Raw genomic sequence first — 1,135,323 nt, forward strand, 5'->3', positions numbered from 1 at the left:
TGTGAATTAAAACCATCTTTCTGAGCATTATGTCTTCTGTGTGAGTTTTCTTCTTTATTTTTTATGAGGCTATGCAGTTTGCATCTCAGTGTGGTCCCACAGCTAAATCCAACTTGTTAATGTTTTGATTTAAAACAGTTTGACTGAGGCAGGCAAACAGGCGAGAACTGCAGTTCTTAGGGTGGAGTGCCAAGCTTCTCTTCATCACAGGATGAGGCACTTACGCTGTGGTTCCTGAAGCATTTGAAGAAAAATGGGTCAACATTGTCAGAAACCCAGAAGTTTGTACTTTTTACACTTAGAAATATCACAGGACTCCTGTATTTTTAGCTCTTTACTAAGCAGTTTGCTTCCTATTGTAAAAGTTCACATGATGATCTTGTGTCTTCTTGGAAAGAAACTATTGTAAGAATGATTTATTTTCCTCTTTTTTTTTTATAGTTCCTCTTTTAGGAATTGGGGTATGAGTAGTCTCATGTAATAAAACTAATATATATTGCAGATACACACATAGTGCATGTTTATTTTTCTTGCTGTGAATAGTTACGTAAATAGCACTTCTATAGGCAAAATAAAATTATATCTACTTCCCAGCAGCACTGTAATATTTTCATAAGAGAAAACATCCTCAATGTTATTTTACAGACCAGCTAAATTGCACTTACAAAGAAAATGAGAATGTAGTTTCTGCTCATGTATGTTCTACTTATGAGAACATAAGAACTGATTTGTATGTAATAGATCAGATCTCATTAAGGAAACTTAATACTCTCTAGATCTCAGATCGTTATGAAGGAATTGAATCTACTTATTTTAGAGACATGTTTCCTTCAGAAGGATTTGGATCAGATCTTTGATGAACAAGATGTTAATGTTCCTGAACAAGACAAAGCAACAGAAGAAACTGTATTAAAATTTAAACTGACAAAGTCAGTTTTTATCGATTTCTGTTGTTATGGGAAGGATGGAATCTAAGTGCCCAGGATCAGACTGGGCATAAGGTGCACAACAACAGTTTTCCCTGTTTTGTTGGCTTAGACCCAAAGTCCAGCTAGCTAAGAATTGTCTCTCCGCTACGACTGGTAATGGATGCCTGGGAAAAGGGGATTGGGAACAAGACACTTATAGAGTAGTTGTTTCCATGGCACAGCCGTACAGTTTTTAGAAATGAGTGGTTTACAGCATCCTTATCTGGAAGTCTGTAACTGAGCCAGTATATTTAATAGCTCTCAATGGACCTATGAACTTGGCTAATCCCTTCTTTGAACCCAGTTATACTGTAGAACATTAGCTCTTAAGGATTTATTTGAGTAGAGCCTTGCAGCATAAAAGAAACATGCTTTGTTTTGCTTGTTTTTAGCCCACTGGTTAATAATGTCACATAACATGTAGTAGTTGTGCCAGTTCACCTTCTTAGCAGCATTTGAGTTTTAATGTGTCTTATAGTTGTCCTCAGCTGCCCTTGAAATGCCTTCATTGCCTTCCCCTGTTCCCAATGCAATTCCTGAGATGCTGAAACAAAACATCAAAATTTGCATATGAGTTAGACTGTGATAGTTATAATTTCCATTTTGTTCTTATTCCTTTTTTGTGTGTTTACTAACATTTTGTATTTTTTGACCCTTGCTGAGCCGTTACGTGGCTGGTTTTTTTAACTTTTACCTTATGACAAGGCTCTAAGAAATTTTAGTTCCTAAAACTGTATTATTTTGAAAAAAAAAAATTGCTGATTACTATGAAAACTACCAGTACTTATAGGAAAACTGTTACGCCGCAAATGTATTAGAAGCAAAAACCACAAATATTTTTGCAATGTAGCTTTTAATCAACCATTACTTTTAATAGCCACAGAAAATGAGCTAGAATAGAGAGCTTTTTCTGCTTCCCACTGAACGTTACTTGCAACTATTAGCAGGTAATAAGATTACAGACTAGTAAAACAACTCGTTTGGGGACCATGTCATCACTTGTTTCAGTCTCTTTACTTTGCTGATTTATAATAGTAAAGAGGAATCTGTATTGACAGCGGGATTTCCAAGACTTAAAATTACTAAATTGCTATCAGTCATTTATTTTCAGTAGATGAACTGTGATCATAATTTGTTAAAAAAAGGCAATTTAAAAAAAAAAAAAAAATTTGGAAGCCTATCCAAGCAAAACAAAAAGTAAATGGAAAGTAAACCTTCAGAAGTGTTCTGCATTACAGAATTACCATGCCATTGAGAAAAATATGCAGGAGGGGACTGCAGGTCTAACCTTCACGCATGTTGACAAGTAGAGAGTCATTTAAATACCACAGCTAGTAGAAATGCGTGTGTGAGCATGGGTACTGCAGATACAATAAAACAAACAAAAAACCCCCAGCAACAACCAACCAAACAAAAATCCCCGAGGCCTTAACAGAGAGTCAAATTTGATTTTTTGATTTTTACTTATAATGAATATTCCCATAAAAAGAGACTTTCTAAAGGTCAAATAAGGCTGTTTCCCCAGCACAGGGCTAAACAGTTGGAATTGCATGTAATCTGACCCTGTATGTTCAGGAGAACGCAGAACAGATTTTGATATTTGTGCTTTTGCGCATTCCTGTATGAATAATTGCAATGATTCATTGAGGCTCATTGCAACATAAGGTACTATTCAAAGGGAATTGCAGTATTGCCCAATATGGTAATAGTTAACTGATCCCTTGCTGGGCATGCATAAGATTAAAGATAAGTCAGGTATTCTCCTAAGAAGAGCCTAAAGCAAAGGAACAATTGTCCTATATTGATTCTTAAAGTATTAGCATGCGAGATGTACTGTGTACATATAGGTTTTATATATAGAGCATGCAAATGGATTGCACTGGAAGATATTCTGCAGGAAAATACAGGAGGGAAGGTTTCTGGCTTTCACATGTTGGAATGTTAACAAGTACCTATGGGCCTTTCAATGCAGACTCTTCAACTGCACCAGAAATGAAAGTTTGTCAGATGAGAAATTGCAGTGACAGAGCTACTTATTTGGGGCTTTGCCAGTGCATTGTTTCAGGTCGTAAGGTTGCAAAATATGTTGTCCTTAAAGGTCAAGTTGGTTGGCTTGTTAGGATGGCACATGGATTTAAAAAAGCATGTACTGCTCCATATAGGTATTATAGTGCCCCTGTTCTTGCAGTAAGGACTAACACAATGCCTGTCATGTTTGTCTATAAGATTTTGCCCAAATTACATATTCGTTAGCATCATTTGCCACCGTGTTTGCTTTTAGTACAGTTTTTGAAAGCAGTAGAGTGAGTGAAACGCTTTGATATATTTCTGATACTAGACGTGAAGACCATATTCTTACAAACTGACTGTTCTTCTTCAAAGATGATAATATAATCCTTACAGTGACTGACAGAGCACTGTAAAGTTGCAAATCAGCTTTTATACTTTTTGATGATCCACTAAGGTATTATTTCAAGAGAATCTCCTGTTGTCTTTCAGCAGGACAAGCAAGAACCCCCAACTTTACAGCAATGAGTTAACAGTTTCCTTCTCTATAAGTTACCAAACAGTCTGAATAAATCTAGTGTGGCTGTACCCAGCATTCATAAATAGTGCTTTGAAATTTCTGCCACTTTTTATGCATGCAGCATTGTCACTAAAATAGGTTTACTTATTTGTTTATTAAGGAACACAGTAATTTTAAGCATTTCCACCGTTGACTAATTTGACTATTATTGATAATTTTTTCTAAATAAATACGCACCTTAACAAGAAACTTGGGCCCCACATATTTTGTGATCTTTGAAAAAGATACTGCACGAGCTGTTCATTGCTATCCCCCAACATTACTGGAGAGAGTGTTCCTTGTTCTGCTAGAGAGAACATTTCCTTATTCTGCTGAAAAGAAAGCAGCCAAATTATTTAACCCATCAAAGAGGATATTTTTAGTTATGTCTCATTTTATCTGGAGGCAATTAGGGAGTGCTTATTCATGCTTCTGCCAATTCAACTGTGGATGCTATAATATCCAGCTGACTGGAAAGACTGGTACCATTTTCAAGCAGCACTCTGCTGCATCCAGAGGACATTTGTCTATTCAAGTTCCAAATTCTCCTCCTAGTTCTCCTCTCATCCTTGCATTATCTTGAAACAAGTACAATAAGTAACATGGCACAATGACCCGAGTTATGAGATAGTGGTCTTTAATATCTGATGTCTTCTAACAGCTAATCTGAGGAGTCAACTGAAAAGAATATATGTTTTTCCAAAGTTGCAAAACAAGAAAAAAAAAACTAATAGGTATGAGTATTTCTAAACAATCTTCTTATGAAAAGCCATTCAGAATGGGAGGTCAAATATTAGCAGCAAAACCCTCTCAAAAGCTGGTAGACATCTGTTGAAGTCTGAACAAGTGTCTCAGAACAGAAACCAATTCACCTGTAGTACATTCAATTGCTTGCAGTTTCAAATCTTTGATTAGCTCAAAAATCCATGGTGTCATTGCACACCCTAGGACTCTTCATGCTACTATTTTGTGAAACGAACCATTTGGATGATCTTGATCCTCTGTTCTAAGCATCAGTGATCTGGCACTTTTCTTGCTCTTACCGTTGCTGCTTTTTTATGGCCTGGCTTTACCCCGGTGAGATTCTGTGCTCTGCTGGGGGCCTCATTGTTTCTGGATGCCTGCAATGACTTCTAAACTGCAAACCTATAAATGACTGACGTACTGATTTGAATCAGCACATGGATTACATCTTTAAATAAAAATTAAAAGATCACTAAATTTAAAAGGTGGTTTTACATGGGTTTGTAAGTTATCATGGGTTTTTCTCAAATTAATGGTTCATGACATGGTGAACATGAAAGTTGATGCCTAAAGTACAACCGCTAAAGCAAGTCAGATACTTACAGCTGTGACTGATTTAGGTTTTCAGTTCTGTTGAAGTGTATAATAAGTCAGATGACAAAGGTAGCAATACACATTTGTTCCAGCGAGGAAGTAAATAGGTACAACTGAGAACACGTAGTAATGCTTCTATTACACAAGACAGAAGAGATTTTCTGATCATGGCTGAGCTTTGTATTACTGTAACATTGGCTCCCAGGTGTGACTGTGAGGAGCCTGTGCAGTGCAGATGCGACACAAAGGCAGAGAATCGTCTCCTGTTTTGCTGTTGCAAGAACCCTGCTGCCATCATTCTGCTAATTCACTTACAGAGGCTTTATAAAGGAACAAGATGCATTTGTTATGAGAAAATACAGAATAGCAGCATGAAGACAAGCAATTTTGAATGGCAAAGCAAGCTGTAAATAGGAATGCAGTGTTTCTCTGGACAGTATGACTTTTGCAGATTTTGCCTCTGTCCATAACATTAAGTTCCTGTTTAAGTCTTGACATTTTCAGTCAAATGCTTCCTTTATATTTTCTGGGTTTATCTCCTGACACACCTTTTTGTTATTTTATTTTATTTTATTTTATTTTATTTTATTTTATTTTATTTTATTTTATTCATAGCAAATAGAAAAATAGAATGGGCAATAGTGGTGTTATCATCACAATAGTCCAAGGATAAATATCTTAGATAAATACCTTACATACCTTGTTTCAGTGTATAACCATAGTTAGGTTTTTCCCCATTTGTTATTAAAAAAAAATATGTTTGGATTAATTATATTTTGAAAGTTAATGGTTTTTGTTGATCTAAGTCAGAACTCTTGGAGAGTAGCCACATCAAATGAGATCTTGGTAATTTGCCATGATTGCACCATGTGTAGCTCCATGAAATTACATGCCTCTCATATGGCTGTTGCTATAGCTGTGCCAAAATCAACCAATAACACTATAATTTTGCTTGTGGCCCTTCCTGGAAGAAACCCACATACATCTTATATCAAGGCAGATAAAATGTTCTCTTGTTTAGCTATCTGTAGTATTCCACCAATTATTGGTAAAAAATATATTAAAATACTTCAAACTTGATGCATAAATTATTAAGCCATGTACTTTATATTACTTACAATACAGTGAATATTGTCTAATGGATAATCAAGACCTGATTTTCCATGGCTGTTTCTATAGCTTTTATTGTCAGCTGTACTTGGGCTTAAGGGAATGTTCAGTGTGATGTACTGGATATTAAGCTGCCTCTTAAATTCAGTTTATAGTAATGTAAATGTCAACATGCTGACACAGGCAAGACCAGATTCTTAGTATTCCCAAGTATTTCCAAAATCCCTTCACCCCTGCAACTTTCCTTTCTTCCTTTATTGTTTTCCCTTGTTCCTTACACTTTACTGTGCTTCCCAGGCCTCGATCTATATATGGATTCTCAGAGCTGTTCTTTCTGCACATTCAAGGGCAAACCATTAACTGCATGAAAACAATCCAGAACAAGCAGGATGCTGAAAAGCTTCCTGCATAGCTTGGCAAGAGATTTGTAGTACTTTTGTCTAGGTATGTACTTTTTCAGGTTGAAGGACTTGTGAAATTTTAATATGTAGTATTGCTGGAGCTAGTAAATCATACCTGCGTCATGGAAAAGTTTGGGACCCCAAGACTTTTATAAGAATTGCAGAAAGCTGTCTAAATATTCCCTCCATCAACTGTTAGGCTTCTCCTGTGTTTACTTGTCAACTAATAGAAATCCTTTCCTTCTGAGCTTTTATTTTCTCATTCCTTGTGCATTTGTATTCATCTGAATTCTTTTGTTTTATATTTACATTGTAAACTGCCTGGAGGCAGAGAGCAACAGAAGGAGGATGCTCTGCAATGGTAATTACTTGTGTTATCATGGATATTCAGGAAAAGATCACCTGAAACCCAGCTGTGCTTATGAAAGATGAGCTGGGGTGCTTCATAGAATGATGATATTTCTGGGTTATGTCTGCTGTATTGGATGGCACCAGGTGAAGGCAAATTATGGTTTTATTCACCCTCATTCCATAGGTGAGACTGATAACATACTAAGATATTGACTCTACATATAAACAAAATGGATTTCTGGTACACTGTGAAACAGTGAAAAGCTTTGCATAAGTTTGGAACTGACTTCTGGCCAAATGGGAATGAAAAGACTGAGAAAACAGAAACCATGAAAACAGACAGTAGGCCTTTCCTACTGCTCCTGTACTGAAGAAATAAGGGTTGGAAAACATTTCAAAGCAAGGAGGTTTCAAAACATATCAGTCGGCGCTGCAGTCCTGCCAGATCTAGCTGAATTTTAGCTTTATAAGCTCAATTTTGTAATTTGAGCACAAGACTTTTACGTTAAAAACATCCACCAAGATAATCTAGGTGCCAATGTATGAAAGTACAAAGGGTCTATAAAGGAAACAGTATAGAAATTTAGATGGATCAATTTGAATCTTGATGAGTAATATGCCAAACCTGTGCCTATGGTACAACAATGTGAGATAATATTGTTTAAAGAGAAGTCTTGCACCTTTATTTTATTGGACTGGTGCCTGGGTCCACAGCCACCTGAAGAAATGCATCTGGCGAGACTAATAAAGTGAAACATGAGATTCCATGGCCAGGGAGTTCAGCCTTTCAACTCCTTCCCTTACAAAACTATGATTGCATTGGCATCTTGATATTGAGAGAAATTCTATGCTTTTTGGTTCTTACATGTAAATTCCACTGTAACCTAGCAAAACAAAATGCACCGGTACCACTCTTTTTAAATGTCACTCTTAACGCAGACTCAGGAGGAACACGAACTCATAGCGAGAGATCACAATGGAGTTACTTAATAATTTGTTTCATTTTCCATATGAACCTCAGTATATTTTTTCCTGCTCAGTGCCATACAATTTTACCGAGAACATTTGTATGCACGTGGAGGCAAAAAATAAATCTAGCTATGAGATATATTCTGTAGAGTGCATTACAGTAAGTGCTTGTAGGTGTGATTTAATGTTTTACAGTGAAATTATGCTTCTGTTAGCAGAAAGTCATCAGCATACTTTTACAGCAGTTCTACTATCTGTCTTTTGATTTTGCTATTAAATCTTAGATGGACTAACTGGGAGCATTATTTGGAAATATTAGGTAATAAAGGACAGTCAGTTATGGTATACTAACAATTGCACTGTTCCAAACTCACAGCTGGGCATATGAACCGGTGGCGCAGGTCCCCTCTGTGCTGGCTACATGAGCTGTATAGCCAGGACAAGACCTGCCAGCTCCACGCTTTTTGTATGCCCCAGGTTTTTTGGCCCTTGTCTCATGCTTCTTTGGGTGTCACTTGAACACCCGCAACTGGTGCACTAAGCTGCTCTCTTGTTCCAGGTCTCCATCTGTCAGACACAGCAGTTGAACCTGCTGCGTGTATAACCCTGAATACCAGGTAATAATACCAAGAGGAAAGTGAAAAGTCCACCTGGTACTTTATATACTAACTGTATTTATTTTAGATAAATATGTACCTGTGCACACACAGAGGCATGTGCATTAAAAAATGGGCTATTTGCACTTCCTCTGAAAAGCTTTCAGAGATATTAATCTTTCGTATTCTAGCACAGCATAGTTCACAGGCTGTATAATACCCTGCAAAAATCCCTTTCATTATCTGTAAACTGCCTCATGATGTTCTATTCATAATTTGCTTTGACATTAAAAATGTTAATATTCTCAATATCTCCTTTCCTTGCTTATGTTCCTCAGGAAGATCTGGCATCCCACAGAAGCCAGATGGTGGCTTGAACTTCACAACTGAGCTGTCTAGCTGCTGCTACAAAAAGGGATGGTTTTCCTCCCTCCTATCTCAACCTGAAGGGCACTTACCTAGCCCTTCCTTTGCACTGACTCTTGTCTAACCCTGCAGTTAACTCTAGGAATGAGCCTATTAATTAGAGACAGCTTAAACTAAGTGACAACCAATGTTTGAACAAGGAAGCAAGACCACTGTGAGAATACCTCCTGGGCTACCTGAGGAACACCTGCAGCAACGCAGCCAGCAGGGCTGGGGACTCATCAGCCTGGGCTTGTCCCACAGCACATGGCTGTGGCAAGAATCCAGAAACCAGATCATGGTGGTGAAAGAGCTCCAAGATGAAGCCAGCATGTCAGTCTGGAGCCCAGGACCAGTTATGGTAACTAGGGCAGCCCACAGGGACAAGGCAAGTCTCAAATCAAGCCAGAAAGCAATGCCAGGACAACACAGACCTACAGCATAGCTCAGGTAAGAACTAAGGGCCCAAGGCTGAGCTTGAATGGGCTTCCTGTGGCCTTGGGCAGGGAGTGTGGGGTGGAGGCCTCAGGTGAGGCTGATTAGGCCATTAAGGCCCATTAGTGTATGCTGAGCCCTGACAATTACTCCTTTTGATGGGCTACCAAATTGTCTTCAGCCTGACATCAGATTACACCTCCGAGCGCACATCCTCACATTGCCAAGGCGGTAGCAGCCAGAAAACAACTGAAAATACTTGAAAGCCCCAACACCTGAACTAGAAAATAGCCTGTGGCTACAGGACACCACAGGGCAAGAAATGGGTCAGAGCTGGAGGACACAGCAGTCTGTGAAAGGTGGAAAGAGAGAGAAAGAGCGAGCCCTTGAAGAGATTTTTTTACTCTCCCCACCAGAACACCAGGGCCCAAACAGTGCGTGCCCTCACCCCCTTTGAGACCAAAAATCCTTCAAAAGGAAGATGGGGGCCTATGACTAAACCCAAAGAGCGATGGACGCTGCCGATGCTGCCAGCGGATGCGCTGGGGTGGCCGAGCAGGACCCCAGCTCCATGGGGGGCGATGGCAGCGAGCTGGTGTGTGGCAGAGCGAGCCGGCAGGGACGGCAGGAGCTGGCACGGCTGGAGGCTGGAACAGCCGCCTGCTTGGCTGCCTGGCAGTGCCGTGCCACCCTGCCACAGGCTGGGGTTTGGTGCTCCTGTGGGTCTGCGGGTGAGGAGCTTTGAGGATTTGCTATGATAGATGGCTCAGGGGAATTGGGTTTTCAGTGAAGCTGGGCTGCTCGGGGCTGGTGCTGTGGGATAGTTGGTACCTTCCCAGCAGGTGTTTCATTCACCAGCCCAGCCGGCTTGGCAAAGCCAAGGAGCACCAGGAGGAGTTTTGCCACCTGCACTTTCCCATCAGTGACACTTTTTCTGTGGGGAGCTTTTCGTAGAAACATAGAATGTCAGGGATTGGAAGGGATCTCAAAAGCTCATCCAGTCCAATCCCCCAATGGAGCAGCAACACCCAGATGAGGTTACACAGGAATGTGTCCAAGTGGGTTTTGAATGTCTCCAGAGTAGGAGACTCCACAACCTTCCTGGGCAGTCTGTTCCAGGCTCTGTCACCCTCACTGAGAAGAAGTTTCCTCTCATGTTTAAGTGGAACCTCCTGTGTTCCAGTTTGTACCCATTGCCCTTTATCTTACTATTAGTTGTCACCGAGAAAAGCCTGGCTCCATCCTCCTGACAATCACTCTTTTTACATATCTACAAACATTAATGAGGTCACCCCTCAGTCTCCTCCAAGCTGAAGAGACCCAGCTCCCTCAGCCTCCCTTTGGCCCCTCGGCGGCAGGAGGTCTCATCCCTCCGTCGTTTTCAGCACGCTCCTCACACCACACATCTCACCCCATCTTCGCTCAGGTTTTGGCATTAAAACAGTAGCTCAGCCGGCCTCGTTCCCTCGCCGCCCCTGAGGATGCTGGCGGCGGTTGGGCACGAACCCGCCCGCCCGCTCCGCTTCGCACCGGCTCGCAGGGGCGAGGCCGCGAGATCGGACGTCATTGCGGGCTGGGGTTGTCGCGCCCGCCCTCGCCGCCGCGCGCAGGGCGGGGCGGATCAGCCATCTTGGGCTCGCTGGGCCGTGCCTGCGAGCGGGCGGGGGAGGAGGGAGCGCCCGCCTTGCGGAAGTGCCCTCAGTCCGCGCCGCCGAGCCCCGCCGGAGCGCGCCCAGGGCTGCCGCCGTCCCCAGCACCGCCGCTACCCAGGAGCATGGCAGGGCGGCTTCCGGCCTGTGTGGTGGACTGCGGCACGGGGTGAGCGACGGCCGGGGCGGCCGCTGACAGCTCGGTGCCGCCCGGGGCGGGGCCGGGCGGGTTCCGCTGCCGCAGATGGCGGCGGGGGTCGCGCTGCCCGCGGCGGGGCTGGGGCCGGGTTGGGCAGCCGCGCTAGAGCCAGTAGTGAGAGGGCTTGGCCGGGTGGGGGGTGATCAGCCCGCTGCCTTCCTTTCCTCTCCGGTCTCCTCCGCCGGGCCTGCCGCGGCCGCCCGCTGGGGAGGGTGTCCCGGCGCGGCCCCGCTCCCCGCCCTCAGCAGCCGGATGGCACCGAGGCCGCGCCGGCCGGGCCCCCTGCCCGGCTCCTCACCCCCTGGAGCCCTCGGGCCGCTCGGAGCAGCCGCCTCCGGCTCGTCGGCCGGTGCGTGTCGGGCTGCGGGGGCACCCTGTGCGGCCAGGGGAGGCGAGCGGGGAGAACGACCGGGCGGCTGCTGGGTGCGGGCTCCTGAAATGCCCTCCCTCAGAGGAGTCATGGTGCTGCCCTGGAAGCTCTTATGTATTTATTATTATTATTATTTTAATACGTGGATAATGCCATTTATTCTGTGTTACTTCTCCCTGTGGAAGGAAAAAAACCCCTCCCCCTCCAGCGAGCAAGCGCAGAGGAACTTCCTTAGTTTTGTCAAAGCCTCTTCCTGCTTTCGGGCTTTTATACCTTATAAGGCAGTTTTCAGTGTCAAACCTGAACCAAATCCGCTCTAGAAACTCTTCTTTTTATTTAGTAGCTACCAGATGATGAAGACAATGCGTTGCCAGTGATATGTAGCATAAAAAGTGATTGGGAGGAGGCCCGTGGGATCCAGACTCCCTTTTCTGCCGTGTCTCGGCTCTTGGAGGCTCGGGGTTGGGGAACAAGCCCTTAGAGGTGTCTGTAGGAAGCCGACCTGGAAGGGCTGCGTGGTACACTTGTAGGAATGTGCTCAGGAAGTGAAAACCGCTCTGTGACTTGCCGTCTGCGGTGTGATTTTTGAAGATGAAGTATTTAATTTTTGGCTTTATGCATCAGGCTTTTACTGGGAAGTAAAGTATTGGTATATTCTCAAGGCTTTTACTCTTTAGCTAGTAGTGATGACATGCTGATTCTTTACCTCGTCTTTTTGTTTCATTTCTCATCCAACTTGCTAAAAATAATCAAAGAAATTTCAGTGACTGTAGTACAGGTACAAACATTTACAATATTCTGAAAGGGCATGTTCTTTTGAAATCCAGGTGCTTGTTTTTTGAAAGCACATGCTCATATTCTATTGAAATCTATTTGATGTGTAACATTAATAAATCGGTCTTTAAGAAGAGCAGGCATGTGTGTATCTAATGTCTATATGTTTAACAGTTGTATGAAGAAATCATACCTGTAGTTAGAACAAGAACTAAAATCTTGAGTTTTGTGGGATTGAGGAAGGTTAGCCTAGCAGGAGTGAGAGTGTAACTGAATGTAATGGAAGTACACATGGGTTTAACATGATGTATATATGCACTGTTTATCTTTCAAAAGAGAATATCTGTAATATACCCTGCCACATGCCACCAGAGGCTTTTTCCTATCTCACATGTTTCTACATTGCAGGTAGTCCCATTAAAGTCAGTAATTATGTCTTTATAGGTTTGCAAAATATAGGTTGTGATCACTGCAGTAGAGAGATTTGCTTAGAGCTTTCAGTGATACCAAGCAGGAACAACATGCTAGCATATAGCCACAGAAATTACTTAGTCTTTTTAAAGTGGGAGGTGTACCAAGGGGTCTGGGTGTTAAAATAATTGCTCCTGGGGAAGACCTGCGCGTAAGTGCTCCATTAAACAACCTCAACGCACAGGGCGTGCTCTGTAACCTTCTTGTATATGATGTTCACCAAGTCTCGCTCCTATTTTATTTGTATATATCCATTCAGTCTTCAAAGATCTTTCTAAGGTACTGCTTTACTGTGCACTTGTAGTTTTTGTTTTGTTTTGTTTTTTTTTAACATGGTACCGCTTATTCTCCTGTTCAAGATTTTTCTTTCTGATGCACTTCATAGTCTGAGGTTGTTCTTCCATTAAGTTCTGCTTCAGGAAACTGGGGGCAGATTTTTAGCATTGAAAACATTACAAAGCATTGGAGTTGTTGGAATTCATTGATTTCAGTAGTCAAAAGATATGAAGTGGTGAATTTACAAAGGAAAAATGTAATACTTGGGATAAATAAGGAGCAGGTGGGTAGCAGTGTAGTGGGATGTGATAGCATAATCATGCTCATACTTTTTTTTTTTAATCAGTGCAGCCCTCCCACCCCATCTCTGTTAGTGTGTATAAGCCAAAGCATGACACATAAATTGTCTGCCTTGTGCGTTCTGTGGATCAGTTGAGGTCTCACCAAGCATACTGTCTTGTCTAACAAATAAAGCAAAAAAGGTGAAGATAGCCCCTGAAAACAGGAAAAGAGGTCTCAAAAATACAACCAAAGCAGAAAGGTTGAAACAAATGGCCTTATTTAGAACAGGCAAGGCTTTAAAAGTGCACAGTTTTTCCAGTAAGTAGGTTTGGTATTTTTTTAGATGGAGAGGATGATAATTAATTTACAGTCCAAGGAGAATTTACCTTAGCAGCAAAAGAATAGATTTAGGAGAGGTTTTAAGGGTGTCTTCCTATGTGGCTTGTGCATGTAGCTGCAGGTTCAGTTTGTTCATCTGAGTGTGTGTGTGTGTGTGTGTTCATTTTTGCCAGCTAATATTGATGGGAAGGAGGTGGATGAGAAAGGTGACAGAGTTGTGCTTTTCACCATCAGCCTGCACAGATTAGACAGATTTCAAGAACCCCTTTCGAAGCATAAAGAGACCAAAGCACAGAAGAGGTTGGGGAGATTATGTGAACCTTGTTTAAGACTGTAACAAGTTAGTCAAACTTTTTAGGGCTCATCCAAGTACCTGTCATAAACCTAGAGCTGCCATGTGGGTGAAGTCAGTGACACGGCAGTCAGATTATGGGTGAAGCAGAAGTTGTTCCAGTGTTACATTTGTTAGTGTCAACTTTGCATTCTTTGCTTAAGTAAACCTGATATCTAGAACATAAGGTAATGGATACCTACTAAGAGCGGGTAGAGACTGTGAATGGGACTTATGTCGAACTAGTGTATCTAAGGGTTGCATACAAAAATAGTAATAAAAAAGATTACATTTAAAAATTTAAAAAGAAAAATAATGTAGTGCTATTTCCAGAAAGTATACGGACAACACACCAAAGAAAGAAAAAAGCTCTTTCTAATATTGTAATCTCAGTAGGCTGCAGTCTTTTGCTCTGTACCTTTTGGGTGATTGAATAGTTCTTGCTGCCTGTTCTATAGGCAAACAGCACGACCTGCAAGTCGTGATAAAAAGCTCTTCCTACGCCACTTCAGAATTTAGCTTGATTAGATTGACAAGTAGATTTTAGCTGTGTCTTTCTGTGTGAATGCATTTTTTTTTCCCTTAATATAAACTTCTATAACACTGAATTAGCTCACTTGGGATGGCAGATAATTGCAAGTGTTCAAATTAATGACTCTTCAGCTGAGCTGAAGTAAGTGGCTGTGTAACCTGCTGCAGTTCCAAAACGAGAGCTTAATTTTAGCACTGGAAGTGATTTAAAGAAAAGTATTTTCTGTACCTAGACTCACTTTTCTATAGGCTGGTGTGCAGTTTTTCCTGTGGCTGTCAGGCGGATCCATTACCAATCAATACTTGAGTGTCGTAGGTGACCAGCTTCTCTGATCTACTCCAGATTCTTTTTGGTGGTAGGGTCAGTATGTTGGTTTGCCTTGAATAAATTGGTTGTGTGATTGCGTGAAAAGAATTTCTGTTGTCTCATATGTTGCTTTGTTTTATCTCCTCTCATATGCCAAGCTGGGCCCCTTTTTCACTTCTATTACACAGGTTACAAAAATGGGTGTTGTTTAGGTTTTTATCTTCTTTTTTCCTGAATTCTAGGGGAGAAGGAAAGGTTTTGGAGCTGGCTGGAGAAAGCCCCGCTCTTTGTGGTAGAAGCATGAGAGTCCCTTGAAACCTCACAGCCGTCTGGGTTCCCTCTGAGCCGAGAGCCTGGAACACTGAGGCTGCTCAGGATTTCCAGCCTTGCTTGACGTGAACTTGCAAACTGTTCTTTGAAATGAATTGTGTCTCTGAGAGTTTCTTGGCTGTTCAGTTGCTATAACCAGTTTTGGTGTAAATGAGGGAAGGATAAACTTGGGCATGTGAAATCTCAGAGAAACTGAATTCCTGGCTGGTGTTTGAGTGGTGTGGGCTGTGGAGTGAGATTTGCATTGGGGGGTTCTCTACAAATCCTGCTTCTTTTGTTAATTTTAATGCAACAGCTGTATGGCTTCATACTCTTAAGCGGAGCGAAGTATTTATGGGTTGAGTGTCCTCTGGTGTGAGAAGTTATGACAGGATTGTGTCATTCTGTTTCTCTTCTGGGTTTTGACCTGGTAGTGCAAATGAGTACAAGATCCATGAAAACTAGTAATCTTCGATAGACAGTGAAGATAAGTGAGGTGAGAAATCCAGTGCTATAAAAACAAGGTAGGGGAAGTATTGTAGCAGCCTGTATTTTGTTTACTCTGCAGCTTTTTTAGTATCTTATACTGGACCTTGAAATGATTCTTTCCCAGTGTTCCAGACATGCCTTATTTCTGCAGATTCTCAGATCATAACTTCTCTTTAGTATAAATATTTCAGCACTGTGATGTTCTTGCAGTTAATATTTCAATTGGATATCTTGTCATGACCTTTCACGGGTTCCAGTCTTCAAGAAAATGTGCTCTTTTGGGATGAGTTTTCTCTATGTTGTGTCATCCCAGAAGTAATTTTTCAGTGTGGAAAGCATGAACAAAATAATTCCTTAATGGAATATGGAAAAAAATACTCTTCCAGGATTTTAAGAGTATCTTTTGCTTGCCAGTAGCTGAAGTGGTTAGGGAGGGTTAGGGAAATGCTGTGTCCTTAACGTGGAAAAACGAGTTGTGCTAGATTGAGAGATGTGGTTTAATATATATATATATATTTAATAATTGCAAATAGGTTCTGAAGACCTATGATGACCTGTGTGTCTCTTAAATGATTCTAATACATCACAGTCCATGTTGCAACACTAAATGAGCCACTTTCCATGTCCTGCTGGTGCGTGCAGGGAAGTTTGTGCAGCCCCTGAGCCCAGAGTATGGCCCTGGCTGGGGGAGGTTGGAGGGAGGTGGGACAGGGCAGGTTCCCTGCTTGTTTCACACTCCTTATTTATTCCCCACCATGAATGTTCTGCCCAGAAAATATGTTGATTGCATGAGTGTGACGTGTAGTTGTTCATCTAAATTAGTTGAAAATACAGCTTCTAGGAGTTCAAAAGAACTGTACTGGTTCCTGAGTAGTAATCTGTCCTCTGTGTTATTTTGTAGTATAAGATACTTTGCAGTTGGTCTTCTAGGTCATGCAATTTAAAAGTTTCAACATTGTGTTTTGACATTTAGTTTCATCATTGCTTGCTTGCTTTGGGAAATACAAAAAGACTTTGACAATTTCAAACAAACTTTTTTTTTTTTTCACTTGTAATTTTGGTAAAAGAGTCCTCATTTAAAGCCTTTAAGGAAAAAATGTTAAATTTGAAGGTAAAATAACTGAAATAATATTTTAGTTTGTCCCAAATAAAATTCTTGAGTTCTTTCCTCCTCTGCTTAAGAAAAATAATCTATATTGCTTTAGTTTTTAATTTTTGTTCTGTTTTAGTCACTGAACTAAAATATATTTAGGTGTACCAGTCAGAAATTGTCCTTGTGTAGAGGCTTAAAAGTACCAACTTGATTGCAAACTTTTTAGTGTCCATAGCAGGATTATTTTAACCATCAAAATGAAGCATATGTCCTTTCCAAGTGCTAGTGCTGAAGTGTTGCTTGCTTGCTTTTTTTTTTGAATCAGCTGTCAAGGAGGATTATATCCAAAATCGGAAAAGTAATTCTTTTGTCCACTGACTTAATGTAGGATATAACGTAACTAATTTTTTTTTTCTGTTTGTTCTGATCATGAGTTTGCATTTTTTAGACTAGACATGGAAAAGCTCTAGATAAATTTAGAATTTTTTTGCTGGGGTTTCCTTTTTCTATTATTCTCTTGTGGTCACTGCGAGTGTTTGCAGATGTGCACAGGATGTGTTTTGGCGTGCTCGGTCTGCAGAGAGTAAGATGCAGACAGGAGGTTATCTGTTGACGATACTTTATTTTGATTGTACCCTGCTATCAATGAATGAATCCAAATTTTAATTCTTTAGTTGTTGCAGCATCTCCTACTTATCTATTTTTTCAGTATTAGCATTTTATTTGTCATGACTTGCTTTAGATTTATCATGCTGTTTGTCATTTGCAAGAGCTTTCACAGTGTGACTGCTTGTGTATTTGCAGTCAGACTTGAGAACCTCTGTGATATGATTAAACGAGACCTGCTTTGTATATCAAACAAAATTCAGTGGGATGTTTTTTCCACAGCCTAGTGGGGCGTTTTTTTCTGCAATACAACTGTTTCTAATTGGAAGCCGTCTTTTATTAGAAGCATGGTGTAAGGCAATAAATACTTCATCTGGTGTTTCAATGCAAGCCTGTTCTTGATGGAAAACATTTGGTTACCTGCTGAAGCGGTGACCAGAGTACTGGGCAGGCTGGAGAGTGCTGGGACAGTCCCCTGAGGTGCTGCTGTGGCTGCTCCTCTCCTGGTCCCGCTCTGCTTATTTGGTTTCATCTCACCCGCTGCTCACATTTCTGTGATGGACCGATAGTGGAGGAGTGATCGGCTCAAAGCTGGAGCTCTCAGGTGCTGAAATTGTACAGATAGCAAGCACAAGTTCTCAACTTATTTTTTTTTTTTTTTTTAATGTGGAATAACATTACAGTTTTAGCCACTGTATTGCATTTGTTTGGAAGAACTTCCAAATCGAGGCAGGTTTATATCAGCCGTAGCTCTTTCTGCATCCTGTGACTTGCATTTTGCCTCTTTGATTTCTTCCAGTGCAGGCTTTTTGCTTGGAAATGATGTAGATTGAGTTGATCTCTGCTTGTCTTATCCGTTGAAAAGTATGTATAGTTAATCTATTCTCCTGGGCTTTTTTCTTTGTGATAGATATCTGTGCAGTGTTCAGCTTATTTTGGGCACGTGATGTAAAAAGTTGCCAAATTAATCCTTCCCTCGTAATAAGTAGTTTATACTATTAAGTAATTAGTCATGCAGACGTCCAAACTTCTGGGACATTCTTTCCTCGTTATTTGGAAACATTACATGGAGTAGTCAGGCTGTGGAAAATGCTCAGAAAACTTGCATAAAAATTAAATATAAACTTATTTAAAGATCTGGCAGTATAGGTTAGTATTGTGGGGGTGTGGTGTAACACAGCGGCACAGTGAAGACACTTGCTAAAAATGAATTAGTCTAGAAGTCTCAAAGGAAGCAGTGAGTGAAAAGAGAGCATTCTGCTTTCGCCAACACAAACTACTTTCATTCTACAAAGATAATATCCAAAGCTGCTTACTCTTCTTACTTTGAGGAAAACGTAGTCAAAGAAAGCTAACTTTATTTATATTTGTAAAATCCATTTTAAATATTGAATGCTGATATGTACGCAGAAAATAAAGTTGACTAGGATGACAAATATAGATGGCAATATTGTCAAAATGGCTGAATTGGATTTTGTGAGTCTTAAACGCTTAAGTATGGACTGGTTCTCAAGCACGCTTTTCATGGCTCAATCATAAGCTAGAGTCTTTTGGTAATTAATGCTTCCTGTTTATTTTCAGGAGAACAGCACTTTTCCAGAGTTTAGCTGTCAATGCTGTTGTTTATTTTTATTTTGGTGCAAGTAAACATGGAGCAAATTTGAAAGTAGATTCCTTCTACTCCGTACAAAATGTTAGTGAAATCAAAAGCTGCACAATGTGGTAGATTCCTCTCCAGGCTGGTGTAAAAACTCATTACATTGTAAGTGAGTTTACTCTGCATGCTGTGTAGCACACGCTACTGTTGCCTCTGTGTTCCTCTTAGTAACTTACCTGAATGGGTCTGGTCTGCTCTTTGTGGCCATGACTTTGCGGTTTTTCACTACATATTTTTGCTACGTTTTACAAGCATTATGGTCCTGTTTGTATTTTGAGTTGTAGCTGCTGATAAAAAGCAGCACTGGATAAATATTCTAGATAAAAATAAAGATACTTTGAAAGGTAAGTTAACCTTTCTAGAAGTGTGTGTGTGTGTTTTCCTCTTTAGAAAATAAATGTTTGTTAGATGCATTTCTCTTTGAAACTGTTTTTGAGCTCACTTTTTAAATTGCATCTCACTTCAGTCTGCTTATAGTTTGTTTTACTGTGACAGTTGCCATATGTAGCAAAGAAGTATTTGTTGTAAAGCTGAAAATAGTTTCAGATAAACAGTAATGTAGTTAATTCCAAGGCCAGGGTTGCAGCTTCTTACATTTGTAACACCTCTGGTGTCTAGGGGTCCTATATGTCTTTGAAATATGACATTTTACTATCCCCTATGTCTCATCTACAGCTTAACAAGATTCTTCATCTGAGAGCACCTCTAATCTTGTGTGGTTTTGCCATTTATAGAGCTAATTCTTTGGCTTTCACTATTGATTACTTAAAACGTTTTCAATCATCAAGTGTTTTAAAACTTGACAGAAGCAATTTCAATTTAAAATGCAAACTAGTGACGTGTAAAAGGTAATATATATTTTAGCTAAAGATAGAAAAATATGAAAGCCATGACTCATTTCAAATATTTTGCTATCTTGTGTATTATCAAGGACATTTGAAAAGAGATAGTAAACTAATTTATTAATACAAGTCCCATTTTCCTAATATAATCAGTTCCTTCAGGGACTTTTCATCTGCTGCTGCTTAACCAGTTTGCACCTGATGCCAGAGCTGGAAACTTTTTTAAAGGGGCAGAATGGCTTTCCTCTTTTATCATCATTTTCTTATTACTTCTCTTTATGGAGACTTGAAAAGTAAATACTCCCAAGGCTTTTCAGTCTCATCTGGTGTACAAGGATAGATGAAAAGCAACAAAAGCAACAAAAAACCCCATAAAATCTTGTTCAGGCTTTTCAGTCACATAAGGCCCTATGTGTGAAGACTAGGGGCCCATCCATGAGAAGTTTTCAGCTTTTTTTTAAAAGCAGTTATAGTACCAAAAGGCATCAGACAGGAAGAGCACTGTACAAATCTTCAATTCTGTCTAGGTAGAATTGATGCACTTAAAACAGGAAAGCATATTAAGTCCTTTTTGGTGAAATCTTTGATGGACAGACCATCTCTAAGGAGCTGGTGACTGAAGAGCAGGATAGAATCTCTTTTTCCATCTGGTTGAAAAACTAGGAATTTTTGCCATTTGATTTATTTCATGCGCTTTTGAATATATTATATTACTGTGTGTGTGTCTCTTCCTTAGAATCTCCACACTTCCTGGGCTTTTCTGGAGTGCCTTCTACAACTTGCTCAATTAAAATTTTCCTAGAATTAAGATAACTCTGCCAGCAATGAATTTTACTGTTGTGTGCACACCTACAACAAAGAATTTACACCTTAAGTTTCATCTGCACTGTCTTGTGTGCCTTTAGACAGTGGCCTGCTGGGAAACTGAAATTGTAAAATGACCTTTCTTGGTTTTGTGTTTTTTTTATCTTGAGCCATTTATAATAATGTTATTTACCTAATTGTAATTTAAAGATACAGTGCTTGAAACTTCATAAATTGAAATATTAAAGAAAAATATTGTGCGATCATTTAAACTGTTTCTCTGTAAAATTTGCTATGCAGCACAGTGTCAAGCAATGATAGAGGAGATCTTTGTAAACAAAGGTTATTTTAGCAAGCAGATTAATATATAAATGTTATAGTGGTCCTTACTGGTGTTCAAGTAGTACATGTGGAAGGTTTATTGCTGTGGTGTCTTGGGAGAAGTGACATTGTGAGATTGGATTTAAATGATGAGATGGTTTGCAGACCATGTTAACGAAGGCAATTCCTGTGCAAAGGCAACAGACTTGGTAAGATTCTTCACTATTCTTTGGTTTACATGATTGAGGCTTTTGTCTGTTTTTGGAGTTTCTCTTCGCTCTTGGTTGATCCAAATAAAAGGCCTCATGCAGCCATTTATTCTGTTAAATTATTTGGATTAAACCCACGAAGGAGCTTCAGAAAGCTGTGCATTTGGCTGCTCAGCGTGGGGTTTGGAGACATGAGCATCTAAGTGGGGATTCTCTGAGCAGGACAACAGAAAAGCCAGGGTGCATTTAAATTTCCAGGTAGTAGGCATATGATTTCAAACTCTAGGTTAATAGTTTAATCAAATAATGATTTCCAGGCCTGGAACTCCGGGGTTGTGGTATCACTATGGCATTCATGAATTAGCAGGGACTGCTTTTTTTTAAACCAGTCATCTCTTACTGTTTCTTTTAAGCAGCCAGTGTTCCCTTGTGTGCAGCTGTTAACGTGTGGTGATTATTTTTGACTCTCATTGGCATAATATCACTTCAAAAGCTCAAGATTTCTTCCAGGAAGCAATACATAGCATATCTGTACGGTGTCTGTATCCGTGCCTCTATGGTCATGGAATAAAAATCATTAAACAGTCTTTGGAGTTGGGATCAAGACTCTAATTGTACCTTGTCTAAGATATGTGTTGTGGTTACTGGGCAATCATCTTGCTTTCTGTTGTTGACTCTCATTTCTTCAAATCTTTTCCACATGTTACAGGAAAGAAATGCAAAGCACTGCTGCCTCAGGAGGGTTTATAAGCAAGTGGCAAGAGGCTCTTGTGGGAAATGGGAAGTTGGCTCTAAACCCATTTGGGTGGAGGAAGATATGGACTGCAGATTTCCTGCTGCTTGAGCAAGTGTGGTACCTTGGAGAAAGGCAGTATCAGCTTACTTGTAAGAATAAACACAGTTTAGCATGTAAAGCCAAATCCTATAACACTTGCTTGGAGCGTGACCCCTTGGATGGGTTCTGCATAGGGCTTTGCAGAGGTGTGTTGAGTTAGAGAAACCTTGCTGGGCTTGTTGCACGGGCTGTGGTATACACCCAAGCAGAATTTTAGGACTTAAACACCCAAGCTAACATGTATGCTGTACAGGTTACTGTACTTGAGAAGCCCGTTGCATCTGCAAGGTAGGATACAAGGCAATTAATGTGTTGTGTTTTGAGTGGGAGCTTGCACAGAAGGATTGCTGTGGCTCAGGTGGTGGACAGTAATTCAGAACCATCATGAAAAGACAGCAATTTGATGAACAAAAACAAGGAAAAAAAAGCCCTCTGAAAAATAATCCTTATATATATATATGTATGTATATATTTTTTTTCCCAAACTTTATAGGCCTTGAAGTTGAACCAGAAAGAGACCGTTGTGGTTTCAGCCTAGTCCTGACTTTCCAGAGAGTTTCAGGTTTTACTCCCACCTCCCTGCAGAGAAGTAGTGGTTTCTGTTTGGTTTTGAAGTTGCATTGCATCTTTCTAGCGGGGCCAGTGTTGGAGGTGCATCTTATCCCTGTTTGTGTGTGCATTTAGAAAAAGTGTTCTATGCATGAAATTGCTTTTAGGAATTAGGAATAGGTCATTAGGAATAGCTGAGGGGCAGGCGTTAGCCCAAGTTTGCTCTACAGAAGATGAAGATGTGGTGACATTTGTTTTCTAGTGCTCTTCTCTGCTTGTGCTTGGCTAACTTGTCTTTGCATGGAGCTGTCAGCAAAATGACGAGGATACAACTTGTGTTGGGCCACCCCATTTCTGTTGTACTTTTTAGAGCAGCTAAACAACTGTATTGCCCACAAAACAGTTGTCCCACTATTCCTCATCCTTTTGTTAAAATTGCAGTTGTGCTAGAACTAGGGCATGCAGCTTTGGCAGGATACATACAGAATGACGTTGTGGACAGGAAAGAAGTGGAGCAAAAGCACATGGTCATGGTTTGTGGTTTGCAGACGGATGTTCTGTTAATGACATTCTCATTAGAAATTCTTACCCCAAGTGCTGTTTCCTTTTGGCTTTAAAATTGTCTGCATGACTAATACGTAAGTAACTTTCAAGTGACATTGCTTTCATGTTGTAGCCTCAGAAACATATAGTCTAGGTGAGAGAGCACACACAAGAAATCCCATTAGTGCATCTGAGAACATTGTGGGAGGCCTGTATCTGTCCTTCCAGAGATCTCCCGGCCAGATCAGCACAGAGCTACTTTGCAGTTTCAGGGTGTGAGTTTGAGGTAGATGTGACTCTTGAGATACTTCTCCACTGATAGTTGAGATGTGGATTAGCAGAGTTAACTCAGCGGGAACCTTCATTAGTGGCTCCTTCCACCCCATTTGTGGTATGCATGTCCCCTACAAAAAAATCATATTTTGTTTGTCACATCATTACATCTGCATAGGTGCCAGAGGATGGTTTGTGAGACCCCATTCATTGCCTTTTGGAGAAGATGTTGCAGGGCAGTCACTGGGGAATATCAGCACTATACATATATATATATATATATTGAGATAGTAAGCGGGGTGTGTGTGTATGTTTCTCTAGATACTGACACACGTGTATGGAGACTGTGGACTGCTTTTGCATACTTTGTAGCTTATCCTCTAAAGTAAATCTGAAGGTCATGATTATCCAACAGCATTTTTTGCCATGTTTGCCCCTTCCCCCCTCACTCCCCTTCTCCTTTTCTACTTCATTGAGCCAACAGGTCCACAGAAACACTTCAGGAATCTGAACATGGAGAAATGAACGAAAAACATCTGAATGATCAAAGTTGAATTCAGGTTTTCACCTTTGGGATTTTGTAAATCATTTCTGTGTTACAGATTTTAATAGAAGCTTATACCTTTATACTCATGTGTACAGTGCCTTGCTCTCTTACTGCTGAGTGCCCCAAATTCTGTGTGGGGAAAACTGGGTTCATGGCTCATGAAATGACCTGTGCGCTCTTATTTCCATGGAAGTCCCTCCTGCCTCTCCTCAGACTGATGTTGCAAGCAAGACAAGCAGTGATTTACTGGAAAACTGTGGTCCAGTATTGGTATTGCCTTACGATATCTTGAATATCAGGATTTTTTTCCATCGTGGCAGGGATTGCTGCTCTGAAGAAGACAGGGTGTGCCTCGTTCCCCTGTGAATCAGGTGTTAGTCAGACACACTTTGTCCTTCATGTGGAAATCTGGCTTGCCCGTGGTATCTTTTTTTCATGTGACTTGGATACTTACTTCAAGTGACAGTGGTAGAATAGATCTGATCAGTCTGAATAAAGCCTTATGTTTGCAAAGTTAATTTTTAAAAAAGCTCACTGTTATTAGATTGTGCATTTGGAGAACTGAAGGTTTTTGTCAACTTCTGTTCATTTTTGAACTTACCTTTGTTGTGTCACCTATCACATTTTTAAGCTCAGTTTTAACTCGGGAGTATCTACATGTTTAGCTATGGAAGTCAGGCTCCCTGTCAGTGCAGCCGTGCCGCAGAAGGTGAGCCTGGGGCTGGGCAGGCAGGTGTGAGGCGCAGGAGGTGCCAGTGGGTCCCTGCCCTGACTCGTGGGCAGGCAGTGGTGACATTCCTGATGCCCAGAGTGTGGCCAGGACATCTTGGTACAGTAGGGATGTGAAACCTTGCGTTGGAGACTTGTGGCTGTAGTGCTTTAATATTCAGACACCAGAAGCCACACACAGTTTTTTTCCTTCTTTCAGAAGCTTAAAAGCGTTACTTTTTTCATAAGTCAGGAGACTTCTTGCTGAGCAGGCCATAGTATTTTTAGATACGCTGATTTAATGTCTGAATACAGTCTTTTTATGTAAAATGCATCTTTCATTTGGCTGTTTTTCTTGCAGTCTGTGGCTGTGTGTGTGCTGGGCAGCCTCCCACACCACAAGCAGCTACGCAGCCTGTTACCTGCCACAGTTCAGCTTTGCTTTTCTTTGAAATGCTGAGTTTAATAATCAAATGGTTTTAACTTTTTTGGCTTGTTAAGGCACTTCTGATCTAGTTGTGAGTTTATGCAGCCTTCAGGCCCCGAAGTTCCTCTGTAGATTCAGCTTTAAAAATCCACACGTCGCGGTTCTGGATTTGCAGGGGAAGGTAGAGGGTGTGAGTCAGTACTCACTGGTTTTCTTACTAATTTTCTTGTGGAACTAGAAGCCTCTTAAAACAATGTTGGTACAGTGAACGGTTTTATTCTGCATGACAGTTTATTGAAACATCATATTGTGGAAGTCTGGATGTGTCTTTTAGGAACTACATATTTAGGAAGAAAAGTTTAAAACATTTGTAACTCGAGTCTGCAAAATCTGAGTTGCATGTCCTGATTTCAGACATGTACAGTGCATCATGCTGATCTCATGAGGGGTGAATTTCTTTATTTCTTTCTGGTATGTAGTTTCTTTTTTTTTTTTTCTTTCCATTATTTATCTTATTTTGCCTGTGAAGTTTTTCAGTAAACTTTCCAGTTGATCAATATGAACTCGAGGGGGTTTTTGCGTGATTCCTCCCAACTGTTGCAGTGTGTTACAGATGAGATCAGGTTTACAGCTTTAAAAATAATAACTCATGCAAAGCCTTTTTTCTGTTAGATGATGTCCTATGCCGTGTGATTTAGAGAGAAATATACCTTCCTTTTGAGAATGCTGTTTTTCCTGGCCCAGCACTAATGGGCAGAATTGTGTAGGCATTAGCGGGCACGTGAGCAGATTGTGAACCGCTGCATCAGTGGCATGGTGGCAATAGCGCTCCTCTTCCAGCCGGCAAAATCCAGCCTCTTACTGTGTTTGCTGCAAGGTGTTTTGCTGTGTTATCGACATAAATTTACAGATTGTTAAAGTCAGTACTGCCTTATACCACCTGAGATCTCCCAGGTTTATATCCAAGTGCTGAAAGCTGTGCAGGTGCTATTACAGTGTTTGGTGCTTTTGCTGATGGTGCTAATTTAGGCAGTACAGCTGCCTGACTTTGCAAAGAAAATAAGAACGTTGTCCCATCTGTGTTGGTTAAAAACTTGTAGGTAGGCTGTAGCTCTTGAATGTCGTGTGCATTTTGGTCTGCACACTTTAGAATTTGCCTGTGCTGTTGTTAACTCTTTTGCAACAACACTTCTAGCAGCTGGATGTTTTTCTAGTTGCTTCTCATGAATACATTTGTAATTTCTTCAGTTTTCTCACATCATAACAATGAAAATGATGTATATGTCCATAGCAAATTCTGGAAATTGGGGAGGGTGGAGGTGTGTAGCTCTTTTCCTCTTGCTTTCGTTACTCTTATTAAACACATTTGCAAGACTGTTTTCAGTGTGTTAACTGGAATTTCTTTTGCTACCACAGTAATTATCAGCTGTCAGTACTTGCCGCCTACGACATTATGTCTTGGGAAATGCTTGTGAAGAAATGATGGCCAGCCCAGCGGGCAGGCCATGGGAAAGGGAATCTTTTCCCCTATAGTTAGCAGTTACAAAAGCACTTATACCACTCATATTATGTGAAAATATTTCTATAGAAATGCTAAGGGAAGAACCACTCTGGCTCAAAGTTATACTTCTAAGCTTTGATAAAGTGAATTACATACTTTGTGTTCTGTAGTAACTTTTTACTAGAGTAGAAGTTAGCAATGATGCTTGATTTGTGTTAGAAAGCATTGTTTTTCCTTTTAAAAAAGATAAGTTTGAGGTTTTTTTAAGGAAATTAAGCAGGTCTTTACGGGAGGAGACTTCATTAAAAAAAGGTGAGATATCTTTGGTATTTGTGGTATTAAGTATTATAACCCAACCTTTTTTGCCTCATTAGGTATACAAAGCTCGGATATGCCGGTAATACTGAACCCCAGTTCATTATTCCTTCCTGTAAGTACTTACTACTTGTGTGTGAATGCTCAAGGTACACTTGGAGTTTCTATAACATGCTATGTAAAAAACCCAAACGTCAAAAATGAGCGATTTGTAAAGACCTCGGGATGGTGACACAAAGTGACAGCATGGCTCTGTTCTGTTTAGAAAGATACATTTGTTATAATATTATACTAATATTTGAAATTAATATCATGGAAGTTGAAACCATATTGAAATATAGTAGTGTGGCTATATTTGCTTTTTAGAAGGTTTTCCCCCTATTAGGGACTTACCATGTTCATGTTAACTAGAAAAAAAATTAAAATCAAATTGTTAATATCCCTAGGGTTAAAAATGTTGTAATTCCCAGATATTTTTAGTGTTATGGTCATGTTCCCTAATTCACTATGTTTTGTAAATAGGACAAGAAATAATTTAGCTTTTTTTTTTTTTTTTAACATGTAAAATTACTTATTTGCTCCCTTTCTTCTGAAGTTTCTCCCACCTGAAGTGATGCAGCTCTGCTCCAGAGAGTGGAACTCAATGGGCTTCCTTTGGAAATGCTTCACCTTTTGATCCCTACACCACTTGGCATTTTGTCATTGTTCATCTGTGCCAAAATAATCACGTATTACATCCTGGTAGAAAGGAATAATTAGTACACCCGGTTTTGCTTGTAAATACAACGGGAAAAGAGCTAGAACTAATAATACTTAAGCAATAGTAGCTGTAAAATAGAACTTGATAGTTTGAACTCTATGCTAATTTTTCTAGAAAACTTGCTTCAAAAAGGAATTTTCACGGAAAGCGGAGGTTAATTAATGCGTTCTCCTGTTTTCATGCAAATGAGAAAATCCTTTCAATCTCCTTTGTATGTAGTTCTTCATTTGTTTTTTTTCATTTGAATTTAATTTGATTTACATCAGTGGTATATAAATTATACAGTTTTGTTTTTCACACAAAAACTAGTTTTAACATCAGATATTTTTTAAGTTACCGACCATTGAAAAAACCCTTACATTGCTCTTTAAACTTCATAGCTGTCTTTACACTAAAAATAGACAAATGGTTATTTTGTGGAATTTCAGATGGAGTTTACATACTTTTTCTGCCTCTTTGGATTTGGTTTATTTAATTCAAAAATCGCTTTCTTGTCATTTCCTCATTTTTACTGTAATCCAAGTTAGATTATTTTACTAAATGCACCAGTTTGCATTAATCCTCTACCTCAAATGAAATAGCACTGGTGTAATCCACATTAGAGAAACAAAAATAGAATATATCAGTACCTAGTTCCAAAATAAAATATTACAAAAACCTGTGGATCTTTTTTGAAGAAATTCGGTGTCTTCAGTTTCCTTAATATTATCCATAGAGGAACAATGGTTTGGTTTCTCCTTTGACTTCCAGCAGTGGTGGCTGCATATTATCAGTTTGATTCTCTATAAAAATGTTTGCTGTTAAACAGGTTGGAGCAGCATTCCTTCTGCCTTGTTCTCCTCTTGCATATCTCTTTCACCCCTGCTCTTAACAAATCTTTATCTCTTACATTGTGTTCTTGATTTAATTCTGAATATGCTTCTGTAGAGATGACAAATGCTTGCTTGAAAAGTAAAGTAGATTAAAATACATTGAGCCAATTTTTTGAAGACACCTGGGTTCACTGCTTTCTTCTCTGGCTGCTTTTTAGATCTTAATTTTCCTTGGTTTTTATTCAGTTAACCCTTTTTTCCCGCCGGATGCTAAAATTGAATCAATTTATTTCCATTACCCAGTAGTTCTGATTTGTCATCTATTTCAGTTTAACTATGATAGTTTACATGTTAAATGGCCTTTCCGTTACCTTTAAAAGAAAAAAAGGCTTCAGTAGTGGGCGAGCACAGAAGTCGATTTGATGCAAGTATGTCCTCTCTTTTTCTGAAAACTCTTAATTCTGGTGCCCAGCAAACCAAGGGCAAACGCTCTGAGCTGCCGCTGGAGTGCTGCCCATCTTCAGACACCGCTGTTTCAGCAAGACTTATTTTCCTGATTGTATTTTCAGGATATGATCCTTGATTCAGGTTGTTTCCTTCTCATTTCTGACTTTCAGAATGAGGACTGAGGAGGCTGGCTTCCAAGAAATCAAAATATCGAGAGCTCCCATCTAGTTTTAGGCTTGTAACAGGGTGAAACCACTTTGATTTAAAAGTTCCTACAACCATGTGGCAAGAGATGGCATCTTGAAACTTCTCGAGGATAACACACATCTGGATGGAAAAATTTCCTAAAATGTGTGAGCTCTGTAATGAGGACCTGAAAAATATTTGGCAAGATCCTTCTTTTCCCTTGCAGCAAACAGCAAACCAGCCTTGCGACATCTCCTTCCCCACCATTTTAGCTTCTACTTCCTATCTCCCCCCAGCCCTTCATGTTTTTGGCTTCCTCCAGCCTTTTGCTTCCTCTCTGCTCTCCCGTAAGCTGCTACACAAGTTACAGGATGATTCAGTTTTCTTCCTGAAGAGCTCAAAATAATGTTTTCTGGTTTATCCTGCTGAGTCTTTCACAACTTTCCAGTTTCTCTGTCTGCACAGCTCTGTATTTGTTGCTCTTTATGGGGAGGGAGCATCAATGAACTTATGGTGCTGATTTCCAGATCCTGTGGCTGGTGGGCTTGGGGCTGCAGCAGATGTTCTCATGTTGTGAGCAAACAGAACTTCTTACCAAAGATAAAAATTAGTGAAATAATTCTGTCTTTGGAAGAGGTTTTGGATCGCATCCTTTGAATTATTGAGGCTGATAGGAATGTTTCTTGTGTACATTAATTTCCTCGTTTGTGTAGAGGATTGTGTTTAAAGGCAATTAGTAGGAGTTGAAAAAGTACAGCAGGTATTGCCGACTCTGCAACCCTGGTAACCGGGGGGCTGATGCAAAAGATGAGGGAAGGGGACATCTGTGTTCCTGTGATAACTAATCACTGACCCATCTTTCCAGGATCCTGTATTTAGCCTTAGCCCATATTATTGTGATAAGAACTTTATGATGAGTACTTCTTGTGGAAGGAATAAATTGCTAAGATACAAGCTCTTAACTTTTGCCAGTTATTCCGTAAGTGAAGGAGAGATGTACAGTCTTGCTTAAAGGAAATTCCCCATCCTGTTCCTAACTATAAGGTAGGAGTAGGATTCAGAAGAAGAAATTAAACATGAACTTTGTGAAAATCTGGTTTGTGTAACATATTTCACTTTTATAATATGTCCAGAAATCTGATTGGTGCAAGTGAAGTAAAACATCCACTTATATAGTGGCAATATGTGTTTTTTGTTTTGTTTTGTTTTTAATTGCTCTTTATGCAACTTCTAGAACTGCATTTTTTTTTTCTCTTTTAATTAGTAGAGTATGCAGAAAATTAGCACACTTGTTGAATACAATGAGATCTGTAGGGATACCCTACCTTAGCGATTAATTTTTACTTTATCTCCCTGATTGCATTTGTCTATCATTTAGATCTGTATGGTGTTACTTCATAAATCCCTATTATGTTTACCTATGATTGGAATTCAAATTATCTGTTTTTATTATGCCTGAAACAAAGGATGAATACAATTACAGTGTGTTCCTATTCTTGAATGTTGGGTTTTCTTTTTTAGTGCAGGATATCTAATCTGTGGTATTGTTTGTGTTCTCTGTTAAAGGTATTGCTATCAAAGAATCAGCAAAAGTGGTCGATCAAGCACAAAGGAGGGTTTTGAAAGGTGTTGATGATTTAGACTTCTTTATTGGGGATGAAGCAATAGAAAAACCAACTTATGCAACCAAGGTATTAAGAGAAGTGTTTAAAATAACTTTCTGGTACTCTTTAGAAAACATCAGCTCTACAGTAAACTGCTTTTTATGAATGCTTTTTGGTTAACTTTAATCTTCTTTTCTTATTAACTCTGTTTAAGTGGAAAACAAGATTTGGTTTTATTTTTGTTGATCTTCACCACCCTGTGAGAATTTGCAAAAAAGTGTGTGAATATGGGAGAGCGTTAAGCGGAAATACGATGTTCTTTGGTGTTCTTTGGCATCTCGTGTCAGCAACGTCAGAGTCGGGATACTGGGCTGGGGGAACATTTGGTTTATCCTCGTGCCACCATTCCATGTGCTGAGACAAATGCGATGTGTTGTCTCTGCTGGTCAGGGCTGGAATCTGTATTTGAAATGGGTGTCAGAGCAGAATATGGAAAACCTAATGCAGGGTTTCTTGCATATGTAGATCTTAGGCTTTTATTGCAGTTCAAAAAACTGATTACTTTTTCCTTTTATCCTTGTGTTTCCAACTCTATTTTGATTTTCTTCTGCAACAGTGGCCCATCCGCCATGGTATAGTTGAAGACTGGGACTTGATGGAGAGGTTTATGGAGCAAGTAATCTTTAAGTATCTAAGGGCAGAACCCGAGGATCATTATTTTCTTCTGGTAGGTAAAATTATGTGCTACTTATGAAATTGCAGATGACTAGTAAGAATGTTTGTGCTGATTTATGTAATAATTCTTAAATATTATTATGTTTATCTTGAAAACTAAAGTAAATATAAATTACCTGAAACTTTCTTGACCTGGCTTATCCCATCCAGGTTCTTTAATTTTCTGAAGACATCAGAATGTCTGAACTACAAACTCCTTTCTGTTCTTGTTTTCTTCCAAATTGCATCTGCTACGTCCTTCCCCCCCCCCCCCCCATTACTTAGCCACTGAATTCAATGATCAGGTTTATGTTTTTGAGGCAAAAAAGGACTTTTGTGTTTTGACTTGGTGTAATTTCAGTTATTTTGGTTTTACAATGCTGCCACCTGGATGATTTGTCTAGAGAGTGAATTTTTGTCTTTTGTGAAATCAGGATTGATTGTCATATTTGGGCAGATTTGATCTGAATTAAGGTCAATGTTATTCTGAAGCATCTGTTGTACCTTAGTATTTTATTTAAGGCCATTGAAATAGACACTTTGCTTTATTGTGATGTTTATAGAGCAAGTTTGGAGTTAGAGGTGTTGTCCCTACTCGTTAAAGAACTTCTAAGGCAACAGTCTTCTCAAAGCAGGTCTGATTAGGTCCGGTTGCTCAAGGCTGTGTCCAGCCAAACTTGGAATATCTCCAAGGATCAAGATGCTATAACAGCTCTGGGCCCCTTTCCCAATATTAGACCACCTTTACATTACCTTTTTGCCTCCTAATGCCTCCTTGTGATTTCCCATGGTGTAATTCGTCTCCATGGCCTCTCGTCCTGTCAGTTTTGTGACCAGTCTGGCTCCCTCCTCTCTTTACCCTCCTATTACATAGTTGATGCAACAAAAGAGTGATTTTGTTGTTTCTTTTTTTGTCTCCTCAGTTCTTAGATATTCTGTAGCGCTATCCAAAATGCTCTTTCAGAGAAGGGACTTAATATTGAGTATGTTTGGTATTTTAATGCAAATTACAGCATACTATCATAGTGTATTGTATGTTGTTGCGAGCTTCTCTCAGTAAAGTACATTTCTACAGCTGATGATATCAACTTGTTTTATAGTGATTGCCTTCTGAAGCAAAACAGCTTTTTTCTTTAATGAATCACCGAGAAATTGTAATAATTGTCATTCTTTAAATGTGCTAAGCTACGTCCTTTGACATTTTTAGGTTCATAGTTCTTGATTCTTTCAAGTGAAATCAACAGTTGTAATGAGCTAACGAACCCACAAAGGGGGCCATCATTTAAAGTCTTAAGCAGTAATTACTGTCGTGTTTTTACTACACTTCTGGTTTTGTTTCCACTGAAATCATCACGGTTTTACAGTGCAGTTTGCATAAATCCTGTTATTGTCAGAGGAGTTTATAGATTTTCTTAATTGCACCATTTATCTTTAAAAAACACCCTTTGCAAATGACTATTTTTACATGCCATTGTTGTTGAATGTTTCATCTAACAAAACTTAGGATTTGTTGACTTCATTTAAAAAGTGATTTGAATGTAACTAAAACTTTTGTTTTGTCTCACAGACTGAGCCTCCATTAAATACTCCAGAAAATAGAGAATATACTGCTGAAATCATGTTTGAGTCTTTCAATGTTCCAGGGCTATATATTGCTGTTCAGGTAAGGGCAGGGTTGTTGAAAGTTAGAGTTACAGTAATTCTCTGTGAGTTGAAACTAGTTTCACTATGAAACTGTATGAGTGGTGTTTGAAATGCTTTACTTTTGGGTAGCAGTTTCACCAGTGGATGTTTGATATGTGGATAGTGGATGCTGATTCTGTGCTCAGTTCTTCTGTTACCTGCGTAGAAAGCAGCTTCTAAGCAGAAAAATGTACCTGTTGCATCTTAAATTTTTAAACAAACAGACAAAACAACACCATGCCACTTCATAATAATAAATAGTATTACTGGTATTAGGCCAAGAATTGAATCCCTCTCAATATGAAGTAACAGAAAATTTGTTTGTTTGAACGTGGCTTAAAAGCATCAGGAGTCAAAAACCCCGTTTATGCAGCTTCTTTTTTGTGAGCTGTTGTGTACACAAACATAATGTTACTAAATCAGTTTCCAGGGTGTAAGTTACCAGGAGGGTGTTGGTCTGGGTGTGATGGGAGGGCTGCTGGAAGGTGGGATCTGCAGTGTGGTGCTTGTATTAAGATTTGGTCTTTTGTACGTATTCTTTTCCAAGGCTGTCCTTGCCTTAGCTGCCTCTTGGACGTCAAGACAAGTAGGAGAACGAACACTGACTGGTACAGTTATAGACAGTGGCGATGGTGTCACTCATGTTATTCCTGTGGTAAGTATACATCAAAACAATTAAACTGGAGAACAGTTTGTTCTATAACTCCTCTGAAATTTACACTTACACAGACTGAATTATAGCTAGAAATGTTCAAAAATGTCACCTAATTTCCAGGGTTGTGGGTTTTTTGTTTATTTTGTAGCACAGAAATTCTCAACTCTTCAGCACCCAGAGTTTGTCAGGGTATATTGTCTTGCAGTGATTTATCTTGGCACAGCCTTGGCAAATCACCTTCTAAGTGATCACTGAAATTGTATTCCTTCATCATATTTCCAGTTTGTTTTGCTGGTAAGAGTGAATACGCTTTTTACAATAGTCAGCCAAAAAAGTTTGGAAACTTTTTTTGTTTAATTCAGTCAATTAGTATATAAAACATAAATAATACAAAATATTTGAGGGCAGATGTAGTATCATTTATAATTTTTCTCCATCTGTTGACCAATATTTAGTAGTATATCATCACACATCAGGGATACAAGTAAAAAGAAGAAAGTTCCTACTTGACTGAAAAAAAACCCACCAAACCAAACCAAACCAACAAACCCCCAACAACAGACTTCTAATGCTAATTATTGTCTGTTCTAATATATCAAGTTGCTAAAAGCAAAAACTACTATAACCATGTGATGTTTTAATAAATAATTAACATGTACAGCTGCAGTTTCTTAACTGTCAAATTATTGTTTTTGCTGTAGGTATGTGTTTCCTTTTACAAAGCTACATATTTGAAATTTTGTAATTGGGAAGCACTTGGTAGTGTTATTTCGAGTGGCTGGTTGTATGTCTCTCTGCTCATCTTTCCTTGGGAAGTGAAATGTGTGTCTAGACACCAGATGCATTTTTCTTTTCAAAACAAAGTTAGATTGAAATTTTTAAGATTGAAATCTATACAAAGCTTTATTGTGCCACAGTAACCTCAATTTTTTAAAATGTTTTTTCAGACCAAATAGTAGCATCAGTGGTGGTTTAAATATATGATGCGGTGTGGCAATTTCTTATTAATCTTGGTGGAATAGAGTGGCTAAATCTTTGTTCAGACAGTTTATCTGAGATGGCATATTTTTAATAAGTAGGAAACAATTGACATTCAAAACCTTGTATAGGTAAACTTTTGCAAAATTGTATTTAATAGTTCAAATTGCTGTTTTAAGCAGTTGAACTTTGCCTGATCTGTGGGTTTGTGTTGTTTAATTGAAATGAGAGTGGATATTCTTTGTCACTCATTAAGCTCCTTTGTAGAGTGATACTTGCTTGATTTCTAGAATTTTTAAACATGTTGAACAAATTGACAGCAATAGTATACCATTTTTATAGTAAAATGAGTGAAGAGGATTTAACACAGTTATCACTATAGTGAAGCTAACAACAGTGGTATTTTTTATAACTACGTTATTTTCTGTGGTAGAACATTTTATATGAACGTAAGGTGTATATAGGAAGTTTTAAGCATTTAATATCGCTGCGATGTCTGGATTTGTCTGTTTGGATGTAGCAGGTCTGGTGAGGCTGAAAGCTGGTCTTGAATGCTTTTGGTTTCTGTGTTTAGACCAGATACTTGTAATGCAATGATACTGGCCCCCAGGACAAGTGTGACTTCCAAGGGGAGACTGATGGATGAGCATGGGCCGGTCTGATGTTCTAAGCGTCTCAATTAATGTGCTGAAATGATGCATTTTCTCCCTGCTTTCAGAAAATTAATTTTGGTTCATGTGGATTGTAACGTCTTACATCAGTGGCTGTGACTGCAGAGCCACATCATTTATTCTAAAATAATATTTCACGATACAAGGTTCCTTGACCTTTTTGGTAAGAGTAACCTCATTTTGAAGAGAAAATAAAGGCCGAGGAATAGTGAGTATAGCTATTTGTCTGCCTTACGTACTAGTGACCTTTCTGTTCCTCCTGACTTTGTAAGAATTATGAACCAATGCAAAATGAAACACTAAAGTAAAATAAGGCTTCTGAAGAATTGGATTTTTGGTAGTTAAAACGAGCCAGTGTTAAAGGGCTTCAGTCTCACAGTCACAGGTAGTGAACAGGAATTTAGACTCCATGTCTTTATCTCTCCCTCCTAAGCTTTGTTGAAAGGAGCTCTTGTCAATATCTTTCTCCCAATTAATTTATCTACAGGCTGAAGGATACGTGATTGGCAGCTGTATCAAACACATTCCAATTGCTGGGCGAGATATAACATACTTCATTCAGCAGTTGCTGAGGGAGCGAGAAGTAGGAATTCCTCCAGAACAATCCTTGGAAACAGCTAAAGCAGTGAAGGTAAAGTGAATATCGCAGTTGTTAAAGTTATTTTAGATTGGAGCTTGATATCTGTTTTTAAAATACAATTATTTCTTAAAACCATTGTCTTCCAAATAAGGATGCTTTGTCTCTAAATAATATAAAAATGTCTAAATAATGTAATAATATCAGCTTACATTTAAGGTATATTGTTGGGTTATACTCAGGCCTAGAATTTCACTCTTCACTTGTCGTCTCACCTTTCTCTTCCCTTCATTATTATTATTGTAATATTCAGTAGCAAATGTTCTTGGTGGGATGTGCAATGTAAAGAGCTGTAATTACTCTTTTATGTTGATATGTTCTTTCTCGTAGTACAAAGCTATTCTGAAAGACATTCAGCTTAAAAGTACACTTAAACCTTGTTTCTATGGCAATTCTTCAATATGCTTTAGAACTCATTTCTCACCATCATATACGTTCAGAGGAAAAATAGAAGAACAGTAATTGAGCTCAGCAAGATGTGCTGCTTTCAGTGCTGCACGGAAATGATTTGTAGTAGCAGAGCCATTATCTAACCGTATACAGTAAATGTCAGTTCAGCCGTTTTGGGGGCCTTTTCTATATCTGCCAATTTAAAACTCCTATTTTTGAAAATAGTGTAGTAATTTAACCTTTTAAGTTCATACCATCTTCTCTGCTATACTTAAGAAGATACTTGTAACTGTCCATATTCAATTTTCAGGAACGCTTTAGTTATGTTTGCCCGGACTTAGTAAAAGAATTTAACAAGTATGACACAGATGGTACAAAGTGGATTAAACAGTATACTGGAATTAATGCTATCTCAAAGAAAGAATTTACCATTGATGTTGGCTATGAGAGATTCCTGGGGCCAGAGATTTTCTTCCATCCTGAGGTAAGTTGATTTAAATTGTCTACACTTTGGTTTAGTTGCATTTTAGATGAGAGCATTTGTAAACTTCTAAATAAGTGATTATTCTGACTTGTGTTTCTCCTTATTTGTAGATAGATAACCGGCTATTGGAAGTCAGCGAAGTTTTGGTTCTTGATTATTAGTAATTTTTATACAAATTCAGGCTGATACCTAAACAAAGCACTATATTTGAAATTTTTAAAGTAAATGGATTGCTAAACTTATATTTTCTTCTTGAAATATTTAATAGAATTTTCAGGTCTCACCACATTGTAGCCTGTTTTCTTACTTGTCTGTTGAAAAGTCAATTTTCCAAATATTCTGTCGTCTTGCCTTTATACCCTCAGTGTCTCTTCTACTGTTGGGAAAAACTAAAAGGGAATAAAGCCTTTTTTCTCCCTCTCTGTCCTCTCTCTGTGTTCTCCTGTTGCAGATTTTTCCTGTTACTCTGTGTTGCTCTGGTGCTCAGCATTTGAGAAGGGCGTGTGTTCTTTGACCTGTTATGGGTAACAAAAGCTATCTAAGAGAATAGCTGACAAAATAGATTCTTTAGGTTTATTCCTTCAAACCGTTTATAAACGGCAACAAGAATAGCTAACATAACTATTTCCATTATTAGTTGTCATGACATCTCTGATATACAATTTGTGGTCCTACTTGTTGACTTCTGTTTTTATTTTTGATTGCAGTTTGCTAATCCTGACTTTACGCAACCAATCTCAGAAGTAGTAGATGAAGTTATTCAGAATTGTCCCATTGATGTTAGACGTCCTCTGTATAAGGTCAGTAGCTAATAATGATTTTTTTAATACTTGTTTCAGAATTATTATGCTTTATGCTGAAATAAGTATTTGAAACTATTAAAAAACAAACCCACAAACAAATGACAAAATTAACCATTTTTCTAGAAAGAAGCCCAATATGGAGAAGGCTTTATGTTGTTCACTTACACTTTTTTAAGAATATGTTTCATTACTCAAACTCTCTTTTAAATGAAAGAGAAGTAATAGAAACACAAATCTGAGAGAGATGTACTAAGATATAAATGGATTTTAAAGCACAGCTGATTCTACTGTGGCAACCTCTTTGCAAATTCATGTTCTGCCAGGCTTGTGTTAGATAATTTAAAGCTTACAGTAAAAGCATACCTGTTAACTGTAATTAAAATAATATATTTAGAATTTAAGAATTGAATAAAGTTGGAGATGTACATTTTCAGAAGCAGCTAATAATTTTTATTACTTAAAACAGAATATTGTCCTCTCTGGAGGCTCAACCATGTTCAGGGACTTTGGTCGCCGTTTACAGCGAGACTTGAAAAGGACCGTTGATGCCAGACTGAAACTTAGTGAAGAACTTAGTGGTGGCAGACTGAAGGTTAGTTCTTGCTGCTAACGTGTTTAACAAGCATCTTTCTCTTGTTACCTGGAAAATGTGAAAATTCCGTATTGCAATGATGTTCTTCTTTGTTGAAATGTCTTCATTTTCGTTTCAAGTTCTCATAGAAGCTTTTCAGAGATTCATATGTTGTAGAGAATTGTAGACCGGTACTGGAAAATATTTATATAATCCTTTCATTGTAGGAAGCCATAATAGTGCTGTTTCTCCTGACAGGCACTTGTGCTGCTTGTCCATTAGTTTGAACTGAATCATTCTGGCCTAATGCAAGGATGGGACTTAAAAGCAGTTGGCCACTCCCCAGCTTTTTTTGTGTGTGTGTGTGCTTAGTGCTTATTGATTAGTTGTAAATCATCATCCTCGGTCTTTTCAACTTAAAGATATTAGGAGAGGGAGCAGCAAGCTCATTGTGGAGCCACCAGGATGGTCAGAGGACTGGAGCACATGTCCAATGAAGGAAGGCTGAGGGGACCGGCTTGTTTGGAGAAGAGGCTTTGGGAGCCTTGTAGCAGCCCTTTGGTGTGTGTGGCAGTGTGGAGTGGTTGGCACACAAGAGAATAGATAAAAATTGAAACAAAATAAGTTCAGCTTGGATAAAAGGAAAAACTTTTTCATTGTGGGGATAATCGAGTATTAAACAGGCTGCCCAGAGAGGTTTTTACAGTCTCCATCCTTGGAGGTTTTTGAGATTCAGCTGGATAAAACCCTGAATAAGTTCCTCCCACCTCAAAGCTGATTCTGCATTAAGCAGGAGGCTGAACTAAAAACATTCTGGGTGATCCTTCCCACCAAAATTATCCTGTGATCCTATGAAATGACTTCATGTTTTCATTAAACTGCATGATGCTTAATTTTTGTTCTTTCCACTTTTGACCTCTGATCTAACTCTTGCATTTTTCTGTTGACTCTGCATACATAAAAGATATCAGCAGAGAGAAAAACTATTTTGTGTTTTTTCCTTTCAAGGCAAGATTAAAGTGATTTTCCTCATTTATTTTTTAGTAGTAATCTAGCTAGATGAGCTCAAACAATCCTTAAAACCCGCAGTATAGCTTCATATATGCCATGTAGACAACTCTGAATTTTCAGCTATATACAGTACTCTGGCTCAGGCAACCTCATTTATTCTTAGTTCTCCTTACCGGACTTCTACAGCTTAGTAAGGAAACAGGATATAATAAGGACGTCTGATGGGATTTTTCCTTCTTCAGAGTACGGACATTGCAGGTGGTCACTGACTTGAACTCTGCAAATGTATTACAAATTATTTTTAGATACTGTTTCAAACTGTTCAGATTTCAGCAGGTTGTACTGGAACAAACTACTTCTGAAACTGGTACGTGCGCTGCAGTTTTTGATAAGTACAAGTGAGGAATGAAGGTTTGTGTGGATATGAGGGAGAGGGGCTGACTGGGATGAGTGGTGTCATTTTGAAAAGCACGACTGGCTGTATTGGTCCTATAAAATTTCAGTCTGCAACTGGTGCTTTGTTAAAATAATGATATGAAACTTAAAAATTAGCTTTCTGAAGTGCTTTTTTGAAAGGGGTAAGTAGCGTGGACCCATTCTTACATAAATAAACAGTCCCTGAAGAAATTCAGCAGAAAATAGAACAATGGTTGGAGAACACTCTTGGGAGAAAATTGGTGTGAATGCAAATAAATATCTCTTGAAGTTCAGTAAAGGAGGTAACTGGTGACTTATAAACAAGAGCTGTTTCTTAGTCTGGGTTGTACGTGAAAAAATCTGATGCTATAACTGTAAGTTTACCTACTCAGCATTTAAGAAAATACTTGTTTGTGAAAAGTAGGCTTGGAATATGCACTCCTTTTAAAAGAGATCTAGTTTTACCAGCAAAAGTGACCTTTCATGTATATTTTTTTCCTTTTATAGCCTAAGCCTATTGATGTACAAGTCATTACACACCATATGCAAAGATACGCTGTTTGGTTTGGCGGATCAATGCTGGCTTCCACAGTAAGTTGACTATAAAGCTGAGCATGTTTTAGTTACTCTGGCTGCACTTCTGGAGTTCTTATTTCTTGTTCACTTGATATCGAATGCAGTTGGGGGGTTTCTAGTAGGCCTCACGTAGCAAATATACCCTCCCTGCCCCATTAGAAGTTTTTGCATTAGACTTTAAAGATTCAAAAGAGCAAATGAAAGCCAAATTACAGCTTTGTGAGAGTTGTTAAATAGCGCATTTTAGTTTTGTGGCAAAATACATTGTTTGCATTAGTGTTCAGTGATGTGTGATGTAATACTAATATCAGAACTTCCCAGTTATCTGTAGTTTCTTCCATTTGCTACTTAAGTGTTAAGGTGTACATACCACCGACTAATTTGTTGTTTTCTCTCCTTCCCTTTACAGCCTGAATTCTACCAAGTGTGCCATACCAAAAAAGACTATGAAGAGATTGGTCCTAGCATCTGTCGTCACAACCCTGTGTTTGGGGTCATGTCTTAAAGCTGTGACCTCGCAGGGTCAGGGCTGGGGAGGTGGGGAGGAGGAGGAGTCTTTCTGATTACTTGTTTGTCTGATGGCTGGTATTAAGGTAACAAACATGACTTGACAATAAGAAAAAGACCAAACACAATTAAGCAGGATTATTTTAATAAGTGTCTCAACATGCAGATGTAGTGGAAAGCCAAAATGATCACGTTTTTTCTTTAGATTGATTATTCGAACCTGTGCGTAACAGAACAAAAAAGTGGATTTTAGTTCTTTCTGTGCCCTGATATTTTGTATATTAATGAATTATCCAAGATTTGATGGGATTTGACGGTGTGTAGATAGTCAGCTCTCTAATGCTTCCATTGTACCCTTTCATGGGTGCAATGCAGGAGCTTGTTTATATTTCATACTTTTTTATACTTTGAGGAAAAAATATGATTAAAGAAACTGTAATATTTGAGGAAAAGAAATTACCAGTGACCAACTTGAAAGTAAATTAAAAAAAAAAAAGAAGTCATGACTCATGCAACTCGTTCTTGCAAATCATGACCAGTCTAAATCCTGGGTTCCATACACTGCGAGTGCTTTTGGAACTAAGAAGCTAGTATCTTGGATTAACCGATGCCTGCTAGTGCTTTCTGATTACTTGGTGCATTTTCATACTATCTCTTGCTTTAAAAAAAAAAAAGACAAAAAAAAAAGACAAGACTGTTGGACCAGTATTTGCAGTTCTGTAGTGTCATTTCTAATTAAAAACCAAATAATCAGGTTATCAAAATTGGTGTATTTAAAGCCTAACACCATTCCAATAAAGGCACAAAATTTCTTTTTATGTTTGTGTCAGACTTGTTAATCTCATTACATGGGAAGCTGTGAGCACGGGTTCCTACATATCCGCTGTGGTTTTTGAGGAGTAAGATTGGTCTGTAAGGTAGAGATCATTATGTGCATTGTGTAAACTGAAGTGTGAGCATTTTAGAAGTTTATATGTTCATCTAGATAGCACTTATCTATATAAACCTAACATCTCCTCCATCGTTAGGTTTGTTCATCTACTTTGTTCTGTAACTTCCCCCCCCTCCACTTTCTTTCAAGTGGTGGTTTACAGGAGACAGTGCTGCGTTTTACATCTCTGTGGTTTTTCTGCAAGAAAATACCATGTAGATAAAAATAAAGTGAAAACAATCTCTTTCTCATTCTTTCTAGGAAGAACGCTTCATATATTAAATGGAATTGCTTAATTTTTGTTAATATTTGATGAAAAAAAATCTCTTTAGACACTTCTGAACTCACAAATGTAGTTAAGGCTGTTTGTGTAGAAGACCACAAGAGGGAGATCTCTTGGTTTCTTCTGAATTGTAAAGATTCCTCAGATTTTTTTCAGAGAAGCTGAACTTCCGGAGCTTCTAGTTGCTTTGAAGCATGATAAACGAGACTCCAAAATGAGGATAAATATGGGAAAGTCTTTTTACAGCAAGCATTATAAAACTTCACATGCTAGAATCGAATAGAACCTTGGTGCAAACAAGAAAACGTTAAATAATTGTATTACAAAACTATATTATTAACGACTCCTTATGAATGATACAATTTCTGAGAGTTTTTCAAATAATGACTTTTCAAGTCGTAAGTGCTGACTGATTCGTGTGGTAAGAAAGACCAACAGGCAAATGTGTGTAAAATAAAGAAGTTAATTTAAGCTGTGCTTTTCCAACAGTCCTCTGGTTCTGCTGCTGTGTCACGCTCTAGTGACTGAGTTTCCTGATGTACCTCAATGGCCTGAAGAAAAGGCAAGGTTGTGGTTTATTTCTCCACTAGAAAATACTCTTAAAAATTCACTTGGAAAAAAAAACAAGGCAAAAAATTCCTGATACATAAATACATTTGGCACTTTGGAGGAGCTGGGGCAATTGGTGAGAAGACACCAGCAGAGTTAAGTTGGTGTGGAAGGAGCCCGAGGGGTGGGAGCTGGGGTGCAGGAGCTGAGTGAGTGGTCACGGATTTGGGGAGACTCCAAGAGGCAACTAGAGTTGAGGCTCTTCAGAAAATCTGATTTTATATGGATCATTGTCAGGCTGTGAGTTATTGAGGTGGGCTTGGGTGCTGCAAAGAGCTGTCTGGATTAGAGTGGTGGCATCCGAATATTCACAGTTTGGCTGTTCTTGGCTGTGGTGGGTAACAAGGAGAAGACGGGCGGTTCTCCTGTGCTGTGGCTCAGCTGCTGGGCTCTGGCAGGAGAGGGGAGGCAGAATAGGAAGAAACAGGCTGCACCAGAAGGGCAGGTCTGGCAGGTTGGTATCTTGTAGAAATCAGTGCTTGCCAGTGGTGGGGATGATTGTAGGGCTGGTCACTGTATCTGGTGCAATTGTAACCAGATTAGCAAATCACTTGTCAAAGAAATGAGCCAGCTTGTAAACGAATTCTTTTTGGGAAGAGTTGATGTCTGAGCATGAAAGCTGTCAGGCTGAGAGCAGGAGTTGCTGCCGAGTGTAAAATAAGTTGGGTTTTGCATTCCAGCTGTATTTAATGCAGGAAGTGCAGGTGCTGCTGGGGATTTAAGCATGAATTGGGTATGTTCAGGAGTAAGGCTAGGCGTTTTTATTTTGCCTAGATTGTGAGTGAGCCCTGCTGTCAAAACAGAATAAAAATAGCCAAAGCAGCCCAGGATGGTGTGGGTTTAGGCACCTACCACACCGAGCTTGTGGTCCTTAGTACAGAACTAGAAATCTCATGCTCCAGAGGCAAGCTGTGTTGTCTCGCCGGTGGAACTCAGCTCTCAGAAGAGGAGGGAGCACGTGTGCCCCAAGTGTTCCTGTGCAGTTCGTTTAGTGCCTGGTGTGCTCAGGTGAGATGTGTACAATTGTATCTGGCTCCCTGCACATTAATTACAAAATCATGGATGTAGCACCTTAGTTTTGCATTATTGTAATTGTTTATTGATGACTCCAAGAAATTTCTTGTGTTAGTCATTTGTGTGGAATAGAAAGGAGGGGAAGGTACCCGTAGTGTTACATAACACTCATTTTCTTGTAGCTGTCGCTTAAAATGATGTTAAGCTTCCCACAGAATGAAATAGCTAGGGGTGTTTTTACAATGTTGTGGGGTTTATTTTATGCTGTAGAGATAATTTTGGAGAAGGTACACAGCCGTGACTCCTCTCCAGTGCATGAGGGAACTAAAAATACGGGCAGCTCCCATTAACAACTTGGACTGAACACAAAGAGTCATCAACACATAAACACACAAGACATAATACTCTATAATAGTCTTGAATGCTGGGAATAACTCTGGGAGTGGTTCACATTGGGGTGTTCTGCACCTGTAACACCAGATGAAAACATGTGACAGTACAACGTGAATAAAAGGCCACTTCAGAAAATCCTCTGCTCTCCTTAAATTTGTACCTCCCATAGTTGTTCTGTGCTGGGTTGGCTTTAAAGCATCCAGAAGGTTAATTGTAAAGGCAAGTGTTGGTGTTTTGTTTGGTGGTTGTTTTTTAAGGTTAGAATTAAGTGGTATTTTTTCGTCTTCTAAGGCTTGTTATTGGGAAGATTACATAAAGGCAATTACAATTTGCACCTGTGTGCAATTATTTTTTTCTCTCGTTTTCAAAATCCTGTTGTGTTGTTAATTAGCATCCCAAGGATACACTAAATCCTTTGCCTAACCTCTCCACATTTCTTTGATAAAGTGCACAGGGCTAATCTGGCCGGGGATGGATGCAGCACCCACCAGTAACCACCTGCCCTCCCAGTGCCGAGCTGGGGCAGGCGGGCGGCAGAGCTGGAAGTGTCCGAGACACACACGTAGAAATGTGAAGCGTCAAAAACCCCATGCTGTTGTTTCTTCTTAATCATCAAATGTACCACGCAGTCACCGTGCTTATTGTGTAACGGAGGTTTTAATGGGATTGGTGTTATGGAGCAACATAAAGGAGACTTGTATTTTATTGTCCTGGTGACTGCTAGGTGACCTGGACCAGTGCTACTTCTGCACAGAAAATTGCAAGGAGCACTGAAAAAACCCTTGCAGACTGGCCTGCCTGAACTTGACTTGCTTTTCCCATCTCCAGGAGTTTGATTTTATTCAGCTAGAAAAGGTAGGACTCCAGGTTTAATTGACTCTGTGTGCTTAAAAGCTCGTGTTTTCCCGCAGCTGATCAATGCCAAGTCAGTTTAGGCACATCTCTTCATTTTGTGAAAACACGAGTGACTGAATGTTATTGTTGGGATGAACGAGTTATTTATGACTTGAACAGCTGAGCGCAGGCAGCTGAGGGTGCAGTTTGCGTTTTCTGCCTGCTGGCCCCGCTGTGAGTTGGGCAGGACAGCAACATGTTTACAGATTTTTTTGTGGCAGTTTATTTAATATAAACTTCATGTTTTAAAGAGGAGCTGTGCAGGTCTGTGCTGTGTGGGTACAGCCGATGGCTCTTTCAGCTCTTCAAAGACTTACCATAAACCTGATTACCAAAGGGAAGGCCCAGCCTGAGCTGTGCCAGCTGTAGATGTGCCTCCCTTGCACAAGGAACGGTGCCTGGTGTGTTTGGGTGTACTGCTTAGTTATGAATCCCCATCCCAGCAGACAGATGGTGATTTCTGGTACTTTACTCTTGCCACTCAAGCTGCTTTTCCCTGTATTGTATAAATTGCGTAAGTTTTCTAGTAATCATGGAGAGACACCCAGAGAACACGACAGCGCTGAGTTCATAGGAACCAAAGTTGTAGTACTTGATATAGAGCATGTAACACTGATATCTTTGAGAAAAGAAAAAAAAAATAAAAAATCAAGTTTTCTTTTTATTCTTTTCATTAATTAAAATAAGTATCAGGAAAGGTGTATTGTTTGAAAGTAAGATCAGCATAGAAGAAGCAATTTGTACTTCCTTAAAGCCCAGAAGACTCTGCTTTATGGACATGCAGGGCAAATTTTTTTTAACATCTCAAAGTTGTTCCAGTTTTGGTAAATAAACAGTAACTGTAGCAAGGGCTTAAATGCATCTCACCTTCCCAGCTAAATGCCCTGGCTACTAAGCTATATGGTAGCTTGGCTTGTTTGGGTGCCTGAACTGAACTGGGTGACCAGCTGCTCCTCTTGCCCTTCTCCGCTGGCTGGGGTCCAGCTTTGTGTGTCCCCATCCCTCCCTTGCGGCAGAGCCCCGGGGCTGAGCCTGCTGTGCGGCAGCTTTGGTCTGAGGTGAATACCCCAGAAACCCTCCGTCCTGCAGGGTGGTGATCAGTTTTGGTTTGTTTTTATTGTTTTCTTCAACTTTTCAACTCTGGGATTTAGCCAGACCTTGTTAACAGTGAAAAATAACAGTAGTTGTCCCCTAAAGAATAATAAATAACAGCTAACAAATATAAAGTATCTGGTAAAACTCCAAGGAAGCCAGAAGCTAAGGAAGATGCAAGAGTCTGTTATAATGCAGATTTGTTGCAGACTGTGGTGATGGGAGGAGGGTAATTTGCCTTATTGCAGCATGGCTGCACTTCTATGTGTATTTACTGATAAAGTTGTCTGAGGGGCTTTGGCTGGCAGCAGTTTGCAGGCACGGTGCAGTCCAGATGTCGCACACAGCCACACGATGGCACTTTCTCACAAGAAATCTGGCCTTGCCACAGCCCGGAAAACCATTTGGCACAACCTGCCTGGAAAAAAGCATCTAACAGAGGGAGCCCCGTGGCAAACCTTCATGGAAAGGCCAATGCTTTCCAGTCACACCACGGCAAGGAGGATTTGAGCATTGTCTTCCTAAATCGGTGTCTCCCTGCAGGTGTGGGTGCTTAAACACCTGCAAGATGCTCCAGCCAACAGAAATGGTGTGAAGTTGCCTACGGATGCAGAGCTGGACGGAGTTCGTCAGCACAGGGACTGAAAGATGTGGTGGAGGCATAGTAATGTATAGGAAGTTGTCACACAAAATACATGAAGCCACCTCAGGAGATAACTATGAGGAGGTTGTCATACTCCCATTGTAATTAATTTCTGGATTAATTTGACTTTTCTGTGCACCTGGCTGTATGGAGTACACAGGAGACAGGCTGGGGATGCTATCATAGAATGGTTTGGATTGGAAAGGGCCTTAAAAATCACCTAGTTCCAATACCCTGGCATGGGCAGGGACACCTTCCACTAGATCAGGTTGCTCAAAGCACCATCCAGCCCCGCCTTGAACACTTCCAGTGATGGGGCTTGGGCGATGCTGATGTCTTGTAGGACCCGATGCCCTCACAAGCACAGATAAAGCCAGGCAGAGCTCTGCTCCGTCAGAGCCTTGAGAGAGTTTTGTTGTAAGTAGGTGCCATTAGCTTGTTGTACTTGTCATTTACAAAGTGTAGATAATGATAATATTACCCTAATGTGATACTTATTGCATGGATGTCACAGCAATGTCATCGGTATAGCTCATCAGGTGTTTCTAAGCAAAATGTGCTTTTACCTAAGAGCTGGTTTGCAAGAGTAGAATGTTTTTGCAGAAGTTTTCCACCATTGTGATGTTTCCATCAGGAAGGTTTCTCTAGTCAATGATCAAATTTCCTGCCAGTGTCCATCCCCAGAGCAGCCGCTGGCCTGGGGTTAGGGCGCTCCTGGGCTCCGACCTTGATCCCACGCTCCTTAATTCAGGATGACGATCAGCAGTGAGGAATATGGCATTTCTACTTTTGTTCTGTTTCTGACTAAATATTTTAATGCCTGAGAAGTGTTGTGGGGCAGCTGTAAGGCTTCCCAGGTTTGCATAGGCTGCAGAGAGCCCCTTGTGGGCTGGGACCCCCAGCCTGACTGCCTGCACTTTATCCAAACTCTGTCTGCCTAAACCAGCTTAGTTATTTTTGTTGGAAAGGACGTTGTGAGCGTGATGGGCAGAAATCTCCCTGCCCATCGCTTTCAAACCTTTTTACTTGTTTTGCTGCCATAGCCATGGCAAAGCCACAGCTAAACCTCACACTCCTGCTGGGTGCAGGGACTGGCTGGCACTGGCAGCCCCCTTGCCTGGCTGCGGTCACACAAGCCTGGGAGCAAAGGTGGTCACACAGGAGGGTCAGAGAGGTCTAAAAAAATACATCAGGATTTGTTCAACGGGAAACGTGGCATTAAGGAATCACACACCAAGACAATTGTCCCCCTGCAGCCCGCTTCTGGGGAGCTGAGATATGACCAGGCTGTTTTGATGCAGTCACAGTGCTCAGCCCGAGCAGGGACCTGGTCCTGAGATGGGACTGGGTGGCAGCTGGGGGTGCCTCTCGCCTTTAATGGGTCACTGAGTGTTTTTAGAATTCCTCCTCTAATTATTGCCTAATATGCTTTGATTTTATCGGAGTCGTGACCTGACAACCTCCAGCTCCTCTCTCCCCTCCATTAACTCATCTGACTTATAAAATGTCAAATGTGGTTAATTTGCCAAACAGTGCAAGCCGACAGTGAGGTCCAAACCTGCAGAATACACCTTCCCTTTGCTATGATGCTCTTGGAGAATGGGGGATGATTTTGCTACGCCTGTTCTATCACATCCAGCTGATGGTCCTTCCACTGCTCCGTTCCCTGCTCACCCTGCAGGTTCTCTGGCAGGACATGGCTTGCAGCAGTACCCTGGAAGCTGCTGAAATCTGTCAGTCAGGTGAATGGGGGCCTGTCTCTGAGCTGAAGGCAAGAGAGTGTCTGGTGTCTCAGGAGCCGAGAGCTGGAGGGGCTGAGGGCAGGTTAGGGAGCAGGTGAGTGGATGCTCTGGGCACATGTTCCTGACAAATCCACAGCCCGTGCGTTTCCCAGGGTAATGCTGGGCAGCTGCACCAGCAAAAGCAACCGAGCTCGTGCGTTGGGAAACTGCAGTAACAGCAGCTCTCTGCTGGCACAAATGCTGCCTGTTAAATACTTACAGGCCCTTGCTCTCTCTTCGGTTGTACCTAGGGAAAGGGTTTCTCATTTATCATCTTTGCCCTACAGAGTTAAATAGGTCAAAACTAATGATCAAAGGGATGACAGGAGACGATACTCCACAACCTGTAGGGTCAATGTCTCATTTTGTAGCACTCTGCAAGTGCTTTCTTCTGTGTTTTTTTCCTTTTTATTTCTTTTTTTTTTTTTTTTCTTCTATGTGTGCATCAGTCCTTAATGAGCAGGATGGGTTTGCTGCAGCAATGGCACCAGAGCTGAGCACAAGGCTGAGGAGCTGGAGGAGGTGCTGAGGACCAGGGGCTCTGTGTGATTTGTGGTGAGGCCCAGGCCAGCGGTGCTGGCTGTACACAGTGCTCCCTTCACCTCCCATCCTGGCTGAAAATCCTGCCTGGATAGCAGGACTATGTAAATTCTTTCTCCAGGTGATGGCTGCCAGAGACCACACTCAATCCAATCCCGAGGAGAAACGCAGCTGAGGCTTTTTTATCCGCTAAAAGACAGAGAAATCAAATGACATGCTATTTTCAAACACCCTGAAAGTTTAAAGAAGTTGTAAATGGGTGCATTAGAAGGACAGGTAAAATACATCTAGATCTTGTGTAGATAGAAAGGTCGGAGTGCCATAGAGTGGGGTTTGAATTAACAGCCCTGCAGCTGCATGGCTCCAGCAATCTCTGTTTTGGTGTGGCAGCTGGGGTTTCCAGCTTTTTCCCGGCCACAACCTCTATATGCAGCCTGGACACCTGGATTCTGCCTGAAAGGTTAATTATCCTTTAAATGAGAAATCTACTTGGCCCCAGCAGTGTTTGCCTGTCTTGGAGCAAGGTTAAGAAGTTATAAGGAATGATTGCAACAGGGAAGAAGGGGCAGCTTTATCGCCTCGCTCCTCAGCCCATCCGAGCATCTTGCTTGCCAGCTTTTGTGACCAAACAAATGCTTTCTGCTATGAATGCAGGCTCTTGGTCTTTCAGAGTGGCATTTAATTTTGCTATATAAATAGCTGAGTAACAGTTTATTAAGTTTAATGCAATTCTCGTTTGTTAGGACACGTTGGTGCTAGGAACTTGCTTAACTGAGTTGGAATGGCTTAAATAAAAAATTGAGGGGAATATTCACAGGGAAAAAAGAATGCTTTTAAAAGTTGCATTTAAAACATACTGGAGACCTGAAGTGTGGGAAGAAAATACATGCACCTATCTGATTATATCTGAAGCATTTTTCTTTCTTTGTTGGGCAGCGCTGGCTGCTCCTGGTAGACTCAGCCCTGATTTAGGCGATTCCCTGAGTCTCCTAGTAAGTGTGACTCCTGCCTACTGGCTTATGTGGCTAAAGTGAGTAAGTAATTTGCTTCTTGGTTTGCTTTTTCATCCCCAAGGAAAAAAATATTTGCTTGTCTCTGTAGCTGGAAAACTTGAGGGGAGTTAATCAAAAGGCAGGATTTATTTTCTTCCATTTTGAATACTTTCTTGTAGTGATGGAAAATGTCTGAAATCAGAGAATTTCCTTCTCCAGGAGCAAGGCTTGTACACGTGGATATATCTGTAGCACGTCTTTCAAAAGGTGGTGTCTATGTAAACTGCAAGCCAAAGAAAGGGGCATTTAAAAGGATTTTAAAGATGCTCAGTAATCAGTTTGGGTTGGGTTGGAAGGGCAACAGCAAACACAAGGAGTTGGAGACTCTCCATAGGTGACTTACCCCTGATCTAGGGCAGAGACACCCCCTCTCTTTTGGCAGAGTGGATGGAAGCCCCTGAGATTGTGTATTTTTGCCTTTAAACCTTGATTCACATCGAGTATTTGCTCCCCCCTTTTTTTTTTTCTGTTTTTCTTGTTCAGCTCAGGGATAACTTTGCATATTTTGTTTGGGGTGTGGAGGAGAGAAGATGGGGACTGGGAATCCCCAAAGACCATCCTGAGAAGGGAAACAAATGCCTAGACGTGAAAAGGAAGGTAGTGACGGTGTGGTGGCTCCTGCTCCCCTGATTGGGATGGTAGATCAGGAAAGGCACTTTCCCAATACCTGAGGAATGATCAATACCTGCTGAGGAAGCAGAAGGCAGCAGCTGCTCAGCTGGGACACTCTGCGCTCCAAACCACACATTGAGTTTTTGAGCACCACCGACCCGGCCCTGTATCTTCCATCACCTTCCACCCCCTTGGCCACAGCTTCACTGTCGAGATTTAGAGCCGTCTTCTTGGGGTTCTTGCCATTACTGCTGCAGTGAGGTTAAAACTAAAGGTGTCAGTATTTCAGGAGAGGAATGATGCTTGACGCTTCACATGGGAATAAAAAAGGAGCAGGAGAGCGTAAAGAGGCAACTGCAGAGATATAAAAACTGAATTAACTTATTCTATAGTACTTGTATTCACCTTAGTAACAGCTTTGGCTTACCTCTGAAACAGCATGCTGGCTCAAGTGGGCATGTAAAATGTGCGCATTGACGAGTAAACAAAGCTGACTTTTTGATACTGTCTTTATATTGATGTGAAAACAAAACTGTGTATAGGCTGCATTGAAGCAAAAGGGTGTTTTACATGTTCATGGCTGGATCACACACCGTGGAGTTAATAATGTATATTAGACTTCATACAGCAGTGACTCTAATAACTCTGTGTCTGCCCTTTTAAATTAAAAAGTCAAGATGTGATGGAAAAGACCATTTAACAGCCAGGTCTTTCTATGATAAGTACAAGTCTCCTGTGAATTGCTGCATGCTTATTTATATGGTGCATCAACCTTGTTTTTTTAGGTGATAATGAAAATCCAGTGTAGTGTATATATGTGTGTCTGGGGTCTCTCCCCGCAGAGGCTGCTACACATCTCCATCCTCCTCCCCTCACCCACCCACAGCTCCAGCAGGATCTGGCCCAGGACCTGCTGCTTCGATGCCCCTGCACCTCAGAGGTGGAAATGCCCAGGGAGTCAGCAGGAGCTTCATCCCGTGTGAGTAACAGCAAAGACCCGCTCCCTGCTTTGCTGTGTGCCCTGGTATTGAACAGCACCTTGAGGTCTTTTGGGAGGGAATGCTGAGAAAAGCCAGCGTTTTGGCAAAAGCCCAAACCAGGTTATCAGTTCTTTCTGAAGTTTTTCAATAGGATATTCGGTTGACTATGTTTGTTTCTTCTACTTCTTGGTTGTTCAGTGTAGAAGTTGGGTAGTGGTGCTGCATATCTTCAGGGGTCCCAAGAAATTAATATTTCTCCAATAACAGCAGCATGTTTTGCTGTGTCCCAGCAGCACTGGTGGAAATTTCTGTAATATCTCTGATGCTGGCATCACTACCAGGTTTTAGATTTTTACAAAGCAGTTCTGTCCAAGGAGAATGCGTTGCTGGCACCAGCACTACATTTGTTTTCATATTATTGCTTTTGATGAAATTTTTAACTAAAAAACCTAGAGAATATTACCAGTGATGTGCTAGCGATAAAGGAGAGCTCCCCTGAATCCCCTGTGCTGGCTGTAGCACAGCTTCCCCACACCAAGGAGAGGACCAACTCACCCCAGGTGCCAAAACAGCCCGGGGGCTCCAGGGTCAGCTGAGTTTGAGATGGAATTTCAGATGAGCAGCTTCACAGTAAAATAATGAGGGCAATCAGGAGCAAAGGGTGGGAGGGAATTGGCTGTTGTTGTTTCTTAGTGGCAATAAAATAGTAACAGTAAATAGAAATTTAAATTAAATTGCTCCCCAAGATTACAACACAATAACTGGTCAGGGAGCCACACAACTTTTACATTTTAGGTCTATAAAATGTCTTATGCATCTTCTCTCTATTCTTATCTTGCAGGAGCATAGACCAGTTTATCTATCTATTAAGTCCTACATCAGATACAAAGGTTAATATCACTTGGGTCGTTCGCCTGTATCATTTGTTGTGCAGCACTATTTTGGGGAAGACCACGAAGTGTTCAGGATACAATGCACTACAACTGCAGAACTTCCTCATCCCTTCTTTGGCTCACCTGGCTTTAAAGCACAATCTTCTCATAAAACAACCCTGTAGACAGCTGGGTGTAATTCAGCCCATGGCTTGTGCTGCCCTAATTCAAAAAGATCAATTTTCAGAGTGGAATCCTCCAGCTGACCTATTTCAGGTGTTGCCTTCCTGAGGGGAGGTGGGTGACAAATACAGGTGGCCTGAAACAAATCAAAGGATAAGGCTGTGCTGCCGAACAATGTCGCGTGCCTTCTGTCTGCAGGTATGTAATACAGTTAATAAGCAGCTAACATAGCTGCCTGATTTGGCAGGAAGTATTACCTGCTGAATAACTTAATAGACTTCTAGTCCCTATGTGTATAATTTTGACTAATCCCCCAAGGAAAGCTGGATAATGTTTGCCATAGCTGTTTGTAGCATTGTGATGCACCACAGTGTGAGAGTCGGCTTAATTGAATCATAACCCCTTAGCATTTTGGTCACCTTAATTTTGTGCTCTGAGATCAAGGTAAAAGAACCATCATGAGTCCATCATCGAATGGACTGTGGCACACAGGTGTGCTTTGAACTTCATAAACTGCACGTGATTATGTCCCGTTTTGTCTCTTGTGGGGCTGTAATTTCTGGGAGCTCTTCTGGGGCAGCGGCTGCTGCTTGTGATGTGATTTTCCAAAGCCGGATCTTAACCTGCCTGGCCTCTCTCTGTCACTGCGGTAGTTGTGCTGATTAGCTGTAATGCATGGACGTTGTTAAATCAGCCCAAAAAACTCCTGGACAGCTTTGAAATATGTTTAGTGTTTTTATAAGGGCTATGCTTTTAAATAAAGCAGGAGCTTGAAAAATGGCCTTGAAGAGATGTGGACCTTTTTCAATAGCTTTTAAAAATAATATATTTAAATAAACAACATGGTCACAGATTTAATCATTTCGGTAGCCTACCTTATAGGAAAATAATTCACTATTTCAGATGCTAATTCAAGAGGAAGAAATAAATTCTAGCTGTTCATAGAAATCGTAAATTAGATTCTGATACATCTCTTTCTGTGTTAAAGGGGGAATGGTGTGATGTGGGTGTGAAATGAAGAAAAGGACCCACTCATTGAGCTAGGAGGGGTCTAACTCACATTTGTTAATCAAGGTGGTTGCAGCAGCCAAATATTTGATTAAAAGGATGTATAAAAATAGCCATTGAAGAAAATAAGCCTGCATGGGTCTTTGGCTGTGGTGTCTGGGAATGACATAACCCTGGGACTGCAGTGAGCAAAGTAAGAGAAAACTCTCTCAAGTGCCCACCTAAGGGACCCATGAAAATTAATGACACAGTAGAAAGGCTCTTCAAAGGTCAGCCAGAATGACACTAGGGGGTTTGCATCTGGAAGCAGTCTTTTAGCACAGGACTGACTACTGCAATTGTTTTTCAGAAAAGGGGTTTTAATTACAGTAACACTTTGCACATCTGACAGTGCTTTTTGTCAGAGGAGCTCATGGAGCTGCCCACTTGAGGTCTGTTTACTGGTGGTTAAATGAAGTTGTACTGGGACTGACTGACCTGTGTAGCCTCTCGCAATCTGAAGGAGGGTGCAGTTGCATCGAAAGTGGTGCAATGGGGGGGGATTTGTTTTTTCCAGTGTGACCCTCTGCAACAGAGCTGGGACATGCTGGTATGAAAATGGGTACTGCCCATGACCTGGGGATGGGTGCTTGTGAATTGTTTCCTTAAAAACGTACCAGAAGTAGTCCTGAAAAATACTGCCTTGAAAAAAACAAGCAAGCAAAAACTTTGATGCTCTAAGGGCACAAATGAGGAAAATCAAAGCGCTGTAAAGAATCTTTAAAGCTCCATTTTTGTTACTACTGCCACTATCATTGCTAGAGCTAGCTTAAAGAACCCTCCCATGTCCAATGGCTTTTGCAAGCAGGAAACAGAATGAAAATCCAAAGAAACACTTAATGGTGAAGACAATCACTGTTTCTTGTGAAGAAAAGCATGTTTTCTTGCCATGGACAAAAAGCAGAAATTGTCTTAAAAGGTGCTATTTCTGTGAGGGTTTTTCATGGGGAAGCTCTACCTAAACTACAGAAAAGGGCAAAGAGGAATGTTTTCACGTTATCGTGAGATAGGCAGGAAACTGCAGGAGAAGGGTTCCCTTGGCGGGGCAGGAGGTTAAATCTGTGGCAGCGGCTGTGCCAGGGATGTGTCTGTGCCAGCACCTCTGGGGAGGCAGCTCGCACGGGTCCAAAATGGGGGCATGATGCTCCCATCCTGCCTCTAGGAACCTTCTGGACTTCACACACTGAACTGTGATCTGGCTGCCATGGAGGTTTTTCTGCTCTTCCAGCTGGGTATTTTACATTTAGTCCACATGCAGCTATATTGAAACTCACTTGCATTTCTTTGGATACTTCCATTTTGCAAAACCTCCAAGTATGTAGCTGTCATGTCTCCTGTGTAGCCCCTCCAAGGCTGTTCTTGCTGCTCAACAGTCCTTACCGTTCTCCTCCCTGACCCTGCCAGTGTATCTGTCCAGTGTCAGTACCACCTTCCTGTATTCCCAGCAGGGCAGCAGAGCCTGTGGCTAATCCATGGAACAGCCACAAGGTATGGTCAAGTTTTGGTGGCATCTACCAGTTTCTGCTTACGCTTACTTTATTTATTGTCCATTTCTGTTCTTGCACTGCTGCTGCATTATTGCTTTCCAAGCTTCACTTTCTTTTTGAATAAAAATCTCACATTTTGAATTATATTTGCTATATATACTATGTGGCCTTTTCCCTGTCTCATTTAGCTGTTTTCTATCTAATTCCATTATCCTCTCTGGACTTCTCAGCCTCTGAATTAGTCTCTTCTACAAATGTCATGAATCCGCAACTGACTCCCCTACCTGCATGGTGAGTGAACGTATTAAATAATGCTGGTTCGAAGCGGTCCCTTTGGTGCCCCACTAATGCTTTAGCCAGTATTATTGCATTAAATAAGAGGCAAGGAAACAACCTGGGGATGTCTTGCCCTCCGCTGGAACTCAGCAAACACTGGATGAGAGCAGCAAGTCTTTCTTTTTGAAGCCAGGGCGAGGAGGCAACATAGAGATGTAGCTCATCCTGCGAGTTCTTTAACTTTTCTTAAAAAAGTAAGTGAGGTCTAAAACGTATGCTCTGCTCAGAGACCTGGAGCACGGTGCTGGGGAGCTGCTGCCCTGGACTCCATACACAGCCTTGCTTCCAAAAGCCACATGTGCTACCTTGTGGCCCTGACCCCATCAGTGGGTGACGATCCCTCTGAGCATCACCACCAGGAGGGAACGCCAGTGTTCATTTGCATCTTTGACCTCTAGGTCATTGTTTCTTGCTTTTCTCTGACCATTTCCAAAGATGCTTTCTTTTAGCCCAGGTGAAAACAATGGGAGCTTCTGGAGCCTCATTAATTCCCTTGGGGAAAAATGCCAAATCTGTCCTTCCAGAGATAAGGGATAGGAAGGAGAAATTACAGTGTTAGAATGAGTTTGAGAGATGGGATATCCAAGACTCATGGGGGATGGGCTGCTCTTCTCTACATCTATTAATTGACTGCATTTTACATGTGGTTGAGATAGAGGAGAAACCTTGAGTCTAAACAATAATAATAATAATAATAATTCAACATGGAATACAAATCATGGGAGCATGAGTAAAATGTAAAGCCTTTTTGCTCCGTGTACTGCAGAGCCTCAGTGTATCCTGGAGAATTTCATAAATCTAATGAAGCTTTCACACCTTTGGGGACAGGGCTTAAGCTGCTGGGCTTCCTATTCATCTTGGGATCAATAGTGCAGTTAAGTAAAAATCACCTGCAAATAAAGAACACAGAGCTAGAAGTGCAGCTCATCTCTCACAGAGGAAACAGAATAATAATCAAAGAGCCCAAGCCAGTGGTTTTCAAACTTGCAACTTCATCTGCTATGGTGCTTTTTTTGGGATGACCCAACAGTAAATCAGGAAAATGATCACAGGGGTCCAGGTAATTTTGCGTGTGGTAGGACCCTCTATTGACACATGAAAAAAATGAGTGTGAAGATGTATATGAAACACAATGGCAGTTTGCAAACTCCGCCTTTCTCCCCTCTCCCCAGCCGCTCACTGCAGCATGCCAGTCCTGCAGTTCTCTCCGCATAACTGCTTGTGGGGCTGCCTTGGAAACTGACTCCTGAAATTGCTTAAATGAAGAGCAATTCTTGCTTTCTCATTTTGGCAAAATGGGGAGTTGGAGCCCCTTGCGCCCTGGCTGCTTGCTCTGGGAAGCCCAGGGCTTAGCTTAGGTTTAGGGATGGGATTTGGCTCATAAGTCGTGTTTACCCAGTCCCAGGTGTGCTTGCAAAAAAGTGTTTAGCTTGCTAAGCTGTTTACATGGTGGATCTGCCTAACCTCTGGATTTGAGACTCAGCTGCTTTTCCTTGGGGCCATGAGCCCCTTCCAGCCCCCTGCCTGTGCAGAGCTGCTGGCTGCAGCCCCATCCCTGAGGTGGGGCAGAGGGAGAGGCTGTGGAAGTTGGACTATGGAAACCCTCTGAGATGGAGCATGGCACTGGAGGGATTGCTGATGGTGCTTAGGGGCAAGTTTTCTTCCACTTGACTTTTTTCTTTGGTGGCACCTCGACTTTGGGGGCTATGGCTTCAAGGCACTTGGTAAAGAGCAAGATCTCAACTGAGTCACCAAGCCTGGCAGAGCCAGTGGGGAAGCAAGAGACACAGGCTTGTGTTTGTTGTTACCTGTGTAGGTGCTGGGTGTGACCCTTAAGGGGGAACTGTGCACAGGCACAGTCAACAAATCTGGGGTACACTAAGATTTGGCTCTCGTTGAGGTAGGACTCATCCTTCCATTCCAACCCAAACACAAATAGAACTCAGAATAATTACCTGATGACTGAGGTACCTCACAGCACAAATTATTTCCTGCAACCATGGAACTGTTCTTTCTTCCCTTCCCTCCCCTTTCCCTGCCTTCCTTTCCTCACTATTCAGTGTGGGCCTGACTGTGGGTAAGTGGGAAGAATTCTGCCTTAGGAAAGTAAATTACATTTTTGCTTTTGCCTTTGTAGGGGTGGGTGAGCTATAAATTTACTCACCTCATTGCATGGCAATGTTCTCCCTTCTTCTGAAAAGAGAAAAATAAAATAAAATTTATGTTCTAGAGGGTGAAAAGTAAGGGGGCTGACTGTAGTGGTTAAGTACATCACACATCTCTGGGTTATGTAGTTGACATGAAGCTGTGTGATGCCCAGAAGTGAAATCAGAAAATCCTGGTAAGGGAGTAATCAGCAGGAAAAGAGACAACAAAGCAGAGGACAGGTCCTGGGAGTGGACACTTTCAGGGGGCAGGTAACCAAGGGGAGGACATCAGTGAGGATGCAGGGATCTCCCTCCAGGCTGCTTGGTTTTCTCCTCCAGGCTGGCAGTCCTGAGGAAAAGAGGTATTAATCTTCAACATTGCTGTTGTTGGGGAAGAGGGAGGGTAGACCTCTTGTCAGCCCACTCACACACACACAGGCTCTTGGGGAAGCAGATATGCTGCAGGCATGATGGTTGCAGAATCACAGAATGTCAGGGATTAGAAGGGACCTCGAAAGCTCATCCAGTCCAGTCCCCCACTGGAGCAGGAACACCCAGATGAGGTTACACAGGAAGGTGTCCAGGCGGGTTTGAATGTCTGCAGAGAAGGAGACTCCACAACCTCCCTGGGCAGCCTGGTCCAGTGTTCTGTTACCCTTACTGAAAATAAGTTTCCCCTCAAATTTAAGTGGTCTCGTGTGTCCCAGCCAGAGGAAGGAGCTCACCAGGCTGGGGAGGGCACAGACAGATTGAAAAAGAGAGACCGAGATGTGAGAAAGCACCCTGCTTAGAGGCCTGGAGGTCTCGATCTTTCCTCTGCTTGCTTTATACCTCAGAGAGAATTAATATCTTCGTGCTTTCTGACCAAGTAATAAACTTGTGTTGCTTTAATAACCTCTGAGGTCCTGGATCTCCGTAGGAAAAGAGTAGATGCTTTAAAAACTAGCCTTTTAGTGTTAGCACTGGTTTTGCTTCTGTTTGCTAAGTGCAAAAGCTAAAGCTGTCCTTTATGAATTATATCTATCTGAAACTGGAGTGAAGGATGGGAAATTAAATGTATCATTGATACAGGCTCAAATTTCATGGACCATCAGCATCCCTTGGTGCACAGGGCTGCGTGTCTGAGGTTGCCAGTGAAGTGCCGGTTCACAGAAGGAAATGGGGCTTAGCCATCACTCCTGCCAGCTGGCTGTCTGCAGGCAGGATTTTATCTTAAGACACACAGATTTAAAGATAACTTTCCCCCCTCTCTTCTTCTTTTTCTTTTATTTTCTTTTGCTTTGGTTTTCAGTCTGGCACCAAAGCTAGAACATCTACAGCTTGTCACAACATACAGGGAGAGCTTGTAGAAGACTAATGACCAAAAAGCACAAGATCTGCCGGTAACTGCTTAATAACATAGTGTTTTAAAATGCTTCTCTGACACTTCCATTTTTTATTTATAGAATGCAGAGTACATGCAAATAGACTGTCTTTGCGACTGCATGCTGAGCCCTGGGGCATTCACAGATCCCAGCTATAAATCTGGAATAAGGCAATACATACCGACTGTGATATCGTTACTGTTGTAATAAACATGGTACGTTTGCTCTTTTCATTCTTTTCTTCATTCAAGATACTGCAGGTTTGTACTGCCCAGTCCAGTAAGGCACCCTTTGAAGACATCAGTGTTCCCAAACTGGCAGGTCAGCCTTGAGCTGCTTGTTTCCCCTTAAAACTGGTGGAAACTGGGGCTCAAGTTCTGAATGATAACTAGTCACCTAACTTGTGGTGGTGACAGCAAGAATTATTTGGTGAATTGACACTAAAACCTTGCCAGCAACAGAAAGTGTCGAAAAACATAAGAACTGGGTAAAGCAGAAGGTGAAATGTAGTCAGTAGGATGATCATATAGTCAAGTCAGGAGGATAATATTAAACAAGGGGACTAACAGAAACGACAAGTGCCTGGAAATACAAAATAAATTATGTGAAACAAAATGAGAAGATGGTATGAGAAAGATATGTAGGACCATGTAAGGCATGATGAAGTCCTACCTAGCAAATTTAAAGAGACAATGACATGTAGGCTGGTGTGGACATGACAGGAAAGAGTGATGGGGGAAGATTTAAAGTGAGGATTTCTTAAGCTGCAGTAATAATGAAGAGAGATTCTGTAGCTGACAGAATGAGGCAGAAAAATTGTATTATGCAGAATTATATGGAAAGCGGTATGTTATTCTGCCGTCTTCCAACTACGAAACAGACTCAAATTTCACACTTTATCACCTCCAGAATTTGGAAAAGTTGTCTCTGAACTCCCCTCTCTAGAGCCAGCTGAAATAACAGCCAGAAAATCCCAAGAAGTGACTGTAGCATTTGGTACCACTGCCTGTGGTATGGGCTGACTCAGGTGCAGGTGCAAGCAATGGGCAGGACGTGGCATTTTTAGTAATTACAGAATCACAGAATCGCCTGGGTTGGAAAAGACCTCAGAGATCATCGAGTCCAACCCTTGGTCCAACTCTAGTCCGTTTACTAGATCATGGCACTAAGTGCCATGTCCAATCTCAGTTTAAAAACCTCCAGGGACGGTGAGTCCACCACCTCCCTGGGCAGCCATTCCAATGCCTGACCACTCTCTCTGTAAATAATTTCTTTCTAATATCCAGCCTAAATTTCCCCATGCCCCCTTGCCCTATTGCTAACTGCCTGGGAGAAGAGACAAATCCCCACCTGGCTATAACTTCCCTTCAGGTAGTTCTAGAGAGTGCTGAGCTCACCTCTAAGCCTCCTCTTCTCCAGACTAAACAACCCCAGCTCCCTCAGCCTCTCCCCATAGGTCTTATGTTCAATTCTTACTCTGCCTCCAGGTTTTTCTCTATGCAGTTTCATTGGTATTTCCCACTTATTGGAAAAGGCCATCTGGAATGCAAAGCATGAAGAGAAATTTTTGCTCAAGGAAGGTTTCAAACTGGGACCATGTATTTTGCTTAAGTCCCCTTTATTATCTGCCTCTGACCAAGTGCAGTGCTGGTGATTAGAGACAGCCAGTGAAAGCTTTTGGCTTTTACTCAGGCGTATCTTCTTACCGATATCGCCTCACCCTTACGGAACAAGTGATTTGGTCTATGTCACACAGAAGCTGCATGTATTTTATAGCAGCAGGGAAGAGCTGACAGGACATCTGTGCCATTTATCAATACTAAGCAAATGGATATCAGGAAAGTTAACAGTTAAATTCATTTAGATTTTAAACAACTAGGAAACAAACTACAATTCAACATGCAGATCTTTCTTAAATAATGAAAATAATTCCAGCTAACAAAAAACTTCGGAAAGCAGAATACGTTCAGGAATTTGTATAAATAATATGTCCAAAATTTAATAGTAATAAAATATGTATCACATTGTACTTCTTGCTGCCTTCCTTCAGAAATGAACAAGCTGACAACATTTCAAAGAAAAGGAGGGTTATGTCTTTAAACAGATTACTGCTCATGTCTTCAGAGTGTGGCTTAGACCATCAGAGAATTCTTCAGCTTAGAAAGAAGTGCTCAGAAATGTCACTTGGAAGCCAGGCCCATTGCTGAAATCCTAAAAGCAACAACTTGCAGGCAGCTACTAGACTGGGCCTTAACTGTCCCAGCTGAAAGGTCTTGCCTGGGAATAGTGACAGGTGAACTCATCACTTGGATCTCTGATTTGTATCCCAACATGACTCTTGAATAATATTAAGGTACAAAATTCTGTTTTGGGGACTGTGCTCCCATGTTGCGGTCCAGTGGGGCAGACATCTGCAAGGCGGCCGCTCAGGTCACCTGCTTCAACGTGGGTATCTGGTGCCATTCCAAATGCCCACAGGGCACGCTGGTACACCTCCAGCTGGGTGGGTATCCCTGCGACCTGTGCTGCATCTGCCTTGAGGATGTCTCAGGTGCCCTTGAATCACCCCTCAGATGGCACTAGCTCTTCAGGCAGTTGAAGGGAACCCTTGATATCATCGCTGCGTGGGGCAGCCTCCTGAGATGTGAGCACACCGGTGCATCATGTGCTGAATTCATTCAGACTGAAGTGAGACCAGTGAATTACTGGCAGAACTGAATAAAGCAGGTTCAAGCACCTCTGTGCCAGCTCCCCAAGGACGTTCTCTGTTTCACATTGCTCCGGCTGCCCCCAGCACTGGGCTCTGAGCCTTTGTGGGCAGGCCCTCTCCATCACTGAACTGTCCTGATATCAGCCAGGAAAGCATTAAACCTGCCTCTGCCCCTCACCTGGAGAGAGAAAACAGAGGAGAAGCACTGTTTGAAATGGAAATGGCACACATGTTGGCTATCTTACCTGCTATAAGCTGTACATTATTAAAGGCCCAAGTCATGTTTATCCCAGGGCTCTTCACTGGAGCTACAATATGGATAGAGACAGGAACGAGGGCACAAGAAACCCTTCCCCGAGGCAGCCCCAGGGCTGTGCGCCATCTCCTCAGCCTGACTATGTCCTGTCACTGACAGAATGTTGAGTTTCTCTACTGCTTTCAATGCAAGCCTTTCAAAACCTTTATTTGAGACTCACAAACATCTCCTGCAGGGGTGAGCAAACCCCCTTCATTTTCCAACACTGTGTGACAGACGTGTCCAAGGACCAGGGAAGGCAACTGGGGGGAAACACAGGAGCAAAGTGTCACTGCTGCTACCTGCTCACTGGGTCACCTTCAGCAGCTTTCAGTGGCCAAAACCATTTATTCTTGCAATTTCTGAATGCTTAGCGAAAAATCCTTAAGTAGGAAGAAGCTGATGTCTGTGTAACTGCTACTCTGGGGCCTCTTCTTTGCTGTGCTCTGGCCCTTGTGAATGGGCCTGGGAAGTGCAACTGAGGAGAGGAGGGGGGGATATTTATCCTTTTCAAGCACTGATACCTGCCTATGGCTCTATGTTGGGCAGAGTGTCCTGGGGCTCTGGGGTTTGCAGTTGGAGGCACATTTTGGAGCTGGGACCCTCTAGGTGATCATTCAGAGCCCCTCATCTGGTTTCAGCTCAGAAGTGCATACCTGCCTGGAAACCCTCAGGAAGCTCAAACAGAAACATGTATTCAATGACAAAAGGCCATTAAGACAATATGCCCTATAGCCCGTCCAAAATCTTCCATTTGAGTCAATAACAATGTCTGGGGAACAAGGGCAACAAAATGGGACCATAAATGGAGAAATTGCCATGCCCAGGCTGAGCTGTGCCGATGATTTTTGTGCATGATCTGGGCCCACGTAGTTGAACTTTGCTCATCCCTTTGTCTTGCAGACAAAACTAAATCAGTATCCTCCTGTTTGACTCATGCTACAAGCATGGACATACGCAGTTCCTGCAGCCCAGCTGCTTCTTGTAAACTTTTCAAGCAAGGATAAATTGTTTTTGTGTCTGAACACCTATTTAAAGTCCAATGTTTTGTGTGTACTTCTATTTCTCTAAATCTCAGTGTGCTCTGTGAAAGGAATCAGTTGACTAATCTATAACTGAGGTCTACTGAGTGAATTAAATATGCTGTGTACTGGTTGGTGATCTTGCTGAAAGAAAAAGCAGAAAAACATAGAGAGGATAAAGAATGATCAGCCTTGGTATTTTAAACAATTAACATTTTGGGGGCCTTTAAAATGGAAGAGAACATCTGTTAATAAAAGAAGAAAATGAGAAAACCAAAGCCTCTAAAAACAATTATGTGAATCAGCAGTAAAGGCTCAGATCTGTCATATGTTACTTTGAATTTTCTAGTAACTTTTGAAATCCTGAGTGTGGAGCCACAAATGGATTTATTTGCATCTAAAGCAATTTCCAAAATGTGAAAGGTGACCAGCATGCACAGAGGCAGAAGAATAAATGGGAGCTAGACAGGAGAAACATGCAGTGTTTGGAGAGACAGCACTGTCGCCACATTCAAAAACAAAAAAGGGAGAAACTCCATCAATTTAGCAGAACTGATGGAAAATGGAAATTTCCATCCCCAATAGAAATCAGATTTTCATAGAAAATCTGAACTGACTGGGTCAAAACCACAAAAATAAAAATGAAGTGGAACTACCTGCCCCAGCACATCGAAGTGTTGCTCTGATCACTGCATTCAAAAGGAATTCACAGCAAATCAGTGTCTCTGCAATGTGGCTGCACCTTTATAGACCTGTTTTCCCCTCACTACAGCCATCTTCCCCCATTCCAGGCAGCTCCCTGAGTTTTGGAACAATTAGCTACAAACAAACGAGCTGCCCCAAAACAGCAGCGGGGCACCGGTGCACTCCCCAGGCTGCCTGCCAGGGCTTCGCTTACTGTCACTTTTGCTTTTCTGCTGCTCAAGATGTGCATTTCTTGTAACTGCTGCTCTTCTGGGAGCAAAGAGAGCTAATTTCTACAGCTGCAAAATGAAAAATATGTTCCAAACTTGAGAAGGCAGAAATGGAAGGGCTGCACCTCTCAAGCTGACAGGATGACCTAGAGGTGAAGTAATTTGAATTAAAAATCAATTCCAGTAAGTACCAGACAGAAGAAAAATCCTTGTCCGGGAAAAAGAATAAAACCAGAAAGAAGTTTCCAAACTGTTAACAAAGTATGTTTCATTTGTATTTGAAAGGCTAAAACTGTCCAGGCTTTTAGTGCAAAGTGATAGGGAAAAGGGAAATATATTATCTGTCAGCCCACACGTTTCTAGCCAAGGACATCAAGTTTGCTGTGCAGGTACCTTACAGAAAGACTGACCTGACTCCCAGCACTCCGCCGTGCTGTTTCACATGCTCAGTGCTCCGGGGCAGGTGCATTTCACTGAGCATTGAAGCGGCTGCTCTTGGTTGCTTTGACTCCATTAGCAAATCAAACAAGAAATTATTACAGAAGTGTGGTTGGAGGGGGAGGGAAGGAAAGAAAGACAGTTAAAATGCATTAATACTGTACTTCAGACCATCTGCTTTAAGATTGCTTGCTGCACTGAGGGCTGAGCTGGCTGTCCTGTCTGTCCTCAGGCGCTGTACCATCGTGTTCCCCGCACGGCTGGAGCGACGGACGCCCTGCCCGCCGTGCTGTGCTGCACAGAAATCACACCAGCCAGCACAGAGGCAATGAAGAAAACTTGGCATTCGGTGTGAGTTTCTCTGGTACTAAGTTTGCCTCCAAAAAAATAACTTTTAAACTATTTACTCCCTCCCTCCCTCCTAGAAGGTAAGATGCGGCTCTTCTATAATCTTTAATTGTAAAACCTAAATATTAACTCGTGCTTTGCTTAGTGTTGACCCTTGTGTGCCACAAATGAGGATGTACGTGGCTAGAAACTGGCCACTGCTACCGATTTTCACACTTGCTGGCATCTGCTTCTCTGCCAGGCACTCAGCTCTGCAAACACACAATCCTTTATTTGCCAAATTATAAGCTACAGTGGGTCCCTGAGGAACGCCTGCCCTAACTTAAGACAGTACGAGAAACAAGGAGCTGTAGAGAGCTTCCTACAGAGGCTGTTTCCCAAATTATTTCAGTGATGGAAAGATGCTGTCCTGTTATTTCTCTGAGGAAGCCCAGCAGGCGGTGCCTGGCACTCCCATTAACAGGAGCTACCTTCTGCTGAGAATGGTAATAGTGTTTTTCTGGCATTTGTTTTATTTTTGTTATTTATTTTGGCTTTGGTTTCTAATTTTGCAGCTGCAGATCCCATAAAATGTAGAAGCTAAACCAGATTACTCATTCCTGACTCAAGGAATGCATGAAGGTGAATCCTGAGGGGCATTTCTCAAGGCACACTCTGAAAATACAAACAAATCTTCCATTTTCCCATTTTCCTTAATTCCCCCAGAGATTATCAAAACCTCATTGAATTATAAATACAAAGCACATCAGAATTATGTCTGCAGCCCTGGAGACATCAGGTAGTGGAATTCACATTTCCTCTTTTACATAATTGAAGTCCAGAAGGTCGGGCTTGTAGCCATGGCCATCACAGGGTCTGCAAAAACCACAGCTCCAGGTGCAGGATTGCACAAGGTGGTGGGCGAGAAAGGTGGCAGAGGGTGAGGCTTTCACTGTCGCCTCTCTGCCATGCCCCAGCCTTTATTTTCTTGGTGTCACTCTTGTGCTGTAAATAGCAATTGTAGCTAGGCTATTAAAATCAACCAAGGAACTGGTTTTGAGCCTTTTATCTTGAGTGAGCTGGATGGAACAACACAACCGAAAGGAAAGAAGGATAGGGCACCTGCAGAAGTACTGTAATGAAAAATTATGATACCTAAAAAAAAGAGGTCTATAAAATGTTGAACAGTAGTTTTACAATTGCTCCTTTCACATCCCCTCATGGATGAAGTGGCATTGGTATACAGCACTGGGAGATCTGGCTGCACCTGACATATCAGCACTTGCTTGTTCTAGTTATTATGCTGCCTGCATAGAAAATACCTCAAAAATGTAAAGGAGTGTAAATACCACTGTACTACATACACCTAACAGCTCTTGTGAGACAGGAGGAGTGACTGGAGCTGATCTAGAGGGATGCAGGAGCTGCAGCTCACCCAGCCCAGCTGGCTGCACTCCATAGGGTCAGGTACAAAGCCAGGTAGTCCCTCAGCTCGCTGTCACAGGAGGGATAGATCACAGCTTTGCAAAATCAGGCTGGGAAAAGGGCAGATGTCACATGAGATCTTGTTAAGCTGCACACAGACCTGCCAACTGCCCAGGGTGGCTCTGGGGTCAGCAGAGAGGAGCATCCCTGACACCACTGTGCTTCATCAAGGAAATAAACCAACACGGATACAGAGCAAGAACTAGCATGAGGAAGGAGAAATCTATTAAAGTCATGCAGATCACTTGGGAGGCAGGGCTTATTTGGGCAAAATGCATTTTAATCTGATTTTAATGAGACTGATGTTTTAAAAAGGATGTTGAAGAACACTGTTGGGGATATAGAAAAAAAAGCTGTACACAGAATTTCAGGCTGAAGAATTGTTTATGCTCCATCTGAAAGTGGCAGCCTTAAAGAGCTTAAATGTTTTAGATTATTGAAAAGGAGTTGGAGAGGTAACTTGATTATGGTGGAAATCCACAGGGAAAAAGTAATGGTTACTATAGAGTTAAGTGGCTCAGGGATAAAAAAAGTTATAAAAAGAATGAATAGCTGAAAGCTGAAGTAAAAAAAAAATCAAATGAGAAATCCAGCACAGTTTTTAGTAGTGAGGATGATTAATCACTGGAACAAATTACCAAGTGAAGCAGCTGATGTACAGTCTCTCAATGCTTTCAAATCACAACCGGTTGTCTTAAGCCCAGAGTGGTCATCCTCAGTTAAACAAAAAGTATTTGGCTTAATAGAGAGGTAACAGAGTGCTATTGAATTACAGCACGAGGGGCCAAGCTGGACCTGCAGATTTTCATAATCAGATGTGAGACCACTTTCCCCTTCCTCCTTCCTCCCAGCACCCAAACCTCCACGTGCCCAGGTCACAGCTCTGACCTGGGATGGCAGGACCAAGCTGCCCTCCCCATTCCTGTGAGGGGTCAAGGGATGGGGACTGGCACTGGGACCAGCAGTGCTGGAAGCAGTTGCAGAGGCTGCCAGAACTCCCCTTAAACCTCACCTCTTGAAGTCTCTGGCCCTGCCAGGGCCCCTCGCACCTCCCACAGCCACCCCACGGCTCCCCATGACACCCTATCCTGCCAGACACATCCTCGGGCACAGCTCTTGAGAGCTGCCTGGCTCATCTAGCACAGGGCTTGTTTGGAAACAAGTCTGGGGTTTACCTCACTGTTGCATTGCTTGCCACTTTTTGCTGGGTTTGTTGAACACAATTATGTTTTAGATATTACACAGAAAATTGGACCGGAGCTCTCTCTGGCAGGAAACTCACCCAAATAGACTGAAAAAGAGAGATTCCCACATGCAAGGCAATAGCTGACAACTTCCATCTTTTCTCAGCTGCAGTGCTACATTTATAACGTCAGGTGAAGCTATGTGAGCAAGCAAATGCCAGAGCCATCCTCCCACAGCCCGGCACAGAGTCCATTAAGAAATCCCGTTGGTTCTCTGGAGAACACTCAAAGCACAGGCACTAAGATGCTGCTTTTAGAAATATAATGGATAAAGATGAAATCAGTTTTTCAGATGAGTCTTCCCTTTCCGTAGAGGCTGTCTTTATGGTTTCAGTGATGTAGGATAAAAAAAAAAGGGTATTCACTTCCTAATGAAATGAAAAATTTCATTAATTTGGGGATATTCATTCCTTTAAGAGCTTCACTCCTTGAGTTCATTAACTCTGAGGATGCAGCTTGTGCTGATGCTGCCCCGCAGTCCTTGCCAGGATTTGCTCTCTGTTCTCTGGTCTAGGCCAAGACACAGACACTTTGCCAGCCCCCAATGTAATCCCTGCGGTTACCGAGCAGATACGCAGAAATATTTCATATTGATAGGAGGAATATCATCTGATATTCTCAGCTGTTGGGTCTGGCTGACCTCTGTAGCAATTACAGAGCTCATCCTGGTCCTGAAAACCATCCAGAACTTGGTAATTTGTGAAACTTCCAAGGAAAGTCGTGTAAGCTCGTTTGCCGTGAACCATGTGAGACGTGGCAGCGGTCCCAGCCGTGTGGCTGGAGAGGCAGAGCTGGGGAGCAGCTCCGTGGGGCTGCTGGGGAGTCTTGGTCAAGTAGAGCCCCATTAGCAACGCTGAGCAGTGGCTTTTGGGTTGTTTGATGTAAGTAGCCTTCAGTGTGTGTAAAGGTTTCAGCAGCAGCATGAGATTTGGAGAGTTTTTCTGTTTACAGCACCAGAGGTAGGCCAAAGGGTGAACATGTATACTTAATTTACAAAAACATAATTTGTGTAACTGTTTTCTATGTAGTTGAAATTATGAATAAATAAAATGGTGAAGAAGAGGGTGTTACAGAGGCTTAAAAGTGAACTTCTGATCGTCACCTTCCTCTCTCTTTTCTGTCCCATTTCTCTTAAAACGCGTAACATTCTTGGGGCTGCATGGTCCTTTCTTCATGTCAGTTAAACAGTTTATTTCTTATTCACCTTCAAGGGATAATAAATATTCTGTGGTAGAGATATCCACCTGTAAGTTGATTAACATGCTTGCATATCTTTGCATTGTGGAAATCATCTTGGCTGTAAAATTCTGCAGAAAACAATCTCTAAAAATGAAAACAAATAAAATCATGGACTGAAACGTGCTGTTCTTCCTTAGGCAAAAATCTAACTTCATTGAGTGGGCATTCCACTGCTGCAAGATCAGCAGCATTTTGTCTTTTGTATTCAAAGTAAGTAATTTGGATATGAAGTTTTGCAGTATTTTTGGATTTTGTTTTCTAAAACTAATAAATTATGAAAACGATCTAAAGAAAAGCCCTCTATAATAAAGCCAAGGAAAATGCACTAAAGGGAATAGATTCTGATGACGAACAAATATATTGCTGTGGTGACAAAGTAGTGACTTGAAATTTCAAAAGGAATTGTTATAGAAAGTGGAAAGCAGGTGATAAACTATGCTTATAAAAATAATCTTTGATCCACACTGAGTTTTCTTCCAGGAGTTCCACTATATCCAGGAAATAATGAACATCATGCTCTTGCACCCCTCCTCCCCCCCACAAAAAAAAATAGCAAATACTGAAATATTGAAGGAGGAGTGTGGCATTTAAAATGTTTGAAGAGGTGTGTACATGGCGGTCTGGGAAGGTCTCACTGGTGCACTTGGTGCCATCCCTAGTAAAATGAATAGGACCTGCCCAAGGGAGTTCAGAGCTACAGAAGGTGAGATGTATGAGCAAAGACTGACGTGCTGTATCTGCATCCTGTAGAGGAAAGAGGATCGATGGAAGATCTCAGCCCTGAAATATAGCTGAGAAAAATGTTGCAAAGAGAAAGAAACTTGTTTCCAGGGATATGACAGGTAAAGGAAGAAGTGCTGGGCTTAAATTGCAGCAAGGGAGACCAGGGCATTAGGAAGACGTTTGTACTTCTGGGCTAGCTAAGCACAAGGCCACTCTGATTCTATGAAGACGCACAAAATACATCATGGTGTGCTAAAATATAGCCCGAATCAGCACCTTTCAGACTGGCAACTGGCTAGTCTGTCACGCTCCCTTGGGAAGCAATCGTGGGCAAGGATTTTCTTCTTCCTCCATCTCTCTTTTTCCTTTGAACCTCAATGCAAAAGGCCATAGGATTTCCACTGCTGAGGTTTAAAGGACAAATTAGGCAGATTTGCCAGTTTATTTTTCTGCCTGTATTGGTTTGATATGTGGTTTCAATCCCAAGTGAAAAAACCTGCAAACTTTCAAGATTTCCTACCAACCAGAAATTCTAGGAAAACAAACAAACAAAGGAGGCTCCTTTCTAGCCTCAGTCCTATCTCTGCAGCAAGAATTTGGAAGCTGTCAGAGCCCAGCTTCATTTGGCACCCATAGGGCTTTCTAACTTGCAGAGCTGGAAGGCCAGTTTCCTGAGTGTATGGCAGAAATGGAACAGTCTTGGAAAGGCTGACAGGACTTGGAGTTGACATCCTTTTTCAGAGGAAACCTGCCTTGTGGCAGATCTGCCTTAGATCTAAGGATCCTGGCCAGGTCTGCCTGGAAATCAATCCCACTCCGGGATCCAGGCTGAAGAATCTGCAAAAGTCCACTGAGCTAAAGATGTTTAGAGAGAAATATTTCAGCTTCCATGACTGTAGGTATCTTCTGATGAGTGCTCCTGATTAAATTGGACCAGTTTATGGTGTGAGCTGTGTCTCGCCTCTGATCTCAGAAATGCATTATTTAACAGCATTGAATTGCCTAGAAATCTGTTGGGGTTTTTTGATACGAGGAAAGCCTCCTTGAAGGGCTGCAAGGCATCTGCTCCTCAGAGGCTGGACATGCAAGAATGCTCTGAGCTGGCTCCTCTCCATTTTGAACTGCCCCACAACCACAGCCTTTGGTGCAGTGAATAAAGGCCTGCCATAAGGACAGGAGGGCAAATAATCACAAATGGTGTGTCTCTAACTGTGTGTGTGTGGGGTGGGTATGAAATGAACCATGCTGTAAATAATTCAGCTAACAAATTGAAGTAAGATACCCACCATTTTGGTACATTGAAGATGCACTTTGCACACATGGAGGGTTGCAATCAGTCCAGGGCAGCTTCTCTCTGCAGGACTTTCCTCCTCACATGTTTCCCCTGCTCCAGCCTGGGCTCTCTGTGGCCAGACCCCCTTCAGGGACTGTTCTTTTGCTCTGGCATGGGTCCTGCATGGGCTCTGTGTGCGTGGCTGATCCCCATCATCCCTCCCTGCAGGGCAATATCTGTCCCAGCGCCGGGAGCACCTGTTCCCTGTCCTCTTCCCCAGACCTGGGCACTCATTGGGTGGTTTCTCACACTTTTTTCGTCACTGCTTCTGTGGCCCTTTCTTAAGGGCCAGAAGCATTGCTGATAGGCTCAGCTGCGCCCTGCGGCAGGACGATGGTGCAGCCTGTTGGAACCATCTGGCACTGGTTGTGTCTTGCAGGGTGCTGCTATGGACTCTCCTCACAACAGAGCCCCCACAGCCAGCACACAAACATGCACACCCAATACAAGGCTAGACTAAAAACAAACTTTTAATCACAAAGGAAAAAAGAGAAGGTCATAGTTGAGTGTGAGAGAGACAACAGCCTGGGTGTTTCCAGGAGCAGGTCCATGGCAGGTCACCACCTCCCCATCCTCTGCTGTAAGTCAACTTTGTTGTTGTTTTTAGTTTTCCTTCTATCTATCTATATCTATCTATCTATCTATCTTTAGTTCTTCAATGATTCTCAGAGCTCCCTTTTCTTCAGGAACAGGGTTTAGGAAAGCAACACTTCTTTTGCAGCCATGTCTGCAGCTGTTCCTGCCTTGGGGATCTTCCTCAGTTATCCCCAAAGGGACTGAACACCCTGATAAGGTTCTGGCCACCCACCAGGGCTGACCCCAGCTGGGTTGTTACCTGTCTCTAGGAGGACAAGGGCTTGCCTGGACCACACAGGTGGGGAAAGTGTGGGCTGAGGGTTTATCAGCACCTCTCAGGCAGCTTTGTCCACTTTGGCCTTGGGAGGTTACAGGGGCTAAGCTCAGTGTGGAAAGGCAGCACTGCCTCAAAATAGAGAGATGAAGGTAAGTGTAAGTGTGTGTGCTTTGAGTCCCTCTCTTCCCCCCTCAAAGCCTCTGAACAGATTCTGAACCATACTGTTCCTGAGTTTTCTATTGTCAGTGGCCTTTTGGTATCAGTAAGGTTCTGGAAGAGAGATATGTCTGCAGCCACCTGCATGGTGGGCAACCCAATTCCTGCTCACAGATGCCAGCATGGGATGGCTGTATAGGCACTGGAGAGAGCCGTGTACCTGTGGGACCACCTGTTATGGTGGCTGGAGAGCTGTGGGTTGCCAATAACCAGTTCTTTCATCTCTACCCTTTCCTTCCAGTGGATCTCTGCATTATAGCAAAGGGAAAGAGCTTGTGAGTCATGGGAAAGGTGACTACTTCAGGCTTGCTCAACTTGTTTTACACTTGTATGCATTGCCATGTTTCTTGCTGATGCTAATGCCATTATTCCCAACAAAACAAGGCTACAAAAAATTATTAGATAATATCTTTGTGAATCAAATATGCTTGTCCATAATCACAAACGATACAAAGATAAAATCACTGTGGAGCGAATATGGCTGAAAGGTAGCAATTAAACTTGAACTTTAAATTTGCATTAAAAATTCTCTCTGGAAAACTTTGAAACTTAATTTATTTCATCACCTGTATGGAATAAAAACTTTCAGATATTTCATGTTTTATCATGAGGGGGATGGTACCGTTGAGAGCAAGGAGCCAGCGTGATATCACAGCTAGTCTAATTAAACTTGTCATTTCTTCTAATGTTAGATGCGGTCTAGCATCCAGACAGAGTAGTATAACAATTTATCATCAGTGTGGGTATTTCCAGTAAAATAGCAAATCTAATAAACCATAATTACTTCTTGGCATTGGACCTGCTATACTGAAACTCATTATAGTAGTCATTGATTTCTGTCTTTAAAAAAACTTGTATTTGTTTAAAAAATAAGAACATGGGCAAAACCAAAACAATTTATCTGAAAAATGTTAGGTTTTTTTTTTTTCTATGACAGGATAGTAATTGTGGCACAAGAAGTTGTGGGTCTGAGTGTCTGCAGTGCTGCCCCAGTTCTGGATAGGCTGGGGCAGCAATTCATTTCATAAAGCTGAAAAATAAAATAGCAAGGTGCCATTCAAATGGAAAATACTAGAACTGGTAACAACTTTCTAGCTCATACTTTTGTGTTTTCTTTAATTGGATGACTTTATTCTTTCTTAAATGCTTTAATTCTCTAAGTGTTCTTGTCATTGTCTGTAAAACAACTTCAGCTGTGATCTCAGGCAGTGAGGTGGTAAATAAGCAGTTTTAAACAAACGTCAGTGTGAAGATGCATAATAATAAAATAAAATTTCAGAATGCATGCATCTAAATACATGAGCTATAAATTACAATTTCACCGGTTGAAGGGAAACAGGGATTTTGTGTTTAAAGTATCAGATATTGTTTTATATGTTTTCCTAAAATGAACAGGTGTGTTTAAGGTCTGCTGCTATTTGAATACTGTTATATTGAGGACCTCAGTTCAGCAAACACCTCTACCTGCCGCTGCAGGATTTAAGCACATACTGATATTTGCAGGTTTCTGGCACCTGCTCTGAGCCTTAACAGCCTGGGATTGCCTTTCGATCAGTAATACTGCGATTAAGTTACCCACACCGAAATTCCCTTTCGAACATATCTTAACAGATAAATGTGTATTGTGTGCTAGCCAGGTGCGATAGCAAAAGTACTTTTTCCTATAAGACTCTCAAAAAGGGTGTATTCATCCAAAAGCAGTTATGGAGAGAAAAGCTTCTGACATTTTCTTTGTGCTTTCAGAGACTGCTGATAAATGTGTCTGTAAATGCTTTTATTTTCTGATTTAATGAAAGTGATGGCCTAGTAGTCTATACTCTCTGACAAGCTCCGTAGCTCCTTCTGGCCGGTGAAGCAGTCAGTGTTTCCTTGGTGGTGCCGCCGTCCTGGGAAGGCAGGACGCTAATAGGATTGCAATGGGAAAAGGGGGTTGCCAGATTGCTGCAGCAAAACGCTTTTCCTTCTGAAATTATTCACCAAGTGCCACAGCAGAGATTGAGAGGACCCTTCTTATCCAGCGGGGCCGTGAACAGCAGCTGCTATACGTTCCAGTTGTGTGTGGATATGTGTGCATGTACAGCTCGGCTTCTCAGCGTGGCTGGATGCAGCAGCGAGGAGCGCTGAGTCATCTGAGGAGACTTTCGTTAAAAATAGAAAGGGAGGGGGAGAAAAATGTTGTTCCTACGTGGTTGTTTGGAATTACTTCTGGTAGGGACCAGATTGCAATTACAGATGTGCTGAGCGCAGTGCCAGCTCTCTTGACAAATTTGGTATTTGTGCTGCTGTCCACAGTATCTATTTCAGACAGCGTGAGCCATAAAGTGTTCTGCCTGGAAGACTGAGAGTGTGAGTAGAGCTTGCAGATGCTGACAGAGCCTTGGGTTTGTGTTCCTTGTGTACATTCAGGCTGATTGCCATAATGAGGGGACCAAGTGATTTTTAATATCAGGTGTCCATCAATTTTTACCTTTTTTTTTTTTCTTCTTATGCAGGCTTTATGCCTTTCTATAGACTAAAAACTCAAGTTTAAAACTTCAGCTTTCTTTGCAGCTAGGCTCTCAAGTCTTTATATTCTGAAAGAGTAATATTGATCTGAGGACCTTATTCTAATTTCAGTATTTTCTATCACGTTTTCTAGTCATCCAATTGTTTGATTAGATTTTTTTTGCCATTGCTCTGCCTGGAGCAGAGAATTTTATTGAGCTACTCAGGAAGATGCTTTGTGAATTTAGAGTTGTGCAACATGTACAGGTAGCTCTTGTAGAATGTATCACTTGCATTAGCTAGTGCCGATACTTATCTGCCCTATGTGAACAGAGAGGGTAGCTAAAACATAGCTTCCTAACGGTGAGTGCTCTTAGGTGTATGATTCTAATGTATGTTAGAGATAAGGAATGCTGATGCTTCATAAAAGCTGCTTAGAGAATTTTAACTAATCTTAACCCTGCAGATACCACTTTTTTTGATGTCCCCACTGTTTATTGCTTTATGAGAACCTTGTCTTGCAATCACAGTTGATGCATCCATGGCAAAGCAACAGCAACAAAAAACCACAACATCTGACTTTGCATATGATATTTTTTTTTTTCTGAAAGAAAATCTTAAATACTAATATACTTGGAGCAGGAATTATTTCTGAAAGATTCCTCAACACTGAGCAGGTGCTTCAGGCCTCCAGAAAAGAATCCGCTAAGACCAATTCTCCTACTTATGGACTGGTTTCTTGTGAGGAGCTCTGCATTCAGGCTTCATTTGATCATTATTTCATTTCCAAACATGAAATAAATGAGAGTCAAAATGCTCTGCCATGCAATAGCACCTCTTCTGTACTGCTTTCTGTGTTACTCTGGCCATGGTTTATGCAGGCTGCACGACTACCAGAAGAGCATGAGACTGCATTTGGTGTCAGTCAATAGTCAATAATTCACCTGTTGTCAAATGAGTTGTTGAATGATAAATAACAAAGCAAATGCAGCCTCAGCTGAATTGCAATTGGAAAAAGGGAATGATTGGAAGGGAAATATCCATCAGAGGTCAAATAGGCCTTTAATCAAAACATTTGTTTTTGAGAAGAAAAGTGAAGGGAAAGATGTGGAATACAGAGGAGTACTTTATTTTCTGGGATGTAGAAAAGGATGAAAAAACAATTGCTGCTCTGGGTTTTATAGTTGCATATTTTAATTACATCTGAACATCTCAAATAACAATGCTCTGACTTTAACTAAAGTGTTTCTGTTCTACATGTTTATATAAATTATACCTAATGAGATGTACCTTTTAAAGTAAGACACTTTAGGAAGAAGGACTTAGAAATTTCAGATCCAGTATACCACAAATTTCAACTCAATCCAGGATGTAAGCTATGACAAACCTGAGGATAACAGCTCAGTAAAACCTGCAAATGGTCCTTAATGAAAAAGGTGAGGGGAAAAACAGTGGTTTGGTAGTTTTAAGTTTCACAGATGCTAATTTTTAAATCAGAATTGCTTTTTACTTCTTTTTACAGCTATGGGTGGCTAAGAACATCAACACAGTAACACTGGATCTCCAAAACCTGTCACAGGTCACCAGGATACTCTGGGGTTGGGTGGGCAGGAGGGCTTGGTTGTCCTGCAGCAGGACCATCTTCCTTGGTTGTCCTGCAGCAGGACCATCTTCCTGGTCCTTGTATGCCCTTGGTTCTCCTCTTGCAGCTGAGAAATAGAGACCAGATTTCCCAGAAGAGTTGTTATATGTGTGTTTACACACTCATTTGTTTTAAATTATTCATCTGAATTATGGATACCTTTTAAAGGTGAAATGCAGTTCTTTGGCATCTTTGTCACAAAAACATTGAAATAAGATCATAGGGCTGCAGAAACGCACAATGAACACACTAAAGCTTGGTGTGAAGTGGCTGCTTGTAAGAGATGAGTCACGCCATTGGAAGTATAAAACTGCTTGTTATTTCCTTGAAGAAACCTGGTATGAATAGTTGTCTTTTTGATATTCTAAAGGACTTGTATGGTACAAATATTCTCATTAAATCAGAACAAGCATGATGACTTCATTAACAGATACATTTTTGTTCTATTTAAATTCATCTATCAAAAGTGCTCAGTGAAATACTAGCAGGGAACTCACTAGTTGCAAAATAGATTAATTTCAAATTCTAATGGACAGAAATTGATCTAATCATCACTCCAAGTTTCTTGGAGAATTAAGCAAGAAAACACAAACCCCTCACAAATAAAATGTTTCACTTCTTGGACATCAATAGAGGTCAGTAGCTACAAAATATGGAGAACAATGTTCTTTCCTGGTCTGACCTTAAGATATATGTCTACGTGTGAATTGTGTACATGTGAATTGTTTACATGAGAAAAAACCAAACCTCCTTCCTTGTAATAAAGCTGTGCTATCCTCCAACCCTTAGACTATTTTTTTCTAATTACATAGGAAAAACAAGCATAATAGAAACTATGTAATTCAAGCTGAAGCTAGTTCAAACTTCAGACTGTGGTTTGTCTGGGATGGAAGCAGAATTTCAGAGTGTGAAGGCTGGTTTGTACTCTGAACCAGGGTGTCACTGGGGAGCCCCTAGGACCTGGGTTTCAGCCCTGGACCTGTGACTTGCTGAAGTACTCTGTGAGTGGAAAGTGACTGGGAAATGTCTGGGAAGGCAATGCCAGAAGTGTCTGGCTGTGGAGAAACACATAAAAATGTGCAGCTGAGGTGGTGGGCATGGCTTCTTTGCTGGTGGCAAGCTTGAGGGGCAATGTTCATCTTAGGCTTCTTCTGTGTGTTACTCCTGGGGAATCCTCTCAAACCAGGTTTGGCTTTGGTTGTGTGATCTTAATACATATTGTCAAATTTTAATGGTCTTCTATGGTCTTTAGCCTTTTTTTCAAGAGAGTGGTCTGCTACTATATGCAGTGAGCAGGATTTTTGGAAACCTCTCCTCCCCTTCTTGTTCTCTGCCCTGTCTCAGCCTCAAGCTGTCTCACCCTGTTCCCCCACTTAAAAATATTTTGCATTCCTGTGAAGTTGGTCTTGACCCTATGTATTAAATCTTATCCTCCCACAAACCATTTTCCCCTAGGGAAACTCTTGCACATTTTTCAGTCCTTCTTTGTTGCCTATTACCAACCCAAAGCAGGGAGCCCATAAGCTCATGTACCAGTAGGTCCTTCCCACAGCTAGTAAAGTGCTCCTAACCTGCCCAGGCAGAGAACTGCTGGTGGACCTGTCTCATTCTGCAGACAGGTTACAGAGTGTCCTCCAGGTGAGCCAGCTCCTCTACTTGGAGACATTCAAATTTGTCATCAACAAGCCAAGCTGGAGTGAAGGGGGAGATACCCAGCATATGTGTACATGAAAGGCAGTGGAAAGGAAAACAGGCAGTCAGTGGTTGAGTCAAATTTATCTGAAGGTGCTTGCTGTTCCCTTCTCACACCTGAGAATGTCTCAAAATATCAGTGAACTGCATTCACAGGAACATTACACAGAATTTAACAAACTGTTTGCATTTTTCAAGCTGCTCTTATAATTGTTGTGGAGAACAGACAACTACTGGATGGTCGGCATCATCCATTCTGGTGCATTCTGGTAACCCTGCTTAGCCACAGCATGGTTACATGTCCAGTAGGATCTAATAAAACTTCCCACTTCTACCTCACAAATAAATGCATGAAGTTTACCTGTGTAGTTGCAGGCTTTTACCCTTATTACTCTTATCTCCCAGCCCTAATTCAATGCCTGTTACGCTCATTTGCAATTACATTGCACAGAACTAATGTAATTACTTTGCATGACTGATTAGTATCTAACACCTGCTGTACTTCCACTTTAAATAATCACCTTAAAATTATTCATGAGGACAGTATTTTGTTGAAGCTTCTTCCTTTTGGCAGTGTAGGTAACAGTGCCTGGTTGCATGGTCCTGAGGCAGCTTGCAGCTTTCTCCAGCTACCAGTGTGTCACAAGATGTATTTTTCTTAGGAATGTTTCAAATGAAATTGTTGAATCAGAACAAAGTTAAAGCTTTCCCTAGAGCAGATGGCACAGGAGTGTGTCCAGGTGGGTTTGAATGTCTCCAGAGAAGGAGACTCCACAGCCTCTCTGAGCAGCCTGTTACAGGGTCTGGCACCTCAAAGTAAAGACGTTTCTCCTGATATTCGGATAGAACCTCCTGTGCTTCGGTCTGTGCCCATTGCCCCTCATCCTGTCATTGGGCACCACTGAAAAGAGTCTGGTCCATCCTCTTGACACCCACCCTTGAGAGGGGATCTTATCAACACTTATAAATGTCTCAGGCCTTCTCCAGGCTGAACAGATTGAGCTCTCTCAGTCTGTCCTCATAAGAAAGATGCTCCAGAACCCCATCTGTGTAGCCCTCCACTGGAGTCCCTCCAGTAACTCCTTTAAATACTTCAACATCTAAAATATTTTCTGGAGGAAAATAGACCATGGGCAAAGATGTCAGGGGGGGCTCCTAGAAAGCTTCTACAAGTCTTCAACAAGTATAAAAATAATCTACAAATTTGATTCTGATTGTAGTGGGGAATCCCTAGGTGATGATCTCTACTCAACAGGTCAGCTCAAAAGTATTCATAATGTGTAAGGCTTTGTTTTTTCCCTATATGTCCCAACCACATATTTCTTACAAAGATCAAATGTTTTGATGTATTAAAATATTGAAATTCTGCAGCTAATCAAATATATTTTTTAAATACACTTTGCTTTATTAATGTGTTTTACAAGTTGTCAACTAATCTCCAATAAAACAAGTGTTACTTCAGTCAATTTTGTACAGTAAGCCAATATTGAGATTAAAAAGAACTGGATAACCCCATTGGATGCAATAAGATCTATAAGAAAGGTGATTTCTCGGAGGAGACCAAGCTGTTACTTGAAAATCTTCCCATCTCTGTGACAGTTGTATTGCTAACGGGAAAAAATGATGCAACTTACTGTATCTGAAAGGGTGCCTGAACTTTGAGAATAACACAGTACATTTTCCCCATGCCAATCTGCTTTTTCATATTGTAAGCAAGTTTCCTACCACAGATGTTAATGTGTCAGACACCCTTTGCCCTGTCCCTTCTAAGTGAACATGGCCTTTGTTTTGCTGAAGGCTGCATCTTAAACCAGTCCTTTTCCTCTTAAACCAGTCCTTTCCCAAAGTCCACTTGATATTGGTTCTGATATATGAAATGTACATGCTTTACAGATCTAGCCTTACTGAAAAAGGAGAGTTAAGTCAAGAACAAACCAGATTAGAGCCCTTCCTTAAGCAGACAAAGATTCTAGCACTGATGTACTTGAAGAATATATATTTGTCCTAATTAAGCTGTGGGAAAATAGTCATAATGAGAGTTTTCATCTTTCTTCACACCAGATATGATTTTGCAACATGCATCAACAATTTCTGCATGTGTTTTTGGTTATGGCTGTATAAGGTACCATTTTTCATCTACATGTAGCCATTTGGAGTATAACAAAGGGCTGCCACTTCAAATTTTTCAGTGCCTTTTTTACTGAGCTTAGGCCATTTCAAATGACATTTCACAGGTAGCATGGGGACAAATAATCAGCAAGGCAGTCATGTTTAGCTGCTCATTAATGAAATCAGTGTCATGAAGCATGGATTGGCAGAATGAACAAAGCTAAAGCAATTACTGAACTCTCTGCAGAAATGTGTGGAAAATTGAGGGTCTCATTTAAATTGTTAACATCTTACTAGGATTAGATTTGAACTCAGAAACAATTAATTTGATTATCTGCCATACATATTAATTATAATGGTGCTGAAACAATTGAGAAGAGACTTATCTTCTCATCTGGTGGGAAAACAGGGTAGAAAAACAATGTAATATATAGCTGCTAGGGCTGCTCTTAAACTGGGAGAACTGTTGAATCATCTTCTCTCTTGGGCACCACTTTCCCTTCTTGGTGGGAGGGAGAGCACATGGTGGAGGAGCAAAGGGAGGACACGGAGCAGATGCCACCATGCTGCACTTTGCTGCCTGTACCTCAGTTACTGTCACCAGTGGTGATCTTGGAGCAGCAGGGTTTGCTCATCAGAGCTGCGTAATCACCAGCGAGGAGCCTTTCTCGGCTGTGGGAGTTGCATCCTCACCAGTTATTAATCTGAAGCCCCTTGCAGGAGACCAGGGTAGGCATTTCTAATGTCTCACATCACACCAGCCAAGTTGTTAGTTTTCTGATTAACAGCAGTTCTTACAAAAAGAGACTAAACTGTGCATTACTTTAAACATAAATCTATTGTGGTGGCACTAAATTGGGTAGGAGTGAGTGAAACAGCCCAAATGAAGCTCATACCTTGCTAACAGGCCAGTTAAATAGACAGGCCATAACTTTTGAACAGCCTGGAACAAATTTGTGGCGTATGTAGTTTCCAAAATGCCTACATTATCTATTGCTTAATCAGTAGTTGTGTAAGAAATCACTGTGGTTATCGGAGCATAGGAAACAGCTTTACTGCTTCCATTAAGAACTACCATTATGCTATAGCAACGCATTATCTTCATAAATCATTTGTACTGGGAATATATTTGTCAGGTTTCAAACAGATTGTGTAATTATCACATAATTTTATTTCGAGGGTTTATAACAGGGAATTAGATATGACATTTGGTAATATAAACAGTGCACTTGACTTGCATAGCAGTTAGCCATAAATGTTTAAAGAACTTGGCGCCAAAGGATTTTTATAATGCCATTTGACAGCAGGTTCTCAGAATTCATATTGTACATATAACATATATAACAGCAGTTTGTGAGTGACTGGATCAACAATGATACGTTCTGAGCGTTGTGAGCACAAGTGCTTTGTGGTGTTGCAGCATTGTGAAAATGGTGTCCACGATGCCCCTGGCTTAACAAGTTCAAGTGAAAAAAAGAAACCTAGGAAAGGTCAAACTCTAAATCTTCCTTCATTTGTTAAAGAGAACCTCTTAAATGTGGAAGATTTACAAATATGGGAGGTAAGGACCAGTAGTACAGCAGAAGTATCAAAGGTGCCTATCAATGTGTTAATATACTTTGTACATTAGACCTGTTTTGCAGAAATACATAAACTCATGCAGCAGAAGAGCCAGTGATTTGTCATGTCTAGCTGTATGCCACATGCTGCTGAAACTGAACAGTGTCCAAAATATTTTTTCCTGTGAGTATTAGGGATTTTCATTTACTCTACCCTCAGTATCTTAAGGAGCCCTAATATGGCATACGTGGCCCTGTAATTTCACTTATTTGCTGAAGTGTCACAAAGTATCCTTTAGCAAGTTGCTTGATTTCATTATTACTCAGTTTGTTCTTCTGTAGAATGAACGTGAAATCTTTTGCCTCCTGAGGGTGCCTTAGAGAAGATAAACTGAGTGAAGTCTTCAGATAACCACAGTATAAATGCAGTCTTGTTTTCACAATGCAGCAAGGCTATATGACAAGTTGACAAAGGCAAAAGTTATGTCTGGAAACAGCAAACACTTTCCCCAGCTCCCAGGCCAACTATAAGGCTGGATATTCACACTCATTACTGAGCACATCCTGCTTTCTGATTATTGCTTTACATTGCTAAGTCTGAATGTATGATCTTTCCAAAGCAACAGTTTCCCCATCTGATTCTCCTGGTAGCCCTTTAAATCTGTGATCCACAACCAGGGAGCGGGTAGCTCAGAAATGAATGTGTGTTTCTGAAATGTTATGATGAATTGGTTATTTTTTTAATAATCCTAAAGTAGGGATTGATGTCGAAACGGACATCTGTTGTTGGACTGTGCCCACTGGCGTGACAGCAGGATGCAAATAAAAATGACCATTATTAAGCTTTTTTCTAGATAAGTTTTGCTTGTAAATCCTTTGCTGCTTTTGAATCATTTGTTTCTGCATTACATGGTGAGGGCTAGATGTTTCATACTTCTCAGCATTTACAAATTAAATAGCACTGACTTCAATTATTGCTATAGCTTTGAGTAACACAACTTACAGAAAAGGCTTTTCCTCATTTACATTTAGGTAGATGTTTTAATATTTTAAGTTATGGTAAAAGGGTTGTGAGTTGCGCAGCTGAATATTCCAAATCCAGACCTTTGAGGAGAGGATAGTCTGGTGGTGGTTGTCTGGATAACTTGCTTTTCACCCTGGTCCTACCTGATCTTGCCTGGTCTTAAGTTGTGGGACAGGAGTGCTCTCCTTCTATATATTGAATCTGGCAGAACGCATCTCATGACACTGAAGCATAACAGTACCGTTGCAATACAAACAATAAAACATCTTACTACTTTTCAAACAGGTGCACAGGTTTCCAGGTCATGTTCTTCACTGTTTATGTTGTAAGTAGACTATAAGGTGATGGCAGCTCTTAAAGAGGTACTCATGGATGGTTTCTTCAGACTAGCCATGTGGGAGATACAGCTTATCATATCCTATGTTTGGATACACACCAGAGCCATGCAGTGGCACTTAGGGTCAAGTGCAATTTGATATTTTAGCCTTTACCCACCCAAATGTGGCTGTGTTGCTTTGGGCAGTGCAGGTAAGCCTGGCTTGGTCCTGGTTACATCCAGGCTGCACCCACTCTGATGTCTTCAGCTGTGCTGTCCTCCCGGTAGCACTGAGGAGAGCTGCCCCATCCCTCTGCGGCTTGGATTAACTTTGGGTTCACTGGGTCCTTGTGACCACAAGCTGGCAGTGGTGTGGCTGCAGGGAGTGTATTTGCTGTGGTCACACTGTGCCCAGCTCTGTTTTGAAGTTGGTGAATTCTTGAGTGTGTGGACCAAGTGCAGAGTTTTGGCCAACTCTGGGATGATTTGGGTGAGTTTACTCTGTTTCTCACCCACTTATATTCTGAGGCTTTCAGTTTCCTGAGATATCTCAGTCCTTAAGATACTGGGAAATGTGCACATCTCGCTACCTCTTACTTTCAGCATTAATTGTGCAGCTTTTGTTATTTCAGAAATACAGATCATAGCTGGCTGCTGTTGAGGATTTTGCTAGTTCATTTGTTTACCCAAGGCAATTTGTTTTTACTTCTGTCACTGTCAATTACAACAAAATCCATTAGCCTCATGATTAACAAGAGGGCTTTTTTTTTCTGTTTCAGGAAGACTAAAGGCTGTGGCAAGGAACTTGGGAGCTTAGTTAATTGGGTTGATTACAGGACTGACACAAGGGTCTTTGACACTAACATACAGATGTCAATACCTCCAAGCTCTTTATATCTGATTAATTGAGAGAAGGCCTTTTGAGAAACAGTGTATCCTGAAGGCACTATGCCTTGCTTTTTTAAGATATTGTTCCAATCACCTCTCTGGAAAGATTGTTAGTATTTTATTTTTAAAAGGCAAGTAGTAGACAACTTGATGGCAGAAGTTTTAAGTGAAATTGCTGCAGGCTAATGAGAAACAAGCTATGGCTGCCTAACTGTTTTCTCTATTTTTTTCAAACTTATATTGTATTTAATTTTACACAAAACCACATAATAGTTGGTTATCCTCTGTCTTCTAGCAATAACCAGGGGCCAAAACCAGCTCAGGAAACTTAGCCTTTAAAAGAAGTGAATTCAGAAAAAAATTGAGAATCCTAATTAAAGAATACAATGAATGAAACTACTGTAATAAAAATGTGTAGTAAGATACTTACAAACAAGATCACAAGCAGTATCTGTCCTGGGAATCTAAAATGTGAAGAAACACCAATGGTTGGCCAGCCTGATAGATGTAAACCTTACCCAATCTCATTGAAAGTCTTTATTCATTGCGCTCCAGGTGAACAGGAGTTTGGGGTCAGGGAAAAGGTTTGCAAAGCTGAACCCTTCCTTCTTTATTTAATCAGTGAGGCAGCACATTGGTTACAAAACCAGGGACATGTAAGGTGGATCCACTTAATCCTATCCCTGCTTCCAGATGTGTCAGGTCTTGTTTCAAATTGCACTTGCTACCCCCCAAATGCCCAAACTGTGCCAATCCCACCCCTCAGATAAAACCACCTTTGTCAGGTGTGAGACATTCAGTGTGTCTGAAGTTGCATGACAGTGAAAGGGGCTTTTTCTCAGCATCTTCCTGTTCTTCAACTAAAGGCTTTAATCTACATTGACTCGTGTTCTTAAAAACCATGGTAAGGCCTTCTGAATGGCATATAGATGTTTGTTTGCATCACTGCATCCCCACTGGTCTTTCCATATGTTTTCTGCTTGCCTGGGATATTTTGACTCTATTTGCACAGCATCCAGCACAAGGAGCCAAGACTCAGGGTCAGCGACTGTAGAAAAATTCACAGGTCCTCTGTTCAGTGTTAGCGTGAGCAGCCCTTTGCTTGTGAGGATGAGAAAAGAAAACCAGTTTTCATGTCAGGTCACTAATAGGGATCTTATATTCTCTGAGATATGCACAGAATTATACCACTCCACATTCTGCAGCACTTCTTATCTTGTGTTACTTCCAGGTACTTAGCAAACCATGGGTAGGATTTGGTGGTATGTACGAGGCAAAGTGCAAGAAGGTGCAGCTCAGGGAGAGAGGGATTAATGTGGCTCTGACCGCTCAGCCACCCTTTGATTATTCACTGCTGTGGGGCTGTGCGACTTGGGCCACCCTGCCTGCTGATAGCAGAGCAGTGTGAAGCTGCTCCCTCCCAGCGTGGCCTTCCCAGCAGTTGTATTCCTGGCACATACCTGGGTGATGGTTTGCAAGAGAGTGGCCTGTGAAGAGTGTCTACAGGGCTTGTGTTAGGGCACCTCTGTGCAACCCAGTGCTTTTATGTGTTGTTCAGAGACTTGAGCACGCAAAGGTCTTGCCTTTTGTAAGTATGCACAGTGCATAAATAATGTATGTCCCTGTGTAGTAGCAGCTGGCAAAATGTTTGCACGACATCGGGAGCTAAAGGATATTGGTGTGAAAGACACAGAAACACATTTAATTGCAGTGTTTTGCTTTGGTTTTTGCTTATTTTGATGTGCATTGATGGTAGAGAACCTTAACTTTGGTGTTATTTTGGCCTTGTAAGACAAGATCAACTTTTTATACACTTATTTAGATTATTTTCTTAAAGATCCGACACCATGCATGTCATGGAAAAATTCTGGAATCACATATAGAGCAGATATTTATGAATTCTTCCTGAGCCCTGCCCTGATTCAAATAACCCACTACAAACATACACAATGAAATAATTCTCAGAATTGCTGTTCAGTTTCCCACCACTGTAGTCTTTTTGTTTGTTTGTTTCCAGGGAAGTGGTATAAAGCTACATTTAGCAAGAGTACCTTGAAGGTTTGTTGGTCTCTGGTTCATAGGGGACTGCGTAGATATGAATTTCAAAGGCCAAGAACTCTAAAGGAGAATATTTGGCTTTTTTCATAGCTACAATGCTCAGCTGACGAGTTTGACTACAGCCCCAGCAGTTGTGTTGCTAGGAAATAGGCAGGTGCAAGAGTAATTTAGGGCTTTGTCTGATAAAACAAACACCTCTGAGTGATATGGAAACCTGCAGGAAGCAGACTTGTACTGCTTACCAAATGGGTTACCAAGTTCTTCAGGGTCCCTCCTGAAGCATTTAATATAGTTTAAGATGCTAAAGGCCTCGGTGTCTGTTACTTGGTCTTCCTTTGTAAGAAGAGGTGCCAAGCCTTCAGGTGACCTTATCTGGGAATAGGTTGCCTTGTCTGTGGTATCTTCTTGGTCTTTGAGCAGAAACTGAGAGCATATCAGAAGCCCAGGAGGTATATCTTTAATTAGGCCCTTAGTAACAGGCAATGTCTGTTTTTTTTTCCCTTATTACCAGGACAAGGTCACCTAGCAGCCTGTCTGTGCTATAGTAAAGCTCTTATATGAACTGGGAAAGCAAGGGTGAGAGAAGCACTAGACCTCACTAAAACCTGTACAATATTTTTAGTCAAAAGCAGAGTATACTCAGTCTAATCTTAACTCATATTCACTTTGGTGCTTTCATTTAGAGGGATGATGAAAGAGATGTGCAGAAATATTTAGTTTGCAAAGAGGAGTGATTGGTGTTGTGACAGCAATGACAGTATGGGAGAACAGCAGAGGAATAAGAAAGGCACACCCAATGGTAGAATATGCTCTAGAGGAACAGGTTTCCTGGTCTCTGACCAGGGTGAATGCTTCAGCCTGAATTTGCCGAGCGTTCAAACTGTTTTCAGCAACTTCTGAAAGAAAGAAAACTTGAGGTTGCACTTGCAAATTTGCAGTTTGCAGAAGGCACCTCCAGTGTCTTGGTGGGTGTGATGTGTGGTTAACACTGGGCAGACAAGGTGGCCTGGACTCTTTCTCCTCTCCCAATGTGTGCAACAAGCCGCAAATGACCACAGGATGTACAAGTTCCTGCTTTACTCACATGTAAAGTAATGGGGAGGGATAGAGAGTGAGCTTTGCTGTCACTGCTCCCTGCCCTCCAGTCTCCCAACAACAGAGATGTAAAATCACATCTTCTCTCTTAGCCTGCCTCTCAAAATAAGTGAAGTTGCTGCAGGCAAGCCCCTGTGAAGGCTCTATCAACAAACACATGGGGAGTTAAAGCAAAATTCAGATCAAAATGAATGGCCCAAAATAATTCCTGCCAGAGATGGTTTCTCCATGGTAAATCATGATGCTAACATTGAAGAACAAGTTTCTGTCAGATTGTACAGGGTTATACTCTCTCACTATTTTTTTGGCAGTATATTTTGTACATAATTACAAACAAATAATCTACCCCATTATTCTCATTTGTGTTTGAAGACACAAATTGGACACAGGGCTTACTCATGTCCTTGGGACATGGGCTTTCTTTCAAAACAAACTTTTTAAAAATCAAATTTTACTCTAATTTCTATGTGGTCCTGCTGATGGAGTAGGTTCTTCAGAGTGATAAACTTGAGGAATATGTTCTCTCATTTCTTGCTATACCTTCACCTAAGCATATGAAGCTCTGTCAGAAACCAAGGAGGGTTTTACAGAAGCACCTTTTAACTCAATAAAGGTGCTTTGGGCTTGATACCTCCCACATGACTCCCAGCATTGAATTTAAATGTTGAAGAATCTGAAATGTCTACAGGTAATGGCTTTCCCGCTGCAGACTAGAGGGAGGAGAAGTTGGGATGACTACATTGGCACCACTGGGGTCTTAACTGGCTCTTGGATGTTACTTGAGTCTCTTCCACAATGACCAGCAATCTTCTCAGGTACAGAGTTGTAAAGGCAGTAATTGGTAACAAAGCTGTATGCATTATTTTTGTTAGTTTGGAAGGCAATATTGCTTTGCCACTACATCTTAGAAACCTACATGAGTTTATTCTAGTTGCTAATTCTGAACATTGATGGATTTTTTTCAACAATTTAGAGAGAAAAATGTTTCACAAGCTTCCAGACTCTTTCTTTGAACTAGAGATTAATTTTTTAATGTGAATTTAAATTAAGACAATGAATGATGTATGACTTGGTAATTCTAATTTTTGTTCTAAGGGATCTTTTGAGTTAGCTGCAGTCATTTTAGCTTAAAACCAGACTGAAACACTTGCTGTCACTGTAAAGGCATTATTTTATGGATTTCCATTGACAACAAGTGGAGGGAGAAGCATATGCTTCATTATATGCTAAACATATTTCAGCTCTTGTATTACATGTTAAAGCAGGAAAAAAATTAATGTGTCCTAATTTGCTGCTGGATCAGTCAGTGCTAGACATGTTAGAAAGATGTTCTCAGTTTTAAAATTAGACCTTAAGTTCCTCTAGGTTGCATACCCACAATCATGTGTCTCAGTCACACTTTAATATACTGACCTGCTGTGCATGCAACAGCTATTTCCGAATCCCAAGTAAAAGAAAAAGCTCTGTGTGGTGTCTCTGTGCCATTCTTTCACTGAATTTGAAAAACAGATCCAATGTGGGCTAAAATCTGGACGGAGTGAGAAGAGAGTGCTGGGGAAACATGTTCAGAGGAGGAATGGGCACTAATGGGAGATGTGGGGCTCCTGTCCCCCCCTTTTCCAGTGCTCCCTCACCCTGCCCTTGCTGGGGCTTTGCCCTGATGCTGTGGGCACGGGTGCCAGGCTTGCACCCGGCCTCCCAGGCACATGGGGGCTGCTGGTCCGTGGTGATGCTGAGGGACCCTGGAACAACCGGGAGGAGAACCTCGGTTTCGTGGGACCTGACAGGGCTTCTAAAGGGCAGTTTTTGCAGGGACAATCTTATGCCATAAATCCAAACAATACAACGGGAGCTGTCAGTTGGTAGAGCTTGCTTTCTTTTAAATAGTAATATGCATTTGGAAGCAATCGTTTAAGTGAAGATAGGAGAATATGGTTCAAATCTATTTATGGAAATAAACCATATAGATAAAAATACCTTGAGTATTGCCTATAACTACATTTGCCCCCTAAATATGCTTTTAAATATATTTGTTTCTAAGTAGTTAGCATTAAACAGACTAAAAGCCTATATTTAGCTCAGTCTATACAAAGAATTGCTAGCCCCCAAAATTGACTGAACAGATTACTCAAGAACATATAATAGAAAATGTCTTGAAGAGGAACAGGAATGAAGAAATAAAATAATGTGTGAAGATGAAACTTTAAATGACAGCAACCTTTTACAAGCAGCAGCTTATGCTGAATTTCCATTCTTCTAATGGAGTCCTGGTGGATGGCAATAAACACTGTCAAGATCTATTTGTGTAGCAAAATCACACCGAGTGAAGCTATTCAGAAATGGTTTGAAGATATGTTTCTTTGTCAGCATATGCCATTTTTTCATAAGTGAACCATTTCATGGAAACATGTTGAGCTAGATTAATCTTTCTGTGCAACGCAAGCTTTGGAAACCCACCTGGTGTCCCACCAGCAGATGCACCAGGGTGCTGCTCTGCACCAGGACCTGATGAGTGCCCAGAGCTGGACCTGGGTGCACAGGACACTCTTGGGAATGTATTCTAGGTGGAAAGAGTCTTGCTTGGGAAGATACCTTCTTTCCTTGAGAAATGTACTTTTATTTCTGCAAATGCTAAAATATCACAGAACTGAGTTTTTTGGTGGTTTTATCTCAATTTTATTTTCTAGACAGTCCTAACATAAAGCTCCTCAGAGAAAGCAGATTTGGGGATTACTCCAAATTTTTTGCCCTGGCCTGTGCAGCAGGTGGCCAAAGAGGCAGCCTTTGGATGTAGATATTCTCACATTGGATTCTGTTTTTCACTGCCTTTACTGTGGAAGAATATTCACTACTACTGGAAATCAAGCTGTTCTGCAACCATTGTGGGGGGAAGAAACATAATTACGAGATTCACATGAATTATGCCAAAGAACTTAGAGAAATACTAATTTGATTTGGCAATGAATCAGGTTTGTCAATGGTTGCATAACTTTGGAATTTATTTTCTAAAATAATCCATAACATTGAGTTTATTGACAAGACGGTAGTGGAATGCAGTTGCAGGTTTCAAAGTTGTGTGCTTAACTCTGGCAAAGTGGCACCAGTGATACACGTTTGCAACTGAAAAGAAAACATTAGTGTATTTATCCAGTCAAATGTTTCATGTGATTAGTGCTAATCGAGCCAGCAAGGGTCCATTAGTAACACGTGGTTAAAAGGTTATAAAGCTTCATTTAGAATAAAATGTAACTAGCAAATACATTAAAGAAATACTGAGATGTAATTTGTCAAATAGCTTGCAGCAAATAATTAATCCCTTATTGCTACATTTATTTTTCTCTTTCTATAATAGTATCTCTTCAAACATCATTGTACAATCCTTGTCTCCATCAGCTTACTGAATGAAACTGTGTTTTGGCAAATTAGCACCGTGTTATCACCGCTTTCTGTTTGGTAGCGCTCACAGACGTGCTGGGAAGAGGCTTGGCTCGCACCAGCCCATTGCTGTCATCTGTTCATCACTGGATGTGTTGATGACACTGTGTGTCTGGTGCCACCTCACCCCAGTCAGCTCCGTAACATAAGAATATCCAACAATACAAAAATCCACTCATAGAATGACACTTTGGCCCAATATAAAGCTGGTAGCTTGGCTTACCCATTTAGTCATGTGTTTTCCATGCTGCAAAGAACAAGGGGGAGGCAGCTGTATAGGAGCACTCATGGGGCACCTGCCACTGTTACTGCAGGAGGCTGTTGCCTGCCCTATCCCTATGGCACATCTCAGCCTGTAAACCAGCTAAATGCAGTCTTGCTTCCTCTTCCCTTTGAAACGGATGAAACTGAAAGGTCAGCAAAATTTAGAGAGAAATGAGGAATTCAGCCCAGGCTTTTTAAATGCATGGAGACATTGAGAAACCGCTTCCTACCTCTAAAGACTTTATGACTAGATCCTTGATGACTGAGGCTATGCAAAACTTTCAGAAACTCACGGTGGGCACAGCATTGCCTTCAGGAACCTTAGAAACCCCATGTGTCTGCATTTTCAGTTATGCCCCTCAGCTGCCCAGGTGCAATGTGTGAACTATAAGATGGTGCCAACCCTGTGTTCAGCTGGGATGTGTTGATGTGATGTGTGATCAGTGTGTGCACAGCTGCCGTGGCATTGCTCCAGGAGTGAAACTTGGGGTGGGGAAAATAGTCTCCAAACTGATTTATTTTTGTATTTGGCCAACGGTCGTGTCCTGCAGAAAACATGGATTGTGTTCCCGTGCCTCCAGGTAGTTGTCCAAAAGTTTTCTAGGAGTATTCAGCTGAGGGCTGTACGTGAGAGCAAATGCTTTCAGGGAACTGCTTTATCATGAGGGCTTTTCTTCTGGCTTTTCTTCTTTGTAAAAGCTGGAGGATCTCCTCCTGCGCTCCTGGATGGATTAACTCTCCTGTGAGCAGCTGCATTGCTGAGTGCCTCAATCTCTGAGAACTGTGGGATTTTTGGTAAACATTTCTTAAATTACCTAGCAAAAAATGTAGACTAGTAAGAGGTGAGAGAGGCATATACTCTTTACTCCTGCAGTGAAACCAGCTGCTTATAGATTTAAGAAAATGGGTTGTTGTGTTCTGTGTCTTAATCCTTGTTATTACTGTGTAAATGACTCCATCCAATTAAACTGTAATGTGTTGACTTTATTATGTGATGGCAGATTGTGCATATGCTCTAACAATCACTGTAGTTCACTAGAAAATAGGTGTGCTCAAAGAATGATAATGCTTTTTTCAAACCAACAGTGCATGTAAAATTGCTTTCTCACTGTGTTTGTTGTGGGGAAGATCTCAAAAGCCTCTGTTGGCTTGCCTGTGCTCATACTGCTGTCAGGAGGAGCTTTGCCATTGACTTTAGAGGCAGCAGGTGGAGGACAACACTAAGTACTTCTCAAAAGTGGCGCTTAGTGTGACACCAAGGGGCACTTTGAGTAAGGACAGTTTTGCTACCAAAGCCTTGGACAAGGCTTGAAATGGAGCTGGCTTGGGTCCCTGCTCTGGGGGAGGCTTCTGTTCTGCACCTTCCTTGGACATTAAATTCCCTGTCAAGTGGGGTCAAGGCTTTTTCCTCTGTTTGTCTCTATTTAGACCATCCTCTGAAGTGGTCTTATTGTGTCTATGTGACTTGCTTGATCTTTATTTCCTAGGTGTGACAGAGGCTTGGTTGCAACGTATGTTGCTCTTAAATCCAACTAATCAAAGCATTTTCAGAAGTTTCTAGAGCAAAAGTTATCCAGATATTAGCCCGTGTCCCTGTGGCATACATTAAAGTTTGAAGAGTCATGAAAGCTATTCATAAGTATATGCTCAGTTAATGTATGAATGTATCGCTTCCTGAATTTGACAACATGCACTGTGCTTAGTCAGATAATGTTGTAACTGCAATTTATTAAAGTGTGCACTTGAAAGAAACTAATTTCTGCACATGTTTAAATACAAATTAATTTTGATCTGCTAATCTGCTTTAAAAGCAGCTCTTGGAGATGGCATGTGAGTCCAAGTGGATACTTCCTCATTCAAATCTCTGCAACACTCACCCAGTTACTTGAATTATATTGTGAATGTTTCCCACATTAATTAAATATTTGCATGAAGTTAGAAGATAATATCTTCAAAAGAACAGTTTCAAAGCTGGATTTTTTTCCCCTCTCTATCACTAATCAATACACAAGCTTGTTCTCAAATCAGAACTAAAACCCCAGCAGAAGTTCAAAAGGAACTGTCATGATCTGCAGCAGGGCTCGTCCCTGTGAGAGGCTTTGATGGGGACTGTGGGAACACTCTGTTGCAAAACATTACGTTTTCTTGTGTTTGTTTTAAACTGCTCATGCTTGTTCACAAAGAATCTGATCCCCTGTCAGGGTGCAGGCATCTGAACCCTTTGAACAAGCAGTTCAGTGGAATCTGGATATTGGGCAAAACTGGGTGATTTGAAGCCTTTCTGGTAAGATGCGGGTTGGGAGCTTTGGCTGTCACTTATATGTGCCCAAGCATCATCTCCAGTGCTCGCAGCTCTCTGCTGCAGGAAAGCCTTGTCTGAGCAAATTGTTTTTACGGACTGTGTGGGCCAGTAAAGACTGTGTGAATAAGCCAGCAGCAGAGCGAGGTGCTGGTTTAGCTCAGAGGCTGAAGCCCTGTTTGCTGCGGGCTGTGCTGGCGCGAGTTACCCTGGGACAGGATGGGGCTGCAGGTGATGGTGATGCCAACGTCACCACCCAGGACCAGGCGTGATTGATCTCTTTGCACCCCTGGGTAGCTGTTTTACACAAAGCTCTCTGGAAATCTAGGCCACTATCTTCAAGAGGGGCTCATGAAGACAAATGTTTATCTTTCATTTGATTTTTAGACTTGCTACAGACTGATTTACATGTGTTTTTTGGTGTAGGGAAGCAAAGTTTTTAGAAACTATCTTCTCAGTGATGTAACTGATATTCACCAAGCTGGACAAATCCAACAATCTAGTTTTTAATGAAAGTTCATGCCGCTATTTTCTGTAAACTTGTGTGCTATTTTATTTTATTTTATTTATTTATTTTTTTAAATCAAGTGTTGTATTTGAAAAAGAGCTGTAAGATGCAAATTATCATAACTCTAATTCAAAAACAAAGTCCAAAACTCATTTATTATATACTATGGTACTAGGTGGTTTAGTTATGTACACTTCCATTATTTTACCTGTTGTAATATTTTAATGGGAGTTGTAAGGCATTACTTATGCATGACTTTGTTTTAAATATATGACCAGCAAACTTATTAATATTTCTGAGTTCAAATGTACGTAATCACTTGTGTTGCATTATGAATCACCCTGTTCTTTCCTGTAAGTTTCCATGGCAGAGAAGGATGCTCAGGGACTACTAATGGAACTAAGATATGCAGAAAAGCAGAGTAGGGAGCAGTTCTTCAAATTTTGCACAGATTCAGATGAAATATTCCCTTTTTCTTCCAGGTCATTAGTTTAAAAGGTCCTTAAGTTAGGATAACTGTGTTAGTCAAGAGAAGGCTGTATTAAGCAACTTGAAAATGGAATTTATTATCAGTTTCATGAAGATTGCTTCAAGGGTGTGGAATTTTTAATGACTTTCTTTTAAGTTGAACTGCCTGCTGGAGCCTTCTTGGGGAAACAGAAGGAGCTGAAGATGAAACGAATGCTAACGTGTCTGCTTCCTGGCTTTACCTTAGCAATTTTATAACTGACAAGAAACACAAAATCCCTCTTCTGCTGTAAATCAGTGTATTTGAAAAAAGCCCTGGGACGGTACAATGGGTTACAGTTATTTTGTACTGTACGAATGGAAAACAGGACACTAAGTTAATTGAAAGAGCAATCACACTGTATTTCTGAAAAGTCAAGATAAAATCCTTTTTCATAATGAAAGAGGAAATAAGGAACATTTCTGGAATTTGACCCAGTCAAGCTTTTATCTAGTTTTCTGCTGACATTAATCTTTGCACACAGGCTGCTAAGGTTGAAATGTCTATCACAGCTTACCCGCAGCCCTGCATTTCCCACGGAGGGTGGTTTCTGAGCTCAAAAGGGGCTTTTTTGGGGAGGGTTGTGGGGCCAGCAGCGAAGGAGAGCAGCCGTTTTCCACAGCAGCCCGGGCTGGTACAGCTGCAGTCGCAGGAATCGCTGGCACAGGGAAGCATCTGCTGCCCCAGAGATGCTCCAGAGCCAGCTTGAAACGTACATGCTGTGTGCTTGGAGGTGACTGATACCTGTTAAAGCAGCATTTCATCCATCCGGTGTTATTTGTCTCATTTCCAAAAGATGTTGTTGGGTTTCTGTTATTGTGGGTTTTCTGTTTAATTCTTCCCCGTGCTTTTTACTTTTTGTGCATGTTGGTTTCCTTCTATATGACCTTAGCTTATATGCAATCTTAGAAACCAGCACTCAAGGAGCTACTGTTCCCCGCTATGCTGGCTTCATAGGGTTAGTTTGAGAACTGGCACTACAGAATTTGCAGGGGTAATATAGCACAATATTTAATGGTTGTAGATGTATTGCTGGTGCATTTTGAAGTATTCTTGCTTTCAACCCACCATATTAAGGGCTTTGAATAACAAAGTGGAGCATGATTCACATACAATTTGGGAAGTAGTGATGCTGAATATTTGCTTGGAATAGGAACAAAGTAAGCTCTCTTCCTTTCATGGTTTGCTCTCACTGATTCTTCACTCTTGACATAACATCAGATTCACTCTGAGAATGCTAAATACAACTCAAACAAACGCTGTTTCTCAATTCTGACAGCTTTTATATGAAGCACTTCTGTATTATATACAGGTTTATGATGCCTGGCACACCTGAAAAGTGTTCAGAGTTTGTCTAATTAAATGTGATCGCATGAATGTTGTGTTGAGAGAGAATCCAGGCAGAAATAAAACTAATGATGCCCTAAAAACAGAGAGAGAGAGAAAAGAGAGATGTAGTATAAGAGTAACCAAAGAACTGAAAATCTTTGCATAGTAGCTATAACTGTTAAAAGTTTCAAGGCCATTTGTGCTATTTGAGTGTTTTAAGTGTGGTGCAAGCAGTTGCAACTGCAAATCTAAATTCTCTGTCTGGCTTTGAGAATCTCAGTTCTTTGATTGTCACTGAGGTGCAGTGCATTGAGGACATCTGACTAAATTTTTTTCCTGATATTTAAATAATGAAATAGTTGGCTTTACTACTGACATCTGATAAATATCTCCTGTTGGGTTTCTTAATGAAAATACAGTGTAGGGGAAGAAAATCTTCATCCATCTGTGGGAGAACTGCTCCCAATGCCAGGGAGTAATGTACTCGGACTCCTTTCTCTGTCTGGAGAACAGACTTCTTTGCTCTGCTTGAGGCGCCACAGTTGTCTGTCAATGTGGGCCCTTGTGCCTGCCAGCTGCACCTGCTGCCATTTGCTTTTCCTTTTCCAAGGCTGTTAGGGAAGCATCAAGAGCTAATTCATGTTAACATTTGAGGAAAGCCACAATGAAGCCCTTGACGGCATGTATAGCCTAAAATGTAAGGGCTGACTGTACTGGAATAGCTGTAGCGGATTGAACAGCCATCCAACAAATTCCAAACAACACTTTGAAAATGGTTGTTAAGGTAGTTGTTTCCTGATGGCTTTTGGATGAGTTTTCAGTTGAGCTCATAAAAACTACTGCTTTCTGGGTACCTCTAACCATGGATTTAATCTCTGATTTCAAAGACTTTCTTTCCTCCATGAGAAGGAATTGCAAGAGCAGGAACACTAAGTGTTTTCCTCAGAGAAAACAAATTCAATCAAGAAAATAAAAACTCCACACATATTTAAAAGGGATTCTCTGCCTTGGTTTTACAGATGAGTGTCCATTGCATATTTTTGTATCTAGAATGCACATATTTATACTTGCATACCACTGTATGTGTACAACACTAAATTGGGGCTTTGGAAATACAAATCTTGAAACATATAGTTACAGAAAGATAGTCTTAATATGTGGCTATTCTATCTGTTTCTAGCAGGGCAATCCCTCTGAAGTGCCAGAATAGCGGGCAGGTTTATACTGGCCCACTTTGAAGTAATGTATAATATATATGAATGTGTATGTAAGTACATAGTCATGGTGCTATATGTGCAGTGTGTACTCACACCCGCAGGTTAGTAGGTAACAGTCCTTCCTTGGGCTGGCTTCCCACACCTGTCTCTGGGTGCAGCTGCTCAAAGTCAGAATTTTCTTGGAAAAGAACAATATGTAACACTGGTGATTGAAGATGAAAAATCATTTCATAGTTCTAGAATTTTCTCAGATTTTATACCGTGTTTGTTAGTGTGATCTTCGGCAGTTTATGACAGGAATGCTTGATGTCTGTTTATTTCATTTTCCACAGTACTTATTAAATGCTCTTAACTCTAAGATTCAAGCTGAAGAAAATAAGCCAGTAAAGAAATCCGATAAGAGACCATGATCCATGAAGTCCATGATGCCCAAGGGCAGCATTTGATCACAGGTTTCTCCTTTTTGGTGGTTATTGGTTTACACTGAATAAATACTCTGCATGTGCAGTTTGCAGCTCAATGGTAGATTAATGTGCAGAGCAGCGAAAATTTAAGTAGGAAAGAGAATTTGATGTCTCATTCTACAAGAGAGATACCACTGTTAGAGCTAAATGCAGCCTGAATCACTATTGTTTTAGATTTGAAAACCATTACTCCTTTCCAGGAATCTCATTTAGTTTTATCCCCTCTCCGTTCCAATTTAACCAGGTTTTTCTACTCTAAGGTTGGCAAACAGAAAAAGACAAGTTAGAAGTCAGCTGTCTGGTTGCTACTAGCAGAGAAAGAAGACAGAAGTACTGAAGTTCTTGAGAGAAACCTTGTCTTGGAAGGTTTTCACTTATTGTTTAAGCCTCAAAGGATTTGGATAACGACAAAAGAAATGTAATTCTTAGTGAATCAAGACTTGAAACTTTAATGTCTGTTCCTACTGTTGCTTTAGGAACACAAATGGCATTTGAGTGTTTATTGCTCAATACACAAGCTTAGGATACTAGCCGGGAAGAAAAGAGGTGGAAAATTTTGGATTAACTGAAGACAGAAGCAATATTAACAAATCATTGAAAGCTATTATACAGCTTTTCTATCCTCTCCTTGGAGAGGTCCTGCTACTTTTCTAGTTTAAACAGCATTGAAGATGTGGATTTATAGTTTCTTCCTATCCAAAACTAGCTTATATTTTTAAGCCACTTGACATCAAATCAAAGAGTTTTGAGACTATTAAAAGAACTTTGTTGCGTACTTTGTAGCTTAGACTTTGATACATTTTGGTAAGGCTGCTGGATTTTTCTTTTTCTTCTTGGACTTCTCAGTCAAAGAAACAGAAAGCACTTAGAATGTGAAACAGCCTGGAAATATTTTCTCTTCCATCAAGGAGCACAACATGTCCTTTCAAAGCTTAATTGAGCAGCACAAAGCTAATTAGCTGTCCGAAGACATGCCATTTAATTCACAATCCGGCATTAATTTGTTCTACAGACTGAGCTTATCTCATATATAAATGCCTTTGCCCTGTGGCTTTCCAAACAGCTGCAATATACAAAAAAGACTGATAACTCTGTCATTTAAATGTTGCTTGCCTTCTTCACTTGTGCATAAAATACTGAACTGCTTGTAAATAGTAACTGGAAAGTTTTCACTGCCACAATGAAAAAAATAATTTGTATTTTTATTCCCTTCTAGCTGGGAACAATGTTATCACTCTCGGATGCAAAAGCCATCATTTGAGGTTTGTGCTAGATTATAATTTACAACCTGGTAATCTAATGTGTAATTTTGATGGTATGTTGAATAAATAGTTTCAAAGCTTTTTGTGAGTAGTAAGTAATTGCCTTATCACTTTCTTTTTATGGTAAAAATCCTAAGTATATTTGTTAAGCTATTACAGCACAGAAGAATTGCTACAGTTAATATGAAAGAAGTTTTATGTTGCTAATCTTTGAAGCATATAGCATCATTTTCAGAGACTATTTAACATTCTCTCCCTTCTTCATCTTCAGTAAGAAAGTAGTGATTTTCTTAGCATATGCAATGAGAGAGTCCATGAAGTACGACTTCTCATGCCCACATACTAAAGCCTATAATGTTATACTGGCTGTCTTGCTGAACTCATTGTTCTAGCAAATGTTTGCAATTAATTTCCCCTCCTCTTAGTACGAGTTGATGCTTTTGTAAATTATACTATTTGCGTAAAGTCCCATTAGGAAAGAATTTAGGAGCATTTTTCTCTTTGCAGAGGCCAAAAGATATGTTTGGTCCTTAAAATATGTTTGCAGTCAGAATTTGTTTCTCCCTACAAAGTTTTCTTTGAACATCCATGTCAAAGAATTTGGAGGTGCTCATCTGGGACCCCGGGTTTTCCCCAGGCTCTGACACATGCTCAGGAACCAGCCTGCAACAGAACTTCCCATTTAGGAGGAGCTCTGAAGACCAAAGAGACAGAACTGCTGCCTGCCTGGGCTGCCAGAGACTGGGAGCAGGGAAGGAGAACATGAAAGAGGGGAACAATGACAGAAAACAATGGTTACTTTTGCCAGTGTAAGACAACTTTTGCCAGTGAAATGAGATGCAAATGCCCCAAAATTTAACCCTAATCCATATCAAGTGACTAGGGATAGGAAATAAAGATTTGTCTCTTCTATTTAGCATTTCTTCATGCAACTCTTTCTCACAAATGGCTTGTCTGGTTCAGCTGGCAGGAAAGTTGAATATAATTCCCTGTCAGCAGTCAAGTGGGTGGTTGCATGGTCTGTATGTGCTTTGGGGGTTGAATTTGAGATTGACACATTTGAGCCCTAATTGGATATGGCAATCCAAGCCTGAGGAACTCAACATTTCCCTCCTGTGGGCTGCAGGTTTTTGGCAGCTTTGCAAAGCTGGAATTTGGTACCTTTTTTTCTCACTTCAAGCCACTACTTTCCCAAGGCCCCACCCCAGCTAAGCCAGCTTCCCTCTGGCAGGTCTGACCTTCACTGGTGTGACAGCTGCTACTCGTTTGTCATAGGAAATGACACTATTCGCCCCAAACCACTGCAGGTCTGGGGTCTCTCCTTCTGAGATGACTCTAGTGGAGTCCTGTCTGAAATGTCTCTTATTAATAGATCAGCACTGGCACAAAATACTTAGTGCACCTGGTGTCCTGGGATCCACTTGTTTGTATGTGCCCACTGAAGGGTTATTTCTTATTCACTGAACTCAAACTTCTGGTCCAGATGTGCAAGACTGCTACACAAGGTGGGAGGCTGATCTGCAAGGGGAAAAAGGTAGAAAGACAAGATCCAAAACCTGAAAGTAGGCTCGCATAAAAGCATTAGCAAAGGCAGACCTCCAGTCACATGCAGGCTGCATACTGTGCTTTATCCTCTCTGCTGCATATGCAGGCTGAGCTTTTTATTCATAGTTATCACTTGATTTTTTTTTTTTTTTCCAAATACAGATAAGCTGACAAGTTACTGAGGTTATTATAGGTGTAGATGAATGAAAGACAGAGCTGTGATACCTAAGAAGGTCAGGCTATTTGTTCTAATGGACCATTCTAGTTGGTGACTGAGGAGTGAATATTAATCTGTTACCTGTGAGCATGCTATGCTGCATTTGAATGTCCCATGTATTCTTATTGGCATCTTCTCTGGCCCACATGCCTTTATCTTTTACTCTGTTGAGTCCCTTACCTGCATCTTCCTTGGCTCTGCATTGGTCAACTCTGTGAGGAAATAAAGAGTAGTGAAATTGCATTATTATTTGCTCATATATATAAGTTGGTTTCCAAGTGTAGACTAATGAAGTGCAATTGATTTGTACCACTTGTGTGTCAAGAAAAGAGATAACAAAAATAATTTTTCCATTTTTATACCTTAAGCAAAACCGAACAGGCATCCCTATGAGTTTTATTGCTGGCTTATAATTCATCTTTTGTGTAGTTAACTCATTTCTATATTTAGAGAAACAGAATATTGAATTTCAGGATTTATAGGAAGCTGTGGGCACTGTCCTCCCAACCTCAGCTTGCAGCTGCATGCCTGGATAAGGTTTCTGGTGCTGGCAATGCTCATCCAGAAACTGCTCCTTGGCATTGTCTGGTCCTGCTTCCTTCATCCCCTCACCAACCTAAGGTGAAGGAGCTTCCATTGGGGTTGTGCTCACCTTTTTGCCCTTCTGCAAGCACAGACAAGGCTCTTCCTCTCCTAAAGGACAGAAGTGATGATCCACTTGCCAGCTGGCCAGGGTGCAAATGGAAAAGAGTATTTTCACCTAGCTGAAAGATAATCAATTATCATCTTCCCAGGATAATGGGGGGAAAGGTAATCGGTCCATCCACAAATCATTTTTTCCTGGGAACATGATCTTCTGCTCATGTCCATTGATACTGTTGGTTTATTGAGCTGCTGATCTGTCTTTCCAGCTGTGGGGACTGCGGCAGCTCTGAGTGGGAGGCACAGGGTGAGTAGCTGGGAACTGGCTTTTCTGCTGGTGGTGTAAGAAGCGGTTTGGGGCAATTGTACATACTGTGCACTTTGTCTTGTTTCACAAAAAATAAATTGATGAGAAAATGTGAAGTCTTTATAGAATTGTGATATATTACAAGAAAATTCGGCACTTGTCACTTTGAGATATTGAAGTTTGAAAGTGGTTAAATAATGTGCAAAATTCCTTTGCTGTGGAGAAACTTGGGAATGGTCTATGCCAGGACAGAGCCCTGAAAGGGGTAACCTGACTGGACTGAGAGGCAAAACAGCAATTTTGATCAAGACATTTAATATTGGTCATCCTGGCTGTTCCTAGAGACTGTGCATGTTTATCTGTGTAAGTGCATGGTCACTCCATCTTAATACAAACTATGTCTTTCAGAGAGACCCATATCCAGTAGTTCTCACTGACTGTATTTCAGAATTCCCTTTTTTTTTGTGGCTGCAGCCACAAAATCTGCAGACTTGTGAAACAGTAATCTTCATGTTGGTTGTTTAAAGTTAACATTTAGCTCAGAAATAGATTGAAAAAATATAGAAAATAAAAGAATTCTGGCAATGGCCTGGTGGTCTGAGTGAAGCTGAATAGGATTCAAACAGGAAAACTACTTTGGAGGTCCTCCAGGTTTCCTGGGTGAACAGTTTATAGTTACTTTGCAGGTGAAATATTAGAAACATTCAACCTTGATATTTTATTTTATTTATTTTATTTTACTTATTTTATTTTATTATTTTGTGATGTGCACTTTTTTTTCATCTAGTTTCTGTTTCTGACCAATTTCTTTTTGTCTTTGAAATACTTGGAGACAAAGTTAGGATTATTAATATTTATAACTATTTATACTCCAGAAAAGTTTGGGTTATGTATTTTATTTCAACTGAATTAGTTCCTTTTTGTTGCCAAATTGTTTTATTTACATAAATAACTTCACTGCACATCCTCAGTTGCAGCAATCCTTCATTTTGGTATCAACTTTAATATAATTGTTTATTCTTATCTATTATGTTCCATGTGAGATTAAGGTTTATTTTTTTATTAAATGGCAACAGTTATTGCTGATGGATGATAATTTACAGCTCTTCTACCAGTAAGAAAGAAATAAACCTTTTGTTTTTATTATACTCTTGGAACTGAGTGCTAGTATAAAAGAAATAAAGCAACTCAAACATCCAGGAAAGCTTATTGCATTATCAGGCAATACACCTGCCTAACTGATGAATAGGACTCAGTCTTGCAGTTAATAAAAAGCTGGAGTTATTTCAGGCTGAAATATAGCAGAATAAAACAATGCAAATATTGTTCATGACAATTTCACCATCATAAAGGAATCAGAGGTGTTAGCTGTGAGCTGAAGGAAGTTAGTGTTCTGCTCAAAGACTGGACTCCTGCTTTTCAGATTAATATTTTGTACTGTTTTCTAAATGTAAAAATGACCACTTTATCATTAAAATGTTTTCATTTTGAAGCTGAAAATGACTCTATATTAATGTTAGTATTGCAAATATAGAAAATACTATACATCTTTTTCCTTAAAAAAAAGTCTGGATAATGGACTCCAGTCATCCTAACAATAGCTAATTAACAACTACAAAATTTTGCTCAGCAGTATCTTACAGTCACCATTAGGCTGCCATCTGGTGAAAATAAGAATCCCAGCAGAAGCAAATGGAATAATTCCCCTTCCAGGCCTCCACCTTTGCCCACAGCAGCAACACTATGAAACAGGCTACACAAATTCTGCAGATGAGAAGAAAGGATGGGGGAGCAGGATGAAGAGAGTTCATAAAGAAGAAAACAACCCAAAACAACTGCCTCCCCAAGCTCCAGCTACCCCTTCTTTCTGAGGTAAATAACAGGCTCACTCCTTATGATCCCTGTTGACTTTACTGACCTTTGGGCAGGACATCTTTGCCTTGGTTAGGACCTGAGTTTCGCAGCTTGTCAGAGCTCCAGGACAAGCTTTGCAGACCCTCCTTGTCTTCCTCCTTGCTGACTTTGCTTTGCTCTTCAGTAACTGAAGGTAGGACTGGGCTCACGCAGCTTGAAACATTGCAAGTGTCTTGTCTCATTCAAATTTTGAGGGAAGACCAGGCACGTGGCAGTGTGTGCCATACTGTTAATGGCAAACACAAGGCCTTTTGTTATGCTGGTCTACATGTATGTAATAAGTGTCGATTCTCAGCTCATGGTTTCCATAACTGTTGGAGATACTGACATTACAATCTTTGAAGAGGAGAAATTTATAAAGCCTTTTTGTCCTTGTGTGCCTCGGGCAAGCTTTCTTGGATAATGTTGCAAAGAAGAGTTGGAGTTGGCAGCTTACAAGTTCAGTAAAAGTGTCTCTTTTTTTGCCTCAGATACATATGCTCTCAAAATAAATTTTAAGTAAGCTTTCTGTCCCAATTATTCTTGTCTTCTCCTGCATACAGAAAGCCTTAAAAATATAAATTAACTGTTCCTTCTTCACCTACAACTTGTTTAATCAGATTTTATGCTAACTTTAAATGGTTCCCATTGGATGCTACATCCTGATTCCTGTCCCCTTTGAGAGGGTGAAAACACATTTACATTTACTTTGTAAATAGGTGCTTTTCTCAGTTTAATGTAATTTGGGTCTTTAATGTCAGTGCAAGTCAGCTCAGTGAAAGAACTGCAGGTTACTTCTGAACCTTTTAAAAGCAAACTGAAGAGATTTTTGGTAATAGCTGTCATATTCAAAGGTATTTGGCTCCACTTGGTATGTTTGCAGGATTCCCAGAAGATAAAATAAAAAGCAAACTAGGTCTCAACTCCCCTTTTTTTTACATCATTCCGAAACACTAGCACACAATAATTGTGGAAACCAACCAGACTGACTATTCAATGAAACAGAAGAAGAATCATCCTCCTGAGAGGTCAAGATCATAAAAATTGCAGATCTTTTAATAATTTCTTTCCAAGATCCAGTCCCATTACTCCACCTGACACATTCTGGCTTCTCTTTCAGTCTCTCTTAATAACTAAAACATTTAAGAATGGCAAATACTAATGTGTACAGGGTGTTCGTTGTGTATTTGGGGAGCATGGTACCCTCACAAATTGAACATCTGAATTACCTGAAGTAGTACTGTGGTGGATTGATCTTGTCTGGCTCTCAGACTCTCACCCAGCTCCCCCTCCTCAGCCAGCTGGGGGGAGAAAGTAGGATGAAAAAGCTTGTGTGCTGAGATAAAGATGGGGAGGATCAGTCACCAATTACTGACATGGGCAAACAGACTTGCATAAAATGAACCTAATTTGGAGCTGGGCTGTAGTTCAAGTTAGAAGGACCTGCTCCAGCATGGGTTCTCGACAGCTGCAGTCCCTTCAGGGGATATCCACCTGCTCTGGCCTGGGAAGCAGTGTGGATATCTGCTCCGGTGTGGTCCTCTGCACAGGCAGCAAGGAAATGGCTCCACTGCCTGGAGCTCCTCCTCCCTCCCCTTCTTCTCTGACATTGGTGTTCAAGCAGGTGGGTTGTACTAGGTGATCTCCAGAGGTTCTTCCCAACCCCAAGCATTCTGTGATTCTGTGAATCATTGGCCTTGATGCTCCTCACCGCTCTGCGGAGTGTCCAGCACAGGGAGGCCCTTTGTAAGAAGAGGCTACCCCAGTAGCCTTTCTCTGCAAAACCTTGCTATCTCTACCCTATGCAACTACAAAAATAACCTTGTATGTGCAAAGCAGTTCTCTGTTCACAGGACTTTGTTGTATGAAGTCTATTACCATAGTGTTTCAGGGCTTGTAGAGATCTGTGGAGCTCCTTCATGAGTCAATTGAGTAGAAATTGAGAACTGGATGTACTCACAGCTGAAACCACAGGCAAGTTTTAATGCTTTTGATGCCAAAATATGTTTATTGAAGGTAGCATTGACTGTCTTAAAAGGCTTTGTAGAAAACTGCCCATTGAATAAGCGGTTAGTTTGCATCCCTGTCTTCTGGATGGCATCTAAATTGTACTTGTGTTGAACTCCCATCACCACCAATGTGGCACATCAAAGGCGAGCACAAAGAGAAACTGAGTTTGTTTTATACATTTGATGGTCTAGAGTTCAGACTCAAGGCTCTGTATAATTTCAACATGCAGTTCTCAATTCACATTAAATACAGTTCACTGGAGAGTATTCTGTCTTTTGTCATTCTTTTAATGGACACTGAGTTTTCTAAAAGAAGTCTTGACCTAATTCTCTTGGCACTTTTGATGGTATTTTGAAGGCAGTCAAAAGAGTATAAATGAATATATCCCCTCTGATCATAAAAATCAAAGCAAGCACCGCTCCTTAACAGCAGACTATGACCCTAAAGTTTCAGTAATCTAAGAACAGTGTCCATCAGCCAGGCTTTTAATGTTCAGAGTCTTTAGTTAAACCACAAAGTCTTGAGTAGGGTCTTATGTTCTTTGTGGAGAGCTGACATTTAGGTACGACAGAGTAGGAAACTGAAAATTAGGAAAGTCCAGCTTTCCCTGGCTCAATACCAGAATGAGCAGCATCAAGAAAATGCTTATCAAACCCCCAACTGCTTTGGTGTAAGGCCTTCTCTTGTTTCCTTTTAGCTCCTCGTGGTACTCTGTGTTGACATACTTATTCTTGAGAGACTGTGATGAAGTTTCCTCCATAGAGAGATATTTTCAGCATCTGGAGGTGGTTCCAAAGAAAATAAAACAGTTTCTGCTAAGGCTTGGGCTGCCAAACAGAACAGAGTAGAATGTACTTCCTCATAACAGCTTTCTTCTGAGAAGATCAAAACAGATGAGTGGTTTTTTTAATCATTAAACTCATAAGGAGGTTCCTCTTTCCCTGTTTTGGAATTGCAAATTTTCTTTGATCAGAGGGAAAGAGATTTTCTGAAAGACACCTGTTTTGTACAATGATTAACGTGTTATGACCTCATTTGTTCCTAGCATGACATTTCTTAAAATTATAGTAGCAGCTTTAATACTCACTAGTTTGATCTTTCTTTATTGCTTTATAGAATATATTTCTAAAAGAACATACAAGAAATGATTTTGTTTCAAACACTGCTTAGATAAGTGCAAGTACAAGTTTTAAAATTGGCAGTATATTGAAAATTCTGGAACGGCAATCAAGTTATTTCATAAAATTGAGGAGAACCCTCAGCATCAACCTGTACGTAAGAGCAATCCTACAGTAATAAAACATTCACATACATATAATAAAATTCAAGAAATACAATAAGCTGGGGAAGCAACTGACTTCCAGAGGGGTTTAGAAATAAGCCTGGGAGAAAATGTTTTTAAAAGTGAGGAAATGCACAGCACCTTGACAGTACTATTTAAACCCTAATAGAAGAAAAGAAGCTGACTGTATGTGTTATCAGTGAGTACTCCCCAAACAATTTGGTAAATTTACTGTTTTCTCATTTCAGTAGTCAGTCTCTAGCAAAGTAAAGTGCTACAGCTTTTTTTTCGTATGTGATATTGTTTGGGTCCTAATGCTCAGTCATGAGATCATTTTACTGTATGTAAGAGGGAATATTTTGAGAATCAAAAATTCAAGTAATTAAATCAGAAATCAAATTCAACTGCTGAATGTCCTTTGCCAAGTAGAGAAAATGGCATGTAGTAGCTTTTCATGAGATCTATTTATTTATGAGATTCTTCTATAGAATCACGTTAACCCATTCTTGTGGTCTTGCGTTGGCAATGAACTCTTTCTGAACTAGGTAACATAGTGCATCTGTCTCCAGATAAAATTATGCAATTAGTTAAGGACTTCTTTTTCTCACAACACATTGTTACTCTTTATATAATGTTTTTGAGATTTCCTTAAAATTTTGCAACTGCAAAATGAGAAAATTCCTGAGTAAATGTTTACTAGCCCTCTGGACTAGTTTGTCTTTGCCCGCTAAGATTTCACTGTAAGCCAAAGTATTGCCTGCAAAAGGTCTGTACTTTTATTTTTTTAGCTTGGTACATTTCTGTGATGTTGTAATTCAGTGATGTACTTCTCAGCACGGGAGCACTCCTGCTGGAGCCCCAAGGGGCCTATGCACATGGCTAAATATTTTGTAGAACAAAATGAGGAGTGCATTTGTATTATACATGTGCTTTTCCGTTCTGAAAATTGCTCTAAGTATTAACACCTACTCATGTTCTGGACTTATCGAACTAGAGTAAGCTTTACCCAGAGGCATTAAACCCACCAGCTGTGAAGGGGTTACACTTGGTTGTGATGGCTTTTTCAATGCAGTAATACACAGCTCAGCAGCAAACTCAGCTCTTTGCTTAACACCCCTACTAAAAGGCAAAAAATCCTCCATATGTGCTAAAAGTGTGTTTGGTTTAACCATTTTTGACTGATTTGTTTGATTCTTCCTGCCTTTTATACAATGATACTGTTGTTAGCTCCTCAAGTTTTATATTGTACATTTAAAAATGTGTTAGAAGTTATGATTGTGCAAAGGATATTAATTTAATGTTTTGAAAGTGGGCCTGGCCTGAAAGTCAGCTTTTCTTGACTTTCCATGCGATCCTAGCTATATAATAATTTTTGTCCCATTTCAAGCACAAGGTGAAGCATATAGTTGTAAAATCATGCACAAAGACACCCGGTCTGTGAAAGGGAGAGCTCAGATTGCAGCTTTGCATAGCAAGACCAAAGCCAGGACTAAGCATCAGGCAGCCAGGCAGGGCCCAGAAACCCACCCAAGATTTAGGGCAAGTTTTCCCAGATGGTACCTGTGCTGTGGCAGGAGTATCAGTATCTTGCACAGTTATCTAGCACAGAGATGCCTGTCTGAATTACAATGATATCTTTCACTGAACTGAAGACAAATTCCGAGCATTGAAGTCACTTTTGAAAATGAGATTTAGCTGAGTTCGAAAATTGGATTTCCCCAGTCTATTGACAGGCTTCTAAAGGGCCAGCCAAGTGGGACAGAAAGCAGGTTTATAAATGAAATATAGTATTTACTGGTGGAACATTAGGGATGCCTCTGGTGAAGTGTTTTGAGTGAGTTTTCTACTGAATTTATTAGTGAGATGAATTCATTAAGTCATGGTTTCATTAGTTGCTATGATACAAAATAAAGCAAAAATTCTCACAGTTATTACTGCTGGTGTTATGAAATGAAATACTTTGCATCTCATCGATAGTACATGTTTAACCCATATTTGCAAAACTTCCCAGAATATATGAACAATTCTGTTTTTCCACGTAAGGTGCTTGAAAAGCTTATTACAGCCTGTTTCTGGGGCTCGGCAGCTTCTCTATAGTACAGTGGCTGGTGTTTGATATGTGAATAAACCAGATGACACACTGCATAATACAAAAAGATCAAAAAGGGTATGCTCCTCATTACCCCTGGTGTGTGCTCTCAGAGCTGCGACAGAGGCTTGGCTAGCACTGGAAATATATGCAAAATTTCGTGCATCGATAGGTTTCTGTGACTTCCACCAGCAAAGTATTTAAACTAAAGCAATTCTTTTACACAGCATATAGATCCAAGAAGGTGTGTTTTTATTAAACTCAAATTAGAAATCGTCACATGATTGGGGAAAGGCCCAGTGTCCTAAAAAAATGACACATTTTCATAAGGAAAATGAATATATTTTTGCATGACAAAGCACTCAAGGCTTCATCTGAGATCAGAGATCTCATTGTGCTGTTTACAGCCAAAATTGTAGACATTTTCTTCTCCCATTAATATGTCTTTTCTGAATTTCTGGACAAGATGCAAGAGTCATTTGGTGAAGTACTGCTTTGGGTATTGGACCCACCTTACCTTTCAGATGATCTGGAGGAGAAAAACAGTAGAAGTAGTTGTTAGTGGAGAAATCTTAGAAAAATACTGTGTTCCTCCTTCAGAGGAAAAATAGTATTTACTGCTTTCCTATTTTAAATAGTCATTGTTATCTCTCCTATCCCATTTGCCTAAGATTGAGACATCCTTACATAAAAGAAAATAACGTTGTAATATGTGTGTTAATCTGTGGAAGGACCTAATGGAATTTCCTTGTATTTTAGTTGCGCTTAGGAAACAAAAGGCAATTTTTCGATGGATCAATGGAGAGGGCTTCAGGAAACAGCATAGGAAAAGAAAAATCTTTAGCCATATACTAAACTACGAATCATTCTCTACTGAATTTCAGAATGGTAACCTGTGCTGGACTGTTTCTAAGAAGACTGGAAATAAGTATTTAGCTCATCTGAAAGGCAGAGGGGAAGGTAAACTCTCCTTAATATAGAGTGGTCAGACGTATCCTCTTATCACAGTGTACCATTATATAAAGTCATCATTACTGTGATACCAGGTATTGTAACAAGGATCAACGTATTACATTGAGTACAACAAAATCATTCTGTACCTGAAAGTAAGTAAAACTGTTAGTGTGTTCAGTGCTTGAAAAACATCATATCCAAGGTGAGTTTCTCTTGGACACTTGAAATCCTTGAAGATGTGGATGGTGATGAGAAAACAGTGGGTGAGGCCCAGATCATACCTGCTTTATAAACCCAGCTTTATTCTTTGGAAAATGTAATAACACAGAATGACTGTAGTACATGAAAAATTTTCTCCGCTCCTCCCTCTACCCCATGTATTTCAGATAGTGGATCTATATAAAAATTGGTGAAAAAGTCCTCAGTTTCCAGATGAATTTCCTGGTCTACAGGTTATTAACCTACGGATTCTGATGTGTACTGGAGATGTAACACTTTTAAATGGTCTTGTGGACTCATGTTCCCAATGTTGTCCTGTATCTGGGCACTCACTATCATTGCCAGGTTACTAGGTGTGATTATTTGCTGGACTGTGTTTGTCTCCTCTCTTTTAATTGATCACTTGAAAAACAGTGAACAGGATCATATGGAGTCCTTAGATGGATTGCTTCCCTCTGAAATGGGTGAAATAGTCACTTTTGATGTCCCACGCCAGTTCACTGAAGGTGATTTCTAGTCTGTTGGTCAGTAAGCGATTCAATCTTCAATTTTCCCAGGACTTTCTGCAGCCAGAGAGTAATTTCTGAAAACTGGTGGCATCTTGTACCAGGGGCTGCCTCATCTCTTCCTCCCCAGGTTGGCTCTCATGGTATCGGGGAGCAGGTTGGCTCATGCAGGGTAGGACAGGCTTTCTGGAAAGTCTGTGGCTGGTAGCAACAAATCCTCCTGTCCCTGGTGGGTTCTTCCAAGAGCTCTGGGAATGGAAAACAGCACAAAACTGATACAAATCCTTTCTACTGAAGGAGGGAAACCATCCACTTAATTGTGTGGGTGCTGATGATGATCTGCACATTATTTCGCTGAGATGTCTCTTTGTATCTTGAAACGTGGATTCATCTTTCTCTTACGAGTTTTCTCAGAAATTACTCTTCAAGAAGTGTCAAGCCATGTAATAGATTTGTGTGGCTATGACAAATTACAGGAAGGAACAAAAACATTTTTTTCTTCTTACTGAAAAATAGGGCAATTTGAGACACTTTTCGAGAGGAGTAGTTCTAATTTAATGACATCTTAGTAGTCAGGTATTTTCAAAGTGTATTCCATGACACAACCATTTGCAGTGGCCCTGGTGCCATTAAAGAAATTGAACATATTTGGTCTTCCTGATGAATGCTTCTAAGATAATTTTTCACTGTTCCTAAGACTGCAACAATTTTTAAAGCAGTTACCTAGGATTTCATTTCAGAGAGCACTGAAATTCTTCACTGTTACTTCAATGTGCTCAAAGATTTCAGCAGTTTATGGCATTATTCACAAATCTCTGCTCACTGAGAGATGTCCATAGAAGTGAAAACATTTCACCTAGGTGCGAAGAGGTGTTCAAACACTTCGGATGGTACCACCCGGTAGAAAATTACCCTAAACCAAATGGACTGATATCCCAGAGGACATTGGGAGAGCAGCCTGTGTGGTTGCTGGACTGGAGTGATCGTATTGAGTTTTGTGCTGTTATTTGTGGGTGGTGTTGGGAGGATAGTCCATGACTTCTCCAGACTCTGAACACCTTTGGAATGAAGGTTCCTCTGATGGTGAGAGTTGCCATGACTGTTCCAGCTGCTTCTGGGCTGATCTTGCTGAAGATTTCATCTTACAAATACCTCCTTCCTACCTACCAAAGGGAAGAATTGATCACATAATTACAAAAATTTCCCTCTTAGCCCCCAACAAATCTGTACATTTGTTAAAAAGTCAATATGGTTGCTATCACTCTAGTTTTAAGAACTTTTTATGAAGGCTGCAGCTAAAACATTCTAAACTTAAACAAAGAAATATGAGATCGTACCTTCCAGCCTTTTATTCCTGAGAAAATGGCAATTCTTTGATATTGTTTTCTGGTTTGGGAAAGATGAGAATAAAGGACCAGCATGTTCTGCTCTCTCTGTACTGTTTGTACTGTACTGTGTATGTCAGTGTCAAAGGATTTTGAAGATATTTTTCCTCTTGATTTTCAAGATATTTTTGAAAAAAACAAAACAAACCCCCCCCCCCCCAAATGCCACCAAAACCCACAAAGCTAAAAGATCACTGAGGCAAGCTTTGGCATATATATTCTTACTAAAATGTCTGTGTCTGAATACTAATTTGTTAACACAGGTTTGCTTATAGTCCTGTACTTGTCACTGAAAGGTTTTGCGTATCAAGAATATGACAGAAAAAATGAGTCTTCTTTAAAAGAAAACACAAAAAATAAATTGGTAAATGTTTGAATGTTTGCATCGTTAATCCTAAGAGCTTTTTTTTTTTTTTTCAGAATCACTAAACTCAAGTGAGAACTCTTAAATTCACATAATTAGCTTCTGAAATCTCTTTGGTAAGCCTGGCTAGTTGTTAGTCTTGCCACTTATCCAGCCTGATTTACGAAGGTTGTCAATGCTTTCATCTCCCTGTGACTTAAGTGGGACTTCCAGACACTCAGCAGTTTTAAATATCATGCCAATAATTTTTTCAGCAATTTATTTTACCCTTCAACTTTTCTAGTCTTTCGTGAAATAGTATTTTGTCTGAATATCTTCATTGTTGGCTTGGATTCCCTTTTCTTCCCACGGGAAAGAACCATCTTTGTAGCCAACTTCAGTTATCTCAGCCAAAAGGTATATTTTAGTGCTAAGAATAAATTAACTTAATCATCATGATAAGTAAGAAATCTATCAGCAACACTCAGTTCATTATTTCATATCCCATGAGTGTAATTCTCTTCTTCTTTATAGTTTTTCCTATTTTTTTTTTTCTTAATCCCAGTTATTTTAGTTTTTTTTTTTCATTTTGGACTGGTTTTGCTGCTACACAAAAGTGTGATTGGAAGATGTACAGAAACCATACAATGTCATACTTTATGCTGTAACTAGTGACACTAGTTCATTTAATATCAGGGCTGTAGATTTTGACATGCCTAAAAAGGCAGATGGGTCTCTAGTGGCTATTTGAACTGTAGTTATCTGCACCCCTACACTCCTAAATAGTTATAAAATTATGACTCTAGAGTTGTAACTATTTACAGAAAATGACTGAAGTCGCTGGAGTCCTGTTGATGTTAGAGCAGGACAGGAGCTGCCTTGCAGTACAGGGGTGAGCCCTCTGTTAACAGCTCGCTCAGATTTTGTTTCTCGATAGAAACTTTTCCATCTCAGCCTGAGCAGCAGGAGGAGCAGACCGGCTGTTCGCTGGGGTTTCTTCTGACTAGTCCTGGGTGCCCTAAACTGTCCTTTGCTCCCATTGCCTACACCATTTTGTCCTTTCCCATGAGTGCTGCAGGTGTGCTCATCGTTGGAGAAGTAAAAGCATCGTTGCCTTTTGCTTTCTTCTTGATATACCCCAGTTGTAAAGCATGTTTGGGTTTTCAAGACTTTATCTCTCTATACCCTTCTACAGACCAGGGTGTCCATGACAGAATTGTTTGTGTCATGAGAAGTTTCTTGTATCAGGTCAATATTAGTGGGGCAAGCTCAGATCTGCATCCAACCACCAACTCACCCTCAGTCAGTTTGCTGTTTTTCGGATTTCATCTTGACTTAGTTTTTTAGTTTGTGTGCAGATTCTTAAATTCTTTCTTCTTGCCCCAAATTATTCAACCTCACAAGTGTATTATTGTGTTTTGCAAAGTGCTTGGGGGTGCAGTTTTAATGAAAGATATATTAAAAATCTTTGTGGGATTGTAGAAATAATGATCTCCCTGAAGTGACATTCAATTAACTCTGTGTCTATTTGCTAATAATGGTCTGAGATACTGGTAATTAGATCTGTGTCTGTTTAGTTTTTCAGAGGAAGAGGAAAGCAGGAGAAGCTGACCTAAGAGAAAGAAATGGATGCATGATGGCCTTAGATTTGAGGTTTTTCAAAGTATATGTAGACAAAGGTCCCTGTCTTGCTGGTCTGTAACTCAGACACAGGAGTAACAGGAAATCTTTAGAAAAACATTTAGTGGGATGTAAAAAAGCCTCAATCAGAGCTCAGCAGCCGCAAGCTATTAATAAACACCCAATTTTCATTGCATATGCATTCAAGTCAATAACAGATACTTTTATGCATGTATGTGGCAGAAGGTGAGTGTGAAACGGATGCTGAAGGGTCTCAGTTCAGAGGTGACAATGAAATGAAAAGCTGGAGATGAGAGAAGCAGCAAGGAGAAGTGAGAAGTCAGGAAAGAAATATCCACTCAGATATGGGTGTAAAGAGACAGAACTGGGAACAGGATGCTCAAAGTACAAGAAAGGTAAACAAGGAAAATAACACTAGAGGAAATGGGTAAAAGAAAAATTGCAAAGAAAGTGGAAACAAAATAATGGGAAAGAAGAAAGATAGGAGAAAATAGGGCATATCTGTGTTGCTGCCAAAAAGCTGTGCGCTGGCACACTAGAAAGATTAAAAAAAAATAGCTTTCTTCTTCTGCAGGGAACAGCTTTGTGAGGCTGAAGCTGGAAAACGCTGTACCAAGCAGTGATTTTGGGCACAGTGAAAATGACTATTTGTCCTTAAAAATTTAGATGTGAGCAGCAGTGACACTGTGGAAGAGGCTGGTGGGAAGGCCTGGGCCTAGTAATGCAGTTGTTGCTAAGTTGCCTGTAAATTAATTTAATTTATGAACAGATAAAACCAAACCCTTATTTAGTGCTGCACATAGGATTAAATGATCAAAACTGCTGACACTTTTATTTATCTTTTCAGGACCTTTTTTTTTCTGAGCCATCCGCTCCCAAACCCTCTCTAGCACCTTTGGCCATCCCAGCTGTGCTGTAGGGGGGTGCAGGCTTTTGGCAGGAGGCTGGTGCATAAAGCAGGTTCCAGCTTCAGAGCCAAAGTACAGAAGATGCTGCTGGAGCCCATCTCTGTGGGAAAGTAACAATAACCAGACACATTAGACTGCAAGTGAGGTTTCTTGTTTAGGGCTTCCAGGAACTGCATTTTGGGACACATCAAGAAGCTGCATTGTTTTATATGGCAAGTGTTCATTGAGAGCAATCAGGATATGGATGTGCACCTATCTTTGGTGGCTGCTTTGATATTTGGATCTTGTAAACTATTACTTGGTTTTCCAGCTGTAGGACCAGTCTTTCTGAGGTTCACATAGTACCATATGCTCAAATGGAAGGCCAGCTCCCTGAAGGTGTCAAGTATTTTCTAATTTTTATCGTAACTGTTTTTGTCCTGGGTTTGTCTGAAACTCATGGTATTTTTTTTCCTCCCTAATGTGTGCTAGAAATGGCAAGAACTGTCTCTTTTAGCTTTATTAAGATACTGAAATCTACCTGCGACGCTTGGCAGGTAGACTGTCTGCCCAGAAAGGCATGTAGGAAAAGAGCAGGTGAGGAGTTAACACACTTAACAATCTCTGTGGTTGTCAGAATAATTAATGCTTCCAATAAACATGCTAATTAGTTGACATGGAGAAAAATCTTCCTGCGTACATGTTGGACTTTTTCATATTATCCTGAATGCAAACATCACCTTATCATATCCGTACTTTTGAAGACTACCTCTACATCATTTCCTAGGTTTAGACACTTGTTATTGACTACACAAAAAGCAGCAGAAAGACTTAATAAAATCTGACAGCAGGCAGCTTTTCCTGCCTGGAAAGATTAAGTGCTTAGCACTTTGCATTTCAATTACCTAAAACTAATGGAAAAAATATTTTGCATTTTAGCGCGTTATTTGGCAAATTGCTTGGAGGAAAAAAATATTTCTGATGTAGAATTATGTTATTCTTTTAAAAGTGGTTGAAAAGTAGATTAATCTATTGGCTGCAATATATAACATTGTTTTTTTGATTAAGCAGATATTATGCAAATTTTAATCAATACTATTGTGTGTCTTCTCTTTGCTAATGCATCCACTGCCAGAATTTTAGCTCTTTCTTGGTCTAAAAGTACATTTTAGAACTGCTTATATAAATCGTTTCCTATAAGTCATGACTATTCTAATCTTCATAAATTAGCTAAAATAGTTTCTTATCTTTACCAATGCCTATAAATGAATGTAATCAGTAGAGATTTTTCTATTTGAATGGTCTTTGTATGGAATAAAACACCAACTTCAGTTCTTCATTTGTTCTGTTTGAATTCAGGGTTTTTCATGTAGAAGGATGGTTATTTAAAGCAGCACATACAAATGACTTGAACCAAACTGTTTACTGAATACTTTCTCCATAAATTATAATTATATCCTTCTTTTTCAGTATTGCATATTTCAGTTTTAACAAGTGAAATGAATCTCTTGGCTTATGGATAAAGGACTTAGCAATTTCAATATTTGAAGTGTTCTCTTGCAGAGCAATCATGTATTTCCCTGCAGGTACATCACAGTTTAAATATTGGTAGTAAGAGTAAAAATATCATTTTTGATCATGAAATGAATGATGCAGAACGTGGCTTCAAATTATGTACGAAGTATAATGTAATTTTAAAGGCAGAGGCCTTGATGCTTCTGAGTTACTTTGTCAGTCAAATGTTCTCACTGTAGCTGACAATGGTACCTCTGGAGTGATATTGCCCTTTTAGCCTGGGAAGTTGCCAGTGTTGCTTTCATTTATTCTCATCTGTTGGGAGAAGAATTGGTAATGCAGGTCAAGTATTCCTTTGGAGCAACTGTGTTTATTAACACAGATTACACAAAATTCTATATCTCTGGATGCAGTAGAAATGAACTGGTTTTATGGTTGCCTCTGCAGCAAGAAGTGCTGCAGGAGAAGGGACAAAATTTGCTCTGCCCCACACTTGCTGCTGCTTTTCTTATAATACTTTCCTTTTGGCATGTCTTTCCTGCAGAGCTGAGCAAAGGCTATGATTTTGGAAACCCACCAGACAATTATCTAAACAACAGCCAGACAGGGATGCTTGAGTTTAAACTGATTTTCTCACTGTAGTAAGAGAAAACTGCTTTTCAAGAAACAGCAATTTGAGAGGATTTTATTATTTTGGGAACATTTCTATGTAGGGATGAAACTCTCCTTTACATGAAAAATGACTGAGAAAAACATCCAGTCCAATATTGCTACTATCTCTGTGGTTATGGAGCTTGCTGAGGGTGTGAGAAAAGACTCTAAGTCTCCTTGGTTCCCTATGTGAGAGTGGCACCTTCAGCTTGTCCTCGTGCAGCTCTAGTGAGTCTGTGGCTGTAAGGAATGTCTTGAAGGTCTCCCCACATCTCTTCTTGTGGCCATTCTGCATTACACAGATACTTAGTTCACCAAGAAGGCCCTGAGCCCAGATTTCTCCTTCAAAGATGAGTTGCTGTCCCCGTGTCCAAATGAATGGTTGTGTGCAGAGTCCTCCTCTCCAAGAGGAGAGACCAGCTCTGGTGCAACAGTGATAGGGGAGAACTGGGAGCAACTCCTTGTCCCTAAGTGCAGGGACACAAAACCGTTTCTTCTGCCCCCCTGTTTCCAAGCGCAGGGCATATCTGGCTGCCAACAGTTCATGCATTATAACAAAACAAGAGGTTGCCTTTAAAAAAAACTGGTTAGTTTGCGTTTAATTTTTTTTTGTAGAAAAACTGCAGATGTATTTTTGTAGCTAAGAATAATAAAATGGTGACAGAAAGTAAAACAAGACAGTTTTGGTATATTATTGTTCTGTACAAATGAGAATCAAGACCTCCCCTCCATGGAGCCATCTTTTTATTAAACCTTCTTGAATCAAAGTTTTCAAGTTAATAACATGCAGTTTAAATGATGTCTGATATCTCCACATTATTTCATGAAATAGAAAAGTGACTTAATATGTAAACAGTAATAAATGCAGATTTTATAAATTGCCTCACAGGGATCCAAGCAGCAGCCTGTCAGACAGCAGGGCACAGTGGCTCCTGAATAGCTCTGCATCTGGGAGATGGTTGATGGATCAGCCAGTCAACGGCTCCCTGAACTATTGGGTTATCTGCCGCTATATATATTAGAGTAATTTTCAGTTAGGGAGCTTGTAATCTGATGAACATGATTGTTCTGGAAAAAAGAAAAAATAGCACAGCATCACCTGAGAGATCCATCCTGGAGAGATGCATTTTCTTGTGTCACCGTTGAATACAGGTTTTGAACAATAAATGACTAAGTGAACTTTCACTGGAGTGTGGAGTCAGTTAAAATGTTGTAGCACTGGTTGAAGAGAATGGTGAGAAAATTATAAGAACGGATTTTGTGAGAGGGATGCTTCTCTCTCCCCTGTGGTCCTCCCCTTTTCTTTTCCTTTTTAAACTGGATAATGTTATAATTCAGTGTACTGTACTTCATGCAAGCATTTTATAACAGTCAAACCTTTCTCTATCTCTTCTATCTCACTGAATAGTCTAAGACAAAATATTTATTTTCAACCCTAAGATTTTAATCAGAAAGGCAAAGTCATTTAATTAATACTTCACTAGATATGTTACTCTTCAAAGGAAAGGGCTGCATGCAAATGTGTTAGACAGTGTTTGCTACGGATTTCCCACTTGCTTCAATGTATTTACTACAAAGCCTGCATAATAATAGATAGTCAGCAATCTGTGGGATGGAAAAGATAACGGGGTGATTTGGGATTGCTGTTTTTGACAGGATTCCATTCTCTTATCATTTTTAAAATCTCTACTGAGACAGGGACAGTAATAGAGGAAAAGAGGTGTTCCTTAGGCAGAAGAGTTGTGGGCAGAAGCTGACTGATAATCTCCAGTATCTCATAAAACGCTCTCATTATTGACAAACAAAATGGGCAAAGAGTATTGTGGAAGTGAATTATGGCTGCTGTCACCTACTTGTCATGGCAACACACAAGTGTCACCTCTGAGACCACAGCCTTGAAGCAAATAGATAGCTTCAATTATCTAATTTTGCAATGAATGAGACCTGTTTATTGGAAATCTATAGGTGGCTGGCAATGGCAAATGATAACTGTGAATATATCCAGTTCAGTGCTGGTTAATTTACAACTTCTTCTGAACTGCAGATTAGCAACATTGTTTCTTGAAATGAATAGAGGCAGTATAAGTACCCGGGGCAGAATAAACAAACTTTATCTTTCTCCTTAATAGCTTTAAGTTGTTTGAGTTTGTATTTATTTATTTGTGAGCAGTGGCTAGAGATTCTTATCTGGGGATCGGGACCCTTTGTGCCACAATGAATAGCTGAAGATAATCACTGTTTTTCTGGAAGTTTTGTCAAAGTTTATAACAAGATGCCACATGTGAAAAACAAGCAAATGAGGGTGACATTTGCCACAGTAACAGCTTAATAGTATCAAACAAATAAACTGGCAGCAGCTCGTGACAACTTTACGATGAGTCGTTCTCTAATATGCAGTGATGTTTTGCTGTTAAAAGGCTCATTGTTAGGTTTTGGGCTATAATTCTTAAGTATCTCCCAGTTTGTTTTAGAATTACGTGCACTAAAATGGCCAAAATCTTATTCTTGGCCTCAGAGGCTTTTCTGCAGCAAAACATCTTGCTCAAGTCAGTGAGGATGTGATGCCCCTTGCCCGGGCAGCCCTTGCGACAGGAGGTGTTTGCTCACCCGCAAAACAGATTTTGACCATAACCTTAATCCTAAAGCTATGGAAAACCTCTGAGTTATGCAAAGCCATTGATCACTTGAGGGTTAGGACTGGGACACTTCCTGGGAGGCCACTGGAGAACAGAGGACATCCAGAATGGCTCATAAAAGCCTACGTGGTTGTGTCTTGTGCTTCACTCCTGCATATTGATGGCTCCATGTCCAGATAAATTGCTGCCCTGCTGTACAGACAGGACCGTATCCAACAAAGCCATGTGGACTGGTGACAAGGCACTGTCTGATAAGCTGAAATCTACAAGAGTTTATAGATGCTGTTAGTCACTGGTGCTGCTGTCTGAGAGGAATGGGGGACCATAGATTGTCTGTGCTGATCTGGGTGATCACGTTTGGCAGCAACCACAGAAGGGACCGAGCTATGTCTGCCAACATTTCACATTTCTTTCTGCTGCTGAGTGGTATAACTCCCTCCTGCTGTGGATTCAGCTTTAACTGTTTGATTCTTACTGGTGGATTCATCTTCTGCATCTCCTCGCAGGACTGGAGGCTGTATCACCCATTTCTCATTGGTAGGGGCATTCAAGTATTGCCAAATTTACTTTCTGTGCAGATATTGAATAAGATTTCATAAACCAAGCAAGTGTGGCATAAGCATGGTTTCCCTTCACTACTACTAGGAAGGCACCTGTAAGGTTAGGAATCAGTCAAGTAAATTAGCCTAGTCCCTTGAAATTGAGCTCAGGGAGACCTGCATCATCTCCTGACCAGCAGCATGGACTGGTCAAAGATAAGCCTTAATGCACTGGGGTCTGACAGATGCTGGGGATCTGACTTGCTGTCTGCAGAAACAAAAACCCCTTATTTAGCAAGAGGGTAAAATGTGTGGGACTGTCTTGTTGTGAGACTTAACATGGGCATAGCTTTATATATTGTCTGTCCCCGTAGACTTAAAAAATCTTAGACGAGGCATTTTCTGATTTCAGAGTAGTTCTTTCCTTTCATGTGAGACGTTGCCAATATGAATGCTGAAATCTCCCAGGATGAGTGGGGGTATTTCACCAGCATGGCTGACAGTGCATCCCTGAATGTCTTTTGTAGATTTGTTTACTTTTTGGTCTATAAATGAATATGGTACTCTTGTAGGAGACTCTCAACTTCACATCCCTTGACTAGCTATTATTAAAGCCTGTCAGGGAACTTCTTTGAGCTTTGGTAAAAAATACAAAGATGGTCAAATCCTTTGAGAAAAATATTGGAAAGGCAGATGAATAAAATTCTGCCTGAGCAAGGTAGAAAACCTGGTGTGGGGGCTACAAGGGTGATGAAAAGCTTTGCAGAGCCTATGTGGGTCCCTGCATCTTTGAGAGCAACACATTCCCACAGTGAGCACAAACCAGCTACACACAAATTGTCTCCTGCATGTGGCAAATGACCACCAGCATTTCTGGTTGCCTTTGCACAGTGGCCAGAAGACAGCGTCTTCTGCTCTTCCTGGGGCCTTTTCTTCATGTCATCTGCACAACTTAGAGATGATGAACACACAGCTAAAGCAAGTATGCTGGTTTTACTATTTCTGATTATTTTAAACCTTAATGTGTACAATTCTTGGGACATTAAAAGGAACTTCATAAAAAACAAAAGGCAGAAATTAGATATGGGCACTTCTGGTACACTGATGGCAGAGGGCAATTAGAAAAACTAGGGTTGTTTATTTTGTTGAACAATTTAAAAGAAGACCCTGGAAGCTGCATTTAGTCTCCTGGTCTCCAGTTTCTGCTATGGCAGTTATGGCACTCCATGTTTTTGATTTCAGATGTATTGATCTAAAACTGATCATCTTTTTTTTGTGGGAGAGAATGACTGTTAAGGGACAGTGAGGAAAATAATGTCTCTACTAATGGCCAACACTCTACGCCTAATATAGGAGCTGCCTGCATTTGTGCTAAGCATAAGAAGTTTCTTATTGATATCTTCTGCTGGCTTAGATACAAAGATACTCAGTCTTTCTTTCAATAAAATGGCAGTCTAATGTCCAGATCAATAACTGTGTCCCTCTCCATTTCGAAGACAGAAGAGATTCAATCTTTTGCTGATATTTTGTTTACAGATATAGAGAATGCCATCCAAAAAGATCGCATCTGCCTGACTTCTGCTGAATACTGATCAAAGATGATCTAGTGTTTGTTAACCAGGGAAATGGACTTGAAAAGAAAGACAGATGTAAATGTTGTGTTCAAGGCAGCAGACGGCTCAGAAGCTAATCAGTCAGCGGCAAGTGAGTAACTGTCCTTTGCTGGGGGCACTGGTGGCACAGGTCAGCCCTGCTGCATTTCCCTGGGTCCTGCTGCCTGGCCACATGGGACATGGATCTCCTTTGCACAAACAGCAGACATCCCTTATATAGCACTTCGCATCTCCTATGGGCATTGAGATCACAGAAAATTGTGTTCTCCCCTTGTGTGCGCAGTACAGAAAATAAGAGATGCTGGGAATTATCTTTTCAAATGTAAAATATGGTGGAATCCTTCTGTTGAGCAGCGGCTTGTCCATGATAACGACCTCAGAAGGATACAGTGACTAATGCATTTTCACTAAGGATTAGCCCAAGCTTTAATGGAGTAGTTGAGTTGCAAACTTTGCAGTGCTTGGGCCTGGTATTTCTAGCTTTACCTTTTTTGTGCCTTATAGAGGCCACGAAATTTATTAAAATTTGATGTATCTATACCTTTGACCCATGAAAATCTGCATGGAGGATTTTAAAGTCAAGGATGGAGCAGCTCTGAGATAAATCTTTAAAACTGGTGGTGAATTGTATCCACGGTTATAAATCTTCATGGGATTGATATATGATGGAAGAGTATAGTCTGTCATAGCACAGTGTGAGGTTTGCCACACTTACACAAATTCAGTAAGTAGCATTGCATTCATGGTCTGCTCACTAAAATCAGAGATAGATGGCAAAACATGGTCCTTTCTGAAGAGCATTCCAGAAAGGTGCATAAACTGAAACACACTAGAGGATAGATGGGTGTAGGTAATGCTTACATGTTTATGTCATGTCCTGCCAAAACACTGGATACTTCAAGATAACATGAGGGAAGAGCGGTCTGTGCTATTATGCATTTAATTTCATTTTTATGGCACATTTTTTTCATGCTGTACATGATAACTGAATGCAGCAGCTGGACTAAAAACCTTTGTGTCTTGTTTCCTATGGAAGGAAATCAATCCTTTCTTTCCTTGATGTATTTCCTACAGAAAAACCCCCAAATTTAATGTAGTTTCTTTCATGTGAGTTGGTTAGTGATTTAAGAGGGGGAATATGTGATGTTTTATGGAGTGTAATGAAGGCAAATTCTTATGGCTGGCAATTAAAATAATTAAATTTAGAATGCAAACAAATATCTTTTCAAGAAGGTTCCAGGAATACAGTTTCTATGAGATATGAAATGAACTTTGTAGTCAGCCGGGACTGTCACTTGTCAGTCACTAGAATGAGTTCAAGACTGCAAGAAATGAGGTTTAGTCAAAGCCAAATTTGACAGGGGCCCAAATGCCAGTTCAGCCTCATGAGGATGTTCCTCTGAATGGGTAAGGGCTGAGAATGAAACCCAGTCTTGCTGACAAGTATCCAGAAGATCTTTATAAAAGAAGATCCTGTCGTCCCTGCGGTGTGATTGCCTTGCTTTCTTTTCCCCAAAGAATGGATGGTTGAAAACAGGGAGAATAACTCATTGTGGTCCAGTTCAAGGCAAGAAGAGGGGATCATGCAGTTATGAAAAAATGTAATACAAAATTAAAAATAGCTTGATCAAAGCTATCTCGATCTCTAAGGAAAACAGAAACTCTGCTGAAGAAAATGAAGTGTGGAAATTCAAACAGCCGAACAGCAGCCACCGTGTGACCCTGCACAGGCGAGTGTCCAGCTCTGGGTGTGCATGTAGAAATCAAGAAACTGCAGCAAGGTGCCTTCCTATGGGGGACACTTAGCACAGGACTTCTGTGAGCAGCTATTTCTTTCATTAGAAACTGTTATGAAATGGAAACTTTCTGTCGAGAAACTGTTTCTTCAGGAGAAGTTTCCATGGACAAATTTCAGTGCTCTTGAACAACCAAAATGAAAAAATAAAGAAAGAGTTTTACTAGTGTATTCCTCTAAGGCAAAAACAGAGAGATACACTCTCTTTATCTGTGATGTTGACATCAGTGATTTTTCAGGCACTCACGGTCACTTTGCTGCTTTTTCCACTGGTAATTATTCAGTTTTAAACAGCAAAGCATTATTTATGGAGTGCGGTAGTGTTCTTTAAAGTAGTTCCCATAAGACGGCATAAAAATTTTCTAGCCTTTAGTATCTTGTAATTTCTTTGTAGAAAATCTGCTGAGTTTATAAGTAAACATTTTAAATGGTTTTCTTTGCAAATCCACAAATCAAGATGCATTCTGCCTCGCAGCACCTCAGTTGTAAAGATGTTGTCAGTCAGACCTTGTCTCCAGCAACATCTCTCTTATAAAGTTGTCATTTTGGGGAGTGTTCAGTCGAGAGGGGAATAGACACTAGAAATTCAAGGCTCTGAGTGCCCGGGTGCACCACTTGCTCTCTCTGCGTTGATGATACATTGCCCTTGTCAGCTTAAATCTCAAATTCCAGCATGGTAGAGGTCAGGAAGACTCAATAGGCTTCAGCTCAAAGTTCACAGGAGAAAATAGCACTTAACGGCGCTTTATATGCCCCCAGGCAGCATTTAGCCAGGAAACCTCTGTCTTCTGGGTCCCTCCATTCTCTCAGCTGGAAAAAAACGGCTGATGTTCACATCTTGAAGTGCTATAAAAGCGACTCAGTGTTTAGACAACAAGCTTTGAACAAGCTTCAGAGCTGAGGTCAGGCAGCTCATGAGGGATTTAGCGGGTGCAATGTCCCAGGCAGCCCTTTGGTGCTGCTTCGGGCAGCATCTGTGGTGTCCCCAAAACTGTGAGACCCGGGTACATCCCTGGGGACGAGTCCCCATCCCAACCTGGTGACTGCAGTGATCTCTTCCCTCCCTGCTGAGTGAGTGTATGGACAATAGGGAAAGCTTATCAATGACTTGAAAAAAAGTTATGAAAGGAGTATAGAAAAGAGGAGATTGTGTGCTTTCCTTTATATTGCTTTCCTTGTGAGCTGATGCTTTTGCCTTCTGCAAAAACAACCTGCAGGGTACAAAGTTTCTCAGACTTCTAAGGAGAGGAGCATGAGATAAAGAAAATACTGCAGTAGCCATTAATTTAGGGGGAAAATATTAATGTTCTCCTTCTCTCTCAGACCATAGGATTTTTTTTTCAGTACTCAGACACTTTAAGTCAGGGGTGTCAAACTAATTTTCACCGGGGGCCACATCAGCCTTGTGGTTGTTTTTAAAGAGTTGAATGTAATTTTAGGACAATATCAATGTAGAAGAGGTTACATTGACATGGTCCTAAAATTACATTAGATTCTTTAAAGACAATTATGAGGCTCATATGGCCCCCAGTGAAAACTAGCTTGACACCCATTAAGTAATTACACTAGAGAATCATAGAATCGTTTCAGTTGGAAGAGACCCTCAGGATCATTGAGTCCAACCATAACCTAACTCTAGCACTAACCCATGTCCATAAGAACATCATCTAAATGCCTTTTAAACCCCTCCAGGGATGGTGACTCCACCACTGCCCTGGGCAGCCTGTTCCAATGCCTGACAACTGTTTCCGGGAAGAATTTTTTCCTAATATCCACTCTGAACCTCTCCTGGCACAACTTGAGGCCATTTCCTCCTGTCCTATCACTTGCTACTTGGCAGAAGAGACCAACCCCCTCCATGCTACAACCTCCTTTCAGGTAGTTGTAGACAGCAATAAGGTCTCCCCTCAACCTTCTTTTCTACAGGCTAAACAGCCCCAACTCCTTAAAATAGTCATAACAGTCAAGCAAAGGTAGACTGTGAAGATTTGGTCCTCAGTGTTTCCACTAGAAAGCTTTATTTTTTTTCTGGAACTAGTGTTTTGTATGGTGTATGAAAAATAATGTTGACTTTTTTTCTATCTAAAAAAAAAGAAATTAAATAACTATGTCAGGTCACATAGAAATTTGGGGTTGTGTCAAGGTTATTGTTTCTCTACAGCCATAATAGAAATTAAACAACCTGCAGAATTAATATTTTGTAAAAAATAAACTAACACCTAGTTTATTATTAATTATGTAGTTTAGATCATTGATTTTACATACCATATGGTTAACTAACGATTATAGAAAGGCCTTCAAAGAATGTATATTAATTACATCAATTATCCCAAATGATAGACTTTCTGGACTGTTTGGAATATCAAGTATACTTTGGATACAAACAACAATAGCGTGTGACATGTTAAGTTACTTGAAGCAATTAAGGTCAGAAAAACTTAGCTTTGTACCTCTTTTTTAAAAAAGGTTATGCAGCTATAGTAATGGTCAAGTCCCAGCAGACAGAAAAAATCCTTCACCTGGTTTTCCCCTGGGCATTTAGTAATGAAGCTCCCACCTGCTGTTTAACATTTTATCATGTAATTACCAGTGAAAACAATTTGCACTGGCAGCACTAATTGAGTAGAAGCTTTTGGACATTATTTGTATAGGAATAGGTGCCCGGAGTTTTTGCATGCAATCACATTCTTTGCTATCAAGTTCTTCATTCATAATAGGACTTTTTAAAAGTTTGATTTTACTCGTTTTTTAAAAGAAAGGACTAAAAAGCAGGAAACAGCTGATAAGAGAGTATGTGATGCTGCACCATGGACCTATTGTGTCAGGCTGTGTGTTCTCCCTGTGTTTGGCCCCAACACATCGCTGTGGTGGTGGCCTGGCTTTGCTCACGGGAGCTGACCTGTCACAGCCTGTGTGTGACATCGTTGTACAGGAACCATCACTCTGCATTTTGCAGCGGAGGTGGATAGAGAATTAGCAATAATAAGCATTCATGGTGAGCCCATAATCAGTCAAATTTCCCAGCTCCCTGTCACCTACCCAGAAAGCTGCCTCATGGCGACCCAGCAGTGGTGGCAGGACTTGATGTGCCTGCTGCAGTGCTCGGGGTTGACTAACTTGCTGCCCTCCTTATTGGGCAGTGGTGAGGTTTGGGTCTCCGGGGCAGCTGTGGGGGCCATTTTGCTGGGCAAGGGGCTGGGGAGAGCCACCCACTGCAGGGGTTGCTGCTCCTTTGGGTGTTGCTGCTCCTTTGGGTGTTGCTGCTCCTTTGGCTGCTGCTACAGGCTTCCTTGAAGCAGGACAGGTCACTTCCACCAGTGGCAGAACTGTGCAGGCACAATCCACCTGCCTGCTCCTGGGTGAGCAAATAGTTTCTATGTACCCCTGAAATGCGGCATAAGAGAAATAAGGCGATGCGGTGTGTGAACTGGGTTGGATTGTCCTTGGTGCTGAACTCTGCACATAGGAGTAACCAAGACACCCGAGTTATCTTCATTGTGGGGTTTGGGTAGCTCACAGATACTCTGTTATTTCAGCGTAAAAAAAGGAGAAGTTAAAACAGAGTCTGTCTTTTTTTAGTTAAGAAGATGAACCAGAAGAGTTTTGCTCTTAGGAGGCTTTTAAATGCTTATGAGCCCCATGGATCTGTTTGATGCTCCATTCCACTGCAGTTTCCCTTTGAAGTAAGAGACTTTTGATGAAAATGATGTGCTTTATGCTTGGAGCAGGATTTATTTTGTGGTTAGATGTGAAATGTCTTAGCCAAGGGTATGGAGCTTGTTGTGCAGGTTCCTGTGGACAGATACAGGCCCTGTCCTGAGGAACACTCAGGCTATGCCAGTTGTTATAAACCTTCTGCTCAACCGAAAAAAAACCCCCTAACAAACTGTAGTTAAGGGCTATTACACTTCCAAAAAGCTCTTGAAAAGTGGAGTTCTTTTATTCCAATGCCTTTTCTCTGTGACATTATAAGAATCTCATCAAACACATCAAACAGGAGGTAAGGTGGACTTCTGTGGCAAAAGTGAGATTTGTTCCAGCTGGGAGAGATGGACTGAAACCAAATCGGTTTGAGGAGCAAGGGATTCATGCCCCCTCATGTGTATGATGTTAAAATCATGTGCAGAGGTGAAGAACTGCATTTGCCTTTCTTGGTATTATATTATTACTAACATTTGCCTGCAGTTTCTGCCTTGGATCGATCCGTTGGCTCTGTGTATACCACAGGGATGTTAGCCCAGAGAACATTTTGCCTGAGCTAAGTGTCTACAGAACTGCACTGGGCAAGTTCCCATGGACGGCTCTGCTGTTAAGGTGTCTGTTCACTTCTACAGACTTTAAGAAGAGTAATTTAAAGTGTTTGCTGACTTCATGCTTGGTGACACTCATCATGAGGGCACTGCCACTGCTCAGTTTATAAAAGCGTAGAAGGTAAATCACATTTTGGGCTCTGGGATCATTTCCCTGTGGTTTCAGGAAAGCTGCTTTTCTGCTGTCTGTTGCCTTATTTGAGAAATGGAAGGCAGTGATGTTTGCCAGCTTCACATGGAGTTTGTGATAATTAATGCTTGAAGATGAAAAGCTACTTGATTTTTGTAACAGGATTTTGGCTTACATGTCTGCTGATGGGAGACAAGAAGAGCAATAGATGAAATTGTGCAAAGACAAAATCCAAATAACTTCAAATTCCACTGAGGTTTAAATACTTCCACTGCAGCACCTTCATTTTTCTTAAGGATATGTAATAACTTAGAAAAAGTATTATAATGGACAAATATAGATTTTAAGTCTCACTCAGCACTGCACTGCCTCCTTTCCTGTGCAACGATGCTATGAATTTTCACTTCAGGCTGCCAACTACTGATTCATCTTCACATCATCTCTCACCATTAAACTCTGGGTGAGTTCAGTTTTAAAGCAAGTGTCTGAAGCAGGGGTTATAAAGGAGATGGACCTCTTTAATTTTGTGTTTGAACTCTGGTTGTGCCACTTATCTTTTTAATGTTTATTTCAGCTGCAAACTCTTTTTTGTGTCCTGTGGTCCAGTGTATCACCTTGGATCTAAATTAACAAAAGTACCCAAGCTGTCTCTAGCTCCCTGGCTTTGACTTTTTGGCACTGCCTCATTTTTCATCTGAACTTAGTCTGTGGCTAAAAATTGTAGTGTCACCCACAACAGTGTATTTGATGCAAACAGATTTCAGTCCCTTCAAGGATCAAAAGCATAATAGATGAAAACACAGCAAGTTAGAGGGTTTGTGTGTTGATTTGAGACATGTCAGATGCAAATTATCTGCTTCTTTCTTAGGGTTAAAATGAAACACAAAAGATCAGCCATGCAGAATCCAAAGCAAAATAAAGGGTCTTCCAACCATGCTGGTAGAAATCTTGCGTTCTCTGATCCCTTCCCCTGAGTTTGTGCTGATAGTTATTTAACACTTCTAGAAATGCTTTCTTTTGTGTGCATGCAGCTAATGTGAAGTAGCCTGTAAGAGAAATATGAGCATTCAAAGGTGTACGCCTTGACACAGCATGATGGTGCTTGTGCAGAAAGACATCAAGCAATCTAATGTTATTAATTGCTAGCTGGCTGATTAGAATTAAATGAAAAAGTCAAACCTTAAAATCTCAAATAATTTCTCACAAAAAATAAATTTATTATGCCATTAACTTTGCTCCTTGCATGTTTTCCAAAGTGAAATCACTAACTACTATAAAACTTTTATTGCATGTTTTAATCTATTTCTTCCTCCAGTTAGGAAATTTCTTAAAGACTTATTTTGGTGTTGTCTACTGTCATTGTTTCTCATACGTAAAGAAAAAATTTATAGCTACTTATTCGATCCATTGTGATTTTGAAAGCTGTGTCACTCTCATGTCCTTTGTACTCCTGGAAGGTCATTGATGATAGAAATGAATAAAGCATTTAGTTTTTAGGGAACTGAATGGGAAGGACCAGATGCTTTCTGCACATTTGTGGCAATTCAAAGGAAGAGGACGAACATGAAGGTAAGACAGTAGCATTTCAGGGCATTTTAGTGCTAAGACTACATTGAAGGGTTATGGATTTACCTCACCTGAGGCATCCAGGTTAGGAAAGTAATTGCACTGGGATCTCTGCATAGTCAGGAGAGAGACAGAGGTGTTTCCAGGGAGAATCATAATTTTCTGTGGATTACATGAGGTCATCAGCAACTACATTTCTGCCTAAGTACTCTAAGTGTCCAAAAAAAGGTAAATTCTTGGTGCTGGCTAGTGTTACTATGAGTGGTACATGATCTGCTTAACTGAAGCAGCTGAGTACTCAGGTGCCTGTGCCTGAGCACCCTCTTCGAGGAACTGCACAATATAAATTTTAACAGGGGTAAGAATCTTCTATGAGTAAAAACCATTCTGTGAGAAACATATGATGAGAAAATAAAGTACTGGGCTTGCTTCTTTAGTGTTACGTGGATGACTATGCAAGGGAGCCAGGGAAAGGGATTAAACCCTTTAGAGCAGGGGTGTGAAACTCATTTTCACCGGGGGCCACATCAGCCTGGCAGTTGTCTTCAAAGGGCCGAATATAATTTTGGGATCGTACAAATGTAGGGGTAGTTATATTTTATGGGAATGTCAAACTAGTCCTACATTTATACAGTCCTTTGAAGGCAATCACAAGGCTGATGTGGACACCCATTAAAATGAGTTTCACACCCCTGCTTTAGAGTGAGACCAACTGCTTTTTGTCTCAGCATTGGTTTAATACTATGTAAGATATCCAACAGTGGTAGATCAACTCCAGTACAGGGGGATGCAAGCTATTGGAAGCCTAAATTTTCAGTAAAGATGTGAAATTTCAGCATCAAAGAAACAGTCTCTGATTGTTATAAGCGAAATGGAAAAGCTTTTGACAGAGAAGTATATAAACAGAGACCTGAGAGTGGTTTTTGATTGTATAAATAATGAACATTTCCCAAGTGCTTAGTGAAGGGTTTTTATTTCTTCCAGTATAAGGAGCATTTCTGTGGATAAAGTATCTCAGATTTTGTCAAACCATTTATCATTTGCAATATTCCTGGAAGATTTCCATCCAGTTGCAAGTAGTAGCTGATGTCAGACAATGCAAAAAAGGTCAATATTAAAACCATCTTCATAGCTCAGAAAATCTAGTCTTGGAGTCAAATTAATCTGAGCTTGAGAAATATACAAACAGGGAAATGCTGGTTGCCTCTCAGTGGAATTGGCAAATGGACATTTACACTCTACGTTGACCAGGCTGCCAAACCCTTGAAGGTTTTCCCTTGTGAATGTGCGTTTGCCAGCCCCTGGGCAACCATTGCAGGTCACTCCAGTTGGGTGTTCCGGGGTGTCTGTCTATGGGCAGCGTGGTGGACACGCATGGGACTCTGGTGGTCACAGCAGCGGGGGACCCAGTTACACAGGGTTTTCTATTTCTGCCTGCAGGTTTCTGGTTTTCACTTCAGGCTCACTCATAATCCTCAAACAGATGATGTACGGTTAGTCATGTGCTTGTCAGAGCTGTTATGAACTCTTGTGTTTTTCTGCTGAAGATATGATTTAGTAGGTAGAGGAACGGCTGCTGGAGCTGGGAACTTCTGTAAAGGGGTGAGCATCTCTGACAGCTGGTATTGTTAGACTCCAGTCTTGCTGAGGAGAGTTTATGGGATGGCCTTTAACTTACTGCACGGGTCAAATTCAGCTTGCTTTCTCTTTCATTCCTGTCAAATACCGACTGACTGTGCTTTCCCTGCAGCTGATTGTCAGTATGAGATACTACAATAAGAAGAGTACACTTTCATTATTTACGTGTCAGACAGAGGGATGTGTAGCAAAAGGAGATGATGGGAGTATTAAATCCTTCGAGCAAGATGCTTAGGAAAGCATTAAGGCGCTCCGAACAGCAGCTCTGCTAACACCCCCTGCACCCACACTGCAGGCAGAAAGTGTCACTTTTTAACATGTCCTTCAAACTGTCATGTGCTTCATCCCATTATGGATTATATGTATAAAATATCGCTGCACTACCAGTGTGCCCAGCCTGGGCCCACACTGCTCTGCTGCTTCTGTCCAGCAACACCACAGCCCCGGGTTCCTCTCGCTGGTGGGCTGGGACGACTGAGTGGGACATGGGTGGAGGTGGAGGGAATGCAGAAATTGCAGTTATCAATCTTTTAATGCACCTCTGCCTTGCATTTCAGTGTCCCTCAGAGGTGACAAACCCAAGTGAAGCACAAACTGCCCAGCAGGAGAAAACTGCAAATGGGTTGAAGCCATCAAACTGCTCTGCTTGCAGGTTTGATTCTGTCTGGATAGACTTTCATTCTCCTGACCAGTAGAAACATGTTATGTGGATGGATGGTGTTACTTTATGCTGGAGAAGAACTGAGATACTGGCACGTATTCAGTCCTTCCCTATAACCATTTTTTTAAATTGCTTTGTTGCTACCTAGAGCTGCATTTTTTTGAGGGGACAGGCTCGGAGCACCCTACGATGCCTGCGCACTGCAGCGTGACAGGTACAGCTGTGTCCCCTCCTCTGACGTGTTCAGATTGCTTTTATAAGCAGATTAATTCTGAATGGGTTTCAGTTGTCAAAAAAAGCTCAAGGAAAACATGGCTTTGAACATCATTCCACTTGTGACATCCAGAAGTTATTCAAAAATTAATGGAAGATTATTTCCCATGCAGCCCACACAGACATCCGAATCTGGGTACTGGCAGCTACTGCAATGTTTTACATGAGAGCATGTGCCGAATGTTTTTAAAAGAAGATAAATCTTTCTGACTTTTTTTTTTTTTTAAATCTTTGTACAGCTGTACGAGTAGCAGTTTCAGCATTGAATCTGCAGTTCACGAGTACAAGGTTTTAATGTGCAAACCTGCAAATACTATGAATTCACTGAAAGCTAATATAATAACATAAAAGGAGCAATACATATATTCTTTAGCAAGAATGAACACGTTTAATTTCATCATGAGAACTCTTTTTAGTGTTGTTAATCCTTTGAAATGTTGACAACACTGTTGTATTACTTGCTCTAAGAATAAATGAATATTGATTAATGTAGGTGACTGAAATGGAATTGTCACGTCATGCCATTCAGATTTCTTTGGAATGATTCTAAAAGCAAGTGAAACCTCAGTGATACACAAATACATAGCTATTTATGTTTGGTTTCAATTATTTTATTTTTTAAATAGCTGTCTTCTTCAAGTCTTTCTTCATCTGTATGCATGAAACTTTGAGCCTTAGTAAAATTCTCACATAATAGCTTTAAATGCAACTCAACCTGTCCTTAGTGTAACACCATAGAACATGTAATTATAAGTATTATTCCTCTTTCTATATGTGTCCATATTTCAATCACTGTATTAACCTTGGCTGGACAGTACAGGGCTTTCTTGGGTAAGGGTGGAAAATGTTCTGTTAAATTTTAAAACATTTATGGCTTTGATGTATCCAAAGAATTTGAAAATTTGCATTTGTAATCCATGTGTTAAACTTATGATAATGTGATTCTCTCAATTGCTTCTTCATATGGGCTTATGTAAGTGAAAAAGTTCTTTATATATTTCCTTAACATTTTCCTGTGTCTTCACACACATGTGAAAGAAAATAACATACTATGTTATTTTTAAAAGGAGTCTTCTAAGGTATATAGATTGCAAATGTTGTGTGAGCCATTGGTTTGTTTGGGTTGTTTTGAATTAGCCCTTTGTGGTGTCACATAATATTTGAAGGAGAGCACAAAAAGTGGCACAGTGTTTATTAGGATATTTAGGAAATTGTTATAAATATTATGATGGGTGAGAAGATTCTGAATATCTCCAGGGTTTGATAGAAGAAAGATTAGAAGAGATGTTGTAGCAAATGTTGTATAATTTCTCTGTTTTCAGGGCAAAACTGGCAAGAATGAGAGTATTAATCGAATAAGAAATCTTAGTGTTGCTGTGTGATGGGCGCAGACAGTGCTGTGATGTTTTGTAAATCTGTCGAGACAATGACTTTCTACTTTTTTGGTTACATTTCCCAGATCCCAAATCAGCTAAGGAGTGTAATCACATGCGAAGTCTGTATTCAAGATGCTCGTGAGGATGTTTATCCTCAGAGACTTCAGCAAGACTGAGCATGTATTTGAATATGAGCCACATGTAAGTGCTTTACAAAGGGTGTTGCTTTCCTGAATCAGAGTGATTCAGTGAAACTGCTTTGGAGAAGGACACAACTCCCTGCTATCTACTTCTGTTTGGTCACATCCTGCAGCTGTCTGTACTTTCTAATGGGCTGCTTTCCCAATTCACCAGTACAATGTCACTTGTCACTGCTGAGGAGCGGTACGGTTTGGCATTGCAGGGAGAGCAATAGTTTGGGAAACAGGAGGTGTGGGTGCCCCTGCGTGGCTGTGCCTGGGAGGAATCGCGTGGCTCAGTGTAACCCAGTTCCCCACACTTTTGTTTCCTTTCCAAGCAGCATAATGCAAATAACTAATAATAACAGAGCTTTTGCTGGGGGAAAGAATCATCCTTGTATGGGTAAGTTCACATCAGATTGAGTGGGATGCCTGAAAACTTGAAAATTAGACTGGGGAGAACAAAGCAGAAACTGTAAGCTTATTAGATTCGCAGAGGCAGTTTTGTATGAGTTTTCCAGCTTCCTGTGAGAAGAAATACTTTCAAAATGGGTTTGATTGCTAATCTGATTATGGCAGCTCGGAAGTTAAATTGAAACATGAAATAAATGAAGGCTTTTGGAGTTATGAATTAATTAGAAAACTAATTAGGACAGATAAAAGAAATGCAAGTCTGTCAATTGTTTTTCTTATCTTGGAATGAGAACATTTAAATTGAAAAGATGATATTAAACAAAGCCTACAAACAACTGGAAATCATGTTAGCTGAAAGATAAGTTCTAATAGGGGATTTTTTTTCTTTTCACATCTGATATAGCTTTTAAAAAATCATTTCTGAAGATGGAACAGCAGCTTAGAGAAGCAGCTGTCTATAGGCTCTGGGACAGCTGGAAGAGAAATGCTGAAAGGGCACTGAGTAGATGGGGAGAGAGACTGGAGTCTTTTTCACTTGGAGCAAGTCATACAGGAAGGTACATGAACAGCAATGAATGATGAAATACCAGTGCACTGACTGTAGGAATCAGACATAGCTTTCAAAAATCAAATGACAAGGAACCGGTTGCTTTCAAGCCCTGAAAAGCATCTAGAGGGGAACAGCCAGGATGCAACACACTGAAACCCTGATGAGACCCATGGCCACTGAATCTCCTATGCTGCTTTTGGCACTATTAGTATTGGTAATAAATTACCAGAGAGGGCTGCTGGTGGTATTTGTGAGCACCACAGGATGGGTCAGTGGTACCACGGCCCCAACAGGGACAGGCAGGGTCTGGAGAGCACCCTGTTCTGTGTCAGCCCTCCCAGTGGTCTCCTTTGGGTGCCCACCAGCTTGGAAAGCCCATGAGTGCCTCACAGACCCTGAGCACACCAAATTTATGCTGCTTTAGACAGGCTACTAAATTCATTACTACTACTCCCTTAAAATACAAGGACTGTCACTGTAATATGTTTTAAAACCAGGATGAGCTTTAAGGCCAAATGGTCTAACCAGTAAGAAAGAGTCCCTGCTCTGAAAAGCTGGAAACAGAATAAGTATTAAGGAAGTATAAAGTGATCATTAACATTAATATATTTTATTGCCTACATGAACATGAGAAAAAGAACCATAGAGGTGATGTATAATATTCATATTGCTTAATACGTTACAGGAAAGTGTTCAGACACTGCAATGAAAAGACAGATAAAAGGACCTGTACAGGAGAGTAAATGAATGTGCCCCTGAAATGTGTTGCAGTATTGGGTGATCACTCAGCCTGGAAGACAGAGACCGCATGGCAGCTACCTGGCTCTGATTTATTGAATTACTTGGGTAGTAGCTTGCAATTCCTTGTTGAATTATATGCTGGTAAGCAACTTTAAAAAAAATGTTAAAAAGAAGAAAAATAATTTCCTGAAGTAGTTTCTCTCTAAGATTACAGTGAACAGCTTACAAACTACGTATTCAGGGAATTATGAATAGCCCATAGATTATAGCATCTAACAGGTGAAATTGTTGCAATGGTTTCTCCAAACAGATAACTTGTTCATATGATCTCTCAAGGGTTTAGCAATGATTTAAGCCCAGGAAAGAAATTGTGATAAGGGTGGGAATTAGATGTTTAAGTAGCTTTGAGGACTTCAACCTTTCAGCCAAGCCCATGCACTCAGCTAACCCAGATGATATGAGCCTTTGTGGGTTTTGTCCCTGTGTTCCCCGGTTTGGTGATCTAGGTTTACACTTACAAAAATACACATTTCTGCTGCAGGTTCCCTATGCAGAAACACAAATGCCATTTTCATAACGTGGATGTTGCAGGAGAAGTGACAGAAACAGTCTATGCTAATTCTTGTAAGAAAGTTTCCATTTGTCAATTACTTATCTCAGTGTTTGCCTGTACCTGCTGCCCCTTTACCCTCATGTGCAGAGGATGATGCTGATTGTCTTCATTACCTCCTCTCAGCAGTGTCTGCTCTCCTGATTTCCACCAGTGACTGCTCTCTTGCACGCCAGAACTGGTGACTGTTGCTTCTTGTCAAGGCAAGAGTCACCCTCCCCTCTACATAGTGCTGACAGATAACTTATTTCAATCAAGAAGAAAACTTTGATATTTAGATAGCACATAGTCACTTTGTGGAACTTACTGCCTCAGGATGGTGCAGCATGACAACATTTTATTAAATATATTTAAGGACAATAGGTCCACTGTGGCTGTTAAACACAGTGGTCTTTACGCAGACATGGGCTTGAGAAGGTTTTCCCCCGAAGGTGTAAAATAGTCTACATATGTCCCAATCACTTGCTGCCAGCATTTGACAGATGGTGTGTTCACTAGTGGTAACTGTTCTCACCCACATCTCAGGAAAGCAATGTTCAGTGATAGTTCAGGGTATGCACATGTACACGCATGTGTCTACACATCCATTTGCTGCCTGCACTCCTCTCACCCTGGCTCCTCTACCTTCATCCACAAGGCCATCACCTGCTGGCCTTCCTTATCACGTCTGGCAGCGCCTCAGAATCACAGTGCAACAAACGCAGGAGAGTTTCACAGGCTTTTAAGGGCATTGGTAGAACAAATCAAGGATATAAATCAAGTAGGTTTTTTTTGAGTGCTGCTTGGATTTAGATAGGATCAGGGCAGTAGGTGGAAGTCTGAACTGTGCAAATGATAAATGTTGCAAAGATGAGTGCTGTGATACAGAGACTGAGCTTCCCAAGTTCTCTGCGGAACTTCAAAATGGATGTGTCCTTATACCTTTTGTTTTTTCATAAAAACACTACATGTGTATAAAGTGAGTAATTCTATACCAGTACAGTACTTTGTCTTCATTATTAACTCATTATTAATTTTTCATCAGTAGATTAATATGTCTTGTGTTATTCCAAACGTCTTGTGCAAATTTGAATTTAAAACTCTTTTGGATTTGGGAAACAAAAAACATTTGAAGTTCTATAAATTTCTTCTCACGGGGGTTGCAGGTGCATGGGCCAGTAACAGGGGTATGGTCCTGATCTCTGGGTAAATTACATAACGTATTTTTTGTTTCGTTTTCTATGTGTGAATGAGGGACAGAGCTGAGAAGCCACCAGTAGCTATTCAGACAGACAAGCCAAGCCACCGGCATCTGGTTGCTGAACTTTTTGCTTTGCATTTGCTGGGTAAGCAGTTGCACAATCAAGAGCTACATCTGCTTCAGTTTCATCATGCACTGAAGTGCCTCTCTTCGGCATTTCAAGTGCTGTAAATGAATTATAGACAATACTAAGAGGATCCTGATAATTCTCTCTGAGTTAATAGTCGACTTATTTTTGAGTGTGCTCAAAATCTTATGTTATCATAGGGGAGTAATTGCTGACATACAGCCCAAAGGGAGTCTCATTCCCCAGAGCCTTCAATCTGTGCTTCCCAGTGGAGCACTTTGGGAGACTGATCCCGGTCTGAATGACCTGGGAAGGAGACAGCCATGCTATCCTGGGAAAGTCTTTGCCTTGCTACAAGTGAAAAATGGGATGAGGCAGCATGCCTGAGCGGACCTGTAACATCCCTCTGGGGACTTGCTTTTGGAGGGGGCCGTGCTCTGCTCCCTGTGTGGTTTTCTCATTCTTTGTGATTGCATAATAGGTCCTCTGGCAGCAACTGCCTCAACTGGAAATCTCCGTGGCCCCAATGAATATCTGTAAGGGAGGAATGTACCGGGGAGTCACAAGGGAAATCAAAAGGTACTCTGGAATAACAATCGTATATGTGTTTTTCTTTTTTTTTTTCTTATTTTGCAAATGATAGGGAAAGTTAACCTTCCCCTGAACAGCATAATTAATAAATATTCTTAAACATGTCCACAAAAAATGTCTTGCCCAGCATCTTGAAGTTAATCCTCTTCTTTTGTTGCTGTCTTTGTGAGCTGGTACCTAGCACCCACCATAGTTCACCTAGCACCAACATGATGCCGAGTTAGTGGCATTTTGCAGGAGAGTTGGAGTTTCTTTTCATTGAAAACAGGGGCAAGTTTTGTAGTCAACTCTTTAAAGGACAGTGCAGCCAGCACTGTCTTGTGAAGGCATCTCAGGTAACTTCAGAAGAGCCCTTCTGGGTACTGGAGCATGGCTGTGCTATTCAGAGATAATTTAACCCACAGTCTTGCAGGGGAACTGATTTTAACCTTAGCTTAGATATCTCTTAGTTATGCTGTTGCTGTGTGGTAGGCACATGAAATGTTAGGGGCTATATGAAACAAGGCAGTGGCTCTGAGACAGTAGCTTTCCATCCCCAAATAGACAAAACACCATCCAATTAAGAGTTGTGGCACAACTGAGAGAACTGGCAGTGCTGGGTCAGTACTGAAAAGAGGGTTTAACAAGGGGATCATGCCAACACTGCAGTTTTAAAAAATAACTCCAAGAAAAGATTTTCTGAAGAAGTTTCTGACTGGTTAGAGAGGAGAACTATGTAGGGACTGGGTGCCATGAGAATATCCTTCCCTTTTCCTTTGTCACTGGCACAGCTCTCAGGCACTAGCTAGTGTCTGAGTCAGAAGGTGACATGGATAAATTAATAAAATAAGCCCCCTCATCACCCATCAGCCCCAGATTTGTTATATGTGGCTGCAAGGAGAAATTGTTCCACCTTGGTCGTAATTTGGATCCTAATTTGGATCCTGTGTCCTTGTCCTCACAGCCACTCAGGCTGCCCCACCACTGCTGCCCACCACAGAGGAGCTGGGTAACTCCAGTTCTGCCATATGCCTCATGGATAAAGATGTGTAACTAATAATACAGCTACAATGCCCTTGCTTTCCTCCAGCAGATACTGAGGAGAGACCTGAACGCTGCAGAGCCTGGGCTGCTGGTGTGGAAGGACATGGCACCAAATAGCATCGATCAGTGGGAAGGGACTCCTGCAATGAGAGTAGGCAGTTAATGCTGTTTTCTTGGCTATCTGTGAGAAAAATCATGGATGGACTTGTTTGGGAAAAGGAAAGGGAAAAAGATCTGTCTGAGGAAGATCCCATACATCCCCAAAGTGGAAAGTCATGGAGAACACTCCTTCTTGCAGAGTTTTTATAAAAAGGTGTTATTACATTACAGAGCCTTTTGAAACAGTCTGTCCCTATGATCTAGGAGATTTTTTAAAAATAGACAAACCTGAAGGAATAATGCAAAAAGGAGAACTACCATAATAAAACGAACAGTAGCAGACCTGAGAAACTGAAGCTTCGCTTAATTGACAAGAAGTGTCAGTGAGTAAAGAATGTGGTTCAATAATTGATCCTCTCACATTTTAATATTTTAGTCCTAGTCAGATATTGCAGAAAATAGAGACAGTGAAAGAATTTTTAAACTCTCATTTTCTTTGAAGTTTGTGATAGGTTGATAGTTGCTGTTCAAAACATATTTTTTCATCATTATAAACCACAGAAAGTAACACAGCTTGGATTGGTTATAGGACTTTAATAGACATAAGACGAATTCGGGTAACTATCAGAGCAGTAAGTGATGCATCGTGTTTAAATGAAGTAAATCCTGCAAATCTACAAAGATATTGGAGGTAAATGTGATCAGAAACTATCTAGATCAGTAAGAACAGTAATCGCACTTGATGTCAACTTTTCAACAATAGTTCTGTTCAAGTTAAGCTCACTTATGCTTTGTGGGAGCATTCAAACACTACCCATATCGATTGGATCAAACAAAATGGGAAAAAAGGAGGATTTCACTTCTGAGTTTATATTTTTAGTTCATGCAAACCAGTCCTTTCTGATCATAATCTGCACAATAAATTCACCACTGCTGGAACTTCCAGCTCAAAAGCATGTAGAAGTGCAGTATGGGGATTAGTCAGGGTTTTGAAAGTCCCTACAGCTCCTGAAACTTTCTCAAATGCTAATCTCCAAAAGGACTTTCTAAGTTGCATTCACTTAGTTTTGTTTTTTTTTTGTTTTTTTTTTTTTAAAGTTAATGTATTGAAATTGTAAAAGAAAGAGCATTTTTATTAAATATAGAGCTATTGCATCTGAAATAGGTTTTGGATTTACATTGGCTATGGGCTAACCTATTTTATGTTTCTTTTAGAGTGCTTATACCCTCTGGGTGACTAAGACATGTGACTGGAGCAGCTATATGTGGTATTTTTAACAAGTATTGTCAAAAATATTTAGAAGGCCTTTTTCTTTTTTGGCCAAATTTATGGCCGGCTAGGTTCATTGTCTGATAGGGGTAAAATGAGAAAGGCTCTGCCCAGAACCTCTGATTTATCCTCCTGCCTGACACTGTCATATTTATTTCAAAGATAGTTAGAATACTGTGAAAGAAGCCTTAGAATGCAGTGCAGAGTAGGGCAATAATGCTACAGCCACAAATACAGTTTGGAAATAGTCTCAAGTGCAACTGAAGATAATATAAATTACCCCTGTATCCTGAGAGAGTTTACTAGAGTAGCTGGAAGAGCAGTATTGCTGTATTAGGAGAACAGAGGCATTGCACATCACTGACAAGGCTGCTGGGCAGCTTGAGCCTGCTCTTGGACTTAAAGAAGTGCCTTTGCTTTATCTGAGCAGGCAAAAAGAAACCAGGACATGGATGTGCTACGTAGAAGCCTGGTAGAAGCACCAAGTCAGAGTCACAGCTGAGGGTCCAGGAACCTGATCTGGGGCTCCCTGAGCGCTAAAGAAATAATGAAACAGCGCATGAGCTCCAAGCCTTGCTGAGTTTTTACCAGCACGCTGGGCAAATCCTTGCTGTAGGCAGGGGTTAAGCTGGGCTGCAGTGGGGCCTATTCCATGCTGGGTCTGACACTGGGGACACTGCCTGCAGGACAGCACACCTGCACATGGCGCAATGCATGCACCATAACGATGCTGCAGCTCTATTCTGTTTAAAAGGACATTATTTTAATTTTTTATTAATTTTTATTTTTTTATCTATAACTATTTTCTCATATTTTTTTAGGATCAACAGGAAGACTTGTCCCCATTTTACTGTGGAGAAAGAAAAGGAGAAGGGAGCTGGGTTTGAAGCACTGGAGGCCTCCCATTCGCACAGGCTTACCACGTGGTAAGATGCAACCTCTGGGTACAGTTTTGTTAAGGGTGTGCTGCATAGATACAGGCATGCAATTTCAAAGGGATTTTTTGAGGCTGTAGAATTATAATACAGGAGATAGCCTGTATTATAATCCTCACTTCATAGATCATTGTGGCTTATGTGAGTATATATGTGTATATATAAGTATGTATAAATATAAACTGTGTTTGAATAAACGAACAATGCCAAATCTGCATAGCATCAAAATAGCCAAAGTGATATTAAACCATCAGCAATTTTCATTCATTAACCTGATTTAATGCAGTACCAAAGGACAGAAACAAGCACTAATTGGATAGCAAAAATATTTGAAGTATCTGGGCTGAATTGCCGCAAGCAGAAAACAATGTTGAGGCGTTATGTTCATTTATAAGTGATCCTGCTTCACGCCCTGGTCTTTTAACTCCAAATCACTCTTGGTTTTTCAGAAGTTTTTCAGAAATATGTTCCTAATTATAATGCAAGGATAAAATACGACAGAGGTTCCTAATTATAATGCAAGGATAAAATACGACAGATAGGCACTGTTCTGAAATGACTTGTTTGATAAGCCAGATAATCTACCTCTCATAAAACTTTGAGTATTCATAGATATTTCTTTGTGAAGTGTAATATAGCTAATCAGCACGTGCCATCCTGGTAAGCAATGAATTGAATCACTTGTATTAGAGATGACACTAGCAAAACTTGTACTAGTTAATAAAACAGAATGGTTTGCTTACTCAGCTTGAAAAAGCAGAATGACTGCTAGTTACCAACTGCTTTACTGAAAGTGTTGTATAATGTTTATGAATAAAATAGGACTCAATTTAGGAGACCGTTGCCAGTAGAGAAACAAATGAGCTTCCATGGGTTTTGTGTATCTAAAGTGAAGAGCATTTTGTACAGTCACATTTACTTTTCCTTCTAATAGTTCTACGCAGCAGATTAGTGTCATTGCTAATGATACGGGGTCTTTTCTATATTAATGTTTTATGTGTGTTACATCCATTAAGTAATTTTGAGAAAAGATGTCATACAATTAAGGTTAAAAAAACCCCAGCTAGCATTATTTAGCCTGATACGTGATTCATGCCCTTTGCAGTTTACATTAAGTGAGTGAATAAAGGATCAGGACTATTTCTAGGATCAGCTGCAAAATAATAAGTCTATCGAAGTGTGCTGTGCATGGTCCTAAGACCAGAGCCGTGCTCATGAAAATTCTTGCTCAACTGTTGCCTTGCAGTGGTGGCATCTAAACTGCATATAACCTTTCCTCTTATTAGCTACACTGAATTCACCAAGAAATGTCATAAACAATACACCATATTTAAACATTTAGGAAGTGTCTTAAAGAGGAACAACTTCATAAAATCTGTGTTTATTTTCCAAGCACTTCAAAAGCTACTCAGAGATGTGAAAAGACCTGGGGTCTGAAATGGGCCAGGGGGAGTGCTCTGGGGTAAAATGTGCTGTGTGATTTTCACCAGAAATCCCACTGGGAAGCAAAAAATTGCCTCTGGTAAATCAAACACGATATATTGCAAGATGAGAATTAATTTCTACAGACTGGTGTTTTTTTATGGATAGCTGTTTTGTTTGAAACTTTATGACCGGCTGCAACAGCAATGCTTTAGCATGTTTGGATGAGGTGCAAGGGCACTACCCTGCATGGGCATTCTGAGGGAAATACATCATCAAAAGCATTTGCCATCCCTGTAAACGGGGTGTAAGCATCTTTACAGCATCCTTCTAAGAGGAGGTAATCCACGCCGCTGAGATGTTTGGAAATCCTTCTAATTACAGATGTTTCTGACAACAACTGTGTTTGTAGCTGGATTCTTCATCAGAAATAAAACTGCAGCATTAAGCAGCAGATCACTTTGCAAATCACCATATTTTTGTCATCTGGTTTGGGTATGTTGTTTGATAATGGAGTAAGCGGGATTGTAATCAAGTACCTCATTTCTGAACATCTCACAGACTCAGCGCAGTTCTAGCATTAGTGAGCTCTTCTTTAAGGATGCAACCACCTAAAGGAAAATGCAACAATGAAGGACTTATTTCTGCAGCCTCATTTTATATATATCCTTTTTTTTGGCATTTGCAATGTAGTACTATGCCAGAACTTAATTGCAGTGCTGTTAATTGCATGCAGAGCCGTAAACACTTAGTTAATACATTGCATATGATTGTGTGTGTGTAAATGTCAATTGCATGTTACTTAGCTACCTTTTTAGACGTCAAATTTGTGGATGATTCTTAGGAAAGAAACCTTTGACAATATGAAGTCTGTCAAGCTACAGTGAGATTTAAGCCATGTGGAGAGCTTACTGCCCACACTGCAAAGAAATTAACACTGACAGGGAAAAGTTTAACACATCAATCAATGATAGTTCATCTCTGGGTAAGATTCAAATATATATACCTGTCAAAATTAATGAGGAATGTTTCTTATGGGTTAGGAGTGATATTTTAAGAATGCTGACAGAAATATTTTCACAGAAAAGGTCTGCTGAGGTACTCCAAATCGAGGCCAGATCTAAATACAGCATTCATAGCTGTTTGCTTCTCCTGCCTTCCTTATTTCTGTCATCTTTGTAATGTGTTAGTGTCATTCATTCAACGTGCTCGTCTGATCATTGCATTTTGAAATGTAACAGCAGTGCTGTACCTCGCACTGGCCAAACCCAGCGAAGTTTCTGGAGAGCTGGTGTTCGCATGCTGGGTACCAAATTGAATGTCCTGTCCATAGGGCAAAGGGAAATTTGCTTCACCCTGTAGGTGTTGTAGGATTTTTAAAATCCATTTGCATTATGCATGAAGCAGGTTGGGGTAGGCCAACTTTTTATGTAATAATTGTCTTTTACTGGGAAATTAGTTTATTTATTTTTTTTTAATCTAGAATTGTAATATAAAACATTGAAAATGAAAACTTTTAATCCAAAAATTGGGTATATTGTTTAGAAATGCTTCCTTTTGAAAGAGCAGTACCATCAGATTAGGACTGTCTGTTGCTACCTCCTGTTATTTTAGCACAGGCTTGTATTCAGTGGCTGTTGCTGCTTTTGTCAGCAGCCCCCTACCCTGTGCTGGCCTCTGCCCAGCTGCCAGGCCACGTTCCTGGGTTCCCCAAAAACTGACTGCCCTCCTGCAACAGCGGTTCGCGAGGGGTTCCCCTCCTTTCTGGACCAGAAATGGCCCAGGTGTGGACAGGATTCTCTGCTCAATTATCAGAGAATCATAGACTCATAGAATCATTTCCGTCAGAAGAGACCCTCAGGATCATCAAGTCCAACCGTAACCTAACTCTAGCACTAAACCATGTCCCTAAAACCCTTGTCTAGACACCTTTTAAACACCTCCAGGGATGGTGACTCCACCACTGCCCTAGGCGGCCTGTTCCAATGCCTGACAACCCTTTCTGTGAAGAATTTTTTCCTAATATCCAATCTGAACCTCCCCTGGTGCAACTTGAGGCCATTTTTCCTTGTCCTATCCCTTGCTACTTGGGAGAAGAGACCACCCCCCTCCATGCTACAACCTCCTTTCAGGTAGTTGTAGACAGTGATAAGGTCTCTCCTCAGCCTCCTTTTCGCCAGACTTCTCATCTTTCAGCAATGCCTTTTTTAGGGAAGTGTCTTCTAAATTATACACTATACACAGGTTTAAGTACTTGTGTGCATAGAGCTCACAAGTGTTTATGCATCTGGCTTTTCTCAAAACAAATGTTTTCCCTTGGGATGGAATCGAATACATTCCGCTTCAAGTAATTTATCAGAGAATTTCTATTTTTCATGCAAAGGAGGGATGCATTTTAATAGTCTTTTTAATGCATTCAGATAATTTCCATGGAAAGATGGAGCCTAATCAATACAGCAAAACCCTGCCCTCAAATCTCTCAAACATTCTTAAATATTTGTTCACAATTCACTTTGATCATTTCCCTGGCTCATTTAGATCATTCAGATTTTGTCTAGGAAGTGGATTTTGAAGTTAAAACTAAGAAACAAGATCTGATATTTGTCCATGCACATATTCTTGCAAGAAACCCAATGGGAACAGAAATGCAGAAAGGGGGCCAAAATGCAGCCACTTAAAAATTTCTTGTTATTCAGGAGAATTCATACTACAAAAGCTGCTCTAGAACATGTAGCGAATTTGGTAAAGTACATAAGTAAAGTGGACATGAATAGGAGAGAGTTGCTTTTCTCAAGTTCATCATCACAACCTTTATTATTTACAAACCTATATCATTTGCCAGTCAAAATCTGGGCTAATGAAGCATCTTTAAGGCAACCGCTTGCTAAGTATTGGCATCTTCTGTATGGTCAGATGTAGCCGGGGCTTTGGAGAAAAGCAAACTCAGTCTTGCAGTCGTAGGAAGCTCACCAGATGTCCAAAGGTAAAGATCGACTGAAATATCTGAAAAATGAAGTGATGCATGTTCCAAGATGTGTATTTGTGGTGCAGGTTAGGAGAACGTCAGAGGCATGGGCAGCTGTCCCAGTGCTCTGTCTGCAGCCAGACTGACAGCCACCTGCAGCTGTGAACCGCACAGGGAAGGGATGGTACAAAATGCACCCATTGGGTTATGCCCAGGAGACACGATAAAGCTCCGAACACACCAGGCCTGGCATCCCTGTGTGGTGCCTTGCAGAATGTCCCACAGCAAAACCCCGCCATGCTGGGGCAGCGCCAGAGCGACAGCACCGCAGTGGTGCAGCTCTAAATGTGGGAATAATTTAGCATATAGATGAGATAATTTTGCAGAAACAGAATGCGGGTGCCAAGAAAGCTGCTGCTTCTTAGAGGGAGCTGAGAGCTTTCTTCTCTTCTGACAAGAGCCCCACAGTATTTAGGTGCAGGAAGTTATTATGGTGCTCGGAGAAAGGGGATTTGACAATCACATCAATTATGCTTTGTTTTGTGAGCAATTTCAGAAGCATAATAGGGGTCAGAGAAGAGGACAAGTCTTGTTCCATGGTGTGTTTAGTGTGGTGTCGCAGAAATATTTTACTCTTTCCCTGCCCTCCCCTCAGTTAAAACAAAAATGCCTCATTAAAACCTAGTAACAGATACTGATTTTTTTATGTACCCATAGATTTGCCATTGCTTTCTGTCTTCCTTGTGAAAGCTCAGACACACTGTAATGATTTAAATCTGTCCTTTATGTAACTCTATTTTCTTAAGCTAAATTAAACCAGGGGGGAATTAGCCTCTTTGATACTTCTCTTCCAAAGGTGGTTGGAAGTGTTTTACATGTGGAAAACAAAGTTTTAAATGGAAGGCGAATGACTCATTAATTTAAAACCTAAACTAAAAACATAATTGCATATACTATAAATTCTGTTATAATGAGGAGTTAGTCATAAGGGATTACATAAATTTTAGAGTTCAAATGACTTTTTAAAACCATGTTTAGGATGCAATCCTGTCCTGTCTGGAACAGAAAATGCAGAGGCATTCTGCCTCTTTGACACAGAGGCTGCTGCTGGCCAGACTAAAATTTATTGGGGTAGGCTCAGAGATTTGCTGAGGAAACATTTTCTTGTTCACCCCAGTCTGCTTACTTCTCCATCCATTCTCACTGCTTTTTGGCCAACATGTTAATTATTCCTCATTCCTTAGAGTTTCTTGGGCTTTGGATCCAGATTTGTCTTCTGAAAGCCAAAGAGCTTTCCCTACTATTTCCCCCTCTCCTTTTCTTTTTGTATAAAGGTTATATCTTATTAAAAAAAAAAAAAAAAAGAAGAAACCCCAATACAGACTAGCAATATTCGCTGTAAATACCATCCTCATATGAACTGCAGAAGAGAGGCCCAGTTCTGTGAGGACCCAGCTCCTTATTCAATTAGATTTACTGGATTGATTGGAGTTGCACTGATGGGCTTAATTAGCAATAGCTGAGGAAAAAGAAGTTATACTTTGTATCAGCAAACCTGTATTCCAAATGCCTTGGCAAAACCAGATGGGTGGCTAAACTATCATATGGGGACAAATCATGCAAATGTTTGGCAAAACCATAGCAATGTATTTATACTAGTATTTATTCTGAAATGTTATATACATTGGAGTCTCATTTAATCATAACACAAATAATTTAGTCTTGCCACTACTGATGAACAAAGCCTTTTTTCTAATTTAGTTGTATTTTTGAATGCTATCTACAGAATTCCAAGTTCTTAAAACAAAAGAACAAAGAAATATCTCTCCTCAGCCCAAAGCCTGATGTTTTGTATGTACCAGAGTTGCTTTGTTTTAAAAGCAGAACTTAAATTTGAAATGTCTCAATAGAGAGGCAGTTTCTTTTATGGTCTTTATAAAGCTTATTGTTACAGTAGATCTGATATTTTCTTAGGTCTTACTCATATTATTAGAAGCATTTCAGTGCTCTTTACTAAGTTATTCTGTCTTCAGTCTTGGCTCTTCTTGATTGCGGCAGATACCTCAGGGAACAAAACAACTGAAAATGTTTTGGTAACTTAGAAGGCCGTGTTCCCATCATTTGGCATTCAGACCTTTTGCTGACATAAAAACAAATTTTGCTTTTAGAGAGATGTCAGTGTGACAGCTCTTACAAAATGAAACTGATAGACTGCTGCTGCATGATTTTTTTTTTTCTGTAATAGAAAGATTTAGTTCAAATAACTGTGTCCTGCACAAAATCACATTGCTCAGCTGGGTGTTAGGATGAAGACTCACTAGTGTTTCTAGTCAGGGACATTACAGTGCCTCATGTGTCCTGTCTCCATCTGAACAGGTTCTCCTTCCTCCTGTGACACCACAACTGGTGCCTTCAGCCCCAGGTCCATTGCGATGCTGAGATGAACATCACTCGCTGTCACCTGCACTCGGGAGGGTGCCCGGGACTTTAGGAGGTCATTTCTCTTTTTCTCAGCCTAATGACAAGGCTCCTCCATTCTTGTGTTTCTGGATTTTGTTTTGAGGAGGTGGAATGGAAATGGTAACATCCTGGGATGTGGTGGAAATACCAGTTCATTTGACTGGGTGGGGAAGTTCCTTGGAACTATTGAATTGTGTCATCATTACCAAAAATGTGCAACACCCTGAGCTCTTATACGGTCAAACAGTAAATAGACACATATGTTAATCCCAGACATTTCTGTTTTCTGTTGCAATTTGTTGTACACTAAATCGATTTTTCTTGCTTCTTTTTCTTGCAAATTCTCTCATTAAATTAAATAGTCTGAGAGGAATAGCCATTAAACGTTCATTCCTTATTAATTAAGTGGTTTAAAATCTAGGTCTTTGAACACTTCCCTAATTAATTGTGTAAAGCTGGATACAAAGTTAACAGGGAATTAAAGAGTATTACTTTAGGGAAGTGCTTTACGATAAACTAGCCAGCTATCTACCAAGTGGTGCAGAAGCTGTAAGACATTTGTGAAGAAGTCTCCTTCCAATAGCAGCTGTGATGGGAGTAAAACCTCTCACAGTTATGTCCTCACTGTAAACCAATGTGACACCAGGTGAACTCCGAGTTATTCAATGCTGATAATATTTCTGTGTCCAACACAAAACTTGTGTGTCCAACGCACAACTCATACGTTCTGCTCTACCTTCAGCCTCCTCTTCCTCTCTTCTCTTCTCCTCCTCCAACACTTTCAAGAGCTCCTTTTAAGAAATTTTAATACTTGACATTTTGCAGTTTTTAAATATATGTTACTCTGGCATTTGATTTACATAATCAAGCAGTTCCCAATATTATTGACTACCTCACTAGTTTTTAATGTTACTATGAATTTCATTAATGATCACTTACATCTGCTTCTAAATGCAATATACAGCAGCACTGAACCAAGGCAGATACTTAAATTTAAATTTATGCTTTAAGATCTATCAGTTCTATAATTTTAATCCATTTAGCACTAACTTTGTTGTGTAGTGTCATACTGCTCTTTTCAGTTAGAGGATCTTCTGGAAGCAAATCAAATGAGATACAGAATTTTATTCCATCAGCACAGCTACTTTTACAGCCAAGTTTGCACTTTGATGGTAAGACAGCTTGAATTTTGTTTGAGAAGCCTGTTTTCCATACAGCTATGTCCACTGGAAATAAGTACATTCCTAAGTCCTAATTCTTTATTGATTGTGTCTCATGGGATATTTTCAATGCTGAGACATTTGCTCTGTCCCAGAGCTGTGGCATTCCATGTGTCCCTTCCCTTCCCTTCCCTTCCCTTCCCTTCCCTTCCCTTCCCTTCCCTTCCCTTCCCTTCCCTTCCCTTCCCTTCCCTTCCCTTCCCTTCCCTTCCCTTCCCTTCCCTTCCCTTCCCTTCCCTTCCCTTCCCTTCCCTTCCCTTCCCTTCCCTTCCCTTCCCTTCCCTTCCCTTCCCTTCCCTTCCCTTCCCTTCCCTTCCCTTCCCTTCCCTTCCCTTCTTTCTTCCACTTGCATGAAGACTATGGCTGGCACTAACAGAAAGTTTCTGTAGCTAGACATAAAGCTACAGGACATGAAAAGTCTTCTGACCAAACAAAGCAATCCATCAGTTTATAAAATGGATTTTATTATTTGGTCACCCGCAATAGTATGGGACTGGACTGAATTGAATACCCCAGAATATCTTTCCAGTCCAGTACAGTATGATTAGAAACACAGGAAGCAACAACTATGTACTCCCTGTTATCAGGTTTTTACAGTGATACTTTATTGAAGTCTACAGTCAGTGCAAGAACTATTGTGCTGATAATCAAAATCCTTGCTATTTCCAGACCAACATCTCACAATGGCTGCGCTCCATGAGAGCAGTGAAACCACAGATGAAGATTCGTGGGACCACTGGGGTCATCTGAATACACTCCCTCACAGTTACAAGATCCAACTTATAAATAATTTTCATAAATGTATGAACAGAGAAAATAAAACTTAACTATGAAATTAAATCCTGTCTGCAGGAAAGGCAACGACTGAGCCTGTTGCATCCAGAATTTACTACAGAATATCACTTCTTCAGTCTAATATTTTTTTTCACCCTTGCCTCCACTCACTTTCACAAATACAGTTTTGAAGTCTGTTCTGGCTTAGATGCTCCAGAGAGAATGGGAGAGAAAGAGACAGCATTACTGGTGACACTCGGGTAATACATTTCCAGATCCAGGCTAGTGCCTTGGCAGTTATATGTCAAGAAATGGGGATGAATGCAACAGATTAGCATGGGGTGAGATTCCCAGGTGGTATAAATTGGCATAGCTTCTTTGGGCAGCTTTTCTACAAAATGAAATTGTTTTTCACCCCTTGAAGATGTGAACCACAAATTGAAACAGTATGAAGGCTGAAAAATAAATAAACTCCACATTTGCTGGTTTAGTTTCAGAATTTAGCCCCAACCAGTCTCATTATGAGGTCTGTTATTTATTCACATTTTTTTTCTTTGGTATCTGTCTCAACAGACAACACTGAACACTTGCAGTTTTTAAGGACTCTCTTATTAAAGAAAGATGTTAATTTTGTTGCCTCTTTGCCCTCTAAAAGAGTAATAAGGAAAAGAAATCCAGTGTGAGGCAATGCAATCAAACATCGCCAGCATCCCATTATGAAAACTGCTTGAATAATTCACTTGTCTCTAGTGTCATTAATGGATCAGTTGTCAGCAGCCCAGGGATCCTGAGGAAGGGCAAAAGATTTCCCACCCGATCACTTCTCTTTTTGTACTTTCATAGCAAACTCTGAGAGATGCTGCAGCTGCCACCCAGGAGTGAAACCAGAATGTGGTGCTATGCGGGTAGCAAAAATGGTAAGGTTCCTATTTTATTTACATCAAAACAAACACCTCTGCCACAAAACTTAGTTAGCTTTTCCTCCTTCCTAAGGCAATAACCCTCCTGATGATGAGCAGTCAGGCCAATCCTTTTCACTGATCAGATTGACTGCAGACACATTAGCCATGCGGATCAGATGCTGCAGTCCTGTTGCATATGCTGTTCTCATTCAATCCATTAAAAATCCTGTATTTCCCTGACAGGCCTATGTACATGTTTTGGTAGAGAAATACATTACAGAAGTCTGAGCAAGGAAAAAGAGTAAGTTTACTGCCCTTGAGACCAAAGTGTCCTGTGGCATTAAGATGATTTGATTTAATTTCCCAACTTCAAGATGTAGTAGTAATATATAGCTGTCCCTTAAAATGCTGGGGTTTGCAGTGATCTCTTTGGATGTGGACACTGCCAGGGAGCTTTGCTATTGCTGATGTCTATAACTCATGTTGCAAAAGAGATTTTGTTTTCCTCAAATTTGCCTTTTGGGGATCCTACAAAGTGAACAGCTAATGCTTTCAAAGTTTGAGTGCCCACACTTTGTGGACTGAGGGAAGCAAGTACAAAAATCCATGTTTTATAACATAGAAAGAGCCAGTAGCGCTTTTTCATGTGAAAATTGCCTTTAAAATGTCATGGATTACCAGTTAATTTTTAGAAATACATATCTGTTCCATTCCTCAAATTACCTTCCACCCAGAACCCCAGGGGTGTGATTGAAGGATTAGGGAACCAGTGGCTATTTCACAACTATGTTTAAAGACCAATTTGTACCTCCATAGCCTGGTGCTACTGACAGTGTTGGGACTCCAGCAAACACCTGTAGACTGTCTGCTTTAATTTGCTGAGCAGCTGGTAGGTAAATGATTATATTTCAGAGCTAGGACAGAAGTGAGGGCTCTGCCTGTAGGCTGGTATTTACCCAGAGCCTGGATGGATCAGAAATAAATTTGATAAATGAAAAGGGAAGTAAGCATAGAAATCGAGACCTTTTTTCTCTCCAGAAGAATGTGTTAATCCTGGTAGTGCTTTGGATGAGCATCTCCTGCAGCTGGGTATGATGTCTGATGGGCAGTGTTGTATCAAGTCCTTTCTCAGAATCATTGGCTGAAATTAAAGCAAGGTTCAGAACATGCCTGTCAATGCCTAGACTATTCCTAAATTTGGGACAGAAGGTGGTAATAGACTTGGTTCAAACTGTTAGCAACATAACAGGCATATGTAAAGTTTTGAACTGCAAAGATCTGCATGGTTTAGAGAATCCCTCAATTCCCAAGTAGCTCCTTGGCATTATTGTTTTCATATCAGCCACATCTATATTCTATATAAATTGTTTGGGATCCTTGGGGTGAAAGGCTTTAGATAAGTGTAAATTACTGTGTTGCCTGTAATTATTTTGAAGTGGCGATTGCTGGGCCATGCTTTTTATTTGTAGTGCAGGGGGTTATGATTCTAGTATAGAGATATGGCAGCTTCAGAATTGCAGAAGAAATATGTTTTGAGACTTTGATTTATGTTTTTCTATTCTACTCTTTGAACATAAGTAGGAGGGCAAGAAGGAGAGCGTGAACATCTAGTGACTGTGCTCCTGCAGTGTAATTCATCTCCGAAACTGAAACAGCAGGTTTATAAAGCTGGTTAAGCAAACTTCAACTTCTCTGCTCTTTTTCTTACACCTGCTGGAAGTGCTTTTGACAAATCATGCACTTTAATAAAAACATATTTTCAAAATGATTTGGAAAATATACTGCAATCAAAATAATGGTTAGATTATGTATTTGGAGCAGTGTTCTTTCATTGTGTGTGCAGGATGGTTGTTACAGAAGTTCTAAGTGAATGTAAAGAATAATGCTTGCCTACAGGTACTGTAGCTGCCAGTGAAGCCTATATTTTGAGGCCTCCAGCATCACAATGAGCATAAATGGTAGTATTATACTTAAGCTGAGAGCAGGATGATATAATTTCTGGATTTAGTTATTAGAAGATTGCACAATTGCTGGAGAATATGTAACTACGCATGAGACTTCTGTTGTTCTTGACAAATTCCTCCCAACACCTTGAGTCCTACAAGCCTTCAGCACATCTCTGAGATTTACTAAAAGCCTCAGGGCCCAACAGAAAGCAGAAACCATTCTAATCTCAGATTTTCTTCCTTGGTTAGTATAACACTGTAACATTGAATGTAATTTCCATCGAAATAGTCCTTGGTTCATTGCAAAGCAGAGGAGTGGATGATCCATGCTGTTTTTCCACACATAGTGTTCTACTTTTTATAACTGGAATATAAAAAGGATGCTAAAGTATAAGAAAATTATTTCTATGCATGTTTAAGTGGTATTGGAATGAGCAGCTAGCAGTAATGTTGCGTCTCATTAGCAAGGTAGTATTTCCTAACTAGTTGGATGCAAAGTCACTAAGACTTGCTGATGTATATGTGCAAAGGTACATTGTTACATGGCAATGAGATGTGAACACTACATAATTCTAAGAAAAGGAAATAAAAATGTTTTCATTGATTTGGGGCAGCCAAAAGTTTCACAGCCTGTCAGCTGACGTGCAGCAGCAATCATGGTGGCTGAGTAGTGTGGGCTTGTGACTGACACACTTGTGATTGGAAAGCAAAAGAGAGATAAGGAAGATTTCAGATGTTTTCTTATTGAAAAGGCATCACAAAGCTGTAGAGACTGAGAAATATTACACATGGAAGAGAGGACTGTCTTCCAGGAACATGCTAAACAGCAGCATTTATGGCTGCAAGCAACAACAACTGAGGGCAAAGCATGGCCAAGTCTGGTTCTGAACTGCAGCCCCACTGGTGCTTTGGTCAAGTTCTTCCTTCAAATTCCTGTGGTCTGCCTTCTCCCAGCTTCATTAAAGCAATTGTTTAAACCTTTTCCCCACCAGTGCTTTCCTTGTACTATCTTGCATTTTCCTTTACTGAAGCAATGATTAGAGACTGTGCAGAATCTTTCATTGGCCAGGTAGGTTCACTCTCAGATATCAGCCCTGCCAAAATTACTGCTGGCATGAGGCTGCTGCTATTTCCAAGTTGCTCTCTCTTGCACCAGACGTGAGGAGACAAAGCAATATCTTCATAACAGCCACCTTGGAAATCTGAGCTGCAGTCCTTCTCACCGGGTTGTTTGCTGTCCCATCTTTCATCCCGTTTAATTAAAATGATGGCTTTTGCCATGACAAAGGAACCTGTATACAAACTATGCCCCACCAATAAATAAATACTGTGAGGAAAGAATAAGCCAGAAGATTAATCACTCATCTGCTGTTTTATATATGTGTCAATGAGTGAGAACCTTCTTCAGCATCCTCAGGTCTTGTAGAAACCTCTTTAAAGGGAAAAGACAGGAATACATTTATTGTAGGGAAGAGAGACTTCGGGTTGGCTCGAGGGACATAAAAGGCATATTTTCATTTTTGATGGCAACTGCTCCTTGTTGCTCCTTAAGCAAACTGTTCTGCAATGTTTTAGGAAAAGTATTAATTTGATCATTATTTTTCATCTATAAAAACCCCATCACGTTCTATGCTATTATATCTACAATGAATGAAGGAAGGGAGAGTTTTGGTCTCTTATTTAGTTACATTGAAGCATAATGTTGGGAATAATAATGGTTTCGGTATTATTCTAAAGTTTATCTTTTTTTCTTATGCCTACAGGTGATAGCATGCCTCTAAAATTTTGCTTAGGTTTGTATTAACTCAGATAGATGAAGGAAAAGCCTCTGCAGTAGCCAATTTTCTTATTCTTTTTTTGTTGTTGTCATTGAACTTTTTTGTTTAATCTGGAAAGCATCTTTCTTTCCTGCAGCCTCTGAGATCTAACCCAAAAAACCCTACTGTCCCACTTCAGTCTCCATAACTACAAACTATTAATTAAAACTTCAAACCTTTTAAATATATGAACTTTCTTTTTTTTCTTTTCATTCCAGCTTTACTGCCATCTGATTTTAGGGTGATTTTAGGGTGCTACCTTACATACAAACAGCTTAGGGTAAAATTTCTCAGCCCAACACAGTGGCTCACAATGAATTTTTCTTGCATGTGGTATCTGGTGCAGATACCCCAGATGCAGAAGGAATCATGGGGTAACATCTTCATGCTGAGGGGACAAAGAATTTGATCAGATAGTAAGCTTCCAAAGCCTTGACAAGTTTGCAAGGCTACCCATTAGCTGCATAAATACTCAGAAAGCTGGACTGACTCTCAGTGTGGGAACTCTTACAATGTTCAGAAGTTTAGCTACCAGCTGGGGTCTGATCTTTTAAAAAAGGGGCTTGCTTCTGGCTGACTTGTTATTCATACTGAAAATAAGTGAGAGGATCCTGCTTAGACAAAGTACCCTCTGTCTTACTTGACATTTCATTCAAGTTTGTGTCCTAATCTTGAACCTTCAAGAAAGCCTCTCTGGAATGTGGGTTTTGGATATGGTCTCAACCCAGAAATACGATGCTCAGTCCCATCTTCAGTGGGCAGGAACATCCCTGGGGGACTGGCACTGGACAGGGCTCTGATGTTCTCACAAACTAAGCATTCTGCATGGGGTTCAGCGTTTTCCATGGCAAGCAAATTTTAAAGGCTTAAAAAAGCATAAACTTGTACAGAAAGACACTTCACACTACTTTTGGCATGTCTCCCGTATTTTGTGGCAGTTCCCGAGTGCTGTGTGATGAGACTGAGAACACTACTGCGCTCATGGGTAGGGAGATGGTCACCTGGGTTCCTGTAAGTCTTCATGAGTGCAAAACATTACTCATCCTGTAGCTCTCACATGGTAAAAATATGGAATCCTGATAGCAGTGTGAGTAATAGTTATGCATGAAATTAAATCTACTTTTCAAATCACTCAGGTTCACATTTTTCTTTTTATAATGTGATAGCTCCCATAGACAGAAGGGTAAAGAGATGCAGTAAAATGGAGCATGGTGCTCCTGGGGTCTACTAGGGATTTAATGAGAGATTAAAGAAAAAATATTTGTTCTTCTTTCCTGAAGTTCCTCATGTATAAAGTGTGTGTATCTGTCTATATATATGTAAATACATTTTTAAAATTTCCTACACTTTTGTGCATTTTCTGGCTGGTGTGTAAATGCTGTGTGACTGGTACATTCTCACTGAGCAGAGTACAGCTTTGGTCTCTGGTGCTGGAGGAATGACCACAACCTAAATAGGCAATCAAAATGAAACACTTGCGGCTTTTGGGAACTAGCGTGCTAAAGCATATTATTATAATTTGGTGGACGTATATGTGTTGTTTTTTTTTTTTTCTGCATTTTGTTTTGTTTTCTTTAATAGTATTGGCTATTACTCTGAAGCCTCACTTGAAAATGAAAAGGACAAAGATTGTTCTTTTCTCATTCAGTGTTTGAGTTTGGTAATAACCACACACATAATAGACTGAAGGGATGTTGAAGATACTCTTTGTTTCATTCCGCGGCCCAGAGAGACTTGCTAGAGGTGCACTGTGAAGAGCTGCTCGTAAAGTCACCTCCTGTCTGCAGGTTTTTGCAGGCGACACATTCAGCTCATTCAGGCACAGAGAGTTTTCTCTTGCCTCCACTTACAGCTTTCTATCCCCAAAGCCACTTGTTTCTCTTCCCTGGTAACAAGGTAGTCGTATGCAGTCTTTTTTTCACTTCCATCATTTCTCACACATACTCCCTGTACTGAGTCAGTGATATATAGATATTACTGATCCCATTTTCATGACATCTCATGTTTGCAGGGAAAATCTAGTCAGAAAAATTCATTATTATTGTAATAGGGAGGATTTTTTTCACCTTCTGGCTGTAATTTAATGCTATTTACCTTCACTTTTACAGAAAACTAATTGAAAGAATCATTGTGCATGTACCAGGGTATTTTAGTGTATCTTTTGTTCCTAAAAAGAGGTACAAATATTTCATCCAAACATTTTTCTGCTAAAATATAGTGAATAAGAACAGAAATTAATCATAACAAATGTACATATATATTTCTGTAGATGTTGGCTTGTATAAATGAGGAACATCTATATTTGTTTCTTCATCAGTTCCACATATTGGACTGGATATTATATGTTTTAAGCATGACTTTCAACAATGGCATGAACTCTCATTGGTTTTCTTCAAGATATCAGTTACCAAACCACACTGGGCTGTTCAGAAAAGACCCCTCAAAACTGAAGATGGTAAGCTGTGATGGAATTTTGGGGTGGTCAAAGGATTGGAAAGACATAGAGTGAGTAAGACTGCACCTTGCAGGGATAACACGATGCTTTCCCTGTTGGAGAACTGTCCCCTCTGCAGAATCCCTCCTGCCAGTAACCAAACGTTGACATTGCTGGTTAACAACAGCAGCAGTTCCTGGCACTGTGGCCAGACTGCAGCCTGGCGTCCCGCTGATTTATTGAGTCTGTCTGAAGCTACGCTTTACTTGAGGGAGTTCTCCTTCACGTTCCCTCTGTCAGCTGCAGCCAGACTGATGGCTGCAGGGCACGCAAGGGTATGTGTGCGTGTACAGGCATGTGCGTACAGTCGCATTTCCACCCCCCAGGAACAGCTTCTCCTGGGCTACCTTGGTCCGTGAGTGAACTTGCTGGCCACGACCAGCACCATATGACAGCTGTTGGCCTTGCCATTGACAGCAGTTTGGGGTAAGAGGATTTTTGCACTGCTGTCTGGAGGAAAGCTGTGCCCTGCCTTTGCTTCACGCAAGCCCAGTGTCAACACACAGTGCGGCTCCTTGTGTTTAATAATTCGGATGAAGCTGGCAGCCTAGCAGAGATCCCAAGTCAGCCTCCTTGTGGTATTAAACCTTCTTCGTCCATAAACACAGAAGTCTGTAATTTGATTATGAACTGGTGTAAATTAAAAATTGAGTTCACTCATGTCAATAGCTGTCAGTGTATGCAAGCACAGAATTAGGCCCTGAGTATGTGAAACAGCAAGCAGTAAATTTTATGTACATGCATAAAATAGAAAAGAAAGCAAACAGCTATAGGAAAGCATGTTCTCATGAAATATATATAATTACCAATTTGCACCTTAATTTTTTATTTCTCAAAACAGTGATTATACAATGCAATTCCTGAAACGTGACAAAAAAATGAAGAAGGCGTTGGGTGCCTTATTTATTTATTTATTAAGAACGTAAGGCTTAGAAGGCAAGACAGCAAGCAAGAGGCAGGAAAATGTGTGGCTGGGGAACTATATCGGGAGTTACTAACAGCAGGTTACTGCAGGACTTGAATAGTGATCAGGAACCTCTGGGAAATGTTGCCTGCAGCAGCAGATCTGGCTGCCCACGGCCACTCGCTGCATTTTGGCACCAGAGCAGGCAGGCTTTTCTATCAGAAACAGGGGTTTTCTTTTTACTTTGACTTTCTGGATAGTTTAATCAATTTTCTTGGCTGATCTTGTTGATTTCTTCCCAATTTTAAATATTTCGGGAAGGAGGTTTGTTCAGTGTGCTGAGAGGCTGCTCCGACACCAGCAGGTACCACCTGCTCTATTGCAATATGTAACAGAAGCATCTGCTCACAGCTTTAATATTCTCTAGCATATTTTGGTAATCACTCAGTTATTTAATTGCACCCTGAAGGCACTGAAATTTTTGAAAACCTCCTTGCAGAGCTAACACGCATACTCGCATTAGCAGTCAACAACCAGGGTGAACTGCATTTTGCTCAGCAGCCAGTTCCCAAAGAAGATTACACACTACAGAGGATTAACGGCTGCATTGAGGAACCGGAGGGATGGCAGTGAATGACATTACTGGAAAAGCAAGCAGCGAAGCGGTGCTCTGGAGGATTTCAGTCGGCGTGTTGTGGAATCCCACTCTATTGATCCAACTTGTTTCTGAGATATTTTTTATTGACAAACAATGCACTTATAGAGTCATTATAACTCCTGATCACCCTTGTTAGGTTCATACTCTAATAAGGTTCCACCTTGTGAGAGCGGGAGGTTAATCAGCAAAATTTATACTTTCTAGGAATAGATACATTAACATTTTTAGAAGTTGATTTAAAACAATGCCAGCAAATTATTGATCTTGCCTCTGTCTTTGTCAGCTTTTTACCCAACAGGCTTTTTCTTCGTTATTATAAGGAAGAGATTTCAGTATTAGCTTAAAGCTGGTTTTGGTGCTTGCATAGAAGGTCAGCCACTGTGAAACATAAAATCAAGCATAAAAATTACGCAAAGTTCTCATAGGAGCTTATAAAAATCCACAGATACTTAGTTCAACTAAAAATATTGTGAGTTCATTCTTTTGGCTTAAAGTAGTTCCCTTCTGAGACTGTTAAGTACAAATATATTGCAAGATGAAGAAGAATGTCTTTGGATCCTCCAGGTTGCCCCTACTTGCTTGAGCTCCTGGTGCCGATAACTCATAGCCATCCTTTTCAGAATGAGCATGTGGACACAAGACAGAGTGCTGTGGAAGTTAGAATGTTAGCCTTTTTCCCAAACAGCCTTTACTCATTCCCTCCTCCTCAGTATCAACTGAAAAGCCTTCAAGTCAAATTGTAAGTTCAATTTTTCTGTGAGTTTTTTCCCCATCTGTATCCATTAAGTTTCACTCCTGCCTGTGTACAAGGGAGGGAGGTGAAAGAGCACTGTTGAGCCCCTGATATGCTTGCTAAATGTGTTTTTTATTGCTCAAAATCCAATAAATCCAATAAGGTGGAGGAGGTTAATGCGAGCAAGTCCTGTAGGCTTGAGGCCAGCCCGGATGCTGCACTTGTGTGCGCGGCGCCCAGAGGTGACCGTGTCTTGGCTGTGAGGGACCCTCTTGCTCTGCCTTTACTCTGCATTTGGCTTTCACTGGAAATGACATTTTTCTGGATAGCACTGGAGCAAACACTGTTTGAGTGCTTTCCCCTCTCTGGGGGGAAGTTTGTACCCAGGGCTGGTTCCCTTAAAGGGCTTCCTTGGCAGCTTTCTGCAGACCAAGCAGAGGACCAGTCTTTTCCTCACCAGCTCAATCTCTTTTGCCGTCCATTATCAGCAGTACCTGCCTTTGAGTCTGAGTTAAGATACGCAAAACAAATTTTGACTTTGGAAATATCAGATTTGAGATTATTTAAAGCTGATTTCCTTCCAGGAAATTAAGGTCTTCTGAAAATGAATCTTATTTAGAAGAGCTCAGTTGGACATCTGAAGTCACAATGAGATTTACAAGCACAGCTCAAGGTCTCTGAGGTCCTCCTGGAGCACGTGTTGAGCTGTGAGCACAGCGAGCTCCCAGCCTTCTCCCTTTGTCCTTCGGTTGTAGTGTGAGGTGGACACTCAACTCCTGCCTGCAGGACTGAACGCTGGTGTCTCTGGGCAGGTGCTTGGAGGAGATGAGTGTCCGCCTGGTGTTTCTTCATGCCGCTCAAAGCACAGCATGAAGTCTTTAACAAAACTTTGTTTTGTTTCCTCACATCTCTACATTTTGAACATGTGCTTTGTACAGTTTCTTCTAATTAATTAAAACAAACAACCAAACAAAAAAACCAACCAAACAAAAAAAGGAGTAGGACGGAAAACCAAAAGAACCAGAGAACAAGCTCAACCTGGGGTCTGAATTTTTAGAAGCCAGTTTATTTTTGAGCAATAATTTCCTGTGCTGGGAGTGTAGCTTTTGATACGGTATCAAATAGTGCTCAACCACCTCCCTCTTGAAAGAACAGATGCTTCAGAGATGCCTGAAGCTGGGTTTCACGCAGTGAGAGATTCCCAGTCAGCAGTTTTTTCGGGAGGTTTGTGCCATGGCTTCTGGTTCTAGTCTATCGTTTTTCTTCTTTGCTTCCCCCTGAAACAACTTTACCTGCTGCAGTTTCACGCACCCCTCAAAAACACTCCAGGAACGCCCCGCTGTGTGGCACATTATGTCTTGTTTTCCTGGGAGGTTTATCCAAAGTAAGACATCATTGAAGAATGTTATGTATATATAAAATATTGCTTGCTCATTATCAGCCTGAGGTGTCACAATCTGCTCACAGAGTTTACCAGCTCCCACCCCCACCCCCAAATTCTCTGGCTTTGATACCAGCTCTGAGCTGGACCCATGGAAAAAGTATTTCATATGATTCTTGTAAATCTTGCTCGTGAGTCTGGAGGGGATAGTGTTTTAGACTGTACCAAAAGTAAACCCACAAAAAGTGATTCGTGTAAAAGTCTAAAAAGAGCTGCACCTCTTCTATGGGGTAGTGTGGAGCTGTTGCAATACTGGGCAAAGTCCAGAGACTTCAGAAATCCCTTGTGCATTGGCAGTGGATGTGAGGCTGATGCTTGCGTCTTGTACCTGTTTTACACAGTACTGCCTGTATCCCCACACCGCAGCGGGCTGGAGATGGATTAGCACCGCAGGAAAAGGCGGTAGAAGGGAACGGAGAAAGGAGAAATAGAAAAGATGACGGGGAACAAGAGGAAAAAGCAGCCAGCATAAACTTTCTGTTGCTGTCTTAGTAAAGAGCACTGTGGGGCTTGGCTTTCACAGCGGGAGCTGCTCTCGCTCAGCCTCTGCTGCCCGGCCGCGGGGCGAGGGCGGCGCGACCCTGTCCCAGCTCAGCCCCCGTCCCGGCTCCGGCTCATCCCCGGTCCCGGTCCCGGTCCCGCGGGGCGGTGCCGGGCGGGGCGGTGCCGGGCGGAGCGGGCGGAGCTGTCGCGGAGCCCCGGGGCGCGGAGCCGCCGCAGCCGGAGCTCCTCCGGCCGCTCGCAGGCGCCGGGAGCCGCGGGCGCCCCGTGCCCGCCCGGCGCCGCAGCCCGTCACGCCGCCGGCACCATGAACCAGACGGCGACGGTGTCCCACCACGTCCAGTGCCAGTCCTCCCGGGCCGTCAAGGTAGGGCCGGCGTCCGGGCAACGACGGGCTCGGGCGGGGTGGGCGGCAGCGGGGCTCACCCGTCCCGTGGGCGAGGGAGCGCGGAGCTGCCGCTTCTGCGCCCTCGTACCTGTCTGCGTAGCGGGGAGGAACGTGCCGGGCACGGGGAAAGTTTGCTCCGGTCAGGGCGAGAGCTGCGGCAGAGTGCGCGGACGGCTGTCGGCGGGTGCGGTGCCGGCAGCTCTGCCCGCCGGGTTCACCGGGAGCTGCGCCTCGCCCGGGCAGCGGCTCCGCGGCTGCGGGGAACAGGGGCTGCGACACCGCCAGACCCTGCGCGGGTCTCCTCCGAAAGTTTGCCCTGGAGCAGGCGGCTGCTGGGCACGGAACTGTGGCTGCCTCCATAATCAGTGCTCTGGTGCAACGGTCTGGTTGAAGGCTGTGGTTGAAGAACAACGGTGTAAAATCGACTTGTTAGGCATGTTTTTATTTTATTTTTTATGCATGATTTTGCCGTTGCCCGGTCAGAACGATCCAGGAAGATATGAGGCTGTGTGTTTGCTGGTTTTGTTGTCCTCACATGTGAGATATGTGTGGGTGCTGGGGTTGGGCAGTGAGGGTGATGGTGAGGAAGACCCTAGGGGAATAGCGGGCTCTCCCCATCACTGCTCTATTCCCCAGCCTGCCTTTGCATTGATCGAAAACTACTTTCTAGCCGAGTTACTGCTCTCTGCAGTGATAAAATGAAATCCCTAAACAGATTTGTATTCACTAGGAAGTATCACTGCAGAAATAAGTGGGTTTTTTCCTGAAATAAAATAATAATGCAATCAGTGACAGCATTTGATTACAACATCAAGAAATTTTACACCAGCTAATTTGTTTCATAAAATGATGTGAAAGCCTGAAAAGTTCACTTTGGTGCTTTGCTGTTGGTGACTCAGGATCGCCCCGTGCGATGCTGCACGCAGGTTCGTGCAGGGCAAGGAAAGGTGCTGGGGCTTCGCTCTGTCCACGAGCAAAGCTGGAGGGTTTGGGGTTTTCTTCTCAGAAGGAGCAGCGGAACTGTACATCACGTTAGCAAATTGTCATTTGGGCTTTATCCAGTTAGTGCTGGGAATAAAAATCATGACTTAGAGATGAGGCAGGAGGGGATTAAAGGTATAAATCTTCTATTAGCACTGTCATTTTTATATAGGCTGCATTACACTTTGCAGTGTATAATCAGTAATGCAGAATGTCTGTAGGCTCAGGGACGAGGTGGGGATTGACCTGTGGCTCTAATGACCAGTTGTGTAGTGCATAACTGTATCCATCACACCATAAACGGCTGGTTAGTTTATGTTCAAATGGGCAAGGTCATGGGAAGCAATGAATTACAGTTGCCCTGGTCCATTTCAAAGAGTCAGCATATATAATATTAAGTTACTTAAAACCATTTCATCTTCTCTATGTCTATCTCTGAAAGTACCAGAGAACAGAGAGCAGTGTGGTACTTGCTCTGGGAAGTAGTTTCCTCTTACATTTGGGACAACCAATGCCTATTTTTCACTGACAGCAACATTTTTTGAGTTCATTTGGCCAGCCTTCTAAGCTACAACAACAACCAATACCAATATGCCATTAAAAAAAAAAAAAAGACCCAGACAAGTCAATAATCTTCAAAAAGAGAGAACATGAATCAGAGACTTCTACACAAGTCCATTTTATGACCAACACAGTAATACTGATGCCATTAGAAAACTGTCTCATTTTTCTGCTCTTAATTCAATGTGTCAGGTGTAAAATGTGTTTTATAACTAGTTTCAAGTGTTTCCATGCTCGACAAATGGATACTGTGTGAGAAAGTACTTATGACTGCAGACGAGCAGTAACTCCGCTATGGTAATGAGGACCTTGTATTGGAAATTACTTTGAAAATATATTACTAGTGACCAGACAAATATAAATTTCATATTAATTATAACTTGCCAAGAAACAGTGTTTGTTCCAGCAATTATGAAGATTAAAAAAAAAAAGAAGTTTACAAGAAAACTTCACACCTACTGGCACGAGATCTATAAAAACCCTTATTTTTTCTCCTTTTGTTTTACTTTAGGTTTCTCTACAACAAACAAACCCATGATATCTTGGCTCCTGTGTGTTATGATCAATGTAACATTATGTCTCAATGTTTTTTGGATCAGCTTCTCGCCACTCGGTAACGCAGCATAAACTTCTGAATCCACATAACAAAATATAGGACGATCCACTTGTCCAGTAAAAGGACTTGTGCAGACTTTATCCATGAGAGGTGCTGCTCTGAATCCCCATGGGATGGCGGGAGGACTGGTGCCCACACGCAGGGACATCCCAACCCTTCTCACACCCTTCTCTCTTGAGGGAAGGGCGCAACTTATTTCATCCATGAGCACAGAGAACTGGGTGTGCTGCATCTAAAGCAGTTTTGGTGATGGAGAAACAAGCTGACAGAGGAAGATACCAAAGATACCAAAACCCATGGATAAAATGGAAAGGTCTCCTAATAAAGCCTTCTTTTGCCTCTAAGCCTTTTTGCAGCTTTTCTGAAATGCTTGCAAATCTTACCACCTTGCTGACACTACTATGAATAATGATCTTTCACTCTCAGATCTGTTATAAAAACTTGTAGGGTCTAGCTGGTGGTGCTAAATACATGTCTTCTGTATCATTACAGCCTTGACTTCAGGAGCACCCCAGGGCAATGAACCTGGTTTTATTCTTCACACTCTTAGCTCATCTTGTCAACACGACAAGTAAATTAGCTCTTCCTGGGAATCACTCTGTTGTTGTGCACATTCATGGTGCACTGATAGCCAAAGTATTTATTGTTTTTCCCTCTGACAGAGAAAAATTGTGTTAAAATGTTGTTTCCCTTGTTTGCAGGGAAAAAAAAGCCCACAACCCAGAAATAGGAAAGAATTATGGGGACTACAGAACAGAAATACTTATGTCTTGCTCTTAACACAGTTCAGACTAAAATTTATGCTTAAAAAAAAAAAAAAGAGAAGTTAAGCTAATATTTTTGTGGCTTTCTACATTATTTAATAATAAAACATTCTTTACCAGATCATGACCCTCTGCTGTTATCAAACTAATATTGATCTGACTGCGAACTGGATCATGGGCAGAGTTACTAATTGGCATTTCAGAAGCATATAATTACTGTGTAATATAATATGTATGTTATAGCCTTTTACTCTTTTTCCTGGCCTTCCTTTCACTTTTATTTATTCATTAGCTTTTAGATTGTAAACTACAAAAGCCAAGTGCAGAGATGTCCATAGCGAAAATTCTGCAGCAAGTTTTATCAGCATTCAAGGGTACTGAAATTTTTACGTTTTACATTTTTACATTTTATGTTTATTGTCGTTGTGGTTTAAAACTCACTGATTGATGAATAGTGGTTTACTAACAGTTTTCTTATTTACAATTAGGTCGGGGAGCACATATTTAAAAGGAGTTTGTTGTTTTCCCTGTGGACTTATATGTATGTTTGCAGCAACTAAGATTTTTTTACACCAAATATTCACTTCAGCAGGAAACATCTGCCTGTTCCTGAAAACTGATGTACACACACCTCCTAATGTGTAACTGTTCCTGGTCATACAGGCTGCTTGGTAGGCAGGTTGAAACTTCAGGTAGTCAGATGTTTAAATGTTACAAAACAGGGTTTGTGCAGGTACGGGAATCATTCAAATCTACCAGCTATTTAGGAAATTAATCTCTTAAAATGAGAACAGCATTTCTGAAATCCATTACATCAAAAGCAAGTTGCTAACAGATAATCTCTGTGAGTGTTCAATTATGAATTATCTAGGATAATACAAGTAGTACAGGGCTCTGTCATTGTTAGGAATGCACTCTACGGCACCATGATAATGCAAAAAACCCCCTGAAGAAGTGCTACATTTAAAGCTAATAGATTTGCATGGTATTTTGTTGAAGGGATTTGCTGATTAGAGCATTGCCATGCCACGTGGGGACATGTTTCTGTCGCCACGTGAGGAATCATAGCCCAGGGATGTGCAGGGTGGAGGTGGCAGTGGCGGATGCTCACACCTCTGGATGTGACCGTCTCAAAATGCATGTTTAGAATGAATTAAATATACAGCCACAATGACACGTATGTATGTACGGGGAGAATAAGCTGGAAGTCTCTACATGGAAACTTGAAGAACTAATCACAACTTGTAAATCTCATTTCCACATACTACCTCTCCGTATTGGTTTAGTCTCCCTGTCAACATCTGTACTACCAGAGAATAACCACTGCAATTTCCTTTTAAAAACAACCATTCCTTCATCGTGAGAAGATGCATGGTTACAAACAAAAAGCTGCAGGAATGAGGAAAAAAGCCTTTTGAAATACTTGTATTTTACCCTTGCAGTCTATGAAGAAACAGTGGCTGTATGTCAAAGGTAACATCAAGATTAGTTTTATTAGGTGACTTTCAATTGGTACCAATTGGAACAAAATCAGTGCTAGTAAAAAAACCATCACAGTGCTATGGAAAAATAAGAAAAGAGAAAGGGAAAGAGATGTTATGAGATTGCAAGTTCCTGCACTCCACTTGCTGGTGGGTTACGTTGGCTTTCCCTTGCCTGTACAGTTGTTAATACACTTTCAAAACATCCTATTCTTAATTCCCTGTTTTATAAAACTTAAAAACAATCAGGAAAAAGTGTAAATATTGCATATGTCTGTATGCCTAAGTATATATACTGATTATGTGGTAGAGATTTGACATATATAATATGTACAGCCATACACACCAGTGTATTCTAATACATATACAATTTATAACTTTCAATTTAGCGATAATGCTAGGAATATAGAAGGCAGTCACTTTAAAACAAATATACCAAAATAGGCATGAACATTATGACAAATTACATTTAATAATAGGTTAGTACTTTCCTGGTTGTAATAATATAAAAATTTTCCTACTGCAAATCATTACTTTAGGAAATATGGCATTAAGTTTGATACTCTTTAAAGCCACTTAAGATATTGGTCTATGAGTGTTAGATAACACTTTCCTGAAAGGATACCACATCATGAGGAATTTAATCTTTCTCTTTCCTTAATCCAAAACTGTTTTACTAAACATGTGTAAAGATAATTTTGTGCTTATTTTGTTCAGGATTTAATTTTTGAACGTAGCGTACTAAGATTTGCGTGCTGTCTGCCAACTGAACATTGTTTTGGAATCTATTTAGGACTTTTCATGTTTAAAGATTTTTATCTGAGGTCCTCAAATTGAATTATAAATGTTAAATTACGCAACATCCAAGTTAGTGATTGTGCTGTGTTAATCACGTGACAGGTTTTTGGATCAGTGACTCTGACTTCTCATGTGTTGACTACACCCAGTGTTACTCAGAGTAAGTGCCAGAAGCAAACAATCATCTTAGGCACCTATGATTCTGAAAAATGAGCCACCTGGTACTGGCAGAATGCCCCAGGGGCTTCTTTTTTTTCAAAGAGAGTTAGACATGCAGGTTTGTTACACTGTGAATGGAGTTAAGAGTGATTCACAGCAATATACGCCAATCCAAGGTACCTAAGGGAAGGCAACACTTAGAGTCATCAGCTTAATTAAAGACTCTCCACAGTCCTGAGCTGTGAAGTTAATGCAACTGCTGCGGATGAAGGAGTGATTTATTTCATATTAAATTTATCCAGTAAAATAGTTTGCGTGGATTGTGCTTTAAAATGCTGATTTCTCATTGTTGTTGGTAAAGGGGGCACCAGCAGCCAGGCTGAATAGTGGGTGGGTGCTGTGGGCACCTGATGGGTCTCAGCCCACATCAGGAGTGCCAGCAAGAAGGAGGATGCTGGTGCCATGCTGGGCCCTCAAGGGTCCAAGGATGCTTAAAGCTTAGTGTTAATGATGCTGGTCTTGAGCTGCTGACCCATTCCGTAAGGATATATCTGAAAAATAATCTGAAATTTTAGTTTGGAAAGAGAGACACTGGGACTGAACCAGTTTGTGACTCCATAACACAGAGGTGGCTGTTCTGTTTGAGTTCGTGTGACCTTACTGAGGGGAAAGGATGTGGAGGGTGAGCACTGTGGAAGTTTGGTGGAAAACTAAGAAGGAAACAAAGATGATATCTGAAGGACACCTCAAAATGGTGATGACAGCTTGGCAAGAGAAGGCAAAGACACAGGAGGCACAAGAGACAAGATCTCAGAGTGTGACTGACTGTTAAAAGGCAGCTGGCGACTCAGAAAGATTAGGATGGAGTATTGTATTTTAGTTTCAGCTAAAAAGATATTACTAAGGGTATTGGCTGTTAGATTAGATTACGTTGCTGGATCTGACCAGTCACACTAGAATTGTTACAGAAAGTCACAGCCTTAGAGAGAAACCACAAGACAGAGATACCGTACTTGTATTGACAAGCATCAGAGGTGAGGTTTGCAGTGTTATCTCAGCGTGGCTCCCTAGAAGCAAGGTAGCACAGTGTCCCCAAACTTCATGCTGGGGGAAAAAAAACATGCTTTGCTCACATTAAATGGGCTTTCTACACCTAGTTTTATTTACTTTCTCTCTATACATATGTTTGGAAGGGTGAAGAAGTAGGGGGAAGAAGCCTAGAAAAATATAAACACAGGGTTAGTTACAGTTAGGTCCCTTGATTTTTGTAGTAACATAGAAACAGTGACCAAAAAAAGCCAAAACCATGAGTTCTTGTTATGACAATAAAAATGATGCAATTTTTCCCCTTTAAAAAAATTGTTTTGGAAGCATACAGAGATAATATTTTGGTAATCTTTGTCCAAATTTAGCTACCTGTGCAATAATGGTTTAACATTATAAGAAGCAGTGATAGTACGCAGTTGTTAAATTTTTAGTGCTTTCAAAATTATAAGTAGTTTTAAACTTATTTTGTATTGTTTTAATTGATGTAGCTTATAAAAATGAATATTCCAATAATAATAATAAGTCTGTTATTTCTTCTAAAACCTGAGCTAACTTTGTAAGAGATGTCAAGTACAGTCATTGAGCGACATTTCTGCTCACAGGTTTCTAAGAATATTTACATTAACACAGTTGTGGAGAAATCAAAATTAAAGCTACTTGCGTAACAAAAATGTGCAAGCTCCTGTGACTTACAGTATCAAACATCAGAGGTGCTTAGCGGGTTGCTAAGCATCAAAAAAATAAATGCTATTAAATTAGGTCGTTTTATATCTCTATAGCTTGAGAAAGTTACAAATGCTGGCACTTAATATCAGATTTGCTTTACAGTTTACATAATTAAAAGGTGAAATTTGTCTTCAAAAACTTTGTCTGGGTTGAACTTTGTCTTCCTCCTCCTTCCTTCCTCCAAGGGGGGTCCCCAGCTGGCGATGGATGTGTCCTGTGGTTGTTCATCAGAGAGCCCTGGATTTCATCTGTACATGTGGTAGGCAGAGACTTGTTTCATCCTGTGGATAAGTGACATGCAAACATTTTCTGTGCTGACAAAACCGAGACCTGCTGAAGGTTTTTTTGTTAGGGAAGGAGAAAATGGGGGCAGACACCCATGCCCGGCAGTCACAGCGCTGGTGGTAAATGCTCCGTTCCTGCTCCTGCCAAAGGTGTGAGAATTTCCCAAGCAGGTAAAGGTACTGGAGCTTTGCTCTGAGATCCCAACGCTGTGCAATTCAAGACACCAAAGTCCATTAAGCTTAAGGGAAGCTGGTCTCCAAAACTGCTGGTGTCAGTGGTGAGGGCTGAGTGCCCCTCCAGGGACCCCTTTTACTTGTCCCCTGACGCTGGGGAAAGTGATCAGTCAGTGATCCAGCAACTCGGTGTGTCCAGTGCTGGATTTACTCTTCAGTACAACAATCAAGTCATGAAGAAACTTTATTTCCAAAATACTAGTTTATTAGCTTCATTTATGTTTTTAAAGTTGCAGTTTCAACATTGTAAAGGCAAGTGCCTATCCTTTGGCTTACTTTCCTTAGGATATTATAAGGCAATAGCAGGTTTACATTCTGAAATATACTTTTTTTCTTTTGTAAAATCAATTGCTTATGCAGGAGAATTCCTGACTTCCCAATTAAGCAATTTATCTGAAATATTTTTTTCTTTCCCTTTAGAGCATTAAACACTTACTCAGCTTGAAAGCCGCGTCAGTCTGCCAGTGTGGGATTAATGCCACGAACATTTCTCTTCATATTTGCTGCAGAGAGGACCTGCAGACATGAGCGTCATGTTAAAAAATAGCGTTTAAAATTCCTTGTGTGTGATAACTGAGAGCCAAAACCTGTCTCCATTTTCCTTTATTTCTTCTTACAGGCTAGAGGAGGGGAGCAGACACAAGGCCCATCCCCCCTTCCTGATGTCCCGTCTGTCCCCTCGCCCAGCTCTACTGCCTCCTTGGGTTTGGGCAGTTGCTGCCTTTGCCCTCTGGCTGCGGTGGATCTGGCGTTGCCGTGTCCCCATCTCTGCACCACAGGACCATCGGCACCCACCGTTCCCTCCGCCTTCAACACTATGGGCTGTTTATGAGCACACACATCCTGCCACCTGAAAACCTGGTTCCACTGAACACCAGTGGAGACTTTGGGCTTGCTTTAGCATTTTGGATAAATCTAGGGAAGAGAGGAGACTTCTCAATTCTTTTTCTTTAAACCTGTTTGCCCCTTGTCAGTATAAATAAGTTTGGACACCTTCTGAGATTACCATCTGAGCTCTTGAATGCTGAAGGAATCAAACCCCCAAAGCTCGCTCACATTTTACCCCTACAAGAAAATCCAGTGTGTCTGGCACTGAGCAGCACAATCGTCTGTTTATTCAGTCTCTGTCCTAACCTTGCTCCTTTGTGAGGTTGGAAGGAAATTACTGTGCTTCTGCTTTTGTCCCTTGGGGGACGTATTAGTTTCTGCTGCTTGTAAGGATCCTTTTCCCCCCTCTCCTGCTAATCCAAGCTTGTAAAAGCATCTTAGCAGTGCTGGAATGATTGACTAAAGGTTTTCTTCCTGTAATTTATACACACATCAATAATTACTTAGTTGACCTTTTTGTTTTTGTACAGGACACAATGTCTAATGGCTGCAGCTAAAACCTGGAAAATTGGAGTTTGAGGTAGGCTCACAAGCTGTGGTACCTCTGGTGTTAACAGGGAGAGATCCTGCTTATTTACATTGAACTTTTCTGTGGAATTAAGGCAAAGTCTTTCCATTAACTGTTTCTTTTTTGGAGGTGGGAGGAAACTTTTTGCACACTTACCATGCTGACCCAGCTCGACCGAAGGTCAGAGTAACCTCAGCACTGCGGCGAGGGGAGTGAGGCCCTCTCACTTTCCTTCCCTTATCCTGTAGCACAAGTGGTTTGTGGCTTTGCATTTCCTTCTAGGTGTATTTGTAGGTTGTTTGTATGGGAGAGTCATGAGCAAGTGAATGAGCATGGCAAAAATGAGATGATGCTCAGCCGCTGGACACACTGAAGAGAATCAACTCAGGCTTAATCCCTGCATTGCTCTGTTGAGCCAAGCCTGGGGCAGCAGAATTTTTTTGGGGGACGGAGGGGAAAGAGAAAGGATGACAAGTGGCATAAAAAGACTGAGTAACAAGAAGAGTAAGAAAACTGAATCCCTCAGAGCTGTGCTGGTGACCTCAAGGAGGCATGTCTGTTGATGGCACATCATAGGTGTCTTGCTTGTGTGTGTACCTGTTAGACTTGGTTTGATTTTTGCTTTCAATTCTAAGGTGATAGGACTGCGCTCATACAAGAACTATTTTCAACTGATTTTTCACACAAAAGTATCTGACTTCTGGAAGCCAATACAACCAAGGATTTGTCTGTTTAAAGACCAAACATGTGCTACCCATGACTCTCTTTCCCTGTGATAATTCTTGAGCTGTGAATTCCTCATAGTTGCTTGCAGTAAAATATCAGTTTACATCCATAAGTACTTTTTTTTTTTTAAATAGATTTAGTCTGGAGTTTGAAAAATCTCAGTTTTATAATTCAACAGCTGTAATGTGTTTGCTGGGAACATTAATGTCTCTGCGACTTGATTATGCAAATATTTGCAGGGGGAAAACAAAAGCTCAGCGAAAACAAATCCATAAAATAATTAAGGAAATATTAGTGGTTTTCTTTTTTTACAGAATTTGTTCCTCTCTGAATGTTTCCCAAACTCTCTGGATGCATCTTTCTTCTCAATGACTTACAGAAGTCTCTGGTGAGACTGATTGCATCCCAAGTGAGGTTTAGTGAAGAAACCTATCAAGGAGCCAGTGCCATTTTGACATACTCTTTGGCAATATTTTATAGTTTCAAATAACCTTACCAGCATCATCAGAGTTATGACAGTAAACACTTGTTCATATTTGAGGACTCTTAGGCAACAAGAAAAATAATTTTAGATGTCTGTTGAATTTGGGGCCCTTGGTTGTTGGTGGGTAGCTGTGGTTTTCAACATCCGGTACTAAATACCAAGTCATTGACTTGGTGGTTATTCTGTTAAAGATATGTATTTAATGAATGACAACTAAACTGCTCTTTTTTATTGTTTTTTTTTTTTTCTTTCTGAAATAATGTTGGATTTTTCAGTTGTTTCTTGTCATACACGTTGGCTCGAAATTCTGTAGGGTCACTGTAGCAATCCTGAGGCAGTCAAGTTAAATTTGGATTGAGCTTCAGAGACATCGATTTGAGCTGTTTGGGTACCCGAAGCACCATCTGAAGGCCCAGGTAGGGATGTGGTTGTGTTGGTCTGAGTCAAGGATTCAGCCAAGCCCAGCCTGCTTGTGAAAGTCATTTGATAGGGAGCAGTGTCAGGTTGTAAGAGAGAACATGGCAGCCCTTCTCTGTTTTATGTGACAGCTTTGGAAGTGAGAGACTTGTTCTCTACCTGGCCTTGTGTTCCTAGCACAGCTCTGTAATTTTTGTACTGGGCTGGAGCTGCGCAAAATAAATGTATTTATGGTTTCAGGCAGTGTTTCGAATGAGTGCTATGCCTAAAATTGCTTACTGAAGTAACTCTCTTGATGCTGCAAGACAGCTGGGCAAATGGTGAATTTGGGTCACCATACCTAAGAAGATTTCTCTAATTAAAACAGCTTTTATAGAGCATATTTGCATTTTTACATGGAATAGTTGAAAAAGCTTTTAAGTTTCAACCAATCATCCCCTTTCCTCCTGAAATGTATTTTTATAGCTCCAGATCTAAATAATTTAGCACCAAATTCTGATAAAGAAAAAAATCAGCATTGCAGGATTTTCAAAACCCTATTTCACAGGGTGAGAGGGATTCATGAACATATTTTTTTCTGCATGTGTCACTCTCTGAGTGTTCTAGGTACAGAGCCCTACAAAATCAAGCTGGCATAGGTTACATGCCACGGAAATAAAAAAAAAATGAATGGAAAACAACATTTGAGACGCATGATTTTTATTAACATGTTTCAATTTTAAACTGTAATGAAAAAAGTACTGTGTCACGGTTGAGACGGACAAATGACATAGACCAAGTTCTTCCAGGATGAAAGCAATAGATGCCATTTATTGCCACAAGTGCATTTTTATACAGTTTTACTAATTCATGTGTCTCTTCACTATTGGTTACAAGTTACAGCAGTAACATCTCATTGGCTATTTTTGCTATCATCAATGTTACTCTTTCACTCCCTTCTCTCTCACAGGTACATCCTTAACATCTCCGGATACTCCTTTACTCCCATCTTTCTCATGGGTAGGCCTTAACATTTTCAAGGATAATTTCTGTTCCCATGCCCTCCATCAGGGAATCCACGGATCCACCATAGTCCCACAGTACTGTGTAGTCTGATTTGATGAATGCTGTATACACTGTAGAAAAAGTGCATTGTAAGATTTTGTAAAAGTGCCTTCAACTGATACAGTGGTTTTTTAGACAGAATTTTATTTTTTGTGGTACAAGGTTTTTAAAAACACTAACAATTCTTAAACCTTCTTGCTCAGCTCAGTTAATTCTTGAAGAGCAATGCAATGTGCTCATTGTTTTCCAGTGTTTCTTCTGTGTTGTTACTGTGGAGAAAGCAGATAGTGTGTATCTGAAACCTAGCAGATCCATCTTCAGTGGTTTCTAGATTTAGAGCAAAGGAATGAAATGACTAACATTACAGTTTAGCACAAATTTGGGCTTCTATTTAATAATTGCTTCTAATGGTGACCTGTGCATGATTAGCATTTATATTTTCACTTTTTAAAATGTTTTATACCCACTGGTATAAAACATTTGGAATAGTATGTGATAATGTAAGAGTTCTCCAGAATAGTAGCATGAATGTTTGACAAAGTCTCATAATGTCAAAGTTTAAATTATTGAACAACTACAATTCTGCTGTGGAAAGTGCAATGTAGATTAATAGACATAAAAGAAAACATGTTCCAGACGAAGTAAATACATCATCTAAGTGGTTGATAAAGTATCTAAATGAAGGTAAACAAACAATAAAATGTCTTGGAGGAAATATATCAGAGAAGTTGCATATTGGAATAGTAAAAAGATAAATGCAAATTGTAAACACATAAAGGGAAAAGGCTGGATGGCAGTTTTTTGGTGTAAAGTGTAGGTTCCCTTGGCTGTCTGTCTAATAAACTGAAGTTCTTGAACAGTAATGACTACTCCCTCCGATACAGAGGAGTGCATAGCAGATGACAGTCAATGTAAGATGGACACACTCTATTTCTGCCATTAAAGACTTATAATGGAGATATTTTTGGACATTGTAATATGAAAATGTTCAGTAAAAGTAAAATGTTGAGACTGAATACATCATTTGTCAATTATAAACCATCTTAATGCATAAAGGAGTGAGAAATCAGGTTCTCTAGATATTTGTTTTATTAGCGAGCCCAGTCCTGCAGAATATCAATTCACTCTGTAACATGCAAATAGCCTTTTTTTTTTTTTTTAAATAATTATCTTTGATAGTTTTTGCTTCCAACAAAATGTCCATGGTGGAACCGACCACCCTGTACCTCTAAGGCTGAAGATGTCAAATATATGGTTTTATGCCAAAGGTATTTGTAGAAGCATCAAAGTTCTTGTCTGCCAACCAGTGGCTAAATGCCATCAGCAGCAGAGACAGCTGGGAGCTTTTCAGATGTAGCTAAGGTAGAGCTGTGTTGTAAAATAATCCGTTTTTACAGAGTAGAAAAAGGTGAAAATTTAAAGTACTTGCAATGGCAGCAGGGTTGTCAATAATATCCCCTTCCAGCTAACTACAGGCAGCCTGGAAGGGGTGGAAGAATTTGCCTCTTGTGGCATTGTATCATACTTTGTGCTAACTTTTTCTCTTTTTAGTGTATTTTTCATCCTACTTCCAGTGGAGAACCCTCATGTAGATCAAAAGGTAGTGGTAATGAGCTGAGCTCGTGAAGCTTTCTGGAGAAAAAGGGAGGAAAAGAAAGAAAATACAGTATCTGTTTTTAGTAAAAGGTCTCACTTGAAAAGATTGAATTTCTGATGCTCAGTGTTTTCTCAAAATGATGCTTTAAAAATATGGTAAAATATTCCAAGAAAATGAAGATAGTAAGAAGTTATACTAAAATTACACTGATAACTCTTCTAAATTCAGTATTATCTTATGTAACTGATTTATTCATTATGACTTATGGAGAACATTGATGGCTACAAAAGCTAGGTAATAGACTGGTTTTATCTTTTTAATAACAGACCTAATCCCATGATCATTATTTAATAAAAAATTATTTTCAGAGGTTTTCTTGCATGTTTTTTCCTGAGTCAGGTCTGTGATATTTCAAATGTTCTGTAGGTGACAATTTACATCTTCCAAAACACAGTAAGGAGTGGTCAAGTTCTTGCCACATGACAACATGCTGAGCAATTAAGCAATATTAATTCCATTTTACAATGTGCACTGAGGCGAAGGAAACTGGAATGTCTTGTGCAAGACTGATGAGAAATTAGGTTTAAAGATGATGAGACTGTGAGGATTCTTGTCTCTTTTCAATACCCAGCTGAAATACAACAATATTCAAGAGGAAAAGTACTGACATAACAGTTTGTAAAAACCCTAAGGAAAAAGAGAATCAGAAGGCAAAACTCAGGAAAATGAAGGATCGCCCTATTTTGACCCATCGTTTGCACCAAATGACAACTCCCTGGTCAGCAGAGGCTCATCAGGGGTCTCAATGAGGTGGAGAGTGTTTTAATCCTTGGCATAATTGCTTGTTCCTTCTGGTTATCTGTTGTGCGTGTTATCCAATAAATAATGATTTTCGTCCTCTTACACAGTATGTCTGACTTACAGTCTCTCTGCTCGCAGTAAAAGTTGCCTGAACAATGCGACCTAGACAAGGAGCACTGCACATCTTTATATCATCAGTCTCCGAAATCCCAGTCTTGTTCCTTTTTTAAGACAAAGTGGCAAAAATCCCATTGATTTTTAAGAGGACAGAGTCACTGGATAGGTGAGTTTTGAATTCTTATATTAAAATACAATTATGTTATTTGAGTAAGGCAACTGCCTCTAAGATAAATCATATGTGAACATGGAAGGACTATTAGTGGGCAAAGTATATTAAAAAAAGCCCTCCGAAGTCTGAACTTGAATGGCCTATAAAGCTTCATCTAAAATTTAATATTTGCTGCCAAATTTTCAGGTATCCTATGAGCCTTAGGCTTTCAGACGAGGTGTGGAGTGATGGCCTTAATGTGTTTCTCCCGGTTGCTGTTACCTGAAATGTCACCAGCGATGTCCCTTTGCCGGTGGCGCAGCAGCCAGGAGGGACGATCCGCTCCTGCCCCATTTCCTCCTGTTTCCATTAGCAAGAGCAGGGAGCTCTGCTGGGGCAGCAGTGGAAGTGCCGTATTTGTGCGTGGGAGACAGTAGGACAAATGCCCTCTGGGATCACATGCTTTTCATTTACTACTGTGTTGAGAATTGCTTATAGACCTGCTACTTTCAAATTACCACTTCCTTCTAATTTCCCAGTTTAATTTATTTTTGGTCTTCATCAATAGTGGTTTTGGCAGTCCTGATCATTTCCCTTTATTTCCCTGGATACTTTTTATGGCTTAAATTTTTTAAAAACAGCATCCCATTGAATAATGGTTAGCATTCATGATGAGTTTTCTTGTAGATTAACAAAATAATTACTGAATTACTGTGGCAGTTCTATATTCAAAGTACTGTGTGGGTTCTTTTGTCTTTCCTCTAGGATTTATATTATTTGTATTCACCTTTCCTAAAGAGAGAGAATGATCTAAAATTTGGAGGAAATATATTCTGTATATAAAGAATATGAGTATAGATATTTTTAAACTATATTTATGTTGCTGGAGTAATGAACTGATGTAGTTATGATCTTCATTGCTGTGTGAAGAGTAGGGATTCAAATAATAAGCAAGACATCTAATGGAAGTCTTCCCTGTCCAACCACATATGATTGATTTGCTTGTCTTTCAGTGAGAAATGCCACGGAGCTGGAAAGTCTGTCTGGGTCTCTGCTGAAGGAGTTTGAGTTATGTTTCTTAATAATGTAGCTTTATATTTAGTGGCAACTTAGAAAGATTTTCCCCTTCTTTCCCTGAAGCCAAGATACAATCCAAGGTGCCTGATTGAATGAAAGCTGGTGTTGTTGAGTGTAATCAACATGTATCAAACAATCTTATTAGGCAACTTGATAGCACAACTTTCTTGAGGCTGACTCTAGGGCTTCTTGATACACCATTTCCCTGTGGAATACCTAACATGCTGGAGGAATGTACAGAATGTATAATGCATGTTGTAGTAGCACGCCGATGAAATGTGCATGGAATCAAACAGTAAAACTGGAGTAATTGTTGAAATCTGCCACAGTTGCTGAGTGTAATTGATAAATAACTACTAATAACCAGAGTAGTAACAGTTTTGCTATGTATATGCTTGGAAGAAGTTTGTTTCAAAGGCAGGTTTGGGTATGTCTGGGTTTTTCTCAGGTTTCAATAGCCAGGCTGCACCGCAGCTGCTTTGTGTCACCATTTTGCTGCACAGCATCCCAATGGTGCCGTGCTGGGAAGGACAACGTGCTGTGTGGCACCTTTTTTGTGTTCTGGTGGGCTCAGTCTGGGTGTTCAGGGTTGAACTGGGACTCAGACTAGCGTTCTGTGTAGGAGCACACAGAAGGTTACACGGCTTCAGCTGGTGTGTGGTGACTCCGTCAGCTGCCAGAATGGGATCACATCTGACCATGGGTTTGTACCCTTTATTGCTTGAATTCAAAACTGTTTTTGAAAACTTGTGATCTCACTGTAAATGACTACACTGAGCACAAACCTAGACGGTCTCTCCACTACAGCGAAAAGACTTGAACGTTTGGGCACATTAAATTCACCTCAGTTCCAGAAGGACAGGGAACTGCTGGAGAGGGTCCAGAGTAGGGCAACAAAGGTGATCATCATCTTTGTTGCCCTACTCTGGACCCTCTCCGGCAGGGAGTGGGGCATCTCCCTTATGAGAAAAGGCTGAGGGAGCTGGGGCTCTTTAGCTTGGAGAAGAGGAGACTGAGGGGTCACCTCATTAATGTTTACAGATATATAAGGGGTGAGTGTCACGAGGATGGAGCCAGGCTCTTCTCGGTGACAACCAGTGATAGGACAAGGGGTAATGGGTACAAACTAGAACACAAAAGGTTCCACTTAATTTTGAGACGAAACTTCTTCTCAGTGAGGGTGACAGAACACTGGAACAGGCTGCCCAGGGGGGTTGTGGAGTCTCCTACTCTGGAGGCATTCAAGACCTGCCTGGACACCTTCCTGTGTAACCTCATCTGGGTGTTCCTGCTCTGGCAGGGGGATTGGACTGGATGATCTTTTGAGGTCCCTTCCAATCCCTAACGTTATGTGATTCTGTGAAAATAAAGGGTAGCTTTATAATTTAGTGCAATGATAGACAACTCCCACTGATCTTCTCATCCTTAATACCATTTGAATAAGTGATTCTTGGGCAGTTCGGACTAGTAGCCTGCCAATGACTATGTCAGTTTTAATGCCAGCTTCTAAATTTTTTCCCTTTAGGTTTCTGATCCAATAACATTTTAGTAATTAGTGACCTAACAGACATACAATACTGCAGCAGTCATTTTGACGAGGATTTTGTTGGTTAAAAGAAGATCAGACGTTTTCTCTATAATTGCAACTGTGAAAATGGAGGACCAGACCAGGCAGGGGAAGAGAGAAGACCTTGCTTCTGTAGATGTATGCTGGTGGGGCAACCAGGTCTGTCAGCCAGAAGGACAGGCAGCTAGCGTGGTGTCTAAGGACAAGGAGTAATCCCCATGAGCGATAAAGACCTTCAGCCCCTTAAAGAGCAGCTGATGAGATTTACCTGTCCTCTGGCTGAGGTCTCCTAGGGCTGGAAAGGACTCAAATAGGTCTTTTGAGAGAGCTGGAAAGGACGTTTACAGCTGCAGCTAAAACCCTAATGCCAAAAGCAGAGTTTGTGTGGGCAGGGAGCAATAGAGCTGGAACCCCAGCCCCCATGGAGGTGTCTTACACAGCTGGAAAAGGCCACCTTGAAGCCTGGGATAGCAATGGGACAGAGCTGAAGGTGTAGCCACAATCTCAGGAAAGGAACCACTGGACCCAAATGTCATGTGTTGCTAAACTGGAAATTTGCAGAAGCCTTTCTAAAACAGATGTTTCTATTAAATCACCCCATATCTGTAAGAATTAAGAAGTTGCTCATTTCAGTGAGTAGTTTTGTTTCAAATAATTTTTTTATGGATTAAAATGAAGGGGATTTTCTTATTTTTGTATTACTACTTCAGTTAAATATTTATAAATAGATGCTTCTGTGTTGTATTTTGAAACCAGACTGTTTCTTAGAAATGTGTTAGTGTCCAAATCTGTCACTATAACATCTTAAACCCTTTAATTAGGTTTGCCAGTTCATAGGCAAAATAAAGTTTCTACATCATATGTTTCTTTGAGACACGGAAGACATTTCCTTGATGTTCGGGTTATTTAAATTTTCTGCAATGCAAATCCTAGACATAGTCTTATGGAAAGCTAAATTAGCTTGGAAAACAGAGGTTCTACCAATGCTGGTGTAGCGCTATGGCTTGCTGGTTTTGGCTTTTTGTTGTTTCTGAATAAAACATCTTCAGAAATGAAAACTTCTCTTTCAGCTCAAGAGTTTATACAGTAGAAATTGCTCTTATGTGGCAATAGACTCTTTCTCTCCCTTTCCCTCTCCCTTTCCCTCTCCCTTTCCCTCTCCCTTTCCCTCTCCCTTTCCCTCTCCCTTTCCCTCTCCCTTTCCCTCTCCCTTTCCCTCTCCCTTTCCCTCTCCCTTTCCCCTTCACCTTCCCTTTTCCCTCGCCTCTCCTCCGCTTCTCCTTCCCCTCTCCTTCCTTTACATTTTTTTTACCCAGATCTTACAACATAAAATTCCCTGCAAAGTAACAGTGTAAAAATATGTTTAATTGATACACCTCCCTACATTTTCCAGAAGCTGCTGTAGTATTTTATAGCCAGACCATCCTCTCGGTAGATGGAAAAGATCTTCAGATTCAGTGTTGTTGTCTGTGGTATGAAACAGCATAGCTAACGTGATGAACCAGTCAGAGTCAGCATGTGGCATGGCTTCCTTCTCCTGACAGGGCATATGCCAAAAAATATAAAGAGCTTAATAAATGATGCAAGCTTTTATACTGTGTGTGAGCAAGTACTATCCCCTGGGGTTCTACCATGCATGTTCCAAGGAAAAACATTTGAAAGAAAAAACGCTGTTTTGGCTCATCTGAGGGTCCTGAAGGTCCAAAGAATGAGCAGTATTTCTCAACGTGTTTCGATTGAAAGATATTTCAGGGGTGTGGGAAGTTTAAGACAGATAGATATGAAAAATATTTTCAGAGCACTCGTATATTTTGCATTTAATTTTACTTTTAGAACTGCAAGTTTTCTGTTTGTTTGTTTGTTTTTCTAAAATAGAAATGGAACTTTAAATAAAAGCACTCAAGCTTTCCACAATCATATACTGTCATACTTTGCAAGCTCTTTGTGTTGAACTGAGGTCAAATTTCACACGCTAATAATGATACGAAGATTCAGATTGTGGAGTAAAGTTGGTGATCAGTAACAGTTGATTTTGGTACCCAACTGAAAACTTTACAAAATGGTATTATTTCAGAATAGTTCCAGCTCACATTTAATGTGTTGTTAATATATAGTCCTATTCATAGGAACTAAATACAACAGAATTTGTCTTGAGTTTAAAACACTATACATGATCCAACTGAAAGGTTCTATATGGCCTTCTCTTTTAGTCTTTAAGCTGATATAACCTCAGGAAAGACTGACTTGCATTTGCTTCATTAGTGATCCCCCATGTGCAGCTTCTGCTTACGTTTCAAAATAGTGGGAGTCAAAAAACTTGTGCTTATCTGTTGACCTGGAAGAAAGATAAATAGGAGCAAATGTAGGTATGCAGGGAAGATCACAAGGGAGAAAAACAGCATTTGTTTTGGGCATGGATTATTCTAATAAGACTTAAAGGTAAGAATAGTGTGTAAATTTCAAATTTTTGAAGACTCAGAGACTAAAATGTTGTAAAAATGAAACTTTTTGCTCCATAAGGAATAAGAAATCTCAAAGGTGGTTTTGCAATATAAGCCTGCCCCCGTAAATTAAAGCAATGGGGGATGTTGAGACATTTTAAGAGTAAATAAATATTCATGCTCTTTCCATCCCCCTAATTTGTTACAGTTTGTAGGATTAAACAGGTGAGCAGCAAAAGGCTTAGGGCCTCTCCAGAAGGAGAGTGGAAGGGTTACAGGCAACCCCTTTGGAGCTTTGAAAATGCCAAGTACCTTTTAAAGCAAAGACAGTCTTATTGAAGCTTATTCTACTGAAAATGGTGATAAAACACCTAATGTGCAGTGTGTGAAGCAGCTATTTTTGATATTAAAGATTCAAAACTAATTCAAAATACCATAAAATTGTAGCACTTCGCGAAGTGTTAAGAGACTGACATTTTCCTTCCTGTCTGGGACTGTCAGAAGTTTCTGAATTTTGCTTCTAAAACTCTTATTACTGCCTTACAGAAGTGTTTACAAATATGGTCACCTCATGGGAGCCTCTCCGAGGATTTTTCCTGGAGGTAAAAGTGATGTTTTCTTTAGATTCAATCCCATGGCAGCCCTGAAGATATTTTTTTGGTTAGTTTCTCATCAGAAACCAGAGACTTAAAAAGCTAGAAGCAAAATTTAGAATTCCTTTTCTAGAAATGATGTAATTTCCAGCTTCCAATGGGGAATTAACATCAACAGTGGATGAATTTGATCTAATTTTTTCCCTTCAGCTGGCTACTAAGGATGGCCCAAGTAAGTTTATGACAGGAGTGGTTGCTGGTGCTCCAGCTCCAGCTGTATCAACTTCAGCCAACCCACCACATCGTGCTGCAATCCTGTGCAGCCACATGTTGTCTCTATTGGGTGTCAATTGAAGAGCTTTGATCTAATTCTTGGTGTACAGTGAATTAATTAGTATCATTGAGAAATAATTAAAGAAAAATCATAAAAATGGGCACCCGTGCATTGGATCCAGATTTTGCACTTGTGTGACAAGAAAATTAATGTAAATTAGTTTTGGAAAAGGAGGAATCCCCTACAGTGCCTATATCAATATATTCAGTGAAATGCAGATGGTTGAAATATTCCCTCAGAAGTAGCAAAAAGTTTCAACAGCAACAGGATTTGTATAGAAGCAGCTAATACAGGTGTGGCTGTAATGGACATATTTTTGGGCAGTCCTGTGTTACAAGTGACTGGCTATCCAGGGAGGCAAAATTTAAGGCACATTCTTAAGCTGATTAATAATGACATATGCATAATCTTTAATAAACTCTTAATTAGAAACATGATCGCATTTACGGCTTCAGCAGATACTGCAAAACTGTGCTCTGGAGTATCTTGTTGTGCATGAGTAGCATAGACAGGCTGAGCAGAAGGCAGACAGAAACCGCAGGCACACAAATCCTCCCAGTGTTTGCATACGTGCAAATAATGCATTAGCTTTCCACAAGGAATTCATGGTGGAATTAGCATGCAGGTCACCCAACTTCATTCTTTTTGTCCAAGACTGATCTGATTGCAGAGAAGAGAGGTGGTTTGTGCTATTGCCACCCCCACACTGCTCTGTGGAAATCCGTCATTAGTGATTACAACTTTCATGTCTTTAATTACTGAGATACTTTAATTCAATCTGATACAAAATGGACTTAAGGCTCTGTGGATTCTTTTAATGCTTTTTTTTATAACAGTGTTTCATAACGGAGCCTGAAATTTAGTTCACTGTGAACTTTCTACAAGTTGTCAGCTGTCAGTGAGTTTGGGTCTGGTTTTTATCGAGACAGTTTATGACTTTCTGGGAAACCACATGAAAATTTGAGGTTTTGGAGGAGTTTCTTCATACTCATTATTTCATATCAGAAGGGAAAGCCGAGAATATTATTTTTTCAGGTTACTGTTATCTTTTAGTCCAAGTCAATAGTTGCTTCTGACCACAGGAGCCTTTCAGAATAGTCTGTATCTTCATGCTAAACAGAAAAAATGGCAAAAAAGTTAGACATATGGACAGGAAAGTGATTTATGAAGATTGTAAGTAGATCGATGGTGAGGCCAAAAATGCTACTGAGCTACATACACTACTTTTTCTCCTCCTTTGTCTCCTCCAGTGCAAAACCTTCACTGAGCTGGGCTGTCTCTTGACTCTCATGGGTTTAAGCAGTACTGATGTTTATTACATATGAATACATATGTAACATAACAGCATTATATTGGCAGCTAATTTAAATAGGACTCACTGGTTAGTGTGCCTTGTTGTAGAAACACATGCTATTCAAGGTAGAAATAGGATTCCAGGTAATAGGCACTGCATATGAAAAAAAGAGACAGTTTCTGCTCCTGAAGAACTTGCCATCAAAGACAAGATGGGTAGGATTGAGTTGCCTAGACATAGGTATTCAGTGTCATTTAAGATAGCCTTGGGTAGCTGAAATATCCCTTTGGTCGGCACGTATGATGTGGTACCTACAGGAGACCCATTTCCTACTGGGCTGTCAGCTGGAGGCCAACTATGAAACCCTGAAGCATATAAAATTACCCTACAGACATGTTTAAACACCAGGTTTACCCCAGGGATGTCCTATGTATACACTCAGAGAGAGACATTTGCAAGAAAACATACATACTCTAAGTACAGAAGTGGCTTAACTATTGTGAAAGTTCTAGTAGGTGTTACTACAGGGAAAAGTTTCAAAGAACAGTATGTCCTTCAAACATAGCTTTGTAGAAGTTTATAGGGAGCTGTCTGGCAAGGGAGATGGTACTAATTTATTAATATGTGCAGAGTCGTAATGTGTATAAGCAAAAAGATTTTCCTAAATGCAGTTGAATGGCATTATCATGTAGGCCAACTAATGCAAAATTACAATCTGATTATCTTCCTTTTGTCTTGCGGCATTCGGTATTGATTTAACACGAAAGTAGGAGCCAGATAAAGAAAAGCACTGAGTTAAGTAACTAGTATAACTCATCCTCTTAGTTAAGCATTTCAAGAAAGAAAAATGTGCTTATCTGGAGTCAAAGCTGCAACTGTCTATAAATTGCTTATAGAAATGCCCTTGGTGCCACCCTTAGAAGCATGCACTTAATTTTACTTAAAATAGGGGTGGTTAGCTTTGAAATGCAAAGAATATATCAGGGCATAAAAGTAATTTTAGAACAACATAACTAAAGGTACCCTGATACTGAAGAAACAGTGATGGATGGGCTTGCTGGAAAATGTCAAGAAATGGATGTATAAATCACCAAGGGTATTTTCAGTGCTTTCCTTCAAAGGTCTCGCTTCAGGGGGGGGAAGCTGTGCTTGCTAAGGTACTTGAGAAGAGTGAGAAATCAAAATTATGCATGGAGCAAAGGAATACCTACAGTAAGCTAATGGAGTATATTGGGAAAAAAGGGTTTTCCTTGAACTTTTGCCATCCTTTTAGAGTTTGTGGGAAGAAGCGTTTGGTTGCCACCCAGAGACTTGAATCTTCCGAGGAACAGCCAGACCAGTGCTTTTTCAGTTTGTTTGTTTGTTTGTTTGTTTGTTTTTGTTTGTTTTTGTTTTCCTCAGCAAATTAGTTTTGAAGAGGAAAAACCTGCACCTTCATTTTGCATGGGCTGAAATCCCATTTTGTGAATGATGGTCCATACTGGGTGTGCTTTGTGACGTGAGGACCATTCCCTGTGATGTGTGGCTACATCCCTACTGAGCCCCATGTTGCTTCTCAAACTGGTCTGTCTCATTGGGTTCTCAGTTTGTCCCAGTTAAGCCAAAGTTGAAGCCCAGAGACAATAACAGACTCATAACACATGTGGAGAATCCTTTAATGACTGTGTATCACCAGACTACTGTTTCATGATGACTATCCAGAATTACCAATATACAAGATTTTCATTGTCTGCACTTATATTTCAGTACCATGTGGGAATTAGTACAACATTTCCTGAAACTAGAACCTATGAAAACTGGCTGATGCTGCATCTTTTTGTTTCTGTCAGCAGCAACAGCAGAAAAAGCAGAAGAGCATGAAAAATGTGGAATGCGAACCTTTTGAGGAGAGATGAAGTGGGAGAAGAGGTGTCCAACCTCAGGTGTAGATAAGGTATTTCTACAAGGGTCAGCTGACAGTCTGTCACTACAACATATTATAAATCATTCCTGCCTATAAGTTAGCTACTGTTTTCAGTTCCTTCTGGTGAAAGCAAAAAGAGCAAGTTACCTTACAATTTGCAAATATGTAACAAGTTTTTCTACAGAAATTGACATTTTCATTGCATTCATCCTGCGATGAATGAACAATATGGTTCAATGTAGTTTTCTATTTTTTAATCTTTTACTTTGCTCTGATATTATGCCAGAATCTGCTGGGAAGGGGAAATATTAATCTCTATGCTCTAACATGTAGTAAATAGGATTTTTGAATATGTAAATTGTAAATCTAGGTGGATTGGAAGTTCATTAGCTTGTTTAAAGGTTGTTTTCAAGAAGCATTTAATAGATTCTAGCCACTAATCTTATCACTGGATTACACTTGCTACAAATATCAGTGAAATTCAGGAAGGATGAATAGGCGGAATGTGTCTTGGGTTGACAGGAGCAACGCTACTCTGAGAAAGATGCAGCTTATAAACAACTGCTGCTGACAAGGCAGAGGAGAAGATAACCCCAGTATAGTCAACTAAAATCACCTGAAATCTTTTGAGGAGAGATATCAGGTTTCCCTGGCAGGCTGTCCAGTCTCCCTGTGTTACAAGGGCTTTTCCATACAGACATTCATGTTCCTTGCTCAGAGAAGTCGGCACTGATGGTGCTGGGAGGCTGATTTGCAGCCTCTCTGATCTGTGGCAACAATTTTTATGTTCTAAGAAGGTACAAGTAAAACTACCCCGCTTAAATTTTATGCAGTCTTCATGATTTTATTTGTCTTCACCTTTTCCAAACCAAATATTCACATTATTCTGATTTTTTCTTTATGTAGTATAATAAATTTTATGCTTGGAGACTCATCCAGTTAAATTTACTGTAGATATCAGGCTTCAAAATGTGTTGGATTACTTACGTTTGGTAATTTAGGTCAGGCTGCAGCACAGAGGTTCTTGGGAGTGTAAATGCTTGATTTGTTCTGCACCAACAGGGATGCAGAGACACCCCCATGCCCCTGCCTCTCTGGCCTCTTGTCAACCAACTGAAATGTTGGTCTACTTTGGCTTATGTGCTTCACCCATCCAATGCCTGTCCACCACTGGTGTGTTGGCTAAGAGTGGATGTGTATGGTGAAAAACGCAGGCAAAGGAGTGTGCATACCATAGCAGGCTGTTAACTGAGAGATAAAAATAATATCTCTACCTTTTATCATCCAAAATTACACTGCTGAACATCTCTGGACCGAGATGTTTAATTTTATCTCAGTTGTACAGTAATCTGTGCCCTCCAAGATGTGTTCATGCACCATGAAAGCTTTAATTTTTATGCTACCAGACAGATTTCTGTACTAAGGGCTGGGTTCCTAGACTGTGCTGCAAAGAAAAAGGGAGAAAGAAAGAAAGAAAGAGAGATTTAAAATACTTTTCTTAAGACTGCTATCCTGTGGAACTTTGAAGGGATTATAGACCATATCAGAAGATACTGAAGTCTTCAGTCATGAGTACTTTTTTACAGAAAATGTCAGAAAAACATCAGAGAATGTGCTAACTGTGGCTTTCTCTTACCGTGTGATCCTGAGTGTACGTGCAAGTGTTAAAAAGTGAGTATTTTAAAAGAAAAATTGGCAGCAGAACATCTAGCATTTTCAGCAGAAAATGTATATTTCCTTTGATGTGGATCATGTGTTAGCAAAAAGGGATAATCAGAAAAGATCATATTCTCTCAATATCATATATAATATATAATTCTTTTATAGATAATTTTCATCAGATAGACTAATGTACCACACTTTGGTGTTATGTGTTGCTGTTTTGAGATATCCTTGCAGCTGTAATTTTAAGTAATTAGTGTTTATTATGTAACCCTCTGGTTTTGTTTTATCAAACCTTGCCTGATTGTTTCAAAAATCTCCAAAATTTTTTATTCCCATATTCATACTATTGCTGGTTTTACACAGCTTATTCAAAGCTCATATAATATTACATGTTAAATCGTAAAGCATGTGTGGTTTTGCTAAAAATCGTGCCAGTAATTGTGTCCAGTACTTTGAACAGAGATCTCTTGTCTAGCAGGAATGTGACTGTACTAGGGATATAAAATCCCACTATCTTTGTGTTAGAAAAAGAGCTTTCAAAAGTCATTTGGGCAAAACACTTAGTGGAGAGTACAACCCATTGTACAGGTGAGCGCTCCATAAAAGCACTCTCTATCTGTAAGCTGAGACACTAAAGAAACACTCAAGAAAAATCTGAATTATTTATTTCCACATGTTATCCTTTAAAAGCACTTTCAGATCACTCCAAAACACTCCTGTCAGCACATAGTAATCTCAGAAACAGGAGGAGATGAAAGACATACTACTTGGGAGAGGCTTTGGAGAATAGAAGTGCAGGTAACTGTCGCTTAAATGGGCCAGCATGGTCTTTCTGTAGTTCTTTAGACACTGTGATAAGACTGAGACATTTATTTTAATTTTTCAAACAGTTTTGCCTTCAAAATCCCCATGCCTTAGTCATCACCACATGACACTGCTCAGCTTTGATCTGCACGTAGAACTCGGCTGTCCTCAAAATGAGGCTCAGAGGTGCAGTCAGCCCCAAACCTTTATTCCTGGTTGGATGAGCTAAGGGAGAGAGGGTGTCTGTACCCCAAATATATGTGAAAGTGCATGGATCATCCCCTAGGTTCTTCCAAGAGAGACAGGATGGGCAGCATCACAGACCCTGAGATGACATTTAAATCACTTCCTAGCACAGAGCTGTGGTGCAGGCAGCCCCTTGTTCCCTCGTTCCCTTTTTCAGTTCAGCCTCCTTGCTGAGTGACTTAAAACAATTATCTGAAAAATGTGCGAACAAACCTGCAGTTTGACTCCGCTCTAGGCATCTGCTGGTGCTGTGCAATGTTCCCTCTGGATCTGGCAATCAGACTTGCAAGGTAACGAAGCACAATGTCAAAGGCGATCCCAAAGGGTCATTCTTGCAGTTTGTTGTGTTGGTGGCAACATTTATCGGCATAAGTACAGAGTCCCTTACTTTAGTTTGGTGCTACCAGTGTGTGACAGTGTGCTCAGGTCTCTGTCACCCAGCTGTCTTTGTGGCTTCTTCATTCCTTTTCATCTGCTCCGTGCTAACATTTATTTTTTTCCTTAAAAAGATAAAAGGAATAGAACAATTTCTTCCTACCATATTTTTATATTTCTTCTTTCTGTCATATTCAATAAGCAGTAAATGAAGAGGATGAAATGATGAGAGAGTAAGCTTGGTGTAAATGTTTATTGCCAAGAAGTGTGAAATTATACAATTCTGGTTTACAGTGATGCATTACCCCTAAGATGATGGGGTTTTTTAAATTGGCTTTTTCATAGTGCAGAAAGACTGCTGTTAGAGCAATTATTTGTGTGGAGTTTCAGAAATCATAGCTGTGGTTTACACTCTATTGACAATCAGTGGGATATGTTTAAAGTACTGTTCTGCTTCTTAAAAATCCCACTAAGGATGTGGGCTTCCAAGGATGCTAAAGTACTAATTCGGCTACTTTGAACTGTAATATTGTTTTGAGGTGAATATCTCCCTTGCTCTATTGGAAAGGAAACACATCAGTCTGGTTTTGACAATTCCACTGCAGATCTGAGGGCAGGACTGAGACTGTTCAGATGGAGCTGCTGACTGTTTGGCCTTTTCTGTCAGTGCAGTTTTATGTTGGGTTTCACGGCCAAGGTCACAGGAGAGAATACCATAAAACTTGGATGGTTTTGCATGTGAAGCCAACTTTTTTTCTTACATGCCAAAGCCACTCCAGGCGTATAAATTAACAGCTGATAACCTAATTTGACCTGATTTTAACTGCCCAAATTTCTCATTAAATCTGTGGAATTCAATGCTATTGAAAATCAGAGAAAATATCTGTAACAAGACTTCATCGTGGGAAAATACTGATTTGTCAAAATGGGAAAGGTTGCAAATGCTGTGGAGATTTCAATTAACAAAATAACAAAAATCACATTTTTATTAAAATTCCACCATTTTCTACAAAAAAGCAAGTTTGCTTGCTGTATGTCAGGCATGTAGCGTCAGGTCTCCTTGTTGGCAGCTGTGGAGCCCTGTGGGAAACATGTGGCGTCTCCCTGGCCCTGCAGCTGCTCCTCTCTGGCCAGCAGCTTTGGAGGAGGTGCCAACAATGAAATTAATATGCTCAATATGTTTTGAGAAGAGCAACAGGCTTTGCTTGAGTCAGCAATTGCTGAAGTGGGCTTCTCTGCCGGCAACTCTTGCCCTTGTATGAGAGCCCCTAAATCTTTAATGGCAGCTGTGCTCCTTTGCTGCCCAATTATTTTTCATATGTTTGGGTGCTGAGTGTGCCTTTGATTCTGTGACATAATTTACATATGTTAGTTTAGGAAATAACACTTGGAAAAATAAGGTTTTGCTCTGCTAGCTGGAGAATTTCTTTCTTCCCATACAGGACACCATGTGCTGTTTTATAGATGTGTCTGTAGTTCAATCCCCGGGAAAAATAGGAGCAGGGAAGATCATTTAATAGTCTTACCACTTGCTCACCCATCTTTGAACACACATCAAAGCAGCAGTTCAAGGGGGAAAAAACAACTATTTTATTTTTGTAGAATAAGTTTTTGAGGGCAACTTAGTAGTCTGGTAACTGTGGCAACAAGGGAATATGTTTGCTATTTGCTTTTATGTAGATTGAAAAAAGGAAGTAATTTCTTCTAATAAAAATGTGGTGTCTTTTTTCTTTTGACAAAATTATGGAAATTGTGCAAACAGATTTCGAGATGCTAAAAATGTTTTAATGTACTGTACCACATTGTAACTTGTACCTTCATGCAGTGTTTTCTTAAGAAATAGTAGTTCTGGAATTTTATTGAAAAACTTAGTGTAAATATAAATTTAAATGATTTTTATTTGTACTGTGTAATTGAATATTTATTTTCAATGAATTACCCTTTGAGGTCCAAAGTAATTTCTACCTGGAAATTTAGAGGGATGCCCTGATTAACTTGCACTAGAATGCTCTAAAAGGTGAAAAAATAACACTGCCCTTTTATGCTATACTGTGAATGAATATGACAGATTAAGGTCAAAACAATTAACCTAAGACTGCTAAAACAAGCATGCTAAATTTGGTCAGTTTAGTCAGGTTAATTTTCATTGCAGAGAACAAGCTTTGATTTAAGCAGTTAAAAAGAGTCTGATGGCCATAAATAATAGTTCAAATCCATGCATGGCCAAATGATAAAAATAATAACGGTGTCTGAAAATTCAGTGATTTGGATGTAAGTTTTGTCTCAGTAAGTCTTTAGTTAAACCTTTTTCCATGATTATTGGCAGAAAAATGACTTAAGGTTCAGGAGACTAGTCTATGTTTTGAAAAATACATAAATTTGTCAAATGGCTGAGACTAAAAAGTGACTGAAAGACTACTTTTGTTCCACAGAGAATACCTATGTATTCCCTTCATGTCAATAAATGTCCATCTTCCACCCTGTTTAGCTATAAATAAAAATAGTAGTTAACTTTTGACTATGTACCACCTGCAGTACTCAGGTGTTACCACCATGTTTTAGTAGTCAGCGTCTCCTTCTCATGTCATCAGGGAGTGCCCATCAGAAAATTGCTCGCTGCCTTGTTTCACATTACCAGTTTAATTAGCTAATGAGAAACACCTTGCAAACCATACAATATAAGCTTCTTCTAATGTTGTACTCCCCTTTACTATTCCTCTCCAGACCTGTTCACTGAGGGCTACCTTTCTCGTGGTCAGCAGATTTGCTAATTCTAAGGCAGTGTTTACTGCTTACAGCTATTGGGATGGTAAAAAGGAGACAATTTGATGCAAAAAAACAGGTTGTGTTGTCCCTGTTCCTGAGCCAGAAACTCCCTGGGAGTCTTTCTACTGGTTGCGCTTGACCTGCTCGCAAGTGAGCACTTGTGATCTTCAAAGGTAGGGAACAGAAATATATGGGATGCAATTTGGTTTTCATATTGTGTTCTCTGCTGTAGTTTAGCTGGTACCAGTGAAAGTATCTGATTCACAGCCTTGCATGGAGGACCAGATTTGGGTTATTTTTGGCTTGTGGGCTCCAGTTCTCTGAAACTATTCTACATATATTTTTCACTTGTGTTCAAGCAAAGTAGCTACAAAACACAGCCTTAGCAATCTAGGGTTTCTTTTAAGATTTTGGGGTTTTATTTCCAGCTTATTGGCTGAATTTTTTTAGTGTGGACCTACTTGATGTAAGTGCTACTGTAGTGCAGAGCAGGCAGGAGATTGCAGCGATGATATTCAGGGCTTGTTTGGTTGCTATTCCTCATCTTTTGACACTGTCCTAGAAAAGAGATAAAAGTTACTGATTTAAATGCAACTATGCAAATGATTTTTAGTGTTTATGTGGTTAAAATTCTGTGAATGCACCTTGTGGAGGCTGGGTGTTTAGAAATGCTGTGATAGAGGAATATAGCTTCTGGTAGCTAAGCCAAACTTCTGTCTCTAATATTGATGTATTTAAGATGCAATGGGAAAAATCCAGTTATTCATGGTATCTATGGAGGTCTATGTTAAGGAGGATTATAAGGGCAACTATGAACTTGATGCTTTCAGCTCATAAAAATGCTAACCAAATAAAACTATCTGGCTGCTGAAGAGAGAGGGTGCCTGGCTTTTGGTATCAGCTTTGAACATTAGTACTACTGAAAACTCTATCTTTTGGTTTAGTTTTGAAGGCAAAAATTCTGTTTCAGTATTCTGAACAGAATATATGCCTTAACTTCACAACAACTGCCTGCAGCGCTACAGGCTGGGCGCAGAGTGGCTGGAGAGCAGTCAGACAGAAAGGGACCTGGGGGTACTAATTGACAGGAAGCTCAATATGAGCCAACAGTGTGCCCAGGTGGCCAAGAAGGCCAACGGTATCCTGTCCTATATCAAAAATAGCGTGGTCAGCAGGACAAGGGAAGTGATCCTTCCCCTGTACTCTGCATTGGTGAGGCCACACCTGGAGTATTGTGTTCAGTTCTGGGCCCCTCAGTTTAGGAAAGACACTGAAGTGCTGGAGCGGGTCCAGAGAAGAGCAACACGACTGGTGAAGGGACTTGAACATAAGACCTGTGGGGAGAGGCTGAGGGAGCTGGGGTTGTTTAGTCTAGAGAAGAGGAGGCTTAGAGGTGAGCTCATCACTCTCTAGAACTACCTGAAGGGAAGTTATAGCCAGGTGGGGATTGGTCTCTTCTCCCAGGCAGTCAGCAATAGGACAAGGGGGCATGGGCTTAAACTCTGCCAGGGGAAATTTAGGCTGGATATTAGAAAGAAATTCTTTACAGAGAGAGTGGTCAGGCGTTGGAATGGCTGCTCAGGGAGGTAGTGGACTCACTGTCCCTGGAGGTTTTTAAACTGAGATTGGACATGGCACTTAGTACCATGTCCATGATCTAGTAAACGGACTAGTGTTGGACCAAGGGTTGGACTCGATGACCTCTGAGGTCTTTTCCAACCCAGTCGATTTTGTGATTCTAATATCATGTTAATTTTACTCTAAACTATGAGGCAATTCAGAATAAAATGTAATAAGTCTTAAATAGGAAGATATTATTTAAGTATTTATGGTGTTTAAGTGATGTAGCTGCCTGTGAGTTTATGTCCACTTTGAAAATGAGAAGTAGCCTTAGAATTAGGATTTTTAATATTCTTTTTGTGGTCTGGGTTGTGTTCTAAAAAATCAAATATTTTTCCTTGGTTCAGAGCGCTAAAGGCAAATCAAGATGGCTTATCTGTCAAAGGCTTGCACTTTTATTTTACTACTTTAGTTAAATATGCTGTATCTGCAAGTTTCAAGACATGTACCCAATCCATCTTCACCTTTAACCAAAAAGACAGGAAAACAGCCCCACTGCTGAGGAAAGCAGGGAAGGCTCTTTAGCAGCCACAGGTGTTTGCTGTTTGAGCTCCTGACTGCAAATCCACATACCACTAAATCTGTGCTGATAATACCATGTGTGTATTTATCTTATTCAGAATTGAGATGATTGTAAAGAATGAACTCAGTGAAAGTGTAAAAACAATGGCTGATATTTTTTTTTCTCTGCATCCCTAAAGTATTCCTTACTTTAAGTTGAATCTAACAAATGCCAGAGAAAAAAAATGGAGAAAAGGTTTAACAAAGATTAGGAAAGTTTAAGGAATGGAATTCAGTATTTTTAAGAGGAGACCATTTTTTATTTATTTATTCATGGAAAATAAGTTTTATATTAGGTTAATACCAATATGAACTGAGTTCACAATTGCTGGAATACCAAGCCAAAGTCACAGTGTAAATAATATTGTAGCCAGCACTGATAACCTTATAGGTTCATAGTAAACCAGATTGCTGAGCTAAGCCATTGGAAACTAAAGTGGCTGAAAAACCCAAATGCTGATGCAGTACAGGAGACCTTGAAAACCATTAGCTCCTGGTGGTGCTGGGGCAGCAACAACTAGTAATAGCAGTTTTTTGATGGAGCTTCTTGTAGATTGGTCTTGGGATCAATCATGTTTAATACTTTTATTAATGACCTCGGCACAGATATGAGTATGCTTATATGATTTGCTGAAGATGCAAAGTGAAGAGGACTTGTCAATGTGGCCTGAGATGCCCTGCAGGAAGAAGTGTGTGACCTTGATTATAGTAATAGAAATGAAATGAAATTCAGTACTACAAAGTGAAAGGTCTTTCCCTGGGGGTTAACAGTAAGAACACAAGCTATCGGCTGGGAGCTGACTCTGCAGTGGGATACAGGATTTTAATGTACAGTAGGTGGAGTCAAGCCTTTTTATGCTCACAGTTGTTGTCTTTTAAACTTACAAAGCAGGTTTTGTGATTATGAAAGAGTTAATGCATGTTGTGTTTTTAATAGTTTTTCCTATGACAGCTCTTAGTTGTTTCACTTATCTGATTCATGAGCTGTTGTTATGTGTATGTAAATCCGATGGGGTGAATGACACAAAGAACCCGTCTCCTTGTACTTACCTGTGAGATAGGGAGGGCAAAGAAAGGGAGAAGAATCAAAGAAAGAACACTCAGCATTCTTATAATCTTGATCAGCAGCTTGCTTACTTATTAGCTGAATGGCTCCCCCTCCCCCCATAATTAGAGGGTTCTTGTAAGAGCTTAAGGAAAGCTTTGAAGCTGCACTTTAATGCTCTTGTCTCCAGACACTTCATGTGTATGAACACAGGGGCAGCACTGAAAATTTGGTGCAGCCCGTGGGTGTGCAGTTCAATCCACTAGTGTGGGCCCTCACAATACCCACCCAAGCACCTGGAGCTGCTCTCCCTGCCAGACCTCAGTGCCACGGGGCTGTTTTTCACACTTTTTTCCCTCACTGCTGGGCAATTTGCCCTTTTAGAAGTACCTTTTCCCTGAGGCCCTAGCTGTGCCTCATGCGGGGTCACGTCAGAACCAGCTGTGTCTGGGGGGGCAGCCCCACAGACCCCCAACACATGTGCAGCAGAAAAGTGGTGCCAAATGTCAGGAATCTGGGAAGTCCTTGGTACTGAGGTGTGTACCTTGCACCATTCTTGGCAAACCAGAAGAGGAAGAAGTGGTCAGTGAGTCAGGGGGTGCTGAGCTCCCCTCAGCTTTGAGGTAGAAAATGGCGGACGTGTGGGTCCCCCTGTCAGGGGACAGCTGGTCCCCTCTCCTGATACTGCTGGGCGGGAAAAGGTGTAAGCAAGCCCTGCTCACATTCAGTGGAAAAACTAATGGAATAGGTATGTAAATACAGTTGCAGTGATATGGGTAGTGTTAACTGGTATAGCATGTATTCAAGAAGCACTCACCCTCCTCCTCCTCCACCAGCAGTGCTCCTCTGGCTGCATGGTGAGCTGGTTTGGTGGACCCGTCCAGCTGACAGAGTAGAGAATCGGGACAGGACAAGGAGTAAAGGCTTTAAACTGTAAGCATGTAGGCTTAAATTGTGTACAAGGAAGAAAATGTTTTACAATTAAGGTGATGAGACACCAGAACAGGTTGGCCAGAGAAGCTGTGCATGTCCCATTCCTGGAAGTGTTCAAGTGTTCAAGGTCAGGTTGGATGGGGCTCTGAGCAACCTGGGCTAGTTGAAGATGTCCTTGCCTGTGGCAGGAGGGTAGGACTAGATGATGTTTAAAAGGTCCCATCCAACCCAAACCATTCTATGATAATAAATGTTTCGGGAAAAAATTGGAGTGGTTACGCTTCAGACTTGTTTAATATATTGTTTGGTGGCCTTGACATAAATATTATGAGTGTACTCATAAAATTTGCTGAAAATACAAAACTGAGAAGCTCTAGAGGAATAAACGTGCTGGCCCAGGAGGCTTTGTTCAGTTTGGGATGACCTGAAATTATTTTTTCATATTTTTTCAGTCATTGAACCAAAACTCTATTTTTAACACCGTTCTAGTAATAATAGCATTTATTTGTGATGTGCTTTCCTGCCTTTCATATAATGCTGCTAGCAGGAGCAGAGAGGAAAGATGAGCACAAATGTTTGTCTATTTCTGGAAGAAAGCATAAGACCAAAAGAAACCAAATGGGGTGAAAGCATGTTCAAGCTAGTAAAGCACAAACAACATTGTGGGGGGGAAAGCATTATGTATTTTGCTAAAGCACCCCCAGGTTGATGTATCATAGTGGAGAACTTTCTTCAGGAGGAAAAGTCAGGTTTCTTATGTTTCTATCAAGGTCTTAAAAGACACAGAAGACAAAATATCTAGACATAACATATGGTTGTTACTGTAATAATTTCAGATATCCAGTGGAAATTTTGAAGTTATTCAAGTGTGAAGCTGTGTGTTGTGGGTGCAGTTCCTTGCCAACAGTGACCTGTGACTGTTGTGCTTTACCTTGGGTGTTCTAGCTGGTAAGGGCGGATTAAAGCCAAAGCTCTGTCCTCACTATTTGCTGAAGGAAGTCAGTGAACACACAGAGTATTTTGTACTAAAATGGATACAGGGATTAGTAGTCTCTAGATGATGGGGGCTTCTGAGGCTGACTACTTCAGCAGTCCAGGATCCAAATGACCAGTTAGACATGCTAGATGGACAATAAAGCACTGATTTATTGTGACAATCTTGGCATGAATGGCAGTGGAGAGATGAAGAGTTTGCTTCTGGCAGGTATCTGGATGCTTGTTGAGGTATTTTATCTTTTTGCAGTGTTTTGACCACTGCAGGCATGGCAACAGGTAGGAACCAGCCCAGGAAATATAAACCCCAAAGAGGTGGGAAGAGAAATGGGAAAGCAATGAGGAAAGGGGCAGGGAGATTCAGAAGTAACATTCATAGCAGCTTTGTATTTGTGCTGGAGTGTGCTGACCTGTTTTCTTGGTAAGCGTCCTTCCTGGTGTGATTGTGGCTGTGGTGTGGAAGGTCTGGTTGGGGTTGTAGCATACTTGATGGCTCTGGGTTTGATTTTCTGCATGCTTCTGGCTCTGCAGTCACCTGAGCTAGCAAGTAGAATGCATCTTGCTGGACTCTTTGAGGATCAGCAGAGGTGACCTATGTTGGCTGCCATGATAAGCACTACTTAGGGAGCACCCTAAAATAGTATTATAGCCTTTATGAAACTTGCACTTAAAAAAGAAAAAGAAATCTTACCAAGGGGAGGCTTCAGTACTGTGTAACCAGTGTGCTTTGATAAGTGTGGGAGTGTATCTGATGGCTTTCAAGGTCATTTTTCTTTATTGTACATTTATAGCAGCTGTGTAACATTTATTGAATAATGGATATCTGCTTTCTCTAGAGTATGCAGAATTGATTTTTTTGGTGAATTACTGATTGGATTGATTTTGTGCTTAAGACAGTATTGGACAATTAAGTGTGTAAGTTACTTTGATCTCTCAGATGCTTTGCTTCATCTACTGTGGCAAGCTAAAGCTTTAGGCTTATTTATGATGACAATTACAGTATCTAGAAATGGAAAAGGCCTCTTAACTCCTCTAGTCCTTCTCCTGAGTGGACAGAAATTTTGGTACTGTATGTTGATTACTAGTTTCTTCCTTCCCGCCCCCCCTCCCCCACTGTCCTAGACTTGTCAAGGGATGTAAGTCTCTTTTTTTCCTCCTCTCAGTAGATTTTTTTTCTTTGAAGGTACTGTTAAGTGGACTATATTAAGCACATAGGTGAAAATTTCAATGCAGTTGTGTCTGTTTCCTTTGGGATTAAACTTCATCTTTAGTCAGGAAGATTTTCCTGATATTCAGATTAAAGTCTCTGTTATAGTGTGTTTTTTTTTTTTCTTCTTGCCTTTTAGGTAATCCAAAAGGAAGGTGGGAGGGGGTGGGTTGGCCCTGACAGTTATTATTGTTAGTAGGATGGAGAGCTTGTTATTAGATTGGAAGAGAATTATACAGATGCTGAAGCAAATGACAAGCTTGAATCTGCAGAAGAGATGAGGAGGGATTCACAATAGATTTGTCACAGTGTGATGGGTACTGAAGTATCTGTATTTTCTTTGTTTTTGTGGAAAAGGACAGTAGGTGACCTCCTAGGTGCATTATATTACTTTTTCAGGGTGGATTTTTCACTTACTGGTTTCATATGAATAAATAGACAGCCCTCTGTTCTGAATAAGTTGCTAAATACTTCTGCATTTACCCTCTGGACTCTTCTTTCTCTTTTCCTGTTACTTGTACAGTCATGGTGTTGTATTGTGTTATTGATAACACACTAACATCCACTCACTTTTTTGCCCTCAGCCTATCCTTCCTCCACAGTATTTATATACCATTACTGCAGTATACAAACACCTCAGTCTTTATTGCTTTTTCCAGTTCCCCTATGGATTAGGCAAATGGAATTATTCTCATTTTGCAAGTACAGGACTGGGGCATTTGAAAACTAAAGGCCATAAACTGAAAGATATTTAGGCACTTAAATGTGTAAAGTGCCTAATGTGATTTTTCTAAAGCATTTAAATATATTAAGCATCTAAATCCTGCTGGCTGCTATTGAAGTTAAGTACCTAACTCATCCAAATGTTGTTAAAAAGTGTGGATCGCTGCTTATCTGTCTCTCTTTGTATTTTAGTTAGATAAATATTTGAAAACATGAGTTTAGATGACACAGGGAGACCCCCAACTGGTAACCTATTACATTAACTTATTTTCTTCGGCTGTTCAGTTTTATATCAATTGGTTATTCTACTTGTAAGATCATTTGTAATATTTCATCCTGAAATATTATAAACATGGTACTTTAGCTATCAAGTTTCTTAGCAATTCAGCAACAGTACCACACTTAGATTGAATCATGTTTAGATTATACTGCTCCTAAACCAGCTGTTTTCTTAATGGCATTTATCAAAGCATTTTTGGAGCTCTTATGTCTAAATGCTGAATGTACTTTCTCAGTTAGTAGCTCAGGAGGTAGGAAGGAGATTGTGTACTGCCGTTTAGGTTTCTGGATGAAAGATATGTTTCATATTTCTGTTTTTTAAATGTTAATGGCATTTGATAAAGTGGTAAAGTATAGCAGCTGCATTTTACACTCCTGAATTAAATCATTTAAAGGGCCTTTCTTTCCTTTCATCATCATACTCTTGCCTGAAGGCAAAGTAGGAATGAGAAGAGGACCCAGACCCTGGGCACACCTTTTTTTGGGTCTGTACTTGCATTTTGGAGGTGGACATGTGACCCCACTGGAGCAACTTACCCCAATGTGTGCAATTCAACCTCCGAACCCCTTGGCTGCAACAAATCAAAGCCTGGCAATGGCCTCCTGCCATGATCTCTGGAGTGTGCAGTCTCTGTTTTAGACAGAGATCAGTCTTGAGCCTTAAAATCTTCACCTCCATGTGTGCCCCCAGAACAGTTGAGAAGCACTTGGTAAAGATGAGCCTGACTCCTGTGTGATCTACTCCAGATGAACCTGCTTTATCAGGTGGGTTGGACTAGGTGATCTCCAGAGGTTCCTTCCAACCTCAACCATTCTGTGATTCTGTGACTTCTGGCCATGGCTGGGATATCCTGAAATGAGGCATTTAGATGTGCCTGAGCTGTGGGTGGGTGATCTGAGCCTGGGGTGAGGGCTGTGAGCAGAAAGGTGACCTGGCACTGGCACTTGCTCTCTCCAAATTACCCCCAAGAAACTACTGGATTGGGTTTCTGTGGTGCTACGTATAAAACATTGACTGTATCAGGTATCAGATGTGTTCAGCTGCAAGGGCCTCACCTTCAGGTGGTTAAAGGGCTAAAAAGCAGTTACAGGTGTTACATCAGTGCCACTGCTGGCCCCTTTGCTGCAGACACTTATCTCTGCACACCTGGTGGGGCTTGTTTGGTGGTGGCTTTCTGATAATGCAGTTAAAAATTACCTGCATGTATTTAATATTGTAGCTCCCTTTTGCAAAAAACAGTTATCTCAAAATGAGAGCTTCCTGACAATGCTCTGATTTTTGTTATTCCATATTCAAACACTTTAATTTTTTCTTCCTGTTTCATACTGTAGAAAGGACTTGCATTAGAAGATTAATACTTGCTCAAAGAGGCACCAGGTCACTTTATCAAGCAATAATTTGGTTTCCAAGTGGCTAAAACATTACTGAAGTCAAAATAATATAAGCAACAACACTTCTGACATTGAATTCAGATCTATTTATAGGCTACAGCTGCAAAATTGCAATTAAAAGCCCCACACTTTCTTTTAGTGAAATAATTATTAATCTTCCACTCTCCACTTAATAGGATATAATTGTATTTTTTAGTAAGAAAATTTCTTTCTACTCTGCTGGAGGTAGTTAACACTGTATTTCATTTTAGATATCTATAGGACATGATTAAGAACAAACAAACAAAAACCCAGCAACAAACAAAAAACCCCAAACAAAAATCAAACAAGCAACAACAACAAAAACCCCCACAAACAAGAAACAGAACCGAAAAAAAAGCTTCTTAAAAATAATTTTGTGGGTGGCCCCAGTGAATAGCAGCAATCTACTCTGGCAGTGGATTGCTTTCGTAGTTTTATGTGGATAGAATTTAGGGGTGTTTTATTATTCAATAACTTTTCATGTTTTCTGCTGCTGGAACAAAACAGAATATATCTCCTGGTGAAATCCTTTAGACAGGGTATTGCTGAAATAAAGAAAATCTAAACTGCACAAATGGACTGTGCCTCCCGATGGCAGTACGGTGCAGTTCAGCTTTCCTGAAGGCACACAACTACAGCTTAAGTGAGTAACAGATTATGGAGAGTACATTTTACTGCATGGCACTCGAATTTTTCTCAACTCAGCTATGTTCATATGTGGTGCAAAAATTCCTGTCACTTCCATTGCACTTTTGTCTCTTTTTGAACATTAGAGGATGAAGTGTAACATTTCCAGGGCACAGCAGAGTAACTTGAAGGTCATAGAAATCTCAGATGAGTTTGGGAAACGTTCTTAGCGCTCCTAGAAGGTGAGAATGAGGGGCATGCTCCCAAACTTTCACGCTTCCCTCTCATGGGTGTGGTTGGATTGAGAGGCACCTGAACACTTGCAGCTCCATCTAATTGTGAGAGCAACAGACAATCAGAGCAGGAAAATTGACATGGATGCCAACAAGGGGCTCTGTCATTGCAAAAATGTGAATGTGGGTATTGCCTTTGACATTTGATGCAAGGGCTCTTGCTGTCCTGAGGGGTCTTTTCTTTCCACTTGTATTACTGGATTTTGGGTCAGAGAGCCAGGGCCTTCTCTACTTAAAAGTGTACCTTTATCTGTGAATGATCAGAAGTAATCCCAGCCTTCCAGGTGGTATCTAGTACTATGGCAATCATGTTATGTAGCATGTTGGGTCTTTCTATTTAACATCTAGAGTTAGATTTGTACTTCAGTGGCAATAAATCAGGCTCTGTATCTGTAACCTAAGCTTATGAAGCATACGTCAAAGTTTCTTTTTTGTTTTGCAAAGTGTTTTTGCGTTTTCAGTCTCTTCTCACTATATGTTGTCTGCTCCTGCCAGTTATATCTTGCCAGCTCTCAATCAGCTGTTCTCATACACACTTTTCATCAATCTCATCATCACATCCTTTGTCATCTTGTCTTCACTTGAAGCATTTTATCTGGTGCTTAAATTCTTCAGAGGTTTGAATGACTATATGGCCCTCATTGCATTACTAATGGCATCTCTTTGGCCAACATTTCAGGTGTGTTTTGTCTGTCTTAGATGGGATGGAGGGCTACCCATTCCCCACAGTACACACTGCTATGTGTGGTGCATGTTGTTTTTTTGTTTTGTATTTTACTTCCAAAATCAGTTACTAATCTCCTTCCTGTAGTTGTCACAGGTAACCTCCAGGTGAAACTTTAAGTATAGAAATTATAGCTTTAACTGCAGCTAAAATATCTTAGAGTTAGCAGCACACTGTGTTCACAGGGAAGATGCAGTAGAGGAAAATGACAGATTTCTAGTGACTGGAATAATAAGATAGCACTCCTAATGGCAAATATTTCTGTTAGTCTTTGGGCTGTAGTCTTTTGCAGTCTGCCAGGCAATGCAGCAGAATTTGTGGAGAATGGTGGAAATGTATTGCTATGATAAACACTGACAAAGAAAATTAGTTCTGTGTGTTTTTTTCTTGATTTTTTTTTTTTTTAATGATATCTTGAGGGAGCTTAGTCAAAATCCTTAAATACTGAGGTAACTGTACTTTGATTTTGTGCTGTTATGGCCCTCTGTAATTCTTTCAGGACAGGTGCTGCTCTTTGTTCTTTTGGCAATCTTTGTCCCACAGAGATCCTCACTTGTACTCTTCCTTTTCTTCCACCTCTGTCTATATTTACTCATTTCATCTTTATGTTCCCCATTTCTCTTCTCCCCATTATTCTCTCAGTCCTTCTCCAACACTCTCCTGTCACTTCTAGCAAGTGGCATCCCATGGGATGATGTCTTTGTGCGTGTTTTTCCTACATGGCTCAGAGTTGCCCTTTTCCCTACCTGCCCTATGGTGCTATCAGGAAGATGCAGGAGGCTCTCTGGAAACCTGTTTCAGACATCAATAATCTCTGAAAAACTTCGTATTAACAAGAAAGCAGAAGGCAAAACAAGGGCATGATCTTTTAAATGGAAATGCTGAACAAGTAGCAAGTTGGAGAAAATGAGCTTTAAAGTGGTGCAATTAATTTGAAGTCTGCTTTACCCTGATGTACAAAAATGTATTTAGAAGGAATTGTTTGAAGATGCATGTATATTTACTGATATGCATCTGGTCCTTGTGAAAGTCAATTAGCAGCCATTACAGCCGAGAACAACATGTATTTCCTCTGGAGTGCCTTTCTGAACTTATCTAAACATTTTTATTGTAAGAAAGTTATGCTGGAAACTCTGTCTAGCGTGTGATGTCTCTAAGAGAATTGCAGTCTAATCTTCTCTTTCTTCAAAGGTATCCACTGCTGTTGGGTGTGCATTATTAGGGTTTATAACCTTCATCTGTACTGGGGCCTTTTTCAATTTGGTAATTGGGTAAAGTGACTTAGTGATTATCCTTGTTAGCATGTGAAGACACTCAAATTATTTTTGGTGTCAGACCTTTAGGTACTGTAGCTTTTGTTGATACTTCCTTGATGTGCAATGTGCTATTTCAAATAAAAATGAAAAAGTTTGTTTTCAAGGAAAACAGTCTAATGGTTACACTGGTCCATGCTGTCACTTATGGATGCCTAGAAGCAGGTGCACCCTAGTCCCGAGCATCAGAAAGAGCTTCCTAGGCAGAGAAGTGTGATGGGGAGTTTGTAGGAGTAAATTGTTGTATTGCTAACAAAAAAAAAAAAAAAAAAAAAAAAAAAGAAAAAAAAAAAAAAAAGAAAAAGAAGAAAAAAATTCACCCCAAAGTGAGAAGTATCAGCTTTCAGTGACGCCAGTGAATATATGCTAGGTATTTATATCTCTGTTATAGCTTTTGCAGGGCGGAGCGTGCAATTAAATAAATAGTGATAGCTGTTCTGTGGAGTTGTAATCATATATGAAGATTTGGCAGGTCTACAAGTTTCTGTTGAACTCCTTAGGTAACATAGTTTTTCCTAGTAAACTTTTCATTATTTGTGTAGAGCCTCATTGGTTTTGTTTCATCCACATTCCAATCTAAAAGATTCGTCCCACAAAGGTGGCCCTCTGGAATAATTATGAAGGGGAAAAAAGGCTCACAAGTTTGAGATTACTGAACTATCAAAATAGTTTTGGAGGAAATAAATATCTAGTCTTTAAAGTGACTGAACTACAAATTTACTACTGAAGAGCAGTTTTCTTTAGGAATTCATTCATTTAGAAACTCTCAGATTTAAAATATAATATACAGTCTTTTAATGGTGGCTGTTTTTACCTTCTGAATGAGAATATGTTTGTAAATGAAATTGGGTTGTGGTGCACTCCTGTTGAAATGTCTGCTGGAAAGTTGTGTGTTTTCAGCAGTCTCCACAGTTACTTGCACCAGTCCAGTGCAATGAGATGTTCTGAATTTAATTTGATCAAATATTTGTTTTGAATATGATGTTTAGAATCAGGAAGGAAATGAAGCTTCCATAGACACACACTCTTGAAGGATGTTATTTATCCAGTTTATAAATCAGCCACATTTTGTGCTGCTGAACGTAATCCAAACACTGGCAAAGGAAAAATAATGATAACGTACATCATTGCTGCATGTTTTTAAGGCATTTTGTAGCCTGGAAAATGTGGTGGATTCCATAAAAGTGACAAATGACACAACACTGTAATAAATAGTCATAGTTTATGCATTGTGAATTGGAGTTGAGAATCAAATGGAATTTTTTTGCAGCACATTGGTTATGAATTCAATCTCAAAGCCTCTCTACAGAAATTATTTTGGTTTCCATATGTTTTTCTGTATTCTAATCAATTATGGCATGTAGATTCTATTAGATATAAATACAGTAAAACTTATTTGTATTTAAAAGGTATATGTAATCAGTTAATATAATACATTAAAACGTATCTTGTGTGTATATCTCCAACAATGGGACGAGCTGTTGTGACTTAATTCATAATGACTTTGATTCATTGTCTGTTGAGAATGTTTGGCTCATTGAGTTTGTAAATGAATGATTCAGGTACGTGCTGCATCTTTATAATGGTAATTAAATCCATTTTACTGGAAAAAAAATTCTATTTCAGCTTTTACTTAACTTTATTCGTGTAGATATTTATATGTTGTTTGAAACTCTTAAATGGTGTTCCAGTGGTAGTCTTATTAACATTGGACAGGTGGATTATACTTGGAGTATTTGTGGTTCTGTGGGTTTTTCTGATTAAATGAAAATGCATTGTTAAATATTTTTTGGCTACGAAGAATTGTTATGGGGTAGAAAACTGAATCAGTGTTAGACTTGATACCTCATGGCTAATTAAGCAATGTAATAAGTAATCATAAGGCTTAAATAAAATCTGTGGGCTCTGCTAAATAATTCCATGAGTAGCTTGACTTACACAATATAACCTAATTAGAGTTCGTATGGAAAATTTTAATGACTGCATAGTTCTTCCCAAATGAAAAGTAAACTTTGGCCGCAATTAGATTTCTGTTTACCAGACTAGAACAGATTCTACTCGGCCTTAAACAAAATTGACTTCTAATGGTCTGTAGCATTCAGGTTCAAAACTTTATCACTGTGGCTGAATCAGCTTGAGTTGGTGTTAGTGGCACAAAAGTCTTCTGGGTGGGATCCATTTAAGGGGAATATGGCAAATCCACATAATGCCAGTAGGCTCCGTGGCAGATAGGAAAGATATGCCATACTAAATGAAAAATGTTTCTGAACATGTAAATAGACCAGTATGGTCAGATCACAACACCAAGTTTGCAGGACTCTGCAATGTTACACATCTGAAAACAAAGTTCTCTCTTTGGAGAATGTTTTGCATAGCAGTTGTCATATCAGCCTGGGCTATATCAGATCTAATCAGGTGTTCTGCTGGTGCCTGTTGTGAGCAACTTTTCGGTCAAGAAAAAAGAACAAATAATCCTGTTATAAGAACTGTAGACTTGCCTTAGGAACACTGGTCCCATCTCCCAGTGGTTACCTTAAACTATTAATTGTTAGTGTTTGCAAACTTCAGTTTTTTTATTAAATCCTCAGTTGTAATTCTGGATGTTTCTGTAAGCTTACTACTACTCTTAAAAAAAAATCAACCCCACATAGGCTGCTCAAAATCACATTTACACATTGAGGAATGAAGTTGAAGAAAAACCCACTATCGACAAAATAATTAATCATAAGGACTGGAGAGGTAATATTTTGGATGAAATAGTAAATTAACAAAGAAATTACTGAGACAGTCTGTCAGTCTGCCTTTTAAGTGTTTGTAAATTAAGCACCTATTCAACTACAGTTAATGTGTGTTTTTAAGAATTTTTTTGTTTTACTTTAGTGCACACCAATGTGGGGAAACTGCCAAAGGGTTAAGTTAAAATTATGTGTAAATCAGGTTACTGAAGGATTTAGGGAATAAGCCAACAAAACAAAACACAGTCTCTAAAGAATGGTACAAAACATACTGACAAGCTCAAAATTAATATGAAATTCTCTTGTACTAGCGCTCTGTACTGTAGAAAGTTTGAAGCAGCACAATGTTCTGCTAGGAAGGTTGCCACAGGCTTTCAGTACAGTAGTATTTAGAAGCCAGTAAGTGTCCTGTAATGATGTAAAAGTTCCTGTGATTTGAATGCATAAATCCCTGAGGACATGTTATTCCAAGTTTTGTGACCGTTTAAGCTCCAGGTCAGTAAATCATGAACTTGTGCTTCATTCACTTATTTGAATATAAGTAGAGCACTTTGACTCAAGGCAAAGTATGTGCTCAAATGTTCCTTGAAATCTATGTCGTTTGCTTGACTGCAAATTGCCATAATTTAACCAATTTCTCATTTAAAGGCAGTGCAGCTCTGCACTTTGAGTGCTCGGAGCATCGATTTCTAAGCAAAAGTATCCAACCCATGTACCTAGTGCCCAATGCTTCCCTGATATGGGAAAGTGAAAACACTACCGAAGACAGAGTCCTTTGGACTTGAAACTACAGAAGCTGTTAAAATGTATTTTTCACTCAAGCATATTTTTGACCTATCACGCTTATTCTAGAATGCCAAAGCACTAATATTTAACTGTTTAGGGCAGCCATGAATAGAAGGTAAAAATGTGAAATACATTCACTTATAAATGACCAGTTAAAAAGTGCTGTAGAAATGGTACACTTCTTCTGGTAGATTATCGATCCAATAATCTGCAGTCTTGGCCTCGTGTGCTGTTCCCTGCAGTCCTGGAGCTGGGGTTCAGAGCTGACTCAGGACCGTGGGGTCCTGCCGGGTCTGCAGGAGGGCTCGGGCTCTGCTGCCACCTGCTAATGCTGCTTCATGGTGTGAGACAAAACTGCAAAACAGCCTGGGGAACAGAGCAACAGTGAGATAGATAGATTATATATATATATATATATTTTTTTTTTATGGTATATATATATCTTTAGATGTTCTTTTTGCATACCGTTTTTCTCTCTAGAAGAGTAATATGTTTCTAGATAGATGCTAATAGTTTTGCTTCCTTTACCCAAACTTGGAAAGATAACCTCAATCCAGAGGCAGTTGGGAAATTTGCATTTTTAGCTTACCTTGTGTTGTATTTCTAAAGCTCAGAAGCAAAAAGGAGCTATGTATCATGTGTTCATCCTCACGTTACTGGCAGAAAGGAATGTAAAGCGACGCGTCCTGAAAGCCCAACTGATTTCTGTCGGAAACTGCAATACTGAGGTGCCCGTATCTTTTATGTTTTTGAAGATTTATTGCAAAATAAGTTCATGTGGGTTGAGAGTCTAAGGTACCTTTTAATTATTTTAGCGGTAAGTACTCAGTGAAATGAAAGTTCATTCATAGGGAACTTTTTTGAAGACTTTGTTTTTTTTTCCTTCTAGGAGGCTTGCTTAGAGTAAAGCAAACTATTTTTAGATGGTAAGTGTATAGTTGTTCATTAAGTATGAAAAAAAAATCTTCAAATGTTGACATTACAGGATTCTTTTGAAGTAAAGGAAGAGTCACCCTGCTGTTCTCTTATACACTCATAATTTGTCTTGAATAAATGATCAAATATATTTAAATAGATGTAATTAATTATTTTGCTTTAAGAAAAGTAATTACGGACTTATTAGCTGCTTTTATTTTTGCTGTTATTTTAAATTTTTGTATTTTATCCGCTGACAAAGATGTCGCTGTGCCCAGATCTTGCAACTGTAACTCCCTTGATGGCAATTCTCATTTCAGTTTTTCGAAGCAATCTTGACAAGTGAAAATGTATGCTAGTACTTTACTTTTTCATAAGAAGCTGTTACCTAAAATGTCCATTAGTGGAAAGCTTTTCAGTTACTTAACAAACCCCCTAGGTAAGAATCACTAGAGATCTGATGGGGGAAGTAAGGGGAAGATGGCATTTGGATTCCAGGGGGCTGAGATCCACTGTCAGACCAAACACAGTCACAGGGTAAGAAGTGGGAGAGACCTCACCTGACACTTCAGGTTTAACTGATCCTCCAGTCAGAATCTAGCCAGGATTGTGCTAGAGCAATTAATCTGTCCCACCTTCACATGTATTGCAAACCAATCTCTTTCATGAGAACATTAGTTTCATCAGCCTTTAATACAGAAATGAAATTTCAACACTGACTTAAGATGTTGAAGCTGCAGTGGTGTTTGTGTGGGTTATTTTTGGGTTTGTTTTTGAAAGGACACAGAGAGTTGGTATAATTAAGAACTGAAATTGCTGTCACCTTGTCTAACCTTGTAAATCTTGATGCTGTTAAGGGCATCGCTGCCACAGTGAGGTGGCACATGGTAAGCCAACACATGCACTACTGAGTATCAAAAATATCCATGTAAGTGACAATAAATGTTCTGCCTTGTGCCTGAGGGACTTTGGTGAAGTCCAGTGGGAGTGGAAATTACTTAATGCATAGCAATAGTGAAAGACAACCAGAGACTGAAAGAAAGGACAGAAAGTGGAACTTGGGTTCAAAAGGCCTATGGGAAATTGGAGGTGATAGAATGTTGAACTTTGAGTTGCTGCATTGCTGGCAGTAATAGGTTTATCTCCAGTGTATTCTCTGGGGGGATAGGTACAATGCATGGGTCTTGTACTGTTTTCTAAAGTGTGTTTCTGTGACTGGACGGTGAATTTAATGTCAGAATTTGAGAGTACATTAGAAATCATGAACTCAAGCTGCAATTCAAGACGAGATGTGAAGGAGGAGTGGGGCAGGTCCTGGTGTAGCTGAAGCTGGTGTCTCTGGCAGTGCCTTCCCAAAGGAAGTGATGCAGCTGCATAGTGGTGGGTCTTTGCAGTGGGAGGATGGTGATACTGGTGTCCATATGGGATGCCTCTAGTGGACCATGGTTGTGATGTGGTGGTGGGACTGAGTGCCCATCAGCCTCCTGATGTGTGTCTTTGGGGAGTCCTGGGAGCGTGCCAGGCTGCCTGCTTGGTGCTGCAACCCCAGCCTGGTGAGCTGGGTGGGGTTTAATAGGATTTGCCCAAAAATGCACTCCCAGTCCAAGCTAAAATGCTAATATATACTTCCTCATTATCTATAACATGACAAGTTTACCTTTATGACCTCTTGCTTTTTGCCATCTCTTTGCATCCCTGTTGAGATTGGGACTCTGACTCAGCAGTGGGTCTAGAAGACCGGGGCAAGGAAACAATATGTTTTCTTACCACTTTGTGAGTCCTTTTACTTCTGTGTATTCAATCAGTGGATATTGATTACTGAGTAATTTCTTGCTGATGTATACAAACACAATTTGTCTGTGTCCCCCTATATGGAATATAGATATTTTTCGAAAATTAATTTAAAATTTTATTGCAGCGAATACTTACCACAGTATACCACTTACTAGAAAGTATTAATATCATGAATTGTATTGTTTATCTGTATAATCATTGCTTTTACAAGATGAACCACTATAAAAATACATATGCGAATAATTTATGGAATACTTAGAACTTAAATTTACTAAAAAGGTTTTAGGCAAAAATAATGATGGTTGCTGAATTCTCGTAATTAATTTTTAATTGTACAAAAAATTAGTGACTGAGCATTTGCCTTATTATGCTGAAGATGAGAGACGCACAACAAAGCCTTGAAAGGAATTTGACATTGGTTTTGGATTATGTCCTGCACAAGCACTGCTAATGAAGTTCTTATGATCAATTCTGCTTTCTTAAACTCTTTTCTATACCTTAGTAATGGGAGTTTGGAAGGGGACTCTATAGGAGGTTGCATACTGTGCCTTCACATACAAACTGTGTTTCAGATTTTAACAGGACAGAAATGTCTTGTTCTGAAGCAGGAGAGGAAACCATGAGAACATGCATGTTTTAATTGAAGGAATTAATGTCAGAAAATCAGGAATCTCTATCCTAGGGTTTTCCAGGTAGGTTCAGGTGTCAGCATCCTCCCTACAGGAAAGCTGCTTCTTTGTCTAGAGCCACTAATGGGGTATCTGGGGAAAGGAGCTTATTAAGCCAACAAAAATGTTAGATGAAGGACTGTCATAAATAGTGAACATATACCCAAAGGGAAATAAGTGTTCAAATGGATAAGACCTGAATCTAAGACAGTGGGAAAAGTTCAAGGAAATTTCTGAAAGACCTAAAGACAGATTCTCCACCTCCACAGTGAGAAGAGGGCAGGGAAATTTGGCCCTGATGTTTTGGGGTGGTGTTTGCCCTCCAGCGTGGCGTGCTGTGCAGCGGGGTCATGTACCTCTGCTCTTCAGGCACACCTATTCTTCCTCAGTGAATTTTCTGACAGAAGTATACAAACCAAAGTAACTTCATGCTAGTTTTCTGCCATGCTTGGTGATTTTTATGTAGGTCCATCTTTATGTGAGGATGGCATAATCACAGAAAACAGGAGGAACGTAGAATTGCTTCTTTTCCAGTAATAAGAAAAACAAAACAAAACAAAACAAACAACCTAGTTACTATTTCTCAAAGGTATAAAATAATCTTTGCTATTGAGATTTTGCATGCCCTTCCATGTAGATCCCTGTTAGACATTTAGCACACATCTTCAGAATATATGGTTATCTAAAAATAATGTGAAAACAATCTATAACTATGATACTTCACTATTATGAATTCATTGGAGTAAACTTGTACCTTATGAGTTAGGTGTAGTTCTGCCATATGCAAAACTTGCCACTGTCTGCTTACTGTAAATCTGGGCAGGATTTGGGATTGTGTACCTCTGTATTCCAAGCAGTTTTAAAATCTGTCTTTTGCCTCCATTTTGCCAGAGAAAAGTGAGCTTTGCTAGTTTCTGCGCAGTCCTGTGACAGTAAACCAGAGTGAGGCGGGTTTAGGGCAGGAACTTGTGTCTGGATGCGCTCCTACCACATTTCCAGTCCCTTTTCAGTCATGGCAAAGGGCAGGTTGGAGATGATGCTCACAGGTACATATGGTCAGAGGAACAGGAGTAATTTACCAGTGTGAACTCTTTCCTGGGTGGCAGCAAACAAGGTCTGAGCAGGCACGACTTGTCCTCTGGATGCTACTCCTGCACTTGCCTGAGTAGAAAACCGGTCCTATGAAGACCAAACTGTTGCATAGACCTCTATTTCAGATACTGACAAATGGCTCAATCTTGTATTTGTTTATCCAGGTAGTTTAAGTAGCTTTCCTTATAAGCAACTTGACTGGTCAGAAAAATGTATCCTGTTCAGAAATGACATCTTCATGCCTGTTCTGGCACCCTGTTGCACACAATTATAAATGTTCTGTTGACATTATTCCAATAGGCAACAACAGAGAATCAAAACAGTGGGAAATGTGTTTTTATTTTTTTAGCTTGTTTCAGATGTAATTGTATGAGTCAACTAATGTTAAGCCAGCCACAAGTGACAAATCCACTAATGCATTTATGATGATTTTATGTTGAGGAGATGCTGAAGGTTAAATATTGGTAAAGCGAATGAATGCATATATATTTTCAGCTAATAGGGTCCATTTAGGTGGATTTGTTTGTGGAGTTGAAAGGTTTTCATTTTAAATATTACTTAAACTGAATTGCTTGTGGTAGCATGGGAATGAAAAATCTTATTTGTAACTCACACTTAAGAGTCAGATAACATTTAATAATTTAAAATTGCCAGTAAATTTTAACTGGCTTGAATTGTAATGATATGAGATGAAATAATCTCCTATCATGACAGAAGGTAGTTTAACATTTATAGGGCTTCATTCATTCTGCTATATGAGTAAAGTGCGTTTTATCCATTTGACTACTTTTTTTTTTTTAACTTTGTTATGGACTCTGGTTTGACAGATTCATTTTGGTTCTCATGTTTCATGTGAAGGAGAGAATCACCATGATAAATTGATATATTATGGATTTGATGAATGGTTACTTCCTATTCTGTGTAATTATCAGCCAATAGTTTCAATGAAAGATGCTGGGAAATGAAACTTTTCACTTCAGATAACCATCCACTCTGTCTGGCAAGAAAAATGGATCTCAATTTTCCACATATTACTGTGGATCAAGGCCAACAGAAGGAGGGCAACTGTTTGTAAGTTGTGAAGGATAGGATGGATTTGAAAAAGTGCCTGTCTAAATGGTGTGAAAGAAATTCTGGTGGCAAATAAACATGCATGCCATGTTGAGAAAACTGGTTTTAATTCATAACTGTCAGGGAAAGGATTAACCATTTATAAAAGGCAGCCAAATGTAGTGGCAGCTGTTACTTTTTTGATCATAGAAGAGGTATCTCATCCATTAAGAGGTGGGTAGGCTCTTAGAGGGATGTAAAATGGACCTTGTGTGTCTTTGAGAGGGTCTTTTCACACAGCCTGTGGTCCTACTGGATAAAGGCATCGCTCGTACAATCTCACAGAATTTGCTCTGATGCTGCTTTTAGGGCTGTTTGATCCAGAACGTGCAGATGGTATGCTTGGAAGAGCACACGTTGTTTTCCCAGATTTTGAGATGGTTGTGGGGACACATGGTGCAAATGGAGCAAATAGAAATACCAGGACTCAGCCTCTACATTTGTGTTTGTATTTGTCAGATTTGCAAATGCTTGGATAACAAAAGCATTTTTGAGAACTTCATTGTTCCTAGAGATGTTTTGGTCTTATTACTGCAGAGGGTTGTATGCAAGTAGCAGATCTAATAATAGCACATGAACCAAGTTTATTCTGAATGGAAGTAGATTTTTTTTGTTGTTTTTTCATATGAAGGCTAAGATAACACTAAGATATTTGTTTCTAATGACTCCAAGTCTCAAGGATCTCTGTCAGCAAAAAGCAAGATTTGTAATCTTCAATGAGAAAAATTCTTAAGTGTTAAATATTCGGGAAATGTCCATGGCGATTAATTCAGAAAGAATAAATTCATATTTTGTCTTAGGTTAGTTTATAAAGTAGTGTACGATTTTAGTATTTTACCTTCATGTTTTCAGTTCATTTCTAAAAAAGACTTGGCTTGTAATGTCAATTGGCTATTATATTGCATTAAAAGTAAGAGAGTTAGAAAACTGGGTAACAGATTTCCCAGTGTTGACTTCACCTCTTTTTAGAAATCCTGATAGAATTAGAAGCAGGTTGTCTTTTGCGGTGTTTTAGGGAAAAGTTATTTTCTGAAGAACTGTGCCAAGACTTACAAGAGTTGTTCATGTTTCCTATGTTAAGAACCATTACAAAAGATAGAATACTTAATTGATGCCAAAGTGTTTATTTTCAAGTGCTTTCTTGTGACTTAAGATACGGCAATGTTCTGTACTATAAAAATAATTTTAGGAAAACATATTCATCTACTGATTTGTGAGGACTGAGAAGTTCTTTGAGCTCTACCAGCTGAGCTCTGAATGGGAATGGACTCTCAGTGTCTTTGGCAATGTCTAGTCACAACCACATGAGGGGGGGAAAGATTTATTTTCATTTTGTCTTTTCATCATTTTATGGCTTAAATATAGAAGAACCTAGAAAATAATTTCTCCTAGGTAATATTCTACTTGCTTTAAAGACCACATATTCTGTGGAGCATACATATACATAAACAGAGAGATGAGTGGTGAGAAGACCAGATCTGGGCTGTAGAGATCACTGAGCAGGTATTTCCATTAGAAGTGACACCACAGAAGCCTGTTTTTGGGTTTTATAGAGGATGGGTTTGTATCTTGATTTTTGTCATCTGCGGTAAAGAGTGAACCTAAGATGCAGCCTTTCAGCAGGAGAATTTCTGCTGCTTCTGCCTACAGAAGATGGGAAATTCATTGCCAGATGTGGTTGAGATTCATATAGGTCCAAAACATGTTGTGGTAAGGACAAAATGGCTGGTGGACATCACAGGCACCAGGTCCATGTGCAGAACTTAGGCCTGATTTTCAAGCTGCTCCTATACTTTTATTTTAAGAATAGATGGAGTAGGAAGGTCCACGCTAAAATATTGAAAAGGAATTATTGCCTTGTGGTGTGCAGTTCCAGTAAACTGAAATTTGGAAACTGTTCTGTTACAGGGGAAAAATAAAGAACAATAAACTATGTTATCTGTACTGGAGATGCAGTACTGCTGCTGAAGCTTAAGGATATAATGTCAATGTGGAATTGTAAAAAAAAAAATTACAGTTATGAAACAATAGAAGATTTTGGTTAGAATTAATTTTGAGTGAACTAAATGAGGCATATTTTAACCTTATGATAATACAAGATACAAGAGTGAGTTTTAGTAATTATAACAATTACATTAAAAAAATCAAATAGAAACAAAAACCCATTAACTTCTCTTATGTTCTTAGTAGAGTGGTGTAAGAACTGAGGAAAATTACCATTGCAGAACTTGTTATTGTGCTGTGTGTTTTGAAGGAAAAGTATAGAAAATAGTTTTTTTTTCAACTTGAAACTGTCTTTATATTTCTTCTGTAATGAACAACAAATGTTCTGTAACTCAGTTGGAATGAATACTGAGTTGAGTGACTAATTATCTGAAGTTCCCATTAGTATTAATTGAATTTCTGTAAAAAAATATAATTTACGTAGGACTTTTGGTTTTGGAGAATGTACTGGTAGGTTATTTTACTTGCATAAGTGTTTATTTTCATGTTCTGTGGATTTCAATGCAATGAAGCAACAAACTGCAATGATGAAGAAAGAGAAATTGCTATACTGGCAACATGATCAGAAATACCATCCTTGCTGCATACCTAGGACCACATTTTCTACAGCCTTTGTTGGATATGTAAGAAAGAGGCATTTAAAGATGGCAGCTATGTGTGTTTCAAATGTAAATTAATGTCACTGTCTTTGTAGGCTTCAGTGCTGCATCCTCAAGTCACGCTTTTTTTCACTTCACAGACTTTGAGCCTTGTTTCATATAGATCAGTCCACTGCAATTTGGATATTAAAGGTCTGATATTGCCGGTCTACCTCAGTGGTTATTTTTGCTTCGTTCTGTGGTTTGTATCATATTCTTAATATTCTGTTTATTAGCAGAAGAGCTGCTCGTTCTGCAGGGTTTGGCTGGCAGAGTGCACTGAGCACTGTTCTCCACTAGGGTGTACAAACAGCCTGTGCAACTTCAGGCGGTGGGATAAACGGAATCTTAATTCTGCATAAATTTAAATAGTAACAAGGCAACACAAATTAATCATTATTCTCTAAAACAAGAAAGCAAATGGAAAGACATTGATTTCTGAAGCAGAAATTGCTCAAACATAATCTAGAAAAAGTTGCATTTCAGAGTAAATTAAAAGCAAAAGCATATGTGTCAGCCTCTACAGCCCCTGGGAATGTGACATATTGTAAATGTTACCAGGCATTTCAAATCTCCTGAAAGCTACCATCTATTATGACAAGATTAAAGGACCAAGAGCATCATTCAAGTCAATCTCACACGAATCTATTTTGAATGGATCCCTGAAACGTGTTGAGTAGGATACTAAAAAGGCAGATACCTATCTGTACATATAGGAGTGCCAATCTTTATTCCTTTTCTGGAGTTAACCTGACTATTTTAATGATAAATAGGATAAGAACTGTAGCTAGAATGTCTAAGAGCAAGGTCCTCACAAGTGTCTACTGATTTGACGACTTGAATTTTATTTCCCCAGCTTAAGTTACCTTTAAAGGCTTCATTTCCAGTTTGATTTGAACCACTGGCTGCTTTTAGGATCTACTAGTGAAATGATAACCCAGTACATGCTGTGTTTCTCCATCCTTCATGGTTGTGCCCAAGCACTTGAAAGCTACTAAGAAGCAAGAATACTGAAACACAATACATCTGCTTTTCTGTCAGAAAGTTTTGTAATTAGTCACATAGAGACACTTAAACATTAAGGCAAATCTTCAGGATTTAAGGAGAAAGAGGAGATCAGAGTGCAGTGTGATAGTTCTGGTTGCACATTCTTTTTGAATTAACTATCAGCTCATTAAGCCAATAACTGATATTTCAGCTGATAAATGAAGTCAAGGGGAGGCAAAAGGCATAAATAAAATAGTGAGAAATGCCAGGCTGCAGTGTTTCCTTTCCCAGCTGAAAGGAATAGCTATAAGTGTAAAAATAAGTGTTTGTAAAATACTTTGAAAGTAAATGAATACAGCGAACAGTGGAAGTATTAATCTCTTGAAGCACAGAGATTGTTCTGAAAATAGTATCTTCTAAAACACATAGCACTTGCTTTTCCCTGAATTATTATGTTAGGAAGTAATAACTTTGTAGCTGTTATACCAAAAAATGTCTTATTTATGACTTGGATTATAAACGTGTACATATACATGGGATGTGTTTAGCTTTAAAGCCCATTCATGTGAATGCATTGCCTCAGTAAATGTGGAAAATGATCCAAATTACACCTTTTTAAGCAAAAGTGCTTTTTCGTTGATGTACTCTTTCCTATATACTGAGTGATTTTTTTAGGCTAGAAGACAGCATGATGGAAGCAGTTGTCTGTCTTTATGCAGTGTTACAGCATGGTGTTGTGAACAGCAAGGTGTTGGGATGGCCTTGTGCTAACAAAGGAAAGAAAAGGAACTAGAGAGGAACATTTTTTGACCTGTTGCAGATACAATTCCTCATTCCACATTTCTTCAGCATCGCCTTGTCCAGTCGTGCTTTGCTTCGTGCAAGGCTTATAAACTCTTGGGGAAAAAGACCACCTGCCTCTTCTGTATTTGGAAAGTACTTAACACAACAGGGTCTCCAGCTAAATAATGGGTATCTTCTCCCTTCTCAGGCCTTCTTGTCATCCTTATTAGCATGCCATGGTTCAGCTGGCTGTGTGGGAGGTGTACATGAGGCAGGTGTTTGAGAAGAAGCTGAGCACTAGCATTTGGAGGTAGATTTCCAGGTTTCAGTTCTGCAAGAGACTCACTCTGGGACCTGGAGAAAGCATGGCAAACATCAGACATGCTGGTGAACTTGCCTATGCACTCGTTTAGCCATGGCTACTAGGAAGAGATCAGAATTTAAGTCTGGTCTTGTACTCTCAGGGAGGTATTTTTATGTGGTTATGCAGTGATTTCCCTGCCCACCCCCCCCCCCCCCGCCTTATTCTTGTTGACATTTATAGGAATTTCCTAGCTAAATTTATGCACTTTATTTTAAAAGTTAACTGCTACTTATTCAGCACATAAACTGAAAATGAAATACTAGGGAATTTTAAGAATCCACATCATCATTATTGCAGGTCACCCTGGTGGGTGGATCATGTGAAGGGTCTTTGAAGTGGTAGGATGAATTTTACAGAGGAGTCCTGTTACTTGCTGAGATCTGAAAGTGTGTGTCACTTGGGCCGGAGGATTTTATAAAGGCAAGCACAACAAGGATGCTGCACAATACAGGTGCTACACACTCAGAATTAATTCAGTCACCAGAGAGGAGGGATTTTCTTTGCTCATCAGTCACTTTTTGTAACTACAATATAGAGGAAATGAAGTATGGTCTGAAAGTTAAAATTCTGCCTGGTGATCTGGATTCATTCCTCTACCCTGGGTGAAACTGAAGTCAAAATTTGTCTTGTCTCTTTCTGTTCTAGGAGACCATAGGTATGATGAATGTATGTGAATAGTGAAGTGAAAAGCATGAATTACGGGTTTTAAAGATTTAGATTTAATATGCTCTCTTGAAAGACCCTTTCTCTGAAGCTCTCCAGTGAGTGCTGTAAGCACTTTTAGATTCATATTTGCCTAAACTTGAGCCAGTTATGCTTCTTGTTTTTAGTGTTGTGGGAATTTGTTGATTATATACTTATATTCTAGTCATAATGGGAGCAAGTGAGAATTTTGACATATTGGTGCTCTTTGAAATAACATGAAGATATGAAAAAGTGAGCACTTGTGGAGTTTGCCTAGAAATACTTAAAGTGAGAATTATACCTCCATTTCTGTAAAGTGCCATTAACTATGTATTCGTAATAGTCACAGGTTCTCAAATCACCTGTAAACCTTAGTTTAAACAGCTTTTTTTCTTTACCAGGAGTCTTTACTGTTAGTGGAATGAGCTGTCTCAAAGGCCATATTTATTGCACTACTTTCCCCTTACACCCACTCTTCTTCCCTACACAAATATTCTTTTATCTAAATTACCACCTGGCAATGAGGATGAGGTAGCAGATAATAAATGGGCTTTGTACTATCTTTCACTTAATTGATAATGCTAAAATATTTATCAGTACAGGATACCAGAGTGATCAGGTCTCCATTTCTGATTCTCAAGCACTGGTCACCATGCAACTGGTGGTTGGGGGTGTGTTTTGTGTGTGGTTGTGAGTGGGTTTTTTATTTGTTTTGAGGTTTTTTGACAGCCTTATGACATCTGCTGTTAATGACTGCTTTAAGAGGTTTGCATTATTCTGCACATAGGTTGTTTAACCCCTTTATAATGGCTGAATGGTCTACTATTAGGAGACCTGTTTTTTTCTTAATTAAGATAGTTTCCCGATAATGCTTTCTGGATGTGGCTTCCTAGTGTTTTTCTTTAATTGTCCTCAAGATAGTTTTCTGATACAGCTTCTCAGGTGTGGTTTCCTAATTGCTTTTCCTTAATCACACAGTATGCATGCAACAGTAAGGTTACTTTCATAGGTCACGTATACATTTTTTTGGTTTAATTTCTTTAGAATTCATTTTACACTGCTGTGTTTCATTAAAATAACAAATATATAAAAGTAGTTTGTAATTAATTTATTAATATCTAGATAATAATATTTGTAAAATCAGCAATTTTTTAAAGTTCATTAATTTTCTTCATGTTAGAACAATGCCCAAACCTGTATTTTTACTGTAAGCAAAGGTGTTGTGAATCTACAAAATAAGGTCATGACTTTAATTACCAGAGGGGTGTCTTTATTTCCTGTTTTCTGTCAGAAGGTCAGAATTGCAGATGTTTGCTCTGATAATCATGGCCAAGATCTGAGGATAATGGTAGCTTTTGGCAAAATATTATGGGTTGTCAGATGAAAAAAATACCCTATGGATGAGAGGAAATTGTTATATGAGAACCCTCAGCATAAGATGTCTGTTTATATATAAACAGCTTATAAGTAGTTAATATAATAAATTATTCTTCAGAACCTGTTTCTGGTTTTGTCATACTGGTAAAATTTATCCTTTGCTAATGTATAATTCATTATGGCTCCAAAAATACGTTACCTTTTGTGGTTTCCCTTGCGAGATACCTAATTTGAAGCCCCAAGGGCAAGACCAGGAGAATATAATTTTATTAGTACTTATTCTACAGGCAAGGGAAAAAGAAACACTGCTTCACCTTCATTTTTCTTGCCAATAGGTCAAGCATGAAATATTTTTTGCTTATTTATTTTTGTTAGATTTGGGTTTTGAATGAGGAGTTATTTCATTGCTAACCACTAACAAATAAGCAGTCAGCCTTGATAAATATGCTTAGAACTAAAGGATCACAGCAAAGTAACTCCTTTTTTGAACAATAGTGGTTGGAAACAGAAGTACAGAGGCAGCACATGGCTTTTCTCACGCTGTGGCATGGGATGAGGCTGGAGTTGAGTACACACTGATGCCCCATCTACAAATTTCTGTGGTAGCAGCTAAATCCAAGTGCAGGTCTAGCCAGATAGGATTTAAGGCTTAAGGTGTATTCTATTCATATCTTTAGATTAAAAAGTAGTTCAGGAGAAATTAAAAATTCTTTGGGAGATCCCTGGTAAGGGTGTGTGTATATATATATATATATATATATATATATTTTATGTCTAGAAGGTGTTGATGAGCATCAGCACTTCCAAATACTCCCTAGTCTCAGGAAAACAGGGCTCAACCAAATGATTGACATTTTGGAAGAGATAGAGACTCTAGTATATACAGAAAGTAGATAAAATACTTTGAGAGTTCACAAACTGGCTAAGCTGTCACAGATCTGGGAAGCATCTGAGAGGAACATAGATTGTGAATGTAGTGGAAGACTGGGAAGAAATGAGAATCCTTGAAAAATAGTGTTTAAATCCTCCCTTCATTTGACTAACCTGTATCCATGGGCACAGTGCAGCCTGGGTTAATCTTGCCAAATTTTCAGAAGCTGTTTGTAACTGCATTAGGATGCTTGGCTTTCCTGTATGTTTGATGCCCAGACATCCATGGCAGAATTGTTCTCTAAAAGCGCATCGCTCTCTCTGTGACAGGAAACCATAAGCAATCTGTTTCCTTATTCAGTTGCTTTAGAGTTGAGCCTGGTGACAGGTGGGAGAAGTCTGGACTTTGTCCTGTAGCAGTAAAACACCATCAGCAAAACTCCTTTCAGCACCAGCCTTTTCCCTGTGGTGCTGTTGGGAAATGACTTGCAGCTCCTTGATGCTCTGCAGCATCTGGTTCCCCATGGGCGCCTGCACTGATAATGGTGGTACCTTCCTGCTTCCTCGCACTAGTTGAGATGGCTTATATCCATCCCGTGCGTTCCCAATGTGCCACCTGTCCCAGGAAGTCTTGGGAGCAGCTGTAGCTCCATTGTACAGATGGGATGTACTTTCTTCCAGAAGAAATCTCTCTACAAGTACTTGCTCCGTAATTGAGTCTGCATTACATTATTTTGTGCTGACAAGGACCACAGACTATCTAACTCTAGTAGAATTTATTGAAAACACACCACCACCACCAAATAAAACCAGACCAACCAAACAAAAAAAGCCTAGACCAACCAAACAAAACCCAAAACAAACAAACCCACCCCACAACCTTTTGGCTTCAGTGTTGCCCATCTCAGTACCAACTGGATGATCTTGTGGTTTATTATATTTGCACATCATAAGCCCTTTGTCCTGGTGTTATTTAACTTATACTCTGGCTTCAAAGAATAGCTGTTGAAGTATAGGTCTACTTCTATACCAGTATCTCAAAGGAATCTGTTATTTAATTCAACACTGAAAAGGCTTAAGAAACTGCCAGTGATCAGAATCTAATTGAATTTACTCAATTAGAAAAGAGCATTAAATGGGTTTCAAAAAAAATTGGAAATATAATACTTAAAAATAAGCTTTTAGAAATAAATTTTAAACTATACACCAAAGAACATTTTTATTATCGTCCCATTTTTACTTAAAAAGGGAGTCAGATCTAAATGGGCTACATTAATGATCTGAAGGGGAAAAGCCTGATGCTGTGTCCCTGTGGCTGCGGGAAAAGGAGCAGCAGGGACAGTCAGCGGGTGGGTCCAGTATGTGGCATGTAGCTCGTGCTGAACTGCACAAGTTGCAGTTGTGCTGAAGTTATTCTCTGTCATTGTACCTCTGTACAAAGTGGTAAAATGTTACTGGATAGACTTTGATATGAAGTTCTTACTTAATGTGTATTAATATGTAGGTACAAAAAGAAGATGAATATTTTGATTTTTTTTTTATTGGTTTAAAATGCTTTTAATAGCATTGCTTAATTAATATATCAATTACATTAATGTAATTCTAATTTAATTGGAGAGGAAAAAAAACTAATGCAGCACTTCCGGATTTTTTGTCAGCATAAAAGAGGTGGCCTAAATAGATTTTTGCATTGTGAATATTACATGAATGAAAATAAGGTCTGATTTTATTAATGGAATTATTGATTTTTGCATGATTAGGCATGCTATTTATACATGAATTTTAAGTTAATATATTATATAATTAAGTATGAAGAGTCACATACCTTAGGTAAAACTGGACAGACAATAAGTGAATCTCCTGTAATAGCTGTAGTAAATTGACAAATTAGTATGACATACTCAGCAGTGTTTGTAAATGGGCACACCAAGTCTATCATGGCTAGTACTGTGATTTGTCTGGTATTGTTTCTAAGCCTCAACCTATCTGTATACAGAAATACTCTCTAATGATGCTTTTTAAAATTGCTATCCTAATTGTTGTGTGGTTTTTTTTTTTTTTTTTTCAGGAATATGAACCTGTACAAACTCATGCAACAAGCCACAATATTTGTAGTTGATAACATTTTGCTGTCATTGGTTGAGAATAGACTTGAGTCTCTGTTTTGTAGGACAGATTTAAATCATTCAATACCTAAGTCCTTGTGGAAGCTGCATAATGTGGTATGTAAGCTGGCATGTACTGGATAAGATGCATGAAGGATTCTTGGTATATTCAGCAGTGATGAGAGGCTGTATTCACATTTCCTGAAAGATACGGGGAAATGAAGAATTCAGATGAGGACAACAGCTAGAAATCTTGAAACCATGAAAGAACTGTAGTTTGTAAGGGGGAAGGATGGGGATGGAGAGTGAAGCAAGACACATCTTCAGTCCTAAGACATACAACATGGAAAGAAATAAGCTACATGCACTGTGGATAAGACAGATGCTAACAGGATTAAATTAAATTGTGAGAGACCTAGATCTGATGCTCTGAAAAACTTTCAACAGCGAGGATGATGAAGCAGGAACAGGTTATAGGGCAAGACTGAAGTCTGACACTATGGCCTGTTAGAAATCAGAGGTGTGATAGCAGGGTTGGGACTAAGTGGCTTCTGTTTCTTTTAATTATTTGCAGATAGTAAACTGTGAATATTGTTGTATTGTCATGGGAATGCCTATGAGCTGGAACGTGAGCTCAGCACACAGCACAGAGTTGGAGGCTGTATATTACTACGATTTGGTGTATCCTCTGGGCTTCCAAATTCTGTCTGCTGTTCAGTGCAAAGCTGCCCCAGCTGTATTTAGTGAGAAACTGCTGGGAAGAAGGGAGAATAGTCCTGTCAGAATGTGATCCTGCTGAAAAAGCTTTTAGATTTACCAAGCAATTGATAAACAGCATAAAGTTACATAATGATTTGCAGGGCTCTGAACACTTAACAAAAAAAAAAAGCACACAAATGAGTGGGGCCTTTTAAAAGTCAGTGATTTGCCAACCCATTCAAAAGGTCCTAGTATTTTTTTCTCTCAGTTCTATATCGCTTCTCACAATTGCATTGATGCTTCTGTTTCAGAGGATGCTCGTGTCAGGACTCCTTCAAATTTTTGAGTGCTCTTCTCTCCTGTTCTTTTGTGCTAGCAGCATCTTTTAAAAACCTGCTTTGTCACTTATGGCTTTAACTGGTGGATAAGAGGATCCCACTGCTAGTGAGTGCTTTTGATGAAGATAAGCATATGCTGTAAAATAAACTGAATGGAACAGGCACAGGCAAATCTGAATTTGCTTCAGTCGTATTATTCTTTGACCATTCCTCTGCCAGCTACTTATTAACAGCTAGATTAGTTCCATGTGAGTGTGGAGACTTGCTGTGGTTTCACAGAAAACACTTAATCTCATCAAGGTTTAACCTGGAATCTGCCTGAATGCTACGATTTTGTGGATTGCATGGCACTGAGTTTCCTGGTTACTAGAAAGCTGGTGGTGTAGCACTACTTTTGTCAGGTCTGTGATAAAGTTTGCATATTTATATGAATGTATGAGCTCTTCAAAGGCTGTTTAGAGATCTTTTAATTTTTTTTTTTTTTTCTTTAAGAGAAATTGCATTTCTATCTCTAGTTGTGATACAGAACAGATGGAAGCAGAATCTGTGTTTTAATCTGACTGGAAGCAAGTCCTGGTTTCTGTGAACTACTGATGTTGAGTGATTCTCAACTGATGCTTATGTCTATGACCTGGAATTTTGGGGTCAGGAGCGTGGCACTGTTGTGCATTCGCTTGAATCTGCTCTCACTGAAGACACTGGAAGCAGAAACAACCCAGAGCTGCTGCTTTTCAAAATCTGCCAAACTTTGGGCTTGTCCATGTTCTGCTTTGGAGTGTGATGCGTAGGTTTACGAGATAGTTACTAACCCAGGCTTGGAGCTGGAATTGGTTTGAGTGAACTTGTGACGGAGCTGCTAAATCCTGCTGGGAGATAGGCTAATTACTTTAAGCATAATTCTGAGGGAACGTAGTTATGTAGCTTTCAGGTCCTGAGCTAATAACACAATACTGCTTTGAGCTGCATGGTTGTACTATAAGTTTGAACTTCTGTTGGGATCTTTGCACCTTACCTTATTATGTCTTGTAAATTCCCCATTTATTCTTTCCTGTTTGAAGATGACCTGAAGTTTTAGTACTTTGTTTTCTAATACCTGGGGAGTTTGTCCACCAAAAGGAAAACCAGCATTAAAACAAAACATAATTATAGCTCCTTCACTTTTTTGTCTGGATTAGGAAACACTGTCTGCAAAACTAAAAAACAACTAGTTATCTTCAACAATAACAGTATATTTTTTTCTGAGAAATACATTATGCATTATGTAACAATAATGTTTGGAATATTTAATTTTATTATGAACTGTAACTGATTTACAATCTCATCTGGTGGAACGTCTGTTAATAGTTATTCATTGCAGTCAGGTAGTGTGTGCTGTGTATTATGATAAACTTCAAGATATATATGCAGGTATTTCAAGTTGCACTTATTCTGGAGCTTCTGTGTCTGATTATAATTAGTTTCACATACTTGTAACAGCAAAACCTTATGAATGTATAAAAAATGTTTGAAAATTGTAAAAATGACCTCCTGAATTGTAGTTTATGAGCTAGTGATAACTAGTAAAACTCGGCTATGGTAAATCTGGAGATGAGCAAGTTGTTCTAGGTCACTTGTAGAGGAGTGTGTAACCCTTGTGAGAATCAGAGAATTTAGAACTGGCAAACAATCTATTGACAGGGAGGAATTAAACCATTAATATTAAAATTGTCTTGGCCTGTTTCTTGGCAGGCTATCTTTCCCTGGTGGAATGGTAGATCAGGGTGTCTGCGATAGGAACACGTGGTACTTGAGGCCTTGGAGCTGATTTGTGTGAGCAAGTGAGGAGGGTGGGTGTGCAAATCTTTATCTTTGCTCACCTACAAATATAACTCCTGAGTTTATGGTCACATAACCCCAATGCATGCCACTTCCACAGCTATCTGCCCAAAGTGAGCATACTGGCTGAAACAGTTTCTAACATTTGTTTTCTTGCCAAATACGTGTATTGCTGAAGGGGGCTTGGGAAGGAAAGAAGTTTGCACATTCTATATCTCTGTAAATGTTGCTGGATCTTTTATTTTCTGCCACATGCTTTCCTTGCCAGGGTCTTTCCTTTCTTGCTCCTCAGTTGGAAATCCCATGGAGGCTGTTCCATTATTGCAGAGAAAAGCTTCTTTAAGATGCTTTTACCTTATAGTTATTTTTTCCTTGTGTTCTTTTCCCTTCAGATTCCCATTTTTCTCTACTCTGTAGCATAAACAGTTGTTCGCTTTTGTAGCCTGAAGCTCTGTTCACTTCTGTGCAAGCAAAGGTGGAATTGTCTGTCTCTTCTTAATGCGCTGTCAGTCTTTTTTTCCTAGGTCTTTCACTTGTTTTTTCCTCACAGATCATGCTTTTTTCTTTCAGCTGCCCACATTTTTTTCCTTATTGCAGTGGTCTTGGGTTCCTTTAACTTCTGCTCCTCTCTTTCTGCCCTGAACTCTCAGGAAACCTGTTGCTGCTTCCCCATCTTCTCCACTTTGCCTCTGTGTCCTCCACACAGTGCTACTGCAAGGACAACACCTTGGAAGCTCTGCAAACACTCTTTTTCCAGGGGTTGGTTGAGTGTATATACGTAATTTAATGTACTCAGGGCTGTACCTAGCTAAGGTAGGCACAGACTGATGTAAAAGTAAAGGAGACACATGAAAACGTTCAAATCTTGGAGCACATTTAATGGTTTTCGATAGGTAAGAGTCACAATCTGAGGCTTTTTTTTAAATTCTGTGTTGTAATGAATGTGTATGTGATGCTAACAATAATTTTATTTAAAAAAAATTAATGTTTCAATTACTACAAAAAAAGGAAGGTCTGCCACCCAATCCATGGTAAATGTTGTAGAACATTTTTACAAAGTTTATAAGCAAAAGTATATTTTAAAGTTATTAAAGTTCTATAATGAGCTACCTTTCTAAGCTCACAGATAAAAGTATCATATTCTGTGGCTCAATATAATAATTCAGTGAAATTAACCAAGTAAGTGGTCAATGAAGCAAATGATTAAAAAGCAGAGGATTGAAAAATGAAGATTAAGAAAGGATAAAATTGCATTTTCTATTGCTGTACATTTTGTAGGTCATAATTAAAAGCCCACTGCATAAAGAAGTAAAACCACTCTTTTAAACTGTGCAAAAGCATGTAAGGGTACTTACATTTTTACCCACTGTATCAACCTATGTATGTGTGGCTAACTTGATGCAGTGTATGTAGCCAGTTAATATCTTAAATTGATCTCTGCTTCTTTTGCTACACAATGGATGTTCAGCTGTATTCATTGGTGACTTCAATCTTTTATATTTCTGATAAGCACTTTTATTTTAAAATAAGTATACAAATTGTCAAAACTGGAAGTACATTAGTGAGAACACCTGCTCATTTTTCATGCTCATATATAAAGAGGATTACAAGGTTTAAAACATTTGCAAGAGAATCTGCAAACCAGGAAAAGAAGTGAATAAATTATTGAAATGGTCTTAGGCAGCTGTTCCAGCATTCATGCCTTTCTACTGTTGTTTTGCTAAATATCCTTAGCTGGATTATACAGGTAATGTGGAGTGCAAGAATGACCAATACACCTGAGGACAGAACTTTTTTTTTTTTTTTTCAATTGCTTATATGAATATTTATGAAGATTGTTTCATTGGCCCACACTGTAGGATCTTTTCTTTCTTATATAGCACTGAGGGATGATCGTTGTTAAACTACTTGGTAGTTGAGGAGAGATGCATCACGTTATTTTGTGCAGCGGGACAGTGTCACCTTAAAATCAGGAGGCTGCAGAATACAGTGACCAAGGCCATCTCCAATGGTTATTTCAAGAACATGGTGTGGTTACCTGGTGGCCTCTTCCCTCCTACCCTGGGAGTCTGGATGTGGTCAGGGCATATTCGTAGAGACTGGAAGGGTCCCAAAGTTCAGGTGAACGTTGTAGGGTACATTTCAAAAACAAGCATCTTAAGTCTAGATCCTTCTAAACATACTAAAAGGTCCTTTTGCAGTAGGAACAATTTCTGATGTGGAGTGCATGGTGAGCAGCATGGTTTAACACCAGTTCTGTTACCTTTTCCTGATCTTGTCACAACTGCATCTATTCCTTGTCCTCACAAGCTTTGAGTGTGAAAAGAGCATCAATCTGTTTATTCTGAAATGGATAGCTGTCTTCATAGAAAAATTTACCAATGAGCTTGGCACTTTATTTGCAGCTTTGATTAGCAGCAGAAATGCTTGGGTACTAGAGGTTATCTATTGTAATCGGTTTTTATTTGATAGGGTTCTCTCTCCAGGAGTGCTAATTTATTATCTTGTTAATGAAACAAACATTTACATTTAGGTTCACAGGCCATATTATGGATTTTTAGGCCATGTGCAGCCCTAGTATTTTGCACAGAGACGGAATATTTGAAGAAGCCCTGAGGACATACCAACACCCTGTGCTCTAAAACCACCCCAAGTAACCCCCAAACCCTTTGCAGCATTGGTTTGACAGCAATTAATGGTGGGAGTGCTTGTGTCAATGGAGCAGCTGCTAAAGGAAAACAGGGAGTTGGGGTTAGAGATCCTGCCAGGGGGATGGCAATGAAGATGTGTTGGGAAGTCAGCAGGACATGTAGCTTGACAGGCTGGGCTATTTCTTTTAAGAGCTAGCTGCTCTTAAATATTATTTTCACTCAGAAAACTCCTTTTGACTTCACAATGCTGATGGCGATAAGCAGCAGCTTAGACACTCTCAGATGTATGTTGCTATAATTTCTTGGCTGTGCTACATGTTTGACCTCATGCAAAGACACTGCTACATGCTTGGTATATGTCATCTTTGGGTATTGCCTCCTTGCATTGATACCTGTAGCTGGATCTTTGCTTTCATCCTATGGCTAGAATATTTTGAATTTTGTGTACTTGGTACCCAGAGTCATTTTTAGCTCTGTGCATAAATTAATTGCCTTGGATTTTATCAGCATCAGACTTCCACAATTCCTACTGTTGTCAGTGGAAATTATTTGAGCTTAACACTGCTGAATTTGAAGTCATTCACTTTAAATATGTAAACGATTGTCCTCAGGCAATTGGGAGTAAATGTAGTGGCTTGAGTTTTTTTAACACTAGTTCTATAACCAATTAAGGATTACTACTCAATAATTCTGACATTATTAATTTCTTATAACTAATATTTACCAATATTTCAACACTATAGGTATTACATGGGAGTCTTTGAAAGTCTCAATGTATTCAGTTTTCATAATTAAGTATGATTTTTTTTGTGGTTACCTTTAATATCCCAACTTGGGGACCTCAATTGAATCTAATTATGTTTCAATTGAAAATAAGGTATTCCACAGACTGGAGCTGTAGATCAGGGCTCATTACTAAAGCAGCTCATTATTTTTAATGAGCAACTTCATTATATCTGATTCTGTGGAGAACGAGACATAATTCTGTAGATGCAGAGAAGCTTGTTAAACTTTAGTTGCCAGCAGCATGTGACTAAGAGCCTGAATTGGGCAGCAAAGATTAGTAGGGTTAAAATAATTACCTTGTAGAATTCTAGCCTACCCCCCTGGTGAGTTATAACACTCAGTCTGCAATATAATTTTCTATTTCTTTTCTGTTGTGTGAACTCTTTTAGACTGGAATAGTTGTATATTACCTTTTAAGGAATTGCAAGGAAAATTCACAATGAAACATAATTTCCATTAATGCATTATTAAAAAGGAACAGGTATTACTAACCAGTGAGGATATAGCTGAAAATGGGCTTATCTGTAAGTCTGATCAAGCTTTTTGTCATCCTGGACACACAAGCTATTTGGTCAAAAATGCAAAATCTGAACTAAATATATTAGGGATTTATAGTTTATTTGTTAGTGTCAAGGGTAATAAAACTGATATTATGGTGTTTCTGGCTTTCATGCTCCAGCCCTATGGCTATGGCTGGTTGTCCAGAGTGTGGAGAGGTCAGCATCAGTTTGCTCCTCTTTGTGTCTGGTGAAAGTGGAGCCAAAACCAGCCCAGGCCTGGTGGTACTGGGTGGCTGCACTTGCCTTTGCGCTCTCACACAAAATAAAAGCAAACTGAAGTTCTGCAAAGTGAATTTTTTGTCAAGTTTTTAATTTGGGCTGATCTGAGCACTAGTTAACTGGAGGAAATGAAGACAGATGGTCTGTCTCTTCCTCTTATGCTGTGCATCTCCCCTGCCCTAATGGCGGGAACATAAAGTATTTCTGCAGGTGCATGCAGAAGAAGAAAAAGAACAACATAATTCATATTTCTTAATCTTGTTCTGGGAAGCAGTCGAATTATTTGTGAATGAGACAACAAATGCCCTGAAGCATTGTACATATATTTCAATGCAGTCACTTTGGTAAAGTTATAAGCAGCTGAAAACAGGGCTTTATAAAAGGAAATTCCTTAGCAGTAAGGTCCTATCAGCCTTGTCTATAGTATCTTTTAAATGATTCAGATTCTACAGAAAAGATGTGTAGGTCATTACACACTCAGATTGACATCTGATTTAAAACATTCAGTCATGTGTTTAAAAAAGAAAAATTATATAAGGAACAGCTGCAATAACAGATGATGCAGAAGTGGACTGGAAAGACCAAAACAGCTGTTTTTACACAGGAAAAATATTATGAGCAGATTCTTTTAAAATTCCACAAAGAGGAAAAAAACATAGATCTGATCAGGAAAAGAGGTTAAGCTCTACTTCTGTAAAAGAAATCTCAAATTGATAATTCTTCATGAAAGCTTCCACAGAAGAAGGGGAAGGAACATAAGGGGGGAGTCTCTGAAGATTCAAGGAAGCAAACAGTATCCGTCTGCAGTGTGGAACAAAAGAACAAAAGGACTAAGGAAGTTGTGTCCAACATAGTCCCTGTATTCACTCTCTAGAAAGACACTGGAGTAATTCTAAAGCTATTAATATGTATGTAGACAGGGAATGACAGCGTGGTAAAAAAAAAAAAAATTAAATTAATCAACAAGCAATGGTTCAAAAGGTGGCACATCAAACCTGTGTAACTGTCTCTGTGGTTTATAGGTAAGGTGGAAGCAGTATGTGATATATCAACTTTAATAACTTCCTGTGTGGCAATGCCATTAGTTGACTTGACAGATATGATCTAGATGAAATCATTGTAAGATCATCTTGGAAGAGTATGAGGAGCCACTATAGTAGTGTTTGCCAATTGAGAGTTTTGGTTCCTCAGGAGTTACTGGATCCAGCCCTCTTCAGTATTTTCATGAGAAGCTGGCTGGTGAAATAGAGAATGCACTTAGTGAATTTGTAGGTAGCACTTGAACTGAATTAACTTATGTTGGAGGAATCTCCTGAGAAACCAGAGAGAATATAAAATAGCCTGGATAAAATAGTGATACAGTGTAAAATCAGCAAGATGAGAAACACTGTAAACACAGTTTTACACTGTATCTGGAAAGGTGCATGAGTAGGAGATGGGAAGAACTTGCCAGGCAGCAATTCAGTGGAAACTTACTTGGGTGTTAGTGGAAAACAAACCAAATACACATAAACAGTTTAATGATGATTCAAAAGATATAAGACCTGATGCTTGTCAAGCTCTTATTAATAAATGGCAAAGCTTCTTTCTGTTTGAACAGAAGTTTTGCATACTTCTCAGTGAAACAGGCACAAAGATTTGTGCTTCCCACAGGGGGTTTCCTTACTGTTTGTGGACTGTTTCTAATATATCTGACTCGACCCGCTACTTACATGGGTGATAAAGGAAAATACAAAGCATTTATTTTGCAATGCAATCAGAAATTTTTTCCCATTTTAAGGATGTTTTTGTTGCAGAGGTGTTAATGCAGCATGTATGAGCAAATAAAAATGAGAGTTGATCTTGCAGTGCAGATAATAACATTGAAACCACTGTGTTACAACTTATGTGAAGGACAGTATAACATTTGTCTGAGGTCTCTAGTGCTCCTTAGACATTGAGCTTAAGTCCCACCTAATCTGGCAAAATCCTACTTTGTCACTGAAGTTGATTATTATTATTTCTTTCCATTATAATTATTATTATTTCTTTCTATCTGCAACTTTAGACATCAGTTAAGACTGTGAAGTGTTTTGGGATCTCATTGATTTTAACAAGAGCAGAATGAAACTGTAATTACATGTGTTGCACTGTCTGTCTCAAATCAGTTTGATGTGGTTTCTGTGACTGGAATTAATATAGTTGACCACTGGTAACACTGTTTTTCATTTTGCATACATGAAATTTTTATGCAAATCCCTCAAAGCAGGTGAAGATCAACAGGAGAACTACAGGAGTATGTTTTACATAAAAAGGAACCATATTTACTTCCATACAGCTACACTTTCACTGTCTTTGAATTTCAAGTACATGATAAAACATTCCTTCTTGTATATCTACTCTATTTATTAATTTATCTCCTTATAACAGAGCATTTCTACAACATATAATCTTCTGTTTAAGTAACTTCTCAATCTAATGCTGAGTAACACAATTTTGATTTTGTTGGAAAGATTCTTTTATTTTTATTTTCCAAATCAGAGCATGTCAAAAATAGAATTGATCAGAATTGATACTGCCTGTTCAAGTCAGAAGCAATTATCTGTAAACTCAAAAGATAACAGTATCTGCAGAATAAAGGCAGCTGGTAGTGAGCCTGAAATGACATTTAAAAGGTGCATTTCATGCACTGTTTTGATATGCTGTATGGTTGGGTGACTGCACATTTGAGCTTTGTACCAAACACCTGGTAAGGTAAAAATTCTCATCTCTAGAATTCTCATTGTTCTAGTTTCACTCCTTGAAAATCAGCCTATAACCTCGAAAAAGTTGACTCTTGAAATGTACAGACCAATACATAAGTCTGTGTAGTACAAATAGTTCGCAAAACCTATAAATGTGATAAAACAGAAGTCAGGCCTAATAAAAGCTAGTCTTTTCTGCCTAATTTAGTTACTAATACAACTAGTTCTGTATGGAAGTAGATGTTGCATGAATCTTGAGTAATGCTATGAAAGTGTGCAACAAGAATTTGACAAGTTACTTACTGATTTTAATAATATGTTGATAAAACAGCGTGGTTTTGTCTGTTGCAGTTCTGTGGTAGGATTCATTCTCCTGGAGTCAGAAAGGGCTTATGTGCATTGTGTATTAAAATTGTGCAATACATATATTTTATTCATAATACTAATCTGGAGAGGTGTTTAATATTTGGTATTCTCTATAAATATATCCTGCATCCCTAAGTGCTTGTGAAAGAACATTAACAACATTTGTACTTACGGGATTGCAGACCATTGTATGGCAGATGTGTAGCACTTGGAATATTTAACCTGAAGTGTTCTACTGTCATTTTTGTGCATGAATATGTAAATAACTTTTGCCATCTGTTTTCAGATATAAGTGGACCCTTCATCATGATTGTAATATTAATAGATAATAGTTTTTAAATGTGGTGAAAAGGGGTTGATTCAGCACAACCATGAAGCATGGGCACACTGAAATTATATGAAAGACTGTTATCTGTGTGGTCTATGATACTGTGGCTTTGTTTTAAATGGTCTTGTTCCAAATATTTCAAACATTTATGGGTGTTTAAATGAAAGAAGTGTAATAAAAAGAAAAGCGATGTGCTCAATGGAACTTTCAGAGTTAAAATGGGTTGGAAATGTGGATTTCTGTTTATTGAAATGAATTGGTTCCTGTTGAATGATAGCAGAAGGCTCCTCCTTTAATTTGTTGCAAATAACCTATAACATTTTTTAAACATGAACTTGGTTATTAAATAAATGGATTGGCATTTGACTTTCAAATGCATAGTCTGTCAAACTATCAAATGAATATTAAGTAAAATTAAGCTTCATATTTTGACAATGCTTCTATATGCAAAAATCTGAATTATACATCCATGACTCTTAAAATTAAATGAACGCTTTCTGTTGAATGCAGGTACATAAAATACGTGGTTCACTATCACTAGCAAACTTCAGTGACAATGTTATACGTAATGCACCCAATTTACTTGAAAAATTTAATTTAAGTTTGAGAAAGGCAGGATAAACAATTCAGTAACTCTGCTCATAGAGGTGATTTTTGAATGTGTTTATACTCTGAAATGTATAAAATGGTTATTGCTTATCAGTAACATGAGTGATATTATTTCATATTAGAGAGGTTTTTATTTCATAAATATATTAAAAATAATACGTTCTGATTTTTTAGATGCCAAGTTCTGATTTTATGTATGCAACACTTCTGGATACCTCATGCTTTTCATATTAGCTTTTATTTTTTTGTGCCAAGATTCCTCTTCCTGAGAACTTCCTTCAAATATCTTTAAAGACATCAGAAGTAGATTAAATCTAGGGTCAATAATTATGATTTATTTAGCCTCCCAGGCTGATTTTTGTCCTTTTTGACTGTGATCCATATTGTTCAATGATAGCAAATCCACTAATCTATGTCTAAGTGAGCTGTAAGATGAGACCATTGACCCTGTGCTTCTCCCACTGTGTCCCTGGGTTGTAGCCTCTTTGGGGAATTAGGAACTCTGAAGAATCACTTAGATGATCCCCGCAAAACCAAGCAGCTCTAGACTGACAGGCATTTAGATATAGCTCTGAATCACTGCAATGCAAGCCCTTCCCAAATTTCTAAGTCCTTGGAAACTTAAATTCTTTTTTGCAGAAATTATATTGGAAACTTTGTCTTGCACCCTATGTAATGTTGGCTCATCAGAGTTTCGTCTTTAAAACAACAGGTTGTCCTTGGCATTAGCCTGTTTATGCAGTTTGTCTTGCATATATTGACAGGTTTAAGTTGATGCTTTTGTACAGGATAATACTGTTCTCTTTGAAATGTTTCCTTCAGTTTTTCCTTCTTTTTGTAGCAATAATTTATGGCCACAGAGGGCTGATACAGGATTGTCATGAAAAGGAAGACCTGGGTATTCCATACATGTATCTTAAAAATGAAATGCTGTTTCCAATGACAGGGAAGTCAACGAAGTAGAGAATTCTAAAGCACATTGTGTAATAGAATATTCATGCTCAGTAGATACTAGTTTGTGTACTATTATTCTCTAAATAGAACTCAATGGGTGTTAAGTAAATGCTGTAGCTGAGGTGATAAGAGTCAAGAAAACAAGTACACAAAGAAAGGGGTGCGTTTTTGAGGAGGTTTGTTGCATCATTGAGAGTTATGCAGATATCTTTTACCAGGATTATTGGGAAAAAAAAGCATACTACTTTTTTAGGTGTGCTGTTTGGTGTTTGTTAGGAAAAACTGTGAGTTGAATACTGTGAAGAGGATTTTTCTTTTTTTATTTGTTTTTCCAGGTAGTTTACATTAATAAGTGATCTAGTAAGTAATGTAAAGAAACCTGAGGAAAAGGAGCTAAAGCAAAAACTGAGTGAATACAAAGACTTTTCTTAAAGCAGATTTTGCAAAGAAGTGCCACCACACCAAAGGTATTGTTGTGAACTTCAGCAACGCACTTTGTCATGCAGAAGCCTGAACTCCTGAGCTAGCTCATGACTGGCAGTGGGACAAGCTTAATGGAAAAGTCAAATTTGTGGTTGAGTTAGTGGTGACCTTGTGCTACGCTGTGCCAAGTAGGACAGCGTACTGAAACACAAGCAATGCAGGGGCTTTTGCACACAGAAGCAGTGATTGAAAAATAGGTGCCCAAGTGGCATCTGGCCACGGAGATCCAGAGGAAAAAGGGAGCTAATCATTATCGGATTAGAGTTTCTTAATGTAGTCTGTGGATTACAGCAGCTGTAAATATTCTTTGTGAAAGAGCCTTGCTGCCAGGGTCCCTGTGATGAATAGCTGCCCTTGGAGCTTTCCTCTGGGGAGTGTTTAGAAAATGTGAAAGTAGAAAAAGCATAAATAGAGCACATTCCCTTTTAATAGCTTATCCTGGCTTCACACACTGAGTTTTTTATTGTTTTGCTTTTTTCAGGAGGGGAAAATCTAGAAGAGTCCAAATAACCTTCAGCCTTGCAGTATCCTACACTCACAGCTTCTTTTTGACTCAGATATCATGGCAAGTTTGAAAGATGATGCTAGGTCAAGGAACTGCTTAATTTTGGTGTCTCCTTCACCAAAAATACTCTGGGAACAACCTGGCACTTTGGTTTTTTTGCTTTCATCTTCCAAAACCATAACATTTGAGAAATGTTTGTGTTCAGAACTATGTAAGTGCCAGAGCTGAGAAGTTTTGACCATGTTCTGAGAGATGGTACCTGTCTCTGAGCATCTTGAAAGCACTGAAACTACTAGTAGAATAAAGTATCACTCATGGAAACGTGAGCGGCAGAATTTGGTTATGTAATCTGCCCTTTAAGTTGATTACTTTAGCAATTTTTATTGCTATTTGTAGCAACTTTTATTGTCATACAACTTTCTGAATTCGTATGATCTTCAAAAGGAAGTCACATATTACAGTCAATATTCCACTTAAAGATTGGAAAGAGGAAGATATTTATCCAGTCCAGCTTACCTAGTAAAAAGTGAGTTTTACATTTGACATCTGTAAGAAATTAGGTAACTAACTATGATCAGGCTGGCAAGTAGCTATTGGGACTTAATATATATACACACACGCATAATATATACTTACATATTCATTTATGCATAGGTATACACAAACATATTTTAAATGCATGCAACTATCACTAAATACTAAATTGAATATGATAATTTGTCTTTTCCTTTGGGGAGAATAATTATAGTAGTTGGAGTGTTAACAAGATATGTGGCTTTGTCAGTTTGTATTTATTCTTGCAGAACTCATTAAAATGAGATTTCCACCCTGACTAGAATGTTGCATTGTACTATAATATTTAGGGGGGAAAAAATTGCTAAACTACTCTAATGATTTGATGTGTCCTGCTATCCATCTTCCTGTTTGGTTCCCTGGGTTGCAAACATTTTAGGCCAATAGCTATCATTATCTGCTTTTACAATGCCTGAAACAATACACCACATTTCACAAAAAGAATTTATAGATAAAATAATAATCACTTTGTAACTCTGAACTGTGACTCCTGATGGATCTGTCATTTTAAACTTGCATCAATTTGTCTTTCATCTTCATTTAGGTTTTGCTGTTAGGATTAGTGTTCTTGCTGTGTCAAAATGGGAGTCTTCCTCATGAAATCATGTAAGAGCAGTAGATTAAATTAAAAATAAGGCTTTCCTAGTATGCATTACACACTTTGCTTTTGTCTTGGAGTACTTTAGGTCCAAAAAAGTAAGTTCTATAATGTTATCTGGGTTTGTTGCTGGCTCAGTCTTTTCCAGCCCACCTGCCCTAGCCTTGTTCTAAGGCATGGGCAGTTTGGGCAGGCAAGGTGCCTGCTCCCTCCTTCCACCAGCACCACACTGTGTGCAGCAGACAGGTCTCCTTGGTTGAGAACAAGCACCAGCTGAGGGATCCTCAAGGAGATGCGGGAGAACAAAGTAACTGACATCCACACAGTTGATTCCTGGTAGGAGATGTGAGCAATTATGAGCTGCTGCTATCACTGAGCTGATGCAGTGAGTGCACCGTTGTCTTCTCTGCCTCCCAAAGCAGGCTATATTTTCATCAAGGATATGGACAGTCCTGACTGAATGCCCTCAGGAGAGAGAAGAGAAACCGGTATTACTTTCCCTCTCGGAGCTGAGCCAGCTGTCAGTGTGGAGATGTGTGAGCAATAGCAGGGAAGGTTTACTACAATTGCTCTAGTTTATTTTTTACTTTGAGGCTGTAATCCTCTCAAATTTAGGATGATCTCTGGGGTAATATCTGTGTCCCCACATGTAAATTACCTGTTAAACTGTGGAATTTGGGTACTTCTCAGCTGCCTTTAAGGTAGTTAGATCTGGTTGTGGCTTCAGGAGATGAAACTTAATAAAGGTTTATATTCCCTGTTATCAACCATCTAGGGTGTAGACTTAGTCAGGACCTTTTCTCAGATGCTCAGTGGTGCTGGAGGTGTGAGAGTTTTCTGTTCTGGGGCAGAGAGGTGAGGGCTGAGCTGTTACAGGAAGAAACTGGCACGATGGATGGAGAGAACTGGAAATTCAGACTTACAGGTATTGTGCCACACACTTTTGGATATGCATAGACCTTTTCTGTGCTTGTTTTGCTGCCCTCAGCAATCCACAGTGAAGCATTTGCCCACTTTGTGCATAGAGAACTCTGAATGTCATTTAAAAACAGAAACAAAAAAACCCACCCAATAACAGCAAAATAGTAGATCACATAAAGCCTAAATTTCAAAATTTAAGTTTTTTTTAGGAGTCCTGAGTAAATAAAAAGGTATTCTGTATTCTTTAATGGAGAAACCTTTAGTTCATACTTATATGTAATACATTGCAAACATAGGCATCAAAATGAAACAAACCCCAAACCCTTCCTCAGAAAACAGCTGTGGAAATTAGTGGTGCTGCACTTGTAGCCTGACAGTAACATACTGGCTGTTTTATTTGCTCTGTAATATGTAATGTTTGTTCTATTTGAATTATAAAGGAACATGATGAATGAATTGGGTGTATTGATTGAACTTCTGTACCAGTCAGAAAACATTTTGTATCGCAAGCCTTTGTGCTCTCAGAGTAGGAATTTAAAAATGGTTTAATTAGAATGTGGGGAAGTATCTCCTTCAGCCAGCGTCTGCTAATGATAAAGGGCTTAAAGCAGTAAGGTCCAACGACTTGTCAAAGGAAGTGGGAAGCCATGAAAGATGATGGTATTTGTTTCTCAGACTCTAATAATAATCTGGTTTATTTAGGGTTTAAGTGTTTCCTCAATTATATCATCTATTGAACAAACTTACTATTTTTCAATAATTGGCCAATCTTTTTAAAGACATCTAAAAAAAATTATCAGTATTTCAATTAAAAATATTGGTAACATCTAGTAATAGAGAATTGAGGTAATTAGTTCAAAACTGAAAATCTTGTTTTATCAGTAGCTTCTGTAATCAGCCTGTTTCTAATGTTCATGTTGGCGTTAAAAGCCAACACAAAACACAGCTGAATCCTTTAGAAGTTTATGGGATGTCCACAGTAATCTGTCCGTTCCAGTACTTTTTCTTATAGTTGGTTCTTCTGAAGAGCTGTTGACTGACAAAAACATGTTTCTATTGAACTTAATTCCAACAGAGTGTTCATTTTAGAACTAAGTTGATGGTTTTAGTTCTGTATGGTCTAGTGATTTTCTGTATCCTCACAAATGGGAAGTGCCTTCAACTGTGTACGCTAATGCTGTGCATGTGGAGAGACACTGCACGACCATCTCTCACTGCAGCACCTGCAATTCAAATTCCAGAGAGATTCAAAGCTTTTATTTTGGAATCAGCATATTTTAAAATACATTAACCTGGAGCTGATAAAAATGCCAGCAGTGAAATTTAGTCTGCTATGGGAGACCTCACCTTCTATAGCATCATGGGTCTTTTGAAGACCTCTTTTTAGAAATGAAAGTCACCCTAACAGAGGAAGAGCAGTGAAATATAGCAGCTGAATTTTTGCTGTGGAAAACTTGCCTAGTGACAGTAGCCAGTTGTTCACTTTTCTCTGTAGCAGAATTCAGAAATAGCTATTTAGTATCTCCATTCTGCTTTTGTTGAAATAACATTGGCTTTCTGTGCTCCAGGTTCAGTCTGGTCTGTGATAGCACTGGTGGTTTTTCTTTTTTTTTTTTTTTTTTTTTTTTTTTTTTTTTTTTTTTAAAAGCCACTACAAAACCCCCACGAAAAAAGAAAAACAACCCACTCTCAAATTGGTTTGGAAGTGATTTCACAAAAAAAAAAAACCAATAAATTCAGAAGTGTATGACTGAAATGTGGTTTTCTGTAGGTTATAAGCTAGGTGAGCACAATAGATGGGAATTAAGACTCCATGTAGAGCACATGGGGAGCAGAGGTTCAGCTGGTGGCAGCCAGAGGTTATTCTGTGCTGTGCATTTTGGGGCCCCCTCCTGCAGCTCCTCCTCCCAGGAGCTCCCAGCACTGCTGGCACTGCAGTGAGGCTAATGAGGCAGGGCTGCAGTGCAAAACCAGGAGGGTTTGGGGAAAGATTAAATCAAGAAGATTAGGTCTGTTTTACTCTGGAATGATACTTGTTCAGCATCTTCTGGATGCTGGGGGGTGAGGGGAGATGGTTGGAAATGAGAAGAGAGAGGGACCGCACTCAAGTAATGAAATTTCAGATTAAGTAATAGTGATTTTTGGAAGGCTACTTTGAACACCCTGGGACAGGGATGCAGGGATGGCAAAGCATGTTACCTAGCAACTGCTGGAAGGGAATTAACCCTTTAGTACCCATCCTTTCTGCCTCTTCAATAAACTGGATATAGAAGCTGAACTTTTACAGAGGAAAGATTGCAAATGTTTCTACTATTTGCAGTGTAATGTTTTAGAGAGGCTGTAATTAAAATGTTAGCAAATAAAACAGCCCTGAAATGGTGTAGTGTGTTTAAACTACCTTAACTATTTTAGGGTTTATTGGCAGGTTGTTTATAACCATGACTGATAGGTCTATCACCAGCTATAACACTCCTGCATTTTTGCAGTGTGAGTTTCTGTAACATGCAAATAATGTCAGTCATTTCCTGACCTTCTGCAAATGTGAATCTCTTGAATATTAGAGGGGTTTATTTTGTTACAAATAAAAAGTATAGAATATATCAGCTCTATACTGTAGACCGGACTCCCAGCAGTTCAAGGTTCGTCTGTCAAGAACAGTGGTGTTTGCTGCAGTTAAAGCTGTTAAGTCAAAGTGCCTAAACTAGCTAAGGATATAACAGAAAATATAGCATTACTGGGTAACGGAACTGTTGTTGAGATGAAAACTCCTTTTAGATGCCATGGCTTTACCAGATTGCCAAGTGTGATGCTGTGAAATGTGTAGACAGAGAGTGTTTAGAGGGCAGTAGAGGATAACAGATCAGACACAATTATGTGTGTCGTAAACCAAAATAAAGACAAGTTGAACTTGAATGCCACTAGTCTAGTTTTTGTTACCTAGTCTGCATAGTAATCAATATCTTTGTCGGGGTGCTCATGGATATGTGGTATTTTTTAGGTATTCCAGAGGAAAACTAAATGGGCCTTTTACAGCAGTCAAATAGAAACATTGCTAACAGTGTTACTAATGTTTGTTCAGTTTTCCCAAACAGGGATGTCCTTTGGTTAGCTGTGATTTTTCGAATTATTGAGGTGTCATAACCTAATAAAGCAAAACATTTTAATCTGTTTATTTTCCATGTTATTGACATGGGCCTGGTATTTCCTGCACCATTTTACTCATATGAGCACCTTGGGACACTTTCCACTCTTATTCACTACCCTGTGAATAGTGGCCAGAGACCTACTCCACCAGGTGCTCGTGCAAACGCTGCCATCCTTTGTTTTAAATAGAAATGTCTTCAATAGCAAAATCCTTCTAGACATAATTTCAACAGAGGAAGAAATAGTATAAACCCTGGTGAGAGAAAGCAAATCTCCATTTCACATCCATCAGGAGGGCATTTGTGTCACTGTGAATTTTCTAGTTCCTTTCTCTCATGTTTGAGAACTGTCTCTGTTTTACCACAAGTGGAAACCTGTAGGTGATTTTTTAGAGGAATATATATCTATAGATGAATTTTTGAAGAGACTCAGTTACGCTATGTCTAAATATCTGTTTATGCCACCCTTTCTCTCTTCAAGAACCTTTCTCAGAAACAGCTATTAAAACTGGAGATGATCTGCCTAAAACTATCACACATTATATAAGAGTCTCACAAATTAATTTTACTGAGTGCTTTCTAATTTTAAATTTAAATATATGGGATTTAGAGATTAATTATTTCATTAAGATCTACTTATATTTACTGTCACAGTACAGACTTTTAAAAATAGTCAAACAAGACCAAAGTCTCATTTCTCAAACAAGTTTGAAAGGCATCAGTGGTTACTGAAGACAGTCATGGAGACAAGCTTAATTTTCTAGGTGATGTAGGCAAACTTTCCTCCAGCTGCATCATGCTTTGTTGATTACATACAGGAAAAGTTAGTTTTTAAAGATTTGCTGATAAAATGGAATCAGGATATTCTTGACGTTTTTCCTTGCCTTTTTGCTAACTCAGAGAGTAATAAATAAGATATAGAAGGACAGAACAAAGCTAATAATTGCTCCTGTTGAGGAGCAGTTTAGAATGGCTGAAAAGAAATGCAGCCACCCAGGGACATACTTCATTCTCTAAGCTGGAAAAAAAAAATCAGGAAAGATGTGTCTGCTGACCTCATCTTGGGCTGCTCCATCTTACAGTGCAGACAATAGGACTTAAAGATGAATTTTTACTTGCAAATCCTTGTGTGAAGCAGCTCTGTTCCAGGGTAGCAAAACCTGCACTTGTGTGATTTCTTTGAATTGAACATCCTCATCCTTGTGTAAGATGGGAGGCTAATAGGGACCAAAAACAGAAGAAAAAAAATGATGTTTTATTTCTTACTTTATTGGCTCTGTACTGGCATGTGATTAGATGTTATAGGAACTGCCAATGGAAGTGATCAGTGGTTATTTTTTGAGTTGTGGGTTGTTGGCTTTTGGGATATTGTGGTGCTTCCTTATGCTCCTGAAAGGCAAAAGGGGGAATTTCACAGCTGTCCTGTGCCTGGCAGTGGGGTGGGATGAGAGGGCAGCTGCTGCTATTGGCTCTGCTTCAACCTTCCTTCTGAGAAGCAGGGCAGTGGTCCTCAAACAGGGTCATCAATCAGATAAATACTCCTCATCTTTTGTCCAAAATGGCATTTTGAATTTGAGGTTTTGCTTCCCAGTTCAGTCCTGCTGGGTTCAAACCTCTATGTTCAGAACCGTACCTCCAATCTCAAATCGCACACCAGCGGTGTACCAAGTGATATTTATTTCACAGAGGCCACCAGTAATATAGATAACTGGCACATATATAGTGAGTGATAGGGAAATATTTTTTCTTGTACACTAAGTCTTTGGGTGGCTAATTTGAAGTAATCATAAATGTCTGAATTATGATAGTGATTGGTTTAGCTCAGACTAACATGTTGGCTTTGTATTTCGTTTAATGGCTCAAACTTAGAGACAACCTTTGGATTGACCAGGAAAAGCATGAATAGATGTGACAAAGCTGTCTTTGTACATGCACCTCCAATATTGCTGTATAGTGCTTGTTCAAAATAAGATATTTTCACAACAATAATGTAAATAAAAAATTCCGTTACCCACTGCATGATAGCAGACTGAAGGCTGGGTTTTCTCTCTGCCTCCTTACAGCATTCAGTTAAATGAAAATTACTGATGATTCTGTCAACATCCTACCAGGTAACTATTGCATATCAAAGGCACACCACAATGCAGAATGTTAAATTGCAATAGGACAACAGTGAATTTTTTTTTTTTTATTTGAAATTAGAAGCTACACAGATTTCTTCCCTTTCTGATTTTTCTCATTGTCCTTTCACAGACATTAATACAACTTGAACTGGAATGTAACATGACATGAGGCAACAGGAATGTAAAAGAGGTCTTTGAAGCCATTTCTTTTTATCATGCTTTACTCTTAATAGGGTTTCTCTGGTCTAATTCCTTTCTAAAGAGAATTACATTAAGTTCCATAATTGCACCAGGGAATTGGATTAATGTTTTTAAAAAATTGAGGTGTTCTGTCCAAGACTGATTTTATTAGCAACTAGTGTTGATGGTGATATATCACAAGAAAATGTTTTGAGTATTATAAAAAAAAAAATCCTACTGATTATGCATGTCCATGAAAAGTAGAACAAGCATTAATTTAACTACTTTTGATAGATGCTTTTTGACCTCACTGGAATGTATTTGAGAAGTCATATGATAGGACAAACACCATGAACTCCTTAATCCAATTTTTTTTTAAATATAACTGAATTATGATATTCATTGCTTATTATCTAAAGTGATGCCTGTGATGCTGCTTTGTTTGTGTATTTTTATGGTATTTATGCACATATCAATTTACATTTACTGATAGTTAGCTTTCTAAGTACAGATGGATGGTATATTCTATGGTTATTCTATATCTGTATATATTTAAGTGTAGTCTCTTTGTTTCCACCAAGATTGTATATATTAGTATGTTTTTTACCTTCAGTGCATGGGCCCCACTGCATTAGTTGCTAAGTCTGTAATTGCAGCTTTGTGATCGTAATTCATCTAATTACTGTGTTCATTTTGGGGAACGACACTTAGATGCAGTTGCACGCATCCTTGCTGCCTTAAACCTATCTAGAATTATGTATTTGCAGGAATCCCTCAAACAAATTGCAAATTTGATGGTTTCATACCAAAAGTGCTACATCTTGTTGCATCCTGTCTTACTGACCTGCTTGTTCCTTTTTTTTCTGTATTATGACTGTTATTCTAACCTCTTTTCCTGATTTCAGTGTAAATGGCTATTTTCTGATGTCTCTTCTAAGCTGCTGGTTCCCTCTTTGATCAACAAAAATTATTTGTAGACCTGTGCATTGAGCAGTCGAGGTCCAAACCGATGACTGGAGAAATGACTGAAAACCAGCAGAGCTTTGTACTGCGGTAGCACCTTTTCTGAGTGTAGGTGTGAATATTATGCGTGGCTTCCCTCCTGACACCAGGCAGCTTCACCACTCTGAGGAAAACGTCAGTTCCAGAGTTGATTGTGCTGACAACCATTTGGTGCAATCACAGAATTGCCCTGTTTGTGATTTGGATGTGAAGCTGGCCTACAGCCCTTGTAAAAATCAATTATATGCAGTAATATCTAAATAAAAGACTGCAATCATAGGAGTAAAATCTGAATTACACATAAAGTTTTCTGTAGAACTCAATCACGAATTATAGTTTAGCTTTTTTGCTTTAAAAGTATTAAGCTCTTGCCTGTACCAGGAAGCAAGTGTTTGCAAGCACAGAGACTCTAAAATAGGATGTCTTATTTTGTTCAACAGTGGAAAAAATCCATTTAGCAAGATTACCCTCAGGAACAGTGGATGGCACTGTTGGCTTGCAGCTATGAATGTGCAAAAATGGAGCAGGACAGGGCAACCTTTAAAACAAACAAACAACAAAACAAATGAAAAAACAACACCAAAGCAACAATAGAAAAACAAACCAAAACAAACAACCCCCCCCAAAAGCCCCTGAAACCAACAACAAATGCCCCAAACACCCAACCAACCAAATTAACAAGAAAACCCCCACCCAACCAAACAAAAAAGCCCCACAAACCCTGTGTCCCTCCCAAAAAAAGCAAACAACCCCCAAACCAAAACCAAAAACCCACACTGAAACCCGAACTAAACCATAAAGCAGTATGTTCTTAAAGCAGATGGGGTCATTCTCAGACTGTGTGTCAATGCTCAGAAATTGTCAGACAGATAAATATAACATGTAAGATTCATAAATACTTTAAATAAAAAAGTATAAAATTAGGTCAATCCTGTCTGTTAGCTTGATATTGTGGTTTTGTCACAGGAGAAAAGAAGCTGAGCTGGCTGAGGTGATAGTTACTGGTGGTATATTAATTTGGCAAAAGCACTGGAAGAGCAAAGCCTCCCTCACTCAGGGCAGGATTGTCCATATTCATGGGTTTTAAGGCTTACTGCAGCAAAGGGGATGTGTTCAGTCATTTGGAAACTACTTACAGATGTTGTCCAGAAAATAGGTTATGGATTTTAAGTCTGATTATTGGGGAAGTGGGTTGGGTGTGTGTGAAGGAATGAGGTGGACTTGGAGTTTATGAAGAAATAGGCAGCCTGGGCCTTAAGACCTTGGCCAAAAGCACGATGAGACCTGTGAGATTCATTTTGCTGACAGGAGCGAGCTTTGCATCAGGAGATTAGATGTATTTGAGTGCAATTTTATTTTAAAATGTGTGGTACACTTTGACCAATGTGCTCTGGAGGAGTCAGATACAGGCATGGCCAGTCGCCTTGTGAATGTGCAGTAATCAGTCCAAATCATTATTAACATGTAGCAAAGAACTTACTATATTTGTGCTCAATGCTCTTATGCTTGGTTGTCAAACTCTGAAATTTAGTTTATATCCTAGCATTTAAATGTCATTTAAAGACAGAATGAGTCTGTTAAGACGAAATACCACCAAAAGATGAATACCACTGTCATCATAATGAGTCCTTTATTTCTTGATAATAGTAACATTTCTAAAGAGAGATAAAATGTATTTGGAAAAGTTTTACTCAATTTTAAAATTATTAATTTAATATTACAACATTTCTACAATCTGCCAACTATCTGCACCCTTGAGAATCATATAGATGCTTGGTAGCTAAGCAACATGCAGTACTATAAGTCTTTTGTCCTTCTTTAGAAAAAAGATGCTTATCGTAGTTTGTCACAGTGATAATAAAAATCAATTTAAAATTGAGAAACTATTGATTGACTAATTCACCACAAAAATAAGCTGGAAAGAGAAGAACTACCCTGGTGAATAATACCAAATAATTAAATTCAGCCTGGTATAAATAACACTACAACATTTCTTGTAGGGAATGAAAGACTGGATGTGAACTATGACAATATCATTCAGAAATGCTTTTTATAATTTGTGCTTTTGAGAGGATTAGCATCAAATCAGGTTTAATGTTAATGAATTTGAAATTCAACTTTTTCCTAATTTTGTCAAAGAGAAAGACCCAGTGGATTTAATGTAGCAAACTGTGTACTTCGCGCTTAAATTAGACATTTCAGTGAAGTGTGTGTGTGTATGGCAGTTTTGGTTTTGTATTTATCTGTTTTACCTTATTACTGACAATACCTAGAGACCCAATGAGTGCAAAAAGAAATGAGTTAACTCACTGATAGTTTTGTTGTTGTTTGTTTGTATTTTAACAAGTGCACTAAATCCCAAAACATATGTCATACAGTGACTGTGCAGTACTCTGAAGTCAACACATTTCATATGGTTCTAAGAGTTGCTGCTCTTTATCCATTGCTCTGTTTTGACTATAGGCAGGAATCACAGAATGACTGGGGTTGGAAGGGACCTCTGGAGATCATCTAGTCCAATCCACCTGGTAAGGCCAGTTAAGGAAACTTAAGATGTGAAGAGTAAGAAGCCAAGCATTGTGTGGTATTTTGTTCTGTTCTCATGAGAACTTCTGGTCATGATTGTATTTCTTCCTGTAATTAGATCTAGATTGTCTTTTCACCACTATTGTGGAACTGACTTGGCTACTTATAGGTAAACAGGATTTTGATCAAGGGCAGCAGTGTTAACTATCAGTCTTTTGATGAGAGACTCTGTTCTCCTATATGCACACACTTCTACCTCAAAAGCGATAAAAATATGAATATAGCTTGTTAAATTGTTATTTTAAAAGGAATTAAGTAATCACCATTAGACAAAAGTTATGTTTTAATAAGAAGTATTGGTCTATCACCTATGTTTGAGTTCTCTTTTAAGACTGGACATGGTTTAAGAAGGGACTTGTCCTAAACACCTTTTTTTGTTGTTGTTGTAGTACATCGTATTGACTTCATAGCTATTTAATCTGCATTCTGTAATCATTGTGAAAGACAGTTTTTATTTACCTAAACATATTCATAGTCTAATAATACATTGCATTTAGAAGATGGTAATTAAGTTATCCAGTCCCGGTGTTAATTTTCTGCATCTGAATTCCCTACATCTCTCTGGCATTTGTGCCAGCTCCAAAAATGTCACATGCAAACAGTCATCCAAGCTGCTTTTGGAGCATGTTTGTAACATCCTGTGGGGTGACAAGGGATGCTGATGCTTCACCTGATAAGGGGATGGTGCCTCTTGTGCATACTCAGGCCATGAAGTGATCTGTTCACTCTACTTTTCATCATTCTATGGATCCTTTTTTCCTGTATAAGACTGAGAATCACTAATCTGTTTTAACTAGTAAACCCACACCTTTTCTAATTTGGATATAAGGGTAACAGGCTGTCCACACCAACCTAATTCAGGATTAGGTGCTAGGGAGTGTTGTAACAGCCAAAGAAATCTTATGTTTGTTTTTCTACTTGGTTAACTATAAGTAAATATCTGTCTCAGGAAAAAAATATTTGGACTTCAGTGTTGTGTAGGAACTTTGGTTAATATGTCACCTTTTGTTTTCCTTTTTTATTTGTTTTTCTACTACACAAAACCAAGGTGGTTTCTAACTCACAAACTAAGGACTCCTAATATCAGAGTGAGGTGTTGGATTAGAATCCTTTGAGGCGATGAATATGGTTGCCAATTAAAAGACTATGGGAGAACATAAAACAATTTAGTCATGGAGGGGGATAAGAGAAGTGCAGTGATGCAATTCAAAGAAAGGAGGATAAAAAAGATAATGATGGAATAGCTAGCTGAAACTGGCTTCAAAATTTAAGAAGAATGCCGAGCCAATCCCTTTTTCTGCTCAAATTCCCAGAGAGGAAATTGAATGCAGCCCTCTGAAATGCTGGGGGAAATAGGCTGCGCTAATAGAAAAAGCTCAACATGGATATCAGCCAGCAGTAAAGTAGAAAAATAAGGTTTTCTACCAAAAAATCAGGCTAGAGATATTGAGTGAAAATGCAGCTCCAGTGTTGCACTTGTCCAGCTTGTAGCTCCTGATACATCTTGTTTCTAATTATGCCCTTTTTTGCCACTAATGTACAAATATGCTGTGATTAATGTTGTTTATTATTTAATTGGTTGAAAGTGTAATATCTTCAGGAATAGCCATGAGGAAGTTAGAAAATCCAAAAAAAACCCCAGTCTGGTTAGACTAAGAAGTGGCATTACTGGTTCCAGATTATTAAGTATGTTTTACCACATTCTGCATATGTACGGTAGCATAACAAGGTCTGCCTGGGCAGATGAAGTGTTTCCAATACATAAGTGAAATCTTACTCCAAAAGAGTAGTCTGTTTAAAAGCCTCGTTGTTGCACCAAACCAGTATGTGGTTAATATCCTGAGTATCACTTTTAGTTAAATCCACAAAGTCCTCACTTCAGGGTTGATATAAATAAGTAGGGCTTCTCAGGGGTGATATACTCAACAGGATAAAATGGTCAGATTGTTGTTCCAGAGGTGAAACCACTGTTTGCTTTCTGCATGGCGATGTTGAAGTGTCTATTTTGCCTAAAGATAAAAGTAATTTTGGGGAAGAAGTCTGCAATAATACAAGTAACAAAGCTGGAAGAGGGTACATCCAGCAAATAATAACTGTGCCCTACTGGGCAGTATGATGAGCTAAATGTTTTTTTGAGTCTAATTCCTAGGTTGGGGTTGGCTAGTACATAGGACTCTATAGAGATGTGACCCTGAGGAAGACTTTGTATATAATCTGATCTGGTAAACAATTATAGTCATAAGCCAGATGAGGAGTTGTTCTGAAGGCTACAGGACTACTTATGTAATTAAATCTTTGGAACACGACAATGAGATCTGTGCAAGCTAGGAAAGAAAGGAAGGTAGATCATGGAGTCATAAATCACAGAATGTCCTGAGTTGGAAGGGACCCACAAGGATCATCAAGTCCAACTCCTCTCTCTGCATATGACAACCCTACAGTTCATGCCACAAGTTACCTTCTGTTGGGGCTAATGCTTCTAATTATTGATGGCCTTCTGCCTTGTTAAATTTTTCTCTTTCTTTGCCTCTATTCCAAAGGTATTTGAGTCCTGAGATAGTCTGTCTTTTACTGTACTGGTTTCCAGACAGGGGGATGTGATTCAGTGGTCCAGAACTGGTCCTCTGGGCTATGCTTACACAGCCGGTTATTCATGTTTACTTTTTTCACTGTTCAGACCTGTTATGAGAACTGTTTGGAAATTTTATAATTAGATGCCTCTTGGAACACATCAGTTTCTTAAAATAAATATTGTATTGGAAGGGCCTAGGGTGCTTTTGCCAAGAAAGCTGAAAACCAGGCTGGCCTTCCTGGTTAAATGTGAGATTCACCTGTATTAGCCAACAAGCTGACAGGTCAGATGGGTAGGAGATATAGAGCCTAATAAATCTCTCCTAGAGGAGCTGTCCCACGTAGTGAAACTATTTTTATTGAAGCAATGACCTGAATCCTGGTTATGCATATTTGCCACACTCGTAATCACTGAAGAGTCTTTTTTCTTTCTCTTCATTCCTTCTGCTTTTCTGTGTATATAATTTACTTGACAAGCTGGAGGAGAAACAGGAAAACAGGCACGTTGAATTGGGACTTCCAATCTGTGATCAGCACTCCCTCTTGGGGAGCTCTGATGACCTTTAACATCATTTCTATAAACAGCATATTCCTTCTTCTGGATAATCCCCTTTTTGTTTTGAAAGACTGGGAAATTTTATGCTTGTTACAGTGCAAAACTGGATATTTTTAATGCTTTGGAAATGTAGGAATACTGTTCATGTCTAGATGAGAAATGCTAGTTATGTTTTTTCAGGACCAAATATATGGTGTTTCAAATTGACCATCATTGAAGGAGTGGTCTTTGGGGTGAAATGAATTCATGTGAAGATAAAACCCATTATGTCATTTAGATTACGTCAGTGTCAACAATATGATAAATAGGGGATTGGAAGGAATTACATCATAAAGAAAGAAAACCTTTTAGAAATACAGAAATAAAGTCAACATAACTAGCAAAATGGATTTCAAAAAGCTGACAGAAAATGGCTTAGTCATTGAACATTAAGTTCCACAAAGCTTTAAAGACACTTCTACTAAATGTAAAGATGTATTTTGATATATGCAGCTAAATGTCAGGAGATGGCAGTAGTGCTTGCTGAATTGCAAAATAAGAATATTGGGATGAAACTACTGGAAATTAAAATAAGCCATTTTGTAAGTTTGTTAAAGCATATAACAGTATTCTAATTCATTAGAACTGTATGCAATCACCCTATTTTAATTGCAAGGTTTATTGACTATTTGATAGGCTTAGTATAGAATTTATTGGGTTTTGATTTAAAAGCATTGAAAACTACCATGTATGTTTATTGATAACATTAATATTATGATTTTGAAAGATGTCTGGTTTTGTCCTTGACCAAATTTATCATGTATGTCTCTTGAAAGGTTAAAACATCAGTCTTATTCAGGATAGCAGCTTTTAGCAGGTACTACATAAAATAGTAATCGCTGCTTCCAGATGCAAAACTATACCGCTTTATATACAGTCATTTAACTTTACTGAGTATGTGTGTGACTCAGAAATATGTACTTGAACACATTCTATAAAATAATGAAAAGTGAAGCTGCTCTTTTTGTGCAGTTTCCATGTGTGAACTTTGCGTTGTAAAGTACTTTTGGTTTCCTTCAGCATGTATCTGATGCTTAAATTTTATTTTGGAGGTTAATCACAAATGATTTGAAATCTTTTTATGAAGTTAAAGGAAGCAGATTTCAGAGGAAAGTAGAGTTACGTTTTATTGCTGAAATACAATTCAACAATGAATGTTAAACAGGAGCGTATAATGTGTAGCTAATGAATAAATGAGGCTTTCTGGGTTGATTTTTTTTTTTTTTTTTTTTTTGTATTTATGGAAGAGAAAATACTGAAATGCAGAATCTTGAAGTTTTGTGATTCAATGTGGAGAAAGTAGTTTTGTTATTGCTCATTATTCTAATAACATTATTCTTAAGACCACGAACAAACTTGAATTTTTAAAGAATAATATATGCACAAGTTAAAAAGCATTATTAAATAACGTCGCCTTCAAAATACACCTTGGTGTTACTGAGCAGGAGAACAGGACACTGAGGAAACCCTTTGACAAACCCCATGGACCATCACAGTGCAGAGCCACCAGCAGTTGTTGTTTAAGCTGCCACACAGTTGGTTCAAACCTGTTGGTGCTGCAGCTTGTGACTGAATAGAAATCCAGGCCAGGGCTATGGATATTTGAAAACTTGAGTATGTTTATGTGTGGGTTGTATGTTGTGTGTTTTGTTTTGATGTTTGTTTTTTCCCTAGGGCAGGACATGGAGACAGGGTTGGGACCTCATCTTTTGGAGGCAGGCTGCACTTGTGTTGGTTTAAGTCGCTCAAAAAGGCTCACACAGCTATGGCTCAGCCCTTTGTGCTGTTGTTTCGTCCGTAGGACTGAGGCTGGTTGCTTTTCCAGTTGTGCTGATTCAGCTATTGAAAGAGCATACTTGAAACTGTATCATGGCAAGTTCAATGTTTAAAAAGAAATATCAGAAAAAAAGTAGCAGCCAAAATGTAAAATATCACATAACTTATGTCAGGCTGCGCTGCTGGGGCTTCCTAAACTGGAGGAAGTTGCATTCAGCCTATTGTTTTAATCACCTTTGAATTCGTGTAATCAGTTTTTACAACCATCTTCATTATTGGCTGTGGCAATCAATCCAATAATTTATTTACATGTGTGTGAAAAATATTTTCCTTTTGTTCTAAACCTGCTGTCTGAAAAATTCATTTGGTGTCCTTTAGTTCTTGAGTGACTAATTATTCCCTGTTTATCCTTTCTCACTCAGTGATTTTCCTCAGCTGAGAAGTCTGACTGTATTTAAACTCTCCTCATACTGAAGCCCTTAGATATCTCTGATCCTTGTTTCTTTTTGTTGTGTCTTTCCTGAGATGGAACAACCAGAACTACATGCAGTGTTCAGGGTGCAGAAACAACATGAATTTATGTAGTGGAATAACAATAATGTATTTGTCCTTTTCTCTATTCATTTACTAAGAGTTCCTGGTATTCTGATTGTCATCTTCCTAGCTTCTGAATGATGTGCTGATGCTTCAGGGAACTACCCACAAAATACCCTCCCTAAGTAGTATGAGCCAAATACTGTGTGGATATAGTATGGTTACCTTTTTTTTTCCATTTACAGTGTCTTTTATTTGCCAATGCTAAACCTCATTTGGTATTTTATCACCTCATGTCTCAATATTATGGAATCCTCCTCTGTATTTTAGGTTTTACTACCCTGCATAATTTTGTATCATCATTGGATATTATCACCTCTCTATTCTTCCTCTTTCCAAAGCACTTGCATGTGTCTCAAACGGCACAGGTTCCTCTACAAAGCTGCGAATGTGACCTCCATGTTTTGAAACATCTTTTATTCCTGGCTGTTCCTCTGCAGCTCCTTTGTATAGTCCTTTCAGTTTTGGGGGGGATAATGAGGTAGGAAAAAGGCTTCTAAAGTCATAGCTGTTAAAGTAGTTTGTTTACTCCCTGTTTCGTTTCACAGTATTTGAGTCCTTTGGCTACTTGTAATTTTCTCTTAGTGAGTTTTGACACTGTCAATGCACTTCATCTTTTGAAATGGAACTTTTTTAGTAGGTGTTTTTTTTTCTTTCTTTTCATTTCAAGGACATTGAATTTGAATACCGTGTAAGAATAGAGTATCGGAGTGTTTACATTGTGAGTCATCCTGCACAATGAGTAGGTTTAAATCGAGAACTCTTGTATTTTCTGACTAGTTGCTTCAAAATAATTACTTTTATGTTAAAAGATTTTTATTTTTCCTGTGATCTCACTTAACATTTCACACTCATTGCATTAGGTGGTTGTATTTCACTCACACAATCCTTTTTTCTTAATGTAGGTAATAGAAATCTATGGGAGTTCTGCAGTACTTGTTACACTGAATTTATTTTACTTGACTGTAGGCTTTTTTTTCCACAATAAGATGTTCCCCTAGCACAACCAATTCCATTATTCTTACCAAGTCACTTTTGAAATATTAGTGTTCCAGTTGTTTTCCGAGAAAAAAATTTTGCAGTATTTTTGTCATTAGATTATAACATAGTTGCTGAAAGTGTTATTAATTTTGTAGTGTGAAGACCTGACATCATGTCAGTATCGTGTCTCTTTATGGCTGGACATTTGGGAAGATATATGTGGTGACTGAAAGCTGTTATATCTGTCCATTCTGGGCTTCTTGCTCTCAGGGGTTTACTGACTTATCAGAGGAACTGGAAAAAAATTTTCATCTAACTTTATCACACTGGTAACTTTTTTGTTGTTATCGCTTAGGAGAAAATATTACTCCTACGTCCAATCCTGCTATTAACCACTAGACTGAAGGATTTCTTTTTTTTCCCCTAGGCTTAGTTCTTGCTTTTCTGGTACTCTTACAGTAGGTGTATGTGGAAGAGTGTGGAGGATGGCAGATACGTGTTGGGCTCTGTTTGACAGCACAGCCAACAAAGGAAGCTGTGCACACAAAGCGGGGCCAAAATCTTGGCCAAGGACACGGTGGTGACCAGGCCACAGAGGCCTGGGGTGTCAGGGACCTTGACTTCTTGAGCTGCTTGTCTGTTCTACCCAGGGCACAAGGGAGTATGTGGGGCTTGTCACTAAGCCAGGGACAGGGGATCTTCTGTGTTTGCAAGATTGGGAAATGGAAGAGTCCTGTGACAGTGAAGGCTGAGAGCTGGTGTTGCCTGGCACCAGGAGGAGATCTACTCCTCTGCCGGCAGATTGGCAGCTACAGACTAGGTTCAGTATCACAACAGCAGGTGGGAGTTTAGGACATCAGTCCATCCAAGTGTCTGCGCTGGCTTAGCCCGAGCCATGCAGGAGGTCTGTGAGGAAGAGGTCAGTTATCATTATGGGAGAGTTTCTGCTGCATGGGACAGAGGAACCCCATCTACTTGGCCTCCTTTCTTAAGAGGTCTGTGGCTTGTCAGGCTTGTATCTGGGGTGTTGTAGAAAGACTGTGGAGACTTCTCCAGCCCCTGGACTATTATCGCCTTCTGTTCTTCCATATGGGTGCCAATGTTTCTGCCAGAGGAGACCTGGAGCATATCAGCTGTGACTGTGTGGCTCTAGGGATGGTGGTCAACAGCACAGGGCCCATCTGGTTTCCCCCTTAATCCTGCCCACGGGGAGTGGATGGGTTCTGCAGGTCAACAAATGTTTGCACAGCTGATGTCAACAGCAGGCTTTAGGCTTTTTTTGAACATGGGACTCTCTTTGATCAAGGCCTGGTAGAAAGAGGTACAGGATCCATCTAATAAAGTGGATGTGCTCCACTAAGCAGCAGAATAAATTCTTTTCATGCCCTGTCTAAAAAACAGTATCTTACTCTGAGAAACATGCGTCAGAGTTTTCAGGAAAGAAAGATTTTCTTACCTACTTCACTGGATGGCCTGCTCAGGTTTGGCAGTGTTTGACTTTGACAACAGCAAGGACTATTTTCTACCAAGTTCCACTAATAACAAGTTTAGTGCTATAAGGGAAACTCTGGTAATGCAAATCTTTGTAGATTGTTCAAGTACATGACAATGTTACCAATCTGTCAGTGGCTAAGATTTTGTTTTTAATGCCTTTTTGTGAAAATTGAGAGTTAGATTCCTTGGAAAGAAAAATTATTAGTTCCTAACTAAAAAAAAGAATTGTTACTTGATGCTGACAGTAATGTCAAATCTTGTCTGTGATTTTCTTGTAGGGAAGACTGAAAAAATAATGACAATGTTATAGAGAAGTCTGGTTTCCTGGAGTCTTCTCAGTTTTAGTCTAATTTTTGATTTTGACAAGATTTGGGTCTGTTTAAGCATTACATTGCTCAACAATTTTCTTAGGGCAATGATAGATAAATGTTCTACTGACTAGTATTATTTGACATGTTCTTCTACCACTAAACATACTGCTCTGCTAAACTAATTATAATGCTGCCTTAGTGTGTAAGGCTTCTAGCTCAACAATTGTTTAATAATGGTTCTGCAACTAAGTTACAATCCAGTAAACTAAATACTGGTAAGCTGATTCACTGAACTATTAGGACACTCTTAAAACTGAGTAGGGAGTACATTTTTAGGAGGCTTTTGTTTCTTCTGATCTCATTTTACAGCTGCTTACCACTCTGAGATTTACTTACAAGGTTCCTCTCGTTCTCTCAGTCCACAGCATTGTGTATCTGAGGTGAATTTTGGTACAGAACGTTAAGCGGGTCGGTTTGTTTCTCTCCTCTGGGTAAGGCTTGCAAGCTCTGAACGGAGAAGATTGATAGATGATGATGTCTGATTGCAATTTTCTGTTATTTTCCGTGTTACCACAATAGATGACAAGTTAAAAGTCTGAGGTGCGAATTGACACAGAAGGTGGATGAAGAACCACACCCCCCCATTTTCCCTGCAACTAACAAGAAAAGTGGGTATAAAAAAAGAAAGATGAGACTTAAATATAAAAGGAAATATACAGAAGAATTGGGATTTTTAAAAATCTGTACCTTTTCCATAAGACCTCTCAAGAGTCCTGCTCTTTAACCTGTAGTTCTCAGCTGCCACATCCTACCATGGCGGTGTCTGTCTGCATGCTCTCGTCCGCGCTCTTTGGTCTGTTACGTTCTGTTTTGCTATTTGAGTTGTAAAGAAGAAATAGCAAATGATAGATTAATCTATAGAGTCACTGATGCTTTTGCAACATGGTAGCAGTACTATGCTGTTGCTCCAGACCTTTCTTACACAACATTAATTCCCTTAAAAAACAATGCAGATAGTCATGGCAATACATTTTATCAGGTGTTGTGATGAGTAGCGATGACTTCATTTATATGGTTAGACAAATCAGGCTCTGCATAATCTCTTAGTGCCAAGTCCCTCTGGATTGGTCATTTCTCTGCCCTGACCTGATTAGGAGACTTGCCCTTTCTCTTGGTAGAGATGAATCCATTTGTTGTACAGTCTATAACAAAGCTTTTGTTGATACATAAAGGAACACTCCCAGGGCAAGAACAGAAATGTTTAATTGTACAAGATGCCACTGCAGGCAGGTAAGAAAAATTATATCACTAGTAACAGTTTAATAAAGATTGCTGAAAGTTTTCTCACATATCTTTTTCTGTACAGGCATTGAATTAATATTCTCAGCCTTGATGAATGGAAATCTTGTAAGATCTAACTCCTTTCTCATAGCATTTTCATGAATATGAAAATGTGGAATGTATTTCAAATGATGAGTAATAGTGAAACTATTAGGAATAATAGTGCAACTGCATTGTATGTGCAGGGATGTTGTCAAGGTGAGTAAAATCTCTTTTAGTGTATCGACTTGATTGGCAAGTAACCATGGTTTCTGCCTTCCTTCTGCTCTCCATTCACACACTTCCATTTACTGGATAAATATGCTGGACTACAGGAAAGAAATTGTATTTATACTTTGAGGAAAGAGAATCAAAGCAAAACATTCTCAGAGACTGAATGGCTTTGTGAATCAAGAAAGAGCTGCAAAAAACACTGTATAATTATTCTGAGGAGTTTTTATAATACCTGATGAGAGTGACATTCCAATAGCAAGACTGGCAAGCACATAGTCATCTGTCCTTAAAATGGTGCCAGCAAGCTAAAGCTTGAAAGCTCAAACTTGAGCTTTAGGTCAAATATGAAGTGCTACATGTATGTCCCAGAGGCAGCTATTATTCAGAATTCCTTTCTATTGTTGAATTGTGGCTAGTGAAAAGAGAGTTTCACTTTTTATTTCTAAGACCTCAACAAATACAATGATCTGAGTAGTCAATCTCCAAGTGATATGTTAAGGGTCTACTGCATGTTAAATAACAAAGAATTTTGTAAAGCTTTGTGTTATCAAGTGCTGTTTTTTCTTTTTTTTTTTTTTTTCTATGAACTATAGCTAAAGATCTGATTACTTTTAATTTTAGATGAGAATAAAAATATACAGAAAAAAATCCTGCCTTTAACTGAAACTCTGAATTATGCACAAATGTCAGAGTTCAGTCCCATAGCTCTTGAAGCTGTGATAAACATCCATTTGGTTTAGATAGGATTTTATCAGGTGCCTTACAGTTAGAAAATTTTGTGACATAATACATATTGGCTACTTATTTTTCCTGTGCTGTCTACTGGTCTTCTCATTTTTTTTAACTTTGCCAGACAAAATAATTCTTGATTTAATCTGATTCCTTTGTCGTAACAATTACTAATGTGAGAAAAGTGCAATAGTAGTCTCAATAGTAAAGCTAGGCATTTCAATCAGTAATTAAAATTTATCTGATTAACATTCATTTTAAGTTCAGATCTTCACAATAGAAATAATGGTCTCTATTTAATATTCCTTTTTTTAGATATTAGCCTTTCAGATGTCAGTTGCTGTAATCTAAACATTCAGAGCTTTAAAGTCGATTCTTTCAACAAGATAAAGCGAAGATCTGCCATCTAGAAAGAATCATTTCTTTGGGGTATACTGAGCTTTGTCTGTCTTAAACCTCTTGAAAATGTTAATTAGCACCAAATAAAGAACAATGAAAAATGTCTGCAATCTTCCTTGGAGAGTAAGATTTGGGACAAGTAATTTTGCACATGAGTTGAATATACAAGTTTAAAGAGATTTAAATATCTGATTTTAATAGGTTTCATCCCACTGGGAGAAACACTTTTGATTATCTATGACCTATACCAATTATTGTGATTCTCCCTGCAGGCTAGCCATAATTTTAATAACTAATCAAACTCAGCCTGAATGTTCTGTAAAATGCCAAATATGTACTTGCACTCTTGTTAGTTATGGAGCTCATACTTGCTACCTGACCTTGTTTCAGTTTCCTAAACTACTTATTCTGAATCCATTGAAATATTTACCTTTTAAATTAAGATTTATTGGAAAGCAAACTAAATTTGATAAAAAAAAATCACTTCTTTGGTTTTGGGTTCTGATCAAGTATAGTCATAAAATAGTGTTAGACTGTCAGTTTAATTGAAAGTTGACTTCACAAAGTGCGTCACGGGTACAAATTAAGACAAATTCTAAAGCAGTAGCTCCATTAAAATAAATACACAGTTGACAGTACTGAACTCACAGTGTTCTTTAGGTCACTAGCACACCTTGTCTATGAGTATATTTTCTTGTGCAAACTGGGCTTTGAGAAACCCCCTAGAAACAGAACTGAAAATAATGCTCTGCTGAGGTGAGACTCAGCATGGCTCTTCCAAAAATGCATTGGCTGAGTTGAAACAGGACATTTTGCATTTCTTCAGCATAGTGCTCAATTCAGGAAAAGTTACTGGTAAGCTTTAGGTGGTTTCTTCGTTTAGTCTCTGTAGCCCTGTGTCTTGGTAGTATGAATTGGAAGAGATTTTAACATCGTCCTGTAAGAGACTGTGTTGAACTTATGCTGCTGTAGCTCAGGGTAAATTTATAGAAGCGAGTTATAGTAAACAAACTCAGCTATGTATACAGTGTTACTTATGAATCCTGGAGTTGAACCCATTTCTTGAGGTGAAACGTTCGTAGAAAGCCCCTGTTGAAATACTGTTCACAGCTTCATATAAGGTCAAAGATATTTGCAGAACTTGGTCGAGTTTTACATAGTGAAAAATAGCACTAGAGTAGTGTTGCATTTTGAAGTGTTAGTATTTCGGGCAGTTAAGTTATGCTAGCTACTTTCTGTTACTCCATAGTAGATTTTAACACACTCTATACTGACTTTCAAGACTGATATAGTATTGAAAGCCGGAGAGGGACCACAGAGATTATTTTCCCTCCCTGTACACAAGGCTGCTCAACATTTCAAAATGTAATCTATGTCCTTTTCTGTCAAAGGCATGTCCTTTGCTGCTTCTGGGGCCCATGAATAAGTGGTGGTTTTTAAGACTTGCTTTTGAGGGACAGTAAGAACTATGAGTGCTGGAGTGAATAGTGTAACTTGGCTTTGATGTTAACTTTACAGGACTCAGGGTGGGGGACCTTAGGTTTAGATTTGGTCTTCATCTGCCAGAAAAACAAAACAAAACAAAACCAAACAAAAACAAACCAAACAATCAAACAAAAAAAGACCCCAAACTAAAAAACCCCACAGCAACCACACATCACACCACCAAAACGAACCAAACAAAAACCCCAACAGAGTGTCTTGGATATTCATTCCTTTTTCTTTTCTTTCCCTGTTGAAATACTGTTGCTGGATTTGCATAGATTCTGTACATATCTAGACATATTATCCACCTGAATAACAATACTGGTAAAATCCACGACAACTTGAAGTAAAATAATTGAAAACCAGCTTTATAGTGGTTTTCAGAACATCAAACTATGAAGTTCTCCAGTGACACTTCTAATTTGTTTCTGGCTTGCTACTGAACAAAGTGGACTACAGGCGAAGGAGTTCCAATATTTCTGTCTGTACTTGTGCATGTGCTACTGTAGATTCTGTATTACTACATTCCATTGTTTTTAAGGCATGACTTGGGAAATATTTTAAAATATTGTCCTGAAATCCAGGGAGTTATCTGTTGAATGTAATTATTTCTTTTTATAAAACAAGTCAATTATCCTTTAAAGAAGATATCAAATTTATCTGGCAAATCTGCATTTGCTAAATCTGCATTGGTTTTTAGCTCATTTTCTATTTACTTTCTTGTCTTCCATTGCACATTCCGTTAAAACATTTTCTAAACTCTGTGTGTTATCAAAATCTGACTAATGGATGTGCAGCTGGATCATCATCCCATCCTCTTTCATAAACTGAGGTCCTTATTCCCTATGTAACATTTGCCTGATTTACCTAAAGCTGGATTGGTCAACTCACTTCGGGATCAAACTGCTCCAAGGTCATAAATCAGACTTTCTAGGCTTTTTGCTGCTATGCCTCAAGCATCAGAATTTGGTCTTGGAGAAAGAATTGTCTATTGATAAAACATTTCAATTGCTGAGAACAGAACATAGTCCTTTGGGCTCTCCCTCTGCCTCCCCCACCTTCCTGAAGATGTTCCCAATTGATAGAAAATGCAAAGGATCTCTGGCTGCGAAAGTGAATTTTTTTGCTTGTTTATTTGGGGTTTTTGTTTTGTTTTTAGCTGTTGCAGGCAACAGGATGGCTGTCATATATAACGTTAGTCCAGAATTTGAATTACAGTGGCCCATTGGTGCTTGTGCACAAATGCACTTTGAACAAAGAAAGTATGTAGCCTGTTAGCTGAGACTCAGACTGTGAATTTCATGTCTCACCCTTAATGGAAATAAACATTCCCTAATTGGAAAGCTTTGCTACCCCATCACGTGCTTTTGGGCTTCTGCTATTTGATTCACTTTGTGGTGTGTCAGCCAAGACAGTACCTAGAAAAATGACTTCATCTCTGCATTGCTAATTTATAAATCTAAATGCACACACAGATTTTGCTAAGAGGATTGTTGGGTTATTAAATAGTTTGGCCAAAGCTTGAAGTGTTCGTTGCTTCCTGAATCATGATCTCAGAATTTGGCCCATTGATTGGCATATTTAATCAACCAGCAAAGAACAGGAACAATTTGAAAAATAGTATACAATAGAGGTTTAAATTGTCATCACATTTGCTTTCATTGATGTATGTTAGTTTTTATCTTAAGAGTAATTTAAAATGTTCTTTGCAATTATGATTGTTCTATTAACTATTTTGCATGAATTTTGTGTAGCATTTCATATTAACTTAGTTTTGTTTGAACTTAGGTCATTCATTGAGAATGATATTTCACAGAAAATGTACAGATAAGCTATTTTAAAATAATAATATGTCATTGAAGTGCAATGAGCATGATATAAAATTATGTTTAGAACTAAGAAAAAGTTAATTTAATGTGAGATTGAATATAATGGTTTGTAAATAATTTTGATAAAATGGAACAAAAAAAAAGGTGCTATAGAGGTATGTGGAAGAATGTATGTTAGATTCTACCAGACCAATTCAGGTAATTAGAAAAAGACTTGATGCCACTGAGACTGGAGCTGACATTTTGAGAACAATGCACAGTGACTTTAGAGCTCCGTTACTTATTATCATGATGCTCTTTGTTTTTATTTTACAGTTAGTTCTAGTTTTGACTATCAAGAATAACTTTTACATTGTTACAGTACTTCATGTATGACTTTTAACCAATTAATCCAAGAGAAGAGGTTCTTCCTATTTGGTTTACTTTCTTGAAAAATGTAGACAGGCTTTCTCAAAAGAGCTCAACAATCCAGGATATTTACAAGTAAATGTAGGAGAACTAATTTTAAAATAACAGAGTGAACAAGGGAAAAGAGTAATAGGAACTACCAAAGTCAAATGTCCAGCTGATCACTTCCCCTCTGAAGTGGTTTGAGGTAAATACATAGTTAAGAGCAGTAGTAGTAGTATCACTTAATTTGGAAGGAAAATAATATTTTTGATGTTTTTAGACCAATTTGATTTGAAAACCCAAGAAAACAAAGTTATTCTTTTTTCAAAATCTTAAACCAAATATTGGTCACAGGGTGAGCATTATGTTGCTCAAAGTCAGCATAAAGTAGAATTGTCTAGTAGCTGTAAAATCCATTGTGTAGGTTTTCAATATATTTAGGTACTTACGTATTTTAATCCTACCTGTAATAAATAAGAGACTGGAGTTTAAGCTCTAAAACTAACTTAATACAGCCCATAACAGTATCATGATTATAGTAAATGGGGGCACGCTGATGGTTATAAATTTGATATTGCATAACTGAAATTTTGTAAGAATTTTGCAATTATTTGGCTACACCTAATTTGTAATAATATTTCACCAAGCTTTGTAGTAACATTGCAGTGGGATGCTGAAGTGCTATTAGTGAAAATATACTGAGTGTGATATTTCTGAAACTGTGTCACCAAAACTGAACAAGAGCCAGATCAGCTGCCATCACTCCGTGATGCCAATCAATAGCCTCAGTGCTTATCTTCATCCTACCAGGCAGTCAGAAATGAAAATCTATCAGTTCAGTTCTTCATTGCTCCTGAGCAGCCTAGTTTCAGTAATGTGGAATAAAACGGTATGTAGAGCTGTTATGTAGGGTTGATTTTGTGTCATGTTATCCAGAATAGACAGTGATGGGACTCAAACATAATATCAACAGTTTCTGTCTAAGGGTCCCTCCCTTTAACAAGTCTCTTTTCACTTTTGCTACATCTGTCCTGTTAAATGAAAGAGGAAGCGAAGTGGCATGGCCTGATCATTCCCATGCTGTTTAGGGCTTTCCCTTTGGAGCAGATTTGCATTGGAGAGAGAGAACTGGACCTGTCAAAACTGAATTAGGGAGTAAGCTAAGAACTAAACAGTACAGATGATCAGAGATGCAGTCTGCTAAGTTTGTTGACAGAAACCTTTTTTATTTATTAATGTAGATGCAGCTTATGGCATCATCACCCAAGTATTGAATAAACAGTAAACGTATTTCATCCAGTAACCATAGCCATCTTTTCACAATCTGGATTTGGAGACTAATTGTGCTCTGGAGTTGTAGGCTGCATTATGTTTATGGCAAGGGTTTACTTTGTGTCTTAATTGTTTGATAATGAACCTTTGTCTTCATGTTGTGTAAATATAACACAGGAGATGGGGCTGTATAAGTGACTCACCGTGCTGCTCACACAAACACAGCTCTACAGCCCATTTTTAAAGCTCTTCTGTCAATAATGCTCTCCTTTCAAGGACACCTGATCAGAGCCTTAAGTTGTTTAGTACACTGAATCAGAGACCTGCCAGAAATCTATAAAATATGCTGTCCAGAGCTTATAAAATCCAGCTATTTTCTCAAAAAGCTGTCTCAAGGTGAAGTGTAGGTCAATACTAGAATGACCAGGTTTAAAACTGTCCTGAATATCCCAACTTTTGCCACAGAGTGCATCATTGATTTGAGATGGTATAATACTTCAGGAAAAATACAACTGTCTTCTCAGGAACCAAGAGCAAAGTATCACCACTTAGGTTGCTGTACTTGACATTATCAACTAGGGATGCTTGGGACTGATGATAGATTGCTATATGGTCTTCTACTCAAGAAGCTACTTTTATACCAACAGAGATAATCCTACAGTAAATAAGGATTGTGTATCTCAAGCAAATAGTAGCCTCATGTAAGAATAGCTGACTTTCCTGTGTAATTACCCAAACGCCTCAGTGCAGTTAGGACTGTGATAAAGAAATGTGTGACCTGGCATTGGAATAGTCAATATTGAATTAGTGCCACACTTGATAAATAAGGTAAATTCCAGAGTTTTTGTATGCAGTGACCATTACCATTAGGTCCAAAGAGAACATTCTTTAAATTAAACTACTAAAAAAAAAAAATGGAGGGGAACAGAAATCAGTCAATGTTTCAATAAGTATTAGCAAGGAACAGTGAAATTCCCTAGAAGTTATAACACTTGTAATGCTAATTGTAACACCAGCTTGATTGGAGGGCAGGAAGGGGGGGGGGTGTGCGTGTGTGTAAATCAGGTATTTTCTAGAACAAAGCAGTGTTTGCAATAACCACTGTAACACCTGCACACGTGAATTTTTATTCCAAAATTGACTCTGCAAAACAGGTCTTGTTGCATAATTGAGTGAAAGAAACATTTTTCCTGTTTCCTAAGGCTGTTCTTGATTAGCTGCTTTATGTGAGAGGCAAAGGTCTGCCCTTTATGCAGGCTGTTTTCTTGAATGCTCTTTGAAGTTATTTTCTTTGAGTTAAGCTGTCTCATTAAGCCTTTTGCAGCAAAAACATAAAATGAGAATGATCCTTCATTTAACGTAAAAGTTTCATATTTCCACATAATTGTCACTATAGTGCTTGAAACATCTGACTGTTTGGTTTCAACTTCCTTCCAAGCTCTTTAATAGGTGTGTCACTTAAACATGTTGCTTTCAAATTTTAAGTTGAATGTGGCCTTTTCAACCTTATCACTGTGAATCTTTCCATTGAAAAAATACATATTTTTATTTTTGCTACTTGAAGAAGAGGAGAGAGTCCAAGCACAATTGGATGTCTGCATATGCATATCTGGACTCAAGATTATGTATTTATTTAGCTTTGAATTATTTGGGATTGAAATAAATGCTCAAGAAGTTGACTTTTGTTGCCCCCAATTCAGTAATCAATCATGTTAAGCAGTAAATAGTGAATTATAGAGCAGTCAGTGTTTCTATATTAGAAATAGAAGACTAGACTTGTCCAACATCTGAGCCCAAGAAGCAACTTAGTTATTCTGGCCCCAGATCAGCTGACTTCCTTCACTTTGTCATCAGTGTGAATTTAGGACTGTAGTAACTCTCAGGACAGTATAGTCTCAGTGGGACAACTCGTGATGGATGTCACCAGCAGATGAGTGAGATGGACTTCTGAACTGCCCTTCTGAGCTCTGTGTCTCTGTATCCCACATATAAAGATGCTCCTAATTTGGGTACCTTAATCAAAAGCCTGACGTTAAGTGGGCATCTGTTTTTAAACTCATTATCCATATTCTGTTTCATTCTGTGCTTATTTAAATTAATATGGTTAATATGTGTGATAAATAGAAATAATACTTTTAAGTATTCTGGAGCTGTTTACTTCCAGGATGAGAATGGGAATTTCAAGCAGTTTCCTGAATTTTCGTCATATTATATGACCTTGACATTGAGTTGCATTTGTTCACAGTGACAAGTTAACTCAGTGGAGGTTAGCAGTCTAGGTCTTGAAGCAGAATGAATGGTAACTGTACCTTAAATTGTTTGACATGATAGATACCTGCTACTGTATGGTAAATTCAATTTGAAATTACATTGTGAATAGGGCACACACATTTGGATTTTGAACTTAGTAATATATAAAGCCCTAGTGCCTCCAAACACTCCTTGTGTCACCTGTTGTAATAAATGTAACTAGATTCTGCTCTAGTAGGATGGCATAAATCTAAAATAATTGTCTTCAATTTGGAGTTGCACCATAGTAATTCTATTCCAATTTTGGTGTCAAGTTATTGTTTCCCTATGCTGCTTAAATTAGAATGACGGTTCTTTTCTAAGTTGCTCTATTCACATAATGTCATGTAACAGTAGACTCCATGAATAGGACTTTACTAGTGCTGTTGAATATAATGGAAGATGGTTGTCTTCGTGGTAATATGCAGCGGTATAGAGTTATATGTTCAATTAAAAGAAAAATCCTCTAGTTGGACTATTCTGGTCTTATTATTTTTTTTTCTTCTCCCCTGACTTACCATGTAATTAATCTCTTACTAAGAAGCTGCTTTTTTTTTTTTTTTTTAAAAAATCCCCTAAATTCCAGTTTTAAAAGCTGCATTATTATATTAAATGCAGATGCAAGTTCTAGCTTTGATTTCTCAGAAATCCTACTATGTGAGTCAAGGTGCAGCTATGGCCATTGTGGGCAATCAGATAATAAATCACTAATTCACCATGTTTCCCCCAAGAAACATAATGAGAAAGGGTGAACTACTCAGTATTCCAGTGTGTGCAGGGCAATTTAGGTTGAATGGAACAAAATCCATTTGTGCATTTTGGAACTTATTGGAGTTGAGAGTCCCAAAGGAGTTGCTGCGTAAGCAACTTGTTTACTTTGTTGGCAGTTAAAACTGATGTTATGCTCTTGAATTTGTGTGGATTTTTTCTATGTGGGCTTGATAACTGCAAACCCTTAGCACTTTGTTTTGAATGGCAGTATTTCACAGTGCTCAGTTTAGTTTTATAATACTAGTATACCTAGTGTACTTGTAGAAGCGCATGAAGCAAGACAGAATCTGTGAATTTGCGCATGATATTATATTGAGTCCAGGTAAGTAAACTTACTACAGAACAAGTAAGCCTGTAATTTAAGTGCAGATAAGTAATATATCTGAGTAATGTATAAGTATCATATCAAAATGAAAATTTATTGTAGTTGGCTTTGGTGATTAAAGAGTTATGGCTTCCATTGTCTCCTGCAGTTGAGTAAAGGCTACTGTGAATATTTATGAAGGCATCATTTAGCTGATGTTTCAGTGAAAACCGTGAACAGGAAAAGACAAAGGCACAGGAGCTTTCAAAGATTACTGTGCTTTGAAGCAAAATGTAGATCTCGGGTGCACGCAGAAGATATACTAGCCTTGCTAGAATTCTTTTATAGTAGAAGTAGTTCTTGAAAATGCATCTTTTTGCAGTAGGACTTCGTCCTTCTGTACTCGGTATGAAATTGAGAGAGAGGGGTTGCTTCTCAGTAGTGCCACAAGTGTCCCAGAATGTACAAGATGCAGTCAAAGCTTTCAGTAGTACCTACATACATTTCTGTAGTATAAACTCATGTTGAAAAATGCGCATTTTCTACAGTCTACAGTTCTCACATCTTTTTACCATAGAAGACTGTATAAGGTATGCACTTTCAGGGATATTTCCTAAAAAAAAAAAAAAGATAAATAATCCTTTATTTCTCTCTAGGATTGTGTAGGTGCAGGGGTGTCAAACTAATTTTCACCAGGGGCCACATCAGCCTTGCGGTTGCTTTTAAAGGACCGAATGTAAATTTGGGACTGTATAAATGTAGCTACTCCTACATTTGAAGGCAGCCGTGAGGCCCGTGTGGCCCCTGGTGAAAATTAGTTTGACATCCCTGGGTAGGTGCTCTGTTCAAATTCCCCCCAGTAAAATTTACTTTTCAACCTTTCTGTTGTACTTAGGTGTATTATCCTCAAAATACCAATCAGCATTTTGTTGCACTACTACCCTGTACTGCTGCATGAAATAATGCAAAACTTTTCTTATTCCTTAGCCTCACAGCATGACTGTTTTCAGTAGTAATCCATGGTTACAACATAAAATGAAAATACTTGATTGCAGAGGAAAATTCTTATAGCATTCAGATAGATCAAGTTGTCCAGATAAGAGAAGCATAATGTGCATTTTTGCCCAAATGCTTGCTAAATGTACTATAATTGTGGTTGGGAAATGTTCACTCACCAGGTCCTTTTGCTTAGAAAAATTCAGAAGAATTAGAAAAGCAATGAGGATTACTAACTATTAAACTTTCATAAAAATATAAACTGTATGTGCAATGAATATAAGCAATTGATGACTGAAAATTTGGAATACCTTTGTTATGTCATTTAAGGTGATAAAAACATACAAAATAAATATGAACACCTTTGACAGGCTGTTTCATTTATGCTGTATTCAGGTGTTGTTCATCAGTCAGTTCTGGCATCTAGACAGAGGCTTGTTTCTGGGGATTTCCATGGTAGAGAAAGATGTCTGATGATAGGTCATTGTTTTGCTCGTCAGGTCTCTGTCACTGCTTTCAAATCCACTTGCAGAAATCCTCTCAGGATGGCACATCCCTATAATAACAATTGGCTTGATGTGCTGGTTTGACTGAAAATGAGTTAATTTTCTTCATGCAGTTAAAAACCTTTATTTTTCATAGCTAGCATGGTCATTGTTTGGATTTAGTTTGAGAACAAGAAACGGAGTTAATGTTTTTAATTGCTCTTTTCTGAGAGCCAAGGACGTTCTGGGTTCTCTGCCCACAGGTGTGAGGCAGCTGGGAAGGGGGCATGGATGGGGCAGAGCTGACTGACATCCAGACTGATCAATAAGAGTATTCCGTGCCTTTAGTGTCATGCTTCATGTTTAAGGAGAGTCAGGATCTTCTGGCTAGTGTTGGAGTGACTTGGAGTTGGCACAGAGACCTGCTCAGGAGACTTCTGTCCGGGACATTCTTCAGTTCCACTTTTTGCCATCATGCTGTTTTGCAGAGGCCTCTGGGTCTTTCTTGCATCTTTCTCTTTTGTCTCTCCCGGATCAGCAGTTCTGGACCAGGTGCTGCTTCCTGGGACTGGCTGCTCGGTGCGGATGGAGTTTGTGAGGAATTGCTTTGAGTATCTTTTATATTCCATTTCCATTTTTATATATATGATCACAAGTAGTAATATATTGGTGTGATTTTGTTATTTCATTAAACTGTGTGTATCTCAGTTCACAAATTTATCTCTTCCCTTTTGATTCTCTCCTGCATACAGGCAGGAGTGGTGGGGAGTGAGTGAGCAGTTATCCTGCTTATAGTGCTAGCTCATGTTAAACCACTACACTGGATAAAGATGACTATTTGTAGCTTCATTCTGTATCACAAGGCAAGATTTAAAATTTAAAACCTGATTTAGTAAATGAAATAGCATTATATCCTACTGTGTCTGGTGTTACCTATGCCTCAGTGCATATATGAGCATGTGACATAAATTTAAAAGACCTAAACTTGCTTCATTTAGATCCCACAAAGGTAATGAAATCTCATTTGCTTTGGCAAAATGTTGCAGCAATAATAATACTGATTGTTGTCTTTTGATTTTCATCTTTTCAGTGTCATATGTAGGAGATAAGTGTCATGAAGGAGTGTGGGTTATCTTCTCTCTCTCATTGGTCTCATGAACTTAAAACTCTTAAAATAAATTATTCAACAGATTCACATATTTTTTTTATTTAAATATAGATTATTTACTTACTACTTCAGTAGGCATTGGGTATCAAGGCTAGTAGATCCCTGAGGAGGCTTACTCAAAGTTGCAGCACTGAGCTCTCAGGTGTCTTTGATGTGAGTTGCCTATGTTTTCTGTAAAATAGCCAAGACGACTTAGCCAAAGAATAAGTCTTGCAAAGATCTGGATGCTTGGTAGGGAACCAGCAAACAACTAGCTGTTAACTGATCAATACAAGTAATTCCATCTTCTTTTGTAGTATGGACATTTATCTTCACTTGTGATACTTATTTTTTGCTCAGATCTGCTTTTCAATTCTTTTGCATGTACAAGGAGAAGAAGCTGGAGCAAGATTGCATTAAGTGGGGCCAGGTCAAATGTCTGCAGTCATGATCAAATTTGGAATAAAATAGCCCTGCACCACCTCAGACAGTACAAATGTGGGATCTCTTATTGTTCTCAGTACCACAGGATACTTAAGTTATTATAGTGATGTCTATTCATATCCTGGGAAATGAGTGAACGTGATACCCTTACAATAGTAGTAGAGACCTTGAACATTCCTTTTCTGCCGGAGTAATTCAGCACAATTATAACTGTAACAAAAGAAATTACTCATAATTTTTTTAAAAAGGTGGAAAAATAGAAATAGACTGATTTACAGCTTAAAATTTACTTGATTTTTTGGGGGGTAATTTTATGGTGGTGAATAAAATTCAGCATTTTAAAACCTGGGTTCATTGTGTTAGGCCTTAAAAATAAACAGGAGGCCAAGAACAGCTAATACTTGATTGGCTTTATATATATAAAATGAACATGGCAATTTTGCTGTATGCTATAATCTTTCAGAGCTGTTATTGAATTGTCCTTTCAGCAAGAAGAGTTTATGTTGGATTTCTGAGAACTTTCAATCTCGGATTTTTAATATCTACTTTAGCAGGTAAAATGTTGCCTTCAGTGAAATTCACAATAAATCAAGAAACCTTGGTTCAACTGCTTGAGTGTGCCATAAGCACAGTAATCAAAGAAATAGGGAGGTAATATTTCTGGTACTAACAGTAAAATTTCTTTTGAAATAGATAGGACTACAATATAGGGCCTATTTCTGCTTTTCAGAATTTCAAATACACTGTGGGCTCACTACCGGGCCTCCTTCTTCAAAGAATGATTTTTTTGGAGCTGTTGAGTATTATGGGGAAGAAAGCATCTCTTGCGGTGCTATTTTTGTTTCTGAATACGTTCTTCTTGGCCAAAATGTCTTCCTGCCTTCCTTGCATTTGATATATTGTGTGATGTTTTGTTCTGATCATAGCATCGAAGAGATGCAACTCCTACTCTTCCTAGGACTGTAAAGTCTTTGTTTTGCATTGAGACTCATCTTCAACCTGAAATAAGTCATATATGTATATAGTAATGATAGGAATTATTAGAGATGAGATACTGAGATAAGTCACTGTTACACATTAAACCTATCTGGGTTATGTTTTATTTCTTAAAAACTGGAATGAAAAATCTCCAGCATTTAACATCTATAAAAACAGCGACTGAAAACATAGTGGATTTTGTTGCTTGTGAAAGCGTGGCTGGTGATGGGTAATGTTCCAGCAGCTGACTAGTCCAATACCAATTTCCAGAGGAAGCATAAGCACCTAAAACTTAACAAAGGGAAAAGAAAGTTTGAAGAGATTGATGCACAAATTCTGTGGGCAGCTCTGACTATATCAAGCAATCATGGTTGGAATCACTGACCATCCTTTTAATAAGCTCAGATGCCAAGGCAAAGAAGTGGGGCCTATTATGAAAAAAATGCAAAAGGATTTAGCTTGATTCTGGTCTCTAACTATTAGAGAGAGAAAAAAAAACTCTGTAATCAACAGCAAATTTACTAATATATAGTCTTTGGAGGAAAAAAATTATATAATGAAGCATAAGTTCATGGAAGAAATGGGGGTAAAATAATATGAATCTTCTCTAGGAGATGTGGTGGTTTGGTTTTTTTACCCTCATGCTTTGAGACATGGACATTTTGTCATGTAAGATTCCTTTTGAGACTGAAGCTAAAATAGTACTTGATAATGCAAAAAAGAGACTAACTTTGCAATGGAAATACTCTGGTTTTATTCTCATTTTCCTAGTGAAAATAAAGATCGGCTTTGAATTTACTTTTTGAATACTTCAGGTTCACTTCTGAAACGGTGTGCATGATAAGTTACAAAATTTTAGCCTAAAAAGTCTTACTGCCTTCCTTTTCCACTAAGAAGCTTGAAGGTTACTTTAATTGCTTAAATTTCACTAACCTCAAATATTCTGAAAGTTAGAATTAACTTTTTCTACATCCTCTAGAGATATGAGGACAATGTTTAGGTCAATTTCACTAAAAGAAATTATATTTGATGACCATAGAATGTCATACTAGCCATGGTGCACTAATATGTGAAATATTCTGCTACATAACACTCCTGAGGAGATAACACAGTAAGACTCATTAACTCGAGTCAATGCTGCACTATGCCTGATGAAGGAGCTGAACAATAAAATGAAACAGATGTTCACAAACTATGATCCTTAGATTCTGGAGCTCAATAGTTACAGTTGCTACATGCAAAAATTCAGATAGTAAAAGCCTAAAATACTGAATATTGCCTGTATCTTTTTTGTAGTGATGCTGTGTATTACTAGCTAAACATAGCTAGAAGTTAGTTTCCTTTTTGCATTGGTTATATAGAGTTAGAATAGACAGTGTTCTCTGAATCAGAAGAGACTGAATGAGATTTGGGAAGATTACACTTTATACCTGAACAGTCGTCTTGCTATAGTCTTGGTCACTTTGAAACTCCTGACTGAGCAGTTTTCCAGCATTCTTACGTTTGGTAGGTGTTGGCTAAGTTCATATTGTTAGAAAAATCTCACCTATAGTATTTTATTTTCTTAAGTTATGGTTCATCTCTGAAGCAACAGAAAGAACTGCAAAACAAAAATTACAAATAAAACCTCTTTAGTATAGAACTTATGAGATTCATAAACAGGAGCTTTATGGGAATTGACATTGAATGAATTAGGAACAGCAAGTGAAACAAAATTAGATTTTCTCTCACTTATGAGACACTTAAGATTTGTTTTTATCTCACCTTACTGCAGGCACTTACCTGAGATCTTGAAGTTAAGAGTCTAGACTCCCAGTAGCCCTTCTCTAATCCTAAAACAGGTAAGCGTTTGTTCAGCTGAGATAAACAGGGAGATCCTATGCTTGCCTTTATCTGTCGTTCTGCCCAGAACAGAAGGGGGACCAAAGGTGACTACGACTGTGTTTGGACTGTTAGATTACACAGGATTTCCTGCGCTGTCAGATCTCATTGGGTACCTGTAGTCATCATGTTCTGATCTGTGTATTTAACTTGTTTATTCGGTGATTGTCTCAACCCTGTGGGAACCATGGTACATGGTTGGTGAAAGGGAAATGTCGGTCACACATGCGAGATGCAAACCTGGGAATCACTCCTGATTTCCAGAGCTTACAATTGCCTAAGTTTTTTTTGGCTTTTGTAATTACATGATTCATACAATGATTCTTTGCCTGAAGTTTAAAACTCTTGGATTGCTTTGTTTTTTTTTTTTTGTTTTTTTTTTTTGAGATTATCAGGGTAAAGTTAGAGATGGGCAAATATTTTCCATGAACAACCTTAGATGAATGTGTCATATAATAGAAACATGTTTAATTAAATCATTGTTAATGTCTAAAGATGAAAGAAGCAGCATTAAAAAGATATGAGCACTAATTATTTGGATTGATTCAATGTACGCAAACAGAAATTTCATAAACAGGCTTCTCATTCTGAATTCCTATTCAAAAAAATCTTGGACACTGTATTTATTTTAAATGTAAAGTGTGCAATGGCTAAAATGTGATTATATACAAAAGTACTTCAGATTTATGGTAAGATCCTAAAAGATTTTGGATTTTTTTTTTTTCAATAATGGAAAAATCTTTATTTGTGGTACCCCAATTTATATGAATTTATAATAGGTGAGATTAGCACAGAAGACTATCCCTGTTGAACACTCTGTTTACTCTTAGGACCAGAATCACATGCTAAACTATGCATATACACATACTTAGATTTTATAAGTCTATTTTTACATAGGTTCTTAGGAGCTGTTAGCATAGCTATACTGCTCTTATGTTTTATTTCAGTGGATTTTTGGAAAGTTTAAACACTTTTATGTAAAATTGCATTCCTTCCCTCAACTTAATTCATTGCCTTATTGCTATGATAGTTTAATTGAGTGTAGGGTATAAAGCTAATTTGTTTCTTTTTTGCCGTCCTAATAATACTCACTTTCTTTATTGAAAAAGTAATTACTGCCTTTCCATACAGTAACTGGGAAATTACTTTTTCTAATAACTCAGGTTATCATATCATCTTCATAATGAAAATCATTGATGGACCAAAAAGAAGGGTTTGTGACTTCAAATTAGTTCAAAGTATCTGATATTGTTGTATTTGTATGGTCACCATTTAACCTTCTGCAACAGATTTCAGTGTGCTATACAGAAGGTAATAGTCTGGGAAAATGTTGACAAGTTTATTTTTTTTATATTTCACCTACTGTTTTAATATCTTAATGAATGTGTCCAATTATTTTAGACTAAATTTTCCGTTTTCACATAATTTATCTCTCCATCAAACAGCTTTGAATGATCGAAGTTAAAGAAACAAAAATTTAGTGATCTCAAAGCAGATCTGTTCTGCAATTACATAGATATATGCCATAAAAGAAGGTTTAAGTGTTAAAAAAGAACAACGTAGTGTTGATAATGGCTTAAGATGATTATGTGAGGTCTATGTTAACTACTTTAAAAAATGAGAAAACTGACACTTTTTAAATGTGTATCAGAAGAATCGCTATGTAAGCACTTACACAGTGGGTATGGGAGCAATTAAAGCGGATGCAAGGATTTTTTGATTGCTCAGGTTTTGCAAACTGAAGGCACAATAAGTGTTACAGAAAATAAAACAGTGACTTCTAGTGTACATAGAACATACAACTGAATTTTCCTCTTGCACTTAAGTAATTCAGTGTAATGCATTTTTATTAGCATGTTCATCAGGCAAAATAAGCTATAAATGGGATTGTTTTCCTCCCTTTGGTTCTGTTGTCAAGAATTATTTTTGCATGTAATAATTAAATGTCTTTCTTTAGAGGTCTATACATGGCTAAATGGGAAAGGCTGTGTTGGGCAGGCAGAGTGTCACAGGCTCCAGTGTCATATCTGAGGAACTCATATGAAGGTATATTAACTGTAGGGAACTAGATGATTCCAAAGCTCTATAAATAATAAAGAGAAAATACTGTCACATTTTTAGGACTCTCTACTTGATTTAGTATTGAGTCTTTCCATTACTTCACTGGGCTAGAGTCAAAAAGACTTGAGCTTTAATGTGTGCATGGAGTACTATTCAAATACATATTCCTGCCACCCAGCACGATGTGTGAATACTCTTTTGCAGAATAACAGCCATGATTTTTCAAGGGAAAAGTGTGCAACACAGTACCCAGTTCATCTGATAATTACAGACCATTAGTGAGCTTGCTTTATTAATGATTATTACTGTCATTTGGCAGAATTAGGTCACCTGACTGGTATTTTAGGCACTATTTTAACAACAGATATATATAAGAATAGTGATGTCCCACCGGGGAGCTGGATTATGTTTAGGATCTTGTTATTGAAATTATTCATGATATAAAAACAACAACAGCAGAAAACCCTGAATGTGTGTGTTGTCTAATATTCTCACTGGACATGTTGAGAAGGAGGTTTCCAAACAACATACAGAGTCTGTGTTTTCTGAGTTGTGGCAGTTCAGGTGAATGAGATTGTCCTTCAGTCTATACTGAACCTCAGTTCCCATAACAGTATTAGCCACTATTAATATTTCAGTGCTGCATGCTCAGCACATGTAGAAAACTTAGTTCTTGGTTGCTTTTTATCATCAGGGATATTGCCATGGCTTTCCACAAGTGCTGGTTTGATCTTATATCCTCTACTGCCATTTTTAATCTGATTTCCAGTGTGAGATGCATCTGTGTTAAAATGTGGAACTTGATATGGAATACATTCTGCGTCTCTTGTGTATGTATACAATGGCTTCCTATGCAATCTGTTGCATAGAAAGCCTTAGGTCAGATGCAGTGCGAACACGGGCCACATCTCTTGCTGGTCTGAGCTCTGAAATCGGGAGTCTCTGTCACTCTTGATTGATCCATAAAGGATCCTCCATGCCAGGAATGGCGGAGTCTGAAGAGAATTCTTGTGACTTGAGGTTGCCCAATGCTGCTTCCCAATATCCAGATGCAGCTGCTAATGCTCAGTCAATACCCTGTGTCTGTTACTTACCTGAACACCCAGTTTATATGAGATACAACAGTGCTGAGCTAGTGAGTCCAAGCTCTGTGTTATGCTATATAGCCTCATGCAATTGTTATGTTTTGTTCCAGAAGTGGGTGGATTTCAGTACCAAGGAAGTGATTAATTTAAAGCATATTAGGATGGGAGGTAAAATGAACCTTCAGGAGCTTTTGTAAAACATGATGTACCTTGGATGTCATTTTGTACTGGCCACATGAATTTAGATTGTGTATGGTAAGATTAGTAGAACTGAGCAAAAGATTATAGTTTTATTGTCATATGGCCACGTAAGACCTAACTTTTCTCTGTATAGTGGTCTCCTACAAAATACCAAAAGAAAGTAAAATCACAGGATATCCTTTCTTTCTTATAGCATGTCATCTCTTTGGAGACATAAATATGGTATTATGATCTTGACTTGTAGTATGGCTTCTCAAGACTTAAGTTGATCATAATAAATGATTTGCACAGAGTGGTATACAGTTATCTACTGATACTTGGTGATATGATTTCAAATAATACAGTGTGCATATAATAGTTTGTCCTCATCTTTTTGATTTTTTATACTCTTAAATCCTGGCCTTTCTGTTCTTTCTACCCTCTCTGCAGCCATGCACACATCAATACTAGCTGTATAAAAGAAATTGTGACGACACTACACACTTCCCAGGAGCTTTGACTTAGTTAATGCTGGAAATGTATTTCTTTTCTATTGTGCAAGGTCAGTTTCTCTTCTTTTAGTGGTAAAAGGCACCAAATGCTATATGCTGCTTTTTGCTTAGCATACTGGCTAGTAAATATAACACAGCTCACAGATTTTCCAGTAATAAACTTTGTTTTTAGTACTTCCTAAGTGAGGAAGATGGCAATATCTTTGAATCAAAGACACTGCAAATAGAGGTCTTTCCCTGAAGACATATATATCAAACATTTGAAATGGAAAAAGACAGTAAAGACAGTCCCATCTGAAACATTTTGCAGCAAATGCAGTTTAGTTCTCTAAAGAACATTGCACTGTGTGTCACAGAGACAAGCTAAAGCTTGTGTTGTAATGACATCAAATTGTAAAATATCACCAGGGTATTTATCCATGGCATAATGCTTTTGACTTGTGTAGCCTGATGTATTTTGCACCAAAGTTCTAATTTGCCAGAAAGAAAGGAGTACACATTGTGACAGTTATGTTATTCTGATGTAGTACCTGCTTTAAAATGTAAAGAAAAATGGCAGGCATGAAAGAAAATAACATGAAAACAGTTGTCTGCGTGAACGATTTAGTTCTTACTCTGAGACTTGATCAATAAGGACACTTATAACTTTATTAGACACCTTTAATAACAAGTGTGCAAAGATATGTGGTCTTCGCACATTAGTTTCAATGGTGCTTTAGCACTGACAAGAGTTTGTGTGTCAACATCCTACAGGCAGAGGTCTGAGTGGGCAGTGTTTTCACATCTCTTGGGGCCTGGAGCAAGCCTTTCGGAGGAGCTGCAAAATAAAAACTTGAACACCTTCTGCAAACTTGCTCGTTCATTTGAACATATCTTGGGTTAAGTCTTAGTAGATCAAGAAGGATTTTTTTCCCCCAATTTAATATACTGCAAAATTTGTCTCCTGCAAGACATTGTTTTGTGATTGTGGGATTTTAACCAACATCAGCACTTTCTTAGGAGATATTCAATACATTGGAGAATGTCCATGGGACCACCTGGAGATGTATAGCTGCTTTGAAGTAAAAACTTTGACTTACTTCTTTCAGGCAATGTCTTTACTGCTGTTTACTGGAATGTAAGTGTGCAATTTGATAAATCTGTTGGCTTTTAAATGTGGTGGGCTGACCTGTTTTTAGAATGAGATTGCTGATGATGAGAGCCATTACAGCATTGCTTCATCAGTATTCTTAATAATGCATAATGTAATTGCCACTAAAAATACTAACTGAGCTCCAGCCTGTGTTACACTAAACAGGAAACCGACTGTTGACCAGCATCATTAAACAGCTAAGGTAGCTTTTGAAATTGATTTACAATCTGTGGAAAAAAAACACACCATGAAAGATCTAAAGGACCAGAGAGAACATAAGAGATCTTAAGACTGTAGCCTAAAAATCACCTGAAAATGTGAAGTCCTGTTTGCTTCCTATGCATATTTTATTCAGTTCCTTGGCAACCATATCCACCTTTGAAGTTAGCCCTGCTTTGAGGAGGAGATTGGACTAGATGACCTCCAGAGGTCCCCTCCAATCTAAATTTTCCTCTGATTTTGTGGTTTTATATTTAAACAGTTGTTAAATTAGATTATTCTCTAATTCATTTCTTTGGTGCTCTGACCTGACTTACTGGAGTATGCTATGCAGCTAATGCTGTTAATAACTAGGGATGCAAGCTGGAAGAGTAGAACAAATTACTTTGATTTAATGTTTTTATAATAAAGGTCCACAGTCTCTTGCATGTTCTATATAAGCAGGAAGGGTTTAAATGTTTAAAGATTTTAAAAACCTGAAAAGTTCTTTAAATATTTAGCCTGAAAGTGTAATTATAAGATACTACAGTAGTACATCCTTTTAAAGGTCAAGTCACAGTTCGGTGTTTAGCAGAGTGTATCTTTGAAGCTGTCAGCCCAAACATTTGAGCTATGGTATGGGCTCGTTTAGCTTTGAAGTACAAAAGGGGATGACAAGAAATGATTGCAAATAAATCTCAGTCATGGGCTAGGAGAAAAGTCTGGAACGAGAACTCTTGTCTCTGAGATTTGGCTGCAAAACACACTGATAACTATTTCACCTGCTGTGGCTCTACAGACAGGAAAGAAATTATAAAGCTGGCACATTACATCATCAAACACGGTATTAATTATGGTTATATTCAGGATTTTCTTTTCCCCATAGGGGAGGTTTCATGATGTAAGGGCATGAACTCAAACCACTTGGAAACTGTACTTCCTGTATGTACAAACTGACCTTTAATCACCAAAGATAATGGAATATAAAATCTACATTTGTATTAAGATTGTCATGCCAGCAGAAAAGAGAAGTCCCTTTGTAGCTTATGTCCTTTCTGACTTAAAATTTTATTACCAGCTCTAATGCTACTGATCTGTCAAAGTTGAAGGTACATCGTTTAATGTTAATGGAAAGCTGGACTTCAGGTATTCCCCAGATAACTATTCCGAGAATTTTAACTGTATTAAAAATCAGAGTAGTTTTAGGTAAATTTACTTTTGAATCTCAGTTTCCTTCAGTTCTAAATTTTAAAGAAATGATCCTATGCAGAATTTTTTCCATGTTTGCCTTGGTCAAATTGGACTTGCAATATGTGCTGCTGTTAGTATAGGAGTATATTGTAGTATACTGCAGACACTATTTTTTTTTTTTTTTTCTCCAATTGTTTTGCAAAACATTCTTCTGTTGTGATTCGTAAGAATTGTGTTGAATGATGATGTCTAGGGTGAGCTAGAGTTTGGTGTAGTTGGTATTATTAACTTATTGAGTTACAGAAATAAAAACTACAAATGATATGAAAATAATAGGGCTCAAAGGCTTAATGTGATGCCCATTCTTCCTGCTGATTTCTGTCTACTTTTGATCAGGCTCCTCACTAGCTGTTGGGATCTTGCATTTATGTTGCCTTTACAGTTGTTACTGCCATCTGCTCCTCTCGCTTGTCATGTCATGTTTACTGTTATATCTGTAAACTCTTATGGTGAAGATGACCATGTTTTCCTTCTCTTTTACAATAGCAAATGAAATATAATATTTGTAATATAATATAATGTTTCCTTAGTCTTGACTAACAAATTCAGGAACCACAGAGATATAAATAATAATAATTTAATTAACATAATTTGACACATTCAAGTGTACTTGTTTCCATCTCTGCTACATATACTTCCATAGAATCACAGAATCATATTGATTGGAAGAAACCCTTAGGATCAAGTCCAACCATAACCTAACCTAACTCTAGCACTGAACCATGTCCCTAAGAACCTTGTCTAAATGTCTTTTAAACCCCTCCAGTGATGGTGACTCCACCACTTCCCTGGGCAGCCTGTTCCAATGCCTGACAACCCTTTCCGTGAAGAATTTTTTCCTAATATTCAATATAAATCTCCCCTGGCACAACTTGAGGCTGTTTCCTCTTGTCCTATCACTTGCTACTTGGGAGAAGAGACCAACATGCCCTATGCTACAACTTCCTTTCAGGCAGTTGTAAACAGTGATAAGGTCTCCCCTCAGCCTCCTGTTCTCCAGGCTGAACAGCCCCAGTTCCCTCAACCGCTCCTCATCACACTTGTGCTCCAGACCCCTCACCAGCTTTGTCGCATTCTCTCCGCTTTCTCCAGTATTTCAACATCCTTCTTATGATGAAGAACCCCAAACAGAACACAGGATTCAAGGAGGTGCCTCACCAGTGCCGAGTACAGTGGCACAATCACTTCTCTAGTCCTGCTGGCCACACTATTCCTGATACAAGCAAGAATGCTGTTGACCTTTCTGGCCACCTGGGCACACTGCTGGCTCATATTCAGCTGGCTGTCTATCAACACCCCCAGATCCTTTTCCACCAGGCAGCTTTCCAGCCACTCTTCCCTGAGCCTGCGGCGCTGTCCGGAGTTGTTGTGACCCAATAAACTTATCTGTGTCTTTTTAGGCTTGTACAGTATGTAAGCAGTTGCTTGTTGAAGCAAGAGGTTCTGATATGGTTAAACTGTGTATATCCTTAGAAATATAACTTGCGTTATTCAAAATCATCCCCTCACCTAGTTCCATTAAATATAAGCAGAACTTGTTCACAGGGATTCAATATGTGGTATCTGTAGTTAAGCCATGTAACCAGTCTTAGCAAAGACTTAACAAAGGTTGCAGTTGTACATTTTCCAATTTGGGTACATATGTTATAATGGGAATGGATTAATGTCCTGCCGTTTTCTTGTTAGAATCTTTTTTCCCAAAGAATGCCATATCAGAATTTTAATGTCTTGTATAATCTGTGAATTATATCATTGTTCTCTACTGCTTTGACCTTTTCTACACGTTGTATTTTGATTGAGTAGCCATTCTACTGCCTTTTTTTTTTTTTTTTTAACTGCTTTATTATCCCATAGGGAATGTGTAGACTGGGCAGACATTCAGAATACACTCCACTCTCATTCTGACATCCTGTCAGCCTTTTCATTGTTTTACAGGGCTGTTACTCAGGCTTCATATTCATTAATTGGTATCTAAAAGGGAAGTAGCCTTTTCAAGGAATGTTATAAAGAGAGGAGCTATGAAGGAGTGATGTGTACCAGAATACTGAAAAGTCGAAGTACTGTTGTGTAGGTAATATATTTCTTAAAGTAGTATAACTATATACATTCCCAGGTGACACAAAATTAATCTGTGCTATGACAAAGGTGATATCAAAGTGGAAAAAGAAATAATTTTCACCAGTCTCATTATGATCTGGAGATAGCACTCTTGTGGTCTTAATGCCATAATGTCAGGGCAAGGTATGATGAATGGGAGATAGTACCAGACAGTACATTTTAAAAGGATACAGAAAGAATATTACAATGTTATCAATACCACATGTGTGGCTGAATGAGAATAAGTATATAAGTATTAAAATTGCAAGAACAATGGTTTGATTTCACACTATTTTAATTTGAATGTTCATTATGGGAGTGAATCATTTTGCTTTCTCTGCCTTATGAGACTGATGTCAGTATGCTGCGCAAATGCTTGTTTTCTGGCACGTGTCAAAAGTGCTTTAGGTGTGTTTTCTCCTGCTATTTTGTTCGATTTACTCTAGCTTTTTCGCTATACAAAAGAGCTTCATGAGCTCTTGTACTCACGGTACATTTTGAGGAATATCAGGGTTCACTATGACTCTGAAATTTGTTTTGAAAAGAAGAATCAGTTATGGTGAATGGGAAACTAGTTCTGAAAAGCAGAGACAGATTATGAGCACGAGTTATTTGCAATGTACATATAAATGTTTATTAGCGGAGCTGACTCAATCAGAATTCTTTAATCTTACAATAACTGTGCTTTCATCACTTAAAGAGTTTGAAAGAACTTTTAAGTCATACACAAAAGTATGTATATACTATTGAAATTCACCCAAGATATTTCAAAATTTGGGCAAGTATTTCTGTATCTTCACCCCACTTTGGAACAGCAAATCTATTTAATTGCCAGCCACAAAAATATGTATAGCACAGAGAAACATCTCCTTTTCATATCTATTGTTGAGTGACTTTAGAAAAGTCTGAGCCTCTGGGTGTTTTCTTCCCTTCGTGCTTCATATCATCACTTTCTTACCTTGGGAGGCCTTGAGTGTGCAATGTTTTCTTGGGTGAAGGAGAGGGCCTAAAGAGGCTCTTACGTAGGTTGTACCTTGAGGCTGTACCATAACACATAAAATTAATGGAGTCAAAATTTGCTCAGACTTCTGCATGAAAAAAACTTTGATATGGAAGCCTTTTTTTGAGAACTGGTATATCACAATATATGTGGGACACAACAGTGTTCAAGTACGTTGTGTGTATAGTCATACACCCTATCATGTGCATTGCATAAACTAGTTGCTTTTCAGTAGCTAACTATACAAAAGTTGACATCTTTGCTATGCTATATAGTAGTTTGTGATTAAACATATTTGTTAACATGAAATTCTATTGAAGTTTTACCAGATGATTCTGTCCTCATTGTTCTTAGTCATATACAATTTTTTGCAAAAACAAATAGCTACTCTGAAAATTTTTGAAATTAAATATATATATAAGTAAAAATGAAAAGCAATTCTGGTTGGATTACCGAAGTTGGTTTTTGGTAAAAACACTTATATAAAATTGCAAGAAATATACTTTTGATTTTAAGGACAGGTGGAAAATAAAGCTTTTGTTTCCAAATTCAGTCTGTTTTAAGGGATTATGTCCTTCTGTTTGACTATGCTTTTCTCACTCTAATGAAATTTGCAAGTATTGTATATGGGACAGAAGCCAGTTAAATTGAGATTAAGTTGTTTAAAATCAATTTCCTGTTAAATTTCAGTGAGGATCCTGTGATATAAAGACCATGACAAAGTTATGCATTATTAAATCAAAATGTGATATGTGATGACACCAAGAGGGATTTGAGAAGAGGTGGAGACAGTAGAAACGAAAGGCAAGTTCAATAAAGGAATATAGATGAAGAAGAAGACTTACAAATTATGAAACCATTCACCTTAAAAATATTTTGGTAGCTCTCTTTTTGCAGATAAGAAACAGTAACGAGGGTTACAGAGCTGCCATTGTCGATACACATTGGCACTGTAAAAAAATTGATTTTTGTACCATATTCTTTCTTGCCTATTTAGTAATATGCAAAGGAAACCGAAAGGCTGTGTAGGCACCAGGTGTAAGGCTGAGCTCCCTACAAATTGTGTCCAAGTGTGATGCACTGTATAGATGCTGTGCTCTGGCATTGTGAGAACTGATCATCCTTCAGTTACTCTTTGGTGCCTTTGTGCCCTGAACACAGGTAGTAACTCCCATTATGTGGCTACATCTGTTTGTTTCTGTGGGGTTGATGGTTGCAGACAAAAAAAGGTTTGAAAAGGAGATAACTTATTTGATGGATGCACAAGGAATTTCCCTGCGGTCACAAGGACTTGCCATTGATTTGACCAGGAGTTTTGTTTGGCGCTGCTGTTTGCAGAGACCAGATCAGAGGAGAGGGAGAGATTTGGTTTTTACTTGTAACTAGAAAACACAAAAAAATGTGTTCCTGGGCTAAGAAGGATGTCTTACAGTTTCATTCACTTCTCAGGATTAGTGATTCTTTGTCTGTCTCTAGTTTATTCTTCTTTTTTAAATGTATTTCCTCTCTTTTTTTGCTGTTCATTTTCTGTCTTTTCCTCATCTTTTGTACACTTACTAACCAATCAATGTCTCTCCCAAAACTTCCCTAGAAGATTGTCTTTTACAATAATTTGCTGTAATCACCCATCTTAGTGATACACTGCAGAAGGCACAATAGCTCCAAAAACAGACAGACAATTGGTGGTTATTTTCAGACAATTTTCATTTATGTGATTTTTCTTCTTTTGCTTATTTCTTTCAAATGCCCATAAGTAACTACTTGACTCTTTCAAGGTCTCTTCGATGTGACTCTGCCTTAGGAAGATGGATCAGTGTTCTGACCTTCAGTTCTCTCTCCTCATTTTCATATGGCAGCTTTCCGTTTTGTAGAACAGAAAGCTGTTTTCACTTGCAAAATCATTTTATTGTGGCAGTCAAATTGCACGAGTCATAGCAGGATGAATTTCTCTGATTTACCATGAAGGGTAAGGGAACACTTAAAGAATCTTGTTTTGTGTGCTTTTCTTGTTTGTTTTTGATTGCCAACTCAAAACGTTTGCAAAATAGATCCTTTTGTTTGTTTGTTTTTGTATTTTTTCATTAGCCAGTTGGGTAATTTTGGTGCAGATAGCTCTTATTCAAGATTTTAAAATGCTTGCTATGCACAGTAATTTTCCTTTGGTAAGAATCAGGTGTCCTGACAAAGAGACATGAGATTTTATTGATTTAAGATTAAGGGAAAATACAGTTAAAATTAAAAACAAAACAACAAAAACCCCAAATAAAAAAGCAGTCCTTCTCTTGATGGAGCCTTTTAGAAAGCACACATATTCCACACAGTGGATTTTGTACTGTATGGCTTATCAGAGGCTTATTTTTGCCAGTGAACATAGGTAAATGTACTTCACTTGATTTTTGGACATATTTGATCAGGAAACAGCTGAATTATGCTGAATTGTTTGGGCAGACTTCAGGTGTTTTTCTGTCTGGGGAAAAGAGCCTCTAACTTGCAGGAACCAATACTCATCTGGCCAGTGATGTGACTCCAAGACAGAATAACAGTAATTACAGTTCAGTCCTATTTGAGGATTTTTGTAAAACTTATTAATGGTTCGTGCAGTTTCCACGTAAAGCTGTATCAGTTGCACTTTATTCTGTGGCAACAGTTGACTGTAGTATTGATCTAGGAATCTTTAGATGACAGAAATCTAGAATGGTTTCAAGGTGAGCTGTAATGAGGAATTAAGTTTTTCCACAGAGAGTATTACATTAAATGCGTGTGTTGAGACTGTATCAGCTCTTTGTGCACCCTCTATTCCCTACGGGTTGTCCCAGCCTAATAGGCTGGGTGTACGAGGTCCAACAGGGATGTGTGTGATGTGGGTAGCCCTAATGGTGATGACAAAAAATTAGCACTAGGAGACAAAAGATTGCCTTCAGGAGGTCTTCACAGATAGCATTCACAGTGACAACTTTTAGGACATTATCATGAGTTTTATGATGTTTTGTACTTCTCATGAAGTACTTTTTAATTGTACATGCAGGCTTCAAGATGTGAATCTCAACTTTGTTCAATTTACAAGCCAAAGTGAAAGAATTACAAGTTAGTGTTAAATTTGAAGAATTTTAAGGCATTTTTAAGATTGTTTGAAACCTGCTTCTTGATCCTTTGAATTGTCATTATGGTAAATCATGAGGCAAGTTTTGTTTCCTCTGAATCTCCTGTTCCTCTCCAGACTATTCCAGCCTTCACAAGTGAGAAACTATTTCCCTCTTCTCTCTTCTTCTATTCCGTTCCCTTCTCTCCTCTTTGAAGAGGAATGCTAAGTTCTTCACTTAGGTTATAATACTGAAGAGAGATAGAGACAAACACAATTAGCAAATGATATTCTATTAAATCATTATTACTGTGTTGATGCAGTGGGTTCAAGACATTTGCTGTTGAAAACCACCACCCTCATTTAATACAAAGATCTCCAATAGTGACGAGTCTCCCATATTATTTTCATTCTTCTCTTTCCTAATTGGGCTCTATTCATAGTGTGTTTTATTAGGTATGATAAGTAACAAACACAAATGCAGACACCATTGACTATTATATACCCAGTATTGTAGTATTTCTAATTATGAAACTGGTTTTAAACTGGCTTTTTTGTTTTCATACTTAGATTGTCTTAATTTATAGTTCTGTTGAGACCTATGTAGTTGACATCTAATGTGAAGAAACTGTGTTCCTCTGAATCCTGTACTGTATTTCACATTTCCAGAGAATTCTTCTCATATGCTCAGTTTTAACTGTTGGCTCCATGTTCTTGATAGAAACACCACTGCTGTTATTTGAGTGCATTTTATAGTTTTGAAAGTTGGGAAAAAAACCTTGGGAAGATTGTAAGAAATAGAAAATGTATTAGTTATTCTGTGCATGTGCTTTCTCCAATAACATGAAGGCACAAGATTTTACCACAGAACAAAATCAGAATGCTACTTAATAAAGGAGGAAATTAAGTTACAGAGAAGTACAAAATCACTAAAATACTAAATAACACTTCAAATACTTTGTCTGAGAAAACTATGAAGTTGGACTGATGGTTTATCTTGATAAGGTTTTTAGAATAATGTGTGTATCTTACAGAAAACTTCAATAACAAGGGGGGGTTCTGTGTCTTTTATGTGTTTCCTGTGTTGATTGCTCTGTTTCTCATTGTCTGTGGTATCTTTGGATTCTCTAGCTTTTTAAAAAGTCGCTGCATGAGAAACTCATTTTAGATGACTTTCTAGTTAAAATCATTGCTGTCTTATGCTTTAATAATTTTTGGTGGTAATTTATTTGCTGTTTGCACATACACCCTCTGGATTTGGTAGTTTATGAATATTTTAACAGTTAAATGGATCAATTTTATCTTTTTTCATTATTTTAATTAGATGACATGAACTCCCTTCTTTCTACAGACCATAATCTTCACACATGCTGAGTTTTTTTTTCTGTTTTCTCAGTTCAGGGGTATAAATCCAGATGCTAACATTCACCACATCATTAAAAACTGACTTAATGATCATTGCCTTTCAGACCCAGATGACGGACATTAAGAGATGATGGAGTATCTTGCTAGTTCAAGCCCTTCCTTCCCCTTCAAACCCTTCAGCTGGTGGCACTCTTCACATAATGAGTCACCACCTCTCAAAAGGAGATTGTAGCTCCCCTGATTTATCTGCCAGTAACATCGATGTAACTGATCCCAATTTAATACCAAGGAAAGAACCAGTCCTGTTGCGCTGTCTGTCCTGATTGCTGCACCACAGTGTATTTGCTTGTTTGGGAAGATGCTGGGCTCTTGAACTGATGAAGGAATCTCAGTACCTTTCAAGTGTAGATTAAATGAGAACATACACAATATTTAGTTTCTTAAACAATATAACACCTTTCAATGCAGTTACCTGTCTAAAGCTGGCATGGAGGAGTTGTGAAAGGAGCCACTTCACTAGGTTTGAGAGGAACAGCTTTTATGCACTCCCTCGTTTCATCGGAGTGGGGGAGGCTTTTCTTACACATTGGAAAGTATCAGCTCTGCAGCCACTCTCTTTCCTTCTCTAGTATGCTTGCTATATATGTATATGAATGCTTGCTAAATGAAAAAATAATGATGTGAATTGTTGGCTTGTTAAACTGTTTTGATGTGGTACAACGTATCATGTTTAGCGTACTATTTCTTATGACCTCTGAAGAAGGACATCTTTTATTCCTGAAGTGGATTTTATTGGTTATCTCTTTAATTTCTGTGGTAACCCTAGCACAGTTTTCTTAGGAGCTAAGACACATATGGTTGTACTCTGTCCAATACTCTCAAAGCTTTTAAACTTGTTGGCTAATTCCATCTGACTTTGACAGAAGTTTTGATGACATTCAATCCCCTTATGTTCTGTGAAAAAATTGGTGCTGTAGGGTGGCTGCTGCCTGCTGTGCCTTCAAGTTGTAATAGTATCTGTGGAAATGTTAATTAATTGGGATTCTTCACAAATCAGCTATTTACTTCAAGTTTATAGAAGAATGCTTCTTTTTTTAGTGTTCAGGTATCTATTTCTATGGACCTCTTGTGGGTGTGTATAATGAAACAGAACTTTTCCCAGTGTTATCTGGATCACTGATTTTTCTTCCAAATTCATCAGCCAGTCTCTTATTTTTTTCTGTGCTCCTTGGAGGCATAGATGCACAGATAGTTATGTATATCTCAGTCTGTCTGAACGTTGAAATACTCATGCTGTATCGTTACAGGGCAGTAAGAAAGTCAACAGTATCTCCCCTCGGAGATTGTGTGATCCTTGCAGTAAGATTAGGCTTTTCCTATTAGAATTCCTGACTGAACTGATAGTTATCCTGAGCTGAATTCTTACCTCTTGCTAAACATACCCTCCCTTGAAAAACAGTAAGGACAAAATCTACAGGAATGTATAAGTCTATTCTCTTGTCCAAATAATTTCAGGGCAGGGCATTTCCCAGGGATTTAGGTATAGTCAAACCAACAGTCTTGGGAGCAACTCTTGATACCTGGTATCTCATTAGGTGATCTTTACGTGCCATGGGAGACTTGCTTCCAATATTTATTTCCTTCTGGAATTCATTAAGATCTTGGATTATCATTGATTTAGGTAGAAACAAGGTTCCAATCTTAAGAAAAACATATAGAAGAAAAATAGGTAAAATTGTGCAAAGCTAAACGAAGACTGTTAGAAAGTGCTGGGATGTTTTTACATCCTTTTCCTTGACAAACCAGATTTTTTTTTTTTTCCATACAGAAAAGAAATTCCAGTCAAAATCTGAAAACCTGTGCAAAGTGGATGGACCCTCTTCATGATGTACTGTCAGAGTTTGGTTTCTGTGTGAAAACTTTCACCCAGAGCTGTAAAAACCCCCAAAAGGAGCTGGGCATAGAACTCTCATATTTTTCTAATAAATTGCTGTTTGTCTGCTGATTTTTTCATGAATCTATATTTTTCATTCTTCCTGCTGTGAAATTAACCCCACCAAAATTTGGAGGGAAGGAGGGGAACTGCAGCAGATGGCAGATAATGTTGAAGAGAATAAAGCCCCTTTCATTTCTGCTGTATTACTTGGCCATCCATTGTTAGATGCATTCTGTTTGGATTTAGGAAATATGGTTTTGCTTTGTTAAATAATTACTTGATGACAGCCTAGAGACATACATTTTAATGTTTCATTTGGTGCAATTCCAGTTGAAAGGGAGGTAATGATTTAAGTAGAAGCTAAAGGGTAAAAAAACTCCCAATAGTTGGAGATAGTAATGACTAGAAAACTGCTCTTTTTATGCAAGAATGCCAGAAGTTACCCTGAGTATACAAAAACAGTTTCAAAATGTGGTGCATTTGCCAAGTTACTGAATGCACAGTGTTCTTTCTCTTGGTACTGACCCACAACAAATCTGTCAGGTTGCTTAGATATTTATAGGGCTAATATTGCTGTCTGGCCTGTGCAGAATTTTGCATGTAGTAACATTTGTGAAAAAAAAAAAACATTGAATACTTTTGTTTTGCACCTGATGCCTCCATTTCTGGGGTTCCAAGCAGCAAAGTTTGTTGATAATCTTATGCTCATTTTCTATTCAAAGTGTAAAACTAAAATAATTCCCCCAATTCTGGTTCAAACCACACATATTTACCAAGGGAAGAGAGAACCATTTGCAAAGGCGGGAATTCCAGCTTCCAGTGAGATTTAGTTATTGAGCTTCTACTAGATGTTTAGAACAGGTATTCTAAAAGGAAGTATGATTTATTTGGGAGCATCCTTATCTTCTTAAGGGATTGTCCTGCCACTAGGAGATCTGGGTGCAGTGTCAAACCTTGGAAAGTTTTGGGAATGATGTAACATGTTTTATATCACAGTCTGACCTCACCTATCAAACTTTTTACCTTTTTCAGGAAATGAAGTGTCTCCTAAATAGAACTATTTGTAGAATGCTTAATGGATTTGAAGGATGCCTTACCCAATGGGCATTGACATGTGCAGCTCAATAAAAGTAGTAATATAAGTCAGATAGCAAACCATAAGAAGATATAAGCTATATGGATGAAATAGTTCCCTCCTGTATAATTGAAATTCAGGCTCTGTAAAATCAGTAGCAATGCACCCTATTTGCAGAACTGTAATATAACCTACTGTATTGCCATATTTATAATTTAAATTAATAATATGCTTCCTTATTTGCAGTTTAGTTCTAACTTGGGCTGTTAAAGGGCCTTGATTTTTTTCTTCTCTGAGCAAAGAGCAACTCAAAACAGTTTTGAAGTTGAAACTGAAATTCTGTTGGAGTGGTATGTAACTGAGTTTCTTCTGTTTGCTTCCAGTGCCTTTTGGCAATCCTTTTAAGTGCAAAAGACTCGGCTACATGTCTGCCATGTGTCTAATGTAAGGAAAACAATCTCTTCTATCTGCGACAATTCATTACCACCTTGTGGAGTTGCATAAAAATATCCTGCCTTTTCTTCCAATGGTGTATGTCTAAAAAGAAAGTGCTCAGTTGCTCAGATGCTGTGTTGATGGGGTCACGCAAGTATCTCATGAATATTTAGATAGCTGTGAGTGTTACCATTTGTCAAAAAAAAGTATCAGGAGATATCTCAGAGGCTTACTCTTAATGTTGCCTTTATTTCATTTGAAGTCTGATGCAGGCACTGAGTGTAAATAATTAATATTCTAATTTAATTCTAACTCCTCCCTCTCTAAAATGGACACAGCAGTGAGCTCACAACTGGCAGCAATGGTGTTTAGAAGGAATGTACCTTTGCTATTGGCTGTGTGGAGAGAAATTAGTAACTGCTTGAAATGCATTATCTTCTTGAATGCTGATATACAGTGTGCTTGACATGGACAACTACATCTTCTGTCCACACTCACAGAGCCTATCAAACTGAGCTGGGTAGGGTGATAACTCTGCAAAAGCACAGGACTGTGCTCTCTGCCTGACTTAACAAGTGAGAAGGGCAGTGAAATTTATTCCCAGCACCCTGCCAGACTCTTCGTCCAAAGTCCTGCTCTGGCCCCATCCGTACTGGTGTTCTTACATGGACACATACATTTATGAAATCTATACTCACCCCCTCCTTCTGTCAGAGGTTATGGTTTGAAGTCTCCTTTTGGGAAAGCTGGGGATTAAAATTTGATACATAGAAAGTACACGGCCTCCGTCCTGGGTTTTAAGCATTAGAATCCCATGAGCTGTTTCTGTAAGCAATGTTTCAAGTTAAACATGTTATTTCTTTCCCTTTTTTAATGTACTTTAGTTTGTTAGAGAGGGATCAGTAACAGAAAAGGTGTGCAATGCCATTAATATAATGTGAATGCTTATTTGCCATTATAATGTGCTGCACCTCTCTCTTGAAATTAGGGCGTATACATGAATTTTTTGTACAACTGAGCATGAATTTTTGATGTTCATCTAAGCATCAGTTTAAATTTTTACTATTGTTTAAAATAGTGTTGCTTAAATAAGCAACATTTGCTGAGAGTCGTCTAACAATAGCTTGAAGACAATGCAATCAGCCCTCCTGCATATTCTCTCTAGTTTGGATACTGGCTTACTATGTGTAAGCTTTTAAACTGCTTAATCTCTCCCATATATAAATATTTCTGATTCTAAATTGAGGGATTCAATAATCGCCTCTGGAAGAGCTGTGCTTATCCTATGACAATTATAGGCTTTTGGTACACACTGAATGTTTTTGTGCCTACTTAAATACCCAAGTATTGACAGATTTTTCTTGTTATTTTCTCAAGTTAAAAATTATCACGCAAAAATACCATGGGCTCTCCCTCGCAGAAAATATTAGGCATATGAAGAAGCTGTACAGAACAAAACAGTAAAAGAAGCAGAAAAGCTTTGCAATACACAGTGACACATTTCTTATCAATGGCATCAGCCTATGGTTTGTGAAGTGTCCAAAGTTTCCCCAGCGTCTTTCTTTGTGGTCTTAGTCTTTCAGATACTGTGATAACACTTGAAGAATTTGTTGAAGCAGGTCAGAGTTTCATCTCCTTCCCATACCCTCCTGAAGTTCCTTGGTTCAAATTAAAACATGAAAACTAGGAGAATATTAGGGGCTTAGGAAGAATGTTGGCTCATTCAAGCCACCTTCAAAAGCAGGATTTTTTTTGCATTTAGTCTTTTTTTGTCTTTTTTTGTTGTTGTTTTTTTGTGGGGGTTTATTTTAATATTACAAATCCAGAGCAGTTTACTTTGGTTAAACAGGTTTTCAGACTGCTGCTGTTTGTAGCCCTGCTGGTGATAATTGATGGGAACAGTACTGGATAAAAATATCAAAAGAAAAATATCAAAGAACTTGATAAATTTCTGCTAAATTCTGGTGAGGTAGAGAGATGTGGGAATAATAAAACCAGGCCTTTGTTCATAAGCAATGACTTGAAGGTCAGACCATGAGGGCCTTGTGGTATTCTTTCTTGAACAACAGCTGTAGTTAAAAATATTGTGTATATTTGTAGTAATGATTTGTGTATAATGTAGTAATTTTTATTGATTCAGAAACTTTTCATTGGTTATTAAGATGCATAAAAATCCTTAATGTTGTCAGTAAGCCCAGATCTTGGACCTGATAGGAACTGGAGGCTATTTTTCTACCTGGAGAATAATTAATTTTTATTTTGTTCGTCAAAAAAAATTTTCCTGGAACACTGGATACAATTTTTGTCCCCAAAGGGTTACCATTAGTTGCATAACATTGCCCAACCTTTAAGTTGTGTTGACAGCATGAAGGAATAGAAAAATATGCCAGAAAAGTCCCAAAGCCACTTTTATGGTATATATGCGCTTACCTGGAAGGGCTGTGCTATTCCCTGCTTGCAGGAATATATGGGCATTTTAATCCAAAATATCCCATGTTTATATCCTTGTTAAACACCTTTAATTGTCCAGTGCAGGTTTATAAGCAGCCACGTGACTGGAAGTGTGACGCTAGATCAGGACTTTAAAGGCAGCTGTTCCATGAATGTTTACTTTGTTCTCTTTCTTCCATGGAACCGAAACTACTTGATTTGGTGACACTTGCCAGGTTTTCTCCAAGATATTCTCTTTATTTCAAGCGGTTGGTACTGGCAGTTGTAACTGTGGATTAACATTCAGTTGTTGATATCCTGGTGAAACTCCAAGTGGTTGTAGTGTGATAAGTGTGAAATCTTGGGTGTCCACAGCTGTTGTCCTGTGTAAAACTGAATACATATCACAAAAGCTTATACACTACTAAGCAGTTGTGGAGTGTGCAAAGATTTGCAAAAATACAGCACTTGCATTTAGTTAAAAGTGGTTAATTTTAAATAAGTTTTACATGGTTGCGTTGATTGGTTGCATCCACCAGAATCACAGGAAAAATCACAAGCTGGCCACAGTTAGCATTTTATGCTTAACTGCAGTAAACAAATAGTCATTTTACTTTTATTTAGAATGTCTGGTGTTGTTCTGGATAGAATAATTGTTTGTCTATAAAGAGATCAGTTGAATGAGACAGAACCCAGTGTAAGACAATAAAGTGATATTGGAGAACATGAGGACAAGTATGAGTTTTATCCTGGATACCTTCTACTTTTTCTGGTTCTCTAGGTCTAGAGTTAATCTATAAAAGAATAGCTTTTCTCATTAATTAGGTTGTTGTCTAGTGCTGTCTTGTGAAATTTGCAGAGCAATTGAAATTAATTAGTTTTGTCACAAATGTAGCTATGTCGTCCTTTACATCACCATTGGTACAATCCAGCCACAAACAGACAACGGAATCAGAAACCAAAGGATATAGTAAATAAGTATGGCAGGTGCTTATGTATAAAATATGTGATATATATGTAATGTGTTAATATGGACATGCATTTACATATACACTGAAATGACTGATTTGCTATATATATATATATATATATATATAAAAGTTTGTGCCAGTGGTGATTTATATACAAATACGTATACCTGCATGAATCAGAGAAAAGGACATTTTATTCATGCAGGAGTTACACTCAAGTTATAAAGCAATTTTGTAGGTCAAGAACAGTATTATGTAGATACTGATTTTGCCTTCTGGCCTCTTCACTATTGTCATCTTGTTAAAACCACAGAACTTGTGGTTTTAGCAAAAACTGTCATCAAAATGTTTCAGAAGATTCCATGGTTTAACTGCAACTTTTCTAGCCACTTTTAATAATACTTTGTAAAATGAAGCATATAAATATTTTTTTCAGTACTGGTTTTTATATTTTCAAGGAAAAGAAATTATATGTCACATGAGATAGTATTAAAAACACAAGTTGTTTCTACAATAAGTGATGCAAGGGACAGATAGCTTAATATTGTAAGCATTCTAAAAACCATGTGAAATCACTGTAATCCAGTTATTACCTTAGCCCATTCATTAGAAAACAAACAATATTAAAAACAAAAAAGAAATGAAATTTAGTATGAAACAAAAGACAGGAAATTTCTTTCAAAAGCTCAGAAAGGGAGATCTGTGTAAACAAAGCAAGTATAATTCTAGAACTTGCGACTGAAAGGGAAGAACATAGGTTTAATTATGGGATTATCTGTGTCTAGTAGTAGTTCACTTTAGAATATATCAGCATATTAGAATATTATCTTGTAGTACTTGAAAAATTGAAAGAGTGGTAATTACACTAATCCCAGATTTTAAAAAGGAAATCGGAGGAAATAAAAAAAAGAAAGCATCAGACAAGAGCAGAAAAAGCATGTATTGCAGCAGAGATACCTTTGAAGAGGATGCCAGTGACCATGGGTGCCTCTTGTTTTGTGGTTGTCAGTGAAGGACTTAAAGCAGAATTGGACCAGACCTTAGATCATGACTGATTGTTCTTCCTTATGCTGTATTAATTAAGGCTGAAATTCACCTTCAGATGTTTCACAAGACACCATTTTACTTTCACTTTTGAGAATCTCTCTTGCTTTCTTTGTCCAATCATCAGATTGTTAGTCCCTGAATTGCGATATCTCTGTTCCACTCTTGTTTTGCCCTGGTGACACTTCTCTCTCCTTTGAGGTCCCTGCAGTCCCTTTAGAGCTGACCAGACTGGTGTGTGTGGAGCTACTTCATCCACACTTAATGCTTGGAAATCTTTGGGGACAAACCAAAGGATCTTGTACCCTGTACCAAGCAGACCACCCTTGCTGTGCCCATGATGCTGTCTCTCCAGGGCAGGTGCCCTGGACACCTTGTGCAGCTGGTGGAGCAGCTGTGGAGTCCTGGGTGTGGAGCCCTGTTTATACAAGAGGTCTGAGATACTGAGCCCTGGATGTCTGTGCCTTAGGGCAGCATTGCAAATATGGACATTTCAGACCTGCTGCTCCTCTAGAGACTTGCTGAGGCACTTCTACTACTCCTGCCAACCATTCCTATAATGAAGGAATAAATTTGAATAAGATTCCTTGAATATAAATTTCTCACTGCCATTCCTACCTTCTCTAAGTGACCAGTAACACATTTTCTTGCTCAGGGAATCCAGTACTCCCTCAAGAAGAAAGAACTTGCCCAGCAGCTGCAAGGAGCTTTTCATTCCTGTTCTGGTTGTTCAGTGTGGTTGTCTTCTGTGTTCTTGGGTAAAAGACCTGCAAATGAATCTCACCAGCAGATGAGCAGGCTGAAGATGTCTGAAAAAGCTTTTACTTAGTGTTTAGAGGTTGGAATAGCACAGTAATGGATGCATGATCAGATACTTAAAACACGCACTTCAGAACACCACAAAACTGAACTGACAAAATATTTTATTCCAGCTAATCTGTGTTGACACTAGAGACAGTCTCTAATTATTATGCAGAGGAATTATTCATTCCTTGTAGTACACAGCAGAATTTCTCTTGTATGTTTTCTCTTTGAAGAACAACTATTAAGATCTTTAAGGAGATAGGTGCATCTTCAAAATTGTTTTCTATGGTGACGTCGAGTGTGGGTTTTTGCATTCTAAACCTCTCAACTGATGGTGCACTGACATTAGTGTTCAGAGTATCATTAAGGACATATTGCAGTAATATATTACTAATGTAATATTCTCCTGATTATATATCAACAAATTAATCATTGCTCTGAATTGTTTGATGTATCAACAAAATGAATCATTACCTTGAACCATCTGAATTTTTTGCAGTGTAATACATCAATGGTATGGTGGAACCCTAATGATAAACTAGCATGTGACCAGGCTTCGTTATGTTAAATTATCTAAAACAAGATTCTTTAGCTTGATAAATATATCATGTAAGCCATCTCATCAACTGGGAGACTGAGAGATAGAAAAGATTGGTGAATTAGCATATGTCTGAGTGTAGCAGGAGAGCAACCAGCACCATTTCCTGTCTTTTGGAAATAAAACATAAGTCTAACAGGGCTGTGGAATTAATTGGATAAACTAGCACTTACTTCAGTCAAGAAACTTGTTGTTCTGTAATCACCTCTTGAATTTAGCATTATCATATTGGTCTGTCAAATAAGAAATGTGGAATGGTAACTGTACATTTATATCTGAACAAGTCAGTATTTTCTCTACACAGACACAATCACTAAGAAGGGTGAAGCTTCTGAAGGTACAGTCTCCTGTATTTGCAAGAAAACAGATGACAATTTAGTCACAGAGGAAAGAGAAATACAGCCATCTAGATTAAAGCAGAGTATAATATATTTACATCCCTCCCAGATAATCTTCAGTTGCTAAAAGTGGCCATATTCCATACACATTCAAACATAATGTGATTGATATGGAAAATAAACCATGTCCATGTGCCTGTAACTTGGCTACATTTTCAAATGATACCATGAATTCTGACATTTCTAGCATCTGTCACCGAGTTAAGGAAAACTCAGGAGGTACTTTAAAAAGTAGCAAATTGAAATAGTTGCTGACAGAAGATTATTCAGAGAGGGATAAAAAAGTACTTTTAGCCATGTATTTAAATAAAAGTGATTGTTGATGCACATACAGAAAGCAAATTTTTCCCATTAAAACATGACTGCCCAGGGAAGTGATGGAGTCACCATCCTTGGAGGTGTTCAAAGACATGTAGATGAGGTTCTTAGGGACCTGGATTAGTGCCAAAGTTAGGTTATGATTGGACTCTATGATATCAATTGTCTCTTTCAATCAAAATGATTCTATGTTTTAGTAAAAAAATGGATTTTTGCACAGGAAAGGCGATTTTAATTTTTAGGGTATACTGATGTTTATTTTTCACGTCATTTTTTAATGAGACAAACCAGAAGGCAGCTGAGTGCTATCAGAACAAAATTCAAATAGTCACTTGTTTTTAATTAAAAAATCAGTTGTGAAGATATGAAACTTTGAATTTAAAAAAACAAAACAAAACTTCCCTTTTAATTATTTTGTAGAGTAAGGAAGCATTTTTGAATTTGCCCCAAACAAAAATAACCACCATATTTTATTTACATAAACCTGTTGGAATAAAATAAGTTTGGGAGTAGGTTCAGTCAGATTGCTGATGAAATGCGTTCTCCTGTAAAACTGGAAACACCTTTTTTCCTGTTCAATTGTTTTCACATAAATATTTTCAGATTATATGAAAAATCAGTATGATCTTGTGGTGTTTAGTGATTTTAAAATTGGTATGTATCCTCCAGAAAAATGTTGGATGGCAACATAGCACCAAATAAAGTTCTTCATACTGAGTCAGTGTTTTTACTCATTTCCTGAATTTAAATTTGAATATTAATGGGGTTAGCAGAAAGTAGTTAAATAAAAAAAATCAAATTTCATTTAAAAATTTATGGGCTGCATAAGTAAAAGGATTTGTGGAATATAGTTAAAGATTCAAACCTAATTAAAAACACCACGCTACATTAAAAATGAGAGAAATGTTTTTGTGATAACTATACTCCTGCAAATAAATTAGCTTTTCTATTAATACTGTTTATTTAAGGTTCCCTATTAAGCTAATGAAATGCTGAGAGATAATTTGGGATACATAGTTTTGTGAATTTTTCTTCTTAGCCTAATCCTATGTGTGTTTTAAGGTCCCACACTGATTATTTTTCAGTAGGCTGTGAGGCTTATATCCAGTAAAACGCCCCGCAAAGGATGATCTGAATCAGCTATATAAATATATTTGAAATGGAACTCTGTTAAAAAAAAAGGACAGGTCTCAACACTGCTGGTATTAATTTATTTCTCCAATATTTATATATATATGCAAGCAAATAAAAGTTATTCAGAACTGATAAGCAAAGCATGTGTGCATGTATGTGTTGTGTGTGTACATATAGATGTGTCTATATTTTTAAAAAGCATATTGCCATGTCCTGATGTTTCTCTTAGTTCTCAAGCTACCATCCAATCAGAACAGAAAAGTAAGAGTTGATGGAAAGGATCGCACTTGAAATCTGGTTCCATGGATACCTGCGCAATTAAACACCTTTACAAATATCTTCCTTTTGTATTTCTTCTATTACTATTTGTTTACGATAATACCCAGAATCTTCAAGCAAAGGTCGGTATTTCTTTTAGACTGGCATTGGCAAGATCTGTTGTAAAGAAGACCTATGCCTGATGTCACATCCATATCCCATCTTTGTCATCTTCTAAAGAAAAATAAATCTGTTCAGTGGTTCAGACCTGAAGAGCTGAATCCACGATATAACTTTGACCAGTCATCATTATATATGCATATATATATATATATATATAAATAAAAATTTATATATATATATTTTTTTCCCTCATGAGGAAGCAGGCCACCTTATGTTCAAAAAACCCAGCACAGACAAAGAGATGACTAATGTTTCACTTGCCCCACTAAATTAGAGTTGTTAGGCAGCAGTTTAATTACAAATATGTAAGGTATTATTTGAACTACCAAGCAAATAAGTGTTGGGGAAATTGTGTGATTATGAGCTATGCAAGCTGTTGGTTAGGTGGTTAATGTTAAGCTGAAAAAGGCAGCTGGAGAATTGTTGTGACACCTTTCTTACCCTTTTCTCATCACTTATCGATACTTTTATAAAGTTTCCACAAAATAAAAACAGTTGGTGCCCCCAAAAAGAACCAGGACACTCTTTTAAACTTGCAAATCTTATAAAAAGCCCATATATCTAGTATCACAGAACACATCTAGCATGAGAAAATGGTATTGTTTGTATGTAACAGATTATTAGCACTAAATAACTGGTTTTGAATATCAACAGTCTAAAAATCTTCATATAAAAAAAAAAATCAATGGAGAACAAAATTATAGCACTTGGTGTCCTGTAGCATCATCCCTCCCTGTTTGCTTTGGCAATATCTGAAGAATGGAATACAAGAAGAATGAAATGTGGAGGGTGAGTGAAGAGCGACAAGGGCTTGTCTCTGGATATGATATGTGCATATGAATGTCTGTATACACACAGATATACACAGAGAAGGAGTCAGTATGAACTGTGAAGAAGGACTTTTGTGCTTAAATTGCATCATTGGATTTTTCTTTTCAATGCTATTTTGCCCCTTTACCTAATTTCTTTCTCTCTGGAATCTCATCAAGAAAGTTATTGTCAGAGTAAAAGAGCATTGGTTTAAAGTACCTTTATACAGCTATTTTAATCAGTCTTCTGTAGTGTATATGGCTTCATATGAGACCTTCAATTAACTTGCACATTAACACTGGTAAAACAATTTTAGATCCTTAACTTATCAGGAATGCTGTAAGCAAGGGATTTGAATAGCTGAGCAGAATTTGTCATCAGGCACATTTCATCACTGTGCTCATATGATGCTGGTCACCAAGCAGAAAAGGAAACAAATGAACTGAAAATGTTCTTTTTCTGAGAATTTCCATTCTTTAAGCAGAAGTGTTATCTGCATATTGCTGTCTTACAAGTTCAAACAGGTTTTCTGAAGGGAAAAGTAGTTGCTGTTCTTGTTGCCCTCATTCCAAATTGAGGGTATTCTTTGTATAGAGAAGCCTACCTGATTTGTTTTTGTAGTGCTTTGTAATGTTTGATTTCCTCTTTGTATTGCACATTATCACATCTCTTAGTAGTAGTTATCAGGAAACTTCTGTTCTAAAACAGTGCTTAACTTTACCCGTTTGAACAGCATTACAAAGTCAGTGGAACTACTCGTACAGAAAACCTCTACCTGCATTGAGTCACTTGCTCTCTTGGGAGAGAAGTTGTACATAGACACACAGAAAATGGGTAATGCATCTCATCTCACCTCAGTCTTTGCAATGGTTAAATGACAAGATTAGATGTACCACTAGTCTTCACTATGAGAGACCTGGATAATTTTGTAATTTGCTTTAGTCTTTTGATGTCAGATTCTGGCTTCAGAAACTGCAGGGTAAATCCATATCCCATGAATGAAAGTATTTTACTGCACTGTGTATGAGCTAATGCTTCAAATTATTCAAAGGTCCCTATAGAATTTTAGCCTGTGATGCATTAGCTTCTCCAAACTATTTTGTGTCTAGTCTGAAATATATAATAGTCCTTTTCCCAGTTAGAAAGATAACAATGAATGTGTTTCAAATCTAATTATTCTGCTATCTGCTAAAAATTTCTGACTGGATGACATGATTATAAAAGTTTGCAAGGATACCTATTGGGGTTGCTGTCATCATAGCAACAGAACATAACTGTTATTTTGGAGATATGGAAAGCACCTGCATTTAATACTCATTAGTGACCTTGTTGGATTTGAAACTAATTTACCCCTGAGTGGGTGTGATCAGGTCCACTCAAATAAAGTGTGGTAGTTGTGGATTTGGCCCCTGAGGTTGGACCAAATCTTCTTTTCATTTAACTTACTGGCACGATTCTGTGACACAAAGGCTTTATGCTTATACAATGAATACCAGTGAACTTTAATGGAGATCATGCGCTCATGAGAAAACTGCACAGCGTCACAAAGTACCTCTTGGTGGAACTGTGTGTATGAGATTTATTTCTTGACTATACAGAACTCGGGAACTATGAGCTTGAAAAAAAATCTTTGCACTGGTTTACAGATAGTTTTACTCAGGTGTGATGAACTATGTATAAAACTGAATACCTGTCACACAGGGAACTCCAGGAAGCTTGAAAACTGTACAATTACCAGATACAAAAATAAGGCAATTTAAAGTAGTGCATTCTCAACACAGAAATGCATAATGCACTAGAGACTAATTAACGATGTGAGCACACAGGTCACCAGGAATTGCCCAAAAATAAAAGTTCACTTAAAAGTAAGGTGATTAAGTTAATCTTCTGATAGTGGAATTTTGCAGTTAGTGCGTGTATCAAATATGAAAGTAAGGAACTTAAGAGGTAATTAAAAGTAATTCAGGCATTAAATTAGGCTTCTAGCTATATGAAGTGGTAGTAATTACAGACATCAAAATTAGAACCATATTGTAATCAGAGTAACTACAGTGAAATTAATATACCTCCATCACAAGCTATCTACAAAAGTAAAATGCAAGGTGTTGGTTTCACAGAAAATATTACTGTTTTAACTGGAGAGCAAGTGAGTCCAAACTTGGAGCAGGCATTAGTACCCAAAAAAAAGAACAAAGCTGTCTGTGCTGAGGGCATGTACCATTTTCCACGTGCTGAACAAAATCCCTGCCCTTGAGTTCCCAGGAGTCTGAGAGATTGACACCCCCACCTGATTCCTCAGTCTGGAGGGACACTTGTGCTGTGTGGACTCTGTGGCAAACCAGGAGTTACAGCTCTGTCTCCAGCAGGCAGAGCTTTTGCAGTTGCTTTCTGCAATTAGGCTTGTCAACATCTCTCTCAGGAAAGTACTACTGGCTCATTAAGGCTAATTGCTGGCAGACACCTGATTCCCTTAGAGGACAAGGAGAGGAGCCAGGCTGCAGGGGGGGCTGTGATGGGTGAGGTGAGGAGTGGCTAACAGGCAGGTGGACGCACCTTTAATCATTCCTACAATTGACTTACAGCTACAGGAGACTTGACCTTTTCTTTGATTAGAATCTGAGCTGATGAAATTCCCCTTCTCTGCAATCAGTTGCCACATGAATTAGGCCATTAGGTATGTGTATCTGCCTGTCTGCCTGAGGCATGTTGTAAATGCTGCTGTGATTAAAGTAATTTATTACAAATTATTGGGTGTGAGAAAGGATCTGAGACTATAAAGTTATATTTTAAAGCAGACATTCTAAAAGGTGCAGTCGGTGTCATGCTTTGTTTTCAATTATTCTATCCGGCAATTTTGCTGTTTTTTATCTCTGGCATTGACAGTAGATTACCCACTACAGGCTTTGTGTTACAGGGCAACTTGTATGTGATCTGTGAAGCAAATGGAACTAAAAAAATAAAAGAAAATAAAATAAAAAGTCTTTTTACGTCTCAGTCTTAGAAGAGACCGTAACATTTCCCTATGCTGTAGGAGCAGATTAGGCACTAAGATGTTTGATCTCTATGTATTCCTTTGCACTAGAGTTAAGCATAAGCCATTTTGTGTTTCAGGAAAGATTGCTTGGACGTGAGGCTTCATACATGTAGTGTCAGTCATACATTTGAAGGCTGATTTTTGGAGCTCCATGGGTTTTGAATAATTTGGAGATTTGTGGACGTGTTTGGGCATGCCTCTGTTCTGCTCTCTGTAGTGGGTCAAAGGATCAGCAGCCATATTTAATGCCTTTATGTTTCTAGGACTTGACTTCACCAGTTCGTTATTGACTCTAGCTGAAAAGATGCGAATTGCTTTGTGTAATTACCCGATTGAACTACTGGGATTGCCTGAAGGATAGATTGTATATCACATTCATGGCGTTTATTACTTTTTCATCTGAGTGAAAGAAGCAGCAGATTGCTGTTTAAGCCTGATCAAAATAAGCACAAAACTGCATTTATCAGTAGTCATGAGTTAACAAATAATAGAGATGAGATTCACCAAAAAGACTGAATTTTACCTTAAAACTCGTTTGATTACTGCATTATGGTGTGTCAGTGAAAAAATATTGCCTTTTTTGCGATTGTGAATTAAAGTAACAGGATAATGAACATAAGATCAAAGAATCAGAGGAGAAAGGAACATATATTTGATGTAAAGGGGTGGTTAATTTGGTAAAATATAATCCTTCAATATTTTCCAAAAGAAAGATATTTTTGTACTTTGGCTATAAGTAGCTTCTATGAGTTGGACACTTGTCCAACAAAAAACTGGGAAGTATCTATTAACTCTTCTCCTGAGGGTTTTTTTCCTAATTTCTCTAAAATTCTAAGACATAATTAAAAAAGCAATCTATCAAGTTATTTTTTGAAGATTTAGAGAGCCATTTTTTGTGAGTGAAAATCAGAAATAATAAAGGCTTATGCTTACTGTTTTGCATGTTTTGATCATAAGGACTGATAATGTTTTCTGTTTCTGATCTGAAAACATATATCTACTTCTCACAAAAGGATTCTATCTGAATACTTTAATTCCATAATTATTTCCAATTTTGCTTAAGACTTTGAAGAAAACCTAATAACTTTTCACAGTCAAAGGTGGTATGTTTTCTCACTATTTTAATCTAAAGTACAAGAAATTAACTTCTTTTTCAAGAGCAGTGAGGAAAAAAGTTTGGGTTGCAAGACTAGATGTAGTCAGAATTAGTGGCACTGAAGTTCACAGAATCACAGAATGTCAGGGATTGGAAGGGACCTTGAAAGCTCATCCAGTCCAATCCTCCCGCCGGAGCAGGAACACCCAGATGAGGTTACACAGGAAGGTGTCCAGGCGGGTTTGTATGTCTCCAGAGTAGGAGACTCCACAACCTCCCTGGGCAGCCTGGTCCAGGCTCTGTCACCCTCACTGAGAAGTTTCTTCTCAAATTTAAGTGGAACCTCTTGTGTTCCGGTTTGTACCCATTACCCCTTGTCCTATCGTTGGTTGTCACTGAGAAGAGCCTGGCTCCATCCTTGTGACACTCACCCTCGAAGTGAAATTCTTGCAGTGGTTAAGAGTCACATAGCTTCTTACAGAGCCCTGGAGTTATAGGAAATACGCTAAGTTCAAAATATCTTTACTCTGCATCATGGTTGGACAAAGTTGTAAACAAACAGCAATGGCAAAAACCCAGGGGCTTGAAACTGCAATATGTATTGGTGTGACCCATCTGCTGTGAGTAAGAGCATGATAGAAATTGCCATTTACTGTATGACTTACTTGCACAAAACATAAATTCATAAATTTTCTAAAAGGCCTGACTGACCATTAAAGTTTTTACTTGCAAGGGCCTCAACCTGGCTTGTAGGATTGTAGTCCAAATTTTGTGAATGCAATGAATTGCAGGCACACAAACCAGACATCAGATCTGCACAAAAGGCAACAGAATTTACACCTGGAACTGAGTGCTTCTGAGATATTGCAGGCATTAAGTAAAAAGTAGGTTGAAGACTGTGGAAAATGTGTTACTAGCTACAGGTGTCACCATGGAGAAGGAATTGAGTTTTGCGGGTGGTCATATCATCTGTGTGGTGGATTAGTGTTGTGTAAGGGTTTGGAAACGCTATTAGAATGTTTCACTCTTACGCTTTAGTATGTATATATGGGAAACTGCAAGAGGTTAGGGATAATTTGCTGCTTGTGCTTTTTTCATCTTTTTCAGGGAGTTTGTTCCAAAAAAAATGTAAGCACAGTTTCACTTGCAGGTGTTCTAGAGTTTACAAAGCAGGCAGTCAAGGCTATGGGAAGAAAATGGCCCTTTGATCTGGCTGTAGGGAGTCTAGTATGCTGTACAGAAGACTTCAACATGTTAAACACAAGCAGGTAACATAATTTATTTCCAAATGAGCATAAGCAGTGGCTTAGTCTTCATCTATTTTCTGGATCATCTTATTACAACAGAAAAGAAAACCTTAGTGCATCTGTGTACTGTAATTTGGAGTGATGGATACTACATTTTTGAGAAACCTGATTTTCGTATGGGAGATAACACAACCAGACCCTCCAGGCCATGCTGTTCTAAGGAACAGCTGCTACTACTAGGAATTATATTATCTCCTGGACATCTTTGGAAGCACTGGTGGGTACCTGGAAAAGCTGTCGAGCCAGGAGGCAAATTGTCTGACAAGGGCTTTTCGGAAGGGCAGCTGAGCATGTCTGCTGTTGTACCCTGTACAGCAGACAGTCCTGTTAAATAATTTATAGTTGAATGTTTGAAGTTGATTTCTGAATAACAAGAAAATGACAGTTGTGTTTTCTTTTTTTTTTGGCACTTTAAGGTCCTCAATTCAAACTTTTATTCAAAATTATGATCGTGTAAAATGTCTTTTTTTTTTTTTTTTTTAAATTCTGGGATTTTAAATCAGGTGATACCATAAATCAGGTTTAAATTTTCAAGATTAGAAACATAGCATAAGGCTTTTCACTTCCATCTTAGATTAAGCTGATGCAGGAGTCAAGCTATGTGAGGATGGGCTGCTCGTAACCCATGGTTCAGGACCAGACCCAAAGCCAGTCAGACCCAAAGCCAAATTTGCTAATTGTCTGCTCTGAGTCTCTAACAGTGTCCCTGTAGCTCCAGAGCAAATAAGCCAGTACTTCAGAGTTTGCCTCAGAGCAACCTCTTACATGATCCATCTCAGTCTTGTGATGGCATGTGAGTGATACTCGGCAGAAGATACTATGAGGCCCACATGGATCCACAAAAGCTCCAGCATCATCTGCCACAAGGGAAAATGAAATTTGAGAACAGTCTGATGCTCTGAGCTTAGACTTCTTAGGTGGACAATGTGGATACATGGAACCAAATGTTAAGACTGCTCTGGGCTGGTGGCCACTCCAGGGCCAGTGCAATTAAATCTGGATTATCTCTCTCTTGTGCCTGACTTGGACACCTCATCCTAATGGGAACATGGTGCAATAGGGCAGCTGGGGACACCCTGCCTGATACGTGAAGTTGAGTTGAGTACCTTACCCTCATACAGTAATGAATACTAATCTCATTCCTAAATATTACCACATGTATGTTTGATAAGTGAGCCCCACTGATACAAATAAAGTAGCAATCACTGATCCACCATCTCATTTTAACGCCGTACCATGTGAACTAAAGCATCTCTTGAGTAAGAGCTTTGGATGCCACGTTAGGCTGCTGTCAGGCTTCTTTTCTGCTTCCTATTCCAGCCTGAACAGCTGGCTCTTGTACGGTATGACCCAATCACCAGGACAGGTCAGCCAGAATAGAACTTCAAATTGGGTTGGATGTATCTTGAATTTAATTAACACCTGCTGTTTAGGCCACTTAGACCTCACTTTCTGAACTGAATGGTTTACCCTTCCACTTTCATCTCTTCAAGATGAGAAGCTGGGTCCAAAGACCAGCGAATTGAAAGGACTTCAGGAAACTTTGTAGCCTGTTACAATAATAATGGAGGGAGTGACGGCAGAAACTACCTTTTGAGCAGCTATGTGCCAGGTGAGAGCAAACTCTGTAAAGCGGAGGGCAAGACTACTGGAGTGTGCCATTCCTTAGCTCTTGTTCCTGGAGCTGGAGATGAATAAGGCCAGCTCCTGCTCTCTGCTCCACGTGCAGCCGAGACCTTCCAGTAGGGAGCGAGAGGAATGGACTGAAATGAATGACAGGCTCCCAGGTTATTTAAGATCCTCTTGATTTATCTTTGTTTTGTTTTATTCCTTACTAGAGTCACAACTCAACAAACCTATGTAACCAGTGGGGCTTTTAAAGTCTTCAATGGTAGCAGGCTGCCCTCCTGCCCCCAAATAAAGGGCTGTGTTGGAACTTTAGAAGGGGTATTCAGATGTATTTGGAGGACAATACTTGCAGTTCACTCTGTCATTGACCTGTCACTTGTACTGCTGTCAGCTATGTTTGGAGGATGACCAGGACTGCTCTTGCAAGATGCTAAGGGCCACGCTGATGTGAAGAGAAGTGAGGGCCATGTGTAGAATATATTCAGCTGTTTTGTTCTCTGGGCTGGGCTGTTATCTTGAGATAATGTGTTATCTTTGTTAATAAGCAAAGTTAAATCCAGAGAACTGTCCCCCCAGGTTCTAAGGAGCTACTCTGTGGTTGAGGAGATAATTCAGTGGCTCTGCAGCAGCTGAGACTTCCGATTGCTGTCCAACTATACATCTCCATAAAATGGGTCAGCCAGGGACAGCCTGTTTGCCTTCATAATCCAACCCTAATTTACAGAGATCATTCAAAATTTTTGCCTTTCAAACCCAACTTTCAGCATCCATATTTCCAAACAAGAAGAGGTTTAGGCTGGGATAAAGTCTCAGTGCTCTCTCCTGCCCAGAGGTGTTAGTCTCATGATTGACTTAGCCCATATAAAGCTGATAAGGGATGTTGTTCCTTCCCAGTGAATGAATAGATGTCTAGATTGTATCTTCACAGTTACGTGAGGTGTCTGAGGTATCTTCCTATTTCGTAGATCTTTCTAGGTATTTTGTGTGAATTTTTTTTTGTGTGTGCGTATGTCACACATTTTGTACCTTCTGTCTATTTCTTATTCAGAGTAGATGTTTCAATAGTCACTTAAATCTACAAAAAATTGGTGTCTGCAGCTGAACTCTCAAGGGAAATAATCTGATAACAAACATGAGAATGAATGGGAAAAAGACACTTGATTATGCATTTCTAAACCATCATGACAGACAACAACAATGAGGAACTGTTTTCAACTTAAGAAACTTAATTAAATTTTATCTTCCACTATAAAATACTCTGGCCATGATCCAAGAAGGACTTGAGCACAAATGCCTCCTTCTTCAGCCCCTGGCTTCTTAAGTGGGTTGCATGACCCTGTGTTAAGCAGTTTGGCTTCCTAAGCACATCATGGGAAGGGCTTGGAAGAATCAGGCTGTAATTTCAACACTGCTTTCAAATGTCATTCTGGTTTAAGCAACCCGGTTGATACTGTTCGCTCTTCCTGTCACCTTTCATCTGCATCTACTCCCGCCAAGGTCAGTGATGTGGCTGTGGGCAATGTCATACACTTGCATCTCAGTGTGGTGACGGGCCAGCTCTCTCGAAGGCAAGCCCAAGTAGGGCTTTCTCCTTGCTTTTACATGGAGCTGGTTCTGTGGGTGGTGGGTAAATACAGTCATCCTCCGTTTATATCCACATCCTAAAGAGAGGAGCGGAATTTAATCTTAATGAGTGAGTAGCACAGCCAGATCCAGAACACAAGTGTTATGCATTTATGTTCCTCATTTAGATACAGCTGCTGAAGCTTTTGCAAAGCCCCAAGATAGTTCTACTATTAGTGCTGTTGCAAATGTGCCACTGAGATGATCTGTGCAATACAGAGTATTGTGCTTTATAGGTAATTTAACTGCTGAGTGCACAGCAGTGTTGCACTGGAGAAAGAAAACTTTAAGGAAATTAATTAAAAACAGGACAAAAATCTGCTAAATGTGGAACTTTCTGTAAATCTTGAGCCCCGCTGAAATACTGCCAGATATGTGCAGGGCACAGAGCACTTAAAGGAAATTAGTGTTAAAATTTTTATTCCTTTGGGAAACTTCTTCTGTAAATATTACTTTGGTTGCAGACAGCATAGGAGGTGTCACAAAAGTTAAATGTGATTTTAATGATTCAAAGGTTGCTAAGATTTCTATGTATGATCATTTCATCTGAGATAGAAAAGTGTGTTTAATTATGTTCTCCATGCAGTTTTAGAAAGAGCATGTAGTAGATAAAGCAAAACAAAACTGCCCAGGTCCAGAATTAGATACAAGTGCTTTGGGTATCACAAAGAATAACAATATAGTGATCTGCAAATTCAAATGGAGGGTGGTGACTTGGAGAAGTGATCATTTGGCTTAATCTGAAGGCTGAAATTTTTCATTTTTTGTCACTTCTCTTTCCTAAGCTCACTGTTTATTGCTTATCTTGGCTGTGTTCTTCTGGAAATGATCTCCTAAGAATGCTAGGAGCTTTTTTCTTTTCAAGTTACAGAGGTGCAGAGAGTAACTCTGGAACAAATGCAGAAACAATTTTTTTTTTTAAGTATACTTTAGCTTCCAACAAGCTTTGTTTAGCATTAGGTAGTTAACTAAAGATGTAACAAGAGCACGTTAGATTTAATTTAATATCTTGGTTTCTGAATTGAAAGATTCAGAAAAGGTTTTAGATGAAACAGAGTTGTCTATTTTTTAGGGTTTGTATTTGATTCTCATTAGACAGCACCTGATTTCATTTTTGCTCTTTTAGAGACAGAGTAGCTAGACATTTTTCTGTCCAAGCAAAAGCTTGTGTTTTCCACAAACTGATGGAACTGCATAAAAAATGCAAATAATCTATTTTTTATAGATCTGCCATTGATATGCTGAAGTTCAGTCTCTGTGAGTTAAGTTGTACTGCATAAGGCATGGCAAGAGCACAGAGAATAAGAGCAACAAGCAATGGAGGAACAGCTGTTGCAGAAGATGGATGTTTTGCTGTAATGATGTTGCTAAGATTATTAATTTATTTAATAGAATTCAGAAAGGATTCATCTGTTAGCTGTCATGATTTTATCACTGGGAGTTTGCAGGTTGCCATAGGCTATGGGCATGCTGTTTGCCTGTTAACAACATCCAAGGGGGGTCAACTGACAAATAGCTTTGTTTATTACCATTTGGTTTATAGTTCAGGATTCATTTGGAATGTCTCAGCTAACATTTGGTCCCTCAGTTTCCTAATACTGCTGACACCAGCTGGAACAGCAGCCTTTTTCTCCTGGTGGAAAATCTTTCTTCCTTTGATGAGCTTGTTCCTATAATTGGTTGGGTTGCTTTTTTCCTCTCTAGATTTTATTAATGTTGGTATTGTAGGAGTACCTGCAGGCCAGGTAGAAAACATGACCTTGCTATTCTAGCCGCAGTCTATACACATCACAGAAACATATGTTGTTCTTCAAATGTCTTATCTTAAGATGAGACAATAAGTGCATAAAAACATCAGATGCAAGGGATGCAAAGTAACAGTGAGATGATAGCAATTAACATACTAAGCTCTTTGCCTCTAGTCGCTATAAAGCAGTTTAATAAGAGCTTGTTATCAAACATTTTGAGAAAAATTATGAGAATTTTTCTTAGGTGGAGCTGATAAGATGCCATGTTTTTTTTTCACTGCTCCTTTGCTGTTATTTTTCGTTTTGGTCTTTTTATCAGCCTTCAATGCCATGTAGTAAACTGAAGTTTTTCTACCATAGTGATATCTGCCTTAAAGTATGCTGGTATCATTTGGAAAAAGAGAGGTGAAGGTCACAGTGATTTATCCTGATTTGTGTGTTGATGGCATCCATGTAACCTCAGTTGCCAGCCGTTATTGATTGTAATCTGTGGCTGTAATTCAAGTGGCCTGATTGAATATGAGGAGTGATAATGCTTGCTCTCATTATTATTATGGAGAGAAAAATACCAGCAAGTGACAATCTAGCCATGATTCCCTCATCATCTGAAATCTCTGTGAACCAACAGTTGTGGTTTAAGTCTGGCTGGCAACTAAGCACCACGCAGCCACTCGTTCACTCCTGCCTCTGGTGGAACAGGGACACAGCTCAGAAGGGTGAAAGTGCTCTATCACAGCCAAAACTAGGACACCGACACTCTCTGATTTGATGTATGAGAAGCTAATGAAAGAAATTGTGGTAATTTCTTCATTTCTTTATTTTTCTCTCTCTTTTTTTTTTTTTTCTTGTTCTATATTTTCTAAAAAAAATATAGCAGCCTTGAATGTCCCTCCTTTACCTTTTCTATCAGAAATCTGACATAGCTTTAGAAAAGAATTTTATTTTAATTTCAAGTGTTTTTTGTTTTGTTTTGTTTTTTTTTTTTTTTTTTGTAAATTGTCTAAGGAGAAATGTAAATAACAGGAATTCAAGCCATATCATTAGCATCAACTTTGGCAAGTCAGGCAGCCCAGTTGAATTCTCTCTATGCTTGTTGAAATATGGCACAGTGACTCATGAAACCATAGAAAAGCCACAAGCTACAGGAATTATACATACGTAAACACCTGGCAAATAAGGAAGAGAACATAAGTTTAGCAAGTTGATGAAAGAAAAAGTGAGAAAGTGGGAGTGCTGGGAAAATAATGAAAGCAACAGCTTCATATTTGGAAAACATTTTTAGGCCATGTTTCTAAATCTCATATCCGTGTCCTTACAAGTTTCAAACAAATCATCATCATTGGTCCCAAGACCAGGCTGTGAATAATCCAAACTCTGTAACTTGAGCTTACCTTATTGGGCTGCTCTGCTAATGTCCTTGCTCACCTTGTCTTCCATCTTCCCATGTTCCCTGCCAAGCAAATAGCACAAAACTGTGACAAAGGAATTTATTACTTCTCTGACTTACATATTGCAAACAAGTGAAAGGAATGTAGCAGAATTTTAAAAGTACTGTGAAGTGACAAGTAATGCATCAGCCTGAAAAATAGTCATACCCACAAAAATTAATCAGAACTCAAATGACCTCTCACTTTGCCTTGAAGAGTACAGCAGGATCTGCCAGTCTTTCCTTGAAACTCATCTAAGGTGGTTGACAGTCAGATAGTCCTATCCCAGTGATATCTTCAGCTGGATAATTATTAACTGAAAGTGCAAACAGGTTGTTGTTGATCAGTGCTACTCTTCTGAGATACGAGCTTCAAGTCTTTGGTCTTTCTGAACCAGCAACTATGCTTAATACTGGGAGACTGGGGAAGGATGGTCTTTCTGGCATCTGTCTGCTTATTTTGGCAAAGCCATAAGCCCAGCTTTCTGGAGGCCCCTAAGCATGGAAAGGCATGCTGACCAAAAATGCCAGCCTGGTTGTCAGTAGGGTCAAGAGCTTAACTTAGCTGTTCAAAGCCATTATTACAAATGCACAAAGAAGAAATAAATGCATTCCAGCAAGGGTTCAATATATTACAATACTTTTACTCTTACTGGTTTGAGTAAATGGATTTTCCTTATAAATATTGTGCAGATACTAATTGTATAACTAAAATACAACCTACATTTTTTTTCAGACCCATATACTTTTTTCCAGTACTGCATTGGCCCTTCTAGAGCAGCTCAGTGAGGAAACATGACTGGCTGAAACTTCTTTTATTTACCTCCTTCATCTCTTCTAAGGCATTTTGCATTTTTATTGGATTATGAAGTAAATTAAGATACATAGTTTGAGTTTGGTGTTTTTTCCCCTCACTTCTTAACAAATTAAAGTAAAACTGAAAAATAAATAAAAATTAACCAGTTGAAATGATTGGGGTAAAGAGCATGCTGATTAACAGAGTAAGAAACATGACACATATTTGGACATAAATTGTATTCTTAAAGATTTTCCATAACATATTCCCTTTAAGTGAATAGCATAAACACACAAAAATGTGGACCCATATTTCACTATTATATATTTTTTTCTGTGAAATAGCAGTGTTCTGCACAACTGACATAGAATACCTGGCGGTTATGATATTAATATATATTGTATTTCTAAGGATTTTTTAAATGGATAGATGGAACTGGAAGAGCTGAAACATAAAGGTTTGGGGGCCAATATGTCCTACTTTGTGTCTTTTAAAAAGGTAGATTTAGAGAGCCCTTTGGAGCTCAGGAATATTATGGTATAATTTAAAAGAACATTAGGAGACAATTTAGCACTCATGATATTGAGGGACTTAATACTTAAACCTGGTATGTTGAAGGTGGATGCATTCAGCTCCATGCATGGATTTTGGGTTGTGCCCCTCTGGCCTGATCTGTGGCATGTTTCTTATTGCAACCCAAGTCTTCCTGAACAGGACAAATGTCTCTTATTTTTTAATGTATTTGCTATAATAAATACACAAATGAATTAAATCCTACTTTGACTTTGTCAAAACATCATGGGTGTTCAGGTCCTGTGTTTCAGTTTCAGTGCATGTGATGGTACAAGAACATCTGGTAGTTTTCTGAAGAGGGCATGGGGGAGAAAGCATGAGGGGATGTTTAGCAAAAGATTAGAGTTGGAGAGAGCAAGAATCTACATTATCAAACCAGGGCTTTCTTGGTATCAGTCTATTTTTTTAGTTGTTTTGTCTTTGAGATCTATACCTAGATTAACAAAATTATAACATCTGAAGAAAGTTTTTGTGAAGGATGAGGGAAAAGGACACATCTGCATAAATTTCGTCTCTAATGTAATACAGAAAAGCCTAATTTAGGTGTTAATCATGGTTTTGTATTATTTGTAAAATTTTGTCTGAGACAAAATATTGTCTCATTAAGAAATCTGGCAGTATTACGGTGACAGTAATCACATTTTCATTCTATTTTCATAACCAAAGCTTCAAAGCAGCTTGAGAAATATTCATTACTGATGCAGGCTTGAACATACAAGTGAATAGCTGTATCAGCACTGTCATATATAATTTCAGCAAAACTATCAAGCACAAGAGAAGTTTAGCTAACTACAGGATAAAAACAATTGAGTGCTGGCTAAGATTAATGTAAATGCTCCTTTAGAAGAAAATAAGTATCTTGGAAACAACAAAACAAAGAAAAGGGTGGGGTTTTTTATTATAAAGTAGTAAATGCTGCTGGTTTATTGTTTGCTGTTGATAAATTCTACCCCTCAAGGAATGTAGTCTCCTGGATTTTAAAGATGTATTTTAAAATGGTTTTGGTCTGAGCGGGAACAATGCAAAGAAAACAAAAACTCAATTATTTGGTTACAACTTATATGTTTAAAATAAAATGTGTATTCTGTCTTTATTTTTGTTATTCCTTCAGATTTTTTTTCAGTATTACCTGATAACTCTAAACTCCTCTAATACCTTTGCCTGCAGTAGGGTGTCCTCAGTGAGAGGCTTTTGGTGTTGCCTCTGCCTCCCCCTGTGCTTTTTTTGTACCCAAACTTCACCCTCCTGGACATTTTTGTTTTCCTGGACCTGTGCTCTCAGCTTGAGGAACAAATAATAATTCTCTATGCTACTTCTGGATCTTGTCTAAGTTTTTCTTCATATATTCTTTATATTTCTAATTCTTATTCATGATTTTTAAAATACAAACTGGTTTCAAACTGTTTGCTCTAAACTTCCCTAAACTTGACTAGAGAATAATTTTCTTCAGTTAAAAATGGAAATTTATGAATACTTTGTGATTATGCAAGAGCTCAGAATATTTATAATTACTAAGAATAACACAATCTGCTTGGTTCTGGACTATATTTAGGAGTAATCCTGATTGCTTATAAATGGAAAAGGCTGTTGCATATGAGCTTTGAAAACTCAGAGCTCTATTCTGGTTTGACTGATCAAGGTGTCAGTTTTGAGTTATCCATATATATGTGTGTATATGTATTGTTGTTTGGTTTTAATTCTTATGAGCTGCCTTTTGTGTGCAACAGAGCATGATCTTTACAAAGTTTTGTTGGTTTTGAATACACAGTAAGTGTTTTTAAAGTATTTTATCTTCTTCTGATCAACTTTTATCAATTTAGGTGACCTTGTTCACCTTTCTGTCATCATTCCTGTTGGTCTGATAAGATTGGCACTTAGGTGATGAGCTGTTGGTTAAATGTGTGTCGAAGTTTATTTTCCTTGTGTTAATTAGAGAAAATAAGGCAGACACTGCAGCCCCAGGTGTAAAAGTACGTTGTCATCTATTAGTGAAGGGCTTAGAGGTTTTGCTAATTTGGGAAAGAAGTGTGATGCTCTGGGATGCTACACCTCTGTGGCAGAGACACAGAATGACACAGCACTTCAAACCGAGAAGCAGAATTCAGGAGTGACCATGGTCACCTGTGAGGGGCTGGGGAAGGACATGGTTGCCTTGGGGGCAGCATCTGGCCACTCTGAGATGTGCCAGTAGAAGCTGATGAGATGTGGTGAAGGTGAACAGCTTTATTTGGCCCACGCAGTGGAAAAGGTCAAGGGTGATCTTGTGTTTTCCCTTCCAGTGTACCGCTGGAGGAATTTTTTTCTGGTTTTCCATTTTCTTCATTAACCTAAAAGCAGATATTAGTCTACAGAAGTTACACATTTAAAAAATATCAGGTGCTGCTGAGTTGCTCAGAAAAAGAAGGAAAATGAGATACAGGTACTGTGCTTTTAATTTACATACCCAAGTATCGAACGGGGATGCACAAGTAAGTAGGAAAAAATTAATCCTCACTATGGAGACCTCCTTTACCCTTTCAGGGTTGCTTAGCTTTACTTGAATAATACTAAAACTGATGGTGACTTAAAACTGATGTCAGCCTGTCTCTTCACTTAAGTTAAAATGAATGCTGCTGTAACCAGTGTTTGACTCCGTGTAGCTACAAAGACTTTTTTAGAAATAAATAGTATCTGAAAACCAGCTCTAATATTCTCCCTTTTCCTGACTCTGTGATGAGGAAGGTGAGAGCTGAAGCGGGAATGGCACCAAAACAGGATCTCATTTGCATGTGATGCATCCTAAAATGTGCTGCTGCTTTTGTATATTGTTACACCTTTTCAGGGATATTTTTCTTCGGGGTAGAATTTAACCTTAAATTACAGGCTTAGAATTTTCTGAACTTCTCGAAAGGGGGAAAACCAGTAAATTTGTCCTATTTGTTTTTTGTTGGAATTACTAAATAAAAGAGTTGGAATTGATAGTTCAGTGTTTTTAAAACCTAAGACTAAACATACCTTCATAAAACGTAGTTCTGAAAACTTGCAGTTGCTTTTAAACTAAATCCTTTTCCTGGTATTGTCTCAAGTAAAGCTTTGCTGTTGCTTCAGTCACCCGCAGCAATGCAAACCAACATAAAACACTGGGAATGTGAATGAGAGGAGTAATGTTTTCTAGATCATATTTGTCACTGTCACAGATCATCTTGATTGGTGTAGTTATACTCACTTCTCTAAATCTGCTATGCAACCTAAAACTGCAGATATAACTTATTAACTTCAGGATCAACCATGTTTTACTTTGGAATGCAGTAATTTTTAGGAATTCTGGCTTTGCAACCTCAACACTGTGGTGTGTCCTGATTGTAACCTTGTCTGGGAAAATCAATTACAACGCATTCTTGCTTTTTGTTCTGCAGTTGTCATCAAGGTCTGATGTGATAGTCTGTCATTAGCAGCTGGTTGTGCAGGCTAAAGACCTGGTGGTCTTCCAGCAGAGCATGCACACATTTCCTACCACACTTCATTTCTCTGCTCTTTTCCCTGTGGGATCTTAGTCTTCTGTGGGCTGTGGTTTCAAGGTTTTTGCCTCCTTAATATTTAATGATAGTTGTAGCAAATGAGAAGACAAACTTGTGGTGTTCATACTTGTTACTGAAGAAATGGTTGCAAATTTACAGCTTCGTATATTTAAAGTTACTTAGTGGGGTGATATTTAGAACCACTAATAAAAATTTATCTGTTGTTGTCCTTTAAATCAATTTTTCATGGTGACTGCAGTTACACTTCTATTACAAATATTTAAAGAAGTCAAATTAAACAGACATAGTGATGTGGGGTTAACAAAACCCTGCCTTGACATACGGGAGATTCATAAATTATATTGTATGCTTTCTGCTCAGCTATACACAATATCAAAATTGTCCTGTGTCCTAGGCTGAAACAGATAGTACAGAACTCTGTGAAGCAATGAAATATAATAAAGTTTTATAATCAAGTCTTCTCAAACTGACCTGAACAGATTACCCAATGTGAGGATTATGTTTAGAAAGGTATGAAAAAAAGAGAGGATTATGAGTCAAAACAGATTGGGGTGAGTTTTTTTTGTGTGTGAAAAGCTTCACTGAGTTAAAGTGTTTTACTTTAGCACCAGTTTATTTTTTTCAGGCATTTCTTCCTAACTTCTTGTAAGCACCATACTCTGTGAAGCAGTGGTGTTTATGTAACGTTCTCCCTGTATCTGAGATTGCTGGTTCTTCCCCACAAACCTCCTTGTCATATTTTACATTCCTTCCCAGCTTATTACTAACAGATACAATAGGTGCTCTCCCAATATTTAAGTTACGTAGAAGTCACTGCACGTGGCACAGGAAAGCTGTATCTCTGTTATTGAAATGCTGTGCATGACTATGACTTGAAGTATGAAATAAATGAGAGCCTATATTCAGTTACAAATGTACTGCAGCTCTTGGGATGGGTTGCTGTATAGCAAGAGACTTTCCACTGGTGTAGGAAAGAACGGAAAATCCTTTATTTTGGATCAGGACTTGGAAACTTCATGTTGTGCGACTTCTGCTAAAAAAAAAAAAAAGAATTATTGGGTCCTCATGCATTCTACAGCAGCTGTGCTGAGTATTGCTGAGTGTTTTTCTTTGGATTTTCAGATACTTTACCAGACTGGCAGACCCCCAAGCATCTCCCGGCTCCCCTTGTCTCCCCCAGGGTGTGCGCAGCTCCTGCTCCTCTTGCACATGTGGGTGGGCGAGAAAGGCAAAGCTCCATATCCTCGTCTGTGTTGCTGCAAAGGACTTGGTGTTCTGCCCCGCCAGAAGCGGGCACAGCTTGAGTTGCTCTCATTGATGCCATATTTTGGGCTTTAGGATGTTTCCAGAGACAGTAACTCAGATGCTACTTTTCCTATTGTATTAGTGTTGCCTTCCCTGGACCTAAAAATACAGCTAGCTCTGAGCTTGAAAGCTCATTTTTTAAAATTTTTCTTTCTAAATTTAGTTCACTTGTCTCAGTTTTCTGAGAGACCATGTTGTGCCATTTCTGTATGCTGACTGTAGCAATGTTTCTCCATGTCTGCCACTTACTGAGCTACTTTTGTTTTGAAGCTGACCTCTAGCAAGGAACAGATCCTACTTCACTCCTCAACAGTATTTTAAATGTTTTAGGGAAGAGTGAACATAATTTTGCCTCCTGAGTCTTCTGCCAAGTCCTGGTACTGTCAGTCAGTCCCAAATTTCTTATTCTTAATTCCCTTCCATTTCTTAAAGCTGGGCTTTTCAAAACAGTGCAGGATTCTGTTTCCCAGAATTATTCTTTTAATGAAGTGTATCAGATATGATGGCTGTTTAGGGCTGATTTGATCTTCCAGGGTTTACTGGGAAACATTTGTATAGAAAAGATGTTCTGGATGTTAGTTCTTTCCAAAGAAAAGCCCCGATTTGCTTGTGTTTAACCTGTGGGATTTTAAAGAATATCTGCAAAATATTTTATCATGGTTGCTTACTATTTTTCTGGTTGTAAGAGAAGAGGAAAGGATTCAACAAAATTAAGTAAGGCCTGAAGCCTTGAAAGATTAGAAGAGCAAAATATCAAAACAAGCGAATTCTAATCTGAAGCAAATTCTAATCTAGCTGACAGTTCTAACTGCATTGGCAGAGAGATAAATGGTTGGTGTGTATCTGTGCATATATATGACTTTCTAGTACATTTGTCACAAATACTAAAAATCAAACATGGCTTGAAAGGAAGCAGACTCATTTAAAAATGAAGAGAGATGAGATTAACATGGCTTGCAAATAGCTGCATGAATAAATTGCATAAAAAATATGGGAAAGACGCATTGGTGACTCTGAAATAATGAGAACCTTGGTAATGCTGAGAAAACTGAAAACAGAAACATATATATATTGGCATGTAAACATAACAGCAACAATGATGAGAGCATATCAGTGGTAAGGCCTAGTAGGAAATTATCTAGTGCTATGCTGTTGATTTTTTTTTTTTTTTATGTAATTCTGTTTCTAAAATTAGGAGTTATTTAAGTGCCTATAGATTTGATTAAATGGACAAAGAAGCCCCATGAATCTGCCTGGAAAGGGATCAGTATGTTACCTAGTGAGATTCTTTGCTCAGTGTTAAGATAGTAAAGTGCATGTCAGAGAATAAGATCTAGAATAATATAGGAAAAATATACACATGAGGAATGAACAGTTTAAGTTCAGTGGCTTGAGTTCCTGTGTCCTATTAAGTATAACGTAATACTCGCCATACTAAACAACTCTCCTGGCTAGCACACCTGTTGCTGACTATACTGACATTGTTATTTCATGTAAGCCAGTGAAATGAATACTTGTGTTGCCTTCTTGAATATTCTCAGCCTCCTCCTGTAATTTAGGACTGATCTGAACAAAGCACTGAGAAACTTGTGCTGTGGCTTAGCTGAGTTCCAGAAGTGATGGAGGATGGCCTAGATGACCTAAATACGGCTATTGTATCTCAAACGTGTATAATTCCATTAGAAGTGTTTTTCTTTCTATGACTGAGCAATGTAGTGATGTCTCTAATCTGTGTTCTTCCATCTTGTCCTGAATGAAGTATAGATGCTATCTGGGAAGTAGCTACCCTCGTGGTTTTGCTCCCTTGCTGCAGTTTTACTTCTAGGACCTCCATTTAGTTTTCCCCAATATCGTTTGTCCAAACATGACATTTGTCTGCTATCTCCAGAACCCAGCTTTCACATTTACAGAGAGTTTAGCATTAAGGACTAAGCCAAGGCTCATATCATTCTGATTTTGTGCTTATCAACACAGTCCATCCCTTTTCCATGAAAGTAAACTGTTGCAGATGTCTGGCACATACTGGAACAATCTTGAAATATTAGCAGGTAAAGACACTTTTATCTGCTTGCTTTTTGTACGTTTTCTGATAAACACACAGGATTTGTCACTTTATTATTTTGACTAATTTTAGTGCATTTATATTAGAAAGTGCAAACATGCATTAGGGAGTGAATGCTGTATTGCATTAGCATATAATGTATGCTGTTCCTTCAGCATCGAGCATGTAATGTTTCCTCAGATTTAACACTGAAGTTATTCACCTTCTATGGTAGTGTTTTGTGGTGGTGTATATGGTGGTTTTTTTGGTTTGTTTTTCTGATTACTCTGTTCTGACTAGTACTTTTATCAGAACTTTACTATTAGTCAACTTTCTGGCATCCCGTTGTCTGGCTTTTCTTTTTAAATCCAGTAATCCTGCAGTTACAGCAATAAAGTTAGCACAAAAATAACACTTGATAAGTGGGCAGGTAGGCAGGGCAGGATTTTGGCCAAACTGTGCAGTTTTGGTTTAAAGTGTCACGATCCTTCAGACTTTGGCATAACAAAATTACTGAATTTTCTCAGTTGCTGTTGCCACAATGACCTTAATGTTCATTACTGATGTAATAATTATTGACTTCCCTAAGGTGCAGGTTAAATGCTGTAAACACTAGAAGTATGAGCCAATATTAGCATTGACACATGTTTGTAGCATTGATTTTACATCTCCTCAGCCCAGCTTGCAATATATTTATTTGCAGAGCAGTTAACCTGGCAAAGCCATAGGTATTTCTTTTTGGCCATAATGCTGAGATAAAATGTTAGTGGGAAACTCACTGAGAATCTTCTCTTTTTAGCTGACTTCCCTACATCATTTTCCTCCTTTCCTTTCTAATTGGCAGTCTGTTTCTTTTACTGTCTGCTCCTTCCCTGCTGACTGAGCACAGGCACACTGGAACAGACTGATGTCCATCAAGTCTATTATTTGTCTCTGGTGACCTATGCCGTGGATCTCGTGTACTCTGTGATATTTTTATTTTGTTTCTGGCCTTGATGTTTGCCAGAGAACCATGTCGTTACACAAATGCATTAAGAAATCTTAGCTTTCAGTTAGAAAAAAAGGGGTTTCGACCTTTCAATTAGGTAGAAATAATTTTGAATACAAATTGAAGGTGAACTGCAGCAGCTCTGTGTGCATGAGTCTGCTGGTATTGTAAAGCAACAAAAATGTCTTTACACTTCAGGGAGGTTTGACTGCAAACTGTAATGGTTATATTATGAATATGTCCATGACCACAGCATCTAACTTTGTCCTTTGACTTTCAGCACTTAATTTCTTCTGTTTAGGAATCTCACACCTACCAATGGCCAAGAGACAGCAATCCCTCGACATTTTTGTTTCACCTGCAAATACTCTGTGTGCAGGTACCTTCAAGCTCTTGCTGACCAAACCTTTCTGCTTCCATGTTGCATGTCCTTATGTTGCATCTCACAGATTAAAAGGGAGCTAAACTTGGAGAATTTTGTAAATTTTATCAAGACTACTCATTTTATGACCTTCTGTCTGTTGAGGGCAGATGTCTTTGTTACCACACGGCCTTTCTACAAAACATGAGCTACAAGTATGAAATGAATAAATACAAAACTGTCTACCCCTTAAAATGTAATGATTATAAAGAATAATGTCTCTTTATTTCCCTGTGAGGAACCTCATGTAGGTGCTGGGTTCCTTGAGATAGGATACAGCTTCTTGATGCAGCTCTTGAGCTCTATATGACACTATGATCTGCTTGAAAGCCTGTTGGCCCCAAAACTCATGTCCCATTAAATAAGACCTCATTATAAGCCACAGCATGCCAGAAGAGCTGTCCTGGAGGTTAGATGATTTTACTCAAAGGTGCAGAGAATGAAGCCTTCTCACTAAAATAGCTGATGTGAGCTGCTGGGTGTGTTGGTGTGGACTGTGCTTTCAGACTTTGTTCTCTTTTCTAGAGGTATGAAAAAGGAACAATCCCTGCTCTTCTCCAAAGACGATTAGTTGAGTGTGCATGTTTGAGGGAGATGCATATACAAAGGGCAGAAAATAATGGTTTTTATACTTTTCTATGTATTTTTGTGCCAAAGGAGGACACCAGTCTGCTTATAGCGCACAAATTCAATCACTTTGCTGCCATTTATTGCAAAGTATTTCTTTCTGCTTAGGCTGATGAATGCTGAGTCCTGAATGGATTGTCCGTTTTCTTGATGAAACAAATGGAGATTGTCAATAAGTGAAGCAGAGATAAGATAGATAGTGGCTTGTTAGTGATTTGGGAGTGAGGTGATATGGCACAATAGATTAATGTTTTGCCTTCATTTGTTGACATTTAATCTCTAGGCTTTGGTTTGTATTCCATACACAAAGTAACTGAAAATCTCTCCCATTTGGTACTTGTGAAGGTGACTTGCAACCGGCTTCCCTGCTCTTTAGCATTTCCTTTTTTTAATAAGTGTTTTAATCGTTGTTTCTGAAAACTGATATAATTTCACCATTTTCTCCTCAGAGGTATCAGTAATTATGACTCCAGAGTATATATTTTCATTTTTAACCTCTGTCTGGTTAGAAGCTTGTAGTTTTGTTTATTACTCACTGTACTGCCTGCAATTCTCTGGTGGCCACTTGTCCTTCCTTGCCTATAACAAGTGAGAGGACTGTTCCATCTCTGGACATAGGTTGTCAGCCAGCATCTGCTGGCTTTCCAGCTATATGGAGCAAAACCTCAAGGCGTTATTTGCTGTTTCAGATAATCCTGAAGCCCTTGCAAAGAGAAATATTATTCACTGATATCGTGCTATACCTGTTAAGTCTGAGTACTTTCTGGTTTCCAAGTGTCCATGTGAAGGAAAGAAAAGTCCTGTGAAACTGACAGAGCCTTTCTGTGTAAATATCTCTCACGCACAGCGCTGAAAGGTATAAGAGAGTGCATAAGAGCAAAATTACAGCTGTGTATATGAATCTCATGATGATGTAGGGTTGTACTGTTTTCTGAAATGCTATAAATAAGTGTGGAGCTGAGCTGGTAGTGAGTTCAAGTTGGGAGACACAGCACTTCTTCTTAGAACTGCTGCTGGAAGCGTCCCCAGTATCCCCTTTGTAGAACATAACCATTACAGGTGCATTTGAGAGAGAAGCCATCCTAAGATCACGGGTAACCAAAGTTTTATTCAAAAAAACTGCAGTCTGGGCAGTAATAACTGCATGAGTGCAGCCTCCTTATTCCTGCACCAACAAGCTTCATTAAGCTCTAGAGGGTTTATATCAATTTCTGAACTAGAGAGAGCAATTAACTCTGCTGGTCTGGTGAAGCGAACCAGCCCTGTTGATGTATTGGATGATGACCCTCCTCTTCTGAGAACTGCCCCTGCCGTTACGAGATTTCCTACTTGGCAGTGATAGGATGACCTGTGACACCATGGGAGCAGAAGCTGGAAAGCTGAGAGCAAGGCTGGGAAGGGGCTCTGGGACAGCAGGCAGAAATGGAGAGGGAGCCATATAGTGCTTCCTCTTCCCATAGTATCTTCCTTGCACAAATGATGATGAGAGTCACAGCTGTTCCTATCCATCACACAGTTGTCTTTACCATTGCCAGGATTTTACACACACAATGGATCCTTAAAAAATGGGGTGGCAAAATCAGGAAAACAGTTTTCTCTGCTGACACAGAACAGACTTGTGGAGCACACTGCTGCAGTGTGTCTTGCTCAGAGCTAATGTTCTTATTCATTCAGAAAATACCAGTTGAGTTATAAAGCTATTTCATTCATATATTTCCTAGTGATAGATGCAGACTCCCAGATGTTATCTTGTCTTAATACAAAATAAATGAATAAAGGCTGCATGCTCTGGAGCAACATAAAAATAACATTTTGCTTTTTGCTTTGAAAACACCTGGTACTTGAATCTTTAATTTAACCAAAGTTTCTCAACCATGTCTGTACTTTCTATAGCAGATCTTACTGTAGTTAATATGCATAACCATATTTGATTATTAATTCATCTAGTCTCTCCTAAATCAACTTGTTGTGTGAAGAAGAATGCTAATAGATTTTGTTTCTAAATCTTCTAATGTACCATGAAAAAGTCTCCTACGTGGCTGACTTCTGCCTCTTCAATATTTAAATGAGTGTACCTCCATCTGCACAATTGATTTGCATGACCGTTGTTTGGATATGTAGCTCCATGGCTATTGCAAATACTGCAAAATCCCATAATCACCAGAAAGAGCCTGCAAAATCTCTTAAGAGACTGGTTAAAATAAAACTTCCTGAGTTCTCCACTCAGTTCTGCTTGGCTTGTTTTTAGAAAACAGGGGTCACATTCTTTTGTTTGTTTGTTTATAGCAGTATATATTCACCATATCCTCAATGGCTTCAGATTTATCTTGACCTCCCTGAAACTAAAATTTATTATAGATCTCCTAGGCAGCCTTTCCTTTAGTTTCTAGGAAGGTCAGTTAGGATACTTGTTTCCATATATCATCCCTCAGGACTTTGTTAGGTTTTAAGTTCAGCGTTGTTTCCTCCATTCCCAGAGCCAATTGTAACGATGATTTCCACAGAGTACCTGAAGAGTTATGCAGAGAGCAGTTTTCTCCTTCTTAAGCTGCTTGCTGCTATATTCTATGTTCTCTCTTCTCCAGGCTCTCATAGGGTTGCTCACCAGCCTTAGGTGATCACCTGTGAAGGGGTTGGAGAAGACCAGCTCTGACATCTTCTTGCTACCTTCTTGATAGTTTCCTCAGGTTAATGAGTATGTTTGTCCTTTTGATACTGATAATATTTGCTGGTACCTGCTATTGCCAGAGAAGTGGAGGGCACAACTTGTCTGCTGAGTACTGCTCTTTTCCTCTGCGCGTCCCTGATCCAGCATCAAGATTTAATCTGAGCTAATAGGATCCATTAGTTTCAAAACAAACCTTTTTGCCTTTGATACTACCAGTGTACTTGCAGTGGCTGATACACAGTATGTTAAATAGTGATGTTATGTGGGTTGTGTCTAGCTGCTCAGACTGCCCGGTAACAAAATCACCAGCTCAACCTCAGTTGTAGACACTTTGAGTTGTTATGTGCTGTTCCAAAAGTAGATATGAAACCTTAAGCAGTGTCATTTAGCAGTATGTGTTTAACACCCTGAAAAGGATCCTCCTTTGAGGGCTTCTTTCTCTGTTAGCCAAAGTGCCATCTGCTTTTCATGTATTCTGCATTGTCAGTCCCATTTCTGTTCTAGCTTTTTTTAACAGCACTACCTGCAAAAATTCTACATTAAATTACTTTTGTATAAAAGTTCTTTAATTTGTCTCTTTTGGGTTTTAGTTTCTGAGTGCTGTTGGTTTTCTGTGTGTGTTTGTGTGGTGTGTGGGTTTCTGTTTGTTTGTTTGTTTTATATTCTATTCCTTAAATCTTATATTTTTCTGCAGTTGTTGCCCCAATCTGATTAGGTGGACTAACTTGGGTTAGACGGCTGTATACAGCTGGAATCAGAGAACACAGCTGTTGGAGTCTAGACACCTATAACACTATTGCATTTCCTGTAGAAGAGCCAAAATAGGAAGAAAACAGCATTCTAAAGTAGATTTTGCTCCAGTGCTGGTTCGATAAACAAACTCTGCCAAAATAGTTGCGATGCTGATTACAGGAAGGCTTGCAAAAATTAACAAAAAAGGTCACTTGCTGCCTTCTTGTGTTGTTCACGACTCATTAATCAGAATGCAGAGTCTGCATTTATAATTTCTCTCATCAGACAGTGAAGTCTTGAAGGAGCAGGAACCATTAGAGTATATAACAGATTTAATACCAAAATGGCTAAACACATGTCGATTCAGTGTAAATTAGAGATTTGTGGAGGTCATGCTTTCCTGCAGCAGGGTAGAAGGCAGGACTCCCATACACTCCCTGGCAGTTGATTTAAAGTTGAATTGCTGTTTCAGTGAAAACTGTTAGTCCTCTGACCTTTGAGGTCGGTGCTGTGATGCAGCAGAATATAGATAAGGAAGAGAGGAAAAACTTAAAGGAATGTGGGTATAATTTTAAAGTTTCAAACTATCCTTTCTGCAAAAGAAGATAAATCCCATCCAGATGACATTTTTTATTTTAAGACTTATTTCACTAATTGAGGCTTTGGAAGTTGCTTAGATGATGCCTTACTGGGTCCTTTGACATGGACAAGTAGCTGGCTACAGTGTGCTTTTGGACATGCAGAGACTAGATAGATAAACTTCAGTTTATATTAGGGCTTGGTTTGTATTTTTTATTTCTCCTGTGGCTATGTTAGGCTTTGCAGCCTAACAAGCCCCTGAGCAACCTTCCGAGGTTCTTGCCAACTAAATTATTGTGTGATTCTGTAACAATGTTTTTATTTCACATTAAAAGTGGAGCAAGAATTTCAGGAAAAAAAGGAGGTTATTATGACATGTGAATTGATTAAGGATTCATGTTTGAGCAAAAGACATTGACAGAGAATTAACTCTGGTCTTTTAACGTAAGTGCTCTGTTCCATGCAATGAGTTCAGAGTGTACATTTTGTAGGCTATATGTCTCTAATGTGGCTCAGTAATCATATGGCTGCATGGATCAAATTAATTTAGAGGATCTTCATGAGGACCAGCTTAATGTGTCTGACTGCTGCCAATTTTAATTTATATAATACATTCTTATCTATATATAGGGACAAATACAGATCTACATTTTATCATTCCTGGTTGTTTTGAAAAGAAAATTCTTGTTTTCATAGTAAGGAGAGTCCCTGAGGACTTGCTGGACTTCTAGTCTATTACGAGATCATGGGTTGAACAGACCTTAGTGAAGATGCTATTGTATGTTGACATTTGTACATGTTTTCTCATCTCAGTTTGGCCTGTTCCTTTGGTTTTGCTGCTTGCTGTTCTAAATATTTGCTTGGCTGTTTGCACAGATCCCTTCAAATAAATATTTAAGTCCAACTAGCTTAGATCCGATTATGCCAGGAGCCTGCTGCTCTTCCAACATATTTGCTTCAACACTGTGGGAATAAGATAAATAACGTAAATGGTATGTTAAACCGATTTTTATGTTCACGAACATCTACATACACAGTCTGAATAAAGAAATCTAGATAGCAGGAAAGGTATCAGTATGTCTGTGTTCTTTTCCCTTGCCTACCACTCAAGCTTTGCTGACTGTGGCGGGGAGGCTGCTCATTTACTAGGGAGATCCACGTGCGGAGCTCTCTGCTCCTCCACTTCCCCGCTGCTTTTTGAACTGCAGATAACGTGTGAGTGTCTGCAGCTGCCACTGGATTGAATGAGGGGAATTTTTCTGCAGGAACCCCGGTGACTGGCAGGTTTGCAGGTGTCAGGTCTGTGCATGGAGAGGCAGCTCCTGGTTGCAGGTCACCTCGAAGCTCAGGGCCTGGTGTCCATATTTCTCCCACTGACTGCATGGAGTACAGTCTGCCAACAGGTCACCCCTTGCAGCAGGCAGAATTGTATGTGTTCTGTAAGATTTGTTGAAAATGGGGAAAAAAAAATCCTTTGAAGCTTCTCACAGCTGGGAAGATGGCGTGTAAGCTTTCCACAAACAGCTGGCAAGCTATTGTAGTTGTTAGATACATTATTTTAACCTAATATTGCTTATACCTTCTAGACAAAATTCAGCATTTCATTATAATGAATAGGGTATCTGCTGTATGTGTTTATGAAAGTTTTTTTTTCTTCTTTTCAATACTACAGAGGAATAGATAATATTTTCAAGAGTAATTACTAAGCTTAGTCATTTGTGTCACATGATTTATAGGAAATTATAGAACTCAATAAATGAAAACCACATTTAGATCTCATTTTTTAAAAAACCATCTTTGCTTTATCTTTCACTCTGATTCCTATCTCAGATTTTTTATCATAGCTGCATTCTCATTTCAGTTATAATTATTCTTGACTCCACACAATACATGAAGGTTCAGAATTGGGTCTGAGTTCTGTAAGCTACAACAAAATGATATCTGAAAGCTAAATTGTTTTTTTCAGGATCAAGCAGCAATACTTCCTTTCCAGTGTAGTTAAATATAGGTATTTAGATAATCTAAGCAGTATAGGAGTGGTGTTTTAAGTACTGTTGAAAATGTGTGGGTTTTTCAGTGTTCACCAGAGATGGCCAGCGCAGGGCACTGTGGTGGTGACTATTCTGAGCAGTAACTTCCAGAAAGTAATTCCTGACATGAGCCATGATCTCTCAGAAGATCTACATGCTGAAAAGCCATTGCTATGCAGGCTGACCTACTGCCCTTTAAATAGATGTGGAGAGTTATTGCAAAGATTTCTGTTGGGTTTTGTGTTGTTTGTGGTTGGTTTTTTTGTTTGCTTGTTTGTTTTAATTGGAAGTATATTTTTAAATTTCTGTGTATGCTTAAGAACTGGTTCTTAGTGAAGGTAATAGAAATCATTTAGAAAAGCTGAGTTGGTAAAGTTTTGGCATACTTAAAACACATGAATTTTGTAGATGAAGCTGCATACCTGAACCACTTCCATACACTAATTATGCAAGATGTAAGGCATCAAACAACCTCCTTCAGCTCCATCCTTCTGCAGTTTTGAGGTTTTAACAAATCAAATTCATTTCACAAAGCTGCTTAAAGTTCTTTGAAGTGCAAACCTTTGGAAACAGTGAATATCTTGTTATGTTCTCATTGATGCACTAATCAGCTAAAGGACAGACACATGTTTTATTATAAGAACAAAGAAAGTGCATCTGCTTGAGGGATCAGAGAGAAAGATACAAGGTTTGACATCTGTAGACTACTTCTAAAACAGGCTGGACTAAAATTTAATTTTACAGAACAAGAGCTGTTACTGTTGTGATAATCAGTTTTCATCTAAAGAATATTATTTGCACCAAGGACATCTCTTAAATAGTGACATTTTAATAAGGTGTCCTCATGTTTTCATTCACACAGTAATGTAGTAGAGCTACAAATGCTCTATCAAGATCTAAAAATTGATTTTGTTGTATGTCAGGAGAATATAAATGAGATTAAAAGAAATTAAAATGCCAAGGTTGAATAATTAAAAAAAGTGGGAGCATGGTGGTCAGAAAAACATCATGGTATCTTATCCACCTTGCATTGACTTAAGCTCCACAAAATTAAAATGTTAATCTCGTCCATATGTTCTAGTAAATTTACTAAATCTATTTTTCAAGAAAGATAATTTTTCTACTAAACATATTCTTCAAAGTATTTTTTTTTTAAATTATTATTCCTGAAGTAATTAGTTCCACTTCTAATGCAAACTTTACAGTGGTTCATGGAGCCAATGAGTTTTAGCAATGCTGCTGAGATATAGAATACATCTGTAGGGCAGCATTTGGACAGCAATGCTATTTAGCAGGGTTTCAAACTCATTTTCATGGGGGTGGGCACATCAGCCTCGCAGTTGCCTTCAAAGGGACAAATGTAATTTTAAGACTTTATTAATGTAGGAATAGTTTTTTAAAACATTCTATGTATTTCTGAAATATGCTGTCAATCACTTCACACACATCGAGAAGAAGAGACCTAATAAAAAGTGGCAGCTGAAAACTAATATGCCAAACTGTCACCAACTAATTAATTTTCTCATTCGTATTCTAGCTACACTCCCAACTCACATGAACTGCTGCCAGGGAACTCAACAATAAAATGTTCATTTAAAATTCCTAACAATAAGAAAATATTGAAAGGCTGGGAATAAACAGTCTAACCTTAGATGAACCAGGTGTATTTAGTCTGAATTCTATATCTGCAAGTATGCAAGAGACTGACCATCACCTTGAAATAATGGTAAAACTATAGTATGTGAGATTGCCTTATATTTTAGGACCAATGGAGTTGTCCATCACACCATGTTAGCATAATTCTAGACTTTGAGAATTTAGTGGTTTTTTTCCCCATGTCTTTAAGAATATCAGACAAACAAGTCGTTCATCATACTCTTAAAATATAATATCGCTTACATTAAATGGTTTATACAGAGGCTGGAAACCTGGTATACACCTGCAAGTTGTCATATTAATCTGCAGATATTTAATTCAGTAACATGACTTTTTAAATGTACTGATGTAACTAAAGGTGCAACTGCTGAGATATATCAGAAAACATCTAAGGACCTAAATACTGTAGTAATGTAGAAACTCCTTGAGACATTACCTGCATCACTAAACATCTGTAGAACTCCAGCACTACCACCCACTCAGAGCCTGTCTGTGTTCTTACTTTCCCCTGTGAAATTCCATTCATTTAAATAGAAAGTGGATGAAATTTATACTCATTTAGGTACATGATACCTGGAATTATGCACTGGTGTTCATCAGGAAACCTGTTTGTAGAGTTTCTGCATTGGTAACTTTTGCTGAGTGGTTTCTCATGTTGTTTTGCTGTCTGGTGAAACAATGTATTTGTGAGAGCAACATTGTGCTGGGATCTCGTGTAACACCATAAAAATACACCAACAAACAAATACATTTTCTCACATAGCAAGGACAAAATTCACCTAAATTTTTGTAAGATGCTGCTTGGTTTGGAAATTGAAAAATTGCTTAAAACTATGCTAAGAATTGGAAGTAAATGAAATGGAAATACAATATATTATAATGAGACAGATGTGGGCTCATTTTCCCTAGCGCAGGTTCATGGACTGTGCATTCACTTGGTCTGCCTGACATTTAAATTTGAGTAAATTCAGTGGTTTATAAGAAAAGCATCTGTTGTTGGAATGACAATAGCAAGATACAATACCAAGTAAAAGGAATCTAATTGTTATTAGATATTACACCAGAATGTCAATGAAGGGGCTTTCATTGTGTTGAGATTCTGGCATCAGCCTGGATATTAAATTGGCCAGCTCATCAGGGAATATAGCACATTAGTGAGTGCCTCAGCTGTGACTGAGTGTGTGCATTAAAATGTGTGACTTAGAAAGTTTCTAATGCCATAAATCAAGAAAAGACTTAATACACAACACATTACTGAAGGGAATATAATATAAATTAGTGTGCTTTACTTCTACTAAGTTTAACCTTTAGTCACGTTACGCTCAACATCTAATTTTTTATAATGATCATTTTATTGTCATATTTGCTGTCCACTCTATAGCACAGGTAAAACCTTTAATTTTTACCATATATTCAACCCAAGCAAGCTGTAAAGTCTGCAGCTTTACAGCTTCTGGTTTAAGATGTCTATTTGGGCATGTTCAGCAACTGAATAGTGGGGGTTGCTGTTAATGACTTTTAATTAAATCAAAAAGCTCTGAGATCATAAACCTGCTGACTTAATTTCCTTTTTTCCAGTGTACTTCAAAAAAGTAATTACTGTACTGCAAATACAGGCAAATCTTGTAAAATGCCCTGAAGATGCAACTCAAAATTAAGACTTCTGGTAATGAATAAAGTCAGTAAAGTTTTTCAGTAAAGAAATGAACCAAAAGTTTGTATATTTTTCGAAGCACATTTAGGAATGATTTTTATTTCAGTTACATTTTCAAATAAAATTCACAAGAGCTTGCATTTTGCGTTGTGGAGAAGGTTAAATGCACATTTAGTTTTCTTTCTTTTCATGATTACTTTCTAATCACTGTAGCAAACATAAGGTCTGTAGTGTTTTTCAAGTCTTTCTATTTCGTATACTTATTCTTTTCTTCATTGTTACAATTAGACCAAGAGTCTTGAGACAAAACATTGAGAAATTGTAGAAAATAAACAGAAGTTCGGTCACAGGGCCATTGCAGGAGTAAAAGGCCACAAAGATGAAGAACAAAAGAAAACAGAATGCTTTATTTTAGCCAAAATATTGAAAACTGGTTTTCAAGTAATTTGTTATAATCTCCATCATCTTGTGTGTGTCTCTCTCCTGCTTATTTTTTTTTTTAAACTTTCTGGGCCAAAAAGGCATTTTGAAATAAAACATGAAATTTAAAAAATACCAAACAAATTTGCTTTTCTGAGTAAAATCTTTTCCTGATTATGCTATTTTCTGAATTCGGGAAGCAGATGCATCCATTGCGAGCCTTTATTTTTGGGCAGGGAAGGGAAGTATTTATTGAAAAAAAATCCCAGCTTTGTATTTTGTTGTTTCTTAGTACAAATTACTGTCTATCTCAATGCTTTCTGTCAAACTTCCAGTTTTCTGTCATGCTGCAGCGGTGGTTGCAGGGCATATGGCAGTGTCCTGTCAGCCCGCTTCATCTCTCTTTTATCTCTCATGCATAAGATTCTTATTTTTAATGAATCTTGGTACTTTTTTTCATTATTTTATCTGCATTTAGGTAGCATTTCTTGTGTCCTTTATTCCTCTGATATAAGCAACTAGCATATGCCCATTATTTTTTAACCCTCTTAACAACTGATAAGCTGATACCTTCTACCCTCCTACTCTCTTGCACCAAATGTTTTGCACCCAAACTCATACAGGAAGAATGAAGAAACTTGACATTTTCTTTTGAACTTTAAGAACATGACAGTGTTTAATCTGTGAACTCAAGGTACAAGTCTGGTAGCTGAATATCCACTCTTAATTGTATTTCCCTTTATCCCACTCCTTCTTGAATATGCAAGATACAAAATTATCTTAGCAGTTGAAACCTGTTGTTTCTATTAAACGTTTTAATCCACATATATGATACTGTCTGGGCTTGTAAACAACTAAGACATCTTTAGTGTGAGTTGGAGGAACAGGTTTGTGTGTGGTGGGTTTTGAATTAAGACAACACTATTACGGAGGCAGAGGTGTGAAATACTTTTTTAGTACATAGAAATTAAAAAGCAAAGTCTGTACAAGGTCAAGAACCAGGACAGTCATTGCCAGAAAGAATAAGTATTTATTTTTACTCCTCATCTTTTTTAATCATTTGTATTTTTACAAGTAGCCCAGAGCAAACTTATTAAAAGCCATAAAACATACAATACTGATTGCTCCTTCCCAAATTTCACAGCCTCTGATGTTGGTGGTTTCCCAAGGAAGGCGTTCCTTTATGTTTTGAGAAACCTCAGAGGATTTCTGTTCCCTGACCTGGCCACCTTCTCTGTGAACCACTATAAAGCATTAGCATCCATAGTGTCCTGTGGCAAGGACGTGCACGGCCTAACTATGTCTGTGTGAAGGACAAAACCTCATTTAAAGCCTTCCCTTTGCCTGTGTGTTGGAAGAAGCAGTGAACAGGGGCCGTTTGACCTCTTGTGAAGGGCTTCATGCAACATTTCTGGGTTGTATCTACATCCGAGACACGGACACTTAGGACAGAGATGTGGCTGGTGGACAAATTTATGACAAGGCAAGATTTGCAGGATGGGCTCTGATGAGCACGGCCCACCCATGAGAATTTGGTCAGGAGTTTTACAACAGCCAGAGACTGTCCTTTGGAAATATCATCCAACCCCCCATCCTCAATACGTGCACCCTCCTGGCTGGTTTTCTGTAGGAATCCGGATAGCGAGTCTTAAAAGAAAACTAGTTCTTTGCAGATAGTCTCAAGGTCAGCGTTATGGATCACTTGAAGATGATGATTTTATGCATAGGAAGTAGCACCGAGGAAGGCTCAAAGGCTGTTTTTCACAGCGCAGACAGCTTTTCTAACCTCTAGACTGTGCTATCTGCTCCCACCAGTAAGATGTAGTATCTTTAGCTGTAAGAAATTCTTCACCGTGTGGAAGAAATTCTGTTTGCTTCATTGCAATTCCAAAATATAATTATCTGGAAAGAACAGCCACTGTGTCCCAGTATTATACCTTCCATTTGCACAGATGAATACAAATGTGAACGTCTTGTACCTTGCAGTGCCCTGCTAAGTTTGGCAAACACTTGAGGTTTTATTTTGTTTTGGTTTTTCTATGCATATTTTTTTTTGAGAGATATTAATTATTCATCTAAAATGCAATCAAGAAGGTAAAAGATGCAGCTATGCAGTTAGTATTTGTTTTATAAGATCAGTCAGTTTGTGAGGAGATTAATAGTTTGTTTGCTATTTGAAAGACACTATAGCATCCAGAATTATGAAGAATATTTAGAAAGTAACAACAGGGATGTATTGTACTGATTTTTTTTTTTTTTTTATTTATGTTCTTGTTTCTTCAATTCTTTCTCTTTAAATCAATTGAGAATATGTATCCTCACATGGAGTCATCTGCAGACTAGTGCTGTTGCATTGTGTTGCAGTGTAACCTATATGATGGAGGAATTCAGAAATATGTTTTACTTTTATGAAAGTAAAGTGTTTTAGTTTTAGACAGACTCTGTGTATACTTCAGCAGTGCAGCCCATGGAGAGCAGGCAGAATACACAGGATTCCTGTGCTGTGGGTCTGCCTGTTGCTGGATGTCAGGGATGCTGCTCCGTGGCTGGAGACCAGGGAAAGAATATAATGTTGTAATTGCTGACTAATACAGTTAACTTCTAAGGTTTGTTGTTTTTTTTTTTTTCCTTGTCTTTTTTTTCAGTAATAGTGCTGATAACAACCCTTCATCTTTCATCTAAGTCTTGATTTATTGAAAATATTCAGATGGTATTTGACTTCAGTTAGGCAGTAATTACTGAATACTGATCCCTTTAAAAATACAAGAATTCTGTATTCGATTACTGATCATTAGCTTGTGAACCTGAACAGCAAGCAAACCTGAAAACCTTTACTAGACCAGATCAGGAGGGGTTATCTGAAAATTTAAATATTCTAATTAACAACAGCAAATATATATATACATATATATATATATATACACACTTAAAAATCGTGATGTTTCAATTAATTATTCAGACCTAGACTCTCACCTGTTCATGGTCTATGGAAATGACTTTTTTCCCATGTGATTTTCAAAATATTTATGAAATCAGATTTTTTTGTTTTACTTGAATATGTGTTTTTGGCATTGTTTCCAAGGAGTACGTTTTTGCTTTTGCTACCTTTTATTTCTGTATCAACCCCATCTCACATAATTCTAGAGAGCCAGGAGTGGCTGCAAAAATAATGTTTACTGTCTGTATAGCTTGTGGATTTATTTTTTTTTTGTCCAGTGAAAATAGTGCAAATAGTGCAGTAGAAACATTTTAGTGAAGATGTTTGGATCATTTTATCTTTCTGTGTTGGAAACATTTTGCTCATCTGTACTACCTTTTTAAAAATTTGAAATGCACGATGCAAACTGTATCTATGACTGCTACGTATAAGGGCTAATCTGAGCTCTCTGGAAGCATATGCATACTACTCTAGTAATATCTAAGAAGTAAGTACATCATTGTCAATTATTTAAAATCTGTGGTAGTATTAAAGATTTATAAACATCTCTGAAAGAACATGAAAGTGCCAAGGAACAGTGTTGGAAACTGCAGTTTTAACTTTCCAATAGTAAATGTCATAGACCAAAAGTCATTTAGATAACGACACACACCTTAGTGGGCATTTTGGCTGCTGTTGTCTCTAGGAACTTCTGCTTTTCAGAAGATAATATGAGTGACAACAAATTACTGCTATTTAAACAATTTTTTTTTCAAAAGACTGTATTCTTTAGGAGTAGAAGGAATGCAAGTGTTAAAACTATTTTGTTTTTAAATATTTTAAATATTTTAATTCGGTAATAATTCTGGCCTAGTAAAATGCAAACTTCTCTGTACTGGATTTGCCCACAGAGGCGATGGTGAGGTGAGTTTCATGCGCCGCGATTGCAGTGAACCCCATTCCTCGCTAGTATGGACCATCTATTTTTGTTGATAAAGCAGCTTATACTTTCCTCACTGCATCCTTGGTCTTTCTGGCGACCTGCCAGCCAGGGAGGCATTTTTGTACGGAAGAATGCACAGAAACCACCAATGTGGTGATTATCTCTAGCTGCTGTGTAGCTACTTGCTGTTTCATAGGGCTAACGCTGTGTAGAAGTGAAGCAACATCTCTCTAAATGGGCATCATGAAAGCATCCTTTCAGAGCAGCGATGTGTGTATATGTATATAGATAGGACTTCCCAGTGCTGACAAAATCTTGTGGGTTTTTTTTTTCATGTATTTCAATTGACTTCTATAATAATTTGCACCACAGGATTAGTCTGCTCAGTTGTACTATCAACCTGCAACAAGTGGAATCAACAAATAGTAAAGATTAGGGTTTATACATGAGTAGCCATTTATGCATTTGGCGTATAATGTTTGTTTATTAAGGTTTTTTATGCACTTATTCCCAAACATACAGAATTTACTATTTGCAAGTAAATTATGCAGTGCTCAGTCTCATTAACTACTCACTCTGTGCTTTGCTGCCATGGAAAGCAAGCTCCATTAAACACTTAATGGTGTTCATGGGAAGTGGAGGTAAAAACAGGCTGATAGGAGGTGTTCTCTTCTTGACTGCACAAACTATATTAGGTCCAATGCATATAATAAAGTTGGTTAGAGTCAGATTTTAAAATAAATATTCCATTATCTGCCTATCTGTGTTTTAAGCAATGAGTTCATAGTGTTATTCAGCAAGAAACTAATGTCTGTAACATATCAGTTAGTGGTCTGCGTGTAATTGTAAGATAAGGGGTATAATTACTATAGAAGTTCTATCACCTGTCTATAACATCATTTTCTAGACTTTTACTTGCAATGAGAGAGAAGCAATATTTACTCCCGTCCTTCCTTTAAGAAAATAAAACAGTTACAATTGAGTAGTCAGGTACAATAGTAGTTGGAGTGTTAAGCAGAGAAGGTACCACATAATATTATCTTACATTCTTCCAACTATTTTTTATTTATAAATGGGTCAAAGACTGAAACAAAGTTTCAAATTATTTTGCTAAAATGAGAAGGCTGGGTTTAACGGTGATATAATAGCCAAACCCTATTGCTTCATGTGTTCCAAGAGCAAGCTGTAAGAGAAGATATTTTAGGAAAGCATGCTAGGTTTGAAACAGAGGAAGACCACAGACAACGTTCTGATTTTAAAAGTAATTAGAAAATACAAGAATAATTGTAATAATAAATGAAAATAAAGTTTTACTAAGTGTGTGGGTCATTTTGGGGAAGATTTTTGAAAAGGTGGTGCCTTGGATAAATAATTGACCAAATGAGAAACTCGTCGCTTGAAAGTGTAAAATGTTAGTGTTGGTTCAATAAAGAGGAAAAAAACCCATAGCCATCATAACATGTTTACTGGCCTGGTTATTCCACACAGCAGCAAGATATTAATATACTTAATAGTATATAGATTAATATACTTAATCTAGTATCTGTAGCCAAGCAGTAGATTGGAGCTAAAAGGAGATTTCATTGTCCTTTGTTGGGTGAAAATCACTGAATTGGAGAGACTTGAACACTATTAACAAACCTGCCAAAGAATGTGGCCTTTCATGCTCATTCTCTGAACCCCAGCTGTCTCATGAAATAGTATAGTATTTATAACTAGTGAAAGCTGAGAACAAACTAGTTTTTACTGTTCCTTTCTTTTCCCCATAATAGAAATAACTGGTCCCTTGTCTGGGACAGGGTGAGAAATGGTGCCCGCTGTCCCTTGACAAATGCTAATACAGCCAAATCCTGAGTATTGAATGGTGTCCACCAGCACCTCTTTTGAACTAGGCAGTGCCTTGGGTATGGAGTGGAGCCAGCATGTGCAGTCCCGAAATGAGTTATTTCTGGTAGGGCAAGGAAATTTTCTAGTTCTCTGATATAAATGGCCAGAAATAGAAGGAGGATACTTTCAGCTGGTGAAGACAGAACATATAGAGATGCTTGCTCAGACTCCCATTTTCTCCAGTTGCTGTGTGGCTGAGGATCAGGTGAAAACAGCTGAGTCCTTCTCACCATGGTTTCTTTGGGTAAAACGGACACCATCACCCTCTGCCTCAGCAACATGAAAGTACACAGCTGTGTAGGCTTAGTGACAAGCAGAGCTAGAGACAGAAAGCATGTAGGGTAGGAGGAGGAAGAGCAGGACATCAGAAAGAAACTTGAGATGACAGATTTGAACAGTAGGGAAAATAGCATAATTTCCAGTTGTGAGGGAGAGAAAGCAAGCTTCTAGAAGAAGAGATTGGAAAATATTGAGGTTTTGACATGCTGATGACAAGCTGGATGTAGCTGATGCTGAGATTGGAGGATACCTGGGATCAGAGAGAAAGAAAAGTGTCTGATTAAAGAGTGGGATGTGTGAGTGTGCTACTGTAAATAAAACCCTGTGTGGGAATAAAGTTACTGAGTGAATGAGGAGTGAAGTATCAAAAATGGAGCACTGAAGAATATCGGAACAGAGTTTAGGTAAGGTGGGAGACAGCAATAAACACTAAGGGACTGTTGAGATGAAGGAGAAGAGGAATAGACAGTGAGGTGGAAGTCAGACCAACAGAAATTTGAATAATGAGGATTCTCCAAAAAAAGGTCAATTTTAGAGACATACAAAAGAATGAACCTGGAAAAATGCTTCATTGCGCTAAACTCTTGTTATGGCCATTAGATTGGGTTCACGTGATACTGCATCTTCTATTTCTAGTGAATGAGGCATGATTGCACAGCTTGCAGTAAATTACCAGTACTTGCATAATACAAAGTTCCTCAATTATTTGGTTGAGGGTCTCTGGGCACTGAACACAGCTTTCAAGAAATCACAGAAAAGACCTTATGTCTGCTTCTGTCCCTGCTCCGTGCTCTCTTCACACAAAACTTGAACAGAGGATGAATTTACTGTGTTATCTTTGTTGTTTGTTCTAAGATATAACTATTTATCTCACCAAATTTATGTTTAAATTCCCACCAGTTCCTAAGCATTTAATAGTCATAATTAAGCAAACATGACAGGATCTTATTTAATTTACATCTTCATATTTTGTCCACATAATGATTCAGCTGCTAAGTGCTTTCTTAGTATTTTGTAAAATTGGCAAAGTAAAAATGAAGTAAAAATACACTGCTCCTCTCTTTAATTTCAGCAGTATAATTAAAGGTCAATAGATAAAGACTAATACCATATCCCAGTAGCCGATAGCTGAATAGGTGTTTACTGCTACAATAATTTGACTTGCTTATGCCAAGAAATTTGGTATTGCTTGGTAAATGTTGAAGTACTTATAGCAACCATGAACAGCAGCATTTTCTCTTGAAATATACGAAGAAAAATCTCTGGTGTTGAGACACTGATTAAATGAAAGTTTTCTTCTGAAAATCCTGTGAAGTCATGGAAAAAAGGATTTTGAAAAATAAAATATTACATTGTATGATTTCTTGTTGGGAATGTGATTTCTGTGGACAATATGTGGATATTTAGAGCTGCTACTGCCATTGGTCCACTAAGATACTCCATACGTCTCAAAGCAACAAGTATATGTGGAACTATGGGGGAAAAGGAATAATATTTTGTTTGTTTTAATAGTATAAAATTAAGCCTACTAAGTGATTCCATTTTCCCCTTTGCAGACATTTAATTAGACGCATTTGTTGGGATTTCTGACACAGTTTTTACATGCTTGATAGTTAAGATTGTGTTATAATTAGGTGCCAAATCATTAAAGCTCTTCTGCCATAGACCTTGACTGTTATTATCAGATTTCAAAATTAATTTAGAGAAACTAATGCTAAACAGGCTGTTGAATACTTTTAAAATTCCAAAGAGTAAATAATTCTCATGATAACACTACTATTGTCATAATATTAATTAATTTTTAAGTAGTATACAACATGTTGCAACATAAAATGATGATCTGGTGTTGTAAAGTAGATAAACATGGGCTTTGAAACACATTGCAGATAGTGTATATTTTAAGTAATTAGACTCTTTTCCAAACAGCACATTTAACTTGTGATGCTTGTCATCAAAAGAAACTCAGTTTTAGCATGTGGACATAATGCAATTAAAATGAGAAAATAGATTTTTAAAGTAAATGGCAGCATTTGCAGGCGATTGGGAAGCTGACACTTAATCTGCAAGCCCTGATCCTTATTGTCAGATCAGCTGAAGAGATACTGTATGAAGTGGCTGTCAAATTACATGCTTTAGCAGTCTTTGTAATTGAAATGGTTGCACATAACAACTGTATCATGTCTGAGTACTCTGTATCTAATGCAGTGCTGGAATGAATTTTGATTTTGCCTGTATATTTTTCGTTCTTTGCTTGAGCACTAGAGTAATTGCTAAAAAGTGTAATATTACACCTTCAATAAGTGTTGGAAAGTTTTGCTAGTTTTTTTTTTTTATTGTTACTGTTATTTGGTTGGCTTTGTTGTTTTGTTTGTTTGTTTGTTTGTTTGTTGGTTTGGTTTGTTTTAGAATTTATGTTTCAAGTATTGAGAAATATATTCCAAAATACAAAATGAAAGGCTATCGAGGTAGATCTGGGGTAGCTGCGATGAACAGCTGAAAGAAATAGTTGCTACTTGGTAGTCCTTGATCTGTACTGGGAAATGGAACATTGTAATTAAATATAAAATTTTTAAGTGCCTAAGCAGTCCCTATAACTTCAGTGAGGGCTCCAGTGCTGGGACATTTCTGATTTTGTGGACAGAGGGAACCCCTGACCTGCCACACAGATTTGAGGAGAACAAGCAGTGGCAGCGATGGGCTTCATTCATCTGTGTGACAGCGCAGGTTTTGTCTCTCTATTTTAACCTGTTCATCTATGTCTCTGATGCTATCCTTATATCTCAGTTTTGTACAATATATAAGGAGCAAATAAGACATAAATCACAAGCATGAGCAACAAGGTAAAATGGTCTTTTGCAGCTCAGTAGAGCTACAGGCTGATGCAGCAGTTTATTGGGCTGCACAGTGCTCAAGTTTCCATAATCACAGTTTGTATTAACAGAAGAGTCAGGCTGCTCCCTAGAAGTACAGTCTAAAAAATGGGACTTGTGGATTGTTTTATTCTCAGCTGTGATCCTATTTTTAAAAATAATATTATCTCTTATTTCTATTGATTGTACCTTGTGCTTCACCTGCTTTTTGTTTCTTCCCCACGTCTAGTTTTTTCAATCTAGATCAATGATTCTGAAACAAATTCTTCCTGTTCTCCTGTTTTGGTGCAAAATGGGATATTGGAGCAAAGAGCTTTATTTTCACTGAATTTGTGTGCTGTAACACTAAGTAGTTGGTACGCACTTGTTGGATGATGGTAATTTCTATAGGCTGATTTGCCTCTGCAGCTGTCAGAGTCAAGTGATGGCACACAATTAGCAAAACCTTCCTGTGAAATTGTGTGTCTGGGATTAACGGTGAAACCTTGTGTGTTTTATGTTGTTTGTTGAACTCGTAATCCCCGCTTTAGTCTTTTCATAACTATAACAAAGGTAGATCTCAGCATCTGAAAACTGCATCTGAAAGCAAACTGAAACTGCTCAGCCATGGTGTGATTGTGCATCAGCCTTTGAAGAGTCCTTCTAGGATTGTATTTCTGTCCTTCAATTATTTTTGCAATTTTCTAAGAAATAAATAACCTAGTAATGTAGATGTGCATTGCACGTTAGCGCATTTGGTTGTAGTGGATGATTTGCTGTTGCCAGTGGAGAGTGAATGTTAATGTGGGAGCGACAAAGGAGCAAGTGTATTGAGACACCTGAGAATTAACCAGTCATACTGGCACACAGGTTGGGTGGACTCTCAGTTGAGGCAAATAGAAGATCCAGGATGTGTTTTGTAGTGTGTGTTGTTGTGGGGTTTTTTTGTTTGTTTTTGTTTCCCCCCCTACACTTTAAAGTTGCAACTGTTTATCTGATCAAGTCACGATGGAAGCTCTATATTAAAGAAAACCTGTAAGATCACTGTAGTGGCATCACCTGATCAGATCAGCATAGATGGAATGGGGGATATGAATGAATTATGATAACCCTCCTATATATCTGTCATGTTACAATGATCCGTGCTATGTTTTTTACAAATATCTTAACTATTCTTTTCTGCATCCAGAGAAGTTCTGGAAAGACAACAGACACTGCTGTCCTGAAATTTCTTTGGAAGTAAAAAGACACTGTGAAGCTTTTTTGGGGTCAAGTAGCTTTAATTTTATGTCCTAATTCTTTCATTTGCGGTTACTCTGTTTATATGTACATATAGATGCAAATTGAATGGAAATAAAATTATTCAAAGCAAAAGCTGCAATGGAACCTTTCTGCCTTCTTCAGTTGATAAGATCAAAATTATTCATTTTCTGCTTTTCCGTTGCAAGATGTTTTTGATTTGTTCAGATTGCATTCTTTTATGGAAAATCATTCCATTCATTTTTTCATATCTGTAGTCTCTTCTATGAATACTGGAAAAATACTGACAAACTTTGGTATATAAAAACTCTTCCACCTCTAACGCTGTTTTAATATGATGCAATATTATCGTTGGAAAAGAGTTTTGTTTGAATAGTTGAGCAGGAATATATGAGATATATAAAGTGACAGGTAAAGCTCTTCTAAATCAGAAATGAATACACAATTCTGTTGGAATACCACGAAGTTATGGTTAATTTATATTTATTGTTATGTAATGTAGTTAAGGTCATTGTGTGATGTGTGTGGTTCTTTCGTTTGTTCATTTCCTGAACACATTTCTGCAGGTCATCCATAGGGAATGAATTTAGAAGTTCAGGACAGAATGAAAACAGCATCTGCATAAGCCATTAATAGTAGTAGGTTATCTTCTGAGTCTAGGGTATATGACACATATTTCTATATATTTTTGAATATTTTATTTTATTAGATCCATTGGGGTTTTTTACAAACAGCTCTGTGCAGTGGAAAATAAAGATTTATCAAGTTATTTCCTAGTTCCAGGTGGAATTTGTGGTCAGAGAGAGAAAAAAAACCCAAACCTCTCAGAATATCAGACAGTGCAATAGTTACTGATAGACAACCAGCCATCCCCCATTTGCTCAGCTGGCTAATCTCTCAATTTTAAAATGTGTGCGTCATTTCAGTTTACTTGGTTGAGCTTCCAAGCACTGGTTATTGGTCTGGCTTCCCAACTGGATTAAGCAGCCTTTTAGTATCAACAGTTTTTCTTCTTGAGCAGTATATACACTTTCATCAAGTCCCCTTCCAGTCATCTTTCTGATGAGTTTAAAAAGCTCTGCCTTCAACTGTAAGGTATTCCTTCTTACCTGTGGTATTAATCAATAGTTCCTAATATTTTTAATGAAAAATAGTAGATACTAGATTGAAAACCCAGTTTCACCAGAGTGAAAAATACCTCCCTATTAATACACATTTAGTAATCACTGCTTTTAACCACATTATCATGGTGGCAGCTCACTTAGTAGTGCACTACAACCCCCTTCCCCTTTGAGAGACATGGTCTCTCATTTTGTGAGGATGTTCACATATATGGCACCATTTTGCACTTGACTATGTTGAGATACATCCGTCTCGAATGCTGCTGCCTCATGAAGCAGTCTGGTTTTACTCCTTTAACTGCTGTGTCCTTGATGTTTAGCACCTGGTCATTCTTTGTGTCATTCGTGGATTTTATCAGGATTGACTAAATAATTTCTAAATAATTTAAGAATATCTTGGTTAGGACGACCTACTGCTTTTTTTACACAATCTCTTTTCATTTCCTCCCAAGTCTGCCTCTGGTAGATAACTTCTTTTTGAGTTTCATCAGGTAGCCAGGCAGTTTTTTCCTTTGCATTATTTCCTACTAAGAATGTTTAGGTCAAATATTTTACAATACTATCACAACTACACAATTTTCTAGTTTTCTGGGGCATATCTGAAGCACCAAGATCTACTAAACTGTGAATCTTGAGTACAGAAAGCTTATAAGTCATCCCAAGTAGGTGTTGTCTGTTATGGACTTTGGTTACTAGTGAAGGACGAGGTATGCACATTTTCTTTCCAAATATAGAGGAGAAACAATTACTGAACTCTTCTTTCCTGTATTTGATCCCACTAAAAGTGCTACCATCCTGCCTCATCAGAGACTGATGTTATTGCAATGTGTTTAGAAATTAAAAGCAAGTCCCAGCCTCTCTCTGCATTGTCCTGCTGTTCTTTCCTTCCCCACCCCCCATGAATTCAGTTTCTCTTCTCTTACTGGTTTTCTACATTTAAGTATTTCAATTTCCTATCAATTCCTAATTCTTTGTGTCTTAAACAGCTCCTCCATCTTTCAAAAATGTGCTACTTTATACCAGTCCCGTGGATTAGGAAGATTGTGGTCCGTCTCTTGTCCATTTGGATCGAAACAAATAGCATTAATGGCAGCTCAGCCCAGTACTAAATCTGATTCCCAGCCAAATTTTTTTCAACCCTGCAAAAGGATGAAAATGGAAAGGAATCTGGCTTTCTTCACTTCCTTACTTTTATACTCCTTCCTTCAAAATTTGTTTGCTGGTTCATCAGAAAAAAGTATTAAAAAAAACCAAAACAAAACCAAAATCAAAACAAAACAAAAAACCACAACCCAAAACAGTAACAAAACAACCTTGTGTGGAAAGAATCTGATCCAGAGTTCCTGACATCTTTAGTGTACTGTTGTTCAACTGTACTGCCCTTTTTGTGCATACAAGGGTAGATCCAACTAATGTTTAATTCCTAAAATACAAAGGTTTTTGTATAATGAACAAGACAAATGTATTAGTTATGATATCAATATCTTCTAAAAAAATTAAAACTATACTTTGCTAATGTAATTTCTGATTTAGGATTCCGGTGTGTGTAGAAATCAAGGAAAAAATAATTAAACAAATTACACAAATTAAACAAAAAAAACAAACAAACAAGAAGGGGTCATTTTTTTCACCAATTTGTTGAGTAGGAGTGACAGTCAGAGAATTAATGTTCAGAACAGGTTTTTGTCAGCTGTTTTACTATAGCAAACATATTGTGTAGTAGGAAGCAAAATTTTCCACAAGTTTAGGTGAAAGGCTGAATTACCAAAGCAATTGACTTCAGCAAACCTGGCTTTTGGTCTTGCCTTGGTGTTTTCACCTGCAAACTTAGATCCTGAACCATCGTATCTTGCCAATGTTCCCATCATATATGACACTTGGAGACAACTTAAAGGTGAGGGGTTATCTACACTGTAATTTCTCTCAATATTCCTGTCTCAGCAGGCCCTGAAAGCTGGTGGCCTATCTCACTGGCTTGCTCTTCTATGACATCTCACCCAAATTTTGGTCCATTTTGGTTAATAAATAAATGATTGTGTTACCTCTGCAGCCTGTTCCTTACCCATAACTTGATCACGTTTTGTCAGAGAATGGTGTCTTAAAAACAGAACTTTTGCAAAAAGGAGTTTTGCATTGGTGGAGATGATTCTAAAGGATCATTTTCCATCATCTTCATTTGCTTCAGCCATTCTGGGAGGGGAAAAAAGATGTTTCAAGATGACTGGTGGTTCAGGACTTTGGTGGAGCTTTGACCAGGGGGATAAGGATGAGTCAGAAAGGTTTACTTCTAGGAATGCTGCTGAGTTTCTTGTTCTGTGTGTCCACACTGTGTTGCTGAGCCAGACAGTATTTGCACTGTGTGACTTTTCATATTTGCATATCAGTCCTACCAGCAGAGGGCAGCTCCCTAAGGTGTCACATAAAGAAAACCTCCATGACTGTTGTGAAGGGGTCTTGTTATCATTGCACTTGGACATGTACCCTCTGCTGGGCAATGGTTGTTCAGACAAAGTGCATGAATTATCAACCATTGTAAGTGATCATTTGATAGGGCAGTAGGCTGTGGTTGGTGATGTCTTCGCACAGGAATGTTGACAGGCTCAACTATGCTATACGTAGCATTTTTACCCCCCCACCTTTACCTCTTTGGAGAGAAAATGGTAGGAGAAGGCAATATATAACAGATAATTCTGTTCTTCAGCTCAGAAGCTGATTCTGTGTGGGAGGATACCAAGTATGGGCCAACAGCTGGAGGGGACAAAAGCATAGAAGGTTCCATCAAAATATGAGGAGAAACTTTTTCACTTTGAGGTGCCGAAGCCCTGAACAGGCTGCCCAGAGAGGTTGTGGAGTCTCCTTCTCTGGAGACATTCAAACCCGCCTGGACACCTTCCTGTGTGATCTGCTCTGGTGAACCTGCTTTAGCAGGTGGGCTGGACTGGATGATCTCCAGAGGTCCCTTCCAACCCCAACCATTCTGTGATTTTGTGATTTGTGTATATAAAAGCATTGTTGACTTCCATGTCTCACACGTGGAAGACCAGGTTATTTTACTGGTTCTTTTACCCCCATGCAAAAGAGAAGACAGCCCTGATGCACTTGCTTCCCTCCCTGTGGGTGAGTTATTTCATATTCTCACCTTTCTTAAACTTCTCTGATGGTGTCAGACACCCGCATGACCTCTAACAGATGGCTGGGCATAAACTGTGCCTCTTGGGCTCTGATGTACTTTCTTTAATATCTGAAATGCATTTCTTAATATACCGTGTTATAATTTTGGGGTTGCTTTTTTCTTTCCTCCTTAAAACCAGAAAACAAGTGCATTTAACCATGAAAACAGGTACAAATGTATTCTTGTTAGTGGATAATAATGAAAAGTCAGAGAGATTAATGTGCTGTTACTGTTTATTCAGTACTGCATTGCTTGTGACTAACTACAATGGATGAGACCTTCTTTCTGCCTCATTAAATAAGTTAATCATGTAAATCAGGAGGAAAAACATTTTGGAGAATGTGAGTACAGGTTGAGCATCAGATATGCACTTTTACCACCATGTATTTAGGGATATTTGACAACATACAAGTGTCCCAGCAACAAAACATTAACATTAGTCTTCCATTATCTCTAAAGTAAATGAAAACAAAATTAAAAGGTCGAACTAGTGCATGTTTCAGCCAGGACTACATGGCCACTGACTGGAATTTCTTTCAGGGAAAGTGGAGAACTCTAAAGAAAATTGAAGTTCTTGAAGAAGACAAATTATAATGGACATTCCAATATATTCAGAACAAAAGCTTTTATGGCTTTTAAACTAAATCAGAAGTATAATTCATTTTCTATGAAGTAGGATTTACTTAAACTTCTAGGTGTTGCTTTCTTGGCCTATCAAAAAACATGCACAAATTTGTACTATAGGCTTGAAAGCAAAATAATGGAAATGTAAATTAGGACATAATCTTGACAACCTGGGAAGGAATAGGAATAAAACTTTTTAGATAAAACTAGCCATATAGTGATAAAGAAATGTAAGTCTCAGGATTACAAGACAGAATTAGGAGAAAAACACCTTATCTGGACATTTTTCCAAAACATTTTTTAAGCTAAAGCTGAGCTGCTGAGAGTCAAGAAACTTTCGGTTCCGATATGTGATTTTTAATGAGACCAAGTGCATGCACTTTGTGATTGCAGATGAAATGGAATAAAAGTTTCCAAACACTACATTTTTTCAATTTGAGAACTTCTAGAATTGTCATTTTTACCATCACATGATTTTTAATGCAGACTTCAGATAAAGAAGTCCTTATGACTGGACACTTTAACACCAACACAAAAATGAAGTGACCATGTAAATAATTGTCAGAAGTTGGATTAACGAATATAGAAGCATTGCAAAAGTATTGCTTTCCTTCCTTTTAAATTAAAAAATAATGTAAAATCCATTATCTTTTTTTTAGAGATGGCAGCGATCACAGGGGAAGCAAACAAGAAAACCTGCAGAAGGATGTTGAGAAAATGCCAACACTTTATTGGTTGGACGGAAATGAGTATGGATCTAATGCAGAACTTACTGAAATCAATGGAGGATTCTCATTGGTTTCAGTGACATTTGGGTAAGGCTCGATCTGAGCTTTGAGTAATGTTACATAATTGGGCTGCTGACTGCTGTTTAAGCCACCAAATTGTATCTATACTTTGTTGTTGGAACGAAACAGAGATTTAAAACAAAGCAGCAAGTTAAAAAATAGGTCATGCCTTTGCAATAGACATAATTTACATTTCAAATCAGAAATTCCTGGTTTTAGGCTCAAAACCTATGCTAATTCTGGATGACACGGTAGCAGTTCATGTTTGGATTTTTTTTTTTCAAATCAAATGCATATACAACGTTGATATTAAAACCTTAGATAAAAATAATTGTCATTGATTTTTAACTCACATTTTCATGCATTTCAATTTCATAGCAATATTAGATCTAAATGAATTATACCAGTGGCTAATAATGAGACAATTATAATTGTTTTGAAGTTGCGTCCTAGATTTGAGTTGGTAAATCCCTGGAGGCTTTGTTGTAACAGTCTCAGTGTGGTCTGGGTGCAGGGTGTTTGGGAAAGTTGTTTTTTGTTTGTTTCGTTCAGCTGCAATGTTGAAAAAGTAAAAATCAACAACAGAGAATGTGAAATGGGCCCAACCAAGTACCAGCTCAGCTTCTGCTTTGGCTGTGATCAGCTAAATCTTTTTTTCTTAATTTAATTATGCTGGGGTTTGGATTTGTCCTAGAAGAGAACCTATAACCAAAATAAACATGAGGTGGCATTGCATAAGAACTGCCGTCCTGATGAGAGTTCTGTTCAAGGTGATAGAAAATTGGCCAGAATGCCTCAACTTAGGACATTTATACTACTGTATGCAGAAATGTTTTCAGAACAGTTACTGATATTTTGACATTCCTGAAACTAATCCTTAGCTTTATTTCATCTCTACTGACATTCATTTTCCTGATAATTGAAATAATATACGACTTTATTTTTTACAGTAAAAATAGGTGCAGATTTGATTTTTTTTTTTCCTATTACTATTCTGTAGCAGTGCAAGCCGTAATACAGTATATGGCTTACAGTGACAAAAAATTATGTTTTCAATTTGGTAAGTCGTTTTCAATTGAAAATATAATGCATTCCTGCATAAGACATATTGCAGTGTGGCAGACTGTAAGTATTAGGGAAGACCTACTGTATTTGAAACAACATAATTAACACTCTTTGTTCATGATGGGCAAATAAACAACCAAGGCAGGTCTTTTTCAGTGATGGATAGCATCTTTATTAAAGAATTAATCTAGATCTCAGACCAGCATCTATTTAGTACATAAATCAGGGTCTTGTGGTTCCATTTATGGTCCCTTTTACAACCTAAGTGTTAAGTTTATTGCTGTGTAGCCCAATAATTCACTGTTGAAGGATGCCAAGCCCCGTTCTGCCTTCTCTCTATTCTCACTGCAAATGGAGACACATTTAGTTCACAATACTGTCACCAATTTGCTCTATTCTTAGCAAATAGCTTAAGTTCTGACTGTCTAATGTTAATTATATACCTTTATTAAGAATGTTGAAGTTCTGCTGATAAAATGTATTTATACATGCCAAGTATTTATTTTATTCAGCTCATAAGCAAAGTTAAGGTTGCCCTGCCAGAGTGCTCTGTGCCAGGGATATCTGCACTTGTTCTGTTGAGATGGTCAAGTTTAAAATGACAGAGGGACTTTGTTAAAACTGTAGTGATTTATTAGCTCATGTTTGGACATGAGTGGTCTAAATAATCTATTCCAGTTATTTGGTAGATGTCATGATCTGTGAAAGTTTACCAGAACACTGGTGGCCAGCATATTTTATTTTTCCTAGTCAATAGTTCCCTTTACATATCACAGATGTTTGGGACCCCCCAAAGGCTTTTTCCTTACCTGACTCAGCTGCAAGATGAGCAATTAGAACACAGGGAATTTACATTCAAAGCTGTACTTCACCTTTCATTGATTAATAGCAAATCAAACTAAGGGACTATGTCAGATCATTGTATACATGCACGTATGGCGAAGTATAATCAACAGATAGCTTGCAAAATCCTTTGGGTCACTCATAAAAGCTCACTTTCTAGTTTAGAATGCTGCCGGGGATAAGGTTCGTAGGTTGTTTGGACTTTTTTGTATTTATTATATTTGCCTGTGAGCGGAGTATTATTTACTTAAGAACTTAGTGATGTTTTTATGCTTTGATGTGCAGTGGATTAGCTGAGGATGTTGTTGTTTAAAGAATCATCAGATATGGGAGAAAGCTGCTTCTGAAAGGTCACATCAACTGTTGTTTCAGATTTTCAGCAATTTCACATAGATAGACCTGCAGGGACTACACTCCTCAGACTGGAAAATTTCCAGGACAAACATAGCAGAATCCTCACTTGTAAAAATGTTATTAGTTTTGGTAGTATTTTAGTGAAAAATGAGATTTTAGAAAGCAGTTGAGAAGCTTGTTTACAAGATTCTCAGATGTTTCTGCTCATTAGGAAACACCAATATAGAAGTTCTGTATCTTATTGTTCTATAAAAGTTGTAGATACATAAAGAAGGAAGAGATGGATCATGTAATTTCTAACAGTAGTGGAAAATCTGCATAATCTCTTCAAAACACATGCCAGTTTCCACTTCTCATTCTGTTTGGGACCTGCAAAGAAGGAAGGTCTAAAAAAAGATAAAATCCTTTTTAAAGAGAAATGTTTTGTTTATATTTAGTTTTGAGAAGGCAGTGAGCTAGTGAATAGTGTAACTAATCTGGCAACTGTGAAGTAAATTATAAAATAAGGTGCTTTCCAGCAGAGATAAGGGAATAAGAATTTGATTTTACATAGCCAAGCTATGTTACTTTCCAAGAATATGGGCATAAGATACAGTTAACATTTTTAATTTGAAAAAACTTATGGTTCTCAAAAATCAATAGCCTTCATGACTTTATATCTTGACATCAATCAAAATCATGCCCAGCTTTCTGAAATGAATAAGTGGATTCTGGGATAATCCAAGTTAAAGATCATTTGTGATCTGAGTAAAGATGTGCAGCAATATGTTATTTTTAAACAACAGCTTTCTGGTTTTTACACATTTTTCCAAGACCGAGCCTTGGTCAGATTTCTTACAGCTCAGAGACATTTCTGTGATCCTTTTCTCATAATGTGAATCATGCTACAACATCTTCAGGAGTTCCAAAAAGGCAGCGGTGGCAGCAAAGGCAGCTCCTGTTGCTTTGATACTGGGATTGGCTTTGAACAGGGAATATCACAGTCTTGATACAACTCAGGTCTCAGGTAATAACACTTTCAGTGTGCTGATTTTGTAGCTCAGTATTATCATGGTAAAACAAGGTCATCCTGTATTTTTCCTTATGCACTGGCATTTTGTTCAGTTGCTATGTATGAAGTAGCTTCGGGACCATCACAGGCTTTGTATATGTTCTCCTATTTAATTGTTTATGTGGTTATGGGGCTGCTAGTGCCATTATGTAGCACTGTGTAAAGCTGTGACAGTGTAGATTTGAGGAGAAATTTTCTAATGATGAGTATGGTAAAGCACTGGAAGAAAATGCTTGAAGAAGCTCTGGCGAATTGCTCACTGGAGATCTTTAAAGACAGATCAAGCAGGAATCATGTAGGTATAGTAAATCATGCTGCAAGTCTGAGGTGTGTCCTAAATTAAAGTTTTCTACTTGTGATCTGTGATACCATTTTTTTTTTGTATTATTCCCCATCATTTTCATGGGTTTATATCTGAAGTTATTACCCTTTAATAATTACATCTAATCAACTTAATTTTTTTACCTATATTGAGATTTTAGTGTATTTTTTTAAGCATTGGGAGCTCAGAAATAATAAATCATTGCAGGATAGGTGCTGGTGCTTTTTTAAGGATGCTGCCACCACCGGTAGTGTTCTCAGCCCAAGCAGCTGTGTGCAGATTGAGTCATCAAAGCACCTTATAGAGAGGAAAAGTTCTGCTCTGGAGAGGAGGAATGCAGCTGGAAAACAAAGTATAAAAGCAAAGAAAAAAGAAAGATAACAATAACCACTAATAAGACCCCAAACTTGGCGGCATTGCGGGAGAACAGGAAAAAGATAAGTAATGTAATAGCTGTATATTCTGCAGAGAGAAACTCTGGGGGAGAACAGCTTCCTCCTTTGTCTTTAATCAGAGACTTTATAACTCAAGAGGGAAAGTGAGAGGTTGCACACATGGACCTACCGAACTGAAATGCAGCATTAGTGGCTAAATATAACACATCTCCAACTGGGAAAAGAAAGAAAACCAAAGAGGGAAGGCAGCTGTGAAATGGTACATTGTACCTCTACTATGCAAGCCTTGGCTTACAAGGTTGCTTTGATGTAAGGCGTCTCTGCAGTGATGGCTAGTTTCACTGAAGTTCATCATAGAGTAAAGAGATGCTACTCTTATAACTGACTTCCTGGTAGCATATGCAAATCTCATCATTTCTAGGATCATGCTGTGAGAGTGTGCTGAACTCCAAAGTATCAGATTTTTCTGATAGATAACCTAGAAAAAACAGCAGTTTTAACAAATAGTATTGTTTCCTTCTGTGCCTATTTTTTCTCTGTTAGTTGACACGGGACCTTCCTTCTACTTGCAGCATGATGATGAAAAGCAGTGGCAATGAGGTCAAAGGAGAATGACAGCAGGTGTAACATAACACAACATGAATATATGAATGGCTCTATTCTCTGCTGTCTCTATGTCCTGCTTTGATGCAAAGGAAGGAGATGTGGGCATTGGGGGAGCTGAATGGCATGGTGGGTTGTGTGCTTTGTCATACGCTCCTCCTTGAACTCATTCTGTAGTGGACTGGAGATTCTCTTTATCCACTGTGCCTTAGAAAAGATAAAAAAAGATGGAAAAAATCCCCATCAAACAAAACACTAGAGGATCTACTAGCTCATCCAGTCCTACAGAGCATCTGAACTCTGGACACATAGTGCTGCCAGGTTTGAGAGGCAGCATCACGTCTCCCATACTGCTCCTCACACATGGTGCTGTCTCCAGAATTGGTGACAGTTTTGGTGCGGTGTCACTCCTATGGGCCACGACCTGGAGCAATCCAGAGGAAAACAAAAGTCATGTATAGCATAAATGGTCTTTGGGACATAAGATGTTGTCTATTGTAAGCTAATTTGTTTCCTTTGGCTGTTTTCTCCCAAAACCATTAAATCTTTTCCCACAGTGTTTTTTTTTTACCATTGGGTGCACAAAGATACCTTGTGCCTTTCCTTTGAAGAATATTCCTAAGCCAAATTCCTGTTTATCATAGTATAACTCTTTTACCTTCTCTTCTTACCCCTTTGGGTCTTTCTGTCATTTATTAAAAAAATCCTTTTTCTCCCTGATAGCACATGTGATGGGTAACTTTCAAGTTCACATCTAGAACACCACAAGTCTGCTGAGTTCACATCTTCTGAAAGTGAGCATCAGGAGATTTTGTGCTTCACCTTGATTTTGAAGTTGCATTCACCAAATTCAGTGGGCTTCTGTTTTGAATGCCTTACCTGGACGGGGTAATGCATTACTCAGTGAGTATTTGTATGGCAACACCTCTGCTTCCTAGTGATAAATGATTTCAGCTTATTGAAATATAGCTAAATTTGAGAAATAATGAACCTCCTGTTTTCTGATAGCTTGGAATTTTAATGAAAGACTGTATGTACAAAAGTGATATGCCGTAAAACCTTGCTGTACCGAAGCTAGAGAGCACTGAAGCTAGAATACAATTACCCACATGGGTATTTTTAATAAGTTCAATAGTGTGTTTCCCTGCCTGTTTGAGAAAATAAATCTCTTGCTTTCAGAGCACCTTGCTTATATTACTTGGAATAAGGTCTGTCGTAGCTCAAACAACATTATCTTCAATCAAGGAAGCAATAGCCTTTTTTTTTCTTCTGAATTTTTAAAAAAATCCCTAATGTAAAAGCATTCCTGATGAAAACTGCTTCAGCTAAACTGAAATCAGCAAATCACAGCTGTCTAAAGTGGTGTTTAAGATGTTATATGCCCAAATTATCGTTCACCCAGGTCATCATTCTGCAACAGGTTTTTTTCTGATTCAACCTGATGTGCAGAAAATGTCCCTTTTCTATTGGGATTGGATTTTGAAGAAATACAGGATCTGTCAGCTTGAGACTTACCGTAGCAGCAAGGCCATACATAATGTTAGTGCGAAGTGTAAATAATACATTAGCATGTAACATAGCTGGCATCAAGGGTGGAACTGGTCAAGCCAGGTAGTGTAAGTCCAAAGGAGAAAGAAAACTTTAGTAGTGGTGAAGACTAGCAAATAAGAGTTTCTTCCAGATTAGTATTTAAAAAGAAAAAAAGGCATTGAATTCTTTACATTAAATAAAATTACTACAATTATTTTGTAGGAAGCTGCTTTAATTGCTATTTTGTTTCCATAATTGACTGCATAAATTATATATTCTCTATAAATTTTCATTGTTTTGGGCTTTGCCTCCTGGGGTTTTAATTTATCAGACTTGTCATTTCTTGAATATTATCACAGATTGAAATGTACAGTAGACACCTGGAGGCTTTTACTTTTTTCCATCCTTGGGCTTTGTAGAAACAGGACCATCTGGCCTGTAGGTCTGGAAGCATCAACATTCACTCATTAAGCGTGTCTGAAGCCCTCACTTTCAATCTGCCTCATTTAGCTACCTTAGGACTGTACTTAGGTGGTCTGTTCTTCTCACCTGTTGTTTATAAGCAGTTTAAATGTGTGCTCTATACTGTAGGCAAACATTTACAACCTTCTCCATCTTTGTGTTTCTTTAGTGCTTGGCTATTCCTGGAATAAGAATCTGGGGGTAAAGAATGGTGATATTTCCAAAATTTCCATTACCACTTCAGAAATGGCTATTGAATGTGAAGCCTAAAGAGGACCCTGCTGGGTTATCTTGTGGGTGCTTCTCATAACACAAAGTGTCTAATTCCAGTAACAACTGGTGCTAAAAACCCCTGAGGAATGAGCGGTGCAAACCTTTGCTGTGTCAAACAGGGCTGAGATGCCCCTGTGTTACCTGCCAGGCTCGGGAAGAGGAGTTCAGAGGACAGAGCTCGACTCTTTGGTTGTTTTTAGGAAGGAGCACAATTTTCATGCTGGGAGGGAAAATGTGTTCTAGTTTGTGAACTAACTGAAGACTGTCATCTTGCAGAGTATCCCTGGGAGAAGTCAGACCCCGGAAAGGAGCTTTGTTTTGATTATTAGCAGTGACTTACCTGCCTGTCAGGAGATGGTGACAGGCTGTAAAACCCTCTTCTATTTTGCACATGCTGGTAGAGTTGACAGCAGCTTATTGTGAACTCAGCAATGATGTAATTGCACTGTCTTGCTAATCGAGTTTTTTTTCTTTTCTTCTCTGTGTAGTTAATAAATACCTTTTAAAAGTTTTTAATAAAAACAGAGAGTATAACATTTGAAACAGAATACCAAAACAATTAGTTTTGTCATGTGAATGTATCCCCTTATGTGGACAACTTTGTGTTCACTGAGGCTAGTTACAAGAATGATCATTATAGGCATTTGGATCAACCTTGCTTCTATTGAAGACTGTAAAAAAATATCTCCTACATAAAAAGAAAACAGCCTAAAAATGTACTGCTGTGATGTAAGCAGGAATAAGGATTTAGCTTAATCTGGAGACCCTCAGATTCAATGAAAAGTTTCAGCAGGGGCTCTCTAGAACATAAATCAGAGCACATTTATTGAGGTGAGGTTTATATTTTCAAGGCAGTTAGACTGCTGAAGATGCCAAATGCTACATCTTGAGTCCAACCTGTTTGCAAGATGCTGAGATGTGAGGAGATACACCAAACTGAATGCAGCTGAAGTTACCTGTGTGTATGTCTGTAAAGGACTCATCTGATAATTTCTAATTAGCATTTGCAGACTTTTTTTTAAACCTCCTCCCTTACAGCCTGTGATTAAAAGTCATGCTCATCCTGCACAGATTGCTTTCCACAGCGACTTCAGCAGTTCATTGGCTCCTCTCTGCATCACTCCACCTTATCGGTGCCTTCAAGGTTTAATTTATAATAGATAAAGCAGATTTATAAATGTGAATTTGCACAAATAAGATTTGAAGGCTGTGATTCATAGCCACAGTAGTAACTTTAATAACTAGGAATACTTCAAGAGTCAAAATAAATATTGATGTTCTCCTCTTGTCCTCATTTTGCCTGAAATCTACGCAGGTCTATCATTTACTCAGAATAAAAGTAGACCTGGCAAAGCTTTACAAACCATTCCTGTCTGTTTGCATAATTCAGGTCTGTTTTGATATCATTTATTGTTTGATTATCCCATTTTCACTGTAGGGAGAAAGCTCTCAAAATTAGCATTCTCTGAGATGGTTCCAGCAGAAGGTAAAATGTACCATGACTGTCTATAATAAGTATTATTGTGTTTAGTTTTTCAAGTTCTTAGCAAGCATGGGCCTAAATCATGCACCATAAAACTCAGAGGAAGTAGAGAAGACAAGCTGGAGCGTTTTAGCTCCATCTCCACAGGTCCCCTCACCAATAGCATGCGATGTCCGCTGGGTCAGCTCTGTGGGCTCTGCCTAGGCATGTCCCACCAGTGTTCCTCAAAGCATATTCTGCACCAGCTATTCTTGACATGGCCTCTGGTGCTCATCAGCCCCTGTGAAAACATCTGTGCCCTCTAGAGAGATCTGACTTCTCTGTCCTCTGAAGAAGGCCACAAGCAAAGAGGATGCTGTGCCCTCCAGACTGACTGTGGTTCATGTGAGCAGAGAAAGTAGGAATGCATGGTTTATCAGTTTACCTAGAAATATTATTAGGCAGTAAATTGTGCAGCCTGAGTCAACGGTCTTTCTGTGATCATTCTGCCTTTTGCTGTTGTACATCTGCTGTTTTCTCTGGTGTAACCCGTTTCCCTTGCAAGGATGTGTATGACACCTCACGTGCAAGTGCTCTGTGGGGGCGGGTGGTGGTGAAAAGGTGTCACTTCTGTTGGTGTGTGCATTAGATGTCAAGAGCCTCTGTCCTTTACTTCCAGCTTCAGTTAAGTCTTTCTTTAAGCTGCCTTCAACTCCAGCAGGCCTCTTTGTACAAGAAATACCTGTGCTGACTGTCAAATTCCAAAACATTTTTTTTTATTGTCTAGTGATCCATTCCACAGCTTGCTCGGTGAAGGGGAGAAACAAGCACTTCTGCAGAGAAAGGATTCCTTCTGCTGCAGCAGCCACAGCAGCTCACTTGGCTCTGCTCTGACTCCCAAATTTGGGGTCAGTAATTAGAAACGCTCGGCTGATGGGGACGTGGAGTTATTTCTTCTCCCTTCCTACTGCTATTAGTATTCAGTTTCCATCTCTCCTTTGGAGTTAAACTTCACGGGGCAGGATGCAATGTTGGTGCTTTCTGCCAGTCTGCAGGTAAGCCCCTTCACAGGACTCACGCAGCACCTGCTGCCAGAGCCCGCAGGAAGATCCCTGGCAGATCAAAGCAAGGAGCTGAACAAAAGCAGTCATTTAACCCCCATGCTATCCTTGAGGGTTACCCAGCTTCATAAAATGCATTTTGGTCTCTGTTATGATGATTTGGTACCTGAATGATTTATGCACCTCAGGCAGCAACAGAGAGGGAAAATGTCTGAAATAGAAACCAGGGGCAAAATACCTTTAGCAGCTGCAACACTCGTACCAGTCTTTCCAACTTTTTGACCGAGTTTGAAAATGAAAGGATAAAACTAATTTACTGAATTCCTAATTTCTAATAGTTATAAGAAATAATAATTTATTGAAGTAATGCGTGGAAGCATGGTTCAATCAAAAAGAAAGTGTCATAGTTGGTTGGAGATGAAGTATAAAGCATCAGCACTTATTTCTAAACAGGAGTTTGCACTAAGGGAATCTGTTTTATGTATGGTAAAACTGAGGCATAAAATGATGCTCGCACCTCTGTGCAAGCTTCCGTCAGCCATAACCACCATCCCTGGGAAATACCGGGCTTGTTCTGCTGCCACCATGCAGCTGGACCCCCCCAGTGCTGCATCTGAAGTGGTCAAGGTGTAATAGACAGGGGTAAACTCGGTGTTGAGTCAAATTGCACACAAGCAGTCACATTTCCAAATACCCCAAAGCTGCTAAAACAACAAACTTGCCTTGTTGAGCCTGTCAGGTTGGAGATTTACCTGGAAAGCCTAAAAAAAAAAAAAAACAACCTTTTGAATTTTGCATGTTCTTTCACTGCATCAGATGTGAATCTACTGTCTCATAGTTATTCAAAGAAAGACTGTACCAAAGTTTAATTACTTTAGTGTGTAACTAGTGTGAGAACAGAAGTGGGATTCTTACAAAGAAAGCATTGTTTTAGCCTTAAATCAATTCAAAGATAACAATAATACATAGTAATATAGAATCCTTCTTTTATTGCAGCTTGTTACTGTAAATCTGCATGATTTTAATGCATGCTTTTAGCAGCTGTTTAGATTACCACATATAAGTAAAAAAAGGTTAAATCAGTACAAACACTATCTGAACTTCTATACTTACTATAAGAAATATCTGAATTACAGTAAACAACTGTAGTGGGCTCATTTAGCCTTCCAGGCAATAATGCTGGCTGACTGCTGAAACCATTCATTACACTGCAAATGGTTTTGTGTTTGCCTCATCCAGCTTCAGCCCAGAAAAACCCCAGAACTTGGTACCCTAATTCCAGTACCAAAGGGTAAGTTAGAAGCTACTGTGCTGGTGCAAAGTTCCACCAGCATGAACCTGGTGAGTGTGGACAGAATAGAGCCCTCTCTGTTCACTCGTGCCTTATGAATGTGAGCAAGTATCTTGCTCTGGTTTTAAACAGAGAAAGAAAAATGTACTATCCACTGTGAACCTGCAAAACCATATGAAGAGAAAACTGACAGTTTCTGTTTAGAGGAGCAGATGAGATAAAACCCCAATGTATATAAGCCTGAGAATTCAAGTAATAACAAAACTGCTCATTGCTATATTGGAAAAAAGTAAACCAGAGTATCATGTTAATTAGCGTTAATCGCAGACAAATTATTCTGTCTGATGCAAATGTGAGTAGGAAATGGCAAATACCAGCAGCTCTCATTAAAAATTAAATCTTTTCACAGTGGTTTTTAACGATACTTTGCATTATATAGGCAAAGATGATATAGGTCTAGACACCTGCTAGTCCTCCGGACTATATGTAGGTATCCAGAAGTTGCACTACGGATGCAATCTGTATGGATTAAGTAGACTTAGTAGCATCTACTGATCCTAACATTTACAATTTCAGATCAAACTTTTTCAGACTATACAAAGTTGATGTCATTAATGCTTTAAAATGGGAGACGCCTTATTGTAGTGTGTATAAATGTTAATAGCACTGATTCGTATCATATGCAATCTGAAATGTGATTAACATTTTAAGCTAATATCCAAATCAAGTTGTTATTTTTATAACCTATCAAACAAAAATTATGAGGCTCTTAAAAAGCCCCTCAACAACAGATTCATAAAGGGGATAATGAGAGAGACATTAGCTGTTTATAAAGGATAATATCTCATGGAAATTTGACATTACGTCTTAGTGCATGTTATAAGATGTTCATTGGCTATGCAAATATTATTCACTTTTTGTAAATGTTGTCTTCTCTTCAGTCAGCATAAGGTGACATGAGCTTCAGTTTAGCATTTATCAATGAAAAATAAAAAAGCCAGACTACACTCTTGTCTTTGATCAATGCTTAGAATAAAAGAAAATATTAATCTTTATTTCCAATGTGCTTCTTTAAGGTGGAAATCACTGCTTAATACCTTCTAAACTACATAAAATATTTTAAATCATAGTAAAAATACATGATAGGGTTGGTTCATAATATCTAAAATGTTTGTCTATTCATATTTATCGCACAAATATTTCTGAGACATGGTGAACCTGTAGATTGGCCTGAAGAAGATGTAACATTGACATATTTCATTTGGTGAGATTCAACAAGGCAATGAATTTAAGGGTAGCTTGCCATAGTATTTTTCAGCTGTGCTAAATATACTGTGTTCTGTTCTTTTTACCTGAAAATTGACATGGCAAGATAGCAGGGATGGGAAGAAAATCAGACATTAATTTTCTTAAGACTGAGTAGACCTTGCTTAAATTTAAGCCCTGATTTCAAATACAATTTCCAGTGTACAGGGGAGGCAGGATTCCCAGAGCTTCTGGGTCATCAAAAGCCATCTTCTGCTGTGGCATGCAAATATATGATAAAATCCTTTTAATAAACTAAATAAACCATACATAAACTTTTCTGATTCCTGCCACCTCCCTTCATCCCCACCACTACTGCTCCTGGGAGGATGTTCCTGGACCTCTCTCTTCTGATCGAAATAATTCTCTAATGTCCTGCCTAAATATATCCAAGGCAATTTATGCCCATTTGTTCCTGTGCCAATATTATCCTTTAGCTTAAAAAATGCTTTTTCCCTTCCTGGTGTGTCCCTGAAGTTTTTTTTCTGAGAGCAATCAAACTTCTTTCCAGCCCTTCTTTAGTTAGGATGAGCAAGCCAGGCAGTTTTAGCTTTTTCTCTTAGATCTGAAGACCTTTCCCCAATTATGATGCCTCTCTGCCATCTTCAAGTTTTAATTCTTCTTTATAACACAGGTGAACAGAACTATTCAGAGCCTTCAAAACAAGGACTAAGGCCTTGTACAATGCTGGTTAGTACTTGCCGTATCTTCTTGGCAATATCTCTCTGCCCACACAAGAAATTACTTTTTTTTTTCTTTTCCTTGCTTCCTCCACAGCCGACCAGTGCATTTTGATCCCTTGCCTCCTATGCAATCTCTAAGTTTAGGATGTTCAGTTTAACTGAATTTCTTGCTAGTCACTAAATTTGTGGTGTTGTACACAGCAGTGTTAAATTGCATCAAGTTGCTTCTGTTTGAGCCATAACCATTCTTCTTGTGTGATATCCCAATGCATTTACCTATCAATGGCATTGCAAAATTTGTGTCATCAGCAGACTCTGTGAGGACTTTCCTACGTGTGCTACCCGCACGCCTACCTGTGCTGCTGCCATGTTTGCCATTCAGATATCCCCAGGGCTCTACCATATGCAGATGCCCTTCAGCAGCTCCACTGTGCCATCAAAATCCAAGTTAACCTGTGCACTGCTTTGTGTTTGTCCTGGAGCACAGAGAAACTCCAGATGAGAGTGCTCTCAATTTGTTCCTGAACAAATAAAAGAACACTGCAAACACTGACGCATACTCTCAGGGTAATAGAGTGGGGTGGTGTAATAGGAGACAATGTGACTGACTTCAGTGAAGTTCAGCCTGGAGAAGAGAAGGCTGAGAGGAGATCTTATCAATGCTTATAAATATCTCAAGAGTGGGTGCCAAGAGGATGGACCAGACTCCTTTCGGTGGTGCCCAATGACAGGATGAGGGGCAACGGGCACAGACTGAAGCACAGGAGGTTCCATCTGAATATGAGGAGAGACTTCTTTACTTTGAGGTGCCAGAGCCCTGTAACAGGCTGCCCAGAGAGGCTGTAGAGTCTCCTCTGGAGACATTCAAACCCACCTGGACACATTCCTGTGTGATCTGCTCTGGTGAACCTGCTTTAGCAGGTGGGTTGGATTAGATTATCTCCAACTATTTTCTGATTCTGTGAAGTTACGGAGCACTAGAAATCAGTGTGTGAGTTTGAGCTGAGGACTGTCCTTCTTGTGCATACCTTGCCAGGCTGCTTCCAGGAGGGGGGCCACTGCTTGAGACCGGGCTTTGTAAATCCAGGGATCCTGCAGTTCCAGTCTACACTTTTTTTTATTTTAAACATCCCTACTCTGCACAATAGCTATACCAAGCAAGAGCCAATTAACTGAAAGAAAAGCAAATATGTTAACTATCACAGAACACAGGCTCTGCCAAATCACTGGGTATTTCAGACCGTAGCACAGATGGTTCCCTTTCTTTAAGAAACAGCCTTGTATTGTATTTTATTCATAGGGACATTCCCTATGCCCAGGCTTTAAATTCACCTGACTGCTGCAAATGTCCTTGAATCAGCGGCATGCAGTGCATGTAACAGCATTATGATAGCTATTGTTTTCCTGCTTCCCAGTGGGAGACCATTCATTCCAGTACTGCCAAAGCCTCTACGTGCCAAATCCAGAAATTTAACATTCAGCACTCTGTGTTAACAAACACTCTGTTTTGTTCAGGAAGTATTCTGCAATGACAATATGCTGCTTGTGTATCATTGTATGATAGCAGACCTGTGCTAACACCTTGCTGTAATCTGTGTCACAAAGGACAGCGAAAATTGAGCTATAATTATATATCTTAATAAAGCACAATTCTGTTGGTAGTTTATCTTCAGTTTCAGTATTTCATGGCTTAAAGCAATCTATCTCTTGAAACATGCTATTCTTCTTATACACTACTTATATATGAGATAAATTCTTCTTTGTCTGCTTCTTTGTTGTTCAGAGTTGCTCTTATGCTCTGCTCATGAGTTTGTATGATAAGTACGCCTTGATCTTTGCACCAACCACTATTTTTTCACGACAAACTCCCTCTTCCTGTAGGAGGATTTAGGATACCTAGTATATGTGTCTAAAATATAAAGGATGTTGGTGTCTTACCTAAAAAGAGCTTCAGAAGGTCTTGGAGAAAAACTTGAACAGCTATCCGAAGTTGAATTACAGTCTATATGGGGTTCATATATATTAGTAACAAGCATAAGAAATTCCAAGGTAAAGGATGAATTTGGATTTACTCAGAATGTGAGTAACTCTGAGCAGATCAGTTCAAGACAAAACCTCTTTCAGCTAGATGGAGTTTCATTGTTAATTTCTGATACCTGATTTGGTCACTTGAAAAGCCTTAAAAACCACCAGATAAGTTATTTGGGAAGGATGCTGTTCTCAGCTGGGGAGAGCAAGCCAGGAGGGAAATCGGGTAATTAACGGGCCTAGGAAAGTGTGAGAATACCAAATTATTTTCCTGTCTAGTCTTGCATGAGAGAGTTACATGTGGATATGCAAAACTGCCGCAGTGCTACAGAGGCTGGTGCAGACTGACAGAGGGCTTATTGTCTGTCCAGCACAGCTGATGGGCTGTGGGTCCAGGAGAAAAAGGACTTCAGAAAATGATGCCAACATTTCACCTGAGGTTTCGCATTTGCTAGAAGCTTAAATTCCACTCTGTTGAAAACATTACTGTTTTTGTACCTCTTCAGTCAGAATCTGTCAGTGCCTGTGTAGGCTTTTACTGTTCTCCATCTTGCTAGGTAGTTGCCTAAGAAGATGACCAAAATTTATTAGCTGGCACTGGCAAAATAAATAGGAGAGCATGTAGTAAAGAGTGTTCAAAGTACTGTGAGCTGTGCAAGAGCGGATGATAGGAAAATGCCCTGAAAGTCCATCAGCTTTGTTTTTCTGAGCCACTTCTCAACTGTCCCTGGATCCTACAAGCAGATAAACGGGCCCAGAACACCCAAATGCCTTTCTGAAATCTTTGAAAAGGAGTAGGATTTACTCTACCTCTTATGATAGTGGTGACTCACCAAGAGTGTTCTCATTTGAAAGGTCTCTTCGCCTACTCCTACACCTTGTCTGATACTTGGAGAATGAATAATATTCCTTTCCCGCTGAAATACTGCAGCTCAAATGGCGTGTTTGTAAGAAGATGTTCTATTTGGTATTCTTGTGACTCTGTCTTTCAAATACCTCCTCATACTTCTGGCCAAAAATAAGTGAGTGAAAATTCTTATTATTTGATGCTGTTTATATCTGATAATGGAAATTACATGATTGGCTTGCTTAAAATGCAAATTATACTGAAAAAAAAAAAAAGACATTTGGCATTAGGTTTGATACATAAATAATTTTTTTGGTCATTTTTCAGTACGTTCGTGTACAACTGTTAGACTTTGGGAAGCTGCGAGGTATGTGTTCTTCTGGTAGGTGACAGGAGATTAGGAAAGTGGTATTAGGGGATTTCAGTAAAGGAGAAGAACAGGAATAGCTACTCTGGTTCTAAATATGAAAGGAAATTTTCCCTCCCTCTGTCTTAAGTTTCTGCTGATCTTTTGTCTATTGAGTTTCCTGTTGTGGATTAATTAACAAAAATGTCTTAAACACATTAAAGGATCCTAAAATTCTTTATAAATCTGCATGCTATAGGCTAAGTAAGATAACACTGTATTGAATTGTTTTGTGTCCAGAGTTTTCGGTATCAGCTGATGGCAATTCCCCACTTGCTACACGTCTGCATCTGACTTTGAGTTTTAAATGAGTTATCAGTTTTCAGGAGTCAAGCACAGTGGCCGGTGAGTTTGTGGTTGAAATCCATCTGTAGTGAGAAACTGTGCAGTAATATTAACTGCTGGCCAGGACCTAACAAAAAGAGAATTATTATAACAAAAATGCAAAAAAAACCCTGCAGAGCAAGAAATTGGATTGTGAATTCACTCATTCTGGGCTTAATGATTCTTCCTGACAGGATGAATGTGCTTCCACATATAAGACTCTTTGGCTGCACAACTATGCAAACACTAAAGCTCTAGAGTCCCCATGAGATCCTTCTTTATCTTTGTTTAAAAAAATATTAAAAATCATTTTCTCTGTAGTATCATAGAATATCACTAAACTTCTGTGGGTGTGCAGCAGAGTGCTATTTTACAAAATGTGCATATCTAAGAGATTTTCCAAATGCACATGTCAGTAATGGGGTGAGTGAAATAATAGTGAGGGATGTGTATATATAAATAGATACATATTTTTAAAAACTCCATTACTGTGAAGATCTGCATTGTGTTACCTGCATACTGGACCTCTGAAAACGTAAGTCCAGATTATAACCAAATAACAGTTAATATAATGGAGCTGAGTGAAATTCATTGTACTGGAGATCTTGGATAAGGGAATTACACATGAAGTATAGTTTTGGTTCCTCATTTTAACAAGCCTTATTGTAATTTTCAGTTAATATTATCCTATTCGGAAATCCAACAAAGCAAGTAGTTCTTGACTGAAGATATAACTCCAGATATGGTCTGCTCATTTTATGGAAATGTAATTTCAATATTTAATTTAACTGACTCATGTTGAACTATTTTGGGTGCATTAAAAAAGAGTTATTCCAAATACAATTGAATTTATACAAATTATAATATCTTACTAGTCTTTTTATTTTTTTTTTTTTTTTTTCCCGGGGGGGAAATAAAATATTCTGATCTTATAGTTGTAAATTGGTTTTGACAGCATAAATATATGAAGTTACTGTATTGTATATAAAAGTTATTGAACTGTAAGATGGAACAACTCACTAAAAACTAGTCTAGAAGAAGAAAAACAGATACAGAGCACGAGAACAATGGACAGAAATTTCAAGCTGATTTCACTAGAAACAGGTATAATTCTAATTCATGTTTTTACCTGTTTTTAAAAGCTGAGAAATGACAGAAAGTTCAGGGTAGGTAGGTAGAAGATGGAAAATATATGGAGGAAAGAACAGAAATGGTGAATGAGAACTCAATGAGAAGAGTTGGGATTCCTTAACTTCTGAGTGCACTTCCCATGAGAAACCATCCAAGAGTGTGCTCACTCACATAAATGGGAGTTGATAGGCTGTAGCAAGGAAAGACACACCAGTGGTGGGGTTTTTAACTCATTTAAAAGGATAACAATAATGAATATATGCTGGGACAGATTTCAGCTCTGTCTGTGCAGGTGGCTGAAGCTTCTGAATTTCAGCATGGACTAGCAATCCATGCCAGATGTTGCCGGTTCTTGCACTATCAAAAGTGTGTCTTGATACACGTGCTACAAATGCACCTACATTTCTGTGCATGCAAGGTAGATCTTTATTTAGTGTCTATCTGGGTTTTATTATAGTCATTTGGGGTTAGATTCATCTAGTACTGTGGGTTATTTAAAATAAGGAGACTAGATAGGGAAGAATGGCTGTGAAACCATTCTGGAAAGGAGTATTAAAGCAGAGCTTAACTATAGAAGTGCTGGATGTGAGCACAGAATGATCAGAGTGTATTTACAAAAACAGGAGTCATGCTTTCAAACAACATTAAGATTCCTCAGCAAACTGAGTCATTCCCATTGTCTCCTCTCTTTTAAAGTATTACCTCTGTGTGCCAAAAGGCCAAACAAGACCATTAGAAAGAATCCAACTCGAATTGCTCTTCCCTTAAAGTCTCATTTAGAAAACAGAAGGAATCAAGGGCATAAGCATTACTTCAGTATTTCTTGTTCCTTTCATAAGATAAAGAGCAAAATGTATTCAACACAGTATTTTCTAATGCCTGAGACATCACGTTAAAACTGAAAAACAAGGAAATATAGTTTTAAATAGGCAAATTGTTTTTTATATTAGATGTAGGATATGTCCCCAAGGAAAGCAAAAAATATCACCTGAAGATTCAAAATCACCATAAACATTGTGGTGTGAGAAAGATTAGGAACCTTTGAGATTTTATGTGTTCATAGACTCCAGACTCATTACTGAGATGAGTCTGATTTTTTTTTTTTCTTAAAACAGAAAAAGAAAGCAAACAGGTGCACTCTTAACCTATCCCTTTTACCAGCAATTTATTCTCCCCAAGTACCGAAAGAAAATTGTACCCAGAGGAATGAGATTAAATATTTTACCCACACCCTCATAATTTATGTACTAGAATGGATTAAATCTTAATCTCTTAATAATCCTTAATGAAGCAAGAAAGATCTTCAGAAATTAGCACTGTTTAATTGTCAGATGCTACCTTGAAGGAAACGCTGTTTGTTAGTCAGAGCAGGTCCCAGTCGTTGCTGGGTTTGAAAACAGATTGTTTATTTCTGCAGGACAAAGCGTTGCTGCACCAGCTGGGAACTGTATGGTTTAACACCTGCAGATAAACGATACGAGTGGTGTGAGGCTGTCTATCACAGACAGGTAAATCAGCAGTTCGGAAGCTGTTGATAAGCGGTCTTCCTCATTTGAAAAGTGAGGTCAGGGGAAAAAAAAACAACACGGGGGATTCATAAAAGCAGTGAACTGAGAGTACAGGAGGAGCAGTGGGTGCATAAATCACAGTGCCCGTACTGTGGAGTCCTCAGGTATGTGGTGTAAGTGAATGAAAGAAAGGCAGTGACAAGCTTTGACTCAAGAGCGATAAGATCTTCAAGAGCAACATGGATTTAGCAATTAAAAACAAATCAGGAAAGATTTTTCTGTTTTTCAGTGAAGCGTTTACTGTTTCTTTTAAAATGCAGTAAGCTTGAGCTGTCTGAGCTCCAGTTACAAAAAAACATCTGGAAGTAGCAGACTTGCCAAAATATATGAAATTGCCTGAATACTTTTTGATAAGTTATAGGAAAAAGTCTTGGAGGTACTCCCAGCAGCAGGAAAAAACTTGCGAATGAGATGTCCATGGCCTCCTTCATTTTCCTTATCAACCATGGAGCCTTTTTCACAGAGAATAAGGAATAATAAACCTGTCACAGAAATAATCTTGAAGGTACACATCAAAAACAGTCTGTTATGTTGATCTTATTTTTATCTAACCCTGAACATTTTTTTAAGTTGTTATCTTAGAAAAGTGTCTGTCTTCAGAGTAATTTGTGTCAAAACTGAAGTGCTCTGTTTGCCTAACTTGAAGAAGCAGTCTTCCCAAATATATTTTGGTAAAAATGGACAAAAGATATTAATATATTTATAAATGAAAAGGAATTGGAGTCTGTTGGAGTTGGTTATGCAAGAAGAAAAAAAAAAAAGCAACAGCCAGAGGAAAGTTTAGTAAAGGACGTTTTTATTATTCCAAAGTCTTCCTGCTATCTTCTCAGTCTCACTGTAGTGGGAATACTGAAAATATTGCTAGAACTTGGTAGAAATAAGAATAATTAAAAGAATCTCCGAAGTGCATATGCAAATGCAATGTCCCTCTTTAAGCATTAAATAGTTTTATGCCACGTAAACAGGCACGTGAAAACCAAGCACACGCATCAGGGCTCGCCCTGTTTCCCCAAAAATAAGCCCCAGCATGGTTTTTCAGGATTTTGAGGATGCTTGAAATATGAGCCCTAGTTATAGTTCATTAAAAAGTCAATTTAAATAGTGTTCAGACAGCTACAACTGTAAAAAAGTAATAAGTTTTGCAGCAAAAATTAATATAAGACCCTGTCTTATTTTTGGGGAAAAAGGATACCTAATACTGAGCACCCTTCACTGTTGTTACATTATGTTATATTAATATATCACCCAGTGATGTACTATTTTCCTTCCTTGGGGATGCATAATGCAGATAGTTTTGTCTTTAAACAAAGCACTACCATCATAACCAGAAGTTTCAAAGATGAGACAGCACTGGGATATGTACAACCAGCTGCCTGGTGATCTCCATCTCTGGGAATATCATGGGCAACTTGCTCTTCCTCTTCACTGTCTCCTTCTAGCAAAACATTTTACATCTGAACTTTTCATACTCATGTCTGTGTTTCATAAACAGAATGGTCTCTCTCATTAATAGCGTTTGCTAATTATATTTTTCAAAAGATAATAAGTACAGTCATGTGAATTCTGGTATTTTCTTATCTATTACTTATAAACCTGAATTTCCTAAATAAAGCATACAAGAAAATAGTGCAGTTCTGGAAGCAAAGGAACAGAAAATAATCAAGGAGCAGATAGGACAATACAAATTACTTACTTTGGAAAAGATAGAGGCAAGGAAGGAAGTTAAGTAGAAAAGTTTCTTATGGGTGATACTGTTTTTAAAAAGGTCTATGATAAATGTTATTTGTAAAGGGGGAAAAAAAGTATTTTTTGTTTGTTCTTCGTGTTCCTGAATTGAACAAAATACTGTTTGTTATCTCAAAAACATTCCCACATTGTGTTTTTTAAAAAATCCATTGCAGAATGAGTTACGTATTCATAAACAGAGAGTTCATGTTGTGCCGCTCACTCAGATGAGTCAGTTTTTCACCCTTTCACGACTTAATATAATCAGGATCATTTTTCTTCAGTTGCAGTCTGTCTGTGAAGGCACAGCAGATATAATTTAAGCCAGAAGGGTGTTTATTTCAGTGTAGGAGAAGTAGAATGCCAGTGTTTTGCTATTAGATAATGCACCATCCCAATCTTCACGCCTGCCAAAGCTGGAAAGGAGCATGAGTGCTTGTGTGGGGTGTGGGAAGGGATTTGCTCCAGGTGCTGCCGACACACAGAAACCCTTAAAGTTTGTTCTCTGTAGTGGGCAAGGGGGACAAAAACTTCCCTCATTTCACTAACAACTTCAGGGACCTCGCTTTTGTAGTAGATATTTATAAATGAAAAGTGTTCGTGTCTTAGCTTATATTATAAAACGTATAAATAATAAATCTTAAAGATTGCTTCCATGGAGCTCAACATTTCAGCTGCTAAGTTGACTTTTTTCATTCTCGTGTTATGATATGGCAGATAAATAGAATTTTATTCCAATTGAGCTGTAGGTTTCTTTTAAAAGTTTCATCAATACGTGGCCATGTCTTTGCATTAAAATAAAATTTATTGGGCAACGGACTCTATTTCAAACTTAAATGAGAAAATTAAGATTTAAAAAGTTATCTCTATCTGCAGATGTAATTAATGATCAAAGATGCAATTAAACATTAAAGAAGTTTTAAACTTTGCTGAATAGTTTCCTTAATGAGTTCCTAATAATGAGTGATATTAAATAAAACTGAGAAATAGTTTAAGTAGGCAGTTGCTTTTGGCAAATGTAGTGCTTTAACACATTTTATTTTAAATCAGAGAATAAAAAGCATATACTAATGGAAGATGTCCAAGATTGATCAATGGCATATTTTCAATATCTATTAGCTATTGCTAAACTGTTAGAATTAGAAATATATTGGTGATATTGGCATGAATATCAACACTTTGTCATTATAATAGGCACGATAAATTTATTTTGTTGCTTTGGAATATTCCCAGGATAAACTTTGCTCAATAAAATAGTACTTTAACTCAATAAGTAGACCAAACATTTAGAAGATAGTGAAGAAGCAGCTACTCTTTTTGAACTAGGAATAATTGATTGAAAAGTTTCCAAATGACAGTTTTTCATCCAAAAATGCAATTTTATTAGAATGGAATCATTTCAATGGGAACACATCCATTTCAATAACAATTCCAGAGGAAGTTCTATTTTTTTTTTCAAATTTAATTATATATTTCAGTTAAAAAAAAATAAATCCTCACGTGTTTTATTTTGACTTTTCAGCTCCTTCTCTTTTGGTTTTACATTTAGTGAATCCAGTTATATTTCTTTAAAACTTCATAGTAAGATTGCATTTTGAAGTTCTTTCAATTTGTACCTTTTTCCATTTGTCTAACAAAAAGTTTTATTTGTGATGCTGGGTTCATGGGAATGTTCTGTTTAACCTCTTACTAAATTACTTCTGTTGTCTTCTTTCTTTTCACATTGGGATGATATAAATTACTGTGGTTTATTTATGTACTTGCCTAATTGATCTGGGGATAAATACTGGACATTGGTTAATGAAACAAAACTAAATACATTACACACACAATTAGATATTTTCTGTAATTTTAATAAATACATTAAATTTACGCAGGAGAAGAGCTGAAGTGTGTTTATGACCAATGTATATAGTGCTAATTTGGGGGAAAATAATTGCTTTCCTTTTCTCTTTAATAAATGGACCATACATGTAATAGTATCCAGTGCCATGAGTGCTGGAGGGGCTTACCTGGAGTAAAAGAGAAAGCAAAGGTCTGGGGAGCTGTAATTTCTTGTTCATGCACAAAACTGCACAGGATTTAGCTCAGGCTCTTTCCTTGCTTGTATTTTTCACAGATCTGCAATGTTCAAAGTGTGGGCTTTTTCTGGTTGATTTTTGTATGACTAGCTGGGATCTCTTCTGAAGAAAATGAACTTTGCCATCTGTGATCAGTTTTACGTACGAACATGCTATTTCACTGAGAAGATTAGTACAGATGCAACAAATATTTTTGGTTGTGTCTGAAGAAATACAATATGTTGTGCTTCTTTTTTTTCTCCCTTAGTCTAAAAAATGCTCAGAAATTATTCCCGGTATCAGTAGTTCTATGAATGGTCATTTGTGCCCATTGCTACAAAACCTCAGAGTGTATCTGTTTGTTTAGCTGTATGAAACAGAGTATTTTCTTTCATAAAAGGAAAATCTCTCTGTGTGCTTACATGATGGACGTCGTATATATCCAATGTGATATGTGACATCTTCTGGGCTTAGAGAAGAAAACCAAATGCAACTTTTAATTCCTTTTTCCATGATTTGAGCATTCAGTAGCTAATTAGAGTCACTATCAATAAATGCAGAATTCTTTTATTTTGGCTGTAGACAAGCTCGCTTAGCTTTTTGTGCCAAAAGTGGTAGTTATAGGCTGATTTCCTGCAGTAACTTCATTTATCCAGAAGTCCACCATCATCAGTATTTTGAAATGAAATAATGGCTCATCAGATACATTGTTTTATCTAGTGTTATAGCTTTCAATTCCTGTTTTCTGTGGGGTTTTTTTTATCCCAATCTGTTGAGGCTTGGCACAAAAATGTGAGAATATTAACCTTTTTTTCAGAACTGAAAGGAAGGTTAAAACCCACACTGTTTTGAGGCCTGATGTGTAACACATCCTTGTCCATAATGATGTCCTCAGAGAGTGCTGTTTCTGTTAAAATCAATGAAAAAAATATTGCTCACCATATACGTCCCTAAAGGCATTTCTTCATACAATAATACTAGAACCTTGTGATTGTTTGGCAGGTTTATTGAAAGGTTGTGGTACACAGTACTCATTTAATCACATTGTCAAACACCCATTTATTACATTTTCTCTAAGAAGTTAGAATTGCTTTTAAATTAAGTATTTTGGTGCTGTAATTCTTTTTCTAGTATTTAATGGCGTTGTAATGTTATGTTGTAATGAGTGACTCATATTGACTCATTGTTTCTACATGTTGACTCTGCTGATGCTTTGCAAATTTTCAGAGTCTTTGGAGATTTATGCATTCGGTTTGGTTTTCGGTTTGGTCTTGAAGGGCTCAATTCCTCTCCTACTGCAACTTTAGAGACTAATTATTGGTCAAATTAGCTGCTAAAGACAAAAACGAGGAACTGAAACCTTTAGAAAACAGAGGCTGTGCTACAAAGGATGAAGCACAAGCAGGGAGCAGTGGCAGCACAGGTTATGAAGTGCTGCTTCAGAGCTGTGTGATGTTTTACTCTGTATTTAAGGCTCAGTGTAAGGGGACATAACCACTCGGTGCAAGCCCTACGTCGGAGGGATGTAGGAACCCAATGCAATGCCACGGATCTGTCACAACATGTATTTGAGCATGTAAGGAGGTTCATAGACACCTTCTGGCAGGTCTGTGGAGCAGGTCTTCTTGTGTTTCAGCATCCCATGTCCCAGCCGTAGGTACCAGACACCTGCACCCATCCTGGAGCTGCAGAAAATAGAAGGCTGAGAGAGTATCTTATCAATGTTTATAAATATCTCAAGGGTGTGTGTCAAGAGGATGGACCAGACTGGTCCAGATTGGTGGTGCCCAATGACAGGATGAGGGGCAATAGGCACAGACTGAAGCACAGGAGATTCCATCTGAATATGAGGAGAAACTTCTTTACTTTGAGGTGCCAGAGCCCTGAACAGGCTGCCCAGAGAGGTTGTGGAGTCTCCTTCTCTGGAGACATTCAAACCCGCCTGGACACCTTCCTGTGTGATCTGCTCTGGTGAACCTGCTTTAGCAGGTGGGTTGGACTGGATGGTGGTCTATGTATACACACAGATTACATGAACTTTCAAGACTCAACAATTTTAGGGATTTTGTCTGCAAATGAAGACTTGAAGTTTTTATCCCATAGTCCAGTGCACCTGGTTTAAGTGATTAGTTACTGGGTGACTGTTATTGCTATTGCAAGATACTATTAGTGCTCACTGAAACACACAGAAAATTTTCTCTTTAAGGGTTAATGTTATTTCCAGTATTACAGTTGCAGCTTGGGGGAGGTTTTTCTTATTAATTTAGGAATGCTCCCGGGGCAGAAAGGGAGTCTTATTTACTGTGTTTGTGTATTTTTGGAGTGTCAACTCTCAGACTTGGGAGAAGGGACAGTGATTTTTTTTTTTCAGGGAACTAAGATGACTCTGAAGGAGGTTTGACACGTTGCTTTTCAAACAAATAAAAATCCATAACATGCACCTGTCATTGGGCAACCTTTTTGAATTTACCTAGACTATACCATTACTGCTATATGGCCGTACCTTGAGACTGCTGTCAGTCAGCAGATAAAATATATGTTTTACAATTATGTGAAAGGGCTTAATCTAGCTGATGCTGCTTTTTTTGTTGCCTTTGGATTGTCCGTTGCTTAGAAAAGAAAAGTTTGTTTTTGTACACCCTATAATATGTTCTGTATTCAGTTTATTAGCTACACTCAATATTAGGATTTGCTATTCTTCTTGTGGCAGAGACTGGTTTCTCCAAGGCGAGCATGTTTTCATAAAGCTTGAGGTATGCTAATCAGTTCTTTATATGGAAATATAAAATGATTGACCTTTTGTGACACGCTACCAAAAGAATGGCTTGCTTCTCTTTTGTTCTCCTTTTTCAATTTGGAAATGACATTCTCTACCAGCAAACAATAATTTTCAAGGATAAGAAAAAGTTAGGACTTAACAGAGCAATTTGGAAAGAATAATAACCTTATGTTGTGGGCTTCATTATTCACTGGTTTCACTTTTTGTAATTTGCAGAATGAGTTAGCATAAATGTATATGTTACTTGGTTTATAGAGATGTAAATGATTGCAAAAAATACAGAAGAGCAAAGTAGGCTCAATATTTGGCATTTGTAATACTATAGCATGAATAGAAGTATTAATTCACTGGAATATTCAGTAGAAAGATAGCTTGAAGAGTTAATATAACTTGTTTTCTTTATTCTCTGGAAATGAGAAATAATTGAGTTTTAGCAAAAGTCGACTGCCTTCTGCTGCCACAGAGGCAAACTCAGCAGACAACTTGTCATGTTAGAACAGCACAAAAGCTGAACAGTTGGTCTTGATATGTGGACCCTCATTTTCTAATTTGATTATTGCTCTAGTTGACAAGTTCTTAAGAGGTGTTTGAAATGTTAGTGCTCTCTCAGGAGCACTAACAGGAAGAAAGGATGGAAGTTCAGTATTTCAGCATCGCCCCCTTTTTTCTCCTCTTGTGATGAAGGATGGATTGTCTTATGCTAAGATTTAGAAGACACACTTATTCTGTCTTTAGGTATAAAGGTCAAAGATTTGATGCAAAGAGATGGTTGCTAAAAGGTACTTATGCAATAGTTTTATAAGCGTAACAGTGTGTTAAGGCTGTGAAATGCTACCTGTGTCCCAGAGATGCCAATGCTGCAACAAGGCATGAAGACAGTTCTGTCTCCCATACTTAATGACTGCTGTGTTTCACTTGAAAACTCAGTTTCACTGAGCCTAAAGTCTTATTTTCTGCTTTAAACAATCTGCATATTGCACATTCGCCATGTATTTCATGTCAAATGTACATTGAAATACTGAATTGTTTAACCCTAACCTGTGGAGAGCTGGAGGCCCCTTTAATCTGAATAGTTTCCATCAATTAACATTCACAGCATTACAAGTTATCTTGGAACAGTGTATCCAATTCTGCATTTGGAGGCTAAGAGCAGCACCAATGCAGCAAAATACCCATTGCTGGTGGGATTCAGAAACCAAATTTGGATTTCAGTGTCTGAATATTACCTGTTGCTTCCAGAGTTGTGCTGGCTGAGTCTGGAGGTGACCAAGTTATGCACCGGTCTAGAAAGAGCAGACATTATTGCTGAATGTCCAAGTATTCACAATTTTCCTTCTCATGTGAAGGGGTAAATGCTACAGAACATTGACTGTGGCTACTAGATGAGATAGTGTAAAACCTAATTAAATTGTTTCATTAACCATCTCCATAATGTCTGTTTAAGCTGTTGTTTTTTAATGAAGTGGTGGATAGTTACTTTTGTTTTCTTCAGTTAGAACTGTGATAACTTTTTTTTAATTGAAGGGCAAGAAATGACAAATAAGGACAAATCCCCAGTGGGACAGAAGTCACATTTCAGATGTGTTATCAAACACTTAATTTTTGAATGGGAAATGTCATTAATGCATTAAAAAATGTCAAATAATGACCTGACCCCAGGGGTTAAGTGCCATTTTAGAGTGTTCAATACATGAACATACATAGAATTTCTATCACTTAAAGCTATCTTGGCATTATTGTGATGGCCTACTCTACTTTGTCTTCTTTGTGGCTTTGCAATTCTTCTTCTTGATGAGACGTCACTGATAATGCCATTTTCAACAGTGACTGTGTGAACACTAAGAATTACTAATAATTTTCTGACAGTCTTGTTTTAGATAAAGATATACCTGTCTTCCTTTCTATTTCCTATCTTTTTTTCCATGAAAGTCCAATGCTGACAGATTTTCTGAGAAATAGTGTTTAAATCTTTGTGTTTAAATGTAATTTTCTTTACATGGTAGACTGTGCTTCAAGATTAAGAAGATACTAAGACATCTCATTCTTTATATAAAGTCAAGTTGAAAGATGTGATATGGAATACCCTTGTAAAGGCTTCTGCAGCAAGTAATTAAGTACAGCTTAAGCATACCATAAAATATGCAATTAAAAACCAAAAAAATGTGCACCCTGACAGGTAATATAGTAAATTGCAATCTTGCAGTTTCTTTCGCTTGCTGCCATATAAGAAAACACAGATATTGACTTCTGTTGAAGGTCTTTTGATCAGACAGCCAAATATTGACTAAACCGAAGTAACTGTCAGTGTTTCAACCTAAGGGTCAAAATAAGTATGTGTTTAGTAGGAGTGACAGAGGGAGCCAGCAAAAAACAAACCAACCAATCAAAACAAAAGAAAACAATGTCATTATGAGACCAGTCATGTTTGGTAGCTCTAAGGCAGCCATCCGATTTATTTATTTATTTAGGTTGAAAACCATCAAATATTCAGAGACCCTCAACTTTCCTTCTGCTTTCAAATTATATTTGAGTTTATTGCATAAAGTTGCTTTGATCAGGTGTATACCGCTTGTTTTTAAATTCACATGTGTGTACCGGAGTGGTATGGGCTGCAGTGACCTGTGTGTTAGGTGAACATCACCGAACCTAAAACTTGATGGCAAAATAACCCTCTAATAACCTCTCTAATAACAGGATGATGCAGGAGACTATAACTTTCATCAGTTTGCTCTGAAAAAAATATGAATGCACAAAATGGAGATTAGCAGGTTTTTTTTACATTTTTCTTCCTTTTTGCTAGCTTGCTTTCTTATAGCAGACAATTCCTCCGTAGCAATAATTTAAACATGTCACCATTGTAATGACTTTGGAAAGCTATAAAGACACAGTTTGCAGAGTTTTAAAGTATGTGCTTAAAGTATATTGCTGTTGAGCAAAGCACTTAAGCACGTGCTTAATTTCAGGTATGTGGTAAAGTGTCATTGGATTTATTTATACAGCGATCTAAGGATGGATGTAAAGTTAATTTGAGGCCATATTCAGCTACTGTGCCGAGTGGAGTGTGGGAGGGAAGGGGATGCCAGGAATCATGGAAACGAAGGGTTTGAAGGAGCTCCTCAAATTCCTCTATTCTGTTCCTGAAGTGCCTGTAAACCACCTCTGATAGTCAATCAAGATCTGGTCACTAATGAAGGAAATTCTTTTCCATTAGAAACGTGCTCCTGAACTATTCCTGTTGGTCCTGTACTGAAAATGCTTGTCTATTCTTGTAACAGGCTGTTAGAAAAGCAAGCACCTACTGTCTTTTAACACCTTTTCACATACTGAGAGATGTACCAAATCTAAGCAAATCAAACATAATTGTGTTTTGTCTAGATTAAACAAATCCAATTGCTCCTCAGATTTCACGCTTCCTTAAAGACTTGCCTTGTTGCTCCCCATCTTGTTTTTTGTAGTGCAGTGACCAAAATTTACCACAGACCCACAAGATGGATATTGAAGAGATACAATATTTTTTTGCTGGTGTATATATAAGCCCCACTCATACTTTGCCCCAGGACTGAGGTGTGCTTTTGCTTTTGTTTTTGTCACTGTTTTGGGGTGCAGAACAGCATCAAGCTGCTGAGTTGTATTTATCCCACAGCTCACTACAACATGGAACAATGTTTCTCTGCTATTTCTGGACTGCTGATCATCCTTTTGTTGTTTTTGTGCATCACATTGCAGCTTTGCACCGGTAGCGCTTTTTACACACTTTTGGATTGTATTTCACATTGTTGATTTTGGATCATTTCTCCAGTTCATTAAGCCTCTTTTCAATTCTGATCCTGTTCCTGACATTGTTTGTAATCCACCTTTCTGCACATTCCCAAGTCTGAGTTTTGTACTTACAAATGTCTGTAAGAATACGCTCTAATAACTGAAATAACGATGAATAATGATGGACTTGCACAAAAGCCCCTGAAAGGTCCTAATTGGAAATACTTCCCCTTTGCAATTAAATATTAAGAACTGACATTTCACATAGTTTGTGATCCAGCTGGAAATACTAATTTCATCTAAATGTGATTTTCTTAGGAGAAAATCAGGTGGTATTGTTATTGAAGTCTTACAGCACTTCCTGTGATTATCCACTGTTTGCCTGTTAAAGAGTGAAACTACTTTGACTGGATATGACCTAGTCTGGATAAATGAATGCTGGCTGTTCTGTCTTCACCTTACCTTCTATAAACTTAAGTTCTGTATTTTTATGTTTTTCTGGGAACTAAAGACTAAGCTGCTTGTGTATTCTTTATTCTTTCTTGTTAAAGGCAAGTTTTTTGCCATTCTCCAATGCACCACAGTTACCCCATCCTTTTGAACTTCTCAGAGGTTTCTCTGAAATGGTTCAGAGACAGCTGAAGCTTCAGATATTTCTAAGTGAGATTTATTTGTTGATTTGAATGTTGATTATCTAATTACTTATTTACCTTGTTTATTTTCATGTTCCAGCCTTCATAATTAGTGAGCACATAGTTAACTAAGTATCTGTTCTCAATTTTTTTGTGTCTCAAGTATTAGAAACATCAGCCTTATTCCTTTTCTCTGTCTTCTTTTCAAGTATGTCTTTGCTTAAAACTTCTGTCTTTTACCTTTTTCTCATTTTTCGTAATCATCTCATAGGAATAACTTTGTAACTTTAGATTCTTAACCAGATGTTTATGTTCCTTCTATTTCCCTGGTGGCTTCTCCTTTCTTTTGGAAACTAAAATATTGTCCCCAGTGTATTCAGAAAGTTGACATATCATCTTTGTCAGCCTGCATTGCTTTTCCATCAGACATTTGTACAATAAAAATCCTCCTTGCTGCCTGATCCTTCCCTAGGATGTTTCTGCATATTACTCCCTTCAATACAAAGACATGAATCCCAGGATATTTGTGAAGACAAAGGCTTATGCTTTATTTTAAAGGTTAAATAGGGAAAGAATGATTCCCCACAGTATAGCACCCTCATTCGTGGTCCCTTTTATCTTTATGTAGAGTCATTTGACAAGACAATAATTTCTTATGACTTGTTGAACCGCAAACTTCAGAACCAGGATATGTGCAATTGATACAGAGGCAAAGTTGCCTTTTTTTCTCTTCCTGCTCTTGTTGAACAATTCATTAACTTTTTTACAGCAAAATCCCAATTCCGCAATGCATCCCATTAATGCTACAGTGCTGCTTAGATTGTTGACTGTGTGCTAAAAATTCAGCTTCTTGCAGCTGTTTTTCATTTTCATGGCATTTACATATCACTACCTTAGATACTTAATTGGAGGCTCCATTATTTTCTTTCCTATAGTTCTGTTTCAATTTCCCAACCAAATAGCTGGCCTGAGAGTTTCAGGCTTTCATAATATCCACTTTTTTGCTCATCTGTGTGGTGGTTTTTTCACTATATCAGCCTAGCTTAGGGGAGCGATGTGAAGGATAGCTCTTCTCCCTAATAGCATTTTTTTTCTCAAACCTACTGGATTCTCCAGGGTTAGAAGCATCAGCAATTCTTTATCTGCCTCTCCTGCCCAATAGCCTGTCGAAATCCTCAAGAGGGTTTCTGAATGTAGCTCCCAGATGAGTAATGATGCTGAGGCTGGGCTTTAGATGGTTATTTAGAATAAAAATACTAGTGTGCCAATATGTGGTCCTCTGCAACTCTCCTGAGAGGACACCGTCAATGCAGTTGGGAAGTTTGAGATTTGTGTCCAATTCTCAATGTTAAAAATAGTCCCAAAGTTTCTATAACACTTCTCAAAGTGTCCTCCTAAATCTCCAACTATATTAACTTTCCCACTGTCTGCATTTTTCTTAAACAGTTTGCTTCTAATTAGAGATTCTTGATAATTATATTGAAAGGCAGAGAGCTCTATTCTGCTTCAAATCACACTCCATGACTTCTGCAAGTACCCTTAAGTATCTCAGCCACCTTCTTTATTGAGCAAAGTGTTAAAATGACTGCCAAGCTGAAAATGCTGTGAAAAATCCAAATGACATGTATTATCCAAATGACATGTCTGGTCACCACAATCAGAAGTAAGATAAAAATGAGAGTTCAGCCATATGCAATCCAAATGGCACTGTTGAACTGAGGAGATATTTTTTGTTTTACACACACTAGGTTGCATGAATTTTTGTCTATAGAAACTGAATAGACTATTGTTGAATAAAGTGCTCTATTCACTTAATTATTCCTTCCTAGTTTTTCTAGATACTTTTGTTTCTTGGATAAACCGCATGAACAATACTTTTTTTTTTTTTAATAAAAATGTGACAGCGGTATTGTGAAACATGAATCAAGACCACGTTTAATAGTCCCAGAACTGCAAAAAATGCATATTAGAATGTTTTCCAGGGAAACCATATGAAATTATGCTTAGATAAGTCCTCTAGTATGTGTACCTTATCCAAGCCTTTAATTAGTGTTTGGCTTCTCAGTTATCCTGTTGACTTCACTTGCTTTTCATTCCAAAATGTGATCCATTTCCCAGGAGGCACTGGCACGCTTCTTTCTAAGCCAGTTCTCTTGTATAAGGCTAGGTGTTTGTTGTGTTTTAATAATTTTCATTCTTAAATTTAATACTATATATACTTAAGATTATACTTATTTTTCCTATTACTATACTTATTATTCTAAAGGGTTTGCTTCTTTCAGTTAATGTTGTGATTGCCAACGTTCAGGAGACTTCCTACTGTATTATTTTCAAGAATCGGGATTCTGAAAGCAAGGTTGTGCCTAAATCCTGTATATTTACATACTGTATATTTGGAGCCATAGAATCATAAAAACGTTTGGGTTAGAAGGGACCTTCAAATGTCATCTAGTTCAACCCACCTGCAATGAGCAGGGGCATCTTCAACCAGATCACGTTAACATCTCCCTCATGGTCCTGACTGTACAACACTTCCTTCATTTATTTAAGTTTTTCGTGTGTATTTATACAGTTGTTCTGCTTTGCCTTGGGCTCTAGTTGTGTTTCCTTGATGGATTATTAGATTTCTGCATGGATAATTTGTATATAAGTTTGTAAAACATTTTCAGATCCTTCGTGAAAGAATAGGTTTTATAGAAATCTTGGAAAATATATGTGTGTATTATAATACAAATGTTTGATACCTTTCATTATATAACATCTGCTATGGATGAATAGGCTATTATCATGTAGTTCTGTGGCAGCTCCATTTCATATTGTAATAACATCATAGAAAAAAGCTCAGTGGTATAATTTTATACAAAATCTTTTCTCCTTCACTTTGATGTAGGAATAAGTCTTTTGGGATGCTAAGAGCTACTCTATCCCGTGACTGCTAATCAGAATTAAGGGTATTGAATAGAGAACAGGCCCTGCTTTTCTCTACTTCTCCCTCCCTCCCCCCCTGCCCCGCCCCGCCCCCAAGGTTTTAAGGCATCTTGGAATTATGGTGGCCAACAGAGTTACCGGTTTTGAAAACAAATTGTGCAGTGTTAGATGATTTTTATGATTTTCAGCACAAAGTGCACATAGTCACATATCTGTTTCAAAGGAAATATCATTCTCAGTAGAAAATTCAGGTTTAATCATTACTAGCATCATAAGGCTTGTTGTTTTAGTTGTAGAGTGAATTATAGCTGGATGGAAAATATTTCATAGGACAATCATCCTACAAGAATGAAGTCAGATCAAAAATGTTCTGGAGGCTTTTCATAGAGTGGTCTAGATTGGAAGGGACCTTAAAGATCATCTAGTTCCAATGCCTCTTCCATGGGCAGGGACACCTTCCACTAGACCAGGTCACTCAAAGCCTCGTCCAAACGGCCATGAAAACTTCTAGGGTTGGGGCATCCGCAGCTTCTCAGTGCCTCACCACCCTCATGGGGAAGAATTTCTTCTTTATAGCTAATCTAAATCGTCCCTCTTTTGTTTGAAAGCCCTTACCTTGTCCTTTCACTACATGCTCTTGTAAAAAGTCCCTTTCCAGCTTTCTTGTAGGTCCTTGAGGTACTGGAAGGCTGCTAGAAGGTGTCCCTGGAACCTTCTCAAATTTTATTTTATTGTAAATTATGGCATTTTATTATGGTTCTATTCTGATTTTTAACTTCCTTCATTCTCTCTTTTTTTTTTTTTTTTCTTCTCCTCCTGCCCACCCACAAATTAGCAAATGAAATTTGGGCTTTCTAATCCATCCCTATTGATTTATGTAATGTATGAGGCAACATTTTCAAAATTGCTTAATTAAGTTAAGCATTCAATCTGGGTAATTTTTAGTAATAAATATGTGCCTTATCTATTGAAGCTATTTTTAATATCGCATTTACTTCCTAGTTGTATTCCTTGTGGTTAAATATCTGTGAATCTGACAAGTCTTCCATGAGTAGCACGTAGATATTATATTCCTGAATATGCCAATTGCATTTTTGTAAGCTATGGTCTAGGTCATAAAACGGGTTCAACTATCAGTCTGAATTCTTTATCTATTATTTAGCGTTGACAGGAGATCCTCAATGAATCATTTAACGTTACTATACATGCATGCTGTATGAAGTTCTTTGAAGAACAGCTGTATGACAACCACTAAGGAGGAAAAAAAAACAGCCTGGCCACTTGTGGTTTTAACCATGAGGTTACACTAGTAGTTGTCGTTTATTTTTCTAGACTTCTGATTTTTACCTATGTCAGCATGAGACTTCTGAGTTCCTGGGCCAGTCATCTGTTAGCCCAATTTAAACTGATTTAATCTGTAAAAAGTTGACAGTTGACAATATGTGGTTACTGTATATTTATCTGTCTGGATTGATTTTATTTTACTAGCAATACACATCAAGAGAATTTTAAAGGTCTGAAACATAAAAATTTTTTGCCATAAAAGTTGATTCTCAATACAAATGGTGCTATTTTCTTCCTGAATTTCAGGTGTGTCTTCTTTAGAATTGAAAAGTTAGCCAAAAGTTATTATATGCAAACTCTGCTATGACAGATCTTCAGGGGTGGGGGCTTCCTAGAACAACTTTTGCCAGATGATGCAATGGCTATGGAAGGGGAAATTGTTGCTTCAAAATCCAAGATCTAGTTTTGCCTCTTCCCTGCCTAATCCATAACTTCTATAACTTTATTGAGTAAAAATAGGTTTAGTGAGGAGCACAAGTAATGCTGTTTTATATTGGTGAACTGCTTGTGAAATACAGATCAAGATCTTTTGATGTGAGCTACCATTACGATTTAAAATCTACTTATATAGAGTTACTTCATAGAGGCTTCTGGAATAGGGCATGCCTTCCCTTTGGACTTCAAACCAATACTGTTGTCAGAACATACTGATTACTTTGTTTTTCACTTTGTAGTTATGTTTTGTAAATTCGCTCCTTGCAACAATGGTAAGAAGGAATATTTTATAAATATAACTAAGCTGGCCAGAATTGCAGCAACTCAAAAAAATTCCTCTAAATGTGTGAATTTTCTCCCAGTAGACATGATGTCCTAAAGAATGTGCTTGTCTTCTGGCTACCACTCACAAAGAGGTGGAGGAAGAAAGTCCTGCAGGACCCTCTGCCAGGTCATTGCAGATGGTTTGGATACCTCAGGACATCTACAGTGGCACCTGGTGACTGTAGGAACCACTTGAGTCCCAGTTTCAGGCTGTGGAATTGAGTGCACATTGTTGTCTATCTGCTTTTCTTAGAAAGTGTTGTGGTTTATGATGCCGTACATCATTAGGTAATCAGGAGGGGATGTCATAGATCTGAAATCACAGCTCCTGTGTTGTTCTGTTATGAACTATTCCTTCAAACTCTCTTGAATGCTGCCTATGCATTTTAGTGGTTAATCAGAGCTGTTTTTGGAAATTCAGTCTTGTTCTGTACACTTTCTTTGAAATATCTGCACGTGTATTTTAATAAGTCCTGTAACTTTCCTGCTGGAATATATTTGCATTTATTTGTATTAACTCAGTGCTTGCATTGGTTGTTTTTCTAAAACAAGACAAGGAGAGAAAAACATGAGTACAATTTATTCACAAAGAAAATAGCCTTTCACCAAAGCAGGTATTAGAATATAATGTGTTTCTGAAAGTGCCTGGAATTTTCCCTCATCAAAATATTTCTTAAGAAACAAAGTTCAAATATTCTGTCATTTAAAACCATAATTTAAAAAGCACTCTGCACGAAACCACATCCTGTCTTTTTCTTCAGGTTTATGTGACTCAGAGTGGTTCTCCTCTGGACAAGTATTTTTAGTTTTTGCAAGCCCACAGATCCACTTAAAACACCAGTGAAGGACAATCACCTTAACATTTCTTGGCTTTTGGTCCCATTAGTTTGATTTTTAAATTCACTTTTATAATTTCAAGGTTTTTTTTAGCCCAACTGCTAGAGCTTTAAAAGGAATGAGAAATCCATAATCAGAGTATATTCAAAAGATCTGATTTTAAAAAGCCGCTGACAAGCTCTCAAGCCATGACCTTGCAGCTTTCACACACTCATCAGCGTTGGGCTTCATAGAGGCTGTGGGTAATATAACAGGAGACTTTTTTCTCCAGGTTGTAAGATTCTGAGTGGTAAGATTTGTGGCAAGAGAGATACAAATCTAAGTTCTAAGCTGGAGCTGATTGAGAATCTCTTGATCTTGATCAATTGACTTCATGGCAAAAAAGCTTATGCTGTTTGTAAGAATGGGTCAACAAGACATAAAAGATGTAATGGGCTTCTTATTTTTATGGGAATGCTTATGATTAGCAAGCAAGTAGTATTTACATCTTCACCAGGCTATACAGTTATTAACTACACAGTGATGAGGACCATATAAAATGTGCAGAAGACAGAACTACGTGTTCCAGTTTTGCTCTTTGAAACTCCACCGCTGGAGCAGCAGCAGACACAACACGTGAACGTGCTCCCTAAAGAAAGGCCAAGATCTTTGCTGTGCTAATAATGACCGTGCTTCTTCATGGTGATCTGTCCAGAGGCAGTATCTATGTGACACACAGCAATTAAATCGCTTGATAACTAGGACTTTACTTAAAATCAGGTTTTGGACCTCCAGCTCAGACATTGTACCTCCCAGCCCAGCTCTGAAGGTGAATGCTCAGCACATACACTGGGTTTGGCACGTAGGGGAGCTCTGAGTAACTGCTCTAGCCCAAGGTGGTAGCTGGCCAGAGGAGTAGTAAACCACCACAGTTTCTTCAGAGAGAAAAGGGAGAATTCCCGTCACTTGGGGCATCCTCTGCTATATTATTTTTGCACATATGCCCAGCGTTTTTATGCCCCAGCAGGTTTCTGGCTTACTTGCTGGCTGTCCAAAATCAGCACTGCATATTAGGCTGCTATATCAACAAAACATATGTTATTAAGTCATCATGCAATACAAGCTGTAACAATTGAGTAATACTCTGATGGAGTTGATATCCAGTTTACGTGGAACATAAAATAATCATGTTATGTGTTGACTCATGCACCCAGATTTGGAGTGTGATGAGGAAGATCGAGGAAATTACAAGCAGCCTCTAACATAACATTTCAGTTGAAAGATAAATGAATTAATGTAATGACTTTGCGAAGAACTCATCAAGAGCATAATTCCATTTCTTTCTGCAGCTATTTCACCCAAGCTTTAAGTGCTTTCCCTGCTGATACTATGAGGTATCTCAATGATCCTTACGAATCCCTTCCAGCTCAAGATATTCTGGGTTTTCTGGTGAAAATGGTACAAGAAACTACCATAAATACTGTACACCTTAATGGCTCTTGCCCATATAGCATCAGTTTTAGTACCAGGCTTCAAAGATGTGTCCTATTACTGGCTATAAAACCATTCTTCTAAACAACTCAGTCAAATTACTTCTGAGCAGTAATTTACAAAAAAAGACCCAAATAAATGTTGGTGTGGGCAGCAGTGAGAACTGGTGAATTAACTTAATATCCCCAAAGCATCAATACTCTGAACCAATGAACTAGCATTTAAAAATAATGATAGAAGGAATGATGGAGTGTTATTATAGACAGTTTTGGTATTGATTTTAAGAAGCTTTATATAAGACTCAGTGTGTATAGAGCAAATCCCCATACTTCTATCCCCCAAATACTCACATTTCCAATAATTTTAATTGATGTATGAACACCCAACAGTCAGCATGCATGACCTTTATGAGACTTATGCTTCATATGTTCGTTCATTATAGTGATAAAACCTCTGAATGAATATATTGTGAATAACTACGCTTCAGCTAAATTGATTGCTAATGTCTTTTTCCTTCTTGATTAATAGTGGAACTCCATCACAATGGATCTCATCAAAAACAAGCTGAAAGTAATCTCTATTGAAATGTGCCCATTCAAAGCCTAAATCATTAGAATTCTTCATCTCTGATGGGGGCTCAGTAATTAGTTGAGTTGCAATAGACCTGTGCCATAAACAGCATGAATCAGAACATGTCTGCTTCTAAGACTTATTGTTTGTATTACTGTAGCACCTAGAGGCCACAGGCAAAATCTAAGTCTCCCCATGTTATGCATTGCTCAGAAAAACATAAGATTCAGAGTCCTACAGAACGCAGCCAGCACAAAGGAAGGGTTGGCAGCAAAGGCTGCTCTGCAGAAGTAAAGCAAAGCCATGGGTATTGGCATAGAAAAGATGCTGTCTTGGTTGCTCTTTTTGCTTTTTCTTTGTGTAGTGCATTTATTGTATGAAAAGAAACAGCAGCAGAGGGCAAGAAGGTAAAGGGACAGGGCTGACAGCAGCGACAGTAGAGAAGTTAGGGGAACAGTGAATTATAAGAGAGAAAATAGGGTTATGAAACAAAAAGGGCAGAGATAGTGTGGAGAGAAGCACAGGAATGGCTGATTCCTGAGTTGAGAGACAGCGACTGTGCAGACGGACCCCGGGGTGAGCAATGCGTGTCCTCACCACAGGCTCCCGCAGCTGGGTCTCATGCAGGAGGCCATGGGTGGTCCTCAGTGTCATGCTGGAAAGGAATCATAAAGTCAGTCACAAAAAGAGATTGAGTCCATTAATTTAGGCAATTCTCCTACCCTAGGCAGCACCAATTATATCACTCCAGACATTTATCTGGCTTCAGGCCTGGAGGCCTCCAAACCTCCTAAGGCAACTTGGACCTTGGTTTTGCCTTCCCCCCTCTTTGGAAATATGTTTTTTTCTTAATGTTCATCCTGAATCTTTCTTGCCATTTTTAAAACGTATTGCTGTTTATCCAATCCACCATGTACAGATGAGGTTATTTTCATTCCCTTGTAGCACCTTTTAAGCATTTGAACATCATTCCATATCTGTCCCCAGTTTTCTCTTCTTTAGACAAACTGATCCCAGCGATTTTCATTTGTTTCTTCAGAGCACATGCTTGCCAGATCTCTGATTCTCCTTGTTACACATCTGTGCCACTGACCTTGGCCCCTGTAATCAGTGGATGCCCTGATAGTACTGGGAAGGGTGGGATTTCTCCAAATGTCATTACAGCTGTAGTCCTGCTTGTCTGTCACAGTGTGGTATGTGTCTGGCTCACCCTAGCAAGACGCTGCCTTAGGTGCAGTTTTGAGATCCCCTCTAATGTCCCCTTCCACATTTTGAAACGTGATCTAAGCTGTTGTTCTCCATCTCCCACAATCCCTCACATGTGTCCTTACTGAATTTGCACACAAGTCTCTAAGTCTGTCAAGATCACATTTACTTCTGATTGTGTCCTCCAACATCCTGGGCATCCTCCCCAGCTTCACACTGTTTGTGAATCTGATGACATAGTGCACTACACCGCCCTAGTGCTGATGGAAACGTGGCCAAACCACACCGGGATGGACCATTGAGGGACTCCCCCACTGCAGCCTTGTGCTGGGGCTGGGAACCCCTGGAAAGGATAAGCTGAAGACAGTTTTGTAGATACTTGTTTTAGTCTTATTCAGATTGTTTCTCTCTTCCTCATTAAATTGTCCTGGAAGACAGTGCTGGAAGCCCTTCTGCATCAAGACAGATGACATTTACTATTCTGCTATCCACAGGCCTGTTACCCTATTAAAGAAAGAAATTAGATTTGCTTGACATGATCTGCTTTTGACAAATTAATGATAGCTATTAGTCGTCATCTAGCTTTCGTCTAGGTGCTTGCAAAGTTAATTTGCTTATTTTTTCTAGAACTTTTTTTGGGACTTCAAGAGAACTTGAAGTTGATTGGTGGAGTCAACACAGCGATGGGTGATACAGGAAGATGGAAATAATACTGTGTATTCTGTGGCTGGCTGGTCTGTAATTTCTCAGTCTCTTGTCATCTCCCTGTGCCCTTCTAACCTGTTCCCACTGGAGGCTGAAATCTCAGATCTTTGTCAGTGCTCTTAATTATGCTCACCGTTCAGTCAGAACAGACCGACCTTGTGAGGCTTGATGCAAAAAATATTAAAAAAGATCAGGCACTTCTCTCATTATGTGCTGACAGCTTTCCTTCTCCCTTGCAGTCTCTCGAGACCTAGGCTAGCTAAGAGAGCCCTGGGGCTCCTCCCATCGGCCACACGTCCCTTCTCCGTCCCAGCACACCGTCTCCTCCATGGTGACAATCCTTCCTTCCACAATGCCACTGTGAGCAGGATCCTGAAACTGACTGGAATTAACAAGCAGCCCAACTCAAGACTAAGTGTTTGAGGTTCTTCTTTCAAAGGCTCATGTTCGTTGTCCCTGGAGTTACCATCTACCTTCACATTTTCAACTCTGTCTTGCTGGTTAAAAACAAACTTCTGATGGTCTCCTTTGTTGGTCCTTAGAAAAAACCCCTCATCACCACCTGATGATATGGCTTTAGGACACATAATTGAGTGTGTCCATAAGGTCTTCCCTGTAGTTGTCCTTTTTTCTAGCTCCATCTAAGGGCCTCCTATGCTGACTTCAGCTACAAGGCTTCATGCGTTGAGGGCTTTCATGAAGACACGGGTTGCGATGCTCCACACTGAGCCAGGGGACATTCCCGTACAGCTCGGGAGAGCCACCTTCGGTCGCTCGCAGCTGAAGTGGCGCGGCTGGGAAGCGGCGGGGCAGCTTCTGCCCTGCCCTGGGGGCGTCTGAGCTGTGGGGGCCAAGAAACATTAACTAAAAGCACAACTGTGCTTCCTTCCCGCTTTTTTATCTTGACCGCCCCCCCTCCCCATGATTTCTCTCTGCCGGCGGCGGGGAAGCAGCAGCCGAGGGGCTTGAGAGAAGCCCCGCGTGGCTGGGGCCGGTACCCGCGGGGCGGGAGCGGGGGCGGGCAGCGCGGCAGCGACGCCCCCGTGGCGGGGGCGCGGATGGTCTCTCCCGGGCCGGCGGGAGCCGCTGTGACACCTGCTGGCGGCGGCGGGACGAGGCGGGCCGGCCCACGGCGGGCGGAGCGGAGGGGAGCGGAGCGGAGAGGAGCGGGGCGGGCAGAGCGTGCCCGCCGCGGGGCGCTCCGCGGCCGGCGCCCGGCGGTGATGCGCGGCCGTCCCCCGGCGCGGGGCACCGCGGGGCCGGGCGCCCCTTGAGCACCGGCGCGGCGGGGCACTGCGGTAGCGGCGCTGCCGCGGCGGTGGCTCCGCGCCCCCCGCCTGTCCTCCCCTTTCTCCTCCTCCTCCTCCTCCTCCGCCGCGCCACTTCCAGGGGAGGCTGGTGTCATGCGGCTGGCGCCGAGGGAGGGGTGCCCGGGGCCGCAGCGGCAGTGAGAGGCACCGAGCCGAGGCGAGCCCCCTGCGATGACAGCCATGAAGGAGCAGCCGGCGCACCCAGGCGGCAGGGGGAACCCGCCGCCGCCGCAGCCCGACCAGGTGAGACCCGCGGCGGGAGGCGCCGAGGAGCCGGGGGATGGATGGAGGTCGGGAAGAGCGGCCGCCGTCCCGGCGAAGTTGTGCGGAGCTGGGTAGAAGTCTGGAGGAGGGGCGGTGGAAGCCTTCGTGCAGCTCAGCCGGGGGATGCGGAAGCCCCGCGAAGCCCCCTCGGGGGGTGCGGGGAGAGCGGTGGGGCCGCTCGGAGGGGACCCATCCTTGCCCGGCCCCGCCCCGCGGCTGGGGTGTCGGTCAGCCCCGACCACCGGCGGCAGCGGGTCCCGCAGGAGTTTGTGATCTGCTTCCCCGCGAGTTGCGCCGCGGGGGAGGCACGGGGGCGGGGGCATCCTGCCCTGCCGGCAGCGGGGATGGGGGCGCGGACCTGGGCTGCTGACGGCGGTACGGTGCGCCCGGGAGCAGGGCGCGGGGGGCGCCCTGTGCCCGCGGCGGAGCTGCCCGGGGACCCACGGGCTGGTGCGGCCGCGCGGGGACGGGGAGGTTTCCTGGGAGGATTTTGACAGCTCCCCGACAGCGGTCGTGTGCCTCCCCGCGGGCTGGTGGGGGGAGGCTGGCCGGGGTACCGGCGCCTCTCGATCCGGTGACACTCGGTATTGGCTCGGTATCGAAACGGGCGAGTCTGGGGCGGCTTCCGCGTGTTGAGGGATGAGAACCGGGGGAGCACCTGAACTTGGCTGCCGTCATCACAAAATCGAAGTTTTCATTACCAGACCGCCGTATCTGTTGCTCCAGGGCGGTAGCGCAAACGCATCAGGAGAGATGGGGCTGTGCGTGTTCCCACCGAACCCCCCGGTGGGACCCTCCGCACCGAACACCCCGGTGGGTCCCTCCGGTACCCGCTGCTGCAAGGCCAGCGTGGCCGAGCCGGGGCCGCCACCTGCCCGCCCCGCCCGCCGGGCGAGACCCCGCGGCGCAGCTCTCCCTCGCCCCCAAGTACTTAAAAATGCGCTAATTCCAACAGCATCCCGAGATTCAGCAGTGTTTTTTTGGTACATTGTCACTACTTCTTTCTGTTTCAACCCCGGCACGCCGAACGGGGCTTGCGGCTTGTGGGGAGCCGTGTTTCACGTTTTTATTCTCCGTTATGTGCATCTACAGAGCTTCATTTTCTCTGATAGGCAAACGTTGGGTGAAAAACGCCAACAGTGAAAGCTGCTGTGCGCAGTTATATTTTAGAAAGCCTGTATCCGAGTATCCAGCCCTGCCTGCACACCCAGACTGCCTGTTAAGCTTTTGAGTAGCCCTTTAAATAGTAGTGAACCCGTTGATTTAAATAAATTATAAGATGTATGCTCTTTGCTGAAAAGTGTATGCATTACGGCATGTTTTCATGTAATACTGATAAAATAATACATCTGAGTTTCGGGAGCCTTCTTGAATAAATTAATTGCATAAGTTACATTATCTGGAAAAGATGGGTAACTTCCATCAGTACTTACATTTCATGCGAATAGTAGAATTTATGGAAAAGTCATCGTTTGAAATAGTCTTAGAGGTTCACAGAGCTTGTAAATTTCAGGGACGTTGTTTTGCTTTAGAGAAATACTGCTTTTAGATGCAATAAAAGGTACTTGAACTTAACCAGTCTTTATTTCTTTATAGTCAATTCAGATGTGTTGAATTGCCAGAATGGCTTTATGTTGTTGGAGGTGGGAGGTGGGCTTAACATTATGTGCCAAAAATTACCAGTTTGACTGCTTTTATAGGTTGTAATGAGGAACGGCAGTAAGTTCTCAATTTAAAACATACTAAATATTATGAATTTATCCTAAGTATAGAAATATTATTACCTAAGTGCTCTGGAGTTTTCAGCCTCTCTCAGTGGTGGATGGGGGGACTGCTGCTCTACCTGCTGTGCCTGGCTGCATGACGTGTCAATGTGAAATCCTGTATATTTGCATCAGTTTTTTCCAGACCATATTTGGTTTTCTTGGTAAAAGATATTGAAGCAACTTTGATTGCCTGTTGTTTTAGATCCTGAGGATGTCATGGCAAATTGTTCTTTGGCTTTAAATAAGGATGCATTGAGCTCTGTATGGAATGAGGCCACGGTTGGTGGGTCTTTGTGAACACCAGGGCCACTCATGCACCTTCACAGCAGCCCAGATGTGTGTGATCAGAGCTCAGCCCTGGCCAGGTCTGGTTCGCAGGCTGTGTCTGACTCCAGGTTTATGCTGGGAACTGTTCCTAGTGTGATGTGGCTGTGGTCTTAACATAGGGTTATTATGGGTTAGAAGATTTTGTTGGCTTATTGTGGTTACAGAGCTGCAGCCGTGGTGGGCATGTGGAGAAGAACAAACAGGGGCTCCTATGTTCACCGTGGTTTTCCATACCCCATAGCACTGTTACTGTGGTCCATGTGGAAGATGCACCCTTCTCGGGGCGTTCACAAAATCCATCTCTGGCTAAGTACTCTTGTTTAACATGGCGTTTTGTTTGGTGAGCGTCTGTAAACCTGGAGTGTCACTACAGGTAACACCTATAGTTTGATTTATTTTTTAAGAAGAAGGTGCATTTGCACCGAGAGGGTTTCCTGAGATAGTAGGAACAGCAAATCTTTTCAGAAGTGGTTGGGCCTGTGGGAAGTCCAAGAAGGAACAAGGAATTATGCCAACATTTTCTAAGTGTAAATCTCTTGGTTTCAAAGTCCAGCTTTACAGATATTTTGAGGATAGTCATATCAAAGTTGATTAATTTGTGGTAAATTTATAGGTTTAGGACCTGAGCTATAATTTCTAATTATAGCGGGCTAATGTTGGGACTCTCCACTTAAATACAAGCTTGGATCGACTGATTGAAGCATCCATAGCCATCAGCTTATAACTAAATTGGTTACAACTTCATGTCCAATAGTTCCCCTGATGCTATTTTTAAACAAAACCTCCCCTGGGCCGAGGCATCTAATAACAACTTCCATTAACAGTGCTATTGATGTTTCAGCAATCGGTTTGATAAATTACCCAGATTTATTCTCAACTCTTTGCTAAATGATGACTCATATTTATTACCAAAATTACACTTTTATGTTTGGATGATATATCTGTAGAAAGGAAAATAGCTGTAAATTACTTGTGTTTCTGGAAAGCTTTGTCAAAGACTTCTGTCACTTGAGCCCTTGTGTCAGGAGTGGATGTGGCTCCCTCACTTCTCAAACAGTTCAAAAAATAGTGTTTTTCATCTTGTAGCTTTTAAGAACCATCCTGGGGTCTTGGACAGTGACGTTTAATGATCACTTTTAGAAGGCACAACTATTCAGTAGTCAGTGGACACAACATATTTGAAAAATATGATGTACCTGTATGGCTTGCTGTTTGATGAATGTTGCTGTCTTTGCAGATAAAAAACTAAGATAATTCCTCTAGGTATTACCTTTGTGAGGCTTCAGTCTGTTTACAAAAACCAGATGATCTACACCACCTGGTGCTCCTTGCTGTTCTTTGTGTGTATAGAAGACAGACCTTTGAAATTTATAATCATTCTCTCCTGAGCCTCTCTTACTCTTCCAACTTAAGGTCTTCTTAAAATTGATTTTAAAATAAGAAAAACCCAGTTTTTCTTCTTTTTTCTTTACTATATGTTATTTTAGAATCTACTACATTATTCTGCTTAAAAACAGATAAGAGAAAATGAAATCAGACTGTGTTGTCTTGCACTGAATAGGGAAATTATTTGGTAAGCATTTAAATGACATGTTTAGTATACATACAAGCACAGCTAACTACTGTTTGCTTCAATGCCTTGATTTAAAGAGTTGAATTTTCTCTGTGTCAGCATCTGTTTCTGTGGTCAACAAAAAAATGGGTGTTTTCTAAAAACACACCTGAACAAAAGAGAACAATCTCTGTTTTATTTTTCAGTTACGAAAGCCAAAATAGTTTATAATTTATGTCTTCTTTCATTGCCTTCTTTTCCCAAAGACAGACTGATGTTGCAGTGGGAGAATTGTTGATGGATAGCTGTGTCTGTCCAGAGCCGTTCTCATCTTAATGAGATCTTATCAAGGTAAAAGGGCTCTCCCCTGCCCCACACAGGTCATTTTGAGCTTGGTGGGTCATGGAGAAACTTGAACTCTTAATCGTATATGTACCACAGTTCCTGTAACTCAAAAGATTTAGTTAGATAGTCAACTTCACATCTTCTGCTCTTGGTTGTGTTCAGAGTTGGCTTCAGGCTGAAATAAGAAATTCAGTTTTAGTACATAATCCAAAGTGACTTTGTATTTTTCCTTCTCACTAACCTGGCGGAACTTTTTATTTGTTTTATTGCATCAATGTATCAAACATTCTGGTTTGCAAGGTTCAGCGTAGTATCAGAAATGTTGGGTGAAAAAAGCCAATAAAAGTGGAGAAATAAGGTTGTATTATTGTGCCCAGAATATTTCTTAAAGCATTAACATCTTAATATTAGCTTTAACTTTTAAATTCTATTTCAGACACTGTATATATGCCATACTATATCTGTGCTGGGTCCAGAAGTATTACAGGCTTGCAGTATCTGTTGAACATATGACAAGAAGCTTATGTGAAAATGTGTTAATTGTTGTGGTTTGGAATATCATTCAGGATTCAGGTTCTAGGGGAAGGCACAGGATGTGTCATCTTTCAAACGAAAACGAATGGCCTCAATTCGCTGTCAAATGTCTCAATTCTTTGCCAAATGGCTGTTCTGATGTAGTTGAGTCACATACCTGGTTGTGGTGCGGAGCACAAGAAGCCTGAAGCTCATCTTCCATCTTAATTGCATTTCCAGTCTTCTGGTTGGAGCTCCATGGAGCAAGGGCAAGTACAATATGGTTGTTTGTGAAATGCTTCTGGTGTTAATTGGGAAGCATAATTTTAAATGACCTCTTGTAAATGGTCTGTGTACGTATAGAATCTCAGTAGTTTGAGAGAACAGTCGGATGAGGGTTTTTTAAGTGGCTGTATAGCACTTAAGTGTGTTTCTCTGTACATCCCAAATTCAGAAATGACCAGTGTCTCTTCAGGAACTCAGTTTCCTAACACAGAACTTCCCAGAGAACTTTCCAGAGAACTTTTCCAGCCTCTGCCTGGGGCACCTGCCAGGAGCACAACCATGAAGAGTCTCCATCGGTGGTCGCAGGGTGGGACAATCACCCCTGTGCTCTCTTGCTCCTTATGCCCTCCCCTCATGGCTCCGGTGCCTTTTTGCAGGCTCTTGCTTTCAAAACAGCGTGTGGGAATCTGTGCAGCGTAACATAGCACCTGTGTTTTCAGCGTTTAGAGCCCTCCATTTTGCAGGTGGATTAAAGGGATTACTTAATGCTGTGAAGCACGGCAGTCTTTTTGGCTCTTCTGTGTTAAAGTAATTGCAGGCATGCTGTAGGTTACATAGTAGCCTCAGAAACTTGGACATACATATTGTGTTAGCTATTTTGAAATATGCTTTCAGTATTTCTTTCCAGTATTTTCCAACTGAAAGTATTGCTTCAGGCAAGCTGTTTTGATAATTAACAAGAGGGAAGAGCTCTTTAAGCAAACAGAGATGTTGTTTGTTGTTACTCTAGAATTTGAAAGCCATCATCTTTGCATTTTTTAATAACTTGAGGGCATTCAGAGATTACATACACGTGTTAATGTCTCACAAACGTGAACACAGACTGTCTTCCCGTAATAGTAATAAGGAGGAATGTAACATGTGATACCTAGAGAGGTATCTTCTTAGTTTTTGTTGTTTGTTGTGGGTTTGTTTGTTTGGTTTTTTAAACTAACAGGGCTTTGAAATATGCCTGACCTATGGAAAAACTTGGACAAGACTGTACTTCACAAGTTATACTTTCTTTAACATTGTGCTGGCAGATGTAGGCAGACGCACCTGCTGCTATGAATGCCCGTGTCCTGTAATTAGCTGTAATTTGTTGATGCTGTCTTTGTAACTCTTGTATGCCCTGTGTCATATTTCTAGTCCATGCATGAGCCACAAAATCTTTACTGTCTCAAACTCTGTCCCTTTCCACTTTAATCATACACTTCTTTTATGCTCCACTCAGCTGCATCGAATAATGTTCATGAATATATGATAGTAAAAAGAACAATGCCGATGGTGACTGATGATGATAAATTACTGTATTTATCCATTAGGAAGGACACTGGATGACCTACAGATCTGAGGCTGAAACTAAAAGACCTTTTCTAATTGTTCCTAACACTGTTGGCAACAGCCACGTAACTTATTATGTGTTATTTATACAGAGAAACTGTAAATAGTTTTGAATGACTCTAAACCAAGATAAAAGCCCTCTGACATTTGGAGGATGTTCTTCAAGAAAGTCAATTAGGAAGTATCAAACAATGTGATAATTTAAGGAAAATAAAGATTCTTCAAAGGCTTTTGGGGGTTATTTTCAACTGCCTGGGGCAACACTTGCAATTTACATTCCTTCAGGGGGTGGAGGGAAAGCATTTTGTAGCTTTCTGGAAAACAAACTGAGTAAATGTTAAGAGTTTTCTTTCTGGAAATACAGAGAGAATTCCAAACACTAGTAGGAAGACCATTAAACTTGTTTGAAATGCTGGGTGAGTGCAAGAAACTGAATCAAACACAGCCAGTGCGACCGATCATTCATCCTCCGTGTTTGTTCTTTCTGCTCCTGATGGCGCAGACTTCCTTTCCCCCTTTCCTATCATAAGGCTTCAGAGGCTGGTAAAATCAAAGCATTTAATATATATTAAGTGTGTCTTTCAGAATAAGGACTTGAGCCTCAGTACACTTAATTAGGCGTACTGATGTGCCATGGTTTTGAATCTTATGGAGGAACTGTTTAAATCAGATCGTCTTATGACAGTTCTAAAAAACACAAAATGCCTATGAAAATAGGGTTGCTTTAGTCAGAAAAAGTGCAGTTCAAGAAGATCTCCTTGGTAGTTCTTGCTGAAGATCTTCTCTTAGGAACCATTCTGTGATTCTGTGAATTTTTATCTTATTTGGAAAGATTTCTGCAATATCTCAGTGCAAATAACAACATAACAAAGATCTTACTCTTATTTCCCCATTGATAATAATTTGAAGAATGTCGTCTCACTTAAATGTATCGCTGGCTTTCATCAACATCATAAGACGAGTCTCAGAACAGAGGACAGTAACATATTTATAATGAATTTATGTGTTTAGATACTTCCATTGCAATCCAGTGTTTTCATTCTGTACTGGGAAACTGTTAGCTTTGAGGGCATGGAAGAGAATAGACTCATGATAACCTGCCTTGGCTGCCACAATCATGTCTTAGTGGAAGCAATGGAAGACAGGCAGACATCTGAGTAGAATTTTACTCTGTTAGAGTAACTCCACACTCTGATTTCTATCCTGTAATGTTAATTATGTTAATATACAGTAAGCTTGTAGTTTAAAGAATACACTGGTCAGCCAATGAAAATGGAGTAATCCTCGTGGAATATATATTGAAATGTCAGAGGAAATCAGAATTTTTATTATTTCTGGTCTCTGCTGTATTTGTATTTGTAAGTATAAACAAGAATTTAAGAAAAGGAGGTTCCTTCTTATCTTCCTCATAGTATAATTAACTGTAATATAGAAAGTCCCTGCTTATTCAACAAAAGGAAAAACTTGAAGAGAAGAGGCTTTAGTGTTCTGTGGACAACATGGCCTTATGTAGCAGCTCAGGGCATATCTTTTTACTCTTATTTGCATCCTATATACCAAACCCAAGAATCTTGCGGTAGCTATCTCACTCCATACAACCGTATGGAGAGATGATAGATAATTTCTGAAAGAAGCACATGCAGGCCCATATATCATGTCAGCAAGGGAATATAGTCAGCGTGTAAAGAAAAGGTAAGCATCTTCACTGAAAATGTCCCATTCCTGAGGTCTGTTTACCTCTCTCATTCTGACCACCTCCTTGCATTATTTTTATTTGGAGCTACTGTACCCAGCCCAGCTGGAGATCAAAATCAGGCTTTTTATTCTAAAAAAACAAGCAAAACAACAACAGTTAAAAACCTCAAACACAGAACAACTCTTCTTCTCAATACCAACTTTGAGAGTTTTCCCCTTTATCTTTTACTTCATTCAGGTTATGCTTTATTAAATGTGTTGTTAGTATCTAGGAAACAGTTATATTGGTCATAAATCTTGTCTTATTTCTGAGTGGGTAAAGATTCCACTCTAAAGTGTAAGCTAGGCAAGTACGATGCAGTGCAACACCAGCTTTTGCTTTAGTTCATCTCACAGTTGCCAGCCTAAGTGGATTTAATAGCACTTCTTTCCTGCGATGAAATGGTCCTTCAGAACAGGACTTTTTTTCTTCTCTCTAAAAAGGAAGAACAGTGTCTGTCAAAGTAACATATTGAAAGTATAACGTAAATAAATGCCCTTACCTGCTGTTGTTAATATCTGTTAAACTGCTATAGCTTTTGAAGTTGTAATTCTCTTTACTCTTAATTACTTATTCCATTTCTTTTTTGTCGGCTTCCCTCTTCTGTCTGCCCTGCAATGGGGTGGGGGAGATGCTGAATGTGTTCGCTCATCTCTAGGCAAGGAAATAATTCCATTGGCATAAGATTCTCCAAGTGCTTGCGTACAGCTTGCCCTTTGGTGTTCCTTTGGTCTGCAGTAAATCCCAGTATTGCAGTGCAATAACTCTGGGGTAAGGCCGTGGTAGCATTTTAGTTTGGATCAAAAACGTAGCAGTGAAACAAATCTTGATTGTACTTGCTGAACTTTGGCTTTTACCCCAGAGCAGTTTCAGAATGTGAACTCATTCCTTTAGGATGAAATTAAGGAAGCTGGTGTGCTCCAGGAGTGCAGCTGATGTGCTCCAGCTGCTGATGGGTGTTCGGTCCCCTGGGTCAGACTAGAGCTGGTCCATATAACCCCCAGAAAACACAGGTTGTGGTCATCAGGTTCATAACATGAATGGTTTCTACCTCCAGTTCTCCCCACTCACTGCTAATATACACATTAGGATTAGGAAATTGGAGATTAAAAGCCCTTGTTCTGTTCTTTCCTGGTTGCAGAATTTCTCTGTGACTTGGGTAGGTCCTTGAAGGCTGCAGTTTCAGAAATGTCTGCAGAGTTTGAGGTATGGAGTTGTGCTGGGAATTTGAAATGTCAGAGTTGCCTGTGTTGGATAAAAAGAGCTTTGGTGCATTCGAGATCAGTTACCATTTGGGAAAACTTGATTGCCTTCTTAAAGCGTTATCAAGCAATAAAATAGAGAAGATATCTCACATATGGGGAGCGGTCTGTTGCTTAGGTTAGTATTATAGCTGGAGTGAGTCTAAACTTGCTGACGTTTGTGTACCTATGTCAGAACACAAATATTTAGATCTATGCTTACAGTCCAGATGAGTTGCAGGAAGGTAGTGCTGTTGGTAGCTGAGGCTCTGGATTTCTGCCCTGAAGACAGGAACCAGGGATGATCTTAGATGCAGTGATCACAGCGGTTGCCACTTAATGCGCAGTTAATACTACCGAAGTGTCACGCTTCCATAGGGCTGCGTTTGCTGTCTCAGTAGAAAAGCTCCAAGGGTGCTACGATAAGCAGGTGCTGCTCCTGCCAGGGGATTATGGCGGAATTTGTTAATACTCACCCTCAAAACCATCCGTGCAGGCTGATCCTTGAAATGCCATGTGCAAGATTTTTCCATTCCTTTCAGTACAGATTGCTTCTGTGCCTGGAGTTTCACATGAGAGAATTTGTGAAGTCCTGAAAAAGAATATATTAAAAATGACAAAGTTGGTTTAATCTGATTTTCTTGTACTATCCATTCTCTATCTGTTATTCCAGGAAAATACTCTTTAACTGTAAATAACAAGAATACTCTTGAAGATCAGATATGATCCAGTATATCTTTCAGTGATTGGCTATAAACTGTTTAATAGGGCTAACTTTAAGGCAGCATTTTATGTGAATAATTCTATGGCTTTGGGTAGAATTAATATTCCCTGTTTGTCTTAACTCCATCCGATAAGGGCTGCAAGTTCCTGGTCTGTTCTTGCTGTCGGCACAATCCCGTGTGACTCAGCTGAGCAGGACGGAGTCTGAACCGCTCACCTGTTTTTCAGTAATCTGTAGACTAAGTGTTGCTTTCCTATTAGTGTTAGTCTTGCAATCACTTGTAGAAACTTGAACTTGCACTAGTAATAAGGACAAGAGGAACAGTGCACAAAATGGTTAGCAAATTGCAAAATACCTGATAAAAACAGCCTTTTTTTGGTCTTTCTGTTTGCGTCACACCTGAACAGTGTGCTCAAGTACTGTGTAGGGTAATGAGCCATAGTCACGTTTACCTGGAAGCCATTTCCATTAATGAGGGGAATGATGTTGTCTATTTTACTGTAGTGGATTTCCATTAAATGCATGAGTCCAGTGCATCCACCATCTAAAACGTGTGCTGGGCTGAGCTTAGTGGAAACAAGGTACATAAATAGGAGGGTTGGGTGAGACTGAAATCCCTGACTTTGACCAGTTAAGAGAGGAAACAGATGGATGGTGAGAAGTGCCTTCCAGGTGCTGATCTCTGTTACATCCAGGTGTCCATCTTGCAGAAATCATAACAAGAATCAATTTGTACATAAGATTAAAAAAAAAAAAGAAAAAAAGAAAGTGAAATGAGGAGCTTGTTTTGTAAGTGAAGCAATTTAACCTTTGGAATAGAAAACCAGGATAGATGTATTTGAACTAAAAATGGTTTCCAGGAAGATGCCCAAGCAAGAATTCTTGGCCCTTGGACAGAGGTAAGATCCCAGTGAAATGTAACAGGTTGCAATCTGCAAGAGATGGAATGATGGGGATCGCTTTTGATGCTTTGGTGAATCGGTGAATTATTAGTGGTTTTACCATTGTTGACAGTCAATATAAATTAACTCCTACAAGAAAAAGACCCTGCCTTTTTACCAGTCGTGTCTTTTTTTTTTTGTTTCCCTTCTGCTGCTTGACAATGACAGAAAGTTCCTCCTTCCCTTTTTATATGCTCTTGTAAATCTTTGTCAGGATAGCAAAGGAATTATAGGTTGTTTTATATATGAGCTAAAGAGAGCTTTTCCTGAAGATCTGCAGCCTTAAATATGAAATCCTACTGTTAGGAAAGTTTCCATACAGCGCTTGACAAAACTTAATATATATTTATGTTTGGGTCTGAAAGATGCAGCTATGGTTATGAAAAGGATTTAGAAATCTGCATTTCTGCTGCCTGTGGTCAGTATTCATCCATGACCTGGTGTGAACTGTGGTTCTTAGGACAATTATACTGCATCTCACTTACTATATACATTTTGATGAAACTACTTTCTTTTCTGCTTTTTGTCACATGGACTATGTAGTGAAGGAGATGATGTGTCTTCTTTGTGAATATGCACAATGTTGGGTCAGTCAAAGCAGGCCCAGAAATACGTTAACACTTGTTTTGTGGCCTTAGCAGGTACGTGTTTGGCTGTGCAAATGAGTAACGTCCATCTAGCTCAGGTGGAGTGACTTCATCTGTTTGATGTATCTGTTTTTTTGTCCCTCAGGGAGGTATTTTCCTCCCATTAAGAAAAGCCTTGTTTTACATCTGGTATACTGGGACTTGATTTTGAGACGGGATCAAATCTAAAATGTTGTTTTGCCATATTGAATCTATGTGCCTGACATTGCACATGACATGTAGAAAAATCCTGTATTTAAAAGTATTCGTAGAAGTAGTGTTTAGTCATTGAAAATGAGTTAACTGTTACTATGAAGGCTCCCAGATTTAGCTGATAGATTACTGGGAGGATTTTGCCCCGAAGGACTTTCTTGATGTTCATGGTATGCAGAAAGCTGTACTTTGAGATTAAATTATTCAGCAAGTGTTTTTCAAAGTAATTAAAGCTTCTAGCATTTAATGTTTTATGTATGCAGATTAAAAATGAAGGTTGATTAAATCACGACAAAGGGAAGTTTATTGACAAACAGCAGACAGTAATGTCTCTTTTGTGACTGGTGGAGCACTGTTGAGCCTACTTCATTATATTGAATATTGAACCGTTATATTAGAGCAATTTGTACTCAGTGATGGTGTAGTTAAAAATGGGCAGTAGAATTTGATGCAGTACAATCCTGGCTTTGCGAAATAGTGCAGAATACTTCTTTTTTTTTTTTTTTTTTTCCTGTCAAGTATCTGAATGTATAGGCAATTTTTCAGCATGTGTTTTTGAAATGGCCAGGTGAGCTGTACAAAACTTAACAAGAGCAAGAGGCAGGCCAAAATAATGATTTTCTTGTTGGAAAGTAATAGACATGCCAGTATAGCATGTAATAACAGTAGGTTTTACAGCGTGGTGCAGAACAGTAGGAATGTGAAACAAACACGTTACATAGATTATCTGTGCATGCATGCGTCTCTGCCAAGTTCTGGGCTATAGTAATTCATTTATGCTTTCTTTCCCCCCCCCCCCCCCCTTTTATTTATTTATTTATTTATTTATTTATTTATTTATTTATTTATTTATTAATAATTTGTCCCCCACCTTATTTTTTTTCCAGTATTTGAGGGATTTGCAAACCCTGCCAAATAAACTAGTGAGGTCTGTGAAGTATCTTGAGGGACTCTTCATCAGTTTCCACCAGTCCTGTAGAAAACATGATAATAATACCTGTTTCTTAACCAGAAAATGTTTCACGTTTTCTTTCCACTGTGAAGGAAACTTCCAGATGATTCTTCTACATGGGAGAAGATTCTGCCTTTCGAATGGTTTTGTCCTACCCTGCAGAAAGGTTTATTGTGGTCAGGTTACATCAGAGAAAGGGAAGATAGCGATGGAGATAATATCTTCATGTTATGAAGGTATTCTCCACATTAAGTCTCTTGCGGATTGACCTTGATGAACCAGCAACACCACAAAGTGCTTTCTGGTGTGGTTTTTTGTTTTGTTTTGTTTTTCCTTCCCTCTATTTGTTGTGTGCTGTGTTTCATGGCTATCTGTCCCTGTGATTCCTTTCCCGTTTTTATCTCAAGCCCTTCATGCATTTACAGATTAAGTTTTTCATACTTCTGGAAAATGCATCTACTTTCTGATCATGTTACAGTCCTCATCTGAGACTTAGAGGTGTCTGTACCTCACCCTGAAGTGTTTGAAAACAACTCCCTCTTATCAAGATTTAACATCACTTGGGAAAAATCAGCAGTTCGTGGGCTTTTAAGATATTGCCCAAAGGCATTGAATTCAGGATGCAGCATCCTCTGATGTTGGTGAAGCATGAAATTTAAGACTCTCCAGAAGTTCACCTCGAGTATAAAACTTCTAAGTGAAAACAAGATTTGGAGGCTGCCAGGAGGTTAATCTGGGTGAGGGTGAGTTGTTTTTAGCAAGAAAAGCCTGTTCCTTTATGGATCTCTGAACCAGGGCTTTTGGTACAGAGGCACACTGCTCTGAATCTGTCAAAGTTGCTGAAATATCCCATCTTTTTCAGTGATCAATGAAAGGTTTTTGTACAAGGTTGCAGGACCTTTCATTGTTTCTCTTCAAAGCAGCTGCTGTTTTTTGAAGGCTCCGTTCTTCAGCTACGTGGCACCAAAGACTTTATTTCTGTGGTTTTGTACTTTAGCAGTTCCAGTTTAATTCTGAGAGAGCAGATGGTTGATCAGCGTTTCTGAAAGTTTTATTTATATTGTGACAAGGCTTCAATCCTTATCTAAGATTGGATCGCTCTTCTAACATCAAGGGAAACAAAGACATTTTTCTGAAATCTAAATAGATTGGATAAATATCAAGCGGATGAAAGATAATACTGTTATCCACATTTTTCATTTTTCTCTTTCAGTTTTCCTAAAATGGGAGTGAATTGTTGTGGTCTGACAAGCCTGCCAGTAGCTTACATGGGCCGTCTCTGAAATGGGGACAGCATCTTTCCATACCGAGGGAGATTATGGAGGGAAGAGTATTTCATTTTCTTGAAGTGATTAGATTTTTAAAAAATTGCCACATAAACAGAATATCGGCAAACAATCCCATCAGATTGGAAAAAGAAGCAGTCAAGTTTGCATATTGGGACAAGAAGTAGCTGCAGGGTTATAGTGTGTCTTGGTTGGAATCCTTTAACTAGGACTTTGGGATCATTTTCATGGTGACGTTTCTTGCTTGAGAACTTCTCGTGAATATTAATTTTATACATGGAAGGAATGAATTTAAATGAATATATTTAGTGTGCCATACAGTGCTAACTTCTATCTACTGCAGTCTGTGTTGTAATTATTTGTATATGCTGACTTTGAGAGCTCACCCTCTACCTGCATTGGTATCTTGAACCATGGGATAAGTTCTTGACATTTGAGCCAGGCCTAGTGTTGACCTGTGCTGGTCCTGCTCTCCTGAACTGGCCCAAAACCTTGGGGGTCGGGTGACTGAACACGAGCCACCGAAGCTGGAGGCTGCAAAAAGCCTCTGGAAACAGGCACTGGAAAATAAACCAGCCGTCACTTCTGGAAAGGATTGTTTATCCATTCATCCCATTTCAGAGCCCTAACACTGACTTTCCTCCTTTTTGGGTGTGTGCCCCTCATGAGTCCCTTCAAAGAGTACAAGCAGCATTTCTGGAAGAAACAGTGTGGTCTATTCTGAGTTCTGTTGTTCTGCCACTGACCGGGACTAGCCTTTTTGTGCCTGGATTTATGATGCCCAAGATGTAGAAAAGCTGTTGTCTCCCCTTCCCCTCCTAATTCTTCCCCCCCTTTTTTTTCCCCCCTGTCTTTCTTTCAAAATAAACTCGCATCCCTGGAAGATGTCTGGTGCTTACAGTTGAGTTTGGAAGTTTGGAGGCACCAAATCATTTGTGATACTAAACCCAACTGTAATTGGGTGTAATGGTACCTGCTTCCCAGGACAGTATACGTTTTGCATAGTTAACGTTTGTGAAGCAGTTTGAAATGGTACAGTGGTAGGTGCTTTGAAAATGCAAAATGTTGTTCTTATTCCCCAAAATACAGGGCTTCCCGCTAGAAGTGCTCATAAACATGTAGCTGTTACTGTTGAGATTTACTCAAGTCTTCATCTTGGGGTATGTGCTGTGTAAATTCAGTTGGAGATTTTATTGATATTTTTCTTAGAAATTAATGAAGCTACAAGTAGCCCTGCTGCTCAGAGAACAGCTGTATTCTAATTCACCGTGCTATGGCTTTGAAGAAACCAGCCTTATAGCAGTTTCTCCATTCTTACAAGATATTGAGCTGGTAAAGCTGGATGTGATCCATGTTAACCCTTGACTCCGAGTGATACAGCTTAGAGCAAATAACCCTTTCCTCTAAGCAGCACCCTCTGCAGTATAAACTGGTCTTGAGAGGAGTAATGGAACAGTGAGCGAAAAGCTTTAATCCAGTCATCCAATCCCTGGACATTAAACTAAAGCTCCAAATCCCATTTTCCTGTTCGGAAATCTTACATAATAAAAACACCAGTTGTCCAGATGTAATCTGCTTCTTGCTCCCCTTCTGCTGGTCATTGTGTAGGGCTCGTGCAGCAGCATACAGGAGTGGGGCAAGAAACAACTGTGACATCAGAAATATAACAGTTTGTGGTATTTTCATATTACTGTAGTCGCAGGTTTCAGACGAGGTGTTGATAGTTTAAATGCTGGAAGAGGGGTGCGGTGTGGGTTGGCCACCCACTGTGCACCGCGGTGCAGACCAGCGCACACAGAAAGTGTCTCAGGTCCCACAAAATAGAGGTCACACCGGCACCCAGAGGTGCTGCTCGCCTTTGGACCATCTTGCACCCTCATGATGGAAAAGGCGGGGCAAGAGGACAGGTGGGTGGCAGCAGCAAGTACAGCATGACTGTGGTGTCGCAGGTGCTGTGGTGTCAGTACCTGGTGGTTTCGGTGTCATCTGGTGTAGCATGCAGGCGGGATGCTGTGATGGCGTCAACGTGTTACCTGTCACCAGCTTATTGCTACCACAGTGATTTCTTGCTCCATCTGTTTCTGGGTATGAATGGGATGATTTGCCACCATTTGGAGCTGCAGATGCTGAAATGTGGTTTCACCTATCCTGGCCATTGGTAGATCTGAGAAGAAGGTCACAGTTTTGCAAACTCATTTCTCTGGAGTGGAACGTGAGTGATCAGTATTCAGAAATGCCAAATGCTTGTAACATCCAGCCTGGAGTACTTGGGCTCCTGAAAACCACTCTTAAGGCAGAAACGATTACAAACTAGTAGACAGTAACCAATTTTCATGCCACTGTGACAAAGCCTTTTCAAATAATTGCTTGAAAAGACAACTTTGGAACATGTATTTTTCTGCATTTCTAGTGCTATTTATCAGATAAGCATCACGTTGTTAAAATTAATCTTCATTTGCAAATTTCTTTGAGGCAAAACACTACCACTCTGTATTGTTACTAATCCCTTGAGTTTACCAACATGCGGACATCAGCAGGGATGTTGTTTTGCTTTGATTGGGCTCTTGTGCATAGAAAACAGCACACGCTCTGTCCATCTGCTTCATTAAATTGTAAAACCAATTCAATTTTTAACATATTTTAATGCATAGGCATTAAATATTTTGCGAACCCTGAGTAGCCATCTGGCCTTTGTATTTTTAAAGCAGACTTAATCTCCTGTTCTAGGTTTCTGGGTTGCTTTTTGTTCTTTGGGGTATATTTTAATTTCTTTTTAATTTGAAAGTCTTCTTACCTGACTTTAAGCCGTTAGATGAAGTTCTTAAATCAGCAGGGAGGATGAGACAAATGTTACGTATTTCAACAGAACGATTCAGGTCATCACTGTTCTGCTGTTTTAGAGGAAGCCTGAGTGACTTTGCTATTAAATTAGATGTCTACAATGGCGGTGAAATGAATATGGATCTTAGCATGGTGAAATGATTTCAGATCTGAGTATAGGCAGGTTAAATCTGAAATACAAGAACTATGTATTTTTTTTCTTTTTCGTTGCTATTAAAAATACATTCTCAGAGTCAATTTTTATAAACATTTCCTGTGCATAAGATGTAGCAATATCTGAGCTGGATTTTCTTCAGATGTTTCCCTGCATTTCCTTTTGAATTGGAGAGCAAGCAGAAGGAACTTCTGTTGAAGGAGGAGCAAGGCAAGACAGTCACAGCCGGCGAAGAAGGGGGACTTGGTCTGCAAGACCTTTGAACCCTTTCTGTGACAGTGTAGGACTGACCAAGAATCGTCGGATCTACTCCAGGACTCATTTATACCCAAACAGTCCTGGCATGATTCTAGGAATTTATGAGAGTTATGTCATGATTTCGGAGTCGGCTCAAACTGCTGGTTCCCAGGAGAGAATGTGGCATTGTGTCAGTGTGTTCTGGCGTCAGAAAATGTAAACCTTATACAAAGGTGATTGACAAAGATTAATGTTTTGTAATTATGATCAACAAGAGGAAGCTAAAGAGCTTTGTACTGTGTATTTTTTAAAAAAACTCAGCAAGCTGTTCAGAAAAGTATATATGTGGATAGCATAAAAATTTACTTCTCTGTGTAACGAGAGCCTTAGTGTTGACTAAAAATGCTGCTTTGCTCTAAGTTGTTTAGAGGCCTTGTTCATGAGAGTGTTTTGCCATCCTGAGTGCAGGGAACATGCCATACGCTGACATCTCTGAGGCTCATGCCAGATCCCTGAATATGCATTGAGATCCACGTTTAAATTTTGTAGTGCAAATACTGCAGTTTTTCACTATTGAGATGTTTTTTGCTCTGAAATTTAAAGGAATAATTTGTTCCTTATGCAACATTGCCCAGGCTGTTAACAGTCTTGTTTTGTGTTTTTGCTGTCACAGGAAGAGAGTGGAAATCATCTTTGTAGCAGCTCTGTGGCTTTAGAAGGGAAAGACAGAAGTGTTACTGTTCTCCTTGAAGCATCAGCTACAGGACAGGGTTTTTTTTATCAAGTGTTTTCATCAAATTGTAGTAGAAAGCACTTCTACATTACATCTGTGTACTTTCTGTTGGGGTTCAAAGTCAGATTCACCCTTAGGTGGTTCAAGTCAAGAAAACTGGTCCATATAGAGCATGACAAAGCATAACTCTAACAAGGAAGGAAAGAGGATTAAAATACTGCTTATCAGTGAAGATATCCAGCCCCATTGCCCTGAACTCTTATACTGTTCGGATGGCCCCACTTGTTGGCATCAGGGTGCTCAGTGCTTGACTGAAGCTGTTCTGATCTTTGTGGGCTTGGTTTTGGGCTTTGTGCCTCTGGTTTTGTTCTGCAGCCCCTTAAGGAAGGAGGTGACAGAGGTGGATTAGTTTCGACTTCTGATCAAATAGACTGTATTTTCAATGGCGAAGAAGAGCAAAGAGAACAGGCTCTGTTGCAGAGTCCTCCTGATTTCCCCTTCCATAGTGTGTCTCCCTTTAATTCTGACCCATAAGCTCTAGGTCAGCTCCTCACCATCCCCATCTCTCTATGCACCCCAGCTGGCTCATCAACATAGAGGGTGACACCCCCTCCTCATCTCCCTCCCCATCCTTCCTAAAGAGTCTGTGTCCTTCCATTCTGGCACTCTAGTCATAGGAGCCATCCCACCACTTCTCCATGATGCAGTCAAGTCACAGCTCTGCAGGCATGTGCACGTCTCTGGCTTCTCTTGTTTATCCCCCATGCTACGTGTGTTTGCACAGAGGCATTTGAGTTGAGCCCCCGATAGAGCTGACTTGCTGGCTGGAGTGGCTGGAATTCCTTTGTGCTGCTCTTCAGGTGTTTTCTGCTGACCTGTGATCCCTCTCTGGGCATCTGTTGCTGGCACTGGCATTAGAATGGTAGGAGCAGGATGGGTTGAGGTTCCCCTCACCCAGCAACTTTAGTTTAAAGCCCTCTTCACCAGTTAGGCAAGCCTGTGACTGAACACGCTCTTCCCCTTCTGTGACAGATAGAGCCCATCAGTCCTCAGGAGACGGGGTTTCTGAAAGTGAGTCCCACAGTTTAAGTAGCTGAGCTGGCTGTGGCCCCAGTCCTGTAACCACCTTTTATTTCACCAGATCTGACTGGCCCTTTCAAACCCCATGCCTTTACCTGAGAGGATTGATGAAAAAAATGACCTGTGCTCCAGAGTCCTTTACCACTGCTCCCAGGGCTCTGTAGTCCTCTGTGCCACAGTGGTCCCAAAGGGCCAGAGCAAGCCGCAGGGTGCTTGGCTTTGGGATGAGCTGTAGGCTGTATCTGCAGGTCAAGGATGGTTTCTGAGGAGGAGCCTGTGATCGTGTGCAAGGGCAGACATCCCTGAGATGCAGATCCTCCTCTGCCTAAGGAGGCATGAGCAGCCATGTAGGAAGCAGCATCATAAGAAACTGTTAAATAAGCAGTTGGAAGTAATTGCATTGTATCTTGTGCATTACTTTTGTCAGGGTCTCCTGGATTTGAGTTGTTTAATTATTGAGAAAAAACCCCTGGGAGCTCTCCTGCCCGTGAAAGTGTTGGGCAGGGTGTTGCTGCATCTACAGGGTACTTGCTGCCTGGAAGGTCCCGGTGTGGTAACACGGTGATCTGTATGCACGTGCTGCACTTTCGTCATAAAATCACAGAGGAAATAGGATCATTATTGTAAATTAAAGTATTAACTATGTTGCTTGGAAAAACTATGTATTGATAGTAGAGAGCATTACCTGGCAGGTAGCAGAGGTGTGTGACCTAAGTTATTAAGCGACTTAGTGCAGCCAATCCTGTACACTGCCAGAACATCCTTCATCTCCTAAATCCCAGCTGTGCCCATGTTGGAGCTTGTGCAGAGCTGTGACCCCCAGCAAGGAGCCTTGGTGTGCCTGTCATAGCCATGGGATTTCCCAAGGGAGGTAGATGTTAATTCTCCCCCATAGCAAGAAGCACCTTTGGTCCTGATGTGAGGTGGCAAGTGAGGAGCAGGGCTTTGTCCCTGTGGGTCTTTGTGGAGGTCTCTGCTCCGAAGCTGTTCGGTGGATCTGTTCCTCTGCTTCCTTTCCAACACCTGGTCCGCTGGGGGGTGACAGGTTCTCCTTGTGCCCTGCCCTGTTCCCATTTCTAAAAGAGGTGTCCTCCTGCGCTGTGTTGACATTAGCAGGGTCTTTTCCCCAAAAGGCTTGTTAAAACATCCTTAGTTATCTCTGCAATACTTCTTTTAGCTACTTCTATGTAAGCAGTATTTAAAGGGAACAAATGGCCTGCGTGATCATTCCTGTGTTCATTTTTTATGTATTTATTTCCTGATGCTGAGACTTCGGTTTTCAAAGTGGAATTAGAATCGCAGAGGATAAACAGTGCTAGCATTACATATGGCAATAGTGGGGACCTGTGTAAAGCTCAGCCAGGGTTTCTTATTGACAAACTCTAATTAAAAATGGATGAAGTTAAACATTTTTTTGTTGTTAGTCAAGTGTTCTGGCATGAAGTGTCTTGTGCAACTATTCTTTTTGTGGTAACACAAGGAGTCTTAAGCCACAAGTTGGTAGAAGGCTTTGATGCCAGTATCTGCGGTCTCTGGGGACCCAGAAAAACCATGGGCAGGAACACGGCATTTCCACGAGCAACACCACTAAAGCCTTCAGCACAGCTGTTTTCTCTGTGTGTATTCTATTTAAAAGTCTTAAATTCATTTCCTGGAGCAGTTCCTCAATGCAGCCAGATTGAGCATCAAAAGATTGCCCAAAGCCCTGGGGTAGACCTATTTATTAAGGCTGATTAACAGGATGAATGCACTGCATATGAATTAATGGCCCTCTATAAATATTGGACCTCCAAGAGTTTGTAGCCTGTCTCCAGAGATGCTGCTTAGGAAGCAGTGCTATAGCCATTGCTTTCCATTTATTTTAGGCCTTGTTTTTCAGTTGATCCTGATTACCTTGAAGTTCTATGAAATGTTAATTTTATTCAGTGGTTAACCGAATATCATGTTTATAATAGTAAGGAGTGTACAAGACATATTTCAGAATTAAAAGCAATTTTTTATTTTCTTGTTTTTGAAGGAGATGAGTAATGACTTACGGATAGCTCTGTGGTATAGTCTGTTTTGCTTTCGGTTTACTGACGAATGGTGTTTTCTTTAACCAGCAAGCTGGCAGGGAATTGCAAACAGTGACCTCATTTATCCTACTAGAGCTCACTCTTCTTGACGGTTTCATCAGCCAGTGGGAAGACATTCACTGTTCAATTGCTGCCAGCAGAGCTTGCGCTTATTTTTCTCTCATCAAACTCAGTGAATATTCTGTACATTGTGTCAGCTTAAATGGTGCTACACTCGTTTTACAGGGTACCAAATTTTGTTGTTGAGATTGGAGCAGAAGCAGGCCCACAGTGGCTGAGGCAGGTTAGTTCAGTGATGTATTTTATTAGAGGTTTATGCAAGATGTGCTGTAAGGCTGTATATAAGGCTGTAAATAAATCGAACCTCACTACCTGGGAACCATTTGCAAAAAAAATGCAGCGTGCCAGTTTAGCAAAATTGATACTTTTCCCCTTTCATAAAAGATGGAGGAAAATCTACACGTACGTAATAGAGCCTTGATTTTTAGGAAAGAAGTTACTGGACCTACTGCAGATTAGTAATTTTCATAACTATTTTTAACTTTTAGCATGGAACTCAGAAGAATGTTTTGCCACCTAGAAGAACTTAGCTGAAAGAAAAATCACTAAAAGAGAACTGGTCCTGTTTTTAATAGAACTAGGACAAAAATTAAGGGTTAGTAGATGAACCAGTAGTAAAACTAAGTTTTTAAGTGAAAAATAAATAAATCCTGTTTTCCTAGACACAGTGGAAAATCAGAATAGTTACCTGAGGGGTCACCTATCCCAGAGGAGTTGTTTTCATTTTGTAAAATAATGCTTTTTAGGCTTGTACAACATACAAATTGTGCCAAGTGTGAAGTACAGTGCAGCGTAACTCACTGTTGTGCTGGATAGTATATATTGAAGTATTTCTTGCTTTGTTTAGCTGGTATTCGAAATGCATACATGATCTCTATGGTGTTTGTTATGGTAGTGAAGTACAAAAGTGTCCTTGCTGCAAGTTGGCAAATGCGGGCTTGTTGATGGCAGATTGGCAGGTTTGTCTTGCACACATCTTGTCAGCGATTTGGATGTGTCTCTTATCTGATGGAACTTCTTGGGACATTTTGAAGAATTAATTAGTACTGTAAGAGTTCTTATTGATAATATTTTCTTAGTACTGTTTAGCTTGAGTGAAGGAATACCTCTAAGTGATTATAAATAATGGTTATTATAAATAATTTGAGCAGGTTTCCAGACTTTGTGCTTTTTAAAGTCATAATTAATATACATAGTGTCTTTGCTGCCCCATTTTACGCTAAGTTCCGGTGGGAAGTATGTGGGCAGATGTGATAGTTCAGAGCTGATTGGGGTAGCTGCATCTTGTTTTGGGTTATTGGTTAGTTTGGTCTGACAAAGTGAGGATGCTTTTTAAACAGATTCTCCAAAAGAAGAGATACATTTTGTTTTGTTTTGTTTTTTTTTAGAAAAATGCTGGATATAATATTCAGCATGTATCCGTTCTGATTGGAATGTTTGGATACAGCACTCCTGAAAATGTTTTTCTTTTCTAGTGGCTTTCTAAAGATGAAGTGGCTTGATTTGTCTTTTCTTCTACGATCCTGGAGAAAGAAGCATGTTTCCAGAATGAGAAATGAGGCAGCCTGCCCATGTGCTCAGATTCTTAGAGGGAGCTTTGGTCTTGAGTGTGGAATGAAGGAAAGGAATATTCCAGTTGTATGATGCCAAATCCACTTGATGAATAGGCAAAGCATCTTTGGAGATGTTTCACTGGCAGATCATATGTGGAAGATCAAAAAGCAATAGTAAACTGAATGTAGGTGCCAAGAACTGATAGGTGACCAGGTGTTGAGCCTCTGCTATCACCTGTGCTGGGGTCTGAACTGCTACTGGAGGAACAATGTGCTGGTACAAGGGCTGAACACGCTCTGTGTTCCACTGAGTCGGGGGAGAGGAGATCGAGCACCTGGAGAGACCTTCCCAGGTATGCTCTTCGCTAACAACATGTGGGAAGATGACACCCCCCCAACAATTGTAGCAGCCTTTGGCCAGCGTCTATCTTACCATGTCATATGAAAGTCACTTGTTTTCTGCTACCAAGTTTTGTCTCTGGAAGCTGTTTAGGTTTCTTCCAGGAGCGTCTCTAGCAGAGACACACCCTAGTGGAAGCACTGCACAAAATAAAGAATTTTAAATGTACAGGATGGATGAATTTGTAGGTTCGTGTCACATCTTTGGCAAATTTGAGTAGATTTTTACAGCCTTTAAGGTTGAAGGAAGGCAGACTACTAGTAGGCTTTTTGAGTAACTGAAATCTCATTGAGTTTACTAGCAAGAATTTTCCTAATTGTGTAATTAATTAATAGTTAATATAATACTTTTGGAAACTGCTGCTATGCAGATTACCTTTCCTGACTCCAGATTCTTCTGGAATAGGTTGAACTCCAATATTAGCTCTACAGCATGCAACTGAGAGCAAATACATCCCTCCCAAGGACAAGAATAGCTGGTTTGCTGTGGAAGCATAATGAACTCATACAGAATACTCATTTAATCAGTATCTGTTGTCTGCATCACTATATCAGTGTCTAATCCTTAACAGAGCTGCTTGTTACTGTTGTTATGTCCTGATTCTAAAACAAGATGCAGACAGCATAAAGTTCCCATGCTGTCATTGTGCTGGACTTACAAAATAATTTGCTTTGCTGTCCTGAATTTTTAAAAAAACAGTACTTTCATAAAATTGAAGCTATTTTGATGAGCTTCGTTTGTCATCTGTCTGAGAAAATGGTACTTGCATCTTTGACACATAAATTATATCCTGAGTTATATTCATGTGAAAAAACCTGTCATTATTTTCTAATTTTAGTTACTGCTTGTCCATAGTCACCACAATATAATTTTTATAAACAGTGTTCTAAATATACATAATCATATATTTTTGTTTTGTTTTTTTTTTTTTTTAGGTACTTAAATATAGCTGCAAATATAAGTAAGTGTTGGTATTTGAAATGCATGTAAATATTTTTTATAGATAAATACAGATATTTATAATATAAGGCTTGCAGTAATATTTACATAATGAATATGTGCTTTTTCACCATGAATACTCCGGGCATGGAGTATACTGTGAAAATATGTTACTCCCTGCTTCACCCTAAGGTTCATGGTTGGGTACTCCTGGCTTCTCTTTGGAGAGGTCCAGCTCTTTCTTTTGAAGGTGAGATCCAGGTGTGTTGCTGGGCTGAGTTTGGTTCCGGGGCTGCTCATTGCAGCTGCTGTGGTTGGTACTACATAAATAACTATGTCTTAAGGTAATAAAGATGCCTCGTGGGGCATATAGGAGACCCATATGGAGTGCTGTGCAGGACAGATATAGCACAGCTCTGAGCCATGTGGGCAAAGCCTTCCTCTGCAAGATTTTTTTATGGACTAGGGAGATGGGTATGGTCAATAATTTAATATGCATTTTAAACACTTAGAATAATTTAGTGTATTACATAAGTAAGAGGGGGAAAAAAAAAAAAGCTATATCTATTTTTTCCAGTTCATTGTTTGTGATGATAAAAGAGTTTTATTAACTTCACAGCTGGTGCTACATGGTTGATTCTCTGAATTTCTACTGTGTGGTGGGTTTGGTGATTTTCCATTTGAAAAGAACAGGATTATACTGGGGATATTTTGACGTTTGGATTTTTTTTTTCTTTCCCTTTTTGGGTCCTGTGTTTCTTATTAAGGAGCTGCAATTCTTCATAATATTGACAGGTACAATTTTGGTTGAGTATTCAAACCTGAACAGGGCCTCCCATAAGAAGCACACCCAGTACAGACACTCAAGCACAGAGGAAAGAGAGTCTAAGGCTCTTTATCTGTATCTAGAAAAACTTCTGTTCTCTGTTAGCTTGAAGGCTGAGAATGGCATATAAGACACATTTTCCTACAGTAATGTGAAAATGGAAAGGGTAAATATCCATTACAGACACGATGGACAAATAATGTACCTGAAGAGTTAAAGAGACATCCTTATCCCTTACCTTTGCCTATAAAGTGTTGTATGTCTGCAGTGGACTAAGGCAAAGGTTTTGGTTTCCTACACTCAGGATGCTGGGGAGGGTCTACTGGAACAGGCACAGGTTGGTTGTGCACATTTACTTGGGCTGGAAAGCAGAGAACGTGAACAATTTTTATTTGCATTTTATTTCTGTGATACTTGTTTTGCTCTGCAGGGTCCTTAGAGATGACCAGCAATTCATGAAGCTCCAGAGAGGTTAGTTATGATTTATCAACACTGATAGCATGGGCAGTAGAAAATCCTGCAAGTAGGTAGGAAAGGTAAAACCTGAACAGGAAAGCGGAGTATATTCAAGAGTTTGCATGAATAAAGGATTTTCATAGGAAAAATAACTTGATTAGGCATTTCTTTCAGACAGGCTTAGGAATATTTAGTGGAAAAAAAACAGCAACAATTTGCCACGAAAATGGATTAATATAAAGGAAGAAGTAGGAAGTTAGTAAAGGATGGGGAAAGAGCAGGCAGAGATTAGAATAGGAAAACATATAAGGAGTGCAGGCAGACACTGCTGTCAGGGGACTTTCTCTGCGTGATGTCTGCAGACAGTTCTTTTAAGAAAGGAGAGTTCTTTGTGGTCCAGACAATAACCATAGAAGCCATTAGAGGTGATTACCAAGGTAACTTTGTAGGATGCTGTGTAATACCTGGATAATCACTTCAAATTACTGGTGTGGTGAGTGTAAACATTGCAAGTAATAGTTCAGCTTTGTGGCACATGTATGGAAAACATCAGTGAGTGAGCATTTAATAAGAGGCTTTGGAGCTGTGTTCATGCCCTAAGCAAAGTTTTAATGCAGAAGGATTCAGAGGAAGCACTGAAACTTTGTTAGAAAAAAAACCCCTACATTTGGAAAATAGATTACTGGTATTGAGTAATGCTCAGTTTGTTATTGTGATCGACTTGGAGTGATCCAGATTCAGGTTTACCACACAATAACAGTTATTTGTTCAGATAAGGATGCATCCATTCTCAGAGGGATCAAAGAAATTGAAAGGCATTTTCTATTGCCTAAATCACAGGAGGGCGGTTCATTTATCTTGAGAGATCCACAAAATTGAAGAGACCATTTCAGGACGTGTGGAGAAGTCGATAAAGAATTGTCTGCTTCAAAAACTTTCTTTGTTCAAATACTGCATGAAAAGAGCTTGCAGAAGTAAAGGTCTTCAGTCCGAGAAGGTTTCAGGGCTTACTCAACCAAAGCAACAGCAGCTTTGAGGGATCATCAAGGGCACAGCTTCAAATGACGACTTATATAGAGTCCTACCTTCGGATTCAATCCCCACCTTCTCTGCCTGGTGTAGCTGGTGTGCCTCACCATCAGCAAAGCCTTCATCAAGGAGGGGAGTCTTTCTAACAATGCCTTCAGTAGGGGCCCTTCTGCCTTCAAAACATGCAGTGTTCAGTCTGCAGATCCTTGACATGGTTTAGGAGGTGTGCTGCCAAAGGGGAACATGTAATTGTCCTGAAAATTTATATTTGGATGACTCCCATATGTTAACCTGATGAGAACATGGCACACCACTGTGCTCTGCCCAAGAAAACAATCGGCTCAGTTTAGGTTTCATCTATGACGGAATGACCTCCTGTGAATTTGGTGTTTCTGGTCCAGTATTGCTGTTGCAATTGAAGCCAAAATCTGGCCTACTCTATTGTTTAAGAAGCTGTAAAAAAATTACCCAAACCCAGTTAATATTCTTGTGAAGATGCATCCTGTAACACACAGCTTTCTGAAGCAGGATAAATCTTAATCTTCAACTCGGTCTTTTTATCTATATTTTCTGTCAAGAAGTAGCATTTAACCCTGAAATAGGGGACTGATTCATGGTAGCCTGCAAAATGAGAATTATTTCCAGGACAAAAAGATAATTTTTTCCAGGATATTACAATAACATTTGCAGATGCTGAAATGGGGGGGAAAAAGAGCCTTGCATATATCATTTTTCTGCAGTCAGAAAATGAAAGAGACCATTGTGAAAACTCACACTATTCATAATCTTTCTCAAAAGCAGTCATCTTCTTGATGTTTGGCAATATATAAAATCTTAGGCATGTGTGGAATACTGATTGAGACAGTTGTAAAATTAATGTTACCTCAAACATTTTTGGAATCAACTTCCCATGTCTTTAATTAATAATTACTTCTGTGGCAGTTCAAATGTGTGGATTTTTAAGGCTGGCTCTGATCCATGTTGGCACCTGGAGTACAGAGATCAGAACTCTTCTGAGTAATAGAGTGAGGCACCAAACAAACACAGAAACTTGAAATGCCGCATGAATTGTTACCTTCTGCCTAATAATAAAACCCCTGGGTTTGGCAGGCTGAAGAGAGAGTGTGCAGCCACCGAAAAACATTTCATTTTAAAACATGCCATGCACTCTAGCAAAGGCAGTGCTTTCGCTTGCCTGTTTGCACTGGTGACCACGCTCATGGAGAGCACCCGGAAGGTGTTTTCAGAACTCTCCAAATTGTTTGGAAAGCAATATGCGATCATTTTCCTAATATTATCTTTGTCAACAATGGTCCAAGAAAAATGGGTCTTTTAGATAAGAACTAATAGAGAAAAACATTAATAAAAATATCTGTTCAGGATAGATATGTCATGATAGATGTGCAGTGGATGAGCAATAGTATCTCCTGTTAAACTGCGGTTAAAGAAATATTTATAAAAAGTGGGAGAAAGGATGGAGAGGGCTGAGTTTTATTACACTGTCTTCAGTGATATGCACACGAGTGAGATATGAGGTAGATAATTTTACCAGTTTAGGTGTAGAAGGGCGTTCGTAGCTATGAATTGTCTCTTGCACTGCTGCCATCAAGAGCAGAAGAAAAAAATGAGACTTCACTCGAACAGAAACTTCTGGAGAAAATGAAGGATCATTTTTTCCTGGTAGACTGCTTAGTACATGCACAAGTTGAAGATTGGAAGTGGCCTCACTGTTTGTATAGAGGTGATGGAAATTGCTTCATTTCTGGGTGAACATCAAAAGGAAGTGATCTGTTGGCGTGATTGTTTTCTACAAGACCACTTAGGAGACACAATGTGTGCATCCCCCACCCTCTGCTAGTAAAGTGCAGTTTTCCCCTTTCCCATCCAGTTGTCTGGCTCCATGTGGTGGGAGTTCAATGACTAGAAGGGAGCAGAGCTCGTCTCACATTTCTATAGTTGCCCCTATTTGATTTGTTCCTGCTGGAATGTGCTTTCTGTCCGGAGGGGTGTAGAAATAATGCAGTTTCCAGGAGGAAACTGTTATTTGCAGTGTCCAACATTGGTGAAGATGCACGTGCTTCTGTTTGGTCCAAGATGGCACAGCCTGTGTGCACGTGCCAGGCAGCTCCACAAGTGAGAGTCAAGACTTCAAGCTTCTCCTCCCTGTGCTTGCAGCCTCTCTTCAGAGGCTTTCCCCACCTTGAACACTGTGTTCAGTTTTGGGCTTCTCACTACAAAGAAGATGTTGAGGTACTGGAGAGAGTTTTGAGGAAGGCTATGAAGCTGCTGAGGGGTCTGGAGCACAAGTGTGATGAGGAGCGGCTGAGAGAACTGGGGCTGTTCAGCCTGAAGAAAAGGAGACTGAGGGGAGATCTTATTGCTGCCTACAACTACCTGAAAGGAGGGTGTATCATGGAGGGTGTTGGTCTCTTCTCCAAGTATCAAGTGATAGGACAAGAGGAAATGGCCTCAGGTTGTACCAGGGGAAGTTTCGATTGGATATTAGGAAGAAATTCTTCATGGAAAGGGCTGTCAGGCATTGGAACAGGCTGCCCAGGGCAGTGGTGAAGTCACCATCCCTGGAGGGGTTTAGAACATGTATAGATGAGGGTTCATGAGTACGTGGTTTGGTACTAGAGGTAGGTTATTGTTGGACTCGATCTTAAGGGTCTCTTCCAACCAAAATGATTCTGTGAACAAATTTTGATGGTAACCTAGTTGGGTCTTCTGTCAAGCCACACCTTTTTTTTTTTTTTGTTCTCACCTGTTCTTTCTGTCATAAGGGTCGTTCTCCAAAGCTCTTTCTTTCCATTCATAATACCCTCTGTTGTTTATTAACATCTCTTGCCTTCACCACAAGTTGATCTTTCTTTTGGGGAAGGTCGCTGTGACAGTTTTTACTTGGAGTCAAAAATTTAGAGCCTTAGCAGATTTGCCTCCTGGCTGCTCTGCATTAGCTGAATCTTTGTCTACCTCACTCCTCAAGCAGCTTTGATTCCTTTCTGAGCAGTGTTTCATGCCCATGCTCTAAGCCAGGCAGAGAGTTTTCCATGGTCCTACATTTAGGATGATGCTCCAGCTGTAATGGTGAAAACTCCACCACTCTCTGTTTTCTGACTGTAGTCCAACCCCTTCCAAAATTCATTAAAAGCCATTTAATGAGTACAACCTGCACTGAAGCACAGGAGGTTCTGTCTGAATATGAGGAAAAACTTCTTCTCAGTGAGGGTGCCAGAGCCCTGGAACAGGCTGCCCAGAGAGGCTGTGGAGTCTCCTTCTCTGGAGACATTCAAACCCGCCTGGACATATTCCCGTGTGATCTGCTCTGGTGAACCTGCTTTAGCAGGTGGGTTGGACTGGATGATCTCCAGAGGTCCCTTCCAACCCCAACCAGTCTGTGATTCTGTGATATGAGTGTGGGTTTGTGCTAATGGAAACTGAAGGTTTTGCCCTCTACCACCTACGCTTCTACCTCTGTGCCCAAGTTCAGCATAAAATTAATCTGTGTAATTGTGATATACTGTGTCCTCCACTCACTTTGCAAATACTTTTAGTTTCCTCTTGAGAATGAAAGCATCTGTGACTTTGGCCACTACTTTTCTTTTTTATAGAGTTTTAAGAAAATAGTATTTTCAGCTTTCTCAACTGTTGAAATAGTTTTTTTTAATGATCTGTTATATTTTAATTAAAAGGTCATATTTGAAGACTGAAGTCTATTTTTCCGTGTAATGGATCTGCTTCTGGAGTGTCTTTGCTCATTAAAATTAGAAAATTAAAACAGAAAAAACAGACCAGGGAAGTCAGGCATATTATACTATCACTTTCATGTTTGGTTTTGAAGGTAAAACTATGTCAAAATGATAATTAGGTTTTGTCCTCGAAATGACCTTGCTAGAGTACAGGCACTGGTTTAAAGCAACTCTGGTACTTCTTCCTTTCTGGGGTTAGAGAATTCCTGGCTGATAAGGCTCAGTGCCTCCAACCACTCTGCAAAAATAAAATTATCATACCTAAAACCAGGATGCCTGTAAGCTGCAAATTCACGTGCGTGGAATAGAAGCATCATTCTGAAGACACAGGCTCTAGAATTGAATTTGCCTTGGAAAAATGTTTACTAAGAAAAACCGCTATGTATGATAAAACTCTGGACTCAAGCCTCTTTGCAAAATGGCATCCTTGCTAAGTTCATTTTGGTTTTTTGCTTTTACACAGTTTTAAGGTGGTTGTATTCGGTTTTTACTTGTTTGTTTGTTTTTTAACTTATGATACATATTGATACTTGACATACAAAAAGTACCTATATATCCATTAAATCAGATGGAGTAAATAACAAAATATACTTCCTCTGGTGAAAGAAAGTATGTATTTATGTATTTGGATAACTTTTGACTGTGGGAAGGCACTTTTCGTCCCTGAGGTAGGTTGCTATTCTTCGGATGAACCCATTTTCAGGACAGATCAGCATTTCTTCATCACTTGGGCACGCTGCTCCTACTGACAGCTTCGGGGCCTGAGGAATCCCCAGTTCAGAGGTTGTCTCCCATTGCTGCCTCCATCCCTGCAGCAGTTCAGATTTCTGCCCTGTGATTTAATTACTGGTTCCCAGATATGCAGAACAGCTGATCCTCTTAATGTCTCAGTGAAGCTTTGTAAATAAGGAATGATTCTAACCAGGTAGACAGATTTCCTCTGATTATGCACTAGGATAATAAGAACAAAAATTAGTGTGTTATCTCAAAAACAATTGTCAACTGATACATAAGACTGGTTTTATGCTTTCTTTTTGTTTTTGAAGAGAGAGAGGATGGCCAGGTGGTATAGGGTGGGTTTGCATGCTACTGTATGTAAATACCGAAGTACAGGGAAAACTAAAATTCATTGCTTTTCATCGCACTTCAGCTTGATTAGAACTACAGTGGAACTGTTTGTACTAAGGTAAAGTCATCTCCATTGAAATAAAGAGACTTAATTTAGGTGCTATTAAAAGCCTGACCCTGAGAGATTGCTGAAGAGTTCAGATCAGGTCTGAGGTCTATCCATGCTTCTGCATGATTTGTTCATAATGAATAAACCCTTACAAAGTACGTACAATCCAAATACAGAGTATAAACTCAAAATTAGTAATTCACATTCCAAAAAAAGAGAACTGATTGTCTATAAATGTGAATTGTTTTGCCTCCTCTCTTACAATTATAAAATGAGGCACTTATGAAGTTTCTGTGAAGCTCTTATGTTTTGGGCAGAAGTTTTTGAATTCCCAAATTTTAAATCGTAATTTAGACAAAAGCATTCTTTTTTCACTTTAACTCAGAGATGGCATGATAATTCATCCTTCCACCTACCTCTCAAAAATCAAACTCAAATTTATAAAATCTTAGGTTACATTAGTGGATTAGAACTGAGTTATCACCCAAACCTGATATTCAGAATTAATTTCATTTCAAAAATTCGTGACTTGTATTCAGGTAAGATTTGTACCTGTGCCTTCTTCTTAAGGTTGATCCACTATCTCTTTACATTTTTTTAGGTTACTCATTTTTATTTCTAACATTCTGAAGTTTTGCTTGTTGCTATGGGAAGGTGTAGGAGTATCACTGTCCTTCCAGGTTTGTTGTGCTGTATTTTAGTTACACAGATGTTCATTGCATATGCATAAAGTTGTGGTATAATATAATATTGTCTTGTAGATTCTGCACAGACACATAATGTCCTACCTTCATTTGAAAATACAATGTTAGCTCAGAACAAAGAATTGACAGAAGAGGCTTTGGCCTACAACAGCAAAGAACTGTGTGGATTTTATTTGATTGGCAGTGCTACTTATTTTTGACAAATCCTTTTTGATGCGAGCTAATAAATACTGCAGTATTAAATCCTGGAGATTGCTGAGTGTTTGGCGAGGATGTAAATGATGGTTGCGTTGTGCACTGTGTGCTCAGAGCAGTGCAGACATCGAGGAGCTCCCAAAAGCTGCGTAAGATCTCTGGTGAATTCACGCAGGGAGCGCTGCCGGCGCATCTCGGGTGAGCTGACTGCCGTTCCCTTCCACGTGTGGGCACATTCACCGCCACGGCAGAGCAAAAAGTCAACCTTGACTCTCTGCTGCTGAAATAATCTGACCAGGTTCATAGGCATTATAACCTTGAAGATAATTAAAATTATGCCTAGGTATTACTTTTAAGGATTTTTTAAAATATAGTTACCTGTCCATGAATTAGCTTCACAATACATAAGTAGAGTTTTTACTTAAATCTTACTGAATATTGTTCTTTTCTAAGAAACCCCTAAGTGCTTCTGTGCATTAAAAAATGTTAAAAGTTATTCTTATGACCATGAACATTTGATAAAGTGGAGTGATTTGGCTTTACCTTTCATGTTCTTAATAGTCACTGTAGATAACAGGACTACTTATACTTCTAGATAGTAAAACTATAATGGGATAGTAAATACTTCTAGATAGTAAAACTGAAAATGAGAATTGTGGAAAGGAAAGGATAGAATTGATGTCTGAAAAATGCGGAAAGTTAAAGGTGAGAGGGAGAGCTTTCTAAGAAATGAAGGTAATTTAAACTATCTTTAATCAGTATTAGAGTTAACAAAAACAAGAGTATGTATAGAATAATTAGCTGACTTGGAAGGGTAATGACATTTCAGTCACCCGCTAGAGCAGCTGTTCTCTGCTTGTACTTCCGGTTTTACCAAACAGTGTAATGAAAATTATTTTCTGAATGATTCAAATGTTAATGAGGACTTCAGTAATTTAAAGACATGTCTTAAAACAGTAGTGGCAAAGTGTAGAACTTTTGCGTAGATACACCTGAAGACTGAATTTGGCTAATGTATTGTAAAGTGTGGCAAGCCAGATAGTATGAATCCAAGAGTTATCGAAGACTAATGTAAATATTTGTACTTCAGGTTGTAATTTTTAACATCTCATTCATGAATGACTGAGTAGACCAGTAGACTGAGTAGGGCTGTGATGTTCCTCAGTCCTTCAGCCAGATGACTTCTTCTGTGGCACAATGACAAAATGAAAAATCTTCTGAGGACTTAAAAAATGAGTCAAAAAAGGACTTAAAATACCGCCTAATAAATTTTATTCTATTGGTTTTATTCTTCTGAAATGGACAAGCACTCAGTGTTCCAGTAAAAATCTTAAATACACTACAAGGATGTTGCTGTTCTCAGTCTGCTGAAAACTTAATTAGTATTAGGATATTTGTATAATTTGCTTTCTAAGCTTACTGAGATTTTCTAACTACAGTAATATAACTGTGCTAAATGCTATGCTTTCATGAAGCTTTAGGCACCTAGATTTTCCAGTCTTGCAAAATTTTCAATTTATGAATTTGTGTTTTGTCAGTTCTACGTTCTTTTTCCCACATAATTTTCCATTCTTTCAGTATAACAAACCTGTGATACCAACCTGAATACAGACTTAGATGGAAAGCGGAAAACTGAGATAGAAGATTTGTCAATAAGGGAAAAAAAGAAGTGGAAGTGCACTATGTAGTCACATTTTAGGCAGCTCTTCAGGTTTAGATCATCATGATGTTTCTGTAATGGATGATTTCCATACTAATTCTGAGTAACATTTTATTTTCCTTTGACCTTGTATCATCTCTGTTATCTGGTATAATATATTAAGCTGCAGTCAGGCTCAGGACCCCTTATGACTGATAAAAGAGTTCAGTTTTGGCAATTTTTGTGGGGTGATTTTGTTAGAAGGCAAAATAAATTGAAGGGAAAAAGAGCTAGTTTAGCTGATGTTTCTGCTACTGCTGGTGCCTGTGTTTCTGCTTGACCTAGCGTAAGTGAAACACCTTAATGTCCCGTAGATTGTGCCACCACTTATGGTGCTTAATGAAGTTTTACCCATCCTGTGATTATCAATCTAAACTAGGTATAAAAATTACTCTTGTAATCTCAGAAGACAGTGACCCATAAAACATGTATGATTGAAAATCAGATATATAATAGAAAATGTGATAATTATTTCTTTAAATACACGTTTATGGATTAGTGCTATCTGGCACTATATAGATCTGCCCTGAATTTTGCTGTTATAAACTGACCATCAGCTACAAGTGTCAGGAGAGATGTGGGTCATGAAGATATTCTCCTCTGAGATGAGAGTGGCCATATTATCATTTCTTTTCCTTGTAAGAACAAGTCTTTTGGAAATCCTGTCGCAGAGGGAGGAAATCACTGTGCTCGGCTACTTGTGCTGTTTGAGCTGAGTGAATTTCCTTCCACTTGCTTTTCCTTATGCCTGCGGGCTCCTGTCTGACAAGGACTTTCAGAAGCCGTCTTCTACATTTGATCTGCAATTAGTGGTACCAATGATTTCTTCCATTCACGTGCCTAATTACCCTACAGAGCCTGCAAATGAACTTGGCTGCAGTCAGAGCACAAGTAACTGCACCTTCGGTTTAGAGCCCAAGTGGAGGGACTGGCACAGATTTGCAGTCTCAATGCGAGGTCACGTTTAAAGCCACTTCCAGATAAAGGAGCCATAGTTAAGACATCAATTTGATTATTCTCCTTTGTCCTATAACTATAGCTTGATTTATGATCCAAATAATATGTTTTCCTTTCCTTTGTAACCTTCACATTAACACAGTAATTATTGTGTAGTTGGCATATTACAGAACGAGAATGGGTCTCATTTTTTTAAAGAGTTTATGGCCTTTTCTTGCTTGCTATTCTTAAATATTGAAGTTGCAGTCTTAAAATAAATTACTTGACAAAGCACTAAGGGCTTCTTTCATTGCTCACTGGCAGGGTTACCTAAATATGCAACTAATAACCTCAGGGAATGCATAGAAAACAGAAAATAAAACATTCTTATTGCAATGTCTTGCAGTGTGTTGACTAGTGACAGAGATACATTCAGAGAAGCTTAAGGGGAGGGGAGGTACATTTCTTGTCGTATGCTGAGCAGTATATAGACAGCTTTTGAGTAAACTGCACCTTTTTGGTTGCCTCTTTGGTAAAGGTGCCCAGAAGAATTAGCGTATTTATTTTTAGTAGCTTCTTTCAGAAGCTGTCATATACAATTGCAGTTGGTGCAAAACTTTGCAAAACTTTTTGTTTTTCTGTTGGATGTTTTCACATGTGTAGTTTTTTATTTCAGTTTTTCCATTCTTTCTTAAAGAACAATGTAGCTTTCTGCTTGTAGTCAGATGTGAATACTCCTCGTCACTGCACAGGACAAAAATACTCAGGTAATAAAATTACCAAGTAAAAATATCCTAGTTTGATTTTGTTGCAAAATCCTGTTTGCAGTATCCTTTCATATAATGTTACAATAATACGAAGTATTAAGTAATATATACACCCCTCCTAGTGGAAATGACAGAACAATTACCAACAACAACTGTTTAGCTTGGTCAGAAAAATTACCTTTAAAATTGCCCAAGCTTACTATATTCAAACTATGTTACATGCAGCTGTTTTGATACGTTTTAATTAAGCATAACATCAGCAATGTAGATATGCAGTTATTATACTGGATCAGAAACTTCACATACTTTTCCTATAAGATGTATTGCCTCAATAACTTCTGCTGCTTTATGTTGAAACATCATGTGATTACAATACCACATTGTTTTGCAAATTGATCTGTTGTAGACAGGTAGTCTTTATGAACTGATGTGATTAATAAATTTATTTCCCTTTCAAATGTGTGATAAACCATGCTTTTTTGCCCTCAAAGGCTTCTGTAGAAAGCATTAAAGGAAATGGGGCTCCAAGTTACTGGCTGATTTGATTTTAGAAGCTAAGCTTTTTTATTGACACTAGTTTTCATGAAAAAAAAAGTATAAATCGCTGTGTATTGTCCCCATTCACCCACAAGAAAGTCTCGGTGAGAAGACTGTACAGAAAAATGTCTCAGGGGGTATTCTGTTGCTAAGAGGTATGATGGGGTTATCTGCAAGGTTTGTGATGACCAGCACAGGCAGTGGCAGGGGGGAGGAAGTTTCAAAACTTAGAGTTTTAAACTAGCTGGTCCATCAGACTGTCAGAGTCAGTTTTGTCAAACGTGCTTTTGGTTCGTTTCTCCCCTTGGTTGTCATTGTTGGTGTTTTGTGTGGTGGGGTTTGTTTTGTTTTGTTGGTTTATTTGTTTTTCTGTCTTTTGCTTATGTTGGTGGGGAAGTTGGAAAAGATGGAGTTCAGTCTCTTGGCTTTGTTTTCCCACCCAATGTGCTGCATAACAGCTACTTCAGCAGTTGGTTTGTGTTTTCAGTGTCATGTACCCAGCAGAGAGGCGATGGCATTTGGCTGCTTGTTTCTACAGTCTTTGACTAGAGGATTTGCCTCCTCAAAGGGCCACTGTAGCCAGAAATCATGGGAGCAGCGTGGTCACTTGGTGCATGTCAAGGCATCTTTGGGCTGGTTTTAATGGCATTCAAAATGTCAGTCCTCTGGGAACTTCTAGAGCTGCCTAAAGTTGTAACCTCATCAGTTCTAATACAGCTGCTCCCAGAAAATTGAATAGATTGTTTACACAAAGGAGACATGGATATAAAGGATTATCCAGTTATTCAACAGGGAATAAGGAGCATACGGTACTGTGAATTGTAGAAAAGAAATCCCACAGGTGTAGAGTCAAGAGAAAATGTGAAGAAGGAAATTTTCCTGCAAAAGTCAGATATTAACCACACCAGCACTTTTGATACTGTTCACTTTTTGTGAATTAGCTAGGAAAGAATTCTTGGCCCGTTTCCACAAATTTGCAAAGAAATTTGTAAATCACTGCCACTTATCTGTGAAGAAATTCACACTTAGTTCTGTGAGTGGTTGGTTTGTTTTAGTTAGTTTTTTCCTGTCTCTACTCTGGAAGTGGTTTGTGTTTTATGAACATTCCAGGTTACCTATGAAGGCATTTTTGCATGGCATGAATCTGGGAAAACTCTCATCTTGTAGCTTATTAAATAGGTTATTCAGATTAATTGTCCATGTAGTTCTGTATTCTAACTTTTAGTAGCTTGTTTTTGAGGACAGACTGAATATGTTCATTCAGTCTCATAGGAAAATCAGCAACTCTTGACAAGTATTTAGAAAATGGAAATAAAATTTGACACTTCTTTATTTTTTAATCTGGAGAAACATGGTGTATCCAAAGAGTCAATTTCCTCTAAAACCCACAGTACATCTCTGTAAGTATATTTAAGAAAGTCCAGTATTATAGCCTGTCTTGTAGTCCAACACCTTCATTTGAGTCCAATATTGTCCTCTGAATGCAGACATTTCAGTAGGAATTGTTGAAGTGGATCTAAAGGAATTATTTGGCTCTTATATTAAAGCTCAGAGCCAAGGAGAGATTTTGAATTGAAGATCTGTTGTGAGTCCTGGGTCTGTAGACAGCAAATTACCTTCAGTGCATTAATGGAAAATTCAGTGACAAGGCTGTTTTGAAATTTTCGTCCAATTTAGTGTAACAGCTCTGTCAACAGCCCGGTACCCACCTCTGCATCGATAAGGCCTTTCCTTTCTTTCTCTGGCTCTGTTTAATAGCCTTCTGATTGTAACTCTTCTAACTCTCAAAATGGCAAGAAACCAAAAAAGAGATAGTATCTATTTTTTTTTTTTTAAATAATTCTTTCCTTACTTGTCATGAAAACCAGCTAGGAAGAAAACATTAGTCTGGTGGAAATGAAAGGTGCCATTCATTTCTTGATGTAAGTGAAAGCTCCTAGTTTGGATGGATTTCAACCAAGATTTCAAAGATCTTCAGTGATATGCTTGCACCTTTATTAGTACAAATATTAATGCGTGCTTGGAGTGTGTGACGATGTCATTGCTTTTCACAGCACTATCTGCTGTTCTCTTGTTAAGAGTATGACAGAACCCCTAAAAATATTCTTCATTTAGTACTGCCAAGTCTCCCTTTTAATCACAGTGTTCTTAACGGATTTTTAAAAATACACTACACCTAATTTCTCTGATTTCTGCTTGCTGTTTGTCATTCCCATACTGTAACTGCTGTGCAGGACTGTGCCTCAGAAATGGGTATGTTCTGGCAATGATAGAGCTAGTGTGGGTCAGTAAGAAATGGGCATATTACAATGTATGTGCCTTTGGTTAAAAAATAACTGTACACTTCAGAGGAAGCTCTGATTGCTACAGTAATTACTAATTCTATGTTGGTCTTGCCTATTCTAATCATCTACATTTTTCCCCCAAAAAATGTGGTGAAACACAAGTGGAATTTTACTTCTCTTTGCAGTGCAGATATGTCCTTGATTTAACAAAAAGCCTAAATTAGCCACAAGAAACAACTATTGCTGTTTCATACTGCTTGAAATAATAGTACCTAACCCCCAGCCAGTAAAGGCTTTAGGCTTCAGCCACTCTTCCATAAGTTGCAGTAATACAGTTTGTTGCTCTTCTGTATTCTTTATGCTGCTGTGCTAAACAGGAGCTATAGGTAATGTAGGAACTCCATGCAGAGCAACAAAGGGTCTGTTTCTCAGTCATCCTCTTGTTTTCCTCTCCATCCTGTATCTCTATTAATTCCACAAATACCAGATCTAGGCTTTTTCTGTGCTTAATTTCCCCTATAGGCTGGAACTTCCCAGCTATTGCAGCAATAGGAGCTTTCAGCGAGAGTCAGAAGATCACAGGGGATTATTTATCTCCATAATAAAATGTTATTTTGAGTTGTTTCTCAGGGTGTCCAAGCTTTGCTAGAGCAGACCTTGATGTGTCTACACATTTCTTTGGCTTTCAATAAAAACAGCAACTGGACAAACTTGTCAACAGAAGCATCTTTACGTCCACACGTGTCTGTGGTAGCTTGAGCCAGTGATACTGGCCAGATCATTTTATTTGCTACAGTTTTGTTCACAAATATTTACATAAAGAGTTGCTGCTTTACCATTCTCTATGACCTTGGCAAACTTACCTAACTTTCTAGTGCCTTAGATCACTGTAAATGCAAAAGTTACAGTGTTCCCTTTCCCAGTACTGACACTCTTTGGCTTATTTACATTTTAATTTATTTATAGGAATGTTGCCTTGAATAATATTTATCTGTATATGTATTCAGTGATAACGTGTATGTGTATACATATATATGTGCACACAAAGACTTATTAAGGCACATTTGGATTTACATTACTTTTTTTCTAAAGTAATTTCTATGTAAATATGAAAACAAATAGAAAAATATTGATGTAAATTTGCAAATAACTTTTACAAATTTGTTCCATATTTTGACAACTCCTGAATTAATATCACTGATCTAAAAACATGTTTCTGTCAAATCCATTCTCCAGGACTCTTAAATGGCATAAAATTACACGTGTACAAATACCTGAACAATGAGAAACTCCAAAAGGCAGTTTTGTTTCTTCTAATCTAACAGTTTTCTTAATTTTAAGTTACGCTCCAGTGCAGTGCTTGGTGTTATACTACTAAATATGGGGGCACTGTATTCAATTTAAATTGTAAAGTTACGTGGCATAAACCTGAATTTGACGTATGTGACATTACTGCAGTATAGTAACCTTCCCTGTTTTTCTGACCTTCAATGAAGTAGTAATGTTATGTTGTCAAACAGATCTACTCATTAATGCCAAAATTGACTATGTCAGTTTTAAAAGTTGTCTGCTATGGGACCTTGCATATATATTGAGAAATAAAAAAATACATTTAAAAGCTTAAAAAAAATCAGGCCAAGTATAATTTAGTTTCTGAGTAGTGAAAAGGACGAGGTTTTGCAAACAACTGATATATCTGTAGAAAGATCTGTAGGTATGCAATGTGTATAGCCTGTATTCATCCGTTTCTGTATATTTTTTTTTGAGATATATAATTTTACTTGATTGAATGATTTTTCTTCAACAAAATAAGAATGGAAGAAATATGTTACTATCCTGTGACATTTCATTAAAGTTTGGATCAATAGGAATTTGTGAAAATGCCTTTTTGGCTGTAAATGACTGTGCCAGTTTTCAGATAGAATTCTTCCTTTACATCATAGTAACCTGCAATAAAATCATGTTTGTGCCTGCTGTTTTGCCATCTTTTTCTGTCCCTGGCATTACTTGCTTTAGTAAAAGACATTAAGAATTTTCTCTAATTACGGCAAAAGAATCGTTGATTTCCTCTAGATAGTAATGATCCATGGGCTCACTGGAAATGAGTCACTTGCTTTATTTCTGTGTAATCTTGTGGGCAGTCTTCAATATAGAGATAGCTTTTCATATTCCTACAGAAATCTCATCAGCTTCAAGATGAGACTTTAGTGAGGAGGAGAAGATGCAGCACAGTGTGATTATCGGAGCTTTGGTCCGATGAGGACACGGGGAACGTACTGTGGAGTCACACCAGGGCTAGCGGGGACCCTCAGACCCCCAAAAGGTTGTGTGACCCCTTGAGAACCAGCTGTCCAGAGGTGAGGTCTGCAGGGGAGACTGGATGAATGTTGCAAAGAGATGTATTTAATAAAGCAGTTGTTCAGTAATTGTTCTAGTCAAGAACTTCCAAAAATCCCCATAGGTGGATATCTGTAGCTTTCATTCACATAAGGACTTTTGAGTCTCAAGATACATCTTGTCAGAACATTGTTATTCTCCTTAGTTCTGCAAGTATTTCTGCTGGACCAGAACAAGAGTACAGTAGTTTGTCTTCTGCAACTTTGTTAGAAATAAACTGTAAAAGATAGTGAGAATAAGATGAAAAGGGCTGACAAACTGAAGTACTGAGTCTCAATGAAGTTGCAGTAACTCTACGTGGCATTATCCCTCTTCCTAGGAGTGTGTTATGTTCAGCTCAGCTCCCAAAAGCCAAAGGAATTCCCTTGCCTGCTGTAGCTTGTCTTACATCATGGCCATTTTTTATGTCCAATGTAAACCAGTTTTGTTATTCATTGTTATTTTATCCGAGACTCCCTCTGCCCCAGCTGCTCAACAGTCCTTATGGCAGTATTTTCCTTGATCTGCATTTTACATTTTTTAATGTCACGCACAATTATAGTTTGCTTTCCCACCCTTGCTTTTCTGTGCTGTAAATGTGAGTACTGTTGTGCTCATTAAAAAGAAGTATAATTTAAAATTTGTGGCCACCCACACATGCCACGCTGTTTCAATCAGTGGTGCTGACCCCATTTTCTCCCTGCTTTTGTATTTATTGCATGTATAGGTAATGACTAAAATTTTTGACTGTGATTAGACCTTGAAGAGGGATTTCCATAGAATCCTTTAGAAGTTAGGCCTTTAATTGTTTGTCTGCTGTAATATCTAGCTCATTGTTTGAGTAAATGTTACAAGGTACACTGCAAAATGAGTTGGACGATGTGAAATGCATTCGTAATGCTAGCCATAATACATTAAATAGTTTCCATAAATGTTTCTGATCTTTTTGTGAGTATTTGGAACTAAGGGTGTTAACAAAGCTGTTATTAAAGATCAAAAATTACCAAAATTCAGTTCTTGAATGGGCACTTGCAGGCCCAGGAAAAAAATTCTCTCTGCTTAGAACAAAAATGATCAAGGTTGAATCACAAAATATTTTGCAAGGTTAAGAAAATACTTAACCAGTGTTGGTGATTAACACTTCTCAGAATGATTTACATGTGCACATTTACTCTTTTGGTTTATTTTTACTGAGACAGGGTGGATTTTGTTTTGTTTCATTTGTATTAGTTTGGGCTGGGTTTTTTCAGTTTGGCTCTGCAAAAGAAGGGATTTCTCTTACCAGCACAGCCCAGAGAAATAAAAATATGAAGACAGATTGTTCCTGTATCCATATCCACACCTGTTCTAATCAGAGTAATTGCTAACAAGCTGCTCTCTTTTTAAAAAGCCCGTTATCCACAGAGCTGATGGAGTGTCCTGCATTCCCGTGAAAGTGGCATTTTACAGTGACTCTGTAAAGAAGCATCAACGTTTTAATGAATAAAGATGTTGAATGGGGAAAGTAATTGTATGACCATAATCATTCAGACAAGAACTGGAGCAATAGGATAACATGGCAAATTGTAAAGGGAGCAGGAGGGATGAAAATGATGGGTACTTATGCAAATGGGTTATAACGGTCCTGTGCCACTCTCTGGATCTGTCCTTTGGTCTCTCTTGCTGTCTAGGCCATGGGATTAGTCAAAAACAGCTGGGAAGAAATGGATGCAATTATTTCATCACAAATTCTATGTGCTTGCTGTGGTAATTTTCCTGCAAACAGCACACTGCAAAATCAGGGCAGGTAGGATTTAATATCAGTTGCAGGACCAGCAATGTAAAAAAACTCCGGAAAGACTGCAGTCTTTTTACTATAAATATCCTCAGTCTGTCTTTTAAAACACCTGAGACACAATCTGAAACTCTTTGTCTTTTTATGTTTATCACCTTTTTTTCATGTTTGGGGAATGCAAATGATAGTGTTTAATGAAGTAGATGCTGGAGGAGTCATTAAGTGGTACTCTTGTGATTACATCTAAACTACAGAGTGAGACTCATTCTCATTCCTACTGCAAAGAAAATTACATTTGCTTTTCCTACCCTAATGTGCTTAGCCCTGAAATTCTTGCCAAAATAAGGGAAGGCTGTGATTCTACTTAGAGCTTTCCTCTGTAGGCTTTGTCCTAGTGATGGCACAGGAGTTTCAAAAGAAGAAAAAAGAGACAAAAGAAGGTGATTCATTCAAGACTGCTGTGCTGGCAGAAACTGCTACATCCCATGGCCGTAGTGGTAAGGGAGGTAAAGGGATAAAGACCAGTGTGCATCTGCACACTTGTACCACTGAGAGAGAAAACCTGGTGAGGTTCACTCCAGATTGCAGAAATAAAGGTACGCAGCTATATAGAGCAGAAATAGTTAAAACTGGTGGGGTTCTTGTCTTTAATTTTGATAGTTAAATACGTTTTCTATATTTGGCTCATCTCGCCATTTATCGGATGGTTTGACTGCAGCGCAGGCAGGTAGTTCTATGAGAAAAAGTGGTTTAGTTCAATGCCAGCTCTTGGGGTTAGCCTGTCTCTAAAAGTTTGTTTTTCATGTCTTTCCCCAGAGGGGATGCTGCACTTTAACCTGCCTCTTTTGGAACAACCTGGCAGAGGCACTTGTTATTCCTCAGGCTTTAGCCGGTGCCCTTCTGCGTGCCCACTGCACCGGGAGCCTCCTACTGCTCCTGACGTTATTTCCAGGGTAGAAATTGTATTGTAGTTTACAGAAGTAGTTTCCCAAGAGATCAGGAAAATGCTAATAAGATAATTCAGAAACCTGACTTTTTAAGGCAGCCTGTTAGGTAATATTTTCTGACCTTTTATTGTCTCCTCAGTTGTACATGCTTGCTAGAAAAATTATGCCTTAAAGGCTTTTTATCCTCATTGATTAACAATAAAACTGTGCAACTCGATAAGCTTTAGGTAAGAAGCTCTGATTTTTTTTTTCTGGTTATGCTGCTTACAAGAAAGATTGTAAGTTTATTCTGATAAAAATATGGAAATATTTGAGGTGTTTTTTTTTTTCTATTAATTTTAAGTGATTCTTCTTCCCAAATCAATATCCCCAATACTACTTAAAAGGAAACAGCACTCTTAAATTATAAGCACTTGCATTTCTGGATAAAAAAATATTTCTATATGGAATAAATTTAATGGAAATTAGTTTCACGTTGTTATTTCTATTGTAATAGGAACTTGGGTTATGTTTTCTTGTTACATTCAGGTGCAACACATCCATTATGGAGGCAATTTTGTGGTATTTTTATTCTCAAGGTGAAACATCCATGTCAGACTCTATATTTTGTTCAACAATAGAGAAGAGCTCAGCACTGTTGGATGAGGTTACATGCCATAGACTGTGAAATTCAAAGCCATGTCCTGCTAGTACTTACAACATTCTCATGCTCGTAGTGAGTCTGTTCATTATCAGTCAATAAATTGTGTTTGCAGAGGGAGTATATATTTAAGAATTAGCCTAGAAAAGAAGAGAGAAAAATGCCTGAGCATCTTTGATTTATTTTTGCGTTTTGTATTTTCTGGGTATAGTTTTTCTGCATTTCCCTCTGAAATACTTTTTCAGTGGCAAGTGGGATTCAGCATAGAGGGATGCTGAAGGGTTGAAATAATTAGTACTCTCCTTTGGCATCCTCAGTCTGTCATACCTCTCATGTGTGGTCTCTGCAGACTTTAGTTTTAGCCTATCTTTTGGTTACTATTTCAAAATTTTGGTGTGATGACTTTATTACACTTTTTTGCAACGTTTCTTATGGCATATAATACTGGTTTTCATAAACCCATTCTGACAGCAAGTTGCGCCTTTTCTTGTAGGGGTCTTTTCAACAGAGGTGAAATGGAGACAATCACAGAACAGAAAGTTCAGGGGTTTAGTCTGGAACCTCCCTCAGTTGCATACATCGAGTTCACTGATAGTAGTGATTAAAAGCCCATGGTGAAATGTGGTCTGTAGCATCTGGCATGAATGGGCCAAAACCATTAGGTTCTATAACATTGGTGTGCAGGGGTTTTTTGTGTATGCAGTGTAATGGATTTTTGTCTTTGTAGCAGTGTTTTTGTAAGATATTACTCAATCATAAATTGCATTCAGAAATATGTATTACTTAAGGACTGTTTTTTGGCAACAGTGTAATTAAATGGTTTGTAGAAAAGGTACTTTAAATAATGAGAATACATGCAATTGTATTGTGCTTTGAGCAGCCATTTTCTGATTCATTAGAGTTAGGCTGTAAAATCTATAACAACATTATAGATAGTATTATATATAAAATGCAATCTTCAAAAGTTGGTAATTTTTCAAACTACTTTAATAGAAGAGCCTATTTAGAAGCTTAGATCCTTAAATCTCCATCTGTGTGTTCATTGTTGTTATGTGCCAGTTAACAGTTAGTTATGGGGAAACTGTGTGATGTCAAAAGCTTCTCATTGTATGGCTCTCTCTGATGTTTCCTCTTGAACGCCTGTATCTTCTTGTTGAACTCAAAAATGACAGCTTCTGTCTTGCCAGTGGTACATGGACTAAAAATCTATTTCACTGCCTTTTGCTTATGGCCATTTTGAAAAGCCGTGCAAGGCTAAATATATTTTATTGTTGAGGAACAGCAGCTTGCTCTATTTTAAAACTTTGTAGGTTACAGTCACAGAGTTGCATCAGTTAACATCAAGAGAGTTGATTGGAGATGTCCTTGAGACTAGTTGTACTATGAATTCACCTTATTATAGTGATTTTTCTAAAATTTCATCAAATATTTTTTTTAGTGTACATCAACTGCAAATGCCTTACTAGGATGTTGTCATTAAATATCAAAACATCCTCATGACCTTTTAAAAACTTCTAATAATTTAGAAAAAAATAATAATTTGTATCAAATTATTAAAACCCAGGTACTTTCTTCTTAGTCAGAGGTTAAGTCCTTCTTTTTATACCAGTGTCCAAGGCCTTCAGCTAGTTGGTAGACCCCCTTCTTTCTCACTGTGGGTACATACCTTTGTATGTTCAATACGCGATTCATCCATTTGATATGCTCCTTACAAAAAAATTGGAGAAGTATTTAAAATGGAACTTTATATTTAGAAACTGAACAATATTCACATCTGCAGAGAAGAACCTTTTGAATAATGAGGACTTGGTACATTTTTTTAGGGGCTTTTGTACAGAAAACATTAATCAAGTTGTCCAGCTTCTGTCGTTTTAAGTTAGTCCTTTGGAGCAGGGTTTGGAGTGGGCTTTCACGATCCTCTGAGGGTGACTCCTGTTTTCTCAGTGCCACTTATTTTTGTTTGTATGTGTGGCTAGTTCTTCTGTTACCAATGGACTAAGTGTCACGTGAGTAAGGCTTATGGTGTTATGTTCAGAATAAGTTCATATCTTCTAGACTATGCTATTGACATTATAATAATTATTACTTAAGGGAAAATAATTGTGTGGATCTGTGTTTATGTGCAGGACATGAGTTTTGTATTTCTGAGGATTCTTGCAAGGTCAGTGTGGTCAGGACTGTCCAGAAAGAGTTGAACTCTGCCATGCTCATATCTTAGGGGTCACCAAAGGGGCTTGTGAAGCCATCAAGCAGGCCCAGAAGACCAACAGTCAGTAAGGCAAGTCAGGAGGTTGCTGTGGTGATCAGTATTTAATGAGGTGGAAGTGAATCAGAAGGAGCTGAAGAAAATGAGGGGAGCAGGCACGTTTGCAAGAGGCTGAGAAATAGAGGCAAAGGGATGGGAAAAGGAGATGGATGCCAGGAGTTCCTGCTTATACCATTGTTTTCACCCTTGCCTGTGGAAGACAGGAGACCTCAACTTTAGCAAAAATAATATGGGCATCAAAGGTGCATTGTTGGTTATGGTGATCAGGCTTCTCCTGCATGGCTGCATGGCTGCATGGAGTTTAGTCTGAGAGGAGCTGTCCACTGGACTGCGCTATCCTCAGTGATTTCCTCCTGTATGCTATAATTGTCATCCACTATCAGTGTCAACACCAAAGAGATTTGTGTAATAATAAAAAAGTACAGTTACTCCTACAGGCACCAGGAGGGAAGGGCTGAGAGCAGCCCAGGCTGGCTGGTGGCCATTTACCACTATGTCTGAGCTGGCTTCAGGTGTGGGCTGGGGAAGGCTAATGCCTGTCAGGTGGGGAAGAAGGTCCCGTGAAGACCAGCTGTGGCTTAGGCTTTAAACTGAGTAGTCAGACTGGCTACTTTTCCTCTGGTGAGGTTAACAATCTCTAAAATGAGTAAGCTCAGCCAGGCCCAGGCCAGGCGGGAGGACGGGGTGGCAGCCATGTTGGGGTGGCGCTGGGCTCCCTGCTGGAAGTTGCCGTGGTCTGAGGGCTCCTGTGAGCCTTCCCCTGTGGTATTGCTTAGAGACAGCTTAGGGGAATCCCCCTTGTGTCTCCCAGAAAAGAGGACCAGGGAGAGAAACGGTCTTTTACAGGTGGAAGTGAACAGGTGAAAAAAAAGACACCGAGATGCTGTTGTGTGTGGTGTATGGTGTTGAGGTGGTGCATGCCAGCCAAGAACACACAAGAACATTGTCATTTTCTCTTGTGAAAACATCTCAATTTCTCACTCATGTATAATTCAGAAAACAAAAATGAAATAATATGTGTGTGAAAAAGCATTAATATGCTTTTGGAAACTTATAAAACATAGCAGGAGGTACCTTCCTATGTCCTAGTCCTTCCCATAGAGCAAGATGTCTGGCGTGGCAGAGTTGCCCCCATCCCTCTGCCCTTTAGTCCAGCAGAAAGGGAAAAAGGAGTGTACTTGCAAGATTACAAACCCAAGATTGCAGATCAAATAGGAGAGGCTCCAAGCAATCTCTCCTCATTCCTGGCAGTCAGTCCCTGTGCATTCAATGGAGAGCTGGCCTTACAGGGCTGTGCTGATGCATGTCATGGCAGCAGGTCTTGTGGAAGGGCTTTTATGTGGTGTTGTCTTCAAGGGCAAGCATGGGCTAAAGCCCACATTTTTTACCCCACCCAGTATTTAGTTGGAGCTTGGTGGAAGTTTGAGCAGCCTGTGAAGCGCTTGTGTAACAACTTTGTTAGCAGGCTGAATTGTGATCTTCTGAGAAGTCCTCTCTTTTCACAGACTCATACCACAGCCATTTAATTTTGCTATAGTAAAAGGCTTAGAGAGACATTTATGCTTGCCAGCTCTAGCTTCTGTGAAAGTTAGGATTGTATGAAACAATTGTCATACTGTTTTTGTCATTCTGTTATTAGATGTTTACATGTTACTTGGTCTCTAACTGCACCATGAACTCAGGCAATGTGTTGCTACTGCTGACAAACCTAAACAGCACCTGGCTGGAGTTAATAGGAGTTAAACATGTAACCACAGACAATGTAGGTTTAAGTGTACTAGTCGTTACAGAAGAATTCATTTAACATTTGTTTTAAGCTACTGCTGTTTTTTTACGAGTAATAGGGGAGCAGTTTACAGTTGAACTACTGTATAGAGAAGATCTGTGTAGCTTCAGACGGAATACGTGGAGCCTCAGGCAGTTTTGTAAATGTTTTCTATCACAAATAAGCTTAATAGTGTACATTACAAAGGATGTGTATTTAAACCTTTATGGTCCATAACATGTTAGGTGGAATTACAGTAAGTTGCTACATTTCGTTCCTATAATTATCTTATAAACTGCTAGTTGATATTGTCGTGAAGTTTATGTTCAGCACATTTTAACACCAGTTGTATTTTGGGTGGCCTGTATAAGCTCATTTGATTGTCTCTTAGGGGTACCAAATTACGTATGTATATATATTTAAAATAGAGATATCTATTAAAAAGCATGAGAGTTGCACGCCTTTGGATGACTCTGTGCTATTGAGAGGGGAGGGACCATGATCACCTCCCGTGCTGTGATTATGAGTATGCACAGAGCAATCTTCCTATCACTAATGGTTCTAGAAATATATGTTTATGAAACATGGTCTTTTCCTTTTATTTTTTTCCATTCCTGTAGGAACTTGGAAGTAACAGCCCTCCGCAGAGGAACTGGAAGGGAATTGCTATTGCGCTGCTGGTGATTCTAGTTGTTTGTTCACTCATCACTATGTCTGTCATTCTTTTAACGCCAGGTAACCTACTTCTTTATTTTATCTTACTGAAGGTGTATGATTCAAAATGCAGTCGTTAAAATGACGTGTAAATGTTAAAGTATCTCTTGCCCTGAAGGATTTTAAACTTCTGGCTACTGTAAATTTGGTGTCTGTAGAGACTCAAGTTATCACAGGCCTTGTGGAGCAGAAGATTTGGCTTTGGCAATAGGTCCTTAAGATTGTCTCAGCCTTGAGACAGCTACAAGCAGTCCTCATTAGTCTCAGCAGCTGGGAGCTGACTTTTAAGATTTTGTCACTTGTGTCTTGGTGTAATTTCAGATTCACAGATGAGCTAAGAGAAGGCTGTATGTCATGGAAAACTACTGAGAGTGAAACTCCTCACTGAACCAGAAGCATGCATCTTTCATACATATATGCACAAGCTTCTTACCTTTTCTTTTTCTCAAAGAAAGGCAAAATCACTTAATGATTCAGTTGCAGAAGAAAAAAGGGGGAGGGCAAATAGTTTACAAAAAAAAGCAGTTGAACATTTTTTTGTTGTTGCTGTTATAATTTGATCTGGTTTATTTTTCTAAAGATTTTGCTGCTCAGGCAGCAAACATTTAACTACACCTAGGAACCTAAGAGAAGGAAACACTGCACAAGTGTTAAAGAAAAAGTACCTTTGAATCCTTTTCGTAAGAATTAAAGTTATAGTGTAAAGTACCTGATTTGGATGGCATGGCTAGATAGTAAATATTGGTCTGCAGATGTTCTGTCATGCAAGTGCTCAGTTTGTCTCAACCAAAAGGTTAATGAAGTGCTTTTGAGTTGAATAGTCATTCCAGATAATTTGGCCACTGGATGAATTCATCAAGGGAAGCTGGGTTGGGTCTGTGTGTGAGCAAGAAAAGAAGGTGGTGAGACTGAATGGAAAAGGATCAAAAAGCTTTGCTTGTCAGAGGGAATGAGACAGCTGGAGAGAGTGTGTAGTAATAGTTCAGACTATTCTGCTTCTTCTGTGTAAAGACCTAGTACATATACATGGTGCTGTCCAAGGAATGATAAAGAAATGAGTGTTTGCTTATTTCCACTTAGCACATTTGTGAGAAAAATAAAAGCAAAGATGTGCTGCTGTAGTTTCAGTATATAGGAGTTTCTTCAGGGAATAATAAAACACCAGATGTTGTGGGTGAATGGTGGCATATCCTGGTACACTTTAAGACAGAAGACTGTTTTTCTTTTCAAGGAGAGGTAATATTTTTTAAGGCTTGTAAAATCTCAAAAGTGTTATGCAGAATCCACAATAATAAACATCAGCTCTGGCTCTTATTTCTATATAGAATTATTAATGATGTAAAAACATAAATTGAAGTCTTTGAAGGCACTTGTGGATAAAAGAGTAAACAACCTAGGGAAGTGTTTTTAATATGTTAAAAAAGCTCAGTGAATTACAACATCTCTGAGGTTGTTTCAGAATCCAGAGAGCTTGCTTGAAAACTTGATGTAAGCTGGGACCTACATTTCAGTTCAAGTCATGCGAGCGAAAACTAGTTCTGTCAGCTCAGATGCTCTGAGATATCCCACAGAGACTGTAGAGCCTGATATAAATAAAAACCTTTTTCCCAAAATGATCTAGGTCTGTAAAACTGGGGTTTCTTGCGGGTTGGAAATGCTTACCAAAGAAAGCTTTGGAGGTACACTGTAGGAGAGCTACTTTCCCTATTTTGATCCTAATCAGGGCTGTTCCCTCTTCACTTTCATGATCACTTCAAGATCACTTTGGGGTGTCTAGCATTTGATGGGAGGAAAAACTTGGAGACTCTCACAGGTCTGACTGTTGCAAAGTGCTCAGCTCTAAGGGGCTACTAATTTGTTATTCTAGTTTTGCTAATTCTTCTTGTAAAATATAATAGATCAGACTATCACTGTGTTCAGTGCAATAGTGAGAATTTTGTTGTGTATTACCTTGGGATAGTTCAGAGTATATTGCTTTTTGTTTCTAATACTATTTTGAACATCGGAGACTTCTTTCCCTGTTTAATTCTGCCTGTACCGATGCGCCCTTTTTAGATTTCATGTAAGTTCCCCTAAGCACTGTGCATCATGCTGCTGCTTTTTATGGAGATGATAATAATTTCAGATGATGGTTGCTCAGAAACCTGATTGTTGAGTTAAAAGTCTTGTGGAGGCAAAAGTGTATTTACTGATATGCCAAATCCACCAGAAATTATCCCTTTTGCCTGCAATCATTTATATGTTGCTTTGTCCCCAATGTAACTTGCACTTTAATAGCTGTCATCTGACTTCACTCAAACTTTGTGCAGCAGCTTTCATGCCTTTTTTAATAGAGGGATCAATGCTTCTGTGTGAGATAACAAGGCTCAAAAAGAAAATCTTCTATGTAAGTTGTATGCAAAAGTCTTCAAAGACGTTTTAGCTTCTGCTAAAGATATAAACGGTATTAAAACTAAATGGAAATTCTTGGGTTTTTTGTTAGTGTTTTTATTACATGAAATATAACTTGAAATACAACACTAAGCAGAAACTGTGTTGAAGTAAGAGATGTATTTTGACCTCCTAGTAGCTTCTGTTAAAATAAGAAATATCTGCATTGCAATTCTGATTGTGGCTTTCATAAATTATACCAACAATATTAGTAATGTTTTGGTCCCCTTTATATTGTGTTTCATCTGTCCTAACACTCAGAAGCTTTATAGATGTATTAGTGTTCTCAGCAGAGATGGAGAAATGGAAGACCAGACCATTCAGTAATGTAAGAGACTAGTGGCAGAGTCTGAATGGACTCCCTATCTAGTAACCGCTTGCTGAGGCTCAGCAGCTCTCTCTGAGCCTTGGTGAAATAAGGAAAAGTGCAGTGATAAAGTACATGGAGATGCCAAAGAATGAGGTTGCTCTTTTTGAAGGGACTGGAGTGTGGAAGAACTTGGGAGTTTCAGAATAGGAGCCTGTCTATCTTCTGGGGCAATTTAATTATGAATCCAGTGATTTCTGTGTGTAATACTTGGAGATGATTACTGGAGAAGTATATAAGAGAGACTAAAAGAAGAAAATACTTTGGGAACGATCCTATAAATATAACTTTCTTTATATTGTGAATTAATGGCCAGTGCAGAGGTGGAAATAGCTGTTTATGAGATGCCATCGTTTGGTTTCTCTGTCAGTGTTAACATAAGACAAGTATCGTTCTTGTTGTGCTTTTATTCTATTTCATGGTTTTGAAGTTTCATCACATAACCTGCACATCCTGAAATATTCATAGGTAGATTTTCTGGGATCAGTGCCTCACTCCTGCCTTCAAATTGGCACGTTTTTTGTTCTTCGCATCATGGCAGTATGTTCCACATCACAGGGATTTTCTGAAGACCTATCTAATTGACTAATGTTGATGTACGTTTCAAAACCGAGAAATGCTCAACTAGAATTACTAGCAACTAAAAGCTTTTGTATGTCAAATCACATAGGAACAGCCTAAAAATTGTACAGACGTTGCCACCTTTGTACAGCTGTTTCACCATAATGCTTAAGGCTGTTTTCCATTTTGGGAATGACTACAGTTCTACCTTCATGTTAACTTAGAGTTTCTGAAGGTGTGCCAGACTCAAATGCTGTATGTGGGACTCCTTTACTGGGATGGTGATGTCGGCATTTAAACCGTGTATGCCGATATACGGTAATCACATGTAACTCTACTCATAGACTCAAAGGAAACTCTGAGTTTGCTGTCTATTGAGGGAAACAAACAAACAGAACCAACAAAACAAAAGAAAACAAAATCCAAACAAACAAACCAGGACGGCTTTGTGGAAAAAACAAAATCCTTTAGAGAACATTTAGGTCAGCCAAACTGACAGAAAATACTTTTTTTAAATTGTCTTGAGTAAAATTGAGCTCTAGGAAGAGGATCCATTTGGATTATGTCCAATAGATAAATATTGTGTTTAGAAAAGGGTTGGGACCAACCCTTCCACACCATCTCTCATGCCACTCTTAAATGAATAGAAAGCAAACTTAAAATTACTTTTGCTGAAGTAGAAATTCATTACCAGGAGATTCAGGTTTCCATTCAGTGATGTTTAGGCTTCCTGTAAGTACTGTAAACTGGCAAACAAGTTTTGATATCTGATTGCTTTCTGGCAAGTTCTTTTTCCTTTTTCATGAAAACTTAATATGAAGTATACTAATTCCCAGTTATAGATACACCTGTTAGCTTGCGCACAGTGGACTAGTGGTGTTTTTCCACTTTTTAGATGGCATTTAACATCAAACCTTTATCCTAATTCCTGGTGTTAAAACTGGTTTTGGGTGGAAAAGTCAGTAAGGAGTTTGAGTTAAAAATATACTACACTACATCATTTATACTTATATTTACTAAGTTTTTTATGAGTGTTTTGACTACTTTTAATTGCTAATCTGCAAAAATAATATCTTACAAACTCATGCAAAGTAACGAGGCTATTAATTTCTACTTTTGCAGTCTTCTAGTTTAGTAAGCACAAACAGGTTTGTAATTTGAATAAAAACACACCAGTTATTGAACTGTTGTTAGTTTGATCTGTAGTTGAAAAGTAGCCATTTAGTTTTTAACGTTTGATTTTTGTTTGTATCTTTTGTAATCTCTGTGTGTTTTCTGTATGTAGGATATATAATTTCAGACTGAAATATAGAAATCAGTAGGAAATAGTGTGAGAACATTGGAAATATGATTCCTTCAAGGAATAATTCAATGAAATTTTAAATGGAAGTGAAAAAGAGATGGTGGTAAGAAACATAAAGTGGAAAAAGTCAGTCTTTAAAATAAAACAGGTACTTTGTGAAGTACATGTTAATTTGTGCTTGTGCTCAAGAAAGATTAACCCAGTATAGTGCTTTGAGAGTTAACATGATGGGTAATTCGTCTTGCTATATACAAACTAAGCATTTTGGAAACATAAATTACTATTATATTTTAGAGTCTTTTGATGTCAAATCAACATTTTTCTTAAAAAGTGATACAATGTGAGATATTGACAGAGTGAGAAGCTCATGTCAAGAATTATGAACAAGGTTCTGTTTTGGTAAGGACTTAGCATCAGAAAAAAAAAGTATTTGTCGAATATCTAGTAAAGTTGCTTGAAAATGCCAATTTTTTCAGCTAAGAAATGCTAACAATCAAAAAAGTTACTTTAAATTGCAATTTATATCAAGATTACTTGTCAGGCACGTGAATTAGATAGAAGACAGCAGAGCTGGTGCAACTTTGTTCTCTGACAGCCTTTCTGTACACAATTGATGTATTGTTTTAGTGATTTTTATTAAAGTAATTAATTTAAAAAAACCTGTGAAAACTAAACTGCCTTGGGTAAAACAATTTTTGGCAACAGAAGCTTGTGTGAGGATGACTGATAGTTGGCAAACTGGCAGGATATAAGGGGTCACAATAAATAGACGCAAGAAAGGTTATAGGGACACTTTTTGGGATCACAAACAGCATCAGGGCGAGGGTGTCTCAAATCCAAATAGGTGATGGAAAACAGCTTCTGGAGGGTAGTCAGCAAGGTTATGGAGAGAGGGGACAATGGGCATATGAAGAGCCCAGTATTTGATGCTGTTAAGTTAGAAGCAGAGTTTTGAAGACAGGGAATGTAATTGTGGAGCTGAGTTGCACACATGTGCTTCCCTTGAACATAAAAACTCAGTGTGTGGCAGGAGCTAACAAGGTCCCATGATGTGTAAACAGGGGGATTAGGAATAGATCAAGAGAGATAATGTTACTATGCCTAAAAGCTCTGGTAAAACTGCAAGTGGAATATTGTGTCCCATGCTAGACTTGGAGACTAAAGAAAAAAAACCAAACAGGTGATTTTGCACGGCAGGAAGAGGGCAAAAAGCTTATTTAAGGATTAGAACGCTTGTTTTATGAGAGAGAATCTGAACAACTCTCCTTGCTTAGGCTTGTAAGACATCAGGTGCAGGAAGAGTTGATCACGGTGAGTAAGTGCTGAGACCTGGGAGGGAGGCACGTGCAAAGTGCAGCAGAGCCGTGGGGTGAGCAGCTCGGATGGCCTTGTGTCTGCTGAAAATTTATGATGTGCATTAAAAAGACGTTTCTTTTCAATACAGTGAGGATGCACCTTATTAATACTGACTGAAGTGGCTGCAGCAGGCAGTGCTGACATTTTTAAAGGCAAAAAAATCATGTTGTTGTGGATTCCAGTAAGCTTTCAGCTGGGCTTCTTAGTGAGAAATTTGGCTGAATAAAGACCAATAATGAAACTATGATTGACTTTATTCACTGTGAAGGGGTCATGTTTTCATCTGAAATACAGCCCTTACGTGGCACATTACTTTGTTAAAAATGTGCTGGTGACATATTGGGTTGACAGAAAGATAACAAGATTGCTCCTTGATGCTGTGATTCCAGATATTCGTTCTGTGGGTCTGTCATCAGTGGCACTGTTTAATTTCAGCAATCTGTAAGGACAAAATCTGACTGACGAACAATCCTCTCATAGAGAAGGTGGATGCCTGAGACATTGGAAAGAAAAGCTCATAGAGCAGAGAAATACTGCAGTATGCTATGGCAAACCTGCCCAGTAATGATAAAATGATTAAAAGACCTGAGCGGGCATCTGTCTGGTTGATAGCATAGGAAGTGCATAGGTGCATCTTTTTGCTAGTGCACAGGCACCGTGTAATGCAGATTTGGCAGCTGCTGTTCTCCTAAATAGCCTAAAGCGGTTAGATGAAGTGCATAGCTGCTATCAGTGAATATTCATTGGAACCTTTGTGTTTTGACAGCAAAACTTGCTTTAATAGTACCTTTGATTTCACATGGTATGTGACAGTTCACTTTTGGATCTCTGCTACTTTAACCTGCAGCACAAGAAAAGCAGAATTTAGCAGAGTGTCTTTTTTCTGAAGTGTGGAGATGATTTCAGGAGCTGGCAACTTTTTTGTATGTTGAAAATCAATGTTGCCTGATGTTCAGAAGCACAATATTCCTGGGTTCTATCATGTTTGAGGCTCTTAGCTAAATGTTATGTTGTGCTTATCACTAGAGAGCAAACATAAGCTATAAAATGTAAATATAGAATGCAGTGGGATTTTTTAAAAAATTTTTTACATTTTAATATGTAGAATAGGTGAAATTGGTTCAAAATTTACTCACAGGAGTATTTTGCTTAGTTTCTGTCTGTATAAGGTCATCAATATGGCCTGCATCCTTTGGCCATCAGGAAATGTTTGTATTCATTTTGATCAGACTTTTCTCATGGTGCAGGGCTGTGGGAAGGAGGAACTTTGCCACTACAGTCCTAGTGTAATAAATAGCCAAGCACTGTGTTCTTCAGTTGTCCTGTCCATGAGGTACCAATACTTTGTTTTCTGAAGTTTTACTGAAGAAAAATGTATCATTTTCTCATAGTGAAAAAAATTAAGATCAAAGTATTGTTATTGATTTCAATAGAACCCTTGAACTATGTATTCTGGTCCTGTAATTCCAATGTTATGCAAACTACATTAAATATATTGATTGTAATGACTATCTAAAATGATCCTGTTATGTTTATTTTAGATGAATTTGCAAATTCTTCAGAAACCAGATTGTCCTTGGAAGATCTCTTCAGAAAAGAGTTCATAGTTCATAATCCAGAAGCCAAATGGATTAACGGTAAGTGTATAAACTCACATAATTTGAAAGTAGGTAATAATTTTTAGTGTTGAATGATAACAGTATCCAGGCACTGAGAAAGAATAGGTTAAAATTTCAAACTCCTTTGAAATTGGCCAGTGTCCTGGTTTTCCTTCAGTTCTGAATCATGTCTGTTTCATTAATTTTTGAAGTGGTTTTCTGATTTCAAATTTCTGTCTAGCAGAAACTCAGTAAAATGCTCGATTTATGCTACTGACTCAGTTGGAGGCAGTGATGAGGAATTGTTTTTAAGAACTGGATCTTGTTTACGGGTTCACAAAAAGATCAATTCAGAAAATTAAATTGTTCTATTAATATCTGAGCTTTGGGATTTGAGAATTGGTTCTGACTCTTCACGTGTGGAATGGATTATTAAATATTTTGATATACTTGTACAGCTTTTAGTAATTTTCTGATGTCTACAAATTGCATTGAATGTTCTACTTTGTTAAATGATTTATGAATGGTGTGCAGATTCCCAAAGAATTTTACAGCTTTCATATAAAAAAGAACATAAATTAAAGCTTTCTTTTTCAACTAATTGAACACCTTTTCTCTTGATCACATGGGTTGTTCATGTTCTTTCTGCTTGCAAGAACCGTACAAGTAACAAAATAGCGACCATCTGGCTGTGTTGTTACAGTTGGATCTTTTATTATAATACCTGGAGTAACACAAAGGAGTAACAATAGGCTTTGTGCAAAATAGAGTACTGTTAAGGAGTGCTCCATGGAAGGTTGGAGTTTGGAAGTCTGGTGACTGTGTATGTAAATTCAGAATAACTTTGCACCGGAAATAATGAATCAATTATATTAATTAACATTGGTGTTTAGTAATAATTAGAACTAGTTTTAATTTGTAGGAAGCTATATGGCTGAACCGAATTGTTGCTTTATGGTATATTCTAAAGAATGAAATGAGCTTAACAAGGCTAAGTGCATTTCAAAAAAAAAAAAAAAAAAAAGGATAAAAAGTGAGAAAAGTCCAGTTAGACTTTTTTTTTCCAGGGCTCTTTTGGTGTTGTTATCCAGTAGTTTAGCGGTAAAAGAGGGGAGGCTCAATTTAGTGTCCTGCCGCTCCTTTTCCCCAGCTACTCCAGTGACCATGCAGGTGCTGAGATCACAGAATGGTTGGGGTTGGAAGTGACCTCTGGAGTTCATTTAATCCAACCCACCTGCTAAAGCAGGTTCACTTAGACTAGACTGCACAGGATGTAGAATTTGGTGCTAAACACTTGCTTGGATACAGGTTTCTTTTGTGGTGTTGAAAATCCATCTTAAGAAACTGATACAATGGAAGATAATTTTACTACTGTCATGTGAAAAGCAGAGGTTGTAAGCCATCCAGTCTAAAAGCTACGAGGTTGTACTGTTATGAACTTTTCTACCTAATGAAAATAATATTACCAATAAAGACAGACCTCGTGTTTTATTAGGTGTACAGTTGTACTAATATCCAGTCTTTCTGCAGTGATGGTTTTTTCAGCCAATATGAGAACTTCTAAGCTTGCAGTTGAGTGTTTTCCTGTGTTTATTTGCCAAAGAAACAATGAAGTCCAGTGGTACAAAAAAAGGGAAAGAATGGACTTTTTTCTTACGAGAGTATGTGTGCATATGGGAATTGAGGAAAAAGTGAAGGTGATTAAGGATTTTCCTAATTGTTTAGTATTTCTGGCAAACACAGAAAAATTATGTATCAAATATTTTTTTAGTTTCCTTGGAGATTCCCAGTATAGTCAATGAAATAATAAACAAAATGAGGAGGAGTCTTGCTAAGCAGCATTTCTGCTTCCTGCTTCTATTTATATTTTTAAGACTCAGGATAAGATTATATTTTCTTTCATGGCATGGTAGCATTGCAGGGGTGGCATAATATGCATGGAGAATGAAATATATCACTTAATATTCAGCATTCATTACTGAGGAGCTGGCGGGGAGCATTTGGCATTTTCTTTGGCTATTGGCAGGGTAAGTGCTTCTGGACACTGCACATGAAGATTTTAGTGGAAAATAAGTAGCTACTTACTACTGCTTTTAGCTCCTCTTGGGATAGAATAATTTGTATCCATCTGAAAGTTTTATCATCTTTACCTCCTGGGAAGGGATGGGAACAGAGATTGAAAAAGTGATTCCTGCTGTAAGCAGTTTCTGCAGGATCTGGAATCTATTTTGTAGAAAAAATGTCTGATTTAAGGCTTTCAAGTGCTAGAGGAAATCACTGTATTCTCAGGCAAGGTCCAGAATTTAACTGCTGCCATTTAATGAAACTTTCCATACCGATGTTTGAATTTTGCTAGCATTATCTTCCAAACACAATGTTATTTCTTCCTTGTTTGCAAGTTCCTCCACTACAAAAATAATCTCCATGTAGTCATTCCTAGTCTATTCTTTAATAAGAAAAACTCTTACATACAGAAGTTTTTACAGCCCATTTCCTTTTCTGCTCAAAACTGAGTCCACACTTTTATGTGCTTGCCACCAAAGTTAATAATTATGCAAATGTTTAAAGCTGCAGAGGAAATGTTGTTCTTTATCTGACATCATCAGCTGTTGCCAAAGAACATAAAAGAAAAAGGTTGAGCTGGTTTTAAAAGTGACAAAATATATTCACATTTAATGTAATTTGAAGAGATACCTGTGCAGGTGGTTTTCTTGAAAAATAATAAGTTAGTAGATTAATAAGCTTTTTTCAGTTATAAATCAGATCACTTCAACTGTATATAGAAGGACATTGTGAAGAGCATACACAGCCATCAATCAGTTCAACCCGTGTTATCTGAAAGAACATTTGATTTCAGAAAGCCTTCCACTTCCTTGGCATAGTTCTGAAGATGTTAACTGAGACTAAATCTTCCCTTAGCATTATTGATCTTCAGGTTTTCTAATCAGAAGTGAGAATTTTAAATGCTGCCAGTGAATAATAAAAGTACTTAAATTTGACAGCACATTACTACTGATAAGGGCTTTGCATTAGATGGTAAAATGGCTTGTTTTACTTAAGTCCAAGATCCAGAGTAATTAGATTTTAAGAAATCACCGCGTTTAAACTTGCCCTATGGTTTCCCTTACCAAAAAACTCGTTGAGACTTACTGTATTCCCTTGGATTCTAACTGTTTTGCAACAGGGACCAGTCTCTGCTTCAGGTCAGGTAGAGCATCTAATTTCATGACCACAGTTTGCTTTGGGAACATGTCTCCTGGGTACTAGTACGATGCATTTAATGGAAGGTCATGATACATGATGTATTGGGGTATGTTCTAAATTAGCTGTATCAGGGAAGACAATTCTGTCATTCTTCTGTCAGTTGTGCATAAACCAATGTATGAAACATTGCTTATCTACCAATATTAGCAGTCTGCAGCTGGATCTTTGAACTATACTGAAGCATTTTTAAGAGTATTTTCTTCATTTCTCTTAAGTTACTTAGAAAGATGTATACTGGCCTGTGGGAAATACTGAGGGCTCAAAAGGTTGTCAGTCTAATCCCTAGATCTTTCATTGTGCACTTGCATCCCTCATTATCAGAGACTCTGTTACTGACTACAATAAAATTCAGAATCTTTGCCTTTATTCCTCTGTGAATATGGGAGTTGCTTGCGTTTTAGCTATTTAGATAATCTTTGCTAAACCTTTCTTATATGGGATAGAGTGCATTGACTCCTTGCTTGTATTCTGTCGGATGGGTATATAGTCAGCACAGCCATGATATTTTTCGTATATCTGAATGAAAAGTGCTGGAGAAGGACCTGAAGTGTGACTGATGGCCTGGAGCAGGATGTGCTCTGGAATCCTGCCTTGTGGTAAAGCTCAGCAAAGTACCTCAGTACATGTGTATGTGCTTTATGGAGCCAGGAGGCATGTGCTTACGGTAAAACTTCTGTAAGGTGCTTTGCTGAAATTGTGAGAGGATAAAATAAATATTTCTCTCTTTCCGTCTTGCTTGCCTCTGGAGCAGCTGTCCCTGTATTCGGTAGCCCTTGCACCACCGTGTCACAGGAAGAGTGTAGAGGAATTGTGTATGACTGGGCAGCATCACATCTCTGCAGGCAAAGCAGAGGTGTTGGTGTTGTGGGGACGTGTCAGGTGGCAGCGCAGAGGGAAGGGTTTTCAGTGGCATTTTGAGGAGAGGAATGACCTTTTAGAGGGCAAAAGATGAGAACAGGGATTCCCTCCTCCCATAGGACCCCATGCTTGCATAGAATCATAGAATCATTTTGGTCGGGAAAAACCCTTAAGATCATCGAGTCCAACCATAACCTAACTCTAGAACTAAACTATGTCTCTAAGAATCTTGTTTAAATGCCTTTTAAATGAATAGATGAGGTTCTTAGAGACATGGTTTAGTGCTAGAGTTAGGTTATGGTTGGACTCGATGATACTGAGGGTCTCTTCCAACTGAAATGACTCTATGGTGATGCCCTGGAACAGGCTGCTCAGAGAAGCTATGGATGCCCCATCCCTGGAAGCGTTCAAGGCCAGGGTGGATGGGACTTTGAGCAACCTGGTCTATGGGAAGGTGTCCCTGCCCATAGCATTAGATGATCTTTAAGGTCCTGTCCAGCCCAAACCATTCTATGATTCTGTGTTTGTTTCACACAATAATTTTATCAGCATGAATTAAAAAATAATGGTAATGCCTACCCTTTTGAAACACCAGGGAAACCAAGGGACCGGTTTATGGAGGAAATCCCTCTCCCCGCTTGAAATAGATTTTTGCAAACATTTATTGTGTTTAGTAGTCTCTCTCTTAAGAAAAAAAAAAAAATAAAAAAAAGAAAAAAAAGTGTTAGACCACTTTGCTTTAGAATTGAACAGTCACTTCACTGTAGTGTTTTGTAGACTGTGTATTAAGGTGGGCATGGAAAGATATTACCAGGCTGAAGAAGTAGTATTGCTTCTCATAACATTTGGTCTACTTAAAGAACAAATAAGACAATTGCTTCCCGTAGATTTATAATATTTGTGGTTGTCCCCAGCACCTTTGTCTTGCTGCGTACTGCGTTTATCACCCGGGGAGTGAAATGTGTAGACAGTGCCCTTTGCTTGAGCTGGTGCTTTCCTTGAGTCTCTATGGGCTCTTCTCTATCCTGAAAAATTAAATAAAAAGTAAGTCTGGGAAACCTGGCATGAAGATGTTTGAAATTCCTTTGAAAGTTGTGGATGATAAAACTGGAAGTGGCTTGGAAAGCACACAGTACACAGATTCCATAGCGCCACCTCTGCCAACTTTGTGCAGGAAAATATTTAAAACAATTACCACTTTTAAAAAGAACCTTTTCCTGTGCACATGAGGCAAATATGACCTTTATTTATCAGAGCTGAGCATGTTATGGTGTTTGCCAATGGATATGGGTCAAGTGCAAGGAATCAGTCCATTGCTAAGCAATAAAAGAAGACAGATTGTTGCTGAGTTAGAATCGATGAACAGATAAATATCTCTATTAGAATTATGTATCTATATATCTTGGCGTTACTTTTGTAAATGATGATGGATATTATTAAGAGTGAAGCTCTGTGTGTTGCTGGTTGTTTTTTGTTTTTTTTTTTTCTCCTTCCTCTAAATGAGATGAGAGTCTGAAGTGGCCAGGCTGGAATGCAGCCATTGTGCACAAGTGCTTTTTCAGTGTAGCAGGAGCTGTATTTGGGATTTAGATATTTAGGCTGTGATATGATGCACTGATGCTCTGTCAGGGACTGGGGCTGAAGTGGAGAGAGGTACATACAGTGGTGCTCTTGCCAGCTCTGGGTATGGCTTTCATTATTTATTTGAATCTATCAGCACGCAGCCTGAAGCTGGAAGCCAGGCCAGGGAGTTGTTTTATTGCCTGTGGTTCAGTGTGAAGGGTTCATTTCTGAAAGGCAGCAGAAGGTGGTTGGACTTTGAATCCTTGTGCAGGGAAAAGCAGCATATGAAATTTAAAAATAAAAAAAAGATAAAAAAAAAGAAAATTCATAGACAGGGCTCTACTCTTTGGTGGCTTTTAGGTAAAAACTCCTATTTCATAAAACTGTAGCACTGGTGTGAATTACACACCCAGGTTTTGCCAAGTCTGAAGAATAAATTTTGGAAAATTCCCAGAAAATTTGAAAATATGCATCGAGTATCTCCAGGCTGGCTGAAGTTTCTCTCAGAAACTGCTAAAAAGGGGAATATAAGTTTTAATTGATGCTGTTCCACTGATTTATTGAAATAACTTATTAAATAAAAGAGTTTGAACAACCTTGTTTAGAAATGGATTGAATGATTTGATTCTCTTGTTAACGAGTTGAAAGGAGGAGTTTGGGGCTGTATTGTGCTGATGCTGAAGACTTCCCAGGCTAAGGGTGGGGAGGTGACCGCTCTCGTACCAGCACAACGCGCCTTGCTGTGTCCCTTGATGCAGGAACTGTGGCTTCTCAAACAATGAGAGTCCAGTCTTGGTTTAGGAAGAATTTTTATTGACTTGCTTGTGGGTTTTTTTGTGCATGAGTTGGTTTGTTTGTTTGTTTGTTTTAAAGTTTGAGTGCTGTAGTATTTGGTTTGGTTTTCTCTGAGTTTCTTGTGTTACAAAATGAATTTACTCTTGAATATTTCATGTGAAGAACTCGTGTAAAACAGAAGATAAATAATGTGAGGTGCATAAAGCTACAAAAGTGTTAATGTGAACAGGAGATATGAAATGAAACAAATTGCTTTATGCAGTATTGTAAGCAGGATTGCATATAAGAAAGCATGAAATAATTTGGATTGAAACTGTGCGTGAGTGTAACACACACCCTTAAAAATGATGGGGAGAATTCCAGACTTTCTTCTGCATGGAAATGGAGATTTAATCTGATTTCTGTAGGAATTTATCAGAAAAGAGGTGGTCTCTTTCATCAATAATCACTATCACAAAGCAAATATTAATTTTCTTCCATGAAGGAGAGATGCTTTTGTGCTTCAGATTCAGAGTCTTGTCGTTGTGAGGGGATCTCGCCTGTTTCATGTGGTGCCTCTGCAGGTGTGGTTGCTCATGGGGCAGCAGCAGAACAGAAGGCCAGAGGATGACTCTTCCTTTTATCCTCTGATTGTCCGCCCCGGGGATAGAACCATGTTTTGTCCTCCTCACTAAAATTCTTCATTTCTCTGGTCGTAACACAATAGAGTTTTTTCCTCAGTTATTTTTTTCCTCTGGACTGTATGCAGTCTGGTCTTTAAGCACTGTTTCCTTTGTGGCTGTTTTAACTGATCTTCCCTGCCCGACCACACTGTTTCTTTTTGCTCTGATATTATTGATGTCTCTAAGGTGCTACATGACTTGTTTTCTTGGAAGTAGATCTTGGGTAATTTCTGCTCAGTTCAACTTTGTTAAGCCCCGTTGCTACATCGATACTGGTGCCAGTGCTAATGACCGTTAACAAGCGTTAAATAGTGCTATGTATTCAGGGCCATTAACTTGTGTCACCATTGTATTTTGTAAATGACCTAGTTAGAAATCTCCCTTTCTTCACCAATATTCTCTGTACATTAATACGACATTGTATTAGATGTGACCAATACACTGTCCTGTGTTTCTCTTCTTTGTTTGAGCATTACTGTTATTGATTGAAAAAGCTTTTTCCTGGGCATTTTTTTTTCTGACTTTTTTTCCCATTGCTTTCTTCACAGAGTACCTCAAATTTATTTTCCTGAAGAGTCTTTATTGCTTGTAACAACTTACTTCTAGTTGTATTCATTAAGATGTATAGCTATTCCATGCTCATTGAAATCTGTGGGGATGGGACAAAATCCACATATTAGGATACAAGTTGGGAAAAATGAAATCAAGTCTTACAATTAGTGGAAGAACAAACTACCTTTTACCACCTTTAGCCAAAAATGTAGCTAATTATTGTGATCCTTCTTAAAATGTATGTCCCTATTGATTTTTGACTTAGTCCACAACCCAAAGCATTAAGAATTTAACACAGATCAATATACTTACTTAGAAAGTATTTACACAGGCAGAGTGTATCTGTTGTATGAAGTATTGTCTTTTGAGAGGGGTTAGCAGAATGGTTTACATTTTCCAAGCAATATTTATAGATAGCAACCTAATGTTGAAGGGTTAAGTACAGTAATTCTCTATGTGAACCCCTAGGAAAGTGGACCAGACACTTAATAAATCTTAGTTCTCCTTGTTTGTTGAAGCAAAAGTCTCCTGAGTGTAGCGAACATATTAAGGTTACTATTCCAGTTACCATAGCAATGTCCCTGAAAGAAGGAGACCTTTTCTCAGTAGTACATGTTTGACTAAGAAAGCAGTCCTTAATATGAACAAGTATAAACTGGATGTGCTACATCATAGCTTTTAGGATACTACCGTCTAGGACAAATATTTTTGCTACTTGAGCAAACCTGAGCAGTTGATTGAGAGTTCTGGAATAATAAAGTATGACGAGTCCTATACAACAGCTCTGTGAGTTGCCTCCAGAATGCCACGCTTTTTTCTGTTATACATAAAGACTACAGAGATGTATGTGCTCATGCATCTGCAGGTTTACATACTTGCGAAGTGTACTCTTTTCATCTTATGCCTCCTTGTTCTGTTTTCCCCATGTACCATCACTGTTCCTGAGCCGAAGGGTACCAGTTGCCCAGCTGGAGCTGTAGTCCTTTCCCCATGGATTTGGTTTGTAGTGACCTGTCAACTTTTCCTTTGGAAGCTGCTATTTACATGTGCAGCTGGTTTTATGGTCCTTCTTACAGGCTTATTTAAGTCAGGTCTAATTTGCTCATCAGCAATTTGATGTTCTTCCTGGGAGGAGGATATACTTTAGTGGTAGCTGCATGTAGCTGCGCTGCTGGCTGATTTTGCCTTCTTCCATTTCCCAAACCCAATCATTTTCATTTTCTTCAGCTTTCTTACCTATTTGTCTAAATAGACAGTCATATAACAAGTGCTCAGTTGTGTTTTGTGGCAGATTAGTAAGCTGTATACTGCTTAAAGTAGTTATCTTCAAAACCCAAAGTTTACATTTCTTATCCTTATGTTTTGTTTTCTGTTTTGTTTTTTTCTTGAATTAAGAGACAGTAGAAACAGTGCTTTGTATACCATTCTGTATTGCTCGAATGCTTACCTAATGCATCAATAAAAACTACATTTTTTAAACATGTATATATCTACAGACATACATATGTTTCTTGCATCTTTAGTCATTTTTTTCTTTGCTCTCTTTAGTTGATTCCATTGTGTATTGTCTGATTTTTTCTTTCCCTGTTCAAGTGGCAGGTTTCAGAGACACTGACTCATTTGCCATTCACTTCTCTACTTCCCTGGTCTATTTTGCCTTCTGTGCCATGTGTACTTTTTCTTAAATGTATGAACTGTTTCTCTACCTCTGGCGCAGTTCACACACACAGAAACAAGTACCAGGCCAGTACCAGGTCCTTGAACAATTTAGCTTGTTATCTCTTTCGTTGTGAGGCAAAAAGACTTTTGGTTGTAGTATGTTTGGGAAAGTGGATCAATCGATCTATCTATCTGTCTTTAGGTCCTATATTTAGGATTCTTTCAGGGGTCTTTTCAGTGTATCAGCTCTGTCAAATTCTCCCAAGAAGTGTTTGTGTGGAGCAGGAGGAGATGGCACAAGTGTTACATGGTTTTGATCATGTTTTTTTTAGGTACAGCAGGTTTAGAGGGGAAAAGTGTTGGAAGGAGATCTTGGCAGAGTAAAACCATGAAACAAGTAACAGAACAAAACCATAAGGAAGAAGGAAAACAACTGAGGAAAAAGTAAGCAGAGGCAGGAGTAGGAGAGAGAAATGAGGGACAGTCTGATAGGGAGCACAAGGGACTATGTTAGTGGTTCATAAGCACCACAGGACACGTGTTTCCCATTAAGGACATCTCTGTTCTCCAACTTCAGGCCCCTTCTGGGAGGACGCATGTAGGCAGTGAGAATTGCCACTTGATTGTAGTATTTCCAGTCTTTGAGAGACAAGAGCTGGCCTTAGTGATGAGCAGGAAATGTGAGACTGGTGCTGAAGACACTCGTGTGATGTATGACTCCTGTGACCAGCCCCAAAATGGGACCAAAGCCATATTATTACCCTCATCCTGCTGACACAGTGCCCAAGGAGCATCTTGTGGTGTGACCGGCCTGCCACTTCATCTGGCCAAAAGTTGTAGCTACATCTTTATTTGAGGATGTGTGAAGTGCAGTGAGAACAAAAGTGCTGTAGACTTTAAATTATTACATTTTTGACAGTCTGATGTAATTACATTTGTAATCTACTGTTGCAGAATTCAAATGTGGCCCCCATACTGTCTGTATGAGACTGCAGAGTTTAGAAGAACCAGCGTCAACTTCGTATTTGCTTGTTTATCCAAGCTCACAAAGTTTTAAGGCAATTAATGTGAAATATTTGCCAACTAGTAATTATCATAGTAACAATGTATCCCTTTGCCAAATCCATAAACATAGGGCTTTTTGCTCCGTTAATAGGGCTATACAAACCCATAGCCTCTCCAGTGAGATAATTAAATTTTGGGCACTTTGTTAAAATAAAATTACTAAAATGTGGGACTGGGAGAAATAATCAATTTTTTGACAGCATTTAGATACTGGTCTCCCATGCTGAGAGCAATTCAACTTCAGCCCAGTTTTTGTAGAGGTTTTCCATGATATTTTTCTTCTTAGGGAAAAAGCAAATCTTTAGTTCTGAGAGGTTTTTTTATCCATAGTTGACAACTTACTTGATGAATGAAGACCATCGTATTTGCCAGGTCCTTCCAAGGGACATGTAGAGTGTGCTTTCTGCACTTGCAGCCCACTTTAGGCATATGGCTGGCAAAATTTCTCCTGCATGTAGAATAACGATTTTTAAGTTCAGCCAAAGCTGCTTGGAAGCCTAAAGTTTGCGGCAGATCTGTGAATTGCAAATTGAAACTAAAAATTGAAAGCACTTGCAACTTGAAAAATGTGGCTGTGAAAACCCAGGAGTTTAGAGTTCTCATTGTAAGTAATAGCAAAATAAACATCAGCCTGGAAAGTTAATCTGTTTTATTGCAGGACAGACACTGCATGAGAATTAGTTGCAGTAGCTTCAGGCTGACAGTTATTGACCCCATCCTAGAGCAGCCATCTCTAGGATAAGCAAGCAGCTGCTTTTCTTTTTTTGGAGATACATCCTAAGTCTTGTCTGCCAAAATGGGTCTGTTAATTCTGTAATGATGATTCATACATTTATGTATTTGTTACCGGGATCTCAGACAGCTGGTCTGTAGAGGTCACTAAGCAGCTGTCCGATTATGGTAACTTTTCAGGTACTACTGGCATGAGTTAGATTGAGAGTGACAATTATGGTTGGCTGAAGACATTTTTGTCAGAAAACTTTTCTGTATGAAAGAGTGTTTCTGTAGAAGATTTGTGAAAAAGGTTTAAATAGTTCACTTTACTCACATTTTGGATAATGTGATTTATCTTTTTCTAATGTTGAAATCTTCTCTTTAGTGTAATCATTTCATTTTGACATTTCTCTGTTATTTTAATGTATTTTATATTACTTGTGCAAACTATTTTATTCATGCAAAATGCTGTATTTTGGTATTGTCAGAGTGAACAGTTCAACATTTAAAAAGAAGTATTTCAATATATTCTATTTGAAACTAGGAGGAATCTTTTCTTTAAAAAAGCATAAGATTTTCAACTTATTCTAATTTGGAACAAAAATGCTTGCACTCTTCAGCATTTTGTTTTCTGGTCATTTCTGTGGGCAAGTTTGAGAAGGAGTGTCTAAGTCATATTATCAATTAGAGCTCCAAGCACATTGTAAATTACCCAAACTATGATGTCATGTTCCATTCATGAAAATCAGTTGCAGAGTTAATATTATAACCTGCAGCATTTCCATTGATTTCTGATGGATTCCAGATGCATAGAGCTATGGAAATGAGCTCCTGGTAAGGGATGTTTCAAAGGTGGATGTTGGTTCTTTGCTTTCTGGGTAACTGCACATGTAATGAAATTTATTTATCCATTTTTATCCTTTTTCTGTTTTCAAACCAAGCGTTGTACTTTGTCTTCCTAGAGTCAAGGACTCGCTGTTCTAGCAATTTAGTCCTTTCTTTTTTTAGCCATTTAAAATGATCATATAATGTGTTACATAAATGCCCTCTCTCTATTAATACTCTGTTCTCTTTTCCAGCTATTTCTTGACCTCTGATTGTGGTAAATTATTAATTGAAAACAATTTGGCCTCAAACCTCCTTTTTTTTGAAAACCTTGATATGCCCATGCATGTTGTTATAATGGAAATAATAACAGTAGTTCTACTGTTTTACTCCAATAGAAGTTTTAAAGTTAAATTATATTTTTTAACTACATAGCTAATATCAGAGGACAAAGAGTATTGAAAAAGAGCTGAAAGTGAAGATGTACAGTTATTTTTACTTTTGGTGCTGTCATTCCTCACCCGCTCCCCTGCTGTTTGTTATATGTTAATAGTATGTGGAAGTAGAGGCAGACAATACATCTTCAGGACTAAATGATATCTGTCTCATTACGATCTTCAGAATGATCTTTTACTAATTTTAACCAAGCATTTTTTTAGCAAAGGGTGTGTCTGTCCTGAGTACTGCAACACAGAGCCGTTCCTTGCCTCACTGCTAGATGAAAATATACTACAAATTAACAGTATCTTTTCCTCTGTTCTTTGTTACGAAAATGAACAAGTCTGAGTGTTCAATAAATTGCATTCACTTGTGTGATTGCTTGGTGTTTTTCTGGATTAGGTAAGGCTAAACTCTGAGGAAATAAAATTATATATTAAATCTAGTCTGTGTTTTGTTGGAGAGCGGACTGCCCAGAGATGAGAGCAAGAAAACAGCATTATGAATCACCTGGCTCCTAGCTGGTTTGTGGGAGTTTTGGAACACAATGTTAAAGACAGTCCGTTTGTTGGAAACTATGAAATTTCCTAATTCCCAACACTGGTAACGTGATAGGTGAAAGTTATTTTAGTTCTTAGTGCTGGTATTTGTGAATATTGACTTAGTATCTGTCTTATTCTCTGCTTCCTGTTTTTGTTTAATAAACATAGAAAGATCCAGAGCAAAACTCCTCAAACAATCGCATTTAGTAACTTGAACTGGGTACATTGATGTATCTGTAGATACTCAGTGAATACCTGTTCTTTTAGTGCCTAGTACTGAACTGCAGTACATTATCATAATTAAATATATTTTTAAATTATGGTGGGGCTTCAAAAAAGGATAGTCAGAGTACATGGATATTAATTTTGAATTACAATTTCAAAAAGGCTTGGGAGTATTTGCTTTTTCTAGTAAATGGAATGCCTCTGAATCACAGTTTATAATGTTTTATTTGTGGTATAGGAAAAAAGAAATATTTGGGTAGTAACATAAAACTAGATTTTTCAGGAGTGTTGAGCACCCACAACTCAGTACGATGCTGTTATATATACTAATTTAAACATAGGACTTTGGACTTGTTCTTTCTTAGGCATAAAATAATTCAGGGACTTCCTTGTTTAGGGTTTGCCTAACTACATGTTACTCGATGTTCAGACAAGCATGAAGAGCCCAGGGCTCAGGAAAAACATTTAGTCTTCTGGCAAATAGAGAACCTGATACTGCAGAAGTGCTCCCAGGCCCTGACTGATGGTGTTGCCAGGTACACAGCACTCAGCACAGGGAAACCGGTTGCCCGCCTTCTCAGGAAGGTTTTTTGTTAGTTATTTTCAGTGTTGAAGCTTGTGCTGGAATAAGAACTGCACTCTAATGTTTTTAGGGGTGGTTATTGTTAATGAACAGGTAGCGTCAGAAAAGAGAGATAGGTATGTAAGACATCTCATGTTTTCCTTGAGAGTTGATCGTGGCCTCCCACTTCCATGCTCCTCAAAAAGGTATAAAGCTTCTGCTTTGTCGAAGTATTTACTGAATAAATAAATAAAGTAAATATGAACTTTTATTTATTTATTTTAGAAATGCCATCAGTTCACCTTCTTTGTTAAGACATGAGTAACTGCATCTTAATGGAATCACAGAATAGTTTGGGTTGGAAGGGACCTTCAAAGTTCATCCAGTGCCACCGCTGCCATGAGCAGGGGCATCTTCACCAGCTCAGGTTGCTCAGAGCCCCGTCCAGCCTGGCCTGGGATGTCCCCAGGGATGGGGCATCAACAACCTCTCTGGGCAACCTGGGACAGTGTAAAAACTGTTTTCCATATGTGCGACCTGAATCTCCCCTCTTTTAGTTTAAAATCATGTCCTATCACAACAGGACCTACTAAAAAGTCTGTCCCCAAATAGATAATGTAGATATACCAAAACAGTTTGCTGGTGGACAAAACTGTAACAATTCTTTTGGAAAGTATTAAATAAAGAACAGCAAACAGGAATCACCTGATTACATCTTTACCAGAACAGCAGTGAGAAGTTATTTCAATAATGGGTTTTTAAAAGCATTTTACAATGACAACCTTTAATTATAAGGGTAATTATTTTTATTGCATTTTGTGATGTATTTTTTAATGTAGTAGCAAGCTGATTTCCTGCATTCAGTCCTTCTAGTGAAGGAAGAATCTTTTCTAAGTGCATAATTTGAATTTAAATGAATGGAAACCTTTGTACTGAGCTTGCATAGCATGCAAAGAAAAAATACAGCTTTGTGACACTCTGATTACTTTTGTAAAGATAGAAGTATATTCTGCCTTTGATGAGTGTGTCTAACTTCCATTAGTGCTAATGGGAGTTATGCATTTACGCTTTGAAAAGTCTACACTCCAATTAATTATAACACTTTAAAGAAAATGTGAGATGTTATTGAAGACAGAGATTCTTTGGTGTTGAAATGTTTTATTCTGAATTTCTATCCTGTTCCTTTTCATTCTGTGAATGCTTTGGCGTTGACTGACATATTGTAATGAAATCTTGTAAATACTAGTACCGTGTTTGGTTGAAATTACATTGTGACATATCGATAGTTGAAGTTATCTCACATCTAGTTCTTAGATACCCAGCCTACCTCATGTCTTTTTTTTTTCCCCTGTTTACCTTTAGTTGACAGCTGAATAACTGTTCCATTAAGTTATCAATTCCAAGGTTAACCTCAGATCAAGTTTTATCTGACTGAAGTTGAGATAGACGAGTCAGCGGTGTTTCTAGTGCCTTTCCTTAATTTTCCTTTTGCGAGCAGAAACCAGTGAGCATCAGAAAACAGATCTGTGCTTCAAGTCTGACTGCAAACAGCACTCAAGAAAAGGCTGAATAGCGTTGAGGAAAACAAGGATGAGTTGCTGTTGCTGGTGGTTACTCACACTGAAGATGATGCAGATGCAATAGGTTCATCTGGACACTGAAAGCAGTAAAGCAATTTAATTTTTAAACAGCTAGATAAATATAGAAGATCAGCAGAAAGTGAAAGATGATAATCTGTTTGACCAGAGACCTAATTTTATTTTTTTCACAAAAAGTACCTTATTAGAATTAGTCTTTGTCACTTCTCCCTGATGTATGATGCTTTATGCTGCCCAGGCATCTGACAAATCCACTGTAAGATTGAAACCTCCCTGTGATCCACAGGGATTATTTGGAGGTGGAGACATTCTGGAGACATTCAAAACCCGCCTGGACATGTTCCTGTGTGACCTCACCTAGGCGTTCCTGCTCCAGCAGGGGGATTGGACTAGATGATCTCTTGAGGTCCCTTCCAATCCCAAACATACTGTGATACTGTGAATAAAAATTGCATTCAAACTCTGATTCATGGATCTCAGACCTGAGCAAGATTGATAAAGATTTAATGATTTTTTTATATTTATTCTTGTTCACACACATTGTAAAATTTGCGGCTCAACCTTGTCACAAGGTGGAGTGGGGTCCTCTGAAGTCTTTTGTGCACTTGGCCTGAGAGATGGTGTTGGTGGCAAATGCATGATCTGGAGTATCTGTCTGAAAGAAGGAGCAGGTTTAGGTATCTGCAGAGTAGAAGACTAACTGTTGAGTCCACAGTATAGAAGTAGGCAGAGCATATACAGAGAGATGCAGTTAAGAAAGTAGACTTTCTGCTGGGGTGAGAGAAAGAGAGAAAAGGCATTACTGGATAACCCAAACCACACCCAACCCACAACTCTAAACAGTGCAAGGAGAATAGAAAGGCAAAAAGAAGAAAATCCACATGTTTCTCCTCAGGCTTTCATTTGGTGGAGAATACCCATTATCACTACCGTTTTTCCCCAACCTTCCAGTTGTCATAGTTGGTCAAATGCAACTTCCACGGGGCAGAAGAATGGGAATGAGGATTATGAAACTGCAACGCTGCCAAGTCTGTTTTTGCTGTAAGGGCAAAATCCTCAATCTGTTGAAATGCGATTACAAGGAGCCACCAGAGTAATCTCCATGATTGACCCAACCTCTGGCCAAAACACTTAGCAGGACTGAGGTTTTTCTTCATTATGTTATGTGCCTAGAGCCACAATATTTTGTGTGTCCTACTGTGGCTGTTATTTATTCTTACTTTATATTTAATGCTAAATTCTTCTACCAGAGTTTTTTAAAAAGAGTTTAGGCTGAAATTATGATGCTTCGTTATTTAATTAATTCCACTTGTTTGTTCTAACATTAAATGAGGACTACATTTCAGTATTAGATATTTTGTTTTTTCCTGACACATTTATGGATACTGTTTCTTTTTGTCTCCAGTTTCTTATTATCCAGTACTTGTATTTTCTACGTTTAGAGATGTCTCTTATTTTCATATTTGTGTATTGAGGTTCATGACAGGAATATTTTCTCTTACTGGCTCAAGTTAGCCTGTTACTTGTCTGCAGAGCTGATGATGAGGATCCTGACGTCCTTCACCACAGCAGTGGGAATGTGCTGATATGATAGTTTAGTTAGAAAACATGTAATTATGATAATGGCAAAAGAGCAAGTCTCTATGGGGACTTAGATTTCTTTCCGTAATGCAAACAAAAGACACTCTTAAAATGTAAGTTCTGTTGTTTCATCTATTATAATGGGCAATTAACCAAGATGCAGTGAGAAAACTATGCTGATAACAGTAAAAGCTGGCATGTATCTTTCTAATTTGTATTGGGACGAATTGAGAGATGTAATCGCAACAGAGGAGGATGTTTAAATAAAATTAGAGCTGTGATATGAAATGACAAGGGGAAGAAACTGGGAGTTAAGGATGACATTTTGTCTTATTTTAAAGCAGCTGTGAAATGGAAAAAGACCATCTCAGTGGCGGGAGTTCTGTTGAAACAGATGAGCTGTCAGCTCTAACTACAAATTTCTGGTTTGGTATTTTATTATGATATATCAATTGCACAAAGAGGAGGTAGTTTGGTCTGTGATTTTCTTGGTCTTATTGTGCTTCAATACAACTGAAGTATGGATTAAAATGTTTTTATTTAAAATGGGAACAAGCTGTCAAAGCTTATTTTCTAACCTGCATTGAGACTGATTTATTAATTTAGATATAATATATTAATTGCTGTCATAGATACCCATCTTTGCAATAAGTACTATTTTTGATTAAACTTAAACTCTTTTTGATTTTTGTATCAGAAACAGAGATTGCTACCTGTGTTTATGGGTATATTAGAACTGCAATATAAATAACCTTTTTTCTTCTCCAGAATCAAGTGTCATACGTGAGTTTGGAAATATAAACCAGCCTTTTTTTTTTTTTTTTCCCGTGCATATAAACTAAAACTTAATCTGAAATGAAGAATGGAGCTTGATGCAAATCTCTGTTTGGTTCTTCATTGAGTGCCATAGGCTACTATAATCCCTAGTCTTTCAAGAGCACTTGGGTGTTACAATGGATACTTTCATTAAAAAAATCTTCTGTGAAATAAAGTTTATTTGAACTAGTAAGTCATTGCTTAGTAGTAGACTGCAGTTCCTCCCTTTGCATCAGTGCAAAAAGAGCTGCTTCCTTTGAGCAGGAGTCTCTTATTTCTGGAACCATGGAAATAATGAGTTCAATGAAGATATGCATCATCTCGATCGCACATTTTCCTCCACAGATAGTCAGGCTCTTTATCAATGAGAAGCACAATCACTATCCCTGCTCTGATGTGAGGAAATTAAGGCATAGCACTGAAGAGATGAAAACGGCAGTTGAAGAGAAGAAAATTATGAACTCTATTTCCAGGGTTGTGATGGCAAGAGGTGATTGATTCAGGCTGTGTTAGTGAGCAGTGTTGGCCTGTTGGAGAGGATTTTCAAACTGACCCGGCTGGTGCTGGGACCAGCTTAATGCCTGTGTGCTAACTGGGATGTTTTATGTTGAACCGGCTGCAGTCTGATGCACAGGTGGAAGGATAAGCGCTGCTGAAATGCATCAGGTGCGCTCCTGGAGAAGTTCCATTTCATCCTGCAAAACTCCAGTTTGTGTGCTCCAGGAGTGCTCTGTGACGTGAAACAAAATGTGGGTAAAAGGAGAGAAATCGGATGATGAGACAAGTATCTGCCAGGAAAGCTTTAGATGTAGCTGGTTCTAAGCAGGGCATGGGGAGTTGCAGGAGGAGGAGATTGGGGGAAGAAGGAATTTGAGGGAGCAGAATAAATGCCTTCTTGGCATGTTTTTCTGATCTGTCTTCTCTGATTTTTAAGTCCAGAGGCTTTTCCTAGCATCACAGGACGAGTGTTCCTGGGAAGTGAACTCAGCTTTCTTCTCTTCCTTTTCTGTGTTTTCATTATTGTGGGAAGTTCCTCCCCACCAGGAGTATTGATTAGCCTATGAAATCCATCCTGAACCTTGTTACGGTGATTTATCTCTATACCTTTTGCATATTATAGTGGTGACTACATTGCAATACAAAACCGTGAGACAAATATATTCCAGTGTTGAAAAACTTTTCCATAAAACAATAGAATGATTTTACCCAAAGCTCTTGGGTAGCAATCAAAGGTAGAGTTTAATTAATAAAAATATCTGCTGATGTATTTTACATAATATGTATATTAAATCCTAAAGGATATGGCCACTCTGCTGGTCTGTTTTAACTGGACTTAATTGATTATCGAGAGTAATCCACGAATGTTTGTGGTATGTCTAGACTAACATTTACAATTGTGTGCTTAAGTCAGTGTAATGGCTGTTCAGTTAATTTTAATTAAAAGAAGAACTTGTGCTGAATGGTATTTTCATGAAATGGGGTGAAAAATCTATGCTGTATAACTTCTCTAATAAAGCCCAAATATGCTGAATCACAGAGCAGATTTTTATCTGTGCTGATTTTTCCAGATTAGATGCAAAGAAGAGGGGTACTCAATGGCCTAATGGCAATTGTATGTTGTCATGTTTTGTTTTTTGTACTTTTTTGATGCACATGTCCAACACTGCACGAAACTGATTTTTATTTAATAAGGTTACTTTTAAGCTAACAATTCAGTAGAAAGTTATTTTTTACAATACATAATAATTGACAGACATTTCTAACTTGAATTTCATGTAGAGTGCTGATTATTGTGATGCATTTTCAGATAATGTACTCGCACACTCATGTTTGGATTGAATGAAGCTCTATAAAGTTTGAATACATGTTACTGGAAGGGAGCCACCACTTGCCCTGGTCTCAATACATAATATATTTGTTTTGTGGCATTTTTAAATAAGCATTTCCTGAAAAGCTAAAAGAAAAAAAAAAAAAAAAAAAAGGAAAAAAAGCCAGTCACAGCATCTTTGAATAATAATAATAAATAATAATAATAATAATAATAATAATAATAATAATAATAATAATAGCTTATAACACTACCTAGATCTGCATTTCTTGTTTGATATCAATGCATCTTTTCAATGATCAGTGACCTTTTTTCCATATACATGTATCTGTTAGTGTCTAAATGCCAGTGTTTAGCACTTAATGCAAAAAAAAACCCAAACATGATTGTGCTGTCACTAATGGCAAAATATTAAGGGAATTCAAATTAAGTTTCTAGAAGGGACTTGCTGTAATAAATGAATTTAGTAGCTTTATTGAGCCCCTCCGTATTTTCCTCTGCCCCCGTGTGCTCCCTTATAAGTGGATGGTGAAGTTTAGAGCAAACATAAAGAAATGTGCCAAAGCTGGAGAAATCAATAAAAGCCACAGGAGTCTGGAATCCTTGTGTGTTATTCAAGATAGCAAAGGCAGGTGTTTCCATGGACATCAGCACCCAATGAGGCAGAGCTGCTAAAACAAACCAAAGAATAAGTAGAATAATGTCAGAACACTCACTGCCTGGGCCCTGCTCCCTGCTGTACCTGCCAAGGTAAGCAGTATTTCCAGGAGATGTGTTAAATCTTTAAATGATTCTGTGAAATAATTCCAAGAGAATTGCTCTGGAGAAAATACTGCTTGCCGACAGGGAGTTAATATGAGGAAAACCCCTTGCTCTGTAGTTGGTGAGGGATCACAAATTTAGAGCAGTCTGATTTTAGATAGTGGTGTATCCACACAGACACAAGTGCAAATTTGAAGCTCAAGGATAAAATATTTGAAACTGGAGCTGCTTTTATTTTACAACTCTGTTAAACCACTGCGGCGGTTGTGTATATTTTGTCTCACTCACATTGGTTTCATAGCAGCACATCTCCAGGGATTTCAAACGGTACTTTATTTTTTCCTGTAGCAATAAACTTAGACTGAAATATTCTTAATCTTCAGGCTCTCTCTTGCCTTCTGATGGTATAAGAGTGAGACTGAGTCAGACTGGCATTTTTTATTCCAAAGCTATGTGAAGAAGTGAAAAATTCAAGGGACAGTGCTGTATTGAAACGTTAGGTATGCAGGAATTACCTTCCTCCAACAGAGCTAATAATTTAGGTTCTTTACTTAGAAACTGTTATGTCATCTTACGGATTGGGAAGAAAACTACAATTTGATGAATGCCGACTTCTTCAAGCAGGTTATGATTACGGAAATAACCAAAAACTGATGTTTCTGCAGACAGAGTCCCGTTTCTTTTCTTCCTGGAAACTTGTGTCACATCTAACAGAAACTGGACTATAAATCTCCTTCCTTAGCTTTGCCTTTTGTTAGGTTTTCTCTGTGGAAAAGTCCATTCCAGGTTGTTCAGGTGTGCCCAAAATGTGGTAGGTGGAAATCCCCATTAGTTGTGCAGAGCTTCAGGGTAAGAAACTGTGTTAGTGCAGGCAGGTGAACGACTTGAGAGAGGTCAGCCCTTGTAGTTCTTACAACTCATTGCAAGAAGCTTGAATCTGTTCCTCAAAGCATAATAAGACAGGCTACGCACTTGCCTATTGAGAACTACTGTGTTGGCAGCTTCATTGTGTTTAATGTGTTATGCATAAGTGCGGAAAACCCTTAGGTAAGTATCCTGTTCAGATAAAGGATTAGTGATATGTTTCATGGTAGGTGATTCTCCCAGAGGTTATTTGTGTTTTATTAGGCTTACTGTTTACAATGGGAATCTTTAAATATTATTTTTCAGGGGAGATAGTAGCATTTTCTGATGGAAACAATTTAATTAAATGGCTAAAGTAAAACTATAAGCACTGTGGTAAATTTTTAATTCAGAAATTCATGTGTGCTGCATGTGACCTTGCACTGCAGAGATTTTGGAGTCTGTATGCTCAGATCAGCCATCTCTTTTATGTGTTGGTGTTCTAGGATGTTGGTCATAGCTGGAGAAGAAAGGATTGTAAATCAGATTACTAAAATTTATTTGTATTGGTCACCTTCATTTTACCCATCACATAAAGTTGGAGAAGGTGGATGGAATCTTTGTTTCCTGGCCATCTGAGAACAAAGGAAGAGCATCTCCTTATTAAACTGGAAAGCGGGTGGACTGAATACGTATGTGGTGCTACTAACACCAGTTACGTGGTGGAATCCAACCAGTTTGCACCTGCACAATCACGGATTTACAAAAAAAAGGCTATTTTATTTTATTTATTTATTTTATTTTTCTTCCTGCAGGTTTGTTTTAGGCAAAAATGCATAATGCTAAGAATTGTGAAAAACTCAGTTATTAACTAACACACTTACTTTTACAGGACATGTAATGGGCAGCATCTTGTAGGGACACCTGCAAAACCAGACCTTTCATAAGAGCCTTGAAGCCTAAATTTATGTGAAAGTCAGAAGTGATTGATCTCAAGGACCACCAATGAGTCAGACACATGGTTACTCAGGCAGTTGGGCTTCGGGAGAGTACCAGGCTGAGCAAAAAAAAATAACAGTAGATAATTCTACATTTGTGAATTACATCAGTCTGAGCATAGTTGGAAATGTGACAGGCTGTACAGTTTGGTTTTCTGAACATACTGTTCAGTTTTCTATAGAAGTGCAGCTTCCCTTACTAAGACCAAGTCCTGTGCGACGTGAGGTGTAACATGTACCTGATAGCCTTGCTTTGCAGAGATTTAATCAGTATTTCATCTCTCTGTGGACAGATTGTTGAAGGACTTCTGGGCAAGCATTTTTCTATATCCTCTGAAAGTCCAGTGATTATCCAATAAGCCACTCATAAGTTGGAGTCCTGCAGAAGTGTTTCTAGATTTTGTCATGATGCCTCAAGCTTGAAAGTTGTGGGTTTTAGTCCAGACTAAAAGCTTTAGTGAAATGTAAACAGAGCTTAGTTCTAGACACTTGAAGCATGATGACTGCCTTGCATGAACGGTTAGTACTGTAAAAGCCATTGTTAAACAAATACGTTTTATGTGATTAAAAAAGTGGGTATACATATTACATGGTATTATAAGATATGCATATGTAATATGTAATATAAAATATTATGTAATATATAGGGGTCAATGGGTCACTTAAAAATCACATCACCGGTTCTCCGATACAAATGGCTGACAATTATAGGAAGAGAAAACAGTGAGCTCTGTCCTTTTCCCTCTAGATACAGACTTGTAGTGATTCCCAGTGGGGTAAAGGATGGTGGCTGTGTGCTGCCTCATGTCACAGCACGTGGTGTCATCTTTGGATTTATGGCCTTTCCGTAACATGAATATTTAAAAAGTTGTGCAAAGCGTGTGCCAACTTAAAAAACAAAACAAACAAACAAAACCCTCCCACAAAAATGAAACAAACAAAAAAAAAAACCCCAACTTTTTAAAAATTAAATTTACAGACAGTGTCAAGGTAGGCATGGAGTAGTCTGATCTACCACAGATCCCAAACTAAGCAAGCTCTCCTGTTTCTGGGAAATAGTGTTTCACTCTGATTCTGAGACTATTATTATTTATACATTAGCCACATAAAAATTGGTAGGACTTCTGCCATTTTACTCGAGGTGATGCTTTCACCATAAATCTAACTTTGTGCTGTCAAAGCTTTGCTTAGTCTAATTACCACTTGCCTCAAGATCTCCTATGACAGCAAGATCGAAAGGTTCATTATGTGTTCTGAGAAAATCTTTATTCTATCCATATTATGTCTCCATTTTAATGTAATCAAGGAAACACTTGTCTTACAGAGAAGAGGATAAATGTTGTTTGTTACAGTACTAGAGGCATTATTCTGTCATCCTTTTTTTTTTCCTGAATTGGGTATACTGTCTCTAATTATTTTTAGAAGTAGAAACTTTTGTTGTTAACTGTATTCTTTTGCTTTCCATGGATTCTTTTCTGTCATAGGTATAGAAAATAAATTGAAGAAATTCCTCTATGAAGTGGCTATGTTTTTAACATGTCTTTTTCAACACATCCCTTTTTCTTGTCTACTTTGATTTTCACAGTCAGATCCTGTACTTCATTGAAAACACAATATATCTGGTTATCTTCTGTTTTCCTAATAAATTACAATTAATTCAGAACTCACTCTTGTAAAGAGATTCTTCAAAGTGTTCTACCCAGTATATGCTTGCTTGTACTTGTCTCTGCTAATAACTTTTTGTTCCTGGTTTTGTGGGCTGTTGCACTTCACTGGAAAATACAAGGGGAGCATTTCAGTGCACTGTGAGTGTTGGAATATAATCTTGTCTGGACAGAATTGTAGGAGGTCTGGAGTTGGTCTTCACAGCGCAAACTTGGACTCAGATGTGTGGTTATGCCTGAAGACCAGCCCCAAGCTCAGTTTGTGCAGATGTGAGCTGGGGCGCTACCTGACATGCTACAAAGGTTCTGGAATGGTCCCCATTAAAAATAGAAAGAGGCCTTTGATTTTTCCAAAACAGCTACATGAATTGTGGTCAGCAGCAGTTGTGACCTGAAATTGTCTCTTTCTTGGCTGTCCTAGTTCTTTTGGCATACATTCCCTTCAATGACAGCCTAGTTCCAAAAACCTTTCGGAGACACTAATACCTGTTTATTTGTCTCTATTTTATTAATTTTGTTGTCTGATCTACTGAACTGTTCTCCCAGTCACCCTGGGGGAAGAGACTTACTCTAGTGCAGTCAATGAAATGCTGAACTATTTTCATGCTGAATTCTCCTCTGATTTTCATGATGTTTCCCAGGTGGCACTTTTGCTGCTCTTGTGGGGATAAGCAAACTAACACTGATTTTTTGACTCCGCTGCCACTGATTAATCTGGCAAAAGCACATTTCTTGTTGATCCACGTAAGCTTAAGTGGCAGCATCATCATCATCATCACCAAAGCATAATACTTTGGATTGTGTGAGAAAGAATCAGACTTACAATGGGGTTTTAGGAGAGGGTTCGGGCAACTTATTCTCTTCTGTGTGTAGAGGAAAGCTGAAGAAATAGTTGAAAAACGGGGATTGAGTAAAGGATGGTAAACAGGGGAAAGTGAGGCAAGTCTTCGCGTGATCATCTGTAGGCAACCGCTTCCCTTGTGCATAACACTTACATGCTCTGGCACTAAGAGGGAAAACCTTTTGCAGCCTTTTACAGTCTTTTACTTTACTCTTAAAAAATCCAAAGTAAATCCAGTCTTCCTTGTGGGAACCGCAGAAGGTCTGACTCCCAGGTGAACAAAGAGAAGGGAATTCTGAAAGCCTGGTAGGGTTTTCTCTGTGTCAAACCGATTCAAATTGATATTGAATATTGCAGTGATGCACAGAGACACAAAACTCATAAACAACTGAATTAAGTGTTTAGAAAAAAAATAGCAAATTATATCTCTGGATTAAAAAAATGAGAATTGGGAAAACTAGGCTTTGTTCTTGAGCTGAATGTTCATTTTATTTATTTAATTACTAAAATAATCACTATTGCAAAAGACCAAGTGCTGTAGTATTGGTGATGATGGACTATTACCTTGGTTCATCCGTCATTAGTCCTTGCAGTTTGACTTTTAAAAATGAAATGTTGTCGGTGGTTAAGTCTGCATAAATATGGTTTGCTAAAGGTTGTACTCCTAAAGGATCTGAATTAACAAATATAGAAAGGTCACTTCACTATGATCGTGAAGGTCAGTCTCATCTTTTTAATTGTATTAACTTTTATGTCTTTCTATCTGCTACTGTATTTACTTCATTATTTTATTTTGGCAATGTCAGATCTATAACTCTTCTCAGATACTTTGGATAAATAATTATGATGTTGCAGAATTCAAGATCAGACAGTCCTCAATCTCTGAACATGCTCTGTCCAAAATGATGCAAATAATTTCAATTCATTGTCATTAACATTAAACTTCGGAATTTATTCCAAGGTTCTTCAGCCCTTACTGCAGCCATTTGTCAGAGGGAAATGGCAGGAACTTTTGATTAACATTCAGATGGCTCCTCTTTTGTTTTATTGATAGTTTCTATGATCATTCACCCTCATCACCTTTGCACAGGCCCAATATCTTGCCCTTCTTTGGAAACTGCAAAATCAATTTGATTCAAAGTTGTATCTAGTGCTGTGCTGTCTGGAGGTGCAACACTTGCTTGGCAAGCAATATGCAATTAATGTTTCCTTTCATCCTTTACAATTTTATGCAGAATTGTGGTTTCGTTTGGTTCGGTTTTTCCCCAGGCTCTGATGTGACTGTGGTAGCCTGAAAATTTTGCGGCACGTACATGAATCATCAGGTAGCCAAGGAACCTTTTTTGCTGTTGGGATTTGAAACTGACTTGTGTTTCTCAGATAACTGACAAAAGTACCACCCTCTGGTATGTTCTGGAGCAGGGATTTTTCAGTGCTTTGTGCCACAGCAGTTTTGTTTTAGATAGTTTGATTGAATATTCATTGATCCCCAGTGCTGCATGGATTATAATAAGCAAAATACTTGACTAGGAGTAGGGTATTTGACTCCCAAACTGGATGTCAAAACTCTGCAGTATATTTTATACAACCTACTGCTGCATAGCTCAAAAGTATATAATAATACAGTTTTGGCAGGGATTCTGTCGCTAGTTATTTCATCATCTGAAGTAACAATTCAGTAAGTGTGGATAAGGGAACTTTGGGAGTTTTTAAATAGGTTGAGAATGATACTGAAGGTGAGCCTGAGAGCCTGTTTTTTTCCACATTTCAGACAAGTGGCTCTTTTCTTCTTTCCCTAAATTCTGGTTAGCTGAGTGTCTGCGTGCTGGAATAGAAAGTGGTTAGTAAGAAGCTTTTATGTAATTTAATAAAAAATACATCAATATAGTGCTGAAGTATGAAAAGCTTCCCAGGTTTCTTTTTGCTGGAATGTTTGATTACAGCACTATTGTACGGTATTATCACACTGTAATAACAGATGCGTGAAATACCCTGTACATGATAGCACAGTCCTTTTATGCAATTCAGTTTCTGTTCTAAAATGGATTCTGTTTCTTAAAGCTCTTAAATACTTGTCCTTTTTTAAAACAAAAAGTTTCAGAGGTGGGCTGTTTGACTTACGGCTGGTTCCCACTGAATTTAGTTGTTTGCAAGACGAATGGTGACATCTAGTAATAATGAGTTAAATTTATTTTTCATGTTGCTCATAGATGAATACTGAGTAGCTGTGGTCGTTAGCTCCTTTCAGTCAGCTATTTCTATAGATTTGTGGGACGAATGTTCTGTAAATTGGTGACAAGTGTGTCATCACAGAGTGTGTTCACCTTCACGAGGTTGTGTGAGATGCCTCCAAAATTGTCTTTTTTTCCCCTGCTTTCAGTGTTAAGGTTTTGCAGTGTGCGCTGTCAGAGAGTCTTAAAAGGGAGAAGAAAAGGATCGTCTTAGAGGATAATGTCGAAAATGTCGAGATTAATTTCTTTAGCCTTGTGCTTTCTGCTCAAATGAAAGAAAGAGGCTCTTCCAAACCGTGAGCTGGGATGCTCTGAGCTGGCTGCAGAAGAGTCTGACTCCTCTGGATTTTACGTCAGATAGCGTCCCAGGATATAAACCCACATATATCAAAAATATGTTTTAAATAGCCTCCTAAATCCTTTGGTGTGTCTGTGGTTCATAATCACAAATTTTAAGCTTTCAGCTTTTCCAATTTGATGCTAGGAGAAGGAGACATCACAAATGGGAGTTAGTGCGCTTCGGAGGGAGGCTTTGTGCCTGGTTTGTGCCGAGTATGAACAGAGCTGAGAGAACCTGTGAGAGATACAAATATCTACTCTCTGCTGTTCAGCAAACCACTTAAAACAACATCTAAGTACCAGAACTGCAAGACTGAACTGTGAGAGGATGTTGCAACCCCAGAGAATAACGTCTGATGGCCTTTGGCAGATCTCCGCACTGCAGGGCAAAAAAAGCTGTGCACCCCAATCATCCTAGTCCCAGACTATTTTTTCTGGGGTATCTTACTTATTTGCAAGATCTGAGAGTCTGTACACTTTTTTTTTTGTATCTGATTTTATATTTTTATGTGAATCCTTTTTGGCAAGATTCTTTTAGTGCTTGCGTGTAAGCCCATATAAGCAGTATTAAAATCCCTAAAAATTTTAGAGGAGGAAATATTCCACAGGTTGAAATAGTTCTAAACCTTGGCATAGAGAATATGGTCCTCATAGTCTGATGTGCTGTTTGTGTTTGAGTCCTGAAGAGTTTAATGTAGTCAAATGTTAACTAGCAGTTGTACATTTTGGTGTACAGAAATTTTATTACTTTAGTTCATTGGAATTTTTCTTTAAGGATGCATGGCAGGTTCTTAAGTGCTGGAAGAATTAATGAGTGTAACATAAGAGAGCCATTGGAAAAGAAAAAAAATATTTCTAAGGCATCAGTTTAGACTTTGGTATCAGTTTAGTTTTGGTGTTAAAATATTTATTTGACTCTAAATTAAAGACTTGATTACATTGCGTTGCAAGTCTTTAGTTGTGGCTTAGAATTCAATTGACAGAAACCTCCTTAGATATTTCTTAGGATTTATTATCTTTGTATTAGTCTAACAATTTAACTAATTTGGTTATTTGATTCAAATACAATATTGAAGTCAGCTTGCTGGTTTGACCTTGATTGCTCTGCTGCTTTATTCCTGATTTAATTTACAGTTATTGATAGTAGTGCTTAGGTTTCTGGTTTGCTTTTGTTTTTCCACTTGTTTACTCATACCTTTTTTCGTTTTTCTTCAATAGAAAATTACTAATTATTTTACTATTATTTTACTAATAATTACTATTAATATATAATTATTATATTAATATATAATAGTTATATATAATAATATATTATAATACATTATAATATATTATATATTATATATAACTATATTATATAATATAAATAATATATATAATTATATATAATTACTATTATTTTACTAATAGAAAATAATATTAATGTATTTATATATGATAATGATTAGCTGTAGGATAGAAGAATACAGAAATGTAATGTTAAAGATGATGAAAAAACTTAAACCATAGCAAAGAATTTATATTACAAATATAAGCTCGTTTTTAGTGTAAAAAATAAAAGGTTCCCTTTGGCCTTCTGAAAAAGGAAATGGTTGTGAAGTGCTCTGGTAGTTTCCTTTTAGATCTTTTGGATTTTAATGAATTATGATTTAGAGAAACTACACTTTATGAACATCCTTCCTTTCTGATCTCTGTCACATGTTTGTGGTGGGTCTTTTTTTTTCTCCCCTTGTCACAGATGTGGAAGAGACTGAACCAACCAAGATTTTGCAATTTTAAGACTATATTGAACTTCTTACTAACAACCTTCTGTTTGCCTTGGGCAAAAATAGTACACTTCAACATGGTTAACTGTGTGGAAATAGTGGCTTTTTTCTTTCAGGTTTTTTGTAAGAGCAAAGTTGTAAAGGAAGAATCATAGTGGTGGCATTTTTAATTTTATTCATTGTAGATTTAGATGTGTTTTGCTTTAAACAAACACGTTATTTCAAATTCTACACCCCTCGAGTGTTTTTCTAGCCTGAGTTTGTCCTCGAGATACATTATTATGGCTAAAATTTAAAAGTAACTCTCCCCCCCACCCTGATTCTGGCAATCACTAGAAATTTGTTTATTTAACAAATACTGGAGCGTTCTGTGTCAGGATATCTTTGTATATGTCTGGTAGGATTCAGATAATTTCCTCCTCCTACAAGAAGTCTCACAGACTGTCATGTTGAATCATGGACATTTTGATTAAGGAGGAGTGACTGGGAAGGGATTTACCCAGTTTACCTGCGTCCAGCTGATCTGAGCCACAGAATAGCCTTGGGACTCAAGAATGGCAGCAGAAATTAGGGTAGTGCTTGTTTTACACTGTCCTTGTTAGTATACTAATGTCTTTTTTTATGTGTAGTGAGAATAAAAATAGCTCTTCACTGATGAGTGAAATTTCTGCTTTTTCCAGTGATTTACTCAGTTACTAAAAGGAGTTGCTGAAGGAACCACAAGAAAGATAAAACAAGACAAAGCTGTAAAGAAATCATGTGTGTGCGCTAGTGTCTACAAAACAGCTCCTGCATGGCTTTGTTCTTCCCAAGGCTAAACCTGGGATATGGAGGAATATACTAAGCAGGAAAGTTACACCAGCCTCAGTGGGCAAGACATTTAGTGTAGAGGAGGTGGTGAAATTTCTAAAAATTGAGCACTGCTACAACTAAAAGACTTTTGGGGATTTTCCTTTTTTAATCAGGTAGAAAAGGACTGCCAGGAGATGGAGAAAGAGGTGAAAATTACAGTAGAAATGTTCAAGTTCTCAAAACTTGCAGATGGAAATAACTGGGATGGGTGAAATGTTTTAGGTGATGGTCAACGGAAAGTGGGATGGGAACTGCAGATTTGAGGGAGAGGGAGAACTAACTCCCCAGCTATTGATCAGCATCGGTCTTGAAGCGTCTGCATCTCTGGTTTAGGTGATGTATTCAACCTAAGAGGAAAACATACATTTCTCATTCTTCCTGTTCCTGTTGTAAATGGCCTACATGAGTTGATATATAGGATCAAAGAGTATTTCCAAATGGTCCTACTTATGTTTAGAATCAGAGGTCGTGTAACTGAAAGAGCCAATAAATGCAAACAAATTTGGCTTTGTTTACCCAACAGTGCTTGGATATCTGAATTACAAATAGTCTTGCAGTTTTTAGTCATCTTTGGAATGCTGTTGCTGCAGTGTGTCAGTGTTCATTCCGTGAAGGCAGGATTTCACTCAAGAAATGCAATCATGATGCTGTCCTGCTCATAAAGGGGGAAAGGAACCTCATAAGCAGGAGTCCTATTTCTTACAGCATTCTGCTAGCTTTTCTGAATCTTCTAGTATTCACTATAATGTTGAAAATATATGAAGAATATGCAGGTATAGAGGAGAAATTTTTCAGCCAGGTCTCTTCATAAATCCAGAAGAATCTGGCAAAAGAAATCATTTGCTGAACAGTTTTCTGTGTTGAGTATTGGGTCATATCAACTTTCTCTTCCCCTCAGAGGAAGGTTTAGGGGCGTGTTATCCCCGCTGAAGTGGCATTGTGCAAATGTGACTTCCTTTCTGTTGCTTGTGCAGCGGCTCTTAGAACAAGTTGTGTTCTGCCCTCTCCAGAATGGTCCAGAATAAATAACCACTTCACTGAAGAAATAACATTTTATAGAGTTGAATATTTGAGTGTATGACGCTAACATCTTGTTTCCTGTTTGAGAGGCAATATTTGGTTACTACTGCTGCTGACAGTGAGTTATAAATACTGGATGCTCTATAAATATTGCCAATTCAGCCCTAGGCTTGGGGAGGCGGGGTGGTGGTGGACTTGTTTTATGCATTGAGAGCTTCATGATTTAGTTTGAAGGTCACTTGTCCTGACAGCAGTGAGAAAACTGACTGTACAGGCATATGGACTCAAAGAATACCAGAAGGCTCTGGTGAAATGTTTTGTTCTCAAATTCTTCTTCAGCCTAGTAGCAATTATTTTCTGAGTGAAACAAGCATTTATGACTTAGTGGCATTTTATACTACTGTATTTTGTTATGTGGCTTCATTGCAAGCAAGGCAACTAAAAATTGAACTTTTGTTGAATTCAAACAGAAACATCTGAAGCGTAATGAAGATTTTTTTTTTCTCTTAAAGCTTGTCATTTCTTTTCCTAGCTATAACAAAGGTCTAATGAAAGATACTCTTTCTTCGTATAGAACTGTTTTCTTTTATACTCCTTTGCTGTTCTGTCTACAGCTGTAGAACACTGACTTCAACACAGAATTAAAATTCTAAAAGAAAGCATAGTGGACCTTCTTTTGCATGATTAGAATACTTTACAATACTAGTCAATGAAATGCTAATAAAAGTTTAATGGAAAAACTTGAAAAGATGCATCTCAAGATAGAAATAGGTCTTTCAGCTGCAGATTTTGAATTAGTTCCATTGATGTCAATGGTAGTACATTGATTTATGTCAGCAAAGGTTCTTTCTTATATTCAGCACTCAATCTGTGTAACATTAACTGTTGTTTTTCAGGGAGAGTAAGGTACTAGTTGTTGAAAGCCAAACTCACACTATGGAATGAGAGAGACAAGTGCTGTTGATCTCTAAGGCTTTGGAATCCAGAATCACAGCATTGCTGAGGTTGAAAGGCGCCTCTGGTCCAGTGCAACCACTGCTCTCAAAGCAGGTTCATCTACAGCAGGTGGCTCAGGGCTGTCACCAACCAGTCAGGTTTTGAGTATCTCTGGGGATGGAGGCGCTGCAGCCTGTCTGGGCAACTGGTTCAAATGTTTGACCAATGTCACAGTAAAAAGTTGGTGATCCTTACGGATCCCTTCCAACTTGAGATATTCCATGATTCTGCGATACCCTTTGTAAACCTCTGTCAGCTGCACCCAAATATCATCTTCTACTTCATAGCTTTGGAGATGATTACCAGGGTTAGTTGTTCCAAACACCTCAGGGACTGAGGTAAGGCTGACAAAGGCCATGGTTACCTGTTCCTTCTTGCCCATCTTGAAGATGAAACTTGCTTTTTTGCAGTTTTCAGAAACCTTCCACAATTGCCATGACCTTTCACATGATTTTTTTTTTTTTTTAATATGTAAAAATAAAAAAAAAGACCTTCACTTTCTGCCTTTTAGAATATATTTCATTAAATCAGTTGTTTCTTTTTGAGGCATAGTAGTGTATACACTATGTATATAAGGGATAACTATTGTAAGGACTCTTCAAAAATTGAATAATATGGCAACTACTTTAAAATGGGTAGGGATGCACACAGTGTCTGTGATGGTTGAAGAAGAGTTTAGGAAAATTATTTTATACAGAAAAATAATTGTATTTTCCCATTGTAATTGCAATTGCTAACCAATAGTTAAATAAAATAATGGAGTCAAATTTGTTTTCTAATTAAAGATGGTAATCTTTTCTTACCTTATTACTTATTGAAGTCATAAAATATAATGCCTCATAATTTGGTGCTTTAAGCAAGTGGGAATGTATTTTTCCTTTCAGTATTCTTTTCATATCTTTTTAGGGAAAAAAATCGGTTCAGAAGTCTGTGAATTCCCTTGGCAGAGTTCACTTCAGAGAGAAAGAAACTAAGTTTGGCAGTGGACAATACGGTCTTTTTCAGTATTGGAGCCAGCTGTAGGAGAAGTTCACCTCCATGTTTGCTACCAGAACCTTCTTGATTGCACACCCAGCCAGTTTAGCAAACAGCATTCACTGTGATTGAGTCTACTTAGTACTTTTGGAGGTACAGGCAACCTGGGCAGACAGAGGGGACTAAAAAGTTTGTAAAAGCTATCTCTAGGCTGTAATTTCATTGAATGTCATGGATATAGCAGTCTTCTAGAGTACAAGAGATTCAGACTAATTAAAGAAACCATCAAAAAACAGTTCCAGGATAAACAAATTAAAAAAAAACAACATGCAAACATGCTTGGAGCCCATCACTAACAATAAGAAAACCAAACACCATATGAAACACAGAATCATAGAATCACAGAATCACAGAATGTCAGGGATTGGAAGGGACCTCAAAAACTCATCCAGTCCAGTCCCCTGCTGGAGAAGGAACACCCAGATGAGGTTACCCATAAGGTGTCCAGGCAGGTCTTGAATGCCTCCAGAGTAGGAGACTGCACAACCTCCCTAGGCAGCCTGGTCCAGGCTCTGTCACCCTCACTGAGAAGAAGTTTCATCTTAAATTTAAGTGAGACCTTTTGTGTTCCAGTTTGTACCCATTACCCCTTGTCCTATCGTTGGTTGTCACTGAGAAGAGCCTGGCTCCATCCTCGTGACACTCACCCTTTATATATCTGTAAACATTAATGAGGTGACCCCTCAGTCTCCTCTTCTCCAGCTCCAGAGCCCCAGCTCCCTCAGCCTTTCCTCACATGGGAGATGCTCCACTCCCTTCAGCATCTTTGTTGCCCTGCCCTGGACTCTCTCCAGCAGTTCCCTGTCCTTCTGGAACTGAGGGGCCCAGAACTGGACACAATATTCCAGATGTACAACAGTCCCCTACTTTATATTTCAGAACATTTTCTTCTTCTTTAGTTTAATTGTTAGAATCCAAGACTGACAAGGAGAGAGAACAGCTTTTGAGCAACTGGATGGATGAGTTCTATATTACATTAGTAAATTTTATATCATTCAGTGAAATGTTGTGATAAACCCACATTATTAAATATTATGCTACATAAATGCAATGAAGAGCTGTTAATGTGATTAGCATTTTCTTATTGCTTACCTAGTAGTACTTTATTTTATTGAAAAATTTCTGCTATTACAGAATAATTTTCATTTGGTAAGAATACATCCATCATAAAAAGAATGCTATAAAGGTTAGATATGACTAAATGGCCTAAAATTTAGAAGCTCATTATGTAAAAAAGAAAGAACGGTGGGAGATGAAGACAGGAAAGGGCACAGTGATTTGTATACAGAAAGACCTAAACAAAGTGCTTCTAGAACACTGGTCAGAATGTGAATACTTAAAAGTCAGCACACTCGCTTTTCTCCCTCTCGCCATTTTAAATTTGATTAATTAAGAAGATTGGTTGAAATGATTCAATGAATGAAATGCTTCCTTTATTTTTTCTAGATTAATTTTGTGGAGCTGTGGTTATTATAGTACTTTCTATGAGATTATTTTAATGCTTTTAGGTGCATCATCACTGTTAATGCTGTGTTACATCAGCAGTTAATGCCATATTGAAAGTGCAGGCATTAAAGGTTTCTCGGAGGTGGAAAAAAAAAGAACAACTGTAACCAAGTGGCATTTTTGAAATTGATGGATGAATGTGCCACTCAGCTTCAGACAATTTTATATCAGGGGCCTGGGTCAGTGAAAATACACACATCAGCTTCTTGAGATGTGCCTGGAGAGCTAACAGGCTGAGTCCTCTAGAAAGACTCGAACAGAAGGTAAAGAGAATACTGGAATAAAACGTAAGTGTAATTACAGCTGTGCGTGGTTTTTTTTCATGAGTAGATGAATAATGAGGATGGATTTTCCTCTTCCACAAATTCTGCATCTGCTAAGACAATACAGCAAATAGTCAGGGTAGTAAATTCCCATACACACAGAGAGGAATTCGTTTAGGGCATTGGAGCTATAGGCAGCCTGAACATCTGTCTTCAACTGTATCTGAGTGGTTCTGTAGTACCAGGGACTACATATGGCTCCTCCTTCTCCTACCTCCCCTACTACCAGGGCTTGGAAAATGTCACAATATTTATGGGAGGAGTGTGTGCATCACAGAAGTTGCTGTGCTTGCAGCTTCTGACAGTGGCACCGGTGGCATCTCTGGGCTGCCTCTGCTTTGCTTCATGCTTCTCACCAGTCATGTGCTTTAGCTCAAACAGTGTCCTATGTTTATAATTATAGGTATGTATATTTATCTTGGTCTATGAGTAAAAGTAGACCAGGGTGGAGAATCCATAAGTATGCAAAACCAAATTAAACCAAAGTGGATTAAGAGGAATAATAATAGAGGAATACTGCTGTTTATTTTTTAATGGGAGTTGCTCTTCTTCCTAATTCAATTTTCTGCAGGCAGTGGTGGAACAGCTACCGTGCTGAATGGTGCTCATTTTAACCCCGGAAAATGACAGCTCCAGTAAAGTGGTCCTAGCTGTACACTGGGAGGGGGCATTCAATATTAGGTTATTGGAGTAATCTTCTGGAGGAAGCAATTTGCAATGACTGCAATCTGTCTTCCTGTCTGTTTTAATTTTAAAATAACATTATTTTGGGTAAGCTGCATGAAATGATTGCATGCACGGTAAGCTGCTTACTAAAATAGTCCCTGTAAAAAAATAGATGATGTGAATTTGCAGTAGACGTGCAAAAATTTTCACGTTTTTCACTTGTTTAAACTCATTTCCTAAAAACAATTTGTGTACTAACTGAGAGACCATGCAGGGCAAGTTTTGAGGGATACTGATGACTTTTAAACCCTTCAAACCAGGTTAAATGATAAAAATATTGGTTATGGTTATTTGGTGTCCTTATGGCCCATGTGGCCCAGTCCCATCACACAGTTCCTTCGTCGTGTCTTGTGCCATCAAGGGACAGGCTGGAGACCAGCTTTACCATGTAATTAGTTTTGTGTTTTAACGTAAACTCCGTCGTTATATTACCAGATTGCCTTACAACTGTGGGTATATTTATCTATGGAGGAATGAAAGTGTTTTTTTTCCCTTTTTAGTCAGAATATGAGTGATATATCCACTGGCAGTCAAGACCTCTACGTTAGTGTAAGAAACTGAACCATGGTTTTTTACATCCCAGACTTATATCTTTATTCAGGGGTAATGCACCCTCTGCATTGACTCACTCTCCTAAACCGGGAGCAGCAAAAAGTGGGATACATGAGGAACAAATACACTAGAAACGCCAGGTAAACCCTATTGTGTTTCTGTCCATGTGCCTATAGGAAGAAACAGGGTCATGTTCCTGGTTTGCATGCATAGACAGCATGGCTGTTTTTCTTCCTGATCTTGCCTCAGTGGCACATTGCAGCAGTGATAAAGCTGTAGAGAACTCAGACTTGAGATATATTATTTCACTATTTATGAGGATTGCATTTATTGAAAAGCTGCTTCTGAAAAAGCGTTACGTATATATATATTGATAGTGCTAGTGCTACAAAAGTTAATACAGAGAACTGTTTGTCATGGATTTCAAAGAACTTAAAAAAAAAATGAGGGGAGGAAGAAGGTAGTCAGGGATCAGTTCCGAGAAGTATTAGTGTTGGCTCTGACCACAGAGGTCACCACACTATCAGTTTCCTTTCTTCATCGTCTGTCAGTCAGGTCTGCATTTGCCTTTACAAGAAGAGCGAGTTGTGTAAACCACATTGTAAGAGATGTTTGAAACCTGGAATCTTTTTAATTTAATGTCAGGCTTTATTTTGTTTTTCCCTTTAGGTGACAAGGTTAAAGGTCAGTCTAAAAACTCAAATAATTTACTTTCCTTCCAGTTACCTCAAAGGCCATTATTTAGGAATCAAGTGGTTGACTCTCAGAACAAAGCCTCTTAATAATGTCTTTGTGAGCAGGAATGTCTAATACAATAATGGCTAAAACATTTTTGCTAGGTATCAGAAATGCATTTGATATTAATTATGTGATTCCAAGTAAAATATTTTGTTTGTGTATAATTAGTATTTCTGCCTGCCATTAGGGACAAGAAAAAAAGATGCAGAAAAGCAAGACTTTTACAACTTGATTTGTATTCACTCCTACCAGCTCCAGCCCTGTCTGTCTTTGATTTTAGTGGAGTTACTCTTGATGAATAATAGTGTATATTATACATTGCAAAGCACCTGTGAACAAATATGTGGCCATTCTAATCCAGCACTTTGCAAACATCTGGACTAAAAGCTCAGGCTTGCAAACCCTTCAACAGAAGCATAACTTTTCATGTGAATCACCATATTGATATTTGTGAGCCAATTTAGATGAAACATTACATCCCTTTCGCAACACTGAAGATCATAATACAAGTGCTGTTGGAAAGTACCTTTTTGTTATGCCTGAAGTCTCCACATATTTCCACAATGAGGACCAGCTGTCGAATATTCCTGGGGGAGGTGGGACACTATGATCTAAGTTGGCCTCGCTCTGTGAAGATACAGGGGCAGTCCTGGGCTTCCCAATTATGTGGATCTGTGGGAGTTTTCTCAGGAGGGTGGTGACTTTTGGGTACCTCTACCTCCATCTTTTGGGTTGGATTGAGGTTGCGCTTTCAAAGTGAGTTACCCATTGCTCCCACTTACTATAGTTTGTGTTGTGGGCTGGTTGCGAAGCACATGGAATGGATTCCTTTCAGATGGAGATGGCTTAGTTTGTGGTATCCAGGAGCACCCCATGGGTGCTTCAGTTCCGGAGGGAATTTCAGTCCATGAGGCCACTCTGGAGTGGCTCTGAAGTAAAACCCCTGAGATATGGTTAATATGGATGGATGTCAGATCTTCAGCACTCTTTCTATCTACAGTCTACTCTTGCTGGGCTGCAGCACTTTCTAATATACGTAGAGCTTTCACTTGTTTTCTTTTCTTCAGAAGAGTAATAAGCTAGTAAAAAAAGAGAAATTTGCGTATTTTTTCTCCTTTAGAAAACCGTGGCAGAAGAATTCATTACAAGTTCAGACTCAGCTTGAAAGCTCTTACACCAGTGGAATTATAATCTTATATGCTGAATTTTCTGAACTGTTATAATTCAGGACTTTAGCGATGTGCAAAGGACTACACCTTAATTTTAAGTAATTTTTATGTGCACAGTCCTTACAAAAAACCATTGATTTCAGAGGTATTACTTGCATGAGGAGGGATTCTCACAATCAAAATCTTATTTGTTCATTATTTTGTGTCTTCAGTTTGAGTTTCTTGGGATACTTATGGAGTGACCTGATCCCGACTCCCCAGAGGGTTACTTTGAATTACTTTGAATATACTACTGGTGACTTCAGTAGGCTTTGCATCAGGGCTCTTGTCAGGATTAACAACAGTGTTTTGTGTAAGAAGCAAGGAAAGGAGATTTCTAGAAAGGTAAGGGGTTTTTCAATATATCTTTTTGTCAGCTCTTGGGTTCTAGGGGATGAACTGAAAGATCTCCCTTACTTTTTCTTCCTTGCTCTATTTTCTGTTTGTTTTGTGATCATAAGAACATTTTATTCATTCTGTGAGTTTGTAGAAATCATGGAGACCGTGGGCCATGTGATGATCCATTTGATGTTTTCTTGCTGCAGGAATGTGGCTTCTGAGCTCCCCTGTTCTTTTATTAACAGTGCACTTGACTCAGCTTATGTTGTTTCAAGCAATCTGCCCTTACCCAACATTTAATGTTTACATTTAAAGTAAAACTTTCATATAGGCCACTGTACTACCGCTGATTATTATTCTGGAGGGGAGCATGTATAGCAGAGATTGTCCAAGGAATTAATTGAAACAGCTGACTGCTCTTTGTTTATCATTGCTGTCTAATATTTTCAAGTAGAGTTGAATTAAAAACAATACAGCAAATAAACTCTGTTTCGTCGCTTCAGAAAGCCACACAAACCCAAATTACATTAGTTATTTGATGAAAGACAATTACCAGTCAAAATGGGTGCATTTATCTTGGAAAAACAGTATTTTGATCCTGTTTGATGAAAAATGTCTTAAAAATTTTGAATAGCAGAGGTATTTTTCATCCCTGGATACGTGTTTGTCAGTTCTGTCTACAGCAGAACAGAACACAGTGAATGATAAGCTGCTGCAATTGTTAAAATGCTTCTTACATGATATTGGCTTTCACAAGTTTTATTGTAGTATGTTCGTTATGGCAATGAAGTTATTATACAACAGAGCATGTAAACTAGATGCTACTACAGAATTCAATAGTGACTGCTAAAATATAATCCATAACTCCTGAAATAAGTTAGTCGATTTTTTAATTTATTCTTTTTTTTTTCTTTGGAAGATGCACTGGTTTAGCACTGAAGACTTTAGACTTGATAGATGCGGAGGAACAAAATGTGCAGACAGGTGTGCACTTGCTTCATTGAAATTTAAATTAGTTATGAATTCTCAGGAATGAATCAGCTCTTTTCGTCAGGCGCGTCTTGTGGAATTTCATACAGAAATGCAGTTGCAATCGCCTGTGGTTATGTGAGTGTTTGTTTTGTGTCGTGAAAGAACTGAAATCAAATCTTAACACAGTCAGAAGGTTTGCTGTAATGTGTATTTAATTGAGATCATGGAGGCCAATTTTCTTTTTATGTATTTGGAGGCATATTTTATGGTTAATTTGTTTCTAAGTGTACAGAAATTCCAAGCGTCGCCTTCTCAATTTCCCCGTAAAGTGACTGATGAGACGGTGCTCAGGGAGCTCAGCCGAGGTCAGGAGGGAATCAGTCAGTCCCTTTGTGCGGGGCAGAGGTTTTGAGTGGCCAGTATTTCATGTTCAGGGCTATTGAAGCCTCCAGAGGGTTTTTTTTCCCAGCCTCTCTGTCAGGGATGTCTAATTCTGGGCAGCCATTTGGACACATACTGTTGTTTTTCATTTCAAAGGGCTTTTCCAGCCATCTCGTCTTTCTATGTTTCACACATTTTTGTGACCTCTACTTTGAGATGGAGGACTTTGGAGTAGTTCTTAGACTGTTGTTCTGAGAGAGTGAGATACAAAGTTTCATTGGCTCTAAAGGCTTGTGGTTTCCTAAGACATGTTTTTTAAAACTTAAATTCCACCTATTTTCTGGATGCTGATCTGTTCCATGGTAGAAAAGGTAGATGAAAATGGGAGACTTGAGGCCATGGCAACTTTTAAATAAAATATTGTCTTTTAGAATCGTGCAAGTTATTTTACCTACCACATTGAACAGAATTACAGCAGAGAATTGCAGTAGAGCACATTTTAAATGGATAAAGAACTGACTGACTGACAGATCTTAAAATTTAGTTGTCAGTGAGAAGTTAAAATGTCACGAGGGTGGTTCAAATGAGGCTCCCCATGGTGAGCTGTGGGTATAGTCATGAGTGAACTCAAAGTAAATCACTGCTGATAAAATTTGCTGTAAATGGTGCCAAGATCCTCACATGAATAAAAATAATCTGTACATCTGTCTGCATCATGTACAACAACATTGTGGACCTCTGTGCACGCAAGATGCTTTTATGTTTATTTTAAGGCAGCAACAAAAATAAATTAAAAGACAACAACAAAACCAAACGATACTTGTACTCCTAGGAAAGAAATGGTTGTGGTGCAGTCATACCTCTGTTGTGATACATTTGTATTTTAGAAAGCGGTGACACTGAGAAGGGTTTAGCTGTCAGGATAAGCAAGGATATGTGAGTTTCCAGCATGATGTTCTGGCAGTAAGGTCAGGTGGTTCTGTCACACAGCTCCAGCAATGGCTAGAGCAGGAGTAGAAGCAGAGAGGTGGTTTTAGCTCAGGATGTGGAATTGACAGAGTCAGTAAAGGAATACTCTTTCCAGTTGAAAGGTCCCCAGTTTTGAAAGCATGTTTCAGAATTTTAGATGATGAAGGAAGAAGCCACACACAGATTTGAAAGACTTGAGAAAATGCCTTTGGGTAGCTAAATATGTAGAGGGAGCTGTGTTTGCATTGGACAGCTTTTGGTTAAAAAACATAAAGAAAACCTTTGCTTCAGTCTCTCCTTCAAGGAATCTCACGGTCCCAGATGAAATTCTGAACCACTAAGCTGCGGCGCTACGCTCTTATTAGTCCCACTCACCTTATGAAACGTCATTTGGTTTATATAATTTCAGTAAAGAAGGAAGGGCGTGCTTCCTAAACAAAAATAATCTGAAACCTGATGCATTGGCAGCATTTTTGAGAGTATGGAATGTAACACCTTTTAGGAGATGAACTAAAAAAGTGTTTTCTCTCTCCTTGTCGAACATTGCTCAGTTACTAGATAAAAAGTTTTTCTACCCAGCTGACTGTGAACAAAAGCTCCTGCTTCTCAATTTGGAAGGATCCCAGTCCATTTTCTGTCTGTTTTCGAATGCCTGCATTGGCACCCACAGAGGACTTTGGCTGTAGGACAGCTGATTTATTGATCTGGACCAGGGCTTGAATGCAGGTAGACATGAGGATGCTCAGCTCTGGTTGTGTAATGAATGGAGCAGAAGTTAAAGAACCTGGAGAAAGGTGACCTTAAAAAATAAAGTTTTTGCCATTTTGGAGTCCCTATGTTTAGACAGTAATTGGAGGTTTTCAGGATCCCAATTTTGGCTTCAGTCCTTTAGGAATTGAGCACATTTGGAAGAGTGAAGGCTCTGTTTCATTCTGATGGCCCAAAAGAAGTTGATTATTCTCTCCTTTTAATTCATACATATCCACCACCAAGTGAAGCCTTTTTTATGGCATTATTGTGTCACATTTTGACAACTAAATACTCCTGAACACTATTCTCCCAGAGACGTAGAAAAGAAAGTGTCTGAGAGTGATTGGCACCCCTCTATCTACTAACTGTAGAGCAATTAAAATGATAGATGACTTTTCCACAAGCTACAGAAAGTGGAAGGTTCATTCTTGGAATGTCACCAGTGACACGATGTGGTGAGAACCAGAGTCTACCATGTGCTTTGCAGCCAGTGAAGCTGTTAGGAGCCTGGTCCAGGCTATGGGATCTGCCCTTGACTTTGTGCTCTTGAAAAAACAATTAAAAGCAAGCACATGTGCATTGTGGTGTTCTTCTTCTTATTTTTATTATTATAATTCACACACTGATTGCTTCTTCAGATTCACTAAGGAAATCATAGGATGTGTAAGTACCAGGGTGCATTTTGCGGTTGTTAGGGTACCTGCTGTTCATTTTACATGTTTACTGTGCCCCCACTTACGCACGGTTCGTCCAGTAAATGTGTCTTCTCTGAAGATTCCACCTGAGTGGATGAAGGAAAATGAGGAGGAACAACATGTAACCTGGACTTACATTCAGGTTCTTCATACCTGTGAACTACTTTTTTAAGATAAGGAACAAAAATTGAGTTGTTTTTACTTCCTCTGAAACTTGGCTACTCTTAGCAGCAGTCACAGAAAATTGCAACTTGTTTTTTTGTTACTGAAAGATCTGGGTTGTTCAATACCTGTCAGACTTGCTTTTGTCCTGTTACACGTTCTCAGGGAGCTGAAGGTGCAGTTTGACATTTGGAGGGAAAAAACTAAAACTTCACTTTCAAATGTTTCTCTCTATCTTTCACGTCCCCAGTATGACTTCTTTTTCCTTTTTCTTAAATCATAACATCAGTGTAGAGTTTATTTCTTTTTAGGACCAATACGTATATTTACCTGGTAAAGCACTGTAGTGAAAGTAAGCAGCCAGTCTAATGGTGGGTCTGAATACCAGTCAAACCACAAAACCCAGTGTAGCCACTTGTCAGTGAACACACTGAAACTTTTATGGCTGTTTGGCTGAAAGACCATGTCGTTGCTGCTGATGGCAGAGCACGTTTTCATCTTGCACGTTTGCAGGAATTATGTTGTTGCTCATGGATCTCTTGGTTTTGTCAATTAACCTTGCAATCTAGTGCACTGTCTGAGAGCTGGAAACACAGCATGAATTACCAATATTCTCTTGAAGACTAGGTTTCTAAAGAAATTTGAGAAAAACCCCAAACACTTGTGTCTGCAGTAGATTCTGGCATGTGAAAATCTTTCTTTAATCTAACCTTAGTGCTTGACTTTAAAGATGGGAGTGGACATCTTAGCAGAGATCAGCTGGTATAATAAGATATGTAAAATTGGAATTCAGTGCAGACATCAGTCTGCACTATATAGAGACCAGGCTGAAAACTGATTATGGGAACTTCGCCCTGCTCTGGTGTTGCACACGGAAGAAACAGTTATGTAGGCTTGTCTCTTGGAAGGACATAACAGTTCTCAATAACAAGAAGCACCTGTGAGTATGACTAAGCTGAGACATAAAAATGAGAATTTAACACCACTGCTTAGAAAATATTCTGCTCTAAAGAGTGTCAGGCAGCCAACAAAAGCACTGCTTAAACTATATTCAAAAGATGCTTATAAATTCTGCATGGCGTTTCTGCCAGCACCTAGCACATAGGTAAACATCACCTGTATTCTAAAGGACAGTATTGGAAATTTTTCACCAGGTTCTTTTTTTAAAGTGCATCTTGTAGTTTTAATTGATTGATCAAACCCACTCAAACGACAAAATTTATTCTGGCATGGTTGCTGTTTGTATCTTTAAAAAAAAAGCCTATAAATAAAAGGCATATCCAGAAGTAATGTAAATTTGCATAGTGTCAATTAAGTTAATGATAGCATTATAGTGAATTATATCACTGATCTAATTCTGTAACTTAGTTTTACTTTTGCATGTTTATTTTTAAGTTGGCAGAGAGAGGGATTTTTTTTTTTAAGTATGATTGGAAAAGTTCTTAAATGTCAATGGAACTAATAATGTCAGATCATCGTCTTAGACCAGGGGTGTGAAACTCATTTTCACTGGGGGCCACGTCAGCTTCGTGGTTGCCTTCAAAGGGCTGAATGTAGAAGTAGTTACATTTATACAGTTCTAAAATTACTTTTGGCCCTTTGAAGGCAACCGTGAGGCTGATGTGGCCCCTGATGAAAATGACTATCATAGACATTTAAATATGAAAAAATATAGAGCTCTAAACATGCCAATTACAGAAAGATTTGAAAGCAATAATGTTTAAACTTACACTTTTAGAAACCCAAAGTCGGATCAATAACTATATTAAGCTTCAGCTTGAATCAGTCTTTGTTGAGTATCTGAAATTACCATAATGTTGAAGCCACTTCCAAATTCCATTCTTCTGTTGGTTGCTGTTAAAAGTCTGTCTCAGTGTCTTCTGTCAGAATCAAATAATATCACCACTAGTGATAATTTCACTGCCAGTGAGAGACTAAGTGATTAATATTTAGTAGTGAAGTGTGCTCTGATAACCCGTGACTTTTCCCTTTTCAAGCTTGGAATACATCATTTGTGGGGGGAAACTGAAATAGAATGAGTCATAAAATTGTAAGAGATACACATACTGGGAAGAAAGGAGTTTGTGGTACTTTTTTTTGAGCCTTTGGAGCTGGTATAGTAAATTATTCATTATTCATGACAATTCTGCAAACAAAGCTGACAGCAGTAAAATATGTGATTAATAGACTATTCTTTAAGAAGATTACCAGTACAAATAAATAGATAATGCCTAGGTAGTATTCCTGTTTGCATATGTATTAAGTATTATTGCAAATTACTTATTTCTTTGTCTCTGCTTTGATTGCATCTGAAATAATAAAACTAGCCCTCACCTTGAGCTCCCACCTCACGTTTTCCTATTTCCATGTGTGCATTTCATCACAACAATACTGATATTATTGCTTGATACTGAGCTTTTTTTAATTGACCTCAGTCCACTTTTTCCTGTTGATCAGAGTGGAAAGTATTTCCATTGTGTTGAGGATAGTTTGGGTTTTCATGCACGTTTAAGTGACACAGTAGTGGAATTATGCAAGCACACTGTAGTTCTGCAGGCGTTCTTGTGGATGGATCATGATGGGTTTGTATCTTAGTTTTGCACCATAAAATTAGTAGGGAGAACATAACAGGAATAGTCACTGTGAGCAACTACTGTGCTCTTCTGGAAACTAATAGCAAGAAACACCACCATTCCTCACTCTTTCACGTTACAGAACCGGTATAAATCACTGCAGTGATTGGGATGATCGCTGGTATGCATGATGGCCCAAATTTACCCCCATTATAACACCCTGAGATTGCAAGTCTCCCACTGTTTCTTTGGAAGATAAAGATAATTCTGCAGATAACTCAGAAAAGGTATTCTTCCCTGCTTGTTCTGGTAGCTGAACCTGCACAGGATAATTATACTTAAGAATCCATGCGTAAATCTATGTTACGTTTCTAATGTCCTAAAATGGTCTGTTTTAATAGCTATAAGCTTGTAACTGATATTTTTTACAGCTCTATCACAGCTAGTGTGCCGTAGGATACAACAGTACTATATTATCTTATATAGGAAGATCTTTTTTCAGGATGAAAGTAGAAACCTGCTAAATAACAATCTTTGTAAAATAATTGCCTTCCCTATAGCAGGTCAGAAAAGGACTTATATAAAGACATGTTTTGAGGAGAGCATCAGTGCTTGCAAACTTTATCCTTGCAAAGGACAAAGAGGTAAACACATAAATAGGACACCGTTCCCAACAGAAACGTGATTTTAATCTTTCTGTGCTCTTCCTCATTATAGTGGGACTGTCCTTGGAAGTACAGAGTGTTCAGTTCTCGCTATATGAGATGTCTAGTCAGAGAAATACTTGATCATTTATGGTGATTGTTTATCTAATATATAGATACCAAATTTACTTTTCTGTGTTTATGGCCGTTTCATATGTTACAGCTGAAGCTATGTCTGAAAAGCTTGGTCTTCATGTATTGTTCTTTGTTCATACTCAAAAAAAGGTGGTGATCACTTCTGGTAGTGGAATTAAGTGATGTACTTTCAGACAGCACAGCCTGAAAGTCCAGGGAAAAAGCCCAGCATACTGTGCAACCGGTGTTTCTGGGAATACATTATTGCTAGAAGCAAAAGTAGCATGAATTATTTACCTAGAAATATTAAACTGGCTTGAGAACACTTCTGGAAATAGAGGGAGTCAAATCAGTCATGAAGCTGTGTTTGACTCAGACTTCTTTTTGTCTTTGCAGACCAGTGAATCGTGTGTTTTAACTTTCAGGACATTTCTGTGTGTTTCATTCTACTCATAAATAGGTGGGTTATTTCAGTGCCTTCTAAGGAAGCACTGCTAAGTTAAGTTATAAGTTCATGCTGACTCCTGTGTACCTGTTTGCTTTTTTCACAAGGAAGGAGGTATGGGAAGAGACAAACTGGTGTGCTGAAGGAAGAGGGTGTGTGTTATAGTTTCTGTTTCACCATGAACTTTGTCCCATTTTGGTGGATACTGGAAGCTGTGGCTCCCCAGTAACTTCACCCATGGATAGTATTGTCTTTACCCATGTCTGAGATTTGCTCAGCAGTTCCCACAAGTAGGCCATTGTCTTCTCTGCTTCCTCTCCATAATTCTGAAATAATGTTGCTGTTTATATATAAGGTTTTTATTAAGCAGCCCATGAAAAATCTATCTGATCCCTCAGTGACAGTGAAAAGCTGTTTGTGGCAACAGTCTTTTCTTTATCAGCCTATTCTAGAGGTTATCCCAAACAGGGGTGAGGACTGTTGCACGCTCAGGACAATCAAGATCTAGCACTAGTGATACTCTTGTAAATAACATGCCTTGGGTTACATAAATACTTTCTTAGAAGCTGGGGTGAAACATGTTATTTTAGTCATGAAGCTTGATCCATATCTCCAAATGAAAACAAAGAGTCTTTTCATTAATTTATACACAATCCAGATTAAACTTTTAGAGCTGCATTCACACCACAACTGTTATTTATATATAGACATTAGAACTACTGACATGAAAAATGTCATAGGCTAGTCAGAATCGTAGAATCATTTTGGTGAGAAGAGACCCTCAGGATCACTGAGTCCAACCATAACCTAACTCTAGCACTAAACCATGTCCTTAAGAACCTTGTCTAAATGCCTTTTAAACCCCCCCAGGGATGGTGACTCCACCACTGTCCTGCGCAGCCTGTTTCAAATCAGTCCTCAATCATTATTACAAAAGAAAAGCAAATCAAACAACCCTGAAGTGCCCTGATGTTTACTTATTTGTCACAAGATCTTATTAAAAATACTGCTTAATGTAACCAGAAATTTGTTTTTCTACATCTGAATATTTACACTGTTAACATTTGGAGATGTATCAGCTACTGCTGATTTGGTAAAGTTCAAATCTGAGCTTCTAATAATCTACTTGGGACTTCAAAAATGTTTAATAGTTTCAAAGCCTGAAAGTTATATATTGATGTAAGAGTAAAAGGAAAAATAACGAGTTGCTTTGGAACCCCAATGCAAACACTTGGTGCTTGATGTGGTATCAGTGGGGGCAGTGGGGCTTTTCCTCATGGATCAGTGCTGCCTGCAGGAATAGTGTTTGTTCAGCAGGTATTGAGACTTTGGCATCTTAAGGAGGTGCAAACAAGGGCCCACGGGACTGAATCAAAGTACTGGAAGTACTTCTGAAGACTGGGCTCTGGCTCCATGGCTGCCAGAGATAACATCAATGCCTGGTCTTACGTATCTGAGCCTGGGAGTGCTACAGGTGAGGATAATATCCTATCCTATAGTGTTGTTTGACTGACATTACGAATCAAAATAAGGTGCTGTTTCATTTACATGAATAGTGGCCCTTTTGTCATACTCCTCTAAAGGAAATGTGGTAATATTGGGGGGGTGGGAGGGGAATAAAAAATTGAGGAAAATAAGATAAATGCTAGAAATATCAAAATTTCAGTAAAATTCTTCTTTTTCTCCTTGATCAAAGATTTAAGACTGCCATTTACCATGAGAGGCAGAGGTAGTGTAAATCACAATGACATCCTGAGTTTTTCTTGGGGACCTGTAGTATATATGAAAAAGAAACACACTGAAAAAACACTTGAATCTATTTAAAGGCAGTCTCATTTCAGAGCAGCTCATCCTGTGAAAGATACACAGTCCAGCAGATACGATTACATGATGTTTCTTTCTATTGCATTTTCTTACAAAAGCTCTGGTGGTAAGATATATTTCTCAGGAAGATTGCTCTTTTCAAATATAGATTTAATAAAAAGTGTGCAACAACCAACAGCTGTTCATGGTATCAGATTATTCACCTGTTTGTAGCACAGGTCTGATAATGTTTGTAATTAATCTGAGTTCTTAATGCTGGAAATTACGCATTTGTAAAGAAAATTTTAGCTAATGAATAAGGTGAATTTTTCTATCAGGTAGGTTTTTTGAACTTCGTGTACTTTCCCACCACACACTAAGGACACATCAATCAACTTGGAAGAGGGGAGTGGAAGAAACGACCTGTGGTCCCTGCATCCCACAAAGAGAAATGAAAGGTTCTGAACAGTTACTAATTTCTAAGTGCCATGTCCAATCTCAGTTTAAAAACCTCCATGGACAGTGAGTCCACCACCTCCCTGAGCAGCCATTCCAATGCCTGACCACTCTCTCTGTAAATAATTTCTTTCTAATATCCAGCCTAAATTTCCCCTGGCAGAGTTGAAGCCCATGCCCCCTTGTCCCATTGCTAACTGCCTGGGAGAAGAGACCAATCCCCACCTGGCTATAACTTCCCTTCAAGTCCATCATAGGCTTGGTTTAGTACATCTCCAGAGAAGCATATACATTGCATTTTTTTGTTCACTGTATGTATGGTGTTGCCATCACTATGAATTAATTGATCATCTTGAATAAAATCAAGAAAATTAGGGGAAAAGCATGATCGCTGAGAGGAGCCTATCAGGAAATAATTCCTGCCTCTCCTTTCCCAGGACTGATTCAAGGGGCAGTAGCAGTTCTCATAGTTCTTTTTTAAGAGATGTGTGTATTTAAAACAAGGTTTGGCTGTTGTGGGTGCTGGAGTGACTGTGTTTTGTCTTTTCTGATATTTAGGGTTGTGGGAGGTTTCTCATTTTCAGGTGAAAAACTGACTGCAGTGAGTGAATGTTTTGCTATAGCAGCAGAAGTGAGAAAAGACAGAGGGATATGTGTGTGTATGTAAAGTGCTGATTGTGGATCAGCTCCAAGATCGAGATGCTTAAGGATTTTCATCAAAGAGTAAACTTTATTTGAGGTAAATGAAGCTTTTAGTGATTTTGAAAAAATGCAAGGGTCTGATTCACAAAGAGATTTAGGAACAATTCATGAAGCAGGAAAGAAGACACAGTTTGGTTATATCTTGTAGTGTTTTAGACATTTGTTAGAGATGTGGTAAATATCTTTAAAACCTTTTCAGATCAATCAGTCTGAAAAGTCAGGACCGTCTCACTCAAAGACTGAGAGAAGGCACATTATCTGTAAGGTCACTCATTTTCCCCTTCTTATGACTTGACTTCAAGCTACTGCAGTTGACAGTGAGGTTATTTAAACCTGAATTTCATGCTTACTGGGTGACTGTTCTTCCTGTTATGTCAGAAGGCATAGTATTAAAACATTTCCAGCTGAAGCAAACAGCTTGAACTCTTTATTTTCAAAAAGCTAATTTAAGTAATGTCTTTTTCTTCTTTCCTGTCTACAAAATACTTGCTCTCCTAATGATCAAACTCTAAATATGGTTCACCCAGTTCCAAGGTGTCTCTCTTTTCTGCTATTGAGATAACTTCTCTTTTCAAGCTACAAAATAATCCTTTGGGAAAATACATGAAGACTTCTAATTCTGTAAATTTATGATATACCACATTCTTTTACTATTTTACCATTTGCATGGCTTTTTCAGGCTTCTGCCTTCAACCTCTTAGTCAATATTGATTGAAGTTGAAGGTGCAGGAATCTTTAGTCATCACTACATGTCTAGGGAAAAGTCACGTATCTCCTCTGTCTCTGTAAAAATATCGTTAAAAATAGGGCATCATTAAAATAAAGACAGGAGTTTAAAGTGCATTATAATGGCACTGCTTCTGTTATACTCAGTGCTGAGATCACTGTTTTTCAGACCTGGGGAAGAAGTGATAATGGTATGTCTTCCATGTATGTCATAAACGATATTCCTTTCCATTAAAAGAACTATTACAGGCAAGCATAGTGGATGATATACAAATTCCAGTATAAAATCTGCAGAGAGTAAAACTCAAATCTGTGGATCACCAGAAGGTTTCAGACAATGTCCTCAGCATTTCAGAATGCCAGAGCTGGATTGCAAGCTGTAAGCACTTATTTCGTCTCTCTTGGACTACCACTGTTGCCTGCAGGAGTTGTTGACATGGGTATTTAGTTAAGCTGGATGTAGTATTTTCTCTTGAAGCAAGTTTAATCTTACTGCTCTGTGCCTTTTACATAAATAATTATAGCTTGTGCTGCTACCTTACATCAATACTGGGGTAATCTGTGCTAAGAAATACTATGCACAGTTAGGAACTAGACACTAAGTGATAAAGATGCATATTAAAACCCTCCAAATGGCCTTATTTAAGGGTAGTCTTCTGGTGATATCATACACCATATTGGGTCGATTAGTATATATTTCTAAAATGCAAAAATACAATGGAGATATTACATGTAGCAGTATGTAAAGTGCTACACGTAGAAAATAATGAGGTTAAAGTAATTGCAAGGTTACAAAAAGCCAGTGATGAAAGTCACACAACTGGTGTGTTCTTGCTTCTGCAGGAGATGCACATTTTCATTTTCTAGCTGTCGCAGCACAGAAGTCACCATATGTTCCTTCCTGTCGTTTGCCACCATCATTCTATCAAAGTGACTGTTAGACGATTCAAGAGACAACATCATTCCCCCACTATTTATTTATACTTCATGTACAAACGCTGTCCTTGTGCAGCCGCCCACTATAATGTGTTTATGACTAAGTCTTTGATTTTGCATGCAGACTCCAGCAGCTTTATCTTTGGTGAAGGTTTGCTGGCATCTGTTCTAGGATCACTCCTGATGAAAGTCTAGGAGAGCCACTCAAGTTATCTTTTCCGTCTGTGGAAAAATAGCTGTATGAGAAAGGAAAGGTTTCTTAGCTCATTTTGCCTCCTTAAGATTTGAAGAGACTGTGAAATGCTTGCTGTAAGTATGTATTCTCTTTGAAATCGAGTGAACTGACTATTTAATTTAGTACCATCTATTGGCCGACTGTGATTTTCCTTTAACACTCATCTGCATGGATCATCCATGAACAGCAATAACTCTTAATGTTGACTGAAGGAAAAATGTAGGTGTTTAAGTGTTTGAATCTGTGTGTCTCTCTGTGTTTCAGGTATCACCAGTTGGTGAACTGAAACAATCTGTTATCTTAGTGTTAGTAGTTTCCTTTGAGGGGGAAAGATTTATGAACTTAACAACCAAACGTCTGCAAGAATTTTGCCATGTTGTATATAAGAGTGAGTAAATACCAAACTTTTATTTCTTAATCTGGATCATAAATGTCAGTTCTGCTTTTGTCACAGGCAGTGCTGGTTATCTTCTGCAGCATGGCCTCCAAATCTTTTCCAAGTGGCTTGTAAATGAGTTCATCTGTTGCTTCCTATAGTGTAAAAGATGCTTCTCACTCAGATGACGCAGATTTGGAAATGCATTTTGGGCACCAAATGTCCTTCATTGTAGGGCCATCTCCTCCTTTTCTTCTATTTTATGATTGTGTACCATGACACAACTCCTGATTCTCTACTTTGGATATGGAATATCTGACAACTGTGGGAGTTGTGGTGGGTTTTTTTTGTTGGTTTGTTTGGGTTTTGGTTTGTGTTTTTGTTTTGTTAGTTTTTTTGTGGGTTGGGAAGGGGGGTTGTTTTTGGTTTTGTTTTTTTTAATGCATGTGATTAATCTCCTTCCAGCCCTAAGATTTAGAGGGAACTTAAAAACTTAAATTCTTCCTTTATTACTATATCTAGTTTATAACTGATTAAATACTTTTCTTCTCAGTTCTTGTGTCATCTTAAATAAGTTCATAAGGTCTTCTCTAAACAAAACTGAATCTACGAACACTTTCATAGTATTAATGAGGTTCTGGAGTGTAGAAGCATGCACATCTTTTATTACTGTTAAACATGTTTCTTAGAGGTACTCTCTGCTTTGCATATGTATGTCGTCTTACTTGTTACTGCCTTTTTAGAATAATTTCTGTTTTTTTGATAGTTTATTAATATGATTTGTAAGAGGTCAGGCTAAGTGACTTTAATAGGACCTTTTGGCATCGGTTTCAGTGTCTCTGGTCTCTGACTGTATGATTTGCTCTGGAATTCAGGTAACTGACTCCAGAAACTATTGTTACCCGTTTACCTTCCAGCCTTCAGCTGAGCTGGAAAATGTTTGATGTAAATCAAACCAAACTTGGTGAAAAAAAGAACAAAAGCATTAAAAAAAGAAGTTATCCAAGGGCCAGACTAACGGTAAGTGCTTTTACTTTCTGCTTGATGAAACCTAGGGCTAGTGGAAAGAGCATCTCTTTCTGCAGTGTCTGTCTGCATAAGGAAAACTGGAAAAACGTTTTCCTATGCATTCTTCTAGACTTGACAACAATTTCTCCCATGAAAGTGCTCCTTTCCTAGGAAGGAATGATTCCCTCAGCTGGCTAACTGAGCTCAAGTATTTTGCATATAACAATTTGATCTTTATTACAGTTCAATCTTTATTACTGTTGTAAGGATGCAGAAGCATAAATAAACCTATCATAATAACCAAATTAGAAATATTGGTCATTTTTTTTGCTGTCCAAATGAAAAATATTATTTGTTTTAATCCTCCTGGCCACCAGGATTTCTACTACCATGTAATGAAGACATCAGAGTGCAATTCCATCACTGCCAATGGCACCATGAACAATCACAGAATAAATTATAATACTATGTAGAGATCTCTGTTTCTATGCCCAGGTTTTGAGGGAAATTTTGTCTGCCTCAAAGGGTGCGAAGCCTGGGCAAGGTGCTTTTGTAACTGAGGTTGCTCTGTGTGACAGACAGAATACTCTGGATGTGAGTACAGTGTAAGTTATGTAGAAAGTACAGCCCTTGTCTCTGTTGTTGGGGTTTACTTAGAAGAGAATCTTTGACTTCACGTTTATGTTATAGGAACTCTGTTTTTTTAAATGACCTCAATATGAAGTTGTGGAATGGTTTTCTGGGTATGTGATGTATATTCATATTATTATGTGATGTGATTGATGTTAATTGGGTGTATTGAATAGTTAAGTGTGTGGGTACTATGTTATTTGGCAGACAGTACAAGAATTTCACAATACAATGAGTATCCTATTACAGAGGATGACTATGATATCACTTCTTTCACAAGGATACAGAAAATCCTGATGTGGTCTACACAATGCAGCCAATATTTACCATTCAGTAATTACTTGTAGGACTTTTTAATTGAATTTATATTGGTGTATGTAAATTGTCTGTTCAAATGCAATATTGTAAAAAGAAAGTGTGTAGTCATGCCATGTCATTTTAACACTTAACTGTGTTTGGATGTGCTAGCATTGTATGGTTTATCTAACCCTTAAGTATATGTATAACCAGCCATTTATTTTACAAGTGAAAGATTAATGTAATAGAATCTCAGATACTAAATGGAAGAAGTACCAAGAAACCCACTACTTCGAAATAACTCTGTGCTGAAGAATTTCAAAGGCATTTTGTCTTAAAAAGCTAGAATGTTTTAAAAAAATTAAATGCAGGACACTTATTACCTCACAATTTTTTCCATTGCCTTGTGATACTTCAGAAGAGGAGTGCTTAATTGGCTGTAAGACTGCAGAAGCATGGATGATAATTTTTGCCTGTTTTTTCATAGCTAGAAATAAAATTGTGTTCCGTAGGTACTTCTGTTATCATGCTTATTTAGTGAAAATACTGAATATATTTTTCTTTGCATGATTTGGTGTGTACTCCCAACGTTTTTCCTAGAGGTAGGAAGAACAGTGATTAAGTCCTGCAGTAAGAGCCGGAGCCAAGCTGTGCCAAACTGTGTTAGTGATGAGTTTCAAATATTTTGAAAGTTATAGTTTTCTCCCAGCTGCTTTCCTTGCTGTAGGGAATAAATAACCTGCTCCTGCCAAGAGCTAGCTACATTTTTTTCCTTGAAGTGAGAATTAAGGTATTTCTCTTCCCTCTCATCTCCCCAAAACCAAGTATGCCAAGGGGAGCTTGAAAACTTTATTCCTCTGCCCTTCTGCTAAGAAATGTGAAAACTCTTTCTTACAGTCATTGTTGTAAGACCAAAGGTTCTTGGCCCAAACTAGGCATCTGCTTAGAATCCATCCTCAAATATAGTAGCTATTTTCTTCCTAGGAAACTTCATTTGTGGGTTCTTTTCTTGGAGGAAAAAGGGTGGAATACTTCTCTTGCCAGTGCAGGGGCTGTGTCTTTAAAGCTGAACCAATTCTTTATTTGTGGGTTTTTTGTTTGCTTAAGCTGAAATTAAGTGTTACAATAACAGTAATGTTGTCACAGTTTATTGGGTTTCTTATTTAGGGAAAAGCCACTGCAGAAAAAGAAATGTTTGTGTTCTTGGCAGATAGAATATGTGTGAGTTTGCATGGTGCATAGAAATTTATACACACATCTTAATTAAGTAATAGAAATTAAGTGGTTGGTCTTCAGATATGTCATTGCTACCTGTGACTTTCAGTGGCCCAAGTACAAAATATACTTTCAGAGTGAAAATGAACTGTCTCTAAGTATTCAGAATAGGTTTAGCTCTGGAAACTTAAATAGTGTCACTGAACAGAGCCTTGCTAAAACGTGTTCCTGAAGATGTGAGGGGCTAAAAAAGGATTTTGAGAAACTGGATCTGATTTTACAACTTATGCTGCGAGACAGGGCCTGTCCCTCCAGGTGGGTACAGCACATTTACTGGTGCTCACGAGTCCAAAACCCTCCCATGGCTCTGAGCAGGGCAGCAACACCTGAACATGTATTATAAGTGTCTATTGTCATTGCTGGGTAGGGATTTTTCAAGCAAACCTTATTCTGTAATATTTGTATTACTGTATTCCATTAGGCCCTTTACTTATTTTGAAAAGCACAGATCCTGATGGACTTGCAAATATAATAATTTGTTTATTCATATGTGTAATGTGTAACACAAATATGTTTCCTCTGTGCAGTGCTATAATAAACAGGGCTGTATTTGAGGCTCTTTCCAATCATGGGGAAGGATGGGAAGATATTACTAGTTGAAATGCTTGTGCTCAGCCCTTGAACGGCAAAGTGCTGAAGCAACAGTGTAGTCCCCATAGGTATGTTTGCAGTATGCTGGCTAAGTTTAGATATAATTTCATATTCTCACCCTACTAGCGAAATGTTTCAGTGACACAAACTGGATTCAGGCAGCAGAAGTGATGCGCTCCACAGAACAGACTCTAAGTTCTGGCATTTGCTTAGTGTGTTTCACATTACACTGTAAAATTAAACGGATTTCTTTTATTGATAGTTCCCCCAGGCATTATTATATCGAAAGGTCTTTCTTTAGGTAAAGTGTTAATGGCATCATGGTAGGATTTGTTTTTTTTCCTTTATTGGCTCATATTACAATATCAAGAGATAAAGTGGATTCTGCATTAAAGTATTTAAAGCAAGTCTGCATGTTTTTTATAAAAGAAAAGCCAGGAGGAAATGACAGGCCTGGTGCCAGAATTGCAGGTCAAAATCCTGTAATCTGTGCTCTGAACAAATTCAGGATAGAAGGCCATAATGGGACCTTTTGGCCTTGAAATCTCTGAATCTACTGTGTATAATGAATGCAGATTATTCCGTTTACATCAGTTCTGACTGTCTAGCCTTTATGTAGTGGAATATATAATTTGGAAGACAAAAATCCACTTCATATACTGCTAATGAGTATGTGGAACGGCTAAGTAGCTTCCCTGCAGTGACTTAGATTTCAACCTATAAACTAGAATAAAGTTCGTGTCTAGTACTACTAAAAGTGATCTGCATTTGGAAAAAAATAGAACATATCTGTCTATGTTCCAGTTTGGTGCATGAGATATTTTTTTATTTGCATGGAAAATGAAAGCGATAGAACAAAATCTGTTTGACAAATTCATTATCAGAAACATGTTTAATAAAGATGCTATAAATGAATAAATGTAAGCAAATTTCTCATCTCGTATACAACATGTTTAATATTCTTCCAAAGCAAAATATGTAGGTTTGAAACTATGGACATTCTGCCAAATGCACAGTTACACCAAAACAAATTTAATTCCTGTAAATACTTGTGGATCAACCCTTCTTACATGTCCTGCAATACAACCTTGGTGATGGAGTAGAGGAAAAATGGACAAGGCATTTCTGTTCAGGGTTTCCTCATGACATAATGGGGCTTATTCTGGATCCATTTATTTTAATATTTACAGATGGTGAACACTCAGTATATATTTTTCACCTTTCATCCTCTAGTTTATTCAATAATTCCAGCTATTTTCCTAGGGGGTTTTGGGTGCAAAAATAAAAAAGAAAAATATCCAAACAGGTGTGTTAAACTTTTAATAGAATAATTTCTAGGTGTCTAAAGCAGTTATTGAGTAAGTATAGATTTACTAATGAATTTAGCATTTCAGTGAAAAAATGACACTGTTACTTAGGGAAAACCAGAAACTAATAAAATCAATAACAGTGTTAATCTGAAAGGGGAGCATAATTCAAATGGATAATAAAAGGCAAATTGCTTGAATTATCTGATTAGAAGCAGGTAAGCAGTGTAACTCCCTGGAATAGTCAGTAGGATAAATTTGGAACCATAATTTAAGTATTTATTATTTTAAACTGATGTATGACCGAAGGATGGAGAAAAATTCTATTGTTTCACTTGCACATCGCACCTGGAGCAGATCTGTGCTCCTCCTTTTGTGGGGAACATGGAGGCAAATTACCACCAGATGTTCACGCTGTTACAGAACAGTTGTTGGCCTGACAAGAGTGCCATTGTTCAACCTTTCCTTGATCTTCTTGCTGTAATGTTGCCATTCGGCTACATTTTATTTTAAAATAATTGCACAGATGAGCTGCACAAAATGCCCATGACATGTCACCTTTGTAATTCTGAAAGTAGCAAAGTAAAGCACATGAATATAATGTTCAGACAGAAACTTAATTGCTTGTGTCTCTTTCCCTTTGGAACTATGACTTTGTCTTTGAGCCAAATACAATAAAATCTGTCGGCAAGTGATCCAGAATCCTTTCCAGGTTAGTAGGAGTGGCTTTAGTTAATCTCTTTCTTTCAGAAGGGTTGTTTGTATGAATCTGAGATGTAGAACTGAGTTTTCTGTTTGGATGCTGAGGAAAAGACTTCTTCCTTGGTCGTTTCATCCTCCAGTCCCGCTTCTTGCTCTTAGGGACCTCGCATTAGAGTTTCCCCTATGGGACAGGACCCGTTGGATGAAGCCAAGTGTTCTCCTGGGGATCCTGCACAGCTGCTGGCACTGCCAGTCTAATCCCCCATGCTTCAGCAGACCAGTGGAATTAAATGTACAGATTAGACAGTGATAACCAAACCAAATAGATGCCAAAGGAAATTCTGCCAGTGTTCTCAAATGTTGGTGCCAAATCTGTGGTTCCATATCCATGTTGATTAGACACTTACACACTCACCATTTAATTTTCAAATTAGCTGGCATGGGTATTTACCAAGAACTCCAGTAGTATGTTAGGTAATGAACATATACAAAATCAAGACCTCTTAAGTGCTTCCATTTTATAAGTTAAATTTAGATACATGGGATTTAATTCTTCTGAGCAAAAATTTTAATGGCACATGTGACTTTTGTTTGTTTAATTTCTATTAAAAGTCCAGATGTCTGATGATTAGAAATAATTTAATATAGACTGGTATTTTAGGTTGATAAAAAGACACAAATAAAATCACTCAACAGTGCCTTGATGTGATTTATGTATTACTGGTTGCATGATAATTTTCGAGAGCTAATGATCTTCATTTAATCAACATTTTTTTCCCATAAATCAGAATGAGACACCTGCTATTTTGGAAAGAGCAGGTTAAATAATTAAGTGTGAACAGAAAATTGCCTACCTTTGTTTATTTTTGTAATAACTTAGAATATTTTATTTATCATTTGGTGGTATAAAATTAAAAAAAAAAAAGTCCTCTCAATTGTGGTTGTGTAGTTGTGTGACATTTATCTGCAGCTGCTAAATTGTGGGTCCACTGCACTGTGAAGCAAAACTGTCATTGGCTCCAGTACAGTCAGGGTTTTAACAACGATGTCTAAATTCTAGCAAAGCTGTTGGATTCAGTGCAATGAATGCTTCGGCACATGGTAAATATCTCGCTGAAAATAAATGCACTAGTGGCTTACTGAAATTTTTGCAGAATATTTATTAAGATAGGAAGCATTTCTCTTGCACACAGTTATACTTTAGGTTATTATTCAGCGTCATATTTTAAAATTTAATTTAATTTTCAGTGGTCACAAATTAATAGCTGTGAAATATGTCTTATTGTTATCTGCAAATAGAATTTCAGGTTAGATTTCAAGTACATGTCTAAGATCACAAACTTTTACCTTTTGCTACTCAATAATTAGCAGATACTCGCAGACCTGCACACAAAGTTATAAAAAATAGAGGGGATTGTTTTTCATGGATAATTAGCTATTCCTTCTACCACGTGTTCTGCATCTCAAATGGTTTACGTTATCACCATGGAGTTGATGATGACATAACTATTTCTCAGACTTCGAGCTGTGAAAATACCTTGCTCATTCATAGCTGGAATAGCATCCGTGTTGAGAAGCATTTACACCACATCCTGGTTTAGATGACGACTGAAGATTTGGTACCATTTGAGAATGGGGATGCAATCCATGGTGTAGTAGTCATGGAGAAGGCAGTAGAGAGCCGTTCAAATTAGGCTTCATTGAATTAGGTATTCTCCTGGTTGATGAATATTATAACACACTGCAAATACTTAACAGTATTTTCATTGTTAGATTATTCTCTCCCAGTTCTGTCTATGGGCCAATGTTCAAGACAGTCAAACCGTACATTACAGAGGAAAGTTTGCTTTTGTAATGGCTAACATGGTAGTTTTTGTGTGTGTAATACAGTCTTACAGTAGCAATGGTAAATTTGTAGTGTGGTAAATTTGGTGATTGTTGTTTTCATGACAGTAGAAAGCTTATTCTGAATAAGTGAAAATAGTCACTAAAAATTAAGGTTTTGGTTATAATTTCTTCAAGATCAAGTTTGCTACAGCCGTTACTGGACTTAGCACATTATCCACATACTACAGAAGTCAGCTGAAGAACGGTAAATAATAAGCATCAGCACTGTCAGTGTAAAGCTGGAAATCTTACGCTATGACCTAATTTGGCTTTGACGTGGGAGTACCAGATTTTCGGGGGCTGCATTACGCAGCTTGTTACAGGCATCCGTGAGGCCACTTCGGTGCTATATGTGCTGTGCTTTCACGGCAGGTCCATAGCCTGGGTGTGATGGTGGGCACTGAGCACCAGCTCTGGCTGAATTAGCTCCTTGAGACACCTTCATGTGGACAAAAAGGGGTGAGCAAACAATAGCCCCACGGCTGCTTCAGAGACTGGTCTTTTACTGTGTTATGTATAGAGCCATTGAATTTTAATTTTCTTGCTTGTTGGGCTTATCTGTGAAACCCCAGTCACATCTAGAGCACCACAGAAGTAAGAAAACAATGGTGAGCTCTCAGGAGAGGCACAAGTTCATGTTTCTATTACAGCTTGAAATATTCATTTTTATGTGAGAGTTGTAATTATATAGGAGTAGAGAAGCATATAAACCTTCCTCTTGAAATCACTGTGTCTTATCCAAAGTGCAGCCTTGCCAATTCAGTAACCTGTGCGAAATCCGGCCTGACCATGCTGCCCACTCCAAAGCAGAGCTGTCTGCATCCCGTCTGGCTTGTTCTCTTGACAGGCGCAGAAGAAAGGTCGACTCCCAAGGCTGTCAGGGAAGAGCTGCTGTATTGAAATACCTTGTTATCTCTCTGGGGAAGAGGCTGGGTTAAGATGTGTGACTGAGACTGACAATTTGTTCCCTAATTTTCTCAATAGTCCAGGGACACATATATTATTAGGGCAACAGCTGGCTGAGTCCGTTGCCGGGCTGGCTCAGTAATGGTCCTTGGTGCAATGCAGGAAAGCAACCAGAGAGTATTTTTTATTTCTGACAAAAAATGTTTCCTTGTAGCTGGTAAAACAAGCAGTTTTCTGGGAAATTCAGGGAAAGGTGGGGTATTCTCTGCTGGCAAAATAACATCTACAATGATGTCTGATGTTTCACCATCACTGCACAATGTGGGATGAGTAAACCGAAGTGCTGGTATAACTTTCCGTACTCTTCCTCCTTGAAGTTTTTAGCACCCTAAGTGCAGTACATTTTCTGATTCAAAGTCCCTGTATATGTATATATATTTTTACAGAGAGAACAACTAAATAAAAATGTAGGGAACAGAAGGTATCCAGGAGTAGTAACCTGGTGGACCTTCCTGGAACTGCGTGGCACTCGAGCAGTATTTGGAAGGCTCTCTGTCTGTTGTGGACACTGCCCCTTTCTCTCCTCTTTCCCTTTGTGCTGATTTACTGTTAATGGCATTTCAAACAAATTGGAATGGACTAATAGTCTTGAGTCTATTATCTTAGCTTTTAACACTATGAAATCATGTTTAGTGCTTTGCTCTAGGGTAGGAAATGAATATCCCTTACATTTTCTTCCCAATAATGAAAGAAATACAGATGGAGACTTCTGCGTTAGAAAAAGTGGAGTGGGGAAAGTGTGAGGAGGAATGGCAAAAATAGTAAAATCTTGTGCTTTAGTCCATCATCTGATTGCTCTTTGGGTTAGATAACTGTTTCTCATTTATGCTAGTACACATTTAGATCATTGCATTTTCATTTATTTTTATTAATTTGCTTTGCAGTGCTCTGTCCAATTGTGTCCTAAAAGTGAAGGAGAATTTTATTACTTCTGATAGGAGATTGAGTAGGGCATGACTTCTATTTTCTTTCAACTTTTTGTAATTGCTGGACAGCTCCTTAAATGATGTAAGTTACCATTGTGGTGTATGGACCATTTCAGAAATCTGGAGCTCAGCTGTAGCCATGTTTCACATGCTCAGCTGTAGCTGTAGCATCCTGAGCATGCTCTTGGAATTGAGAAAATGAGACAGACCGTGCTGGGGCAGCCTGGATTTGGGAAGCCTGAGTGAGCAGATCTATGTAGAGCCGCTGTGCTCACTCCCAAGCAGAGTCTCAGGGGAGCAGAAGAGAAGTGCAGGCAAAATTCTCCATCCAGGGAGAGTGGAGAAGAAATAGCTCAAGCAAACTGTTCCTGCTGTCTGTCACAGCTCTCAAAAGGCTGCAGGTTAAGTTACCAGTTAATAAATTGAGAAGCTTGTAGGAAAACTTGGAAATTTCTAAATTAGAATAGCTTTGTGTTATCATGGCAGTACATAAAAGAGGAATGTACCTTTCAAAAACCTTGGGGTGATGGTTTAGTTTTGCTGTGAAAATGAAGCTGACAGCACAAAGTCTACAACTTTGCAAGCCAGTTTGTGTAGGGAATATTCTATATAATGAAAGTTTGCATAGAAGAGTCATAGTTTGCATTATAAAACTAGTGCAGAATAAATGCTTTCGGGAAAGCACTACTAAGAGGAGCTCAGACTTTTAGACGAGCAGTGGAAATCTGACACATGACTTATCTGGCATAATGAAATTTGGTCTGTATGTGTAATATCTTTGTAAACGACTATTTTATTTAATTAGCAAACACTTAATTAGACAAAGATTTGTCTAGCACCTCCTGTTCATTAAATCAGAAAGCATTCTCTATTTTAATTAGCATGACATTTCCTATAATCAATTTAATGAAATGCCATCTGCAGTTCTAATAATACGGTATACAACAAAGACTGATTGACATATGTGTTGACAGCAAGGTATCAACATTCTCTTATGTTTGTAATTTAAAAAAAGTAAAAGGAAAATGTAAAGAAAAAGAGGACTCTAACTTGGTAATGCTGCTGTTCGTGACTTTTGTTTAAACAACCCAAAACTTAGTAAATATTTTCCATGGGAAAACAAACTTTTACAATCTTCAGGTTAAGCCCGTAACTTTTTGTGTCACGTAGAGGTCTGAATATGCAGGTACCACAAATAAAAGAAGAAAACTTGTAACTACTAAAAGGTTGGATCAGTACTGAGGTGCAAGTGAATAGGGTGCTGGACTGAAAGTGGAGTTCCTCATTGTGCTCTTGGTGGGCTTTGTGACATGTGGCAAATCACTTCGGCTCTTCCTCTTCTTTAACTATTACCTTTTGTATTGTCTTTTATTTTCTAATTCTTTGGAGCAGAAAACTGATGATCTGTAATAAAGTTTCTAGCACAGCAGACTTATGCATCTGTACACAAGGAAAAGATGGGTTTCTGAGGAAATAGTTGCCCTACTTAATATTAATTGTGTCCTTGTGAAGTAAGGTGCAATGGCTCTCTCTAAGTCAATCTTGTTTTTCAAGTTGGTGAAAAGACAATTCATGTTCATTTGCGGAACACTAGTGAAAGAGAATAAACAGCTCAGTGGGCTAACACTGCACAACTGTTGTTTGAAATAATTAGATGATTTATTTTGCAAAGCAGTAGCAGTGTAGATACCACCTCATAGCATTGCTTACAGATGCAGTCATTTTGAGTAAAGATAATAGAGGCCGGCTGTAAACAATAATAAGTTTTTAAGTGTTTAGAATATGGAGGTTTAGTCACAGTTTAGGTTTGGTTTAAAGTGTATGGTGACTTGCCCTTTCAACCCATCTGTGTAATTTAAATGACAGGATGAGTTGCTTAATTTCAGTGACACATGAAATCAGAGTTTATACTCACCAAATAAATCACCGCTATTCAGTGTCCTGCTTTCAAAAGGTGAGATTGTTAAAGGCCAGATAGACCTGGGGCAAATTCTTACATTAGAAAAATTCACTGCTTGATTTTCAGTGATGGTGATGTATTAAGGATGGGAGTTAGTCCATTCCCTATCCCCTCCACCCCCCCAATTATACATGTTTCATTAGAATTTAAAAGACCCTGATTTTTTTTTAGATAATGTGAACATATATGATGCCGTGAGAAGCTATTTGGAACAGCGAGTACTACAAATGAATTCTGTAGCCTTTAGGACATGACAGTGTTATTAATTCAGTGAATGAGGGTAAAGATGTTATTGCAGAATTGATGATGGTCGAGCTGCTTGTCAAATATGAAAAGTTTTACATTGATTTCTTTGCATTTTATGTTATTTTGCCTGTACATTGACATTCCCTGGAACAAAATATATTAGGCCAGGCACAGTGTAGAGCTGCATCTCCTGCCAACAACACATATTCTGATCTTTAGCGAAACTTTTACCAGTGTTGAATCTAAAACAGGAAAAATAAACGTTGTAAAAATATTTATATGAAATGCTGCTTTCATTTTAAAGACACTTGAGATTAGGATGATGCCATATTTACGTAATAGCTGTATCACTGAGGGCTATATTCATGATATGGATAAAGACATCCAAAGTAGGATTTAAATTGTATGAATTAATCATTTCAGCAGAACATGTGTTCCACGTTCTTTGCCTAGAGATAGAGCACATTGAAAAGATTTAATTTTAAAAACACAAGATAGCATATACAGAACCTGTTCAGCAGCAGGTTTGGTCTACAGAGCTTGTATGTCTACTAGACAGTGTCACTCAGAATCAGTTTTAGAAATAAGCTCAAAACCAAGATGGAACAATTTCTAAAAATCAAAAATAATAGCTGAGTCCACCATAACTATTTCCGTCTATCATCAGAGTTACTGCTGAATAACCCTATTTGTTATGTTATTCAGATAGACATGAAGTATGTCTCTTAACAAGGCCAATGAGTTTAATTAGACACTGCAGAAAACCCTTAAATATGCAACACAGAGAGTAAGAAATATATTTATAGTAGTCTTTGTTGAAACCCTTGCAGTCATGTGAATCAATCTGGAAAGGCATACCTGAACCATCTCAGCAGGTAAACTAAACCACCTGCTGCAAGGTAAGGCAGGAGAGGGAGAAAGAGCAGCAGTCCATTTTATCTGCCTGGCGACAATATCTTTTCTGAGATTTGTGGAATTTGCATGCTGTGCCTTGGAGCATCAAACCAGGCACACGCCCACGTGGATTCTCTGAACAAGGCTGAAGCACTAAGCAACCCCAGTATCCCCTCTGCAGCTAAGATCAGTATTTGATAGTTTGTAGGGAAGTGGAAACGAATTATGTTCGGCGATGAGGAACGACACACACCGGGACACAGACAAAGATGCACACAGAGGCAGAGATTGTGTTCAGGAAGGAGCGCAGAGCTGGGCAGAGCAGAGAGCTGAGCCAGGCTGATGCCTTCTTTATTAGCTATTGGCAATTTTTAGCTTTTACACATATGGGCCTGGTCTAAGAGGTTGAACAAGTTGTTTTTTCAATAATTGTTATTGCAAACACACCACACTCATGTTGTGTCTGTTTCAATCCCACTCATTCACAGGCCCAACAACATTCACACATCACATGTACTTGTTGTGATTATCTGGCCCGACATACCATTCTCACAAGTCTGGGCTATCACTCTTTACAATTATGAAAAACAAACTTCAGTACAATCTGTCTGAGGCCCTTTATATTTTGACTAGTTGCTATGATCTAATTATGTTAGTATTATTTCTTCTTTGACCATCCGGATAGTTACGTTAGTGTTGATCTTCCTTTATCATCCAGGTGGCTGGAACTGAACATGTTGCTTTCCCACAATTAAGTGTCAGAAGGAAAAATAAATACTCCTTGATCCCACAGGCAGTCAACTAAAAAAACACCCAAGGTTTGAGAATTTTATTAAAATTGTCTTAGCACAGAGCTACAAACATGAGTTATATTGTGCAGACAGTCCTATATTCCAAAAGACTGATTGCAAGAGATGAGAAAATCAATAGTGTGATATAATAAATACACAGATTCCAGGCCAGAAGAGATCACAACAGCCATCCAAACTCAACCTCTTTAGATTTTTTACCCACATTCAGTCTAAACTAATTCTTGATGTAAAGATCTACAGCATATGTTTAAGGAAAAACACCCCAGGGCTGCTGATTCTGTTATCTGCTTTGCTGGGCTCTTGTACACATCCCAACCTCTGTACCTGTCATCAACTTTTTTGTGACTATATATATGACCTAGATGTCTTTGAACTTTGTCTTTGTTAAGTAGGAACTACTTCTCTGAATGGCTTTGTGAAGTATTTAGGGATCCCTCATCTTCTTTGTGGTTGAAGACACTAAGAAAATAAACAAAATAATCAGTTGTGTAAATGGACAATGTTAAGGACCAGGTATTATTTTCTTCTGTAGACTTTTTGACTGTCATTGACAAAAAATTCAAAACAAATGTATGTTTATGGCTTGTATTTACACTTGAGCTATCAATGAAAAAAAGAATTGTTATGTTGCATGACCATCAACTGTCACATTATCTGGCCTGACAAGTTATTGATTGGAATAAGACTTCCATATAAATTAATATGATTACTTTTGAAGATTGTGTTTATGCTCAACACTTGCATGGTATTTTGATATAATCTTTGAGAATCTCCATGCATTTTGCAAGTGTTCATTCAATATTAAAATGAAAGCCCAAGTTCAGTGAGAGGTACAATTACTGTCCAGTAAAATCTGCCTTTTAAACAAGTCTGACTCTCCATCTTCTGTTCTGATCATTTGAATAAATTTTCTTCTAACCTGAGAACAAAGGCTTTAATTTATGTCATTCACAGTATTTGCTGATCCAAACACTGTTTTGCACTATGTGATGTGCAAGAAGAGCCCTAGCACTGTGTGCTTTACTCGTGGTGCTGTTAGCAATTTTAAGGCAAAGTTTGTTTGGGCGAAATGTTTTTGGTAGGATGTTAATGAGTCATGATGCTACAAATCCTGTTGGTCAAATGTAAATGGCATGAAGTAAAGTGGATAACTGAGAATGAGTTATAGTCTGATACTGTTGTTTGGCTTTGGGTAGCATGTTAGTCTCACCTGTGGACCAAAAAAGACCATGGCAAGTTGCTGACAGCTGTTCAATGTCTCTGTGTCATACGTGCCATTTCTCACATTATGGTTCACTCATAATTAGGGACAGCTCTTTGTCCAGACAACTTTATCTTTTCTGTAATATTGCTTGGTTGCAGTTAGTTGGTGCAACATCATTGGGGATATTCAGAGTTAGCGTACCTAACAGAATACCTGCAAAAAACCCTAAAAGAAGCTGCAAAACTTTAACATTCTGAAGTAGCCAGTAACTTGAAACCACTATAACTTTCTACAAAGTGTTGCTGCTTTTTATTCAAAATGAATATTTGTAATATTTGTCTTTATAAGAAGTCAATATTAATCACACATTTCACAATCTAATTTTCATTCCTAAACACCAGTTCTGATAATTCTGTCCTGAACTCCATCAATCCCACCCCACTTCCTAAATATGATCCTAAAATAGTTTAGTAAGCTCTTAAAATGAGGCTTCATTCATTTTACAGAACATAGCAGAGAACATTCACTAGTGCTGTATATCTAGAGTTTCTGTGGAGTCAGTTAAAATACAGCTACATTTTTCTGAATAAGCTAAGCATATTTTTTATGATAGCATAACCTTTTCTGCCAGTCATGTTTATTTCCCACTTCATAAAATTCAGGGATCTGTAATGAATTTCTCAGACATTAATGAGGATTAGTAGAGTTCTTTTGTGTTTTCTTCAGGCTTAATTTAGAGCTTTCCTTATGCTTTCTACATTTTCATATCAAAATAGTTTCATTTGAGGAAATATAAATCTCTAACATGGGTTTTGAATAAGATGGAAGAATCAGCACTCAATCTATTCGCTCTCTTATTAGAAATAGTGGGAAATTTGGAACCTTTTAAAATCAAGGATTGTGTAGTTATTCTGTATTTCTTGGTAATTTTGCAAGTATTGATACAGAATCACAGAATCGACTGGGTTGGAAAAGACCTCAGAGATCGTAAAGTCCAACCCTTGGTCCAACTCTAGTCCGTTTACTAGATCATGGCACTAAGTGCCATGTCCAATCTCAGTTTAAAAACCTCCAGGGACGGCGAGTCCACTACCTCCCTGGGCAGCCATTCCAATGCCTGATCACTCTCTCTGTAAAGAATTTCTTTCTAATATCCAGCCTAAATTTCCCCTGGCAGAGCTGAAGCCCCTGCCCCCTTGTCCTATTGCTGCCTGCCTGGGAGAAGAGACCAATCCCCACCTGGCTACAACTTCCCTTCAGGTAGTTCTAGAGAGTGATGAGGTCACCTCTAAGCCTCCTCTTCTCTAGACTAAACAACCCCAGCTCCCTCAGCCTCTCCCCATAGGTCTTATGTTCAAGTCCCTTCACCAGTCGTGTTGCTCTTCTCTGGACCCGCTCCAGCACTTCAATGTCTTTCCTGAACTGAGGGGCCCAGAACCGAACACAGTACTCTAGGTGTGGCCTCACCAATGCAGAGTACAGGGGAAGGATCACTTCCCTTGTCCTGCTGACCACGCTATTTTTGATACAGGACAGGATACCGTTGGCCTTCTTGGCCACCTGGGCACACTGTTGGCTCATGTTGAGCTTCCTGTCAATTAGGACACCCAGGTCCCTTTCTGTCTGACTGCTCTCCAGCCACTCTGCGCCCAGCCTGTAGCACTGCAGGGGGTTGTTGTGACCAAAGTGCAGCACCCGGCACTTGGCCTTATTGAACTTCATCGCATTGGAATCAGCCCATTTTTCCAGTCTATCCAGATCCCTCTGCAGAGCCCTCCTGCCTTCCAGCAGGTCGACACTCCCTCCCAACTTGGTGTCATCAGCAAATTTGTTGATGATGGTCTCAATCCCCTCATCTAAATCGTCAATAAAGATGTTAAACAGGACTGGACCCAACACTGACCCCTGGGGAACACCACTAGTGACTGGCCGCCAGCTAGATGCAGCCCCATTCACCAGCACTCTCTGGGCCCGGCCCTCCAGCCAGTTCTTAACCCAGCGTAGAGTACACTTGTCCAAGCCATGGGCTACCAGCTTTTGCAGGAGTATATTATGGGAGACAGTGTCAAAGGCCTTGCTGAAGTCCAGATAGACCACATCCACGGCTTTCCCCTCATCCACCAGGTGAGTCACCTGATCATAAAAGGAGATCAGGTTGGTCAGACAGGACCTGCCCCTCCTAAACCCATGCTGGCTGGGTCTGATCCCTTGTCCATGCTGAAGGTGTTGTGTGATTCCATTCAGGATGATCTGCTCCATAACTAACAGATACAAAGCCTTTTTCATAGAAACCACAATTAATTTTTTTTTCTTTGGTTTGGTTGTATTCAATTATTTTTCATACAGAAACTTATAAAGCAAGTAAGTTGTAGAAGGAAAAAATTAAGACAATTCATCCTACAGTGTTTTAAATGTCCCGCAAATGGACCTGTTTAGCTTTAACCCTCCTTTGCTAACATTCAGCTTCTGTGACAATCTGGTATTCTGTGGCCCAGCACTAATCGCACAGGACATGGACTGGCTTAAGATATAGTGTGTATCTTTGTCACTCCAGTTACCAGAGATAGCACAGAGGTTTTCTTAGACTCCCTTTTAAGGAGATATCAGAATCACAGTGCCCTTGTGGCCAGGAAGGCCAATGGCATCCTGGCGTGTATTAGAAGGGGGATGGTCAGTAGGTCAGAGAGGTTCTCCTTCCCCTCTACTCTGCCCTGGTGAGACCCCATCTAGAATATTGTGTCCAGTTCTGGGCCCCTCAGTTCCAGAAGGACAGGGAACTGCTGCAGAGAGTCCAGCGCAGGGCAACAAAGATGATTAAGGGAGTGGAGCACCTCCCTTATGAAGAAAGGCTGAGGGAGCTGGGTCTCTTTAGTTTGGAGGAGACTGAGGGGTGACCTTATTAATTTTTACAAATGTATGAAGGGTGAGTGTCATGAGGATGGAGCCAGGCTCTTCTCGGTGACAATGATAGGACAAGGGGTAATGGGTACAAACTGGAACACAAAAGGTCTCACTTAAACTTGAGAAGAAACTTCTTCTCAGTGAGGGTGACAGAGCCTGGAACAGTCTGCCCAGGGAGGTTGTGAAGTCTCCTTCTCTGGAGAGATTCAAAACCCGCCTGGACACCTTCCTGCGTTTCCTCATCTGGGTTTTCCTTCTCTAGCAGGGCAATTGGACTGGGTGAGCTTTTGAGGTCCCTTCCAATCCCTGACATTCTGTGATTCTGTGATATGGTGTCCAGCAAAAGCTTCTTTCTTTTCAAAACTTTACTTTGGTATATGGCCCTTTTCCTCACAAATATTGTTGGACCTTAAGGTATCAGAGTGACAGTGGTATCAAGGTGAGAGTGGGTTTATGTTCAAGATATCACTTCATTCACAGCAATCCCATTTTTGCCACAGAAAATGTTTCCATTTAAGTGAAATCATATTTTTGAGTGAGGTGAACATGCTGTATAGCATAACTGATATTTTTGAAGCTCATGAGGCAAATCAGTAAAACTAGATATTATGAGTGCAAATCTCTCAGTCTTGTTTGCATATTGTGATAAAGATATTCTAATAATTGTAATATGCTGGTTTTCTCTACAGATGTATTAAATAGTCAATGTGTTTGCTAACTGTTAATGCCTTTGTTTTTGCAGATACAGCAGTGGTGTACAAAAATAGGAATGGACATGTTGTTGAACTGAATGTAGAAACAAATACAACTACATTATTATTGGAAAATACAACTTTTGTAAGTAATATATATCATTTACTTGTTTCTTGGTGGAAATTTGATAGCAGTTTTTCGTGCAAGAGGAGTGAGAGAGTGTAATATTGAAAGATTACATAACATATGTCTATAACCTGGAATAGATTATCTATAAATGGAAAGTTTAATCCTTTCCTCTTTCAGTGCACGGTTTCTGGCTGAAGTTATTTGTTGTATTGTTTGACTTGTATGTAAACAACTAAGATATTGGGGGATGTGTTGTTGGCTGTAGTTCCTGCTTTGTTCAGGCCACTCGAAGGATCATGCCTGGCATATGTGCTGGTGAATATGCCTGATGTCTATTCTAATAAGAGATTTCATAAAATGGGAGAACGCTCAGAATGTTGAGAGCTCTTCTCTATTACACAAGGGGAAAGTTTTTGAAAAGTCATATGAAGATTTTCCTTTAAGCAATTAAATATTCAAAGAAAAATGTATTTCCTAGTCCTCTTAATCTCTGGCTTACTTGTTCCTGTGTGCTTTAATGACAAACTAGAAGTTTGGGGATTATTTTTCTTGACCAAGTAAATAGTACATGCACGAGTGGTTTGCATAGGCTTCTGACTAGCAGTAATTGCTAAGAAATGTCTTAACGCCTTAGTCTACATTTTCTTTTGCTTTGCTTGGTGCTGCTGTTCTTAGTGAAACCACTTGTATCCTACCCTGTAATTCTCCTTTATCAGGGTTTTGCAGGATGAACGTGTGACTTGTCAATCTTTCTTCAAAAATACTCCATACAGACCACTGGCTGTTATTGTTAATCCCTGTATTTTTTAATTTAGTAAAATCTTTTGCATCTGCAGACCCAAAAGGATGACTCATTTTCATCAGTGGTCTTTGGCAAAGGCTGATTTTATTCCTGGTCCGTTCCTGGACTTTGCTGATACAAATTCCTCATTTCAAAGCCTAAAACCCCTGGTGACCTTTTCTTCAAACTCCTCGAACTAGAAAGAGAAGAGCAGAAGTTCAGGATAAAGAACTTGATGCTGACTTCCTAGGTCGATGTAAAGATGAAGGAGAAGGGAGGAGAGAACTGTATTTTAATGGAGCGTGTGTGAGGCTCCCTTTCTGTGAGCTGCTCCCTTCCATGTGCTGGGATGTGCCACCCAAAAAAGTCTGGCAGACACAATTAAAAGTGGGTGAAAAGGTGAATTTCTGACAAGTACAAACCACAAAGTAGTGCAGGAGCATTTTCTCTCTTATCTGTGTATGTGCATGAGCACTTGCCGGGCTAAACAGAGGATTAACCGTGTCAGGCCCACATGTTGCCTTTAGTGTATAACTTGAATGCCAGCAGCTGCTTGGGCATCCCTGACTATGAAACTTGACTTTAATGACAAGACTTGAGTTTCCTCACAGATGAATTCATACGCTTTTGGCTGCAAGAATTTGGCTCCTGCGATGTCAAGTGTAATGCCAGCATGACAGGCTACTCAGGCCATTATGCTAAACCAGTCTTGCCAAGTAATGATGGATCGGTATGGACAGGCTGCTCCACACTGCAAGTGTTGCGTCTTTTCCCAAAGTTGCACTTTTCTGGGCTTTTTATTTTTCCTTTTTTTTTCTTTTTTTCATGTGGACTGAGAGAGATCTTGACACTAGATACCTGCTTTTCATTAGATGTGGGAAACTGATCCTGAAAGGACAGTATTCAAGTAAACATTTAACAGGTATCTATGGAACAAATAAAATCGTTAGTGTGTTTTTCCTGCAAAGCTCTTCTCTGCACACAGGCAAAACCTAAGAGTGTTAGAGATAAATAAAGTGAGTCCCAGCAATGGTTATTCATATAGAAGTAGAATAAAAAGCTGAAAACCGAGCAGAAGACTCAGAAAGTTTGTTGGTGTATGTTTGGCAGAGAGCAATGGGAAACGTTGCTGTGCTGCATTGTCTCTTGACAAGGTAGCTGGTGATTGTGACAGTAGATCAGAAGGCAGAGGCAGACGATATGGCTGAAATAAAAAGCTATCCTGTTCTTCTAAGCTCCGTTGTCCCCAAATTCACACTACTAAATGTACTCTTCCAAAGTTAGACACCTGGATCATTAATCAAACATTTTCCTCGCTCAATGTCACATCTGCTTAATCGCTGGTGCATAATTAGAATGGTGCTGGTTTAATGACTCTGCAGAGCTGTCTTGTGTTAATAAAAAATACAGCACAGATCCAAAAAAGGCAGTGGCAGTGCAAATGCTCTCCTTCGTCCCTATCAAAGGGTTTTGGTCACAGAAGAGTCACCTTTCAATGGGAGTTATTAGTCTGCTTTCAATCTGCGTTCCCTCTCTGGTTTGCCTCTGCTCAAGCAGCCCACAACTAGCAGGTTTTTCTTGGTAATGTTGATAATTATCCATTAAAAATTGAACTCCTGTGATAAACTCATAATGCAGAGGCAAAGGGCTGGTGATGGCTCTTTGTCTCTCCTGATTGGGCTGTATTTGAACCAGCAGCTCAGAAGAGATTTTCTTTTTCTCCTCATTACTAATACCCTGAAGCAGTCTTCTGCTGTGCTCAGGTCACTGTCTCTTCTTTTGCATCTTAGAGCCTGCCATTTTTGTGCAAAGTACATTTCTTTTATCCTTCTCTGTGTTGCTTATTGTCTAAAAGTCAACGATAGCCCTACTGAAGAGCCACTATGCTCAATATGCATGTGTATCAGCCAAAAAAACAGACTGCAGGTTTTTAAAAAAAAACATAGAAGTTATATATATACATGATTTTAAAATCCCACTTTTAAAAGCACCTTTACAAATAGCCACGCACCCAGAAAGAAGAAAAGCTAGTGTTTTGTCATTCCAAGATGCCCATTTCACTTCCATAGGGAAATATCTATCCAAAGTTCCTGAGCTAAAACTATTTTTTTCCGATTTCATTGGGTTTTATTCAGACAGTAGAAGAAAATACTGTACTTCATTTGTGCTTTTCAAATGTGATCCTTTTCTATAATCAATCTATTAGTAAAACAGTCTGTCTTTCGTGTAATTAACCTATTAACAAAGCAATAGTATTGATAACAGATACATTGATAGAAGCGAAGAGTAGCTTGTGATGCACGAGGAATATCTATTAGCATCTCTGTCTAAGAAACAGTTAATGTTCTGAGCCAGCAGCATATAAATGTTAACAGCTGGCAGCTGGGCAAGTCTTCTATTAAATGGAGCCAGAAAAAGCCCTAGACATTAATCACTGTATGGCATCCTGATGTTTGCGATGCTGCCTCGATATGTGATTACAATATGTTCTCTATCATCTATCAGAGGCACCTATCACTGTGATCGTAAGTGGCATCCCTACTGGTTTTTCAGCATTTAGCAATACTTTATCACACATTACAGTTCCAAAATAAGAAATGTTATGCTACTCTTATCTACGTAATTCCAGTGTTTAACAAGGATTTTATTTATTCCTTTTGCCGTCAACTATAACATAAAGTCACTAGGAGCATGTTACCAGGTCATACACAACCCATCCGAACGATCTGGCTGAAGTGGAGGACCACTTGGTTGCTTTTGCTCAGGGGAGGTTGTCCGTCTGGTCCCTTACCATGCTTCTAGCTCAGCCTCTCTAGACTGTTTTACAGTCCTTGAATCCACAACAAAATGAAAATGCGTGAACACAGATATGAGAGAAAACGTGTGTAGGGATTTTGTGTTCTGTTATGGTACTTGCCAAATGCATTGAATCGTCTGAAAGAAGCCTTTAGAAATTTTGCCTTAATTCATTCCTCTTAAAAAAAGCTGAAATAATTATGAAAATGCTAAGACTGGTTTTTGTTAGCCCTCAGTTCCACTGCTTTTGTGGGGGATATATGCAAAATTATTCAGATGCCATGTGTACACACTAGCAAACACGCAGTCCAGAGTCAGAAATGGATCTAGCATGGCTCTTTAAGCCTGTCAGTTGTAGATTGTGGGATATATATCGAATCATCGAATAAGAGTCTAGTGATTTGTTTGCAATGCCTGAAAATACAAGTGTGTTTTCAATTTGGAAACTCTAGAATAGGATCTTGTATTTACAGCAGCTTTTCCCCAGCTGTATTCTTTGGACTCCTCTTAAACCCATCGTCTCCCGCCTTGCTCTCCCCCTTGGGTTCAGTACTTTTCCAGAACTCTTGTCAAGCCCAAGGGGAAACTGCATCCTGGTGCACAGCAAACAATTATTGCTGAGCTGCAAATGTGTTTCCAGGGGTTTTCTGGGAGGATACCCTGGAGAGTGTTGTATTGTCATATTACTGTGGGCCATCTTCTATGCAAGGATGGAGAGAGGATTGCTAACGAGGGGATGGCGTCGGAAGGGGAGCGGAGCAGGAGTGGTCTTGGCTCATGAATCATGATCAGGCTGTGGTAGCCCAGCTGGGGAAGCCCCAGGGAGGCCTTGCAGCCAAAACAGGGGATGGGAGTTTTAGTCTGAGCAGAGCTTTTGGCAGGGACTGTGTTATGGTGTTTTACAGAACGTTGTTCATAAACAGCCTCTCTTGTTGATAGTCCTCTTTGACATTTCTATTGTTGTGTGTTCCCTACCACGACACCCCCTCCCTCTTTTGATGGGAAACTCTTTGCAGCATCTTAATGCAATTATAGTTCCTTTGTTGATTAATTTAGATTTAATTACAAGAGTAGTTTACATGCTTATACGTTAAGAGCTTTGCATAAGAGATTAATGAAAGGGTGAATAATGGTAAATACATTAAACAACCTTGTATAACCACATAAATATTAGTAATTGTTGCAACATTGGACATTTTAATAACCCACACATGTTGCAAATAGGTCGTTATGAACATTGTAACATTATCTCTGCTCTCCCATGCTCCTCTAAATGTTAAACAACCCCCTCAGCAAAACCTTTTCAGCGGAGGGGTTTTTATGAGTCAGGGTTTATTGTTGCAGTGCACTGCTGTGCATAGAGATGGGAAAGCCTGACAGATGGAGGGGTTTGCTGGCACTGTGGTTTGGTGGCGGCCACTGGTTTTTGTCCAAGGGAAGGAAGTTTCAACATACAAAATGCAGGGAACAGTACTCCAAACTGTCTGGTTAGGGCAGCTCTATGTGGGATCTCTCTAAATATTACTAACAGTCTTGATCAGATAATTCTTTGATATAGAAAATAGTTAAGGATTAACTCTATCAAAGATGGGGAATGGGAGGGAGAAAAATCTGTGATTTACTGGTTAGAGATTATTTTCTACTAGGGAGGCAATGGTGCAAGGCTCCTGTGAGCTTCACTGTTCTGTTCATTCTTTTTAATGTCCTACAATCATCTCCTCATGTGTGTGAAAGTATGTTGGGACTACAGGGGGAGTTTCAGGTGAGTTTGGGAAATTTGGTTTGTGTTTTTGAGAAACACCCATCCAGGAGGGCCCCCATCCATAAAGTTCAGCTTAGATCATGTTTTAAGGCACGCTCATCTTTTACACTGGATGGAAAAACCTGAGTTCGAACCATTACGGCACACAGCATTGCAGCATTTTTGGTTCTAGATAAAATGCTCAGGTGACACAACAAATAGTGCATTAAGAACCGTAACCCTGGAAGTTTTTCAGCATTGTAATTATGATGCATTTTCCTAATTACAACCTGACTCTCTTCTCGGACGTCCCCGGTTTCTTCTGCTACGAGTCTTGCTCTTCTGCATGGCTCCAGCCTCCAATGCTCTCTAACCTCCCCGTGGTCCAGCTTCTCCTCCCAGTCACAGCGAGGAAACTGCTACATGCCAAATGCCGTCTCATTTCGCAGCTCGTGTCGTTCTGTCCCATCTGATTCCACTTATGCATTTCCATTTGGTCAAAGCCTATCTGATAAGATGAGCTGAATACCTGTGAGTGCTGATGAGCTCCCATACATTGATGTTCAGTTACACCATAAAATTAAAATTCTGATACAGGTGTAGGTATGTGATCCAGAGAGATGTATAATTTCCTAAGCAGTAGTGTTGCCACTAGGCTTTAAAGTAATATTCTAGAGGTCTTGAAATATTTTATCCTGGATGAATAACAAATATTTTTAAAGCCTAAATGTGTGTAAATGAGCACTAAACAATAATTGGAGAAGGATAAAAGGAGTGTGGAAGATGTAAGTTTCTGAGTAAAGCAGAAGTAAAAGAAACTGAAAGAGAAGCAGAGTTTAAACTAAAGAAAAAAAACAACAGCAGCAAGTAAGTAAACTGAACAAAACTGAAAATTTCATCTTATAGGTTTTAAGTGAAATATTACATCACAGTTAAAACTATCAAATTGAAACTATGGAAAAAGAGTACTGTAAAGTGTTTGACAGATGTTAAGGATATGTTCTTGTAGCTCTGGGCTAGGCTATGGTATAGGTAACTTCCATCCTTCTGCTCTACAGAGAATTTTTGAGTGCGTATGAATAAGGCGCTGATTTAAATGTTATAGTCATTAAAATCCAAAAAATAGTAAAAACCAATATTTTACAGTGGGTGAAAGAACAGAGCAAAGATGAAGGGAGTAGCCATTACATCAGTAACTCAGAAACAGACATGGAGAAAACAGAAGAAATAGAAGGGAGCTGATACTGAGAAGCCCTTGGTGAGCATGCAGAAGCTAAACCCAACCTAAAACATCTCTCAAACGCAATCATAACAGGCATTTCTGTTAACAGCAAAACACACATAAAATGCAAAATGAAAAAAAATCATGCAAGAAAAATAGACATTGGAAATCAAACTTTAGAATATATATTGTTTTCCATTTTAATCATACATATGGAAAGGTGGAAGAAAAGCCAGCTGTGTGTGTAGGAAGGGGGTTGTCCCTTATATTTATCAGTTGCAGAGTTGCTTTTTCTTTTGTTTTCACTCTTATTGTCTCAAGCTGTTCTGATCTGCTTTTCTTTCCATGCAAAACTAAGTGTAGCAAGACATGTTTTGAGTGTGGATGAGAGAAAAAAGCTGGAAAGCTGAAGGGCAAAAGGCTTTTTAAATGCACTGTGTCCCTTTGCCTCCACTCGGCTTTTACCCCTGCAATCTATGGTGACAGTGAGACGAGCAGTCATTGCTTGTCTGTGGGATCATCACATCATGCATCACTGTCAGGAGAAGGATTAAAACTCTTATCACGTGAGGCACTTCAAAGAAGCCTAGAAATGCAATGTTCAGTATGGTTAGACCTAATTATACAGTCAGTGGTGGTTTTATTGGGTGAGGAATCCAAGATCAGATATAGGATCATTCTTTCATGTCTGAAAAAGTGAAATGGTGTCAAATTCAGCAATATAGGAAAAGTGGATGACAGATTTGTGAATGAAGAAGAGAAGACAGTGTACAGGTGTTTAAAAAGCTTTTTTTTTTTTTTTTTGTCTCTGAATCATACAACACTGTCAAATGCAGGTAATTTAGGAATAGCAGCAATTTATCTAGTCAAAGTGTTTTCTAGTTGCACATAGCTAATGGTTTTTGTGGGGATTTGAGTCTCGATGAGGCTGGGTAGAGCTGACAAATACTAGGAATATAAGGAACTTGCCTTCCCTTTTTCCTTCTCCTCTGCCTTTCCTCTGTTGTGGTTTGGAAAGGGGACGGGGTGTATATGGAGCACACACTGCAGTGCTGTGTTGAATTACCCCTGGTCTCCTAACCAGCTGATGCAGAGGGAAACTAGTCCTGCTTGTGCATCCAGGAGCCATGCCTAATCAGCCAGCTGTATTTCTCCTTGTTTCAGAGCTTATTTGTCCAAAGCTGCATTTCTTAGAGATCAAGCACAGCTAAACCATAGCCCTAAGGGGCAGCTTTTGGGTCTGTCTAGCTGGAAGAAGGCTCAACAGGTCCTGACAAAGCAAGAAGCTTGAGAAGCTGCAGGTACACAGACATGACAGTGGAACAAGCATCTTCCAGATTTTTCATAACAAGACACCCGAGGTATTTTAATTCCCAGTGTTTCAAATATGATATTTTTCCAACACTTTCTTTAAAATTCAAAAATGTGTTCTCCTGAGAACAGAACAAACCCTTGGGGTCAGAGACTTCACAATCTTATTTTTAATGAATAAATGTATCTAATCCCTGTAGTGAATGTCCCAATAGACAATTTGTTTTTTTCTGTTGTTAATCTAGAAGGGCTTCTTCTGTGCATACAAGTAGATGCTTTCTGAATTTATTGCCAAAATTGTGCTTGTCTTTACCAAAAAAACTGAAACAGAACTCTAAGGAAATTTTACTCTCTTTAAGTGACTTTCAGTCACTTAATCTCTCTGAGATGCTATTAGAATTAAAATTTTATTTCCTTAAAGGCTTGATTGTAAATCCAGCTTTAAAAAATAGGCTAATCATCTCTTTATGAGAATTTAAAGAAATGAGCATTGCTACCAGCTTTGCCAATGAACACATGATTTCTGCTGGCCTAATTTTTGTTTTCTTGCTTTTTAAGTGAAACATTAAAAAGTTTGAAACAGCTTTATGCTCCTTTTAACAAGAATAATACCATTATACCAACAAAAAAAGCATTTTGCCAAAACCATTACCTGCAATCAAGAGATTATAGCTTGTTGGCATTGCACGTAAATCATGCGTCTGAGCCGTCTCTGGAGGCAAACAAAATTTTGCGTTTGAGTGCAAGCTGAATGAACAAAGTCATCTTCAGGAGGATTCAAATTATTTTAAATCCCAGATCCACATGACTCTATACTTGGATGTAGAATATGTCAGCAGCTCTTGCTGGTGTTGCTTCAAATTGCCAATAGTTTGCAGGTGAGCTACTCAGGTGTTTGCATTAAGTGCATCCTTACTTTTGTGGTGGCATAATCAGTGACTGAAGATTCTTACTAAAACCATGAAATGATGAACACCACACTACCTGAGAACAAATTTGGAAAGCTGCTTGGGTTATATATTTCTGAAGACTGAGGTAGTGGGGCAATAATTAATAAACTTCTAGAAAGCAGCAAAATTTCCCATCTAAATATGTTTTCAGTGATGTGCCAAGAAAAGGGCATGTTACTCGTAGATTAACATTGCCTTTGCCTAAAGATAGTTAACTCATAGAAGCTGGTTTGAGCACAACAGGAACTATTCTGAATGCTCTGGAAATACCAAATAATGCTTTTAGGTTTGGCTGGGGTTTTTTTTCTCCCCTCAAGACTGCAGATTTCTCTTCTAACATTTGATACTGTCATGCTCTTGCATCAAACTAACAGAGAGTTTATCTTCAAAAATGCTTTTGTTCCTTCAATTTCTTTGGATAGCTTGATTGTGATTATATTACCTAGGAACCAGAGGGGGGTTTTTGGTGTTTTTTTGCTTTTGTTTTTTTGGTGTTTTGTTTGTTTGTTGTTGTTTGGTAGGTTTTTTGTTTGTTCCCTCCTGGAATAACTCCTTAATTTCTCTGAATGTACTAGTTTGTGACTTCTGGTTCGTGTACCATAAACCCCTGTTGAATTCATTAGTTTAGCAGTGGGATTAGGCTAAACAGAACGGATGCTTAAGAAGTAAAATAAGGAAAAACCTTCATTTGAATAGTGGATAGGTCTTATTCTGCATAGCTATTTGCTTGTTTTCTTTTATCTTTTAACTTTGTGGTTCTGATATATTTTTTTCTATCCTGTTTTTTCTAATCTTATCTGCTTTTTTCACTTCTTGTCCCTTTTCCTTTCATTCTGCAAATAGATGTCTTGAAATTCATTTAAAATTATTTCCTTCAGTGCTCTTTAAAGCACATTCTTATCTTCCTCATACATTAGATACATTAAATTCTTTCTGACATCAGCATTACCTCTTGATTAAATTACAGGCCTGAATTCAGTTGGGTGTCATGTAGTCTTGGACAGATGTAAAGCAATATTAGTTTTGTAATGCTACCTTATGTTTCACTTTGCTCACCACTAAGCACTTTCTTTCTTACAAGAAAGAGGTTTTTTTTAATGCAAATTGCCTTGCAAAATCTTTGTGTATATGGAGTTAAAGGAAAAGCAATAGAGGCATAGTGCGCACCTGTTCTTTTTCTTGTATGTTATCTTTAAGCTTAATACAGTGATGAATCTATTCTTATAATCACACACCAACCAAAGTATCTTCCTTCATCCTCTGTAAATAAATTGGTTATAGTTGTTATTCTTCAGCTTAGTGCTTGCAATCGTGATAAAAAACTCATCAGCTTCTTAATTGGTATTTGGTGTTAAAGCCAGATTCATCTGTTGCCATTGTACTGATACCAGCAAAATAGACTAAGAATTGGTTGTGTCGTTCTTTTCTGAAAATTACAGACATGTTCTAAACCAGAACGGGAATTTCTTAAAGTTGTAAGAAAATTTGGGAAAAAAAAAATCCTTTTTGTTGCAAACTCACTTTTATTGTTACTTTGTTTTAGGTAACATTCAAAGCATCAAGGTACTCCGTTTCACCAGACCTAAGGTTTGTTCTTCTTGCATATGATGTTAAGCAGGTAAGCCAACTGTTCGTAATCAATTAAAACTCTGAAACCAGTGCCGATTTGTATAATTCATCTGTGATTCCACATCATATAATACGAGTCATGTACTTGAATAATTCCCAAAACCTCCTGATGCAATGATGAAGTGTGTATTTAAGTGTGTACAGAAATCTTGCGTGTTCTCAGCTGACGTGAATGGCCGTGGCTTCTCTGAAGTGTCGTGCTGGTTTTTGTAGTACAGGTTTGATAACCCTCAAACTGTTCTGTTACTTCTGATAATGTAAAAGCCTATCTTTTGGTATTCCTTCTAGCTTAAAACAGCTGTACATGGCATTTATGGGCTATACTAAAGAAACAAATCTGGGCTGATTCATGTCATGGAAGTTTTATCGCTGGCTTCAGTAGTCTGAAACCTGATAGCCTGAAAGTCTTTTGGACTATGTGTTCTTTGTTTCTCATTGTTTTTGGAGATTTTATGGGCTATTTTGTTGTCAAAAAGAGTTTCAGTCAGTAAAACCATAGAGAGTTTTCTAAAATAGGTCTTTGAACACACAAAAAAATGAAAATGGTTTTATGAATTTTTTCTGTGCATATTGGTGTTTGTATCAAAAAGTGCTATTAAAATGTAAACTGCCTTTCATTACAGAATAGTTCCGGATTGGTGGACTCAGTGGTTATTTAAGCAAGTTTGAGTTGGCTGTTTTGTGGGGTTTTTTTAAGTTTTATTTTGGACCAGTAAACTTTACAAATACCTGTTTATAGCTGTGACCTTAATATCAGAAGTGAATGTTCAGAAATGCAAAATACTGTTTTTTATCACATTTTACTAGAGTATAGAAGTTTACTTATTGTTTTGTGTTGGTAACTGATAATACAAAAGCTGTGTGTTGTGAAATTCTTGGAACAATAAAATATTCATTTCCAGGACACTATGCAAACCATTCTAGCCTCCTGGTAACATTGCTGTATTGTTCTGTATACCTGCAGCTTTAATGATTATATTTGCACACTGGAAAACGTGCTGAAAGATGATCTGAAGTATTCTAAAGGTATTGATGTAAAATGATTTGTTTACTTGTGACTAGATCCAAGCAGGGTTTTCTTCTACTGGTTCTAGTGGATTCTGGATCAAGCTCTTGTTATGAAATACATATATCAATAAGCCAGGAAAGAGCCGCTGTTGTTCAGTTCACTGGTTTTGTTGAAGAAAGTTCCAGTTTGATTCCTGTCTGAAAAATGTTTGTTCCTTGCCCTTTCCCTTCTTGATTGTTTCTTTTTGTGTGAAAGACTTCAATAATCCCGTATACTGACTCCATTTCCTCATTTGATATATTGAAATTTTCATTTTGGGTTAGTTTCTTTTAGATTTTCTTAGTAGTTGCATATATAGCCGTTATAGAAACAGAGGAAAGCATGAAAATATCCATCACACTTTGCTACATCTAGATATAGTAACATCGGGGATGTCTCCCTTCCCCACAGTAAAGATGGTCTATTGAGATGCAAATTGTTCTCAGTGCGTGCTGAATATATTCCTCTGCAGAAGAACCCTCTTTCCGTATTTTGTTCTTTGTTTCGTTGCAAAAAGAAACTTTCTTTTTACAGTCCAGTTGCTGGTAGTTACATAGAGGGGTGAGGTTTGAAACACATTTTGCATTTAGCTGTTTCCTTTGCTCAAGTATGTTGACAAGAAGTAAATTAAAATGAGAAATGAACAGGGTTTGGCAAGCAGTTTGTGGTGTGCTCTTGGATGTCTTTGGATGAGGTTTGTGATGGTTACTCTCGAGTGCTCCAGCTGGGCTCGTGGCTTTCAGACCAGAAACGTCCTGTGATTGTTGCGTCCTCTGGAAATAGCGGTGGCGATGCTGAAGTTGGTCAGTTACTGGATGTTGCAGCCAGGTCCTCCGTTGATGTAAATAATGATAATGCCATTGAAGTCTTTTACCTTCTGGGAAAAATCTGTTCCTTGGGATGGAAGGGAAAATCACCAAAAGGAGTGTAAGCCAATTCTTTCAGAAGTTACAAATAAAAAAAAAAAGTGAGTACGTAGTAAAAAGCCTTTTTTTCCCTCCAAATTTTCTGCTTCTTGGGGTTTTTGTTAGGCTGGTGAGGCACTGCTGTTTTCTTAAATTGTGTTGGGGAAAAGGTGTGGGATGCTTTGGAAACCCTCTTTATTTCTGCATAACTAATGCTTCCTCATAACATGAAGAATGAAATTAGTGTTCATTCTTCTTGGGATTTCTTCTTTTTTTCTCAGTCAGAGTCAGACTTACTGGGTCTGGATGAGATTAAATCCACCTGTCTACCTTACTCCTCCCTCCACCTGTTAACTATAAATTATAAGATGTATTGCCTATAAAATTAAAATTAACATTAAATGGCATGACTTAATGGGAGTTTTTCAAATCAGTTTCAGTAGAACCAGGCCAGATTCTACGCTCATATCTCATTTGGCTATAACTTTTTGCGAAACTGAGGATTTGCTTATTGTCATGTGTTATAACACATGCTTGAGTCTTTAATAATACAGGGAACTGCAAATAACCTCTTCTAATCATTTAGTTGCTTTCACCATGTGCTGTAAATTGCCTGGACTTTACACCTATGTTTGCCCCTTGATTTTCCTTGTTTGTTAAGATTTAGGCATATAATTGCCCTGTAATGTATTTGATGGGATTTCTGCTTTTTTGGACTGTCAAGGCTTTGGGTTTTTAAAATTATAATGATTGTTTACATACATTAATCTGTGTTCTTTGTAACATACAGTAATACAGCTGGAACAGATTTATTAATCAACAGTTTTAGAAATAAGCCAGTGTGTTTCAGCTGAACAGATTGGAGAAAAATAGAGACAAATGTTTCTTCAAGACACTTTGTCATGAAATTGTAATTAGAAACAAGGTTATTTTGATGTTTGGATTAAAAATAAATGTTGAGTTAAATTAAATAGTTGAATATTTATTTTACTATTGTCAGCATTTTCTTTATTTTTTGCACGGAATGGCAAACTTTAATTAAATTTGCAGTTGTTTCAGCACAATTAAGAATGTCCTTTTTGCATAACAGGATATAAATCTGCATGAAAATAAGCCATCTTTGAATACAAAAGTAATAATTGAATGAATCATTTAAATCATGCTTAATGGAAGGAACAAAACCATTTCAAGCAGCACAGCAGCTGTTTTAGTGTAGCTCGCTAAACTTCATATGCAAGAAAATTCCTTTGCTAAGGAATTCAAAGTGTTGTAAATTGATTTCTGGACATCAAGTTCCCTCTGTCTGTATCCTGGCAGGTCACAGAATATAAACCAGGATTACTGGCATAAGCACCATAGCTGTCTGGCTTTTTAACAGAAGGCTGTGGCAATTTTAGGGTAGTTTCTGTGTGTTCTTTGCTGCAGTGCTCCATAGTTCTCCACACTTCTGAAATGCTTTCATCCGTTCTCCAAGTTTTTTGACTTTGCTAAAAAACTTGCATGGATTGACTGTGTGTAGTTCAGACTTTCTGTCACTCACTGTAATTTGGTCGGTATGGCTGAAAAAGTCTCATTTTGCAAGGCAGCAGATCAGTAAGTAGGAACTAATTTGAGGGATGAACACAGAGGTTCTTGCTGGATGTCCTGCCATCCTGATTCTTCTGGGACAGTGTGAACACAGCAGCAGGGAAACCATTGTGCGTATTGTGTGCGGAGAGGGGACGCTTTCGCAGTGCTGTATCTTTTTGATTTTGATTCTCCTTTGAAGGCTGCCAAGGTATGAGTAAAGAATGTGATGCTCCGAGAGGCAGAGCATCTAGGCCAGTTGAAATTTCCAGAGGAAAGGTTATTTCACTATTGCTTTTAATAAGGACTGTGTTAAAATGACATTTAAGGTTTTTCTCACTCTGCTGGTGGTGTTATTCACAACGGCCAAAACCTGATTTATAGTTTTGATTAGGAAATGGAAATCAGACACACTGTTCTTGCAGTAATGGTGAAGAATGGGGCAGTAAATTTGCAATTTTCCATGCAGTGAGCACTGAGGTCCTAAGAAATTCTTTTACCATTGAGAAACTTCTGTGTCCCTCAGCAGAATGTTATACGTCGCAAGTGGTCCCTGGAGACCACGTGAAATGAAAATAAGCTTTATTCTGGATATTAGTGGATTTTTTGCTCAGACATCATAGGCGTGTTCTCCCTGTGCTCTTGTTAGAATATAATATGCCATAGATGAGCAACAGAAGAATTAAATGAGATCAGTTCCTCTTTTTCCTTGCAAATCTCCTTTTTTCCTCACTTGATATAATAATCCCTTCCTTGTGATTTGGTTGGGTTTTGGTTTGGTTTATTTTTCCTACAAATTGCCCTTTCATTCTCCTTGCTTTCAAATCCTTTTTGAATACCAACTTTCAGGAAATTTTCCTACATTATTCTCTTTACTATTATTAATGCATCCTTTTCTTCTTTCAGTGCAAGACGTATTATGTGTGAGTTTTTTCTATCCCTTGGTACAGAAATGTGCTTAAAAACAGATTAAAGTTCATCTGTAGTTTAGGAGCATAAGCATTTATACACTCCTTAAAGAAAGGAAATGTTTTTGTGAATTAAGACTTCAACTGTAATCTTTTTTTAGCTAGAGAATTCTAATAAAACAATGTATTTAGTTTAAAGCACTGTGAAAATAGATTTTAATAATTCTTATGGTAAGATCAGAAGGAAGAAATATCCAATCCTCTTCAGAAAAGTGAGAGAAAAACAGTTTTAGTTCTAACCATCCCTCATTCAGAAGGAATGAATATTATTTCAACAGTGTTTTTTGAACATTTGTAGCTTAATGTATTGAAGTAAAGATGAGAGTCCAACACAGTGCCTGAATCAAAGACACCCCAAGAGAAAGAAGTTGCTTATCTGGCGGGTGCTGATGTCCATCATCACTTTGCTGCTATAATATCTGTTTTTCAGAGGATAATGATAGGGAGTGCTGACCACAGTCTACAGTGAATTAAGAGCACACAGCAACAAGTGACATGCTCATCAAGGTTTTAGAGATTGTCTCTGGTTCTGGTTTACTCGAGTGCACTGAAAAGACCTTCAGGAGTTTGTCTTCAGATTAGAAGAATCCCTGAGTGGAAAGATTCAATGAAGTCTTAAATTATGATTATCTATTCTGCATTTGGAGATTATCTTTCTGCCAATTAGGTGGAAAATAAATGTTGAATTGTCAATAATCTTCTTGGTCAGTGAAATGAATTATTGAATTTTTTCTGCAAAAATTAGAGGATAAAGAAATCACCTTGCATTATGTCTTATTTTCAATCAAGCCACTGTTTGGTGTTAATCTGTGCAGGTGTTTTCTACAAGATAGTTTATATAGTGCTTATGAAAATCTGACTTTGAAGAGCATTATCTGGAGCACCAGCTAATGGTTGGAAACGTACACAAAAAAGATGAAATTAAATCTGTCTTATAGCACATGGAAACAATATTTTTTAGAAAAGGTTATTACATGCACAAGAATAACAGAAGACTTAAACCACCAGCAATCTGGAAAACATTTTATGTAGCACTGTTTGTGAAGCAACTGTCTACTCTAAAATTCACACCATCAACTTTTTATTCCAGAAATGCATTCTTCTTTAGATAAAGCTGGTTTTGCAGTGAATTTCCTTAGGTCCTCAGAGTGGTCTTCCATCTTTCAGTAATTCATTTTGAGATGAGTCCAGAAGCAAATAATGCACGTGCAAACTCCTGAACTCAGGAGATCATAAATAAAAGTCTAATGCAGACGTGTCTTTCTCATTCATCTTTATCACTTGTCGAGAACTCAAAAGACCAGTTTTTATCAGCTTTAGGGCAGTGAGAAAAAAATAAGAATGGAATTTTAAGTGAGATCCACACCCAAAATTTGAAGTTATTTCTTGCAAATATTTTTGTGATATATTTTATTTCTCTCTTAGATATGACAAGATTGGATGTTTAAAAGGCCAGGTATTTATGGAAGTGGTCTGCTCAAATTTTCCCCTTTTAAAGGCGGCTGTTTTACTTTGAGTTGAAGCTATAGGTGGCTATATTAAAATTTGTTAACATAATAGCTAGGCTGTAAGTGATTTGGGCATACTACTAATCTATTACATATATTTGTCTTTATTTTATATAGCTCCATAGATCTGCAAGGCATTTTAAAGGTATAAAAGGACAAGGTTGTTGCGTAAGTAGATGTTGTACTTTGTAGTAAAATCTTGCACAATGAATTCGGTGACACTGTTTTCATGAATTACCCCATAGGAGTGAGTATTTATGCGAGTACATAGTGTCCCACTTCTGTCCAGGGTTTCATCTAAATTATGTGGCAAAATGTAATAACCACCAGTCCTCGTAAATAGAACATGAGGGAAAAAGAAAGTGTGTTTTATGCTGGGAATCATCAGCATTTATGTTTGTTTAGTATTTGTTTGATAAATGGCCTTCATCTGATCAATGGCTCATTTTGTTCATGCTCAGTTGCAGTCCTGTAAGTATTAATGCTTGAATTCAGTTCATCAGACAGGTCAGTAGCTTATTACTGATTAGGAATAGCAGAGTTATACCTGGACTGTCTGCATATCTTTTGCATTATTTGTCTTTATATATGCATTATTATATTTACATTCTTGGTGTATTTGTGATGGGATGATGGGGTTGCTCTCAGCTGGAGCATTGATACAAGCACCTGCAGAACAAGGGGCTGAACTGTCACAATTCTTCCTTTAAAAGAAATTCTGATCTAAAAAGGTATGGAAGCCAGGGTACAATTTGGATGCTTCCACTTTTTTTAAAATCTAATACAAAAGTGAACATGTCACATACATGTCCATATTGAGCCACTTACGTATTTTTCAGAAGGGTTTAATTTCTTCTAGAAAGTGTGTGATTTCATAAGCTGACATATTGATTCATACATACAAGTTCAGCATTGTGTAGCAGTTTCAAAAAATTGATTGTCCTCTATTATTTCTTAGGAAATCATACAAGACAAGGGGTTGTTGCTTTTCAAATAACTTACTGGGTCTCCCTGTTATACTTACAGGATTGCTGTTCAGCCTCAAGTTTTATAAGAAAAACAAAATAAATAAAATAATTCTTATTGAGGCAGATGATGGCTCTTTTTTTCCTGTTCAGGATTGCCAGAGTTGAAAAATCAGAATTTGCCTTTTTCAACTTCTTACTCAAGACAGTATTGAAAAAAAGAACATTGTGCTTTGCTGTTGTTCAGTAAAAATGGATTCTCAGGCATTTAGCTTTTCAAACAGTATGTTTATTGAGATTTTTAAAAAGTGTTTGTTTTCAATAACAGTATTAATACTTAATAAGAATGACAATATTATCTTGGGAATACTTAGGTAGCTTCCAGCTGAGTTTCCAAGATCCAGCAGTTTAGAAACTCAGTCTTAACAAACTGTGATTTTCAGGTGGTTGTATTCCTACACCACAGAATAATCCACAGGGACTGGAATCCCTGTGTGCTAAGGAAATAGGCAACATTAAACTATTGAAGTCAGCAGTTCCCTTAATCTGTGAACAAATTATTTTATACAGTATAAGCTGTAGCTTCTGCTGTGAAGCTGCCAGCCTGATCACATGCTCCCTGCTTCTCTCTCTGTTTTGATAATGTGCAAAAATATCCCAGAAATGTCCATTTTAAATTCAGGGTTTGTCCATCATAGCTTATAGACAAAAAAGCACTGTGTTTAAAAGGTGGGATTTTTAAATTCCATTTATCCCTTACTATAATCTGTTGTGTCTACTAATGATGTTACCAGGAGTAGTGTACAACTGAAAGCTAGTTTTATGATTATGTTGTAATGTATCTTTTAGAAGATGAGGTACTAGTGACATTTTTATCAAATATCTGTGAGAATAAGTCTTGCTCAGCAATGCTGAATGGAAAAATCAGTTTTATAGTATTGTGGTTGGTATGGTTGTTTTTTGTGTTGTATTTTTTTATTTTATTTTAGTAAAAAAACACCAAGGACTGCCTGAATAAATAACAGGGCAAGGACTGCTAGGAGTCCTAATTGGAGACTGTATTAGTGGCTGGAGACTGGAAAAGCTGAACAGAACTTTAATTTGTATTGAGATCTGCCAGAGTTCACCGTAAGCAACTCGAGTCAACTGATACGCCCATCTGCTTTTAAAAGTTCTTTGTTCTGTGCTCCCAAGAAATAATAATTCTCTTCCTTGCTACCAAAAGAATATGGACTAAAAGAATATTTTACACATCTCCCAGTTTTGACAGGTTTTACCCTGAGCATGAATCACTGTTAGTTCAACTGCTACACTTATTGATTTCTCAAGTACAAGAGCTGGCTCACATCTTTAAATACAGTGAATAAATGACTTCTAAGGCACAAAATCACTTCATGCATCCGACTGACCCATTATGTTGAAACATTTTGCTGAAAATGCCATATATGTTTTTTATGCTGCAAATATCAGCATGTTCAATAGTGACTCATTTCAGATCTAACTTAGACGTACTCTTTCTATATGTACGGAACATAAACGAGATTGAATTACTTAAAGAATAGCCCTCTTAACAAATGCCTACAGTCCAGTTCACATGTTCAATACACTTACAAAATCCATTTTAAACAATGGATTTTTTTGCTTTTATTTCATTTTTCATAATACCCTCTATCTGAAATTCAATAATAATGTATCTTACTGAGAAATGTGATATGCATTATAGCTTTCTCATTAAACTTTTAAATAAGATACCATTAGTATTGATGAATGTAATCCCAAATGGTCACTTAATCTTAAAATAGTCATTGATCACACATTCAGAATTTTAGTCTTGCAGACAAACTAGTAAATGTTGTTAGTGGTCATAAATTTTAGATCAAAAGGAATTAACATCTTTCTTTGGTTTCAGTGTTATGATTAGATTTACAAACTAGAGATGACTTACTGGGTTTCTTGGGGTTTTTTTCTAACGCAACAACACTTGCTATGAAAATATTTTCACATACATTTGATATATGAAATAGAATGCTGAAGAATATTGATTGATGTGCTAGCATGTGGTTGAAGTCACATTAATAACAGACATCCTAGGGTTTTTAAAAATAGCTTTAAAAAAGCTAAACCAAATCTCTGCATAGAGGCGCCCTGCTGTTTTTCACATTTTAAATGTATATAAGGATGTATTTACATATACATGTATAAATATGTGCATGTATTTAAACAAATATAGACTGAAATATTTATTTGAAATGAACCTAGAATGTAAACAACAATATGGACAAAGTGGAAGCATTTAGAAAACAAAAGAGTTAATACTTCTCTGTTTTTGTAAGTGTTCTCATATGTCTTTTGACAGAAATCTGTCAGCGACACTATATTGGAATCAAAGCCTCCAACATTATATTCATATCATATTTCATTTGTTAAATGCACTCAAGCATAATCCCACTTGTCCCACAGAGGCTTTGCACTTTGAGGATGCAGATGGACCCAACCCTGGGCCACCGGGGCTGGAATCACTGTTAATCTTGCTCTGTGCAGGACGTTGGACTAAGCACTTTCTAAGATCCTTTCAACCTGGGTTAGTCCATGGGTCAGTATTATCACGGCAGCAGCATTCAACCTTGGGATGAAGATTCCTGAGATTAAAGAAAATAAACTAAAAAAAATTTTCAGCAGTCTCAAGAAATAAAACAAATGTCTATCTAGCTGTCCAGTTCCAGAAAGTGCCACAAAATACATAAATATTCCTGAAACCATTCTCAGTAGTTTTATTCATCTTTTTCTTTTATGTTCACTTGGATTCTTAATCACCAAATGTTTCTATACCTCTGTGTGAATGAGAAATCTCGTTCTCTGCCTTTTCATATGCATGAATGGGTACAATTCTCACTACAGCAATCAGATTTTGTTGGAAGAAGTTCTGAAATGTTTGTGCTATGCAAAATGAGGAAAATCAGATGAAGGAAAAACCTAAGCTCTGACTGAAGATTCACAGTACTTCTTATTATTAAACAGTCAGTAGGCTGGCCAAATCTGGAAAGCAATTATTTTATAATGTGAGAGGGGGAAAAATAATCTGGTCTTGCAGTTATTCTGCTTAATTCTGTCTCTATCAGCAGCACACATTGAATAGTGATTAAATTTTGCTTAAAATAGACAAACTGGAAAAAAAATAGTGGCGAGAAAAAAATCACAGTGGCGTGTAGGACTTGAAAGTGCTTTTTAATTCCAACTTGCAATTACCTGGTCAGAAGAATGCAATGCAAAAAATGAAAGCGTAGCCGTAGTGTTCTTACCCGGTAAATGTTTTTAGTCTTGAAGGAGAGACTTTGTATTGTGCATTCACTCAGATTGCGTGAGTGGGGGGTGCACCTTTGGAGGAAAAAATTAATTACTCCAAATACAAGTTCATGTGTCAGTATCTTTGGTAAGGACAACCTATAGCAATGGCAAATGGTCCAGAACATGAGCAAACGTGTTTCAAAGCTGTCTCATAGAGAATATTTTCTCTTCCCAAATGCCCATACAAAAATGATCATGAAGCCGGATGATGTTTTGTGCTGCAGGAGCTCCAAAGCTGCATGTCACATTTCAGAGAACGAGTGCAAACACATCAGAATTTAATTTTCTTCCAGTGTCTTTCACTTTCACTGTGCAGACAATATCATTACCTTTACATTTAAGTAGCAGCAACCTTTATCTAGCAGGTTCCTAAAATACTTATCGCTTCTGAGCTTGATGAAAGTGCCATTACAGTCAGTGCAACTTTTTCCATTGGCTTTAAAATGGACTTTTGGATCAGCTCTTGTCTACCTATCACACAGATGTGATAAAGCCATCTCCATAGTGTGACAGCAGCAGCCAGGTGGACGATGAATGATGCCGTGTGCTGCTAGGATTTTCAGCAGGATCTTGTAGAGGACAGATTTATCAATGTTTTCAGAGGCTACTCTGTGCTCTAAGTCAGCCTTTAGGTGTGTAGGTTGTTTGCACCTTTGTGGACATCACTCATCTTGCTTCCCATGGTGTTCCCCCTCTTTAGGGACAGCTGTCACAGAGACTTTTGACAGCTCACTATCATTATTATTATTATTATTATTTCTGTAGCGTTTTGGGTGCAATTCACTTGACCCTCATGCACTGTCAGCTTGTAGTAGTTCTAATTGCTGTCTTCAGTGTCATTACCTTAAAGATATTTTAAAACTAGATTTTCCTCCAGTGAAAAGTTTCCTCAGCTGCTTCTTGTGGATGCTGAGACAAGAATTGGTTCAAGTTCTTATCACTGTCAACTTAATCTGTCCGTGGTTTCTTATAAGACCCTTCCTTTGTTATTTGTGCTGACATGTATGTGAACATGCTGTGTTTAACATGTTTAAGACTAAGAGGCTGCATAGGGGAGGGAGAGCAAGTTTATTTTTCTGCTTCTCCTCCTCCCTCATGGGGAGTTGGCACTGGATTGGCACCACTCCTGCTCTCATCAGCTGTTTTCTTTTTGGGATTTGTGATCAAGGAGTAATTAGAAGATGAACAGAGTTTTTGCATCCCTCACTGCTCTGCACCGGCTGTGCTGGCTGGACTCACAGAGTAAAGAAAATCACTGATTCTCTGCTAATCAGATCAGAATCTCAGCATTTCCTATGGTAATTCCTGTGCTGTCCCCTGGGGGCAGCTGTTTATGAAATTGTCACCTAACAAATCCTGCTCAACACCTTCAACTCCCTTTCAAGTTCTGATGCAGGATTTATGACTTCATGTAGTCCGTTCCTGCAAAAATTCACATTTTTCTAAGCTTAGCTTGGAGGAGGGTTAGTAGGAAGAGGCCATACCTATTATTAGATCAGCTGAGGAAGGGTTTGCATGTGGAAAAACTCTTCTTGTTTTCATGCTGTATGAATTATTTACATAAGCTGTTATACACCTTGTTTATTTGTTTATACATTGAAATAATTTGCAGCTGCAATGGACCTCCTAGCTCTGGTCCTTACTGATACTGTGTAGTTCTCATGTGTTCTAGAGATGCATCTGGCTTTTGCAGTTTCCCTTAAACCTTTGATTTTCAGTCCACAGTAAGGTATAGAGGATGGAGCTGGCAGAAGTAACTTCATGTCTCTTTCTAGCACATGATGCTAGCGCTATTTTATTTTAGTTCAATTGTCTTATTCAGTCAGCAGCACTAATAGTAATGGAAGTTTTGGTACAGCTGTATAATGGAAATCTTAAAGAACATGGTGATAAATGTGCTTTTAACTCATCAAAATGTCCTTGAGATTAAGGGTTGATAGTAACGCAGACTTTTTTTGGAAGCTTCTTTCAGCTGGTGAGTTGCGTAAATAGTTTAATTTACTGTATAGGCCTTTACGCTTTGTTGTGTAGTTTATATTTGTCATGTAATGATGTCTGTGAATGTTGGTCAAAGCTGAAGAGTCTTTTATTCAAAAATCTTGTGCTATTAACCTGGCATCGAACCAGGAATGCTCAGGTTACCATAATGGTTGAAGAACTTATTTGAAATCATGTATATATGCTGTAGGCAGATTTCAATTAGCAAACTGAGGTGGTACTTATTTTAGTGGGGACCATATGGCTATTTCTGTAACCTGATGTCATATTTTTAAAGTCAAATAAGGCTTTTGCATGAAAGTCAGAGAATTTAGATGAGTCTTATTTTTGAGGTGATGGTTCTTTTTTCCATGTGCCTCAGTCTCAGCCCTCGTGTGATCATATAGTGCTGTGCATGAGGTTCTGGAGTCTCAGTGATGTGAAAAAGAGATGTTATTCTGATAATAGAAATACTCTGTATGGTTGCTTTCTTTCAGAGATCCCCAAATGACATGAAAGAGTTAATGAGTCATACCTCTCAAGAGTCCTACAAAGATGTTTTTAAATTTGAATATATTATATATTTTTAGACTTTTTTACATATTTTAGGTTATACAGGAGAGTTGTTCTCTATTAGCGATATATCCATATTAATTTTTTTAATATTAAAAAAAAAAACAGTTGGATGCTTTCACAAAAAATATTTCTGGAATATTTCATTATTTATTATTAGGCCTAATTATTCAGTTGGTTAAAAGAGTAGGAGTCTTTGGAGTGGATGGTTTGTAAGACTTCCAAATAGGAAGCTTAAAAACAAGCTAATATATATACACTTAAAAATGCAACGATTACATTTGAAGTTTGCTTTGCAGCACCTTGAGAGACATAAAGCCCAGTCCTCCCCAAAAGGACAGACTATCAAGCTGAGAAAGGAAACTTACATTAATAGTATATCTTATCAGTGGAGTTTCACTGAGACTCTCAGCTGTGGTATTCATTACAGCAGTCATCTGCTTTGGCAGTGCCATAATTTCTTTTTTCAGTATCTCAGATGAAATTAAAATCATCATACACTGAACACTACTAGGAAAAAAAAATCTAAATATGAGCTTACTATTAAAGTTATTGTAACTCATTGCAATTTATGTTCTACTTGTATAGTATTCCAAAAATAGAAGAACAACATTAACTGTTTTGAATATTCAGGGAAAGGCTGTCAATTTGGGTGTTTTTGCATATATTAGTGTTCCAGGAGTTTTTGCAACCTTACAGTGAAATAGGAATTTAGAACTTCTTGTGAATGTGACAAGGAAATTAATGGGGAGAATCATGGAATCAGCTGGGGTTGTGGCAAGGAACAGATTGCTGTGCTCTCCCTTTCTCTTCCCTATTTACTAATATCCAATGATACATCCTTCTTAACTCTTCTTTTTACTATGTATCTTAATAGTTTTAAGCCTCCGGGTATTTGCATTGATCCTGCTGATTTGCTGTTATGTTCTGCTAGGAAGCATTCCCAGATTCTTGCTGTGTAAGTGTCCATATTCAGAACCTTTAATACCAAGCTGTCTGAGAAATCTCAACCCTCATTCTTTTTTTCCTTTTCCATTTCTCTCACTTTTCTTGCCTCTCTTTCCTCTGGCTTGTTTAGTGTTCGTGAAACTTTCTGTTTCTTAATACCATCCCCTCCCAGATATCATTATACACTCTTTTACCCCTGTCGTTTTCCTTTTTTTTTTTATGTTCCTGTTCTTTTTTTCCTGAAAAAAAGTTCTCTTTTCAAATATATTTCTTGATCTCTTCTCACTTAACCAGTATTATCTATTATTTTACCTCTTCTCACAATTAGTAGTATCTATTAGTAGTATCTATTAGTAGTATTAGTAGCATCTACTTTCCTTATTAATTGTCTTATATTTGACAGTTTAATAGAAAAATCAGTCATAGCTATCTTAGGCAATGTGATGTAACTAAAAAATGGGAATTCAGAGCACACAGTCTCTCTGCAGATTTTTATGATTTGTCTACGCTGTGAGACTGCAGCAGCTTAGGAAGTGACTAAACATGAGAATATAACCTGAGCCCAGAACTTCTTTGCTCATTTTGCTAGTTACATGACCAGGGTTGGTCACACCTTCTGATGAACTTGGCAGACCATTTTGCTAGATGGCTTGAACTGGAAGGGTAGCCCATTTCATTCAAATTCCTGTATAGTGCTTGCCATTGCGATGGTTTATCAAAAAGTCTGAGACTACAAAGCGTTCCCATGTATAGAAGTTATTTTAAATAATATGCAGAGTCCATGAGATATGCTAGCAGCTAAATTTGGTCTTTATTTCCAGTCTTTTATATCTGATAAAATAATCCAAATGAATAACTATTACCAGTAGTGGCTAACATATCTATAAATCTGTACTTTTACTTATCTTAAATAATGGAAATGAAAGTCAATTCCTGAGCTATATCTCTTTCAGAAATGTTCAAGACTCTTTTTTTTCTTTTTAACCTTGAGATGGTATGTATGGTAGTGTATTAAATTAACATAAAATGTAATGATAATTGTGAGTGATATATAGTCATGTGTTCTCTTACAATGCATCAAGAATAATGAGTGGTAATTAATCAGGACATTGATTAAAGAGCTATTGAGTAACTTGGAGATGTAGTTTACTACAAAAATGGCATGTTGAGTTTCATCTCTGTTGTACTTGCTTTTTTATTGGTGTAAACTGAAAATCTTTCATGAAAGTATGGCTGGATATATATATAGCACTTTATTTAGTTACTCAGTCAAACTGTGGAAAAATCCTTTGTTCAGAGGGTTATTTTAAAGGAGCTACTCTAACATCTCCGAAAGTGTTGTCTATGGGTGATTTTAGTGAAACTAGATCTTTAGCTGTCATGTCTTTAATTGCAGAGGATCATGAAGAGCACATATGAATCACAGAAAGTCAATTTGTGCCACAGTGAACAGAATTCATTACGTTTACCTATTTGGTGTTAGCCATTACCACACAAATGAGGCTTGAAATAAAGAAAACCTCTTGGAAATGGCACAGTAATTCTTCATGTTATAAAATAGTTTGGAAATAATGATTTTGTTGTTTTTAGCTGAGGAAAATATATTGAATGCACAGTATGTGAATAGATTCTCAGACATTTGTGTTTCTGACATTTGTCATTTATTTACAGGATAATTTTTCTCTGTGTTATCCCTACAAGGTATAAATTCCAATAATCCAAAGGAAAACAGAGTTGACTGAGAAGCTTTTATTTTGGAAGTGTCATCACATGCTAGAAAATGGTATCAACTTAATCATTCATATTTTTGGAATAAAATGTTTTGCCAGGTAGCCTTCTTCATATGGAAGAACAAGACAATTGTCTTGAATACCAACTCCCTTGCGTTGTTTTTGAGCAGCATATTAAATGACAGCACCGTGTTAGAGGGGGATTGCTCTAATAACAAGCACGGAGCAATCTTTATCCTTACTTACTAGAAAATTACATGGAAATACCTTAAGAAAGGTAGAAAAATATGAATTATAACCTTTTGCACATATCTGCACCAAATCAATATGTCACAGTTATCTGCAAGTCGGTGTGGGCTTGCGCAGTGGAGTGCAGAATTAGTAGTGAAGATCCTGAACAAAAGGGATAGTTGTGTTAATGTGGCTTTCACCTCACAGTCTCCATTGGATATTTTACGTTTTGTTGTTGTTGTTGTTTTTTTAATTCTCTGAGCAATTTTGCTTACCTTTGCTTGGGATGTGTAAAGTCAGACCCTGAAGAGATCAAGGGAGATTGAAGTATTATCTCATAAGAAGAGCTAAAAATGCTTGGTTTCTTTCATAAAAGGATGCTTTGCTTGCTAAAGGGTGCAAACAAATAAATTAATGTAAACTACAAAGTAGGAGAATATGTAAAAAGTCCTAACGTCTCCAGAGCAGCAGGGTCTTGGGCCAATCTTGCAGTAGTAGAGCAGAGGCAACAACGCTCAGTTTGAGGGGAAGTTTGATCAGTCTGTGCGTGAGATTCTGGGAGAGTGTTGCATGTGGTAGCAGTGGATACATTTGATAGGGAAGAGAGGTCTTTTTTAAATCTTAGTAGTTATGGTGCAGTTTACAACCAGCTGTTCTGGTGATTAAAAAAAAATAAATAAATAGCAGAAGCTGATTGGTAAATACTTTCAGAACCAATGTGAGTAAGAATTCGAAGAAAAACAAACTGTAATGAAAGCGGAACAATTCTATACTATAAAGTTGGGCTCAGTGATTTTTTGATCCCTTTGATCTTCAAATTCTGATATATTTCTACCTGATGATTTCCTGCTTTTGACTGACTTGCATTCATTTCTTTCCAGTCCTGTGCAAAACACTCTAGCTGCCAACCTCTGCACTGTCCATCTGTAATCTATTTCCTTTTTCTTCTTAAAACATATACTGTAAAATATTTATTGCCCACAACCATTCACCATCAGAGTGAGTTAAAAAAAGTGCCACTGAACAAACTTCTCTAATAGTAGAATAAATTTTCTGCAGCTCTGGTCCAGTGAATTCCTACCCTGTCCCACTGTTGTCAGTGACATGGATGAGAACCTCTTACTTTGAGAGAATTTCAGATGAAAAATTCCTCCAGTTGTTTTCAACTTGACTGTGTTTGTCAAGGGAAAGGATTCAGTTGCTTAAATGAGATAAAAGTAACAAATAGTGTGAAGTCTGTACTAAGGATTTTTTCCTCCATCTCAGGTTTTGGCAGTGGATGAAAGAGACTATATAAGGGTGAGTTGAATCCAGTCACTAGATTCAAAATCCATAAAGACACCTAAGCAGATTAAATAAGTTTGAAGTCAAAGCAGACTCAGTAACAAATTTTAGTGTATACAGTGAAATGTTGTATTCATAAGAATACATTAAAAACTGCCATCTAGATCTTGACATTCATCTACAGATATGAGTAGAATTTGGAAGGATGTCTTCTCATTCTAAATATTTAATCACTTATAAAGATTTTATTTACTATACTGTCTTCCAATCACAAATTTCAAAGCGTTTTACGAATATACATAACATATTTATGTAATGGTTTTAGCATACTGCTTTTTCTTTCTGAGGACTGTTCTGTTTCTCTGATACCTTACTTTCTCATCCTAGTTTGTACTCAGTGTCTGCTTTGGAATAAAGTGTAAAAATCAGTTGCTGGGAAAGGGCAATTGTGAATACATGATGGTGCATGGTCTTTACATTTAGTGTGGATGTGACCAGTCAAAACCTACTTGACAGGCGATGAATGTTGTGACCCCTTTGCATTACTACTAGAATTTTAGCTCTCTTTGGTCGAGTTGAGGGTGACCTGTAAAATTTCTGTTTCTCCAGCAGTCAGTTATTCTGTTGAGGCATATGATGAGCTGTGTTTCTGCACGGTGGGCCATGACCCGCTGTGCAAGGGCGTGCTGGGCAGGGACCCTTGGCTGAGCACTGGGAGCAGCACGGAGGTTCAATGTCACGGCCAGAGTGTTTCAGGCTGCGAAGAGTCAGGGGTGAACTGCTCAGGTCAATGTGCATCTTGCACAGGTGGGGTCTCCCAAAGGATGTCTCTACAAACGGCATTGTGCTCCTGCCCAGTTCCCCTGCTCCTCTCTCATATATAATTAGTTATTATTGCAGGCTCCATTCAGTGTTATTGCACAGTGCTGTAGGTCTTTGCATTTATCAGAGTTTTCATTTTTTTTTTTTTTTTTTTTGCCTCTTTTCATTTCCTGCTTATTGCTTAAATGTGACGTATCTAGTTCCATATATGGCAATTAAAGCTTGTAGTGGCACAGTAATTTTAACAACATAAGGGTTGCTTAATGCACTGGTGCACAGTGTCTGTTTTGCCTTTTGTGCACTTGCTTTGGAGTAGCAAATATAATATTCTAGAGGACAATACTTTGTATTGATTTTACTTGCAAAATCCATAAATAAAAATAACTCGGCACAAGAGGGAATTATATTACAGTCTTCATGGAAATTGTTGGAAGACGTAATAAAACCTTAAAGTGAAGTAATATGTATAAGTAATCAACAGTGTTGACTACATCATTATGAATGGCAAGCTTATGATAGTAGTTTTCTTAGTATTGAAGGTCTCTTTTTATTTGTGACTCTTCCTTTCTCATGGGCATAGCACATAAAAATGATATATATTGTTTAGAGAAGTGTCAGGAAGGCAGAATCTTTCAGGGAAGTCCTGAAATATGCTCTTCATTTCTCTTTTGCTTGTCTTCAGCCTGGCCTTCTACTCATTACACTTCCCAGCTCTCACTGATTGGGTAGATGCAGTAAAAACTATCATACTGAACTAATTGGCAGTGAGTTTTTCCAGAGCCGCTCAGGAGTATTTGGTTCTAGTGAAGTCACTATTAGATAGGTTAAAACAGCTACTATGCAATTAAGTTCTAAAGATCTAGACCATAGCTGGAACAGTTGACTCACTGTCAAACCATTAGGGCCTTTTTGTTTTACCTCACCCCTCAATTATTACTCATTTCATGTTTATTATAGCTGCTTACATAGAGAGGAAAAAACACTTCTCAGTTCCATAGTACAGATGAATAAGAAAGATCTTGTTACTTTAGAATGTTCTCTGTCTCTCAAAGTGTGGAGGATCAGCAAACATATATAAAGGTTGGAAAAATTTAAGAACAGACTATAAAGATTTAGGATCTCTGTTCTGTATCTGTGGAACATGCTCCCTAAATGGCTTCTATGCGTTTAAAATTACATGTCTCTTATTTATCATTCTCTAAAAAAGTTAAGTCAGTTAATACGTTACATAATCAGGAATTTGCATTTGATTGGAGATTATATGGTATACTGAAGTTTGCAGCTGAAGATCTTTATGATTTTGCACACAGGCTTCCTGAGAACTCTGTTATGCCGAAAGAGAAATATTATGTAGTTGCAAGTGAAGAAGTTTGTGTTGGTAGCACCAGTTTACCGTTGACCTGATTTATATCAGGTTTTTCTCATGGTGCTCAGAGCTGAAATAAAATCCTTTCAGAGCTGAAAACTGTGTTTTGAATACAGTTTGCGAGTGGAAGACTTTACCTGCTTTTGAACATGAATGAATCATGGAGTGAATAAATGAGAAACCTTTAAGCGTATTTTTGGGGCTTATTGCCATTGTTTTACTACAAAGCAGGAGAAGCCACCGAGACCCTTCCTGTAGCTGACAACTTGATTCATCTTTCCCTCTAATGAACATATATGGACCCTGATATTTATTGGTCGCATTAGGAGTGTTTTTTCCCTTCCTTATGTAAGTTATTAGATTGATGCATACTTGAAGAAAATGTTTTATGCAGGCTCTTGTTTTATTCCTGACTGAGGAATAATTATCATGTCCTTGCACATAATAATATCCCCTTGGGGAATCCAGCCATTTTTACAGAAGGAAGAAAGGAGTGAAAGAAACCTGAAGAGTGGGAACATTGCAGCTTCCATCACTGGATCCAGACATCCAGTTCCACTAAGTGTTTCATTATCTGGATCAAAAGAGCAGGAGCAAGAGTGCAGAAACAAGCAAATATGGCATGAAAACACAAAGAACAATTAAATGATTCAGCATTTTACTTTTTGCAACATTAGGCACTGTGTTGCATACCCTACGTATCAAACACAATAATTAGATCTACAGAGATCTTAATCGTGATTATTCTGAGTGTATAAAGCTGTCAGAGAGCACAGTCATTCAGGCACACACTGCTAATGCTTGTTCAGTCAGAAAATAATGCAAAATGTAAAAATAAATGCCACAGAGACAAATTAAAAGACAAGATGAAAGAGTTTTAAGTTCTCTCAGGTTACAATTTTTCACTTAAAATCTTGTCCTAACAGTTTAAATATTTAATCAGAAGAAAAGCATTTTTAAAAGGAACCTGTAAATAAAATGTAAGTTGGATTTAATATAATGAATGTTGGTTTTCCTTTTCTCTAAATTAAAACAGCAAAGAACCTAAAGCTTTAAATCTTATTCTTATCTGGAATATCAAACAGTGGAAGTATCCTCTGAAATTTGATTTGTGGTCTGCAGATTGGGGTAGTCAAGCTGAACATGTGGATTGAAAACATCTTCCTGTTGTTTTAGAAATTGTAGCATACTAGTCCTTAAATTAGTTGTTGATTGCAAATTGTGGTTATGAAAGAAAGCATAGGATTCCCAAATATACCTGAAACTTAAAGCTTTTAATTACTCCTGAATAGGAATGTATGGAATGTATGTTGTAATAAACCCATGTTAGCATAATATTTCTCACTTCTCACAGGCTCCTTCACATATGATGGTACCCTTGCATCCTATTACAGTTGCCCTCTTTCAGTTTTGAGTTAAATAATATTTTTGTTAGGTTCTTACTGTCTTACCTTTTAGTCAAAGAAAGCTATTTTGAGAATTGTACTCCATAAATCGGTTGGGTCTGACTTGAAGAATTAGAATCAACTGATCATACTTATATAACCAAAGACAGACAGATAACTGAAGTGAAGCACCAACATTTTTTGATTTTATTGTTCTTTAACTAAGAAGCAGCTGGGTGAAAAATACCTCTAGTGATTGATATAACTTACTATTGTAGTGACATTTGAAAAAAAAAAAAATTGTCATACTAGCTCAGAAATCAGTTGTGAGGACAGATAAACATTTCAGTAAATTGTTAATAGTTTTCCCAAAAGTAAATTAGAGAATCTTTAGAAATATTCAAATTCTGGACAGCAGATGTGGTAAAGATATATATTTTTGTAATTATTTACATAACATTTTAATAAAGAAAATCCATGCAAATGACTGCATCACTTGTCTTCAAAAATCTGGACAGACTTTTGAGGAAAAAAAAATAGTGAAATTCTCAAGTTCTTACCCAATCAAGAAACTGTATTTCTGATCTACCACTTTTTTTTTTTCAGTCTTACCAACCATGCCAGAAAGACTTTTGTTTGCTTTAATTACAACTGAAATCATGCTATCTCTGCTGCCTGCAGAGCTTTCAGTACCTGTCACTCTCATTTTCCAATTTATAAATGTGCCAAGAAAGCATCTCTGTTTCCATCCTCTCTCTAAATTCAGAGCATTATCAGACTTTCATGCAGAGAGCGCTTCGCTTTTGAACACGACTGTTCTTCATGGTCTGGTGTTCATTCTCAGAGTGCACTTCCACATGGCTATGCAAGAAAATTACGTTAATTAGAAGCTAAACCTCAGGACGATTCAGAGTTTAGTCCCAAAGTGCATTTGAACTTTCTTTGCTCTAGAGAATAGGTAGGAGATTTCAGATGACCAAGGTTTTTTGGTTATTTTTCTTAAAGTATTTTTTACTGCTTTTCCCATTTTACCATTACTTGCAAAGTAATAAGAATTTTCAAGTGTCACAAAATGCTTTTCCATTTTCAAGAGTGAGGAGGTGGTGCTTTCTTTCTATGTCTTTTTTTATTCATCTCAATCATATATTTAGAGGTAGTAGTCCTCTTGTGCTTACCACTGAATGATTTGTGATGCTGACAAGCAGAAGAGCATTAGAGGTACTGAAAATTGGAAGAATTGAGCTGCACGAAAGTGGAAGGAAGAGGCCATTAGAGATGTGACAGTTTTGCAGTTTTGAGACCTGCGGTTTTCAGATTTCGTTTTTCCTTAATTGAAAAAAAATGAAAACATTGATTTTTTGCTAAGACATTCAGACTCCAAAACATTCAATTTTTAAGGTGGCTTCAGACAGGTCATATATCTGTAAAGGCAGCCAGTTGAGCTTTTTTGGTTTTGTTGTTCTGGTAAAAGGCACAAGGGGGTATTCAGGGTGTCATTGGGGGCTAATGCAGGAAGAGGGGAGCCCTGAGCACAGTCAGTTCTCTGAGTGTGCGACTGAAGTGAGAAATTGTTATGCCTTGTGTTGTACTGGTAGGCACTGAATGGAAATGTGGACTGAAGGAATATTCAAAGCAGGCATTTGGTGGCTGTTGTGTTTCCTTTGGCTTCTAAACTGAGCCTGGCTGGTTAGGGGTGGCCCTGCTCCATCACCTGCACGTACCATGTATGGATGCTGTCAATTCATATGAGCACAGCAAATAGTTGTCTGGAACCCTCTGCTTCTCTACCCCACCAGTTCCAGAGAAACACATATTGCACAGGAAGGAGTTCATAATAAAGCAGTGCTAAAATGTGTTTGTTATACACCAAAATTAGAAGAAAAAGAGTATGCAGTAAAAGGTATTGATTTGTTTTTGAAGGAACGTAAACCAGCATAGGCTAATTACACCCTTACGTCTGTGGTACTTACACAGATATTTGTTCAACAGAATACACATGTTGCTATGGCAATCAATTTGTTTGTCAAATGTTAAGTAAACAACCAAAAAAAAAAAATCCTTGAAATGTTTTTTTCAGTTGTGACTGGTTTCCGCAACCCACACACCACTGTTCTAAAATAGCTGATAGTCTCCTGACATATACGATTCAAATTCTAAACAGGCAGCGGTGTCACTGCTGTCAGGGGTGGTCTCTGCATCGCCAGGTGTCCGTACACTTGTCTGCAAACACACAGCAGCCAAAACACCTTCCTCTACCCGCGCTGTTTTGCCACGTCCAAGGTGTCGCTTCCTCGCACTGCATTGCACTTGCCTGCCGGAGTTTTTTCCCCATGTGCCTAAGAATCCCTATAAGAGCCCTGTAGGATTAATTCACTTTTTCTTATCGCCCCAATGAAAAGGATGTTCTAGCCTACCATCATACATGGCTACAAAAAAAGCAGTTTTGTGAATTTGTGGTTGAAGTATGAATGTGTAGTTTCTTTGGAGAAGCTCCTATTACCTGGCTCAGCTGTTTACACAGTAGGATGGGTGTTCAGGTTGATGTGCTGCCTGCATTCCCCTCTGGGAGTGGAGAAACCCCGATAAGATCCACAAGTACTGCTACTGACATCATCTCTCCTCAGAGAGCTGCTGCAGCGGCAAAGGACAAAAACTAATGCTTTGCACTTCGCCTCGTATTTTTCTCAGAACCTGTGAGTATTGGTGGTGTGGCTTTATTTTCCCCTGCTATCCAGGGCAACGGTTTGCAAGGACGTAAATAACATATGCTGTCCATACAAAGGACTTTGATTTTCAAATAAAATGTTACAACATTTTTATGAGTGCTCTCTTAAATATTCATCTGTGAACAACATGTTTAAGATGTGGCAGCACATGGAAAGACATACTTTGACTATGAGAACTTCTGGTGGACAGACAGCAATGACAACACAGCTAATTATTTGGCTTTTTCAAATTCATGCATTTGCATACAATTCTTTGTTTCTTCTGCACCACAGCCATTTTGAGATGTGTGAGTGTGATAGTATTTTTAGTAGGAAGCTGCAGCATAAATTTCTTATATGGATTCTGCCCTTAATGGATCATATCCAGAATCCTTCTTAATTTGATGACCATCCTCAAAACACTTCAGTAGTTTCGCTTCCTTTAAAACAATAGTAACTATGTCAGCACTTGGTTGCAGCACCATTTTTGACGCTTCTGTCTCCATGGCTGTGCCCATCATTTCACAACTTGAGTCTGAATTCTTTGAAAGGTGAAAGGTTTGTCACACAGGGGAAAGATCCTGCCAAGAAGTGGATTGACTGCAAAAAGCGGAGTTCATATGTCTGTCTTAGGTCTTACTTGGACACCTGCCTCTCTCTTCTGAAGATTGCAATCCTGGCTCCACACTGCCAGAGCTGTGCAGGGAGCAGCTGTTGCCTGGATCTTCCAACTTTGTCAGCGTTCCTGCAAGCCCTGGGAGCGCAGCCTGAAGCCAAAAGGGATGATGCTCATAGCAGGGAATAGCTGCTGAGGGAAATGAGGGTTAAGTGCAAAGGCAGATATTGCTCTTGGACTGCAGGAAGACTAAAGAGGTAGATAGAAAGGCAGGGAGAGAGAAAAAAAGAAGTAGAAAATTGTCTGTGTTTGACTTCTGCAACTCCAATTTATTTTATAATCTCACTGCGTGGAGATGAATGAGGTGGGCACAAACCCAGAGCAGGAGCAGACCTGCCAGTTTTGACCAAAATTATGTATGTTTTATGTGTGAGGGATTTGGTTGTATGGGCAAGAATTCATACTCAGGTATCTTGAAGTTTAGGCATATTATAAGGATTGCTTTAAGGGGTAATTTTAAGAGGGGGATACCTTGGGATAAGTAAGGTTGCTATGGAGGAGACTTAGATGATGTCTTGGTTAAAATAAAATAATAAAAAAAAAATTAATGCATTTATATGGTATATATGAGAAGCAAACAAAATTTTATTGCCCAAAAAAGACATAAATTATCTCTGTTCTCCTACATCCTCCCTTAACTGAACTACTAAGCAAACTGAATTTGGAAAATCATGTTTTACATTGTGCTCTAAAAAAGAGATGCAGATATTTTGAATGGGAATGGAAACCTTGCAGAATTATATATGGTGAGAATTAGCAAACTCTCAGCCCTATAATCTCCATTAATGTCAGTATTGTCTGCAAGTCAAACAGAAAATGGAAGAGGTGAGAGCTTTGCTTTAGCTAAGCTTAGATAGCCTTTGCCCTACACACACTGAAATCTTGATCCGACCCCAGGAAAATGCCATACATTTCAGCAAGGTGATCATTTCACTTTTAAAGCTTTGAATATGATGGCTGGTCTAATGCATGCCTAGAATTTGTGGAGAAAAAACCCCACAAACCACCCTGAGTATCTGACCCTCTCTGATTCAAGGAGATCATGCTGGATGGGATTTCAGCAGAGATTGCTACCTGGCTTTTGTGGTACCACTCAAGTACAGCCCGTGTCTGTTGTTGGCCTTTACTTGACATGTTTTCATTTGCAAGGGAAGTGGTTGTTGCCTGGTTGCTGCTTAGGACAGTAGAAAAGCATTTATGGTGGCTGATTTTTAAGGGTTCTGATTCAGGCTTTAACAAGAATAACAAGAAGGTTCCCTCAGCACCAAAGCAAGGACGATTCAAGGATTTGATGATGTTAGGCAAGGCATGGAAGACACCTTTGTGTTTTTACCTGAATTGAATTTTTAGATTTATACGCTAATAATAGTAGTTTTCTCTATAGTATTTCCATTTTCAGTCCTTTCAGATATTTGGACTTCTTTTTTTTCCCCTAACTGCTGTAGTTTTTTTTGCTGGTCACATGGTTGTGGTTCTGAGATAATCTAGGTGATCATATCACACTTGCAAGATCCAGGAAGCAAGAACAGCCAGGAGCAGATCGCCTGCAGCTTCTGGGTTTTGCAGAGATGAATTTGGTGTGGAGGAACCTTCCCATTGCTCCCACCAGCGGTGTTGCCCAGGGACCTGCAACATCCCCAGCCTGCAGGTCACATCTCTGGGTCTGCTGTGGTTTGAAGGCTGTTGCCCTTTGTCTTCTCTCCTCTCCCCCCTCATTCTAAGAAATTCTGCTAGGAAAACTATACAATATGTTGGCAGTAAAGGCTTGAATTAAATGTGTAATTTCTCTGATCCATTAGTCGTGCAGTCTACTTTATTAGTATCATTTTAATTTGGGAGCCTGAAGCTTCTGTAAATAACACCTCAAATCCTCTTTTATAGGACAGAGAATAAGAACAACAATGAAGTTTTCATAGAGGTAGCATTACTTAGCATTAGTATGATAGTACTTTCCATATTTAAAAGGGACCTATAAGAAAGATGGGGGCAGACTTTTTAGAAGGGTATGTCACGGTCAGACAAGGGGTGATGGTTGTAAAATAACCGAGGGCAGATTCAGGCTAGACATGAGGAAGAAATTACTTGCAATGAGGGTGATGAGAGCCTGGCCCAGGGTGCCCGGAGAGGTGGTTGATGCCCCATCCCTGGAGACATCCCAGGCCAGGCTGGATGGGGCTCTGAGCAACCTGAGCTGGTGAAGATGTCCCTGCTCATGGGAGGGGGTGGGACTAGATGAGCTTTGAAGATCCCTTCCAAGCCAAACTATTCTGTGATAGTATATGCTTTTCTTTCACTAACTTTCATTTTGTTTAATTGGTAGCTCTGTTTTTGGTGCATGCTTAGTGAAACACGTTGTTCCTAGGTTTTATAAAAAGCAATAATTAAAAAATCAGGAGCACACCATAATAAAAAGAACTGTTGATTTCTCCCTTCAAAGCATTCCCTCTGCCTCTAAATTCTGAGTGAACACAGTGGCTGAACTTCAAAGAGAAATGCTGTCTCCCTCCATCCAGGCCAGCCGCTGCCTTCAGCCACTCTAGAAAATATTGGAGTGACTTTCAAGTTTCATTACTTAAAATTACTTAAAATGCTGAACTGGAATTGCTACTGATTAACCCACAATTTAAATGTAACTTTTTTTTTTTCTTTTTCCTTTTTTGAGCTAAGACTTCAGAATAATTTCTAAAGCACAATTATGCAAGCGAGGCAGACCTTTTGAGGAAAAAAAACAGACTCACTGGGAAATGTGACTTGGCAGTGTACTTCTCACTGAAACCTCAAGTATTTATGATAAACACATTTTCAGTACTGGAAAATAAATTTTACACGTGTTTCTAGTGATTATTTCAAGTCGGCACATTTATGTCTGTCTATGCCATGACACGTATGAGGGAAGTGGGTCGATGATGCAACCTTCATTTAGTCTGAATACGAACAGCAGTGTGACTGTGACAGCATGTGTTTACTCTGAATCGTACAGCAGATACAACAGAACGACAGTTTGCAGATGGGGTTTCCTCATCCCTGTTACAGTTAAACCAGCAGCATTATTGCATTCACTTGGGGAGTTGTTATGCTCAGATCTTGTTTTGGTTTTGTTTTGCAGTGACATTGTGGGTTTGTTTGGTACTTAACATAACTAGCAGAATTTCAAATGTCATGTGGGAAGCTTTATCAGATGAGCTATTCACTGTGAAGTTGAGGACTTTGAATGCACTTATGTGCACAACTAAATGGAGACTAACAGAAGAAAGATGTCTGTATAAAAGGATGGCTGCAGTGTTTCAGCTGTTTATTTGTGAATACAGCTTGCATTTGGTAAAGATTTCAAGGAGGTAAAGCTTTTATTTCTTTCACCACTATTTCCAGTTCCGATCATCAATTCCACTGCAACAATGCAGGAAAGCTTTTTGCATTTATCTTCTGAACTAATTAATGGACACTTATAGCCTGTTTAGTAAACATTCTTATGCATAGTATCTGCAGGTATGGTGTGTGCAGTATAACATGAAACAGTATTCCATATTGCTCAGCTCTTGCTTATGTAGCACCTTAGAGTGTAGTCTGAGTGTAGATTACAGGACTGGGTAAGGTTCATGCACAATATGTTATATATTTTACCACATAATCAGTGTACTAATCTACTGAAGTTTGTGACTTGTTTCATTGCTCTCAACTGGAGGAAATGAGTATGTACTGGAAATGAGCTTGAAGATGATACAGAGAATCAGTTCTGCATTTCAGTGAGCTAGTTGTCAGTTGTCTGTATTTCTTTAGTGGTCGTCTAGTCAGGATTTCTTTTTTGGCATCAAAGATTGTTATTCATGTGATATTTCTTTTTTTAAAAATTAGTGCCTGCATAATCTGCTGTGGATAGTGGACTCGCTTTCAGACTAAAATACGATAATAAATATCTTTCACTTGAGCATAGATTATTCTTTTCCATACCTCATCCAGTTCCACACTGTGATGATGTCCTTGAAATCTGGGATTGTTGCAGTGCTTGACTTTTCAGCTTCTACGCTCTTAAGAAATAATGTGATTACAAGCTGGCTCCTGATTCCATTGTCTTCATTGACTTGGTTCAGTGGTGATGGATCAAGCTTTTCACACACAATGTACAAGTGTGAAATAAAGACTTTAAAACCATTATTTCTACTCAGTTAATGGGGACCGTTCTGAGACTAAGTTTTCTTCAGGGAAAGCTTGACAGACAAGTGATAATTTGAAGAAAGATAGGAATAACTAGCAAACCTGCTAATGTAGCAGGTTTGAATATGTCTGTAATACTCCAATCTGCTGTGAAAACATTTTGGAGCCAGTTTGCAGGTTATGAATTACTATATGATGTGAAAGTAATTTATTTTAAATGGCAATGACACTGTTTATAATCCATGTTCTCCCAATGTGATAGCAAATTTTGGAGAGCTGTTGGATTCCTAAATTCCAGCCAGCAGATGCTATCCATGGTCTTCTGCTGCGTGGAAGTCCTGGCGAGTGCAGAAGCTGAGAATGTTACCATTGAGAGGATTTGGGAATCCATATTTCCCTTTCACTGTAGGCTTGTGTCGTACAACAATGAACATAGAAGAGCTTGTGTACTTGAATAACATGGGTAGTACTAGGGGAAAATTTCTGTTCAGTGTTTTTCATCAGAAGTTTGTTTGCAGGGCAGTTGTTGCTTTCGTTTCCAGGATACTGGAATCTTATTACAGAACAAAGAATCTTAAATGAAATCTTAATTTGAAAACTCTCAACTTATGCACCAGTAATAAGTGCAGGTCATCCGAGTTAAAATTTTTGAGATATTTTGCCAGAACTGGAAACTAAAAAATGGTACTGCATACAATTTGTTTAAATTAACAAGGCAATAGAAACAGCATGTAGTGCTCAATATGTAAGAACGTTAAAACACTACAAGCTTCTATAATGAAAAGCTTGTGTTAGCATGATTCACCAGGTTCCTTGAGGGATCTGTCCTTACTCCCAAAAGCAGGTGTTGACAAAATGGAATAAATAAATATGATTAATCAAGATGTCTAGGTGTTACTCTTCATTTTGATTAACAGTGCTCTTTGGTATAAATAGGTTTTCATGATGATTTGCTTTAAAATTATACGGTTTGTAACTGAACAAAATAAAAATATCTTAGTTGGGTAAAGTGTAAATGATTTTAAATCTTACCAGACTGAATTTCACCCATGATTTTGGTAAATATGCATAAGCATTTCAGATAAATTGGCCTCGTTGAAGGCTTACTGCTTCTCACTATACTGGATCCTACTTTGTAACCTGGACAGGTGAGGTCCTTGCTGCAGGGCTGCTCTGAAGAAAAAAGGTGGAGGTTCAAGTTAGATTTTGTGATACTTCCAGATATTTATTAAATAACATTTAAAAAAAATTTTTAATTATAAATGTCTTTATAGGACAGGATATATGTAGGTTTTAAGAATTTTACCTGGATACATCTCTCATCCTGCATTAGATAGTTTGCAACATTTTAGCTCTAAATGCCTCTTTGTAGTAATTAAAGCTGAATATGAATCTGGTTACATGGGCAATTCTTTAAATTCCCCAGGGGAGGTTGATCATCTTTTTCATACAATGACTTAGTAATTCTGTACAACTCCATCAAAACTCGAAACAGACACTTGAGAAATATTTATAGTTCTTATTTTGTTGGTAATGGCTTGTAATCATATAGCAGTCTTCTTTTTTCCTTGCCAACTTTATTTTTAATATTTCTGTTATACTGTGTTCTGATTTTTGTTTCTTTCCTTTCTTCCATCCATTCGGATGTAGTGCTACTAAAAACAATTGCAATTTTCAAGAAGTGTTTGATAGTCATTTCACATATTTTATTTTTCCTCTTGAAATTCAAAAGCTTATCAAAGTGGTCAACTTTTCAGTTTTTTTTAGACTGGTTTATTAAAATAATCATGTTTCTGGGAGTTGACCATCAGTTATTCCTCCTTCTTCTCTCCCATCTCTCGTCAAAACTTTAGCATTTCTTATCCAGCTTCTATGAAACAAAATTAATAGAAGTGTCAAGGTTACAGACATTCCTCAAGTTTTCCTTACTTGTTTTCACATTTTTAACAAGGGATCCAAATTAATGTGTGATGCAAAATCTTTCCGTAAAGAAATTAGGAAAAAAACTGTATGAGAAGTCCAAATTTAAAAGTAGCTAGTCTCTTTTCATTCTGGGGGATCCCAGTCGAACTCCTTTTCTATATTTGACTTTCTTTGCAGTCTTAACCTCAAGAGTTTGCAGGATCTGCTCTGTGCTTCGTGTCATCCACATGGTCTGTGCTTGGACAGCCTCTCCAGCTCCTCACCTTCTCCCACTGTTTTCAGGATGCACTTCAGTTTTTGTATGGCATTAGCAAGCTACAAAATGTAATGGGTTCATGAATACTATCATCAGGCATGATTAGAGGCCATTAGGTAGTTACAGGGTATATATTCAATGCACTAACCAATTCAACCTTCCGTGTCCTTACCTCTTTTATGTAGGGTCTCTTTTCAAGCACTGTTTTGTGTCGGTTGTTCTCAGCTGTCTCGCCAGCTGTTGCCAAATCAATTTTCTATTTCTTTATATGTCATATCTGTTCTTTCTTTCATTTTAGTATCTCATCTGTGTTTTGTTCTCTTGTCACCTTGATCAACATATTAGAACTGTACTTGTGTATTTCCTGGGAACCTGTCTGGACCGAAGGCAGATGTTACTTAGTGATCCAGAACTGATTCTGCATAAGACAGTGGAGGTGGGGTTTGTTTTACCAGTCTATTTAACATTATATCTCTGGTATAAATTGCAGCTTTGACAAGTTACAGCACATCATGTTGTCCCACAGTGTGCAGAAGGGGTTAATTTTTTTGTTGCTTCTTTAGTTAACTGAAACTTTATCTGCCTGAGCATAAATTGGTCATAGAAACGTGCAGACTTGCCTTGCCTTTGCAGTCCTGAATGTAAAAAAAGCCCCAAAATCTCCCTGATTGGATCACTGCTAAGAAAATCCTTTCTTTGACCTAACAACCTTGACTGTATCTTGCTAAGCCAGAGAATTGTTTTATTTTCCTAGGCTATGGAAGGTTGCTTGCAGTTTCCTAAACACCTAAACACTTTTCTTATGTGTACATTTTATAGTTCATTGAACTAGCCCTACAAGTTCATAGTCTCTGGTGCTACTATAATTTTCTCTGAATGTCCTTGTAAATGATAAGCAGTCACTGCTGGCTTTGGTATGAGTTAGTAATTATATCCTGTAGTAGAGACTGACACGTTTGGTCGATGTGAATAGTTCATGTTATTAACAATAAATGCATCAACACAACAAATTAATGATAAAGTTGCATTAATTTGTAAGGTTTGATTAAGTTATATGATAGTTTACAAAGTACGTACTAAGTCCCAAGAGCAAGGACTTATGAGTTAAAATTTTAGAGGCATTGAGGAAATATCATAAAACAAATCATGTTCTGTCACAGTACTAATTATGCCTTGGTTATAGGTATAATTTGATATAATCGTGTACCTTGGCTTTCTTGAATGCAGGTTAGAATACACCTGGATGAATTGACTTCCAGAGATAATCAAAGTGAATTAAAGATAAAACTGTGTCTGAATTTTAATAGAAATTTTGTACAAGTTCTGTTCTCATTATTCTTTATGAGCTGTATATACTTAGGCATTTCTACCTGGCTTTTTTCAGTGTTTCTATATGTTTATGTATTTTTAATGTCTTCTGATTTAAATGTTTCAAATAATCTGTTTCATCATCACCTGTTATGGGAGAAGAATATGTGCTTGATTGAATTTGAAATAGAGTTCAGCCAAATTGAAATTATTTTAAGAGTCTACAACCTATAACCATCATGTACAAAGACAGAATTTCTAATTTGTACGGGATATTAACTTTGAAGTTGACATTTCTTTTCTCTAGCAATGATAGCAACTGCAGATTCTACATAAATGGTGTATTACGTAAAGTGAAAGCTTAATTATAAAGGGAAATTTAATTGAATATTTCTGTTTGATGAATAATAAAGAAGCAGGAACTTCACATTGATTTTAGACAAGCCATGTAGAGGGTGTTGAAATACTGCTGCCAGTGAGTTAAACGTGGTACAGTGCTAAGATAGGCTTTATTTTTACTCTGTTTCTCATGACTGAGTATGGGCTGTGACCTTGCTGCTTTGATTTCTGCTGTATGTGGTATTAAGAGCATAGTCCAAGGTAGACAAGATATAGGTCACAAGGCTTCTATTGCAAACTTTCTCAGTTGGCTGTCGATACGCTCTCTTCAGTTTAGTGAATACAGCACTATTGCCTAAAGGAGCAATACAACAGCTTTATTTAACTAAGTGAAGGCATATTGAAATGGTGAAAAGAGTGAGTATAGTCCTTTCCTTAAACTACCTGAGGTATAAAAGACCCAGCAATTTCAAAATTGGTGGGCCAGATTCACTTCTTGCCTAAAATAATGTGAATCCAAAATAACCACAGAGAGCTCAGTAAAATTACCCCATGAAGAAGCACAAGGAGTAACATTGTTCCTGAACTCACACGTTTAAGGTACGTACAGGATGTTTTTTCACTGGCAAAGATACTTTACCCAATGTTTTGATATACAGGGATTAATTAAAATACAAAAGGCTACTGAAAATTCAAATGGGCATTAATTGGCAAAATATGCATAGTAGTTACTTCAAATAAAGCATCTCACACAGTTTCAGATGTAGATGGGGTGTGATGGGATCATACCCAACACAGTCCGCTGTGATATTTTCTTTTTTTTTTTTTTTTTTTTGACACATTAGGTACAAAAAATGAACGGGGTCCAATTTCTAACAATAAAAGAAATGAAGCACAGAAGAAAATCGGGCTTGATTTTGAAAATATTATTCAGCTTCACAAACTGGTGTTTGTAAATGGATACAAGTTTTCCAACAAAGTTTAGGTTTTTCTGGAAATAACCATATTTAGTAGAGCATTAGCACTGCTTGATATTTTGATAAATGAAACTGCCTTCATGATGATGCTTTTGAACGTGCACCTTAGGAAACTTGTTCTTGCTAGTGTATCTGCACTATATCTAACCCATGTATCTAACCCATAACTTTTTGCTGTAAAAATTGAAAGAGAAGCCTCATAATTCATCTGAAATGTATGCCAGGACCCCCAGTGCATAAGAATAGCCTGATGGTACTGCATGTGAAGGAGGAGAAGCTTCTAAACTTTTCACTAGGGGATTGAATGTATATTACGGCAAATAGATCATTTTAAATTAGTGTTCTGTACATTTAAGATAGAGTGTATTTTTACTTATGCATAAATTGCCTCTGAACACAATTCAAAAAACCAATCTTGGGCTTAGCAATGAACATTTCAAAAAAGTAAATTAATATCTTCACAGGGAAGAAATATAGTTTATTGCAGAATCACCTACTACTGCACTATAATTATGGCTTTGTCAGTATTTCTGTGAAAACTCTGTTTTTCTGAGGGGTTTTGGAAAAAACCTCTTTCATAATAAGATGTAGTGCGGTCTGCAGGTTAGCAGGTATATCTGAGCCTGAGGTCTGTCCTGTGCTTCATGGTCTGAAGTTTGACCTTTCTCCTTTGAAAGGTCACACACAAGTTGTTGGGATATACCCAGAGGGGCTGTTTTTTTCTTTTTAAGGAGACTTTTTATTATCTTAAGTGGGGAACCATCATGCCTAGTCTGCCTTTAGGAGAGATCTTTCCCATGGGGCTGGAGGTGGCAGAGCGGGGGGAGAACCAGCCTCTCCTTGTGGCCTCCAGCCACACAGCTGGTGGCTTTGGGTGCATCTACAAGTCATTCATGTGAGACTGACCATGAATCACAGACTGGTTGGGGTTGGAAGGGACCTCTGGAGATCATCTAATCCAACCCACCTGCTAAAGCAGGTTCACCAGAGCAGATCACACAAGAATGTGTCCAGGCGGGTTTGAATGTCTCCAGAGGAGACTCCACAGTTACTCCCTCTCTGGGCAGCCTGTTCAGGGCTCTGGCACCTCAAAGTAAAGAAGTTTCTCCTCATATTCAGATGGAACCTCCCATGCTTCAGTCTTGAACCACGGTCTACTCACTACAGGGGATGGCTGCTGCCCATCAGACTCTATTGTATGTTTCTGTTTCCAGCAAGCACCCAACCTTCTGTTAGGAAATTCTCATCTTTAAATCCGAGCACCTTCTAACAGAAAGCACCTCATATATATGGAATCTTTCTAGCTGGAGTTTGCATCCTGTATGTTTTAGGGCACATTCTTAGATTTTTCCATTTTTAAGCACCCTAGTCTTGACAGTGGTGTTGTGCTATATCAACTGGCACAGGGAAGATAAATAATTTGGTCTAGTTGTATTTTCCTCAACAAAATTTGTCAGGCATTGAACAGGCTGCCCAGGGAAATGGTGGAGTCACCATCCCTGGAGGGGTTTAAAAGGCATTTAGATAAGGTTCTCAGGGCATGGTTTAGTGCTAGAGTTAGATTGTGGTTGGACTCAATCTTAAGGGTCTCTTCCAATCAAAAAGATTCTATGATTCTATGAATAATGCATATATTAAAAGGGTAGTAGTCGATACTGTAAATTACAAAAAGATAATTCAAACTTCAAAGTTAGTTATTAGCCCAAGAGACCTGTACAAGTTTGAGAGAAAATTTGAATATATCAGGTGGATGCTATTTGGCCACACCGACTTTCTACTTTAAAACAGTGACTTTAATTTTCATCTCTTCTTGACTTTCTAGTCTGTAATGGCCTTGTGCTTCCTCAGAAACTCTTCTGAAATTAATAGAATGAGAACTGGAGTAAAAATGAGGTTAAATGAATGAGATGGAAAACCAGACCTCCTCTAAGTAAGATTACTGGAAGCACTGACAAACTCATAATGTGAGAGCCCTGATGTCTCCCAATGTTCTTGTAATGTGAGCAAAGCTAAAAGAATTAGAGTTTTAAGAAAAAGCATTGATCCTCATTTCTTTAATCTGCAATCAGCCAAGCAAATTTTAGTGAGCCAAGAGGCTTTGTCAGGATAAAAATAGGTAGAAATTAGGAAGCTTATTGATTGTAGGATTTTTTTTAAAAAAAAAAACAATCAGGGAATTATGAACAGTCAACTAATCCACATGTTATTTTGCTTAATTTTATAATTGCTAGACCTGCTCCCATTGCTGGAGTTTGGTCTCGTTAAAGGACCTAAACTAAATTGGAAAATTGTATAGAGCTCTCCCTTGTTTTTAATAGAGAGGTTTTTTTTGTGTGGTCTTTTAAGCCGGGAGATTCACATCTGTGTCCTGCCACGAAATCCCATTTGGAGGAAAGGTCTGGGGAATTCTAATACAGAATGAAGTTTTTCATCCTTGCCCACATTGCTATGTCTTGAAGTTAATTTTCTTGCAATTTCTGCATTGGCCAAAAATTTTCAAGTGTCTTGATGATGACAAATTGAAGACATCAGGACATTTCCTCTGTTTTCCTGTGAAAACGTGTCCTGGTTACTGGGAGCAAAACAGAGTACCCAAGTCTGAAACATGTTACCCTCAGGCTTGTTCAGAAGGGAGGCTGTGTAAGCTCGGTAAGATTGTTTTTCACTGCCACCAGGGCTGTGTTTCAGGGCAGAAACAGCCTACCTTCTCTAGAAACGGCTGAAGAAGGAAGAAGGGAAGGAAAGAGTTAGGAGGAAGGAACAAAAGAGAAGGAAAAATTTAAAAATAATAAAAGGAGCAACAAGCATCATCTTTCTGTGTGCAGTGTGGGCAGTGACTACAAGAAAAAAGGAAGATAAAAGTGGTAGGAAGAAAGAAAAGAAGAAAGGAACCTAAACATGAGAAACCAAGATAAGTACAAAAAATAAAATTATGAAAGGGCAGGGCATAGAAGTAAAAAGAATATGGTGAAGAAAAAGTTTCAGAGACTCTCAAAAATTGAACCAATGAACTTAGTTTCCAAGTATTGTAATTTAGTAGAACTTATAATAAGGTAATCAGATGGCAGAAGGCTAGAATTAGTTTGTTTTTTGTTCTAACCCCAATAATAATGTAAGTGGATAAGGTGATAAAGAAGACTGTCTTCAGTGTCTCTTCTCATGGTTTCCTAAAGACTTGGTGACAGTGATTTCCAGAAGACAGAATGACTGTTACTACATTATTGTTCGATGAGTCTGATTGCCAATGAGATCGACATTTCAGGCAAGACGTGTGTCCTGGTCGGTCCCTCCCCATCTGGCTGTGCGGTGCCACAGGGATGCAGGTTGACTGCAGGTCCTGCCCAGGAGGTGTCATCCACCAAGCCCATGGCAGAGCCTGGGCCAGAAGTTGACTGGGGGATGCAGAATAGCAACACTGCAGTGCCTGGAGGAGTCTCACAGGGAAAAAAAAAAAAAAAAAAATCATAAATAAGAAGATTTTCATTTATTAATTTTACTTTTTTTTTTTTTTTTTTTTTTTTTTTAATAGGAGTAAAATTGGTTTTATTAAATCCTGGAAAGGTTCCATGTTAGTGTGCAGCGAGACAGCGGGGAGGCAAAGGAAGATGCAGAGTTGCTATGAGAGCGGACATTCTTCATCCTTTCCTGGGGTTTATAGGGGCAGGGCAGGGGGAAGTGCTGCTTTTCCTTCTTCGTAAGTTTTGGTTCAGGGAGTGTAGAAAGAGGAATTAAAATTCTTCAACCCCTCCATCAGAGATCGTTATGTGCCAGACACCCCAATAAAGCTGTTCTTTCTTTCTGTAAAGCTAAATGTGACATTATAAAGACATTCACAAGTACAATTTTCCTCCTCAACTGACAGTGACATTGGAATGCTACCAAAAAGAGTGTTAATGAGCGATTAAAATGGGTGTAATTTAGTTTTTAAATGTCCTACTTGCGCTTCACCATTTGCAGCGTGTATTTATATATTAGTAAAGCTTAATCAGATCATGAGGAAAGGATTTTAACTCTCAGGAAAGGGAATCCTAGGGAAGATTTTCCAAAACAGCCATGTGAGCATATTTGTCTTGTTTTAGCAATACACAAGACAGGATTTGTTGATGCTGTAATTGGCTATAGAAGGAAGATGGGCTGACTCTAGATTATAACACTGACTTGATGGTTTCCTTAAAGTGATGTTCAAAATCACACAGAAATTACTGGCATGATGTGTCAATTGCAGAGTAATGTATGCCATTAGCACAAGGTTGGCTTGGGCTCAGAATATATGATTATAATGGTCACTTTTGACTTAAAAGTAGAGAAGTATAATACTGTTCTCTGTATTCATATCTGGCACAGAAACTCTAATTTCTGAGCCTTTTAGTCCTCTAAAATACCAGAAACCGAATACCTTTTCCAGTTCTATTTGTTGCCTGTGGAGAAGTGAGTTTTCTAACCCCTTAGTAGTACATCTTGAGGTCACAAGTAATCAGTTTGTACAGCTTATCTTCACTTCTAATCCTTAAATTACACTCACATTCTAACTAAAATCAGTGAAAATGGCTTTCATGAATACAGGAGAGCACAGCTCTGTAAAATGGCATTGCAATTTAAAAAGAAAGCATTTGGGAGAGAAAATGTGTACTGTGAATGGCTGCTGTTGCTTCCCCATTCTGTATGCCTTGAGGAATATATTTATTCTCTGGTAAGACCAGCTAAATAAGCAGAATTGGTAGTTACTGAAGATACTATTAAATACAAATAAGATGGCCATAAACAGGAAAATGTATTTTAAGGCACATGGAAATAAGGAGGTGATTGGTGACTGGCAACATGGCTTCACTACGGACAAATTGTGCCTGAAAAATTTGGTGCCCATCTAAAACGGGGTTACAGCATTGATGGGTAAGGAAAGAGAAGAGCATCTGACATTGTGTACCTGGACTTGTGTAAAGCATTTGACATTGGTTGGATGGGCCTTTGAGCAACCTGGTCTAGTGGAAGGTGTTGGAACTAGATCCTTGATGTCCTTTCCAACCCAAACCATTCTATGATTCTATAACCTGAATTTGCAGCAGAATAAAAGGAAGATGGAAAATGTTGGTTGACAATAGAACTTTAGTAGTTCTAGGCCTAATATTTTGGAGATCAATATCTTGTGCTCTCTTTTGTCATAGATTAAATAAGACTGATACCACATCTGAATAGCAGCATTTTATACTTGTTTTCTATGAGGTAAAGCATTTATAGTAATCCAATCCTAATTTACAATGTAATCAGAATATTTTTTGAATGCAGCTTTTATTTCTACGTGTTTCAATCATCTTCAAATTTGTTTTAAAAAGCACAACACTCCTTTTAAAAAAATGTTTTAAATATAGGAAAAAAATAATACTTAATGGGTGATTTTTAAATTTGAAAGTTTTTACATGCTCTGTCAGAATATAAGAAAAAAGTGGCTTCTGTCATGCATGTGAGCACAATGATGTTTGTAGTTGCACGTGGTGGGGGGGGTATGTGTAAAGAAGTAAATCTGGTAAAACAGGTGAATGCCACCATTTTTCCCCATTCCTGCTGCAGGGGCGAGTCAGGCCATACCTGAGCCTAGATTCTTAGTAAAGATGTGTATTTCTCTTCTTCCAGGAATTCATTATTGCATTTAAGATATTTCAGCTCACAACCAAGGCAAACAGACATCTTAGGCATGGTTATCAAGATAATACTTTAAAACACAAAATGATATTTGAGTTTTTCACATGTTCCTTTCATCTTCTGCAAAATGAAGTATATCCTGTGTTACTGTGAGTAACCTATGGCAATTTGACATCTTTCTCTTTGATTTCCTGAGATCATAAGAATATGCAGAGGCTGTTTTATGTAACGGTTGGTTTAATGAGTATGGTGTCATCAAAGATGGAGCTTCAATTTCAGTTTCTCTGCAGCTAGTAATGTTTCAGTCTTGGAAGACGGAGCATTAAATATACATATTCAGTTTTCACATTTCTTTTTTTTGGTAACTGTTTATATCATTATTTTTGATACGTGCCCAAAATAAAACGGAAGCTTGTAAAAATAAATTAAACCATCCCAGTAAAAGCAGTCTAACGAGTTTGCAGCAGATTGTGCCTGGTGAATGACTGCAGAATATGTTAAGACATGAGTATGTGCATATATGTACGTAGGGAGCCCTCTTGTCTCCACATTGCCCTTTCCTAGAGAAGAGGATTCATAAACACAGTTCCTTCTTCCCTCTCTGCAAAAAAAGGACGAGTTTCTTACTCCAACCCAGGCAAATCTGGAATCTCATTTTGTTAGGCTTACAGCCATAGGTTCACAGATTTGTACAGGCTTTTAACAGGGTTTAGCTAACCCCGAGGAATCAGTGCTGCTGCTGCTTTGAGAAGCTTTTGCTGCTGTGCCCCAGGCTGTCGGGCTGTCCTCCTCCTCCGCTTCAGCAAGCATTTCCAAAGTTTGGTCTCAGAAACGGCAGAACTGTTTTTCTTGAAGCTTTCAATAATGAGGAGAAGCAAATCAAGTGTATTTTGGTGGAAGACCTCTGTAGTGGAAAAAAAAAGGGTCAATAAAAGTATTAGTGTTCAAGGTCTGCCAGTCCTAGGCTTGTATAGCATTGTTTCAAGAGGTACCAGCAAACTGTAGCTACAGGCAAATGTACAAAGTAACATCTAAGCATTTGTAAAATATTTGTTTGAAATGAAGTTGTTCCTCAAAATGAAGAAGTAGTCAACATGCCTGCTTTACTTTCTGAACTTTGAAAGATCTTTCAATTTGAAATCAGGTGCAGATTATTTATTGTCTCATTGTGAAATTAAAAAAAAAAATCAAATATGGGCAAACCTATAGACATCCTGTTTTTAGGGTATTTCCTCAACTTCCCTTTCAGCTCTTTGTACAAAACTTCACACTTTGAGTGGATTTAATTCTGGAAAGTTATCAACTTTATTGCATAACTGTGGGAGATGTTTCTCTAAATGTCAGGTATTATCAGAGCACAGCACATTTAGAAGAACTCACTGTATAACCCCAAGGTTATATGTATTTAAATCTGACTTCATTATATTTTATACAAGACAGAATATCTCTATCTAAAAAGCTCTGCATTTATTTTTCCTCCCTGCTAATGCTGCCACACTTTAAAATCAGTAGGAAAAAACTCAAAAGCAGATCCACACGGGCCAGAGCTGCACAAAGCATTGACATATTCAGGCCATATGTGTTTGTTTAACAGTGAGATACAGTACTGTGTTATTCATTATGCCAGAAAATACCTTTTCACGAACGGACTGATTTCTTCTCTGATAAGAACTGACAAAACAAAATGTAGTTATTTATTAATATAAAGTCTTTCCATTTAGCATTATAAGTTGCCTGGCTTGAAAGTAAATTTGCACAGAAAGATGTCCCTGTGAGTCCAGTTTAGAATTACCTGCCTGGAGAAGCTCTCCTGAGGTTGGGTTTGACAGCAGAACGAGCTGAACTCAGAACAGGCTGGAGAAGGCATATCCAAAACACATCCCTGGTGCCCAGAGTAGCACTTGCATGAGCTGCTCTCTGCGGCCCCCAGCCAGGGACCCCGCTGTGTGCAGCTGGTTTTGAACCACAGCAGGAGCCTTGAAGCCCTTGTCTGCTTGTTGTGTGAGCAGTGGTCTTCAGGGTGGGCAGGTCTCTGGTGCAGAGCATCTCAGCGGGCAGGGAGAGAGTGTCTGCTGGAGACAGAGAAAGCTCCCCTTCCTGGGCACCCAGGTGCTCATGGCAGCTGGTGGGTTGACCACCACCTTCTTCAGCAGTGTTTGGAAGGGCAGCAGTGATTGCTGGGGCTTGGCTTGGCGTGGGTGCAGTGAATGATTGTCTGAGGGCATTCAACAGAGGAGAGCAAAGAGTTCACCTCTTGGGGATATCAGCTGTATTTTATGTGTGATAGCACAGCAATTTAGCACCTGTTTCAAAACTGATTTTTTTCGCGCCCCCCCCCCCCCCGCTCCCGCTCCCGCCATGTGTGAGGAATTTTAATGCAAAAAGGACGCTTCTAGGAGTAGTCAATAACTGAGTTTCTTCCAGTGATTCTTTTTCCCCTAGGGCTGAAATATTGGGTTGCAGCCTAAATTTTCCCTGTGATCCAGCTTTCAAATCTGAGTTGTATTTTACAGCTGGCTCTTAAATGATACTGAAAAAGGCATCCTGTATTTACATAGGATTCCAGCTGAAATTAAAAAAAAAAATGACCACATAATGCAGTTAAATATTTAATTTCCTCTGAATCTTGGTGCACAGATGCTTAACTGAGCCACAGCACATGCAGCACAGTTGCTATAAGCTGCTTGGCTGGTCTATAGTTGTGAAGCAACAGTTGATTCTTTTTTTCCCCTTGTCCTTTTCTTTGCACTTTATTGGAGCAGTAGCTGGAAATCAGGCTGTTTCCTTTTTCATATATCATCTTCTTTGTTTGTTCTTTCATGGGATTTGCTGGATGCCTGGAGAAAATGCATGACCCACAATAACAAATGACTTACACCGAACTTTGTACAGAAATAGAATAATGGGAACAAGTAGAGAAAATCAGTCGAATACCAGGGATGAGAAAGCTGTATATGAATTACACTGTATATTAATTATGTGTATATGAATTACACTGTCCTTTGGGCAGTGTAGAGGATGCTCGGGAGAGCACCCCACTTGGCACCATGGCTGGCTCTCCTGCAGTGCACAGTGAAAGTACAAGAGAGGAGGAGGAGGAATGGGGGAGTAGTCAGAGTTGTCGTTCACTTGGGTTTTGTGCCGGTGTGTAGTTATGGCACAGCCAGGACACAGAATATGTAGCATATGTTAAGTCCCCCTGGGACAATCGAGTGAAGGTAAAGAGTCATTAGAAAGTACTTCAACAGTAGTCAAAGGAAAATTAAAGAAAAAGTCAATCTGTTTCTCAGAGAGAGGGGGAAATGCTAGTAACTGTGAAGGCTGAAGTGTTGATTGTCTCTTTTGCCCCACTGTTGAAGGGCGAGGTTATCCGTGACCTGATAGTTTAACACATTTAATGTCAGGAACAAATGGGTAAGAACTTAGCTTAAGATAGTGAAATAAAAGGCTAGAATTGCTCTCCTGGCCCTGATAAAATTGCTGTAGGGAAGTAACTGAGGTAATATAATAGTGATTATTTGTTATCTGTGAAGACACGTGGAAGATAGAATAGATCCATAAAACTGAAAAGGGCAAACAGTGGTCTTTTCCCAAAAGAGGCCAAATGGGAGGTTCTGGGGAATTTTGGTGGAGAAACAGAGGAAGATTGGTTTGAGGGGAGGAGTTAAAGTTATAAACTGCTTGAAAGTGCCTAGGAGTTAACAAGGCAGTGAGAAACTGCCAACATCCATCTGTAAAGTTCAGATCTTAACAAATCAGTCTAATTTGTCTCTGTAATTGTGCAAAAAGCCTGCTGAGTAGATAAGGAGCAGCCATGGTGTTTCCATCAGGGAGCTGAGGAAACGTGGCTTAAATGGGACCACTAAAAGCAGATTGCAGTTTATATTTGGAGTGGATGCTGGCAAGTAAATGGTTCACTGTCAAAAAAGATGGATTTATGGTTCATAGGGCTCTGGCCAGAGACCAGATACCAACATTTTCCTTAATGATTTGGATAATAGAACAGGGAGTAAATTAATTTAAATCTGCAGATTATATCAAACTGGGAAACCAGCAGCCTCCAGGACAAGGTTAGAATTGAAAGCTGTACAAACAAATTGGAGAAGTGATTTGAATATGTAGGTTATAATGCAATAGCCACAAAGGCAAGATCTTACACTTAATTATGAATAAATCTAGTAAACCAATACACAATAGACAGTGTATTATAGACAGTAGTATTGTAGAAGAAGATATGGGGATATGAGGCAGGTCACAAATTGAACACACAAAAATACCCTAGTGTTTAAGGAAAAAAAAATGTTTAAGCATGTATTTTCTGTAGGACATACGAAGTCTTGAAAACTTTATTTACATTAAGAAATATTTTGATTTCCTCAGCCCCAACAAGAGAAGACTTGGGATGTAAGTCTCCAAATAGGAGAAGAAACTGCTTCTCAGTGAGGGTGAGAGAACACTGGAACAGGCTGCCCAGGGAGGTTGTGGAGTCTCCTTCTCTGGAGGCATTCAAAACCTGCCTGGACACCTGTGCAACCTCATCTGCATGTTCCTGCTCCAGTGGGGGACTGGACTGGATGAGGTTTTGAGGTCCCTTCCAGTTCCTAACATTCTGTGATTCTGTGTGATTCTGTGAAATACATGAAAGGTTCCTGTGAATTGTGAGATGATAAACTTTTTTCTTTTATATGCTCTTATGGTTGGAGCAGTAGTAGGATTAACATGTAGACAAGGAAATTTAGGTTGAAATGAAGAGAAACCTTCAGTTTAAAACCACTTAAAAACTGAAATAAATTTATTGGAAAGCTTGCAGAGTTTCCACCTTTGGACACTTCCTATAACCTGGTTAAAGCAATATCTTCTTTATGCTTTAGGGCCAGCTTATTCTGTTTTGAGGTGAAACTATGGCTGGTTTTCAGTCAGGTTTTCCTATAATTTTTGCATCAAGCATTGGTATTTTGGATACTTAATCTCATACTGCTTAGTATTACAGTCCCCTGCTCGCCCTGTTTCAATGTAGAGGATAATCCAATAACAGAAAAGTCTATTTACGCACATCTTTGAGACTCAACAAATTCCCCTTTCCTATTGATTGCAAGACCTGCTTAAGTTGCATTAAGTATGATCAGAATGTTAATCAGCTCTTCTGCATTAATAGACAGGGTTGTCAGATTCCAGTTTCTTTACTACACCAAGCTCTCTTCTTGCAATAATATATTAGAGAAATACGTATTAAGCCAAATCTGATGCAGCATGGAGAAAACCACATGATTGGGAAGAAGGGGCTTAGACTAGATGACCTTTGAAGGTCCTTTCCAATCCAACCTATTTTATGATCCCAAGATTAGTTAAATAGGAGGAATTAAAAAATTACTAAAAGAAGTAATTCAGAAGATCATAAAGGAAGCACCGTTTGCCTTCTGATATCAGTGGAAAACTGAATTTAAAATAAATATTCTGTAACAACTGTTCCTAAATTTATTGGTGTCTGTCCTACTGAAAAGTAAAATAATTTGCTATATTGATAGAACATTTGTATTTGTGAATTATGAAAAGTTGGGTTTAGTTGGCTCTTATTTTTTTTATTACTGGCAAATATTTAGTTAAAGTAAAATTAAGTTACGTGTAAAAACTCCACTAAAGAATATGAAGTTCCAGGCATTTTATTTTTTTTTTTTTTCAAAAAAGATGTTTTTGTCAGTTTGCGCACAGCAATTTAGTACTCAGGACTAATTGCAGGCTGATTTAGTCAAACAAGGAATCATCTGTCAGTGCTAGAAAGTTAATGATAACTTGTACTGCTAAAACACTCTGGACAGAGCACTCTACACTCCAAACCACTTCATTTCTTAAAATGTATTTATGGAATATAATGTATTTTTTTGCCATGTGATAAAAGTCTTTGAGAAGATGTTTAAGAAGTGAATGTGTTATTATTAGTAGTAGTATGGAATGAAGTGGAGAGCCTTGCTAGATACAGTGTTGCTGTACAAAGCGTTACAATGCCGTTATCTCATCCTTTTATTTCAGAGTTACAATCACCAGAAGGTTAATTGCTTGAGAAGCTCTGTGGTCAGATTAGCTGCAGTGGCCACAATGGGAAGACTAGAGAATTTTAGTGTTACATTTTACAGCTAATGGTGGTCTAATAGAGATTCATTGCAGTAGGAACTATGCCAGAAATGCAAATGGAAATTTAAAAGGATCTGCTTGGGAATACTGGAAAATGCAGGTTCTCCTACATAAAAATAGTAATAGGCTCCTGGGTGTGAGTCCTGTTAGATCAGTTCTTCCAGAATAATACATATGTAAAGAAAGCAGTCTTCTGTAGGAAGCCCCATCAGTTAATAACTCGAATGGATGATGAGATAGTTAAAATTTCCTCTATCAAAGTAGATCATTAGCTGCCTGACTAACTTTATCTGCTTCCTAAGTACTGACAGAGAAGTGTCTGCTAACAGAAAGAACTGAGTAGAATTTGGTTATGTATATATATCTCAGCTGTTAGGTACCACTGACCTTATTTGGACAACCGAAAAAAAAAACAGAGAGAGAAAAGAAGACATATCTAATAAAGTTCTTAATAGACTCTTATAAATTCCTAACCCACTAAATGAAAATGCAGTTCATCGTATATATTGCACCCATATATAAACCAGCAGTAGGCTACAGAGAGCTGTACGTGTCTTGTATTACGTTCGTAGTGCTGTGCTCGTAGGGCTCACTGCTCCACTGCTCTTACTGATTATCATTCTTAATATTGAAAGAGAGAAGAAGGAATGATCAACTTTTTGACAAGTACTGATTCTCAGGGTCACATTTAATCTTATTCCCAAAGCACTCACATGTAATCCATATATACCTGTGCTCATTTAATATTAGCTGGAATGGGAATGGTTCATAGTGAGGTCACTTTGCAGACTCTTACGAGACATTTATTTATTTAATGGTAGGCAGAGGTCTACATGTGAAATAGATGCACAAAATGGCTCTTTATATCTGTGAGGATAGCTGGGCTCTGTACTACTGAGGACCATGAAATTTTGTTATTGAATTAAATCAGAGAAGATCCAGACTTTGAGAGAGTGCTGAACCAGTTACACTGCTCAGTCTCAGCTGAACCAGATGGAGAATAAATCTGCGCCCTGAAAGAGGGTGGATTTACTATGAATCCTATGCCTCCTTGGCAGGTACGAAGTTTTGCTTCTTGTATTAATCAGACATGTGGTTCTTATCTTTGAAAGAAGCCTGCTTCTTGGTACTTTTTTTTTTTTTTTTTTTACTCTCAGATTCCATATTGAATATATAGATATTGTAGGTAAAATAAAAGGAGTCACGTAAGAGTCTTTTAAACTGCTGCACCATTATTAGTAACAGAGATTCTGTAGTGACTTTGCTAAAATGATGATAAATTTCTGTAAGGGATGAGAAATTTTCATGGAACTCGATGGTCAAGGCACAGGCTGAACAGAAAAGGCTGTTTTCCTTCTAGACTATATGGACTATTGTTTATCTCTTATGACAAATGAAACACATTTTAAAAAAACCCAACAAAATCTAACATTTTAAAAGGGGATGTAGGTGTTCAAAAGAGACTCCAGTTAGGAAAACAGTTCAGCAACTGAGAATCTGGCCAGTGCATTGTAATAGAATAGCAACTCCTTACTTGGAAATCTAAGAAGCTTAATTTGACTAAAGTCCCATTATTATTTTTAAAAGGACACAAATATGAATTTTATTAGGTAGTTCCTCATATTAAAGGTGCTTAAACATTTTTATAACCACCACTTCTGAAATTAAAAAAAAGATTGATCTGTTTTTACTCATTATGTACATAATCACTTTAGGTTTAATCATTTAATTCTACCTGTTGAATTACAAGGAAGATGAATTAAATGTCAGATAAGTGGTTATATCATGGAATTCGCTTCACTTGAGTATGTGAGAGGAATATCAGCACTTTATATCAGGTATCTTTTGTAAAATCACTTGGTTTTCTTTATGTTTTGCTTATGATGGCTTCAGCGTGTGTGAAAGGTGTAAAGGTAACAATTTCCAGGAGCTCACATGTCAGATTTACATACATATTTGAATGCCTAAAGATGCAGATTAGCACCAAAGGCGGTCTTTAAGAATCATGCTAGAAGTCTGCATCTCATTGACTTATTGTCATCTCTTGGACTTCATGTGACACCTAAATGCATCTATCTTCATCAAGTTTAGAATTCTATTCCCCACATATGTTTTATGCAGAAGCAGCATTGAAAATGATGTCAGATATGACCATGAGAGAACCCTGGTATTATTGTTGTCACTGCAAGAAAGCTCCCACATGAGTAACCTGTTGAAGTTACAACCTGTCTTCATGGGTTGCTGACTGTTTAGGTCATCTCCATGAAAAAGTAACATTCATGGAAAGCCTGTGTCTTTCTAGTAATATAGAATTATTAATACTTAGCCTGAAGGAAGAGGGTCAGCCTAACCCAGGTCATTGCTTTAAAAATGCTAAGGCAGAGCTTCAATCCAGCGTGCAAGCAAATACAAATGGGGATGGTTGGCACTGCCTTGGATTTTAACAAGTAATACGTAATCCGTTAATTGAAAACTTTGAAAACTTTGTCCCAGAGCAAATACCCAAAGACAAAAAAAGTCTGTGTATTTTTCAAACATTTTATCTGTTCTGTCTCACAATTCTCTTCTTGTAGCTCATTGTATGGCAGGGTATCTCCCATCTACATTATGCATGAGGAACCCATCCCATCTTTCTCAGGAGAGGCATTGGCTGCATTCCTGCCTCCTTGATCAAAGAAAAATTGGCTGGCTGTCTCTTCTCTGACTAGGCCAACAGGTCAGTCAGGAAAGCAGATAAATCTGCTGGCATTTGCATCTCTCAACAGCGTTGAACAGAGGAATGTTGAATAAGTGAATTCCCACAAAATGAGAGTTAGCAGTTACTTTGGTACAGATAGAATGAAAGATCTTTCAAAATACGTGCATAGACAGAGTCGAAATACCTTGAAGTAGATAGTGTAGAAGAGACCTTTATGTAACACGTAACTGTCCCAGAGAAATGTTTTAAGCACATCTTTGCAAAGCTTTGTTACACATCATGTTTTAAACCAGGCTTTGGTCTGATGCTCTGAGGAACGTGGATAGTGTGACAGACCTAACAGATCAAATGGTTGACTCCGCTTTTTTAGTGAAATATGAAGATGTGCCCCTTAATTGTCCAATTTTTATGTTCTTTTTAAGTAAGGACAAGTCTTTTTGGGTATTTGAGCATGAAAGATTGTTAGCCTGGGCTCTTAGGCAATAAATTAATGTTTCAGTGAAGGCAGTCAACCACCTGCACACCTTTTAATTCTATTTGCCTGCAAATACAGCACCAGATTAGGTGTTCCATGGAGAGCTGAGTTTGGTGCGAGCTATTCACCACTTTGTTATAGCTTCTTTGAGATCACTGTGAAATAGTCCCTTGTGATAAATGAATAGCTCTCTTATCATGACCTTTTAATCGCCTCATCATAAAGAGGTCTTTTATTTGCTACAAGAGCCTACTTCATGTTACCCCGTCAAAGGAACTGTAATATCATAAAACGGCCACAACAGAGACCACTGCAGAAATACGGTACAATGAGGGAAAATTAGTGAAGGTAGGCCTAGTTGACTATAAGCAGCGCCATGGCTGGCTAATAGGAAGTGCTGGAGTGGATAACTGGCTGTGAGCTCAATTGTTGGAAGCTGCCCACAGAGGTGATGTTTTGCTCAGTTTTGTAACAAGGTAGTGGAACAGAAGGGGAACAATACAAGCCAGCTAGCAGGACCAGCAGCACTAAAGAATTAATAGAGATAAGGTAGATGAATAGGGCATGACCAGAAAGGAAGTTTAAAACTAAAGATGAAATTTAGCTCTAGTGATACTTCTAGAATTTACTCCTGTGGATAAGTTTTTCTTTTCATACTGTCTTAACATAAGTGTAGCTTATTGAAAATGCTGGACTTCACACTCCAGTACACTACCGATGTAAGAAGGAGAGAAATCTAAGTTGCAGTATCTAAATCATTTGAAGAGTTTAAATAGTGTTTCTAGAGAATGATTTGGAGAGATAGAGTCCTGGCCATGTTGTCTGCCTGAGTCATAAAGGTTTGATTGCAGTACAGAAGCGTTTAGCCACATGGATTTCAGAAAGTACCTGGGAAACCTGCTTGCAGCTCAACCTACAGGCGGATAAATACTCAAAGTCAAGAAAAAGTCATTTTCTCACAAAAACTCTATAAAAGACTAAATAAGGAATTAAATACTATTGAAAAGAAGAAACCCAGTAGCATACAAAAAATTCCTGGAAGAGACTAGCACCCAGAGATACCATTAAATTTGTATTGGTATCACTGTGGGAGGCTCACAGAGAAGATGGCTTTTCACATATGAAACACCTGCTGCATTCCTGCTTTTCCAAGTGACATATCCATGCGAAGCAGTTAGTGATGATGCTAAGCAAGGTGGAGAAAGGCAGGAAGTTCATGTATTCAGGTACTAAACTGTCAGATTCCTGAGAATACCATTTGCATTTTTCGCTCACATCTGTTGTCCTCCAGAAGAGGAAGGCTCTACGTGCCAGTCTGCTCTGCATAGATTTCCTTTGTCAGTCCCAAGACCCTGTATTTTCCAGCCACCATGCCAACACACTGCAGATCTGCTGACCGCTTTCCCTTCCTGCTGCCTGTTCTCTTTTGATCTGATTCTCTTCATTTTCACTCCTTTAAGGGACTCTTTTCTGTTTTGTTCTGAACTTTTTCACTCTTTTTATTCTCTTTTTTCTTATCCTGGTATTTTTAGCCCAATCTTTTTGTCTTCCTTCTTCAGTCTTACATGCTCACTGGTTCACCCATCTGCTTCCCCTCAACCCGGTTTTCCATTTTTCCTTTGCATTTCTTCAGACCCACAGGCCATTTATCTCATTGCTTGTTCTTTCTTCAGCTTCAGCAGATCTTTTCATCTCTTCATGTCATTTTTAAGCAAACAGCAGAGGAGCATCCGGTATCTGTTTTTTTTTTACTGCTGCTGAAGTGAGTCAGGGTGTCTGGAGAAGAAAAAGAGATATTGAGACTGTAGTGTTTACTTGAAAATTGTCCCATTGTATGCATTGATTTTCTTTTGTAGCCTCATCATTTCAGGGCATCTTCAGTTCTTTGCTCAGAACCTGGACGCTTTATTTTATAAGGAATGTGTTTTTAAAAAATATTTTGTCAACAACTTTTTTTACCTGTTTCTTTGCACATAATGTTTCACTTGAATCAGCTTATTATGCACATTTTTGTAGGAATCACCAAATATTGAAGTGTGTCTCTTCAAAACAAGGTGGTATTTTTTTATGCATTTGCCAGTTTTCTCTTTAGCAGTCTGTTTGAGTAAATACAACATGCGAAGAACATGTTACCCTGGAAAAGCTGAGAAGAAAACCAAGCCTTGGCTTCATTCTTTATTCCACGGTATTCCCAAAGAGCAAACTAAATTAAACCGTCACAAAACACTCTAAGGAGACTTGATGCAGCTCTGCCTTCAAGAGTCAGTGATTTAAAACATATTGTGTTTTCAATTAACAGTTTTCAATATGTGTGGGGATACTCAATCCAATTTTCCCAACCTTGGGATGCCTCTTATACAGGATGCAAGTTAAACTGGAAGGACTGTGTAAAGAGATCAGACTGTTTAAAGTATCACGTAGAATTAAAGTACTTAAATACGTATTTTTCTGAGACAGATTTGATATCTCTAGGAGCAATGACCAGAAGCAAGCACCCTCACCAGCCTCATATTTCTATGGAGGCAAAGTTCTGGTTGTGTTGTCAAAATTGATATCTTCTGTTTCCCCTTACTCTAGTCCAGATCAAAATACGCATGATGCATGTGAAGCTGTCTGCAAATCAGTTCAGGAAAAGCCAAGTTTCTATAAATCCTGAAATATTTGTAAAGTCAAAATTTTGATCATACTGAATATGAGTGTGGGCATACACTTGAGAATGATGTAGCTTGTACATTTGTATCAATTAAAACAACTGTGCACATTATGCTTGTGGCTCAAGACTTACTGGTGTCGCCATCATGTAACAATGATTTCAGTGAAGTAATACCTGATTCTAATGTTGAAGGTGGATAAGCCAGAAAAAAAATCATATAAATTTCTGTCATAAGTAACTTCATACAAGACTCAAAAAACATACTTTACATGATAGTGTAACTAATAGAATTTCAAATGACAGTGATATATGAGGCTTTCAGAAGCAGCAATGCAGAACATTCTTTTTTTGAATAATTCACTCATCTGAAGTTATTATATATTCAAAAATGATTGAGTTGTATATCCAAATATAGGGTGGTCTATCTCAGCTCTTGATGTAGGAGAAGAAAAAGTTTCTGCAGTTATTCTGAACTGTGTTTTGTATCACATTACTGTTGGTTAGATGAACTGAGTTTAATTGTGTATTAATTAACGTTCCGCAGTGAATGTCTTTTTCTTGAGATAATTAATCTTATTGAAAAATTATATGTGGAACAGTTGACGCTTTAACAGATTTTTCTAGAGGTGCTTTTTGTTTAGGCTTGCTTGACAGCCTTTCTTCTTACAGATAAATTACATGTCTAGAAATGTCTCGCCTTTATATTTATTTTGGTTTAGCAGCATATAGTTGTTATGGCTGGCAATATTTCATACCCCAAAGCATTAATGCTAACCATAAATTAGTATCAGTGATATGCAGTGGTTCTTGTCAATCATGACAAGTAATGGATGTTGATTGAAACAAATAAACACAATGCTTTGCAAAGTTATGAACTTGTAATTTAACTTCAGTGCTGCAAATGCATCAAGCTATCTTAGATTAACTCTTTCCAATTAGATACAGAGCTTTCAGAAACAAGATATTCTACCTATAAATGCCAAAAATTATGAAAAAAAATATAGAGAGATTTAGACATCTGTACTGTTAAAATTTACCTCTAGTTTTTTTGCTTCTAGAATTCAGTAGAAACTATAGGATTCAAAGATGTGTGGAAATCCATCATCTCATTATTACAGACTCTGGTTGGCTGTTTCTCAGGGTTTACTCTGAAACCCGTTGAAGAACACATTAGGAATCTCTGTGTATCATACTGTTTAGAATGAGAAGGCCCATAAACTGTTTCAGATGTAGGTCAGACGTGATGATCTTAGCAGCCCATCCTGCCTGTATGAAATATTAATTAATATATCATTTACTGTGGTGTAAAAGTAAGATAAACTGAAAAGTTTACTGGATTGTGGTACAAATCCATAATTCATGAAGGAGTTAAATTCTGTGTCCTTCTCTACACCAGATATAATCCATATGAAATCAGTCATTAACTCATACGATTAAGTTCTTGCTTAATGTAGGACCAGGCAAATAACAGCCAAACAGTACATCTCCCAAGAACAAAAGGTACCACTTTACTGAAGTGCAGCATGAACCATTTCTGATTTATACCCCTAAGTGAATTGAGCCTTGGTATCAACACACAGTCTGAGGTTTCACTGTATTTGTTGCCATGGCAGAAGTCCAACCTTTAACCAATATTTTTTTCATAAATATGCAGTCAGTTGATATAGTGTGTGTTTTATTTAAACTCTTCATTTGTAGTATAAGTGTTATATAGTGGTTTCATGTGTCTGTGGCTTGGAAGTTAATGCTGCAGAGCTCTCGTCACTTTTTACACACTCAGTGAGCCAATTACATAAAACTCAAACATGGCTATGCCACATTTAGTTGTTAAATCCCCTTTAGAAGCATTTCCTATGCTGAACAACACATGGAGTCAGACTGGACAGGCAAATGGGGAACATTTGAAGTGAATGATAATGCAATTTTAAAGGAAGGTGGATTTCATCTAATAATGTTATTCATAACATTAACATTAGTGATTTATTTAGCACCTAAATTGCAAAATGGATGGAGGATTCATCCAGCAGCTGTACTTTGTCTTTGGCAGTAGTTATGCTGCCACTAATTTCGTCTATCACAAGTTTTACCACCAGGGGTGTCACACATCTCATAATACAAAGAAAAGAAAATAATAAATCATTTTTATTGTTTTGTGAAAGTTCTGGTTCAGCACATTAGATACTGATACCAATCTCTTTGCACTGCAGTCCTAGCAAAGTTGCATGTCTTAACAAACTTCTATTCCTCATCTGGTTTTATAAGCTTTATGTGAATGTTGATCAATTTTTTTGGAGAGTAAAAAGTTGCTGCTTGTGATACTGATGACAAAAGGCAAAGACTTAACACCCTCCCACTGTAACTCGTTTGCTTACAGCAGACTACCACAAAGGATGAAATCTGGCCTGAAATAATTTGGTGTTCTGTATATGTGTAGTAAAATAAAGAGTTTGTATATGACATTAATGACCTGCTCAAAGTCTTTTCTCATTTTCATTGCTGGAAATCTGAATTACAGCAGTGTACACCGAGCAAAACTGAGAGTAAAATATCACTAGCTAGAAGAGAAATAACTTAGGTAATAATTTGCATAATTTATATAGCTAATATGTATAGACTTTGTATAATTTTATATAATTTGTATAGTCTGTGATTTTGTATAGAGTGAATCTGAATACAGAGTAACTTGACTTACTGAAAATACATAATACAATTATTTGTTTTGGCTGGCTCATTTCATGCTAGCTGAAAATTAAGTAGCAAGAGTCAGATCTCTACCATACAACATAATACAACATAGAGCCATCCAACCTCTTTTGGGTCTTAACTTGTATGTTGTCGCACCGTGTATAGATACTAATTGTGGTCTGAAAATGCTGTGGCTCAGTGCAGCGTCATGCCTGAGAAGCTGTGCCAAACCCCGCATCGGGAGCTCAGGAACAACGAGCTCAGCCTTGTACTTCATTGCACTCACAGTTAAATCGCATGGAGTTAGATGGGTTGCATGTGTTTTGGGGATAGATTTGCCCAAAGTCATCAATGCAGTTTCACATTTTCTGCTGTGTCACTTGCTTTTGATGCATCTGTCGCAAGCATAGTGCTTTAATTTCAGTAATCCCTTCAAAAGCCTCAGTAACCATCCTATGCGTCTATATGTCATTATGTTCCCCTCATATTCTCTCCACTCTGCATCTGGTACTTTCTTATTATTTGTATTTCATGGTATGTTCTACAGGCTCTGTTTTTCTTCCACTTTTATCCCAAAGGCAAAAGAGGAAGCAATATAAGTTTGCATTTCTTTGTCTAAATTGAATTTTCGAGTCTTTAGTGAAGGTTTATTGCAGGTTTGATCTTGTAGCTGTGAATGAGGTTCTGTGTGTTGGCATGTGGGAGTACTTGCTTGCCTGAATGCTGGATGAACCATTGGTTAACTTTAATCTTACCCTTGTAATCGCTTTACCATGGCAAAGTCCTTTGGTTCGGTTTTGAGCTTAAGTAGATTTTTCAATAATTCTTCAAATGCTTAATTCAATTGTGGAAAAGAGGATGAAGGCAAAAATCCTGCTCGTGTTTCTTTACTTCAAGCTGTGTACAACAGCTCCTGTGCCTGGCACCTACCGAAGCAGTTTGAAAACATGCCAAACCATTTAACTCATATATTGCTAGATACCTTGAAAAGTGAGAAGGGCCATGGATGAATGAGTGTCCTTGGAAAGATGTATTCCTGTTTATTTCCCTGCTTCTGTGTGTCTTGTCCTTTGATTTCTTGGTTCACGTGCAGTTTGTGAAATACATTGTAATACAGGTTATCAATTATGAAGGATCATTTTTAGTTGTAGGTAGTCCTTTTTTTCAGGTGGGCTCAGGAATGTTTTTTTTGCAGTTACATTATTGCTATACATGTGATGGCCTGAAGAGATAAATAAGACAAGATTTGTGGGAAGAGGTAATATCTTTTATTAGACCAACTGACTGTAGCTGGCAAAAATAGAAAAGCTCTCAGGCTCACAAAACCTTTTCCAGGTCAGGTTCTCTTAGCTTTGAACTGCCTAATAACTGACTTGTGCCTTTGAAGCAATAAAAGCAGTTTCTTGATATTTCTCTTTGTATCAATAATACTATTTGAGACACATCTATATATTGCAGCAGTTAACACTTCTCAGAGCTAAGGTTGATAATTCCATTTTTAATTGTAATTCCTTTAATTCATAGGATAATATAATATTTTTTCATTCCGTCCACTAGTCTCTTAAACTAGATTTTGTTTCCCATGTGATCAGAAGTGTCGATTAATCCATAAAAGATCTGATACCGCAATGGTGAATCATAAAGACCTGTACGGTTTTGAACCTTACCTGAGAAACTGCCTCTCTTTGCAAGTCTGTGTAGGTGTTTGAGATAAGTGGGATGGGTGTGCTGGCATATTCTGCAATTTCAGTTATTTAATGATACTCCACTGCATTGTTATTAATGAATGCAAAGGGCATGGCTTTTAAATAGTTACTTTGTTATTTGCTAGGTAAAATACAAACAGATAGTTATTTGCCATAGGAATATTGTGTGTAAGATATATACTCCATTTGGTTGGTAAAATTTGAGATAACTGGAAGTATTACTGCAGAGGCTAAAATTTTCAGCATATTTCATATACTGTCACTTTTTATCATTTTTGCTCAGACTAAGTGCTGTTATACCCTGTGAAAAGTCTTACTGGAATCTGAAAGGAGCATTTACAGAATCTAACAGCGCTGAGAACTGCAGAAATTAGTTCAGAGTATGGGTGTTTGCATGGGTAAAAACAAAAATATGGGACAGTCTGTTCACTACCTTGCCAAAAGCTTTGTGGTATCAAGGAGGTGTCGTTATTGCTCTGAATAAAAAACACAAGAAAAAATATGATTGGTTCGTAACACAGGAAATGGTAAAAGGATGTGTCAAGGTGTTTGGCATGCTTGATAATTTTGTGATTATAGGGCAGCAAGGTTCTAATGTCATCTCTTCTGCTTTTCGCTGGGGCTGAGGACCCTCATCATCCTGTAGAAATACTGATAGTGAGGTGTTAGTGGCAGCTTTTTAGCACAAACACCCTTCTGCTGAGGGATGTTTTCCAAATTACCCAAGGACAGCTAACTGATTATTTCCTGGTGTATACCACAGAATTAGTGGAGTGTATTTGACTAAATGTATATTACATATTGTTTTCCTATGTCTTGCTGGGCTAAGCACTGTGTTCCATAACAGTATTTCATTTTTAGGAACTTTAGAAAGAGAAAGACATTCCTTAAAACATAGGAAATAAAGGACATGTAAAACCCAGAAAAATATGTCATCTAAAAGTTCAGATCATGATTGATCAATGAGTTTGTTTTTTTTTTTTTTTTTATTGTTGGCTGTTAGCTGAATAATAGATTGTTATTTCAATAAGATTTGACTGGAGCAATTTGTCTTGTAATACACTTTTCACCTTTTTTCTTTAGGTCTTTTGTAATATAGTTCTGTGATTTTACTTTTTTTGTATCCAAATACAGCTAACTTTTTCGGTGTAGAGCAGCATCACGTGAAAGCCTGTCTTCAGTTTATAAATTGAAAGACTGAATTCAGAAGAAATATATGATATGCAATAGTTGTTACCTATTGCATTCTGTAGCAAAAGAAAAATTAAATAAATTATATTGAGAGGTATGCTGTCTGATCTATAAAGCCATTTCCCCTTGTGGGGACCGTTTTCCACCTTATCACAACAGAAACAGACAAATAAGTTATTTACCTGTTAGAAAGGCCTGAACCCTAGCAAGCATCCATGCCATGCATGGCACTGAGGATCCTCGCAATGTCCCACCTTAACATGGATAGTTATATAAAGAAACTATGCCAGGCCATTTTCCTCTTTTCATTTTCCTCCACGGATATGTCAGTGCAGAAATTACTGTAATGCATTTAATATTTTAAGAGGCTTTGCTCTTCTGCATTGCTTCACTTCCTAGAGACCTTGTGTCCATATTTGTTAATTGATTTTCTTCTTTGTACCTAGAAGAGTCTTTTTTCACTACAACTTTTCTTCCTGTTCCTTAGTTTCTGCTTAAGCATGTAGTTTTTTTTGTCAGCAGGAGTAATCTACTGTCCATGTTTAAATATTAGCCTTAGTTCAGTCTTTGGATACCACCCTAGTTAGAAAGCATGGACTACAAGAAATATTTTCAACAGATATGGTACATGGGGGATCAGGAGATGTGTGGTCCCAGCCACTGACATGGCTTTATGCAACCTTATGCTTTACCAAGGTAGTGGACATCCTAAAAAGAGTGTCCACAGGTACAGAACTGCAAGAGCTTCCTAGGAATATGACACTTACTACATAAGCCAGACTTGAAAAAGAAAGGTTTTTCTACACTCTCTTTTTTTATTTGTTTGTTTTAATTTCAATAATGATGGTGTTTCAGTATGTGGCTTTTGCAAGCAGGATGAGTTAGGAAACTTCCTACTTGTAATTTATTCATGGTGTTCCTATTAAGAAATAAAATTAACATGAGCAATTTGAGAAAAATGTCAGTATCCTGTCTGAAAGTGACTTCACAGTAATGTTGATATCCTCTGATTGTGGAGCTCTTTCGAAGTTATTAATACTTCTAACACAAAGATATTAATACCTAACCTTTCACCACAAGGCAAGAGGAGAGTTTCCACAGGAAATATAAAGTGTTCTTCCTGGTTTTGCTTATTTTCTATTAAATCTGTCAAAATGACTTATTAGCTTAGCATTTCTTGTTGGAATATATTCTGTCTTCTAATTTACTTTTAAAATATTTCTGTTCTAAACACTTACCAACTATTCACACAGTATCTGTGATACACTTTTCCCTTTTCCCCGAAGAACAAGGGCTGATTCGTCTTTACCGCAGCTGGTTGTGTGAGACTGTCCTGTTCCTTTCAACAGCTGCTGGCAGGTGCCCCTCTGGGTCGCCTCTGGCAATGTGTGCCCTGTGGGGAACCACCGTGATTTAACCGTTTATGTCCCTTTGATCTGCCGTCTCTTACCTATAGCATTATAAGATTTATAAGAGAAAGCAAGAGCTTTGAAGCCAAAGCTTTGTCTCATTGTCTCACCAGCAGTACTTGCATACCTCTACCTTGATAGTCCCTCAGTCGCATTGTTACCAAGTTAATTTTTCCCACTGAACTTTAAACATGATGGTATGTAAGCCAGTAGTCTGCTTCTACTATGTATATCATTAGATACATATGTGTATATAGTATAGAGACATGGTAATAGATATGTTTATGGTGGCTATTGAAATAAAATAAGTATCAAATTAGTAAGAATATTCTTCTTGGTATCTTTGTACCTACTACAGTGTTCGTAATACTATTATAATTTGTATCTATTTTTGTTACACTTAGCACTTTGCAGAGTAACCTCATAGCTTGCTTGACGAAACACTTTATCAAAAGCTGTAATATTTTAAAAAATGAACAGTTCGGGGCATAATTATTAATATATGTGTGATTCTTCTTACTGAAACAACCTTTTCTGTGTTAATCATCATAGACTTGTAAAATGGGAGTGATTCTTGCCAAAAAGGAAACTAAAGAAGGGAAATACAGCTGTTGCACAAAGTACGGTTACTAATCTTACAGACCTTTGTGAGCTCCTTGTGGCATCATCCAGAAAGGATTTAGGACATGCGAAACTCTTGGTGTGTGTTGATAGGGAACTAATAATGGAAACGGAGTCAGTGGAAGGATGTTTCAGATGGTTCTGTTATGGAATGACCTCCAGCCAAAATAACACCCTCTGAAACCACACTGTGTGCAACTTCAGCAAATTCCAGTGGCTCTGTTTGTGTGTCATCCTCCTCTGTCTCTTTGGAGATACTGAAAGATTCCTGCCACAGATAATACAAACTAAACATTTCCCAACACATATATCTATATCAAGATTTTCGCTTTACAGCTGTCTCTGTTTCCATCTAACTAGCCTGACACTGTCCAAAATAAGTCCATCATGTGCCAAGCAGAGACACTGTAACTGTAGACGTGAAGCTCTAGTAAGTCTAGTGGATGTCACCCTATGTCTGACAGTAGCTTACACTAAAAATAAGAGTTTATCTTAGTACAATGATAATGAGTCACAAATATATTTAGTATTCCAAGACCATGAAGTAATTTCAATTCATAATAAGACTAGTTAATACTGTGGAATTATGCTATTTTCATAATGCGAGACATAGTGGTAGAGAAATGAGCTAAGTTAAAACCAATCATCCAAGCCTGGAGGACAGCAAAATGTCTGTTATTCACTGTATTTATAGACTATAGACTACATGTTTTTTTAAAAGTTGAACATTAATAGGTTGCTTTGTTTTTAACAAATGTGGTGGTATGTCACATTATACACTGTACTGTGCTGTTGCCCACCGTGGATCTTCTGGGTCCACACACATCAGGCCTTGATACTTTGTACTTGAATGGCAATCCTGTTCATTTCAGTCAACTTAAACAAAATTTTTAACAAATAAATACAGCAGCATAAGACTGTATGTTAGATTTGCTTTTCTCTCCCATCCAGAGAATCCTGGGGTTTCTGAGCCCAGAAGTCGCTGATGAATTTGGAAGGTGTACTGGCAAATAGCTCTTTGTTTTACTCAAAAAGTTGCATACAAAAAAAAAAAAAATCAGATAAACTTTCCTTGAATTTCAAAGAAAGTCGTGCAGAATCAGCCTGAAACATGTTTAAGGAAAGCCATGCCAAACACAGCCCCTGTCAGCTCTTAGTTATTCTGTTCTATTCTGTTTAGTGAGCAATAGCCCAGAAGGTTGTTCAGGCTGCACATAGCAGGTTGTCAGAAAAGTATCACAGGATACTGCATCTGTCTGCATTTCAAGTAAAATAGCTGCGATGCCTGTACAATGATTTTGACCATAATGCGATGAAGAAGCACAGCAAAAAGTGATTTATTTTCCTAATGTAAGTTCTTAAGGTTTTTTGTTTGGTTGTGTTTTGGTTTGTTAAATAGGAATGCAGTTTTTTTCTGCACAGCCCTTTTCTGTACAGTTGTTGTACTGGTTAAGTCTTTGGTTAAAATGATAGGTGAGTATGTGTCTCCTTCATACAGCATTAAAACCCTGGTTCTAGTCTAATGGCTATAATTAATTCAGTAAAATCTTTCAGTAGTAAAGATATTAGTGTTCACAGGGATTGAAAGTCTGTAACTATCAAAGTGGTAGTCTGTATTTAATCCAGTATTTGTTTTTGTAATTCTTATGCTTGCCTTTTCTTTTTTCCACAGGTTTTTCATTATTCTTATACAGCTTCGTACGTGATTTATAACATACACACAAGGTATGTCACGTTGTTTTTTCAATATGATGACATTCTCAGTGATTCTATACATAAGGTGATCCCAGCGTGTTCAAGTAAAAATGTTTACGTTTTTTCAAGGGAAGTTTGGGAGTTAAACCCTCCAGAAGTAGAGGATTCAGTTTTACAGTATGCAGCCTGGGGCGTCCAAGGACAGCAACTGGTAAGCACAGTCATTAAAAATGCTGTGATGGAAATAGTTTAGTAACGTATTTACTCCAGACAGACTGAAGGAAAGAAAAAACAAACAAACACAAAAAACAAACCCCAAAACTTAAGTTTTGTTACATATTTCTACATTATGCCAGTATGGTCTTGTTATATTTTTTTAGGGGACTTAATGTATTTATTTTTATTAAAAACATGTTTTTACAGTCTAATCCCAATAAGCAAATTATACAATTATTGAAAGAGTCACATCTTCATCTAAATGGTGCACTCAGGTAATTTTCAGATTAACCATCTTTGTGGCTACTACTATAAGAGAAGGAAAGTTGAAGGTGAAGAGAAGTTTCCAAGTGTAAGATCAATGAAAACTGTGGACAAAAGCAAAAGCTTAATGTCCAAAAGTGGATGTGACAGATTCAATGAAAAGTCTTGTTTTCCTTTCAGTATGAAAATTACTGCCAAGGTCGGTTGTGCTGCATTTAATTCATAATAGTAAAGCCAGAAATGCTATGTTTCCTATATAGTTTTCTACCAAAAGCTTTACCATTTTTTGTGAAAATAAATCATCCATGATTGTCATGATCAACCTCAATATGTGAAGAAGAAAATTGTGGGTTTAGAACAGCAGTGTTGTTTAACTGGTCTGTGTTGGTAGTTGAAGGCAGGAGAAAGACTTACAAAAGCTTCAGCTCTCTGAATAAGAAATGCAGATAATCCTTGTTAAAATGTTCTAATTAGCTCATTAATGCCTTCAGAAATGATCCTGAAGCCTCTTGGCATGTCTCATGCAGAGAAGCTGTAAGTTCAGTGTCTGGAGAATATACCCCATTGCTTATATCATTCATCAAGATGGTGAGAATGTAAAAAATGTTTCTGGTTTGAATGTATCACATTAAGCAAGTGGAGGCAGAAAGGAAAAAGTAACTAGAACATGATCAGAAGAATAATAAATCAGATTAAAACTTATCTTTATCAGTTTTGCCTAGATTGGCATTCTGGAAGTATGTGTGGATACCTTCAGATACAGGCACAGGTGGACTACTGTTAAGTCTGCAGAAAAATAAGTGGTCATTTTAGATACAAACTTAATCATCTGAATTTGAAAACGTTAGCATAATTTATACTTCAGTGAGGATAACATTACTCATCTTTGTTAATGTCCCTAGTAAAGTTAATGTCATACTTTAAAAATATCTGCTCTGCTGTGGGCTTTATGGTGCCATATGGTCTGCAGAATTAGGAAATAATAACTTTGATTAAAACACTGAATCTTCTGTGCACTCTGAATGATACCAAGTGTTGTCATACAGATGTAAACCTGCGTTGACAATATACTGAAGGTCACTTCCATAACACTTGCTGGTGAGAAGGATGTTCTCTTTAAGTTATTTATGTGGTAAAAGGAGGTTTCTGAAGGGGCAGAAGTGCCTCGCCACATTACCCTCCCACTCCAGCAGCAAGCCAGAAGAATAAAATGAGCATGAATTATTAAAAACTGTTGTGAATAGTGGTTGTTGCTACTGGCCAAAGGAACAGCTGCCTCTAGCAGAAAGAGGACAGTAGAGATCATTCCAGCAGTGTAGGTTAAGCAGAGAAAAGATGTGTGACTGAGGACACATTGCTATAATGGTTCTCAGTTATAAAATTTGTCATTAGAACAAAGATGTCGTCAGTGAGTTTTGAATAAAGATAGTACAGGAAGCAAAGGGCAGTGAAACTGGGTAAAGAGGAAGCCATGAAGATCTAACACATGGTGATACATCAGTGGTAGCTATTGATAGCATGTATCTGGGTTCCAACAAAGATGCAGTTTTATGGATCCATGTTGACAACTACATTGCATGTCTTTCCATGTAATAAGGAAATAGTAATAATTTGTAGTAAAACAGGCATTAGAATACATACTTTAAATAAAATAATCAGTCTACTAACCTGCGTAATCTCCAGGAGCCATTCATTACAACTGAAGAACAGGAGGAGAAGAAATTAACTTTATATACAAAAAGTTCATCTACAAAGACCCATAACACATATCCTGTGGCCATCACATAAACCTCTAAAATGAATAGGAATAACACCCTTCCAGGTGCAGTGCAGAAGAAAATACCAATACTGTAGCCATGACTGGTCAGAAAAACGAACACAACATGTGAAACACAAGGCTCAGGGATGTCTGAGCCAACGATCTTAACTTTACACTGAAACTATTTGGAAGGTCCTGGATTAAATCCAAATGATGTGGGAAAACACATGGATTTGGATCAGCTATTTTCAGTAGAATGCCTATAGTGTAAAATGTTTTCAATCCTTAGTTGTTCAGAAGACCCAAGTAACAATGTAGCCTACAGAGGAATCTTAATCTGAGTTCTTCCCTGAGGGGGAATTGCCAAGAGTTTCAAATAGATAATGTAAGAAGATGAAGAGAAAAAAATAGAACTGAAATGCTTGAGCATGAAAGTTTATATGGAGCCAGGAAGTGCCTGTTGCACAGAGGAGGGAATATGGCTACAATGAAATCAAGTATACAGTAATACTTTATTTCCTTGTGAAAATCATGTATCAGTCCATGTTGTCTACCATTACAAATAATTTCTAGGGTTGTCTCATGGGACAGCAGGTCACGTGTTGCTAGTGAAGAACAACAGTTATGTTTATATATCAGATACCAGATGACTGGGCCATAATACCATTGTTTTGAAGCTACCACGGTGGTTGCAAGTTATTTCAGTTTCTTGCTATTTACCTAGAATAGAGGATTTTGTAAAGATTAAGAGAAAAGCTCGGTGAAACATCTGCTGTTTGAGTCATGACATTTGGATTGCGAAATTGAATAAGTTTGTCGTTGGGGAGAACAAACTTTTACCTAATGAATTAATAGATTTTAAGGTCACATAGATGTTATTTTTGGGAACTGTTTTCAAGGTCACACACTCTTTAAGTCGGTGTCTTTTAACTGTGTTAAGATTATGCCAGATGTAAAGTACGATTTATGTGTGTCTTAGTATGTTAGGGAGCTGTTCATGTATTCATTAAATATTTCTCATATTTCCTTATATTTGATTAAAGTTTTGAAAGGGATCGGTTGAATATCTCTTTAGCTCATAGAATCATAGAATGGTTTGGATTGGAAGGGTCCTTAAAGATCATCCCTACCATGGACAGGGACGCCTTCCACTAGACCAGGTCACTCAAAGCCCTGTCCAATCCAGCCTTGGACACTTCCAGGGCTGGGGCATCCACAGCTGCTCTGGGCAGCCTGTGCCAGGGCTTCACCACCTTCATGGAGAAGAATTTCTTTCTTCTGTCAAATCTGAATCTTCCCTCTTTCAGTTTAAAGCCATTACCCCTTGTCCTATCACTACACACCCTTGTAAAAAGTCCCTCTCCAGCTTTTTTGTAGGTCCCCTTTAGGTACTGTAAGGCTGCTAGAAGGTCTCCCTGGAACCTTCTCCAGGCAGAACAACCCCAACTCTCTCAGCCTGTCCTCACAGAAGAGGTGCTCCAGCCCTCTGAGTGTCTTCGTGGGCCTCCTCTGGACCATCTCCAACAGGTCCATGTCCTTTTTATGTTGGAAGCTCCAGAGCTGGAGGTGGGATACAGTTGGCTTTCTGGGTTACAAGCACACATTGCTGAGTCACATGGAGCTTCTCATCAACCAACATGGTGAAGTCCTTCTCCTCAGGACTGCTCTCAATCCATTTTCCGCGCAGCCTGTATTTGTGCTTGGTATTGCCCTGACCCGTGAGCAGGACCTTGCACTTGGCCGTGTTGAACTTAATGAGGTTCACACGGGCCCATCCCTCAAGCCTGTCGAGGTCCCTCTGGGTGGCATCTCCTTCTTGTCTCCCCTCCCCATCCTTCCTAAAGAGCCTGCGTCCTTCCATTCCAACACTCCAGTCATAGGAGCAATCCCACCACATCTCCGTGATGCCGATGAGATCACAGCCCTGCAGGTGTGTACATGTCTCTGGCTCCTCTTGTTTATGCCCCATGCTACGTGTGTTTGCACAGAGGCATTTCAGTTGGGCCCCAATGGAGCTGACTTGCTGGCTGGAGTGGCTGCAATTCCTTTGTGCTGCTCTTCAGGTGTTCTCCTGCTGACCTGTGATCCCTCTCTGGGCATCTGTTGCTGGCACTGGCATCAGACTGGTAGTAGCAGGATGGGTTGAGGTTCCCTCACCCAGTAACTTTATTTTAAAGCCCTCTTCACCAGTTAGGCAAGCCTGGCATCTGTAGAATCCATTGCCCCAGCATTAAGTATTTCCAGAGAAAATAAACCAGCACAACTAGATACCTAATTGGTTTTGTCAACATTTTTCTGCCTCTTGTTTAATTGATGAGAGACCTTGTTGCATGTTTCCAAGAAAGAGATATCCCATACCTGGCAGGAAGGCTTTACTGAGGAGGAACATGCTTTGGGGGATTTTAAAAGGCCTCTGGTGTTGAAATACCTGATTTTTATCTCGTGGTCCTCTTTTCTTTGGCTTTATCTTCTCCAATAGTTTGTAGATTTTCATGTTTCTGTGCTGGCCTTGGCTCCTATCTGACACTGGGGAGAGAGCCTTTTCTGTCTGTACCTATCTGTGGTGATGTATCACAGCAGAACCTGAATATAAAAACTGACCTCTGGTCTCCAGTGTACGCAGTTTTGTGTGAAAGATGTAGTGTTTCTCTGCAGTTCTTCTTGTGCTACGGATAGTTCTTCCGATTAGTCATCAGGTGTATTACTTCAAGTAGCTCCCAGTGAGGTGTGGTTAGTTGTTCAGTTTTACATAGCTTTTTCTTGAAGGCTTTATGTGAAGTTTCTTCTGCCTGTTCATTTTGTATTGAAATACTTTCTTTTGACTTTATTCTATGAACATGCATCCATGAAAGTCACTTTGCCTTTATATTTATAATAGGTATTTCATGTTATTTATTGCATTGAGCTCACTTTTCTTTTGATATATTAAGTGTTTTTGAAGGGAGCTTGAATCATATATTTGGATGGGTCAGCATAAATAATGATTGATTGACTTATATATGAATGTCTGTTCATAAATAAATGCATATGTTAACAAAGCAGAAATCAATAAAATAATAAAACTATCCAAAGTACTAAAACGATCATTCTGCAGAAGCTTGATGGCTTTCTTTGTCAACATTTGATGCCATCAACAGAACATAACATTATCAAATGGTAGGACTGAAGATGAGCTTTTACTATGCTTTAACGTAATTTAGGTCATCATTGTGTAAATTACCTATTATCCTGTTTACACAAGGAACAATTTGTTGACTATATCTGAATTGTGGATTTGGAATGCTTTCATCAATTTTTAGAAAATATTTTCAATATTAGAAAACAAGAAAATAGCCTCCTTGTTCCAAAAAAATGGAACAGGGTACTCACAGGTAATAGGGCTTTGAAGCAGAAGCTTTTACAAAAAGAAGGAAAAAAAAATATAGTGTAAAAGCACTTCACCTTGTATTACAACTACCTAAAAGCAGCATACAAACAGAAACACAGGGGAAAAAAAAAAAAAAGGGTGGGCAAAATCTGCTTTAAGTGTTATTAATAAATATACCAGTTTAAGAGCTCTCTGCTCCTCTGCTTTGTGATCAGTCACCATTATCCTGGCTGTGTTGTTTGGAGGCTCACCTTTCCTTCCCCACTCATCAACACCTACTGCCTCCCAAAAATGTAAAGATTTATCAGATTGTTCAGTTGCTGCATTAACATGATGTTTCCTTAGAGTTGCCTTCTCTTATAAAAATGTTAGCTTTTTTATATGGCTTTCAAATACCATTTTAGTTAATGGAAATACTGCAGTAGAAGAGTTCTTTGATGTTATATTATTTGCCAAGTACCCAGATAAGCACTAGACTAATTTTAATAAGTGAGAAATGAGCAGGACTACGCTAGACACATACCTTGTTTAACAGATGCTTTAACAGCTATTAGTTGCTGAAAGCTTCATTTACTATTTGCTCTATCAAGGTTCAAAGTACAACTACTATAAAAAATAGTAGCAACTTTCTGTAAAATATTTGCCATGTGTTTTACGTTTGCATAATTAATGCTGTGAGTACTTGGCACCCCCTCCTGGCAAAACCATCTCCATTTGCAAATGAAGAAAAGATCTCTCAGGGTTCATGAGCCAAGTAGAAGCTTAATTAATGCTAATGAACTAAGTTATAAATAAATATATTTAATCCACTGTTTTTATTTTCAAAGTCTTTTGCTCTTTAGACTTGCTGTATTTTTATGAGTAACTTAAAATCACATATGGAAATGTCAAGGCTTTATTTCATCTTTCCTTTTCATCGTGATGCTAATGAGGCAAATGGCAGTAAAACTGAGAAGAAAATGTCTGCTTGAATTTATTCTGAAAACCAGAAATAAACAAGAACTTTTAATGTGACATTAACCTCAGATATGATTTCTTATTTAAAATGTGTGAGGAGCTCATTACAGAGCTTCTGTACTTCAAAGCATATTTGGAGATCCTTTGTCCTGTTGAGGATGCTTCTATAACAAAGGGAACCTGTATGGTTGAGCATTGCCCACCTAGTTGAGTCCCTAAGGGATTTGGCCATAACTCTAGCAAATGCTCAAGTCATGCCTGTCTGAAGGCAGTGAGAAATTCAAGAGGCTACTAAAGCTTTTTTATTCTGTCTTCAAGATGTTTTCATTGCATTTCTAGGTTCCAGCAGGGAAATCTACTGTGTCAGAGGCTGAGTATTTGAACCAGAAAGCAAAACTATTGACCGAAAAAAAAGAATACAAAAAGTCTGTTTTAATAGCAACTTTTGACTTAGCAGCTGAAATTAGATTGTTTATTATTTTGCAAGACTGGTCATTTGGGTTGTTTTTTTGTGTTAGGTGCAATGTGCTAAACAGATTCTGTTATGAAATTATATGAAAGCCACTTACTTGCAAAAGCTGTCTGTGGCTTTATTTTTGATACAAGAACTGCTTTTTATCAGGGTTGTGGTGAGCATAGGAAATATAATATTTTTCTTCACATAAAATTTAGAGTTATCTAAAAGTCATGGATAAAACCGCATTCCTCCTAAGCTTCTGCTACACATTGGATTTCCCATTTGATTTCTCAAACTAGCATTGTAAAATGTAAACGTTTTTTGCCTTTCCATCTAAATAATTCAATCCAAACTATTCTTTAAAGAAAAAAAAAATTATTAGTTTCTTTGAAGGTATTCTATTGAACTAATTTTCATTTTAAATTATTAATTTCAAGGTGCCTACTCCACTTAAATATAGATTAAGTGGGAGGAGAAGATAAGCATTAAATGTTCTCTGGTTTCAAAAGCGACACTCAATATGAATGCAGCTTTCTACATCTTAGGAAAGGAGAATGGAGCCAGCAAACACAGACATTTTGGAAAACACGAGAAGAACACATTTTAACATATCAAGGTTGGATATATTCAATAAAATTTTCATGAGGTCTAGAGAGCAGGAAGATTTACAGATGGAAACTAGGATAAGTTGAGCATGGAAGAAGTTGCTTCATCATTTTGCTTAGTGAAATGCAATGAACATGTCCTGGTATCAAAGGTAACTTAAAAATATTAACTGTTAAGGAGCAGATATCGCTAGCCCTTTGCAAGCGTAGCTCCTTAGCTGTATCTGAAAGATGTGACGAAATAATAAGAAAATCATATGCTTTATAGGAGCATTATTCCTCTACTACTGTTTTTCATGTGGAACAATAAAAGGCCCAGAACCTCTATAGTGAATAAATTGAGAGGAGAGAGAAAAGATATTTCCTCTCCACTTTCTATTATCACTGCTCTAGCATGCAGGTGATATTCGAGTCAGTATATAAACTGTGCACACAGGTAGTGCACTTTTCTATCCAGACTTATACCAGTTAACTCTTTTGAAAGGCAATATATTGGAAATTTGACATATCATTTGACTAGACAGCAAATTATTTTTTCACTTAGGTATTTGTGTGTATATATACGTACATATGCATAGTCCCACAAAGACGCATGCAAAAAAGCACAGATACACATATTCGATAGGAGCAATTGGCAGGACTTTGCAGCAGCCTGCAGGGAGCAATGAAAATAGAAATACACCCTGCTCATCTGGACTGTCATGTTGTTCAACATGTGTATGTGTAACAAAGCATATCTGAATAGTCACACTACTGTCTGTTAGCTAATATTAACTGCAAGTCAATGGCTCATAAAACAGGATTACTGTGCTTCCTGTGTGAAAATGGCATAGCTTTATGTAATGCAGAAAAAGGAAGATTATACTTCAGGAGTCAAAAATTCTTTAGAAATAGCCACCCATAAAAACCAAATACACAATCAATGAGAAGAGAGGTCAGAATTTGATTGACCCTTTTGATAAATCAGAGTTGAGAATTATTAAGTAGCAAGTTTTATTATGGCCTTGTATTTTCATATAACTCCAAAATCCTGCCTAAAAACATATCAGGCTTACCTGTGTCCATGGACCACTTAATCGCCTAATAACTTCATGTACGATATTAAAAAAATATCATATACCACAGGATGGGGTGGAAAAATTGCCTGTCAATCTTATCTGTTAGATAAGAACAATAGATATATTGTATTCTCTGTTTCCTCCTTACTATCCATGGAAAAGGAAGAGAGAAATTCAAAATGATAAGGTGCCAAAATATCGAAACAGAAGAGTTTGAAGAACTAGCGTTTCTAATGTCTTTTTTGTTGAGATTCTAAGCTGGGGGGGAGGGGGGGGGGGGGAGGGGGGCGTTTAGCCAATGGTAAACACAGATTTTATTTAGCTCTTGTAAAATGTTTGCAGAATTGTCTGTGATGGCACCATTGCCTGCAGAGGAACAAGCTAAAGGGATAAAAACAACTTGGCAGCAAAACCCCCTGAACTGTTGCTGTGTGCAAGAGTCCTCTGGCTCTTCTGTGAATAGGTTCTGTTTGCTGTATGTTAACGTTTATCTTCTCATTTGGTATGTAGTGTCCAGCAAAAATATAGACGGGTTTCTGTCAGTGGAAGTGACAGTGACTCCCCTCTTCAGTGATACTTTCCTTGAAACTTAGTTCAGTTGTTCCAGTGGTCAAGATATGATATCCTGGCCCAGTTTAGATCAATAGGCCCTTTATGTCAGTCCACCATTCCTATGGGCAAATATGGAGTAGATGGTCCTTGTTACTATTTAAAAAATAATTTAAAAAAACCCAAAAAGTAGAAGCTGTATATACTTCATGTATGATGGTGTCATGGCTCCCTGTTGAGTCTCTATACTAAAGACAGCTGTGATGAGGGGAAAAAAATCAACAGGTTATGACCACACAGCTTTGGGCTTGTTCAGTGCTCTTGTAGTCTCTTTTTTTCTATTTCAAGCAAGGCCTTCTTGAAAAAAGAGATGTTAAATTCCATCATCACCAGCCCATAACTGTCCTTGCATGTTGTTATTTTTTTCCTACAATGGGGTTATGACTTCCCCCCGTGTTTGCACGGAAAGATCACAGTAGATTAATCACTTGCCACACTGTCTTGAAGTGGCTTAGGCTTTCGTGATGACTCAGCCGGAGCCAGAGAGTGAAACGCAGGGGACTACTCGCAGATGTGTAATTGAGGGGAGTGTATATTCACTGATAGCTTCAAGGCCAGGACAGCCCTGGAGGATAAGGATTAAAAAGACAGGTATACAGTTGATCTGTAAGAGAAAATGAAGCATTGATTGGCAGGGAGGAAAGAAGGCTGAAGGAACCAGCAGTCAGCCAACACTTAAAATTCTTTCTTTTGCAGAAACAAACTGGTATCAGGTCAGTTTTAAGCTGATGGAAACAACATTAATGAGGAAAACAGAAGTCTGTGCAGATCAATTTATTTATCACTTTAGTTGGAGGATAGGATATGGTAAAGAAGTAATGCATTAATAGTATTCATGTGCTCATATAAACTCACTGAATATATGAGCAGGGCTTGATCCGTAATGACTAATAGGTGTTACTTGATCATACAGGTAGTATTGCAGAACGCTGCACGTTTTTACTTCACCGTTTATGGCAAGTGGCAGTGCATTTACAGAAATAGAAGTTTTGTGTGGAAAGAAAGCAAACAGTTATTTTCAAGTGTTGCTTCACAGACCCTGAAATGTTGCAAACAGAAATAATATTATAAGTGTTAGTCAGAATTTTTTTGTTCCTATTTGTCTCGTTTTTAAGACAAGCTGGCTTTCTTGCATGGAATGTCACGTGTGTGTGAAGTGGTAAATGGTTGTGGGGTCTGTATGGGTAGATGCCATCTGCTGAAATGCTGGACCATCATAAAGACAATGGGCAACTTGAACAGAGTGGACAGTGGGGAGACCAGGGCACACGTACTGTATGACTAGATAGGGTGGGTCAGCAATAGTAGCTGAAAAGACAAAACTTTGTGTTAAACTGTGCTAGGGTTTCCCATATCGAAGGGATATGCTGGTCTACTTCAGCATTTGAATAATATACAAAGTTCTCAGGGATCATCTAGCACTGTAGGAATAGTAGGAAATTTAAATATGACTTAATAGCACAGGATTTTCAATTCTGTCTTTCATGGCTGTTAGGAGGCTACTTTCTTACATTTTGTCAAAGGCGACAGAGAAAATTCCTCCTCTGGCACCAAGTCCAGACAGTAATCTTAGATATTATCCCATCTCCCAACATTGCCTTTTTTCTTTCAGAGTAACTAGGTTGAAATTTTTTTGGTTTAGCTTCTGTTGTGGATTGATCAGTCTGGGCAAAATTGAACGCTTGATATCAGTGTGAGATGAGCCTTCAAAATACCAGAGATCATTTTAAAAGATTTTATGTTAAGGGCAGATTATGATTTTCTTTCAGGTCCGTAGGAGCAACCTAGGCATGTAAGAGTGACATTTCTGTCCACGCTCTTCCATGCTGGTTCATTAGTCAGAAACTACCAGTGAATGTGAGGAACAAGGCGTTTGAGTTCCTGAGCATGCACTGTTTATAGATGAGTCTGTTATACACATCACACAAAGAGCAAAGGGCTGAGCAGTCCGGTTCCTCAAAAATGTCTTGCACAGTTGCTGCAGCCAGTGTGGTTCTCCAGGTAGCTCTATGGGGAGGAAGCAGATCCTGGGGACAAGGCAGTCTCACTGGAATCTTCTGTGCAATCACAAAGATTTATAAAGCAGCTTTTTTGCATAGGTCGTAGTTCAGATATTATATGTGATTTTGTTTGTGCAACACACAGCACAATGTTTGTGCTCATGAGTGGGTTATCATGGGATTTTAGTGCGTGTGAATTTAGTGCATGTTATGATCCAATATCGTTGGAAAGGCAACATAATTAATATTTGGCTAAACAAAAGAGGGCAATGCTTCCTCGCTTTCATTGCAAATCAAGGACATAAGCATCAGAGTTTTCATGGACTTGCTGATACTCTGTGAGTTCATGCCCTGGTTTATTCCATGACATTAGTAACTAATGGTCTAGCTGCATTACGAGTGTATCCTCGCTATTGTTTACAGTAGATTTATAAACTATCTAAATAGCAATTAAATATAATAGCCCTATAGTTTGTTTGCAGTTACTCAGAAACAATTGCGCTAACACATTACTGTGATGCAGTGGCATTAATCTAGACAGAAGCAAAGTGGTGCTTCAGTGCTCTGTTCTGCTGTTCGTGCTATGTCTGGCAGCTTGATGACTGCAAAAATAAAATTAACATATTGTGACTGACAAAAAATAAAAAAGGCACCGTATGACATGGGGATATATGTGTTTTGAGGTCTCCGTGTTTCATCCTGATCAACACCTACTTCCCCTCTGCTTTTGTTACAACATAATCAAAAGGTTTGAAAGCTTCCCCTGAGAAAATTCCTGCCTAGGTCAATCACAATCTTTAGAAAATTGGTACCTTTAAGAGAGAATGTAGTTATTATTGCTTACAATTATAATAATTTTGTTATTATCTATTATTTGTTTTCTGACTCATTTGCAATGTGTCTTATGATTTTGAAACACAGATCATAATGGGTAGATTTTCGTCTATGGCCACGCTTTGCTTAGCTGATGGTACCTGCTGTGCCCAGTACCTGCATAATTTAGTGATCTGTGGTGCACGTGGAACTAAGGAGTAAGAGCTGGAGCAAGTCAGAGCTGCACACCTCTGAAAATTTTATACCTGTATCGATTGAGCTCCAAAAGAATAAAATCTGCAAAGAGAAGATCAGCGCAGTTCTGCACTACTGGAAACTTACAAAGCAGCTTTGTTGCAAACTGTATCAAACTGCTGCTTTGCCGTAGCATTCCATAAAACTTCCCTTGAAATTGTCATCCTGTAACATAGGTGATCTGGATAGAAAATTTACAAGATGTGAAAAAAAAATGTGGAAAAAGTGTGCATAATTGTAACTGACAAAGACACTAATGAATATGCTAACTATCCAAAACTGACACCTATAAAAGTTTTATAAGCCACTTTTCTATGTTTTATATTATCCAAAATACAGTAATTCTCTTTGGGTATGGAGATCGCTGCAGGACCTGTAAGAAAGACATCAGCAGAATAATCAGTCACACCAGTGAAATGCATTATATCTGTTTTGGTGATACTTTGTCACCTTGCATTGTACTTGCCTGTCAGTATGTGAGTGTCCCGGTTTGTTACCATGGAGCTTCCTCCACAGCTTATTACTGTGGGCAATATACTGACCCTTTATCTTGCCACTTTTTCAAAATACCCCGTAGAAATATGGTTTGTCCATGTGACTTTGAACACAACAGATCTCACATTTGCATGTATGGAACACTAAATCAACACCTAACTTGGAAACACCCATGTATAGAGCACTGTCAGAGGAAGATTGGTGGTGTACCCATCATCCTCACCAAGCATGCAGCCCATGAGTGACCCCTGTGACAGCACTTTTTTCAGTAGAGTTCTGCTGAAGATGGGTGTTGAGTCTCAAGCTGTAGGTAAAAACAAGCCAAATGACATCAAAACACTGGTTGATCCGAGAACATGGGAAAATCCACCTCTTCCCTGCAACCAAATGGAGAGCTGAAGGATTTCTGTGGCTCGCTGCAGCATGTGCCCTGTGGCTCTTAGCCACAGAGGAGTTTTGATAGAGACCAGGAGGTTTGGATTGCCATCGTGAAACTTATAACTGGGTATAATAAACAACTCTTCCTATATAACTCTGTATATGCAATTCTTCTGGATGATATTATTTGAAAGTGTCTACTTCCCAAAATGAGCATTTTTTTTTTTCTGTGAGAGGAAAAAGGTAACAGTTATACTGTTGTTGCATCGACACACAAAACATGTAATCTTAAGTACATTTTGTTCTTCAGTGGTAAGCTGCTTCAACTAAATGAGATTTTGGCAAGGGAAAAAGCCAGAAAGGGGTACTCATCTTCTGTATCAGTGGGTATAATAATGATCTGGCAATCTCAATTTAAATCTGTAAGTCCCAGGGGTATAGTAAGTGAAATCGTAGATGAAAAGAAAATGTTTGTTCCGTTTGGACTTGAAGAAGAGAACAGACATTACACTGTGACTATGATTATCATAATTGATGGCTCTGTGAGAAAAAATGTGTCTATCAGAGCTTTGGCGTATGCCGAACAGCGGTAGGGAAGATGCCAAGCCAGGTATTTATTTGTAATGATAATACACTGACGAATGCAGTGGCTGATTTGCAGTATTCCTTACAGTGATAAAAAATACTTGTAAGTTTCTGAAGTGAAGCTATTTGTATAATTTTTCAGATCTGTGAAGCAGAAAGTGGTAACAAATATGTTAAGTACTTAAGTGAAAATCAAACTTGTTATCTTGACAGCAAGTGTTGAAAACACACAAACAAATGGTTTCCATGTGGTTACAGGGGTTTGATTTTAATTTATTCCTGTAATCCAGAGTTAGTTTAAACGTTATTTACAAATCAAATGAAGTGCATAGATATCTGCATTTTCCATAACTGGGACCAAAACAGAAAGGATTTGAAACTGTTTTTTTTTTCTAAAAATCACGTAATATTTTTTAAATAAATGATTACATTTATGATACAACATATTTATTTGTTAAGATCACTTACTTGCACTGAACTTTGCATATGGAGCAGCTCGTTAAGGAAACAAACACTGGCTCTTTGGATATATATAATATGCATGTTGTATATATATGGCCATACAATATAAACACCACCAAGCAAGTTTTGATCATCTATTTAGTTTCAAGCTAGTTTTTCCTCATAACGTGTGTGGGCTCTCTGTGCCAGTATCTTTGGGTTTTAACTTCTAGTTAACTGCTGGTGAAACTGGCTATATGAAAGCTATTTAAACTGTGCTTACGTATTGTGCTCCTTTAGCTGTGGTCTAGATGGTGTAACAAGTAAATCTCATTCCCTCAATGCTGTGTGTTTTGTTCCACCACATGCCCCAACATGAACTCAGGACTAGGAGAAATACAGCTGCTGCTTGTGTCATGGGATCTTTCCTTCCTAGTATGAGGTTTAGCGGTAAAATAGTCAGTGTTGTGCCAACCTGGTTTCATACCTGGAACTGAAGAAGTCATGGTTTCGTCTCTGAAGAGCAATGTACAAAATTTGCTGAGTGACTAAGAAAGTATTTTTTATTTTACTTCTGTCTGTCTAGTGAATAGCTGATGTTATTTGTATTAACAGTTGTTAGCAGGGGAACATATTTCATCTGGAAATTTTAGTGACTGATCTAACTAAGGGCAATTGAATTTGGCCCTGGTTAATGTATGGTAAGACAGGAGACAGAACAAATGGGAAGAGGTGAGCCCAGATGGAAAAACATCTTGAAGCTTTTGAAGAATTAATTATCTAACTAATTAGCTGGCAGTCTTGCAAGAAGAAGGGATGGAATTTTGCCATATGCTTAGGAAATGAAGAAGTCTGATAGATCCTATGCTGAGATGTAGCTGTCAACCATGAGGGTGGTGGAGTCGGATGATTAGCCAGACTACTGCACAGGACCATAGAGGCTTCTCTGTCAGTAAAACTGCTACTTACCCCTCTGTATAGAGCAAAAAGTGCAGTTGAGTGGTCACTGCCGGAGTTCTGCAGGCAGCAGCATTTCCCAAATGTCTGAAGGTCTCCTTCTGGGCATTGTCTGAAATGCCATAGTCTTGTTGTAGCTCCTATTGTCTCTATGAAAGGTAAGGAAGACTGTCATCTTCTCTAGGGTATTAAGTGCAAGTGCTGAAGTTGTTCCAAGTTGGAATAGTTGTTCATGTATTTGTTGATCAGAGAGTCTGTGGAATGAAGTATGTGACGATTTCCTCAGTTCATAGGTGGGACACTCACCTACACTGGAAGAAACCAGTGCTTGTTGTACAGATGTATTTTTTCACCAGAAGTATATTGGTACAGATGCCTTTTTTGTTTCCTTTCCAGCTGTATTTGCCCAGTAGCTTTAGAGTTTCTTTCCTTCAAGACAAGATGCTGGATTCTGGACATTATCTTTTTATCATGAAAAATTAATATCAGGAGCTATTAAAACTTTTGTAAGGGTAAATTGTGGCTACAAAGCCCACTGATATCTGCAGCTTGCATTATGTAGTTCTATTATTATTGATGGTAAAATCTATTTTTACTTGTGGTATCAATCAGGAAGTCAAACAAATCTGCCATGTTCAAACTCTGGAGGATTAATTAGAAAGATTCACTCATTAAGTAAGGAATATAAGTCCCTGATATATTAACCATTATGGGATAGGCATCCAATTTTTCCCTATGATAAATCTCAAGACAATTTGAAAGACTGTGCTAACTCATTTTCTTCTGTGTTATTTGTTAGTGAGTTCTGCTATTATTTCACATCAAGTAATGTGGAAATACTAGACTGGGGATCTGCAAATTTGTGCCCTATAGGACAGTGTTACTTTCTCATGGCTTTTAAACTGTGGCCACACTCCACTAAGAAGTGTGACCCAGGCCAGCAAGTACCTGGTTGTGGTACAGAGTGGGAAGATGTACCTTCAGCTTGAGGGAAGCATGACATGAGTGAGTAATGTTGCTTCTAGACTCAAGGTGGTTCTGTCTTATATTGGGGAACAGCAGTGGCAATACCTTACACCCATATGGTCAGTGTTTGTATAATAATAACATAGCTTACCATGCAACAAGTTGCCATTATATTCATATGAAAATAAGTTTATGTATGTGTAAGGCAGAGAAAGGACTAATGCTAGATGGTTAAGTCTACCTTATCATCAGGTTTGAGAGAAATTTACCTCTCTCAGTTTGGTAGCTTTTCTCTTCAAGTGAGACTGATGACTGGTCCCGGGGAAGGTTTTGTCAGCAAGGGCTGCAGCTCTATTTCTCTTCCACCTAAAGAAAACTGAGCTTTTGGATACAAGTCTGAGCTTTGGTGTGTGGATGAATTTATAGGACACATGGAAACATCTGCTGGTGACTCTGTCTCCACTGCCAGGGCTAACCAGCCTCTGATGGAGAACCTGGCCCTGCTTTGGCAGAGCCCAAAGCCCTTGTTCACCCACGCTCATTGCTGGTGTACTGGGTGAGCGATCACATGGTGACCTCCACACAGCTCCAGGCAAACTGCTGCTGCCCAGTTGGTGAGTAAAAAGCTTCAGCTGTTGGTGATGTGCTACCCTGCAATCAGAGGAGTGATTAAGTGTGGACATGCTCATGGAAAAAGCTTCAGCGGAGCACCTAAAGGGAAAAAGTAGAGTATTTTTTCTGTAATTTAGTGGCTTTTCTCTGCTTGTAGTGTTTGAAATTATTAAAGACACACAGGGGCCCTCTCCAGCTATCGACACCAGGTTTGCCAGTCAGCTGTGGGATTAGATGTCTCTGTGTTGTCACAGATGTCTGCCATCTGGAACTCGCTGCTCGGACTGGGTGCTCTGCATAAGACCTCAGCCTGAAATAAGATCATGCAATTGTGAAACATGTTGCAAACAATAAATAAGTGTTGTGGAAGAAATTAATTTAGAAGGAGGTTTATGAAAAAATAGTTTAGAGGCTGACCAATATGGAAGAAGGGGAAGGATTAGTACTGTAGGTAGAATATTAGTCCAAGCAGAGCCTCAAATTCTTCACTATCAGTTAAAATAATTGTGGTCATTATCAACAACTTACCTCTCATTAATCAAAAAAATTCTTGCAGTTTTCTTTCATTAATTGAAAAGTACTTAATTAAAGAAATGGTGTGGCTTTTTCTTCATTTGGTTTAAGGCTTGATATAACTAGCTGTGCAACATCTCTAAGAAAACAAAAAGTCAAATAATTTTGAAGGCCATAGATTCTGATATTTATCCCTATTTACAGCATTATTAGCAAATGATCTTAACTAATAATTAATTTTAAATATTTTAAAAATACTTGGGAAGTAGGTGGTGAAGAGAAGAGGTTAAAAAGTGCATAATAATAGTTTTCATATAAGATAGCATAGCTTGGTTCCACTTTGTGCCCTTTTCAATTTATTTTCTTATCATCATGCCTGAAAGTTGTGAAAGCATATTGGGCATAATGCTGCTGATGTATTCATGAGAATACTTGTCTGATACTGAGTTAGCAACTCCTCTTTTACCAGTATTGGAAGATTCAGTACTTGCAATCAACATTTTTGTACTCATGATGTAATAATTAGCCTGAAGTGTATCCTAAGAAAAGCCTGTTTACTTGGTCCCAAATACCTGAGTGGAGATAGACTGGCAAGGGAAATTTTTGGTTTATGTGACATTGCCAAAAACACAATATACAAAGGAGCATGGAGTGGTGTTGTGGCCACAGCAGGCAAACAAGAGCTGAGGACCAACTGGGGAGAAAAAGCCCAGTTCAGTGTTCTCTGGTAAAACCATAGTTGGGCACATGCTGCTTCTGGATGAAGCTGGTGAGGGGCCTGGAGCACAAGTATGATGAGGAGCAGCTGAGGGAACTGGGGCTGTTCAGCCTGGAGAACAGGAGGCTGAGGGGAGGCCTTATCACTGTCTACAACTACCTGAAAGGAGGTTGTAGTATGGAGGGGGTTGGTCTCTTCTCCCAAGTAGCAAGTGATAGAACAAGAGGAAATGGCCTTAAGTTGTGCCAGAGGTGGTTTAGATTGGATATCAGGAAAAAATTATTCCTGGAAAGGGTTGTCAGGCATTGGAACAGGCTGCCCAGGGCAGTGGTGGAGTCCCCATCCGTGGAGGGGTTTAAAAGGCGTTTAGACTAAGTTCTTATGGACATGCTTTTAGTGCTAGAGTTAGGTTGTGGTTGGATTCAATGATCCTGAGGGTCTCTTCCAACTGAAATGATTCTGTGGTCACAGCTTTTTTAGGGGGACACAAAGCCAAGACACTTGGCTGCAGGTCAGTGTTGGGTGTGCAAACACTGGACAAAGATGAGCAAGATGTAGTCACAATCTTGTGAACAAAATTAATTTCAGGTGGTGATCTGTTAAGATATCAGTGTTTTCAGAGTTATTATATGAGGTATATTTGTACCATATCAATATTATACTGGGAAGAAGAGTTCACGATGAGTATGCCTTGTAGAAACATCTTTCTTGGCTCTGTCGCTCAGGCAGTAATGGAAGATGGGAGATTGGCTTTCATGACTACACAAAGTACTTGCACTTAATTGAATCCACAGCTTGGATTTACAGAGAGCAAAGCAAAGAGCCTCTCAGGCCACCACGAGTGGCTTTCACGATAATGTTGTCACTCCTATTATAACTCTGCTGCCTGTTTTGCTGCAGAAATCAACATTTTAACTTCAGGTCCATATTTCCAAGAGTTGAAGGAGTTAATTAGAGATGAGCACTTTGGCATGGTCAGGAATGCAGTCCTGGCTACAGGGCTTAGGGAGGATCAGTGCAGGACATGTGCCCAAAGCGGTTCCTATCAATACAAACAGCAGGTTGTGGGCTTTATGTGGAAAATGGCACCTCCTGAAATATAACAAATGCTCAAACTTCCAGATGAGATGAAATGACTAACCATAACGGTGAATCTTTCCAAGATGCTTTTACAGCCTCAAGCGCAAGCTTATTGATCTTTCCAAATGCTTCAGGCGGTGCAGAGCAATATTTGCCAGTGCACCAACCCTAAATCGTTGTACATTTACATGGTGTTTAGTTACGTGGAGGAACACAAATGATTGTATTGCATAAAATGTTTTGCGAAGGAACATAAATTCATCATTTTTAATGATACATTCAAGTATGCTGTGAGCTTGAGGCTTGCTAGGGAGAGAGCCACTGGGTGGCTTTGAAGTTTTTCAAGAAGTTTAAAAGGTCCCAATCCATATGTTAGAAGAAATATTATTCATTGGGGTAGCTTTCAGAAGTGAAAGAACACATCCCAAGAGTGATGAGGAGAGAGGGGAAATTTCGGTGACAAAGTAGACTAAGAGGATTGTGGGGATGTTCAGAGCGTGGCTGAGAACTGTTTGAGGATGGAAACAAAGCCGCTTTATGAAATGAATGGGGAATAAAGCCAAGGAAGGCAACAATCAGTGGCACAACAGTGAGTATTCCTTCTGAGATATTTACTTATTTGCAATGTGTCAAATGGAATTAGCAATGCCTGCTAATAGTAATAACAGGATTAAAGACCTTTTCATGGTTCAGTCATAAAACAAGTAGTTCTTAATCCTGCACTTCATCTGACAATGGCGGCTTTAAACGCAAGCTTTTCATTGCAGAGACTAGACACTATGGGTATCTTCACCATTAAAAATAAAAACGGCCTGAAAAGGTGGGAGAGAAGCAAAAACAATGCTTCTGATCTTCAAAAATGAATTAGATTGAACTCATTTAATTAAAGAAGCTTAAATTAAATAGAATAATTTGATCAAGTAGGCTTTTTTTTTTTTTTTAATCTCCTGGAAGGAGCTTTTTATATAAGAGATTGTCAACTGTAAGAAATCACTCCTTACTCAGCAACAGTCTGGTTCCCACTGCTTATGACATCTGTAATTTAGGCTGATAGGAATATTTTTAGTTCGTTTAAATAGCAAGTATTTGACTAAATTATTTATTTTTCTTGGTTAAGCAGTTAGCCAAGCCTTGTTATTACTTGTATCTGTTTCTTTTAACTTACAAAAAAATGTACATTTTTACTGTGGAAATATATATTAACAAGAAGTATTTGTCAATATTTCAAAAGATTGCTATGTCCATCTTTCTCTAATCCTTGTTTTCTTTTGGTGTTAATGCTGGGTCATATGTCACATTCCCATAAATTCTTAATGGTATCAAATGTTATTTATAAAACTGTAAATGTAATTACTGATCAGTACATTTCGGATTATTCAAACTGGATCAACTATTTTTACTTCAGGTTTTAACTTAATGCTCAGTTTTGAATTTCTGACCAAAAAGTACTTTGTTCCAAGTCACCCTTGATTCTCAGTAATGGTGAAAATCATTGCATTGCTCATGGTATGAACAAAACTCAGCTTTATTGCTTTATGCAGCAGGAATCATGAGGTGCCTACTGTTAAAAATCAAGAAATGGCATTAGCTTGGGGACTTACAGGGAAATCTGTTTCAGATGGTAATTTAGAAGCAAAGAGAACAGCAGTAATAGTGACAATAATACTTTGCTCTCTGGGTAGTATTTTCCCATAAGTCGTTTATCATAGACGTATGCGAGAATGATAAATGACTAGGCTTTTAAAATGCTCTTTGGTGGAAATATATTTACTTCATGGCAGCAGTCCCTGAGACTCTGTATATCAGTGTACATTTATGAAATTGCGGAACAGAAATTTCTAATGTGTGTTGTTTCTCTAATGCTCTTAGATGTATTTTCTTAATGTGAAACAAGTTTGGTGTGTAATATTGGTATTAGGTTGATTCCATTGCTAAGCTGTACAAGCGCACATGTGGTCATTGTAATTTAGTAATAAAGCAAAGAAAAAGTCTACAACTCTGAGAAAATGACAGCTCAAATACAAGTCTAGTCACAGGCATTGACAACTCAGGAAAACAAGGAGTGCAGGAGTAGAGACAAAAAGGATCAAGAGCATTGTTACAGGAAAAGCTAATAGCTGTGTTCTTCTTTTTAACACCTGTGGGACAGCACATACCTAAATTGTGTTGCATGGAAGTGCTTGAGGGTCTCCTGGCTGATAGGAGAAAAGGCAGACATATAGCCTGTTGTGGTGTGTGTCTGAGTATGCAAGAATTTCCATGTCACAAACTTTCCTCATCATCACTGTATTTGTCTCCTGTCCTTTTTGCCATCCCCATCCTACTCTGTGGTCCTTTTTTTTTGGAGGTGGGGCAGGGGAGAGGGGTTGGACTTTGTCTTTCCTTTATTGTATTTTGTCATGGAGCCTGGAGCTCAGCTGCACAAAAAGGGTGAACTTGAAAACCTTTGCAACAAAGCGAGCAGGGACAGGAAAGCAGACAAGGCTGAGAAGCGGCAGTGAAGGAGGAAAGGTCTGTCTGTCTAGTCTGCTGCTCTCAGGAAGAGAAGGAGGAGCCCACACTTGAAAATAAAGAGCATCTATATAATACGCTTGGGGTAAAATGTGTGTCAGAGTCAAACATAGTGTCAGCAAGCTGAGAGAAGTTAACAGCAGTCTGCTGTTTATTTTTGCTTTTCCAGTAAGTTATCACACAATGATAGAAAGCTCTGACTTACATTTACGATATATGTACTGTGCTGTATGTACTTGCAGAAGTGTGTCTAATTTCACAGCTAGAAAAACAGATTATTTTATTAGACAGAGTGGAATTAACGGAGAATTTCTCTGTCTATTCAACTGTTATAAAATTTGTCTCCTGTGCGATTCTGAGGAATGTAATAATATTTCTTAAAGTCAATTGAAACATTTCAACTGGGAAGACAATTTCAAAGGAAGAATTTGGCTTTGCATAAGTATTAAGAGTTTGCTTAGTTTGTCCAAATTGATAATAAAAAGAAATATGAAACCAGTGTTGGTGAAAACTCACGCTGAATTATTCTGTAGACTGTTCTGAGCCTGAGGAAATTATTCACAGCTGAACATTCATTTATATCTACCAAAATGTTTTTTTTTCTCTCCTTCCCTCTTACCTCATCCAGATTTATATTTTTGAAAATAACATCTACTATCAGCCTGGTGTAAAGAGTAGCTCATTGCGCCTGACATCTTCAGGAAAAGAAGGAATTATTTTTAATGGAATTGCAGACTGGTTATATGAAGGTAAGCCAGACAAACATATCTGTTTATTAAAACAGAGGAGAAGCTCTTGTACAGACCCAACAGCACAAATCTATTCATTTCAGAGAATGGTGTCTAAGGTAGTTTTTTCTTCTGTGCCTTCTCATTTTCTTGCAAGATTGCCTTTGTATCTATTCACACTTTGTATTGACTGCTGCTTTGCATATAACAATATTTTCTGAGAAAGAAGGATTTGTTTTCAACTAGAATGCATCAAATGCATTATGAAGACTAGGTAGCTTGTAAAAAATGCTACAGTAGTGAAATCTTGATGTGGAATTTTACTGCCAACTTCCATGAGGCTGGCATTTCAAACAGAGCTCTTCAAATAAAACTAAACACCCTGTATGTTTTGCTTATCTAGAATAACTCCATTCATACCTCTGGAGCTATTCTGGGTTTACAATGCAGCTGAGGAAGGGAAGGACTCAAGTTTGCTTTTGTGAACCAAGTGCTGATCTGCTTACAGTTAAAGCGTTCTAATAGAAGAGGGCACGGAATAATCGTAGCATAGAAGCAGATTTGGCTACGTTTTCTTTTTTACTGCTTGATACACAGTGAAAGGTGATCAAAGATGATACTGCCTGGTGCCTCACCGATTTTTACCAGTGTCTCTCCTTCAGCCTCAGCGTTGGTTTTGCTGTGCTTTAGCGTGATCCAGCCCCTCAAGCCAGGCCATAACATTGTGCTTGACTTTAAAGAAAACATCAGTGTTTTAGCAAGATCTAAAAGTGTTGTGCTGTTACCTCAGCAGTGGCCACTACTTTTGCTTAAATCAACCTGGGCTGGACTGATGGAAAACTGGCTGTTGCTGGCAGGCAGTGCCAAAACAGAGTGGAGGACAAGCTCAACCTGTGATATCCTTTGGCTTCTGAAGCCTCCGTCTGCATAGTAACACAGAATGTTTCCCTCTGTATCAGTAATGCTTTTAAAATAATAATAAATAATTTTTAAAAATGGAAGCAGATTATCCAGCTTGGTACAAGAGCTTAAATTTAGTACACATTTCAGTTATTCCTTCTATGAGTCAAATTTTATGGATAAATAGTTTAGTATTAAATACTCAGTTACCTGAAGAATATAACTTCTTGTATGTGGAGTTTTGCAGGGCAGTGTTTTTTAGGAATAATGTTACACCATATAGCAGTGATCTTCAGCGGGGCCCTTAGAACTGATCTATCCATGCCTCTTGGCATTTCAGTTGTTATAAGCAGGTAGCTCACTCTTTTTATTGATTTTTTTATGTTTATTTTTCATTTCTCTGCCCAGGTAAACTCTGACATTAGAATGGTAGTTTGCATCCCTTAGCCACATAAATGCCTATGTCTGATAATTACCCACTTCTAAGGTTTCTATTAATGTGTTGAAATATTTTAATATGTTGGCACATTTAAAAACTTGGCGACTAAGGAAATCTTTGGAATGGCATATCATTTTATATGCACTTTGTATTCTTCAAATCTCATGTGACTTCATGCAAATTGAGGAATTGAAGCATATGTAGCTCATTGAAGTTGATATGGTATATCAAGTTTTTGCTGAAACAAAGTGAAGTTAGTAAGGGTCACAGTCATGGATGCAACAAGGCAATTGTGGCTCCAATTCTGCAAGCATTTTGAGGACACCTGTTCAGAAGAGGGCAGCCCGTGTTTCTCTTCTCTTTCATATGCAGCGTGAAGCTGCAGTGAGTGGCATATCGTGAAGGATCATTATCCAGCTCTGCTCCACAGAACAAAATGTGACATGAGATTCTTTAAAAAAACATCCCTTCCTAGTCTGCAAAGGAAGATATCTTAGAATAATTCCATTTGGGAGGGACCACAAAAGGTTACCTAGTGCAACAGATCAGTTCTGGTATTTGCTAGGTGTTTTATTGGAGCTGTCTGGAAGGGATGGAGTACATCCCATTTAAGAATTATACAGATCGAAGTTTAAGACATATTTTAATGGAAGAAATGTCAGGGTATTTATATGATTTGAACCTCTGCATTCATGACATCTACATTTAGGAACTAAAAAGAATCAAAACTAATCTCTTTTATTTGAAACATGCCAATATGCTTTTTATTTTATATTTAAGTTTACCTGTGTATCTCAGTATCTGGAAGAGGATGATGTGGATTTTTTTTAACTTCATTTATTTTAAAGATCAACAATGCTGTTGTTAAAACAAATGATTTTTCCTTTAAGCTGCAAATACTTCACGATGAACAGGAAAAGCAAATGGGGTAACCTGGAAAGGGTAGGAGCAACTAGGACAATAATGGCAAGGATGCTTGTCTGGGGTTATGCTCCGGCTTCTCTGTGTATGCCCATCCTTCACATAGACAGACTTTATTAATTGATATTTGGGGACTGAAAGGTTTTAAAGCTTCATAGAACTTCTTTAGCTGACAACAAAACACAACAGGCTTCCTCATATGCCTGTGAACACATGGATACATAAGCCTCATACAGGGCTGATTTTCAAGAAGTCCGGGAGGTTGCTACTTCTTTTTTGAAAAGGAAGCCAGGCGTATTTGTCCAAATATCTTATACTGCCACGTCAGTTAAAGCCTCACTTTGTTCTTCTTATTCCCTGTCTCTTCAGCTGTACGCATACCTTTGTCATGAGAAGGAAACACAAAAAGTGTCCAGTCTGGGACTGGAAAGTTTCTGCAGTGATACACATCCCAAAGTTTCCTACTGATGCGTGTCCTAAAGCCTTCCTTAAGTGATTTTGCCCATTCTTTTCTGAGTTTTTTAATCACTGGCCCAAACAGCTGTTGCATTTCCCAACATACAGAGAATTCTCCTGGTTCACAGGGATGCAGGCAGTGGGCTCTTCTCCATAATATATGTAATTAAAGTGAGGTTAAAAGGGAATTCTGCCTCTACCAGTTGGAGGACCACAGTCAGTGTCTCTTGGCATGGATGAACGTACTGCTTCTTTCCCATCAACCACTGTTTGATTTAGACCAGTCTTCTACATTCAGTACCATTTTTAATAGCGTCAGAAGCTGAGGAGGCTGAATATTGTCTAGATGAAGTTAAGAGATTTTTCAGTTGAATTGGGAACTGTTCCTCCTTTCAACCTCATTTGTTTTCTTCTGTCATTTGCATGAGTTTGCGTTTAGCATTTTACCTTACACAAGCATTTGGGAATAGCTTTTCTTTGTGTGGATAACCTTGTTTTAATGCAAACAGTAATATTTCAAAACCAATACAGTTGTGATTTGTGCTATCTGATATTCACTATTCATTCTCTGTCATTCTCCTGTGTAAAAGATTTTAGTTATCCAGCCAGGGAGAGAAGCATGACCCAGAATATATGACTTTTAATACAGACCCCAGGTTCGTTGCACCTAACCTTAGATCATGCAACCCATTAAGCCGCTTCAAAACTTTCAGAATTTGATTAGCTTCTTGGAGAGTCTCCATTGACAATTTAAGTAGTTTTGGGTATGCTCTTAAATTAGGTATGCAGTCAATTAGTTTTCCAGCCAAATTCTTCAAATTAAAATACAAAATGCTCACCAAACAAGTCAGCAGTTCGAACACGCATTGAAAAAGAGTTTCTAATGAGTGTAAGACAGAATACTTGCACAGGGTGAATCTGGAATTGGTTAGGAGCTCACTTTACTGGGATTCCAGGAGTTTGGGTGTTGCTTCTGTGGTTGTTAATGTTTCGTTTCTTTCTAATATGAAATATAATGATAATAAATATAAGAAAACATTGCAGGACATTTTTGAGAATTACTCTGGCTGGGAGGTCAAATAGAATTTGCATAAAAACATAAAGTTTTGTTTGGATTTTCAAAAAGTTACATTGCAGAAAAGCTGAAGTTTTGAAGAATTAAAGCTAACCATTAGACTGAGACAAGAAAGCTAAAATATTGTACTCCAAAAATTATTATTTAAATATTGCTGTGTGAGGATCTTTCTGTTGGCAGGTGTCACAGCTCAGACAAATCGGGTATATTGGAAGATTGACAATCCTAAAAAACCTGTATATTAAAATGGTCCAAAGCACTTAAAAATTAATTAAACACATCTAATGGAATGCAATGGAACTAAACATATGGCAGTTACAATCATCTTTCACATTTAGATAATTTATTGATGTCAGTGAAGTATTCATTTGGGGAAAATGGTTAAAGTTTGGTCTTTTGATATGCCTTGTTATCCAAACATTCAACCCAGGATAATGTGAAATTACTGAAACTACAACAGATGCATTTCAAGTAGATACAGAAAGAACAAATCAGCATCAACTGAATGAGCTGGAAAGTATGTGATAGTTATTTTTATGGACCCTAAGGAGATCTGGTTTTGCAGAGGAACTTCTTCATTCCCACGTTGCCCACTGGTGGTCTCCAGATGGTGAAAGACTGGCGTTCCTGACCATAAATGACTCTCTGGTACCAAACATGGTGATTCCCCGGTTTACTGGAGCTATCTATCCAAAAGGAAAGCAGTATCCTTATCCTAAGGTAAGATGAGTGAGAGTGCAGCCCCCACCTCCTCTTGCTTGCACAGTGATGGTATTCAACAACATGGACCGACTGATCTAGGCACTAACAGAGGCTGCTTGTGTTTATGTTGTTTTTCAGGAAATATTAATAACATTTTTTTTTCAGTAGACTGTAATGCCTTTTGCTGGATAGAAACTATCAGGTGAGGGAGCAGCAGACAAATTGATTTGTAGTAATTTCGTGATTGATATATTGCTTGGTAAAATCAATCCACCACTTCTGGGAGAAGAGTAATATGTTCAAAGGACTGCAGGGAAAAAAAAGATACTGTCACAACTGCACTGGAGTTGTATGCACTGTGTGCACAGCGCAGGGCTTGTTTCATTGCAGTTACATAGATCTCAGCAAATTTTGCTTTTGTTAATAAATCTGACAGACTGGCTCTGAACAAGCTAAGCCACAGTAAAATCTTTTCCTGGCCATCAAAATGAGGAAATAAAATATATATATATATATATATATATAGAGAGAGAGAGAGAGAGAGAGATATAAAAAATAGAACTATCACTGAGTTCCAGATTTAGAGAAGGGGTTTCAGATTTGTGTTGGAAAGTGAAAGAACAGCCCAGACAGGAATAATGTCTAAAATTGCCCCCAGTGCCTCCCTAGCTGTCATTTTTGTGCTGAGCTCCAGCACCGATATTGTCTTCCAGGTTATTAGTTTATCCATCCTTTGCATGCAGTTTCAAAGTGCTCGATTTCTTTTTGGGCAGGATATGTAGTTCCGTGTATGTGACCACATTTCTTTTGAGGTGAATGTAAAAGGTTTTATGAAAGAAACACATTCCAGGAGTCTCATTAAATCAATTTTTAAAACTTTTTTAAACATTAATTTAGTTAATTAATTTAGTTAATTAAAGTTAAAATACACAAATATCACTTTCTTGTCCCACATATCACTCAGAAACATTTGAATACAGCATTTAGACTGTCTATATTTTGTGCTAAGTCAAATTTCTAAGGGGAATATGTGAATGTATAGTATTTCAGCCAAGCTCTTCTGCATTACCAAATACCCCTGTGAGGAGCCAGATATGCAGCTTTGTAGTTTCTTATGATTAAATCTGTAGAATCAGTGATTGTACCTTATCATTCTAATATTAAACAGAAGTCAGCCCCACTGAAAAACACTCTTTTCATCCTTCATATCCCAAGGGTCCTAATTGTGTTGTGTGACTCTTGTGATTTACGTGAACAAGAAGCTTGAATATGATATAGCTAGGACAGGGATCTGGGACTAGTATCATCATCTTCTCAGCGCTGCAGAGCCTTGTCCTCTGTCTCCAGTCCTTTCTCTTCATCTCAGGAACATTGGTCTGTAACAAGGCATGTTACCAGGAGAAGGACAAGTCCAACTTCCCTGTAGATCATCAGGATTTATTAGGCTCTTCCCAGTGGATATATATCTCAAGCTGCCATTTTATTATCCTTTAGCAACAAGAAGCGTTTTGTTTCTCTTAGAGCTGGCCTGCCAAAGCAGCTGGGTCCTGATCAGGACCAAAAACAGAGATTTCCAACTCATCAAGCCAGGGAAGGAAGGCTGGGGGAGAAGGAAGAGGAGGAATGCTATCCCAGATATAGGTAGTGTAGCTTTTTGGAAGAAGGAGTAATAGTGTCTGGAAAAGACTTTGCTGGAGGCTGGATTTAGCTGCTGGTTTAGGAACTGGCTGTATTTTTGCAGCTGACTGGGCCAAACCACTTCTAACATTGGTCACTTGCTCTGCTCAGGCAGGTTTGCCATCAGTAAAGGACAGTGAGAGAATTACTCAATGAATTCTTCGTATTTTTATCTGTGTAATTCATATAGCTGTGAAAATATTTTTTTTAGATTTGAGATTGTTAAACTTTAACAATTTCTCATAATTATAGAGCTACTGAATTATGTTAATGAGTGAGTTTATTTAGCTGTCACTGATTCATTGCCTTTTAAGCTCCTATTTCCTTTTTCTCAAAGGCAGGTCAAACAAACCCAACAGTAAAGCTGTTTGTAGTTAATCTGTATGGACCAGCGCACACACTGGAACTGATGCCACCTGACAGCTTTAAATCAAGGTATATAATTTCATTGTTGTGAAACTCATGTTTAATTTAATGTGACTGTTTCTCAGGTTAATCATTGCCTCTTTGCATCAGCACAACACTTACCTGGAATGCACTTGATCTCCATCACTGTGGCTGAACATAATGATGATAAAAGAAAAAATACAGCTGTATTGGATTGGTGCTTCTCTTAAAAAATCACAGGAATCTGGGATTTGCTCATGTCTGATGTTCTGAGAATCGCCAATTTACTTGAAATATATGAAATTAAGAATCCTAAGGTGTGCTCAAGGGGGCTGAACACTGCCCTGGTTCTGAGGCAGTTCTGGCATTCACTCCCAGCCTTTCCTTGTGGCATGCCAGCTTGTTGCCCTCAGTTTCTGAAATGAGATCGCAGAATATAGAAGTATACTACAAATGCGTAGAACATGTAATCAGTGTTTCCTCATTTAGAGAGGAATAGTCTGAACTTTTCAATTCCAGTAGGTTACATGAAGTTTTGTTTCTCCCCATGGCTGACAGATGTAGCGAGGTGGCAGAAGGCAAGATGCGATGACACCAGATCACATAGACTTGATAAGGGTGGTGTTCTATTTTTCCAGGAGAAACAGCTTCTGAACCACTGAGCTCATATAACAGTCCCTTTGACTCTGGGGCTGATGAAACAAGGTCTGGCTGAAAACAGTGAACCTCCTACTGAAGTTGCAACCTTAGGCTGAGCTCCCGATTACCTGTCCTCACTTCAAGATGCATTGAAACTTTCCTTTAAGGGCAAGAAAAATTCCATCCCTTCCCATACAAATATTCTAGATTGTAGAAGAGTGGTCATCTTGATTAAATTCCCATTCTGGTTTCAGTGCATGTGCTAATCATCTTCTAACCCTAAATTATTATACAATATAGGTAATAATAACCGTAAAAGAGTTACTACAGTCCAGATCTGGCTGCAGTCTAAGGGCTAGGGAAGCACTACTGTCTCTCTTCACTCAGGGCGTTTTCAGATAGAGAAAGGCACGAAAAGGATTGCCAACCATAAACCTACCTCTAGCTAAAAAAAAAACCAAACCATAAACCTCTCTATATAGTTGTTCTTTTTATGATTCCTACAGAACCCAAAAGATTTTACCATAATTGCTCCCAATACAATCAAGATGTTAGCAGCGGGCACTGATTCACAGCTATTGCAACCAGTTTTAAGGTGGCATAGCTCTTGTCTACACAAATTGAGGTACTCTAATTCAGTGCAAGAATAATTTAATAGTGAATTATGCCTTGCAATTATTTATGTCAGCTGGAATGCTGACTGATTGTGTTAGTGAAAGGAATGATTTTGAATGAGTTGTGCTTTTTGAAGCATTTTCTTTCTGTTGATGGGCCACTGCTGAAAAACATAATAAAATCTCCTGCTGCTTGCTAACCCTTCATTAATTTAAGTGATAGCGTAAGATTTGTAAGAGATTCCTTGCCATCAAGATTAGCATCTTAACTCTTAAACAGCATTAAAATTGCCCTTTAAATGTCAGAGGGCACAAAGAAGTGAAATGGGAAAGCAATGTGTAAATCCCCAGGGGAAAAAAACGTTGAAAATGTTCTTCAGATGTTATGGTTTCACTCTGGCTTTTTCAGATTCATTCTTTCTCCACAACAGGTTGAAAATAAAAGTAGAATCAAATGAATGATATTGATATCTTAAAACATTTTTTGCATCAAGAAGCTGAAGGCTATAGCAGTAGCTCAATTTGTGGAATTTCTTTTCTGAGTGTTAAGGGTTGTCTTTGCCAGATTTTAGGGTCTTTGATAAAGATATTGTTGCTGTTTAATTGAAATACTGTTCATGTTGAAAATTCTGGTTTGCTACTGTATCAGAAGACAGAGTAAAACTATTTAAACCTGGAAAAAAAGTTATTTTCATAATAATTTTAGCTCTTAAGGTATAATATCCATGCAATAAAATTTAGAAAAATTATATACTTGTCGGCCAAGTGTACTGTAAATCTTGCATTCTGACTCAGTATTTGAGTAGTAATCAGTCATCACACTGGTCATCAATCCATATATATCCATATATCATTATATATAAATGTATGAGGAATGAGCTATGAACAGGCCTTTTTAGAGTGGAAATCTTTGTAGTTTGTATTGGCTGGAAGTTTTTTGTAGACTATTATCTTTTTTATCAAAAGTAGTAGCTACTTTTAGGGACCAATGCTTTTCAAACCCTTTCTCATCCATTTGTTGTGGAGTCACCTGTGAATAGGTCACGGGAGACTTTCAGAATTAAATGGAATGGAATACTATCATACCTAGTTTTATGGATCTTTCAGAGCAGAAACGTTTTGGAAATACATATTTTACAAGCTGTTATTACAGGAGAAATTCACTCCTACACAGAGAAACCACACAAATGGGTAGGGAAGGGGGCTTCTGTTCTTTATAACCACAAAAAGTAACACTCAGATCCTCAACTCTCCCCAGATTTTGTGCAGTGCAGAACCTATGGAGGCAGAAAACTGTTTCTCTGATTTTTAGGGCATCTGGGAACTTGATTTAAGATTGAGTAAATTCAGTGTTCTTCCTTCATTTCAGTGATTCTATAAAGGTGCTTGGTAATATTTCCCAAGTTTTGTTCATGTTTTTCTGATATAAAGGTAGCAATAACGTTTGTAAATTTAGTCCTGAAAGTTTTATTCTGTGGAAGAATTTACCATCTACTGTGTACTGTTGATGCCGCAAAATGACTGACAGTCTTCCTTTAAACCAGTGGTCGTATTCTGTGCAATTACTGTTTCCCCCTTGGTGTTTTCATTCCATGCATTCAATTACTTTCTGTTTTCTTCAGTGGCAATCAGGATTTTGCACTGCAAGGCTTTTTTTCTCATTAGTCCTAGAAAGCCAATATACCTGTAAGATGAAATATGTGTGCACTCGTACACTGCTAGCTCCTGAAGGTCTGGTTGGAAAGCTAATACCTCCTGCTGAAATCTTGAAAAAGCGATATGGTCAGTTCAGACCACTGTACCTTAGGACATCTGAAGAATCCTTGGAACCGGTGATATTTAGATATAAGGTATTAACGTGATATTTAGGAATTATGTAGGCTGATTTTTGCAAACCCCATGTTTGAATTTAGACCTGTCAGGCAGAAAATTTCAATTTCTTTTCCAAAGTGAAAGTTGGTAATGTGAAATAACACATGAAAGAAGCTGCAGTTGAGTTACTGGAGTAGAGCTGTGCTTCCATACATGATGAAAAGATTTTTCTGCTATGAGTGTGTATTGGCTCTTGAAAGTCTCAGCGTGGGGATCATCTCCTGCAAACTTTGCCCATTCTCAGCCACAGTGAGCAAGCTGCATTGGCTCTGCACTATTCCCAGCCACTGCTGACCAGGTAGTTTTAAAACACACTAAAAGCAATTTTTCTTAGCTTTACAAATGGTATTTTTAGATGCCTGAAAAAATGCTAGATGTCCACTTTCCCATTTCATATATGCCTGCTTTTAAAGAGACTGAAATACACAGTCAACTCTTCTGACTTTGACAAATTTAAATAATTTATATTGAATTTAATTAATCCTTCGTAGTGGAACTGGAAACACTTAAATTGAGTTTGCATAAATTCATGCAATGCTCTTACAAGCTTCAGCAATGTTTTTATCATCCACAGATTTCCAAATCAACAGAATCATTTGGATATTTATGCACTTCCAGTTTGAAATCGCGTTTTGAATTTAGAAAGGTTGTTTTTATACTTCTGGCAGCCAGTTTATCTGAGCCTTTCTTTCAATATAAAGCATATTTGATTCTAACTGGAAATGGGAAACATTAGGAAGAGGGGTGCAATTTGATATTAAGAAAATTGGGGTTGACTTTAAGCCTTCCTTAACTATGCTGTGTCTAGTCACTTCTTTCGAGCTTCTGCCCTTCCCCTCTTCTGTAACTTGGCAATAACAATACCTGTCTCACGAGGTTAATATAGAGGATTAATTCACTATCATACCCTACAGCAAATGTTTGTAATCTATTCAGCACAAGCTTGCAGGATAAAAATATATTCACTTTATTTATTTATTTATTTATTTATTTATTTATTTATTTATTTATTTATTTATTTATTTATTTATTTATTTATAGAATGTATGTATTGAAGCTTTCCCACACAGGGCCAAGGAATTTACTGATTATTTCCTTCCTGTTCAGTGGGAAGAAATGCAAGTTCTGTAGGTGGGCCAGGACCAACCCAGGTCAGCAGGGATGGGGACCTGCCTGCCTGCCCAGCCGTCATCCTGCCAGAGGATTTGTGCTTGGGCTGAACAGGAGACAACAGCTGGGCTTATTGTCGCCAAGCCTGGACCCTGCTCCAGGAGGAGTGTGGCCAGCAGCTAAGGGAAGGTTGTGGCGTCCATGTCCCTTAAAAGCAGAGCACTACCCACACCGAATTTGGTGATTCGCGGGGGATGATGAGCATCCGTCAGAGGGCTACCAAGATGGTCATAGCCAGGGCTCATGGCCCAATGAACAGCAGAGCTTGTTGGCCTGGCTAGGATGGTGGCCACCAGAACCCATGCAAAGGGGAGCTAGAAAAGCTCCTTCTAGCCAAATGCCTGTGCCTTAGTCTCAGAAGAAAACCATGGTACATCCATCAATGCACAAATAGATAAAGTCATGTGTAGTATACCACAATACTAATAAACTCTGGTTACCTTAGCTACCTTGCAGCTCATGTCTCAATTTGTGTTGTTTTCCCTGTGTGTTTCTGAGAATGACATTTTCTACTAGTGTCTGTAAATTCTCATACTCTTTGCAATACAGAATATTATAAATAATTTAAGAATATAGTAAATATTCTAGAACACTGTGCATGGGGCAAGCTTCTGTTGCTTACCTTTTTAGATAACAACCTGCCAGCAAACCAGTAGAGCATAAAAAGTTGGTTTTCTCTAGCTGAACCCGGTTGTAGTTATTATACAAATCCAAATCTATTGGAACCATCAACAAAAGTAAGGTTCCATTTTCCATTGCCATAAATGTTAAATGTCTTACAGCTATTCTTATTAAGCAGATTTTTTTATATTAATAATCTCATTGGCTTAGAGTTAAAGAAGATTTCTTCATTATGGTGAATGGTATGAAGTTGCAAACTTTGACTCTCGTTTTTGAACGGTTTCTTATTTTTAAGTTTAATACTGTGGGTTATTCTCCTGTGATGTTAATCTGCCTGTTTCAAATCTAAGTATCTAGTGTTCAAATTTAATTATGAGTGTAACGCTGCTTCCAGTGTAATGCAGTGCAAATCCCTTTCTTTTGTTCATCTTATTGACTTTGCTAAGCACTTACAATCATCGACACCAAGATACACATCTATGTCTTTCTAGTCACAAGCATCTCACAAATTACAAGTGAAACAAGATGTGCTGGACATTCTTGAGCGATGATAAATACATTAGCAAACTGTTAAACCATCTCTGTAGAACTGTGTATCAGTTGAGATAATCAAAATGAAGGAAAACATTCTTAAGAAAGAAAGATTAAAAAAAATTGGGTTTTCAAGCTTGGCAAAGGATGATAAACACCTTTGATACTTTAGAAGTTTTTTATCAGCAGTGAAAAAATGAATCCAGATTTCATCAAGTTACAAGCCTTTGGAAAAAAAGTTAATTGCCATATGCTCAGGAAAGACAGTTTCTTTCTTAACACCTACAGTTGGAGATTCTTTTTCTCACTGAATATCCTCCATCCCCCTGAGCCCCCAAGACCTGACCTCTCCAGTGTGCAGCATCTCCTCGGCACATACGGGGTGGTCCAGCTCCTGCTGTTGAGCTGACTGTACACATGTTGTGTTCCCGGTTCACAGGCCTAAGGGAAAGCTGTGCCTTCTTTATACTGATTTCCTTATATAATTGCCTTAGGCCAATTTGAAGCCAAGCAACAGATTTAAAAAGGGGATGTGGAATCAGAAGTAGCTCTCTGTCTGGTCAATGAGCTTGAAGCTCTTGTTTTTATGCATTTCCTTGTTCAGTCCAACTTGGAATAAGGTGAGTCACTTATAAGCTCCTTCAATATTCACTGATCGTGGGATGTTGTGGAAGGAGACTGCCTTTTCTGTGTTGTTAGTGTTTTCTGTCCACTTTTATCCAGAGTAAAGAAGAAAGCTAACTCTTTGGAATTCCAAAAGGAAAAACTCTGAGGGCAGATGAAAGAGACTCTAAAAAGTTTCAGATGAAAGCTTGATTAGACCATGAAATGGGAACTGGGTTAAAAACAAAAAGGCAGGTCTATGAAGCAGGGATTGAATGAGGTTTTCAGGAAAACCAAGGATATCAGTAAGAACCCTAAGAGTTTGTTAGATGGTTGGGATAGAGGTATCAGTGGGTTTTTGTGGTTCCCATGGTCATCTTAGACTGGCCCTGCTGTGATTTCGGGTCGATATGGAAAGCCCTGGAACTGGCTACACAAAGTGTAGGAAAAAGAAAGGAGTGGGGTGAGGAGACACAGCTTGAATAAAACAAGCCACAGCAAGAGAGAAAAGTCTGCTCTTATTAGGCCGATTGGATGCTAAAACTGGGTTCTGTCTCTGCCACGCAGCCCCTGTGTAACACAGTGAATTTAAACCAACATTGCACAGGAGATTGGTAATTACATTTTCTACTCTTTGGACATGCAGAAAATTAATCCGCAGTCTGATTTAAGAAATGTTCTCAAACAAGGACAGTAGTTGTGTTCTGAACATGTGAAGTGCTGTAGAGCACCTAATTAAATGGGTATCAAATTGAGGATCTAAAAATAGTGAAAATTTGTATTTAATATCTTGCTTCAGTCCCTTGTCTGGAAAGCAATCATAGTCTTTCCTTTTTAAAGTGATGTTGTGAGGAAACTTGGTGGATGTACAAATGCAGAGAGTCTGCTAATCCCAGTACATTTGTGTATTTGGGTCTTGAGGGAAAAAGAGTGCGCTTATTTTCATTACTAGTACAATAGATTAGTTGCAAAAAAAGGCCTGATAAGTTTGGAAACACAATCTGATAGCAGTTTCCTCAGAACTAAAACGGGTTTTGCCCTGCAGGCATCTCTGGTTTTATTCAGCTGTATCAACCACTCTAATAAAACATACGATTTTCTTCCACAAACTTCGAATTGACCTGCAACAACACAACTGCTCTGTGTGTGTGGATGCACACTGTATTTGTGAAACAATAGATTAACTGCAAAACTGTGAATTACAAAGGGACATTACCTAGAGACAGTATTTAATTTCAGAAGCGTGTTTCTACGTAAATATATACATACACACTATATTACACTCACGATAAACACGTCATAATGTTGTGAAATTAGCGCATAACTGATGGAAGAGGGGTGAAAAGGAGTTTTGAAATTTTTTTGCTTTCACTTCAATGATTAAGGAGTTTATATCTGTGATGAAAGGTGATGTTATGGTTTGATTTGAACAGTTAATTTCTAAATCAGCCAAATTCTGAATTCTGGTTTCCATCTCTCACTGAAGACTTTTTCAAATGGAACGGCTCAGGCTGTGTTTTTTTTATTTATTTTTGGCATACATTTTTGCTCCTCAGTAAGATGAAAAGCTTTTTAAACCAAAAAAGTGTAAGTATTAGATTCAGAATATACCTGAAGCCACCATTTCTACTGATTATTCCGGTATCCACATGTGAAAAGATCTATCTTACTAAAGGTCAAACATAAAAGCCAGAAGAAACTTGGGCATATTGGGTGGTTCAGCTGTGTTCTTCAAATACAGCAGCAGGGCGAGGCTGGTGGAAGCTGCGCTGAATTGCTGTCTCCTGCATCTCCTCTGTGCAGCATCAGAGTTGTATGCAATTGGCTGTTGGCACTGCTTAGCATCTTTGATCTAGTAAGAAGTCTTTTGAATGTATAATTATGTGTTGTCAAAGAGTAATGAGACCTCCATCAGTATTAGATTAGAAGTCTAATGATATGCAAGCTAAGACCCTTGTTTTAAAAGGGGCCTGAGTTTTCAGACAGGTTCACTCCACTGTTGCTCTTAACGCAGCTGGGCTGTGAAAGCTGCCACGGGTGGAGAAGTGAAACAAATAGCCTGGCTGGGATGACAAGCTGCAACTGGGCTTCATCTGCGGCATCCCCCGTCTGACAGCCTGGCAGGATTTTTGGGAGGAGGGAGGCAGATGCTCCATATAATGAGTCTCTGCCTAGAAAGCCTCTCTTGCTCAGCCAGGGTTGTTGAGGGACAGACAGTTTGACCAATACTTGTTACTTTAGAACCAGTGACATTTTGAAGTTGTCTCACCTGCAATCTAACAGACTTACAAGCCTTTATGTTTTTTTTTTTTTTTTTTTGTTTGCTTGGCAGTAGGGCTGGATTCTTTTGCAAAAATGTGTGCTTTCTGAAGGTATTTGGTATAGGAAAATAGTGGCTTCTGTGGAATTTTAGTGTTTTTTTTTTTAAGCTGGCCAGCAACTGCATGGTTCACGCGTATTTACCAACATGTTTCACAAGTAAACGTTTCACAGTTAGAAAGTTTATCTGTTACAAATGGTGGAGAAGGAGATGCTAATGGAGTACAAATTTCCCAGGGGAACAGCATGCTAGGACTGAGCATTCCTACCTGTAGGAACACAGATGCTGGACATTTGGGGTTCTTTTTCTCCATCCCTTAGTACTGATACTGTCATGCAGTACAAATCTAACATTTGATTAACTGTATATATATTTTTTTTAAAAAAAAGTCTAATCTGAAATAGGAATGATCTGAACATGGTGTTTTCAAATGTTTCCTTAGGGAATATTACATCACCATGGTGAAATGGGTAAGCAACACCAAGGCTGTGGTGAGATGGTTAAACAGACCTCAGAATATCTCCATCCTTACGGTTTGTGAAACCACGACTGGGGCTTGCAGCAAGGTAAGCTGGATTTTTTCAAAGGTCTCTTTTCAAAGTTTCTTCCTACATTTTGTTTTCATAATCAGAAAAAGAATTTTGGAAATCAGTTTGCAGATGCAGTAGTTGCAGGCAGAGTATAATTAGTCAACAGGGAGGAAATGGATGTGAGAGAATTCCAAATCTGGTGAAATGATTTCATGCAATTAGCAACTTTGAGTGACATTTTCAGAATTACTGAGCTTTATTCATTCATTAACTTCAATGGAAACTGCAGTTGCTGAACATCCTGTACTCTGGATATAGCAAGCACGGTGACTGGCTTTTCTTCCATCTGCCTGGTTTCTCCTCTCTCCCCCTACAGAGTTCCATTTCAGATCTTTCTGTCACTCACAGCTTACATATGTTTAAATAAAGGGTGTAACATTCTGATAATTCCTGCAAATTTGATAGCAGAATTAAATAACTTCAGAAAAAAAATAATTGAAAGGCAACAGTGATATTTCGTTTTGACTGTAAGCCAAGCTGAAATACATGTTTCTATTGGAATCCAGCCACATCCCATCCCTTGGGACTTTGACTTCTGGCACTCCCACATTACATCTCTCCGTTTTCCCAGTCAGTCTTGCATCCTGAATGCAGTTGGCCCCTTTCCCATTCTGAGTCACGATCTCCTCCCAGACCCAGCTAAAAGTATAAATGTTTTCTATAAGTGCTAACATCAGTACCAACAGATACTCCAAAGCAGAGGGTATAATTTGGCAGCATAAATGGTTATGAGTGATTAATGTACGTCTAAGTTTGGCCTCTGAGTCAAAAGGCACCCGTCAGTGTCTGCTGCTGAACTGTTAGAGTGTTAGGGATCATTTCCGAGCTTGTCTACTTCTTCTACTACATAGTACAAGTTGCTTTTCCTGACTCAGAAACTGCATATAAGTCCCCAGACTGTGGATTAAGATTGTGAACATGGAAATTTGTTGATTGGGTTGCATTTTACCTGGTTCCTGCAAGCCTTGTGCCCTTTTGTTAAGAAAGTCAGTCAGCAACCGCTGTGAGCAGTTGATTCTGAAGGAAACCTTTGTGTGCTCCAAGGTCGATTGAACTTGTTTGAAATAGGTGTCCAGGGAGCTGTAATTTCAGGACATAATATAAGAGACACTGAGAAGTCCCATTCCAGAAGAAATAAAGTGCAGTGGAGGACATTGTAGGTGGGTGAGAAAGGGTCATGATGCAGCATCACCGTAGTGAGCACAGCTCAGCCAGGGTTCCTGTCCATTGCCCTGCACGGTTCCTCAGCTGGGATAAAGTGATGCTCTTGGATTCAGTTATGAATGAGAAAAGGCCATACTGGGAGAATTCCATAGCATCATTTTAGTTGGAAGAGACCCTCAGGGTCACCGAGTCCAACCATAACCTAACTCTAGCACTAAACCATGTCCCTAAGAACCTCATCTAAATGCCTTTTAAACCCCTCCAGGGATAGTGACTCCACCACCACCCTGGGCAGCCTGTTCCAACCCTTTCCGTGAAGTTTTTTTTTTTCCTAATATCCAATCTAAACCTCCTCTGGCACAACTTGAGGCCATTTCCTCTTGTCCTATCACTGGCTATTTGGGAGAAGATGTAACATTGTATCGGACCATTTGATTTCAATGGTAAACTTACTATTTTTTTAAATTTTCTTTACCATTTTGCAGACTTTCTCAGTTCCGAAAAGTACTGTATAAAACCAGCTGCTATAGTAGCTGCAAATATTTCATTTTTCAGGCCGTATATGTACAGATCCTTCTGTAGCTAATAAATTCATATTACTTCAGTGTGACTGTAACAATTTACAACAGTTGACGTCTAGTCTATATTTTTTTTCAAACAATGTGTGCATGGTATTTGGGTTTTTTTTTTTTTTAGATGGCATGATATAAAATATGAGCGTGACCAACAAGAAACAATCATTTGCATTTGTTTTTTTCTCTTCACCAATGCCACACTACAAGCCATTAAAGCAAGGGATTCTGATTTGAAAAGGTCTCACACTTTGAGCTTGATGCTGGCTGTTTGCCCAGTGTTGATGAGGAACCTAAAATATCTAGTTGTCAGATGATGCCTAGAGGTAAAAAACAAATAGAACTGCCTGTGTAAAGCTTCTTGATAGCTAATCAGAAAGGACTGAAAAAGGCATTCTTAGGTCCCCTGTGGTGTTCTAGCAAAAACTCTGAATAAAGCAGCTGACTTTGTAATTAAATTATCATTTGTTTCAATGTAAGTACCAATGAAGAGATGGGAAGATTGTAACACAGTGGAAAAAAACCACGAAATGGCTAGAGACTTTTACTGAATGTGGGAAATATTTTTGATCTATAGCTATTCCATAAAAGCATTTTTTTCCTTTTTAGAAATATGAAATGCAGTCAGACCTGTGGCTTCCTAAACAGGTATAGTATAAATGCTCTTTCTGGGTGTATAATGTGTAATTGCTTCATTGTCATTTTTATTTAATTATATATTATTTTATAAGCTATTACAATCCATTCCTTTAAAAAACTAATACTTTTTAGGATCCTAAATTAATGTAACAGCTGAGGATTATAGCAGTGCCTGTGTAAACATTCAGATGGCAGCTTGTGTCTCTGGTAGTGGGAATCCTGAGCATTACACAGAGGACATTTCACTGTCTAGCTGACCATGCCAGTGGTGGAAAATGATATACACTTCCAGTGAGCAATTCAGCCCTTTGAACCAAGTCACCCATCCAGGTTTTGGAGCCAATGTTCCCTGCAGTTTCCCATCTCTAGATTGAGTTAAATAAGCACTTGGATGACTAGCTGATTAACTACCTAACTCTTGGATAGTTAAAACCAGATCAGACAAATCCCATTCCAAGCATGTCCTACATACTGTGCTGATTTTTTTCTGATTAAAAAGTAACCCCACCAAATTAATCCCAAAGGAGTTTGAAGATTAGAGGTCATACAGGCTATAATTGGAATGCATAAGAATATTTCTAAATTCATACACAGAACAATGCATTGAACTAATATGTCAGCAGACAGTTCCAATTTTCATAGTTTCAAAAGAGCTACCAATAAATGGATGAAACACATTATATTTAAAATACATTTCAGGCTTCATTTTGCAATGTGCAAATGAGAAATAATTTTTTTTAAAAAATCTGTGTTTTTATTGCAAGCCATTTTCCTTTAGTATTTCTGTGTAAAGTTAGACTTGGAGAAATAGTACCACTTCAGGCTGCAGTTTTTGGTAAGACCATGATTCAGAGTATCACTTCAATGTGCTAATTTTTTCCATACAACTTTATTAAAATCAATGAGTGTTAAGCATGTACTTAGTAATGTTTTACTGAGTCCAGACCATGGAAACATTTGTTCTCCTCATCACTGGTAGGACTTATCTCTGTCATTAATTGTATGTCTGTAAAGGATTTCATGCAGGAAAGTCCCACTGCATTAGGGACTAGACTACCAGACCTCTAATTGGGAGGGAGAGTTTTGCAAGCACTGTAGCCCATGGCTTAGGACAAAATTGCAAAACTACATGAACTACATTTACTGTTGGCCACCGCATTTTTGTTAATCTTAGCAGAATAAATGTAAAATCTAAGGATTTTTCACCGTTGTCTTATGAGCACAGAAACTACCAAAACCACTGAAACAAAAACCCTAAGCTGATGTTTCATTAGGAAGTTTAATGTAAGTGTGACAAACTAACACGGTATTACATTTATAGAATGAAGAACCAGTATTCTCCAAGGACGGCAGTAAGTTCTTCATGACCGTCCCAGTGAAGCAGGGAGGCCGGGGCGAATTTCACCACATAGCCATGTTTATTGTTCAGGTAAGGTTTTGCTTCAGGCTGTTTTTAATGTCCTAGTGGTCATCTAGGATTTTTACTGAGGACACATGACCCAAGCAAAGGCTTGCACTTCACTAGAGTCTGAACATTGTGTTGTGGTCATTTCTCCTGTCCAGGTTGTCCCTTGGTGCAGAGGGACATATTTATAACTTCTTGCAGAATAAATGGAGTTCTCTCTCTTTTCTTAGACCTCTGCTGTGGTGGCATGTAAGGTCTGTAAATGAAAGGTACTTCCAAAGTACTTCTCTGGAAGTTTTCATGTTTTCTTTATACCTCTGCAGAGAAGCAGAGATGTTTTCTTGTTAAACTCTTTTGTTGATAATAATGTTTTATAGCCACAGAAATTCAAGAGACTGGCAGGAATGCTCATTTTACCCTCTTTATATACAGTATGTATGCACAAGTATAATTTTAAATGTCAACTCAGAATATTCAGAATTCTGGTCTTACATACAACAGTGAAGGAAGGCAATACCCAAAACTTAACATTTTGTGAAAATTAGGACTTTTTTATTACCCTTTGCAACATTTTCCAGTGGCTTCCATTTCCCGGAGTCATTGCTTTTTCCAAATAAGAATCTGAAAGAAGATAAATTTACACTATGACTTTGAAGGTCACCAATATGAAGTTCTGATGAACTAATAAAGGAGATTATGCCCTGGAACAGAACACTCAAAGGCATCTATTTAAATCAGCAGAGCATTAATGCAGGTACTTTAGCAGAGCCGTATGACATAGGAGGGATTATCAAGGTACCCAAAACATCAAAATAGCAGACTTGGCACCAGGCAACTCTATTATCTCCCTTTATGACAGTGTTCTGGTATGAACATTATTAAGTCTGAAATATGTTCACAGTGTACTGCAGACAGAAAAAAAAAAAAAAAAAAAAAAAAGGCAAAAGAACTTCAATAAAAATTTAACCTGAAGAAGCAAGAAAAAGATACTCATTCTCTAGAGTAAATATATCAAGAAAGAATCAGACAAGAAAAAAGGATCAAAGACAAGTCAAATTCTATCTTCTAAAGAAAACAGTAACTTGGATGACGATCTGGTAAAGGTGTGTTAATATAGTAACCACACAAAAATTCACAGTGGAACAAAACTATTTAGTCAATCGAGTCTTATTTTGGTTTCTTTCCCAATATGAATAAGTATCTTTAAAATACATGAAATAACAATGATGTAGATCTGAAAATTAACTTGGAGTATTCCCAAGGATGTTATAGATACAATTGAATTTGCCTTAAACCTGTAGGGTCTAACATTTTTTACTACTAAAGAGCCCAGGAAATTTGATCCTAATTCAGAAAAAATATTTAAGCAAAAGACTAAGCTCCCATTCAATAAAATAACTAAATGTATACCTACTTCTAAATACATGTTTTAATCCCACCAGGATAGTGTTTAAAGTCAAGTTTATGTTAAAGAGCTTGGTATGCTATCCCTTTTAGGCAGAATTAGAGCCCTGGGTACTGTAGAGCTCCAAAAATAAAAAATGCTTCTATTTTCACCACCATCGCCATGAATACACAAGTCTGAATGGTATCACCAATGACAAATTTGGCTTTAAGTACATAGCTGCTCCCTAAAAGAAGAAGAAATGTGATATTCCATGTATCAACCATTTTTCGTCAATAAGCAACATTCTGCGTGGTAATGGGGCTGATACAGGCAATAAAGGACAGGAAATGTGTTTATGTGATGTGTTTTGCACACTGCATTAATCTGATTGCCCATTATTTCTAAAGCAAACATGGAGGCATAAAAGTTTTATTAACCATTGCACATAAAGTCTTTTGTTGCATCAGATGTTGGTCACACCTTGTGAGAGCCACAGCGGTGTGACAAGTGCTCTGCAGAATTCAAAGCAGTCAGCAGGCCACTGGTACCCAGATGATCGCAGGTTTTTTTCATTGTGGAGCTCAGATAACTTTGAAATTTGGCATTCAGGTTCTCATTACTTCTCTGTACTTCTCAGTACAGATATCAGCTCATTAACAGAAATCAGCCTCCAAGTGCAGGAAAGTTAAAACACAGAACCAATGTGGACATACAGTGACAAAGTAAATTTTAATGGCTCGATTTAGATTAATTTTATTGCTGAGGCTTATCTGTCAATTTTACAACAAGTGCTGACAAATCATGGTCTTTTTGGGCTGCATTTCTTTGGCTGTACTTTAGAAAAGCATGTGTTGATGATATAATCAAAGGAGGTTAGCAGAAGCATCTAATTAAATCTTCTTGCAAAGGGAGGTTACTGTTTACAAGGTTCCTGTCTATCATATATTATTTACTGTCTGGATGTGTGTTTTATTGTTTTCAAATGCTTTTAGTAACTTATGAAATATTTAAAGGAAACTAATCTCAAAATGGGATTGAATCATGTGTTATGTATCTAGAAACTTCTTACATGAGGATTTGCAACTCTTGAAAGTCTCTTTTTTCCAACCACAAAATAAGAATTATAAAGTAGCTTTAATGGATCAAGGCAAAAACTTCCTGCAAGCCTCATAAATTATGTATTATGGCTGTAACCTTGAAAAATAACCATGTTTATTAACGCTTGGCTGGGCTTTTTATTGCTGTTTCTTGTTAGATTCTCTGATCCCAGTATTTAAATATCTCTTTCAATAGTTGCAGCTTCTCTCTCAAGAAGAAGAAGAAATAGTCACTTTTAATATATCACTACTTTGTATTTTAATCATTCCTGGAAACAGCAATGAGTATCAGAACCTTCCTGAACAAGGGAACCATCATCATAAACATAGGTACAGCACCTAGCACAACGTCCTGATTTCATATGGTGCTTGCGACAACTTGTCATAGAGTTACTACGTCATTCTTTCCTTGTGGATCTGCTAGAAAACAGATCGGTTCTTAGGGACTTTTTCTGCCTTGCTGGTTCCAGGCATCTCTCATAGGTGAACTTGAGCATTTTCTGCTTTCTAGTTATTGCTGCCGTGGATGTAGAGCCCGGAGTTTACAGGGTACAGTTCAGAAAGAGAGGGATTGGAAAACAAAACAAAACAAAACGCTTTTTGCCTTTGTGACTTTTTGTAGGCCACATAACCACTGAGGCCACTGTGATTAAGTATGCACTGGTGCTCTGGATTCACATGGCCAGAAAGCACCACTAGATCCTCCATCTCTCTTCTTTATAACTTCTGCTGCTCAGCTTCACCTACTAAAGCTGAAATATGAGCTGAAGCATCACCTCTTTTCTTTACAAAGTTGTCTTGAATTTTAAAACTAAGAATTTTTATATCCAAGCCAAGCATCATAACCTTCATACAGAAAAAACCAAAGTATGTTCATGCTGTATTACAGTGGGGGTTGCAATTTTAATCTTCAGCAGCCTAAGCCACAATTTTATGTTTTGCACTAGGAAGAACTCTCAAATGAGCTTCTCACACTTCAGGTTTCATTGTTTTTAAACCATGTCCAAGTAGGAATCTGCTGCAACTTCCAGGCAAAGAGTTTGGTTTCACCTGTTGGCAGATAACCATTGCATCCTGATGTTTCCTAATTCATCCCCTGATGTGTTGACCGAGAAAACTGCTGACACATTCTTTGAGAGAGGTTTTCAGTCTCCCCTTGTCGCATTTATTTTCCTTGGCTCGCACTGGCATAGAAACAATTTGTAAGAAGGAGCAAGGGGGGTTCCCCGACTTGTAAGCATTTGGCTCAGTTACTAGAATTTGGAGCTGCTCTTACACTCTCCTCATAGACCCTGGATAAAAAGAGGCTTCTCCAGAGTGCGTGGTGGAGCAGGGGCTTCAGCTAAGTTTGGATCCTGTGAACTTCTGTGTCTGAGTTTGTTCAGCACATTTCTCATAGAAGTTTTCTTGCCTCCTCCTTGGAGGGTGGTGTTGATGCCCTGGCTTGGCACAGCATCTTTGCGATAATCTTGGTTCAGTACAAGTGTATGATAAACATGGAAGCGTGGTGGGCACGTTCTGGTGCAGGATTTTGGTTAAAGGGGTCTGAGTCAGATTCTCATGCTCTGCTACTGTAAAGGAAAAGAAACACTTAAGGAGATGTGTGTAATGACAAGATCCTTAGCTTGAAGTATAGGATTTCTGTTGTTTGTTGGCAAATGGGCAACTGAAAGAAACATTGTGATGGAAACTGAGATGATTTTAATTACTTTGAAAATTTTATATATGGGCAGGAAAGGATATTTGAAGTTCAGTCCTGTCAAAATGTTTGTTTTGTGATATTGTGATATGTTACTTTGCACATTGAAGTTTAAAACGCTGTAATCAGTAATGACATATGCAGACAATCCTGCTAGGCAAAGGAAAATGTAACAACTAAGGTGGAAGTTAATGTTTTCTGTCTCTCTCCAGGCTAAAAGTGAACAAATCAATGTGCGACACCTGACGTCAGGAAACTGGGAAGTTATCAAAATCCTGGCATATGATGAAAATACGCAAAAGATGTAAGCACTGTTCTCTTTTTTTATTGAGGTATCTGAGTTATTAAAGTAAAATCCATTTAAATGTAAATTGTGTGTCTAAAATTAACAATATTTATTTCATTTTTGAGCATTACTGTAAATTTTACACTCCCAAGTACATAAAATGCAGTTGAGAGACCTTCCAGTACAGTACTTCATGCATTTTTATGCAGAGGAGAAAGGAACATACTGTGACATCAGTTGACTCACTGTATTTTTTAAATAAAATAAATTGACACAGAATGCAGCGGTAGTAACATTTTGGTGACCTCTCTCCTGGATCTCAGAAAAGAAGTCATAGTCTATTTTTATTACTTGATAAAACCCAAAATCTTCAGTTTTCATTCTTGCTTGGTTACCATGTCAGGTCTCTGGGCTTTATTCAGAGATCTGATGGAACTCCATAAATTCAAATTATATAGGTTATCCAAATCCATTATTTTCATCCAGATGGACATTTTTTCAGAGCCAATATTGACATTATAGTGGGAAGGAAATGCAACATCTATTTGGTGATTTTTGGGACGAGCAAAGAACTGCCACAAAGCATTTGAAGGCTGCAGATTACTTTAATGGATCTTGGTTAGTCTTCATATATATCTGCACATGGCAAAAAATAAATGGATGTGTCTAATTCTGATTTGCTTTAAAATAAATGATATTTCCGCAAGCACCCTTCCGAGGCTGCGACAATGCCCGTCATCTCCAGTGTTACTGGAGAAACACTCTGGCAACTCCTTCCATGGGCTTTGAGAATATATCTGAAGAGTTTCTTGATCTGAGAATTTCTTGATACTTCCAGGGCATTACAGGAATTAAACAGAAACCATGAAATACTATGTTGAGCACTGTTTTAATATGAAACCATGTAGCATCTGAAATAACTACTCAGTATACCGGATCTGAGTTTAATCATGGAGTTTAGGTTTATATATGTGTTTGCTCTTTGCATGTATTTTAGAATTTTTAATTTAAAAAAATGTTATTTGTGACATCTCTTCTGTAAACATCACCTGAATCTGACAGTTTACCAAACTGAGTTTAACTTTATTAATTTTTTGTGTGCAGTTATTTCTTAAGCACTGAAGAATCCCCAAGAGGAAGACAGCTACATAGGTAAGAAGTACATGGGGCTGTGTTAACAGCATCTTCAGCCCAAGCGATAAGTGCTGTGATCATGTTCTGTGAGCTCAATTGCTGTTTTGAGGCTTGGGTATTTATAATATGTAAAAATTGAACTGTAACACAGAAATAATCAGTTGTTCAAAACTAAAAATGCTGATGATATTTAATTTTTTTAATTGAAAATATTTTAATACAAAATGAAGACTTATGTCTTCGCTAGTCCTTTATAAGCATCTAAAAAACAAAACCTAAATGCAGGCATGTAATATGACCGTATTTTTAAAAGTAGTGAAAATCTAAATAAAAATAATGTTTATAGAGTCCAATTATGCAATTCAAAGTGTGTGAGCAAAGCACCTCCTCCTTACACAAACTTCAGTGCTTAAAACTGAAGCTAATGAGGCTTTTCATGGTGTCCTACTGGCATTGTTACCCCCCAGCACAGATCATTATTGGAACTCCGGTTGTGCTTTGGGCAGGTTTGGGATCCTAACCACATTGCTCACTTTACAGAACAGTAGTCCACTGAGTCATCTGAAAACAGTTTGCATCAGGCACAATATAAGATGGTGATATTTTGGCAAGTTCAGGGACTGAAACAAATTTTGTCACTCTGATGAGCTAATTCTTGGATTATTGTATTTTATTCCAATGGAAAATGTTTCTGATCAATTTTTTTCCCCAGTGTATCAACAGTGGGATCATTGAATCGTCAGTGTCTGTCATGTAACTTCTTGAAAGACCAGTGCACATACTTCAGTGCAAAGTTTAGCCCCATGAATAGGCATTTTTTACTGCACTGTAAAGGTAAGTCAAATGCAGAGTGTGTAATAATACTGTATTTGTGTCTGAATTAATGTATTCCCTTGAGAAGTGCATTAGGCTGGAGCCTAGCATTTCGCTCAGTAGTGGATTATTCAAAATTCTGTACGGAGCTTATTGCAAGATTGTAAGTAAAGATGTTCTGTGTAAAAGCTAAATAACAAGTGGTGTCAGAAAGCTGCTCCAGTCCTTGCCCTTCAGTTCTAGTAAAGGACAGTGACTTTTAAATTTCACCTGAATAAAAACCCTTCACCAAAAAATGTGGAATTTATAGTGACAGTACTGTGGTTCATAACAGCTTCGTTATCTTATGTATTGGGATTGATCTTGTGTAACTATACATCGTTAAAAATGAGAGCCTGCTTTCTGTGACACTATGTCTCTGTGTGTGCGTAGAGTAGATCTATACACACCCACATAAGTGTGTATATCTGTGTATGCATTTATCTACCAAAAAAGAGATACTGTTTCCACACAGACAGATCCCCTTTATCAATACAATTGCAATTTAGCTTTTTATTGTTAGCTGCATTCCCAGCAGCACTAAATGGCACCAGTTGGGTTCAGAGTTTCTGTATAAAGAGAAAACTAGAACCATCCCACACTGAGAAATTTATAACCTACACCCAGGAAATAAACACTGATGAATAACTAAGATTATAAAAACAGGTTCAGAAGAGCATAAAGCAATAAAGTGTATAGCTAGACCTGTTGACCTTGAAACTTGCAGTATTTTACAAACAATATTCTCCGAGTATTTTTATTCAACTAGCGTCAGATTGAAAGGAGTAGAACACAATTCATCTGAAATACGCGTGAATAGCCCATTCTATTTGCATGCATTTTTTCTATTTTTTTTTGCAACTGTACATTTTTATTGCACAAAAATAAAATATCTGCCAGCTTGAGAATTGAATCTATTCAAACAAACAAACTATGAATATATATTGGGTAAAATAAGGTTGGTTTGGTTTTGTTTTTGTGGAACTGCACCTATAATACATAGTTGATTAGAAAAAAATATGCCAGCTGTATGGTTTATATATGGTTTAAGCTGCGGCAGAAGTTATGGAGCTAATCCTGAGGCCCTTATCTGAGTAAAGTCTGCAGTAGTAATGAGCTCCTTATGGCTTAAACAGAGTTTTCCCTTGTGCTTGAAATGGTCTCTATGGGGAAAATCTCAGATTCCTGCACCAAGAAGGGCTGGTAAATTGGGACGAGTGTTTTGCCCTGAATTAGCAATATGCTGGGGCCCAAAAACTTAGCTTCTTTTTATTATTTTAGCAAATAATTTTTAATGTAATTTTTAATGCGTTCCTTTGATATAAGTGGATGCCAGTACAAGGTTGCACATGAAATTGCTCACAAGCTTGTGACTTCCAGTGACTTTGGAGATGGCAGTTCTCTGTCTGAGCTGATAAGACTGTAGATCATCCTCCCAGCATTAAACCTGCCCTCCCCTGAGTTGCAACCAATAGACTGTCCTAAGCTGCAGATGTTGGGCAGGGATGATAAAACACAGTCATTAGGTTTTCCTGTGTCTAACATTAATGTATAGTTGTCAACATGGGGTTATTTAGAGTGTTGACAGCTATGGAAGCAGCGTGGCCCTGTGTACTGCCACAACTCTGCAAAATGCCTGTGGTGAGGCGGGTGTTTGACAGTGTCAAAGTTGATGGCGACATCACCAGAGAGCAGGTATTAAAACTCCTCTGCAGAGAGTTGCGTGTAAGAGTAAGAGGTAAACTGCTTCAAGGAGACAGATTACACCACACCTACATGCATACACACTCATTTTCCAGCAACAAAAAGCAATTTGCCCAGAAAAATCCTTAGGGGACTCTGAACTGGTTTGATCTACACATGTTTCAATTCTTCCACCTCCTGTTTACCTTTGTTAGGATGGCTTTTCCTCCTTAGTTACCCTCAGCCAGGAGATCTGTCTCAATACAGCAGCTGTATCCATCTCCAGAGGCTCTGCAGAGTGAGGAGTTATTTCTAACTCTATAGATGAAGGACCAGCTCTACATCCTCTCAGTTTTGGCGAGCGGGTCCTTTACACTTACTTTCCACACTGTTAGTGGATTTTTTCCTTTAGCACTTCATAAATACTAACAGATGTTAATCTTTCCACTCAAATAAGATACTTCACAAAGGGAGTAATTGGTTTTCCGACTTTATGCGGCAGGAAATAAGTTGTGGATTTTAGTGTTTAGTTATAGGAGGTCAATGGGAAATCCAAGTGCTGTGCTTAGTTCTGATGAGCTGTAACACAATGCCTGTAACACAAGTCTGTTTTTCTCTTTGCTTATTGGCTCTTTAATCTACTATAATCTGCCTTTTTCAAAATCTGTTATCATCCTTCCGTCTTCTAGTATGACAAATAGAGCTGGCCTGGAAAATGATACTGCTTTCACCTCCAAAAACTGTCTTTCTTAAATCAGTATTCAAAGCAAGATGACAAATTCAGAAGTAAAAGGAACTGGGAGGAAAAAGGGAAAAAAAAGAGAGAGACAGCCGAAGAAATTATCTTTTGAAGAGCTAAGGCAGAAAGCTTTGATTTGTCAGAAATTTACCTGTAGGGTTTTTGTCAATAGTCTCTCTTGAGGCAGAGAATGAAACTGATAAAAATCTTCAGAGGAGACTGTCAGAGGCTGTGAATGGCATCACGCTATTTATTTCAGGTATTTAGGTTTCCCTAGGCTCATGCCATAATTAATTGAGAGAGACAACCTCCTCAGGAAGACTCAGAGCACATAAATTAAGCTCTGTCTCTGAACCACTCTCAAAGGGAATCTTTTTTTTCTCCGAAAAAGAACAGTCTGAACTCCTAATTTGAGAGGGTCCGTGCCTTCACCTGCCACGGGGTCCTCAGGGACTTCAGCTTTTCTGCATCATCCTTCCTAGCCCAATAGTGACTGCCTGCATGTAATTCAAGCTCTTGTCTCACTGAGATAAAACTAGATTTCCTGTGTACAAATTCTGTGTGCGGGGTGGGGGTGCATTTTCTTCCTCAGTTTACACTAGTGGGAATCCTCAGAGCAGGGACAGTGATCTCAGCTCTGTTTCTGGGTGTGCTGAATGTTTGGTCACCCCAGTTTCACATGCCGTCTTGTGCATTTGTACAGTACCTATTGACAAGGAGAATTGTTCCTGGTGCTTTTAGCTTCTTAGTGGTACAGTAAAAATATAGTGTCTGACATTACCATGAAATAAGATTAGATTACATTATATCTAGATTTAACCATGCTGCCATTGGTCTTGCAGAGCTGATGTACCAAAGGAGCTTCTTGTGAAAGAGCTTTAGTGAAATATGGGATAAATTTTCAACATCTCTGTAGCTTTTCCATAGAAATTATAAGCGAATATTATCATTAATTCACTTCCAGTCAGCCTAAAGTTACTGTGTCTGAATGTCAAACTGCTATATTTTAGATGGTGCTGTTAAATGCCTCCATAATTCGTTTTATTCTTCACTTATAGCTAAAATGAGAAGATTAAAAAAAAAAAAAAAGCTTCTCTGTGCTTTCTGTTTCACACTTTGGTACCATAGTCCAACCCATGTCCTTTCCAAGAAACACCAGTGGAGTTCCTGCTGTGTTGGGAAGGATGTGTATCGGGCTGCCAGGATCTGGCCTGACATGGTCACTGGTGTTCTCATTCTTTGTCATTGACTGAAATACTGAGTACTGACTACCTAACACTTCCTCTGTTTTTCTCCTCTCCTCAAAACAGGGCCAGGCGTTCCAGTTGTTAGCGTGCACAGTACAAGTAATACTGCAAGTGAGTATTCCTTATAGATTAGGTATATTTTATTATCGTCCTTGCTTTTTCTGGGGATGACGGGGGAGGGGAAAGGCAGTTACAAGTAAATGAGAACTAATAGATGGCTCATTCATATAAAGTTCTATTAATTAACTCTCAGCAGCATCCACATCTGCAAATGATAAGGAAAGAAGTTAATCAAGTGGCTAAAAATTTCCTAGGCTTTTTGGATATGTTTTATGCTAAGTGCGTATATATTCATCGCCTATTTACACTTGAGTTAATTAGATGACAAGTTGGTCTTCATCCATTCCACTTTCTATGTAAATTATGCTGCCATTATGATACACCTTCTGTATTTTTAGAGATGGTTTTAAAGTTAAAATCCAATTATCTTGAAGCAAGGTACAGTCCTTGGATGACGGGTCATAAAATCTGACCTACATACAATGAACGTAGTCCTGCTCTTACATTCTTCATATCAGAGCAACTCCACTGATATTTTCAATTATTGCAAATCAAGGAATAAAGGATTTTTAGGAGGGTATTCAATACCTCTAATTTTCAAGTTTTACTCATGAATTTCCTGTATATTGACACCAAATCTGTTGCTGTTTGAGGGGTTTTGTAGTGGAGGACTGTCTTTCAGCAGCAGCTCCACTGTTGCTCCACGTAGCATGAACGTGTGGATTAGAGGAAAAAGGGGACATCTTCCCATTCAAAACCACTAAACCAATCCTTACCTGTTCTAATTTCATTCAACAGATTATCCCCAGAATTTTTTCTGGAATCCAAAAGTCCTAAACTGTACTCATCTACATCCCTTTTGTCATGCATCAGCCACTATTCAGCCAGAACAGTGGACGTAACGTTGCATGTTGAAATAGCATACTGATGAATAGTATCACACCGTCAAGTATTAATTGATGTCTATGCTTTGGCTTCCATTTTATTTTCCTTTTAATGTCACTGTTGATAGTATTTGCAAAGCTGACTGCCATAGCACACCATGGGGAGGGAGTTCTATCCAACTTGATAAGGGGTAGCTGTTACTGCTCAAAATAAATTCGTTAACTTCTGTAGAGCTATTCAATTCTGTGAAAGTAGACTTTTCACTCTTTATTTCTTGTATCTAAAATTCTCTTGATAGTGAATTATTATAAAAGAGATTTACGTACAGAATCTTAGCGCAAAGCAAAGCAAGTGAGGAGAGAGGGATGTTGTTTGTTGTAACAGCAAGAAACCAAATAAAAGAGATAATTTACTCTTAATGTTTCAGTGCAAGATTAGATTATTCTCTTCAATTCATAAAATAATGATTAAAGATTACTTCAATTATTCTATCCTCAGACTGTAATTATTCCATTTTTGTTGACAGCCTAGAACAAACATTCTCCTTAGATTACCCGTTTTGGCCCTACCCGAAGGGGTACTTGTTTGGTTAAAAAAAATCTACATTTTGGAAGCAAGATTGGTAATCGGAGTAAAAAAGAAAAGAAAATTTAAAAGAACTAATTATTTATTCTTTAATGTGCAAAAGGATTGCTTCAGATCTGTCTGCAGCTTTAAACCAAACTGAGGTCTTGCTTTTGGTTGAAGTGCAGAAGACAGAGAAGGACACGTGGTGATCAAGTAGAGCTGGGCTGGCTGTATGTTGACTTGGAGTGTGTTGCCTGAGCAGGATCCCTGCTCGACCCTGCAGATACTGCCCGGCAGCTCTTAGTATTTGTCAAGGATACTGCCATTTGTGTTGTTCATCAGCAATTTCTTTGTTAGTGCTTAACAAAAACAAAGCCTACCGAAGCCAAAAAAGGGAATAAATGTATATGCTTTGAATTAAACTGATTGCTCAGTTCCTGAACTGGAAAGCTTTAGAAAAGAAGTATTTACAGAAGGAATTCATTTACAAGATTTATCCTTTCATGTTTATCTCTTTTTCTTCAAGTTTTTAAAATCTTGATTTATTTCCGATATGATGATTCTCCGTACTTTCCAACTTGCTTTTTCTTCCTGTTTTCTACAGAGTTTTATATTTTGGAAAATAATGCTGTGTTGAAAGAAGCTGTTTATAAGAAAAAGAGTTCCAAGACTGAAATTAAAATGCTTCACATTGAGGATTACGGTAAATTTGGCAAAATGTTACTTTAACAAACCAAAAGCTTTCTTACAATGTTAATGTTTTTCATCTGTGTAACTACCAGCCTTTAATGTTTTGCTCTTTTCTTAAAAGAACTCCCTTTACAGTTGTCACTGCCAAAGGATTTCACGGATCGAAACCAGTATGCCCTTCTATTAATAATGTAAGTATCTGTGTAGAATCACTCAAAATAATAAAAAAATACTTCATAGAAAACATTTGACTCTGTAATAGGAAAATGGTTTTTTTGAGTTTATTTTATTTGTTTGGTTTTTTTTTTTTTACCTTGTGTAGGAAAATTACCTTATGGATTTGAGTTGATAAATCAAAAGACCTGTTCTTGTGAAGATTTTGTTATAGGTGCTATGTGGAAGAGATGTCTGGAGTTCTTGAAGCCTGTCAAACATAGCTCTGCTTTGTTGTACTTTTATGTTCATGAGGCACTGGCCCTCCTGATGGTGTAGCTGTGAATAGTTCTGCAATCTTTCCCGGGTCAATACTGATCCCTGCCCTCTGTGGGAGGAAGGAGATACTCCCTGGCAGCCTGTGCTGTTCTTTTAAAAAGAAATAGTGTGTGTATTTCCTTCAGAGACAAACAACTTTTAAGTTGCATGTATACAGAATGTATGGCAGAGGAAGAGAGCAGCCATGAGTGTACCTGCATCCTACCGGGGAAAACTGGTGATGGTCAGCTCAGGGCATCATTTGTTGCTCCTCCTCCTGAGCTCAGCATGGATCTGCTGTGGGTGTAGAGGGCTTTCCTATACACACAGGTCTTCCAGTCCCATTTGGAAGGAATTTATGTGGATTTTGCTAACACAGATGTAGGAGAGCACTGCTAAATTCATAAAAATGCCACATTAGTGGAGCTGTGTAGAACTTCCCTTAGTGACAGCAGAGATCCTTATTGTTGCATATTAGGTCAAATTTACAAGCTTGAGCTGCTGAGTGATCCCAGATTCCTCTGCTCAAATTAGATCTTAGATAGTAGGACAGAGACGCACAGAACTGCTTATTTTGAAGTCCGGTTTGTCTTTAAAACTCAGGTTTTTCAGTTGTATTTGTCTGCAGCTATGGAGGCTCTCTGCTTTACATGGCTCATGAACACATTTTTCTTGTGGAAAAGCAGGACACAGGGATTTTTTTATATTTGCAGGTATGCTCTTGAAGCACGGTTATATTTTAAGCAGCTCTTTTACATATGCCAAAGGCAAACTGACTCTGTGAATTGACACCGGCAGCATTAGGGGGAGTTGCAAACGCTTGCACTTATTCTTTTTTCTGAGAGTAAGGAAACACCAAGGTGTTAGCAGTATAATGCTTCCATTTTTAAGTATCCCAGTAAATACGTAGTCTGCTGTATACAGTTATGGCAGAATATGAGGTTATATATTTGTGTAGAACCTGAAGAAGGCAGGAGGGAAGGACCAGAAACCTGGAGAAGACCAAAGCCAAAACTGACAGGAAAAGGAAAAAAAAAACGCTAAGGAAATACTCTTGGATATCAAAAGTTGAAATAACCAAGAACAGTATTGAGGCAAAGTCTGAATTTAAAGTTACCGAAGTTGTAAGTACCCAGTGAGCGAATAATGTGGCCAAGTCATAACATAAAGATATGTTTTATAATTATTTTAGGTTTTTATGATGTGCGTATGGGATAAAAAGGAAATTCATCTACTTATGAATACAGATTGTGGTATCTACATTTACAATATGGAGACTTTGCTCCTTTTTAGTCAAATCCTTACCATTGCAATACTGAATTCTCAGTGTTAGCTCTAATAGGAATTAGTTTCAGAAAACCTTACACACTAATGAAATTATGAAACCGAAGATTTGAAATCTGTCCTGGCTCATGTGATGTGACATGCGTTGTGTTCTGTCCCCCTCTTCCCTAGGAGAGGAATAAGTTATTTTTCTTCAGCAGCTTTTTTCAGACTTTAAGCTAAGGTTGCCAGCAATCCCTTTTTGAGTTAAAGATGTCCCCAAATGAGATACAAAACTGAAAACTGTCACCGAAGTTATGGGAGGTTACCCTGTGGGATGATAATTGGAGCCTAATAAATTCTGCCTCACTCTTGAGAAAGAAGTATGGGAAATCTGCATGTGTGCAGAGGGTAGTTTGTTAACCTACACAACTCCAAATTGACATTTTAAGGTTTATTTCATTATCAGAAGTACTACATTAAAAAAAAAAAATAAATCCAGTCCAAGAAGAACATGTAGCTTTTACAGGAAACACTGATTAGTTATATATATGGTATCATTTCCAGGATATTTCATTTTCCTGAGTCCCAGGCAAAAGGACTGTTGGGGCTGACTGAGAAATTACCCCTATTCCTACTGCTAGAAGTGATAAACAGGAATTGTATTAGTGGCTGATAACAAGCACTGTCTTTCATATTGTTCAGCTACACCTACTTCCCTGCTTACATTCTCAGCCATGATACAATTATCATTATATTCCAGCTCCTGAAAGTCTGAAAAAGAGTTCTTGCCGATGTCCTTGGTAAGAGTGTTGGTTTAGTTGTATGTTCTATAGAACATCTTGATCCAGGCAACATACATTTAAATGTCTGTAAAAAGAAAATATATATCTGGAGAAGTTAAGTATTTGCAGATATGAAGTGGCTTTTGATATCCATATCAGTAACACTGCAATTTGACAAGGACTTAAGAAAAAGAGAGGGAATGGAGGGAGGAAAAGGCGAATGTGAGTTTAAACCTGAAATTTGCTTAATATGTCTCTGCAGTGCAAATTAAATGCCTAGTTAAGTGCATATAAGCTTCTAATGGCATATAATCTTCTAAGTGCATAGAAGGTTCTAAGTGTACATAGGCTTTGTCCTCTAAGCTAAAGGGTAAATAAATATGTTGTATAAGATCTAACAGGCTCTGACTGGCTGTTTGGCTGCAGTAATACCTTCAGAGTCACTCCAGGCCTCTGGTGGAGATTGACCTTCCCTGTGTCATATACTTTGCTAGGACTTGGTTTGCCTGTGTGCTCTCAGCTCTGTCTGCAGGATTTTTGCACTGGTGACTGGTTTCACTGTCTCAGAATGCAGTGGGGTTTTGGTGGCTGAGGTTCATACCTTTACTCTGTTTTTTCAGCAGCAACTTCTGTGTGGTATTCATGTGCTCTCTGGATGAATAGGGGTATAATCATAATAAGTTAGAAGTGGATAAAGGGAAGAAAGTTTGATATTATTTGGTATTTGGTATTTTTTTTTTCAAATCACTGAAAGCTAGTAACCATGTTAAGTGTTTGACTGTAATAAGGCTCCTGTATTCATGCAAGGTTGCCCACAGATAAATTTGACCTGCCAGCATATGGCACCCATGTGTCTGAGTGTTAAGGCTGCATCCTGCCAGAGAGACTGTACCAAAGGGTTCTGGTCCTGGTGTGAAGCCTTGGTGTGAACTCAGTACAGCTCCATGTAGACACAAGCTCAGCTTAAGGAACAATCCCCGAATATCCTGTAACCTTCATCATAAGGATTTTGTGAAGATTCATCCATGAGTAGTTGCAGAGCATGCTGCAGCACTCAAATAGGAGATTATTGTATGGCTATGTTAAAAATTTATGTCCATCTGTATGGCTGGACTGTCTAACAGATAGGTCTAATGTAGAAACTGGTAATGCCAGCTAGCACTGTTTTTCTTTCCAGAGTTGTGATGCATAGGCTATAAAATGCTAAACAGATTATAACACTCTCTTCCATTTGTTCTCCTTAAACCACTAACACATTTCACACTCAGTTTCCTTCTGATATAATGCATACAGGACAGCTATAGATTAGAGAGGGTTACAATAATTGCCTGAAAGAAGGATTATTATCTCTTTTCTGTATAATTAAGATCAAAGTTTAAATTTCAGATCCTTGATTTTCTCATGGTTCACCTTACTTATTAAAAAAGTTGGAAGATACACTCCTTGATAACACATAAGCAATTATTAAGACTGTAATTTAATCCAGATAATAAAATGAGAGGTGATAATAATTCTTTATTTTTTCTTGAACATAATTAAGCTCATTCCTTCAAAATCTGTAGAAAATGTATCTTAAATGTCAACATTTGTTATCTAACGCCACTTAAAATTGTCCAATATGTAAGTGGTTATTGTAAACCTGAATTAGTGGAGAGATTGTTCTGATCTTTGAGGGGGAAAGAAACAACAAGTATTCACCAAGGTAATAGTGAATTGTCTCCAAGAGGTTTCTGTTTGCTTGTTTACTTGTTTTCTTATATTTTGGCAATAAACAGGAATCACTTCACCTGTCATTGAATGATGAAAGTTTTAGGCCTTGCACAGGCAAACAAACCTGTTTATGCCTCCAGTTAATACACTCTCGGGACTGATAGCAAGATGAGACAGTAGGGTTGGAAGCGAAGATTTTTCTACAGCTTCAGGAATAACTCATTAAAAGACTAGAAATGTAGAGAGGCATAATGTAAGTATTGGGAAATACTCGAGATCTGAGGTACAGTAACACTTTGTGTATTAATAGCTGTCTTGTGTGCCTTTCATTTGTTGTAAAGTATATTACTTGTTCTAACTGGCAGCTGTTGCAAGTGAAGAAACAATGCTTGGATACATGGTGAATTGTAAAAATATGTGGTGAATTCCACTGCTTTACAGTATGTATGCATGGAGGACATCCCTGAAGCCCTTTTTGTTTGGCCAGTTCTTCTGCTGTAAAACAGCTGCAAAGTTCACATTTTTGGGGATCCCTGAGTTGTGTGAGTGATGCACTAAATGTTTTGCAAGCCATCCATGTAATGCCTATGTTCATTCAGCCTCTGCCTGGTGTGGCAATATTTCACTGCTCAGTTGTGTTTCTGTTACATCAAAGTATTTGTTTGCTCTTTTAGATTTTCTTCCCCATTCTTTGAACTTTGTAATATTTTTCAGGGCCCAGAGGGAAAAGTCATATATCTTAGGCTAGAAGAGGGTTAGACTGGAGGGTTGCTTGAGCTTTTTCATTTGCAGTAGCGGTTCTGATGCTCTGGGCAGTGACGGACCTGCTCGCTCCCTTTCTCTTCAGTTGTGTCCCCACAAAAGGCTTGGAAAATAGCTGATCTACGATCAGACTCCCCTACCTCCATTTCCTCTCACAGCAGAACACATCATGATACATGAATAAAATGCTCATTTAATCTTCCTCAGAAAAAGACGAGGAGATTCAAAACTTCACCTCCTTTTCTGATGATGCAGGACAGTGTTACATCTCATATTCTCAAAATCGCATTTTTAAAGTCTTCAGCCTCAAGGGTTTCAGAAAGATATTTTAAGAAAGATCATTTTATTTTTTGTATTATTCTATCTATTTCAGTCATGTTTATGACCCTGGTAATGGAATCACTTCTGGTGATGTGTTCATTTGTTTGACCATATCTGCAGGGAGGAGTTGTAAACACATGATCTTTTTTCAGTTGCAGTCTGCTATATCTGAACAAGCTATATGAATAGAGAGAAAACATCTGGAATTTTTTGTCCTCAGTGTTTGGAGCTATTCAAGTTCCATGAGTTTTTACCTGTTGTGATGGGTGTGCTTCAAAGCTGATGCTTGTGAAAGAGATGCTTATAAGATCTGGAAATGAAGTAGATTTTTCTATTACACTGCTTTTGCAAAATGGTCTTCTTTCCCCACTCAGTTTCACCACAAGCAAAAGATGACATTTATTAGTGGTATTTCTTTGCATAGATTTAATGCATGGAGTTGGAGTCTTTCTGACATATTTGCTATCAAGATACCTTTTCCATATGCTGCATCAAATCCACTGTTGTGCAGAAACAGAAGAGTTGTACTGGAAGTTAAGCAGTAATGATAGCAGTTAGTTGCCATATGTCTTTTAAAATTGTTTCCTCCGCTGCTTGGTCAGCCCTCTAACTTCTAAATTTCCTATTTAAAATCTTGCCACTTAGATTTTAAGTGGTGCAAAACCTGGAATAAATTTTGCTGCAGTCATGATAGCAGCGTGGCAGAGGAGTATTGCTCAGAGTACAGCAGCAGCCCCTCTGGTAACACTACGTTATCCTCTGTAGGCTGTAACTCAAGTCATGAACAGAGACTTTAGTTTAAGCTTTTAGTTATAGAATCTGAAAGAACAGATTCTTCCCTTTTCAGCAATATATGAACTTATGATGAGCTACCCCTTTTTCCAAACTGTCTGAGATGTATGTGGCTGCCTTGCAGGAAGCATACAAATTACCCACTAAGGTCAGTGGTATTGGTTTATTATTGATGGCTTCTGTCTATTTAAAGGGTACCTCAATGGTGAACTTCAGCAGGATGACCAAGTCATCAGCAGTTGCACTGCCACGGTGGGCTCATAATCTGAGTATAGTTGCTGTCGAAGGCACACACAAGACAGCTCTGAACCTTGAAAGTCAGGAGCAAAAATAAAATAGGGAAAGTAGAAATGCTGTTACTTAACAGGAAAAAAAAAAAAATGGATTGGGAAGAATTTCGCTCTTGATGTTTGACTCTGGAGATGATGCTCCTTAAGGAACCCTTGAGGGATGTTGAAGAGCCTGTGGATTCACATAGACCTGTCAGTGCTGGCTTTGATTTTGCTGTAGTGCTTTGACTAGTCGGTGGTTCCCTTATGGCCATCCAGAGCCAGGTGGGAAGTAAACTTCTGCATTTGTATTACACTCAAGCATAAATGGCACAGACTTCCTTCCAGGCTTACTAGTGGGGTCAAGAAATAATTCTATGAAGAGAATACCACAGAACAGTAGTTAATTGTAATTAGGCTGTAAGTAGTGATGAGCATAAAACAAAACCTGACCTTTGAGGTAGCTGCAGTCCCAGGACAAACTTCACAAATCAGGCTGTGCATCTATTACTGCGCTGTAGTGACAAACTCACTTTGTTACAGAGCCCTTGGGGTGATGTTCAAACTTGCACAAAAGATAAATACCTTGCAGAAGCCCCACTTAAAAGGTTAAAAGTGGGGCCTAAATGGTGCATAGAATATATGCTGTCTCTCTGTGGAGGACAGAAGCACACCTCAGATAATCAGTATCATTTTATAGCGGCAGCTAAAGAGTAAAGAGACCTTTTGATGCTAATGGGAATTTTGACATGTACCTCAATGGAAATAGCTTTAAATGCTTGTCACAGACTACTACAGTGGACATTCTTGAAATAGATTAACCAGTGGAAAATTGCTTCCAAAAGCAATACGTCAAACAACCCATCATGCAGGAGAGGAAGATGTGTAGTGTTTAAATTTTGAGCCTAAAAGTAGCCCAGCTGTGCCCTCCAGAGAAGGAGTTTGGGAAAACATCACTGACCATCCTTGCTCATTGAGAAACTTGAAGTTCTTCTTGTTGTTCCTTTCTTAATAGAAGAAATTATCTGAGGGAATCATCTTTCATTTAAAACCCCTTTTGGTTTTAAGCACTTCCTGTTAATAGAGAAAGGCTTACAAATATAACAATTCTTCCCCTATTCCCAAGTGTCTAGATACATAACATATACATAGAAACACATATGCATGCATATAATACTTAGGTATATAACGTGTAAAGCAAAAGTGAATGCTGTTTTGTTCTTGTGTTAGGTGGGAGGGAAGTAGGCTGACTCATGATTTTTTCACTTGTGTGGGGTGCATTAAATTGTTGGAAAGATAGCTAGTCAAACAAGGATATTTCTGACATATTATCTTATTGTGGAAAGTTGGAAGAACTTAGAAAGAAAACCTGTAACTGGTCTGCGGTTTCTACTATTGGAAGCAGTGGTAAAAGGTCTGTGAAAACATCTATGTCAGTGTAGAATGCTGAATTCTGAAACCTTGCTCTGTGCAACAAGCAGAAATTGAAAGAATTGTTCTGCTCCTGCTCTTATTGTAAATAATAATGATAATATACTTCTGAAATGCGTTTTCTGCAGAGTCAACTTGACAATCAGTGTTTCCAAATTAGTCATTCTGCACTGTTGGCAGTTAACATAATCACAGCTGAACTCGTTAACCAAACCAAAAAAAAATGCCCTTCCTTTATTTTTATAAAGCCAAGTAAAAACTTGATGCACAAGATAATGGTGAATCAAGCATACCATGTTGTGACTGAGTCAAAAATCAAGTAATCTTGATTTTAGTGCATGATATAGCAACTACATAGGTAGATCAGTCTGAATTTGAGAACATATATGTTCATCATAAGCTTACTAATTGATAAAGAGATTACCTTGAAGATGGTCTGTGTTATCCACAGCCAAAACTAGATATTGTATCAGCAAATTGTTGTCCATACAAGACAGTAGTTATAGTAGGAGATTTTTATCTCTCTTTCCTACCCCCAGGTTTATATAAGTCTCTTTGGCAAAATAATAATTTCTGTCTTCATCTTTCTTTCACCTAAGACAGGATATTCCCACAGACACTGTCCAATCTAATTTCCATACAGCCAGCACAGACACTTTTACATTTTAATTTGCATTCAACTGACAGATGCAGCATGCATAGAAGTATTTCACATTTTGTACAACTTTATGGTAGCCTGGTCTCTGTGTTTATCTTGGGGGAAAAATAATGACAAGCTTCCCTTTTAAAAATGACATTTTATTTTCTTTGGAAGGAAAAGAATATATTTGGCTTCAACAAAAAAATGCTTATTGTTCCTCTAGAAACTGCATTTCCTTATTCTATTCCACCTTTTCTGCTGTAAAGCACCTTTTTTTAGTCATAAAATAAACTTATCACTCCTGCCGGCATCCATTTCTTGCTCTGAATTTGGATGGAGAAAATATAATTTTCTCCAATATGTATTTTAGTCTTCTTTGTACCGAATTTCAAAAAAATCCATTCAAGGATACAATAATGCAATTATTTTTGTTTTCTAAGATGGCATCTTTCTTAATGGTATTATATATCCTACAAAATCATATTCAGGATACCGATTAATTTTCCTTATGTCTGCTTAGTGTGACTTAACAAATTCTACATGAGCCTTCTCAAAACTGAGCTAGCCGTTAGTGATTATGTTATTTTTTTCTGTTCACTTTATTAACCTATAAGCAGCACTACATGCCTCAGTTTTCTGTTTCTTTCTATGATGTATAGTCAGGTATTGGCAACACTGCAACATAGCAGTTATAAAGTTAAAGAAACTCTTTTGCTTACTACTACTGGAGGGATACCAGCACTAGCTAATGTGGCGGTATGGATGGAAGTGACGATAATTCAACAGGATTCCATAACTGACTGAACTCGGCCAGCTAGGTTAAATAAAATATCGGAGAACGGCAAAGTGCATCACATTGTCAATAGTCTTCGTTTGTGTCTGGTGTGTTGGTATTTGCAGTGATGAAGCTCCAGGCAGCCAGTTGGTTACAGATAAGTTTCACATTGACTGGGACTCAGTGCTTGTCAACTCTGATAATGTCATCGTAGCTCGATTTGATGGCAGAGGGAGTGGATTTCAAGGCCTTAAGATTCTCCAGGAGGTCCACCGATGCTTAGGATCAGTGGAAGTGAAGGACCAAATAGCAGCCGTAGAGTACGTATGTGCAAACTTTTCTTCTCTTTTACCTTGTCTGATGAATGAACATTTTTAACTCAACCTGCTCATAATGTTTTCTTTGCATTGTGAATGCCATTAATGTTTGTTTTTAATGCAGTTGAAAATTTTGAAACAATAATATTTTCATTATAAACAGCAAATAAAAGATCAAAGAGGAGTTTGCTTTTTGTGTTGTTGCTTCTCTTTGATAAAGCTGTTCTTCCGTGTGCGATGTAAATATGCTATCTGAGCTAATTTGTACATGTCTAAATTGCTAAGGAAAATTTCTTGCAGTGCACATGTTAATATTTAGCTGCATTTGTGTCACAGTATTTTAGGCCTATATGATAGGATACTACTCTCATTTCCACCACAGAGTTCTGGAATAATCATACAAAGCAAATGGAGTTATAATGGGGTAAATCAGAGCAAAATTTGGGCAAATACCTGCTATTTCTCATTTGCTTTATCATTCTTAGACTGATATAAATCCAGCAGCCGCAGATAAGAGTCATTTCCGTCTGTGGTGTAATCCAACATGGCTTTGACAACACTCTTTATTCAGGGTGCACATGCCAAAATGGCTGATACCAAGGTCTGGATAGACTTTTTCTAGGGATTCTCAAGGAAACACAGATTTTAAGCCGGAGGTTGGGTTTTTCTTCTTCTTTTGAAAGGGATTGATGCTTCAACCATTGCATGAGTAGGCAGCTGTCTCTGACATGACATATCTGAGCAATAGGTCTCCTAATGTTCATGCTGGTCAGGAATGGGCTGCATTGAGCAAAGCAACTCAAGGTGATCCTTGTGAAAGGACCATCAGGAGCAGGCCATACACTGGGCTGTGAGAACCGAGCTCACTACTGAACCACTAAGATGTTTTAGGCTAAATTACACGTGGATGCGCTGCATGGGGAAAAATGGAAGGTGCCCTTGGCTGAGAGAAGATACTGTGGCTGGTTTTGTCTTCTCAAAAGCAGTTGGATTTTGCCCCGAGGTTATTCTATCTTCCTATATAAAATTCACCATTGCTGATTAATGGCCTTGATGAGAGAATTAATTATTTGGATAATTATCTAGATTCAAGAAGTTGCATTGATTTTACCATCCTTTAGGTGGTGGAAGACTAGGCACCTGGTCAAAGCCAGTCATTTAAGCTATACTCAATGGGAAATCCTGGCATTTCTGGAGGGTGATTCTCCCCACACTGACAGAGGTTTCCAACATGGGTGGGAAAGAATGGCTGTTTGAGGGTGTCTCTCTGCTCTCCTTTAACTGAAGAGCAGATGTAAATGGGCAATTTAGACAAGATGTTCAAATTCAGATATCTAAAGTTAGATGAGATGAGCTCAATACCAGCTGTTTGCCGTATCAAGAAGGAATTAGAAAGCAAATCACATTTCTCAGTGCAATAATACTTTTATTGGTATAATGTGTTCTTCCGCCTGATCTGCATGTATGACAATTCCTTACTGTACAAACGATTTTCCTTACATACTTGATTCAACAAGTAAAATTCACCATTTTATCAAAAAAAACCCCAAAATACAACACTTTTTTCCTTGCAGGTCACTATTGAAACAACCCTTCATTGATCCTAAGAGGCTGAGTATATTTGGAAAGGTAATGTGCAGAATGTATCATCATGATTCTTAAAGAAAACCCTATCAGTTCATAAACAAATATTTTTATCTGTTTTCCTAAGAAAATTACGGTTATTGAAAGAGGGGGAAAAACCTTTATATAATTTACTGTAAGTTCTGTGTATTATTTTTTACTCTCGGAATTGGTGTTTGAGATCTATCAGATCAGTTCTATGGTACTGCAGTATTTGTGTTTCAGAATCTGTAGGAAAAAGTATTTGTTTAAAAAACCTGCTTTCCTCATAAATGCTTAATATGGCCTTAGCTTTTGCGAAAGCTTGTTTCTTGCACTTCTACATTTGCGCTGCAGTTAAATTGACAGTGGCCTTCCAATGCAACTTTTCTATCTGAATGTCTTACTGACCCTGTAAGTTTAGCTGAGTTACAACCCTCTGGTACTGTCAACAACTTCAGTTTCGCGCCATCTGCTAGAAATCTTGCCATTGCTGTTATGTCAGCTGGCTTCACCGTGTGGCATGTTGATGCCTCTGGCACGAGATAGAACAAGGCAAAGGCTCAACCTTTAGTAACAAACTAAATAGCATTTTACTGATGTCTGTTAAAAACAACAATTAGAAACACCACATAATTGCTACTTCTTCTATGAACTAGCATGTGCAACTTTTATTTTTAAAAAGTGTTTTCTTAAAAATGAAGATGTTTTGTGCCTTTGACCTCAATGCACTAACAAGCTCTGGTCGAATACCAAGACAAACCCCTCAGTCATCAGTTACAAGAGTAGCAGACTTTCCACTATCGAAACCTGTAGTTCCCATCCCCTTTGCGACTGGCTCGTTCCATGGCCTTGGGCAGGACACTTAACCTGACGGTGGAGTGATGCGTCAGTTATTGTAGAGCATTAATGTAAACATGGTTTTGCATATCTGCCAAAGGCAGCCACAAAGATGACTTTTTTCTTTCACAAAATATTGATTTTGGTGTTCCTGCATTTATTTTCTGAAAGAAAGATTGAGGAGTTAGAAGGGGAAATATGAGAAAGCCAAGAGCAGAAACTGGGAAATTCGATAAGCTTTGGTGCTGCTTTGAATTCAGGGAAATTTACCCTTTCCAAGCTAACCTCTGAGTTGTTTTCTACTGTCAAACAAAAATTCATAAAATTATTAAGTCAGTTTTAGAAGCAGGAAACAAAAATCTGTTTAACAGTTTCCTAGGGTTAATTGTATTTGCCTCCAATTTGCTTATTTTAGAGTCAATTTAAAATCTCTTTAAAACTCATTTCCTTTCTACTATGTACAACAATTTGATAGGAAGATTTTTTTTTTTTTTCTATGCATTAATTTAGAATAGAAATAGGATGTGCACTCTGCTTGAAAATAAGATGTTTTTGGAATTGCTTAATGCTGGCCTCATAAAGTTGGGCTCATGCACAGTCTCATGTAGGTTTTAGAACTACACAGAAATACAACTCTTGTCACAATCAGCAATGTGAACTAGGCACAAGAGTAAGAAGACTGACCAGAAGGGCGGAGTGTGGAAAATCTCTGCTTCTGACTGCCAGGCAATCTCCCAGTGCCCCCTTGCTCACCTCTGGGAGGGTACAAGCCCAAGCAATGCGCGATCCAAGGGCCTTTTGAAACTGTTAGACAGCAAACTGTGTTTTCATGTAGTTTGTGGGGGTTTTTTCATGGAAGTAGAAAGAGAGCTTGAAAATAAGTTGCAACTTTACAGCCAACCGGCTTCCTGAAAATACGGCAATTAGGTTGCAACCACCAGAAATCCCAACAACGAGTGAGTCACTATGTATCCTTGCATCAGAACATACGAACACTCTTCTGCATTGTCATTGTGAAGTGTTTCTAAAAATGTGATCTCGCTTGGTAATGTTTTTGTCCTGGAAAGCCTGGCTGGAAGCGAGGGCACGAGCACAAAGGGAAGAATTTCCCAGGAGAACTAAACAAGCTCTTAATGAATACAAGGCATAAATAATAAATAACCTTGCAATAGCCATCCCAGGATTAAAATTATGCTGCGAAGCTACTGTGAAAGACACAAACAGAATATTAAAACCAAAAGTAGAGACCCAGAGGCAGAGGAAAGTTGCTATTCTCTTAAACTCTTTGAGTTATACAAGTTATTGGTGCCCACTCCAAAATTCTTTCTTAGGCAAAATCTGTTCCTGTGCATGGACAATTCTGGGTAGCTCTTGGCCTTCTGGGATGGAATTTCTATGGGAAAGAGATGACGCAGTTCCTCACACAACCTTGAAAATCCAGCTCTTATTCTGTGTTTCCTTCAGTGTGTCTGTTCACATTTACTATAGGTTGAATCTGAAGAGCACTCCTCTTTGCTTATTTTTCTTAACTAAGGTTAAAGGATTTTCAAATATTCCTGTTCTTCCACAGAAACCATCTATTCATTAAATATTTAGACATGAAGAGCAGGAGCAGGCAAGATTCAAAAAAGTCCATGAGAAAACTCTGTGACCATTTGACGCACATTGTTCTTTTTGGGGGTTGGTTGGTGGTATACATTTTTCTTTTCCCTGTCATGAGATAACTTATTCCTTAAGGGTATTGTGCCAAACAAAATACAACAACAAAAATAATACAGAGCATAATATAGAGCAGCGTGGCTGCATGCAGCTTTTGTTTCTGCAAAACAGTACAGGATCTGTACCTCTTTGTGGGATATCTGACAATGCTGTAGCAGAAACCTGATTATAGCAATAGGATTCAATCTGTGAAGGTTCAAGTGTCAGGGAATGACATACTGAAATTGGGTCACAGGTTTCCCCCATTCTTGTACTCTCTGTCCTGTCAGCAAAATGCTTAGTGTGGCTTGGTAACTAGCAAATACCTACATTAAATATATTAAAAACTGAGTACAAATCTTCCTGTCTAGGCTATATTCCCAAAAGCCTTTCCTTTGGTTGATGTTTGTTTTTTCTGTAATTTTCAAATCTTTTACTACCTTTAGGCTAGTATTTCATGGTAGAGTAATGGAGCTTAAACCGAAGTATACTTGTTAATATTAACTGCATAGTTTAAAGACCATGACCAGGTCAAACTATATTCACTCTTAAGTGTAGGTTTACATTTCCTGTAGAAGCAATTCTTGCAGATATTAATTCATGCTGTAAAATTACACCATTGGATTAGCACAATGGCCTTTAACTTTGTTGTTGCTAAAGACAAATGAACCAATAAATATCTCCATATCATTTCTGTTGTTAGGGATACGGTGGCTACATTACATCAATGGTCCTGAAATCCAGTGAACGGCTTTTCAAATGTGGAGCTGTGGTGGCACCAATTACAGATATGAAGTGGTATGGTGAGTATTCCCTTCCCTTCACCTGTGTGATAGTCTATTAAAAATATATTGTTATTCATGGACCTACTATTCATTTTAACTAAGGACAGACAAGGTAGGCATATCAGCTAGGTTTCACCTCACTGTCTCATTCTCTTCTTTAAATGCTAATGCTGGGAAAGTTTACCAAAATGTGCAACGGATATATTATTATTAACACCACTGATATTTGCGAAGGAGTGTTATTTCCCATTTCCCACTGAAATTCAATCGGGTACCCCATTTCCTAAGAATCCTTTGGGTATATCAGCCTGAATCAAGACTTAAAATAGGAATGAATTTAAGGTTAATGGTGAATTTCTTCCAATGTCAACCATGTCATCGTTCAATCAGAGTGTTTGGTTCTGTATGGGTATTTACTGGGCACAGGCTATCAGACCAGGTTACTTTAATGAGCTGGCGTTTTTGTGTTTGTTTTTTTTTTTTTTCTAACCATTTTAAAATAATAATAAATAATAAGCTGATGATTTTTAAAACAAATTTTGACGAAGTCACAAGTTTTTGCTTTTACTTTCACAGCATCAGCTTTTTCAGAAAGATACCTTGGTATTCCATCAAAAGAGGAAAATACGTATCAGGTAAGTTACCATAAACAAGTAACTTAATATGGCAGTTTTACTCTTCAAATGCAATTCAGTTACACCTTTTTGTGTGTTTGTTTATTAGGTGTCCAGCGTACTACACAATCTTCATGGTTTAAAAGAAGCGAATTTGCTAATAGTTCATGGGACAGCTGATAGTAAGTATTTACAGACACAGTTACATTTGGAGACAGAGTTTTTAAATAGCCAGGCATTCAAAGACAGGTTAGGCACGCACCTAGCAAGTATATTTTTTGTTTTATTATCCCTCTGGTAGGACTTTTTATTTTATTTCAATTGCCACTTCTAACTCTAAACTGATGACACTTTGCTGGATATTTGTACCTGTATGTTCTAATTTGTTTAAAACTTGTGTACCACTGTCTTGCTAGTGAAAGTTATTATATGAATTATTAATAGAACAACATACATTTTTCATGGTATTTTAAATTCATAGAGATTCTGCAATTGAAGAAAGAATTATCAGTATAGTTGGTGAAGTACAGCAGAAAACGGGAAGTTAAACTTTCCAGCGAATTAATTACAAGGTAGTGCCAAAGCACCTGAAGCTGAAGCTATGGGGAACCTTTTAATAGCACCAATACTTTTAGCAGTAGTTTAAGACAGAGAACGAGTAAAACAAAGTTCTAGTACTTTAAATTGAATCATAAGATGTGTCAATCAAGAGATAATTTGCAATTACAAATTTAAATTTAACTGCAGTATACTTTTCTGAACTTTCTTAATTGATGTAGGTCTAAAGAACGAGCTTTGATGCAGGCACAAATTCAGTGCTGCAACAAACTCTTCTGTACAAATTGACATACCTACTTTTTTCCCTGGCATTTTCCTAGTGAATGTGGGATAACCACGGTTTCTTACTCCTCTGTCTGGAGGGATGAGTCCCTCGCATTGACAAGGGCTGAGGTGAGAGTGCCTACACGCGCAACCGCACAGTGAGGATGGCACCCACCAGCCTGTCGCCCCGGTATAACTTGTCAAACCCGTGTTATGGATCCCAAGTGCAATCCCAACATCCAGCGTTTCTTCCCAGAGCAGGGGAGAGAGGGGTAGAGGAGATATACTGGGTGACTGAGAAGGCATGAGGGTCTCAGACTTTGCTGATTGTAAAAGGCAGCAGCAATTTCTACCCCTCTGAACTTGGCGCTGAAGGGAATTGGGACTCTGATAGATGTCTGAGCAATACAGGGTGTTCAAGACTAGGGCTCTGATTGCCTGCTGCCCTTGCTTAATATCACATCTGGTGACACTGCCCAGCCCCCTTGCAGCCTCTGCAGAGTTAGGAGATGGTAATAAAGTTGCCTGTTTTTACCACACAAGATTAAGTTACTGATATGTTGCAGAAAGCCCATTACTTAAAGAAGTATGGGCCGCAATAACCTCGTGGAAGCAATAGAAAATCCAATGTACTTTCCTTTAACACAATTATAAACTGTCATGATGTTCAAACAGAATGGTTTTACACACCTCTGAACTATTGCAGTGTGTGTAAATCAAGGGTAGAGAGAGGAGCCCTCACCAAATGCCCAGAAAGCTTGGATTCCTTGGGGCTTCCAGCTCCTGCTCCGAAACCTCTGCTGTTACTCCCTGTGTCACTGTTAGTGGTGGGGCTTCTGACCAGAACCAGTCAGCTGCAGATTCAGTAATTACAAAGGTTAAAAATATTTTTAGTCGAAGCTGTTTAACAGATAAGTATTTTATATTAGCATAGGTTTTTCTAATAACATGTAAATGTTGTTGTCTTGCAGCTAAAGTCCACTTTCAGCATTCAGCAGAACTAATTAAACATCTAATAAAAGATGGAGTTAATTACACTATGCAGGTATGTGCCGCTGTGACATGTCCTATAAATATAGTTTAACATTTAACCTCATATTGCTATTTCTCTTCTGAGAAGGACCCTCCCTATGACAACACACCAATATTACCACAATTTGCAGTTAGAATTCTGTTTAATCTTATTTTCCTTACTGTTAAGAGTTGATGTCAAGAACTATATCTTGTCATTCTTCTGGGCTCTTTCTTCTCTCTCTCTTCTTCCTTTTTTTTCCACCTGTTTATCCTACAACACTAGACAAAGTGCTTTAGAGTCCGCATACACTCTTTGTAATATGGGGATATCACTCCTTTACTCCCTTTTTACCTAAAAAATACTGGGTCACATGTAAGTAATTTCCCCTTATTTTCAACATGATTTTGGGTAACTCCTCCAAGTATCTCTGATGTTACACATTGCCAACCTCGACCTTACAGAACCTTAAGTGAACCTGTAGTTTTCACTGAAGCGTGTGAGCTCACATCAGGGAGTGGGTGTCAGCATCACTTGTTAATGGAAAAGGACTATATGTATAAAATCTGAGCAGGGTAGGATCTGTTCCAGCTGTCCCTGTGGTCCCAGCTAGAGGTGATGTGAAGGCCTACGGAGAGAGGAAGATGCAGGAATGACAGAGGTGGCTCAGAAGAACCCAATAGAACTGTTCTCCTGCAACCTGTGATAACCTGAGTTTGAGGAAGCAGCTGAAGCTTTTTGCGTCAGGCCACCACAAGTCTCTCATCTTAAATCCTGTGGTCTGGATTTCTTCATTCAGCCTGCATATTTTTGTTCAGCCTCACTTAGGAGAAATTACCAGTGGAATTTGAATTAAGAGATAAAAATGCCCACATCTACCCTAGGGGAGAAAGATGATGGGCTTTAGATAAGATAGGAAAAAAGCTAAAATACAAATAAAAAGGTTTTTCACTGAATACTTAGAAGCTGGGATATTGAGAGGTCCCTAAAAGCATAAGGTAATTAATTCTTATTGACATTAATGGGATTTGGATACCTCGATACTGTTGAAAATCCCAGCTATTGTGCCAGTTACGAGCACAATGGCTGAGAATATATATTTTTTTCACTTCTGCAGATCCTGCTGCAGTGGTGGCTTTATTTAAGTTCAAATTTCAAGAGAATGAGTTTTACTTCAGGTTTTATTAGCTTTTCTTGATGCCATAAAACTAATGTTATCATCCTGTTGTCATCTAAAACATTTTGAAGATCAGAGAAAGAAGATTAGACCCCTAAATATTTGAAAAGCCTTTAAAAAAGCCATTTACTTCTCTTTTTTTTTTTTTCTTTTTTCTCTTCTCCTTTGCTAGATCTACCCGGATGAAGGTCATAACATTGCTTCTGAGAAAAGCAAATATCACCTTTACAGCACAATCCTTGGGTTTTTTAGTGCTTGTTTAAAGGAGGAGACACCAATTTTACCACAGGAACCTGAAGAGGACGAATAAGGAAGCCTATTTGTGTAGTACTGAAGGGGACTTACTTTGTGGCTCAATAAAACCTTAAATAAAAGTGACTGTAAGATTGCAGATTCTGCAGAAGCTCAAGGGCAGCTAAAGGATATCACAGTGGAACAGCACATTTACAGACAATGAGCTAATAAACTGGAATTCGACTGCAAAGTCCAAACATATTACCAAGGGACAAAACCTTTACCTTTGTGGAAGGTCAACAGTTGGTTACAGTTTCCTGGAAGAAATTAGTTTTGCATAAGTGTAGGGTTAGTGCATGTTTGTTATGTTAAGCCTCACTGTTGGTTCTGTACGTGGTTGCTCGTTTTTTAATTTAAATACACATCTTTATTCATCTTTGCATAATGCACAACCTATCATAAGTATTATGGCCACTAATATTTTAAAAGGTGAGCTGCAACCTAACACTTCAATGTTACAGTAAGTGCAATTCTTTTGCTGTCTATTATTACACATAAGAAACCACAGAGATAATAAAGGGCACGATATTTTCTCTAGTTTCTGCTCCAAGGGGATATATTGTCTAGTGCATCATATATCATTGATATTGAAAATTATTCTTTTCCCAATTTCAGCATTTACTATTATTACTGCACCTACTAGTAACCAATAAGGGACTTTTTGGTAGTGTACTCTTGGTCTTTATGTATATACCCAGGACTCCCTAAGCAGAAAGTCTTTATGAGCTTGAGGAATTTTTTTGAGATGTAATTAGCAGCTGTATTTAAAACAATATCTGCAATTGAAATCTTTCCCCAGTACAAAAATGTATCTATCATTTCTTTAAAATATGTTTGGGTTGTGTTTTGGTATTGTTTTTAGTAGTTAATAGTTTGCTGGTTACACTCTAATTTTAGAATATGCTACTTTGTCACATGTAAATCAGATACATAAATATTAAATTATAGTTTCAGATAAAGAAAGTTTATTAACAATGTATAATATCACTGAGTAATACTTTACTCGTCAAATGAAGACATATTTTGTATAGCGCATCTTCCTTTTCTTCCACCTGGTCTCAGATGTAATTCTAATGTTCATCAAGGTGGCCACGTATCTGGAACACTCCATTAGTTTTTATTCCAGGGATGCTCATTAAGTCTCTTGTAACAGGATTTAGATTCAACACCATTACAAAGAAATGAAATGTTTTTCATTCAAAGCAAAGGAAGCTCCTGACAAGTTAAATTTTATTATTTATTCAGAGGGCGAGCCCCTCATAGATCTGTTTATTTGCCAAGGTGAATTACAGCTATTGAAATTGAAACTATGAAATAAACAAGGCAGCCAGTTTGGGTTTGCAGAATATTAACTCTGATCTCTGAAATCAAGTGCAATGTTGACTTAATTTAAGGTATCTTCCTGAAGGTATGTGAAAACTCTTGACAGATGCTGTGCCACTAACATGAGAATAGCTGTCGTTTTTGCTTTCTGGATATATTCCAAATATCTACCTACCCAATCAAGGTTTCATTTCTTGCAAGATTAAAAAGAAAGTAATTTTTTGAAGGTAACTCACACTACTCAAGATGCAAAGTTCTGCATATTTTATGAAGAATGGGAATTGTTTTTAATGTAATCAAAAAATCACCTGAAGCTTTTTACTCATTACTTTCTTCTGGAATATTTTCTTTCATGGTTAGCATTTTTTTATGATGCAAATAATTAATTTGTCTGAAAGGTGTGGTTTTATGGAACACTGGAAAGTCTCTGTCTTTTAATGTTTACTATTTATCTTGTTTTATTAGCAATGTTTAACTATTTTTCAATTAGTTTAATACAGTTTTAATGTGCAATGATATCTTGTCTGGTTCCCAGTGTCACCACAAAGGATTGCTTTGCTTTGTGGTATTTATAGTACATATGTAGTACGTATGTATAGCATAGGTATGGTGTATATATATATATATGGAGGCTACTATGTGCACTAGGATAAGACCATACCAAAAAAAAAAACAAGTAAGAAGAATTCAAACCAAGTTTTGCAAATCCTGTTTTCTATAGAGGAGCAACATTTTAAAGTCTTCTGCTGGCTGGGACTTCTAGATTGTGATTTTATAAATTATACCACTTACTTAATAAAGCTCACCTGACATAATACCAGTGCTTTTCCTAACCACACACAGTAGTTTAAGTCCTAATCCAGTTTAAGTCAATGAGTTTTTCCCAAACTTGAGCCAAATGCACATGAGGCATCCACAACCCATGTGCACACATTGAGCACACTGCTGCCTGAAAAGGGTCGTTATCTGTTTGCGTTGGATGTTTCTCTGTTAGCTAGCCATTTTTACTGTATTTTACATACATAGCCTTGAGTTACCTGCACAAGACAACAAGGCTCGTGTCTCAGCAATAGGATTATGCATGTGCTCAGGAAGTACGTTGTCTCAGACATGTGGAACACACATCCTGTCTCCTCCTTTCCCCATAGCTCTGTTTCTGGGGCCCGTTCCCCATTCTTTCTATCCCAGCGTCTGGCCTTTAGTTTTGATCAGTTTACGTAACTATGAAGGTGGCATTGAGGACATGGCTTCTGTAAGAATGCTTTTGCCAGGACTCGTGTGTTTAAAATGTGTGTTAGCTGAAATGGGGCTTATGTGTCTTGAAATGTAGTATGCTTTTAATGTTTTTAATATTTCTCACAATGTCCTACAAATACAGGTATTTTTCTATAAACGCCTACTTGAGGTTAAACATCAGACCCAGATTAATTGGTATTACTGAAAGTTTTATGCATGAGTTAAATTCTGACATTGCAAAAGTATTTGTAGATGCAGCCTCTGATTCTAGTTAGACTAAAGGATTTGGTTCAAGGGCAGATCCAGAGTGATCTCTACTGTTCCTAGCCAGTTCAACTATTTCTTTCACTTCCAGCATAACTATTGTTACCTATCAGAATCTACATACATAACTAATGGCAATCAGTCATTAATTAGTCTGTGATTTAGAGTATTGGTCAAGAATGAGAACACATTGTGCAGAAATGGCATGAAAAGGATAATTTTTTTTTTATAGCTTATCCATTGTTAAGCGCTGTGATGCCATTTTAGGTGTGAAAAATTGCTGTTTGATTCAGCTGTCCTTAAAATGTGATACTTACTAGGCTGCGTCTATTAATTTGTGGAAAGCTGGGGAATCAGCTTATCCATTTACTGCTTGCTAGAGCTTATCTCTACGTTCTTAATTTCCACTCTCTTTTTCTGCTGTTAGGACGTGCAAAATCTATGAAACCTGTAGGTCATATTGAAATTTCAATTATATTGCAAAATTGGGAGTAACTGCCTGTCAATTGGAATATTTTTTCCAGTTGTTGAGTACAAAGAAAGTCTGGTTATTTTAAAATTCTTCTTTTTTTTTTTTTTAATATTTTTGCAGCAAGGACAGAATTATTTATGATGTGGTTTGATCAGCATCTGCTATGATTTGCTGTAACCAACTGCTCCTTGTCCCAATGTTTTTGGCATATGTAGATCTACCCGTGTCTGAAAATGAAGATGATTGCTTCTGTTCTCTCACCTCTGGCACTTATTTTGAGTATGGAGTCAGGTTAATTTAGTTGAGAAATTGTGCCTTTTAAGACAGAAGGGCTTGTAATTTGATCTGAAGCCAAAGATTCTCCATGGAAACTTGGGAGTGTTAAGTGTTGGCTCCTTTAATAAAATGCAGAGGATAGAAGGTGTGACCTTTGCAGGTTTATTAGATGTTACTGAAGAAACTGAAGCCAGAGAAAAGACTGTCCCAAAGAGACTGAATCCCAGTTTCTTTTGCACAGCCTAAAACCACATAGGTGAGGTGCAGTGGTCCTAGCACTTTATATTTACTTCAAGTAACTCCTGCTGTCAAGTCAGTTGCCTCTGGGGAAGGAAGAACCTCACCAGTATTGATTACTGGTATATCTTCTTCAAAACATCTTTCAGTACCGTTAAGATCACTCCTCTTTTTCCTTTGAACGATTTCAAGAGTTCTTCAGAGGATGGTGAGCTCGTGGGATGTGGCTAAGAAGAGTCACAACTTCCAAGGTGCGTGGAGCTTTGAAAAGAAAATAAAGGATTTATTTACGTTTCTTTCTGTTGCATTTCATACATGAAAGTTGAGGAGAAGCGTGCCTTCAAGATGGATGACAAGTATGGGTAATTCACTCACCAGGGAGTAACACAACAAGCATCCCACAAACCCAGTACCAAAATTTTGCAGTGGTAAGGAAAACAAATGCCTGATTTCTGATGCCTGAAAATTACAGTGCTGTTAGATAAATCTGATCAGGTATTTGGATAGAATTAAGGAAATTAAACCGCCTGAGTATATGCAGTCCAAAGTTTCCATTGAACTTAGGACTAGACTTCTTGCCTGTATAATTAGTTTAGAAATCCAATATCCTAGTTTTATATAAGTCTAACTCAACAACAACAAAATTGATTTAATAATGGCTCTACCCCATGAGGACAGATAATATGCACAATTCTTTTTAATTAAAATATCCCATAAAGTGCTAGCAGTCTATTTTTAGACTTCGTGACCAAAGAAAAAAATAAAAGCTTCTGATTGATAAAACCAGCAGAGGGAATTTAATTGGTAGGAAGATACTCAGGAAATATTTCCACAAGGAAAGTGATTAGAAAAATGTTTTCTGCTAAAACGTATTTGGTGTCAGAACCAAGCTCAGGGCACAGCTGTCAGGGTGCATAAATATGTAGGATCTGTTCTTGAGAAGGTTTTCACCACCATTAGGAGAGAGATGTGAAAGAAAGGTGTTGTGAAAAGACAAAGAGATGTTCCATTGCAGTATGTTTCTCTATTCAGAGCTTTAGCTCTAAACTAAAGTGCTTTAGCATGTACCACAAAAACTGGTAACCTTAGAGACAAATGCAGCAAATGCTTGATTTGATCAACTTTATGGCATGGGAGTCCAAGCATTCTGTTGTTTTCACAAAAGAATTATGAATTACATGGTTTCTTATAGATTTTTAGACCTGTGTTTAGGTTTAATTTGTATCCTGCATTTCAGATAGTCATTATAAGAAAGGAATTGCTAAATATAATTCCACATTTGAAATAAGCAGTTAAAGTGAAATCTTTTGTTTTGCAAAACAGTGAAAATTGTTACATTTAAAGCTATTTACATTGTTGATTTAACTGTTCTTCCTTTTCGGTTTTACTAGACACTGCATTTGTTAGGCTGATGGGTTGTTTTGTTTTTTAATTGGGATAGAAATTGTACCGAGCTTGGACAGGAGAGTTTATGTTTTTTTGTAAGAATTGCTTGTGGAAATACAGTAAATCTGAATAGCAGTGAAATATTTGAAGGAGGTTTTACAGAACATCATATGAAAAATATACATTATCCTAAGAAGCTGAGGACCATAAATGAAGGAACAAGTACAATCATTTGGCAGTGTAATCAGAATTAAGCAAGATAAAAGAAAAGGCAGTGTGGAAAACTGATTTAGACAGAAATTTCATGTTTGAGAGGAGTACTGTGACAAGTGTATCGAATTTTATAGCTTTGCTTTATCCTGCATTTTTGGGTTCAAGAATGTGTAACTGAGTTGGAGCTGAAAGCAAGGTTGTGGTCAGATTTTTCTAGCAAGGACCAGAGCAACTATCAGTACATTTTCTTCATTGAAAAAAAATCAAAATTAGAGCTTATCAATAACAAGTTGGAAGAGCAGGAGCCTCAGGCAGTTGTGACAAGTAGCACAGTGCTTCGTGAACCGGCCTCACCCCAGCGGGAAAACAGAGCAAGGTGTGATTTACCCTGAGTGAAGAAACAAACATGGTTCATAAACAGCATTCTAATGAGACTCATCTCTGTGTTAGTATGATGTAATGAGTACAGAATGAGAAGATTTAATTCCTTCGACATGCTAATTAGTATTCATTAATTATAGTGGAGACCAAACTTGTGAGGCAGAGCACAGAATGCATCCAGTGCAATGTAGTTGCACAACATGACATCTGATGTCACCATGTCAGGGTCTTCTCTTAGTGGATGATTCACTTTCCCATACCACTAGAGAAGAAAGTGTTGAAGAGCATCCATGGGGGAGCAGCACCCAAAAGGCCTCCCTGGGCAAGTAGGGAGAGAACGGGAGCTGTGTGGTTGAAAAGAGTCATCTCCTCTGCTTGACCTTGGGGAAGAGGGGAACTTTCAAAGGAGGGGTTTGGAGTGATAGTTGAGGTTGCAGAAAGCTGGTTCTCAGATCTGTCGTATCCCTACAGGACTGTTGTGGGGAGGTTGGGTGATGAAATTCTGCTCTTCAAAGGGAGAATGGAGTGAGTGGAGTTTCCTCAAGTGGGCCTGGGGATGTGCTTGTGTTTGGGAAGCAGATGGTGGTGCTTGGTTATGGGAGAGGGCAGCCCCTCCATCACTGTGTGCTCGGCAGGGAAAGAAACCTTGGTGGAAACCACACAGGACCACGCTTCTCTGCCCTGTGTTGTGAACCAGCGGGAGGCAAAGCGCTGTGTGGGAGTTATTGCTTATCTAGTCATGGGTCAGTTATGATTTCTTCCTTATTCTTAATACTATTTTATGTTTTCAATAATGATGTGTTTGCTGTGAATGTCTAAGACGCATCCCAACTTCACATATATCAAACTAGTGTTACATTTTAACTGGATCAATGTGTGTGTGTGTGTGTGAAAGCAAGTAGTAGCAATTTAAAATGTAATAGGTGGGGTGGTGAAACTCTACAAATGCACCCCACAGAAATCTGTGTAAAGCAGAAGAACTGGATGTCCAATGCCCAGTACAGGAATAAATAGGGCTGATCAGAGGAGGAACCTTAGGAATTTCCTGTGAAGTAAATTTTGAATTTTCCTTTTATTCCAAAGAGGGCAAAACTGAAGGAGATAATAAATAAACTCAGGAAACCTACAAGTCTGATTTAAATAAGATTTAAACACACATGCACACACACACAAAAGAGTTAAAACGAAAATGCTCTCACAAAAAAAGAAAAAGGGGGGGAGGGGGGTGAGTTGTTGTTTTTGCCCCCCAGACCCCCAACACTTGTTTTGAAACAGGAAGAGACCAGCAATCTGCTGTCAAGCTGGTCTATGACAAATCCAGCCTGGTATTCTTTGGCACAGTATCAAAGAAATGCTGTGGTGAGGAAAGGAGCACAGTCCTTAAATGCAAGCTGTCATGGATGGACTAAGCAATAGTGAATTCTCGGTAAGGGACCTTCATGTGGAGCATCCAAAATGTTAAAAACCTCGAAGACCCCACTTGCAGGGTGGTGAAAGAGAACTACAGGTGAACTGAGCCTGACAGAAGGCTTCTCCCTCTTTCCTTGTAAAAACAAAACAAAGCCTTGATGGGGTTGTTTGACTACTAAATCTCTGTTCAAACATAAGGACTTAAATTGTCAGTCTAGATTGCTCATGGAAGATGTATCCAGGTTGTTACTATTCTGCAATTAACCGCTAATATTATTATCCCCACCAAAAGTGAATAATGGGCAGAGGTGGCAGATGTTTCGGCTCTGCTGTCTAACATGGATACATTGCAGTCATGGGTGGCACCCCCTGCATGTTACTGGTTGCACCCACAACTGATAACACACCCAGTTCTAGAGACCATGCTGAAGGTTTGTCACTTCTTAAATTGTCCCTTTGTATAACCATGATTCAAAAACATGCTGTGTCTGGTGCTGGGAGGGGTATTGCAGGGAAGGTCTGTGCCATGGTCTTCTGTTGAGGTGAAGAGATCCCTTAAATTCTGGCTGAAGCCCCTCCTTTCTCCTCATAAAAGCTGCTGCCAGGCTCATAAGGATATGCTGCAACAGGCAGTCCAATGATTTATATAAGCAGGTTTTGAAATATGGTGATGGCAAGGCAGAGAAATGTGCAGTGCATCTTTTACACGTGATCCTTAAGGCAGCAGAACTGTCAGAGTTAAATGCGCATTTTGGAAAAAACAGCCTCCATGCTTAAATCATGCTTTGACTCAAAACATTGTCGTGGATAAGTCACATAAATACGGTGTATTTTAGAAATATTTTAGGTTTATAAATGTTAACTTTTCTGTTAAGGACTGGTTTCCTATCACATTGAAAGTCTGTGTACAGACTGTTATAGCCACACTCTCCATCTTCTCAAAGAAACCTTACTGTGTTCAAAGGCTTGTTTATGTGCAAGGTGGAAACTCCTCCTATACAAAGACAAGAACTTACCATCAGTATATCAGTAATACATACCTCCTCCTGATCACAACATGATTTTGGTGGGGGCTGGGTTGTCTGGCACTGCCAGGAGCAAGATGTTGAGGGAAGGTCAGGCTCTTGCCTCTCCTGTCCCTTCCCTTTCTCAGGCTCCTGCACCACCCCCTCACACGTCTTGGGTGCTGCAAATTAAGAGCCTCCAGCCATTCTCCACCATCTCCCAACACACCTTCTTGCTCTCCTGAGATGGGTGTGCCATGTCTGCCTTTTGTGCTGCGTTGCTGGTGCGGAGTCTAGTTGGAGGCCAGTATCTAGTGGAGTACCTCAGGGGTCAGTACTGGGGCCAATATTATTCAATATATTCATTAACGATTTAGACGAGGGAATAGAGTTGTACTATCAGCAAGTTTGCTGATGACACTAAGCTGGGAGGAGTGGCTGACACACCAGAAGGCTGTGCTGCCATCCAGTGGGACCTGGACAGGCTGGAGAGTTGGGCAGGTAATAACCTAATGAAATTTAACAAGGGAAAGTGTAGAGTCCTGCATCTGGGCAGGAACAACCCCAGGTTCCAGTATAGGTTGGGAAATTACATATTAGAGAGCAGTGTAGAGGAAAGGGACCTGGGGGTCCTGGTGGACAACAGGATGACCATGAGCCAGCACTGTGCCCTTGTGGCCAGGAAGGCCAATGGCATCCTGGGGTGTATTAGAAACGGGGTGGTTAGTAGATCGAGAAAGGTCCTCCTTCCCCTCTACTCCGCCCTGGTGAGACCACATCTGGAATATTGTGTCCAGTTCTGGGCCCCTCAGTTCCAGAAGGACAGGGAACTGCTGGAGAGGATCCAGCGTAGGGCAACAAAGATGATTAAGGGAGTGGAGCACCTCCCTTATGAAGAAAGGCTGAGGGAGCTGGGTCTCTTTAGTTTGGAGAAGAGGAGACTAAGCGGGGACCTCATTAATGTTTATAAATATATAAAGGGTGAGTGCCATGAGGATGGAGCCAGGCTCTTCTCGGTGGCAAACAATGATAGAACAAGGGGTAATGGGATCAAGCTGGAACACAAGAGGTTCCGCTTAAATATGAGAAAAAACTTCTTCTCAGTGAGGGTGGCAGAGCACTGGAACAGGCTGCCCAGGGAGGTTGTGGAGTCTCCTGCTCTGGAGACATTCAAAACCCGCCTGGACATGTTCCTGTGCGACCTCACTTAGGTGTTCCTGCTCCAGCAGGGGGATTGGACTAGATGATCTTTTGAGGTCCCTTGCAATCCCAAACGTACTGTGATACTGTGATCTGCTCCCAGGGCAAAGCCTCTTGGGGGACTTTCTAAGTCTTAGCAAAGCCCTGGGTTTATGCCATGTGCATGCCTGCCATAAGCTTGTCAGATGCCTTTGCTATACATGGGTTGAATCTCTGTTGCTCTTTTTACTTCTGCAGGCACAGTCACTTGAGCTATGCCTGTGGATTTGTCACTATACATGACTATAAGGTCTTCCTGCTTCTATAACGCTTATCTTCCTTGCCAAAGCTCATTATGTTTTTCCTGAGTTGAATTTGTAAACTTTCTGGGCTGATTTGCACACAAACTTCAGGTGTTGCTCCATCTCACTTTGAATGGGGCTGAGTGTGCTGCTGAGGTGCACATTGATAATTAATGTAAATTTGCAGTAGCCCTGTGGGCTAACAACATCCAGCGTGTTTGTGCAAAGGGTGGCAAATACTCCTGCATGTGTTCTGGTTATCCACTGTGAGACATGATACAACTCCCATAGCTCATATTTATTTGTTTTTAGTGCCTTCAGAGAACATGGATTGTAAATTTATTTTGGGAGGATTGTAATATTGCAAATCCCCCGTGTGACAGGCAGTGGACCTGCAAGCAGGGTTGTTGCATATGCCCTGCATGAGGTCTTTCCAGCTGAAGTGGTAGAAAGTAGAGTCCTCAAATACTGCTGGTAGGGACCTGTCTTTGTTGGCTCTTTGATAGTGGGGAGGATGAACCACTCGTTGTGTGCTTTGCCTCTGCTGAGGCAGTGGATTAAGAATATCTGTCATATCTGCCCCTTCAGTCCATGAAACATGGAAAATAAAAAGTAAACACAACCTCTTCTGGTAACTCAAGTTAGGACTACGGTTTTGATGAAAAAACAATGTGGTGAACCCGGACATGTTAAAAATGAATATTTTGGCAAAACAATTCTTTGGCAAAACAATGTCTGTTATAATTTAATACATCTGCAGGGCTAACTTTGACTGTCAGTTAGCATTTTTTAGCATATCAGTCTCGGTTCCTCTGTAACTGTCATAGTGTGAGTATGGCACCCTGGGAATGTAAGAGACCATATCACGGAAATACTGATATGCAAACTGCATTATAAAATATGACTAGTGATGAATTTGAAAGATCTAAGAGCAGTTTTCTAGAGTCCTAGCTGAAGCTTGAATTTCTGCAGATGAATACTGATGTTGTTGCCATAGAAGCCTTCAATTCTTCATCAACTCCTATTTTGGGTCTTTTTCTGTGGCAGACTTTGGGGTGGGGAGAAAGACATGAGTATATGTTAAATGAAAATCAAGTTACACCGTGTAACACACACTTACGATGTCTTACTCTGTGGGGTGTTACCCCTCCAACACTAGTTCCACTTTCCATTAGTTGAAATTGAATCCAAGCAATCTGTGTCATTAACCTGACCTTCATCCAGTTACTGCAACAGGAGTCTGGAGCTACAAGTATTTTGTTTGTAAAGGAAAACAAACAAACAAACAAAACCACCAACTTGATGCCTGATGAGATATTTTAGTATATTTTCAGATAAAAACATCTCGCTGCTAATCCAAGTTATCTGCTTATTCTGAACATTATTTTGAGAGGGGCTGTCTGGAAGGAGTGGCAACAGGTTTTCAGTTCTTTTTCTCTTCTTTATGCCACTAGTGCAGGCTTCTTATTATGGATGCTGTACTGCATTTGGGTTTTGTCCCAATTAACCTGCCACCTTCTCTAAATGAAGCTTGTATAAATGTTGCCGTGCATTACCACCAAATGTCACTGCAGCTCAGCACACTCAACAGAGAGTTGTCTGGTTTATGTTTTCTTTATTATAGCATTAAATTGATTATTTATACATTGATTATTACAGCAAGTTCATCAATTTAATGCTGTAATAAACTTGGTATTGAGCATAGTTTAAGATACGTCAATGTATAAAAGCATGTGGGACAATTCTGAATTGCAGGAATGTGAACCAGACCAAGAGCAAAAATGGAAAGCAATTTGTGACATTTAATGACCATATTAACATCCCTAATAGTAAATGACAAGAAAATTAAGGTAGAAAAAATATCCAACAGGAGTGGTTTAAGCAATTATAATAATGTCATGATAGTAAAAGAACACATCTGACTTGAGGGGGGTTGATCTGGGATTGTCCAAGTAAATTGATTTTTCAGATTATCAATGCCTCATTTAAGTATCTCTGTCTCTGTAATGTAATATATAAACTGGCACATATGACCATTGTAAGAGATGCAGAGAATTACAAGCTCCACTGGGTGATAACAGAAATGTATCTACAGGTGACGCAGGTACCATGGATACAGCATAGATTAACATGGTTGAGAAAAAAAAAAAGGAGTGAGGTTTTATATGTTTGCTTCTCTGTGGGAAATCTGTGCTGGACCTAGATTACTGGAGAATCTAAACCCAAACCCAAAGGGTTTATGTATATAGGAGAATGTTATACTTGATGTAATACTGTATTTATAAGAACTATCAGTTTGCAGTACAAGAGGTCAGATGATCTTGTAGCAACCCAGGTTGATAAGAAGCCAGAGGAGTGGAGATCTAGTTCTGCTACTGTTTTGTGATGTCTTTAGATAAGAATACAGAGAAGCTCCCATGTTACCACTTCTGCTGTATCTGCATATGCCTTTTCTGTATCTTGATTTTCCACTTAATTCTGGGTATAATAGGTCCCTGTGATGTAGATGTACAGGACATAACACGCTCAGTTACCAGGGTCAGGATAGTGAGACAGAAGTAGTGAAACCGGAAAGATACGTTTTATTTTTTGAAGTAATGCATGTCCTCTTGTGAAAAAGGGGAAAAGAAAAACAAAACAGAAGGCTTCTGGAGGACAACTCTGACAACATCAGCACTTTTCCTTCCTTCAGAGCACGAGACACACTTGGTTTGGTTCTGTGCACTGCTAACCAGTTTGCAAAGGAAGGAAAAGTGGTAAGAGCTGCCTGGTCTTGTCTGTACTTGTTTCCTAGGGGCCAAGCCCCAAACTCCAGAGTTGAAGGGGTTTCTTTTAGGCTTTCAGCCACGATATTTCTGCCTGACAGGGAGAAATTCCATGGTTGCACTGAGTAGAGCTGAAATGCTGGTACTGAAAATGGGTTTGAGGACCAAAGGTAAGTGATGCAACTAATTTTGGGTGGGCTGCAATGCCTTGACTATCAGAAAGAAGGATTGCAAATCCTGCATTCATACCTGGATGAAAAAGCCAAGTGGCAAGGCCTAATACACAAAGAAGCCAGCTATGCCAGTTTTTTTCAGCTTGTATTGCCCAGCTTTCAAATGCCAAGCTATTGAAAGGCTGCAAGAAAAGGGACCCAAGTTCCCACAGTTTCTTCCTCTCTTCACAAACCACCCTGGTTCCTCTGCTCCTTGGATCCCTCTGTGAAAATGTGCATAATGTGCCTTGTCTTCTCTTTTTTTTTTGGTCACATGCGGTTTTGTTTAGCAGCTCTGGAACAAGGTTCTGTCTTGCTAAATAGCTGAAAAAATACTTAGGAGTTGTTTATCCTGCTCACCTCCCTGACACTCCCGCTTCTCAGCTTGCTTTCTGTATTTTAATGATTCTGTTATTTGACATTCATGTTTTTCCTTAGCATACATCCTACGTCTTTTCAGACAGACAGAAGCAGGACTGTTATCTTTATGGATGAAAGCATTTTCAGAGTTCTTCAAAAGAACATGGCTAAAACAAACTTATAACTCTCTCCAGGTGAATGCAACAATGTTTTATTACACATCTCAAAATGCCTACAACATTGAACTAAAATTCCACTGGAGATCATAACACTAAACCCCTACTTTTATGATGAAGTTCAGTGCCCCAAGAAAAATATTCAGATAATTGGCCTGTTCTGTTCCTCCTCCCTCCCCATGCATGCACACTCCTTTTGTCCTTCAAAACCACAGAGGGCTCTGACATGAGCTCCTTAGCCTGTTAAAATGCAAGAAATATGCAGCACAAAGGCTTTTGATGGACAATTTGGGAAAGAGATAATCTGGCAATTTAATTTGTTTCTATAGCAATTAGTTTTAAGAAATACACAAAACATTAAGGCTAAATTTTTCTCAATATGAGTGCACTTAAAACACATCCAAGCAAAAGATTATCCTGCCTTACTGACTGTCTTGACATCTTTGCAGTTGGACTTCTGCACATTAATAATAACTACATTTCCTTTCCAAGTCTCTCATGCAGCATTACACTTAAATTAAGAGAAGCTAATGGGAGAAGTATGGAAATTGTCCTCTCACTCCCTCCCTGTCAACCCTCCTTAGTGCTGTGCTTGTGCCTTCTGTTGGGATGCTCAACCTGGCTGCACCCCACCAGCAGCTCAGCAGCCAAGAGCTCTGTGGTGGTGTTTTAGCAGCAAAATTCCTGCTATGCTTGATGTATGTGGCTTTATAAGAAGTCTAGTCACAGTATCAATGATTCTCAAAGGGTTGCATTCAAAGCCCCATGAAGTCAGCAGGTACCTTCCAGTTGCCCTCAATGGGTTTGGATCAGACCTGTCCTGCTCTCTTGTCATAATGTATCTACCCTGGTCTGGTGGAGATCGTACAGTGACAACACAGAAGGAGCTATGTTGGTTTTATTACAAAATACTGAGCAAGTACTAAAGATTTATTTCCCCTGAGAGGAGAAAATCACCTGTTATATATGCTAAGGTACTTTTCTCAGCATCTGGATGTACTAGAGGAAACTAGAGGTTCAGGATTTGTGAGCTGCACTCGAGTGAAGCCAATGCAAACTCTGAAGGGGATTTTGGGCATTGATGGACACAGTATTGTTCTCTGACTGCAGACACTTCATGTGCAACAATAACTTCTTACATGAGTTCTGTCCTGGAACTGAGGAGATGTCTTTTGCTGTGTGCTGTGCACACACTCTTTCTGCCAGAATGAAAATGTAAAGCGTTTCCATCCAAGTCTTGCTTACCCGTTTGTAAATAACCTCTCTAAAGAGGAATGATGAGGGTTATTCGGGTTCAAGCCAATTTTGTCTGACTTGTGTTAACAGTCTCCCTAATCCATTTCTGGCCGTAGTGAAGTATAGCTCTTCCAACCTGAAAGACCAAGTTACTGTATGCAGTGAAACTGCAAAGATAACTTTGCTTGGATGAAGAGAGTTTACATCATAAACTTCCAAATGTATAACAGATTTATTTTTGACATTTCACATTGTAACACAACAAGAACACCCAACTTCTAGGATTTCTCTTTCCCCATTATGTGAAGCAGAGGAGTAAGCACATAGTGCTGTGAAAAGGCACAAAAAAGGACTGATTTATTTACCTTATATACTTAAGACTAATGTATTGGCATATTACCTATTTATGCTGTACAGAGTTTTTCTGGGGGCAAAGGAATTAAGCAAAATAAACTGTCTGCATTATGTCTATGGTTAAATAATTATTTTTATTGATTCTTTAGAGCATTAATGTTCAGCAGAAGTGCAGAGAGTTATCACTGTTGATTGCACTTTGTTTTATCAGAAGATGGGAATAAAAAGCAGGAGAAACCACTGCCTTGCTACTCCCAGCCGAGCATCTCCTCCTGGGTACCTGATGAGACTGGGCTGTGGGATGGAAGTTAACATGCTGACATGGGTTCCTTCTGATTGATGAGCGTCCTCACTGATGACTAGGTTGTGTGCTGTGTAGAATAGTAAATGTTTATCAGAAGAGAAGGAAGAACAAACAGCTATAATGGTAGTTAACTGGCCTAGAGAAAGCTTCACAGACAAAATATCCTTTTCCTTCAGGGTCTGCAGTGTCTCATCCTGTGTCTGTTGTGGTTGTTGCGTGTTTTATTCCTCTTTGTTTTAACATAGTTTTGAAATTTTACCATGGACTCACTGGAAAACAAAAAAAATAACTGCTTAACTTCCCTCTCTCCTGCTGTTGTCCACATTTCCCACCTCCTGTTTACTGCTGAGGTGTCAGATCCTTTTTATTTCTCTTTGCCATCCTAAATGGGGTAAATAAGACGTAGCTCACTCACAGTCCTGTGTGCCTGCTCTGATTTTGGATCTCCATCCTTCCCAACCCCTTTATGGTGTTTTGTTTGTTTGTGAGAGACTGTATATATGGATGGCTCTCATGGATGGGGGTGACCAAGAAGAATAATCGGGAGTGCAAATGCCTACATGCTGCGGGAAAACCTGCTCCTGCACTCCTCTTGTTACCCATGGACAGAAATGACTTTTAGTTTTTATCTTCAATGTTGAATCACGTAGACTGTTTAAATTAATCTATTTTGCACACTACCTGTGGCATCACCACTGCAAATGTAAATGGAGAATTTGCCTCCCTCTGATATGTCTAATGGTTGACTAATTTTGAACAGTCTTGATGGAATCAAACTATTCTCTCCCTTGGCAGTGTGACAGTTAGTGGCACCAAGCTGGTGCAGAAAGGCTTGCGGGATTCAGGGGTGAAGGATCCCTGACCAGGATGTCTCCTTCTCTGTAGCAGACTGGAATTGTGGCCACTGTTGTGCATCAAGCTGCCAGCTTTAAAAATGAACGTTGAATCTGGTCTTGAGGTGGTCTAGAAAGAGAAAGTTACTGCTGATCTGACAGAGAAATTATCAGAGTTGATCTGTTTGGGGTTGGTTGTGTGGAGGACCTTTCATGTGCTGTGCAGGTGAAGGCTTTGGCTGGTGTTTCTGAGGACACTTCTTCAGAATGAGTAGGGAAAATGTTCTCCAGATTCACTGGGATGAACTGGTGTATCATCTCCACACTCAAGAAAACTCCTTTCCTAGATATTTGTATGGACAATTCTGTCCATAGAAGAGATTGATACACTGCCTTTTCAGGAGATCAAGGTCTCTGACACCAGTAATCAGTGGTATAAAAAATGAGGTATGTTTTTCAAGGCCCGTTCATCCTTAAGCTTCTCTCGGTGACATCTCTTCTGTCCCTTTAGGAAGCATCCCTTGATGAATACATTTGCTTCTCCTGCTGTTGACAGCTCCGTTTCCTGCCAAAAAATTATTTTCAGGAAACATTCTTATATATTTTGAGCTCTTTATCCTGATGAAAACCAATGAGACACACTAATGCTCCTTCATTTGTATTTGATGGGTATTTGAAACTTGTAGCCTCCTGCTGTTCTCATTTACAGTCCCCCCAGCAATCGATACCAGGAGCCAAATTCCTTGGGAATTATGGTCACTTTGTACTGTGATGCTACCATAATCTTGTCCTAAAGCCTGCTTAACTTTGGTAGATCAACTGTGTTGATTTGCCAGAGCCACAGGGGCTCAAGGTAAGCCACCTCTGTACTCATGACATCAGTCCATCAACAAAAGCAAAATAAGCAGAATATTTGTGGAGTTGCATTGATTTTCAGCTCTGCTGGGAACTCCTGCAGGGCTCTGTGTCCTGCTGCTTTGGGGCGATGTCCTCAGAGAGGAGGTGGACGGAGGGCAGTAACAGGATTTGTTCTGTCTGTAATGGCTTTGAGTGAAGATCCTTGAAAACACCCTAGTTTGCATGTTAATCTAGAATTGGCCTACTGTTTTAATGGCTTAGGCTTGTACCCAAAGTACAAGGGAGGTCTTTTGTATAACCTGGACTTGTAAGTACAGCTTGGTAAAAGGTGTAGTAAAAAGAATATAAAATGGCAGGTTAATATATTTTATTAAGAAAAGTGACAGGGGCCCAAACTCTTGTTTGAATAATCCATATATCAGATTTTGATAGATGATAGATCTTTTCATTTTGTATCTACTGTGCACAGTACCATTTTATACACAGGTTTTTCTGTCTTGCTGAGGAGGGCTTTACAGAACGAGGGATCACAGACTTGCTCCTATGAAAACTAGTGACAGCCCTATGGATTTCCTTCAGATTCCATCTTTTTAAAGTCTCATTCAGTGCTTTGCATGGATGTGAATGAGCACTATAGCCAGGAAAAGTCACATGCACAGTCCAGCTTCTTCTACATATGCTGCCCTCTGCTCTCAAACAGCCCCTTCTGGGCTGGCTCACAGGGTGCAATTGCTCAGCTTCTCCCTGCAGGTCTGTTTGTGGTGTGAGTCTTGAGAAGATAGCCTGTTATTACTGGGTAAGTAAAAAAGACTAACCATGCGTTATGCACAGTTATGCTGATTGATGAAGTGACACAAATCTCGTTACTTGCAGTCAATAGCGTGGATGTGACGGCTCTGAGTTGGATTTTCTGCTTTCTACCATCTGCTGTATATATTTCAGGATGCAAAATCCTGAAAGCAGAAACTGCTTCACCTAAAATGTCTCCAATGCTTTAGTGGTGTTGTGTTATCTTTTACAGAAATCTGAATTAGCTTTCAGATGGAATATACAGGAAATCTGATGTCCCTAAAAAGCGGAATTCTTTCCAATGCCATTTGATAATTGCTGCTTTAAGGCGGATTTGTGAATTTAGGTTACTGAACACTCATAAATAAGTGTAACATACAGATTCTGTTACTGGTTTGCCTAGTATAATTCTTACATTTAGTTTCCTTGCTACCTGACTTGCAAATGAAAATCCCCATTTGGGAAAGCAGTGGAAATAATGGAAAGAAAAGTTCACTTAGACCATGCAAACCCATGGTTTATATGTGCAAAATTATTATCCTTTGTAAATGAGGTCCTGGATTTCTTGAATATAACTTTCATCTTGGGGTATATAGATCTGCATGTCATTCCAGCATCTAGGAGCTGTTGATTGTACCCTGAGGTTTTGCTTTGCTGAATAAGCCTTCAGGAGCACAACAGCATGTCTGACACTTCAGCAAGTGATACAGATTCTCAGTTAATCATAGGAGGAACCATTAATCTGGCCTTCTCTTTATTCCCATTCCTTTTCTTACATCCATTTACCAAATAAATGGACTTTAATCCGAATAACTTGGGGTTATTTAAAAGATGAGATTGTCGAGAGAATACGCTTCTGGAAGGAAACCAGTCTTGATTTGCAGAGATCAGGAGATGCTTTCTGTTCCACTTTTCCCTAAACAAAGAGAATAAATATCCTATAGGATTTGGTGGAGAGGTGACATTTTTTAGAGATTTTAATGCTTTTTTCCTGGATCAAGTAACAGGGGAAGCTGAAGGAGGAAAATCAGCTGGTGAATTAGTTGTGAGTTTGAACCTTGCATATGATTTAACTGTAGAAGAGGCTATCAGTATCAGTGAACATACTACTTTTCTGTTCAACATCCTCAAAGATGAAAAATACATGCACTAAAAACCCAATATAGTGACTTTCACCTTTTGTAAGGGGAACAACATAAAATGAAGAAAACCAATTAAAGGAGCAGCTTGCAGGTCATGGAGGTTGTTTAAAGATGGTCTGTTAGATGCCTGGCCAAAGTGTAAATACCCAGTTAAGAAAAAGTTTGTTTAGAAAAAAAGCCATCCAGATTTAACAGCAGTGTAAAAGATGTTATTAGGAGAAATAAAGGCACCTTTTAAAACATGAATAATATGTAAAAATGGAACAAGTAGAAAGGGAAAAAACAAGTTCTGGTAGCTGAAATGTATAATCACAGCAGATGGATCAGAAAAGGTTTTGAGGCACAACTTCCTGAAGGCTTAAAAGCTGATGATGGAAACCTTCCCAAAACCTGGCAAGGCAAAGAATACACCTGCAGGGCTGGGGTAGAGGAATGGTGCAAGGGAGCATGCAGGCAAGTGCGATGAATCTCTGCACAAGAGTTCATGGCAGAGGTGGGACCTGTGCTGGGCTGAGTCTGAGGAGCCATCCCACATTGAGACCTCAGTAGAATCAATAAAATTTACAGTTACAAATTGCCAGGTCCAGATGCTCTTGCCCTAAAGCTCTCTGAGGACATTAGGTGTAAAACTGCTGAACTGTTATTGGTGGTATGTGATGTTTAAATATATCTTGGTAGCAGAGGGGAAAGTGGCAAACAACACCAGTCTTTCAAAGCACATAAGGAACTATGGCTGCACTGAAGGAAGCCTGATTTCTGCATCTGACATGGGAACAGGTGCTATGGAAAGGAAGGAATGGAAAGACTCAAAGACACATGATACAGTGAAGAGGTGTGTGAATTTTGCAGAGTCAAGGTAGGTGCACAGGACTGTTCCGTCAGTCTTAGCATCACATGCATGGATTTTTAGCAAAGCTGTTCACCAAGTTTTCTTTCTGTTCTGAAGATTTTTGTTATAGAAGAGCAATAAAACTAGTTAAAAGGCAGGAAACAAAGATGGTGATGAATTATTGGGCTTGAGTTATCCCAGCGAGAACTCTGTTGGGGTCTGTTCTGCTCGAGGTAATCATAGATGATGAAAAAGAGACAAAAAGGGAAGCCAAGAAAACAACAAGGCTGATGACACAAGATTGCTTTGTTCTGACATATACAAAGCTGACTGCCAAAATGTACAGAAGGATCCTGCAGTCCTGGATGACTGGACAATAAAGCTGCAGAGTAAATTCAGTTGCAATAATGCAAATTAATGCATAGAGGGGGAAAATTGTTTTATTTCTGTGCATGTTAGGCTCTAAATGTGCCATTGCTATGCAAGGGAGAGATCACAAATCTGTTCTGGATTGTTCTCCAGATACTGTGCAACAGCAAGAAGGGCAAGTAAAGCACTGGGGATTATAGAGGAGGCATAAAGAATAAGAAGGAAAACATTATTATGCAGTTGTACAAAACCAGGATTCAGAAAGCCATCCAGTAATTTTGAATACCATGTTTATTTTTATCCTCCCTCAAACAAAGATGTGGTAGAACTAGAAACACTGGTAGTCAGAAATTTTGAATATTTATAAAGACGGTGCATGCAGCAAGTAAATATGTATGTTCTCAGCATCTGAATCTTGAGACCTTAATCAATAAAGATATGCTAGAACTGTTTCCTAGAAAGTATATTCATCGGAATTGATGAATGCTGAGAGTAAGTAATAGTCAGTTGTTATGACTGTTATTAAACAAAGTGGAAATTTGGAGAAATTTGGTCTAACGGGATTAATTATTGTTCCAGATAGAGTTCATGCATTTCTACCCACAATGCTTTTATCGATTTTGTGCATTATTGTCTGCTGTGAGAGAGGTGATCCATGATAAATAAACGGAGACAGCTGGCATGGGTGGCCTTACATGAGGAGTTAAGAATTTGTGACGGATGAAAGGAAATATTTGATTTGAGAGATGTTGTACCCTACAGGTTGTAGCACTTTTACATTACTTTCTAATGGTCTAGCACTGTTTTTCTTGCTGTTTATTTCCACAAACACTGTCATTGAACTCCTGCTATGGCAGGCACATGCCAAGTGATACAACGATACTGTTCCCTGGAGTGTCACTGTTAGAGGGTCTAATCCCTTGAGTAGCATCACAGTAAACGTCAAACTATTTCACTGACATCTAAGGATGTTCCTAGTGCTTTATATTCTCATGTAATTTTCAGAATTTTCAGCACTGTGCTGTGTGAGAGTCTGACTTTTATATCAAAATAAAACAGAAATGCAAAGCAAGCAGCAGAGTAGTCATTTTGCAATACAATGGCAAATAGGCTAGCTAAAATTAATTAAACTTAACTTAAAGTTTATATAAGCCAAAAAAAATCTGGGTTGCAAAACATTGTTTAATAACCTTATTTGTTTTATTTCATTTTATTGATTTGCATAGTATGATTTATAAGGAATCCTCAGTTCTGGCATGGAATCACGTGATAAATCACAGCTAGATGAGACAAATTGAAAGTTAATACAACATTAAAAATTGGAAATAATTAGAAATGTTTTCCATTCCATAAAAATAGAATGGAGATATGCTAAAGCATGCTCTAAACTGCCTCTTTCATCATGCTGTTACACAGTGTGAATATATTATTAATATGGTAATTTTTAAAGTACTATACTGAATAGCACCTGTTATGGAACAATAAATGAATTGAGGAAAATGACATATAGAAGCAAAGACTTTTCAGATGAACAATTAAAGGTCAGTTTATACTGCAGGTAAAGGTAAAATGGACATGGCCTGTGGCGTTTAGACACCTGGAAATGTGAAGTGTCATTAATTTGCCAAGACCCTTGAAATTAAGCCCTGCTGACACACAAGTAAGGAAGAGTTGCAATTCAGCATCCTCTAATGGAGACTGGGCTGCTTGAAACCCCTAATGGAAATGTCTCAAATCCTTATATCTAAATATAGGCTGGATATTAGAAAGAAATTGTATACAGAGAGAGTGATCAGGCATTGGAATGGCTGCCCAGGGAGGTAGTGGACTCACCTTCCCTGGAGGTTTTTAAATTGAGATTGGACATGGCACTTAGTGCCATGATCTAGTAATCGGACTAGAGTTGGACCGAGGGTTGGACTTGATGATCTCTGAGGTCTTTTCCAACCCAGTCGATTCTGTGATTCTATAAATAGCTCATGTGCAACACTTATAACCTCAGCAGCTCAGCAAATCCCCATGACAAAGCAGTTATTTCTGTTCCGCAGTTTAGGATCAGAGGATGGTAAATGTATTTAAGGACTTTTTTACCTCTTATAAAGTAACGAGGTACCTAAAGTTTTCTAGACACTACAGGTATTGTCATCATTCCAGTTCAGTTGCTGCTTACCTGGTATACAGGAATTTGATTGTCTGTTTTTCTAGTGGTATTTCACTGAGGTGTGACTTGCAGAGTCACGGATGTATTAGGTTGAACTGGAAGTGCAAAATACGTGAGAATTGAGTTTCTCGTTAAGAAAACGGTTAGGTGAGTGGACATTTCTGATCAATTGATAATGATTTTAAAAGATTTTGGGTAAAAAGCACTATATGACGTAATTTATTTCTTATTGCTACCAAAATGAGGGAGAGGTGCTCAGCATACCCTTTGAATGAATCCTAAGAAAGAAAGTTGAAAAATTACTGAAGATGAAAGACAAAAAGAAGGCAACTTAAGAGATTTATTTTCACATATGCTTAAAAACAACTAGCTGTTGAAAGGTTTTGCTCTTGAAACCAGATTTTGGTTTTTTCACACCCAGTGTTTCTTCAGAGATAAAGAGTAATGGCATATTTTTGATTTGGATCATTACTTGGAGACTAAAGAGATCAGGAGAATGTTATTTAAATGACTTTTTCAAACGGGTTCAGGTTTGGTCTGGTTAAAGGCAGTTCTACAAAGGAAATTTTCCTAAAATCACTCGAACTGAAATAATGACAAAAGAAGGCACTCAAGAATATATATCATAATTCACAGGTGCTTTAGACCCAAGCAAAATTGTGGGTACCGTACAGCAGAAGCAGCTTGTGGCGGCAGAAGAGCATGGAGGTAATTCTGGTCCTGGCAAAGTGCACTTAGGCTTCTCTGGGAGCGCTTCGGCCAACCCTGCAGTGGATTTACAGCTCCCACCGAGAGACAAACAGAATCTATGATGCTCTCTGAAGCAGCAGCAGGCCTAAACTAACATGTCCCAGCTGTCAAATTGGTTTGTTGGGATATTTCAAGACATAGGAAATGTGCTTACAGTTACAGCATTTGTAGCCTGTTGTCCTTTGCCTGAGGTTTACGAGAAAGATCCAGCCTCCTTTTTGCTGGAAACATACCCATGGTTGCTTAATTAAAGAAGATGACAAGTTAAAGCCTCAAAGAAAATGCAGCCTGGATATGTGTTCTCCTTCTGATTTGTACTCGAGGACTAGGCAGGATTGAAACCTGTGTTAGAGAACAGAAACAGGCCTTTGGGTGAGCAGGTGACTTAAACTGCCTACACAAATGTGAAAAGATGCTGTAAAATTACTACCTTTAGATACATATTTATATTTGTCAAGAAAGAGCGAAATGCATTTCATGAGAGGTACTCGAAGGAAAATAGAGTTTGGTATTTTGTAGCCTGTAAGACAGAAACATGCCAGGTGGTGTTATTACTACTACATACATGGTAGTAAATCACGGATTTTCTTTAGTGGATCAAAGATTAAAAATACACCTTGGATTAATACATTTTAAAAAAATCATTACAAGTCTTATGTAACAATGAGAGAACAGTTCTAGTTTCTTCATGTCTGTGCCATGAGAAAATTTAACAGCTTTTTGCAGAAATTCAAGGCATGATTACAAAACTCTTGACTTTTATCCTCTTCAGGAAAAGGCCTGGCTGTAAAAGCAGTGAAAATCACCATGTTCTGTTGTCTGTTCCTATCTAATGACAGTTTGGTGGCTGAGATTAGGCCGTCTGAAAACATCACCCCAGCTCAAAGTCTGTACCAATCACTGAAAACTGTGTGCTTTTTCATTTTTCAGACACAGAAGTCTTTGATTACTTAAAATTTTAGGAAGATTCTCATAGCGCAGGGTTGTAATCTGTAGTGAAGTTTTTGTGCTTCATAAATCCCCTCCCTTCTTAAACGGCAGCTAAGGAAGCTCCAGGAGCCTGCTTGCTCTGTGCTCAACTAAGGGATCTTCAGCTAAATTAAACATCACATTCTGTAAGTGTTACTCAAGGGTGCAGGCAAGGGATAAATCTGAAATTGCCTAACAAAACTTGAAAGTGAGCTCACTAGAAGCAATCAAACCTCAAAAAAGCAATGTGCATACAATAAATGGTTTAAACCTCTGGTTTTCTGTATAGAACCATCCTCAGAGATCTGTAGCTCAACCTGAATCTAACACAAGTAACAAAAACAAACCCCACCAAATAAGATTTTAATTTTTGAAAGGTTTTAGATACCCTTAGGAATATCTGTAAGAATAATGTTTGTATGTGGAAAACCAAATTCTGTCCTCAGCAGTGTGGCTCTGGCCCCTACTGCATCCGCTTCTTGCACATTTTTTCATATAAACTCTTAGGGAGAATTCTAGTGCAGAGACTGCAAAAATCTGTGAATTAGCAATATTTTCTTTATTCTCCTGTTCATTTAAAATATTCTTTCAAGCAGTTAATAATGTTTATTTGTTTTTGTTTTGATTATTAAAGTTTATAACATTTGAATACTTTAGAGAATGGGTAAAGCTGTTTTCTCAGTGCAGTGAAGAATGGAAATATAATAGCATAAATTAAATGAGATGTGGAAAGTGTATCTTTTGTTTTGTGAATCTGTTCATTTGCAATGGCTGAACTAGTTCATTTTGCATGTTGATAGAACATCTTTTTCAATCTTTGAAACCATGTACAGCACATTTATTTTTCTTTATTAAAGGTGTCTCTTGCAGTACACACCATTAGCTTGAGTGGAAGATGGTATTGTCAAAGGGAAAGGTCCAGGGACAGATTCTGATTTGGCTTTGCTTTGGATTATATGTTCGTATACGTCTGTCTGTGGAATTACTCCGGATGTTTACTGTAATTCACAAAGGCAGACTGCAGTGAAACTTTTTGCTGATTGCATATGTGCTTGTGAATATCTCACTGAATGTTTCTTACATACGTAAGTACCACAGGTCACCATCCTACCTGGGATCCTCTACAGATACACCTTGTCACATTTCCCTTAAGTTTGATGAAGTCAGTTATTACCAAGGTATACAATATTTCTAGTTCTGGATGTTTGAAGAGTGTCTGAGAATTGCGATGGGTGAAACATTCTTATTCAATGAAGTAATTTCATTTTTTAATTTATAAGTGACATATTAGACATAGTTGTGTTCTTATCCTAGGCTTTTTATATCTCCATATATCTATATCTACCTATGTATATCTCCTATATAAAAATATAGTGGTTTATATGTTATATATTTATACATATTTTATATAGGACATACAGAATATAGATTTTTACATATATATTTCTTATATTTTTAATCTCATTGGTGTTATCTGCATTCAATGTGGACAATTGTAGTTGAGGATGTAGCAATGAAAGCATTTTATAATTTTCTTGAGGTCTTTTGTCTTTGTTTTCTACTTTATTTGTCCTTGGAGGTTGGAAACCGTGTCATCCCTTTTGACCTGCTAACACAAGATTTACTGACGACCTACCTAAAGGGAGTGGTGATGAATAACAAGAAAAGGAGAAGGAGCAAGTTTCATGAATGGCTTGGATCTCAGAAGTCTGTGATCAGTCCAGCAATCCTCTTTGTCCATTATTTGCGTTATTCAGAAATCACATTAGTCCTTTCCTTTTCTCATAACTAATAAATGGGATGCACTGGGACAGTTGTGCACCCAGGCAGCGTGCTGCACAGCCTGCTGGAAGGTGGGACTGGTTCAGCAGGGCTGGGGCTGTGTCAGGGAGAGAAAAAGGTGTCCTTTTCGGGTTTTGATCTCCAGCCTCATGCTTCCCATTATGTGCTTTCATAGTGTTCATAAGCATTTTACACAGGCATTGAAGATAAATCATATGAACCACTACTCTTTTTCTAGGTTGCTTCTGGTGGAGGTATGCACCAGTTCTTATTTGGACAAATTAAATAGTTGGCCTAGATTTTATTCAAAATACCTGATCTCCTTCTATTCATTAATCCTAGAAGTACAGGAATACTCTGTTTTTTCCTTCTTTTTTTTTTTTTCTTTTTTGGAGGATTTAATTCTAAGTTGCCAGCTTGAATATTGAAAGAAACCACTCAAAAATTTAAAGAAAGCAGCATGAAAAATTGGAAAATGCCCTCTTATTTCTGTCTTTCTGAGGGATCCCTCCTCACTGGGATGCATAGCTTGTTGTTCCTTACTCATCTTCCTTTCCCACTGACTCTGGGATTACTCTTTGGTTTATGGTGTAACTTTATGGCAACACCTGAAACTCATTCACATGAATGACACCAAGAGGTCCAAGGCCAGGAGCCTGGGGAGTGCAGATGAACACCTGTGACTACCCAGGGGGCTTCTAAATTGACTGATGAGTCTCAGGGGGTGAGACAGCGGGTTCTCTAGTTTGGTTAAACATTAAGTTTTACTGGGTAGTTTTCTTTCAGCTTCTCATAGACTCATAAGTGCTGAAAAGTTTCTTTCATCAGTATTCAGGCAAACCTGCTGTTTTATTTGCTGCATTGAGGTTTGCCTAAGAGGTTTGACCTTAGATACCTGCCGTATCTAAATGTAATGCTCTCACAGATTCATGCATAAGTCCAGGGGAAGCAGCGCAGCCTGGTCATGGGGATCAGTGTCAGGTGAAGTGTTGGCATATGTGGCTGTAGGTGTTCCTGGAGCCTGGGCTGTTTCTGTCGAGGCAAATATCCTCCTATGTAGTAAAGTCACCATGCCACGCTTCAAACCAAGGAGAGTCAGGTGGAGGATTGGATCAGTGAAGTACACCTGTAGCACCCTGAAAGCAAACCACCAGTGCTTGCTGACCAGTAGGGTTGGCATCATGAATGTGACTGAGGTGGGATGTGGCCTTTCTGGTGTGTGTGAGGATATGAGAGGATGTTTGAGGTGGAAGGCATTCACGTGGTCATAGTGAAGGTCCCACTCACAGCTCCGTGCTGCTCATGCTTGGTGTGGCATACAAGGTACTGTGGAGATGCCCTGTGCTCCTGCTTTCCTGAGCTGTGTGGTGAGCTACGAGGGCTCATTATTGGCGTTGGTACAGAAGATTGGGCTCTTGCCTAGATACCAAATATAGCATTTGTGCATACATTAAAGAAATAAAACTTCCTCCCTGACCTTTATTGAAATTCCTTTATGCTAAAAATGTGGACACATCCACTGCCTGAGCATGGTTCAAATCTCAAAAAGCAAAAGACAAATTAGAATGTTCCATTGTCAGAAGGCACCCAGCAAAACCAGGCTGGAAGGGTAGAAGCATGGGCAGTAACTGCGTAAGGTAAAACTCTTTCTTTGACTGAAAAACACAGATTCTCACTCCAGAAATCCCCTGTGCATCTCCCTGACCCTCCTGAAAAGTAACAGAGGGTGCTCTATGCAGACCTGTTTTTTTCTCCAACACAACAACATGGCGTCAATGCAATTCCTTACCTGTTTCTTTCACCAGAGGAAGGACTCCCTACCCAAGCACCCTGCCTCTACATCTAAGCCTGTCCTTGCACTCAGAGACCCAAATGCTCATGGCTTGTGACTCCACTGCTGATGAGACTCTGACCTTGAGGAGTGCACTCCCAAAACAGCCTGGCTCATTCCAGAGCTGTCCTACTGCCAGGTAAGTGCCAGGGGCTTTGTTGTGATATTTAATACTACTTATAATTAATGACAGTGACAAAAATAAGTGTCACTAGTACCCAGATACTTCTGTAATAAGGTCCCAATGTATTCTTTGGGGGTCTAGTGTAGTAATCTCTCTGTGACCAAGGCCACTTGCACTTCTCTTCCTGAAATATCCCTTGACTCCCTGTTTACCTGAATGCAATCAGACACCCTGGGTCTGTACAGCTCATTTGCTCTCCTATTATAAAAACAGTGCTTGATGATGGGGCCTCATGATGTCCCATTACATTCTTCCCTTGGGATGATGATAAACCCAGATAATTTGTGGGTAAGATGCCACCATATCGAATGAGGTGGCATGAAGCACAAAAAATGCTTCTTTCCTCAGCTCCCTCCATTGTCTGCATTACTCATCCTTGTCTCTGGGGAAAAGCACTAATTCAAAGTTGGTTCTGTGCAAAGGGCAGGCTAGAAGATGAGGTGAGGACAGTGTGGCAGTGTCCAGTCATGACAAAACCAGTCACACCACAGGAAAATAGGAGAAACCCAGGCTCAAGAGTCAAAGAGATATTTCACAATGCTGCAGGATAGAAATGTGACAGGAAAGGCAAGAATGTGCTGGACAGATGCAGTCGTTCTCCTAAGCCTGCATGAAGTCATTGCTGAATCTGGGGAGTGATTAGAGCATTAAAAGCACCATCCATCACATGAGAGCAAGAGCTCAGGGCTCTGTGCCAGGCAAAGTGCTCCAGGCACTAGCTGAGAATAGGCTGAGGTTTCTGTGATGTGGGATGGATATACAGGAATTCAGACTTCACTGGGATACATTTCTTCCCCCCTCTTTTCAGAATTCTGCCTCTGCTTTCTGTGTTCAGACTAAAATTATCTCTCTCTCTGTTTTTAAAAAAATTCTTCCAAAGTCAAATAATGTATGCAATGATAAAAATATGTCTACGTTAACAAGCTGACTTACCCTCTGCTTCTTGTCAGCCTTGCACTGTGCTTGGGAGTGGGGGAGTGTGAGTGCTACTGTTGCTTGGTTCACTGTGAGCCCTTCTCAAATTGAAAGTCATGTCAAGAGTTGAACTTTGGCCATTATTTTTTTTTTAGCCTCTTATTTTTTGCTAGTTCAAAATGAATCACCTTCTGTCACTGTGTCATTTATGACAATGGCACAGGATCCCAGAAAATCACTTTTTGCTGTAAAACTGACCCAAGAAATATATGATAAAAAAGGAAACAGTATTAGCCCTACAGCTACTTTCTCTCTTTTCCTTTTCCTGAACAACAAAAAAAAATCATGGTATTTTTCTCAGTCTCACTTCACTTGACTTTCTCCTACAGGTTTAAAGAAACAGCCACACTCAGAATTTAGCTTAACTGGGCTAAATGCAGGAGCCACACCTGTAAGCATAGATGGTCTTTCTGATGAGCCAGACAGGGATTATACTTCTAAAGATGCCATTTGATTTTTTGGTCCTTCCCACCTAACATTTTTTTTAAAAACAGATGTTTTGAAGGTCATTAGCTGAAAACTTTCGTAATCAACCTCTTTAAATCCATAGTACATGACAGAATACTTTTCTGTGGGACAGGTGGCTGAGATAGTGCAAAGGGGGAGTCAGGGAGCTTTGCCACCCAGCCTGGGCAGTGGCTGGTGAGCTGGCTCTGGTGTCTCCCTGGCTCTGCCAGTCATCTTGTGACATGGTATTGGCTCCATTGGTATTGGCGGTGACTTGGGTCACTTCTGCCACCCAGAGCTTGGATTTTTCTTGTGTGAAATGGGACAAATAATATTTTATGCCCATCTGTGAAGCATGCTGATGTCTGAAAGATAAACAAACGAAAAAAAGTAGTCAAATAAAGAAAAAGTCTGTGATCAATATGAGGTCATCAGTTGCTCTGCAGGCGAAAAAAGCAATCTATGTTCTTTTGTAGAAATGCAGAAATTAGTTTAAACTGCACAGGTTTTGGATTGCAGCTTCTTCAGTGAATGCTGTGTTTGACTGACGGGTGTAATTTAAAAGAAGGAAAGATGCTATAAATATTTTTAAAGCTAACATAACTCTATCTCTAAGTATTCAGGTCTTTCTGCCTCACAAACTGCATATAAAGATGTATGTCCTTAGGAGACAGTAAGTAAAGTAGTAGTGAAGCTTTTATCTCTCCAAACCATAAAATATGATGACAAAAACAAGGGTTATTCAGATAATATCTTACAAATGGAAAATGCAGGACTACTTAAAATAATGCCATGAAGTCTATGCATCCTGTATGGTAAACCTATGTTAAAAAATTTACCACTTTTTTGATTGATAATTTAATCAATCAGATGTAATAATTTTAATTATTAGGAATACCCATCATGTTTTAGTGTTTTTGTTGATTGATGTGACGAATGACATTTTTCAAAGGTCGACTCATTAACATTAAAGATGTTCTTTAGTGCTGGACTCCATAATATCAGCCAGCATCTTTGGTTGAACTACTTACTTTGTGCTTTATGATGATGAGGTGAATCTCCCTCAGACAGCTTTATCACCCTAGAGTTTCTGAAGCAAGCAATAGATGTTGACGTGATGAAAAACAGAGCTTGCCAGGGAAAAGATATTATAATTTACCATATGAACAACCAAGTACATTCACCCTCACAGGGCACTTGTTTGTAATTGATTCTTGTAGAAAATCCTCCCAACAATTTTAGACTATTATGCAACTTGTTTGAAAGGGTCAGTTGAAGGAATGGAATCAGATGAATGCAAGCTTGACTTTCATAAACAGAATTGACAGCTGCTGGGCAATATTAAGCTGGTTTGTTATGAACCCCTAAAAGCCCACTGTGGCTAACCCATTACTCACCACCAGATGGTCTGTGTATGGTATAGTCCCCCCTGATTAAAGATTAAGGAAGACCAATAGATTTCACCAATTGAAATTTAATGAAGAGTGGAAAGAACTAGGTACAGATTTGAAAGATGCTTGCCTGATTTTTTCCATTTTCAAAATGACCTTGCATTTTTAATGGCTGTAGATTAATACCAGTTATGAATCTCAAGCATCTAATGCACATACAGACTGGGTTCTGAAAACATTAAGGGGTACCTAGGAAGAGTCACAGAATTTCTGTGATTCTGTGATTTTACACAGAGTACAGTAATGATCTTGCAGACAAAAAGTTAATTATTTAAGAAAAAAACAGAAATGTTGTTCTCATTCCCAAGGTTAAAGAAAATGAATCAGAAGTAGTTGCTTTCCCCAGTTACTTATTTTGGGATAAGAAATATGAGATAGTTTTAATGATAAAACATGTAAGGACTCAGGACCAGCGTCAACACTCATCAAGTTCAGTGACTGCTGGCTTGTGCTGTAATGACTTGCAGAGTGCCGTAACTGTATTTTACAGCCAACTCCTGTTAGAGGGCTTATGTCTTTTAGCGAATTAGTGGGGAATATTGAATTACTAATTTGGAAACAGATATGTGTCTGTTGCGATGAGACACTACTCTTCAAACTCCGATGAAGAAAATACTTTCATTTCAGAGGAGGAAGATGTAAACATGGGAGATAAACCATCCATCAGTACATATGAGTGCAGCTCTTTGAGGAGTTTCTCCCAGCTGAGTGGGAGCTGTGACAGCACCATCTCAGTCTTGGGCAGTCACTTAGAAAGCTGTGACAGCTGCAAAACATTTCTTACATCTTCCCACAATATGCAAGTGGTGCCTCGTAAATGAGCTGAAGCTTTAGAAGGCCTATTTGCTTGTAGCTACTTTTATCTTCTTTTTCCTTCCTTCCTGTCCCTTTCTAAATTAGAGGTTGACCCTGAAATTTTCGTGTTTGGGGGTGGTCACAAATATATGTGTCTTTTAGATCAAATTCTACAATATGATGAGTAATGCAGCTAGCGGAGTATAGAAAATGCTCACACTTCGGCGCCAACAGAAACAGAGAGGAGTTAACATACAGCTGTGCACAAAGAGCTCAACTGGAATGTGCTGATACTCAACAAAATGAGATGAAGGATGCTCATTAGAACTGATGGCCTTAACAGGAAACCCAGTAAAACCAAATGAAGAGGGAGAGCTGGTAACTGAACGGAAAAATGGCCAAAAAGCAGCTTTAGGAACATTAGGAAGTGTGACTCAAAGAACGCTCTTTCAAATTCAAAGGAAAGATTGTTTAGAAGCCAAAAATGAGATTTGTTTGGAAGAAACAAACTTAAGGAAAAATAAATAATGTTGCTGTGAAAATTATAAACAGATTATAAGAAAGTAATACAATATTATTTGATCATATTTGACCAGCAAATGCTTGAGATTCCACCTCATGGGCTTTATCAAACTGTTAAAAGTAAAATATTTCAGGAAGTGCTATAAATTATACTGAAATTACATATTCTATCTATAATTTTAAGAAAAAAAGGATATATTTCTTAGGGTAGATTTTAAAGAGTGTGAATATCAATGGCCTGATCCTATCCACACCTGCTGAGGCCTGAGTCTCCTGTCTCTAAATCAGTAAAAGTTCTTTGGCAAGTTTGTAATGCAAAAGTTCCAAAACATTACAGCATTGAAAAATTGTTTTGTACAAAGTCTCAGAGCAGTGACAAAATATTCCTTGAAATGCCATAAAAAACAGGGTGTTGTTACACAAGGTCTGATACTTTCTCAGACTTCACTTAGAGCTGCTGGTCGGGCTGGGAGTGCTGAGAGGAACACTCAAGCTGGGATGAAAGATGACTGAAATAGGACTCTGCTCCTAAAGGGATTTCTTCTGCTTGCCTCAAAACAATAATGATATGGAATTTTTATTTTTTTCCTATGATAGCTTTGGCTTCTCTGCACTGTGGGAGAGAAGGAATTTCCTTGGTAAGTGTCTTAGCCCCATGCAGTCTGGGGAACCATGAGGGTACATCACAAGTAATCTCCAAGTTGTGCACCCTGGTTTCTGTTGCTTGTGGTACCTGGTCTGAGGAGGAGGGTGGCTGTGAGAAGGTGTGGGGCCAGGTCCCAGAGTGTCCCAGGCAGGTCAGTGCATTGCCACTGCCTGTAAACATCGTTTCTGTCAGCTGAAGAGACAGGAGCTGTGCTTCTACCAGACAACATGTTCAATGCTTACTCAAGCACATTCATCTTCCCATCAAATGAGACACCTTTGCCCACTCTCCAGGAAACGTTGTTGTATTTTGTTAAGAGTTGTGTTCAGAGGTTGTCTGTGATCGAGTTTGAAGCACCACAGAGTCTCCTGTGGGCCGTTGTTGCAGTTCCTATGGGGCTGATAGTAAGATGAGACATCACCTGGGGAAAGTGAAAATGTGATTTTTGGTTGGGAATAGCTTGTATACTGCTGTGTTGAATGAGCAGTCAGAAAAAAAAATCCTACATTTGTGGCCATGTGCTGCAGATACATAGCCAATATGATGACAAAGTGGCCAAATACACAATTTATTTTTTTTAAATATGAAGGACAAAATTCAAATTCAAATTAAATGTACAAAAATCAGAGATGCTTTTATCTAGAAAAGAGGTTGTTTCAGTCTGTACAGAGTCAAAATGAGAAGAAACTTGATGCCCATTGAAGGTGAGGCTCTGGGACAGCTAATATGAGCAAAGGAGAACTTGAACTAGTTTAAAACCAGACTTGCATCAGTCTATGAAAGGGGACTATAGGGTGTGCATTTATATGTTAACTAAAGACCAGGCTTGGGGCCCAAGGATGACTTTCTGATCCAGTTCCTGGGCTAAATCTTCCCTGGGCAGGGAAGAGATTTGGGGAGAACTGCAAATTTGTTCAAAGATGGAATTAGAGACCAAAGCAGGCAAGTCCATTTTGTGATAGCAGCATTTCATCAAGGACTGGAAACAAAGCACTGTGAATTACACAGCATTAACACATGTACTTTGATACACAGGTGAAATGATTAAGCAGCTTTTCTTCATCTTTACTAAATATATTGGAAAACTGGGATCCATTGTGCTGCTGTTTTTCCTTGGTTAAGATTAGCAGGAAAGCTAGAAGGCACTGCTGCTCTGGCTGGTCTCTGTTCTGCTGGGCAGGGAAATTGTTCAGTAGCTGGGATCTTCATACTGAACAGCTTATTTATTTTTGGGCTTGCAATTGCTATTCACCTTGAAGAAATTTTCCATCATGCTCATCATCTATCCACATGGCCTGTCCTGGTATTGACCGAGTTATCAGACAATTTTAAGGTTAGAAGTTAGTCAGTATGTAGGAGTGGTTGTTGCTCAGACACCTTCATGCTGCAGAAACCCTGTGACTTGTCCTCACCTGGGGCTCTTGCAGGCTGGGACCTGCCAGGGGCTGCAGCCAGTGGGGGGTCCTGACCCATATTCACCAGCCCCTTCAGGGCCTGTCTGATGCTCCAAGGTCATCTTTTAATCCAGGAACCAGGCTCAAAGTCTTACCCAAACAAATCTGGAGGCTTTTTATTCAGAGTTCTGTGTTACATGGCCAGCAAAATATGGCAAGTGTCCAACTGATGCCTGGGCACAGCATGCCTGGTTGTAGCTGAGTCTAAGGAATTCAGGCTAGAATTTCACTTTATGTAGATTTAACCAGTTTCTTATATATTGTTTCATATACGTTCCTACAGGTTATCGTCTTTTATAATTCTTTTTGGCTGGGTAATTTCTTTTTCCATATGGCTCCAGTCATTAGCAGCACCATGTGTTCAGCCCATGCTAAATATCCATTCTGCTGTTTGCATGCTTCCCAATCTGTGCATCCTCCTCCATACAATACCGCCACTGCATGTATAGACCCTCATTAACATTATAGTGGACTATGATATCTTGTTCTTTGGTGTTTAAATTTTTTCTGTCTCTCAGTTTCCTCATCATTGCAGTTACACAGCAATAATAGGTTTGGCATCTTTTATAACTTTTCATAACTTTTCAATACTTAAGCACAAAGTGAATCTCAAGCAGCCTTAGATAGATGATGAGCTTTATTCTAGTTCTCTGTACTAAAAGAATATGTGTCAAACAGAAATTCTCACCAACAGGCTTTCTAGTCTGGCCCAGGAGGACCATTCTTATGTATCATCTACATGAAAAGAAATGCAGATGCCCAGTCCAGGACTTGCATTCTTGAAAATCTCATTTGAGTTACGCAGTCTTGTCAAGATGGCATGAATTGGTTGAAGCATCCTTGCACATACTCTTATGTAACTCAAGAAAGACACTAAACCATCAGTTTGTAGATGGTGAGTTATGTTGGATCAAACCCTTTTGATGTACTTCTTGGGTATTTTTTTGTCAGCTGCAGTTTACACTTGCCTCATCAGTGACATAGTAAGAGGAAATGTTAATTCGGATTGTATACCCAGTGCTTGATACTGTCTTCATTCTTTCTCATGCTCACTTCCCTAAAGACCTTATATTATATTATTAATGTGAGGCATTAAGTAAATAATAATGATAAAAAAAATCCTAGGGTGGGTACAGCTAAAAGATTAGGAAACACTGGAATTTTACATAGGCAAAAATAAGTTACTGAGGCTTATGTATAATCACATTGGAAAGGACTAATTTTCTGCCACTTTGGTGTAATAATAGCAGATAATAATGCAGCTTAGACACAGTTCTCAAGTAAAGCAGGAGGTTGTTTATTCTTTCATGGCAGATTGTGTCATGCCTGAGCCCAGGAATATTGCGTAAATGTTGTTAGATTCAAACATATCTCAGAGAAGCAGCTAGATGATGAATCATCCAGTTGGAGAGGTCCCAAGCCACAGTTTATCTTTATTTACCTACATTTTTTTTACAGACATTTGGTGCTTTTGCTTCTGCAGAGAAAACTTTATTATGTGTAATTTGTCTATTTTTTTTTTTCTTAATATGTTAACAGGAAAAAAGACAAAGATTTGAAAGGGCATGGCAGGCATAGGGGAACAGACATCTCCAAGACAGAAATTACCTTTAAAAAAAAAAAAGAAAAAGGTAAATTTTATTATTTTAAAGCATGAGGGATAATAATTTAGAATCTGTCACTCTTGTTTGTCTTATTTCCTTGTTCAAGTCCCAAGAGACTTTTGCAAAGTAATGGAATTTGATGACTATAAGAAGCCAAATATACTTGTCTATATTTATAGCAGCATTACCTGGGCAGTTTGTTATTGGCATCAGGAAACACGCCTGTGTGACAAGGGATGTGATAAGTTGTCTAATAGCATGGAGTACCAAATTAAGACAGGGAAAGACATTTGGTCCATGAAAACACAGTTGTAATCCCAAATGGATTTATGAATGACAACATAAGGTGGTAGGTGCTCAGTAAGAGAAGATGCAGTTACATTCACTTGCTCTGGGAATCGGGAGCCCTGCGGTCCCCGGGGGACAGCTTGTGAACGGTGCAATTCCTTATGAATAAAAGTGCTGCCATGACTTCTGCACCAGACCAACTTGCATGATGTCCCAGGATAAAAGTGTTCAAAAACCAGATCATAAAATAAACTTTTTCAGGGGAAAAGGCCTTCGTTGGACTGATGCTGTGGAAGAAAGCATCTGAATTGTTATTCAAGACAACAAATGACAACTTAAGCACTCTTATACTGCTTCTCATTGCTTAATCATTAAACTACACTTAAACTGTGAAAGACTTGAGACATAGCTTAGAGTATGATACTGCAGCCTAAATTTAAAAAAGATGCAAAAAGGAAGAAAATCCAGTTTATCAAGGGTTGTCTCTCTTTTTGTTGTAATAAAAGGGATTTCTTGAGAAAATAACCAGCTGCTCTCTCCTTACTATTATACCTATCTTAGACTGTAATCCTGAAGTATCTTTTATGTTATTCCCTGCCATCTCCTTTCCAGAAACAACTGAAGATATAGGAAATGGAGAAATTTTCACCTGTTCAGGTACGCAAACACAGAAGCAAATTTGAAGCAGAAAAAAAACCCCAACACATCAGTTGTGTGTCTCAGGACAAAATACCATCAAAGCAGAACTACTGGCTCTCTTGGTCCTTATGGTATTTCCAAAATTCAAATATCTCATAGCAGAGTACATAGGCTAAGTCCTTCTTTCAGTACTACCACCATGAATGCAGAACACCTCTCTGCAGATCAGTTTGATATTCTGAGAGAAGAATATATCCCTTTAGGAATAATTTTCATAAAACTTAAATTATATTTTTTTCCTTTTTAGCTGAGAGTGCTTCATTCCCTTAAGGTACAACTGAAGTCAAGAGAGCCTCTTGTTCCTAGCCCTCAAACTCCAGAAGATTGTCATTAAAATGCAGCACATCATCTTCTAAATCTGTAATTGAAAGAACTTTTGATGCACTAAAAATGAAGTTCAGGCAGATGAAGAAATCTGAGGGGAATTGGCAGCACAATCCCTTCAAAATGCAGAAAGGCTTGTCTGTTTTCTGCCTGTTGCTTAAACCCAGAGTAAAGACAGTTGGCATTAGGTGAGTGCACTAATAATGACTGATTAAGACCGAGTCCTGAGCTGTGTACAAGACTGGCAATGTGCAGGTAGGGATGAGTCAAGCAATTCTGGGCAAGGGCCCTCCTGATGAAACCAAGTCCAACAACTGAGCAACAATGCGATGTCAGATGAGTCAGATGTTCAATGACAGAGTTAAGTCTTTCATTCAGTGTGGTGTGCAGAGACTCATTTATATCTTTAAATACATGTTATGATGCATTGAATGGAAACAAGTACTTCACAGGCTGTGTTAGTGACAGTGCTAAGCTTATTCTTTCTCATAAATGATCTGGAGAAGAGGCTCTACCTGTCCTGGCACATTTTTTATTTTCAGAAGATGATCTGCTTTCCTCTCCTCTTCTACCATTTGGTGACCCAGTCAGTATTCATTGATTAAGATGATTTATTTTATTTGTAGAAAAATGTAATACCTATCAGGACTTAATGTTTGTTTTCTACTTTTGCTAAGTGACATTTGACTTTCTACCACTGCATTTAGGTCTACGTTCCCAACAGATTTACTTGGTGATGCAACGACTGTTGAGCATCCATTTTCTAGGTATTTACCTCTCGGAGTTGAACACAAAAACCAGTTATAAGTAGCTGTACACCCTGGGTAGTGCATGAGAGGAATGAAACTCTTGGGTGTGGGATCCAGAGCCATCAGGTTGCGTTAGTCATAATGAAACAAGCAGGAAGAGAGGTTCTTGCCTTTCCCTTGGCCTTATGTGAGTTATGAATGATGAAACTCAGTCTCCCATGTACTGTATGAGTGCTCAAAATATTGATCTTCTCCCTAAGTAGTGACTTTTCTGAATGCTGTAGTCAGAGCTGTGTTTTATGTCTGGTCATTCATGATGGGCATGCAGAGGCAAGGTCTGACAGATCAACTCCTCAGGGAAAATAGGAAGTGAAATTCCAGACTCTTGGATCTTGGACATCTCAACTGTAAGCTAAATTTAACCCTCTTCCCCACCTTGTCCTCCCCCAAGAAAAATAATTTTTAGGTTTTGTGACTTGGTTTCCAGAACCAAAGGGAGATATAAGTAGTAATTGTTTATGTCTGTGCAATGCCATGCCATGTAAGAGCGAGTGTGTCCCCAAGCTGTCCTCCTGTTCTTGCAGAGCCCTGCTGGCTTTATATGGGGGAAGATGAGTACTCACATTTTTAAAGGCAGCCAAGAGACTGCAGTGAATCACAGCATCTGACAGCTGGCCTGGTCATAGCCTTTCTCTGTCTAAAACAGTTCAGTTTTTAGTATAAGCTGCACAAGCTTCTGCATACAGCACACATTTTTTAAACACTACTGAAAAATGGAGAAGTGGCACAGAAGAGCCACAAAGAACCTAATCTGTCATACTGACTACCCTTAACTTGGCAGTGAAAGGAAAAGGAACCTACATTTGTAGGAGAAACCTGAATTTGACATTAAACAAAGATCAAAACCCTAAATTAGACATAAGGGGATTTTTTCTGGGTGTCCGCAGAGATGGAGGGAGAGAAGAGACAAATAATATTTTGTGGAAGGTAAAGGCTCAGCCACAGGAGTGTGTGGCTCTGGTCACTGGCCCCATGGCTGCAGATGGCCTGAGTCACCATAGCTGATCTGGAAGCTTCATCTGGCAACTGGTGAGTCTGGGAAGTCATCCTGAAGCCAGAGGTTGAGTTAGAGGCAAGTATTTCATTGCCTTCTGGTCCCCATAGACCCTTGGTATTCAGGCTATATGAATCTATTACTGCTTTCCACTCAGAAATGAGGGAAAATAAATTTTACTGATATGTATAGCCCAGGGAAGTAATTAAGCACCAGCTTCCTTTTAGTCATTGTGCTTAAGTAGCTTTCTTACTCAAAATCATAATAGCCATCTACATATGCAAATTAGGCATTACTTCCATTTTCATGGAGTAGCTATAAGTTCCGGAATTGATATTACAGCCTTTTTTCATAACCATGTTTGTTTTCTTTCGAATAATTTGTTGCCTTGTATCCCACTAATTTTGAATCACCCAACTGTAAATATATGCGAATAATACTGCAATTGCAAAGTAAATTCACGGTGATTATCCTTCCTGATAATTAATTAAACTAAAGAATTCCTTCATATTTTATAAGTATAATTTTTAGATGTGGGACTCATTAGCAATATTTTATTTAAGCTGTTATAATTTTCGGTCAGTAGTTAACCTTCCAGATACCTGATTTAGTTGAAAATGTAACCATCAAAAAGCATATGTGGTATAATGAGAGCCATTCTAGAGTTCTGGCAAAGAGAGGGTAATAAATTATTCTCTATGTCCACCTAGAATAGCATAAGAAATAACGGGATTAATTTTCAGCAAGTGAGATTTAGGTTTGGCTTTAACAGGACTTTGTAATGATGAGTAGTAATGACAATTAGCAGTAAAAAAAAACCCACACCTGTGGGCTCTCCATCACTGGAGATACCAAATTAGACAAACACCTTAAGCCTCAGGCAATCCCTCTCCCCATATTCAGTGCTTTTGTATTTTCCCTTTGAATTTTCAGTGTCATTTTCATTTTTTGTACAGTTGTTTTTAAAAGATGGTTTAGGAAGTTTCATTGTGCTTCTACTTTATTAGGCATTTTCTCAAAACACATATTTATGACTGGCAGCAGATTCCTGAGAACAAGGCAGGTGATGTTTTGGCTTCATTTATGTGGAAATTTTGAGATTGTAAATTTTCAGTGGTTTTCCTGCATAGTGAAAAATGTTTCCTAAAAATATTATTTCAATTGAGAGTTTCAGCTGATCTTTTAGCCTCTTTACTTCAGTGATGTGCAAAGAACATGGAGAGATTTTTCCCTTAATTTAGTTTACATTGTGTTTACTCAGGAACTTCCTGCGGACACCAAGAGCTTCAGAGTGAGAGCACTTAGAGAATAAGGAAGCAACCAAAATGCATACACAATATTATTAAAGATACTCATATGATCAAAGCATCACCTTCCAGGTTGCTTATTTTCCCCAGACAGTCTTTTTCACATGTAATAAATCGTCCTATCATTTTCTTTTTCTGTTGTCTTAAATGGTTATTGTAGTGTTAAAGATGTAATTATAGAACAGAAGCAACTGTGGAAAAAAAAAAAAAAAAAACAAGATGAATTTCCACTTAGGTAAATTGTGGTTCTTTGGCAGTTTTCTGAAAGCATTTCAGGTTTTGCATTACATAAGTAATTCGGGAAAAAAACAGGATTTGATAAGCTTTCTTTTGTGTGGTGCTGACAATGCATCTATTCACTGCAATTACCAACATATGCCAAAACTGGTTGCAATAAATAGTTGCCATTTTATAAGACAAAATGGAAGAATAGTATTGTATTAGTATGCAAAGTGCTTTCCATTTATTCATTATACACTTTCTGAAATTTGTGCCTCTAGAGATTCTTTTGTGTTTAGGCCAGAAGAAACTCAGATACTTAAAAGATATGCAAATTCTTTATGAAGTGGACTCAAAATACCAAATGACTTCCAAAATGCCTTGTAGTGCATTAGAAGCCTGTAAGTATTGGATTATACAGCATCTATTACAGGAAGTGATGTAGACTTCAAAAATCTTCTGTTCTTTTGTTTTAAGAAAAATCAAGATTTCAAAATACCTCCCCTATAAATAAACTATTTATTATTTAGTCTAGAATCTCCCATGGCTTGTAGTGTACCAGCACATTAAACAAGACTGTTATAAACACACAGAAACATTCAAGGGCTGATAGTGACAGGTTTCCACATTGCTGGCAAAGTACCAGAAAAGGGGAATAAACAGAAATACTGTGAGCTTTTGTGATTAACGTTAGAGCATAACTGGTTATTTTAAAATAATAATTTTAATCCAAGGTTAAAACCACCAAAACCCTACAGAATTGTACTTTTTCTCAGTTAACATTTACTACAGGTTACATTTTAGTGTTATTAGGACTGTTTCCATTTTGCAAGATGGCCTCTCGTTTGTTATTAGAGTGAAAAGGCTAAGAAGCAAATCTTACCCCTGACGTGGCTGATGCAAAAATACAATGATTAAAAAAAAATCGCACCTAAATTAGGCTGAATAATTTTTTTCGAGGTCCAACAGGTTCTGAAGCATTAATGTTCAGTGATGCTGAGCAGCATCTTGTACAAATTTTGGATTCAATGCAAAGAAACATTCCAAGTTCTGGCCTGTGCATCATTTGCCCTGTATTTGTTTGCATTTTCACTGGCTTTGCTGTGTTTTGGTGCACCTAGTTCTATTTAACCTAATTGCACATAAATTATTTTTATCCTGAAAGAGTCTCAGCTACAGAGATACCAAAAAAATGTTATTACGTGTGTGTTTGTAAGGAAATGGATATAAATGCATTACTTGAGTGATACAAAACAAGATTGCTCACAGTAATATAGATTGTATTAGAGGAAACAGACCTCCCATTATTAATCTCCCCATATATTTTATTATGCTTTTTTTCCTTTGTGAGTACACAGGCAGGAAGAATCAAAACATGAGAGGCCAGGAAAATAACACCATTTGTTTAAATTTTGTACAAATAGTAGAGATCTTCTCCCTCAGTCCCACAGGAGCCACTCAGGATGCTGTGGGGGACGCAACCAGCCATGGCCACCTCAGTGGCTCTGGCAGGTACATCAGCCAAGCAGTGAGTGATTCCCTGGCACTTTTGTGTCAAAACCCTGTTGTTTTCAGATCAAACACCTTTTCTCTTTGGTCGTATGAACCGTACCCCTATTCCTTGATCATTTAATGTTGGGGCATGGGGCTCAGAAGAAGGGCATAGTGATGTCCTAGTACATCCTGATGATTACGCTTCCCACAGAGATGTTGTCTTGTCCATTTCTTGCAGGCTTTTAGCTGTCCAAAAGACAAATTTGTCTCCTTCCCCCCACCCCTTTTAGTTATTTGATTTTGTCCTTTTCTCCTTTCACATCCATCTTGCTCCGCTCACAGCAGCACAGCTCTGCAGGTTCATCCTCAGCAAACCCCTGCAAGAGCTATTTTTTTCCTAAATTGAACCTCACTGAATCTAGCAAACTGCTCCAGAGTGTTTCTGTTTATGAACCAACACTTGCCGCTCAGAAAATACTTCACTGTAAAATCTACACCTGACTATAGATACAATAGTCCTTTAAATTTTGTTTTAAAGCTTTGATCCCGCTTCCAGGCCTTTGTCTGAGCAGGCTAGGGGAGAAAAAGAGAAATGACAAAGTTATCTTTGTTATTTATTTTTTTACTGGAAGAGAAAAATCTAACAAAGGCAAAAGAAACCCTGTTGAGACCATTTTCACAGCTATGCATCTTCGTAGGGTAATACATCCCTAGCTGGTGTGAATAAAGGAGAACTTAACTGATCTGTATGGCACGGTTCCAATTTACAGCAAAGCAACTTCTGCAATGTTAATAAAAAATATTTATAGGAATGTTTACTTGAAAATTCATCCAAGCAAGGCTAGTCTTTTATAAGACTAAGCCATGCTAAACAACCAGAAGGCTTATCATAGCCGTATGGGATGGGCTTTTGAAGTTACTGTTTATTGTCTTACTTCAAATGCTGCATAGTATGAAAAACCAGAACTTTGACATCAGCTGCAGCAAACTACCTTCCTCGAGATGAGCTGGGTAACTTTAAAATCAGGAGCATAATCTCAGTTGACATGCAAATTATGCAGCCTAAACAGGGGAAAAAGCTATTCCTACATTTACTCTTGGAAAATGCAATTTGGTCTGCTGTAACTGGTGCTATCCAAGAGATAAATTTCTCAAAATGATTAATATTTCCAGCAGAAAATTATATCAGTAATATATGTAGAGCACAAAGGAGACTTGGAGTACTGTAATTTTGCATTTTTCATATTTTTTTTTTTTCATAAAAGAGAAGTGTAGATTATGCCATCCAGTTAAGCCTTTACATATTCTAATGTGAAGCAGTATATTTAAATTCTACACTCTGCTTAAAAAGGAATAAATTTGTAACTGCAGGATTGTAAACCCCCAAGGTAGTGACTTAAATGAAAAAGTGACATTTTGGAATGGGATGACATTTTAAAATCCCAGCAAAAAAAGATCCTGAGTTCTTAAAATTGCATTTTGCCCTGAAAAACCTGCCGATATTGCTGAAAGCCTAGAGGAAAGGCATTGATGATTCTCTTTATTTTATTTTTTTTCCAAAGGACAGACTTTGCTAATCCTAAACTTTTAATACAAGTGTAAAGGATTAGAGGAAATTGCAGAAATTATATTTTATTAAATAACATGACTAGTTCAAAATTAACTCCCTTGAAATGGTGCAGAGATCTATCTCAGCACTTATTCAGAGTGAAGCTTCTCCTGAATCCAGACAGATGACCTGGACCTTAGTTTGTTTGTTTGTTTTTTTTTTAATTATTATTATTTTTTTTAAATTAGCAAAAGGATTATTGCATCAGACATATGAGGTTGAAGGCTGGGTGCCTGAGGAATATTCTCTGTTTTACTTAGGTTAATTAGCTATCATACATATTTGTCAAAGAGCAGGTAGATACACTTTGCCAATAATTTAACTGTAACAAATGATGAGACGTTAGGGCTATAACACTTTCTTCCATGTTATTGTTTTTGCTTAATAATTAATATAGAAATGCAGAATCAAAAGAAGGTGCACACCACATAATCAAGTCTTTCATACCTAAAAACCATAAAAAGTAAAACTAAGCAATCCCATGTGCGCTGAAGAGACAGTGATGTCTTGATTCATGTGCAGGCTGAAGGTAAACTCTCCCATTGTCCATGAACCAGGTAACCAGGAATTTTGGCTGGCACTGAAGGAGGCTGTCTCTTTGCTCATTTTCATTTACTGGCTGGATTTATTTGTACTATCCATTGAAAAAGAAAGGAAGAGGGTTTGCAGCATTGAGTTACCTTTGGCTTGTCTTCGCCTGGGTTGGAATAACAATGCACCCTCCCTTCTGCTTGTAAACACGCTTGGAAACAGAAATCACAACCTACTGCTGTTGTTTCATGTGTTAGGTTTGTAATTTTTTTTTCCACTTCATGCCAAAATAACTGATTCAACTGGAAAAAGTAATGAGAAAAGTTTGTTTAAGCTGAGGAGCAGACAACTGATGCAGATGAATAGTGCTCTTCAAGTGTGTCATTTAAAAAACCACTCCTTTAAATAAAGTGATAGCAACTATTCAGACACACACACATACAGAGAATTTTAGTTGCTTGAGTTTTCATCTAGTAGTTTTTTCTCTAAACTCAGCAGGTATCCTCCATCAGGAAGCCCCCCAGCCCCATCCCCTTCAGACAGAGGCTTCCCTGCGGGTCTGTGCTGCAATGAGAGGGGAACAACAGGTGCCCCTGGCCCTGTTGCTGGTCTAACCTGCTCTTCTTGTTAACAGGGCTCCCAGCTGCTCCTGACATCCATGCCAAGAGGTATTGCTGAAATCATGTAGGAAATCTGAAATGCTGAAATCATGAGGAAATGCTTTTGTAGTTTGTTTATTAGTTGTCCTGTCATGTCTGTAGGTGATGGAGAGCTGTAGGGAAGGACTGGAGACTCATCAGCATTTACCCCGGATTTGGGCAGGCTCATAAGAAACTGAAGGTTTAGCCATTTCATTCATATGAAATTCTGTTAGTGTTTGCTATTAGACACGTTTCCTGAATACAATTTCCATGCATTTTTCGCAAGGGCAGCATCTACTCTGCAAGAGGAGGGAAAGCATCAGACAGTTGTCCCCAGAGCTGCTGCTAATCTGGTGTCCAACCAGTGCAAGTGAGGTGGGACCAGCTCTTCACTTTCCAAGGAGTGACCGCTATCTATTTGCTCCCTTTCAGCAAAGTTACATCAGGTAAGAACTGCTGGGGTTCTGTCTTCCCACTGAGCAGAAGACTCAAAGTTTTGCAGCCACATGACAAAGGGAGATTGAAGTGAGAAACCTGGACCTCAAAACATGTAAATGCTTGAGCATGAAACCTGGTTGTTCTCTGAGGGTTCATTCTTGGTTGGTGAAGCAAGCAGTGTTGCTGCAGGGCCACCAGAAAGGCTGGAGCACTGTGTTTTTAAACTCACTGAAAAATAGAAAAGAAAAAAAAAATCAATCTTCTAATTGCTTTTTGTTGTGCATGTTTCCACATTTCACTAAATCCAGTGGCAGATATGCAAAGTGATATTGGATAAAAACCTTAAGAACTGTTTAATTTTTAAGTGCCCTATATTCATTCCTTGAATGTTTTTTTCCCATTAAATATTCTAGATGAAGTAGCTGTTACCAGGTACTGTAGTAATTATCTGGGATATAATGTATTTGATGTGGATTTTGGAGACAATTATGTGTTTAAGCACTGATCTGCAGAGAGGAATGTTTTGCTGTTTGATGGTAGGGGAAGGAACAGGCTCTTACATGGGTTTGTGCAGCATAGAGGGTCACAGCCTTGCCCCGGTACCCAACTGAACAGCTGCACTGCTGAGGTGTTTCTGAAGGGCTGGAGATGGAAATTGATTCATCCTGGGCTACAGCAGAGAGGCAGAGCTTCTCTGCAGCTCCTTTGCCACAACGCTGGAGCATATCAGCTGTGCTCTTGGTACAACAGTTTGATATGGGCCTGCAGAACCTGTCTCAGTTACTCCTTGGAAAGGATGATGCCTGTGATTTCATTGCTCTCTATATCTTTAGCATCCACCTACTGTTATGCCCTGCTTTTTTAAAAGCCAACCTTTCAGGCTAAGAGCTGTATCTATTCTGATACAGGGTTTAGCCTGACTCACCACTGGCAGCTACCACAATGTCATGGTGATAAAGATATTGCTATTCTGTAACATAACAGCCAGGGAGTCTTTTTAATTCTGCAACTGGTCCATACATCCCAGGAAGAGTTGTATAGGAGTCTGCAGTCTTGTTCTCCTTCATAGCCCCTCTACAGCCAACAGGGTGATGCTTCTGCAGGACTGTGCTGCACAGAGCAGAATTTGGCATGGGCAAGGTGAGAATCATATTCATGAAGGTATTCATGATTCTTGATATGCCCAGTTAGCCCTAAAATGCATGGGCTTAAATAAACAAGTGCTTTGTAACAACTTCATACATGACAGAGGAGGTGACATGCTTTTAGGAGCAGTCTCATTTATTTCAGGGCTGATGAGGTTTCTCCCTCTTCAAAACAGAAATAAAACTATGATAGGAAGATCTCTGAAAAGATTACTTCCTAATTACCTTGCATACACAGTTTTTGCTATATGCACAAAATTGCAATGTAAATCCTTCCCCAGAGTGATTCTGATTTATACTGGTGGATGAGCGAGGAGAATCAGGCCTGACACTATGTTGCTGAGCTGCATTGCTTTCACTCCTTTCATCCAGAGAGTGCTTCGAAGTGCTTGTAATAAAAAGCCAGCTCCCTTTTCACAGACTGATGCTCTGAATTACTACCTCTAGCATCCTGTAGAAACCTACAATGACAGTTTTAATGGTTGTGGTCCTTCTCTGCTATAGGCCTGGTAGATCTCCTCTTTATTCTTATTTCCCCTCAAGGGGCTTTGGAAACTATTTTGCATTTTCCAACAAAATTGATATTGTAAATTTTAACATTATAGTGTCTTTAAGCTGTGCTTAACTACTAAAAACTAAGTCCAGGGCAGATGCCAAGCAGGTATACATTCACCTGACTGCCTATCACAGTATCACAGTATGTCTGGGATTAGAAGGGACCTCAAAAGATCATCTAGTCCAATCCCCCTGCTGGAGCAGGAACACCTAAGTGAGGTTGCACAGGAACATGTCCAGGCGGGTTTTGAATGTCTCCAGAGTAGGAGACTCCACAACCTCCCTGGGCAGCCTGTTCCAGTGCTCTGCCACCCTCACTGAGAAGAAGTTTTTTCTCATATTTAAGCGGAACCTCTTGTGTTCCAGCTTGATCCCATTACCCCTTGTTCTATCATTGTTTGCCACCGAGAAGAGCCTGGCTCCATCCTCATGGCACTCACCCTTTATATATTTATAAACATTAATGAGGTCCCCGCTTAGTCTCCTCTTCTCCAAACTAAAGAGACCCAGCTCCCTCAGCCTTTCTTCATAAGGGAGGTGCTCCACTCCCTTAATCATCTTTGTTGCCCTACGCTGGATCCTCTCCAGCAGTTCCCTGTCCTTCTGGAACTGAGGGGCCCAGAACTGGACACAATATTCCAGATGTGGTCTCACCAGGGCGGACTAGAGGGGAAGGAGGACCTTTCTCGATCTACTAACCACCCCGTTTCTAATACACCCCAGGATGCCATTGGCCTTCCTGGCCACAAGGGCACAGTGCTGGCTCATGGTCATCCTGTTGTCCACCAGGACCCCCAGGTCCCTTTCCCCTACACTGCTCTCTAATATGTAATTTCCCAACCTATACTGGAACCTGGGGTTGTTCCTGCCCAGATGCAGGACTCTACACTTTCCCTTGTTAAATTTCATTAGGTTATTCCCTGCCCAACTCTCCAGCCTGTCCAGGTCCCACTGGATGGCAGCACAGCCTTCTGGCGTGTCAGCCACTCCTCCCAGCTTAGTGTCATCAGCAAACTTGCTGATAGTACACTCTATTCCCTCGTCTAAATCGTTAATGAATATATTGAATAATATTGGCCCCAGTACTGACCCCTGAGGCACTCCACTAGATACTGGCCTCCAACTAGACTCCGCACCAGCAACGCAGCACAAAAGGCAGACATGGCACACAGTGATTTCTGCTTCCAGATACCTGCACAACAAGTTACGGTGGTTCCATTTTTAGACAAACAGAGCCTAAGTAGCTGAGTGTGAGATTAGAAAGCTGGTCATTAAAGCTCCTAAGTAATTGACTAGATTTTTCTGCTGGTGCAATTTATCCCAGTTCTATCATGTTTATGTCATCTTCAGCACACCAAATGAAGTATAGATTTGTGATTCTTTGGCAAAAATCTGTACAAACCATGGAAGTTCTGGACAAAAATATTTACCATTTGGAAAATGGCATGCAGTTGAGAAACTGAGACATTGCAATAGAGTACTGTGGTTGCATCTTCAACAACAGACAACCAGATTAGTAATAGAATTAACTTTTGTCTGTGTGGAGAAAAAGGGTATGTTCATATTTCCACTTGGCTCATGTGACCAGTGATTAGTCAATGTGTATCTTCATCTGCAAATTTTGTTCCCTGTGCATTAGGCTTTTCTGAAGACCAGAATCTCCTGCATCCTCTCAGATTGAATTGCAAAGTATGGCAGTACAGTTTTGTTGACTGGAATGACCTCTGCTCTGAAAGGGAAAGAGGTAATTGGGTTTCCAAATTCAAGGCTGCATCTGACATCAATCAGTTGTCAAATGTCATTAACTCACACACCCTGGGTTCCAGGAAGATTGAATGTACATGCCTTTATGGTTGGGAAAGCACTGAAACTCTGACAAGCCTTGATAAGCAAAGTTACTTGAGAGCATGTCTTTAACAAATGCTGGCTCACTTTTCTGTATGGCCCAGATTTCTTCAAGAAAAGGCTATTACCCAAGCTGAAAATCTGTATCTATAAAAAATAAATATAGATATGTATTATATATAGGTATATGTGGAGAGATATATAGCACTCTCCCTATATATTTTATATGTATACACACATATATAAATACATGTGTGTGCATATAAATTTTTAAAAATCCCTAGACATTCAAAGTACCCCTGGAAGGGAAGCCTCCTATGACTTGCTAGAGGAATGGACCTACCACACTGATTTTAATGTGGGGTAACATTGTTCAAGTGATCCTGCTTTAATACACAGAAAGAACCAGAGGTATGGGTGCATTAAAAACATGTTAAAAAATACTCCTTGGTCTTGAAAGTGTGCATTGCAGGTGGGTAGAGATTTGCAAAAACAGTTACTGTTATTCTAATGAGAAAATTTTTCCACCTTTTAACTCTTTATCCTATGTAAGGAATCTAATTGGAGCATATACATAAATTAGTACAATGTGGTAGCATTTCCTAGTTGCTATATTGTTTCATTACCAGCATCTGCTTAAAAAAATATAATTGTGGAGGTGTTTTACACTGGAGTGAGCAAATAGCCTTGAGTAGATTTGTCCATAATGAAAAGAGCAGCAATGGTGACTCTAATGAGACATTTGCCACTGTGTCTCTCTAAGCTGTGCTGAACACTGCCAGGCATCTATTACTGTGAAGTAGATTGCCAGATCTTCTCTTATGTACCAGTTTTAAGGATGACCCCTGCTCAAAATGTTAACAGTGCAAGGTCTTTTATCAATAAGAAAGTGTTTATCAGGTTCTTTATTGATAACAGTTCAGTAGAATTCTTATTTCCATGATAGATGCAAGGCTTTTTACTTAGCATATACAGTGAAATGTGTTTACTAGACACACACCTTGTTTCCCCTGAAATGATAAAACAGATACCTTGGGCCAGAAATGCAAATAACTCAGGATTTAGGAACAAGAACACTAATGCTAACTTCAGAATCTGGGTTAATTACCATGTTTCTAAGTGTAAGTATTCTATCGTCACTAAACTGTAGCTTCCTTTATTTTCTGAAGCAGATAATCAGAACAAAAATTTTGTAAAGGGTAAATATTACCTAAGAAAACAAACAAGAGTATGTTTTCAGTTTCCTTCTGCCTCAGTGCTCTGCAGTTAAAGATGGATCTGTTCTTGGAAGAATGTTGGGGTCCAACAAGAGAAACTCTCTGCTGATGCTGAACATCTATGGTCCTCAAGGAACTGCTGAAGTTCTGTGCGTGGAAATCAGGTGAGGATAAAGTACATATTTTCATTTCCTAAAACAAAAATTGCTGAACTAAGGAACATTAGTCCCTGTTCACTCTTCTTGAATACTTCTTTTGGAATATAAATATTATAGTGTGTATTTACAGACTGAGTAGCCTACAAAAATTCACAGTAGAAGAAAATGCAATGACTCTGAGCTTTGTCTGATTTGATAAACAAAATCACTAGATCTTTGTTAAACATCTGAATCTCTCTGTTTTTTTATTAATATCTTATCTTCATATTCTTATCTCAAGAATTGATTTAATTTGCTATACCAACCACAGTGGTTTCTTGTTCATGTACCTTCACCTCCCTATAGGTCCCAAAAGTAGCTGAAGTCAAACCAGCCTGTGACAGACCTACTTAACATAAGTAGCTCGTTGGAACAGTAGATCTATAATTTTATGTGCTCCATTTATGTCACCAAAAATCTTGGAAACTCAGTTGTATGCATTGTATACTCAGTGGTATATATGACAGCAGCCCAGAACTTATTTTAGATTATAGTTATTTATGCTTATTCATGGCAATGATTGCCTTTTTTCCCTGATGTCATCCATTCTTTATCAAAAATTGAGATGCCATTTTTTATGTCCTTGTTACTTATAGAAATATTTTAAGGGTTTTAAGCTAGAATACATTTGAAACATTCAATCCAGTTAAAAACATGGCAAGTAGCATTTTTCTGGTAACTGCTGTACTGTATTACCTTTCTCCTTTAGCCTTTTAAATCTCAAGATCTACTTACAAGAGAAAAGGCCATAACTTGAAATGAAGTAGGTTCATGATTAAGATATTCATTATAAATTCCATACACATCAGTTGTTTGCAATGATTTTTTTTTTTTGCTTGTTCTTCAGGCAGTAACAGTAAATTAATGTGTTTGTGACATATCTGCAATTCTAACTTTGAATGAGACTCCTATCAAATATTGCGTTATAAATACTGACTTACATTAAGTCCCATGTGTGCCTCTCATGTAGAAATGAAATAGACAGTATAGTCATTACTCAACTTAATTTGCAATATTTATTACCCTTGGTGGATATGAATGTGTTCGTTACATTCACAATAAATGACCTCTGTGTTTCAAAGATATCTATCATGTTACTAAGAAGCTGCAAAGAGTAAATAATACTCTTCCCTTTCTCTCAATGAAGCCTCTATTTCTACAGCACTGCTATAGTGTCCTGTATCTAAATTTAAATTGCTCATGCTATAGTGTGAAACAAGGGTATTTGTGTAAAAGTAGTGAAAGAAAAAATAACCATGTTGCTTAACCTGGTCACATTCAGAGAAAAATGCCTGTAAGGACCAGCTGTAGAATAAATGTGGCGTATTTTTGGCTGGTGTAAAGGCTGACTTGTCCTTAGGAGAAGAAAGCAGCAATGGAGTTCATTGTTGCTCACAGCCCAGTGGTTTGTGTATCCTGCTGGCTGGTGCTCAGAACAAAGGCCTCTCCACAGGTGTGACCATGGCATCAGACTACTGGGTCCATTGTCATCACAGAATGGAGAGCTTGGGAAATGCCAAAGAAGCGGTAGAGCAATAGTTACACAGCTAAAAAATTAGGCAACTTTCCTAGTGTTTTCCTGATGTTCTGTACTTGTAGTGCTCAGAGCAAGAATATCTTACCTGAAGGTTTAGACCAAAAATGTCAGATGATTAGATTATGTTTAAAACCTTGTATTCAGCATTTATAATCCATAGATGACTGCCTGTGATAATTTTGAGGAAGTTTTAGGTCCAGTTTGATCTTCCCTAAGCTAAAGAGCTCCATTCATGCTCCTGCCCCAAAGGCCACTGATGTTGGCAGAAGGATTTTGCAATGGTCCTGCTGGGCAATGGAGAAGCTTTTCCTATCCCTCAGGTGTGCCAGGCTTGTCGTGCTTCTCTGCAGAACTTGAGTGCATTCTGGCCTCCTTTCTGAGGAGACCCAACTCATTTTTGTTTGTTAATTCCAGCAGAATTTGCAACCTTTACTCCTCTTCCAACTGTTGAAGGACTAGTACTAAGCTTTCCAATATAACTCAAGAGAAAGAAAATATCATTTTCGTTTTACAGCTGAAAAGAAAGCAATAAAGTGACGCACTTGATTTCCCATGGGAAGTCTGTGGCAGACTGAGGTAGTGGACCCAAGACTTTGAGAGGTCTCTAGTGCCCTAGAATAAGATTTCCTTTTGCACTGAGTAGTAGCCTAAGTAAAATAAAATTTTACTTGCATTACCTGCATTTTACTGATGAGAAAAGTGATGTGAATTGTAGAGGAGTGATTACAAGATCACCAGTTTTAATGCCAGTGAACAAGTTGTCTCCAGTCCAGAGACACAGCTCATCAGAAATTACTTTGGGAAATCTGACAGTTTATCACTCCAGGAGTCTATCAATGGCAAAACAAGTTTTCTTGAGATATCATCTTCCAGAATTGCTTTAAAGCTCTTTGTGCAGTGAATCGGCCTGTTTGGAAGTGGGATGTAATGAACTACATGCTGAATACCTGTCATCCTTAGATAAATACTCTGGACCACGTCTAGCATTTCCTTAAAGCAATATGGTTTTTTCCAACAGTATCACAGAGTTTTGAATAGGACTCTAAGACAACAGCTTTTCCTTTTATCAGCTACTTTCACTGCTTTTATTAATAATTCTCACATAAGAGTGTTTGAATTCAATAAAGCAGTTGAACTCTCTTGTGATGTTGATCTGTACAGCCAAAGCTGATGTAAGTGGAAAGACCTTCCTCCTTTCCCCCCAATTCACCTCCTACATGATTAGTGTGGGAATTCCTTTAATCTTCTAAATGTCTTCTTTGCACCACTTCTGAACACTCCAGTGCTGGTTCTGTAACTACATCTTGTGGCAAATTACTGCAATCTTGAATAACCCAGATACACCATTGGAAACCTTTAATCATGTGCACTGTAGTTCCAATGCACCTACCCTTAATTTCTTGTCATTACTGCATCCTAAAGTACAATTAGGGTACTTTAAATAGCCTTTCTCCTTTTTTTTCTTTTTTAAATGCCTGCCCACATACAAATTTTCTCTGAGCTATCCATGTTAAATTTCCCTGCAATAAGCTCAGTTTTTATACTTTACCCTTTTAAACTACTTCCTTTAAAACCTCTCCTTCCTCAGTTGTCTTCTGTGCATTTCACTCTGGATTTACACCAGATTATACAATGTATCTGGCTAAAAAAAAAATTCTAGCATTATTCAGAAAGCTTGTTCTTGTGTCTAACCTGTCAAACAAAATGTAATGACATCCCCAGATGCTTGTTGCTGGAGACTTGGAAAAGCTCCTCTCTTACTGGGCTCTGCATTTGTGCAGGCCTCATCTTCCCCTCCCTTCCCTTGCTACTGTCGGTGGCTCATAGGACAAGTGTTGAATCCTTCCATGGAATACATAGGAATATGTTGTGCAGGACAGGCACAAGATATAATCCCTATACCTCGTCGTTTTCTTAACCTCAAGCTCAAAATTGTTGTTGTTGTTAGTTTGTTTTGATATTGCAGCAACTTTTATACATTGTTCTGGAGATATTTGCAGCTTCACATGATTTAGGTATTTAAAATGTAGAAATCTGTGTAATCTGGTGTTGAAAAAGGAAGTTTTCTTAAAGTGAGATTTTTGTTTTGCCTACAGAAGTTAAAAATTGCAATATGCACTTGGATTTATACTATCTTTAAGGAATTCAAACTGAATTTATTCATAACATTTTTTTCTTCTGCCCAGTAAAGACAACTCTCTGGGATGTCAAAAAAAAAAGACTGGGTAATGCAAGCTCAATCAATTATTCATTTATTTCACCCTGCAGAGCGTGCAGAGCATTTTCTGAATGATCACCCAAGGTTATGCATCTACATAATGACCAGCTCAGTTTACCACTAGGAATTTCCAATTAAAGTACTGCTTTCTCATGATTGAGAATTCAATGGTGATGTCATTAAAGGTGTGTCTTTCAAATACTATGGACTGACTGTGAAAAAAGAATCCTACCTTTCAGAAAACTGCTCATCCCAAGCTCATAGGCTTAGCAGTGCCTGATAGCAATTGCTATCTGAGAAACTATGGCACAGGCCATGGGAAAGGTGGTTGGTATGACCAGCATTGCATTCTCTAGGAGATCCTGCTATCTTTGAAAGATGCCTGGCAGATTTTGGAGGAGAAGTTTCAGAGAGGTGGTGTTGGAGAACTCCTGTGATATGATACCTCTCAGCAGCTTGCCAGGGCACTAGTTTCCACTCTGGTGAGTTCTGCCCATGCGGCGTGTTAGTTTTGGTTTACATCAACAAGGAGCAGGTTAAGACGTAAGGATGTATTAGCTTTATAAGTGATGTGTAAACATGCTATATAATCAGCACTGATGTTGCCTTTCCAAATATCGGCTATTACTCTTAGTCCCTTATTTGCTGTATTATGTACTGTAATATTTTTGCTGGAAAAGTGTCCAGAACATGATGTGATCACAGCATGGAAGCTATTGCTGTATGTCAAAAAATCTGTGACTACTCATCAATGAATTAAAACATTTTTTGGCTGCTATTATTAATTTCCAATTTTGAAGTGAAGAATTTTTACATGGAATGTGACTCTGGGAAATATACAAATGAATAATGAAGAATCATTTATGGTCAATATTATTTTGGTATTTAAGTACACTATCTTCCATTTCAGCATTATTTCACAAAAAACTGAAATGTTATTAGCCATTTTTTAAAAAAACAATGTTTCAAAGAATTGCCTGCAATAACAAAGGTAGTCTGTGTCATAAACTGATAAAGCAGTCACAGATCCTAATTTATTTCTTATTTGTGTTTTCATAGTGATTTGGCACAATAAACATATACCTGGAGCTCATTTTATCCTTTTTTTGCAGGCACCAGACAAAGAGGGAAAAGGCATCCTTGTTCTGGTCATGTATAAGGAAACCTCAGGAATGTACAGATTAATAATGAAAGAGCAGTAGAACATAAAGCATAAACCCAGGTGTAGCTGTTCTGGCCTTAAAAAGATAACGCTATAGAAAGAATGTATAGATCCAAAGACAGTAAAGGAGAGAAAAGTAATCTTTGGATTCTGTTTGTAGGGAGCTAAATTCCAAAATTACTTCCAGTTCAGAATATCTACAGATTTAGATAATAAAATGGAAGGAGGAAGTATAAAATAAAATCCCCACTAAATTAAAATCATCTTTTGCTTTCAGTAACACGGGTGCCTCCTGTGGCAATGGAAAGCTTGGACATTGACATGCTGATTCCTTAGGAAAGGAACAGGTAGGCTTGGCCCAAGTATATTTCTCGGAAAGAAATTCAATGGAATTGAATATGCCATATTTACTTAAACAAACATATTGAGAATGACCCTGTAAGCAATGGCACTGATGTAAAAGAGACCCTACATGAAAGCTCAGCTTCTCTGTGAGGTCTTTCACAGAGAGTTTGTGGTCTCACATCCATCATTGTGTAAAATATTTTATAAAGCTTGTCTGGTAAAACTCTCAAGGATCTAGGTGCAGAACGCTGAGCTAGACATGAATGTTTTGTTTTCTATTTGTTTAATCTTCTGTTATGTGTGGCCTCCTACATGGGGAGGCTCTTCTCTCAGGTGGGAAAGGAACATCTGCAGAGGTGACTAGACCAGGAACACATGTATGTAAAAACTTTGGTTACTGATATGACTTTTGATGGAAGATATTGCAAAATGCACAAACATGGCTGCTCCCTGCAGCCTAAAATTACAGCATACAGGATGTTTTATTCAAGGCACATTAGAGAGCAAACAGTCCGAGTCAGAAACGTGTAGCAGCAAATACTATTAAAGGAATAATTCAGCCTGTTTTGCCATATTCTGCAATTATACTGTTTACATTACCTAGAAAATGATGGAAAATAAGTGTTTAGTATTGGGAAAAGTCCAGAGACACCTTTTAAGCATTGTTTGTTCCTTAAAGTTACTGATATATACCTTGATTTCCAAGTTAGGGCACCATCTGCAGATGTCAGTGATGCTAGAAAGAGCTATTACACCTTAGAAAAATTTAACTGTTGTTTCCTTGAGATCTGACCAAACAACATAATGACTCAAAGGAAAGAAACTGAAAAGACCACAAGAGTCCTACGATAAAACTCTACGTTTAAATCCTCTTTACATTAATCAGAGTTTTGATGTCCATTTTAATCTGGCCGTGAAAGACTTAAAACCCAAGGGTATGAAAGGACAACTATTAGTTATAGGGACAGACATCAGAAGGTGTAGTTGCCTTTGAATATTTTGTGCTTACTAATACAGGGCAAAGATTTTGGTAAACACGGTTGCTAATTAAATGATCTACAAAGGAGGTTGGTTTGAGAAGTGACAGAGAATTTGGATTTGAGATTTTAAGGTTATTTTAAACTAAACATTAATAAGCTGCAAGTCAAGAGAGGATGGGAAGAGAAAGTGTCTATATTAAATACAAAATAGGAAAAAAGTGTCATTCTTGGAAGAAACATGTTAGTATACACTTCATAACTTCTGATGTTTTTTCGGCAGAAAAGAAAATCCTCATCTCACAGAAATTCATGTTGCAGAAGGTAATATTTTTCAATTCATAAATCCTTGTACCAAAGATTTTTGCTTTCCCAATTATCTAGATATTCATTTCAAAGAAGATAATGAAGTATGTGGTAAATGTTTCAACCTATCTTATTTTAACATTTCACCATCCATGTGACAAAATGCCATACATAAAATCTTATATCAGGTTTTTTATTGGTGTAAAAAAATGATACCTTAAAACATTATGCATGCTCATGGATGAGAGTCTAAAACATAAAACCATAAAATGTGTTACTGAAGGTTGTGTGTTTCATAAATGGCAGTTGTGCTCTGCTCCCACAATTTGACTGCCAAAGCAACGTGAGATAAAATTCATTTTTCTTTGGCTTATTTTCTTTATACTTTATACGAAAACAAGTCATATATGTATTGCTTTGTTGAAATGTTTTTTCACGTTTGATACTTACAAAGATACAAAATGTCCTTTCTAAGGGTCACGGCATTTCAGTGAAATGAATCTATAGACTTGTCTGCTTGCCTTTGACTGTTAGACTGGATTCTTTGCTTTTATTTCAAAATTTGGATATTGCAATTATCTGAGGACACTGTAAAGGTAGCTAGTAAATTATTGTCTAGTTTCTGCTCTGAAGCACTTATGCACCATAACTTAAAAGGCAGTACAGCAAAGCACTTAGGTGCTTTTTGGTGCACATTCAGTGCTATATTTTCTATTTCTGTGCTATCATGTAAAATTAGAAGCTTTGTTTAAACTCTTGCAAATCCTAACTGTATGTTTCTGATGAAATTTTGTTTAGTGGGAAATGTCCTACCAAGAAGCAACTTCCCCAGCATTGAAAATTGTCTGTTATCACTCCAGAGAAATAACCAACTCCTGCTTCACTGTGGCCAAGAGGAAAAACTCATTGAGCTCATTGTGGATCTCAACAGAGCTCGTCATAGAGAGGGTCAAGTTCAGAGTAAGGAATCCAACAATGTTTATATATTAATAATAAGTATAGATACAAACTTCATCTCACACTTGAGTGGTTAGCTGAAGGGACTTGTTCTTGGCAGCTCTTTACTTTCTTACTGTTCTCCTTTTCAGCTTTACTGACCTGGTGTTCACTCCTTTATGGTCCTTTCTTCTCATTCCTGGAGCAGAATACGGCTGCAGAAAGACTGAGTGCTGGATGGGAACTGCATTAACAACAGTGACAGAGTTATTGCATGGCTGTCTCTGAAATTGTCTTCTTTGATCTTTACTAACAAACTCACTTAAACTGAGTTTATATTGGTATTTCTAGTGGGCTGAAGCAGCTGCATATAGAAGAATCCAGCCTTGTCCTCTGATATCATCTAAGAGACACTTGAGATGTGCACACGCATCAAGGATTAACATCAAGGATTCCTTTTGCTAGTTTAGAAATCCATTGCAAAGCCATCTCGGGAATCAAACAGCTGTAAGGCAGTATCAAAGATGCTGTAAACTATGGCCACCTGGAAAAAACTGACAAAGCTGCTTCAGTCTCTAGGAATAAACAGAAAGTAGCATCAATCACTCTCACCACTACATTTTGTTATGAATTAGTTTTTTTTTTCCCAAATTTTCTGAAGATTTCATTTTTTCATGGGCCAATTTCTTGCCTAAGTTGAAAAAACACTGCCTTGCAAAGTAGCTGGTAAATTCCACAACTTTCTCGTACACTTAAAAGAGCAAAATTTTAGAAGTGGTAATCTTTTTCTTGCAATACCTCTAAGAAAATACTTGTGACAAAGCAGACAGGGTGGGTGGCTGGTCTGAAATAGCCAGCACTTCAGCTCTAGCTCCTGACAGCAGAAAACATTGTGCCATCTTGAGATAAACCCTTGCTGAGGTCTGACCAAGATCAAACCTTTCAAAAGTTCCCTCAGATACTAATGAAAGCTCTGAACTGACAGCCAGAGATTTATAAAGAACAGTAAATGCAGCAGATCACTCTTTGGTCCTTGACTTTTGCTGAGATTTGCCTGTGCATCCCTCTACTATTCCTGTAGACATATCTGTGAAAGATTTTTCTGTTGGTAAGTCAAGAAACAGGTGTTTTAGAGAAATACTTGATTTAGAAATCATAGTTAAAAGTCTGCAGATGCAGCAATACTTAATGGTAATTAAGTCCTTAAGAATCCTTTAAAAAAAAAAAAAGTGACCTGATACCTATCACGTAACTTTTCCAGTTACTGGTCTAGAATTATTTTGTGGTGCTGTTTGTGAGAATTCTGTACAAACATGGTCAGCAGAGGTGAGTCTTGTCACGACCCTCTGTATCTCCTTCTATTTTAAGCAACCAAAAAAACAGTCAGAAGTATCTCTTTATAGTCCAGCTAGTCTGCACCTCAAGAGTTGTTAGAAATCAGATTTTACCAGCTATGGAACAATTAAAACAAAGAACATATAAACTTACTTCTGTGGGTAAAATAACAAACCTTTCCTGATGTTGAAAAATATGCTCCTACGCTCTGGAGCTTTGATTTCATGCTGTTTTGTTTCCACCAAAATTTTTGGAGGTTGATAAAAGGAGAACTTCTTCAGTTTGCAAAAGTTTTCAACTTCAGGTGCTTCTTATGGAGCCTGAGAAAGCAGAATTTCAGGCGATGACTTAAAGATGATAACATTTCATTTGTAATCAAACAAAACCAAACTCATTGAACAGTTCTCATTGAACTGGCCAGTTTATTACTTTGTTTTCTAGCAGAAAACTTTATACAGGTTCTGAGGACTGGATTTTCTACCATAAACTTTTGCTAAAATTCCCAAACAAAACATTTCTTATTTTTAATTACTGCTTTTGCAGGCTTTTTTGTTTTGTTTGCCATAATCTTTGTGTCAGGTTCCAGTAATATGATGGTGCCTAGAAAATGAAGTGCACAGCACATGGATTTTGAAGAGATTGTCCTGAGGTAGGTTCATTGCAAGACTAAAATGCTTTTGTGTCCTACAGAGAAGTCTTAGAGGCACAGGAGTCAGAGACCACTCGATGAGATCAGCTGTTATGATATGAAGTATTCCTCTCAAAGCCCTGAGGTACAGACTTACACCGAACAAATTAATAACCTAAGTTAACTTTACTCATATGTTGTGTACATGTGGGTGAAATGAAGCTTATCTATCTGACCTGTCTTCTCTGGTAAAACTCAGAACCACTGAGATAAACAAAAAGGTCTCCAGATTTACCTAAAAACTGATTTAAAATGTCAGATTCCTGAATTTTGAAAGCCTGTTTTTGCTAGTATTGCACTCTTCTCTATTGATTTTCCTAACATGTATAACAGCACTGACAGTGCTTGGGCATCACAGGAATTAATTTTACATCAGCCTCCAGGCCTGAGCCCCTAATTAGAGAGCTGAAATGGTGCTTCCTGCGATTTGTCCTTCTCAGCCAAACTGCTGGGCCATTGTCTCGTTTTTAAGAGACTTAATTTCTTTCATTAAACCTTTTGACTGCAAAATGAACTGGATTTATAAAGCACTCACTACTCGTGATTCTGGGCTGAATACCTTGTGTTACATCGCTCTTTATATGGTATTTAAACAGCCTTGGGCAAGATTGTAAGGCAGCACTCCTAGAGAGACCCTCATAAAGATAAGATGTTCATCTCGTTTGGCAATTGCTGAGAACAAAAAACGGTGGATAAATTATTTTTAATGGTACCTGGAAATGCTGCTCACAAACAATAGAAGCGTAATCCCTCTCTCTTGCTTCCCTTCTGTGCTTCCTCCATAACATCCTCAGCAATAACCTTGGGGTGGAGCAGATTTTGCAGTGCAATTGTGATAATGCTGGCAGAAATAATCGTTGCATTTGCTATGTCTTTCAGGAACGAGTACACTTTGTTTATCTGAGCTGCATATTGTGACTATTTGTGGAACATCTTAAAACTTTCTAGAGAGACCTTCCTCACCTAAAACAACCATAACAGAGCAACTATTTAATCTCTGCTGAAAGAGTGAGTTACCTTTTACTTTACTACACCAGCAAAATGGATGCTAAACATATGTTGGAAGATCACAGCTGGATATGAAGTAAGGTTTATTTTAATCACTTGAGTCTCAAAAATTGAAGTATTCTGTGTTCATAGATAAAGGCATTGATTATTTTTTTTCTTTGTGTGGGGTTGTTAGGTGTCACATTTCTATAAACTTCAGCACTGTAGCTTTACATTATTCTTATACACACATAGCTAACAAATATTTTAAATACAAACTGAGATTTTTAATGCAGGCTTAGGTACCAGGCACCACAGAAAGAACATTAGCCTCAGTGGGAATGAAATCAACAGTTAATCCAGCTGCCACTAGACACCTTCTGCTGTCCCACAGCTGATGAGTGTCAAAGACTGCACAGCAAAAGCTTTCACCGCTCTTGCACCAAGAGCAGATCCCCACCAAGGCTTTGCAGAACTGTGCCACCAAATGACTCTGCCTGGCTGGACCTTCTCCACAGAGATCTTGCTTCCACCACAGCTGTAGATAGTCTGTTTTAACACCCATTCCATTAAGAAGCTGGGCTGGTATTACAATTTATAATTGGATATTTTTGTATTTAGTGTAAATGAGCTCCTTGCTGTCAGCCAAGAACAGAGAGTGACTAAGGTGACCGCCTATATGAACTGCCCCAAACATAACAGATGGCTGTGTGAGCCGTGCAGATATTCCAGACCAAGCAGTGAAGGTAAAAATGAATTTGGAGTTGACTGATCTTAATCAAGATAGAGCTGTGAAGAAGAGATATGAAACAAAAAGATTTGAGATTTAATCAGCCCACAGAAGACACCAGGCTTCATATCACTAAAACTGCAATAGTTGCTAATTCACTTTCAGAGCTACACTGATTTAATAACTAAATTAATCTACAGCTTTTTTTTTTTTTTTATTTTGAAAAAACAGCAACAAATATGAGATTTGAGTGTAGGAAAAGGTAAAATTTAAAAGAGGACCTTGATATATAATAGTCAAGGCAGTTTTGACTGATGAGGGAAGAGTATTGGCAGATTCTGGCAGGAGAAAGAAAGATTTAAGCTGAAAGTATGATGGATTTGCTGAAGTGCACTAGAATAAAAATAGTATACAATGAAATTAGTTATGAAAAGAAACTGTTGCAAAGGTTTTAATGTTTGAGTCTGGAGTTCCTATGAGATACACAAACACAAGGGGAAAAAAATAAACTTTTCAGGAAGATTTGAGATGACATAGAAGAAGGAAGAGTATGTCCTTCAAGAATCTTGGTCCTTAGCTTCAGAGACCAAATGGGAAGGTATTTTCCTAAAATACCCGTTGTAAAAGCTATGGTTGGCTTCAGAAATATGTTAATTTGTGTTAGAAGGAGGAGGAAAACTTAATAAGTTTTCAGCTTCTTCCACAAAGACTAAGTATTCAAAGGTCGTTCGACTATACATCTTACAGTAATTAATATGAAATGAGAGCAATTAGTGATCCTTCATTAACGTGTCTGTTACATTAGATTAGTCAGCTTCTATTTTTGTTAGATGATATTTGGCATGCTTTAAGAAAGAAATTATTTTTAAGGCTTCAATCTTCATAAAAATTCCCACTGGGAAAGGTATGGAAATAAGACCCACAGACGATCAAGTTTTCCCAGTCTTTTAAAATGAAGTATTACTGACTTTGCTGAATCAGACATCCATTGAATTATCTATTAAGTTGTAATTATTCCTATTCCAATCTATTTAGTAAAAACATCCAGTTAAAATCAATTATTACTCAACTGATGATTTCCATGTTCTCACTGAATCTTAAAACTCAGTTACTTTTTCCATTATTGGCAGCTAAATTGGAGAAGGATCTCTAATTTGAAATTTGACCCATTCATCTCAGGTGATGTGAAAGGTCTTTTTCAAAAATCAGAAAAGATGTACTTGCATATGCACTAATGATAACAGTTTAACAAACTGGACACTAATTTTGTCCATTAACATCTTGTTCTTTTGCTGTTAGCTGTCTCTGAGTGTGCAGCAGAGGCATACTCTGGTCTTCATTGCATTAAAAAACCCAAAACAAACTATAGCAAACTCCTATTTCATTCAGATTTTGCAGATGATTAAGACACATCCTGTATGTGGGAATTAGTGGATTTTCCACAGTGTTTTTAATCCTGAGCACTTGTGGCAAAAGCATATGCTGCTGTAGATGGCATTGCAGTGATGTGCCAAGAGGGAGAAGCAGTTGCACATGCGGTGTAATCTGAGCTGTACATTAAATGAACACTGACATATTTAAGATTAACTGTTCAATAAAATACAAAAGTCACTTTGTTTTCATTCAAGTCAATTAAGCTTAAGTACATACTTAAAAATTTTGTTAATTCAGGGACCAAATAGACTCAATTCTTATAGCAAACTGAGCAATTGCACCCTGTATTCCAGCAACACAAAAAGTTGTATGTTTATGAAGAAAGGTTCAATGACTAGGAGAGAAACATCCATTTTATTGATCTGAGATCACTGTTGGCTGTTATAGTAGGGAATTTAAAAAGCAGTAATGCATTAAAGATTTGGAATTGCCAAGCTGAAGTAAAATGTCCACTGTAATTCCCTGCTGACAGGGCTACTGCTCCAACCAAAGATGCAAGTACCTTACTCATTCTGCAGTCAGAATAAGTCCAAAGAAGTGTTGCATGCTGGCAGGTGACAGGAAGAAGGGGAACAGTAGCATTGTTCAATGTGAGAAACAAGCTCCAAGTTGAAAATACTAAGCCTAGAAGAATGATGAAAATACTGCCTTTACAGCCCAGAAAATCTGCAAATAAAATCAAGTCTGAGGTTGGAGTTTTATTTGAAGTCAACAGTTGATTGCCTTCTTTTAAACTACAGCTTGCACACTTTTTCAGTCTTAATGTCAGAAGGCATTACAAAAACCTTAGAAATATGACTTTTTAAATTTCCCAGTGGTCAAAAATACTTTCATTGAAAAAGAAATTTAATATTGAAATAACACAAATGCTTTAAGGCATATTATATAAGGTTTTATGATCACTTTCTCTTTTTTCATTCCTTCTGTTTCTATAAACTTTAAAATATAATATACCAAAACTTCAGCTTTAAAAGGAAAAGACATCAAGTGTACTGTTACAGCTGCCAAACTTAAGAATCCATCTGAACTGTTTGTTCTGTGATAATCTACACTGCTACCATTTGAAGAGGTTATTATTTTTATTCCTAAACACTACACATTCTGATTTTCAATGTCTGTTCAAAACTGCTATGAAATTATTTGATTTTAACTTGTGTATTTATCTTCTACTTGCAATATGAATAGGAAGTATGCATTTGATATTTTTGTCCTTTTTTATTGATGCAATGGTGTTCACTTATTTTCTGATTATTTTAGCAACAATATTTTAAATAGGATTGTAATAATTTATTATTATAATAGTAATCATAAAAAATAAATAAAATAAATAGTAAATAAAGTAAATAGTAAGTAGAAAATACTAATAGTAATTACTATTACTAACTAGTAAATACTAACAGTAATTAGTAATTATTAGTTAATTAATAGTATGGAAGTGTTTCTTGCTGAGCAGATACATTTCAACCCACAAAATTCCAGACAGTATATTTTGCAATAGTGGACTTTAATGATGCAAAGATGAGCTGTTTTATTGGAAAAGAAAAAACAACGAAAATTAGGTCTCTCTGTTTCCCCATTCCCTGGGCAACACAACCAGAACTACAGGCTGTTTACAGAGCAACTCTGTCAGAAAGAAAGGTTTTGTTGATACTTAGGGGACAACAACAACAACCAACAAACAAACAAACAAAAAACCCAACAAACCACATACAACAAAAAAAACAAACCAAACCAAACCAAAAGCAACAAAACCCACCCCCACTCCCACCCCCCCAAAAAAAAAAGACAAAAAAAAACCCAAACCAAACCAACCAACCACACACCAAAAAAAAAAAAAAAAAAAAAAAAATCTGAAATAATTCTGTCCAAAATAACAAAACAGTTTATTTTACACTAATCTTCATTGGGTCATCTAAACAACAGTAAGTAATACCTTCTTAATTTCCTTAATTACAATTATCAATAATTCTTACCTAAATAAGAAAAATAGTGAAGAGATTAAGTCATCTCTCTGAATTCAGGGTACATCAAGAGGCAAGAAATGAGAGCAATTCCACGTTTTATTACCTAATTATGGAAGATAATCACCTCCGTTAGAAAAACCTTCTCTGTTTGGGCTCCCCAGGTACTGATGCTTGGCCTTGTCTCGTCCCTAAGAATGAACTAACTCACTACTCTGTAATTGTTACATCTTCTGCATTTTGTAGAGTCTGTTTTACTCAAAGTTGTTAAAATGTGTCATTGGGAAGAATCATTCATTTGGTTTATTTGAACAAAGCTCATAGAAATCCAACCATGAAATTTCAAAAGCACTACCCAAACAATTATGGCCCAAGCAGCCACATCTCAGCTGTAAATTGCTGGGCAATGTCATGTTGTGTGTATAGCCACATGTCCTGTAAATTGTTTTAAACTGCAACTATAGAAATAAAATGCAAAGATAAAGCCTATGAATATTCCAGTTGCTGCTGATGTCTGCCTTGGACAGTGTAGAGCTGGTACTTATGTCTACATGGATCTTCAATTAATATTTGATATTAATTTTGCTAATACTTAGAAACACGTGTAATGCAAGTCATTATTATATTCAGTTACTGCAATGAAAGTTTTGAAATGTTTCATTCTTATTCCACATTTTTATTACAGATAGTATCTATTGTTTGATTTGCCTTCTAGATCTAGTCATACACAATTAAACTGAAAACTCCTGGAACACCAAAAAAGGAAAACTGTGATGCAAATGTTCCTTTTGTTGCAATAACAAAACCCTCTCTAAAGAAAACCACTACAGGTGTGTGCCAGAACACAACTGAATAATTTGTAATTCATAGGCAAAATGTATTTCTTTGCTTCATTCACTCTTGAATAATTAAATAATCCTTAACATTTTTCAGACACTAGTTTGCTTTGAACTTTCCTGGGATGTTCCACATGTGGTGACATTCTTATGAAAAACCACATGGCCATTAAATACTGGAACAAAGCCTGTGGTCTGATAAGCAAGTGGATTTTAGCATGTCTGTCTCACAGTACTTTCCTGAGACACACAGGACTAACACAGAATACTTAAATCCAGACAACCCCATGGCAGCATCCTTTTTATAAATGGCTTGAGTTGAGCAGTTTTGTAAAAAAAGAGCTGGTTTACTTTTACTCCAGTGAAAAGACTGTGTCATAATCTTGCTGCTTTAATCTTAACTTTTTTAAACTAATTAAATATGCTAAATATAGTAAGAAAAATCAAATTAATTTGTTGGTTTAACAGCATTAATTTTAAGTTAATATTTTGTTTGTTTGTTTTTCCCCTTTAATGATTATTTCAGATTTTCTGTAGAAAATAATCGCATCCTCTTTCAGCCTGAATTTTCCTAAGCTAAACAGGTGGAAGGAAGTGCTTTTGTCTTCCATTTTCAGATTAGTTCTTCATCCCTCAGATCATGCTACTACCTCTTTCTGTACAATTTCCTGTGAAAACTCACCTTTACTCTCAGCCTGTGTTTCAGAGGACATACCACCCGTGCTTCTCTGACACTTTCACGGCTGATGGAGTTGAGGTTCATAGTCATTCTATAATCTGCTAATACTGTAGACCTTCCTAAAGCTAGTGTTCCCAGATCTTTATCACTTTTGTAATTTCCAGTTGCGATGGTCCATTTTACAGCAGAAATATATACAGTTGAATACCATGTGCTTGAACTTGCACTTTAATCCCCAAATCTATGAACTCCTTCCTCAAGGCTGTGCAGTCAGTATAGAGCAGTGATTATTATCAGTATTGACAACACCTCCCACCTTGTATCATCAGCAAATCTCAGACTCTCATTTTTGTGCTGATGAAGTAAATACAGGTTAATGAAAGACATAGCATAACCAGGTCATCATGGAACCAGTCCTTGGCAAAATCACTTTCAGCCTTTCCTCTTTTCTTCCTCTCTTTTTTTTTTCCTTTTGATACCTTACTTTTTGCTGGTCTATGTATTCCTTTTATTTTTCAGTGAGCTCCCATTTAAAAATTGTCATGTAGAATCATAGGAAATGCCCCATGAAATCAGATGTAAATGAGTTGCTGTATTTTCTTCAGACAGCTAACATAATGAAAAAATATTTTGGTTCATCTGGCTGTATCTCTGTCTAGTCTTGTTGCTTTTTCTTCTATTTGCCATTTACCTTAATGTTTTTAATTATTCTTTCAGAGTACTGGATCAAAGTCAGACTAACAGACAGAGGTTGGAAGTGATTTTGTGAACTACTTTCCTTGCTCAACCCTATTCTTAAATACAGGTCCTTTATTTTCTCTTTTTGGCCCCTACAGTGCCATGCTCATTGTCACACATCTGTTAGAGACATGTTACAGCAGACCTTGGGTCCCCTTAGTCCTGCAGAAGGGCAGGAATGGGACTGTTATCCTCGGTCTGCAGATTTTAGGCTGCTCTACTGTTCCTCTTTCCACATTTACCATTCATCTGCTTTGCCACTGGAGTGATTAAAGTTTCAAAATATTGAGGATTTCAGCACAAACTCAGTACAAACTTTCAGCAGTTCTGTACAAACACAAAGGAAAATCCTCTGATTTCCATATTACTTAGGTGTCTACAGGTTAATGAGGCTTAAGTGCTTTCCTGGCCAAAGACCTAGGGATGTCATGAGTTATCTTTGTGTGTCCTCACTATTGATGTCACTCTTTTAGCCCTGAACGTGCCTCGTAAGCACTGCTGTGACCACGAGCACCCCACAAGCTGAGGTATTTCTTTTGTCTCCAGGTCTTCAGCTTCCTTTTGCAGCCAATGGACACAGTGACAGTGCCCATGCTGTGACACCAGTGCAGGAAATAAAATTGTTCAGAGCCAGCTCTTTAGCCAGTGTAAATTCTGTGTAGATTAGACCTTAGGAGAGTGCTGTTGTACTGCATCCAGTGAGTACATGACTGACAGCCATACTAAGAAGGTAGAAGGGAATCAAGTGGTGAAGACCATAAGTTCTGTGGGTTGGCTTAAGAAAGAATTTAAACATAGGCAAAAGTGCCTCTATTTAAAGTATACAAAGTATACCAGCTTGAATACTCCACTACAGACTCAGTTAGTATGACAAAACTGGCCAAAATTTTCACATGTCAAAATGAGACAAATATTTTAACAGAATTATCCATTCATCCGAAGAGTCACCATTTACTTTATACATTCATTGGAAGCTGTTTCACTATTTCCTTTGTGATTTATTTCTTTGAATCTTATCTGATTAAACACTGTAAGATTGATTTATTTGATATTATATTCCTCACAGAATTTTAGTTGTAGAACAGTGAGAAAAGAGCTGGAGCAGAATAAAAACATATTGATTTAATTCAGTTTTTATACCCGTTTCAGATTATTTTACCTTTGGGGTAAGTGTGTTTTGTGATGGTGAGGGGAATACAAGCTATAAATTCTACTTGATTGATCAGTAATAAAAATAAATTATATCTCATTTAAAAATTTACAATTAAGCAATGAAACATTGAATGTCCATATTAGTTTGACAATAGGTGCCATGGGGCATATATAAAGGGAGTAGTGACAGAGCAGCAAAAAACTAATTTTAGTCAAAGATCATTCTCCATCATCTCTCGAAAATATTGCTTTTCTTGGCATCCTTTTGGATTCATCTTGCAACAGGACCTCTGAAATCAGTATATATTACCGACAGAGATATTTTCTAACAGTACAGTTGTAGCAAGGTGAAGAAATCGGAGGATTTTCTTGTCAGGATTTAGCCTTCTTGAGGTATTTACAGTAATTGTTCATATAAAAGTGTTTCCTAATGGTTTAATTTGAAATAGTGATGAAACCCTACATACTGGGTTAGTTGCTACTCTAATTGGTAGTACATCACACAGGGTTATGTGCTTAACCAGTTAAGCAACAGACTTTGGAACAACTGTGGCAGAAGTACTCCCCCAAAAAGCAACAGAAATGCCTAGGTTGATGGACCACTATGGTCATGGACACGCCCCTTGGTTGACAGACAGGGCACTTGACCAATGAAATGCCTTGGTTGAGATAAGTTTCTGGACCACTACCATAAGTGACCACAGCTGAAGTTCAACTGGAGTATAAATGGAGCCCACTGAAGACAGCGTTGAGTTAGTCTTACTTGGAGTGGGAGGTCAGCAGTAGAAGGTTCTTATCCTTAGACTGGCCATCTAAGGAGTGTTCCTTGGGGACTGAGTCATCTTACCAACTTGGTAAGTGATCTGGGTACCTTTGAGAGCTCTCACTTTGTAAGAGTAGGAAGATGCACATTTTAAATCATCACTTTAGAGTTTTGGGATCTGATCTCTTGAGTTTGAATTGGCTGTGTAGTAACTGAACTTCTAACTGGTATCTGAACATGTGTCTTTTAATGTTGTCAGAGTGTCGAATAATTTTGGATAAACTGGTTTTCTAGTTGTTTTTTTTTTTGCTAAACAGTTGTGGATAGAATAAAGTCGGTGTAGAGCTTATTGCCTGTGTAAATTGACTTTTGGGATGTCTCTGTGACAATGATGTGCAGACATCTGTAAATCTCATGGCTTCTTGCCTTCCTTCTAAATGCCCACTTCAGCAAATCTATTTTTAGCTTTGTGAAGTTTGCTATAAATAATTCTTGTTATTTTAATTACTGAAGCATTTGGAGTCCTTAGGCATGGCCTAAGTCCCCCGGTTACTTGGTGCTATACAGAGCAGATGAAAAAATTGAAGCACAACAAAGTGGGTGGTATTATTGATCGGCTTGCCAGCTCTAGCACCCCAGCAGCCCAAAGGCTTTTTATTTGGCTTATCAGCAAAGGAGAGCTTCAAAGAGGAACCTGCTGGACATTTGCTTGTGATGTGGTGAGCTGTGATGCTGAGGATATCCCAAAGATGCTCCACAGGAGTTGCAGTGACCTTCCCTGGGCAGGTATGGTGAGTAAAAGGAAGATAACTTGTGATGTTTTTGAAGGTGAGAGTTATATTTGAAGTAATTGTGGCTGGGGAGCCAGCAGCATCATGCTGCTGGTGACATACCAAGAACAAGACAGTCCCTGTCCAGGAGGCCAAAGCAGAATGCCATTTCAACTGAGACGCAAAAATGGCAAGTCTAGGTACGAATATTTGTCTCTGTTGAGAATCAAGTAGTATAAATGGCAGAAAAACTGAAATACCTGTCTCGTGAAAGGAAAGGTGCTCCTTCTATTGGAAAGGGAGTGTTTTTTGTGTGTTTATCCAGCTAGTTCTCTAAACCTGGTACAAGTAAGACAAACTTTCCCGGCTCTGATATTATACGTGAACCAGGGTAATGTGTTCACTCTCTTGTTTTGATCCGAAATAATGTCCTGAACCCAGCAAAACATATGACACAATTTTTAACACAGTTGTATTTTTCAACAGGAGAGGCTAGTTGCGTTTCACATTTTTCTTTTCACTTGGAATGTTTCGTCTCTGGATCTCAACTCTTCTATGTGCTAAATGGCAAAGAAAATACTTATGTTAAGAGGCAATGGGTGTGTCTGCTAGATAGTTTGAAAATAAGCTGCATCATGGATTTGGTTTTCAGACATGGTGAATAGCTCTGATTCAAAATGGTATTAGTAGGACCAGTAGACAGTCAACACTTAACATGGAGATCTTTAAGTGTTTTTTTGTTTTGTTTTGTTTTTTAGGGGTAAATACCTCTAGAAGAAAAGCAGATAATTTTAATTTTATTATTTAAATTTTTCCCCACATTTTTTAGCCATATTACAACATTCAGACTCCGTATCTTACAGATATGGCGATCAAATTGTAGCCCACATCCCAAGGAGTAACACTTTCTCTTGCACTTTAATCTTGGACTGCTGGACTTTTATCAGTCACTTCACAGGGATCATGTTTCCATTTATAATTAATAAGCAAACATTTCATACAGTACTAATATTGTGTTGTACATCATGTGTTTAAATCAAAACAGACAAAGGCTAATCCTTACTAGTATCTTTGGAGATCTTGCAGACATCAAGCAGGCTGAGAGATATGGGGAGAGGCTGAGGGAGCTGGGGTTGTTCAGTCTGGAGAAGAGGAGGCTTAGAGGTGACTTCATCACTCTCTATAACTACCTGAAGGGAAGTTATAGCCAGGTGGAGACTGGTCTCTTCTCCCAGGCAGTCAGCAATAGGACAAGGGGGCATGGGCTTCAACTCTGCCAGGGGAAATTTACGCTGGATATTAGAAAGAAATTCTTTATGGAGAGAGTGGTCAGGCATTGGAATGGCTGCCCAGGAAGGTGGTGGACTCACCATCCCTAGAGGTTTTTAAACTGAGATTGGACGTGGCACTTAGTGCCATGATCTAGTAAATGGACTGAAGTTGGACCAAGGGTTGGACTTGATGATCTCTGAGGTCTTTTCCAACCCAGTCAATTCTGTGATTCTCTGATATCTGAACATTTTTCCTAAGAAAAAGATGGAAGTGTTTCACAGCTTATTGATTTCTACCTGCACATCAATCATTAATATACTTTTGGTCCAGCTTTAGCTGGACTTCTTTAATTATCTGCCAAGAAGCAGCCTATGATCTCATATCTATCAATAGACAGCTATATATTTTATATTTATGTTTTACTTTATCATATGTCAGGTCTTGCATTATAAATCAAGCCTTTGCAAAAGGGAAGATGTAAAGATGCCAGATTTCTAGATGTATGTGAATTAGTATTTGTTAATTTTTGTTTTCAGTGGGAATCTCTTTCCATCTATCTTTCCTCATTTTTGACTGAGAAATCACTTGATATTATCATTTCCCAAGTTTTCCTCCATGTTGAAGAACTGTCAATGCTAGCAGAGATGTATTCTGGAAAGAATACCAACTCCCCATTACTCTGCTTAACACTGACCCTTATTAATGGGGTTGATTTTTTAATAATATCCTTTTCCTTCTAATGTGAGTCAAATGATATGAAAAAATTGAAGTTGATTCTGAAGTTGAAATGAGGGAAAAATGGGAGCAAAGGATGATTAATTTTTCTTGCAGAGCAACAAGGATGTGTGCCTTAACTGTGCGTCAGAGACTTCGTGTTTCTGGGGATGCAGAGGAGTAAAATACATCTGTCTCAAACAGCATCACTTCAAATCGATGTGTTAAGTAATGTAAGTTGCTGTGTTACTCAGATTTTCTGGCAACTTGCATAGGAATTTTGTATTTATTTCTTCACAGTGTATCTTCTGAACAACTCTTTTCCCTATGCTGTAATTTCTGACAAGCGAACTTCACTATGTCAACAGAATAGTTCTGCTTTCATTGCTATGCACAACAGATTGCTTTTAATGCCTAGATTACGTTTCCAGTCTAATACCTAGGAAAATAAGAACTGTTTTGAAAAGCTTTCAAAACTAGTTTGGCGTGTCGTAACTAGCTTAAACTGCAAAGAGCGTCTTGGTGGTTTTTTTTAAGGAATGACACTTAGCAACTGAATGCTCTTACAGCTGCCCAGAAGTCTTGCACATAATTATACATCCTGCTTCACAATGGTGCTAGGAGACATTACTTCAACAGGATTGTAAATATGTAATCCAAGTAAAATGATATGTCAGTTTGAAACATTAATTTACTGCCATATCCTGGGCAAAGCTGTGGCTTTTGTGGCAAACTTAATATTTCTATTGCAGTTCTCCACTGTGAACCAATAAAAAAGGGCAAGTAAATACAAATTATACTGCCTGAAGAAAACCTGCCCCACTCAGTAGAGTGATAGCCAGCTCAGACAAGAGGAATTCAGGTGAAGAAAATGCTAATTCTGTTTCCTTGTTTTTCAAATGGAGATGATAGAAGAAGATGACAACTAGCTTGGTTTAGTGACATACAGCACATATGTTCAGAAATCCTGTGTTGCGAAGTGATGGAAGACCTGATGGTTGCCCTGTTACTGGGATCTGCACCTTTAGGGTGCTGCGGAGTGAATTAACCTTACATGTAACATCAGCCAATTTATGGTAAGTTGCCACGGAGATCTGAGCCTGCTGTAAACTTGTGGCTAGGCTCTTTTTCTAGTGGAAGCTCCCCCTGTCTGTGCTTCAAGATAGCAAGCCCCAAATTAGGTGCATTTCAGAAACTGTCAGCCCTGACTGTGCTTAGGTGAATCTATTTTGGCTCCAGGCAAAGCTCAGAGGGGTGTCACACAGGTGCCACTCCACACACATCATGGGCATTTGGTTCTGTGTTTTGTTTTCTTCCAGGTCTCACCAGTGCCAACACATCCTGCTGCTGCACTGGCCCTCTTCACCTGAGCCCCTGCTTCAACAAGCGACATGGCTTTGATTTTATTATTCTGCTTCAGAAATGCACTCATTTTGGCCTTGATGACAGAAGAAATTGTGTTGCCTGCATGCAAGAAGGTCCAGGACAATTGCATGGCTCATATTGTGAAGATGAAAGCACTGCTTTTTCTGGTGCATCCTTGCTTTGATCTGCAAAGTGCTGAAAACTAAACCCTACTCAGCAAAATGCTCCACGATTGCTGGCTTGCTGGGGATCTTTGGGACAGAGACAAAAAGGTAAGCTTATTCACAGTGATATCATTCATGTTCACTGTACCTACAATTTTAAATGAGAATTAATCACTTCTTTCTTTCATGATTGTGTGTAATGCCTTGGAATTAACCCGGTGTGAAGTGAGGCAACTGACAGATTGATGGCAGTATCGCAAACCTGGCTGCAGGTGTATCCAGTTTAAAATGCCAGAGTTTTTTTTAATTAACCAGAAGTTTTTGGGTTTAGTTCTCAAGAAAATTAAATGAAACTTACTCCCTACCACCGCTGTTCAGTTTAAGAACAAGACAAGGCATAACTTGTATTTTCTTCAAGGGAGTTTTGTGAGATTGAACGGTTCACCTTGGGCTGCGCATAGCTATCTGTCTCATATTCTCAGTCCTTTGGCCTGTTTTATAAAGCAACGAGACGGACATTTCTTGAACAAACGTGCACAATAATTCATGAGTACTAGCTTTTTTAAGAAAAAAGATTGATCCTAGAGACAACTGCATGAAGAGAATCCCAGCCACAGGGGATGTGTGGAGTAAACAGACATTTCACAGAAGTGACTGTCTCTTGTCTTCTGTGAGATCCTTGATCTGGAAATGTAAATCCACTGGGATTATATAATTTCATAGCTGATAAATTAATGTGCCACATTTCATTAGGGCCTGTGGCTGCTTCACTGCAGAATATTTTCTCTCCTTCATTACATCTGCGACTTGTAGTTGGAAATCCAAAATGGATCAATCTCGGACACTGCTGCAGTGCAAAACCATCTGACAAACCTCTTTTAATGAATGCCATGAAGAAGTGATGTACAGCCTGCTCCTAAATAGCCTTCCACCAGATGCCAACAAAACTATCTGCATCTGCCTGATAATATGAAACCATAATGATTTTCTTGTCATGTAGCTTTTACTTTACCGAGCTGAACATGGCTGTTTGTGTGTTGATGAATGATTCTTATGTTATTAACCAAAGCTGTTGACTTCTGTGGCCCCCGAATACCACTAACTGTAAACACTGAGTGTTTTCAGTGGATTCCAACAATTTAATGGAATAAGCCATCATTCTCATTGGCTATAAATACACTAATAACCCTCCTTAGTAGAGGAGTGAGTTATAGTTTTCTTGGCTGACCTGAATGCAGCTTCCCATTGTATTGTCATGTAAATGAACACAGCACATGGATGGGACAAAAATCTACCATGTAGGAAGAGAAGTATGTGATGGAAAAAATTCTCAACTGTAATATTTCAGTAATTAGCTCAGAAGAACACTGCAGAGTGCTGGCAGCTTTTTGTAAAGATTTTGTGTAGGCTTTGCTCATCAGTGACAAAGAAATGGCATTCAGAAAATATAAATTACTGGAGATTCTTCATGGCAATTTATTCAGGCTTTCGTAATGTTCTCTATCAAAATACACATATTAATTGTAAGTGCTTTTGTTCAACATGTCATTTCAGGAAGGGATTTTCTGAGGTGGCGCCAACTGATTTCACTGCATCCCACTGAAATAATTATTCAAATATCTTCACTGGAAACAAGTGAAACCTTTCATTTGGCATTTTATCGTTGATTGTATTATGATGCATCAAAATGGTGTATGTCAAGGTGATATTTCAGCACGACATTTTTAAACATAATTTTCTGCCAGCACATACACGGTTCTTCCCCAAGAACTAAAACTGCAGGTGAGAAAGTTATTAAAAAAGCTAAGTAAAAATGTCTTATTTGGATGAGTGTTGTTCTGTTTTGTTTTGTTTTTTTAAATCTGCAAGGGTCCATGTTTTATGCTCTGTCTTTGGAAGAATGGTACCATGCTTGCTTAGATAATGCAGCTGATGGTGTTTACACTGTGCTGCCTTTGAAGTGCGGCGCTCCAGTCCTCAGACTGCTTTTATCTCTTGTCCTTTTCTGCAGGCCAGGTGCATGCCATAGGTAGTGGGTATGACTAAAATGACCTTACCTGATTGAAGGCTGAATGTGCAAGCTGAAGACATTACTGCAGTGTTTGGGTGTAACATTGCAATATTTAGAAATAAAGAAGATGAGACAGTCCTGTAAGTACTACGACCTATATTCTGCAATGTTTTCAAAATACCTAATTTCCTTTATACAAAAATAAGAGTGAGATCTACAAAATGTTTGAAATGTGCTATGAAGGCATTTATTGCAGCATTGTGGTCACACTCACAAGTGAAATCAAATTCCAAGCAGAAAGAGCAGAATATAATTATGAAAGTGACACTCTGCATGCCATCCTTACAAATTTCAAGTTATCTGCCTGCTGCTAAAGCTATTCAACAGTTTGAATACTTACAAGGACAGAAACAGAAAGTCTGCTTTCTTCTTCATGGAGGTGTTTTATATTTGTTCATTGCTGTTTACTGCTGTAAGTCATCTATACTGAGTGTACCATCTACCCATGGTGTATGGGAACTTCAACTGAGAGATATTTCTTGAAAGATGCCATTCTGCTGAGCCAACCTTGCGTTAATCAAGTTTTCTATAAAACATCTAAAAATCTCTTTGGATATTTTAATGTAATTACAGTCTAATGAGTACAGCTCAGATGGTGAAGGCCACTTCTGCTGTGCACAATGGGAATGCTTAGTATGAGGATGATGCTCCAAAACACTTATCTGAAGGCTTAAAATAAGCTTAGATGCCAGGTTATCTGTCTGCAGTCCAAGAGGGCACACATGCAGAAACTCTTCCATCAGTAATACAGGGCTGAATGCTTGTGAGTTTGAACTTCCTACATGTCAGTTAATTTTGGAAAGATTTCTTTAGGAAGCATGGCTCTGCATCATTCACATCAGCAAACGCAGGGCTTTTGCTGTGCTTGTGAAGCTTTAATAATGTTTGTAGTATACTTCAGACTCCTCAGAATAGAACAAAAGCTATTGTTCTTAAATAATTCCCTATCATACAGTCCATCCCTTTGAAAAAAATCACTTGGGAAGGTCTCCATCTGGCAACAACCCACTAATTAGAGATTTACATCTATTGTCCACTTCTATTTAAAATCAAAACTCTCTCTTTTGCTGTATTATGGGTAATTATCTCGATAGCCCATTATAGGGAACAGCTTTTTCTACAGCTTTTCCAACACTTCCAAGGTGTTACTTCCTCAAAAGTAATATGATTCAGTCTTCTTTCCTTCCTTCTTCTTTCCGTCTGTCTTTTTCTTTCTGTCGTTATTTCTTGTGTTAGTAACCTGTTGATGGAGTTCAGAAGTTGAAAACTGCAATTCATTCTTACCCCATGCCTCCAATGCATTTATTTCCATCAATGCAAAGGGATTTTTTCCAATTTGTTTCTTTTTTTTTCTGAGCACTACACCTTGTTACCTTGCTGTCAGGGTTGAGTACCTGATCTGAAAGAGATCTGAGAATATGATGGTATTGTACAATTCTGGGGTGAGGGGAGAAAACATATTTTGACTTTACTGCCTACTCATCAATGTGATTGTGCCCCAGTCCCTAACAGAATAATCAAGTACAGAACGCAGGGTCCCAGCATCCTCCTACTCACAAGAGGAAGCTGAAAAGGGCATTTATACCTTTCTTTTTTCCTCTCATTGTTTTCTCTTAAGTACTTCGTCTTCTGTGAAGAAGTTATTTTTACTTGACATACCCTTTATAAGTATTCCCTAAGGACTCTCAGCTAAAATTGTCTGGTAGTTCAGACAGCTTTTTCCTGTTGTGATATTTAACCTTCTTTCTTGCCTAACTTGGTGGCAAAGCTGTTAGTTTCAGCTCATCAGACATGTTTTTAGTTTTCTTTTGGCCTTTTTCTTTTACAGAGCCATTTTGCAGACTTTGTAATTAATTACAGGCAGAAATCCTTTCCAGTTCAGCCAAATTCCACTATAAACCTTATATTTAGCTCCTAATAACTTTGTTTACAAAAATTGATCTGCCTTGAAAATTTCCCAGGTTTAGTTTTTAAGATAGAGGGCATTTTAAAGAGCATTCTGAGGAAAAAAAAAAAGTTAAAATGTTTCTCCATTTTTAATAAGTATCTGAATTTAAACTGTGCAACTGCAATTCTACTGCTTTTTAAAAGGTTGTAATTTTGTGCAGAAAGTGAATAAATAAATCTAAAATGAGAAATTATGGAATAAGAGTAGGCATTTTGTCTTAAATGAAGGACAGGCAAGGCATTTGTGAGTTTGATTTGCTTTAAGGATAGCTGGTTTGCAGTGCTAATCTGCTAAATTTGTTGTCCCTCTTCAAACCCCTGCCCTGAGACTTCACACCTGTAAATGATTGCTGGGCTGCAGCATTTTGAACTTTTGACTTAATGGTGGACTGGACTCCCTGCAGTGGAAATTGTTTCATGCAGCTGGAATGGAAGAACAGCCCTTTAAAGCAAAAACTTCTTTGTTGCTAGTTTTTTACTTTTGTTTGTTTGTTTTTGTGTTTTTGTTGTTGTTTTAATCAAGAATAGTCTGAATAATATGCCTGACCTGGTGTTTGTAAACTTAGTGATTTGCTTTATGTTTGATCCAAATAGCCAGGTATTAAATAAATGCATGTCAGTTTGCAGAACTTAAGACAAGTCAGCAGTGCTGAAGATGCTGAGTGAACACTGTTTATTTTCTAGAGGAGTGAATGTGATGTTTTATCTGCGTGCATGGATTCAGAAGGCTGATGATCTCTGAGAATCTTGGTGCAGAAATTTAAAAACTGTGCCACTTTAGAAATGAAAGTTACAAACCATAAACTTCCATGGGACACATATTTTTAGCCCTGGTGTTTCACAGCGCAGGTGGCAAGGTCACTTTTTAAAGTACAGATACAGCTCTTGTGCCATGCCCCCTCTCTTTCCTTAGAACATGGCTCTTTCCATTTAGTGGACAATACGCTGAAATCTGGGTAAGTTCACAGAACCACAGAATGTTAGGGATTGGAACAGACCTCAAAAGATCATCCAGTCCAATGCCCCACCGGAGCAGGAACACCCAGATGAGGTTACACAGGAAGGTGTCCAGGTGGGTTTGAATGTCTCCGGAGAAGGAGACTCCACAACCTCCCTGGGCAGCCTACAAAGCATTTATCTACATGGATGGCCATAAATTCAGATGTGTGTATCTCCAACCTATCTAAAACATCTAGATACCACACACAAAATAAGTAATATCTGTATAATATTTTATTTTATTTTTAAGAGTGTATTTTTTAAGATAAAACCATCAGTTGCAAAATGTTCAGAAACTGCGTACCTGAGTACAACTATTACGTCACCTCTTATTGTAACCTCAGGTAATCTCCCAGAAAGGGTGAATAGCCTGTGGAAGCCTGTACGAAAGAAGCATTTCCAGGGAAAGCACATGATGCCTACAATCGTAAAGATGCAGGAAGAGAATGAGCATTCAGTAGACATCAATCTCCACCTCTTGCAAGGAATTAAACGGACTTTGGATGGTAAGCCCAGCTCAGCCAGTGATTATGATTGTTGACAAAAAGATCCTGAAAGTTACTGGAACTGTAATTAAAGCATGGAGTTGGGAGGTAGAGGGCAGCGCCACACAGCACCAGCGCATCGCTAGTGCTGTCACACCTTTGACATCTAATTGCCACTTAGTGGATCACCAGCATGGTGGTCTAAGTTAAGCATGGAGAATTGCGTGAGAAGCAGGCAGTTCTGAGCATGGATCAACACTATTCACACCGATCCAAACAAATAGGAAAAGAAAAGGGCACATGAGTGCAATTCTGCTGAGTGCAACAGGAGTATGAAAAAATATTTCTGTTCAGAAGAAGGCTTCCTACTGTGAAACCAGAACAAAACAAAAAACAAAACCCAAAACACTTGCTGTAGTGTTGTCAGGACTTTTGAAAAATACATTTCAAATCTATGGAAAATAAGTAATTTCATTGTGTTCTATTTCTTGAGATAATGCAATGTAATAACTGGAGAAATGCAAGTTTCATTTTGATATATGCTTTCTTAGAAATGTGCCCAACCACCTAAGTAGCAATATTTGCACTAAATGATGCATACTTAAGACTGTAATGTTTAACAGGATATCATGAGGTGTTGTACCAGAAGGTGAAATACAGCGAAATAACATTGGTTCTTTTAACAAATCAATTTAAACTGAATTTCCATAAACATAAAACTGCCAACATTATTTTTATGTAATATACTTATTTTAGCAACCCAATATCTAGATACATATGACATGGAACAATAAAATTACTGGGGGAAAAACATATCGCATTAGCTAAAAGTAAAATGTTACTGCTATCATTATTATTGCTCTTATTGTCAATCATTGCTATCTGATATTGGGGATGGATGGCAAATAAAGTGCAGACAGCAATCTCTGAGGACTGAGAGTAGAAAACTCCAATTAAAAAAACAAACAAACAAAAAACAAGCAAAACAAAAAAAAAAAAGAAATCTTTGGATAGCAACTAGATTTTTTAATGGAAAAGTTCTTTTGACAGAAAAGTCTTCACCAATTAAACACGAGAAATAATATAAATGTCCATATTCTGGCCATATATTGATTGGCCTTTCAAAGTACTGGGTTGGATTTCAAATTATATCAATTAGAAAAAGAGGACATTTTTCACAATTTTATCATCTACCCCTTTCATATGTAGACTGCAGTCTCTCTTCCATCTGCAAGGCATGGATACCAAGTCTCTCTTTCCATGGAAAGGAGTGTCTTTGATATAAGCTTCACTTACCCAGCAGATCAAATTCTCCCTGAACACGATGCTGTGCCAAGCAAGTCACTCTGAGCTGTGGGTGGGTGCTTGAGGTTCAGCCCCAGAACCCCCCTTCTTTCATCTGTCCCACATCTGCAGCCATATGGGGATTTTGGTCTGTGGCTTGTCATTATCCATTATTTAATAGATAGGAGGTAGGCAAGTTAGCTGTTATTTCTGAGCAGAGAAGATTGAGGGCTTCTCTGAGAGGGTCATTTCCATCTTGAAACCCAAGCTTTTAAAAGGGTTAAAAAACTTTGTTGTTTTTCCTGCCCACTATTTGCCCACATTAGGCTATGAAAGGCTAAGAAGCAAAACTGATAATATATTAAAATAACCTGGTTTTGAATCCCACAGTCTTTCACTGGTGACTGGCCCTGCAATAGGAGCAAACTCCGATGGATGGTGTGTAGGGTGAGCCATGCAGAAACTGTCAGCAAAGGACTGACTTAAATTTTCCTTGCCAGTTTTCAAAAGTACTTATAAAAATGCAAGGAAGGGATAGTTGATACAGCATGAAGTATTTTGTGTTTGCATACATGAATGGTACATACAAATATAATGGTAACAGAAGAGTTTGTAATTTGAATTGCAGCTTTTCTGTGTAAATTGTTCTGCATGAGTTGTGTGGTGGTCTGATGGTTTTTTTACCTCCTGTCAGACTACTAAATAAAGACGGTCTTGGAGTTACTGAAGCCAATTGAAACTAGGATATCTGAAATGGCACAGCACAGTGTTGTCCATGAAATGCAGGCAGGCCTCTTTAAATGGCAGTAGTAAACGGACTGCTCTAATTGCTGTTGTTAAAATTTGCTAATCCTTACTTACGTTGAGTCGTCCATGTTTCTGTGAATAGTCACACAATTTAAACAGGAACTTCTGCAGAATAATATGACAGAACACATGACAGGAAATTAAATAGAGAATTGAGAATGCCCTATAGTAAAGCACAAGGCAGTAGACATGGAGATATCTGTACGGCGCCCAAGATGTTTAAAGGTCTACTGAGAGACTGTTTACAGCAGTAACTAAAAACTATACCACATACAGCTCAAAACTATCTAAGAAAAGCTGTCTTTGTGAGGATTTTATGGTCTGAGTGCATAAAGAACAAAATAATGGAGAGCTGCTTTAGTTACTGGGGAATAGGACAGATACCAGGGAGCCTCTATGAGTCTTGGGCATCCTCTCAGCAAGAGAGACAATTAATGCAAGCACTTAGAACTGTAATATTTTCCTTGTCTTTTTGCCTCAAGAACAAAGGAGTCAGTCAGGCTCTTACAGAATAATATTTAATGGAAAAAGAAAACAGACTGATTTTCAAACCCCAGCTTTAAGTTGTGGAAGTCAAAACAAAGACATCAACCTTACCCTGTATTTCTGACATTTAAACTAAGTAGGTTTGACCTGCCACTGCTAGGAAGGAATAAATAAAGCAACCCATGAGATTAGCCTCAGAGACATTTTTGTGACCTTAACCTGATCTTTACCTGAAAAGCAGCAAATTCTCCACTCTTGAATAAGTTTCTTTTCCATAGCAGAACAGATGGAAATAGGAGATGTAGTTGTACTATCTAGCAAGATTTTGATCTCAATTTCTATTAATATGGTAATGCTTCAACATCTTTTCAATATTAAAGCCTTATTGTTAAGGAAAAATATTTAACCAGTTTTAATGATTGAGAAGTATATTATTTGAATTTGCCATGGAAACAGGAAGCTTTCCTAAGTTGTTTTGTTTCTACATTTTTGTGTACCTATGAAGATCATTGAGTAATGTTGAAGCTTTTCCAAGCCAATCTGGTTTTGGTTGTGGTTTGTTTTTGTTTTTTTTTTTTTTTTTTTTTTTTTACTTACTACTGAGCTACAACTGAATAGAACATCTTCAGAAAGTGAAAGAAAAAAAAAAAAGAAAACAAGGGATGATAAATGTGGGAAAAGTAGACTGCTGAGAAATGTAAATTTGCCTTTAGCTTTGTATGGCATTTCATTATTATTAACATATCTCAAGATGGTAAGTTGTTGAGCTAGCCCAGAATGTACAGTACTTCTGTACAACAGAAAAACCCACCTGTTCAACAACTGCCTAGTTTCTCTATGTGTGTAGTCTGGTCAAAGCTTCTGGGACACTATCAAGAGGACAATGAAATGAAAGACTCCTGGGTATTGAGATTCAGAGTGAGCAGTGAAAGCTCTTATTAACTCATAGGGATTAAAAATATATGTGCATATAGCTCCTTAAAATTGCAAAGGTAGTATTATCACAGCAAAAAGAAAATATTTATGGTTCCTGAGGGTTATGCTTTTGTAAAGATGAATACTTCCTAGGAAAGATACCTTTGGTGACTAGAATAGTTGCTTTGGCTATCTGAAGGGCTATGCTTAATGCTGAATAACACTAGAATGGCATCCAGGAGGTCGAACCAATTTGCTTGCTTCCTTCTGCCACTGCTCCTTCTTCAGAATCAAATGCCTTTGGCTTGCAGAGGAACTAGAGGAAGGCTTTTAGTATTTCTTGTCTTTGCGAGCTAGAAGGTTATTCAGCAGAACACAGTGATCCTCAGTATTGGAGAAGAGCAGAAAACTGGGGTTTAAAAAAAAGCCCATCGACCTGAAATTACTTCACATCAAAAAATATGGTTTTATGAATTTTCCCTGATTTTACAGTGACTGTGAAGTTTTGTAGTTCAGTTCTTGTAGTCCTTTTAAGTGCTCTCCTTCCTCACACTCTGAGGATCTGTGCAGACCACAGAAACTGGCTGCCTTGGTTGGTCCCATAGTTGCTAAGGTGTTAGGACCATTTTACTAAATGCACAGGGAAACTGGTGAAAACACTCTACACAGAGTGCTGAGAAATGAAAAAAACCAACGAGGATGACATGGAAAACCAGCACGTCTCCTTTGTGATTGATTGATTGATTTTACAGGCTTGGCTTGTGGGAGCAGAGGACTTGAGCTATTCAGATAAGGAGGGGAGTTTTAAGAAGACAGAGTATCTTTGACTTTCATCAGTTTCTTGACTGCACTGAGGATTTTTCCTTATGCATAGAAAAGGCAACGTCATTTATCCCTGACTGAGAATCACTGATACATTTTAACAATGGAATTAGCTATTCACTGCATTACAATGACTTGCTTTCTGTAATTTGCCATTAATATGCTTCTACCTGAACAGTGCAAAATGTGAATTAAATTGCCACAGGGAAAAAGGATGAACCTGTTCTTTGATTTCATCTAAAAGCGGACAGTTACAGTCTCTTTGCTCGTAATAATTTTCATCCCTCTTTTCCCAACAATTTAACTTGACTAAGTTTCCTTTCTAATTCATTAAAAAAGGCAGCGTGCAATGTGACCTTCTTTTTACCACTTTTTAATGTATAAATATTTAAATATATAATTATATACTTGTATAATTGTATTATATATAGTTACACATTAAATTTATAATTATATTATTATTTAAAATTCTAATCTAAAAGTAGTTTAAAAAATTACCACTGATTTATAGTCAAGTCTCCCCTTCCGCCCCCATCCCCACAATGAAAGAGTTAAGACAACATTAAAGTTTCAGTTGAAGCTCTCAAAAATAATAAGGAGATGATGCTGAAGAAAAGCTGTTTTTAATATATTGCCTAGTCCAAAGCATATCTCTGGCATATGTCTAATACCATATCTCTATAGATTGTAGTGCTTCCAAGAATATATACTCTTTGCTCTGACAAAGCATAGATAAACTCTGCATTTTCTCATAGCTCATCCCTGTCCTGGTGAAAGACAAGTCCTCAAGCCATTTAAATGGGAAAACATTCTTACATCTGTGACTCCATCAGCTGTCTGCACCTTCTCTGCAACCAAGGAAAGGGAATATTTAATGGTGAAATGTAAAATGCAAATGTGCAAAATACATAAATATGTCCTTTGAATAAGGCAACATATATTGATGATGTTTTATGCATAATGTTTTTTTCCTTTCTCTCATACTGTTACTTGTTAGACATTTGTAAAGATCTGAGACATTAGACTCCTTTTTGTGTGATATTTTTATGTGAATTGCTAAGTGGTCTGGCTGGAAAACAACATTATGTGATCTGTATTGCATTTTTGGTACCATCTTTATAGTAGTAAATTCAGCATATTTGTGTTAACAGCAAAGGTTTTAGTAACATTTTTCAATATATAAAATAGCTGACCTTTCCCTGTCATCTGTCATCAAATTATTCCTCTCCCAAATCTAATAGCGCTCTAGTTTTCATTGATAAGCATTGGTATAGGGAGGAGTGGAGCACAGTCCAAAGGAGATCTCTGGACATACCTGTTGTTTTCCTTGCTGTCAGTGAAGGGATGATGAAGGTGGTGGTGGGTTTTCCTATGCTGGGATAAATCACCTCCCTAATGGAAATGGGCCAAGTCTCTCCCCCGGGTAGCAGTTCAGTGCCTGGCTTCTCAGGACCATGACAGGATGGGCAGCAGGATCTGTGTCAGTTGTCCTAGACAGCTGCTTGCTTCATCACTGACTATAACTGGTTCTAAGTATTTGTATTTAATTTAAAGAAGAACATTCAGATGTCCCCCATATGTTTTTAATAGCACATAAAAGATGCATAGTTTTCATATTTCAATATGCTAATGGTGGGAAGACCTAATAAATGATTGTCCCTGCTGCAAACACAGGGCAGACTCGGTTACACATAGAACTGGACACATTCTTTCTTGTGATCTTCATGGACATTAGTGACCTATCCATAAATCATTTCTTCTTGCTCCAACTACCTAACAGGACACATACCTTTTCCATCCCTTTCTCCTAGTTTTCTGTCGTGCAGTGAGGCAAATGTTTTTCTGCTGATGGACAGCATCACATTTGAATAAATCCACCTATGTATTTTCTAGTTATTATTATTTCTTGATTTTTAGCTGCTCCTTTTGGAACACAGCACACAGAGTGGGCATGGTAAATAAATCACTTTTATCAGTGAACATTCTCCCGTATTAAATCTTTCATTCATTCGGGAATCCACAGGCAGCTTAAAATATGCCTCATGTCAGTGCTGTCATAGCCTAGAGACACACTGCAAAGCTGGGAAGAGATTGACTTTCTGATAGCTATCTGCTTGTGATAATAGTATAGAAGGATTGTCAGTCATGCTCCCTGCATCTGCTCCAGCTAGGAAAGAAACACAGCCTAACCATTTTATAGCTAGCATGAGAATATTGGGCAGAACCCCAGCTGATAAGCAAATGTGATGATATCGCTATCTTTCTCTCAATATAGATTCATAATATATTATTCTAAATATCCTGTTGTCTAAAACTATTGCAGCATACACAGGCAATATTTCCCCACTAAGTACGTCAGGATCACCACTGGCCTCACGCGTAACTACTGGGAAGTTATCCTCTCCTTTGACCCACGGAGCATTAATGTCTGCACTTTTCACAAATTCTGCACTTTTGCAATGGGAATTGTCAAGTCTTTGAAACTCAGCAGTGGAAAACATGTCAAGAAGAGCATTTTGACTCTCTTGATTCTTCATCTGTTAATATTTACACAGACAAGCATGGGAAAGGCTTTACTTTCCATTGCAGTGGAATCAAACCACACACTGTGCAGTGTTTAATGTCCCGTGTGGCCCTGTTTATACTCCGGCATGTTTCCTTATCTAGAACTAAATGCCCTTCAAAACGTAACTCCCTTGTCTGCCTTTCTACCCAGACATGAGCCACTCGATTTTGCTCACTTGCTGCAAATCACTTAAACTGTTCTGTAGCAGCAGTTTGCATAAACTATGCAATTATTTTTCCCTGCATCTATTAATTGAAGAAAAAAAATCTGCTGCCAAATACTTAACCACAGTAAATCAACAGGGTTCCACTGATTTAAATGGAAGTTTGATCGTATCTCACATTTGAAGGCTGATTATCTTGGTGGTGGTCCATCACACAAAATCTTAGCAATTATCTTACATGAGAATTTTTCAAGTTCATTTTCACTGCTAATGGAATATGGCAAGCATGTGCTTTTAGGAGGTCCCCGCATGAATCTGGAGTCCAAATCTATTTCTCTGACTTCCAATGTTCAGATTTATTAGAACCATTTGATGTGTCCCCAAATGGTTCTGAGCCACAACATAATAATGGTTTCATATTCAAAATACTGTTATGGCATATCTTTTACCAAGGCTGTCACTATCAGATCTCTAAACATTTTTATTTTCATTTGTATTTAAATTTGCCTTTGTCATTAACTACAGGCTGCATAAATTCCTTGGGATCTGTTAAAGACCATAAGTACAGGCAGGCTTTGACTGCAACCTATATTATCTCAGAAAAATAGAAGGGTTTTGATAGAAACCAGAGCACAGAGCTCCTTTACAAGTCTGGTGATTTCATTTGGTGTGCCAGTACAGGAGGATGCTCTCACAGTATGTTTGGCAGGGACTAAGATTAACCTCAGTCAGCTGTTTGGTACAATATGGACAATTTTTCCCAATACAGAGAGGAACATTTCCTTCTCCCTCAGCAGAATGTCTCAGGGAAAAATATAATAAATTCATTCAACAGCTCAAATCTGATTTGGTTTTGAACCTCTAAAAATCTTACATTGGAAGTGATTATAGAAAAGTCATACTTACCATCAGGAGGTTAGCTTTTCGTGCTACTTGTCATGCTTCAACCAGATGCAGTTAGTCAGAAGATTCCTAGACATATCTTTAAGGAAATCTGTTAGTACTTGGCTAGACGAAAAACTGGTACAGTCTCTGAAAAGGTTCCTTTTCCTGATGATTTTCAATGAGATGGCAAATAGGGGTCAATCTGAGCAATTAAATAGTAAGAAAGATATTTTTAAAAGCAATGTTGTCTTCTATAACACTAGGAAAGAAATACAATCACAGAATCATACAATGTTAGGAATTGGAAGGGACCTCGAAAGATCATCTAGTCCAATCCCCCCGCTGGAGCAGGAACAGCCAGATGAGGTTACACAGGAAGGCATTCAGGCAGGTGGAGATTAAACGTTGATACTGGTTGTATTAATTATTACCTCTGAACAAATCTTATCAGTATTACTAAGCAATAACTCTGAATTCCAATATTTCAAATAACTTAGCTGAAGTGCTGGGAGAAATGATCTATCAATCAGTCTTACCCTACACCTTCTGAACAGGAACTTCCATGAAGTCTTGGCAACCCAAAAGTGCTTCATTTTGTTTCAGACTTTTAAGGGAAAGTGAACAAGAAAAAGGAAAACAGAAAAGAAAGTAGTATTTCAAATTTCTTCTAAAGACGTTTCTATAAGGCTTAGCATCTCTTTCTTTATTCCTACTATAGTACTTTTAAAGTTACTGGTATTAAAAAACAGCGAAAAAAAATATACCAGTGCAGCTGGGGAGAACATTAAGATTCTGAACTAGCAACAAACACCTCACAGTAACACTTTCATCTGCTCATGTGATGAACATCTGTGGTTTCTTGGCAGTGAAGGCAGATGCAGTATGGAAGGCCTCCAAGTTCAAAGGTGGTCTTTTGTTTTCATATTCTTCACTTATTCTTCCCTTCTCATTCATGATTTTTTTGTGGACTCTTCCTGTGATTATACTGGTGGCTTCAAGAAGCAATTATGAAAACTAAGCAGCTGTTTTGGAGGGAGGTAAAGCACTTGCAGAGATAAAAAGCTGGATAAAAGGAAGAATACAAGAAGTGGGAATACAAAAAGTGTATTGTCACAAAGGACTGACGATGGAGTGTCACAGACACTGGACGGTGGTCTAATGTAGTACACAACTATTTAGAAAAATAATCATGTAAAAACAAGAGACAACAGAGAAATTCCTGAGGCACTTCATGAAGACAGGATTTTTTTTTCAAGTAACATTTTGTTGAGAAGTACTATTTAGTACTGGGATGGAGGAATGAATGATGAATGTAATAATGTATTCAGTTTTCTAATTTCTCAATTGAAAAAAACAGTACAAGAAAAGACAGAATTATCGTGCATGAGGGTTCATAGTGTAATTAAGTTAGGAGGGGAACTCAGGATGTCCCCTGTGCAATCTCCTTCTCCAAGTAGGGTCAGCTATGAGATAAAACCAGGTTGCTCAGGCCTGTATCCAGCTGGGACATGTCTTCCTTGGAGCCAAGGCAAGATGCTCAATGATTTCAACAAGACTGAGATTTCAGTTGAGGCCAGTAATTCTGTAATTTAAAGAACCTACTAGGCAAGATAGACTTCAAATAACACCTGCTTCCAGAATAAAATGGTAAATGCGACTGTAATATAAAAAGTCATGCTTTTGTTTTTCTTAAATATAAATTATTAAAAGAAAAACATTGTAACTTTATCTTATTAGACATAGTTGATCTCTGTCACATATGAATGTATGGTAATCTACCTTAAAATTGTCAGTTGTAACTAAATACAACTTCTGAAATTTCTCTGTAGCATTTTTCCAAGGCTTTTCAGAATCTATCTGTAGATTGAAGTAAAATAAAATAGTTCATGTGTCCAAATGTAAAGCGAAAAATAGGCTGTTTGTGTAAGACTGACTGAAATAGAAATTAAAATTGAAGTAAACTGTGGCTTATAAATGATGAGGTGAAAAGAAGCAGACATGATTGCATAGTAGTTGGTATTGAGTCCAAAAAAAAGGCAGTTAGGCACACATTGTTTAATCAGGTTTTCCTCTACTGCTTTGAGAAGTTACGTGGCACAATCAGTTTAGACACACAGCCTGAGATAATTAATACAGGTGGGTACTCTAATATATTTTAAAGAGCTGTCTGAAGGAAATAATTTTTTTTTTTTTTTTTTCCAGAGACCTTCAAACAAATGTCCAAGTTGAAAAATTTCCTCTTTTTTTCATTTGCTTTATGTTCTTGTGTTTCCTTGTGCCTTGGAGCATTTCTATGTGAAGGACTTCATAGGGGCCTCAGTGCCAACATCTAACTACATCTCACAGACTTAAAACGTTATGGACAGACATCTCCAGTGATGTCCAGCCTTCCTGGCCTGCCTTGCCACCAGCCTGGCACAGGCACTGCTGGAAGGAAAAGCATTTACTCCACCATCAGGAAGGCTCTGTTGTGTATAAAAGGAAGCACTCTCAGATCTCAGATACAATAGTAATGTAAAAAAGGTCACCGCTATAAGTTTTTGTGTTTCATCCTAAGAGGTGTCCAGTGATCACAGCAGCTCAGCTTTCTCTGACCCTGAGCCTAACATACAAAGGGCCATCTCTGAAACTACAATATGTCTGACAGAAGTTTTAACTAGAGCATGTGAGACCTTGTCAAGGACGTTAATAGGCTTTGGTCACTAAGGAATAAAATACACATGATACGTTTTTTAGCAAACATCTGTTTCTCTACTCAACAAAGTACAGCTTTTTCTAAGCTTTTGCTTACATTCTCAGGCTTCCTTGTAGCTTTTTTTGGAACCCAGAGAGTTTTTTGTTTTGCCCCACAAATCAGAGGGTGTCTGTTTACCATTCTTTGACAAGAATTTCCAGTTTCATATCACTATCTTTATGAACATAAAGGACAGTCATTGTAAGCCCATAGAAACATGATCTCCTGAATATAATCCCGCTGTGTTTTAAATGAAAAACATAATATAAACAGGCAGGTGCTCTATCAGGTATTGTTACAGTTACAGAATTAGTAGCACCTGTGACTCCTGCAAAAGCTTTTATTTCAAGGCAGAACCCATATTCTTTCCTTAACTGTTAATCATTACCTAAAGGAATTTTTTTTGTTTGTTTTGTTTTCCCTAGAAGTTTTCTTTGGTGTTAGAGGTAGCTTTGGTACTTGTGAAGAGTGTTGATGACTGTGGGAAATGCAGTGATTATTAACACCTTTTCTCAAACCAAACTGTCAATTATACGTCCATAGAAACTTAGCTCCCTGAAAAAAAGAAAGAAAAAAAATGCTCACGTGCATGTTGAGGTCTCTCATTTTGTCCAGAGCTTAGAAGTGGCTTTTGGAGTTGGGTTACCCTTCTGCCCCTGGTGATCTTTTCTCAAATCAGGATTGAAATCTTCTCTGTTCAAGGTTGCCCGGTTCAAGAGCTACTTCACTACCCCAGGCTAAGTATTGAGGTCATTTTGATCACAAGCAAAGCTTCACACATTTCTGTCCTAACAGTAAGAATAAACATTTTATGATGTTGACTTGACTTTCAGCATATCTGCTGAAAGCCTGTGTGAGACTGAACCTCTTGAGTCCATATATTAGATATTATTATCAGATAAAATTGATAAATATAATTAATATCTCCAAATACTCTTCAAAATTTTGGCTGGAGTTTGACATTGCTGAGTTTTCTTCATTAGTCAATACACAATTAAGATTGTATAAGGCTGATAGAGGCAACAGCTAAGTTGTACATATACCCAGAAAGCATTTTACAATTGCCTGACGAAATCAATCTGCTTAGGAAGGTTTACATTGGCTAAAGAATTGTCCTAGGTTAGTAGTTTCTTTGAAAAATGTTTCAATATTCTTCTACCACAATAAATAGATGTAGATGGTGCAGATAAGGTTACTAGAAGCCAAAGCTGTTCATGGAAATATTGTAAGCAAAGACAGTGAACTTAGAACAATAAGTATCCACAACAAGTTTTGCTTTGAAGTGGTAATGCAATGAAAGGAATAAACACATGATTAGATTTCCAAAGATTAGAAGATGAAGAAAGATTTAAATTGAATACTAATTTGGTTTGGAAAGCCTTGAGGAAGCTATGCCCTTCATGTAAAAATTCTTTTTTTGAATTAGCAAGGTGTTTCATCTGCCAGATGAGCATAATTGAAGTAAAGAGTTTATACAGACAGAATAGGAGCAAGCCTTGTCTTTACCCTTTACACACCCCTTTGTTGTGGTGCTGTGCCATTATTCAGCATAAGCAGTCACAGCTGGAGGCGGGTGAGGAGGTCAATCTTTGTGAGGAGACATGGAAAGACTATAATCTGCCAAGGGGCTAAGGGGAAAGAAACTGTCTGGAGCTGAGCCTGCTTATAAAGGTGGGTGGTGAAATCCACAGCCTGTATCCTCTGATCATAAAGAATGGAAAAGGCTGCAGAAATGGAAAAGTCCAATTAGAGATTCAGGCAGACATGACACTCAAATATACCCTTTTGTCAGCAAAAAAATCTCTTGGAAAAGAGTTCATTCTAAAACTTACCAAAAGCATCCCGTTTCTCATCCAGTTTTAGAAATCCTTTTGATGCTTATTCATGCTTCCGTGGCTTCAACAGAATACAAAATAGTAATACTTACAAAAATGATATCAAATAATGACCTAGCAGAATTTCACATTATCATATTTTCTGTTACTTGTCAACCTTCATATATCTTTAGGATATTTTGGCCCAATGATTTGATGGCTTTACTGTGGAAGATTGAAACTTTCATAGTCAACCATGCAGATGACCGTGTAACATTTGATTATGTGAGATGCCAAACTGACAGTTCAGTTAAGTGGTAAATGAGCAGAGAAACTGAATTTAGAATGAAGCAGTCAAAGTATCACTTAGTAAGTTTCAAACTGTGATTACTTGGATGTCAAACTATACTTGTTTTTATCCCCTTTCATTTTGACTGAGATGAGTGAGGTGAAGATCAGTTTCCAGAACTGGCTGTTGAAATGGGCAGCCAAGGGAGCCAGTGGGCAGAAACTACTTTTCCCTACTATCTGGGATGATTCAATTTATCAACGACTGGCTTCAAAAGTTGCAGCTAAACCACACGTTTCCAACATTTTTTGCATAGTTTTCAACAATGAAACTGATAATGAAATAACTTTTTGTTACTTAAGGAACTATAGACAGATCTGACCTTTATCAAATAACAAGCAACTAAACTTAGCTTCCATGAAGTGACGTAAGGCAGAGACTCAACAACTGAATCAACTGAAAACATTTAAAAATATGTCTCTGATTTGGTTGAAGAAAGATTTTTTAGAACTGTATTTAGGATTATTAATAAAGAACCCTTTCCTAGTCAGAAAACAAAACAAAAACCAAAACCACCACTACCAAACCAAACAAAACCAACAAAACCACAAACAATAAACCAAAACCAAACAAACCAACCACAAAAACCACAAAACCAAAAAAAAATCAAAATAAAAATCAAAAAAATCAAAAAACCAAATCAAAACAACCCCAAAACATTACTTTCTTTTAACTTGGCTGATATTGATCAGTTAATAATCAAACTAAAATAATTTAATCTTCACATATAATCAGACAAAACACCACACAGAAAGTTTACATATAGATCATATTTCCCATACTTTTCAAAATAGTATATTTATTCTTCTAAGGTATTAGATTTTACCTGGAAAACCAGTGGCTCTGTTGTTTCTCAGCAGCATTGGTCACAATGGTTACCACACCAAAATTAGCCCTGGAGAGAAGAAATAGCAGCAGACATGAATCACTTTTCGTACAAATAAAAACCATCAAATTTTTAATTTAAACCTTTGTCTAAGAGTTAAATGGGTTTATGGGATAATTAATGATCTGTTATATTTTGCACTTCTCTTTTGTAATGCGAATGCAATGCCACTAAAGTGGCTAGGTGGAGGTGAATGAGAAGTATATCTGACACTAGAAAGACTTCATACTCCAAATAATCCTTGGTAAAATGTATGCTCTCAAATTGAGTTCTCAGAATTAATATTCCAGAGCTATCCTCTCTCCATTAGCTGTTTATGGAATGAGGTTCCTTATTTAAAAGCAGTGAATAAGCCAGTTGAGGTCTTCTGTTGCAGCAACAAATATTGGTGCATCTGAGATCTTCCTTCATAATTTGGCAAATCTCAGTATTTTAACCTGTTTCATACAAAATCAAATTTGTACTCTCACTGCATGAAATTCACCTTTAGTGCAAATACATCAAACAAAAGATGGTAAACAAATCATGAAAATCACCTTCTTAGTATAAAGAAATGTTTTCATGCCTATCAGTGGCTATGATTTTTCTTCCCAATGATTCATGTCTGCACTGGACAATATTTCTTGGCTACCGTAGGTGTTTAAAAGATGTGAAAATGATTCTGCTTATTGATTTCCCTTCATACTTACCAGATAAATCAATAGGATGTGAAGATGAGGCTCCATTAAAATGATTTCTGGTGACATCACTTTTGCCAGAAAGTTTCCACAATAATGACCCTTGAGTTTCTCTGCAAAAGGTCATTCAAACAAAGGTACTCAGTAAAATCATATGTCTCTTGTGGGTTTAAGCTATAATTTCTTCTCTTAGGATCTGCTATGATGTAGGTACAATTTGTTCAGATAAAAAAAAAAAGCAGAAGAAAGGAAAAGACAAAACAAACAAACACAAACAAAAAAACCCCACCCAAACCAAACCACAACAAAACATGTAAAAAATAATAACAAAAACCAACTCAGGTACCCTATTTCATCGTTCATGTTAAATAACCATGACTGACTTTATCTCTCAAACACAACTGCGATAGTTTAATGCCAGGAAGCCCATAATGTATGTCTGTCAGAAGTGCTATGTATACACAGTGGTATAAAGATGCCAAAGATATAACGAACGTTCTTTGTGAAATTGTTGTGGAAGGTGCAACGTTTATTGTAGAAGAATAACTAATGGCCAAGCTTTATTACCTGTAACATTCTTAACCAGAAAGATCCCTGAAAAGGGTCTGATCACCAGACTGCACACAATCCACAAGGTGAGGTTTTTGTGGTTAACACCATGTTACTATTGTCCCAATGGCCATAATAAGTTCCTCCTCAGGGATGAAGATCTCTTACTACAAGGCACTATAGAAAGACCAAAAGGAGGGTCCATGCACAAAGCGTTCTACAATCTGTGTGTGACACAAGGAGACAGTGAAGCACTGTAAGTGTGTAGAATGTTGCTACTCAGCCAAGTGAAAAAATGATATCGTGACCCAAGTACTGCTGAAAGTATTTTATAAGCTTTACGTTCAAAGAAGATTTAAAAACTGACATGAAAGGGTTATGGTGTGAGATGGCTCTGCACTATTACTTTCATACTTGCCAGTTGACAATACCATTGGCCAAGAGAGCAGGGTTGGGATTGAAGAACTATGCTTAATCAAGTTGAGGTTGAACTCAGGTGACCACACATCCTTAAGCCACAAGAGAAACTGGTAGAAATTTTATTTTTCAAGAGACAGGGAACAGATGGAATTGAGATGTAGATCAGGTAATCATACAGTCAAAGATGGTATTGTTTGTGAGATTAAAAAGAGAATCCTGTGGAGAAAGGATGAGTGAATAAATAGTTTGGAGGGGAACTAGGAGAAAATTGAATCATCAGGGAAGGGCAATATTTCAAGAAAAAGAGATTGGTGGCAGTATTGAAGGCACCTGTCAGGTCACAGAGATGAAGACAGAGTACAGGTTCTGGGACTTGGCTAAGAATAGGCCATTAAAAACTGGCATGAGTGCTTTAAATTGATCGAGTGCAAAGAATGCAAGTCAGAGCTAACAGGTCTGAGCACGGAATTGAGGGAATCGAAAACAGCGTGGTAAATAAGAATAAAGATAAATGAGAACAGGAGGGTAAAGTGGTCTCTATAGAAGCAAATGGGCTAAAGTGTGACATTGTTTTTAATAGGAAATACCAGAGCAGGCTTGTATAATGAAGATGGAAAAAATAAAAAACGCAGTACATGAGAAACTTAGGGCAAAAAGAGCATGACAGTGAATGAAAGAATGGTCAGCAGGTGCGATGGAATGCAATAAAGTGCAGAAGCTGGATGGCATTTTTCAATCAATGTCAATAGAGAAGAAAGGAGAAATGAAAAATAAGCAAAAGAGAGGAATAAGGTCATGTTACATCTTTGATAATTTTATCTTCAAAGAAGCTATCAAGAATGTGTAAAGACACAGCAGGCAGGATGCAGAAGAATGGCAGAGATTTAAATGTGGCTTGTGATGAAAACCTGATAAAAATCAGCTATGAGAGGGATGGGAGCAATCCAGAATTAACTGGTGCTGACAGACTACAGAAAGCCCAAGTGACAGGGTCTGATAAACTGCATTGGGACTGCAGAGGGGAAATTCAGAAATCAAATGGTCTGGGAGAGTAGGAGATGGGAGAGATCAATTCATTGAATCCTCTCTGCAAGAAGAGAAAAACAGCATGAAAATCTAGAGACAGTGGAGACACCATCCACTAGAAGAACTGGCAGAAATTGCTCCCAGTTACTTCCAAGGATGACCATGACCACAGTTCCTGTATAACCCAGAGGGAGTTTTGGGCTTCAACAGCCTTGGCAAGCTCAAAGGTCTCAGCAGGTTCACAGTGATCACCTTCAGATGTATAAATACATTTTTTTTTTTTGTGCCAGTCATCTCCTCGCATGTGAATTTTATCCAGAGAGAAACAATGCAACAATTCTGGCTACTCCGATCTTTTTTTCCTCTTTCTAATGGGAGAAAGCATTATCTGACATTTTGGCAACACTGAGAAAAGTTAGAAACAAATGTAAACAACCTCAAAGCATCTGGGTCATCTTAACACTAGAACTTCATTTGGCCTCTGGGTTGTTACAAGACACAAAAGTGCACTTTCTGTCAAATAGGAGAGACTATTTAAAATGGCAACTTGTTCTCTTTTCCCAACCATACAATTCACACTAAGTATTCAAGAAAATTATCATTAAAGTCACTGCATGCAATTTGTGATAAGCAGAAGTAAAAATATTAAAAATATTAAATGCTGCACACAACAAAAAGATTGTAGGGTATTTGGTTTTGCTTTTGTTCTGTAGTATGTACCTTACAGAGAAAGTTTTAAGAGGCAGTTTCATGAGAAAGTATTATCCCAAGAAACTGGGACCATCTCCTTCAGGGAGAAAGATATTACTAAACCGATCAGTGGGAGTCTTTTTAATAAAACACTCAGTCTACAAAGTTTTTCCTGGAAGAAGGGTGATATTGCTTTGAAAGATGGGGATCACCATCTCCTAGCTGGCACTGTGACGTGCTGCCAGTGCCCTCCTATGGTAGAGAACTACTTGTGGATGATAGCAATGCAGAACCTCCTGGACAGAAAGACTCACCAGCTGCGTACAAGAGCAGCCATTCCTGTCCTACCCATCACCATGGGGTACAGTGTGGTGCTTCTGGAAACACTGCCCTTGCAACACATAAAAAGCTCAGATCCGTATGCTAATCAAGAAAACATTTGCCGTGTAACCATCTTTCCCTGCAGGGATGTTCCAAGTGTGCAGCATTGTGTGATTAACTGGCTGAACTAGTCAGAGGGTTTTCTTGCTTTTTCTCCTTTATTTTCCTCTGAAGCAGCTGATATTGGCTAATCAAGCCTGCCAAATCCCATGCCCTTTATCTCATGAGAGGTCTGGTCTTACTCTGGGACCACACGCTACGTGAAAAGCTTATCTGAACTTGTGTTATTACCTGACACTCAGTGGTTGTCCTGCTGCACCAGGACTGAAACAGTGGCTCAGAGGTTATTCATTATTTTCATCCCTTCTGAATAATATGTAAAAATAGGCACTAGATGGAGTGGACATCCACTGAAGAGTGGATTTTTGTTGAGAGGATCTATATTGTGAATTGTAACAGAAAGGTGCATTTTGCAGTAGAAGCCTCTGTTTTAAAAAACAAGCGAAGAACCCCTACTCTGTGTGCCAAACTCCTTGGTGACCAGTGGGTTTCCAGCACATCATCCAATATTTTGCTGATGCCAGCCTTCCTGTAAGATTGCTGCTCACTGGGATTCATTTCTTCCTTTCCAGACCCCTGCAACATCAGCTCTTTCTCCACCTATGCATCTGCTACAGAGCACAGTCTGTCCCATCTAGGCTGCTCTGGAGTAGTTAGAAACTTGCACAGATATCCCTGGTCTGGAAGTTTGCCACAGTGTGGGGGGAAAAGAGGCAACCCTAGAACCACAGAACAGATGCACGAGCCCTTTAAAGCCTGTCCTTATAAGAGGTGTGTGATGGTGGTGTTGTCCCCATCCTAAATTCTCAAGCTGCACAGCAGCCAGTGACCTTTACCGGTATTTTCCTATCACCATGATCTTTTCAGGATGCATAATATTGCACCTTTTGTGATTCATGCCTTCTGTGCTTAGAGGTGTCTACCCAGTTCTGGGTCCTCAAATAATGCTATGCAATCAAGTAGACTTAAAGATTTGTGATGGGACAAGGACATTAATGTAGCATTTTGGATTCCTCTGCTGTAACTCAGGCTGCAAATGGTGTTGCCATCTGCTTTCTTCTGTGTTCTCATCCAGGCTATGAGATGTGCCCTTGAGGTATTGAAAAAAAACCCAAAACAACGGGGAAGAGTAAAAAGGACCAGCTTGATTTCAGGCTGCAGCTTGAAGTTTGTGCCAGTCATTGGCAGAACACTTTGTTTGTAGGCAGCCATGGGGCATTAAGACAAATGGCTGTTCTGCTGTGGACTACATTTTCCAAGAAAAATGTTGGAATTTAGCCATGACACACTCATAGGCATAATAGGAATCAATCTGGAGGTTTTGAATGGTCTCCTTGCCTTCTTAGAAACACATTTCCTCCACTGACAGAAATATATTTGCACTCTCTCCGTTTGATTGAGGGAGCTCTATGAATATTTTTGGCACTTTTTTTTTTTGTAGTGTTGAAAGTTCCATTGCAAGAGGTGTGATTGTGTAAAACTAATTTATGTGGTTTTCTTTTTTTTTTTCCCCTTAACAACGTTACAGCTTTTTATGCCCTGTTTAATCAGACACTTACGTAAGACAGAAACAGAAGAGTCTAGGGAAGAGCCTTTCTTGAAACCAAGTTTAAAGATAACTTTCTGGCTCAACTAATCAGACTAATCAAACTCCTAAGATCAGAGTCATCTTAGAAATCTGAGGTGAGTTCATGATTTCAAAAGCAAGCACTAGCTAAGAGAGTTGATGTGAAACACAGATGAGACAAAAAGGAGAAAAAGAGAAAATGAAGTCTGCAAGGACAGATACAAATTTGTCCTCTAGCAACTTTCATTACTACTTAATGTCACTGCACTTCATTTCTGACATGTTATTATAATCTGTTTATAAAGATACAAGATACTGCTTTCCTTTAAATTTTCTTTTCTTGTGGAAAAGGCAGGGAATGAAGTGGTATTTATTTATTCTAAGATTTAATTACAACATAAGCTTTCTGTAAAGCTTGGAAGGAGATTTTGCTTTTTTCTCTGCGTTTTTGAGATTTTACTGCCCTCTGCTATGCATGTAGGTTAAAAGGTAATTCTCTTTGTGTGTGTACAATATTAACTTTCATTTAGCCAATTGAGCCTCATTGAGTCACCAGTATCCTGGTGATCACTGGGTAGTGGTTCACCAGAATCCTATCCCTGAGTGCTTTGAACCAGGACCTTGAATATCAGTCTCTCAAATCTAATGTAAGTTACAATGAATAGACATTTCCCAAAACCTAAACACCTCTAATTTTGCAAGATACTAATTTCAAAAAGTAATTCAAATGTAGTTCACATTAGGCTTTGGCTATGCAAGATGGGAGCTCCCACATTACTTAACTCCATATCTCCTGCTTTTTCTTCTCTCGTATTAACTTTGTAATTTATTAAAATTTTAAGCAGGGTATTGTCTGCACAGCACTACAACAAGGTATCTTTGCCTGGAAGGAAGACCCGCTCCCCCCCCCCCAAAAAAAAGGCCTATTTTTTTGACCATTTACTTTTGTAAAGGAAACATTATAAAAGTAATTGTCATCTGGTTCAAATTTGTTTAGACTCTGGAGTTATGATTGTTGCCCATTCCTGAACTAGCTTAATGGGCTCAGCACTACCAAGAAATAACATAGGAAGAAAGGAGCTTTAAGTTAATAGATTGCTATAGTTTGCGCTCTAATCCTTACTTTTTGAGATAATTGAACAATGGTCAATGCAAAATCCAAGCCTTCAGGTATGCTATGTAATGATATTTTAAGGCATAAAACAAATGCACATCATTTTTCAGAAAAGACTTGAGAAAGGGAAAAAGGAACAAAGTATGGCCCAACCACTGGGGAAGGGAGGTCATTCAAGTTGAGTAATAGCTTTCTGAAAATCTAAGGTTCTGCTCAAATGAGAAAAACAGACAGAATACAGGTGCTGCCAATCTGAATGTAAAAGGCAGTAAGATAGACCAAATAAAACTTGTGCTTGAAAAGTGTTTACTGGTAGTTTGTATACACTTAATACATTGTTCCTCAACACTTCAGAAGTAAAAAGCCTCCCAGAAGGTCTCTAGAGTCAATAGATATTAAAGGCATAAAAGGAGTACTCAGAGAAAAAAAGGGCCAACAAGAAAACTAAATTAATTTTCTTCCTTTGTATTCATTGTGGAAGAGCTTGGGGATGTTCCCACACTGGAACCCTTCATTACCAGATATTCACTGAAGACCTCAATCAAATTGAAGTGTCAATAAATGTTATAGAACAAACAACAAAACTGAACAGGAACAAATTGCATCAATCAGCATTTACCTAAGAATTCAAAAGGAGTTCAAGGACCAGAAAGGTGAACAACTGTCAGTGGTATATAAAGTATCACTGAAAACCATTTTCATACCTGGAAACAAGAAAGCAGCAGATAGAGTTTTTCAAGAAATATACTGTAAATGATCTGGGCAACTATAAACCATTAAACAGAAAAGCAGCAAATAAGAAGTTAAACTCATCTTTTGAAAAGAAAGTCCTTAATTCTTATGACAAATTTTGCTGAAAATACAGTTATAAGGTTGTGAGAACAAAAGATTGTGGCTACAAAGGTTGTACTAAGGATACTACAAAACTGTACCTGGGCAACAAAATGGACAAATATAATTAATTCTATGTAAATATGTAATGCACAAGGGTGAAAAAAGGTTATTTTGCATATAAAATGAGGGGATCTGCATTGAACAATATAGCTGAGGAGTGAGATCTTGGGGTTATGATGTGTAATTACTTTCCATAGCTCAGAAAGAGTTAGAAAAGAAAATAGCATTCTTAGAAGTTATTAGAGAAGGAATAGAGAACAAACACAAAGCATTTATGCTCCTGTGTAAATCCATACCATGCAGTTCTTATCCTCCTCTACAAAAAGGCTCGAGGATGGGCAACAAAGATGAAAGGGAATATTGAATACTTTCCTTACTTTGACTGAGTAGACGAGGACTTATCCTACTGGAGAAAAGACAGCTGAAGGAGAATTTGATAGAAGTCTGGAAAATCATACCTGGCGGGGGCAAAAAGAGATTGATTATCCAGTATCTCTTTCAGTACGAGAACTACAAGGCATCAAACACAATTAGATGTGAGCAGATAGCAGTTAAAATCCAATTCAAAACTAACACATTCTAATAAGTTTCACAAGCTTCTGAACAGAAAAACTGTCTTCAGGGTTTTCAGGAACACCCGACATATTCCAAAGTCTGCTGTGTCTCTTTCACAATGCCTAAGTACTTAAAGTTATCCTCTATTATTATCAGATTCTGTCCTTTGACTGAGTTTCTTAGGGGGCTGCAAAACTTTGATCAATCCATTGCCATCCAGTAAAAGATGCTTCTTTTCACTGGCATCATTCAGAAGAAAGCATTAAGGTTCCCAGGTACCTTAGGAACATTATCCATGCATATCATTCAGGAAATCTGATCATTTAGCATGACTGATGGTAGAGATTGTTTCCAATTTGCCTTGAGCAGTGAAAACCCTAAAGCCAGGACTGTTTCTGTGTAGCAAAACCTACAAAGCTACACAGAACATGTATGGTACACAAAGAATGAAAGCCCTTCTCCAATTTTAATGTACAATGCACTCTAAATAGTCAAGAGTCCAGAGGCACCAAAGTGCTGTTAGGCTCTGGAACAACTTCAATAACATAAGAATTAAGTAAATTATTTAATGGCTTCCTTTGCTATAAAGGAAACATAATTGCAGCTCCGCTGGGTAACACATTGAACAGTCATGATCAAAAGCTTTCTTTCTGCTTTGTCTACTGTACCATCTGCTTATTCCTTCCAGAACTTCACTCTGGCAAGTGATCCACTCGTTGCAGTACAGCTTGACAGATAAGTGACATTACAACGTACTTTGTTTATGTGTGTCTCTGCATGCTTAAATTTATAAATATTCATATAGTTACTTTTAAATGAAATTAAATATACAGCAACACAGCACTTATCTATGTTTGCTGTAGTGAGATGGATTTCTTCTATTTACTGGTAGGAAAAAAACACAAAATATAAATAGCATTTTTAACTGGAGTTACAGATCAGGTCTTGGTAGATTTTCTAAGACTCCAGGGCTGTGCTTGGGAAATTTTGGATTCTAACATAGTGAACAGATTCAAATCCACAGTTCAGGAAAATTACAGGTGAGGGAGCTACATACGCTACTAAGTTATAAAACAGACAAATTGTAAGCTAAAAATAAATTGCGTATACAACAAAGTTGCCTTAGAGAGCAAGAGGCTCTTTGGAAGGTGGGCTACTGAGCATAAAGATCTGATGAACTTTGTCAGTGCACACCTGTACAGACAATGACATCCTATTTTCTAAATAATTCTAAATTCTTGACTGCCATTTATTAATATCTATTGTTAGACAATATTAAATAGAAAAGCAATACAACTAGTTAATAAACTGTATTTTCTAAACAAGCTTCTTAAAATGGCAACGCTCTTCAGCCACTGGGAACGTGTTCACAGATGCTTCACTTTTTTTTTATCAAGTACCAAGGAAGGGTTTAGTAAATATGTGAACATGCTGCTGACATTTCTCTAAAATCCTTGGCTAGCCACACTGAATGTCACAGGTCAGTATCCTTACAAGCATGTAGCACAAGGAGGTCTTTGTGTTTTCTTTGATTATGACGTGGCAACACAGATAAGCTGTTTGAAATCTGCAAAGCAATGTTTGCAATGTGTACTTGAATTCTGAGCAGCTCTCTGGTTTGACCACGATTGTGCCCCTTTTTATTCTCCGTTGGCTGACATTCTTATGGGTGTTTGTTTTTGGAGGGGCTTGTTTAAAGGAATATTTAAATAGCTATGCAGCATAAAACTTTACAAGCAAAAAATAGTGTTTTGTCCTGTGTTATTTTTCAGTCTACCTTATTTATTTCTGCTAGTCTTTGTTCATCTATGTAAGTTTAAATCATGCCATGTCAAAAGCAGAAACTTTTTTTGCATTAAGATGAAATATGCCACCAGCTGTAATCAAGCCACTCAGAGAAAGGTTATCAGTTACCAGCAACCCAATTCCAGATTCTCAGTTTTATTCTGTACAATACGCTGAGTAATATGGTGGATATATTTTCCATTCAGGAAGAAAATACATTTTTCTAGCTCTTTTTTGCATATTGTTTTTTTCCCATGAAGTTCTTATTGCAGCTTTCTGGAGCTCTTTTGAAGCTTGGAGTATCAGAAAATCATCAGGAAGTGAGTAAGGAAGTAAAAAATAACTGGAGTTTATCAGATGTCTTGGCACTCAGTCACCTGACACTATTAATATTATATTTATGATGTTTCTGTTTTAGAAGCGAGAGTGAATTAATCATAAAACCTTTAAGAACTTTCCTAGACAATTCTTTACAAGATTGATTTTGATGATGCAATGGAGAAAGCACAGACATACATCACTAAGGAAATATGCTGCATTTCAAAGGTGAAGTCATATGCACTTGTTGAGAAATCGTAAACCTAACTCCTTCGTTTGCTGACATGTTATGCTATATGATTGGCTAAAACTAGGCTGCTAATTCTCCAGAAGAAATGCATAAGGGCTACCTAAAAAGTGAGACTATTTCTTTTATTTATTTCCTAAATAAAAAGTAGTTCTAAAGCCAGTTTCCACTCATACTTTTCATGTATTCAAATACCATTTTTAACAAGTCATATTTTTTTTTCCCATTTTAATGGCTTGTTTCCTAAAGATATCTCAAGTTTTGCTTTTAGAATTAATTAGTTTTATTGCAAGGAAAATTACATTGCCAATCATTGTTAATGACTAATAGGTAATGACGTGAAATTACAATAAGATAAATGATTATTCTTGCTAACTAGCAAATATTCTGTTCTGCAATACATAATTTTCTAAAATAGAAAAAGTGTAAATGCAAAAAAAGCTGCATCATCTGAAGAATTTCATTTCACAAGCTGTCAAAGATGAAGATGAGAAATAATTAAAAGTGAATGAATAATTGCAGATACTGCTTGGAGAAGTCAATATTGCTATTTCTTGCTCTTTCTAAGTTTTATTCAATTTTCCCCTCCTTAGTATCTTTTTCTTACTCAGGAACCCAGACATGGAAAACACATAACTTCCTATCTGACCTGAAGGTTACAAAGCCTTAAGAATGTCAGCTCTAATCATTGTCATTGGCCATCTTAATAAGAACTTGAGTGTTACTGATAAGCACCACTCCCATCACATCAAGCACAACTTTCTGTGTCAAAGCCTCTACAACATGTCTTTGTTGTTGCGGTACAAACCAATGAAGTGAATAAATATATCCCATAGAGATACTTAACCTGAAGATGTGTAGCTGCCTATGTTTCAGAGTACTCAGGATTTATGAAATAAAGTAACTAGACAAAGCAAACAGCAGATATATGAATAGAATGAGGTTACCAAGAGATAATGCATTATGTAAGGCATACAGAAGACTTTCAAGCTATGTAAACTACTACTTTCCTTAATTGACCTGAGGTGCTGGACAGTTGGGACTGTATTCAGTGGCTTGTGTGTGGGCACCATAGTAGAAAAGCACATCGTCTGCCATGGTAGGAATTACATGGGATGTATAGGAAAAAGTGAAGGCCAGGCAAGACACCCTGCACAACCATAAATGGCCTATTTTCAAACACTAAACCTTTCCCTTCAGTTCAGCTGCACAGTGTATAAACTGTTGAGCTTGATATTAACCTGGTGTTCAAACTGCACTGAGAAAAAGAAACCCACCTGACAAATCCTACGTCAAGCCTACTTACATGGCAAGTCGAGGCTGAGCATGTCAGATAAGGTGGGATTTACAGACAGGGTCTATCATGAGAATTATGATTTTAGCCAGTTGAAAGGAATTTAATGTGCAATGTCTAATGTTAATGTTTCACTTAAATTTACAGGTCTCAGCACTGGAAGACAAATTCAGAAGAGGTTGTGTAGCAAAATGATGTTTTTAAAAGGCAGTATCTTTTTGTGTGGGAGCCAGAAAGGCACACAATGGAAAACTTTGTAGGAGGAGAGTATTTTTCTTCTCATGCTAATAGATACAGTATTATATAAAAAGCTTCTAGGGAGCAGTTTATAAAGAAGCTACCCAAAATAAATATTTTGAGCCAGTGAATAGATAGTCTGTCTGAAATGAGCTTGTATGTGACAAGCAAAGCCACCCACATTGTGAAGAGAATAAATATTTTTAAATGCTCATCTTTCATTCAAAATAAGAGACAGCTGCTTTCTGCAGGACACCTGCTCAGAAAGTGGGAGAGCTCTCAAAGTATGTGACTTTTCTGGCAGAGGGAAGGATTGTATCTAGTGAAATATGTCTCTGCTCCTCACCTGTTTTTGTAAGAGGCAGCATGGTCATGTTTGCCCCATTTGGCTTCTTACTTTGGGAAGAGTAGTGTCCTCCATGGAAGCAGGGTTTTAGAAGGTGGTTGCAAATGAAGAAGCATGCACCTAACTCACAGCATGATTTTGAGACATTTTGGTCTGTAGTGCACCTGTCATCCACAGTCAACAGGAGATTTCCCCAGGGCAAAGGAAAAAATAAAGCGTAAACTTACAGCTGTCCTCTGAGGCCTATAAAGGCTGTATTGTCTTTTCTGTAGAAGTCTGCAAAGAATAAGGGATTTTGTAATCAGTGCATAATTTAAACAGTATATAACATTTTCTTAATACCATTCCCATAGACCTGAGACTGCAATAATAGTCCCTGTGTTTCCAGTCCCCCTGTGTCAGCAGAGGCTGACCTAGATGGTATACACAGCACAAAATGTTTGCCATTTCAGTCCTTGTCATGGGGCAGCCTGTTCAAGGCTCAGTTTTTATCCGTCCTTTTCAAGTTCCCTCAGGCAATACATTCTCCTCAGTCTTTTTTCTGCAGTTCTTCTTTCCTTCATTGTCACGTTTTGTTTATAAGCTCCCACTGTGTTTCAGGTCTGACCATTATTTTTGGCTGCCAGCAAAGGATAATAAAGGAGAAAAAAAAAAAAAAAAAAAAACAAAAAAAAACAAAAAAAACCAACCCTTTTCCTAACAACCCTGCACAACACCAACAGGAGAGCACCAACTGAAGCAGCAGCTGAAGGGAGTGTGTCTCTTTTTCCATAGGCAGGTTTTCTCATCATGCCCTGTGTGCCACCCCCTACTGAGACTTTAACTATTGCAGGATAAGCCAGATCATAATTATGTTCAAATTGAGCAATGCTACCTATAGAATTATTTTTTCACATAAAACTTTTCTTTCCTGTGTGATTGTTTGCTAGGAGCTCCTCTGCCCCTCAAAAGACAAGGAAAATGCACAACAGAAAAACAGCAACTGAGATGAACCAATTCCCTGCAGAAGAGTTGAGCCTTGAACTTCTGGAGATTCATTTAGTGAAAATTGACACGATGCTGCAGTTGGGGGACCTTCCAGGTCCCAGAAAATATGGATCTGCAACAGCCCACTATAGATTCTGTGGCACAGGAATACAAACCAAACCACTGTGGTACAAAGGATGTACCAGCAGGAGTTTGAGGTGGCTCCATTGCAGCACAACAGCCAACAGCGATTTTGGTGGGGAAACCATTAGCAGTGCACTGAGTGTGGGACATCTTCTATAATCTGGATCTGTCCCAAAAGAAATGCATCTTTTTATTTTAAAGCATATTTGTTAAAAACTACATTTCAATCTAGTTTCCTAATGAAAACTTAAATTATGTCACTTAACCAAACTAACGTATTCCAGGACCTGAGCATACAACACATTGCCCCGGTGCTGATTACTGCCAGAGCTCTCAAAAGGCAGAGGGTCTCACATTGCAGAACTGGGGTTTAAAGCAACAGAGTTTCTACTGCAGAAGGTAGGAGCAAATGCATAAGTGCCATCTGTTTTTCAAGGACGTCTGCTTTCCCCCTATTCAGTTGTCTTCTCACTCTTTTTCTTTGCTTTCTATGTCAAAGTTGTAGGTGGCTTTAACAGTGTTTTTGTTTCAACAGACCTTCTAAAACAACTGATTGTGACTGTAAAGGATTAGATAAGCTATCTTCACTACAGTACCAAATGTAAAATAGCATCTGTCTACACGAATGACTGAACCTCATCCAATTTCTGAAATAACTTTCTGAGATATAACAGAGGATCTAATTGTTTGCAGTGGATTTTATAACACTGTGCTTATGATATTGCAGATGCATCATTATTAGCTATTATAGAGCAATTACACCACCATAAAAGTATTGTAATTCTCCTTTCTCAGAATAAACCATGGAAGATTTCATTGCATTCACAATTCTGAACTAAGGGGAGGAGGAGATGGATGGTTATGCCAACATTTAGAGCAGACGGTTGGAACTTGTCAGTGAAGCCGGCTGTGGATAAATTCCCTGCCTAGCTTTACCTCTGTAGTCCTAAGGAGCTGTTTAATGTATAAAAATGCTTCACATTGTTCAACACTCATGCTATTTTACTGTGAGTGCCGAGTGGCCATCCTATACAAATGTGACAAGATGTGCTCTAACGAGAGACAGTATTACACTGCAAATAAATTAATTTACAGTGTAAGATTCTTGGTAGGAACAAGGCATTAAATCCTCATCCAGCTGAAATAAATGGTAGAAGTCTCATTAATTTTATTTGGGCTAGGATTTCACCCAGTGTCTCTTATCATGTCTTGCATTGGTCAGAACCAAGATGCTGTTCTTCAGCTTCACTGTCACTGATAAAACTCACACATACTTACCTATGGCTTATTCTATATACTAAATAATACTACATTTTTATTCTGCATTCAGAACAGTAATGATTCAGAACTTTAATATCTGTCACTGCCTAGTTTTTTGTATTGGTTGTTTTCTTAGTTCAAGTGACTGTTTTGCCTCTATTGAAAAATGGATCCCTGCCTCTGCTCATGTATGCCTATGGGTCCTTTCTCCCCTTTCCATAAATTCCTGTGACTTCAGCATCCCTGGACTAGACTGTGATGGATAAACTCTGCAGTCGCTTCTGCTAAGGACTAATGCACATTCCAACCTCTTTCTGACAGGTTTCTGAACACAGCACAAATTTGTTTGCTTTGGACTCTGTTCAGGGCAGTATTCATTCTGATCTAAATTGGCAATGTTAATTCTGTCATTACCATAGTTTTGGTATTTATTAATCTAAGACATGGTACAATCAGGCTTAAAGAAAAGGAAATTATATTTCCAGAGAAAATACATTTCCATTAACATACACCGAAGTCCCAGTTTGCAAAAAAAATCTAGTGACCTGATCCAATAGTGCAACTGGGACAAGGCTTTTCTAACGAATCTTCCTTTTATTGGACTAGGCTCTTGATGTGGTTGAGTGGTGCAGGTGACATACCTGAGGGATGGGATACCACCCAGAGGGACCTGGACAAGCTTGAGAAGTGGGCCCATGTGAACTTCAGTATTAACACAGACTGGGAGAGAAAAGATTGAAGAACAGCCCTGCAGACAAGAACTTGGGGGTACTGGTGGATGAGATTGGTCATGAACCAGCAGTGTGTGCTTGCAGCCCAGAAAGCAAATTGTATCTTGGGCTGCATCACAAGAAGCGTGGCCAGCAGGTCAAGGGAGGTGATTCTACCCCTCTGCTCTGATCAGACACCACCTGGACTACTGTGTCCAGCTCTGGAGCCTTCAGTACAGGAAAGACATAGATCTGTTGGAGAAGGTCCCTTCCAACCCAAACAATTCTGTGATAACTCAAGCTTGAACAAAGTGGTGAAGTAGATCCTGTCTCACACCTCGGACTGAAACATCCCCAGGATGGCTTGAGACAATAATTTGGAATTTTTTCACTGCTTTAAGAAGCTGTCTGGGATTCTTACTCATTTGGAAGTAAAATGAGCCAGCTGGGAGACAGTGGGAGATTGAATTGCTCCTGATGTTTTCTCATGATGTCCAAGTTAGAGTCAGTTTCATCCTGACCTGAATCAGATTTGCTATATTGACATACTGTCATTTTGACTCACAAAGTGAGCAGAACATATTTTCCCCATTTTCATTGCTGAAAAGCTTAGTAAAGCATTACCCTTAATACAAACTCTGTCACAGAGCCTGTTTCTATCGCCTGTGTGATAGATACATCGCCTCCCCTATTGGTTTCTTTCTGTCTTGCCTGGTGCTTGTAAGTGATAAGAACATGTTCTAAGCTCTAAGATTCATTCCCTTTCATTACGGCTTCCATTGAGATGCTATGTCTCTATGTTTGCAGTTACAATCTGATTTTAAATTAACAGTATCAGAAAAAACATTAATTTGCCTGTGGATGAGGTGTTATTAGGAATAATGGCATATATTATCAGATGTCCTTTTTAAGAGCTCAGTTTTATGTACTGAACAATTATGAAAATATTTAATTAATAAACAAATTGCTTATGAACATTATTATTGTGCATAAATACTTATATTCCTAATTGATGTTTCTTCAGATGTATAGCTGTAAATATAAAGAAAACATGTGTAGTGCACAGGCAAAATCACGTATCTAGTTCCTCGCCTGGTATAAATCATCTCTGCATAATTGCTCTTGGAGTGACACCATTCTGTGTGAACTAAGGATCGGTCTTTTTCGCTCTGTACCGGTTATTTTGTTGTCTTACCTTTTGACTGATCAGTGTTAGATATCAGAGACAACAGTGATTTTCAGGCAGTGGGAACCCAGTGTTGTCTGGCAATCAGGCACCTCCATGGGTGACATTCTGGCCTCCTGCAAGTGAATTTTCTTACTTCAGTAGGTTTGAATTCTTCATAAAGATATGGCACTCAGCACTTAATAACCCTACATTATTATTTCTTTGTTTTCGTACTGTCTCACTTAGGAGAAACATACAGTATAAAAAGGGGTAAAACTATAAGGGGAAACAATTTTATATGCCTGATTTCATAAACAAGACATGAAATTCCCAAAGACATCTCTAAAGGAATATTTTTTATGTCTATCACCTTCCAGTCCATCCAAATCCAGCCTGATCGCACATTATTCTCCAAAAAAAAAAAAAAAAAGGTGACATTGGAATTGTGCAAGGAGCATAAAGTTTAAAAGTTAAATGTAGCATACTTCAATTGGAAAATCAGTGATGAGCTGGTGTCTAATTGCTTTTTAGCTCTGAAATGCTGCGGACTGTTTTATTAAGTCACTGCTATACACTATATTACCATATGTAAATAATTCTATTAACCCCTGTGCTCCCCCACCTTGTATCATATCACAGGGAAGAGCAGCCTGACAGAAAAGTCACAGCAGGGCATAACAGAGCGAGGTGAAGAATAGCAGTATGATTTTTAATTAAGAGTCAGGAGTCTTAGATGACACATTATTACTGGAGCTGAACAAGGATAAAAGATGAATGTCTAATAAAATAGCATGATAGCCAACAATGAGGTACAACAGCAATGCCCTGTTAAGGTACCCTTTCCATTCCAAGGATTTCCATTAATTTAGGTGGGTCTGGAGGACACAGAATGTGTGCATGTGCAGATAGTTCTGCACACCTGAAGGATATGTATTCTGAGGTTACCAAACATTAGCAGCATTTGAAGAGAAGCCCTACAATTGACAATAACCCCCATATTATTCTTTCAGTCTCAGGACTAAAATTTGTTTATGGGTCTTGAAGAGTGGTTTGCATTTATTAGATGGGCTACCATGTCTGAGACCATTTTGGTTTTATGCATGCTCGGTATATGTGGTTCTTACTCTGTCCCTTGAGGATTTATATATGCCTTTGTGTGTGCATGTGGGTATTTGCCCAGTTTACTTGTGGATATTCAATGAACAGATAATAAAGTTTTCAAGTGAAAATCTATTTAGCTATTCATGTTATTTTCAACAGATACTCAAACACTTTGTGTATCTCACTCTTTCACCACTTCAGTAAACTACTACTTCCCACTGCCAACAAGAGCACTGAGGAAGGCCGTTAGCTGATTTATCAACCTAAAATTCAGTAGGAAAGAAATACCTGCAGATCAGAATTGTGAAGTGAATCTTTGCAGATATTATATAATGAGTGAAATGTATTTTGCCAGTGTGGCCTTCTGAAATAATAATCTGATAATGTTGTGCTAACATGTTCTTACTAATTCAGGTCATTTCACACTTAAAATCATAGAGTAACCTTTGCAGGTCAGAATTATCAGTTTTAGCTCAATGAACTGGCTGCTACATCTAAAGTACTTTTTTAAAAAGAAGATGAATTTAGTTCCTTGTGTTAAATTAAATCTTAGGCTCATGCATCCCTTTCTGTATGTCCAGCTGCCTGATCAGAATGGAAGGATCCAGAAAAGTTCAAGAAAGAAGAATGTTCAAAATGGGACCTCTCCCTCCAAGACCCCATGTGTAGGGCTCCATCATCTCTCCTACCACGGAGGGCTTTCCTATGCAGAAGGTGTGTTGTCTGAAAGACCCCTTCAACTCTCACTTGTAAACTGGCATGAAAGGAAGAAAACTTCCAGACTGATTTCTCTTCAGTCACTTTGAATCTGACCACACATCCCTTGACTGGTAAAAAGGAAAGAGTGATTCTTCACTGGTGACACAGAAATAACGCCCAGTTCTTCCTTTCCATATTTTTCTATTATTATTTCTGTTCACCATCTTCCATTTTCTCCAAATCCAATCTGATTGCATGTTGTTCTTAAAAAATATTTCTATCCCTTCTGCAAACTAAGACAACCCACAATACCACAAACATTTATTTAATTCTTTTATAAGCAGCATATGTTCTTCACGCTGCTCTATTATAGAGCTGGTGTGATTGAATTAAGGGCCACGTAATGAATGGATTAACTATAACAAACAAAACAACAAAGAACAGCCATGGACAAGAGTTTCAAAAATTGGTACTGCCATTGAGAGGACTGTCTGTCAAGTTTGCAGCCTGTGAGACCTGAAAAACTCCCATAACCCCTCTGAGGCTGTTTCTCCTTTGGAATAAATGATGGAGAGGAGCTGATAGAGCATTATGTGCTGCACAGACATCCATTTTCCTAGTCTAGAAGACAAAAAAAATGACCTACCACACCTGTTAGACAAGGTGTTCTGCTTGCTTATAGAGGTGTCCTGATTAAAGTAAGCTGCTGACAGATGGCATTTCATTGGTCTAATGCAGACCTCAGTCTCACTTGGCAAACAAATACTGATATTTCTTCAGAAATTTACAAGAAGATCTAGCATATCTTGATAAGGATCCTGAACTCTTCTTCAGTTTGCAGCACAATGTCTCCCAGAGTACAGCATTCAGATTCCAAGGAATTCAAGGTAAAAAATGACCACTGATTTAAAGGACAAATCCAAACATGAGAAAGAAAAGATGTCTTGTGTTTAACATCCTGCACTTGTTGGCTCTGCTGCAGAATTTTATTGTAATCTTTTGTAAATCAGTTAGAGAACATTTACCTTTCATAACATACCTGTATCTGGAAGTTTAGTTTCAGGCTTTATCTTAGCTAATGAAAGAGAAAGGCATGGATTGAAATTCTTTTAGCCAGGGGAAGGAATTGATGTCATACTTTCTTTTCTAATGTTCTACAGGTCATATTTAAAAGGGAGGAAAAAAAGTCTTTCCTTAGGTCTTCAACAGGAACCCATCTTCTTGAACCTGACTACAATACCTTGAGTATAAGATTTTAAATTCATGTTGTACCCGTTTGTCCCTTCTGTTACTTCTTGCAGAGTTGAGTTGGACTGTCTGCCTGTTGTGGTGTGTGTTTTGACTCTACTGCACCATGCGACATGTTGGGTGCGTGGCTTCCTCACACAGAGCTAAAAAAGCCCATCCTTAGAGGTCAGGTACCCAAAGGGCTTTTTGGAAGGGAGCTTAATTTAAAAGCATTGTAAATGTTTTCTGGATAACATCTCACAGCACTTTTCTGTTACTGCATTGAAATAGACCTTTAAACTGCTGACGATTTCTCAGTATATAGGATGGTGCGTGAACACAGAACGAATGCTGATTCTGACCTAAAAAAATTGTACTTAAGTTGGAAGAATAAAGGCGAGGATAGACATGAAGAAACAATAGGAAAATAGCAATTGGGAAGACAGGATACAGTATTGAAACACCTAATAATACTTGTGAAAACTACATCCTTAAGAATGCATTTTTGATTTTTTTCTCATAAAATATGATTATGTAAATATTTGTAAAAAGTGAAAAAATACAACTGTGACAAAATCCTTAGCCCTAATTTAGTGTCAAGTATAAACCTTTCAAAGAACAGACAAAGCAGCATGGCAAACCCCCAAAGAATAGACCATCCAGCTGAGCTCTGCAGGAGAGTTAAGATCTGTTCTCACAGACATGGCAATCTTTCTGTAGATTACTTTTAATGCATAATTGAAAAAACCTTTTCAGGTCAAAAGGCTTTAGAGATTTTTAGTGCTTTTCAGTTTTTGTTAAGCTGTTTGGGAAATGACTTTAAAACAGACACAAAATGATAAAGAAAAACATACTTAGCATCCAATTTCAGATTTACTTGCCTTTACAATAGATTGATTTATTATTGAAGGACAGAGAACAAAATTTATTCATTTCAAGAGAATAGACTGTTTTTATCAATTTAAAATGGTATCAGCCTACTGTGTCTCACTTTGAAAACAACAGTAAATATTCTCACAAAACAAGTTTTATGTACATATCTATTGCTGTTATTATTGCGCTATCTAATTTGGACGTATACGTGAATCCCCAAACTCATTTTCATGTGACATTTGTTTCTATTCCTATTTAAAGCCATGCTTTTTAGTGCAAGGCTCACTGTTATTATAACAGATGGCTTATTTCAATTCATAATGACTAGGAAAAATAACAATGAATCATGTAAGCAAGCACTTCACTTTCACTACAAGTTACCCAGTGCCTGCCAGTTTGAAAAACAGCTGAAGGCTCTGGCTCCTTGTCAGGATGCAAGGATGCTCTCAGGTTAGACTACAATAATATACCCAATTCATGGAGAGCAAAACTAGCAAGACACAAGGCCTAAAAAGTTTTCCATTTGGGCATTCAGGGTTTTCCTTCTTAGTAACTAAAGGAAAGGAAAAACAACATAAATCCCTGGTGTTGGAAGGCAAATGAAGGAAAAACAATCCCTGGTGTTATTTCAGGATACAGTTGTACCCAGATACCTCACTGTATCCATCTAACTCAAATAGGCTTTCACCTCATCCAAAAGAAGGGTCTGAGTTACAGACCCACTATCACCAATCACTTCTGAGTCATGTGGCTTCTTTCTAAAGCAGCATAGGTGTGCAGAACCTACGCTTATTTGAAAATGAGGAATCCATTTGGATAACTCAATATTGAAAAGTAGGAATTTGGTCAGATTGCCTATAGTTCATATTCTTCATAGCAAATTTATTGAATGGAAAATTAGCAGATACCTTCACACACAAGTAAGTTTACAAAACTTTGTTCACCTTGACACATCTCTCACCTGTTCAAAGCCTCCAGAGTTATCTCCATTTCTTCTTTCTCAAGTCTTTAAAGCTGTCTCTCTATCCACATTGAGTCCTGCAAGGAAATGCATATTCTGGAGACACAGAATTTAACCAGATGACTGTTTCTAAATCATGGTATAAACATAAGGTGCTCCATACAGAGTCCTCTTCTATTACTAAGTAGCACTAAATTGATTTTGATGTTTTATGGGTTGAGAAAATAGTTGACAAATTAACAGAAATAGACCTTTATTTATCAGTTATCTTTGACTGCTCAGAGTTGGCTGAATCAATGGAGTAGCATAGGCCTCCTCTTAGGCACACACAATTTTGTTCAATTCTTTTTCCCTATTTTTGGTTTATTCCTAAGGCACAAATGTTGCTGTGTCACCATCTTACATTGTTCACAAATCCCCCACAGAGCATAAGATGTAACACCCAACCTTAAAGCAGATATTGCTCTGTCATTGGCTTTTTTCTTCCCAGAGTAGATAAACCAAAAGTAACTGAGAGTGTAGACAAAGCTGGTCAGAGTCAGCAGGAAGCATTTTTTATTTTTTCTTTCCCAATAGGATTTAAAAGAAAAACAAGAACTCAATCACCAGCTTCTCAGATGACATGGAAGTCTTTGTAAAGAACAATTATTTTGACCTGACACAGAAGAAAAAAGCTGCCTAAATATTAGCTTCTAATGCCATTTTTTGGTGCATCTAGAGATGTATATGTACTAGCTGGGTCTGTCCTGAAGGCTTACATACATGCACATGGCTCCAAAGGCATTATCACTGCTATTTGGGCACTTAAGCTGCTTCCACAGAAACCGAGTACTAAAAAAACAGGGTCCTCATGATGATTTTTTTTTTTCCCCAGATGGGCACTCTGGCTGAGAAAAACAAAGTAGAAGGAATAAGGACACAAAAAAGGATCAAAACATTTGCTATGAATATTTTCCAAGTACGTTTCATTACCACAGCTCTAAATGAAACTGCATTTCATCTTTGTAAAGGCATTTTTCATTCAAAAGTGACACAAACCAAAAGGAAAAAAAATTATTAAAACGGGGACTAAGCAGCTGAAAAGAAAGAAAGCAGATTGCTTTAGACAAAACCAGCACTTGTAGGTGATTCAAATGATTATTTTCGTGGCTGGTTCTCCACTTTAATAATACCTTAGAAATCTTTCGTTTTCAGTTCAATGTACACTGCATGTGTTTTGCCTGTGAATTACTAAACTGAAAAATGTATCACTGTTCAGCTCTTCTGCCTTCCCCCCGCTGATTTCTGCTAAACACCATCCTTTTTTCTTGTCAGTGGCTACTTTGAGCATGTTCAAATGGGATGTACAAATGTGATATATGAGGCTAAATCAGTTCTGAAGTTCACTCATAATTCATTCTGCTCAGGAAAAATTTGGGATTGATATCAGACCAGATTCTCAGCAACCATTACCCACACACTTGGAAAATACACGGAAGAGTGTTTGGGCACAAGTGGTTAATTCTTCTGTGCTATATATCCCATTGCATATACATGAAGTGTGTGGGTAATGGTGGATGGGAGTCCATTCTGGCAAGAGTCTTGTTTATCTCATTTTCTATTATTTTTTTTTGTTATCTTCTTGTTTTATTTCTTTTACTGAATTCTACACTTCTTTATTGCTTCACCAGATACATTTTAATGTCTTTCTTTTCACACAGAAGTTCCATATGAGGCAGCAGCTGACTTTAAGAACAAAGTTTATACATCCATATAAACTGGTAATTGAAGATGTTTTATAAATTGTGAGCCTCTCAGGCCCAGACTTAACATTGTAGCACACAATCAGGATGTATACCTATGTGTTATTATCATTAAAAAGTGCGAGCATCTATATGCCAACATAATAGGAAAGAAAGTATTAGAAATGATGTACTTACTTGCCAAGGTCCTCAACACACATCACATTCTTCTCTTAAAGCACCTCCTGGTACAATGTAGGTTTCTTCTGCTGAAGACCGTAATACAATAGTTCTTTAAATTTGCCCTGTAAGCCAGATCTTCCAAGAATTCTTGCTACTCTTCCTAGGAAACCTGACCTACCTGGCATTGACTTCACCTGACTATAATAACACTTGGAGAGCAGAAGATAACTCAAGCTCCACACTGCATGTGTCTGCATAGGTTTGCTTTAGACCTGACTCAGGTGGAATATATCAGGTACACAGCTGGAACACATTGGGTGCACAGGCAGAGAGTATCTTTCAATTTAGTTGGGCCCACAGAGAGTCCAGTATCTGTGCTGAGACTCCTCTGCAACATGAATCCGTGTTGGGTTCACAGAGCTCTTGGGGAATTTGATAACCAGGAGGTTCATTGTAATCCAGATCTGAACTAACATACAGGCAGGCCCTGTCCTTACCATGTGGGCCTACTGAATGCAACACCTGTTCCTCAGCAAGTACTAGTTACCATTAGTTAATATTGAATATGCTTAGTGACATAGTTTATGAAATAAAATTTTGTAAGGAAAAATAATTGTGCCTGCAAATAGAGTGTATAGAAAAGTCTTATTTTCTTCAGAATATCTCTCCCTAACTTACTACTGACCAAAATTTTCAAGTTAATAATTTCTTTAAAGCATATTTAAATTCTCTGATTGGGGATTGTCTTGCAATCAATAGAAGCAATAGATGTATAAACTAACACAAGTGATCTATTTAGAAGTCTTAGTGACTTGAATGTGTTTGCCATACCACAAGCTAAAGGAAAACAGCTTTGAGTTTGTTTGCAAATGCACTTTGATTTGCTTCATTTAAGCTACTTAGTGTGCCCAGCTAATACCCTGTGCTCTCTTTATAGTGAGTGAACATATTAATACAATTTCTCTTTGAGGTGCTCGTCAAAGAGTGACTCGGTCTGTGGCTCTGCTGTGGGACTGGTGACATTTGCGGTTAATGCCGCAGACCTGGCTCTCAGGTGTCTGCTCCAGTTCTTCTGTATGGGCAAATGTGCCACAGAAACTCAGTGCAGCATGTCAAGCCTCATTTTTTTCTTCCTTTTTTTCTATCCTGCAGTAGGTAAAAGTATGAGACAAGGGAAATACTTTGTTGACATTACACAAGATGAAATACCACCCACTAAACTGGCACATTCTATTGCAAATATGAGCAACCTTACATTCAGTTTAATTACAAAACCAAACCAAACCAAACAAACAAAAAAACTCCACCAAAAAAAACAAAACAAACAAAAAAAACAACACAACACAACAACCCCTCAAACAACAAAACAAATCAACCCCCCAAAACCCCAGTAGATTTTGTGCAAAAGGACATAAACCACACATGAATGATGTCTCCAGCAGAGTAATGGAATAAGTGCTCACAGGGGGCTTTGATTTGAGAAGCTTAGTTATTTGCATGATAATAAAAAGGATGTATGTGTGTAGGGACACTCAGTACTTTTTGAAACTCTGTTCATGTAACAAAATGTCCATATTGTCTATTTTATGTTCAAAATTTAATTAAAAATTCTTTGATTTACTTTCTAATTCTTGATGTACTTCCAATATACTCCCTCCTTGTTTTGCATACAGAATTCGTATGTGCTTTGTTAGAGAAAGGTATTTATTGCATTTTTAATGTTGATTTTAATATGCTAAATCTTGGATATGAAAGGCACTGTGACAGCCTCATAATGTTGAATACATGGAGCTTTGTTTACCAAATGCCATGTGCATCTCAAAACCTGCCTTCAGTATCTAAAATGTATCTAGTTCTTAACAGGATTCTGTTCAAAAAATATATATAGATAGCAACCCATAAGAATTAGACCAAAATGAGAAATCTGGCAATTATTTTTTGATCTTGTGAAATCCTGACTTTCTTATCATTCATTGCAAAACTACTCTGATTTTATTGTGCAAGGATTTCACCATGTGAAATGTGATTTATTATGTGAGATCTTTCACTATGAGATCTTTCACTATCACTTGAGATCTTTCTTTTGTTTTCAAGGGTTTGTAAGCATCCTAATATCCTTCTTTCCCAAAGTAAGCAAATAATCTTTTTGGAAATTGGTCCTAACATGTAGAATTGAAAAAATAACCAGAAACCCAGGAAGTGATATGTTCTGTAAATGAATACCTAAAACATTTACCAGGTTGAGAACGGGGTGAAAATTTCAAAGCAGTTATTTCAATATTGTTTAAAACATTTCCTGAAAAGAGAATCTTGAATTTTGTTTGATCGGAATAAGCCTTGAGCACTGGAGTTTAGCTGGTAGTGTGCAGAAAAACGTGTTGGTGTGGCCTGTGGAAATATATCAGAAGTGAGTATTTCTCAATTTGGAGAGTGGATAATATATCTTGCAGTACAAACTATATATCATAACTAAACAATGTGGATTAGAATCTAATTTTCATGGTCAGTCTGTGGTATAATTCAACGAATAAGCCAAATGTCAAGTGTAAAGGAAAAATCACAAGTACTCTGGGATTTCCTGAAAAAAAAAGAGGTGATATTCATCAGCTAAAGTTCCTGCTGTTTGCCAGGTGCTCATCTCCAGTTGTTATCTCTGCCTGACACAAGCTCTTAATTTTGCTGTTTGAGCTTAATTGTTTTACAGGAACAGCAATAAAATGTAATGAGAACTGCCAAGGTTGCTCTGCCCCTCAGGATAATGCAGTTTATGGAGCCCAGGGCAAAAATGTGGGAGCCAGAGATAAAGCATGATCAGGGAAAGAGATCTAGCGGGGGTATGAGCTCTCCAGATAAGTCTGACTAATCAAAATTCCTGACTCTCTTCAGCATACATTGCAAGAACAATCCCTGCTGCTGTGCTTTGATGTATAGATAGGACCAGACCTGCCTCTAACTAAACAAAAATTAAGAAGGTTCCATGAGTTCAATAAGGTTCATCTTTTAAAATGTAAAGTTCATCTCTTTCTTCCATAAATTGTTTAATTTACCTTAGGAGGTAAATTTAAAAGGCTCTTGAGAGGACTTGGAGCAATTCTGTTGTACTTTTTTTTTTTCTTGTTAGCATCACATAAAGACCTAAATGCTTTTCACTTCTGACAGCTGAAATACACATAGCAATACATACATTGTTAAGCACTTTGCCAAGATATACTAGGCTGAGAGGTTGCTGTTTCACCAACAAAAGTAATACACACCCCAGAAAATCCCAGTTTCTTTGCCAAATGATGCTTTCCATTCAAGAAAATTCCAGTGTCACAAATAAAAATTACTCAGTACAGAAATGGGACAGATAAAAATCAGAGAGCACTCAAGGTCTTATTTCCAACACACTTCACTTTTGCATGGAACATCTATCTTGTTTACTCAAAAAGAAAGGCAATTAAGACCTGGTTGCTATACCATTTACTACAGCACTCACCAAAGGGAAGTGACCTGTCAGCCAGGCAAAATGTGCTTACCAAAAGTCCCCCAAGGTACCATTTCAGAGGAAAGAGAAGAAAATATTCCTGTCATTGAAGGCACACAGTTGAGCTATAACTCTGCTGCAATGAAGTTATCTTTCAGGATTCCCTCTCTAGCGCTTTTATCTCTTGGATGCAGAAGTTAATTCTGCTTTTTGCCATCGCAAAGGCAAAGTTGATGAGGATGTGCATGGGAGTTGGTGTTGATGCAAGAGCCATTCTTGGATTGCACGGAGGACTTTGCTACGGCAGTCAGAGACTCTTGATTTCAAAACCATAAACTCATGCCTTCTCTTACAGAGCTATTCTAGCAGGTAGAAAGTCTGTGAGGTGTCTGCAGGTACTTATATGTGCATGTATACATGTCCAAACAATTACTTCTACTTCCCTTTACTCCCACTGCAGCCTTCTACAGACTCTATTTTTTACTACTTATAAAACTATAATATGAAGCTTTGCCCTTTAGGAAAAAAAAAATCCTAGCCATGATAAACTCAGCCTTAACTATCTGCTGTGGAGGATGAAGTTGGATCACAAGGAGATTAAACAGGCTTAACCTGACATATTGGAACAATCACATGGGATCCCAAATCTTATTATCGGTAGCAGACAAAAGAGTTACATGTAACTAGAAATTCATTTTCAGTCTCTAGGATCTGGCAAATACAAGATAGTTCTGATGGTCATAACATATCAGTCATGTGAAGTCCCTATTTCAAACTGTACTTCCTAGAATAAGGATCGTCATCTAGTTTTACTGCCCTAAAATACGTACAGTTTTACATACAGCTTACCCATCCTGATGAAATATCAGAAAAATACATTAAATAGCACACTGTGGTTTCCAAGTTCCATTCCCACTTAACTCAAATTTCTATTCTGTTCACTTCTAAAAAGTAATGGAATAACACTGAGAATAAAATGATACAAATGGGAACAGTGAGTTCAATGCTGAAGTGTTTGACTAGTGCTCATTCACAGGAAGCAAATACCTTGACAAGGGTTATAGGCTGAATGTTAACACTTATACTACAGCACACCTCCAGAGTATTATTTTAATGACACTGTACCAGTTAAAGAACGTACTAGCATTTTTAATAAGTTTTTTACTTGTTTGGAAAACTGAGTGAATAATCATAATGGCATCTATCATTATCAGTCAAGGCTGAAGATAACCCAGTTATTTAAAAGGCAAAACACTGATATGATACTCATTCCCTGGTAATTGATGCTTACAGCTGTGCTTTTGTTAATCTGTGGGCTAATGGTGTCACACCTTCTTCATAGCTTAACGTTGGATAAGACAAAAATCTACTCATAATGAAACGCTGATGAATTTTAACATGGATTATGCTCTGACACCCTTAACATACAGAAAGTAAATATTTCAGTTTTTGTTAATGATTGCATAAGAGAGGCTTTTCATGCTCTGTACATTTGTTTAGATTTGTGTAAAACACAAGTTCCATGGGAAAGCATATACGTTTCCTTATGCGCTCAAACAGGTCCTACCAGGCGACATGTAAACAACCTTCTGAAACAGTACAGGGAGAAAAGAGGTAATGGGTAAAAGGCTCTACATGGGGATATTTACTTAAAAAACTAGCCCTCAGACATTCTAGCATTTATATCAAACATCTTTTACACATTTAAACTAATTTTAAAGATCTGCTTCTAAATCTCTTCGTAAGCTTTCAACGAGTCATTTTGTTGGCAATTTCATAGCATTACACCATGACTCCATCAACTGAAAGATTTAGGGAGATGTTTAATGGAAAAATATCTCTGTCAATTATAACCTGAAATAAATACGCAATGGAAGTCATCAAACTGTTATTACTCAATAAACAATTCTCTGTAGTTAGACACCCCAAACAGACTGTGAAATGTGTTTTACTTTTTCCAGATTTACTAGTTTATGCCTGCCTGTTCTAACCCATAACGCATTTAACAACTGTCCTTTTTAGGTATTAGGTATATTAATTACATATAATGTAATGTGGACTGTTAATCCAGAGCACAATATCTTTCTGATAACTGCCACTAAGGAAACAAAAAAACTATTAAAGCCAGTAACTGTAATGAGGTCCAAGCATTATTTTACACAAGTTGCATTTACATATTTCATAAGTAAGAATCTCAAAACGAGTTTTAACATAGGAAGAAAAGCCCGGGTTTTCAACTAATCTATACAAGCAAAAAATTCGGTTATATGAATATTTGTGAACACAGAAAAATGCAATGCTAAAGTATTTGCATTTCTTAAAGATGTTTAAAGAATAGGAGTGGGTACAACCTGTAAGAAAGTCCTTTTTTTCGTGGTCAGCTGCTGTCATTTCAAGCTGCCACTGCTACAGTGATTACTATGGAGCAGCGAAGTCCAGGCTACACAAGATAATATAATTTTAAGTTTGTCTGCAAAACAGTATATCGGAACATAGAAAAGAAATGGCTTCATCACACAGTCATATGTGGGAGTCAAAAGGTGTATATGAGAGGTTTTCTGCTCATTGAAGGGTCTTCTTGGAGCTGCGGTCCCTGTTCCGCGGGGCGATGAGAGGCTCTGGACCTCTGTCCAGGTTCTGTGGGGAATTCACTCAACTGTTCAAGAGGAAATTTAAAGGCAGAAAGAATCACAATCTCCTCTGTTTTGGGTCAGGTTAGTAACTAGTTCTGGTTTGGAGCTGTGGGGAAAGCCATGTGAACTCAGAAAAATGTAGGAAAAGAAGCTGCCCAGGTCACCTATTCTTAACTTGAGACAAATGAAGTCTCTCTTGTCCTTTTCCCAAGGTGAATAAGGAACAACTGTTTCAGAAAATTGTCATCTCTTTTAGCTTTTTATTTTTTCTTTAAGAGATTTTGAGTTTAAGCCTATAAATTAAAGGGTCGCTTCTTGAATTTGTATGGAAGTATTATCACACTGGTATTTCGAATGTTGTCTAAATCACAGCAAAGTCTTAAAAGCCCTGTAAGCGGTAGCCTGAGCACCATAAATAATACAACAAATTATCCAAGACTATCAAAAGAGTGATTAAGTGCATCTGGCAGCTCAAACACAACTCTGTCTTTAGTGTTTTTATAATAAAATAATTACACACATGGACAGAGACATCTACTCAGCTGCTTATGCTGCACAATGCCAAACAACCTTCAGAAAAATTATTACCAGGAAAATCACCAAATGTCAGTATTTCCTATTCTGAGTGTGAAATCCTGTATCCTTTAAAGTTAGAGAGAATTTTTTATTGATAACAATGGGATCAGAATTTAGGATAAGTGTAGATTTCTGTGATTGACTGCATACTCTTTCATGACAGCACAGGGTTGTTTATCCTTAAACCCCAGGATGTCAGTGTTCCTTTTTAAAGTAAATGTGAACCATCTTTCTCTCTATCTGCCCATGTATATAGGTAGTTCCTTTCCTGAATTCTCTGTAACAATTAATATGTTTATTCTTGTATAATAATACTGACATGGGGCCAGGGAAATACTGTTAGCCTCAAAAGCACAGATTAAGAGATTCCCAAGGATGCTAAGAGACCTAACCCCTCCTCCAGATCCCTCTTTGTGGGTCAGTACCTGTGAGATGGACACCAAGTGAATAAATACACAAGTGCAGAGATCTGAGTCTGGACCTACCAGTCCCAGGGCTTCGTCAGCAGAGCATCCTGTCTTTCTTTCCTCCTTAGCCACAACCTCAATAATACCAAGGGATCCAAAGAACAGAGGTATTTTCTAGGAATGGAAGGATGTTTCCAGACTGCCAAGTCAACAATAACTCTTGTCAACAGCAAATAGAAATGCCTTTTTTTTTTTTTCAATTAGTCTTAAAAGTACACAGGTCCATCACAAAAAATTACACAATGACACAATATCTGGTCTTCCCTGTCCCATAGTGATGGCACCCCAGAAACTCCTTATGACAATATCTCAAAACATCTGTGTGTATCTATGGGAATCAATGCACAGTAAATTTCCTTATAAGCTTTTCCATGGGATATTGAGTCAAATTTTCCACAGGTGTAAAATCCATTTCCACATGGAAAAATTCCTGTCACATTCTGTAGAATTTTGTAGCCCTATTAAAAGCCAATAAAATTCATACACTTTTGGAAAAAAATACCTTCCTTAACATTTTTTCTAAGAAAGGCAAAGTAATGATTCAGCCAATAAAGAGCTTTTCTCAAAGCGAGAGTAATAAAACAAAAATATTAAGTCCTTTTCATCTTTATTTTCTTAAGTCTACTGAAAAATATGAACCTTCCAATTCTTTTACACTTTTTTTTTTTTTTTTTTTCAGTGAAGCTATCATGTAAAGCAGAAAAACAGGAAAACAGAAAAGGAAAAGAGTAAAGTATGGCACAACTGTCACAGGAAAGCTTCCCAACTCTTGCAATTTTAGGAACTATTTAATAAATTCTTGTGCTGGTAGATGAGTAGAAAATGTAGACACCATTTCTGGATTAATCTTCCATTGAGGATAACCCAGGCTAATCTCTCATTGCAGTATTTTGCTTCTGCTTCCCCCCTGAGCCTCCAGTAAGATTAATGTGTAAATACAGCACATTAGCTTATTTAACTACACAATGGTCATACTTGGTGGCAATTTATTAATATTTATAAAGAAACTGTGGGAACAGAAGGATCTGTGCTGGATTAACTATCTAGGAACACATTTCTAATCCTGAGACAAGTGGAAACACTTAAAATGAATACTAAATTTTTGAGTGTCCCAACAGCCAAGGCTGGAAACCAGTGGCAACGGTTTCATGATTTTTGGCCTGTGTACATCAAAACCTCTGAAAACTCTGCCAGTTTTGGGACCCCTCATAAAGTGTACTGAGGTTTAGCTTGTGCATCTTCCCTGAGCATCTCCAGAGCATGACCTGGCAGCTGTAACACAGGTCTGTTCTTGCCACCCGCATGGACCTTGTCAGGCTGGGTGCCAGTTTTTCTTTGCCTGTGCTTGGGTGAAACCATCTTTGATTTCCAGGTGTGCTTACCCGAACCATTTCATTTGCTTTGTGCTGTGAAGTGAACCACTGGGCCAAGCAGATGTTGCCAGACCGCTCCTGTTTTCATTGAAGCTTATAGCTGAGAGTAAAACCAAGTGCAACGCTGTGATACACAGCGGCTTGAGCCTGGGAAGCATCTCACAAGCCTCTCTGGCCACAGGGCACAATCTGCAGAGCATCATCCTCCTGCCTGACACGCACCATGTCACCACTCCTGTATTTACTGTGTAGAACTGGCAATATCTGTTCTGGGGTCATGTGTGATCTGCGATAAGGCTTTAACTTGGGGCACAATGGGTTCCTGTCTCTCAGACTCTGCTGCAGCTTATGGGGGGCAAATGACTATCCTATGTTCACCACGCAGGGAAAGAGCACGCAGTAAAGCACCTCTTTGCCCCTTGGTTTCTGATTAAGGCCCCTCAGCCACATTAAGTGTATTGACCAATTTGCCATTAGAAAGATGAAAAACGGGTCATGGCTCTGCACTTTCCTCCCCGTCGGCTTCAGTGGGACTAAGTGGATGAACTGATTCTTGAGTATTTAAGTCAGATCCTGTGGAACAGGGAAATGTGTGTTGCAAGCAAGGACCTAATTATGCAGTCACTCAGTCTAACTTATTGCATGAAGGGTCATGGCCAGATTAGTTTTCCAACCTAAATTCTTTTATTACTTCAAAGTAATAAATCTAAAGAAGAAACTGGTGTCTATTCTCTAGATATAGATTTATTTTCTGCTTTGCAATTCTCAGGAATCACTCCTGAAATGGTGAACTTTTCTAAATGTCAGTTAAAAGGTTCACCGATTTCTTTGCTCATTTCTTAAAACAAATGTGTGTGCGTGCTCTCTGGGCCTCTTGCCTAGCTGTTCTGTAACCAGCTCCTTGTCCACGTTTGTGTCTAGTACTATTGTCTCCTATTCATTCCCTGCTGCCTTTCAAAGATTGATCCATGACTCATCAGAAAAATTAACTAATAAAGTTTACTGACAAGTTAACAGTTGATATAAACTTTTTGTAAATTTTAAAAGAAGTCTGTGTTTTCTTTTGTTTTTCTCAAATATATATAAATTCAAAAACTCCTTACCTTTGAGATTTTAATTTTAATTTGTCATTTGCTTTGCTTTTATCTCATTTTACTTGTTCTTAAAAACCTCCTGGTTGCCTTCAGTGCTTTGTGTCTCCCTTTTTTCCAATGTCATTTGCATACTTCAAGCACAAATTTTTAAGATGTAGCAGAACAAAGTCTCTATATGCAGGGTCTCAAAAATAGAAAACCGCATTATAAATAAACAACAAACCTTCCTTCCTTTCCCTTTTCCCTTCATTGACAAGTTGGACATTGTGAGAACAGAACTGATTTCTGAGGATTTTAGGAGGTTTTTTTCAGTGGTGGGGAGGGAATATAGCTTGGAAATTTTGTGTTTCTCTCAGCTCCTGAAATAAGAGGGCGGAAGATGCTAAAGAGGCTCCAGTGAAAAACTGAAAGAAAAACATCATTCTTACCCATCTTATCCTGACACTTCAGTGAGACCAGTTGTCCATTTATGTGAAGGAAACTTTCATACACATTTCTTTGGCACTGTAGTATCATTCCTTCTTCTCCCTCTCTTGGACAGATGAGGCAGAATCAAAGTTGAGAATTAAGTCAGGGTCTGTAAGTGAAAATGATGCTGATGCTTAAAACAAAGCTAAAACAAATGCAGGCCAGGGTTACATTGTAAGGAATGAATTGCAGGTGTTCCCCAAGAAGTGGCTGGGAGCATCAAAAGATCTTACAAGCTATATGCTTCCACTTTGTATAGGTTTTCTCTGTACTCCTGAGGATCCCACATTAACTTCTCTTCTGAAACTACCATTCTCACCTGCGCTGTTGAGTACTTGTGTGAACAATCTTCTGTAGGCTCTGTAAGAGTTTCCATAAACCTCTCTTTATGTTGCTGGCACTCACTGCACGTGTCTCCAGGGGACGTGAGCCTGCTAAATGACCAGGTAGAGAGCACAGATTTAATTTTTATGTCTATTACTGAGCAATCTCACAGAGGTGAACAACACTTACCCCGTGATCAAATTCAAATTCTGAAAGCTGCTTTTGAGCTTTTTATTTATCTGGTTTTAGTACCCAGAAATTTAATTATGGCCTTGTTGTTGTTATATGAAAATTGTAGTCCTCTCCCACTCCCTCGATGTATTTTTCTATTTTGGCCAAGTTTATCTGTTTCACGTTACTTCAAAGTCTGCTTCTCTCTGAGCCCAATATATTTGCATTGCTGCATTCTCTGCAGGCCTTCATCAGCATGTTAAACTCAATGATAGAAGAGAAGAGTAGTCAATGTGCTAAAAGAAGGCTTTTTATGATATATGTTCGAAAGGGATCTTTGAAATCTCAATGAGCTGAAATAGCATACATGAAACAGCTTGCTTTCCTGAGGTCATCAGCAAGGTGAACTCTTCTCATCACAACACAATAAAAATGCCATTGTTTTATGTATAGCAATTCTGTAGTACACTCTACCTTGCGGTGAGAAATTTGCCCAAGAATAAAATGTGAGTGTTCACACTATACTTTGTATATGATCATTCCCGTTTGAGGAGTCTTACCAACCAAACTGAGATAAAGAAGGTGAATGTGAAGAGAAAAAACAAACAAACAAACAAAATAACAGAAAAAGTACAATGTGGAGGATCAGGCGAGGGAAAGATAATAGAAAACACAGGGCTGTAGAAAATTGAAACTGAAAGGACAAATTTTGCTTAACATCATTAAGGGGAACCAAAATAGGTAAAACTTGTTACAGGTGAATTCTATACGGCATAAAAAGATTTTTAGGTGCTTTAATGGTATCATGCACTACTAACAGTGTCCAGCCCATAAGAAAGATGCCTTTAGCTCATTTTCACGTCCCAAACAGCAGCCAGTGGTGGAGGCTGAGGGAAGAGGATCAGAGCTACACCCTGACAGAACCCTGCTTCCTCTGAGCACTCTCTCAGCTCCAGAGGTTTGTCACTCAAGCCCAAGCCCAAGGTAAGTTGTGTTTAAACAGTCGGCCAGGGAACATTTCCCCACCTGTGTTTTAGCACTTTTTTAACAGAGGTAAACATCTTTGCACACACAACATCATGTGGCAATGATTCCCTTGGCTTGCCTCTATTGTTTGTTAAAATAAATCACAATGAAGTGCAGGAGCTCCATTGCCACTGAGTGTTTGGTTTGGGATTTTGAAATCATCTCTGATATCAAACCTTGTTTCAAGTATCCACCAATTCACTTCTCTCTTAAGGATAAGGAAATGTCTGATTGTGCTTCCTATACTGCTTGTTAAACTAAAACCAGACAACTTCTAGAAGTGGCATTAGCTTCAGAAAGAATAAATCTACAGTCCCTGTAACTCAGTATGAGTCTGGGCAGGCTTTAGGCTTCTAGATTCACACTACTGTAAATTCTGTCTTTTAATAAAACTTGCTACTTTTCTCATTTTTCAGAGCCAGAGGAACACTGTGATAAGACAATTAGAGACACTCACACTCAGGAACTTAATTACTCCAGATATAATTTTATGAACAGATTCAAATCTTTGACCACTTAATGATGATTGAACATTTCATGCCACTTTCCATTAGTGAAAATGGACCCTCTAAGCAAATTGAGCTCACCTCATTGAGCGCTCACCCTCCCAGGGCAGCGCCTTGCACGCAGCTGAGGCTGATCTAATGCGGGCCTTATATCACCTCAGTGTCACACACTCAGCAACCATTTCTGAAGATTCATGAATGGCAAAAAGGCAACTTATCTAAAGTGTTTCTTGAGAAAGTCTGTCACCTCTGTGTATCAAAAAATCTCTCTAAAGGAGCTTATTTTTTGACTCGAGGAGTTGGGGCCTGATTGCGGCCAGAGAACTGCATCTAATTTTATTTTTTTTTTAAAGGAGAAAGTAAGGGCTGTGGTGACTTCTGAATTCAATGTCTTCATATATCTATGAAGAATCTGGCCCTTTGGGACCTTCCCACATATCTTCCTGCAGGATGAGGAGATGTGTAGAGCAGGCAGACTTTTGGCTTGTTCTTGCTCAGTGCACAGCAGGGTCAGCCAGCGACAGCAAGAATCTACTGCCATCTCTTAAGATGCCATCTGTGAGGTATTGCTTAAGGCTTGAAACCATGAACTGTCCCTTGCACAGAGTTATTTGTACAAGGAAAAGCACAATTTTCAGGAGCAGGCAAACAAAAGAACCATAAGGTACATTTTCATTGAAATTCTTCAACACCTTGCTTGGTCTTCTGTTAGAAAAAAATATCCATAGGTGACATTGTCTTATTTGGATTTTTTGCTGCCACTTTTTGTGTTACCTTCCCTTTCTATTGAATGAGGCTGTTATCCTCACTGCTCTTTCAAAAGACCAATACTACAATAATGCAGCACTGTAGGACTAAGAAACATCAAGCTAAAGTTCATGCACCCCTGGTTAAATCCTGCAGGTCAGCTCTTGCAGAACAGATATATCTGGCAGACTCTGACTCATAGCCAAGTGCAGTTTGAGTACACAAAACAAACAATGTTTAAAGCTGTGTTTAGAAAATGTATTTCCTGAATGATGTCATTAGCGACTCAATCACGCATTTTATGAGCTATAACTTGTGTACAATGTGGGTAGAATAAGTCAGAGTCTGATTTACAGTCCTTTGGACAAATAAAATTCTAGGGCAAAGCTTCTGAAAATAATACCTTTTACAGACACAAAGGCAAGTTTTCAGAGTTTCATTTGAGCTGCTTCAAAGTAGCTGTTTGCCCTGCCACATCCATTTTAGCTCAAGGCTTGAACATAAGAAAAGCAAGAACAGACATTTCTCCTTGTTTAGAGTAGTCTTCTGTCTCTCTTTGCAACCTAACAGCTTTTCTTCTTATAGCCAGAATAACTTTCCTCACATATTTCATCCTATTCTGTGCTCTAAGATATAAATTAGAATGTATATTTTATGCTCATTAAGAAACAGAGCTCAGTGCTTGATCACCAACAGATCAACAGCCAACAAGAAAGGAAAATCATGGGTTCAAATGAAAGCTCCGCTCTCCAGGCAGCCCGAAGAGGGCAATCCCTCTCCTTTCCAACATGCCTTAGCTGCACAAACTTCCAATGAATCAATAAATTCCAGAAGAAGAAAATGTACTACTAATAAGGAGGAGCAAATACTTTGCAAAACACTGGTCTTTTTATCTACATGAACTCCCCATCTCCTGTAAGCCATGTGTCATAGTTGACAAGCCAAGCCGTTCATATGAGTCACATTTTCAAGTTCTGCAGTGCAACAGAGATGAAGAAAAGGACTGATGGGTGGGAGCAGGCAAGTTCTGCAAGGCTTTTAAAATTATTATTCTTAATTCCATCCTCATAAAAAAGTAATTTCAGAGTCAGATAAGCAGCTATCTTTGTGATATGTACCTGTATAATTTCACACCATTAATACATGAAGCCAATCTCAACAATAAACAGTGTGCAGCCTGTTCCACAGCAGTAACACACACTAACAAAAAAAAGTATCATTACAGATTACGCCATGGAGACATGGAGATTTTCTTTTGGGAAAAACAACAAATCAGTTCTCAAACTGATGACTACCTGACATCCAGTTCTAACTGTGTTACTTGCTTGTGAACAATCAGATGCACTAAACACACATGAACTCACACAGTGCCAGGCTGAAGTGTGGTGGGACATTGTTAAAGTTTAAGATGCGATAGTGATGTAAATTATTACAAGGACTTTTGTTTCCCTTTACAAAACAGCTGTAACACAACAATATCAAGAATTGTCAGATCTATCTAGGTAAAAAACATGAAAATTTTAAACTTTTTTTTTTTCTTTCCAAGGATCCAACCTAGAAATGTGCTGAATGGAGTATTCTTTGGGTTTTCCTAACTATTTAATAGTTTGCTGCACTCCTTTGCACTCTGACCTCACAACAATCCAGTAAAAATTTCCACTGAAAACAATGTACCACCTCTGATTACCTTCACAGCAGTCTGTGATCCTATAATAACTGTTAAACTCTCATTTTCTCTATCTTTTATCCCACAGGTTATAAACACAAACAGAGATGAGGAAACTGCAAAGTGTGACAAAATGGTGACTCTTTGGCTGCACATTTTGCAATATAAAATATTATGTTCTTTCTTTCTCTGCTTGTCTCTTTCTCTGCTTTTTCCCATCGTGAAGTCAATTCCCACAGTAATGCTTAGGGCAGAGTGTGCATTGCAGGGCCCAGATGGTTAGTTATGGAAAACTATCCTCCATCTGCTTCCTTAGTAATATCCTTAAGCTGATAAGCTTGCAGGTCTGAAACGGTGTTAAGTTTTCCATGCAGCTACTGTCTGTAGCAATATGTGCTCTGCGTCTAGCTTCATCTTTAATTTAGGCTGAGGAGCAGGGTTACAATGAAGAAGAGTCCTCCATTAATATCAAATTCACTTGGGAACAGGAAAAAAGTTATCCTGAAAAAATATTTCTAACAAGTGGGTTGGGTTTTATAATCAGTTAAGTCCTTTGAATTTTCACACCATTCTATATTTCTTGTTTTCTTTTCCAAAACAAAGGTAGATACTTGTTTCCGTTATCTGTGTGCCCTTACTGGGAGAATGTAAACTGTTTCAAATGTCAAGATGCTACAACCTAATGAAAAATGTGAAGCAAAAATCTTTTTCAGTACTATAAAGAGATCATGTCAAGAATGAGGTGAAATCAGAGGCAAAACTTAGTTCCAACTAGCAACTGGAAAGTCTCTCAGTGCAGCTGAGACAACCTGGATGCTAATATGCCTACAGATGGGATATTTGGATTACAGAGCAGGCAAACTGCAATAAAAAATAGAAGAATATTTTTAAGAAGTTGTAGAATAAAACCAAAAAGAGGTTTTTTTGCATTCATGCTGCCAAACTCTTCATGAACTTATTCCAGTTACAATGAGACTGGATCTTTCCCCATGCTGCAACAAGGTATTTAAAGGAAACAAATATTAAAGATGCTGGAAATTATTTTAAAAGGATGCTGTAAGAGGATTTGATTCTTTGAGGAAAACAACTCCCTTTATCTACAAGAGTTATTAATGTTAATAGTTAGGAACTAGAACTGCTTTGTTCGGCTACCAGAGATGACTGCATTAAGACATCTGAAAATTCTCTGTAAATTTTTGAAGTCCAGTAACTAGTTCCCTTAATCCTTGTTCACGAATGCAATAGTCCTTTGGAGAAATAGCAAATGCATATATTTCTAATTTGTTTCATAGGATAAGAGCACTTCTAAAGGGCTGTTGTGTGTTTTAGTAACTTTACATTTTCTTTGGACAACTGAGGACTGTAATCCTGTGAACAGTAAGACTCATTTCTGACAGTATTGTCGTATTTTTGCTAAAGCAAATCACAATTGTTGCTCTTAACTGTTAAAAATGAAGTATGTCTTTTTGTGAAGGTAGTTCAAACTCGTGAGGTGAAGGTGTAAAAGGAGCAGAGCATTTTGTCTGCTGAAGCTATATGGCCCATACCAGCTCCTTGTGGGACTGTGGTGCTCCACTGCCCCAGAACAGGCACCACTTTAGTCTAAGATTAACCTAAACTTCACCCATTTTCTACTTTGCTCTGTTTCTGAGAGGAAGACGTGTAGTTGTCCCCTTGCTGAGACCATGAGAGCTGAGCATCCTTTCCCCTCACCTTGCCTGCTTGCCATGCCCCACAGTTTAACGGAGAAATGGAAGGTATTTTCTGGCAGCACAGGGCATGTATGGTCAGTCCTCATGGCTGAGCTTGTCTCCACAAGTTCTTGATTGCTTCATGCTACCAGGGTGAAGATGAGCAGCCTGATGGCACTGCCGAGACCAGCTGGGAGGCAGGGACTGCTGGTTCCCTCCTCCCAAGCGATATTATTATCTGCAAACAGTTTAGCCCTCATCACTATCAGAGCCAAGTTGGATGATTTACAATCCAGAGATTATTTTGGCTGAGACAGGATAACTGTGGAGAACCACCACTTCTTGGCCATGCTGCTGCATGCTGCTCCCAGCTGCCTTTGGACAGAACAGTGCTGAGCTGGCTGTTTTTGCTGGGCTGGAGCCTGAGTGTAAAGCCAGAGTCAGACACAAAAGTGGGGAAAACCATGAGCAGCTGGCAGCAGGACACGGTCTCTGGTCTCAGCCTTGTCCCAACACTTTGACAGTGGTGTGAAGTATCCACAATGAGTGGACCTTTTGTAAGTTCCTGCGAAAGGATGTAAACAGGTGATAAAGGGAAAAATATGTTTTAAAACTGTATTATAACTCAAACTAAACAGAATTTTATGGGATTAAAAAAAAAAGAAAAGAAAAAGGAAAAGAAAATTTTTGGTCAGGGTCCTTTTCACAGCCAAATACCAGAGGAATGATGCACAAGGGAGTGCTACTGCTTCTCAAAGGGGGAATGCAACATCTTAAAACATGAATTGAATAGACTGACAGTAGGTGAGAAAATTCTTCTACAAAATCCGCCCCTGATAAATAAAAAAAGGCCATATAAAATTAATGCTAGAATGCAAATAAATATGTAATAATTTCACAAGAGATGACATGCTAGATCTACATGGCCAGTGTGCTGAGGATGCAGTTTGAACAGACAGCTCAAGGGTGAAGTACTGAAAGTAACAAAGGAATAAGAAAAAGAAAGGAAGTTAAAGAACAAACAGAATTTAAAAAGCCCTGTGTTGCTGCTTCACATTCGTGACCAAAGGAACAAAACAGATGAGAGTAAAAATTCATGGTGAATAAACAAATTCCTCCAAGCTCTTCAAGGGACCAACTTAAGAATCAGTGAAATAACAAGGAAATATTTATGAGCTTTCTTCAAGGGCAAAGCACAAGGGGGATGGAAAATTAAGGTCTTAAAGCAATAAATTGAAATATTTCACTTTACAGAAAATTAAGTGAAAACCACCATTCTTGCAGTTAAAGATTTATTATTTATAAATACTTTCCCGAGTGCACATTTCTAACCATGAGGGAATTTTTCAGAGGGTGATTTTTGTTTCATTCTCCATTTTTGCTGTAGAGTATATTTGGTGTACATCCTCAGGTCCTTCCCACCTGCAGTGGTGTCAATCAACCCAGTTCCTTTGGCATGAATGGAGACGGCTCTTTATTCCACCTCGGGAGTCTGCCTACTGTCACCTCATGCTGAGAGAGATTTATTGTTACTTTATTACTGTTTCTCCAAACACCCATTAACTAAAGCCACAAAAGATATATCTCTCTAGCTTTTGTATGTTCTTCACACACAAATTTGCATAGGAGAAGCGAAGAGTTTTTTGCCACATTTCCTTTGTAATGCATCTGTCATCTCAAAGGAAAATAGGAGACATTAAGATTTGTAAATACATCTTACAAATATTAAAGGGGTGTGAACGATGGTAGATATGCAGTGTTACTGTTACATAGAACTTCTAAAATGAGTTACATCTGACATAGTACTCTACCAAATGTTGGGGTCCCTACCACCTGGAGAAGAAAATTCCCATGTGATCGCATATTTCTTTCTTTACCTTATTCATGCTGGTAGTCCTGATGACAGACTTGTGAGCTCTGGAGCCTACAAGGAGACGCACAAGACACAGAAGATATATTAAAGGCCTGCAATTGTATTGGTCTTACTCCAAGATTTCAAAGGCCGACCCTGGAGCGAAGTGGACGCTGTGTGATGTCTGGCTGTCTGGCTTAGCTGCTGCATTGGAAGAACTTCATCTATAAAATATAATCTGGGATATTCAATTAGACAAACATTTTGCTTCAGTGTGGACACCCACCCAAAAAACTCTCAAAGGGTATGAAAGGGCATGAAAAGGGGCAAGTACTCAACAGCAGGCTCTGGATGTTACACCAACATCAGAATTTTTTCCCTTTGCAATTCCTCCCACCCCTCTGAAACTAAATACAACAGGATTTTCTTTAAAGAGCATAATACTGTCAATTGCATTTTGGTTTTTTCCTTTTTTTCTACTTTTAAGTGGCTGACAAACTCTATCTGTGCATGGTTGATCTTTCAAGGCTTCTGTTTCATTTGAATTTCAAGGAAAGCAGAAAAATAACGTGAAAGCCTGAAGGACAGTAGCTTCTGGCATATGCTTCTCTTTCACATTTTGTAAATCTAATGGTGCATGCCATCCTGAGCTATGAGAGATGTGTTAGATTGTTATCTGAACTGTCAAAAACATGTGGCAGTGTCATTCAGTCTGGAGCAACTTCGACCACTTTAGCCAAATTTCATTAGGACAAACTTGCAGATGATGCTGCTAATGTGCATTTCAGCTCCCAGCACTTCATGCTGGAGGAACAGATATTTTGTAACCATACAAGTAAATCAAAGAGCACCCTGACCACACTAAATACCATTAGCAGATTACCATGAGCAAGTTTCAGGGAGCAGAAGTATCAAACATGCAACTTAAAAATATAAAGAATTGAAAATGTATGTTAAAATTATAAATCCATTTAGTGAGGAGAGAAAGAGAAATCTTAAGCATGAGTCTGACAATTTTGCTGCATCTCACTGATGGAGCTGAATAAAGAGCCTGGCCTACATCTGTTTCTCATGGGATTGAAGCCATTTTAGATTTAAATGAAAAAAAATCTTAAATGATACAGGAGATTTTGCTGAGCAACCTAAGAGGTCTTGCCAGTGCTCAGAAGCTCTTAGTAATATGGCCTCTCTGTCCGTTACTGAGAACTTTAAATCTAGATTACGTTCAGTCATTTTCCGTATGTGGTTTTTCATATTCATAAAACTCAGGGCTTGTGTAGTATTCCCTGTCATGGTCCATAATGGGACATGTACAGAAGTTTCAGGCTGAAAACACTGTAGATTTCAAAATATATGATGCTTTATTAGACACACAATGCACTGCAAAGAAACAAGCCAGACATGATAGTCTACTTAAAGGTTATTTCATGTAATATACTTAGTCTCTTTCAATTTTCAAGTCTACACTTCAGCTCCCCGCAGCTGCAAGATGTGTCTTAAACAGAACAATAAATAAATCCTGAAGAACAGAACACATAACAGCATATTAGCATAGTTTTCTTTGTGCTTCCTACTCCAGATGCACTAAAGAACGGCAAACCCTTTCAAGTGTTTTGCAGCAGCTCCATCAGTGAAACTTTTTATTATCACAGTATCTAAGGCTTCATCTGCGTTTTGGGAAAAACGCATGCCAAGCTAGAATGTGAATTTGTTTTGTACTGGCTGTGCATTTTACCTCACTGTGTGGGTAACCACATGCAGGCTAAGGCCAGACTTGACATCCATTTTTGTCAGCAACCTGTGCTTTTCTCCTCTCCCTCTCCTGACCGCCAAGATTCTTCCAGCATCTTCCCTCTAGGCATCCCGGTACAATTGTGTGTGACGCTGTGGGGAGAACTGATCCAGAATAATAATAATAGCTGGTTTTGATGAGGTTATTTTAAACCTCTACCTATCGCTTGAGGTAGTTCGAGGCATGGATGCAAAAATGTCTGTGCTAACACAGCTGAGGAGGAGGTAGAGGAACAGAAACAGGCAGGTAGCAATTGCAATCGAGTTCTCACAGCACTAAAGAGGTTTAGCAATTCACACCAAACTAAAAACAAAATAACCCCCAACCCTCCAGCACAAACCCAAAATTCTTCTGCTTGGTTAGAGGTTGGAACTGCATCACCAGGTGAAATGATCCTCGGTCCTGGTGCAAGGGAAAAAGTGAGAGCACACAAACAGACATGGAGGGCAGAGAAGACGCAGAGGGAACGGCACCATCTCTTTTAGTGGCTGTTTGCAGTTTTTCCTTGGCTGCAGCTGAAACATGCACCACTTGGTATTTATTTCAATTAAAGTCATAAATTTGTTAATCAAGTGCTGGTGCAGGAAAAGAGGTGTTTCTGTGATTCCCCTCTTAAGCTCCCAATTTAAGACTAGTGACATATTCTGCTCTTCAGAAGCCTAATACGAAGCTGACATGGGTTCCACTAGGGCAGATCCTCTCGGGGTGCTGGAGGCTGACAGAAGTTAAATGATTACTGCAAGCAGAAGGGTATTCTATCTCACGATTATTTCTGTTAAAAATCTGTAGAATCTAGTATAATTTTTACCTACACTTTTTGAACAACTGACACTAGATATGTGAACAATCCACAGTGTGCATTGCCATTGCACTGAAGTGGAGACATACAAACCAACACCAGAGTCAAAATGACCGAATTATTCCGTTTAAATGTTTTGCATAAGAAGTCCACTAAAAAAACTCACTTTTCCCATATCATTTAGAAAAATGATAAGCATTGTGTTTATGTCAACATGAAAACTTTTTATTTCTCAGTTAAAATTACTTTTCAAAATATCACTGTTTCCTTAAAAAAAAAAAAAAAAAAAAAAAAAACCACAAAAAAACACACCAGCAACAACAAAAAAAACCTGCAAAAAACTTAGACATAGAAAATGAGAAAGTAGTAGAGTTGTCCGCATTTTTTTGGGGCCAAAAGAACAAGATTAGAAATTGCAAAATCGCTAGTGAAGCAGAAAGTCTGAGTCCTTCCCAGCTATAATGACATGGCACGGAATGACTCTGGCACTGCACACTGTTATTTGAAAGGGAGAACTCCGCTGCCAGGAGCACAAGAGACTTGCACGGTTGTCAGTCACCAGAAAGCAGATGGAACGTCTTGGCTGAGTGGGTTCTCAGGCACCTTATTTCAACAACCACTTCAGTGTACTGGACAGCGTAGTCAGATGTGAAACACACTACCTAAACACAGGCTGTGATAACTCAAGCGCAATGAATTCCCAATCACGGCAAGATTAGCAGGAAATAAGAGCAGAGGAGTTCTGTCTGTCCTGGACATGGAGTAACTTTCCTCTTGTCTCAGGTTAAGACAGTTACTGGCAAACTCTTTAAGGTAATAGATCATTTGTTTCTACTACAATTATTTAGCATAAAATTGACAGATTTATTATTATTATTGATAGAAGTCTGAGAGTGACAAAACTACTGCAGGAAAATAATGAAAAAGGTTTTCAACTGTCACGTCAGCTTAATAACTCCTGCCTCATGAGAAAAACAGACACTGTGGAAGAAAAAAAGCATCAGATGCCTTTTGTTATGTACATCACGACACTATTACCTGGGTGTATTTAGGATATCTACCTGTGGAGGACTACTTTGACAGTCATTTAGTGCTTGTGATGGAAATTGCCACCAGTCAGTCCAAGTGGCCACACTGTTGAGTCTGGTTTAAAAAGGAAACTTTACTGTGGTATGTTATACGATCCCTATAGACTTAAGGCCTTTCTCTTTACCTTTGGTTTGGTTTTTAAGCCTTAAATCTGAAGCTCCAAAGATGCCTGGGATGCCATTGCGCTGGGCATGGCATCAACACACAAGGCAGGCCAGCAAGAGTAAATCCCAGGAGTCTTGATGGGCTTGGAGCTGTGCGTTCCAGAGGAATGCTGAAAAGCCCCATGGAAGCCAATCCCTTGCTGCTTTTTTGAAAAAGCCAATAGACGTTCACTTGGTACTTTAGTCATTGTAAAAAAATGGCCTTGGAAGATTCGCTTACTATTATACACTGTGATGCAGCCAGGAACTGAGCTACAATTTTATCAACACCAGGCCAGTGCCTGGAGCACAAAACGTCCATTCTCATTCTGTTCGTTTGAAGCAAAAAGTTATTCTGGATGTTGTCATAGTAGGAGTCCAGCTAAAAGAGACATTATTAAGGAGTTCAAACAGTCATCAGAAAAGCAAGTTCCCTATATTGGCATTATGTATCATGTTACAGTTTGAGAATAACCATCCAAAATACTGTAGTCAGAGGAAAACAAAACGACAAGACTCACTCCTCCATATTTCCAGATAATAGCAGGCTATATAATTTTAAAATGGATCGATTCTCCTTTCCCATGAGCATATGTTCATTCTCGTGAGTCTAGTACAAATCATGCATGCAAAATAGGAGACAGAGAGAGCTCATAACACGTATTTGCATACAAAAAGACACTTTAGGGGGTTGAACTAAATAAGGCATAAACTGGTATGCATATGTAGAGTTCAGACATCTGAATATTTAATAAAGCCCTGGCATTCTAGTCATTTGTGCAGAGGTGTCACTTTATCCTCCATATAGCAACTGAAAGAATGATACTGCATGAGGTGAGGCCATGAGCTTACATTCAGTATCTAAGCTGAAGAGCAAGTTCTAAGTACATAAACCAGCTGTAGATCAGCTAAAAACTTCCGTAGATATCCAGTAAATCACTTTACTGCTGATATTTATCACTGCATTTGATCTGAAAGCATTAATTCTCTTTTGTTTATATTGTGACAACCTAACTGTAGATATAAAATGGAAGTTTGTGCAAATGGGCATTATTGCCATGGGACAATTAAATTACTCTTCCAGTACCATCTGAAAAGTCATAGGCACATCATACTTATGCATTAGACATGCACATTAGAAATGTTGATTTTAGGGGTAGTAGTGGGTGCTTCGCTGAATGGAAAGGGAAAGAAAGAACTGCACTGCAAGCTCAATGTGAAGCAGAAACCCCTGCTGCATTTCATCAGTCTGCTACCTAAACCAGCACTGACCTATAAGAAAAAAAGACAGATATGCTTACAGTTTAGCCTTCTTACTAGGCTGATCTGTAGGAGATTGAGACACAGAGGCAGGGATACAAAGAGTTCACAGGCAAATTTTACAGGCTGCAGCCACTGCAACAGTCTCATTAGACAAGGCTGCACAGAAAAGAGAAAAGCAATAAATCTAGAAGAGTTTTCTTGCCCAAAAGAAACTACGGCCGTGGAACAACAGTGCAAGAATAAGGTCCTAGGGAAAAATTGTACTGACTGATATATCTCTCACTATGCACTCAATTAAAATGGAATTTACACAAACAAGTCCCAACTATTAAAGTGGTTGGCCATCTGCCCACACCTACTTCAAACAACTGTTAACTCTGTGAACCCAGAGGGTGGCCAAAAGTACACAAGACCAAAATTAGATGCCTTAGTCTTTTTTTATTCTTGCACAACTGCTATAGATGATTTATTAGCGAATGGATATTCACCTTCCATTTTGAAACTGAAAATCCCTTGAAGGCTCTGTAGCCCCCTCCATTACATTACCAGCACCTGCAGGTCGCAGAGGTACAGCTGGGAAAAGAACTGGGCTCCATCAGTCAAAAATTCTATTTTCTTCCCAAACGCTGAAAAGTCTTTAAGTGTGTAGTTTGAATCACCCTTAAATTCCCCAGCATGTTTAAGTACCATGCTAATAGGATAGAAAAGTATTAAAGCATGCGGTTTAATCCCACCACTCTTATGCTTTGGTGTCTCAGTGGCATAAGTGTCTCAGACTCCATAAGTGGTGAGGAGGGATGAGCACCTTCCTCAGAGAGAGTTGCAATGGAGATTTCAGAGCGACTTTCTCCACTCCATCACTCCAATTTCACTTTAGTTTAATGTCTTCAGTTTCTACAGGGTTAGTTTAATTAGGCGCAGGATTAGGCTCTTGTCTTAGCCTGGGTAAGCAGGTTGCTTCTGTGCATGTCATTACACTCTTCTGTGAAGCCACTGACAAAAATGAAGGGTATATATTTATATAAATATATATTAGGTGGAATTAAAAATGGATTTTAAGACAGCTACAGAAACACTTTACCTGACAGTCACAGGAATATAAATGTCCTTTCCTGGGTTTCCAGCAATGCAGACATTACAAGAGGGACTTTGCATGGTTCAGAGGTGATATTTGCAGCATGCCAGGCTGAGGGCACATTTCTTCTCTTACTTGCGACACTTGCTCCAGCCTTCTGCTGTGGTTACCTGGTGGGATTTGCCCTAAAGCACTGCATGCACCTATTACTCTCTGAAAAACAGATCAGCTCCTCTCCTTGAAATAACTTTGTAACTGGCCTAGGGGGTCAGAGTCATAAAACTCGCATAACATGGATATTTCCCACAAGGCAGCCATAGATCAACCTGACAGCATATCTAAGGGGCTTATAATTGAGAGGACAAGTCTTTGGTTGGGATTAATTAGTATACCTCAGCCCACAATGACTCAGGTCCCATCAGCAGGGAACACGAACATGTACATAATTTTATTCAGACAGCTTTGTTCCTTGCAGTACTTGTCAAATCTTAAATAATTAGGGTAAACTACTTTTACCCGACAGAGCTTGTTAAATCTTACGTAATAAGGAAGAAAAAACACTGAACAATTTTTTGAAGCCTGTTGGATCCATTTGTACCCTACATGCGCATTTTTGCCAGTACATTAAATGTGACCAAAGAAAAGCCCGCAGTGATATTTCTATTTCCACCCCGTCAAAAAAGAAGTTGAGCACAGACAACAAATATTCAGAGCTTGAGGTATTTAAGCACAATCTATGCCACCCAATTTTTAACAGATCTATGTGCCACAACTCATTCTAGTTTAAAATATAAGCTTAGAAGAAGGTCACCTAAGAAAAGTTAAAGATTATTTTCTAGCTTGGTCAGAACAAAATCTGGCCTACCCTTTCTCCAGTTTTCTTGAAGCCCATGAAATGTTCTGCATCTATCTTTTTCCCCAAAGGAAATACTTCAGTGTTTGATTTTCTAACAAACAGCTGAGCTGCTATGTACAGAAACCTTAGTATGATAAACCCATTCACATCAAGAGTGGAGGAAATAAACTGCATTAAGAACAGATTGTGAATGTACTTTTTCAAAGACTGTTTGCAAATAATCACTTACAAATGTGTTTAAAGTTAATAAAGGAAGATAAATCATTTTTCCAGTTTCCTTATCCTCCAACAAAAAAATTAAAAAATAAGGAGAAATGGCATATGATATGCAGCACAGACATAATACTAAAAATGAAATAAATAACGTTTATCTTCAGATGTAAAACAAAGGTAAAATGAGCAGCCCTAATCTTCAAAAGAGGATGAATTCCACTATTTACGTGTCAGAAAACTTCAAAAGATCTAAGCAAGTTAAAAGCAAATTAAGAAAATAGAAGAGACCATCCACAATTAAATGTGAGCAGCAGTCTGGAAGGGGAAACTTCATTTAATTTGATGTTTGCTCATTAGATGGACATTAAAGCAAAAATCCTTCTCAAAGCACACACGCCAGTAACGGCTCTGTGCCCCATGGGAACTGCAAGGTCTGGGTGCCAGAAACATTTCCTACCTCCCGACGACCAGCAACGAATTTGCTCCATGGATGCTGCATGAAACTGAGCTGCAGAATTACAGCGACTCCCACAGATCCTGAAACCACCTTCTCCTCCTCTGTCTCAGGGTTTTTAAGGTTTAAAACCTAACACATCCAGTATGAAATATTAAGGGGCCAGTTGTGAATCTACCTGTGCAGCTAAATAGCGTAATAAGGGAACAAAAATTTCCACGAGAGCTAGATTTGTTAGCGTAATAAGGGAACAGAAAGTTCAACGAGAGGTAGATTTGTTCAAACCACTGCCTCCAGTCTGGAGGGGCAGGGAGAGGAACTTTGCTGGGAAAGAGGAGCTGGACTGGGTTTCCCTGGGGAATAACTGAGTAACTGAGAAGTGGCTATAATTTGATCTCTGCTCTGCTTCTGGGGAAAAGAAAATACGCGCTGCCCTTTACGCAGAGCCGAATGCAGACTGCCTGTCAATGCACAGCCCTGCGAGAACAGCCCAGGTGCAGACTAACAACTAGCAAATGTGAAGTCTAGGGCTTCACAAGACTATTGACATAAATACCTAAATGCAGCACACCTTATCCAAAGGTAATCAACAGATAGGAAACACTGTAAATTAATGTATTAATTTCCTGCCTGATCTAATCAAATATAAAGGATGCGTGTGAGTGTGTGCACATGTGTGCGGGTGGGTGAAGGAGAGGATGGCTCTGCATGGAAATGTTTCTAAGGATTCACACATATCCAGAATCTGGGGCTGTTTCACCCTCCTATTACCAGCTGTACAGTAGAACAACCACATATTCAGCAAAATCAATGCAATCTGCTAGGCAGTGAGATCTGATCATCTGGGAACTGTGAGTAAAGATTACCTACAACAGCATAAAGACTGCTGCTCAGCCAGACAAAACCAAAAGTATAAGTAAAAGAAAAAAACAACCAGAGAATCATTACAGGCTTAGCAACAATGCATCAACAGGACGAATGAGAAAAAAATAGTTGTGCATTTTAAACAGAAGTTAAAAAGTGTCATTTAATATTTCCATCAGCAACACATACAGAAGATTTGTGCAAGCTTTGTGTTACCGTTAGTAATTCATTTAAACTTGTACCAGTTATAATAGGCACTATCCATTTAATTCTTTCTGTCATCTATCAGTTCTGTCCTTGCTTGCCATTAGTGTCCAACAATTGTATTTTCATAACATTTAATTTAAATACATCAGCCAGTTTCCTCAACAGATAGTTTGAATCTAGTGGTTTTGGCAATAATGACCTGAAGAATTTACATTCTGAAGTGCAAGCTCCCCTGCAAGGGTCTTTAACAAGATCTATTATCTTGCAACTCCTGTTTATAGAAACTTAATTTGAGAATGTGTGAATCTACTTCAATTTGATAAAGCAACAAACAGCTTAGTTGTTTAGTTAAATTATTTTCAGTCCTACCAGTACTCGCTAGGTGTACACCAAGAACAAACTTTAAGAAGACAAATACTCAGTGAAAATGTCAGGGCTACAAGTTTTTGCACTTCTTTTTTCCAGTCCAAGGAAATACAAAGAGTCACAAATCTGGAAATTCGTTAACCAAAATTTTCCAGTGTTAATTTTGTAAATTTGTTATGATTAAGTTCTTGAACCACCTTTAGTAACTGCTGAATTCATTTTGCTGCCTGTAAGGCTCATTTCTACTGCAACCATTAAGCCATCTTTACTGAAACAAGAAATAAAACCTTTGGCCTTACTCCAACGGATGAAAGCGCTTAAAGGTAGTAACCACCTTCTCTTCCTGTAAAAATTCGAACTGAAACTAGAGAAAAACCAAATCAAAGAAAAAAAGAACATTAAAATGTCCCTCCCAAAGTTTGTGAATTATGATTGACAAAATTACCAAAAAAAAATCAAAGGAAAAAAGAACTCCCACAACATACAAAAAAACAGTGGTACAACTATTAAACATTCTTAACATGGTGTCTTGCACCTCATTTTTTCAAAATAAAGACACTAAAATGTCAGCTTTTAAAAAAAATGTAGATTTTGAACTCAGATCCCTCAAGCAATATCCCATGGGAAATTTGTTATGATAGGACTTACAGGAGCTTAAAAATGATAACCTACTGAAGGCAGGCATGAAGCTCTGTGAGTGGCACAAACCCACTGGCATCTGTCTCAGAACTGCTTCAGTTATGAAAAGGGCATGAAATACTATTTTCTCCTGCCATGTGGTAAACAAGATGTAATCTGTCGAGGGCTAAGGCTGATAACTCTTGTTGAATTTCTAAATGGGATAGTATAAGTGCAGAGGTCGTCTTCAGTCATAGATATATGTAAACTTTTTCTGTTTTTGTTGAAAATCTGTGAGTAAATTATAAAGCAGTAAATGTTGCCATTATGTGTTAATTAACTTTGATTCTTTGTTATTATTATTATTATTATTGGTATAGATCACTATACAGATATAAACGATACTCATTATCTGCTAAGCATCCACTGACATGTAGCAAGAGGTGAGGTTGACAAGAGGATGGGAGAACCACAATTAGTGTTAATTAACCCTGCAGAATATCTACTGCCAGGTGGCTACCACCTTGACATGATGGAAAGCAGCTTAGATAGTGTGTGTGGTGTTTTTCCCAAACACAACTTGCGCTGAGAGCCACCACAGCACAGAGGTTCAACATGATTCTCTATCTTGCTAGCAAAGCCAATGGTTTAGATGTACAAGGTGTATGAGAACAATAAAAAACTGTCAACAAACAGTATAAAATGTGTTAAATTTTTGTAGTGACGGAGCATTTTATCATGTGAGAAAAACACAGAAATGTAATAACAAGTGCTAAAAAGACGATGTAAGTCACTGGGGAACAAGTGACCTGTAATAGATCTAATTTGCATACCACATATCCAGTCTTACTTGCAATTGTAGATTAAAGTGAGAGGGTTTCAGTCACAGACACACATAGGGACATTGAAATTTAGCAAGGCTGAAGAGGAAGGCTGGTTTTCTACTTGACAAAGAACAAGCATGAAATTCAAGAGGTCTGGGATAAAATCCCATTTTTGCTTTTGACTCCCTGTGCGAGTCACTGAATATGGCTGTAACAGTGTGACTCTGTTCTCTATGTGTATTAAATGCTTTCCAGTACAGAGGCTATCATTATGCTTACACACAAAATCTCACAGAAGTGGACCTTAGCTTCCTTTAAGAACATAGCTCTATTAACAAGTATGTAGAAAAATACATTTGATTTTAAGTAATATGTATTTTTATAGTCTTTTGTACATGTTTTCCATTTGTTGCTAAAGTCATTCAAAATGAAAATGAAGCCCTAGCAAGATCACTCAAAAAGATCGCACTGTATGTGCCAATGAAACATCCAGGGATTCCTGCTTTGGGTACTTCTCTTGTCAGTATTTCTCTGCCTCTGTTATTCCTGTCTTGTTCAAACTGAAATCTAACTGCTGCTCCCAGCCTTCTGTTCTCTTTACCTCCATTCTACTCCTCCAAACCATTGTTTTCAGCTACCAGGCAAAACCCTCTATGAACAAAGTTCTTCAGCCTTCCTGAAGTTCCTTGGTATTTTTCTCTTGTAGAGCAGGAAAACAGCAGTTTTGACCTGTTCTTGACAGTGAAAATCTGTTAGGTTTTGGTTGTTGGTTGGTTTGGTTGTTTTTGTTTGTTTGTTTGTTTTTTTCATAGCCCAAACAATCTTCATAGTTACATAACATTCAGAAGCTTTAATGCAGTTCATATCTTCCTGCTAAATTTCATATTTGCAGATGGAATACCTGGATTTTGTCAGAGAAACTACCAATTGAGTGAATGAAAACTGTTATAAAAACGAGTTACTTAAGTGCATATTTGTCCAAGCAAACTGTAAAAGCATTTATAGTTGCATTTAAATTATAAGAAGCTGAGCATTCAAGTGTTTAAGGTAGCTGATGCATTCACTTTTTTATAGAAATTCTGTATTTGAGCTTAGGTATTTTTCCCAGTGGAACTTTCATCAAGAGCAATACATTTTTGTGTAAAGCTTCAGTCCCAATGAACTGACATTTTCTAATGGAAAACTTGCCCCAAACCTCTGATCTATCTTTAGGTACAGCCTCATAGTACTTAGGCAACTACCACCTCAGGCTCTTCACTTTAATTGTATACATTTTCATCAAGCCCTAATGTCCCTTGTGGGTTGATGCAATCTCTGACATATAATAAGACATTTACTCTGTATTTCTGTTCATGGATTTCACGTTACATTATTTAACAACTTTAGATGTTCTTTTTCTTATTATTCCTGATGTATTTTGACATTCAGGGAATTACAGCTTAAGCAGAATCCTTCCAACTGGAGAAGTTTAGCAGCAAAGAAACTAAAGTAAAAATATACTTGGAGGCTAGTAGGCAGAATAAGGACAGTGGCCGTTCAGTCATTCAAGTTAAATAACAGGCTCATTACTTGCCTCTGTGACAAGTATCCAAGTGCCAAATTTCATACCCTTGATTTAAAGGATCAAAGACTAGACTATTCATATATTATTTTTGTTTTAGATTAGTACTTTAAAGTCAGGATCAAAATCCTGTTGTATAATGTTCTGGAAGTCATGTGTCAACTTACTACTGTCACCCCAAACACCTAGGAAAGGGATTTCTCTTGCTCTACAATTTTTATCCTTGTCACTGAAAGACTTTCAGGGAGACTGAGCACAACACTGTAAATCTGTTCAAAAAATTATCCTCTAGACGGATGATCTGGAAGACAGAAATCGTGCCTCCCAAATCTTGCCTGTAGATACTACAGAAATTATAAACAAACCAGACAGCTTAATATGATGCTGCATTTGCCTTGTAAAAAGGGCAATATTCAGCTAAAAAGAGCTCTGCTTATTTAGTAAACAAATGTATTGAGTGTCTCCATACATTTACCTTGGGAGACAAATAGCAATAGAGAAGAGGAGCTACCTAGAACATAGCTGATACAAGAAAAAGCAGGTGTAAAAGTAACATGAATATGTTTAGAAATTTATAAGAATTTCTAAACTTTCTAAAGAATTAATCTTCCATTAAGTATATTGTTTGATTTAATACTATGTTATTATATTTCCACTTTAGTGAGAGCATATGGATATATTTCAAATATTTGCTGCAGGATTTTGTTATTCAATTTAAATTTATCACTCAAATGTCTATTTGTCATTCCTGTTGCTTATACTTGGGCATTTTTAATAATTCCTTCTTCTTAAATATTAACAGAGTATTTTCATATTCTTAGTGGGGCCTTCAGCTTGCCTTAAACTGTGTGTGGGTATCCTGAGGTGTTTTCACTGAAGTATTCCAAAGTACTAGTAAAACTACTCAGCTCAAGACTCTGACAACTTGAACTTTAGAAAATACACCAATGAAAATAAATGTAACCATTCATTATTTTTAAATTGAAAATATAGTTTGACTCACATGATTGCAGTGAATATTTATAAGGAAAAAGGTGTGAATCTGTATTTTCTGCACTCAAGTAGCAAATTTTAGCTCTTATTGCCAGACACCTGATGGCCTATCTGGTGTTTTTGCTTTAGTAAGCATTGGGCAACTACTGTTCCAGGGTATAGAAAAATCTCAGTTTATGGGCGGGCAATTCAAAGCACTTCAGAAGGGTGAAGGGTTGTTACAGTTGTCAGTTGAAGTCAACCAAACTTCACAGACTGCATATTATTATACAAGTATATACAAATACATATGGCTATATTACTTTAGCATTGAACCATGGTCCTGAGCAGTGATGAACAAATATCGAATAAACAGTTTATTTCCCTCTACATTAAAAAGAAAACCAAAAGTCTATAGAGCAAATGGGTTCATTGACTTTTCCAGTATCATCTAACAGGTTGGAAACACAGCATAGTTTAAAATTTTGTCTACACAAATTTAATTTTCATCCAATTCATGGTGTAAACAAGACTTAACAGAAACTGATATAGATGGGCATATCAATATTTTTCCCAGGTTTTGGTTATTGTTTTTAATTTAAGAGAAAAAAATGGAATTGGAATTTTAATTTTTCCAGATTTTGTGAGCTGAAAACTGAAAATAGTGTCCTTTGGGCCAGTAAAAACTTTTTATTCAATGTAGAGGAAATTATTAACTTCTATATTTGTTATTCTCTTATTTTTCATATAAAGAAACAAACAAAAAAATTTTGATGGAGAGAAAGCAAGACTACATTTTTCCTGGTAAATTAAAAGTGTCCAGAGTTATTCCTTTAAAAAGAAGATATTCCATCACAGTGGGGCCTCCATCCATGCTCTTAAGGACTTTTAGCCTTCAAAACCAGAGTAGCCATGTGCAAACTGCCTGGTGACAGAGCCCTGGTATGTGCCAGCTACCAAACTCTGCCCTGTTTAAGAGTGTAAAAACATGAGCAAAACCACATCATACAAGTTTAACAGGTAACAGGTTCAGGGACAGAACGTCATCCTTTAGAATTTAAAAATATGAGTCCTATCAGAATTTCCTAAAGAATTAGAAAACCCACATTCTTTTCAGTTTTTCAATGTCTAGAAAATTGGTTAATATATCAAAACTACTAATGGCTGACATGAAACAATTGATACTTTTAAAATTTGTCTAAAAGTCTCCAGCAGCTTTAGCAGAGGGACAGAAGACACAGATCACACTATTTCTCAAAAAATCCCATGACAAGTTTGTAACAGGGCTAAAATTTCAAATCCAGTATCGTGGATTGTGTTCCAATGGTTCCATGACAAATCTTCTTGGGGAGGAAAAATAGATAAAGAAAACACTGAAACATGAAGATTGGCCTGGCATCTTTCACTATGGAAACAGTCAAAGCATTTTATTTGGGAGTGTGGAGCAAGGGTGGGCGATATGCCTAGATTCTCAACAACTGTGAAAGCAAGAGTCTTTATTTATTGTGTTAGGGAAATATATGACTTTGCAATCAGGACAGCTTGTGGTACCGTGCAGAAATCTAATCAGTTTTCAATGTGCAGAGAGTCTCAGAATAACGTTCTAACAGCAGCATTAGAAAAAAAAAATGTTCCTTTCTCCTATTCCTTATTCCCTACCACTAAGTTGTTTGTACCTCTAACATATAATTTCACCATTAATGAAGGGTGATGAAAATTAAGTCACTTGTACAGCCCAATATGCTCAGTCAATCAACCATTAATGTTTTTATTTTTTTTTTTTTTTTGTAACTCAGGGCTTAACTCAGCGATAAATTGGCTGTAGAATTCAAGTTGCTAAAAGCTTTTTGAAAGTCTTCAGCATTGCAACCACACCACCTTCACCTGAGCTCTAATCTATAAATCTGAGGAGAGAGGAAGGTCATGCTAAGAAAGATTTCAGAGCCATAACCCAAGCACATGCCTCAAAACATCTCTTCTACCACTCTGTGGGTGGTTGACATTGCAGGCAAGCAGTTTTCTAGCTGGGAGTAATATCACAAGCACTTAAGGAAGCGTATAGAAGAGAACCTACTAGCCTCTTTTTTTTTTTTCCTTATGTCCATTAATATTTGAAGCATCTCTACTTTGGTAGCAGAGTTGGCTGATAGAGTTCAGAGGTGGGTTCATGCAGAGACTACTAATAGGAATGGCTGTATCAGGACAGTCCAGTGGATCATCCCCAACAGCAATCAAAATCGGACCACTGGGAAGGAACACAGAAAACCAACAGCAATACTTTCCTAATACATTCCCTCGGCCAAGTTGCAGTCATCATTTATAGAATACTGTCCAATAACCAGCTCATTTTTTCACCAAGGCTACTTATCTTTAATTATGGGCTTAGGAACTCCTTCTATAGACTTACCGCTCAGCATACCTTTTCTCTTCAAAGCCCTGTGAAATCAGAAGACTGTCTGGGCTTTTTGAACTGGGCATCTCAAGCTAAGCAAGCTGTTGCACCATCCTTTGAACTCTAGGAAGGCCTTCATGATTGTTGTTCACATCTACTGGAAGAAAACAGTATACAGTAAGCAGTTGGTGATGGAAAACTCTCAGATTACATACAAATTTTGGAACAGCATGGAACAAAGAATATAGCATATGATGCAGGGGAAGGGACTCACAGAGAGCAGAGTGTGGGTTTCTTTCCCTAGACCAGCTATTTAATATTTCACCAGTGAACAGGTTTGGTCTCCTGAGACTTCAGAAGCAGAGTACCAGGCCAAAAGAAAAACGAAGTTGATATAGTTTGCATGCTTGCTGGCTTATCTGTGAAACAGAGATCAAGGACAGAAGTCAGATGCTCCACTTAGGAAAATCCAGAGCCACAGTATAACTCCTCCTGGGTTTGCTGCTTATAGGCAGTGGTTAGGTTGCACCGTATAAAGAACAATCCCGCTGCTCACTGTATTACTAAGGGAATCGCAAGGCAACTGGTTGTAGTTGCCTTATGATAAAAAGTAAATACTTTTATTTTTTTTCCTAGACTGAAAGCTAAAATCAAAACGCAGTCAGGCTCCCAGGGTCTCCCCCATCAGACATGACAAAGTGTGCTAACGATCTTGCTGTACCTTTCACTACACTGAGTACGCAGTGTACTTCCATCTCGCTTCTATCCGGAGAGTTTCCTGCCCACTCCCAGCATAAGGATACTTGTTCTGGGTACCTCTTAGCAACCTGGCACAAAATACGCCTTTCTGGCACAACAGTGATCTGCTCTCTTCCCAGCCCTTGCAGATACAGCACTTCACAGCTCCCAGAAATGTTCTTTCCAATGTCAGTCTGCAGTCCAGCCTGTCTGCAAACATCAGTGCCTGTCTCATAGTAAAAATTCTGTGCCAGGCTTATCGTTGCTGCCTGATGCAGCTCTCAATGATCATTTCTCCTCTGATACATGGCTTGCTCCATCACAGGTGGGAACGGACCAAGGGAAATATTTTTAAACAGCCAGGAGGGGACAGGCGCATCTGGGGGCTGCAGCGCCTTGAGGACACTGCCCAGATGTTGCCCAGCTCATTTTATACCCTCAAATGTCATATCATCCTTGTTGTTATGCCCCCTTCACATTTCTTCTGTCTGTATCACAACCATTTCTCTTCAAGTCACCGTGAAACTGGCCCTTCTTTGCTTCACGGCCTCTCCTATCAGTGATTACTTGTAGCTTACTCATTCCTTTAGAGCTAAAATTGGATTTTGTAGCTCTTGGGAGCTGGGTCTTTTTACATCTAACAAAATATTTCAGAAACTGCCCAAAAGCAACAGTTAAATGAAGCAATTTATTATGAGAGTTGATTAAACCATGCTGTATTCAAAAATCTTAAGCAAAATTTTCCTCATTATTTCCCTATGAAGAGGAAAATTAGTGTCTTTATCTGGATTGCTTTTCTGCTATTCTATTCCACTCTCTGTGAAAAAATTATTTACCTGTTTTAGAATAGCATAAAGCTTCATTTCTTAAAGGATCCCTCACATTGTCTATTTCCAAATGCAGAGAAGATAAGTATTTCTTGCATGGTGTATATTTTTTAGCTAATCAACCACGAACTTTGAGTTGAATCATCTTGCTTGAATTAAACCCTTTATAGACTGCTGTTGCGTAAATGGTAAACTGGCAAAAGAAGTACTTCTGGACACAGTTTACAGGACACAGTGTAGCAAAGATGCCAATGAGACCAATGGCTAAGATTTTTTAATAGGAACTGATTATTTCATCTAATTACCAAAAACTTGGAGGTGTTATTTTCAGAGGACAAATGTCTTGCTCAGTTATTGGGCTTGCGTATGAAGAAAAACAATATATATAATTGATAACAGCAGATACTTCAAGACTTTTGGAAACAAGGAAGCATTAGGGGAAAAAAAGTGCAACAAAACAACCCAAACTCAAATCTATCAAAGGGTTTTGCAAAAAGACTTTTCCTATAGATAGATTTTTTTTTTTCCTTGACAATTTTCTGCCAATTGTTTGTTAGGTTTTAGGAATACAAAAATGGCAATTGGTCAGTGCTTCAGATTTGATATATGACAACACAAGGACTATTCAATTCTGAGAATTAAAAAAAAAATAAAAGAAATTTGGTGGATGTTATTTCCACCTCTATTTTCTAACTCTAAAAGCAGTGGGCTGTCTTGACTGAGCACTGCTTGTAATTCTTTTCCATAAAAATCAGCAACTTATGGAAAATGCTTTTTCTATCCAAATGAAAATTTCCAGAGACGTCTATTTTTTTGATCATGCCTTGTTTTATTACAAAAAATTCAAAAGCCATTAGAATGCTCAAGAAGTTTCATTGCAACAGTGAAACAAAATCACATTCTCTCACTTAATACTTTTCCCCTTGGAGAGTGAGAAAATAAAAGTTTTTTCCCTGCCTGCGTAAGTAAAATTAAATTTTGTTTAAAAATATTCAAAATATTCACTGCACATTTTGAACTGTGCAAAATATCTTCATTTTGCTTAAAATGTTTTATAATTTCTAGCCTTTTTCGTTATCACATTGTCTGTATATTGTGTCAGTCAGGAAAGTGAATCAGAACAAGCTACTGTGGCAATTTCTACACAGTGCTCATATTCACTCCTGCTGCAGTTGTAGCTGTGGTACTTTAGTTTAGTGAAGTTTGACTAATTGACTTTTTGAGTGCATTCCGTACAAGTTTCCTGGGTTCACTCCCATGGATAAGCTCTATTTCTGTACTTTCTAGCCCAACTTGCTTTGTAATGTCATACATTATTAAATACCTAGTAAAAAGCCTTCTTAAAATCATAATGAATACTTCTAATAGTAGAGATGTCAAGCAAATATAGTGATTATTGTGAAGTTTCTAACTCGTAGGAGAAATGTGATGCTTAATTAGTTAATGTTTCCAAATTTCAGATAAAAGAGGTTAATAAGTCCAAAGTATTATTATTTCTTTTTCAAAATACATTATCTCTATTAATTTCAAAGCTAAATTAGTAGTGTTAGAGTGTTCAAATTAAAGCTACATTTCCTTTTTTTTTCTTCCCCAGTAAATGACAAAGCAACGAATATTGCAATCAGAGCTCTCAGCCAAGCATTTGTACACCAGCAAACCTAAACACACCTAAAGTGGAAGGACAAGAGTCAAAGAATCTCAAGGACATTATAAACAGAGCAAACAGTACATAAAACCAGTAAAAACACGTATTTGGCTTTTACTTTGCAGTACACAGTTAAAATGGATTTGCACACTTCATCCATTGTCCAGCTGAGCCCTAACAAGAACTTTTCTCCTTTTTCAATAAAAGCCTCTTCTGCTTGAAAATCCTGATTAGTGAGGAATGGAGCCTCACTTAGCAGTTATCTTTTCTTTACCCAACTGTCTCTTTTTTGTCTTTTTTCCCTGAGAAGCCATGACAGGGTAGCTGCTGCAATGGAAAAAAGTAAACAAGGTCATTCTTCTCTCTGTAGACCGGCCTTGTCCATGGGGGAAAAAAGTGCACAAACCAGTGGAAAAGCTGCTAAGACACTTTGGGGAAGAAGTGGCACCCTCTAGGTAACCACTGTATATCAGCAAGGATGTTTTTCTTCATATCATCTTTCTATGTAGGATGTTAACTTCCACCAAATAATTAAGTTCATTTGCAGGGAGCACAATAGTGGCTCTGCTGCCAGAATGGAGGAACCAGAGGTTGAAGAGACCTTACTGGGATCCAGAACTAATATGGTCCAAATTTAGATTACAGTTTTTACTGGACTACACAAACAGACTTGCCTGATGTTGCCAGGGTGAATTCCAGTTTCTGACATGCTATGAGGAACCAGAACCAGGCATTCACTATGAAATGAGATTCCTTAATCCTGCAGACAACAGAAGAGATTTCCAAAATTATATTATAAAATGATCTTATGAAGAAATTCATATGAAATTAGTATCGAGCAGTTCAACTTAAAAAAAAAAAACAAACATTTTTTTTTACCTGAACCTCACTGCAAAGGATCAGAAATGCTCTTTGCTGTTTGAGAGACTGGATTATACCCTGATATTAAAAAAAACCCACAAAAACATACAGCATAAAAATAAGAAAACATTTGAAATTATATTTATTATTCTGATGTCACTGTTATATATGAAATCTGTTTGCTAGCACAACTGATGTCAGGTTGAAAGGATAGCATCTAGTTATTGAAACAACATATTGATGCCCTAACATTATCAACATTGACCTGCAAAATACAGAGATTGCTAAACACATCAGTTTGTAATGAGAGATTGCTTTCTATTTGGAAGTGACTAGAGGAGGCAATATTTCTGCCAAAACAAAAAAAACGTAGATTTAAGTCAAACAAAGCTTTTGATAAATATGTCTTGACTTGACTGAATTATTTTGACTGATGCATAAAATAATTTTGATTTAATTTAAAATAAACTTTCTTTTGAGATTACATTGTGCTTTAAAACCTAAACTGCATTCGAAATGTTTTCAAGACACCAGATAAGAAACATACTTTGGTTTAAATTAAGCATTCTCTTTGCCTCCAAACAATATTTAGGCATATTTTTAAAAATTATTAGCAGGCTAAAAATCAGCTTATTTTCCCACAGTTGTAAATGAGTTGAGTACAGTGCCAGTATTAGTTTGTTAATGAGCCCAAGAGAGATCTACTTCTGCAAAACACATCAGAAAAAAAATAACCAAGTGTTCAACCTACTGCAATGAATTGGCATCAGAGCCAAGCACAGAGACCCATAATAAGTAGATGGTAGAACATGAAGCCACCTTCCTGCTATGCCACTGCAGGTAGTGTGACACTCCTCTGCCCAGCAATACCCCCAACTCTCTGCCTTTTGCATTTCATAGTATACAGGTAGATTTCACTGTGTTATGCTGCTTTGCCTTCTCAAGTTTCTCCTTTCAAGGTTGTCAAATCATTTCTAGATGCTCCTCAGACAGCCAGGATAATATTACCCCTCTGGGTATTGGTACTGAGACAGGTCAAGAGCAATTGTCAGACTACCCATACTTGAGACCAGATGTCAGATTTATTTGTGCTGTTTAAATTCAGAGTTATGCTACTCATCTCAGTGCATCGCTCCAGCTTCATTTGGTGTGGGATTATATTATCTCATTTTCAACCTGTGCTAAACTATCCTCCATAGGACCTTCCAAGCTTGAATTTTCTACAATGGAAAGAAATTATTTTCTGTTATTTGCCAAAAAAAAAAAAAAAAGAAACAAAATATTAAGAGACAACTTATAGATCTAGATTATTTGGTTATGTCTTTTTGGCTGCATGAATTCGTCTGAGGAAACAAATACATATAATGATGCCACTTCAAATTTTGATTCAGAAGGGACATTTTGTTGTTTAGATGAGTCACTATGTCACATCGCATTACCGAGTGGCACAAGCCCGTGTTCCTAATTCAGAAAAGTCTGTCTCCTTGTTCAAAACCGAAAGTGGCATAAACCCATTTATAATTTAAGTAAGTTGCTGGCAGTTCCTAAAATGGTTTTCTGGGAGAATAATGAGATAGACCAGTGGGGTAAGAAACATGATAAGTGACTGCACAATATAAGACATAATGAATAGTTGCTCTGTCCCTGGCAGGAGACTATGGTACCAGAGAACCCTGTCATGCAATGTCTTTTATGGCAAGTCATAAATTAAAAGAGATCTTTATTGTGAAAGCTTCTGTCGCTACAAGGAGGAAGAACAGTGTAATGCCACATTCCTTTCCAGGATTGCAAATCAAGGCCAAAATCTCTCCTAATGTTAATGATGTCAATCCACTCATTTCAGCTCACTTTTACCCACGTTGATCAGGAGAAAAAGTCATAAGCTCCTTCTGTTTTAATTTAATTGAAGTATCGATTCTTCAAAATTGTTACATTAAATAGCATTTTAGTTACCAGTGTCTTCCTGTAAAAGACAATCTGGCACAAAAAGCTGATTCTGCGTATAAGTCAATGGGAGTAGACAGGAGAATAGGCATTAGGGAGATGAAAAAAAAGCTATTTGAATTTATAGGGCTAGAGAATTATCTATCTTCTAGTGTAATTGCCTTAGATGATCAGCAGAAATTACAACAATCAATTACAACCATCACAAAAAGAAATCTAGCCAACAGCTCCAAAATAAAACATTACTTATTTTACTAATCTTTCTTTTTCTCTGCTCATAACTTAATGGGAATCAAAGACCTAAGTTAGGCTTAACTTAGGTGGAAATAGCAGCAAGTTCCAAATGCATCTTCCTCAGAATTCTAGAAATACTCATCAAGACAGTTTTCACCTTTCCAGATGTGTGAAACATTGTGCAATGACTAACAGTGCTTCAGGGCTGCCCATGCACTGTACAGCCTGGACTGATGCTCCAGGAAAATAGGCCCCAAATATAGTTTATGTGATTTTTCCATACTTTTTGTCTGAAGCTTTTTTTTTTCTTTGTCAATGTGCTTTCTTTCAGCAGCATATAAATACACACACACATATATATATATTTGTGTGCGCATACAAACATATATATTCGGGAGGAGAGAGACACTGACCCAAATGTAGTCTACTCAGGACTGCATTTCCTTGCATAGCTGCTTCTTGTTGTTTTGCCCTGCTCCAGGCACCATTCATACCTCTGAGGTTTATTGCTTTTAGCCCAAACTACACTCCAGACTCTGTTTTTGTTTAGTACATACACTCTCCTACTGCCCTGGCTTGGCATATAAACTGCAGAGCCCAGTCACCACCGATGCTCACTGTTCTTTAACTAAACTCCAGGGACAGCAGTATCAGTGGCTCATCTGTAGTCAATAAAAACTATTGGAAAAACAGGCCATAGAGGCTGTTGTGAATATTCTTAGCATCTTGAAAATTTGTACTCGTGAGGTGGGAAGGATGCAAACAAATGTGGGTGACAGAACAGTGCTTGCTAAATCATTGATTCATGTTCACGGCAGCATGCAAACAGGTGTGTGTTTCTGTTGCACTGAACTGACTGGGCACGGGTCAGGGCAGCTCTGGAAACTGTGACGGTATCTTGGCAAGGTGTACACCAGAACTAAGGTATCTTGCCTTTCAGCACAGCTAAAGACAGGCAAGCACTGGAACTGGCTTATACTTAGCCAATTCAGATCGCAGCATCGTAAAACATGTATCTGTGCATGCACACATCTATCTAAGCAGACATATCCATGCATGCTGTCTGCAACGGTTAAAAATTAAAATGGCAGATGATCCTTGAGCTGAGAGGGTATTGATATTGAATTAAAGTAGATTAAATCCTTGTGACCAATGTTTCAATTTAGAAATACTTCTCTCTAGCCACAAGCATACTTCTAATAAAAGAATTTTCTGTCAATAGAAAAAAACTCAGGTAGTATTTCCTCAAGGACAAATATTCTCATAGTTGCACTTACCAGGACAGAGGAAACTGGAATTATTAATTTATTCCCCCACAGTGAAATTCCATTGAACACTATGAACTCCTTCTGCCTTCAATAGGTGTTACTCATACCCACAGACTTTCTGTGAGCCAGACTATGATTTGTAGTTTCATATCACTAATCAGATATTTCCCTCTTGTATTCATTTAATTATGCCATATTAATAAACCTTGACTTTTAGACAGAAGCTCTGTGAGGTGTATTCTCAACGTGATACACATGTAACTCCCTATAGCATCATCACTGTTTAGGCACATGAGGAGAATTCATTATAGCCTCAGGTTTTTAGCCATTACCAGCTTATTGTTAGATTTTTTCCTCTGGTCATTCCTCAAGCACTAACACACGCACACATGGCATTTCCTCCTTTTGTTAAAAACCTTCCTCGGAACAGTATTAAAAAGATCAAGTTATGCAAAATAGGATTTTAATCTAGAAAATGCAGATTTGAGGCACTGCATGATGAAAGAAATAACCTCAAAGTACAGCCCAAGAGGTTACAAAAGCAGGTCACAGATATCTGGCTTCCAATGGAGCTTCTGTACATTAGAGAAATGTAAGCAGTTACTGCCAGCTCCAAACTGCACACATTGAATGTGCCAACAAGGGACTTTGACAGGTCTCTACAAATCTAAGACTTTCTGTCCCTACATAACTTTCCCGATTTCACGGCAAGAGAGAGGTAAGAAGCAGAATAGTTTCTGTGCAACTGTTCCATACTGAATGAACACTTCTTTGGACAAATATTCATTTATGCTAAGGTCACTTGCAAATCTTTGGATACTAAAAATATTTTAATTTCATTTACTACCCTTTCACAGCTTTTTTTTTCTATAATGATTGGTTATTATGCCCCAGTATGATTGTATTGGTGATATACTTGAGATTCCGCTGCAGAATTCAAGGTTAGATGAGAAATACTTAGCTAACCAAGCTGAGGATCAGGTATGAGTTTAGTTTTGTTTTTTTTCCCAACTGTGTAGCTTTTGTTCATTCAGAAACACCCCAAGACAGACTCCTAAAGTACTCCCATAGTATCTGTGGCGAAGAAAGGTGTCCAGAATAACAAGCAAATGAAGAATCAAGAAGTTTACATTAAGTAATAGAGAATTCTGCTTTCAGAGAATAGTTTCAGTTGCAGTCTCCTACAAATATAAAATGCAACAAAGAAGATAACTGGCTAGACAGTGAAAGGCATTGATATCCTGGTGTGCTTTGACTCAATCTTGCCACAGTAAAAAGGAACACTGGAAATCCTCCTTTAGCCGGTGCACAGGACAATGGCAAGGCCCTATTCAGAACAAACATCTTTAGAAACACTTAGTTTCAGTATTTGGCATTGTTGGATTCTCTATGAACCTGAAGGTATCCACCTTCTTTGGAAGGAGCATAGAAAATGGAGTGGTGGTGAATACTATTTCTTTTCTTCAAAAGCCTTATAAGTATACAGTGTCAAAGCACCTGACCTTCTCTCTTCGCATGCTCAGCATGTGCATAAGGCTGGAAACAGGTCTGAAGAAGTGGTTTCCGAGGAAAAAGAAAAAAGACTGGCCTGTGAAAATCTGTCTCCAGGACAAATTCCATGAAATGAGCTACGATGAAAACTGAGAAATCCTTTTGAGTATTTCATCTTGATTATTTTCAGAACCAAAGAGAATATAAGCAACTGGATCCCAAAGATGATCCAATATGACAGTCTAGTACCTACATATCTGAATTTACAGCTAAGCCTGTCCCCTAAGCATATCTCAACAGTTAAACTTTTCCTTTTGTGCTGGGGGAGATAAAAGTTCAGTGTCTCCTTCTGCAGGTTCACAGATGGCTTTATAACATCCCGGGCTAACCATTATCTCAGAGAATTTTGGTTTCTACCCAGGTGTTCTAAACAGAATAAGAGAATATCTGAAATACTAAAAGCTTTCATGACTCAGGAAAGCCACTTCCTCCAGCACTTCCCTCCTAAGAGTTCACAGGCAGAAAATATTCACAACAATTAAAATCACAATGTCAACTGAAGGCCAGAAATGCCCAACTCAACTTTTTGCTTCTGCATGCATACTGCTACTCCATGCATATACACAGAAATATGAGAAACAGAAATACAGCAGGCCCAGAATTCCCTCATTGCCAGCCCTAGGAGAATGGTTCTGGTGTGTTTTCTGCAGGTTGAGCCACTGGATTCTCCCTTTTTCACTGGCCTTACAGGTCTCTGCACTGAGTGTAAGCACTAAAAAGAGAAAAGCAGATTTTACCTACGTTCAGGTGTCTCCTTGTTTTAACTGGCAGCAAACAGAAGAAGCACATAGTTGCTTTCTGTGTTGCTGAACTCAGCATTCAAATGTAGTCACAGTTTCTAGGAGACAGAGATCAAGAGTTTGGCATATTTTTAAAAGGGTGAAGTAAAAATGGTAGCTTGTTTTCATTAAAAAACAACAACAGCAAACAAACAACAACAACAAAAAACAAACAAACAACAAACCCAACCAACAAAAACAACAAAAAAACCCCTCATAATTACTTTTGATTTAATTTGATTGTTATTTTCTTATCCAAGCCTTCATAAACCAAGAGACATTCAAATTTGATAATAAGCTGGAAAAATATCATACAGGTGAGCTAGACCACTTTAGAATTTAAAACAAGTTTACTTTGAAAATATTAAGTACTAGATTTGTTTATGTTTCAGCTTTTGCTTTTTCTCATACCTATTTCCTATTACTTAGAGAAATTTCCTCTTTAAATAACACACTAATGAAGATCTCCTAAGATGTTCAAGTTAATGTTAATTGCTTTGTGTGATTAAAAGTGGAAAAATATGTAAGAGTTCAATACAGCAAAATGTAGATCTCTTTTATTCTGTAATGCTTGATTTTGAGAATAGCCATAAAATGACAATGTCTTGTACAAGAACATCTCCCTGTCCCATGGACATTGAAATATCAAGTGGTACTTCCATGTTAAGGAATCAATATACCTATAAGAAAAATCGCATTTTCTCAAATGCAACAGTGCATTCAGTACATGATGGTTCTAGAAATTGAAAGCATTAAATGTTTATCTATCACCACCTCAAGCCAGACATTGCTTTTCCCAAGCAATAAGTGATAGTGTGGGAGGAAATGTTCCCAAGCTTTCCAAAGAGGTTTAGATTGGATATTAAGAAAAAAAATTAATGGAAAGGGTTGTCAAGCACTGGACCAGGCTGCCCAGGGAAGTGGTTGAGTCTCTATCCCTGGAGGCATTTAAATGACGTGTAGATGAGATTCTGAGGGACATGGTTTAGACATACACTTGGCAATGTTAGACTGATGGTTGGACTCTATGATCATATAGAATCATTCAGGTTGGAAAAGATCTTTGTTTCAGTTGGTATCACTCCATATAACTCTTTTGCAGTCAGCACAACCTGACCCCATCGTACGTCAGTTAAGAGTCTGGATGTTAGATAGAATGGTGACAACATTTTAAGCACTAAATTCTGAATCTAGGCTCATGCATTATTTTAATTTTTGCTTATCAAAAATTTTTGCTTGTTATTCCTTTTTTTAATCAACTTCAGTTGGGAGGATAACATGGTGAAAATATTTACAAGGTTAGCAAGTGAACGCCCCTTCACAGTTTTGGGTTTCTGGGGATTATCTCTTGAAAAATACAGTAAAAACCAGCCCTTTAAGTTATTCAGATCAAATAAAGTAATTCATCCATAGCATGATTTTGTGAGTCTAGCTACATAGACTTATGCATATAAAATAAGAACTAACAGATTTGGACCATATAGTCCTCAACTACAGTCTAGTTTACAAAATGTATGTCAAATATTACATTACAAAATGTATACTATGAAGTACACGTACTATTTGTACTCACATACAAGCACATTGGATGGATGCCATCAGAGATTATTTTTTTGAAAGTGACAAAAATTAAACCTTCAGTTACAGGTTTGAATTTAAGAAGGGCTGATAAGACACTTGGAGAAATTCAGGAATCTTAGCATGATTGTCCACAAACTGAGATGTTCGAAAATCAGGGAAAATCAAAACTAAATGAAAATGTCATGTTGTTCTTACTTTTATGCAGATTTTTCTTTGTTTGCAGCTATACCAAGACACTTGGACTTCTTCTCAGAGCAGGACTTTGCAGCTAATACATCAGTGCCGTACTACATATCACTTTTAAATTTGATTATAAGTGGAAGGCAAGGAAAACATCAATATATGTGGCTTCTGAGATACAGATGCAACTCAATAATTCACACCGGTGTAATTGTACATTGCGGTTGACTGCTGCTGTGTAGGATCTTGGAGGACTTTGCTGGGAAGTCTGTAATAAAATGATCATTGCTTTAAAACAGTATTCAGCTTGTTCTGGAAAAAAAAAAAAATTCTTCTGGTAAGAAAACATGTAGGGTTTGCTTATTTTATATCAGATATTCTGCATATTTGAGTTTATCTGCTTTTTTGTATTTAAAATGCCCATTTTAGTCAAGCAAGTGTTCAGTGCTTTTTAGGCACCTGGTCCCTTTTGTTTCTTCTGCAATGTTTGTTATTGCCCATGACAGACCTTTCTCTTAGACCACTAAGCAATGCAGAAAGCTAATCTAGAGCAGCATTGCTCTCTCTGGGTTATTTAGACTAGATCAATATTCATTAACATTGGTAATTCACCACACAAGGGGACAGTGCTTTAAAAAACTGGAAGACAGACCAGCAGAAAAGTAGGAAATGCTACCTACATGGATAAGACACACTGCATTAATTTTCTACACCCTCTTTGGACAACCCATGTTGGTGTTTAAACACTCACATTGCAATTTTTTCCTTCTGTCCAACTGGAATGTCTTTTGTTGTAATTTGTTACTGTTGCCTCTTCCCATTTTGCTGTAAGCCTCCTTGATCCCGTTTGCTCAATTCTTTGTGGTGGCCACAACTTCTGCCCGGCCCACTTACAACCTGGCTTCACTCCCAGTGTTTTTCCTTCTTCTCCTGCTGTCAGGTTGGGTTTCTGATGGAAATCACATGGTGACAATGGTTTCTTTCACTTCTACCTCCAGCAATACTGCGTAATGGATTATTTCTTCATAGTATCTCTGTGATATGGCTATTTCTATCCATGTAAATAGCTGAAACATTCAGTAAGGCTGTGATGATGCTGTATCTTTATGATACATCTTTATACTGCAACACCCTGTAGCACAAAACAGTATATTCCTGTGGAGAACTTCATTGACATGGCTTTTTTTTTTTTTTTTTTTTTTTAAGTCTATAAACAAGTTTAGGAAAAATCCACAAAACACACCAAGTACTCTGTCTCTAGCTAATGTTTTTGCATTTGCCTGGGTTTCTCATGCCCATTAGCACCTGATTACATGAAGCCAAAATGTGTTGAAGGAAACGTAAAAATGGAAAAATGACAGTATAACTGTATTTTGTATATTATGTGCACAAATGTAAAGCAGTCTGATTGACTGCATTTTTACTTTCATTGATGATACTGGGGAAAAAATATTTCATTTGTCTAGGAATATTACATTTCTTTTGTGAAAACACTGAAAACAAAGAAAGAAATAGAAACAATTTGAATTTAAATTAAATATTTCATTCTGAAATTTCTGAGATTGTATTTGAGCATATGGAGTCTTTTCATTGCTTGATTGCAATGAAATTTCTAAAATTCAAGATAACTACTATCATTCATTATTTTTTTTTTGTACAAAATAAGCAGAAAGAACAAGAAGTTTTTTTCTAAATACTTTATCTATATTTCTCACACGTGGACAGACTTTGAAAATTTTCATTTGTCTTTACCGATGAATCTTAAAAAAAACAATTCAAATATGTCTACAGTATCACCTATTTCTTTCATGAAAGAAGTAACAGATGAAATAGACAAGGCACACTGTTACTTTTAACAAAAACTAAGCCATTATACACTAATTGTTAATTTTGAAAGACTTTTAACTCAGTAACTCCAATGGCTTCACTGGAGTTAAGCTGAGATATGGGATTCAAAAGAGCTGAGTCTTGATATCTATTTTGACGTAATTTATACCTTATTTTAAGCCCAGTATGTTGGGTATTTCTCATGGTCTTGAGGAATACTTAATCTGTTAGGTTGTGTTCTTTCTTTTTATCTTTCACTTCTTGCTCCTGATACATAATTAAAATGATAACATAGCCATGGTGAGATGACAGTAATAAGCCTTTAGAACAACACAGGCGTTACATGATACTAATACATTCATAAATCAGAGGCCAGATAGGAAAAACAAATTACTAGAATGTACCTAATCTTTTTTACTAATGGCTTTCCAAACTGAATTTCATTAAAACAATGAGGGTTTCAACACATGGAAGGAAAAGGAAATAAATACCATAAAATGGTAAGGCCAAAAGACAATTATTCATGATGACATCTTACCAGCCCTCACTATCAAGAACATGACCACAAAAAAGTGAACATCCTCAAAAAATTCAAATAGTTTTCAGCTTGACTATCTGGAGGTTTGTTCCAGTTCCTCCTGCTGCCTGACAATCCACACAGCTGCAATTCTGCTACTCCCTGGGGAATTTTGGAAGATGAACATCCACTTTCTTTTGAGCCTGGCATTCCCTTTCAATGGGTTAACTATTTCAAAGCATTCTTTCACTATCCTACCTTGAGAAATATCGCATCAAAATTTTTTCAACTGAAAATACAGTTTCTACTTTAGCAACTTGTTTGAAAGTGTCTTTTTTTTTCCATCCTGAAGTGTTTCATGCTACCATCAGAAAACCAGAAATGCAGTATACCAGTTTCAGGTTGGCTTGACCTCAACCTTCGTGTTTCTTTGAACTAAATTTCTTTGAACTGACATGAAATGTTTGTTTGTTTGTTTGTTATTCTGTTTTTTTTGTTTGTTTGTTTTAATGGAGCTTAACATTAAAATACATTTATCTAGTGCTCTGTGTTTTTGGACCACCAACATTATTTGAAAGTATCATATCAGAAAAAGGCTGAAAACAAAAACATTGGATTTGAAACTGAAAATACAGTTATCTTGGAAGAACTGAAGAATTTGTTCTTTTTATGCTAAAACCGCCTTAGAGACTGGTCAGCACATTTGGTGTTTCTGAATAGTATTTACTCTTTGAGATGTTTTTTAAAGGTGTTATGAACTCAAAACGTATGAAAGCTATTTCTTGTTAGCCTGTTTCTTTCTGAGATTTTTATATCATGTCTTTTAAACTTTATTTTAAAACGTATCCTTCTTCAGTTATCATCAAAAGGTTTACAGCCCATGGCACCATCCATTTAATGATGTACCCATTTGGTAAATTCTTCAAGACTGATTATCACCTGTTTTACTGATGGGTTTCCTTGCAAGTTTTAATATACTTATTCATTCCTCCAAGGTAACTGCACGTTGTTTTGCACATTACTTTAGACTGAATTGATAATGACTTTAATCTGCTGATAATTTGATAATGCATGTCTCAAAACTATATTCCAGCTGCTTGCACTTTGCTGATTGGCCACATCATTTAGCAGGAGGAAATAATTGTGAAAGACTTGCCATTTTATATAGGTAAATGTTGCTAAACTTGTGTGTTATCATAGAGCAAGTCTGTATGACATTCCCTGAAGTGAAACCAGACTCCTACAATTAAACTAAGAAAATTGATACCTGCCTGTGTAAAAAATTAAGACAAATTTCAACCATTCTCTGGCTGTCAGATATTCTATTTAAATTAAAAACAAAGGGAAAATTAGCATACAGCGTAAGCATAACTGTGGTTCATTTTTTTTCAGTTATTTTCCACAACAGAACAAATGCCTGTTTACATCAGCCTTGTTTTGACAGCAGTTTCTGATCAAGGGATAATTATTTCAAAAACCGGTGTGTTCAGTCAAACATCTTGATTTACAAAGTAGTCTCAGTTTACAAGAAAACCTGACTTTTATAGCAAATATAGAAAACCAGTACCTTTCATTTATTTAATTAACATCATTATTCTGTGCTCTGAAGACAATTTTTAGGCTTTCTCTCATGTTTGTATTGAAACTGGTATTATACCTAGGTAAAGCCCATCTAACTTGAACCAATGGGAAATACCAGACAAAAATAAGGCAATATGCAAAGTATACAATGTGGTAGCCAGTAGGGTGTGTTGTATCATTTACAGCGTGCAAACACAACTGTATGTTCTCCGTGCCCTATGTTGTACCTCTGCCCTGTGCAGCGCACACAGACGAGCAATGTTTTGCAGTTTGTAATGAGTTATCACAATGTGATAACCTGCTGCAGTGTAACCTCAGCAGAATGACAAGCCCACTTTCATTGGCACTAGAAAGAATGGAAGTAAATTTAAATTTCCTTAATCTCAACACCTTTAAGTAGACCAACAGATACTACAAGTCACAGTTTATTCAGTGGCGACATGCAAAACAACCACATTTTAAACAGTGAGAATTCACAGTTCCAAATCGGATAGGTTAAAAACACATTTTAAAATGCATCCACAGAACTTAGTTCCAGTTCAAAAGGTTTAGGAATGAAAAATATGAATCACAAGCCAGATTTCTCAACTGCCTTTACATCAGCAAGACTCGACATCTGTGGAATACCTGGCTCCAGAAATGTTTTTCATTGGCAGTGAAATATATATATATATAGCTTAGACTAACAAAGGAGGGTTTAAATTAAACAGATTTTTGAAGTGCTGACTCAACATATGGCCCCATTAACTGAATTACAGTGGATTATTTTAAAAGCATAAATTATAAGTGAATGACACTTACATGTGTAACTATACATATCGACCATCAGCAGAATGAGAAATACAAGCATATTTGGAAGACGGCAAAGCATACATATTGGTAATGTCTACAAAGACATGCTTTTAAGTGACTGAGTATGGACTCTGGCATTTAGCAGCAGACATTTGATTTCAAACCTTCCATCTTACCGAACACTAAGTACAACCAGATGGCAAGTCACATCCTAATGTTAGCAGTTAACTTTGCCTCTCCTCTTCCATAACAATTTGCTGGTAATACTTCTTGATGGGCTTTGAAAGAAGAGAGGGGGATTTATAAACATCCCAAACATAGTTTAATGATTTTTCTTTTTTTTCAGGGCCAGAATTTTTGTAACACTGTTGAAGATTATGGGTTCAAAAAACGAATTCCATTGCGCAGTGACTATGTCAATTCTGGGATCCAGGGAGTGGGGCAAATGTGATGCTTCCCTTTTTCTTATACCCTTCCACAGCAACAGCTTTTCATTTAGAGGACTGGGGGAAATGTGTCTGACTAATTTAAAGGCCAAACTGCAAGTTTAAACATTAGGAAAGGGCTGGAGGATCTCATTCAAAACTTCCTTCTGGCTCTGTGTCTTTTCTTCACAAAGACATTACAAAAAGAATAAATTCTTAATAATCTGATTTTTTACACTGTCTAATCTTGAGTTGTAGATGGAAAGCTTAAAATTTTATTCAATTTCTTTATTAAAATGATATTGTTACATGCAAAAAGGAAATAGCACTTTGAGCTTTGCATCAAAATATACAGGAAAATGCTCATCAACACCAGCATAATTAGGATTTCACTCTTTCCCATTTCTAGCTAACCATTACAAATTCCAGTCACCATATCTTAATGAGGTCCTATCATCTTTCCTGACCATAAAACTATGATGCTTCAAGATTGCTTTTACTTCATAATTTTGTTTCCCCTTCCTTTTCCTGCATAAAACTCCTGGTTCATCCTATCTGAATAATTCTGAGCTCTTCTTTGGTAGCCCTTTGTACTTTCTGACACTTCATAGTTCACTGTTCTCAGACTTTGAGAAATATTGTCTTATTTGTTTTATGAAAAGGAGAGTGTAGCAGAGACAGAAACTCAATATATGAGAGAGGCATTCAGTACTGTCTCCTGCTTTACCCTTATCAAAAAGTGAAGGCAGACCTTGGAAACTGCAGGACATCTGAACAGCATCAGAAGGGAGAATGGACATTATTGTTATTATTATTAATAATAATTACTGTTGTTATTATAGAAAAATTGAGAAAATTGAAGTTTTACGAATTATTGCAAGTCAACAAAAAACCTCTACAAGCTTGGATAACAGTTAGTAGTTCCCTTGTAGGAGTCAAAACTAGATAAAGTGCTGGCACAATGTTAATTAAGTTTAATCTGTACAATTGGGAGCATTTTGGAAATACCTAAGCTATTATAGCACTAACCTGGGTTCTAATGTACACAGCACCATAGTGACATAGATGCATAGCTTCTGCCTCCCCAGATTTGTTAAAAAATACTACTTCTACTTACTGTTGAACAAAGATTCAAACATGCAGCATCTTCTGTCTATCCTGTCATTAGTATGGGATAAACAGACACATATTAAGCCAGTCCTCGCAAGGAATAAACATGGTCTAATTTTTGATTAAGTACTATTAGCTCAGCAAGAAAAAGAGAAATACCACTGTAATTTGGATTTATAGAGAGTGCTCAACAAGGTCTGCTATACCATTTAGGAGAATGCATTGCATTGACATCTTGTTCATCAGTATTTAGAAATGTTTGTACCCAGAGAGCCTAAATACACAGTCTCAAGCGTAACTGACATCTGTTCTCTATAAACAAAATGCAAACCATCTGAGCTCACCAAAGCAAGTTTGCAAGGTGCCACCTAGAAACCAGATTTGCAGACAGGGTCACCACGAGAGGAGAAAGCACAGAGATTTCAGGGGCATTAAATACAGGTAAAAGTCAAAGTTTCTGATGAGACATTCAGTCAGTGACTTGTAATACCGATGCAGACCCCTATTTCCCCAGCACAGAAGTGTCTCTCCAGCTGCAGTGTACCTCTTAAAGCTGAACAAAGGGAGGTCTTCAATATTCCCAGAGTGGCCCTGTTGTAAATGGGAGAGAGAAACCACAAAATTCCTATAAAAGGGAAGGGAGTGGCACATTTGGGGCAATAGAGTTTTTCTGAGCTTTGCAATCTTTATTGCTACTGCACTGTGTATGGCGGGTTTTTGGAGGACAGGCAGCCACGCTGCCAAGAACTGACGCCATGGGATACCAGAGCCACCATCTCCAGTTCTTTATCAGATTGAGTTCAAAAGGCTTTTTCCTGTCAATGCACAGGAGAATTAAATTCATGAGCTAACACTGAGCCTCATATGCATTTGTGAAGAGTTCAGAAAAATGCATCCAGAAAATGTCAGCGTTCTTGTTTTCTCCTGTTTCTTGCTGAGCTGCTGTAAGCTGCCACAGGTGACCTTTTCCTGACTTCATGCTTGGTTGACATCTGGTTACCATATGTTTGTATTGTTATTGTTCTAACCTTTTATTGAAGTCTGTGCATCCTGATAGATATCAATCTACAGTACATGCATTCTTTTATACAAAAAGTACATTTTAAGTAATTGTCAAAAGAAAGTAAAGAGCTGAAACACCTACAAAATAAGATGGCTCAAATACAGCATTATGGTAGGAAATCAGACAGAGAATCAACCAGTAGCAGGTTGGTTATATTGTTTCTTTTTTAAAAAAGTAGATAAATAGAATTAACTTTATATTTTTTTTTTTTAATAGGGGAGAACTGTCATAATAAATGCTCGAACTGAGGCAGTTCAGGTAAAAATATTATTTAGTCTTCATGATGAATGGGAAAAGAGCCATTAAAAAACAAAAGTTAGTATTTAAGCTGTAGTGTTTCCCTACTTGCAAGGTAATTCTTACTCAAGTGAATGTTCCCACTGACTTGAAGTAATTTACCTGTTAATTTGCTCTTCATAACCTTGAGCTTCCAAGATGGAGCAGGATGGAGCTGTATCTCCTTAAATACTGTGTGAAAGCACGTTCACAGACACAGGAAGCTGAGCTAGAGTTAGTACTTTTACCATTTGGTATTTCATAACATCCAAATATTGGCTGATATTCCAAAATATTGATAACATGACAAGAAAGCATATTTCTAGTGTGAGCTCCACTTGAAACTATTTCAGTAAAGCACCTCTTCATGAGACCTAGTGTATGATCAGCAGCAATTACTTATGCAAATGTAGGGATACTCTGGCAGTCATTCCATACTTGGAGGGCCCATTGATTTCAACAGGAATTTTAAATAATGGATGAGTCAGCGATAGGTCCCCGGGTAAAATTGTATCATGCAAACAATAACAAGTAGGAGATCAGTCACTTTTGCTTTGAAAAATACACTGTTCTCAACATCATGTGAGCAGCAGGAAAAAGTCTGTCTTAGAGAGGTACTTGTTTTTACACTAGTATAACAATGTAAAAGCTTCCAACATTGGAAGGGGAAAGTTTGGATGTGGAATAGCTGTGGGACAAAGGGTGGGTGGGAGTAGTGACCTCAGTTACAGACCACTGGTTACAGAGTCTCTCCCACCGCAGGGCCCATTTGAACCACAACATTAGTCTTGTTTCTCATGTTGTCCCCTGGCACTATGATTAACTAAAGACTATAGTTTAATATTTTCAGTGTTCCAGGCACATTAATCGGTTTGCAAAGTTTGTGCAATCACTCACTGTGACAGCTCTGCCTCGCTGATCTCAAAAGTGAGCGTCACCATGGCAACATGCGAGAAAAACTGCTTCATAACTTTGCAGAACTTGCTGGAGAAAAGGAAGTGGAGTGAAGGATGCTGCAGAGCGCTAAACCTTTTCATTGCTTGTGTGGTTCTCAGCTATAGTGCTACAAACACAGACAGAGCAGGGTGAGTCAAGAGTCATTTTATGCGATGTTCCCGTATCATTCTTCACCAGGTCACTCAGGCATTATAAAGAACATGGACATCAGGCAAATACCTGAGCAAACATCTGATTTGCTATTCAAGAAGTTTTCATGACTCTATCTGGTGTTTTATTCCTTATTACAATACCAGAAATACTCACATTATTGAAATATGTCGCAGACCAAAAAAGTTCCACCACTGTTTCACTACTCCTTGCTGGTGGCCTACAGCACAACTCTGTCCTAACTCTGCAGTAAAGTGGACTGTCTTTCCCTGAAAATAAAATACCATATATTTTTATTAAAAGGCCACTTGTTTTTGCTAAACCAGTTGATCCAGGCTGATATGGAATTAGACAGCCAGTTATAATAATCTCATTTTCTCCAAATGAGTTTTCTCTGTTTTCACTTAGCATGTTGTTTAAGGTGGTGAAGTTATATATGACAACCTACATGGCTGATTCCAACCAAAGAAACAGCACTAGGTAAACGTCAGAGAAGATATTAGAGGTCAGCACTATGAAAAGATGGTAGTCCTCAAGCTTGAACTTTTACCTAAAGTTTTTAAGATATAAGTAAAGAAGCCACAGACAAGAAAAGTACCTATCCTTAAGAATGAAGACCTCTACGTCATCACTGACATCACAAGAGCTGCTTTCTCTAAACAGAATATATTCTCTTATTTCCTCTTTCTACTGAGTCTCCTCCCATGACCTTGCACCTTCTGATTCAGTCATATATCTTTCCTCTGATGTCTTTTATTTTCATACTTTCTGCAATGCATGAAATACGCAGAACAGCCTTTCCTCTGGCCATTGCCGTGCTAATGAGTTATGCACTTTTATTAAATAACCTTTTATTTGTCTGGCCCAGCAACTGTGCATCTGGTGGAAAAACAGTGAAATCACTGCTCAAGAGCCTGTCTGTACATTATGTTGCGCATGTCAAATAAAACTGAAATCAATCTCAGCATTTCAGATTGAAAAAAAAAAATCAGATCCTGCTCTATAGCTGTGGACTCAAATTCTTTTTTAAAATAAATGTGCTAGACAACACGCATTCATATCTTGTTTTTACAGACAGTAAAGATGCATGTAAGACAACCAAGTCTGCATAGCACTTGTCCTGCACTGTGGACACAAGTGATCCTGGATTCTGACTTACGTTTTAATTGCTGAGCTATTTTCCATGTATATTTCTCCCATATCTACAAACTGTATGAAGTATACGTATTACTATTTAAAAAAATCTATCAAAATACAGTTAATAGCTAAGTAATAAAAGTTTTATGTATGTGGAGATAAAGTAACAGAGGAAGGTTTGATGAGGACACTTGGTAATACACATGAACACATTTATGATGAGACTACTGATATATATAATTAATAGAGAATATCAGCAAAAGCTGTTTTTTCAACAGCAGCCAGTTTTTAAAAGAAAAACAAAACAAAACACAGCAATTTCGGAGCAACAAAACTGTCAATAAATCTGTACTACATTTGATGAACAGGATTTTGGGGAAGCGAGGGATAAAGGATAAACCATGGAGGAAGAGTGTGGGAATAAGCAGAAAAGTTTCAATGTTTTCCAAACTAGAGCTTCAACTTTTTGCCATAAATTATCAATGTAATTTACAAAACTAACAACATTTTAAAAACAATGCAAAGAAAAAGGAAGGAAAGAGAGGAAGGAAAGAGAAGGAAGGAAGGAAAGAGAAGGAAGGAAGGTAGGACATCCACCCTCTTTTCCACAGTACCCACAATAAGAAAATGTAGCTGACGTAACCATAGCAGTTACAGATCTATTTTGAAAAACTAGAGACAGATTTATAATGTACTGCTCCTATCTTTCAAATATTAATAAGTAATGATTGTTGCAGAGGGACTTACTTGTTGATACATTTCTGTCTGGAGAAGGACTGTGCCCTACTTTGGAATAAAGTTCTGCTCTCCCAACAGAATTCCTGTCAACAAAGGCTGAACTCTAAGTGTGACTCCTGCACTCCAACTACTTAATAAAGGTGGCAGCTACTGTCCTGGGAGCATGATCACTTGCCTTAAATATTGCGTTGCATCAAAGAAAAAAAAAGGTAGTATCACAAATACTGTGAAGGGTGGGAACCAAGTGGCAGTTCAGTGACACTGAGTGAAATCTGCGTCAACTTCTGTTTTCTGGAGATCTGGCCTAGAAGCAGTACTTGTTTATTAAATAGGTGCTTTTATCCTAACAAAACACAACAAAAGCAAATGCCTTAATTAAAAGGGGTGATGCACTGAAAATGATCCTAACTATTGAGGAGTTTGCTGAGAATGGAAAAGCAAAGCTTCCTCTTGTGATTGAGAGTGTGTAACGGGTTTCCTTGCTGTGCATTTAGCAAAACAGAGAGTGACACATGACAGTTGTTTTGCTCACAAATCTTAACAACTGGTGCCTCTCCTGCTCTTATGGAAGGAAAGATATGCTGTTGTTCTCCCCATTATTTCTGTGTCCTTCTTGCTGCTCCAGCAGAGAAACCCCATGTCACCAGAAAGCAGCAGTAATATCTGCTTTGCTAAATCGAGTCCAAGAAAGGATATATATAAATTCCTTTTATTCTAGGGCTGAATTGAGCTGTTGGAGTCAACTCTTTCTCTAAAAGAGATCACTCCAGGATTAGCTGAGAGAAATTCAGATTCTCGCTTTGCCTTAACTAAAAGGATGCAGAAGCCAAGCAGAGATGTAACAGTCAGGATTATTTCCTATTATCCCCCTTGTCTGGTCAAACAAGGGCTGGGATGATTTTACCTAATACAAACACTCAGTGGTGCATTTGAAATTCCCATTTAGAGAGATTTCAGACTCTAAGTCCATTATGCTTCTATGAGACTCATACTCTTAAATTAGTAAGGATTAAAAAAGAAAGCAGCTTGCTATCATATCCCAATTTAAACTCTGAAGCACCATAATTTTTCTTTCAGGATCTCTGCAAGTGAAGCATTTTCCTTTATTTTATTGAATTCTGCAGTTCACAATAACAGAGTAAAAGTTTTCTCTAACCTGAACTAATGAACCATAAATCATTTCAAACATGCAAACGCAGTTCAGAGAAAAGGAAAAATCAATTGTAACTCATTGAGTTTCCAAAGTAGATTTTTCTGCATTATGTTATTCAGCTCTCCTTTCCACAAAACATGCTCATTTTCAAGAACTGAACAAAAGAAAAAAAGGAAATAATTTTGTTTTATCATGTTAAGTGTTAAGCAGCAGTCAGGCCAAGGGAAAGAGGCTTAGAAAGTGAAAGAAAAAACTGTAATTATTTCCATTTGTAAATATTTCATACATATTTTGCCTCACAAAAATATTTTATTTTCTAACTTCCCCAAAGGCATTAATTATTATGGCTCCATTAAGCTTATTAAAAAAATCTTGGTAATATTATAAAATGAAATTAAAACCATCAAGACACCTGATAGGAAAATGATGACAAATTATGTTAATTTTAGTCTACTGTTCCTCTCTACTGCAGGACAAGAGTGCTGAACAACCACATGCTGGCAATAGCAAACCTAACATTAAATTGTGCCAAAAAAAAGTTAATTCAAATAAAGTTAGATTATGATCCATCCCCCAGCAAAATTTTCAATTTCTCTAATTTGTAGCACACATCTAACTATTAATATTAATACTGAATATCCATGCTATAGAAAGGCGAGCAGTGGCTGCAGGTTCATCACACACTCAGGTATTACACATGCCTTTTATCTGTTGTAGTATCTCCTGATTTTGAAACAAGTTCCTTTCTATTCAAGAAGCTCGAACTTGTTCATATTGGAAAATATTTGCCTCTCACCTCCTCTCCTTTTTTGAACTGGCATTTAGAGCTACATTTGACAAATGCTCATTTAAACAAGTGCTTTCCAGTGTTTAGCCCTAAAATTTGGAACCTTGGTAAATACTAAATAAAAGGGCTTTGATTTTTATAAGACAGGTTACGCTCGGAGACTTAGAGCTCAAAGTAAAATCCAGAGCCAAGTGCCTGAAGCTGGTAACTGCTCTATAAATTCTTGAATGTAACCTATAGTTTACAATACAGACTAATAATAAATATTTAGCAAAAAATTACATTGGTTTTGGTTCAATGTGATTAACAGCCAAACAAACAGTGGTTGTGTAAAAATAACAGTTACATAAAAATAATGGATCTCACTTCAGATAGTATTTTGATAACACACAGTTTGCAGACCCAGGCAAGTTTTGGTCTTACTAAGGAAACTCAGTGTTTTGTTTACGAAGTTACTAACCTATGTCTATTACTAGAGAAGAGTCTGAAGACTAGTCCCAAACTCTTCAGCTAGTCAGACTGAGGATCTTCAAACCACATCTGGCAGTCCAACACAAACCTAAGAAAGTAACTACACTTTTGGTTTTAATTGATCTGTTTTCCTACATAAGTAATTATGTAAACTGTATTACCTTGCTCAAGGCTTACTGTAGTATATAAACATCTAGTTTATGTACGTGATGTTTCCTTCAGCAAAGCAGTCATTCATGAGGAAATTGTATCCAATAAAACAGGCACTCTAAGAAAGTAAACCTGAAGGGACTAATGCTTAATGGACCCTGTGAAAACAGGAGTACACCCAGATTGATAGGGGAGATTCTGTTTAATTGATGAGTACTTTAATCAATAAACACAAAGATATATATATCTCACAAACATTCACATATAAACAAGGTCATCTCAGGAGCACATAGTTCCCAGTTTGGATAGCTAATTATAAGTTTAAGAGACATTTAAACAAAAATCAAAGATCCTTTCCTAATCACGGAAAACTTGTAGACCGTAAAAAAAAATTACAAGCTGTGGATTTAGCACTATGCAAGTGTGTTGTGTCTACAACAATTACATTAAATACAGGGAGCAAACAGTCGTGTAACCATACCAGACACTCAGTGATCAGATTTCTTCCTGTTTTAAAAAAAACTTTTTGATGGTGGAATATAAGCAATAAGAAGCTGACTTTGCTCTGAAAATGCGGTGGTTATAAAGATAAGGAATCTCCTGCACTAAATGACATGACACTCATCTTTATAGCTCCAGGGGTCAGAGAGAGATAAGACAGGCTCTAGAAAGAGATGCTGCTGCTTTACAAAGCAATGATAACAATACATCCATAACGGGGTGTATTCTAACCATAAATTTTCTGACTGGATGGTAGGAGATAACAAAGAAATAATCTTTTAGGTAGTTTCAACTACTTTGTGCTTTCCAATTATTAATTCTGCACAAAACAGCCATGCAACATAATCTCCTGGACATACAAAACCCAACATTTTATGATCATTTTATGATCAACTTGCTATAATATCACAGCTAGCGCCATCTCTGAACTTGGCTCAGAAAACTATTTTTCCAGAGCTTCCTCTTCCACAGCAAGTGGAATGGATTTAACTCTGAAATGAGATCTGTTTATGGAAGAGCTGTGCCCTTTGAGTGGGAAAAGTCTAAAGCGCGTAAGCACAACTCAGAAAATGCAAACCAATATGGCAATATGGTGTAAAAATTCAAATTTTATGCTCACAAGGAGCATAACAGAGGAGGCCACTGTTTCAATCGGCTTTGCAGTGCCTTCTGTCTGTCTTTTGCACAAAAGCACAGGGATGCAAATAAATTTCAGTCTCCTTTTGGTATCCTTATTGCTCCTGGTTGCTGTGCAGCTCCAGTCCATTATCCCAGCTCCCTTCTACCTGGGTCTGCTCGGAAAGTTCAGCAGCACTGAGCAGTTAATAGTGCCTGCAAGGTGCTTGTATGGCTTTATTTATTGAGATGCATTTTTCTGTTTCAGCATTAGATCCAGATCATTTAACCAACAAAAAATGCAACAGCCACCAGATGTTATGTTGTGCTTGTGACTAATTATCAAAGAACATGACAGACACGTAATTTCTGAGGATATCGGGGAAGATTTAACGAGTGAGATAAGCAAGGAGTGAGATTAAGAATTCATGGAAATGAGAAGGAAATAATTGTTTCACTCTTTAAAGGAATGTTATAACCTATTATTAAAGACAGAACATCAAACAACAGAATTGCTTAGGCTGGAAGGCACCCCAGTCCAAATCTGCTGCTCAGAGCAGGTTCAACTGGAGCAGGTTGCTCAGGACTGTGCCCAGTTGTGTTTGGAGTATCTCCAAAGATGGAGACTTTACAATGTCTCTGGGAAACTTGTGCCAGTATTTAATCACCCTCACAGTAAAGTTTTTTCCTTATGTTTACAAGGAAGATAAGGAAATATTTTATTTATTTAATTATAACATAAGCTTGAGTTGTGACAGTCACATGATGTCAAAACAGGGTACTGGTTGCCTGTTCCAGTTCAACAAGGCAATGCATCTTTCTCCCTGTTTTTCCTCTCAGAAATTTCCCCATTAATTTCCCAAGCCTCTCCATTCTGGATACCAGGCTTCCAGGTCTCCTTTTTGGATGTGTACCTTCCTCACTTGAACTTGCACATCTGGATGTCAAACATGTGCTTAAGGTCTATTCTTAGGAAGGAATTTGTATTGAAATGCACCCTTTAAGCAAAGTAAGTAAAGATAAATTCAGTTAAAAATTCTTGGCAGTTAGCAGCAAATATTCAGCAACTTTTGTATCAGCTATTGCTAAGAAGTAACCACCTCCTGGGGTTTTCAGCAGGCATTGAAGATAATCTGAATTCCTCCCAGGAGATGCTCAGAAACATCATGAGGCTCCTTCTTAATAATGAAGATGGGATGGGACACTAGTTGTGAGATCACACTTAGTGTAACCACATCAGACACCTAGAGATAACAGGGTACAATGTGCCCACATACCAACTACTAGTAGGTCATTGAAACTAGCATTAACTGAGATTATTTCAGATAGACACATTTCTTGCAGAACACACTATTTAACCTGAAAAATGTTCCAAAAGATCTAAAAAAAAAAAAAAAAAGTGTAAGTCTTTTCAAGATTTGGAAAGTTATTGGCAAAACAAAAGGCATTTGTACTTAACATATTGTATTATGCAGTCTGCAGATGAGCCCAGGTGCTCTGCCATGCTCTAAAGACTTTGTAGCATTATACAAAGTCCTTCTGTTTTGTAAACTCACAAGTTGCCAGTCTCAAGGATTCACTGCTGTTACTGTCCAAATCTTAGAGCTGCTAAGTGAAACAGGGGAACCAGAGAAGATCAAAGGGTATTTGCCTTTTTCTATAATTTCATTTTTATATAAGCCAGGTTGTAGATCAAGCATGGGTTAAGACAAAATTCAGCTTTTCCTTCTTCACCTGCTGTTCTAGCAGTGATAATACATAGCAATTCTGATTATTTCACAAATGCATAGGAGCTAATTTCAAAGTTGATCCTTCAGGCTTAACATCTCTGGAGTTCCCTCTGGGAGAGTCCTTTATCCTTTATAAGGTTTCTTGTTTATTACCTGACAAATAATCTAGTCTTGCTGACGCAGCTGATAATTTATAGCAACTAGAATACCTCAGCAGAAGCTTTTCTCACCTTTATTCCCCACAATGGAGATTCGCTTACTGAGGGGTTAGTATATAAACACTGAACTGAAGGCAACAGAGAAATGTTTCCTTCACTTCTACCCTTTGCCTCTGCTGCTACAGGATCACAGTCACTCCCCTCTTCACCAGTACTTAACATTTGTACAGTGCTGTACATCTCCACAAAGGTACAGAAATATTAAATAAATCATACTGCAACCTCTGCAAGACAGGAGTGACTTTGAGAGAGGGTGAGAAATTTTCAGGTGATATTTTCCAAGAAAATACATATCTACTAAAAATTAAAACTACTATTAAATTTTCAAGAAAAGTATAAACAAAATCCACAAAATATCCTTAATTTCCCACTTTTACTTCATCTTTTAAAAGAACTATTTTTATTTTTGCTTGAAATAATTTTTGTTTAAAAGTTTCAAATACATCGCAGGTGCTGTATGCTAAAAAACAAACTCAACCACCCAACAAACAACAAAACCCCTACTTCCTAGCTGTTAAAAAGCAGGATGATGTTTCCTGGTCTGCTAATTTTCTATAGCCCTACAGTATAGATATGTTAAAAAGAAGAAAAAAAAAAAGTTTTGAAACTTTTATTTGCTTTGGAAATAATTTTAAAATATCAAAAATCCTAATCCTTGTTATAAGGGAAACATTTCCCATGCAACACTCATGTATTATTTCACTCTGCAGATAAGGAACTAGCAGACATAAATGAAATTATTTTACAGTTTCACATACAAATTTGGTGGCATACCCTCCAGTAAAGCGCAAACGTAAGGACTCTTCAAGGTTTAAGGCTTTAAATTTAGACTGCAGTCTGAGTGATTTGACAGGACTCTGAATTAAAACCACTTGTGAATGCAATGCTTGCATTGAGTTCCAAGTAAAGCTCTAAAATTAGGGGCTTGTTGCCTCCCTCGCTTTCAAGGACTGTGCCTTGGACTCTCCTCTATCCTAAGCTATTGGAACAAAGAGGAGAGAAGCCTGGGGTGCCTGTGCAGGGGCTGCTGTATTTAGGATGCACACAGCACACAAACCATTCCTGCAGCCCAGCAAACACAGAGCAGCTTTGGAAATCACACAGACGACTTCTCCTGAATAACTCCATTCACAATTGCTTTAGGAAGGTTAAGCAGGTATTATGGGATGTGCCAAAATAAGTCAATTTCACAGTTAAACAAAAATGGAGACAGTGATAAATGTAGTTAAATAAAGAGGTGTATTAGATCAACTTGTTCAATAAGAAGACTGCTCCGAATAATCTCAAAGTGAGATTTTGCCAGAGACAAACTTGCATATCTCCATTTTTACATCCACCTGGAATGACTAAGGTTCCTGTATTTTGTTATTCTCTGCCATTTTAAATCACGTACAGCTCACTACAGAATTGAGTTACACAGTATATGATAAATACTAAACATATAAAATAACGTGCATGTTGTGCTAAATGACCTCTTTTTAAACTCTCTTAAAACAAAACACAGTCTATATGTTTTGGTTTAACTATGTTGTAAATTCTTTTCCTATAAGTACTCACTGGAGCCATATTTCTTATAGGCATTTATAAAGTAAAAGAAATGTATACCAGCTCAAATTGAGATGAATGATACTTATGGCACTATCTGTACACAATATATTACTTGCAATATGAAAGTAATCAAACTGATGCTGCTCTAAAGGGGATGATGTTCAGCTAGAGCCCTGGGATCTCAAGAAGACCAAGGCAAGACTACATATATGCTTCAAAGCAGAGCAAGTATATTAAGATCATGCCCAGAGATCTTGTTTACCGTTTCAGACAGAAGATGCAAATGATGATCATGGGGCAACTTCTGCCTTTCATTTCACCTTTAGGACCCACTGATGGCATTCCACTGACACTGTTGATGCATCCACTGAATCACACCTGGGTGCTGGTATGCACAAATACCAAACTATTGATTTAAATGTTAAAAAGATGAGGGTAAATTCTCAGGCCAAAAGCCACTATGGTTCCTAACTTCTAGTAATTTAAATACTTGAATAACTTCAGGTGACTAAAAACTTAGTTAAAACTGGGATGCTAATTTGTTCCTAGGTATGAGGTCTCATACAAAATAAAATAATGAGGATTACCCAAGATGAAGACTAGATCCCGTTGATTTAGAAGTTTAAAGGGACATATAGTTTTAAAGTCTTAAAGCAAATACTCAAAATTATTGAATACTGGTAGCATTAACAGCATCCATTGCCTCTCAAAGACTGTATCAACTTCATGTCACCTTGAGAAGATAAAGGTCTTGATACATGGGAAGCACATAGTACTGTAAAGAAACAGAGCACTGAAAAGGCCATGAGGAAATAAAAAAGTCTGAATTTACAAAGAGGATTAGAAGATCAGTAAATAAATCGTGGTGATATGCATTGAATAATGAGAATAAAAGGAAACACTGAATAGCTACTCATTTAGTGAGACGCATTCATCCAGTGCACTGAGTGAGGTAGGAGCCCCACGGAGAAAGCAGTATGCGACCAGGTAATTAAAGACTGTATCATAATGCATGCACACAAGGGAGCCAAATTAAACTTGCACAGAACTATCAATGTAGCGTTTCCTAACTTTTCTGCGTTTGACTTTGTAACCTTAATGCTCTTTTAACACAGCCATTTTTGTTTTGGTTCTTTTTATGTAGTCGTTGGTATACATTAACTGTGAAAAACTTGTTTTACTCTTAATGATCTGACATTCATGTAGCATAGCTATAGCTTTCCAAACACTGTGGAAATGCGGTTTGGTAACACAGACAGTCAGCTATACTCGGTAAAAAGAAATGAAAGACCTCATCTTAAAACTGTGAAAACATACATTAAAGCACTGACTCACATAAAACCAGATACACACATACACAAAAATTAGATGATACCAACTTTTCCAATAAATTCTTACTTAGCTTGATTTTCTAAGGGAATACAATTTCTGTCATTATGATCTCTGCTCATCTACCTGTCTGTTCATCAGTCCTTCTCCTTTCAAGTAATTCTGAATGTATTTGTTAATTACAGGCCATTTATGGAAAAAGTAAAGTTGCCAAAGCTAACTAATTTTCACAGATTCCATGAAAACTGACGACTGAGTAAAGACAAGATTAATGACCTGAATAAATTTCACCCAAAATAAAGGCAAGCAGAACTTGGCCATTACACACTCTGCCTTTCAGCATAAACTATAAGAATCTGTGTTGTGATATGTGAATAAAAATTCAACAATAAACAAGAACTTACAGATTTTTTTCTTAGTAAGCTGCCTGTGTCCCTCATTGTTATCTCACTTCTTCATGGATTCATTATAAATCTGAAAGAATTGGCTTGCCAGGCATGGGCTGCCCACGGAGTCATCCTCACCAAGTGCTGCAGGGCACGCAAAGGATGCTGATATGAAAGGCAGCCTCACAACTGTCCTTGTCCTTTGCCTCCATACTTGAAATAAGAATCCTGCACAGATAAATTATGATGGAATGAAGGGTTAGGAGGATTACATTCATGACTAACAAGCCACAGAAAAGTCTTTAGCCTTTTTTTGGGCTGAGACTGAAAAACCCGGATGCAGAGTCCAAGGAGTAGATTTCACCTCCTTGAGACATTTCAACACATCCAGTGTTTGCGATTTATTTTTCTGCATTTTGTCCAAGACATTTCCAGCCCTTTTCTTTCAATTTCCTTCCATTTTCTCCTGCATTTACTATCTTTTTTGCAGCCCACTCCCTACCCTTCTCCACAGGCACAAGATAGTTTTTCATATTTACTGCCTGGGCTTACTTACAACCTCTGAGCTAGTAAGTTGATTCACATCTTCAAGCCTCACCTTGGAGGGCCCTGTTTCTCTCTTAAATTTAAAATATCTTGTCACTGAAAAGAGTTTTTTAATACCTTGTACAAAGGGAGTTTGTACTTTAGAAACTGCTTGGTATTGTGCTGTGCATACAGATGGAAGTTATGATTGCAAGTAACAGAAGAAGTAGTTAAACTAACTCAAATCCATTGATTTGTTATTAAAGATGTGATTTTTTATTTTTTTTAATCAAACCTAACACAGTTACTACATAAATGAGACTTCTGCAACTGTGTTCTGCAGACAGTTCTAAATCACTCTCGACTACATTTGACAGGGTTTGAAATCCTAAAGGTATACTATCCTGAGAAGTTCTATGTAAAGCAAAGCTGAGAGGACAGGAGAGGCTGGACCTTATCTGAGATAAAGCCACATCAGGGGATTGGTGAGTGCAGGCAAAGAGAACTTGTGTGTCCCAGATAGGCAACAAGGAGTGGAACTGACTTTGTGCAAGTGCTGGCCAAGGGTTAGAGATATCTGTATCTACGGACATAGAACCTGGTGGTAGTTCACAGAGGACCTTGGGACAGTACAGAAGAAAAAAGAAAAATGGAATAGGTTCTAGCAGCCATACAAGACTACTGTGGAGAGGTCATAAGAAAAGAGCTCATGGAAAGGAGGTTAATTTCCACTGGAGAGGAAAAATAAGATGAGATGAGGATGACCATGAGCCAGCACCATTGTGGCGAGACTGCATCTGGAATATTGTGTCCAGTTCTGAGCCCCTCAGTTCAAGAAGGACAGGGAACTGCTGGAGAGAGTCCAGCACAGGGCAACAAAGATGATTAAGAGAGTGGAACATCTCCCTTATGAGGAAAGGCTGAGGGAGATGGGTCTCTTTAACTTGGATGAGACTGAGGGGTGACCTCATTAATGTTTCTAAATGTATAAAGGGTGAGTGTCAGGAGGATGGAGCCAGGCTCTTCTCAGTGACAACCAATGGTAGGACAAGGGACAATGGGTACAAACTGGAACACAGGAGGTTCCACTTAAATATGAGAAGGAATTTCTTCTCAGTGAGGGTGACAGAGCCTGGACCAGGCTGCCCGGGGAGGTTGTGGAGTCTCCTTCTCTGGAGACATTCAAAACCCGCCAGGACGCCTTCCTGTGTAACCTCATCTGGGTTGTTCCTGCTCCAGCAGGGTACTAGACTGGATGATCTTCCGAGGTCCCTTCCAATCCCTGACATTCTGTGATTCTGTGAGTTACTAGGAATAAATGTTCAGTCTCAGTACAGCAAAAGTTAACAGAGAACTGATTAAGACTTGGTAATGTATCCATTACTCTTTCTTATAGATCTTAATAATTTGGACAAAAGGGAGAAAATAAAAGACAGCAAAATTCGCAGATGTCTTCTGCTTGTCTCCTTTTACCCAATGACTTTGGATCAAGAAAAAGGTTGATTTATTTGGAATTTCTCTGCCTCTACTGAATTTCAGGTTTGAAGTTTAGTATTACTTTTGACAGATAATATGAGGGTGGTGAATATCTGAAAGGACAAATGACATAAAAAAGTCTGCGTAGTTCAGCAGTCTGAACTGCTTTTGTAAATGCATATGCCATCATCTTATAACACTCCATGTAGAAAGACTGTATTTTGCCAGTACAAAATATTGAGTTAAATCAATAAAATATTTTCTTTGGAAAAGAAGTATCATAAGTTTAATCTCCAGATACTCTTATTTAGTGGTTTTTTTTTGATAGAGAATGGCAGGCAACAGAGTAGGAATGTATCTTTGATGACATTAAAAAATATAAGAAAGATACTAGCAACAGTATCTAGGAACCTAACCCTCTGATGGGCTCTGCTGCAGTCAAAAATGCAGAGTCTACAAGTCATTGTTTTTTTCTTTTGAGGCAGTTGTGTTTTACCTATAAAGAGGTAACTATCCCCTATGATGTAAGGTGAAACACACTGTGAGTCAGAGCCACAGTCAAAAGTAATCAGAAAGAGATTTCTACTCATACATACTCATAGTTTTAAAAATATGGTGGTCATGCTCTTTTTGGTCTATATGCCTGTCTTATAAGTACAATTATCTAAACAGGTAGTATTAAGAACCTAATTAAAATGGCTGTATTGGAAAACATATTTCCTAGAAGGAAGCCTTGTGTTAATTAACCAAGTCAGAATTTTAGCATTTCACTGAATTAATTCTGTTTATTAGTCATTAGGACTTATTAAAAGACAGAATAACCTTGTGAATTGATTCTGAAACCATATTCTCTGACCAAAGGTAGAATAAAGGTTAAGAGTCACATCATCTTCATCTTAAATATGATGTTTCTCACAGCCTTGCATATATTTACACACTTCAGTTATTTTGAAAATCATTTATGTATTTAAAGTTTTATGCAGACGTATCTGTATTTGTGTATACAGCTTGTAACTCATTAGACTCGGCCACAAATTTACCTAATTTAGTGACATGCCTAAGTAAGTATGTTCCTAGATATCTCATTGCACCCAGTCCCTCCCTCTCATCCCCTTCCATAACTTCCTTTCCACACCATAACTGCTACTTACTTAGTGGAACCTGATCAGACTTTTCCAGGATAAATGATACAGAATGAAGAGTGTAGGCAAAAAGTTAAAAATCACTTTAATTCTTGCAACTCCAGCCTCCAACAAAATACTACAATAATTTTAAGACCTAAAAAAAAATCAGGAGCTCTTCAGAGACCTGACAAACAGTCATCATCTGTCTTTAAATAATTTTTCAAGGATGTCTCTGTCATTCAGACTGTAACTCCACTAGTTAATTTTCTGCTATGCCCATCATAATTTTTAATTGAAAACTCTTTCTTAGTTCTGAAACAAGTTTTATAAGCACTGCTGAACTTCAACTTCAAGTCTTTTCTTTTAGAAAAGATGATTAAAATACCGCTTCTGTGTTCTTTGTAGAATATGAAGTAGTTTTTAGCAGTGTAGATGACAGGGGAGATCATGACAAGATCTTGAAATAATTCCTTCTGCTACTAGTTTAATTTAAAGTCCCTGAAGTCAGGTAAGACATTAATGAGTTCTGAATCTTGCCGCACATATGCAAAAAGCTTTTGTTGTAAAATAATACCATATGAATATTTGCTGACAAAAAAATGAATATTTGGACCTGTTTTGTGGGACAAAGCATGTGCCCAATCCAAAAATGTTAGTAATAGGAAAGAGTGCAGGGGGCTTTTATTCAGAATCCTTTAAGTTTTATATCCGTGAGCTATACAGAAACCAAAATTAAAATTAAGATACAATTAGGGAAAAAAAAGATATATATATATATATATATATAAAATGGATTATTATTATATACAAATAAACTAAAATATTAAAGAAACAAAATGGGAATAAAACCTTCCATTAAGATTATTGAAATAATACCTCAGTAGAATTTGTGACCCAAAATTATGTACCATAACTAGTTCTATTTTTAATGTAGTTTATCTGTCATGAACACGTGCTTCAAATCAGAAATGGTTGTCTATTAACTCCTTAATGGGAAAGAAAAAGAAATAAGGATGGAAGGATGGAAGGAAGGAAAGACAGAGAAATATTAGGCTAAATTTAAGCTAAGATAAAAAGAGAACCAAGTGCTGAATAATAAATGCTGATCTCATTATATATCAAAAAGGACAAATCACAGCAGGTTCTAGTAGAGTGAAATAATTAATAGCACACATTCAAATCACTGATACTTTCACTGTATATGAATAGGTCAAATTGTCTGGAGATGAGATGTTACAAATATACAAATGTGTGCCCTCATGGTGGAGATAAACTTGAGACAAGCACTTTGTTCATAGTAACACAGAGCATCTTGTTGTCATTAATTCACTGTCATTGTCCCTATTCCCTTTCAGGGGCATGATTAGAGAAAATAAGATAGAGACGAAGCTTACAGGGGAGTTGAGACAGAATTATCAGGCAGTATTGTAAAAAAAGGAAAAAGCTGTCTTCAGCTCATCCCATTTGAACTCATAATTAGGGACTCTATTGTTCTGTGTCTGCCAGAAGTCAGACAGAAGTTTTTGCAGAGCTGAGGTGACGGATGGCACACACAACCCCCAGAGGACCACTGCACATCCCTTCAGAGCTCCTGCATCTCCTGTCAGTGCACGGTCAGGTTCAGACAGAACGGTGTCACCATCTCCAGCACACAAATGAGGTGAATAAAGACGTCCACAATAAAGGAATCCTACCTCTGAGTTGTTGAGCAGGCTAATTTTTTTTTTGACATTTCTATCGATAATTCCCACTGTGGCATAAAGGTTAACAAACTGGTGCGATAATAAGGACAATACGATTTGATGTCTAAACCAGCAGGCTGTCCTGCTTCACAGTGAAATAGCTTGCCATTAGGGAAAAGGGAGACTGGTGGAATGGAAATCTGTAAGACCAAAGAAGGAAAAGGCACAAAAATATGTGTAGCAGCTAATACTGGTGGGAAAGACAGAAATGGAAGAAAAAAGCGTGAAGCATCCAAGCCCTGTTATACAAAGTTGCAGTAATATTTGCCATCTACTAGTCCTTAAGACACTATACAAATCTTTACCTAACATAATATAGATCTTCATTAAGTAATAAATCTTCATATTATCAGACAAAAAGCTTGAGTTTATCTAATCTACTCCAGACCACTAGTAAGATAAGGTGTAACTATGTCATACCTTACATTTGGTGTCTAAATAGCTCGTAAAGACCTCCAGCACTGGGCACTCCATAACTTTCCTCCACTGCAGTGCTCCAGTGTTCTTACCGGAGTTCTTCCCAGTGTTTAACCAAACTTTCAGGCAGGAATTTGGGGCTGTTGCTGCTGCAGATGGTTAATTTCCTTCCCTTTTCCAAGAAACTTGTGCGTCCTTGCAGACTGTTATCACAGCCCCTGATATTTTCTCATCTTTAAGCTAGCCAGCCACATTTCTAGATCATGTTTTCTAACACATCAGTCATTCTTGTTTCTGCTACCTAGACTACAGCTAGTCCACATTTTATTTGAAGTGAGGTGCTAAAAATGGATACAAAACTTTCAACAGACTTTACTGAAACAACTTTGACTTTTTTATTCTCATACAGAAATCTAAATGTACACATGTGTGTGCACATACACTTACATATATAAAGAGTATATTCTAAACAAGAATAGAGCCTGGAAGATTGACTGTAAGGATTAATGTGCACCTTACAGGCTCTACATCCAGTTCAGGCTGTGTTCTTTATGCATGTGAAAAACACAAAGCACAAAAGGTCATAATTATAACATACACCACCATTATGATTCACCATGAGGATTGAGATGTTCTGTGTCTGAACCTCTATCACAGTCACCTGTAGTTCAATCATTTTTCTAACCTGTACACATTTGTCTGGCTTTGCCCCTTTAGCAAACCAGGGGATACAGAGGCATATTCTCTCTCTACAACCAAATGAGGAAAGCAACAAGTTATCAGATTGGAAAGGCTAACTCTCAGTTGAACAGCTTCCTCATTTACATAAGTATAGTAGCTGTCAGTTCATTAGTAGGTTATTAACAACACAGGGGTAGGAACAAGGATTGTAAAAATCTGCTGTGAAACACCAAGGCTTAGCTTCTGGTTGCAAATTTATGTTAAAATTTGGCAAACCCCAAAGTCACAGGTCAAAAATTATCCTTATGGGGAGCCAGAATTCACCTACCTTACACTTAGAATAGTCTCTCATGAATTAGCACAATTGAATCAATGCAGATTTATTTTAAAGTAATTTTAACTGAATATACTTCTATAGTAGAGTAAAATCCCTCAGAACTCCCTATTTTAACACTGCATATATGACTTTGTGTGGGGACATGCGAACTAACACCAGTGATTTAAAAATCATGTTTGCAACAAAGTGACCTGATGCTTCATGTATTAAACCACCATGTGCTTCATGTACTAAGTGAGCAGGAGCATTTCCTTCAGCCATCAGGTGTTATAATCAACCTCAAACCTGGGGGTCAGGTGTCCCCATCCAGCTTGCCTTGTCAGACTGATGAGTAGGAGCCACAGTGGTATTAGAAGCTGCTGGAGCATTCTGATGATGTGGCTGAAAAATGGCATACTAAAATCGTGACAGTGATGTGAAACTTGCTTAGGATGTCTCTTAGCTCATCTTGCCTAGAGCTGAATGAATTTGTCATAATGCACTTTTTCAAAGGCCAGTGCCACTGGCAGGACCAAGGAGTTGTCCAGCACCCACCTATGTGAATAAGAAACTTTTCCAGTGGTTTTCAGTCTGGATTTTGATGGAATTAGGAAGATCCTACTATCTGAGAGGACAAAACAGTGAATCAGACCATTTTTTCAAAATGGAGGTCAACTCTTTAAAATGAAGAGCATGTTATTTTGGTTTAAACAGAAGTACCCAAAACACCATGATTAGTTAGGCTGCCACATTATACAAAGTTGTCAGTGCATGAGCTTCCAACAGGCTTTTTTCTAATTATATTTACAAAATCTATCTAAAGCAAAGAGTGCCTGGTCAGGATGACACCAACAATGCACAGGGGATATATGTGCCTTATTGCTCAAAATGCACCTAGGAATAATGTAAGGAAGTCTCAGTTTGAGATCTCATCATCTAGGGGGCATGAACTTTGAGATACTTTATTTGAAATCCAGCTGCTGTTATAATTTAAAATTTATAAATATTAATTGCTTTTTTGATCATTTTACTGTTGAGTAAAACAACGACAGTTACAATTAGCACATTTTCCTTTTCTGGGAAAGAACAAGATTCTACAAGGTGTTTGTATCACGCCTCTCAAGGCAGGTTCTGACCAGTCAGTGCCACTAACAAATGCATCAGAAATAGAAACTCTTCACTGTCGACAGATTTGGAGAGAATTCAGTTCTGCATTTAATCTTGGCCAGGTATCCACCTGAGCACAGCAGCACCCAATCAAACTAGAATGAGAAAGTCATATGATGACAAACAAGATCTCCTCAAAAAGGCAGACACTATGGCTCAGGCAGAACTACCCTCCTTCGAGATAGACAGGTTACCAACCACTGCAGAATCAGCTGGCAATTACTGTGAGCTGTCTGAATAAATGGAGCTGGCAGCACATGATTTCACTGAATAACAACTGTGTTTTTTAGATAATTAAATAAAGGGCAATAAGCATCAATGGAGAGTAATGGGAAGAAAAAAAGGAACTGGCAAAAATACTCAGTGCCATCCTACACACACACACAAGGTTTACTTTAGTCTTCTCCTTCATGTTCATGAGGCCAAGTGACATAAGTCCTGCTGTCCCCGAGGCCACCTGTATTATTGCAAGATTAAGTCCTGATACCCTGCTTCTTTACACGTCTCTGCAGTCCCATAAAATACTTATCCTTCAAGACGTGAGCAATTCCCCGTGCTCCCATGTCTCGGGTTCTTACCTCCGGCCAGTCCCCTCATGCTTCTCTAGCCTACAGAATTTCACTTTGAAAAGGTGAGAGACTATGAGATGGGCCTCCCTCCAGCAAGGCTGGCCTTGGGGCAGCTGCAGGCTGTCCAAAAGTGCTTTGATTTCGGTGTCAGTACTCCTCCTTATGGTGCTCCAGGGAGATGTTCCTCCTGGATTCATGTAAAATATGCTTGGAAATATCAGTTAGGCTTGACAGGAAGAGTATATGAGAAGAAGAAAGATCTGCGAATGATATGAAGAACATGTAGAGACTCACAGAGTTGCCTCCTGATTTGGTTATAAACTTGGTAAAAACAATACATATGGTCCCTTCTGAGCTCGAATCACCTGGAGCCACCATACAGTGGGATGAGCTGCACAGTTGGGACCCCTCTGTCAGTGTCACATGGGGCAGGGGAGCAGCCCCCAGCTCTCACACTGGGTTACATGACAGGACACAGCTCACAGGGAAATAGGGGATATGGAGACAGACATGGGAAAGACTGGGGACAGCATTTGAAAACACATTCCCAAGCTGCTCATCATCAGACTCCTTGGATGAACAGGTTAATAAGCTACAGCTGAGACTTGGGGAGGACAAGCTGTAGAGCAGCCATGGTGCCATGCTGGCAAGAGCAACATGAGCTTCAGCTGGGAGCCAAGAGATGGCAGCTAATGAGGGGATGAAAGACCTCTTAGTTCTTGAGATAAATGAAAGCCCTTCTTTGTCTCTTGCCACTTCTCATTCCACTCGCAATGTTGGCTTCAATATCTCTTCATGTGTCACTGTTTCTATGGTTACTCTGCAGTTGTGCATGCACAGTACGCCTCTTCAAAAAGGTGAAGAGATCCACAATGTTCCTCTTGCTCTGGTTGTGGAAAGGATATTTGGTGTGCATTTCTCCTTGCAAGAAATACTTTTCTACAAATGCAGGGCAGCTGGCAGCTAACAATATTTACACCAAGCCAGACCAAAGGTCCATCAAGGCCAGCATCTATTTCTAGCAATGGCAAACAGCTGGTGCTCAGGCAGAAGCACAGGAACATGACAAGACTGCTGCTGTAAATCCCCACAGTACTTCCAGCCACCAGCAAATTTTCATTCAGGGATCTGCTGGGTCATGGTCATTATGCTAGGTGGAGTTCTCTTCTCTGTATTGGTCCACTTGCTTTTTGAGTAAAATTTTCAACATCTCCAGGCTCCTATGTCACAGAGTGTGGCTTGTCTCTGTGTTGTGTTAAATACCACCTCCTCCTGCTGGGCTTGAATGCTAAAAAGTCAAAGCTGTTTCCACTGGCTTAATGCCACCAGCCACATGCTTACTAAAACCTGGTGCTCTAGTGCTGCTTGGGAATAAGTTGTTACTACATCAAAACAGATTTGAGTTCTGACAAAGTGTAACCTTTTTGTATGTGGATGTCTGGACACATTTGATCACAGAACTCAAGTCCTACAGAAAGCAACTGAAGACCAGGCTTAACAAATCAGATAATCAGAAAAAGAGCTTAATTAACATTTTTACAAACATTCTTTGTATGCAAGTCTGTAACAAAGTTAGAGAATGCAGATGCCCAGATTCCCTCATCTGTTTTCAATGTTAGAAATATTTTCCTTTGTTGGCAAGGAACAACTCGGTTCAAGTCTCACACCAGTTCAGCAGCTTGTGATTGAAGCACTTACCCTCACCTCAGGATTAATCTTCGAGGCTCAGCTTTCTCTGTTTTGGGGTGCAGCTCCCCAAAGGTCTTCCCCCTCCACTCACCCCCCCCCCCCCCCAAAAAAAAAAGAAAAAAAAAAAAGGCAAAACAAAACCAAAACACAAACGAACAAAACAAAAACCCAAACAACCAAAAATATATTTTGAAAGCCAGAAACTTCTTACAAGATTAATTCCTTTCTCCTGCTCTCCCCTACCCAGCCCTTGTCATTCCAATGTCTCCCAGCTGCATTACTAATAATATTATATTTGGAAAAAGGTCTAGTACTGGCTTTGCTAAATTAAAGTAGAAGACTTTGTGTGATAAACCTTCAGCTGCACACTTCAATAATTCACATTGCGTTTAAGTCCTGCAGATTTGCCCTGTCCCTTTGCTGGATATTTTCTAAAATAATCAGTGCCCTACCACATGTAAGCCATCATGTTGAGTTATCATCAGCATACAGTTGTATAGGTACTGGCATAGTGGGAGGTGTGCTGGCTGTGTTAGGAATATATGCAACAAGTAATATTTGCCAAAACGAATCTGCAACCAGTAAATAGCTAGCACTAGATATTTGCCTAAAAATATTCCAATATTATGTTGTCAGGTTGACTTTGGGATATGTGAAAAAAGATGGTAAAAAAGAGCAGTAAATTCTCCCTACACTAAAACAGAAGCCTCACATTAAATTTTTGGTAGAAAGAGACAGGGGCTTTTTTAATATGCATGGCTCCAGTGAAAGGGAACTTGGACACTGGTACAAATCTATGCTGTCAGAATCTCAATTTACACTTCATTCCCAGATGAGAATAAGCAAACCAAGTCCCCCTTCTCTTTGATGTTAAGTGCTTTCTGAGTAAAGCATACATGTCCTGTTCCGCTCAGAAGCTGCAATACCTAAAGCAGCAGTCAGAGCTGAGCAACACTTGCAGTGGGAGAGCTGAGCTAGTACTGAAGGACTATTCCACCTCCTGCTTTATCTCTTTTTATTTTGCAACTCAACTTGGCACAGCCCTGGCAGAAACCCTTCACTTCACCCTGAGGGATTGAGGGAAACTCACAAACTGACATTTGCTACTCCTACTACTGCAGCAGTGATTTAACAGGGCGAAGCATCACAACGTGCTATTACCTTACATCCCTAAATTGTGTGTTTTAATGGATTTTACTCTGCTTGTGATCATGGCAGTTTTGGGCAAACATGGAAAAGGTCAAAGAGGATCATTAAAATTGACCCCTTTGCAAGGAAACATATAGTTCTGTTAGTCTATGGTGTTTCAAACACCAGACAGATATTTACTGCTTTTCATCCAAATAAATCTGCCAGAATGTAACTCTCTAATAAAGGAACCAACTAGAAATAGCACATGAAGGGAAGTACCGTTTTCTGCATTTTAATTTCCTAAAATGCTAGCAGTAACCTGAGAATTTCTAAAGAGGGAACATATCAGTATGATACTTGAAGTTTCATTATTCTTTTCATCATTTTACAGAGAACTATTTAGCTGCGAGTACTAACAAGGCAAAATTACCTAATGCTAAGGTTAGATTTTGTTCTTTTAAACAGCTATATGATACTGAATAATAAAAACTCAAAGTTATTGGTACATTATTTTTGAAGCACTGTAGTATTCTCATATTGAATATTTTCTGTTGTGCTCTCCTCAAACTATTACAAACCAAGTAAGGTATTGTGCAGTTGCAGATGTATCAGCATAAACACACACATTTCTGAATTCTAGAGACAGAAATAAAGTGCTGATATTCAGAGAATTCATTTTGATATACTGACAGCTATTAAAATCTTTTCCCTGTTCTACAATGACAACAGACTAACATGGAGTGTTAAAAATACAGCACAGTGCAAAAGTATCAATGGACTTGATTCCACTGCGGGCAACTTCTCTGCTCTGTACCATTTATTACCACTCCATGCAACAGTTTATTTATTGTGAAAATGAGTGTATGAACAAGTGAACTCCCCGCTTGGACACTAGACCAAATTTACAGGATTAAAAAAGCCCTTTCAATACCTAACAAATCCAAATTCTCTAAAGTTGAATCTAACTGAGACCATCCTTTGAGGCCTTGGGGTTTTTTTGGTAAAGATAAATCTGACTGAATTACCATTTTACCTTCAAGTACAGCACAGGAACTGCAGCAATTCAGGAGCTGGGAGGTGAGCAGCTGACATGTCTCTGCTGGACGGCAAGAGGTTCGGAATATGGGACAAGGGAGAGTCACAACAGCTACAGTAAAAAAACCTTGTGTGTAAATCGAAGCTCAGAGGCAGGAGGATGCATCCAAAATGAGTCTTTGCTCACGAACAACTCCATGCATGTCATTTCCCTTTGCTAATCCAATTTCCACAACTTTGGTCTCACCCTTTCCAGGAATTCCAAACATTTTACATTAGCTGAACTGTGTAACTCATTTTAAGCATTTCTATTATCACATAAATGTTTAAAGGTATTAATACTAAGTCTTTTAATAGTATTATAAAAATATTGACACTGTATGCATATGTACAAAAGAATCATAATTCCATAGTCAGAGAAAATACGCTAAGAATGGTGAGAATTTATTGGAATGTCTACCAGAGCTCTGGAGAAATCGGATGACAGGCCACCAGTTACTATTTAGTATAAATGAGACAAACAACAACAAACAAAATCAATAAAGGTTTACAGAGACCTGCCTCATTTTTCTGCCTGCAAGTTATGGCATAGTTGAATTTGCTAAAACAAGTCAGCCAAGGAATAGCTAAGGTCCCTTGAAGACAGAGACCTTTGATGCACGCACAGCTAAGGGCAGGAGTGCTGGTGATCCTCTCTACCTTTGCAGGTCCTTAGCTTTGGACATGGGAAGAAATCTCCATAAAGCACTGGTGAACAAAGGAATGTCTGGGGGACAGCTGACAGTTTGGGATGTGAACACAGGTGAAACTCAACACTTGTAGATATTACATTTTATTCAACTAAGGAAAAAACACCTTACAAGATTTCAAGAATGTTATTACCTGTGCGGCTTATGAGCATTTGTGATAAAAATAGGGAGAAAAGGCTTACTACAACATCAATTTAATGATCCAAATGAAAGACTTTATGAATTTCAACTAGTGCAAAGTTTCCACACTCAGGAGAAAACATGAAGCTGTGGAAATCCAGCTGTATCTGTCATGGGAAGAAATCTCAGCAGCAAGAATAACCCCCAGCAAACCAGATATCTCTGGTAGGCAAGGATTTGGGAAGTGGATAGATTAGGATAAGGACAGCAATAGATGCACATTTTTGCAGCACTGATCAGATAAGTCTCAGACTGAGAGGAAGCACCTGACAGAAACATAAATAAGAAATAATTGATGGTATTGTAGGGATAGAGAAGATTTTGGCTTTGCTCAGATGTTTGTTTGCTTTGCAGCAGTAAGCAGTAGCTGAAATCATATTAATGAATTTAAGCTTTAATAGATGTCAAAACAACAGTAGATTAACTATTCTTGTTATGATTTTTTAAGCAGGCTATTCAGATTTTAAACCCTCTGTAATCAGGACTATATCCAAATATTTAATCATATTTTTGGATCTGCAAGATAAGTAATATATAATCCATGTTCACAATATATTATTATTCAAGCCTGAAACCTTGTCCCCAATTTAGAGAGCATTCATGAAATTCAGGCTTGGATTTGAGATCTAAAGGCCAGACACTGACACAAGACTTTGAAGTGGAACCGATTTCACTTGCAGCACAGGCTGAAGGGCACCTTTCCCATTGCACATTGGAGGAAAGCACATTCACATTTCTGGAAGATGTTTTCATGGTCAATTGAAGAAAAGGAAGATTCCTGCTCCAATTCCTAGGAACACTGCCCGAAAAGAAAGATACTGTATGCGTGTTTAAGGTGATTATTCTTATTTTTGGAGTGTTTCTTTCAAATACTTGACAGTTTTCTTGGCATCAAGTCAGAATTTAAAGTGGTGGCTCAAAAGCTTCACCTACATCCATTGTTTAATATAATAGTGACTTGACAGTGAGTTTCTTTTGTAAAGGAAAGCGATTTCATCAGTGCAGTTCAAGCACAATGGACACCAGTGAGGCTGGCTCCGACATCTGCTGGCACTGCCTGGTGTGAAAGCAACAACAAAATCAATCATTTAACAAAACAAAACAACTTTTAAATGCTCTAGTACTGATTCTTAGTTCTCCCTTTCAACGTGGGGCTTTCTTTAGTGGACAGAGATTTACATTTATTAATCTATAGGAGAAGCACACACATATAACCATCAGTGACCTTTTGAATCCAGGTCTGGAACTCTTTTAGACTAAGAGAGCAAGAAACACAGGGCACAATGGCTTCATCACCTTGTTGCTAAGTTTGGGGGTTTTTTGATGTTGTATGCAAATAATTTTTAAAATGTATTAAACCATTCACCTTCAAGATTTTACACTATGCCAAGGCCTGCAAGTGTGGCATACGCACACAGGTGTATCCAGTCTGAAATGGTGTGTGTGTACATAGGGATGCTCAAAGCAGGTACATATGTGCACGATATGGGCACAGCCTCTGCATGCATGTGTACACCTGCACTATTAACTTCCATTTTAAAAGCAAATCTATGTGAAGCCTTGTGTTTTGGTTCCGATATTGTTCCCATTGGTCTGTATCAGGACTAAATCTGCTGAAGCTGTGAGTCAAACTCAAATGCAATCAACCTACACAAGGTTTTGGCATAAATATTAAACAACACCAGAGATAAATGCTGAGAGGGTAGGCTAAGAGCTCTTATAGAACTACAAGGATAATTCTTCGTTACCTCAGAAGCTCAGTTCATTAGTATGTGAAAACCTTTAAAAGACACTCGAGAAGAAAACTGGTGTGTGTACATTTTGTGGCTCTGTACCATATGCTTGCTGAAAACATATACAAAAAATATCTTTAGAATATGCCTATGGAGAGAGCCTGCAAAGAGAGGAAAGACATTCTGATGGTCCAAGGCTTTGTCAAATTGCCTTTAAGTTAGATAACTGGACTTTAAAGGCAAATTTAATTACACTTGGAGTCAAAGGCATTTAAATTGAATAATGGAGCATTTGCTCAGCAACACCTAATGCAGGATTAAATTGTTTTAAAATATCTTGTACAGTTTAAAAACAAATTAAAAAATCATCGTGGCAGACATGACCGAGCCAAGCCCGGAGAGGGTTTCTTGTATGGAAACAGAAAAATGTTATTTTCAAGAAACAGTTTTAGTGATGTGGCAGGGAATAAAGCAACAGACAATAGAATTGCCTTCGCTCTGCCTCTACTAAACTCCATGTGTTGCTGAAAGAAAAAAAAAGCAACGTCTTGAATTTTTTTTTTGAGATTTATTTTCTTGCTTGAAGGTTGCTCACAAAACTTTGATCCTGCCTGCATTTATCCATGAAAATACCTTGAAGACCAGGAGCGTTGCTATTAATCTAACGATTACCAGAGCACTTTGAGGCAAACCCAGGTGCTCTGGAAAGACAAATAGGCATGATCTCAGGAGTTTTTTCTTTGGTGAAGAGACTGAATAACCCCTTTCAATTTGAGATTGATTCTTTTATCCCTCTCATATGCTTTCTCTAACAACTCTAAGGAACTGAAGTGTGAGCCAGAAAACATATAAGCAGATACATAATCTAAGGCACTTATGTGTATCGACTGATTGCCTAAACTCAGAGGTCATTTGAATTTGCTAAGAAAGAAAGTATTTGAAAATAATGGCTACTAAAGAAGAGTACAGTAGGGAAGTGATCCTACGCACTCAGTGTAGCCTGGAAAAGGCTTCTGAAATTTTGGCAGGTCAGGTTCCCTCAGAATGATGATGCTAAATCAGGGTACACTAAATGGCAACACTCAGTGCAAGATGTTGTGAAGTAAACCTTAGAAATCAGACAACATATTCACTTTCCTCCTTTATTTGTGATTAAGGAATATGTTGTTTTTCATAAACAGTAAGACAGGGAAAGTAAAAATGAAAATAAGAGAAAGCTAATGAAAAGTGTAAGGGGGAAGTTTTTGATATGCACATAGGGCAAAGATTTAATTGAGGAATGCATGAACTGTACCTTTCCTGAGAAAAGTCAAAATATTCCTTGGACCAGTAGTTACACCTGTTTTTACGATCCACTCATATATCCAGGTGTTTGCCAGACTACTCATAAAAGACATATTTTCTAAATAGGACACTATCTGTTTATTAAAAACTTGATGTAGAAAGGCTATACCCCACCTCAGGTGCCCATCGTAATAAATACTTCACAAAATATACCCATAAAAAATATACCCATATGAGAAAGTAGATATCCGTTAAAGTAGTCTACGATGCTGCTATTGCTTACACAGGGTTAAAACTCATGATACCAGTGAGAATTTATGACAGGAGACACATGCATAAAAACATATAATAAAAGCTTAGGGCTTGATTATTATTATTTGAAGAAAAAAATATTGTTTTGATGAGGAGTTTAGAAATATGACCAACTATGTACTGCAAAGTGATTTTTCATGTAGCTGGCATCTTCTTGAATCACACAAACGTTAGGTAGAAACTACATCACTCTTAACAATGCTCCATCTTCACAACACCTATTTGCTTCTTTAGAGCAACTATACATGCTTAAAAAGAAAAAGCATTTTCTTCTCTACCTCATCTATTTGCACCAGCTTTCCAAATGGACAAGAAATGTAATCTCCACAGTACAAAACAAACTCACCTGTGGCTGGAATTCTTTGTCTGCCACATTGGCCAGTGCAAGCCAGTCTGCCTTTCCATCTGATAAATAACTCAGAATTATCAAATCCCATCACATACCATGCCCAGGAACAAGAGGCACAAAGGAGCCATTTACCTTGTGGAAAAGACAGGGGTGCCTAACATGACAGCTAAGACTACTGAAAAGGAGCTCAGCATTTTCTCCTAATCAATACACTTTTTCAAAACAGGTTACCAACCAAGAGACAGAGGAGGTTTTCAGTCAGGCATCTTAATGTTCAGATTAACAGCAGTGCACCTTAGTCAACACAATTTCTTGATCTGGATGTGTCACAGACTAAAAGGAAGAGACTACATTCACCATATCCATTATGTGGGAAATCAAAGGGAGCTTCATTTTTTCACAAATTCTGGCAACAGAACACTGTCAGACAGAGGAATGCTGGGGCTGGTAGGTACTTGACACAGTGAAAAAAACCCTGGAAATGCTCCTAATGGAAACCAAATTGCTGTTTCATGGCACTGTTTCCCCCTCAGCCCACCTGTGTTACAGTGGGGATCTGAGACTTGAATAGATCATTCTGGCATTCAGACTCCACAATGCTTTTCTGGGATCAATCAACCTTCAGGCTCATAACTTGGTATCCACCCAGAGTAAAGTACAATATCCATCTCATTGTAAATCTAGCTGTGCCATTTGTAATTCCTTTTTTGCTACAACACGCATAGTCATCATCAGTAAAAGCCACATACAGTTTACTGTGGCAATTTAAAAAAAATACAGAGATCACTGTACAGCAAAACCAGAGCATGAAAGCCATTTAAGATTGCTTTGCTTAAGCTTTATGAATAGCAGACAACCAGAAAAATAAAAAGGGGACAAAACTCCCTCTCATGGTGTTTTCTCAAGAGACACTTGTTGTATTAGAGCTCTGCTATTATATAGGGCAGACTAGGTACTCACACAAAATCACTGTAGTTCTGAGGAAAAAAGACATCTGCAGAATGACAGCAGCTGTACAGAGATCTCATTGTAGCTCATATTACCCATTACACCAGGCATAAATAAGGAATTTATTAAAGTATGTGTTGACTGCTGCAGATAGTATAGCTTCATAAAAGTACAAAGTTGTAGGACAATATCACCCCGTCCACAGCTGCCATGAAGCTATAGCTGAAAACTAAAATGGTAGAGAGAAAGAAACAGAGAGGAAAATCTGGAGCTTCTCTGTAAAAGCTATGTTTTAGTAAAAATGCACCTGACTAGCTTCAGGAGAGAATGAAAAGAATGAAGTCCTTTGGCTGGTCTACATAGGAAGTTCAGGTGATGCAATGTTTCTTTCTGGCTTTGGAGTCTCTGAAAAATGTCTATTCAGCGAGATAGGTCTAGGGTCAAGTCCCAAGGGGACTGCAGTATCTTGTTAGCTCATTTATTATAATACTCTGGAAGAACTGAATTGTAGCTTTTTGCAGAGAAACTCCTAACAAGACAATTTTGGAAGTATAATTTTTTGGCATAATGTGAATTTTTAAAGGTCAGGCTGTATGGATACAGTAGGCATGTACAGACTTCTGAAACATTTCTTTTTTCAAACTTCTGCAGAGGTTTTCATGAGGAAGAGGCAGCTTCTGAGATCCAGCAGACCCTCTGGCTATGAAGTATTGCTAATCACCTCTGAAAGCTTTGGCAGTTAGCAACTGTCTTGCTGCATTTAAGAGCCATAAATATATTTCGCTTCCTCTACAACTACTTCTTTTGATCAACTGAATATATGAAACACAGCTGATCCTATGAACCAGCAGAAAGCAGAAAAATAATGGAAGAAAGAGCAGCATTCCTTAGATATAGCTCTAACAATGAATGAGATCAGATACTTTCTGCTCATTAACAAAGAAAAGCCAGCTGCAGAACAGTGTAAACCCCATCATATCCTACTAAATAAAATCTTCACTGAAAGGGTTGAGGAAAGATTAGAGAAGCTTCTGTTATGGACTTTATACTGTGATAATTTTTCATTCTTCAGATTAAAGATGGGAGGTTTATGTTGGACACGAGGAAAAGGTTCTTTACCCAGAGGGTGCTGAAGAACTGGAACAGGCTCCCCAGGGAGGTGTCACAACCCCAAGCCTGACAGTGTTCAGGAAGAGACCGGACAACACCCTCAGACACATGGTATGAACTATGGGGTTGTCATGTGCAGGGACAGGAGTTGGACTCGATGATCATTGTGGGTCCCTTCCAACTCAGGACATTCAATGATTCTATGAAGACTACAAGACTACAGAGTCCTGGCTGCTACGTTCATGTGACCAGAAACCCAGGCTTAAACCTAATAACAAAAATGTTCTGCTTCAATGGGATTATTTGCACAAATGAGGGTTTGCAAAACAAAAGCTTAAGTAGCCCACCTATGTGTAGTACCCTGGAAGTCTCCAGTGAAATCCTCAGAGAGAGGATTTTTGCAAGTGCTGTATAATTTCATTGAAGAGGTTGGGTCAGACTCCCAGCTGATGCAATTCAAAATAGTGTTGTTATTTCCACTATTCTCTAAGGTCTTCCCTGTAAAGATCTGGCCTGTAGAACAAGCTTCATATTAATACTGTACTAGCGTTTTATGGTTCCACAACAGATAGGTTTAATAAGCAACTCTCTCTTTATAAAGTGTTCTTGCTATGAAACAAAACAGAAATACAGTCTGCAATAATACTGAGGTCAACATGTACTGCAAAGAATCAGGAGAATATTTCACCAGAGAATGAAAAGGATACTAAATATTTTAAGATTCTGCTACTTAAATTAAAAAGCACCTCCTGTGCATTAAAAATACATTTATTGATCCTATTCAGGATTCAACTGAAGATTACTTTCAATGAAAGAAACCTTAAAAGGACTTGTGTGTTGCCAAAATGGGTAGGTATATAGGACTGTCTTTGGTAAAAGTTGCAGAAATCATGAAACATGCTTAAGGAAATAATTTGGATCCTTCTTTTCTGTTAAATATTTAGCCTAAATTACAATTTAAACACTGACAGTGCAAGGAGGGAATTTAAAGAGAGAGACAAGAAGAATAAAGGTGTATCAATTAAGATGAGCATATGAGGCATCCTATGTAATTTATGCAGATGGGGACTGTTAGACAAATAAATTTCAAAGACCCCCGATGTCTGCACTTGACAGAAATGGAAATCAACTTCTTTACTCTCAGTCTACTCTTTTTATCTTTCCTCCACTTCCCTTAGAGAATATGAATATGAAATCTCTACTGACAGAACAACCTCTGAAAAGTTTTCAAATCCCAAAGAAACAGAACCTGATTTTGTTTATGCTAATATGAAGCCTGGGATAAATTCATTGCCAAACCCTCCTCCGGCTTCCCAAATAAACCCAAAACACAGAGCACTGTCCATTTTTGTAATCTCTTTTTCTCTTTTAGCTCTTTAGTTATAACTTCCATTGGAAAGAGACAACTCATTTTTGGGAAGAATGAACAGTTCTGCTCTTGGTACTATTAAACAAATGACTGCAAAGATTTGTTCTGTACCAGACTTAGAATCTGCACTGTAAATATGAGCCTTCCCCTAACAGTTTGCCTGTTCCCATCAATACCTGCCCACATGGGAAGAGTTCAGAGAACTGCTTCTATCATCAAGGTCTCATCTGACTTTGGAGCATATTTGCTGTGAAATTACTGGTGGTGCATAAACGAAAACGAGCATGACATAACTATGTTGTGCTACACTGTGAAAATATTATTCTGAGAGATGTCACAGCAATTTCCAACAGCAAGTAGCACTTGCTTTGTAACACAGGATACACTCTTTACATGATGTTAGTGATTTTAGGGGGCACATTTTTTAACGTGGACATCCTAGACTCCAGACTTTCATCACAAAGGGTGGATGAGAGGTTATGAGCTCTAATTTTTCCGTAGTGCTTTTCTACGGCAAAGCCCTCTTGTGCCTTTATGGCCAAATCAGTACATGTCCTGTATTTGTGTTCCCCTTGTACATTTATGTTATTTATGGGCAGCACGAGACAGAATCATGGGTTCAAATTGTTAATACCAAAACTTTTTCTCATAAGAATACCACAAATCCAAGTGCTATAAAATTTTAAACCGGGAAATTACAGTCAAATTTCCATTCTTTAATGTTCTATCCCATATAACAGAAAATCACTAGGCCAAAAGACACGAAGATGCAGCACCAACCAGTTTCTTCCACAGATGGAGCTTGTAGGACCCACTGCACTAGTCTATCTTACATGTCTGTAGTGAAAGTAATCTATATTAATTTTTTCTGTCAAAAGACATTACTCACCATCACAACATGACAGATTTTAATGACACTTTACAATAACCCTTAGTTTTAAGACAATATGATTTCTTATGACTTACTACATTAATACATTAACTCATTCATTTAATTTGAGGTGTGAGTATATCAGAGAAACAAATAAGCAAAAGTTTTTAAAAAATTAAGATGTAGAGGCAAAACTATAAAAAATATAAGTAAATCCCCAAAAGCACCACACAAGTATTTCTAGCCCTCCTCATACTTATATCTTCCAACTTCTATACTATATAAAAACTATGTAGAAACCCCACAATAATTGCTGAAGTTACTCATTAAAATTCAGAGCTGTGGGAAAGAGAGAAGTATGGAAAACATTTCTGACATCTGAAGACAAGGTGAAGTTATATAAAGAAATAAGTTTGCAGATCAATCCCTGACCTAAAATACTGGTATATATTAGCATTCTTGTGTCAAAGTACCTGAAACACTTGAATTCGTCTTTTAGCAACCAAAGCTAAAAATATGGAATGGGTACTTTTGCTTTCAGCAGGGCAAGTGTTTTGCATAAAATGAAATATTCATAAAACAATGTGGCTATAAAAATAGGTAATTTATCACTGCAGTCATAAACACCAGGGCCCTAGAAGTGCATCCATATCCTGTGGAGGATAAGGCACATTCTTGTACACAGCTGTCCCCCAGGACATATTGCTGTGTCCTGCAAAGCCTTTCTGATATGCAAGTCCTGTGCTGTCTGCCTGCTGGATGGCCCAAGCAAGCAGTTAAAAAAAAACAGCGGAGAAAACAAGAAAAACTCTTTTATGAAATATAATGCTCTCCAAAAGCTCTCTCGCAATAGCTGTTTTGAAATTCTTGATATGTTTTCTTCAACGCTACACAAATGCATTTAGCGTTCACATAAACAGGAGAATTGCTTTGTAGGTTTGCTCACTGAAGTGTTATAGCCCTGTAGAAGCCTCCTGGAAAAGAAGTGAATTGGATGAGGCGAGATGTCAGGGGAAGACCAAGGAGACTTTGTGTTTCCCAGTGCAGTTCAGCTCTGACAGGGGCTTCGCTGGAAGATCAAGATTTCACTATTTCTAATTGACTGGCAGTTTGTGAAGAGCACAAACATGGGATCTCAGCTGGAACCATCACAAATTTTACTAGTTATCAAAACTGGGATTTACAATCAGGTCTTAGACAGGGGTGGGAAGGGTGCAGGGTTGTCAGTACATTCATCTACTGACTGTAAAACCTGGAGACAAAGTTCGAAATGTTTTTTTCTTTGTCAATCTTACATTGTTTTTCCACCATGTTTCTTTCCTCTTAAACCAAACACAATGCCGAGGTGTTTGTGAAATAATTTGCTTGGTTTCGTATGTACAGAAATAATGGTTATGTTAGACTGAGATGAAGAAAATAGAGTACTTGTTTTACTTCTGCTGAAAAAGAGAGAGGGAGGAACATGGCACTCATTAAAGTAAAATAAAGTATTTAACACTTTTCATATTAAGTGAATTGTCATACCTAAAGTCTTCAGCTCAACTGCAAAATATCTGCAAAACATATGAATCTATTCTTAACTTACCAAGTTTATGAATTTTACAACATAGCCTGGAAACGCAATAAAGTAGTAGGGGAAAAAAAGCTAAAAAGTTAACAGATTAAAATATTATGACTAATTACTAGAAATTATAAACACGGTAAGCAGGCACACAGAAAACTCTAAATGTAAAATTAAAATGCTATTTTCTCAAAAAAGAACTACAGTGCCTGTGGAAAATATGTAGGAAACAAACAGTTTAGGGATGCTAAGACAATAACACCATGTTTCATTTGCTTCATATGCTGTTTTGAGTTTATAAGTAATAGCTTTTAAAATGTTTTCTTAACACATTTCCTTTAACTAGTAAATGATGGAAATAAGATTCATTAGTGTTTCCAAGAGATCCAAACAATTATAACTTTATAGGAGGCCTTCAAACATTCCCCTGAAATGTTGCACCTAAATACCTGCTCATGGCTCATCCCTCAATCGGGAAAGAAGGAATCATACCCTGAATCTCTAGACCCAGGGATTGTTACATGTGCTTCTGGCCAAGGTCCTTCGACTGCAAAGGATGAGAATTTTAGTTGCCCTGGAGACTCTAGATTGGATATTAGGAAAAATTTCTTCATTGAACAGGTTGTCAGGCATTGGAACAGGCTGCTCAGGGAAGTGGTAGAGTCACCATCCCTGGAGGGATTTAAAAGATGTGCAGATGTTGTACTTAGGAACATGGTTTAGTGGTGGACAGGGCACTGTTAACAGTTGGACTCAATGCTCTTAAAGGTCATCTCCTACCTAAATGATTCTGTGATTCTACAAAAAGCTATAACCTTCTCTCCATTCTGTGCAGACAAAACCAAAAGAGTGAATATATATGCCAAACCTAACTTAAAATTACTAAAGGAATCTACCAGACTCTTAAAAATTCTTGTTCTATTTTAAAGTCCTACAAGTTTACTAATATTCTGCATAATTTGTCAAGTGTTGACAATTGTGCAGGAAGACATAAAACGCTGTACAAATAGTGCCTCCTCCAGAAGAGCACAGAGATGCAAGCCACAGAGAAGACCATGAAAATGAATGCCTTTAGAAGGTATTATACACCTTTTTCTTGACCTAATTAATTCCATGCATTATAACAACAGATGTATTTATTAGGTTTTTGTGTTGGCTTCAGTGAGTCTCTGGGGACCTGAAAGAAATTGTGGTGTTTCCTGGCACCTCTGCATGAAGAAAACCTCCAGGAAACCCTGTTGACACTGAAGATAGTGCCAAAATGCAGCTGAACTTCAAATAAACCAAGTTTTCAGTGTTTCTTTGAAGCCTTACAAATGCCTCTGGAAAAAAGTTGCCTATCGTGAGCCAGTGTAAGGACTTAACTACTATTATGTTAGTATTATATTACTAACTATATATAACTATTATATAACTATATAACTATAAACCTACAGCTTAACATTCATAATAATACTGTCCTCCATCTATCCATATCAGCGTTTGCTCAGTGTTGACACCTTTCAAATCACCACATTAAACAAGGGCAGCAAACTTGTACCCATCCATCCCAGCAAGCTATGCCCTCCTCTTCTACAGTCTACTCTGCCTCATACATCTAATGGTAGTAAATAGCCTCCATCTGCTTCCTTTGCTTATACGGATGGAAAGAGAGATAAGGACATGGACTGAATTTAAGTGAATGAAAATTAACCTAGTAGAGCCACAGTGATTTAAACAATGGTAGGTGGTTTGGCTACCTCTCTCTACAATTTCCAACTGGAAGTGGCCAAATACCCTTCACTAAGTTTGTGTTCATTTTAACTAGCATTTCTAAAGCTCTTTATTAGCTCAGGGAGAGAAAACCGAAGGTCACTGCTAAGTATCGGTGGGAAAGGAGTTTCAAAAGCACTCAGCACTGAAATGAACTCTGATCCTATACAGTGTACTGGAGATAATATCATTGATTTAAACAAGACCAATCAAAATATCTTGGAAAACGTGATGCAAAGATGCTTCTTGTGTTGAAAAGTATTGACTAGTTGTTCATCCTTCCTGGTTTATCTCCTACTGTATTCACCTCTCTTGTATTCCTTTGTCAACAAGATTTTAAAATATCAAAAGTTACAAAGAAAACTCAAACATACCTTGGGGGACATCACAAGGGAAAAATACATTTTCTTATCAGCAATATTATTTTAATAAGGCTCAACTTAAGAGCTACAAAATATTGCAGACACATAGCTGGAAGGGTCAGCAGGGACAGCCAGTGGAGATCTGTTTTCTAATTAAGAACCTTCTTATTCCGACTGAAGCATGACAGGCAACTGGTATCTAATCTTTATCAGCAGCTTTATCACAAACAAATAATGTCTTGTGAAGGGGCACAGAGCTGACAACAGCAGCTCTACCACCAGTACGCTTTCGGGTTTGGTACTAAATTCACCTATAATTGGGTAAAATGACCCACTCTGAGTCGTCCTGGGTCCATGGGCATGGGTGACCCACGCTGGGACAGGATCACCCCTGAGGGACTGTACTACCTGTACAGTGCTTCCTAAAAGGCCAGTCCTGCTGAGAGTGAAAGCCAAATTAGCTGCAAACCATTTTTAGTTTTTACCAGCCAGCTTCAGAGAGATCCAGAAAGAACAGAGCGGCACACTGCACCCCCAATGATGCCCTACTACTTGTACTTCTCATGTGGAAAAACATTGGCTTAATACAAGTGTCCAAGTCTGAATCTAAATCAAGGTGGAGGAATTTATTTTAAATACTCACTTTTGTGTTCCTGTTTCTCTTTTACAAATCTATAAAGTACTAAGTAGAATTTGTATCTTGTCTTCCCTGCATCTGGACAACAGTGGTAGTAATTCATACTTGCCTCTAAAGAGTACATAGTTTTGTGCTAGGACTGCAGTCTCACTGAAATAGGGGAAAAAAAGCCTCTGCACGCCAGAAGGTAGAATAGAAATGTTTGATTCACTGAAATAAAACTTTGGCACAGCAATACGCTAGGTTTGATAAAAAATACTTGCTAAGATTAGAGCAGTCCTTGTCCCAGAAAAATAACTGTATATTTGGTTCAGCAGTTTTTTGAAAGTTATTTTCCATGTAGTTAAATAGAATATTTTAGCAACTACATTTCAATTTAAATTCCTTTTACTTTTTAAATAAATAGGTTTTCATATTTTTACTCGTGTTTAAGAAACAAGCTGCAGTCTGAACATTTCTCTTGATATTATTTCCCCTTTTTTCATTATGTGTATATAGTATTTTTTCTCCAGGATTTCAGGAGCTTTAAAGTTAAATAGGACTTAGAAAAAGCTATTGTTTTTTCAGAAACAAAAAAAGGAAAAACCTACAAGGAAGCTCAAATTTGGTATCTCCTTCATCTTTAAAGGAAGCTAGAGGTGCACTCTGACTGAAGAGCACACTCCCCCAGAGACCTTTGCAGATTACAAGCTACATCAGAGGTATATGCTAAATACAGAGGTGAAATGAAATGGTCCAATAAAATTAAAAGGAATAAGCAAAATCATTTATTTCAAAAATTTGCATCATTAAAGTAATTTATTTGGGAGTCCTATAAAACAGTAAGAAAAAATACAGAACTTTGACGTATGTCCCATTTTCTGCAAATTATTATACTATTTGCCTACCTTTTTTAAAAAGTTAAAATCTTTCAAAAGTCAAATACATTTTCTGAATTCCTAAAAATTTCCATTTTCTAAGACCTGTTTCTGTATCTTGGCATTGAAAACACATACAAAACAGCAGCCCGTGCAAAACAGAAAAGGGGAAAATGGTGAACAAGCATGCTTTGGAGAAAACAAATAGCTGTTCCATTAAAAGACTGTTGTATTATGAAAATATTGACAAGCATATTAAGGTTACTTAAGAGTAGCAGTAATGTAAGAGGAATGCATGAAATTCTGAATTTATCTAAACTATTTCTTTCTAATTTACACCTCAAACTGAATGTAAGCAGACTCTGAGATTGCACTGGAAACCATACCTCATATTCCACATATTTGAACAAAGGCTACGTTTTTATTTCCTTCTGTAAAGCCTCAACCGCACCCATTGCCTGTGATCCCTTTCTTCTTCACTTTGGCTTTAACTTTCCATATTTTACAGCTGTCATCTTTATCTTTTGCCTCCCCCTTTTGTCCTTATAAAGCAGACCCAGTAAACTAAAGATAAGACAATAGAATCATAGAACAGAATGTTTCAGACAACTGTGTTTGCACGCTGTAACCTTTTCCCTGTGCTTTGTTTCTCCTGTTTAAGTTACAAACTCTTTAGAGTTTATTAAGTTATAATTCCTCAGTGTGTGTTAACACTAACTTTTTTCTCCTACCAAGGGCAATAGTAATTAAGGAAATCTAGGGAAATAGCAATTAGCACTGCAATAGCATCCAGTAGCAATGAAAGCTGTATATAAGGATAATATTAGAAGAATTTTTATTAGATGTTTCGAAGGAAGGAAAGTTGTATCTGTTCTGTACTTAGAGCAGAATTTTCAGGATGTTTTTCAGTATGGAGTATAAAACATCACTATGGAAGGCAATCTTATCCACTGCATCATCCAGGAAATAGAAAGCGTCAGATGGATAATGCATCTGCACCAGTACGTTACTGATTCAGAAGAAGCTACAAGGTTTAGGATGTGTTTATATTCATTACTTACTTAAAAACCTGGTTTTCAGAGACATTTGCTATTCAAATCCTATGATTTATGAATATACCTAAAACATAGCTCATAATGAGTTTTTCCAGATAAATAGATGTAATTAGAAAAACGTAAGGAAAAGTAACCAGCAAGTCATTACAAATAAACAAAATTTGGATAGTATTTGGGGGTTGGAGGCTGTATGCATTAGGATAATGAGAAAAACTTGCACTTTGGCACATGATAGTAATTTTGAAAACAATGGCAAGCAGCAAGGAACAATGCAGCCACAGGTCATTTTAAATTTGAGAATAGGACACAGTAGACAGTGGATGCTACTGAAAATAGAAAAATGTATTTCTAAGCAAAAAAATTTTTTTGTAATTATTTTCTAAGTAAATAAAACATATACATAGATTAAGTAAACACAAACAAAAGCTGTTATGCGAAAACCTCAAGATGTAGCTGAAATAAAACTAAACAATTTTCTGCTATTAATATATTGAAACAGTACTGCTTCATGATGCCATTTGTATTTTTATTTTAGTGACTGGAACTACATTTAAGAGAAGTATTTTCAAAAATGGTGTGAATTAATTTATAACTTTGGAGAAAAACACCATCGAGGTGGAATACTCTCATATTTCCTGAATACATACTCAAATTTAATAACATTCTGTAAAATGTTGGTTCCTAATATCATTGACCAAACAAAATAAAAGTTTCTGAAATCTCAGTGCAACATCAGTAACAAATGAGTAGCTGTATTCGAATGTAGTCTTTATTCATTAGTTTGAATAGATACTTGAGACTTAACCTGATAACACAAGTCCACATTCATCTGCATGGAAAACAAGAAGTCTAATAATGTTCATGGGAAATAATTTACTAAATTTATTAATTTTAAAGCAAAAAGAAAATTCAAATTAGGTGCTGTAGTTACTAAATTCAAAAGAATCTTTCCCAATAGATCTCATTAGGATTAGTAATGTTAAATACAATTTGCATCTCTAAGAAAAATATCATTACTTCTGTACTAAAAAAACACTGTACACAAAGACATACCAATCCAGTCAGAACTTCATGTGAGTCTTTTTAATCTTATCTCTTGGTATACATACCTTGACTATTCAGACAATACAAATCTGAGCATGAAGAAACTTTATTAAAACAAGTTTTTAGCACAAGAACCTCCCCCAGTTAAGCAGTTGTAAGAATGACAGATGGTGTTACTGGGAATGACAGAGAAGGCTCCAGATCCTCCTCTGAAATCTAGGCTTTGTCTCAGGCCTCACAAATCTATTTATCAGCTTACAGGTGGAAGGTGAAATGTTTGTAACAATCAAATGGCACTTGTCCATGTTGTCAACCAGAACTGGTATTAGCCAACCTTAAAAAGCCCCAATGTTATTGTACTAAATTTGTGTTCAAGTTTAACTTCTAAAGCTTTTTAAGTTATTGTCTTCTGCTACCCAGTACTCCACACAAGTGTTCTATTAGAAGACAAAACAGTTGAGCTGCCATATCTATTTTGCCTGTGACATCATTGATAAGGTTTGACAAATACCCAGTATGACATGCTTTGGGTTGTTATTTGTCAAAAGATAAGTTTCAATCAATTAAAAGTATTTTCACTCTAAGGTCTTGTTCTTAGCTTGAATTAAGCAGTGAAAAATGATGGTGTACAACATTGTCTTATTAACACTGGCACATTCCCACATGCTCCTACCATCTCGTTTCCCATTAGCATCAACCTTCATCATCCCTGGAAAGGACAGGGCAGAATTCAATCTATTCTGTATCACATTAGGTGAATTACTATGCATTTATAAGCCCACATTGTTCTAACACAGCCAGTGCAATACTGACCTCAGATCTTGACGTGAGAAGATCATGCTTCTCGAGCTCATGGGTGTCTGATTCCCTGGCAGAGATTTGAAAATAACTTTGCTATAATTTGCCCTATTTACACATTTACACATTTTCCTTCGCAGAGAATTCTGCAGCACAGCACTGCTAGAGAGGTCAAATTTGGATCTTCCCTCAAGTTCCATCATCCTATTCTTGTCACAACCCAGCCCTTTAGTTTACACAGTGCCAGTTTCTCTGCTAACAATAAAATGCTTTTGTCGTGTATTTTTCTGAGTCTATTTCTGGACCTGTGGTGCTACAACCCAGTAGGATTTACAGGTTCTGAATACCAGAATATACTTTTTTTTGTGTGAAAGGCTAAACAGAAGTGTCCTCCAGCTGGAGCCAAGTGCCATATAAATATTCCTTGCATGAAGTAAAAAATAGAGTTCAGGTTTATGTACAGAGTTTCAGCAAAAATCTCCCTGCATTTTGTCCTTGGTTGGCCTGAGTAGAAAGTGAAATAAAAGAAAAATCAAAATCTTAGCGCAGTCCATGTGTTGAGCAGTGCTCAGCAAAAATTCAGAGCAGTCATAGAGCTGTTCTAATTTATGGCACACAGGAGCAGACTGTTGGAAACTGCCTCCTGAAATATCATTGTATTATTTAATATTGCATCACATAAAAATAGGGGAAAGGTCACAGAAGAAACAGTGCCTACATAAGGTTCTACTGAAAACAACTCATTATAATACAATTCCATTAATTTTGCTTACCTCTATCTGAGAAGGAAAAACTTAATAGAAATCCTGGTATGATTTGAAGCTGCACATGCAACAGGTCTCGGAAGAATTAGAAGAAAGCTCAGTTAAAGTATTTCTTTTAGAACAACAAAAAAATATCACCTACCGCTATGTCCACAGCTGAGTAGAACAAAAAGCAGAAGTAGTAACTAACCGTCTCTTCAAGATATATTCCATCCATACATGCTATAGTATGGCTTGTGCACAGCTAGATAAACATCTAATTATTGCTTTATTTGTCAGACAATACTCAATATAAAATACAAAATGAACAGTACCAATCACAAAATTAAATCATAACTTGATGCCATTTTGAAAAAAAAATATGATTAAAATAGGATGAAGTTTAATGTAGGATCTCATCACCTATGATAAAATCTTCAGAAATGTTTAAGAACCTGTATCACTCTTTCCATTAGCTAGAGCTATAACTACAATTTATTAGGATTCACTTTAAAATAATTCTATTGAGTAAAGCTGTGATATTAACAGAGGCAGACAGGATAAACAATGAGTCAGAAATTGGCACTTCACCATTTGCTGTATTGTGGTATGCTCATTTTTAATTGGCTTAACCTCTACATATCAGCAGACTAAACCCAGTGATTCTCTTTAGGAATATTCCCATGCTTTTAAGTTTAAAAATTGATTTTATATCTAAAGAACAACATGATTTAAGATTGTATTTTTTTCCTGAAATATTGCTTAGGGTATAAGTTTTATGCATACTATCTCATATGGATGAATTGTGACTGGTATAAATTCTTCAACCCGTGATAGACTCACTCTGGGAAGCTGGAAAGGAACCAGGACATAAGTATATGATATTTTCCTTGGTGTGCTGCCTTCTGCAGATGCCCTACACCTGTAGGCTGGGTAGGAGCACGGAAACCCTCTTGTTCCATTCTCCTCTGTCCCAAGGCAGCAAATGACTTACAGAGACTCTGCCTCGCAAGTTCCCTGACCTGGCAATGCCACTTCTTGGCTGATGGGGGAAAAAACATTTGGAAAAATCAAACCACAGAAGTTGCAAGTGGAGAGATGAAGCACACCAACCTGAAATAGGGTTTACAGCCTTCAGTTATATCAAGTTTCACCAAAAAAAGTAACGATCTCGTACAAGAATTTCAGATATTCAGGAGTGCTTTCTGCTTTTCTTTCCTGCGTTCTTTAGTATGGTATTTCAAACAGCATTATCACTTTCTAAACATACTAAAAACAGTTATGATTTTAGATTATTTTTGAAGTTCACAGTTTTCTTCCTTTCTAACGCTCTTTTCAGATACTCAGATTTCATGATACTTATTTTGTAAGGACTTTAAAATTGCAAATTCACTTTCTTTTCATCACCAGTTAACAGCTTTTTACTTTCTAGAAGCAAACGTTAAATGTTTGTTTTAGTCCTTCCCAGAAATATTAAGGAGTCTGACAGCTGATGTCCAAATGCAATGCTGGATATGCTATTACTTTTCCTCATTATATTCTGATCCACATTTCTAAATGCTAACTCTCAAATTGATTACAATTCCCATAAACTTAGAATAAGTGTGATATGCCTGTCTTCATTTCTGTTAACACTGATTCATCTAATCACTTAATACATCCAATTTTTCATATGTTGAACTAGAGCTTGCTAGAAAAATTCATCTAGTCCCTGATGGACAGGTGTGCATTAGGCAAGCAGCAGACATCAGGCCAGGTACCACATATTCACATGCACACCAGGCTGCACGACAAGAGGCTCCACATACACACCATCAAGGTCACCAGGCCGGTGAGGTTGGACACCTGCCTGTCTGCCCCTCATAGTTACCTGTCAGATCTCAGCAGGGGGTTCCGAGCTCCTCTGCGGTAGCTATCAACCTTGTCACGACTGGATGTTTTGGATATTGTGGTACTAAAGACTTGGTAAATTTTTAGCCACTTCAGAAAAACAGATTTAAAAGACTACCATACAAAGCTATCATAACAAATACCACTGCAAACTCTGAACTTCTATTTTTAAATACAAAATCTATAACAAGTAACAAAAACATTTCTCCGTGTTTTTATGTAGCTGTGTAGATAATAATCATAATGTTTTAAACAGCCAAAGATCACAGGATTCCTAATAACAGGTACATTAAGCTACCGACTGTGGTCATCATGTATCTTGAGTGAGCTTCTGCAGGAGTACCCATCTGCAAAGGTATAATGAAAGCAAGAGGTATTTGGAAATCCATCAGACTGATTTTAGATGGAAAGTGTCAGCCATTGAAAGTATCAAAATCTAGCAAAAACATCAAAGAACACAAAGTAAAAAAATTACTGTAGCTGTATTCTTTGATGCTGAAAAAGCCTTTGATATACCTACAGTAAAGTACAGGACAGATGACTTAGCTAAAGGCTTTCTAACTTGAAATAAAAGTTCTTTAATAATTTTTAAACTTCACCTATGTCATAAATACATAAATATTATGGCCCTGAAATACCTGTATTTTTGTTGTTTTTGGGAATACATTTATTTGAGAAATAAACCTAACAAAGTCTTCGTGTAAGACAAGTTTTCTGTAACTATGGCACAAAACCTACTGACTATGAGATATATTGAACTGTTTCCACATAGTTATCCACTGTTTAGCAAGAATTCCTGTCCTTTGAGGTACACAGACTCACATAGAATAATAAATTGTACCATCCAATATTCTACTAATGGTATCTCAAAAGTAATCTGTGTGGAAATATTTCTACTGTAAAGTTGACTGCTGAAGGTGTGTTGCACTCCTGAGAGTGCATAACTTTACTCATTATTTAGTGAAACTTGTGGACCTCAGTGATGAAACTTTAATTAAATAACCTCCTAAAGGATTCTTCTATTTGACCTTACTCAGTTTCCTAGACTTAGTTTACACAAGGGAGTTTACCACTAGTCCACTCAATTGGAATCTCATATTGCTATATTCTGCTATAATGCTTTTTTAAGGAAGGCTGGTATTCGCACAATAGCATCTGGTTTCTTTCCACTACACTGCAGATTTATTTGTACAAATATGCAACTTGCTACAGAAAAGACAGAAATAGCATTTAATATCCTACAAAGACCTCACTATGATTTTTTTCTGCTTTTCACAAGACCAAGTTGGTTTTCAAGACAAAGATGTTCTTAGGTTATCCTTGTGATGAAAAGATAGGTTATTAAATCCAATGGTGCAAAATCACTCAGCAGTCAAGAACCCCCTATGCAATGGTTTTAAGAGTACATTTGAATTATAGAATGAAATGGAGCTGTTTAGTCAAGAGTGTGTATAAATACAGGAGAGGAACAAGTTGTACATTGGTATATACAGATCTAGAAAGGAACTAACAGTAGATATAAGGGTTTAAAATGGTTCTGAAACCCAAACAAACCACAGCAAAACACACACACACACACACACACACAAAACCACACACAAACAAAAAAACCCCACCAATGAACAAAAACCTAGACACAATAGTAAGGTGAGAAAAGAAGAAAATAATAACCTGTGTTAATCATAGTAATTTTTAATTATGAACTGTAAAATACATTTTTAGTCATTTATGATTCTGGCTTTTTGCACTAATTAATCTTTCCTGATAAAAATAGATCAACAGACTACTTGTCCAGCCACATTTATTCAGATTTGAAAAGTACTTTATATACCTACTACCCCATTAAAAGTGAAGCTATTAAACAATTAGTACATCAAAATCTATTGTTTTTACTATCTCAAGCATGATTTTTTTGTTTGTTTGTTTTTAATAGCAAAAGGTTAATAAAAGTGAAAGCACATTTTCTGCCCTACAAAACACGTCTTACTTAGCTGGGTCAGAATATGTCTCTTCGCAGATAAAGATGTGAACAAACAATCATATTAGGTCAAAATAGAATGAATATTGTCCTTACAACCAACATCAACCTCCAACTTCAGATTATTAGCATTCAAAAATAGTATCTCAAGGCTTGAAATTACTTTTTGAGCTAGGAAAAAACATTCCCATCCTTTGGCAAAAATATTTGAACTGAGCTCGTTAAAAACATCTCTTGACAGGTATATGAAGTGCTACAATTATGCCTAATTTTGGTTTAGTACAATACATTAATTTGAAACAATTTAAGAGATTGTATCTATTCTGACCATTTTTTCCGTGCTTTAAAAGTGCACTTCACTTCCAGCCCAGCTGTAATCATAAATTAATGTCTGAACTGATTCATTTATTTAGCTCTCATATTACAAAGAACTATTTAGTAAGACATATTTGTCTTACATTAGTGAACCCCGTAAGTTTTTTCATCTATTTAATGTCAGTATCAGGACAGATAGGAGAGACCTGGACTTCTTCAAACCATACTCAGCAAGAACCTCTCTTTCCCTGGAGACCAGCAACAAAGTTCATACAACAGACTTGGCAAGAAGAACTGAGAGCTGGGATTAAATATATGGAGTGTACTACAACAATCTCTCCAGGTGAATAAGTATAAGAAATAATTTTTTCCATAAAAGAGAATGTGGAGACATGGAAGCAATCATGATGCTCTTTGTTCAGGGTTATTTTTTTTCCCCCTATGTGTAAGGATCTGCAACAGGTAACCTCACAGAGACAACTGGAAGAGAGATTTCAACTGAACTAAAAAAACACCTAATGATACATATGAAGTCATGTGAACTTTGAGATAACACAGAAGGCAGTGCTTCACTTTACATTTTCATTTAAAGAGAAGAGAGTAATGATTTTAATTTTCTTTTTTTGAAAGGTGTTATGAAGCTTAAGTAATATAAAGCAATATCTGCCTGGGTTGAAATTTGAGGTATGAGAGGTTCAGCTGCACAACAGTCTATAAAGCCCAATTCTGAGTTCTTTAAATGAAGTAATTTACATTTTGTGGAGCTATGAGGGTAACCAGGAGGGGTGAACATTGTCTACTGTACAAAATATGTATCACAATCTTCATGTGGTCAAGAGGCGTGAGACACATAAGAGTCCAGAAAGTAGAGGTTGACAGGGAAATATGAGAATATGTCACTGGAACTGTTGTGTGGGGGGGGTGTTTTGTGGTTTTGTTTGGTTTTGTTTGTTTTGTTGTTGTTTGGTTTTGTTTTCTTTATTTTTTGTGGGGTTTTTTTGCTTGTTTTGTTTTTGTTTGTTTGTTTTTCCCCAATACGGAAAGGATGAGAGCAACTGTGGGAAATCCTAGAGCATAGCATGAGAGAGAAATCTGACACATGGGAGCAGCCCTGAAACTCGCAGGTAAAGCTCAGTATTGGACAGGATGATCATCCCATGTCAGACAGAAGACGGAAGGGTCAAAACTAATTCATCACCTGAAAGAGCAGTTTCAGAGGAAAAAAAGAAATAAGTCTCACCCTTACATCCCCTACACACACTTTTTTTATTCCTTCTGTTTGCTAGTTCAAGAAGTACTTCAGAATCCTGTTTTTTGTACTTTTTTTCTGGATTATGGAAGCAAATACCAAAATAAGCATCCCAAGACATTTCTGTTGATTGAAAAACACAAGCCTATAGCTTGTTTACTTTTCCTTGCTGATCTGGATGTTTGAATCACCTCACTGCTGGAGTCGCAGAGGCTTTGTCTCCCCTGAGAGGTGGTAGAGACCACTGACAGCCCGTATGGGCTGTGTTTATGTCAAACCTTTTAGTGAGGAGGCTTGTAAGTCTTTAAATGTCGGGCATACTGAAAACAGTCAATAAATAAAAGATAATAATAATAATAATAATAATAATAATAATACACCATGAAATTTGAAAAAGCGTTCTGTACATCAATAAATAATTGCATTATATATCACATCACACATTCTGTCTGAACATTTCCAGCTTAATCAAAGGCATTAACTTGACTGTCAAGCACTAAAACAGGGAGGCTCTTTTGCTGGCAGATTTCTTCACTGCGAAGAAATTTATTTGTGGCAGAATCCCACATAAGTACTGCTACCTAGCTTTCTACATTAAAAAATATTAGAAAGTTGCAACAGATGTGCCAAGATTTTCCTAAGAATTTTTTTTAAATGACACTAAAAAATTATTCCTTCTGCTGCCCTAGACTATTTTTTGCCCCCAAATTTTAATATAAAATATTGTATGTTATAGATTAGATCTCTTCAGGGAAGCATACCAGACAGAATGTGAAACACAGTTTTGGAAACAGTAGGAACAGCAAATTAATTTCGGAAAACGTCCAAAAGTACCATTTCCACTTGACCACCATCCTGCAGACTAAGGAGAACAGTCAGTTCTTGCTGAGCACTGACAAAAGAGCTCAATGCTGAAGTACAGTAACTTCTAATGACTGTTCAATGACTTCTCCTCTAATTATTTTCCTTTTTGCTTTCTCTGCATGTTAGTAATAAACAAAGAAGCCAGTACTTTATTGACTTTTAAAAACTATATTGTCAAAAGGCTGTTTAACTTCCTTTCCTTTCTCAGTGTTACAGTACCAATAGTTTTCCTGCTAAATGCACTAGCTCATTGAGATTATCCTGATATTCATATATTTATTACCCAGAAGCCCCAGCTGAGTTGTGAATTTAGCACAACTGGCAAGCCCAGTGATGGTAGGTAAGATATTTCTGAATAAAAGATTGATTTTAAGAAGCACCTGATGCAGGGAGTAGCATCAGCAACTCTGCCTTGATGAGGTGGGAACTGTACTTCAGTACCATTCTGCACCAGAAAAATCACTCCCACCTCTGCTGAATGACATGTGTGAGAGTTAAACACTCATGACAGAAACAGAAATGGTATTTTTGCATTGCTCTCTAAACAAAAAAATTCTAGTCTTCATAACATATTCGGATTTTGCAGTAATACTGAGGACCACTTCTCTGGTTTAAAGTAACAGTGTATGTCAGTTAAAACTGGAAGTATTTGTTTCAGTTTTGTACATCAAAAAGTTTCTAAATGTTGCACTTTATGAAAATGTATTACTTTCATCACAAGTAGCTTTGAGAGGCCAAAATGAACACTGAAATATTGTGATAGCTTAGTAGTGGAATTTTTCTTCTGATAACACTCAGTCCTCCCGAGCACACTCAGAGTCTCACATCACCCTTTTCTTACAGCACGTTGCATAGAGGAGGTCTCTGTAAGTAGCAATTCCTCCAGGCAGGTATCTGGATACCCTGACATGTCCCTTTCATGTCTGGTATCAGAATATGACCGTCCTCTCTGGTACAGAGGAGACACGGGCACAAGTTCAGATAGTAGCTCATGTTAGTCTGAGGTCCTTGGGGATGTGTAAACATCTAAATACCCTTGAAAATGTCAGCCTAAGAAACCAGTCTGCTGAAGCAATGTCAGTGGGATTGTAGGGATTTACAGACATTGAAAGCCTGGGCCAGGAAAAAAGCAGAGTCGACAGATAAATCCTTTAGATCCCCAACATCAATACCTTGGATACTGATACGACCCAATAATATTTTCAATGTATCACTAGAAAACAGTCTATCTGACAAATTAAATAGTCTTAAAATACTGGATTCGTGTACATCTGACTTGGAGAAAGACTTCTAAGACCTATGTAGTGTGTGAGATACAGTTAGATCTGAAAAATGAAGCATTTCAGACTACATTGTGTCAATTATCTTATGATACAAAGGGGGTTGTTGATGAGGTATCTGGCAAATCCTCCACTGCTACTGGCATGCTTATCTAGCAGATGTTTAAAATGAAAGGCGGACAGTTTTTATGTGATAATTAAATCTTTTTAGTTGACAACTGCAATTTAATTTAATTTTAATCAGGAGTAATAACCACCCATAATTGCTATTATGCTGATGCTCTATTTTTACCTAGGACCTGAAGCAAAAATGAGCAAAGATTTTGCCTGTAGTTTTTAATCTAAAACCTTTCTGATCTGAGATATTCTTTTAAATATATTAATTCTGAAGTGTGCCCAAACAAGAAAGAGATAACTAAAAAGGCAAAATCACAGATGAGTGGAAACTACTATACAAAAAGAAAGTGGTATTGTGTTCCAAGACATGATAAGAAGCTATAAATTCCAATTCACTTGTATTGTTAGGGAAAGTAGAGAGCATCTAGTGTTAAAGTTGCAATTTACTCAGTTATTCACCAGACTGCTGTGGAGCCACATGATCCCAGCATCTTTTGAAGCCTCTCAGAAATGAGTTCAAGTGTGACCCCTTTTAGTTCTGCGCAAATTCACCCATGGCATGTCAGCCTCCTACCCAGAACGCCTCTTGCAGAGCAAGAGCTCCAACACTAATTGCTTAGTCCAGAGGTCCGTGCCCAGCACTCCCCACCCAAGCTGTGGCTCAGGCAAGTTCATAACCTCCACACTAACTGTTCAGAGCAAGCAGGTGTAGGAAAGCATCTAACATTTTAGAATTTCTGCATTTGTGTTTGTTTACTTCTGTCCTTTTTACCCCAGAGAGCCATATAGAGACCTTCAGCGGACAGAGGAGACATTAAAGAATGAATTATACAAAAGCATCTCTACTCAGGATCACATAAGTAGCTTAGAAGAAGCCAAATGCAGGTAAGAAAGATTTATCCATATTTACTGATCAGACCCAGCAGGGTGGTCACATCCAGGAATTAAGCCAGAAAAGGGATGGGTCAAAAAGATCAGAGGCTGACAGGTTCCTTGCAAGATTTCTTGCTGTGCTTTGCTCCTACTCACAGGCAGTTATAAGACCATCCTTGTTCTAAGAGCCAATCTAGCTACAGAGATTATCGCTGCCAACAGCAGATCTGATATTTCTTGTAATGCAAAAATGAGCACAGGGTTGAAAACTTTTGTGTTTTCAAGAAAAAGCACACTGCAAATCAGATTGGACAACTCCTGCCTAATCGCAAGCAAATATGTCTCAGCTTATTTCAAGATGAGCTAACAGAGACAAAGGCAACACAGACTACACCTGGGTAGTTTTTCCCATGGTGAACCTGCTAGTTAGGTGGCAATGGGAAGTTCAGTCTGCCCACAGCAGATGCCAGCCAATATTGATGGCAGCCAGGCTGCCCTCATGAAGTGACAAACTGACTCCACCTGATATTGTGTTTTCTGTAGTTGAGGCTCTATAGTGCTTGCCTGAACTCACTGTTGTAGACTTATTAACAACTTGAAGTCAATTTCAAGCTGGCAGATAGGCTGTTTCTAATAAAATAACTGTAATCTGTTTTGGAATTTCTAGCTATAACAATAATGAGCATCTTAGATTATTTCCGCATCTTTAGATATATGTGTTCCTGTGGCAGTTAAATTAAGTTATTTTTCAACTGTTTCATGCAATTAGTTTATGAACTATATTACACGTGCTAAATAAAGGTGCACATATTCTCCTCCAAACAGAAATAATATACATTCATTAGTAGGAAGTTTCTGAAATGTGGGATTGTCAATTTAAGAACATTTTTACTAAAACTGGAAGTACAATGAATTAATCAATTCAAATGGACTCTAAAATTTGTTTGAGTGTGCAATTTCCAAAACCAATAAGACTTCTTATTTCTCATCGTCTGAGAAGATACAAAACAATTGTGTCTTTCTGACGAAGCAAACAAACACAACACCCAACATTACTGAAAACAAACAAACAAACAAATTAAATCAGTCGAAAAGTGGTTGAGAACTTTGTTTTACCAAAAATAAAAGGGGAGGGAGAGGAGGTGCACTAGAAGGATGTCACCCAAAGTTTTCTTCCATCCAAAGTGAAAGTTGTGTCAGAAAATATGATGTGGTGTGAGAGTCAAATTGAAATGGTCTACACTTCTTCAGCTTCTTGATCTGTACCTCAACAGGTTTTCAACATTTTGTAGCAGCACAGACAGAGAGGCTAGAATAGAACCAGGCAAGGTGGCTTTGAAGGAAAAATGAAATGAAGAAAACTAGAAAGAACTATTAGCTTTAGATATTGCCATGAGATTTTATTTTTAAAATTAGGCTTTCTTCTTCCTTTTTTTTTTCTCCTTTACAAAGTAAGCATGAAGAAAGCTGACGGGTAGGAAACTAAAAATGTCATAAGGACCTGGGAAAGTTGATTGTGGAGAATGTGTGAAATAAAGAAATGGAAGCACTGCTCACAGGACAAAATGCTCTGGAACTTTAGTGCCAAGTAAAGGAATGGCAAAAATTGCAAAGCTAGGTAATAACTCTTTGCCACCATTACTTTAATGCCAGTCTGTGCCTACTGAATTTAGGAGATGGGCTTAAAACTCATTGTGGAAGAAAAACATCCCTAAAACACAGAAGAAACCAGATCTAGAGCTTTCTCTTGATCTCATTCCCAGCTTCACACATTTCCAGTGCAATATGGCTATGCTGGCAGATCAAATAATCTAAAGCATTGCAGCCAAAATGTCTTCAAACAGCAGTAGCAGAACATTTTATCTGAAAAAGGTCTGAGTAATTCAGAAAGATACAAAAGCATACAAGCTTTTACAGAGCTTGTATCCAGAAATGTTTTCTTGGCTCCATCATACAACTTCTGGTCAAAATTAGGAAGAGATGCCTTTTACATAGCTGTACACCAGAGCAAGTACCCGGGACGTGGAGCACCAGTAGTCACATCTTTGGCCTGAAGGAAGCACAGCTGAGCTCCAGATGGAAAGCAAACCGTACAAAATCTGTCCATATCAATGATGCCCCCAAAGGAAATGTAGTTTTGTAGATGATTTAGGAAAATTATTAAATAAGTGAAGGCAGAGGCCTAAAGGTGAGTACTTGGGCTCCTTGCATACTCCCACAATTTATACTGTATTGACACAACTGTTCAGGCAGAATAACTTTCAGTAATGACCACAGTGTGGTGGTATTACGAGAAATATTTCTTTATTATGAAAAAATTGAGTGCATAGGAGGAACATTTGATTCTAATAAAGTAAGAACACAGTTTGAATACACAGTTTCAGGCTGTGTGAATTAACTGAAATTTAGATACTGTTGGTTAGTTACTGGCATCTGAACATGCAAACTCCAAGGGCTAGAGCAATAACACAGGTGATCACAGGAGGAACCACTTCCCAACACTCAGCTGACATGAGCCCAGGAGGCAAACTGGGAGGACTCTAAGGCAAAGCTCAAGATTTTTCAGGAAGACATGCTCCAATTCTCTTTGAAAAAGGTCCAGGTAAAGAAGCCGGTGAAGACTCTGGAGCAAAAGTCTTACAAGGAACATCTGAGGGACCTGGCGGGTTTTAGCCTGGAGAACCCTCTACAACTACCTGAAAGGAGGTTGTAGCATGGAGGGTGTTGGTCTCTTCTCCTGAGTAGCAAGTGACAGGACAAGAAGAAATGGCCCAGGGAAGTAGTTGAGTCACCATCCCTGGAAAGTTTAAAAGAGGTGTAGATGAGGTTCCTAGGGACACAGTTTAGAGGTGGACTTGGCAGTACGAGGTTAACAGTTGAACTTGGTGATATTAAACATCTTTACCAACCAAAATGATTCTATGATTCTAAAACATCACTAGGGAGAAATATTTCTGCTACTGTTGCACCCATAGGAGTAGTAGTGAATCATAAGTCCCTTTCCTTCCTAGAAAAATAGAATAAGCTGCAGAAGCTTTTCCTCACTGCACTACAAACTTCAGATGTTTACAGCAAAGTTTGTTACACCTTTAATGGGTGACACTATATTTGCTCTTTTCTGGATCAAATGACATCAGAGAGGATAAAGTTAAAAGAAAATTTTACTTCTGTCTTTCTAAATGCAAAGCACATTTACAATATCAGGGTATATTTTGACCCTAATTACAGAAGACATCTCTGTAAAAAATCTTGAATATTTGTAATTCATTCCTGCAGACAGAAAACATAACCACATTAAAGTATCACCAATCAGAGTACCAGTAGTACACAAAGAGTTAAATGTAACATTTGATCTTTTGACAAACACAATAGGTGTTAGTACCTTTGCCAGAAGATAACTTCAAAAAGCTGTTCAAGTTCTCCGTTTAGAGCTTCTGTTCATTCCTTCTACAAGGATGTATAGTATCACTGTAATAGATCACCAGGGCTGCTTTTCTCTGATGTATTGTTGCAATATATCATAAGAACTGTGTCTGGCAGGAACATGAATTTCAGACATGGGCCTATTTTATATGTTTTATTTGAGGACACTCTTAAAGAAAATCAATGTGGAGTTCAAGAGCTGGCACTGGAGCTTGAGAAATTCAGCAGAGACTTAAAATTCTAGAGGCGTCACAAAAGTTGAAGAAACTATGAACGCAGGATGAGATGGGCTAACCACAGCTGTTCATTTGGTGAAAGGAACACCTAAAGATTTGGCTGGATAAATTCTGCTAACTTCTAGTCCATCTGTGGGATCCCTCTGGGGGCTGAAATACTCCTCTTGTTAGTCAGAATCTTGCTGTTTTCTCCCCCAAAATAATTTAAAATTAAGTACTGAATTGCTAGAGACAAAGCGCTTTGGTGGGTTTTTATACTTTGGAAAGGCATAATGATACACAACATATAGGAACCTTAAACATCTGCCTAATTACTGGAGAAATTATATTAAGTAAAGCATATTTTATAACACAGTGCAGATAACAGCTACTGGTCCCATTTGGGTCACAATAAAGAAAGTGCCCATTTATGGAAGGGTCTCAAACAGACAGATAGACCTGGTATCAATCCCAGCCCTAAAAGTGAAGTGGTGATAAACCAGAACCCTGTATAAGCCTACAAGCATGTGGGTGATAAGACAGTAAACAGGTCAGGTTTAAACTGAAGGCTGTTACCCAAATTACAGTGATCAGCAAACAGGACAAAGTGACCGTACGCTGTACTTCACACAATTAGACACAAGTGTAGATTTCTTCAGAAAGGAGTGTCCTATAAGCAATTTAATCAACAAATGAGGCCAGTAAGGACTCCTCTGCACATGCTTTTGTAGAGGGTCTTCTATGAACTGGGATGGGTTTCACAATTAAGGATGGCCAGAATATCAGAATGTGAACATTTCTGATTACCAGACAATTTGTCATCGAGTTTTTGTCACTCTATTTGCACAGAGAACAGAGCGGAATACATTTTCTCAGGAGCTGCTTTCAGAGACTAAAGTAAACCCTTCTCTTTCCTGATTTGGTCTGCATGGATTTTCCAGGGATTCATAAACTTTAAGGCCAAGAGAACCATTAGATCATCACATTCAATCTCAAGTATAGCGCAGGCTATTACATGCAGTTACTCCTCTATTAAGCTCAATAAAGCATAACCATCTTTCTCCTGAAACACCAGTCACCACTGGAGTTATCAAGAGATAGAAAATCTACTATTTTCCTTGCTGTCACCTACTTGTCTTAGCAAGATTAAAAGTTCTTTTTGTATACATTATTTTCTCCCCACGAAAATACTTACAAACTTCAATCAAATAATCTTCTGTCTTCCTGAGATGCTAAACAGATTCGAGTTCTTTAAGTCTTTCTCAGCAGTACATTTTTTCAGCTACTAGGGTCTCTTCTGTGGTTCTTTCTGTACCAATAAAAGTGTTTCAGCAGCTTATAAAATATGTTGATACTAGAAATATATAAAGTATTGCATCATCTGTCTCAGAAATACTGGATAATCAGGTAAAAATAATCTCTTAAATCCAAGTACTGCACTGCTTCTCATGCCCCCAAAGATAACCCACTGCTTTTACTTGTGTATACATATTTATTTATTTTGCAGGAAGTCATGTCATGTAAGGAACTCACATTGAGTCGCCTGTTGCTTCTAAACCCTAAAATTACTCATGCAAATAAAATTTAAGCCTTTCTGTTTTCCTTTAGAGTAAACCAAATAACAGCAACCTGTGCTAGAGCATTTTAAAATTCAGATTTCCACTTTTAAAGAAAAAGGTTTTGACAAAACTGTTGTGAGAGAGAGCCTGTATCTTCACACATTGCATACATCAGTCTGTCCTGTACAGAATTACAGGGGACAAATTTTCCTCAAAACTTAGCCCAATCTGGTGCCCTCTTCCCTGTCTGTTATTTTCCAGGCTTTGCCTCCCAGCACACTGAACATTTGACAGCAAAGCGGTACCAGCCAGGGTGGGTCCTGCAGAGCTCCAGGACTCCATCTATTGCCATAATCCTCTTCCTGACTGATTTCTTACTTAACCTCTTACTGCTTTCAGCTGCAGTTTCTCATTCATTCTGAAGAGAGTGTGTGTGTGCGTGTATTGTACGTATATATAAATGTAAAAAAATCTGTGATGTCTAAATCTCTGAACCTGCGACATTTGCAAAGCTCTGGTGTCTGAAAAGGAAGAAGAGGTTCTGAACTCGTAGCCCTGCGGTGCCACTGTAGTCCTTCTGTGGTGAACCCTCTGAAAAGGAGGATGATGAGAATAATCAGGACAAAATAGCTGCTCTCTCACTTGAAGAGCCAAGACTGTTCAGGTGCAGCAGTTATCATTAGGTCTTTTCTCAGCCAGCAGCCAGTTCGTGCACTGTGCAGCGGCTTCAGACATAGTCCCAGGAAGCTGCATCTCACCTGCTGAATAGCCCTATTTTCACATAACATGATGGTGCAAGTACGGCTGCTGATTACTGTGAGACCTGAGGGTCTGAGGGGGTCCAATTCTTCACACCGTGTGAGGTCTAGATGGAAAAAGAGTGGCTCATGCTTCATGCACTATAGGCTTCAAATAAATACCTTATCCTTTACGGGGAAAACAATGACAAGACACTCTAAACCAGTATGATAAAATCAACATTTAAGCCCTGTATTTGAAAACCCATCTCCCTTTAATTCTTTGCATGTTGCCTTCTATTAAGGAAGATCAGAATATTGTGAAGAAGATGCCCACAGCCTCCCCACTCTCCTGGGCTGGGTAGGGCAACAATGCAGCACCAGAAACACACCAGTGGGGAGTTCTCATTTAATGTAAAGTGATGGCTGGTTCTATTCTGCTTCAGCATCTAGGTTCAAAGAGGTCGAATCCCCGAAGAGCATGAGCAGCAGTTTGCAGTTTTCATTTTTCTTCCTCTCAAACCCTGATAAACTGGCATCACAGAAAGCATAAATCTGGATCTAAACTACTTGGTTTGAGGATTTGAAGAAAACAAAAGCAAATTATTAGAACTATGATGTTCTGTAATGCTTAAAACAGTCCTGATTCATACTCACCATGTATTAAAAAAACCAACCTCAAACTCACTCTGCCTTTGTATAAAATTATAGTTCTCAGTTGCCGTTTCATATTAGTAATCTATACTAAGTATTTAGAATTTAGCAGCTGGTCCAGGACTCAATAGACTGTCACCAAAGCAACAGTGTATTGCCATTAAAAGAAACCATTCCATACATGTTCCTGCTTTTACCCTTCTGACTTTTCAAACACATATTGAATGCACCAAATCAATTACACGAATTCATCCCACCACACTAATTAGAGCATGTTTCTGTACTAAGCCCTCAGGAAGATCAGCTGATGCTCTTAGACTCTCAGTACACCTAGCAGGAAAAAATGAACCCCTGACCATGGAGCCAGATACAGCCTCCAGGGAGACAGGTGTGTTCTGCTGATCTCTAAAAAGGTGTTCTCTTCCCTTATACAATGCTTTGAAAATGGAGTAGAATGTCTACAATGCCTCCAAATAAAGCACCACCAGATGTAACGAAAAACCTGAATTTTATACATAAGGACAGCAAAACCAATTCAGGCATTGGTGGAGGGTGTGTGGTATCCGTGGAGTAAGAGTGGGAAGATGACTGAGAGGTGGGAAGGCAACAGTTTGCCTATGTGGCCATCTAGTTGTCATCAGGAGCCACAGAGGAATGAAACCCCAAAATACTCAGCAGACTCGAGCAACCACCTCATACAATGCTCCTAATGCTTTCTAAAACAAACCCACTAATAAAACATTAGTTAACAACTATAGGCATGTTTGGGATGAAGACTTGAAAATGCTTATGATATCCTGATGTTTTGCACTCACTGTTATCTTGAAATGTTTTCTTCCTGTGTCCTGGCAATAGAATAAGAGATGGTGGAAGGGGATATAACTCCCCCCAATCCTTTTCACAGTTAGATTTTGGGGACTATGGTGAAGTTTGTTTATTCTGTTCTAAACTTGATAGAATAATACAGGATTAAGAAAAACAACTTGACTGATCTAAATTACGTATCAGAGAAGAATGTGGTTCCTTCTAATAGCAACCAACAGAAAAATAGAAAAGAAGTAAAACAGAGTATTACTGTCATCACAGGCCCAAACCTTGTGAGCCATTATCTACAGCTGAGTAGTTATATCCAGTAAAGGATTTAGAAACATAAGGCCTGTATTGTAAGCCTAAGCACCTAATCAAGCACTCCAGGAGAGCTGGGAGTCAAAAGGGTGAAACAAAAACAAATTAAGGATCCAGAGGCTGATCCTGAGGCTGAGAACTGGGGATCCTGGATCTATTAACTGGAAATAGGAGGGATGAGCAAATGTTCAAACCCTATTTCTCTTTCCTTCCTCTTGAACTTACACACTATTCTGCAAACCAGAAAGAAAACTCCCTCTATGCAGTCTCTGTTTCTGATTTTCCTTTGGTACCTATTGTTGCCAAGGGAAGAAACAGTGCACTTGACTAAATGGATCTTTGGTGTAACCCCCCTGGTCCTTCTTACACGCTTACAAATGAGAGTGCTATTTCCCGTGTAACTAATATTCTATGTGTTTACTTAAAAATGCATAAAACACATGGTTAATTTTGTTAATTACCCCCTATTGTCAACAGAATTACTTGAGGCGAGAGCCGATATTACTGCCATTTCTCTCTCCTCCTTCACAGTTGAGAACATTTCCTCAGAACTCTTGCTAAAAAAGCACCCAGTGTGTTTCTTTGGTAGGTTATGACAGAAATCTTGAGCCAGTTCTTTAAAAAAATATCTCCTCCTTGAGATGTTATTTTATAAATTTCAGGAAATACTTTATATCACAGAATAACAATAACGAAAAGAGCAAAAACATTCTATCTGTTCCTGGTCTTCCAGTCATCGGTGTACTCAGCCATAGAGGGGAAAGAAGAAATAAAAATAAATCAAGAAGTGAAAAGATGAGAGATGCAGTGATGAAGAGTGTACACTTTTCTTTCACTTATCAGTAGTTTGTCAGGGAATTACAATGAAATATATGCTGTGAATACAGAGCAGGAACCTTGCGTGACCTTATGCAGGAAAAAAAAAAAACAAATTACACAGAATTGCATCCAAACCATTACAAACCAGATGCTAAGCCACTAAGTAGCCAAAACACATAATATAAATAGATGTCTTCTAAATATCATGTGAATACAAAAATACAACAAAATTATTCAAATGCCTTAGGCTTTTTCCATCTCTTATTTTATAAGGCTGTAGGCTATTTCACCTTGTACAAAATACAACATTCAATCAAACTAACAGAAACTGGAAGGGTTTTTCCCCCCGCCTTCCCTTCTGTTTCTAGAAGATGCCTGAATCACTACACCATTTCACAGCAAATCTCTAGGAATACTAATTCAAATCCTCCTGATAAGAAGAGGTTCAAAGGAGTATTTGAGACATACCTTGTTCTGGCAGACCAGCTCATTTTTGTGAAAAGCAGGAGGTGAGATTGTATCTTTTTGATATGTTTCTGCAACCCATAACAGTTGTTGATAAAAGAATGAGATAGAACCACTGCTAGATGTATTTTGTAAAATTAATGTAATTTTTGCATATTATCTTAAATGCATATTATCTGGTTCTAAATGACAGGTGGAAGGCAACTCTTCAGCCTGCGCTAGATATTCAGCTCTGGTCCAGGTATAGCATACCACATCACTTAGGTGGGTCTCCATATCTGGAACATGTTCCCCAGACATTTGGGACCAGTAGATTCCCCTTGGTGGCAAAGCACACAAAGAGTTGGTTGAATACCTGGACTCATATTATAAAAAGCATTCATGTACCACAGTTCTTAAATTAAAAAATTGTGTAAATAAATCTTGCTCAATTGTAAAACATACTATGTGCCTACAACTCTCAGTGGAAGCTTCAGGTATTAAGCATTCTTTTAGAATAAAAATCAAATAAGAACAGTTTTTCAGTTCTGCAATACAGATTTAGAGCGATAATATTTCCTAAAGGGTTTTTTAAAAGTAGTTTTACTTTTTTAGCTATAATTTCTCTCTCTTCAAAAATAATATATTCATTTGGTCTGGCCTGTAGAAATTCTCAGTGCTATGGGTGTCTGTATGAATGATGATACTCACCTGATCATGCACAAAAGATGCACAAAGTTTTCTGAATTACCTCCACTGTGAAAAGAAAGGTTCATTCAGCCTTTTAGACAGCAGACGTTACGATAAATTTAGATCAGAGCTGCTGTAATAAATCTTTTCCCCCCTAATAAGTGACATCTGCAGGACATTATTTGTGGGGAAGCATGGGGGTCCATGTGATACATTCAAACTTAACAGTGAAACTTGCAATCATATTTTCAGAGGTTGATTTACACTTCTCTGTCATTAATGTATTAGAAGTACTCAGCCGTTTGTTCGTGGCAAGACCTTTCACTCAGAAATTTCCGTGGGATATCACTGTGAAGGCTCTCTATCCATAAATCAGTTTTAATTGCAATACTGTAGCTCAGAAAATTCTTTCATGTACTAACTATACGTGATTAAGAACTTTAACAGCAAGATATGATCCACCATCTTCATCTGAATCTAGGTCTGTTATATCTAAGATTTATTTCCTACTCTGCAGTTTAAGGCATTCCATACATGTGCACCTAGCAAATACTGGGAAAGCTTTCCTTCTCAAAGACATAGTATCTCTAACAACATATCTGTCTCATCTTACCTTCTCTTGGCCTACAAATATGCCTAACCACAAATGCCAGACAGTTCAGTCACTGTATCTTGTCACTGACATGCACAGAGGAAAAAACATGTAGAAATGAACTTAATTTATCTCTATTTCTTTAATGCAAACACAAAACAGTGTGTGCCTTTTCAATGTCACTAACATAGCACACAGTAAGCAGGTCTCTTTACTTCAGACATATTTAGTCCACATTCTTGAGGAGGAGAAACCTGAGACACCGCAGAGATTTTAATAGTCAAGTTTATTCCCGTGCACCCCCAGATCAAACTTTCCCCATCTTACCCTAGTTTACCTTAGGGAAAATTCCTTGCTTCTTCAAGCTCCTAGGCCAAGATCTTTCCTTGAAGAAAAGTATAGGAAAGTCTATCTCTAGGGGCATGTGGACATATACATCCTCAGACTTCTTCATCCTGACAAAAACTTCCGAAGTGCAGGCAAAAATTGAGCAGCTCACGAAGACTCAACTTTTCTTCTCCCAGCCCAGGAAGACCTACTGCCCAGGTAAAGCTGATGTGCTTTGTCCGTCCCCTGCCAGAGCTGCTCCAGCCCAAGTGCTGGATGGAGCTGGCAGCCCCTGGGGGAGGTTGTTCTGGAGAGAACGGCACAAGGTGTGGCTGGAAGGGGCAGCTCTGGTAAGCCCGGCCATCCCACAGTAGCAAACCTTACAAGGAAAACTCTTATGTTTCACTGTTAAAATGGAGTTCATACTCAGTATACACAAAGGATGCCTATTTTCATTGCTGCCTGAGAAAATTAGTATGTCAGTGTGCTTAAAGCTGATAAGGAAAATATTTTTATCATCACTGTTCAAAGACTGTCCAGTTTCTGCATCTCCTACTTGGCCGTAGCATAAATATATTGTTTATCTTCTATCCATAGAACTCCCAGGTCTCTACTTTGCTGTTTGTCTCTGTAAGTAATCATGGCCATCCTTACAGTCACATGGATTTACATGTGAAGATGTAATTTAGCAAGAGCTCTAATTTTCTTTTTTACTTGTCTTTACTGATGGACAAAACTCATCAGATTGAGTTTTACTTTATCCTTTGATTTTTTAGAAGCTTTTCAAAGTCATATGTGAACTGGAAAAAAGCTGAAGGTTTAATTTAAATGCCTCCCAAACTGAAGATTAAGTAGGCTCTAATTTTGTTTGGTGGCAATATGACAGTAGCACATTCCTGGCACTAAAACCAGTTTAGATTATCATGGTGCTAGAAGAAAATAGGTGGCTGCTAATAATGTTTTAATAAAAGGCTGTTATTTTAAGACAGTCACATGAGTCTGAGTCTTTTACCTTTTCATTCCAAGTCTCTCAATCATATGCTTTGCTACAACATCCATAGTCCTATTTCAAAAATCACAAAGTCAAGGCTGGTAGTCTGCAGATCTACAAATTATGTATGAGTGTCATGTGTAGATCTGGCTGCACTTCAAAACATGCAAGCCCAGGGAGAAATAATTCCTACACACTAGCAATACACAGGTATCATGCCAGGACATCACCTCAGCACATTAATCTGCTGCTCCCACAGAAACAGGGACCATCACTACAGCCTTGGGCTTTTGAACCACCAAGGGGAAAGGAGAATATCAAACAGACTCTGCATATTTTACTGCTAATTCAGATTTTTGCATACAAAGTGTATTTCTACATAGAGAGTGGTGAGTCTGTATGTGTTTATGTATGATATATTAATACAATAATATATACACATATCTATGCTATGCATAGACACACAGAGTCTCTCTATGTTATAGCATACTATGGCAATACAATATAAGCACCATAAAACTCCACTTTTATAAACAACGGTATCAAACTCTAATAAAGACCAGAGAACATACTCAACCAAACTCAACTAAAAATCCCTCTTAGGAAATACAGAAAGCGCCTTCTAATGGATGAGAGACAAGGCTACTTGCTGAAGCCTCTCCTCCCTCTCCATGTTGGACAAACTGAGATGTTAAAAAGCACTGATGGTTGTGCTACTCATCCAGGTTGATTTCACCAACATTTCTTCTGTTGAACTATGATTTTACCATCCAGCAGAAGACTGAGCACCAAATATCCTCAAGTTTAATATGAGCTTCACACTTCTACTTGTATTTTGTGATGAGAAAATTCACTTCTGGAGTCCCAACTTTGGTTTCTTTCTCAGTCACACATTTTTCTGTCAAACCAATCTTTTTTTTTTATCATATCATGGCTCTTTGCTTTGGGTATAATCGATCATTCTTGCCTGTAGTTTCATTTCAGATTTGTGACTAAGACATGACAGGCATTTCAACTTTCAGACATTGCTTATTTTTTTTTTTAATGGAGATTAATTTTTAAAACAAGATGCAGTTTTAGTGTCAAGATAATTAAATTTTTGTAAGAGACACTATATTTCTTTTTGTTGCATCAGCTGTCCTGAACTCATAACTTTTGCAATCTGCCACTACACTATTCAAATAAAATCAATAGGTTCTGAAGTCCAGCATTGAGAATTTTTTTCCATTAATAAAATAGCTATATTAATGCTGAGAACTATAAATTGCTGAAAGACATTTAAAAAAAAAAATTCTTCATCTGCATAAGAATCAACAGCAGTTTATATAAAGTGGTTGTATAGCCAAAAAACGTATTTGACAAATCTCTGCTGTATATTTTGCAGTATTAAAGGGTTTGTTTTTTTTTGTTGCTGTCAGCTTTGTTTAGTGGACCCAAACTTGATCAAGTCAACTTAATGGAGTCAAATGGCATATGGCTCCCTCTGGATAGTCTAGTTTTTTTTCAAGTTATTGAGGCTTTTTGATATCTTTCACGTACCTGTTGGTACCAGCCAGTATTTGGGATTTAAACAAAAACGGACAATGAAAGAGTATGCTTGCTATTTAATTTTTTTTCCCCAATTTTTTTGCTGGATATTGTAATTTTTCTTCTGCAGTAGAATATTTTAGAAGACAGACAAAAACTACTCTGTTTCTAACCATTCTTGGCTCAAGTGCAAAAGTAAGAGAAAGCCAAGAAATTATAAAGCATTTTGTTTGTTGGTTTTCATCCTTCTGGCACAGACAAGGAATCAAATTCCCCCACTGGTAAGAAAGCAATTTTACAGTGATAAAACTGGGATATGCTCACTGGGCTAACTTTTAGCACGGTGCTGTTTCTATTTTCAGTGGCTTTCATTCCAGAAGGACCTGAAGCAAGGTACACAATGCAGCTGCTATTTATTGATGTTATACCGTTCACTAGCTCTCACTTAGGCAGACTGCTATTGATTTCAACAAACTTTGGTTCCAGCAGTTAGAATTAGGCAATTTTCCTACTTTAGACAAGAGAAAAAAGAAGAATTGGTCCCTGATTACTCTCATATGGTTGCCTTTGCTGCCTTCAGTCTCAACAAAGTAGTGGCAAACTTCCAGTGCAAAGCCTAATAACATCAGCTGAAACGTTCCCACCAACTTCCATGTGCCTTAGGTCAAACTTTCAATGGTTCAAGTTCTGCATATTTTATTCCAATGACTTTGAATTGCAGTTTAAGAAGGGAGTTTTACCCCAATGATTTGTCTTCATCTATACTTCTACCCCATGGTAAGTAGGAGAGACAGACTATTGGGATGGTAATGAGCAACCACAGCCTTTGGCTCCAGTGCTTGAGCATTGCTATTTCTTTTAGAGTAAGAACAGGTAATTAATTGTTCTTCCCCTGGAAGGACTCTCTGAAGCCTATGAGTTCTCTCAAGCTCATCTAACAGTAAATGTGGTTCTGAGCTGTTATTTTTAGAATGTAAGGTCTGACTCAAGTTAGCTTTTTAGACAAGGAAAATAAAGCTAGTTATCATAACAAGGCCATGATGGTATTATCAAAACAAGTCAGAAAAAAATTTCATTGAAAATTCTAGCTTCTCTTCGAAATAAAGACTTTTTTACCCTGTTCATTATTCTGCTTTTTTGTTTGGGGGCTTACGGTTTCCATGGGACAAGAGGGTTAGCTTGAATAGTTAATGACTTGATCCAGCTTTAAAAAGCATTACAGATGGGGATGTATTTGACCTTACACAAGATGAAACAAAACCCCTGAGTCTACTAAAGTCCTGCTGCATTTCCCACTTTAACTGACAGAAGAAAAAGAAAAATATTTTGAGAAGACTACAAGAGTGTCAATGAAATGTCCATCTGAACATAAGCTCTAAAACATGAGAGCAGAATTCAGGATAGTTTTTGTCAGCAGTATGACATGAAGTTCCAGAGGATTCTGGGCTTGATGGTATATACTTGATATGCATGGGAAAAATACAAATAAAATAGCAAACTTTCTGTTTTACGGCTACTTTAAAAATTCTCTTGTTCTGCTTTTTACAAGAGCAAGCTCTCTGGGCAAAGATGATGACATAATGCTGAACTGCCCTGAGAAACGTGCCTTACTAATAAATTAGGTAAACAGAGTTATGAAACAAAGTATGGGAAGAAGCATAAACTAAAAAGATAGAGACTGAGACACACCAGTTTACAAAAACGGCTTATGGGGCTAGGACTTGAAGATCTTTGACTGATCTCAAAACAACAACAAAAAAGACCTGCAGTAAGTCACTCCTCCTGATCTTTGATTGTCACATGAATAATATGAATAACAAAACTGTTGCACACAGTCAAGTGCTCAAACATTTAAACGATTCAGACAAACAAACATGTCCCTTCAATGGGAAAAGAGACAACAACAGTCAGAATGCGGATTTATCAAGCTGACATGCCTATAGCTCAAAGCCTTATGTTCCTGCAAGCTGAGCCTCTGGTAAACCTTACCCTGGTCAGTGTTAGATTTAGTGGTCTCGTATTTATCAGCATTTATTCAAATCAAAAGTGTAATATATGCTTAATGGGTTGTTGGTAGACTGACCCTTTAATCCAGCTGAATACCCTTTGTCCATTACCATTCTTAACCTTCAGTATCAAAGAGTTGTTACTACATACTGTACCCTTAAAAATGCGATCCAGTATATACCTCTGAGTATAATATTAAATATGCAACATCTAATATGAATTATCTTTCACAGATGAGAAGTACTGACTTTTCAAAATGTAACAAGACTGTGAAATTAAATTGATGCATAGAACTGTGTCTTCTAGTTGTCAGTTTCACAAAAACATGTTTTATTGAGCATTTAGCAAATCTGCAGAGAAAGACAAAAAATACAGATTATTCCAGCAGTTAATAAAAATTTTAAGATTATATAATACCACAGACAAACTGAATTACATAGTAATACATTGTCCACATGTTTTTTTTCCACAAGTATTCAGCCAGAATATTGCCACAGAGTAGGGTAGTACTGTATTAAACAAGAATTAAGGATGATCGAGAAATAATGTACTCCTCATTGCTGCCCTAAGAGTACACAAAATAGATGAAAGGTATTCTTAGAAAAATGATGCAGAAGATTCAGATAAATACCCTGTTTTAGTAGTTAGTGTAACAAGATTTTAACCACTGCCCATAACCTGTTACAAGGAAGAGGTGTTTAATGGCCTAAACATGGTTTTTATTTAATGAAATAAGAAGAGTAGATGTGCTGTGGATCGACTACTAATATGCTTTTGCAAGACTATATGAGATTGCAGAATATACTTGGAAGTAGAGGGAGCCTTTCCCAGTCTTGCACTCAATAGTTATTTCTATGGTTAATTCCAATTTTCAACTCTTTTTTTTTTTTTTTTTTCCTATTCAGATATATGTTATCCAAAGAACATATGATCTTTCTATCATCCATTTTTAGATACACAGACATATTCAAAGAAAACTCTTCATGATGAAACAGGCGAAAGATACCTCTATTGCAAGCCTAGTGGCGTGTTTCAGACCATGTATTGTACATGCTGTAGCAGCAAGAGCTGTGATAAATTTTCTTGTAAAACAGTTTATGCAAGAATTACAGGCAGTCATTTTCAGATAAGATGTTTGGACAGAGAATGCCTGAAAACACATTCTCAAATATCAGGCCACAAATATTTCTGCAACTCACATGACGAAGCGCTTGGTATTAAAAAACCCTCTCTATGATAGTTTCCTAAATTATTTTGCACAGTTCCCTGATAATACATTGGACTTCAGGCAAACTATTCATTGTAATTGATACCAAACCCAGCACAATACTGGTAGTTATGGTGGAAAACTAGAGTCAGATAGACTCACTTCTCCAGTGAGTTTGCCAGTCAGATTTACTCATTACGATGCAAACTATATTCCTACAGTATCTACATGATGCTGCAATGCTTTCTATCTAGCTGCAACCCCAAAATACACCTCTGATGCCTTCCATTTCTGGTGAAATACCTGAACCACAATCACTAGAGTACTGAATCAACATTCCCTCCTAGTCTGGGTCCTTATTCCTCCAAGCCAAAGCAAAGCAAAGGAATGCAAATGCTATTTTCTAACTAATCATTGCCCTACCTGATGATTTTAGAAGTTGCAGGTAACTAAATGTTTGACTAGGCTTTCATAAGAATATCATCTGTCCACAAATCACTGGTTTCCATAGTTATCCTCCATCTCTGAGCAATTCTGATTATCGGATTTATTTTTTAACTGAAAGGAGACGCTACCACTCTATTAAGCAAAGGCAATCCTGATGTCTGAGATTTGAAGTCAGATCACTGGCTTGAAAATCTCAGGTAGAAAAAACATTTTTCAGTCTAAAAGTAACAGTAAACTGAAAACTTCCAGCTGCCAAAGAGGGACAGGAATTGCACAGCCACCTTCTCATGGAAGAGTCTCTGCAGCATCTGCAGGGACAGACACAAAACCAGCCATACCGCTCAAGTGCAACAGCAGATCAGTCCTACACCAGTTTCCCATACAACCACCATTTCACTCTTTCACTTGCCCTTGATTTTTTACCAATCCATCCACCCAAAAGTGGCTTTGGGTGCATTTCACCCTGCGAGTTCACTGCCATTCCAGCTTGCAGAGAAGCTGTTCTGATCACCAGGCTGGAAAAGGCACCTCAGCAAACCATGAATTCTAACCTTTCCCACTGACACATGTAATATCAATACAGCTTGAATTTGAACCATGAAAAAGATCTCTCAGGGCTAGTAGCTGTGGGACTTTGAAAGGCTGGATGATTTTGTCTGTGTTGTTCCCTTTTTTAGTGTGCTTAACAAAGCTTAAAGCCAACACTGAAAAACACAGAGCAATAATACTCTAAGATAACATAGAAGCAGTATGCACACTGAAATGTTAAAGTTGCACTTGCATGGTTATTTTTTATGATCTGATACAAACTCAAAAAGTCCAATAGGTTTACACAATCATAAAGAAGACAAAAGAAAAAGGCCACATCAGTAGAAGTCTTTCACTTTGTGTTAAAAATACGTGTGTCCCCAGCAGGTGAAAGGACTTTGATAAGCATTAAATGATGTATGAAAAGTCCTAGAAGATAATTCTATATAATAATACCATGCCATACTATTTATGGAAATAGTAAACACAAGTAGTGAAAAAAAAGAAACCTAAAAACTAAGGAAAAACAAAAGTATTTTTAATTGGTTGTGATAGTGCTGCTCCCTAGACAGTCCCTGAGTAGAAATATTTGTTTGGTGGAGACCAAGCCCCTCTCTGTCCTCTGACACAAACTACAGCACAACACTGAAAATATTTTAAAAATGCATGACATTTAACTATTCCTTCCTTCATATTTTTAAACCTGTCTGTAACATTGAGGATGATTTTACAGACAGGTTGCTGATATCAAATCCACAGTCGAAATGAGAAAGCAGTTGCATTTCAGCACAGGCAACATCTCCTACAAAACGTAGAGACCTTTGCTGACACTAACAGTTCTCCAGGAAAGGAAAGTTATGAATAAGCCAAGCAACACAATTTTTTAGATAAAAATGCAGTTTTATGGCAATCAGCAGTGCCCTCACTGTCAAATCTGTCAGCATTACTTGACAACACCAATCATGAATTGCTACCAATTCATCTTAGACCTGACAAAAGAAGAAAGAACTGCACTAACTCTTCTTATAGGGAGATCATGACCCAGAGGGTTCCAGATGTTATTTAGGATGTACAGGATGCACGGAGTGTATAGGATTTCTCTGGAGATCTGGCCTTTTTTCAAGGTGCTCTGCAAGTTATGCATAAAGATGCTCTCACCTGTGTGCATAGATTAAGCTGGTCCTTTAGAAGCAGAAACAAGTCTGCATATTCTTGAGCACCATCTACTGGCGCCTTTTCTACTAATAGTTGCACAATTCTCACAAAGCACCTAAGTACCAGGCTGAGCACTTGCTAATTCACCTTTTGAGAGACACCTCATTTTAGGTGTTGAAAATAATTCCCATTAATTGCCTTAACCTTGGGTCAAAGACACCGTTTTAAGCCATTGGGTAAAATGAAACAATCTTCACAAGACCTTTCTTTTTAACTTTGTTTGAAAAGCTCTTCACATTTCATAAATCTGTCATTTTCTCTTTAAGCTATTCAACACTGTGATTTTTTCAAAACATTCTCTTTAATGTTGTGCTAATCCATCTAAAGTTGTTTATATTACATTTAGCATTTCTAAACATCTATTACATGCTAAATATAAATCTGATTCAAAGCTCTTAACTGTTGCTGTGTTGTTCTACCTGCTTATGAGTTCTGAAACCCGGCATCTCGTTACATTGATTCTTATGGGAAAGTGTGAACCAGTAAACAAAAAAAAAAATGCATCACAAGGCATGTATTTACAAGATTCTAGGAAAAATTCTGGAGCTTTGGCTGTGTTAGCCAATGGAGAATAGGTCTAGAAGAGTGGCCCATTTTTGGTCATTGTACCTAAAATTTGGAGCCAGCACAATCCCAAATTCCACTTTGACAAGATATTTCCCTGAGCAATGATGTATCTTGATTATACTTGAGGAAAATTGCAGCAAACACCAAAGGGTTTGGTGAAATCGCTATATCCTTTTGTTTATATTCTACTGTGTTTAATACACAGGCAATTAGCAGCAGTTCTATACCCATTTGGGAGCATCTGAGGTCAAGAAGCTGTTAATGGGAACCGACATCTTGCCATTCCTAGAGAATGCAAGAGTAGGCAACATAAAGTATTGTTTTGCTAAATAACCTGTTGTAATATTGCACAAATCACCCCTGGAAGTCACTAGCTATGCTTTATATTTGTGCTTAAAGATTAAGTTTTGACAGACCTATCCAAATATTGCCTTGTATCTTGCAAGAAGATCTGGTAGGAAGTAGTAAAGTATTCTTTATATCCCTGCATGATTCACATAAAATATTAGTAATCGAGTTGCTACTGAAAGTTCATATCAATATGTGAATATTCCAGGGTCTTGTAATATCAATTAAAAATCAATAATCCCTCAGCAATCCTTGTACAGCTAGAAATAGTTTTCCAATGATATGCATACATCCTCTGATGTTAAAAAATGAACTAATAATTATCCTTTATATAACCAAGAGTGGCTTTAATACATTAATATCAAATATTAAAATGATGTGACATGTTAAAATATTATTAAAATATTTTTTAATCCAAAAGCATTATGAAATGTTCCAAATATATGAATGTAAGATGTATCCTTATTATTTGATTTATTCCTCTATTTATAGAAACAATGACAATTGAAAAGGAGGGGAAATACTGGGATTTTTTTAAACTATATTCCTCCAGAGATGTAAAATTTGAAGATATACATACTAGAACAGTAAATTACAGGCTTTTGCATTTATTACTGTCCACCAAAATATGTGAAAAATAACACTGGTTTAGAAGAGGTTTTCATTTTCTGAGGTTCCTCTAAAGAAGTCATGCTGGAAGACTGGAGATATCATTATATACCATCTCTGTGCTTGTAAAATAGATATTTACAGAACAAACTTGTTTGCAGTAGCAAGGAAGACTTACACAGGAGAATATAAAGCTGTTCAAGCATAATTGGGACAGCATATGTAAAAACACAAATATTTTTTAGTTCTGCTAGGTAAGTTTATTCGCTAATCCAGACGCATCACAGAATTTTCTCTACGTGGCCCAGGCTCACAGGTGCACTTCCCCGGGTACAGAAAGGTGCATCAATATGCCACAGTTATTCATCTCTTCTGCAGGGAAGTCTAACTTAGTGGGGAAGGGATCACATAAAACAGTAACCACACAGACACTGATTGGACAGTTTAGTCAATCTGAAGCATTTCCTGTTTTGGAGTCAATGAGGAGGACATCTTCAAACCAATTGTGCCACTTTTTGTCCCCATGTGGGATGAAGCTGTGTGCCAGAAAACCCAAGCCACCATCTCTAGGCTAATGACACTTCCTTTCTGCTCTCCTTGAAGTAATCTCTTTCAGACCTGGAGCGTTGCACTTAATTTTCCTGTGACTAATTAACATGATTTTCCATCTCATCAGCAGGGCTCTGAGCCACCCTCTGCTGCGAACAGCCACAGTTAGCTCAGGTATCCTGACTTTTTCTATGTCTGTGATTCTCCTCTCCTGGGACAAAAGGTAATGATGACTAATGACCAGGAAACTGTAAAAAATTAAGAACATTCATTCAACACCAAAACACTTAAAAGAAAACAAAATGCCTTGGATGTTTGATTAGCTTTCCAAGATGCCCAGCTGGTAGATCTAACCTCTTACAGACTTTTCCATGACAGCTGTGCTCCTGGGCAGCTGCAGCAGCTGTTGGCAGCTGGCCACCAGCCTTTCGGCAGTTTGTTATCTCTTCAGTCAGAAGAGTTCGACTCTTCCATCTTCCTCAGTGACAGATATAGACTCCTGGAGGTGAGTCATTTCCCTGGTGTCATTCATGAACTTGTCAATGCACAGTAATGTGAAATCAAGGGAGAGCTTCCCACATGAATAACCCTCAGGCTCCTATTTGCCCTAACCACACAGAGTAAGTAAGTTATTGAGGAAGGGGCAGATGGGCTAAGTTCCCGGTTTGACAAAAATTCTACACCTGCTCTAAGAAGCTCCCCATAGGATAAGAATTCTTTTTCTAAGCAATTCTTCATTTGATAAAAGTCCGGTACAATGTTTTATATTCTAAAACATATATGAGGGCTGTTCTTAGACACATTTCAGGACTCCTTTCAAATACTCTTACCATCAAATCCAACACCAATTCCCTGCCTATTGCTATCTGAACTAAAACTGAAACCAGGGTTGCGTATTTCAGACAAATAAAGCAATCAGAGCTACAGCAAACTGAAATAATTCAATGGGTTGAAAAATAACCACAATATGAAAAGTATTTGGTAGCAATATAAAGAAAGATTAAATTTTAATTAAAGTGTACAAGATTAGATTAGTGACAAAATCAGGGTGATTTTAGACACCTGTGTTCCCAGTAAGCAACTTGACAACTTTCTTCTGGAAAAAAGCTGCTTTTAGGGTCCTGAGGTATCAGCCTCTGCTTCCCCAATTCCTCCTCAAATCACTACTTTTTCAACTAAACATGTCTTGGTACAATTAAAAGCAAAACTGTAATATCCTTATTTTTTTTATAATTTTTATGGCATTGTTACAGTGACATGTTGTAACTCATCCCAAAACAAAGCTTCTAACATAAGATTAAACTGGCGATTCAGGAGACGTTATACTCGGAAAGAAGATGGAGCAGCATACAACCCATAACACAGTCCTGCCAACATGCTGCCTTCTATATCTCTAAATAATAAATATCAAATAATTTTCAAAATGGCTGTATATTTTATGGGAAAAAGTCGTTTAAACTTGCATGAAATGTCTAGAAAATATCTGCACAGTGTAGTATGAAGAAGCTATGGTCTAAACACATTTCAGAAATAAGTACAGAATGGCCTTACCTCCTTGACCATAACAAAAGGAAGCTAAAGACATTTCAAGGACATGATTACATCCTGACTTCTTCAAAAGCAGACAAAAGAAAAGGAGCTCCATCCTCCTGTAGTCCAAAACAAGTGCTATTTCAGTCAAGCTGAAGTAAAGTTTTCTCTCCTAAGGGGAGTAATTTGGATGTCAAAGACCTCTCAGAAACCCCTTCTTGAGAGATTAGCCTTGAACTTTCTCCATATCCTTTGGGTCAAGCCCTGCTTAAGCCTGATTGTCAGCACCTGTGAAGTTCTTGTCACAAAGGAGGGAGAGTTGCTTCTCCAGATCCTCACTAGACATGAAGTATTACATATTGTTAATCACTCACATTTCATGATGTATTTTTGATGACCAAAATATATATTCTGGGTATCTTTATCATTACCATCCAGAAATGAGTTAGCAGGTAACTTCAATTTCTCTAATAGCTTTTTAGGATGGTTGTAAATGACATGGACCACCACTGTTCCAGGAAAACATTCTGTAGACAAAGTTCAAAGATTATATATGATTTATTGGAAAACCGCTTAAGGAGAACAAAACTTCCTTTTGCAAATATCTTTCTTTAATACCATCTTCCAAAAACAGTCCACAGAAAAAGCTATCTAGCAAATCACAGCCTATGACAGAATGTCACATCATTACTCTCATATTTGTTATTTTCTATACGACTTCTAGAGAAGAATTTTTATTGCTTTACCAGAGGGATGAGTAAATAGATCACAGAAAGACCTAAATGACAAGAGTCTGCCCTTAAACCACTCGCAATTTCTAGACTGAAACTATTACAGATGTCCATGATAACCTATAGCAGCTACTTAGTTTCTGAGAAAATGATGTATTAGCTATTGCATTTTCAACTCTGACCTTTCTATTATTAGTTATCAAAATCTACCTTTGACAGTCATCAATTGCATAGCATGTGTTTTTATGAAATGAGCTCTGCTCTGTTTTTTTCTTGTCAGAGGAAAGGGACTCGTAACAACAGGATTCAACCTGTGGCGTTTCTGAGCAAACCTAGACAGGAGGCTCAGACACAGAAGGTTTCCACTGTATTTCTGACCTAGCAACCTTCATTTGGTCCTTATCCCATTGTGGTAACTTGCCAAATGTTGGATGAAGAGTAGGAGATTTGCTAAAGGTTTTCAAGATATCATCTGTTGGAGAGCCATACAGTAACCCTGGGATGCATCTCAGGAGACTCTGTGCCATGAACCAGACCAAACAGCTGGAAACAGGAGACATTCATTTTATTTCTTACTGATCCTGATCCCTACTGTTTACTGTCAGCCATCTATGCCTTATCCCCACACTTCTTTTGTAGATTATAGGTTACTTGAAATAGCAGCTGCTACTTTACAGTATTTTACAGCAGTATTAAAGAAGTTCAGGTTGCATTTTGAGCTATTTTAATAAGTCTTATATGTGCACATGCACCTCATACCCTAACTGTAGCTGGAAAGAAAAAGCACATTATCTTGTTGGTACCTCACAGTCTTCTTGTAATGCACTGGGTATTGCTATTGCCATTGTTCATGCTCCACAGATGCACATTGTGTCACTGAGAAACTATATGATCAAAAATCAAAAAGAGAACTTAAGACAATAGAAGGAGGTGATACAACTTTTCAGGAGACCCACATTAATAATGCAAATTTTGGCCTGTCTTTCCTTGATTACTAATGTAGGACACTTACCTTTCAGAAAGCTTGACTGTGAAGTTATTACTTGGACAAACCACCAATACAAGTATTTTCAACAGAGGTCAGAATCAAGAATCCAGTCTTGAGCAAATATTTGTCTCTTTAACGTGGAAGAATGTAAATGAACTACCTGTTTGGACTCTATAATCATTCTTCATACCATAGTATCAGACAGACTAAAGAAATATAGAAGACATTGTACAATTAATATTTCTTTTTTCTTCTGCCAAAACTCTGAACAGCAAAACTACTTTTCTCTAGGTAACTTTAATGGAAGTATATTTAGTCAGTGCTCAGTGCAGCTGGAGTGAGCATTGGGAAAATTTTTCTTCTATTGTGCCTGGTCATTAAGCTGTCATTAAATCTGTACTCATCTTTTTCTCTTTAAAGCTTTTCATATATCACTCAATCTTTGTTTCTTCCCTTATGCAGTAAACTCCACAGCTAACTCCCCAGCCAAAGTAGGAATACACTCATTGCTCTTCTCCATTTATTCCTCATTCTTTCTGTTCATAAACTCTGACATTTCGAAAGCCTTAATCTTTTATTAAGTTGGAACTTACCAAAAGCTGTAGGTCAACTTAATACTGGGTGAATGCTTTGGTATAATGAGTCCCCTGTTCAAATGTCTAAATAATCTGTAGCAACACCATGGCTCTGCCATTCGGGTGGAAACTGACATGCAATTTTGAGTTTGCCCTGTCATTCAATCCATACGTGCCAAGCCCCTGCTGCCTGACTCACATACGTCAGGTCCAGATCAAAGATAAAACTGTATTGTACCATGCATGGAAAGATCACTTGCTGCTAGTCCGGGGTTACAAGTGATTACTGCTGAATATCCAAAATGAGCTGAAGAAGACAAATTTCCTTTCAACAGCAAAGAGGGTCGGGCTTAATGAACTAAAAATAAAACACAATCATCTCCATATCTCCCAGGCTACACACTGAGTTCTGAATGCCAAGTTGCCCATTAACAATTGAGTTAATTCATCTTATTCTCATGCTGCTATCCCTGATATTTGTTTACCAATATTTGTTGACCAGTATGTCAGAACAGGTACTTCTTTGGGGTTTAGGATAATCAGACAGAAGGTCATAGGGAAAGAGAATAAATACATTCCTCTCTCCAGCAGAACTTTTTTTCTGTGGTTTTCAATTCACCTTGTCTTTGCTTTTAATTTGTTCTGTATTTCAAAGAAAACTGTAGAAATACCAGCAAGAACATTCCCAAACCCAGGAACACAAACCAAAATCAGAAGCTCAGAGGCTTAGGCTTGTAACAAATTGATCATCTGTGGCTCATTACATTAATGGCACTTTTTTCAGTGTGGATATGTGAAAGCAAAAGAGATCATAAGAACCTATACCAACAAACACATTTTGTCTTCAGACAAAAAAAAATTTGTATTCAGAGAGCAATAATATTATTTCATTGAAGAAAGAATTCATCCCTCCTCCTTTAACTCCTTAAACATTTAACAGAAAAAGATGCTGCAGGTTAAAGGGTGCTTCTTATTGGACCAATTTTCTTTGCCTTGAAGTTGGGCAAGTGTCTAGAGACTTATTCTGCTTTCAAAACTAGAAGCATCCCAGTGATTTCTCAGATTCATTTAACTGGTCCTTTAATTATCCAAGTGCTGGTTCCTTTCTTTAAACCAGTACAGATATGAAGACTCTAATACTTGCCCTCCTTTGCCCTGAGGATAATTGATCAACTAGAATAAGATACTGCCACTGCATGCAGGAGAAACAGAATCAAGATAGCAATATTTTTGTACTAGGTATTTTGAAGGCTAACAGACTAGATAGGAAGATCAATTCTGAGACACATGAAATGCTCCTTGATCACAGCGGCAGTCCAAGGCCTTACTGATAAACCTCATCTCTCTTCACCTGTCTGTTTGCAGGTGGAGTGGGAATTATTCTGCCCCAGTGCCTCAGTAATAAGGTTACATGAATGATGCTAATACTTTTTCATATATTTATACAATAACAGTACTTAAAAATCTTTACATGTAAGGACAAGTGTGAGATGTGAATAAATTATCATAAAATGTACATGAGATTAAATGAGGTGAGGATAAAAAAGCATTTACTTTTCTCACAGAGGACTAAATATGCAGGTAACTGACATAGTAATGTAGCACACAAGCTGGGCAACCCTGCTGTGTGGGAGTTGGATTAACTACGAGGTGCACGGGAAATATAAAGAATAACACTGATTGCAGGCTACCCTGTACATAACTGTGTCTAATTCACCTATTCGTACTCCATTTCCTCAAATGGCACTAGACTCAGATACTGGAAAGAGGTCAGAGAAAAAGTAGAAAATCTTCCTTGACCAAAACAAAACACAACAAATATTTTTCCTCCCCCTTAGACTCCATCTAAACAACAAGAGAACAGCATTAAGGCACTAGTAAAAGTGCAAGCAGACAAAGCAACAGCAGGATGGTGCAGAGGACCCTCCAGAACCTGTTCCTACAACAGATGGGCAACAACCAGCACAAGAAACAGGTAGCACAACATGTCCTTGTACTGTACTTTCAGATGCACAGCTGTGGACAGCTATGGAAGAGTTCCACATCTTATCACCAGGAATGTTGCTTCTCTGCATACTTTATAACTCTAGATTATATTTTATACCAGTGAAATGCTGGGACTCAGTTCAATAAAGGAATAATTTATTCATTATCAGTTTAGCAGAGTAGCAAGAGAGTGAGTTTTTTAGAGTTGATTTATGAAAACACTTTTTAATCAGCTCTGGCAACTAATTAAGTTACTTACAATTATGTAACAGTACTCTTTATTATATAGACTAAAATACCTAGAGAGAAACTGTTTATTCTAGAAAACTTGTCAGTTTTGCCAAGGTCCAACTCTAAGGTATTAGTCTCAGTTTTTTCTTTTTTTTAAAATGCATGTATTTTCACCCAGGCTGAGTGAATTATTTAATGCAACATTTTATGTTAACTCAAAACTGTCCTTTAGTCTGTTTTTTAATCAGACAGAGGGAACATTTTAAAAACTTTGGAGAATTCATTTTGTTATCATTAATCCAAAAGCTTTCTCCTACCTGCGAAACTTTCTAAGGTAGACTTAATGTGTGAAAGAAATGTTAAAACAGCATTTGGAGACTCTGGTTTTTGTACAAATAGAATAAGCAGGATGAATACTTGAGTAGTGAAGGGCTGCGCAGCCCTGGAACCACCTCTCCGCACATGGTAACACAGCACCAGTGGTGCTGCCCATTGCAGAACTTTAATAGAAATACGAAGATTGATACAAGTGGAGAAGAAATGGAAGCAACAGCAGAAGAGCAGAAGATCACCTGGATACACACCTTGGTACTTGTGCTACTTGTACACACACATCTTGGTGCTTAAACATATATGGAAGCAAAAGGGTGTATGTGAGTGAGATTATATTTGTCTTTAAATAATCTTCATTTCCTATAACATCTTGCACTGAACACCTCCTACAATGCCACAGTATTATACTCTACACAATATAACTTAAAAAAATAAATGCATTTGATATGTGTAGTGTTTACCACTTGCACACAAGAAACACCCAGCTAAGGAAGCAGACTGTGCTTTGAACTTTTGCTGTAACTGTGTCTGGAAGCTGTGAATGGAGCTGGAGAAAGAAATGTACTCTTTGTTTAAATTTTTATACAGCATGGAAAGCAAGATGTCTCCCTGAATTTCTCTGAAAATGCAGTTCATTGATTTCAAGGTGAATGTTATGAGAACACAGACTACAGATCCTTGGAAGAGCCAACCAATATTTGCTCACCAGTTGCAGAAACAGAAATATCCAGTAGGCCATCAGCATTTCCTCTGTATTTTGGAAAAGCTAAAGAGAAAAGACAATTCACAAATAATATCCCTCCAGGTCTTTTTCACAAATCTTCTCTGTAGAGTTTCCAAGAGCTTTTTGGATAAATATATTGCAGAAACAGATGCAAACATGAGCTGTGTATAATTCAAAGCACTAAATTTTAGGGGAACTGTTACCAAAAGGCGCTATAAATAAAATTAGGGCTTACTTGTGCCAATATAACGCGTAATTTAGCGTAGCAATATAATCATTATAGTTGATTAGAGCCAAATAGTTATGGCTATGCACTTTTGGGGGGTGTACTTCAATTACACTGTTATTCATACCAACAAATAATCATGATAACTTTTTTTTTTTCTGCTTACTACCCATGAGTCTCCAAGTGTTCTTCATAAGCCATGAGTTTACGTATTCATTTTTCACTGAAGAGAGTCCTAGAGAAGCTCTGAGTTATTACGTATGCAAAGAAAATAAACCAGATATTTTGACTCCCACTCTTCTTCTCCAGACATTGATCACTGCAGTGTTTATACCTGAGACTTTCATGTATTGAATGACAAACAAAGTTTAGAAAACTAAATTACTATGAGAAGACCTCCGAAGACTCAGACTGTGTCTAATGGGATCTTGAGTACTGTCAGTTTCCATTACTTGCTAAGGTAAAAAGCTTGATTTCCAAGACCATCTTTTCCACTGTGTTGTTCTTCTGAAATCTATAACTGTTAGTTAACTAAGAGTTAACTGGGGTAAGGCTGTAGTATTGAAAACGTTGATGACTATCAAGTAGGAAAATATCTTTTTGGGAGCTCAATTAAAGCTTGGCACAGAAGGTTTAACAATTATTTCAATTTATGCATAGGCTGATTTTATGTGTATTTGCCATTTCTGTGAAAGCTACTTTTTACAAAACAGCTTTGCTCATATAAAGGTTGGTCTGGCAGAAATATTCAGAGAAACTGAATCTCTTTGAAGCATCAAGGGTAAAATAGGCTCATTTCAGAAAAGTCTAATTTGTTTCTCTGGCTTCAGAAGGCACTGGATCAGATCAGCACAGAGCATGCTGCCACTGGCATTGCAATCCAGTTCCTAACAAACTCAGTGCACATCTAAAATGAAGTCCTAAGCTGAACAAATATAGTGTAGTTTGTCACCGGTGATAGGATTTTTTTTAAATCAAAGGATGTCTGGTGGTTTACCTGTGTGGGAAACTTTTAATTAAATAGCAGCTGTGGGTATTAAGCCTTTCATTTGCTGAGTGGATATAGACAAACTGTCTGCTCAAGTACCAGTTCAGTAGATGAACTTTTATTTTTTTTTAAGTGTGTGCTTAGCAAAAGCCAAGAACTTCTAGATTTCTGGTCTACATGATGTGGAAGCCAGGTCAGGAAGACTGATGCTTTCAAGTCCGTATCTTCCTTCTGGGGAAAGCAAGCTCTAGCAGAGCCTCTACAAAAATTTGACAACAGTCAATGTTATTCTATTATTTGATATTACTTTGCATGTACCTCTTCAGAGTTACAGATGTGAATGTGTAGTCTGTGGTAAATATTACTCCAGTTTTAAGGTCACATTTAAAAGAAACCTGCTGCAACTGCAATTCAAAAGAACATTACACCTTTGAGTTGAAGAGCATATTGTCAATTTAGGATGCTCAACATCTATCTTTGCAATTCCCACTCCATTCTTCCAGCCTAAGGCAAATTCTTTAGGCTGTGTCTGCATTCATTGGATTGGAAACAGCCCTTCAGAAAAAGCAGATTTCAAATTCCACACGACTTTTCATCTCGGCTCTCAGAGCAGCTCCCTACCAGGACCTTTGTATGCAACTAATCTGTGCCGTGTGTTCATCTGAGAGACTAACAGAAAGCTAAGGAGAAGTTAAGAAGAAAAACATTTATGGATTACTTAACTGCATGTTGAAACGGCCTAGTAACATTTTCATAAACTTCTTCTGTGAGAAGAGTTCAACTGGGAGCCTGACAGTCTGGTGACCTGAAGGACCTTGAATAGGTAGAAGTCAAACACTGTCTATGCAGACAGTTCCTCAAGAAAACTTTAACACTCCTCAAGTGTTGTTAAAACAACACCTGCCTTTCAGGGAAATTTTAGGCAGAAAAGTTATATTAAAGAATAATCCAAGTAGATTTGATTTTTTTTACAAGTCCACAGATTTTTTTTATTTTTTTTTTCCTTTTTTTCTGGGAAGACCAAATGCAGCACAATAAACTGCAATAACATTTTCTTGACTATTTTAGTAAAATGTGTGAAATAAAATGTGGACACAATACCCTGTAACATGGTATACATGCTTCAGTAGGTAACAAATGGTGATGGGATATCACACGTGCCAATGATGTAATTATAGGAAAATCCACTACATAGAGATGTGCCATAGTAGATAATATAAGTAGAGGATTTCATTTCCACCTCTATAACGTTTTTATTATTCAATAGAGCTGGAAGAAGCACAGGTCCTTCTGTGCCAGTCTCTGGTGCTATTCTTGAGGGCAGACATTCTGTCCTCTCTACGCGATCAGAAATGTTTTAGCACTTTTGCTTATAATGAAGTTCCTTACATGCAAGTGTGCTGGGAACTCCAAATGCTTCCTACTTTATGTTGTGTTAGGGTTTTTTGATCAACTAAATATATGTTAAGCTATACGTTCCAAAATGCTTGAGTTCCTTGAAACATTGACATTTTTACTTTGGAAATCACAACTTTCACTTCTATTGAATTATTTAAATTAGTCTGGCATGATTTAGAAGTGGCTTAGAAGACCTTGAAGAAATTTGTAAGCACCTGCTTAAAAAGTAGCCTCTCAGTTTCTCTTTCTGTTGTGTTAGACCCTTGTCAATAACAACCATTTCTTAGTTTTCCTTTCACAGGGTTCCTTGCAAGACTGGAAAGAACTAGAATTAAAATTTCTTTCCAGTTTCTACAGGTTGAAAAGAACACTATGCCCTGAAGCACAAGGTCTTTCCTTTCTCCATGCACAGTTCTCCTCTCATTGCACAATACTGTAATTCTGCATTTTCTCATAATATACACCACTAACCAAGGGGCCTTGATGCTCCTGGGTCCCATGGGTCTCTGTTCCACAGCAAAGTCTCTAAAACCCCACAACAACCAGTGTTTGAATGAAGGTCACAACAATTTGCTGCAACAAGCTCCATGAGACTTTTACTAATATAAATGCTACAAAGTAAAGGAAATAAGAGTTTAGAAATCAGCCTTTGTAGCTAAAACTAGGAATGGAAAAAACAAATTCTCAACATGCCCTCACTAATCTTTTTTTTTGTGGTTCTTATCATAATAGTACCATGTTAATGTGCATTCAAACATTAGCAACATAAACAACAGTGAATTAAGTTTCTTTACAGTTGGGCCAGCTCTAAAAGGAAAATCATTACCCAAATCAATTTTGCTTTTACGTTTGCCATTACAGGGAAGCTATTTCTTAGCTATTTCTTTCTATAAACTATAAATTTTGTCATTTGTCATCTAAACCATTTGGAGGAAATAAAATTGTAGTGGAGTTCTTAGTTTCACAAGATTAACTAGTTTACTTCTTATCACTTCTTGAAATGCAAGGAAAGCATTTTTTCCCCCAAGTATTCAGATTAGGCAGCATTTTATTTTAGGTTTAGCACTGAAGGTTTCTGTAAATCTACAGAGCTAGTGTGGCTATTTTCTAGAAATTTTTCAGTGAATTTAAAGAGCAAATAATCATAATGTTATTGACTTTGAAATGGTACCACAAATCCATTTCACCTGCAGCGTTAATCTGTTTAAAATAATAATCCAGTCCTTTTCCCCCAATTTCTAATGACTGCTACTGCAGATTCTGTTTTGTCAATGGGATTAAAGGATCAATCTAATCCCACGGAAGTCAGTGGGAGCTTTGCAGCTGTGATTTTCATTTTGCTTGTTAGTTATCCCAAGGGTAAAATATTTATCTATGGAAGATCTAAGAATAACTAGTATAGGTTACATTGAAACTTCAAAATTTCTTAGAGCAGGTACAAGAGAAACACACAAGCAAATCTATTAAAGATAATATAAAGACAACATTCCCCTGTAAGTAACTCCTCCAAGGATTTCCAAGAAGCAGAAGATGTTCCAAGCTAAGTCTTTGGGTACGGGACTGAGCCCCCGGCAAGCTGAACTGGTCAAGTATCACCTGGCACATTGGGACCAGGACCAACAAGGGTCTCCGTAGGAGATTCACTGGGGCTGGGCACCAGGAAGGACTCCGTGCTTGGGCATCTGTTTTCCTGGCTTTGAGTCATTCTTGGGGCAAGATCTTCCCACATGATCCCTCTTGCAATTTCCTCAGCCTGGCACTATGACTGTGATTGTTGTTCTGGCTTTCTCAAAGAAACAAATATTTCCATTTTCTTGTCTATGTGTCTTTAGACAAAGTTGCTAAGCTGTGTTACAATGTAAAAGTAATTTAAACTGCTGCTTTTTCAGTTGTACTTCAAAGTTTTTTTGTCAGTTGCAAATTTGAAGGCTTTAACAAACATGTTCAACCCAAACATTTACATTTTAAGATCTGTAAACTTGTATGAATTGTTAGATTTTCTTACCTGGTCCGTTTAAGATGCTAATTATACTTGTCACTCTACTCTTGGTAAGATTCTATCTTTCTGAAAATCTGCACATTGCCCTGAAGCACTGATTGCATTCCTTACTCTTTGAAATAACACTTGAACTAACACTTCTCTCTGAATTCCTGTTCTTTCCAGGATCACCAACTAGTAAGATTGTATCTTGGACAACAGCACATGAACATTTGGTTTAACTTTATATGGAGCCAGGTGTCAAGTAAATCTAGATTTATGGCAAAAAGGAAATCTAGAAGATGCTGATTACTGTTGAGCAATGTCTACACTGCACATGAAAATTGTTCCTCATAATACATGTTAATACCCAGTAGAGGTATGGATGCATTACCTACTTCAAAATATCCATTACACCACATACTCGAGATTACAGTTATTTTAAACAGGATGCTTCTCTTGGTATAAACCCATCGAAAACTCACTAGTCACCTCTAAGGCTTTCAGGCAATTTATCAGCAAATGCTCCTGCATCAAAGGTTGGCTCTCACTGCCACACCTTCAGATCCACCACTACTTTAGACTGCCTTCCGGGTTGTGAACACTGATTTCAAATATGTGTATTGTACGTGAGAAAGCCATTATAAGTGATAACTGAAATCTTAGCTTGCAACTCTGTTCAGCCAATGAAATAAACAGAGCAGGAAAAATCATATCTAACTGTCAGCTTCTTGATTAATATGAAGACTTAAATGTATGCAATCAGATTTTTATCTGACACACAGCAATGAAGCAACTAATGTAGTTTAGCTCAGAAAATCTGTTCATTTGAATCCTTTATAAGTAACAGAATGATAGAAAGTAATATACTTTCACATCACTTTTTCTTATTTGACACACATATTTCAAATTCAAATCCATGTGAGGATTAGTTTACTGACTGCAGAGAGTTTAAGAAAGTTTATTGTTTAAACAATAAACCAGTCTCATTAATTCTACCAGCAACTTATAATCATTACCATTTTACAAATAATACTCAACCTTGTCCTGTAAATCACACTTTGCCCAGTTATGTGTTAACTGTTCGAAAGATTGTGCTCTATTATCCCATCACTTATTAGTGAATCTGTTGGAGAGGAAATCTAAGAAGAATTGAGTGAGTTACTTGAAACAATCCCTCACTGCAATATGTTGTAATGACTGGCATCCCCTTTTTAAACAGGTCTCAGAAATAAAATAAGTAGCTGCTGCTCAGCTAAAAAGAAAAAAATAGTAGCACTCTATAGATGTCAGTGGACTTTAAGTAAAAATCACTGCTAAGAACTGCATAGAATTGAAGAGAGACTTCACTTGTTTGAGTTCTTTGCTTTTCTCCAGGAGGGAAAAAAAGGAGGGCCAGAAAGTTATAGAAAACCCATATATCTCAATTTCCTGCAAACCACAGAGGATGTCTGTGAGGTATTTACATTTGGAGGTCTGATCACTGGACACTAAAACTGTGCATCTGCTGATATAGTGGATGGAATATTCAAGGCAGTCCAAAAGTCTACAAAACAACAGGGAAAGGCGCCTTCAGCCAAGATCTAGTCCAGCCTCCCTGGAAGGGAATGGATTCACAGACTCGCTTGTTGTTGTGGGAGACTGATCGTGCTGGTTTCACTACATAGGCGGGGTTTAAGACTATATTTTAGCAGTAAGAAAATACTTAGTTTGTGCTCCTCTCACCAGGGTATCCCAGAATTACTTCAAGCAATAATGAACCTAAACCAAATTCAATTCAGAACTGAAACCAAAGGACAGAAACCAATGGAAGTGAGGGGTAATCCAAAATCAGTAAGCACTCTGGAAACATTTGATAAACTGCAGGTTCAATGTACCAGTTGAGGGTATTATTAGCATACAGCCACACAAGAGCGATGATCCACAGCCCACAATCATACACCCACAAAAAGCAGCAGCCTCTTTCACCCAAGGGTACCCAGAAGTAATCGCTTACCTGGGGTGGGAAGGGCTCTCTGAAGGGTATATATATCCAGAAGAAAATCACCAAGGAGAAGGTGAGGACACTCAGTCCTGGGAAGTCTCAGGTGGTGTCCCTGATCTCAGGGGAGAGCCCTGGTCACAGACCTGCTGCTCCAGAAGATCACTGCAAGGGGGTCTTCATCAGAGGCCCCATTTATAGCCAGGTCAGATCTGGCTGTGATCATTACCAGCATGGTCCAGAAGCTTCTCTGGGTACCTCCTTGGCTGAGGACCCTGTCTATTGACAGGGTGTCCCATCCCTCCTGCTCCCCAGCCAGCAGTTGAACATGAGGAGTGGGGTGGAGGGACATGAGTGTTGTCACAAACCAAGGTTCATAAATGAGGACAGGGACAGTGGGGCACAAAAGGTGCCAAAGTGCCATCAGAGGCCCCACTGAAATCTCCATATCACATGGGGGGTTTGCAACTGCCACAGCTCCCTTCCTTGTCTATCAGAGAGACAGAAATGTGGTGACCCAATTTAATATGTAAGCAGCTGTTTTTCCAGGGCCAGTATTTCACAAATGAACTGGGGAAGGATGCCTATCAAGCAGGTATCTAACTGTCTGGAAAACTATAATCAGAGAATCACTTTACTAGTACCAAAGTGGAAGGTGTAGTGAGCAGTATTCCCTGGGTTATTTCCAAACACAGTACTATTCAATATTTTTTCATTAGTGACCTTTATGATGGAGTAGTGAGCAAGGTTTTAAATTCACAGATATCTTCTAACTGGGAGGACAGGTCTGGAATTCAAAGCAAGCCTGACCAATTGGAGAGGCAACTGAGTGGGGCAGGGAAGCAAAGACAAGTGCTGCATTTTACACAGAGACAAATAATCAGCTGTGCAAACTCTAGGTGAATGACTAGAGGTGAAGGAACAGGTAAAGAGAGAAGTATCTTGATAACATAGCACAGAAGCTAGTGAAAGGCAAAAAAAATCTACCAAGATGTATGAACACGAGTGTCACATGAGAGACATGTGAAGTCCAGCAATGTTCTGCTACCCAGTAGGACATTCTTGAGAAATTACTGTAGCATAAGGTACTATATGCTGCAGTTTGAGGGAGACTGAGCAGGACTTGCTGGATGGATTCCAGAGACGGTGAATAGAGAATAACCAGCATCTCAGGAAATGCTAAGAAATACAAGAAAAAAAGTTGCTAGAATGCCATTTATTTTGGCTAGGGGAAGCTGAAGAGGCACACAATAGCTGCAGTCAAATACATAAAAGCTTTCTGTAATATGGGAGCGATCTGTTTGTGATAAAGAGAAGCAGTAACAGTTTTAAGATGGAGCAAGAGAGTGCTCTAAGGTCTCTGAATATCTAACCTGCATCTCTCTCCAATATGAAACCCTGGTACAAACTCCACAAGCTCCATAGGCAGTCTTTATGCCTGGAAATTTAAATTTTGTCACAAATGAGGCAGATGTAGGTAGTCCTGTCATGGAGCTGGAAGATGAGCTAAGTGACCCCTCACAATTTCCTTTAGCCTGGATTTCCACAACCTGGGAGTTACCCCAACCACAAAAATAAGGCATTGCTCCATGCGATCCTATTTGCAACTGTAAATACAGAATTCATTTCACATGAGCCTTTCATAATGACTAAAAGAAATCAAATATTAGAAGCAAACTTCAAAGAAAAACAACATATTTCCAGCTGTGCACATGTCCTTCTCTTTTACAAATAAAACGCTCCTACTAATAACATATGCAAATATACAAAGCAAGTTAAAGGAAAGAGGTAAAACAGCCACCACTTCCTCTTAATTTCCTCTACACACAATTATGAGTTTAAATTTTACATTTATGTGAACCATAGATGGCTCAGTGCCACTTGTGCAAGATAAACTGTGGTATTTTAAAGTCCCCTGTATAAAATAAATATATTCCATTATTAAACTGCTCTAATCTCAGAGAAATGGATGGTGACAGAAGCCATAATTTCAATTTTTCTTTATTTTTAAAGTTGTCTAATGTTGACTTCTTTTCAACCTGCCATGCAAATAGTTACTTTCCCATGAAGACTGTGGGGCCATTAGTCACCTTGATTATGATTCAGGAAACTCTGAAATTAAGCACAATTGGTAACACTGTGCACACCAATCCAGGTAAGTGCTAATTTTAAGCACAAACCCATACTTCTCTCATAACACTTCTTTCTTCATTTGGAGTTTTAATAAATTTCACACTGACCTGTGCTGGTTGGAGATGACTATACATTACACAAATGTAATAGGTGAAAAGACTGTCATAGCAGGCAATTAATGACAGAGAAGCAAGAAAATAAATTATTCCCTGATGCACACCTTCTGAAAACTGCGTAACAGAAGGTAGAATCTGTAGTGATATCCATAACAATTGGTATAATCCCATTATTCACCCTGTTTTCTATTCTACAGGATTAAATTCTAGGTGATTCTGAAATACACATCTATACAACCTATGTTTCCACTTTCTTTTTAGAGGAAATTAAAAAAACTCCACTCCTAGTACAAAGTTCATCTCACCATGATAAACGTAATCTGGAGTGGAGGTTGTGTGTGTGTGTGTGTGTGTGTGTGTGTGTGTGTGTGTGTGAGAGAGAGTGTGTGTGTGTGTGTGGTGGTTTTATTTGTTTGTTTGGGGGCTGTCTTGGTTTGTTTTGGGATTTTTACCTCCGCCATCTCTCAAGATTTAGACAGGTCTTAGGTCTGGATTTATACAACTGAAATGAAAAAAATACGTGAATTTTGCTTATATTACTGACATAACAAAAAAAGCCAGTAACTATTTAGATGTTGTACCTGAGCTGGTTGCTATTGAGGAGGATACAAAAAATCCTGCTGTATTACCAAGTAGATTTTTACTCCTCATGTCTTTATCCAGCCTAACAGCAATCATCACTTTTTTATATTCCCACTGGATTGTGTTTGTTGGGAGATGCACTAAGGCTTTTTGTATAGTGCTTCACCTAACAAGTAGTTCCTAATTGCATATCACCTCACCTGATTTAGCATACATGGATCAATCCTTCCATACGACTACATCCAGGGCCTCTTTTCAGATTATACATAATGCCTACAAGGCTTGATCTCCTCAGCTGTGTCTCTAGACAAGCATTTCAGATGCTGAACGTCTCACTGGATGGGCATGACAGCTGCTGTGAGATTTACAGCTGTCTTTACCTGAGCTCGAAGTTATTGAGCAATTTAGTGCTGCACTAATTGGCATAACATTCCTGTCACCTTCCCCGATACACAAAAGCTGTTCAGTCAATTCTGTCTTAGACTTAGTTTAAAAATAGGGAAAATTACAGAGTAAGCTGTGTAGTCTAAACACAGACATCACAGAAAATTCTTCAGTGCAGCAAAGCCTCTTTTCACTACTGAGCCAGTGTAATCCCAGCTTCCTTGCATGTCAGTTGCCCATGGAGCACAGCATGGAGCCAGGCAGCTAGAACGCTTGGGTGAAGGGAAAGGCTGTGTACCCGGGATACTGATGAACAGCGCCATTTTAGGGCTTTTTAGAGGTCCTCCATCTGACAGTAGACATAAAACAATGCCATATTTGCTCCAAAGATTGTGGCAAGGAGAGGATGTAGCAGCAGGACACATCTACATAAAGGGTAAAACTGCTGTCTGACCATGTCTGTCAAAATGTGCACCCCAAAGCTTTACTTTGCCTGGAGGTTTGTGGCACTTGTTTAACAGGTGAAACCTTTGCTATCTTGGTATTTTAAGAGTATTGTCATCAAAACCTGCATTCTACTTCCAAACTGCTTGGGAATGTGCAGTCCTGGTCTATTGGGCTCCTGACACTGTGCTGGCACTTTGGTCAGAGTCACTCTAGTTCAAACCCTGAAATCAGACAAACACAGGGAGTTTTCAACTCAAGTTCTTCCATACAAGAGATGAAGGTCTAAGAAGCCTCATATGCTCTTCCTGCCTGGAGTGATCACTTTCTTCACAAATCTGGCAGAATCAGTAAACACTTAAAGAAATTAAAATGCACTCACACAACAGAAAAAGCAAAAACAAACAAATGAAATTGAAACTAAAGCGTCCTGCCCAGAAACAAGAGTAGTCTTACTTCTCAACTGCAAACGAAGACAATTCAGAAAAGTGTTTCTCCATTGCATGTCTCAGTTGGGCATGAACTCCTTTTGAAATTCAGAGATTTCAAGACAGACTAAACATTTCAGCTCAGTATTTCTCACAAAGGGAATGAATGGAAAACAAATCAGTAGAATAACTACAGACTTGAGAGATAAAGTAATTAAGAAACCTATAGCTTTCACAGTGTACTCCTGACTTACATTTATGGCTGGTCTGGCATAGGCACAGGAACACAAACAAACCATAGTCACTAGGACCCCACACAGTGTTGGTAATCCTGCTTAACTGACAAATGTAATACAACAATAATTCAGACACAATTGAAATTCAAGGTTATAAATGCATTTTAAGCATGTGATCAGCTGCACTGTGAACATGCTTAACGCACACCAAGCATTTAAACTTCTTTGTGAATCTGGCCTCAAGTCTTTGGTATCAGCTGTCGAAAGTAACATCAAAGTATCATAACGATTCCCTTGGTAATAACATAAACAAACAAACAAAATAACATTTTAATGATTTTTCAGCCATAGTCAAGTGTAAGTCTATGCAAACTCAAGCCACTGACCCAGGCACAAAAGTTTTGCACCAGCTACAAGCCCCTTGAGCCAGACAGTTCTCCCATCACCTGTTCATTCTTGTTCGCCATATCAGTTTTACTTCACAGAGGTTCAGATTTCTAGTTTTTCACATCCTGAGCCTCTTCCATCAATTACAATTTTGTTTTCAGATGTTTTCTGAGCTTTCTTCATTGATTTCAATCCTCTCTACCACAAATCATCTGCTATATCTCCCTCTGTCTGCTCTCTTCCAGAAAGTGTTTACCCACCTCCTTCATATCAAAGCAACAAGCCTGTCCTCCATAATATGGTAAACTCATTACCAGTTTTAAACAATTAAGTGTTCTATAGTGAAATATTTTTTTTTTAATAAAATTGCACTTCTTGAGTCCACAGAATCAACATATGGATTTTACAGTCTCCGTAATATAATGAAAATTAGGAACAAAGGGGGCTGCTGCTGGACAGCAGGGAGGGCAGCACCTCTCCTGAAGAGGGAGGAAACAGATTGAGAAAAGTCAGTGTTTCCACAGACCTACATAAAAAGCAAAGTATTCTTGTTAAAACCTTGTTAACATATGGCCAGATGGGCTCTATTCAAAACTCACAGGGTTATTAAAAAAAAAAAAAAAAAAGGCACTAGGCAAGGTATTTTAAATGCATGAAACCTTGATATAGGCCATAGATCATGGATAAGATGTAGGAAACAAAAATCTACAGCATGCACATTGGGAGCACCTGAAAAATTTATGCAGGGTGAGACCTGAATGATTCAGGTTTCTTCTCTGTGTTAGATATTTAACAATGTCATGTGGCAAGCCTAGCGTGCGATCCCTGCTGTGTTCTTTGGTCGTCCCTCAGAGCCAATGATGCTGGCAGAGGTCTGCTGCCTTCCCTGTGCAGGTTTTAACTGATCAGCAGCGTTTGACAGCAACCTCCACATAGCACAGTGCTCCTCGCCATCCCCTCCTTGTAAAGCCTCTTTAGGGTCCTGTTCCCAACATCTCTCCTTCCCAGACACACACCAGGTAACTCAAAATTTCAGTACTATGAATCAGTCTGTCACAGCTATGACCAGCAAGCTCTATTTGTTTGTCTTGGTGGTGCTGTGCTGGTTTCCTGCTCTTACTCCCACAGGATCCCAACAATATTGCCTGACATTTAGGTTTAACATGGACTATAGTAATAAAGTTAATAACAAGCTTCTACATTTCCTGATGAGTTTAATTCTGTCTAGCTATAAGGTGGTTTTGGGTACACCAACCAGCTGGGATCCCTATGAGAATTAGACATGGCATCAACTGCTCCTCCACCTACAAAAACCACCTGGTCAAAGACACAAGCACCTGGTTTCAGGAAAGACCAAAAAGCTGAACTAGGCATTTTGGCTTACAGTTTTCAAACACAGTATCTAAATTTTTCATAAATCCTGCCTTAGCCACAGAAGTGTTTTCCTGATGTAGCCCTAAGAATTTGTAAAGAGTAATCTGGAATCACAAATGCTAAATGCTATAGTTACATGTGATACGTATGCTGATATATGCCACACCTACTATTCCCTTATGCTACCCCATTCTCACACTTGATAGAAATATTACAGATTTACAACTGATTTATGACAGTAAAAGCTCAGATTCTGATCCATGCGATACACAGAACTGTCATTAAGGGTCATGCAAAGACTTTTCTTAAAAACATTCACTGTGTGATATACTTAGTAAATCACAGACGAGAGGAAGTCTGGAGTCACTCCTTCTAAAATATATATTATCTTTCTATTAGAGAGAGTTCTAAACCTCACTTTTATCTCTGAAAGTCCCTGACCTCCAGCAAGTTTCAAAATCCAAATTTAGAACAGCATCTGAATTTTGCAGCTGGTCTCTCCATTCATAATGAGCCAAGTCAAAACTGAATACATCCAAATTAGAGGGGAGTATCAAACTCTGGACTCACATCTGAGTTGTGTACCAGAGGCCTCTTTCTAATGCTCATCATGTACACACAGCCATAACATACAATTATTTATAAAAGTCATACTGATCTTTTTTCACAGTAAACCCAGGTAAAACTTCACCAAACAGTTATTAGTGATATTCAGCATAAGCTGTCACATATATTAGCAGTGTTAACACAAATTAATCAGCCTAGGTGTCTGGCATGCCAGACATTTATGATTCATTGGATGGCAGAGATGAGATCTGCAAGCAGACAAGATCTACTGGAAGCGAATAAAAAAAGAAAACGCCGTTCCTCTATAGAGGAGTTTGTCATCTGCTCTGATAATTCTGGATGTGAGTTGGGTTTGAGGGGGTTTTTGTTTGGTTCTTTTTTTTTTTCAGACTACCTAAAAATCTTCCCTCAAGAGAAAACTAAAGTTCAGCTGCTCCTCCCGTTTCTATTTGCAGCTTTCTTCTCCTAATGTCAACTCCATCTGTCTTCCACAGGAACTTAATGTCTTTTGAATTGTCTATTTAATCACTTGCAGGTTTGTCCTCTTGCTTGGCTGTACTCTGCCCTTCATTTGTCAACTTCAGTGTTTGCCACACAGAGCATCCTCCCTCCCCCACCCCAGGAGCTTTTCCTTTCTTTCCAGTGTATTGCATTTTCTCAGGTCACTCTTCTGTTGTCCTGGAGTTGTTTTGTTTCCACCCAATGTGACCCATTTCTTCTTGGGAGGCAGTATCTTTTGTAAGCATATGCATCCTGCCTGCCACCTCTCTTTTTCCACACAGCATCTTCTCTCTCATTTACGTTCTGTGATGCTGCTCCCTATTCTACAGCCACTGTGCTTATAACAAGACTTTTTTTTCCTGATTTGTTACTTGAAGTAGAGAAGAACTTAGGATCATAATAAGTTTCTCTGTCAGTAGCAGCAATTTGTTTAGTGCAGTGTTGTTGCTACAGAGTGATTTACTTGATTATTTAAAAATTATTCTGCATTATTCATTTCTGAAATTAAAAAAAAAAATACCAAAAGGTGCACTCAAACTCCATTCGCTCACTCAATATATGCTCATGTTATAAGAGAATGGCATCACATACAGTATTCTTCCCTTTATGTGTATACGGAGATTTTAAACAAATAATCTTATTTTTCCTCTGATTATTTATCAGTAGTTGCAGAGTAGTATGTAGATATTCAACTCAAATGTAAATCTTTGTGGCTGTAACACCCTTGACATTTCTTTCTGGCTGTTAACAATAGCCTACCTGTGACACCTCATTTTACAGGTACCATGGAGAAAATCAACAAGATGCTCTCCAAGACAAGCATCCCTCCTTTGATTTCCACTACCTGCTTTATAATCCTCAGGCCTTATACTTAGTTTCAATGTATTTCCACTTTAGGAGAAAACAGCGTTTCTATCAATAGCCAATTAGATGTGTCAGTCATATTTTGAAACGGGTACTACTGTGTTTGGGAAAGAATCCCTCCAAACCCCTGACTAGAGAGATTTTTCTGCAAACGTGGGAATCGGTGTCCCTGGAGAATGTCACCCCAGTTTCACTATGTTTTAATCTGCACACAGAGCATGCTGGGATACAATTTGCAGATTTTATTGAAATATGTTCAGTAAAGGCCAAGTATGTTTTGTAATGTTCTGCCTCTATGTAAACAAAGATCTGATGTTGCCTTCAAATGGCAACCACAAGGAATCTAGACAAGCTACTGAAAAAAATGAGCTAAAACTGCAACAACAGTTATTTCACCAGATGATATTTGGGGCCTTTATGTATCTGAAATATCAGAACCTCCCTCCAGAAATATTTATGGACTGTCTAGTTTCTATGTTGGGTGCCACCAGAAGCAAGTTTCACCTGAAGCTTTGATTCAATTAATTTCTATTTGCTTGACCTGCTTTATTAGAATGATTGTGCTACTGCCAGTCAGAGGAAGAAGAAAAAACAATATGCTACTTTTTAAACACCCCTAGGTGCCACTCTGGCACTGACCAAGAAAAAAAGGATCAAAAGAGCTGTCTGTGCTTTGTCATTTGTGCCATCTTATTGTTTATCAGGATGTACACACACACACACACATATGAACACACATATGTATTTTCTTTTACCACTTCATGAAAGATATAGAAGTTTGTAAAACTAGTAATTCCCCAGAATTCAGTCATAAATTCTTTCCTTGGGTCTTAAGAAAGTGAAAATATCTGTGGAATACAGTTTTTTATCTTACAGTATATAGAAAGTGAGAGGTACTCAGCTGTAGTCCAGCATCTCTAACTTTCGGTCACCAGCTCCCCCACAAATCTTAGCTCCATTGTGAGCTGAGAACACTGAAGACTCAAATTCTTTAGCAAAATGTTTTGAGAACTGCAATCTCTTGCCCCACCATCTGTAAAACTATCCTGTTTTACAGATCAGCTATTCTGAGAACTGAGTTTCCATTGCAAGACTTATGGACAGACTAAAACAATACTGAAAATCCAACATGCTGAGCTCTTAGCGAGCCATGCTTATCAATTCACATTTGAAAATTATTACTGGGTGTGGAAATCTTCAGAACTTCCCATGTACTGTCAGAGAGCTGCCTCATTCAAATAACTTCACTTGTCTTTGGTTGACCACAGGAGTCAAAAGCATAAGATTGCTGGTGGCTTCCTGACGCTGATCAGAGTTCTGTACAGCAAGTTAGAACATTGGAGAGCAGGGTTACTGTAAACCAAAATAATTGCTCAGCCTGACCTTATTTGCTTGTTTTTAAAACTGTCCTTGAATAATTACAGTGTACCTAACTTGGCAATCTTTTTCTAGCAAAGGGTTCACTTTCTGATATGCATCGGCCCTGGTAACACCCAATTATTACAGAATCAATTGCAGCTTAACTGTAGTTATAAGAGGTAATTAGTCAAAGGACTACAGCAATTAGAGGCCCTCTGCCTTTGTTTTCTAAGTCAGATGAAGAACTCTGTGTTTTGCTCTCATGCCTTTAAAAACTAAACAAATCTGTTGATTCAAATTCATGTGCAAATAACAATATTTTCATGGGGTTTAGTCAGTGATTATAAATAAGCAATCAAACAAAAAAGCATGAGAATTATTTAAGAAGTGAAATAATATTTAGTTATCTCCTATCCATTGGCAGGAATGGTTTTGAGGGGTTACTCAATGACATTAAGTGGCCAGTGTTGGCTTGTTACGAGAGGAAGAAAAAGCAAAGCATTGTCAGCATAATCATCCACTTCAGCAGCAGAAGCCTAAAAGCCCTTCTTTTCACTAAAATGTATTAGTCGTCAGACAGTGATCTCAGCTTACTTAACAATCAGCCTAGCATAAAGTCCACATATAGTATAACCCAGAGTACAAAACTGCAAGGATGCATCTCAGCCATGTTTCATCCAAGGCTTCAACAGATGTCCTCTTTCAGATATTGATTTCAGCCTCTAGAAACAATTTCCAGCCCAAGAGAAAACAGTCTACAGCCCAAGGTAATGTGCATATATAAGCTGAGGTAGACAAGGGGAAGCAAAACTTCTCTTTCGCCCTTCTCTACAACAGCTTCTCCTGATCTTGCAATAGCACATAAGGGCTCAAGCAGGTGATGTTTGAATTTCTAGTAACTGTTTCTACAACACACCACCATCTTGCCATCCTTACAAAAACTAATCTTGAAAATACTCAGTAGCTGGAACCACTACTTTCTTTGTTCCTTAACAGAAGACCACACATTGTAACTTGATTAAACACTTAAAGTGAAAATGTCATGACAAGCATTCTTGGTACTAGTGTAATAATTCCTCTGATGGATAAAAAGAGCCATGAAAATAGCTTGTTTTTATTAATATAGGTAAGAAAAGTGAGGAAACTAACATTGATATCACATCGTGTAGCACAATTTGGAGTTGAAACTGATTTCATCAAACATAAGGTGATCAGTGCAGGATACTTAATGGAAGGAAAACACCTATTTTTCCTGGTCTCATTGGAATTTACATGTGACTATATAAATCAAGTCAGAAGAGAGTACATTCAACTCTCATTTCCCATTTTTTCATGAAGCTTTACTCTGTGAGAAAAGAGAAGAATTTGTTCCCAAAGTTGAAGCTAAATCAAAACTTTTTATGCAGTCTTTGGTTGTATGTGTCCTCTGAGTTCCCCCTACTAAATGCCTGGTTTTGACATAGTACTTAATCAGAAATGTAAAATTACACATGCATGACAAAGCACCAGTCCAGATGGACATGTTTGTGAGTTATCTCTCACAAATTGTATTGTATTTGGAAAATAAACAAACAAAACCCCAAAACCCCACAACAACAACCTCCCCTCCAAAAAAAACCCACAACCAACCAACCCACAGAACACCACACCACCAGTATTAATACCTTACAATATTAAAAATATAATGTCCTTGCATATAACATCCTTTGAAAGATTTTATTTGAAGCTTAATGATTATTAGTGTTTTAAATATAATTAATATCTCTAGTTTACTAGAATGTTGTGTCTTCAGGATAATTTATTCCATTTGATACAACACTCTGGCCAAAAACATACATGGAAATCTTTTTAATATCTCCATGCAAAGCTTTTGCCTTGCTGATTTGTCATAAAACATTCAACACAAAGCATCAATAATTAATTAGGACTGTCTGATCCAACAAAATTCAGATCACTAACTTGATCAAAGCATACTTTTGTAGATATAAATGTGTAGACTGTAAAAGTCTTGTGGAGTATACATCTCGTTGATGACATTTACCTTTACAAGGAGAGAGCACGTGCCATTTTGGATATACTTAATTGTCACTATGAAAACACGGGACTGAAATTCTGCGTGGGCCAGCTGACCCCAGAGCAAAACCTTAGGGAATGGGATGTTTGCGGTATAATCACAGAAGTCAAACCACCTGCTCTCAGAAACCCCTTTTCTTTCACTCCTAAGCACACTGCACAACAAGCTTTGGCTTAGGTGATGCTACCTGTCCATCAGGTAGTGCCATACTATTCACATGCAAGGGGGACTCTTCCCAAAATGATTACACTATGCTGAACTAGGTGACTATATTGCCCACTGCAGACCCATGAATAGGTTAATCACATAAGGACTGGAAAAGATCCTGGAACAGATATTAAAACAGCTGCTCTTTAGAAGAATCTGGGATAAGATAGTGTGTCACAAGCTGAAAAGGAATCAGTAGCACCGTATTATTGTGGAAAAAAAAGTAATCAATCTTGCTGAAATGTATGTATTTCCTACAGGAAGCACAGCATGTAAGGCAAGTAAAAGAACCCTTCGGTCACCTCAGCTTTGGTAAAACTTAGCCAAAGCATTGTGATCTGTGTAGGATATGAGAACATATATGACACATGCACAATAGAGGGAATCCGAAGGTGAACAATAAAAATAATTCTATGACTTGAAAATATTGTCTATGAGGGAGGATTGTAAGAGCTGTTACTGGTCAGTCTGAAGACAAGACAGCTGAATATTGGATGTACAACATTCCTTAAGCAGAAAGAAAAATAAAATATGTTCTAAAGAGAAATGGAGAGAGTGTGTTGCAAAAGGCAGCATGAAGATGCAAGTGAAGCAGTAAGAGGACCTGAGCACTAAAATAGTTTAAGGTGTGTCAAACCTCTATCCCCAAGGTTCATAGGAGAAGTTAGACTAATATCCATGAATGCGTATATCGACAGTAGCTAGGAAAAACATGCATGGAAAAACACTTGAGTGTCTCTTTGATTAGATAGGGAAAACAATGATAGAGTGTTGACCCTTGCCTCCATGAGATTACTCTCTGTTGCACTTCGATACAGTGCCACTGAAATTAAATAAAATTTTTGCAGCTGAAGAATAAATATGCTAAATATGTTTTGCCCTGGCTAAAACATGCTCCATCTGCATCTGTCAAAGACCATTGTAATGACGTGATGACAACTAAGACTGAATGGCAGATCTTTATGTAGTTTGATTATAATTAAAAAAAAAAAGCTAAAAGCTGTCTTGTTCAAGGAAGGATTGATAAAAATTCTATTAAAATACAATATAAGTAGACGAGGTTTTTACCTCAGTGGAGAATACTGAAGTGTAAAACAAGTCAGTTATAGGCTTATCCAAAGCCTGTAGCCATCATAAAATGACTTCCCATGTATTGTTAAGGCTGAGAGATCACTGATAACATGCATCCCTGAAGTCCCAAAGGATTTCTGCCAGTTCAGGAAGAAGTTCCTCCAAAGAATTAACACTAAACTGAATTTAAGATAATCATAAAGTCACATGGAAAAATCACTGGTTTAGAACATTTCTCTGTTATGGGAACTTGATTGTGCCACAGCAAGATGCCACAGCTTTGGGTCTCTAAAACCAACCGGTCTGTTTGCATGTTTTGGAGACTGTAGAAAAGGAGAAGCTACATAGCCAGGTGAAGTAGTAACAGACATGTCCCCTCTTTCCAGCTACAAAAAGAAAGACACAAATCATAATACTGATCCTTAGGAGCATAAAGTGGACATCAGAAAGTCAATCTGATTTCATTCCCAAAAAGTGAGGCAAGGCTATTTCCACAGTTATTAACATCCCCAAAGAGCATAATCCGTGAGCAGAAATCATCATATCCCTTTCTTATTAGTTTCCCATTACTCATTTACTACTTAAGGAAAATATCCTTAAATTATTGGAAAAAGCAATAGCCTTTATAGCTACAAGAAAGTCCAACTTTCTTCCCCATGACTAGGTAAGTGATGTGATCCTAAAGCATCCCAAGGCAACAATTACAGCTGCATTCTGTAATTGCATGGTAAAATGGGGAAAAATATACAGACCCCAAGTTTCACTCATCTGAGCAGGAAAATCTGAAAGTTTCCTTAGACTTGGAGGCACTACCTATCTCCAGAGGAGCAAGCTAACATTTCTTCTGAAGTAGCTTTTGCACAACCATGTGGGCCTGGTTTTAACAGACTCCATGGCACAAACAGAAAAAGAAAATGAAACATGAATTTTTTGCTTCCTTCTTGACAACTCAGTAACATCGAAGCAGTGAAAGCTAATCAGCAGCAAAGAAGTTGTCACAACCTGCACAGTCATTGCATTCGACATAGCTGTAAGCCTGCGGCATCTACCCAAAATCTACGTGTGTGAAGACGCAGCAGACTGGCATGATTTTGTAGTGACACAGGCACCTCTAGCCAAATACCCAAAATATAACAAAAGGCAAGTCCATCATTGTTCTGAATATCTGCAGAGCAGCTGGGCAGGAACACAGCTGGCTGACAGGGTCCCAATCCCGATGAATAAGCACAGAGATGACAGAGCTGTCCTCAGGGACACAACTCTTCAGAAGTTGTCAGAGGACTCCTTCCAAGCTACAGTGAAACAATCACTGTCCTAGGTGGTCAAAGCTGCAAAATGCAGCTTTCTTACAGAAAAGGAAAAAAAATTAATCCTTACAGATTCAAACCCTTGTGTGCACATTAGCTTTTAAGCCATTCTTCTTTCAGTCAATACCCATTTTTCTCACAATGACTAATTCCAAAAGAAACCTATACAAATTCAATATTTGCTTTTCTTTCCCCAACTCTTCCCCCCATACTGTTTCTTCCAGAGAATCCACAATGTTAAATCTGTCATTACATTCATTTCCATGGCAACAAATGGGATGTCATAAAAAGTGTTTTAATTCAAAGACAGAATGGCAGAAAAAAAGTTAGATCCTCAAAGAGATAATTCTTACTCAAAGACAAATTTCAAAGATAATTGCAAAGGGAATATCGAAAATTACTTGCTAAGTTAATTTTCTTTTATATACATAGAAGTTTGGTTCTTTTCAAAAAGGACATTCTCACCTTGAAATACTGAACGCTCAGAGAAATGTTTATGGGTAGAGGTGATTTAATATGCTAATATTTATCTCATTTTCCTTGATTACATGACATGCATCTTTTTCCTTACCAGCTGATAAGCTAGTTTATATTAAAATATGAGGAGAAGATGCTATGCTTGATTATTCTCAGTGGCATCTGCATATTTCAGTAGGCTGTGGAATAACACAATTTATAAGAGCAGAAAACAGGCACATGTATAATGGCTTCCATTCTGATGGATTCCACACCTTACAAACCAGGCTGGATCCAAACGCCAGTAAAATTCTGTCAATGCATAGAACTACAATGCAACTCTTAGCAAAAACACAGCTGACCTTTTTCCTAAGAATGCAAAATTAACCAGCCACTGCAAACATGGTCCACTCAGAAGGCATGCTCTAATCACAACTTAAAGGCTTCTGTCAAGCTATTAACTATCAGAAGAAGAAAAAAGTCTAACTCGCACTTGAAAACAGCATTAAGAAAGCATTACAATTGTGATACAAACTGCAAAAAGTGATAAAAGGAATACATTAAAGCACATATTATACAATATATTTTGCTAGGCTTTAGACACAACAGGATATCTACTTAAATTCTTTCTTCATGTGCCCTGCTGGAGAATCCCAGGGCACGTGTCGGAATTCTGCCCCACTATGTGCCTTCTTTGATGGTGCTTTGTACCTCAGCCCTCGTGTCCTTCTAACTACATGTTTTGTTATAGTTAAAAACAAGACATTTAAAGAATACTATAACAGTTTTCATTTAGCTGTCACTAATGCGAACAAGAAACCCATGTAGCCAAATTTGCGTTTCTATAAACAACATAGAGCAAAGAAAAAATAAAAAGGACTTCAGTGAGTATTCAAGGTAAGATTTGAATCTATCTTTGAAGTTTTGAGAGAGTGAAAGGGACTGGTGGAGGCTTCCTAAGGAAGCTCATTAGAAACTTTATCTGAAAAATAACTGGCATTTCATAAACTTTGTGTATAAAACAGCCTCCAGTAAGTTAAAACTTGTGTAGTCACACAATGTTTCACTAGTCACAGAGCAATGAAAGCAGAAATTACAGCCATATGAAATTATATCACGTGTAGATGGAACTCTGTTTAGAAACTCATTTTTATGCTTTTCCCAAAGTATTTCATCTTCCAGCTAATACATTCATTTTAAATATTCTTTTTAGTCATCTACTGTAGCTATTGAAAAGTGGAATAATTTACAAACAGTTTAAGACACATATTTACATTGTTATAATCTGCACAAGTAGTTTGAAACTGTCATAATGGAGGTATAACAAAAATAATAACACTTAATACTGTTGTCAATTGCCAATAATAGCAGACTCATTTTTAAGAATAACATGTCTCTTTTCCCATTTAAATCACACCTCCACAGGATATTTTACCTCTGCTTTTTTCTTTAGCCAGATGTTTTCTCCTGTGCTTAATACTGAATAAGAAAATAATTATCTGTAGGATTTCAACCAGAATGCATATCCATCAAAACAAAACCATCCAGAGGATTGTGTGCTCCTTTTAAGAATGAAAAAATAAGAACCATTTCAGTCAAAAAACTGAAACAAAGAAATGTGGGGTTTTTTTAAATGCCTAAAACAAAATGCAGTATATTGCAAGGAAGCTCACATGTAGATATTAGAATGGTTTTGTGTTAACAAAAGGAACATATATGTTCCTTATGTTCTTTCTTTTAGATCTTGGTGATATTTTTGTCTTCTTTAGTAGCTTTTTTTAACCATTCATGCTCTCTGAGGAGCATAAAAATAGTCCCCTATCATACAGGATGTGAAAAGTCAGTTCTATTGTGCTTCTTGCACCCTAGAAGTTACATCATTGCTTTGCATATAGTTGAAAACAAGACATTGAAAGAATACCACAATACTAGTTTTCATTTAGCTGTGACTGATGTGAACAAGAATCTTATCTATTGAAAAGTAAGGCTTATTTCACTTCTATTTCATATCTAAATGTCTCTAATATAACCAGACTGAAAGCAGTAGTTTTCTAATGACATCACACTAGCATAGGAATCAAGCATTTTCTTACTAACTAGGAAGAGGTGAAGCAACCTAATGCACATGTTTAAGTTTCTTTTTACAGCAAATGTCTAAGTTCCTGGCACAAACCTCTCCAAGCCATATCTAGTTACTCAGCCTGAAACATGCAGTACTTGACTGATCACTTCCTTGCATGGTGCATTGTGAAGAGTCTAACACATCTAAACCATAATACTGAAGGCTGATCACTTCAGCCTTGAAATGGATTTTTGATTTTTTTGTTTGTTTTGTTCTGGTGGTGTGTTGTTTTTTGTTTTTGTTTTCAAATATAAAAATTCACTTAAATACTACTTGGGGGTGGGGGAGAAAAAGCTCCAATATGAGCATTGCTTAATATTAAAAGAGCTCAGGGATTGCTACATGACTACATAAAATAGATGGGGATCATCGTCCCAAGTTTGATCTCAAAAAATGGGAAGATATCATGGCTCTGCAACCATTTAATGTCTACTAGTCACTCCTCTGTTTTTTGAAAGCAAGATATGGCCCTTTGGGCTGGAAAGGACATAGTGGAATGATGCTCTTCTCCATCAGGAACAAGCTTAGAGCACAAACAAAGGCACAGGTTTCAAATGGAACTTGATCAGACCAACAGGCAGAAAGCAGTAATATTTTTATGCCTAAACTCAACACTACATGTCACCATAATACAGACTAGAACACCCAGTTTATTGTCTGGTCTTCCTTCCACACCCCCACAACATGTAGTACTAGCAACAGGCAAAACTTATCTTTAGTCTGAAACATAGAAATGCAACTCTTGCTAAAAAACACATGAACCTCAGAATCTGTTTCTTCCTTTGAGAAAAGGTTAATTGTATCAATATCCAAAGATACAAGGAAGCCATTAAAAATTAACTTATGTCTTTAAATGTAATGGATAGAGATGTTTAATAGTCTATGAATAACATCCCTAAGATTATGCATGATTGAATATTTAATCTAGACATCCTACATCCCCACTTGTCAAAATAAGCTCATGTTTTGTTTTTGAAGAGGTGGGAAAGAAGATTAATGCTCCCATGTCTTGTGAGTTATTTTTAGCCTGTTGCTCTCACTGTAGTGGTATTGTCTGCTTGTGCAGTGTAAAACAAAATTATACTTCATATGAAATACATTTGGTTACAGTATTTATCTGGATATCAAATTAATTTCAGTGTGAAAGATAGTGTACATCAATAATAATTTACTTCTGAAAAGCCTCAAGTCACAGCTTTTTGCTGAGATATTCAAAATTCTGTAGAGTACTCTTTGACATTCTCATTAATTGTAATACAAGATATGTGCCTAGATCATATATCTGAATCTCAAGATTGTTTTGTAATCTCAACCAATTTTTCCTCATGACATTACTTCACTCAATTAGGTACAGACACAACATGATTGGGCTATTTAATAATATATCCTTAAATTTATGTTATTACGGAAGATCAAATAAAATATAACAATACAGTCTTATCTGCATATGATATGGAACAGAGCGAGAAAGGTTTATCAATGCTTAGTCACATTATAGAATGACGAAAAAAGCCTTAATGATTTATATCTAAAAATATTTAGGGCAGCAGGGTCACTGATCAAAACACCAGAGATAATTTAATTTTAAAAGTCATCATTGAATAATTGATTTAAAAAATCAGGCAAAATAGGTATATGAAACAGTGAGATTATATTTGGCAGCTTATATATTCCTTTTAATATTTAATGTTTCTGTGGGTAGATTAGCAAGAAAAACTAACTGAATTAGTGACATCATAATTGGAAACATTTGCATTTAAGTTTCAGTGAATGGTCACTGTAAACAATAAAGTATTTGAGTGGGTCAGGTTGAAAAGTATATCCCCCTACACACTCCTTTGGGCAAAATAGAATACAAAACCAGCAATACAAAATAGAATACAAAAAAACAAAAAACCCCTGATATCCCTGTAATTTGAAACATCACAAATTATAGATACGATTAAAATTTCATGACTTTCAGCAAAAAATGGTTGAGCCTTCTTGCTTTAATTACTTTTTTAAATTATTTGTAGGTAGAAATTGGCAAGCTTTTACACACACACACAAAAAAAGAGCATTTAATGTCTAAGCAACTACAGATAAGAATTAATACTTGAAGCATTTCAGCAAATTAGCACTACATTTATTATAATGAGGCATTAGAGATAATCAAGAACTGGACAGACATAAAACAAGGTATGCTTTCTCTGTCATAACAGAGAAGTTTAAATACTGATCTAACTTGATTTTTAATCATTACATTACAGGCCACTTCAGATTCTTTTATTGAAGGTTTTCTCAGCTTAAACCACTTACTTGGTGAACAACCCCTGCCTACAGTCTCTGCCCTGCTATTGCCATCTTTGCTCTACAAAGCAGCCAGTACAGCTGCTATAATATAGTCAAGGTAATCAATTGCCATGGTAGGTGATAATAATTGGATTGCAGAGATATCAAAAGAGTAAATAAAGGATGTGATCTGACTGCCTTTTTAGAGAACAGAGACAGAGGAAATATAATCATTGTGTGTCAAAATACTTTGTGCCTTTTAAAGACAGTGCTGGGCAGATGAAAGCTAAAGGATGTTCCCACATTTAGGCAGTTGATAAAGTACATGCGGCAAGATAAAGATGAGGGAGAGACAGAATCAAAGCAACTCTTTGAAGTGATTTTCCATCTCTGTAATTAACCAGAGTGCCAAGTGTTCCCCAGAAAAGGGTGCTTCTGATTCCAGCTCACCTCTGCATCTCTCAGTGCACAGAACAAACTTTCAACTTCAGAAGCTGCGCTGTAAGGGAAACCCTTTGTCATCCATCAGATCCCAAAAGGAAGTCAAAGGGTAAACCCAGGCTGCTGCATGTGTGTGCTTCAGAGGAGCATTATCCAAATGTCAGGTGCCAACCGGTTTAGTCAGAGCAGGTGAAGCCTTAAAAGAGGACCCAGAAGAGGGGGGGAAAGAAAAAAGTCAGAAACACTATCACTATTACAAAATAATAGGTCACTTCTCTATGTTTTTTGCATGGTGCCTTGTAGGGCTTCATCCAAAGCCCACCAAAGTCAAAGAAATACTCCACTGACTTCTGAAGCCAAACTTGGAGGCTCATCAAATGCCTGGTGAAGTCATGATTTTATTTCTAAATCTTCCATTTCTGAACAGGCTTACAAATGTTGCCTTCGGGCAGGCTGTTCTGTATCTTTTGAAAGAATGGCAATAGGACAGAAAGGCAGGACCCGTCCTGGTCAAATCATACCAATCATAGACTAAAAATTACTACATTTGTGGTTCAAAGGCTGAATGATGAAACCTGAGTATCTAATTATAGACATTTAAATAAGAACACAGAAATGTAAGCAGTGTTCAAGATTAGTACCAGTCTGAGCTATCATAATTCAGGTAAATGAGACCAGATACTGTTGTCTGATGCCTGAGTTGCTGAGCAACAAGTGCCTGAAATGATGTGTGTTTATCAGCCGCAAACAGGATTCCTGGCCAAATGAAAACATTAGCTGACAGCTAGCTGCTGCGCTAATTCTCACTGTTAGGCAGGAAAAAGTTAAATCTTTATTTGCCCTAATTGTCATCTAGAGAAGAATAAATAAGGTGGGTTTTTTTTAGCATTTCTGAGGTCCCAAGTGGAACCCACTATTCCTTTGGCTGGGAATGTTGTGCACACTCTTCCAAAAATTGTTTCTCAGACTTAAATGATGCAGTGCAAGATTTGCTCCAATGTAAATGACAGTGGAATTTGGTTCCTGAATATTTTACACTATGACAGCATCACCAGAAAATGAAACCAAAAAAGTACCACCTTAATTGTGGTACTTGTTGAGACTCCAGGTATGCACTTGCTTCTCTCTTCAAACACTTGGTCCTGAAATAACTTGAGTGATCCTAGCTAACACATCACAGGCAAATGCTCTGATAAAAAAGCTATTAGTATTGAGATATTAGTGTTAGGAATACTGAAGTTATTATGGTTGTTGAGGGAGTTCAAGAGCTGGCTGAGGAAAGACAATCTGTAGCATTTTGATACCGGCTTTGCCTCTAGCTGAGAAATAAATTTTCCCCAGGGTAGGTTTTAAAGATATGTTGTCCAAAAGTAAAGCCAAACACTCTCCAACTCTTACCAAAATCCAGTAGACCATTTATGAAGAACTATGAAAGCTTTATTTTGGACAGCTTAGCAGCTTTTGGCTCCATCCTGTCACTACTGCACCAGAACTTTGTGGAGTATTTACACTTCCACAGAAACTGAGGATTTTCTTATCAGCCTTGTTCGCATCCTTACCTCTCAGTCCATCTGGTATCTTGATTGAGACAGACATTCTGGTCACTGTAAAGAATATTGTCATACTTGTAGTACATTATAGATATTGGCTATACCTTATATGCATGTGACCAAATGAAAAAGGAGCCTTGGAAACAGAGAAGATGAAGCTATGGCTTAAAAATACAGTTGAGGCAATGGTTGTTAGAAAATACTCCTCAGGAAAATCAAATGTAATTTTAAACATGTTTTGGACAGCAGGTTTTAATTAAAAAAACAAAAAAATCAGCTTCTATTTACTTTGTGATGTTCTTACTCTGTGTGTGCTCTTGTGTTCTCTAGTGTTAAAGGTTGCTGTGGGTCAGGATATTCAGACATAGTCAAACTCCCATGGGAATTCCAGTAAGACATGCTGAAATACAAGCATGGCATTGAAATGTTAACCTGTCTAGGATTAAGAAAAGAACTTTAAGAGTTTTATGCACAAGATATTTTGTACTTGAAAGACTGCACCCACGGTTCTCTGAGAATGAATTATAAGAGCAGCTGTGATCAGAATGGTGATATCCCTCCTTTTACTTTCACTAGGAAGCAATGGAAATACAGATGACAACTCTGACACTTTGGGGTATGATTATAAAGTTCACTGGGTTTTGATGGCTTTTGGATGAGGTTCAGGCAAAACTAGTGAGCAATCAAACTTTACCAAGGACATCATGAGACACAATTAAAAACCACAAGATTCATTGTAGTCCCAGTGAGTCACTAGCAGCAATATTTTCACAAATTTCAGTTGAAGGTGAAAGGGGATTGTGCCTATGCTTAAATCAATGGACCTAGAAATACTTCAAAGATATTAAATACAGGTCTGTGCCCTTGAATATCTTGACTCCATTATGGAGAGAGATTTTTGCATGCAACAGCCACCACGTTCTGAGTTCCACTGAAAGGAAACCCAGCCCACAGATCAGTATCTTCTAGCTGAGTCCTTGATCTGGAACAACCCACTAGGGATGGTACATAACCAAGTCAACCAGAGGCAATGTACCTGTCAGCCCAAATTCCATTTTCCAAGTAGGACTGAATATTATCACTTATACAGAACAATATTAAACTATAGTGTATTACTGTGGTTGCCTCATTGCACTTGATTTAATGTGACTTCACAAGAAAATATTTTACAAAATTTCATTGAAAGTTTCTGCAGGAATAAAACACCTGAGACAGTTCATGCACATGAAGGCAATGTTTTGAAAACCTCATTTTATGTGAAAGTTTGAATTTCTCAGGGGAATCAGAACTTCCTACCCCTATACTGAGTTTATTAACACTGAATAAATATAGGTACTGGAGAGATAGATAAGACACATTGAATTTACAATGGTAAATTCCCTGAAAAGCGCTCATCCATATTTCAATTTGAGAACCCTTGTGCTGCCAGCAAAATGAGCAGCTACCTGGGTACCTCAGCTGTGTGACACAGACCTGCTGGGAGCTCTGCCAGCAGGAAAACATTGGAGACGTTCCCAGTTGTGTGACTGGACTGCATTCCCACAAGATGGGGACTTAAGTTACAGAATAGGCATATTTACATGTACATTCCTTCTGGGACTGATACAAAAATGGAAGGAAATAGGATTAAGCTGGTGAAGAAGTTGGAAGGTGAACACTAACATTATGTGTAAGTATATATCCTTACAACCTTTTACTATTCTTTATCATATTTTCACAATTAGGAAAATTCTTCTACAAAGAGGTAATTAAAATTTCTTGCAAAAGAAAATAATAACTATGAGGCCAGGCACAAGGTGAACACATCTTAATGAGGTATAGATTATGCACACAGGCCCCCAGTGACACAGGCAAAACCAACTCTGGCCACCGTGGCTGGTTCCCCTCACGGGCTCTGGTTTTGCAATGGCTGGGAAAGCTCTGCCTTGTCACTAAAACCATGTCAACATTCAGGGTACCTTGCTGCAGGACTTCATAGTTCCATGGAAACAAAATAATTCCATGGTACAAGCAGGGACTGCAATATCCTGCAGACAGTTGTAAGTACATTAGAGTGTGTCTTCAACTTTCCCACAGATGTGACCTTAATAATGTCAGTACCTACAGTACAGTTACCCTGTTCTTCTCTGAAGCTGCACAACTGCCTGAATTTGTTATTTCTTGCTTTCATTTATTCTGTAAAGTATTTCTTTGCACAACACATTATTCCACATCAACTGTGTAAAATCCAGACCACCAGCAACAAAAAGGGGGATGTTTCATTGAGTAGGTAGAAAGGAAAAAATATTGATTTAAAATTAACATTGAAACAAAAATGAGAATTTTTTTTAGTTTTATAAAAAGCTGTATACCTCTGTATATCTGTAGCTGTACCTTCTCCTACAAAGTGACCCAGCACTCCTCAAAATGTTCCACATGTGTGGCTTCTTTACTGTGTTTGAGAAAGTAAAGATACCTCCTCAAAATGAAACTGAACTGTGTGTATCCACTCATAAAAGCATCACTCTCCTCCCTGCACATCATCTGCCAAGCACATTCTCAAAGTGATTCTGAATGAACTGGTTAAGCACACACTGAAGCACAAGCTTAGAAGAACACTTTTTAAAAGCATGCATCACAGCCAGCGGGAAATGTAAATGTTTCCAAGTGCTGGAGCCAGCAAAGCCACTGAAATATGAGATAACATTCAGCAGAGGATCCGTACATCAGGATCACATTCTGAATGCGACTTTCATTACTGCTTGTTTTTATAAAAAAGATGGGCACAAGGTCAGTGGTGTCACAAAGAGAAAGTAGGTCTTGGCTCAAACACTAGACTGGGTGTTAAAAGCAGTAGAAAATCTAAAATTATCCAAAGAGGGCTAGAGGTGGTGGCAGGTACTATGGAACACAAAGCCAAAGGGCAATTTTTAAATTCAATCTTGTGCACGAAGAACAAAAAATTACAAGCCCCAAAGCAGCAGCTTCTGCATTAGATTCTCCATCAAAATCAAGCAGACAGATTTCAAATTCCTGATTATGGTATAAATGTGTGCAGGATCTGCACTCTAAAGAGTAACATCCCCTTCTTGAATAGATCGCTATAGATACAAGCAAATCATATCACTCTTGTGTTGGGTCCAATGCTCTCTGCCAGGAGAAGAATTAAGGATAATTTGGGGCAAAACTTATAGGGTTTATCTGAGAGACTGTTACCTACCTGCTAGCCAGGAGTCTTGTATGTCTGTTTTTCTTCTGTTTCTGCCCTTATAGTTACACATCTGAACCTCTCAACCAAGTGTTGTCATCACTTAAAAGAATGAATCCTATCTGCAATTGTTAACCTAAAGATATATAAATTCTTTCAGTTTTAGGTCTGTCTGCTCATATAACAAAGACGAGTGATTTACGAAACACCTAATCATGAACTACAGACACTACTGACCTTGCAGCTTTAGACCTTTTGAAGCCTGCACAATTAGCTAAGCCTTGCTTTAACACTTGTCTCAAGACTGTCGGATAAAGTGTTCTTTAGCTGAATGTTGCTCATTGTACACTAAAAAGATTATGTAATGCACTATACAAATGTGTAGGCAATTGGCTCTTTAATTTGCAAATGCGGTGATAAGATTCACTTTTCTCTCTGGCATGCTGGTTTTATTCCAGCATCCAGACTTGTGCAACTCTGTAATAAAAAAGTATCTCGTCTCTTGTGTGCCAAAATTGGCTCATTTGTATGCACACCAGGTAAAGAACCCTGGTTTTGGCATAACACCAGAATGCACTAGGTACCTCAGTAGCATCCTAGATTCATGAGATCGTCTTAGATCATTTCCTTCTGAAAGAAAGAGTAATAGGCTCACATTTTCCTATGCATTCGGGGACGTATGTGGGACTAGCCCACTGTACATTAATTCCTTTGCAGCTAGAGCTACTGGTAAAACATCAGAAGTCCTGCCCTATCACATCACTGGCAAAGCAAAAACTGAGGTTATATTTGTGCCTGTTTTCTTTTAAACTCTAAAACACAAATGTACAGTATAGCTCTGTATTATCTGATGTATTAACCAATATGCAAGATGCATTCATTTTAGTCCTATGTTCTTCCAGCCTTATTCCATGCTCCTTTCTTTGCATCTTATAAAGCTTTCAGGATAGCTACTATTTCTTTTTTATAGGTTAGCAAAACATTTTGCACAAGAAAACCTTGTTTATTATTTGGCTCTGCAGTTCTAGTATAACACAAAGCAAAAAAATAACCAAAACTAATAAAAATAGTAATGAAAATAACAATAGAATACTGCCAATAGAAAAGAAGATGTGGAAAAAAAAACCACAAAGCATCCATCCTTGACTACACAAATACAAAATTAATGTGCAAATACATTCATAAATTAAAGCATTGAGTTCTGATTGCTGTTATTTCTGGAGCTGTATTATTCATTGTTTGCTGTGTTGTACTGAATAATATTGCAGTCTTGTGTGAATTCCCTGACAGCTATGTAAAAATGTTCATTTATCTTGCAAGTTTCATGAGTTTTAGCACAAGTAATCATTTGTACCAGAATTGCTGTATTTGTTATACAACATACATTTTTTCTTCCCTTAAAAATTTTGATCATTTCAATAGAAATACAAGAAAACGTAGTATAGTTACAACACGTTTTGTAAATACTGAATAGTAGTAGTTTGTCCATGCATCCTTGTCTGAAATCTTTTGACAAAGCTTTATAAATAACAAACATATTTATGAGAAATCAGCAATTCACCGTGACTGATTTCCAGAGCTTAAAAAGGGCTGAATTAACCAGGGTAAATTTTCAGACCCGCAGTTTCATTTTGCTTCACCAGCTGAAGCTCTGCTTTGCACATAAGATGCAAACCCATGTTTTTTAGTCTTTAGCTAACCATCATTTTTATAAACAAATTGCAGCCTCTTTTCCATATAGAAGGCTACTAATTCACATGGATAGAAGTAGAAAGCACAGTGTCCTTTACCAACATGATGCTATTTCAGAAGCACCTGTGCTAAACACCTGTCCTACTGTGAAAATGCACAGTATTCAGCAGCCTTTAAAATTTTTCATTTGCTACCCACAGTGAGGAGGGGAGAAGGTGAAGTGGCTGCGTACTAGACTGTAGGGTGTTTTTTAAAAAAAAAGAAAAGAAAAAAGCACACACTGAGACAATGGATTTTAACTCCCAGAAAGACCTTTTGATAATCTGCCAGAAAGGCACCCTGGGGCTTCTTCACCTGTTGATTGACGTACCCTGTTTCCACATTGATATTTAATCACTTCCTAATGGGACTGGAAGTTCTAAATATAACCTCAGTGAAGCATGCTGTGAAGAGCTAGGACCCACAGATTCCATTGCTTCCACACAGAAAACCAAGATGAACATTAAGGTTTGCTCATTTAACAAAATCTGAGCCACCTCATACAGGGAGAGAGCACAGGAGTGGAGAGCCAAAAGATGGGTCATTACCGTGAAGCATGCTACAACGCTATTGAGCACGTCAGGTTAAACCAGTAAACTATGAAGTGTTACTAGCAGAAATAACTTGGCTTCAAACTACACTGGATTACACTATCAATTTGGAGGAAATAGTTGCTTTAGAAAGAGAGAAAGAGACCAAAGTATCTCAGTTAACTGCTGGCACTGTATGCTATAAAGTGACCTGCAGAGTCTCAGCAAGAGAATACTGGAATAAATGAACAGTGAATCATTTTCATGAATGAAAAGTAAAAAGCCCCCTCAGTGAAAAGAAAAATTGAGGGAAAACTGAAGAGGCTCATCAGATAACTCTCTTATCTGTAAAATTTAGGACAGAGAAGGAAACACATTGAAGAAAATAAGACCAAAACATATATTTCAGTTTCTCAAGAAATGCTTGAGTTCTGCATGGAAATGTATTTACATCAATATTCAAGCTGTAAACATTCAAAAGTACTCATGCAAATGTGCTTGTTCAGAATGTTATGCTAGAAAAAAATTGTAAAACTCATTCTCCTGTCCAGATAAAGTTACAGCTCCCAAATCAGGGACCAGAAATGATCCCACCCGATCAATCCATCAGTCCTGGAGAGTGATCAGGAGCCTACGAAGACACAAGATTCGGAAGAACCCATTAGAAAGCAACCTGACCTGCTAAAGTCAGAAACAGAAGTAAAACACACCAACTTTTGACAAAAAGGTGGGTATGAGCATGTTTTTGACAATTGCAGCAAGAATGCTCCTGCAAATGTTAATTGACACAAGTATTCCCAGCACTTTCTCTTTCTACCAATTAGTAGGCAGCCACGTATGATCTCTGACTTCAAAAGAGCTTAATGTGGAATCCTTGACCCATGGAAGTCACTCAAGCTGCTTATCCTGCCAAAATGCTCATTTGCTCTGCACTGAGTAAAAGATTTCATGTGGATCACTGAAGAGGAAGAAACAAGATCAGAAGGATGGGGCTAATTAAGAGATGCTGCAGCTGATATAGTAAAAATAAGAAAATATTTTTGTTGTGAGTTTTAAGTCAGACAAGATGCAACTAAGGGAATATTGGAGGAACAACACTATAGAATATAACTAAAAGCAGTCTGATTTAAAAAGCATTTGTTATATGGCTAATAACAAAAAGGCAAATTTTACAGGTGGTGTGGAAGACAGGGAAAAAAAATTTAGCTGGGCCATTAATGGAGGAGGAGTTAAAAATGACAGAGGACCAAATTCTAATCTGCTGTAAACAACTGTTTTATTACATTTTCCCTGTCACAATCAGTAGACATTCTATCCTCAAGCTGGGAATAGTCCATTGGGTGGAAGACAGTGGAACGACTGACAATTACTGAGGAGAGAAGGATTGTAGGAGAGATAGTCATTGAAGAATTCAGTTTTATTTAATACTGTAAACTGAATTTAAACAGGGAACACAGATCTCCAGGATGACAACAGTACAACCCCAAATGTAATAAAAAAAATGGAACACTGAGGAATGCCTTGATAGTATACAGCATTTCCTCCAGAAATTTTTACAGATAGTTTGTCACTTTTTATAAAAGTCAAAAAAAAAAACAAACAAAAAAAACAAAACAAAACAAAACAAACAAACATAGTTTTGTCTGCAAGATCACTGAATTTATTGCAAAAACTGTCATAGAAACATCACTAGCAGTTTGATCCAAATGTCACCAAATTCAGCAGGAAGACCACTGTGTTTTTCACAGGACTTTGGATGAAGCAAAAATACGCCCTGTACATATTTTAGTATAGAATAAATAAAATTCAGCAGACAACAATCAGGGAAAAGAGAAGGGAAAATAAGAAATGATTAACCCTAATGTTAAAGTCACTACGTACCTTCCTCTCTACCATTAAAACTTATTTTTAGAAGAGAAAGGCAGACTCCCTTTCAGTGCAGCCTAAGTACAGCAAAGATTACACTCTCAACAATGCTATGTCTCTCCTTCATTAAACAGTCCTGCTTTAAGCTACATACTTCTGTGCTTCTCTTGGGATGGCCTAGAGCATATAATTGGATCCACTTCATATGGAGAAAAGAGCCTGTTAACCAGCAATTGCAACAGCACATGCTTGTTCAAATGCAAAAATAAAGACAGAAAGTTTCCATCAGTCATTTAAAACTATAAACATAACTGGCTGGGGAAGCTTTCAGCAGCTTCGCTGTACATGTGGTCATACGCTTTTTCCCTTTCTAAAAGCAGTACTCAGGCTTTCAAAAAATAATTCATCGCCCTTCAATAATGGTGTAACAGTTAGTGAAAATCACAAAAGCCATCCCTGCCAGTTGGCAGCACATCCTTAGCAATATGTCACTGAAGTAATTGTATCTCAGCACAGATTAGCACGATGCATCATCCAAATGAGAGCCCGTGATGATGTATTGACAAATACAGGACTGTCCAAAAAGAAGAGATGTATTCAAAAGGCAGACAGCTTTTTTTATTCTTTCTTTCTTTTGATTATGCAAAGGGGAAAAGGACTTCCAATGAGGGAAGATATTAAACAGGACACATGGCATACTGCTTTTGATGGTGATGCAGGTGATCTGAGTAATCTAGGGCAAAATCATGGTCCTGCTGAAAGACTGCAAAAATAAAACTCTTTGTACCACACATGGATAGATACAATTCTCACATGACTGAGTAGTCTCACTTGAGGAAGCTGCAGTTAAGCTAATAATGACTTTCAGGGCAAAATCTCTGGTAAAGGCTACTCATCTGCCTAAGGACTTCCAGATGAGCACCACAGTTGTGCTAATTAGCAGCCATCCCCTACCCCCAGCTTCTTTACACCCTGGGTAAGTATAACTTGGAATTAAACATGTTTGTAGTATGGATAGTACATTGCTTAAAATAGGTAATCTCCTACCAAGAGCATCTCTTCCCTCAGCATTACACATACCACAGCACTGCAGAATCCAGGACCAGCACCCAAGCGTCCAGTCATACTTCATCTGTGGACTTGTGCATTTGCTAACCAGCTAGTTAACACAGGCTGAAAGGTCACCACATTCATACCTACAAGTCCCTCAAGTTAGGAAATTGGTAGGATTAAAACAACAGCTAATGTAGCTCAGCTCTCAGCACTTAAATAGGAGATTCATTTGGTGTATTCAAGAGAGAAAAACAAAACCACCACAACCACAAGAGTATGAAAAAAAACCCCAAATAAACAAACAAAAAAACAAAAGCAAACTTAAAACATTTATTTTAGGGGTGGGTTTTTTTTTAGAAACAACTTTTTTCCCTAATTCCTTGTGTTGAGGGCTCCATTTCCTCATGCTGCATAAGGGATTCAGATTTCAGAGCCAGAGCTTTTCCCCTTGCACACCAGAATGACACCAGCTGCTTTGCCTTTTGGCCTGTAACCACACAGGGAAAACAAACGGGATTCTTGAAATAGCTTGTTCCCTGGTGTTACACAAAGCCGGTGGAAGACTGCAGGCAGCGTAAGCACCCACCAAGGGACAGCATAAAGTGCAAGTGCAGCTTTAACATCTGAGTTACAAATTTCAACTGATGTAGCAAAATTGGTGCCTTAGCCTTACAGTTTCATACAGCATTCAAATGATTTTTAAGTAATTTGGATGAGTAGGTGTTTTAACAAAGTACTGTAGATTAAGAAGGAACTTTTTTTCCTTCTGTGTCAAGTTAGGTGGAAGGAGCAATTTTTCCAGGAAAAAGCAGTACAACCAATGAAAAAAAGCAAATGTTAACCTTCTCATTTTTCTATACATCCTTTTTATAAAGACACGGCAGATTTCAGAAAGACAGAAGTCAAGCAGAACTTTCAGGGCTGATTTCATCCTTCTGTTTCATATAGACTATGTCTCATGGTGCAAAAACAAATCTAAATGAAGAGAACAGCAGGTTTAGGAGTTACTAACGGGAGTTAAACTCTTCCTCTCAGCTTCCCCCTCTTGTTAGTTTAGTATTGTGTTAAACCTGCGAACAATAGAACGTGCAAAAAGAACACATTTACATAATATGGAAGAACATCTACATCTGGAACTACGCTGACAAACAGGGAGCCGCTGCTGTTCTCGGCTACCAGGAGCCTGCAGGAAGGAGTAATGTCCCCACGCTCGGAGCAGAGCCCAGCTCCCCTGGGCTGGTGCCCTTGCACACGCCTGCACCCTCCTGGGTGTCCAGCATCCTGCCTGCGCAAATACACACACATGTGAACAAACTTCCTCTCAGGCATACACATATGTTCATATACATGACTGTCTTACGGCAACCTGGAGTTCATATTTATAGCAATTAATTTTAAAGTAGCTTTTTTCAATAACTTGTTTTTACCAAAACCAGTAATTTTTACTTTGATAAAGGCTATTGTTTTAAACTTCAGCACTCTAGTCAGCAGTGAGACACAGGAGCACAGATGAGCAGACAGACAGAAGCTCACTTGTGAACATAGAATCATTTTGGTTGGAAGAGATTCTCAGGATCATGGAGTTCAACCATAACTCTGGCTCTAAACCATGTCCCTAAGAACCTCATCTAAACACCCTTTAAACACCTCCATGAATGGTGACTCCATCACTTCCCTGGGCAGCCTGTTCCAATGCCTAACATCCTTTCTGTGAGTAACTTTTTCCTAATATCCAATCTGAACCTCCCCTTGAGGCCATTTCCACTTGTCCTATCTCTTGCTACTTGGGAAAAGAGACCAACACCCTCCATGCTACAACTGTAAAACGTGTACCAGATGAACTAACCGCTATGGGTGGTGATGGATGAAGTGGCTGAGCAGTCCCTGTGGAGCAGGGCGCTGTTTTGCAGATTGGGATTTCTGCAAAGTGTGGTGTCCAGGGAGGAAAGGGGCTGGCTTTGTCCTGGCAGGTCTCACAGCCGATGCCATGGCACCGTGCTTCCCCACCACTCAGCAGGATGCACAGGTGGTATAAACACATGGCTGGAGGGCACAGCACACACAGGCGGCCACTTCATACAGGGATGGGCCAGGACTACCAGAAAGACCATAGAACAAAGCTGAGTGGAGCCCACTTCATTTCCCTGAGCAGGTCTGTCTGGTAGGATCCAAGTCAGCCACACATTACAGATGAGGCAACACGAGCAGTGATGCCTCTGACTGGTAGGCACCACTTCCCAAAAACCATTAGACAAAGGAAGGAATCCAGTAAATGCAGAAAGCACTTTTGCGCTCCATAATCTGCAAAGCATCTTGTGAGTGAGGTTTCTGCTGTGAGAGAGAACCAGGATAACACAAGGTCAAATTGCAGCCCTTTCCCTCAATAAGCCTGTTTTTTTTTTTTTTTTACTGAGTCTGCTACTCAGTCCATTTCTGTCCACCCACCAAAAAAACAAGAGACCCAAAAGCACAAAATAAATAATAATAAATTGACGATTGTCCTCATACTCTAATTTATGTCTTAATTTTTCTCCAGTAAAGAAGTAATAAGACTAAGAAACATAACCTAATTTATAAAAACTCATTTGCCAGGAGGAGGCTGTTGTGTTTCTGTCAGCAAGCTGAAGTTAGCAAAACAATACTAGAGATATTAAATGCAGACAGGTTTTTATGATGCATTGCTTCCTATTTACTGCAGAACACATAACTGTGTCCAAAAGAGATACAAGAAGCCAACTACACGAAGCCTCACACTGCAATTTTAATTTGACTGGCAAAATATAAAAAGCTTTTCAATATAATGAGTCCCACAAAGACCAGGTGTTCTTTGTGCCAGCAGTACACAGGTCCCAGAATACAAGAGATGCCAAAAGTAAAGAGATGCTGCAAAACAGGAAAAGAAGGTTGGAGGGGTAGGACTGTCTGGCTATCCAAAAACTATATTACATGTATATGTATGATCTTTCATTACAAGATAAATTTAGAAGGTGTTTTGACCACTTAAAACACCCTGTGAAAAATTAGTTATGCTACAGATCCTTTCTCACATAATAAATTGAATTTTTAAATAAGTAATAACAATAAACATTTAATAATACATATTAAAATAGGCAATGATGTTCCTAGGTATTCACATCACTTCGGTTTATGTACTGAACTGATTAATAGCCTGTAACTTCTAACAGTAAGAAAGAGAAAAGGTAAAGAAAAGTATAAGCTTTTCCACAAAGGGTGGAACACAGTATTTTGAATTACTACAACTGATCATTGGAGGAACAGAAATGTGATGTCTGTAGTTTTGACATGAAAACAGTAGATATTTATCAATAAAAAAAGAAAGACATTTTAATAACATACAAACAAATCTATAACACATAGTAAATGTATCAGTGAAGTTCAGTATTATCATATGGTTCATGTTTATATGCAACAACTTTTTTCTTTCAGCAATAAGCTCTTTAAAAAATTAAAGGTGTCTTTTTTTTTCAGAAGCAGCTGCTGAATTACGAATGTCCTTCCTAGTAAAGCAGAACGGTTCTAAATAACCTGAACATTTTTGAGAATCATAATATAAACCAAACAATGCTGAAATTAGCCTTTCACCAGTTGAGAGGTTTTCAGTGGGATCCAGATTCCAGTGCCATTTCTCATACAGAAGAGTCAATTACTTTAGGAAAAATCTCATTAAAACCTAAAGTGAGAATATTCTCAGCTAAAATACTCAAAACAAGTCATACCTTCTGCAACCAAGTAGTTGCTTTTGATGTCAAAGCCTTAAAAAAAATAAAGGATATTTACTTACATTTTCTTAATGTCCATCCTCAAAGGTTGTTTCATTGAGAAGTAAAAAGGGTATAGCTATAAAGAGTTATATATATTGAAAGGTGTCAATAAAATCTCTGTGGAGCCTTCTCCAGACATGATGTAGCCTTCAGAAACTATTGTTTTATGACATTGCTTTACAGTGAGTGATTAATCCTGAAGCTTTCATCTGAAATGCTTTTGTGGGTTTTGGCAATTATACTAGATTTGCAATGAAGCAAAAACTCTGAATATATACAAGGCAATATACACCAGGGCAAGCACAGATCCTTGTGGCAGTTCAGTGAGACTTCAGAAAGAGAAGGAAAAATCCATTGTACAACAATACTTTTGGTCTAAGTGCTTTGTAGTAGACTTCTCACAGTAAGAATTACCTTGAAATAGAGTTGTGAGGTTTTTTTAACCAAGTCATGACAATTTTGGAACTCAGCAGAAGGGGTTTCTTTCAATGATCAAAACCCAGATTTTCCTTGGAAAATCAGTGCCCCAAGATAATGTGAAATAAAACCACACTGAATGTCAACATTAAAACATTATTGATATCACATACTGCTCTGTGAACCATCTCAGGGATCACAAGTATCCTAAGCCTTTCAAACATAAGCAATTCTGTGAAATTTGTATAGGGGAGGTGTACTGTTACACCTCCAGATTGGGAGGAGAAGTATGAATAGCTTGATTTGAAGTAAATGGCTATTCAAATTCACTGACGATTGACAGGTCATATCCATGGCAATCTCCCACTATGAGTTGCTTTGTCATTGCAGGCTCAATAGCAGTTAATAGGGCTGGAATTGTCGGATGTTTCATCACAGTGATCAAGCAGGAGAATATAAACCGCATCACCGTAAGGTAAGTCTCTGTCTTGTTTTAGTGGCTGGTAAAATATTAGTTCTATTAAAGCTGACAGGTTAAGGCCAGAGGCTTAAACTCTACAAAGGTACCTGCATATTTTTCAATTATCTAAGCTTTAACAGGAGATCACAAAGAGCCCAGATGACCCCCAGGCATCCTAATGTCTTTGGATGTTCTGCTTTGTGCCTAATAGACCCAAAGTGACTTTGTTAGAGATGCATAAAACAGTTGCCTCCAGCTTTGTGGATCCAACCTTGCTTGGCCATCTGCAAATACTGGGGTTTTGTAATGCCAGAGTACTATTGAGTCAAAGTGCCTTTGTGGATGTTCAGCCTTGACACTGTGCCACGGAAGCTCAGGTTTAAGTCAACTCCTATTTAAAATAAACAGGAATTTAATCACTGGTGTCAACTGGCCTTGCATCAGGGCTTTACAGGGAAACCTTTGTCTCATTCCTTTGTGATGACCCACATTGAAATAGTTGTCAGAGGAATATTTCAATTAATTCAGACAGCTATCAGCTGTATCCTTCTCCTCATCTCTTTTTAGCACAAGTTGTTTTATTGCCGTTTTTCTTATCTTGCTAAACAGAAGCAAAAATTCCTACAAAGTGTTTCTTAGATGATGTAAGGCTAGTGAACTTGAATGAAATTACTTTGGGTAAAGGCAGCTTGATTAATTATTTTTTATTTTTTAATATTAATTATAATTGTCCATAACAAACATGAAACAGAGCACAGGAAAATATGCATAATATTCTTTTATCTTTTAATAAGTAAAAATTCAGAAAAGCCAAACAAATGTAATTTGTTGAGTAAGGAAGTACAAGACCAAATAGGCAAAACCTTTTACTCATTTCAAGAGAGATTTTATTTTCCTCCACAAAGTGCAGTGCAGCAGGTACTGTTTCAAGACTAGCTTTTCCAGTGCATTCCAGTGCTGAGACTTTCATCGGGCTTTACACAGAGCTACAGAAAACTGAACAGACCCCACTCTAGGGTTTCAAGTGAAATAACCACTTGAGTAAGCTGTCCCAGTACTGCTGCTGAGCTCAGAAGGAACCCTACACCTCAGGCAAAGAGTAGTCAGGGGAGCATTAACAAAGGATCAAGACCCAGATATGTGGTCTTGAATTTAAAAATTGACTCTAATAAATCATAGATTGTCCTGGATTGGAAGGGACCCACAAGGATCATCAAGTCCAACTCCTGTGCCTGCATTGACAACCCCACAGTGCACAGCGTGTGTCTGAGAATATTGTCCTGTCTCTTCTTGAATACTGTCAGGCTTGGGGCTGTGACACCTCCCTGGGGAGCCTGTTCCACTGCTCCAGCACCCTCTGGGTGAAGAACCTTTTTCTAATGTCCAACCTAAACCTCCCATGGCACATTTTCCTGCCATTCCCTCAGGTTCTGCCATTGGTCACCAGAGGAAAAAGTTTGGTGCCTGCCCCTCCTCCTCAAAGTCCTGCCCTATCACATCACTGGCAAAGCAAAAATGAGGTTATATTTGTGCCTATTTTCTTTTAAATTCTAAACACAAATGTACAGTATGGCACTGTATTATCTGACATATAAACCAATATGCAAGATGCATTCCTTTTAGTCCTACGTTCTCCCAGCCTTACTCCGTGCTCCTTTTTCTTTGCTGTAGACCACCATGGTATCTCCTCTCAGTCTCCTCCAGGCTGAACAAACCAAGTGACTTCAGCCTCTCCCCATACGGCTTCCCCTCCAAACCTTTCACCAGCTTCGTAGCCCTTTTCTGGACACTCTCCGGTACCTTTAAATCTTTTTGTATATTGTGGAAACCAGAACTGCACACAGTGTTCCAGGTGAGGACACACCAGTGTGGAGCAGAAAATTATATTGATGGCTCTGGATTTCATATTCCTGAACAGCCCCCAGACCAGGATTGTTCTGATTACATTTAAAATAGCTGAACAGTAGGAAAGCAAGATCACATACAGCTCCAGGCTCATTTCCTTGGACTCAATCTCAACCCCGAGACACATCTTGAGAACATTTAGTGATTCACTTCTAATGTGGGTCATGTAACTACCAGAAACATTTGAATTAAAGGGATGTTGGTTGTGTTTGGAGGAGTTGAAGGTGGCGCAATTTGAAGGAACTCCTTCATTGCTATGAAATACAAAACCTGCTAAAAGGCAAAGATGGGTTCTATCACTTCCCTCTCAACCATTTTGGTGGATCTAGTTTTGTGACAAAATGAAGTTTTAAATTAGAGTTCAAATATAAGTCCTGCCAAGGAACCTCAGTCATTAGCAGCTGGTGGCAAGACTTCAGAGACTCCCACAGCAGCTCCAGCTTGTCTTGTGGTGAGACAACATTCCCATTAAGGAGCCTGTCATTTAACAGCGTTCTTAGCTCTACCTTGCTCCCTGTTTATTAACCTAATTTTTCCCACTGAAGATGAGAATTTTGAACAGAATTTTCTTGCCATCTGCTCCTCTTCTCCACTACAAATGCAACAAGAGAGCCTCAACAATACAGAAAACCTAAACCCAGTATTTCAGAACTTAAAAGGCAGTTGTTCAGGTTCTTTTGTTATTTCAGGCAGACTATAAATCAGTTCAGGTAGATGGGATTACCAATGTTCCAGCCAAATGCTCCTGCTTTGGACCAAGGCTCCCAGGATGTCAGTGTGTTGTATCCACAGATGCATGACACAGACTCCAGATCTTTATGGGTACTCTGGATGTGTAATGACCGCATAAACCTGTGCATGTACCACATGTATCTGTCCATATATGATCAAATAAACTCTGTAACAGGTAGCAAAGTGATAGAAAAAACCTTAATGCAAAAAAAGTACTCATTTTTGTGACTGGTGTTTCAAAGAGATACTATCTATTATCATCATATAATAAGCACTGCTTTGGAAGTTTTCGCTACATCTGATGGAAAGGATTAAAAGTAAATTGATTAAAACATATCTAAAATGAGCCTATTTTCATCCATAATTCAAACCAACTGCACGTTCAGCAAGTGGCTGAAATTAGGCTTTGCTCCGACTGAAATTGATCTCAAATGGCAGTGACCTTCCCAGCGGCTTAGGTTAGGATGCCTGTGGGTATGTGCAGCCACTGACATGTAAGCATCTAAGAAACACTGTTGTCCAAAATGTACGTTACTAATAGATTTTTAAAGCTGCTGGAACAAAGACTTTTTGGACCACCTTCTCGGATTAAGATTCATAATTCCATCTAAATGGTGCTTTTCTGGATGCCTCCCTTGCCTCCAAATTTGGTAAGCCAAGCTCAACTTTAAGTCTTAGTTTTCTATGTTTTGTAAGTGCCATTCATCTTCTTACTGCTATTTCTGTGTCACTGCTCTTTTGGCTCAGTGATTACTTGGTGCAAGTCAAAACCACTGAAAACCAGGGAAGATTCACAAATCTGGGAAAGAACTGCTGGAATATGAGAAATAACCTTCCTGCCAAGTAAAAAGAACCAGTCAACAAATACATGTACACTAGCATACTATGCAAATTTTGCTTTTCTGAACTGACATGCAAGAAAAAATTTCAGGCTTTAGCATTTACATCCTCTGAATAGTCATTGCAAAATAAGTATTGTGTAGAAAGCATGACACCAGGTAAAGGTGTGTAGCTCTATCTATAAACCCAAATAATGGATTAATATACCATGCAATCATTCAGCATAAGGTTAAGCTATTTGATTGGTTACATGATTGTTTTTACTCCTTCCGTAAGAAAAAGAAGGCACTAGGAAAAAAAAAAAAAGAAAAGAGCTGGGTCTCTTGCTACCACGGAAAATTGAAAGTGGTAATTTTATAGTAAAGTTAATATTGTTAATTCTATTTTTAATATTTGTCTGATTTTAACAGTGTGGCTAGACTTGACATACCGTCATTATGGTACTTATAACTTCCGAAGCATTATAAGTTAATAATGTGGATGAGCATCTGTATGGGTTATGTCAATCTATTTTAAGCTGAATTTAAAATTGGTTATTAAGAGTGGTTTTGTTTTGGTTTGTTTTTTATTTTACGGCACTTGCATTACACAGGACATTTCACATATAAAGAAAATGAGAGAGTAAGGAACTGCTCTGAAATCATCTGCGTCATACTGGACTTCGAAATAAAAATCTCAAGATGAACTTTAATATTGAGAATAAGCCCAAAGAGCTCTTTCTCCTTTTTGCTCAGTCTCTCCCACACAATGGTTAAAGAAATAAAGCTTCTGATCCAGCAGCCTGCATGCCAACAATCTGTCTTTGAAAAGCTGTGACAGAGAAGGAACTGATGTGTGAGATGAGGAAAACAACAGTGAAGAAAATAAGCCACTTCAGATGACTTCTGAATGCTGAAAAATATTTCACAGAGGTGACTCAGTATTAAATCTGAGAATGATTCCCTAAAAACTGAAGGGGAAATTGCTCCAGTTACTCAAAAAGCATAAATGCGATAAAGTTATTTACCTCATCTGTTCCCTGCATGAAACTGTTCTTATCTGCTTCCTTTAACCACACAAAGAAAACTCAGACTATTTCAAACATATTTTTTTTTTTACCTGATGTTATTTTTAACTGTCAACATGAAAAGCAGAGTTGGATTCTCTATATTCTGGTGGCATTTTATCCCAGTAAGAACACATTTTCCTGTTATGACTACTAACGAAAACATTTAGTTATCAAGCCCTTTAGATAAATTTTCCTACACAAGGCATCAAATCCTTCAGGTCCTGTGTGTCCAGTTCTTTTCTCAAATCTGGGGGGATTTTTGCCTGAATAATGACTGCAAGACTGGGTGGAAATGTTTGTCATCCAACAGAAGGTAGTTGAGTTATACTGTATCCATTCTTTCAAATCAGGAATAGAAAAATTGGGATTTAATAGGTAAAATAAACCACTGGAAGAATCCAGAGAGACCAAAAGCCAGTAAATCATCAGAGTTCTGGTAAAGCATGACAGCATAGACCAGGTTAGGAAATCTGACATGACAGAAAAGGTCCAAGAAGAAAAGGTTGCTTGGAAAATCTGAATGGTAAGCTTCCACATGAATATTGGGAAGACATGCTAATTTGACTGACCACAAATGGAAAGAGTATAAAAATATGGTTAGAAAGTGAAATAACTGGTTCTAATAGTCATTAGTGCAAAAGTAATTATTTGGTTTGTGCTCCTGAGTCCAACAGTTGCCATTGAAAATCCTACGCATTTTCTCTTAAAAGCATTTTGTGTTGAATGAAGAATGAGAGCATATAAACAACTAACAGTCATGCATTAAAATTCATTAGGCTATGAAATTGTAGGTGCACAAGGAAGTAGATGCTACTTATCTTATTGGTCATTTACAAGAGAGGAAACATGGATAAATGGTTTATGCTTTTGGGAATGGAATAATACACCAAACCCTGCATAGCTTCATTTATAACCTGTCCTTGATTAGTTACCATCTTTTATTTAATAGAAATACTTTTACTATTCATGTGCTTAGCTGCAGCTCCTCTAATTTAGTGGCTACCCTTGTTTAGCAGCCTCACCTTTAGCATAAGCTTCAGATTAAAGTAATTGCATTTAATGGAAGCTGCCCACTTTTGAAGCTGTCCTTAATTTACAGCTTCAAGGAGAAGTACTTAAATATAATAGAAGCCACGGCCTGCAAACGAAGTCTTGAACAAAGATTAGTTCACATAACCAGTCTAACACTATCTATAAGTGGAATGTGCCAATAAGATAGAATAGTTCCTGGAAAAGACCATACTTCATATTGAAAGAAAGCATCACTCGGTGCTGAACAAAAGAACCACCATTCTGCTGTACCATATTAGCAGTCTGCCTTTTGTTTAGGCAAATAAACAGTCCTGGAAATTATCTTAACATGCAACCTTATGCTCCTGTTTATTTTTAAAATCTTTATCAACTTATTTTCTGGATGGCCCTGCAATAAGACACCATGAAGGAAGTGATAATGTTTCATGTCAAATCTCTGACGCATATTTCCTCTGTAGCTAGAGGGTGACATTTGTTGCCCCAGTTGTCTCCATTTGTGGAAGTGAGATATCTGTTAACGCCTGTTCATCTGCACCCGTAAGACAAAAACTGCTTCCTCTTACGGACTTGCCATGTATTTCCTAGTTTAAGGTGGGACAATATCCTAGAGATCACTCCAAACCCCTCTGTCAATTATGGTCTCTCAAAACAAGCTATCGTGGTCACCCTCATCAATAAAAAAACACCAGGAGCGGCCCTATAGTTTCTCATTAAAATGGATGTATTTTGATTTACAAAAAAAGTGTTCCAAAGGTCATTTCTAAAGACCCAAATAGAGGGGCAGTAGCATCCAAAAGATGGTCACACTGAAAGAACTCTGTTAACAGGCATACCTTGTCTTTGCAAAACAACACAGCTCTATCTTGAGGTTCTCCTTTGGAAATAACCAGTTCAAAGCTGATATTCTCCACATGTTGCATGCCAAAATGAGGCACATAGTTATACAATCCTGCCTCCAGTGAAGGGGGAAGCAGGTTTTCCTGCCATCTCAGAAGTCGATTGTGAGGGCCAACAGTCCAGACTCCATTTGCCTGTTCCCCTGGTCAGAAGTATAGCTCCAGGACTACTTTCCTACTGCTGTTGCTGATCAGGCCAACAGTCTTCCAGTCTCATTTCAACCTTCTCAGTGCTTTCCCAATATATATAGATTAGGACAAATAATTATAATACCATTTTAACAAGAATAAATAAACTACATATAGAAATATGCAATCACATCATAATGGAAGTACATTAAATTATAATGTTAGCATATTTTAGTGTTCTTAATATGATTACCATAAGCTATCCATGCCAGGCATAGTAATAAATGTTTACTTTGCATGTAAATGAAAACTGTGACATATTCAGCTGCTTGATACTGAAATTCTCCCTGTCCTCCTCCTATAAAAAATTTTAAACCACCCAGACTGAATTGACGTACACCCATAAATGAAATAAGTGATACCTGAAAAGATTTACAATAAAGTACTGCAAGTATCCATTCAGTTCAGCTTTTCTATTGACCTCAGCATGGCCATGGTTCCACCCAGACTGTTCAGTCAGTATATTAGTTAAAGACGACTCTTAATGAGGCATCTGAGCCCACTGTTTGAGGATTATAGTACATACAAAGTATTTTTGCTGGTAATCCAGTGTTACCTACTTAGCAGTCAATTGACAAGATCTCATCCCTGGTATGACTGCTGTTGGCCTCCTGTCTCTCTTAGAGACATCCAAATGCCTAATTCCTTGAGCACTAGTGAAAAAAAATATCATTTCTGCTTATTCACATTGAGTTTTAGAAATCATAACAGCCTATACTAGAAATACAGTGTGAGTGGCTGATAGAGATCTGTACCATAGAGGACCACTGCACACTCCGATCACGCCGCTTTTGCCTTGATCGGTGAAACTGCGAATGCATTTTGCAACTATGACCTAAATATATATGATATTTCAAATGAGTCTTTAAATGCCCTTAAAGTTAGTTCGCAGTTTTACAAGTCTTATCCTCAGTGAATCTACTGAAATGAAAAAAATTTTTTGCTATAGGCTGAACTCAGTGAATTTCAGTATCAAAATATCTTTACAATATCTGAAGGAAATTCTAAGTGCAAACAGCTTTTGGCATCAAGCAAGAGACAACTGTCAATTAAATGACTAAATTTCACAGCCATTCTTACTGATGAGTTCCTGAGGTATTAAAAACATTGATTTAGAGGTGGAAGCAGTGGACAGGAATCTATTAAAAAGCAGGAAATATGGCATGACTACGAAAATCAATGCAGCTGGCAAACAGAGGAACAGAAAATGCGCAATCACCTTTCAAGTGGCAATGAAGGGAAATGTGAAACAGCTTCCAAACAGATGGGCTGAACAAGGCATCTTCACTGTAAAAATATAGAAGCAAGCAGGCACTAATAAACTTCTATAATGACCAGCACAATAAATAAAATTAGGTTATGATGTGTTTGATAGCTAGGTTAAACCATTTTCTGTCAGTTAAAAACTGCTCCATCTTGTCAGCATTAAAGGACAAATGTAGAAATTTTTAAGAGTGAGTACAGACATGGTACATTCACCTTGACAGTCGTCACTGTCACAGCAGCAGGGGCAGCTGAGTCAAGCACTGTGCTGCCTGCCAAGTCCATAGGCAACACATCTCTGCAAAGAGCCCCTTTTGAAACCATGGGTTAGAATTACTGCACTGTGTATGAGGACACAGAGATGGACCTTGCATTTGAAAGGAGTCCAGGATCCCTCAACATGTGAATTTTAGTGGAGAATATTTTGTAGTAAGGAACATTATTCCAGGTTTTTAAGTTAACCAAAACCAAATCCCTTAAACCTTGTTGAGGCCAGAATTTTACCTGATTATGCATGCTCGAACTTACCAAAATCTCACTGTGCTTGCTATTTTATAGAAGACTCTTGTCCTGTTTCTACTTAAAGATAGGCGGTCTGTGAACAAAGCTTTACCTGATGATAGTGTTGGAAGAAAATGCTCCATTACCATTGCACCTAGCAAAAGAAATTGTAAAATATATCCTAACAAAAAGTGGTTTGAACTTCAATATAGCATCATGTCTTTCAGATAGACACTTATTTTTTCTTTACAAAATAATATTTTATGCCATAATTTGAAATGACCATAAAATACCTCATAAAAAATATCTCAAGCCATAAGATTCAGAGCCTAATCACAGCCATTATCATTATATAACAGTATAAATGTTAGAGAGTTAGATTATAGTTTCCTGTAAAATTAGAATATACCAACATTTCAAAAATTTGCATACACTATTATTTTCAAAACACAAAAATAAAAAGCGCTTACACTGGGAGTTCTCTTGCTAGGTAATGTTTTGCATTATGCATTAGAGCCATAAAAACGTTTCCTCGGTACAAAGTCTGTTATATCCTGTTGCATATCAGTTTCAGCTGACTCATTCTCCATAGGATCTCAGACTGTGAGCACAGACTAACTCTTCCTTCTCACGGTGCCTTTCCTCTTGCCAAACATCACAAAGCAACAATATATAAGCTTTCATTACCTAAACATAACCTTTTCCTTCACCACCATTTTGTCCTGCCTTCCACTTTTCCCTACACCTTGAGACAGATCAAAATTTGACATTTGGCTTCAATTTTCTGCTTGGGGAAAACCCAGAAGCCAAGAACTGAATGTAGCACAGTTGATGTTGGACACAGTTGCAGATGTCCCTCTGCACTGACTGAACAGCAAAAAATGTGATAATGATCAAGTCTGATGTAGCCGGCACAGCTCTTTTTACGACATCATTATTTGGCTGAATTTTGGCCAGCTATGCTGGGCTTTCATTTCATTATGCCAAAAGTAATGTTGAACTGCAAGTGCTATCTTTAGGCACTCTCATGTACTGGACTAATATCCAAGTGCTCATCAGTAAAATACTCTGTTTTATAGACTATTAGTCTGGCCTGGACTGCAACGTGGACTGTGCACCCACCTTGTCTATGCAGAAGCCTGAACTTGCTGATTATTTATTCTTCACTTACTCTCATAATAGTAAGCGTTCCTCAAGCTCTCAACCTTCTTCTAAAGCACTGGACAGAAGGACCGGACTTGTGAGAAGTGTGTTTAAACTATGGCTTTTGCCAAAACAAAAACAAACAAACAACAACAAAAAGAAAAACACACAAAAAAACAAACAAACAAGCTACTCCCATACTGGACAAGCAGAAGGGCAAGCAAGGTATTGGTGTTGAAGGTAGAGCACTTCATAAGGCTTTAAAATTTAAATATGATTTAATCTTAAAATATCTAGGGGATGGAATAGGTGTAAATCAGTGTATTTCACCATTTTCTTCAGGAGGTGACAGGCTGCCCCAACTTTTATAAATATAGTTACAGGGGTCATTCAGTAAAAACAAGGTTCAGAGTTCACTGTTTAGTTTTTCCCATAGATCAACTGAGGGTGCCAGTTCTCTGTGAAGTCTACCTACCCCCTGGTGTTTGCAGGTGCCAAATCCAAATACAAACCATTCAGCCTATCTTTGATAATCACTGGGAAAAGATTTAGTAGGACATTTCTCATTTTGCCAATCCAGTATTTCAGTACTCAATGTATTTTATTTTGTTTCCCACTCTCATTCATCTTTATATCTCTCTAGTATTTCTTCTGCCTAAAGCCTTCAAATCATATTAGCTGACTGCTGTATTTATTAGGAGTCTTCAATATATTAAAATATTGTTTCCAGTGAAATGTGCTGTTAAGTATTACCTCAGTTAGTAATTTAATTTAATAGGATAGTGACAACACATTGACATTGTGCAGGTTTGTGACCTAATGATTTATGAGACAGACCAATTGATTTTGGTAACTGCACAATGAATTGAAGTGAAGAACAATTTCAACTTTTTTTAAACATCTTTCTTTCTTCCTCTCCCAATATCACTTTATGCATAGAATGGCCTCTTTTTAAGCTCACTGACAGTTTGAAAAAGGTTTTAGGTCATGGCGTTACTTTTTGAATGATGCTTAAAGCCTTCATACACTTGAGAAGCCCTGTGCAACCCAACAAGTGCCAATTAACGTGTTTCACATCACTGGGTCTTACAAGTGGTATGATAAAATGCACTGACCATAGTAATCCAATTTAAACCATGGTGATAACTTTGCACCTTGACACTTAGACAAAATAAGGAGGACAAGCAACAGAGCAATCCCATCACATGCAGAATGCTTTCTGCATCAGCTGTCAAATGCAGGTGGCCACGTGCAGGAAGAGCTGGCCCGGTTCACTCACAGTAAACCTACCAGGAGCATTTGGTGGAAATCAGGATCACAGGAGAAATGCTTTGCTGTGTCACTGTGTAGCCACATCAGCTTTACAGGAATCTCATTAGGCAAATTGGATAAGGTGAATAAAGAGGAGCCAGGACAATCCATGGGAGATAACCCTCTACAAACAGAATAGGTGATGGTAGAAATTGCCCTACTTTTTCCCCATCCATACCCTAGGAGCTGTGGGAGCAAAACACAGGACATTTATAGCAAGGGAGAGGTTACACAAACATTTGCCATCAAAAATACACTGCTGTAAAAGGGAAAAGCTTGTGTATGCCACAGCCAGTAACCAACAGCTGAGACAGGCGAGAGTTGAGAGTGGAGATTGTGTCTGTGACAGCATCACCACCAAGATTCAGGTTTTTCTGCAGATCAGAAGCAACCAAGGAGTGACAAACTTCAGGTTTAGATCCACCAGGGAACACCTTACCTGGCTGCTGCTTAGCAGTGGCTCTTACACAGGTAAAGAGAGGGGACCCCACAGCTGGGACGCACCTCCCAAGGAGAGGGATGCTGTGGTACCAGAGAGCACCATGAGTGGAAAAACTGGGCATTAATCAAGCACTTTCCTCCTCAGGTGATGTATAACTGAACTCATGCATAGCTAGGAACAATGTAAAGTCAATTAACGCTAGCACAGGACAAACAGTGAGCATCTTCCTCTATTCACTTCATACATACTGAAAAAAATACACATGCTGGTAGCAGAGATCTATAGACCAAAGCTGAAACTTATAGATTGCACCATTTTAAATAAATTCACAGTACTGTAGGGTCTATTATAAATCTGCAAGGTCTCTTGATCTTTCAAAATTTATCCCAGTTTAAATCTTTCCAGCTGACATTTTCGAAAGCTCTAATGGAAGCTCTTTACCCCTCCTTCTCCCAGCTCCTGTCCTCACTGTGGCACTCCCACGTGTGCCAGCAGAGCAAGTCACATTCCTCTGTTGTTAACAGCTCGGTTGTGTTACTCAGTTTCACCTGCTTCAGTTCACATCATACCACCTCATGTTTATACCCATTTCACATGTATTTTAAGCTATCCTCTCTTCCTCATTAAATATCTGGGTTTTTTCAGCCTGATATGGATATTTATGTTCATAACAACACTTCAATATTATTTTAAATATAGGTTTGTCCACATTGTAAACTCCATCAGACTACTTGTATCCTTACCCTTTTACACTTCTTCTGACGTTTCTCTGTTAAATAACATTCCTCTAAAATGAGAAAAAAAGGGGTGTGTGGTGGTTGGTTTTTTTTTTAAGGGTATGTCTTCTGATGCATTTGTACATCCTGAAACAGCTAAATCTTGCTTGCACAATAATATTAAGAGGATTTTTACTTGGCTCAGTACTGCATCAATCAAAAATATCAGAGCTGGCTCTGCAAGAGTCCTAATGAGAAGCAGAATACAATAGATGACACCCAGTACATGTAATCCTATGTCCCATTTTTAGAGCTAGTTCATTCAGAGCTACCTTAAGTATCTTTACACAGTGCTACATTGCATAGCATAAAAGACACTTTGATGTCAATGTGTGAGACAGAATTAATGATAGAGGAGATTTAAAAAAGAAAGGAGACTAAGGAGCAGTAAGAAAAAAGGAAGACAATGCCAGAAAAGCCTTTGAATTCCCTACTCTCTTTTAGCAAACTTTCTTGTAAAACCACAAGAAATGTAATAATAATAGCAGAGATTAATTGAGATCCTTTTGCTGCAAAAGCATAGGACTTGATCACCAATCCTCCAGAACCATCAAATTCCACCATCACCAATGTGAATTTGACATTGGGTTTATAAGCTAATGTTCAGTTGGCTAAGAAATAACAGTTTATGCTAAATGTACCTTTTCATTGCTTCAGGCTAACAGTCTTATCCCTCTATCATTAAATTAGGTTTTAAAATAATTTTTAGGCTTCTGTGAAGTTATTGATGGATTGAAATATATGTGGCACTGTGATGCACGTGTGCCTATGAATGGGATGATTGTTCACATTAAGAGAGCTCTGCAGAGTTCACCAGTGTTAAACTGCTACCCAGTTAATACAGTTTCAGAAAACTGAAATAATTCAAACCACCTTTCTCTTTTAAAAATAAATGGATTTGAATAAAAGTAGCCACTTAGTAAGTTTATTTGCTTCCAGCTCTACCAAACACCATAACCTCTCTTTGGTTTATGTTATGATCAGGACTCAGTTTCTCTACTGCAAATTCCATGTTACCCTAAGCATCTCTCTCTCACAGACAAATCTAATTAGATACGAGTGTAATCTAGAACATGGACCAAGTCATAGAGGGTCCCACAAGGAAGGAAGCATCTCCAAGCAGTGCCTGAACCAACAGCATTTACAAGTAGAAGTGCTGCAACCTCTTTTAATGGAGTAGTCTTGCCACTGACATAGCCTCTACAGGTAGAAGAGACCAAGATTCAGTTTTTCTCCGCCACCCTGGGTTCCCTAAACCCTGATCTCCTCCTTAAACCAGCAGGCTACATAAAAATAATAAAACCAAACTATTGTATGTACTCCTCCCGAAGTCCTGACTACTATTTGTATGTGGGCACAATTTCTGTAAATAGCACTGAACAGTTATGGAAGGATGAGAATAAATTCTTAAAAATTACTAAAAGGTGATTATATATTTGAAACAACTTAAGAAAAAAAACACAGAAAATCTCATATTTGTCAGCATGAAATAAATACACAGTTTTTATTCCAAGTGCCATAAGTTCCCATCACGTTTATGCAGACAATATATTAAATGTATTTGCAGAGAAACAACCAGATGCTTTCATCCGCCATTGTACTTAGAGGCAAAAAGGCAGACGGTGGGGGAACTATACATCCCTTACAGAGTCTTTCTAAGCTGCACACAATTCTTAAATGTTTGCTAACTTCCTGGTACTGAGATTATCATTGCAGTGAAAGCAATAAGCTAGTCAAACATATGGAAAATTAGAAATCTGAACATTTTCAGGTGTGGTTATTTCACTCTGAAATTTTTACTCACTTCAGGAAAATCTTTCCAATTGTCAGGCTTCCCAGCCCTATTGAAAGTCTCCCAATAGCCTAAGAAAGAAAATCCTGGATTTACTACTTAGTTTTAAGGTATCATGGCTATTGAACATCACAGGAATCTTCCCATTTACTTTCATTGTTTTTCAGACCAGTGGATGGCTTAAAGACACAAACAACAGAAAAGGTAAATGCTAAAATATATACATACAGAATAGGAGTGGCTGAAATTGGTTCTGAGAATCTTTTGCTTCTCCTTTACTATAACTTAGTACAAACCAACTTAATGGGTACTTCGTTATTTTCTAAATTACCATCACTTTAACTCCTTGCCTGAGTTTTTCATTCCAGTAAAAGGACTCAATTTTTGCCTTCGGGTTTCCTCAGAGCATCTGGAAGACTATTGCCCACAGATACTGCATTGCAGCTATCCCTATACAGAAATAGCGTGGAACCTTATGGCACACCAATTTATTGCTTTATTGTTTACAGAGCTTAAAATTACAGTAGAACTACAATCACATTATACTGAAGTATTGCTCATTACTACTACAGTTATTTTGTGGATACTAATGCCCAAGCTGCCCTCATCAAAAGGGCATCACTGTGGTTGGTGGGCACATATACACCTCAAAACCAGTTGATACTATAAAAAGAAGTTATGTTTATACATCTGTGCAATGCCTAAGTTTTACCCCCATTATCTGCAGTGTAATTAAACAAGGCGCAGTGACACTAAATATGACAACAAAACTCAGGTATTTCCCCAACAGTCATGAAATACTCAACTGATCTTGCAAGAAAAGACTGATCTCAGTTTCAGGCCAGTGACGAAGCAGTCTTTCAAAAAATTTGCCAAAACTGATAAGTAGTATTCTGGCCACCAGAAGGAGGTTAGTCCATACCACTGTAAATCCCTAATGGGCAAGTATCACAAAATTTCCAACTAAAATTACAGAAATGGTAACATATGATTAGTTTTTTTAAAAAGATGAAAAAAAGTAATTATGAAACACTTCTCTCAGAATTCTGATCTAGTCTAGTGAAAAAACAACAGTTAAAAAAAAAAGATTCCAAACAATTGCAACTCAAATATTCTAAAACGGAAATCACTAATTTCTGCAGTCAGTGTAAAGTAATTGAAATACTTTTTGAACTTGGTGATTTTCAAAATTACTTGGAAATGAAGATGAGTGTTCCTTCCTGTCTAACTTTAGTTTGCCCTAAACTACATGTAAAATTGTAGTATTAAAGTATTATACATAATATGAAATTACAACTGGGCTGTGTTCTAGATGATACAATAAAGCTTCATATTACATCAAATGAGAAGACTGGAGTTAATCAGTGTACAGAATTTATGATACTACAATGAACATAGCTTAGCAGTAATTGTTCTAACAGCAGGTGTGTGTGTGTAAAATCTAAAGATAGGTTTAATAAATTATACTAGCTTGCTAATTTTCAATTTAGATGCTCATTTATAATCATAATGTCTCAAACATACATCACCACGTATCTTGAAAAGCCTGTTTCCGGGCTGTCAACTTGTTCCGCAAATCTGTATCTGCTTGGCATGTACTGGAATGCTTCCATTTGTTATTAGTGAAATAAGTATACACTCACAAAATTAAAACAAATTAACTGTGTCAGTTTTGTAGAGCAAAACACAGCATTTTCCCATGGCTTCATTCACCGAGCAGGGCACTCCCTGGCTGCTTGGAGAGGGAAGCACCAAACTGGGGCATGGGGGAGCTGGGAGGGACCCTGGCAACAGCAGAACAGCCAACTTCAGCCCAGTGGGCCATGCCAGGCTTCCTATTCACTTGCTGGGGTGAGATGAGTTTCTCCAGAGAACAATTCAGATCAGAAGCCTAATACAGTTGCTTTGAATCACCTCTCTCTCCAACTGACTAGAGAAGGAGTATAAAAATGAGTTTTGGTAGGGCAGAGTTAACCCCAACAATGACTAATGGACTAAGACATTTGCTGAGACTCATTGAGAGCTTGATTCTCCTTTATGTCTACGGTATCAGAAAGCTCCAACACCCACAGATAATGCAATGTTCCTCTTGGACACATCTAAATTATGACACTAATTTAAGACACTCAACACTGTGGGCAAGCAGTGGGCTGTTGGGGTGTCACAGAAACCTGCCATACTACTCCTTTTCCCATCTGTTGCATTGCCACCAAACTTCCAGTGCCAGGGGAAGAGCTCAGAGCCCACTTTGCAGTGTAAATGCACAAGCAGCAAGTTTGCAAAACCCTTGAGATTGTTTCTGTATCATGATGCCATTTGTACTCAAGGGCAAAGACAGTCTAGCATCCCACACAGAAAATGCACTTTTATTTACTTCTTGGGAAATGCAAGTAAGCAAACAAACAGCTGACTGTCAAGTGTATGTTCGGTTCTGTATGCAGATATGAAGAAACATTATAGTTTATCTGGGTAAAGTCACGAAAACATGATCCTCAAAGCTGGAAAATTCCATTCTGAATACTTTTGTTCCTGAATTTTCAGAATTATTAATAAGTATCCAATTTCTAGCAAATCAGAATACATCCTTAACTGGAATGATAAACTTGTCCAGCAGTTGTTCAATGTCATGAGTTATCTAAAAGCCCGGGAACAGTGCTCTTCCAACACTTTCATTGCAGTAATGCATTTGGGTTTGTGTCATCGGCTGACAACAAATGGACATAATCCCACTTGTTCTATAAGCCTTTCAGTCACAAATTACCAGTTGTCAGCTTTAGTCTTGGTATTTTAGGGAAAACTTAAAACATGTAAAAAAAAAAAAAAAAAACTTAAAAAGTAACATCAAGTACTTCCATATTTAGCTTCACCGCTGCCTCTGCCTAAGCAAGTTGTCTAGAAGCATGTATATTCCTGAACACACAAAAAAACCCCACCACAACCTGCGTACAGCCGATAAATTACATTTAACATAGCTGGTTGAACTCCAGTTATTGATTAATAGTTAACATTGTGATTTCTTAAAATGTTTAGTAGAGATTCCTAAAAGAGAGGGGTGGAAGAAGAGTGTCACGAGTGGAAGCAAGTGCCTGGTGTGATTTCTCAGCATTGTGAGTGACATCAAAACTGCTCAGGAAGTTTGTGAGAATCTTGTGTTATCAGTGCTGTTTACTGAAAGATGTATCACAGAGCACTGTAATGTGCTCTTTAATGTCCAAGGAATGCAGGACTTTTCTACCAGAGCCACTTTTGTGTTGCAATTGCTAATTCTGTGCTTTTCAGGAAAGAAATATCCTTGTGGTATCGCTAAGGAACAAAGAGAATCATGTACGCTGCTCTTCTTCCTCTTGTTTTCCTCTTGATCTTTTACTGTCATGCCAAAAGGGTACTGGACTTTGATACTGGCTCTTCAGATGTCAGCAAGGATGGCATTTCATAAAGGACATACAGTCAGCAAGCAACTTCTGCAGTTTTTAAATTATTCTTCTCTGCTCTGGTTCATCTCTTGCTTCTTTGGTTCTATGATACCATTGAAGAATGGCCAGATTATGCAGCGAGGATTGCAAAATAAAAGTGCAAATTAGAAATCACAGAATGGGGTCTACATAAAATAGGATGCTGATCTAAAAGCTTTTCATCCTATGGCCTTGAATCAAATGCTTACCTCAGATGGACAACTCAATAAGACTGTAGATATTTCATCCTATTCTGGGCCTGACATTTTGTTAGGGCACTACATGGCTCAGCATGCTTGGGTTCCCTTGAACAACTGTAGGATTGGACTGGTTTCATAAGATAAATCCAATGTTTATCACCAAAAAAGCAGTATTTGCTAAAACAGTTACTCCACTCGGTTAAACAGGGAAATGTGGTGTTACACTACATCAAAGTAGCAGGTAAAAGCTGAAGAATGGCAAAGTTGGGACTGCTTGAGAAACCTCAAGTAACATGAGTAAGGCTTATGCTCAATTCATGTATATTTCATGCCTCTTGAACATTGCATTCACCCTCCGTTTTAAAATCAGATCAGTGCCTTTGCAGAGCAGATTTTTATACCTGATATCAACAGACACAGGTAGAATTGGTGCTTTTGTAACACTCAGTGCTCACTCCACTGTGCACATATGCAATGAGGAACCTGGAGCCCAAGCAGTTTGGAAGAGTATCTCACCCAAGGATCCTGAATCCACTAGTAAATATATCTATTTTTGTTTTGGGAGATAAGACCAAACATGGCACAAAAGTCCCTTCCCCGGTTGCAGAGAGGAGGTTCAGCCGTGTGCCAGGAGTCACACCTGCTGTCTCCCTGCCAGCCCTGGCTGACCACTGCTCAGATGCTGCAGGATCTTCACTCTAACCTGTGGCAAAAAAACCCACTCAAATATTTTATATCAAAGACACATAAGCAAACACCATAATTTTACATATTTAACTCCATAAAGGGTATGTAAAATGCACATTAAACCTGCTATTTAGTATGAGGGTTACACAGCCATCTTTATAACTGCTTTCACTGTTTACAAGGCTCTTGTTATTAAAGAGATTCATAATCTTTTCTGAATGTATCCTCAGAAGACATTGATACCAAGGATAATGTTGTTACCTCCATTTCAAAAGTTGTGGAAATTAAGTATAGACACATCAATGCTAAGGCTAAATGGATGAAGCTTCGTGTGGGATTATCCCAAGCCAACAACAAGAAAAATCAGAAGTACAAGTAACATTAACTTTGTGAGGAAACATCAATAAAATTAAGTTTGCCTAACTTTAGGAAGAGCCTATTAATTATATGAGCCTAAACTTTAAGAGAATGAAGAACTGGAAGAGATTGCCTGAATCCTAAAGGCTTTTAAGGAGAATTTAAGGAGACATTGGCCTGGAAGGGTCAATGAAGTTGAAGTTGGTTTTATTTTTGTGGAAGAGGGATAGACTTGCTGACCTTGGGAGGTGCTCACTAATGCTAGCTGAAAATCTCTTCAGAGTGATTTGAGTCTAGATCTAGGTGATGTAACCCATTAAGGATGATCTCAGTGGGAACTCTACAAATCCCAAAGTAATTCTTTTCAACACTACAGCCTACTACAGTAGTTGCTGGGGCAGAAGAATCCAGGCTCACCCCATGCAGTCTTTTATAATTCAACAAATCTCAAAGATATAGGCCATTGATATTGGTAGGTAATGTAGATTGACAACGTAATTATACTATACAGCTTATATTAAAAACAACAGCTGATGCACTGGCATGTTTAACAACAGGAAATAACAGTCATTGCAGTTCTGAGTCTCAAAATGTTCAGCATCTGCAGTACTACTGAATTCTGCTGGAGTCATTATAAGCTTGCTGCATCTGTAAATTAGACATTCACATGTCTGGCCACTGTGGTGATTATTATTATGAAAAGAGAGTGCAGAAGAGCTAAATAAAACACAAAATTATGCTCTTGATAATTCACTTATTTCTTTCCTGTAACAACCTACTGTATTGCTAAGAAAAAATAAAATACAATCTTTCATAATAGCATAACACTTAGTTAGCTTTACAAGAAGACACTAAGCAACACAGCAGATGCTAATGAAATCCTAAGTCAATTTTGTAATGAACCACATATGTACCAACATTTTAATTTCAAACTGGTTTAGAGATTACAAAGAGATTGGAAGTTATAACCTCAAGATGCAGTCTCAAGACTACATGTAGACATGCAAAAATAAAATTGCCATTATTATGAACAGAATTTATGGTTTAAATAAAATATCACTACCAACAATAAAAAACCCACACAACTAGTACATTCATCAGATTCAAAAACTATGACAGCTGGCAAAACTATTGGTAGTCTGCAGGTAGCATAGGAAAACTTCAAAGAAAAGGATGTGAAGAAAAGTGTGGGAAGATCTGCATGATCAAAGAACATGATGCCAAGAAAATTATCTATTTTAAATCCTTTAAAGCTACCAGCATGAAGCTCTGTTTCTGCCCAAATATAAAATATCTCTCTAAGGGCCCAGTTCGAAGCCAATCAAAGCCACTGAGAACCATAAATTTCAGAGAAGACTTTTACAATCATCCTGAGCATGTCCATAATTACTGTCATTGCATTGCCCTTTTAGAGAATAGGTAAAAGTAGCACACGGTCTCCAGCTCTCCTGTGTGCCCAGAGGAGGTATTTGAGCCAGATCATGCCTTCTTCCAAGTACACCCTGATTACTGGACCTGCCAGTGGTGAATGGAGTTTTCTTTGCTTCCCATTGAAAGCTCCAAAATGGTGCTGCTGGTCACATTAAATAGAAAAACTCAAAGAACAGGTTTTCTGATGACCTCACTTCATGTCAGTCAGGCTATGTTGCTGGAATAGCATGAGCTTTTGTGGGTGTTTGAGTTGCTGTGGAGTTGGAGAACCAGGTACCCCAGAGTCAGACACCTCTAAGGGTTGGGAGCAACTGAGTGGCCATTTCAAGATCATTGGTGATGGATTTACACAGCTAAAGCAGCTGCTTGGTACTTCTGAGTGTATAAAAAACTAGAGTTCTACCCAAATGGAATGGAAATAACTGAGAATTAGGTTCTGAAAATTTGATCCTTTATCTGCTGAGACAGCATTTTATGAAACACAGAAGTCTTTGTTGCCATGTTATGGCACTGTACAGCTCTGTTAATATTCCTTTGCCTTTTCACAGTCAGGAAAGTCTCTATTTTTAAGAAGAAAAAAATCTGACCATAATTCACAGGAACTCTCCAGAGCACTCCACCTAATCCCAGTGATATTACAGAGCCTAGGTGCAGTAAATATTTTTAAGGGCTGAAGTAATGCAGCAACTCTAGCAGCAGAATTGATGCTCAGCAGCAAAATCATTGTTTCTCTCTACTATTTGAAAACACTCAGTTTCAAACTCTTTGATGTATCCAGAAAAAGAAACTGCTACAGGACCTCTGACCACTGTCAAAAACGCTATTGCTAACAGTAAAATTGCTGCAGCCGTTGGGAGAAATCCCAGTTCTCCACAGAATGCTTAATAGTTGTTACATATATTATGTAATAAAACATGTAATTTTTTTTTAGGCATAGGTGGAGTGTAAAAATTCATCTAAGAGCTTCATGTGAAGCTGAATGAGTACAAAAGTGGCCAGAAAGGATGAGATACATTTTTATTAACATAATGAAAACTAAGCCCAGCAAATTATCCCTCTTCTTTAAATTAGCAGTCAGATCTATGTCATTATTATGCAGTTCTCCTTCTTCCTTTCCTCTCAATGTATTGATTTTTCTTTTCTGCTAATGAACTAGGCACTTTGACAAATGTAAACATGCCAGTGTCCAGTAATTTCAATACACAAACCTACTAGGAAGCATTTACAAAGATATTCTGCAGCAGTCACAAAATACTTATTCTAATAGTCACTTGTTAACATCCATTGCATAAAGGTACATAACTGCTCAAGTGGTCCATAAGACACCGTTACCTGAAGAACTCTGACAAATTGTTTGACTTATTGTGTTCATATTATTAGCACAAGTTGTAAACATGCCAGAAGAATGAACTGCCCAATAGATGCTAATTGTGCACCAGACCACACTGTACTGCTCCACATTGTACATTATTTTAAATATTGCAAGTACTCAAAAGATACAAGGACAAGCTCTCCAGATAGCCTTTTGCATGTTAAAAATTCTTTCTGGAAATGTACAAGGAAACAAGACAAAGCGAAGTCCTTACAAGCAATAGTGCTGCTTTCAAAGAGTTCTCCCAAATTTTCCATATATTACATTGAGGGAGAGGGAAGTGCAGAAAAACACAAGAGACTTTGTGAGGGAAGATAAATACAGACCAGAAAAAAAAATGAACAAACCCAGTAAAACCAAAAGGCAGAGAGAGGTTTATGTTCCACAGCAGCACTGTTGTGACAGGGATCCTCTACACACCTCTGGAGACAGAAGAACTAATTTAGGTTCATGAAGGGGAGGTGAGGATCTAGGCATTCAAAAACATACACTACAGTTTGTGTATTGAATACTAAACCCAGGTTTGCAGAATTCTAGATTCAGGTTTGCAATTTTCTCCACTTTATGTCTGAATGAGTGCCAAAGAAATATATTAAGTCCCAATCTGTATTTTCTGACTGAAAAATCACCTTGTCTCACACCATTTTTTCTTCAGAAACTTTAGATAAAAGCTGTTTGATTTCCATTCTGCCTTCCATGTGCAGAGTTCATCTTGTCTGAGTTGTCAGTGCTTTGGACATTTTTTTGAGACATCTTTCACTCCCTGTTTACATAAGGTATGCATAATAGGACCCTGACCTTAGTGTGTGGTACCATGTTGAATTCTAACCTCTATTGCTCTCAAAGTCTTGATTAAAAGACTGAAAAATCTGAAAGAATTATTTTTTTCGGTTCAGATATTTCCCTTCTCAGCCTTTTTTTTTTTTTTTTTTTTGCTTGTCAGGTAAATATCAACTTATAAAAAATGACATTTTCCAGAGATATTTGTTTGATGAGAAAAGGAATTAATCCTCTCTCAGTGACTGCTATCTAAATATAATTAGGTTTACAAAATATTTCTTTTTTTTCTTCAAATTGAAGCCATGTTTTAAAGGAGACTTGAATGTGCAACTTCTAAGCAGAATCAAAGGAGCTCATCAACATACAAGTCTTTTATTGTCTGACAGGCATGGAAATTTTGTTTGAGTAGAGATTGATTTGATGCCAGCTTGCTGCAATTAAAAAGTAATTAGCATTCTCTCAAAGTGAGGAGCAGAAGAATGGCCTGAGGTTGACATTCAATTCAATGAATGAGCAAGAAAATTTGCATCTTCTTTTAAGCTAGTGATGATAGAATTTGGAAGTAGCTGGTTGTACTGTAAACTCTGCTATCTCTAAGGCCAAGCTCAACATATACAAAACAGAGACCTTAATTAGTGAACACAGCATCTTGAGTCTTACAAAGAAGTCTGCTAATGGATTTTCCTGATTAGCCAACATTTCTTCTTCGTATATTAAAATGCTGCCCTACTGGCATATTGACTAAGCAAGCTCAGCTCACACAGTAAGAATAGTAACACCACAAAGAAGACCAGTCCAAAGACCTTATATCCTTTAAGTTTTACTTTAATTCTTTGTAGAGAGCCTTTTTTGGCTGTCTTTCAGGATTTGTTTATTATTATTACAGCCTGTGTTCAAAGGCATGCAGCAGCCTTAAACATGAGGCAAAAGACTTCTACACATTCCTAAGATACTGGGAGACTTTAAATGCAGCTTACCAAATGAATTGCCTCTCTGCTCATATCATCACCCATTACTGTTATTTCTTTAATTTACATGCTGTTAGGAAACGCTGAGGTATAGAAACTGAGACCATAGAAATAATCAGAGAAAAGCCATTTCGTATTGGAAACAAAGAGAAATGCCAACCAATGATTTCTCATGTGCTTCTTGTTGTAAGCTTTATATTTTTATGTCCAAACCAAGAAAGAAGGGATAGATTAGAAGACAAGAGGTCTCTGATTCTGCATTAAAAGTAGTAACTACTAGGCCATCCTTTCTCAGCATCAGCTTTGAACAGCCATTTCCTGAAACAAGTGGATAAAGAGAGTGAATTACAGTATGCAGTGCAGGAGAAAGTGCTATAAAGACAGGTCAGAATGCAGGAAAATGATGCACATTTTTTCTTTTTCTTTTACTTGCCTCTAAATATCACATTTTCTAATAATTACACCAATAAGCAAGCACTCACTGGAAATAGGTATGTCAACCAATTAAGAACTTCTGACACCACCAGCTGGATGTGGGGCTAGCCACTATTTCATGCCCATCATTAATGGCTCTGAATTGCTAGTAAAATAGAGACAGAAGTATTTAACAAAACCTCACAAACAGTAAAAATAAAAGAGGAAAGGAAAAAGCCAACCACAAAGTTGAAGGGAAAAGGAGAGAAGGAATTTGTTTCCTAATTAGAAAAACTGAGTTTACAGAGAAGATTCAGTTTTCTAATTAGAACCTTGTTAGGTTTGAATTCCATGCAGCAGCATGGAAAGGAAACCACAAGGGAAATGGTATATAAGGCTATATTAATGCTCAGCAACAACCACAATAGACAGGTTGTGACCAAAGGTGCAATTGTACAAGTCTTTATTTCTTCACTTTAAAGACTGAAAGCAGAAAAACTTCAAGCAATAAAGAAAAAGTAACATCACCAGGAATGAAAGTTTTAACAAGTCACATGCCAGGAATACACTTAGTCTTGCAGACTTAATGAAATATAACCAATCTGAATATAAATAAATTATTTCTAGTGTGGTTTCCCTCTTTGAAATCTCCCCTAAAAAAAAACACGAAAAAAAACCCAAACTAAACAACTACAAAAGCATAAAGACCCTTATTTTGTCTGAAGATTTGTGTTCTGGAAAGACCTGAAAACATGATAAAATTTCATGCAAGGGGAAAAAAAATATAGGAGAACCTGTTTATGAGGGTAGTAAGTATAGAAAAAAAACCCCGTATTCTTCTATCGGAAAACATATCTTTAGGAAGATAAAGACTGTCATACCACTGATGGAAGTCAAATTGAGCAACAGCCTTGTTTGACGTGGCCATTATGGGTGATAAATCCTTAGACTAGACACACTTTTGAGAACCGCGCGTGGATCCCAAAGAGAAGCAGAAAAGTGAATTAAAAAATGAACAAGATTGAAATTAAATGAACCAGCACACGAGCAAGTCAGTGTTACACCTTCATGCTCATCCTATGCCTTGGGGAGATGTGGTAGAGCACCAGGATTTTACACAGGAGACTACGCCTAGAGAAACTAATAAAAGTAATTCTCAGATTGGTGATTTTTTCACTTGGTACTTCTTTGCTATTTCTATTTCACCTAAGAGCGCACTTTATAATGTCATGTCAGGATGAACTTTCTAGCTAAAACTTGGTCAGGTTTTCTATCTACTTTCTATCTCTGGAGTTAATGACATTGCCCTTCAAGGGTGATAAGCAGCTTAGTAAACAATTACATGTAACCATAAAACAAATTTACGCTGAACCTTCGGTTATCACTCACTGTCATGGGGATATACTGCAGCCTCAGCAGTCCTCCATGCAAACACTCTCTCAGAAGAGCTCTGGTAGAAAAGGGATCTTTCAGAAATGGGTAGAAGGAGAAGCATGCAAAGAAGTCTCTAGTTTAGCAGTGAAACTGGGAACCAAAGTCTAGGGATCAGCATAAATAAATTTAAGAAACAACACACGTCTGTATTTATATGGATGATTAATTATTGGAATTACGAAGAACTATAAGTTTATCATGTCTTGTTGGCTTCAAATCAAGGCTGAAGAACTCTGTAGAATATGTACCACAATGGAACTGAAATTAACAGGTTCAGGATAAGATAAAATTCCATACTGCTATACAGGATCAGAGTAAAAGATCAAATGCCACAGTTTGTCCTTAAAAGCTATGGTTCCATAAATAGCATTAATTCTAAAGCAATGGAATGAAATAAATTTTCTTCACTGATGAGGGTAAAAGTCTACTTTTCCATTTCTCTCACCCAAAGATATCTATCTTCTAAACTTACCTTTGAATCAACACAAATGGCCCCTTTAATGTCAACCACTTTCCTGATAAAGTAGCAATGAGGTAGTTAAGAATAAATGTCCCAGAACTAATGGTTTAAAACAAACATACAAACAAAATTATTAAATGTGTTGTTAAAATAACTGGGTAGCTAATTATTCTCATCTTTCTTACCACAGAAAATACTTGTTGCAACTTTGATAAACTCACTTTGTTGACAGACTTTCATCTCTCTGTGAATGCAGCAAATCGCCAACAAAGTTTATAAGTGAACCTATCCTAACTTGCACACAGCTTTAAAACAAAAACAAAACAGATAAAAAAAAATACCCTCATACACACAAAAGAAAAAGAGGTGGCTTTTCCTGGAATAAATTATTACAGATGATTTAACTAATTTAGTGAAATATTGTAAAACGTAAGTGTTTTAAGGAGAATGCCTGCAATACCTTCTAGCATAGATTATTCAATCAAAAAAAGACTTTTTCCCCCCCCCCCCCACAGTCTCTGTTGTTACCAAAGGGATTGCTGACAGAATCCTCCTCTGTCTCTCATCTTTGTTAATTTTTGATTTCAAACTCACCTGATTTTTCTTCTACTGTCAAATTTAGGCACATGAGGGATGAGACAACCTCCAAGCCATTTAAAACCACAAATTACCTGTTCATCAACCATAATTAGACAAATCGGCAAGCTAACCTCTACGTAGTCCTCAAAGCTACCCATTTGGTATCACATTAGGCCATGGCTCCTCTACCAGTTTCCAACAGTATTTTTCAGCCTCTTATGCAAAAAACAGAGGAGCACCACTGAGAACAAGGTGAGACTGGGATACACAACCAACCACAGAGTCTCATGTCTCTTTCCTGAATATTGACATAGCCAGAAACTAGGTTGAAGGCAGACCTTTTTGGGTGCAAGCAAGGGGAACTGCAGGAGCAAGGAAATGAAGAAACCAACTTGCAGGCTGTTCCCACAACATTAGGAAACACTAGTGACAACAGAGAGAGATTTGAGGTTCAAATCAAGCTTAAAAGAAGCTGAGAACTGCAGAGGGTTAATATACCTCCCATTTGATTCTCCTGTGTTCAGAAAAACAGGATTTACTTTTTCGTTTTAACTAATATTGGATATAACATCCAACTCCCTTACCAACATAACAGAAACAATCTAGAAGACCCAGAGTTTCTGACTAATTGCCCATGTCAAATAGAGAGAGGGGATAATACAGCTATAAGTTTAAGCTTTAATAATTGGATATAGTAATAAGACCAACATCTCTGAATGTCCTTGGGATCACAATTTCTTTTGGCAATAAAATATTCAGAATGGTTACGGAAGGTGTAATAAATGCTTATTAACATAACAGTACATTCTGGTTCTGCAACATGCGGGATGTGTGTAATGGTGCTACATGCATTATTCATATTATGCAAGACTAAAATAATTCCTCACTTCAGCCTTACAGATTCATAATTTAAGGTGAAGATACAGTCTCCCTCTTGTAACAAAGATGTATAATTTGCTCTTATTCAGGTTTGTATGAGTCTTGCACAGACGCAAAGCAGAGAATGTGACCTAACAAATCAATCAATGTGAAAAATAGTTAACGGCCTTTCTGAGCACCCTGAGAATCTCAGAATAAAAGGCAACACCATAGCCCCTTTTTCTCAGGCAAAATATTGTGTGTTAAACACAACAGATGGAAAATAATATTATATAAACTAGCAAGTTGATAAATTCAGAGTAGGAGCACAAAGCTGCACCTGTATGAGCCAGAAACCCATTATTTCTTGTTGTTGTTCTTTTGTCTACTGCAGCTCTAAATTTGGAAACAAAGTTGCTCAAAGTATTTTTGTGAGCCAAAAGGACTTAACTAGTGCTGTTTGAGGATGAAACTTTAACCTGGTAACTGTGACTGCCTGAACATGAAGGTTAACAAAGGAACTGTTGACAGATCTCTACTTGCGACATGCTGCGATGCCAATTGAAATGTCATGTTTGCCCAGCAGTGACTCAGCAGCTCCCAGCTCTTGGACCAACTCTAAAGGAACAACAATTCCCTCCTTAGTAGTTTTTCCTGTTTGTTTCTTTCATACAGGGTACTGCAAAGTAGATTTCAATACAGACAGTACTGCAATACTGTTTGTGTACTTCAAATATTTCAGCTTATATTCTTAAACACTATAGGACAGTAAATAGTTTTGTTAGATATATATAGATTTCTTGGTTATCAATTCAGGTTTGGATCAAGCATACTATTCAGGAATTCAGAGAAACTGTTCCAGGCACACAGTTGAAAAAAAAATATCTTCAGACAAATGTTTGAATAGTTCATTCTGACATTTTATGATACATTACTTGAATTTTTATCTTTAAAAAATAATAATTAAAAGCCAATATAACAAATCAAACTTATTTCATTTCAGTGGGGGAAAAAATATATGTAAAAATGTATCAGCCTAAAACAATTCATTTGTCATTTGGAAAACCACAGCAATAATAAGAGGATCAGTGACAGATTGCAGATATTTTAAGAAAAGCATGAGAAACAGAACATGAACATAGTGAACACAGTGATCACATGTAGGGCCTGGTGATCCATGATTGAGAACTTTCCTGAGCCAGATGACATAAAAACAGATCAGGATGTTTTGTAGAAATCCCAAAACAGTGAAATTTTCTGTTACAACTATCTTATAAAATATTATTCACAACAATTTTGTAAGATATAAAATTATCCATTAATCAGCAATACTAAGTATACATGATGTGGGAATTTATAATCCACATACAGAGTACACAGTTTTAAGTCGTTAAAGGAACTCTTAGTGCAGTTTTGATACATAAAGCCATACTCATCTTTCCCTAGAGCTGTGAATCTCATTCACTGACTCTGACACACAGAGGGTCCACTATGTCTGCACTGTTGTTGCTTCCAGGAGGCACAAATCAGATGCCAGTTTAAAACCCCTGTGAACAAACAGTCCTGAAATCACACCATAATGTGTGTCATTTGTACATTCCTCTCCAGACTTCTAAAATTCACTTTTTAAGCATTTGGTTTGACAGGTGTTTTGATGTATAAATCATGCCTATAAATTATGTCTGAAACTGCTTTGGTGTCTGACAAGAAGCAGAGAGTGAGGATGTCACTTACCTAGAAAAGTGAAGAAAAATAACACAAAAGACAACCTTGTCTGTCCTTGAATGCAGCGCAGGCACACTCAGCGAGGTGACTGCCCTGTGTGATGCAAAGTGAAAATATCTGCCCCAGCTTGACCAAGAGAGAACAGCTTCACATCCAGCTGAGTCCATCACTAATTCTTGCTCTGTCCTGGGCTCGCTGTTGACAGCCTTTCCATATCCCATTTCTAAAATACGCCTTTAAACATTCTATTATTTTGTTTCCATGAAACAGGCTTTGCAGCTTGTATCTGTTTGCAAAACATTGCCATTATGCCCATTAAATATCAAGCCTAAGTCAGAAAATAAATGGTGAATCCTTTGCATTCCAATAGCCAGAGTACATCTGCTCCATACTTTTATTTTATTTCACAGTTTAGTCAATGTTTCAATTTTTGGAGCACAGCAGAGGCATTTTTCCAAGTCCAAATCCAATTAGTCTTTTCATTACATGTCTGCAACGCAAAGTATAAAAAAGTAATTTATTGGTTTTGGTGCCAGTTATTTAATCTGGGTGTAAGTAAAATTGCTTATTTGATCATTTATCTAGGAACAAACATTGTGTCGCAGTTTTACTGATCACACAATTTGATTTTATTTTCATTTGTTATTAGAGACTTGAAACAGTGGAACAAAAAAGTATGTTTACTGCTTCCAGTTCAAACTTCAGAACTGAACTTCTCACCTGAGTCAACAAACCACCCTCAGCAAGCACTGAGCTTGTGTGGGGTTGGTGTTAAGATTATAGCATAATATCAGCATGTGCTTAAATAGAAAGATATTTAAACTGTGTTAGCAGGAACACAAGCAGGCAAGTGCTGAAGGAAAAGTCAAATTCCTAAACTGCCAAGGGAATTTTAGCAGAGAATGATGGCAGAGTTGTTGTCCAAGCACTCAGTATAGCACTTCTGATCACCATACAAAAATAGTCCAGATTCCACAACTGGGTTTTAATCCATATGATGTGATTGACACTGCCTAAGGAAAAAAAAAGAAAAAATCTGCATGCGTTTATTTTCTTTTTGCTCATAAAACTTCTTGACTTCTTAGAAATACTTATCTTATTCTCTCCTGAAATATGTGTTTTTGTTGCACAGGAGGTCTGCTCTAACTATGAAGACCAACCAATTTTCCAGCTGTTCAGGACAAGGAAAAAGTGCAAACTACAGTTTTCAACAAATTTATTTTTCATAGCATAACTTAATTCAGCTCAGATCTGCAGTAGCATTATACAGTTTTTGCATCTTAATGTCTAAGAAGTAACACAGACAAATTGCCCTCAGCCCTAAGAAAACTGAGTGCTGTGTTTGAGATTTTTTTTAAATGATCAGCAAAGCACTGCTAGAGAAAGATGCTGCCACAGTGGAATATTTTTTTAGTTTAATTATATTTCACACACTTTAAAAAAACATTTTTGTAAAAGAAAAAGCATCTTTCTGAGATAATTTGACTCTCCTGTGAGCTGTACTCCATAATACCCTTGCAAAGAAATCAGGACCCACTATCTGCCTATGCAGCCCCACAAACAGCAAAATTCTTCTTGCTCCGGCATCATCTGTGGCATTGGAGAATAGTTTGTTTGTCACATATGCTCTCTAAGTGTGAAGTCATTCAAATTAAATGAAAGACAGTCTGGTGTAGCTCATTCATTAATTTTCACAGCAGTTGGTGCCCTATTGGCATTTCAAATTAACATAAGGAAAAGTTCAAGAGATTTAGCTTCACTTCAGATCATGTCTACTATGATTTTCAAGAAACATTACAAACAGATTAAATTGCATTAGTAAAAGCTAATTGCAGAGCAAAAGAGAGGAATATTAAATGCTAAGTATCAAACTAATTTCAAAGTAATATAATTTTACCAGCTGAATCATGAAAGATTGCACTCAAGGAGCAGCAGCAATGACTGTGCGTCACTGCGCAAGGCTGAAGTCCCTGAAGATACAGGTTGCAAGTGTTAAATGGCAAATTGAAAAGAAAGGATTTCAGTCCTGCTCATTTCACAGCTCCGGGCCCTTTCAGCCTTCTCTGCAATTGGATCCAGGGTCTAAATAAACCTCCACATGCTTGTAGTTCTTATGTGTGTAATAAACTCTTCAGGGCTGCTGAAATCTGCAGAGCTTAAAGAACATGCAGAGCTCTTATGATGGGCCTGGAATTTCCTGACAATTGCCTTTGGCCACTCATTTTTCAAAACTCCCAGTAATTTTTTTGTATTAAACTGTCGTGATCTGACCACAAAATAGGGAACTTGCATTAAAAAAAAACCTGCAACCTTAGATGTAGTTGCAGCTCCTTAAAAACTTCTGCAGTGGTTGGTTTTGTCACTTGTCTTTGTTCTGCTGCTTTAAGATCTCAGACACAGAAGTTTTGAGAAATAAATCAATTCAAGAAAATTGGCCATTTGCTGATGGAGAGAATTAAAACACACCAGTTCTTTCTGAATAATGGAATATCCAATGTTTTCTGTACCTTGCTTCCTTCCCTGATGTGTGGGGAATTTCTGCAAGAAAATGGTGTACCTTCCAATGAAAAGCTTAATAAAGAAACAAAAGGTGATAACAGAGGAGAAACTTAAATTGTAAGCAAGTATTATCTAATTACAAATCAGGGAGTTCTTGATGAAATTGGATAAGAGCTGACTAAAGGACTGAGGTGCAATCACCTAATTTAGATATTAGCAGTACAGATGGCTGCATTTAAGCATTCCCATTCTATATAATGGAGAGAAATAGATTCTCCTATGCTGTGGTTTAGTTTTCCCTGTGAAGAAATCAAAAGTGCTTATTTTTCTCATTACCTATTTATTTTCCTGTTGTCTACAGTCCAGATGATATTCAAAGTTGGGTAGGGCCAATTCTACTCCCTGGTATACAGATGTTACTGAGAACCCAAAAAGAGGCATTAGTGCCCTCGAGGGAATTAATTGAAGGATATTTTATGAGGTGGAAGGAAAGGATGAAATTAATCAAGTTTCCAAAAAGAATGTACCTAAGGGCAGGAGCTACACTGCAGAGGCACCACATCAGTCAGGTCCATGTGTATGTTGACAAATAGCCAAATTCTCAGAGGAATAAAGCATTTCATTGAAATGTTTCTGACCTGATTTTTCTCTAAACAAGCATGGCTTCATGCTGAAACAGCAGCAAGAGCTGTAGAGTTTCTGTGATCAAGTGAATTCGAAGCAGAGTTAGATGGAGAGGCAATAAATATCCAGTGGTACTTCAGAAGTACTTCATGCCACAGAAGTGGGAGAAAACATCCGTAAGGAAGCCATTTTATGCTTGTTATATTCAAAGCATGGGAGGAACACATTTCTGAGCTTAGCAGACACAGAAGGACTGCTTTGGTTTGTTCTCAAAGTACAAGCTGCATAAACAGAACCATTATAATAGCTCACTATCTGTAAAGCCATAAGGTTTTTTCTAAAAAAAAAAAAAAAAAAAAAAAAAAAAAAAAAAAAAAATATAGAAGAGAGATGCAGATTATAGAATATTGAATAAATGAGCTAAGGACTAAGGCTTGGAAACAGAAGAAAAAAATACACATCTTAGACTTCAGTTGAATTAAAACATTATATCCGCCCATAGTAAGAGCTAGTCATGAGGTTCCCTTAAATTAGTCTCAACCACATAAGCTGCTCCTTTCTTTCTAGAATATAAGAAAAATACAATATAATATAGTTATATACCATAGAGCCTCCACTTTAGCCACCTGCATGCACTCACAGCCTCAGTGTGACATGGAGATGGATCCTGTCACAAGGTAGACATTTCTTTGTGCCTTGTGACTTAAAACCCTTGAAGAAATCAGCCTGTAGACCACTGTAGACCACAGCTCAGAAGCTGAAAAGGTTGGTGATCGGTTACAGGGTCAGTGTCACAGGTGCAGTAATGCCATGTGCTGTGCCTGCATCAAACCCAAGGTTCAGTCCTAGCTTGGCATGTTTTAACTGCTGGAGTTATTTGGTCTTTGGGCCTAGGTAACAAAGCTCTTCCCTTCCAGATCAGTGGTTTCAGGCTAACAAAGCAAGCTCTCCTTGGAACTTTCTGTACCTACACAGGAATAACTTAAGAGAAAGGAACTGACTTTATCTCCCTCTTGGGTCCTTAAAGATGCTTTTACATGACTTCCCTCTACTGCCTCACCATGCACATTTCTCTAGGGGCACTGTCTCATCACAGGTTCACCAGTGCTCTTCTGACAGTCATAAATTATCAAAGCACAAAAAAAAAAGCTCTGTATAGAAATTCTATTAAAAGTTTCTGCAAACTTGTAGCTTGAGTATTTTACATGTCGAAAGCATGAAGCAATGTGTCCCATTCACTGTGCAAAAAGCAAGTAATTAATGGTTTATTTAAGCATCTTTCCCTGCTTTGCCTCCTCCAGACCTTTGAAATTCGTTTGTGGTTTGTTCAGAGGTCAAGGGGCTCTGAACAGGAGTTATTGTACCAGCAGTTTATGTGTGCATAAACACACATGTCTGTAATGATTTTGCAACATAACTATAATTTCTTTGATTGAATGCAAACAGCCATAGCTATGAATTCTTCCTGGGACAAACATCATTGGCATCAGTTGTTTTGGGAAGCTCCAGCCAGTAATGCAGTGGAGTCATACCCATACTGCAAATTCAGCAGCGGTGAAGCTTGTAGGTTTACTGTTCATATAATATAGTTATCAATGAACTTCAGCAATAACATAGCTGAGTTCAAACATAAAGTATCATAATTCAAGCCCAAAATCTATAGCAAAATAATAAAACTATGCAACAATCATGAGATGCTTTAAATGCAAATCCAAATAATTATTTTTCATACATATGATACAACATGCCGTATCAGGTGTTGGCTGCCTTTCAAATAAATGGGAGGAACAAAGCAAAAGAGGACTGTAATGAAATATTCATTGTCCCAAGCTGTTATCTCATCAATCTGAACAAGCCAAACAAACTCATACTAAATGAAAGGCTGGGATTGAGGATCTCCAATTGCTGTCTGACATTTCAGCATAGCAGTTAAAGGTCTGTTCCTTTGGAGTGGCCTGTGTGTTTTCCAAATTAATCATCAGAAATATGTTTCAACTAGTTTAAGAAGGTTACAAAGTAATAAATAAATAAGGAGCATAAATATCAGACTAAACATTTCAAAATGTAGTATTTGATCCTGTGCATTCAGGATGTATGAAATCCATTAGATACATAATGTTGAGAGACAAAGCATTGATGTAACTTAATCCCAGATCAGAAGAGGGACTTGGGAATTATATCCAGAGAGGAAGTCACAGTAATTCACATCTCCCAGAAGGTCTTCAAGAGAAATAGGAAAATGCTGGAGGCCAACAAATTACCACAGGGATCAATAGTTTATTTAATTGCAATTGTCTACAAACAAATAATGTATTTTAGCAAGTGCTTTTGTCTCTACCAGTAAACATGATAAAAGCAGTAGTAATTACACAGTCACAAGAAATGTTGTGGCATTTGGAGTATTTCACAAGCATTTCAGTTTGAAGAGCTTTTCGTCAGAAGTCAGTGAATTTGCTGATACTGAAATATTTCATGGACTCATACTGAGTTCAATATTTTGAGTAGTAAACTGGAAATGAGGATAGAATTTCAGAGAAAGTCACAACATCCTGAAAAACCTGCTACTGTCTCAAATCTCTGTGTATTACAATGGTTAGTGACACAACACAACAAAACCTTTTAAGAACATGGACCCAGGATCTCATATCTCATTAATGAGGGTTTGAGATTTCTTTTTTGTCCCAAAACAAGGTTTAGGTTTCTTATTTTCCTTTTTTTACCTTTGAACAGAGTGCACCAGGACACACTGTAAGAAACTCAGTCACAAAATTAGTATAGTTATTGTATGCCCTGGTACTTCGAGAACATTTTAATTAATATGAATTATTTTCATCCTGTAAAGAGCTGTGGGATAGGTCCCAGAGCAGGTCTTCAAAAATAACACTTTTAAACCCATCTTTGTTACTGGCAATAACACAGAATTAATTCAGTTACTACCAGACTTATTAGGAATATCAAGATTATCAGAAGAGCTGCTGGTCCAGTTTGAAAGTTTCAATAAAACAGTTTAATAGTCTGAAAGATCCCAGACCTTTTTAGCAAATGAGGTTAAAAGCCAAATAGAGGTTAGTTTAGAAAGAAAAGGATTGCCTCATAAATAAACACAAGGAAGAAAGATAATTTGAAATGCTTTTTCTCAGTTACTAACAAAACTCTGAATCCAAATAATCAAAATACAAGCAGAAAACATTTAGCCAGACCTTTAATAAGAAGCATAAAGCTTTTAAAAGAGAATGCTTTATCAACAGTACAACACACATGGATTTTTTTCCCCACATTCTTACCTCATCTAAGCACAGATAAAAGCAAACATAAAGACACTTATAGACAGCTATCTGTAGATTTACATAGTTATGAAGACAAAATTGTTTTGAAATTGAGAAATCATAACTGTAATGCAAAACAAGTGAAAAAAGATAAACAAATGAAACAGATCAGAATAAGCCTGAAAGTCTGATTGTAATGCTGTAACATGATAACAGACCTTTATATAGAGAGCAATGGGAAGATTTGTCTTCAAGTCCTAATGATGATGAGCAGAAAGCTGGCAGAGAGGATCCATGCAGGAGGAGCAATGGCCTTCTGCAGTTTTGACAACAATTTACATCCATAATCATGAACAACGTTGCATAGAACGTACATTTAATGTGATAAATAATGCTGCCACCTGACTTTCATCAGTAGCTTTCAATGTGCTTCTTTTTATTATCCTGCCTGTCTTACAGATGGAGAAACAGAAGCAGCGCAAAGTGAAATGATTTGCCAAAGATCATCTAGTATATGAAAACAACCAAAACTCCAGCCTATTGCTTTAGACATTCAGAGCACTCGGCACAGCGCGTTGCAATGCAGTGTTGTTGTTCTAAGCAAGCAAGACTCACTGTTCCTCATTAGTTCTCTGCATTACAGAAATCACTGCACCTGTTTACAAAATTATGGCTCCCTATGACTTACACAATCTCTTGTAAATAACAAAGTCAGATATTTCACTATTCAGATTGCTATTTTTGTCTCTTCCTTTTCTTCCTCTCTTCTGATGGAATAAAGAGTGAGGATTTGACATTGCCCTGCTCACATGATTTTGTCCTTTACATTCTACCAAATTTCAAAAACACCATAAATAGAAGCAAAATCATATTTTCTTTTCCTTTCCTTAGAAAAATATCTGGAAATTAGTCCATTAGATGGCCACAAGTTTTACAGTCTACAGAATTCAATCGTATCACATCCCCTGTTTATTGCAGTGACACCAAAGAGGTAAGTGGAGGCAGTTTGCCCTCAAAAAAATGCTAAAGGATAATGTTCAGCTCTATTTTACTAGAAAAGTTTACAGGCACATGGCTGGGGGACAATCGGGTTTACTTATTTTGTCACATGCCCCAAACACACTCTTGACCTACAACGATCACATGTTCAAAGCCAGCGATTTTTAAAATGTTAATATAAATAAACTGCAGTGGCAACAAAAACCAAGTCCCTGACTTCAGGCAGGACAGCAACACACATACAGGCAGCAACAAAAAATAAAGAAATAGATGGGTGGGAATGGGAACTGAACACTAAGATCATATTGGGCAAACACAAAGATGTGCTAAATCACAAAAAAACACTGTCCCAAGGTGATGACCAAACAACTCTCAGTGGGTGATACAGGCAGGCAGAAGCTGTTTTTTTGTACTACTTATGCCTGTTTCCATCACTCTGGGAAGCTCACCTCCCTTAATCCCAGAGTGTTACCCATGTCCTGCTCTCCCCTCCCATTCCACCTGGTTCCACCCACCCAGCTCTTCCCTGCATAATTCACCCAGGATCTGCATTGACACACACAAACACATATGGTCCCCTCATCTTAACTCCCACCTCTAGCGTTTTCAGCTCTCTCCCACACCTCTAGTGGGGTCACAGCCTCAGTGTCTCCCAACGCATCCCATATCTGGTGAGTCACACAAAGGAAAGGACACAGCACACGTGGTTTAAGTCAGCTGTGGACTCCACAACACTCCTTTTTAAATGAACAGCAAACAGTACCTTCTTGGCTTGCTCTTGAGGCTTTATTTGGTCTCACTCACCTATGCAACCATCAACTTGCTTAAGATTTGAAAGAATTAAATATTTTTGCTGAAGTTTGGCTAATAGATGATGTTTTCACCCTTGCCAGAAGTGGTACTTATACTCCTTACCTTTGCTCTTGCATATCACAAGAACATCTTCAAGTCAACGTTACACTGAGAGGAAGAATGTGCAGTCTACATCAGCCCTTAAATAAACCACCCAGCAGTGCAACACTGGTTCCACTAACATACACAGAAAAGCTCAAAACAAGGTCAAGATAAGCAGGCAACATACCAAAAGATTCACTATTTTTCCAAGGGGAGCCAAAATCTTTTTCCATCTACTCTCTCATTCTTTGCAGTATGCAAGAAAGCTTGCCATGATCATACAGATCAGCATAGCTTATATTTATTGCTTAACTATGAAAGAGCAATAATGAAAATGAAAAATGGCAATATAGATTTTCAGTAATATAATTCCAATGTTCCACTTTGCTAAAATGATGTAAAAGACCTATCCTTATTAACCAGGAATATGCTGAAACAGTACTTCAAAAAAGACAAAGCCCACAGCCAGGCAGTAAGCAAAAACCTTACAGTCACATTTTACAGTTTCCAATTAGCTGTTTCACTGCAAATAAGATATAAAAAAAATACATTTATATCTCCATAACAAGTACTTTAGATCAGCATTTGCTATGCAACATCAGAGTAGTGTTTTAAGATCTCCAAATAAAAGTATAACTTCTGACTGTACAAAAAGTATATTTTGTTTATTCCTAGATTTGATATAAATTTTCATTTTTGGTAAAAAGATGCAATTCCCTACCCTCATGGTTTTACGAAATACTGTTTACATTGTGTCAAGAACTAAAGAAGTTCTTGTCACTATGTGAAACTGTAGCATCTAAGATGCTGCAGTCATTTGGTAATCTAAGCATCAGACACTACTGTGTTTAAATTACAGCAAATGTTGGCATTTTGATGGAGACAGCTACATACATAAAAATCAAATTAAACCAGCAAATATTAAAGCAGCATTAAGGCTGGGAGTTTAATTAACTTCCCTGAATGTCAGACTACTCAATCCATCGGAGATCCTAGGGTGGCTGAACACGTAAGAAGCAGAGAAAGTGAGAGAGAGACAGGAGAGAGGACAAAATTATCAAAATTGATGTTGTAGCACTGTATGGCCACTGGCCTGGCAGCAGAGCCTGCTGAAAGCAAGGAAGAGCTGGAAATGACTACCAAAGAGATGCTGGAAACAAGATTTCCACTGATTTAACCCCAAACAGCAGATAACAAGGGATCTGCTGACTCCCATTCTACCAGGAGAAAGGGCAGATGCTCTTGGCCAGGAAGGTTGGGGAGCAGTGCCTGGGATCCTGGAAATCCCAGCACAAGAGGTAAAGGCAGTGGGAGCAGAAGCAGGAAGAAAAATGGCTTTACAAATCTTTTTATTACTGTGGCTGTGCTCTCCTCAGCAGTCATCTCTGACACACCATCTCTTCATTTACTTTGAGTACATCTGTCTTCCTTCAGTGACACTGTCTATAGACAAGAAAATTTCTGAAAAGTCCTCTATTTCTAACACACCTTATTAAATATCTCATTCATGCTAAAAAGTGTTTCTGGAGGCTGCAGAACCTGCCAACTGCTGGATTTTAATCTAAAATTTCCATGGAAGGTTGTGAATTTAGAGAGGAATTACAAGGTAGCAAAAAAGTCCCAAATCATTCTGTTGAGCCAGAGAAGTGTTATGGAAATGGATGTTTATTATGTTGGAAGTACAGGTCTCTCAAAAAAAGATTTGCAGGTAGAGTCCACCCCCTGCACCTCCCCTTTAAAGACTTAATGCTCTATCTCTGTCCAAGACTTATTTTTCTTCTATCTCCTTTCCCCTTCTTATATTTTAAGATCAGAAGATCTTTCTGGTTCCTCAGGCACTGCTGAGCTCTCAAGACAGAACACATGGGCTCTGCTCACAGAGAGCAACAGATTATCAGCTCCAGCAGAGAAGGTGACAGCATCCTCCTGACACCCACCACCAGATGCAAGGATTTCACAAGGCACACAGCACCCTTTGGGGCAGTCTGTTAGCATTGGGGTCCTCCTCCAACCCCCAATATACACCAGCCAAGATTCATTTGAACTATTTATATCTAAAGCCAACCTATTATGTGCACCCAGGACAACTGCATGTGAAACTTCAAACGCTTAACTAGCGGGATAAATTGTTCCAGCTCTAGGAACTGCTTCTTTCCCTCTTTCTACCATATGTTTACTTTAAAACAGTAAGATACATGAAGTTGGAACTGTTGCCTCTGCATATGTCTACCCTGGAGCAAAAGATACAACTGCAACTCCCCCAGGTAGCTTTAAAACATCCAATTTGGGTACCAGGAGCAACAAATCCACAACAACAAAGAACTTATTCTGGCTAGCTGCTTTAAATATATACTTTAAACCCTATACAGGTTTCTACAGCTTTCCCTCAGCTCCTTGCTGCTGTGCTCAGGACTTGCTGTACCAGAACAAGCAGCTTTAACCCTGCTTTGATGTGTCATCCTTCTGCTCCATTGTGGATGAACCCTCACCGCCCCATGCCCAGTAGACTGGCCCTCCTCTTCCAGTTTCTGTACAGACAGCTGAGTTGGCCCCAACGTCAGTTCAGGAAACAATTGTGTCTTCTGTAAGCCACGGCACCTCACAAAGCTTGTTCGATTGACTAGAGAGATTATAATGAAGAGCAGGCAGAAAACAAAGACTTTTGCTTAACCTTTCTTCATTACTGCCAAAGAAGGTTGCTTCTGAACTCTGAACACTGATGGGAGCTATTTAGAAGTGTTTTTTCTTTGGCTACAAAAAAAGCAACAACACAATTTTCACTTTACCCCTAGAAATATTATCTTCACTTTGAGGTGACTAACACAGTGCAGGATGTTTTATTTACAGCTACACAAGTGACTACAACACAGTGACTAGGCTGTCTGTGAATAGATGAGTTGTTCAGGAGCATATTTTCATCATCTCTGTGCTAGTCTACCCAAAATTTTTACCCTTTATATCACCTGAAAACAATAATTACATGTGTCAGATTTTTAATGGCTCCTTATCACTCTGTTAGTAACAGGACCATATGCAGCAGGGATATCTGGGAAATGTATTGCTTACATTTGTTCCCCTGTTTACCCTCTTAGCCTTAATTTAGCAGCAGAGACGGTTTATCAATATTTTAGACTCTGGCTACTCTGAGAAGAAAGAGCATTTGAGCAGATGGCTGTTGTAAGCTGCATGTCATGAGTGGTTAATGCACAGATATGCCTCTTGATGTACCACTGACCAAACGCTTTTGCAAAATTATGTGCTGAAGTAGGCCAAGCTCAGGCTGTGTGATGGAAACTGTGACTCAGGTTCTAATTTAATTTCATTCTACACTACAGATTATTCCACAAACAAAACAAAGGCATGAGCTACACAGCATCACATTATGCAAAGACACATTTCAATTCAATGCATTAATTTACTAGGAAGTTACTTTGACCTTATGTCTACATAACTGAAATCAGAAAAGCCCTAGCAGCTTGAAAAAAAAATAATAAAAAAGCCATAGGCAGGCACACCAGAAACTCTCTCTGAGAAGTAGCACTTTTAGTTTACAAGATCATAAATTCTTATTAGCAGCTCAAGCAAAAGCAATGTTAGTGAAGGCAGAACAGAAACATGAGCTCAGTCTCCTTCAGCATCACAGTGGCTGGCTGTAACACAGGGATGAGGTACAGCCACTCCAAGAGTCTACTGTGCTTTAATCTGTTCCTTAAAAAAGCTTAACCCTTAACCAGTGAGAAAAAAAAGAATAATGGTGTTAAAGTCCTGGAAAAGGTAAGGAGCAGGTGTTCTTGGAGCAATTCCTTCACCTTGCTGCCAGTGGAGTCAAAAGGTAAGTGCAGCTGTGGGAAGGTTTTAGCACACAAGATTCCCAAGTGTCTCCAATAGTCAAGCCCCAATTCCAGGTCTTAATGGACATTTTAGCCCATTTTGAGGTAGAACAGCTCTTGGGCTGCTTTTTTTCCAGGCCAAGAGCACTAGCTTCATGTAGCTACTACTGGCACCCGCTTTGGTGGTGCCTGTGCCATGTGGTGTTCTTGTAGGTGATAGTCTGGTATTTTGCCTTCAAGTGCACCTTCAAGTCTCTCACAGATTTTTTTTTTTTTCATTTATGGACAACTATAAGGAATCAGATTGGTTTCCATTTGTGCCATTCAGAGTCAGAAGTCCCACAAACAGAAGTCTTCAAAGTCACAAGTATGATAATTATGAGATTGATTCCTGCATATAACTACCTGCCTCATGAATAATTTTATTCTCTGGGGCTGTCAATCTAGCCTTCCCTGTGAACATCAATTTATTACAGTAACTTAAAAGAAAAAAATGATGTGGTTTCAAAGTCATCTCTGAGATTAATAGTACAAGAACAGGGAAAGAAGGACAGCCATGCATCATGCCCACATGAATTAACACTTTTATACCCCTGTTGCCCTTAGACTGAGACCAGAATTCTGCATCAAAGTACTGTGAAAGCAATGGTTGGAGGGAAAGGGCAGACAGGTAAGAGAACTTATCTAGGCCTCCTGGACAGTCCATGACTTAACCATACTAGAACCAATCTGTCTCACATGCTATGCTGACCTACCACGGCTGCCTGCCTCTGGTTATTTTTGCTACCCTTGCATTTGGTTTGAATTTCCAAAGTAACTCATAGGGACAGACTGTTTAACCTATCCTTATCATAGCTTTAAAAATATTTTAGTATTATGCCAGAATTTGAGTTTTCTTTTGCTACTTTATTATTAGTATTTTCTTTTTTTTAAATGAGTGCTAGCAAAGTAAAGTCAGATGCAAAGAAGAATGTGTTTCTTCCATAACATTCAAAATATTTCTAAACACTTGTAAGTTTAGCATATTAAAACATGAGAGATGTCATAATACACTAGTTATTTTTGTATCAAATAAGAACTCCTGAAAATGAAAAATGAATTTCATATATTCTTTAAGTCCTGTGTAATAAGTCTCTCATTTCACTTGGTTCTTTTCTCCCTAGAGAATAGGCTGGTCTATAGTGATTGCTTTCAAAGTCCTAGAAACAGTCATTACCAAAGTCATAATGCTGATTAACAGAGGTGGGAAGGGGATTTTGCAATAGCAATCAGAGAATCAAGAAACACACTAATTTGTCAGAGTGCTGCAATCAGGAAAGACAAAAGGTTTGTTTGTCTTATGAGGATTAATTCCTCTAAAACACTTTCCTATGATTTTTACTTTGGTGTTACAATGAAAGGGTAAGAACCATGCAACTATTGAATAGATACATAATCAAAATGAAAGTATCCTAAACTATGTGTTTCTGTGTAAAAGCAATAAGCAGAAACACCTTCAAAGGAGTGACTCATACCTAGGCTACATTCTTTTGTCATATCTGTCTTTCAGTTTCCGAAGCTTACATGATTTGAAGCATCTCTCACTTGTGTTCTTTTCACATTTAGCAGCTGTGTAGGATAATAAACTACTATTATTCATACTTTGCAGATAGAAAGCTAAAGCAAGTTTAATCTTTAAGATCTCAGCAAGTTAAACAAAATCTACTTCAATAAAAACAGGAGTTTTCACGTATTTTTACAGATCTGGACAGAAATGAGTCAAGTAATAAAGTGTACCAAAACAGGGAACTAAAGCCAGGGACCTGCAGTCCTGCTGACCTTAACTGCTCCATTTCTTGTCACCAAAGACAGCCTATCAACTTTCTGGAGCAAGGCTTAAAGTTATTTTTTGAGGTACACAAAATAGACATTGTGAGTTATCATCTCTCTCCATTTTCTAGATTTTTCCTCTGCATCACCCATATTCCTGTCTGCTCTGACAGATATTCACCCCACTATGTGCTGCACTAATGACTTTCACATTGGTTGTTCCAGTTCATGTTTTATTGCCAGATAAACAACCCAGCACGCCTCGTTAGTCATATAGTTATGAGCACTCAGCCTACAGAAAGTGGTTTTGTATTTAAATCTACATCTGGCAACATGCTACGTCTCTTCTACCTTTCAACACAAGTTTGCACATCACTGTACGTGAGTAGGACACTGCATACACAAATACAAAATCACTGACTTTAAACTACAATTAGTACAGAACATAGCAGCCTATCCATTTCATGAAGGAGATCACCAAAATCTCTCACTGACTAGAGGTGAGTGACATTTTTTGTCAATCTTTCAGTTTATTTTTAAAACCAATGTTGTATCATTTACCAGAGGGACACAGACATGTGGTTCGTCTGCTGGTCCATCAGACTGAACTTCTCCAGAGCTTACTCCTACAGGAAATAGAGCCTTTAGAACAAAAAGCAAAACCTAGCAACTCTCAGCAAGAACAGTCCAAAACAAAAATGTAAGTGGTGGAAAGGATGGGAGTAGATAATCCCTCTCTACACAGTAACTAGTAGAAACTTTGCAGCCCACTTGTCTTTGCTTTGAGAAAACCTCAATTTTTGCATTGTAACAGCCCTAAATTTTTTTATCTATTCATTTTGAAACTGAAACACCTGAGGCTGATCACAAGTCTTCTATTTCAGGTTCCTGCTGAAGAATAATATGGTGTAAATGTTCAGGTAATAACTTAGAATATGCCAGTGAAAAATTACTTTCTGCAGTTCCAGTTATGCCACTTTTTGGAACGTTCAAAGTAATACTTGAACTACTATTACTGACTACTAATAAGAAATTTATCTCAGGATCAATACTTACAGTGACACTACTGAAAACAAACTTGCCAATACATGAATATAAACATATAATCCAAAACTGAAATAATTCATCAGATAATGCATTTTGTCAGGTTATAAACTGCTTTAGGCAGAAGAAACCTCCACCTACTGCCACGTTTGCAGAACCAGATTAATTGCACAAGACTGTAGGCCATAAAGAGCAGAAAGCAGAGCAAAGGTTTGAGTTTTTGTTTGAGATAGGATCTTAAGTTTCTGCATAAAATTGATATACTCGCAGCATGGGGTTCTGTCAAATACTATTGCCAGGTCAGGTACCAGCAGCATCATTCCCACCTCTGGACTACCTCAGGATGGACACATTCGGACCCATTTTTCTTGACTCTTGAATCTTTTGTGTAGTATCAAGACAAATATTGAATAAACACAGCTTTAAAATCACTATACACTGTGTGTAACAGGAGTAGCCCTTTAATACTAATTGTTTCACAAACATATATCTAAATCTTAGACTGGTGCCTTCTAAAACAGCATTTATCTTAACAGCTATCTGAAACTTAAAAACCTTGTCTGAAAATCCATTGTCCTTTGGTCCACAGAATACAATATTACATCAACAATAAGTTAACATTATTTACTCATGCTTTTACCAAACCTGACCTCTTACAAAGGTTCCATATGCAACTGCACTCAAGGTAGCATCTGTACAGGACTGTACAGCATAATCTTTGCATTGCATTGCTCCATCTGAGCACTGGGACCTGTGCAAGCTCTGCTCAAGGTTTGAAGCTTGTAGGTGAATAGGAAAGGCTGCTCAACAACCTGGCTAAGAGGAGGAAAACCATAGTCATCATGTAGCTGCTTATTTTCCTTAGGGATGCACTAACAGTATGAGGTTAATTACAGTTCAACCACCCACTGTATGATGCCCTCACAGCAGCAGGAACATTTAGCTGTGCACCTGGGCTGCACTTTTTAAGTTACTGCATTAAAATTCTGCAGAAGGTTTTCTGCTATGAAGACATGTTTATCATTCTTTCACTTGGTGCCTCGTCACTGACTTCTAAACTCCTGTTTTATTTCCACAGTGGGAAATGGAGCTGTACTGATGTAACAGTTGTTTTGATTGAGGCCATTCTCCATCCCTGATGCCATAAAAATCATAGAATCTAATCATAGAATAGTTGGAATCAGAAGAGACCTTCAAAGCTCATCCAGTCCAAACCTCCTGCCATGAGCAGGGACATCTTCACCAGCTCAGGTTGATCAGAGCCCCATCCAGCCTGGCCTGGGTTGTCTCCAGGGATGGGGCAACCACCACCTCTCTGGGCAACCTGGGACAGTGTTTCACCACCCTCAGTGTAAAAAATTTCTCCATCAACTCTAACCTGAAGGTTAGACAGAAGGCAACCGTGCTGACTGTCCATCCCCAGCCCAGCAGCTAGGAGTCATAGGAATTACTCTGCTAATGAATATAATCAAACACACAACAAATTAGTACAGTCAAACACTATTACTCACTATACTAATACCATAATTCAAGATAATTTCAAATTAATGATATTACAATGAACCATTTCCAAAAATCAACAAAAATGAGGCCCCTAGAATCCTTTTGAATTATACTTACTTTGCTATGTTTTGTAGGTGCTTGCACAGAGAGAAAGGAACACATCTCCCCTGGTTTCAGCACAGAAAACATCTCACTGAAGACTTAGTCCACTTTGCTGTATATTCTGTTTTCCTGAGCTTATTCTTATGGGATGCTGTTGTTTTTTAGGTATATCTAATATCATAGTGTCAATTAGAGGTTCTCTACCAATGGCTAATACACCCCCTCATATGCAGAGATTATTAACTTCCAGGCATGCATTAAACTAAAAGCTATATTAATTACCATTCTAACAATTTATAATTATATTTTACATTAACAAGAATATATTTAATTGCAATAATCATGATATCACTGCGTGTGGGTGGCACTGCTATTTAATACATTCACATTTTTCAGCCATGAGACTTACAATCTAAAGTTCAGCATCTTCTCATCAATAACTGACCTAATTTTGTGTTTTTCTTTAAAGGCAACTGCTAGTTATTCCACAGAAATACTTCAATTCACAAATTGAAGTTGCAAATTTAAACTATTTATTTTTCAGATAAGATTCCTACAGCACACAAAGACGAGACAGAAGGTCACTGACTATAAACTGTGCAAGCTAAGGGGAAAAAAAAAGAAAAACACACACTAAAAACATCCTTGCCTTTTATTGTTAATCTACCGTATTTCTTTGATAGATCTTTCATGCAGTAAGTGTTATTGATGTCTAGATACCTTATCTTGTTTCCAGCTTTTTGTTACAATCTCTAGCCTTCCTTTGTCCAGCTGCAAAACTACCTCAACATACAACTAAAGGCATTCTTAAATGTTTGGCTGACCTAACATCAATACTTTTTGCTTCTGCTCCTCCTCCCACAAGATCTTCCCCGATACAGCATTATTTAGAGACTCACTGGCTCTGTACTTGATCCTAATCCATCTGTTCCACCTCTGAATGCGAAATACCACAGGCAGTATCTCAGCAAGCAAAGGTCATTAAAGCTTTGTTCTCAGGCAAGTGAAGTACGCCATCAGTACCCAAAATGCAGCACATGCCTTTTTTTTTTTTACGATTAATAAAAACGTACTGAAAATGGTAGGCGTTGTCTTCTTTCTTTACAATGAACATGAACTAGTTAAATTCACGTTAAAAGTTATCCTACATGCAATGGACAGATCTTCTAGTGGTGTCATCTTCCACCAGTCTGATACGCAACTGCCCGCAGGAAGAACTAAAGGCAGATGCTCTGAATGCCCAACACAAAGTTGAAATGGATTTCATGCATGTGAAGCCAGAGGCTGGATCCTGCCAATATTGTGTCCTTTTTTCCCCATTTTACAGCCAGCTGTCGCCTTCTAAGCCTTTCTAGAAACTCCACCTCACCCAACACATTTCCAGAGATATCATCGCTTTGTGTCCTTTTTTGTTTTGTTTCCTGCTGCTTCTCATATGATTTATGTGCTTTACTATTTACAGATCGCTACTGAATTCAAGCATGAATTATTTCATTATTTTTGTGAGAACATCCAATCTGAGGGAAGTAGCTGAATTTACCTCATGTGTCTAAAACAGTTTTCTAAGAAAGTTCCTGAGAATAATGTTAATCCAGCTCATGCTAGAGTCGTTTGTGGATATGTTTACATACACACATATTTGGTATCTATTTTATTGCCTGTACCATTATTTGCACAAAGGTCACATGCCACAAAAACATAATAGCATGTTATTGTTTGTTTCTCTTTTCATTCCTAAGCAGAGAGAAAGGAATAACTAACTATATTTTTTTTCCCATAGTTATACAAATCCTGATTTCCTTGAGAAATTATTGTATCAGATTATCTCAGGGAATTCTCAAAACAAGCCCACAAAAAGTGTAATGGATTTTTTTTCCATTGCTGCAAAGAACTGCAGCCACCCACATGTCTGCCATAGGGAGGACGTATAATAATCCTGTAGCTCAGAGTGGCTCAAAGCTTGAACTCCTGTGCAGAGACCATTAAACCCATTGGCAAGGGACTGAGCCAAGAGCAAGAGTTGCAGACAGAGCAGACCCTGCAAAGGAACAAGGAAAACTATCCCTGGGGATGCTGTACAGGATAGTACATATTTTTTAGTTAGCATGGGCCCACTGCAGGGCAGGTAGCATGAGAACAGCCAGACAATGAACCAGCAGGTCAGGACAGAATCCTCACCTCTGCACTACAGCCTCTGGACCTGGACCAGAGGGACGACATCTCATCTCCCAGGGGCCTGCAGAAGCTGGTAGTATCTATGATATTCATCACATTCTTTTCCTAAATCAGCATTTCAACCTGCCTTTAGAGAAAGAAAAGTGAAAGCTATTTTTCTTAATGTTTATTCTTTAAAAAGAAAAAAAATCTAATATTTATGACTAGCAATGAATATTAGATAATGTTAAATACCTGATTTGACAAGAAACTTTTCCTGACATTTTCCTGTTTAACACAAAAATAAATGTGTAGGTGGTTTTTTTTGAAAAGGAAAATTACTCAGGTGCTTTGGAAGCCTGCTTCTTTGGAAATATGTAAAATGCATGTATTAGCTTCAGAAATTCAATTCTTTAAGTCACTTGGGCACATTTGAAAATATTAGCCTTGATCTAACTCTTAATAGAAAAAGATTGGTATTTTCAAACAACCCTGATGAAACAAATCTTCTGCCAAGTTCCCCATTTTGATGAAAAAAAGCTATTTTTCTCTGAAAAAAATATTTCAGATGACAGTTTTCTCTTATTCAATTAAACATGCATTAGGTATTAATGTCATAAAAAGGACTTCTTCAGTTAAGCATCATGTCTTAAATCCTTCCATTTTAAAGGGTTATTATATACAGTCTTTCCCAATCATGTTACTCCCATTTAGTCATAATATTTTTTTCATTTTCTATGTCTAATTCAAGGACAATTGAGAATTCACACAATTTAAACCTGAGGGTATTAACAGGTCCCTAGCAAAACAGTCCCTCTCCATATGAAGAGGTTATTAAGCAATCGGTCACCTCTGTTCAAGTCATTGAAATTATTCTTTACAGTTATTACCCCATGCTTTCAGTTTACATAATTTTTCCATTTAATACAAGTAGAAGGCAATCTACCAAGTTGGCAAACAGTGTTCTGATTAGCAAAAAACCATTTTGAGCTCAGACAAACTAAACGTAATCATTAGGATAATCTTATTACAATGATAAATCTTTAGACAAAGTTCAGGCAGAAACCAGTAGCTTTTATATCTGTACTGAATTTAATTACAGCTAGTTAGAGCATTAAATGAGAAAGCTTAGGCTAGGCTGGGAGCTTGTGGGTATCTTTAAGCCAGCGCCCAAGAGAGTTGACAGGTATTAATCCTATCCTCCTATTCTTCCTGAATAGGTTTAGCAAATGATGAAAGAGGGGCTTTTTAAGGGGACAGAAGGATGAAAAGGATTTGTTCCTGTGCTGTAATTACAGCTCTCAGGGTGTATCATTTAGTGTACTGTGTGTGCCTGAGGTACAGGACCAAAGCCCATCTCCAGGAGGGTGTAACCGGCTGCCGTGGGTCACAGTCAGACAGATGTTTGTCCACTCCCAGGCACAATCTCATTTCCCCAAAGCTGCCCCTGAGCCAGTTCTGCACTGTGGCACACGTCACTTGGGACACTAAGCAGACCTAAGACAACCCAGGACTGATTTTACAGAGTCCTCTGCTGACTACTAAGACTGTTAATACCGCTGGCTTAACGAACATGCATTTTAAAACACTACATTGTGCACCAGTTAAGCAGTGCTGTGGTAATCCTTGTCAGCCTTTCCTTCCAGCATGTTCCATTTCTGGTAGCACAAAGCCAGAAAGACACAGCTCAAAGGTCTGCTATGCCAATGCACATGCAAAGAATATTGCACATGAAACTCCATATGCAACCTCAAGTAGTTCTGAAGTACAGGAGATATGAATAGCTGGGGCATTCACACCTTAAATGACTGATGGAAGTCAAGGGCAAATATTTGAAAGGGAACAGACACCTAGAACTTAGAAAGAAAACAAAAGCAAATCCAGCCAGTTATTTGAGTTTGCATCATCACATATTCAAGCTTTATCTTGCTGAAATGTTAACTGCACTGGGAAACTTAAGAATACATTGTACAGTCCAAGAAGTTCTTTTTCGCTTGCCTAATGAAGTCAATAGTGTTATATCATTTAATTTCACTTTGTTCTTGGATCCTGGGTGCTTTTTCATTTATTAATGCACATTGATGGTTTTAATATACAATATTTTTCAAATAATCCAAAATAACATTTTGGATTTGTTCATATACAAAATGTGTGTTTTCCATTAGTGAAAGAGTCACTGGCTGCAGACAACATTTACAAAACTGTTGCAATTCCAATTGCTGCAGAGCATATAAATGGTGATATTCTACTTTGTGGGAAATTAGTCACTACCGAAATGAACCGCCTTCCTTATCACATTATCACTTATCACTTTTAGCTTATCACATGATTGAATACTACTCATAATGAGTAACATTCAGGGATTATTGTTACATATACAGTTTACACTAATTATTAGGTCACTATCAATGAAATGACTTATTAAAACTAATAGCACATCTCTGTTTCTCCAGGTTCAGTTGAAGGAAGTTTGCCATTCTTGCTCCATTTTAAAGCATGAATAAATCTGTTTCCCAGTTGAAAATTGGTTTTCATTTGTATATAGATTATACATTTCAAAGGAAAAGAAACCCATTTCCTTAGCAGTTACAGGAACAAAATGATGCCTCAGTCACAGTCAAGTTTATTAAAAACAAAGTGCTTTTAGTGTTGAAAGAAGATGAATTAAAAACATACATTAGCTTCTCAAATTAAAATGGAGTAATTTTATTTCTTTATTCCACAGTCTGAGGCAGTATACCATTAGAAATGCAGCATTTCAACAGGTATTTTTGAATTGTAACTACTACATTAAGAGCCAAGTCTGGACTCCAAGTAATTAATGCATTAAGAGATGGAGACAGACTATAAAGGTGGATATGAATAAAGGCTTAACTATATTTCTTCTTTCAAAAAATATTCCTGCAAAACACTCACTGAGAAAATTTCCCAGACATCACTGATGTATTTTCCTGGTTTTGGCCCTGCACAAGGAGAACACTAAAATCCCTGAAGTGAATATGCGGCAATAAGAATCAAAGCTGCTCATTCTGCAAAACTCCTTGGCAGAGCTGCCCACTGATTAAAGTGCTCCTTCGTGCACATAATTCTCAAAACTCTCAACAGCAGAACTTCTAGGTTCACTGCCTTTTGCTGCCACCACTTCCCTCCTAAGCATTCCCTTAAGACTTTTTTGAAAGCTCCAGGAGAAACCTTGACCACAGCTCCTTCGGCAGAGAATCCTCTCTCCCCATCCTGCTCCCACCTGAGAAAAGTTAATAGGTGAGAGAACACTTCAACACCTCAGTCTCACCCTGTGCCACCAATCCACCTCTGGAGAAAAGAGCAAATCAAACCACCTTGCTTTTCACTCTCTTGTCCTATGAGCTTCCTTTAGCTGTAGCTTCTGGAAGTCCAAAAAATGCTTTTCCTTGTCCGGGGTTCTGACAGCCCTCCTGCAACCCAGCACATCACCATGGGCTGCCCCAGCAGGGAACCCCTGATGACCACCAGATCAGTTTATCCCACCACCCATCCACCCCTAGAGATCTCTCAGACTCTCAGGAGACAACAGATAACCACTCCCTGCCTGGCAGCAACTCCTACATGTTCCTAAGAAGTCTAATCCAATTGGCTTCACCTGAGAAACCATTCACATGAGCTGTGGTTGCCCTTAATCCTACTCCAGACTGGTGCTATCCCCTTCCAGGAAGGGCTGACACATCCCACAGAAGTTGAAACTCTTATTTTAAAAAACAGTAATTATTCTGACACTAACAGACTCAGACACAGGCGATATTTTCATACCTGGATTATTCTTATTCTCTTGCACAAAGAATACATGGGGTCAGCATAATTATTTCTTGATTATAGACTGATTATGCAGATTAAAATGCAAGAGAAGTCTTGCTTTCAAAATGCATTATCATTACTTTTAGCCAATTGTATACACAAATTAAAGCAGAAGAAGCACTTTGGTTTTAAACATGCCAAATAGTTTGCATGTTTCAACATCGCATTGAGAAAGGTCTTTTTTCCTTCTACCACAGCCAGATCACTTTCTAAGACTCAATAAATCAAAATCTGCTGTTTATCTGCAAGATCAAACTGAATGACTTTGGTTTCAATGCATCAAGGACAATGAAAGAATGGGAACGTTACACAACTACATAAAGTGCAAAGATGAGAACTGCATGGGAAAGATAAGCTGTGATCAGGGAGACAGATACAGTCAGAGCAACATGGAGTCATGGAGGGACATCCAGAGGAGGTCATTCATGTGGGTCAGGTTGCAGACAGCCCTTACCAGGCACTGCCAGCCAAAACAGACCAGACTGTGTTTGCATGGAATAGCATAATATACATTAGCACACAGGCAAATGTTCTGCAGGTGCAGAGCCCCAAGAAAACTCATCTGTAGGTTCAAAAAAAAATCCCAGTTACATGCCAGCTGAAGGTTAATGTGAATTAGGCACTGTAATAGCTGGTTAGGCAAACCCATGAAGAATCTGTGCTCTTGCCCTATAGGACAAGAAGAACTGCCATCCTGGCTAAAAGCAAAATGAACACCATCCAGACCTGTGTTTCTGGCAAGTAATGAGCAGAAACCGCTTAGGGAAAGAGTATAAGAGCAAGAGAACATCGGATAACGTCAGCATTCCTCTCACATCGTCTGCCAAAAAACAGTTAATAGATTTGCTGAATTAGAAATGTAAATAAGAGTCATCTTTTAAAGTAACCATTAATGGACTTAACCCTCATGAATTTATACAGACCTCTTCTTAAATATAACTGTAATTTTGACTTTCAGAAAACCTTGATGTAGTAAGCTTAACAGTTTAATTACTAATTATCTAAGAAAAAAAATTACTTCCCATCTTTGGTTCTGAATCTGTGACTTAATTTCATTTAGTGTCTTTCTAATTACACATCCACATCCCAAAAGTGTTTATAGACCCACGCCACTTTCACTTCTTCTAGATCTGTAGGAACTAATAGCACCACACAAATAATCCTCTCAGTTCCCTGAGTTTACTAGTTACATTGGTCTAAGAATTTAAATGCCATTTCCTGAGAAGGCAAGATGAAAACTACCTTAGGACCAAATTCTGGAGGTCAAGTCATTAGGTACACAAATTCAGATGGGTTCATTGGAGCTCTTAAAGCAGTACTGCTATAAATAGACAACAGAAAACATAGTCACTAACATAAGGGGGAAAAAAAATGAGCCTATTACCAGTAAAACAAGGAAGAAGCCTCAGAATAACAGCATAAGGCACAGCTTACACTTATAATACCATGATAAACACAAGCCTGCTCAAAACGCACTCTATCAGTAGAGCAAAAGCCAGATCTACTTTTATGAGTGAATATTCACCCTCATAACTATTCATTTTTAAGCACTCAGAACAACAACAAACAAAATCCAATTATTCTATCATGACAGCTCATAAGGCCCCTTGCTAGGGCTTTAATAGGTGAGGCACTCTTCAAACACAAACAGAAGAGATCACTTGCTCAAAGTTCTTACCCAACAAGCTGCTGAGAAAGCTGACATGAAGATGACAAAAAGTGAGACTGCACTCATCAGTTCTTTAGTTCTTCTCAGTGTTGGAAGCTGTTTACTATCAGACAACCATTCCTGTATATTCAGAAGAGTCACTTCCACTACTGCCAGTTTCAACAGGTAAACTTTAGCCCAAAAATCATGTGCATAGATACATACATATACAGAGAGAGAGTGTCAGACCATGCTTCTCCTGTGTTCCACAAATAACTTGTTTTGACTAGCAGTTCTATGAAAACTTACACCTGCTTGGTCAAGACAAATTATGTGGTATTTATTAACGAAGTGACCATAATAACCAAGACAGAAATAACGAGGTCATTCCTAGTGTGTCTCTGACTAGGGGACAAATGTGTGGCCACATTCATCCCTAACTTAAGAATACCATGGGTTTAGAGACAGTATTACTGAGATTACATGTATTTAAAAAAAAAAATAAATAAATAAATCAACATCTACTGTTTGTGTCCAGTGTTTAAAATAAAGTACAAAGCAAAGACAAAACAACAGAAAATAGAGCATAAAACTCAGCCTCAGTACATTGCAGTGAGTGTATTTGCAGACCGTAAAGAAGGGCAAAGTCAGATCCAACAGGGCACTATACAACTTCAATTAAACTATCATTTAAGAAAAATGACATTAATTTTTCATCCGAGATAGCATTTGCAAATCTAAGTAAATCCACTCGACTAAACCGCAGAAGTACTTTGAAGAGTCAGAATGACTGATAAAATCAAGTGCTGCCAAGTGACCCGAAAAAAGGCAGACAAAATACCTCTGTAGGACTTTATTCTGAATTTGTCCATGAAGGCATGTTCAAGGTTGTGATTCCCCTGTGAATCCACTCTGCCATTAATAGTTACAGCAGCATTACTGGCAAAATAGAATAGGAACTACAATTTCAGCAATACATAAATCAGCAATGCAACATGTGAAGCAAGTAGTTGTCAGAAACTGCTTTCAAAGCCTTTTTCAGCTTATTATTGACTTAGTAAAACAGGTGATGCTATCAGGTAGGCCAGAGCACTGTGATGTGCTTGCATATTATTGCAAACATTGATTCCACACCATTTACCACTGCTCTGGACAGAGCATAAATAGATCAAAATTCCTACATACATAGTCATCAGTCTCATGGACACACATGAACAGTGTCTTTTGAGTCATGCAAATTCATTGCAATCAATAGAAGTGAACCAAACTCATCCTTTATTTTAGGGCTCTTCAATCAATGAACCTTCACCAAGAGTGAAGTTGGGTCAATACCTTTAGGTATGTGAATCAATGTAGTTTCTGTCAGGTGTGACTTGACAAGAAGCACTGAATCAAATACCATGGGATCCAACCAGCATCTTAAAATTCTAATTGCTGTTATATTCAAGACAAAGGAATCAGGAAACTAAATGTGGTTGGTTCACTGGCTTTGTGTTGCTTCCAGCAGAAGTGACAGAACTACTTTGTTTCCCATTTGACTACAAAAGAACAAAACAAAACACAGAATTACAGGAACTTCAATGTGAAAGACAGCTGCAGTGGAGACACTAATACGTAGGTTTCCTTTCTTGTCTTATTAATACAATCAACAGAAAACTGACTGTTGCTTGCTGATGTCAATAATAAAATATACTGAGAGCTTTATTGATTTCTCAATTGAATTTGCATCTTCCTAGCTTACATTAAGAATCATGACACTGATAACAATTTCTTTTTCCAAAATACTTAAGCCATGCACACATTATAATGTTGTTTGCTATGCTTACACTCAAGATTTAGAGAAGCTGAATCACTGTGGGGAAACACACTCATGCCTTTAAGTAACTGAAGATTCATATGTACAAGAAAAAATTGTGCTCAAATTCATGAACTGTACACTGATCTCAGACTCCAGGGTTAATATTAGTATCTTTTAAATAGAGTACAATAGCAAATAAGATTTCATGGGCATTACCCGTAAGACATCTAATCTTTACTGGCATCATCAAGCAATTACAACATTATAGCAACTCAACCAAGGGTGATGGAGATACAGATGATAATTTATTGTCATTAATATTATGTTAATAATGTACATTTCACAACCTCACTGAAGCAGGAACCGTTACTTTATTCCTATAATACGATGCAAACTAGAGTACTATGCACTCAAGGCACTCAATGTAGGTGTTAGCATGCAGTGTTTCAGCAGGTAGGTAAAGGGACAGATTTACTATGGTCAGGTGAGCAACTTGTTCTCGCTCCCATTGCAACCATCTCACCACTAAGGCTTCTGATCCCAAGTTTAAAGCAACAGTTCTGTTCAAGTTTGCATGGACAGATACTTCCCTCTGTCACTTCCAGATAGCTGCCTACTTTATTTGAAACAAATGTGAAAGGCAACACTAACCACCAAAAGAACAAATCTGATTACGAATAAAGCATGTTCTGCTACCTGCTATACTGTGTTTTGGGGGAAATAACTTAGTTTTCAAAGACTGCAATCCAACTCTCTAATTTGGACTAAGACGGATATTTAGATGGTTTCAGTTGGCTTCACTTACACCCATACCATCTGGTAGTTTATTAATTGCTAAAATAAAGTTTGATAGCTAGTGGAAAAAGTATAATTTTATTTTTAGAACTAATGATTAAAATGACAGAGCCTCCATTTCCCCTTCTCTGCAGTTTTGCTAATATCCTACCCAGCTCCTTTACTCCTCCTCCTGCTTTTAGATTCTTGGCAACAGTTTGGAACATTTAAATGATACGTGTTCTTGGAATATTTGTGCTGGAAACTACTTCTAAATATTTTTCAGCATATTCCAGATAAAATAATCATCCCAGGTAGAAATAAAATGTTTTTCTGTTAACAGATACACTTAACAGAAAATTGCAAGCCTAGAACTTGTAGATAGGAAAGTCTCCACCAAGGACTTTCACCTGAATTTCTCTTAAAAGTAGTAAAATGGAAGATGCATTCGTGAACTAACAAATAGGTTTTGGCCATACATTAGATCTAATACAGAACTGGCATCTCCTGGGGCAGCAGAGCAACAATGGCAGCAAAAGAGCCACAGCCTCACATCTGCAATGCTCATGCCCAGGAACTGTAGGCAAATTTATTCTGTTTGGGAGATACGTATACAGAAATAAAAAACATTATGTGCATCTACTGGTAAAAACATTACAGATCTTTCTTGTGACTATCAACTGCTTATGAACATGTACATTTTTTTCTTTATATAATTAATAAGGCTTATCGCTGTAAATTGACAATGTTCATTTACTGGACTGATTCACAGCCAATATGTATCAGACACTTAAATTTCTAAGGTGAATTGAATCATCTGCTAATCTGATTGCTGATAAGTAGGAATTAGACAAGTTTTGATTTAAATGAGAAGGCTGATCAAAGGTGAAGATTATATTAAATGTTAATTACTGTAACAAATTGATGAGGCAGTTTTCTAATTCATAAATAGGACTGAAGATTTGATTCCTTTTCTGTGCAAGGCTTGAAGATATTTGTTAGCTAGCTTGAGAGCACACAAAAACACATGCTTCAAAAATCGTTATTATAACCAGTCAGTGTTCTTTCTAATGAAAAAACATTATGCCTGATGTGATTCTAATTACAGAATTATTGTATGCTTATATCATTATGCATTTTTACAGTACACCAACAAAATGCAGCGTGCTATAGACTAAGACTTTGCCCTGCAAGCAATTATGCACTTGAGTAGTCTTCTTAGGAAAAGTTCCACTTCAGCACCTTTAACAAGACAGGTCATGTGAGCAAAATTTCTCCTAGTTTTATTAGTAAATTTCTCTCCTTCATATTTAACCTTCAGGGTTTGTTTGTTTTTCATTGACAGCCTTTGTAATTTTGTGTTTGGGGGAGTTCCCCCCAAAATTATTTTTGCATTTATTTAGCTTTGCTTATTTTCACTAAATCAGCACAGACAGCGGATCTGTTTCAAAGAGACTTTCTGAGAGGAAAGAAACATTTCATTGCCTTTGTTTTTTAAACCAATATCCTATATCATCAAAAACCAAAATAAAACAAATATTACTTTGGTAAAAAAAAAAGTCTGAAATATCAAAGATTAATACTTCATTCTTGTAATAATAATATTTCTTTATATAATTTGTCATTGCCAGAGAATTCAATGTTAGAATTTCAGTTCTTCAATGTCTTATTAGATGTATGGTTTCCATAAAGCTGAGCAACCTTGTGTTTTAACTATTCAGGACAAGTTGATATCCCGATTTTCCTGTTGTCTTGACATCCAGCAGAGAACCAAGACCTGGAACATGACTTTCATTCCTCTTCCCTTCCCCCCTTTAGCCTATTCATTTCAGTACAGCAAGCATCCAGCAAACAATGAAAAATGCAGCTGCTAATCTCAGCACACAGAAGAATGAATCCTAAGATTGCATTAGAAGTGACTAGACATCATCCCTGTGTGAATGACAATTTATCAGGACACAGCTGGCAATTCCAGCCCCCCTCTATCCTCCTAACATAAGACTGAAGAGACATGGTCATGAGAGCTGGTTGTGAGCAGCGGCCAGAATTCAGGCAGAGTCAGGTCCAGTCTGCCCCGGTATCTGAACAAGACTGCTTCTGTAGAACAGCCAACACAAACCTCTTTAAAAAAAGAAGAAAACACAAAAACAACCCACACAACACTGAGAACATGGCTCATGAAGTACATATTTTCACTGTGCACTGGAATATGTGTCTTTAATCAAGTAGCTCAAAACCAACATGTAGCTACAGTCTATAAATTGCTCACCACGCCTTTTCTAAAATCCTTCTAGGATGCCAAGCCCCAAGCCTGAAATATTCCTCTAACACTCCAACTAAATTCAGTAGGAGTAGGATTTGAGCACTTATGTCTGCAGGGAATACAATATTTATACTATAAGTAAATTCAACATTTATAATGTCAGGCCATTTATTTACTGCTGACCATAACTTACATTGCTTCGAAAGCACTGTGTTCTTTATCTTGTATTTCTGATACCCTCTCCATTATTATTTATTTATGAAAATAACTTGTGCCATCAAGAACTCTGTCCATCTTTTATTCAAGTCAGAAACTAAAATTACAACTATAAAGAGAGATCAGACTCACTGACCTGTGACAGAGAGCACTCATAGGGAAAATAATACTAGTTTTAAATTATCATGTGTATATACAATACACAGTAATATTTTTTTTACACAGTCTTGTGTATTTATTTGCTTGAATAAACTTGAGGAGCACCTAAGGGCAGTTTATATTAGCCTCTAAGGTAAAACACCTGGTTTAGCATTAGCAGAGGACCTGCAGTACTGTGTGAGGTGCACAAAGGGGTCTACACCGGACATCGCAAAAAGTATTTTCCTTTTTCTCTGTTTGTCAAAGAGCAGAACTGCTTTAGGGACTCATGGAGTGCCAGCAGCTAGATGGACCCAATCTAAAGCAGACCCAGAGAGAGCAGGAACTGGAAACAGCAAAATAAAATCATGGGTGATTTGGGACTAAGAGGTAAATGGAATCAACTAGCATTCAAAGCAGAATTACTGACCCAGGAGCCAGGTGCTGCAGCACTTCTCAGTGAAAGAACTGAGCACAGAGCTTCTGGAGACAGACTCAACAACATACTCGAGGAGGAACACACAACTACCCAACAATCTCTCACAACCACTAAACACACAGCCATTAGAGTCGTAAGAACAGGACATACAATACAGCAAAGAACAAAAAACACTATATGTTTCCTTTATACAATGTGCAGATGTAGTAGGGGGGGATATGAAGTCATTTTTCCAATCTTCAGCAGCAGTGGTACACAGGGGAACACTTGTAGGATACCATCCACAGGTCACCGAGACAGGTCACCGAGACTTTAGGGATCTTCAGCTAGCAGAGGAATTAGCAGCCCAAATTTGAAATTATTTTCCTAAATAACTTTTTTTTGAGGAAAAAACAAGCTGGAGGACGGACTATGACCTTCATACAAAAAACTTGATGGAATTTCTGAGACTAGAAGCTAGAAGTTTTGATGATGGAATATCAGTCTATTTTTCAGGTGAAGAAAATACCTGAGAGGTATTTATCAACCAGAAAATAGGTTAATTTCTACCATGGACTAACTGGAACAAAGGAGATTTTAAACTAACAATATAAAGTCAAGCTGACAAAAAAAAACAAATGAAGCACAGAAAAACCTAAAGATTTCATGAATGAGTTCAGCTGAAGTAGGAAGGAAAGACAAAACACTTCAGTTACCACAGTATCAATGACAGGAATCTGTGAAACAAAGAAAGAAGAATTGAAAACTCAGTAGTGGAAAGAAATTTCACATGATTAGCACTAGTGAAACCAGACGGGATGGTTCACAGCATCACTGAAATGTTAAAAATCCTGTTTTATAACCTGCTTAAAGGCAGAATGGGTGATAGAGGTGGAAGTGTATATTAAAGACATCATTACTTGTTTTATGGTTATTGATTACTATGGAGTAGACTGTCTGGAATGAATGTGTGGCAGTGTTTCCAGCAGCAACCTCCTGAAACAGGTCCTGGTATACTAAATGGGGCTGGAGAATGGGGCAAGCATCTCCTTCAGCATCTACCTACAAGACACAGAAGAAAACATCTAAGAGGGGGCTTCAGTTTGAGATGCCTGGCAAAAAGTTACATATGCCTTGCAGTTTAAAATTTGTGAAAGTTACTAAAAGATATGCTCAAGGACTGACATTAAAATGAAGTTACCCAGTATCAATTAACTCTATATGCAGCCACCTCCTGATATAAAACAGAATACTTAATTATGGCATTGCAGTCTGAATTCACTTGGAGACAAATGATCACAAAATACAAGGCACGATGTAGAAAAGTATGGCAAAGCATTAATAATTCAGAGAGACATGAAACAGTTATTGCAAATCTGAGGCATAAAAACTGATGTACTCTGTTTCTCTGAATTATCTTCTCAAGATGAGAATCGTTTCACAAAACTAGTGGACTCCTACAAGATATGCTCTGAAATATTGTACTTGGAGCAAGATGGAATGGATGACACCACTGTTCCTCCTTTCTGACCTTGGCTTACATCTATGGGAAATATCAGACTTCAAAGAGTTGTATAAAACAGCTAACAGATCCAAGACCCACACAGCAGATACAATGGGTCAAGAAAGGAGACATGGTACTTTCCAAGTAGTCCCTACAGAAAGCAGGTATGGTCTTCCTAGACTCATACTTTCCCCAGAGTCACTTGCATCTGCCCCTTGTGCACAGGGAGCATGTCAGAGACTGGTTTTAAAGGCAGAAACCAGATCTGGGAGTTCAGAAAAGTACTCCATTTATTACCATGACATTGCATAATCTAGTTTGATAGGTTCATACCAGAAAATTTCTCATGTTAACATAAATCAGTTATAGAGAATGCACTGACCGACAGCTGCATATTTCTTCAGCCTTTCCAGAGTGTTTAATAACACATGTATTTGTGATGCTAACTGGAAAACTTGTTTGTTTATGTAATGGTTTAACCGCTGCAGACAACAAAGCACCACACAGCTGCTCACTTACTCCACCCAGTGGGATGGAGGAGAAAAATCAGAGGAGTCAAAACTCACGTGTTGAGATAAAGCAAGCTGGACTCCATCACTCATAATAATTACTTTGGAAGAGAAAACACCATCAATCCAAACATCCCGCCTTCCTTCATCACCCCCAAAATACATACTGAATGTGACATCGTATGGTATAGGATTATCCCTTTGATCAGTTGGGGTCAGCTGTCCCTGCTGTGTCCCCTCCCAATTGCTTGTGCACCCCCATCCCACTCACTGGTGGGTGGTGTGAGGAGCAGAAGACCTTGACCCTGTGAAAGCACCACTCATTAATAACTAAAACATTCCTGTGTTATCAACACTGTCTCCAGCACAAATCCAAACAACAACCCTATACTAGCTACTATGAAAAAAAAAAAACTAACTCTACCCCAGCCAAAACCAGCACAATATAGCAGCTTGTTTTAATATTCTCCTATGGTTATATAGCCCACATAGAATTTATAAGCAGAAAGAGTAGCTGATGAGAAAAGCTATAAGCTCTTAGATATTGTCCTGAATTGTAAAACATCCCAAGGGAACTCATCATGTAAAGATTACTATGCACTATGAATAAGCACCCAACACAGCACTTGCTCTCTGCATTTCAGATTTGATAATCATCATTGAAAGTCTTAGCTTCACCAGAAAAATGCATTCAGTTTTACAGTTCAAACTTCTATGAAATCTGCTTGCTAAAACAAATCCATTTTCAGTCTAGTTTTCCAATATAATCCCCACAGTGAAAACTCAAATATAGCATTGCATAAAAATGTATTTTGTGACTATACAACCTAAGTCCTAAAGCCTATTATAATTGATTTCTTCTCTTCAATAGAAGAAACAGTTACAGGAATGACTCTTAACTGAAAACTACAATGGTAAGGTCATAACTTCAAAACACCAGGTTTTGCTAAACAAATACCACAGCAGAACCTATACAACTCTTGAGCACCTACCAGAAAGTTTATCTCCAGGTTATTTTTGAAATTAATTTAAAAGCAGCTGAAAACAATATTTCAGTATCAGCAACTGTGACTAGATATTCTGAAGGGGGGGGGAGGAAATAAATTTCATTAGAATTTGAGTTGCCCATAAGCATCAAGTTCTAGGGTTTTTTTGTTCCTTTATTGGTCCACCTCTGTTTGTTAACCCTGTAGTGATAACAATAAGAATTCTATAAGGTATTTCTGTGGGATGTTGACTGACAAAGGCATGTACAATCTTTCCCTTTGACCACTAACCCTTCTAGACAGAGCACAAAACAATTACAGGGCTGATATAGAATAGTTCAGTTAGAAGAGTCCTACAACAATCACCTAGTCCAGCTGCCCTCCTTTTAACTCACTGTCTCCTGTACTGTCAGCACATAGTTAAGCCTGAGCTGAAAACTATAATTGAAAATACTGAACCACACTGAAGCAGAGCAGCATAGAGTTCGGTTTAGTCTCTGTCTCTATATGGTGTAACAACCACCACCAAGACTGAACCTTGAGGGACAGTGAATGTCCCTTCTGCATTTGTACCAGCCCCTGCCACTAACATCTGCATTATTAGGCTCCTCTCTAATAATACTGCAACAGGAATTTCCACATCTATCCAAAGCAGAGTATCAGCCCCTTAGATTAACTGAAGTCTCAGCACAGGGTTGTAACACAGTATGTAACCTAGTTATAATAGCACTTTCTTGTTCTTATGAAGATTAGGATTCTATTGCTAAAATCCTTCCATTACGCAACAAAAATACTACTGTTCTGGCCAAACACTCATTAAAGTAGCAATAGAGGAAAATCTATACCACACCTGAGTCGGCCAGAAAAGCTGTTCTAGGAAGATACTAACCTGTCACTGGATAAAGTTCTAACTGCAGGAAGCATTCCTTGAACAGACTACCTATAACTCTCTCTTATGAGCATGATTTTAGGAAGGTAAAAGGAAAAAACACAATTCAATGAGTTGAAAACATCTAAAATGAGAAAAACACTTAAAATGTGTTTGAGACAGGCTTTTTGTTTTACCCACATCGTTAAATGCTTCAGAAAACAAAGTCCTTGTCCTTGAAATTGGAGTAGAAGAGAACAAAGAAAGAGAAGCAAGTGTTTTTAACTCAAATTACAAAAAGGCAGTTTAGGCAATGAGGAGATTAAATTACTGAAGATTATTAAAACAGCCTGTGGTTTAGTAAAACACTGTCACTTAAAGGTTTCCCAGTGATCCTAAGCTGATGCTGTAACTATATTCCATCTGTTGGAGCTTTTTGATAAATACAGAGCTCAAAAGTGGGCTTAAAACACTGGTGGTTATGCTTAACAAACTAATCTGCCACAGGTTTATACTACTGCCATTTTAAATAACAGAAATCAAGTGGAAATATAAGCATATTCAGATTTCCAAAGGGTGCTCTGATGAAATTTCATATTCAAGACTGTTTAGCAAATAAGGAACCACCAGGTTAATTAACAGGCAACGGCTCAGGAGCAGGAAGGAACATGTTAGCAGTTCAGAAAACTCTGGAAAGTACAAGAATAATTTTTAAAAGTCTAGAAAGTAACAAGGAAAAAAGATACGTAACAGGCCACATCAGCTTTTCAAGAGAAAAGCAAATAAATATTTGTTTCGTGGGGCTTAGTTATTTTTTTGTTGCTTGATTAAGGGTTTTTGTTTGTTTGGGGGTTTGTGTGGGTTTTTGTATTGTTTTGGTTTTGGTTTGTGGGGGGTTTTGTTTGTTTTGTTTGTTTGTTTGTTCTAAGAGCACAAGGCCACATAGCTGAACTTGCGTACCTTCAGAGCTAGTGTAGCAGACGTGGTAGCCTTCCCTGTGGCAAAGAGGAATGGGTTGCCCCAGCTACTTGCCTCCCACATAGTAGAAGTACAAGCAATAAAGCACATCTTGGAGCAGTCACCACTGTCTCTCACCCAATGAGGTCATCTGAAAGAAATACCCAAGTGGAATTACAAACAAATTCTTTAAGTGGCAACATCGCTGGTTTGGCATCAGCCTCTACGCTGTTTTCATTAGTAACCTCTATGGCAGAGTTATTAGATTTGCAGATGGTACAAACTCATAAGAGCTGTAAGCATTAAAGGCTGAAGATGAAGAAAGACAGAAAATTACTATAATGAGAAAGAGGTCAAAAATAAAGTACACAATTCACTAAAGAACTGTAAAACCCAGTACAACAAAGAAATATACATATGTATGAAGTTAATGGGGAGAAGCTGTTTGATCAGTGTTTTAGAAAAAGACTAATCACTGATTAGAAGCAAACAGAAGTCACTAATACCATGTCATCAAGGAAGGAGAAGAAAAAAAATGTGCCATAAGAGGATACTCTCCACTATGGATTACATTGAAGCAATAGGCTTGAGCCAGAGAAAGAAAATACTTAGGCTGTCTATCAGGAAAACAGACAGTGTAATCAGACACCAAAAATCAATACTGACATACAGTCTCATCATCAGTGGTAAGTTAAGAACTAGTTAGCCAATTTTTTAGGAAGGACTGATTCTTCATCCAAGATCAAAGAATAAAGTAAAATTACAGGAAAGATCTGCCTTCCAATCTCATTTTCTCCCATTGAAAAGGTTTCTCTCCCCATTCCCTACACATGGCCAGTGGAAAAACATGTTTCTACAGGGGAAGGATTAGAACACTTAGTTTTTACTCCGAAGCACTTTTTGAAAATACTTTGTTTTTTCTTTTGACTCCAAGAAGCCTGGGGAGACTGTCTAATTTAGGATATGTGTGAATTTAAGTAGTGCGCTATGGCTCTACCTGGATCAAAAGGGCTTGTGTTTGTGGCACAGTAGTCAACCAAGACATCCATGACTCCCTTAATATACTTTTAAACTATAAGTTTGGCTGATATTAACAGGAAAAGATAAAAGTTGTCACAACAGAGGTAAGAAAACATAAGCATCACTGCTGGATTGCTCATCTCAAACCTGCATGAACTACTGAACTCTACAGACAAAATACTAAGAACCAAACAGATTGCAAGTACCTCAGTAAACGGTTAAACAGAAGGAAAAAGCAATTTGGTGCAAATTAATTTAGAAGCAAACAACCTATCACCCCATGCACTAATCAAAAAGGGTTTGAAAGGTCTTCTGAGAAAATAGTAACAACTGGTAGTCAAACACTCCTGCAGTTTTGTTGACATTGCCATGTTTTCAATAGCAGAAGAGTAGAGCAGCTGTCAGACCCATGGCATCCTGGACACACCACTCTTGGTTGTTTAACACCATATGACATCAAAACTATACAGCCTCTGAAGAAAGTGAGAAAGCTATTTAAAAGAGCTTAATGTTTTCTTATGGTGGGAACTAATTTGGTCAAAAATAAAAGCTTCATTTAAACAGTAAAAAAAAAAAAAAGTTAAAAGGAACAAAGATCGTTAGATGCTATTAAAATTTAGAACACACTGAAGCAAGAAAGTAAAAATGTAGCTCTGGCTGCTGGCAAATACTGTTATACTTTGATAACAAGACAGACAGAAGGGAGAGGGAAGAGAAAAAATACACCCAAAAATAAAGAAAATTTATAATTATAATAATAATAACGTAAAAACCCTACAAAAGTTTCCAAGCCTAAAACAAGTTAACGTTATTTGATATGTTTAAGTTAGCGTGACTCATTTCTCCCTGCCTATTTGCTGGTATTTTCAAATATGCACAGTATAGGTTTTATCTTCCTTTCATTGAATTTTACAGTAAAATTTCTAGGGCCTCTAGTAGAGAAAGCTTATGCTGAAAACATCTGAAAGGTATTCCCTTGGCACAAAATACTGTTTCCTAAGGGTGCTCCTTATTTAGCATTTGTCATCATCTTTTGGGAGTTCTATTCCCTTTTCTTCTGGGAAATACTGCAGGCCAACATCTTTCAGTTCATGTCTATTACAAATACCAACAAACTGTGTTTATTTGCAATTGTGGCTCATCTGAGATAATCCAAATACAGAGAACAGGGTCGGGAGAAATAAGTCTCTTTGGTTGATGGCCTCTCAAAGAGAATGTTTCCTGAATTATGTGTAACACTCACTAATACTGACTCTGTGCTTTGGGCAGATATCATGAGCATATTTGAATTCAGCTTTCTGTGGTCATTTTGCTCATACTATATTTCTAGTTGGATACCACTAAATAACCATATTCTTATGGCCCTTTTTTCAAATTATTTTTAATATTGTACAAATTTTATCAATCATTTGGTACAAAGAGATCAGATGAAATGAAGACATATTCCTTGTTATTGGTTGTCACTGAGAAGAGCCTGGCTCCATCCTCCTGACACTCACCCTTTATGTATCTGTAAACATTAATGAGGTCACCCCTCAGTCTCCTCCAAGCTAAAGAGCTCCAGCTCCCTCAGCCTTTCCTCATAAGGGAGATGCTGGGAGATTCCCATTTTTAAAATGAATCCTGGTAAAACTCCCTCTCCCATAGAAAGTCTTTTTGCATAGAGAGACGCTCTTTGTCCTGACCACCAACAGACATATAAAACAATATTACTTTTCAAGGCATAGGACTGCACAAGCTAATTAGACATTTGCTATCCTTTTCATTGAATTTCCATCTAAGCTGAAGATATTGTTTGTCTTTCAGAGTAAGTTCTATTGAAAAACATCTAGTTCTACCCAAAGCAGGACTCCTGAGAGTCCTTTGTATCTGAAAGAAATTAAATAGGGATATATTTTTGTGCTTATGCAACCAGAGTGTTAATTCAGCATAAAAGCATCTGTTTGTGACAAGAAAGATTCCTATGTCTGATTTTATTCTCTGTGCTCAGGAGTACCCAACACACTAATCATAACTATCTCTGTATAAGTTGACAGACTGCAACAATATTTGTCTCAGTTGATTACTTATCTTTGCCTTGGTTCCTATTACCTGATTTCCCAGCTCTGTCTGCCTGCCACTCTTTTGAGAGTTTGAGATTTTTTTTTTTGCCTCCAATATTTACTCTCACCATTGTGGTTTTGTGGGGGTTTTGTGTGCGTGTTTGTTTTGGTTTGGTATTTTTGTTGTTGTTGTTTTTAATTTATTTTGGTTTTGTGAGTTTGTTTGTTTCTTAATAATTCTGTCAGAGTCCAAGAGCAGAGATTTCCAAACCAGGCAAAGTGACAATTCAGGGTAACTTTAAGTTCCCCAGGCACATCAACAAACAAGATGAGGCTTTGATCTGTTGGATATAACAGTTTAAGACCAATAAAAGAACTACTCTGACAACAACCAAAACTCACCTGTCCAATTTCAAGATAAACCACAGTTTACACACAAAACAAATATTCACATAGTTTTGTACTCTGTTTCTTTTTATTTTCTGCAGAGGAGGAAATATATACAGAGATTATATTTTTGCTAACATTTGTTTTAGTGCATGGTTTGATCTTCAAAAAGGGAGGGAAACGATACTCTGAATTTAAAAGCCATCCCAAACATTTTCTATCTGGTCTTGTCAATCAGGACTTGCTCCAGGGGAGAAACTGGTGTCTGGAAGTTTGGTGTGTCCTCTGTATGGCCCCATTTCAGGTATTGTTCACCTTGTTCCAAAACTTGTCATGAGTTTGTCTCTGCTGAACCTTTGCATTGCTTCTTGCATGTATCTGAAACATTTCATGTGTTCTGCATTATTTACTTGGCTACTCCAGGACTGTAGTTTTCATTATAAATGACTCATTCACCAATGGGATTTCAGGACTCTGTTTGCACATTGTCTGCACACAAATTGCAGAAGCCTCCAATGAATTTATTATTCTAAAGTAATTGATCAGATTTGCTCAAAAATATTTCACTGAAGTTGTTGCACATTCCCTGCTCTGCTGGTTTGTTTTTAAAGTTCTATCATGCTGCTGCTTCTTTTTTATTGGGTCTGTTAAGTAGTGTAGACTCAACAATATAGCTTGAAAACCACACATCTACCCATTAAAATAAATTCCAAATTACATATTTCAACATCAAAATCAAAATCCATAGTTCAGAACTAGAATTCCTTTTCAATTTCAGAGCATATTGCAGTATTTGAGCTTAATATCATACTCCTGCTAATCTTCATGTTGAACATTTCTGCACTGCCTATCATAGAAAGCAGCTCCCAGGATTACAGGACTGTAGCCGAGGCAAAGTTATCTTAAAGTTCAAATGTATTTGCTATTTCTATCTCATGCTACCTCTAACTTTTGTTTTCAACACCTAATCAATTGTGTGTGGTAAATATGTCATTCATATCATTAAACTGCTTTTCTTCCTCTCAGATGATAAATGAATAGCAAACATTTTTCTTCGAAACTTTAGGAAGATTTTCATCCATGTTTCAGCTCTCACAGCTAAGTCAATCTATGTTTTCTCAACTAACATCATTGTCAAAGTCTGCTAACATCGGGGAATTTTAATCTGTCACATGCCTTAAAAAAATCACTGATTTTTATAATTTAACTGTAAATTCATCATGTTGTTTTCAGTGATTTGGTCTTCATAAAACATGTCTCCATAACACTCAGGTAAAAGTAACAGCCAAAATATTAAGAATCCAAAAATTTAGTCTAGACAAAACAAAGATGTAAATAAAATAAGATGTAGCTACTATACCCACTGACAAAAACTGGAGTTATTTTCCTTCCCCAATAATAAAAAAACAGGTCACTCCTCAGCCACAAAGAGGCACAAGCTGCAGTGGATTCAAGCTGCCTTTGTGCTCTTCCAATCTAATCTCATCCAAGTTTCCTCAGAGATCCAGGGATTCACCACTAAGTCATCATCATTAAGTTTCATGCAAGTGCAGCATATCTCAGGCAGCAGCCACCAAGTTATGCTCAAGTCTTGATATTTTAGTTTATAAACTGTCAGTAACTCAATATTTAGGAAATGTATAAAACTCTGCTCAAGTCACACAATCTGCTTTACAAAAACCTTCTTCACCTGTCCTGTAGGGCCATCCACAGCATTACAAATACAACAAATAACACTACCAACATCCAGCCAGTAGCTTCTCTGAATTTCAAACATCTTTGACAGATTCCGAATTTTGGAAATAGAAGACAAATACTCAGAAGACAACCACACAGCTTTATACTGCAGCACCTTAGTCATGATGGCATCAGGACTAGCAGGGTCCTGACCTGTTAGACCAGCTATATGACAGGCTGTTTTTAATTTATTTGAAAAGCTAGAGTAGGAATTCAAGAGAAAGAAATTAGGCCTAAGTCAGAATTAGCCCCACTGATAATTTTTGCAGTTCAGGGGAGTTACAACAGAAGAAAAATCATTTTTCCTTCCACATAAATTCTTTTAAAGCAGCTGATGTCTGGAAGCCTTTCTTACACATGATTGTAGGCAGCCTGGGGAGCCCATAAAAATAGAACCTAGCCATGAATAATTTTTGCAAATTGTACAAGGACAATGAGGATGAAGAATTAGATTTAATAAGCACTACAATGAGGCTCCTTCATAGAACAATACCTCCACATTATGATTGATAACATCTAATAGCAGCAGAACTAATGAAATTCAGTTTCTCACACATTTGTTTTTGTCGTTGCTACACAACCCCAAAACAGACTCCACACTCTCCCCCAACCACAGCAGTACCACATTTCCTCCTCTCCAACACCCTTCTCTGTTCACAGAATGCCCTCTGATTTCACCAGCCCCTGTTTGCCAGGAGGACAAGGACAAAGCTGGCTCAGGGCTGTGCAAAAGCCATCCACTGCACACAGGCACTACCAAACCCCAGCTGCAGCCTCACCACAGTCCTTCCAAAACATCTGGAATATTGTGTCCAGTTCCGGGCCCCTCAGTTCCAGAAGGACAGGGAACTGCTGGAGAGGGTCCAGAGTAGGGCAACAAAGACTATTAAGGGAGTGGAGCACCTCCCTTATGAAGAAAGGCTGAGGGAGCTGGGTGTCTTTAGTTTGGAGGAGACTGAGGGGTGACCTTATTAATGTTTATATATTTATAAAGGGTGAGTGCCATGAGGATGGAGCCAGGCTCTTCTCAGTGGCAAACAATGATAGCACAAGGGGTAATAGGATCAAGCTGGAACACAAGAGGTTCCACTTAAATTTGAGAAAAAACTTCTTCTCAGTGACGGTGACAGACACTCAAACAGGCTGCCCAGGGAGGTTGTCGAGTCTCCTCCTCTGGAGACATTCAAAACCCACCTGGACATGTTCCTGTGAGACCTCACCTAGGCGTTCCTGCTCCAGCAGGGGGATTGGACTAGATGATCTTTTGAGGTCCCTTCCAATCCCAAACATACTGTGATACTGTGAAACTCTGCTACCCAACTGCCAAAACCTGCAGGAACTTGCCCATCTTTAAGACACTTTCCTCTGTGCCAAAAACAAATGAGCATTCAATGGTTACAGACAGAAGGAAGGACAAAGCTAGCAATAGAATAAGCCTCATTGTCTTAGGAAACTATTAAAAAAAGTAAAATAAAACCTATATATTAGCACAAAAAAGCACCTAGATTTTACAGCTCATTGTCTCAAATTTCAAATTGCGTTGCTGAACAGTGAAAACATCAAAAGCATGTGGAAGCGTAACAAGATAGGATGATTAGAAGCTGGAATTCAGACTAAAAGTAAGGCATGTATTTTAAAACACTATTTCCAAGAGATATAGTAAGTTATCTACCTTCTGGAGTATTTAAATAACCAGTGGATTGCTTTCAAACAGGTAATTGCTTATCCAGGAACAAGGTTCTATGATCTGGTACAATAATTTCTGCTTGGCATTATGTGCTACATGAAGTACGGATGATCACAGTCTGGCCTTAAAACTTAATTTATTCATCTATACACCTGTTGATATAGACACATAGGAAAAACAGTTATTCTTTCTAGCCCAGAAGAGCTATATCTGTCATGAGGTGCACTGATTCTGCTTTGAAGAGTCAGAAATCCTCTACAAAGCAAAACAAAATTCATGGCATGGAAAACCAAACTTATGCAAGCCTCAGTTCTAATTGATAGTTACCCTGACAGAAACACAGAAGTATGCACAGTTTGCCTGGAAAATACCTGAAACTGTTGAACAAGATGGGCAGGAATACAACAGAAAACACAGAAAATTCACATTCTGAAGCATGTATGTTCTCATAATCACACTCCAGAAAAGCCAAAGGGGAACTTCAATGAAAAGTAATTTCAAATAAAGCTTTTTAATAAATGGCCTTTTTTTTTTGTAATCTAACTTTTTTGCTCCTTAAATGGAAACCAGAAGTATTTAACTAAAGTGCAAAAATTGCAATTTCTCATCTCTCTCATTTTGAGGTTGTGGTCCACATATTTACCTTTCCTTTCTGCCACTTGAAGTCATTCCTAATGCAGGACAGGTACCGTGAGAAATTCAGTTTTTACAAGGGTCATTTTTCAAAATCAATTCCAGTGAGTATTAAATACTGAAGGCATTACATTCTCCCTGAAAGCAGCGAGAGAGGCAAATTCACAGGACCTTTTTGCTATGAAATCCAGACCAATGAACCCAGCTCCCTACAGAACTCAACATCACCAGCAGGAAAATGCAGAGGACACCCAGGATGCAGCCATAACCCCATCACGTCATTACACAGGCTGTGTATTTCCCATCAAAGCACAGTGTGGAAATACAATACGACAATGTAGAAGATTGCTTTGGGTCCTGGTAAGTGCCAGAAACTCACTTTTAACCAAAGTTAAAGTAGGGATCTAAGAAAGCAGAGGTGTGAATTCACATTTTCCCTCTGGATTAGCATCAACACCTGCCCTTTCAAAATGACACACAAGGAATTAATACTTGGTCATTCAGGCTAAGAAATAAACCCACCACCACATTCCTTTTTGCTGACTTCTGGGAGCAGTGATGTCCTGACATTGCCCTGATAAGCCAGGACAGGCTTTTGACTTGACCATCACTTCCAGGGTAAGTCTCTTAAATATATAATGTTTTCTCCTGATTTCCTATTAATCGGATATAAACCCCTCACCTAAAATGATAATCAAAAAGAAAACATACACTATAGTGCAGTATTAGAAGATGATACATGAGCACAAGGAAAAAAGAAAAAAACCCACGTATTTCCATGATTGAAGATTTGCAGTGCCCAGCTAGTTATTTTCTTCATATAAAGGAAAATAGCATTTATTCACTTAATTTCTGTGTTAACTACGTAGGAGAAAACCACATCTTAACTCTTTAAATCACTTAAGACACCATTTTATTACTGCCTGACAATTCAATATTAGATTGCTTAGGGAGTATTATTCCAATTTATACTCAGTATGTTGAATACAGTTTTTAAAAAGCTTTTATTTCCCCTATTGATATTCATATTGTTATGTTCTTATGTGTTGGTTTTTCCCTAATAGAAAATTAAGAACGGATTATTCCTTTTCAATTACAGTCTATATGGTAATGTGAAAACTGTAGGCTTGGCACAACTAAAAGCCTGCAGTAGAATAAATCTGAGTGTTGCAATAGTGGGAGTAGATAATACACAGTCTTCAGATTAAAAGGAAGCATCTTATTCAATTTAGCCTGGTTAACAATTACATGTCTTAATGCATTCTCAGGATAGAAATTACCACTGAATATCTGAACAAATATTAGGCTAGACAGCAACATAATAAATACTAGGAAAAAAAATAAACAGCTTACAAGCCTGGATAACAATTTTGTAGATAAAAATTTCAGTATGTATGTATGGCTGCATATTAGTCCTGTTTCACTAGAAGTATATTACTAACTCTTTCTGCTGTAAAATGAAATGGTTGTGTAGTTATACCATTGTAAGGATGAAGGTTTTTTTCTGAGATACACAGAAAGGTTGTGTCAAGTAATAATACACTTAAGAACAGCCATCCTAACAACTGCTAAGGCTTCTAACATCAGTTACAAGACACTTCCCATTTCTTCCCATCCCAGAAAAAACACTCCTTAAAAATATCATTTCCATATGTGGTAAATGGCATGGAAAAACCTGAAGGACATGGGCAGTGAAGACACATCTGAAACACAGAGAAAGAAAAGCAGGTGTGGTGCCCAGCCAGGGGAGGGGGGTTTATATCTCTGCCCTGGAGCTTCTGGCAGAACTTGGGTTTCGGGGTTTGGCCAGGCCACCGGTTCCTCCCCTTCCCAGACTGGGAAAAAACAGCAAGTCTCTGTAGCATGGCAAACAACTTCTCATCAGTGGAACAGTGCAGATAGTCATCCTTGTTCTCATAAGCATAGGAAAAGCAATTAAAATACATATTTATTAGGCAACTATAAATTAAAATATATATATTTATGAGTGTTAAAAACAGCAACTACTTTAGTGTCATTAGAATGCTTTGATTACTCATTGTTTCACAAAAAGTTAAGCAAGTTTAATTATCCTATCAAGAGCTACATAATAACACAGAAACTTGTATTAAAAATTTGTAACATTGATTAATTTGCTAGTTCTAATTTCCACAGTCAGCTTCTATCATGTGTACACATACCATTCCCCCAGACGTTAGAAGAGATATATTCCACTTCTGTTTAGTAGAAAATTGAGGCAAAATCCACTGAAGTAAAGATGATGACTAAATTGTGTAGAATATTTATTAATGGAAACTGAATGAAATTAATAGCCAAATTATGTTTCTTTAAAATATCTGGTTACTACATCAAAATTATTTCTTACCTCACTTTATATGTATGGGTCAGTATCTTACCTTTAAGATTTCTGTTTTAGTAACTATTACTTCATATTACATATTTTATTTTTTTTTTTTACTATAGCAGAATTACAGTAATTAACTTTGTACCAATTACCAGGGAGCATATTAATATTCATACACTTTTACAGAACGAATGATCTTGAAATCTCACAGCAGGGATAGATAAATGACTCATTAATGTTCTGCACAGGTTTCTTTTCTAATTCATTAAGAAAATATTAGCATAATCATGTGAAATTAATTTTCTTAAAAAGGTTGATATAAGTGGGGGATTAAGGGGACTGGTACTAATATGAGAAACATTGCTTGCACCATGCTTATGGTCTCCAGAGGCAGACTATCATATTTGAAGTATTACTTGCCACTGCACTCTGATAATGAAGAAGAAATCAGAAATAGATGGAGGTGGCTGAGCTGAGGATTTCATTTTCACATAAAAAAGGAATCTCATGCATCCTGTTCTTATATTTCTGTTTCGTGGAGAGATAGAGAAAAAAAAAAAAAAAAAAAAAAAAAAAAAAAAAAACATTACTCAATATGAACAAGAGACTGAAATAATAAAACGAAGTAAAAGGCTACAAATGAGAAAAGCATCCAGAGAATGGAATAATGGAATACCTAATGATAATAAAAGGTGAAGAGAAAGTTCAGCAAAGAAAAGGAAAAGTGATCCAAATAGAACAGACTAGTGAGTGAAAGTTAAATAGCCTCTACAAAAAGTTTCAGGGAAAAGGAAAAAGCAATCTCAATAACAAATGGCAGTGAGAGAATAACAGACATCATTCATAGATTCACATAAAAAGTCACTTAAGATAGAAGGACATTGAGATATCCTGTGCTATAACCCAAAGAGCCTCTTGATGAATCCAACTCTGCTGCACCCAGGAAAAAAAGTGAGTTATGGAGCCTGTACTGAGCAAGAATGTCATCAAAACAAACGCAGGAAAATGTGCTATGAACCAAGTCCAAGCTCTTTATCAACACTACATCTGGCATTGCTACTCAGTTTTCCTCTTGGTGACTACTCTTTCAAGTCAGCTTTTAGCTCTGTAACAAAAGAAGTTCACTAAAACTCAAATGTACTCCAGAAACAATAGAGAACTGGTCCTCTACTAAGAAAGTCAATGAAGTTTTTTTAGTCTTTCCAAGGACCATATCAGAGAGGTGGTTTGTAAACTGAAGGGCATTCAAGAAGCTCATTAGAAAGACATTAGTTCTCCCCTTTGGGGTCCATTCCACACATCTGATCTCTGTCTGGAATGGGACCTGGTGGACCACAGGCAGCTTCTCACAAGATGGGAAGTATTGCACGAAGTGACATTTGAAGTTGAATATTACATTGTCATTAATGACCTTTCAGCAGTCAAGGCTGAGCTACCCCAACTTAATTTCCGCAAAGTCCTCAAGCGCAAGGTTTCCTCATGTAGTGATACAACAAAGGGCAATGGCATTAAACCGAAAGAGGGAAGATTTAGATTAGATACAAGGAAGAAAATTCTTCCCCTACAGGGTGATGAGGCACTGGAACAGGCTGCCCAGAGAAGTCATGAATATCCCATCTCTGGAAGTGTTCAAGGTCAGGTTGACAAGGCTTTGAGTAACCTGGTCTAGTGAAAGGTGTCCCCACCCATGGCAGGGGGTTGGAATTAAACGGGCCTTCCAACCCAAACCATTCTGTGATTATTTAGCTTTGACTTCATGAAAATCAATGCTTTCTACTGTTGTTTTGCATCAGGGATATAATAGTTAAACCTTGGTACAACTTCCCAGTGCATTCTATTATTTATTGTCACTAAAATTATCATGCATGGCATATATAGTCCAACCTTTCTCACAAGCAAATTATATGCACATAATTTCCACTGATTTATGACAGACATCAATAATTTCTTGTATGTGCTCATATTATTCAATCTATTTATGTGAAAGGGTCATACCTCACTTTAAGCAGAAAATCTATACATATAGACAAGAAATACAGTAGAGTAAGGACCCATGACATGGCAGAGGGAAGGACACTGTTGGATGAATGTACAACTGAGAGCAGAGAGACAATACATGACTGGTACGATTTATCCCTGCTCCAGATTGATTAATCTTAAAAATTTTACAAGCATTTTTTATTCTCTTCTAAATGTTGCTTTAAGTCTACATTCTTCCACTTAAATCCTTTATTACATTTTTAAACCTATTATTTATTTATTGAAATTACAACAATTAATGTGAAACTTTAAAAATTGTATCCTTTAAAAGCATTGACTAAAAATCATTATCTGTTGTCGGGGATTGGCTCAAGGAGCACAGACATGAGTCCACCAAGCAAATGTACGAGCAGAGCCCATTTTAGTTGACATAAGTAGGCCTTAGTTAGCTTGTCTATTAGGCCGTGGGAAAGGGGGGAACGGAAAAGTACTAACTAAGGCAGGGTCAGGATATTTTTGAAGAGATAAGAGTCAGAAGAATGTGGGATGCGCATAGCTAGCTAAACCCAAGTAGGTGGAGTAAGTAAATGTGCTTAGCCTATTAGATAGAGACAAGTATGCATAATTATGGTATTTGGTACAAATGCACGCTATCTCGGGCAATAAAGTTGAAGTATGCTTTATCACTCATATTGAGTCGGCTGCATTTCTTCCTCAGTCCGCTCGGGTCTGGAACTCTGATGGGATTTCTCTCCGCAATCTGTAGGTACCAATTCCATGTATTCTTCAAAATAGTTTGTTATTTTATTATTTTCTTTTTCCCCCCTCACTCCTGTAACCTCAATATTCTGGTTATATCCACTATTAAGTGAGATCATTAAATTTGTCTACTTTAGTTTTCTACCTTCTATATTTTTCTGTTATTTGAAGTCAAGAAAACTGCCCTTAACACAGAAAAACAAATTTTATTGCTTCTCCTAATTTGGCTTCTTAATAATATCATAGCATTATTTCTCTTTTAAAGATTTTTTTCATCCAAGTAATTTACAGTAAAGCTATAATTCTGAAGGTTTTAAATTTAAACAGATAACATTCATTTCAAATATATTACAAAAACCCTCATTCTTCTATTAACATCTCTGTAATGGATGGTTTCTGAATGAGGAAAGAGAATACACTCAAAATATACTCAAGGGCACCCTTCCAGCACAGTCTTTTCTCTTATAATGCTTTTTTCTTGCAACTTTACCCGGTTCCTGGTGGGAAAGTATTTTTTTTACACACATAGAAAATTTCTTTGACAAAAGAATGAAAACCACTTTTTAAAGCTTTCACATTATTACTGAATGATCATCAACAGGAAAAGCTATGCAGATTACTTTTCCTCATTCATAAAAATCAGAAGTTAAAGATTTGTACATCTTTTAAATGCTTTTTCATGAAAGTGTGTTTTTTTCTTTAAAGAACATTACCTTCCCCCTCTTTCATTAGCATCCCAGTGCTTTTTGTCTCTTTGTTGGGCTTTTAGCTTCATCTAATAACAATGTTAGCAGGATTTTCATCCTAACCCTTGATTCACTAATGGTTATCATATAGAGATTGATTTCAAATTGGTCTTGCAGAACTAGACATCTTAAAAGGAAGGAGAAAAAAGAAACCATGCAAATCCCACATCTCATACAGAAAGGAGGTATTTTCAAACATCTTAAAGAATGAAGATTTCACTCCGTTTCTATGCTGGCAAGTGGGCCAGGCAGCCACGGAAGGAATTCATTGTTAAACCCTAAGCAGACCTAAACCTTTGTGTTACCTCTTTAAAGCCTTGTGAACACTAGAGTTTTATTCAAAGAACGGCTATAATTGAAGTCAAAGGAAGGAGGTAGTTTCAAGGACAGGTTACATAAAGATCGCCTCATGCTACAAGGCACTACCATAACAGCAAGCACTCAAAAAACAAAACCAAGCCTTTCATGTACGTAGGCATAACATATATGCATGTAAGGTATAATATGATTAATCAAGGGCCCAGCTTTGAGAATTGTTTGATGTTATATCAATACCCCGTAGCTATGTGACTATTGTAGTCTGTACATGCAGAGGGATATCCAGCTAATACACAAAGATACAATTTCAGAGCCTACATGCGACATTTCTTGGCCACTACCAAGAATTCTAGAAGTAGCAAGTAATAGTAGAGAAATGCCAAGGATCTGGACTTGTCACAGCACTGAGTGCTATGTTACACCATACAGAGCTCCAAGTGGTTTTGCATGCTTCATCCAGCATCAGAGTTATTAGGTCCTTGTCTCACATGTTTAGAGGCAAGACTTCTTCAACCATTCTGGGTTTTGATTTGTTTGTTTTTACAAAGGTAATACAAGATTAAGATATTCAAGTTTTGTAAAAAACACAAAAAGCACCGCATTTTTCAAAGTGTTCTTCATCAGTTCCTATGCCTTTGCTGCATCTTGGTGAGCTTTGCAGAAGTCCCAGATGACAAACACTGGTGATCCCTGTACTGCGGGTGTCTTAAGATTTCGGTTTATCTCAGCTCTGAAGTTTTAAATGACCATACTGAAGTGCTGGCATGGAAGCAGGGAGAGTGAAACAAATGATTCAGTCATATAGGGTTTTCTACGTATCATCTATCTAGACTGCTGCTTTTCCTTATTTATGAACAGTGCTAGAAAACTGTGCCCTCTTCCATTCATCAACACTTCGGCAACAACCTTTTAGCCAATTCTCATTTTGATCATCTATTAAAAACAGCAAACCTGATTTCAATTTTTTTATATCAGCTGAATCTGTTCCCTTAAGAGTTTGACCCATTCTTCTTTTCTAGCTTGTTATCTAGGATTGATGCTTCTTGTTCATTAAATATTCTATGAAATCACAGCTTGGTATCTCTTCACTCTCTCTAGAGGCTGTCTTTTTGCTGCACCATTTTCTCCACTGTTTACCATGGTTTTTGCACTGTGGATTTTTTGTTGATGGTGGTGTTTTGGTTTATTTTTTTAAATAACACATTTCACTTCAACTTGTATCTGAACCAAGCTGATATCAGCTGCAGACAAAGCCATCTTGATATAGTGTAAGATGCATTACACTGAAAAAATAACGCACATTATACTGGAAAGGGCTCCATCTAACTACAGGCCAACCTCTGCTCAGTTACTTTAATAATACATTTCAGCAGTACTTGGGTACAAAGTCAGTATTACCTAATTCCTAACTTGCATCCACTGACCTGTGAAACACAAGCATCTAGTATCTACCATGACTAACATCTCTCTATGTGCATAAGTGATAGTGTTGATTACAGAGAAGTCCATTTATAGTTAAGTATTTTGTTTTATAGAAACAAGCGACTTTTTAATGCAGAAGGACACACAAAAAAGAGATAATCGATAAATTAATACCAAAAGGTAAAAGGTAGATTTCTATCAGTGAATCAGACATTGGTTCAAGACAAAACAAAAAATGCAAATTATATGCCTAGTTTTCAGTCCACAGCAGACCTTGTTTTAAAAGATGTAGGTGTGAATTAAACATGCAGAAGAAAACACACAATGAAAAACAAGTAAATAAAACCTCATAAAAAAATAAAGACGCACACAGAAAGATGGTAACCTTTTCTAACATCAGATTTTAGAGACTGGTAAAGTCTCACAAATATAGTGATTCATCAGATACATCATGTACATAACATGATCCAGGAAAGTACTTTCTTGATTAAGTATTCCTTGAAGTGATGCTAACGACAAAAGTTTCTCAACATACAGAAGTGTAGTAAAGGAACAATTTGCTCATATGTCATTGCAGACAACCCAATTAAAATGTCTGTTTGATGTTCCATGGCAAAACACTAGAGATGAAGTTCTATTAAAAATGAATAAAAGCAGCCTTAAAAATATAGAATTTTTACTTAGGTTTCAGGTGCACTCTGACACTGAATTAGTTTCTGATTCTGCTTGTCACAATTTCTAGAAACAGAGCAATGAACAATTTCCACTCGGTTAAAATGAAAAAAAAGTTCTTAGAAGAAAAAAATACTAAAAACATGACAACAAGTAGGCAAATATCAGGTACAAATATATAGGCAGGACACATTTTTTCCTCTCACTTGCCAAATAGTGAGAGACAGCAATATGTCTACAAATAAATATTTTTTTAATTATTTTCTTTTTTTAAATATAGTATTGTTTTACTGTGGCTATGATAAAATAATGACCCAAAGAAGTTTCAGAAAGTGAGTCAATATTTGGATGATGCACTTCATATTCTCGCACAGTTAAATGAACTTGGGCAGAGACATCAACTACTATGTACCTAGAATAGTATAAATTAGTAGTTAGGCAGGCATGTTACCAGCATTATTTGAATGTATCACTGCAGGAGCTGTGAAGTGTAAACCACCCAGAAGTAGGGACCATTGATCTCCTCACATGGGGGTAAATTCCTGCTTCCTATAACACACCTGCACCCCACAGGCACCATTGTCTGTGCTCTTCTTCCAATATTCAACACCTCCCAGGACAGGGTAACAGCATATCTTCCCATTTCTACTGTATGTTACCACTATTAAATGTTAACTCCTATAAAGCACAGTGTTATGTCAACCAGCTTCCTCATGACTTTGGCTTAAAACCCCATAGTCAGATCCCTTCCCTCTTTGGAAGTGCCTTTTTATTTCTAGACCAGTTTTCATCCTAAACCACTTTGCATCTCAAAGGCAATAAGCAGCCAAGCTCCTGGGTGGATTATTCCAGAACTCCAGCCTGCAACACTCATCCATTGCAACATTTCTATTACCTTCTTTCCACTCTACATTGTAAATTCATATTGCTGTAAATTCAAGCTTGCAGGTTTAGTTCTCAGGGGGGCCTGTTGTTCTTGTTTTTGAATGTTCTGGGGTTTTTTTGTTTGGTTGTTTTTTTGTTAGTTTAGGTTTTGTATAACATATGGCAATACAAAACACTAGAAATAAAAATAAATGAGAAACTAACTCTACTTCATCCAATGAATTGGAATGAAACTGCCACTCAAAAAATTTTCATTCCAGAAGCTGCCATTCCTTCATAAACAGCTACATGAGATACACATGTCTAAACTTGTAATTCTTTTATTTGCAGCCACCACCTTGAACAAATAAATCCAAACAGAGGGGCAGGTGGCTGTGCAGCTGCAGGTGTCACTATAAAGTAAGCATGATCAGGCTAGATTTAATGATGACCCAGTAAGAAACAAATTAGAGATTATAAAGGTGATTATGGGCATTTTAACAACCTGAATTGCATTTAAAATAGGTGAAATACTTATGCAAAATTGGGCCACTTTGCAGCTTCAATAGAATAATTCCAAACCTATTTAAAACAATCTCAGAACATAATATTACCCCACTGTTCATTTTCATGAAGTGCAGGAGTGTTACGGTTTATAGCAAACCATTATAGATAACTGGGCACAATTGCACTGTACATTGTCATTACTGGAGATACCACATTTTGCAGTGCAGTTGCTCAAAATAACGTATATCAGCTTACCAGAGACAACAGGACAATAGCAATTTATTTTTGCCATTTTTCCTTTCTGTTTGTTAGCTTCACAATTTGTTATAAAGACAATTTTCAGCTGTTTACTTCTGAGCAGCTCATTCTCACAATATATGACATTACAAATAATTCAACTTCCCATTGCATTATTACATCAGTGTGCAATAGAGAAGCGACACATGGCACATTGTAGGGTTATTAAATCACAGTGCTATCTCCACAGCTGCCATGGACATGCAAACATACATAATTTATTTTTCGCTCTGTATTTTCATTTACCCTCACATCTCTCTCCTCTTTCTACCTCACTTTGCGTTGTCTGATGTAAATAAGCAATGAAGTAAATAACTCAAGAACATGCGTTATTTCTTACGGGTTACATTAATCTAAAGTGAAATTAATGGTAAAACTCTCATTGACTTCAGAGGTACCAAGATGATTGTTTGTCCTGCAGACATGCTCAGTGAACATTGCATCAGAATTTCCAGTGTCCTCGAACATTTCAAAATGAGTTAAGTCTTCGCAATACTATCTAACCAATAAATGCCATCAGAGAAGCACTTAGTATAAAGTTAAAGCAATTCAAGGCTCCAGCCTCTAACCAGAATTTAAAAAAAGAAAGAAAACCCCAGTTTTATAGAAAAGAGAGAGATTATCAACTGGTTTTAAACACTGACACAGGTTCTTTTGGGATATGTCTGCACAAGACAAAGAGATGCCAGAGATTGCTCTAGTAATCAAGCTTGGGAACTAGAAGCAATATATAATACATTAGCCCTCATACCCCCTAATTAGTCTCCCCAAAAGTAGGGTGTATTAATTTGAGCTGAGCACTGTGAACTGGATCAGTCACTGAATTTCTGTTTGGTAGTGTTGACAGCTGCTGAAAAGAGTTTATTCTCATCTGATGTCTGCTCTTCTCTAAAAACATTTTAGTTTTCATTGGGATCTTGTGGATAACTATTTCCATTACCAAAACCTGCAGTTTGTTAGCCTTTTTGTCTTTATCTCTTAAGAAACTGGACGAAATGTTATTAATCCATACCTACATGCTCCATCAGACCAAGTTCAGGTATACCAACATGGGAAGAGACAGCGGAGGGAAGTCTATTGGGTTTTTCCTTCAGGGTTTGTTGAGGTTTTTGTCACCAGCCCTTTAAAAAATTGCTGCTTAACACAAGATAAGTGACCCGCAGTTTTCAGACACTAGTCTAAAACATACCACAAAACTAAACCTTCTGAAGAAAGGAGACTGAACAAATGCACTGCAAGTGCCAGGTCACAAAACTTGACCAATTCTGACATACAAGATTTTTTTTTTTTCCTTCTTCCTTATCCTTTCTACCAGCAGGATCTTTTGGGCTAAAGGGATTAAATTCAGTACTTTTGTAAAGGTCAAAAAGGACCATTTCTGAAATCTGTTCAACTTTCTTCTTTGCTTCTTTTGAATGGTGCACAAGAGAGAGCAACTGCGTGGGCTCAAGTTTCCATTTAACATATTTTTGACATTTTGCTCCTCTGGTGATGGAAGGGAGGGCACTCAGTTAAACTCCACTGGAGCTCACAAAGGAAGAGATGTCAACAGAGCTTAGAACATTTTCATTAGAGCTGACATCTGTCTTCAGAATGCCTGGGAGAAAGCCACAGGAAGTATTTTGTCATATAATTTTTTAAATTATTTTTAAATCATTTAATGTTCCATGACAGACCTAGGGTTCACAATGCTGTAGTTCAATTTATCCGATAAAGCTAAGTCTCAATGCTACTACAGATTATTTTAAAAGTTCCCTTGAAATATTAAGTAGCATCTTAGGTCTGCATGAGGAAAAAAGAAATCACCTAATCACAGAACTATTGAATCGCAGAAATTAGAGATGGAAAGGAACATCCACTCTATCCCTGTGCCAGTGAAGGATTGCCCTCTAGAGTACACTTCTTACTTTTTTTTTCACATCTAATTTTAAACTGTCTTAAACAATGTGTCTTTCACCACTTCTTATTCTCTCTCTTTTACGTTCTGAATTTAGTGTTATGAAGCTTTATCATGGCATTCAGCCCACATTTTTCTTAATTCCAATCCATTATTCTCAGTTATACCCCTCTGTTCCTCTCCATAGTAATTCTTTACCATGATTGGTCTTTACCGAGCAAGTATTTCAAGATAGTTATCATGTCCTCTGCTCTATTTGCATATCCAATCTAAATATATTGCAATCCTAATATCGCCTTATAAATCAGGTCCCTCTACTCACTTAATCTTTCTGGTAGCTCTTCTATAACTCACCTCTGAACTGTGCACATCCCTGAGGTGGCAATAGGCAAAGGTATGAATCTTTCCTTTGGGCTACGCTCAGCCTAAAGTCACCAAAGCAAGCCCTGCTTTTGTCCTGCCAGACTTCAAGAAAAATGCAGCTTTAGTTGTCATTGTTCTTCGAACCATGTGTTTTACCTTGTGACAGTGGAAGGCAGGATTGACAGCCTGCAGACAAGTGTTATCAAGCAGTGGCAATGATAAAGGTAGAAAAGAAAGAATTTTGGTGGCATGGAAAGCAGCAATGCATAAGAGAGAAGATGGTGAGAAGATGGAAGAATATGATCACTTGTTAACACATGTTTTTTCCATAGACAAAGTATGCAAGAAGCAACAGAATATTGAGATATTTGGTTTAAGTTATTACCATAATAAGCAGAACTAGATTTCCAACAGCATAACAGAAATAGAGTTGAATGGTCAAACAGTAGCAGAGGGTGAAAGAAGAACCAAGGAGGCATGGACATCAGAGGTCCCACGGACATCAGTTGCCTCTAAGGTGGTGAACAATACAGTGAATTCTGGTAACCCTTTGATTTTCAGAACACTGATACACAGATACTACTAGGAGTTGATTAAATGAGACCAAATACCTTTCTGAAAACTATTTTGTTTGAGGCGGAGAGATTTGTTTGTTTAATATGAACCACTATTGTACTGCTGTGCTCTACATGAAAGAACTTAGGATTTGCTTTTTAAACAAATATCCTGTTGGTTTTGAGTAAGCCATAAATTAACATGCATTCCTTTCATGAACAGTTGAATTTGTTGCAAACCCAGCCATCAATCTGCTCATAGGTAAATATGCTTTTTAGTGTACGGAATGTTAGCATCTTTACTTCAAAAGAAGTTTATATCTGTTTGTACTGGTACACTTTCTCAAGAATACCTTTTTTTCTTTAATAGTGGGGGGTTTATTATTATTATAATCTGGATTCTTTTTTCTTTGGAGTGGAAAAAAAGAGGCCACTTCAATTGACCTAAAACATTCATACACATAATCAGATTTTAATCTAAAAAGTAACCTCGTGTACAAAAGACCATATGAGCTGGCTTCGGGAAAGCAGGAGGTTGCACAGTCAGCAAGACCACTAGGGTAAGAAAAATTACAACCTTAACTGAAAGAGAAAAATCAGCTCAATACACCAAAGCAGAAAACTCCCCAGCCCCAGGAAAAGTGTGGGGTTCATTCTTACTCTTCTCTCTCTCCTCTAGAGTGGCAAAACACAGTATTTCTACATAGCTACAAAGCTTTGAATAGACTCAGTTGAGATCAATAAAGGGGTATTATGCTCAAAGAAATATCAATTTTTGGAAGCACTTGTTGGCTAATTTTACTAGTCAATTTCAAAATCTCCACCTGTGCTTCATTTTGCCTTAATTTACCCTTAGTAATATACATAGCACATGCTTTTCCATCCTTCCCTTTCAAAATAAAAACACTACAATATCTTTTCTGTAGAGTCAATTAACTCCCTACTAGATATCGCACCTGACAGTTTTTCCTAAGGAGAGATTCCCAGTTTTCCCCAACTTCTTCCTCCTAATCTCACTACCCATCTCTGTCTTTCTCTACACAGACTCACATATTTGGTGCTCAGTTCCAGGTAAAAACCAGTAGCTGAAGTTTTCCTGGTACCTGGCAGACAACTGACTGCAGCTTTTGGAAAAACCTCAGGGGCTTCCAGTAGGACCCAGCGCTGCATCCTGAGCAACCAGCTGGCAGGCTTGGAAGAGGCAAGGGGCAACCATCAAAATCTTCAAAACATCTCATAAATATCACATTATAATCAACTGAAGATAGTAAGAACTTGGAAAAAAAAAAAAGTGAGATTTGTTCATCTCCATTTTAATTCAGTTCACACTTTTTAGGAAACAGAGTGGGTATTTCAACTACACATATTTTCATGAAACATGACTCCTATTTTTTTTTATATGCAAGCATTATGACTTCTTGCCTGACCAGAATATAGTGTATAACTGGAGCAAATTTCAATACTGTTGTGTTTGATTTTTTCAGTTTTAAATAAACAAACAAAAAACCCCAAAGATAAACTCCCTCTGTAAATATTGTTCATGTCACTGTGCAAGTTTGAAAATCACAAAACCCCACCTCAGGGTGTTAGACAACCTTCCCTTATCTGTTCTTAAGAAAATTATTCATAAAGGTCCAGAAATATCTCACAGTTCTTTAATGCTTTATGTCCCTAAACAATAGTGATTTTGTTCAGTCTGGCAAACACAAATCATCCTATAGTAATTTTATCCTGCCAGCTATGCTTCCATTGAGTAGTTTGCAGTTTAAGAAGAAAATTCAGTAATTGTAATAAAGAAATTGAAAAGGTTCAAGCCAAATAAGGATCTGTTGCTAAAAATGCATCTACTTTAAGTGTCTCCAAAGACTAGGTTTGGTTTTTCTGTAAAAGCAAAGTGAATTTAAAAATAGGGCACTTCCTCTTCAAACTTGTCTTGCAACTCTCCAGAGCTTCATTTCCTTGCTTTTCCTACTTTATAACAAAAGAACACAGGGGTTTCTTTCCTCTTTTTTCCAAGATATAAAATTTTTCGGAAGACAAAAAATGGAACATAGAATTCAAACCTTCACTGATTAAAAGCAGCCCTGATTAAGATATTATATATTAATAACATAAATAGTAAGAGGGATCCAGCTAGGGCAAGTTACAGAGATGTCCATAGAAGTTTATACATTCTTAGGAGGCAGGTTGGTTCACTTTGCCAACAGGCCCAGGAATCTAAAGATCAAGCCAGAACATCAAACGTCAGGCTTTTAAACCTTATCAGGGACTGTTGTCTTCTCTACTATATACCATATTCATCCTCTTGCACTATGAAGGATTCTTTAAGTGAATTCCTATCTGTTGCAGTGAATTAGTGCATTACAAATAGTACTGACGACTTCTCTCCCTCTACTGGAGTATAACTATGCCTCCAAACATGCAAGTTATTAGAATAACGCACAGCTTTAGTCTGAGATGTGGATTAGGAAGTCATTTGTAGGCTGTGGTGCAATAGTAGGTGCTCTTGACTACCACCAGCTGATGGGGCTGATGGTATTTTTCAGGTTAACACTCCTGGGAGGGAAGATTAATCCCTGGTGAATCCTGATCAAGAGAAATCTTCCTCAGGAAAGACAGCCCCACCTTCAGAAATACATCCCTCTTCCAAACACAAAGCTGGTGAGGGTATGGGAAATGGCACTAGGAGAGCGGGAGGGAAAAAGTGTGCACAATTTCTGGTCAAGGTTGAAAATCCAGTCAAGAAGAAAATCTGAGAGGAAGTGGGGAGGACCGATGAAAAGGAAAGAGACTGAAAAGTAGCAAGCAGACTACACAGTTACATGCCACTACTTTCCTTTAGAGAATGAACAGGACTAAAAGAAAACACTACAAGTTCACCCAGTCTATGGGAAAGTGAAAAAAGTGAAAACACACAGCCCAGGGATGGCAACAAAATGCACAGGTTGTTTCTGTATGGGTTAATAGACCTAAATGTCAACATTTGAAACTCACTTTTGGGTGACTGAATAACTGACAAAGGATAGTGAGGTGTATGAAAGGAATACTGGCTTGAAACCACATATACAGTGTTCTCAAAGTCTTGAGCTGAAAACAAAACAGATTCCCCCCTTTTTTCTTCCAAAATTATTCTCAAAGTTTCATACAACTTCACCTTTGAGGTCCCTTCCAATCCCAAACATACTGTGGTACTGTGATTTGCAAAGAGCTTTCTGCCTTTAACAGTTTTAGTCTATTAAGAGTAGCCTGATAAAAGGCACTCCAATAATATTGCTTCTAATCCATATCTCCAGTCCCAGCAAAATCCCCCAATTAGGGAAAAGAATTTCTAACACTTAATACAAGTACACCTATAACCTTTCTAGATTTTGATTCCTTTATGTTTCTCCAATTTCCTGTCAGTGAGATAACCCATACAGCACTTCTATGAAACAGAGGGAATGTTTGCACTCACTGCTAGTAATATATCATATTTAAGAAGCTTTGTTCAAAAGTAGAAATAGCCATTCACAAGAAATTACTGGATCTCAGCTCTTGAGGACCCCATAAATAGCAAGGAAGCAAAACTTTAAGTGCAATAAATTTCTCTTTAATGTCACTACAAAAGTCATTGCTGTAGCCAACAGCATTTCAGAGGAGTTTTTGGAAGTTCAGAAGCAAATGCTCCCTGAAAGTTCCATCCAGTGTAGCTGCTATGTCAAGTCAGCAGTTTTGAAATGCTCTGTTTCAGAAAACAAACAGCTGTTGTTTGTCATATTCTTCTGAACAGTTCAACCTGACAGTGATCCAGCAGCCACTGCGGCTTCAGCCAGACCATTTCAGCAGAGCCCCTGCCCTGTCCTGTCCCCCCCAGCTGAGCACAAGACCCCAGGATAGTCTCAGTGCAAACAAGACCTCCCCACACACTCCCTCTGACTGCCATCATTTTCAGCTTCTTAGGCTATATAGTCAGCTACTAAGGAAGGACAAACAACCCAGTGTTGAAGAAGGATGATCACGAAGCTTTCACACAAATCTAAATCCTCACTGTACCCTTTAGGTATGCAGAAAGGCCTTTGAGATAACAGGTAAGTTTTAAGAAGGAACATCAGAAGGAACAGAAATAGCTCAAGTGATGATGCTTTAATCAGTTTTCTGCCTCTAGATCTATGAAACATTGAAGTCACATGTCAGCACTCAAATTGGAGTTCATTAGGTGAGAGGAATCTAAGGGCATTTTGGAATCCTGATACTCCAGCACTAGTTTTCTTTTAATGTTATGTTAAAAAGTTGACAGTGCAATTAATCTTTCATTAAAATGGAGCTTCAGAAGAACTGCGTCAAAACACAAACATTTTGTTTTATCTCTTCTTAAACCCAAATATTTTGATGTTCCTTCAAATTGTTTATTAGTTACTGAAATCAAAGTGAAAGTTGATCCAAAATTCATCTGCATTTTCATATAGTATTTAGTGTGACATGGTATTAAAAAAAAAATAAGACATTTTCTATACAGCGGTGGAAATCATCATCTTACCCCCATCATAGACAAAGCAACAGCCTAGAAAAACGGAAGCTCTGAGCTCCAGAAAATCCCTCTATGAGGCAAGGTAATAAGGTTATTAAATACAACTCAGTTTTTGAATCAAGTAGGAGTGTTCAGCTTCCAAATACGTAAATAAGCTAGCAGGAAGGGATTAATAAATCTGTAGATCTGACCTACAATAAGCAAACAAAAAACCCACAAAACACACACAACCACAACCCAACCCACACACTACAAGCACAAGACAAGCACACAGCTAACCAGCTCTCACACACACAAAAATCTGACTCATTGATCCATTCTGCTCTCCTCTTTCCTCCTTTCCTGAAGTTTCCTGGAGAACAGGCTTCCAGGTAATAACAGAATGAAAGAGTAGGTATGTCTTCCTCTTTCTAGATCACGGTTTTAGCATGCCTTAGAATATCAAGAAATCTATTTGGAACAGTATATACCTCCCTCACTAAAGTTCATTTAAAGCAATTCAAGAACTCACCAAGCAGCCAAAATAAATAAGCTACTGTGACACCCACATTGTACTTCAATACCCTTTGGCAACTGGGAAACTTCTAAACAGGCTGCACTTGGTGGGTCAATCACTGATGACACAGAAATGACAGTAACTGTGATGCCTTCAGAGCCTATGTACACTCAGACCACAAAGCTGAGCTCTATTTAACACATGACTTCCCAATGATAGGGCATGATGAGGAAATGAGAATGACTATTTTTCTGCATTCAGATCATGAGTAGATGGCTCAAATGAAAGCAATAAGAGGAAATAAAAGACTTTTTATAAGTGGTTTTCAGTCTTGACAACAACAACATCCCTTTCTCTCTCCAGGTTTGAGGACAGGGTCCCATCAACATACCAGCCTACAGAGCACCATTCAGATGTTCACCCAGAATCAAGATCAAACAAACCCTGTTAGCAGAGCATGAAGCATCTGGGCTGTGTTGCATGATAGCAGGGACCTCCTGCCTCCCAAGTTCTCACCATCAGCACTACATTTGATGAGACCAGCCCACAGAAGATCCCAAGTCTTTCATCAGCTTAAGTTGAAAGAAGTTCCACTATCCAGCCCAAAGCAAAATGAGCAAATTGAAGTCTAAGACTTGCCTTACTCTGTGCAACTAGTTTATCTAGTTTTCCCACAAGTTCACCATGACTCATTTAAATCCTCTCCCTCAGTTATGTCCAACATCACAGATCACGGGTAGCCCTTTCCTCTCACCACCTGCGGGACAGAAATGTACCCAAAATTGCCTTTCAAGTGTCTTTGAGAATCACAACCCTTTCTCACAAAGGCTGCAAATGGGAAAGCTGATTGTGCACCATCTTGACTCTGTCACTGAGAATCTTGTACCTGCACAGGATTTGACCACAATTTAAACAGCAAGTGACATCTGAGATCCTGGCTTTAAGTTGGCAGTACTCAGCTAAACCCTGACAGAAACAAACAGACAACCAGTGCTGCTGCTTAACCAGGAGCTATTAGCAGCTGGACAGCATAAGTTTCAGAAAATCTAAATGAATGGCTATTAGAGTTGTGATTTCTCCACTGAAAGCAGCCAGAGTTCTCCTCCTTGCCCTAAACTCCTCTATTACCACATCCCACAAGCTGTTCTGATGAGAAACACCATGGACACTACAAATAGGTACTGAGCACCTCATTTAAGTTTATTAGAAACAAAATGGGAACGGACTGAAGCCCACTGCTCTTAAGCAGCAGCCATCTCCATCCTCCAAATGCCTCAATTGCTCCCGAGCAGCTCAGCTCACACCTCAGCAGAGCACAGAGTCCAGTAAGGCAGAACCCTGGGGCCTAACAACTAAATTATTCACAATTTGCCCAGGAAGGCTCTGAATACAACACTTCTCAGCAAGTACTTTTTCTAAAGATGACAAAGGTTATTTATGTTTCATCTTGCATGCTGTAGAAGTTATTACCACCCTGCAGAGGCAAAATAAAGTGAATACTCTGCACTCCTGGAATGGGGACTGCATTTGCACAATGGTATCAGGGTTTAGAAGGACTCCACAGTTCCTTATATCCACCATCATATATTTGTCCTTTGATGACAAAATGTGCATCAAGTGTTTCAAGGATGTTGTTCAGGGCACCATTATCACAGATACAGAAAGGGAACAAAATAGTCTATGACTTTATAGCTATATAATTGTAAATATCTGCAGGAAAAGAAAATCAGGAAGGATATTAGGAGCAACATTGTACATCTACCTGTTTTGCTCAAGTAGTATCTTTAAAGCCACTGATACCAAATTATTTGCTGGCCTACTGCTGCAGTTTGCTATGGGTGACTTACTGCTGGACTTGCGATCTGAGCTGGATGAATATTCCATGCTCACAAGACAAAGAGCACAAAACCAGTGGGAAGGAGCTGACAGACCAGATGCCTGCCCTGGTGCTCTGGGAGTTACTGCCTCTCACCATTGCACCGGAGAGTGATTGTCCTGTCAGCTGCTGAAAGGTAACCGGCTTTTGAGCATAGCAAGGTAAGGGTCAAAAAAAAGAGAAGAGACTAATCACTGGATCACATTGCGGGGAATAAAGTCTTTGCAAATACATCCAGTTAGAACACCACATTTAAAATTGGCAACAAACTTTCTACTGAGTGTGATTTGTTTATTTTTAAGTAAGGAATTTTGTTCATACTTTCTAGCAAACTATCACATCTTATGTAGATATCAGCACAAGAATTAGGAAAATATACATATTTGCCTACAGCTATGCATGAAATCTAGCCATTTTAGTTCTCTCATATGAAAGGAGTCAGGCTTGGAAGAAGGGAAGAAGAACACCCTCTAAAAAGATAAATACAACACTTGAAAAGATGGTGTTGCAAAACTAAAGAGGACAGAGAAGCATGTTTCTGTGACCCACAAGAGTTTTCACTGATCTAAGCTCACAAGGGTTTAGCAGAATTAAAAAGAAAGTGGCGTAAGTAACAAACAAAAGCAGTTTGACTATTTGCAACAGTACAGGAGAACACACACTGCTAAATCACATTTTGAAGTGTTATTCTAATAAATATAGAATTAAAAGTGGTGAAATGTAGAGGTGGGACTGAATCCCATCTGCAAATGCCTTTGAGATAACTCATCTGTTTGCAGCATTCATATCATCACTAGTTTCCTCAAAAATGATAGAAGGGGCCATTATAATGGAAAAGACTATCAAGGAGATTAAATACAGAGATACAACATAACCTCCAGCTCAAAGTCCCCAAACTGCAGATTGCCAGAAGCTGGAAAAGCACATCAGAGCTGTAGGTTTGATTTATTTCTGTACGTTTCTTCCAGGCACCTGCTGCTGGCAGCTGCAAAGTGGTAGGGTTGGGTAGACCTTCCCTCCATCCATGTGATTGCTCTGACCTCCGAAAGTGTCTCAAGGTTCAGGTTTTGAATGGTCAAACCTGGTATGAAGGTGAGGAGGAAGATAGAGATTCTTTTACAAAATGAAGCAAAAGCAAAGGGGAACCAAAAAAAGAAATTATTGTATAGACAAAGAATAAACAGGAAAACAAGACATCAGATTTTTTAATAAAATTCACAGGAGGAGGCCTGAGGAAAACATAATCCCTTCAAAGCAAGGGATAGTGCCAAAGAAATACCTGCCTGGGGGACACCAGAGGCATTTCTGATACAGTTAATGACTACATTAATATCAGCCTTGGTGGCTCATGAGACTAACCATAAAGCAAACCTATTTCAATAAAGCTCTTATTGAGAATGCAAATGAGAACAGGTTTATTACAATCCTGTGGTTGTTGTGGTCTTGCAGAAGCACGTGCCACAAGCATACTGCTATTTATCCAGCTCAGGAGCAACAGTTTTCATAAGGATTTAAGACATTTCAGCACATTTTTTTTAGCATAAAAAAGAATTTAGTCTGTGCAGAGCATATACCTAGGAAAAGCAACTTGTGCATGAAAGCTTATCATAGCAAAGACATGATAGACAGGAGTACTCAGCTCTCAGCTTGGCTCGTACACTTCCACAAAGTGCTCTCAGCAGAGTTCGATTCAAACTCAGGGAAAATCCTTCAGTCTCTCACCAGTCACCAGATAATGTCTTAAGGAGGACAAGGAGAAAAAGAAAATTCTTTAATTCCCACCTCTAAGCATCTCTTCACAAGTATGGAGAACATAGCACTTCAGTGCTGGAAGTGAGCAAGAGCTTCTTCAAAGCTAGAGGCACTAAGTGATGTCCATAAATGAAATTTTAAAATTTCCATGAAACTGCTTCTTATTTCCCACTCAAATGTACATTTTCTACTTTAAGTTGCAGGTGCTGCTGTTAGCTGGAAACTATACATATGCACCAGGTATGAAACACTTTTCCCCTTCCAGTGATGTACAAACCAAGATTCAATTATGACACCTCCCACACGTACAAGGAGAAAAAGCTCCTGAACAAGGTATTCTGCTTCATAATATTTAATTTCCATAGAAGAGCAAACACAAGAGACCTGAATTATTATTAGGATTTTTATAACGCCAGCCAGAAAGTATTCATAATTAACTGCTGTCCTGAGTAATTGCCCACAAGAATCTCTGCAGCTGTGAGCAATGTAGAATGGATAATACAGTAATTAACTTCAAGGTAAATAGAATTGAAAGTATTTCTTAAAGTAAATAAAAACCATGAACAGATGCAAATACTTAATCAGTTCTCTTTTTTCCCTTCCCTTCTTTTCTGACAAAAAAATATATATATACTGGCACATACAATGTGAAAGCACATTATTTCTTTCAGAAAAGGCAATGGAAATAGGTCGTGATCCATAGGAGAGAGAAATCCCACCAGGCAAAATCCTCAGTGTTTCTAGGGCGGGTCCCAGTGTTGATAGACTTGCCCCCTCACATAACAGCTAGTACTGGAAATTGGGTTTTCTGCAGTCACAGGCTGCGAGTTTAGAAAAATCCCTGCTGATTGCAACATGTAGGAAACCTTTTGTGATTGAAAAAGTCCTTTCTGACTGTGGAATACCAAAGCAGCTCAATACGGCTCTGTGCTCCTCCAGACTCAGCATGGTTTGAGTCAGTCCTACACTACTATCCTAGCTCAAGGATTAATTTAATGATTGCTTACATTTCATAGCTTCATTAATTCCATAGGAAGGGTAAGAACAGAAAAAACACTTTTTAAGAATCATCAAGTACTGGGAAGGGTTAATAGCCCCCACAAGCAGAAAATATGCAAAGAATATCCTGTGTGATATAGCTGAAGTAACATGAATGGGAGAGGAGGGAAAAACTACTGCAGAAACAACACAACTGATAATGGTGCCTGTGTCCAGCTTATGCTCATAAAGTTAGCAGCAAAAGGCCAATACCATTTTAGAATGCAGATAAAAAAGCATCATATCACTAAGTGCTCAGAGGGGAAAAAACCTCTTTGCACCAAATCCAGTCAATTGATGTTGAGCCTCTATTGCTCAGAGCAGCTGTGAAATGCTGCAAGTGCAGATGTGTAATGGTTTAACCGCAGCCAGCAACTAAGCACCACATAGCTCCTCACTCATTCCTCCCCCCACCCCAACAGGATGAGGAGGAGAAATGGGAAAAAAAGTAAAACTCATGGATTGAGATAAAAACAGTCTAACAAGACAACAACGGAAGACAAAATAATAATAGGATGCACAAAATGAGTGATGCACAGAGCAAATGTTCACTACCCGCTGATGGATGCCCAGCTGTTCCCCAAACAGCAATCCTTCAGTTAACTTTTCCCTAAATTATATCCTGAGCATGATATCACATGGTATGGAATATCCCTTTGGCCAATCTGGGTCAGCTGTCCTGGCTGTGATCCCTTCCCAGCTTCTTATGCACCTTCAGCCTCCTCACTGAAAAGTCCTTGGCTTGGTATAAATATAGCTCAGCAACAACCAACAGTGTATTATCAACATTCTTCTCATACTAAATACAAATTACAGCACTATGCCAGCTACTAGGAAGAAAATTAACTCTATCCCAGCCAAAACCAGGATGTCTCAGTATTACACCTTGTCCTGACATCTCACCCTTTCAAATAAATCCACAGAGAGGTATAGCAAGACACAGCTTAGTCTTGCAGAGGCATTACTGACAGATCCTACAGCAACAAGGACAACAGAAAACATACAGTAATGACAACCTCTCCAGAGCAGAACATAATTCAATTATATGCATATGTAAGACAGAATACAACGAGAACTCAAGAACCAGACTGTCAAAGCTACAGCAAATCTCACAGCAACCTATTCAGGTATAGAAGTTAAAACAGGTTCTTTAACATTACTTTTCTCCTAAAAAAAATTTTTAAAATGTTACTATTATTTTGTTTCCAGAAGGTCTGTTGGCACAGTTCTGCTCTCTGGTTGAACGACAGCTTGTTCACTTTGTGGTCTCCCAGTCATGTCTAGTTTTCCTCTCTTATATTCATCTACAATGTTCCTCTACAAGAAAACAGCAGAATGATCCATACCTAGGTCTTAGCTTAAAGCTGAGACATTGCTGAGATACACATTAGGGACCAGGAATTGAGAGGCATTTCTGGGTCTCACCTTAGATTCAGCTTATGTTGGTTACTGGTCACATATTTACATATACACATGCCATAAAAAAAATCCAACAACATCCGAACTCCAGTCCAGCATAGATGATAACAGAGTAATTAGAGCAAAGAACAGCAGGTTTAATTCCAGGAGACACCCAGTGTTCTCAGAAACACCAGAGCAGACAATGTGGCTGAATCAGTGTCAGGCAACCAAGGAAACTCCACTGAATATGAAGAGGCAGAGTTTTATAGCCACCTGAAAAATGCTAGGCCAAAAACACTTTTGACAAGAGCTCCTTAATAAGCCTTTAATTCATCAGTCAAATTTCTGACCAAAGAATACCTTTATATGCATGCTGAAAAACTTTCACACACTCCTTGAGACAAACAAAACAAACCAAGAAAAAAATTGTATGGGTCACTGTCCGTGAAGAGTCTCCACTTCATACATTTTACATAGAACTTGCGGTTTACAGCTTGGAGAATTTCATGAGTCTTGAGCACTCGGAAGGTTTTTACTGAATAATTATAATCTCAAAAGCACAGAGCTGTCTTTATCACTATAGTCAAAAGCTTAAAATTTCAACTATTGCTTACTAAAGGCACCTGGCTGACTGTAACAGGATTAAGTTTGTTGTGTTTTGTTTGAAGTGAAAATTTCCATTGACTTAAATAGAAAGGTAGAAAAGAGAAAGTATTCATAAACTGATTCAAATTCCAGTAGATCTTCACCTCCAGATGGCTGAATGATCTGCTCGTGAGTCACAGTCACTCAGACTTAGACACTTAACTGATTTTTGCTGCTTCCCAATATTTCAAAGGTAACCTCAAAAGTTCCTTGTATGGAGCCAGCAGCTCAAGAGTGAGAGCTACTCTACCACAGGTAATGGGCCACCGGGGATTCAGTCAAGTGGAAAAAAAGAGCAGGAGAAATATAAAGAGAAAGCAAGAGAAATATAAAAAAGATGTAGGAAGTGTGAGGAAAACTATGGAGTTTCTTCACAAGAACACTTAGAACCAGGACAAAGACACTTAAAAAGATATTAATCAAATCTCAGTTTTTCCCTTGTGCAGTTAACTTCCCTAAAGGTTGCTGGATTCTCCCCCACTCCCTCTTCAGAGCAAAAAAGTTACCAAATAGAAATCCTTTTATCTACAATAAGTTTGGGAGTTTAGCAGTAAAGCCTCATGACATTTTAATCCTAGTTTTTCCTTCATGGGAACTACCAAACACCCAAACCAAGTTTCTAATGTGTACAACAAACAGCATGTTTTCCTATAAAGTACTATGGCCATTTTTGTATGATATAAGGGAGCAAAAGAACTTCTCATACTCTGAGTAGCTTTCTTATTTCTATAAGCTATTTCACTGTGATTGTAAAGGAGAGTTATATCTGAGGAGTTTAAGACAGAGACACACAGATTGCTTTAATTTCACCACAATCTATGGGGACAAAACAAACAGAACAAACACTGGTGGCACAAAGGGATAAAGTACAGGAGCACTGTAAACATCAGATCCATCCAAATACAGGAAAAATTTGATGCCATGAAATAGACTTTCTCCAAATCCATTTATAACTTGAAAATAAGAAGTTACAGATATAAATAGCAAAGAAAAATGCTCATACAGAACATTTGTCTGCTTTCACTGTATAATAAGGACAGGCACCCACCACCAAATTAGCCATGAGAATAAAATTGAAGATAATGAATCAGTAGAGGAAGGAAGAAAACCTGAAGATATCAAACCCATATATTATTCCTCTTGCATTTACTTTTCAATTTGAACAGGAAAGTACAGCCTCATGGTTTTTAGCAGCTCGTCCTATATGCAATTTTTATTTCCTGTTGTAACCACACTTTATGTGAAATGGCATACAATAGAAAATAATATGTATGCCCATTTTACTGCCCCAAATTGAATTTCTGTGCCATTTATTCTGATAGACCAGTTTTATTTCATCCCATCAGTATTTTACCTTATCTGCTTTCAGTCTTCATTTTGTTTCAAGGAGAAACTCATCCTTATTCAGGAAAGGCAGCATATGATATACCCAACATTAAAAGCTCATTGAAGCTTCATTTGGAGCACATAGTTCACAGCACATGGATGAATTTCACCCTCTATAATCACTGAAGATTTCTGGCCAAATAAGGGAGAATACAGCACACCAACTTTCAATGTTTTCTACAAAACAGAATCAATGCCTCATTTCTGAAGTGATTTGTGTCCATATCCTATTCCTGACTTTCAACACTATCTGAGCATTTTTTTCAAACAGCAGAATAGCTCACATTATGATATTACATGTCAAACAGCTCCTGTCACAGAGTTAAAGGTACTGGAAATGTGAATTAGTCTCTCATTGACTATTGGACCCTTTTCCAAGAAAAACAGACAACTACATACCTCCAAACCTTCATGCCATGTAAATCCAGATATAATCACCTACACAGTTGTTTGCTGTGTCACAAATATAGTATATCTACCTTCTATACTTAACCCAGCCCTCCCAGAAACTGAAAGCAAAATTAAACTCTTTAGGGAAATCCAGGTTTCTCTTCTTTCTAATAAGATTTCTATGTAGGGGAATAAAGGGTGATATCTAAAACATAAAACAAAAAAAGTGTGATCAGGAGAGGAATCAGCAGAATATATACGTTCCTTCAGCCTAATGATATTTGGAGCACAGCATTGAACAAGTCCATCCCAGAACATCTTATATGTGGTCATATATGACAGGAAAGGACTCCCCACAGAAACAGACTCATTTTCCAAATTATTTCATTTCTCATACTTTTAATAATGAAGTCAATAATTAGAATAGACATATACCAGGCTGACTCAGGAAGAACACCACAAAAAAATATAGCATTTGCTTTTTATATTATCAGAGCTGACTCCTCTATCCATCTTGGTCTCGTTTACCTCCCCAGTCAAAACCACTGCATCCCTGCAGGGGTGACCTGGGCCAAGCAGCTGCCAGCCTCTCAAGATAACAGAGGTAGCATCTCCATGGGATGCTGCAGGCTGCCACCTGCTTTGCACTGTAACCCACCATTCAGCTCTCCCATTAAACACACACTTCTCCCCCATGACTTCCCAGGGCTTCTTCAGACCAGCCAGGCTTAACTCACTCAACGATTCACCTGGGATGTTCTAAATTTAAAAGGTATTTTCCTTTTTGAATACACAACAGTGTTGCCAAGACTTGCCAAGCTGTTTCTTTTTCTCTTTAACAAGAGCAACACCTTTAAGTGTGGTATATGAACTGCAAACACAGTCTACCATGACAAGCTTATACTAAACTTCAGGCTTATTTAATAACTCCTACCTCTTAAGGCAGTTACAATCAACCGCAAATGTCTCTTTCTCAGAGTTTGCTTCATTTAGAGTTTTTTTCCTTCTTCTACTTTCTCACTACTTCAGTTTGACATATAGCTTGACATCTTTTGTTATTCCCTTAGACCAGAAAGGGCATCTAAAGAGTCATGGACTGAAAATGAATTTTATTAGGCTCAACAGGGAGAAGGCATCATGGGATTCATCATGGTTTTGCATCAGATAGACTAATTGACAGCAGACTAAAGGCATTACATGGTCCTGATTTCACAATTCCCACCACAGCTCCACAACCATTTCTTTCTTTTTTTTCCTTGGAAAGCAGAAAATAGTCATTAAAACCAGCATCAGTAGTCTAAAAAAAATAGAGAACTAAGCATTTATACAAATCAACCTATAGCAAATAGTGTTAAACCATGGCAATTGCATGTACTGCAATAATTTCATAGCCACAGTAAAAAGGAGGAAAGAAGGGATTCTTTAGTATTTGCAGAAGAATAATTGTTACTTAGTTTAAAGATTAAAGCATGTAAATAGACCAGAATTTGCCAACCACATTCAAGCAGTAATTTTAGCCGTAGGAAACATACCAGGATTTAACCTCAGACACGTGTGTACAGTTCACTTGTAAGGAGGAGCTTCGACACAGTTACAGGATTTTTTTTTCTTCATAGTGGTCCATTTCATTGGTCTCTGCTCCGTCTGGCTTGGAAATAATATCTTCCATGAGTGAGTGCATTAGTTCCTCCTGAAAGTGTTCCTGTTCCACATTCACAGCACATACACAAAATCACCTAATGTGCAATGACAGCTGCCAAACTGCTTTCTTCTCCAAAAGACAGTACCTGTCTACTATTTCAGTCTGTTAACCTCACAATCACAGCACCACTAATTATCCACAAATTGCAGATCATCTCCTACATCAGTGAGATAAAGCAGTCACCCCAAACCTCAGTCCCTCTCAGGGACTCTTGGCCACCTCACCAGTGCAAGCAGCTGTTCCAGGTCTGTTCCTCGTAGTTCTGCTGAAGACAAATACAGGCAAGACAAAGGCTCAGAAATTGCTGTTTAACTACTGTCCAGCCAAAATTTAAAACACGTTCTGGTGGTTTGTTGAGGTGGTGTGTTGAAGGGGTCAGAGCAGTTATTGTTTGTTTGGGTTTTTTTGGTAGGGTTCAAGTTTTTCGTTGTTGTTTTTATTGGGGGGGGGGGGGGGGGGGGGGGGAAGGGGGGTGTTGGATTTGGTTGGTTTTGGTTTTTTTTTAAAAAAAGAAAACACTCAATATTAACATGCCAGTTTCAAGCAGAGTTCAAACATTCTCAACATCTAGTATTTTAATGCAATTTAGAAGAGTCTGCAACCCAAAGAAGAGGGTGGAAAGAGCAGAGTATATATATTAGAAAATGTGCAGAATATAAGCATGTAGTGCAGCAGCACAAAAACCTAAGGTTTTTTTTTAAAACCAATCAAGTCAATAATTTGCCACCTTTGTATTCTTGTCACTAAATGATATATAACGACAGGTGTCACAAAATCCCTCCCTTAAATTCTTCAAATAGAATAAAATAATTTTGATTCATCTACATCACTAACAAACAGGAAAACCAGGATGAAAAGTAAAGTTCAATTGCATGAGACTTCAGGTTTTTGGTAATTTTGAATCAATGTGACTGTAATAATATTTAGTTTGCAGTGCTTGTTGTTCCATGTTCCATTACACTTCCAGGAATGCTAATGTAACACAGGTGAAAAGTGGATATAAGTATTTATGATTAAGGATGAAATACATAATACTATTTCCATTACTACCTGCTGGGAGCAATGTATTATAGAAAAGGACACCATGTCCATGAAACTGTGCAAAATAGTCACACTGTGAGATGAACCAAGCAAGACTTGGGTATTACAGAGTCTGACAGAACCATCACTAGGCTTCTAGGAGGACCTCACTTGTCACTGCTGACACCCTCCTGAAAGGTCCAAAGGCTGTTTCCACAGCCTGCAGCCACAGGGTCTCACTAACCTAATACTGGAGAGGCAAGTACCATAGCAGACCCAAAACTAATTGACAGTGGTCTTAGATTAAAATGGCTCAATCATGCCACTGTGACTGTAATCAACAGGGTGTAAACTAACCAAGTTTTTACCCATCAAACAAGAATGTGCTGCCACCTTCATGAAGAGACTTGTTCACACAAACATCCCAATGCTAAACCACCTCATAACAAGAGATGGCATATTTAAAGTGAGGAGTATTTGCTGTTAAGATATCAAAAGCGATGACCAAAAACACACAGTGTATTTGTACTCCATGATTAACTGTTGAGTGCAGAAAGCACAGAGAACTCAGACATACAAACAGCCCACACAATGCCTAGGAGCTCATGTGTCTCTAAATCCAAAACAAGTAGGGTGTGAACAGCTGGAGAAGTTTCCATGTGAAATCTCTAGAAAGGAAATCAAAGGAGGGCATGAGAACCATGTTGACTGTTATTTAGCTGGTCTTCGGGGAAAAAAGTCTATAGTATTACAAAAACTATTTAGGATACTCCTTTTTTTCTAACAGTTTTTCTTTCTCTGCATCTGTCACCAATGTAAACATCACACTTGGAATGACAGCACATAAATATGCTTTGAGTTTTGATTGTTTCTCAGCACCATGAAACATCAACACCATTTATGAGTTTATCCTGTATTGCAGTGACATAAGTCATTGCAAACCACTTAACATCTTATGTGGACAACAATAAAAAAATAAAACCATAGAAATTCCTTTTAAGGACTAAAAGGCTCCACATGAAGTTAGGATTTTTAGGCTATTTCCACTGCTGGAGAAATCAACAGGTGCTGCTTCCAGGAAGCATTTGACCAGTTACATAGTCATGACAGGCAAAGCCAATACTATTCTTCCAAGTAGCTTCAACACCTTCCAGACAAAGCATACCCAAACAGAACAGCAATAACCAGTGAACACAGGAGCACACAAGAAGACAAAAAGACCACCTGTTTGCCCCTCAGGTACAAGGGAATGCTGCAAAACTCATTGTAAAGAGAGCTCCCGACCTCCCCAAAAGTGAGGAAAACTGCAGTCGCCATAATGCCACCACTACGGTACAGTAACACACCCAAGTGTAAAAGAACTTATTTGCTCAATTATTTAACAAGAGTATTTTACTGTCAAACTACAAGTGCATTAGCCATTATTTAACAAAATAACAATACAATCAGGAACATCTGTGGCTGGCTACACTATATTTGAAGGCAGCTGAAGGAAAAAAGTCAAATTGATTAAACATCAGGTGTAGGAAATTGCCATCTTTTTCCCTCACTATAGAGATGCTTTTGAGCTTTAAAGGCTTCCGTGTGAAGTTGATTTGCCATAATTTTGTTCCATAAAATAAGAATGACAACCATGTGAGCAAACTGGACAAATACAGCAGATAGTGTTAATATCACTTAATCTTAGCACTGTCTTAAGATGGCAGACTATTTCAACCATCATGTATCTCACACCACTTAATATTTCACAGCAACTCTTTTCCATACTTCAGCACTCATCACAAATAGTATTGACATAAAAAGCTAAATGAAAATTAATTTTTAGCCTTCTCTATTGCAACATGTATTTGCTATGCAGCCCTCAGTCAGACACTCTGGCTTGTCTTGTTCGGATCAGACTAAGCAAAACATTCATTTTTACAATTTGTCTAATCCAAAATTGAACCAAAATACATCTTTTTGTCAGACAAGCAGGGATTCTGTGTGGGGAAATGCAACTGCAAGTGTTGATGATGTGTCTATACGTGTAGGCTGATTAGATGAGGGTTTTTTTGTGTGCTTTTAGCTTGAATAGTCTCTCTTCAGAGTTCTCTGCCCAAGCCATCTATTAGTCACGGGTAAACGAGCAACAATTTCAAATATACAGAAAACAGATACACTTAAGTAATAGAAATTCTGTGTGGAATGCTCAACAAACACCGAGGTTATCAAGAGCCAGCAAAGCTTGACGGAAGCTGTGGAAGGAGAAAGGGAGGCTCTCCTGTTCCAGCCACAGCAGAGGCACCGAACAGCCATCCCACCCCCCAGCTCGAGGCATTGGGGTGTTGCAGATGGTCCCTTCAGAAGCCAACATCAAATTCTACAGATCAGGCTTTGGAAGCAGGTTTTGCACCACTATGTTTTAATTGTAAGATTTAACACACAGCATATCTCTGCTGAAGGGATTTATGGTCACAGAGCTTTATATTTACTCTTTGCTTCAGTGATTTCAGAATATGATCAAACTCTTGGTCTACAAAATTCAAGAATTGAGATCCCAGAACATCTGTGCAACCTTTCTACCGTGTCCCCTTTATCAAGCTGATCTTTCAAGCATGATGCTGATGCCCCTCACCATATATGAAATGCCACCGAGTATTGTTTGACAGCTACCAAATAGTTACTGTGGCCCTCAGAGTTTTCATGGTCCATAAAATAGAAAGGATGAGTAAGGGGAAATAAATGTGATGTACTAGGATTTTTTTTTTTTTTTTAAAAAAAAAGCACATGTGGAAATAAAGCACTGAGGATTACGAAAAGCTACAGCTCTCCTTTAAAGCAGGATTTCAGTTTTTTTCATACTAGTATGATTTTGAGGAAAATATGCATAAGTGACACAGTAATTTATATTCCATATGAATAAAAATAGCCCTCCATAGAAGTTTAAATTTCAAAGATACCCCGACTAGACAAAGCAAACATCTAGAGAATGAAAGGGACAATTTTGCACATATTTATCACATAAAAGCATGCAGAACATGGAGAAGATCAGTGATCACGCATAACAGCAATATACGCCTTTAATCCTTATATTCAATGTAGCATTACCACATTTGCTTTCCCACCTTGGTGTGCTGGGAGAAGCAGCATCTGGGTGAAATCCACCACCTCCCAATGAAAACTTGGTTTCCCAAACATTATCGTTTTCTCAGAGAAACATTTTCTTTATTGTTGAAATGAATAGGAGACACTGTAACTTCAGTTACATGGCAGAGGACAGGAAAGGAGGAAAAAAAAAAGACAAGGTTAAACTTCATAGCACAGACACTGAGCTCAAATTTAAGTCTCACTGTGGGCTCATCCTGAGAAGCATCCTCAAAAATTAGTAGTACCTGGTGAATCTGACTAAGGGACCAGACATCGCTCTTCCCTCAAGCACACTGTTAGCAGATGCTTCATCACAGCTGTGTTATCCCAGGGGAAGGCACATATTTGGGAGTCAGTTTTTGCCTCCAGCTCAGGACAACTGCAGTTCTGAGATGCAAAGATCCCCTTTCTCTCTAAGGTCTGGACTTGCAAGACTAAGACTTTCATCATTTGTTGATTTTGACCAAGGTGCTGGACTGCTTGATCAACCTCTGTGTGCACAGAAACAGAAGCGGCCACAAGCCACCTGAGACATCCTTGTCCAGCCAACAGCCTTCACCCCAGCAGCTCAGAACCAGATGAAGGCATTTCAGCAAGAGCTCTGACACACTTGGAATTTGAACCATTGAAGTTTCTCCAATATTGAACAAAGAAACAGACCTTGAAGAACACGAATATCCTGATAGATGGAAATTATCTTAAGTTGCACTGGCTTCACTGATTGGAAAATGCTAGTTGTAATTTCATGGTTAAAACAAAGCTTAGTTTTGCTTCTACCATGCTACATAACAAGAATAGTGTGTCCTCCCAAAACTGCAGCATGAATATCAGAAATAATTAAAAAATAAAAACCTACAGTTAATTCAGAGGTGACTGTGAAATTAAGTGAAATGGCCAAGAGAAAGTAGCTGATATTTTCCTGTTCAGGTTTTCTAGAAGTAAATCACAAACCCAAGTGAAATTACTTTATTGTCAGTATAAACCAAAGTCAACAAGCTGTGCTCAGGATAACTGAACACAAACCCAGTGCTGGTATGAGAAGAAGCAGACCATCGTGCTGCCTGGTGGCTCAGACTTCGCACTCCCCAAGACCGCTTTGACACAGTTTTGCTTTGGGGAGGAGGACCTGGCTGGTAACTGTGCTCACAACACTGTGCACCTCAAAGCTCCAAAGTAGAGATTTAAAGAGTTGCTTGAAAGGAGAGCAGAAGGTACATTAATGAAACTAGAGACTGAGAAACTCATGGGGTACAGGCTTTTCAGAAGTGCAGTGTGATGTATGTTTACAGAAGCCTCAAATGCCCTTTTTCATAACTCTGTTTATAGCTCATCTGTGTGCACTAAGTCTTGACCAGAATTGGTCTTTGACACAGACAGTAAAATACAAATCTTAAAAGGACCCCATGGAAAATAAAAGTCAGTATCATGACAAAGTGGATGATTTCTGATGTGCCTTCCATATAAAGGAGATACGGAAAATGTTTTCCGCTATAGAAATTAAGAATTCCGCTTCAATAAACACACACCTGGCTGCTACAAAGTTGAAGTAAGAGCTTATTAGTATTATTACTGCTGTTATTACTATAGCTGCTAACAAATTAACACATGGTCCTTCTTTTCAAAGGAGGCCTTCCTCAGCTACCTATTTGTCAAGCAGAGTGGCAGTTGTTAGAAGAAACAGTAGTGACATCCCAGTAATGTATCAAAATATTACCATGAAGACAAGCTAAATCCAGTAAAGATGACTGCTTCAGCAGGAGGATTGGACTAGATGATCTTTCAAGGTCCCTTCCAATCCCTAACATTCTGTGATTCTGTGAAATACGTAGAGATAAATAGGTACTTCTTTCTGTTCCAGGTACTTTTACACCAACACCGCTTGATGACAAAAACATAAAATAGTCACCTTCTACAGCTAACAGCTTCCATGACAGAGTAAGCCTGAACAGCAGCGGAAACACAAGTAATTTGTTTTCTGCACTGCCAAGCCCTTTGTCTTGACCCAACAACAAAACCTATTGATCTGCTTCAAAGCACAAAGGGAACAGTAAGTGATGTGATGCTGTGACACAAACCACATTTAAAAATGAAAAAAGTAAGAAACAGCTTGCTTATATTCTGACAGTTGTGCACTCTGGCGTTCCTTCATCATTCTACAGGCATTTGAGAGGAGGATGTGACATGTTTGTCCCTTGGGGTAGTGCTCTTTCTGGCATCACCAAGGATCCCCCCTCCTATGTCCCGTGACACCTCTCACCCCCGCTGAGAAAACATAATTGTGCAGCTCACCATTTACCCAGGCAAGAGTATTTCTCAGCCTGTGTTGGAGGACAAACACAGGGTGGATGCCATGAGGAGGTGACAGCACATGCGAGCTCAGCCACGTGTCTCCAGGAACAAGGGTCTACATACACAATTCAATCCTTTTTGCAGACTTCTCCCAGTAATGGTGGGGGGTATCATCTTGTCTCTGCACTGCAAGCAAGCCACATATCCACACTATTTCCATCCTCCATCTCTCAGGGCTGGGATTTTCGCAACTTTTAGTCAAATCTAGATGTCTTTTTCCATCTGACTTCCCAGCAATACAGACCAGCTTGGACAATGTCCTCACACTACCTGTTAGGATTACAGTAGCAGCTTCTCTAGAACTTCTCCAAGCCATACTTCCTGAATAGCACCAGAAAAACAAACCTACTGGAAAACACCCCGTTATTTAGGGCTAATGATATTTTTCTTCCCTGTTCAAAGAAACAGCCTAACAAGTTTTCGTCTGCCTTGCCTGACGCACAAGGAGGACTCCCACCCTGGCCAGTGCCACCCGGAAGAGCCAGCAGATGTGAACAGAGGAGTCCTCCAGCACAAGGAGAGTTACAACTCAGCTCTGCTCCCAGAGCAAACTGAGAAATCAAACAGCTGATGGTCTCATAACAGGGCTCAACAACCATTTTCAGCATTTAACATGCAAACAGTCCATCAGAGTCATAAGTATATTAAAATGTCAGTCTCCAGAACTCCTACAAGAGGCCAAGGAGACAGAGTTGCAAGATTCAGATTTAATAATGCAGGGAAAGTTAGTGACAAAATCTAAATTAGGAGTCACATTAAGGGTACTAGATGCCCCACACATAACTGCCTCCTAATGCCAAGTAGTGTCCACAAAAATACTTCTAGAAAAGCTTCCACATAGTCATTTCTTGAAGATAGCTCACATCATTCTTTACTAAATAGTCAGGTGATAATGGTCAGAAAAACTGAATTTAAGGAAAATGAAATTATTTTGCACGTTGGCCTAATTCAGCAAACAGTATTAGTTAAACTGATTTTGGAGTTTTGTTTCGTTTCCATTGTCATCTGTTGTTTAATTTAAAAAAAATATTGAAAAGGGTGTTTTAGCCTTTAAGAGCAGATCAACTTGCTTGAAGAAATATGAAAAGGCTGAGCTAAAATTTCATGTAGACTACCTGGCATTTTTGCTCTAAGAATTGTACTGGAAAAAATAATAATAATTTAAGCTTCAAGAAGGCATGTTTTACTCTGTAGTTGGTTTGGATTGATCCAAGTTTGATCCAAATATCCTGAAAAGTTTCTCTCATTTCAGTCTGACTTGCTCCCCTTCCTGATTGTTGGTTTGACTGTGAAACAAAAATATAATTCTCAGCTGTATTAATCAGATATTGGGCATATTCAAATTTTTATAGCACAGCTATAGAAACAGTCTTCTCAGACTTTCTTTTCACAGAAATGAAGTTAAATCAATTCTAAGCAAATTTCCCAGAAGTCAAATTGTCTAGAAAGACAACAGGGATGAATGAAAAACTATTATGCCAGGTAATGCCGCAAAACATGAGAGCACCCGGGGCAAAAGGTATGTTTTCCCACACCATTCAGAGCTGCCCCTTCGAGCAAACAGGCAACTGTACAAAACCTGAAACTTTCAGTGTTAAGCAGACTACAAAGAGATGATAAAAGAGCCTATTTTCTCCCCACATCAATTTATTCTTTTCCCTTTCTGACACCAGTGGAAGTATCCAGACTGATGCATTGTATGTGTCGTGATGCTCGTGCTTAAACCCTGGACTAAGTCTGCTGCAGTGACTATTTTGAGAAGGATACCCAAACAGCCACCAGTAACAAAAATATATATACACATACACAGGGTGTGGAACTTCTTCCTTTCAGGTCCTCAATTACTCTCATACAGTTCATACTCCAAACAGCCATTCAGTCCTAAGCAGGTAATTTGGGAAGCACCAGCCAATATACCAAGAAACTCAATATACCTTTTTTTTCAAATAAGAAACTGCTCATAAATATTGTTCTTGCTTTCACAAGAGTGCTTCTATAGAATACAAATTTTTATTTACCTTTAATTCATGCAGTAAATAAAATACTACTCCCTCCAGAAAGGCATGCAAGTACATGCCAAAATTTAGCACATGGGGACATGCATTGAAGCACAAAATCAACACATTTTAAACTTTTGTTCTCAAAGCGCCTCACTACAATAAGATTTAGCTTACACATTTTCTTTGAAATTTAAAGTATCGGTACAGAGGACTTAAACATTCAGATGAGTGAAAGTCCCAGCACATCTATTAAGGTGGTTTTGCTAAACAGATATAGCTACAGAGTAACACAGGCAAATTAGATAAAAATTACATAATGGCCTCAGTATTCATTGTACCTCAAAGGGCAGGGGTTATAAATTCAAGTATAGACAGTGACAGGAAGAGTAAGTAAAACAGATGACTGAATATTTTGTAGAAAAAAAAATCTGTAAGCAATTCTTGTTATGAAGTTTACTTTTACATACTTATTGCTTTCTGGAAAAAATCCACAGCTACAGCAGGCACTCTCCCTTCAGCAAAAGTGTCAAAACAGCCTTAGATATAAATCTTATTTCCAGATGTACACAATTCTCAGACACGGCCGCTTGTGTGCTCTGTGTCAGCAGTCTGAGTAAAATGAGTTCATTGCTTCCTTCATTACATCAGTTGAGCAGCACTTCCCTGGGGAGTTTGCAGCTTGGGAAGGGAATGTTTTTCCTACTTAGATAAACCCTGATCTATCAGACACTACCTGCTTGTGGATACTGAGGCCTTACCAGGGAATCTCACATTCCTAAATATTACTGAAGCATCCCTAGAAGGCCAAAAGCCCAAAAAGCAGCTGTTGTTCTATTAGAATGGGATCCTATATGTTATCTAGTATTGTTTTTCCATGGGGGTCAAGCCTTTCAAACTTCCACTTATTTCCTTTCTTGCTACAAAAGCATCATATAATTGATAAATTGAGGTAATTTACCAATAATATCTCAAAAGTTGCTACCAAGGTGTATGAAGCTTAGCAAGCTCAGAAAGCATGGTCTGAAATTCTCATTAAAGATAAATATCTTTGGTTTTCTGATCTGAAGCAACAGCTGCATAAAGGGGAAGCAGTTTGGGTTACCTCTGCTAAAGAACTGACAGCAAGTTTCAGTGGGAATACATTATCTGAACCTAAGTTACATCCTTAAATCAGAAAAAAAACTCAATGAAATTTGCAGAATCTCTAAGAATTGGCTTGCATTGAAATACTAATTGTCAGAGTTGTATTAAAAATAAAAGCTAATTTGAAGAAGCACCAATACGTAAAAATATATAACTTAGAGTCAAATACAATCACACAACAAGAACAGGCATCACAAAACATACCTAATAAAAACATATCACACACATTTAATAAATGACAATATATAGAGACGCAAGTAGGTGTGTATAAGACACATATAGGAGCACGTGCATATGGGGGTTTTACTGCCATATTCGGATATTGCTCAGGAGCAGACTGACTGGCAGCACAAAATATGCTATAACCAACCTTTTGCTTTTTTTCCTGGATGTGTCATGTAAGGTGGGAAATGCCTGAAATAGGTAAAAATTGGAAAATGATTGTACTAAAAAGAACTAAATGATTCATTCAACGGCATTTCTGCAACCCTCTCTGTAATTGAACAGCTTTTCTTTCACCTTTCTCCTGAAAAACCCTTAATTGCAAGCACTGAAAGGAAATAAATTTCTGGCAATTTTTACAAAATATATGTGTTGTTATGTCTCAGCAATCCGCTCCCATTTAACTCTGTAATATAGCTATAAAATGGTTGATTTGGTTTAGTGCTTTGCTTCTGAAGTACCTTGCACACCACACACAGCAGCGACCACAGGAGAGGTCCAGACTGCAGATGGAAATGCAAAATCGTAAACAAATCCCCTGTGATGAGAAACTTCTGAGGGACTTTGCTGCTGTTGTTTTGGGCAGAGGAGGGAAAGTAACTTTAAAAGTATGCAGAGAACTTCAGCTCCCATCAGTCCAAAGCACCATCAGCAGCGCTTTATCAAACCATTAATGTGCCAACTAGAAAACATGGAAAATAATTTCTCCCCTCCCAATCTTTCCCAAGGGATGGTATTCCTTTCCAATTTTCACCCCAGGCACTGTGATGATGCACAGTCAGAGTGAAAATGATATCTTTTTTCTCCATCATAATTCATATGTAGCCTGCTGGCTTTATATCCTTCAGAATGGCTCATCCCTGCCTCTCCTTCTCCCACCCAGTGCCCTGCAAACCAGCAACTGTTGTCTTTATCCGTCTTTGCAGAGGACCCACTTCAGCCACACAGCAACTAAACCAGGTTGGGCGAGTCATTCACATACACCCCTCATTATTGACTCAGTCCAATCAAGTTGATGGCCCTGATGCTCATCTACACTGAAGCCAATTAGCCTGAAATTTCATTTACTCTAAAGACACAATATCACCCTGGCAGCCTAAAGGGGCTTTAAAATGAATCACAGTGTAATTCTTTCCTCTTTTACGATGCCAGAGGAGCATAAAGTGGCCTAAGTAGCCAAATTATTTCTGCCATTGATTTCATCAAAGCAGAATTTGACCCAATTTTAGCATTATTGAACTGAGCTTGAAACCCAGCTCATCTGAGCTGGTGTCAGTGAAACTGCCGGTTTGACTCAGCTAAGGATGTACACCAAGATATCCAAATGTCTCTGGGTGCTTCATTTAATAGCCCCAAGAAGACATGCTGGAGAAAAGAGCTGATTCAGAGGGTGAATACGGAACATGTTGCAATTCAAGTCCTATTGACTCATTAGATGGACACTAAAAAACAAAGGGATCCAAAATGTCTAGTCATTACTGACCTTAATTTCTTGCCCAGCTTTCAGCTACCACTATTACATTAATATTTGGTGGTTAATAAGCACTTTGCTTGATATCACAATATTGCAGTCTGCCGTATTTTTGAACTTCTATTTTTCATTCCCCTCCTCTTCCTTCTTTGACAGTGACTGGTGCACAAACAAGGCCAAGATGCCTTTGACAGAGGCACTCCCTGGTGTCCTTTCCTTGTGCACCTAAATCAGAACATGTTGCTCTAAGCCACAAATGGTTATCACACACAAGCAGCACAGAAATCAGAAGATACCATCAGTCTTCATCTATTCCAAAAGCCTTTTAACAGCAGTTTTTATCAATTTTACTTTGTGTCCACTTGTGGCATTCCAGTATAAAGTCACTATTTGACTTTTTGCTACTTTTTTTTTAAAAAAAAAAACAACCCTTTTTTGGCATCCCAGCCATCACCACCCTTAACAACCCAAGGACAGAATAAGCATGAACCAATCCAGTATTCTCTTAGCTTTGACTCCTGGGGAGCACATAGAAGGTAGGTAAGTGGAGGGATGAAGCTTTGTGACCACTAACGTCTCTGAGCTCTGCCCAGTCCTACCCACACAAATCCTCTTCCCTGACCTTGCAGTCCATTAATGTTGTAGTTGCTACCCTGTTTGTATTAATTCGCAGCCAAAATAATGCTTGTAGTCTAAGCACATGCAGTTTGAGGTCAGATTAGGGTGGCTACACAAGTAGATCTGAAATTCTCAGCTCCTTCCTGTTGTCTTAAATAGCCCCAAGCCACCGAATTATTTTATTTTTAATTTTCTAGACTCTTGTTTACAATTCTGCCTGTGATACTAATCCGTATGTTATAAAGAAAACTCAGTTCAAATGCTCTAGATAGAAAATTGCACAGAAATTAAAAGTACACATCAGTAAGGTGTGTTTCACACATAATAGCATTTTTGTCTCCATTATTGTAGGTGGACAACCAGATCACACTGGATGATTCAAATGCTTTCTAAAAATAAAGTTGCTGTGAATGCTTGCAATGCAGCATCTCTGAGACTGCTAAGAAACAGTAACTGTTTTCATGCATCAGTCCAGCAGACAGTTTAATGAGGAAAGCAGTGCTATCTTCATTTTCGGTGTGTATTCAAGTCATCCCTCTATCCTGTTCAACTATTACAGCTGACATACAACATGACTAATCACTATTACCATCTCTGCGCAGAATAAGTAGACCACGTGTGGCTTCTGACTGGACCAGAATAGACACTTTGAATGACATTCAATTACTATCAAGCTCAGTTTCATTAGAGGAGATGACATGTATGTCCTCTAAAAATAATAATTCAGTCAAATGCATACTGCTTGCAAACTCAAATCAGTGTTTCAATTGTAGTTATTCAGAAATCAGTAACCACTGAAAAATAGCTAGTGTTTTTCCTAATACACATAGTAAAAAACATTTACCATCTTATCACAAAAAGTTTCATAAAATTTTAAGGTTTCCTTATAAATTTCTTTTATTTAGGGAAAAAAGTTTTACCCTTTCTTTCTCTTTTAAAAGTTGGGAAAATAATTTGTTTAATCAGCTTTCCAAAGGAAAAAGAACTGTACATTTAATAAGAAACATTTATGATTCATATGAAAATAAGCTTTCTATATAGAATTTAAGTAGAGAATTTGCTTTTCACTTTAAAAAACTTGTTACATTAGGTGGTTACACTTTCCAACTAGTAAAATGAGCTTAAATTATTAGCAGGGATTTGTATATATGTATTCAGTCTCTGAAACAATGACCATCCCAGACCATATCTGACATGTCAACTATGCCATTTTTGTCTTCAGCCTTTGTTTTAACCAATTTCCTCATTACAGACTTTTGGAAACAACAGGCATACCTTGCCCCTTTTCACACAAACATGCCCATTAACAGACCAAATTAAGCACAAACTCTGTGGGTCACCTCACTTTGTTCTTGTTATTACAACCAGCACCATACAGGTCCTTTGTAACCTTTAGTTTTACTCCCTGTACTCCCATTGAAGGGCTTTTCATTAACCAATTTTTAAATTATCATTCTAAAAACCTGCCTACATGCATTCCCTGCCAGTTTATAACTTCCTTCAGTGCCAATATTATTTGTTAATTTAAAAAGCTCACATCCACTTATGCTTTCTTAATCACATTTTATAAGCAGCAATGAAAATGTACAATCAGGCACAAAAACATGAGTCTGCTCCAGTTTAGTATAAGCATCTCTGTTGAACTCTGGCTTGCTAAGTTCATTTTAACTGTTATATTGACTCTTAAGATAATTTCTTTGAGTAGTACAGTGTGTGATGGAGCCCTTAAAAAGAACAAAATATCTCTTGCACGTACATTTAAATAATTTAAATAAAGGTTATATCCTGAAGGGCAACCCCAATAATCTAAGAATCAAAATAATTAGTGGCCTCCCATTTACAGAAAACTCATATATACAGTATTAATAAAGGACAATTTACAAGGCATATTTTATGTGTGCCATTAAACCAGTAGGATTAAGTTTGCACAAAATGTAATTGCCTTTTGATGCGAATAAAGCACAAACCCCCAATCAGATGCAGGATAATCTAATTTATGACATAGACCTAGAATTTTCTGGTGATTAGTGTCACAACATCACAAGTCTAATGTATTACAGTGCTAAGAGGTGCACAGCCCTGTCATAAATTACTTCACTTTTCTCCCCTGTACATCTGAGGTGACAGAATGAAGGAAAATTTCTTCCTTACCATTTAGACAGCTCATTATTTCCCCAGAATGCTCCTGTGTCATCACTAATCTCTGCAATGCATCATCATTCATTTCAAATATCAATTTCGCACAATGAATGCTTAACAGCACCTTTTGTTTTTCTAATTTTTTCACTGTTTGAGGACAATTTCTCAGCTGAATTCAGCAAAGACAGACAAACTGGAAACTCCCAAATATGAGGGTAAGACACCTTTATGAGCTAGTTTCTCTGGTGCTGCAAGTTGTGTTTTCTTCATTATAGTACAGGTTGCACAGCGGATTGGGTTAGTTCTCGCTGAAGCTGAGAGACACAAGAACCACCCTCCTGCTAAGAAACAATCATCTTCACAGCACAGGTAAAAGGAGACACTACTCAAAAGCATCTGCCGAAACCCTGCAATTCTACCACACATCACAGGCATGGTTCATAGGCCTCTGCAAAGATTCAGGCACCAGTGAAAAGGGTAAACGAGAGCTACCAAACAGAAGTACCCCATATCCTCTGCTGGAAGGAACTCAGTGCAAAAGCAGTGATTTGCAAATTTAACTAATAGGAAAAATATAAATATCCATAAGTATGCATTATGTAACATCTGACTTTTATCATTTGAAGAGCTCTGATTGCCTGGGAAGGGAGGCAGCAGGGCTGGCATAGTGCCTGGGAGAGATGCTGCAGAGGTACATAAAATTGTGCATCCAACAAAGGAAGGATCTCTTATGCTTCTGGAACCCTGAGTGTGGGGTTTTTTTGGTGTGGTGTTTTTGTTTTTTTAAAAACATCATCTTCATTACACATCAAGTTAAGTTTTGCTAAACTCCTACTAGCTTCCCTTTGCCCAAGAATTGCTATTGTTCTTTGCAGTCCAAATTCAATTGTCAGTTTGTCCAGCAACAAAACCTTGACTGCACCAGGATTTCACAATATAAATAATAGCAGAATTTTTTTTTTTAAAGACAAAGCTGTTTACAAAAGATTTCTTTACACATCCCAATTCAATTTTTCTAAATTTAGGAATATCTAGACTGAAATTTGAAACATCTTCTTGCAAGTACATTAACTTAGTCATCTCTCGGTGTCAAATTCTGAGTCCTAGGTCCTAAACACCTCATGAATGTTTCCACCCCTCATCTCCCCACTGCAATCCTGTGTGCAAAAGCAGCTACTCATCCAGACCTAGGGTCACTGATCAGGCAGGAACTCTTGCCTGGAAAAACAACTACTGCCCCACACTACTGAGAGGGACAGTGACATCGCATGGGACCATCCAGTCCAGGAGCACCTCCCTGAGCTACAGCCTGAGCTCTGGGATTCACCTCAGCTGGCCTCTCAAGCTATCGTATAGAACTGCTTAAACAGCGCAAAATAATTCCTACCAAGGGAACACGATTTTTAATTAACCAGCTAATGCGGCTCATTGCAGAGAATCAGAGTCTTGAACTGTGGTACTTGGTACTGATGAGGACAACTGAGAGGCTGACCCAGCTTTTCCCAGAATTTGTTTAATTCCATGGAAACTAGGGCAGTTTCTGTGACAGAGATAGTATCACTGTTTAGGAACATCTTTTCCCTCAGGATCTCCACCCAAAGAAACTGAGTTTTAATCTTCCCTTTTTGATGCAACAAAAGAAAAGCCATCAGCTTGCAAACACTGAAACGCACCTTCCTCAGCACAGTCACTTATCCATCAGCCTCTGGGCAGCATAAGAATTGTGCCTTCCGACTGCTTTCAAATTGGATTCGTAATTTCCCTGCAAGAGACATTGCATGTTTCTCTGTACTGGGCATGGCAGATAAAGTGAAGACATTTTGTAAAATTGACCAATTTTTTTTTTTTGGCACACAGTGTAATCATCCTACTCACACATCAGGCAGAACTTCTATTAGGCAGAGCTTTGCAGGCTTTCAAAACACCTTCGGAAAAGAAATGTGTCGATCAAGAGCAGCAATAATGTACGTCTGCATTAAGCCATGAAGTCCCCAAAAGGCTCAATGGGTACAAAGGCACATAGCACCACCTGCTAAACACTAAAGCAATGCAAAATTCCTGCTCTGAGCCCAGGCACAAAAAGGTTCTTTGTATTGCACCCATCATGGGTGAATCATAGAAGAGGAAAAAGACACCTGTGATTTTCAGCTTTTAAATACATTCTCAGCCCTTGTGTAAAGAATTCAGCCTCGAAGAGTTGCAACAGAAGAGGATATTCATCTAAGGTTGTACAAAGAGGTTAATCAATTCCAGCACTCATATAGGTTTTTATTCCTTATACTGCTCAAGCCATGAGCAGTTTCACCAGTGCTACTGAGTCAACATGTGAGGGAGAGCATTCGTTATGACTTAAGTTATCAAATTCAGGACCTTAAACTCCTATAGGTTTGTTTAATTTCACTGAGAGAGCAAAGAATTAAATTAGTTAATACAACTTGCCTGTTGAAGTACCATTATTGATTTAATTAAAAGTGAAGAGACCATAGAAACCCTGTTTTACCTATACTACCCTTATCTGATAGATAACTCCTCATAGACAGAAAACCTCAATTCTCTTGGATAACAATTCTCAGAGTTGAGCTTTCTTTTTCCTAAGCAATTCCTTCAGCAGTCTACGAGGTTCTCCTCTCCAGCATGCACACAGACACCACCATAAATACACGGACTCTTTTGGCCGATAAGGGTCAACCCATGGCTAAATGATTTTCTTGGAAAGGTGTGTTGAATCCTGTTGTGAAGGAATCAATAACAACTACTTCCCAAACCAACTCTGATTTAACAGATGCAGCTTAGTTTAAAAAAAAAAAAAAAAAAAAAAACACACAACACATTATTCTAGATACCACAAAATTTGTCATATAGTACCTTGATTGCATAGATTTCCTTTACTCAGATCAGACTGCTTCAGTAATCCCCCTGAAATAACTCATGATTCATGTTTATTAGGTCTAAATAAACCTTCCAATGTATTGACTTAACCTGCATAACTGAGGAGAAAAAAAAAAATCATACTAAATTTTCCTATTTGAATTTTATTTAAATTCATAAAAGCTGTTTACAAATGTAAACCTTGACTTCTTAGGAAATACCAGAATATCAAACAGATGTTATAAGCTTTAAATGGGCAGATTTCCCACACCAGTTGTGCACTGAAATATTCAATAATCAGCTGCATGGTGCAGTATGCACTATATCTTGCAAGCCTGAACCAGCTGATGGCAATTATTATAAGCAATCTCACTTTCAATGGTGACAAATTAGAACAAAGGGAAATGAGCTGGAAGAAATCGCACCTGCTTCCCTGTGAGAACGTGCACCAGGGCAATAGAGGACAGAAAACTGCAACCAAGGAGCTAGACTTGGCTTTTAATAAAGCATAAGTTTTAAGCTCAAAGAAGCCTGGAAGAAACTGTTTAGTGAGCAACAGGAACAGTTTGCCAGCAGATACCAGCAAGGTAAGAGGAAGCTGCAGCACAAGCCAGAGGGGTTTCCACAATGATCAGCGGGAATCCTTGCAGAGCGGGGAAACTGTGCACAGACACCTCATTTTGGCCACATCTCCTGCACTTTGTCAGTGACTAAAGATCATTTACTTCATCAAATCCTCTGCAAACGCTCATTTTCTTTCCTTCCATTGCTACACATGTCCTCCAAATTAAGTTGCAAAAAACAAGTGTCCCCACTATACCACAACTGATAATAATCAGTCCTCCTGTGTTCAATTAATCTCCTGGTAATGTGGAATCACTGTCCATTTACAAAGAGGAGCAGTGTCAAAGGAAAGGCTGTAGGGAACTGGCTCTTGTGAATGCCAGACTTATTGCAATTGCTACAAGAGGGTCACATAATAAAAAGGCACTTAAACTATTTTATCAATTTTGTTTTCTATAGTTCTTTACAACTCCCAAACACACACACAGGGATCCAGAGAAATCACTAACTGCGGGATGCCCAGCTGCACGGCATGCCTGTAATACTTTGGGTTGATTGTTAAAGGATTGTAGCTCTCACAGCTTGTGCACTTGTCTCCAAAACCACGCAGCTGAAGAACACTTCAGTTCTTGGAGGAAATGCTCTTTCTAAGGCTCCCTCCCCTTGAAATTCATGAGTAAATCAAGTTCCACACTGAAACAGTTTTCTGGAGAACAGGTGCAAGAAATGCAGTTTATTGCACCTAACAAGTGTTCTGCTGAATTGCTGTAATTGCTGCTTTTTCAAGTCAGCCCTGAAGTTGCAAGTGTCACAAAAGTCTGATTTTGACTTTTTATTTCTTCATCGGCACCTTAATATTTAGTACAACACAACTCTCATGCTTTTAACTACCAGTAATAATGCAGATTTAACTAAAAAATCATTTGCACACTCAAATTCTGTTCACAGGATTTCCTCACTGATATCTCACACTAACACCACCGAGAGCACACAGTGGCTCAGGTGTGCATAGCGCTGTAAGCACCAGTCTGCCACTGATGGGACAACACCCTGCAAGCTTGTCCCCTTTCATTTGCATCTCCTTGAAGACATGAAACACAAAACACCTGCTACATGACATCTCTGGGGCAGAGTCCCTAGAAGATCCTCAACAACCCATAGTATGCAGGTACCAAGGAGCGCAAACACAGGAGCTTCACGGAGAATCCAGCCCCAAATGCTTTGCTATTGCAGTTGGGCAGCGTTTGTCCTCTCAGACAGTACCGCGGTGAAGGGAAATGGTGGGATGGTTTCCTCCCTCTTTACCAGCAATATTCCAGATGTTAAATCCTGTGTCATGTTTTATTTTACTTAGACTGTTCAGACTTGGATAATGGTAAAACAAAGCTACCTTAGAGGAAACTGTAATAGAATGAAATCTTATACATCACTTATAACTCATAAAAATTACATATTTGGCTACAACTGACCCATCCTTGTAGTGAAAGTGTTCTTTACAAGAAAAAAAAAAAAAATCAGCTTTGAACATCAGCCATTTCTATTGCATTAAAATCTTGGAAGATCTACTAATACTCAACAGAAGTCTTTAGTTAAAGCAAAGATGAAATAACTGTTTTTTAAAAAAGGCTGAAGTCTGGCCTCAATTATTTTATGGTTTCTATCAATAGAAGCATGACATTCTGTGGGAGGACAGAAAGCAGTAGGTGATTTAAAGGGTGTAATATCTCTTATTTTGTCCAAAAAAAGATTTTTTTATTAGTTCCACTATTGAGTGATTTTTAGAGGTGAGAGGAAAGGAACAAATGAATCAATGTAATAATTCTGGAAGAAAAGTCAAGTTTAATAACAAGCAGATATAATGTATGAAGAGATAGAAGAAAAGCCTTCCGGACAATAGTTCTGTGTCAGCTTTTGACAAGACATGGTTGGATGATTGTATATTGTGTTTTCCATCAGTTACTGTTAAGTGTTTACAGTGAAATTGTTTTGTTCCCCCTGTCTCTTTCTAGCATGTCACTGTTAGATAAAAGTGACTTAAACAAAACACACCACCATAACAAAAAACCCAACCAAACAAACCCCACAAAGACAAAAAACAAAATATACCATTTACCTAACTGTGCTAAAACATAGCACTATACACAGGGAAACATCAGCTGCTTTTACTTACAATAACTATAAAGAGAAATGCAAGATTAAGGGAAGCCAAAAAGCATAACTACTCACACAAAGGAGACATAGGACTTAACACAATGAAATATGTGACTGTGCTACCACCATACAGAAGTCAGTAGAAAAGTGCTACTTTTATCAGGTCATCCCCCCTCACTCCACCTCTTTTCTTCACTCTCTTTTGGTCACTTAATATGTAAACAACAACTTGTAGTCTCCGTCAGGGCAACAGAGCAGGGATAAATACATACAAGAAAAAGACAGAGGAGCCCATGCTGCGGCTGTATCTCAGAACCAGCAACTCAAGAGACACAGAAGTTCACAAACACCATTTAAGTCAGATCCAAAGAGTAAGGGATTTTTTCATCTTTCTTAACTGAATCCAGACCCCCATGGTGCAGCCTGGAAGTTCCCCATCTCCCAGGCCTCTTAGTTCAGAAGTTTTCTTTGAAACTTAATTGTTTATTATATAGTTGTGAGCTGTTCTGGCATTCCTGATAAAGCACTTAGTTCCAGTAAGCTAAGCTTCATATCTCATTTGTTGCTGCACAAGAGCTTTTGGCTCTTGGCAGATTGGCTCTGCATGCTCTTGCAATTAAATCACTAACAAACATACAACCTACTTTAATCCACTTTTAAGGTGCAGAAGTACAAATAAGTGCCAAGAAAGACATTTTACAATTAGACAAGGTACCTCTGTGTAAGCTCATAGCATCCAGCATAAGACACATCCTTCACCTTGTAGCAAGCAGCATCTTTTACCTCCTCTTATCAAAGGGAATCACTGCAAGATCAACCACAGGCCTTGGAAAGACCTTTGGGTCAGTCTCTACTCACACCTCAAACACTGCTCCTCTAAACCAAACCCTTCAGACCTCCCCCCATCCTGTAATAAACCTTGGCCACTTACCCCATCCCTCCCTCCACAAGGCACAGGTGATACCAATTTTTCAAGGCACCCAGAAATCACCTTTAAGTGGTGTCAGCTGCCACTGGACATAAGCATCTCCTCACATCCCCATGTTATTATACATTTAATGTAGGAGTGCCATATATTCCTACAGTATCAGATATTTGTTATCCAACACATTATGAATTCCCCCAGCAACCGTTGCTGTCATAAGCAAATGAAATAAGTTGCACTGCTTAATACTGTTAGTTGAACTCAGTAAATACTTCAGATCCTACAAAGTTATTGTGAATTACAACAGAGCACATCCTTTGGATTCAAATATTTCACTGGTAAGTCTCCTAAATAAAGGATAGTAGAAAAAAAGCAAGTACAAAAATATTATCTGAACTTAGCAAGTACAAAAAGAAGATGTAACCAAAAGGAATGTGGTTTATCTGCTTACAAAAAAGGATGTGATAGACTAACACCATCTCACTGAAAGGTGGCTTGAGTAGCAAGTCCTGGTCAACTAAAACAGAAACCTTCTCAGCCTGTAGATACTAAATGATCAAGACTTATGGTTTATGATGAATAGTGGCAGATATTGGGTTAAATGGCACTCACAGTCCTGGTTTCTCATATTTCAGGGGAAAAAAAAAAAGACTGCCTAAGGCCTTTACTTAATGACAAATAACATGGCATCAGCATCAGTCACTCATTACAAGATGCCCTAGATGTTTCACATGAGTGAGAGCAGAGCACTCTGTGTGCAACGTGGTGGACAAAGTGAGCCGGTGGGTTGCACTTCATGCTGGTGATCTGAACATCCCAAAGATGCTCACCAGTCTGAACTGGAACGGTAGCACCAGCAACTTCATTCATTTTCTGTCTCATGGTTGTGTACTTAATTGTGTACCATCATTAACAAAGTGTATCTTCATGCCTACAATACATGAGGATAGGAAGATTTACTGATGTGCTTAAAAGCAGCTTATATTGAATGTTTACAGCAGGTGAAGGGCAGAAGTCCCTTGCTCTGTTCTCCTCTGTGTGTTTGGAATTTATATCACTTAATTTCACACATTTGGGAGAAAAAAAAAGTAATGAATAGTCTGTAGAAGGTGTGTATTTTGGAGCTTTTAATATGCCTTGAGAAACAGCTTTGGCTATTCTTGTTGAACAAGCACTAGTCACTCAGCTCTCCTGAGCATTGTGCCGGTATTGCCAGCCCAAAGAATTCAACAATCCTAAGCCGGAAGCTTCAGGACCACCAGGAGATTTCAATTAAAAATTCCAATTTTTTACTCTTTGCCTTCTGATACTTATTTTCATCTTCACAGTTCAGGCAATGTCTACTTGCAAGTTTCTTTTTCACAATCCCAGCAGCTTAACAGAAGCTGAAATTCGCATATAATTGCCAAGAAGTGGAAACTGAGACCATAGCAGAACATTAAATATTTTCACAAAAACAGAAGCTGTGAAGCCTGAGCAATTCATGTGTCCAAAACAGGCTTATGTCTAAACTTTCAGAAGTTCTTAATGATTCAAATTCTCAGCTAACACAAGTGTCTCAAAGCTACTCCCAGGCTTCTGGTACTTACTGCATGCTTTGAGAGCCCCACTGAAAGCAACGGGGAATTTATATGGTGACTTTAATGGAGCTGTGTTGATTGACACCAGAAGGTGATCTCAAAGTTTATAGAAAAGACATGCTATCTTCAGTAAAACTTCTGTTGGAAGTGCCCATTGTTATCCACAAAGTGGGATCTAAATGAATCCGCACGTTAACCCTGCTTGTCTCAAAATATTTGAGTTTCCTTTGATAATATCAAGTCCCAGCACTTCAGAAATGCATTTCTCAGTCTTTCTAGGTTCCTGCTTTGGTGACAAGCTTTTTTCTTTGATCTTGGTGTAAGAGTTTCTCTGGCATGCTCTTTGCTCTCACCTTTTTCTGATCGACTTCCAAGAACTGAACATTCTCAGTTCTCCCATTAGATTTTAGCTTTTGTATATTTTGCTTTATTGAAACTGGCAACATGGTGCTATTTAAACGCAGCTCCATCTGTCAGAGTCAAGTCCTGCAGGTAGGGTGTCATGTTTGATTTTATGTTATCATTTGTTGTGTAGTCAGAGCTAAAGAAAAAAAAATGTTTACTATAAAACAGTTACTTTTATAAATTCCTTTGAGTGCTCTTTTACTGTTGTTGCAGAACCTACTTGTGTCCTTATGAATACAGCCCCTTCTACACTGCCAGAGAGAACAGAAGGGGTGGGCCCAGTCTGGCTTTGTTCCTTGTGTTTCCCCCTTCTGCTCTGCACGTCCTAAGTGTGTATGTGAATTCATAAGCCAGCATTATAGCTAATGCAAAACATTGTAAACTTAAAATAAAGCTGAGATTTTGGAGACAAGGTTTTTGGATTTGAAAATGAATGTACTTGCCTTTCATTGCCCAGCTGTTTTCCAGTATGAGGTTACATCTGACACAGGAAAAAGAGAGATAGTTGACTTTTATCCCACCATGGTAGCATTTGTAATTCATAGTCAATGCGTCCTAGCCAAAAGAGGACTACACAGGAAGCAACGTCTAATAAAAACATCATTTACTTGAGCCTTTCTCGTGTGCACATCAGGTAGATCTAGTGAACACCATTATTTCCTCCCCAGTCTCCTAGACTGACATTGCTTCTTCTGTTCCTTTTTCTTCTCAAAAAGACATAACCTTTAAAAACCTCAAAATATGATACTGTCTATACTCCGGAGATATTTATGACAGCATATATAGAAACATTTGCAGCCCATCAGAGTGCTTGTCTTCTCTTTTCACATACAATATGCACATCTTACCTTGCTGGTCTCACTGATCACATTTGCTTGGGAAAAGCGTTATGTGTACATTTTTATTTTAACTTTGGCACTGCATAAACATTGTTTTTCTTCAGCCATCTAGAAATGGCTATTCAATATAGAAGGTTTCCTGACTTCCATCCTTCCGTCTTAAGTAGTTCTCAGTTAGTTGTTGGGGTTTTTGTTTTGTTTTTGGTTTTTTGTTGTTTCTTTTTTCACAAACGGTAGCTTTATTGCTCTCTACAATTACCTGAAAACAGATGGTAGCATGGAAGGTGTTGCTCCCTTCTCCCAAATAGCAAGTGATAGACAAGGGGAAATGGCCTCAAGTTGTGCCAGGAAGGTTCAGATTGGATATTGGGACACATTTCTTCACAGAAAGGGTTGTCAGGCATTGGAACAGGCTGCCCAGGGCAGTGGTGGAGTCACCATCCCTGGAGGGGTTTAAAAGACATGTAGATGAGGCTCTTAGGGACATGGTTTAGTGCTAGTTAGGTTATGGTTGGACTCCATGATCTTAAGGGTCTCTTCCAACCAGAAAGATTTTATGATTCTATGATTAACCTTTCTAGCTTGACAATTTCTAAAAACAGATAGAGCTGCAATATATGCTGTCTGTACATCTTCACCAAAGGCAATGGAGTCCTGAGGCAGCAAACATGACCATCATCCCTTGTGCCCTCCCACTTTGAGAGACACCACAGTGGAGAGCAATCAAGTGCTGGCAGAAAATCCACGTTGCAATAGCAAGAGATGCAGCCATGAAAGCACTTTTGAAAGGACCGACATGTTTCCTCTTAATATGAGGATGAGCTCCAGTGTTGTGGGGTGGCTGGTACCTTATGGAGGATCTAACACTATGGGAGTGACTGACACTAAAAGAGGTGACGATCCCACGCTGGCTCTCTGCCAGCAGCTGTGCAGAGAGGCTGGGCTCTTCCCTGCCACCAGGACCCAGCAGACCATGTTCAGAGGGGCTGGGAAAAGCAGCGAGGCAGGTGAACACGGGTGAGTGGGCAGCAGCCACAGGGCTGGGAGAGCTGAGCTGCAGCCTGGTGGCAGCCCTTGCAAATGCCATGTGCTTGCTCCAGCCACATAAGCCCAGCCTGGCTTTCCACTTCTAACAGCAAACAGCTGCAGAAATGCCACATCTTAAACAATCAGAGCTCCTCTGCTCAGTAAATCTGAGGTATAAATCTAAGGGCTTACATTGACATCAATGCAGCTGACGCAGTGTCAGGCTGCTTTTTAAGATCTGTGCTTTTAGTGCAAATAAAGTACCATGTCGGGGCCAGGATCGGTTAAGCCCTCTGCTATTAGCTCTGTTGTTACTTAAGCACTTTTACAGGTAGTGCTGCTGAAAGCAGCTATTTCGGTTCATCCACAAATAGTTCTAAAGCAGATATGGCCAGATCCTCCACTCTTGATGAAATGTAAACCAGCAAAGCAGATGGACAGAGTGGCCAGAACACAGGACATGCACACAAATTCTCATTCGTGGCTGTATAGAACTGGGAGTTCGGAGAGCGCTGGTGTGCTGGACATTGTGTGAGTAGCACAAAGAAATTATGTTCACAATATAAAATGACAAGCAAATTACAAATGGATAACTCCTCTTTTCACAGGTGACCAGTGCTCCTATTAGTCTCCAGCTTAGAGAAATCCAAGCCTGAACTAATGTACTGGAGTTACACTAGGGCTGGCCTTGCCCAGGAACACTGCTGGGATTCCTGGGATGTCATTTCTGGTCTAGTGAGCTAATCCACAGCCATCTTCCTTCTGCCCCGCGTGTATGGAAGGAATTGTGGACAGCTGGAAAGGCCCCACCTTGCAGCAAGCAGCTACCAGCACTGCATCAGTCACAGCCTACAATGGCCTCATAGCCCCAGCCTGGCCTGCAGTGATTCCTGTTTCTAAAAACAAAGGCAGACAACAGCAAATCTAGGTCACGTACAGCTCATGCAATAAGCTCTCAAGCTGACAGCACAACATCGGAATTAAAGAGACCTTTTGTTTTGTTTGCCTTCCCTATATTTACAGCTGCAAACATCAAAGGCTGACTCACGCACAGAGCAACAAGCACAGTTAGGTACCAGGATACACTAGAACAGCTGCTGCCTGATCAAAAGAATCATCCTTCAGGGCCATTGTAGTTAACAATTCTGTGATTCATATTGATAGCAATGCAGGGACACAACAATGACTGTTGTTCAGGCACTAGCAGCCCTCACCTGGAGAGCTTGTCTTTCTCCAGGAGTTGTATATAGTCGCCTTCAGCCTAGGGAAGGATGGAAAAATGCAAGATGCAACCTGGAAAGCAGCTGAGTAGGAGTACATACCACGCTGGCATCGGTAGATTATAGCCTTCCATAATTAATATTTGATGGATTTAGTCATCGATGAACAAATACATGTTGAAATGGTTTGGCCAGTTCCTGTGGGCTTTAAGCTGGACTATTTCTTTAATGTATCAAACAGTTCATTTTCTGCTACTTGATAAATGGGCTGACACTTGCATTTGCCTCAGAGCACCAGCACCACTCAGGCTCTTTTTTAGCAGGCATTCAAAGTCTGAGCTAACCTTTTGCTTGCTTTTAAACAACCTGGGTGGCAGTTGCACCAGGATTTGGCTTGAGACATTTGTCTGTAGCGATGAGTGCGCTGATGTGCCTGATGTCACCCAAGAAGGTTGTAACAGACAGATTTGGCACCAAAAGGCCTGAGCACCTTCACCACAGTGCATGATTCTGCATGCGGTGCTGTAGCTACAGACCGTAACTTCTCACCAGAGGACCAACTTCCCACCGGTATCGCACTGAACACTAACAGAGAGTTACTCTTTAGGAATTGCTTTCTGATATTAATCCGTACCTTTCTTTTATTCAGCCATATCTTCTTGCTTTTGTTTCACTGTAAGTCATCTTTTCACATATTGGTATTTATATTCTCTAATATTCTAGACACCTCTATTTCCAGGCAGTGATGGGCTTCTCCTCACAAGTATATTATGTTTCCTCTTTGCCTGCAGCTTTTGACACTGTGCTGCTTAACCAACATGGAATTAAACAACCAGAAAAGTGCTAGCATTTTTAATCATGCAGACAACTCTGGGAGAGCTTCAGATGCCCTATGATGCACAAATAGATACTGAACAACTTAAGACTCCTTTCCAGGCTTCTGAAACAAAAGAAGCTGCAGCTCAGCTTCCATCTTACTGTAACTTACACCCGCTTCTCAGTTTGGAATGGACAAAGGTGAGGTGTCCTACCTAAAGGTAAAAAGATCTAAGTCAATCTGTGAGAGTAAAACCGAGTCAATGGATATAGCTCCAATTTTAGATACGAAGCAGTCAGCACATGAGATTTATGTCCTTCTTATTCCACTGTCATTTTCTTTCCACATTTCTCTCTATATCTAATCTATCTGAAAATCTTCTCTACACCACAGCCGAGGAGCCTGCTTTCGTAAAAAGATGTATATACCTTTAATCTTATATTTTGCTTGCTTCTCACTTACCTAAGTACACAGGCAATTTGACTTTTTTCTTTTTTCATACATATATGCCAAAAACCAACCATGTCAGACTACTTAGCTGTTGTGCACAGTCAAGTGAATTTTAATTTCTTCCCAAGGCTTGTTGTTCATAAGTTCTTTGATTTCCAGTTAAACTCCTTGCCTCAAATTTTCACCACATTCCCCCACAACCTCAGCATGGAAAGAGATAGAGCACCTCCAAACAATTAGCTATTGGAAATAATAACATGATTAAGGATGGAACAGCTGGTTAAAAGGGAGCGATGAGTTGGCTGCTTCCGTGCAGAACCTATTCTGCCAAGTCAATACCAATGCACATTATACCCCACTGTCTGTGCTTGAAAGGTAAGAACACTGGGTCAGAGTTAGAAAGTTGTAAGTTAGATTCCAAAAGGGAAAGGAAAAATATTCACTGAATGTGGGGAGCTGCTTCTTATGTTTCCTCCTGAGATCAGTAAAGTTACACCCCAGATTAGATGTAGTGCAGTAGTGCAGTAAAAGATGTAGTGCAGTAAAAATCTGCTCTCCAGAAATACCCATATTTTTAAAGTTAACAAAAGCTGAAAGGGTATTTCAGACCTGAAGTTGATTTCCAATTGGACAGTAGTTTGGTATTCAGCATTTTTCTAATCCTGAAAGAAAACAAGCATGAGGTAGAAAACACGGAAGCCTTCACAAATTATAGCAATTTGTGGAAATAAAGTAGTCTGTTCTGTACAAGAAGCAGCATACTGTTACATGACTGACATCATGTTGTGCATTAGAGCCTTCCTTCTGTTCCACAGGAATCCTTTCCTGCTCCTCCTGCTACAGGATTGATTTTCTAGCTACCGATCAAAAGTGCAGTGGATGCGGACAACTATTTAAACACCATTTTATCATGTAACTCAGGGCGTCAGTGGGGTGTCCTCTGACCAGCAGCAGTAGGACCAGGTTGCAATCCATAAACATGTAACGTTTCAGGCGGAAGAATGAAAAATTGAACATACAGGATGCTTTGTCTCAAAATTGCATATTTCTTCTTTATTTTTTCCCTGTGTCTCTTTCTGGAGAACTGTAAATTAAAAAACTCCAGGTGCAGCAGCACTCTGGTCCAGCATGTAAAGCTTATTCATTCAGTGAAGCAAATGAACAGTCTGCGCTTTTATTGTTTCTGTCTATCTTGCAGGTATGTTCTCTATTGGTTTAAATGATATCAAGTGCACTGTGTTTCCACTCTTGCACTGAGATCTTAAATATTTTTTTAGATGGGAATTCTGCTATAATATCTTATATAGCAATAATAATTATTATAATTTCTTTTTTTTATGACTGCTGATGGGCCCATCTGCCAGGAGTACAGATAGGTTTTTTTATTTCATTTGAAATAATGTTTTGCAATTCTCAGGAGAGCAGAATCTTTCAGAATACATCAAAATTCTTTCAAAATACTAAAACTGAGTTACTGTAGGAAAGGACTGATAGAGAATATCTGCCAAAGTAAAAGAAAAAACAAAAAAACGCCCACTGCTTATATAAAAACCTTAATTTCTTCCATTACTAGGAAAATGTTAGCAGTATTTTAAGTGCTGTAGATTTCATAATTGGTGGTGTTCATAGCTGTGGCAGCGAGGTGCTGAGAACATCTCAAGAAAGAATGAGATCAGTAGAGCCAAAACTGGAATGCATTTGGCTGAATGGTACAACTCTGTGACATGAAGCTTGAATGTTAGTGCAGAACTCCCGTTATTGCAACTGCTCACTCACATGTTCACTTAATTAACTCCTTTAAATTCACAGAAATCATGCTGTCATCTAAGTGCTTGACTTAAATATTATGCCTATCCATTCCGTTAGTTGAAAATGAAACTTTCTATGTTTCCACACCAGCCAAGCCAACACTGAATGCTCTCAGGATGTGCTACCACATAGATGCCACAGACTGCTCAACACTAAGCCATTTAGAAACATCTTATCCATGATTTTTAGGATTATATTAGTTCATATTATGTTTATTATTTCACAGCAGACTAAATTCTTAACTAAATAACACCTTAATTGCAAAAAAGGAGAGTCAGCATTGTTCTTTGAGCGGTGACTGTGCTCCCTGTGTGTGTTAAACAAGAACCACACACAGCTCTCGAATATTCACATGTATCACAGACATGCCATAAAAGAAAAAAGAAATCTCAGATTCCTTGAGAGTCCAGTGTGAGGATGTTTGCTCAGGTTGTAGGAAATCCAGGATTCATTTTCTGCCGTGCCGTTCTCCCACTTATCACAGTTCAATGTCTTAGCTCAGAACATCATGACAGCTCTGGGAGACATCACCCAACTTTAGAAACCTTCTGTCCTGAGATTGCTTTCCTAAAACAAGATTATTCAAACTTGCACAGTTTCAGGTAGGGCTGGCTTTTCCAGATATTTTCACTTTTGACAAATCAGGGATGTTTTAAGGGGGAACAGGAGTTGCTTCTTAAGAAATCCAATAATTCAAAAGAAAAAATTCTGAAGCAGCTTTAATTCCTACACAGGATAACCCACAGCCTAAATGGGCAAGAACACTGAAGAATAGCAGAAAAAGAATAATTATTCCATGATAGGAGGAAAACAGAGAGGTAAAGTGACTTGCCCAGTATAAATCTTCTGGGTAGCCATCCAGTTTGCACCTTATTCAGAAGACTATTTGAGCATTTTAAATGCATTCCTCTTTTACTGTCTGTCCCATATAATAAACACTAGACATCTGCTTACATTCTCATAAGTGTGAATCTTTAATTCTACTTCTGTCATCTGTTTTAAATAGCGGAGTGTGATTTTGCTGTGATAAAGTTCTGGAATCATAATATATAAATCTGTTTGTGATTTGTAAATGTCAGTACATACGGTACTCGGGCATTTGATTACTGAGTGCCTCAAGCATATAAACTAGCATATTAAAACCTTAGCATTCTTGTCAGATTAACTCATCTTGATGCTTCTAAAAACATCTCTCCAATGCAGAAGTAATTTATTTCAAGGTTTTTTAAATATTCTTTCATTTAAGCTATTCCACTTGTCCTTGTAAATGGCAGAATTTGTTTCAAAAAGACCCAACTGACAACAAACTCACAGAATCAAGTGCTCAAAGTATTTAACTTCTTTTGAGGGACAAATATGAAACAAGCAGAAGTCTAAAAGTCTTCAAAGAAATCCCAGTCAAAGTCATGTACCTGCATTGCCTGAAACTCCCACATCTATGAATATAAATAGGTATTCGGCTAATGCTGTGAAATAAAAATTCTCTCCTTCCCACCTGACAAAATTTCAAATATTCACAAAAATGTAACAAACAAGTATCACCTAGTCTCTGCTGGCAAGAAACCCTGCTCTCTCCTTAGTTATGCAACTCGTGCTCATCTTGTTTGATGGAGCCCCTCTCATCCTTCTTACTTAGATTCTTCTCGGTGAAATTCACCTTTGCCTCCTGGCTGCTATCACAGAACAGCTTCTCTAGCAAATCTCTTTTTAGTTCAGCACAGACAAAAAATAAACATCGTCTTCAGCTCCACAGGCTTGCAATTTAAAGTAACCTCCATGCACCTTGTTTTATTTGCTGTATATTCAAAAATTGGCACTTCAAACACCCTGCACTGCCAGAAAGAGATGCAGAGCAGTGCAAGCTTCAGTGCCTCCATTTCACAGAGGTACAAACACAGCTAAAGCACATTCCCTATTAAGACCCACTGTACTCCATGTGTTCCAGTCTGTTCTCGCCTGACTCCGCTTGAAGACACTTATTATAAATTTACACAGTGCAACATAAACCCATTAAAAATATAAAGTATAGGAATGTACTATATTTTTATACAGAAAGCTTGATTTCTCTTTTTCTTTTCTAATCAGGACTACTTTTTGCATGTTTAATCCTATTTTTCTCAAAGCTAATTCACAGGTAGGAAGATTAGGCACTAACTAATGCAAGTGAAAACACATTTTGAACCTAAACAGCATAGTATATCCAGTGAAACAATCACTCTTGGTTAAATACAAAAGAATTATTCAATAAGCTGTATTGCAATGCTGAAAAAACCCTCCTAACCCTCCAGGAAGTTACTCATTGTTTTATTTTGTGGTTTGGGTTTTTTCTTGTTATTCAGTTTTAATTTTGAGCAATGGCAGGGCAACCCCTTTTTCCATCTAATTTATAAGTGACAGCATGACACATCTCTGTAGAAGCCTGCCTACAGAACATTCTCTTTGATTTTATTTGGAGTTTGGTTGTTTTGTTGTTCTTTGGGGTTTTGTTGTTGTTGTTTCCAAATGAAAGCAAGGGCTAGCTAATGATATAACATAGTATTAACCAGTTGTCTAAAATTCTGCAGTTTGTAGAAGCCTCACTGGATCCCAGAAGACAATAGAAATGGTATCTCATACTCACTTTCAATTAAATGAAAAAGCTGTAGGAATCCTACTATTCTGCCATGGGATAGTGGAAGGCTTCCATGGCCAGTGCAGTATGTAATTAGTGAAGCACATTACAATGGAGAACATTGTCAACACCCTGCAGGGGAAATTAGATGTTCACAGCTGCTGGTATGCGTAATTTCTCACATGCTGCATGGAAAGTTTACTCCACTGTGGCTTGAGGCTGAACAATGAACAAGACTGAATTTACATGTGCATGTTTATATTCTGTTTTTCTGATGAAATTGGAAGTAGAAATTGCAGTGTGGTGCAATATTAATGGACACATCCACATATATGTTCACCTGGCTTATAGAAGTGTATAACCTCTTCGGAAACAAACCACAGTAAGCGTAAAAGCAATAGCTAAGGAATGAAGAGATACAGTCAAACTTGCCTATCCAGTGATGCACTAGATTTTCCACAGGAGTCAGAGGAATTAAAAAGCTATTGCAAATAGGTTTGATTCTTGCCACTTTGTGCGTCTCTGTTCTGCTTTGATGAGATGAATATAACGTGACACCCTTGGTCTCCAGGGCATATTGAGCATTGCGGTACCTCCGCAGATGTGATGGCATCTTCCTAGGTAGAGAGAGAAAACATTTCATACCTAGCAAAGAGACTTCAAGCCATTGAGATCCCCGGACCCACATGAAACTTGCCATATCTCCCTTTCTTGGTTTTCATAGCAAAGGGCACAAGTTCAGTTTGGACAAACCAGACCTTGGCAGAAGGAGGGGGTGGGAAGCTGAGGTGTGAATCAGAGGTGCTGTTCTGAAAATTAATACCGAAGCATTGCAAAGTCAGCTAGTAAAACCAGTGATATTTCACTGTCCTCTGATGGATGCAACCAGTGCGCAGTAAGGCCAAGCTTTGCTTACCCCTCGAAATAAAGAATTGTTGCACATGCCCAAACAAGGTATATAAATCACAAAAATGTTTACAAAATTAAGAAAATTACCTCCAACTTAACTGTTTGTCCCCCCAAAGGAATGTAGCACAGAGAATCATGTATTAAGTAGCCAGATGTGCACTCACTTTCCTCCATAGAAAAATCATATTAATAACTACCACTTCTAAAGTATGTGCAACAAGGACAAGCACTAAACACCCACAGAGACTTGGACTGAGTCCTAGTCCATAGACAGGATTTTTTGCACCTAAAAGGGATACTGAATTCCTGTATAAGAAAAGGACCAGGACTGAGTTTCTATAACCTAGATGCATTTGGTAATGCAACTTGGCTGACTGGGCCCAGCAGAGAGTCTTGCTCCATTTGTAAGGAAGCGCTGATTATTTTGCTTCCCTCTTTCTTTCTGAAGCTAGGACAGCCCTAGGAAAAACCCATGCTGGGGTAAAATAGTCGTGGATATGTTTATATCTGAAATTCAGAAAAACTATTAAAAAAAAAAAAAAGTTCTCAAGTATTTTGCTTGTCTAAAAAGTAAATAAATATGATTGAAATCAAAGAAAAATACTTTTGCACTTAATTATTATTTGTATAATAACAATTTATGACACATTTGTCATTAGGAAATTAAATTAATTGTTCAGCCTCACCAACGAAATCCCACACTTGTGCATCCTGCAATTATACCAATTTCAGATTAATGACACACTGATTCCTGATTACTAACAATTTAACAGTTATGTAATTAGCATTTTCAATTAAGTAATACAATGCATGAAGCTGATTAAGGGAGCAGCACTCTCCACTGTGCATGTGCTCTATCTACAAGCCTGTGTAATCACCTGCGACCCTTAAGGAGTTGGTACAGGTTAAGGATTTAGCCTCCGGGCCACTAGCCTTGTGTTGGTGATTTAAACCACATATTAGACTTTTTAGTGAGGACCACAGCCGTAGAATGTATATATCCCTAGTTATTACAGGTTAATGCACATTGAGCACAAAAAAGCTACAGAAACAGCAATTAAAAGGACTCATAATATGAATACCCTTAGCCAAAATTTTTAATCCCTTAAAATCCAAATAGCCTCAGGGGGCTGGATTTAGTCAGTTTGTTGTGTTATGGAAAGCCTACAGCATCAGGTTTCATGTTATGTATTCTTTGTTAGTTCATTAACATACACTGTGCCTCCAACAATAAATCTGGGGAATTAATATTCACTTCCTACAAACTCGAATGATGGTAACTTGTCTTCAAACATCACACAGTATAATTCTCAAGAATCAATATCTCTTGTTTCAATCCTGAGGGCTCAATTTCTAGAGCTCCACAAATCTGCAATCCCTAGTGTATGTACTATCAAATTATATTTTTTCTTACTACTTTCATATCGTATCAAATTTTTTTGTGCCATATATGCCATGAAGTTCCAGTGGGCTATGGAAACTCAATTTGATTATGTCAATCAGCCATTTTTTATGGACAGCCAAAGCCAGGCAAAGAAATCACAGAATCATAGAACCATAGACTACCAGGTTGGAAGGGACCACAAGGATCATCTGGTCCAAACTTTCTTGGCAAAAGCATGATCTAGTCTAGCATGATCTCTGCTTCCTACACTAGACAGAGACCAATGACTAGAGCATATGCTGCATTGAAAAAAACCATGTAGAAGTTTCAGAGAGGATCTCTAATCAAACAGAGCTCACTAGAAGGTACATACTTATTTTAGACTGATCAGCGATCTTCCTGTGTTTACATCAGACTTTACTTACCCATTTGCACAACTAGAGCCGGCACAGGTGAGACATTCCTGTGAAATGACCATTTCAACATAAATATCAGGAATATTCACAGAAATATTGATCTTTGATTTAGCCCTGCCCCCATGTGGTCTCTTACATAGCTTTCTGTTATTAAAAGTACTACTACCAAATACTTAGTAAAGACAAGGCATTTCTTGCCACCTTCTATTCTTATTTTCAGTTTTACCCAACCATTTATTCTGTATTCTCAGCTTGGTGTACCTACCACCTCCACTCCTTCCCGTTTCTCATTCTGTTTCAAGTCTTTCTAACTAGGACAAGCAATTTCTAAGTCAGTCCACACAAATCTGCATTTTGATAAGACTCGGGTTTGGATGAGCAGTGTTGTCTGAGATAGCACTACAATTCAGAGGATACATAGCACAGTCAAAACACTCAACTTGAACGAGATGTGGGACAAATTCTCAGGTCTGTTCCTGTGAATGAGCTCTGCTCTCAGGAATCTGTTTCCTCCCTTATGTATGAACAATATAAAGTAGAGCAACAGTAATCCCACTAGCCTAGGAAATTCTGAATAACACTGGCCTGTGTAAGAGAAAGCCTCACACTTTGTACATTTTGTTGTCCTGATCTGCAGATTTGCACCAAAATCCTAGTGGTGTTTGAAGCCACAGCATAAAACATATAGGCACACTGTCCCACATTCAGGCACTGTCACTCAGTGCACTCAGAGAACTTGCCAGATAGTAGGTTCCCCAGCTTCATGCTTTTCTACCACATGAAACTCCATGTGGAAATGAAGAGAGGAAGGTTGGAAGATCTGTTTATACCAGCACAGAACGGAGAGACATACTTGTCCAAGAGATTCACAACCAAGGAAAGGAAGTTATATGTAGGCGAGAAATAGTGCAAGTAAACACCATTTGTCTGTCTTACATTTCAGCATGGACATGTCCACTAATGAAATTCCCAGCATTTTACAATGAAATAAAACAACTAATGACACATATGTCAAAAAAATTACTTCTGTGTGAAACCCTAAGTTAGGCTATGCAAAGATTGTTCTGTGTCATGAAATTTGTTCCACAAATTTAGATTAGGTCCCTGTGTACAATAGAATATCGTACTTGGAAAAACACTGTTTGATCTTACTCATCTCCAGTTAACTGCAGCTCCTGAATTTCAGTACAGTTTCCCTACATTCAAAGACTGCATTCAAGTTTTTCTAACCCATTTTAGAGGGGTGTCATATCATCATCTCTGGAGACACCACTTTTGCTATATCCCAGTCAAATACCAGCTGTGCTCGTCAATAATGGTAAAATGTGCTCATCAAAATAACTATTTCTCAGAACATGCAGAATCTTTTCCCAGACACATATCTGCGAACCACATTCCTGCCTTCTATTCTGTCCTCTTGACATCAGCTTTAAAACTAAAAGCCTAGAAATGAAAATGCTGCCTGTGAAGCAGGCTGACCTCCTACTTTGATCACCAGACGTCAATCTTTCCTTTTTGCTAACAGCACACCCTTTTTTCCTGCTTCCTCTGTAGTCCCATGCCCATGGACCTCTTTGCTGGATGGATTCCACCTTTCCTGGTTCCACTTTGTATCTTTGTAGGAAGATTCTGCTCTCCATCCTCTGCTCCAGCTACTTCACACTGCTCTGTCTCCAGTGGGCTCTTACAGTCAAGGATCCATGGATGTGCTTCTCTTCAGGGTCCATTTCTTCAGGAACACAAAAACTTCATGATGGCTTGAAACAAACAAAGCAGAATTTTTTTCTATATGATATCGAATATATTCCTTTTCCCTTAAAGAAGTAGGCTATGTAATGCCCCCATATAATGCTAGTAACAGAAATAGTTATAAAAAAATACTTATGACTACATATGCTGACTTCAGATGATAAACTACTTAATCATGAGCTAGTGGCTCTCTTACAGTCAGTTATTCCAGTGCCAGAGTCTGCTGGGTCAAGTTGCCCTGTACGCCCTTGTGTTAATTACTTTGACTAACTACAGGAGTGACTTATTAAATTTACTGATTGCACTGTCCATAAACAAATATTTTCTAATTCTTCTACATCAATAACCAGACTACTGCTCTCTTAAGCACTGATAATTTTTCATTGGCTTCTATCGCTTTTGTTCAAATTCAGTGAAATTTCCTTTTGTGTACAGGGCCAACACTAAGATTCAGTGACTGGGTTGTGCACTTTTTTTGACAGCCCTCTCCAAGGGGCAATTCTTCTTCCAGCTCCAAGGTTTTAACATTTGGCAATTGGTAAAACAGACAAATATTAGATACCTTTCATATTTAGATATATGGGGACCATCAAATTACCTGCCTTATTCCATTTACATTTTCTTCCAATGACACTGAACCATTCTTACAATTTGCAGACATGCTGTAGCAGTTCAGGCATTATTAACAGTGCCATTTTCAATTTCTTTCAAGAACAAGTTAATGTCGTTATCATCACTGGGTATCAGCACCCCACTTGATCTGTCAATTTTGAAGGGGAAAACACTAGTGAAGAAATCAGACACAACCTCAGCATTACTGATTTTAATGCCAGTAATCTATTAGTCTTCATACTTGTATCAGGAAATAAATTATTTCAGTCTGCTTCTTCTAGATTGTATTTTTCATCCTCTCCCATTACTAACTGATTTCTAAAATTCTTGCTTATTGTCTTCAATTTACCACAGGTTATTGCATTTTGCTCTTCCAAGACCACAAATTTAAATATCCTCTTTGCTTAGCGTGTCTTGAAGCAGAATGAAAATGTCACCCTTCTGCCAGGTGCATTAAACTTTGGTCCCTCGGGTCCAGAATCAGTGACTACCTTTCTCCAGTTTTAATTAGAATAATTATTTATCTCTGTGCTTCACCAGTTACTGCTGGTAGAATCCAGAGAAGGGAATGATACCGTATTGCTTCTATTACTACGTGGTAACAAAGGCAAAGTTTCACATTTATTTGAGAGACAACCTGAAATGGAACAGAACTCTAATTTCTGGTGTCTCTAATGCATTATCTTCCCTACGTGCAATTCCCTCTAGTTCTCAAGATAGTCATCTTGGGTAAGAGTCAGTGTGGTAGCACAGCGTAGACTGCTTGGTACAGGAGGATTAAGGGGTCATTAAACACTGTGGTACCCAGTTCTGGAGGGAACATAGCTTAATTAGGATAAGGACCCGAGGCTTTCCAAGGTACAATAACTTTCCCAAAGTGTTTTATAGCATCGCAGTATTGCCTAGAATTTCAGTGGAGCTCCACTCCTCTCTCTAACACCCTTTGCAGTTCAATTCACCTCATGTATCGTGTCACATACTTTGCAAAGGGGCTTTCAGAAGGCAGCACCTGATCATACTCAAGCTGAGAGAACATTTCCATGGCCAAATGAGAGATTTTTAAGAGTCATTTATTTTTAGTCAGAATGAGGAATGTAAAGAAGAGGCACAAAATGAGGGGTTTGGGCCTCTCTCTGTATGATAAAAATCACAACAAATTTCTTAAAGTTATAAGTTTATTTATATTGAAAATTTTTATACTGTATTCCAAACATGGGCATAATTGCAAAATAATAAAAATAAAGAGAAATTTACTACATTGCAGTTTTGTCACTGAGCTGCTGTTTTAGCAGGCACAGGAGTATGATAGCTACCCTGCACCATCATGCAGCACAGGGATTTGTGAGTCCATGGTGTTCTGGAAATAAGCCAGGCAATATAATAATGAGGGATTTGGATGTGAGTCAGGAATAAATTATCCTGAATATTAAAGAAGAAAGAAAAAGAAATGTAATTGACCCCAGCAGAATAAAAATCACAATGTTTTAGAAATTACTGGTCATTTTTTCTAATACTCCAGCTAGAAAGATATTTGAAGAACCTAAAACCAAATGGCCTTATTTTCAGAGATTCTGAGCATTCATTCACACAGATGGAGTGGTTTCTGCTCTGTTTATATGTTATTTCTTTCCTTGTAAAAGAAATAATTCCCCTGCTACTGTCTGTCACCGCTCATAGTGTTATGACTACAAGCAGACAAAACCTTATGATGAAACAGATTTCAGTTGGAAAAGGATGATTACTAAAAAAGAAATGCATGTGTCATGGTGAAGGCTCAGTTTTTGCAAATTTTATAAAGCTTTCCTTCTGGGAACCTAGGTCAGGCTTTTCAATTTTGGAGCAGATCCAACTTGCAAATATTTATAAAGCTTCACCCAAGGAATGAGAAGCCTTATGAAACCTGCTATGAATCAAACAATTCAGGATCAAAGCAGTGCTTGGGATTTAATATGTCTAGTTTCTCTGTCACAAAACTGTGATCATCAAAATGACAATCTTTCCACTCTAAGACAGTGATGTAAAACAGAATTTGAAAATCTCAGGACTACCAAAACTTGTCTTTGGAATTGTGTAGTCACAAGATCCAATTATTCAGTTGTACTGTTGGTTTTTGGAGGTTTCACCTAAAATGGGAAGAACCGCATAGCATTTGGTTACAATCTCTTGAAGATCACAAGAAACACAAGTTTGATGAGGAGCAGTTGAGGGAGCTGAGGCTGTTCAGCCTGGAGAAAAGGAGGCTGAGGGGAGACCTTATCACTGTCTGCAGCTACCTGAAAGGAGGTTGTAGCATGGAGGGTGTTGGTCTCTTCTCCCAAGTACCAAGCGACAGGACAAGAGGAAATGGCCTCAGGTTGCACCAGGGGAGGTTCAGATTGGATATTCGGAAAAAATTCTTCATGGAAAGGGTTGTCAGGCATTGGAACAGGCTGCCCAGGGCAGTGGTGGAGTCATCATACCTGGAGGGGTTTAAAAGACATTCAGACAAGGTTCTTGGGGACGTGGTTTAGTTCTGGAGTTAGGTTATGGTTGGACTCTATGATCCTGAGGGTCTCTTCTGACTGAAATAATTCTACGATTCTATGATTCGATTTCATTTTGCCAAATGAAATTTTCAGAGTATTGGTTATAAGCCTTTTTTCATCTTCATTCTGGATTTTCACTCTAAATCAGACATTTAAAAAAATAATGTGGAAAGGAAGCTGAGAGTCACTGCCAGCTTCAGACAGCAAGGTCCTCAAGGGCCACTGTCTTATTCTGCTTCTGTAGAGATCCTTGGAACCTCTTAATTGGATGCATAAAACTAACCATTAATATGTCAGAGCAGAGTTAGGGGACTCCCAAGACACACATGTAAACTGATTTATAACGGGCAGATGGTAAATATTTGTGTGTTTATATCTATCTTTTCTTTAAAGAGAAATCACTTTTTTAACAATCTACATTCAAAATATTATATAGTAAATGGTGTGATATGGAAATTATTCACTTATGTATATTCCATTTGTATTCCTTAAATAAACCCTTCCATTTCAAGAATGGGGAAAACACTTTTCTTGATTTAAGCCATGAAGGATTGAGCAATGTTAGGACCACCTATCAGAAAAAGGAGAAAAAACCTTCTACCTCTTCTTCCAATCTACCTTGCCCAAAAGAATAAAAAGCCCACATCCTAACTTCCCTTCCAGACATATTCTAAAGCTTGCCCTGCTCTACCTCCCCAATGATTTGGTCAAAAGTATTTGCTCAAAAAAACCCAAAGGTTATTGACTTCTAAAACCTTCTCTCTACAAATGGATCAATAAGGCCTTCAATGGCAAAAAGCAGCTCATCTCTTATTCTCATAACTGTGTTTGCATTTATATCCACAGAGAGTGATCAGAGAAATGGGGACCCTGCTGATCTTGTAAACTTCCCAGGCCATGTGCTAGAGGGAATAGTATGTGTGAATGGCTACCTGCACATCAGAGATCTCCAAAAACACAATATGCAAAAATCAGCTAATAGATAGCCAAAGTAGGAGAAAAAAAAAAATGCCTTTTACATAAATTTTGTAAAAAAGTCCTCAGGATGCATTTCTAAAAGTGCTTCTCAGTAGCCAGCATTGATTGGCTGGGCTTTATATAGCACTGTGAATGCAAACTAGTTACAAAATTGTTGTTAGCACTGGAAAATCACCTGCCGTTAAGCTGCATACTGTGGATGCAAATTTAGCATGCTCATAAATGGAAAGCTGGAGACGAGTACAGAGAGTCCCTACAAATACAGCTTGGAATATTAATCAGTTTGAAATATATTTAGACTGAAGGAGCTGGGATTAATAACATCTCAGAGATAATAGATCATTCTTCTTTAGGTAATGAATCCGGGTTTTACTTTATTACTGGTTTATAGCTGTATGGTGGCCCACCTGAAACAAATGGGAGGTTCTGAAGTTTCCTAGTGAACAGCTTTGCCCACTTTTCAAGATCCCTCGTCTTAAGTACTATTTGTGATCTCAGATGGAAGGTGAAAGCCTGTATGGGCAAAAGTAGTCCAGGGTGGGATTTTCAAAGGCTTGCTCAGGACACTAGCTCAGACTCAGAAAGCCTCTTTTTTCCCCACACCTATGTCAGATCTTCTCAACAACTTACCCAGGGTTGCCCTTCCTCTTCATCCCCAACGCTGCCACATTCTCCACTGAACATCAACGTGGCTTCAGCAGGAAAGGCTGAGAGGAAAGGTACCTTCAGAGCCCAGCAGCTCCAGTGCTCTCCTGGGAAATGGAGATGCAGACATAAACCACCTTTTTTGCATGCGAAGGGTGACCTGCTAAGCCAGGCTTCCTGATATGTACAGCCCATGCATGAGGTCAGAGTGCTCATGATCCCTCTTCCTCCTCGACTGGAAAGTGAGGTCACATACTAAGAGAAGGTCTAAGGCACTGGGTTGTACAAAACACAATGCAGCACCACAGCTGTGCTAGTTATTATGAAGCAACCCGAACTACGGGATTCTTGCCTTAAAAGGTTGAAATTCAGCTTCACTGTCTTCTCCCTTACTTTAGCTACATGCTTTTCACACACTCTGGCTCTAACACTTGTCTTATCCCACAGAAATCCAGTGCAGTTCATTAAATATGAATGCTATTTACTTGCACAGAAATTAGTTCATTTTTTTTCCCCCAAGTTTGATTTCTGTGGGTTTAGCAAGCAAATAGGTCTCAATAATGGGACCAGAAGATCACCTGAGTTGACAGAAAGGTAGCAGAGGAAGATACAGTTTGGACTATGAGGTGAGCTTACCAGTTTAGCAGTCTTATGAAACCTTCTCCCAAATCCTTTTTTAGGTCTGAGTTCAAGAGTAAAGACAGCCCACTTCTCCGTGTCCACCCAGGCTCACGCAGCTCTCTAAGCAGCATGCTCAGACTTTGTGTTTCCCCCTTCCTGTGCTTAACTCACCGTTCCCGAAGCTCCTGCAGGCACCAGGCAATGCATTTTATCAGTAATTTTACTGTACTTGGGACTCAGATCTCCACAGGTGTTTCCATTGATGCCTCCCACTGTTTTCAATTAAGAAGTCAGGAGCTTAAATATCTCTGAAAATTTGATACTGTACGTCTTCTTTTTGTAGCTTCAGCCCTTCAGGTTTTAGTTCCTATGCCAGGAACTATCATTTTTAGTTACAAAAGCTTACATTAAGACCTTACTGATGGCATAAATACAAGATTTCAATTTCTGAGAAGTGATTTTGAAATACGAGATAAATACACCTCAGCTCCTCTGCAGCATGGTTTCCAACTTTTTTTACTGCTGACTATCAGTCTGAAATGAGATTTTATACAACCCAACCTAAAAATGAAAGTTTATCATAGAACTTCTGATGGACAATTTGTAATATGTTATATGCCAGTGCTTTTAAAATTCCCCACTTGCAATCTAATTAAAAAAAAAAAAATGAAACATGACCAGTAATACAGTCTCTTCATCGTGAAAAGATCTTGGGGTATTTCCACATATATGTGTTACCCGAGGGCAATTCACCTTTCAGTCGCTGGTAAAAAAATCACTATCTTCATAAAAAAAATTGCCTTAAGGAACTTGACAAAGTTGAACTCTTCTATTAATGAGATTTTCATGAGCTACCCAGTGAGGATGGGGGATTATTTTTTTTCTGTTCTACAAGTACTGTTGTATCACCACGAACTAAATACATCTCCATGAACACATCGGTTGTTCTTCAGGGTTTTGCAGTAGAAGTAAGTTAGACCCAATAATTTTTGCTGTAATTCTACAGTGCGAGTTACAAAAACGCCTTTATGCTTTCCTCTCAACAGCCAAACTTTGTTACTCCAAACACTGAAAGTCAACCAAGCAGATGCATCTTCCAGATGCCACGTTTTGCTAGTGTTGGCAAAACAACTTCAGTGCAGCTTTTCTTTCTTCATGAAAAAAATTCAACAAAAAGCACAGCTTTATCTTAGCTTTGCATGTAGTTACAACACTTCAGCATTTTGTCCTGAAAATCAAACGGGATCTGTTTCTTACCTCCTCCCACTTCCACCATCCCAAATTGTCAGTGTATTTGCTTGATTTGCTCTCCTCTGAGGCTGGACATTGGTAGGTTCAGCACACTCGGATTCATAGATCAGAGGTGTCATGAAGAATCTTCATCCTTCTGTGGTGTGGTCAATGTGTCATGTTATCAGGTTTATGATCATACAGATTTGGAGAGGTGAAGGCAAGAGAGAAATAAAAGTCTTCAGCACAGGAGCTGAAATCGTCCTACTGCAGGAACAGAACACTGAAGCTCCCTGCTCTCTGCCAGATAAGCCAGTAAAATACTTCACCCCAGCTAAAGTGTTTGGGCTTAGAACAGGGACCAAGTGGCAGCCTGAGAAACAGAAAAAATCAGATTTGATACAATAATGGGTTTTTTGAGTTTGTGAAAGCTGGACTTGAACCATACAACCTTATCTATCACGTAACCTTAACTTTATCAGATGGCACAAGCACAAGAGTTGCCACCTCTGTTGTCAGTGTTACTGGGTTGCGTTTGACTCAAAAAACATTTAAAAGCTTTGCTAATGTCTCTTTTTTTCTGGAACAAAACTAAAGGCTTCCAATAATGAAGTGTAAGTAGTATTGAAGATCTCTGACTAGAGAATTCTTTTCATCTTTATTCATGCCTTTTCATAAAGATCATTTCTCTTAGCTATATTTACTGAGTTTATGAAAATAGTCAGACAATGAAAATGAGCAGCAATGAAGATCCTTGGTTTAAGATCATTTTTATGAAGATATCTACTATTATTCAGCTCGGCAAGACTTGTACACTGGAAATATTATTTTCATTTTAAAAGTTTTCTGTCACATACTGATAAGGTTGTTACATTTGCACTATTAAAAATTTTTAAGAAAAAATATAGATATAAGTAAAAGGCCAGGTATACTGGGATATTTCTGATATTGAGGAATATCTGTTTCTGAAAATAGTTATTTTACTTGGGTTTTTTGCTATATACATTCTTTTTTTTTTTTTAGAATAATCAGTTAGTATCAACCAAAGTACCAACTGCATATCATAACTAGGTAAATCAATAAGCACAGGTGTAAAAGAGTTATGATACATGTTTCAGAGGTAATTTGCAATTGAAAAATCCATGAACTCTGGGAAGGAATCTGGCATATGCTGAAATATCAGGAGGAAGACAGGAAATGCATTTTACAAAAATGTAATTTTGAGTAAAAGGAAAAAAAAAAAACTGTTCTTCTTTCTACTGTTAGCATACCTGTGTCACATGAGCTTATCATGACCTAGCACTACTTCTCATTCAAGTGTTTCATGTAGTGAGATATTGGTAAAAAAGCTGAATCTGCGTGTTAAGAATGCTATTTGAAGCTGAGTAGACCTCCATGTATCATTGATATTGATGTCTGTAGTATCTTAGAGGATAAAGAGATGAAAACCTCAGCTTTGTCAAACTCCTCAGAAAAATGCACCAGGCTTCCACAAAGTGTTTAAGCATATACCGAAATGTATTGGTGTCAGTGGGACTTAAACTTGTGCTGAATAAGGATGATGAATTCCACAAGGCTCACAAGTGGAGGAAGAGTTGCCCATGAGAACTGAACTGCTGAAATAATTTTAATATTAATCTACTAGTTCTTGCTCTTCCCTAGTAAATTTACACTGAAGTGAAACACAGGCAGCAGATCAATGCAGCCAATGCCTCTATTATACCGTCTTCTGCCTATCTCAAGAAAACAAAATATCAACCCATGCCATTTGTCACCCTCCATTTCACTTGTTTGATCTATTTTTATTATTTTAAGCTGCTCAGAAAGATTAAGGATTGTCTAATCTCAGAAATTTCATGTAATAGCCATGATCTACATTTTCTGTTGTTGACTCCAAGTCGCTGTCAATATGTTGGGCATTTATCAATATGTATGATTGGATACTTATTCTGCAACATGCAGGTCCCTTCTACCACAGTACCCTGGGACTTTCCAGTAGCATATCAAGCACTGTCACTACCATTCCTCTTCTCCAGTTCATTTTCTCCACAACTTTTCCTCAAGAAGGAAGATGGGACTGTGTGGGAATGGGCTGTTGTGGGTATTCCCACTGACTGTAAAATATAGAATAACAAATAATTGTTATCTGGCGTCTATCACATCCCTCTTAAAATCCGATGGGAATCTCAACGCTCACCTCAGTTGCAGCTGAAAAAGAAGTAATATTTTATTATATTTAAAAATCAAGGCAGAAGAAAGCAATATTTCTCAAATCTAAGCTATTTTTAGACAGCTACAGTTTTTACATATTTTTAATCCCAAATCCTCTCATCTCCTGCCCTAGCAATTTTTTAAAATAAGTAAATATTACCACAAAAGTAAAAAACCCCACATATTAATTACACACATAATTTATGAGGAAATTGAATTGCTGTGATGAATGGCAGAGAAAAACAATACACAATCCAGTATTTGCTCAGAACAAATATAAAAGTAAAAGCCAAAACCAAACAAAAGTAAGATTTATCTTTGAAGTCCTAGATTGCTTGTTTTAATTAGAAACTAACAGGCAGATGCAGCAGAAGCTGACCACCTCAAAGAGATCAGAAAGGACTTCTTCAGATCTCTTCAGAGAATATTTACAATTGCAAATCAGATCGTGGAACAAGTGCAAAGGAGTAACAGCCTCCTCCAGTTTGAATAAAATCCAGCTCAACAGCAGTGTTGAAGCTATTTTAGGTAACCTGATTTAATAACCTCTCTTACAACAAAAGCAACAATAAAGAAGGTTTAGGTACTGATTTTTACTGGGTATATTAATATGTAACATTCAGGGAAGTTCAGGAATAAGGCAAGTTTTACTGCCTTCATTTTATTGCAGTTATGGCACAGAGCAACAGCAGGTTACCTGTGATCAGGAGGGCTGACAGCAGAGCTGGATCGGCAATGCCCGGCTGAGGACAATGTTCAGTGGTCTCCTAATCCAAAAGGCAATCAGAAAACAGAGGCACCATCAGCCCTTGAGAACCATTCTGCCCTGAGGAGCTAGTTGCACCTCCCAAACCATTCTTGATCAGCTAATCTGGAGGCCATGCAATGGGGAACGGGAACCAAATAGCATATTTAAAGTTCTTATCCTGAGCATCTACGTAAAGAAAACAATAAACCTCTTTCACTGCATCTCCATTTTTGCTTCATACTCATCTATAGATGCACCCTCTTCACCATTTTCCACCTCATTCGGTGTATATGCATTATTCAAAAAGCCAATAAAACCCAAGCATGGAAATAATTTTTCATAAACTACATAAAATCAGCCCCTATTTAAGGTCACACTATGTTTCCAGTGTTTGGTTTCTCCACTCCCACACACATTACTGAGAGCCTAAAATGGCACAGGGACTCTGCTGGGTATGATTTATTGCCTTGATTTATTGAACTGAGCAATGACAGAGCTCCCGCTTGACAAGTTTTCATTTCTTCATGGCAAGTAATTAGCCTTCATATTGCCAAAGGGCTCTTCAGCTGCCCTGTCAATGCTGTTCCAGCCTAATGAAAATACACTGTCTTATCATAGTAAGACATTTACATTATTCACATACTGCTTTCTAGTGGCCTCTCATTAGCTCCAGCCTGCTTAACTTTGCTGGTTTATTTGCCGCAACAGACCAGAAAAATACGACGCTCAAGGAGGAAGAGAATCATTCAGCTGCAATCCTTCCTCAGTGCTGGGTTAAAACAAGGTCTTCTGACACCCCCATGCCAATGATTTTAAAGGGGGCATGTAAGGATATATACCCCCATGCACATTTTTGGTGATATATTTATTCTTTAGCCTTCACAGAGCTGCATCTTGTCATTAAACACAGCCCCAAATAACAGGTAGGGTTATAATCCACACCTCATCACAGCCATAATCTCTCTCCTACTTCTTCCTCCTGACAGGTAGTTTACAGCTATCTGATCCTGATACCCAACTCGCCTCCTGTCGAGCTGCCAGCACTCTGGCTGGCAAATAAAATCCATAACTGCATCCCTACCTGTTTCCTTACCTGGGCAAATGATAACTGTCAGCAGTTCGACAACCTTGCTGACTCTTTCAGGCTGGGACCAAACCCAGCTGGGGTGGAAGAGGAGCTGTGAGGACATGCTGTCTGAGCCCTGGGGCTACCAGATTTATACATAGGAGGGTGGTCTGTTCAGTAATCCCATCAAATCCCACACACAGTGCTTTGTCCGGCGTGGTAATAACAACCCACTGGAGGTGTGCAAACTGTAAAGTGCCTCAGCACCTTAGCACATATCATGCACAGACCTACCCAAACTAGAGCCAGTGCAGCTGCCAAGACTATTTTGTCTAGCAGTAAGATCTTCAGCAAGGATGCACAAGACCACCTGGGATGTCTGGTTAGGAAGAGAGTCAGATTTGTGTGCAAGGAAAAACATATGATGAGAGTGAACAGACAAGCTGCCACAAAATATACATTCAGTAAGGTTTTCTTATAAACTTTCTATAATGATACTAGATCCCTTCAGAAGTTTTTTAGCATTCCCTACATCCCACATTCTTTCCCACAGATTCTTTGGGGATGTTAACGACACATATAACTCCTAATTCTGCTTTTCCACTTGTGCCTTTTACCATCCATAGAATGAATGCCTCATCATCAGACTACTTGTTATTTTTTATTGTCCTGTTTCCGCTTTCAGGACAAAAAATTCCCTCATGTAAAACTACCACCCAGAAGAGCAAAGTCCCAAATGCATATGGCCTTCTGTCTGCCTGTGTTGATTTTTATTGGCATTGCCTTTGATATTAACACTGTATCTTCCTTTCAATCTACAAAGTACCTCGAATATTTTCTACTGCACATTTGAAAATTATGAAATACTCATAAAACATTGCCTGGGAAGCATGAGTAACAAAAACCGAGCTGTCCTACAGCAATGTAATATGACAAAAAAAAATTAAACGTTGATTAAATTAATGCTATACCGTTTAAGTGTTGCTATTCCAACTGTGAGCAACTAGATACTTCATCTTGAGCTCATTTTTCAAGGCAATATTAATGCCTTAGGAGGCTCTATAGTCATAGTTCCGTGCTTCTTTCACAAGTTTCCCTATGCCAGTGCTATTATGTATATAGACATTTTGGAAACTGCGTCAGAAAGCAGATATTGGGCTTCTAATGTTGAGGCCAAAGACTGCAGATAAATAAGGTTGTGGTGACCCAAGGGAACGTGCTATATTTCTTCTAATTGCTTTTTTTTCATTTTTAATCTAAATGTTCAGTGACAAATGCCTACGAAAATTTCAGGGTAGGAGAAATAAGAAGGGTTAGAACAAAAAAGTAATCACTTTCTCTGGGCCTTTTGCAGCTTTCCTCAAGCCCTAAAGGATATTCAGTGGTGAAGTCTTCAAAAGGAGAAAAAGTAGGTCCTGCTTTTTCACTTGAAAAACTGATCAAGAAAAGAGAAATATGCTTAATTTGCCAAATACTTAAACCCTAAACATAAGAATGAAAAAAGCAAAGGCTGCAAGTTATGGGAAAAATAAAGTACATTGGTAAGGATTTTAATGAAAGAAGAAAATCTGCCTTCTCTTCTTCCCTTTGACCAATTTACTATCAATTGCATTTAAATCTTGCTGTGGGTCATGTAAGCTTCTATACCACTCCTTTAAGCGATGAGGAGCTTTCTTGTAGGCTGAGGGCTGTATGTCAGATAAAAAGGCTTCCCCAAGATGCAGGGGGTTTGCAATCTCATTGATCCCTTTTTGTCTCTCTATTCTGCTTTTCCTTACAAGGCTTTTTGACGTTTCTGCCTCCTCTGGCAGCTTCATCTCTCCAACTCTTTTATTTCAGTGTCATTATGCTTTTTTTTCTTTTTCCTTAGGAGTCTATGCTGGAATTTTTCTTCTCAAAGTACATTCTACTGTACAATTCAAAACCAGAGCTGCTTTGCAACAGTCCTGAACCTGGTTTCCTCACAGCACTTTTGAGTACTGTTTAACTGTGAAGAGGTATCCTCAGAGATGACATTTCACGTACAGACAACTGATCTCTGAAAAGCTATCTGTACTCAGCCTGGCCCAAGAACTTGTGAAAGGAGGGTGAAAAGCTGTGTATCAGAGACTTCTTTTCAGTCCTGAATATTGTTCAATAACTCTAAGACTAAAGGTCCAGTTTGCAAAGGTGAGGTTCAAGCAACACAGAGATGTGCACATGCAGATGGCAACTTAAAGGCAACGGCAGCGCAGAAGACGAGCACTATGTGTCTATTATTAGATTTTGACAGGCTGGCACCGAGTCCTGCAAGCTGCCGAGTTAATGAGTCATGAGCACAGGCTGGGAACTACAACATCCCGCAGGGTAAAACCGATGCTCTTCAGGGACTGAATCAGAGATACAGAGAATAGATCCAATGTGGAGAGGCTGAGTCAAGAAGAATTGCAGGTAGTGAGCATCACTTAACACCTGCTCCCTGCAAACCACCCACAAATGTGGATCCTTTCTGACTATTTGGCCATTGTGAGTTGCCGTGTACATCAGAGATCTTTAAAAGCACACCTTTCTCAAGAGTACTCAAGCAAAACATATTCCTCTGTGAAGTTCTTAACTACAACTCTATTTCAGCTCACCAGTGTGTTACAGCCCTTTGTGCAACACGTGAGAGTTGAAGTAATATAGAAATTCTGTTTGCAGCAACAAAGCAAATACTGAATCTCCTTCTTAATTTATGTCTTATTCTGAGCCAATTGTTATAGCATTGACAAGTAACAAAATATTCTGCTTTTCCCTAATATTCCTTGTCTTACAGGTTCCCTGCCCTTTATGTTACAGTATCGAAACACTGAATTGTGCAGGCAAATCCACAATTGAGGAGGGGATCCGCCCCCCCCCCCCAATGTTTTGAGCTGTTTTAATAATGGTTTTCAACATTTGCTGCTTTTTTGGGTTTTTTTCGTGTTTAAAACTCTGCCAAAAGCATTTCTTAAGACAAAGAGTGGAAAACAAACAAAAAACCAAACCAAACTAATTACAAGCATGATCCCGTTTTTACCTTCACAGCTACTGGCTTAGGTATCATTGAGATGCACACTGCTCTAGCCCATGCAGGAGTCTCCCAAAATGCAATAGGAAAGATTTCTGCCTTATCAAACGCCTTGTACTCCTGCAATCTCTCACACAGACACACAATCCTAGAACTGAGCTCTGAAAGGCAGAACAAAAACAGAATGGTATATCAAAACAGCTTCAAGATGGGATTTGGATTCATTTCTAATAGACAGACTTTTCTTATCACTTTGTCACATCCAGGTTAGATGTCCAGCATGTAAGAGGTTTCAGATGCTATATACAACACTTTCCATCATATGAAAAGAGACAGAACTGAAACTGCAAACTATCATCCATCTAGAACACCAACCAGAAGAACTAATGGAAAACTCACTTCTATAGGAAAAGTTCCCTTATCCTCTCTGTGGACCTGTCACAGAAAATGTTTTAGAGGAATAAAAACGTGACAGATGGTAGTGACTCTTCCTGGATGACGTTACTTGTAGCACTAGCATGATTATGAGATTAAGAAAATGTAGGGATAACATATGTTATTTTCTTGCAATATATTTGTTTAATCATGGAGATTCCATCAGAAAACGAAGAAAAATGATGGAGGATGAGTATGCTTCTCAGCAGCGTTTGGGTCAAAAAGTAGGAAAATGATACTAACATGACATTTAAAAAAAAAAAAAAATATATATATATATATATATTAGAGATGTTGTCACAGAGATTTTGTAAAGCGAAAAACAAATAGTGCAGCTAATTAATGCATCTAATCTGTATTGATAAAGCTCATTTAATGGATATGCCAAGAGTCTCTATTTTAAATGACTGATGTGAAATCCTTACAGGAGCTAAACCAGAAGTTTCTGTGCCTGGATCTCCAAGTACTTCCAAGCAGAGTGTAAGCTAATCACAGAGGGATGAAAGTGGAAATTACTGGCCCATGTCAGACAGCATGACAGAAAGGGGACTTAAGTACTACTCAGAATGTTTAAAAATTCTCCTGTGAAGGAAAAGACAAAATCCCTGCATGCTACTAAACCTTGATGTCAGTGTTCCTCTTCGAAGCGTATACGGCACATAAGCATTCTCTGGTGGACGTTGACCATAGTTATTTGTTATACACAAACACTGACTGACCTGCTTTTACAGCTGTTGAAGATTCTTATATCCAGATTAGAATTTTGGCATTACAGATTCCAGTCCAAGGCTTAAGAACAGAAACATGATACATTAATACAGCACTCGTTAAGACTATTTTAAAAAATTTTATTTAATTTCAAAAAGATCAGCCAATCTTGCTTGCATCTTCTAATAACAGAAGAGTCCTTTGTGTATGCAAAGGAACTTACTATCTCAGTAAAAAGCAAACTAGAGGAGATATTATACTTTTATTATGGCCATTATTAAAATAAATCAGAATTAGTATGATATGATCTGTTGATTCTTATAATGTTACACTGAAATGAAGAAACAAATAAAAAAGGTAATTTTCATTAGATATTTCTTCACTATAATATTCTAGTCAGTACTCATTTCTTAACAGATGCAAGGCAACCATATAGTTTTATGAAGCAAGTCTGGGAAATAATTTCATCCTTAAAATAAAATACCCCAACTTATTCTTTGCTTGTCACTGGTAGGTGAGAAAGGACACAAAAAATGCACATAGGTCCAGCTGCTTCTATGCAGCTCCATAGTCTTCTTTTGCAGGTCATTTTAACAACACATTTACGTGTCAAATCCAAAATGTCAATGCTTCAAAGTGCCAACAGGGAAAGGAGAGGTAACACTAGAAATGAAAATCAGGCCCCCTATGGACATGTTAATTTATCATTTACAAAGCCATTTTGGGGTTTTCTTCTCTGAGAAGGACTTCACCTGTGATCTTTGGTGAGTCATTTTAAGACATCTGAAGAAAGACTTTGCTTCCAAAGTCCTGACTAATTTCCATTTGAGCAATGCAAGTCCAAATTACAGTCCTCACAATTACCATTCATCTGTCACTCCACACACTCTTAACCTTTTTACACTGAAAAGCTTTTTACCCAAGATAAAAAACCTTTTTAAAATTTCATCTCCTGGGAGTGTTCAGAAACAACCTACTTCAGCTCAGCCTCCTCTAAACCAGAGTCTACAGAGTTTTTGCAAAGATACATGTAAATAGTATACATAGTCAAGGAAAAAGTCCTTCTACAAAAGCATCAACACTGGGCTAGAGATCAACATCACTTCCTCTCTCTAGCGTCATGTATCTTTAATTTTGCCATATAATATAAACTTGCATCTGCAGCTGACAGTGACTTTCTTCTTACATCCCAGTTCTCCCAGTAACTTGCACTCGAGGAGGTATTGTCTCTTCACACAGTGGAGGTGTCAGTGGAGGTGCGAACTGATAGCTCCTATAACCTGGCTCATCTTTCTAACCAGCCAGCTACTGGCTAAACAGAGGGAACCATCTCCAAGTGGATTTTGAAGGACCTCTGCTTGGGTTTTGTAGCACTATTCCAGGAGCAAGGCTGTGACTGTCAAGCAGACAGAGCTGTCTCACTATTGACCTCTGGTATCTACTGTAGCCTTTCTCCGCCTCTCTTCTTGGGAAATAACCAAGGCGACAGTGTGTCCTGTGTGCTCTGGTCCGAATCTGCTGAGCTCTGTGAGTAAGTGTCTGGCTTAGCCCATGTTTTTGATGGAGACAGTAGATGCCCAGTTTAGCTCATGTCACAATGTCCTGGATGAAGTGATTAGCAGTAATTTTAAAGCAACTACAACTCAATGGCAAAACTAAGCTAAGCTGACCATAACAGCAAATGCTCAGCTAAGCAAATATTACTCAGCACAAAACAACTGAATACTCACAGGTACACATGACTCTCAAATTCACAGATGTTGATTACCATAAACTATTAATGTGACAACAAACTAGATTGTACAGCACAGTTAATATATCTGAAAATATCTTAAGGAACAGTATCAAAGAAAACAGTTCATCATAAAATAAGTCTAAGAAAGAAACGTGAGAGCATCCACGCAGGGAGAAAATGAGAGGTCAGGACCTGTATTATTTCTCTACATGGTTCCCTGCATTATGAGTTGCTGAATGAGTGAAGAAATAAACTGTTGTTGCTTTACTACCACCCTCCATGCAGACATTGACACAAAGATAGCCCCAACTTTACTGATTCCAGTAGTCACAAGACAGCTTAAGATGTTGGGGAAAACAGTTTTAGAAAAACAGAATCAAGGGGTTTGGTGACAAAAAGGGTTGAAATATGATATGCTGGTTTGGCTCAGCTACAGCTGCCCCATCTTTTAGTTGAACTGCAAGGTGTATGCAAAGTATTGACATAAAGAAGGAGAAGAATATGTGTATCGACAGCCAAGATTACAGTCTACAAGATTGTATTGATGGACTACTCTTCAAAGGCTGGAATATGAAGATTCCCACTAACATAATAATAGCAGTAATTAAGAACACACAAAAAAAAAATTAAATAATGTAGGAAGACAAGGAAGAATAGAGAAAGAAGAATAAGAGCATGTTAATTCATGCCTGGCTTCTAACAGAAGGAACACCATCTGAAAAGTTTAACTCCTAGAGAAACAAAGGAAAAAGCAACCAACTGAAATAAAAGTTTAAAAAGAAAGAACTGAAAAAGAAATGGCAGTTTCACCTTCAGATAAAAGCTACTAAGGGACAAAGAAAGTATCAAATGTAAAAAGGTATTTTCTTTTAAAAATACTTTATATATTTCAATTCTTGTATTTCCCTTGGGGTTTGCATATTTCAGTCACATAGTTATCCAATTAAAATGAAAACTCTGCATTATCCTTTAGGCGAGGACAGCTGCCAGCTGCTAAGTTTTATAAAGTCTTTAATCTTGTCCATAAATATTTAACAAGAATTGGTTGGTACACAAGCCAAAGTAAAGTAAGAAATAAAAGGCATGAGCTCTGCAGTAACCTCTGTATCATCTGAATGGAGATGAACCACTTGAACAAAATTATTACTTTTATCTTTTTATGTTAAAATTTTTATTAAAATGTATTCAGGCAACTTTTCTGATCATTGTCCCATTTTCTTCTCCTCATACAATGTATAGAATAATAGCAAAGAACTAAACAGATTTCAAAACTGGGAAAAATCTATTTTCCAAACTCAGTTCACAGTGCAGCGAAGAGCCAATCTCTGCCATTTTATCCTATAATGCTTTCCATGCTAATATGTTGTTTTTCAAGCACAGCCTTCAACAAAGGGTAACATCTTTTCACAATATTTTGGGTATACAGAGACTGTATCTGTAGGCAAAATACACGTACAGCTGTAATGAGACTGCAGGCATAGCCCACAACATCGGGTCTCTGCAACACCAGCACACCCTTAGACGTGGCACACCATCAAAACTCCATAGAGCAGCAACAGACATGGCCTCTCATTTAGACTGACATCAGTCTCACAACTGAGCTCAGCCTAAGTCACACCCAGGAGCAAGGAGAAGTGCAGCGATCTGCTGTTTCCACAGACTATGTATGTGCACAGGAACGCATCTGGGAGGAGCAGCCTTCAAAGGTACATATTTGAGGACAGCATTGATGTAACAGCCCTGTGCCAAGCCAGGGAAAACTGGCAGCTCTTGCTTGAATGAAGAATATTCTAACAGGTAGTGAACTGAGGGACTCATAGAGATATTTGCAAGGCTACATGCAGTCATGGCCTTGCATAACCCCATTTTTGCAGAAAGCAGAGGAATAGTCCTGTTGTCTATGGGGAAAAGGTAACCAATCCTCCCACCCAGTTGCAGGTCTCCAGTCCCAGTGTCACAGCTGGAAAGGACCAGCAGCAGGAGACACAGCCTTGCCTTGCAGCACTGTGTTCATGACAAACACACAGCAGCATTTCAGCACGTACAGCAGCAGCACAAAAGCATCTTCATCTTTTGGGCTCAGGAGAACAAGTTCAATAACAAGCTTCACATGTGGTCTGTGCATGATTGCTCTCATTTTTTCTTATGCTTCTGCTGATCACCCAACCTCATCTCCATGGCCTAGACTGTCAGCTCCCCAGGATATACACCCATAGGAATGGGGAGACCAGGTACCATAAGGAACAAGCATGAAAAAACACTTTCCAAATCCTTTGTATCAGTGATGGACCCATGGCCAAGACAGAGAATGACAGCTGCTGGATCACACCTGTAGATCTCTTTTCTCAACATGTTTGCAAGTAGAACCATGTGTTTTGATGTCTAAGGGGTTTTAGCCTGGTTTCACTTTCACTTCAAGGTATTAATTTTTGTTTGGATTAAATACACACTGCTAAGTATGGTCCAACTGAGACAAAGTCCTTTAGCACAGCCTTAAAAAAGTAATTAATGAGACCAATTTCTCACCCGTTTGATTGCCAGACCTGTAGAAACTCAGAGTTGAGAGACAGCACAGTGAGCAGTTTCAGTCTGATAAACAAAAACACAATGGAAAGCATTGCTCTTAATCCTATCAGTTTGACAGATCTTTAAACATCATACCATTTCAATGGGCAGAATATTGCAAAATGTAAACACAAGCTCTCCAAGAACAGACCACTCAAGAAGAGGATCAGCCAGATGACCTAATGACTCTTCTCCACCTCTGTGACAGAAGTAGATGCCTCTGCCAGATGAACGTTGATCAAGTGCGTGAGATGCCTTTAAACTGATTGGTTTTTATTGAGGTAGAAACAACAACAACAAAAATCCAGAAATACCATACCATTTATAACATAAAGTAACTATCTGTGTCAGCCTTGGTGTAAAAGGCAGTTAGATACTGGAGCTGCACTCAGTAAACTAAAGCTGCATATGCTATAAATTGGTTATAAGGCACTCTATGGCACAACACAGTGAAGCACACACCGGAGCTTAATCCTTCTGCTTTCTGAATCAATAGAAATATTCTTTTCAATTTAACAGGATGGGATGAAAACACTAGAATCGGCTTCACTGAAGTGGCAGAGAGAATTGTAAGGGATGCTGCAGATGAAAGCAGATGAAAGAGGCTATTGCCAGGACCTGTGTGAGCAACAGGCATTTTTCGGAACTTCGCGTTTTCAGTTTTGATCTGCAACCTGGAAATAAAGGAACCTGACTTTTCAAAGGAAGGTGTTTGGCAATGTTGTTAAGGTGGGGGGTTGAGGGAAGAAAGGCAAAAGAAAAGGGCTCTTGTGAGATTTCTGGAAGTTAAAACCTTGATGTATTCAAAATCACCAGTCATTAGTGATAAATATGACTCATTCTCCCACTCTCACTGGTGAGTCAAGTATGCTTGGAAAATTATGGTCAGAAGTTCAGGTGACTGCAAGCCTCTCTGACATTAATGAAAGCTTCAGACTAAGCACACTGTAAAATGTCAGATCATTAATATCCCTGCACAAAAATTTCACATATTTAAATGTAATTCTGAGGCAGTATTGACTCCTCTTTCTTCTTTGAGTAATAAAAATAAGGCCTTCAAATACTTACATTGAAAAAAATGCTTCATATTCCTCTGAAGACAGACTCAGAGGTGGAACATGCCACCCAATCTGTGATTAAGATGCTATTTGAACTCTGGATCCAGACTTAAGAGGTATTAGTCCTAAGTTCTGTTAGGCCTGATAGATTAGAGCACAGTCCTTCAGAGGACTGTGAATAATTGAACAAAGGAATTCACTGCTATGGTCAAGGTGAGCAGAACTTGATAAATATTTTCATGGAAGAACTCATCCTCATAAGAAAATTTTATAGCACAGATTCATCTCTGACATGTATTAATTATAGATGAAGGAGCTCAATGCAAAGATAGGCAGGATAGGTATTATGAGACCCTCAGAAAATCTGCACTTAGACCAGCAAGCAAACCCACTTTTGTCAAAGAAGAGCTCCTGAGGCTCACAAACCCTTAGGGCAGAGCTAATTAAAGTTCAGAAAGAGCAGCAAGAAGTGATGAGCATGACAATTCCTTTGATGAAGGAAACAATCCAGGGGAAAACAGTGGGAGGCTGAGCATGTGAGATGTGTCAAAACTAGAAAAATGCCAACATCTGGGTGAGAAGAGCTGGGATAAACAGGGGTCAGTCCCATATTTTGCAGTAGGGGAAAGAGGAAAGCAGTAAATGGCTAGTCCACATCTGGAGCTCTGCATCCAGTTCTGGGCATCCCAGTTGAAGAAGGACAAGGAATTACTGGAGGGAGTCCAGTGGTGAGCTATGAAGATGATGAGGGGCCTAGACCACCTTTCTGATGAGGAGAGACTGAGAGAGCTGGGTCTGTTCAGCCTGGAGAAGAGAAGGCTGAGAGGGGATCTCATCAATGTTTATAAATATCTCAAAGGTGGCAAGAGGATGGGACCAGACTCTTTCAGTGGTGCCCAATGATACGATGAGGGGCAATGGGCACGGACTGAAGCACGGGAGGTTCCATCTGAATATCAGGAGAAATTTCTTTACTTTGAGGTGCCAGAGCCCTGGAACAGGCTGCCCAGAGAGGCTGTGGAGTCTCTGCCTCTGGAGACATTCAAACCCACCTGGACACATTCCTGTGTGATCTGCTCTGGTGAAACTGCTTTAGCAGGTGGGTTGGACTGGATGATCTCCAGAGGTCTCTTCCAACCCCAGCCATTCTGTGGTTCTGTGAAATGACAGGATTTTTTCTACTTAATACAAACTTAACTTTTCTTCAATAAAAGCACAGATTGTATGCTGAAGGACAGGGTGACTACCTGCGCCCAACCTCTGGACTAAACCTCTATGTCCAAGTGTTTAGTCTTTGAGCCAGAGTGAGCTGTACAGAGTAATAAAATCCTATGGGATGAAGCCTTGGCTACCGGCAGAAATGCTACAAGCGGATGAAAAGACAGACAGTTCATCTGTAGGGACTACTGAGGACACATGGTTGCTGCCAGCTGTTCTGCAGGACAATGTGAGAGTGGCAGAAGAGAGAGCAGTATCTCCCGCATGTGCATCCAGGCAGCCACGTGCCACCAAGAACATTTGGTGAAAAGCACAAACATCATTCTCCTATTTTGAATCTCCCCTGTAGACAGTGCACGTAAGATACAGCACAAGACATATAAATAACTTAAAGTGCAGGACATCTTGCAGTTCTATTTTTACCCGATGCTACATCAGAAAAAGATTGCTTTTAAGCTAGCAGAAACTTCTAAAGCAGCATCAACTGCCTTTAACTGATACTATTACTTTAACTGATTCCTTCAACAAATAGCCAGCAATAGCCTTTATTTTCTAGGTTACTTCCCCACAACAGTAATTGAATTTTGTTAACAATTTTCAGTCATGAAGGAAATCTGAACAAACTAATCTCTGATAAAGCACCTCTGTTCACAGCTGTGCAATCTGAAGTATTTCTGAGGGAGAGACATATTAAGCCTTGAAATTCTTCCATTTATTATCCTCATGCCAATGAGAAAATGGAACATTTTAATTGAGTTTTGAAAGAGTGTTTGCAAACTGCTGACCTAGAAGGAAAGGCCTGCAAATCATTTGCCATAGATTTCTTACAGGACTAGTGAGAAACCTGACGTGAAGCTAAACAGCCGCCTGCCACAGCACCGGTAAGTAGTGCATGCAGACCAAGTTAAATTCTGCTTTTCACAAGCCTCAACCAGAGCTGCATGTAGCTTTGATTCAGGAGCAACAGAAGCATTTTACACCACAGCATCATGCACCCCATTTCCCTTTTCCTTTAAAAGGAAAAAATCAGGAAAATATAAATCCAGGAAAAAAGGAAAATATAAACAGATACAGATCATCTGGTTTGTAGTGCTAGGTAGAAATTCAACTTGCTTAAGCAATCATCTGCCTGTTCTCTAGTTTGGGGGGACTCTACACAAGGTATCATAAAAGTTAGATATAAAGTAGATATACAGTATAGGCTCATTTCATTCAGAGAGGAAATGATTCAGCATCATCCGGTGCACTAGAACGTACACCACGCAGCACACCACCATTAGGCAGTAGGCTTATATCTGTTCTGTCTTTCTGTTATAAATGATTCAGTTTTGATTCTAAGGCTGGGTTTCTGATAATGAAATGTACTGCTAAGCTCAGAGGTGCTTACAGCTACAAAGGAACTCACACCGCAGTTACCAGGAAAGAGAAACGTGGAATGGTATAACCCACATTCTTGCATTTCCAGACCAGGAGATCACATTTTGGATTATCCTGACAGGCTGGATTGCAATACTTGATATTTTGGGTAGAGCGTATTCATGTGAAATCATTGTGCTACCTGAAAACGAAAGACACGTTTATCAGTGGGAGGCAGGTGTGAAACCAGAGATCAAACACGTTAAAATATTTAAGAAAGCGTTCCCTCTACTCATCCCTGATGAGACACATCTGGAGCCCTGTGTCTCGCTCTGGGTTCTCCAGGACAAGAAAGACAAGCACATACTGGAGCGAGTCCTGCAAAACATCACAAAGGGCTTTCAGAATACAAGCAGAGGCTGGGGGAGCCGGGAGTCCTCAGGCTGGAGAAGGGTGAGCTCAGAGGGATTTTATCAGTGTGTATCAATACCTGATGGGGGAAGTAAGGCAAATGGAGTCACGCTCTTGTCAGCAACAGCCTGTGCCCCGACAAGAGGCAATGGGCAGAAACTGCAATATGGCAAATTCCATGTAAATGTAAGAAAAAGCTTTTTCACTGAGAGGGTGGTCATGGTATGGAACAAACTTCCCAGAGAGGTTGTAGAGTATCCATCTTTGGAGAGATTCCAAAGCTGACTGGACAGGATCCTGAGCAATCTGCATTAGCTGACCCTGCTTTCAGAAAGGGAGTTAGACCAGATTATTTCCAGAGGTGCCATCCAACCTCAACCATTTACCATTTTAATTAATTTTCTAAATAACTTTCAGTGGGGTAACTCAACAAAATTGTGAGATATCTATTATTTCGTCTGAAAAACTGCATGTATTCCACTAGGCAGGACATGTTTGATGGTGTGTTTGATAGCTGCAGTTAGGGAAATGGTTTTAAAGTATACTTTATATTGCAGTGCATTAGTGTGACTGCTCCTGCTGCCTAGGTGCCATTATTAGATGGCAGTACCTGAAAGAACCGATGACATTGCTCTTTCCAAAGTAATGTATCTGTGAAAGAGCCAAGTCTCTTAGGTAACACACAGAGAAATTTTAATTAATATTTTATATATTTCAAAGCTTTTATAATTCAAAGATACCAGCACTTACATGTTATTGATTATACTTGTAACTCCTGAGTCCAGGAACTTACTTCTCAGAGACAAGGATCACCTTTTTTTCCCTTCAGTCCATCTAGATTTTTTATAGAAGAAGAGCTGTTTCACCCACAGTCACCTACTTGTTGCTTAGTAGTAATCACTGCCTCTCTGTTTTTCCTCTTAGCTTTAGTACAATCTCAACAACAATTCTGTATTGATCAATCTTACCTAAATTTAGTTTATATATGTCTCAAATAGCATTGAGTATTAAATTTCAAAATACCACCATCTATTTTGGTACTTCTCTGCCTTGGTTTTCCTTCTGAATCTGTTTGCCTCATCTATAGACTTCTTCAGAGCAAGAAGCAGTTCAGCCAAGGCACAGAGGCACTACTGTGGCAGAAACAGTAGGAAATATGAACAATAAATCCCTCTCACTACATGTTGGAAGAAGGTCTTGGCCTCTCTCTGTATGTGCATCTTCAGAAAACAGATTGAGGTTATTGAACACAGGAAGAGTTTGCCTTTTTGAGATGAACATGGTGAGGAGGGAATGTAATCACGTCAGACTTGAATAAATATATTGAAAAAAAAAAAAAAAAGAAAGAAAATAAAACAAAACCACATTTACCCTAGAGATTTCCATATCATGTCTAGCCTCCTCCATAGATTTTCTCCCAGTCAGAAGTATTAAATGCTGCTATGGTGCCAACTTAGCTGGCAAATAATGAGTGGCTAGGGTTGGACTTAATGTGGTCTCATCAGCATTCAGTAGCACTACATCAAACTGCAGCAGCGAGGAGACAAATGGGACAGGGAGAGGAGATAAAAGGAAAGTTGGATTAAGATAAATATTATTTCTTAAATTACACAGTAGGTTTTCATGCTAATGGGTATCCCCTTACACACTTCATGCTAAGTAAAGAAATTGGTGAAGTATATAGCAAAGGCACTAGTATGATTATATTTATTTTTGGTGGTTACATTTCGATAGGAATTTTGGCAGCTTTATTCCACACAGACATGTACATAAATCATTCACTCTGTAAACAGGCCTCCATTACAGCCAGAACAACATCTACTATTATTCTCTTCTTCTCTCTATGCTTCTGCAACAACATCATTTTTGTTTGAACAAAGAATACATGGGGTAGCTGAGGTCTTACCAGCACCCTGGGGCCACAGGAGACAACAAACCAGTTCCAGTGCCTACCAGCTGACACTCCATATTTGCAAAGATCCACCTGGAATTTGTAACCGACACGTGCAGTTCACGCTGAAGCCTGTGATGCAAGAGTATCACTGCTACTAGTATTCATTCTGCCTACAGCGAACTGACTTGCTTTTCTGTGCTGCAGTCACAGCTTCCAGTGATGCGGCACACACATCACTGGTCTCTGCTGGAAAGCACCTATGATCCTGGTACGGCATTTTAAAGTATTTAGTATGCTTGCTATTAGCATTGTCTCCAAGTTCTACAAACCTATAATTATGGGTGGCAATGAGGCTGTATTTTTTTGGAGGATTATAGATAATTTTTTAATATATTTGTATTATATATATTCATCCTTAAAGTACCCCTTTTTTTCCACTTGGGTCAAAAAAACTGGTAGTGTGTGCCTTTAATGAAGCACTAACATTTTCAAGCAAAAATCCACGTTGCTTATCATGGGGCTTGGACTGTGCCCATGTACAATCCGCAGGAGGGACTGTCACCCTCTCTCCCAACACTCTTCTGGAATTTCCATTATGCAGAGCCTTCCCACAGTGGGAAGAATGCAGGGGGAGAATGCAGTCACAATCCTAGTTTAATCTACGTAAACTCAAACAAAATTTGATAGGAGGGAGTAACAATACAATTTCTTCTGAAGGATTTATGGCAAGTGCATGCACTGGAGAAGGCAGAAAGAGGGAACAACAATGAAGTTACAGTTATAGATAAAATTTCAACTTGTAGTTTCACATAGTGTTACTGTGAGAAGAAAAATCTTTTCCATTTAAGTCTCCTCTCCCACCAACATTGCTGGATGCATCAACAGACTTCACTTTCAGACTTTGTCATTTAGCAATATATAAATAGATCTACAGCTGGTTCTAATTGATCAATTCTACCTGTTTCAGAGATCCTGCCTGAAATTTTCTAGAATATTATTCCAGCAGTTTGCAACAGACCTATTGAAAGGAACCATAGATTTCTGATTCTCATTTGTATTGAAAATCAATAACTACTGGGCATAAGGCAAGACAAAGATACTTGTTATTAAAATGGAAGGTCAGGGGACCATATATCCAGGTTTTATTTCTGGGGTGAGCCTTGGTGCCTGTGGGACCAAGTATATAATTTTACATCTGTGTAGCTAGCTGTCTTTGTAAAATGAAGTATTTAATTTTGCAGAAGGCTTGCAAAGATAAGGTACCATTTATAAAGGACCTGAAGTCTTCAGGTGGAAGTGCAGTCTGGTATCATCAGACTAATACTAAGTACCCATTGTATTCAACAGAAACCAAGCAAAACGGGAGCCATCAAAAACAAAGTCTAGCACATAGCAGTTAGCCAAGGACATCTCGGTTCCCCTGATTCTCTTCCCCAAGTCCCTTCCGCACACTGAATAAGGCATGTACACTCCAGAGAAATAAAGCAGGTTATTATAATTTAAGACACCGGACATATACTTAATGTTGCATTGCCAACCATAAATCTGGCATGTTCGAGGCTCAAAATACTTGACTTCACAACCCAAGTAACTTTCTTAATGAACTGTATTGCTCCAGATAAGAAGTAGACATCTAGACAATCATCACTTTGAAGTAGGAAGAAATACGAATAACGTAAATTAAAGTTTTATCTGGTTTCAAACTTATATCCCCACAGTCAATCTGTCAGTCATTCTGTGGATACATCTGCTAATCACACAACCCCGTGCCACGAGGGTCTGGCCTGAAGCCACTTCTGGATTCAAAAGGTACCGCTGAGCCCTGAAAGACTCCCAGGCCCCTAGTCAAACAAGCATTTATCAAGAAGCTAAAATGAATATAACAACTATTTTCCTCCCCCACATGCTGCCTTTGTATCACCCCGACTTTTCTTATTCCCTGGACGCAGCCCTTGAACACCTATCCCAGCATCTACATCCTACATCATGCCCCAGCCATTAGCACCTGCAAAAGTCCCAGAGACTTCTTTTAATTGTTATTTTAAATAAGCCTTGTTTTTCTATGAAATAATATTCTTGCTGCCTAGAAAGGCAGAGAGATCCAAGCCTTCTGCTGGCTCTTTATTTCTTGTACGACATTACCTTCGAGGGCGGAGGCTGTGTAGGTCAGATGAGGTGCCCAGTTCCACCTGTGTCACACCCTGGATGTCAGCGTATTTGCACAGCTGTGACTTAGCAAACGGGTCTAATGCTGAAGAGAGACAAGGCAAGAAGTGCTTTTCTTTGTGGTAGTGGCTGAGCAAACCTCGCAGGCACTCTGCTAACAGAGTAAAAAATCACTCAGAGCTGTCTCTTGTCACACTAGTCAGTGAGTACTATTCTCTGAGTGCAGCCTTGTTGGGAAGGAAGAAGCTATCCTTACATAGATACTTTTTGATCTACAAATGCATTTTAAGGTAGAGGTATATATTCTAAAGTGAGAACACAGAGACCAGTTGGAGAAGAAATGCAGCGTGTGCTAGAATGAAACCAGCAATGGCAAAAAAAGACAGGACTATGATGGATATCCAGCTCCAGCATGCCCTTCACAAAGCCTTGAGGGCTGACCCAGACCCTACCCAAATGAAGAGCAGGCTTCCACAGAAAATATTACTAGTTGTGCCCTGACTTGACTGCAGATATTTATACATTTCTTGCAGCAGACACAGTATTTTGTACCTACTGACAGTCAGCCCCTGTCATTACCCAGCCCGTGGGTGGCTGACTGCTTTTCCATTATACATTTAAAATATGCAGAACTAACTAGGCTGTGATCTGGTTGCTCTCCCTTATCTTTTTATCCTTGTGGCAGTGCCATATGACTGACATCAGACAAACAAGAGTGTAGGATCCTTCCTAAGAGTGTTTTCTGCCAGGTCTCTTTGTTCCAATGGTGCAGCTGGGTTCCCATGGCCCACAAGAAAACATACATAGGAATGTCCATACATAGGAATGTCCCTGTGGGTCTCCAGAATAGGCTGTACCCAGCCTCATCTTTTGGTTTCACTCTCACAGATGTTAAAGTGAACATTTCAGCTTCTTATTCTACAGATTCTCAGCAATCAGACAGGCATCCCTCTTGAGGCAGCATGAGTGAGCAGTAGAAAGCCTTTTTAACCTATGTTGGCATTAAATATATTCTTCCTCAAGTTAAATGTAGAAACTGAAGAAATAGCTGGAAATGTTTAGCTGCACTGAGCAGACAGGTTGACCTTCATTTTACAGAGCTATGTTCCCCATACAGCCCAGTCTTGTTTCCCTCAAAGAGCCACTGCAGTGTCAAGGATAAAAAGGTCACTGGAGTTCCCAGCCTGCAATGTGCAGTTTCATAGTGCACCAAAAGCAGATATACACGCAACACACAGTGTGAGGAAAAATACTTCTAGCTCTTAATTCAGTTCATAGATATATTAGAACATAGTATACAGTTTCTTCTCCTAAAACTAGCAAGTTGTCTCTACAAACAGAGTGCTAGAGCAGGATCACACTGAAAAACAAGGTAATTTCAGCTGTTTTCTAAAAAAAAAAAAAAAAGTTTTGGCTTAAAAAGTACATTCAACACTAAGATTTCTTCAATTTTGAACATGCTATTTACAAAATGTGTTAGTGTACTCTCTTTTCCACAGGAAGCTGTTGATATCTGCCAAAATTTCCGTGTCAATAGAGACAGCACCTCGTGTAATTTCAGTGCCTTCATTCTGGGGTTTTCAGCTTGTGACACTAGAATGAAACTTACTCCTTTTGAAGGCAAATATTGCTGTCATCAATCAAAGCACCAACTGGCTCCTTGCTTTGGAAAGCATGAGTCTCAAGACTTAGTGGGAACATTCTGAGTCCTTCCACCCAACACACTCTGTTGTGCGTTAGAAGTCAATGGACTCAGGCTGCCTCTGTAATCTCTTCAGGGTCTGTGCATTTTTCATTTCTTAGTCAAAAATTACTTCTTAAGCTTGCTTCTGAAAACAGTCAAATCTAAAAGGGGATCAACAGAACACCCATTTGAGAAATTAAGTGTCATTTTTCATATTTAAAAAGGAATACATATGCAACATAAATATGAAGCCAGAGGGTGCTCTTTTTACTTACAACATCCTGTTTAAGGCTGGTTTCTATGGCACCAGAAAATAAGGGTTTGGTTTTTTCCATACACACACCCCCAGAGGAACTATTCAGCTATTGAATTTAAGAAGATTCACTTAGCTCATTAAGAATACTTTTTCTTCTTTGGTGATATGCCAAAAGTGATAAAAGTTAAGCTATTTAGATCATATCCCACTTTAAACATTTCCTTGGATATATCTGCAACTGTATTTTCTTATTGCTCTTCTGTGTTTCAAAAGAGGCATCTAGAGATACAGCAAGGCCATTTGATTATTCAGCACAAGCTGAAGTCAGAAAATCACACTGATTAATGATATTAAGCTCAGGAGAGTCAAAAGATTAATTATAACTTTACCTCAGACCTTTACAAGCAGGTAGCCCTAGGTTCACAAGAATGACATCAGGTTTTGGATAAACAGCTATACAGCTGAAGATAACCTTTCCTATTAAAAGTACATGCATTTACATTTTCTATTTTTGTGTCTGACAGCAAAAGCTACAATCACCAGCTTATTGTGCAGATATGGAAAGTTCTGTTCTGAGATACTTGGGTTAGGTAAAGTGTTACAGAAAAGAGAAATAACATTCCATGTTAAGACCTCACAGCCACACACGAATAAGCAAGTTCAAAGACATGAAAACTGGTTTCTTTACATTGCCTGTGGAAGACTAATGTATTCTCAAATGGCAAAATATGTAGAACTGTGGGAAAACAATAAAACAAACAAACTAAAAAAAAACCCTCACATACAGCCTGGCATTCAACAGTGATGAACAACTGCAAGGGCAAGTTTAGGATGTCAGCTCAGTATTATTTAGGCTGTTAAACACATTCACAGTAGAGATTTGACACTTTGACTAAAGAGTTTCCCTGTTGCTTCGTAGTCTTTTACAATAAAACATACCAAGCTGCACAGCCTCCCAGCACCTGAGGTATTTCTGTATAATCAACACCTGGTGAAACTTTTACTCAGTCCAAACTACTACTGTGTCCACATTGTATGGACACAATTTTTGGTTTAGTTCTGAATAATCCCTTGATGTATATCAACACAAGACAATGAGAAAAGCTGAATCCCTCGTGTCCCTTGGCACAAGCCCAAATATATCCATGTCCACAGTGTGGATAGGACAGACATGCTACATCTAACCTGGCTGCTACCACATAATCCAGTTGGTCTTGCAGCAGTGTCGTATGGCTAAGATGGTAAGAAGACTCATCATTTATCAGGTCCTTCCTGGGACCCTTTTTTTTTTGCACATAAATAAATATTGTAAGGACTCCTGCACTTCAAGCAAGTGTGTGCTATAGGCAACAATTTACATACACAGCATATGCACAGCTCTAATTTTACCTTACAGGTGTTTTCATGGCAGGCTCCCTTAAATCCACAAGAGAAGCAGCTTTGATACAGTGAAGATTATCTATGAAATCAATTCCACTCTTTGTAGAATCTCTTCCAGTTTCTCTGCAGCACCAGGCTACCTTCGGGAACACAGCAAGTAAAGGCCATATAATTTTCTTGGTGATTTCGGGAGGATTCAGTTACAAAAAATATTAGCAGTAGCATAGTCTCGAGTCAAATAACATTGTTTTATGGAATTTACATCCTATAATTCTTTGCAAACCTGACCTTATAACCTTCAATTCTGACATGACAAATATTTACACAGATAAGCAGCTTCTGGAATAATCCAGTTTTGCTCATAACACAAAATCCCATCTATAGAAGACAGTTCACCTATCCAAATATCTATGTAAACAAATGCTGCTTCAGTTGGAGCACTACTTTTACCACACCACTGTACATAACACTTAGCATTTCCTTTTAATTCCAGCATGCCATGCTGTTGAAACACGCTGCATGTTTATTTGAAGAACCCAGCACAGAGGGGCAAAGCTTTGGTCCAGATTCTGCGATCACTCACCTTTTTTCACTGACCAGAACAAGAGCTTCATCAAGCTTGACAGATGCATCTTCCACTGAGAAATTCTAGTGGACAAACAGTTTTGCTTCATTGTCCTGTGAAAACTTTCAGCTCTGCAGCTGCTTCAGGACAAGACTCTCCAGGTGTGGAGAAGAGACCCACCTCCCTCCCATTGACTGTAGTATGAATTGGGCTTCGTTCCTTTTCAAATCTCTCTCTTCTGTCTCTCATATGGAAGCTGCTCAATTGCTACTGGAGGGAGAAGGAAAAAAAAATGCATTAAAAAGGGAGCAAATTGTATGGTGATTGCTTTTTTCCCTATCCAGCGAACACTGTTCTAAAGATGTTCTCCTCAAGTCAGATGAAACCGAATAATATATTTTAATATCACTGCAGGCTCAGTTTGACCTTTAAATATTAATATTTAAATATTAATGAAATAGCAGAAGGAAAGCAGACTGACAGGTGTAATAGAAATCAGACAAAATAGCACAGTAAAATTATATGCTGCATTGAAATTCTCATTAGTGATAATGAGATATTCACATACAATCCATGATCTGAAGATGTACTCCAGAAAACTCAGGTAGAATAAATGATCAGAAAATTTTGCTAAGAGTAATTATTCTTATTTTATAACTTTGGGGGCAATTCTTTAAGAGAGGAAAAGTCAGACACTTATCCTTATGCATGTAAGTGGACTTTTTTCTTTAAATTGGACCCTTATTGGATTTATTTCCTAAAATATTTTACCCAAGAGTCTCTTTCTATTCCAACTGTATAGTAAAATCTTAATCTTCGTCCAGTTCTTCATAGTAGCTCACTAGTCTGTTCTTTATTAATCAAAGTGTATCTCTCAAACATGCCCTGAGCGCTGCTTATAACACTGAAGCTGTTTGAGAATAGTGGAAAATTACATGCTTAAATTATAAACATTTTCCCATTAAGTGTAATATAACAAGACAGAGATATTTTATAATTTTGAAGTATTGTCAATTCTTCACTCAGCAATTTCACTGCAACATAAAAAGGCAAAATCTCAGAAGTCAGGTAGGGACACTGGAATTTATCAAATAATTCACACTTAAAATCATGTATGCAAATCAACTAGATGGTTTTGAAAATGTGACTGAAGGAAACTGTCTTAAAACCAATGAAAACAAGAGATTAGTAATGAAGGAGAGCTCAACAGATCTGTACATGCTGCCTCATGGGTCTGTGTCTCTGCGAAAGCTGCACTATTTCACAGAAAGATAATATGATGTTGGAAATTATGTAATTAAAAATTATTTTCAATTACTCTGTTTATTCTTTTTGAAGATAGTTCACTACCTAGAAGGTGTAAAGTTGTAAAAAATATAAATGTTTAGAAATGCATGGTAGAGGTGAGGCTTAACTTCCCTGGAAGCAGTAAATATTCTACACTATATCGGGCTGGCTAGGGAATTCAATTTGTGGTATCTCCCAGCATCTCTGAGCATCACCTGCAGGGCCAGACTTACTCAATGCTTTATCTTCTTCTGTCAGGAAAAAGAAAAAAAAGGTGACTAACACTAATTCCATGGCACAGCACAAATGACTTTACTTTTGTGGGTAAATTCTTATCCTGGGCAATCAGATTCCAGTGAAAGTCTCAGAGCAACCAACAAACAGCTGTACAACATCAGCCAATGTGGAAGTACTGCAAAATAATAAAGGCGAAACACAACTGAAAATGCTATTTTCACAGAGCATGTATTTTCTGAGGAGGCCAAGATCTGTGCGTGTCCACAGTCTGAGCTGCCAGCACAGCAAGATTTATTTTAAATAACACCTGTAGCACTTACTCTGTCCTGACTGAGCTTCCAACGTTGCCCTTCTAATACTTATGTCCTCACCACCTCACCTCAACTCACACAGTCCAACAAAGTGTTCTGCCAGCTCCTTACTCTCCCTAATGATTTCTCCTGACTTTATTGTGACAGAATCCTGTAACATGCTCATGAAATCCAGAGAGAACAACTGAGGAAGCTGAGATATGGCATCCAGCTTATCCCAGACACTGCACAGTGCAAGATACGGGTCTGGATGAGGCAGCTTCTAAGCAAAGGAACATGGTTGACCTCATGCCAAAGACGTCTCCACTGTTCTTAGTAAGGACCACCCATCAGCAGAGATGCTCATTGTCCTTCTGATGTGAGATGATCAATCAGAAGCCATCAATGTCAGGATGTAACTGGGCTCTTGAGAAAACACAAGCTTATCTTTGAGGATACACAACATGCAGATGGTGGTGACTGAAATGTGCTGTGTGCTTGGATGTGAGATATTGCATTTTGACATCCTCGAAGTACTGTCCCACTACTGTCATCAGGGTCAGTGAGTGAATGTGCTCTTTTAGAAGGGCGCACTCAGGGGACTCCGGGGCACAGCAAACCCAAATCTTTTTGCTGAAGTCAACTATCATTTTTTTATCTTTTTAATTAAAGTTTTGTTTTATGGCACTTGGAATAACATTTTTACAAGAGAAATTTTGCTCCACATTTGGTATCTAGACAGAGGACATTTTTTGAATGCATATGCTTCCTGGGGAGTTAAGGCTTGGAGACTAAGAATTCACACAGAGATCTGCTTCATTCATCAAAACTTGCTGAATATCTGCAAAATATATACCTGTCTTATGCTCCACGTCTCCGTGTGCAGCCTTGCTTTATTTTTCTTAAAATGTTCAAATCCTAGCCAAGGACATTTTGGGGCTATTTGCCGTGTAAATCAGTAAGGCGTCTCTTGTTTTTCTTGCTTTCTTTTGTGAAATTACATAATTACAGATTAATGCATTTTGCGTTCAGGGTTGAAGTAATTCAGGCTTCATTTAAAGCCCTAAATTGCCCCTTTAAACACTGCAGAGTGAGTACATTTGCACTCTCTTTGGAGCTTGCCTATACTGATTTGCTGTTTCTTTATCTTTGATTATCTTCACTGCTTATGGACATGTGTGGGAAAGAGTAAAACACACTATTAATGCAAAGGATGTGCCTTATTTTAGAAGCAATGTCATTCTGAGTCTAGAACAAAATAAAAATCCTTACCATTTCACTCAATCTTACTTAAAAGTTGGCTTGCTTTTTGTATGGTTTCTGTTGTTTTGTTTGGCGTTTTTGTTGTTTAGAGGGAGTTTTTTTGTTTGGTTGGTTTTTTGTTTGGTTGGGTTTTGTTGTTTTGGTTTGTTTTTTGTTGTTGGTGGTCGGTTGGTTTGGTTTTTGTTTTGTTTTGTTATTTCTCTCTGTACCCTCTAGAAGAGGAACGAAGGTATAGGTGCAAACCCTGCTGCAAAGCAAGCTGAATACCAGGCCTCTCTCATGCTTGTGCAGAGAGGGAGAACTCTCTGGGAGACCAAGGGCTCACCAGAAGGACACAAGAACAGCTGTAGGCCAGACTCTATCTCTGACAGTAACCAGGAGCTTTAATACCCTACATAACCTGGACCTGGGGCAAAGATCGATTGTCACCATGGATAAGCAAGCATAATTATTGAACTCTTCACAAAAGGGTATGAGGAACCCTCTAGAGATGTACAGCATTTCAACTCAACCAGGTACTACTTAAAGTCTACAAATCCAGATAAACATCCAGCACTATTTCCAAAACTTCACTTAAGGACCTTGACTGTGTTCAGAGCCCGTTCACACTGTACTCCCAAAAGTCAATGAAGAGAGACAGACACCACTGTGGAGCTCACATGGCATTTGAACTGCTTTCTGAAGCCAGTGCTTTAATACAGGACCTCTGTTAATGTCCATAGTTAGACGGCAGGAATGTCAGCATGGCTGATTTCTTTCAGTCACAGAGGATGTCTGTGGCAGAGCTAGGAGCTCTACATGTATTTTTAGAGTCCCAGTCTCATAACAAAGTGACACTCTGCAATCATTTTTGTTATATCATTAATGTTATTTCTTTACACCTTGCCAATTTACAATGTTTTAAGCTGTCAGAGTATGGGGGAGTGTGGAAACAAGACTGCATGCCGTGGCTGAACACCGTTTCAATCACTGAATGCTTCCTTCTTTTACTAATACGTATCATCTAATAAGGCTCTGTTAATTCCCTTCAAAAATTCCAATATCTGACGTACTGTTACATGCTTGGTAAATGATCTGTGTTTTACCATTATGTAAGTAAAGACGGAACATCTCTCTTTGCACGACTCAATGATTTAATAATTATTAATGAGACATTTCTGGCAGATGATTAAGTGCATGCTAAATGTTTAACATAGCTTTTAGATGCTTGTATTATGATACTACAGACCAACTGAAACTTCTTATACACAGCTCAGGTAAATTCCATTATAGATATTTGGGAATTATTGATGAGATTTTGTGAATGGGACGAAATAACAAACTTTGGTCAATATATTCAGTGTCATTTGTATATCAAGCGGTTTAGCCACACTAAGGAGTTTCACGGTCTAAATGGATCCATATTGCAAGCCTATAGCCAGATACTCCATACCATGTACACGATTCTCACCTGCAGAATCCTGGCATGAAATTCCAAAGATATTCGCCTTCTGCTAGTCATGAACAGCTCATCTTCCTGCATGACAAGTTAGAAATAGAGCTCTGCTGTGAGAATCAGTCATCTGCAGGATGTCTACAGGCACGGATGCTCTGGAAAACAGTGGCAAGACATTGAGTAATGTGCATCAAACTGAATACAGTGAGCTGCAGAAGAAAGGTTGAGGACCTTTACACATAAACATGACATGGAGGTTTGTTATCACTAGCTTTAAAAAGAAAAAAAATTCCCTGGAAATATTGACATATGACAAGTGAGAATATAGCTGGACATTTGGAACAATTTATTGTTTTCCTCCTTTGCCTGGTTCTACAATTAGCTCAGGTAGCAACTGGAAAACTTAATAAACATCAGCTAGCTTCTACATATACTCATCTTATTCGAAATAATCTAAAAGAATTTCTTCATATTATTATTATTATTATCGCTATTAGTCAGCGAGAGGTTAAGACAGTTTGAAAAGGTTGTGAGGTGCGAAGCAAGAATTTGCCCAAATGGAAGACAAAGTGTTAGTCCAAACAAGGTATAAGCCTGACATGGTCCTGAATAACATGTGCTCTTGGTCTCTATACACTTGCCATTCCCATGCACCTTACTGCAGTTTAAGGGAAGGAGTGTTAGCACTGAGAAGCAGTTTTTGGAGTCCAAAAGCCGTTATGACTATGGAGAAGCAAGATTATTAGTTTGTTAGAATTAAATATATCAGTTGGTTCTAGTAAATCATTGAAGGCAGATCATGGTTTTCCTAAGCTCTGTTTGAGTTGGACTGGGACAATAAAGGACAGAGAGCCAACTTAAGCCAGTTTGATGCTCTCCTGTCTCAGTTTCTGGTGCTACTCTGCAGAAAAACACAGAGACAGGTAAGAAGTTTTTGCTCATGCTTGCAGGCAACAGCTCGAAACAAACCGATATCTAATACTGCCACACAGTAATTATTTCTCCAGTAAGAACAGACAATAGCATATTTTAGTACAGCGATATCCTGCTAGGTTGTAAGCTGATATGATGCTGCCCTTTGTCAAGTGACATGAACAGAGATCAAAAGCACCACAGCCAGGTTAAATCACCTTGACCCTGTGAAGTCTTTGAGTTGTCCAAGAATGGTGACAGAAACATTAAGGTGCAAACTAACAGAGACAGAATGGGTCATACAGTCTCTGGGTGACCACATTTTTACTGATAAAACACAGATGAATGAATTGTGTTTTGTTTCTAAGATAGTTTTCTCCAGCTGAAGTACCCAGCCTGAGGAAGGCTGGCTAGTCACTGACTTCTCCTATCAGCATTACAAGAGAGAACTGTAGTTCAGGTGCACTGAAACAGCCGGGCTGCGCTAAGGCCAGTCTGAACACTGGTAAGACCATGATTCCCCCGGATTTATGTGATTGTTCAAGATCTGACACCTGAAAGAAAAGGCTCTGGAAGATACCAGAGGGGTTAAGCCCCCAATGACTTGCTGTGCCAACAAGACACGTGGCTCTTCCTTCACTTCATTTTAATTTTTGGCTATTCTGTGGCACAAGGACAGAAATTGTGGTCATCAGTAGAATTTAACTGTGATCTATTAAGAAAGACTGCCATCTCCTGGTTTCTTCAACAGTTTTCCGTGGAAAAAAAAAAAAAAAGAGTTGGTTTAGTTAAAGCTTACAGATGATCATAAAGTCTCACTTGCTCTGAACCTTTAAGGGAAAATGTCACTGATAATAAAGGACAGGCAACTGAAAGTTGGAAAGGCTAATGCATTATGACTACACTATATAGGTCAAGCCAAAGTGTGCAATAATTATAACTATCAAGCTTGACACAGTTTATAAAGGCTTGAACCATAAAAGCTCCGAGTCCAATAGCACGAGCTATTGATCATTCTCTTACACAGTGCTGACGGTCCGAGCTCCCACTGAGTTTCAATCAAAAAATGCAACATTACACAAAAGACTAATAATTAACTATTCTCATTCTCAGGAATTTTAAAACTCCTTTAAAATGGCAATCTGAAAGGGTCCAGGTTTATGACAATCTGGTCCCCTAAGATGTATAGTTTGTTACAAAATAGTATTTTACTATCACTTGCCTATTTAAATTCTGGCAGTTAAGAGCAATAATCTGTGATTCTATGATTCTAAGGTTTACACAGTTTAGGAAGAAATGTAATAATTTAACATGTTGTGTTATGTTATGTTATGTTATGTTATCTATGTTATGGTTATGCCGTTATGTTATGTTATGTTATGTTATGTTATGTTATGTCATGTCATGTCATGTTATGTTTGTTATGTTATGTTGTGTTATGTTATGTGTTATGTTATGTTATGTTATGTTATGTTATGTTATGTTATGTTATGTTATGTTATGTTATGTTACGTTACGTTACGTTACGTTATGTTTGTTATGTTATGGATCAGAAAGTTTTTCACAATACTTGACATTGCATCCTTCTATAATCTTTTACACTTCTAAATACAGGTATGAAAATGAGTAAGACTGAAGAAAACTCAGAAAAATCTTGCATTGCATCCTCCCACCATATTTTTCACTCAAAGTATAAGAAACATAGGGCTATGATTCCAGGAAGTAAAATCTGACTTCAAACTTCAGGAAACTACTTTAAAAGAGCAATTCGGGAAAAAAAAAATCATAAATGGCAATTAGTAGAAAATTTTGTAATGAAACAGTGTTTTGTGATAGTTAAATGTAGGAAAATATGTGACAGACAGGTTGGGAGGGTGGAATTAATCCTTCCTTCCCTTTCCTCTTCAACTAATGGCATCTTTGTGTAGGAGCTACTTTACAGCTAGAGTGACATCTTGTGTTCATTCCATCCACAAAACGCTACAGATTGGTCTCCATCCAGCTGCCATGTACCCAGAAAGTCCAAAGCTCTAGCCTTCCCTTTCAATCTTTATCTTCAAATTAGTTGCAAAGAATCTTAGCTGACCCTGTGTTTCACTTACCATCTCAGATATCATAACCTCTTTAATTGTGACTTTATATTATTTGGACAAAGCTATTCTAAATGAAGATATGTAAATGAGAGAGCTGTATAAAAGACACACCGCTTCTCAAAAGGAGACAGTAATCTATTTACTAGGATTCTTTAAATTAAAGAGGGTATTGTAAAAGGAAAGCCTCTTGTGCCTGAGAAAATTAAAGATCATGAACCTGTCAGTCTGCAAGTTATAAGCTAGCTGCTATACCTGCACTTTGATTAATACGTTAACTAATCACTTGATCCTACTTGTAGCCATTGCAGTATTTGAAAGACCATCACCAAGTTTTATAAAAAAGGAAAATATTAAAAAATGGATCTTCATGTGTAAAGAAAGAATATCATGAATTTAAATGCCATCTTAATAAAAGTGACAATACCTTACTGTCATGTGCAAAACAGGCTATTTATCAACACTGTCAAGGGATGGTGGTACAGTTGAAACAAACAGCTATCAACATGAGTTAGTGGTTTAAACTATTGTCTAGACCTGTCACAATAAAATTATCATTATTTCCTTCTGAGTCTTCTTTTTCATCAATTTGCAAAGTTGCAGCTTGGAAAAAAAAAAAAAAAAAAGACCAAAAAAAATAAGATCACAAAACATGTTTTGAAATATCCTAAGAAGCACAATTCTTTTCTAACTCTAAGCAACACCTTTTACAACATATTGAGACAAAACAATGTCAGAGCACATGATACTTTGCCACCTAAGAAATCTGTAATTTCTGAATTCCTACACATAATGCCATGACATTTGTTTGCACAGTCGCAAGATCGTCATTTATCTGCAAATGCAAGAAAGTTTTCCTTGTGTGCAATGCTGATAATGGTCAATTGGCAAAGCCAACATATTCTGCTCAGTGAGATCTAACATACTTTCTCAGGACAGTTAATCAATTTGGGCCTCGTACCACGCTAATGCAATTTCAAGAAGACTTGTCAGGTCATCCAGGACCCAACATGGACACTAGAGGTGAGTTCTTCATTTAGGGTTTTACTTGACCAGGGTTTCCAGGTCCTAATTCTCAACAGAGATGGGAGTGTGATGATGTGGGTGAAAGTAAAATAATTATGAACATGGCAGAACTGGTTAAGATAGGAGCATGTGGACAATGCCATGCCCAAAGGACATCTGTGTAAGTATTTACCCGGTGTAAGTGATTACCCTCAGTTTTAGTGTCAGTATTAGTGTCAGCTTCCTCCTGCCCAGATTTTTTGTTCACTCTATCACACAATGAACATATTCCAGAAAGGAGGACCACCTGGGTAAAATCCAGATCCAAACACCAAACCTAGCCACATATGTATAAATCAGTACAGACTAAGAAGAGCAAACTCATATATACTTAAAAGCATATCCTCCAGACACAATACAAGGTAGCCAGGAAGCAAATGCAACCAGAACCTGAATTAGACTGAGTTGCAGTAAGGAACTTTTACCTGCTTAAAATTCAGCCTTAGAATCATAAAATGTCCCGAGTTGGAAGGGACCCACAAGGATCATTGACTCCAGCTCCTGTCCCTGCACGTGACAACCCCATAGTTCACACCATGTGTCTGAGGGTGTTGTTCAGTCTCTTCTTGAACACTGTCAGGCTTGGGACTGTGACACCTCCCTGGGGAGCCTGTTCCAGTGTTCCAGCACCCTCTGGTGAAGAACCTTTTCCTAATGTCCAACCTAAACCTCCTCCGGCACATCTTCCTGCCATTCCCTCAGGTTCTGTCATCACTCACTAAAGAGAAGAGCTCGGTGCCTGCCCCTCTTCCCCTTGTGAGGAAGCTGTAACCACTACAAGCCTTGAACTGACTTCCCCTGGAATTATGTACCAAAAGTTTTTCTCGCTGAGGATGGTTCAGTTTATTTTCAAACGCAGCTGATGCAGATGGCAGTTATTCATTCAACTTAATAAGCCAGTGGCCGGACCTGTTATCCAGTCTGAGGAAGTCTGGACACAATCATGTGGTTCATTCTCTGAAGTTCTGGCAAAAAAAAATGTAATTCTCTTCCTGATGACCCCATATGATCTCTTCAAGACAACAATTACAGAGAGTGACAAATTATTTTTGTTTCATCTCTAACATTAGTAGCTTTAAAAACAAACAAACAAAAAGTTACATGCAATAAACACTTCAAAATTAATATAGTAATATGAGTAGTTCTGGAGTTTATTCTGCGTTACAGCAAGGTATTGCAGGCTGAGCCTTACACCATCTGCAGTCATTCAGACTTCAAACATACTGGTGCCCTCTTAAAGCTGGCGAGCTGCTGTGAATCCCCGTACTCCTTGTGCCACCTGCTGGTCACCAAGCATCTGAAGGGCGCAGCATTCCAGCCTGCAGGAATTCACCCTTTTTGGGCAGAGGGTGCAGAGCCAAAAAGCAGAAGGACACCAGGAGGAAAGGTCTGTCACTGGGATGGAGGAACAGCTGGAAGCTGCAGCTGGCCAGATGGAAAGCGCTGCCTAAAAGAGTTCCAAGAAGCTGAGCCCTGGAAATTAGGGGCTCCCAGATTCGACCCACTTTTTAGCACTTCCAGGCTGGTGAAAATCCAGAGGATTCCACATTCTTCGCGCCCACCAGGAGGAAGAGGCAGCGGATCGGGTGGCTACTAGAGATGCGGGACTTCACTGAAGGCACCGCTGTGTCCCTTATCCCCAGGGTCACCGGTTCCGCAAGTCTGAAAGTGTCACCAGCTCTACCGCTGGAAGTCGGTATCGAAAGTTTCCAGCGCTCGGTGCTGCAGCCCGGGGATCCCCACTTTGGGCACACGGGTGTCCCCAGCCCCTCCGGCTGCACACCACAGGACACACAGGGTGTCCCCAAATCCACCTCCCCCCGGAGGTGCGACATTCGGGACCGCACAGGTGGATGCCCGGGGGCGTTTCTTTCCCCGGTTGGATTTAAACAGCTGTACAAGTGAACGGAGGCAACGCCACCGGGCAAACGGGCACCGGGGGGCAAGGGGCGCCTGTGGAGGAGATGGTAACTGCCTTCCTGGGGGTAAAACGGGCCGTTTTCCACCCTCGCCCCGGCCCGGGGCGGGACAGCCGGTGCCATCTCCGAGCTCACCCCCATCAGGGACGGGGACCCTGACGCTGCCTCCGCCGGTCCGCCGGGGGGCGCTGCGGACCGCCCGTCAGGCCTCGCGGACGGCGGGAGGGGGGGCGGTTCCGGTGGGACCGGATGCGCCGCAGCGCCGTCCCCACGTGTGGCCGCGGGAGCGGACGGAGGCGGCCGAGATGTCGGTGTCGGTGGCCGCGAGCAACCTGCCCATGCGGCTGCTGCGCAGGAAGATCCACAAGCGCAACCTGAAGCTGCGGCAGCGCAACCTGAAGCTGCGGGAGGCCGAGGGGGCAGGTACGGCGGGGCCGGGCCGGGCCGGGGCCAGCCGGGCATGCGGAGCCTGTCCCGGGCTGAGCGCTGGCGGAGCGGTCGCTGATTTTGGTTTCCCCTTCTCTCTCCCAAACGTGTCTCCGCACCGTGCGGTGCCTCCGCCAGGCGAGGCGGCATCGCGGGGCTCCCCGGAGGAGGCGGCGGAGGAGGAGGCGGCCCCCGAGGTGGAGGCGGCGGCGGCCGGAGCGGTCGCGAAGGGTGCGGAGGGAGCCGGGCCCCGCGGCGGGGAGGAGAAGAAGAGGAAGAAGAAGAAGAAGAGAAGAGCGGCGGCAGAGGCGGAAGATGGTACGTTACCTGAACCGCAGCTTGTCTCTTAGGGCTGAGTTGTTCTCGAAAAAAGGCGCTTTTTGGGGTCTCCATTTTCCACCCTGTCGGAGAGGAGTCACAGAATGTCCTGAGTTGGAGGGGACCCACAAGAATCATCGAGTCCAACTCCTGTCCCGGCATGTGACAATCCCACAGTTCATGTGTCCAAGGGTGTTGTCCAGTCTCTTCCTGAACGCTGTCAGGCTTGGGGCTGTGACACCTCCCTGGGGAGCCTGTTCCAGTGCTCCAGCACCCGCTGGGTGAAGAACCTTTTCCTGATGTCTGACCTAAACCTCCCCTGGCACATTTTCCTGCCATTCCCTTAGATCCTGCCATTGGTCACCAGAAAGAAGAGTTTGACACCTGCCGTTTTGAGGAAGCTTTGTAGCCCTCTTCTGGATGCTCTCCAGTAGCTTAGTATCTTTTTATATCTTTTTTATACTGTGCAGCCCAAAATTGCACACAGTGCTCCAGGTGAGGCCACACCAGAATTTGTCACCTGGATATGAGAAGCACTGTGTGTTGACCTGGTGTATGTTCTAAAACTCTGGAGATCTTCAGTTATTCGTTTTCTTATTCTAGCTGTAACGTTTGAGCTCTAAAATGTACTAAACCTGTAGCAACCCATTTAATTCTTGCATAAGATTCTACTTCGTAAAGATAAGTTTAAATGTTTTTGCTTTTTTCGTGCAAATATGTATGCTGGCTTTCAAAGCAGAGCTTTGACAGACAGATGCCTTCAATGCTTGAACATGCAGCCATTATGCCTTTTTAATAACATATTAAGCATTTGGTGACATCTGTATATTATGAAACTAAAGTATACTAGGAAACTACCCCAAATGGTGTCCTGCAAATATTGCTTGATTTTTATATACTTATATATACACACACAAATATACTTTTTTATATATATATATATGAAACATTTCTCTCTTATGCCTTTGATCTTTGTGACACTTCTGATGGTTATGCAAATTAAGAGGTGTTTTCATGCAGTTCTCTGAGGATTCACATACTCAAAACAGCACAGGGATTACATTTCATGTGACCTGAGTACAACCCTTGTTGGAAGCTTTATGGTTGCGCTACAGATAGGAAAGAATTTTGTACTTGTTCCATCTTTCTGTAGAAAGTGTCATATAGTATACATTAAGCTTCACTGTTTTACTGTGAAAAGTGGATTGTATGCAAGAAACTTCTGAATTTTTTTCTCTCTGCCTCAAAAATTTCCATAGAAAACTTGCCGCCTTTCTTGTGCCCCCATTGCACCCCATGAAAAACGTAAGACGTTTGTAAGTGGTTTACAGACTAAAGAAATTCACTCTGTGGAACAACTTTTCATGATGAACATGGCTTTCATATCTCTAACTGACTTGTCTTCTGTAAAATAATGTTCTAGATACAAAAACTAAAAAAGCAAAATGCGAAGAAGATGAATCTGTGGAGGTAGAAGATGAAGACAAGCAGGATTCTGGAGAGAAACAAGTGGAAGAGGAGGAGGGGGAGGAAGATGAAGTGCCCAGTTTACCACTAGGTGTAACAGGTATCTTGTGTCTCTTTTTCATACATGTGCAAAAATCCAAGGTCTAATGCTTTCTTCCAGAGCAAGTTGCACTCTTGAAATTATCTGTAGAAGTCAGGGGTTTGAATACAGGTGACACTGGCAATGGTACAGCTGTTATTCAGTTACTGTTCTTTGAAATTTGCATTATGTACACACTCTTGTTAGTCTTAAAATGACTAGTGAAAATCTGTTTTAAAAAATATACACACATATGTGTAACTTGAAGAAAAAGTCCAAGAAGAGCAAGGCAGAGGTGTACAACTGGTAAATTTGGCATGAGAAGTGGCGCATTCACGTTCATTGTTAACAGCGCTGCAGTATTCCTAGAAACATGTTAATCAGTATTTCATCAGTGTCTTCACATTTTACAGTAGAAAGGAATAAGAAAAAGTCCTTTGCTTTGATTTTTTTTTTTTCCATCTAGGTCAGTTTTAACTGTGTCATCTCAGAGGACAAATGGAATTGAAGACTATTTCTTTTTTCCTTCTTCACTTCAGGTGCTTTTGAAGACAATTCCTTTACTTCCCTGGCTGGTCTTGTCAGTGAGAACACACTGAAAGGCATAAATGACATGGGGTTTACACACATGACTGAAATTCAGCATAAAAGTATTAAGCCACTTCTGGAAGGCAGGTAAGAGTCTTTTTAATCATTGTATTGACTCCAGATGTCGTCTACATTTTGCTAGCAAGCTGAATGCATGAAATGTGACTTTCTGCAGCTAAAATACTTTTTAAAAATACGTTCTTGTATGTTTAAAATATTTTGTTTATAGACATTAATGCAAGTTAACAAAGTATGTCTGTGTTGCCCGTGAACAAATACTTAGGGTAAGCTCATGGAGATTGTTTTGTGTGTGGCTTTGAAAGCAGGGAAGTCTGTTTTCGCTAGTCTGGTGTCTCAAAGAGTCTCTAGAGCTGTGGTGACGAGTTGCTGTGAACCACATCTGCCATCGAGCTCTTAATACCAACTCTGCTGTTTTTGCAGAAGCCCTGTTACGTTTTTACGTTTTTGACATCATTCAAGATAGGATTGTTCTTTTTTCTGTACAATTAACCGAATACTTCTCTTTCTAACTTTGCTGCACACAGGGATATTTTAGCAGCTGCAAAAACAGGCAGTGGCAAAACACTTGCGTTTCTTATTCCTGCAGTAGAGCTCATCTACAAGTTAAAATTCATGCCTAGAAATGGTAAGGCTCTTCATTTCACAGTTGAATTTTACTGTGGCCATCAATTTAGGAATATAGCCAGGAGGAAGATTGGACGAGTTGTAACTTATTCGTGTCTGATGTATTTTTTAGGAACAGGTGTTATTATTCTTTCTCCTACTCGAGAGCTTGCTATGCAAACCTACGGAGTTCTTAAAGAGCTTATGAATCATCACGTTCACACCTATGGTCTGATAATGGGGGGCAGTAACAGATCAGCAGAAGCACAGAAACTTGGAAATGGAATCAATGTCATTGTAGCAACACCAGGAAGACTTCTGGATCATATGCAGGTAGATAAAATCTTCATGTCTTATCTGCATTATTTAAACATAATAAAACTGCTGTCCCTGTCTGACTCTGAATTTGTTAATCTTCTAGAACACTCCAGGTTTCATGTACAAGAACTTGCAGTGTTTGGTAATTGATGAGGCGGATCGGATCTTGGAGGTTGGATTTGAAGAAGAAATGAAACAGATCATAAAACTTCTACCAAGTAAGAAAAAAAATCTGTCTTTCCTGGAAATCACTTGATTAATATTATGTCTTCTTTATGACTCAATTATTATAAGAGAAGTCATTAATTTTTATAGTTCTGTAAATGCACTTCACCGTGATTGTCTTACTCTGTCCTTTCTTTTCTTTTTTCCTGATAGCTAGCATATATTATTTTATTTAAAATCAGTTATCTGAAGGACAGAATCTTAATATGCACTTTAGGGATGTAATTCTGTTCATATAAGATCCTTTTCTTATAGCATCCACATTTTCCCATTCATTTTTCTCTGCCTGTTTATTTCCTACGATTAGTTATTACATAATAAGGCTGAAATATAAGGAAAAAGGTCTTTTGACTTGCAGTTCAAATTTTCTTCATGTCTCCAAGAACAGTATCTTACAGAAATTTTGTTTGTGTATTTACCTTAACATTTTCTTTTCCTAATTTTTCATTTAGCTATTCTTTGTAATGAATGCAGATAACACATTCTCAGAGTCAACAAGGTTCTCCCTTTAACTTCCAAAATACAGGAACAAAAACAGGGAAATAGTAAAAAATTAATATTAAATATTAAAATTCAGATCTGCATGTTTCAAATGCAGATAGATAAATTTAATAAAACCTGTGAAGAATGTTAGTGAACAGTGCTAAAATCAGAAAGGGAAGGAAGAATAGGAAAATTACAAATTAAATATATTTTTATATGAATTTAGTTTGTTTTTGTCTCATTAGGAAGGAAATAATATTTTAAAACAGACAGTTCAAAGTAGAAAAAAACACTTTAAAAGTGTTGACACGAGTTTTTCAAAAAGAACACTTGCTACTGTTCTTGCAGTTGTGAAATGAAACAGGTTAAGTCTGTGTTTTCCATGTACTCATGTAACAAGAAAATGTTACGAGGTCAGGATGTGCATTTGAGCTGTGGGATGACGGGCAGGCAGGAGAGTCTGTGTAGCTGTTCTAAGGCCATTGGAGTCACTGGGGCTTGGTACAGATTTACCGCAACGGGAGCAACAGCATCCACAAACGCATATGGTCTAGACTGACTTTTCAAGACGAACAGTAACCATGCACTTGCGTTTTGCTAAGCTTTTTCTTGCACAATCTCTAGAATGATTTTTATATTCATGAGAATGAAATGAATTTATAGTTAGAATTACAAGGTTGGTGTATATTTAAATAATTGTTTGGTTACTAAATTGGAGTGCAAATGATTATTAACATTTTCCCAGAGAGAAAGAATATTGTGTTTTGATAGATGCTAGGATTTTGTGGGTGGGGGCAGCTTAAGTAAACATCTTGTGCAGTCCATAATACAATTACACTGGTCTTTGTTTGTAGTTAGCAGTATGTTTGAATTAGAATTTAATTGAAAAAAAGGAGACTTGCTCAGGGAAGTTTGCAACTAGAGATTTCATGGACTTGCTATTTGAATTCTCTTTTAAAAAATGAGGCTGTTGTTCAAAACAAATATTTTTTCAGAGCGCAGACAGACGATGCTTTTTTCTGCAACACAAACCAGAAAGGTTGAAGATCTGGCAAAGATCTCCCTGAAGAAGGAGCCGCTGTATGTTGGGGTTGATGACAACAAGGAGACAGCAACAGTAGATGGTCTTGAACAGGTAAAACACAAATGTTACTCAAAGGGTTTGATCTGTGAACATACCAATGTGTTTCAAGGGGGTTGTACAAACACTGTCTTAAAGGTGTTTACCATTCTAGTGGGCAAAAGCTTTCGGTTGCCTGAAGTGCTTTATTCAGTCTGCTAACTGCAGTAAATTATACGCATCCAGTCAATGTTTGCAGGACAGATGATATAAAACCTCATGGAATAGTAATACGGTTACTTGAACTTGTCTATTCCTATTTATATTATATATCTAAGCTCCAGTTGTTTAACTGTATTTTCCATGTTGCTGACTAGCAAGATAAATACTTCAGATATGTTTCATTGTTGTTGCTCTAAATGCAGTTGCGCAGCAGTTTCTGGGCTTGTGCAGTTGACGTGATGAATGTTGTTGTAAAATTACCAGTACCTATGCATTACCTTAAAGTAAATCAGTAGCAAGAATTCCATAAAAAAATCTTTGAAATCATAAAAAAAATGTTAAGAACCCTATGCAGTTATTTTTATGCCTGATAACAATAATTCAGAGTTCTTGAAATGAATTTTAATAGTATAAACTAATTTTTTACTGAATTTAAACTAGTTTGGATAATTAATTAAAATTTACTTCTTCACATTTCAAGTTAGTACAGAAAGTTTCTTGCCAAGTTCATAGTCTTCAGGAATTTCACATACCAAGGTGAGGGACAGACAATAAATCAAATGGTTGGGCCCAGCATAGCTGGAAAAATTAACTGTTTGGCTTATTTGTTTCACAGCATAACATTTCCTCTGTTTAACTGTCTTGCTGAAACAGAAGTTTGTTCCAGACTACTTTATCTAACAATACTTAAATTTTTTCCAGGGATATGTAGTGTGTCCTTCTGAAAAAAGATTCCTTTTGCTCTTCACATTCCTCAAGAAGAACCGGAAGAAGAAACTAATGGTATTCTTTTCTTCATGTATGTCAGTGAAGTACCACTATGAGTTACTCAACTACATTGATCTGCCTGTTTTGGCCATTCATGTAAGTATTTTATCCATTGATCAATTAATCTCATGGTACCTGAAGTTGTTACTGACCTCACGTTGGCCTTATTTCAGTCCAGTTTCTAATAAACAGATTCGCTGCTCACAAACTGATTATGGTCTTGGTAAGTCTGTAGAGGAAGAAGATAAAGCAAAGACTATGTAATAATGATATTTCAATATTGTCAGTCTTGCTATTTTCCAAACCAGGGCTGAACACTGATATTTATGTTGTGTGTGTGGAAAGACTGTTTTCTTCCAGGGGGTTGCCTTTCATAAGCACTACAACTCAATTTGTGGAGCAAAGCTGCTGTCAGGGGAATCTAAATTCTCTAATCCCTGGAGTGATGGCTGCTTTTTCTAAGGCCAGGGTGATGTTTGGTTTTGCTAAGCCAATTGTTACCATTTGGATAGGTATTCTGAATTTTCATTGAAACCACAAAATGCATAGTCCAGGAGAAAGAGTTGACTGAACGTATATGAAATAGTTATAACTCACCACAAATGGCCTTTTTTATTTTGTTCTTTTGGGGACTTTTTGCTGTAATTTGATAGAACTTTTACAAGTAGTTATATATATTTTTTAACCTGTAATCTGTTTAACATATTGCTAGACATGCAAATATCCTTTTTCTGAAGTTCAGGCATTTATGCAGCCCTCCTGAACAGAATGCTTATGTAATCAAATATTAAATACTTTGGAAGATAGAGTGTATCCTAAGAGATGCTATTTCTTATAGCCGTGTGCTGCTGACCGTGATAGTGTTGTTTCTTCACTGCAAAATGGTCCTGCGTGGTCTGTACAAGTCCCTGATACGGAAAGATGCCCCAAGTTATTTCATATTTTTGTTAGTGATAAAATATGTGAAATGGGAAATTAGATTTAAGCTTACAAGTTGGCAGATTTTTATTTTTTTTAGTTGATACTTCACCCTTAATGTGTGTGTTTCCTTTTAGGGCAAGCAGAAACAAACCAAACGTACTACAACATTTTTCCAGTTCTGTAATGCAGAATCTGGAATACTGTTGTGCACCGATGTCGCTGCCAGAGGACTGGATATTCCTGAAGTTGACTGGATTGTCCAGTATGACCCTCCAGATGATCCAAAAGTAAGTTGAGGAAATAGAGAAATGTCACAGCAACAAATCAAATCTTAGATAAAACATAATTACAGAGAAAAGCTGAAACCGCTGCTTGACAGGTCAGGATTCAGCCACGTTTGTATCTAGCAGTTCATTCCTTCCGTTTCCCTTCACCAGCTCCTAGGAGATGCTGCACGTTACTGAGGCCCTTGGTGCCTTTTTAAGAGTTGCTTTCTAAAATATTATTTTATTTAAATCTAACCAACTGAGCAACAAAACACTTCTCAGAAGGAATATGAGTTTCTCTCTGCATCCTTCAGTCTCCTGACGAGCTTTTCCAGTGGCAATTTGATTTTCATTAAAAATCAGCATTCTTATTTGAATAAATGTCCAGTGTAAACAAGTTTTCACAAATATGCAGAGCAAATATACCAAAAGCAAAGTTTAATTTTCATTTACAGCAGATGCAGTTTGTTGTTTTGTTTTTTTCTTCAGAAAAAGGTAAAATACTTTTAGTCAGGGGATTCTGTCTCAGCCTAATTATGCTTTACATCTTCACCACTTGGTTTCCCTTATCCATGTGTCACTGCTAAGAAGTCTTAAAAAATATGGGTGATGCATTACACTAATGCTAATTTGGTGGGATTTTTTTGTGAAGCTGTTTGATCATTACATGTTTGAAAGACAGATTGGACTTGTTGTTTCTTATTTTTCCCAAAAGGAATATATTCATCGGGTTGGTAGAACTGCCAGAGGCATAAATGGTAGAGGACACGCTCTGCTCATTTTACGACCAGAAGAACTGGGCTTTCTTCGTTACCTAAAGCAAGCCAGGGTAAGCTAATGTCTAGTTGTTGGGGTTTTTTTTTAAACTGTGCAATAGGTTTTTAAGGGCAAAAACTGTAATCCGTAATCCTGCATTGTAATTTTTTTAAGCAAAAAACATTCTGTTGCTTAGAAAATATTTTCAACTGAACATCTGACTTCAAGTCTGAAGGCAGCAGCACACAGGTAAATATTGAGTGTATTTATAGTTGCTTTGCAACTGCAACTTGTATTATTAAAGGATAAATGTGCTATGTCCTCTCTCAGGAAGGATACTGGGAGGTGGGCCATCCAGAGGAAATTAAAACGCAGAGGTTGCTCATGCAGTTTTTATTTTTTCTTTTCAAAGAACCAATTGCATTTTGTTCAATTCCAAAAGAGGTGTAGCTGCCTTGTAATCATTTTAATACGATAAAACTGCACATGGTTTCTTGGTTGCTCTCCTTATGGGCTTGTTTGCACTACAGAGTTTTGCCACTTGTAACTGAAGTGGTGACGCTTCTAAAGCAGAAGATAAAGGGGTAAAAGTATTGTACGGAGCGTCTTTGTTATTCTAGTTTAAAGGAAGTGATAATACTGGCATATTGATGTAAAAGCATTTTGTGATAAGAGTAATAATAGAAAATAGTGCGATCATTGCTTTGAATAAAAGATGATGCCAAAAACATGTACAAAAATATGTACAAGTGTGCTTTTAAATCACAAAAACATCCTTAAGAGTTGTAATTACATATTGACAGATACAGTTATGGTATTAAAAACACATCGCTGTTTACACAGTGTAAATAATCTTGATATTTTATTTCTTTCTTTTTTAAGGTACCACTAAGTGAATTTGAATTTTCTTGGCCAAGAATTTCAGACATCCAGTCTCAGGTATGAAATGACTTAATACTACAGCTGCCCTGAATATCTGTGTTATAATTTACATGGAGAATGTTAGTCTATAATGACTGCAGTTTAAAAATATGCATGCTTGTTTGGAAAAATTCCTGTATGGGGCAGTAAATCCTCCTGTTGTATTGTCCCTTGATGACAGTAAAGCGAGAAAATGTTTTGAAATTGGAGATTAATTCTAATATCCAGTACTAAATTGTCATAATTATACAGAATTAATTTGCTTGTAAGAATTGGTTTTATTTGCATTACATTGCAAAACCATGGTGATATAAACCGGATTTCAAGTTGAGAACAGATTGTTCTTCTCTAGCATAGCAAACAGGATTTCGGTGACTTTTATTGAATGGTTACGTATATTCAGATTAATCGCAAGTAGCATGTGCTTTATGAGATTATTTACTCAAAGACTTCAGTGTGCAGAACGAGATCTCACAGCAACATTTGCAGATGCTAGTAGATACTCCAGCTGGATTTTTAACTGCCTGATGTTGTTAAAGTCCAGTATCAGCTACACCTGCTTTGTGTTCCAGTGCTATAAATACAGCCATGGAGCACGAAGTTGAATAGAATGACTTAGATATTTCTGTAGATGTGAATTTCCATTGTTTAGTTCTATGAATCATTCTTTTCATAAGAGCACTGTAAAGCTTCTTTGCATTAATTTAAATTTGAAATAGCAAGTACAAGAAGCAGTGACAGGCCTTGCAGAAAGATGTTCTTAGTTAAGAATAATTAGGGGATAATGATGTCTAATGTAACTTATTTTTCGTGTGCTGAATTAATGTATGTTAAACATCAAATGAGACATTTGGATCTAGAGAGTATTGGGAAATCAGCCCGCAACTAGTAAAACTTCTCAGTCGACACTACTGAATCTGCATTTTTGTCTTAGAATTAATACTACACATTTTACAATTCATAATAGAGAAGACTATACATAGATTTACGTGGAATGGTGCAGTTTAGATGTCTGACTTTAAAGTATACTGTTGCAATCTGTTAATTCTGAATACACATGGCGTCATAGTGTGGCTGCAGTTGTGTACTCCTTCTGGACTAACTTGTTTGGGACAACCCAATTTAATATTTGTGTGAATTTTCATATTGCTGAGGCTTTGTGCTGTAATTCAACTTCAGGCTTTTTTGTCCCTCTATTTGTTTATTAAAGCGCTCTGATATATTTATGTGCACTCACCCATCATGGGGCAATTTTTCTGAAGTGAATAGTAAATGTCACTGCAACCCACACAGTAAATAATTTGCTTGAATGTAATTTATACATGTGTTATAGCTATAATTAGATATGTCTTTTGGGTTTGGCTTTTTTTTCCCTCACCAGCTGGAGAAACTGATTGAGAAGAACTACTTCCTTCACAAGTCAGCCCAGGAAGCGTACAAAGCTTACATCAGAGCTTATGACTCCCATTCGCTGAAGCAGATCTATGATGTCAATAACTTGGATCTTCCCAAAGTCAGCCTTTCATTTGGCTTTAAAGTTCCTCCATTTGTCGACCTCAGTATCCTTTTACTGCAGCGTTTCAAAGCTGAATTTCTGCTTTATAAATGTTAAATGCAACTTACTGAAGTTCCTATGCTGCTTCAAATTCTGATTTTTTTTTTCTATTAATTACATAAATGCATCATGCTCCAACCATGGTTTATCAAAGAAAATGTTAAATAGCAAATGTTAAAGCTGCAGAAATGGCCTACAACTGTCCATGGTTTAGTGCATGTACATGCTGTACGTGCTTTAGTTGCTGCAGGGTAGCAGATACTCGAATTCATATGTGTACTTTTCTCCTCCATGCAAAATTATTTTCATTGAAAGGTACAGGCTTAAGTTTAATAATCATGGAATATTGAAATAGAGGGGCAAGAGCATGAAATAGAAGACTCCATCTAGATTTCTGTCAAGCCTGCCAGTGGATGGAATTTGAAGCAGTAGTACTTTAGCCAACTCAGCCAACAGGAGAAATGAAAGCATTATTTAGAACCACAAGCACAAAGTTCTAGTTTTGCCCATGGTTATGCAACTCAACTTTTTGTATAATGCTGCTATTTTTTCTCACATTAATAATTCATACTTAAAAAGCAACATTTCAAATGATTCCTTTAAGTTCTTTAACCAATAAAATTCTAGATGTGCACAGCAACCACGGCAGAAGACTACAGAAAAGAGGTGGAGGTGGAGGATTTGGTTACCAGAAATCGAAGAACGTTCACAAAGCTAAAATTTTCAAACACATTAGCAAGAAATCAGACAAACGGCAGTTTTCTCGTTAATTGTACATTCATTAAAATGCCTTTTAGCATTGGAATAGACTTCAGTTCAGGAAGACTCTTTGGAAGGGAGACTAAAGATAGGGAGAATATGGCCTGCTAATTTTGCTATACTTATTGTAAGGAAGAAGATGGTTGAATGTAATTATCTGAAGTCAATGCTACAGAGTTTTTTATTAAAGAAAGAAAAAGTACTTCTAGGATTTATAGAAGAATTTGCTTTATGTTTACCCTTTTTTCTGTGCACATCTCTGAAATTTTTTTGAATAAATGCAAGGAAAGATGATAGTGTGAGATTAAAAAAATATTTTGCTCACATAGATCATTGCAAGGGTTTTTAGTGCTACAGAACTCTGCTTCGTCCATCAAACATGCTGAAGAATATAGCAAGATTCCTTTAGAACAGAATATACGTATGAATAAAGGCTGTATGAACTTGTGATTGATTTCAGTCGTGGTATCTGTATAACAAGTACAGTGTCCAACATTAAACAAAAGAAAATCTCTTATACCACATCTGGGACATGCTTAATACTGTCACTTTTAATGTGATAAAATGGTAACATTCTAGTGAAATGCTTGGTTTTCCTTCATGTTCTCTTTAAACCTAAATTTATCCATCTTCTAATGGCTAGTGTACTCTCTTATGAATATGCAAAGAAAATTAAGAAAAGCAGATGCATAAATTGGAAGCACTCAGCCCAGATGTTTGTTCAAATGCTCCATCACTTCAGTGCAAATTTTTGCAGTTGAATCTTGTAAGTTAGAAAATTGAATTGCTTTGTAGTCTTAATTTATCAGGTCAGTGATGGGCAAAATCAAAGGTACTACCACAGGATTGAGCCGAGCTGATGGGCACAGCCAGTGACCACCTGTCTGACCATGTGCTGCGCAGCCAGACCTGCTTGGGCTTAGAAGCAAATCAGAATTCCTGCTGCTTCTCTGTGCAGGTAAAAATCTACTTTGTCGAGAACTGCTTTGATCTGTCACTTCTCATTGTTCTGGGAACAGATGGCTGTCTGCTTTCCTAACAGCTAGAGAACCTCCAGCTCCACCTCATTATTTTCTTTGGGAGAGCTGATGCACTATCAATTTCTGAAGTCTGATAGGAGGACAACAGAAAAACGGGTTTGGCAGGAGTCTTCACAACTCCCTGGGAATTTTGGTTTGCATTTTCTTACTTAGCCTAATACAAATAAATCTTTGACATAATCTCATCCAAGAGATGAAAAGACCAGATGATATTGTCCTAGAGTAGTAGTAGCCTGCCCCTCTGCCCCCCGCGCCCCCAAAAAAAAAAGCAAGCGCTAACACTGTTACTTAAACGTTATTAATGTATAGTGGCTGCAACAGTCTGACGTAACTACATAGCCTGCTATTTCACACTGTAATTTCCTGGTTAAGCGGAAAAGAAATTCCCAAGCTGACACTGAGTATTGAAAGAGAAGAACTTTGGCATCCTGCCTTGTGCAGATGTAGTTACCTTCTCTTTGTTTATGGAATCATAAATGAAAAATGGCTTGTGATGAAATATCTGTGCGTATCAGGCAGTATCTATTCTACTAGAGTATTGCAAGAAGTGTAAAAGATTGTCAAACGGATTGGAAATCTAACGTTTCCTTTGCAGTTTACCCTGTTATCAATCTTGTGAGCAGTTAATAGACCTCAGCCATCAGATTCTCAAGGCTTGTCTTATAACTGGGACTGATCGGTTGGGAACTAATAGCATGTGCCTTGAGAAATTGCCATCTTTCTCTGAGAACCTTGACAAAGAAATTGGACTCTCTAAACCAGTTAAGGGGTGATCAGAACTGTCCTGCTTGAACTGAAAGATTTTTTTGACAGTTGTTGGAACAGGCCCATAAAGGAGAATTCCATTGCTGAGCTACTGCTCATAATCATGAAAAATCTTGCCATGATGTGAGTTTCCTGCACCGTAATGCTGCCGAGTTATGGACAAGCACAAGACTAGTCAGAAAGTGTCACCATCAAATTTTTCAAGGTGAGTATCACATTTATTGGCACTGTAGAGCAAGAATAATTGAGAACCAGATAATACCTACTTAGGTCTGCCGTACATAAGAAGTATATTTATATTTTGGCAGTAATTAGCCTTTTTGTTTCATGTATGAGTTGATAATTTAAGTAAGCTACCAAAGCTTTAGATACTGTAATGATTTGCTTTCAAGCCGGTACACTAAGCTCGGGGAATCAAGGTCTCACAGGAAGGGTGAAAAGGTCTATATGATTAAAAAAAACATTTGAGTAGAGGTCTCCAGTTTCTTCCCGCTATGAAGGAAGGCACAGTACTGACAGGACACAGCACAGGTCTGTGACTTCTGGTTTTAGTTGTACCACTGTCCTCTTTAGGACATAGTTGTCCAGTTACTTCAATCCCCCAAAACTTAAAAGGGATTTTACAGAGATCTAAAAACCTGACAACTAGAAAAGAGCCAGTTATTAGCCCTTAAAAGGTGTGGGGTTTTGGGTTTTTTTAAAAAAAATACTAAATTCTCAAGCGTAGAATCAACTGGCTAAACATACAGAATAAAATCTGCCTCTGCTCTTGACTTGTGCCCTACCAGCTTGATTTCCTCAGGGTTTTACCTGCTTGGCTTAGCAGGGGAATTCATGCAACTGTTTCTGATGCTTTTGATGGCTCCAGATTTATAGGAGGTGTTGAGCTGTGGCAGTAAGAATCCAGCACTTTGCTTCTCAAAAATTTTCTGGCTTGCATCAAAATCATAAATACTATAATGTTGCTTGTGTCAAATCTCTTTATTGCACTGACACATAAGGAAGATATTACCTTTTTTTTTTCTCCTCATAGCCACCACAATAAACATTTGATATGGAGTTGTGAGGAGAGGTAGAGGAAGGATGCCATTAAAAGAATGGAAGACAAATGGAAAATCAGGGTGCTGTCTAGACACACGCTCATTTTGTTATATTGGTGTCATCCAGCTTCAGAAACTGCATTCACCTTTCCAAAAAAATCTGAGCAGTCCATCTTCCCAAACACTTTTGTAAGCTACAAAAGCTACTGAAAAACAGAAACAGCTACTATTTTTTTCCCAGTTGTTCAGAATTAAAAAGAAAATAATAGGCTCTGCAAAATCCTGTATAACAGTTTCAAAACCTCTTCCAAATGCTCCTCTCTGTTTTGGCTGGTATCTGAAGATGTTTAGCTGCTCAGGGTTTGCTGAGCTCCTCTGTGAGCGGCTGCAATCACCTATGAACGTTGAAAATTACAGGAATATTAAATGTGTTACTCTACATAACTGAACCTAGCGGTTCCCTCGTACAGGTTGACAGACCATGTGAATTTGTAGGAGCTACTGAGTTTTCTTTATAAGTTGTGGATAAGTGTTCTTGAATTACTTTCTCATCTCCTTAAGAAAACCCTTTCTGTATGGGAAAACAGAGTTGAGTAGCAGCTAAGTTCTGTGCGGCACCTTTCTCTACTTGTCATTAAGAGACCTGAAAATGAATTTATGAAGGTATATAGTAATACTAATACCTACAAAATGTAATTTGAGAGCATAAATATAAGCTAAAATTATACTGGTTTTTGTTAAAAAAAAAAAATCAAAAAACTTGTTGTTGTATTAAACAAATCAAAGTTGTATTAGCTGACATCTTTATATTCCTGTCTTCATTGTGGCAGAATAAGTGTTAGCCAAATGGCTTGTAGTACTGTAAAGGATAATTCTTTAATACTAGTAAAAGAATCCTTGACCTGTACTAAGCCCTAGCTGCAGCTGGCCTGTAACAAAAGTATATGAAGTACTAAATGATTACTTAAATATTGTATTTTCAACTCTTTTCTGGTGCTTTGCAAGCATGTGGTACTATAACTTTATGTAAAATCTCCCTAATATTTTTGTTCCACTTTCTACAGAAATTCAGCAAGGGATTATTTATAAATAAGGAGTAGAATAGAATAGAGTAGAGTAGAGTAGATTTTCAGTTGGGAGGGACCTACATTGATCGTCAACTCAAGGTGTGGCCACATCAATGCTATTTCAAGTGCGATCTAATCAATAAGGTATACAGGTTTTAATTAATCTTAAACTCATTTGAATAATTCTTTGAGTATGCTCGTGAAACTTGTCTGTTCAAAAGAATTACACAGATAAATAAACCCCCCCCACACACACACACACACATTCTAGACTTGTACTCATGATAAATTCACGCCAAGACCTTGCTTTACATTCACTCTACGTTATAATGGCAGTGGAGTTAATTAGTAGTAATAGGTGGCCCCTATGGGGAATGTTTTGTGAACACTTTGTCCAAGGGAAGAAGGCTGTTTCTGCGAAACCTGAGACAAATGTGAAGAGTTGCTGCACAAGTTTGAAGTAAGTTAGACTGAGAATCAAAGGCATTTGGGCACCACAACTTTCTCAGCCACCAGTTAAAATAGAATTCAATAGATGTGGACTCGTGAGTAAGTTTGAATCTAACAATTTGAAATATTAAAATCCACAAGTAGAAAGCACATCTTGTACCTAGTCAATAATTAAACCAGTCTGTCTCCTCAAGATTACAGGTGGTAGCAGAAACCAGTAGTCAAGGTCCAACAAACTAGATTTACTCAATTATAGATTACAGTCTATTAGTTATTGGTTTGTTGTTTTGGGAAAGGGTTGGTTTGGGTGGGTTTTTCTGCTTTTTGTGGATCCTCTAACAGGAGGAAAACATAATGTTAGCAAATCTGCTACTAAATCTTTGTATTAAAGTATTTGCCTTAGCTGTATTAGGGTTTATTATCTGTTAGCATGTACACACACACCCCAGTGGTAAATCTAATTCACGCAGGTACACAGATCTTTGCCGACTACCTCTTGTGTTAGAAAACCTTGCGATTAGTGGCTCACATCCTCATAGGTTACATAAAACTGATATTTGAATGGAGATCATTCTGTCAAAGATTTGTTCATTGTTAATAAAATCAATACTAGCTAGCATTTATATGACATTTAGATTCACCATCACATTTTCAATCATAAAAATAGGGAACCAGCTGTCAAAGGGCTTCTGAGGGTTTGTCTTCTCTTGAGCTGAAAATCTTTCTATTTATTTATCAAATTAATTGCAGGATTTATAAAAATGAGTTTGCTGAAAAATGCTTTATGAAGGAGGCTGGTTTTCCATTAAAGAGCTAGCAGAGAACAGAAGATGGAATAAAACTGCATCTACTAGAATCTTTCATAGGACATATCAAAAACAGAAAATTGAAAATGAGTCAAAACAGTCACATTCAGCCCGTTTATAACAGTCTAAAAATAATCTGCTTCTATCTCTAACAGATAAAAGCAAACTCCTGAAAAATGTAAACTTTATTTAAATTTTATATATTTGCTATAAAAATACCACAACACTTCACATAATGAGTTGAAATTTGGTTATCTGGATGAATCATCATCCTCCAAAGTTGTTCCTAAGCAGCATTCTGTCCTTGAAAGTGCTTGAAAACCAAGAGCTGTAATGACATGGGCCTGTGAAGCTGCTGGCTGGTGAAGACGACCACTTCTTTAGCACAACTGTACAGAGAAAAGCTTGGACAGGAATTATGAGGATGTGCGGAGGATTAAGCTAAATTAAGATCTTTCAGACTGGCAGAAAGAAAAAAAAAGATGAGGAGACCAAGAAGATTCATTTTGATGTTGGCCACCAGAAGAGTGAGTGTTGCAGGCGGCGTTTGGTAAGGTGATAAGGACTAGGAAATATGTTTTGCAATTCCTCATCTCTGTCAGAAGCCCTTTTCTCAGCGATTCTCAGGTAACCAGGGAAAAGTGAGAAAAGTTGCAAAGGAAGATGTGAAGTATTTCTACTCTTCAACTTATAAGTAGATTACTATTCCTTTTGTGTTTTGTATCCCTCGGGCTGCTCGGCCCACAAAGCTCCAAACATCCAGATGGAACAATGAGGTTATTTTGTATTTACCACTAATTCCATCATATATCTTCAAGTCCTTAGTCACATATTTATTTGCTTATTTTAAGAGCAATGAAACAGCTGGTGATATATATCTTCCGAGGATACACACTGCTGTACTTTGTTGAGAGAAGACACTATGAAGGTGCAGACTGTAGTTTAAGTCATTGAAGAGTATCAGTGAATCAAACAGGATTTTCATTGTTTTCATTTCGCTTTGACAGGGCAACTACTTGTAACACTGAAACTACATAAAAGTAAACTACGTCCTTTAGAAAATGTATTTTTGTTTTGTCTGTTTCTTTGGGTTTTCTTTATTTGGTTGAGTTTTGTTTGATTTGGTTTTGGTTGTTTGTTTTTAATCATTTCATGCAATATTTACTTGCTTTTCTGTTATTTACAATACATTAATACCTGCAAGTCTCCTCATTTTTTAAAATTCCCTCTTCTCTTTTCCAAAGCATGCCCTGGTTTCCAAGACACTGTAACGTGTTGCCATAGCAATCTTTGAGGAGCACTAAGCCTTTGCATTCACAGGACAAGCAGCAGTTGGGTAATTATCAAGAAAGAATAAATCCCTTTGAGACTTATTCAAGCCTCTGTATCACAGGACTAGGTTATTTCAGCCCAGTGGGAGGAAGAAGTGGGAGATTTCAATGCATTTGATGTGTGAATGGGAATGTGACTATCTGGATGTGGCACATAACATATACATAATAAGCAAGAGTAGAGGGATGGACTCATGGCTTCTAGGGAAGTAAGATTTTGAGATCATGGGCAGCTTTAATGGTGGCCCACACAGAGTCTGCAACTCACACATGAAGTACCTTCACATCAGAAAAAGCCTCATTTCCTGCAGCAGCAAACTGGCCCATTTGGGCCCCTAAACATGAAACTTCTGCAGTTAGTCTGAGTTCTGTATTCTTCGTTTACAAGTCTTTCTTTCATAGCTGAGTTATTCAAATTGTGACAAGATTCTTGTATTCCTTTATTAAGTTCATAGAATTGGAC

At 38.4% G+C, this 1,135,323-nt stretch overlaps 3 protein-coding genes and 4 long non-coding RNA genes across 10 annotated transcripts; 5 read left to right on the forward strand and 2 right to left on the reverse strand.

Annotated features, from left to right (window-relative positions):
- Positions 1–10,741: 10,741 nt before the first annotated feature.
- Positions 10,742–41,420, forward strand: ACTR3 (actin related protein 3). Its single transcript, XM_065069594.1, has 12 exons — positions 10,742–10,957; positions 26,756–26,811; positions 30,468–30,592; positions 31,122–31,232; positions 32,787–32,882; positions 33,450–33,557; positions 35,694–35,837; positions 36,544–36,717; positions 37,425–37,517; positions 37,987–38,112; positions 40,027–40,110; positions 40,505–41,420. The coding sequence occupies exons 1-12, from the start codon at positions 10,914–10,916 to the stop codon at positions 40,598–40,600; spliced, it is 1,257 nt and encodes a 418-aa protein (XP_064925666.1). The 5' UTR covers positions 10,742–10,913; the 3' UTR covers positions 40,601–41,420.
- A 119,162-nt stretch (positions 41,421–160,582) lies between these two features.
- Positions 160,583–656,530, forward strand: DPP10 (dipeptidyl peptidase like 10). Of its 2 annotated transcripts, none has more exons than XM_065070392.1 (26): positions 160,583–160,760; positions 434,377–434,491; positions 442,029–442,124; positions 511,680–511,774; positions 522,104–522,178; positions 582,023–582,075; positions 582,175–582,256; positions 604,290–604,410; positions 608,746–608,900; positions 610,897–610,994; positions 619,759–619,882; positions 622,252–622,290; positions 623,603–623,710; positions 628,082–628,173; positions 629,260–629,307; positions 630,002–630,123; positions 633,874–633,921; positions 635,927–636,025; positions 636,134–636,203; positions 645,357–645,551; positions 647,123–647,177; positions 650,392–650,491; positions 651,050–651,108; positions 651,197–651,269; positions 652,881–652,954; positions 654,271–656,530. In XM_065070392.1, the coding sequence occupies exons 1-26, from the start codon at positions 160,701–160,703 to the stop codon at positions 654,406–654,408; spliced, it is 2,394 nt and encodes a 797-aa protein (XP_064926464.1). In that variant the 5' UTR covers positions 160,583–160,700; the 3' UTR covers positions 654,409–656,530. The 2 variants fall into 2 exon arrangements, with proteins under 2 accessions (XP_064926464.1, XP_064926463.1); XM_065070391.1 differs by lacking the exon at positions 160,583–160,760 and adding an exon at positions 385,440–385,706.
- LOC110355337 (uncharacterized) lies at positions 189,484–286,275 on the forward strand. The gene is made up of 3 exons (XR_010473975.1): positions 189,484–190,403; positions 270,204–270,270; positions 286,099–286,275. It is a non-coding gene; the product is annotated as an uncharacterized LOC110355337 (long non-coding RNA).
- LOC102084995 (uncharacterized) lies at positions 242,266–254,232 on the reverse strand. Its single transcript, XR_272552.3, has 3 exons — positions 254,105–254,232; positions 253,754–253,864; positions 242,266–242,987 (listed from the first exon to the last, which is right to left on the reverse strand). It is a non-coding gene; the product is annotated as an uncharacterized LOC102084995 (long non-coding RNA).
- Positions 656,531–726,955: 70,425 nt separating the features above from the next.
- LOC110360671 (uncharacterized) lies at positions 726,956–733,681 on the forward strand. Its single transcript, XR_002416732.2, has 4 exons — positions 726,956–727,362; positions 728,809–729,036; positions 729,266–729,405; positions 732,616–733,681. It is a non-coding gene; the product is annotated as an uncharacterized LOC110360671 (long non-coding RNA).
- A 333,602-nt stretch (positions 733,682–1,067,283) lies between these two features.
- On the reverse strand, positions 1,067,284–1,083,853 carry LOC110360669 (uncharacterized). 3 transcript variants are annotated; one of them, XR_010473979.1, is made up of 4 exons: positions 1,079,758–1,083,853; positions 1,077,898–1,078,083; positions 1,073,273–1,075,020; positions 1,067,284–1,071,171 (listed from the first exon to the last, which is right to left on the reverse strand). It is a non-coding gene; the product is annotated as an uncharacterized LOC110360669 (long non-coding RNA). The 3 variants fall into 3 exon arrangements; XR_010473978.1 differs by having other exon boundaries at positions 1,067,284–1,075,020; positions 1,079,758–1,079,879; positions 1,081,651–1,083,851; XR_010473977.1 differs by having other exon boundaries at positions 1,067,284–1,075,020; positions 1,079,758–1,083,850.
- Positions 1,083,854–1,116,830: 32,977 nt separating this feature from the next.
- Positions 1,116,831–1,128,809, forward strand: DDX18 (DEAD-box helicase 18). The gene is made up of 14 exons (XM_065070395.1): positions 1,116,831–1,117,028; positions 1,117,170–1,117,349; positions 1,118,773–1,118,916; positions 1,119,435–1,119,570; positions 1,120,029–1,120,129; positions 1,120,241–1,120,440; positions 1,120,529–1,120,643; positions 1,122,129–1,122,268; positions 1,123,118–1,123,279; positions 1,124,239–1,124,391; positions 1,125,086–1,125,199; positions 1,126,009–1,126,065; positions 1,127,429–1,127,606; positions 1,128,230–1,128,809. Exons 1-14 carry the CDS (start codon positions 1,116,911–1,116,913, stop codon positions 1,128,370–1,128,372), a joined length of 1,941 nt encoding a protein of 646 aa, XP_064926467.1. The 5' UTR covers positions 1,116,831–1,116,910; the 3' UTR covers positions 1,128,373–1,128,809.
- Positions 1,128,810–1,135,323: the final 6,514 nt, after the last annotated feature.

The sequence above is a fragment of the Columba livia genome, chromosome 7 (assembly GCF_036013475.1).
Source record: "Columba livia isolate bColLiv1 breed racing homer chromosome 7, bColLiv1.pat.W.v2, whole genome shotgun sequence".
NCBI classification, from domain to species: Eukaryota; Metazoa; Chordata; class Aves; order Columbiformes; family Columbidae; genus Columba; species Columba livia.

What these genes read in the sequence shown, in the direction of transcription:
- ACTR3 (XM_065069594.1), top strand. Translation starts at nt 10,914, where the DNA reads ATGGCAGGGCGGCTTCCGGCCTGTGTGGTGGACTGCGGCACGGG. An exon ending in TTAGACGTCCTCTGTATAAG is followed by an intron (nt 37,518 to 37,986) that starts GTCAGTAGCTAA and finishes TACTTAAAACAG; the next exon opens with AATATTGTCCTCTCTGGAGG. An exon ending in GATCAATGCTGGCTTCCACA is followed by an intron (nt 40,111 to 40,504) that starts GTAAGTTGACTA and finishes TTCCCTTTACAG; the next exon opens with CCTGAATTCTACCAAGTGTG.
- DDX18 (XM_065070395.1), top strand. Translation starts at nt 1,116,911, where the DNA reads ATGTCGGTGTCGGTGGCCGCGAGCAACCTGCCCATGCGGCTGCTGCGC. An exon ending in TGCCTGTTTTGGCCATTCAT is followed by an intron (nt 1,123,280 to 1,124,238) that starts GTAAGTATTTTA and finishes GTTTCCTTTTAG; the next exon opens with GGCAAGCAGAAACAAACCAA. An exon ending in TCCTCCATTTGTCGACCTCA is followed by an intron (nt 1,127,607 to 1,128,229) that starts GTATCCTTTTAC and finishes ATAAAATTCTAG; the next exon opens with ATGTGCACAGCAACCACGGC.
- DPP10 (XM_065070391.1), top strand. Translation starts at nt 385,635, where the DNA reads ATGACAGCCATGAAGGAGCAGCCGGCGCACCCAGGCGGCAGGGGGAAC. An exon ending in TACAGATATGAAGTGGTATG is followed by an intron (nt 650,492 to 651,049) that starts GTGAGTATTCCC and finishes TTACTTTCACAG; the next exon opens with CATCAGCTTTTTCAGAAAGA. An exon ending in AAGAGGAAAATACGTATCAG is followed by an intron (nt 651,109 to 651,196) that starts GTAAGTTACCAT and finishes TTTGTTTATTAG; the next exon opens with GTGTCCAGCGTACTACACAA.